The sequence below is a fragment of the Hippocampus guttulatus genome, chromosome 22, assembly GCF_054856545.1.
Source record: "Hippocampus guttulatus isolate MCC_2025c chromosome 22, RoL_Hgut_1.0, whole genome shotgun sequence".
Lineage (NCBI taxonomy): Eukaryota > Metazoa > Chordata > Actinopteri > Syngnathiformes > Syngnathidae > Hippocampus > Hippocampus guttulatus.
In genome coordinates this window covers 5,398,551-6,432,007 of record NC_141282.1, presented here as the reverse complement: position 1 = coordinate 6,432,007, position 1,033,457 = coordinate 5,398,551, and the positions used below count along the sequence as shown (strand labels likewise).

The following is a 1,033,457-nucleotide window of genomic DNA, read 5'->3' as shown; positions in this document are numbered from 1 at the left end:
ACGTAATCCTTTTTTTCCCAGTACACTGTGGTTATTTTAGTACATCTGCTCTCTGCAGAAATGCCTTTGTGCCTACTACAAAATGTTCAGTAAACCGGATTACCTGTGAAAATACAAAAAAAAAAAATCAATTGGTGTGTGTGTCTTTTTGCACCTCCACATTGCACTCGTTTTCAACAAGATTGATTAGAATTTAATTGCAATAGCTCACACTAAATAAAGTTGGGCGTTATTTCCTCGGAAATATGCCTTGCTCTTTTTTTTTTTTTTTTGCGTTTTATTCATTGACATTTTGACTTCAGTTGTGTTGTTGACGGAGCAGGTGGCCCGTGACGTCAGATGGGGTCGCAGTATGCCCAAAAGTAACACTCACCTCCCCGCTGAGGGAGTCACGAGGATGATGATGATGATGATGATGAAGATGATGAAGAGGAGGTGGTGGTGGTGGTTAAGTGTGTATGTGTTCTCGTCCCAAATTGCGTGGCGTGGATACATCTTGCAGTGTGTGTGTGTGTGTGTGTGTGTGTGTGTGTGTTTGAATGGAAACGCGAGGAAAACACACACACACACACACACACACACAGCTTCTTGGCCTTTTTCGCCCCCCCCCAGCACCAGCACCACCCCCACCCCCCCTCTTCTTCCCGCATTGCGCGTCATTCAAACGGGACTGCAAGCTTCCCCCTCTGGGTTGCACAAGTAAGCCGAATAACAGCGGCGCTGGCCGGAGACACTCCCGAGTGCCCAGCGGAGGAATATTCGTGCTTATTTACTCGTCGAGCAGCTTGTGGTCGCTTTTCGTCATGCTCAGCTCGGACTGTCACACTTGAAGCGTTTGGCCATTCAAAAAAAAGAAAAGAAAAAAAAAAGGACTTCCTCTTCACCTACCTGTCGTTTTTTTTTCTTCCTGCGACTAACTTCACGTCGAGGGAAATCTACCTGAGGCTTTTTTATGGTAAGTTGCAACACTTTTTTATTTTGAACGTGCACTTTCAATTAGGAAGTGGACCGAACTCGCGTTGGACTTGCGTTGTGAGTTTGTTTACCTGAAGGCACGCCACTTTGGTTGATTGTTGCAGACGTGCAAAAAAACAAACAAACAAACAAAATGGTTGAAAAGTTAAGACCGCTCAGTCAATTCAAATCCGCCGTCTGTTCAAGTCTCACTTTTGTCGCGCTGACGTATTTTTCGATGGCATCGTTTTGCACTTTATTATTATTATTATTTTTTAGACATTGTCATTATTATTGTTCTCGTTATCCCACGCTGCCTTTAATGACGTGAACTAAATCCCCATAAAGCCATAGGAAATAAAAAAAAAAAGAACAAATATTTGGATTGAATAATGGTGTGCCAAATAGAGACTAAAATATATTTTTAGTTCTCCCAAAAAAAATCCAATTGGTGTAATTTAAACAGAACTGTTTGTTGTATTTAAACATGCGCGGTGCTCAAGATGAATGAAGACTAAGCATCAAAAGGCACAAATGTCATCAGGAAATGATTCTTGTCAATAAGAATTTACATGAGTGTGTCCTCATTTTTGCAACATTACTTGTGAGAAAAATGACAATTTTGTGTGCGTGTGTGTGGACTGACAAATCTCATTTTGCAATCAACGGATCAATTGGAGGCAATATTGAGTTGTACGGCGTTCGAAAGAAAATATTCATCCTGACAGGGAACTCGAATGTTTTTGGGGAACGCTTCCTAATTTTGCACATGAAGCCGACGCCAACGGAAAAACTGAAAGAATTGAATAGAATCAAGTCCGCTCTGTCTGATTAAATACCAAACACGGATGCACCGGTGTGACATCAACACATGATCCCTTTGTGTCGATATTATCGCATCGACTGTATCGATACCGTCCCAGCTCTAGCAAATCCCTCCCGACATCCATATTTTTCTCGGATGAGATGATTTCGCCGGGAGATTAGCCGCAGCCGCCGTCCGTCCTCGTCGCGGGAGCCGCAGGGTGCGCAGGTGTTCCCTCGCCGGGTTTATGCAGGTGTGCGGTGCGGCGTTCCCGCCTCACTCAGCAGCTCCGGCGCTTCAAAGGCGCAAGCGGCAATAAACGGCCCTCGTGAAATATGTCGGCGACGGTGCACAATCGGCCTCTTTGTCGGAATGGGCCCTGTAATCATTTCTTAAAGCTGGTTGAAAACACGGCCCTTGTTTATTATGCTTTGGTGTGCCATTAAGAAAGCTCACTCCATTTATATATATATATATATATATGATATAAAAAAAAAAAAGACTTGCCATTAGTCTGCTAAGCGTTGTCGGGAGCACTTATTAAAGCCACTCTCAATGCTTGGCATCCATTTTTTTTTTTTTTTTGATTGCTGCATTCATCATGGGGCGGTCGTGCTCTACATTATGCTAATAGGAAAATGAATGTCCTCCACTGGAATCATGTGTGTAACCCGTCATACGTTTCAATCATTCATCAAACCCAAGGCTTCGGTTTTCAGCTTTGAGGGTGCAGCCGGATGCGTGCATGCGCGCGCGCGCGCTTTCATTTTCTTTTATTTGCTTTTATATCTTCAAACGCGGATGGCTTGCGAAGCGAGCGGAGGTCGCAAGCGATCTGCAATTTATTTGTCATTCCTGGAAACTTGGCGCGCGGAAGCTGAGACGGACGATGGAGGGAGGCCAGATTCAACGCTAAAAAAGAAGGAACGCGGCCCAAAAATCACAGTTTGACGCTCAGTTTTGCATTGACGGACCCTTCCTTTGCAGAAGGGTGAGGATTGCAACATAATCTTTTAAAACAAAATGTATTAAAAAAAAAAAAGCCTCTATTGGCCATCCTAATAGAAAATATCCAAATGAGGCCTTTTTGGTAACCGCTCCTCTGCGGTTTTTACAATAACATCATATGCTGCCTCGTCCATTTTCCGTACGTTCCCCATCCCTGATCTGAGCACATCTGTCATGTGCACATTAGCGGTAAAATCGACCAAAAAAATACATAAAATAAAATAAATAAAGCCAATCTCGACCTTGTTGCTAAGCCCGCAAGGCAATTAAACGAAACAAATCTTCAGGTTTTATCCCTTTTAACTTCCCAGCAATGTTTCCATGACAACCTCCGTGCATGTTAAGGCAACCAGAAGTGATCACATTGAGCCTCCCCGTCCCCACCCCCCAACCCTTCCGCCCCCCCCCCCGCCCCCCACCACCCCAAAGTAAGAATGGAATTTGTGTTGACAGTTTTGGCCTTTAATGGCACTTTTGCGCCACACAAAAGTATTTGTTTACCGCGATCATCCCCTGCACGCTGTCAGCTTCGCAACGCTTTAGCTCCCGAGATAAAAGAGTGTTTTACACGCTTAAGAGGCCCCCCGCCCCTTTTTGCACCATAATTACCCACACCACTGTAATGATGTTTTGTGTGCCCAGTTGCTAAGGGTCTTGAGACAGCTCAGACTTGATTTTTTATTTTTAAATTTTTTTTTTTAAATTTGTGCTCCGGGTCAATGAAGAGACCCGGACGAGACCCGTGCTGGTTTAGGTGATCGGGGTTAGGAGGGATTAGAAAGGAGCCGTTGGACGATTTTTGACGACGTCGCGCGGGTTGTTTGAACTCGCGCTAACGCGTCGGAAGTGTCGCTTTTGGCAAACGTCTGACTTTGGAGAAAGAACGTGCGTTTGGACGTCTGTCCTTTGTCATACTCCTCCAGGTGGGTGTGGAATAAAAGTTCAAATATAAGCCACACGGCCACGCACGCGTCGCTCGGTCTGCCTCAAAGTGCGCACGGGGCGGCCGGAATGTCGTCACTGTGGACGTGGACTATGGAACAAAAAAAAAATAATAATAATAATCATCACCCGTAGCTTCATTGAACAATCACTTGTTTACATGCTCCGGCCGTGGTCTGATGAATGCGGTTGGGAAAAACAAAAACAAAAAACAAAAGTCAGCGTTGGTTTTGGGGTGTTTGTTCCAAACGAAAGAGGTCACTCGCGGCAAAAGGCAAGGTCAATCCCCGAGCTCCTAACCGCATGTGACGGCCAGCCCGTCACTCGTCGTCGGCGCCGGAGGGCGCGAACGGTTGCGCCGATTGCACTCGTGACTTCGCCTCATCCGTTTTGATGTCGGCAAGAGCGGAAGTTGAGAGATTTGACCAGCGCCAAACTGTATGACGGGCCTTCTTATTTCAGCTACTCCGCCCGATAACTCTCATTTCCGACGAGTTGTCAACCGACGGCGTTGACTGGTTGCCTTTTTCACTTCGGACCCAAAAGGAAAGTATGTTGTGAGAGGAGCAAATCAAGCCAGTGCGGTAGAGGGTGTACGGGGATGGGGGGGTGGTTGTGACGGTAACGCTTTTTGACAGGCACATTAGGCCGCAGAAAGAGCATCCAGCTCGGGGCAGAGGGCATATGGCGCTGCCTTCTGCCGGCGTCGCTCCAGACCAACCTAGAACACTGGCGCGGGGGTCACGACTGTCTCAGGTTTGTTCCTTCTGTCTCACTCGGGCGAATAAAACGGGACGGCGAGAACGGAGGCCGGGGGATGGGCGGCCGGGGCCATGATCAAGCTATTTGTCGGGTCCCGAGTGCCGGACGGTGTCTTCGGCGAGAGGACAAAAGGGATGTTAGCTGCCCTGCCTCTTGGCCAAGATTTCTGCCGACATGAAGTGAGGTTGGTGGGGGGGTGGGGGGGGGGGGCATTTGACATTATCGCATTTGAAGCTGGCGTTCGCCGCCGTAGCCGTAGCGGAGGGATTTGATCTTCTTTCACCATCTGAAGGGATCTTGCCGCTTTTCGGGACGACGGGCTCTAATCCTACTCTAAACAATGGCCGTGTTTCCACCGCAGCGGCTTTGGCTTGGTCCATGCGAGGGGTGGGCGGGGGGGGGGGGGGGAGTATAAAGTTTAAGATGACGCATGGCTCTGGTCTGAAGGCGACGTATCGGTGGGAGGGTAATTACAGGCTTCGAGTGGATCACGGTTTTTTTTTTTTTTTTTGCAAATGGAGCGGTTGCTTTCAAACAATGTTCCATTTCCATGATATGCGATGAGTCTCTTCGCCTTCCGCTGAGCAGCGCGGCAGATGGAGCCGTCTTGAGTGCCCATCAGAGCCCTAAAGACCGCCAAGCAGCTGTTGGTGCACTCTGCAACTTTCTTTTTTTTTGTTGTTTTTTTTGGGTTTGTTTTTTTTCTCTGTGGCGCCGTGTCAAACCTGTTCCAACACCTGTTTCTGCAGACGCAAATCTGTTGTTTTGTCATTTCATTAAACAAGGCGCCACGGCGAGGGTCCCTCGTGGTTGCGAACGCGACTGGCACCGAGCCCGGTTGGCATGCCGCACAAGGAGAAGCCTGAGGCAGGGGTGAGGAGGAGTGGAAGGAAACGGGGCGTGTGGGGGGGAGGGGGGGGCGGGGGGCGGGGGGGGGGTGACTCAGCCAGGAGATGCCCTCGTGGTTCAATCTGGCCGGCTTCCTAAAATGTGGCTAATTATGAGCACTCTTACGTGATTAACATCTTCTGTCTTTGAGTGGACGTTAAAGGAAGTCCGCCCCCCCCCCCCCCCCGCCTCCCAAAAAAAAAGTGGTACACGCGTGTCTGGCACACGACTTGCTCCCTCCTCCGCCTCCCGCTCCCATCCGCATCCCTTCATCATCTGGCGCCCTACCGCAGCGCTCGCCTCGTCACCGCATGCGCCAGCGCCGGGGCCTTGCTTTTGCTCCGGGGCTAATTCGTTCGCTGGTAAACGCCGCGCTTGGCGGCGGGGGCCCCGTGCACGCAAAGCTGGATGTTGTCAGCGGTTACCACGACGATAATGATGATGATGATGATGGCAGCGATGATGAAGATGAGGCGGAGGGAGGGCGGAGCCGACTCTCCGCGCGGGTTCCCTCCTTCGAAATCTGGAGATTGCCGCTTGTAATCCATCCTGTGCGCCGAATACGACAAATACGGTATGAAACCAAAGGTTCCCGCAAGAGTTTGTGGAGCACTACGGGGGGGGGGGGGGGGGGGGGGGGGGATAGGGCCTCTGAGAAATCTCCTTGACGCGTGGCACCCACCGGCCACAACATTAGGTACACCTTCGAGAGCCAATACGCGATAATTCAGAACCACCGGTAGGCTCCGCCCTCCCCTCCAACCTTCCCGCCATGGCTTGGTGATTTGTACCCCCGCACCCCGCTTCCCGCCCAGACACGGGCATTAAAGCCCCGGCCCCACAAGCCCCCTCTGATTCGGGGAGAGTTCATTAGAGATGGGCCTTTGATGGGCGGCCTTTTCATGTGACTACCGGTTCCTCAAATACCTTGATGTCGAAGCTTAAGAAGCCATTGTGCAGTAAGCCCCCCTTATTTAGATCTGCATACTAAATCAAGGGGGAGTAAATAACCAGCCAGCAGATGGAAGCAAGGAGATAAGGCGCCCGAGCGAACAATCGCGTTTGTATTTTGTTATGATGTTGACAGCGGCTAAAATTCGCTAATCTGGAGCGGCTGCTCTGCATTTCAAAGAAATCTCATTTAGGAGCGCCGAGGATAAAGCCCCCCCCGCCCCCCTTACCCCATCATTGTGTCCGTTTTTATTGCATTCTTTACTAATTTATCCGGCCGCAGATTTAACGCGCGGCGCTCGGAGCCGGCGCGGGCACGTCGAGGCGCGGGGGTCTTAAGCACTGTGAAAAGCGGGCCGTGTCTAGACCGTGAGTCGAGGGTAATTACACGTCTGACCGTGAATAGAATCAGATTCCCAGACTCGTCTTTCTTTGAGTCGGCCCTGAATCGCTCGACGAGCGCCGATAAGACGCCCCGTTTGGTCCCCCGCCGAAATATCGCGTCCGACTGGAAATCGGGCTTCTCTCCCCGGCGTCGTATTTACTTTCCCGATAAACTTATTGTGTACCGTAATCTCACTTGTTAGCATAATGTCCTCTTTCACGGGCGGACCCTCCTTTTCTCTGTAGCCCGGAGGTATTTACGGCCCCCGCGCTTCAAGAGTTGATCTTCCCTCAAGTGTGCCGGTACTTCATGTAAATATCAGCCTATAGCGTGATTAGGCCTTTGCGAATCCTTTCATGGACTTTGGTGTTTATAAGTGGATAGAATTTACTAGTGGATTTATATTTGGGGTATCCAGACATGCGCGGTATTTGGAGGTCAAGCAGACTTAATCATCTCCAATGCATTTTTGGGGGGTGGGGGGGCGCAAATATCATACGAAGCGACGTAGCCGCATTAGAGTCAACATAGTCGGTAGCGCGTGCCAGCTTTTGCCATCCGAGTGCACAAATTGATTCCTTGTCAAGCTTTTAACTGCGGGATGCAAAGCATTCATGAGGGCATTTGATTGTCAACGTAAAAAAAAATAAAAAATAAAATAACGTTTTCTTTTTTTTTTCCTCGCGTGCACGTCACCCCCCCCCCCCCCTCCCACTCCCCCATCACGAGGCCGCAATCTGTGCAGCATTTTCCCGCAAAGTCAAAACAGTGAGAATTTATAGCAGTTGGCATGTTTTGTTTTCAGCTGTGCTCCTTGAGCTTGGGGCTTTTTTTTTCTTCTTCTTTTTCTTCTCTCCCCCCCCCCCCCCCCTTTTTTCGGGTACAGTTCACAGAGCACATTCCTCAGCGGTTGCCGGTTGCCTCTCGGGGTCATTGGAATCCTGAGAGAGAATCTCCGAGAGGAACATCCGGGGCCGTTCTTTGCCCCCTCGTGCCACCTCTGGCGCGCTTCCTTCAGATAAATTCAAGTCCTCGCTGAATGCATTTTCTTTATTTTTTCTTTTCATCCCCAATCGATGCCGTGTCGTTGACACTGACTGTACAGTTGAAGTCTTCTGAATGGAAACGAACGAGGAGTCAACGGCCTGTCAGGGACTCACCGTGATTTATTTGGTGTTGAGATTGTGTCCCTTCAGGCGTCCAGAGACCAATGTGTGTGTGTGTGTGTGTGTGTGCGCGCGCGCGTGTGTGTGTGTGTGTGTGAGACACAATAAGCACACACATTCTCCCGTTTCACAGCCAAAATCCAGGTGCACTTTGTTGTTCCACAATTTATTGCCTTCACCCACAAGCCGTAGGAAAGAAAGAAAATAGTTCGCCAAGCCCCAGTCGAGCCTGCACATGCCAACACCCCCCCCCCCCCCCCACACACACACACACACACCCGCCCCCGCAAGCTCCAACCTTTTGCAAGCGTTAAGAATAAAAGATGTCCTTCTATGCTACAAGCGCACGGTCTAATGATGGCCGCCGTCGTGGCGCCGCCACCCGCCCCCACCCCCTCTGTGACGGACGGACTCGTTCTATCCCTTCGGCGTGAGGATCGTTTCACGTCCGGCCAGCGTTCACCTGAATTTCAAAGTTTGGAACGTCCACTTCTGGTGCAGTTGTGTCAGTCCCGCGGAGTGATTGCGGTGGCTGGCGGAGGTCAAGAGGAGCCCATTATGACTCGCTCTCAAATGTAGCAAATCTTGTCCACCTTGATGGAATCAGCCCTCCGGTTGTGCCTCTTTCACACCCCACGGCTTTTCAATCTACTCTTGCTCAGAAGTTATGATAGGCGCGGGGGGGGGGGGGGGGCGCGCTTTGCTGTCTTTGTATTTATTTTGTTGACGTCCCGATTGAGATTTGTAGCGGGAACAGGCTCGTATGAGCTCGAAGGGATAGGAGAATAAATCAGACGCGCAGGACCGATTCTGTCGCGTTAGCCGCGCCGCCGTTTTGCTAACGTCTGTTTTGCCCTTTTGTGTTTTTAGGCTGAAATATGCTGACTCTGCGCCCATAGAAGCAACGCCAAGAGACGCGCGCTGCAAAGTCCAAAGCGGTAAGTGAAAGACTTTTGACTTTATGTCGCGTGCCGGCGCGGGTTTTTGGGGCGCGTACGATACAATGAGCCCCCCCCCCCCCCCTCCCCCAGATGCTCAACCAGATTTGAAAACCAGTTTTGCTCATCTCCCAAAATGCACGCTTACTTTCCCGGCTGGCAGATTTTCCTCATTGCAAAAAAAAATAAAAATAATAATAATAATAAAATAAGCCCAATTGCTTGATCTCCAGCAATTAAGTGCAACCGCGGTTGCGAGTGAGCAGCCCTCCGCTCACATTTCCCGTCTGAAATTGATTTCTTGTCATAGATCAGAGAGCTCTTGTCATTTCGTTGCCAATCCTCAAACGCTTTCTAAGCGTCAGACCTCTCGGTGGCCGAACCTCGGCGGATCTTTACCCCCCCCCCCCCCCCGGGCCCCTCAGACCCGTCGAGGGAGAAATCAAAAGGACTGTGATGATTCCCCCGTTGGCAGCCGTCATTGTCTCGCTGATTTGGGATTGGTGCGGAGGTGAAATTTGAAGGGTAGCGCGTGGGGGGAGGATGGAGATCAAGCAAAGCAACCCCCCCCCCTTTTTTTTTATCTTTATCCACCATTAACCCCGCTGCCCCAGTGTGTGGCTCAGATCAGGACCACTGGTCAATCCCCCATTCACCGCCACATGGAATATTTTAAAGTTAAGCTCCCTCGCTTCACAAAAAAAAAAAAAAACTCTTACTCATCAAAGGTTGGCTCTCGCGTCTTTCCTTGGGATCTCCTGCCGCCTCATCTCGATGGTCCACGTTTTTTTTTTTGTCTGCAGACTTTGAGCAGAGAACTTCTGGAAGTTGCGCAACTTTCCCTTGTGGGGATTTAATCAGGTTTCGGCGTCGGGGTCGCGCGAGCAAATTGGAGCGAGAGTTGACGGGCCCGTGACGGCCTCGTCGCGAGCTGATCCGTAAGATTGAGGCCTGTCCTGTTTTTAAATGGGCCACATTATTTTCGTGTGGGGGGTGGGGGGGGGATGCCTTTCGCCAACGGTGCAGTAAAACCAGATGTCAGCCATCAAACCGCTGTTTTCGAGAGTAATAGAAATTGATTGCAGATTTCCGACCACTCCACGTGAACATCTGTTTTTTTTGGGGGGGGGGGGTCGACATAGTCAACATAGCGTCTTACTGTACAGTATTTCCCTTGTTCGAAGTCTGCCACGGGTCGTTTGAATGAAGAGCACCGAATAATATCCTCAACCAAGCGCCGGGTCTCCACTTTCACGTGTTATTCTTTCCACACAACTTAATTGGAGACGTTTTGCCCCCCCCCCCCCCCCCACCCCCAGATTATTGTGAAACTCAACCTGAGACAGGCGTGACATTAGAGTGGCCTGACATTGGTTTGAACTCAGCATTTCAGGTGGGAAGAATTATGAGCGGCTCGGGCCCCCGGCCCGCCGATGGCGTCCCGACGAGTCGGTCGCACACAGTCGCGCATTCTTCTCCCAAGGTCTAAATGCTGATTGTCTTGACAGATTGAACTGCTGCGTTATCACCAAAGTGTCACGCCGCCTCATTTCTCAGCCCTGCGCGCGGGCTTTATGTAAGCCCTTCACAGTTCAGTGTTCCAACGGCACGTCGCCGCGACCTCGACTGAAATGTCGACTATTTTTACCTGCTTGATGAGTTCCGGTTCAGACCCCCCCGTCCCTCCCTCCCCCTCCCAATGCATGGACTTGCTTACTGGAAGATCTTCCTTTATTCGCAGTAAGTACTGTACTGTACATTCTTCTCCCGTCGTAATTTTTAAGTGTGATTCAAAGCACGCGCTCGCAGCCGCTGCAGAAGGTTTTTTTTTTTTTTTTTTTTTTTTTTTACTCCGTAGGCAAGAGAGCCTAAATCCTTTGTTCGTAATGATCACGGCATCGCAGCTTGAGAAGGGATAAGCGCAAGCACAGACTGTGCAATTACTTCCTGCTCAGAAACAGAATGGCCATCGGTGTGTGTGCGTGCGTGTGTGTGTGTGTGTGTGTGTGCATGTGTGTGTGTGTGTAAACACATAGCACGCTTGATCCGGGTCATGGAGCTGACAGACAGTGGAATGTGAATGTGTGTATGTTGACAAACTCCACTGCACTCTGAATGGGGTTTGTGATTACTCCTCATCATGCTAGCTGCTCGGGCCCTGTCCATGCAAAGACCCCCCCCCCCCCCCCCCCTCGCCTGCTCCCATCATTCTCACTTCTCCCTTACCTCTCTCTCCCCATTTCTCCATCTCTCACTGTAGTGCCTCTTGGGCAATCATGTGGTCACACTACCTGACTCCTTGCTACTCAAGAGTGCAGTTGACAAAAACAGCCCCAGGCCCGTCATGTGGAAAAGATTCAGTCGGCACACTGCATATATTCCAACCCCCCCCCCCCCCCCCCCCCCCCCCGCCGCCTTCCTCCCCCGGCCCACCCCCTCGCAGCTCCTCACTTTCTCCCCGTGTAACCGATGCACGCGGGTGTTCCCTCCCGCCGCTCACCCGTGAAGCCGACTCGCAGGCCACGGTGCGCCAAGCTGGCCCCGAAATCCTCCAGCAAGGCAAACCAAATCTGCCCCACGCGTTCTTGGTTTTGTCAGTCCAGTCCGGCTACTCGCTGTCATGTAACCCAAAGGCATGGTGGTCAGTGAGAGCGCTTCGCTTGTCAGTCAACTCGGTAGTCCCGCGCTGCCCATTCGCTCGCCCGTGTTTGTCGGGCGAAACATGCTCGGTGCTCCTCGGGGCGGAACCGCCCACCCCCGTACTCCCTTTCCATTCACTTTTATTTCATGTTGTCTTTAACCCAGAAATGTGCTTTTACAGTTTGGGCGTCGTGCGCCAACCCCCTTAGGTAGGATGCATACTGCTGCTTAACCCAATCAGCTGGTTTTACACGCATCGCGCAAGGCGGCGGCGACGGCGGCAGCTCCGACCAAGGCTGCAGCGAGAGCCAAAACTGTCATAAGGCAGGAGAATTCACTTTCCTGGAAAACAACAACAAAAACACAATTATCTGAACAAAAGAAACTTAGAAGCAACCATCTCACACGCATTCAGTCGCAGTCACAGATACATGACTTCAGAACAAGTGTGGCCAACCGCAGCCCCCCCCCTCCGCCCACCCCCCAATTGTAAGCATATCCAAGTCCTTTTTTTGTTGTTGTTCGGTATCGTGCACACCGTACATTTTACAAGTAGCAAACATGAAATGACTTTGATAAAAAAATGCAGATGTGTATTGCAAAAACATGATTGCCACAGTTGAATCCCTGTTCTGTATATACAAAATAAAACACAGTCAAAAGAAAAACGGAGGAAAATTTAAAAAAAACAACACCATCTGGCCCCCATTTTTGCCCCTGAAGCAGAGTCGCCTCTGTTTGCATTATTTTCGAGTCTTCTCTCCATCTGCGTGCTCGTATCTTGCGCTGCTGCTGCTGCCAACTCTTTGTTACGACTTCTGTTTAAAGCGACGCCGCCGAGGCGGCGGCCGCGTTCGTCTCATCTCCCCACCTGAGCGAGCGCGCGCACAAACGGGGGGCTTCTCAACGGCGGATTGAAACCCGCGTCGCCGAGTTGCTTAATGCTCGGCGAAGCGTTATGTCGTAGATGAGGTCAATAAACGGGGCTAACGGTCGGAGGAATCCCCCGTACGGCGCACGCCCCCCTTTTCACGTTCACGTATGAAATCGATGGGAGCGAGCCCACCGTGATAGCTCTGGAATTTCACGACTTGAAATGTTTTTTTTTTTTTTTTTTTTTGAGCATCTCTCTGGAAAAGTCACACCGGCATTCAAGTGGCCCCCCCGAGGACGAGGCATGCCAAGGCGACGCTGTTTACTTTGGAGTTGGCCCTTTGCGCTAAAAGCCGCAAGTGTCTGCTAAAGTCTCCTCGCGGGTCTTTCTTTCTTCCAGCCTGCCATTCAGCAAGTCCTTTTGAAAAACCTTTTAATTGCGACCATTTTGGGTGCGGAAAGACTTATTGGGCGGCGTATCGGTTCAATTCAAGAGCGTCCGGCTTTGCGAGGGCGGCCTCGGCGGAATGATCCTTTTGGTGGCGCTTGGTGCCGAGTCGTAGATCCAAAGAAACGGTCGCTGATATTTTTCACCTGGCATTATGTAAAAGCGCCGCTTGGACCGGTGCAGTTAAGTGCTTCGGGTGACATGGTAATACCTTTTGCTTTGTAAGCGCTGATAAATACTCAAGTCCTTCTTTCCCCACTCGGCTGCTTCCCAATGTGTTTGGACAGCCTTTTTTTTTGGATTGTCAAAAGGGGTCATTCAAAACTCCCCTCTGCCTTTTGTCCCATATTTTTTGCGGCGGTGATAGTTTTTTTTTTTTTCTTTCTCCCATCCATTTATTTGGTGAATAGTGTGCGGGTGAAAAAGAAGAAGAGAGTGTTTTACATTATGGAAATGATGACATGGGTTTTCATCTCACGCGTATTCACCCTGGCAGACGTTGGACCTTTGTGATACTTTGTTCCCCGTCCCCTCAATGGACTGCCTGCTTGAATCATCTCTTTTTTTTTTTTTTTTTTTGAACGGAATGATGGTGTTTACCATCATTCATTGAAAAGGACCCCCCCAAAAAACCCCACCTAATTTGTATCCCTTGTCTGTCTCAAAACACACTGAGTAGCAAAACCCTCACGGGATTTTTCCGATAATTCCAAGATACTCCCCCCCAAAAACGCACTTGTATGGATGCGGAAGACACGTCATTTACTTGGCTCGGAGAAATCATCGTTACGTACTAAATGTGACTTTTTTTTTTTTTTTTTTTTAAATCGCCAAACACTTGTACAAAAAAATCCCCCTGGCTTTTGGATCATTGTTTTGCACAAAAAATGGATTCGTGTTTTGGATGTTCAACACACCTTTAGTCAACGAGACAGAAGTCCCGCCCCCTTTTCCATGTATTTACGGATGAGATGTTTTCATCGCGTCAGCAGATGCAAATATGTGCCAAAGAGATTTGTAGCAGAAAAGGACAAAAAATAAATAAATAAATATAGCACGGAAGCCAAGATGTTTGTCTTGCTGCCCCCCCCCCTCCCCACCACCCCCACCGAATTGTTTTCCCTTCAAAGTCTTGACAGCATTCGGGATGAGTGCCATAGCTGCTAACAATCATTAGTATGTTTTCACCATTGTGTCATGAGCTGTTTTCCACCATCAATGCACCCCCCCCCCCCCACCCCCCAACTCCTCGCACCTCCCGCACGTCTCCTGTTTTCGTCGGCGAGCGAGAAATGAAAAACAAACGCGGCGACCCCCGGTGAACCTTCCTGACGCACAGTCAGTTAAATGGTTTGTCGGACGTTTAATTAGCGAGCGGCGTTATCGTGATTCATCTCATCATGAGACGTCTGATATTAAGTGAATTGGCTCCCCTGGGCCGCCGTATTTCACAGATCAATAGATTTGAGATGAAGCTTGAAGGTGGCGGCGGGCCGGGTGGCCACTTGCGACACTCGGGCGCCCCCCCCCCCCCTCCCCTCCCCCCCGATTTGAAACACACCATTCAATATGGGCGTAAATATCCGGATGCCACTTTTTTTCCAAATGGATTGACGGCTTTATTTGGATGGTGAAAGGACATGAAACAATAGGCAGGGTGAGGGCACCGCGGCAAAGTGCCTGCGTTGGCACTTCGGGACACTTTGTTGCTCTGGGGGAAGGGGGGGGGGGCATTTTTTGAAGGCATTCCGGAGATTGCCAATGCAGCGCGGACACCTCGGAGGCCCGCGAGCCGGCCGCTTGATATTGCCCCTCACCCCAACGTGAATATGGTTGAGTGGCGATCGGGGACTTGCTGCGCCACCGAGTCGCTATTCACCGCAGCCGGGGCGCTGCTCGCCCCCAGTTAATTGTCCATTATCTGCCATTATCTGAGCTCTCTCCCCCGGCCGGCTCCCGCCTTTCATTCCGTCCGACTCTTGACTCTCTCCATCAGCACCGTCTCATTCACTGCAGGTGGCATCCAACGCTGTCGTTAGGCACCGGCCGCCGGAGTTCACATCATAATGTTTGCCTTTGTTCATTCGCTTCTTGACCATCGTGTGCCATCGAGTTTAAAAAAAAAAGTGATGGATTTGCCAAAAGAGATCCACCCGTCTTAGTTTATAAATTTAGCGGTTTTCGGAGGAATGCTCGCAAATTTCACTTTTTGCCTCACCGGGGCAGCGGGGCGCGTTTTATGGTCGGAGATATTGGAGGTTTTGAGTCCAAAAGATTTTGGCTATCCTGAGTGTAAATTAAGTTGGGATGGATGTCTTAATAAGACCTCCCGAAAGCCTAGCAGGAAGTCTTGGTCCGGTTGGCCGTGCCGGCCGCGAAGGCAATGCATCGCGGCGAAAACCCCCCCCCCCCCCACCAGGGCGGGTATTACAGCGTTAAGCCCATCATAAATAAAAGCCGCGGCGCTCATAATTGAGGCTCCGGCGTGGAGAACCTCGGCTGGAGATGATGGAAATGGAAATCTGTGTACTGGTAAATAGATAATCACACAAAGGTAATTGAGGTTTTCAAACCCCAATCTCCACTGCCAGCGTGAGCTCGTTTGCATGTTAATCACGCCGCTGATTTGCCTTCATCACAGGCCAGTCGGCGCGCCGGCGCGCGCGCGCTTCCATAACCAGCTTTTAATTGCATTTAAAATGTCACAGAGGTGGAACACATGTAATTTAGCCAGGACTGTGTCCAAATTAATGGATGCGGCGCAGGCGCAGGCGCTCCGCCGGACGCCGCCGCCGTCGTCGTTCGAGATCATCAAGCTGCCATTCGGAGCATCTCAAGGCAGTCGCGCGTTTCCAAACTCCCGTCATCATTTATTTCCTTTGATTACCAGGTGTTCCTTGGCTAATAACGACGCAAACGATAAGCCCCCCCCAACGCGACGAGGTGCACCTCCAGAGAAGGGAAACCTGCAAAACAGGCCTACTTAATTTTTCATCGAGGTGGACCACGAGGAGCAATAAACCGAGATCCCTCTTCCCCTTTTTTCCAGATGCCTTCTGCATCGCTGTATCTTACCAAAAGACCTTTCTCGGAGAGGGGGGAGAAAAAAAAAAGTTCTGCCGAGACGTACATGAAAGGAAGGAACTGTTGAAATGTTAATTTTACCATCTGCTGTCGAGGCCTGCTACCTAGTGCGTGCCCCCCCCCCCCCCCCCCCCCCGCAGTCCCCCCATGCCTGCTTTAATCCTTCAGTAGTTGTGTTGTGTTTCGTCAACGTGCTGCTTTTTGGGCCGTTTGAAGTCGCCGGCGAGCGCGGCTGCAAAATGCAAGGCCACGTGGCACGTTGCCCCCCATGTGCATCTCCATTTTTCCGGTGTCCGCTTGGGCTGTGCACTTCATCGGAATTGATTTTGGCTTCTCTCCACCATAAAAACAATATCATCGGAAAAAGTGCGCAAGTTGCCGGAAAGCAAAACGAATGTGAATACGACTTGTGCTAATGCTAAAGCGGCTGTAAAATCCCATTGACATGCTAACGGGGAATTGGTAGCGAGCTCCGGGAGTAATTCGGAGGGTTTGAAAATCGATTCTGCGACTGCAAGAGGCTTTCATTTTGCGACAAAGAGAAGAGAGAGTTCAAGGATGGAGTGCTAAAAGTGCAGCGATAAATGGGTATGAAGACGGCAGCTGAATAAATACCTTTTGATACCGATGACCGATCATTTCCGTTCGTGATTTCAATATCGGTCAAAAGTAATGGCGACGGGTCATTTGTCCATCCTCGCCACGGCCAAGTGTCCACCTCTCCTTGGGGGGTGGGGGGGGGGGCTTTTTTGTCCGCTACGGATCGTAATCGGTGGTTTACAAGCCGCCGCCCCCGCTTTCCCGCCCCTTCGGTTTTCCCGTCAGCGCCATAAAGCCCGACGAAAATCCCAGAATATGCCTGGGCGAATTTGTGTTTTTCCATCTCGCCGCTGACGCTTTTAAAAGGTGAGAGAGCCCGGCGCCAAGTTTGAAGACGTTGCCAAATGGACGGATTCCATTGTGCGATTGGATCGTTTGGCAATTAGGGTGAGACATCCTGTGTGCGGAGTTGCTTAGCATTTTCCTTGGCCCGCAGCAGATTGTTTAGTCTGCTCTCATTGTGAGCCGTTTCTGAGCCGCAGTTGACGGTTGTTTGCAGAGCGCCGGGGGGAAAATGTGAGAGGGGCCGGTGCCTTTTCTCTATTTATTTATTTTCTCCCCCCGCCGTCCTTGGAGCTGGAATCTGATTTGTGTTCATGTTCCTCTCTTCTCGATGAACGTTTTTAAAGTGCGGCTGCTGAAATCTAGACTCTGTATGACCTCACCGCGCCGCCTGTGTTTCATTAATGACCGGCCCTGTGGTTTCGGGGGGGGGGAAGGAATATTTTTCATATGACACCGCCTTGCATTAGTGTGGCGCGGCAGCTGCGCAACCACAAAATCATCCAATTTTGTGGCTTGGGAAGGTGTGAAAAGTTCAGCTCCCTTTAGCGAGCCTTGCGTTTATCATGGCGAAACCCCGCGACGCTCACGTGAGCGCGCAAATCGGAGTGGAGGAAAGGAACGAGCAAAGAAAAATAAAAAATAAAAAATCGGCTGCCCATAAAACATTTGTCTTTCCTTTTTCCTTTGATTTCAAACGCTGAAACTGCGAAAGCTTTTCACGGGAAGCCGCTGTAAATAAAGCGAAGCGTTTCCGACAGCCCCGTTTTCACGTGAGCGTTCATTTCCAGCATACTTTGACACCGTTTCGGACTCGGGGCGGCAGGCGCGCGAAAAAAGCCTCGGTGAAGATGTTTGTCGAAGCCGACGCGCATCTGGCGTCAAGAGGTAGTAGCCCGACTCCAGATTGATTGATTCCCCAGCCTTTTGTTGGGAGCGCCTCCCGTGAGCTGCGCATTGGTCGGGGGTACATACGCGCAACCCCCCCTCCCCTCATCTGTCAGCCAGACACGAGACTACCAGAAGTCTGTTCGGTACCTCGCCGGGTATTAAATATCCCAAAAGGAAACTTCAGATTTGTCCCAAAACAAAGAGGCCTTGTGCCACCGCTGTTCTCCCCTCCGCCAACTCCGTTCGCTTCCAAAGCATCCCGGCACCCGTGTTCATAATTCACTGGGCAAAACAAATACGTCCGATGACTTCCAAAGGCCTCATTCCTCGCATTTCAAAGTACGCCGTCGGCGACTCACCGGCGAAAGGAGATTAGCTCTAGCGCTCGCGCTTTTTCTTGCTTTCTGTCTGGCGGGCGGCGAACGGGTACTTTTAAGTCGCCGGAAAACATCCCCTTTTTTTTGCCATCTGTCTTCCTGTATTCACGGCAAACGGGCTTTGATGGGGGCAGAAGCCGGCGTGGGGGCGGTGCGGGGCGGAGGGGGGGTCGGGGGGGGGAGAAAGTTAACGACGTTGCCATATAGCTCGTAACTTCTTGAAGTTGTTTCCTGCGAGCGGAGCTGCGTGCCGTCATGTGCATTTATTAAAGTTTGAGTGGTTTCTCATGAAAGATATGCAGTTTTTTTTTGTGGTGGAAAGCAATCGTGTTGACAGAAAATTTCAGAGGGTTTGGACGTCTCCAAATCAAGCGTGATGAGTTCAAAGTTCCCTTTTTTTTCTGGCTTAAAAAAAAAAAAAAAGCAAAAAAACATGTTCATATATTAACAAAAAAACACCAAATGTAGCAGAACCTGAGCATACCGCTACAGGAACTTGTTTTATTTTTGCTTAAAAAAAGGTTTCTAACATGCACATGCCAATAAACTTCATGCAAATTTTTTTTTCCAATTCAAATGCCTTCAAGTTATTTTCGGACACCTAAGCCCAAAACTCTCGATTGATGTTTTTTATTATTATTTTTTTTAAATTCCGCAATTTGCAAGCTTCCTTTGCGGCTGTGGCTTTTGAACAGTCGCAACCTTTTGATTGGCCGCAATCGCCGGCAGCCTTAAACGTTTTGATAAATTGTACATTTGGTCCTATTTTCAAAGTCATCAGCGATTGCTTTCTTGCCACTCAGCGCATTGAACGTGGACGGCTTTTAAAGGCGGTGAGTAGCTCTGATAAGTGGCTCAATCTTTGTTGCAAAGCTTTTTTTTTTTAACTGAAGGTTTAATAGCCACTGTAAAATGAATTATAATGTATTCCCTCCAATTGAAAATTCTCTTGAATCTAACGTGAGTAGTGTTGTGGCCCGCCATTTAGGAATACAAATCAACTGCTTGAATTTCAGCAGAGGGGGACTTTGGTGGTAAATACCTCCCCAAACGCTAAATGGAATCGTGGCGAGGCACTTTTTCAAAGTTGCGACATTTTTCCGTCCGTCCCCCCGCCTCTCGAAGACCGTCCGCCTGTTTGCGACCGCCGTGCGCTCGCAAGCCTTCATTTGAGCCTCCTTGAAAAGCGATGGGCTTCTCAATCCTTTTCCGCCGCTCCACTTTGGCGAGCCCCTTTTCAGCTAACCGAGCGCATCGGCAAAGTGAAACTTTCGCTTAACTTGTTGCCGAAATAGTTTTCTCGTTTTCCGGAGGAAAATTGCGGCCGACAATTGTATCGGGGAATCTCGCCTGAAGGAGAAATTGCCACTTGCGTACTTGTCTTTGACCCAAAGCGAAGCCCCCTCGCCCACTCCAAGGGGGCGGCGGGGGGGGGGGGGGACATGCTGTTTAGGAAGATATAAAGGAGTAATTTTATTACTCGCTCCACGTCTCCTCAGAAGCCATTTCATTTCTCCTTTCAGCCTGCGCGCAAGCCTTTATTTGATCTCATATTCCAGAGTAGGACTGATTCAAACCCGCTCGCGGTCCGTTTATTTTCTTTTTCGGAAAATACATTTCGACTCAAGCTAGAAGTGTGGCGCAAGCGGGGGTCGGGGTGGGCTTGGGGGTCCGTGGGGGGGTGGAGGGGGCGGGGTTGTCTGTGACGTTGAATGAATTGCAGCCAGTTTGTCTGTGTTGTCCTGCTGGAAATTTTGGCTGAGATGGCGGCACCTCGCCCTGAAAACGGGAAGCTTCTGCCACAAAAAAGTCAAGGATTAACCCCGCAAGTGCTTTTACTTTCTATTTTGGGGCTTTTTGTGACTTTTTTTTGTTTGTTTGTTTGTTTTTAAATAACTGGGGTATACATCGAGCGTAAACGTATCCACCTGGCTCGCTTTGAAAGCGCCGATGGGTGGCAACGTGCGCCATTTATGAGACACTTAGAGCAGCCCAGATGGAGCTGGTCACTTGAGAGGTGCCCATAAAGTCCCATGCGCACCCAAACCCCGCCGTCAAGAATCAACCCGCTTTTTCCTTCAAGGCCGCTCGCTTCTTTGTCCGGCCCGGGGGGGGGGGGGGGGACAACAATCCCAGCGCGGTGCAGCTGTGCTGGATTATTTATCGCCATGGTTCCGTCTGCGTCTGCAGCGCTTATATCTTCTCCTCGTGTCTGACGACGGCACGGTTGAAAACATTTTTGATGTGTGTCACTTCAGCGGAAGTGAAGTTGAAGGGAAGGACGGTAGAGGGAGGGGGCGCGAGGTGCCTTCGTCAGAGGGTTATCACGGCCTCCCGTGGGCTCGCTTCCATGTGGTGGAATTACCCCCAGATGTAAATTAGGTTTGAATTAGCTGCGGTCGTAGAGAAGCCGGCGTTTAAAACAACCGACTAATCAGTTTATTCTTCTTCGGGACATTTTTCTTTTTTATGAATGAATCCAATTTTTTTTTTCAGCGCAAGCGGCGTCTGGTTTTGCCATGAATGGATTGACACGCTGTCAGCAAAAGCATCCCCCCCCCCTTGCAAAAATTGGCCGCAGCATCTCTGCCAGTCGGTTATTTAGTAGCTGTTGATTTGCGAACATCGTTTTAAGGCCTCGCGCGTGGATTTAATTATCTGCTCTCCGATGCGTTGATTTCGTGTTGACAACACGCTCGCCAAGTGCCCGCGCTCTGCAGTCGCTTCGCCTGCGCTTCCGCGAGCCAAACGGCCGACACCTTGTTTTGAGCCGCGCCTTCCGCCTCTCATTGCTCGCTTGATCCGATAGGCGGCGCTAAAGCGACGGCAATGATGTCATCGATATTTTTAAATTTGGTTCTTTGGCTGTAACGTAGAGCCGAATTCCTGCCACGGTCGTCGGCGCCGAAGGAGTTGCCGCTCCATGGACGCGTTGATATTCCGGGGGTCGCCACGACCATCCGTTGTACCCCGGTCGGCTTTTATTTTTTTGATCGCAACCCAAGGCCCCCCCACCCCGACTCAGTCAAAGGAGTCTTCTCCCCTGGAGCTGTTGATATTCAGTCATGAAAACAGTCTCTCAGGGATGTCCTGTCGGGCGGCGAGCCAAAGTCGCAAATGGAAGTCACGTGTGGAGGCTCCGAGGAGGAAAGCGGCAACGCTTCTCCTCAGATAATCATCCCGTTTCCTTTCCAAAAGAATCCAGAGCGCTTGGCTTTGCGCGCGCGCGCGGTCATTCGCAAAAACAAAATCCCGCCCCGCGTTCTCTGGCTTTGTTACTCCCCCCCTGCCGTGAAATGCATATGCAAATAAATTTGGACGCTGTCATTATCAGCCACTTAATAGGCATTTCATTAGGGGATTTTCTGAATAGGGCAAAGCAGGTTGCCATGGATACGTCGCCGCTTTAAGGAGAGTAAATTAAAACGGCGCAGCCTGCCGAGCACTTATATAATCATGGCTCCTTAATGGTCTGTGCTCTCTGGCCATGAGCAACGTATCGTGTGATCAACGGCGGCCGGGACTTCAATAGCACCACCCCCTCATTATGCTTTATTTGGCTGGGGGACTAAGTGGCCCCTGGATTTTATTTGGCTCGGGACTAAGTGGCCCCTGAATTGTGCTTTGTGCAACATTCGGGTGACAATAAACGAACATGGCTGATGGGTGCGTCGTTTTTCTGGGGTGGGGGGGGGGTGTGTCTGTGTCTGTGTTTGGACACGTTTTGCTGTCACTGTGTGCAAGTTGCCAAGGAGCTGTTGAGCATATTTGAACAGACCACTTCAACACTTTTTGGGGGGGGGGGGGGGGTTCGATCTGAGGGTGGAGACAAATCAGAAAGACACCCCGTCCCCCCCCGCCTTCACCTCCCGCCACACCCTCTGAGTCTTGTTGACTCCGTGCCATTTTCTTTGTGTATTACAGAATTTGTTTGTATTATAATGATATAATTGTACGTCAAAGTGATTAGTAAGTAACAATTCGAACGAAATAAACTGTTTAAATATTAATTGATGGTTCATTTGGCTTTTAGCAATGAGGCCAACCCATTCCAGCAAAACATTTATGCATAATAAATCTGATTTTGTTCATTGTGATATCGATTCATTTATTGCTTGTATTAAAAAATACAGAAGAGTTACCTTCAAAAAAAAAATCGCAAATGAAATCGTAATGGCAATGTTGAGAGCGTTGGGGGGGGGCAATCATAATTAGTTGATTGTTCCAACTTAGTTCGCCCCGGTTGCAAGTGAACCAACAGCACCCCTGCTGGTTCCAACCAAGTACTGCGCTCCATTTTCCGTCCATTGGGAACCGAAAGGAAGTCGCAATGGATGGGAGGCATCATCGCAGTGCTGTTGCTCTTGGCGGGCTTTGTAGCCAGCTGCTGCCAAGAGACACCCCTCCTCCCTGTACCCACTTATACATGTCTGCACCCGCCACCGCCATGCATTGCCCCCCCCCCTTTTTTTTTTTTAACTGTCTTTCTCCTCTCTCTACTCGGCTGCCACCACATCAAGACGCTGGTGGGCCTGTTTGTCTCTGTTGACCTTGGCAGCAGCAAAGAGCCGGGAGACGAGACAAAGGGAATAAATAACTGCAGGGAGGAGGCACAATTGTCACAGATCTGTAGAGATCGGCCTGGCATTCCCCGAGTGAAGTCGGCGTCTCTCAGGCCAAGGGGCCTCTTGTTTGCCTTTTGCAAGGAGGCGCTTCGGGTGGATTCATTTCAAAGTGGCTGGAGGAGCCCGAAGTCCAGAATATCCAGATGGAGAAATTGCCGGCATAAATGTGCATGCTTAGGGAAATTACAGTCGCTGTTTCACACTTCTTGATGTGTTTCCATTTCACACTAAATTGTTTTGCATTTAGCCTCAGAGGGCCCCCCCCCTTTTTTTTTTTTTTTTGTTGGCCTCGTAATCATGCTATCATAAGGGCTGAAAAAATCCGCTGCAGCGGGGCCCGTTAAATCACGCCAGCCCAGCGCTCAGAGCTGCGAGTTCAAGTGGTCTTTACCCCCCTGCGTCGGGGGGCCGCGTCTTGCCAGAAATAAATCTGTCATGGTTGCCTTGGGGGGGGGGGGCGAGGGGGCCTGTTTTTCACAACAGTTCTGTTGTCATTTTGGAATCGGATGGGACGATGTGCGGCTTGCGTACGCTTGTGAAAAATGAAATCTCTCGGTGAACCGGTGGCAGATGGACCATCTTTTCTGCATCTGCCGCAAGCAGACTGGGGGGGGGGGGCTTTGTACTCGTCTCTCTTGGGAGAGACCCGGGTTTTTTTCCTTTTCCAGTCGAGTCCCGTCTATCAGAAAAAACACACACACACACACACATCTGTGGCATGCAAGAGGGAGAAGGAGAAAGCGAGAGTGACGGGAGGAGATTGAGTGTGAATTCCCCGATAAATGACAACGCAAATAACGTTGAGCCCAAATGTTCCATCGTATCGTTTGTTCCAAGCGTGAGTGACCACCCTCACCCTGGCCCGAACTCGTCCGTGTTATCATTTGTTACAGTGAATTCGCTTTTAGAAGAGTATCTGTAACCCGTCATCGGACTTCGGATGTTTCGGACGTGACGGCACATCGGCGTCAGGGTTCATTGTGAGGGGAAAAAAAAAAAAGTCAAAGCACGAAAGCGCCTTCTGATATACCCCCGCTCCATCCCGCCCCCTTGTCCCAAACGTACACATTTCCTCTGCCAACTCCCGTCACCCCCCCACCCCCCACCACCACCACCACCACCTTACCCGCACCCTCCTCTCTCCACCTCCCCCCTTCCACCCCCGCGCCGCACGATCAAGCCGCTGCTTTTTGTGTACTATTGGTCCTCGGGCGTCAAAACAATCCAGTGGGGCTGCCTGACTTGTTTTAATTAGGCAGCACTCAATCGGCAAGTGTCTCTCCGACGTGACCAGGCGGAGGTGCTCCGCGCTCTCCACTCGTACTGTAAAAACATCTCAGATGACGCTCCTCACGGCGCGTCTCAACTAGTTTCCACGACTTTAGATTATTGCTACTCTTTTCCCGGTGGCGTTTTTTTTTTTTCCCCCACCACCCTCCTCCCTCTCCGCTTCATTTTTGATGCTTCCAGGCATCCGCGCGTCAACAAATGTTTCCCTAGCTGGGGGAGTGGATTTCTCTGGCACTCTGGTCTTAAAAAGGTAAGGTCACAACCTCGAATATCTTTCCGCGCTCGCGTGTGATCTTGTGCAGGATGCATCGCAGCGAGCGGCGCTTTGTGGTCGCCAGGATGTCAGTCGCCGGAGCTCGGCTTGGCTAATTGTTTCCAGCAGGCACGGCTCCAGGATTTTTTTTTCCTCTCTCTCGCGGGGCGAAAGGGTGGGGGTGTGTGGGGGGGGGGATTGACCGATCGATAGCAAGTCCGAGTAAATCACTTTTCGATATATTTTAGAATATCAAATAAAATGCTGGAATGCCCCCCCCCCTCCCTCCCTACGACCTCATTGTAGCGCCATCCCCGTTTTTTCCAGGACAGTCCTTCGCTCATTCCCTTTCTTTGCATTCACGCACGACATGCAAGAGAATAAAGACAAGACGTACCTCAGTGAGCAAACAAAAGCAGTTTTTTGGGAGGGGGGGGGGGGGGGGTGGGGGGTGCGGGCGGGGGTCGTCCTCGGCTCCGGCCGGCTTTTGGAGAGGCGAGCTGCGCGCCCGCTCCGCCTGCCGATGCGGATGCGTGTGTGCACGGTCGCGTTTGGAGGAGCCGCAGTGAGAGAGTGTGCGATTAGAGCGAGGGAGAGTCGGCTCGGCGAAAGGGGGGAGAGCCGCACTCCGACCCCCAGACACACACTTTGGATTTAGTTGCAATCAAAACAACAACAACAACAACCAAAAAAAAAAAAAAAAGGCTCATTTCATCATCAATCAGTCTTGAAGTTGCAGTCATGCAGGAAGCGATCTGTTTGGCCATATTGTGAATCTGATGTATTTCATCAGTGATGTGCTTCATAATAATCATAATAATAATAGTAAAAAAAGAATAAAAATCATCATCATAATAAAAAATCATGCTCTCATTATTTCTAAGTGAGATGAAAGAAAGAAGCCAGTGTCATAATTTTCCATTTGACACACACACATCCACTCAGTCACACACTTGTCTCCCCCCCAGTCCAGCATCATGTCCACACTGGGTTGGTGGGCCTGGTTGGTAATTGCCCCGCTGACAACTGGAAATGATGGAATGATTGCCAGGAGAGGTCTGGCTCTGGTTCTGTTTTTTTTTTTCCTTCCTTAATGGGGCAATGGTGATTTGCATGAATGGCATATTGTTGGTGAGGTAGCGAGAGAAGAGAGAGAGAGAGAGAGAGAGGAGGAGTAGGGGCGGGGGCTGATTTGCGGTGGGTGGGTGGTTGTGCGAGGTGGAGGAGGGGGTATGTGCGCTTTGGAACTGGCTTGTTTATGATGCCACCCCCCCCCCCCCCACAACCCCCCGCAAACCCCCCCCATAAACACCGGCTGGAGTGATGACACAGATAGTGTTGCCTCTCCACACGCGGTGACACCGCTCGACTTGCTTTTGAGCCCTCGGCGGCGGAGGCGAGACCTCTGCTCTCCTCACTTTGAAAGGTAAAAAAAAAAAAAGAAAAAAAGAAAATGAAGAGTCACGCATCCATCCATCCGTCCGTCCGTCCGTCCGTCCATTCATCCATCCCTCACCGGCGCAGCCACCCGTCACTCCGCTGTCATCCGCCATCAACTTCGTTTTATTGCTGTCTTGACTGCTGGCTGTGTAACTTTGCACTGCTGCTTAATTAGTTCTGATGAATTGCTTGTGTGTGTGTGTGTCGACTTTATAATTGTGCTAATTTCTGCTGCTGAAGGGGCGGGAGCGGTGGTGGGGCGTTGTGGGGGGGGGGGTCACTTCCAGATGTGTTGCCTGCTACTTTTAATCCAACAAGACGCCACAAGACAATTAAAGGGCGCGCGCGTGCAGTGTGTGCACGCGCACCCCCCCCCCCCCCCGCTCCCCCACACACACTTAGACAGATGTGTGTTTAGTGAGGACAAAGAAAATAAGCAAACTCTTGAGGAGCAGATGTTTCGTCTGAAGAGGTCACGAGACCGATCACGGGCACAGCGCTAATTATTGTTATCAAAGACAAGTGTTGGATAATTTGTTGACTTAAATATTGATGAGGGCGAGCGCAGGCACGCGATCGGGCTGCTGTGGGCGCGCGGTTAACATTTCATCGCGCTTTTGTGCAGGAATGCGAAAGGGGCTCCTCTTCATAATTTAATACCCTAATGCATAATGAGCTGTGTGATTAGTTCACGAGGAGAATTGGCCAAAGTCTATTTTGAAGGCAGATAATTTACATTGTTCTCCAGAGTCTCGCCTGTAATAGCTTCCGCCGCGCAATAAAATTAAATGCAACACATTTGGAGTCCCAAATCCCCCTGGCGAGATTCACTTTTCGGCCTCCTCCCGCCCGCGTTCATTTGTCCCAAAATATATGTTGGGAAGGATTTAACTGGAGCACGTGTTTACCTCCGTGTTTTATTTAGCGTGCACGCCGGCCAATTAACGTCGTTCATTAGCCGAGCTGCCTTATTTGTTTTGAAAGTTGAGCCAATCACTTTGTTATGCTAATTGTGATGTAATTTAATTTGAGTTGCCGTAATGATGATGCCGCTATTATCCACATAAATGATGCAGTTAAGCGGCGCGGGCCTCATTTGCATGAGCTTGTTGAAACGGGGCGGGAGGAATGTTTGGGGGGGGGGGTGGCTGAAAGGAGTCGGCTCTCGCATCGGTCCTGTTTTTTTTTTTTTTTCCCGCCTCTGCTCACTCTTCTGGCTGCTTATTGACAGTTGAAAGAAAATGGAAAAATATAAACGCCTTGTATATACGGCTTTATCCTACTTTGAATCTGTTAAGTGGATTGTGTCTCTGCCGCTGTATGTTTTTTTTTAATTTATTTATTTTTTTTTTTGGGCCAAAAAAATCAATTTCTTAATCCCGACAGGAGCAGGGGGCGACGCTTCTCCCCTGAGCGGTTCTAAAGTCCCCAGCCGAGCATGAAAGAAGTGTGACTAAGCCAATGTTAAGTCGAGGAATGCCCGTGTCCTATTTGGATGTGACTTTTCGCCTTGAAAATAAATAAATAAATAAAAACAACCCCCGCCCTCCCCCAATAGACCCTCCTGCCCAGCCCCCCCCCCTCGCCCCTTTTTATGCTCCTAATTGCTGACATAAATCTTATCTGCTATGAATGAGGAGTGTTGCGGCGTTGTCAAGCGCAATCTTCACCCTTATTTACCAATTCATTAAGATCTATCGATGCAGGACTGCTGAGGGGGAATGACGACATCAATCAGAGGCGGGGACACAATGGCCCTAATCGAGCAGAAATGACCGGAAACGTCACGATGAGAGATGTCTCCCGCCGCCTGCCTCCCCGTGCGCGCGCGAGCCCGCGTCCGACCGGCCGATCTGCAAAGTAGCGGCGAGCCTTCTTCGTCTCCTTCGTTACGCGTTTTGCACTCCTGCGTAAAAATCCGTCCCATCTTCGAGCGTCTCCGTTTTCAGCGCCGGTGGTATACTTCCAAGCGTGCGGGACGTTTTAAATGGAAGCGGTCGGCTCTCTCTGGCGCGCCTCCTCTAGTCTTGGTAAAGATGATTGGACCAGACAGTGAGGCCCCCCCCCCCTCCTACCCCCCTTTTTATAGGTCAATTAGCCCTGATTAGGTGGGCCGAGTTAATTAATGCAATTGGCAAATATGCAAATGAGAGCTGACTGATGGGCTTTCGTCACTTGTCTCGCTCGCCCCCACTACGGCGGTGGCAGGGCTGTCTGTAAATGATACGGGACGACCTCTTTGCCTTAGTAAAGTGAAGGCATTTTCTTTTTAATCCATCGTTATGATTTTTTTGGGGGGGGGGCAGTAATTGGATCGCAATATATATACATTATAATTATATATGTATTATAGAATACATCAGCTTCATACATTTAATTTCTAAGGAGACATTGTGTTCATGACACACTTCCCGATCTGCTTTTCTTCCCACAACACACACACACACACACACACACACACACACACACACACACACACACACATCGGCAGTCCATTCATGGGCACTGTGGCAAAGAAAATCATCCTTTCATCTTATTCCGTCTCATCTCCTTATTGTAAATAGAAGAGAATTAAGTTGGGAGCGCTCTTGACTGAACGCGTGCTATCACGGCGCTACAATTTATTGCCAGGCCAAATGAAGAATTGAAACACGACGGCGGGTTTTGTCGACGCCGGGCTCATTGGACGGCAGATAAGCGCGTTCGATTCTTTCGTTTTGAATAATGTTAATCCCGGCAAAAGTCCATTATTCATCTTCATCCCATTTCATTTGGCCCTGTTTCAGATTTTGTAAATATGATTTCCTCACGACTCCCACCTCACCCCCTTTTTTTTTTTTTTTTTTCCACTGTCAATCTAAAGCACTTTTGAAATTCTGAGAGGCGAAACCATTACCATACACAGGTTTCTCAGAGGTAGTCATTAATGCTCTTTTATGGTGGCCTTGTAGTGCCAAAAAGGAAGCTTTTAAGGCACGGCAGCCTGGTGCGCCTGACTTAATCTGGGGGTTTGTCGCTTTGCCACAGCAGCTTCAAACTGCTGCCGGAGTCCCCTTGTAAAAAAACCCAAATGTGATCCTACAAAGGATCAGGATGTAGGATTTGTTCAAGGCATCAATTCACAGCTTTTTTTTTTTTTTTTTTGGGGTGGGCGGGGGCCTTTTTGATTTGTACATTTAATACATCATTGCTACTAGATTCCCCCCCACCCCCACACACTGCTCATATGTGGCATTTTGATTTATTAGCCAATCTAAAGTATTGAATCTAGATGCCTTTTGCCCTTGCCCGACTTTATTTGGTATGCGTCGTAACTTATGGCAATGATGAATTCATTTCACTCAAGCACACAATGTGCGCTTATTTGAAATGGTAACCATATCTCCACTTGATGAGCGCGCCGTGAGGAGCCATCAGAGTGCGAAATGTAATTTCTGTTATATTTCTTATGATTTTTTTTTTTGGGGGGGGGGGGGAGAGGGGGTTGGAGGGAAGAAATATCCCGTCGACCAGCTGGAATGAGAAGCGATAAGGAACGGACGTCTGGGATGACATTTTTACCGTGCATACCAAACGAGGCTTCCGGATAGACACCAGAGACGGTGAACTGAACCCGTGTCAGGCTTGTTGTGCATTAACGCCAGCATATAATGTGTGTGTGTGTGTGTGTGTGCGTGTGTGCGTTTCACCAGTCGACGGCAGACAGCCGCGCGCGGCCGCTCGATGGATGGCCGGTGTCATCGTGTGTGTTTACCGCACGTGATAGAGCGGCTGACAGGCCAGGTAATGAGGCTACATTAAGGGCTTTTAGAGCTCGCAAACAAAGATGGAGGGGCGCTTCTTTCAGCTTGAACCAGAGGCGCTGAATCCGCTGCCGCCGACATGTGCGTGCGTATCGGTGTCGCTTCTTTGGAAGGGGGGCGGGGGGGGGGGGGGGCTCGGCGCGGCGTCCGGGTCCTGATGGGATCCCTGACGGATTTCAAAAACGAACCAGATCAAGAGTCAAGGTTTGCTCGGGGCAGTTGGTATAGCAAGGTTTGGAATGTCGCAACCCCCCCCCCCCCCCAAAAAAAAATCCGTGTCTCTCCATCTCTGACTCATTTGAGTTAAGTTGGGCAAATTCTGCCGGTGTGTCGCCATTAAGCATCAAGGCACATGCTGCACAGGCCGACTTTTGGAGATGCTTTTTGACACACCGCCATCCTCAGGTCAAGGGTGCAGAATGACGCGTGGCTTCCGCGCAATCTTTCACACACCCTCCTGTGTGTGCGTGTGTGTGTGTGTGTTGCAGGCCGGCCCGCTCATCATTGCAGCTCGGCTGTGTTTCTAATTGACACTTTAATTGGCGGTTTTGAATGCCGCCTTTTAGGTGGCTAATTAATTTCTTTTGCCGCTGTCATTAAGGTTAAAGCAGCATCTGATCTCTGCGAATACACTTTGCATACATCTGCATTATCATTATGCGGCACTTTTTTTTGGGGGGGGGGGTGTGTTTTTAGTATTGCTGGCTCTTGTTTCTTTGTCTCAGTTTTCTAGTGGTCCAAAAAGAAGGCGGGGGGGGGGGGGGGTTCTGAGATGCAGGCTCCATTAGAATGTTCATAAAATCGCAGTAAAGGCAATCAGACAGTCTTTCTCTGAATATTTTAAAGATCGGCCATGTAAAATTTATGCCTAATTTGAATACTTATTAGCCGGCTGATCTCGACTGCAGCCTTGAGTTTCTTAGTCCGGGTTTCAGCTCTGGATTGGATGTCACATTGTGCAAGTCTTGAACACCCCTCCCACAACTCCTGACTGCCACCTCCCTCCCTCCCTCCCTGTCTCTCTCTATACTCTACCCCCCCCCCCCCCCCCCCCCCCCTTGCATCTTCCTCGCCTCCATCAGTGCGGAGCGGCGCCGTGTTAAACAGGGGCCTGTTTGTTCACAAGCGGGCCTCTTCCCTGTTTGCTTGTGTCCCAGGCAGCTGTCGCCCTGCTCTGTGTAACAGCTCAGTCCTGTTTGTTCTTTTCCGCCCGGATCCTGTTTATCCTGGCCGTGGACATCCTTTAAGACCTGTCCTCTATCAGCCTCTCGTCAAACACGCACACACACACACACACACACGAAAGGACATTTGCACACAGCGCCATTAAAAGAGAATTTTTACTCGGCCAGAGAAGATGGTGGCACAAGCCTTTGGCAGCACTCGGTCGTCCTTTGTTTGCTTTCATCAGTGGCTCGATTCCACTTCCACTTTGATGTGGAACTCAAGAGAATGAAAATATGCCACGGTTCGATTAATGAGAATAATGACTTCTTTAGCTGCGCGTATATTTATTTACAGTGAGAGTGTTGAGTGGTGTCCTCTTTGCCCCTGCGAAGGTAGTGAGCGGTAAATGCAAAGGGGGGGCGGGGAGGAGGGAGGCGGGGGGAGGTGATAAAACATTTATTACGAGAGAGAGAAAGAGGGAGAAAGGAGCTAATATGCATAATTTATGCTGTTTTAGCACAATCATTAATGATAGTGGTGATAAATTCATTTCCCCTTTTCGTTCTTTGCTCGCTGCTTTTCAAATGGATGCAGAGAGAATTCATTCCAGATCTCCTTTTTCAAAATGTGTTGAGGCCTCTTTTTATTTTAGTTTGTGTTCTTTGGTGAGGTTTGATGACGGAAAGATTTGGGCTAATATTTGGCAAAAGTATGGGATGCTTTGGCCCCGCCTCTTCCTCTTCTTCCTCCTCCGCGCTGCCAAAATGGTGATGAGCTTTTGCGTCCTTCGACCACTTTGCTCTTTCACATGTCACACTAACGAAAATAATAAGAATAATAATCCTGCAGGGTCAAGATGGAAACAATATTTTCGGAGTGCCTGTCGTAAAGACGATAGCAAGAAATGACGTCCGTTTTAATGGTGCCATAATTGTCCCCGGCCACGTGTTTGCGCTTGATTTCCACCAATGATTCTCTTTTATATGAATGCAACTTCTTCAATCTTTAATTTATGCCGGGGTTTTATAAACCGTGTTGAGTTGCCCCCCCCCCCTCCTTTGTCAAATATGACCAGGACGTGGCTCTCTTTGTACTGCTTCATTTCCACAATGAATGCATAATTGCGCCTCCTGCATCCCACCCTCCTCCCTCTTCTTTAAATGCTTTAATTTGCAGAGGGAGGCTGTAAGGATAATGGCTGCATTAAAAAAAAAAAAAAAAAAACTATATAGGACGGAAGAAAAAAAATGAGAGAGGGGGTGGAAGGGTAGAATTGTAAGAAGAAGAGCCCTAACCGGTGCCTCTTCATCACTTCTAGGTTTTAAATCATGATGATGCGGGAGTCGGCCACAGAGACAATAAGCAACAGTTCAATGAGTCAAAATGGAATGAGCACCCTAAGCAGCAGCCAATTAGAGGCTGGCGGTAGAGATGGCAGATCAAGCGCTGGTGACACCAGCGGCAGCCGAGTAAGCACAGTCGAGCTGCTGCGTCTGCGACAACAGCAGGTAAGTTGTGTTGCTCACCCCCCCCGCCCCCACCCACCCCCCGGCCCCCCGAACCCCCACTCCTCCTCCTCCTCCTCCACTCCTCCAGCTAGCTCGAATCACCCACTCGCTCGCTCGCTTGGCTTTTTACCCCCATCGCGCTCCTCTTCTCCGAAAGCTTTTCGGACTTTTGCGTTCGTTTGGATGGGATTCTCGAGCTGGTTGAGAGTTTTCTTTTGAATCTACTTTAACCTCATCGCTTTTCGGAAGGTGTCGGGGGGGGGGGGGGGGGGGGGTTGGAGCGAGCCGGCGTGTGCGTGCGCGCGGGTGTCGGAGCGGCGCCGGGGAGGCTCGCGCGCGTGCGCCGTATGTAGCGCAGCGTCCACTAGAGGGCCTCCTGCCTCGGCACTACCTCAAGAGAGACGCCAAGCACCAGTCACGATTGAATCTGAAGACTTGGTTCATGCATTGCATTTGCTAAGTCTATGTGTGTGTGTGTAAAAAAAAAAAAAAAAAAAAGGATACATTAATGTGGTCATCTAATGACTTGCATGTCATTCTCTAACGCTTCTGAATGGTGCCTCGTCGTCCAGCCGAGTGGTGCGCGTTTCGGGCTGTTATTGAAAGTCAGGCGCCAGCGGAGTAAAAGAGTCAAGTGGCCCTTGTGTCTCTTCATGGTGAATGATGGCTTTGACAGTTTGCCAAAAGAGCAGCGGGAGTTGCGCTCACGGGGGCGGGGGGGGGGGGGGGGGGGCTCGAAGGGGGGCAACGCCTCGGGTTTTGTCGTCGCGTGTCCTCTTTTGGTTTGCTGGTCATTTTCAGACAAGTTGGGTGTAAATATGTGTGCGCGGGTTGTTGGAAGCAGCTGAAGCCCCACGGTGGTGTATGTTTGCAGGGTGGTGGGGGTCACTCTAGCAAAATGAAGCATGTCCCGCAGGCTCCCCCCCCCCCCTCTCTCTCTCCCACCCGTGACATACCCCTCACCCCTTCCTCCGTGGCCCGCTTCTGCAATCCGGCGGCCGCAAGTGGCCATTTATCACCGCGCCGCCACTCTTTCGGGTCCAAGCACCTGATTGGGGTCAAGCAAACTTCTCGTAACAAAAGGACACCAATGGCTTTAAATGTCTAGTTAAGTCTCAGCGATGGACTACGAGCTTGTTCCGGTGTGTGCGTGTGACAGTGAGAAAAAGAAAAGAGGGGGTGGGGGGGGGGGGGGGAGAAAAACAGGCCAGGCCTTCTTCCAAGCCAGAAAGAGACACATTGAAATGAGCAGTCCGGCTAACAGGTCTCTGGAGGCTTTTTAAAATCTTCACACACGCGCTCGGCACAACGAGGTCCAGCGCTCCAGACAAAAGACGGAGGCGTCTCTGCGCATTTTGCTCGCATTCTTGCACGCTGCTTCGTTGCAAGGACTGCACTTGAGAGTGAATGACGTGCAACCGTTGAAGGGTTTGCCAGGAAGGCAAAAAAAACCAACAACCTCCCCCCCCCACAACTGTTTGAAAGGAAGGCTGTTGGCTCTAATTTTGCTCCGAGATTTGCCGTGACATTGAGTGGTCCGGTGGGCATAGGAAGCTGCAGTCTCTCATCACGCTGCTGGAGGGATGATTAATAATAAGCGCTGATGAATTCGACCCTCCCCTTGTCCCTCTGGGTTGTGCCATTACCTAGCAGCTTTCCCAAATACCACCTGCAGCTATAATTAGAAAAGCAGCATCTTCAAGTCTCTCGCATGAGATTGGACCAAACGCCTCGTAGGACACACAGATCAGCGACTTGGAATATTTTGCCCCCCCCCCCAAAACAATTGTATGCACTAGGAAACAGTGCTTGCAAATCAGGCGCAGCCAAAATTAGAGAAACTCCACTCGGTACAGTGCAGTCAAACCTCTTCCAAAAATAAATATAAAAATCTAGCTATACTGTATTCATAAAAATAATTATAAATAAATCAAGCCTACTGACCGACGGAAATTAAGCTTTTTTTTTTTTTTTTTTTTTAAATTGTGGCCTTTGCCATGTGAAAATGACATTCTACGACATTGCAGTGTCAGTGCGAATTTGATTCATTGTTCAGCCCGATTAAAATAAATACTTGGTTTAGTTAATGTCGAGCGCATCTGAAAGCGTCGTGCAAGACGCAGCATGAGTGTGGAATTTTCAATTCAATTTTCGTTTGATCTCAGCCGGTGGGCGGAGTCCACTAATCGAGTCAACTTTGTGGTTGATAACAACAACGGCAACAACAAAAACTCTCATCTATGGATCTGGATATTAAACGCCGTGTCCGCAATCAAATTTCGCCGCCGCTAATTTTCTCCCGGGGGTTTCACCACCCGCCCCCGCCCCCCCCCCCCTAAAAGGTTGCCTAAATAGAGCTAATTTGATTTCAGATCAGCGATTAGATTCCTACTTTATCTGATTGCAATTTGCCAGCCGGCTGCGGAAATGCATCGGCGCAAATGATGAATGTCGCTCGGCACTAATTGCCCCGTTCTTGTGATCACCGTGAAAGCAAAAAAATAAAATAAAATAAAAAAAGCAATAATGTAATCCCCACATCGGGTCGATTCATCATTGACCATGCGCCGTGTCGCGATGCGGCGCTGTATGAATATGCGGGCATCGATCTCTGAATTTGGATATCGAGATGATGAGGCTCTTAGTTGATTACCTTTGTAATCAGGATGGATGAGCCGATCCGGGATTGGGGGAGTACTGCCCCCCCCCCCTCTCCTCGGAATGCTCGGCACTTATTGATATTCACAGCTCAATGTGGCCCCCCTGGCCTATATTGTGGTCAGCCGTTTGAGCCGAAAGGGCCTACTTAACAGCCGGCCCACCGCCAACCAGACTTGTTTACCTTTCACCCGCTCGATTCCAATTTGAACGCCGTGCGGCGGTTTGACGTAAATTCCGAGAGCGGCGCGCCATCCCTCACCCATGAGCACCGAGGCGCAGTGGTCCAAGTTGCCGGTAACGGCAATTAGCCTGCCTTCCCATCTGTTTAGCTGGCGGGAAATGGTCAGGATGAGGAATTTTGACAGCAGGTGACGCTTAATTTGTCGGGTTCTGGGGGCAGAGTCAAACCTGCCCCCCCCCCTGAATGTAACGTCATTGTGGTGAATGCTTGAGTGTGTATCTTTGCACAAGATTTTTTTTTTCTCTGTTCTGCAAAAAATAAAAAATGCTGATATGCATTGTTTCACGATTGTCACCTCTCACAAATAAGCCTCAAGCTTCTTCCCCTTTCTGCCCTTCACCTGCCTTTCTTTCCCTTTTTAGCGCGCACACACACACACACACAGACACGCGCGCGCACAAGATGCAAATCTGTGCTTTGCCCTTGAGCATAATTTAAAGGCCTAATCACCCAGACCGTCCCCCTTTGGATGCGAAAGGGAAAGGAAAGGCATGGCGGGGAGGCTGGCGTCTCATTTGCACCCTTACACAAAGAAGCTCATTAGGTTTATCTTTAAGGCCCGAGATTGCCTCACTCCGCTGTGTAAATAAGACGGCGTTGGCCCCGGCTCGGGTGCATCAATCAGCTCTCGGGGGCAGGAGAAAGAGCGCCACCTGAAATATGTTCCGTTTCATAAACGCGTCGCTGAAAAGGAAGTGGCGTACGTCTTTGTAGAATTATCGCCCCGCTCGCTGAAAAGACACTTTGGGTTGTCCGACTTATTTACAATGGGGGCCCATCCTTCTTTCTCTTCCGAGGCGAGCTATCGGCAGACTGTGCCCCCCCCCCCTCCCCACAGGATAGTACGTACAGGACGGTGACATATACGCCCCTCCTGCGATGACACTAAAGATATACGATGTGAATGACAGCAGGGGAGGGGGGGCGGGGGTGGGGGTGACTGTTTGCGCGGCCTTCCTCGGACAAAACAGCCCGCCGTTCTCTTATCTGCGTCGATGCCGCCCCCCCCCCCCAACCCCCCGTACCGCCGTCCCCTTTGATTCCCTCCGACCCGGCCCGTCCATCTCTGTTTAAGGCACATTACACGTGGCCTCCTGAAATTTACAGTGGCGCTCTCCCAGTAACTCCATTTCGCGCCGGCGTCTCTGGAGAGCGTGGCGAAATGTCAGGCGCTGAGGCTTGAAAGGGAGACAAGGGGGAAAAAGGCAGAGAGGGAGGATGGGAGAAGAGGACATTAAAAGCGAGAGAGACGGAGGGAAATCTGCTGGAAATAAACACTTATGGGGCATTTTCTGCTCCGGCAGTCAGCGGCCGCCGCAAAGGCGACGGCAGGTGAGGGGGAAAAGCGGAGGCGCAGTGGATCGGCTCGAGTCGGAAATATCACACGCGATAAGCGTGGCCGTCCTTTAACTCCCAAAGACGTTTTTAAACGTCTTTTCAGACTTGGTCCAGTATTGGCCGGTACTGAATTGAGTTAATTGGCTTGACTGGTTGATTGTTGTTTGTGGGAGCAAGCGATCCAAAACCGAGTGCGATTTAGTCTCTGAAGAAGATCAGGAGTCCGGAGGAAATTGTCCCGTCGACATATTCTTTGACTTTCATGTGTCGTGAACCGCCGTCCGCGTAAATAAAAGGCGGCCATCCAAACGGTCACACGCCGTGGCTCCGATAGCCACGCCAACCTGCACGCCGGGCGGGATCAATGGTCACTTCACAACTCATTTCCTTTTACGCAGCGGCGGGGAAATAAATGACCGCCGGATCTATAAGTCCACTCGCACGAGGCCTACTCCGAAAGGCAACCCAGCTCAATACCCTCAGCCATAAATTATTCGGCCGGGTAACGACCACTCATTGTTAGTCGCCAGTCCGCCTCTCGTCGGTGTTCTCACCACACCCGCGCGTCCTGGACGTCCACCGGTAAATAACTCGTCGCACGTAAGGTGGAACAAGTGATGCATGCATATGATGCGTTGCTGCTTTGCTTTTCTCTAAATGATTCCCTTCCTCAACCCCCCCCCCCCCCCCCACCCCCCCATACACACCCCAAGTGGCTTAGAGTCGTTTGATAGGCCACAGCGCCACTATCCATTTAACAGAGCTTAAAAAATCCTACATATGCATATGGCGGGGCGTCTTAAGCTGACAAGCACAAGACAGGATTTGCTAGAAGGCAGCTTTGGAGTCTTGTGAATTTAACAAGCATGTCTCGTATTACAGTTCCTCTCTGCTTTAGCCATGAATAGTAACAAATCAGTCTCCGAAACGCTTGCCCGACGGTTTGTTGTGTATACCCCCCCACCCCACCCTCCCCTTCCACCAGCGACCCTCCTACCTTTTCTCCCGCTCCTCCCCAAAAAATACGAAAATGACCTCAAATGCGAGGCGTGGGCGCATCGCGAATGACATCTCGGCTAACAGATTCCAGGTATCAAGATTGCCCCCCCCCCGCCCCCCAACCCCACCTTTCTCTGGTTCACTTGTGCACACTTTCTGCTCCTCGGATTACCTTCATCCCTGACCCATTTCTTGAATAGATAAAGAGCTCTCTGCCATCTCCCAAGATGTTTGTACTTGTAATACGACCTGGCTGCTCTTTCCTTATATGCATTGCTTCCAAACGCCTTGTGTGTGTGTGTGTGTGTGTGTGTGTGTGTGTGTGTGTGTGTGTGTGTGTGTGTGTGTGTGTGTGTGGACATGAAGGAGAGCAGGCCGAGGCTCCCCTTCACAGCCCTCGCATACAAATGCAGTAAATAAGCGCCACGCCAGGGGGAATTCAAGGCTATACGAAAGCGACCGACGGACGCATTCGTTCGTGTCGGGTTTGGCTCCCTTCACTTTGTAACGCCGAACGTATTTTATTCGTACGTCAGCTCCGTTTATGAAAACGGCTTCAACCGAGTGGAATCATCAAGCCTGAACGACCGCTTATTACAAGTATGATCATCTTGATTTAAAGGAAAACTTAGTCGTAATGTTTGAGAATGTCAGTGTCTTACTTTAGGGTTGGGGGGGGGTTGTTTCTGACTGAAAATGAAGACCCGCCTTCCGAGTGCATTTTTCATCCAACTTTCAACCAGTGCTTTTACTTCTGAATGTAATTGCTGTGTCCTTGCGTGGCGCGCTATGATGGAGCGATCATGCTTTTGGCACATTCATCAAAGCCCAAGAAGTCGGGGGGGGGAGAAAAAAAAATCCGAAAGGAAGCCTGTTCCTTACACAGTGTGCAACCGAGTGCTACATTTTCTTGTTAGGAGAAATTACAGCCACTAGCTTGAGCTACTTCAGCATGAAATTGAAAAAGAAGCATTTGGTGCAAATTTCCATTCTTGATTCAATGAAAGATGGAGATTAGCTCTTCGGGAAAGGGCGGCGAACGGCGACGGAACGAGAGAAGCGGCGGCGTGCTCGCTGCGGCTCGTTTTCTCGCGAGCGCGGTGACAGCCGCCTTTTGGGGAAAGGCTCTGTTTAGGACTCAGTCGGTCTGGCGGCGCACGAAAGCATTTGTGCCCCGGTTTGATGTATTCCCATACCTATGCATTGTTACATTTTCATCACCGAGCCTTTAAAGGAAAAAAAAAAAAAAAAAAGTCGATCCACTCCTCGTCACACTCTGTACCCGCGCCAGCTCGCTTTCTCAGCGATGATGGATAGATGTTGGGCGCCAGAGTGGAAGGCAGATAACTGTATCTTCTCCAGCTCGCTTAAAGGGCAAACGCGCGCCCGTTGTAATTGAAATATGCACGACGAGACGACCGGCCAGGTATGATAGGAAGGAACGGATTGGCAAAAAAAAAAAAAAAAATCAGCCGGCGACAAAATGAACAAAACACGAGGCCGTTGCTGCTGCCGCTGAGCCAGGCCGGCCGAGTTCAATTTGCGCCGCGGCGAACGCAAGGTCGTTCTCACTCGGAAGGTCAGACAACTCCGATCGACCCTCCAGTCGGGTGACACTTTACACCCGGCACTTAACCCGAGCACCGCGGGACTCGTCGTATTGACCCGCGAGTAGTCCTTGCCACGCGCAAAACCACTTTGGCTCTAGCGCTCAGTCAAATGCCAAATTCAGGTTAATTGGCAGCGTTTCTTGAGTCTGGTGGACATTCTTTGAGCGTATCGAGTTGCGTTTGGGTTCCGTGCGTTGCTGCCTCTACCCCCCCCCGAGATGCTTCCAATGACACTCCCCCCCCAGAATGGCTTCACTATTTGTCTCAATCCCTCAAATGTAACGCTGCCGGAATATGACGATCGTCACCGCGCCCGCTCAGCAAAACCACAAAATGTTTCTCCAAACGAGCCACGTCCGATCTGACGGCGACATCTCAAAGCGGGAACGTTTGTACAAAAGAGAGCAAAGCTTGACCTTCCGCACACTGTCCGTCACTCAACGCACGGGACACGCACAACACAGGGCGGCTTTCTATTCCGCACCTCGTCTCTATTTGACTTCCCGCCTGTCTCTTTGTGATAGCGCATTGTGGCAGCTCTCAGCTGTCGGGGCCTTCCAAAGGACTTTCCCGAAGAGCGGCGGTAGATAAAGAGCGCCGCCGAAAGGGCTTGCTGTCACCTTATCTGCGGGAAAAGCGATAGAGCCCAGGTGAAAGTAAAGACTTTTGCGAAAGCCACTTGCAGAGAGAGCCGACAGGAAAAGTGAGTGGGGGGGGGGGGGGGCGGGGGATAAAAACCTCGAAGGATTTCATCAGCCGCGAAGAAGAAACGAAGAAGTTTGAGTGTCGCTTCAACACGGCTGCCGCGTGGACATCGTTGCGTACGAAACGTGACCCGCGGACTGGCAAAAGCGGCCCCTTGTTTTGCGGTGAAAAATGAAGCGGCAGGTTTGGGCGGGCGGCGCTCCGCCCCCGCTCTTCTCCTCCGCCTATACAGTCCTTCCCGGCGGTTTGGAGCCAGCAAATTCATCTCGTCAATCCTCCCGGGAGGGTGTAGCTATGCGGCTCTGTTTACTGTGGCAGAAAGTTAATATAAATTTTCATCAGTGGGGGAAGTTTACACATATGATTCTATTTGTCCTTCATTATTAGCACCTGAGTCTGGGGCCCGGGTAGGCATAATTGTCTACAGACGCAGGCCAAATAGATGCAAGGCAAAAGCAAATAAGCACAGCCCCCAAAATAATTTGATGCTTGTGTGTTACAATCCGCCACCCAAGGAATTCTTAATCTAGAGAATCAATAAACAAGCAGCGGCATCGAGTGGCAGCGGAGATGAGAGAAAGAAATGAATAAGGTGATGTGTGGAGAGAAAGGGGGAGCTGACGGGGGGGGGGGGGGGGGGGGTCGAGCACTCCAAGCGCAATCGGCGGGCCGGTGAGCAAACTATTACCCGCAGATGGGCCACGTGTTTATTTTCGAGGCCGGCGTCTTTCAAATGCGTCCTTGTCGTTCATGGTGGACTCATGCTTGACGGCGGCGGCGGTCGGTCTCAAACGGACGGCCAAGGGGCCGGAAGCGGCCCGTCGGGCGCGTCGCTCCACCCACTCATGATCCCCGCAACACTCAGACTTTCAAATGTTCATTAGTTAGACTTACTTCGCTTCGTGATTTTCATAGTTTTGAGAGTTTGAAAGGTCGAGATGACAAATGCCTCCATTTTGCAGCCTGAACACACAAAATGGAGGCTATCGATACGACCCTTAGCCACCTCGCCGTGAGAAGTTTGAAGCGCGTCGGTTCAGTTTTGAGTTTGTCAGCAACTTGAAAAGGCCCCAATTTATGATGTTACAATCTGGCCCTGGATGTTGAATATTGCTAACATGTCGACAGGAAACCTCATCGACGTCGAGGTGTTGCACCAGCTGTTTTCTTTCAACATCACTTTTCCAGCCTTTTCTTGCCACCAAGCCATCTTTATTGACGATTCTGGCAGCAGATTGGAAATGAAAATGTCATTTTCAGAAACAGCGGTCATTTCTCCGTTTCAAATTTGGACATGTCGTCTTTGTGCTATTTTCAACGAGATATAGGCACTTTTGGAAAACGTACGGTGTCAATAAAACGATAAAAGTGCACTTAATTTACCATTTACTATGCTGGTAAAATTAGACCGCGACTCTCGTGAGGATAAATGAGTTCGAAAATGGCTGATTCGGCATTCAAAAGGTATACGTATTTATTATTTTTTTGATGCATCAAGTTATGAATTTATGACGGAAGTGACGCAACAGCGCACAGTCTGGCACCTGCTTCCCGCCGTAGCTTCTGGCAGAGCTACGGAAGTTGCGTCACTGAGTCGCATCTTATTGACGGTTCGCATTAATAAACAATTTTAGAAGAATATTTCACTTCGTTTTTCCTCTTTTCCACTCAGCGGTGTGCCCAAGTAGTTCCCTGATTTGTTCCAGGCCCGCATTGGTGCCTTTAATGACATCACGTAAATAACAGCGACTGTTCTCATTTTCTTCTTTTACTGTAAATTTACTCTGCGATCGCATACGTTGCAGACTTTGTTTTCTTCCGACCAATGTTTTGTTCGGCAACGCTACGAGGAAGTTGCATTATAAAGTCCGACACCCAACGTATCTATATTTATGACTTCATATCATATGTAATCTGTTTTTGTGTGGAGTTTGGCCGCGTGTTTATGCGGGCATCCATGTGTGCAGCACCCTGTCGACGCCGTCGGCGTGACCGCAGTCGTTCTGGCCGACGGCCGAGAGTGTTGAACAGCAGCCCCTTTTACTCCCTCCACCAAACACGGCTCGCGCATGCACGCAAAACATCTGTTCGGCACGGCAAGGCTTCCGTCGCCCCCCCCCCCGCCCCCTCCTCCTCCTGCCCACCACCTGCGTCGTCGTTCCAATATCCAGCACATCCCGCTCATAACAACAACTCCCGGCGTGGGAGCAGACAGGAAGTGATCTGCGCTGTCCAAACACAATGTCACAGCTCTTCAGACATATCCAATTCGGATGTCACGGCTGCATAACGCGCAGGTCTCCAGGTGGATTTGAAAGAGTGACATTCTTAGCCGATGGCTTATTCCTTGTGTACACACGCGCGGCAAACAACTCCGCGCTCACGCACGCATGCCTCGCCTCGCCCATCCATCTGCCACACACAATAAGCAAAGCAATCTGGAGATTTGTAATGCTTTCTGGGCCTCGGTTCGGCGTGCTCCGCTAATGTGTTTCATGCTTGTTTAAGGTCTTTGCATGCTCCTTAACAAAGGTGCATTGTGATGGGTGTTCCTTATTACCTTGCTCTCTATGGAGTCGAAACACAGGCAAGCTGAATGGAGGGTTGATGTATGATTTTAAGCCTCCACACACCCCCCCCCCCCCTTGCCCGCGCTGTCAGTCTGCCCTTCACTCTCTCCGCCCGTGTTTTGCCTCTCCGGTGGTCTGTGCATGCCTATTAATGTAGCCCAGGAATGCCTGTGTAAACATTCTTGTTTCTCCGTCCCCCCTTTTTTTTTTTTTTTCCCCCCCCGGCATAATACTCGCCTGTATCGCCTTTCTCCCGACCTCACTATCTGAAACCAATTACACCAGTTCCATTTGGGTGGAATCTTATTTTCATTAGGATCCCCGTGTCATGGTGTCGGTCGCCCCGTTGTTTCCCCTCCTCTTATTTATTTTTTTTCCACTCCGTCTTTTCCAACCTCAGTGATAGATATCAACATCAAATATGCCTCTGAGTGCTTTGTGATTCATGCAGCAGCCTCCCGTTCCCTCCCTCCCCACCTCCCACCTCCCGCTCTCTGTCGAGCACACTTTCTCGTTCTCAAGAATGTGTCACATTGTGCGGTTTATACAACGTGTGCATTAACGGAGGGCAGATGTCACTTTTTGTGCATAGCAACCCGGGTCAAATAGACGGCAGGTCTGCACCATGCGATGTTTTTGTCGACTTCTGCTACTCCCCGGCAAACTTTTGATGACTTCTCTGTCGGCATTTTGTGCTGTTGTGTGAATTTTCTTTTCTCTGCCGAGCGACACAAAATGGTGACTTCTAGGTTGGGGACACAACACGCTTTCATGCCCGTACTCACTCGTTTTACTCACAAAATGGCCACCTCAACATATAGTAAGCCCGTTTTGGAGAATTTTGTGTGAAATTTCTCACAGCCAAACAACAGTTTAGCTAATCGGCTCATCTTCAGCTAATGCTGGTAATTCGGGAGGGGCAAGTACCGATACCGGGTATCAATACTAGTCGTTGGCGCTACATTGCGGCGGTTCGACGCATCAATGAATCATCATGTGCGTTCGAAAAAAAAATAAAAAATTAAATCACGATTACCTGATGGTTTAAATTTTATGTATCAAAAGTTAATAGTCGTATCAGTACTCGGTATGGGTGAACAGTTAAGAGTGAAGGAGGCAGATCAATGCATTGAGGGCTCAGTTCCCAACCAAAGTGTTTGTTTACTTGAGTCTGGCGCCGGCTCCTCCTGTGCAACTCCGTCCTTCCATCATTGATCGTGGTGACTGCATTCCCTCGAGGAGTATAAAGCATGGCAACTTTTTTTTTTCCCCCCCCCCGTGCCTTCTCAATCTCTTTTTTTTTTTCTTTCTCCTCCCGTCGTGTTTGCTCGGGTTCTCAATGTACTTGTTCAAACAGCGTTCCCACCTGCTGTCGGACACGCGTCATATGCAGCTGTTGTCATGGAAACCGGCACACCGCCACGTATATCCCCCTCCACCCCCAAAAGTTTTTTTCCTTCGTGTTCTCGCAAACTGTAAAGTTGTTGCGCCCTCCCCACATGATACTGATTGGCCGACGGAGGTGATAGCGGCGGCTCCGCGCAATGTTGTTCGCCGCCACCCCGCTTTCATCCGTCTGCTCTTGAAGAATGGGAGGGAAGCTGCGAAGCCCGGCTGCCGCTATATCTACCGTGCGGGATTAGTGAAAAAAAAAAAATACAGAATTTTCTTCGATTCTTTTAGGCAGTGCAAATGTCACTGGCGTCTGATTCCCTGAAAAATAGTTGAAGTCACGAGTTAGAGCCTCACCTCCATTTATATATGCACATGTGTAGGCACGGCCAAATCGTACTCTGAAAATGGTCGACGGCAACAGATAAAATCCCAAATATTGGTGCGATCGTTGTCTCTCTATCGACTCCAAAAAGCAAGTTGTTATTTTGATATAGTTGCACTATGATTGTTTACGCGCGCCGCCGAAGAACGAAGGAGAATGAGCGTTCAGTGGCAGGTTGCGTTCAAATAAATAGTGTCAAACCTGGCCTGCTCGTTAATTCATTCGGAATCCGATGTTGATTTTTTTTTTTGTCAACTTTAATTACAGCTCCCGGGGACACTTCACATGATGCTACCTCCACTTGGAGTTGCTATTATGAATATGCAAATGCGGCGCTAATGCACAGAGAGAGAAGTGGGCATTTCAGTTGAGCACACACTAGACGGGTCAATTCCACCGATGCCTCCTTGTTGTTTTTAACCCCCCCCCCCCCCCCCCCCCCCGTATCCTCTTCTTCAGAGGTGCTCGAGACAAACGCTATTTATCTTTGTATCAGAAAAGCAGCCAGATGTTATTTTCTGGCCATTCTTTCTTTCACGTTATTATTATTATTACTTTATTTTTTTTTTGGGTGTGTGTTTCCTGGCAGGCCCAACAAGCAGAGAGGCGAGCAAACTTGCAGCAGCCAGACTGTGGCCCGAGTTCTCCAAAGAGCCAGGACAAGGAGTGTCCACCGCAGGTACGGCGGCTCCCTGACTAATCTCCTTAAATCCGCCCATAATACGTCCTCCAGGCTCCCTTCCCAAAAGATTCCCTGCCCTTCCCTCCCACGAGTGTGTTTGATTTGGCCCACGCCCTCTCGGATCGGTTACTGTTGGCACATGGAAAAAAAACACCCAAGTGATTCACGGCATCCTTTCGAGCGGGAAGATTTCTTAACAAAACTTGGTCGATGTCCTAGCGTTAGCCTCCAAAATACTTTTTAAAAAATTTAAAACCGGTATCGGGCGCTTCTCAACATCTTTGGGGGCTTTCATAAAGCCAAGAAAATGAACGATCAATTTTTCACCGGGAAATATTTTTCTGCTAAATTTGCCGAAATCGTCGTTTGCCTGCAGCATAACAGCTGATGGCCTCTTCACCATATTTGCTTTCAACTCTGGGCTCCACTGATTGTGGTCAAAATGACACTCCAGGATAATAATGTGCAAGACATGGATTTTTTATTTTTTTTTTCTGGAACGTTGTTGGCAGGATCGTGGGAGGTTGCAGACTGCAAATTTTATCTACGTGTCATTTTCACTTGTCAAGGCTAATTTACCTTATCGACTCTGGGCCGTCTATTCCTGTCGTTAGCGATTTGCGAAAAGGTCACACTCGTGTCTGCGCATGCTTCCACCTCTGTCGCACCTATGTACACATTAACACGTCGCGCCGACACCTACTGTTAAGGCAAGAAGTAAGAACTTGACTCTGCTTACCGTACTTTTTGAGCCATCGTTATTCTCATTTCGCCTTAGCAAAGCGAATCGAAGGGAGTTGGGCTGGAGTCTTTTCCTCATCGAGGTTCTGCGCACCGCTAATGAGTGGGATGTTTGGCGTGAACCTCCCTCGTCGATGTTTTCAACCGATCCGCAACACCTTGGCGCGGCGTGGCGCCTCTCCTGCTTGATTACAAAAAGATCGGCGCGGCGAAGCTCCGCACCTCAGGAGCGCGCTTGATTTCGCTTCATTGTTTGGAAACAGACGTCTTATTTTTGCAGTCGGAACGTGTTCTTCGGCTTCTTTCTTGAATACGTTGCTACAAAGTGGGATCCTGGTCGACAAACACACACGCGCGCATGTACTGAAGAGACAATATTGAAAGGGAGCATCGTGGGTGCACGATAACGGTCGGGCCGTGTCCAAGCCTCTAATAACAACGCAGGAAGGTAAATATTGAATATTTACATTTGCTTACTCCATCCTTGCCTGGTGTTGGCGATAAGAATCAATATGAATCGCGGGCTTGTCCTCGGCCATCGCTAATCCGACTTGTTGATCCGGCCTTTATTAACGTCTCCACCTCCCCAAAAAAAGAAAAGTCTCCAGGAAGAACACGGCACTCATTCCAGGTGACATTTTAGAGCACGAAATCTTTGATTGTGGAAATGTCAGTTTTAAAACAAAGCGTGTTGCTTGTTTTATTGCGTCCACGTATTTACTACGAGGCGCGAACTTGGCAACGTCGCTTCATTTCAGGCGGCGTGCACCTAGCATGAGTGACTTGAAATAAAAATTACGTTTTGAATCATAATCGCAATCTTGTGGGGTAGGGTGAGGGGGAATATTTTTCAAAATGGTTCGGCTCCATTTGTTGCCGACGAAACCGCTTCACAGAACGGGGGATTATAGAAGTGCGTGCTCGACAGCGCAATATTTCATCAGCTGTTTTCCAGCACGCACGCTGATCCCCGCGTATGATTAACACAGCAGAAAGTGTTGGAAGGATTAATATTACCACGACATCCCGCTTTACTGATAAATCCTCCGCCGTCTTCCTCCTTCTTGCTCGCCAATCTTTGCTATTGAAGGGAGGGGAAATGATCCATAGATCACGGCATGTAAATTATTTAGTACACAAGCATCTAAGTGCCTCGCCTTGCAGTTTTAATTACCCGTATTAGTGGCTAAAGTCGCTCTCGCCAGACTAATTCTATCCGCTCTCTCGCTCGCAGGAGTTGATGATGCCGCGCTGGCACCGGCGCGCCGAGAAACAAGCCGCAAACACACACACAAACACGCAAAGCATTTGCGTAATGTGACAGGTCTATTATTACACCGTAAGCCCACGGGAGCGCTCAATAAACACCTATTTCGCCCCGGTAAATCCCCCTCCCCCCCCCTCCCGCCGCCATGCCGCTTTCAACGCCCCGCTCTTCTTCTTCTTCTTTTTTACTTTCGACTCATATCGGCCCCCCCGTGAAAGGTGTTTATGCGTTGACATTTGAAACGCAAATAAAGAAACAAGGGAGGTGGGATTACCGAGACCCGCCGCATGGTGACGGTTTCGGAAGGCGTCACGCATCCTCACGCGGCACGCAACCGTCCTCAAACCGGTTTGTGCAATGCTCAATTGCGCCTGCGTCGTAAACAACAACAAAAAAAAACCCTTTCGCTCTCAGTCGCTCTCTAACTTTCACCAAAAAAGTGTTGATGAGAGCAGGTTAGCTGACATCAGCGTGCATGCCCCCCCCCCCCACCCCCAGAAAAAAAAAAGCTATTAGCTCACATTTACATGTATGAATGGCCTCTGGTTGCGTCTGAAAATAGTGATTGCAGCTTAGGGCCATGGAGAACGTTGGGGGGGGGGGGGGGGATAGGATGTATTCATGAGCAAAACTTGTGTTGACTCTGTACGAGTGGGGACGAGGTAGGGTGGGGGCGGGGGGGGGGGGGGAGGAGCGTCAGCACATTTGAAGTCAAACACAACTGCTTTTATAACGAGAAAACAAGATTTTTTTTTTCTCCTCCCTCCCTCCATTTTTTTTTCTTTTTTGTACCTACAGGACAAGCTCGGTAAATTGCGAGGACAGAAGCAGGTTCATCATTGTGATGCAAAAGGAGTTGAAATGCAACCCCCAGGCGCTCTATAGCCGAGTTTGGAGAGAGGGTGGAAAAGTGGTGTGGGGGTGGAGGGGGAGGGGGGCGAAAAAGAAGTATCTCAGACCTTTGATGTAGCGGCAACAAATTTACCTTGTGACAGAAGATACATGGCTGCAATAAACGAGTTATACCAGCACTTACACATGCAATCAGATGATTCTGGCCAGGGTGTTAATTGGATCCTAACCGCCAGATCTGATACGCCTGGGCCCCGCCGGTGACGGCTGTGTGTGCCGGGGCGGGTGGGGGTGGGTGGGGGAGGGGGGCGGGTTTGTTGGAAGCCTTTCCAAGTGATGAACTGTAATTCAGTGAGCTGCTTGAAGCACTTGTAATTTACTGTGTGTCACTGATGAAGAGGCTGATCCAGTGGAAGGCCGTCTTACCTGCAACATCAGAGGCAAGTGCCACTGCCAACATGCCCCCCCCACCCCCCAAAGCCCCCTGCTCCCCGTCCTCCCTCCACCCGCCGCACTCCATTTCAGCATCTTCTCTACTTCAGCGTTTTTCTCCAAACCCCGCAGGGCGCCATCGTCGCGAGCAAAAAAAAAAAAAAAAAAAAAAGCGTGCCACTTGAGCGATAAAGCTGCCCCTATTTGCGCCGATAGCGTCGCAAACAAGCGGGAGGGGGGGGGGGGGGGGGGGGCGTGGCGAGCGCAGCCCGCCGCCTTCAAAAGGGCGTAATCACTTGTCGATCTGCATGTCGAGATAAATCAATGAGGGGGGGAACTACACCAAGCCCCCCCCCCTCCCCCATCTCCTCCTTTTATTCGAAGCTTTTACATGATGCTTCTTTATGTTGTGATAAATGGAGCTTCCCGCGTACCGTCGAGCGCTTATGGAAATTGATTTGGGGAAAACATTCGGTAATCTACTTAGCCGGAGTTCTGACAATCTCCAGTATCGATCCCTCTGTTGAGGCCAATACGCCGCAAGGCCCGCGGCCGCGTCATTTAACATGCACTCCGAGCGCACACTTGAACTTCAGAGTCACACGCTCGCCACGGCAGGTGCCCCTGGGGGCCCCCCCCCTCCCCGCCCAAAGTGGCGGCCATCAATAATTGTATTGCCGCGTTTGGCAGTAATTGGATAGTAAATGAGCAGAGTCAGCTCGAGGGAGCCGCCGGGTCACAAGTCCACACGCGAGGAGGGTCGGCGTGAGTTCTGCCCTCCCTCCTCCGGGACGAGGGAATCGGGCTTGCTGATTGTGGGCTCGGTTTTCGTTGTCTTTTCCTCCTCTTTTCCATTCGTACCAGCTCTTGGCTTAATTAGCGGCGGCTCTCCCTGCCAAGGCGCCGCAGTAATTACCAGCTCAAAGCCTTCCGTTTCTCAGCGTGCCGCAACTCAGCCTGTCCGACACTGTTGGACCGAGCTCTCGTCCTTGATAACCATCCCGCACCTCCCTGCACCCCCCGCCATGTTTATGGCTGTCGTCTAATCACCGCTTCCTGCCACACGTGGCGAGATGTGCGCTAATTGTTTAACTCGGATAAGTCGGCTATCGCCTGGGTTCATCCTAAAAATCCATTTATCTGGACCACAAAGTGGAAATTGTGTTACGGCTGCAAGATTTGTCCACTGTGTTGTGTTTTTTTTGTTTTTTTTTGTTTTTTTTTCCCCCAAGCTCACTTTAAGAAATTGGAGACAGATTTTATCGGACGATATTACCCTCTTTTCAAAATACAGGGTTACATTAGTGCCGCAAAAGCTCCACAAGCATGACATTGCTTTTGGAGGAAAATAATCAGTTCCTCACAATTGGCAACAATAGCAGAATAGCCGAACTCCTTAGTTGCCATTAACTCATTCACCCCCAAAGACGTTTTTAAACGTCTTTTCAGACTCGGTCCAGAATTGGCTGGTATTGAATGAGTTAATGTGAAATGTCGTCAACGGGTCGCACCAGGTGCCATCAACTCATTTTTTTTGTTTCTTGTTTTGTTGCTAATACTGGCGGTCACTAATAATGAGCTCCTTTTCATTTTTTTGGGGGGGGGGACAATATGATTGGCTGCTTGCAGAGTTGAGTAAACAACCCCCTCTTTGAATTTAATTGCCTACAATTAACATTTTTTTGCTCCTTCTCGACAGGAGAGAGGGGAGGGGTGAGCAGTTACACACGGAGGAGGAGGGCCGGAGCAAGAAAAAAGAGACACTGTGGGGAGGGGGGGGGGAATGCCAAAAATCCTTTTTTTATTCATGATGTAAATCGACAGGTGAATGGGTGAATCTGCAAAATATCATCATCAGCGTAAAAATTAAATCCATGTCATTCATTTTCGTTTTGCCAGTTTGACTCTCATGCTAACTGAAAGTCTCCTCACAGCGTGAGCGCCATTTACAAAATTGGCAACAATGCACGCCGGCGGATTCTCAAGACACCGAGGCAATTTCCAATCGGATATCGCGTCCCCTCTTCCGCCGCCTGTGGATGTTTGTGCCACTGCCATCATCGTGGAGTGAATGCTCATTAATTTCACTCCCCGCGTGGCAAAACCATTTCTCAGGGAAGCAATTCAAGGCCCTGTTCCTTTCAATTCGCCGCTCACGTCAATCAAGCGGCGGCGCGGCATCTCGCCGAACGGAGGCGTTACATTCCCGCAATTATCATGTCATATACTCGAAAATGTAAATGAACGTGTGTGTAAATTAAATTTATGGGTTGTCGGCGAAGAATGCGAACCAGGAGAGCAATTACTTATCCGCTTTCATCTGGTCGCCTCTGATACGTCAAGCAGAAAAGCACGCAGTTAAATGCGGCGCGGGGGGGGGGGGGATTAGCCTCGTGCCTCATCTTCGCGACGGACCGCTGGCCTTTTCTCTCCTCCTTTTTGTTTTCATCCCTTTGTTTCTTTTGGGGCCGACACCGCGGCGCCGCAAAGCACCTCGCAGGTGTCTTCAACTCGCTTTGAGTTTGTATTTGTCATTCCTCTTCCCTCCCATGTGAAAATGCATTTTTATAAATGTTGCTGCATTATTCATCTTATTGGTGTTTGACCATGAATGCCTTTATTTCGCCACTCAGGCAACCGCAGAAGCACTTTAAAGTACGGCGTGTGGAATCTCAATGCGGTTTGGCTCTGATGTATGCGCGCGCATACGTTGATGTGAAATCCTCGGTCTGCTTCTGCGTACCAAAAACACAACTCTGAGCCGGCATCCAATTAATGGCCTTAATGAGTGCGTCTTTAATGTTGTTTCCGTGCCGCTGTCACCGCGCGGAACCGGTCGTGACTGCCGGGGTAATTACTTACCTTGCGAATGTACCTTGAAGGGTTAATAACGTTGAAGGTGTAAGCAGGGCATTTGCATAATTACACGCGGGCTGTTTAATTTGCAACTTTTTGACGGCTTTTGTTCAGCCTCCCGCTTGTTGTGCCCGCTTTTTTTTTTTTTCCCCTTGTCGTCCAGAGGAGAGGGGAGATGTCGCGCGGGGGCCGCAAGAACAACATCCTCCTCCTCCTCCTCCTCCTCCTCCACATCCTCTCGCACCTTCCGCGGAGGCCCTTCTCTCGCTAAGACTCTAATGAACAATGGAGGCAGGATTTGTTTGAATATGAATATGAATGTGCAGCAGGGGGCCGGCTGCCAGTTGACCTTCAGCTGTGATTTTCAGTTCATCAGGATTAGTCAAGGCGGGCGATCAGGAGCCACTAATGCATAATGACTTCTAAAATGAAAAATGTGTAGTGACCATGCAAATGTCTCGGCTAATCAAAGAGGGGGGGGGGGGGGGACCTGGGCCGGGAAGGGGAGAGGAGCTAAACAAGGACGTGTCAAGGCCTGACAGCCAGCAAGGAAGGAGGGAGGGGGGGGGAGACATGCGTGGAAAGTAATCAAGGCGCTTTGATTAGCCGGCGATGAGGACGGGGATGTCTTATTGGCCCCTTGACACAGCGCGCGGGGGCCGGCGACCGGCGTGGCCGCCCGGACGACGAGCGCCGCCGCGATTCGTGGCCGTGACGACACGTTGATATTCGAATCGCACGCTAAAACCCGCGCTGAGTTGATTTTGCTCATGTGTGTCGAAGTCGAGGGGAAAATCGATCGACAACAAACCGAATAGCATGAGCGGTTTTAATCCACTTCCTGGCTGTTTCGCATTCGCGTCGCTGATAGGAAAAGCTAATGTAGGCGAGTTCAAGGGACCCGCTAATTAAGGTCCATGTCTATTTAAATGGCTTCTTTTCCCCAGAGGGAATGACGAGGAGGGAAAAATAAGAACAGCCATCCAGAGGCAGGGCCCCCACTTGTCCTTCAGCATTTCCGCCGGTCCACAAACGCCGCCTGACCCGCTCTGGCAAAAAAAAAAAAACCCTTCCTCAGGTCTCTTCTGCGCTCCTCTGCCGTGCGTCGCAGGTTCCAGCCTCAGTGGCCATGATGAGTCCCCAGGTGATCACGCCACAACAGATGCAGCAGATCCTCCAGCAGCAGGTGCTCTCCCCCCAGCAGCTCCAGGCCCTCCTCCAGCAGCAGCAGGCGGTCATGCTGCAGCAGGTGCCCGCTTACAGAGTCACACACCTTTCCATTTATCCAAGCGCACCGAAACGGGTTAAAAACCCGTCGACCTTCGACCTCGGACGCGCCTGTCCCACTCTCTCGCCACAAAAAAAAAAAAAAAAAAAAAAAAATGTCGTTCGGGCCGCCAATGACTGAACGGCGTCAAAGCCACCCCGTCCGTCCTTGACACACTTTTACCGAGAGGGATCTGAAATTGCCTGGCTTGTTCCTCCGCGTTGCCTCTAATTAAGCATCTCCCGCGTGTCGCCGGTTCAATTCCCCCGTCTGGGACCGCGGGCCAGCGCGCGGTGCTGAGTGACACCGTAGGGTGACGCGTGATGTAACATTTTGGAGCGCGCCGGTGTCAGAGTTGAAGTGCATTTCTCATTTTCTGGATTTGATTAAGGCAAGGAGAATTTTTTAATTAAGATTGTCACTTATCGCGATTGTTCCTCTTTATGACAGGACGCCACTTTGCGTGCGGTAGACTTTGCGACGGCATCTGTCATGGCGACTTCAAGGCACTTCAGTGTTCAATTATTAATCGGGAGAATTAGATTTCGGTACCACGCGAGCGGAACTGAATTGGAGTGGAGCGCGGCTTCGCCATCGGTCATAGCGTCTCATTCATTAGTGTCTTTGTCGCTAACGGCTTGTTTGCTTGCGCTCGATCATTTTTCCAACTTCGATTCCTGTTTCAGACCAACAAATGCAACTTGTGTTTTTCACAGTTGTAAATTGCTGCGAGCGCAGATGCAAATTCCAAAAGACGTCAAAAACATGATAATGTATTGCCGTTTTTTTTTTTTTTTTTTGCATAATCAATGCAAAACTCGGAGCTGTATATTCGGAGGAAAAGCCTGCTGCGTTTTAACGCGAGGCCTCGTGAATTAATTCACATCTTTCCTGTACAATGGAACCACGATGGGGCTAATATGGAAGCAAATTCGGAGACGTGCGCTTCGAAGGATTAACGCGCGCCTTGTTTGTGTGCAGCAACACCTGCAGGAGTTTTATAAGAAACAGCAGGAGCAGCTTCATCTGCAGCTTCTCCAACAGCAGCATCCTGGCAAACAGGCTAAAGAGGTATATATATATTTTTTTATTTTGTTTTATTTATTTATTGGGTGTGTGTGTGTGGGGGGGGGGGGGGGTGACACGGCTTTTTCATTCAACGTCCCTCGCCCATCATCAATCCACGCTACTTAATGCAGAGGATGCGGCGGCTCGCTGGGCTAATGAAATGTTTGGAGCAACAACAACAATTGATAGCGAAGAAAGCGAAAGGCGACTGCGTGCGACTCATTAGTGACTTGTCGTCGTCCTCCCCCCGCGCGCGCTCGGCCACAAATCAGCGCTGGAGTTGCACTGCGTGGCGCCCCTGAATCACATTGACGGACGGACGGTCAACGCAAATAGCTGGCGCTGTCACATCAGCTGGCTATCATAGAAGAGGGAGCCGGCTTGACAGCCTCTCGTCCGAATCCTTTCAAATTGATCAGAAAACACACACGGCGTCTCGCTCTCTCTCTCTCTCTCTCTGTTTCTGTCTCTTCAAGCAGCCCATTACTTGGCCCCCGACAGGAAGCAGCACACGACCTCCCAGCGGCTTTGTTTCTGTTTGGATTTGTAAATTGTTTTATTTTTGCCGCCGCCAAATATGGAATAGAAATTGCTCCCTTATTTCTCCAGAGGAGGCGGGATGGGATGGGAAAGGAGGTTGTCACCTCCTCTGCATCGCTTCATTATGCAGCAGGTTGCGTTGCCGGGCCCTTCCTTTTTATCATGAGTGAAATGTTCAAGCGCACGCTTGGAAAGCCAATTTCGACATTTACAAAAGTTTAAATATTTTTGTTGAATTGCCCAGTTTGATTGTTTTTTTTTTTGGTTGTTGTTTAATTTACAGTATGAATGATTGTATCTTGCTTCCGTCCTTTAGTTTTTTGCACTTTTGGACTTTTCCTGAACTCAAGGACTTGAATCGCTACTTTTAGCCCATGGTCACAGCTAAAGCTAATTTGTCTGTCATTTTACCCCCCCCCCCCCCCCCCCCCCCTCCTTCACCGCAGCAACAGCAGCAGCAGCAGCAGCAACAGCAGCTGGCTGCCCAGCAGCTCGTCTTCCAGCAGCAGCTCCTGCAAATGCAGCAGCTCCAGCAGCAGCAACACCTGCTCAATATGCAGCGGCAGGGCCTGCTATCGCTGCCCGGGCCCGCCCCCGGCCAGGCCGCCCTGCCCGGACAGACATTGCCCCCGCCAGGTGAGATCACGGCCACGGTTTCCAACGGCAAACGTTTGTCAGATTACCCCCCACCGCCCCACCCCCCAACCTCCCATCATGTCAGGCTTTGTCTCTCTCATCGGTATGCACCCGCCGCCCTCCCGTGTTATCTCGCCGTCCGTCTGCATGTTTGCATTGCCCTCATTGGTATGCTCCTCCGCCAGCCGCCTTGTCGCTAACTTGCTAGCCCATCGCGCTTAAACATTCCATTCCACATTTTGTGTCCGTCTTTGCCGTTTGTCTGTTCCCAAGCACTCCATCACCTTCATGTTGTTGTTTACCTCTTGTGCGGACAAGGAGAGAGGAAAGGGGGGGGGGGGGGGGAGTAAGCAAGGCTCCGTTTTCTCCCCCAGAAGAAAATAAACACCAATTTGTTTGTTGTTTCACAAATGCCAGCGAGGAGAGTGAAGAAATTCAGTGGTGCTGGACGTTGCATAGTGCAAAGGGGAGGGCCCTCGTCAATAACAAAGTCCTCTTTTATTCGCTGCGTTCCTTTTGACGTGAATCCATGAGTTCGTAAAAAAAACCAAGAGTAACATTTTCGACGTCTTCCACTGCAGCCGGCTTGAGCCCGGCAGAGCTCCAGCAGTTGTGGAAGGACGTGACCGGAGGCGGCGGCGGCGGCGGTGGCGGAGGCGCCGCCGCCGGCCACGCCATGGAGGACAACGGCATCAAACACGGCGGCGTCAACAACATCGGCGGCACCCGTGGCCTGGACCTCTCCACGAACAACCACAGCAACAGCAGCAACAACAACAACAGCAGCAGCAGCAGCAACAGCAGCAGCAGCTGCAACTCGTCGTCAACTACCTCCTCCTGCAGCCCCCTCAAAGCGTCACCGCCCATCTCGCACCATTCCAACGGACAGTCGCCTGTCCTCAACCACAGACGGGAGCGGGAACGGGAGCGGGAGAGAGAGAGGTACACATCGGTGAAATGCGGCGAACGCGGAAAAAAAAAAAAAGAATAAAAAATAAGAATACAAGATGAAACAAATAACACAAGCTGGTTTTTCTTCACAACTCGACACTGGGGTTATTTGTTCCGGTTCAAAGAGGCGGCTTTGTTAACTACAGGGAAAACAAGATGTTTTGTTTATTTGTTTCATAGTTGATCACAAAACAAGAGGTTTGTTCTCCCCGAGGAGCGCGCGTGCCGTTGCGCGCACTTAGCTCCCGCGCAAATATCAAACGCGAGCAAAGGAAGGCACGCAGGCAAGCACACACAACAACAAACCTCACTGGCAGACAAGACGAGATAACACCCCCCCCCCCCCCACCCCCAGCCCGTACATTAAGTATTTAGTTCTTTCTGCCGCTTTTGGAAAAATTACCTCCCTTGCTTGCTTGTCATGTAAACAGAATACATGATGCCTTGAGTGGCGTTTCCAGGATGTTTATCCTTGTGATGGCGTGTTTTATGAATGCACCCCCTGCACCAAAACACTGACTCCTCACATATCGGGACATGCATTATTCAAAGGCTTTACTTGGGCGATATTATAATAAGGCCTTATGGTAGCGCCGCTCGCAGGTGGAAGTGCCGTGTAATTGGTTTACAGTAGATGCTATCGACGGCGTACCACCAGAAGGCGTGAAAGAGGATATGTGGTGGAAGCCAGAAGAGAAAAAGACTTTATCTGCCTGTGTCCCGCGGGGGGGGCCGGGGGGGGGGGGGGTGGGGGGTCCGGTAATGATCGAACGAGGGGAATTGTCGGGAGCCCTGCTTACCGGCACGCCGCCGATCGATGCGGGGTAAGCCCCTGTGAAAAAGCCGGCATGAGCGCGCGCAGCCAGCCGAAAGGTTAAACTGTCATCTTGAATCGGATGAACTTCTCCAGTATAGTTCATTTTTCTTTTGTTTAAAATGTTTATATTATTATTAATTCGCTAGTTTTGAACTCGTTTTTGGAGCCCTTTTATGAGTTTTTATTCTGTTTAATTTCTTTTTCAAAAATGCTGTTTCACTTGACTTTTTATTCATTTTAGAATGAATTTGGTTTTTGTTTTTTTGTTTTTTTAATTATATGGATTATTTCAAATTTTACACTGGGTCATGCTCTCACCTCTCTATTCTCCGCAGTTCACAGCATGAAGAAAACGGCGGCTCCCATCCCTTGTATGGCCACGGTGTGTGCAAGTGGCCCGGCTGTGAGAGCATCTGCGAAGACTTTGGACAGTTTTTGAAGTAAGTTCAGGACAACAATACGTGTCTCCACGAGCTCGCACCTCTATTTCAAGTGAGCCGACGCCGCAACACGTGTAGCGAGGCAATGTAAGAGTCGTCGCAGTCATGTATTCTTTATCCTCTGCGGAGAATGCATCATATTGCTGCCGTACTGATGAGCTGGGAGAAGTTCTTATACTACCCCCAGGTGGCCAAAGCTGGCACACCAGAAAGGGCAAACCGACCGCCATTCAAGGAATGGAATTAAAGTCACTTCATGAGGGAAAGCGCTTCATGTTCATCACATCCAAAATATAGACGTGATCATTTTTTGATATTCTCAGAGGCTTCGTGCCCATGAAATGCAAACGTCTGTGGAGATTGTTTTGATATTTTCAGAGTTTGAAGTGGGCTTGAGAAGAGATGCGCTTGGGCGACGAGTCAAAGCTTCTTTCCGACATGAAGCGGCGTACATTAAGCGTTTTAGACTGTCCCAGACCTGGTGCTACGCCGACTGCCACGTCGCTCTAAATCCAACCGATTTGAATCGGAAAATGATGTGGAAGATGTGAGCGCATCCAATCGAACCCGTGTGTAAAAAAAAAAACTGTCGCCACTTTGACCTTGCCGGCAGCTTGTTGACAGGGTTCAGCCCGAGCAGCCCCCGGACTCGGTCAGCCGCGATCCATAACAAATCGCCTCGGTGGCGTGGAAGCGCCTGATAGGCTTGTGGAGGAAGTCGTCAAAAGGCTAATGGCAACTCGCACGGCCGCACACCGGCCTCCACAACAAAGGCCCGCCATTCAATTGTTGTCATGGTGCAAGGCAGCAGAGCAAATGAACTCTTCATGCTCCATCAACAATTTAGTTAATTAGCTCATTTGTAATTGGCCGGCTTTGTTGCCAGGATGTCAGCGAGGGGACATCAAAAGGAGGGAAGGTGTTTGCAGCACCGACGATTACAGGTTATCACGCCGCCACTCACCCGCTCTCACTCACTCCGAGAAGAAAAGCCGGCGAAAGCTTTCATTTGAATATTCTAATTAGATTTGTAATTAACTGTGAAATAACGATCTGGTGTGTATTTTCCGACGGGGCTTTAAACATCCACGTGGATGGGGTCCGGAGATTGTTGTGGCTTGTATTTATTTATTTTTTTCTGCGGTTGTAAGCCCAAAAACTCATCAGGCTCTTCTGAAATAACCGTAATAAACTCCCGTGTTTATTGGGCGAAACAGCCAGACAGTATATTAAGCCGCATTTTCACGCACTATCAACTCTTTTTTTTTTTTTTTTTTTTTTTGGTGAACCTTAATTGACACGGGAATGAATCAGAGGTGAATGTAAACGACAGCCGCAGCCTGACAAGTGGGTTTGCTTTTCCCCGGCCGACTCTCCGTACAACCGAGGTGATAAATTGTCGACCGATTAAAATGTAAAAAAAAAAAAACGAACTGAAACGGCATCTTAATGTTTATTTGTTATGGTCTTTGTTCATATAATCCAAAAAGCATTTTCATATTTCATTCATGAAAAGGTTTTCCCAATTTTTGTTGACTTCGATACATTTTTCGTCCACTGCAACAACCTCCGTCTCTGAAGGAAGATCGAAAAGTCGTTGACGTCATTCCACAATACTCGTTGACCTTTTTATTATGTTGCCCTCGGCCCAGAAAATTCATCCTAAAGCTAATAGCAATGAAACTAACATTTTTTTTAATTCCAACTGTATTTGAAAAAAAAGTCAAAATGACATCAAATTAACTCTTAAAAAAAAAAAAAATCTCATCCCAGGCAATATCCATTGTCCTCACATCCATAGGCATCATGTGTCACTTGAGCCCGTTTATGTGGTCCAGTGCAGGTAGAGGAGTTTGCCTTCCAGCTTGGGGACGAACGCACGCATGAGGAGGCAAGTTTGTGTCGGATTATCACCCCCCCCCATATCTTTGCATCACCTCGGTATGCTTACTTAAAGATGGTTTGTATGCTCTGAGGATATAGTGGAGGTAGCTTAGTGGGTTAGTTAGGAGAATCTGTGTGGGGAAAAAAAAACCCCCAACAGGTCAGACACTAGAATAAGCTGGCAAAGTGATGCAAGAAGGTGTTGGGGAGGGAAAGTGAGCCACCAAATTGAAAGGTTGTCTTTTTTTTTTTTTCTTTGATACCGATGCTTTACACAACATCGCCTGCAACATAACACAACAGCGTCTCGCTTCGCTTCTCCGCCCGACTCGCCCGCACCCCAGCGAGTCAGAGGCTGCCTCTTCTACCCGAACCCAGCCGGCACATGAAAACAGGCGCCAACAAAGGAGGCGGGCTCGTCACCGGAACAAAGATGGCTGCTCGGTGGCGTGCCTCCGAGCGGTGATTGTCGGTGTCACACGGAGGCCTTTCATGTTGCCGGAGATGCCAGTCGACGACACGCGCGTAGCGTTTAAACAGGGTTACATAAAGCGGGTGTCAGATTTGGATGACAGTTTCCGTGTCGCGAGATGGGTGTGGGTTACGCGCGTGAGGAGGAGGAGGAGCTCGAGGGGAGTGTGTGTGTGGGGGGGGGGGGGGGGGGTAATCGCTCGCTGTTGGCGTTCCGCTCGGCGCCCGCGACGCGTTTAGTCATCTTTTTGTTGTGTTGCGCCGGGGAAACTTGTCGCCGTCAGCGGTGAAAAGCGCATTCCGTGTTCTTTGAAGTGCTCTCACCTGGTAAAGGTGCCTGCGAGCCGGCGAGCGCGCCGAATAAAGAAAGATGGTATCTTCGAGTTTGGGTTGGGCTTGACGTGTTAGCCGCGTGCCAGTTTTGCACTTAAGTCATCCACTCGCCGGCCTTATTACCGGCACCGACGTTGAAATGGCAAGCTCGGCCCGCTAACCTGATGTCTGTGACCCGCTGCTAATTAAACCCACAAGGCCGCAGCCAAGTGCCTCTATATAACGCACACACATATATACATAGTGTAGGCGGTGAGGCTGCCCCCCCCCCCTCCCACTTCCCCGGCAGCCCCTTGATAGTTGAGTTTCCCCTCTACCCTTCCACATGTCTGCCGCACTGTGACAAGACCTTTAAAACGGAGGGCATTACTTATGCATCACCACCACGGGGAGAGTGTGTGCCGTTTGCGCACACGCGTGTGTACATATGCCACACGCGTGTTTTGCTCGCAACCGGGCGCGGTGCCGACGCTCGTGTGGTCGGGCGGCTGTGAAACTCGCAGCTCGTGACAATACGACGCAGACAATTAGCCGAGCGGCGTCGTAATGTGGATTTATTAGCGGGCCCTTGAGTGGACGCTGATGGCCTACATACATATTCATACTGTGTACACTTCTGTGTGTGTGTGTGTGTGTGTGTGTGTGTGTGTGTGTGTGTGTGTGTGTGTGTGTGTGTGTGTGTGTGTGTGTGTGTGCGTTGCTGTGAGATGTGTTTGGAGATGAGAGACCTGCAGGAAATTCTGTTCCATGCGCCCTCACTAGTCTATACGCGGTTTTGTGATTCGTATTGTGTTCACAAGCCGAGCCCACGGGCACTTATTTGCACCCGATAAATAACGTCTGTTGCCGTCGGTGGCAGTGAACGAGTTGAAAAATGACATTGTAGTGCACTGCGATGTCGATTCGAATCTGATCAACTAATACACACGTATGTAAAGTTCCGATGCATTTGTGATGGGCGTGGGCGAGATGGGGATTTTTGCTACTCGCGGGGAGGGGGGGGGGTCCACCGCCGTTCCAAATGTGAGGCCCCAGCTCAGTAAATAAGGTGTGTGTTCTTTTTAATGATTGCTTCTGTCTGCCCGCCTGCGTACCCCCATCACCCCTCCTTTTCATTATTCTCTCCGTCTTGTGGAATTATTAATGCACAGTAGGACATGCTGCCATTTGAATATTTCATAACTGTAGTAATCTTCCCTGTAATCGCCTCGCTAACTGGCCAGTAGCAGAAGGTGCGTTTTGAATCATTGGCAAACATGCGTACGGACTGAATTTAGAAAAAATAAAAAATAAAATTACAAACCCTCGGTAGGCTGATCCCTTCCACCCCCGCCGCACCCCCCCCCTTTTTTTTTTTTGTAATGAGGTATCTTTGGGGACAGCGAGCAGTGGGCGCCGTGCTTTTGAAGCAGCTGTAATTCATGACACGCGCCATACATCAAGTGCATAAGATAGCATTATGGGCAGTGGAATGAAAAGGGTATTTGCAACATTAGTTCCCTCATCCTGCGAGGGACGTGATTAAATGATTAATGAAACGCCCGCTCTTCTGCATGCACATCCTGAAACAGCAATTAGGTGCCGGGCTGCAGAAACACGCCGCTTCTTCCCACCCCTCACTCCCTCATCTCCCAAATGCTTCCTTATTTTTGGTTGCTAATGAAACAGTTCTGAACACGACCGATTGGTTGCGGATGTTGCCCAGAAATACTTTTTTTGGGGGGGGGGGGGGGGCTGCACGGACTCTTCATAGCTTTTTCCTCCTCCATATTTGTGCACATTAAGAGTCCGTCTTGATGACGCTTTTGTGTTCTACAGACGAAATCGGATCGAGACACAAAAACCCTTCATTGACCGTCGCAGCCGCCTGGCGGTCTCTTTCTTCCCATGAGGCGAACGCAGCAGATCGCTTTAATGACACTTGGAGGAGATGCTTTTGTGTGTCCAAATGTTGCCGCCGTTAAATGGTGCGCATTGTTTTGCGTAAACGAGGAGACAAAGGCGAGGCGCTGAGCCAGCTCCTTTTCCCTCAGGCTGAAGTTAGCCATCTCGACTGGTGCGGGCCCATTGTCAAGTCCAAACGGCACCGCGCGCCGGCATGTTGCTTCTAATTACCTCGTTTCAGTGCGGAACAATGGCGTCCTAACGGGATCCCGTATACAGCCAAAACGATCGAAATTTCAACAAAATCGCATTGGAGGTGATCCCGGATGTGTTGCTGAATCGGTGAATCTGTTCACCCGCAGGCACCTAAACAACGAGCACGCCCTGGATGATCGGAGCACAGCCCAGTGTCGGGTGCAGATGCAGGTTGTACAGCAGTTGGAAATCCAAGTAAGTTCTCTCAAGAAACTGCGCCGTCACTTCGGGGTCGACCATTTCGCGCCGTCGCGGTTTGTCAAAGGAGGCCGCGGCGAGGCCTGCCGCAAAATTAGGACCTGTCGAATTAAACAAAGCCGCCACACAATGGGATCCTCGGGCCCATTATGGCTCTTTTAATTGAATTAAGCGCGCGCTTTATTTTCCCCGGCTTTGCTTTTTTCTTTCCAATTAATAGCGAGCGCGTCTCTCCCAGTCTGCCGCGTTAATTAACTGCACTTTGCACCTGAAGAACGCTCAAAAGGAGGGAACTATTTTCAGGAGGTGGAGCGTGACCTTATTAAGAAGTCATGCCGGCTAGATAATGAGAGCGCTGATTGAGCGACATTATTGCTCGGCGCCGCTGACATCTGCTCGTCTTTTCTGTTTCGAAACAAGCGGATATATTCCAAAACGCACGTCGGGATAATTGTCGCTAGCCTTCCTCTTTAGCGAGTCTCATCAGCTTCGTGTTTCACTACCAGGACCCAGGGAGGCGGGTCGGTCTCACGCCATGATTTTCGAAGGACCCCCTTCACCTCTTGCCAGCTGCAGGCTGCACCGCCGTCCCCTTAACTCATTCACTCCCAAAGACGTTTTTAAACGTCTTTTCAGACTCTGTCTAGAATTGGCTGGTTCTGAATGAGTTAACGGGGACTTGAAGCCCGCCTCATTATTCGCCCGGCTGCCTCGTCACCCGTCAGGCCCTCCGCCGACCTAAATTCCAGCGTTGCCGATAAGACGCGGCCGCTGTTTGTTTTGCCCCACATCATCCTGCGTGTGTCTTCACTTCATTCCCCTCTTCTTCTCTGTCTTGAACAGCTTTCGAAAGAACGCGAGCGTCTTCAGGCTATGATGACCCACTTGCACATGCAGCCCTCCGAACCCAAGTCATCTCCCAAACCAGTGAGTGCATATTGCTCCGTAAACACGCCGGCGATGAGCAACTATCGTCGAGTGACGGGCGCGGATGATGAAGACGTAATGGGGATTTGTATCGCCTGCTTCTGGCGCTAGGACGACAAGTTTGGAAGTGTATTTAAATGGCCCAAAAATAGCGTGGAGGGCCGAGGGGGCCGGGTGGCATTTCTCCACGATGGATATAACCGCCAAAACAACCTGTTGGCTGGATGATTGAGCCCCTCGCGCTCAGACGCTGTCATTTCGCCAACATACAGCGGAAAATTATAGCCGAGGATTGCGACTGAATTCTGATATCAACACACAATTGTTGCCAAAATTGGTCCCACGGGAGAATTTGCTGTGGATAGGCATTTAACATGTTTATTTTCCAAATGTCTCCAATTTTACACATTGGATCGTTTGTACGCTGCTTCGTAAGAGTCTGCTCGCCTTGGAATCATTGGATGAAGAGAATCACATGATGGCACAATCATCGGATAATTCCATCCGAAATCAAACTCCCCTTTCATTATTCCATCACCCCCCCCCCCCCACCCCAACCCCTTTTTTTCCCCTTCAAAACGGCAACAGAACGGTTCCATGTCATCCAATGACGACTCCGGTGCTGCTAATCCGCGCTGCATATGAATGAACGATGCTAATGAAGTATTGCGTTACATAAAGCGCGCATGAAAGAGCAGCTAATTGCATTTGATGGCGCCGAAGAAAGGGCTGCGAGTGGGGAAGGGAGGGTGCACTCCAAAAGAATTCCGAAATGAACATTTCGGAGAGTCCTCATTTTGAGTCGCGGGAAGAAATTGTTGGTTTTGTCGCGATCCTTGAGCCAGACTGTATACGGTGATGCTAATACTTAAGCTAGTGCTCATTGCTAATGCAACATTTTGAACTCGTTTGGTGGACTTTGCAGATAAGTGTTGGTTTGAATCAATAAAAATATCCACCTTGGACCTCTCCTTAACTTTTATTCTTCGACGCTCATTACCGCCAAGTGGCGATTTAATTGTCACCCGAAAGGCCCGACGGCCTGCTAGTATTTCCAACTTGACATTTTATCTAATTTATCAGCACAATTGGGCCGAGCGATACCCTCTTCCTCCGTGGTGCCCTTCCTCCCTCCCATCTTTGAAGTCAATGCCAAACTCCCCGCCACAAATGCGTCGCCACTTGTCGACTCACAATTAAGGCAATTTGGTTTGAATATGTAACGATGTCATTACCATTCCCGGCCCGAAATTAGCGACGCGACGGAAAGGTCAGTGTGGCGTTTTTCCACTCGGCTGGAGTCTCTCACGTGAGATTTGGAGGCAAAAGACGGACAATTAGGCAAGCCGTCGCGAGTGGAGCCGCGTCTGGAGTGGTCTCATGCTTTTTGCTGAGTGACATATGAAGTAACTGAGTCACTCTTTGTTAATGTAACCAAGTTTGGGGATGAGATGGCCTCTCCGATTTCGTCAAAAGTAGCCTGACGACGATGACCCGGACAACCAGAAGTGGCTTTGCATGAACATGATCGTCGGGTGGATCTTCATGTCCGTGCTAAGGGAGTTGCGGGAGTGATAAATCGAAAGATAAAGCCAGATGCTGCCCGATAACGGCGAGGCTGATCGTTGGCTAATCTCAAACAGCGCGCTCTAATTAGAAATCGCGTGATACAATTTGGAGGTTGTAATTAGCCGAGATGGGCTGGCTCCTCTCCGCGAGCCTTGTTAGAGGAAACACACTGCTGCATCAGGGAGGGAGAAGGGCGCGCGTGCGACGGGGACTGCGGAATGACTGGCCGTGTTGCCCACACCGCGCGACAATACCAGCGCCAGCCCCTCTGAATGACAATGAATGGGTTCTGTGCATTGCTAAGTGCAGTGTGAAAAGGCCTTAAACGTCCCTGCTTATTTCCTGCATATATCGTGTGTGTGTGTGTGGAGGGGGGGGGTACATATATCATTTTTGGGTGGGGGGGGGGGCAGAATCCGCTTCAATTCTTGCACGAGCCTCAGTAACGACGCTGTCTTTCTTCCAGCTCAACTTGGTATCCAGCGTGACCATGTCCAAGAACCTGCCGTCGACATCGCCCACTAACTTACCGCAGACGCCCACCACCCCCACGGCACCCATCACCCCGATGGCGGCCATGCCCCAGGTGCCCTCGGTGCTAGGCGGCGCCAACGTGCCCAGCATGGGTGCCATGCGTCGACGCCACTCGGACAAATACTCGATGCCGCTGTCGTCGGGTAGGTCCAACTACGCAGCGCATTGACTTTCATTCCGAATGTATTCGGCGGCGCGCTTGTGGCTGCGTTAGGACGCAGGCTGCTGCACAGAGCGCGACGTCTGCTGGCTTTATCAAAAGCAAGCCCGTGTTTAATCACTCTATATGTAAATAGGAAACCGACTCTGCGTATAAATATTACACGAGTGTTAATGAAGTTCAAATAATGGCCAAGTAAATGCAATATTTATTGCATTAGGACGTTTTCTGACTTTTGCATTTGAAAAAAATGTTCCGCCTTTGATGTTTGTATTTACTGGCTGTGTTTAACGTGAAGTCCCATCAATTATTCAGCGTGGGGCTAACTAACTGCGCGGATCTCATTTTATGGATTTATTAGTGTTTAAGATCTCTCACGAGAGACATTAATTAAAAATGCATTTTGTTCAACATGGAAAATGATGATTTGATGTGCACCCCCCCTCTCTCCCCCTCGATCCCCCTCCCCCACTTCTCTCCCTCTAATATCCACCCCCTCCCCTCAGCCTCTCCTTTTAATTTGATGAAAGCGTGAGCCAGTGCAATACCTGGAGGAATAAAAATTTACCAATTATTTCAGGTGGTGACACAGTATTTATTTTTCCAGAGATTGCCCCAAACTACGAGTTTTATAAGAACGCAGATGTCAGGCCACCGTTTACTTATGCAACCCTCATAAGACAGGTGAGTGGGAAATAAATTAACTTTGCCTGATTAGATTCAAATTAATTGCGGCATGAATCACGGCGGCTCTGCGCTCGCGATCTGTCCGCGCGCGTGCGTGCGTGTGTGGCATGTCGTTCGTAAAGCATTATTTGATGTCATCTCATTCCAGGCGATCATGGACTCGTCCGACATGCAGTTAACGCTTAATGAAATCTACAGCTGGTTCACGCGCACGTTTGCATACTTCAGACGCAACGCAGCCACTTGGAAGGTAGGCTTGGACCCCACCCAACCCATATTTAAAAAAAAAAAAAAAAAACGACATCCACTTCAGAAAAAAAAAGTCTGTTGAATTGACTCCATTTTATTTGGTCAAGCGGCTGCACAAAATAAAATCCTCTGGCTCCGGGTACATTTTTTAAGTGGGCGTGTCGCCAGGTGGTTTGAATTTGTGCAACCACTTGACCAAATAAAACGGAGTCACTTCAACAAAGTATATATTTTTTTTCAGTCTACTTCCTCCTCTTCCATTCCAATGACAACATCTCTCATCTCATCTTTTTATGATTTTTTTTTTTTTTTCCATCGGACGCAATTAATTGCAAAAATCTCAGCGTGGAGAGGGCTCCGGCGGACTAATTATACAGCAGCCACTCCATCATCAGCACCTTTTGTTGAGCGAGACACCCACTCCACCCCGCTTCCTCCCCTCCCGCCTACTCGGCGAGCCCCCTTGCCTCTGCATATCATTGATTAATTAGGAAGAAAGATGGCCGTCAAGCAAGCGGGGAGGGCGGGGCGGGTAGCGTGGAGGTCAAACCTCGTCCGGCCTGTCACGGAAGAGGAACTCTTTATTTACCGGCACAATAGGGCCCATTTGTATATGTGTCGCTGCAACTTTATTGTCCTGTCTCCGTGCACAAAGATGGTGACAAAAGGGGGGGAAAAAAATAGTCTTGCAGTGTCTTTCCATCCCGCATCAGCATGCAGGACGTTGCGTGGCGGAGCCAAAGTGAATTAATTTGGATTTGGCATGCAAATCAGCGCGGCGCGCGAGGGACGGGACGGCGCTGCGTCAGAGCGGCTTCCCGACGGACAATAGCGCCGACGTCACTGCCTCGCTGCCAACGATTTGCCTTTTTTCGAAGCGTCCGCGCGATGGTCTTCCTTTTGATTAATGGAAGGAATTTGTTTAGGGGGGAAAAGAAAGGAATGAAAGGTAGTTTCATGTCAGATTTTTCTCTTGCCTCCCCCCGCCACCCCACCCGCCCCTGCGCATACACATCCGCTCTTCCTCTCGTCTCACCCAGAAGCTTATTAGTTCTAACTATATAGCATGCATAATAAAACTGCTCATTTGCTCATTAATATTAAAATTATCATATTCAGAGCCATGGGCATTAAGATCAATCAAATCCAGGGATTTTCAGGTCAGATGCGAGATCTGCTTATGAGTTCGCCCCCCCCCCCCCGAATCCCTTTTTTCTTGGCGGAAGAGCACGCACGCCAATCCGAGGGAGGTGATAAATATGAGAGGCAGGGACATTAAAGCCGTGCTGATTGTTTGAGCCTGATGCAGGTTTTAATGACGGTCATAATATTTTGGGGGGGGGGGGGGGTTTGCGCACGTTGCAATGAGGAGAATCACCTCACTTGGATGAGTGTCGTCATTTACAGGACGGCTTTAATAGCGAAAAGGCAAACACGTGCACACATCTTACGGCCGTCATTTTTTTTTTTAAACGTGTCCATTAAGGACAAGAGAGGGTTACTGACATCGCCATTATCAAGGCCCGCATTACCACTTCTGTCAGCACCATAAGCCATTCGCTATGCTGATTACCTCCTTTTAGTCGTCTTACTCTGATTGATATGTACTGTGGGCCTGACTTGTAAGAGCATTCACTCTCACTCATTTTTCTCTCATTTTTTTTTTTATTGCTAATTAAATCAATGGAGCGTGAATGTTCAGAATTTCTTTCCAAAAAAAAAAAAAAAAAAAATCAATTATGGAGCTAATGAGTGACCGACCGCGCTCGCTCGCCTGTCTTCCTCTGACCCGCAGAACGCCGTGCGCCACAACCTGAGCCTGCACAAGTGCTTTGTGCGCGTGGAGAACGTGAAAGGCGCCGTGTGGACGGTGGACGAGGTGGAATACCAGAAACGCCGGTCGCAGAAGATTACAGGGTACGAGTCGTGATCGAGCAAGGAGGGGGAGGAGGAAGTGGGACTCGGTCCTTAAGACTTTCTTCGAGCAAAGGGGTCGCCAACCTTGTGGGAATCGAGAGCGGCGGGACTTCTTGGCTCCCGATCAACACATTTCCGAGACAGTAAATTTGTTCACGTTGTCTTTAATAATATGCTGCAATTAATAATTCATGGTATGACAAAAAAAAAAAAAAAAAAAGAGATTTGACAATGGCCGCAAAAAAAAAAAAAAGTGAAGGTGGGCAGAACGAGAAGGGAAAATGGTGCCATTCATACAAATACATTTGTTTATATACCGTTTGCCTCAACATCAATCAGCTGGACGATACAAACAAGATGGAATTTCTTTCTAGACTGACATTGAAGAACTTTCAAGTTGCCCTTTCATCCGTCCATTTTTATGCCAAAAAGTTTGGACACCCCTGCTCTATGCTCAAACAATTTGTGGACTTGAACGCCTTTTTGGCTTGAACTAAACCGTACTTGACATCCCAGTGAGTTGTTTTTGATGAATGAATTTTAAAAAAAAACAACACCACAAACGTACTTGGGCTTCATGCTCGGCGTCGCAATGTTTTTGTCAATTTGCTTCAAGCGTATCCGCCAATCAATTTGCCATCTCTTAACTGAGCCGCTCTTCCGCCTCGTCCCTCTCCAGAAGCCCGTCGCTTGTCAAGAACCTGCCTTCCAGTCTGGGCTACGGATCTCCACTCAACGCCAGCCTCCAGGTAGGAACCCGAGCAGATGACCGACCACCTCAATAGCAGAGCGGGGGCGGGCCGACAGCTTCCTTTGTCCCGCTCGCAGCCGCACGAGAGCGACGACGTCCGTGCGCCAATGCGAGGGCACGCGCATGAATATTTATCCGCTCTGTCGTCAACGATTTGACTTCATTGCGCACGTCGGCTCGGTTCTCATGGCGGAAAACTTTTAAAAATGTAATCGCCGCATTTAACTTTAATGCTCGGCCGGCAAAAGTGTCAAAGGGTTTTTTTTCGAGTTAAAGTTTTCAAGGGGGATGAGGGCGTTTGAATGGCAACCGCAAGTACACTCGTCACTTGCTGCTCCAATCTGGGCATCATTTATTTATTCATCCTGCTTCCCCTTTTCATCTTCGGATCTGATCAAAGCGGCTCGTTGGGTAATGCGGGCGAGGGGGGCGCATTTCACCTTTTTATTGGCCGGCTGCACAGGAAAAGTAAACGGTAGGCTAAATGCTAAGAAATATATTTTAAATTGCTCAAATTAACCCAAGTTGCAGGGAGGGAATTCCATTTTTTGACCAAAACTGAGCTTTTTTTTTTTTTTAAAGAGTCTAAGTTGGACCGACTGCCGTTTTTCTTCCACTTTTCTGTCAGTGTGAACGGTCTGCACATCCGTCGTCTAACGGTTGTCTGGTGTCGCGCAGGCCGCCCTGGCAGAGACCACCCTGCCTCTACTGGGGACCCCGGGCCTAATGACCAGCGGCTCCATGGGCGGCTGCCACGGCCTCCTGGGCGGCGACCCGTCCGGATTGATGGGCGGAAGCCCGCCCGGCCTGCTGGGCGGCAGCCCGCCGGGCCTGCTGGGCATCAGCCCTCACGGCACGCTGAGCTGCAGCCCCCCCGCCTTGTTGCAGTCGGTCCACGACGACCTCAGCGGCTCGCTGGATCACTTGGACAGCAACGGACACGGCAGCCCCGATTACTCCCCGCCCGGACACATGTAGGTTCCCGCACACTCGCTCCCGCTTCGCGTTCCCGCCGGGCGTCTTACACGTTGTAAAAAAAAGTCCAAATCGCGTGCAAAAACCGGCGCTGCGTAGACTGACAGCCGTCAAGGAGCGTTCGTGCTTTTAACGGTCCGATTGTTGGAGACTTTGCACGACGCACGCTCACACTTTTTGTATGAGTTTGAAAGGCTGTCTGGGATTGTAAGACATGTTCAGCCACCCACCTTGTGTCCTTGTGCCCTTTGTTAGTTTAATTGCCTGATGTTTAACCCACGGTACCGTTGCTTTTTTTTTTTTTTTTATGGTGTCAGGACCCTGAGGCAAGGTTACATTCATCATTCATCCCCCTCGCCCTCCGCCGCTCCCTCATCCCGATAGTCTCTCGCTTGTGATTCCTACACTTTGTGTAACATCTGCAAATGCACTCTCAAAACAGTTGGGTTAAAAATAACCCAATTTGGGTCAAAAAGGAACCGACCTAACTTTTGGGGTTATTGGTTTCATCCCCCAAATTTAAATGGATAGCCTCCAAAAGAAAAATTTGGATTATTCATCTGCCCCAAAAATGTGGGTTCAGTGAATAAGCCAGATATTTGGGGTCATTTCCTTTTTTGGGCCCCGCTTGGGATATTTTTGACCCAGCTGTTTTTAGAGTGGTCCACGTGTGTCAGCACCACTGGGTGCATTGTAGCGCTTTAGCCGCCTCTGAATATTCAGCAAGAGGGGAAAGAAAAAAAAAGACATATTTTCTTCCCTCCTCTTAAACGGTGCCGAGAGCGAGAAACGACACTTTTATTTTCCGATTCACACGACAAAAAATACGCTGGGCGTGCAGGCGCGTACACAAACGTGGAGGCCCATAATGCGCATGCAATGTCCATCAGTGCTCACTGGCAGAGTCACATGACATTTTCTTAGCTTGTAATGGACAAAAGATGCACTTTCCGAGTGTGTCGAAGAAGGGAGCGCTTGTTTCGTCCCACCAGACGTCCATACATGAACCTGTCCGGGCATGTTTACTACCCCGGCTCGCAAATGGAGTTTTAAGTGGGCCAAATCTGCTGCCATTCCCCACTCCCTCAGGTCATGTAACTTTTAATAACAGAATGGAATTGATGTTTCCCCCCCCCTTCTTACTTTTCTCTCGCTCCAACTGCCTTCCACCCGAGATGCCGCGTCCCTCCTTATATATGACCAAGAGAACCTCAAAATGGAAGAAATGTGTTTTTTGCCCCCGTCTCTTCCATGATCGCTTTTAAATAATGGAGTGGCCCGTAGAGCTAAATGAAATAGTACATCACTTCTTTAAAGGCCTTTCTCGGGAGAGGACGCCTGGATCGGACAATTAGACAAAGCTCTTCTTCCCCGTTGGCGCCGAAAGGTTCACGCTATCGACTGGAGCGCTAAACGGATGGACCGGGGACACGCCTCTTTGCCTTCCTTCCCAAGTTTGGCCATCACGGACTGTATGAGTCATTTTAGATAAGAGCAAGTTGTGTTGTCTCGTTAGAAACGACGAAATGCAGAATCCAGACGCGGCGATATCGGAAAAGGCACCGCGATATTCCTTCCCGGTATTTGCTTTGCATATTCCAGTCATGTGTAACTTCTGCAATTCTGTTCAAATTCCAAATGGCATCCGAAATCCCCCACGGCCCGCGTTGAGCAGTGACGAGGGCGGCTCGGGAGTGAAGCTATGAGATGAGCCCCCACCCCCCCCCACCCCACCCCACCCTCCTCCTTTTCCACCTCCTCTGTTGCAGTCTGAGGGGATTTTTTTTTGATGCAACCGATGTGTCGGAAATAATTAGCTTTTGTCAGATTTATCATGGCGGCACAAGATCGTGTTCGGCCTTGTTTTTTTTTTGGTGTGACGGCATTATCATTCTTGTTCGGCGACCGACGTCGTCGGAATCGTCGTCGCCGCCGCTAAACGGGCCGAGATGTTCGTCCATTTGGAGTTTAAAAACATGTATCATGGCGTCCGAGCCAACTGCCGGGGCTGAAGTTGATTAATGGCAGAACCTCACTGCGTTTTTTTTTTTCACTCCTCTTGAGGAGCGACACGCGCAGCCCCTGCATATTAACTAGCGGCTGCGCTTTCTATTAACTAGATAAAAAAGCCTCTCCTCTGCCTTTGCTCCGGGGGGCTTAGGGATGAGAAATTCTCCATTATTTATCATGTGTTCTGGTTTCCCCCCCCCCCCCAACCCCCTCCTTCCCACTCCCGCCCGCCCTTTTCATGTATTTCAACCTGGTGTCATCAGTAAACTTTTAAATGCCAAACATGTCTGAGGCATCACAGCCCATCGCCCGCGTTTTGCCGTGTTCTTCCTTACAGTCGACGCGGGGCATCATGTCAAATTAGCGTCTGGCGAAAAACAACACGCTTGCATGCTGGATAATGCATGTCGCGGCCCTTCTCGTGTTTACCGGAAAGAAAGAGAGAAGGAAAGTGTGTGCCGATGTGGTTGTGTCACAGGCCGCCCGTGCACGTCAAAGAGGAGCCCCCCAACATGGACGACGATGACTGTCCCATGTCGCTGGTGACGACGGCCAATCACAGTCCAGAGCTGGATGATGACCGGGAGCTGGAGGAAGGGAACTTATCGGAAGACCTCGAGTGATTTTCCTTTTCTATCCCTTAGTATGCTCTTTTATTTTGTTTTGTTTTTTTTTCTCTCCCGGGCCAGACTTTGGAAAAGAACCACTCCGCAACGTTCACGCAAACTGCCGTCCACTCTCCTTTTGTTCCTCCCTCTACCGTCTCTCTCGTTCTTTCTCTCCACTGGGACTATTTATTGAGCATGCATCCGGACGCTCCAAAGGAACTCTTCTGCTGCAGCCCTTTGAGATGGCTGATGCCAACATGTCGGGCATGAAATGCCTGCAAAAAAAAAAAAAAAGAAAAGGAAAAAAAACCAAAACAAAAGTATTTGATCCAAGATGGCGCGGCCACCGCGGTACAAGGAGGATGGGCTCATGGAGGGATGGATGGATATAAGGAAGGAGGACACAAATGAGCAAAATTCTGTCGTATTCTGCCAAAAAGAAAAGGAAAAAAAAAAAGGACCGTTTTGTTTGTGAATAAGCCGAGCCACGGTCGCCGTTGATGTCTGGACACGATTGCTGGTTCAAATCAAGTCTGTTGTGTCACCGCTTGTATGTCGCTGTTCCATCTCTTTTTCTTCTTTTTTTTTTTTTTAAATTCAGCCCATTTCCACACGTCATCACAGACACCCCCGACTGTAAATGCCATTCCCTCCATCACAACAAAAACTGCGGCATCGAGAGTTTTTGCGGACAAAAAAAAAGGGGGGATGAAAATTGAGAAAAAGCACCATTCCAACATCTTTCCTTTACCTCCACCTTCTGAAAGCTTTGTCGACCTGCAAGCAGTCACGGGCAACAGCTAGAAACCAAAGCCGACACGAGCTTATTGATACAAGACACCAAACTCAGCTGCTCGTACCAAGAAGAAGCTTTCGTTCTGCAAAAAACTACCTTCGACTAACCTCTGGGATTGTTTCCTTTCAAGGCCTCCTCAAAAGACGCTCCATGGAGGTCTTTGAGCACGTGTACCGCAGGTTGAAAAGGATTGGTGGGGCGGGGGGACACTGCAGGCCAGAGAAACGTAAAAGTGGATCAGAACCAAAACAAGAACCATTTCTGGGGAAGTGCAGAATCATTTTGGGCCCTATTTTCCCGAATGGCACAGTTTCGTGGAGCGCAGCTGCGCCGCTGTGGGAGTGTTCACGGCAGTCGCCGCCAATCAAAGCGGCTCCTCTCCTGCCCTTGAAATGTGGCGCAACTGACAGTCTCAGCCCAGACATCTCTGTGGAAAAGCGCGAATGGAGCAATGTTGCCGTTTTAGCCGCGGTGTGACAACAGATCTGAGCGGGCAAATTTAACGTTGCCGGCGCTCAGTATTTGCCTGCTTGTCACCGGATATCAATTTCACCAAAGTCCCATGAAACCAGCGGTTTACGTTAGGCCATGATTTAGATGCGGTCTGAGCATCGCCATAACGCTCCCTCGCTGCGCTTGTCCGAAAATTAGCGTCCGCCGGCATTTTTGCCCTGCCGCAGATGCGCTTTTTCAATAAAAACAGAGCCCCTAAACATCTTTTTTTTTTTTAAATTGCTGTTCTTAATTTAACCAGACCGCCATCCCATCACGACCGAAACCACCGATGAACCAAACGTGACAAAAATATCTAGCAAAGCCAAATAGTTTTCACGAGGAAATGGGTGTGGCCTGGTGACCACGTGAGGAGCTCCTTCTACGACTAATATGAATGGTGACGATGATAATAGCCATGTCAGAAAGGTGAAAGGAAAGCGTTTCGAGCTTATGTTTGCTATCCAGCTCCATCTGTAGCTCCTGAATTTGCAGCCTGGACGGATGGATGGATACGCTAACATTGCTTGCCCGTCGAAGGTTTTGTTGCTTTAATGCAAGCGCTCGTTGCCGTCGTCGGGAAACCAAAGTTACACAAAACTCTGCAACCGCTTGGAAGGGATCTCATGAGCATTTGTGTTGGATTTTGTCGCAAAATTTTGCGACACTGCAGTCGGGATATCATGTTTAAAGCATCCAATCCAAACAAATTGAGCATTTACACCACCGAACGTCTTTCAAGTCTCTTACTGCGTTCCTGCATTTTGTATGGAAAACTGCACTGTAAAAAAAACAAAAAAAAACAACAAAAACATTTATTGTGCTGAAATATCAATTATTTATGACCACAATGTTAGCACAACAAAGCACGTGGTTTGCTCCCAAACAATTTGCTGAGTTGCTTTTACTTTGATCGTCCCCCCCCCCCCCCCCAGTGTGTGTTTGCATATGAGCCTTGCGAGAAAATATTCTCATGCTCTTGAATGAGCTTTTCGTCCTTTTTTCCAACAGAATTCTCATGAGATCATATCAAAGTAGCATTTCGATGAGAAAGTAAAAAAAAAAAAAAAAGAAACCTCAAAGATCCGGCACAACGGTACCGTGTCGGCCTGCCTCGACCAAAGCGGAATCAAGCTGCAAACCAAGCAAACAAGCATTTAGCTTTGAGAACCAACACGTACCACCAGTTCCACATGGCGAGAGAGGCCTGCTAACTTAATAATCTTACCACACCAAAAAAAAAATAAAAATAAAAATAAAAAATACGTATTCCCAAAAACAACACAAAAGGCTTTGGAAAAAAAAACAACAACAAAAAAGCTTCTACCTCTGCTCATACCGAACGACAGATCATCCAAACGGGCTGTTACGCTTTCCCCATGTTGACAACGCCCCCCCCCCGTCCCCCCACCCCACCCCACCGTGCGTCAAGTTACGCGAGATTTGCATTTTAATAGGTTGTCCTCAAACATTTGTAGAGTGCTGATGTATAGATTACCTGTTAAGAGAATATTGTGTTTTAAACATGCATGTCAGAAAAGAAAAAAAAAAGAATAATGAATCAATCATTCGGTGGCCAGAACAAGCTAAATACTAAGAATATAGAGCGCCACTGGCGGCGAGGACGGCCGGCCGAGCGATCCACATAGCGATGCATAGGAATGCGTTGCCTCAGAGTTTGGGGGGGGGGGGGTCAGCCACAGAATGCATATTACCTGTAGATTTGCATGGGTTTTGTATAAATTCAGTTAAAAAAAAAAATAAGAAGAAAAAAAAATTGAAAATAGTTGCTTGCACATAATACCAGAAAGACCTCCAGAAGTTGCTCCTCCACTAGATTTTAGGGTTGTCTGGATTTTCTGGGGTTGAGTTTTGTCTGTATTTTGATAACTGTGCATAATTATGTAAAGAAGAAGAGGGAAGAAAAAAAATTGGTGGACCCCATCAATTGGCCTGACTTCTTTTTTTTTTTTTTTTTTTTTTTTTTTTCTTCCCCGAAAGAGTTTATTTTGTGTCTCTTTTCCCCGGGATTTTTAGCGATTCACTCCCGTCGCCGGCTACCGGTCGCAAAGCTGCGTTTCTCCGCATTTGCTTTGCATAGCTGTAAGGCTTTAAACCTAACGTGTGTGTTTATCGCTTGTACCTCTGCGCATCCTTTACGAAACATTCTGTCCGCCCGTTGAGTCACGTATCCTTCCCGCCGCTATCCTTCTCGAATAATTGGGACTCTGCTCCGCCAACGTAGAAGGTCACTCGGGACTGTCGCCGACATGTTTATGTCATTGGTGCGAGGAAAAAGAAGAACTTTTTTTTTTTTCCCTTCTTGACAAGATTCAACGACTTTTTTGATACTTTTCATGACTGTTTACTGTGTTCATATAAAAAGGTTCTCTGACGTTAGAAGGTCATGGTGGAGAATTGTAATGTCCTTATTTTTCCTGTACTTCATGGCATTTCACTGCTGAATAAAATAAAGGACCAAATGTTGGAATTTAAAAAGCAACCTTGACTACCTCCAGCATCACAGACGGCTTCATTTATTGACTTGTTATCTTCTATTCTGCAAAGGCACAAAAATGCACGCGTTGACCTTTTGTGGGGGCGGGAGGGTGGGGCTTCACCGGTAGTGCCCCTGCTACATTGCATATTTTTAAGCAGATATTTGTAACTTTTTTTTTTGTGCTAAGTGTATACTTTGGTGTAGGTGTTTGAGGCAGGTTTGGTTGGTGTTTAAATATGCAGCGCGTAATTTTCTTTTCTTTTATGCCATGCAATCAAAAGAGGCGCTAACTACTGCGTCAAAAAATGCAGTTTTAATAAGCGGACACGTGCTCAAAGCCCGTTTGGGAATCATTTCCAGAAAAAGAAAAAGGAAAAAAAAACATCTTGTAGTTTCTTTCCATGTACTTGTCACTTAAAATCAAATTGGCTGCCGGGATTGATGGCTGTTGAGAGGTCAAAGGCGCTAACAGGCTAACTGGAGCGGGCCCGCCGCACCTTGTCGGTCACGGAGCCCTCAATGCGATTCAGGCGGGAACCCACCATGACCGATAGGGTCGCCCATTAGCGGGCGTTCCAAAGGGTGCTCAGGAACATCGTAAGCCCGCCACTCCTCGCCAACGCGATGTCCCGAGAGAGGTCGGAAAACAACGCCCGCCCCTTCTTGCTTTTTTTTTTTTTTTTTGACCCGTTATCTCCTCGCCAATGGCGTTCCGGAGCATTAGCGCGCCTCCTGTCTCCTCCCTGCTATTTATGCGGCGGCAAGTGTTTGTGAATTCAAGTGAGGGATGGCATACGGAGCGCAACAAGGGCCGCCGCCTGTGTACGACGCAACATCAGAGGCACGGAAGCGCGCCGGCGGCTCCTGGCCCGCCTCTCAGAGAGCATGAAATAATAATGGCTTGCGGTTAGAGAGGTATCCGTGAGTCACACTGGCTGCTTTTCATAAAGTGGAGTTATTTACAGTGCGATGAATAAAAGAAAGGGCTAGCCGGTGAGGCAGGCCTTTTCCGCATGAATGACACTGGGGGGGCTTGTAATGTACTGTGGCAGTTGAGTAGACTGCGAGACACTGCACAGAATAAAGGGAGGTTGAAGGCACCATGCGATTTGCGTCGTGACAAATATTTTCTAAATAATTCATAAATCAATATTGCAGGAATGTCAGGAACAGCCTACTAGACCATCTGAACTTTTCAGGTTAATCAGGGGCACATTTCCATACATATCTGGTAGCTTCTCTCATTTTTTTGTAGTAATGCCACAACGTAGATTTGTTGTCGGGCAGCCTTTAATTTCCATCTTCATTCTTTAGCAAATATAGAAATAACTCAACTCTAAATAAGAACTGGTTTCCACCCCTAAATTAGGCATCTGCATCCTCATCGCATCCATTTCATCTTTCCCGAAGACCAAATGTGAAGACATTTCGGCAGGACAGCTCTCATCTCGCACTTTGATGAAAGAGTGCCGACTTTTTTTTTGCTCCCTTCCCCAATTCTGACCCAACGATGCGTGGCGGCTCCTCGCCGCCCCACCCTCCCCCTCCCCCGGGCTGCCAAATTGCCCGCTAAATAGTCCGGCGGCAATGGCAACGCTAATTGAGATCATAATGATCATAATTGCAGTGCCTGAGAAGCGCGTCGAAAATAATTTTCATTGCTCTCGAGTTGATTTTGGGCACAGTGCAAAAAAAAAAAAAAAAAGGGTGGCATAGCTCCCAGGCACTGCCGCTCGGATTTTGTGTCCGTTGACCCCCAACGACACCACCGCGCCTCCGACTGTGACGCACTTTTCGTCCATTTGAAGTTGTTCTTTTTGCGAGACGTCAGTCAGCAATTTCCATGTAGCTGTGTTGTGGAAGCTTTTGAGCCATGACACACGATGAAATGAAGATTGAACTCAAGTTTATTCGTGCGGCCCTTGTTTTTTTTAAATTGGTCATCCCGGAAGAGGGATTCCCCTATCTGCGGCCCCTTCTCAAGGTTTCTCATTTTTCTTTTCCCCAATGGTGTTTTTGGAGTGGGGGTTAAAGTGAGGGGATGCCGTTCATATTTGTCAACCGTGGGCACGTGAAGCCCTTTGAGACTGTTTGTGATTAAGGACGACATAAATAAACGTGACTTGACTTGCCTTGAGTCCTTCGTCAAATCCACAGTCGAAGGCACTGGCAATACTACTAAAGACGACTCAAGGCCATTCTTTTCGAGGCCATTTATACTCCGACATCTTGTTCAACTCTACTCCAGCTACTATTAATCAGCAGGTATTTGGCTGTCACCTTGCTAGCTTGCGTTAGCATTTTGCTTGTAGCCACCTTTACCCGTATGTTTACCGTTCACTGCTTTCTTTCCACACACAAAACAAAAATGGCACAGCTTGTCTGAGGTGATGCAGGAATTAGGGAGAGAGAGAAAAAAAATGTCCAACTATTATCCTTAAGCCACAGTAATCACGTGTGGCCTTCATCACCAATTCACAATGGAATTTCTTAACGGGATGATTTCAATTACCGGGTCCCGCGGTTAAATTAGCTCTTTGTCTCAAATCTCAATATGTTTGTTTTAACAGAGTCAAGTGTTGCAGACCTTCTTAAAGGAGAAGTTGGCTTGATTTTTTTTATTTATTTCTTTTCCTCCTTTAAATTGAAAACCTCGGGAGTTGATCCTGGCGCTGGCTGGCAAAGAAGAAGAAGAGAGGAGCGCAGCATTAGCGCGGAATGGTGGTTTAAATCACTTACTGAAGATTTTTAATGACGTTTCAGTGTTCTTGGTATAATTACTCTTCATCCGAGATGGGCCGTAATGCTGTTGGACAGTCGTGGTTCAGGCTCGCTAGCTCGCTTCATTAGCGTGTCATTCCTATTTCACATCAGAGGCTTTAATTGTAATGCTGAATATGCACAGCTCCCCGCGCGAGCCTAATCAAAGTGGATCCACTTGTATTATTAATACCAGAAATCAGCCCGCTTGCTTTTTTTTTTTTTTTTAATAAATAAAAGAATACAGACGCATAAATCAGCTGTCATTTATTAGCGCCGTCGTGGCATATCCGCCAGACATGCAAGGAGAAGGCAGCCCACCTCCTCGTCTTCCTCCCCTCATCACTCATCAACATTTAAAAAGTAGCAAAGACAGAGAGGAGCGAAAAGAAAAAAGAAGAAAAAGGCGGCGCATTAAATATACATGTTAATTCTGCCGTGGAAAAATCCGATTACAAAGCAGGTGCCAAGTGCCAAGAAAAGGGAAATAAAACGCAAATATCTCTGACGCAAAATACGTACTTGGGGCGATTGCGCACGGAATCACACCCGGAGCAATTTGACCCTAGGCGCTGCGGGTGTACCTAATGAAGTGTCCGCTGCCCGGACCGATGCGGGTCGACGAGCAAAGTGCGTGACAGCTGCAGGTGGAAGGGGAGACGCATGAATGATTCATCGGACAATAATGGGGCAGAGCGACATTAATTAGGCATTAATGAGAGAGGCCTCACCTTCCTCGCTCACTTTTTAAGTGTGTCTCAACCCCTCTCACGAGTCCTCTGGCCCGACGCCACTTTGCTGCCAGCGTCAATGAATAATTGCTTCAAAACACTCCACAAACATAGGCTGGCAAGCTGCGAGAAAACGACCGACTCGGCGGACGTGGTTGCCCAACAGGCCTGACGTGGCGGCGGGAGAAGAGGAAAGGATTCAGCGTTTGGATCGTCTTGACATACAGGTCAGCTCCACCGCCTGCTTCCAACGTGTGCCCCTCATGTCCTGAACATACATGTATAACCCCGGTTTGATCTCTCTCACACGCACACACACACACACACATGCACACACGCGTCCCCAATCTCCATCCTTTTCCATTCCCAACCTCTTTGATCTGTCATTTGCATTTCTGTGCCTTCAGGCTGGAAATTGTGGATGAGTTTTTTTTTTTTTTTTTAACTCTCCTCCATTGCTGCTTTCTTTGCTCGATCTTCTTCTTGGCTGCACAACCTGATAACCTGGTGAATCCATTCTCATGATCTTTCTGTTTTTGGCAATGGGCAGGCTTAGGGTGCGGTCAAGAAAAAAAAAATTGTAATTCAGCAGGGGGGAAAAAAAAAATACATGACCAGTATGCATGGCCAAAGGGAATAAAAATTGAAATTGAGAGGGGAAAAAAAAACCAGGAAGAGAAAAAAAGAATTCTCATTAAAGCCTAATTAATGTCTCTTTTTTTTTTCCATACTTTTTTTTCCCCCTCTGAGGAGCACCAATAAACAACAACGCCATCTATCTCCGTAATGCATCACTGCTACTTTTATTGAAGAATATGTTGTGCAAAAGAGAAACATTTGCAGGGTGGAGGGGGGGGGTGGCTTTGCCGAGGGCTTTTACTTTTACTTTTTATTTTTTTGCGATCTACCTTATTCCCCCCCCCCCCCCCCCCCCCACTGTCTGCGACGCGCTAACAAAATGCTTGTTAGCGTTGGCGCGGTTGCCCGGGAGCGCGGGCTTTGATATGTTGTCAGGCCAATATGGCGACGCTCGCTGATTACCTCGCCGCACCGCCCGCATGTTTATTGATTGCGAGTTAATAAAGCGCGAGATGCTGGAATGCGCATCGCGTGCTTTCTTTTGATGTGGAAAGCCAAGAAGCATTGTCGGGCAACAAGGACGCTGACGTCGCAATGCCGGCCTATTCTTATTTTAGCTTTTCCCACTTTGGAGCCGTATTGTCACGGCGGCGGACGGGGAGAAGGAAACCGTGTTAGCGGAAGCAAATGACTTTTCGCGCGTGCCGTCGAGGCGACTTTGGGACGCCGGGTGTGGCGCGGCGGCCGCTTTTTCTTTGCGCTTTGATGTCACCGCAAGCCCGTGTTTTTTTTTTTTTTTGCGACATTTTAGCGTTTTAGCGGCATTTGCCTCTAAATTTGTCATTCATGTATTCGGCTGCTTTGTTTCAGTGTCAAGGCTGCAGTGCACCAAGCCCGTCGCATCTCCACTGACCGTCTTCATTCCCAGTCAGCGGGGGTACATTCTGTTTGTTTGCAGACGGCCGTCATGTTGACCAGGTGTCGGCTGGACAGACTTGGCCCATCCGTTTCTCACCGCGGGGTTGCCCCGGGAGACCTCGGGCCTCGTTGCTAAGCTCCCGTAAGGTGATCGCCTTCTTCCATGTCTTTGGTTGTACCCTGCAACACCAGCCGCCGTTTGATTGGACTTTAAAAAAAAAAAAAGAAAAAAAAGAAAGGGATTCTCCCTACTTCAGCGATCTTCTGCGCTATCTGCAATCCCAGAAAAAAAAAAAAATCTCTTCGTGTCAAACGGCATGATGAACATCAAAACATTTCTGTTTACAACCTCCAAGTGGTGTCAATTAAACACGCTAAATTATTCACACATTTATCTTCTCCCGCGACTTCCCGGGGGAATTTTTCATCAAGGCCCGCTATTTGCTTTAAATTAGCGGCGTCGAGCGCACGCGCGCCTCCTGTAAAATCCCTCGTATCATTAAAGATTTATCCATCGGAAATCTGTTTGGGTTGATTTGGCTGTTAATTGGCTAGGAGGGACGGCGCGGCTCAGCGTGACGCCGCAACAAGTTGCCGCCGGCTCGGTTCCAAGCAGACGTTGCCGAGACGTCGGAGGTTGGCGTCGCGTCCAGACTTTGTTGCGGTTGCGGCCATTTTGATTGGAAGATCGCTGTTCCATTATGAGTATTAACTCATTCACTCCCAAAGACGTTTTTAAACGTCTTTTCAGACTTGGTCTAGAATTGGCTGGTACTGAATGAGTTAATCACACGTCTGGATATGACGAGGCCACATGTCGTCGACCGTTTGCAACCAAAGAGGCATTGTGGGAGAAAAAAAAAATGCTCAAGCATCATGAGCCTCATATTAAATATGTAAATCGAGGCGCACTCCGCTGCGCCTCTTTTCAATTGCTCGCACTTCCGCAGCGCCGATTCGCTCGGGCGTTGGTGGAGAAACAAACAAACAGCATTCATTTAATAGGCGACACTTAGCGAGCGGTGCCCCTGGAGTTTTGAATTAAGTGTTGGAATTAGATTAGATAGACGGGCGCTTCGGCACGCCGTATCGCGCGAAGCCATCGGAGGCGGCCGAGGCTCCCGACTGTTCAAGATCAAATTAGCGCAAACACAATAAACAGCTTGATTGTTTTTCATGTCTTGCGCTGTGACGCCGCACACGGCGCCCCTACCTCTCCCTCCAGTTATTGCACACCGCTATAGTGTATTGTATACAGGCTCTTGCAAAAAAAAAAATATATATATAATTTCATAATCTGCATTGTTTAAAAAAAATAAAAAATAAAAAGTGGGCATAGAGAGCGACTGAGTCAGTCCAAGAAAATATTTCTCTGGCAACCAATTGATTCTTGATAATCACCCTTTGTGGCGTGATTAAAGCCACTCTCTCTTGCACGCCCCAACTTGAATTCACTAATATCGTCACTTATTGTGCGGGGTCGAGAGCGGGTTGAGAGGGGCGGGGGGTGGGGGGGGGGGGTTGAAATCCATCATCGTCATTTAATGTGCTCCCCTCTCCAAATCTCATCCTCTCTGCCACAACTCTGACATTTGGAGAATTCTTTGATTAACATAATTAGACAACTTTGATGGGAGATTTGCCAAAGCCTCCTTTTCTTGTTTCTGGCGCGCGCGTCTCCCCCCCCCCCCCCCCCCACCATCCGCGTGCTAATTCCGCGCGGATTACTCGTGACATTTCTCAGGGCGAGTTGAACCACAAGATGCGCAGCAAATATGAGCTGTTATTGTCGTCATATTGTTATTTCTCTCGCAAGTTGGGAGAAGGTCATTTTATAATTACAACCCGGAGAGTGATCGAATCCCGCACTCAAGGCCTTGGACGAGGAATCTTGGATTGAGTAACCGCTAAAAATCAATCAACCTTCTGTTTTGTTTGGTTCCGGCTCCTCCTAATGAACGAGGCGTTAATGTGCATTATGTATTGAATACGAGGCCAGGATCGAGAGAGACGGAGCGGCCAGATGCCGATAGACTCTGGCAGCCTGCGATTTCTCCGCCGAGAGCTCCCGCAGTGATTTTATTGATTTTTTTTTTTTTCCAGACCGCGCTGCTCTTATTGTTATCCCGGCGTGCTGAGCGCCCTTCATTGGACACGAACGTCACCCGAGGCAGCCTGCGAACGCTCGGCTCTCGCAACAGGTGCCTCAAGTCATGCCGACGTCTCCTCGCGGAGGGAGTGTCGCCGTCGGTGGCAATTTTCATAACCGGGCGCCGCATCCGACGCTCGCCGCTGCGGTCGGAGACGTCCTCGTTTTTGGGATTCAACTGCGAAACTGATAGGAAGACAAAATCCCTTGACACGAAGCCCCATGTTTGTCAGCATTTGTTTATTGACATTTGGGTCCACTAGCTCGATGCTAATGCTCTATAGCATCGATGTTGCACGCATGGGACTGTACGCCGTATATTCGAAAGCTGCATGCATATCCGCTAATCCCAAAGTATATGCACGTGCGTTATCTTTGCCCACTCGGAAGTTGCCATCCTTTGACTGCGGTATCTGTGACTGAATGCGTGTGACTTAATAAGGCACAAAGATGAACTTGCTCGAATGTTAGCCACTCTGCGTGCTGAGCGATTGTTCAAAAAACACGTCACGGACATCCACGCCGGCATCCGTCCGTCCGTCAGGTCGCCGCCGTCTAGTGATGTCACGGCCGCTCCTCACCTTTCGCTTCGGGTTTCGTCTTTAACGATTGTCCGGGACGAACGCGCGGGCCGAGCTCATCAAGTGGATCAATATTTGACCGGCGTTCCATAAATTGGCACGGAGAAGGGAGTGTGACTATTTTTAACGACGCGCCTTATCCGATCGGCACGCGGCGCATCGAGCGCCGCGCCGCGAATTGGCTCTCGGCAGGTGAGCGGCGCTCGCCTCGGCATGAGGTAAATTAAAACTCACATTTCTGCTGGGGAAATGAGGGATTTCAAACACTTCCCGAATTTGTCTTGTTTCATGATTAGCCGCGTCGAAGCCTCATCTGGGAATCTCACAGGCCGGGCGTTCCAATTAATCAAAGTGCGTGTGCGGAGTGCGTGCAGGATATGCGGGGGCGGGCCGGCTTGTTTGCGCAGAATTAGCGTTTTTAGATGTTGATTTTAGAAGAATTTTGAATGTGATCGTCCTCAACCCAGAGGGGTGTCTGGGCTCCACGCCGGTGCCACAGGGAGAAAAAGGACGTCCGTGCGATGGGGCGTCACGCCTTCACAAATAAGGACCCCCGCTGTGAATTTAGCCACTGTCGCTTTAGCTCGGCTTGCGGTTTATGCTAATCTCAAATCTGCGGAGGATCATAGAAATCCAAAACAGCCTGACTTTTTTTTTTTTTTTTTTGATTAGCATTCCACGTCGGACAACAAAGGCGGTAAAAAGGACAAAGAAGACGTTTGAGTTTTCTCTGCGGTGAAATCGTCGAGTTTGTATTCCGAAATGGCGATGTTAAAAAAAAAAAAAAAAAGAAACGCTGGGAGATGATTGTAAAAGGAAACACATTTAACGGCAGAAGTTTCTCATTGTATGCGGAAGAAAAACAAAACAAACAACAACAGAAATCTGCAGAAAATTGCGGCAACATAAACCGTGACAGATTTGATTGACTCGCCATAAACAGATTTACTGCCACATAACATTTCATCGTGCTCGTTTCACAACGTCGTGATTAAACTCGGGACGCCGCCCTCGGGGGAGCGATGCACACGTCCGTAAGGTTTGGTGAGTCGTCGTCCGGCGCCGTGTGAAATGTCCCGCTTCGGTGACGTCGACGGAACAGAAAGGCCACATCTCGAGGAGCTTTCCTGAAATGCGCCGCTGTCACCGTGCGGCTGGGCCTCTGGCCACGCCCCCTCGCCGCTTTCCGTGGTCAGCATCAATAAGGTCAAATGGCAAACAGATGGGTGTCAACTTCAATCTGACGCCCTCGCGGACACGGCTCGGAATCAGGCATCGCCGTCCCCCCCGGCCAGGAACCGTCGCACCGTCTGGCCCGAGTTCTTGCGATAACCTTCCCAGTCGGGTCTTTTGTTTTTTTTTTAACGTCACTATTAATCATCGAGCGCCGCTATTGTTTCTCGTCGGGATACATATTCATGAAGGGCCGTGCTCGCGCGCGACCATTTGCTACCGATTACGTGCGCTCGCTCACCAGATGTGCAAGTCCAAAGTTATTATTCAGTCCCGGCGCCTGTTTATTTGCATTTGTCTTTCATCGAATCCATCAAGGTGCGCGGCTTCTTCCTTTGGCGACCGCAGCCGCCCTAACGCAAAGTCTGAGATTTTGATCGGGCGGCCTCAAACGACATCTCACTGGCGACAACAAGGATTTAAGATGGCGCCATTAATCATGCGAGGATGCCAGGGTGCAGCCGGTGTCACGGTCAACTTCAAAAGTACTCACTCATTAAGTTGCGCTCCGTCGCCGTGGACCCAGAGAAAGAACTTTGAAGATGCGGAATGGGCTTCAGATGTCGCAGGTTAGCGTTCAAAAGCGTCACCTGCACCCGACGCCGGCGACGACGTTTTTATTTCTGTCGGCGGAACGGAAAATAAGATCATTCGGGGAGGACTGATTGAAGGAGCCTGAAAAAGTTTGCGGCGAGTTTTGCAACCTCTCCTGCAGTTTCTTAACGTGGCAAGGACCCGTTTGATTGTGCGCGACATCCAGACGAAACCTCATTTGAGCAGAAGCTTGTGATATTATCCAGGTCATCGCATACAGTTTGTTGTCGCGGTGCGTTCCAGACCTCACCGCAGGAATAGGGACACCATTAAAAAAAATCAAAAAAAAAAAATCTTGCAGTTCGCATCACATCCTGGCGAGCTTCCTGTCATGACTTTGGAGTCAGCCGATCCTCCATGAAGCATCTCCAGTTGCTCCAGAATGCTGCCGCTTGCCTCTTTTTGACTCGGCATGAGACTCGAATTTTGAGTTTGACTGTTTTGGCGCGTGATTAATGGATTGTTTTCTGTTTGTTGTCGTATTAATTCTTTTTTTGCTGCGTGTGCAGCACTTTGTCGTTGCGTTGAGACAATCGCCCCCTGTTTTTGCGGTTCTTTGAAAAGCGAAAGGTCAACGGCGCTGCTGGCACCTTTTTGTGTCACTGCTCTCCAGGTGACAGTTCCCGCTTGAACACAGCCTAGTCTATTTGTCTCGGCTCACGAGGGCGAGGGGCTGCGCGGTGGGGGGGGGGGGTTGACTTGTCATCTCCACGTCTCCCCTTCCACACTCCAGCAATCAGGCGGCGTGCCAAACAAACAAGACAAAGTGAGCGGCGAGAGATGCTTCCCTGTCGTGTCTTCCCAGATGTGACTGCCGACAGATGCAACGCTGCTGCCGCCGCTTGACAAAGTGTGACAGCGCGGCGTGTGTGTGTGTTTAGGGGGACACCGTACTAAGCGCATGATCACGCACGAGATAATGTTTGTCAGCGACAACGGCGCTGTCACCGTGAACCGGAGGCGAGGAAAAAAAAAAAAAGCAAACCCTGACAAGCGGGGTTGATTTCGCGCCGTTCTGACGCACAGCACGTCGGCGTGCGTGCGGGGAGTCGATTCAAAAAACTGCACACCGCAAGGTCCAAAATCCTATGAGTGAAATTGAATGGTACCGGCAAGTTCTGTCTCCTCGGCCGCATCGATCAAGTCGGCGGCCACCCACGTCGGTAGCACTGCATGCCGGTTAACCGAGTTCTCGGCTTTGAGCGGCTCCGGGGAATGGGGCGAGGGAGTAACGGAATTCGGGTAATTACAGTCTGAGGGGGTCCGGGGGGTGGGGTGGGTGGGTAGGGGTGGGGGGGGGGGGGGATTCTGTGATTACACATCAGCCCTGTAATGGATTCAGCACTTTTCTAGCGGAGGGATAGGCGCGGCCGGCGCGCCTCGACTTCCCGCGGCCGAGGCGAGGGTCGTCGGCGCCGACGTGGGAACGGGCGGGGCGGGGCCAGGTTGCCAGGTACATCGGCAAGATGGATTACGCGAGGTTTGCCGAGTTCAACATTGACACAGATTCATCGTAAATCATTATGCCGGGGGACCCGGAGTGATTTCTGCATTAGGAGCAGAAAATGGAGTTCAGCCAGTCAATGAGGGAGGGCATATTTCACATCAATCACCTCCACACTCACGTGTTACCGGGGCTTAAATCTCACTTACACCGTCGGGTTCAATGGCTACGATGGCAATCAGCGAGACACTGACTGCACTAACAATACCCTACTGACTCGGCAGAGGACATTTATTTCAAGTGAATTACGCGGGGAAATGAATCGGACGGAATTAGGCGCTCCTATTGGATGTTTGGATTGCGCTTTGCGGAGAAAGTTTGAAATTGCTTCGGCCAACTTTTCAGCTTGACCTCTCGCCGTAGCCGTTTCCGTGATTACCGCGAGCCAATCTTTCCTCATGCGCCTTCCGAGTCAGCTCCACCATCTTGCGGCGCCGACCCCACCTGTCCTTTAAAAGCCCTTTTGACCGCGTTTGCCTTTACCCTTGCACTTCTGCTCACATCCGCAACGTCACCGGCGAGCCAAAATAAATTTCACGCGCCGCAGAGATGAATGTTGTCCGCAAGGCTGACAAATTTTAATGATGTATTCATTCGGAAGGTGCCATTTATTAAGATAAGGCTTCTCTCAACTGTCAGTCATCCACCGCAATACTTTCTCATCCGTGATTGATCGAGATCATTATTCAAGCGTGCGTATGCGCAAATGTGTTTATTGCTCACGCTTGCATGAATTGTTTCCAAACTGTTATTTATTTGTCGTCACTTCTCAGACAAGTCCCTCTTTGTCAATGTTTGCGATATGGATTTCTCGCTGCCGCTCTTGACGCACAATAGGCGATGTTTGTTGGTGCAAATGAGGCCGGACGTGCACGTGGTTGGCGTAACGCACGCCAGTTTCCGGCGTGCGCGCCGTTGATGAATTGGGATTTGTTTATGTTGGCTTCGGTGCACAACCTGTTCCGCGCACGCTAATCAATGAAGGCGCAGGTGATGATTAACGTCCGTGATTTGGACACGCCCACCCATCGGGAAAAATCCATTCGTGGTGAATGTTTTCTTTCGTTTTTATTTCTGGAGTTTATGTATTTTAAACTCCGTTGGCTGGTATTATCTTTCACGTTTCCTTTTTTTTTTAATTTTTTTTTACATTTTTTACTTTGCACCGGTCAAGTTTTATTTACTTGACCGGTGTCTGTAAGAAGAGAACATGAAATGTGATTTATTCGGTGCAAGCAAGGCAGGAAAGAAACTGAAGGAATCCGGATATGATGAAAAGTTCTCGACGCCCCCCCAAAAAAAACCGTTTGGGACGTCAGGCACATCTGCGCGAAGTCAAACTTTTGGACGGCGCAAGGCGCACGCACGACTCGTCTCGAAAAGTTGACGGTTGTGAGCCGTCGTTGTTTAGAAGAAGGAGGCATGGCAGCGACTCTCGTGTGGAGCGAAGAAAGTGACATGTTGTGAAAGGTAAGCGGCGTCTTTGGAAACTATGTTTGCACGCCACTTTCATCAACGAGTTTGTCGGGAGAAAAAAAGAGGCGAAATGCAAACCCCCCCCCCCCCCCCTTCCATTGCTACTGACTGTCCGTCTGTCTGACCGCGTTGTTTTGTTTGTCCAAGCCCAACGAGGTGACTTTTCACCCCCCCCCCCCCCCGCCGCAGAAGAACTTGACGGGTCTCATGTCCACGGAGAGCGGCCACCCTACGCGTGGGCCAGCCGGGACCCCCCAGCTGGAGACTACATCCCCTTTGCCGCCCCTCACTCACGGTAAGTTTGTCAAAAGGAGGGGGGGGGGGGGTGCACATTCGGAAGGACACCGATACGATGCCATTGACTTGGTGATGAAACTGAAACGGGATCTGGATGGACTTTGTGTCAATAGGACGTGCAGAACCATCTGACTTCCAATCCGGTTGCCTTTGCAAATAGATTTTTTTTTTTAACTTTTGTTGTCCTCTTTTGCTGCTAAAAGAGTCAAAACTTCCCTCAAGCAGTTGTGAAGTGATGCGCTTTTTTTTTTTTGTCTTCCTTTATTGCACAGAAGCGCCCTGGTGATTAGGAACAGAAAACCACAGCCCCAATTACAGTTTTAAATTAACTTTCTCGTTAGATTATCACATGTAAAATAATCCACCCCCACCGTCCCCTTTTTTTTTTCTTTCTTTCATTTTTCTTCCAACAAGCAATGAAGCGTTAACCATCCTATTTATACCGAGCATCATTACGGCACTGTCAAAAAATAGCAAAGTAGGACAAAGTAAGCAATCAGTCAGGCTGCTGGATTGCGAATGGATTTTCGCCGGGCCCCTTCAAAGGCGTCTGCGCTTAAGACTGGATTTTCCCTCCCCGGGGGAGCGGGGATGTAGCGGCAGTAGGCCAATTCATTTCTAACCGCAATCGCTAAATACTGCGATGCATCACGAACTAGCGCCGCTAACGGCTACGTCGCTGCCATACATCATCTTCCAACGCCTTCCGCATCTATCCCCGGCCCGCTGCTGCCCCCCCCCCCCCAACCCGCCCGCGGCTTCGATCCATCAGTGGAAGATCAATCCCTCCGACCCGGCCAAATTGTGAGCGTCGTTCCGACGAGAGCGACAAACATGGCTCCGAACCGGACCCTAGACGAGATGCCGTTGACGCTCGCGTACTTTTTTCCACTTGGACGTGAATGCGGCTTTCATGGCAGGTAGAACCCGGCCGGCGGCACGAGCGCCGCAAATGAGATCCAGAACTCTGGGAAAGCCTTCCCCTTGAACCAGTCCCAACCGCCGTGAATTGCGCAACCATTTGTTCAAAGTGGTTTTGTTTTGGTTTTGTTTTTTTTTTCCTCTCTGGCTCAGCAATGCGACCTTGTTGTAAACATTGACGTGTGTTTTGGAGTTTGACTTGTTTTTATTTTTTCCTCCTTTTTCTTTCCGGAGCTAACACGAAATGTTTTTGACCGTAGATGCCTCTGACTCCGAAGCATCGTCCAGTCACGTGACCCGGGAGGACCACTGTGGGCCAATAAGAAGTAAGTTTGACTAAACAGGAACAGGAACATGTTGGGAAATACTGTTGAGTTGGCCGCGGCGCGTCCGTCGGCGCACACTCGGCCGGTTGAGTCATATCTTAGCGAACAGCGAAATAAGCCGTCAAGTGCGGATGTTTTGCTCGTTGGACTGCGCGCGCGCGCCAGGCCTCGGGTTTGTCGGCCAACTGAAATCCGAGCTGCGCCGTTTCCAGTTGCAGTAACGCCAAGATGGCACCTGGAGGAAGCCGGCGGCCCTCGTTCGTCGTCTTCTTCCGTCCCAGCTTGGCCTCGCGTTTCCCATTGTCCTTCTGCTTCCGATGCAAGAGGAAATCCTGCTTGGGGGTTTATTGCTTTTCACCAGCAGATACCATTGAAATTTTGAAAAATGTGCCTGCCCAGATGCCTCCCCCCTCCCACAGTGAATCGAATCAGTGTGTAAGAGAGAACATCTCAAACAATACAATTAGTTTGAAAATCTAAAGTTGGGCATTTGATTGTCATCTGGAGTCCTCCCGTCTGCCCCTGGGGGGGCTCCACCCGTGCTAATGAAGAGCCTCCATTGGCCGCAGCAACAGGAAATCAATAAGAGATCATCCGCTTGGCTGCATCCCGCCCCTGAGCTCTCGCTTCGCCGTCGGAGTTCAAACTCGCGTACGCCGGCCGCTCTCTCGCGACACGAAGTCAACTCCGTTGCGCGTAGCTGACTTTTCAAAAAGCGTTTGGCAAAAGCGACGCCCTCGGAAGGTCAAAAATCTCCCGCCGGGCCGGAAGTCGGCGGGGACGGCGTCCTCAGCGGCTCCTCCGTCCTGGAGGGTCCCCGGGAGACACTTTGGGCTTTTCCAACCGCCCGTATCTCCCGCGCGCAGGCCCCCGCCCGACTCCCTTGGCTTCCCCCCGCGAGAAGATGGCGGGCGTTTGGAGGAGTTTAATCGTCAGCGGATTGTCCAATACTTTTTAATGCCCCGCTGAAGATGACCTCACTCGCTGCTTTTATCCGTCGTCAGAAAAGCCCGTCAAATAACACCGCTCGCCCCTTTTGTGCGACTCTCTGATTGGACTCGAGCGGCGCACCTTCAAGGTGATTACCGGTGCGCTCGATTTGACCTCTTTTGGAAGTGAATTTGTGAAGCCAAATAGATTTCCTCGTGGAAGATCGCCATTTGGCGATTGACGCGCAAAACGGCGACAGGGGGAGTCGGCTCAAAGGGGTCGCGGGCGCGCCAGACAAAAATCGCCGTTTTCGAGCTGTCGCAAAAGTTGTCGGAGCACTCGAGGACTTTTTCCACATCTTCGTTGGTGTCCTTCGAGCCCCCCCAACGAGTGCGCGGAAACAAAGCCTGAAAAGTACGGAGCCATTATGAACTCGGCCGTTATTTTCAAGTGATTACTGAGCAGTAGGTCGCGGAATCCAAAATGGCATAAATAGGGTGAAACGCTAGCGCAGGGGTTGATTAAAATGGCCATTGTAATTTTACCTCTGTTGTAATTATTTTCTCATTGTCTTGCCACAGATACATTTCAGATGGGAAATTTCGAGCGTGTTCATTAGCATATTTTACCCGGCGGAATCTTTTCCTTTCTAATAGCCGCTGTACTCGAGCCGCGCGATTAGTTATGCGCGCCGCGATGATGTCAAGAAAGGATTTGATTTAAGAGTGTTGTTTAACTTTACAGGAGAGTTCTCGCCCCTGCGCTTATTTTAACACCAATTGACCTTTCGGTCCCGAAATGTCACTCGCGGGGCTGGAGACGGAGACCAATTTGCTCGTATAGGCGCCCCAACTTCTCAACTCCTACGTCGATTAAAAAAAAAAAAACCTCTGTACCAGTTATTCGATATCTGCTTAAAAATATTTGAGCGTAAACTGCCATTTTTCTACCGTGCCTGATTTTTATTTTGGAGAGTTTTTCCATCGCAAGCGAGGCACTTTTTGACGCGTTGAGGTGAAGCACTGAAAAAAAAAAGTTTACGGCAGACTTGTTTACCGGCACACGTGACTGGAATCTTTTCCAGAGCTGCTCATCGAGCGGGGGGGGGTTTAAATGAGAGCGGCGCAGGGGGGGATTACGTGGCCTCTAACAGGGTTTTGGCTCCAACATTAAGGTTAAAACCCTTTTCTATTACTGAGATCTGTGCTGATGTTGCCCCCGCTGGCCCCCGCGTGTTTGTAGGTTCATTGCCTCACTGCGAGGTCATTCCGTCAGGGCCCCCCCCCCCCCCCAGCCCTGAGCAGCGGAGGGTGACCGAGGACCGGGGGGGGGGGGGGGTGGCTGCCATCCAGACTGCGTCTCAGGCTGAAGCCTTCCAGCCCCCAGCGCCCCCCCCCCCCTCTCTCTTTTTCAGGCCGGAGCTAAAAATCGATCGCGGCGTCTCCGCGTTTGAGAAGCCACTCAGAGGCGGACGAGCAACTCGGTCCCCAAGTCTGATCTCTCTCAGCTTAGGGCTTTGATTGGCATCCCCGAGATGCGAGGCGCTGACCCACAGCTGTCCCATTAGCGGAGGGTTAATGCCCAGATCGCTCGCGAGCAAATAAAGGAACTCGGCCCGGGGGCCGTTTTGATAGACTGCCAATCCTCTCTGTGACTGGCAGTCACACCTCAGATGCGTTCGGCGGGCCGCGCGGATGCAAACGCTTGAACTTCCTTTGGATGGCGAAGCCGGCGGAATATTTGAGTCATCGCTCAGACGCCCGCAATGCCCTCCCACAGCCTCCTCCTCCTCCTCCTCCTCTCACTCAGTCCTGTTTGGAGTCGAGAAGGGCGGGGTGCCTTTTTAGGGGCCAGTCGGGCTCTGAGTCAACATCGGTCACTCTTTGCGAGTGTGCGCGCGAGAAAGAGGAAATTGCATCAGAGTGACACAAACACTTTGGAAGTCAGGCGAGCGTTTACTACGGGACGAGCGCTCGAATTAGCACACTGGCAAATTCCACATAACGCTGTTGAAAAAGCAGGCGGTGGGACCGCGTTCCCGTTAAAGGGAGTTTTGATGGAAGTTGGGCGTTGGAGATGTCGTCATGGCGACAAAAAAAAAAACGCAATCGGCGGAGTCTCGACAACGAATCCAAGTCCGACAGAAAGCATCTGCCGGATGCTAAGATACTTTTATTGTGGCCGCTTGTTTCCCAGCCCTGGCGCGTCCTTTGCATATTTCAAAGAAAGTCCTTGTCTTCAAGTTTGGAAGGTCAAACGGTAAACATGGCTTTGATCCGCCCAAGGAACGTTTCAATCAGAGGCCTCTTGTAATAACATTCATCTGACGCTATATCCTCACCCCCCCCCCCCCCGCCCCTCCGCGCTCGCCCGTATAATTCCCCCGGTTTTGCGTCTATAAATACGGTCCTGGAAGATGTACAATTTCTAATGAGAAAATAGATCCCTTTGGATTGAAAGGCGGGGCGGGGGCTCTTCCGAGCGCGCACCCGCCGCTATTTGTTCGGAGGAGGAGGAGGAGGAGAGATGATACCTGGGGGCTGTTTTGCCAGTGCTGGTGGTAGGAGGGACTCCGGCGAGGTCATTGCACATTTTACAAATTAGCATTTCAATCATGTCGGTACATGCGCAGCAGAGCATGAAAAAAAATGGATCTATGTATATATATATATATAGCATAAAACACCCGCGCGCGCGGAATTAGCATTTCCGAGCGAGCTGCCGTTTGCTCCTTTCGGAACGCGGCCTGCGTCTTTTGGGTGCAACTTTCTCCTGTCGGATCAATTTTCCCGAGGTGTTGCTTTTCACGTTCAGAGCGACCCACGCGCCGCCCCGCCTCCGCTCAGCTCCGGCGCTCTCCGGGCGCTCGGGGGCCCCGTGTGGCGAAAGCGCTGAAGACTCGGTGACAAATGGCAATTATATTTGTGTGTTCTTCATGAATCCATCAAACACTGGCCTTTCAAAAAAAAAAAAAAACTGCTCCCCAGATATCGCAGCCTGTCAACCGCCGGTCGCGGCGACCAAATTGGGATGCTGCTTAGGCAGTCAAGAAGCGCTCACCCCGCAGTCTCCCCCCGTGATGTGTGTGACAGCGTGTGCCGGCAAAATAGCATGTTTTATTCAACTACAAGTGTATGCTCTCAACAGTTGTTGATGTGCTCGAAATAGGGCGCTTACAAGTCCAATTTGGTCCTCTGTGCGTGCGGGCGGGCGAGATACACGCGCTTTTAACGCATCCTGTCGCGTTCGGTGCATTCTGTTATCTCTGCAATGGTGTGGCAAGAAGACAGAGTAAAAAAAAAGGAAAAAAAAATATATATATATATATTATAGGTTTGTGTTGTTATGATATTTCCTGCTAATGGTCCCAAATATAAAATAGCAGTTTGAAGATGATCCCATCCCCGAATGTAATCTGAAATGCACATTAGGCATCCTTTATTCATGCAATGAGGAAACAATTAGGCCTTGTAACAAACGACTATTTTAATAATTGAATAATATGACTATTTTGGTGATTAATTGATGAACTGGAGTAAAAAAAAAAAAAAAAAAAAGTTGTAATTAGGGCCAGACATCTGGATTATTTTTTTGGGGGGCAGGGGGCTGGTTCAAATTTTGGGCAGAATAAAATTATAATACACCAAAACTTTGCCTTAACTTACTTGGCCCAGTGTGATTCTGACGTGACTCGCACGTTTCCTTTTTTTTTTTTGGTCTCATTATTTTTTCATTTGGGGGGGCGGGTGGCGACTGTACACGTCTGTCATTGCCATTTCTGACAGGATCATCATTAGCGTGATCAATGCGTGTGCGATTATGCACTGGCTCCATTCGTCTTCATTGAGATCAAAATAGCAAAAGTACAATTCAGGGAACCTGCCGCACAGAGTTGAACTCATTTTATGCCCCCCCCCCCCCCCACCCCCTGAACTTTGGCGGATACTTCAACAACTCCCTCTACTTTGCTTATTTGAAAGTTTGGGTTCCCGCGCCGGCAGAGGTGCCAGGATGCTTTGGCGTTTCTGCAAATTTGCGCGCAACCTCAACGGGGAAGAGAAACGACGCTATTCCATCTTAGTCCAAATTGCGTGCTTGAAAGAAGCGGTCGAGAAGTCGGAGGGGGCGGAGTCCGCATCCTCGGAGTTGGACTTGGTCCGATCTCTGTTGCGCTCGCCCCCAGAGCAAAGCCACGCCGGTCGTGCGAGTGAGTGACGGCAAGATGATGCATCTGCCAAAGCGCAACAGCTGTAACCTCATCACCCTGCCCTCGTTACTACACTTCGCACTGTTGTCACGGGCGGCCTTTGTCTTGCGGAAAAAAAGACGGAGGGGTGGTGGTGGTGGTGGTGGGGGGGGGGGGGGCGGGGTAATCCATCAAGTGGCTCGTAAATCACCGTGTACAAAGCCCCGCCGCCGTCTTGCCTGCTGTCTAATTCCGACCGCAAGGAATCGCCGTCCCAGAAGTCCTTATTTGTTGATTGAAGCAACTGGAGGAGTGCTTTTTAATTGCGATGCTCTACGTTGGCATCAGGCCTCTCCCTGGGTGACGTGCAGTTCGAAAGCGCCGAGGCCCGATTTCCCACGCTTGCTGTTTAACTTTAATTGTTGTGAGCCAACACGGGGATGGAAATAAAAGGCCCGGAATCATATTAGGCGGGAGGGGGGGGGGGGGGGGGGGGTCCTTCTCTGGGGTCCAGACAGAAGCAGGAAGTTTAACGGTTGTCATTTTTTGTCATCTTGCACCCGACAAATAGTCCATACGAGGGGGAAAAAAAGCCTAATACTAAAATTCTGTCTTTTTTTTTTCTTTAATAAAAATCAACTCATTCCGTTTTACGATGATTGAGGTGCAACTGCATGTTTGTTCTACGCATCATTCCAAGTGCGCAAAAATATTCGACCTACTCACATTGCGGTATAGGTCAGGAAAGATGCAACTCAGACATGTCGGCCATCTAGTGGTGGTTGGTGATATTACAACTTCAAACTTTTTTTTTTTAACAGTTAGGATTTTGACCGCACCCCTCTCCATTTTGTTTTTCAACTTTTACCCCCGCCCCCAACTTTTTTTAAGGTGATCAAGGTGCCACTTTGCGCATGTTGCCCACCCCTGCTCTACAGTTTAAAGTAGCTCAATTAGGACAGTTGAGAAAGTGTAGGATGGCAAAATGGGGGTGGGGGGGGGGGTGAATAATCCACCGAATCTGAAGTTCACATTGCACTGGCAGGCTCTGATGTGTACAGTTATGGGGAGGAGACAGTGGGGGCGGTGGGGGGGGGGGGGGGGGGGGGGGGCAATGCAGGAGGAACTCCCAGTAGAGCTGAATGTGCAGGTACTCCTCTCGGCGAGATCCTTGGCTCGCTCTCATCCTTCGCCGCCTTTCTTATCAGACGGGGTCGCCGTCTTCTGGCTCCAAGACTTGCTGAGGCCACCTGAGCGTTCATGTGGAGGAGATCATTACTGTTGCAGACAGCAGCTATTTTGTAGAAGCGCGCTTTTATTCACCCCCCCCCCCACCCCCCGGCCCCCCTCGCATTAATCTCACGCTCAACTCACCTGGGTACCGCTCCCAGCCGCCAACCGCGCCGCCTTTTGTGATCCTGCCACATGCGAGGGCTCTCCATCTGCGCGCTTCTCGCCGCCGAAATGTTTGCCATCTGATCAATATCGCGCACCGCGCACGCTCTTGAAGATTCGCTAAGAAGCGACGGGGCAAATGCCGTTTTTTCACCGCGCCCGACGGCGGAGTGCTGACAAAGTTTTCGCGCTCGTTTTAGATCAAGTTATGCCGTTGACTGTCGACGGAGTTGATGGAAAAAGTTCTTTTGGCAGCAACGATGGCGATAATTGTACGCGGTTACGGTGGTTCCGTGACTTACAAGTTGAATCTCAGCAGCCTCATTTCAACTTTTATTTTTTTCATCAAATTTTCATTCAAAAGAAATAGACAACCATGTTTGACTTCATGTAATGACTTTTATTGACAAAGTCAGCCTTTGTGACTTTCGCAAACGGGTTATCGAAGCTAGAGAACGCTTTGTAAACAGCACCCAGTGTGCAATGTGTCTATTTTCTTTTAGCCGACGCACTGAAAATAACGACTCGATTTCTGGCTTGAAAACTTGAATCTCTCCCGTTTATGCAAAAATAGGGGGAGAATGACTGATTTGTCTCTGTTTGTTTTCAGCGCAACCTCCGATTGAAAAAGGACAAAATGGCGTCGGGCTCACCGACACTGGCGCCGGGACAACGTGCAAATGCTCACGCGCCAAAGGCACCGGCTCCGGCGCCACGGGAGGGCCGACCTCAGGCACGAGGTCGGCGGTGGCGGCGGCTGCGCCGACCACCAAGCAGCCCTTCACGCCGGTTTCGCAGAGGATGCAGCGCAAGTTGAAGTCCAGCCTGTCGGTCAACAGCGACGGCAGCCGACGCAGCAAAGAAAGCTCCACCGGCTCAGCAAAAGCGCCTTTGCCCGAAGGTGAGTCGTCGGTCGCCCGCCGCAACCGAATTCAGGGCTACAGCTAACTTGCTAACCGCTAACGGCTAAACTGAACGCATCCTGCTTTTTTTTTTTTTTTGCAAATCGGATTAATCGAGTCCTTCCGTCCTTTCGTGACTTATTTTGAGCGCAGTGGCAAGTTGATATCAAATATAGACGTACGAATACTTATGAGAGGATTTGAATCAATCGCCGCAAAGTTCAACGGGTCGCGGCTTTTAAATTTTTGCCTGAAGTATCGGTGGCACGTAGCCTCCAGAAACACGGCCTGCTATCGTCCCCGTGGCCGCTTGCGTTTATCAGCGCTATCGGTCACGTGTTTTGACCTTCGAGTTGGCGAGGCCGTCACTTTGTCAGGTGAGAGGCCGGTAATCACCGTCGCCGCAGATGGAGGCGAGGTGTGAGCGCCTAACAAGAGCCGAGAGCGCGGGGCGCCCATTAAAAGTCACGAGCCGCCCTCAACCGGGCCCCTCGCACCTCTCCGGGCCTTGGGCGAGCGGGGGCCCTCATTAACCGGGAGCGACGGGGCCGCCCTCATCGGCGCAGCGCCCCGCTCGCCGACTTTGATGCATTAGCGCGCGCGCATCCATCCCAAGGACGTTGATTGATAAGAGTCCGATTGAGACGTGCGCTGAGGTGAAGGAGAGACGTCGCGTTTGATTTGCCGCACTTGAATTATGCATCGGGTGGAGTAAAGCGTCCTGCGGAGCGGCGCGTAATTGCCGCGCAAGGGTGGAAAGGAAAGGAAATGAATTGTAAATAAAAAATAAAAAAAAGTGGAAAAAAAAAACCCCAAGAGCAACTCAACAAGGCTTTGCGTGTTGACCGTTTAGCAAGCGCCGGTTTTTGGCATCAATACGCCCTCTCCGGAGTGTTTATTTCCCGCTGGGGGGGGAAAGAACAGAAAAGCCAAGCTGTTGTGTTTGAGTGTTTACATGGATTACCATAATCTGTTTGCCTGTGAAATTAGCCTCCTTGAGCAGCCCCCCCCGAACGCAAGAAATAAAAAGGAGCTCGCTCGTTGGGGGGATTCCTTGTGTTCTTTGGCACCGGAACCAATGGCAGATATCGCGTCGGGGTTCTTGGCCTTTTGTTCAGCTCAGCTGGGGTGGGTCCTGCCATCCAGCTGCTGCTTTTTTTTAAAATTTGCGTAATTGTAGCTAATGAGCTGCGCTCCTCAAGCTGCTCGAACATGCCCAAGTGCTTCGTCGCTCTGTAATGGCCGCGCCTCATTGTGAATTCCGCCCATTCGGTCTCATTCTCCGCCCTTGAGCTGCTCATCCTACGCAATGTAAATCATGGTCATGTTTTGGCAGATTTTTTTATTTTTAAATCTGTCATTTCCCGGTTAAGGTGTGCCGCTGCTTCTCACTTGCGCTGTGTTGTTAACATTTTCACTCGCGATGATGGCATATTTTGCACCCAAATTCCGCGTCGTGTCGGCCGTCGGTGTCCGGTTGTGCGCGTCCGCCTCCTTCCATTCCTCTTCCTCCTCACTCGACCCAAAATAATCGCTGCTCTTCAATAATACATCCAAGCGAATGGCTGAGCGGGCCGGCCGCCGCTTAATGATTGTGTACCCCGTTTTTTATTTATCCTTTTTTTTTTTTTACAGTCGGTTCTTTACCATTCTGAGCACTCGAGGCTCTGCCCTCTGGGTCCTTCAAAGTTTGTTAGGCTGAGCTTTGAGAGTTTTGTTTGTGGTTTTGAACAAAGTAGTTGGGGCCCAGCTAGGAGTTTAGCCCTCTCCTCGGCACCTCGGGGGTACGTCCGGCCATATGCTTAATAGTTACGGATCTCCATCCCTCCATCCCTGCAAGTCTTCAGATCAGCATAATAAAATGCATTCCGAGTTGAGTGCACACTTGACGCATGTTGCTTGTATCCCAGCAAGCCGGGGCTCCCGGTCAGCTCTGCGCGCCCTCTCTGAGCATAAAAAAGTGGGGGGTGGGATTGACTTTGATTAATCAAACATGAGCATCCAGCAGTCCTCTGCTTGCCGTCCTCCGCACTCGCCTGCTTTCTCCTTCGCCTCGAACCTAATCAGCAACGGCCCACTCCGACGCCTCGAGATGGGCTGATGAAAGTTATGCAAATGTGGCCTGTTTGTACTTTTTTTTTTTTTTTTAGTCATACATCAGCAATTGCGCTCTGCTGGATTTTGCTTCCCCAGTATAATTTTGACACCTACACAGAAGACTTGGGGATCTCATTTTCGTCCCCACTAACCAAAGGCTGTCCGATACGAAACCACTTGTTGCGGACTATCGCGTTTTAAAATGTACTACTCACAAGTTGCTCAAATAACATTTTTGTCATGAATTTCTTTCCGCCGCGGTGACTAATTCCGCCTAATCTCGAAACACCTTTTGGGGGTGGCTTAATGACCGCATTTGTAAATTCTGCCCGGCGCCTTCATCAAAAGGGTCCGGGGAGGTTAAATGTTAATCGGCGGCGCGCGGCTCGGCTAACGCTAATCGGCGCGTTTGCTCGGGAAGGACCGCCCGCGAGACGTCACCGATCGTCTCGGCGCCGATCAAGTCGGCGGCGCGCATGATAATGCCGCAATTATTGACCAGTCTGTTAATCAAAACGGACGGCGGGGAATTCGTTGCCGCGTATTCCCCCGCGTTTTCTGGCTCGGCAACGCATGAGGCAGCTCGCTCGCGTACTAATTGCCAAATTAAACGCCGTCCACGCTTGAATTTGATTTCTCCAAAACGTTGGATGTCATTTTCACCCAAACTGACCGTGTTGGGCCCAGACTGCTGCGTCCACTGCATCCTCGCGTGCCTCTTCTGCGAGTTCCTGACGCTGTGCAACCTGGTGGCGGCGCCGGTGTCGTGCGGCCCGTGCGCGTCCGAGTCGTGCTGCTGCTGCTGCGGCGGCCCGGAGGACGTGGGCGACGACTGCGACTGCCCCTGCGACATGGACTGCGGCGTCATGGACGCCTGCTGCGAGTCGTCGGACTGCCTGGAAATCTGCATGGAGTGCTGCGGCATCTGCTTCCCCTCGTAGGATGGACGAGGGGGGGTTGGTTTTACGTGCGATACCACCTTAGTGTACTTTTTGAGGGACCTTTTGGCCTCGGATGTTTCGTCTGTTACTCTCCAAGTACTAAAAGACTGTAAAACGTGACCTCTAAACCCCACAGCTATTTTACGACGACAATTCTCCATCTTACCAATTTTGTATTGATGCATTTTTTTCCCCCCGTCCGAGACGTTGCTCATTTTATTGCTGTTGTACGTTATTTTGGAATGTCACATTTAAAATAAATACCAGAATGACGCCTTCCCGTTTGTGCTTGCTTGTAACGTTCACTGTTTGCATTAAATAAAACAAAAAAATTAACTATCGCAGTTCCAACCCAACAATTGGGACGGGGCCCCTTTATTACTCTTGGCACGTCAGCAGGTGACACAAACATCAGCCGTCTGATGCCAGAGTCGTTTCTCTGTTGTCCGTCATGTATAAATGACCATTCGGCTTCGTTTACTGACTTGGCTCCATCTTTTGCGTGAAACCCTGCGATGAAAAGCGCGTCGAACAATCAGGAGGAGTTGACAACCGATGAGACGTGATTGGCTTGTTTTCATTATTTTAATGACATTCACGTGACTTTTTTTTTTTCTTCTTTCTAACGTACAAAATGCAGCTCGGGCGTCGTATCCGTGTCGGCAATGAAATGTAAATGATTTTCCAAAGTGAGAGCCTTGTAGTCTTTGTTCTTCTCTTCTTAGAGTAACAATGCGTGATGGTGCTCCCACCTTAAATATTTAAAGACCCCCTTTTGCTCAAGCTTTGCTGCTGTACAAGTGCCTCTGACTGCTTCTAATCTCCTTGATACCTGGAGGCGTCGCCACGGCAATGCAAAGATAACATGAGCCAAGCCGGAGTGGAGAAGGGAGGGGGGCGTGGGGGGGGGGGGGGTCGCCGGTGCAGCAAGGCTCGCAAACATCTGCCTAAGAGAAAGAAACCCAAATGAAAGGCCAGATTTATTTGCCCCCCGCCCTGACTTCACGCGCTCCCGTATCGTATCGGCGCCGTTGCGTGTTTAGCTTCCAAGCGACGTGTTTTTTATTTGTTGTTGTTGTTGAGCGAGTCACGGAAGCTTTCCGAAACAAGTTGTCGTCATCGTTTTCAACTTTTCCTCGCCGCGTCGCGGGCGGCGCGTCTGCGGCGGAGGCAAATTGAGGAGGACGTGGCGAGCGCGGGATGCCTGTTTGTTTGCTTGTACGCGCTCCTTGAGCTCCAAATTACATGTCAGGATTGTTCCGCGTCACGGGCCCGCTTGGATGCGTTGCCGTCTCCCGAGCTGCGCTTTTGATTGTTTGTTCTTAACATCACTTAAATGAAGCGGGCCTCCCAATGGCCTCCAGTCATCTGCATCTCACGGGTGATTGGCAGCTTGTTTAGCGGCGCGTTGCGTGCGTGCCTGCCTCGGCTTTGTTGACTTGAGTGTCGCATGCAGTGTGGGCGTGTTCATTAGGGAGCGTGGCGCCGTGCATTCGGAAGAGTTTTGAAAAATTGACGGCGATTTCATCGACGAGCCGACCGGGGGCCCACGTGAAGGGCCGACCGGGGGCCCACGTGAAGGGCCGCCCGCGGCCGCGACGTGACGCTCGGCCCACCGATCTTTGAGGCTCACTCATTCAGCCAATCGGGCGTCGCTGAGGGCGAAGTGGGAGATGCATCACACCTCTCCTCTTTTCGTCTCATTTATCTTGCCCCCCCCCTCACACGTTGTCGTCTCTCTGAAGGTTGTAGGTGTCGGCAGGCGACGTTTGATGCAAAGGTGAGAGGCGCAGGTGTGATTTCTTCTTTTCTCCGACGTAGCTGCCGTCCTCTCGATCCGCAGGCCGATGAATGCCGATCGACCGTCGGCTTGGATCCGAGCGTATCGTGAGAATTTTCAGAGGCCGTTCGTCAAAATTCCAACATGCGGCGCGGCGGACGGGAGTTTGAAAGATTGGCCCGTCCCGCCCCTCCCCGGCACCGCCGCCCCATTCTAGACAATCGCTGGGTTAAAAATGTCTATGCAAATGCGAGCTACATTAGCGCACGCGCAGGTTGTTAATAAATGAAGACGTGGCAGGAATAATTCAGTTTAGCGTGATAATTCTGGGCTGCGGGCTGTCAGCCGTGGCATTGTTCTGGATCCAATGTGACGGCGAGATGGCAACACGGGCGGTGAACTGTGATGTCGGAGCCTTCCTTACTTTTCGGTCCTCGCCGCGCCGACACAATAACAGCCCTCTGTTCGCCTGCCTCTGATTTGCCGTCGTTTTGGAAGAACTAAAGCTTTAATTAAGCCCCCCCCCCCCCCAGATTGCTTTAATGTTGCGCTCGCACGCACGTTTTGTTAACTGTCGCGGAACGTGATGTTGATGTCGGCGGCGCCTCAGGGAAACAAACAAACCAAAAAAAAATGGTAGCATTCCCAAGATCCATCTGGAACAGGACCGCCCTTTTCTGGGGGACGACTCCTTCGCTCCGAATGAAAACTCGACCCGATCGCAAAGTAAAACTGCCGAAGAAAGGTGGCGCGTCGGAGTCGCCCGAGTTACGATGGAGCATTTTGGCGTTGGGGGCGGGGAACCTTTCCTCCCTGAGGTTTGCGTAGCGGCAACCCGGGAACTGACAGTCTGTTGATGTCGTTCAAGGCGCGCAGGGACGTGAGAGGTGTCAAGTGACTTTGCGCGAAAGTTTTTTTTTTTCCATCAGTGCCATTTCTTCCGTCTGCTGTTTAAACACCCCCGTCGCCTCTTTGTGTCCTTTTAAGACCGCTTGGCCGCCGCTATCTTTTAATGAAGTCCCGGGCTAATAAGCCACTTAATTGACTTAAGAATTTGTTTCCTCTCTCATTGACTCGGAAAAACCCATCGGCGGCCCGGCTTTCTAATATCGGCGCTGTGATGGCGACATGGCGGATGTTTCAAAGTCGCGCAAGCGTGACTGAAGAGGCTAATGGCCAACCCCCGCCCGGCTTTCGTGTCACTCGCGTTGAAAACGTTTTGCTCAGGTATGCTCGCGCATCTAATAAGCGGCTTTCGTCATTGTCGTGATTGCGCGCGTTCCACCGAGTTGTGAGAGAAACGCCACCAGTTGCGGGATCGAGGAGGGAAAACACAAGATGGCCACCCAGTAGCCGGCCGGTCGATCCCGTCTGGTTTTAGGCAAGAGGGATCGGAGTGAAATTTCCACTCAAGTGCCCAAACTGGACTGAATTGGATCAACCGTGAAATGTGAGTTTGAGTTTGGTTGAAAACCTCGTCAGCGGTCCGTTCCAAAATTCCAGACCCCAAAAGGTCGTCGTCCTTCTTGCGCCCCAAAAATCCGAACCGGGAGCGAAAGTATCTTGATCCTGCCGATGACGCAATCTTTGGGGATTAGAAGAAATCCCGCTTAATCGCAACTGATGACAAATGCGACAAAAAAGGCCCGGCCCGTGACCGCGGCGGGCCGAGACAATGACGAAATGGAGAGGCGGCGCCGTTGCCGGCCCAGTGAAAGGCTTCTAAACAATGTATTAACAAGGAGGAGAGGAAGGAAAGGGCCCCCCCCCCCAAAAAAAATCCATGCTTCTGTTGACACTCACAAGCACTTCCCAGTGTTCCCAGTGCCTCAACCCAAACTCTCCGCCGCCTTCTTCCTTTCTGCCTGCATCGCACGCGCCCCACCGAACCCGCTCAACAACGTCGTCCCCGAGCGCTCACGACTCCACCGCGACATGAATTTGCCGTGAATGACACCTAATTCGCGGTATCGTGTCATTTATGACTTATCGAGCGTAGTTTAGCAGAGAAAGTCTCCGATTTCCCCCAAGATTGCAAACAGCCGTAATGCATTTTCTTAATTTACTCGCTGGAAAATCACATTTTTTTTTCTTTTTTTCAGAGTTCATTAGGCAGCAATATGTTACAATGCCGCTCCCCTGAGCACCCGGCTACACACACACACACACATGCGCGCAACCCCCCCCCCCACCAAAAAAAACAACAACAGTAGTATGCAAATGCTGCCAGTGCATCTGTATGTAAATCGCAAGCAAGGCCGCAGTTAATTCTCGGTGGGACGCTTTTGTTGGAGGGCCCTTTTTGTTTCTTGGCCTCGCCGGTCAGACGCGCGTCATCGGCAGGTGAAAGCGGACTTTTGCTCTCGCATCTCGAGTGGCAGGCGAGCCAAACTTTGTCAACGGTCATGCCCAATACCCACGCTGGTGGCTCCCCCCCCCCCCCCCCAGATTTCTTTTCATCCACCGTGTTTTCTCCCGCCGACTGCCAACACGCGCGGGGCAACATGGAAGATAAGAGAGCGCCGATGCCATTTCGACGCGCAACAACAAAATGTTGAGGACGGCTTCCGTTGGAGTCGCTGTCCTACTTTGCCTCCCGCGCGTGTTTGTTTCTCGTCGCATTTGTAAATCGTGACTCATTGTTTGAATGAGAGGCGCACGGCGGCGGTCCCGCCGGGAAACATCAAGTATTAAATGCCAGCAACCCCCCGCCCCCCTTACCTCCCATCGCCCCCGCATGCTTGTTTGACTCATTTACGCTCAAGCGAATGTCAGTCCTCGTCTCCAGGTGATCACGTCTACCGCCGCTTTTGATGGCTCCACCTGAGAGATTTGCCCAAATGTGGTTACCCCCTGCCCCCCCACCCTCCCATCCCCAAAGTGGTTGCCAGAGTTTCTGCCCTGGCCCTGTTTATCAACTCATTGTTTTTTTTTTTTTGGGGAGGGTTTGAAGGGGTGATTTCCCCAAAGCAATTTAAGAGACACTGTCTCCTCCCTTTTTTTTTCATAATTCTCCGACAGCGTTTTCTGTCTGCGCTCTAAAAGGGCCGCGCGCCAGCCGTCGGTAAACAAAGTCCCGTTCCCATTAACCTCTGCTTCCCTCTGAGAACTCGGCAAACAGTGCACAACAACCGGCAAGCTTGCACGCGTGCGCGGACGCCAATGAGATGGAAATATTTGTGTGTGTGTGTCACCCCCCCCCCCCCCCACCCCCCGCCCGTTGCCAGCGCCGGAGCTGTCTGTTTTGCCTAATTGCTTTAACACTAGCCCGGCATGCTAATTGCACGATGCCCACAACCCGCCCCCCCCCCCCCCCCCCCCCGTCACCACATCATTTACATGGCCCGCTTGATTTGAAATTTAATCTGCTTGAAGGGTTTGTGTTTCATGCTCACTTTAAATCCGAATGCTCTGCGGGACTGAAAGCAATTCAGATTATTGAGACGGTAAAATAAATCCGTGTTGGTTTTGTATTTTATTTTTCTTTTTGTTTTGTTTTGTTGGCAGGAAACTTTTCCTCCACTGCCAGAAACAAAACTTTGCAAGGCCATTTGGTGTGACATCAAAGAGGCACATTGATGAAAGCGAGCAAACTGGGGTCGAGGTGGGCGCATGGTCGAGAGGGGCTGCGGGGGGGAGTGGGGGGGGGGGGGCGTCGGACGACCTTTTTGATGTGCTCCTAAAAGAGGAAGACGGACGCGGCGTGATGGAGTTCACATGGCCGGACGCAATCAAAGGCCATTTGAAATTTCTCGGAGGTCGGGCCCCGCCTTCATCTGCCCTTCCTGCAGCCGGCCGAAGCTGCTCTCGGCAGTCTCCTTTGGCCAAAATCCGATCGGCTTCTCGGACGTGAGGGACAGTGTCCGCCTCGAGACGTTCCGCGTTGTTGCGGCAAGATAAAATGCCCCAACTCGCGTATCGGCCGCCACCCGTCCGTGCAGTCTTGACGAGCAAAAGGCCGATCGGCAATTCGTTTCAATGGTTTTCGTTTACGGGAACTGACCATGGTAGAGTTCCAATTTGAAGCTCGGAGGTTTTGTGCAATTCCGGTTCCGGCAAATCCCGTCATGACAACTGCTCAAAATTCCTCCGCCAAGAAGGAATACTGAGCATCGTGTTGGCATGCAGACACGATGCGGGCGCGCAGGGGGAGCGGGATTATTTATGTGAAGCGGGAGCTCAACATGAACTCGATTGTGCTGTTTTGCTTTTATGGAGTGGAGAAATAAAAGGAGAAAAAAAAAAGTTTTTTCCCTTTTTTCAACCCCCCCCTTATTTTTCAACCAAAAAGAGAGAATACAGTCAATATTAAGTCAATTATAAATATTTATAATCTACACATTTTAAAAATGCTGTCAATCACCACAGACGTGCGGCGGGGGGGTGGGGGGGGGGGCTAAACTCCGTGCGAGCCGCTTGGTCCGCATCTGATTTGCATGCCACAGAAAAAAAAAAAATAAGACTCTGCTTGCCACCCGGCTTTTGTTTTTGACTTTGCAGGCCCGCTTGTTCTCGGCGTAGATTAAATATAGAAGTTTTGTTCGCGTCGAGGAGAGATGTTTTTTTAATTTATTTTTTTACCCCAAACACGCACGCACGGCAACAGACGAGGCGTCTATTGACGCCCGATGCCGATGGCGATTCATTATTGAAAAGGAAATCGTCTGGATATGACTGGAGTTTGTTATGGGGAGGGGCTTTGTTCTCGTCATCTATATTGCAGGGCATCTTTGTCAGTCGGCGCTCAGAGATCTTTTTCTTCTCTTTTGTGTTTGTGTATGTGCGTCTTGTCTTGCGCGAAGCGGCGGCGAGAGTTCTCCGCTCTCTGTAGTGTTTGTCAGCGTTGCCGTCCTAATAACTCGGCTGCCTTGTTTTTCACCGCCGCTCCACTCCGGTTCCGCCTCTCCGGCGGCGCTCGCTCCGTCTGTTTGGCTACGTGACCTCAAAAATAATCTTTTTGGAGTTGTCTTCTGAGACGGCGTCGCGGTCTGCTGTCGAAACCGGTTTTTGACACCCCCCACCCCCCCCCCCCCCCGTGTGGTGAAATGCCAGCATGCTGCGTATCGGGTCAATCGGTGGAGCCCGGCGTTGAAAGCAAACACGGTGCATCGGCATGTTCCTGTTCTGCTGCTAATGGAACGGAACTGAAAGTGGATTGTCGCCCTCCCCCCCCCCCGCCGAATGCAACATATGATCGCAGCTCAGCTGAGGACACCGTCTTGTGTGACGCATTCATTGATTTCGCTCATTGATTCGCTATAATTTCATTCGTTCCTCTTCAAGAGCCGGCGTTGCCCTTTTTTTTGTCACTTTGTTGTCATCGCGAACCAAGTAAGGCGGGCCATCCTCCTTTGTGCACAGCAGTGAAAAGGGAACGCCCGCGTGAAATGTGCGCATGGTCTCTCCAAGTCACATTTGATGAGCGCATCGTCAACAACCTTGCGATTGTCACTTTAGCTCAGCGTCCTCCTCCGCTTCCATCATTTATTTATTCAGAGAACGTCGGATGCGGCGGCGTTGGCAATCCGTGGGCGGGAAGAGTGTCCTCCTCCTTAAGAGGGCTTGTTGTGGCATTCTTTCTTGATTTCATGCTTTGCTGATGGAAAATTAGGGCCCCGGCGTGTCTCGGCATGAAGAGGGAGGTATAAGGGGGGGGGGGGGGGGGTGGGGGGGTGGGGGGGGGGTTAGGGGGGAGGCGGATGGTTGGGTTTATTGCCGTCAGGACCCTCTCCCTGACAACAAGAAAAGTGGAGCGATGAAGAGTACGAGAGGCTGTGTCATTGGCTGCTAATGTACTCTAAACAACGCGATGAGACGCATGGAATCCCCAATGCCGTGTCAAGGAGCCTCAGTCGAGAACACGCGCCCCCGCCACTCCATCCCACACTCTCTGAGGAGGCTGGCATCCTCGGTTGTATTATTTTTTTGTGGGGGGGGGGGGGTAGTTGATTTGCATTTTTTTTCTTTTTCTCTTGCCTGTCTGTTGCCCAATGAAGCTCAGAGGATAAAGTGTTTCGAGTAGTGCAGACACTTCGCTTGACTTGTTTGCTTGTTCAAAGACACGCCACAGTACACCGCTAGTTGAAATGCAAGCTCGGCTCACTGTCAGACGTGCGAGAAGCATTTTGAAGCCGGAAAGGGAATGCAGGGGGGGTGGGGGGACACACCACTATAATCCCCAATGTTATGTAAGTGGGAGATTGTTGGATGCTTGTGTTGAGTTTGTCACCAAGATGAAAGCTGACACAGATGATGCTCAAGCTTCTCTTTGATAAGCATACCCCCAAAAAAAGTCAAGTCAAGGAGCATAGCCTCGCTCAGCCGCACGCTAACCTTTCAAACCGACTTTTGGTAGCATTCCGCCATTTGCAATTTGTCTCTCTCGAAATCCCCGTCCCGTCTCGTCTCGTCCGGTGGTTAATTGCTTCTCAAGTCTTCTGACGCTCGCTGCTTTTTTGTCACGCGGTCACATTCCCGAGCCCCTCGTGAGCGTCCGGGTATTGATAAGTTGACGGCGATTGCTCATTTGCGCCGAACGGCGGCGTCTCGTCACTAAATTAGGGGCCTGCGTATCGATGATGAGACACTTAATCGATAACAAATTCAAATGGGAACGTGTATCGCCCAGGAAAAGTGACGGGGGGGGGGGGGGGGGGGGGGCTTTCGTCGCCGATCCTTCCTTTCAGGTCACAGCGAGTTTAGCATCCTCGCTCCCGAGTGTTTAATCAAGTTTTCCTCAACTACGGCAATCACAGAAGCTCTCGTATTCCATTTCCACAAAAAGCAATCACCCGGCAAAGTTGGCCGAATCAAACTCAGCCCAAGTCATCTGACTGCCCGGACAAATCACTCTTCGCAGAATGAGCTTAACATTAGTAACTTTTTTTTTTGCGTGTACGTGTGTGTGAGACCTCCTAAGCAAATGGTGAAGCGAAGTGACTGTGATGAGGATAAGGGAGAAAGACATTTGAAGCTCAAAGGCACAGTCTGCCGCTGTGAGCCGAGACTTAATTGCGACGACCTTACAACAGGACGATAGCCTAAAGCCACACAGCCGGGCGAAGTGTGTGTGTGTGTGTGTGTGTGTGTGTGTGTGTGTGTGTGTGTGTGTGTGTGTGTGTGTGTGTGTGTGTGTGTGTGTGTGTGTGTGTGTGTGTGTGTGTGTGTGTGTGTCCCCACCACCCACAGAGCATAATAGATCCATCGGGGCCCACACGGCTCAGGCGCTCGAAAGAAGCCAAAGTGACCAAGATGGTGCAAGGTTGCCGCGCTAAATTGCGGCTGCTTTAGCACGCTAGCTCTGCAGGCGTTGCCGCGTGACCCCGCCCCCAACTTGAGTGCAGTATCGCACCCATCAAAGATTGACACAGGCACGCAGTTTCCTAACTTCATGTAAATGATCAACGTTACTTTTAACATGTCAAGGACGTATCGTTCACAATTTGGCTCCGCGGAATGTGCTTTTAAACTTAAAAATAAATACATTTTCCAAAAAACTGCGCGAATCAAAGGCCCAGCTAATCGACGGTGACGGGTTGTGTGGTTATTTCGGCGGACTTTTGGCAATTTGCATTGCACGTCTCTTCCCCCCGCCCCCGCTTCCAAGAGTCAGCGACTGCTACGAGTTGAACTTGGTTTTTGATTAAGCGTTTGGAGGTAGCGCCCGAGGCCGCGTCTCTCACCGATAAGGCGTAATCCTGCGGTGTGTGTGTGTCTGCGTGCGTTTGTGTTCCTTCGGTGAGATTTTGCGTCTGCGCGCCGCGGGGCTGAGAACCGGTTTAAAATGCAAGAATTTAATTTTGCCGTTATTCCCCCCCTCCCACCCCACCCCACTTCCCCCACGCTAGAAAATGAAGTGTCATTAACTTGCCGTCCCCTTTCTTTTATTCCCCGAATTAGCTTCTTAAAATGAGCTCCTTTTCTCTTAAGTCGATTTGCGCCGTCAGATTTTCCAGTGACAAAACAAATCAGAAAGCAACGCGGGCCACTTGATCTCATTCATCATCTCCGTTTAACATCAAAACACGCGGCGCGTCGATGGATATCAAAGAGGATCCCTTCTTCCCGCCCCCCCCCAGCCCCCCCCCAAAAAAAGCCTTTTCGGGAGGAAGCGCTCGCATGTTTGACAGCCTGCCAGTCTTAACGAATGGGGAAACGTGGCGTTTGCCGTTAATGGATCTATATTCATTTTCAAATGAGTTGATTAGCCAGCACAATGTCATTGGATTCAGGGGCCCATTACACATTTATGATGGTAAATTACGGAACATTTACAATCCAAATGAAATTTCATGAGGAGGGGAGATTGAAAAAAATGGAAAGGGAGCGAGAGAGAGAGAGATGCCGGCCGTTCATCCCTTGTAGCCTTGCCTCATTGCATCCATCTTCCTCCCTCTCCCTCCCCTCCTCCTTCGTTTCATGCTGCATATCACATCAGTGCCCCCTGTGGTGCCGTCGGGAATTGCGGCACCTTCCTCCTCGCGCACTTAATGAACATGCGTTGTTGTCATCGTTACTTTTCAGTGACGCCGTTTTTTTTTTGTTTGTTTTTTTTGGGGGGTGGTTCTCCCCCCCACCCCCCTCCATCTTTTGTGTTGCACTGCAACTTAGATTCCTACCGTTTAATGAGAAAGCGAGTAATAATAAGGGGATGGTGGACTTGCTCTTTCTCTCTCTCTCTCTCTCTCACCCCCCCCCCTTTTTTCCAGTGTAGTGGCTTCATCCTCAGCCTTCCACCTCTAAATAATTCATCGTCCAATCAATCATTTTCTCTTTGTTTTGGGCCCCAGTGCCTGAGATGAAACGGCCCGCTGCCAAAGCTGCTTTGCCTCATCTGAGGCCTGGAAAACATGATCTGCTGCTGAGATTACAACACACACACACACACACACACACGGTAGCTCCGACTGGGTTCACAAGAATGTGCGTACACCGGTAAACAAGCCGGCAAATACCGGGTTGACTAGGGGCCCCATTAAAATGAGCCACTGTGCATTGAATGTGGATGCGAGCACACTGCCGAAAAATGTGACAAGAAGAGCCAAAACGTTTTTGTTGTTACTGTTGGTTCTCATGAGATTGTGCGGGTGGTCGTGTGTAATCGTTTGCCGGTATGGCCTGTAATGATTCGAGATGAATTCATGCAAAGTACGTGATTCTCTTCGCTGAACTTTTTTCTTTTTTTTTAAATAATTGCACGCCATTGTGCCGCAGTTCTGTGATGGAAAGGCCGCGTGTGATCTCCCAGCTGTAACAGCTGGTTTAGCCCGGTTAGCTTATTTAACAGGCCTCGCCTTCAAGCCGGCGCCTCGGCCGCCTTAATAGGGGGAAATGTCTTGGACAAGCGATTTGATGCCGTTTCGCTTCATCCCTTTGGAGAGCTCGGCAGGTGATGCCGTCGAATGTCTGCTCGCTTTTTGATGTGGGAACAACATAGATCCCCGCTGCTGTCTAGCGAGCGAGCGAGACCCTACGTGCTGCTTGAGCTACATCACAGCCGGCACACGTCTGTTATGGTAAAGACCAGCGTTTGGAACATTCAAGTGCGGTTGAAGTGTTGGGATGCCTACAACTCTTCAATTCCCCCATTATTTTTTTGGGGGGGGCGAGGGGGGGGGTGTTAATAAGGTGCTTTGCGATATGAACTCTGTTGGGTGGAGCATGAAAGGTGACGGTGAGGCCATCGTGGGGGTATTTTAGCCCGTTGAAAAATAAAATATTCCGTCGTGTTCTCCAAGGAGAGATAAGCCCTCTGCAGATTCTATCTTTTCAGCTTTTTAGATTCAGATTTTATTCAGACTCGTCAAGACACCCCATTCCAATCGGCAAGCCTACTGAAAATAAAAGGATGAACCCGTTTTTCGGAAGGCCCACCCGTTGCCTGATTAGACGAACACACTGACTAAAAAATAAGGCACTATAGTCATGTGATGGCACGGTATTTGTCAAAGCACAGAATTTTTTAAAATTCTGTGCCATATTATCTATTCAAAGCAAGGAAGCTTTTGCCCCAACCACAAAGCTTTCGCAGCGACTCCACCGCGCATAAAAAAATAACGGGCTCCTGGCAACGCACCGCAGGGAACTCGCACTCGCGCGTAGTAAACACATGTCTGCGGCCCGATAAACAGCCCGGCCGGGGCTCTATAAAGAGATAAACATCTTTATTTATTGGATTTACAACGTGGCAAAGAAAAAAAAAAAAAAACAATTTATGGTGAGGAGATTGAAGAAGACTTGGCGGGTTGGAAGAGGGCAGCCGGCGAGTGTCAGCCACGGTGCTGAAGGATCACCGGGGGCCTTGTAATCGCACCCCCCCCCCCCCGGGGGAGGGGGGGGGTTCCACGTCAAACGACCGTGGCGTGAATGAGCGATTGCACCGACCCGCCACCGTGTCCCCCCCCCCCCGCCCCCCCCGCTCCCTTTTCTGTGCGCAATATCTGGCCCACTTCGTGAAATAAATTGGCCACCTACCTGAAGAGTCCGATGACATGCGGTGAGAAGTTAGCGGTGGCAATTATTGTTCTGGAAATGTGTCGGGGATCTGTGAAAAGAAGTCATGCCCCCCCACCCCCTCCGCCGCCCTCCCACTCCATCCCCCGGTTGAATTGTCACATATTTATTAACAATTACTTATTAAAATATTTGGTGTAATTTAGACGGCAAAACGTGACGAGTTCTCGGGTTTTATTGGAACGTCATTAACCCTGGTGTAATTAACCCCTTTCAAAAATTAAAACCCGCGTCGTTATCAAAGCAAGCAAATGATTGAAGCCAAGGCTTAATTTATAATTTCACCATTTTGCATCGCTTCCGTAAAAGGAGGGGAATGCGTTTAATAACGACCGCTTTCATCAACGTGCCGGAAAGTAGAATTTGCAGAATTAGCGCCATGACTTTGTTTCACTGCTTTCAGCAGGGATGAAACAATAACATTTGTGGACGGTATGTACAAAGCAAAAGTCTACACACCCCTGTTCAAATGGTTTTGTTTTATAAATAAGAAACCAAAGAATTTAAAAAAAAATAATGAATGTAAGCGACCAGTATAGTGACCTACACTATAACCTTTCCAACCAAATGGGGGAGAAAAAAAATGAACTGACAGAATAGAGTTGCCCAGTGTGCACACCCTCTAACCGGGAACGTGATTGCTCAGCACTTTGAATCCAAAATGCAGTTGAGATGTTCTAGGAGGCTTTTTCCTCCAAACTTGAATTTAGCCCCCCAACTGCGCGCAAAGATTTTCTCTCTGCCAAATCTGCCTCATCAATGACCCCGGCAGGGCGGCTCACCGCTTGCACAAGCCCTCGGTGGGGGGAGGGGGGTGGGTTGACGTAAAACTGCCATCCGAACGACCACGGCTCACTGCCTATTCAATCGCTCATGTGATAGTTAACAGCGCCACGGCGGCTAATGATTTCCTGTCATGTTCCGGTGGGTGCCACGGAACCCGCGATTAAATACCAGCTGACGATGGAAGACATCAACTACACACATTGGCCGCCGTTCATCAGCCAACGCGCGTGTGAAGGATGTTTGCGATGTTCACGGCTGGTCAAGGCAGTAGCGGGAGACATTTTTTAAGGCGCTCGGATGAGGTGAGAAGTTTGCACTCATTTTTAAAAAAAAAAAAAATTCGTCCAGATGAAGTTCGGAGCCCATTTTTTCCCCCCTTGCAATTTCAGTTGGGATTTTTCTCAACTTTCTTTTTTTTTTTTTTTGCTTACGCTGCACTTGCTCCCGCCCTCCACAGGGATGTTAGATGTCTTTGTGTACACAGAGATGTTGGAAGTTTGAGGTAGGTAGCACTCACTTCCGAAAATCCCAGCACCCCCCCCCCCCCCCCCCCCCCCCCAGCTCAGGCCCCGTGTTGCGTGTGATCATGTATCCTGTATTCATCCGGGCTTGCCTCCATGGCTCCGCTCCTGCTACAACATCAACATTGTTTGCCGGACGGGCATCTCTGGCCTGGCGCGATGTGGAAACTTTGGGCGTATTTATTATTCAAAGGCCTTGTTTCCTATGCTGTTTCAGTAAGGGGGAGCAAAGGTGTGTGTGTGTGTGTGTGTGTGTGTTTGGAAGAGAGAGATAGCCGGCTGACACAGTGTCACTGACAGGGAGTGCTTCAAAACCCCACGCTCGACTTTGCCCCCATTATTTGTTCCAGACTCTGACGGGATCACACAAGAGTAGCGCGCGTGTGTGTGTGTGTGTGTGTGTGTGTGTGTGTGTGTGTGTGTGTGTGTGTGTGTGTGTGTGTGTGTGTGTGTGTGTGTCATCAGTTGGCATTTGGATGTCTGCGTGGACTGTGCTGACAAAATTCCATCCGAATGTAGAATACTCCTACGGGTGGATCTATTTGTAAGCTGTTCTGGTTTTGTCGGATCCCGCGAAAAAGTTGAGACCCGCCAGCTCTGATGCACATTTTCTGAGCATTAGCATCAAGTAAGCTCAGCTATGTGTTTGTTAGTCATTCTCCTGGTTTGATGTGTAGTTGGACATCCCGTCCGGCTCGCAGTCGAGAGTTTTATGGGTTGCGTTCCAGGCTTTGGCCTTCCAGGCTTGTGTTTGAATGTGCCTGCGTGGGGTTTTCTCCGGGTACTCGGGTTTCTTCACATCGCCCCAAAACATGCACGCTAGGTTAATTGGTCGCCCTAAATTGTCCTGGAGCGCGAATGGTTGCGTGCCCTGCCGACGGCATCGGAGAGCGTATATCGAGCCGGAAAGGGAAGCGTATTCACCGGAAAAAGAAAAGGAAAATCAATGTCATCAATTGGTTGAATTCATCCGAGGCTCGCGCCGATCGCTATTTACCCAAAACATTGCATTCGGTCAATGAACTTCATCAGGCGCTGACCAAAACGCACATTGCAAATAGTCATCACGTGCAAGCAGCGAAACGCCGACGGCGCTCTTTGCACCTGCCGAGCCAACTTTGCACCATTCCCATGCAGTATTCATGGCTTGCATGAGAATGAGGATTCACGATTTGGTCATCAGTTAAAAAAAAAAGAAATAGCAATCAGTGATTGTCTCTTGTCCTCATGAAAGAGAATAATTCTTGAACGTGCGCCAAGACTGTTGAAAAACAGCCTTTTTTGATGAGTGACACTTCCCGTCCCCCGGATGCTTTTTATGTGTGGAAGTCATTAATAAAGCAGGACCCCTGAGAGACGGACGGGTGGGGGGGGCTGTGGCGGGGGACATGAAGAGTGCGCGCCTGTCGAACTTTTGCTGTTTGAATTGTCAGGTGCGATTTTGGGACTGTGATCTTCACACAACAAGGTTCAATCACGCTAGTTGTAGTGCTATTTAGCGTTTTCTTCTCTGACAATCTATCAGTTTTATTTTGGAGCAAAGCGGCGCAGCGCTTTTTTTGTGTGTTAATGTCAAACACAGAATATTAAATAGGTGCGCCTTATAGTCCGCAAAATCCGCGCCGTTCAACCAGCGTCGGTGGCGCGGCACCGAAACGCCCGCATGAGACAAACAACAGCACGGTCACAAGCTGTCATTTCCGACAGCCGGCTTTTAGTCCGCATATTCGATGTGTCAACTCGTGAAGTGAAACGCCGTACGCGTGTTCAATATTCATGTTTTCCTATTTGTCAACCAACATTTCATCACAAATTCATGAAAAAAGCCTTTCAGGCTTGCATGCCGGGACAAGGCTTTGTGCGGCGTATACATTTTTTAAAAGACACCATCCATTTAGGCCTCATCGTCGCAGATTTGCATCCAGAGCCATTTTTTTAAAGATAAATATTTTGTTTCATGCATTTATTAAAATAACACACCAACGAAATGTCGTTCTAGTGATTGCCCTCATGCTCTTGAGTTGCTAATGGGATTGTGTCACTTTGTTTCCTGAATAATTAACAGGTGCACAACATCTTCTCTCTGCAAATTATGTTTTTGATCTTAACAGTTGTTTTTAAAACTCTGTAGCGGCACGTGGTGAGCGATTCGTAATCGTCATGCAATGCGGCAATCCAAAGGGCCCGTTGCCCCATAAAGTGAGAAATCAGTCTTTGTAGAGGCCCCAAAATTGAACCCTGTGGGACTCCGTCACGATAGTGGGGCAGAGCGGGACTCGGAGCAACCAAAAGTTCTGTCTGGTTGGTATCGAGTCGCCGTCATCGACTTGTTGTTACATCTTCCTGTCACGAGTACTAAGATGGCTTCCGGTCTTCACGGAGGGCTGTAGGACCGGTCGCTCCTGAAGAAGCAGTGCTCTGCTGGCACGGCTCGGTCTTTTGTGCGCGCTGCGCCTCTTTCATGAAACCGCAACGTGGAATGATGGCAGCGGGCAGCCGCATCCTCCGCTGTTGTTTAATTAGCCAGTTAATGTCGTTACTTAGTGCCGCAAAGCTCTCCATTTGTCTTGCTTAAGGAGCCTTTCTCGCTCTTTCTGTCTCTCTCCCCGTCCATTACCACTGGGGAAATGCGGTTTATTTATCGTAATAGCTTCAGACGCAGCAGCGGTTATGTACTTAGGCCATCAAATTTTAATGGGCTCCAATTTGGACTCTCAACAATGTGTTGAGGGGCTTGCTGCTAAGTTCTCGGTCACATGCGGCGAGGCCGGCCGGCTCTGCCGTAGATGCTCCGTGAACATTTTTTGCGGGGTTTGTTTGTTTGCTTCGTGGCTTTTCCAAGAGCTTTGTCAAAATCGTCGGCTTTGCGCTTCCTTTCAGGGTTAACAGCGGCCATGCCGGGACCGCAAAAGCGAAGTTGCCGAGGTTTATTGATCCCGCCGATATTCTCCAGCACTTAACCTTTACACTGGCCGAACGGGATATGAAGAGCCCTTATTGAATGTGTACTTGTATGTTCTTCTCCGGCGACAAGGCTAATCAATAGCCACCCTCCGTGCCCTCATTAGTAGCCGAGAACTCGCACGCGCGTCCGACCGCAAGGGATGGACGGCTTTGGAAGTTCAATTTCGTGACGGGTTTTGACCGCGAGTTTCTCCAAAGTGACATCTACTTTTCACATCTTTTTTCTTTTCTCGCATACGCAAGATGCTTGCGGATAAGCATCCCCCCGCCACCGCCCCCCCTCTCTATTCATTCTTTCACCTGAAGAGTCTTTACACTCGCCGTGCAATTGCCTGCCACATTATCTCATTAAAATGTACAAAGAAAACTCCTTCTCTTTATCTCCGATAATCTAATTAGCATCAGCCAGATGGTTTAATAAGGGATATCGGCTCCATTTAGCCTCCCGAACGGCCCGCTGGAGGAGAACGGCGGAGGAGGCTCGGCTCCGCACTCCTCTTCACTCGGAATAGCTCTCCAGGGTTCACATTATTGCTTCCTCTGCCTGAGGCAAAGCACTCCAACTGCGGAGTTTAGGGAGGATGAACGCATCCAGGAGAGAGACTTGCTCAAAGTGAATCAAATAGGCTGAGATGTCGGATACCGCCGGGAATGTTTTAAACCAAATAACGGCAGATCGCCGACTTCACCTTTAGCGGCGGAGGAGGAAAAGGCTCAGATCGGCCTTGAAATCTTTTAATTGTTTGAAGATCATTCGTCGCGTCCGGCTAGGCGAGCCTTTGCTCGAAGTACAAAGGCCTTGCGCCGACACGCAGTTTGGCCAAAGTCGGCTTCGTTCTTTCCGACTTCGCAGCGCTCAGCCGGGCTAGCCGATCATTAAGGAGGAAAAAGTTCAATGTCCGGATTACGTTAGAGGAGCCTCGGCCGTCTTGGCTTTCTGACACGTTTCCCGCCGTAATGAGCTCGACGCCGCCGTGGAAACGAGGGCGCGAGCGAAGCCCGCTCCGCGGGACCGGCCGGGCGATCTCGAACGAACACGTCGAGCAGAAAGCGGCGACGGCGGAGTCGCTCGCCGTACGGGCCCGGAAGAGATGTGCTCAATTAATTCTCTGGCCTGAGCGCGGCTTTTTTTTTTTTTTCCTGCCGGCCAGTCGAGAGGAACCGTCACGACTGGCTCGAGGATAAGAAGATGAGCGCGTGTAGAAAGAGCGCTCTGCGATAAGGGCCTCCTGTTTGAGATTGACGCTTGGAAATTGAGGCAGGTCAGTGAGAGGCTGTTGAATTCTGCCAAGGGCAATTGGGTCCAGCTCAGCCTGATCGGGGCAAATGAAGCCCCCGAAAAGCGCGGAGCCCCAAACTCCTGCACGAAGCCACCATTTGGCCACAATCACAAACGTGCGCTTGTGTTGTCACGCAAGGCTTATTTAACGCCACGTTTTCTTTTTTTTTTGTGACAAGACGACGGGGCAAAGAAAACACATTAGTCGGACATGTTGTCTGTTTCTCCGGCGATCCGCTCTTGCGTGGTCGAATTGGCGCCGGATAAATTGCGTTCTTGCTTTGATTTAATTAAAACTAAATATTGGCCAATTGTCAGGCCCTTGGCAGGAGGATATGCTTGACACTGTAATTATCTCCCGAGGTGCTTTTGTCTTAAAGGCTGCGTTCATGCGTGAAACCAATTCCGACTCGTCCACGGCAGCAGGTTTTTAATTTTTCTTTTTTTTTTTTTTTTGACGAATTAAAAGACCATTTTTTGCTTCTGGTCACTTTGACACGGGGAGGGGTGCTCATCAGTCTTTTGTATATCCACAACTTGCGTGGAAAGAAAAGGAAGCGTCATCTGACGGACTCCACGTCTGTGACAGAATGTATGATTTAAAGAACACGTCGGGTACGGCGCACGCGTGACTGATGCCACCCCGCCGCACTTTATTTTCTATACATGGAGACGCGCATATCGTATATCAGCTGTCTCCCGCTTCTTACAGCTCACTACGGGCTCTCTTTCACTCTGTTTTCTCTTGAATTATTCACCAGTGTCATCATGTTGACCTGTTCTTTGTCAGTACTGTAGCAGTGTGTGTGTGTGTGTGTGTGTGTGTGTGTGTGCGTACGCGTCAAGGCCTCGCAATGCTCCCCTCATCCAGTCTTCGGGTGTAATTTGTGTCACTGACTTGAGTTTGATGGGCGAGCAGTTTCGTGCAACACCGTGTCACCGGGGTGGAGCGGCAGCACACGCAAACACACACACACACACACACACACACACACACACACACACACACACACACACACACACACACACACACACACACACACACACACACACACCCTGCACGACCGTCTGCGCTATGCACCCGGATAAACCTAGCAGTGTGTGTGTGTGTGTGTGTGTGTGTGTGTGTGCGTGCGTGCGCACCTGTGAGCCAGAAGCCCCTCGCTCCCGCCGCCGCCTTCACCTCGACGCGGTGTCACAGTGAGGAGCCCGGAGGAGACAGCCGAGGCCACGCGGCAGCGGGGGCGCTCGCAGCTGCCACTTGTCACATTAGTCAGCTCAAATTTGGAGGAAATCAATTCGGAACCCTAATTCGCCCCACGACTTGAGCAGCCCAACCCCCCGACACACACACAGACACTGCGGATGCAAAACTCCACCGAAGACGAGCATTTCACTCTCAAGGGACAGAAGTCATCAATCTTAAATCAGCTCCTCCAAGCTAATGGCAGACTCAACCTGACCAGTCCTGCTCAATTGAATTATTAGCGGATTGACAAAATAAAAAAAAAAAATTAAAAACTCAGAAGAAACGGAAGGCTGAGTGTGTCCTAATAACAGGAAGTGAGTGATGGAGGAGGCGGGGTAGGTAAAAGTTGCAGGCGGGCATTGCGCGTGCATCCCAGGTGACCTGTGCAAAGGCGTCACGACGGCACATTTTAGTGGCAGTGAGCCGTATGCTAATGCTCATCATCAGTCAGCACAGATTAGCGCCGAGCTCTGCTGGCGAGGAACCGCACAGGCTAACCGGCTCTTTAAGGCAATACACGGAGACGGGTTTGAAAGTTTGCGCAGAAAGGCCTGAAAGTCGCCCAGACGTTCTTCATTCAGATTTGTATTTTTTCCGCGAGGCCGTACAAGCCAAAACCGGGTGTCGTGCCGCGACGATGCCGTTGACGATAAGCCGCGTTGCCGTTTAGCGCCGCCGCCCGTCAGCCCGCCGAGGAGACAATTTGGGCAGGCGTGTTTGTCGAGCCGTGTTTACCGTTCCCCACCGTCGCCACTTCTGCCACAAAGACACTCGCCGCCGCCGCCGCCTTGCGAGGCACATGAAAGTGATGGATGAAAGTTTGCTGCTCCCGTGGCGCTTGTGCTGAATGAAATTGAAAGCTACCGTTTGTTCCCCCCGCGTTTCTTTGCGGAATCAGGTTTGATTTGTTTGCAATTGATTTAAGGTTTTCCTCACGACGGCCTAAGATGATTGAATTTGTTTTGCCTCGTGCGCGTCGCCGCTAGCTCTGGTTTCCACGCGCCGCTGGTGTCGCTAAATCAGATCACCACCATCCCCTGTCAAGCGCACGCGCTCCTTGTTGAGCAGTCAAAGTTAATTTGGACACACTTGTCTTTCTGATGGGCCTCATCATTTTTGCCAATTGAATGCGGTTTTGTGCTGTCGCTTGTCATGCAGCATAAAGAGCAGCGGGATGGGCATACGCCCTTGTGGGGCTCCAGGGCTCATTTCCAAGGTCATAAAGGAGCTGTTGCTGACCGGCAATTGATTGGACTATTTTTCACAATCATTCCAAATCTCCTGGAATAGACTCCAATTTGTTTTGGCCACATTTCTGACTTTTGACGTCTTTTTAAGAAATTAGGTGAACAAGTTGCTGAAGCGCGTGCCGTCTCCGGTCCCCAGCCCCACCTGACTGTGATCGGGTTGACTCTCTGGTTAAGGAGCGCTTGTGAACCGCCTTTCCCTTGTAGAAGCGGTCTGAGGGCTTCCTGCGGGGAATGCGGCGACCGAGTCATTACTCATCATCCGAGGCTTTGCCCGGGCCCGTCTGGCTCCCTCCCTCGGCAAGCGGTCCATCTCGGCTCCCATTCATCATGGGCTCCGCCGCGGCAAAGAGCCAGATCGGGACGAGCGAGGCGCTTGGGCCCCAGAACACGAGTGAGGCGCCTTCATTACGGCCCTCGCTGGTGTTCTCGGGCTAGCGCCTCAGCGATATTAAGTCGGGTCAATTATGGCGTCGCTCTCAGCCAGCCATCAATCTGCGGGCCCTCCATTTGAGTGGAGAAGGGCTTTAAGTCCAACTCGGCGAGGAAAAAGACACACTATCGCCCCAAGTGCCGTTGCAGGAGTGCTTTTAAAAGTGGCGGCAGAACTTTGCTGAAGCTTTTAGTTGTCTTGCACTCGGAATTAGATGCGTCGGACTCGCCGAGGATGGGGGCCGACGATGCCGCGCGTGTTCCGCTAAAGAGGAAGTGGACTGTAATGAAGGCTGCAGACAATCTAATGAGCTTAATCCAGCAAATGCGCGCCCGTACTCCCGCTCGGTTTTGATGAGCGCAGAGTGGGAACAATTTAACAATAGCGCACGCCGTCATTATTGATTGCCGCCAAAGTGCTTCCGCTTCGCCCCGACTAAGTGAGCCAAGCGAGTCAAAATGCTGGCAGGGAAATGCGTCGACTTGAGCGTGACGTGACCTCCCAAACTGCGCCGAGGCGGAGTGCGGCTTGCGCTACCAGCGCAGCCGCGGGTGCGCGTGGAGTAACACGTGCGGTTATGTATCTCCTCCAGGCTAATCTGATTAAATGACCCCCCCACCCTCCGAACCCCCTCCCATGTATTCCATTCTCTTTCCAGGCAAGTCGCCAGCGCGTTTTGTGCACCCCTCTCTTGCACTGGAAGCTTGTCAATAATCATCAGCACAGTATTGGTGTTGGAAGCCTTCTGTCGGGGGGTTTGGATGAGGGGGGGGGGGGGGGGGGGTGTTGCCTTCAAGTCCTGTCCTTCCTCATCTTCAATGTCAGCCCTGGGGCTCTAAAACAACATATGTTCCATCCCCCCCTATGTGTCTCCAATCCTTCACTCTCTCTCTCTCTCTCACACACACACAAAAGCATCATCACACTTGTTTCTTTTCCCTTGGTCCAGATGGCGCCAAATGCCCAAAACGTTTTTTTGAATGCCCCCCCCCCCCGCCCCACCACCACTACCACCCCTCTTCACTCTCATGACAAAATCATTACTTGGTATTGCGCATCGGCTGCCCGCTTTGGAGCATTTGTCTCGCACAGCGTGAGTGCCCGTCCAAAACTCACACATGTAAAAGATTAATCTTTTTGCCTTCAGGTAGGTGAGCTGGAAATCAGTGGGTGTTAAAAAAAAAACAAAAGAAAGTTAAAAAAAAAAAAAAAGCCACCCCCTTAGCTGTTTGCTTTCTGTGGGGAACAGAGAGAAAAGGGCATATCCTCGCTCCGCTAGGAAGTGTTCTCGCCGTGCGGAGCAAGGAAGTCGCCGGAATATTAACCAGGAAAATATTCCGCACTCGGAAGTTTGCCCTGCGCGCGCCGCCGCGCGTGCGGGGTGCGATCCGAGTAAAAGTGCGATCAAAATGGTGATTCGGAGTTGGTAAAGATGCTCGACAACCTGACGGCAAAATGAGGGATTGTCAATCACGGGGAGATTTTACGGGACATTTGGATCTGTTGTTCACCGACCCCCCCCCCCCCCTCACACCCACTCCATCTAAAATGAATAAAAGCTTGCCTTACATATTAGCAAGGCAATAAAGGGATGAATATTTGATCACCCTCTGTTATTGCCCGGCCGTTACATCAGCAGCGTGAGCTCAGACCGGAGACGGACGCCGCTTCCTCCGACAATTACGGGATGCCGTACCTTCAAACTTGAGAGGCAGCGGCGCTGGTAACCTGGTGGGGGGGGTGTCACTCACGAACTGTCAGCGTAGCTTACTTGGCGCTCTGATTTTATTTCCCTTCATCTTTCTTGTTGGAGGGCTCCCTCTAATCCATCCCCCCCTCCCCCCCCGTACGAGAGGAATTCCCCCAGGGTGAATTACTCTGGAGGCCCGCCTGTTCCCCCGCGCTGCCGCGGCGTGACCCTCAGCTTGTTTGCCATTTTGTATACGGCGCTGTTTATTTAACAAGGAGCAGAGTGAGTGTGATTTCCAGGGACGCGTCCCTGTGATAGTTGCTTTGACACCCCGCCTGAGTAATGACCCTCATTATGGCGCCTCTGACAGCTCCCCGAAAGGCCTGATTTATGAATATGCCGGGACCGGAGGCCCGCAAGCCTCGTCCTCCGAGCGCCGTCGGCACCCGAAACGCTTCGGCTGCGGCTCGTGGCCGTTCGCGCGCACGGAGACGGTACGCCCTGCTCCTGATGGGGGGGGTGTAAAATAATGCCTTAGCCCGTCCTTCCGTCCTCTTGGCTCGTTTTATTCTCGTCCGCTTCCTGGCGAGTCGCGAAGTCAACCAAATTTGGTCTTGCAGGGTTTAGTATGCAAACGCAGCAATGTAAAAAAAAAAAAACAAACAAACAAATAAACTCATGAAAAAAATAATATAAATCTGCCTCTTTGGCCAGTACTTGATGAAAATTTCACTGGGCTCACTCCTAAATATCACAAATATCAAAGGGCAGCGTAAATAAGTGATGAGGGATATCCTCCCCTACCCCCCACTTGACCCCCCCCCCCCCCCGCTCCCCGCCCCCTTTCTTTTTGCCCCAAAAGTATCAATTAAGTGTGCAAAGGAGGAAAAGTACGGACCCTCCTGGTTTGGGACCGAGGAAAAGCGGTTGTGATCGTCTACGTTCAATACCGTCAACGTCGAAGCTCAGTTTGACTGGATTTGTGCTCGTTTTAGCTCGTGCGGCGGCCATGAAAACGCCTTTGATGTCCTCAGGTGGACTCATGTCGTATGAGGAGTCACCTCTGCTAAAAACCAGCAATGCATTTTGGGAATCGGTCAATTGTATCTTGGCGCTGGGGCCCTTTGAACGACACCCGCAATGCCGCACGGCGACCGAGGTCCGGGAGTTCAGAACATTCGCAAGAGAGAACTTCTCAAAAAGTCTCGGATAAAAGGTGAGGAAGACGCTTTATTAAGTTTAAATATGCATGACGTTTCAGACGGCAAAGTGCAGCGCGTCGTCAATGTCCAAAAGCTCCGCTACTTATTCCTCCCTTCCACCCACCCTCAAATCCTGTCAATAATTAACAACGTGGAAAAAAAAGGGGGGGGCGCATATGGATGACTCCCTGCATAAACACAATTTTATGAGTGACCTTGGCTGCCCTGAGACACGAGATCTCAAAAGTTACGCTGCGTGTGTGTCTTACAAGCTGCATCCGTCCCGTCTTAATCCAATAAAAAGCAGATATTGGCAGCGTGACACTCTGGCTCATATTCGTCAATTGATTTCCTTTTGACGGCGCTAAGCCGCGGCGCTCGTACGAAGCAGCTTAGCCCGATTAGCGGATGGAGATCTCGCAAAAACGGCGCGGCCGCAGCTCCCTCGGCGGCGTAAATAGATCAACGCGTAAATACATAAACAGGCGGCGCCGAGCCCGTCGCGTTAGTTCCCCCCCCCCCCCCCACGATGATTTGCGGGCAATCCCCGGCAGATGAGAACAAAACGCTCACGCCGCCGAGTGCCGCTCGGAGAGTCGTGCGTGAAATGTTATTTTCCCTCCGACTGCAAATGAGAACGCAAATTGTTTATGGCTCGGGCGCTTCATCTCTCGCTCCGGCTGAAGGAGATTAAAATGGCTGCGCTGTATTTACCCGCCGTCGTTGACTTGTCATGTTGCCTGCGGTGCGGCTAATGGGCCTGTAAACTCTTGTAATGAGAGGCGCGCGCTATGTTATTTATCCTCCGCCTCGGCATCCTCTTTTATTTTATTTTTTTTATACCTCGCTTCATCCTTGCCGCGCTTTCCTCCTCGTGAATCTCTTGCCTGTCCTCATCAGTGGAACGCACCAGCTTCTTAAGTCTCTTTTAATTTGATATATATATATCTTTTTTAGGTTTTTTTTCCTCACCCCATAATTCCTTTCAGTTGCAATTTATATTCACAATCCAGTACAGCGCTTAGGGGGATGGGGGGGTTATATTTGTCAGGGAGTGGAACTTGCTTGTTTTCTCATGCAAACATTGAGACGCAGGACGCACGTTTGACCACGACGTGAAAAGTTGAACAATGGAGTGTCGTTTCGGTGAAAGGCCAATCCTCCGTGAAGCATCTCCAGTTGCTCCAAAATACTGCTCTTCGCCTCTTAACTCATTCAGTACCAGCCAATTCTGGACCAATTCTGAAAAGACGTTTAAAAACGTCTTTGGGAGTGAATGAGTTAACTGGTACTCGTAAGAGGGAGCATACCCTGCCCATTTTGAAAACTTGCCTTAAAACTAATTTTTTATTCTTTGACGTTTGACACGGCATGAGACTTGATTTTTAGTTTGACCGTTTTTGTGCTTTCTGCCGTCTTGTGAATTGATTGCGTTATCGTTTGTTGTCGTATGGAGGATTTTTTGCTCCATGTCGAGCACTTTGTAGACGGCGCCGGTTGTTTGAAAGCGCTCGAGAAATACGCTTGAGCGGAGTCGCTCGTGTACCCTCGACGCACGTGACATCGCCCTCCACTTTTTACGTGATAGCACGCGGGATGGAAATGGACTCCTCATGTCCCCCCCCCCCCCCTTCCCCGTTATTTCTGATGGTGTTTGAGAAAGCTTCTAATCCAAGTAAGCACTTTTTAGTGAATGAGTTTGAGCAGGCTAATCTGCAGATCGCGTTGCACGCTGCCGAGGTATTTAGACAAACCGGCGGCGGCACGACGTCAGCCCTCGTGATGAAGGAAGGAATGCAAAAAAAAAACAAAAAACAAAACAGACTTTGGGGATGTGCTTAATTACGCGAGCGCAACTAAGAAGAGGCTCTGCTGCCGTCGGTGCGCCGGCACCCCTCGCCGCTTCGACCGCTTCAGATTAGGCTCAGGTATCAGCCGCCGCAGAAAGCCGATTACTTGTGTCCAAATAGACTTGTCAGTTTTGCAAACTCCAGATGCGATCATTCCCAGAAGAAGGGTAATTATGGGGAGGAGGGGGGGGGGGATAAAACGCACGTTGCTGTCAGCTGCTGGCGCGGGATGAGACAATCGCTCGGTAATGAAGGATTTTAACATGTGCGAGGTGAGTCGGGCGCTCCCTCTCAAATTTCGACCTTGTTATGCTTACGGCCGTCCTGTCGCGCTTCGATTTAACTAACCACCCCCCCCCCCCCCCCCGGTGCGGCAAATTACGGAGCGGCTCGTTCCTTGCGTTTGTCTCGTCGCCTGACCTTTTCCACCTGCCAACCTTTGGCCTCGACCGTGGCCGGGAGGCCCGCCCTCCCGGCGTCACGGGCGGCCCCGATTCTGACCAATGTCTGTTTTACGAAAACGCGCCGGCACGCCTGGCCGACGCCCAGTCGCTCATCCCTCCCCGCTAAAGCGTCCCGCCCTCTCGTTCGGGCTCTCGGTTGAAAAGGTCACACAATTAAATGGCTCGGGCCTTCCGTCGGTGTCGTCGCGATGGCCGTGTATCACTCCGGGCGGGGGCTGTACGTGTACCTGACACACTCCGAGCATGAATATGATTTCAGAGATCATTAAAAATTTAACAGCCTGACCTAATTACCCGAGCTCCCTATTCGGAGAGCACGCTCGATGGAGAGAGGGCGACGGCGACGAGGAGGGGGAGGATCTGTGTACGGCGTGCGCCAAAGCCTCACCTGGAATCAATTACAGTGACTTGACGGTGCCGTTTGTCAATCAATAACGGCCGTAATGGATCGCTCCGATGCAAACGCGACCGAGGCGCCGTCGGCAAAGCCGCCGTCATTAGCGCGCGGCGCCGAAGTGGACGAGGCTTCCGAGCGCCATCGTTTACGTCCGAGCGGATCGCTTTTCGAAATGGCGAGCGGCTCCGTAAAAGCCACCGGGAAGAAACCGAACGGGTAGGGAGGACGGCGTGAAAAGAAACACTCCATTGTCTTGACTGAAATGAAGTTCCTCTCCGGGGCAGCGTATGCGTTTATTTATCTCTATTTCTTTCTTTTCCGCCATCGATCGCTCGGCCGCCCGCGCGGCAAACACGGCGGATTGCCATTACGTGTCGCGACAAAGCGTTTCATGAATCTTTTGACTGAAGTCGTAAAAACCCGAGGCTTTTCATGTCGCCGGCCATCGATTTCACGCCGCCGACAATGAATGGCGGATCAATCGGCTTACCTTGCGGCCAGACTTAATGAGAGCGCGCGAGAGTGAAGCCCGCTTGTTGTCGCCAGGATTTTGTTGTCCGCCTTCCGGGCTCTTCATCGGTCCGTTGCGGAATCGGCCCAAGCTCGTCTTGTCTTTCGGCGCCCCCCGCCCCCCGGCCTGCGATATCAAGCGATCGAAATTCTGAATCGATGCCGTGACGTCATCTCGGCTTTTTCCACGTGACCTTCGGGTGCGCTATTCACCGTTTGACCGCTTTGTCGGAAGCATGTGTGCACTCTGGGCGTTAACTTGACGAGCCTTCCTCACGTCAGCGTGGGGTGGTTGCCATTCGGCCGTCGCGTGACTTTATCTGGGAGGGTGGGGGGGCCGCTGTCCACTGACTTGTCAAAGTTGCGCGGCTTGTCTCAAATGTCACCCGGAGGGCCTCGGAGGTCCCGCCTGTCAGGTTATAGAGACGCAATAGCGCCTCGGTGTGGTCGGACGTGGCATCACTGAGCCGAGCTGACGGCTGTGAGGCGCACGCAGTTACATCGCGCTTCTTATGTCTAATAGCGTGTGATATGCTTTATAGGATAGACACGCACATACATTACTTGACTTTGTATTTGTGCTAAAATTGTGGCAATTTAAAAAAATAATAATAATAAATCTGACGTTCAGTGTATTATGGGATAAGACCATCCCCCCCCCCCCCGGCAACGAAAATTAGCTTTCAATTGTGCTGTTACTCGTGCGTACGCTAGCGAAAGACAAAAGATTCTGACGAGGCAGCAGGCACGTCAACGAGCCCGCGTAGCCCGCTATTACTTCCGCCTTCTCCTCCTCCTCTTATGCTGCCATTTTTTTTCCTCCTTTCTGTTCCCTACTTAAGGAGAAAAGTGGAACTCGGTCTGGATGGCTTACAATCGTACGCCATAAATACACGACGACGTGGCGGCAGCAGGCAACAAACCTTTGATTAAATGGATTTGAATCACAAAGCAAAGGGCCAGACCCCCCTCGCGGAGATTGCACTTCAGAAGCTTTTTTTTTTCTTTTTGGAATCGCTACGCACGCACGCTGACTTTCGACGCCCACCGTTTCCAAGAGGGGCATTTGTGAAACGCTGACGCTCTGGCAACCCGAGATTAAATCAAGTCGGCTGTAATAAAGTCAAATGTTATATTCATTTTGTCATCATTAGCGACTGGGGTACGCTAAAAGGCTTGCGGCATATAATGACTTCCAAATAAGTTCATTGTGCTAATGGCAAAAGATGTGTGGAGGACTAATATTAGTTGGGGCTTCTGCGCTTCATTAGACTGTATTAGAAGAAAGAATATTGAAACAAGATTTTTTTTTTCCTTTCCTTTTAGGTGTCAAATTCTGCGTCTCTAATTATACATTGAAAATAAGATCTGGAAGTGTTATAGCTCCACCTGGGAGATGTGTTCCATATGTTTTTTTTTTTCCTCCAATAGTGTGAACACGCTTGGAGAGGAGAAAAATCTAATTGCAACAGAGGCCGATCCAAACGTTAAAATCGAAAAGAAAAAAAAAAAAACCCATGCAGTCGTTACCGACGTCAAATTTAAGAGCGGAAGGCGCGCAAATCTATGTAAGTATCTCCACTGTTTGCATAATAGATTAGAAATTTGCATTTTTGTTCATTTTCCGTGTATGCACAGTGCCTGGAAGAATAACACGCCCATGCATATCAGATCAGCCTGCCTACAATTTTGCGCCGTATATTATTTGACAATCTAAAATGTGTAATTTGCATGAAATTGCTTAATTAAAACACAGTCACTGGGGGTATTAATTTCTTTGTCTGACAGCAAAGTGGAGCGAGGGAGAGCAGGGGAGATGTAAAATGCTGTCAGATAGCGCTGTCACAGAGGCAGAAAGGAAATTCTGCCACATTTGCACCCCCCCCCCTCTCTTCCTCTAAGAGCGCCGCACGATGGCGAGGATAACGCCTGCCCTGCTAATTTGGGTTAGGGTGGTAAACGGAGGCCACTGCACTAGAAAGATACCAAGCGGGAGGGAGTTGGTGGTGGTGGTGGGGGGGCAAGATAGGATGTTGGGGGGGGGGGGGGGGGACACCGCAGCATGGCTGTCTTTGTGGCATGCTATCGTCATCGTCGTCCTCTGGGGTGCAAGTGTGCTAATCAGTTTAGCTTTGCGGCTGTACAAAATGTCACTTTAAGAAATAGAAACTGTTGATTCTATATTTGAAAAAAAAAAAATTATAAATGCTCCTCTAAAATTAGAAAGGTGCTCCTCAAATGAAGTCATTGACCGAGGAAAGGAAGAAAAAAAAAAAGCGCCACCAAAAAGAAACTATGTATCGGGGCGTTGATATGTCATAAAAATGTCAACAATTGTGAAAGGAAATCAGACGCCCGTTAATTGTTGCCACCTTTGCAAATGTACGAAGAAAAGGGCATGCAGACCGCTGAACCAAACGGATGGACCAAAAAATATATATATATTTATATATACACAGAGGGAGGTGGGACCCTTTGGTGCTTGACAAAGAATAAGATTAAAGCACCTTTTTTGTCGGACCGCGGCATGTGTGCGCGTGCAGCGCACCCGCACATCTGTACCCTTTTCTTAAATATCAAAGGCAGCGAAGGCGCGTTAACATTTCAGTAATTCCAAAGATACACGAGGAGTTGGGGGGGGGGGGGGGGCGTGCCATGCGAGCTGGAGCGGCGCAACCAAGAAGTTGTCCGACTAAAAGAAGGACTATTGCTTTCTTCATGTATCGGGAAAGATGTTGACGCAAAAGGTCACTTCAAGCAAAAAAAAAAATAATAATAATAATCTTTTTATGTTTGTATTACATCTCATTCTTTTTTTCAAATTAAATTAATATTAAGGACTGTCCAAAAATGGTTCCTTTTGGCCGATTTAAATAATTGTTTTTGTGTAATAGGTTAATTTATTTTCTCATGATGAAAGCATCTTCGTTGCCGTGGTAACCCAGGACGCACTACCTTGATGTCATGCAAGTGAATCAGTCCAGATGTGCTCTTTAAGTAGCACACTGGCAAATATACAATACTTATCATCAATAATGATTCCGTTTTTGCCACTTCCAGTTGAATTGACTGTCAAACTAAACATGAAACAAAGAGAATCGCACTTTGTATTTCAAACCGCCTTTCAGACAATCCACCGGCTTCGTGCTAACTAAAGACTAATAAATGCGCCGTACTGATGAGCTGAGAGGAGCTGAGACGTTTCACTTGCCATTCAGAACTGTGATTCGTTCAACTCTATTTATGTGACTAGCGTATGTTTGGGGGATTTTTTTATACGTATATAATGAAAAGTGAAGGAAGTTAAGCATCAAAACGCAGACGTGGTGAAACAATATAAGAAGAAGGGAGGGTGGGGCAGTATCAAGAGGGAGAAATGTGTATCGTTGGACGCGGTGGGGGGTGTGGGGGGACTGTGAAAGATGGTGACAGCAAGGCAGTAAGAGGTCGTCGTCACTGGTGTCAGCAACGTGAAGCCGATAGGGCAGGCAGGCGCACGCGCTGACAGGGCCTCCAGTGCAACCTTGACGGCCAGCTTCACTGGCACCTTAATTGGTCCTTTGATGGTGTCGCAAAAGGTGGCGAAGGCAATGAAAATGGAAGGTGTCGGCCATTATGCATTTTCTTTTCATGCTGCCCGACTTTGCTCTCCATCCTCTCCGTGTCATGTTTTTTTTTTTTTAATCATCATCACCTTCATCCAAAGGAGAGGCCTTTTATAAAAAAAAAAAAAAAACAGTTGCCGTGTTTTTTTATTTGTCATTTCAAACCAGATAGGCTGAGACTGTTTTCCTCATATATTATCCGGAATTGTTGTGACGAATTTCATGTAAATACGCATCCACTCATTGACCCTCAATGAGAGGTAGCGAGTTGCGCAGACCCAACTTGAAAGCTCCGTGCACTCTACTGGAACTCCCTCGGAGACTCTCTTGGGGGTCACGGGCTCAAGGAGGTGGGAATTGATCTGGCCACTTGCGGCGTGCCGCTCGGCCCTCTTTAGCCCCTTGTTGTCGCGTTCAGCAGCCTGCTTTTTCTTGTAGAATCTGCAAGGCCGGCTCAGAGGAAGTCCGGCGGACTTCAATTCTTGAAGCGCTATACGATGTGACTGTGCGTTTCGTTGTCATTCGTTGTTTTGTTGTTGTTGTTGTTGTTGTTGTTGTTCCCCTCCCCCCACAGATCAATTTAATTAGCATTTAGAGCAGGTCTGTTATTTTGTCCGATTTTTTTTCCCAATACATTTAGTTGAATTCTAAATAGTCCTAGTATTGTAGTTTTTTTTAACTATTGTCCGGTGTCCCAGGCAAAATTCTTCTGTGGCACCCCCCCCCCCCACCTCTGTGATTATTATTATAATATACTATATATTATAATATCCATCCATCCATTTTCCGAACCGCTTGATCCTCACTAGGGTCGCGGGGGGTGCTGGAGCCTATCCCAGCCATCTTCGGGCAGTAGGCGGGGGACACCCTGAATCAGTTGCAAGCCAATCGCAGGGCACACAGAGACGAACAACCATTCACGCCCACACTCACACCTAGGGACAATTTAGAGCGTCCAATCAGCCTGCCATGCATGTTTTTGGAATGTGGGAGGAAACCGGAGCACCCGGAGAAAACCCACGCAGGCCCGGGGAGAACATGCAAACTCCACACAGGGAGGGCGGAGCTGGAATCGAACCCGGTACCTCTGCACCGTGAAGCCGACGTGCTAACCACTGGACTACCGGGCCGCCCTATATTATAATATATAATATTATAATAATATATTATATTGTCTACTATCCATGTGCAATATTCAACAGCAGATATATTTTATAGAATTATTTTTCGCCTACGCGGCCTCATGGGCAAGCCGACCGTGCCGGTGTCGCTCAACAGGTTGCTAGTCAGGAATATGGAAGTATTCCGTCGGATTACGCTTGTTTCATATGTGCGTCCATCATCCTGGCGTGTATACGGTCGAGAATTTAAATCCGTGACATAGTCGCTGATGACAAATCGACTTTGACGTGAGTCTTCATTTTATCATATCGCCGCATCTAAAATTAAGCCTCTCTACAAATACTCGCATTCATTTTGCGTATGCATCATCAGTGCCCATCGTGAGATCAGAAAAAAAAATCCAATCTTCCCAAACCACAGATCTGGACTGACAGCCGTGAGTTTTTCACGTCTGTCTCGATTAGCTTCTTCCTGGAAGCGCAAGCGAGCGACGCCCGGCGCCACGCGCGGAAGCCGACGCCGCGGCGCTCTCGTCGGCGAGGGGCGGAAGCGATAGATGGAGAGAACTCCTTGTCAGGATCGCAGAGCGGCAGCGCCTTTCGCGAGGGTCCGTTCCGGCCTGGCCAAGGGTTGAGCGATGGAACGCGATGCGACGCCCCCGACACGATCAATCCACAAACGTGAACCCGTAATTTGCCGCCTATTTCGTCCACTCGTTGTTGACTTTCGGAGTAAAACGCCATTTCCATCAAAGAAGGCTTCCGCCGCCGCTTTCTTATCGTTTTTGAGGGATATCAATTAAATGTGTCCAATTACCGAATGCTCTTTTTTTTTTGAAAAATCTATTTACTCGCAACGGAGGCGGCGCGCCAGTGCAAAGTTTCAGTGCAAAAAGAAAAAAAAAACAGCTTCTGCTCCAGATGAAAGGGTCATTTGATCATATATTTTTTATTTTTGTCGCAAAGAGAAAAGCGTGCCATTGAGGAGTCATTCCCCATTAAAGTCAAGCAAAATTATCTGGTCCGCATTAAAAAGCTTAATAAAAGAAAAAAAATTGTGAGATATGTATCATGCATGTGGGTATGCATAAACATGATGGAGGAGCTTAAGTAGAAAATGAGATCTGATGCCGTCATGAAGAAGAGAAAACCGGCGTGCTCGGAATGCATTTAAATTTAAATATTCATGTCATTATAATTCTGAGGAATGTGGAGCGACCGTATGATATTTTATTGACGAGGTTTTTCAAAAATGAATGCTGTCCCCGCTCCTTCGTAAAAAAAAAAACAAAAAAAAAAACTCGGCTTTTAACTGGCGAGGAGACGCCGGCGGACGCCGGCTGCCGCGGTCGTGCGCCGGCCGCGGCATCGAGTCGCCGAACCTCGAGTGGACTGTCGTGACGTCAGGCGCGCGGGTTGGGGGGGGGGGGGGGGGGGGGGTGAGGCTGTGGGGAACCTATCGGGCCCCTCCTCGTGTTAATTGTCTTTTGTTTGGGCGCCCAGAAATGAAAACCTTGAATCACCGAGCCGCCACTGACGCTTGTCACGAGCACGTCGTCAGCGTGTGATCAATAATGAATGAAAGGCGCGTTAAGATGGCGCAGGCGGGCGGACGGGGGGGTGATTAATTGACACCTATTATGACTCGCATTTTGGATGCACTGGCTCCAAGTAATTAAAATCAAAAAATAAGGCGGAGGGACAAGATGTACCTCCTATAAATGAAATTACATTTATGTTACAGGAATCCCCCCCCCCCACACTTATTTTCATAAAAGCATTTTTTTTTTAATTAATTTGGAAAGAGATGCCTGGACATATGAGCTCCAGCAGTGCAATAAAGCAGCCATTAGTGGTCGGAATCCTAATTTTCTATTCATCTCTGTCCCTGAAACAGCTTTAAGATGGCCATAATTCTCCCCCCGTCGGAGTTCGCGCGCCGCCCGCTCCATTAGTTTACTGCTCCGCCCGGGCGTCCTCCGCCAGAACACACACAAGGTGCCGCGCCGCTCGCCGCTCACGCCCTCGTAAATCCTCGGCCTCCTTCATCTTCCCTGCCGTCGTCGCGGCCAAGGAGCCAAACAAGATGGCCTCCACGAGGTCCGGCATCAACACGCCGTTTTGCGAGGGGGGGCTTTGCTGCGAATGATCCAGATGTTAATGACAACGCCCGCCGCCTCCTTTATCCCGCGCGTGACGAGTGATTCTCATTTGTTCGGATGGGGGGGAAGTTTTCAAAAACTGTCGTAACAATGTTATTACAACAATCGCGTCGACGTAATGTGCTATTTGCCATGCCGGCCCCGGGTCCCGCGGATGGAAATGAAGGGAGAAAATTGCCGCTAACTACTCAATTACGGCGCTGGATGGCGCGGCTGACCCCGCTCGGCGGCGGCGGCAACACGGAGCCAATCGCCTTCCCCGCGTGGCATTAAATTAGAACGGGCAACGAGAACAATTGCACGTATCCATCGCAGGAAGACATTTTGAATTACCTCCGATGCCTTGGCTTCATATTGAGCAATTAAGCGCCGTGATGGGATTTTTGCGGGGTGGTTTGCAGGCACGGTGGAACCGCCGGGGCTCTGTCCTTGGATTTTCAATCGAGCAATTAAAGGCGACGCCAGGAAAGGGACGTAAATATGGTCCGTGAAAACCCAAAGACGCAATGACGTCTTACGTGGCGCTTGTTCGTAGCTCAAGTGAATTGCGACGAACGCTCATCGTCGGAATGCATTCGCCACTCGCGCTTGGGCGTCGCGCTCGGTCCGCGACTGGAAATGATTTGGCCCCGCCCTTTGCATGAATGAACGATACAAACCCGGCACTATTTCTCTTTACTCCTGCCGGCACCGTCGTTTGATTGCCGCTCTGGCTTCAGGAGCAAATGTGGCTGTGATCTCGCCATGACGGGTGTAAGATTTGGCATCTCGCTTGGATGTTTGCGCCACGTGTGGTGCGTTTACCCAGCTGGGAAAGATGATCTCCACGCGGCGTCGGGAAAACCCGTAACGCAATTACTTGATTTATTTTCCACTCGCTCGGTTGGAGACATTTAAAACCACTGTACATAATTGTTTCCCCCCCCCCCCACCTCTTCGAGTTTACCGAAGTCGGCCGCAGTAGACGCTTGCATCTGAGTTGGGAACGCGAGAAGCTCTTTTTGTTTAGACTTTGATGCTAAGTACTGTGAAGCGGACTGACTTCACCGTTGGCCGTATCCGAACTAACCCGAAGGGCAGCCGCGCCAGGGGCGGGCGGTCTTTTGCGGTTTCACCTGACAGCTGCGAGTCAGACGATCCCGCCTCCTTGTCATGTTTTTCCTCCCGTGGAATCGGCGGCATCATCGGCAGTCCTGTAATCAGCGCCGACCGCAGTTTGTGCTTCCCGCTTTGCGTTGGGTCTACGTTTGCCAACCGCAGCGGCGCCTTGGCAGGCATCGTGACGGCTGGCGGGGGCACTCCTTGCTGGTTTATCTCATCCCTATCACGGGATTACTGGTAGTGCCGGAAAGCGGGGGCGGCCGGGGGGTGGCGGGGGGGCGGACTTGTGTTACTTTGAGAAACTTAGCTCTCCCCCAAGGTAAAACACGATTCATCATGAGCACAGTTGCCGGGAGTCTTCCGGTGGCTTGCTCAAGGGTACGTCCGCCATGAAGACATGAATTTGTCACTTGTACCTGCAGCAGCAACCCCGCACGCCCCCCCCCCCAACCCCCCTTGCGCAAAATCCTACTAGTGGCCCAACTACTCGTGCAATAATTGGAATGTAAGGTCATTTGAACACGCGGGCTTTTCCTCACTTCTCCAGGCACAGATTTAACCATAAAAAGCGCATGCGCGCACACATTAACACACAATTGTTTCCAGCCGTGTCAGTATTAATACTGATTCAGTCACTACCCCCCCCCCCCCATCCTCCTCCAACCCCCCCCCCCCCCTTCCACATTTTTTGCCTTTTTATCTTGTCTGGGCTATGCATCGTCACTGGAGGGGCTAAATACACACTCATCCTCCCCTTTTTCTTTTTCCTTTTTCCATATTCGGTCGGTGTCAGACATCAAAACATTTACATCATTAAAATGCTCACCATTTGTGGCCTTTGGAGAGCGGGAACCTATAGCGGATTTCAATCCCCGCGCCGCCGCCCCCCCCCCTTTCTTCCATCCTCCTCGAGAGCAAAAATAAAGAACACCATTAGTTCTTTCTAGTGGCGAAACGCCATCCCAAGGTTCTGCGGGAGGACGTACCTTTTGGGATCAATTATGTGGCCAGGGGCTCTTTTTTTTTTTTTTTTTTAAAGAGCCGCACCTGATTAAAACCCTGCCCGTTTCCCGAGGTCCCTTTTGTGTGGAGAGTCTCGGCCCTCGCCGCAGCTATTTATTAGCATATTGTCTTTTAAAAAGTCTTTGTATGTTTAGCACGAACGCCGTCGGGATAGCTCGCCATTGTTCCGCCGCTTGAGCTCAAAAGGATGAAGAGGAACGGTGACGAAGAATACGTGCGCATTTTTTTTTTTCCCCCCACCGCCCGTCAACATGCCAGTGGGTCCGGGGGTGTTTTTTTTTTTTTTTGCCGACTGGGCACGAGCTGCTATCAGTGCTCTCGCAAGGGCTTTGACAAAAGACGGGAGCTTGTGGAACACTGGCACACATCAGAGCCAGAAGGCGGGCGGGGGCAGGGGGGGGGGGGGGGGGGGGGGCGGCGGCGTTGGGGATGTGTACCGTATTCCTCGGATGTGGACGGAGGGGCCCTCAGTGGGACAGAAGGCAGAAAGGAAATGCCTGTCTGGCCTCTGATGTGCCAAATGGCAGCTCCCCATATCGGCGCCTTTCGAGCTTCCTCTGGGCTCTCCTGCGTCAGGGGAGGTCGGGGGGGGGGGGGGGGTGTCACGGAGATGCTCGATGGCACACAGGCATTGTTCCGTCCAATGAGTGACGTCGCAGTCGGTCCCCGGCGGTGGGGGGGGGACAAAGAGTCAGGTGGGCCAAAATAAATAGATACAAATAAAAATGTGGAGGTTAGCATCTTAGTCTGGCAATCCATCAAGATGTGACAAGATAGCCGGGAAACCTTTTAAATTCGCCTTTGAAGCAAAAGTGCCACTTGGACAGATTTAAGGAGAGGCGAGGGAAATGATCTGGCCTTTTTTTTTTTGCATGAAAGAATTGAAATATGTTTCCCTGGTGAGCAAAGCTCTCCATATATCTGAAAGTGCACATTTTGCGGAGACTGTTGGAAGGGTTCATGCTCGACTTTATAGTCAGCTGCAGTCGGCAAATAAAGTTCCCGCAAAAGGGCTCGTGTGACACTTGTGCGCGATGCAATCTTTGTACTTTTTGCGCAGCAGCAGGTAGTGATGGGCGAGTGTGTGTGTGTGTGAGTGTGAGTGTGTGTCACGAGAGACTCCAGGCATCCATCCACGTCTGACTTTGATTAATTGGGCTGGCATTCCTCCGTCTCACCATCGGGTGACTTGACAGGAAGCCAGACCGTAGGACATCACGAGGAATGATACTTTTTTTGTGAGGGGGAGGGGGGGGTTCTGTCTGCTTTTGCTCGCCATCCCCATCCCTGTGCCGCCCCCCCCCCCCGACCCGTTTCCATGCTGACTGTCAGCAGGTGAAGAAGACACACTCCACAGAGCTTTGCCAGCTCTGCTCGAACCACTCGGGCGCTCTGAAAATGATCGATGGCGCATTGTTTTGGAGAGCAAAGTTGAAATTAACGTTCCGTAAAAAAAAAAAAAAAAAAAAAAAAAAAAATTTGCAATGTGGCAGGTCCGCCCGACTGGAGCTTTAGTATGCGAACGGCGAAATTACTCGCCGCCTTTTGAAGCTGTTCATTTCAAATGGGAGACGTCTGTTGCTTTCGTTGCGGTTTCCTCTCCGATCGTCCCGGCGCGTTATCGTGGTCGTCATCTTCGCGTTTGTCCCGTTGACTTTCTTCAGCTTTCGAATAGCCGCGTTTATTGGCTCGACCGTCGTTTTGGTGTGCGGCGGGGTCCAGGAACTTCATGACCCCCCCCCCCCACCTCCACCACCTCCCGCCGCCCTTCTGCTATTCATCACGTGCGCTTCCCGACAGGGCCAACACGGCGTTAACATGCAGAAACAAGTGGCACGTACGGCTGCCAAACCCCCCCCCCCTTTTCCTCCCATCCTCCGTGTTTAACCTCACTCAATTTGCCCGTCTGGATGAAACAATACTTGTGATCAGTGCGTGTAATGGCACCTTATTAACCCCGATTACCGCAATTAAAACCCTGCTGCCACCGGGCCCCTTTCAAGTCTTAATTAATCAGATGGCAGCGAAGAGGCCGTCGGATGCCCCTGCACCCCCCCCCCCCTCCCTCCCCCTCCCAACGCTTGCTGTCGGCAGCTGGCACTCGAGCTCACCTCCTCCTCCTCCTCCTCCTCCGCCGCCCTGACCGAACATGTGGCCTCACTAAAAAGCACATCTGGCCCAACAAAACGTCCCCCCCCCCCCGCGCTGGTAGTCGAACGCCTCCACTTGACAAATGAAAGGCAAGCCCCCCCCCCAACCCCCCCGCTCTCGCCGTCTGTGATGTGGCTATAATGAACGCGACAAGCCCCCTTGGCACGGTGCCTTGTTGGCAGGCTTGGAACACTGCCCAGTTTGTTCCTCGCTAATTGCTTAATTGATGCATTGTTTTTAGCGATGATACGGATTTGCCCCCCACCCTCCTTCCTCTGGTCCCTCCCCGCCACTGCACGTGGCTACGGATACAAAAGGAATTACACCCCATTAGCGAGTCACGGTCCCTTTCAGCGGGCTGAATTAGTCGACTTAAAAACGGCGGCGGCGATGGCGGTGGCGATGGCGGTGGCGGTGGCGGTGGCGGCTTCCTTAATTGAGCACCACCACTTGATGGAGCATAATAATGCCGTGTAAATAAAACCACCCCGAGCAGCCGCCAGAGACAAATGAATATCTCGCCGGAGCACCGACTGGAGAGTCGTTGACTCTAATGCGGGAATAATTTGATGCCTTGCTTGTTGCAAACCTTGCCAACTGCCCGCCAAGGCGACTGCGGGATTAGCAGCTCGCGGGGTTAATGAAGACAAACGGGAGAAAATGCCACCAAATACATGCCACCGACCCTTTTTCAGTACTCTCTGCTCCCGGAACCCGGTTTGTTTGTCGAGTTCGGTACGCACGCGCGCACGTAGTCCCCCGGCATAGTCCCACTGATGTGAAAGATAAAGAGGATGCTTCCCCTCCATCGGTGCGTTCGTCCTTGCGATACTCTCTGACGGCTTCCCGCCAACAGGGGCTGGGAAATCCGCCAGATGAAGGCGCGCGCCGGTCCGCCGAGAGATGCCGGAGACACAAACACACCCCTTTCTTGTGCCTCGTGCGGTCACAAACAAGGCGCGGGCGCGCAAACTTCAAGGACTTTCCAGGGAGTGAAAGGGAAGCAGCCCAGGCGTTATTTATTCATCGGCGTTCCTTGTAGTCAGGAGGCAACAAGCCCCCGGAGCTGTAAACACACAAGGAGGCGGGCCTCGGCGAGCTCCAAAGCCGGGGAATAACAAGTGGTCCCGGCACAGGCGCGCCCGTGCCGCGGCGCGTCGGGGGCGCTGACGCGGCAACGGCGGCGAGGCCGAGGCAAGCGATCTGACCGGGGCGGGTAAAAAAAACGAGTGGCCGACTGTGTTCCGCCGCGTGATAAATTGACTTTGTACTTTTGCTGAATATTAATCGAATCAGGCGGACTCGGGTGGAACGCCGGGGACGGCGGGCGAGGGGAATAATCAGGTGAAAAATAGTAGAGGGAGGCAAAAAAAAAAGAAAAGAAAAAGTCAGAGTGAAAGAGAAATTGAATGTGCCCAAGGAAAGGGGACGTGGCATCCCTGGGTAAAAATAGCATCCCCCTGCAAAGACATTTGCGATTATGGCCCATGGATCGGCATGAAGTTGGAGCGGCGGAGAGGAAACCACAACTCCTGTGACTTTTCTCCCGGCTTTATTGCATTTGCATAATGTGGCGGGGGGGGGGGGTGGTGGGGGGCGTTGACGTGCCCGCTCGCGTCTCTTCCGGTCTTTCTTGGACGTCTTTGTGTCTTGCATTGTGAACTTGATCCGCCCTCGTTGGGATCGGCGGTGAGGTGGCGCCACAGAGCCAAAATATCAACGCGTGTCGGTCGTGGCGTCACAAGAAGGAGTCATGCCCGGAACGCCTGTGTGTGTGTGTGTGTGTGTGCGTGTGTGTGTGTGTGTGTGCGCGTGTGTGTGTATACTCTCATCCATGATGCCGTTAAGCAGGTTCCTCCATCGAATCTCATTTGATTGGCGCAGTTGTCTGGAATGTCGTGCATATTTTATGGCTTTTGCTGAATATTGCGCACTGCGAGCTTACGCCTGCTCAGGCAGCGCTTTGGCATCCCAACATCCTCATCCCGCGCATGTCGTATGTCCTTTCGATGGATGTAGCTCATCTTTATTTGTCTCCGTGTCCAAGAGACGCAACGCTTGTGTCGCGCCGTCAATGTTTTCCTTCGCGACATCCTTCCGTGGGCTTATTTTTTGTTGGTGGACACGCGGCGCCGTTGCATCGAGGCTCAGTGGAAATGTTGTGTCGCTCGCTCGCTCTCGAAGGATGAAGAGGGGGGGCGTCTTTTGCACTTTTACAAACAGCCGCAATCAATCCGCCGAGCGGCACGTTCCAAAGCGCCGCCGACTTCCCGACGAGCATTTAAATGTACGTGAAGGGGCCGATGTGAGCAAATGTCGATGCTTGTTTGCGTCAACGCCCGCGTGTCTTTTTCAACTGTTGATGAAGTCGAACGCGGCCGCCTTTGGACTCCTGCGGTTTTGGGTTTGTTAGCGTTTGGTGGCGAAGGGGGGGGGGGGGGGGGGGGCAGGGGGAGCTCGGGCGCGCGTGGCCGGGGTGGGCACGCGGGCAAATAAGCAAAAGCCCGCGGAGACTATTAAATGTGAAAGCTCTGATGTGCAAATGAGCGGCTTCCTCTTTTGGTTCGAGGTGATGCCGGTCCAGATGTTGTGATTTCGGTTTACACGAGGGAGCGCAATGTGCCGAGTTCACTTAGACGATGGCGTCGTTTCCTCCGTATCGACCGCGCGGTTCCGCGATTAGAAGGCTGGCCGACTAATGACGGGCAAACTAACTACAAAGTGGTGGAGTTTGGCAACTGGGTGTCAGGAGCTCATTCAAATTAGCTTCTTTTTTTTTTTTTTCCCTCCCCGCTGTCCAGCCGGCTCGCACACTGCGCCGCGTTTGAATTAAAAGCCCGCCGATGTTTGTGTTTGGCCGCTACTTGGCTTGGAACCTTCCACCTTCTGAAAGGCGCCGGCACAGCTTGACCGCTCTTTTTTTTCCTCCCGCTCTGCTGGAACAGCTTGAGTCGAGGCTTGATTAAAAAAAAAAAAAAAAAAAAAAAAGCACAAACACCGGGGCCGCCTCTTCCTGGGAGGTAAGCGCCACGGCGAGGAGTCAAGCCGGGGGGCCTCGGGGGAAATAAAAGATTTGGATCGGGATGATTTGAGTAGATGAGGGCGGCGCGGTAATTACAGCCATCCCCGATCACCGGCGCAGATAGAGCCGCCGTCGAGTTCGCCGGCGTTGTGGGAGGCGGGAAAGTCGGCGCCCGTATTGGCGGGCGAGCGCGGCGCTTGATGAAGGCGGCGAGCGAGCGCTTTTGACACCGACGCGCAGATTGGCATGAAACGGGAGCCGAGGTGAGTCACCCAGTTGCGTGACTTCTCCTGCCGTACCGCCAAAATAGACCGCGGCGGGATTTCATCCCATTCTGATTGCGGCCTCCGTTTTGACCGTATTTTTTATTTTTTTCCCGTCAACTTATCTGACAGAAATGACAAGCGGGTGACGGATTCTGACCCACTCCGGCGCTGTTGTTGGCGTTTAGCCTCTCCCGATGACCTTGTTTTTTCATGCCGGCTCTCCGTCCTGCAAAAAGCGTCAGCAGCGCGCGCGCCTCCTCCTGGGTGACATTTGCGACGGGGCCCCGAGGGCATGCGCGGGGCTCGCCATCGAACAAGATAATTGTGCTGAGGTTTCCCCTCACTAAATTAACCTCTGCGCGCAAATTTATTGGCTGAGCGGCTCGCTCGCTATTATTTAAAGCGCTCGCTTATTTCTGCGGGGGGGTGGGGCTGTCTCGGCCGAAATTGATGTCAATACGCAACGGCCACAACGTTATAAACAGCTCATCCAGTTTATGCAAAATGTCCTTCAAATACACGCGCGCGCGCGCGCGTGTGTGTGTGTGTGTGTGTGTGTGTTTTTCTACACACTCGCACACCCTCACCCACGCAGAACCAGTCAGGTCCGAACGGGTGACCTTGAGCAAATGCGCAATCATCAAACGGAATTAAAATTAAAAGCCGACGATGAAGTCGCGTCGAAATTCGTCGGGTGTGACCTTTGACCTCCCCTTCACTTTTTCTCCCGCCGCGAACGGATCCGTCGCCATCCGTCGACGCATTCAATTAGTCCGGCGCGAGTTCGGAGGGCCCGAATAACGTTGGAGGGCGTCTCTGAAATATGTCAGCCGCTTTGTGAATAAACATCAATCTGGGCCGAGCAGATGAGCGGCCGAATGGCCGAGCGGAGGACGGCCCGCCGGGGGAATGTCAGCCGGGCCGGCGATGAACCGGCGCAGCGTCGTGATTTACAATTCAGTTGGCATTTTCTCCCACCAATGGGAGAGGGCATCAGTCAGATTTATGAGACGTTTCCCAGCCTCTCCGTCACCGCGCGTGCTGACATCCCCTCGAGTCATTCTCGTGTATCCGCGCATGTTCCGGACGCTCCTTTAAGGAGGGCCTTCTCGCCGTCCAGCTGCCAATTTGCCCACGCCGTCCATGACCAACTTGTGCAGACAGGAGCCGGCCGAGCGGAGCCGTTCCGCCCCCCACCCCCTGCCTCCCTCCCCCTCCCCCCCCGCGCTACCTTTTGCACCTCGTGGCCCCATCCCATCATCCTTTACTGCGCCACTTTGCGAATCGGCTTATGAAAATGGCCCGGCTCGTAAAGAGCAGAAGCCCGCCGTCCACGCGCGCCGCGGGAAAAGGATATCGGCTGCGACCTTTTCCACGGCGGCAGTAAAGTGCCCCGGCGCGCCATAACAAGGTCTGTCGAGTAAGCAACTCGCCGGGCTGAGCCGCCGCCCCCCCCCCCCCCCCCCCCACGTCCCAAACACCGACGCGAGGGTTTGACATGGTTCTGATTGGGAATCAAACAAGTTCATTAGCGGGTGTCCGGATGTCGATGCTTTGCCGGCGGCCTGAATGCATGAGTAGGCTCCTCTCGCGTGAGTCAACATATTTCAGACTTTTGACTTTGTATTGCGGACAGAGTTTAGTGGCCCCCGTGTTCCGCTTTGATCTCCTTCTGGGGCTGTTTTGAACTCCAAAGTGGGTTTTGCTTTCCGGGCATTGTTTTCCAACCGATCCATTGGGGGGTCGGCAAAGGATGACTGACGGATGTTCAAAACCGCGCTACCCGCTATCGGTACTCGTCCGAGGCCTTTCAAAAGTTAACTGTGATGCCTGTCGATGCCGATCGGCACTTTTCGCAAAGCCTTTTCGAATTCCTCCTTCCGCGCGCCGAAGCACGTCTTCTCTCACGCCGGTCGAGAGGAAGTTGCACGCAGAGTTACGGACAAAATTACGAGCGGTTTCAACATTTCTCTCCAATCCCGTAATGGGGGGGGCCGCGGAACGTGGCTCAATCATTAATCGTGTAAAAATATCGAAATTAGGCCCAGCTTTGATCAGGACGCTCGCTCGCTTTGCAGTTCTGCGTTTGCTCATCTCGGCAAGTCAGCGGATTGCGTTTTTTTTTTTTTTTTTGCGCTCGTCGGTAAATGTTTCTGCATTCGGTCGGGTTGCACTCCCGTTCTCCTCTCGTCGGGTGAATTATTCAAGGTGCTAAGCGTGACTTGGGGCCAATTCTCCAGTCGGGAGTCTTTGGTCGGGGCCGATTGGCCAACGGTTGCCTCGAGGCCGATGGCCCGAGGCGAGATTGCGCCGGGACGACCGATCGCCGGTCCTTGGGGAGGAAAGGTCGGGCCCTTGGCCCTTCGCCGACCCCCTTCCCATCTCCCAAAATGCCTCAGCTCGCCAATGGTGCCTCTGAGATTTTATTTTATTCTTTTTTTTTTTTTCCATTTGTCACTCGACCTGCCAGGAGCAGAATGCAAATCCTGCGCGTTCTCGTGCGCGGCGGGGCAATAAAAGCCTTAAGTCTCATCACCGCCGAGAAAGTCTGTGAAATGTAGCGCCGCTCCTTTGTCTCTGGTCGGAGACGCGACCCTCCTTCACTGCTCATCAACCCACCGCCCCTAATTTATTAGCGGGCATAAAAAAGGCCTTTATTTTTTATTTATTTTTTTCTCCTCTTGCCTCTCTCTGCCCGCGTGCAAAATAAGACGCAAAAGTGTTTGGGGGTTGGGGTTTTTTTTCGATTTCAGTTAGATTTGTTTTCATGATCTACTGTAAGTTTGATCCAAAAGCAAGCGGGCGTAGTTGCATCCACTCATGACCAAAGAAAGGCAAACGTGCCAAAACCTTTCCAAACGAAGCTCTCTCCGCCCCAAGTCGGTTCCGGCACGCCCCCGGAAAGGTCCACCGTGCCAAACATGGGCGGCTTTTTGCGAGAAAAAAAAAGTTTTCAAGGACTCCGCGTGGAGCACAAGATGAAAGCGATTTGCTCCGTTACTCATCTCTCCGCTCAGATCCGAAAAGCAACCTGTCTCGTTCTGTGCTGTCAGCACTTTTTATCCACCAAATTATTACTTACAACCGCCGCCGTATTTTCCCGGCCAGATAGGGCTACTTCTCGACGCCGCAGTTTGCCCGAAGTCTTCTGCATCTTCGGAATGTGAAAGATTTGAAGGCCCGGATAAAAGGCACTTTTCTAATCAACTTTTTTTTTTTTCTCCTCCTCAAGCGCCTTTTTTTTATTTTTTTTTTTTAATGCTGTTTTTCATTATTTATAAGTGTTCTGAAGGTGCTACCGAGCTGATTTCTTTCATGAGGCCCGTGGAGCTTGCAGAATTGATTAGATAAGCTAAGAAATTACAATGTCGAGCACGCGGCGCTCTGAAACGTACGCTCAAATCTACCCAATGTGAATATTAATACCCAGGGCTTATAAGTGCGTATTCCGACACGCGGGGCAAGTTAACGCACGGAGTTTCATGAACTGTCCAATATGCACCACGGTAATATTCCAGATCAAATGAAATATTAGCCTCCCGGTTCTCATTGGGCGCCACGTCCCCCACCTCCTCCGAGTGCTGCGTTTGGGCGATCACAATTCCATCATTAGCCGTCCAAAAGTCTCTGCTAATCTCCCGTTTGGCTAAATAATTCCCCGAGATGTTAATCAAACACTCGAAAGCATATTTGAAAAGTTGAAGCAAATGATCTTAATGGTGATCAAAGGCCGCGCTGTTTTTTGGGTTTTTTTTTGCAAGAGGGCGTCGCGCGCGAGCCAACGGCCGAGTCCGAGAGGAGCACATGAAACGCTTTGTCTCCTGTTGAATATTTCATACCGGCGACCTGTTGTTTGCTGCTTAACGAGCAATGTGCGGGGCGAAAAAAAAAAAAAGTGATTAATCCTGCAAAGTTTTCAAAGGAAATGCTAATTTTGCACACGCACAGCCAGCAATGCTTTTACCTGCCAAAGCCGCACTACTATTTCCACGGTGAATATTTTAGCCCTCAAGAAAAACAAACTTGAGTCAAAGCGAGAAATGGGGGTCAACGTGTCTAAAGAAGAAAAAAAAAAAACTCGCACCCTTGCTTTTTTTTTTTTTTTCCTCCCTACTCGGAATGTCTCCAGGGTGAGTTTGATGAGCGATGCTGTTGCTTCCATTTCAAATCTTAACTTTGTCGTCGCAGAGGAGCAAACATTTCGAAGCGAGTTCTCCTCGACTCCAAGTGCGAAGAAGGCGCGATGACGGTGTTGCTTCGCTAGTTAGCGAGTGTGCACACGCAAAAATACTCAACCTGCAAGCCATTCATTCCCACGCGTCCCTAAATTATTTGTGAAGATCCTGACAAAGGTGCGAGGAAAGGCGTTTCCTTCTCAACCTCGGATGGCGCTGCGCGTTGAATGCCGCAGCATCTGGCACGAACCAGAAAGTAACCTGGTTGTCGATTGACGATTCATGATAGCCGGGAAAGTTTGGATGGATGCTCAAAAAAATCCAAATGAAATGCATGAGTGTAAACTGACGTTTTGTTTTGTTTTGGTTTTTTTTGCAGAAATGGTGAGGCTGGCTCAACGGCGCCTCTGCTGGTTGCAGCTACGCCACGGAGGTAAGACGAGCATTTTTTTTTTTTTTACCGTAGCAAATGTTAAGTTTTAACGTCATGACGTTGAAACGGCAAAATGAATCAAATGTGAAACGGATCACGGCATAGCGTGAGACTCATCAGTTCGCAATGTGGAAATTATCAGCGAATATTCTGGTAGGAACGTGCGATGCCCAATTTAATTTTACTTTTGCGTGCAATTCACCGGCCGATCCGATTTCCTTTGGTCTGTTTTGTCCTCGTCGCGGCTTATTTGCCTCAAGTAGGACTGACGGCGACACCGCGTACATGACGCCGCGGCGAATGAGGCGCATTAGCAACATGCGCGCGAGCCGCTAAACGCCCGCGCCATGGCGTCCCGATCGCCTCCTTCGCATGGCGGCGGATGGCGAGCCGGAGCGGCGGTAATCGTCCCTCGGCACAGGAAATAATGAAGCGTGTGCCGACGTGTTTCGGCTCGACAAGCCTTCAATATCCTCTCGTGAAGTGAAGTGTGGGAGGGGGGGGGGGGGGGGGGGGGGGGAATAATGATCTAAAAAGAAAGAGAAGTGGGGTGGGGGGGCAATCAATAAAGGCATCTAATGATAAATATGAAATTGGTGTGTGGAGTGAATATTATTTCCCCTCTTGGAGGATGCAGGCTCGATTATTAGCATGAAGGGGGAAGCCTATTTGTATGTAAATGGAGATTGATTATATTTATTTGCTGGCGGAGGGTCTGTGAGACGCGCACGCAGGCACGCAGGCACGCAGGCACAGCTCCAGTCAAGTCGACAGCTGTCCAGGCACTTGTGACAAAGGCAAGAAATAATGGCGGGGGAGAGTGGAAAAGGGGACGGAGAAAGATCATTCTTTTCGCCGTCAGCTCCAGCAGGGCTCACCTCTCCACGAGATTTTAATTACCAGCCTTCCTCATTATGGATGCCGTGTCCACCAGAGAGTGGTGATGGGGGTGTGGGTGTGGGGGGGGTACAAACTCCAAGAAGGAAGGACCAATTCTCTAATTTCTTAATTACTTTTTCGCTCGCCTACTTGTGGCCACAAATTGAATGTTTCTCCCCCTCCCCAACCTACTAAATAGGCTATCACGGCTTGGCGGTGACGCTCGGTGAAATCTATTATTGCCGTTTGCATGGGCGGGGGCGCCTTTTTTGTGGCGCGATCGTGCCGAGGGGGCGCGGGAAGAACAAAAGAGCTCATGAGGGAGAAAATAGGACAGAAATGATCCGGCGGTGCCTTCATAAACGTGACGTCAGGTCCCTAATGAAATCTTTTGAGTGCGACCATTGCAAATGGCGGAATCTATATCTGACACTTAATGGTTTGCATAGAAATGACACACAAGGAGGCCGTCAAACACCCCCGACCCCCCCCCCTTCTCCCCCTTCTCTTTCACTTGATGTCCCCTGATTAATTTACAGCACTTTTGTTACATTGGCGTCACCCAAAAATAAATTAACCACAGTGGAGATATCAGGAACAGGGGAAGGGGGGGGCGCAATTTATTAAAAAGATGAGATTAAATAAAACACCTAATTGACGGGCGGGAGGGGTTGCATTGTTGTCGAGGGAGAACTCGCACTGAGTTGAAAGAAAACGAGGCGAAAGAGGCGGCCACTTGATTTCCTCTGAAAATTAATCGGCTATCAAACAATCTGCCACTGTCTGGGATGATTATGCGGCGGTGGGGGGGAGGAAGCGGGGAGCAAATGCCCTTTGTGTAGGTGAAATGTGTCGCCGACTGTCATCGTAATATACCTCTGCGGAATGAAGGTTAATTCTGATGTACGGCCTCGCGTGGCCGTCATGATGGGGCGAATCAGGAAAATAAATTAAGCCCGAGGAAGCCGGAGCGGCGGTTCGCCCGTGCGGCGGCGGCGGCGGGGGGACCGCGTGAAGGATGGACGGCTGAACTTTGGAGACCATTATTGGGGAAATAGTGGCAAATTCAATCCAGGCACACCAAAAGACACCTTTATAGAGGGCAAGCGTAATTGAAATGACAGCAGGGTGGCATTTTGCTTGTTACAAGTCAAATTTGCAGAGTTTCATCTTACAGGCCCCACCCCCTCCCCCCACCCCTTTCAGTCTCCCAAACTGCCTTTTTCCCTAAATCTGGGAAATGTATGTGTGTGTGTGTGTGTGTGTGTGGTGTTATTATTGTTTTTAATTGAAAGGTAATCTCAAATCAAGAGAAAACAATCCCTGCTCGGAACAAAAGTTTAGGTTCAAGTCCACCTCTTGCCTCACAGTGTGTATAGCGCCATGATGGCCGCTGCGGGAACGCACCTCCACCCGCGACCTCACCCAGCATCCTCCCTTACCGTAGCGCCGCCTGCGGGTGCCCGAACCTTTTTTATGCAGAGCCACGTTGCGCCCGACGAACGGGCTCAACGCTTGACCTCTGACCCGCGCGCAATGGAGAAAGCGAGAGAGGGATGATCGGCCGGCGGCATCTGAGGCAGGCGTCTGACAAACCAGGTCGACGCGGGCGGCGCTGACCCTCGCTCAGACCTTCCTTATCTGTTCATCCTCACCTCCCCCGTAGCGAGGCTTTGAATTAACACCTCCACGGGGCGTGAGGTGGGGAGGGGGTTGGGGGGGGGGGCGCTCTGACGCGCACCGACCGCCTCACGCACGCAAAACATTGGACTCGTTTGTGTTTTGTTTCGACGCGTTGTTGATGTCACCCTCAAAAAGGAACAAATTTGAAAAGACATTTTCCCTTTGACATCAAATTTTTTTTTTCATGGCATCACAGACTGCGTTAAATATTTACGCGCGTCTCTTTTTAGCCTCCCTCTGTTCAGTTGTATTTTATGGAAGATTTTTTGGTGGCGCACAACAGAAACTGAACTCCTTGTGGCTTTACGGCGCATGTAATAAATACATGCGGCAAGCGGGTCGGGTTGCCCCCCCCCCTCCCCTTGCTCCCCCCGCACACTGTAAAATGGAATCGTAAAAAGCACGAGAGTGGCGCAGGAAAATAGCTTGCATTAAAAAATAAAAAAAAAGTTGGGAGTTGTGTAAATCTGCAAAAATAAAAATGGGGGGGGGGGGGGAATCAGCATTTTGAGAGGTGACATATATACGAGTAATTATGTAGATTTTTCAAACTATTGGTATAAACCATCTTTATTTAATCTCACCCATGGCGAGAAATCTTTTTTTTTTTTTTGTAGCCCAAAGCCAAACATGCAAAATCTTCACTTCCTTTCCCTCCATCTTTTCTTCCTCTCTCCTCCCACACTTCTCCTCCTCCTCATCCTCCTTCTCCAACGCCAACAGTTTAAAGAATCCCCCCCCCCATATCATTATTAGTATTGAATTCATTTCTAAATTCAGAAATTGGCTGAGGAAGATCATTCGTTGCGGCTGATAGTAAAATCAATAGCTTTTGTGTTAGGGCAGCTGAGGCAAGCCGCCCGTCTCTCTGGGTGGGTTCCAGCAGTCTGTCGGTGTGTGTGTGTGTGTGTGTGTGTGTGTGTGTGCATATGCGTTGAGTGCGTTGAAGCAGCCAAGAGCAGTGCAGACAAAAGGCGAGTGAAAACTGAGGGAGTGGGGCCACCTCTTGACGACATGGACTCAAACGCTCACACACACACACACACACACACACACACACACACACACACACACACACACACACACACTCACTCACTCACTCACTTTTCCCCCTTCTCCTCGCTGATACACACACATAAATGTATAAAATTAGATGCATGTCAATTAATCAACAACTAATTAATTATCAAGTTAATCACTGATTATTTGTCATCAGGTGTCGTGGTTTGGTTGCCCTTTTTTCAAAAAAAAAAAAAAAAAAGAATCCTCAGGAATTCTCAACATCCCCCCCCCCCACTGAAAGAAAAATATTTTATATTTCGTTTCTGTATATTCCTCCATGAGAGCAAGCTGCTTCTCTTTGCAATGTATCAAAATATTTGCTTTTAAATTTGGAAGACAATTTTTTTAAGTTATTGCCCAAATCATTTTCTATCCTGTCAATTTGAAATATCTGTAATTGAATAGACTTTTTTTCCAATGCTATTAATCAACAAAATAATAAACAGATTGACTTTTGAAATATTAGTTGTTGCCCAAAATGTGTTTGTGTGTGTGTGTGTGTGTATACTTAGTATACTGTGCAAAAATAAAATAAAAAATCAATTTTGCATGTGTCCCTCCTATTATGGCAGGTGATTGTCTTCTATAGATCATGCGTGTGCACGCACACGCCCCCAATTTTTTTTTAATGTGTGGGCGGAGCCCAGTGACGGAATGAGGACAACTTATCCCAATGAGAGTCGAATCAATCACGTCCTTTTAATCACCACGCTGCTTCATAGTGTGGCAGCCCTGATGGAAGCCTACGTCGGGGCAATCCCATAAGACACCCCCACCCCCCCTACCAAACACGCCACACGCATGCACGTTTGCACACACTCCGACAATATTCATTTCTCAATTACATTATCTGATTAACCAATCAGTTACCGGCCTTATCCATAATTAATGTCCCTCCAACTATGAGAGCGTAGATTAGGCGGCGTGCCAGTCTCTCGTCTTCCCTCTTTGAGACTTGAAACTGGGCTCCGCACGTCAACGGGAGGACTTGAATTTCCACATTTATTTTTCTTGGCCAGCTCGCGACCGTTTGGCGGCGCAAGGCAAATGTTTGAGCGGATTTCATTGAACGTGCTGACGTCGGGGGGGGGGGGGGCCTTCGAGTCCAAACTGGGACAAACAAACGTGCGGCGCTGTGCTTTTGCTTCAAGCATTGGTGACCGCAAATTGAAGGCCCGCCCCCTTTGCTTTTATTTGCTTCAATTTGATTGTATTTCAGACTCGATGACCAAATACTCTTGATGTTGATTTCCTTTCCTTTCATGATTTTTGACGCAGGTTCTGAAGGTGCGCGGGAGGGAGGCTGCGTGCGAGTCCGCCCTCCGACTCGAGGTAAGAACTGCTTTGCTGCTGCAGGGGGGAGGGCTCGAAACATCTGTCAGCACTCAGAAGGGGGAGCGGAGGGAGGGCCGCGACGCCGAGCGGCGCTCACACTGGCACGGACGCCCTGTTTATTTGGCCTGACCTCGCCTTCGCCGTATGAGGTTATAGGCGTCCTGCGTGCTGCCTGAAAGGGGCCTTTGTCCTGCAGGGAGAAGCTTGCGCGTAGTTGCCACCAGGGGGACGGAATGTAAACGACTCCGCATCCGGCCCGACTCCTTTTTTTGAACTTGTATTTCTGTTCATGACCGATGGGCAATAGTTCATTTTGGCATCAACAAAACACACGAGTGTCGACAAAAGTTTTGAAACACACATGCTCATAAGTCATTCACTTTATTAAAGGAGGACTTAAATAGCAAAGTCCTTTAATAAAGCGAATGACTTCCCAGAGGAAAGCAACTTCCTGTGACCTGATATGACTAATAAGAATGAATGATTTCCCATCAATGTTTTTTTTTTCTTTTTAACCAACCACTCCCTCGTTGGCTTCCTTGCATCATATTTCACCCAAAATGTGGAGCAGATGCCAGCACTGCATTTCTTATTCCACAGAGTCGCCCTGTTAGGTCACTAGTAACAAATGCATTTTCAAAAAGGCTCTCCTCTCCTTCGACCTCTCTGCTGGCTTTTCTTGAAAATGCCATACCGGCTTGAGGTGGAATAAATGTGCTGGTTTCCATCACCCCCCCCCCCCATGCCCCACCTTTTAAAAATTATTATTATTATTATTATGATTCCTTCGCGGTGCAGTCAGACCAGGCGGACACAGTCACCGGATCATTGACATGCAACAAAGCTAATGGTGGCGGGAGGGGGTGGGGGGGGGGGTGCCTAATCTTGGCTAACTGACAAGATATAAATTGAGGAGACATCTTCCACTGATTAGCTCCCACACCCACAATTATCCAACTGAGGTGTCAAGCAAGGTTTAACATCTCCACTGATTCGGCTCTCCCGAGACATCCGGGAGGCAAGGCAATCGCTTTTAATAACTGCCACGCCATCCCTCCGTCTCCTCTTTGGATGCCTCCATTCCCGGAGATTCCAACCATACCAGCTTCCTTCAAAATTAACCTTTCCTGGGGAAAAAAAAAAAAAAAACGAAAAAAATCATTTCTCACTTCTCCCAAGCCCGTCCGTGTCTGCGCTAATTTATTCAAATTGCACATTGCCCAACTCGAAGCAGCAGAGAAATCTGAACACACAGTGGACATCAGATTTTAGTTTATTTTTTTAACTTCTGGTAAATAAGATGCCCCCCCCCAATCCCCCTCCCCCATTCCCCACCCGCCCCTCAAAATGAATCTGATCTGAATACTTTTTGACAAATATGGTCTGATTTCTCGCCACAGCATGAAATGTTATTTTCATCTCTCTGTCTCTCTCTCTCTCACACACACACACACACACACACACGCGGGCATCCCAACGGGCAAGGGCGACATTGAACTCCTCCACTTCCACTTGCTTGACCTCATTTGATGTCATTTTGAAAGAGGACCTCAAGGGGCGGGGTGGGCGTGGCGGGAGGAGATTTGCAAGTTACCTGGAATGATGGACACACTTGATAATTCTTCCCCCCCCCTCCTTTTTCAAAATGTTCACATCGCATCAGCCCGCTTTAAAGCCCCCTCTCAATCACGCAGAGCCCCCCCACGCCACCATCACTCATCCCTTCATCCCCACCTGCTCCGCTCTCCCCTCTCTCTAATGAAGTGTTTGCTTCCGGTGATGGAACGGGGACACAAAGCAACGTGATTAATAATTTACTGTTTAGTTTGACTAATTGATCTGTTGTGGGAGCCGGGATAAAAGCGAGGATGCACAATGCCTTTCATATGGCATTTATCCACAAGTCAGAAGCGCGGCTCCCTCCAGATGAATAATGAAGCAAACAAGATCAAATAATTATCACTTGGGAGTCGCGGGAGAGGGAGAGAGAGAGAGAGAGAGACTTACAAACAGCAGCGAGTTTATCTTCAGTTCTCTCTGCACAACACGGCAACGCGGGGGGGGGGGGGCGGCTCACAAGGACGGCGGATGAGTTGGGGAGTGGGAAAACTTTTACGCCTGCTTTGAATTGGTCATTTTTAGGCAAGGCAAATTTATTGCTGTATCACATTTGCTACGTTCAAAAAGCATTTACAAACTGAGGGCAAATTTGTGGGCAAAGCCAAGAGAACACAAGTCGCTTTTGACCGTGTTTGCTTGGTAACCCGGGGCTCCACAAGTTGACCCGAGTTTTCAGAACAAATATATCCCCCGCGCTGCTTTTCCACAAACGCTTTTGCTTTTGCTTTCGTACTCTTGCGGGAAATGTTTCGACATCAGCTTGACAGCTGTCCCTTTTAGTACGGACGTTTCCAAAAATCGGTCCCTTCCAGAATTGGTTGTGATTAAACTGCAGCACAATAGGCAGACAGAGCCTGCTACACGTATTTCCGGGTTGAATGGAGCGGGCTCATGCGCCTGCATGGCAGCCATCTTGGCAGGGGCATCGAAAGTACTTGAGTACTTCGAGCATATTTTTTCAGTGTTTTTGTTCTGTTTGTTTGTTTGTTTTTTTTATAGTCTGCTCCTCATCTATTTATCTGCGGGATCCTTTCGCAACGGAGGTGAAAAAGGACGTGCGAGATTTATCTCCCCATAAGCATCGACAAGGTAAGTTTCGATAAATCTGAAGACGGTTCGGTTTCAAGGGTTTTTATTTTTTCTAATGTATTTACATATTTGCAAGAAGTGTAATTCTCTCGGTCGTATATTCTTCACCGTCTGCGATGAGTTGATTGGAGCAGAGGTCGAAACTTCCCGGTTAATGATGTCATTGCTTTGTGTTTCTATGATTTGAAATATTGAAAAAGTCAAACACAGTCCACGCGTTTTGCGCTTATTTCGGTGAGGAAGGAATTCACGACTTCCTAATTTAGAACACAGCACGCAGCGCGGATCTAAATCTTGTCCGTCAAAATTTTCATGGCACGGACACGGCCGCGGTCCGTCATAACAAGTCAGCCAAGTCAGTCGAGCGCTTCCTGCCGGAACACATCCAGGCCCGCACTTTTCCCTCCAGAACCGCCTCACAATGTTGTCATGGAATCAAAAATTTTATAAATAAGCCAGTAGTAGCCGCGCGGCCTGCTGGCTCGACGGGGGGAAACGAGCGTCTTGAATCTAAATCCAGAACTTTCTTTTTTGGGGGCCAAGGGGTGGAGGGCTTAAAACCCTGCAGGACACCAATTCTCGTAGCAACGTCAGGTGAGGCAAGGTGACTGAATGCTGAATGAATCTCAAGTGACATTTACGTCTTAGCGGTAGACTTATGAAGGACACATTCGGCAGCGTCACAATGAATAATCATGGAGTTCATGCCTCCATGTTCGTGAAGAAGTCTGGAATATATGCCCCCCCCCCCCCCCCGTTCCCCCATGCACCTTTGAGTCGAATTAAAAATGATCCTTGATTCATGGAAGGTGTGAATAGTGAGGCGGAGGAAAGCGGAAGAGGGGTTGGGGGGGGGGGGGTCTTGCATCTTGAGAGATGTTCATCTGTTTGCAGATGAGCCCCGTGCGCTTCTTTCGAGCGTCGTGAGATTGACACAAATTTGAATTGTATCGCATTGGATGACACGCCATCGGCCCGGTGAACCTCAACGCGGCAAATCTCGACCGTTTGCAGCTGTTGCCGCGTAAATAAGGTTGAACGCGGCCATGCGGTGCAAAGTGCCAATTTGTGCACCCGCCGCCGCCGCCGCCGCCACTACCCTTATGAATATTCCCATGGCGGCGTGCAAGAGTGTCATTAGCTGCAAGTAGCAAGATTAAAGAAGCAACTAAATGCCCATATCATTACCCTATTAACATATGACATATATGTGTGTAGGAGCCTGTCTAATTAGGGTTGATTGATTGGAATCAATGCGAAGGGGAGCTAAGAGGGGGCAGGCTTTGGGGCTGAGACTCTTGTCAAGGTATCCCGAATTAAAGTCATTTCCTCTTATTTCTTATTTGCTTTCGCTGTTGAACAGGCAGACGCGCTAGGTTGCCTTTGATACGCTACAACCCCCCCCCCCCCCCGCCCACCCGTCTCAAAAAGTAGTAGCCTAATTTTGTCACGGATATTACACAGTCGCATGCATGAATCAGTGCAGGTTGTCATAATTACGTGAACAGAAGCGATATTAAATGCGACAGGCCTTGTTGCAAAGGTGGGGCGGCGGAATGGAGTCGGCGCTCGGCAACCCCCCGCGTCAATCACGCCGGCGATTCGTATTCCGCCAAAGTCGCGCGCATCTGCCCGGATGCGTTATTTATGTCAGAAATAAGCAGCTTAACTCGCCGGCGCTAGCAGCTATTAGCAGGAGACGCGCACCTATCTGCCTGGCTGTCTCCCGCGTCGGAGGCCGCGTTTGAAGCGTTTGATTGCGAGGCCAAATGAGTCCCGCCGAAAGTGTTTTGTGGCGTCGCAACAAAGGCCCGGCCCGTGTTTGTACTTGTCATTAGGAAGTGCATCTGTCGGATCCGCGCTCGCTCGCTGGCGCTCTCTCTGCGGGCCTCCAAACAGCCGAGGTTAGGGCGGCGGAGTTACAGCTCTATCCTCCTGTCAGGAGCGCAGCTTTAGATCTGCCGTCACCCTCCGAATCTGATGGACGGCTCTGAGGAGGCACCAAAAAAAAAAAAAAAAAACGCCGTTGTTGACTGTACAAAGGCTGGTGTTGATGAAACACATCGAGGGCAACAGTAATTATTCCGTTTGTAATAGTATTAGTTTTCACTGCAGTGTGTGAAAGGGAAACGACATTTCTCAAACAATTGTGTCTGTCATGTAACAAAGTTGACTGTCAAACTAAACATCAAACAAAAGAGAATTGCAAGTTTTGTATTGGAAAAACGAAGCATCATAGTTGATACCCTTTGGGAAGTGCACTTGGTTGATTGTTAACAGACAATGCCAACATGCAAACAGTTGGCATCGGTAATCGCGGTTGGAGAAGCAACGGCTATTTGAACGCCAACAGTGACGCAAAACATGGGACGAGGCGTTGGTTCTTGATCCCAAAGTATTTACTCTTTACAGCATCTCACCGGGTCACTCTCGATAGTTGTCGTGGAAGAACTCATCCTTGTTTGTGTTTGCATGACTACGTCACGCGTATACCGCCTCCCAGTGGCCAACAAGGAGCAGCACAATGAATTGGAGTGCAGCACTAAATCATGATACGCAGGATATTGAATCCTTCCCAATTATTTTGTTGCTTTTGTTGCAGATGCAACAAAAGAAAACAAAAAACAAAACAAAGCGTATGACAGCTGTTTTTCGGCAAATCTCCGACGTGCTTTCCCCCGAGCCGCGGCCGAAGCCAAATGCACGCTTAGATGGCCGCCTCATCACCAGACCTAAATTCAGCCCTCCATCGCAGGCGGCAAGGCCTCCATTTACTTTCCGCCGCGCAGCCATGTTCCCAGGGCCGCCTTTTTTACCCCCTGCTTATTTAGATGCACTCGAGCACACAATGGGGGTGCATTAGCGGCGGCCGCGCTCTCCGCCACCGTAATTTCATTGTGGTTACCACATGCATCCTACTTGACTCTCAATTCACTGTCTGGGATGAGGGCCAAATAATGGGATTTTGCCTGTCGGACGAGAGCTCGCCGCCCCCTATATTTGCTAGTGCGGGTTGACGTGGGCGCCTCATACATATAATAAATAATTACCCGGTGTCGCCGTGCGAGAGCAACAGCGTGTGTGTTTTGGCACATTGTATGCATATATGCCAATTGGCTTCGGCTCGGCTGCTCGTTTGGCTGCTCGTCGTCAAGTGCGCTGCTTCTCGGCCATTCGTGGGCGGGAAAGGAGGAGGTGGTTGCAAATGGACTCGAGAGGAACGGCTGGGGAATGATTGATGGCGTGGCCATTTTCAAAACGGAAGGAAACGCATCTCCCGGCGCGTTTGTTTGAAAGGTGCCCGTGGCATCTCGTTAATGAAGACGCTGTCGAAAGAATTGAGGAGGAGAAACTTAAGGGCGACGGTTGTTTTCCGGCAATGTGACTGTCAATAGAAAGAATGGCAACACACACTCGAGGGGATAATCATTTGGGGGGGGGGGGGGGGGGGGGGGCGGAGACTTGTGCTGGACTATCTAGAAAGGTAATCGACATGTTGTTTTTGTTTTTTTTAAACAAGCACAAGCAATGAAATAATCTGTATTATTCAATGTCATATTTATTATGCCGAAGTCATTTGGTATCATAGGTGAGGTGAACTTGCGCAACTCCGAGACTCGTCGCTCACTGAATTTATCCACACATAAATATTTAAAATATGCATGTGTATTTAAAAAAGAAAAAAAAGCGGCTGCGGAAAAGCCCGCACGCTTCCGCCTTGCGTTGGCTCGTAAGCACGCCAAACAAAATCAAAATCGGGAAGAACAAAGTCTGTCTCACATTTGCGGAGAGGCGTTAATTTATTCCAGTCAGTGTTGTTCTTTAATTATTACAGCCAGGCAGCCCCCCCCCCACCCCCTCCCAACCCCCCTTCTAATAGCCAGTCCGTAACTGTAGCTGTCAAAAAGCAGCGGAAAGAATTTCATCTGCGAGTCTGGAAACAAACACTGTCGTCTCTTTTCTTCTGTTGTGTAAAAGGCCTTTAATCAGGCCCCGGTGTATTTGCTGTTTGTCTATTGTGTGATGGGCAAAACACAGCTTCCAAATGTGTTCTGTTGTTCCGTGACCTCGCGAAACAATTCCCACGGAGGGGAGAAATGATAGGGAGCTTTATAATTAAGCAAATTAATGAGTGTTTGTTCGGCGAGCAACCAAACGCTTTGTACGGCGGCGGCGGCTATCTCCCACGCGAGACACGAAGAGCCGTAACGTCGTCGGCGAGGCCGCGTATGCGGGAGCGCGGGCGCGCGCGGCTTTGTGTGAGCATTCGTTTGCATTCGAAAGGCGAGGCGCGTGTTGTCGTGCTCATTTGAAGCAAACAGCGCGACAAAGCCAACGAGGCGGGCTGTTTACAATCGGCCGCATCTGGAAATCATCATCATCATCATCATCCCCCCCCCCCTCGCTTTAATTCTGTGTTAATACCCTGCAGCGCCACAACGGCCCCTCTGACAGCAGGCTATTTAATGAGCAGCCATTTTGTCCCTTTGACTGCGGTTGCACTGGGCTTCATTAATTCCTCCAGGTCTGAGAGGTGAGGCAAGTGGAGGTGGGGCGGGTGGGAGTGCCACCCTGCGTGGCCCCCGGAGACCTAACACAGTCGGCTGTCTGCATGCTTGATCATCCTTCATTTGACGTGTTTTTTTTTTAAATTTTTTTATTGCATTTACTCCTGCTTTTTGCGACGCAGTGTTTTTCTTGCAAATCGCCGGACAGTTCATATCAGGGGGATTGCCGCAGACGCATCGGTCGGTGAACATCTGTCACATCGAGACTATACGGTAGAAGGAAAAAAAAAAAAGTTTTTTTTTTCCAGTATTATGTGTGGATGTAAGTAAATATGTTTCGCACAAGTGGCTTCAAGCACTCGAGTGTGCCGTCAAACTAAACATCAAACAAAGGGAATTTCAAGCATGGGCGAATAATTGGCATCTATGTGGCGCGTAGCTGTTGTTAACAATACTCACGGGCATGTATTCTTTATCATAGAAGAGATGAATGACATTTCCATTCATTCCAATTGGAAATGAAAAATGGAATGATGATGATGACCCTCGCCAGCACCCCATGGAGCCAGCCCGGGGTCCCATCATGAGGTCGTCGTCGCCAACCGTCTCCTGTTTATCTCACAAAACGGGGTGTCGAAAGGCTGCGCGACACAACCGGCTGTATTTGTCCGCTTCTTCCTCCCGTGAGGGCTTTTACCTTGAAATGCAAATGGCGGTCAACTTGCCTCCCGTGGCCTCTAAATATCAAATAGTGATTTGAATATCTTTCTCATACTTTTTTTTCCCCCCCCTCCCTCCGAAAGATAGCTCATGCCGGCATCATGAAGACTTTGCCGACGCTGCGGCCGTCTCTTGTTTCTTCGGCTAACGTCGGCAGCCACGACCTGAGCCCATCCGTTAACGGAGCGCTAGCCATTAGCTGTGTCTTTTGCAAAAAGAGATGTCGCTTCTCCCCTCGGTCCTCCTCCCTCCACTCATCACCGCTGCGTCGATGCTCCGTCCCTCCTCCCTGCCCGTCCCCCCCCCCCCTCCCTCCCCCTCTCGCCTGCATCGGCAATAAATATCATGTCACGAGGATGGCAATGCTCCTTCATGGAACACTGCATGTTTATTAGAGGCAGGAGAAGTTTAAGAGAAATGCTAACAGTGTTCATTAATGGGCCGCATCCGCGTTTGATGAGCCATGGCACATCCCAGCCACCGGGCAAGCAGGCGGGAATTTTTTAAGGGCTGCAGGGGAGAGGCTGGGGTGGGGGTGTTGTATAGGTGGAGGCGTGTGATGGGCTTAACGGCCGCCGGTAAACGGACGGTAATTGTGTCCAAATTGTGCGGCGAGAAGGCCTTTCAAGGACTGACAGTGACGGAGCAATTACGGCAAGCCAAGCGAGCTGTGTCAAATTAGCCCTCTCCTACCCCCTACTTCTTTTCCTCCTTGCTCCTAGACCCCCCCCCCCAACCCCCTTCGCCCACCCCCCTCCTCACCCCGCCCTCTTCCGCTGACAGGGAGGCTCATATTTCTTTGCCCCACCGAGCGATTCCGGAGTTATAAAGCCTTTATGGTGAATGATAGGCATGACCGGCCGTGGCGACGTGATGATTCAAATTGTCACCGGCGAGCCAGGGGTCACGCCGCTTGGTATTTAGAAGAGCCATTTGCACGCCCATCCGGCTTCTCACGTGGCGCGCCGTCAACCTGTAGGGGGCAGGCTATCGCCACAGCCGTCATACCTGCAGCAAGTGAAAACGAACACCGGAGATGTTTGACATTCGGTGTCCACCTTTCGGTTTTATTTCGGGCATATTTTGAAGGCTTACCATTCCGATGACTCGTTGCTAATCACAGAGTACGCGGATGTGAACAACGCGCCCGCGTACCGTTTCAAAGTCAATTTTGAAAGTAGGTTTCATTTTCTTCATTTTCAAGCAACTTCTCGCGGGCCAGTAAAAAGCGGCCTGCGGGCCGTGAAATGACCGGGTCGCCTCGAAAGTGAATTCCAATCGGAAGATGCGCAAGGGAAGGGGGCGGGTCGCGGACGTTAATCTGCGACGGTCATCAGTCAGCGTCAGCTGTCGGGGCAGGAATCGCAGACGGTGGAGCGCGCCCGACTTGGTAATTACATCTGACTGCAGAGTGCGAGATGTCTTCTTTTGTGGGCCCACAATGGCTGCATAATTCATAATTAACTGCAATCAGTTCCGTCACAGACGCGTTCATGGGGGCTTTTGTTTTAGTCGTCTTTAAGGCGCTGATGTTTAGAATGCAAACTGTGTTGGGGGGGGGGGCGTATCGGGTGCACGTGCAAACTAGATGGAAATAAAGCGGCTTGTATGAAGATCACAGCGGCGAGGATCAATAGAAGTGATGATTCAAGATGTCAATCCATACGCGCAAACACTATTCTAATTGATTTTCTCCTATTGATTGCGTCGGCCTCTCCGCCGCTTCTGCTTTAAGGCGAGAATAATGTTTGTGTTTGACGACGGGAGTCGGGCAACTGATTAGTCCTGGCAGCGCTTCCAAATGGGCTTTGCTAACTTTGATTTTTTAATTGCAATAAGTATTAAAAGTCACCTCGGCTCCGAGAGCACCGTGGGATGAAAGGAGCGTCAATTATACGGCCTGATTTGATCATCGGCTCATGAATCATTCAAACCGTTCTGACCGTAAATCGCGTGTGGCGACATGTCCATATTTACCTGTTTTTAAAAATCGAGATTTTCGGTTTTGGTCGGTGTCGAAAATGCGGCGTTGGAGAAGCACGCGGGCGACGAAGGAGCGGCCGCTTCTTACCGTGCGCGTGTGATGCCTTTGCGTGGGTTGCGCTCCAAATATATCAATCTTGTGTCTGCCATTAATGTCACTTTCAGCTCATCATTTCCCAAATTATAGTTAATAATAGATAGCTTTTGGCCATCAATGTTAATGCGCAACCGCATGGAATTTCGCGTCCTGTAAGTGACATGGCGTTGTTAACCTCTCCATATTCAGTAGAGCTTCCGTGCCGATGCCCAAAATCTTCAGAAGTGCGCTTCCAACTTCCCCCTCCCCTCCCTCCGAAACTTTCCTTTTAGCCTGAAACCAAACATGGCCTCAGTCCGAAAACGGCAAACAGTTGGTTAGATTATTGATTGGACTGCTTCAAAGCGACGTGGGAGAAAGTGTGGCTGAATGAACCGCGGAAAGTTGGCGCGTCATCTCCAAAAAGCTCCTGTCACATCCCATCACGAGGCGACGGGCGACGCTTTCGTGCGGCGTCCATTTGGGACGAACGGCATTTCTTGATTTTGTATGGAATGCGGTTTGGAGAAATAAATTGGGAAAGTAGTCCGGTGGGCCAGCGATGGGCCATTCAATTCACTTTATCCATTTCAAACGAACCGTCAACGGTTGTTGTGAGGGAAACAAATCGCTCTTGTGCTCTTTCATACTTTTTTGGCGCCGTTGGATTTACAATCGGTGTACCCTTGAGGGTGACACCAGCCGTTAGACCCTTCAAGGTGCAAATTTAGTACCTTTTTTTTGAAAATGATCCCAAGGAGTTACTTGTGCTGAGTTAATTGTAAGCTGTGATGATGATTATTGCTATTTTTCAAAACTACTCACTGTAAGTTGTTGTTTGAATGTAACCCCCCCCCCCCCCCTCACGGGGTAGCCGAAAGCCTTTAATTTAAGAGGTCTTCCTGTCCTTGGTGGTCTCTCGTACCGGTTATCGTCAACTGGATTGGGCAATGGAGGCTTCACCTATTGATTTACGTTTAACCCGCTAAATGATCCCCTTGGTACCTTGGACAGCGCCGCCTGACGTTTGATTTGAGGTTGCCTCAGGACATAAATGTTGATTTACGCTCGGCCTGCATCTCAGCAGCGCCATTACATATTAACAACATCTCTGCTTATGTTCTGAAAACATGATGAGCACACTGAAGCCCAAGTTGCCTGCCAGATAAATTATTGACACTGTCCTTTGCGCAACCCGATCTTAAAAGTCTTCCGATGCCTTCCTGGTATTGGTAAGGTTGTATTACTTTTGAGGGCATATTTTCCTGGTCAACACGTGTGAGCTCTTGGACGCATGTGGCTCGCAAATGAAAGGCATATGGGCGCCCAATAAAATTAACATGATGAACAAGTGGCCCCCGTCCACCAAATTAAAAAAAAAGATTTCCTTCAAATGGACCCAAAAAGTGAGCAAAGCCCTCGCCGAGGCAATGCGTTGCACAGTTTGTTCGAATAAAACAAAGGCTGTTCTCTGTCCCGCACCCCCCCCCCCCCCCCGCTTGCCCCTTTTCGGTCCCTGGCGGTCTCACTTTGTTTATTAGCACAACTCCCAGCCTGTTGTTTATTCATAAGCCATTGTTTTCAAGCGTGAGCCGGCTCTATTTTCAGGGCTCATATTTGTCAGCTGAGTGTCAACGGATGGCACGAGCGCACCTCCCGAGACTCCCATTCTGACAAGGACATTTTTTCCCCTCCCTCGCCGCACCCCCCCCCCCCCCCCCCATCTCCTCCCTGCTCTCTCTGTTATTCAAAACTAAATATCTTGCCTTCTCCTCTCTGTCCCTTTACTCCTTTTTTTTTTTTTCTTTCGCCGTCCTTGGCCAACGGGAGTTGCGTGCGTGCGCCCGGCGGTTGTCAGGAGAGACGGCCAATAAGCAATCAAAGTGGCGGCCGGCGGCTGAGACAAAGGAGCCCTGCCCCTTTCCGAGGTGCTGCAGCAGGCCAACGCAAAATGACTTGCATGTATAATTAAGTGAGCGAGGAAGCCGGGGCCACTTAATCTTCCCTCTAATGGTGATCCCGGCTCCATCACCGGGGGCCCTCTTGGGGTGGGGGGGGCGAGGTGCGGCGTACCCCAAAGACCCACTCTCCGGGTCACCGCTGTCCCCCAATTGTCATTGGCAAATCCTTTTTATCGGCCGGAAGAGCCGTTTTCCCGTACCGCTGGCATTGATCCATTCATCATGGCTTTGTTCCTTTAAGAACGGCGAGGGCACACAGAGGGTCCGCGGAATAAGCTATTCATCATCCGGGAGAGAAAAATAGCTAAGAAATGAACGGATGCATATTTCACGAATCCCCTCCCAGCTCACAGTAGTGGGGCGCATTTCCAAGTTTGTATTGTTACCGCGACTCCCCAGAGAGCGTCACAAAAGCAGCAATCGCGTCGCGCTCGATGATCTTTTTGTGCCGAAAGCAGATTTGTCGTCACTCATTGTCCGATATTCACGCCATTCCGCCATCACATCGGCGTTGTGTTTGGTGACGTATGAGCCGATACTAAAGTATCGATACTTTTCGACATCAGAGCTGAGCTCTCGAAAATCGATTTTCAAATCAAAATATCGATCCGTGGGACACTCAAGTCATTTGAAGTCATGCGTATTTGTTAACACCCGTGGAAATGGTCTTGTGTTTTTTAATAAGCTGTGATCTGAAATCCAATTTAAAGTATCAGTATCACCGATACCAGCTTGAATTTTGAAAGTATCCGATCAGGAAGGAAGTCAGTGGTATCAAGCATTGCCCTTTAAGGTGTCGGCAAATATCAACATACAGTATTGACTGATCGAAAAGCCTTCGTGTGTCTTTTTTCCACCAACTTTTTTTGAGATGCTCCCTCGTTTGGTGTGTTTGCGCGACAGGGGATGTTAGCGGAAGTATCCAGTTGCATTTATTTATGAGCGCCTCTCATCCTTACCTGGGCTGCCGTTTTCTCGCATCAACTCGGCATATTAGAGGCCGGATATAGCGTACGCACGCGGAGAAAAGAGATGCTGATTTGCTCCCCGTAGACACAGCCGACCAAAGTTTAATTCCCATGCCTCCTTTTGACACTGCTAACGGCAGCATAATGGGCCTATTACAGGCTACCTGCATCATGTCTAATTCATCGGCCCGCTATCTCTGGGCATCTCCTTATTCAGCAGCCTCCCTCTGATTCAAAGGAGCGGCGGAAGCAGTTAGCACGGGGGCCCAACGCGCCCCCCGACGCTCCACCCCACCCGGGTTCCCTTACGTAGACACCGGTGACCCCTCGCTCGCCGGGAACAGAGGTTGAGGAATAGCAAGCAGGACGAGTCGAGTGGTTATCTCGCTCAAACACGCGACGATGCGGTCCCAGCACTGACGCTAATAGGATGTTACATTGCTTTAAAAACCATTTAATGGCTCCCAGGTTGGGGCCCCTAATGGCCCCTCTTTACACACCAATGCGTATTATGAATGGCAATGACAGTATTGCCGCCGCCGCCGTTGCGCGGGTGGGGAGGGCCGGGTCCCGTAACGCTTATCGGACGCCGCGTCGCGCAGCAGCTGTAGCCAGTCTGTCTTTTCTCACAATGCTACAAGTGCGTTTGCCCGCAGTTGCCGTGCTAATAAGAGGTACTGATGACTTGTTTTGCCTTATTTTGGTCGCCTTGGCAACTGTGTATGTAGTCACGTATAGTCACTGATGGTGTCGTGGTACACTGGCCTGACTTGTGCGGGCAGCGCGGGATCAATATGGGTCCGTGTGCCCAGTTCGGGGTGTCGATAGGCCCAAGCAGCCCCCCCCCCCCGTGATGCGTACAGGGTCAACGGCATCCAGAAAAAAAAGTCACGACATGTAAAATGACATCACGTCATGGTAGAGTGACGCCACTCCCCATTTTTACGGACAGGTCACTGCCCCGGATTAAAACGTAAAACGAAGAGAATGATTCGACACTCGATCCATCGGGTCACTCGCTTTTCTGTCGTGGGAGCGCACAGTCAAAGACGAGTCTTGCCGCCAAGTGTGCGTGCACGCGCGTGCGCTGGCGTGTGAAAGAGCGCCTGGAGGATTGACAGCTCTGGCAGTCATTACACGCTGGATTGAATGCTAGATTAGTCCAAAGTGGCTCAGGGTCAAGCGTCTGCCTGCTCCCTGTTGGCACTCGATGACTTTAATACCCGCTACTGTATTAGTCGATTACCTCAAAGGCTACGCTGCCCTCTCCTCGGCTCTCACTCCTCTTGTCTTCTTTATCGTCTCTGCCGTCAAATTTCGCCATCCGTGTGTTGGTTCGGAACGCTCGTTCGCATGCAAACAACTTGCCCCCGTTTCACAAATAGCCACGGCGCTAAATAGACATTAAATACGGTCCCGAGCGCCGCTATTGATTTGCACAAACACGGACGCGGAGGCAGACGGTGGGTAGCAAAAGTCTACACACCCCATGTTCAAATGTCAGATGTTTGTAAGATGCTTGCAGAAATTTTCCCTGAGCATTCTCTGATGAATCAAGTCGGTTGGGTTTTTGCGACTTCCACGGGCGCTCCTCCCCTTAGCTCTCATGTGAAATTGCTCTCATGCCATTGTGTCATGATGGTGGGTTGGGGGTTTTTTTTTCCTCCCTCCCTTTCTCTGGAGGTGACTGGTATGACCTTTTGGTGCACACCACTGACAATTACTGCCACCGAGAGCCCGAATTATTTGCTTTCTCTGGTGACGGAGGTGCAGGCGGGTGGGAGTTCATGCTGAAACGCTGTAATTTTAGCTAAATTGCTGTATTATATATTTTTATATATATTGGGCCATTCATGGTTTTTAATTCTGCTCTCTCGGGGGAGGGGGGGCTATCAATGTAGGCTGAAACGCACTTTTGAATAACCTTTTCAAAGCCACAATTCCACCGAGCAGCATTGTGAGGTGTACAACAATAAGCCATTTTGGAACCCCACCGGTCTTTTTTGGTTTTTGACGTGCTTCCAACGAAGCACGTGATCGGGTCCGGAAAGTTTTCCTCTTCATGTGACCCCGGCGCAATTATTTCCCCCCCCCACTCACGGCTTCTGCTTCTTCACTTGTATCGCGGCCTGTCAAATATCCCCCCCCCCCCCCCCCGGCCCCCCGGTTTGATCTCTCGTGTCGAGGCTCTTTAGCGAGGCCTTCAATGGCAGCGTCCTTAATGAAGCGGCTTTCCGGAGATGTGACTGACTGCGTGGGTGCCTTCTCGGGTCACATGCGTTCAGTTGAACGTGATGGGAAGTGCGCGCAGAGGTTTGAAAAAGTCGCGTCACCGTTACTCAATGGCAGTTTTGTTCTCCCAAATTCTTTAAAATCCAGGCATTGGACAGCAGCCATTCATAGCACTCGGGTGCTCAGAAGGACATGTTGTTCGCTTCCTGTTTGCATTTTGTTGAGTCAACTCATGTTGTCACGATTGTTCTCCTTGTGCAGAGCGGAAAAAAAAAAAAAAGCTTTTTCTGGTTTACTTGTCATGGGCAAGTTGCATGTGGGGGCATCTTATACTCTGGAAATTACGGTCAAGCATTGCTGTTTGCTTTGTGTCCATTTAATCAAATCAGGATTAGCCCCTCATTTTTTTTTCCATCTCTTTCCGTACACTATTCAGATTGAATTTGGTGTCCTTAAGTGCCGCGGTGTTGGTATGTTGCTGCTTTTCAACTCGTCGTCATATACGATTGTCAGAGCAAAGCAGATAAAAGGAGCGTGCGTAATGCGCGTGGGCATACGTCGCTAATGAGCACGACGGAGGGGCGTCTGTCATCCTTAAGGTCGCGGGTGCCCGAGCGCAGTAAAAGTGGGACATTTTGCACGCGCCGCAAAGGACATTTACGCTGCAGACACCACCCCCCCCCCCCCCCCCGCCAGCCCCCCTGCCCTCCAATCATTGGTCTTTGTTTTAATTGTCCGTGAACCAAAGCCATTGTTGGATCACGGTGAACATGTCCGACTGGTTCATTGTCGCAAGGCTCTCTCATTACAAGACTCTGCTCTCGAGGAGCTTATTTGCACCGACAAAGAAAATCTCCAAAGCACTTCTGTAAATGGCCCTTTTCAAGCCTCGCAGTCATGGCGGAGCGTCGCAAACCATAAAAGCGTCTTTGTCTCGCTCACCGTGTACAGTCCGGCCAACCCCCAGTTATCACGCGGGACGACCGACGTCATTGTTCGCACGCCAACATGTTCGTTTTCAAGCATTCTTGCGAGTTTGGCCGACGGGTGCAGGAGGCCGTATTTTTACTTTTTCAAAAAGTATTCCTTTGCGCCTGCTTATCTGGCTTCACGTGATCTTTCGTTGCCGCTTTCTCTTCAAATTTACCGTGAAGCAGACGCATAGAACAAAAGCCAATAAAACGCTGCTGTATTGAAGCGTCCAAATGTTCGACCAAACCATCAAGTTTCATCTAGCGGGAATCCGCTAGCTTCATGCTAACACGCCGGTGCCGTATCTGGCGACACCGGCAACTTCCGCAAAAGGTTCACCATTCAAAGATTTCAAAGAATGCCGCGTTATCATCTTGCGTCCAAAAGAGCGACAAAACATATGAAAAAGACGCCGATGAGTTTCCCTGCACGGCTCGCCACTCACCGTTATTGATGTGGCTTCCAAATGATTCCATCATTGCGCCGATCCCTCTTCTCTGGCCAGAACCTTCCACCACCGGGCGCTTGGGTATCACCTCTCGCCTCTCATCCCCCCCCCCCCACCCTCCTCCCATATTAATAATACAGAGGCATCCACAAAGTAGGTGCTGCGCTGGTATTTCAACAGCGCCGGGTTGAGATGTAGCCAAGGTCGCCGCGAGTCTCGGCTCATATTCTCACTGTGAGGAGGGGGAGGGGGGAGGAGGGGGAGGTGAGGCCTTGCAATGAAGCGATTATTCCTTCCCTCTTCAATTTTAAATATGCAACGAGTTGGCCCGAAGCGACCTCCACAGGTTGTGCCGCGCCTCACCTTTCTTCGCAACAGCGATAGGATCTGCATTGTGTGTTCAGAAGAGCTAAATGACCGCGCGGGGGGGTTGGCGCCGCTTCGACTTTTTGACCCGCCGTAATGGTCATGGCGAGTAATAGGTTGCCAGCGCGGCAGGAGGGCAAAGGCGTCTTCTCGACGTCGCCCCTTTGGTAAAGATGACGCAGACGTCAAGGAGCAATTAGAGCCCGAAGCCCAACAGGAAGTGGCGTCCGCTCTCGGGCTGTAACGGCCCTCGCAGATTTACGATCTGCTCCTAAAATGACTCTGCCGTGTCTTTCTATTATTCATTCATTCCCAGACAATAGTACAGGTATAACGGATGCTTCTGAAGGACGTTGATTTTGGCCTGTTTTAGTGCCGCTTCTCCGGTTTTTTAAAACAAATTTAAAACCCACAAAAAAGCCCAATTTGGGGGCGCGGGTGTGTAACCCAAACTTGTTTTTGTGGAAAAACAAAACAAAGTAGTTTTGCGAGATTGGGTAAGCCCCTTTTTGGCCCACATTGGTTGAAACTGCTCCTCTTCAGTTGCTTCGGAAGCAAAGGAAGTGTTCCGAACCCAGAGTGAAGTGTGTTTCATTCATTTGAAGGGATCGATTGTATGTCGGAAGCGCGAGTGTCATCTCGTCCCACTCATAGAGCGCGCGTGTCGGCTCTGCGCGGCCCCTTGAGAAAACAGAGTCCCACTCGTCAGGGGTCAGAGTTCAGGGCCGTGTAAACAACAGCCCCTGATGAGTGTTCCATTACTCTTCAATCTTTCATTTGATTCTGATTGGAAATCTTGACAGTGGCCTTCCCATCATATGAAACATGGATTAGCGGTGTCTTCCCTTGTAGGGGGGTATAGGGGGGAGGGGGCGCTCGGCCGTTGATTTCAGCTACTTATGGCCCGTTTGTACGAGGTGGAAGCTTACGAAACGCAAAGTGCGTCACTTTGGTCGGCGTCGTTTGTGACGTGATGACGGCCGTTAGCGTTCGCTCGGGTTTATTTTCATGCGATTGGCGCGTGGCAGCCGAGGATTTTCGGCTGGCAAATTTAGAATCCGGAAAAGTTCAACATATTTATTTTTCTTCTTGTCTGCAGGAGTCAGAATGCTGCGATGTCAAAACAGCGCTTCTCCAAATCGATGATAAATAATTATTAGCAAGCTCGTGTTCAGCGCTCTGGGCCGTGGATATAGCTTGTTTAGTTTCAAACACACCCCGATCAATAGAGACCTTTCATCCAAAATGGATGAGAGCGCACCTTATTTCTTTTATTTATTTTCATTTGCTGGCATTCAGCCCATTGCCTCATCCCGCCGCGGCTTTAATTGCGCATACCGGTGGCGTGCTTGTTGCCTGCGCGTGTCCGGGGAGCGCCGGAATTATGGATCCGCGACAGGGGTTGCCGGATGATTGACAGGCGTGTTCCGTTTGGAGATGATTAGGTGTGCACGCTCCAAAAGCAAAACACGCATGATGGAAATTTCAACCCCCCCCCAACCCCTCAGCCCTAATTTCTGCTAGGATTTTACTTATGACTCATCTTTGACCTTTTCCCGGCAACTAAAATGGATAAGGGGCCTACTTTCACTTTCTATTTATCGACTAATCTAATCCCATTTCGCCCTTTGTATACGCCGGGTGCGAAAAAAAAAAAATGTTTAACCCCCAAAAGGGGCGACAATAAAACACCCTCTGGCTGTTACACGTAGCGATATGAAAATGACACGCCGAATGTTTGTCGGCCCTTAAATTAGCGCTCCATATTTTAGTGCTATTTGCGGCGGCGGTGCTTTGCCTCGGCAGACGGCAGGCATGACACCTTTTGCCGCTCCCGCAGAGTGCTGGATGTCTTTGTTTTGGGGGCGCAATTGCCCTTTGCCTCGGAAGAACATCCGGACAGATGCAGTGCCCTCCAAAAGTATTGGAACGGCACGCTTGTCTTTCGTACCCAAACAAAAACAAACGACTCAACCTCGGAATGTCATTTACCTGCGTCGAGTCTATGAATACCGTTTTTGAAGTCTCTAAAGGTTTCTTTAAAATTTTATCTTATTTATATTTTTTTTTTCTCCATGACCGCACACAACAGCCGGTTCAGCTCCCAACAAACTACGAGCAGTTGAAAGTTTTTGAAAAGTCATCTCAACGTGATGAGAGCTTTCTCCGTTACCTCGCGGATTGACTTAAACCGTAGGTGCTGATTTCCCACCGCCCTCCCTAATCTAGCTTCCTGTAGACCAAACATAAAATTAGAAAAGGCTGTGCCATATGTTTTATAGTAATCCGCCAAAGAAAAGAGGGGGTTGGTGGCGAGGGGGGACTGGCATCAGCGAATTTTGCAGATAAAAGTGGCATAGGTCTGCTTGTGAAAAGGCGGGGGGGGGGGGAGAAAAAAAAAAGTCATCCCGCCTCTTTCTTTTCGCCTCCGCATATGTTGAGCAACTTGATTAACTGCCGGGCCAAGCAGAAGCTAATTATTTTATTGAGTCGGGGCGACGAGGCGGGATCCCACCCGCGGGGATTTGGCTTTGGCTGCAAAATAGTAAAAGAGTCCCTCGACGTGTGTGATGGGCGCCGCCCCCCCCCCCTGCCTTCCCCTCGCCCGCCCGTCCCACTGAGTTGGATGAGCCCCAGGTATGGGTGGTCTCATCTCCCATCTATCAATAAGCAGCTTAATAGCCGTACTGGAAATGGGAGGGAATACAATGCTGTTGAAATTTGATTTTCTTTTTTTTCCTTCTTCGTTTTTTAAGCCCCCACAGGTCAATCTGTTCCAACGTCTTTTTAGGCTCTTCCTATTATCATCCCCGCCCCCCACCTCCCGCTTCTCCAACCAACCCCTCAACCTTCAACTCACTGCCTTTTTTTTTTTTTTTTTGCTCTTTGTCTTTTTTCCTTCTCACTTCACGCCTGCTTTCATTGTCTTCGTGCACGAGCACATTTTCAGTGGAAATAATTCCCGTTTGGAAGCGTTCGCTTATCGCCGCTTGCACTTGTCAACAATTTTATCTTGGGGGCATTTTAATCGGTGGCAAGTTGAACGTGATATTGAGTGCTCGATTCATCTTTTAACGCATTTCTGGCAATGCTTGCGAAAGATGCGTTTCATATAACGTACGACGCGTGTGCAAATATTCCATCACGGCAGCTAATGACTCGACGTCACCTTGCACGCCCACCAATGCGTCTTCCTCCGGAATGTCCTCGCACTCCCGAGGAACGACCACCTTTATCCGCCCGCTCTTACTTGAGCTGCGGACAACAAATTGGCCTCCTCCTGCCGGCCTCTCTGATCGGCGAGGTCGGGCTTTAATTGTGGCCTCGGCGCTTTCAACGCAAGACAAAACAGCGGCGCCCGCGTCAGCCGACGTGTCGTGAATAGTTCACATAATACCAGCGTATCCACGGCGGACGCGCGGGCGGCCACCTTTGCTCCTCTCCCCTGTTCTCTCCCGATTAAGAATCTGACATCAATTCTGCACATATAAAATTAGTAAATGCCACTGTCACCGTAGTTAAATATCACGTAAGACCCTGGGGAGGGGGCAGGCAGAGGGATGGAGGTGGTTGGGAGAGGGGTGGGGTTACCTTGCCCCCCCCCCGCCCTGTAACTTACTAGAGGAGAATAAGAGATGATGCTTGAGACAAAAGAGGAATGATGGAGAGAGGAAACAGCTGTACATCATCCAGGAAGAGGAACGAGGAGGAGCCTGAGACGGCGCCGCCGTCGTCCTTCAGCCTCGCTCCTCTTCACGTTGAAACGATCGTTTCAACGGGGTTAAGTGGGCGCCACTCTGGCACCCTAATAAAGTTACTTTGGAGAGGGGCCAAGGGGTTGTTCACACAGACTAGTGAGGAATTGAGCACCGCCGTCGTCGTCTCAGAAGGAGAATTTATGACAGTCTTGACTTTGGAGGAGCTGTTGAGCTGTGGCTGCCATCTAGCGGTGGAGACTCGTATTACAACTTGAAACCTAATTTTTGTACCCATTCAATTTGACGGACACTTCCCAGTCGGCCTTCCAGCACGAGCCTGTTGCTTGCACGCAGTCTGAGCCCTGGCCAAGAGCCAGTGCTGGGCGGGGGGGGAGCGCTTCCCTCCCCTCGTCCTCATTAATTTCCCCAACATAATGCTGCAGGCAGCTCACAGTTCACCAGCGTGGTGTTTACAGCCGCTAAGTGACGAGCAGAAAGCCATTAAAGCTTTTAATGTTGCATCGCAAGAGCGCAACAGCTCACTCCCGCCCCTGTCGTCGGAACCATTTATCAGTTGCACGCCGACGCGCGTGCGATCGCTGCCATCTGCTCATTGGGCTCTCAAAACGCGGTATTGCGATTTGCCGAGATTCACGCGCGGCGGGGCTTTGCGGGAATCGCTGGGTGCGCGACGACTCCAAAGCGTTTTCGTGTCCAACGCTGGGAATGGAATTTTGAAAAGCATATGGAAGCTTTTATGTCTTTTTTTTTTTTCTGGGTGATGTACAGAATCTGAAGCAAACGCTAATGCCTTGCAGCTGGGAGATAAATAAGGTGTCTGTTAGCGGATGACTTGATGGCCTCCGTTTAAAAAAAAAAAAGTAGCCACTCTTCATTCCTGAAGTGTAGCTTTTGGCTTCATTGTAGTCCAATTGCAACGGTGTGTCATTCCGCCTATTTGTCAGAAGTTATGCTTACATTTTGTTTTTCTTTTTCGCAGTGATGGATGAAGCTTTTATTTAAAAAATAATGAAATGAAATGATGACTTCTTTTTTTTTAGTCTTTCTGATTGCCGTACATCGTTTTTTTTTTTTTTTCGTCACAACGTAAAGCGTTGCGTCTGTCAAGACTAACTCGAATCCGACGACTGTTCCGCAGCCAGCAACACGTTTGATGACTCGTTTCTTGAAACGGCGGCCGCGATGGAGTCACACCTGACTGGCATCGCTGTTTGTGTTCGACTCAAACCTTGTTTTGGTCTTCAATTATTGTCTCGTCTTCAAAAGTTGACTGATTTATTCCCTCGGGCCGATCTTCACCTTATTTCGCAACGCGGCACCAAGAACAGAAGTGGGTTTGACATATGCTCATATCGACACGGGTTGCATCAAATGTTCCGCAAACATTTTGGAATATCAGAGCAAGGCACCACCCCTATCCCCCCCCCCCTCGTTTCTTTTGAGGTGACGTATTATTCTCCAGAGGGAGGCGGTGTTTGAAAGGAGTCGGCTGATGTGATTTGGGGTAAAAAGGCTAACTTTGACAGCTCTCCAATGCCGCTCGAGGAAAGGTGATCTGCTCCGCGGAATGCGAGCGCGGCTCTGACAAATTGCATTACGCCGCAAATGGCCGAGTATTTTGAGAGGCTACAATTTGTCATCTCCAATAAAGGCCATCGAGGCTCAGCGGTCCGGGCACGTTGCCCAACGTCGCTTGCGGAGCCAAACTGATTGGAGTTAATGTCTGACAGCTGTCGGAAGCCGAGGCGCGGCGTTGTTTTTTTTTTTTTGTTTTGTTTTTTTGGTGCAAAAGTTTGCGCGTGTCGAGGGATGGGATGATCGGTGGGCTCATCTGGCGCCATTTTCCCGTGGTCATCCACCTCCGGCTATGCGGTTGCGGTCGACTCGGGTGGCCCTGCAGTGAGTGGGGTTGCTTCGAAACGCTTCAAGCAGTTAGCAAAAATGACATATTTGCGCACGCCTCTTAACAGTTGTGCAGCGGATCAAGCGTTTGCCGTTTTGAGCTCCTCGTGGCAGATTAGCAGCCATTAGCAGTCCGCGCTCGTCTCGCCCCCACCGCGATCGATTCCCGCGGCGAGCCGCGGTTCAAACAGACGTTGACGGCGCAAACAACGCAAGCGCGCGAATCGTACGCGGATTGCCCGAAGAACGGCAACGGGGATTATCCTTCGACAGCACAAACAAAGTCAGATGATTAGTTGCCATCTTGTTAGGCGTCAATTTGCTTGGATTAGAAGGATCCTTTGTCAAGGGGCGTATATCGGACGGATTCATATTTTATCAGGCGCTAATTCATTTATGACACGCCAAGTAAAAGACGATTCTTGGGAAAGAACGGCGCCGAGGCGGTTGTTGGTGTTTTCCTTTGTTTGTTCCGCAAGGCTTCAAAGAAGCGCGAGCGCTAAAGACAACCTGCTAAATAATACAAGAAATGACACCGCGTGCCGAGCGGGGCGCGCTTTGAATATCTATTATTTACGCAAACAGGGTGTCGGCGATAGAGTAAGCAGTTTGTTTACCAAATATGTGTTGGGGCCCCGATGTCAACGCGGCGCTTCCATAATTCACGGGTCGCTTGCGTTGGTTTGCTCGCGCGAGTCAGGCGTTGCAAAACGTGTCGGTGCAGGCGCATCCCCGCACATTAAAAATAAAACTAGTGTAAAAAAAAAAAAAAAAACCTCGTCAATATTGCACATTGTGCTCCGGCGTGTCTTTGTGCCAGGTGAGAGATCGGCGTCGCGCGCCGCCTCCGGGGCATCTCGAGTTCCACGTTTAATCCGAATGGCAATTTGGAGCGCACAAACGTGGTCGGCGCCTTGTTTGGCAGCCACCGGCGCGCACGTCGGCGCTTCCGTAAGATGTTTTGTGTGAAATATCGCATTTGGATCGAGCGCAGCATCCTCTCAGCTTGGCGCATCTCTAATTGGAGAGGAGGGAGCTGTCCGGAGGTGCGGGCTTGTCAGTCACCGTTTGGGTTGCCCTCGGGGCCGCTGGCACTCCTGCGGGTATCAAAGTGGTGCTAATTAAACGGGGGGCCCCACCGCACGGGCCTCCGCGTCGCCGGGGCCAAGTGAGAGCCCCTCGCCTGGCTGCCGCTGTCCTCCCCGTGCCTTTGAGAATGTCGCTGCCTGCACTAATTATCCAATGTGCAATTGACTGCCCGTTTCATCCAAAGCACCCCCCCCCCCCCCCGCCATCGCTGTCACCTCCACCGCCTCCTCCTGTATTTATGGTTTGCCCTGCCCCCGCCCTGTCTTTCTTTGGCCTAATTAATCTTCCGGAAATCTCCTTTCGGCCGCCGTTGGCCTCGGATGTTTGTCATTTGATTTGGGCAGGATAAAAGTCAGAGCGGGCGTGTGAGGTGCTGGGGGGGCAGTGGCCTTAGCCCTGTACGTAGCCCACCTTGCGCATCACAACACTTGCTAAAGGCGTGGGGGCTATCAATCTTCCACCCCCACGTGACCGGCGAGAAAATTAACTTCAATTAATAAGCGAATTCCCCCGATGCGGCAGCCCGGGGGGGGGGGGGGGGGGGGGGGCATGGCCGCTTTTTGTAGGAGGGCCTTCAAAGGTGCCGTCCTGCAAGTTTCATGCTGGGGAGGGCCTTCCCCCCCGCCCCCCATCTCTCTTGTCATCAGCCACCATTTCAATCTCCCTTAATCAGCTCAGTTTCATTGATTTGGACTTGGGATGAAAACGTAACCACCGTCTTCCTTATTTATGAATATTTTTTTTATTTTGCATTATATTCAATATTTCAGTTCTCAACATTGGCTCACCATGTTATCTTTTTTCCAATTTTGCTAATTTTAAGAATTTTTTTAGGTATACATACAGTATATATAGATATCTATATACAGTATATATATATATATATATATATATACAGTATATATAGATATAGATATATACAGTAGATATGCACAAACAAGTATTTATAAGCATATGTATGTGTGTTTGCATCACCTCGAATGCCTGTTGTGTCCTCACATGCCCTTTCAGCGTTTCCCACGGTGGCACAAATACAACAAACACGGCGCGCTTATCGCCTCCGCGTCTCTCTCCCCCGCCGCCGCAACGAAATGTGTTTTCTACTCGTAAGGCATGGCGGTCACGTCCGGGAGGAGAGAGAGAGAGAGAGAGAGCGAGAGAAAAGGAGCTGCTTATTTATTTGTGGCCTGTCAGGATAAAGAGGGCAACATGAAGCGAGTCTGAGAACATCATTTCTCTGGGAGTACCGTCGCCCGAAGCGCTCGCATCCGCACGCACGCACGCACGCACGCACGCACCTAAGCAGTGAAAGTGGCTGTTGACCCGCTGAATAATGCTTTTTGACTAGCCGAGCTCTGCGTGTGCGCGCGTTGGGCGCGTAGCGACTTAAGCGCTTCGCCGCCGCCTCCTGTTAGGGGCTAAAACGATCCACGTCAACAACAGGCAAGGGACACTCAGGCATGCAACACAAACACAACATGGCACGCCTTAAATACAATATAGATAGCGGTGAGGGCGTTTAAAAGGCTCCATTAGCCCCCCGGCCTCGCCGTCGGGGCGGCTTCCGTGTCACAAGTCGGCTGGAGCCGCAACGGGGAGTTTGGAGAGGAGCCAGCAGCCTGTTTACAAGGCAGACGTGCGTTTGATAGCCGCCCGCCACCACTTGATAGCCGCCAAATCCCCTCCATATGAAAAATAAACTCGAGGGCTTCCTCCGAAGCGCCTCGGCTTAGCCGGGGGGATGCCGTCAGAAAGAGACGCCGGCTCGTTTTATTTTGTCGGCCGTTTGCTTGACTTTGGGGGGGACTCCCCTTTCGCAAGCGGGAGACAATTTCAAGGCTCTGTCAGAGCACCGCCTGTTCTCCGAGGCACGAAAATGGAACCTGGCGAGCTTCCTCCTCCTCCTCTTCCTCCTCCTTCTTCTTCTTCTTCTTCTTCTTCTTGGACAGCATGTATACGGTGGCATTCATCATGCGCCCCGTGCTGAATGTCACAGGGTGCGCCTGCTCGCCCTGAATAAACACTGTCGTCCCTCTGCAGGAATAACCTTCGCATATTGCCTCTGCCATGCCTGTTTGCTTGTGTACAGGCTCCGTGTATGTGTGTGTGTGTGTGCGTGTGTGTGCATTCTACAGCCAGACATCAGGTTTGTGGGGGGCTGGGGGGGGGGGGGCACCATGTAAATAAAAGCGCAGTACAAAGGCAGACGTGGGGAATTTGCTTCTCGGCCTGCAAACCCCCCCCCCCCCCCTTCCCGTTGTCGCTTCCTCGCCTCCTTTTCCTCGTAGCAAATGTCTCGTTTGTTTTCATTAGCGTGATTGCCTCAATGTCTGGCTGACCTTCGGCCGTCTTTAACGCTCGCTCACACGCGCGCTCGGGATTATCACTTCTGATTTCTGGGGTCACGTTTCCATTCCCCCCCCCACCCCCCCGGCCCCCGCCCTCTCCGTTATCTCTTTCTGTCTCTCTTACGCGGGAGGCAGCGGCTCCCCTTAGAATAACAAGCGTTCTGTCCGCTTATTCCGTTTTGTTTTGTTTTGTTATTAATCACCAGTGATGAGCAGAGAGGAGTGTGGGGGGGTGGGGGGGCATCTATCACTGGTCAAGGTAGATAAAGTATCGTGGGGGAGTGTGACCTTCAGTGGTGATTGGGTACAATTTAAGACTTGAATGATGGCTCGAACTGCGCGGCCGCTGGCACAGAAAGGCGCCGCGGCCGCGCCGGCCTGTAAATACATTATTTACCGCTCCCCCCCCCCCCCCCCGCATCATTATTTATCATCAGCGATGTCGCGCCCGTGGTCGCGCGGGCGCGCACGTCGGAGGATGGAGATGAATTTGAAGGCTGATTGAAGGCAGCGCTCGTGCCGAGCGGCTGGCGCAAACATTTCCCGAGCGCACTTGGCCGAGACGAGACGCGGAGTGCGAAGGCGACGTCACGTCGTGCCGCCGCCTTCGCTTTTTTAAAATTTTGGAATCGATTCGCGGATTGTGTCAGCTCGTCGCAGTTTGCGTGGATGTCTCCAACTCTCACCGGAGCAGCTCATGAGGCGCCGGAGGACCTTGGGGGAGGGGGGGGGGTAGTTTTTTGGTGGGCAGGCGGAGGCCAGAGGGCTTGAAGAAGGCCCGCCCTGATTTTGGAGCAGTGCGTGGTGTCATGAATGAAAACCGAAGTCAGCTCGGTGTTGTTGAACTTTACCCCTTTTGCGTGACGGAACCCGCGCGTGACCCATGGGATGTGCCGGTTTGCAGACTTTTAAGGCATCGCAGATGTCCTTTCCAAACAACCTCCTTTTTTTGGAGGGGTGTAATAATGACTAATGATGCCCCCGGGCCTGTTTTGTTTATTGGCTGGCCCGGGAGCAAGACGCGAGACAGATACGACGCTTCTAATGGCCGGCAGATGCGCAGGGATGCGGAGCGGGCAGGCTGTTTGTTTGCAGAGGTTGATTTCTCCGACTAATACGGCAGCTGCTTTGGATCAGAGCGGTGGGCCGGCGCGACCGCATCGGGGCCCGCCCGCCCGTCCACCTGGCAAAACACGAGGGGAATCTCGCGGCGGCTGCTGATTATCACAAGCCGGCTAACGAATGGGCAGTTTGCTGAGACGATGCATCTGAACGCTTCTGTTGTCGTAGCTCGAAACGAATACGCTCAAAAAGCCAGACGCTCTGTTTCTACTTGAGCGTCGTTCACCTCCGAAAATTTGTTTGACTCGTTTTGTGATGCGGATGACAGCTGGGCCTCGACTGGATATCATTGTTGGGTTTTTTTGTTCACTTTGTTTTCTGGATTTATTTTCCATGCGTGTTTTAGGAGCAGTCGGTGTTGTTGTTTTTTTTTTTTTTTAATGATGGGAACATCTGTGCTAATATCCTTTAGCCTGGCAAAGGCATTTTGCATTCCGCGTTAGCACTAAGCTAATGGACAGTATTCCCATTTTCTGTTAAGCCAGCAGCTTGTTATTCAAAGACATTTGCATCGCTTTCAAGCTTTAAGAAAAACACCCACAAAGCTGAACGAGGCCCCCAAATGTCGTCACTATATTTATAAACAACGTACATGATAAATGTTAATTTTGCCGTGACGATTGTGTCGAGGTTTATGTTGAGTAATCTTAGTCACGATTAAAATCAAGTCATCAATAAAGTCACCGAGTTACTTTTTCAAGGCAACACTGACAATAGTCCGCCGGTGTTTCTTTCAAACGGAATCGAGCCTTAGCGGAGGCGCGGCGGCGACATGGCCGCAAGCCTCGCCGTCACATGCGACACAGGCAGCCTTTGGGCGCTATCTCCTCCTTTTATCGCTTGCCTGTTACTGCTACCGCCACTTCATAAATAAAGCCATTACAGTGGTGGGGGGGGGGGGGGTGGGGGGGGGAGGTGGGACGAGCGGCAAACCTAAACACACTCACACACGCGCACACACAGTTTGTAGGTACTCAGTCTTGCTGTCTGCTGGGGAGCTTTAACCCCGGCTGGCTTAGTTGCGAGGCAAGGCGGCTTTATGGGACATTGGGGAGCAGCTCGCGGGGAGTAAATAGAATACACGTCGCCGCCTGTCCCAATCTGACGTAAAGCCGGCAAAATCTCACTTTTGGTGTATCTGACAGGCAAACAAGAAACACACAAACACGTGTGTGTGTGTGTGTGTGTGTGTGTGTGTGTGTGTGTGTGTGTGTGTGTGTGTGTGTGTGTGTGTGTGTGTGTGTGTGTGTGTGTGTGTGTGTGTGTGTGTGTGTGTGTGTGTGTGTGTGTGTGGAAAGAGTGCTGGTCTCAATGCAGCTCAGGGGTTTTATGCTGATACCAAAAAAAAAAAAAAATGTTTGGACTAAAAGGGGCCTCCTCCACTCTCTCTCGCCTCCGCGCGTTGCCTGCCCGACCGCTGTGCTGATGGGAGCGACTTACCGATTGACTTGGTGACTGAAGTGCGCCGCGGTGGAGATCTGATGGGGGATCTCCATCTGATGGGCTCCCGCAGGGGCCCGCAGCCAAAGTCTTTCGACGGCTTACTTGGTGGGCTCTGAGGAAGGCTTGTTTTCGGAATCCATAGAACGCCTGTGTTTCGTCACACTTTTTTAAAAAAGGGGGGGGGTGTGGGGGGGCGGGGGGTTGCTGCAATGTGTATTTTGGCTTCATGGGAGGTTGCTATGGAGATGTTAATTGAACGCCTGTCATTTATTCTGGGCATGTGCACAAATCAGGATGTGGAGGAATCGCAGCCAAAACCAAATTTGGGGATTTTGGGGGGGGGGGGGGGGAGTGGGGGCTGGACTTCTTCAAACCTGCTGTATGTTAAAAAAAAAAAAGAAGTTAAATATTGGTTTAAAAAAAAATAATAATAAATTAGCCGTTCCACTGACGCTTGATCCTTGACAGCCTCGACTCGACCGGGCGTGTTGATGAACCCTGAGCAGATGAAAGGCGAAAAAAAAACTGACAAAGTAAAAAAAAAAAAAGGGAGGGGGGCAAGCCAACTCGATGTTTTCAAGACTCAGTTTGGCTTTTCAGTTCTTCCGCAGCAAACCACCGCACCCGTCGATGAACTCGAAGCACAAACGGGGCCTCCCTCAAAACTGGTTCGGCCAAGGTTGGAAGCGGGCGATTGTCTTCAAAAAGCGGGAGCCAAACGAAATTCGCTCCAATTAAAGCAGACATCAAGGGCTTGCGACGACGGAAAGAAGGCACGCGACGAATCAAAACGCGATGAGCGGAAAGGTCGCGTACGTCCTGTGAAGTCGTAAGTTTGGCGGGCTAGCAAAAAAAAATCAATTTTGCTTGACACAGAGTGCAAGATGTAAATATTTAACTTGCAATATCTCTGTTCAGCTCAGACGGCTCTGGAAATACTTGAACCGGCCACTGATAATATTTATACTTTTGACATCTGGCCGCGTCACTGAAGGTGTCGCGGCGTTCACAGCAGTGGCGGCGATTGATTTCTAGCTTTCGGCATTGTTTTTTTTTTTTTTTTCTTGATGGAGTCGGCTTGATTCTTGTGCACCAGAGCGCCACAACACACACACACACACACACATCCCATTATACGGCATCAGCCAGGCTCAAAGTGGATCATTATTTACTAAACAGGTTGCCTAACAAGAGCAGACTGATTCCCCTGCAGTCTGGCACAGGAGGAGAAAAAAAAAAAAAGCTTGCAAGCGTGGCACTGGAGCAATATCCATCATAATTGATGTGTTGCAAAGCAGATTACACACATTAGTTCGAGCTGTTCTAGCAATGACAGCAGCGACTGAATATGACAAATTCCATAATGTGCAGGGAAGGAAAAAAAAAAAAAAAAAAGAGCCAGTATCTGGTGCTCGGAGGCCACCGTTGAGCAGATATTTGCATTTTTACTTTGCGGGGTTGTTGACGTGCATGGACCTCGCCTTGATTAAACTCCTACAGGCTAATCTCCACTTAGCATCAGTAGCTCGGATGATACTTGCGAGGTCCGGGTGGTATTTACTCGTAAACCTGCCGAATTTGTGTCGTCGCGAGGCATGATGAGAACGTGCCTGAGCCTAATCAGAGGTGCTTGAGGAATAAATAAAGGCGCACACGTATGTCGTTGTACAAATGGGGGTGGTGTGTGTGTGTGTGTATATATATATATATATACAATATAGATATATATAAATGTGTTCCATTGAACGACGTGTAAGGCAGCGCTAAATTTTTCACACGTCCCGCATTAGCCGCACTCTTTTGCATGCACGTTGGCCAACTTTGGTCCCGCACAATCAGCGCCGCTGTCTGCAATAATCATTTGGATACAAGGTAAGCTGATTTGCCTAAGCCAGCCGCTAATGAAGTGAACTTAATCATTCCGTTTCAATTCGTTTTTTTTTTTTTTTTTTTTTATACCTGAATCTCTTTCCTTTTGTAGCCTGCAGCTGACACCTCAGAGCAGCCCGAGTCACAACTCTGTCACGACACTGACCTCTAGTGTCAAGCCGGGTTGGGAAAAGTGAGGTGGGATTGCTTCGTCCTATCTGAAGGATGAAATCCTCTTCCGGAGTTGGGAAGGTTTAGCCTCCCAACGCCTGAAGCGGGGATTGGCCCGCAAAGGGCAGAGGTAGATTACGAGTCAGGGTAATGAGAGGCAAAGCTTTTTTTTTTTTTTTTTTTTGTCCGCCTCCATCACCAAGGAGAGGCTGGCCCGGTGGTAGCCTCACATTCCTGACGGGGGGGATTGTTACATCTTGGCCAATATGGAGGAGTGCGGGAGTGTGTTGCACTGCGGTAATCGGCATAATAGGGTCAGGTCTGCATTTAATAAACAATTAGCCATCTATAATAGATGAACGCAAGCTCCAAAGGCCCGGCCCGGCGCCTGGGCCCGGTCGCCGGAGTGAAACACAGCAGTGGCGGAGTAACCGGGAAGGGAGAGGAGAGGCGGAGGAATGAATAATGCAGACAAGACGGCCATCACAAAACTGGCAAAATGCGGCAGGAAGGTAGCGGGAGGGGGGAGGGGGGCGGCACTGGCCACGTTATCGTCTGCTAATCGACTGCATCGTGTCCCCCGACGTCCCAAAATGGGGAAATAAAACAAGGCGACGACACGCCGGAATTTCTTCCTTTGCTGCAAGGCCAAGGTCAAGTACATAACGGCAGGTTAAAGTGTGTTAGAGTGTGTGTGTGTGCGTGTGTGTGTTGGAGTGTGTGTGTGTGTGTGTGTGTGTGTGTTGGAGTGAGACACCGGCCGGGGGCACGGCTGGCTCCTGTTGATTAGCATATGCAAGTGAAAAGATCCTCACTCAGTGTGTGTGTGTGTGTGTGTGTGTGTGTGTGTGTTAGTAGCCGGCAGTGTCAGGCAGGACCTTGCTGTCTAAAGTAACCCAAAGAACATCTTTAATTTTCTCTGAAGCGTGGTCCAGTTTAGTTTAAAATTCTGGCCCCAAAAAAAAAAATAATTGTCATTTTGTCAAGTGGTTGCACAAAATCAAGTCATCTGAATCCAGATGCTCCCCCCCCCCCCCCCCCCGAGTAGGCTCGTCGTCATCAGCTCAAAAAAAATTTAAGGAGACTAACCATCATCTTAAAAATTCTATCTGGGTCCAGATGGGTTTTTTTCCTTTTGCACAACCACATGTCAAAATAAAATGTGTTCAATTCTAGCATCATATTTTTCAGTGTACTGTTATACATGTTCGATAAAAGCTCGTGAAAGCAGGCATTGGTCCACCAGTACACTGCAAACATTTTTGGGGAAATCTTCAAAAATCCTCTCAAAACGAACATTGATCCTTATGCAACAAACACCCCAAAACGCTTTTTTAAACAAGCCCAAAAATGTCAGTCCTTATACAAAATCCCACTCCGAAATAAATGTGGGATGATGTACTCCTCAGAAAACATGCATAACAGGCAGCGTAGGATGAGTTTTTGCAACAATTTGTCTGTCTTCTACATATGAAATGACTTTTCGGTTTTGGGGGGCGGGGGGGGGGGGTTCCTTATGCAAGAATCCAATATGTCTCAATATTGATCTGTATCGGGGTGTAAATGATAATCCCAGTGTTTATTTACCGATTCTGCTTCTTCTTTTTTTTTGTGATTAAAAAAAAATTTAAAAAGCAGAATTGGTAGTAATAATTAATCCCGACAATTGAGAGTGCAACTTCTGACTATTGTAAAAAGCCGTCTGTTTTATAAAACTCTGCCTCTCATTTTATCTAATGTGCCTTATTGCAAGCAGGGAGATTCTTCACATGCGCCCCAAAAAATAAATAGGACCATAATCCCCCCCCCCCCACACGCACACACACACTTTAATCTCAACACTGTAAAATACAGCAGCGATTTACTGTCCATTTCTCATCTGTCTTGACATCATTTCAGCCTGTAGTACTGCTAACATTGTCCAGTTACCAAATGATGGAGCTTTCTTTCTTTTATTTGATTCTTTTTTTCTTCCTTTCTGTGTCCGCTGTCCTTCCCTTCACCTCCAGCCCACACTGTGATTTAAAACACACACGCACGCACGCACACACACACACACAGCGCTGTTTTACGGCACAATAACACAAAGCACGAGCCGAGACACCTTAGGTCGCCCCGGCCCCATCTGTTGCACATCTGGAAGTGGTGCGCCACAACCAATAATTGCAAGTCAATTTGTTTGAAGTTATGTATCTGACATCTGGCGCCATTCATTAAAAAAAAAAAACTCTGGAAATCGCATTAATTTTATAGCATTTCGGAAAGGCCCAGCCACCCATTTGTGTTTTATTTTTTTGAACTGTAGTTCCATGAACGCACAAGGGGCCATGCATGCTAGCTACATTTTATTTTTGCACGTGCCCCCACCCCTCCCTTCCCTAGCATCATGGGATGACTTAATGGCCTTAACCTTTTGTGTCATAGCTTTGCACATTTCCACCGTTAATGGGCCGGTTGAGAGGCAGGATATTGTTGTTTGTCACACATCTGTGACTCACGGCCGGAAATAGATATGACGCGTGATGCTCCGCGGCTCTCAGTGTCATTATTTCCACTGGTGCTGCACCTAATTTGTGCATAAGATGTGTCATTCCGAATCCAGATGAGGGCCTTGAAGGTTGCTTTCGTGTGTCGCCCATAGGCGGGAGGTGATGAAGTGTACGCCATGGCAGGCTCGACAGGTGAGAGCATCGTAGCGCCGGGGCGGCATCGGCGGGCGGACGCTCGGTGGCTGGCAGGGGCTCTGACAACGTCGTTTTGGTGACAGGGAACCCCCCCCCCCCCTCGGCTGGGAGTGGGGGTGGTTCATGGCATCCCATCCCCGTTTTAGATTTGTCACCGGAGTGTGCGAGTCATGATGTTGGACAGAATTTAGCCAGGAACTGTACCAAAAATGACCTGTGTGTGTGTGTACGTATGTGTATATATATATATATATATATATATATATATATATATATATATATATATATATATATACTGTATATAGATACCTGTATATATAGATATATATCGATATCTATATCTATATATAGATATCGATATATATAGCTATATATACTATATATAGATATATATCGATATATATATCTATATATAGATAGATAGATGTATATAGATATATATACTGTATATAGATAGATAGATATATCTATATCTGTATAGATAGATATCTATATCTATATATAGATATAGATATCTATATAGATCTATATATCTATATAGATCTATCTATATATATAGTTTGTGCGTGTGAAATTTATCATATTGCTATTGATATGCTGGAAGAAGAAAAAAAATGTGCACCCTGCTGTTGTCAATTGACCGAGTGCATTACACGGTGCATTGCTGCCACCTGCTGTTGGACTTCATGTAAGCAGCTTTATGTTGTGCACAAATCCAAAGTATTTTGTTGGCGTTCTTTCTTCTTGCATCGCCTTCAAGCGAATCAGCAGATGGTGTTCAAGAGAGTTTGAGCAGATCTTTCCCAAACCTGAGGATCTAATCGGTTGCGGATAAAGGGGAGAGTAGGAAGTCTCCCAAATGTGTTTTTAAAAGCCTTCACCATTGACGTGTTGTCGGATGCTTGGTGGCGTGCGTCTTCAGATACTCGCCTTGATGAAGTGTGATCTTCCGAATAGTTCTGATGTCAGCGGTGCTCATCTGGTGCTCGCGTGTGAGTGTGAGTCGTGGTCGACAGCAGCGGTGGCGTGTTGGTTGGTGTGGCTATTTGTTCCGCTTTTCGTCAATTCACGTGCGATCAAAGAATTTGTGATATTTCTCAACTTTTTTTTTGTTTTTTTCTCTTTCCCGTACTTTTTAATTGAACGTACTTTTGCCAACTTTATTCGCAGCTCATCTCACAGGCAACTTGGCAGCGGTGGCCGCTCTTTCTCGTCATTACGCGCGCTCAAGGGCTCATCAGCTGCCGCGCGACTCGTCTTTATTATCCACTTCCTCCTCGCGTTCCCAATCAGCCACCTTCGCTTTTACCGCAAAACCTCCCATCTAGTTTTGCACACTGATTTGTGCACCAAGCGTTTTTAGGGGGGGGGGGGGGGTTCAAAATGAAGCACAATCGAAGATTGGAAGCCAATTGTATCAAAAAAAAGGGGTTTATTATAGTCTTCCCCACCCCTACTGTGAATAAAAAAAAAGTTGCATGTTAGATATTATACAGTGTATTGTAAATATATTTTATGAGTACACGGATTAAGCATGTATAAATATATATGTAAAAAAAAAAAAAAAAAGCACAGTGTTAGGCATGACAGTGACGCCGTAGCTTAGACCAGGGACGGGCAACTGTCGTCCAATGCGGCCCCTTATTAGCCCTGATGAAAAATTGTGCCCCCTCCCCGACCCCACCTCCACCCCTCCAGCATTGGAGTCGCCCATCCCTGGCGTGGACTGAATAAGGCACGTCGGAATCGCCCGAATTGGGGAAAAAAAATAATAATAAAAACAGTGTGTGGGCGGGATCTCAGCAGTTCTTTGCAGTCGAATTCAGTGTGCAGCTCGTACAGCGTGACCCAAAAAAAAAAACAAATTCAGTTTCTCCCTTTTTCTTTCGTACGAGTCTGTTTCTGCTCTTTGCGCGAGGCAGAGATGCCGTAAAGGTCGGGAGGTCCACGGGCTGTACGAAACATACAGGAAAGGGAGGGGGGCCTGCGCAGGGTGAAGTCACTCTTTTTTTTGGGGGGGGGGGGGGGATTAGAGGTCGTCGCCCTCCCCTGAGCTGAAGCTGCTGCGGCGGCTGCTGCCCTTAGACGTGGCCCGGGGCGATCCGGACGACAGCAGCGGGTCGGCGCCGAACGGGGACAGCGCCTCGTCCATCAGGATCTGGTCCAGCCGCTGCTCGCCCTTGAGCGCGGCGCCGAAAATCTCGGTGAAGTGCGACAGCGGGTCGGAGAAGGCGGCGCAGCCGTCGGCGCCCGCCGCGTGGTCCTGCGGCCCGGATGGCGCGGGGGCGCTCGGCGCGCCGGCCGCCCCCGCGGATATCCGCTGCAGGTAATCGCCGTTGGGGTCTTCTTCCTGGTAGAGCGGGGGCTGCGGGGCGTGAGGGGACGACTGCTGCTGTTTGAGAAGGTGCGAATTCAGCTCCGTGGTCACCAACGAGGTGGCAAGGTTGGGGAGGCCGTGCGCCCGGGCCTGGATCTCAAGTTCCTGCGGAGGAATCAAAACGCTCACCGCCAAACTCGGTGAAAATCCGCAACGGGCGGACGAGATCGGCAGGCCGGGGGGGGCGCTCAGCGGCTAAATTTGGCGCATTTTTGGCGGTCCTAAACATTATGGGGTGGGTCAATCATTCCCGTTTTTTTTTACTGCTCTCCTCCCCAAGTAGTTCTGATTGGTGAAACGCAAATTCTTGAATGGCGACTTGTCGCTTCTTCTCGGCACGGATGAGGATGGGGAGCTCGGGTCGGGGTCACGGTGCCTGGTGCTTGGTGGGACCGTTGGTCCTCCTTACCTGAATCCGGAGGATCAGCCTCCTGTTGGCCTGTTCCAGTTTCTTCTGGCGACTCTCCAGCTCGCGAGCGTGCTGCTGCTCCTTCTGCAGCCACCTGATGTACTCCACCGAGGCCTTCAGGATGGTGCCTTTGTTCCAGCGCATGTCCCTGCACGTGCCAAGAAAGCCCTTCAAGATAACCTTTTTTTTTTTTTTTAAAGTCATTCATTGCCAAGGACAGTTTTTCACGTTTTTTGTCCAATCCCAGCTACTTTATGTATTCAAAATTTTTTTTGGGGGGGGGGGGGGCGCGGTAGGAGAAAGAAGGAGCTGAATGAGTTAAACTGGGCTGTTTTTAACACGCCCCCCGCCCCCCTACCCCGAGTCTTTTATGAGAAATGATGATTTACACGTGGCAATTATTCTTCCTTGGACCTAACATGGAAGTCTGAAAGGGGATTTTAATAGAATAATTAAGTAGCTACGTATGCGCTTCCTCTGTGTCTAAAATTAATCCTGGGGGAAAAAAAGGTGAGGGGGGGTGGGCTGAATTGGCAACTCAAAGGTGCGAGATTAGCGCCCGCCTTTTTCAAGGCAAGGTAGAGGAATTGTCCTCGTTCTGCAGGTACGAGACCCCAATTGGATCAAAGTTAATCATCTCTTTGGATCCGCTGCCAACGGCGGCGCCGACCTCCCGTTTCAGCGCACGCCAGAGTTCAATTGCTCGAGATGGCCACCGGATTCAAATTCGACCCCCCGTGCTTCTGACCCCCCCCCCCTCTCCCCATTCATGACCCAAACGACAGTCGCAAGTTCAAGCGCGGTTTCAATTGCTTTTTGAGCCATTGGGACGTTTTTTGTTGTTGTTGTTGTTTTGTTTTGTTTTTTCTCATTTCGGGACAAGTAAAGCCACCTCGGCTTCGAATGATTGTCTGTTGACCATCAGCTTGCTTTCGATCAACTCACGGGTCGTTTGACTTTGGTATGAGCGTCCCCAGCTCTTTGATCCTGTAGTTGATGTTGTATCTTCGTCTTCTTTCGACTGAAAGTCAACAAGAAGAAAAAAAAAAAAACAAAGGTGAGTTTAAGGTCAGTTAAGGTGAGTTGCCATTTTTTTGGGGGGGGGGGGGGCGGCGAAATCAGTGTGTGTGGACGCTCACTTAGATTGTGGTTGTCTTTTTTCTGCCGTTCCTTGGCCATGACCCGCGTGTCGTGCTCTGTCGAGACAAAGAAAAACGATAGCACAGATGCATTAGCGACGCGGTTGATCCAGACAAAAAGCTCCAGTCAAGGGAGACACTGAGGGCGCTCAGAGCCGAAGCCGGCCTGAATCTGCCGTTTCCACCCGTGCGTTCGCCAGCTTGACCTCTCTCACACACACACACACAGAATGAATGAATGAGAGCCCAGTTTATCTCCTGCCGCATTTCTGCAGCTCATTGTGGCCAAAAAGTAAGCGCTTTTTTAGAAGGCCCTACTCTGCAATTAGGCAAATTTACGGAGCGGCCTTGGAGAAGGGGCAAGAAAATGCCACCGCATTTAGATTTGCATTCACATTCTTCCAAATTACCCAATTAGGGGATTTAAATTAGATTTGCCAATTTGTCTCTGTTGATTCAATCACGACAATTTGGTGTGTGTGTGCATGCGTGTGCACATTGTCCCGCAGTGCCCGCACGCCACTGCGTACGGAAGGTTCAGTTTCCTAAATCGTTTAGGCCTCTATGCTTGATGCAGCATATTAATAAAACACGTCTCAATGGGCCGAAGTGGGGGGGGGGGGGGTTTGTTTGTTTGTTTGTTTGTTTTTGAACCAAAAGGAACCCAAATTTTATAGCCGCCCAAATAAATGTGCGATGTCTCAAAGAAATCGTATGGGGCAGCTTATCTTGACCCCAATGGCCACAACATTAGGTACACTTGAGATCCAATCCAAGAGTACTATTTTTTTATTTTCTTTTGGAGGTCGTTGCGTTGGTGCACGTTGACCACTGGCGATATTGTTTGTCGAGGCTCTGGTATGAGTTCATACCTGTGGATTCCCTTTTTACTGTGAGCTTTGTGGGGTTAGATGTGGGACTCAGTCCACCATTAGGGGGGTTCGTACCTTGTTCACCCCCATACACGTCCAGCATGCTGCTACTGAGGGACACCTGTCGCCAACAAAAGGGACACAAACGGGGAAAAAATAAGAATTTTAAAAAATCGCTGCCTCAAAACAACATTATTTGAAAACCGTATTTGCGGCATTGAGAAACAACTCTCGGGTACTCATTGTGTTTGCGAGAGCCCTGATCTGGGAATATCCTGGATGAAGACGAGCGGAAGCTTTCAGGAAAATAGGCCAGCCCTCACTGCTCCTTGCAAGTCACTCGTACGAGATCCTACAAAGTGGATGAGCGCGACCTCTGTTCAGGCTTTATCTCCCCCCCCCCACCCCTGACCTCGTCTAATCCCCCATTTTCAAAACCCTTCCACCCCACACAGACGCGGGCTCTGTGTTGGAAATAGCATCCCGTCAGATGAAAAGGCCGAGCTGGGTCAACTGCACGGAACGGAGCCCAAACTGTTTTTCTACGGCTGTCGTTGCAAAAGTCCCCCCCCCCCCGAAGAATTCCGAGCTGATTTGATCCACGGCGTCGTGCGAATGATTGGGGGATCGTTTGAAGGAAGCGTGTCGGTTGAGAGGGAAAAAAAAAAAGAAGTGCATTTTTCCCTTCATTATCTCAACAGGATGGAAGAAGAAGGGGAGGGGGGGTTTTGGGGGGGGGGGGAGAACTTATCTAAAAGATTCCAACAATTCACGATGTCTCCTCCCATTGTGACGGGACAGTACACCGACTTACGTATGCATTGCCCAATGTGTTGAAATTGTCACCAAACGGGTCGGACTAATATTTCGAGTCGATCCCGAACAGTCCCATTCGCACCAAGAACCCGAGGGGAACCCCACCCCCCCCAAAAAAATCTGCGTTTGATACCGACGAGCAAGGAGACCTTATCTCAGCCAGCCCCAGCCTCTCACTCCCATTCCACTGTGGCAGTATCTCCACGTCACTTTATCAATCGGTCCGAGTCTTTGTCTGCAAGCTCGGAGGGATTGATTGGCTTTGGCTGCATTGCCATAGCATCAGTCTCAGGAGCCGCCGTGTCGTCGGGCGGAAAGGTGTCATGGTCGGAATGGACTTTGGAGGGCTCGACTTGAGCAGAGGCGGCCATCTTCTTGACTGATGTGAGAACTCCTGCTAAGCCGAGATGAACTTTGACTCATCTCTCGGCTTCGGCTGACCTCAAAGATAGCACCCCTGCCCTCCCCCCCTAAGGCCACCCTTCCCACCCACACTACTCCCCCCCAAGCTGCCACCTTAGATTTCTGAATTAAAAAAATAAAAAAAAAGGCAGAGAGAAGCCGGTGATGCACGTTCACGAGGCGCGGTGTGAGCTTTTGGGCCTACTTACATTGTTTTGCATGAGGATGTTGGACTCCATGCAATCCAGGCCTCCATCTTTGAAGCCCGATTCGAGACTGATCAGGTCGTCAATCACTTCATCCATTGGGAACTAAAAAGAAATCGAGACATGAGAGCGCACCGACGACTGACCGAGAATGCCGGCACCCAAAAGTGGCGCGCTGTCCACCGCCGGAGGAGGGACTTCCCACCAGCGCTCATCCCACGACAGAAAAATCCGAAGCAAGCGCGCGGCCTTTGTTATGGGGAAAAACATCCTCTGTTCTCAAACTCCCCCACGTGTGAGACTCTCTCGTCAGAGATGACAAAGTCTCAAGTTGTCGATGAAGTACTTCCGCCCGCTGTCGAAAACAAGCCTTACCTCTTATCTCAATCAAAGAATGTGGGAGGAGGACGCCGAGTCATGGCTCGAGAGCAATCGCGGTCATAACCGCCGATCGGTATATTTCGAACGGCGCTGTCGGGAAAATGTGTCATTGCTCGCGTCGCCCTTTATCCCAGCTGCGGTAATTTCACTTCCTCGGAAGACGAACGACCGAGCGCTTTCGTTTCTGCCGCCGGCGCTCACCTCGCTGTCGTGGTTGGCCATGGCCATCAGGGCGCCGGGGCTGTTGGGGTCGTCGACGTTGCGCATGACGGGCACGGTGGGCAGCGGCTGGCCGGGGCCGTGGGGGTGGGGGTGGGCCGTCGACGAGGCCAACTTGGAGCCCAGCGTCAGGTACTGCTTGACCTGCTGACTCTGATGGAGGTGAAACTTGGTGTTCTCCAGTTGGCTCTGGACCTGCGGACGGGACCGCAACGTCAAAGTCGGCAGATGTCGCGCAGGTGTCGCGGCTATTGCGAAATGATGATCTCACTCGGGATGCAGAACTATACGTGAGTCACGACTCGGTCAGTTGGTTTTTTTTCCGCAGGTTGCATTTTTCTCGTAAATAGACTCAGCTTTTTTTTTTTTAATTCCGTTCCTTTTGGAATTTAAAAAAAAAAAAAAACAGAATTCAAGTTGGACCAGTTTCTCGTTTTGAGCTGCAAAAGTGCCGACAAAGAAATTTTTGGAGTTTTTGACGGTCTTACGTTGGAAGCTCTGGTCGCATCCCGCATCGCGTAGTAGCCGCAGTCAGATAAGTGTGGCATTCTCAAAAATCTTCAGACCGGGTTTGTTGGCGGACAGCAGCGAGATAAGTTTAGGCATCCGAGTCTGCCGCCGCTGCTCTCCTCTTGCTCTCGTGGCTCCGTGTTGACTCCGTGTCCTTCTAAAGGGCCCTAAGTGAACTCATTAGGCCCAAAGCCAGGGGGGCGGGGGGGGGAGGCCTTCATGTGGCGGAGCGCGACAATCACTTCAAACGACCGGCTGTCAGATCACCCGGGGTTTGATCACTGCAGGACGTCCGCCTTTAGCGTCTCTCGCTAATTCAGCGGGACCGCCCCTCTCTGTCCGAGCGGCCAATCGGCGTCTCGCTCCCGAAGTCCTTTTCTGCCTGCTCCAGGGGTTGCGGCGGCACAAATGAACCTTGTTCTCCAGTCGGGGTTTTAAATAACTCAACTCATGCCGTTTTTAACCAGCCTTTCTCAATCGCTCACCGCTGTCAATGCGGACCGCTCGGAACGATCGGTTCCGCCGACGGCGGCGTCAATAAAACCCATTTGGGGGTCTCGGGCTATCATACGCCTGACGACTATTTCCAGAAGTCGTATGTCACCCGAAATGCGTCCTTCAATTCCCGACAATGCCGCTCACTGTTGTAACGCGCCTCTGTTAGCGTTCGGTCGCTCAGCTATTTTTAAATGATCTCATCCTGTGCGTATTGTAAGCAGCAGTTTGAAAACATCATTGCGACTGTCTGTAGTAGTCCATTGAAAGGTGAAAATTTAGAAATAAAAATAAAAAATCACATTGTATGAACTTACTTGAACTCCTAATCGGTGATAAGAATCATTCCGTGCCCGCGTGACCTTTTGACTGGTCGAGTACCAGTCTGATAATTCCGAAGAATTAAACGTTTGCTGTCCGTCACATTGATGATTCCGTATTGGGGGTGGGGGGGCTCGAATGCTCCACGTTGTTTGTGTACCACACGCAGGGAAGAATCCTCTCCAAATAGCTCACATTTCAGGTCTGTTTGGCGGCTGTTCAGTGCAGAGCCGGATCTACTCTCAGATAGAGGGCTGTTGGCCACCCCAAAATCGTCTACAATTTGCCTCGTCACCTTGAACAGAAAGGTGAGATGAACGAGGTGGAAAGTCCTGATGACTTTCTTAACTGACTTTAGCGTGTTTCAAAAACTTGAAGAATTTGAAAGTCATGCGGCCCTCAAACGCAAAAGTTTGGACACCCCTGCCCTCCTGGATAATCCCGCTCTCGTCTGCTCCCGTAAACATTTTATCCCATATCGTCCCAATGCCACGATTAATGTTCAAGTTGATCAAATGTCCCCCTTGAGAAAAACACTCGTTGCTAGTATTACCACAGATGACCCTCTTGTCGATTTGCAGAACAAATAGAACACAAAAGTATTTGGTTCCTCACCGGCCCACAAACAGAGTTCCTTAAATTGGCACACAGACGAGAAGTTTCAGTTTCCGGAAGTCAAACGAAAGCGTTTGATTGATTTTTGTTTTTGCCCAAAACACAAAATCGGCGGCATCCACCTCACTGAGAGCGTCCTCGCCGCGATACTCATCTTGTCCGTCTTATCTCCCTCAACGAGACGCCGGTTGTTAGTCAATCTATTTTCTTTTTCCGACGACCACGCCAAAGCTGCTGCGCGTGCACACACACACACACACACACACACACACAATCGCGCTCGCGTGTGTGTGTGTGTGTGTGTGTGTGTGTGAGCTCACTGTTCTGGTTTGCCATTGCCATTTTCGCTACTGTAAAATGACGGGAGATGCGCTTGTTATCCACTTAAAGGAATCCGATTAGATTGGAGAGGTTATGGCGCTTCAGTCACCGAAACTGAACTCCACAATGGCGCGTCTGTGCAAGTGTGAAGAGGCCATGCCAGAAGATTATCAATGGCCCTACACACACATGCAGGCACGCATGCATGCACGCACACACTCACGGAGACAGCAATGGGAGAAGAATTCAATCCATCCTGGCCCGAGTTTGGGAAAAAAAAAATTCTTCCCCCCCCCCCTCAATTGTTTGGTTTGAGACACTTGATTGTTTCTCTTGGGGGGATGCTGAGCTGTGTTTGGCACCTGCTGCAACAATCCGCCCACTGTTTGAGGCTGCTTGAAGGCGCACCTCAGATATTGACGTCAGTCACTAACGTGCATTGGGCGGTCCATAGTTGGGGGGGGTTTGGGGGCGGGAGTGGGGTATTTTATCTTAGTTATTCATTTATTTATTTTGCATTCGGTCACTGAAAAGTAGTTTCTTTTTTTTTTTGCAGCCAAAAGACAACCCAGACAACACGGTTAAAACAGGAGGGGGTGGGGGGGGGGGGGGGGCAAGCAATGCAAAACTCAGCCACAGCCTGACTGGAATGTCGCAAAGTTTGGGGGAAGATTAGATTCAGAAGAATAATCTGGTTTAAAAAAAGAAATCCAAACTGAGCGGATGTTAGCGGCGGGGAAATGAGTCAATTTGAATTGTAATTCTTTTGAAGTACAATTCAAGTCCGATTTTTATTTGAATTTTATTCTAACTTTGGACGGATTCAGGTGGTTTCTGTCACCACTGTGTTTTTTTTTTGTTCATATGCAGCCAATTCTGTCCATGTCCTGCATATAAGCAACCCCCAAAGTGGAGTGAAATACTTCCTAATTTTGATCACTTGATCGTACTTATTCGATCGACAGTGAATTTCGCGCACAAACGGCTCAGTGGTCCTCAGTGACATAACCAGGCATGGCAAAATCGGGCTCGCGGATGCTGATTCCGCGTCATGTGTATCACGGCCAGTTTGCCCGAAAACATCCGTACCGCCCACGGGAGGTCAGACGGTGCATGAAGTGAATTTCTCTTCGTCCGTCTGTCCGTCCGTCCATCCGTCCATCCGTGGACGGAGGTGAAATCAAGTAACTGCTGCTCTCAAAGTCCAATGCGCATGCCGATTGTAGCCCCCCCCCCCCCCCCAAAAAAAGTGGTTGTGCAAACAAAGTTTCAGTCTTGCTCAAGTTCTCGTTTCACTTCAGAAAAAGAAAAAAAAATCCAGCTGCTTATGAAAGACGGGCCGACGTGAACGCGCCGTGGATAAACCCGTTAGGGCAGGGGCGTCCACACGTGTTTCTATCACGAGCGACAGACAGCATCGTTGTTTTTGTTGCCCTCAGAGAGCCGCTTTTGAGCGCATCATCGTGATGGGCGTAGCGGAATGCGAAAAAAGAAAAAAGACACTTCACATTTGCTGCAGTAAGGGAACCAAACGCAAAGTGCCAACTTGCATCGTGTTGCAATCAAGTGGCCAATCAATGAACCAATCAATGAAAGCTTGGTCATTGAAGTGATTTCGAGTACCATCACCGACAAAAATACACATTCATCATTTGTTCTCTCTTTTTAAGACGTGAACATTCTGGTCAACAGTCCAAAATATGATTTTAGAGGCTGAGCTGCAGTGCATTTGGAGTGGAAATGTGGCCAAAGCTTCCCTAATATGTGGCGCGTTGTAGCCGACTGTTTCGTCAGTTCATGAATAAATAAATACATCCATAAATAATCAGAATATGAAGTCATGTACAGTTACACGCCTAATAATCACGTCATTTTAGGGCACGACTGAGGCTGATTCCGATATTTTTATATCAGATAACCGATTAATCGTCTGATTAAGATATTTAGATCCTTCGTGCTTACAACAATCAAGGCATGCATGACAGGCAGAACATTGGACAATGCTTTGCCCGTTAGTATTTGTTGAACTTAAAATTACTCAGCTGAATGTTTTTGGGGGGGGTTCCGATTTTGGGGAGGAAAATGTTTGAATGTCATTAAATCAGCCAGCCAAGTCATCGGTCAGGGCCGAATTCAAATTAAAACGCCGCATTTGAATGTCATCGCCAGTAGGGGTGTGCAGCGGGTCGCAAATGGGACGCTTCGATCCGATTCTCAATGCAACGCCGTACGATACGATTCAAAGGATGTCAAGGTTTTCAACTGTCACCATTCGGTTCGATTCCGCGGGATCGCGATTCGCTTCGATACGGTACGGCTAACAGATCTCCGAGAAGGCGATTTGAGACATATCTGGACGCATGCTGTGCAGTGCCATTCAAGAATGTGCCGATTTTTTTTTTCCGATCTGGCGCCTTTTGCTACGTGAGCTGAAGGAGGTTAGGATTCATTTCCGTACGATGAGTCAGGCGTCGTTGACTTTATCTTGAAAGCGGACACGCCGGTCTCGTTTCTACTGAAGGTGTGAGCCGCGAACGCAAGAGTGAGCCTGATTTCGCGACCCCCCCCCCCCTCCCCCCCACCACCCCTCCCTTCCCCACGCACTTGCGCCGTCCTACCTGCAGCAGCTGAATCTCCGTCAGAGTGACCACTTTGACCACGCAACGTCGACTCATGGCGCCCGCGGACTCTCCCATCGCGGGGGGGGGGTTGGAAAAGCGCAAATCTCGGGAGGGAGCCGATCTGTCGGGGCTTAGCGGGCGAGAGAGAGAAGAGGAAGAAAAAGACGAGGACCCGCAGTCTCCTTCCTGAGCTTTGCAGAAATATCGGCGAGGAAACGAAGGCATGACACATCAGCTTATTTGGGGAGCTAAACGGGCCGCTTCTTCCTGTGCACGCGCGCTCGCGTTTGTGTATGTTAGAGGAAAAACCTGACAGAAGCAGAACCAGTGGCGGCGGTTGGGCCTGCGTGCGAGCGAGCGACATGCTAACAAGTTGCTTCTGCGTGCACATGGCCACACTTTTCCTTCCTGCAGAAAATTCAGCACATTCTGCCAGGTTATCTCCATGACAGCCGCTTCCCTTGTTGGGCCTTTTTTTTTTTTCTTTCCTAGCAGCCAAACAAATGCCATTGGAAGTTGTAAACGCTTCCGCGAAAAAAAACGTAACACTCACACGTTGCAAATTTACCTCTCACACACTTCAAGAATGTTTCCTCTTTGACCCCCAAAGCCCATTTGACAAAAAAAAAAAAAAAAAAGTTGTTTGTCATTTCTCTCTCTCAGTGAAACAATTCCACTTGAACATTTGGATTGGATGCAAAATTGGATCGAGCAAATGAATGTGGTTCAGTCCAATCCGAACAGTTGGCGCTTTTGAAAGCCGCGACGCGTTTTGAGCTAATGCGACCGGCTGCATTTGCTCCACACACGGAGAAGCTCATTAAAGCCTCAATGCGCGTCCATCGCGGCATTATTTTAGCCGCCGTGACCAAAGGTCGCCATCTGAGGCTCGTGTTTTCCCTCGCGTGTCCACGTGACCGCCGCTCGGCGCCTGACGCTAGCTCACGTTTTCTTGGAGTCGGGCCGATTTGTTGCCGTACCCTTCAACAGGAGGCACAATCGGAATTTTAGTCAGCCCGTTAGAACGTGCCCGACGCGTCGTAAATAGCTACCGCTAGCCACCCCCAACCCCCCGGCCCCTTCGTCTGTTGTACTTCCCTCTTGGCTTTTATAAGCCATCCAAAATCAATCGCCAAACGATTGCTCATTTTGCCCATCGCCGCCGCGCGTTTTCACGTCTCGCGGTTGTATCGCAATGCGTTATCGCGCCCCGGTGAAAATCCCAAGTTCTTGGCGGGCGGTGGGGAGCCACAAGTTGCTCACCTTTGTTAGTGGCCCGGCACACGCGCCATGTTTAAAACATCAGGCGCACCTCGTAACGGCCGGCCCGGCTTCTGAGGCCTTCGCATCAAAGTGCGGCTCGCACATCTGAGGACTGTTTTATCATCGCTCGAAAAGGAATGCGTAATGGACACGCGGCGCCGCTGCACTTCTAATGATGCCCGTATGAATTAAATATGGCGGACGTTTTCGGCGGATTACATGCAGGGGGAACTGTACGCGCTTATGGCTAATATCCCAATCAGGAGAATTCCAACAGGTTTGCCGACTCATCGGAACTTTTAACCCTCCAATTTTGTCGCATTGTGGGAACTCAAATTCCGATGCATTACTGATGATGCTCTGTGACAAAACACAATCGAGCCGGATCTTAAACGCCCTTACCTGCACTATCTTATGATCAGGCGCGCCCCGTCGGATTCAAGACAAGCCACTGGTGTTTAAAATAAACTGAAAGCCACGCTGCTCAGCCGGCGAACAAAAATATCTTTTGTCTGCCCGTTAATGTCATTTCCTCATCACAAATCGGACCGTAACGAAGGATGTGACAGGGGCAATATTGTATCACGGATTAAAGGAGGAAGCTTTTTTTCCGGTGCCGAGCGGGCAGCCAACATCTCACTTTTTGTGATTTTTTTTTGCTGAGGTGAACTGCTGGCATGCATGTAAAAAAAGAAAAAAAAAACTTAAATGAAAGAACAATCTTGCACCTCCGATTGTACCACTATAGATCGCCAAAATAAACACGGGCCAGAGGGGTGGCTTGAAGATGCGTGCGGCACCAAGTTGATGTGATTAGTCAAATGGAATAATACAATTTTTGCAACTAAATTGATTCGGCGGCCATTCTCGCAAGAGCTCCGTGTGTTGGAAGACGTGTAGGGGGCGTGCACGTGCCCAAAGCTGCATGCGCACGCCGCTGCTGCTCGCACACCTGCGCTCTCCAGTCAGCCGCCTCCACTACAGCAACGGAGAAGAATTTCTTACCTATGCCGCTTAGCCTGAAATCTGCTAGCTTAAACCTCATGCGAACATAGTCAACGATTCGCAACGATATTGACGTGTAAAGAGACAATGTGAAAGTCGTCACAACCTTTATCCCATGCCGTTTATAATACGACGACATGATCGTTGGCAATTCCACTGAATCCAAAGTAGAACTTTCAAGTGCAATTCTGTAAGGAGCCAGCATTAGGGGTAGAGTGCCTCGTTGTTCAAGACAGAATCGCGCTTTGAGAAATGATGTCTGAGTGAAATTGCCGTCTCTTTCCTTGACAGACAGTCAAGCAAATCAAGTCTTTCCTCGCGGCGGTGAAGTCGTCAAGAAAGTGCACGCGTGATTCGATATTAATGTTGCTAAAGAGAGGCGGGGACTGTGTCTCGATTGTGTTTGAGGAGAGCCAGAGTAAAACTTGCAAGCGGCCCGTGTGAGAAAGTTGAAAGGAGACGAGTGCAAGAGACTCAGCGGATGAGATAATGAGAGACGAGGGAACCTGAGCAGATTCAAGCGCACTTCCCGGAAGTGCCCTCTGACTCGTGTTGTCAAATGTGCCAACGAGCAGTGAGCGCAAAGAAAGACCAAAACTGCAGTTGGGAGCGCATCAACAGTCTTTGATGATAAGGCCGTGCCATCTTTGAATCATTGGAACCACAAAAAAAAAATTCCCATCGATGTCTGAACTTTGAAGCTTAATGCAGCATCAAATGGCTCATCCTAAATGCATTTGTGAAGGCACTGTTCAAAAGCTTTTTTGGCGGGCTTGTCGATTTCACCCCACCCCACCCCTCCTGCCCCCCCCCCCGCTCCACTTTTAACTCGATTGTGGAAAATGAAATAATGCAATTGCTTTTTAATGAGAACTAAGCAGAAAATGAGATCAAGCTTTGACCTTACCCGAACCGAATATCGTACGGTTTGTTCTGTGGATACAAAGAGCGGCTTGTCCTTTGCACCGCTCGGCTCGCCATCCAAACTCCAGGGCTGAAATTGAGTCCCGATTTTTTTTTTTTTGTCCATGCATTTCATCATCATGACCTACGATGAAAAATGATTGAGAGGAAAAAAAAAAAAAACAATGGCAAAGTAATGCGCTGTGATCACAGGGACACTGCCATCTAGTGGCCTGGCATGCATACTACAACGTGATCAGCCAAAGTGTCAGAGGAATGATAGAGATTGCTGCTATTTCACGATATGTTTGGGGGGGATCTAAGTCCCACTTTTTCTCTTATTGCCCGTGTGATTTTTGGAAAGGTGATGGGGGGGGGGGGGGGGGGGGTTGTCTCTTCGCTTTTACGCCGCACATGGAGTCCTTTTACACATGGAGACGCCTTCTCATTAAGGCCACTCCTATCCTGTCTGGAAGAAATCAAAACCTGGATGGCACAAAATTTCTTGAGATTCAATGAAAAGAAGACAGAGGTGATATTGTTTGGTCCCAGTGGCCCTTGTACATTCCATCCTGTAGACTTGGGCCCCCTGTCTCCTTATCTTAAGTCAACAGTCTCAAACTTGGGCCTTAAACTGGACAGTGATTTCAAACTCGATCGGCAAATTGGTGCCGTTGTTAAATCCAGCTTCTTTCACCTTAGACAGCTGGCCAAAATAAAACCTCTCCTCTCACATGAACACTTTGAGATGGTAATTCATGCCTTTGTCACATCCCGGCTCGATTACTGCAATGCCCTTTACTTTGGAGTCAGCCAGTCCTCCATTAAGCGCCTTCAGCTGGTCCAGAATGCCGCCGCTCGCCTCTTGACTGGTACTCGTAAGAGGGAGCACATAACTCCTACTCTGGCATCCCTTCACTGGCTCCCCATTCATTTTAGAGTTATTTTCAAGATCCTCTTATTTGTTTTCAAATCTCTGAATAATCTCGCGCCACCTTACCTCTCTGAGCTCATCCGCCCCTACACACCTGCCCGGCGCCTCAGGTCTGTGGACCAGACTTTATTAGAAGTACCAAGAACTAAACTGAGGCTCAGAGGGGATCGAGCCTTTTCTGTTGCTGGTCCCTCTCTCTGGAATGACCTCCCACTAAACATTCGGCAAGCCTCCTCGCTGCCCATCTTCAAAACCCTCCTCAAAACTCACTTGTATTCTTTGGCATTCGACTCAGCATGACTTAGATTTGTTCTTGGTTTTACTGTTTGGTGCTTTCTACCGCCTTTATTACCGATTTGTCTTACTGTTTATTGTGCATGTTAAATTGCTCCATGTACAGCACTTTGTATGCAGCGATGGCTGTTTGAAAGTGCTCTATAAATACTGTTGACTTGACTTGACTTGACTTGACTTTTAGGAGAATGCTCGTGCCTGTGCGCCAATATAGTTGAGAAAACAACCCGGAGTAACCTCAAACTTTCCTTCTCATCAGTCATTTCTTAAAAAGATGTACGCCATTTACATATTTGCGCACTTCACCGCGTCTCCTTCTCATCTGGCCTGCCTTGATGCTCGTCTCCGCCGCGCTCTTGATGGGCTTTGCCGCCGTCTATCTCTTCATCTGCGCTTACACCTGCGCGAGGCTAACGTGAGACGACGCCGATCTTTTTCATCGCAGCGGGGAGCCCGGGAGACCAAAAGCCTCGCTTAAAAGGCGCGTTTCAGGGTATTAATTGCTTGACATGACTCACCCAGGTATGGGAAACCTTGCATGTGCTGCAATTAACACAGACTGAAATACTTTGACGTCTGAACAAATCACGTGCTCGCCGGGCACGCATAGTTGTGCCAAGTTAGCGGGGGCGGGTAGAGGAGTCAAAAAGTGGACCCAAGTAAATGCAATCCTTCAAATGATTACCAAAGCAAAACTATTCTGTGAAAATAAAGAAAACTTGTAAAGAAAAGTACTAAATATCTGGGAGTGACATCTGTTCGCCCCCCCCCCTCCCGAGCGCGTACGTTAAATCGACAAAGACGTGTACTAGGGATTCAACTAGATATTGCCCGACAACATCATTTCTACTACAACAAGAAATGAAAATGTTACATATTGAAAACAATGTAAATTCAATTCAGGAATCGGTCCTAAAGAAAAATAAATACAGCTGCAAATACTGCATACAAGAATAAATCCAAACATTCGAAAGTATTTTTTTATATTAATTCGTCATTCTTAAAAAAAAATAATGCATTTGCCCAGAAAAAATGTAATTATTTTTTTTAATGCATCATGATAATTATCAATATTTATGTCGATCAGCGCCAGTCAGTCGAGAAACTTTAGGATGGAAAATCAATTCGATACCACTCTGGATCCAATTAGATTAGAATCGCCACAACAACAAAAAAAAAAAAAAGAAAGAAAAACAATGGCGCAAACCCAACAGCGGTGATGTGTGACAAAGCCTTGTCAAGTTTGACATTCAAATGATGAAAAATCAAGCCGGCCAAAGCTACTGGTGCCCGTTACCATCTGCGCGGCAGCTTCTCTCTTCTGCCTATTTATGCTCCAGGAGTGTCTGTCGCGTGCTGCGATCTTTTCAGCACCACTCAGGTATGACGCGCAAACAGCGGAGGAGTAGAAGTGTCGCGGTCACCCACCTGCCCGTACCAGTTATATTCCAGCATCGTGTCAGCAAGGAGCCTCCTCGGCCTCGAAACGCGCAGCGCCGCTTGTTAGCTCCCGAAACGGCCACGCGGAGAAACGCGGTCCCGGTCGCGCCGTCGTCGCGGGTTGCCGAAAGCTTTCGGCGCTCGCCCGTGTCCGCATGCGCCGGCCGCCTCTGATTGGCAAGCCCGGGCCGCAGAATTTGGGCACTCCCAGAGCTTCTGACCTGTTGATAATGAACCTGAACCCATTATTTTGAGTCAATGAATTGAAAGAAATCGGGCAAGGAATGAAAGCCGCAGGGCCAATTAACGGCATTCTTGGATGTATTACGCCGAGAGCGCCGCTCGGGCGGACCACTTTACGCCTTTTGTCTTGATCCCCTCTGTTATTCATTCATTATTCCGAGCGGGGTCGGGGCGGGGTCACGTGGCCGAACCGCGCGAGGCGTCGCTGTCTCTCGTTGGCCAGGATGGCACGAGAGGAGAGGGGGGGTGGGGGGGGGGGGGGGGGGGATTCCTTGTCCTGACCTCGCCACCTTAAACTGTCAATTGGGCGGATGGGAAAATGCCGCCGAAATCTCGCCTTGACGTCGCGTTGAGGCGACGAGGCGGCGAGTGCCGGGTGGATTCGGTACAACGAAGGCCTGGTCAGGTTACGGAAGGCCCTGCCACCCTCCCCCCCCCCCCCTCCACCCCCATGTCAGATCTTTGCCCACCTCATTATTTATGCTGACGATCGTACGATGGCGCATTTCCCCCAACAACCCAAAAGACGCTTTTTGCTGCCGACTTTGGCACCGGCAGCGGCTCCTTTTTAGCACGTCCGTCCCGCATGAAGCCGCCCGGGTTCCCAGAACTACAGAGGCGAGTTTGTGCCTGTGGATTCTTCATAGTCTGAGCCAGTTGTAACGGGCCATTGGCAACGCATTGCTCAGTTGAGGGCAAGTCACATGAGTCACATGGTCCCGCACAGGAAGAGGAGCAGCGACATTGACCTTTGAACCGCGAGCTGCGCTTAGCCGTATTTCTTCTCGAGACTGACGTTCAAAAAGAGGACGAGCAGGAAACAAAGGGAAATTCAATATTGCCGAGCGATAGCAGACTAATCGCATTCGGAAAAGATGTTGTCTGTGGTGTCTTGAATGTGATTATGAGATAGACGGCGTATCGCGGTTTGATTCTCCACTTTGAGTCCCTTCATCTCATCCATGGATGGTAGACAGTTGTTGTCATTTATTTATGCATGCTCTGATTTTGGCACAATTAGTACTGTTCAGTCTGAGGATTTTTTTTTTTTTTGCCATCTGCCTGCCTGACTTCCGATTGCAACCGGAAAATGAGATTGTCCTTCCTAATTCTGCACAGTGTCTCGCAGTAGCTATCAGTCAATTGGATTTGATGATAGCGCCACCTACGCCGGACTCACCGACTGTCATTTTCTGCCTGTCGCGCCACCGAGGAAGCCCAAATAAGGTCAGAAGATCTCTTTCCTCCTTCCTTTGTCTCTCCGAACCTTTTGGAAGCCTTAAATTATGCAGCCGTGGTTATTTTTCATTTCCAAATGTATTTATTCCTCTGCGGCCGTCACCCTTAAGCGAGATATGACTCCGATGACGTGACTACACCCGTCCAAAGTCACACCAATGTAATCATGTGGATGTTCCCCATTTAATGGCACATCATTGTGTATAAACCAGGAACATACACAAACACACGAGGGGTCCCTGAATACCACTTATGTGAATCTTGTACACCCTCCCGCCCCACTCTGAGTTTATCAAGCCTGCCGCCCACTGCCCCCCCCCCCCGCCCCCGCGCCCCCCACACACCTCCTCGTAAACACCGAACCCCCGAACCAGCATGGAGCCTCAAGCAGGTCCCACTTGGCCACCGCCACCATTTCGGACCCTCCGCGCATCGTCCCTTTCCCAGCCCCTCCCTCCCAACTCCTTTTGAATCCTATTAGTCTGTGAACATAGTTTAACTGAAAAAGACTGTCGAGTTCACTCAATTTGGCCTAATAGGATTAAAGGATGCCGGTATGGGCCGGGAGTTTTCAAATGGCGGTGGAATTTTGTTGCGGACACCTGCTCCATCCGTGGCAGTAATCTCACCGAAGCGATGGAGGATGCGGAGGCCTTGGCCACGCCCACCTTGGAGACCGCTCAACTGATGGAACGCATCCATCCTTGGCGTCTTTTGAGTTTGACATTCTTGTCCCTTTCGTGCATCTGCTCTAATTGCTCTCTCGCAAGTGTGCTTTTGCCCCCGCGATATCATCTTTGGCCATTTCAAATCTTACATTCCATTCGGAATAAGCGGTCCAACAAAAACCAGCTGTGAGCGTGTCACTTTGTTTCACTAACGATGCATGCTAGATAAAAAATTTTTAATGCAATGTGATTGGCGAGACTCGGGCCGAAAGGGCGGAATGACAATCTTCAGCCATGGTTTTGACCGTGGTGCTGAAAGGCGTGCAACAACGAGGCCAGAGGCTCAAACGGTGGCTGCTCCTCCCCAGTTTTCCCCATGGATGTGGTACGCAGTCTCACACCAACACCTCACAGCAGTTTTCCATCCCGGTGGTCTCTCCGTGTATCTGGACCCCGTGAATAGCTATCTTGGTGGCCTTGGATCCCCAACCCCCTTCCAGGCTCCACCACCTCAGCCACTGCGAGGGATTATGATATGTTTCATCCAGAGGTGGCCTGTGTGTATGTGTGGGGGGGTTTTTTTCCTTATGTGCCACCACTTTAGGAAGGGTGAACTGTGGGTCGGCGATGCGTGCGTGAGACGCAGTGTAGTCAGAAGGGCAGTATTCAAACTCAGCCAATTAGTGTTTTTTGGGGGGGAGGTGGGGGTTGGCAAGCATTTCAATTTTCCCCTCGCGTTTTAGGAAAAGACGGATCACAAGAATGACTTGACCGATTGCACTTCAGGGAGAAAAAAAAAAACGAGGTGTTTGTTTTCCAGACCTTTGTGGTGGCATCAGCGTTGCTTTATTTTTAGATGTTTCTTTTTATAGAGGTGTGCTTAAAAAGCGCACAGTGGCCCGTTGTCCCCTCGGGAACTCGGGTCAGCAGCTCAGAAGACAATTTGGGATGGAAGCTTGATTTCATTAGCTAATTCAATTGACAGTATGCTGCGCATGCCAGATAGTTGAGGGTCAGGAATGACGGGCATTTATTTATTTTATTTGAGGGGGGGGGGGGGTGAACTTGGAAGAAAAAGACGTTTCAGTCGAATGTATTTGCAATGGCTCAAGATTGTTTTGTTCCAGCTCACCATATGGAGCAAAATATTCCGTTTCTTCTTCTTCTTTTTTTTTTTGTTTGTTTGTTACGTGGCTATTTTTAATGTTTCCTGTGTGCCTGCAGCCCCCCCCCCCCCACACTCATCCATTCTGGTTCAGATAGTCCAGTTGCCCAGGCCTTCAGCCGGTCCAGATGGGTGGTCGGAACCGGACGCCATAGCCCGACCGCGCTCAAACGTCCTCATCCTGAGATCATCCGCATTGTCTCGGGCGTGTACCCTCCACCGCGCTCAGTTTGCGTTCCAAATGACTTCGCTTTTCTTCCAGCGCGTCTTTGCGTGGGATTAACTGCCCGCCGTGACTTACAGGCTCGACCGCAGATCTTAACGCAACAAACCGCTGCTTGTCCCAAGCGTAGCAAAGACGTTTACTTGTGGTTTTTAGACCTCAAAGTGACAGCCCAGCGTGCCGGGCTAGAAAATCTGCTACTGCCGGTCTTGTTTTTCAAAAACATTTTGTAGCAGATTTTTTATTTTTTTTTGGGGGTGGGGGGTGACTACTCAAATTGTTTCCGTATCCTTTTTATTCTACTCAAAGCCACCGGGGCACTTTGTTTAATCGCGTAGATGGAGGTGATTTTTTGTTTGTTTGTTTGTTTGCTTGGCATTTTGCCGAGCGGCAGCATTTGTCACCATCACACCCAAGTTGTGAGCACGCTGCATTTTCCCCGAGTACAGAGAAGGTCAAATGAATTGTTCCAGGCCTCCTCCAGGCTGGATTTCCATGCAGGGGCCGTTGCACCCGAGCGTATTCTCACGAGTCCTGCCCATCCTCTCCCCCTCTGGAACGGGGGCCGCCCCGTTCCTCCAGGCTCACACAAACACACACTCACCGCCGCAACTTTAGCACATGAAAGACCTCCCGGAGAAGCGAAAGGCATCACGCAACAGCGCTTTGAAGTCTATCGGTCGGCCATCTCACGTCGGCATGTTTTCTCTTCCTCCTCCTTTACAAATCCGATTCATATCGGCCGTCTGAATCTTCATCTTCTATTCCCTTCTCGCCGTGGTCAGTCTGGGAGTCATTTGGCGCTTTTTCACTAGCGCTCCCTCATCCCAGCCAGGCTCAATTTTGCATCAAAGCAGCAAAATAGAGCAGATCTGCTGCTTTTCATTCCCAATGGCAGCCACTGTGCACCGTTGCCCAAATCCATGCCCAATGCATGCAAAAGAAATTGCAGCATTGCCGGTTGTCAGCTACATTGTATAGGCTAGTCAGGGAATGGTGCTCCACACCCCCGACCCCCCCGATGGACGACGGTGTCCCACATTGCATATTTGTCATATTGTCTATTTCCAGGGGCGGCGCGACGTGGTGGCCAGAGGTGGCCACCGCCCATCTTGGGGAAAAATGTTACTGGGGGCGTTGCAGCTTGGCCACATCATGAGGTACACCAGCAAAATCTCTTGTACTGTATTTTGTTTTCATCTGCCGCTGTTGTGATTCTATTTTTTTGTTTGTTTTTTTTTTACCTACCTTCCATGTATTTGGGGAGTAGTACAGACCAGAAGATTGTAGACTGCTGTAGGCGCCGTTGTAGGGACAGCGAGCCCGGAAGCCACAGCTGGGGCCGCTGGGCCAGGCGGCGCAGAACTGCAGCAAGCTACGTGGCTGCGCTCCAGAGTTCCACAAACCCTGTCGGGCATCTCGCCGGCTGATCATCTGCTGCTCGTCTGGGCCCGATAGAAACATCTCTGAAAATGGACAGTGGAAGAAATGTCACACAATCCCTCGATTGTCTTTTCATTAAACCCGAAATGATCGCGAGCCTTATGATGTTGGTTACCGGGACATGTTAGCGGCTAATACGCTAATTGTCCGCAAATACATATTAGGCATCGTTCCGCTAGTTTTGTCGTCCACTTCGATCAACTCAGCCTGTATCAATTGAAAGGCAAAATTTGGGGGCCCTGGTAAAGGTGAGCCAAGACGAGGTCAATTGGCAACGCGTAAGAGCTGCAAACCTTTCATCCGTCGCTGACATTGCAAAGCTCCGACGGCCTTGCGTGCGTGTGTGAAAACGTGCGGGATAATGCGGACCTTTCAGACACCTCGCCGCATTCCGTAACGCCGTCCGCGTCGCAACAACGGCGACGCTTGTGCGGGGGGTTGTGGCGCCGTCTTTGTCTAGCCTTTTGTGAGTGAGCCTCTCTGTTCGCCCGTGAGCAAGGCATCATTCTAACGACTGGCTCACCAATCGATTTTTTTTTCCGTCTTTCTTGCACATTTTGATTCAATCCGTCGAGGTAGGGTAGCATTGTTTGGCTTTCTCAAAGGTGAATCTCCATTTTTGTTGGGGTGGGGGGGGGGGGGCAAAAAGCTTCTTTTGGTGTCGTCTCTTCGCCAGTCAATCAGATCCATTTTGGGACTTCAAAGAGCCGTCCCGGGAAGAGGCTGCAGACCGTACCTGAGCATTCGCTTTGGCTCTGCGTTGGTCAAAAGTGCGCGCCACCGCTGAGAGGAGGTTAGCGCACTCCGGCTTTGAAGCGGCGCCTCCGAGCAGACAATGTTGACATTCTCCCCCTCGCATGGCTTTGCCCCGGAACGCCCCGTCAACAAGCCCCTGTCTCGGACTGCCGAGGAGCCAACCAAAACCTCCGTAGCTTTCAATGCCATTTTTATACAAATGTTTGCTGCGCCTCTGTTTGTGAAAGAAAATGAACCAATGAAAATGAGACATTGCTTTTGAATTCTGGTTATTATTTGGAAAGACAAACGCCCAAAGCGTGGGCTGCGCTTCACCTTTATTTGTCCCCAGTGTGGGACAAATAAAGGATATCTTATCTTATCTTAAAGTCGTTCTCCTTGATTCATTTTGGCGCACACTCTTATCAAGTCTTTGTTTTGTGAACAGGACACAAGTAATTGTGCTGAATCATCCTGATGATGTTTCCTCACGCCTCCTCCTCTTTTGTGTGTGTGGGTGTGTTTGTGTCCAGGCTGCCTTTACAACACGCACCACCCCCCCCCCCCCACACACCCCCGCATTGGAGAAGTTCCCTCACCATGTTGTCAATCCAATCAGCTGACTCAATATGAGGAAGTGGCACAGCATGAGGAACTTTTGCAAAGGAAAGATTTTTCCTGCAGTGTCATCCCGACCCTCCCGCGACTGAATGACGAGCAAACGTAAACGAGCGGCCGTGCTGAGATGGAGTCATTTGAAGTTCTCGGCCGTCGGAGGAATATCCATGAAGCAAACAATGAAACGTGAAGCCGTAAGTCATCGTCGCAGATTTTATGAAGAGAATCCCCCCCCCCCTTCCCACCACCACCACGCCAAATAATCTTTACAATTTCACATACTGTCAGGCATGTTTTAATGCTGCACTTTTTTTTTTTCACTGGGCTCAATGCACTTCCTGTCCGACAGGATATCACTCCTTGTAAATGAAGTCAATCTACTTGTTGCGTAGGTGCAATATTCCAGACTAAGTAGGAAAGCTACTGCAAGGCATTTCAAAGGTTGGATAAACATACGAGCACTTAACGCTATGTTAGCATTATTTCAATTATGAGGTAAAAAAAAAAAAAAATTACCTGTAGCTTGGCTGGATGCTCTGCTCCTTCGCTCTTTCTCGATGAGCGACTGTTTACGTTTGGTGATTCCTAGAAGTATGGGCAAGTGAAAGGGCCCAGGCATTTAAAGCATTGCGAGTTTCCTCTTTTTGTTGGGCATCTTTTTGGTGCTGGGCGCAAAGAGGAGCGATTGCATCAGCTGACCCATATTCCAGACCGAATCGCTTTCATTCTCGCAAGTCATGACGGGCGCGTCATGGCCTGGCCGCAAACGACACGCACGTTTATTCACACGAAGGCCTTGCTGACACTTGGCAGATTAAGATTCATACACAGTGTCGGTGCGCAACAAAAGTGCGTACGCCCCTCGGTGAAACGCTCCACAAGGGGCCAATTTGCCAAGCAGCCCGTACTTGCCAGAAATTCCTGCAGCACCTTCAGGGATGCTATTGGCCTCCCTGACCTGCTCAAATGATTTGAGTTGGACAGGTTATAGCGAACATTAATGGTGGAAAAAAAAGTCTTCTTTTTTTTTAACTCATTCAGTACCAGCCAATTCCAGACCAAGTCTGAAAAGACGTTTAAAAACGTCTTTGGGAGTGAATGAGTTAAACATCACAAAAACCTGCCATTTAAATATGGGTGGTGTCGACTTTTTGTATCCATCATATGTTGAGGTGATAATTTCCCACCATCCCTGGTATTATTGTTATTATTATTGCTTTCAAACTCAAACGCAATGCGACGCTACTTAAAAGCCTGACAAGCGGAAGCGCTTGAAGCTGAAAATAAAGGCTTGACTTTGAAATTTGGCGCTGATTACGGCTGCTCAACTCATGTTTTTTGAGGGGGGGGTGACTTCTTCGCGCAAAAGGGCGCTGTAATCTGCATAACGACCACGATGATGTTTGTTCACACTCCAGTTAAGGTTGATGAGGGTACAAAATGGAGAAGGCCGAATGGATACTTGGCGCCCGATACATCCACAGAAAAAAAAAAAAGGCAACAGACAGAGCGTCCGTCGGTCCACATGCAAATTCAAAAGCACTCAATGAGTTGTTTTCCGCCTGAGAGAGCCAAGTGCTCACTCAAGACCCAAACTTTGTGTGAAGGGCCTGAAAGAGGATGCCTCGCTTCCAAAAAAAATTATATTTATGGAGATAAATTTAACAGACTAAAATAGGAATTACATTGAACATTCTTTAGGGTTTTTTTTCCATCATGCAGTCAGAACAATTTGACTGAGATAACCTTGCGTGAATTCCCGTCCAAGTGGTGCCATATCAAAAACAGTGAGCAGAAAGCTGCACAACCCGAGCTGATGAAAACAAAAGCCCCTTTGTGAAGGTCAAAAGCCCTCCGCACATCTTTCATTGTGTTTTGACGACCCCTTGCGACTGTCACATCACAGTTTGTGTCATTAAGGCTGCTGTCGAAAAGGTGAGGTGACTTCTGTGCAAACTCTTCTGGAGAGCCACTTCGTTTCAGACAGCGTATTCAAATATGTGGCTCTCTCACACCCCCCCCCCCCCCTCTTGTCCTTTTCTTCTAATAGATGCTTGCCCCTGCACAAAACAGTGTCGGTTGGCGTCTTGGTCTTTTTGATGAAGGCACCGGGTGACCACGTTTGATTCTGAGGCCACTTTGACGGTTTGCAGGCTGTCTGAAGTGAGATCAGAGGCGCAAGAGCCGAGAAGCAGACGTCCAGCCGGGCGAGAAGATCAGAGGAGACATTGTGAGGTACACAGCACTACTGGTTCCTGCAACTTTTCCCTTTGTTGCCCCCCCCCCACCCCAAATATATGTATGGTACTTTCCTCCGCAGCTCAGGCAAAGAACTATGAGGTTTGATCTGATCAACCCTGGGCTGTGGCGACTAAAAACAAAGTCCCCGTAGTGCAGCCCAGTTTTGATGAGGCAACAGTGATAAGACCCGATTATTATGATTCAACCACATCCCAGGATGACTTCAAGTAGTACATGAAATGGTTTATTTGATTCGTTCATACCAACATAGAAGAACGCCTGTACGGCTTATTAACTGCACCTTGGCATTCCCCTTTGTATAATACGTGTCCTTTATGGACATTTTCTGCACCAAAACTGTGCTTGGTGAACTGTCGCCCTCTTGTGGCGAAACAAAAAAATGTCAGAATGTTCAGGCGTGCTAAATCAGCCTCAGATCATCAACATCATTTAGAAATATTTCACATCGTTCGAGTATGTTTTTATTAATAATATAATGTAGGATATCATAGTCCACCTGTGTGCAATGATACTCGTGAGTGAAATCGCAGAATCACTGCACTGTTGTCTGTTTGCCCTCACGCCTGGGGCAACCTGCAAGGCATCACCAATCAATCGACGATGCCCGCTCGCTGTGCCACATAAAAAACAAACACTCTTGGCAGACGGTCCCCACTTGTTGCGCACTCCACCTCAAGTCAAACCTTCGCTCGTCCTCCGGAAGCAATGGCAACATCCGTGAAGCTCATCACCGGTGCAGTCATGCCCATCATCGGGCTTGGGACGTGGAGAGTGAGTGATTCGTTAGGAATATTCTCTTGGATCGAGTGGAAAGTTCGTTTTTATTTCTCTGGTTGCAACCGAGGGAGTGAAGCACGATCGGGCACAGGCGTGGCAATCTAAAGATACATTTGGACGTTAGGGAGTTGCATAACGCGTCGGAAATGAACTCGACGAGTGACATTCTTATCCTGGGTGGGAATTAAACATTGCGGTACGAAAGCTAACCGTAGCTAACGCTAAACCAAGATTGGAGAGAGCAGTAAAGAGGTGGCACTTGATTCCTTCCGGATTCGCGATACAAGCAAAATTTCACACCTTGGGACACTTGAGTGCAGATATGCACGCTTAGAACGCACAGCAAAACGATGCCCATTTCCGTGTAATCTTTGATTCTTGACTATGTATTCGCTTTTAAACGCAAGTTTTGCACACGTGAGTTGTATTGCGAGCGAGCGACACAGATTTCGGATGCAAACCTTTTTGGTTTTTACTGTGAGGGCAAAATGTTAATAAAATGTGCATTTGAAGTCGACTTAGCAAATGGTACTCTACTCACTTGGCAAATAATACACAACCCCCGCCCCCCCCCCCAAAAAAAAGAGGCTTTGCACCGTTTCGTGCCACCCCCAAAGAAAACCTCAAATTCTTTGTAAGCATGTAGCTAATCCTTTGCCTTGCAAGATTAATCTGAATGCTAGCACATATTGGAAAACCCTTTCAAAAAACAAATTCGTTTTCATTTCAAAATAATTATGTCATGAATATATATTTCATAAAATACAATACTCTTTTTCAGACGGGCATGACAAAGTGTTTCAGTGTGGATTACATTGTGTATGGTAAATGTTTATGTTTTAGGGTTTTTTTTAATGCATGTTCAGTGTAACCAGTCAGTTATTCTTTCCTAGTCTGCACCTGGAAAGGTGAGCGAGGCGGTGAAAGCAGCGATATCAGCGGGGTACCGCCACATCGACGGAGCTTTCATCTACCAGAACGAGGTGGAGGTGGGCGAGGGAATCCAGGCCATGATCAAGGACGGCGTGGTGAAGCGAGAGGAGCTTTTCGTTGTTAGTAAGGTCAGTTGTTGTTTTGTCAAATCTCAGTCCACATTCCCAGTGAAGCACAACATGCCCCATCTTTTGTCCCTTAGCTGTGGTGCACTTTCCATGAAAAGTCCATGGTTCGGCAAGCTTGTGAGAAGACCCTGAGCGATCTCAAACTGACCTACCTCGACCTCTATCTTGTGCACTGGCCGATGGGATTCAAGGTAAATGCCAAAAGTGTTGTCCACTATTGTTCCGGCTCGGTTTTTAAGATCATCTCTTTGTGATTATACAGGCTGGCGACGATCCATTTCCTTTGGACGGCAAGGACGAAACAATTCCTGATGATTCTGACTACCTGCAGACATGGGAGGTGAGGTAAAAGTTTGCCAAGTAAAAAAAAAAAACAAAACAATGTCATAAAACTCTACTTTGTATGCATGCAGTATGATGATTTGATGAAGGATTGGATTTTAATCAATCCAGTGCGGGTTATGCAACAAAGGTCGAGCATCCGGTCCAGAGCCCTGTGGAGCTCCTCAGGGTACACAAATAGAAGATCATTGAGAGGGGGTGAAAAAAAAATTAAAAGTAAATGTTTTGTGTTTCAGGGGCTGGAGGAGCTAGTCGATGCCGGTCTGGTCAAAGCCATCGGCGTCTCCAATTTCAACCGGGATCAGATTGAGAGACTCCTCAACAAACCGGGCCTCAAGTATAAGCCTGCCAATAACCAGGTACACCGACATATACACACAATAAAATATGGCACAATCATCCGAAAAAATAGTACTGTCCTCAAAGGGTTCATGCCCTTCTTTGGCATTCGACTCAGCATGACTTAGATTTGTTCTTGGTTTTACTGTTTGGTGCTTTCTACCGCCTTTATTACCGATTTGTCTTACTGTTTATTGTGCATGTTAAATTGCTCCATGTACAGCACTTTGTATGCAGCGATGGCTGTTTGAAAGTGCTCTATAAATACTGTTGACTTGACTTGACTTGACTTCCCCTCCCAAGAGAGAAAACCAAATTATTTTCTCATTCGCCTGACTTTGACGCAGTTCACCCCTCGGGCTCGGCGAAAGAGCTTCGGCTGTCGTTTACCGCCTCTGCCTTAGCTTGATCTTCCCGTATATTCAATTAAGCGACACCGTTTCCCCTTCTGAACAGAAGCGGCCGAAACAGTCAACATTTTGTGTACGCTATGTCGTTCCAAAAGGAAAGCAAGATTTGAGACGTTTTGCAGTCGCAACTCAACCGGGGCACATTGGAAGGGAGCCCCGAAACCGTAGCGATTCCATCAACTGCCGCGCTGCTTGATGGAAATGGTGACTTGAGTTGTACGTCTGCGCCCGAAGGTGGAGTGCCACCCATTCTTGTGTCAGGAGAAGCTGATCGACTACTGCCAATCTCAGGGCATCGCCGTGACAGCCTACAGTCCCCTCGGCTCCCCCGACAGACCCTGGTAGGTTTGCTTGTCTTCAGAGGTGGATTGCCTCGACGGTTTTCAGAGCATCGTGCCATGTGACAAAGTCGGCCGGGCCGTGCGTTGCAGGGCCAAACCAGGCGAGCCTTCACTTTTGGAGGATCCTGAGATCAAGGCCATCGCCAAGAAGCACAACAAAACCTCTGCTCAGGTGATTCATGAGCTCCCGATTTATGTTAGCGCCACAGCTAATTGGGAGAATTTTGTGTCGTCGTCGTGGTGGACGCCGATACATTTGATTTGTGTTTGTTGTAAAAAAAATAAAATAAAAAATACAAATAATCGCACATTAAGTTTTGGATGATATTTTCCAAGTGGCTCAGCCCTCGTTTGAACTCCCGATCTTAAAATCAGGTCCTGATCCGCTTCCACATCCAGAGGAACGTGATCGTGATTCCCAAATCGGTCACACCTCACCGCATCCAGGAGAACTTCGAGGTAAGGTGGGGGGGAGAAACTGTTGCGATATTTGCACACGACGTTGCATTGATGTTTGCATTTGCAGGTGTTTGACTTCCAACTCAGCGCTGAGGATATGAAGACCATTTTGGGATTCAATCGGAATTGGAGAGTGTGTGGGATGAACTGGTGAGTGTATCCAAATGAATTTCAGCCTTGTTGCAATAGCGTCTTTTTTTTTTTTTTTTTAAATATGCGGTTTTACTTTCTTTGGGCCTTATAGGAGCGTGAACCACAAGGACTACCCGTTCCACGCCGAGTTCTGACGTGGAGGAATTGGCGGGCGCGGGTGCTGAGTGTGGCTCCAAGACGGTCCACTTTGATTTCTGTAGAGCACTGCTGGGTACGCTTTCTGCCCTCACAAATATATACTCCTCGATTCATCTCAACGTTGGCGAGGGCAACCGAGTTTGAAACGTATCCATCTGCAGCGTTTCTACGTGTTCTTCCTTACATGTGCCGTGCGTAGCACTTCCTCTTATTTTCAAGTCATATGTGGCACTTGTGACTGCCGGCGGTGCTGAGTCACGCGTGCTCCTTGTGGTGGCGTTGCTTCATTTCTTTTCACTTTTCTCGTGCGCGCCAAAGCCGCATTCGTATGACCGCCCGCCCATATGTTACAATAAAAATGTTACAGCAGTATCGATCGCTTTCAATGGCGGCCATTTAAACAAAATTGGGGGAAAAAGAGAGAGAGAAAGAGCGCGAGCCCATTGAGTGGCAGCCAATTTCCAGCATCTGACCGAAAATTCAGGGCTTAAACTTTTCAAAGTAACCGTTGTCGTGAATTTTGTCCACTAGAGGTCGCACTGGCAATTTAAATGACATTATGAAATGAGCTGCTACTCAGGATTTCATTCCTGGTCCTGATGCACTTGTGAAGGGTAGAAGATGCCAAGCGTCGGGATGAAAGTAAGCCTACTTCATAGAAAATGCAATGTCACCTTTGCGCTCAATGAATAGCACAGGTCGAAATAGTTTCAAACACTGGAGATTGCAAAATATCAGTCAAGAGTTGGTTTGTTGGAGCCCTGTGTTTTACTGCTCTCATCCACTTGAGATCAAATTGTCCCAAGTGCGCCCATCGAGCTAAAATACGTTTGACAGCCCTGACTTACATACCGGTAAAACTCCAAAGCACATGCGACATGATTGTGAAGCAGCTGACATGTACATCTTAAAATCGGTGTCTTAATAATCATCATGGAAGGGATATTCCGGATGGTCAGCCCACCTGTTGAACAACAAGGTGGGGGGGGGGGGGGGGCAAATGTCAATTATTTATTCACGGAAAGAATCTCAATGTCTGGGCAGGCCCGTTTCCTCACATGAGAAGTTCCACAAAGCGAATATTCTTGTTCAGCCCCTCAATGTCCTTCATATCCTCTTCGGAAATGCAGAAGTCAAAGATCTGCACAGATGGTGCCGTGCGGGATTCTGTATCTTGTTTTTAAAATGATACAGCCGAAGGCGTGAAACCAACCTGGAAGTTCTCCCGAACACGAGGTGGGCTGAAGCTCTTTGGAATGACCACGACTCCCCTCTGCACGTTGAACCTGAGAGCAAGCTGAGCTGCGGTCTTCTTGTACTTCTTCGCCAGAGACACGAGAAGCTCATCCTCCAATAGAGGCGGGCAGGTTAAGTTGACCCTGTCGGGAAATGACATTTCTCCATCTCAAACAAAGCCAGTTTTGAACAAAACGGCATTTTCAGTCCGCGATACCAGGATGCGTCTCTGCAAGTCCCCAACGGGCTGTATCCCACGATGACAATTTCTTTCTGCCGGCAATACTCCAGCAACTTTGGTTGAGTGTAATACGGATGACATTCAACCTGAAAAGATGAATTGCCGCAGTGAGGGTTTTGTGTTGCATTCATCAGCATACAATCAGCACGAGCAGCGCAATTAGTCCGGCGGCATGTTCTCAGTTTTATGTAATTTATTGTATTTGTTTAGTCTAATGAGATCAGATTAATTTGTGCAGTCATGGAACTCGTTGCGCAAGTGTCTTTTTGTCTTCCTTGTACATATTTGCACCTGATTTGAAACCGGTTTGTGTTTCAGTCCAGGTTTGTTGAGGATCAACTCCAGCTGCCGCTTGTTGAAGTTGGACACCCCGAGAGATTTCGCCAACCCGGCGTCTTTGCACGCTTCCAAAGCCTTTGCCAGGAGTGGGGGAGCGAATAGGCAGTTAAACAGACAAACAAGCTAAATGCAAATAAAGAAAGGCGACATGAGTTTGAGCAAATATGCAGGATTCGCGCTAGTGCACTTGCCTGTTAATAGTTAATACTCGGCTTAGTAATTATTTTTGCATGTAGATCGAGGGGGTGCACTATAATTCTCACCTCCCAAGTAGCGCAGAGGTCTGTGTCATGATAAATGTACTTCCCTTGCTCATCCTTTGGGTAGAAGTTATCTCCCGGCTGCAGAAAACCACCAATAGTCAGAGTTAACCAATCCTGCACCCGTGCGTTGTTCTTGTCGCGTCGAACACAAAAGCGTACCTTAAAGGCCGTGGGCAGCTCAATGATGTAGAGGTCGACGTATTCCAGTTGCAAGGTCTTCAAAGTTCTCTCCAGAGCAGGTCGGACCAGTTCAGGCGGATGGAAAGTATTCCAGAGCTGCACAACAATGCAGTGTTTACAGACAATATGAATCCATGCGTAGTTGAGTGAGCAGTTGGAAATGCAATCGAATGCAATGCAAACCTTTCCACAGTAGAAAATGTCTTCTCTTTTGACAGTTCCATCATCTATTTTATCCCTGATGGCTTGCCCCACTTCGTGTTCGTTGAAGTAAACCAAAGCGCCATCAATGTGTCTGTATCCTGTCTCAATAGCCACTTTTACAGCACGGTATGCACTTTCTTTCGGGGTCTGTGGGGGAGAACATTTGTTTTAAAAGTCTGCCCGTAGTAATGTAATATGAAGTTATTTCTTAATCATCTCCAGATGTGGCGCAATGTTTCTTACCGTGCGCGGATCTGCGTAAGTACCCAGTCCTATCACAGGCATGCTCATCCCGTCGCAAAGAGGGACAGCGTGACTCTCGGCAGTCCAGTTCATGTTGATCAAATTGTGAATGATTAAATGAGTTTCTTAGCTGCGCGCCGTGTGCACCGAATGCTCCGCGCTGCAATATCTGATATTTACATCTGGCAACGAGCCGTGCTTTCTGCCTGCCCTTCGGTCACAATGGAAAACCCCACCCATGTCCAAAGAGCGACAACCTAAACATGGGAAATGCAACCACAACGGCGTCACGTAATCCATTCTTTGACACGAGCCATCCATTTTTGTTTGGAGTGAAATGGAATGATGGAGGTCGTATCGTATGAAATTTGCGATTATAAACGGGGCGCTGTAGCTTTAAGGCGCCGCGGTGCATTCTGGGTCGATCGGCTGTTTTGGTCAAAAGCAACCGTCATTTCTAAAGACTTATACCTCAGTAGAACGTACGTCGTTTGAAATTTTGTTTGGACATCCCATAAATTACCATTTTAAAACGGCTCTTATAATAAATCCCACGAGTGGCTTAGATTTTCCCACTTGAATGACAAATCAATGAGGAAGCTACGTTGCTAACGATGCTAGCCTCCCAGTCCCGAATCGTTTGCAATCGTTCAGAAATAACCTTGTCGTTCGGGCGTCCTGCGACTGCCATATGACAAATGCCGACAATATATGAAAAGTATGACACGTGTTTGCCATGTCCCGAAGTTTAACGGCAAAAACTAGGGCGGCCTTTGTTTCCCAGCGTAACGCTACAATCGATTGACTGCCCGGACTAATCAATACGTGTCATTGAAATGGATCCGAGTGTCAAATCTGCTGCCAGCGACGACATTGTCATCATCGTGGAGAACGAGGCAGAGAGTTTGCCCCTTGGGGAAGAGAGGCCGAAGCCACAAGGCGCTTTCGGGCTCATGGACACATGCCCCATCTGTAAGTTGAGCTTTCATAACCGAGAGCCCAAACTGCTCCCTTGCCTTCACTCGTTCTGCAAGCGATGCCTGCCAGCGCCGTTCAGGGGAGTCGAACCCAGGAGGGACCACTCCCTCCACCCCCTCGGCCAAGTGGAAAACAACAAGCAATGTGAGTCAAGCTGCAGCCCCCCCCCCCCCCCCGCCCCCCATCAACACTATGCATGATGCGTTAACAGTTCACCCATTTATAATATAACTGGTTAACCGTTAACCAGTTGCAAAGTATCTATTTTAAAGTTTAAAGCCACTCCCCGACACCAGTTCCATTGTCAGACTTAAACTTGGCGCGTGATCTCTCCATCCAGTGGGGACCATCCGCTGTCCAGTATGCCGTCAGGAATGCTGGGAAATGGACATGTTGGACAACTTCTTTGTCAAGGACTCGGCCGAGGTGCCGAGTAGCACCATGGAGAAAAACAGCCAGGTTGGGCAGCTGAAGTCACGACGTCCCCTTTCGTGTTTGCCTCGTATTCGCATTTCCTCCCTCTGTTCTGTCAGGTGTGTATGAGCTGTGAAGACAACACGGAGGCAACGGGCTACTGTTTGGAGTGCGTGGAGTTCTTGTGTGTGACCTGTATCGAGGCGCACCAGAGGGTCAAGTTCACCAGGGATCACACGATACGGCAGAAGAAAGAAATGTCTCCAGGTAGGGCGACTCAATCAGTTTAACATGTTTGTAATTTGTGTGCGTGTGTTTTTAATTGCCCCCCCCCCCTTTGTCATGTGCAGAAGCGGTGGCTGTTTCCTCGCTGAAGCCCGTGTTTTGTGACATCCATAAGCAGGAGCCGCTGAAGCTTTTTTGCGAGACGTGCGATCGTCTCACCTGTCGCGACTGCCAGCTGCTAAAACACAAAGATCACAAGTATGAAGATCCTCACCTCAATCAATTAGCTCTTCGTGGCCCTCGCCTTCTGAACATATTAACGAGGAAGAACAACTTGTGATGCGCATTTTGCAACTGCGACAAAGCAATCTGTCGCACACATGCGGGATCGTTTCATTGATTGATTGATTTTTTTTTTCCTTCCACGTTGTTTGTGTCTAGCTATCAGTTTTTGGAGGATGCGTACAGGAACCACAGACAGTATCTGGAGAACATGACGCAGCAGCTGCAAGAAAAAAGGAAGGCCATTGAGGAGGTCTCCAACTGCATCAGCAACGGGTAAAAGTTTATGGACGTCAGATGTCGTGCGTCACTTCAGAACAAATCTTGTTCAAATTGTGTTTGCAGACTGCATCAGGTTGAAGAAAACCGAAAGTCTGTCACCAACGAAATAAAGAAGGCCATTTGCAACCTGATTATGGAGATCAACCGGAAGGGAAAAGTCCTTGCCAACCAGCTGGAGGTTGGTTGGTTTGAATCCCTCGCGCTCGGGGAACCGTTGAGATGAATGACCGGATGTCGTTTGGCCAGACTCTGACGAAAGATCACGAGCTGGGCCTGAAAAAGCAGCAGGATGAAGTCAACTCGCTGCGCCGGCAACTCGACCACGTGATCAGCTTCACCAAGTGGGCCACGGCGAGCCACAGCGGCACGGCGCTCCTCTACTGCAAGAGACTGGTGACTCCCGCCGCAGCGGCCCCGGAATATCCGCCACATGTCAAATATTCTTATTCATCGCAAATCTCTTTGACAGATTCTGTTCCAGATCCACTACCTAATGGGCGCCAGATGCAATCCCTCCATCATCCCTCAGAGTTCCGTCCGCTTCCAGTGTCGCTCCGGCTTCTGGGCCACCAACGTCGACCTTGGTGAGCCGCGGCCTCACCTAAGCAGCTGTTGGGTTTTCACACCTGGCAACAGGATGAATTGGAATGGCTGTCGAGGGCCACACCAGCCATGCTAGCGCCAATTGTGAAATATATTAATTGACCCCAAAAAAAAAAAAAAACTTCCTCCGAAAGCGGTGCCTGCTCCGATAGAGTTTTTAGTGGTTGACTTGTGGTCTCCAGGTTCTCTGGTGGTTGAAAGAAGCTCTGTTCAGGCGTCCATGCCCAACCAAGGAGCAGGAGGTGCCAGAGGAGAGCCGGCGAGCGGGGGGCTCTCGTTATCCGCACAGCAGCGCCAGAGCACGCTGGCCCAGCTGCAGATGCAGGTCGGAGGATTTCCCCTCGGCGTCAATGCACTCGGATAATGCGAGCCCATGAAATGTTCGCTCTTTGCTTTGACAAAATCCTCTGTCTCAGGTTGACAAAATTTCCCAGCAGCCCCACAGGCAGGCCGCATCCAACCATTGGTCCTGGTACCAGAATAGCCGACTCCCCGGGCCCCATGGACCCCCCGGTCCACCGCCTCCGACGCGACCCATCCAGGGCGGCTCCTCCCCATCGCAGGTCCACAGCGGCTTGCCGCAGATGGGACGCCGATACGGGACCGCCCACGGCAACACCAGGAGTCCCAACTCCTCGCTGCTGCAGAACACCGGCTTCCCATCTCCTCAGGTGAGAGACGAGGACGCAAAACAATTGTGTCGCTTCAAACCGGACTTCTCAGCAGGGTTCCTACGCCGTGATGGAAAAGTTTGCAATTGAAGTATGTCATTTGGAGTTTTCCACCATGCGCCAGCCGTTTGTAAAATACAGCACGTTGGTCGTGTGAGAGGAGCAGGAACAAAGATGGAGTCCCTCCGAGACACATTCAAACCTTCGCCTATATCGCAGGGCATGTTTCGCTACCCGCATCCTGTGTCCGCTGGAGGGGCCTCGCAAGTACCGCCCATCCAGGTCGGTCCAATAAGCTCGATGCGCTGCTTATGACACACCCCCCCTTCCCCATTACCCCCACAATGTATTTGAAGAGGTTTTTTTTTTTTCTCTCCCTCAGCGGAACCTGGCAGAGCTCTCCTACCTGAAGAGGAGCGAAGGCGGTGGCGCCGTCCCGTCCCTTAGCATCGCTCTTGCGAGAAGCCTAGCGACAAGTGCTGACAAACTGGGTACGCTCACTCCCATAATCAGGGATGGCAATTTTCCGCAGAAATCCGCCGTTTTATTTCTTAAATTGATCATTTTTGTGAATGGTCGAAATCCGTTGAGAAAATTTTAGGGGGGGTCAGGTACCTTATCGTTGAGTTTTCACGAGCTCTCCCGATCAGTCTTTCCATCTTCTGATTGTAAACAGCCCTGCGATTGGACTTGTATGATGTCTTACTTGTTGTGATTGGTCGCCCCGTCCAGGCCACGCCCCTTTCCGCTTTTTTTCATCACTAGCCATTGCCATCCCTGCATAATACAGCACAGCACAAATGCCACGCTCTTCCATCCTCACTCTTTCTCCCCCGCACCCCTTTTTTTTTTTGTGTGTGTGTCAAGCTCAAGGAAGGCACAACTCGCCCACGATCAAGCCGTCATCGTCAGAGCGAAGCGGAGGGTAAGCAATGAACAGCCACGCCGAAACCGATCCAAATTGGAACGCGGCCTCCGTGTTAACCGTGCGACGCGTGTCCGATTCCAACACGCCGTCTCTTTCTCCGTCACCCTCCCGCCATCTCGACACGGGAAGGCCGCCGGCGTCCTGGAAGCCGAGTAGCGAGCCGTCGTCCGCTCCCGCGGCCAAGCGGCGGAGAAGGTCGTCCCCCGGGCCCGTCATCGTCATCAAGGACGAACCGGAGGATGAGGATGAAGTTCGTTTTGTAAGGAGCCTTGGCCTTTTGAGCGTTGCCGTATTTCCTCTTAGCGAGCAGCACGCTGGGCGGGGGGCTCTCATCCTTTTGTCTTTAGGTGCAGTCCAGCCTTCCCGACAGCAGCACGGGGGCCTGCCCCGCGCTGCAGCTCAAGATCGGCCCGCCTTTCTCCACCCGCCAAATGGACTCGGCGCAGGCGACCAAGCCGCGCCCTCCGCCCGGCGCGCAGCCGCAGTCGGAGAAGAGCGCTGCGGCGGAGGACGACCCCAACGAGGACTGGTGCGCCGTGTGCCAGAATGGAGGCGAGCTGCTGTGCTGCGACAAGTGTCCCAAAGTTTTCCACCTGTCCTGCCACATCCCCTTGCTCAATGAGTCGCCCAGGTGACAGAGCGCCAGCGTCTTGATGGAGAGACTGAAAAGTGGCCCCGAGCGCCACTTTCCATCTGTCCCTCTTTTTTCCTTCCGTCCTTCCTTTCTCCCTTCCTTCTTTTCACTTTCCCTACCTTCCTTGTTTCCTTTCCGCCTTGCAGACCTTCCGCACTTGCTTCCATCGCTCCTCCCTCTCTTCCGACCATTCTCAGTTCCTTGCTTTCTTTCCTCTAATTGCCCATTCTTATACCCTAGTTACTTCCTTCCTTCCTTCTTTCCTTCCTTTCATACCACCCTTAAATCCTCCCATTCACCTTTCTTTCCGTTGTCCCTTTCTTCCATCCTTCAGTCCGTCCTTACTTGACTTCCTTGTTTCCTTCCGTGCATCCTTTCTCCCTTTTCCTACTTTTTTTTTTAATTGTTCATCTTTCCTTTGTCGTTTCCTTGTTCCCTTTCATCCTTCATTCTTTTCAAGCATCCTTCCTTCCATCCATTCTTCCCTCCTTGTTTGTTTCCTTTCACCCATCCTCCCCCCCCCCCCGCTCTTCCTGACTTTCTCACATCCTTTCCTACTTGAGTCCCTCCGTGCATTTGCGTTTGTCGTCTAATCCTCGTCTCCCCCCTCAGTGGCGAGTGGTTCTGCTCCTTCTGCCGAGACCTGGTCTCACCCGAGATGCAGTACGAATGCGACAAGCAGGACACGCAGGCACCGGAAAGACTGCCACCTGTTGACCAAAGGGTGCACAATTTATTTTCCATTCTTTTTTTTCTTGTCGTAGTTGTTTTTGGACCGCGGCGGCCTGCTGTCCACTATTTTTTTTCCCCTCTCTCATTATTCCTCCTCATTTGCAGGCATGCGAGCGGCTGCTCCTCCTCCTCTTCTGTAACGACTTCAGCGCCCATTTCCAGCACGCCTCCGTAAGATCCCGCCTCCAGTGAATAGCGGTGGCGTTTCTCTTTAAATGTGTCTTGTTGAACGAAATAAGATTGTATTTTATGAATGTTGCCGGCACAATTTTGAAGTTCCTAGCTAATGTCCTGCCTCAAAAGTGGGTCGGTCTGCCTGCTTCGTGTCATATTAGCAAACAATTATCAGTCATTTATTAATGACTGAAGGGAATAATTTCACTTGGTTTTGAAATTACAACTTGAAGGTCCATGGGGCTTTTTTTAAGTAATTGTTTTTTTGCTGTCTCCTACAGGAGTCCAAAAAATACAAAGAGGTGATCACAAACCCCGTGGATTTATCCCTCGTGAAGAGGAAGCTGGAGGGGAAGGCGAGCAACGGCAAACGTTACCTTACTCCCGAGGAGTTTGTCGCAGACGTGAGGCTCATATTCATGAACTGTGCCAAGTACTACAAGGTAAATGGATCGATGAGGGTGCAAAACAGAAAACAGACGATTATATTTTTGAGCCTTGGCGACGAAATAGAAAAATGTTAGCTTCGCAACCACAACATTTTATTTCTGTCCAATGAGTGTTTTGGTGATTGCAGGCGACCACAGAGGTGGGCAGCGCCGGCTTGTACTTGGAGGACTACTTTGAGGAGCAGCTGAGGCAGGTCTACCCCGACAAGATGTTCCCCGGCGAAAGGGAAGAAGGCATGATCCCGCCGCTGGAGGACGAGATCGACGACGACGACGACGAACAGCAGCAGAAAGGGCCGAAGGAGCAGGCGCCGGCGCGGGAAAGCGCCGCCCCCCCCGCAGGACGACAAAGCAGCCGGTCCCGCGGAGAACCCGGCCCCACCCGCGGAGGACAACGCGCCCCCGCCGGGGGAAGCCGCCGGAGACGAGCGAACAACGAAGGAGCAGGCGACCGGCATGAGCGAGGCGTCAACCGACGCAAAGGTGGCGACTGAAGACGGAGGAGAGCCTCCGCCCGAGGACAAAGTCAAGCAGGAGGACGAAGCGGCCCCTCCCGCTGAGGTCAAAACCTCCCAAGCCGTGGACCAGGCCACGGTCGGCTCCCCGAAAGAGGATCAGACCCCCCCGGCTAACGAACAGACTTCTGAGGTTACGAAAAGCCAGGAGAGCACAGAGGAAATGGCCCCCAACGAAGAAACGCAGGACCAAGCAGCAGTTGAGACGGATTGCGCCAGTGAGGAAGCGGAGAAAAAAGACGGCTGATGGCGTCTCCCCTTTTTTGCAACGGGAACCTTTGAGCAGCGCTCTACTGAGCCCACGTTATTTAATACACGGTGGAGTCTCATCGTGGGCTTCTTTTTGACTTTCTGCAGGGCGGACATTTGACAATTTTTCTGTCGTCGCGACTCAGAAGTCCGCCAGTGACGGATTCCCTTTTGTTGCGAAGGGTAAAAGCAGGCAGTCAAAGCAAGATGCATGACGCAGTCCTTTTTCATTTCTGGCTCACATTACTTTCTTCTTGCGCAATCGGATTTGTTCTTATATCCGTAATGTATTCATGGCTCGATACGCAATGAGCCGCCGTGGCTTCTGTACAGATGCAAGTGTGTCAATTTAAAGAATCCCTTTTCATGGAAAAAAAATAAAATGAACGCGTTATCTTTTATCCTCGCCGATGAGCTCATCAAGTTATTTATCACACAGCAACCTTGTTCCCCCCCCCCCCCCTTGTCTGCAATCTACTCGAGCGCCACTCCCCTCTTTTATTATCAGCTGCCGATAATTCTGAGACGCGAGGATCCCTCTCACCGAACGTCCTTGTACATCACAATTCGCTCTCTGCGGAGCAAGATTGGAGCGAACGTGATCTCGACGCGTCAGGAAATGTTTCGTTCTTGTTTCTTGTTGGTCAAAAGATAAACATTTGACAAGAAAGCAGCTCATACGGATAAAATGGTCATCAGGACATATTCAAAATGCGGTGATTAAATCGTACCACACTTAGGAATGAATATAAAGACTGTAAAATAGAAGTAGCATTCTGAAGTACGCTCTGATTTAATGTAAAATAATGATGCCAATGTAGTTTTAGTTTTGTTAAGTGTGGCCAGTGAATAGACTCAAAATTGGAGATGAATGAAAGGAAAAGGGCGACAAAACAATTCCAATTGAATAGGTTGATGTTAAGATCAAGAACATTTATGTTTTGTTTTTCCTTTGAGTGATAATGCACTTTTTTCTTGCATGTGTCGATGCCGTGTTCACACATTCCAAGCCCCTTCCCCCCCTCTCCAACTACAACACGCACCTCCACGCCCACCCCACGCGCACACTCCCACCATCACCAAGGCCTGACGCGTCCTTCGCGGCGCAACTCCGCCGGAGTCCACACGCAACTCGAAGCGAGCACGGCGACCAGATGGCCCTGTGGACATTTTTTCTTGTCATGTGCGCGTTTCTTCGTGGCTACGGTAAGAGCGCTTCCTTTTTCCCCCCACTCCACGTGATTTGTGATGACCGCCAAACGAATCACACCGCTTCTCATGTTCCCGCGGGGCCTTGTTGAAGAGTCGGTGGAATCGGCGCATCCGCACACGCTCCACGGCTGCTGCGAGGATGGCAAGGAGAGGGCTCAAACCCTGACCAACTGCAACGACCTCCCCTACATCTCCCACTACCACGCCTGCAGGTAAAAACGCGCACCGGGCCTTCTCTGTCTGTCAAACATTCCTCTGTGCTTCGCTTTTTTTTTTCTTTCTTTCATTTGTCTCCAAAGGTGAGTGAAGTCTATACATCAAGGTGCGCAAGCATTCGGGTAGTTCAAGCTAAATTGGGTCATACGTGGATGAGGTAAAAGAAGAACAAGAATATGTCACGGAGTTGACTTAGACCGGGGGTGTCAAACTCATTTTTGTGCTTAAGAAATTAGATTTACGGCCTTCCAGAGTGAGGAGTACGTTGTCGTAATGTTTGTTGTTGTGCGGCGCAGGCTGGCCCAGGAACAGTGCTGCGTCGCCGTCGCTGAGCGGCGGCTGTGCGACGAAGGCGCCTCCATGGCCAACTGGCAGGGGGCTTGCGAGAGGCACTTCTTCCCCGGGAAGCCTTGGGAAAATCAAATCGCCAAGGTGACACCCCCTGACACACACACACCATCAGCTTTTGCACTTTTGAGGGCAGTTCCACAATTGTGTGCATTTAGAGGTGCTGCGACTGCTGCATGTTGGGCATGGCGTCGGCGGACCAAGACCCGGATTGCGGCTTGAGTTACATGGCCCTCGGCATCGAGTGCGAGGAGGTTGCCAGAAACTGCTGTGCCAATTACACCGCGGGGGGATTTAATTCGACTGCAGGTGATACACGCTTTTTGTAAAATTATAAAAAAAAAACAAAAAAAAACGTTTCCAGCATAATTATTTCGAAATGCCATCTGCTATCTCTCTTATCTATGTACCATTGAAAGTAAGGCCATGTTCCACTAAATACAATTATTGTCCAATGCGTTTTTTTTTTGTACTGACTGCTCTAGAGTTGTCCCGAAAACAATTTGAAGGCTGTTGCAGCCCCATATGATGACAAACATGTCGAAAGTGTCTTCGCTACATGTCAAAGGCATTGATTGCGCTTGTTGTTTTTAGTGAATATGACCGCGCAGCTTCCATTCGATGGTCCCACCGTGCCCCAAGTGAATTTCACCATCGTGCCTCTCCTGGCACCACACAACTGTTCGGGTTTGTATCTGACGACGTAGTATCGGTAGAGGTTTTTATGTACTTTGGAAGACTGCAAAGAGGTTTGATCCTGGTCTCCAAACTCCCCAGTCATGAATTGCACGCACCGTTGCATCGAGGACGGCATGTGTGCCTGTTACGTTGGTTATCGACTGGGACGCGACGGGACGACCTGTGAGGGTGAGTTGTGACATTCCTTTTCTTCGATTTCGTTTTTTTTTTTTGATGGCGCGCGTGATTCCGTTGGCAGATATCAACGAGTGTCTGCTCGGCGCGCACAACTGCATAGCCAACCAAGCGTGCATCAACACGGAAGGCTCCTTCCGCTGCCAACGGGAAGGCAACTGCGGCACCGGGTACGAGCTCACGGACAGTAACCAGTGCGAAGGTAAACGCGGCGGGAAAACCCGCATCGCCATTCACGGTGACGCGACCCATGCAAAGTTGGATTCTCTTCTTTCTTGCCAGACATTGACGAATGCGCTTTGAGCATTCACAACTGCGGAGTGGACTTTGAGTGCACCAACACCGAAGGTTCCTTCCAATGTTACCCCAAGAACAAGTGCTCCGAAGGGTTCATTCAAGACCCTTTCGGCAGCTGCATCGGTAACTAAAATGACCCGTTCCAGTAGGGCAATTCCAAACCCTTTCGAGGTTGATGTTAATCACTTCCACTTTCTCACCTATAGCGGCAAGGCTCTGTCCCTACCCCACAACTGAGAATTTGACATTAGCTTCACTGTTCACCAGAGTCAGAATGCCACAATGGGGAAAAAAAGGAGTTGCGATTACGTGTAGTTGCCACAAGACGGCGACAAAACACCAAAAGGTTCACAAGAATTTACTGCGTACATAAACCAAACTGCATTAAAATTAAAACATGCCTTAAACAACGTCTATCCAAAAAGAAACAACCATCGCATACGCAGCCCAAAAAAAGAAAAAGAAATTTAAAAATAAAGGGACAAACATACGTAGACGTAAATTCGCAAAAAATACAAACAACAAACAAGGGCACCCATATATTTAATATATTAATATTTATTCCGCTTGAAATTGAAAAAGTAGACCACGTTATATATCCGCTCTAACCTGAGGATATCCAGCGTGGTGGTTTACAACCGCAAATGTGTCGAGCCGTTGCGTTTGTAATCCATTTTTCTTTGCATCCTATCGCTTAGACATCGACGAGTGTGTGACCCCCCCGAATCCGTGCCAGCCCGGCCACACGTGCATCAACACGCCGGGCTCGTACCATTGTCGCAGGAACACGATCACGTGCAGACGAGGCTACCACCTGGACGCCAACGGCACCCGCTGCGAAGGTGCATGTCTTCACCCTTGTACCAGTTGCCTTTTGGCGCCGGCGGCAATCTCAGTACTACACCTCGGTCTCGCTTTGCCGTTTCTCCCCCCAGATGTCGACGAGTGCCAGGCGGATATCTGTCGGGGCCACGGCTGCGTCAACATGGTGGGCACATACCGCTGCAACTGCAATAGCGGCTTTGTGTTCAACAGCATCCACAGGCTCTGCGAAGGTAAAAAAAAATAATATTTGAGCCAAGTTCCAGCCAGAAAAAAAACATGCCAACAAAAATGTATTAATAATAAGGAAAATATCACTCGGACCAGCTAGAAAATGCCCAGCCCTGTCTTGAACCCTTCCATGCACCACGTAACCTGCTAACATGATAAGCTGTCCACTGTAGTCACCGCCGTCCCTGAAAATCATGAATGCATTTGTCGTCCACTTTCTAGATATCAACGAATGCAAACATTATCCCCGGAAGCTATGCGCCCACACGTGTGAAAACACAGAGGGGTCTTACAAGTGCAGCTGCTCCACTGGCTTTCAACTATCCTCCGATGACAGGAGTTGTGAAGGTGATGGGAGTTTTTACCCTTTGTCAAGACGGGCTTTTTTTTTTTTCCTCACCTATTTTGGATTGGACTGTTTTTTTTTTTCTTTCTTTCAGACGTCAACGAGTGCGAGTCCAACCCATGCGGCCAGGAGTGCGCCAACGTCTACGGCTCCTACCAGTGCTACTGCCACCGTGGTTACCAGCTGAGTGACAGCGATGGGAAAACATGTGAAGGTGCAGCTTTGAGCCAGGTGGCAAACTCATGAGGTCATGTCGCGTACGCGGCTCCACCGAATGGTTTGAGGGTGCTGGGTCCACACGAGTATTTACTCATCCACTTCCGGGATCCATCGCGACTTATGTCAACAACCCGTGTTTACCATCAGATATCGACGAGTGTGCGCTGCCTAACGGTAACCAAGTGTGCCCCTACCGCTGCTTGAACTCACCGGGGAGCTTCGACTGCTCCTGCCCGCCTGTGGGGTACACCCTGGCGTCTAACGGCCGCACGTGCCAAGGTAATCCCTCACACGGAAGTGGTGGGTAACACACTAAAACCTGGACCAGAGGAAGCGAAGGAGACAGTTGAAGGAGCTGAAACATTTTCAGTGGGTAACTAATGTTGATGTTTTGTGTTTTTAGACATTGACGAGTGTGCAACCGGAAGCCACTCTTGCGGCGCTTCGCAGAGCTGCTTCAACATCCACGGAGGATACCGATGCTTGGTCTTTCATTGTCCTCCCTTCTACCGGCAAGCGGCACAAAGGTGAGCGCGCTGCTTGTTTACGAGTCGGAAGCTTGTGCGTTGGAATCGACGCATGATCGATAATAAAATAATAGGGCTCGTTTTGAATGTTTGTCCGCCTTAAAGTCTCGTCCGTCTTAAACCAGCTGGGATGGGGCTCGGTTTTCCCTGTGATCTTAAACAAGACAAAGAATACCAAAAAAAATGAATAGATGTCAGCATCCCTCCTCTTGTCCCCGCCACCACCACCCCCCCCCCCCCCCCATCAACTTTTCATCTCTCCTTTCCAGCCGTTGCGAGCGCGTAACCTGCGAGTTGACACGGGAGCCCGCGTCGTGTTTCTCGTTGCCCCTGAGAATCGACTTCTACAACGTCGCGCTCCCCGCCAACACGCCCACCCCCGTCAACGTCTTCCGGATGGGCCCTGCCAGAGCCACTCCCGGCGACCTAACGCAACTGATCATATCTTCCGGAGACGAGTGGGGCTACTTTGAGGCCCGCGGGGAAATGATCACGCTGCGACGCACCGTGACCACGCCTCGGGACTTCTTTTTGACGCTGGAGATGAGGCTGACTCGCTCCGGGACAACCCACCTCTACGTGGCCAAGGTCGCCGTGTTTGTCACACGGATGCTACTGAACCAACCTTCAACAGCGGAACCGGTATAGAAGAAGAACCAAGGCCCTTACTCCATTCTCATTTTCTTCCACCTTTTATTAGCATCAAGGGGACGTTTTGAGGATCCTATGTGATTCATTTTCGTGTCTTCTTATCATTTTTCCCTTTTTTGTGTATCGCAGCTACTTTCAAGCAGAGCTTCCAAATGAAATTGTCCCCACTTTATTCGCGTAATATGTACGCGGGCGAGATCACGGTATGCCAAATGGCGTCGGCTGTCGGCGACATTTAATCACCGTGATTGGCTGTTAGCTTGCAAATTAGTCAAATCAAATTACCACTGGCTTTTATTTGATTGGGATTTTTTTTTTTTTTAATTTGCAAAGAAATGAAATTAGCAGGCAACATTTTGAATCAGTCTTGTTTTGGGGCGGCAGTACACTTTTCAACCCGTTAGAGGGCGCTCGGTAGCCATTGACCGCCCCATGACTAGATGGCCTTTCATCCCATCTGTGTGGCAGTTTCTCATTGTGTACCTTTTTATGTGTTTGCAATTAAACCGTCAAAAACGCATGTGCAGATGACCTTTCCATCTACCCGCGCACACACACTACCTGCTTCTTCTCTTCAACATTCCTGTTTCTGAGAGCAAGTTTTTCCAGTCACCCTCGGCGGACAGCAGGAAAAATAAGCTCGCCACTTAAGTTTTGGGCACCTTGGGGCCTCGGCCAGCATCAGCAAGGCGACCCAATTAGCGGTGGGACCGCTCATGATGGATGGTGCCTCTGAGTGTCGGTGTCAGGTGATTAACACTTCATTTGCTGTAAATGATACCAAAGCGCCTGCGGTAGCCGCGTCGTTCAGCTGGATAAACGCAAGCGGACACTTTTTATTTTCCAGTGTTCCACTTTCCTGCGAGAGGTTGATTGAAAAAAAAAATGTAACGTAACTGCGGTGATGGTAAATCTTTGGATTGGAGGGGCCCTCCTTGTCAAAATACCACATTAATCATTGAATATGCAACATGACAATAATTACAGTATCTCTGTTTTGGAATCTTATTTTTGGAATGAGGCTTGTTCGGATGTGTATGATTTGACAAAATGTTGACCCTACGCTCATGATGTCACTGGATCACATCAGTATAGATTTTTTTTGGCACTCGAGGGCCGACCGCATCGTCTCGGCTTCTGAGTCAGTGAGCGACTTGGACTCACCTGCTGGCTGGATCTGGTCCCTGTGCGCTTTTCCTGCGGTTTTATTTTGAAAGCCCCACTGTATTCACTCGAGTAAGTGTTATTGTAAAGATGGAGCGTGGGGTTTGGACTCATCCAAAAGCACTCATCCCCCAACGGAAAGGTGGATTATGGGGCTATTCAGGTGCTGCCAGGTTCTCCAGCGGCGTCTCGTTAACCCTTGCATGCACCCTGTAACCTGAGAACATGTTAAGATGTCCACTGTAGTCACCGCTGTCCCTGAAAGGGTTCAGATCCAAGCGCGGGGATCCTGACAAATCCTTTCTCTGCCGTCTCACGTGTCTCCTGCTTGTTTTGTTTTTCCCCAACCTCAGATCGGTGTACAAGGACTCAATGAGCGTGCGTTGCCACAAGGCCTGCCACCTCAACAACTTGGCCTGCATGCGAGACCCCGTCCACATGGTCACCTACACCGTCCTCTCCCTGCCCACCTACAGCGTCGTCGATCAACCCGAAGGTGAAATTGAACCGCCTTAGAAATCTTCCCATTTCAGCGGCGTACAAAATCACTTTTCCTTCCGCAGAAATCGCTATCCTGCGGACATCGTTGCCGGCTCATTACGCCAACGGTGACTTCGATGTGGTCTTTGAAATGCTGACGACGGACGACCAATACTCCTACGATGTCGTCAAGCGCGTTCATCGGGGTTACGTGATTGGTAAGACCAAAGGGATCCACTGAGAGCTCGATCGTTCACAACTATCGCGAGGTCATTTAAGATAATGTACCACCCCGCCATTTTAAGCCACACAGATTCAAAGTCACAGATGCTTTCACTGTAGGCGTTTGGGTTTGGAGTCCTCCGTTTATGATACACATCCTGCCTATCTGTCATTTTGCCAGGTGTGGTGCGCCAGGTGAGACCCATCGCTGGGCCCCAGGACCTTGAGTTGCAGGTGGCCTTGAACTTCATCAAGCCGGGATTCGTCTCACACCGCAACATTGTCGTCATCAACATCATCATCTCCGAGTTCTCGTTCTGAGCTGCGTGGCATGTGCGAGGCGGACGACGACGTCAACAGATGAATGAGGACGTTGCGACGTCCAAATTGTATCCCCAAATTGTACAAATAGCCTATTATGAATTATCTGCATTAAAATTGTTTTTGTTTGTTTGTTTGTTTGTTTTTTGAAAGCCAAGTGAATTACACTTCCTGGAATTGTTTAATACATTCCAGATTTGCAACAAAAATGTAATGCATGGGTGGCAAAGAGGAATGTTGGAGGCAATTATCACCGTGGGGTGTCCAAATTTCTTTCCGTTCTACATGCAATAAATGTTGAGCATGTTCGCTTGAAGTTATGAAGACAAAGTGGGTACTATTAAAAAAAAAGTGCAGCAACAATGTTTGGGCAAATGTCCCTTGTCAGATGTGGCTTTGCATCCTATTTGTGTGTTTGAAAGTCTTTTTCCATACAGCAAATGTACATATGACTGTCCTTTTTTTTTCATGAAGTTCAATCTATTTTTTTCAAATGTAAAAGAATACTTGTGTGATGATAACTTTTACACTGGATTTTCGAGCAAAGCCATCCAACTGCGCAATTAGTTGTGACCGTTGAAGACTAATTGTCATTAAATGTGGTCACTGTTTTGCGCCGAGGAAAGCCACCACATCCTCCCATCAACCGTCTTGCAGTGAATGTAACAGAGGCTCCAAAGTCATCCAAGTCTCACAGAATGTCCTGTTTTTCCTGTAACTTTACACGGCCAGGCTCCTCAATAAACTTCCAGTTTGGTGAGGATATTTCCAGTTATTACCGCTCGCAGGGATGAATAATCAGATATACAATACTGGAAATGTTTTGCTCTGTAAATAACTCATGTTAAAGATGAAAAATGGCTTGAGGGCGAATACTTTGCCACGTATATAATCAACTGATCTGACTGACCACCGTCGTCGTGCTCCACGTGGCCAACCAAAACACGGAGGGGGGGGGGGGGGGGGCAACCGTAGCGGGGGGAAATCCTGTGATCAAACTTTACCACACTGCATGGAAATCCCAGATGCTTGTCCTGTGGCAACAACTGTCCCACAACTTGTCTTTAAGAGATGAAAATCTGGACTGCAGACTTTAAACATTGCACTCGGTGAATGGATTTCATATGTAGGAGGCGAACTTGTGTGAATTATTAAAGGGGGAGCGGCAACAATTGCATCTCACTAAACGCTGCATAAGTCAAGGGAAGTTAAGAGAGGGTTAAACCTACAATAAATGTTATCTCCTCCGTTCATTCACCTCTTGTGACAGTTTGTTTTCATCGAACTGTGTGATATATGATTGAAAACACTCGCGCGTGGTTGGACTCCGCCCCTTGCTGTGACTCAACCAATGAGCTTTTAGAGCTACTTCCGCGTTTGACCCACTCGCCCAACACGCGTGAAGCAAGAAAACATGGCAGCTGCTAGCAACCCAGACGACTTTTCAGCGTCTATCGCGCGTATTTTGAATGAAAAACACTGCCGCGAACACTTGGAGGCTCTCCAAACATTTTCGGCCGCGTTACGGGACCATACATACAGGTGGGAACGAAGTCGCGTGTTGTCTCGTATTTCGACAGCGGAGGTGTTCGCTTTCTTGCTAAGCTAACTGAACTGTCACATACAACTAAAGTAACTATTCGACGGTATTACAGCTTGTTTATCACCCTTTGAGTATATTTCTAAGTTATCCTCACCTTACATGACGAGGTGGGAGCTGAGGCAGGATTGAAAATGTTTTAAAAAGTCAAATCAGTTTGACTAGTGACCCTTATTGGGCTGTACGAGAAGGCCATATTAATACCAAGATGCATTATTTGAATAAGGTCAAAACATATTTGGAAAATAATGCAGCACTCCTGACGACCTCAGAACCCCCCCCCCCTGAAAAACTATTAAAAGCAGTGCCGCATGTGTCTTCTTGATTAGAGTTTATGAGCTGTAACTGGACACCAATTTCCCAAAAGCTCCAGAAACCATGAGAAAATGGCTTTCGTTGATCACGATTTCATCCACGCCAATGCACCTGCTCACCCCGTCCACATCCAACCAAAACCACTCCAGATCCTCTTCCTCCCTCAAACCTCGACTCGGCCTTGGGTGACCGGGCCTTCTGTTTTGCTGCATGTCAGACTTGGAAGTCTCTTCCACTTGACCACTCCACAATCAATCATTAAAAAAACATAAACAAAACAAAACGGGGGACTGGAACGGCTTAGGAACATTAATTCCAATGGGGAATATTGATTTTATATCGCAGCAAATGGAGTTGGCTGCTTGATCACAGGGTAAGATAAGAAAACCTTTATTAGTCTCGCAATGGAGAAATTCCCAATTCACAGCAGCAAAGTTATCAAAGGAAGAAGTAGAACAACAAAATATAGGAGCTGCTGGAAAGGCAGCCACTCACGCGGCGCCATTTTGAAGTCAAAATAACACAACACAACACGTAGGACACAGACAGTCGTGCAATCTTCACCACTTTTCTGCATACACTTTGTTGTCTGAAGCAGTTATAGATGAAAGAGGAGAGGGTCAAAGTGTCCTTTCACCAGTGGATCAGAGACGTCATGCTGAAAATGTGCACACGTCTGCTACAAGCTAAGTTTTGAAAGCAAACCCGAAGCTTGTAGCGTCCATTGACGAAAAGAGATTCGTTCACTTCTCCTGTCCCACGTAATCCGCTTCAAACTCCAAGGCGCGACTCCCTAAGGGAAATGTATCGTTATTATTAATAACTATGAGATTTTATTTGCTCAACCGACAGGGATGTTGTGGACCGAGAGTGTTTCTCCACTCTTCTGAAGCTCTTATCCCAACTAAGCGACGAGCTCAAAGCTGCCAGCGGCGCCCATCAGGACCTGAAATCCGCCGCTTTGCACCTGCAGCTCGCCGCCGAGTGCTTCCGGGCTTTGAGGGACTCCTGCGTGCAAAGTGCTCGCAACCAGAGCCTTGTCAGGTACCAACAAGGATCATTCACGTGCTTGTGTGGCCAAATGCCAACATCTTTCCTCTTTTAGGGAACTTGGTTTTGTTGATGTTTCCATTCAACTCCTGAGATTCCTTCACGCAAATTCAAAGAGCGGGCTTGGCATTTTTGAGTGTAAGTTAACCATTCCAAATGGAAGGTTTTAATAGTACAGTAATCCCATTTTACGATGTGTTTTAAGAACTGGTAGCATCATTTTCATTATGGTGACAGTCAGTCATAAATCAGATTGCAACAGTAATTCAAGTCACTTCAACTTTTTATGGTTCACAAAATAGTGGGATGTCAATATGTTGACTGCACTTTTTATGCACTGAACTAATCTAAACACTCAGTAAGTAAATAAAATACACGTTAAAAAAATAAAGCCTGCCGACCAACCGGCTGAAATTATATATTTTTTCTCCTGAAATTGCAGCCTTTGCGATTTAAAAATGGCTTTCTACTACGTTGAAATGTCGAATAAAATTAATTGTTCAGCCTCGGTTCAAATGAAAATTTTGGTCAATGTAACTTTTTTTTTTCTTCTTTCAATGATCTATTTTATAGCTCTGCGTTGTGCGATCCAGTTTCTTGGCAATCTATCCGTGGGGAACCAAACGTGCAAAGATGACATTTGGCGGCTGAGTTTTCCAGGGCTGCTCTTGTGAGTTGACACAATTGCAAGACGCTGTATATCAATGTAATCATGTCCAGGACACAGCGGTGGCAAAAGGACTTAGATTGTTCGCGTCGGTAGAAGTAAAGATGCTTTCTTTTTTTTCTTTTTTTTTTTGTCCAAAAAAAAAAAAGAATGGTAAAAGATGCCTAAACATCTACTTACAGGTGGTACAGAATAATGTAAAATACATCAATGCAAAACAGGCGCATGCATCACGAGCACGTTTCCCCAAATTGCGAGCAGGCAGCTGCTCAACGTGGACGACGAGAAGACGGTGAGCTACACCTCCATGGTGCTCCACACGTGCCTGGATGGAAGCAAAGTGGAAGAAGTGGCCGAGCTGCAGAACATCCAGCTGGCGCTCAGGGTGATGGCACTCTGCCAAACCCAGCCCGAGCTGGACTGGACGTAAGAGACCGTTGGCCAATTTGTCCATGTCACAAGAGAGTCCTCCCCGCCCCCCCCCTTTTTTTTTTTAATCGCAATTTATTTTTTTAACAGGGTCCTCATTGCAACTCAGCATTTTCTCAAGTCTTCAGCTCTGGTTGAAAACATGTACTTTGCAATGTCTCCCTGTGAAAGGTAATTTATGTAGATTCATACATCGGTATTCTTGATATCAAGCCTATCGCTGTCAAGAAGTGCCACGTGTGTGTCTTTTTCAGGCTGACCCTCTTAGAGCTGATCTCTGCCCAGCTCAGTGGCGGCGAGTCGCTGGATAGCGGCATCCCGCCCGGCGTGGCCCGTTTCCTCGCCTCCTCCTTCCAGAAAGGTTGCGGAGCCGTGCTGAGCCTCGCCACCGCCTCTGCCTCCAGTGATGAGGTACAGTACGTCCGTTATCCGTACATCAATGCTACTCAAACCTTTTACATTAAATACCATCGAAACCTGTGATGGTTGACTGGAGACGGTATTGCAATTCTCCGCAGGTTCTGCAGGAGGCGCTGACGGTGATCAGTCTGCTGGACGTGCTGTGTGAAATGACGTCGCACCAAGGACAGTTCATGTTCCTCCAGGACCATCCGGACCTCCTGGTGACCACCGTAGGTAAATCAAATCTCAAACAACAACCTCCCCTTAGTGACTTGACCCCGCCCCCTCCACCCAGCGCCCCACTCACTCCCCGTCGTAAAGGTGTCATGGCGGAAAGCAGATTCCCGTACGCATTCCTGCCCCGTAGTCGATAAAACACACATTTTAAGTGTCTCTTTCTCCGCTGTTTCCCATCAGAGCTCCTGAAGGAGGTTCACACCATCGGAAAGAGCAGTGAGAACATCTTCAGCTCGGCTCAGAATTTTGACTCCCTCGTCGACGCAGAGACGGACCCGTCCGGCCAGTCGCCCGTCGTTAGCTTCAAGGCTCACCTCATCAGGCTTGTGGCAAACTTGTGCTATACGCACGCCAACAACCAGAATAAGGTAGATCGATGCATAGCATACAAAAAAAACAAAAGAGAGAAAGAAAAGGAAAATTTGTTGCGCTTGCCCTCATTACTACACTCAGGACTGTTGCAGCTCAAAGTGCAAATTTTGCTCAGGTGTGTGAAAATCGAATATCTCCGGTCAACCATGTGTTTTATTGGTGGTCTTTGGTGAGAGACCATCTCAAATGGGATACGGGAACTTTGATTTTGAAGGAAGATTGAAAAGCGAGATAGATGGACGTCATGCTTTTTTATTTCTCCCCCACCCAACGTTTCTTCTTGAGTGCGTGATAATTTCACAGCGCGAGCAAGAAACGGACAGCCGCCAACTCAGCTGGATGACGACGGAGAGGAAATGAGTTTATAGACTCTGCCTGTTCCTGTCCTTACAAAGCATGTTCTGGCGCTCTCCCCTCTCGGCGCCTCCCTCCCTCGCTCGCCCGCCGCCGCCGCGATTTTATCAGCTTGCCTCCGTGGCCTGCTGTCAACGTATCACTCGTCACATCAAGATAAATGTTGGGGTGATCCGGGGAGGAGCTGGCCTCCGTGCGTGCCACAATATAGGGCCTAGTCCCGTTTAATAGGAAGCGATTGATGGAATGCTTGTGGGATGGACACCCTCAGTTGGCCTCTCCGTAATATTTATGGATGCCGATCTGCGGGCTGTCAGTGGTCAGAAATCACTCCGTATCTGTTTTCACCACGAAGGTTCCAGTAAGCCACATTTTACTCCGTTCCCCCGTCTGGAGAGATCGGAGCAGAAGATGTCCTCGCCAAGTGCCGAACTGGATGCGCATAAAGCTGAAGTCCAGTCGCTGCAGTGGAAAAATGCAGAGCGGGCTGTTTGTTCTCATCTCTGACAACACCAACAGCTTTTTTTTTTTTTTTTTTTAACACGGCGATTAGTTCTGGCGTTCTGTTTGGAGAGTAACCGCCGTGACAAGTGGAGGTCAGCAGCAAGCAAATACAATAATTGAGCCTATGGACGCAAATAAATGATAAGAAGCAGATGAAGCCGTTGTGACAGGCTGAGGCTGAAGCCACAACTATGCCGCTGCTTTTCTTTCTCTTTTTTTTTTTCCAATTTTCCCCCTGTAGATATCATTTGCCTTCAAATAATCACTCGGAATTTTCAAACACGGGCCCTATTTTCTCACTTATTATAAGAGACAACAACATTGGTTTTGTTGAGCGTGCTCTATTGCGATTGCAGTGCAGCTGGGAAAGGACTCAGCGGGACGGGCAGAGAATCGAAAAGAGTTGCCGCAAAGGGGGCCGATTATTTCGTATTTGTCGTGAAAGGAAATGACGTTGATTTACAAGTCCGTTTCTTTGCTCAGGTGAGAGAACTGGAAGGCATCCCCCTCATTCTGGACAACTGCAGAATCGACAGCAACAACCCCTGTATCCTTGGCGCTGGCGTCGGGACAAAAAAAAAAAATCGTATTTTTGTCCTCACGAGTATGTTATTTTCAACACATATTTTGAATTCTTCACTTCTTTAAGATGTCGAATTCCGTACACACTCATCTCTTGGGCCACCTAAAAGTGGAAACAAATTCCGTTGTCTCTCCTTATCGAACACCTCCCCAGTCATCAGCCAATGGTCAATTTTGGCCATTCGGAACCTCTTCGATCACAACCCGAAGAACCAGGAGCTGCTGGCCTCTCTGGAGCGGCGCGGCGACGCCGACTACTCTGCGCTCAGGGACTTGGGCTTTCGTGTGGAGGAGCGGGACGGCAGCTTGTTGCTCAGACCCACCAAGAAGGATGCGTGAGGTTCCCAAGGGTGGGGCACAGGTTTGAAAATTGTGGGAAAGCGAAGTTTAGGGTCAAGGACCGTTTCATTATATTTTGAAACCCACAAAAACGGCTAAGCTACGTTAAGAGTTTATCTGGCTAATAGCCGGTCAAATGTGAATGAAGCATCATGTCGCTTATGCTTTAAATCGAGAAGACAATCGAGCAACGACAATCCAGAGAGTCCTTTTGGAACAACTAAAAAATAACCAAACATTGTGTATGTGTTAGTAGAGCTAAGTAGAACTAGATTAAAGTTAACTTGCTTCAGCAAATGCAAACGGTCTTTTACTTTTTGTGTAGGCCATCAGTGGTCACTCTGGATGAGATGACAGGGCCTTAGAAGCGTGAGTTTACAGAATCCCCACCCGATACGCTGAATGGTCCTGACACTTGAACAATGTGTTGGTTTACGGGCCTGCCTCGCCCTGTTTGCTCTGTCTCCCATTTCGTTAATGACAAGATGCGCTGAAACAATCGGCCAGACTCTCCCCTCAATCCGCCGCCATAGTGCGGGGAGCTTACGCGGTTCCGGTCCCCGAGGGTTTCAGACAGCTAACAAAACAGCGCTTACTTGCGCTCCACCGGCTGGCCGCAATGCTTTTGAGCCCCACAGGAAAGAGGCTGTGCGAGTCATTCAGCGCCGCCGCGGCCGTCTGCTCACCTCCTAACATATTAGTCAGGGCCGCGACTTCTGCGCTTTCCCATATCAGCGTTTTGTGCTGCTTTGCGTGTGTCCCCCGCTGCAAAAATTTGGTATAAGGCTTAATAAAGACATTTGTACGCTACCCACAACGTTTTGTAATGACTTTATTGAAGCCAAGAGAGGCCAGATGCGACCCCCCCACCCCCCACCAAAAAACAAAACAAAATGGGCATTAAGAGGAAGCTCAAAATGTATCAGGGAAGTCAAGGGTTGCTTTTAGAAAGCAAGAATTATAAAAAAAATGCTCAAGTTTGTACTAAATTCACTCTTGCAGTCAAACTGAATTTCTGGTCTACGTTGCATCGCAAAAGGTCATCGTGAGAATCGGGGCTACTTTGGCGACGCACGAATTGCTGTATTTACAATTTAGAAACAACAGAATCAAGCCCGAATAATTTATAGCTGTCAAAAGTGACCGCCCCTCCCTCCCCACAAAGACAATACTAACACTTTTTTTTTTTTTTTTTTTTTTTTTTTTTTAGTAAACACTTCTTGAATGGCGGCGTCCTTTCCTTTTGTAAATGACATAAAGTGCCATGTTCCTCATATAAAAATATACTCTTCAAATTGTTTTGTCAGTTACATCAAGCCTAAATAAACAAGATTTAACACATGATGGGTGATGGACCAAAAATAGCTGCAAAGGCCCTTTTGGTCTGTGTGGTTAAGGCACATGCCATCCACCCAGGCGGCCTTAATTCCGGGTCTGAGCCATTCATGGGAAATGTCCGTTGCAGCGCGACCGGGTCGCGGCACCGCGCGGGCCTTGCGCGCTTTTCTCAGCCCTTCAAAAAAAAAAAAAGTGCCGTTCACCCCCACGAGGTTGGATGCTAAAAATAGAACGGACCCCGAGAAACACAAGCCCGTGCTTCATCAATACCGTAAAAGGTGACGGGTAACTAATCATGGCGACGAAGGACAGATTTGTCTGAATATTTCGCCAACGCTGACGACGTTGCACGAGTCCGGTTTGCAACAGTAGATCATCGAGAAGCAAAAAATAAAAATAAAAATGGTGACTTGTTGTTTCCATCCTCTAGAATTATGCAATAAAGTCTAACATAAATTATTTTAATTTCAGTGTTCAAACAGAATACAGTGTGAGTTACAGTCAGTCGTATTCCGGCTTTTTAGCCTTTGGGTGTTCCCTCACTTTGGACCGCAGCACTTCCAGTTAAGCGGTGTGCCCCTCGCGTTGCCGTCGTAGGAATTCTTTTCCGTACGCGTACGCGACGCCCTTTTCTATAGTGTCACTTTCAACCTTGTTTTGACCTAAAGCCTCGGCATAACCTATCCTTTCTCCCGCAGGATCTGTTGTTCCACACCGGCTCGTGAGGGAAGTTTACATCTCCCCCTGTCCTAAAAGGAGGTCCAAAAAAATGTGCAAAATCTTTGAATAAATACTTTGAATAAATCCCCTGACCTCGCACCCCCCCACGTTCTACTTGCAGGTAAAAACTTCTGCGTTCTCGCTGCAGGTGTTGCACCGGACCACGCAGCACCAGTGGAACTTGCAGTTGCACTGCCAGACCCGCGTGTAACGGTGCGTGTCGTAACCCCGGCCGCAGCACATCACGTTGCAGCCGTCCGTGTGCGCCGACGTTCCGTTGCAGAGTCGACCCCTCGTCCCCGTGCTGCCCGTGGCCTTGTCCTCCTCGCAGTAATTGGGCGAGTGCTCCAGGTACACCAGGTCGGTGTCGGTGGGCTTCTGGTAGGCCCGGCCTTCTTTGAGCCGCAGAAAGGAAGGCTGCCGGAGGCGGGAGGCCTGGACCGGCTCGACTTGAAGCGCCGCGCCGTAGCGTTCCTTGAGCAGGTAACCGATCTCACGGAATTGGGGTAGCGTGATCCAGCAGGTCTTGGTGGTGCAGGAACCCGAAACGCCGTGACACTTGCACTCCAGCTTCATCCGCTCTTCCAGGATCTGCGCACAAACACACCCGCTTAGTGTTGGGGACCTTTGAAATGGCGCCATCCGAAGAGCAAACGGTCACTCGACCGAGGTTGAGATCGCGCTGGATTGAGATCCTCGAGTCTCTTAAAGCCGAAAGAAACGTGGGACACCAGAGAAGATTCGTGAAAGTCTGGGTTGTCACTCACGATAAATGAGGGGTCATTGTACCTTTGTTCGGATACCGGCAACTGCGCTGCAGGTTGTCCGGGAAAGAGCTTTGACTCCTTGCGACTTGGACTCGAGTTGCCTAGTGTGACTTGACCAAAACTCTGAACTTGATTTAAGTGTGCACATACGTACGGGTGATAAACAGGACCGCCCCTCTTGACGGAAACGCGTCTTGTGAAAATAGTCATGTGACCGCGCGGTTTGACGTGTCGAGAAAACATTCCCGAAATGGAATCGGATCGACCCCGCCGCCGGTACCTTCCGTCCCGCCTCGTTGTTGTGCAGGTTCATCAGGCGCCGGGCGTTTTTCTTGATCTCGCGGGCGTCCACGAAGCGGCGCGAGAACTCCACGCCGTACTTGACGTCGGCCGAGCAGCCGCCCCACTTCCAGCCCTGCTCGCGGTCGTGGTAGCCCTGCTTCTCGCGGTCGCAGCCGCACTGGCTGAGGTTGCCTCGGCTACACGCCGCCGTCACCGCGTGCGCCACCCCGGCAGCCGTGATGGCATACGTGAAAGCCGCCTCGCGGCTCCCTGAAGAGACGTAGGACAAAAATCTTAGGTGCGGCCAAGAGAAATGTTGTGACGTGAATTGACCGCTGGGAATGAATTCATCGGTCTCCTAGAAACAAATATTAGAATCGAGCTTGTCGCTCATCGCTCAGTGCTACCGAGGGTTTTTTTTTTTTGTTCGTCCAAACGGGCCACCTCTGGTGCTACGTTGTCAATGTGAGGTAGCTGTGGACAGCGGTTGTTTCATGTCCCACATGGCTTCCATTAGAAGACGTCATCTGGTTTGCAGCAGCAGACTCTGCATGCAGCCGAGGCGGCGAAGAAGGTATTTAATTGCCCGCGATGCCGTAGGGCCACCGAAAACGCCGTCATACCATCACGGATGCCGACTTTTTCGGCCTTTTATATCAGGAAGCATCTGGATGGTCCTTTTGCCTCCTTAGTCAACAGGGACATGAAAAGCCACGATTTCCAAAACCAATTTTTGAAACACGGAGTCGTATGACCACAACGGACTTTTCCACTTTGCGTCATCTCAGGCAGAGCCCGAGCCCAGAACTTGCTTCTGGATGTTATTGATATATGGTTTTCCCGTTGCAAGGCTTAGTCTTACTCCTATTTATTTATTTATTTATTTTCGCCCCCTTTTTTTTTTTTTTTTTTTGGTTGATGCGGTGACAAATCGCATTTCCTTGAAATGGTCCTTCCAAGCCCAAGTAGCAATATCCTTTATGGACTCATGTCAGTTTTTAAATGCGGGGAGGCAAGGTCGTTCGAGATCGCTTTCTCCCTCGATTTCTACGCATTCTGCGGATATTTCATGGATATTATGGTTTGTCGAGGATGGAATCCCCATAAATTCCTGACAATTATTTCTGGAGAAATGTTGTTCTTAGACGCTCGGCCCCTTAGCCCACACGCTGTAGCGCCGAGCCTTTCAAGGATTCCCCTCAGGACGCAATTATCAGACCCCATCGTCTATTAACAACTACTTGTCGAATCTCGCAATCATTCCTCGCGCGCTTTCTGATCCCGAGGCCAATGTCTATCCGCTAATTTATGTCAAGTGTCCACAACTGCAGGCTGAAGTCATCAGCAGTTACGGTTCACTTGTTGTCCAAACTGCAGGAAAACACAAGTGACATCTACTGGCTGACCAGAAGAGTTTTTTTGGGGTTTTTTTTGTTTTACTGGATAAGCCTTCCTGTTATGTTTTATGTGTTTGATCAATGGAATTTCTCACACGGCTTAAATGTCTTCCTGTGTCCGTCTTCGGCGTTCCACATTGTTTTTGCAAGCGATACGACGGCGTTGAAAACCTCCGTTGCCGAGCTTGATTGACACATGCCCATTTCCGAGCAGTTTTTTTTTCTTTTCCGCGTGTCTCCATTTGAACTGGAGAATAAACACCCTCATATTTTATGGCATGCTGTGTAAGGGGGGGCCGGGAATTAATTTACTGGCACCACGGTGCGTCGGTGTAATAGGATATCCGCCCCCGCCAATCAGTGTAATGCGTCCTCTCAACAGGCCGCGGTATTAATGCACCGCGTCTCGGGTAGGAGCAATTCTAATGGCTCCCCTCCAACCTGACAAAGTGAAACCATCGGGCCTGCTGTGGGGGGGCCCCCCCCCCCCCCCCCCCGTACTCACAATCCATAACTAATAACAAACTCTGAAGTCTTCTCTCATCAGGCTAAATCTGTAGAATCCGCATATATTGTACAGGGAGCATTTCTCAAGGCATCAGGCGCATGCGACGGCCAAACAGCCATCTCCTCTCGCCGTGATTTGTTTGGATTGTACAGCGGCGCATTGTTGCCATCCAGCTGCCGGGCCTGACTTCAATTAGTGGTTAGCGTGATTCAACCCGGCTCTTTCTCAACTCTTAATGAGTTCAAAGGACTGGCGGTCAAGCAGATGAAGTGGTGCAGATGGTACATGAGTGCCGTTTCAGTTGACACTCTTGAGCAATTGCTGCTGAAACAAAACCCTCACTTATGCTAAATACGTTACGTTTAAAAAAAAAAAAAAAATGTGCAAAGGCCGTGAATTATGTTGTACTCATTTATGGAGCCGTTGCCTTAACCTGTTTTTCAGCATTTTGTTTTTGGGGCGCGTGGCTAAAACTGAGCCCAGTGATGACACCGCAATACCCCGATGGGATATATTGCAGCCGGCAATGGCTTCAGGTCGATATATTTTCACGGCTCGGGCGTGTGATTGTTTGTCGACGTAAGAAAGATGCCAGACAACGCTGCATGCATTTTTCCAGATCGTAGTCGAGCTATTTGATTGACAGGTGAGCGGGGTGTGGTTTCTGTACATTCAGTGGATGCGCCCGCAGCATTTGAGAGGGGTGGCAATGACATGATTTGCCGTGATCATTCAGATTTGGCAGGATTTTTAAAAGAAGCTTGTGAAAAGTACTGATTTGTGTTTTGAAATGTAGCGATTAAACATGAACAAAGTCATTTGAAAAAAAGTAAAGTAGACATTTTCAAAACTTACTTCGAAACGGTCACAAACGATTGATACTTTGTTCCATTTCACCATCATTGCGCTAGTTCTGGAGAAGGTTCTTAAAATGAAGTCTCCATGGGGAGTCCAAGCTGGATCCCGAGCGCACTCTTCTCCGCATTTACACGCCACAGAGTGAAAGGAGACATTTCCTCTTGACAAAAGAAGGAAAGGGATCCAGATGTCTGTCTCTGCGGAGCAAAGTGATTGCTCCCAGAGCTGCGAGATTAAACGCGGGCCCAAACCCGCAACTCGCAACGCCACCGCAACAAAACTTGGCGGCACAATTTATATAAGGCTCTGGCAATGAGGAGCCAACAGGCTTGTGTGGGAAGTGGAGTGGACTCAAACCTATCTGATGTCAAGATGTAGCATCTCCGTGCAAGGGTAACTGCTTTGACAAGTTTTACAACTCTGCAGTTGCATTCTGAAATAGAGAGTGGGGGGGGGGGGTCATTGGATGGCCTCTATTTTAGGATGAGCTCTTGGAAAACAGTGCACACAGTTCCCTTAAAATCCAGTAATTTACTCAAAAGGGGTGCTTTTGAAGGTTTAGTTTGCTATCGATTTTTGTCAATGCATGAATGGGCTGCTTGCTCCAAATTCCGGAAAAATTAATCATTAAAAAAAATAACTTTATAACTTTTTTTTTTTTTTTAGAAATAGCCCCCAATAGATGCCGGCCCACGGGGCATCTGCCAGGCTGTACTCACCGGCCAGTCCAGCCTTGGTTAAGGTTTAAGTTCAGCAACAGGTGGATTTTTTTCTGTGGGGGGGGGGGGGGTAAACTTCTTGGTAATGGTCTCACAGGCAGTATACCTCTCCCATAATGACATCTAAAAGGTTCAAATAATAATTGTCTTGTTTCCTTTCCCATCGACTGGATTTTACGTAAAAGGACAGAAACAACTCCTCGGTAATTTCTGTACCGTCGCAAAACCTTCATCAACGATCACTACTGAGTCGCCAATGGACTGACCTACTCTCAGCTCTTGTCCGAAGACCGTCCTCTCGCCCAGGGCCGAGCAGTTCCAGCGCCCGTAGCGGAACTGGTACTGGCACTCGTTGATGCCCAGCTGGGCGCCCTCCCCGATGACGATGATGGCGTCCGGGCGACTCTGGCACAGGGCCCGCTGACGCGGCGCCAGGCCCGGTATCTTGTTGCAGATGATGTTGGCGCCCAGAGCTACCACGGATGACAGCGTCCTGTGTGCGGACAAGAGACCCGGATGAAGTCACAGGTCAGAACCGTACGGGGTTTTCATTGAACATGATTGCAAGTTGTAGTTTGCGGTCATTGAAGAGCGGCAGTACATTAGTCAACCAAAATATTAGGCAATAACGCGCAACTAAAACGCAATGACAGAAACTAGGGCAGAGCAGTTAATCATGGTCCACGTCTATGGAAATATCACACATATGCTGCGATTCCTTTGTGGTCTAACATGAAATTGGACTGACTAAATATTCCAAGTCACATTTTTTTCCCCCCCTATTTCCAAAAGTATTCTGTCTCACCAAAGAGGAAGCCCAACAAGTCAGTGCGGAAAGAAACCAGGGCACGTTACTTCCTTGTGCTCAGCACCTGCGTCCTCGCGCGGATCGCCGCGCGTCAAAGTGATGTGATCCAAAGGCTATCGAGGTTTTTCAAAATGCGGAAAAGGAGCGGCGCGAAGGGTGAGGCACGTACAGGTAGCTACCGCTGCTGAGAATGAGGAAGATCTGCGGATAGTAGACGGACAGCAGCGCGCAGCGTGACGAGATGATGAGCATGGTTGCGCATTGAACGCAACTTGAGCTTCTCTCCTTACTGTCCTTTAAAAAAAAAAAAAAAAAAAGGAAAGTCCTTTCCCAAGGCGTCCAGGCAGGTAGTGGATTCAAGGCTTGCTCGTCGGTGCTCCAGCTCCGAGCTCCACTGGCGGTGCGCCGAGGGTGAGCCGCTGCATCCCGAGGCCGAAGTGCGCGCTCCCACCTGGGCTGCGAGAGTGCGGGGGTGGGCGTGGTGCGGGTGTGGATCGGTGGGTGGGTCGCTTCGTGCGCATCTGAAAAGTGGCGCTGCGAGTCTTTGCGAGGGGGGGGGGGGGGGGTGCAGCTGCACATGGTGCTACTACCGCGTCACCCACCTCCAATCCCGAGCCGGCCCACGCCTCCGTGGGATGGGGGCCCTTCGCCAAAATTTCCACCAAAATGAATATTATTCATCAGTCATTGTTGCATGCTTCCCTTGAGGGTTAATCATGACAATAAATGTTTCAGACCGACTCGGAAATGCTGCACTGCATAGTGCCGTAGCCCTCACGTCATCAAATTCAAAGCAGAGGCTTTATTTCTCAATTGAGGATTGATGGTTGTAAGCCAGTGTTTGAATATTAGCACTACAGTTGTATCGCAAATAATCTTTTCCAATGAATGGAAATGCCACCAATTCTCCTGCTGCACAATGTACGTGTGCAATTTGGCCACTAGGGGACAACATAATAAAAGCAGAGATGCACGTAGTTTCACAAGTGACTCACTTTGCCGCAAAACTAACATTTGTTTTCTTTTTCAGAGGATGAAGAATATATGCCTGTAGGTATTGTTTTATTGTCTGTCTGCATGTGTTCAAACATATGTTGCCCGGTGGCTATTGATGCTATTCATTCGCCTGTCTATGGTGTTTTGTATTGTGTGTTTGCGGTAAACCAAGACAAAGTTGCGTGGCTTTAAATATACAACACATCCTTCCCTTTGTTTTATGTCTACTTTGACAGTCAAATCCAACTGGTGTTGGCACCATGAAGTTCTTGTATCAGGATTATTTGCTCGCAAGTCAAAATAATGGCCAGGCAGCTAATGCCGTAGTTAAAATCTCAAATAAAAACTGAATAGCATTTTGCCTCAATAAATGTTTGAGGTCAAATAGTTCTCAAAGAGCGGCGGCCCGGTAGTCCAGTGGTTAGCACGTCGACTTCACAGTGCAGAGGTACCGGGTTCGATTCCAGCTCCGGCCTCCCTGTGTGGAGTTTGCATGTTCTCCCCGGGCCTGCGTGGGTTTTCTCCGGGTGCTCCGGTTTCCTCCCACATTCCAAAAACATGCATGGCAGGCTGATTGAACACTCTAAATTGTCCTTAGGTGTGAGTGCGGGCGTGCATGGTTGTTTGTCTCTGTGTGCCCTGCGATTGGCTGGCAACCGATTCAGGGTGTCCCCCGCCTACTGCCCGAAGACAGCTGGGATAGGCTCCAGCACCCCCCGCGACCCTAATGAGGATGAAGCGGTTCGGAAGATGAATGAATGAATAGTTCTCAAAGATTAAATAACATGATACAGATTTAGAACATTCAATTCAGTGATTCTTTGTTTACCACTAGGGGAAGCTCGCATACTACTAGTCAGGAGTGGTACACGTACCAAAACTGGGCCACTGATGTATTTGAATCTACAAATATTTCGATCCAAATATTTCACTTTCTTTATGTTGCTCTGTTCTACTACTGCTCCCAAAATAAACAAAATAGAATTAAATATTTCTCCGTCCCTCTAGTTCTCCTTCCACATCACCGAACAAAAATGTCACCAAAAGTACTGGAATAATGATGTTTTGTGAGAACGCTTGTAGTTTAAGGGCATTTAATTGTTTTGCCAAGAGTATCTCATCATTTTGTCAGCATAACGCTTTTTTAACATGCTTCTTTCCTTTTCCTCCCTTTAGTGAAGAGTTGAGAGGTCACGCTTTGTGCTGTTCATTGGCGTCTTTGCGTCCTCTTGTGGTAGTGGAGGGGAAAACGTCTGCTGCTGCAAACCCAGGTACATGCATTTTGGAGGACGAGTTGTCTTCAAGGCTAAATCATTTGAGAGCAAAGTGTGCTTAGGAACACAGAAAAGCGCTCGCGTTGTTGCCATCTTGACTTTTGGGATCGTTTACCGGGGGAGGCTGTCACGCCAAAAATAAGCAGGGAGTGTTGTGTTCAATTCCTCAGAAGCTTTAAAAGATGGGCTAGCTATCTTATTAGCTTCCTTCACAAGAGGACAAAGTACATACTGTATACGCTTTCGGTCCAGAGACTGTACTTTCAACTCTTTAATGTAAACAGACTACAACGACAGTTTGTTCTTTGAAAAGATCGCCTCGAGGCTTGAAAACAGTCCAATCAGATGTGCATAGCCCGGATGCTGAATCCTGTGTGACTTTCGCTCCGAGTGGCCCTCCTAACCACATGTTGTAAACGCCAAGATAGCTCTTAATAGTGTGTGTTCAAGTCTTGGCAGTTGCACCGCGATATCTGTTTCTTTTCACCAATTTTAGACTGGAAGTTGAGTTTCAGGGGGGCCCCTTGTGTTGGGAACACATGTGCCGCCGAGCAGGACAGGAAATCAGGGATGAGAGTAGCCATAAAGACTTAATGAGTTCATGTCAGTCAAGGTGTTGACAGATGAGACATTATCTGCTCGGTTATGGTGATTGACAAGTCTGGAGGCGAAGCAAGGGAAGCATCGCCCTGGTCGTAAAATGTTTTTACGGGGCTGGAGGCCTTTGGATGTACAGCGAACCCCCCTCTATGGCGGTGTATATACATTCAGAGACCATTTAGACAGAGAGACCATTTAGTTGTACCTCCTCCCTGCAGTTTGGCGCATAGTCAGCAGTGGATCAAAAAAAAAAGAGGCTCACGGTGTTTATCGCCATTCCCAGTTGACGAAACAAAATCAACGGAATGCTGTAACACTTTGTGTATGTAAAGCAACCACAGAAAGAAAACTCAGCAAATCTGAGATTTTTTTTCTCTTTTTTTTAGGGAAAATGATTGAGTGTCACCATTTTTGTCTTTTGTTGTTAAGTTGTTAATGTGTTTAAAAAAGTGCTAATGTCAGCCAATTCCATTGAAGTTTGAACACAAATGGTGAAGCAACACACATAGACAGACAGATGTCTCCATTATGCTGCCCCCAGGTGGTCAAGGTTCGATCAACTTAAGGAGCTAAACCATGTCTATTGAACTGACACCAAAAAAGGTAAAACTGATTGTATTCAGTTTAACTATTTTTTTAAACATAAAGTACAATGCTATATTATGTTGCCTGTACTTGAATGGGAAGTCCTTCCACACTAAACGCATCCAAATTTAACTTGCTTAAAAGAAAAGGACCTTCTGGAAACTGTCCCAACCAAGTTGGAAACATATAATTGTCCAAAGTGTCCAAATTAATTAACCTGTGCGTGTTTTTATATATATTTTTCCCCGTAGACTTGTTCACATTTCATGGCTGGATGTTGAAAGTATACGTAACATAACCACATAACACACGCCGTCACTTCACCCCTTGTGCCTCAGTCCGCTCAGTAGAGCAGCAAAGTGCACATTTTCCCCCTAAAGTGTGGAATATTTTTGGGGAGGGGAAAATGGACTCTGGACATAATTGGCTGTCAAAAGTGTCACAGAGTGAAGATGACATGAAGAGCGGCTTAATGTGCCTCAACGCTCATTTAGCAGTCAAACATAAGTAGTCGGAACACTTGTTCCCATTGAGATTGCCAAGGTTGTCTTGAAATACAGCTGTAACCATGACACGCACAATTATGTCTCCTGTACGCAGGAGTCAGAGGCTTAAATCCTGCGCCAGGCATGTGTCGGCGTGAAGAACGTTTCACCTTATTTAAAGGAAAATCTTGCCGTTTTCTTCAAACGGAAACATCGAGCTGCTTTGCGACGGCCTTGTAGCCTTTACCTTTAACCTCTTTGCGGATCATTTTATTTTCCGGTCCTCAGACGACCTTCGCTTCCTCTGGCCCATGTTTCCCGTGTTAGACTCCCCGTCACAAAAACACCGCGAGCGAGGTATTAGCAATTTTGCCCATCAGTGTGCGCAACACTCCGAGAGGTCTCACGATCCTCTCTGACTTTATTTAGCACCAGAGGGGGACAAAATGTGAGGAAACAACGCTGCGTGGCAGCAAACTGAAGCGTCAATCAAAACTGAGCTTCATTTTCTTCGTGAAGGCCTCTTTCGCACTGGCTGGCCTCGCGTTGTTCACATCCTGCGGTGAATTCTTTGTTGCCTGGGACGTCTGCATAACAGCGGATGTCAGCGCTAAAATGAACTACGTTGAATTTACTCACATTAGAAGTTTGATCTGAAAGCAAGCAAGGCCAGAAATTGATTCCAGAAGAACAACATTTGGAAAAGCTCTTGTCTCTGAGGCGGCGTGAGCCTCCCTTGAAGGCGGATGAAAGCCCCCAGTGCATAAATGTCACCAAAGTGATTATTTTCTTTTCTTTTTTTTTTCCTTTTCTACAAATGCTTTTTATTTATGTTCTTGTGGATGTGGGGTTGGAAACATGTTGCAGATGTGGAGGAAGTAAATACACGACATGACAATGGAGCCTTTTGAGAACAGCGTCGCTCATAAAAGCGGACGATATTTCAAGAGTGAGCCATTGGTTCTAAAGTTTTTTAAAATGTATTTATTTTTTAATGATTATTATTTTCCTTATCGGAGGCCAATCTTTCTCTGGCGCGTTCCGGTTGTCCAGATTTGGATTTTTCAATGGGCCAAGTCATTCATAAGATGAGGTAAAAGAAAAGAAAATAGTTCGAATGTGCTTGTGAAATTTGTAGGTTTTTATTTTAATCATTTCTACTTAGTTTCATTGTAATTCAGTACACTGTAAACACACACACACACACACACACACACAACTTGTGTTTTATTGCGCTAATAGAGTCATTTAAGTTGGAACCACGGCTGACATTTATGTGTGCTTAATATCTTGCGTGAAGATTCATTCAGAAACGTCTGTGCTTTTCATTTCAGCCTTGGAAGAAGACGCGATCCGAATTTCAACACTCCAGCAAATGTAAGTAACTCAAAAATCCTCAAGGGGGCTCTTCACCCCCACGTTTCGTGCGGTGCACCAAGCAAAGTTGTACAGTAGCCCACACAGCTACAGCAAAAAGTTCCACCATTTTGGTTCCTACTGTCCAGATTGCGCCTTTTGCTCCGGCAAGCCCCGGGCATCCCACATTTTTTTTTGTATCGCTCACTCACGTGTACACCTCAAAACATTCAGGAAGCCATTTCATCTTCTTGAGATCTGACATCACACGCGTATACTTTTACTGCTGAGGGGGCTATAAATGAAGTTGTTTTACTCACTATATATGTTGTTTTAATTCATCTGCCGATTAATTGGTGATCGTAATTTTATTCCGCTCTGAACTGGTTGGCGGCTGATCGCAGCAATGGAAGTGAGTGACATTGGCTCATTTTGAGGGAACAGATGAGCTACAAAAATGCCTATTTTATGGTTTAAGTGTGTGGATCATTTTTAAATCTCATTCACGTTTGAGACCCCCCCCCCCCCCCTTTGACGCCCGCCGTAAATTAAGACGATCCTTTTTCATCATAGTTGCATCAACGGTCAATTTATAGCCTATTTGAGTTTATTTAATGTACTGTGTTAGTTTAATTGCATCCATTTGTAACGTCACCGTGGCTGTTTTTTATCCGGCGCAGACTCATTTGATCTGTTTGTAATTTGCATGGGAAACAATTGCGCCAAAGGCGGGCTGAGTTTTTGGAATGAAATAATGATACACTTCTGAAAGTTTCTGTTCTTTTCGGAAAACACAAACAAATCACAGAAGGACGAAAAGAGAGTCACGTCGTGTTTGTGCTGACCTTGCTGATTGTGTTTGCTTTCAATCACACGGGTCAGGGCGTGGGTCAGGCCCCATGGATCATTTACTTTAATGGCTGCTTCCTGCCTGCTCACACGCATGCAGCACATGGAGATGTAACGTTATTTACTTGACGTGACGCGGCGGCGATGACGCGGCCTCGCCAAAGCGAGGTTTGTGCAGATTGACCAAAAAAAGAGAAGGAAAGGAGGCTTTGTGTCATTTTGTGCCCTGTTGGGACGACAGATGTGCGGGTGATGTCATGTCGAAGGAGGGACAGGGCGGAGTGAGCAAAGCGCGGGAGGGCGGACGGATGAGGAGGAGCCTTCGTCCCGGAGTGGGATGAGCGAGGGAGGGGAGTGAGGGAGTGCCACATCCTCCATGGCTGTCACGTGACCGTTTCATAAGATGGCACCCGGCTTCCAAAGAACCTTCAGCTACCTTTGCAAACACCAAAACAAAAGATTTCGCTGCTCTTCTATGAGCAGCACATGCAGCAAATGTGCTTAACTGTTGTTGCGGGGGGGGGGGGGGGGGGTTCTTCATCGCAGGACCTCTCACAAAGCACATCCTTTCCAAACCGCACAGGCCGTTGGAGCTATAATTTACTTAGCGCAGTCTTTGCTGAAGTTTACCCTCCCATGCCGGGACGGGCCGCAGCATAAGAAGCCAATTGTTCTCTGGGTCTTGAGTGACAATGGCTGTTTGTAGCCCTCCGGGAGAGGGGGGAGAGAAGAGAGACAAGGGGTTGGGGGGGAGCAAAGGAAAGAAGGAAATGGCAGAAAGGAGAGCCGTTTCATCCAAGTCATTTGTGCTGGTGACTGCTGGAGATACACGGTTACGGTCCACCGCCGAGATGCTGTTTTATGGAAGTCGATCTGTGTGATTAGTTCGTGGCACTGATTCGCTTGCAGTGAAAGGCCGCGCATTTGCTACCCGAGCTCACCTGACTCATCCCACCTCTTAATTATTATGCCGCACAAAAAAATCAATACTGTGCATAAAAAAAACAAAAACAACATCCACTTTTTCGCTCTTTGTTGACCAACAGTAGAATAATCAAACATAACACGCAAGAGCTGCTGTCAGCCACAGCTCACGACCTGGCGCTCGCATAGACTCGGGGAAAATTTGGCCAACCTGCCATCCTGTCAATGTTATGATTGCAAATATTGATCCCTTCAAATGCATTCAGGGATGGGTTTAACAATGTGTTTTAATGAGTTGGTGTGTGTGTGTGTGTGTGTGGGGGGGGGGAATAGTAATTAATTGTTCAAAATAAATAAATAAATAAATAATAAACATTACAATTTTGAAAAAATAGTTGTACCAAAAATAGTTTGAGCAAGATTCCCAACATGCAAAAAACAAGAGGTGTAACATTGTTTTTTAAAAAAATCAAAATACTTCACTTAAAAATAAAAATAAAAATAAATTCAATATCTAAAATCCACACGAAATAACACAAGTAACCAGGGGAGAAGCAAAGCAATTTTTCTCAATTCAAATCTTGTCCAGCCAATCAAGTTAAGTTCCCTCTGTCATGTGATCCCGACACTGGCAGGATAGGCAGCGTTTAAAAAAAAACAAACAAAAAAAAAAAACGTTAGGAATTCAAATTCAAACTCAGACGGCACAGCTGTATTTCCATCCTGTTTTCCCAACCGCCTCCAAAGCAGCCAGACGTCACCGCTTAGAACCGTCTGAGCAACTTTCAAGCCAATTGTGGCCAAGGGGTCAAGGGTGACCACAGACACCTCACAGACGCCGCCTTACCGCATCTCCTTGACAGGACATCACCTGCATCAATGCGGCCATTGCTGGCATTTGGTGCATTTGAACCACACTGAGAGGTGGGGTGCTCTTATGGGGCTCATTGCAGGAAGGTGCATGCAGAAAAAAAGCTCCCCCCCTCTCTGTGTGTGTGTCTCCGAGCTTTAAGGTCAAGTGCAAAGCGGCACTGTCATTGATTCACTGAACACGAGGCAGCCTCGCACCCAAAGGAGTTCAAAAGCTAGCAAAACAAAGCTCCTTGAGCCTAATTGGCACAACGTTCAGCATGTGATTGGCCTGGGCCATTTTGGCCTTTCAAGAAGGAAAAAAAAATTGAGAGTCACTCATAATTTAAAAAAATATATATGTATTCATATATATTTATAAATGTATAGCAATGTATTTTTCTATGAAGATAATATTAAAAGAATCACAAGTGCAGTCGGGACATGTTTAATGTGTCATCAAATAAAAAAAAAAAGGAATATAAAAATCATAAATTAACATTTAAATAAACACTCGATCAAAAACAGCTTGAAAAGAGGGGCCGGGCTTCTTTTTTTTCTTCCAAAAAAACTTTTGGAGACTTTTTTTTTTTTTTTGAGAGAGAGAGAGAATGCCGGAGTCAAAACTAATCACTCGAAGCGTCAGAAAACTTGCTAACTAGCTCCTCTCTTATTTGCAGCCATATCACGAGTCAACGTGGAGCACGTCAGCCATTTTGAACAACAGCAAATCAACTCGATGAAAAAGACGCGGTCTGAACTCACTCTCCCCTGGTGGTCTGACCTGCACTTGAGGACAATCCAGGCCTGGTTGGGTAATCATTGACCTGTTCCCCGTGGCAATCAAGTCACAACATACTGTACAACAACTAGGCTGTAGATAAAGTGATCATATCTCCACACGTGCATGAACCCAATCAGACAGATGAGGCTGTATCAGATTTCAGACCAGAAATTTCAACACGGACAACCGTGATATGCACTGTACTTTTTCGTGATCACCGTTACTCAGTGGTGGCTCATACAGGTTAAATCGACATGGCAATGTATAGGCGCTGAAATATGATTGGGGACAATTTTTTTAGCAAACAATCATCTCAGAAGTTGTTACCCCCTGGATCAGATTTCAGTCGGGGTCGCACACCGGGCTGGTGCACAAAATCGATCTTTTAGTGGTGCAAGGTGGGGCGTGCGTCGCACTGCAGCACTGCTTTGTCGCGGGGCATGCAAAGGTAAAAAAAAAAATTGTGGAAGGAGCTGGGTGGGATAGAAGGCGGCAGTTTGGCCCTTTGCAAGAGCCACCTCCCACTTCTCACTTTTCCACACCTCCTCACTCCCCGGCCATTTTCACCTCCTCAAGCTGTACTCCTCCGTGCTCTCTCCAGTAACTCCGGCAATGAGCCTATGGCCTGAAATTCAACTAAAAGGGGCCGCGGCTGCCTCGGTTCGAGCTTAATGTTTCTTCATATGACTTGATAATTATAGTATAAATCAAAATTAGACTCGGTCCTCTTCCTGATACAATCTTAATTGATGGTATGAGTGAATAAAGTCAATCACATGGGAGACTGGTGGCTTTTTAGGTGTGCAGCTGATAAGAGTAAAACGCCACCGATGATAATAAATGTTTATTATCATCTGTGGCGTTTTAATTGTTTATTCAAGTGATTTTCCACACTTCTGCAACTTTTCCTAATTTTTTACCCCCTCCGTGTAGTTTTTATTTAAATAAACCACAAAACAGTCAAGTTAGAGAAGTATAAGTTTTGCTTGGTTTCCCTAATTTACATTAATTAGAAAACCCACCATCCAGAAATGAATTTAAATCCATTGACTTTTATAAAAGTACACAGTGAGTATTATGGACAAATCCATCTCAATTCCTTTCATAACGTAAGATTAAATTCTTTAATTTTACATGGACATACTGTACATCAGTGTGTTAAGTATTGGGTGAAATATATAAATAGTATAAAATCTCATCTTTAAAGTATGTTTGAAAAATAGATTAATAAAATCAAATGGTATGAATCAAATGGATGCAGAAGTGCTGGTTTGCAAATGGTCAAATGTCTCCCACTTCTCCTACTTTGTTTGGTTTTGGAATGAATTAGCACACACTATTTCATGACATTATTTTATATCTCAACATTAAGTAACAGCAATACACATTTTCATATATTCATTTGGAATTAATTTAAGTTTTGACAGGGAACTCGAGGCTTCCACTTTAACTGAGGGGCCGGCAAACACAGGTTTGTCGTTCTTGCACACACACTTCAAGTTATTTAAAAAAAAAAAAAAAAAACTGCGAAAAAAAAACATTCCAATCATGGTCTTTAGGCATGTGAGGCTCCATCGGTATGAAAGTCTGTCAACCGTTAATCCCTTTAAACTCAATAACCTACATGCTTTATATTGACTAGTCAAGACGAGTGAGTATACACTCTCTCTTTCTCTCTCTCACATACACACACACACACACACACACACACACGCTTAATCCTATCGTAAATGTATGTTTTTGATTACTGTACGCACAAAACATTTGCTGGTACCATACTAATCAAGTAATACCTTACTTAGGTGTAAATAGGATTTTAGCTGCTGACTCATTTAAGTCAATTGTTTTACTCGATAGATGGACAGATTGCTAGAATGATGCACTGTAGCTACTTTATTCATCCACAAAACCATTTGGCATATCAGTCTTGCTATTTTACTAATATTAATAAAGATATGAAAAATATTAAATAGATTAGATGTCAAACAGTGGCTAAAGACTTTAAGGATATAAACGAATATAAAACATTTGTTACTTTCCTTTTTATTCCCTATTACACTACATAAATACAAAAATAAACAGATATGAAATTTAAAAGTTTTAGTTTAGGACACTCTAAAACCAATAGTTCCTTTAGTTATTCTGAATTAGGATTATATGGTTAGGTGTTTGTTTTTGTTATGGGTTTTATTATTATTATTATTTGGGTGTTAAAAAATTGAAGTTTGGATTTAAATTTATATTCTCAAAGGGGGTCCTTGGTAATATGTAAAGTTTGCTTCCCTGGGTTTTTTGATGTCCTGTATTCTGCCTGATTGTTATGGTAGCTAAAAAAATATATAGCTTTAACAAATATTTAAACACGTTTTAATGTATTTGTAAAAACTATTGTCATATGTGCAATTGATGTGGCTGTTAGAGAAAAAAATCGTATTCACCTTTAAAAAAAAAAGAAGGAAAGAAAGGAAAACAACATCATTATCAGGTGCATATCACCATCCCTGCCTCAATTAGGACCCCCAATCAGTTCAGAGGGTGAAGTTTGTTCTCCAAAGACGACATTTTGGCAAGTTTTGATAACCATATTTATGGGTTGATAACTTATTTTTCGCTTGTTTAGGTAAACTGAAACTTTATTAAATGTTCATAAACTTTATATGAAACACGTGGCGGTAATTAACACGGGTTCACAGACTTGTTGAAATCCAGTTTTAATGTCCTCTCGAAGCTACTTAGCCAAACCGAGCTAAGTAGCCAACAATAAATATTTTTATATTTAATGCCTTTGTATCTTCAAAGCCACTTAAGTCATACACACGCAAAATTGCCTGTTAATTCTGTCTTCACAGTAATATTATAACGTGGGTAATCTTCAAAGAAGCTGTTTGCCTTTCACTTAATGAAAATGACACCAAAAAAACCCCGGCTAGAATCGATTTCAATATCTTATAATATCACCGTATTGTATTTTTAAAATCCGCCTGACGTTTGGTTACTTTCGCGTCAACGTAAGCTTTTAGTTCTTATTTTTTGTGCACAAAGCTGGCATTAGGCAATATCAAATAGTGCCTTTTTTCTATTCGCGGAAGGGGCGAAAAGGAGGGGGCGTGAGGCACCGAGTCAACCCTCAATAATCATCTCAATGCAGCCTACTTTATGCTGCTTTTACAGCGTGAAGTGTCTTTTCACTCGTTTTTTTTTTTATTACTCCCCCCTCTTCTCCTCTACTGTCTTTAACAGACATTAATTCAAGCGGGTTTCGATGGCTGAGCGGGAGCTGCTTGTGTAACGCGCTGCTTTTCACCTCAGCTGAACTTGACGCATCTGCTTGAGCGGCGGGCACAGGACGCGCCGTGTCCCCGCTGAACCGAGCAGCCGTGGCCGGGGGAGGAGGGAGCGGCGAGCGGCGTCACCATTACCCGGCTGCTGTCTCTCAACACGGACACCTTTTCCCCTCCTTCTTTCAGCGTCTGGAACGTGTCTTTGCGAGACGAAAACGTTGGACTTGAACGTGACACCTTTGGGTATGTACTTTCGCATTCACTCTCTTCCTGGTTTGTTTATTTTGTGGTGTCGAAAACAGGACGGGCTCATAAATTACTGCAGGTGGTTGAACCGTCTCGAGTTCAGCACACAAATCCCTTGCAGAAATAGAACCTTTTAAAGGTAAATTTTCGCCCTGGCCGTAATGTGCCAGAGTTGCGACTGGCACACATGGAATCCTCCCCTTTGTTGTCCGTTCGAAGCAAGCTCGACAGGGTAGCCGCTCACAAGCATGTCAGCGCGAGGGGAAGCACCGTCAGACGAACCTCTGGTAGGAGATGACGAGAAAAAGTGGTGAAAAGCCATGACCGATGATTCACCTATAGTCACATATGGTCCAGGAGTGTGGTTTCCCCCGATGTGTCACTGTGGTTTCCCTCTGCAAGAGGTTTTTGATGAAAATTAATTCAATGAAATGCGAGCTGGAATAGCACAGCTGTGGCTGGATGAGATTTTTTTTAACGGTTAAAAGGCCTGCGTGGGCTGCTTTAATTCATTCTTAACTTTACACAAAAGTCCCCCAAATATAATAATATTGATCCTAGTGATGATTGGGAAGGAGTCATGATGGCTTTTACAGATCAAGGGACATTTAAGAAGTTAGCTTTTTATCTGAAAAAAAAATAATCACTTATGCTCATAAAGCGCAGTTGCGTAATTTTCTCTTTAAAGCCTGTTGACATGTTGCTGTGGCTGATGTCACCCACTTAAATATTTGCAACAGTCATAGCACACTTTTGTCACTTGATTTTGTAGACGCACATCTATCTGTCCCTATAGGTCCATGCCCCTGGGATTCCCAAGAAACAGATCCAGCAACTCACATTTTCACTGAAAGTAGGGAAAGCGCGCTCCTTTGGGGCGCCCACGCTCTCATGTGATGTATTAATACCCTGACTGCTTGTTTACAAAGCAAACTCGCTGCTATAAACAAGAAAAAAAATGCCATGCGCCTTCGAGAAAATGGAGCAGCGACCCAGGTGGCAGGACAATGCCTCCGTGAGTTAATTTCTCACCGGACAGTGAGTGGCACACACGGGGGGCAAGCACATGGCGGTGGAGTGAGAACTGGCAGTCAGAATTTTTTTACCCGGTTCTGAGCCCTTGAGTGACCCAACATGGCTGAGGAGAGCGGCTCGGAATCACAAGGATTTTGCTCAGGTTCGGCACCATTGATTGAGCGCCGAGATGGCGAGATTAGTCTCAGTTCAAATCCGCCCCTCTATGAAGAGTTGATTGGATGTGCTTGGCAATGTAGCGTGTTGTTCCTTGCAAGGTTTTTCAGGCCAGAGGGCAGGACGTGGCGTTCGGGGGGATTTTTTTGGCGGGCGGGTTAGGCCATTGCAGCTGATATTGGCGTGTAATATGTTCTGATGTCCCAAATGAGGTCATTTAAGGTGCCTTTTAGGCAGTCTTTTATGTATTGAAAAGCATCTTGTCTTCTCACGGACAGAGAGGACTGTTTTTCAACTTTGATTTCAAGTCGGCATACTTTATGAATGTGTGTGCATGCCTCCGCTGTCCTGACTAAACAGTTGCCGTTTTAAATCTGCGTTCATCTCCGTGCAGGGTACTTAAGTGCTTGACCTAATTTCTCCGGCAGCAAAGAATCCACCAGTGAAGGCCTCGCTCTGTGTGTGTTTGTGTGCGCATGCGCGTGTTGCTCTGGGTGTTTCCTCTTTGCCTTTCTAACAGGAAGCTGCTGTGGAGTTCAACCGAGGACAAGGAAAAAGCCTTTTCTTTCCACTGTGAATCATTTGAGAGTGAGAGCGAAAGACGGAGAGAGAGGAGAGTGAGAGAATACTGGCCAAAAAAAAAGACAGGGGGGGCTAAAGAGAGTGAGAGAGAGCAGGCTTCGGCATTGATTCGGTCCTCAGCAATCTGTCCTTCCCTTACTTGATTTCCGATTGCCTCTCTCCTTTTCTACACCCGTTTTTTGGGTTATATGCCCCTCGTCTTGCAGGAGAGACGGCGGCGTTCAGCCGGGCAATGTGCAGGTTTGTGGAGAGTTCATGAGTCCTGTGAGAAGATGGGGAGGGGAGAGGAAAGGAGAGACGAAAAAGCAAATGAAGCGGACCACTGTGGGGAGCGGTGCAGGTTCTTCCGGTTTAGTTTAAACATGAGCGCAAAGAGGCTGGCTGCCCGACATGCCCGGAGGCACGAATGAAACCGTGCCAGTGGCTTTATTAAGGCCAGTGAAGAGTCCCTCTATGCCTTCAATCGGCGATAGCACGGAGAGAACAAATTGCTGCATTCCCATCGCTATAAATAGCAGATAAACCGCTTTGAGCGTGAGCACCGGATGAAATATTAAAGTCGGCTTCCACTCAGAGCAATACCGAAGAGCAGGATAAGTGGGGTTTGCGTCCCTCGTCTTGTTACGGGCATGGGAGCCGATGAGCGCCCCCCTTTTATAAGGGCAACTCTCTTGCAGTTCGGTGCAGTGCTCGGAATCACATTGGGGCAATTGCACAAGTAACGTGTGGCGTATTTGAAGCGTAAGTTGCGACAGTGCCTTGTCAACCTCAAGAAGGTCATTGTTGTCAAGGCTGTGCTGGACATACCGCAGTACTGCAGAAATATTCCAAAATACATGCTTTTTGGGAACACGCTTTCCTCGAAATAGAATCGAATCGAATAGAAAAGTGCCGTGTCATTTTCCAGCCCTTGATTGTTTTGACCGCAAGACCAGAAGAATAGAGTCCTTGATTACAACAGACTCCATTCGGTTTTCTCTTGTACTATTTATTGTCGATAATAAAGCAATAATGGAAAAAAAGACATGAACCCGATTTGCTGTATTTGATGTTTGGTGTGTGGAATACGAAAATGTTACAAATGGAATTTGGAGGGGGGAAAAAAAACATGTCTGTTTATAAGAGCTATAAGTTGACGAAAAGCAGCAATGTGATCCGGTGCCAGACAACACTTACATGTTCCAGCAGGAACGCCGTGTGCTCAGCTTGCACCCACATTCTGACGGTCACTCGCCGTTTGTCTCGCTTCAAAATCCAGAACTTGACGACCCGTCGGCATTCCTCACTTGTCGGAGTTTTCAGCCCACTTTTCTGTGTTTGCCGCAGGGCCACCAAAGGCCACGAGCACCCTTGAGAGCAGAAGGAGGCCGTCGGACGCTGGGCAAAGGGTAAGTTCCTCTTCATACGACACCGAGCACTCAGCAGAGTGCCTTGTTATGAAGCACCAGTTTTAAGCAAAACGGGGAGCACGGTGAATCAAATTTGAGCAGATGCTGCAGTGTAATAGACTGCAATTTTCAAATTGGTTTTATTTGAATACATTTTTTATTTATGTGGTGCCTACATGCCTTAGGATTATCCTAATGTGACTTTTTTTGTATAATAGATCTGATATTGTGTTTCAGATGAATTTGTTGCTTATGTTTAAAAAAAAAACACACACACATGGGGATAGGTCACAATTAACAGTAGATTGTTTTTCAATATCGTTTTCGATATCATTCAGCACCGCCTTCAAAGTGTGGTAAATTAAAAACCAAGATTGTAACTGGTATTATTTGCCATATGGGATCAAACTCATGTTTCACTTTGGCAGAGCACATTATTAATAGAAATACTTCCACATAGTGGGTGGTGTTTGTCGTTTTTATTTTCCTCCATGATCAACATGACGTCCTCTTGGCCTCATAAATCCAAACGCGATGTCGCTGTCGTGGACTCGACGCAGTTTGACATTGTGGTTTTGAGCGCTTTATTGACTCGCGCGCAGCTGTGGTCATCCGCCGGTTGGCCGAGGCTCGCGCTCTGCAGATTCATAACTTGTGCTGCGTGAAGTGAGGTGGGCGTCAGACATGTGACTGCTGAAGCAGTCTACGAGGGAAGATTTGCAGGAGGAGGATCATTCTCCATTCCAATAGAAATTTTGTTGAGTTAAAAAGAAAAAGAAAAAAAAGGACAGCGATAAAATTTGTCCCAGATTGTTACATATTAGCATAGACGATGAGCTTGTTAAATGTTTTTCGGGAGGCTTTGCCTCAGAAAATGCTTTTGACACAAAAGGGACAGGCAAGGGAGCTCAAAAACATGTTTTTCATGTTCCAGCTGGCCAAAATCGGAGAGCTACTTTAAGGTTTTCCTCATGACCCGCTGCACACAAAATCCACTCCCGTCCAGAAAGAAAAGGTGGAAATCAACTTTTGGAACCGCTCTCTGTTGCCTTCAAATATGCTTTGACGCAATGCCCCGGCGGCTTCAACAATGCTTCCTGCTGTAGTCACAAACAATCAAGTGTAGTGTAACGGCAGCAGATATTGTACATTTTAAAAGGCCGTACGCTGCTCGCTTTCACGCAGTTATCTTCTTGTGACGTACAAGCGTCTAACTTTTAATTTGAAAGCACCGTTTAAATCCATCAGTCTCCCAATCTCCCAAGCGCTCCGCATTCACGTGCACGGCAATATGATCATGATAGAAGACACAGAGGGAGGAAAAAAAAAGTTTCATTTCAATGCCGAATTACAAACAGAACACACAGAATTATTCATGAGAACAGGATGTCGATAGAAGGACTTGCCAAGATGAGTTTTTCAGTGCCACTTAAAACATTCCAAATAGTCCGCAGACCTAATCGATTGGAGGGAGGGCGTTCTGCAGATTTGGTCCTCGAACTGCAGACCCGCTGTCACCTTTCTGTCGTGTGAGGGAAAGATAGCGAGCCGAAATGAGAGGAGCCAAGCCGTCCAAAGTGGGGCGACTGAGGAACCAGAGGACACGAGACTTAAACACAATCAGGAGAATCTTAGACGAGCAAGCGAGCGGCCGAGTGCATCTGACACCGGATTGAGGGTTTGTTTTTATTTTATTTTTTTTGGTGGTGAAAATTTTAAGGCATAACTCCCAGGCATGTATAAATCCAGCCAAGAGAAAATGAACACGATGGATAAATTTAAGGACTGTTCATGTCATTTTTGGCAGTGTTGCTGACGTACACTAACGTGACTGAACAAGCTCAGTAACACAATTCTGTCTTGCACATGTACTGATCCTTTGTGGATTTAATTTATTTCCAGTTTTTTTTTTAAACCCACACTCTTTTCAGAAGGAGAATCACACCGCCCGCCCTTTTTTGTTTTCCTTTATATTTTTCTTCATTTTGGGGAGTCAATCCTAAAACGGACATCCGAAATTCATCCACACTGTTGTACGAAGGCGGTCTGCAATCATCGAGTGCTATGCCCTCCTGTTGAAATCCATCTCACAGCTAAAAAAACGATATCACAGAAAATATTGAGTCACTTGGAAAAGCTGCATCTTTAATGTTTCATGTCAAATTGATGTATCAGGCATGATTGAAATATGTTGGACTTGACCCCCTGCCTTCCTCCATTTTATCAAATGATCTCTTTGGCAGTCCACTGCTTGGATCAGGTGTTCTCCAGATGTGCTGGAAAAGAGACATCCTCGGGCTCCTATCAGCTATTTTGTGGAGGAGCCGGAACCAGAAAGCCCTCCCAGGAGGCTCGTGTGCTGTACACTGTACGAGAGGCCAACACTGCTGCCATTGCTTCTCATTTGCTGTCTGATGGCTAAAAAGAAACAAAACGATGGCGGTCGTTTTGCCCATTTAATTGGCTTGAAAGCCCTTAGTCTTTTTCTTTTCTTTTTTTTTTTTAAAGCTTCGTCCTTTTTTAATTTATCTTGATTTGACTTAATGAAACCCAACCGTGCACTTTGGGATTATTTGTTGCCTTTTATTCGAGCTTTTCGGATGTTTAATTCAAGAGGGAGGCTGGTCTTTCTCATCTCTGCTTTCTCCCTCCCTTCATAATCTTACGTAGCCTTCCAGTCTTATTTCCTCCTAATTCCCTATTCGATACTCTGTGGGCAGAAGTGGATAGGATGATGTAACGTGCACCTTCGGGGACATGCTTGGTATCTTTGCTAAAATCCCCAAGTAGTTTTACGGCACATCGGATGTTCAAATTTTTGTTTGTAAACAGGATCCAATTAGGAGTTATTGCAAGGTAAATAATATGCGGTGGTGTTTTAGCCTAAAGAGGGTTTGCTGCGCACCATCCAGCCAAAATGGGCTCTACCGTGGTTGAAATGATCTCTCCCCCTTGCTGGGACCAACCGAGTGCTCGGCCATGCAGCATTGTGCGTGTGAACAAGTCAGTGCCATTTGCATTTGTTCCTGTCACAAAAATGTAACGGGTCAATAGGGTCAAAACTAACAGACCGGGGTACGTTTTTTTTTTTCCTTCTTCTTCTTTCAGTCCACTCCTCTTCGTCTCTTTCAGGCGACATACCTAGTAGTAGTTGTCTGAGGTAGTACAGTATATGTTTAAGCTGCTGTTGATACACCGCAGTCGCTGTTACTTTGCTTCCAGGTTTGAACAGCTCAGCCTTTTCTGCGTGGAATCTGCATGTTCTCTGCGCTCCGACTTCGCCCCGCAGACCACAAACACGTATGTGAGCTTTAAGTCAGTGCCAGCTGGCAAAAATGGTTCTTTAACTCTGCCCATTTTCTCTCGCGTGGAAACAAAAGACATTTTCATTCTCCCACATCGCCCATGAGCGCTGGAAGTGTTTTGAGCGGTGACATTTGCCGTACCTCAGGCAGCTGTTCAGCCGCGTTTGCGGAGGTCGAGAGGCCGGGCGGCTAAACAAACAGCACGTGGGCAAGGTGAGCTGCAATCGCCGATGCACTTTTAGATGCTGATCGAATGGGGGAGAACAGTCAAACCGAAATGAGAGCACCCGCAATGGGGCTGCCGTAGACCACAACGCAGACCCACGTGCTCCAATCCTTGACGTCACTCACCAGGCTACACCCCTTAAAGGCACACGTCGACAGCGCGTACAGTAATTGCACTTAGTATTAATTGCGAGGTTGTCCCAATCACATTTTGTTGCACTGGAGTCCAAATCCCTCTGCAGTGCGCGAACAGAGCGTTCAGAGAATGCTCTAAAACAAAAGTGCTTACTCGACTTGACTGTACGTCTAGAGGAGCAGTTGTCGCTTTCCAAGTTCAAATCCTGTAGTTGCAAACAGCTGACATTATCCCTGTCCCAAAACGGCAGCTTCACATTTGCGCAATCCGCTAGTTAGAGGAGGCCCCGTACAATTAATGTTCCATGAATGTTCCCCGGCTCCAGTAACCTGTGTTAACTTCAGCTACTTCCTTCCTGCTTGTGTAACAATGAGCACCAATGTTGTTGTGCAGTCGTCAAGGTCCGTTATTTTCTTTTAACGCTGTTTTTACGGTACATGTATGCAACGCCGTTTTGGGAGGCCAAATGTGATGGCGGCCGCTTCTATTGTACGTTCTTCTTCCTTGAAATACGTTCCAGTTCTCACGGCCTTTCTCCCGAAGCAAAGGTTCTACCTCGTCCTCCACACAAAAAGCCTCTGTGTGTTCACAATGTTTCAGACTTGTGTTTATGGACTCTAAAGTAGCCAATGAAAATGCACTTTGGTGAGTCACCAGGGAACCAAATCAGGGTTCCTGTAAAATAACATTATAGAAAGTCAGACGCATTTTTTTATGACAACAGTGGCACAAACAGACCCCCCCCCCCCCAACCGCGCCGATGTGGCACACATTGCCTCCTTGGATTTATTGGCCAAACGGAAAATCCACCCCCGTTTTGGCGTGTGCCGGGTGCAATTTTGGACCACGTGCGTGCTTGTGTAAAAGACAGCACAGACTTTCTGATCGGCGACTATTAACACTCCCAATAAAAGTTGTAAGACAATACACGGCGATATGCGAGTGCCAATTCCACCTCGCTGCGACTGCGATGCCAGGGATCCGTGTGACTGCAGTAACCCTTTACTCGAACAGTCTTGACTTCTATTGTCCGTGGCCTTTATTCACAAAGACTACATTGATGTTGTACTGTCTGTACGATTGCGGCGTGTCATTTGAGCCTCTTCTGAAATTCTTTGACCATTGTAGACACTTTCTGTGTGAAACAAATCTTTTCAAAATGTAAAAAGCAGCTAACATCGTCCCGCAGAAATATGTATTCGGCAATCATATTATATTGTTCAGACTTAAAAGTGTCATCGTTCGAAATAAAAAGTCCAGTGATTTATATCTCTCACACAAAAGTACAGTTCCTGTGGGGAATCTGTTTGAGATCGCTTTTAGAATGGCTGTTTTTCTCATCATCACAAACAAGATGGTGAAAACTCGCAAGCTGTCAGCGCACTTTCTTGTACGTGTAATTACCTGTATTAAGGTTCTGGAGGTTCCATTCAAATATTTTCACATTTTGATGAAACAACAGTTTGCTAATTTGAGCGTGAGCTAGCAAAAATTGCCTCTTGACACTGTACAGCGGTGGTGGTTGTTTTAATTTTTTTGTGTGTGTGCCAGCTGGCATGTTCGAGGGGAATATCAAGAGGCAGCAGAATAGTCTCGTTCAAGCTGCATTGTGACAGAGGAAAAGGGAGCCAGTATGGACTTTCATGTTGCTATTTTCTCTCCCGAGTAATGCATCTGCTGCTCATGTGGCTCACATGGGGCTTTCACAATCCTAAAAATAATTGTGGAAATGTATGGGGTTTTATTTTATTTATATAATTTTTTTGCAATGACTGCAGGATTATTTGTCCTATTTTCATGAAGGGTACTTATTGCACACATTAAGCCGTTGCTCTTGAAATAATACAGGTCCACCACAGCCTTTCTAGCCACTTGATGTGGGTTTTCCAGCTCAGTCGGGGCAGCGGGGTGTCTCGGTGCTCACAAAACTTGTCCTGCATATAAAATGTCAATCGCTCCGGCCACGCTGTTGAGCGGTCCTCACACCGAATGGCCTCCGCCCACCTGCCAACGACTCTGCAATCACAACAGCCTCCACCTGAGTGCTCACATGAGTGATCACACTGTTTGAATGTGCGGCGTCAGGCTCTCGATGCTGTGCAAAAACCTCCCTCCATAAAGCTTGTTTTTGCCATTTGGGTTTTACTGACATGTGATTACTTGCAACCAAAAAAAAAAAAAGAGAAGCTAGATCGGCGACATGGCACATAGTTGAGAATTCCCACAGTGAAATTCCAATTTGTGTTGTTGTTTTCCTTTAATTCTAGGAGAAAAAAAATCATCTTTGTATATTAGAACTGAAGATCTAGGACATTTTATTTTTGGGGGCAATTCCGCAGTCACATACCGGACTTGTGGGAATCGGAAAAAAACACACCAGTGCTCATATAAAAGCAAGCATTGTGTAAACTGCTTTGGCATTAATGAATTCTATGATAGTAGCTGTTCTGCATAAATTGGAGTTTTTATTAATATTGCAAAATTCCATAGTTTGTTGTATTTCAGGATGTATTTGATACAACATACACACTATCAAAAGATTCTTAATTGCAACAGCAATGCAAGGCAGGTGACTTAGACTCATAGTTGTTGTTTTTTTTGTTGTTGTTTTTTTCTGAAGAACACAGCTTTCAGCCGTCCCCTCTCATGCTGCTCCGAGCCGGCCATTCTCTTTGGAAGAATAGCGATGTGCGAGCCCCGCTTCAGGTGCCGCAAGCTGCTCGCCAGGCCCGCAGCCAGGGCCCCGAGAGCCAGACCTGGCAGCTCTGTGGCCGCGACGTGTGAAACGGCGCGCACACAAAGGAGCTCGCTCCATCTGTATGCACCCTACATAGGCAGGCTTTTGTTGCAGCCGACAGGCACATGACTGCTAGCATCTTAACCCCTGAGAGCCAGCGTCTCTCTCTCGCCATTCTCACTCGAGCCTGTGCGCTGCTACAGACGCCACCTTGAGTTGGAAGAAGTGTCACTTTGAGGCGGAGGGGTCGATCTTCTCAAGAAAATGTTGGACGAAACGTAAATCAATTTTGCTAAGTTTGCTCAATCGCAGGGATAAAAGCCATGATTTCTTTCAAGCCGAATGAAAGGATATTTACTGTTTCATGAACTGGACGCGGGGGTGACATATTTTTAACTTCAAATATCGAGGTCAGGCTTGAAAAGCGGAACCGGCGAACAAAAATAAACCAAAAAAGGTGTGTTGTGCGCATTCACACATGAAATCTATTCCAATTCAAACTTCCTGTGCAGCAGTATTCATTTATCAATGTTGCAGGGAGGAGTAGTTTTGGTTTTTGACGGACAAATATACCTTCCCGAATATGTCATCACAGATTAAAATGTTAGTAGTCCTATAAGAAGGGTTTGATAAAATTCCAATTAAAAGCTAAGCGGCTTGAGGGATCTTGTCGGCGCACTTCATTTTTTTAATTTGCTTTGTCACTGTTCCTAAAGTTGAACGTCAATCCGCCAGCACTCTCTGTTCCCAAGACTGCACGATTAACCTCAAACCACATCAGAAATGCGACGGAAAATGGTCATTATTTTACTCGTCTGAAGTGGGAACTGTTGCACACATGAGCAGGTTTTGCAGGTTTCATATTGACATATTGTGTGTTTCTGTGTCACCCAGATGACTCCATGCACAATATGAAACCAAAAAAAAAATCGTTTTGATACAGAAAGGCCACGGCCGGATGATACAAACAAGCTGTCACTTGTAGTCGGCGTTGCAGGAAGAGCGTGTCCCATTTGCTGCATAGATTCAACACGGTTTCCTCCCGCGCCACCTTCCTTGTGTCGAGTGTGCGTGTATGATCCCGATGGGGGGGGGGGGCGCTGAGGTGGGGGGGGGGGCAGGGCTGTGATCTGGGCCAAGCGAGGTCACGCAGGCCCCGTCCAGGCTGCGCTGTGACGTGGCATCGAGCTAGAACCAACAGCAGGTCCGAATCAGTTTTAGAGGGCGCACCACACCCCTGAGCGTACCAGAGGCGCGAACACCAGCTCTGATCAAGTCGACCAAGACCAAGTTCGGGAAACGTGTGCTGTAAGTCACCTGCGTCTCATAGCTTGTGCCGGAAAGGGAGTGTTTCATTTTCATATTACAGTCATATTGAATTGCTTTTTTGTTGTTGTTGTTGCTATGAAGAGTGGTGTTATTGTTTTGTTACAGCCCTTGACTTGCCATGCAGGAAACCTTTGTGCACCAGCATTGCAGCATATTTGGATGCCTGCAAGTGACACTCCAGCAAGACGCAGCGTGAGTGTTGGTTTACTTTTTTTGCAGCACACACCGTTGCAATGCCACGAGAGAAAAGGGGTAAGAGCAGTCCGCGTAGCCTCCCTGGATAAATATTCATGTCATGATGGCTATTGAATTGCATGTCGAAATTGGGAGTAGCATGTGAAGTTACTGTTGTCTTGCCAAGAAGGGTGGGGGGGGTCATGGTTAAAAAGTAGATGACGATTTTCCTAAAGCACTGCCTTTTCTTAAACGAGGGCAGAGCTGCAAAAAGAGGGACGAGCTGCGAGGATTTATCGCCCGTTCGGCATTTTCATAAGCTACTAAAGGACAAGCGCAGGCCCCGGCGTCCTTCTCTCCCCTTTTCCAAACTTTCCCGGGCTCTCGCCTGCCGCAGAGAGAGGCTCGCTTCCCCTGGAGGTGAGTGGCTTCATCATTGTCAAAGTAATTCTTTTATTGGGGAAATAACACATTAATAAGAAATTGTAGGCGTACGCTGAGCGTGGAACAATTTATTATAAATGTGTTCCAACGTGACTTTCATTACAAAAGCTATGCGAAAAGAATCATTGTCATCCGTCTCCAGAACGACTGTGTGCAATAATATGGAGCAGTTTGGCTCAGTAAACCTTTGGAAAATGGCGGACGGGAATTCAACAGACTGTTTTCGCCGTTTTGTGTGCAAGAATTAAAACATTTCCCTGGAAATGTATGCAGCAGCAAAATCCAAAACGTGCTCTTATCAGAAATAAGAGGTTCACAAGAAAATCTTAAACGGCAACACTCAGTTGCATTTTATTATTTTCAAAGCTTCTCTAATTATAAAGTTGCATTTAGGTTCATATGTAACTTGAAAACAGTTTTTTAAAGTTAAGAAATGGACCAGAGTAATTGTTTTTCTTTAAAAAAATGTATTCAATAAAAAGAGCAAATAATTCTCAATGAAACTTTTAGCCTTGCATGTTAATACAATGCTCTGCTGGGCCATTTGTCTTCTCTTTGCATATTTAAATTTGCAGTATTTGTGTCGCCCCTCTGTATTTATATCTTGGAGTTTAGTCATTTTTCTTTCTTGCTCTTATGAAATTTACATTTCTACAGCTTGCAAACAGAATAGTGTAATTTTTTCAGGCAAATAAATACACTATTGTAATAACAGAATCCCGATATAAAATTGGCACATGTACCTTGTCGGTTTAATTATCTTCAGTTTGCTTATAGAGTGACTGAAGGATTTTATTTTTATTTTTTTTACCCTTTATGTGCCATATTCCTTTGCTGCAGGCTTTTGTTTGTTTTTTCTTGTTTGTTTTCTTGAAACAATATTCCGAAATGGTGTAGGAGATAGGCTGCGTCACTCAGGCCGCCATGTTGTCTCTTCGTGTCCTCCATTTTGTGCTGCTAACTCTGTGGGAGCTCAGCTGCTTTCAGCAAAGTTTTCTCGCAACTTTGGCCTGGCTCTTTATCAAAGCTTTTTCAGACATCTTATTAGGAGCTGTCTGCCCTTTTGATAGATTTATTTTCTTTCTTTTTTTTTTTTTGCCCCCTCTGTGAAACGCTCACCCGATGCCAACCTTAATGAACAAGTTGAAAACTTGCCTTAACAGGTAAACTACCTGGGACCTCAGCCGCCTCCTTTCTACTCCTAAGAGAATTTGTCAGTTTTATCAACAAGAGGTCGCGGGGAGCATTAGCCTCAATTGCTATTGCGGCATGAGCGCGTGTGACCTTTGGGGCCCGATTATGGCCGCCAAAGTTCACCGAGGTTAATAGAGACTGATGTACGAGGCCCCTGAGTGACATCCCAAAGGAGACGGCCCCTTAATCCTCATTAGGCCTCCGCGTTAGCGATCCTTACCTTTCAAAGCAAACGGCACGCTCTCTTTGCATTGCGGGCCCCAGGCCTGCCCCTGGCGTTTCACTCCTGACCCCGGGGTCGCGCCCTTTGTTCGCCACCCTTCAGAGGCTGACCTTAGAGGTCACGCTTGAAACGGAGAAGTTGTCGCGCGGCGCGTGCTGCCGAGGGGCCCCTCTGCGGACCACCTTGTAGACGGGGCGGGGGCGGCTGCGCTTCCCTGCTGCCGAGCGCAGGAAGCGTGCGGGAGCATATGGAACACTGAAACTTTAGTTTTACATCAAGGCCAGAGATTTATCAAATGTCATCAATTTGTCTTTATTTGTCAGGTTCTCTCAAATGTACATGGCTTACGCTGATAACACGGCTCCAGACAGACGCTAATTTAGTAATTTTGCTCGCTTTATTTTACAACTATTCGGACTGTTTTAGTGGCTATTTTTTTAAGTTTAAAAATGTGACAGTCTTGCCACTATAGAAAGTTGGTTGCTGTATTTTGGAATAATTCAGACTTGTGAAGAAAAAAAAAAGTGCCAAATGACTTATTTAGAATCACTTGCTTGTTTTGTAGGTATGCTGCCCATTAATGCGTCACACAAGCAGCAATGTATCGACAGCTTGGAAACTTTGACCTGAGGTATGTGCTTCCAAGCTGCAAATAATTTGCAGAGGTAGCTCTACAACTCATTAGAGAAGAGAGAGCGCTAGAGGGGTATACAGTGTTACTCTGATAAATGCCATTTGACGGTTGAACATGTAAAACATGTTTTGAAAAAGAGGGATTCCCCCCCCCCCCCAAAAGACAAACTGCGGATTGCTGAAAAAAGCTGGTATCACAAGAAATAAAGCAAATCATAGCCTGTGGGCAAAAATTTTTGATAATGTCATTAGCTTTTTTTTCTGTAAGTGGAAAAAAAAGAGAATTAGTCACACAAGTTGACTTTTTGGCCATATCGCCCAGGTGTAATTTGACACTTTTGCCATCACAACTATATCTTGAAAATATGCCACAACTTGTTACAGAATCACCGAGTTATTAGCTATTAGCTCACCCCCGAGGAGTGAAATTTAACAAAAAAATTTTTTTTTAAGTGTCTCATGTTAAATTTGCCTCCTGAATGTAATTTGTTAGCCGTGTTCTGCAGATGTGATGATCTGCTGTTCATACGTTTTTGTTGGTGTCGACAGTGCGCTCGGGATGATTTGTTAAACCAAAAATGCAATTGTTTCCGAGCACGTTAAGACGCATGTTTGCCATCGCGGTGCAGCGGCCGGCTCCCTGAGCCGTCACAAAGCAAACCTGTTACTATGGGATGCGTCATCACTGGTCGCGTTGCGCAGGCTGCTCCCGTGAGAGGGGGTTGGGGGGGGGGGGGCGTGTACGGCCTGCTGCGCAGAGGGCTACAGTGTCAAAAGTTGCATCCAAGCCAAAGCCAGAGCCGTATCCTTGGGTGAACCCTCCGCACCGTACGACACAGGAACAGGCTCCACCGAGTTTTTTGAATTCCTGCCACATGTTATGCGGTAAACAACTGACAGGAACACCGTCTTGATCCATGAGGGGGGGTGGGAGGGGGCTGAAAGTCTGGGGAAAAAAATGCTGATAACTGCGTTTTGGTACGCTATTGTTGATTTCGGCATGCGCCCGCGGTGGCATTTGTAGCCAGTTGCTATTGGTTCAACGAACGTGGCGAGATATGACGTCAGCAGGTTTCAAACTAGTGACCGTTGGTGTTTTTCTCATCATGAGTGAACATGTGCCTCCACAAAGAAGCTTTGCTCGCCTCCCGACTCGCCGGATTTTCTGTCACCCATGTTTACAGCTTTGTGTGTGTGTGTGTGTGTGTGTGTGTGTGTGTGTGTGTGTGTGTGTGTGTGTGTGTGTGTGTGTGTGTGTGTGTGTGTGTGTGTGTGTGAGAGAGACAAGATAGCACAGCCCTCAGCAGAATACAAGAAGGGGCCTGAGTTCGTCATTTGTGATTGTGGAAAGCTGAGAAGCGTTGCACTCGCTACCTTGTGTGTGTGTGCGTGCGCATGCATGCATGCATGCGATTTATCCATTTTGTATTTATATTGCACTTAATTGGACGGTGTTTTTGTTTTTTCTTCTTCTTTCTGCCTACATTCTTGCTGCTGGAGGCTGTAAATTTCCCCAGTGTGGGACTAATAAAGGATATCTTATCTTATCTTATTACGCACCTTTCTTTCTCTTTTTTTTTTGGAGAAAGCAGAGACTGCGACTTTGAAGAGGTGTGCTTTGCTTTCCCCACATTTGATGAGTTACTGTAAGCATGAAAATCCTGAGCACCCAACCATCGCAGTTGCTACATGATGCGTTGTGTTTCTGGACAGGTTTTCCTTCCCCTCCCACCACTCGACTGTCTTTTGTGCAACATAGAGGAGAGGAAAAAATTGTCGGTGCTGAGTCGTGGGCTCGTTTTGGGAAGGAGACTGGGGGGGTAGGGGAACGGCGTTTGAAAGAGGAAGGGTTTTTTTGGGGGGGGTTCTTTTATTTTTTAAATACAGTATTTGAATCTGATGCAAAGTGCTGAAGGGCATGGCAGCATTTTGGCCGCGGAAAGAAGTTTGGAGATGGAAGTTGGGTGGAAAGTAGCCCTGGCGCAGATGACCTTAGCCGGACGGACGGATGCAACGGCGCTAAAGGGTGACAGACAATAATAGCAGGGGTGTTATTTGGCACTAAACACACGACAAAGACCCTCAGCTCGACACGCATGGCCTGAATTTAATGCTTCGCCAGGATGTTTATTACCGGTGCTTGTGGGAGGACGAGGAAGGATGAGAGACCGAATAGGCTAGTCAGCGCTGATGGGGGAGGCGCGAGGGGAAAGGACACAACCAGAGAGTCCATTTTGTCGTCCTGACATTTCTTCCCTCGTTTGCGCGCGGGATGTCCCCCGTAATGGCGGGCACGCGGCGCCATATCGGACCCCATTTTATGTCATGGCCAGGTGCTCGTTTGGCTCTGACTGAGCCATAAAACGTCAAGTCATTAAGATATTTGTGGCGGAGGGAGGGGGCGGGGCAAATGACCTTGAATCAAGACAGCGATCGTGATTGGTTGGCACCACCCGGTGGGTAGTCCGGTGTTGCTAGCCTCCTACATGCTCTCGAAGGGCTCAAACGTACATGCTTGGAGTTTCTCATTTGCAAAGGATGTTACAAATATGTTTGCTTGATTAGCGTCCCCCCCCCCCCCAACGTATTGCACTGAACTAGTGATGAAACATGTAGTGCCTACCCACTCCCACTCGTCCCTGTTTCATCATCAGCTGAGCCCTTTCTCCTCCACTCAGAGCCCTAACCCCGACTCCCCCCTCCCTCTTTAACCCGCCTGGCTCTTGCTTCTTTTTCTCTCTAGCGCCCTCCTCCTCTTCTCTGCCTGGGTCCCAGCCACATGCGAGAGGGTAGACTAGGACGCAGCAGCTCTAAGAGAGCGAGAGAAGCGGGGAACAAAAAACAAAAATCCTCTGCTGCTATTTCTACAGGCGGGCCCTCCCCTCGGTGCCAAAAGAGGGAGGGATTTTTTACTACTCGCGGTCCCAGGATTTTAACCCCGTGCTTGCTCCGGCGCCTCACTACCAAGCAACAAGTGGCTTCCTTTCCTCCGATAATTCGGCACAGAAGACATTTTTGGAACCTTGGTATTTTTCACCCACTCAAACTGATAGCTGATTTTGTCGTTTGCTCCTTGCTTTTTTTTTAAAGGGGGGGGGCGCTTGTGTCTCGAGAGGCTTCTCACTATGGATTTTTGTCAAATATTTTCCCCTGCTCTTATCTGCCCTCCACCTCTCCCATCTCTTGACCTCTCCCTCTTTTTGGGTGTTCTGCCCCACCCTCTCTCCCATTCCCCTCTCTCGCTCTCTCCGTGTGTGTCTGCATGTCTCACTCTCTTTTGCTCTCTTTCTCCTCCTCTGTCTCGCTCGTGGGCAGTCTCCAGTGAAAGCAGAGCAGGAGGGCGGAGCGGCCGACCAGGCTTTTTTTTTTTTTTTTCTGGGACAGGTGCCAATTCTAAACAAAAGGCACCGAAAGCCATAAAGGAGAGAGATGATTCCAAGGGTGTGGAAAAAGTCGCATGTCTCAGGAACTGATTGGCGTGTGCGTCCGCGGGTTGACTGTTGCCCTCGTTCATGACTATGTTTTAGTTGATTTGAACAAGTTGCCGCCGACCTCCTGAGTCTCCTTTCCTCCTTGTGTGCTCCCGTGAAGGCATTTGAGTTTGGAGTGGTGGGGGGGGGGGGGGGGGGTAGCGTCAGGCTCGGGCAGGAGCAGCGCGAGGGAGGAGCTTCACCTCCTCTGCTCCCTTTGCATTATTCATTCGCCCGGGCCGGTGCTGCAATCTGACTGGTTGCCCGGCTTAGCATTCAGCCGACGTGCAGCGGCTCTGTTTGCTAACATTCCTCATTCAAAGCCTCGTTAACTGCCAGACGGGAGGAACACGCGACTCCATGGGAAACCACATGGCCTCCCCCATTGTGGCGGGCCCTGACAGTCTTGGACTCGAAGGTGGCAGACGGGAGAGAGCGAGGGAAGCCCCCCTTGTAAATATTAGACAAGCTTTTAGCCACGTTCCCCCCCTCGATCTCCCAACCCCAATGCTCGGGGGGTCAGAAACCAGACAGAGTGTCCAAGAGATGGGTGCACACACTCGACTTTTGCGGTCTTCCGGACGGGGCGCTCGCCGGCAGAGCTGTGTGACTGAACCCAAGTTGGTTCTCTGCCTCTCCTCCACAGAGCGGATATGCGGACGCGCTGCAATGTGGTGAGCCAGATGTCTGCCACAACGAACGGCGGAGAGCCCTCGGAGTCAGACCTCACTGGGTAAGTCGCAGCGTGTGCGTGGGTGTGGAGGCTCCAGTGAGTGTGTGCGTGTGTGTGTGTGTGCGTGTGTGTGTGTGTGTGCGTGCAAATGAAGGTGCATGTACATGTGTGAGGTTTTTGAATGTGCAAAAGTGTGAAATCCACATCGAGAATGTATACGTGGTTTTATCCGCCTTCCGCGTCTGGGTGTCTGCTTATTACTTGACCATTCGGAGGGGTGACCCAGGGGCAACCGTGGCATTGACTAGACTGGGGTAAAACCGAGCTCATCTCTATTCCGAGGCGTCCCGATTTGCAGTTTAAGCCACACGCTTGATGCGTCGAAAAGAGCCGAGGTTACAGGGAGCAGAGGAGCACGAGCTGTGCGGTCCTGGGCCCAGCCGGGTCCAGGCAGGGCCTGCCGCACAAGGCCGAGCCCCACCAATACGCTCGCTCCACCTATGGCGCTTTTCCACCTCGGCTTTCGCCGTTTGCATTCATCCCAAAGCTATTCACAAATAGATTGAGCTTCCCCTTTAAAAATTGGAATGTGTTTGACATCGTGATTATGGATGGAAGGCTGAATATTTTTTAAAAAACGGGTCATCAGTGACACGTGGCCACGCATAGCTTTATAATGCTTTTCCAGGCCTGAGTGGCAAATTGTTTTTGATTTTCCTTTAAAACACGCACACACTAACCTCTCTATCTTTTGCAATAAGTTCTATTATTTTGTTTTGCTTTAGCGAATTTCACTATTTGTGGAAGGCAGTCTACTTGAAAAAAGAAAATGGGTGCGCCGTTTAACCGGAAAGTTTGTCCACATTTTAGAAATGTTAATGTTGCAATATTAGCATTAGCTTCGCAACCACTCCACCCCCAAAAGGCGAATATCAGTTTTTTCTTTTTCTTTCTCTCTTTCATTCTTTGTTTTTTAATCATAGCCAGTAACTCTCTGTACCCCATGCATTTATGTTTAAAATGAGCCAGTAGATGTCGGTTGTGTGGCATTCCTCTCGAGTAGATGGAGAATGGGCAGTGATGACAAGATAGGAGTGGAGGCAGTGTGAGTCACCGGTGATTCGTCGAGCCATCACACCTACTGCCTACTTCTCATCTGCCACTCGTTGGTTACACTCGAAGCGCCGCCATCTCTGTCTCCCCGACAGGAAACCCCAAAGGTTCAATTTGTGCTTGATATGTCTGAACCCCTCCCCTCAGAGAATGCTGAGCACACGAGGCACGCCGCTTACGCTGCTCCACACTTTTTTTTTTGTTGTAATATTTTCCAGTCCACTTTGTTTCATATCTCTGGATTTTTTTTAAACTAAAAATCATGACATACTTTGCATCACCTAACATGATAGCCCTGATGAGCAAAAGGAGATGAGCACGCATTTGCCTGTATTTTAATTTTTGAGGAAAATGTAACATATCAGTGTCCTATGAATACCTCCGTATATGGCATGAAAGGCCCTGAAATTCATTTCCTAAAAATTCTGCAAGTCCTAATAAACTAATGGTGACAACAAATCAATTGAAACGGAGCTGGGAGGACTTTTCGTCAAAAAGAGAATGTGATTTTGGCAATTAGCAAATTACCGTTTGAGTTTTATCAGGGAACTATTTTTAAAAAAATGTCACATCAATATTCATTGAAAGTGAGGGAAAACACACACACACACACTCACACTCACACACACACCCCGAGTGCAAACAGCCAGACACATTTGATGGTGTGCACCCCACAATGAAGCCGCGGCTCCCCCGATGAATGGGGTTCCCACGCCTCTCCCAAGGAGTGCAGGGCACAGCCTCCTCCTCGGAGCATTCACACGCACAATGGGCCCGATACAGATGGCTACTGTCTTAACTTAAACACACACAGGTGCATTGGGCTGACATTTAGAAACACACACATACACAAATTTGGCCTTGTTGAGCCTGCAAAGTGCAAATTAAAAACTGTCAGATATATATTTTTTTCTTTGTCAGATTCAGAATTGATCTCTCGGTCTCGCAAGATTTTTTTTCATCTTAATGGAGTGAGAAACCTTCGGTTGTGTGTGTGTGTGTCAGGGCGTTTTTTTTCTAGTCTCAACAGATCACATTTTAATTATTTGCAGCTGTAGTTTTACATGATGTACAAAAGTACGGCATTTTTCTTGACGTGTTTTAACAATTGCAATTTTCAGAAAAGTCTCGTATCGTCCTCTGCATTTGTGTGTGTACATATGATGATATAGAATCGCGTCTATACTACAAACAACAGCAGTTTTTAAACTTCAAAATGTAAACTGGTCATATTTGTAACACCACAGCTGAAATACTTTTATTTTTCTGGCATCATGTGGCTGTAATATTCTTTAATGTATTTAAATGCTTCAGTATATATTTTAGTTTTATTTATTTTTTCCTTTTTACAATTGTCGTTACTGTTCATGACTAGACGTGTGTGTGTGTGTGTGTGTGTGTGTGTGTGTGTGTGTGTGTGTGTGTGTGTGTGTGTGTGTGTGTGTGTGTGTGTGTGTGTGTGTGTGTGAGAGAGAGATTGAGATCTTAAATGATCACACGTTATTTTCTCCCATTGTTGCATTTTTCATGTTTCGTTAAATTGCTGCCTTTCTTTGTGGTTCTCATTTGCCAAGTGATTTCTGCATTTAGATATAATATATAGATATTGGAAACTATATTCCAAAACAATTCAAAGGAAAAGAAATCATGATATTCAAGCCAAAAGCCACAGGGTGAGTGTGTGCTTATTGAATCCGAAATGGTCCATTAACGTTGTCGTCACTTTGCCAGTCGTTCACGACATCGTGTTGAATGGAGTTGACAGTGTACTTGAACTGTGTTCACTCGAACTTGGGCTACATGGGCCTCCTTTCGAAGGAGCTGCTTTAGTACCAAATGAACACCTTACTTTGGGTGGGTGTGCGTGTGTGCCAATATGACCACATGGAGCTGACTTGTCGTTCTCTTTCATTTGCAGGCTCGGTGTATTTCCTGGGCAAGCCTCAACTTTCAAGGTTATTTTTTCTCTCTCTCTCTCTCACCCGCCTTTTCATTTAAAATCCTCTTGAATGAATAATGTGATTAGCTGTGCGCCGCCACGTGGTTGAATCCCATGTGTCTGGCGCCAGTCCGCTCTCCTCTTCCAGAACCCCGAAGACTGCGGCTTGCTTTCCGAGTCGGGCGAACAGGACTCGTCCCATCAGAAGCTCCTCGAGCATGTCGACGTGTGTCGAGTTATCTAAATCGGTACGTCCCTGAGATAATCTCCTCCAAGGAAATGAGCGCGGGGAGGGGGGAAGAGGGAAGCAAAGCTGTGGGCCGAACGGGTCAAATGAAGATTAGAGGGGAAACAGTACACGAGGGCACAGCGGCTGGCACCCGGAACTGCACAAAGGCCTCATTGTCACGGGATCCCCCGGCTCGGGCCTCGCATGCTTGGGAGGACACCTGTTGGCGGTGTTGTTCAACTGCAGCCGGGCCCGGTGGATTGCTTCATCTCAAATCGTTTCGGCAATCCCTCGTGACAGCTTAACGCGGCTTTGCACTTTATGGTGCGCCCCTCAAACGGGACCGATTTTTTCTCTCCTCTCATTAGTGACATTTATTTTATTACAGGCGCGGCGTACATGTGGTTTTAGCCCCACACCTTTATTTTGTGTCCTCCATCCAAACCGAGGCAGACTTTTGATGATAGCTCCTTATAAAATGTCTGAAGTGAGAGTTTTTATGTTATGTGAACTGTGGCCGTGTGTGAACATGTGCTGAGTCAGGGCTTCTGGTGTGCTTTACAGGCTTGGACATTAAAGTAGTACTGCGATGGCGTTTATGGGTTAAGGGGAACAGTGGCCCAATGGGAAAAAAAATGTGGTGAGGCTCACTTAACTGAGTCACTTCTGCCTCACATCTACCTGAAACATACTTTGGCAGCTATCGCAGCTGAACTTAGGCGAGAGAAGCAACATGCATCCTGGACGGGTTGCTACACCCTACTCACCCCACTTTGACTTTTATATTATATATGATTATCTTATTGCTAATAAGACAGATAAGCACAGGACAATCTGCACAGCAAATTAACAAGACCAGTATATTGCCGCTTTGTTTGGGAAGTGCTGCCAGTATGATGCGGTACGATATAGTATCTCCCTTTCCTCTCGGTGGAGTGTCTGGCGAGAGCCCGAAGCTTTGCCAATTGTCACATGATCCTCGGGTGTAAGGTGAGAGCCAAGTGAAAGTGTGACACTCTCTTCCTCCCTTGTGTCCTTCAGGCCGAGGGAGGCAGTGCGACGGGCACACGTGCGGCACGAGTACCAAGTCGAGCGCACGGCGACGGTGTAAGTCATCAAAATGTTCCTTTTTTTCCCAATGTTCCTTCAGGTGTGCCGGCAGCGGTGTCCGCATGAGAGTTTTTAACGGTCCTTTGGGGTGAGGTAGTAGGTTGTATAGTTTTAGGGTCCTTCCCAAACTTTCAGATGACTATACAACTTACTGTCTTTCCTGAAGAGACTGTAAAGGCAGCAGCTTCACAAAGTTGTTTCAGTATTTTTATATGAATGCCATTTTTTCCTTGCCTCTGGGTAATCACTGAAATTGTCAACTGACTAATGCTTCATACCTGCACTCAGCCACAAGGGTGACACATGATGTTCGCACAGGGTGAGGTAGTAGGTTGTGTGGTTTCAGGGTTGTGATTTTACCCCATCAGGAGCTAACTATACAACCTACTGCCTTCCCTGGAGGGCAGCAAATCGTCCGAGGAGTCACACGTCACCCTGCTTCAAATGCGTCAAAAGGCCGCTGGTTGATGTCTGAGGGCGCACCCGTGGTGAGTTTTACTCCATATTATCGGTGTTTGCACTCTCGTATTTGCGTCAAATGTATCAGAGCTGCTTTGTTTTAATTCAAAGACAAATAAAAATGGAAACAAAATATGGTTGGTTTCTTTTATTGCCTGAATGTGCTCCTCCTCAAGACTAACAAAGAAATTGGGAAGTCCAAAGCGTACCCCGCCGCTACCCCCCAAATTGGTGATAGGCGCCAGCTCGAGTGCTTTCGAAGCTGGATGGATAGTTAATCTTATCTCACGACCAAATGTCTCTTGACGAGCGCGCTTGAAACGATTCCACAATAACAACCCTTTCTCCACTCTCCTCTCTGACCACCAGCTTGACCCGCACCCACACACAGCAGAGGGCGCAACAGACAAAATATGCATTCAGTTCCTTTTCAAGAGCCGTGTTTCTCATGATGCACGCGAACAGAAAGAAAATTCCCACCGTCAATGAATTAAGATTTAAATATTCGCTTTTTTTAATCTTGCCTGTATTTAAACCGCGCGTACTGACTGTGTGCTATGTAAAATGACTAATTTTGTTTTTGTTTTGTTTTTTACAACCCGGAAGTATTCGCCAACCCTTCGCTGCGATTGGTCCAAAGTATAGGTGTGTCAGGAGGTGTGCTCGGTCCTTCGCTCTCTGCCGACGTCATTTCCTCCGAGGGGACGAAGGGCGTATTGACCGAACCCGGGCCGCTGTTAGGAATCTCGGGGAGCGGCTTCGCTCATCGCACCGTCTCCCGACTTCACCCGCACCGCAAGTCAAACGAGCGCCCCCGGAATTCGTCATCTGGAAATGCTCGGGAGCGAACTCTCTGCGGTAATGCAAACCATTCGACGTTTACTCGTGTTATGCAAGTGTGCCTGCGAGCCGCTAAGAGGATTTCCGCCCTATCTGCTGAAAGTTTTGGAGCACTCAAAAACAGGTCGAGCGGTCCGATGACCTTGTCAGACACGAGGGTGGTATCCAGGCAAGTTCAGTCTTTGAACGTATTTTGGGCATTTGACACTAAACGGATGCCCTGTTAGCCGGGTATCCAAAGACTTGTTCACTGTTGTTGCAAGTGCAAATTTAAAAAGCTACAAAAAAATAAGGGCAGCTTTACCCAGCTGCGTCTGGATCACATATGGTGTGTAGATTTTTGTTCCTTCACACTTGGTTTGGATTCATGTGATTCTTTGTTGACATGGAGTCTCCAACGCTCTTTTTTGTTCTCTCCTCCTGTGACCTAAGTAGAGAAACCCTCTCCGCCTGGGAAGTCAAAACAATGAATGCCTGATCAGGTGACACTTAAAAAGCCACATTAGGTGCACCTGATGAGAAAAAAAATGTCAAAAAAGTTCAGAACTTTCTTGTTTTGAGTTTATTTCAGCTGGTTAACTTAGTTTTGTGGCAGCACGGGGTATTTCGTGATTGATCAATCAGGATAAATGTGGATATCTGTACTTGTGCACGCTTCAGCTTTTGTCCAAAGAAAGGAGCTCTGCCTTCCTCAAAAACAATCCTAATATATATATAAAATTTTATGGAAACTTTCCTCATTATGATTAAGACATTAAGATTCTGTATGTGAAAAGTGTGCTCAAAGTCAGCAGGAATTTTAACTGCTGGTGCATTTTTATTATTGTATTGGTTGCATTTGAACACGTATAATGACACAAAGATGTTGATACCAATTTATTTTAGGGTGTTCATCATGTTGCAGACCACTCGTGATTGCGAAACCTCCAGATGTGATCCCACTTTAATGTCACTGACTTGCACTCACCTGGCTTTGTGTGTGTGTGAAGTTGTCACTGCATTCTGCTAGTTACACGGCTCACTGTCAGGACATGTCCTGCAGACATGCTGGAACACACTCACTCCCCCTGAACAAGAATGAGTGAGAGTTCCATATTTGTGGATTGTTTTGTAATGGTTAATGCAGGTGTCGTAAATGTTAGAACATGACGTTTGATGAGTTTTGGCGAAACTGAACGTGGAGTTCACCAAGAAAAACAACGCTGACTTTGAGGGTTACAAACATGCACGAAAACTCAAAACTTTGCACATGCAAAATAATCAGTATTGTATTACCGGTAGTTTATTGTGAGATTTAAAAATGAACTCGGTAGCACCCTTGACAAACTTTTTTTTAGTATATGTAGTAGCCCAAGACCGACACAAAAAGTCCTGGAGCCGTCTGCCAAACCTAACAGGAACTCCGCCATTTTAAATTTCCTTTCAAATTTCCTTTCAAATTTGGCATCAGCGTGACAACAGAAACTGCAGTAACTTGACCCAGATAATCCTGTCAAGTCAGAATGTCATACATTTCATGAGAGAGTCGAGGAAAAGAGAGGAACGGAATCAGAAAAGCACATGTAGGACTGACATGAGCAGAATAATGTTCTAGTTGATTTTTCGTCGAACAAGAATCAATCACGCTCAATTCTGCTAATTGGTTGTATTATGTGTCGCAACCACAAATTCCAGTCATGTTAACGTGGCACCGGCTTGCAATTCCTATCCCTATTGTTGTAATCTTGAATTGGGGCTTTGCTCTGCACTACATTAACATCAGAACATCTGCCGCAGTCAATTACTGGAAGTCGGAGGGGGGGAGTTTGTGGAATGGCTCAAACAGATGTCCCGGCACGCTCACTAAACTACATCGATGTTGCTTTTTGATGGCACTTTAATGGCCGTTTTGTTGGACACAAAACTCATCAGGTTTCACTGCTGTCTTCTCTCCGTAGTCTGGTGAGTGAGGTCGTCATCCGGCCATGGCAGGGGATCTCTATTGCCCCCCGTCCCCACTGGGGGACTCCCTCTTGGACAGCCCGCTGTGCGCTGACCTCATGGAGGATCTTCACGACATCTCCCAGTCCATCGGGGATGAGACTCTGGGCTTTGATTTCCCAGAGTACCAGCGTCCCGGTTCGGAGTCGGAGAGCTCCATCGCACTGGGTGAGTTGGCAGGTGAAGGCAGGTAATCTTCTGAGCATATTTTCTTTATGATGATTATTATCCTCGTTTTTGTATAAACTTGAATTAGAGTCTGTGTCAGTATCATATTAAAGTGCTAAATGGTGTCGAAATCCTCACAAATGCACACTCAAGTGTTTCCTCCTCTGTTGTTCTGTCAGACACGTTAACCCCGGCTTCCAGTCCGTCGCCGGGTGGCATCGGTGAGGCGCCGCATCCCGACGAGGTCTTGGGCCCCCTCACCTTGGAGTGCCGGGTGTGTTCGGACAAAGCGTCGGGGTTCCACTACGGCGTGCACGCCTGCGAGGGCTGCAAGGTGAACCTTCAAAGAATTTGGGACAGCATTTGGTGCTCACCTGCCCCCGTACGTCAACATATTTAGTGCTTGCTATATAGAGGCGCTTGACCTCGAGGCGGGTGTAAAGTTCCGTAGACGGCAAAGCCAGCTTGTGAGGTCGAGGACTCGACGGCCTTGGTTGACTCGTCACCTCTCCCCTGCTTGGGTTCCAGCCAGCATCGGTGACGTTTGTGCACACGCGTGGAGCTAAGCGACCGCTCATGGGGAATTGGCCGGATGTCATCGGGACCAAACGGGGTGCGTGCCTGATATTGTTGGCTTTTGTCGCTACGCCGCTCACAAAAAGTGAAATGTATACAAGAGGTGTGAGTCATCAACGCACGTGACCCCACCAGACACTTGAGCCGCAGTACTCGCTGCTTTGTTTTGTTTTCAGAATCAGAATCAGAATCATCTTTATTGGCCAAGTATGTAGAACACACAAGGAATTTGTCTCCGGTATAACACGCTGCATTAGTATCATCGTAAACAACAAATCATTGAACCATTTTAGAGTAACCAGTAGCAGTATTTGTAGTACAAGAAGAGTGACTACGTCAGTGACTGTTTAAGGAGTTAATGGCTAGAGGGAAGAAGCTGTTTAAGTGTCTACTGGATTTGGTGCGCATGGATCTGTAGCGTCTGCCTGAGGGGAGTAGCTGGAAAAGGTGGTGGGCAGGGTGCGGGGGATCCAGGAGGATTTTCCGTGCCCTTGTCTTGATTCTTGCAGTGTGCAAGTCCTCAAGAGTGGGTAGGGCGGTGCCAACGATTTTGTCCGCCGTCCTAACTGTCCGTTGAAGTCGGATTTTGTCCTTTTTTGTGGCGGCCCCAAACCAAACCGTGATGGAAGAACACAGGATTGATTCGATGACTGCCGTGTAGAACTGTCGTAGCACCTCCTGTGGCAGGCCATGCTTCCTCAGCAGCCTCAGGAAGTACATCCTCTGCCGGGCCCTTTTCAGGATGGAGATGGTGTTGACTTCCCACTTCATGTCCTGGGAGACTGTGATTCCCAGGAACTTGAAGGTCTCGACGGTTGACACAGGGCAGTTGGATAGTGTGAGGGGCAACTGTGGAGAAGAATGTTTCCTGAAGTCCACGATCATCTCTACAGTCTTGAGCGTGTTCAGCAGTTTTGTTTTTTAATCAAAGGGCACTTACAAACTTTTGATTGTTCAGCGCCCAAGTTACTTTTTTTTTTTTTTTTTTTTACCCCATCATGGAAAAATCCGCCGTGTGTGTGTGGCAGTCAGAAATATGCCTGCCGTTTTGTTTTTTTTTTTGGGTGGGGGGGGGGTATTAAGTAGAGGTGTTTTATGTTGTTTTGAAATGGCTAAAATGACAAAATTTTTAAAAATACACATCACTATTCATTCCAAGTGGTAGTCGTTAGGCCCCAACTGGTTAATTGATTGGTGAAGCAATCAAACAGAAAATGTGCCGAGTGACAGTCACTCATATACGTCAACTTCACTGGTCTGGGCAACGCAGCTCCATTCGCTGCCCGCCAGGATTTTTACCCCAAAATGGTCCCACATCAAACTTCTCTTTTTACGCGGCCCCTTTAGTCAGCAAGCCAGTTAGGCTCAAATGACATGTGGCCGGATCAGTTGGCCTGAGGCTCAGAGCTAAATGCCTTGAATGCACAAGCCATCTGCAACAAAGTAAAACAGCTTCTTTTCGACTGATTGCACAGTAATCTGGGCGAGCCTAATGACCGTCACTCCGACATTTACGAAATTCAGATGTACGCCAGCGTCACTGGACAAGGCAACGTGGCTCCATTAACTTTCTACCAGTACGTGTTCCTGTTTTTTTTGTCGTTGTTGTTTTGTTTCCTTCAAAATGATGCCCCCATTGCGGCCATTTCCGGCCGAAATTAGATGTGCCCCAAGGCAATCCCTTCACATTCTGATCCACAAGCCGACTCGAACAAAACTAAAGTAGCTCCATCCTACTGATTTTCAGAGAAAACGAGCAAGCTGAGTTCATGTCCGCAAACTTCACTTTGGGGAACCTCACATTTGTAATGTATAGTAAATAAAGCAAAGTGGAATTGAGTCATTCAGAGATGTTGAGCAATGTGATTTATTCGTGTGTTTATCTCCTCACGTCGTAAATCACATTGCCTCTGGTTACGTTTGTGGCGCACATGCAAAGACACGCTTGCTGGAATTCCCCCCTGTTGGGAGGCTCAATTCAAGGCAACGCTGTTTATTCAGTCAAACCCACGGAATGACTTCATTCATCTTCCCTCAAGTGTTCTGCTAACGCTAGCGTGTGATTTAATAGCCCAGAATCTGTGACCATCTTGTCAGAAAGGAATATGGAATGCGCATATTATTGGGTACATGTTGTGTGACATCTGCTCCCGCTTACTTTGAGGGATTTCGAATGTTGTCGTTCGACTCTGGGGCTCTTTAAGAATACATGTGCTGCGATTCCACTGGCCCCTTTTGCTTCCGTAGGGCGGTGAGGTAACACCGACACCAGGACCTGAAAGCACCGACGGTGTTCGGACGATGTGAAACGCAGACAGTGCATGGGGGGCCTTGAAAGGAAACAATTGTCTGAGTGTGTATTTTATGCCTCCGCCAGGGTTTCTTCAGGAGAACAATCCGGCTCAAGTTGGAGTATGACAAGTGCGAACGCCACTGCAAAATCCAGAAGAAGAACCGAAACAAGTGCCAGTACTGCCGCTTCCACAAGTGCCTTTCGGTGGGCATGTCCCACAACGGTAAGGCCAGAACTTGTGCTTTTAGGTTGGACTCTTTTCTAAGGACTTTCGATTCAATCCGGTATGTGGGGTCACATTTTTCCAGTCCCCAGGATCTCGGTCGACAGTAAAAAATATATATATATGTCGTATTGAGTAAACAGTCTCTATTTTACTCAAGTAAATCTACTTGAGTAACATTGTTTTTTTGTATTAGGTTACTCCCCACCACTAAAGTAGAGCGAATGTAGCTCCATGCAAAAACACAGCAGGAGGTGACCCGGGGCAAAAGGCTTTACGTTGCCTGCGTTTTTTTATTTTTATTTTTTAAATAGCGCAGCGTCCCACTGGAACTTTCCACTGACAAAACACAGAGCCCCCACGTAGCCGGGGCACATCTGGCCAGTCCTCAACGGCCGAGGTCATCGGGTTCGTCCTGACCGCCTCGCGCCGCAGGGCACCGCGCTATCAGAAACCCGAGACACAAAGAGCGCGGCCGTATCACGTGCGGGCTAATTTATGTAGAGGGAGGCTGAAGGAATGTCTCGGCTCGACAGCCATCCGCTTCGGCCGCATGCCCCAGGCGGAGAAGATGAAACTGAAGGCGGAGACCAAGATGGCGGAGAAGAAGAAGGAGGCCAGACCCACGCTGGCCGACCACAAGGTTCTCATCAGGCGCATCCACGAAGCCTACATGAAGAACTTCAACATGAACAAAGCAAAAGCGCGGCTCATACTCACCGGGAAGACCAGCGAGCCGGTAAAGCAAAGCGACGCGGTTTGACTCTGTCCATCTTCAGCTCGCCTGACCTCTTTTCTTCTTCTTCAGCCTTTTATTATCCACGACATGGAGACATTCCAGCTCGCCGAGAGGACCCTGGCCACACGCGCGGTGTCCAAGGAGGATGACGCGGAGCCCGAGAGCGGCCTCCCGGCTGGGGTTCTGGTTGCCGCCGTGGGATGCGGCGGGCTCCAGCAGAGGAAGGCCGAAGCGCGCCTCTTCCACTGCTGCCAGAGCACCTCCGTGGAGACGGTCACTGAACTCACCGAGTTTGCCAAAGCCATTCCCAGCTTCCAGAACCTCGATCTGAATGATCAGGTAGCTTGGGTGTTTTCATTCTCGTTACCTTTGGTTTCATTTAGAATTTGGTTTTTCAAATTCAGTTGCTTTGAATTAGTTTTTACGAGCAGGTTTGAGACGCTGCAGTGGTTTCACTCACTCTCAGGTCCTCAAGTGACGGCTGCGAGACTGTCTAGGTGTGCAAATGGAATTGCTTCAAAGCAGTGAGTTTGCCCAATAGTTATTGCGGATTTATTTGTAGGTCACTCTCCTCAAGTACGGCGTTTACGAGGCTCTCTTCACGCTCCTGGCCTCGTGCATGAACAAAGACGGCCTCCTGGTGGCGCGCGGCGGCGGCTTCATCACCCGTGAGTTCCTCAAGAGCCTGCAGCGGCCCTTCGGCGACATGATGGAGCCCAAGTTCCAGTTCGCCACGCGCTTCAACTCCCTGGAGTTGGATGACAGCGACCTGGCTCTCTTCGTGGCCGCCATCATCTGCTGCGGAGGTGAGTTACTGTTCCCTGGAGACGATCGTCTCGGTCCTCACTTTTTTTTTTTAATTCCCCCTGGTCTTTGAAGACCGTCCAGGTCTTGTGGATGCGACTCTGGTGGAGCGGCTCCAGGAAGGCATTGTGCAGGCGCTACGGCTCCACCTGCAGGCCAACCACCCAGACGACGCCTTCCTCTTCCCAAGACTGTTGCAGAAATTGGCCGACCTCCGGGAACTGGTCACAGAACACGCTCAGCTGGTGCAGGAAATCGAGACCACGGAGGACACGTCACTTCACCCCCTCCTCCAGGAGATCTACAGGGACATGTACTAAGAGATGGCTCATTTGCCTGCTGTCTCCCTGATCAGTATACTGTAGATGATTATTTTTCGGGAGAAGGGAAGCGGTAAAGATCGGGCCAGAGATAACAAAAAAAAACTACATGAGTGTAAAATAGTGACAAAATATTGTGGCGGGTAAGGTCTCTAAACTCATGTTTAAAACGTATTCTTTACAAAAATGTTATACCTTTTAATGTGTGATTGTGCCTTCCAAACAAAAGTGACCACTGTGAAATAAGCTATGAAACCTCGGCGTCAGTAGTTGTACCTGTAGTTTTGTTGATTTTTGAACCACACTCAAGGTTGAATTAACCACTGAATTCCACCCTAAGCAATTATTTAAAGCTCTTATTCAGTTGCGCTTCTCAGCCCTTGCACAATGTCACTGCCCCGCAGCTTTCACAAATGCAAAAAGTGTGAAATAACTTGTTTCAACAGAGAGACAACAATTGTAAGATTTGGTGGAAATATTGTCGAACTGTATAAAACAATATTTTAAAACACTGTCAATTTTATTTGTTTAAATGTGTGTTGTGCCTTATGGACAAAAGTGACCGCCGTGAACTCTGATGATGAAACCCCTGAATCAACATTTTGTGTTGCGGTTTCTTTCGAATTTGATGTCAGATTTAAGGTTTGGGTCACACATTCAGTATACATGGAAATGAATTGATTCTGGTCGAAAATAATTTTCAACTAATGCAAAGTTCTAAATTTGCTCATGAATATTAAATACTGTACAATATGAAATTTGTTTTGACAAAACACAATCGGTTGTCGTATTTTGTGAAATGTATGCAAAATGTACTTTAATTATAGTCCATGTGTGCAATAGAACAAAAGGTGGTTGATCTTTAACCCATTAAAATGAGTTGTAGCATTGGGGGGAAATGGTTATTGATACGTACTGCCCTTATTTAGCATGCTTTGAGTGTGATTAATTACGATATCGGCAAAGCACAAGTGGGCTACTAATAATGTGAGCTCTCATTTTGATTCCCTGTTCCATTTAAATAACCAATAGGCTGGTGAAATTAGGAATGTATTGTGCTTTTTCTCACTCTTATTATTATTCTGCAAAATGTAATGCTTGCCATTTCTCTCCGGTGCTCTAGGAGGCGCTAAAGATTCATCCAACCACATGACCGCAGCCGTAGCAACAAATGAAATACGTCCTGTCTGGGCAAAAACAATGGAAGAGACTCTTCACGAGCACCGCCAAAAGATATTTACGTGCCAGTCGTGTGGTCTAAGCTGTCCTTACACGTCCTACGGACAGAAACCACCAAACACCAGAGCCATTGTGTAAGTGGAAAAATAAAACGCAACGATGAGCTAGCGGCGTTCAGTGCGGGGCTAGCTATGCTAATGCAAGTAGCCACTACGTGCGGAACATTTCGTAACTGTCCACTTTTCCAGCCTTGTGATGTAAATCCATTCACGTGTTGTTGTCCAGGTTGCTGGAGGAGTGCTATGTGACGAAAGACCCCTTCAGTCCAGAGAAAGAGAAGTTCCTCGTTTTGGGTTCCAAGTGCAGCCTGTGTGGCGCTACCATTTGTGTTGGTTCGGTAAGAATTCGGTTAAGTTGCATTTAAACGCTTCATTAAGGGTGTGAAGTGCATACAGACTGCTGTGTCGTTCAATGAAATTGCACATGGGTGCCAAGCCTTTCTGACCTAGAAACGCACTCCAACTTCCCTCTGTGTGTGCTTTTTTACCAGTTGCTCTCTTATGATTTGGTAGTCATGTGGTACAATGCACACTATGTGGTGAGTGAGCGTTTGTGAAATCAATTAAATCTACTTTTGCTCCGCGAAATGCCTCCTCTGCCCTTCCCCACCCATTGAATGTGACCTGCCGTATGTCGTGTAAACAACGCACTCAACCACTGATTTCTCTCATCTGGCAGGACTGCAGCCTGTTCTACACCAAGAGGTTCTGCCTGCGCTGCGTCAACGAAAACCTGCAGCAATTTCCCCATCAGATCCGGACCGAGCTGACCAAGAAGCAGCCGCGATAGGTTTACAGTCCTTTTTTTTTTTTATTAAACACCATGGGACACTTAAGCACCTCCGAAATAGAATGCCGATGGTGTGTTTTTATTCATACGCTTGAGGGTGATTTCTAATATTTTGTCATTCATCACTAAATATTTCCTTCATTGGATCACTTACTGAATTAGGACTGTTTGTAATACAACTGTTGTTCATTGCTGACTACTAAGGAGTCCCAAAATTTTTTACTTTGTGCTCATTTGTCTGAAAGATGGGGGGGGGGGCATTTTATCTTTCATTGTCGCTCTTTAAGATGTTTGACCTTCAAATCTGCAAAGGAACAGTTGAAGTCTGGACACCGCACAAAGCCCCGTGGTGATTATATTGACACAGTTTTTGGGGGGTGGGGGTGATGCCTCTAAACGACGCTGAGTGGATTTACTGCGATTCAATCAAGTTGTTTATGGGCTGCCGCAATTGGATCAGGCAGTGCTGTCTTGTCTGCATGGCTCCAATCAGCTGATGCTCGCGATAGTACTACGTTGCCCCACAGCCATCCCGACTCAATGCTTTATTTTTATCTGTTCACTGTAAACAAGTGACCTTTAAAGTCTTTGCAGAGAATTAGGCGGTTGCTGTTTGAATGAATTATTAACCAGCTATGTGTCTGTATGTATGTGTGTGTGTGTATATATATAGGGAGAGTTGGCTGGGTGTCAAAGGTCATTTTGAATCTTATTTGGATCCAAATCACAGAACATCTGCTCTCCTCTGCCCCCTGGTGGCAGTAAACGCAAAGGTGGAGAGGGAAGCTTTGATAGATTTTGCATTCGGATGATTATAGAGGAGCACAGCAAAGCCATCAATGCCAGTGGCCTTGAAGCTCGGTGGCCATGTTGTGACTTTTTTGTGGGGGGAGGGGGCAGTTTGTCAAAGAAGTGGACCGTCGGGGGTTTGAGAATTTCAAGCCGCGAAGCAGGAATGGAAGTCTGAGGCTGTTGACTTCGATCCAGTTTTTCCTGCGTTCTGCTTTAAGAGTTTCTCACTCAGTGGGCGGGCCGAAGCGAGCGCGCAGACCAATGAAAGCTCCGCTCTGTTTAAATAGTCCTTCATGTCAACTTGCCTTCTTCACTCTCCGCTCTCGCTAACGCCATGTTGGCTCCGACGACCTGACTTCTGCGGATGTTAGTGTGCGCGCGTGTTTGTGTGCGTGCGTTTGCAGAACGTGACAGTCGTGCTTTTTAAAACCCCCGCCGTGTCGTTTTTTGTGGATTGTTCTCTCCCCCGCCCTCTTTTTAATTTTTTTTTTTTTTTTTGCATGGCGCACTGGAGTACGCGCTTTTCATTCTCGTTCTGACTTCGCAAGGAATATTTACAAGCCAAGGGATTTGAGATTGTTGTTGTTGTTGTCGTCATATGTGCAACAAAATGTCAGACGTGCGCCTTTCCAACGCCAGTCCGCCGCTGGAGAGGGTCGACGCGCGGCAGCAGGACCGCGTCCGACCCCCGGTGTGCAGGAACCTCTTCGGCACACCTGACCCGGACGAGATCCGGGCCCGTTTGGCGGCAACGCTGCAGGATGACGTGCGCTCGTTCGTGGACCGCTACAACTTCGATCCGGTCCAAGATCGACCTCTCCCGCGCGGGGACGTAGAGTGGACGGAGGCGCGGGAGGCGCCGGAGTTCTACTCCAGGCCGCCGCACAGGAGGAGGCGGCGGCCGCCGGCGGAAGATTCCGGGGAGTCGCCTCGGAACCAAAACAGAGACTCTTCGATGAAAAGACCGTCGGATGCTGCAGGTGACAACAACAAGCACACGCCCTCTCGAAGCATCTTTGCGGACTTTGCAATTCCTGCTTTTATTTTTTTTCGCGAGGACGTGCAGCTTGGCACATGCCCCCCCCCCCCATCCACCCCAGCCCCCAGTCCTTCTTTCTCCCTCCCCTTCCTCCTCCTGACGACTCCTTCTCTACCGCCAGGTCTGTCTAGCGAGTGCCCGACGAAGCGGTCGCATTCCAGGGGGGACGATGACGACGAGCCGCCCCCTGACGCTGGAAGTCCGTCGGGGGAGGTCCAGTGAGAGACGCTGGCACCAGGTCAGAGCGTGTCATTTGAACCCACCACAAGCCCTTCATCCTCACTTATTTATGACCACGGCCGTTATTACGATGACTATTACTGTTGTTCGATTTAACGGAGTAGAAAACCTTTTTCATGTGGGGTTTTTGTTTGTTTTTGTTTCTGTTTTTTTTTTTTTTTTTTTGCAGACAGCATCATCGAGAAGAACCCTCAGCAGACCCCATAGGAAGGCAATAGAAGCTGCACAAGCACTGAAATATGTACACTATCAAGTTTTGGCACTCTTATGAATATTATTTTGTATTGTTAAATCGCCTCAGAAGCAGCAGACAATGTAGCAAGAAGTGTGCAAATTGACTATCCCTCCTGACCCTCCCTCCATTTTGTTTTCTTACTACCTATGGGTTTTTTATTTTATGTATGTAGCACATAAAAAGCATTCTGCTTTTCATGCTTGTGTTTTCGAATATGCGTGAATTTTGACACGGGCGGAGTTGCAGTGCAATTTCCACCCCGCAAAGATGTTTTTCGTTCAAGTGGTCATTAATATGTCGTTCTTATTCAGGTATTCCACTTTTTGGGCGGGGAGGGGTAACTGCAGATTTCAATGAATCAGGGTTGGATGGAAACTTATGTCTTCTGTTTTTTTTATTATGGCTTTATGTGTCCCAGTGTTTTAGCTTGTTACGCCGGCATGGTTCCATCGTTACTGGGAATAGCCACAAAAAATAACGTTTACTTGGTCTCCTGATGTGCCCGCTTTTATTTCACGATTAAAAAAAAAAGGGGGGGGGGGGTTTGCCAAAGTGTGTGCCTTTTTTTGGGCTGAGCAATATTTGACCAAATTTCACAGTATTTGCCGCTAATCCTAAAAATTAAAAACAACTATTTGGCCGGCTTATACTGCAGCAGTTTTGCTGAACTGTGGTGTCCAGATAAAAAATGTGTTTGGGGAAAAAAAAAATCACTGGGCTACTTATGCAAATATGTGAAATTCATGTGGAACATGTAATTGCACTATTGTTAATTCAATTCTTTGTGTGATAGGCAGAAAAAAAACAAAAGTTGCACTGCCTCGGCAAAAGTGTAACCTCTGAAGTGTACCTGTGTGCCTTTTTGTTTGGAAAAACACTGAAAAATTATACTAACTTATTTATGTTTGTGTGTGTGTATGTGTGCGTGGTGGGGTGGTTGTATGGCTTTTCCAAAGCAGCGTTTTTGTAAATATGTTTTAATCATTGTTTGTAAAAGACGAATAAACCGTTGTAAACCTGTGCCGAGAACGTTTTAAATGTATTCTTTTTCCCTCTAAAGTCAACTTAGGATGCCAGGTTCTTTCACAGGCAACTAACTATGAGCAGTCTAACCACTAATCAAAGCTCACTGATATGCACCGGGTGCTTTATTTGCATAAAAGTGTAACCTCACATGCACTTGGCAACAATTGCACGATAGATAGTAAGTGAGCTCAAATGGCCCTTGGAAGAAAAGAAAAAAAACCCTGCACAGTTCTCAAGTGGGGCAGAAAAGCTGCAGTGAAGGCATGTGAGCTGCAGGAGGAGGGAAAGAGAAAGTGGCGTGCCGAACAGCCAATGCGAACACAGCAGAAAAGCAGACCACTTAATTGGCAGCCAATCAGGAGCCGGGGGCGGGAGTTCGAGAAGGTACAGCCTGTTCTTTTCATACAACACAAACACACACATTCGCGTACACTGCAATTAGTTTCATTGGCTGCCTCTTTCCTGTTGATATCAGTGTGTAGGAGGCACGCACGCACACGTACACGCACTCAAAATGTGCACGTGCGTATGAGCTATTCCTGTAATACCTCACTCCGCCTGCAGGCGCGCAAGTGTGCGCTGAGCTCATCGCCTCGCAGTATTTATTTATTTTTCACCTTTGACATCACACCAGCACGTTACCACCGCCTGAGTACAAATCGCCAAAAGGGTAACAAAGTGGTTTTAAGCATTTGTGTATTTACAATGTTTACATTTTTGTCACGTCTGTTTTTGCCATTAGATTCACCTGGTGCAGGTAAGCCCCGCCCCAATCCAGCTTCCTGCCTGCACCCCCTGTCCCCAACTGTTTGCCAAATATGAAAGCTCAGGTATGTCTTTATTTTGTTCTTCTTCTTCCTATTATTATCATTATCATATTCTTCAAAAGTATGTTGATTGTAGCCATTTTAAAAAATGTGCAATGAGGTTTTTGTTCAGATATCAAATTTGTGAGTTGAAGTAGCAAGTAAGCATTATTGTTATTTTCTGGCCATGTCAGTAAAAGCTTTTTCATTGCCTGAGTTAATGAACGGTAATTGTTGCTCCAGATAACGAATGAGGGCAATAAACGCTGAAGGCTATGAATAGATATTCACCAGAAGGCCTATAAAAGAATGAGCTCACTTCTTGGCTGTCATTGCCAAAGAGGAAGGCAGAGTGCCGATATTCCTTTAGAATTTGTTTTCATGCGGAAATACAACTTCCCCATGCAAGCTGGTATTAATTCAGCCCTTCTTCCGCGTCATTTTTGTCTCGTGGTCACACCATTGTGATGGCCGAGCTCTTTTAATTTTAGTCAGCGTGGAGCTAAAAAGCGGATCGTTCGGCCAGATCGTTTTGTGGCGTGGGATGTAAACAAACAAATCTGCCAATGTGAGCTCTTGTCTGGCCGATGTGACCTTTCCAAAAACGGAAGAAAAAAAAACTGGGCTCATGATATGTTGGAAAACCATCCTCTCCCGGTTGTAGTTTATGTTTTTCATTAAGCCCCGAGAGCTCAACATTGGAGAGGAGACACCGATCAAGTGCAGCTCACGCTAATAACCTCAGGCCACGACTTTTCCCCAAACGCGTGTTTGCACTCGTTGCTTGGATACGCGTGGCAGTGTGTCACCTCAACAACATATTAACCAACTTACACCAAAAAAAAAGTTTTTGGAACGGGCTGATCTTTTGGACCCCACCACCACCACTACCACTGCTGAGTGAGCAAACTTATGATCCCATGACTAATGTTTGACCCGAGGGCAGACGTGCGGCTACAGGAAGTATCGGCGTTTGTGGTGGTGGGGGGGGGGGGGGGGGCAGTCAGGTCAAAATGTTTAGTTTTTTTGTTTTTTTTTTTAAACATTTATTTGGCTTCTTTTTCTCCTCATAATTGTATTTTGTTGTTGTTGTTGTTGTTGTTATTCCGTTAATTGTTGCACATTCGGGGGAACAAATGTCACCATGTGATTTTGCGGCTTGTTTCAAGGACATGCGTTGATTTCTCCCCCCCCCATCCTTCATACAAACACACAAGTGTTTTGGGTTTTTTTTGGGGGGGGGGGTTGGTTTTGGTTTGTTTTTTTCTGTCTCAGAAATTGGTAAATCCCCCACCATGGCCTTGTTCCTGCCCACGGTGTTTTATACACTGCGCTTCTCACACACAGCGCTTTACATGAGAAGCTCTCACTTTTTAGTGTGTGTGGGGGGGGGGGTGATTGAATACTGCTCAATGAGAGCGACTTCCCCTCTAGGCAGTTTTTGTCTTTCTTTGAGTGGTGGCGGGGGGCAGCGATACCACAAGAAAAAGCACCTCTATGTGTTTTTTTTTGCAATTTGGCGAGCGCGAATTTGCGAGAGATTAAGACAAAATTCATCACACAGCATGACTTTGTTTTATGATTGCCACTCATTATGAGCCTTTTACAACACGATACTACTTAGTATGATATCTACTTAGTATCGTGTTGTAAAATGTCTGAGTCAATGATTGACTTTTGTTTCAATTCACATGACAGATGGGGGTGGAGGAAGAGCTGCGGCGAGCGGAAGGAGTCAAGTTCATCAAGTCGTCGTCAAGGTAAAGTTCACCCCTTCATATCGCCACTAGAAAACAAGTTCGGCGATGTGCGTGTGTACTGCACTGCCATCCCGCCCTGTGCAGACGTCGCCCGAGTGCGTTCTTAAAAGCGGATTTCACAGCGCGGTCGTGGCCTCCAACACGCCAGAGCGTACGCGTGGGCTAATCTCCCCGCCCGCAAACCAAAAACGCTCTCCAGAACAAATAACCGGCTTGTGATTACGTTTCACCGTTAGAAGCCCGGCTTGTCGAAATGTGCAAACTGTCACGCTGGTGAGGAGAGAAGTGGATCTCAATACAAAAACAGGATCAACTCGGGGCACAATCACACCTGCCCCATCGGCTAAAACTGTCATATTGAATCAATATGCTCAAGAGTGTTCGTGTAGGAACGAGGGCACCGCACTTTGGCCCCGGTCCAGTTTCCTCAACGCTGCTTCTATACGAGCTTTCTTTCGTCACCTCCTGCGTGCTATCTGACCGCTGTTTTAAGACACGCTGACAACACTGCGGCTCTTTCGGGTCAACGCAGAGTGCAAATAAGGACAGCGAGCCGATTTATATCATCGCGGCACATTCTCGGTCGTTCCTGCCGAGCGTGTATATAAAGAAAGGAATGTTTTCCACACGTAGCCGCCACATGTGGCTGATACGTGCGAGGCGTCCTCGCTGCATTCCAAAATAGTATTGCATCAAACCAAGTGAGCCGGACTGCAGAGAATTTGGTGTGCTCCTGTTGTCTTTCGTAAACAAACCAAAAATGTGACGCGTTATGTTATTTGCCGGAATTATTTATACTTTTAGCCATTTAAGTCACCCTAGAACCGTTTCCCCTTCCTCTCAAAATGGTATGTTCCCATTGCTGTTTTATATGAGCATCCACAAACCAAAAAGTGAACTGCTAAATTTAAAAAAAAAAAAAAAAAAAGAATTTTTGTAAATAATAAAACGAAATAATCCCCCTGTTTCATAAACGCTTGCTGTGGTCATCACTTCACAAAGGTTGCATCATGTTTGGTTCAAATCCAAACGTGTGTGCTGTTTGCTGCGTTCACTCTATTTTGGGAGGCAAACAAACCCTTATTTGACTTTTGGTCCCTGTTTGGGGCTTAACAAGCGCATATGCAAAACACATCTTCAGGAGATTGATTTTTACGGCGAACAACCAAACTGGTCCAACCAGCCATTCAGCAGTAGTTTAACTGTTTCCTCTCAAAAAAAAAAAAAAAAAAAAGGATAGGCAGACACAGGTGCAGTGAGACTCACAGAAAAGTTGGAAGACGGAATTCTGCGTTTTGTTTTTTTTTTTTCCCTCTCCATATGTGCGATTTCTCCTGAATACGCGCTGATGAAAGAAGGGCTTTTTCATTGTAGACTCGCACGTTGCGAATAAATAAAGGAGCATGTAATGATGTGGGCGTGTGCGTTTGTCCATATGGGTGTGTTCCCTTACATCATATGACTTTTTTTTTTTCTTCTTTCATGTGTGCGTGCAGACATAAACGGCATTTACATGTCTCCACAACAGTAAACGCACCTTGCGGCCGGCACACTTTGTGACGCGTCATGTCTGACGGTGATATTCTTGCATGCGTGCGAATAACATGTGGTCCACACCAGTTCCTAACTCAGCAAAATGTGAACGAGCGAGGAGAAATCGGCATCCAGTCGAGCAAAAAAAAAAAAAGGGGGAAAAAAGGGCTCTAATCTTAACTGCTTCTGACTCATTAATGATAATAGTACCCTTCTGGAGGCTATTTTCGGCCAACGGCGGTTTATGTCCGAGACATTTTTAGCCTGCTCTGTACTCTTTTATTTTTCTCTTTTTTTTTTTTTCTTTCCAATTTCTGAAGGAAAATAGATGCGAGCCGAGAGACCTCAGACCGCAGCACGGAACGATGTCAGGCCCATGAAAGAAAAAAAAAAAAGGCCAGAAATCAAATAAGTACAGGGCGCTCCCCTTTCTAGTCACATGTGTGCATAACACATGTAAAGAGGACAGTGATGATGTAAAATGACCTTTTAGTCACGTACATGTCCGCAGATGGCCAGATAAATTGATACATACCTTCTGAATTGAATAAACACCCATTTTCGACCTTATTTTTAATTAGGTATACCTTGCTTTTTTTGTGGATTCGAGCTATCGCTAGCTAATTGTGCGCTGTCGCTATATGTATGTCGCAATATGTACTGTGGCTGCATCCACACCCCGAAAAATTCACCTTCGGCGTTAACTTTCTCTTAAGTTGTCTCCGTTACATCGACAAAACGCCAAGCGAAGAGGCAAACGTATCTGTAATTGTAATCCAGCGAATCCCAAGACTGAACTCCAATCTGCAATTTGAAACGTTTGGAATGTGATCACGGTGACATTTGTCACACCCAGGTCACAAACTGCCACATTCTTGTCCCGATGACACCCGCCAAACAGTCACAAGGTGGATGTGACATCTCGTAGGACGACCGGCACACTTCTTGAGTCAACGAAGAATAATGGCACCGTTGTCAGTCAACATGCTGAATTATGATCTGCTCATTTTTAAGATATTTTAAGATGGAGACGGGAAGAGAATTTTGGGGATGGAGATGACTTTGGGAGGAAATGAAGAATTTATGTTACCGGAATAACGCAACAGACGTGAAATTCCTGCACGGTGACTAGCGTTTTCCTACGTGGGCGTCTTTGTGATTAATTATTTTCTTTTTTTTCCCCCATGCCCTTGTCAGCTGATGGTGCACACCCTTTGCGGAAAAACACACCTCTGGGGGTCTTAGCGCTTCTTCACTTTTCATTCTTTCTTCACTTTCTCTTTTGAAAAACGTTTTTAAAAAAAAAAGCAGCATATTTATCGGCATATGCGGTGAGAGACACCACGGCATTATTTTTATAAGGATTTAAAGTCAAAGGTCCGAGTAAGAAGCCTTGTGGTGCACCATAACTACTGTTACTGTTCTATAACATAATAACATAATTTCATTGCTCATTCGTGTCTATCTCGTTTGATATACGCGTTAACGTTTGCCAGTCACATTTGGTCTGATGACATCATAGTCTGCTTTGTGCTCCGTCTGGAATATTACCGGTACATCAAAACACGTGTGACTGTTGAGTACGGCGTGGTTCATTTTGGGTGTGCGTGTATCTCATGGTGGCAGGCAATTATAAAACCCAACCATCAACATTTTATTGCACATTATGGATTGGCTGTCATTTTATTTCCCAAATTCTTCCTCCTTGTTGTGTAACTGGATGGCCCATGTTGAAATAAGCAGGGTGGAGTTCATGTCTATTGACCTTTTGCTTTTCTTGGATATGAATGCCATTTACATTCAAAATTATAATTTTTTTGCTCACGCTGTGGCCTTGTTAAAGCAAAACTCATACTTTGACCTTCGATTAAATGCTCATGTGGACTCGCTATGTTATGTATTACAGTAGCAGCGGAGGCCTTTAAAGGGCCCCATTTAGGTCATCAACATGATCATCACAGGTTCTCGTTGCTTTTTTTTTTTTTTTAATAGATATATATTCTTAGAACATCCCGAGGGCCGATATCTTCTTCACTACAAACGGCACTTTGTTTTCACTGGGTTGAAAATAATTAATTAAAAAAAAAAAAAAGAGTAGGGCATTTATTTTCTACCTATGTCTGGGGGATTTTTTTTATTTTTTTTTACAGCTCCATGTAAAAATAAACAAGCATGCTGTCATGGGTGCTCAAGGCCTCCAATTCGAAACAAAAGTGCCGCTAGTAGCTGTGCACGCCGCCGGGCCTCCACGTGTGCAAAAGAACTCGTAGCTGAGCATACAATGCACACGTGCGTGACATCCCCCGTTTTTTTGTCCATACGTGCGAGTAAAAGGGAAGATTAGAGGTTGAGTTGAATGACATGTTAGTAGCGGGGGGGCCTTCCTGCCCGTTCCTTGCTCTTCACCACTGAAAGTCAGGCACAATAAACGGCGTCTCACATACTTACACACGCATACATGAGGCTTTTATTTATTTTATTTTTTTTTGAGCCCTGGCGTGCGAGCAGGCTTATGTAGTCAATCACGCCGAAACGCTGCTGACAGAGTGGGCACGCACACGCACTTTGACCGTCACGCAAACTCCAAATATGCAGCGGCCTTTTTCCCAGGAGGGGCCAAATTCACACTTGGACTTCTTGATTGTGCAGCCGGGGGGGGGGGGGGGGGGGGGCATCAAAGTCAGCGTCAAGGAAAGTAATAATTGGCACTCCAACACAAAGAGGATCTGTGCAAAAGTGCAATTTTAAATATAAAATAATTTAAAATAATTTAATTTTAAAAAAGATGTCATGTATTTGTCTGCAATTTTAAATGTGTATTGGTACATTTACATAGTATATCCGGCACCACTGGATTTGGAGTGTTTTGTGTGTCTTTAAAAGTGCGAAAAATATGCATCATGTAAAAAAAAACAAAAAAACTAATTTGTAATTTGTAAAATGTCATTACTCCCATTCATAAATCTAAAACAAAAAAAGCAAATGCATATAATAATGTCTCACAAATGTGTAGCCTGCAGCTGAGTACTTGGACTACTTCTGAGAAAAGCGTCAACAAAATTAACTGTATTTCAATGCGTAGATTCTAACGACTAATAAGGATTTTGAAAGTTATTTTCCAGCCCCCCCCCCCACCCCATCTTCCATCTGTTGTTCTGAGACGTGTCTGTATTTGAGTGCCCGGGGGCAAATGGAGGAGGCCGTGTTTCTTTACCGAACAGCAGGCAGCCCACGCGACTTCCACTCGTCCATTAATGCCTCCGGATCAGCAACAGGTGGTTCATATAATACCGCCAAGACTTTTTTTTTTTTCTTTCCGACGCTGGAAAAAAAAGGGGGCCCCGGAAAAATATATACTTCGGCTGACTTGGGATAACATTCTATAAATTCCCGGGGATTATATTTGATGCCGTGACCCTCCGCTCCTTGTCTCTGTTTGAAGCATGACAATCTGGAGTGTTTGACACGCTCGCAATCTGCCGAATTGATTTCATCTCCGAATGTGAGATATTAAACGTGTGTTATGTCTGCGCTCAGCCGAGCGTCCCGCTTGTCCAACGTGGCGAAGGTGCGTCATGTGTGTGGGAATGAGCAACAGGTGAAGCTCCGACGGCGCACAAGAAATCCACATGAACGGGCTTTCACATGAGCGCTTTGTTTGTTGCCGTCAGATCACGAGTTCTAAATGTACAGTATCTCAAGACTATTGCAGCTTCACGGGCAGACGAGCACTTAATGTACTCATTCCAGACTGAGCACGTGGTGTGAAGTCATGCCCATTTGTAAAGGTTGCAAACGAGTTCATCGTGATGAGAATGTACAATAATTGCCTCGGAAAGGCGCCTGGAAGTTGCTTTCACTCAGCAAGGGTCAGGGGCTCCGTTTTTGTGGTCGGCGCAAAACCAGCATAGTGGGGCGTATTTAAAAAAAAAAATCATTAAAAAAATCAAAGTTTGCGCCGTTGTGGGTGTAAACACAGCCGACTCAATTCACCAATCGTAGTGGCCCTTTAAATGTGGCACACTCGCGTCTCTGTGCGATCCGTGCGTGAGCTGAGGATTCACAGGTCAGCGGTACATTGACCCATAAAAAAGTCTCCAGAAGCCGTGCGCACAAAAAAAAAAAAAAAAGACAGGAAGCCAAACATTTCGTTTTGAAGCGGGCATTTCAGGGTCATTTTGGCCATTTCCAGAAAGCGCAGCCAGCCGTCTTGCCATCATTTGACCTTCATGACTTTACTTTTCCCACCGTTCCATTCATGTTTGCACAAAGGCGCACCCCAAATCTTTTCCCAACCGTCTTAAATTATGAACTGTTACCGAAGGCTAATGAGTCACTGTAAAAAAAAAAAAAAGTTTTTTAAATATGTCGGGTACCTTTTGGCACCGTCATGAAAAGATATCGTAAACCACTCGCGTACATTTCGGTAGTTTTATTGCGAAGGTAAACATTCGAGAGGCCGTACAGCAAGCCAAGGTCGTCGAATAATACAGCGAGTGTTCTTTTCGTTTGATTACGGAAAAGCCATCAGAAGTTTGAGCTTTGGGTCACGCGAGGGTCATGATAGCCACTTCTTCTCGCCTCCCCTCGTTGCCTCCGGGAGCCTCTTCAAAGCGGGTGAGGTCATGCCCGAAACGCACGGCAACAGCTCAATCGCCATATTAAGACTTGACATCATCTATTTGGATTGTCAAACGTGAGCAAAAAAAAAAAAAAAAAAATGCGTTCCCATCTCGGCGTGTCAACTTTTGCCCTGCTTCGTTTGGATCCTTGTGGCCATGTTCTGACCTTGTGGAATCAAACGGCAAAGTGACGCGGAGGCAGCGGCTGAGAGCGGGCCCGTGCTTTTGTTGGAGGCCCACCAAAAAAATGTTTAAAACAAAAAAAACCGCAGAGTCGAGAACACGGGGGCAGCCTGCTGTGCGGGCACTTCACGTTTGATCCAGCCAGGACGAGCGCGCGCCGATCCCGACACACAACAGCCATGTGGAATTTGGCAAGTGCCGCTTTCTTAGAAAAATGAACATTGTGTACCTTCGTAGTTTGTTTTGAGCTTTCGGCCCTGCGCAAATGTTTGCTCATTTGACTTGTTTCATGCTGGAGGTGCAGGGGGGGGGGGCTCCAAATTGACCTTTCACTTGAACTGAGCGCGGCCCGTTTTCAAGACCCGGCTGAACATTTCCTGTGAGCGGCTCTCAAAGCAGCTCGTAAACCATCTCTTGCCTCGACCGATTTTCTGTTCCTTCCGTTGTGTTTTCTCTCGGATTATGTGATCACAGGACAAACCCTCACCATAAACTAAAAAAAAAAAAAAAAAATGTCCGTAAGTGGTCACAGGTTTCCAAGTGTGCCGAGCAGCTGACGAGTGGAAATGTCAAGAGCCTAATGTGCGCCGCTTGTGCGTTTCCTGCCTCGCTGCTCCCTTTTCCTCCTCCGCTGCCCTCCTTTTCCTGCTGACTGGCGGTGATTTAACAGGCCTCACGTGAGCTCCCCCGTCCTCTGCTCAGTCTGCGCGGGCTCGCCCTGTCCAGGCCGCGATTGGACCGGGACTCCCGCCTTGGGGGGGCCGGGCCAGGGGGGGAGCACTGGTTTGCTGAAAGATGACGTAATATCCGTTATAAACAGAGTATCTTAATAATATTCAAATTGTGAGGGTTTTTTTTAACCGGGGGGGGGGGGGGTAAATGCACAAAATAACTTTTGGCGTTCAGCAGTTTTGTGCCGTCCTTGAATTGGCTAATTTGTTATTTCCTTATTTTTCGATTGCGGATCTTTTCTACATGCGTTGCGAAATCGGATATGAAATATATTAAGAGCATTGTGAAAGTTTTTTTTTTTTTTTAACCAAAAGTCACACCACCACAGACAGCAAGTTCATTCAAGTGTTTCCATGTCTTCGTATTGATCGCTGCTCAGAAATATGCTGCGTATTTTAGGAATTCAAAAGATCTTTTTGTCTGGCCCGAGGACGTGATGTCACCAGATAGCAAGTGGGGGAATTCTTCAACATTCCTTGAATGGGAATGTGAGCATTACCCCCCCCCCCAAAACAAAAAAATGTACACTTCAGAATCAACTTGTGCCTCTTTTAAAAAAGATGAAAGGCAAAGACAGCGAGGGGGCAAAGTTCAGGGGGGCTCCGGAGGTGTGCGCGTGATAATCAGTGCGAGGACACAATGGCAGGATCTGTTGAAATGAAAAGTTCAACTCCGGAGTGCCGATGAAAGTGAAAAGGAGACGAAAAGGAGGGCCGCAAAATGTCATTTCATCGCTTAAGAAACGCAGACGAGAAATCCAGATGTCCCCCCGGCATAGGTTGCGGTTGTCTACCGCGGTGCATTTCGACTTCCCTAGTGGAAATAAAGTGTCATAAAATGCGTCGAAAAGTCGACGAGACTCTTTCCACAATCCCTCCGATGACTCACGAGCGCAGGCGAGCCCCTCCGATGTCCCCGTCGCCCTTTGAAAGCGCCAGACGCCGACAAATAAACACGGCCTTTCGATTGAGTCAGCGAACGGGGCCTTATGTTTGACCTCCGACCCCGCCGGTTGACCCCTGCCGCCGCTCAACTCTCGTGAAGAGCGGTGTGACGTTGAAACGCTTGCCGTTCTTGAAAAACAATTAGCGGTACACCAAAATAGATAAATTAATGAAAGTAAATGATTCTTTATTTTCTCCGCACGTTCTTCCTTGCGGCATCCGTTCATGTTGTTTTAGTTCCCCCGCCGTTCATTTCCCTGGCAAAGCGTCTGTGCGGAAAAACTGTCACGTCATTTCCATAAACAAATGAACGAGCGACGCAAACACGCGCGCCACATGTTAGCGCTCGCTTTGCCCGACCGTCATCTTCGCCCTTTTTGCATGGCGAGCGCGGAGGGCCCAGGCGCTGATAGATTGTCGATAACCGCCGCCTGGTGCGGCAAAAACTGCACGGAGGGGAGGGGGGCGTGGCGTGAAACCACTCTTGAGGTCTGAATAATGAGGAACTGTAACCGTCACGAGCCAGGTCAGAGTAAATATTTTTACACTAGAAATATCACAGAAGAAAAAGGTCCTGCCGAATCCATCCGAGCTGATTCCCACTTCAAACGAACTGTCAACGGTTTGCGTGTGGGGGGGAAAAAAATTTGCCACGTCGTCGAAGACATAGTTTGTTTTTGGTTACATTTGTTTTCAGAAAGGAAATCGCGGGTCGCTGCGAGTGAGGGCATTCAGGAATCGCCGCGCGGCGTGGAGGACTAGATGGGTCTGATCTGTGCGGGGTTGAATAGTCGGCTTTTGTGGAGCGTCGCGTCCCTCTCTTACTGAGCGCTCGCATGTCCCATGCGCTCTCACATGTTGTAGCTTATTATTAAAAGTGGGTCTGCGATAGACATGCGGCGAAAGACATGCGGCGTTGCGGAAGGGAAAGGAGAAGGAGAAGGATGTCAAGGTCACCGGGTTCCTCCACGCTCGACTTTACCACAGAATCATTCCTCCCCCCGCCTCCTTTTTGCCTTTACCACACACACCAACGGTCTGACTCTCAAAGCGAGCCGCTTATGAAATTTGCCACATCGGCTCCCGCGGGCCACTCGGCCAAGACGAAAAAAAACCAAACTTGCGCCGCGTCTTTTTCCGCGCTCAGCTTAGCAGGCCCCGTCCGTCCACACGTGCGCGTTTAGCTCCTGCTTGCGGCGTACTTGTTGATTTATAGCTTCGGTGTTTTTATTTGATTTTTTTTTTTAGGCCTCATCAAGAATGAAAAAAAATGGTGTTGCGGATTTTACCAAGCAGAGCTAATACGTCAGGAATCTGTGTGGCCGGCGACGCCCACAAACGGACGGCATGCTACGCCACTTCTGCATTTGGTTGCCAGAGCTCCAGGGAGTAGTTCTAGACGGGGGGGGGAAAAAAAAAAAACCTTTTGTGTTTTGAATTCATCATCTGATGATTCACGTAACGCTTTTGCTACCACGCCAACGATTGTACGATGAAAAGATGCCGAGCAGCTTCCCGGTTCACCACGACTGCAATGAGATCGCGTCAAATGAAATTCAAAATAATGTAAGGCGTTGGAAGTTTACGTCGGAGGATCAGGTAGTAAACAAGCTGTAAATTGCAGTTTCGCCCAATCCAGACAAGATGGGAGGGACCTGAGCCGAGGCTACGAACTGCAGACAGAGTTGGCGAAATACTGGTTGCTATCCCGATGCTACGCGTCTCCCATTTTGTCTTCCGATGACCCGCAAGAAAGCCCCTCTTTCCTGGATTTTCCCCTTTTGCTTTCCTCTCACCTCTTTCTGCTTGCATCGCCGTCAAGACCCGAGATTTCCAATAAATATTTTGTTGAGAGCCAAAAAAAAAATTGTTTTGGTTGTTTGCAACCAAAATTGGAGTTGAGTATATTTCTTCCAGGGCACCCTTCAAGATTTTGAGTGTTATGTTGACTTATTCAGGAGGTTCCCACAGTTGGCATAACAATTGTTCACCAGTTTCCAAAATGTGGTTGTTGGAGCCAAAACATGTATTTTCCAGAAGAAAAAAAAATGGCGCTTTTTGTTTACTCCTTTCCCAGTTTGGCATCAACAATTGCTCCCCCATTTTTGAAAACGGCTTTTAATCGTCATCTGCGATCTTGCCTCTGTTCACGTATCGTACGTAGGCGCCGCCCTGTTCGATGAAGTCACCGACGTCGCGCCGGAACCCAAAGCCGGCCAGTCAGACGAACGCGAGTCCGACGTCGGTACCTCGAGTGGCTTCTCACTCCGAGGAGAACCATCGGGCCAACCCTCTTGCGCCTCCACGTCCAAAACAACACTCGGGCCCACTCCAGAGCACTTGGATGAGCTTTTGCCTCTGGCGCAAGTCACCAGTACAATAATCTGGTCGCCGTCCAAAGACAATATTTGTCAGAGTAGCCCCGTTCCAGCCCTTTTTCTGTTTATTACATTCTGCAGCCTGGGAACAAAACGGTTTAGGGTTTCAAACCTGGAGTCTGAAGTAGGACCCCCCCCCCCCCCACCCCCCAAACATAAGCGCTTGGAACAGCCCGGCAGGAACTTTGCATTCAAACCGCTTGTCAAACGGCGGGTAATATAGAACGCTCTTATCACGTTTGAACTCGTTAACTCGGCGTGCCGACAAGTGGCTGTCATTCGACTGAATTCGGGGGGTGGGGTGGGGGGGCGATTTAAGTCCACGATATATGCGGGTGATTAAATGGCGGGGAGGGAGTGATCGAATTTGAGAGCATGCCACGCAACGGCAGAATAAGATTTTCGTTTTACATTGAAGAAATTCTGGCACGGTTACAATGCTGGGCCACATCAAAACTGGCCCGCTGCACTTACAAAAAAACAAAAACAAAAAAAGTTGTGCAGTGAAGTCCAACGCCGGACGGGAACATGACACACGAGGAGGAGCGCTGTTCCGGGCCGTAGTCCAGAATGTCAGCCTTCGGCGGCATCCTTCAGATTTGGCCCCCGTTTTCTCGCAGGAATGTCTCGCTTTTTAAGGCCAAGGTGCTGATTGCTCCAAAAAAAAAAAAATAAATAAAAAGGCTGGCACGAATGGTATGCGGCAACACAATCTGCCCTCGCTTCCTTCGTCTCGTTGAAAAATACTTGGTGGCATACGTTACTAGCAACGACAAAAAAAAAAGAATCCGAAACGTGCCGTAGAATCCAACCGGTCGCCATTTTCAAAACAAAATTGTGTCCAATGCACCATATTTGAGTCGATTCCGCCTGAAATGATTTTGATCACCTCGATGTGAAATGACCCGGCTTGATTTTTTTTTTTTTTTTTTTTGTGCCGCCTCGAGCGTTTCCTCTCCAACACCTGCTTGAACAATTTGCTCTTGATGGGGTGGCTTCATTTGTCCAGATTGCCTGCGTAAGATGCGCTCCAGGACTTGCGCTCTGCGACTTTTTCGACCACTTTTTCTCGTGCGAGAAACCCCACAGAGGACCACGCTGCAAATAGTTGTTTGCCCAACTTGGCAACGCCGTAGTTCACCTGCTGCCGTTTTTAATCCCGTGAGCCGATTCCTTGTGTGGAAAAGCCGGTTTGGTTTCACGACTGAAACCACAAAATTTTAAGATATTGGCCCCCGACCACCACATTGACCAAATATTTTAAAACTTTTTTCTCTTGCAGTTTTTGAGTGCTTTGTTCACTTATTGAACAGTTGGGGCAAGACAATCGCTCACCCCGATTTTCTTGATGCATATCGCGCCTGAAGCAAATCGATATCTTAGTTTTGGCAGCAAAAAAATGAACCTGCTGAAATGCAGCCGCGTTCAAGCCCAAACGGTTCTGCTCGGCCAGGTCCGGGTCTACGGGGTTGGAATCCCTTTGACGGGAAGTTCCAGACGTTTACTCGGAGGTAGCGAGCGGGAGCCGCGGACCAAGTCTGTGTTTGTTCAAGCGCACGGGATCGGCTCTGGGACGCCTTTCTCAATAGCCCGAGTGATGGATGTTTTTCGGAATCGCAACTTTATTTATTTATCCCCCCCCCCCCCGAGCCCCTGCCCCCGCCCATTTCGGAAGGGTCCAGTTGAATTCCACAGACGCCTGCCTCACTTCCCAGGAATTTTTCGTGTATGGCCGCCGTGCTCCGTGAGTCTTTGTGTTGCTTTGCAGCTTGTTTTTTTTTTTTGTTGTTGTTTTTTTTCACGACAAAGACATGCTGCAGTCCCATTTCATACGCCAGACTGCGTTTCGTTTGAACAGCCTTAACGATTATAAGCGCTTTTGTAAGACGGGATGCGCTCGGCCGACTTTCTTGGCGCGCATCTTTCGCTCTCTGGACGTGACGAGAGCGGATGAGCAATCCAAAGGCAAATTGACAACATGTGTACGAGAGGGTAATGCGACGCCGGGCGAGCCGACAACCCAAACACGGGCCACCTGCTGCGGGGTTTTTTTTTTTTGCGAGAGAGAGCTGAGTCCGGCCCGCGCCACCGAGCGGGCCTTTTGGGATTGTGACGGGGTTCACACGAGGCCACGGTGGCAAGAGGCCATTACGCGGCCTGACATCCACGGTTAAAGTTTGGGGAATTTTGCCCTCAGCGGCCGCAGCACACGATGGTTTTAAGGTACATTGGCTTTGGAAATACTCAGAGCGGACATTAAATATGGTTTTCAGCGCTAATACGAAGAAAAACCTTGACTTAAAATAATAGAGTATGTAACATAGAGATCTATGTTACATACTCATACAGGGGAATGTTCCTTCCCCTTTCATAGCATGACCGTCGTTGATAGATCTAGTGTTGGTTGCGGCCAAAACTTTGGGTTCGGACCAAAAACAATCCCAGGTTTTCAGTTTTAGAACCAAATTCATCGTGTGAGGATAGGTTGGCTCAACGCAAGAGAAAATTGTCTTTTTTTTCCCCTCCTATCAAGTCTTTTGTTGACTTATCTAGCACTCTGACATAACAATTGTACACCCGTCTTCTTTTTTTTTTTGCCTGTTTTGAACTCTCCGCGTTACTCTACGCGCTGAGCGCTATTCGTTGCCACGACTCTGTTTGGTATCCTGCCGCCGCCGCGAGAATATAGATGCACTGCAACCGCTTGCCAGCGATCACGCGCGCGCGCAGACTGTCAGACAGACACACAACGCCACTCGTGCTTGTCACTTTTAGGACAAGAGTCGGCGACACGGGCGGCACGCAGATAACTCGAGGCCGGCCGCTTCCTCCTTTCCCACATTTATCATCACACTTGCGTTACCTCATGTGAACATGTGAGTCAACAAACGGCGCGCTCGCTGCCGTGTCCTCATGTGACAGAGCAGGGCGACGTTAAACAGTCGCAACGGGGCAAACATCTCGCAGCCGTGTTAAGCCCCCCCCGCCCTGCCCACCCCCCAAAAAAAGTGGTGTCAGATGATATCTATTTATAGGCCATTGCAGCAGTTTTGGCGTGCCGGACCGGTTTCTCGATCTGGAAATGTCCTTACCGCAATCATGCACATTTTCTCCGATGGATTCGCCATGTGCTTCCCTTCCCAAACTCGCGGCCTTGCGTAAATCACCGGGGTGGGGGTGGCGGGGGGGGACTTTCGGCATGGATCGCAGTTGCGCGGCCCTACAAATGAATGCTTTGAAAAGATTTTTGGTTTTCGATCAAACAGTTTTGACATTCACGCACAAACGAACTCGAATGGCAGTCGGAAGAGCAAACACCTCCACCAAGGCATAACAATCCTTGGCGAGAGTTGCTCAACCGGTTTGGTCCCGGCCCCACTTGACCCCGATAGCAGTGGACCGCATAGACAACTGCCAATAAAACCCCCAAAAAATATTTTGCAAGTCCTTTATTTCTTTAGGTCAAGTGGTTCCAATTCAAGGAATTTGGTGCAAAGACTCCCAACAATTGTTTAATCATTTTTATAAAGTTATTTTTTTTTTTATTCACTCCATTTCAATTAATTTTATTTATTTTTGTCCTCATTTAATTAGCTTTCGTGACCTATAACCTCGCACCCAGCCTGTCGGTGGTGAAAATCCATTTGAGAAATCAATCGCCAGAACAATCTGGATCATCGGCAAAAGCAAATTGCCTTTGTCATTGCCCTGCTCGCGAAACGTGTTCGCGTTTTAGACCGCAGCCGAACGCGGACGTGCTTATAATTTGGCGGTAGCTTAAGCAAATACGATCACGGGTCTCACGCGCACACCTTGATGACATGTAAATCATTGAGGACGCACAAAGCCGGAGCCTCCAAAGGCGCCTTTTGTGACGGCTTCGCGTTAAAGCAAACAGTCACCAGCGGATACGGCGACCTCGACACACCGCGACGAATGACCGAGTGACAGCTTGAAGACTAATTGCGAGCGGCTCATTGCCTTGTGAGCGCCTCGCTAAAAACGCCCCACTTCACTGCTGTGCAACAGTCCAAATGTGTTTTTAATCGTCGCCACTCTCCAGTCTATTTGGACTGTTCAATTTAGGTAGAACTAGATCACATTTCCAGCCAGAATTTGATTTTTGCAGATGGTGGGGAGAGAAGAACAAAAAAAAAAAGAAAAAAAAAAAGCCAATTGTTGTCGACTGACTGGCAGACGCCGTGTTGACGTTGGCGGGCGAGCGAGCGCCTCGGCAAAGAAAGAGGAAGAAGGAGGAAAGCTTCGGGCCGGGCTCGTAAACGCGCCTGCACTCAAGCATTGAATTTAATAAACCTGTGCTCGCGCAGAATGAAATGTTATCCGGCTCGTAATTTAACCACTGGAGGCTCGCCGTTGTTGAGACATGACGGGTTCACATGGGAAGGTGATTCACTGCCTTTTTGTTTCACTTGCAGGGAGGAATACATTTCAATGACTGTTTTTTTTTTTTTTTGGGAAGCCCAGAGAAAACAATCAGAGTGTCGTAACATATTCGCCTCCTGTCACTAAAGCGAAAAAAAAAAAAAAAGGCTCAAGGGGACATCTTATGGAAAATTGGGAGACGATTTGGGTTAGCCAGTGGACGCTCAGTCTGGACGCCGATGAGTGAAACATCAACATCGCCTCGCGTAATTGTGTTAGCAAAAAGTTTTGGCGCGCATTGTTATGTAACCTGCGCTATTTTTTTTTAGGCTATATTTTAGTTTGGCAAATTTTCACCCTTTTTATTTTCACCCTGTTTATATTTATGCTTGCTGCAGCCAAAACCTTTTGGAACCAAAAACGGTTCCCGGTTTTCAGTCCCAAAGCCCGACAACCTTGTTCGCGTGAAATTAAATGACGTCCAGTATTTGAGGCATATGCTGAAAATAGGATCCAATGAAGGTGCAGAATTGATCGAAATTTGAATTTTGGGGGGCCTGATGAGGAAAAAAAATAAAAATAAAATAAAGCAGGCAATACAAAGCGTTTAAATCTGTTCAAAGGAACTTGGAGAACACACACAAGGCACAGGATGGGGAGAGATGAGTTTATGTACCAATGGCGCGGACCACCCTGGAAGTGCGCTGACAAAGACTCCCCACAACTTGGAGTGCAAGAGTGCGTGTCCACTCCAGAGGCTGTACACACACATACACACGCATGCACATGACACACACTCTCTCCTCAAAGTAGGATGCAGGGAGACTTTTAGAAATTGTGAGGGTTTTTTTTTTTGTGTGTGCTTTGGTCACTAATTTAGCAGTTTGGCTTAGCAATTGTTCACATTTTTTAAAAGTATTTTTTTAGAGCATTGACTGTTTGATTGAGTTATTGAACAGCTTGGCATAACAATTGTTCACCCGTCTTCTTTGCTCAAACCATATTGTGTGAAAAAACTTGACTGAAACTAATAGAGTACTTTCTATTGAAAAATAGATATATATTGTTTCAACTTTGCAGTATTTTGTTCCGGTATTTCTCAGTTCAGCATTTCAATTGCTCGCCCACGTATTTCTGATGCAATCGGTGTTGCAATCAAAAAGCTTTTAACGTCATGGTTATTGCAGCCATACCTTAAAACGGTTCCTGGTTTTCAATTCGAGAACCAAATTCCGTGAGAAACAATGACCGAATCTAACGGAGTACTTTCTCGGGTAGTTTGGCATATGTAAGACGTTGGGATACTGTATTGTTTTTTTTCAAGCTGTCCTTGACCCAAATTAATTGTCTAAGAACCATTAAAAAAAAAATAAATCCTGGGGTATGTATGACGTTTTCGCAAACCTGACTGAGATAAATGAAGAGACACAATGGGAAAGGTGGGGGAGGGGGGGTGGGGGTGAGAGGGCGGGAGGTTGCAATGTTGCGAGCGTCCGATACCGTGACTAATGCTGGTGTAATAGCGACGTGGATACACGTGCGCACATGCAGCTGCAGACCACGAGGAGACAGTCGGGAGTCCGCGGTGACGCACCCTCATCAGCCCTGCGAAATCGATGTGTGTGGCCCGAGCCGGACTAGTCACCCTCCTCTGTGAACTCGCCATTTTTCTTTTTTTTTTTTTTTTACTATGAAAGGAGAGTAAACATAGGCTTGAAAAAAGGGTCAAGCGCATGACCCACAAGTTTTTGGGGGGCTTGATTCTCACACATCTCTCACTTTTTTCTGTCGTCTTTACATATCGGAAGGAAAAACTTTCTCCCCTCACAATCGAGTCTTATTTACGAACACTGTTATGCTACTAACAGCACACGAGAGACGGCATGATTTAGTACCGCAATTTAATTGGGCCGCTCGTTTTGATTTGCCCATTTTGGGCACTGGAAGGCAAGAAAAGTACGTCCGCCACTACTGTTAGTAGTCAATACTACTCAATAAGATCCCGTATAATTAGTCATTATGATTGTACCAAAAACAAAATTGAATCGGAAAACTGATTTGGATTTAAAAGACGTGAGTGCATCAACTGTATGAGAAATGGACACTCCTTGCCACGCGACAGTTTATACTTCAGTCCTTCCTTATTGTTTTGGGTGAAAGTGTCCCTCCTAAGCATTTACGGGCAATTTCTGCGGGAATTACAATTGCAAGCGTTCCCAAATGGGCTTTGATGGCTCTCCGTCTGGCCATCGGAAATGATTCAGTTCGGTGGCATGCGCGGCGGCGCTCGCAGCTGGACCATGCACCTGCGGCCAGGACAACAACCAGTCGGGTGCAACCGTTTGCATGTGTGCTTTGCAACCAAATCCCCCCCCCCCCCACAACCCCCCCCCCCCCCCCCCCCACGTTAAACTCGATGGCACGCTTCGGGTTCGGTTTTACAGTAAATCAAACTCAATGACTCCGTTTATGGGAGAGAGTTGTAGTTTGACGAAAATACTCCAAGGCAACCTAGAATAATATGTACAAAATATCATATTGCACAAGGGATATTAGCGTAATAGCAGAAAATGTCCAAAGCAGGTTGCATGATTGATGGGTGTGGCGGAAGGTTTTAAAAAGTATGACGGAAAATGACATCGACTTTCCGTTGTGACTGATGGCGAGTGACGCTCATTTACCGCGCCTTCCCTAAAGCGCGCATTACTCCATAAATCATGTAATTAGTACAAGGCCACCTCGGGGGAGCTTCAAATGTGGCTCGCAAACTTTAAAATGAGGTCAATAAATCTCCAGAGAGAAGTCATGTCAAGTTGGTGGTTTGCCTTTAATGGACTGTGAAGTTTGCATGATGCTTTACATGTTTGCCCCCCTCCCTGATTTTTATCACACTTCAAACCAAAGACAGACAGAGCCGAGCCATGCTGTCAGTTCAAAGTGTGTCCGGAACTTCTTTTCTACGGCTTTGAAAACATTTCAAATGATCAAACTAATGTAAACCTCAGCATTTAATGAAAACGACATCATGCAGAGTCGAATGATCTCGCTTTGCTTCTTCAGGACCTGGATGGCTTGACTGTTTCATTGGATTGACTTTGCGAGATATTAACTCATTCACTCCCAAAGACGTTTTTAAACGTCTTTTCAGACTTGGTCTAGATTTGGCTGGTACTGAATGAGTTAAAATCGGTGTTAAACACCACAATATAATTTTTAAAAAAAACGATAGCAAGAGGTGGAAAAACGATCCCATAAATATACTGTATATATATTGTTTTGTTTTAAACCAAGAAGAAGATGAAGTTCTCCTACTTCGCAACACATGTGACATATGCATGAAGAGAGATATTCGGCAGAGAAGTTGGAAAGCTCCGGGGGTCAACCCTCGCTGACTGGAATTGATTTAAACCATAATTACCTCCGCAATAACGCACCCGTCGGTTTGAGCTGAAGCCCAGGTGGACAACAGAAAAGCAGCCTGGCACCGATTTGAGTTGATGGCATCTGGCCAAGTATCCGCATACACACACGATTCCCCCCCCCCCTCCCCACCAAACCCCCACCTCCACCAGAACCGGAGCGAGCAATCTGTCAGCAGCTGTCAATGCTCGTCTCTTTCTCTTTCTGTCTCTCTCTTGGCGTCCATTTTTCTTTCTGCGGGCGTCTTGACGAGATCGTCCCATGGCGTTTTTGCTTTCCCACTGGGGGAGGCACATGGAGCCAAGATTTTTGATTTGTTAACCACTGACAGATTTACTCTATTTTACTGAACTGTTTTATTTATATATATATATATATATATATATATATATATATATATATATATAAAGGCCAAAAATGTGGTGTTCTACAAGGTAGCACTGTTGGTCCCCTCATGTTCTCTAAATACGTAAGATTGACGTGTTTTTCAACAAAACTTTCATCCTGTGGTGTGCCACAAGGTTGAATCCTTGGCCCTCCTCATGTTCTCTGTCTATTTACAATAAAGACAACTAGAACAATAGATAGACAACACAAAAGGCAAGACAGGGTAAATGTTCATGCTGCTCGATTGGTAAAACTCCATGTCTTCATCGATTGCTTCCACAGCCATACCTCATTTGCGTTCACATTGATAGAAAATCCTATTTACAGTATCCACTCGTGGTTTGCCTTAATCAGGTCCATATACAGTATGAACGCTGTTGTGTGTGCGTGTGCGCATGTGTGAGTGTTTGTGTGTGTCCACACATGGCCTCCAGACACATTTATGGTGCAGGCAACGGCTGTCATCTCTGAATGGGCGACTGTCTTCATTGCATAATTCATCTTGGTGAGTGTTTTTTTTCTAATCTTTTTCATAGATGTTGGTCGACGATTATCTTTTCCATTCCGAGATGTGAGTGTTCTTAGTGGCTTCTTTGAGTGTGATGTGATCACTCACCTGTTCCTTGGCTCATGTGTAGATTTGCCCCGGTGTCAAAGATTTTACAGCCTTCCTCATACTACGGCGCTTCCTTTTTCCTGACTCATTAACCCATTTAATCGTTCACATGCCCGCAATCTGCATGTGCATTCACTGCGCAGCGCTTTTTTTTTTTTTGTTTATGCATCAACATCTGTCCATCAGGGCGACGGTTCGATGCGGCGCTGACCCAGCGCCCCCAGGGTGTCTCAGGCCCAGACAATACGCTACTATGCTCTCATCTGCGCACCTGTGTTATGCTTTCACGGCGACAAAAGATGTGCTTTTCCTCTTTGCGGCCGGCTTTGTTTCCATGACTCACATCCCGAAAATAGCGTTCGCCACCGCCGACCCTGAACCCGAAAACTCTTTGTACGGACGAGGCCTCGGTGGCTTTGAGCGCACAAGCGCAGCAGTTGTGTGGTTAGTGAATGTGTGGCATGTGGACCAGTCAGTGAGTGCAATTGGCATGTGAATGCTGAATGAGCACATCGTTTTCGTGATTTTTTTTTGTTGTTGTTGTTGTTTTTCCTATCTGGAACATTTCAATCAAAGTGTCGTCGGTCAAATTGACCCAAGAGTTTTATTGTTTCTTGAGAAACGTGCGGATAATATACCAGTGTAGGATACACACTTGGATACACACTTCAGTAAGCTCGATTGCATTTCTGCACCACTGCAAACTACAACAACACTTGAAATATTGATACAAAAGTTTAATATTCTTGTTGCATAATTTTGTTTTAGAATTTCAGGATTGGACGATCAGGTGTACCTAATGTTTTGCCCCGCGACATTAAGCTACTGTAACAGCCTATCATAAAAAATATATATAATACTGCCTCCTAGTGGATGCCGGTGGATATTATGACAAATCAGTCATTTATTATTTTAAATAAAATATTTGGAGTGCTTTGAAGGAGGACACGTTTCATTTTAATACAATTTTACTCTTCATCCTTTCTCAATCGTTATTTCTTGGACAAAAATTTCATTCTGTTCCCTGCGGGGGGGGGGGGGGGGGGAGAAAAACCAAACCGAGTTAGATTGGAATATGTTGGCTGCAGCATCAGCACAACGACAACAACGAAATTACATTTCTGAGGGTAAAAACTGAAAAATATCCTCACCTAAACCTTTGAGAAACCGATTAACCCTGCGGTGTTCACTCTCGTGGATGGTGTCGAGATATTCGTGCACCCTCATTTCAAAAAGCCCTGAGGAGACATTGAAAAAAAAAGTTCTATCAGAAAGTACAATGAATGAAATGCGATTGATGATATTTGTCGATAATTGACGACGTGGCAGAGGAAGGCGATATCCGTACCATTCAGACTAGGCCCGTGTTGCTCCCTCTCCCGGACGAAGCAGCCGAACATCCGCGTCTCCATGAAGACCTCCAGGAAGCGCCTCGTGGTCTTAGAGGGGACGGCCTTCCGGAAGGCCTCCCGCTGGAAGGCGCAAGGGACGGACGGCGCGGAGGAGACGTCGTCCTCCCATTCGCTGAAGAAGAAGAGGGGATAGTGGCCTACCAGCTCCACGAAGAAGCGGACAAAGGCCTCGGTCACAACAGTGCCGAGGTGGTCTAAAGGTGGAGATGAGACGAGTCGGCTTGATTAGCGATTGCCCAGTGTCACTCTGGAGACGCCTGCGGAGCACGTTATGCTGCCTGCAATATCATCCGGATATCATACCAGCTCGAAATCGGTTGGACGATTTCTTAATTTAAATCACTTGGATGATATCCATGTCCATCAACATGTTTGTATGTGTCTTGCTTTTTCGGTTGTGCTTTACCATGGAGGGTGTCTCCTCCACCCCCGCCAGCGAGCTCTCTTCTCCTCTCCAAAACATTCTCCAGAGCGGACTGAAGCTTGGAAGGCAGGATGGTGTCTTCGTCATCCATCTTAGGAAGAGGTCAAAAATACTAGTACCGGGTCTACACATGCGGCCTTTCATGAAAAACCCACCTGCTTTAGGAATCGACTTTTCCCCAGATTGACAACCAGAACCTGCGCAGTGACCAATCGGCATCATGAAAAAGAGACTTGGCGTCTTGATGTGTGAAAATCTGTCTGACCTCTTCCAGGGGCAGCTCGCTGAGCTGAGGCAAGGAGCTGGTCAGCAGGCCCACGATGAAAGGGGTCGCGGTGCACACCACGTCCGGCATGGCAGAGGGGAGCGCGGGGATGTAGGTGTGCTGCCACACGAACGGGTAGAGGAGGGCGACCACCGCGTGGCAGCACTGGGACAAGGTACTGACGAAAAAAAATAATTGTCATGGATCTCAATGGAACAATTTCTCTGATTCTGAATTGATTCAGACACAGGTCAATGTACCTTCCGCCACCTAGTGGTGAATTCGTGTATTCACCTGAGTTTATCCGCCGTAAAGACGACCCTGCGCTCCAGAAGCACAGAAGCAAACACCCTGAGGAGAAGCCTCACGCTCAGGCAGGAAAAAAGACACTCGAAGTCCACGTGCTCCACATGCGAGTCAGACGGTCGACAAAGCTCCATCACCTGCCGGTAAAGGGATACACCAGCAACTGTAGGAACTCCCATGCCTGTTATGCATTTTTTAAAAAGTCCCTTTTTTTTTTTGTTTATTTTTTCTCAACAGACACAATGTACCTCCGTGCCCGAGCCGGGGAGGAAAGTCTTGATGGTGATGGTCCTGCCCGGAGCTGGAAACTGGGCCTCCATGATGGCTCTCATGAACGGCTGCACCAGAGCGGGAGACAGAGCCCTCCGCCTCTCCACCTCATCCAACACCTACGGCACAGGAGTCCCACACGCATCACCGCCTCCAATATACAAATGTGGAAGGTGGGTAGGGAAGGGGTGGGGGGGGGGGGTTGACTCCAATGTTGAGAGCGTTACCTTGGAGAAGAGCTTGAAACAACCAAGCCGGCTGACGATGCAGTAGACCTCTGGCAGACGTTTTCCTCGACCATTAGGCTGAAAGGAAGACATTTACTGTATAAGGGAGATTATTTTTTTTTTTTGGGGGGGGGACTTCTTGCAAGAATTCAACACATTTTTTTTTACATTACACATCATGATACAGCTGCTATATAGCCACTGCAAATGAATGCCTCCCAGGCAGGGAAGATGAAGCCATTTTTTTTTCATGCTGCATCCACGCATGCACACTTTCCCAGACATACGCTTCCTGTTTTCCCACAGGCATGCCAACATTTTTGGCACAGTTATTTATTCAGCCCTGATCGTCGGTATTCGGCCGCTTCCTGTTCACTGGCAGCTCGTATTTTATTGTTTTCAAACACTTATTATTTACCAGTAAACGGCGGCAGTATCCGAACCTCCTGCTCCCATCCTCTCCGGTCAATGCGAACGAGAACATCTCACTAGGGAGGGATGAGTCATGTTAAATACAACAAGAACGCCGCGATTGCTGTGTTATGACTGCACAAGTTTAAAAATAGACAGCTGCTAATGATTATATCATCCAAGGGTGGGTAAAATATGGCCCAGGGGCCACACATAGTCCACACTGTTTTTTAATCTGGCCCACCGAGCGCTCACATAATCACCACAAATTAAGAGATTTTGGTTTATGTTGGCTAATTTGATGATTGATTTTTAATTTACAAAGTAAAAAGGATTAGACATACATAACAATAGCGTGCATGCATGAGTGAATAGATTATAATTGAACGTTTCGACAGAAGGAAATTAGACTAGAGTTTGACGGTACATACAAATTGAAACTGAATTAAAAATGTTAATTGCCCACCCCTGGTATTAACTTTTTAGACAGATTTTTACAGTACACCCATACGGCTTTCATGTTCGCGTTGATTTTTTTTTTTTGTGATGACAAATAAGACACGGCTTTACCTCGGGTAGCTGTCTGCCGGCTCCCAGTCTTTCGCGTCTGGGAAACAAAATTTGGGAATCATCTTAAGCTGATCCTCAGTCTCCCGCAAGAATTTGAGGTTTCGTTCCAGCTGCAACACAAGAGCAACAACATGACATTATAGGGTGCAACCAAATATGGAACAAATCATTTCTGACCTTTGGCGGGAACTGCTGTGTGACTTCGGGGACATAATGGCCACCGGTTTTGGCCTTCTGGAGAGACACAACCAGGAAGTACTCAAAGAGCTGTCGGTGGTGATTGTTGTCCGCGCTTCGGGCTTTGGTATTGTTGCGCTGGAGCCCAGTGTGGCTCGGTGGGCTCAGTATGGACTGTACAGAGACCAACCTCTGCTGGTGGGCTGCATTACAACAAAAAGGCCATGAAGGAAAACTTGCAAAGCTCTTCAGCGATGTTCCTTACCTTTGGCTCGCTCTTCAAGTTCAATCTCAGAATCGCTGTTTTCGTCGCTTACTGTGAACACAACCGTAAAAGTAAAATATTCTGTATACCGACCCGAACATTTTCTTTCTATTTGGCACCTTCCCCAGCTGTCGACTGAAACTGACGTCAAAATGCCTTCGGGCTCCTATTGCCAATTTAATGGGAGCCCAGGGGCACTTTGACATCAATTTCAGTCCAAGTTAAATAGAACCGAACAGTCCAAAAGTCATCACCTCTCCCTGAGCTGGTCTCAGCATAATGATAAATCCTGCGTAGATGTTTTTTCCCGATCCGAGCCTCAAAGATGCTGTTGATCCTCAGGACCACCTTGCAAAACAGAATTTTAGAATTCCAGTAGAATCAAGCCAATTATTATAGTCGACATACCGTTGGTATCTTGCGATAAGTGCGGCTGCACGGGTCCGAGAATGAGCACGGGCTACCAGTCGGGGTGGACGGGGGACTGAGCTGGGATGGGGAAGCAACACCGCCGCTCAGCCGGTGACCCCGACGCAGGTCCAGCAGCTTGAAACTCCGACCGGAATTCTGCCTAAAAAAGCCGGGCCTTGAAGCCTGGGGAGAAGGACTCTCAGAATGTGGATTGAAGTCCATGCAGATCAGTGACGGGCCGTGTATTTGGTACCTTGGCCTTGAGTGGGAACTTGCCTGACATGCCACTTAACACCGCCATTAACACATTGCAATTACAGAAACCATCACTACACGACAAGACGGCCCACCCGCTGATTGAGAGGCAATACGCTCATGAGATCGTGTCGGAACCTTGCTTGTGTCAGCACCAGGAGAGGAGGGCAAAGAAGACTGCTGGGAGCATTGACTCTCCAACTCGATGTCCTCATACGGGTTCTCTTTGTCTGGAAGACAACTCACGTCATTGAAGAATTTGGAAAGCAGGGTTGCAGGTAATCTGTTCCACACGCCGCAACATGCTTAGTTACCCAGTATGTCTTCGTAGTGATGCTCCAGAGTCAGTGATCGCTTCGAAGCTGAAATGTCTTCATGCTCGAGTGTTTTCCTGTCAGACAGCACGCCGGAATAAATAATACTTTATGAATAAATAAATAAATATTTAGTTTGGAAAACTTCAGGGGGCCAATGATACAACCTTGCGGAACACCACCGATTTTTGTTTAAAAAAAATCAAATAAAAGCACAAGTTATTTTTTCATAAATAGCGATAGCAAAGTATGAGTATGCCGCACACCACAAAAGAAATGTAAAGGTATGAACTGGCTCAATATAGTCCAAGTGTACATACTGTCGTATTTGCGTATGTGTGCCATTTGTCACCTTTTTTAAAGTTTGACATTGACTTGAATGGCAAATTTTACATTGGTTTTTCACCTGTCGTGGTGGTTTTGTCGTCCCTTGTCAGCAGCGGGCAAAGGTTTCGTGCCTGTTTTGGGTAGCGGGGGAAGCTTGCGCTGCCCTTTAGTAGCAGGATGCTGGAAGGTGCGCTTGGGTTTGGGCAGCGGGTTCACAGGGGGAGACGCGTTGTCTTTCCTCTTCTCCTCCGCTTGTTTTTGCTTGCTCGGCGGACTGAAGTAGTTCCCGAGCTCCGGCGGAGTCTTCCCGTGATTCGCCCCCATGGCGTCCAGCTTTTTAAAAAGTGTGAATACTGCCTTCTTATCTTCGTTGCTTTGTTGTAATGTTTTTGTCACGGTAGATGTCTTTAACTGGTCCTTCGGCGGAGGCGAACGAGGCCTTAAATCAAACGTTTCCACGTTTTCTTTCTGTTCCTCGTAGGCTCGATTGCGTTCCGCCCCGGTTTGCTCTTTCTCAACCGGTGGCCTCAATTCCTCACCCATGCTGTCTTTATCGTGATGCATTTTCATACCTTGCACTTTCTTGACACTTTCCATCTCACTCTGCTCACCTGCAGCTTTCAAGCCTACACAGGATGACTGCGAGGGTTCTTTTCCTTCCCAAAGCGAGATCTTGTCCTTGATGTTGCTGCCGGATACGGGGAGCTTGTTGCCCACTAGGAGTCTTTTCTCATCGCTTCGATGGTCCGAATTGGGCCTCCGGTGAGCCATTGTGAGCCAACGCTACTCAAAGCTTCTTGGATGACAGCACTTCTCTCACTGCAGTGACAAACCTACTTTGGCCTAAACAGATTGTGAAAAAGGAAGTATTTTGATTGACGGAGTTTCAAAATATGGCATGAATGCCACTTGTGGTATGTGGGCACTCTCTACTTGTACATGAAAGAATCACTGAATTAAATAAAGAGAGAGTGGTTCAACAAACAACGTGGTTCAACTGTTATTTTTCTGATTAAATATTGGGGGAATGAATTTTTAAAAATAACAAAATTGGGGAAAATATTAGGGGAAAAAAAATATTTTACACCTACTTGTACGTATATATTTCAGATGCACATATACATATCCAAAGGTTTGCACACCCCAGCCTAAATAGAACAATCAATTCCGACCGTGCACTATAAATAGATCTGACATTTTGCATATTCTGCCGCTAAAAGGCTGGACAGACTTTTAAGAGGGCCCTGAACTCCCCTTTGAGACGCTTGAGATCGTCCCTTTCCGGCAACGGTGGGAAAATGGAGCCGGCCGGAGAGGCCTGTGAACCGTCGAGCGTCTTCCTCTCATCGGCCTTTGCAAAATAAACACATAGTTGGACCGTGGCCCGTTTCAGCAAACTATTATGTTTTAATAAATAAACTGGAGAAAATTCGAAGCCCTAATTGGCAAAACGTTTTGTTCTTGAATGGATACGGTGGCGACCGCAAGGCAAATGTGGTTTTTATTTCCCAACCACTGGATTGACTTATTGAGGTGTTTATTTTTCGTAATAAGGAAAATGTCCACTTCTGCTTTTCTGGCCTTTCTGACGCTATTAATTGCCACTATGATGACTGTGCACCTTAGTAGGACTTCAGTATGCATTTTTTTGCTTTTCCTACCATGGGAGCTGTTTATTTTTCTGTATTTTTGTTTTCAAGTGCATATTTATGGGGCCATCTCAATTGCAGGCTTCAATATTAAGAGGAAAAGTTTTCGATTAAACCCAAGATGAGTACTTAACGCTCTATTTGGTCACATTAAATCAAAAATAAGGATGACAGGGATTCAACTTACCTCCAGGTGCAATACCCTCTCCTCGTGCAAAAAAAGAGGACTCGACGTGCTGAATGTTCCATTAAAAGTTTCCATCATTGTGACTTGTCGACATTTGCTTTCCAAAAGAATTCTTCTTCCTAGCTCCATTCATTTGGTCCTCCACATCCATCTACTGTCATTCACGAGCTCTGCACAGAGCCTGAACTCGCTCTCTCTTTCTCTAGGGAGGTTGCACACGTCACATGCAGGCTACATGAATTAAAGCTGTATTAAATGCGCGTTTTTTCCCCCATTCATGTATTTAATTTCAAATATTGTTGATAGGCATGGATTTGTAAACGACTATCACGCCACAGATTTTGAGGAGGAAACTATTCCTCATCTGTGGCCTTGCGTAAAAGAATTGTTTGATGTTGGCTCCAGAAATAATTTGACAGGTGGTTCTGCACCATCCTAAAAAGAAACATCCTCCCGGCTAATCTGAAAAACACATACAGATAAGCTATTTGTTGTGGGGTTTTTTAAATTTTATTTATTTTTTTGTTCAGCAGTTAATTTAGCATTATTTGCTTAGCAGTTAATTTAGCATTTAAACTGACTTTTACTGAAGTGAATGTTGAATTCCTAATCTACCAAATTCTTTCCTTTTTTATACAATCTGGACAGCGTGAATACCTTGGCAACCTCTACATTTTAATGCAGAAATAATTGTGCCTTTATGATGTAATTCAACCCCTGGCCTGCTGGCGGCGGTAGCCCCCCCAGCCACGCGCAACCCCGCAGTGACGTCACAATGACGTGTCTGCACTGTAAACAGATGTTTATGGCCAAAGCGCGCTACCTGCTAGCTTATACGCTGAAACGCGAGCAGGAAGGTAAGAACCGTCGGTGTTTTCTTTCGCCATCGGTCCAGAAAAATTGTTCGTTCTTCGTTTTCTTCATTGTGGGTTGTCTCTGTTTTCCGAGGAAAGGAATGATGGTGAAAATAGGGGCTCTGTCTCAAAATTTAAAAGCCTCACTTGGTCATCCAACGAGGCACATCATAAGTATTCGACGTGAATGCACTTTCTATCTCCCCCGCCCAAACCCCCCCCCCCCCAAAAAACTTGAACATATTCCTGTTGGGCGGCCAAGTGTTACCCTTTTAAATTCACCAAGTGGGCTTGTCATTGTGTGTGTAAATAAACAAATGATTTGAAGAGCGTCACTGAAACATTGCGAATTTTGTACAGTTGATTGTGAGTGGTGGTGCGTTCAAGGTACAGTAAGCCACACGCAATCGTATTTTATTGCTGTCATTTCCTGCACACAGCGAGACAGAGCATCGAGTGAGCCACATGGACAGCAAGCACTTTCATTGCTTTCACTTCTTGGTGCAAGTGAGAGAGTATAAAATGACATTTTATTGCAAGAAATGAAACTTGGACGCGCACAAATAAAACTGCTTGGAAATTGAAAGCTGGTGTTCCAAAGCAGCGTTTAACATTTCCTTTGCTCCTTCCAGTCACCGTGCCATCTACCCCTGTGATGTGCCTGTACCGCCCGGCCTTTTAGCTCGACTCCCTTCCCGTCCTTCCTCGCACCCCACCCCCTGAAGATCCCCACCCCCCAGGACCAACCTCCAAATTCTCCTCCTCTCACCGGTCACCCCCTGTGATGCCTCCCTTATGCTGTGGCTACCTGTCACAGTACACCCATCATCATCTGGTTGCGTTCCTGCTCACCTTTTTTAGGTAATTTGTGAATTTTTGGTGTCTTATTTTTACTGGTAGGCGGATGGCAGGTGGGTGTTTTTTTTTTTTGTGTGTGTGTGTGTTTGGGATGTATGCCAATGGACCTCTGGAATGCTGATTCAAAACAAAGTGTGAATCCATGTAAGGTATTCATGCGGGTCAAAAGGCTTTGAGGCACATGTTGTCAGGCTAGTGTGAACTATGTATATTGATTTCCAATGGGCGTAGCAGGAAAAAAGTGGTTGTTTATTTTGGGGGGGGGGGGTTCTCATGCAAACGGGTTTATTATAGTCCTTCTGAGCCTTCCTTTGATTTAGGCGTGCTGTGAAGCCTTCCAGTCATGGTTATATAAATTAATTGAAATCCCTTTTCTCTCCCCCGTCCGTCCCAGCTATGTGTTCCTGCATGCCTCCAGGAAGACGTTCAGCAATGTGAAAGTGAGCATCTCCGCCCAGTGGACGCCTTCTCCTCGCAATGGCAGCGCTCCCGCTCTCCTGCCCAGCGAGGTGCGGATTCGTATTTCTTTTTTTCAAAATACGAACGGGGGTTCTCATTTTATAACCCGCGCCTTCGTTTGTCGTAGACATGGGAGAAAAACCGTCTGTTTGCCGATGAGCAGCAGGCGACGCTCTTCCTGGGCGCTCTGGACTCCATCTTCCTCTTCTCCTATGCTGTGGTGAGGCAGATTAAAACCCAGTGATGCTTCTAAAAAGAAATCGATAATGATCCTTCCATGCAGGGTTTGTATCTGAGCGGCGTGATAGGCGACCGGGTGAACCTGCGCTACGTGCTCTGCTTCGGCCTGTGCGGCTCCGCGGCTGTGGTGAGTGGGCTCGGATGGTAAAATACTCTTCCCATATCGTCAATGCTTTTCTTAGTCCTGAGCGGTAAACGTTCCTTGGTGACGTTTTACTGTCCGGTATTTTTGTCTCATCCCTGTTTGTACATTGAGTACATTGAGCCCTGGTCATCGCGGACCGCCCGCAACATTTGAACCTCGGCAACGGATATGGCGGACGGATGCAAGGCCTTCTTTTGTTCACCGCGGAATGTCTGTGTGTCCGCAGAACTTTGTGTTTGGCACGTTGACCGAGTGGCTCCACATCTACAACGTCTACCTCTATTGTAGCCTGTGGGTGTTGAACGGCCTGCTGCAGTCCACCGTCTGGCCCTGCGTGGTGGCTGTCATGGCCAACTGGTTCGGCAAGACTGGGTGTGTGTGCGTGCGGGCGCGCGAGTGCTCTGATAACACACGTCGTGAGGGATCCACTGGCACAATGGCGACCATTCGTCATCTCCTACGTAGATGCCATTGAGGCGTAGCAACTGGACTTGCAAAGATCATTTGCGGGAGTAATTGTATTTGTCTTGAGGGGGCGGTGCTCAAAATGAAACGCTCGTCCTTTGTGATGGTGTGCAGGCGCGGCTTCGTGTTTGGCCTGTGGAGCGCATGCGCATCGGTGGGTAACATCTTTGGGGCCTTCTTGGCATCCAGCGTGCTCAAGTACGGCTACGAGGTAAGGAAAGCGAGTTGGCTTTTTTCGTGACGCACTCTGCGTTAACATTTTTCAAATGTATTTGAATCCATCATTTGTAGTCAGTTCCTGCTTCATTGTGACACAGATAAAAATGACAATGCATTTTTTGGGGCAGTTTTTTTTTTTTAATAAATATAGTTGGGCGGGGGTTACATTTATCATAATTTGGGGTTTTACATTTATCATAATCATAAAAGAGTATTTACAGAATTATCTGTTAGGTGTTGCTCTTGCTCTTTTCTACAAATAACGTTGACCAGCTTTTCAACTTTGAAAATCCAAAGTTGATGAATCAGGATGTTGCGCGTGTCCTCTTTTGCAAGTATGCCTTCCTGGTCACGTCCGTGGTGCAGTTTGCCGGCGGAATTGTGCTCTTCTTCGGCCTGCTCACCTCCCCGCACGAAGTCGGTGAGGAGCACGCGACGGCGGATCCGCTTTCGCGACGCCTTGTTTCCGTCGCTCATGGAAAAAAGATTTGTGCGCGTCAGGTCTTAGCAGTGATTGTCCGACGGGACTCAACCCGGTTGACACGGAGACCCACAGGCCTCTGATGAGCGACGAGGAAGCGGAGGAGGAAGCTTACGAGCCTCACTACCGCTCGGTGCGGCGTCAGGACGAACCTGGGCAAGAGTCCCCAAAAGCCGTGGGTTTCTTCCAAGCCTTCTGGCTGCCCGGAGTTCTGCCGGTGAGCTTCCAGCGCTTTCCTGGCTAATGATTTCCCGACTGAGCTTTAACCCCTTTGTTTGTTCTTTGCTTTAGTACTCACTGGCGTACGCGTGTCTGAAGCTGGTGAACTACTCCTTCTTCTTCTGGCTTCCTTTCTACCTGAGCAACAACTACGGCTGGAAGGAAGTCGAGGCTGACCGGCTAGCCATGTGGTATGACGTTGGGGGAATTATCGGTGAGTGCTGCACCAGCGGGGATCATGGAGTTTGAGTTTGCACATCATGAAATCTTGTCCCCCCCCCCCCCCCCCCCCCCCCACACACCTTTTTTTTTTTTAATATTATGTCAGGCGGGACCGTTCAAGGTTTGGTAACGGATATCATGGGAAAGCGGTCCCCAGTGCTGGCCTTAAGTCTTACTCTTGCCATGGCTTCTCTGGTGGGGTACAGCCGTGAGTAGTCACTTTTTTTCCCCTGCACACAAGTCACTTTTTGGCTCTTAATATAACCCCCCCCCCCCCCCAAAAAAAAGAGTATGTACCTTCTCATGCCACGTGACCTTTTTTAAGTCGCCATCCATAACACAAATCTTGGAACCATCGTCAAGCGAGTACCTCCCGAATCTTTACCTTCACGCATTTCAGACTCGCCGGACGACAAGACGGCCAACGCCGTCCTGCTGGCCATCACGGGCTTCCTCATCGGAGGTCCGTCCAACATGATCGGCTCGGCCATCTCCGCCGACCTGGGGAGGCAGGATGCCATCAGGGGGAGCCGGGAGGCTCTCGCCACAGTCACCGGCATCGTGGATGGCACAGGGAGTATCGGAGCCGCCGGAGGACAAGTATGTCTTTGCTTTTCATCACTTTGTGGTTCCTGGAATGAAGCGGAATTGGATTCATTGGTGAATCTTATTTTCCAGTACCTGGTGTCTCTCATTGAGGGCAAATTGGGTTGGATAGCCGTCTTCTACTTCTTCGTCGTCATGGTAAGACAATCGAGTAGATAGTTGACGCGCTTTTCGCCAACCTTTGATTGAGCAAAGATATTTTATATTACTTACAAGCGCCACGCCTTAGCAGGTTTTTTTTATTTCCGTGATTAAGGTTCAAGGTGCGTTCTGCCGGAAATGACCCGTTCTTAATGTTGCAGACAGGGGGCAGTATTTTTTTCATCTCTCCCCTGATCGTGACGGAGGTGCGGGCCATGTGGAGAGAGCGGCAGACGCGGCATCACCAGCTCTGAGGCGATCGGCTCTTTGGAGCTCCTCCCACGTACTTGAAAGAAAATGGTTCAGTCGGTGAGTTTGCATTTCTTCCTCCAACCTCCTCGGTGGAGATTGAAGAACGACCAGAGGGATCGCATCCTCTCTAAAAGACTCATCGTGCGCATTTTCTTCAGCATTGACAATTGGACTGTCGGGAACTGCGAAAGCAGTTTCATCATGTACAAATCATTGAAATGGTTGTATGTACTTAAAAAAAAAAAAAAAGCACCGTGGTGTTACTTGGAGGCATCTTCGATTCACGCTTGCCCATGCCGAAATAGATTCTATCCATAATGCACTCAAAGGCTTGAGATTTAGTGGGCAACTTTTGCCTTTTCAGTTTCTTTTAATCAGGTACAAAGTGTCCTTTCACTGAAGGGTTTGGGTCCTCGCTTTGTTTTCGCCCGCATTCCAATTTCCTCGTACGACTGCAATACTAACGCCATCAAAGACTTAAATGAGATGTTAACCAGCACTTGTCCCGGGAACTGAAGCTCATTGGGTGCACAATGCTTGCGGTCGACACACGTCATGCCACTGACGACTCGGAAACTTTGTTCTGGGAGGTGGGGGGGGGGGGGGGGGGTCGTGGTGGCAACGAGCATCCACAAATACCTCGGTCGAAGTCAAACAGGCGCGAGAATGTGTCACTTCCGCAAAGTGCGCCTTTTTTCCTGTCTATTTTATCTCTATTTATAAGTTCATTTCAGCACCTTTGAATCTGTAAAAGAGCGTTTTTCTTTTAAATAAAAGGGGGTTGCAAGTTGATTGTGTGGCTTCATAAAAGCACAAACAAGCTCTCAGCGTGTCAAGACACTTGTGAACAGCGTGTGTTCGAGTGAGATTTCGCTGCTCTTCGTTGCCATTAAAACGACAAATATTTTGTTATTCATTCTAAAAAAAAATGGGGAAATAAAACGACCACGCAACGAAATAATGACCTAACGAGGCCAATGCGCAGTGTCGCTTTCCAGCCGCTAGGTGGTGCCGTAGACCGCAGAAGAAATCCCACACCGGCTCCAACTTCATAAATCCATAAAAGTATTTTTATTCATTCGAGCACAGGGAATAAAATCCCGGCGATATTCAGAATCTCTTCAACAATTCCAGACAAATGTATGACTCTGTCCGACATGATGACAAATGGTATACAATGATTATCATACATTTATGCAAGAATGCAAAACCAAAAAATTAAATAAAAATAAAGACACTGGCAAAGCTGCAACAAATAAATTGGAACAGCAAAGATTGCATGAAGGCTCGCTTGAATCTTTCCCAACGGACTTCATGAGGCAACGAGGAAATTGCGCCCGGCGGGAAAATGTGAGAAACTGAAAAGGCCGAACAGTCAAAAGATTTGTCCTTTTTACTTATTTATTTTTCTGTGTTGTATTTATTGTTTTAAAGATTATAATACAAAAATAGCTCTCTGTAGTGCAAAGATTTCAGAAATGACACAATTAGTCATAGCTACAAAAAAAAAGGGATTTTCATCGTTCTCAACAAACACAATATAAACTCCGAATAAGTTAATATTTTTTTTTGTCTTTAGCAGAAGCTTGTAAATGTTTCTCACACACACACACACACACACACATATAAAGGTAGACGCTACTACAATAAATCTTTTTCTGAAATATACCCTTTTAAAACCAAGAGAATGATTCTTGCAGTGAGTGAGGCGGTTGAATCAGCAAAGAGAAATTGGAGGGATTCAAAATGGGGGCAGATAATTAATTATGATACTGTCATTTAAAAAAAAAAAAAAAGCCTTGGTTCAAAAGGGCTCCAATGCATTTTCTCAGACAGCTCGCGTCTCCCTCCCCCACTCGGCTGTCAAAGCAACTCAAAGGCCAAGTGAGTGACAACAAAAGCAGTGCGCCCCCCCCCCGAGGTCTCCTCCGAGCCCCTCGCTGACTCTTTTACCCGACGTGAAACTGAGCGCTGCGACTTTGACCACAAAATCAACAACAAAAGACAGCCCCCCCCCCTTGCCCACCCCCACTTCAATTTCTCTTGACTGACTCAACAGAGGCAAACAACCTGAGCTGCATTTTTTTTTTACACTTTTTTTGTGTGTGTATTTGAGGTAGTGAGGGATTCATCCAACTTACGGCTTTTAAAACCATAAATTTGAATCGTGTAGTTTGTGGGTAAAATCTTCAACAGAGAACATACCATTTAAATTTTCCATGCTACATGATTCAAAAGCGTCAAGCTCGAAATAACCCAAAACTAAGTAAGGTTTGTCTTGGACTGCCGCCAAAATGCAAAAGATGTTATATACCCCTTAAGGTGAAGAATACAAAGTTAGAAGTGAGAGTATAGACAGAGTGTGATTTTTTTTGCGTCGTGTTGTTGAATAGAAATTTCCCCGTGGCGATGGCACGCGGATCCACAAACATCTTTTACGTCGTTTTTACACATTGCGGGTCATCGTGTAAAAATAAATAAATAGTAATGGTTATTACGATTGGAATTATTCGTCAAACCACATGACCTCATCGTTGAACCTCCACCGTTGATCTCAAACAAACCTGGAGCAAATTAATAGCGCGCTATTTAGATTTTCTTTTTTTTTTTTAATACCCCGGGTGGGGGTTTTGACCTCGTGGTGGGGGTGTGAAACGACGACGCCGTGTGGCACGGGGGGCCAGGAAGAGTAACTCATCTTATCAAAACTTCTTAAGCGAGGTGAGCTCGCCCCTTAACAAATCCTCTCCCTGGTCCGTTTGTTGCCCGTAAGAGTGCACGTAATATATCATTTCACAGTATAGTGAAAAAGCCGAAGAAAACTATATCGAATATATGTATTCAATGCTACATATGTACACGTGGTCGACGCGGCGCTCCTACTGCCGGGATGAGCCCTTATAATGTAGAAGCCGCCTCCTCTTCACCTTGAAGAAATCTGGAGCGGGAGGACAAACGCAAAGGTTAGTTCATCTGATATTTGCATTTTTTTATAATGAGGATTTTTGGATCGGTGGATTTACCCGTGATGGACGCTTGTCTGCGTTTTTCTGGCCGTTGCAGCCAGTAGTACTCCCTGGCGGTCACCTCCAGGTACTCGTCCCCGGATCCGGAAGAGCTGCTGGACACCGGGGACCCCTCGCCCGACGAGGTGGAGCTCCGGCGCACGGGCTTGCCCGACCGCGCCACGCCGCCGCGGTAGAAGCGCGGAACGTCCTGGCAGCGGACCTCCTCCCACAGGACGTTGGATCCGGTTCCCGGCGTGTCGCTGATGAAGTCGTAGTTCCAGCGCTTGTTGGCCGCCTCGATGCTCATGCACAGCAGGCGCTGGAAGTCCTCGCGCAGCTGCTGGTGGTCCACGGGGCCGAAGAGGTTCCTCCGCACCGGACCCACCTTCAACCTCAGGGCCTCCACGCCGCCCAGGCGCGAGATTTCTGACTCGGTTATTGACGTTGGCGTGTCCAGCGCCATATCCCTGTTGGCCAACAAACATGGGCCAAAGGTGAGAGCTCTGTTCCACTTGCGACTAATGAGGTGTGACCTTTTGTTCCTTAGCAGGGGGTTGCAAACGTTTTGGGTCCAGGGCAAGGTTTGTAAGTCTCGTTAATTTGACCTAATTTTGACTTTTGTAGGGTTTTAATTCCTTTTCAGAGCAGGATTCTTTTTTTGGATAGTTTTGGTTTTTTGTTAGTTTTAGTATTAGCTTTTTAAAAAAAAAAATAATTAAGATGGCGTATTTGTCAAGCGCAAGAAAAAAACATCCGAGGACCCCTCATGATCCTAACACAAATCAAACAAAACTATTAAATGTACGGCAAAATCCCATAGGAAAGAAAAAGTGCCTTTTCAAATGATACTTTTGCTAATTATTTTACAGGAGCATCACACCTGTGTCGCCCGCTTGGACCATGTGACGGTTTATGTGGCTTGATTAAAACAGCAGCAGGTAAGAACTCTGGTGTCTGTGGGCCAAAGGGCTCTCGTAAAGGTGAGGGGTTGCACGTATGCTATGCTCTGGAAGAATGCACTGCAGCATTCCTCCGCAAAATTAATTAGCACACTGCTGTTGGGTTCAACGAACATGAGCTCCGCTTTTACGTATAATTTCGACAAGTAGCCATTTGACACACAATCTCTCCCGTAGCTTTTATCGGGAGAAATTGAGCCCGTCAAAACGTATGCTCGAGCAGATTATGTTATCTGTACAGTCGCCAGACACTCGATTAGGTACACATGCACTGTCTAAGTATGGCAAACAAAATATCAACATTTCTTGCACTGGATCCGTTCCATTCCATTTCATTTCATACTAAATGATGAATGATGCCCATGAGGACACAAAAAACACTGACTCCTTGTACTGTGAGATAATCCCTCATAACCACTAATTGGTGCTTAATCCCCAAATGAAATTTGCATCTCATGTGGTCGACTCAGATTCATTGGGGGGGATAGCGGGGGAGTTCATCAGATTATTCATGACTCCTGCGGCGCCTTAATTAGGCCTGTCTGTCTGCATATTAAAGAAGAATAACAAGCACGCACGCCTGTGCAAAAACAAGGGGGTGGTGGAGCATGGTGCAACTCGGAAAGTACAGTGAGCAGACAGAAAGTACAGTATGTGCACTTTGCACATGTCAGACTGAAAGGGCACCCGCAGAGTCAACGAATGCTGGAAACCGCAGCACATTTGAACAAATCCAACCAACTTGACTTTTTGGTTTTTCGCACCGGAATAAATGTCCCATATCAACGTTTATATTATCTTTATGCTTGAAGAGGCTGCGCCAGAGAAAGTTGTTTGCATCAAAAAAAAAAAAAAAAAGTGGCCGCGTCACACAGATCGAGTTACAGTACGGTACAATATGTACGCACGAGCCCGAGTTGTCTTAATTCGACAAATAGCTTAAAACTCAACGAGAACTAGTGAAAACGTACATTTCACTCGGTAAAGTAGCACGAAACGAAAACTGGCTGTACGAGCAGTAGTCGATGACGCACTTAACTTGGCAAGAGGATTTGGGTCAATGAGATGCGACACACAAACCAACCGCAATTTGTCAAAGCTCCCATCGCACGTAACATCGTTAAACACAGGCCTACGTCCAAACAAAATTACATGACGTGCGACATTATGGCAGAAAAAGACCCAAAACAAATTTAAAAGTACAAAAACTTACCATTGACGTCTAAAACGGTACGATGTCAAAATTCCTAACGGTGTTTTTTTATAAGCCAAGCACGCACCCAAAAATACGCAAAGTGAGAGGACTGAGACGTGTTCGTGTCCAGCTCGGAGAAAATAGTGTCACTTGGAAGTCGGACTACAACCCACGGAGGAGGCTTACTCCCGTCCCGTTTTCTCTCCTGCTTGTTTGTTATGGACTGGGACTAGGGCGCGAGGGGATAGCTATCGGCGTGGTGGGGCCCGTCCCACGCGAGAAGTCTGTCACGTAGTTCCGTCAAAAAAAAAAAACATACATTGTTGGACTGTTACTTCGAGCAACGCTGAAATGACCGTAATACAATTAAACGCAGCCACGAGTGAAATGACGACAGGCGAGGGGGAAAAAGACGAAAAAGTTGAAGGGCGAAAAAAAACTAATTGACAACTAAAACTAAAAATAGTGAGAGTAGAAGTATAAAAATTATTTGAAAAGATTACTTACCCCGTTGACATGTTTCAAAATGGTAGTTATAGCACGAACAGCTCCAGACGTTGTTGCCGTGTGCTCACTTGTGCCTTCTCTGTGCTGCATTGGGCGCTGCACGGAAAGTAGGTCAAAGAAACTTGGCAGGGGTTGCCATTTCCCTTCTCCCGCAAAATGTGACACACATTCTCGTGTTGGCCTTGCATCACGTTTTTTTTTCTGGAGCCGCGCCCACCTCCTCCAGTCACGTTGCCTTGCAACGTGAGCACACTTTTTGGAACTCAATGTGCAGATGTATAGACAGGAAAATAAACAAACATGTCGGGTGCATAGGAAACTGTACTAGATGCAAGACTAATAAGTCAGCTTTCTGACTTCACCAAGTGACCCGCGTCTAACAAATGAAACCATAAGGAAAGTTGAACTAAGTTTCCTTTATTGCACAAACATAATAAACATTTAAGATGCAAGTAGAAATGAAGCATGTGGCCCATTTTGCATTGAATTTGCCTTCAAAATGGCTGCTTCAAACCAAAATGTCTGACTTGTTCCATGTTTTTGTGTAGATTTTTTTCTCCAACTTTCCATGACACTTTCATGTGCAATTTGGCCTAAAAAAGTTGTTCTTGAGACTTTTTGCTGAGTCCTATCATGATAGATGATGTCCACCCAATTCCATGCTCGGGTGGGCTCTGGCAATTTTCTGGCCCTTTTGTCATTCTGATACGTTCCAGTGAGAATTCAGCTTTTTACGGCAGTCTTATCGTTCCTCATTGGCTCTCTTGACCTTCCGTGATGACACCTTGTGTCTGGCGCCATTACTCCACACTAAATGCGATCCTCTTATCCACTATGACGCAGGTGGTTTTTTCCAAGGTGAGAAGTTGGAGTCAACACGGTTCGCTTATGTTTCCACACACATCATTTTGCTATTTTTAACACAAGCGTTTAGTCAGCCAGCGGGTCTCGCGCCGTTTCTTGAAGTGGCTGGAAATCGTCATTACCTCAAAACAGACAAAAGTGGCCAGCCTTCATTGCGAGGCCGTTGTTTCCGTGTGACAGCCACAGCTATAGGAGTACTTATGTCACTCCGATGGAATGCGTCCTTGTTGAAAAACATTCATCACGCGTTTAAGGGGCTGAAAAGAGGAGGGGGAGGCGTGGCCCCGGTTTTGGTTGACGTTCCTTAATGAAGCAACTGTTTCAGAACCTGAGACCTGTGCAATTTGAGCTCTCTCATGCCGTCACATAATGGTTAGTTAGCAAATGCTGACCCACTTCCCTAATCGGCCGCTAATCTGTGTATCAAGTGGCTCTTTATACATTGTCATATTTGAGGGGCCGCGCCTTGGGTAGTGCGAGCCCGCAAAGTGTTTGTCCGCACTCTGACCTTTTTATTTACACCCAGTTTACTGCGCTGCATTAAAATCCTAATCCTCTTCTTGTTGTCTTCGCCCCCCCCCCCTCCCCCACTCCGCCACATTTCCTAATCCAGGACTGTGTGCTTTACACTTGGCGATGCAGTATTTGAAAGCATTGTTTTCTCTCTGCAGTCTTGCCCCTTGAATAAATTAACCCCCCCCCCCGCAAAAAAAATGTCCTATGCAACAATGTGAATGGAAGAAAAGCACTTAATCTGTTTTTTTTTTCTCCATTCAAGTGTCACAGTAGGATGAGATTTGCAGTGGATGTATTAGGGACCACACGCGTGTCCTCCCACACAGGAGGCTTTTCGATTAGTTAGAGCAAAATTAATCTCGCTATTTTGATCTTATTATGTCAGTATAATTTGTTAAAAGATCTTTGTATTTTTTTTTTGTGACGCAATAATAACGATGGAGAGGAGGTTGTTGCCTCACAGGTGCCGTTTGGGGCTTTCCACATCCGTTTTCATTTCTCGATTGCAGAGGCAAAACAGAGAAGCGGTACACCGCAGACAATCGATTGGCTTTTTCCCTCCACTCTGGCTTTGTTTACCAACGCGCCACACGAAATGAGGAAGAAACTGTTGACAAATAACGCCAAAGAAGTGGAAAGGAAGATGCGGCTTTTCAAGTGCAACATCAGAATTGGAATCGCCCTGGAGATTTCGGTCGTATCGATTTTATTGGAGTTTGTTAGGATGATTTTAGATTTTTTTTTAGGGGGGACCAGGGGGTTAGTAGCTTGCCATAATTCTGGTGAGGCTCACACTAAACAGCTTTCAATGTGAGTGGGGCTTATAGGGAAATTCAAATCCGCCCATAACTACGTGAGGGGCATCATGGGGGCATTCGCCCAGCTGTGGAGGCCATGGAGAGGTTGTGTGTATTTGGGGTGCAGCTGGATATCGTTGAAAGTTCACGGGGGGGGTGGGGGGGTAGGTCCAGAGTGAAATATATACAAGGATACCCTCAGTGTTTGTTAAGGGGATCCCAAAGGGGCTGCGCAGGGTGCCGTGAGGTGCTTGTGTAAAACATTTTTAGTTCCATCGAGTGGTTTCAGCCTGTACAGGTATTTCTTGCCTTAATCGGCGCTTTTAAAGCATCAGCTGTTGTTTCCGTGGGATCATTGCGGCTTTTCGCTGTCGTTGGGTAGATTGTGGGCGTGCTTGGCAGATTAGGGGCCAAGAAAGGGGTTAAAGGGCAGGTCGCGCAGGGTGTAAATTGATCCGTTGTTTTCGTCCCAGCGTAAGTGTCTGAGGCGGGGCCTTGGTTTGGTCTCACCACGGCGACTTTGAGAACTACTCAGTGTCAGGATTTCGAGGAAAAGTGCTTTCCGAACATATGCAGGAGTGGGAGGGGGGAAATATAGGCTGACACATGCTGCTTATGAAAACCTCACGTGTAAGCAGTAGGATGACTGTAGAAGGCCTTCTCAGACTGGATGTGATGTTCATAACAGCCAGCAGGAACGTGTGCGCGCGTAGGTGAGGCGAAAAGGTGCTCGTGTTTCAGCCGACGCGTTTTTGCCCTTATCTCCTTCTGCGAAACATCTGGTTCACGTCTGGGCCCAGCCGCGTACTGTAGCATTGGCATGTGTACCGGCGTGATAACGTGTGTTTGCGTGTTAAGTTGGGCGTCGAGTACTCCAAAGAGTACTGTACAGTATTGTACTATATCAAAACATGACTTCAATAGGAAGTGCATTAAAAAACAGCTCTTGATAATTCAAGAACTGTTTTGATCATTCAATGGCCATTGTGCTGCTCTGTCCGAAGTGTGTCTTGGCCACCAGGGGGCAGTATAAAACGACACACAAATCTGGTGATGAAACACAAAAGAGGATTGATTGCTTTTGTGATTAGTTTCACACTTGGTCTTTTTATTTATTTATTTATTTATTTTTCACTTGCACGCTTTAACAATTTGTTTTTACAACCTCAAGCCCGCAAATGTTTGCCCACCAGTGATTTTGACCATTGCAAGAGATTTCATTGATATTCCCAAATAGCTTTTTTTTTTTCTCCCACTCGGGAATTTTTCCACAGACTCTGCATCCTTGGAACTTTTAATAAACTTTGGTATTCGGGGGCATGTCGCGATCCACCTCCTGACTTTTTAATAACAACCAGCCAGCGGGTCCAAAGTATTCACACGAAGTGTAATTCCGTGAAGGATATTCAACCTGTTCTCTGCTTGGCTGCACTGAGGAGCTTGTTTACTGTAGACGACATATTTGAACCAGATTCCTGGGCCTCACCGAGTACCGAAGGAGGGCGTGCCCCGGCGCTTTCCCGCCTTCTTCTCATGTCACAGTTCCTAGAAAACGTCTGTGATTTTGGAAAGCGTGTGTGTGGTATGAATGTTTGCATGGAAACATGTGTGTGCGTGAGTGAGAGGCAGGAAGGAACAAGGGAGGGGGGCTTTCTTCGCCGCAAAGCTGCAGTAGTTGGCCAAGAGAGTCCGTAAAAGGGTATCTCGGATGTGTATGTATTTATGTTTGTATGAGAGCAGGTTATAAAAATTGAAATCAAAGTAGCTCGGTGAAGCAAATTCACCACACGTGACAAGGTGGTCAGCTGCCCCTTTCAGTGGGGCCCGCAGTGGAAAACTGGTATCGTCTCGAAGTGAAATGAAAAAGAGGAAATCATACACTTCCCTAATAAAAAATACTATGCTCACGTTTTAACTTTGATGACCATCATTTTTTTTGATGAGTAATTTGCCTGATATATTCACGGGACATAATATTAGGTCCATAAAAATAGGCACACTGCGTGAAGTCTTTTTACTCTTTTGAGATTAAATTGGGGGCTTTGTGAACACAACTTTTTTAAGTACCTGTAAGAAATACGGACATTTCATGTTTTCGTATTGCCGTCAAAATGCTTCGAAATTCACATAAATAGTGTGTGTGTGGGGGTGGGGGGGGGGGACATCTCTTAACGTGACCCATCTTGCCGTAGCGCCACCTTATGTTCAATAAATTCCTGGCGTCACTGTCGTCCTAAAATGTCTGCTATGAAAATACGATCTGGTTTCCTTGACAACAGCTTCCTCTGCTGGTGAAAATTGGGAATGGCATTTTAAAAAATCCATTTCCAACCTGTTCGTAAATCCACACAGTGCTGTGTTAAAGTCGACCTGACGCATGTCACTCACGCCTCATGGCAGATTGTCTTCGTCCCTGTAGGGCTTCACATTCCTGGGACCAGCCAAAAGAAATTCATGATAAGTAATTAAAAAAAATCGATCTTAATTCAATTGTCCTTTTCGTAAGTGTGGTAAACGTGATAATATTACACCTCTGTTGTAAGACTCAATCCATTCAGCGGTGATGGCGGAGACATGTGGAATTTTTCATTGGCTCGCCCCAGGGGCACCATGCTGTCGGTGCCTGCCTGCTGCTCTTTCTTCTTCTCTTTTTTTTCCCTCTTTGTTTCCACCCATCCCTTACGTGTCTCTGTGGCCTTTTTTTAACTCTCTTTCAGGAGGTCGTTGCAACTGATCATCGCTCTGTTGTTTGTCCATGGCCTGTCCTCCTGCTGCCTCCTGCTCCTACACGGTGGTCCTTATCCCACTCAGGAGCAGCCTCTGCAGCCTGGACGCGCTTCGCTTCTACTTGTGGGTGAGTGACGGATCTCGATCAACAAAATATTGTCCTCCCCCTTTTATTTGTAGTCTCGGTTAGGTGTCAGTAAATTATTAAGCACAGTGCTGTACGAAAATAACAAACATACTGTGAAAGGAATCCATCTTGGACGGTTTCAATCAAAAAGGGACTTTCAAACGAAACTCTCGGTTCACGTATTTCACTTTATACGAAGTAGACGTCAAACACTGGCGACAGTGCAAGCGAGTGCGGGCTTGTGAGAAAGCCGTTCCGCGCTGACACAATATACCTGAAGGGGGTGTGGTGTGCCTTCAGGAAGAACAAAAGGATTTTGGCACCGCACCTATTTTTGATTTTTCTCAGTCTTCCTCAGTTTAATTCGAGTATCGGGTACGTTTAAAGTGCTTCGAGTCCAACTGAGTAGACTTTTGCTTTTTGCCTTTTAGATCAAGCATCTCAAGGATCTAGAAAAGGAAAAAGATATCCTGTACTGTGGTCTGGAGATCCTGGAGCAGGCCCGACTCTGGTACCGCCATCGGCTCGAAAAGAACAAGGTCCGACAGGATGACGCAGACGCCAAAAGTTGGGTCAACTCCTGCCGGGAAGGTGTAGCAAAGGTGCCGAGGCCCCAAGTGACTCTTGCAAATATCAAGCAAGTCGAGTTTCAGACGTTTTTAACCGTGCAAACCCGGCATTTTCCAAGCGGCAGTCCGACTCGACTCGATTCGGGTTATTTGACTGGAGTCGCCCACCTTTTGGTATTTACGGCGACCAACTTTGACCAAGCTTGGTGTCCCCACAGGGGGCCCATTCCTGCTGGCTGAGCTCACGCGTGCAGCGGGTGAACGCATCGCTGGCTTCTGTCATGACTGAGCCCAATGACACCAGCACCAGTGGGGACGCTGCGGCAAACGGCGCCCTCTGGTGGCAGCACACCCGACTCACACAGGTCAGCACCAACATTCGGGAAATTCTGCATGTAAAACCGCAAAATGAACATCCGATGTCACGCTTGTGTACGTACCGTGGAAACAATGGCTGACTCTCTCTCTTTTTTTTTTTTTATAGGAGGTGATTCAGAAAAATCAACAGATCTCCAAGTTAGAGATGGAAAAAGACACGCTCCTCCAACAACTTTACAAAGTTTGAACTGGCCTTTCTCCTCATTTGTAAATGTTTATTTATTCAATGTAACATTATTGTGGGTACTTTGTCTGACACTTTGTGACCATGGGTGAGGAATTTTGCCGTGACTTTAATCCAAGTCCTGGTTCCTGACATTGTTATGAAATAGTCTTCGGATTCAACAGTTCAGGTTTCAGTTGTTTTCCCACAACGCACTGGTTCGTGAAACCTTGATTTTATTCACACATTTTGAGGGGATGGAGTCCAACAGATGAAATTGGAAATACCAAAAGAAGGCAAGAATTAGGTCCAGCATTGAATAGAGCCCTGTCAGTCCGGGATCTTCCGTTTCCGTTGTGCGCATGTGGGCTCTCTGCCTCGACACGCCGCCCCGTCCCGGTGGTCCCGTACTGATCGTAGTTGTGCTGATAAACTTTATCTAAAGGAGGCATCACGCAAGTCTACGGGAATTTCGAGGCGACCTCCTCTTACCCCACCCCCCACCCCCCACTCAGCCAGAGTACAACCCAAAAAAGTGAATCTAATAAAAAATTGTCTTGCACCAGTATTGCGACGATGATCAATTTATTGCATTATAGGTGCGGAGGGCTTAAATTGTATGGGAATATAAATGTCTCACCTCTCCGTCATGCCCAAATGAGCCCTTCTGCACACTTCCTGCAAGGAATCCGATTAGGATCAGCCCGTGCGCATCCAAAAAGAAAACATCCATTATGAAGGAGGCTTTCATTTAAGTAGCTTCATGCTCTCTACCTCACCGCGCAAGTGAACCATCCATCAAGGCCAGGGTACCAGCACTTGACGATTTATCGGCTCCAATTCACACAATTTTGTTTTGGGTATGTCACGCCTCACGGTTCAGCTAACATGCGCTCCATACGGGTATGTCCAAATCCTGTACGTACAATGTCAATCTTGTGGTTTATTTTATTTTATTTTTTGCTTCCAATTTTGTGGGTTTGGTCTCAATGTGAAGTCGCTTCCGTGCAGGTCTGAGGCACTGGCAAGATATAGGGGTCCCTCATAAACTGCCTGACAGGTTTGTACCGCGTGTTGCAACAAAAGAAAGCCAGAAAATGCAAAATATTGGCTTTATATTTACACATTATTTACACTTTCTTCGGGAAGTTGTGCCTTTCAAAAAAAGGTTCTTAAAGGGATTTTTTTTTCTCCATTGCATTCGACCTTCATGCAGTGAGGCGGAAGGGTGGGCCAAAAGTAGGAACTAAACACTTCAAATGTAGGATGCATGCTCCTTCCTTTCTTCCTCCTTTACTTCCTTCAGTCCCCACTTCCAAATTACTTTCTCCTTCGATTCACTTTTCCTTTCTTTCCTCCTTCATTGTCGTGTCTTTTTTTATTCAAGCATCCTTGCCTCCTTCCTTCCACAGATATATTTGCATCCCCCCCCCCCCCATTACTTATTAAGCCTTTCCTTTTCCTCCCTTCCACCTCAGACCTATTTTTTTCTCCTTTACATCTTTTCCGTTCCACATCTACCTTTGGCTTAATGCAGTTGAAAAAACATTTTTTTATGTCCTCACTTTGGAAAAAAAAATAGTCGCCAACGTCCTCACTGGCATTTGGACCGTTTGTGGCCAGCTTCCACTGATATCCCGGCTACGTTCACGTCCAAAAGGCCCTGCAGGTGTTTAATATAGTCGATGGCGGCCCGGAGTGTCTCCACCTTACTGAGTCTCTTGTCGTCAAACTCCCTCGGCAGGCGCTCCCGGAGGCGCGCGTAGCCCTCGTTGACGCAGCGCACCCGGTGGCGCTCCCTCTCGTTCCTCTTGCGAATAAACGCGGGCTCCAGCGAGTATTCACACACGCTCACCGGACCGGGACACGGGTAATAGTGCAGCCCTCCGTATGGCAACTTGGGGCTGCGGTGGACACGGTCGAGGTAAGCCGGCTCCAGGTGGAAGGAGGGAAGACTGAAGTGGGGGTGCGCCCCGCTGATGTCCACGGAGAAGCAGTGGAGCGCCAGTGGAGGAATATATGGAATGTGCTCCATCTCTTCATTGTGATAAGACATTATTTCCCCCCTGAAAATAAATGTAATTAGTCCCTAATTGCAAACGTGTCGTTATTTGCATGAAGTAAATGAAACTTACCCTATTGTTGTGGCTTTTAGCTCATCCCAAGTTTGTTCAAAAACACAAATTGAATAAAACTGCAAAAGCCTCTTCTCGGTGAGAACTTGAGTCTGTGTGACAACTTGTTACAGTTTATTGGAGCACTGTGTGGTGGGTGTGATTTGGGGAGATCTTGCAACCGAGATAACGTTTTCTTCCGTCTCTTGCAACTGCGACCCACATCTCACTATGACAACACTTGTCTGGGCATTGAATTGTATTCTTAAAATGGCGACATCTTGTGAATCTATGTTGTATGCATTTTAAAACACATAGTTACCTGCACAAAAAGTAACATGACCTGATTTACAATCGCCCAGATGCGCGGAAATTAATAAAACGTAGGGGAGCAACATCACTCATACTGCAATGCCCTTTACTTTGGAGTCAGCCAGTCCTCCATTAAGCGACTTCAGCTGGTCCAGAATGGACCAGAGGCTGTTTGAAAGTGCTCTATAAATACTGTTGACTTGACTCTCCCTTAGCTTCACTGCGCATGCGCAAGTGCATCCCAGCTAGGTTTTACTGCTCATGCGCAGGAAAATCGAGTTGATGACGTTTTACCAAGGCTGGTTTACCACTGCGCATGCGCAATAGAAGAGTGCTGCTACGCCCCCAATCAGGCGAATGGTATGACACTGTTGGTTTATTATTTTTTTACGACTTTTTCCTCAATCGGCTCGTCTATTTTTTGAACCAATGGCCTCACATTTGATCGCGATTCGTCACATATGTATATTCGTTTTTTGAACCGGAACACGTCGTCCCGTTTTGCGGACGAAGAATAGTCATAGAGAGCTACGCTAACGCTCAGTTAGTAGTGTGATAAACAAACTACTGTAGCTGGTTGCAGTATGCTTTGGTTCGTAAATTAGTCCGAATGCAAGTGGAAATAGTCTTTTTTCATACTTTACAGGTTCGAATATGTAAGCCAGCCATGTCTGGTTTACTGACGGAAAGAAGCTGTTGATTTCAGGTATGCTAATGTTGTTAGTACTGAATGTAGCCTTGCCATGACTTGGATTTTTTTGTTTGTTTGTTTCTGAAGGTGAAAAATGCAGGTCTTATAAGTGACAATGTTGTAGGATGAATGACATGAACCTGAGTCCAGTGGGCATGGACCAGCTGAGTGTGCCTTCAGTGAGTGCGAGCCACTTAGGCCTGGCCACCTCACCACCACATAACACCATCCCCACCCCAGGTAAGATAACACGAAGTCCATTTGGTGCGTTCTGCATTATTGTTGAATTACTCTATGTATTTTGTTGCAGGGATGCCAGTTGCCATCCCCAGCCTGGGTCCTTCTTTAGGCTCCCTTCCCTCCGCGTTGTCCCTCATGCTGCCCATGGGCCCTCTGGGGGATCGAGGAGTCATGTGTGGCCTCCCGGATAGGAATTATTCCCTGCCACCTCCTCCTTACCCCCACTTGGAGAGCAGCTACTTCCGACACATTTTACCGGGTAGGTGATTCTTCCCATTTAAAGGAGAAATAAGGTTCTCTGTAATGTCACTTTATCGGATGAGTGCATACGTGTCAGTCTGCGGCGTTTCACTGAGAGTAAAAACATTTGTGTTGCTTTAGGTATTTTGTCCTATTTGGCTGACCGTCCACCACCTCAGTACATCCATCCCAGCAGCCTCAACATGGACGGGACCCTCTCTGTGGCCAGCAACAACCCCTCAGGTCTCGACCCTTACAGCGGAGCGGGCGGCCCGCTGGAGCAGGGCTTGGTGCCCTTGGACTCGAGACAAGTCAGCGGCCAAGGAGACCTCCACCAGACTGGCACCCATGATTTGGACTCTACAGGGTTAGCAATGGAGTCTCGCGACAACAGCCCCATGTCCCCGGACAGAATGGGAGAGGAGCTGGCCTCCATGGACGGAGTCGGGGTGGTCCCGGTGTCTGACAGCGGGAGCCAGCCCCTGTCTGGGGTGGACTCCTCCGGCGGGGTCATGCCCCTGCATGGACCCCCTGTGCTGGAACTCCCCGTGGTAATGGAACCGGATCACATGGGGGGCCGCGTGGGCAATGCGGGCGCAGGAGCAGCAGGAGGACTCGGGGACCAGCTCCACCCGAACGGGGAGCTGAATTCCGGCGTTGTTAGCGTGGTGCTCACCAGCTCCATGGCCGACCAGGGTCAGCTGGGGCCCGTGTCCCTCCACGGGCACTCCGGAATGGGGCTCGACTCGGTGAATGTCTCGCCCATCACCACGGAGGTATCGCTGGGTCCGGAGAACAATTTGGTGCTGGTCAACTCCAGTCTGCAACTGGAGGATTCGAGCCCCAACAAGGAGAGCATGGTTACTGCTTACACAATTTGTAAGTATCTTTGCAATAGATTGAAAAAGAGATGCGGGGGAAATAATCATCAATATGTGCTGCTCTCATCATCTTCGTCACTCAGGGTGCACTCTGTGCGAACGCTCGTATACCTCCGACTGCCCGGAGCACGGCCCAGTCACATTCATCCCAGACACGCCCATCCAAAGCCGGGCTCGCCTCTCCATCCCGCGTCCACTTTGCCTGCGCATCTCCGTAGCCGACGAGCCGCTCGGTAAGAGAACCCAAAAGACGCCAGCAGAGACTTACAGTGCGCTGGCATTCCGACAATATGTTTATCTCCTTTTTGCTGCTTGCGTCAGGTGTTTTTGCACGCGACATCATCCCAGCGAGGACCTGCTTCGGACCCATGGTTGGCCAGCACTGTAGCAGCGTCGATCTCTCTGACTGGGCCGAAAAGGACACGCCTCAGATTTGGAAGGTTGGCTACCATGAATTATGATGAGGATATTCTTCTTGGCTTGGGTCAAATTGACCCGGAACATAAAAGCGTACGTAAGGAAGAACGCTTGATCACGACAGATGTACCACAACAATGTGCTGGAGTTCTACATCGTGACGGCAGATGAGAACGAATGCAACTGGATGATGTTTGTACACAGGGCAAGGTATGAACATGCTTTCTCAAGGCAACATTTCGTCCTAAAATGAGCACTTCATGATGATGAATTTATTTCTCATATGGAATCCTTGTTGCTTGTAGGAGTCGCGAAGAGCAGAACCTGGTCGCATACTCATCCAACGGGAAGCTCTTCTTCTGCACGACCACGGAGATCCACCCGGACGAGGAGCTGCGCTTCTACTACAGCCGGGAATACTGCCGACTCATGGGTCAGTCTTTCCTTTCTCTTTCTTATTCATTATTTTGCTCTAATATGTTAATCTGTGTGGTGATAAAAAATATGCTGATTAAAAAAAAAAACTACTGTAATCATAACTTGTAATTAATACAGATAAGTACCTTCCTCCACAACACCTCCTTTACTTACTTTGCCGCTGACAATGTCATACATACCGTCTGCTGAACCCTCCATCTTGTATCCAGGTGTTCCTCCTTTACCCGAGGCTCAGCTCTGCCAGTGCGGCAAAGACTGCTCCTCTTTTTCGGACCTCAAGCCTCACATGAGCAACCCTGACCACAACCAGCTCCCTCACAGCCACAGCCCACCAGAACGGGAGCACCCGCTTCAGCGAGAGCAGCAGCAGCAAGCGCCGCCGCAACCGGATGCAAAGCTCACCAACGGGACGTCGAGCTCTTCGTCCTCTCCGTGGCCTCAAGCGGCAGGACCGACCAACGGGGACACCCTGAACGCCAGTCAGAACTCAAACGTCGGCAGCTCCAGAACGAACGCCAAAGGTCCCAGGCATCCGCGGGAAAAGAAATTCAAGTGCAGCATGTGCTCGCGGGCGTTCATCACGTCCACCAAGCTCAACGTGCACTTCATGGGGCACGTTGGCATGAAGCCGCACAAGTGCGAATACTGCAGCAAGGCCTTTAGTGATCCCAGTAACCTCAGGATGCACCTCAAAATACACACAGGTGTGTTTGACTTCATTTGCCACCTTTGGTGTGTTCTGCCTCACAATTCTGTGAACTAAATAAAGCTGAGTTTTTTTTTTTCTTGTTATGACTTGTTGTAGACTGTTGATGTTCTTTCCTTCTGCCGTAAACAGGTCAGAAGAACTATCGGTGCACGGTTTGCGAGAAGTCCTTCACGCAAAAGTCCCACGTGGCGTCTCATATGCTCATCCACACCGGCGCCGAGAAACTCAAGTGCGACCTTTGCGAGCGGATGTTCATCCGAAAGCACGACCTGAATCAACACATGTTTTCTCACACCCAGTACGTCCGTCACTTTCCACTCCACAACCATCAGATTAGTATTCTTATTATTTTTTGCATTTCTAACTTTTTACTTACTTCACAGCGAGCGTCGGATTCAGTGCCCCAAATGCAACAAGCACTTCCTGAAGCCCAACCACCTGAAGAAGCACATGAACTCCCACGAGGGCCGCCGGGACTTTGTCTGCGAGAAATGCCACAAGGCCTTCCTCACCAAGTACCACCTCACACGCCACCTCAAGATATGCAAGGGGCCCAAGGCGGAGCGCTCGTCCCGGAAGGAGCGACACGTGGACGAGGAGGAGGACGATGAAGAGGAGGAGGAGGAAGCTGAGAATAGCGGGGGCAGAGGAGGGGAGAGACTTTTGGACTCCGGCAGGAGTGAAGACGTTGGAGGATATAACTCTGAAAAATCACTGTCACCCCCTCATTGACTACAGAGTCATATTAATTTATTGACTGGCATACATTACACTAATGTTTACCTCTCATTTTTTAAATATTTCTTTAAATGTTATTTTACATTCATGTTGAATCACAACCATATCAGTGCTGCTAAAAGACTCATAACTTTTGACTTGTCTAGTTTTGATGTAGGTGCATAAAAGCTCTCATTCTTTATCTGCCTTTGACTCGTTTTTGTGTGAGGAAGTAGTATTTATAGTTTTTGTGTTGTTGTGTAACATTCAATACAAGTTGGACGCTGGGTAACAGTCATGCAAAATTCTGGAAAATGCCATGACTGTGGAGAAGAAAAAAACAAGACAACACGTCAAAAATTGCCCTGGAGAGAAGACAACTGATAGTTTGAAAAAGGCAAAAGTAAGATTTGATGTATCATATAAATATTTTAATCGTATACGTTTATAAAGGCGTCAGAGTTGGCGAGTAGTGGGTGAATATATTTATTGTATTTGTCATTACAGTAATTAACTCTAAATTTGTCTGGCGAACTTGGAGCTGAGAGGGACAACATCCGGGAAAGCCCGGACGTACGTAGTTCTGCTTCCGGGTCAGGGGAGAGCGGGGAAAAAACATGGATCGATTTGCCTTTCTAAACCTTGGCGTACTATGAATGCTATAATGTGCCATACAGTATTTTTTACGATAGTCTTTGTTTTAGAGATTTGTAATATAACGTTACGTAAACAATACATCACGTTAAACCTTTCCATGTTTGCGAAACCATTGTTTGAGGCACCGGGCTAACTTTAGCTAAGTTAGCAACTCAACTAACACTAGCACACGATCCCCTATTATCTTGGGGTTTTTTCTTGGTGTGGATCTTGGTAATTTTGGTCCTTTTTTTTTTGCCTGAATTTGATTAAGATGTTGACCCCACCGAAGGAGGGGCTGCCCAACATGATTGACAAGGCACTGAGGATGAGGAGAGAGGAACAAGCTCGCCAGGTGATGGTCGCCTGGGCTATTCTAAAAATGTCCCTGGCTGGCATGATTTACACTGAAATGTAAGTTTAGTTCGTCACAGTTGTATGGCTTTTCTGAAAGTTTTCACAATTCATTCTAACGTATCACCGTGTGTGAGGTAAATACTCCTTGGTGTCACTCATGATTGAAGTCGTGATGGTACATTTTTTTGTATTTAGGTCTGGAAAATTGTTAAGCCGATACTACAACATCACCTACTGGCCTATTTGGTACATCGGTGAGTCTCTTCAGCTACCAAATTTTACATTTGCCGACAAAAATGATCTTAACATGTTCTTCTCATCGCAGAATTGGCGCTAGTCTTGCTTTTTACCCTCATCGGTCTCTTTGATCTCTGGAAATACTTTAAGTACACTATGACTCCGTCCACTATCGCTGTATCCCTGGAGCAGCATCGACTCTTGGGGCTGAGTAACACAAGTAAGTCTTGAATAAGATTAACTCTTCTTCAAGAAGACTGGTTCAAACTGCACCCGTTGCCTTGTCTGTCCTCTTGCAGGTATTCAAGCTTCTCCTCCCCAGAGGCCAGAAAAAAAGGAGACCCCCGCTTCGACGGAGTCATCCCCTTTGCAGGGCCAGAGCGTTTTGAGTTTCAGCCCGTCGCGCTCTGCCACCGCCAGCCCCAAGTTTTCTCCGAGCTGTGTGGCAGGCTACAGCCCACCTCTCAGTAGTACAACCACCCCAAATAGTGCTCCTTATTCGCCCTCTGTGGCCTTTGGGAAGGTACGTAACATGACATAACGTGATATGAAATTCACTGGCTTGACTACAAATATTCAGGCTTTTCTCTTGACAGGTGTTGAGCTACAGTCAATCCACTGGATCCCCGGCATACCCGAGCAGCATCGGGACGCCGGAAAGCTCAGTTTTGAGGGCTCGGTACCGCACGTCACCCTCTGTGTTTAACTCGCCGGGAAGCGAGGAGGATTACATGGAGGATCTGAAAAGCCTCGAGCGATTCCTGCGCACGGAGGAGGAGAAGAGTCACCGAAGTCAGCTGGGTAAAATGATTTGTAAATTCAGATTTTTTTTTCCTGCCAATATCTGCTTTTTCAATTCAACAAGTTTCCAGACTTGTGTGTATTTTATTTTATGAAACCCTGACTGTGGATGGTATGATCAACAATAACTTCTCTGCTCTCTGTACTGTGTAGCCGATGTCGACCTCACGACCTCTGAGTTGTGATGTTCCAGGTGTGTGAATGCGTGTGCGCTTTTCTAATTCTTCATTTCGCCCATCCAGGGAGTCCAGAATCTGTCTCCCCAAGTCACAGTCCGACTTTTTGGAACTACAACCGCTCAGTGGGGGACTACGCGCAGAGTCTGAGGAAGTTCCTGTACCAGCCCGCCTGCCGCTCTCAGGCGCCGTCCGCCCACAAGGATGAAACGGACCCGGGTTCCAAACAGGCTGCGGAGGAGGTCAACCGGATGTGCATGAGTCGTATGCCAGAGTGGCATTCAAAAAAATAACGCGTGGATTGAATTTCGTGCAGGTGTGGGCGAGGATCACAACCAGCCGCCCTGTCGTGGACCGCATCGACGGCTGGACGGCGAAGCTTCGAAATGTAAGTCGTGGACTCGTCGTAAACAAAGAAATCAACACCGACTCCGTGTTAAAATATGCAAGATGCTATTTGTGCTTTCCCAGTGGATCAGTGACACCGTCTTAGTCCCCCTGGTCAAGGAAATGGACTCGGTCAACACTCAGCTCAGGAGGATGGGCTGCCCCGAACTTCAGATTGGAGGTAAACTTCTGCCAAAGGGCTCCATTTTCTTTTTAAAATGGACAGATGAGCTATGCCATACACAGATAATGTAAAGAAAAAAAAAGTAAAGTAAAATACAATATGTTAAATGTTCACAATGAATCAATTGATCAATTATGGAATTTCTCCATTGTGAGACGTAAAAGATTTGAATTTACAAATAATTTTTATTGTATCTATTATAATACATTCACCAATTCATTTCTTGCGCAACACGGAGGAAAATTTGAAATGTTGTTTGTTGCTCTAATACAAAGCGTGCCTCAAACTACCCGAGACAAATTCCTTGACTGGTTTGGCATACTTGCCCGATAAAGATGAATCTCATTCTGATTGTTGGACTCTTGAACACGGAAACGCCCCCGCCCGAATAATTGTTCCCCTCTTTTCCCTGCACCAGAGGCCAGCATTAGCAGTCTTAAACAGGCCGCGGTGATGAAAGCCTCATCCATTCCTACTTTGAACTCCATGGTCCAGTACTTGGACATCACTCCCAATCAAGAATATCTGGTGGATCGCATCAAAGGTTTGGCTTACGTGGCGCATGTGTGGGAAAATTGGCCCTGCTACGAGCGCAATGTTTTCTTGTGTTTTGGAATCGGCAGAGTTGGCACACAGTGGCTGCATGAGCTCCTTTCGATGGAATCGAGGAGGTGATCTGAAGAACCGGAAGTGGGACACGGACCTCCCCACAGATTGTGCTGTGTGTACTATTCGGATACACGCACACACGGACGCCTTGAAAACATTTTTGCCCATTTCATCTTGATGCAGTCTGCCATTAACACCTCACCTCGTGTGTGTGCCCACTCTAGATCCTCATGCATATATTTTGCACCTACCTGGACTCCAGACTGCCTCCTCACCCCAAATATCCAGACGGGAAGACGTTCACCTCGCAGCACTTCAGCCACATCCCGGACAAACCCGGTGAGTGCACGCACACAGAAAACGCACACATAAAACCAAAGCGGGTCCGGTCAGTTTTTCTTTCGTCCGCCTCCAGATGTGACAAAGGAGAACCTCTTCTGCATCCACCAGAGTTGCACCGCGCCGCCTCACTACCAGCTCATCTATCAGGGACACATCTCCAGTCTGCCGAAGGTGACGCACCGCACACAACAGCCCGTTTTCAAAATAAGCCGTAGTAAGCGTACTATTGTACTGTAGGAAAAAAAGTGATAAAAAGAAACACATTTTCATTTCTGATATAGGGCAGGAATAATTTGTTCCATACAATCCTCATGTTCCTCTACGTCATTAAGACCAAGGAGTCAGGAATGCTTGGGTGAGTATTATTATTTTATTGTATTTTTTAATTGACATTTCTGGAAAATTGTGATGTTTTAACAACGGGAAAAATTACACAATGGGACATTAAGATATTTCGCTCAACTTATGTGTCATTCTTATCCAGGCGAGTAAACCTCGGCCTCTCCGGCGTGAATATTCTGTGGATTTTTGAGGACTGACTTGTCAAAGTTCACAATCGACAACTTCCAAGTAATTTTTTCCCCCCCTTCTTCAATCAGTAGTCATATTTTTCAGGACTTCTATTGCAGCGGTAGAAAAACAGCACTCAGACAGTCAAATACCGGTACTTATACCAAAATGTCAGAATAATGGATATCAATGTATTAGCACTGAGAACATGTCAAACACATCGACCTCAATTTAGTCTGTGGAGTGTTCAAGGGCTCAATCCTCGTTTGGTTGAATGTTGAACAGTTTGCAGAAAAAAGAGAACACAATTGGTAACTGTATGTTTTGTTTTTTCTTCAACTCAATAGCTTTCTCTTTGTTCTTTGTTTCTTTTTGAATGAAGCATGCGTAAATGAAAAGCATTTGGAAGTGCAAGTCAACTGAATGTAAAAACTCACTTTTCAACTTTGAATGCGAATGCTATTGTGTGGCTGTATTTTTTTCAAGTTGTAGGAATGAATGCTGAGATTTTTCGACATGGGACTTGTAAATGAATAAAACAAAATTCTTTCAACGTTTCTTTGTGACCACGAGAGGGCACTGTTGTTCCCCTTTTTTCCCTGACCTTGTCTGCTTTGATGCAGTGCAGATGCGCAGCGTGAGGTTTGTAATGTGATGCGTTGCGCTGCCTCAAACCCAAACGACCTGGTAAGAAGCAGTAAAAATGCAAATACTGGGGGTGTGTGGAAGTGATTGGGAATTTGCATCGTTTGGTTGTCCCAGAGACCCAATAAGTGGCGAAATCTGTGTTGTTTTGTAGTTAAGTGCTGCCTGCGCCTTTCATAGCGAACACATTTCCCACAACGCACCTCGGGTTTGGGGTTTTTCAAAATATAGTTGCGATGACTATTAGGGCTATAACAGAAACACGAATTGAAACACAATAAAAAAAATCTAAAGTCCCGGTCGCGTAATTGGCATTGTTAGCAAGTGGGCTGGAGCCATTGTAGTCCAAATACGCGTGAAGAACTACAAAGACCAGAAGGCATTTGCCATCCGAGCTTCCTCCACTCACATCCGCTCGCCTCCATAGAAAGGGACTTGGTGAAAAGTGTAACGATGTCAGTGCAGGTTGTGGCAGCGAAAATGGCAGAGGTCGAACTCAAAGACGTCGGCAAAGAATTACCCGCCGATTCTCCGGTTACACCGACGTCGGAAGGAATAATGGCCAGAAGCTACCCGCGCGAGTCCGGTTCCACCGCCGCAGCGTCCCCGACCGCGGAGCCCTCCGCCAATGCCGGGGAAGGCAACCCGGGCTTGCTCGCCCCGAACGTCATCAAGATGCCGCAGGCGTCGGCTATGAAGCGGCCGGACCCGCAGCAGAACGGCGGCGAGGCGTTTGTCAACCGGGACGGCACCGTGGCTGAGGCGCCGCGAATGAAAAAGGCGAGTAGAACCTTTATTTTTCTGCCTTTTGCCTTCTTTCCCCGTCTCGAGCGCACGCTGTCTAATGTGTGGCGAAGCTAACAATGCTAACCAGGCTGATTCAGCAGTGTGACTTGCGTTCAGAACATCACGTTACAATATTTCACAACACTGAAGACGATCTAATAAATGCTTAGTCGTACTTTAAAATAAGTATCTGGTGAACCGTCAAACTGCCGCCAAGTACTGCCGTTTTTCCTTGACATTCCTTTACTAACCCAGTGTTGCCCAAGCTTTTATGGAGCCATGCCACATACTTTAAACTACGTAAAACAAACAGGATCAAACTAAAATAACCCGAATAGGATCTACACACGACTACGTCAAAACAATCACGTGTGGTGGTAGTGGAAGAGCATTTAATGGTTCTACTTGTCACTATACGTTTCTTGTATGTTTCTTTTCTCAGTTTTCTACCTAGACCCACACTTCATTAGGTGAACGACAAAAATCACACATTAAATATCAACAAAATATTTGCGTACGTACATAATATGCTCTCAATATACAGTATTTCAATTTTTTATTCACAAAGATCAACTCACTCTAAATGATAATATTGAGGTACCATGTTGTCCTGAATATCTCAAATCTGCAAACAATTATTAAGGTCGTTTTATAGTACCGTCTAGTGTTGAAAGGTGATATTACACCTTAAAACTAGCCGTACTATGTTGTTGTTAACAGTTCAATTTGGATGATGACTGGCGTTCCACAGGGGATTGTTTTGAAGCAATATTAATTCCCCCTTCGCATCCGGCAGGGCAGAAGGTGGTTTATTTATAGTCGACAGCTACGCGGGGCGCCGATGGCAAACGGCGTTGGACATATATGAACACAGAATACATCTGTTGGAGTCATCCAGTCCAGTAAAAAAATGGAAGGGAGCTGGTGGGGGGGAGGCGGTGTTGACAACTGGTTACCGCTTTTAATCTCCATCGTGTCCCCTCGTGAGAGGATTAAAACGCCAGCTCTGTGTTGTAAGCGCAGCCCAGATGTGAGCCGTTTTCAACGGGGGATTTGGTTTCATTGTCATCGGCCAACTTCTGTCAAGTCTCCCGCAGTGGTACAATGAAGGCTAATGTGAAATATCATTTCAGAATCCTAAAAACAGCCAAAAAAAACCTGTCCGCTCATCTGACTACTTGTCTGTTTTTTTTTCTTAATCCATGCTCGCCCCCCCCAAGGCAAACATCCCAGATGGTTTCCCGCAACAAACCATCTGTTACCTACAGTTAATCATTCTCCACCGTCCCGTTTTTTCCCCCCTCCCTGACATTCACCAGGTGTCTCAAAAAAAAAAAAGCACAGCGAATTTAACATACGATTCCAGCTCATCCCGCTTTGATGTAACGTAATGTCACATGCGCTAAGCTGGTGTTCCCGGTATTGCTAACAGGCTTACAGCGTGACCTGTGGCCGCCCTACATGTGAAGTGGAGTGAACGGAGGAACGGGTTATGTATTTCCAAAAAAAAAAACAAAAAAATGCCGCCAGGTGGATTAAAGGCTATAAATCAGCAGAGACCTTTTTCCTGTCACGAAATTTCGCCTGTTGATCCTCAACCAGAAAAGATGGCAATCAACTTGTAATTGTAAAATATGTCCCGTGGTGCAATGAAATTCGGTTCAAGTATCCGGCACGTGTCCCGTTCGGTCGGGTCGCCATCCGCTGTGTGCAGCTGAGCACATTTGTACCGCAAGTGTGAACCGCCCCAAAGCATCCTCATGACGTGCAACACACACGAGGGAATTTTGCACTGCGGCGTCAGGAAAACGCAAGAGCCCCCCCCCCCAATGGCCTCTCGTTTTCCTGTGTTCTAGTGGAAATCAACTCGGAAATCCACCTGTGGCCAATCTTCCGAGCGAATTATAGCTCTGTGTTGGACTAATGGTGCCGACGAGACTTGGCTGCTTATTGAGTTATCGTGGATCGTGTTGATTATTGTCAGAGGTTGCACAAATGTACCTTCCGTATTTTAGGGCTGTTAAAGATTAATCGGCCTGGTAATAATTGTAAAATGCCAAGGCTCAGAACGTCGGCTGTGCTTTCAGGCTATTTGTTGCCAATTTAAGGTGCTATCAGTAAAAGCCACTTCGGGCCGTTCCGGGGCTCCATTACAGGCTCGCGCCGAGCTTTTCATGTCAGCCTGCCTGATTATTATGATTTTTTTTTCCCCGCTTCATCTCCTCACCGACGATGCTTGTGTTCCGGCCGTAAAGTGAATTGCCGCTGCCTCATTGCCCTCCCGCGCCCCCGCGGCCTCCGCCTGCCCTCTCGCAGTGCCGAAATCTCAGCGCCGCCGTCGGGTAAAAGCGCGCCGCCCGTTCACGCCCCGCTCGCCACCTCCTTTCCGTCCTTTGAGGCCAAATCAGGAAATGGACTGTTGGTCCTTGACACCCCTTTGAATAGCCGTCGTCGCGCTTTGACACGCCGCCTTCTCATCGCACGGAGGGGGGGTTTTCCTGCCGTTCGGCTCGAGTACAATGACGCCCAATTAATGAGGGCTGAACGATGAATCCAATTCAAACGGACATCTCGACTGCCATTTTCCAATCGCAAAAGATGCCGTGTGCGTCATTTTGCTCGGCTCATGTTCCCCAATTTCACCCGTGCGCTCGTGTGGAATGTTAAACCCTCTCGGTTTCATCACTGGCAAACGAGCGCGTCGCGCGAATGTGACCAGTGAGGTGGACGCGAGTGGACGTCGGCTCAATTTCTCGCGTGACGGTAAATGCAACAAGAACAATTTAAAAAAATGAGTTGCTGTTTTTGAAACGTAGTCACAATGGGCTTTTGCCTTTTTCCCGTTTTTTTCTTGCGCTTCTGCGCATCTCCTCAAGTCCTCACGCAATGACTACAGAGAGTATGTAGGATGAAGCCCAACCCCCGAAGACTGCTTTCACACTCTCCGATGAAACTCATTGACCTGTTGTGTTTCTTTCCAAAATAGAGCAGCACCACCCCTGCCTCGGTTCTGTTTGATGTAATTATAGTCGGTCGGCCCTTAGGGAAAGGCAGCTGTTTTTTTGGCAGAGTAGCAGGAAGATGAATACAAAACAAACATTGGCAGAAATGGAGCACTCCCACAAAAAACATCCACCCCCCCCCCCCCCCCTAACGTTCGCGGGGTTAATTGTGGGAATTACCCGCATGACCGACCCATTTAGCCTTTCGGTAAGGTATTGAGGCAATGGAAGGCAGGCTGGGCAAAAGGTAACAGGTTGGACGGCAAGCACCGACGGATGTTTGCCCCAGTAAGCATCTGCTCATATTTGTCACAGCTCAACAGCGCGACGGCGTAAAAAGCCTCGATGCTGTTGACGTGACGCGCCATCAAATATTTTTCCACTGCGGCCCTTTAGTCAAACATCACAACACTGAGTCACAGATTATCCGAAGCGGCGACTGCGTCAAGGTCATTTGACCGGGCGTTCAAATTGTGGGTCGGCCCTGAGGCTGACTGACGTAGCAGGAAAACACAGATGTTGATTTTGTGTGACCAGACCTTTCTATTGACTTATATCATTTTTTTATTTTAAATGATACAACTGAATTCTTTTCTGGACCTCCGGGTTACTGCTGGTGGACCCCCAGGAGTACCCGCAACCCCAGTTTGGGAACCACTGGTGTAACTGACACCTTCGTGGCTGCTACTCTAGAGCGGATGCCCAGTTGACACGAAGCCTCTGGCAATGCACGTGCGAGGCCACTGGTCGCCCGTGTGCTTTGCGTGCATGTGTGTGCCCCGTTGTTGACGACGCCAGCGCTTGTCGGCGCACATAAATCAGCAGGAAGCGTTCTTACATCACGGCCGCCCCCGGGGCAGCGTGCGCACACGCGGACGATCGGACGGGCCACCTCACGCTAGCCGCCACCGCCCCCTCCTTTCTCCGGCTGTTCCCGAGGGTGGGCGCACGTGTGAAGTAGGATGAGGAGCGTCATAAAGGAATGGTGAACCCGAGAAGCCCGCGCGTGGCCCACGCGAGCTTTTCTCTTGCTGAAATTTTTGGTGCTCCCCGTCAGTCGTGGCCACCAAAGCCCTTCGTTCATACCTTGCGATTGCTCCCTGACACCGGATGCAAAATATATCGGCGGCCCTTTATGTAATGTCGTTGAGTAACAGATGGCAAAGCTTGCGGATCAGTCTCCTGTGACGCGGGAGGGATCCTTGTCAATTTTTTTTTTGGGTCATATTGTCGTGCAAATGCCCAGCTTTGGCCCATCAAGTTGCATAACTGTGACTGCAGATTGATGACGCTGAATTGACAGTATCTTGGCATTCACCCCCCACCCCCACCCCCTCCTCCCATGCTTGTGTGGTGCTCGTGGCCATTTTGGAGAAGAGAAAAATCAAGGGTTCCCGCGGTGGACCGGCTGAAGATCCCGAATGAGGTCTTGAAATGGCGACGATCGTTCGGAACCACCCACAGACGACGCAGCTGTCGGATTGAAGGCCCGGCTGCCTGCAGCTGGTCCAAGTGAAGCCGTCGTTGCTTTGTTGATGCAAAATTCTCTCCTATGGCGAGGCACCTAAGAAAACAAACACTCCTTCTGGTTTTTGTTTTTTTTTTTGCTGGGAAAATGTGAGCTTATCAGGAGAAGCCCAAGTGCGTGTGTGTTAATCTTTAAACGCCCGCTCACCGATTTCACTCGAGTTGATCGATCCGAAACGTCCCGGAAGCGGTCGAACCCGAAGCCTCATCTTCTCTGTCGCTGGGCCTTCAAGATTCTTTCTTTCGCCGAGGCGCGCCAGCGAATAGCGAAATGACCGCAAAGCCACGACGTTTATGACGATGCGTTTTGGTAGCGTGTCCCCCGCTGCTCTTTTAATCTAAGATCAATTTATGGCCCCGCGTTCTGCAATCCAGCCGCTAATCAATCGATGAGATGCGTTTACATAAAGCGAGCACAATGCGCTCTTGTGTGAGAGCCGCTCATTTATTATTCATTAATTGGCCCCGGCTCAGTTCGGAGCCGCTAAGCTGCCAGAATGGTCGGCCCCGCACTTGGCCGTCAGGTTAATCATGAGCGGCCGATGAAATCTGATCTTAAAAGTCTAATCGCAACACGTCATAAAACGGCTTAAAACGAGATTTTCGATCAAGGCCGACAAAGCCCCTGCCTTCCAAGCAATGTGTGACCGAGGCGTCACGCCCCCGCGCCCCCGAAAAGAGAGATAGAAGAAGGGAAACAATTCATTTGCATTGTCTGACCAGTTTGGGCCGGATTGCAACGAGGAGGGCACTGACCCCAAAGAACTGCGACGACAAGAGCTTGGCTGATTTTTAAGCTCCTCAACAAGCACGTTGCAGCAATATCAGCACGTCTTCCCCTCACTTTATGGTGGGAATACGTCAGCCATTAATATTAATAACGAGATGTGTACAGAAGCAACTGTGGAAAGATTCATGGCGTGATCGGAAACGTTCCATTTTGCCGGTCTAGCCTGAGCTCCCCGACCTCGGTGCACTGGAGTCAGCAAAAATGGATCTTTGGCTGGTTTCGAAAGCGCCGATTCTGAACTCTCCTCCCGCGTTGCCCGCCAGATCCAGTTTGCCGACCAGAAGCAGGAGTTCAACAAGCGTCCCTCCAAGATCGGCCGCCGCTCCTTGTCGCGCTCCATTTCGCAGTCGTCCACAGACAGCTACAGCTCAGGTGAGCCCACGTCCGCCCTTCCTCCTCTTGCACATTCATTCTAATCTCTCGGAACGGCCTCGCATGAGTCAGTCGAATTCCTCTGATGTTCTCGTTGGTCATAGTTTCCCTAAGACGACTCTTATTTTCAAGTCAGGGCCCTAATCTTTCCAAGTATTTTGAAGAGCAGCCCAATAGCCTTCTCAGTATTTATCAAGGGAAAAAAATTTTTTTTCTGCACCGCTTGCCCTCATTGGGGCCACGTCTGAGTCGGATACTGTCAATTTTATGACGTCCGCACGGATGAGTCCAGAGAGGGTTGTCATTATCTTCAAATCATCCCAGCAAGCTTTTTCTGTCTTGGCACAACGCGCTGTTCTGTTCTTTTCCTCCTCGAACGTTTTTTGAACAGCGCTGCTTCAAAAAGCGGCCGCTTGTACCTGGCGCCCATTTGCTGGCGTGTTGGAAAGCGCTTGCGGGGTTGTGATGCGTGTCCCCCTTGACACAAACGGCTTGTGCTGCGAGTCAGACTCGCAGGCGTCACGCTGTGCCAGACATTTGCCACATTTGTTGCCGTCTCGACTTATTTATATCCCGCTTGGCTACTACTGTGTGTCAACACTGCTATACAATATCATATACCGCTGCAAATCTTGGGATTTAAAAAAAAAAAAGATTTAGTAGAGTCGAAACAAAACTACCATGTTGATTTTTCCAGCGGCGTCGTACACGGACAGCTCAGACGATGAGACGTCTCCTCGGGACAAACAGCAGAAGAACTCGAAGGGCAACGGCGACTTCTGCATCAAAAATATCAAGCAGGCCGACTTCGGACGCCGAGAGATCGAGATAGCCGAGCAAGGTTTGTCATGAAAGCCTCGGCTGAATAATGCCAGCCAAACACACACACAAATATCGTCTCCAGCATCTCTATCTCTTTCAGCCAAATGAGTCGATCGGCTTTGACGTCTGCTTTTGTCCCTCCAGAGATGCCGGCCCTCATGGCTCTGAGGAAGCGAGCCCAGGGCGAGAAACCCCTCGCCGGCGCCAAGGTGGTGGGCTGCACTCACATCACCGCCCAGACCGCTGTGAGTAGAGCTTGGAAGGACGCCACAAAATGAACCCGGCCTTAGCTTGCAAAATATTTGGTTCCTTGGAGCCGGGGGGAAAAAAATCCCTCGTATTTTTCTTTTTTTTTTTAATGTCCGTACCCTTCAGGTGCTGATGGAGACTCTGTCAGCTTTGGGTGCTCAGTGCAGGTGGGCGGCCTGTAACATCTACTCCACCCAAAACGAGGTGGCGGCTGCTTTGGCCGAAGGAGGTGAGCCGCACTGTCTTGCCCTGACTTCTTCTCCTTTGCACTTGTTATTCTCTTCTGATATATCTCTGCGTCCAGGTTTCAGCGTCTTTGCATGGAAGGGCGAGTCAGAGGATGATTTCTGGTGGTGTATCGATCGTTGCGTCAACGTGGAAGGCTGGCAGCCCAATATGGTAGCGCGTTTTCCTCGAGACCAGTCGCCAATTTTAGGACTCGCTCGGCTCAAGTTGTGTCTTGTTTTGAGCGTTTGTCTTTTGCCGCTCCGTCGTTCCTCGTCTCCAGATCTTGGACGATGGTGGTGACCTGACCCACTGGATCTACAAAAAGTACCCCAACATGTTCAAGAAGATCAAGGGCATTGTGGAGGAGAGTGTCACCGGTGTGCACAGGTAGGCGCAAATGATTAAAAAAAAAAAAAAACGTGGTGGTGGGGGGTTGTCTCACTTAGTTTCTGGTGCCACACCGCCCTCTAGTGGTCAACACGGAAATCGACGACTGTTCTGCACTTACGTAATTGCGGCATTGCAGTACACGGCGTTCGAGAAGGACTGATATTTGATTGATGAAGGCAATTAGTTGCACTGCTTGGATACAATTGATGCATTCCAGGCTTTACCAGCTGTCCAAGGCCGGCAAGCTATGCGTCCCCGCCATGAATGTCAACGACTCTGTGACCAAGCAGAAGTTTGACAACCTCTACTGCTGCAGGGAATCCATCTTGGACGGGTAATGAACCCTTATTTGGACCTGATACACGGACAATTAAAGTCCATTTTCATGAAGCCGAATGCCACTGGCGCTTGTTTGTAGTTTGAAGAGGACGACTGATGTCATGTTTGGAGGCAAACAAGTGGTGGTGTGCGGGTACGGAGAGGTAAGGCTCACCCCTATGGACGTTTTTGCTGACGTGATGGATCGGCATCCCGCTCACTTGATGGATGATACGCCATTGAGTGTTTGATGTTTGGCGCCCTCAGGTGGGAAAAGGCTGCTGCGCCGCCCTCAAGGCGATGGGCGCCATCGTTTACGTCACAGAGATCGATCCCATCTGTGCCTTGCAGGCTTGGTACGCCGCAGCCCGTCTGTTTACGCGCTCGACGCCGCTATTGACATATGTGGGTCTCACGCTTGCGTTTGTTTGCCGACGGCAGCATGGACGGCTTCAGGCTGGTGAAGCTCAACGAAGTCGTCAGACAAGTGGACATTGTCATCACCTGCACGGGTACCTTCGCTTTTTGTACAGCGCCACCACGAGATGGATGACCAATCGGGGGGATTTTATTCGCCCTTCTGTTGCGTTCACCCCGTCAGGTAACAAGAACGTGGTGGTGCGAGAGAACCTGGACCGCATGAAGAATGGCTGCATCGTCTGCAACATGGGCCACTCCAATACCGAGATTGACGTTGTCAGTCCCCAGCTTCCTTTCTTGATATTAATATGGGATGAATCTTTACCTATGACATCACAGTAATCATCCTAAGAGCCTGTTGGTTTTTATTGTACGTAATGCGACTGAGTGATATGAGTTTGGGTCAGGACAGATTAGTTAAGCGGTGGTTGTCATAGTAACTGCCGGCTTTAACCTGAGAGCTGATCGAGGATCTTTTTGCGGTCCAAATTTCATGAGGCATTATTGGAATAAGGTCATCCCTATCTTTAAAAAAAAATGGAAGCATGCTTTTGGCTTGCGAATCTGCAGGCGAGTCTGCGGACACCCGAGCTGACCTGGGAGAGGGTGCGCTCGCAGGTGGACCACGTCATCTGGCCCGACGGCAAGAGGATAGTCTTGTTGGCCGAGGTACTCCAACATGCATTCGAGAGTTTGTTTTTTTCAGCTGCTCTTGATGTCACATCAAATGTAAAATACTTTTTTTTTTTTTTTTTTTCCTTTTTGTCTTCTTCATCTAATTCGCAGGGTCGTCTTCTGAACCTCAGCTGTTCCACCGTGCCCACATTTGTGCTTTCTATCACGGCCACCACCCAGGTACAGCGCTACTATTGTGAAGCCTCTTTCGGCCAAGCAGGAGGAATGTTGACTGTGTGCGCGTGTGTGTGTGTGTGTGTGTGTGTGCGGCCAGGCCCTGGCTTTGATCGAACTCTACAATGCTCCAGACGGACGCTACAAACAGGACGTTTACCTTCTGCCCAAGAAGATGGGTAAGGTGTTTGAAGTTCTGTTTTTACAGCTTCGCGTATTTTGAATTTTGTGGTTTCCCAACTTTGATTCTACCACCCTCCCGTCACGCCTCCAACCTGTAGACGAGTATGTGGCCAGCCTCCATCTGCCTACGTTCGACGCGCACCTCACAGAGCTGAGTGACGAGCAGGCCAAGTATCTGGGCCTGAACAAGAACGGACCCTTTAAGCCAAACTACTACAGGTAGGAAAACATTTCATTGTGGCGCATAGTCTGTCTGTGTGTGTGTGTGTGTGTTTTCCGACATATTGACAACTTGCAAGCAACTTTTCAGGAAACGACTTCAGGCTTCTGATTTGGCTAAAATTGCCTTTTTCTCAACTCAACTGTATATGAGCACTTCAAAACAACCACCGCTGTATGTAAAGTGCTGTACATGGCGCCAAAACTATCCACCTAACAAAGACAGTAGAAAGCACAAAAAGTCAAGCGAAAACTCAAGGCTCATGCTGCCCATGTTTCTTTTTGTGCTTATCCCATTTTGTTGTCTTTTCCTCAAGGTACTAAAACAGGGTGGGGCGAGAGGAGACGGCAGTCCTCCCCGAAGCGCACCGACCTGACGAAGCCGCCGCGGTGGAGGATGGCGGGACAGGAAAGTCAACACACATCCTTTAGAATCTAAGTGGGGAGGAGGGCAGGGCTCAGGCCGGGCCTGAGGGGGCAGACGTTTAATTTATTCCCACGCCACAATATTAATAAAAACCCAGAGGGACCTTGGTTGGGAGGGGGGGGGGGCTCCTTCCGTTATCGGCCACCAGCTCGCTTCCCGGGAAGCTGGGAGGACTTTTGATTTTCCCTGTGCGTCGCAATACTCTCCCCCCGTTGCCTTGCCTTTTTACTGTTTCAACCAATGCAAAATATAAATATACGATATCAGAAAAAAAACCATGATTAAAAAAAAAAGAAACGAAGATAGCAAAATTTAGCGCGCCCCCCCTTCTGTTCTTTTTGTCATGATTCTTTTATACATGTTTTATTCTCGCGTGTTATTCCAGGGGTTGGGATCTAATAGTTCATATTGATTTATTTTAATTTTTATTTCTTTACACGCTGTTTCTCCTCATTTACTCGTGGTCCTTTTTTTTTTTCTTAAGCCAGACTGGAAAGTGATTGGTTCTTACAACCGTCACTCAAACTGCCTCTCGGCTTCCAGATGCTCACACATCTTCAGCGTGGGGAAAAACAAAACAAAAAGAAGGTGTTTGGCATTTGGGAGATTTCTTTTAAATTCTTCAACCAAAAAAAAAAAGAAAGACCATAATGTATTCAAAGTGTTGTCAAATCACGACATACTGTATATTTACATATTTATATAGAAACGAGAAATTTTCTACATTTTTTTGTTCTCTCCTTGTCTTACGTGAAATGTCATTGAGATCAGCAATTAAATATCCTATTTATGCGTGTAATAAATGTACCTATAAGAAGGAATACTGTGATTATATTAACAAAGATGCCAAAATCTACAGAAAGAAACAAAAAGGATCCTAATTTGCCTTTTTTTATTTTAGTTTCCACGCTGAAATTCTTGTTCTCTTTCCTGTATTGTCACATTCATCACGCTCAAATTCTGAATTTGCGCGTGGGCTGCAGCTGCGCTAATACAATAAAATTGTGAGATAGCACAAGAAGCTCGACGGAACACTCAATCCCCAAATTTCCCCGCTGACATTCGCGCTTTTCTGTTTATTTTCGTGCTGTCCTGAACCTTCTCCCTCGTGTGATGCGCGCCCGCATGTGGCCTCGAGAGTGCTGATGGTAACGTGCGAGTGTCCGTCTCCGTTTGTGTAGGTTTGCTTCATAAACAGCTGCCTCAGGATCCAAGCCTGCGCGTTTGAGGATGAGAGAATTTCCGTTTTTGTCAGCCTCAAACTGACCATCGACCCGTGGGGTGGGTGGGCAGGGGTGACACCAGCATCGTGTGTGTATGTAATATATATATATTTAGAATACGCACATTCTATATACAGATATGACAACCTTTAAAAAAAACGTAGTAAGGAAAATCATCTCCTGTATTTATTGTTGTAAATCTTAAAAGAAAAAATGCTGAAAATTCCCAAACGTGTTTTGTCCATCAGAGAGGACAGAAAGTGACGATGGTAGATGACGAGCAATAATCTCCAATAAAAATGTAAACAGTTGAAAGCTTGGCGCCGTTCTGTTTTTCTGTCTTTCTGTCTTTGTGATGCGTTGATATGGGAGCGTCGCGTATGTGTGCTTGCGTGCAGCTGCCGAGGTCCGTCAAGACCTCCCTGACCTCATCCGAGCCGGCGCTGATCTCTGACATCAGCGTCCAGCTAGGCTGACTGCTGGACTTTATTTCTTCCCTCGGCTTTTGTCTTTTTTTTTTTTTTAACAATGTTACGATTGGGAGTCAGTAGGCTGATTTATTTTATTTTTTGGGGGGGACTTCTTTTCCATGATTTTTAAAAATTTTGAATCGGTGGGCCCTGTGTGCTGGGTTATTTCTCTGCCTTCAACACACATTGGTATTTTCCATTATTCAAGATGGCCGAAACATGTTTACTTTGTGAAGGCACCATTCATTATTACATCATTTGTTCCTTTAATGCAGTCCTTTGTCTCCTTCCTCCTTCCCTTCTGTCCATCCTGCCTTCATTCTTCCTCCTGCTTCATCCCTTCTTAGATATTCCTTTCAAACATCCTTCTCTCCTTCCTCCTGTCCCTTATCTTTCTTCTGTACTTTCTCTGTTCTCTCAGACCCTCTCTCGTGCTCCTTTCCCGAATTACTCCCATTCTTTTTCACTTTTTAACTTTAATATCCTGTGTTTTTCTTAACTTGGCGAATTGGTTTGTGCTCGTCCTGCTTGATCCTTTCCCAAATGATCATTGTCTAGCTCCGCCCTTTCGAGGCGTGCGCGGACGACAAATCCAACACGTTTTCAAGCAGAGAGGCGTGGGGCGCGTAAACGAGGAAGGAGAAGCTCCCAACTTGTTCTACCGCCGGTGTGCCGCCGTCTCTCGCCCCCCTCCGCCCCTTTCCCCGAGACCGGCACGTGAGCCCGCGTCGACCCTCCATCAACATGCTGGCGGAGGACATGGAGGTCCCTCTGCTTAATAACCTCAACGACAACGGCGACAGGCTGAGGTCGAAAGGGAAAGATGTGTTCAAGGAACAGCAAAAGGAGTCCGAGGTGGGTACAAGCGAGAGGCGTTCGTGTCCGTCGGAAACGGCAACATTTATGGTTTCTCTCCGTGGCGCGGTTGTTGCTGGGGAGCTTTTTCGGTACAGCTGCACGTCTCTTTCTTCGCGCGGCTGTCTCCAAAGCATGCATGCAGACAGGCGCACTTGAGATCTTATTTTGGCGAGCGGCTCCTAAAAATAAACCTCTGCTCGTAATCCTGCGGTGTTGCTCGACGTGGAGACTGCAGGTGGCGAAATGTGGCTGCTGTTTGCTGCACGGATGCCATCTAATATTTACATTCGTGGATTGGACAGTATCATTCAGCAGCAATATACCGATTAATAACAATGTTGTGCTACGTGTGTCCTTGCTGGCCTACCTCCCGTCTATGACATTTTGACCTAGTCTGAACGTTGCAAAGGTCACATGATTGATTTAGATTTAAATGGCATGATCAAAAAATAATGGCCAACCCTGCATTGACGTCACATTTTAAATGGCTTCGAGTGTTTGGTCCGCTTTCGCGTACCTTTTAATTAAATGTAAATCATTTTTGGAATTGATTATTTGAATAAATTGCGCTCATTAAATTTCACTCAATGTCAATGAGGTTACGCTTTTCTTCAAATGCCTCTATCTTTTTAAAAACTCATTTGATGCTTACAGTAATGTATATGTTAAAAGTTTCTCGTCCCTATGTAATGAATATTTTCATTAAAAAGTGGGGCTGGGTGAGTACTGATACCAGGTATCAATATCAAGTCGATACTGGCCCTTATTTTAAGGTATTGGGTACTTACGGATGCTGCCAAAACTAGCCACCAATACTTAAGGCAACAAAAATAAAAATCTGACAGTAACTCCTCATCGGTAGTAGAAAGTGCCAAAGCTCTACGCTTTTGCTGCCACTGTCTTGGGTTGTCTTTGTGACATAAGTCCACAGGAGGGTGTGTGACTGCATGAGCCAAGACACTGAAATATTTTCAGATTCAAATTCAAACCATCGTGTCTTCAAGCCGTAGTTAGGATCGCCGCTAACCTGTTTTTGTCTTTACTGGAACTCATTTGCATTGCCCGGAGCAGATTGAGGCTTGCTTCCTGTTGCGTTGGCCTCACTTTTTTTTCCAACTTCACTCTAAGAAGGACTTTTAGTGTCGTCGTTATTAGACTTTAACATCTTTGTGGTGTGACTGCGGTAGGTGTTCCAAAATGTGATCGCCTGCTGTATTGTGTTCTGCGTTCACCATTATTGACTTGCCTGGCAGAGCTCCATGGAATCTCCCAACCTGGAGTTTGAATACGGCGACACGGACACGCTCGTCGCTGAACTCTCAGGTACCAATTTTGACAATTCTGTTTTTGAAAAAGTAGGGTTTGGGCGCCACATATGGCCCACATCCAGCGTTTTGCAGTGACTCATCCAATGTTGCAATGTTGTCCTTCCCAGAGCTTTACAGCTACACCGAGGAGCCTGAGTTTGGACTGAACAGAGACTACTTTGAGGAAGACTTCCGAAGCCATGGTACTGTGTGTGCGTGTGTTTGTGTGGAGTTAAAAAAAAAAATCTTATTTTGCTGACATGCATGCCATACTTCCATTTGTCCTATAAGCCGATTTGGTGTAAGATGATGGAACTCGGCACATCAAAGCTCTGCTGCTTTTTTTTAAGCTGTTGAAGGTGGCGGACTGAATATCCTCTCTGATGTCAAGTCCTAATCAGGCAAAGGCTAAGCTACAGCCTGAAATAATTCTTTGGCACCCGGTTCTCGTTCAGTTTAGTAAAAAAAATTTGTGAAAGTCATTTTATAATTGGTGCGAGTAAAGAGCAGGGTTCTGTTCCATACTGAGTGCAGATTTACAGCAAGCAGGCATGTGCACACGAGTGGTGCTCCAGCACCAGCCCTTTTCCCTTAAAAAAGCACTCTTTATCTGTAGCCTCTAAAAAAAAAAAAAATACGGAATCAATATTTTTAAAAAAAAGCCTGTCATCAATTCCCTCAAAGTGCTTTGTAGCGTACCTTCACATGTTACATGTCTACTAATATTATATTTAGTACCTTTCAAAGGTCCCCGGGAGCGATATTTCACAGATGTTGCTATGTGAAGGAAGTGTCCTTGAAAATGACCTCACCCGCGTCTTCCCCCGTGCAGCCCGTGGCCGACGGTGGATCGATTTGAGCGCGGAGGAGCGGCGCACGTACGTGATGAGATTACTGGACGCGCTGGAGGTGACCGACCGTGACAAGAGACTGAAGGTGGCGCGGGCCATCCTCTACCTCGCTCAGGGTATGCAGCTTCCGCCTGTTGCAATCTTTTAGATGCGGTGCTGGGAAGAAACCAGATACAAAGGCTTCGTTTTTGTTCTTAAACCTCATTCGCTGCCATTGGCGGCTGTAGAAATCAAAGCGCTGCTCTATTGTTTTTACCTGGGCTGGCAGTGAATGAGTTAAGTCGGTTTGTCAGCTCTCTGGAAGTACAGGAGTTGAATCGGTCTTTTGTACCGCGCAGGGGTGTTTGACGAATGTGACACCGAGGTGGACGTGCTCCGCTGGTCCAGGCGCAATCTCTTCCTCCTGTACGACATGGGCATCTTCACGGCCCTCCTGGAGCTTCTCAGCATGGAGATGGAGTGAGTACCAAGTCCCAGGAGAGAGCCTTCATGCGGACAACATGACATCAGACGCAAAAATGCATTTGTATGAATTTTGCAGCAACAGCCAAGCCTGCAGCAGTGCAGTGAGGAAGCCCGCCATCTCCCTCGCAGACAGCACAGAACTCCGGTGAGGAGCGTTGGCGCTTGCACGCATCTCGATACATTTGAATCTTCCATCAAAGTTAACGAAACGCGAATTGTCGCTCTCAAGAGTCTTGCTCAGCATCATGTACCTGATGGTGGAGACCATTCGAGTTCAAACGGAGGACGACACACCGGAGTGGAGGGCGGCCAGGGAGGCCTTCAAGAACGAGCTCGGTGGGTAGAATGCGTGTCAAGCGTTGGTCTCCATTGACCGGCGATGAATAGTGCAGGCTTCATGTTGCGGTGTTTGAAATTAACCCCCCCCCCCCTCCTCCTCCACTCAGGCGCACCTCTCTACAACGGCGAGCCTTTTGCCCTGCTTCTCTTCTCCATGGTGACCAAGTTCTGCAGCATGAACGCGCCACATTTCCCCATGAAGAAAGTGCTGCTTCTTTTATGGAAGACGGTGCTGGTGAGTAAGGCCGGACAATTTTGAAACGTCATCATATTTGCACAAGCGTGCTGTAAAAGTCAGGTAGTCATAAATCGGGGTCACAGGAATAGAGCAAACAAGTGTGGCGTTATTTAGCATCTCAGCTTTTTGTCTTTGATGAAAACAATGGGGACCTAGACACGCGGTAAAAAAAAAAAAAAGCATCGCTTAAGTGTAGCGCCTCTCGTCTTCCCAGTTCACCTTGGGGGGCTTTGAAGAGCTGCAGGAGATGAAGGTGCGGGGCCGCCAGCGTCTCAACCTCCCCCCGCTCCCCGAGGACAGCATCAAGGTGGTGCGGTCCATGAGAGCCGCCTCGCCGCCCGCCTCCGCCATGGAGCTCATCGAGCAGCAGCAACAGCAGAAGAGAGGGCGGCGCAGTCGCAGGGTACAGAAACGCCGACACTGGACACATGCCACAAACACACACAAAAAAAAAAAAAATCCCTGAGAAAAAACAAACAAACAAAACAGACAATTTGTGACTCATAAACGGCGACTATGTCAGAAATGATGTGTAGAACATTGGGTATGAGAGCGTTCGACCCACTTTAACAGACAACCTAAGCAACATTTAGCGCTAACACACCCTACACACTTACCTGAGACTAACAGTTGGTATTTTTTTTTTCCCTCATTCCATAAAAGCAATCCTTCTCTAACTCATCCAACATTATAACCGGGCCCAAACGAGGCTCGCCAACGGGCTCGCCCTCTAATTGTCCTCATCGTGTCTCATTTCGCCTCTCCCTTGTGTCCCCACAGAGTGCCTTTGTTGATAGCTTGGAAGGAGAAAGTCCCTTTCCCAAGAAGCAGGTCTTTACCCGCACTTTTTTTTCAACCCCCCTACATTGAGTTTTTTTTTTTTAGTTTTTTTTTTGCATTCCTTCCCCTCACTTCAGTTTGCCTTCCTCCCTCCTCATGTCTGACCTTTCTACTCCCTTTTTGTGATGTAACAAGTCATTGCGCCGGGATACCCCAAGACTGCTCACTACCGAATTTTGATATGTGGCACTGCCTTGCTGGCTTTTTGTCTTTGACGCTGGTCCCACCTTCCCATGAAGACAGTCGTAGCACCACCCTCCTATCCCGCTACTACGTAGTGTCCATCACATTACTGCCTCCAACACAACCATGCACTGGAGACACTGCAGCAAGGGGTCGTTAAAATGCATTCATTTAAGAGGTGAGCTGAGGAGTTTCAAGCTTGTCGTATTTGGCTGACAGTCCACCTCCATGATGGCTGCCATTGAATGCAGTTGACCCCCCCCCCCCCCCCCAAAAAAAGTCAGCACCCCCGCACAGCAAGAATGGCTTGTTGTTGTCCACTCGTACGGCATCCTCAGTGAGTCCCACTGGTGGCGCGCCATCCACCGCAGCAACGCAACTAACGTCCACCGCGCTGACTCATGCCTGGTTGCTTGCACCACTGCCACGCACACTCATTCATTCGAGCGACACTGCGTCGACACGAAATGTGTGTGCGTGTGTGTGTGTGTATATCGTGTCTCACGTTTCCAATAGCAATTGTGCGGAGGTGCGCATTCAATGCCTTTTGTTTGCAGTTGTTCAAATTGATGATTAGGATTTCAAATATTGAAATGAAAAGCTCTTTTTTTTTTTTTGTTTTTGTTTTAAAAAGTACTTGTTACAAAGATTACAAGATTGATTTTTTTTATCCCCGCCCTCCTACCTCAGCCACTGGTCAAACAGGACAGTCTGGACACGTACAACGAGCGAGACCCGTTCAAGAACGACGACGCCCGCGACGAGGAGGAGGACCCCGAGGACGGCGACAGCGGCATGGAGGGCGAGGTCGACCCGTTGGAGCGGGATGTCATCATCCAGCCGCCGCCTCCTCTCCTCCGGCCCCCCGCCGAGAGGGTCAACTTCCCCAAGGGCCTCCCATGGGCCCCCAAAGTCAGGTTAATGCATCCTTTGAAAGCATCACATTAATTTGAAAGAGAATACTTCACGCGTGGACGTCGCTTTCACGCCCGAAATCTGCATGTGTGAAGATTTATATTTATTTATTTTTAATCTTCTCAGCTTCATTTCTCGCCATATGCTCCCCATCTGTGATTCTATGATCGTGTTGCTCCCATCATTTAAACGTAACGTATCATATTTGTCTCGTGCGTACCCGCAGGGAGAAGGACATCGAGCACTTCCTGGAGACCAGCCGGAACAAATTCATCGGCTTCACCCTCGGAAAGTCGGTGCTCCGCCGCCGGCATTTGTTGATCGCCACGCCGATATTTCATTCAAGGTCAACTCCTCCGATTTTCTATTTCAGTGACATAGAGACCCTCGTCGGCCTGCCCCGACCCATCCACGAGAGTGTCAAGACTCTTAAACAGGTGAGCGAGGGACTCTCTGTCCTTTTTAATCCCCTGGTTGTACACCAGCTACAAAATGCCCGTGCAAATGTACCATACTTGAAAGTTAAATACAACCGAATGTTGCAGCACAAATACGTGTCCATCGCCGAAGTGCAGATGAAACGCGAGGAGGAGTTACAACAGTGTCCGCTGAGCTTGGTGAGTTTCTCACACTCTCTCTCTTGCTTCTCGTGATGCTCTCATCTTTTCACCGACCGCTGCACAGGGCGAAGAGGAGGTGGAAGAGACGCCCGCAGAGACTCTCTACCTGGGCCTGCTTCCAAACCTCTCCCAATACGTGGTGGGTTTTGTTCACGTGTGGAGTTGGCGAGAGAAAATGGCCGCCCGAATTTTGAAAGTATGTTTGCTTTTATTTCCTTGTTGCGTTAGATCGCCCTCCTCAAGCTGCTACTGGCCGCCGCGCCGACCTCCAAAGCCAAAACGGACTCCATCAACATCCTCGCCGACGTGCTGCCTGAGGAGATGCCGTAAGTGCGGCAGCCGCCGCCGTCCGTTCTTCCGATGACGCGATCGATGCGCGTGTTGTGAAAGCCCGGCCGCTGTTAAGGTGCCTACGTTTTTTTTTTTTTCTCTCTGCAGCATCACAGTCCTCCAAAGCATGAAGCTGGGCATCGATGTCAACCGCCACAAAGAAATCATCGTCAAGGCCATCTCGGCCCTGCTGCTCCTCCTCCTCAAACACTTGAAACTCAACCACGTCTACCAGGTGACGCCTGCACCTCAACGCTCGGCGCTTCTGCTCCCCCTACCACTCATGCAGCAGTTTTGGTTGCTTGGAGTCAAGGTTTTTTGCACCATGTGTGTGTGTTCTTTTTTTATTTTTATTTTTTAATAGGCTCCCCTTTTAAGTTAAAGTAATAGTGCCCTCTGCTGCCAGGTAGAAGACGGCACAGCCACAGCAGTTGTATCAATAGGCCAAAAATCTTCAGTCGCGTATTGAGTTTTCGAGTCTGCAAAACTGACCAAATGGCTTCTTCCTTCTCCAGTTTGAGATCGTCTCCCAGCACCTGGTGTTTGCCAACTGCATCCCGCTCATCCTCAAATTCTTCAACCAGAACATCATGTCTTATATCAGTGCCAAAAACAGGTAGGCTTCTCCACCTTATTTCGGTTAAAGTAAATCCGTGCGCCAACGTAATAGAGAAAATGCCACTTGAATTGTGAGAGCAAATAAATGTTGGTGGCAACATATACTGTATTTAAAAAAAATATTTGGAAGGATCAGTATGGATGTATTTCAATTAGAAAAGACAAAGTTTTGTCACCGATGCATGCCATTTACTTTTGAATAGTACAATGTCCACTAGAAAGGAAGGCGCAAGTGACTGGTATCGGCAGCATTCACAAACACTCGATACATTGATGTAAGGGCCCGATACATACAGCATATATATATATATATATATATATATAAGAAAACCTTTATTAGTCTCGCAATGGAGAAATTCCCCATTCACAGCAGCAAAGTTATGAAAGGAAGAAGTAGAACAACAAAATATAGGAGCTGCTGGAAAGGCAGCCACTCACGCGGCGCCATTTTGAAGTCAAAATACCAAAAATAACACAACACAACACATAGGACACAGACAGTCGTGCAATCTTCACCACTTTTCTGCATACACTTTGTTGTCTGAAGCAGTTATAGAGAGAGAGAGAGAGAGAGAGAGAGAGAGCTGGCGAGAGAAAGAGAGAGAGACGAATCAGTTTATAAATGCAGCATTATTAGCAATTTGGTTGCCACATTGAGCAACTTTTCCAACCCCTGGAGCAAAACCATTTCCAATCCAGGCCCTATGACGTGTTTTTCTATGCAGTATATGTGTGTTGGACTTTCCCCACTGCGCCGTCCATGAAATGCCTGAGCTCACCGCCGAGAGCCTGGTGAGTCTAAACAACTGCCGGACCCGATTTTGTTAAGCGCATTCAAATCAATACATGAATGAACCAAGGTCACTCTGTGGTGCTGTTTGTTGTGTTGCCAGGAGACTGGAGACAACAACCAGTTCTGTTGGCGGAATCTGTTCTCCTGCATTAACCTGCTGAGAATCCTCAACAAGCTGACCAAGTGGAAACACTCTCGGACCATGGTTAGAGGCGATGCAAGAAGTACATTCTCAGTCTTTCAGGGTCATCCTATGCAGAGGCTATTCGAAATATTTTGGTTTCCAGACATCAAATATGTTTTGGCGCCTCTCTTTACTATGCACCCCCCTCCCCCTCCTCCGCCCCGTCAGATGTTGGTGGTCTTTAAGTCAGCCCCCATCCTGAAGAGAGCCCTCAAGGTCAAGCAGGCCATGATGCAACTGTACGTGCTCAAGCTGCTCAAAATCCAGACCAAGTACTTGGGCCGCCAGTGGCGGAAGAGTAACATGAAGACCATGTCGGCCATCTACCAGAAGGTCCGCCACCGGCTCAACGACGACTGGGCCTACGGCAACGGTAAAAAAAAAAAAAAAAAGCGCTCGTACTTTCGTACTTCACCCACCCCACAAGTTTTGTATTTGTCACAACTAAGCAATAATGTCCAACGTGTTCCAGATATAGACGCGCGGCCTTGGGACTTCCAGGCGGAGGAGTGCGCCCTTCGCGAGAGCATCGAGAGGTTCAACGGCCGGCGCTACGACAAGAACCGCAACGGCGACTTTGCGCCCGTGGACAACTGCCTGCAGAGCGTGCTGGGCCAGCGCGTGGACCTGCCCGACGACTTCCACTACAGCTACGAGATGTGGCTGGAGAGGGAGGTGTTTGCGCAGCCCATCGAGTGGGAGGGCCTCCTGGCGGAGGAGTGACACGGGGCAGGGGGAGCACCGACAGGACACGCCCATGCCGACTGTCAACATGTACGGATGAGGCGGTCAAGAACTGAGGTAGCAGTTTCTGAGAACGCGGGTTCTCTCGAGCAGTATCTTTAAGGATCCACTAAATAAATAGCATAAAATTATTGTCTGATTAAACATAATAAAACAATTAGGCCTTTCTACCTTATCTTTTGGGCAGTTAAGATCCTTGATATGATTGTTTTATTTTTTGTGGAAAATAGGCAACTCTTTATGGGGTTTTTTGTATGCGACCAGTCCCAATCCCTCGCAATTAAGATTGGACAGGGTTCCTTGGAAGGAAAAAAATAATTTACACTGACCTGAATAGTCAGAGAACCCCTGCCGAAGCAACATCTTGTAGCAACAACTTTTATGACTCCCGCTCTTTTTATGCACTCCTCCAAAGTCGTTTTCCCTGTTCGCCGCTTTTTGAGTCCCCCATTTTGAAAATACGGGTGCTGGTTTGACCCCTTCCTTGTTTGTATGCGGTGAACTTTGTCGTCAAAAGCTGTACATTTCTTTCACAGTTTGTCTTCACAAGGCACGTTTGTTTGTTGATTTGGAGTTTGAAGGGATTTTAAAAAAATGTGTTTTTAAAGGAGGGGGGGGGGTGAAACAGTCAAAAGTATAATGCAGTGTGTCCTAAAACATTTGTAGACTAACAGCATCGTGTTTTCCAACCACACCATCCCCTAAAAAGGTCACAAAATATCTACTGACATGATCATATCATCTCAATTATTTAGAAATGTACTTTATTTCAAATCTCAGACTTTAGTGATGTCATAGTGGGGATTCTAATTAGGTGGGTTCTTCTCAATCCGCCCATCGACTGCAAAAAAAAAAACTCTAGAGCTCGCAATTGCCTTCACAAGCACATTGTTGTCAAAATTTTTTACATTTCTTTCTCTACCTGACCTGCCAACCAGAAAAGCTTCAGGGAAATTGTGGGCTCCAAAGAAGCACAAACAAAATTGTCTGAACAGTCATTGTTGTATTTCAAACGGTTGTCTTGACTTTCAGTTATGTGTTTCCCGCCACTCTTCTTTTTCCCCCCACTGTTTTTATTTCACCAATGCCTCTGAATAATATACATGTAGAATCTCAGGTTTACAAGGATACTATATAGCAAAGCTTTTATCACTCTTAGATCCTGAACACTCGCACATTCTTGGACTGAACCTATCCCTCACTTTGTTACTGGTGTGCCAAACAAATATGAGTGGCGTTTTAGCTTTCTCACTATCCCCTCCGTTGTCGTGCTGTTTTAAAATGCCAAATGTTATTTATTTTCTACATCAAAGCTGTACAGACTATAAAATTAGACATTTATTGTACCGAGGAGAATCAAAGGTGTTGACGGTTCTTTTTAATCTGCAATTACGGATCCGTAGAGGTTTTATTCATGACATAATAAATAAATTACAGCTCCATTTAAACAATGTAAAAAAATTATTTGCGTCTGTGCCTGATATTTGCGGTGTGTGGGGTGCAGTTAGCGATTATGACTAACCAAGGAGAAAATACAGCATAAAGCACATGGAAGTCAAAGGCTTTTGCTAGTTCTTGTGGCATTTCCCATTGTATGTGATGCAACAAGATAGTCTAATCTAAATTACCATGAAATTACTAACATTTTATAAAAGCTGTATATAATATAAATATTTCCGAATTCATAATTGACATTTTATTTGCGTATCAATCAAAAGGCGTTACCGGAAGTGAAAACTTTGGCCTCTGACTCTCGACCAATCAACGTGCCGCAAACAGCACCTGGCTGCTTTCTCAACACGGTAGTCTGTCATTTCTGTATTTTTGGTAAAAAGTTACCTTTGTATCATGACATTTAAATATCCTTTTGACACATCCCTTATCGTTTCAAGGCGTAGCCAAAACTCAAATTTCCTGAACTTTTCATCAATGAAAAAGTAGTCATTTGAGGCGGCGATGGTTAGCGGTTTAGCTAACGTTAGCACGAGCTGACGTCGTAAATAAATGCACAGCTGCGATATTCAGATTCGGAAAACTTTATTTATACCCGTGGGGCAATTAGGACTTATCAGGCACGCTCTGCACAAGAAACATGTCGTGAGCTTTGTCGTTTTGTGTATTTCTGTGTCCCGGAAACTTCACAGCACATTACATTGATAGTCAGCCAGGCGTGTACCTAAGTGGACACATCGCCCCGGTTTGGTCGATGCGACGCTCGCTCAGTTGCATCATTTTCGCCTCGGGGGAAGCAGTGTGTCAACGGCCACCATCTCATCGCTCGCACGGTCCACACCGAAGCGAGGTGGCAGAACACGCCGGCCCACAGCGATGTGCCACTTCGCTCTCGATGCTGCTGCATGTCCACAACTTGCATTTCTACTCACGTTACTGGATATCTACCATCTGATTACGGGATTTTGAGTGAAGGTAAGTGAGCTTTGAAACTACAAACGTTTGTCTTGACAATAAGAGAACAATGCTTAGTTTTGTTTGCCACTGTTTTCGTAAGGAAAGACGTTAAGTGTAGTTTGCAACCGTTTTGACTGGGGCTGAACAATTTTGAAATAGATATTATCCAACTGCGTTTTTCCCCCCCGCCTCAACAATGCCATTTAATAATCGATTTTTTCTTCCCGTTTGCTTTTTAACAATCACAAGCAATAAAAACATTTGTGTCACAAATGTCAGATTCACCATAACACACCCGACAAATCTTATATTCAAATCTCAAATTTGACACCACCCAGCCTCGGTGTATGTAACAAAAGCATGACTTTTTAAGGTCACTTGTCAGAACCCACGTCACATTTTAGACTGAAGACCGTAAAGGCACTCCTAATGTTTTACGCTGCTTGTTGAACTTGTTGCCGGTTCTGTTGACAGAAAAATGAGTACAAGGAGAAGAGGTGGGAAGCCCAACAGAGGGGGAGGGAAATTCAACAAGCCAAGAGGAGGAGGTGGGGGAGGCGGAAGGAAAGGAGGAAGCGGCCGCTGGGATGATGATGATGCCGACGATGATTTCACCCTTGATTTAGGACCCCGGCGTCCATCCAGCAGGTATAATAAACCTTCAATCTGAACATTGCTTTCTTCTGTCCTAAATGCGGATATTCTCTCCAGACCCGCCATAGCACGAGGTGGCAGTAGCCACGTCAGGAATAGCAATCCCGGATGGGGAGGCCGAGATCGAGGAGGCAAATACAACCGAACTGTTCTCCCGAAATCCCTGGCGAGGAACCGAACATACACCAAGGCGAGTGACAGTGATAGGCCCGACGCGAACAACATGCCTATGCAGAAGATTTTCATGACCGACAAGAACCAAGAGCTCCTCAAGGAGCTGCTGTGGGACCTGCGGACACGCGACTTTGACGAGCGTGACGAGTAAGGCAAATGTCGAACGAGCAGAGGAGCATTGAAAACACTTGAAAACCATTTCTCGTGCGCCCTTAGTGACACCGGTTTCGATGATTTGAACGAGGAAGAAGCAGAGGAACACGATGAGATGGACCACCGTGAGGAAGGCCAGTTTTGGACCACCGCTGACGAGCCTGTGGAGAGAGCAGAGAGCCCGAGAGATTACGAGTCTGATAACGAACGGCCTCCAGTTGAACCTGTCGTCTCCTTGTTTGCTATCGGCAAACTCTGCAGGTGATCGCGCATCTCGATGTCGTAGGATCAAATATTTTCGAACTTTCACACCCTTGTGAACCCTTGCAGTTGGTTCTGGTCCAGGGTAAAGCAGTATCACTGTACAACGTGATATCGTGTATGTTTAACCGTTCACCTCATTGCTTGGTCTAGGTACGGCTTTGACCGGGAACGCAGCAAGCAGGCACTGGAGTCATGCGGGGGAGAATTCGGCATTACTTTGGAACAGCTTCTTCAACAGGTTTACACCGAGCGTTACGGACAGGAAGCGCTTTCCACCGCGGGCCTCTCCGCCAAGCCCATGGACGAGTGCCTGAACCAGAGGCAGGAGGAAGCCCTGGCGCTGGCTGCCATATACGGCGACCGCTTCCAGGAGCGCATCGCCAATTCAGTGTGGGTCATAAAATTGGATGCCCTATTCCTCACGGACAACATTGGCAAAAGCTACAGCGCCAATAAGAATGGTGGGAAGTCCTCGAAAAGAGTCTGCCAGTTCTACTTACAAGAAAGAGGCTGCAGGTATGGCAGCAAATGTAAGTTCAAGCACCAAGCTCCGGAGAAAGACTTATCAGACCAACGGGGGCCAGCTCAGAGTGGGATCAGCAGCTATTCTCGCCCGGAGTACGAACTGGAGATCCGTTTCCCCAAAGGGAACCGCTACCCATCTCAAGCGGCGGTCGTGGCCTTCAGCACCAACGATGAGTCGATCGGCGCCGCCGGGAGGCTCAACGTGACCGAAAGGTTGTTCGGGGAGGCGCTGACGGCCGCCCGCAACACAGAACCTGTGGTTTATACTCTGGTTAGCGTGTGCGAGGACGAGGCCACCATGAAGGAGCTGCTGGACGTCACGCATCACAAATACAGCAAGCCGCCGCCCGTCGTGGTTCCCCCTGCCTCGGTTGCTCCACCAAAGCCGAGGATCGGGACCAGTAAGGCTTTGGACGGAAGCGTCTGTCCCAGCAGAAGGCTCACGCCGCCAGTAGACCGTGAGGAGAATCACTCAACCTGCAGAGCGGCTAACAGTTTAGCGGCCAGCCAAATCTGCACTCTCATTCAATCCGACCGATAGCCGGCGTAAAATAGTATCCAAATTCGACGATGTCTTTTGTGTTTTTGTGAAAAAGGGACTGGAGAGGCCGAGGGCCCGGAAGAAGACAACGACGTCCCCGTCGAGAACGTCAGCTCTGTCAACCTGAGGAAGAGTGTGCCCAATAATCCCAATCTGCTGCAAGAGAACGGCAAGATGTGCAGAGACTTTCACAGGAAACAGGTCTAGAGATGAAGACCAAAAAAAACAACCAAATGTTCAACTTGTGTTTCTGTGTTTATGACTCATCGTGTCACTCCGCAGTCGTCCAAACGCTTCAGGTCAATGCTGGAGCAGAGGACAAAGCTGCCGGCTTGGAATGAAAGAGACAACATTCTGGATCTGCTGGACGGCTGTCAAGTGTTGGTTGTCAGCGGTATGACGGGGTGAGCCACTCAAAAGTATTTTTCCCGACAATTGCCATATGGAAAAGGACATTCTCATAATTTTTTTTTTTTCAAGCTATCTCAATAATTCGTCTCTTCAACCGGGCGCTAAGGAAGGAATTTTCATCTTTCATCTCTGAAGGTGCGGCAAGACAACTCAGATCCCCCAGTTCATTCTGGACGCTTCCTTGAGCGGCCCGGCGGATAAAGTGGCCAACATTGTCTGCACTCAGCCGCGCCGCATCTCCGCCATCTCGGTGGCCCAGCGGGTGGCGCAGGAGCGCGCTGAGAGTCTCGGCAACTCCGTGGGCTACCAGATCCGCCTGGAGAGCGTCAGGGTGAGTGGACACGGGCTGCCGAGCAATACTGTCTACTCTTATTTAGCAAATATTTCAAGACTGCCTTGCGTTTTTATCCCCCCCCCCCCCCCCCCCCCAACTGCTTTTAGTCATCTGCCACCAGGCTGCTTTACTGCACCACTGGAGTGTTGCTGAGGAGACTGGAGGGAGACGTGGACCTTCAAGGCGTCACCCACGTCATCGTGGATGAGGTGCACGAGCGCACGGAGGAGAGGTCCGTTCCTTCTCAAAATTGCCTGGAAAATAGACATTCACCACACACACACACTCATGGCATGCTTTTAATTCCTGCTCTTTCCAGTGACTTCCTCCTCTTGGTCCTCAAAGACCTGATTCTTCAGAGACCCGACTTAAAGATTATCCTCATGAGTGCCACACTGAATGCCAACCTCTTCTCTGAATATTTCTACGACTGTCCTACCGTACACATACCCGGTAAAAAAATCTTCCATGTGTTCCTTTGTTTTGTGATGGTCTGGTTTCCTCGTGGTGAATATCTATTCACCTCTCCAGGTCGCACTTTCCCCGTGACTCAGTTTTTCCTTGAGGACGCCATCTCTTTAACTCGGTGAGTGTCTCGAAATAGTAATAATAGTTGAAAGCTTGCCCAAAAAAACCCAAAAACCTCCATTGGTGTTTTCAGCTACGTGATAGAGGACGGGAGCCCTTATATGCGCTCGACGAGGCAGAACTCCTCCTCTATGAGTTGGCAAGGAGGAAAAAGAGCCCCGAAGGACATTGTGGACACCTTGGGGGACGACATGTGGAACTTCATGTCTTTCACCAAAAAGGACTTTGTCAAGGACTCCATCCCGGACCAGCAGCTCAGCCTGCAGGAACTCACAGTTCGATTCAAAGGTGAACTGAGGTCAAGAGTCATTGCTCTTGAAACAACGACGACCGACGTGGCCCAAACTAACGGTTGTGCTGACCACGTAGATTGTAAAGCGTCCGTGCTGAAGACCATTGCTGCCATGGACCTGGACAAGATCAACATGGACCTGATCGAAAGTCTGCTGGAGTGGATTGTGGATGGAAATCACAGCTACCCCCCAGGCAAGAATCACACAAAGTGAAGGCTATTTATTTTCAAGGGAGCAGTTAGAAATTAAAACATCAAACATTGATGATTTGGTTTGTCCCGCCATTGTTCAACTTTGATTTGGTTCATGTGTACTCCAGGTGCAGTGCTGGTTTTTCTTCCCGGGCTCGCTGAGATCAAGATGCTTTTTGAGCAGCTGCAGTCAAACGGGAAGTTTAACAACAGGCGCGCAAACAGGTGGGAGACCCTTTTTATACTGGAAATGTCGTCTACACAGACTGCAATACATCAGGATCGTATTTTTGTTGTTGGTTTTCATAAACGACGACAACCTCGGTGTGACCAATGCCAGATGTGTGGTGTACCCGCTCCACTCCACTCTGTCCAACGAGGAGCAGCAGGCTATCTTCATTCGCCCGCCGGAGGGCGTCACCAAGATCATCATCTCCACCAACATCGCCGAGACCTCGGTCACCATCGACGACGTGATGTACGTCATCGACTGCGGCAAGATGAAGGAGAAAAGGTGACTTTGTCAACTTTGCAAGTCGACAAACGACTGAGGCCCGGCGACGTGTTTTGTTGCAAATGCGCCGGTGCCCTTTTCAGGTACGACGCGTCCAAAAGGATGGAGAGCCTGGAGGATTCGTGGGTTTCGCGGGCCAACGCGCTTCAGAGAAAGGGCAGGGCGGGCCGCGTGGCCTCCGGGGTCTGCTTCCACCTCTTCACCAGCCACTGCTTCCAGCACCAGCTGGCTGACCAACAGCTTCCCGAGATTCAGAGGGTTCCTCTGGAGCAGCTTTGCCTCCGGTAGATCCATCTGTTTTGCTCTCTGTTTGCCAGAATTACACCGGGGGAAAAAAACATCACATCAAATCTGACTGGACTTAATAATAATAATAATAATACATTTTATTTATAAGCGCCTTTCAAGACACCCAAGGACACTTTACAATAAGAAAAAACACAAAACAATATGGGTTGAGCATGTCAAAGCATGCAAAATATAACGCATCTTTGTCAGCCAATGAATTTTTGGCCATTTTCATGAGTTTGTTTTTTTTAAATGGGCAAACGTCGACATTGTTTTTGGTGCTTCTGACAGCATCAAGATTCTGGACGTGTTCGCCGAGCAAACGCTGGAGTCCGTCTTCCGTCGCGTCATCGAGCCGCCGGCCGTGGGCAGTTTGGATGCGGCCAAGCGGTGCCTGCAGGACCTGGGCGCCCTGACGGCCGAGGAGAAGCTCACCCCGCTGGGCTACCACCTGGCCTCCCTGCCCGTCGACGTGCGCGTTGGCAAGCTCATGCTGTTTGGCGCCATCTTTCGCTGCCTCGACCCAGCGCTCACCATCGCCGCCAGTCTCGCCTTCAAATCACCTTTTGTAAGAACTGCTTACAAGCCAAAATGTAGTGGACCCCTCGGAAGGTTTTAGTTCAGCTCTCGGCGGCGGCAGAAAAAGCACCAAAACAGGGTTACAATAGGCATGACTTTTTTTTGGGGGGCAGGGGGGGTGGATTAGTTTGTTTGACTGAAAAATTTACAAATAGGTGAGTACAGAAATGGTGATTTGAGGGTCCGTTGTGATTTGCTGTCTGCCCTCCAGGTGTCACCATGGGACAAGCGTGAGGAGGCCAACAACAAAAAACTGGACTTTGCGGTGGCCAATAGTGACCATCTGGCTCTGCTCCAAGCTTACAAGGTGGTCATCTAAAGAGAAGAACCAGTCTTAACTCATTTGTAGTAATACGTTGGTGTTCTTGTTGTTTTTTGTTTTTTAGGGTTGGTGCAACGCCAAAAAGGCAGCCCACCGCTCCGGCCCCCGTTACTGCCGGGAGAACTTCCTGTCCGTGCGAGTTCTGCAGGAAATCGCTTCTTTCAAGCGGCAGTTTGCCGAGCTGCTTTCCGACATCGGTTTCATCAAAGAAGGGCTGAGGTCCAGGATGATCGAGCGACTCGGCTCCAATGGCTCCGACGGCGTTCTCGAGGCTACTGGCCCCGAGGTACCGCGTCCACATAGTTGATACACGCCCCCCCTTGTTATGCTCAGACTTGTTTAATTAAAGAAAAATAAGAATGATTTTGCTCCGTTCTAGGCAAACCTGAATGCTGAGAACATCCATCTCATGTCTGCACTGCTGTGTGCTGCCCTCTATCCGAATGTAGTGCAGGTACTCACATCAGTGGAAAGAGTAAATCCGAGATAGGAATTTTATGCACAAGCAGCCAAATGGTCCAGTTAGATTTTTAGATGGGCCGTGGGCACGAGCTAACGCGAACACATGCAATGAAACCATTTGACGTGGTTGTTGCACTTGACGACCTGCGTTTTGGTCTCCAGGTGCAAGCGCCTCAGGGGGTTTACAAGATGAGCGTCAAAGGAGCCGTGAAAATGCTGCCCAAGGCCAACGAGTTGCGCTTCTTGACCAAGAGCGACGGCTGCGTCCACGTTCACCCCTCGTCTGTCAACTACAACGTGAGTGCGGCGACGAATCGAACCAAGCTCGTGCGCGACGACTCGAGCGTGTTTACCCCTCTGCCCGAAAGGTGCGCAAGTACCCCAGCCCCTACTTGGTTTACCTGGAGAGGGTAAAAACCAGCCAGGTCTTCATCCGGGACTGCAGCATGGTGTCCGTGTATGCTTTGGTGCTCTTCGGAGGCGGGGAGGTCAACATGGACATGCTCAGAGGCCAGTGTGTCATCTCCCTCGACGACGGATGGATTCGATTCGCCGCCGATTCTCACCAGGTCAGCACCAATGGAGATGTATTTACCTCATCGGCTTCGATAGCATTTCTGCCAGAGGGGACAAAAGTACTCAAGGTCCGAAAAAACAAACAACAAAGATTTTATAATGAAGCACTTGTACGTCATCCAGGTGGCAGAGCTGGTAAAGGAGCTGCGCTGGGAGCTGGACCGGCTGCTGGAGGACAAAATCAGGAACCCCAGCATGGACCTGTGCAGCAGCCCCTGCGGCTCCCGCATCATCCGCATGATCGTCAACCTGGTGTCCACTCAGTAGCCCTCTCCAAAAATGCTTCTGCCCGTGATGAGCTCACCTTTGTGTTTCAATAGCCGTCTATGCACTCATGAATATCGGGGGAGCGGGCGTGCACTTCAACACAAACTGTTGTTTACAAACAAAAGCCTTGTGTACTGACAGCTGGGTTTTTTTTTTTTTTTTTTTGATGAAGAGAAATTAATGCTGCGTTGCGTTATTTAAATTCCATGGCAAATTCTCCTTGAAGGGCATATCACAATGCTTCCATGTTTTGACGTACTGTGTCGATATCTTGGCTCCCGAACGGATGCCTCGTACGTACCCAAAGCGACGGTACACTTACGACGGGGTCGAGCGGGTTGCATCCATTTCACATATTTAACACCATTTGAATGTATTTGCATGCTCAACAATGTGGCTCCCAAGGGCTTTTTGAATGGAGGAGTTTCCAAAGAATTTGTCCGACGACATTTGAAATAAACAACCTTGTTGGCTTTTATTTGCACCTACGGTTCTGTGTGACATTTTGGCGCAGTCTTTTCCAGCCTCGTGTGTGTGCGGCCTTTTCATTGTAAGCACCCAGCCTGTGCTGTTACCTTGACAACGGGACATAAACAAGGAGCCAGTCGAAATCTTTTGTTGGCTTATCAACCAAGGCAAAGAACCGGTAAGCTCTTTTTGTGACATTTCTCTTTTAAGAGAAATTCTGCTTTTCTGCACGTTTTGATTTCTATGAATAATTTAACGGGCTGATTGTGGACCTCACCTCTCACTATGGTAAGGCTTTTTAAATATCATGCAAGTAACTCATGACAAACTTTGACCCTTTTTTTTTTCTTTTCTAAAGGCAACCAAGGCTACAAAATCAAGATCCCACAGCTCCAGACTCGCCCAAAAAACTGAGCTTCCAAAAGCAGGCACGAAGAGTTCCACCCGGGACAAATCCACCCAAAAAGACGCAAACTTTCTCAGTGCGGCAGCTGTGGAGAATGTGTACTACATTGCTCACAATGCGGCCGCCTGCTTGGAGTTGACGGGGTATGGCTGGTTCAAGGACGAGAGAAAAAAGACCAAGCAACGGAAAAAAATCAAGTAATTCCCGTGAAAAGGATTGATTTGTATCCATGTATTACTGCATTTATTGATGTGTATAGTGTATATACATTTTTAATGCACAATAAGACGAGCAACTTTAAAGGAATGACCAACAACTTTATTGGAAGATGAATGTGTTCAAATTGTTAATGACATGTCATCATAAGATATGTGCCAAACGGGTAGCACAGTGGATTTACAAAACCAAAAGTATACATTTTAAATCCAGCCATCTAGTTGAAATATACGTAATGTAACATTTCTGGCTGTAACAAATGTTTCAGCCACTGTCATTATTCCCCGCCCATACATTTGAATTAGATCAAATGCTAGCTTGTTGCACAACCCTGTGAAATAAATAGGTGTTCTGCAGAGTGCATATTCGTGGTGGAAGCATCCTCCACGTTATTCACTCAGGTGGCTTCTTCTTGGCCTCCACGTCTTTCTTGAACGCTTCGATTTTTTTGGCAATATTGGGTACCTTGAAAAGAGAACCCGGTGAAACGCAGACAAAAATAAAGACAACGCACTTCACACAGTACTCTTAACGAATGGTGGCCTTGGTGAAGGTAATAGTGTCAACTTACATCGTAGTTCTGAGCGAGGTACATCCCCACAACATTGCCCAAGGTGAATCCAGCCTGAAAGATGATCACACATCAATTTTAAAGGCGTTCAGTAGCATTCGGGCTCATATTCATGTTGGGTTTTTGTGCTGACCAAGTAACACCGCTCAGCTTTGTAACAATTATGCTATGTTAGCCATACTTTCAACTCCCGTAAATTGTCGATGAAGAATAAAAGTAGGTTTGACTCACCAAGAACTGTAACATAGCGCAATATTAAAGTCTTAAAGATGGCAAACTTATTTACTTGCAGAAAAAAACGTTAAAAGCTTTGAGGCTACACACACAAACTAATGTACGTGTGTCAAAGCTAGGCTGTCAAAACAATGCGTTTACGCATGCGCGACAGATGGAGTCAATCGTATGTTCTCGCGTTGTTCCATGAGAGTCAATTTTGTAGTCCTTTTCTCAGTATGGGCCACAATTGAGTGTCGTGAGAAAACTACAACTCCCGAAGCCGCGAAATCTCAAGCGCAGCTGCTGCTGTCGCAATGGTGGCGACGCCGAGACATTGAATGACTTTGGCTCCATCACAAACAAATAGCCGGCGAATTCGTCTTACTGTCGCGACGCCAAAGACATGGAGGCGCTTATTCCCGTCATTAACAAGCTCCAGGATGTGTTCAACACTGTGGGCGCGGATATTATCCAACTGCCTCAAATAGCTGTGGTGGGCACCCAGGTACAGTCAAAAGCTACGATAACTGTCAGCCTCCTGGTGAGGACAATTTAGCTAGTCACTGATTGTGATTCTGAATTTAAGTGTACTATATTTGACGCTAATGACATGTACGTACATATTTAAGAAGAGTGCTTTCAACTCATCCACTCCAGTCCACTGATAACCTTCGTTCAGTGCTAATTTAAGAACCCTGCCAACACCCTGTTGGGCCAAAATAGGCCACTAGACGACAAGTGCCTTTAGCTGTGTTTTCACCTTCATTCAAATCCATTATCATCATCATCATCAGCCTGTGAAAATGGTAATTACTACTTTCCGATTAGACATGCCAGAAGGTTTTTGACACCGCAATGAAAACTCTTATTTTCAAAACTACATATACAGTGAACCCTCTGTGCCACGGAATTATGTTGAAGTGAATTGAGGAGATTCATTGAGACAAAAGTAAACCATGAAAATCTGCGCTTGTTCCGTCTCCAGAGCAGCGGCAAGAGTTCTGTCCTGGAGAGCCTGGTGGGCCGTGATCTGCTACCCCGCGGGACCGGCATCGTCACCAGGCGGCCTCTCATCCTCCAGTTGGTCCACGTCGATCCGGGAGATGCCCGCAAAAATGACGACGTCGGTAGGCGTCGACTTTTCGCTCCCCTTCCTCCACTTCCAGAGGAGGCCTTTTGGGTTTTTGAATCCCTTCCCCTTCTTTCTCAAGAGTTCTCATTATTTTCCGCCCCACATTGAAGTTTTCTATTTTCTGCCGCTGTTTAATCACTTGCAGATTCCAGGGTGTGAAAAAGATCCATAAAGGTGCATTGTAGTCATGTGAATCGCATATTAACTAACTTCCCTCTCCCGTCATACATTGCTTTGATCCCCGGCTTTAGTGGAGCCCCGTCGCCACCTTGCCTTTCATGGCCTAGCATCCTGCACATCATAGTTACCAGTCTTGTCTTAAATAAGCTAAGTAGTCATGCCCTAAAATTTGCTTTTGTGTTGTACAGGCAGAGAAGGCGAGGAGTGGGGGAAGTTTCTGCACACCAAAAATAAGGTAACAGGTGGCATGGTTTAAAGCATTACATGGTAATCAGTGCTTTTTCTTTTTTCGGAGCAGATCTACCCTGATTTTGATGAAATCAGGCAAGAAATAGAAGCAGAAACGGAGCGGGTGTCGGGAAATAATAAGGTGAGATTGTTCACGGCATCACTGTCGCTTACCCACCCTGACATTGATAAAAACGGATGGGTTTAACCGGCACAATTTTTATGCCACATCCACAAATGCAATATTAATCGGAACGAAAGCTCGTTTTGACAAGTGTGGGCATGTGGAATATATTCTCGCAAAGGATTGTTGTGTACCCACTGAATTGGCAAGGTGTACATTTCCCTCCTGCGCAGGGCATCAGCGATGAGCCGATTCACCTGAAGATATATTCCCCCCACGTTGTCAACCTCACCCTGGTGGACCTGCCCGGCATCACCAAGGTAACACGGCACGCCTCGACCTAGCGGACGTGCACCTTAACGTGAAAAACTGCCATTTTCCCCTGAGGTCCCCGTGGGAGATCAGCCCAAAGACATCGAGATCCAAATACGAGATCTCATCCTGAAGCACATCTCCAACCCTAACTGCATCATATTAGCCGTCACCGCCGCCAACACCGACATGGCGACGTCAGAGGCGCTCAAGGTGGCCCGGGAGGTGGACCCTGACGGTAATGTCCAAAAGCAACTCCGTGAGATGGTCGATGAACAATGATTTTTCAAAGTGTGATATGCGAAAGAGCCCATACAAACAAAATCCCTGAATGTGACCCTCCAGGCAGGAGGACGTTGGCCGTGGTGACCAAACTGGACCTGATGGACGCCGGAACCGATGCCATGGACGTGCTGTTGGGTCGAGTCATTCCTGTCAAACTGGGACTCATCGGCGTGGTCAACAGGTTGGCTACACGTTCATGAATCTGGAGATATGTGCTCTGACATATTCGTCAAGGTCGATTGTTTATTTATGGCCCATCACTGTATGCAAAGCCCAGATTTTCTATTCATCTTAAAATATGAATAACGACAATGACCAAAGCATCGTTGATGTACTTTATTTGTGGACTCTAATTCTGTTAATTATCTGACGTGTGCAGGAGCCAGCTGGACATCAACAATAAAAAGTCTGTGGCTGACGCAATCCGTGATGAACACGCTTTCCTGCAGAAGAAGTATCCCTCTCTCGCTAATAGGAACGGGACCAAATACCTGGCCAGGACCCTTAATAGGTCGGTGTCGTCTAGATTTTTCACATGACATGAATTAAGGGTTGTTTTTTTTTTTTTTTTTTTTTGTTGCATTTTCAATTTGAAAATGAAAAGTTGGTTGAAAGTGCTTGTAAATACAATCCAACGGTGAAGTAGTAGCGCACTCTTTTGATCGGGCGAACGAAAATGTTTTTTTTTTTTTTTAACATTTTTGTTTTCAGTCATGTCATTTTTGGTAACTAACCATCGTGGCCGCGGTTCTGCCTCAAGCTTTCCCTGTGCTCATGTCAGACTACTGATGCATCACATCCGCGACTGTCTGCCGGAACTGAAGACGCGGATCAACGTGCTGGCCGCCCAGTACCAGTCGCTGCTCGGCAGCTACGGCGAGCCCGTGGAGGACCAAAGCGCCACCTTGCTCCAGCTCATCACCAAGTTTGCCACCGAGTACTGCAACACCATCGAGGGCACGGCCAAGTACATCGAGACGGCGGAGCTGTGAGTGTCAGCGGCATCGCGCTGAGACGCCGACGGCCTCTTAATCATCTAATCATGCGGCCCGGGTGAAGTCAACCGCATCTGATATCTCCCCTGGCTGTTCCACGTTAGGTGTGGTGGAGCTCGAATATGTTACATATTCCACGAGACCTTTGGCCGAACTTTGGAGTGTGTGGATCCCTTGGGAGGCCTCAGCACCATCGATATCCTAACAGCCATAAGAAACGCAACCGTGAGTTTTGTCTTCCCCCCCCCTCTGTGTGCTCCCAATGGCTGACCTTTTTCCTCCCCGTGCCGCATCAGGGCCCGCGCCCCTCTCTGTTCGTGCCCGAGGTCTCCTTCGAGCTGCTGGTAAAGAAGCAGGTCAAACGCCTGGAGGAGCCCAGCTTGCGCTGCGTGGAGCTGGTCCACGAAGAGATGCAGAGGATCATCCAGCACTGCAGCAATTACAGCACGCAGGTAGAGGGGTCGGGGGGGCGGGTTAGCTTCTTTTTCCCTCCTTCAGAGGCTTGTGCTAATACCAAGTTGTCCACCAGGAGCTGCAGAGATTCCCAAAACTCCACGAGGCCATCGTGGAAGTCGTCACTTCCCTCTTGAGAAAGAGGCTGCCCATCACTAACGAGATGGTACATTCTTTCTTTGTTTCCTCACATCTTCCTGAATAACACTTTTGTGTCTTGTCAGTAGCCTAGCCGAGACGATTGTTGTGGCAGTTTGTTTTGAATGCGAAATTAAAGCAAGAGCCGCTGCCTCGCTTCTCATCTTCCAACAGGTCCACAACTTGGTTGCCATCGAGCTGGCTTACATCAACACAAAGCATCCGGACTTTGTAGACGCCTGCGGGGTCATGAACAACAATATCGAGGTGAGTGCTCAGCCGCTAATACACGTTTGTGCAGGAACACAGCTTGCTCGCGACGAGTCGTCGTTCCAACACCACTCACTGATTGTGTGTATCTATAGGAGCAAAGGAGAAACCGGATGAGAGAACTGCCCACTGCGGTATCGCGGGATAAGGTACGTTTCCTCTTCAATATTCATGAAAGAAAAGGTTTGAGATTGTATTTTAGGGAGATTCAAATATATTGTTTTGTTTTCAACCTCAAAAAGAAGGAAGAGCTTCCATATAGGAACCAAATGACTTTGGACTGCACCCCCGCCTCTTTCATCTCTGACCTCCGCTTCTTTGTCTGACTCTTTCTCTCTCTCTCTCATTCTCTTGCCCTCATTTGATCTCTTTGCCAGCCCCCCGCGTCCGGAGCAGACGCGGACGGCGCCAAGGTGGGCAGCTGTTGGCCCCGCGTCGAGTTGGCAGTGTTGATAGATGGATGGCTTGGCTTGTACCCTATTCTTGATTTTCCCCATGTCGTGCTATTTTCATACCCCAGCCTGTGTGGACTTGCGCTAACAATTTTGCTTTTCCTCCCGTCTTAACCTATCCTCCTTGTTTCCCCCAACTCTTGGTTTTGTTTTGCATCCCAAGCCTCTGCGAGGTGCAAAACTTCACAGGAGTGACAATGGATCCTACAGTAGACTAACATGCAGTGTGGCATTCACGTTGGTGGTACTTTTGACCGCAGGCCCAAGCAGCGGGGCCGCAGGGCGAGCCGGAAGGCACGGGCACCTGGAGGGGGATGCTCAAGAAAGGAGAGGACGGCTCAGGCTCGGGTCCGGGAAGCCCTCTTAAAGGAGCCGTCAACCTGCTGGATGTGGTGACTCGTCCTCTTTGTCCTCCTCTCCCAAGTATCGTTTCTTGAATAACCTCTGCCTTTGAACTCGTAGCCGGTCCCGGTAGCCAGGAAGCTGTCATCCCGTGAGCAGCGGGACTGCGAGGTCATCGAGCGCCTCATCAAGTCTTACTTCCTGATTGTGCGCAAGAACATCCAAGACAGGTAAGTGCGTGGAGACCCACTTTGTTACCCGACCGTATTTTCTCGAAATACATCATACATGATTTCCAATGATCGGTTCTGACCAGCGTGCCCAAGGCGGTTATGCACTTCCTGGTCAACCATGTGAAGGACAGCCTCCAGAGCGAGCTGGTGGGTCAGCTCTACAAGTCAGGCCTCCTCAACGATCTGCTGACAGAGTCGGAGGACATGGCCCAGCGCCGCAAGGAGGCGGCCGACATGCTGCAGGTAAAACTCGCTCAAGTCTTCATAGGCTGGACTAGCAATAGAAAATTCCTTAACCCTCCTTCTGCTGTTTGTTTTGTTTTTTTGGTGGGGTTTGGGGGTACACACAGGCATTGCAAAAAGCCAGCCAGGTGATAGCGGAGATCAGAGAAACTCATCTGTGGTGAACTGAATGATACCAGAAGAATGCACTGAAACCTCCCTCAAAGTAGACGCCGTGACGGGCTCAAGTACCTTCGAAACACGTACGCTTTGATGATCATGTAAATACAGGACGTTGTTGTGAGCACGATAGGCCCGTCATGACCCGATGTGATGACTTTGTAACATTTTATTTATTGTGGCTGGACAGAGTTGTCAAATTGTGATGTGTATTTGCGTTTGCCGCTGCCATGTACCACACGGCGACACGAAAAGACAAAGTGCTGCCTCCAACAGTGGAAATCCGTGTGGCTTTTTTTGAGTTCGTTTGCAGTCTGGACAAAGAGGAGGTCGCCGCAAGTCACCAATAACACCACAAAAAGTAGCTGGTCTCCATTTCGGCTTGATTGGGTGAGTTTTTGACCACCTAAAGATGCACTGCAACAAGTTTATTCTCGGGGTTACACTGCCCACTTGTGGTCATTTATAATCACTGCCACCAACAGCAGTTGACAAAACGTAAACACAAAAGTCTCACCTTTATTTGTAACACCTTTATTTACTTTAAAACAAGACAAGTACGGACACATTGAGCACAGCAGAGAGAAATGGCATAGACTCCTTGGTCCACAGGTAGAAAACACTGCTCCCCCAACCCGGCTGCCGTATAAGTTCTGGAAGTGCATTTCCTTATTTTTAAAATGAGCAGCGTCAAATATTCCTCCCCCGAAGGTCTTCCCGGTCAGTGCCCCGTTCCACATCAGAGCTCCATATGTGGACTCTCATCTGTCTTGGATACCGCTGGCTCCTCTTTTTGTTCCCATGACACAATTACAAAGATTTAGACGAAGAAACTTGTACAAGCATCATCAAAGAGTGACACAAACCTTCTTGTGGCTTTTGAACACACTCTCCATCGTGGTCCTCGTAGCCGGCGGAGCAGACGCACTTGTAGCCGCCACTGGTATTGACGCACTGCTGGTGCTCCTCGGTGCACATCGGCTCGGCCCCCGAACACTCGTCAATATCTTAGTCGGGGGGGAAGAAAAAAAAACCCAACAACATCCAGCCAGGTCAACTTATTCCCTTCTCCTGAAAATCAAAAGTGAGCAATATTATCTTTAAAAATGCTAAATTTGGGAGACGGCTCTTATATTACCCAATAATGTACAGTCAGTGCAATTAAATTAAAATTTAAATGCTACTTGCCACCCATTTCTTTCAACATGGCCGATTGGGATCCATTAATTAAACCGCACAAACCTGAGCAGGTGCCCTCAGTGTCCTGGTAGCCGCCGGCGCACGCCTTGCACTTGTCTGCACCGGCGCCAGTGCATCCCGTGCAAGCTTGATCACATCCTGAAGGAGCAGGAGAGCTCATTTCCAGTATAGTTCGACTGAACTGGAATGTGCGCATTTACCCTTGCAGGAGTAAGAGCCTTCCGTGTTGACGCAGTATTCGTTTTCTTGGCATGGAGGTGAGTCTTTGGAGCACTCGTCCACATCTGGAATCACAACCCGAGTTGAAAGAAATGATTTTGGACGTGTAATGATGCTCTTTTTATACCGATGCAGGCTTCCTGCTCATCCTCCTCCCAACCATCCTTGCACTCGTCGCAGTCCTGGTGGGTTGCCCCACCGCTGCAGGTCTTGCAGGAGGAATGGCATTCTAATGCAGGGGGAGAGATGCTGATTATTCAGCAGGTGATTTGAAGATGGGGAATAAACGGAGGTAGGTGATATCGTACCCGTGCACAGGGAGAAGGTGTCGTTGCGCACTTCGTTGAAGTAGCCATTGATGCAGTCCAGGCAGAAGTCCCCCTTGTACTCCACGTCACACGTGCACCTGCCGTCCCCTCCGCGGGTTCCGTCGCCGTCGCACTTGCCGTTCCCGTGACATGGTCTCTCGGAGCCACCGACACAAGCTTGGACACAAGTACATGATTCGTAGCAAGATATATGGAAGATTTCTGGCCAACGTTCAGATCAGTGGTAGTTTCCTCACCATTGCAGTCAGGCCCAAATGTGCCTTTTGGACAGCACACTTTGATGGTGTCAATGCAGAACCATTTATGCAAATCAGGATGTTTGTTTTTCCTGCATTGCAACCACAGAGAGAGGGAAAAAAGACAAATTAAGTAGATGTTTCGAGCAACATTGAGTGCACTTCCACGAACCTTTTAAACCACCATGTCTCCAACTGCTCCTCGTGTTCTTCGAGCATCTGGTTGCACTCGAAGCTGCTGCTGTCACACAGCCCCTCGACGATCTCCATCAGTCGGATCTCGCTGTAAAATGCAAAAATCAAGACGTGAATTTGTCACAAGGCAAAAACAGCTGCGTGGTATTTTGAATAATATTCAAGAATCCCTTTCGCTATGGGTACAGTTATATTTTGCGGAAGAGCAACTATCATTTACAAAACTGTGTGTATGTGCGTGTGTCTTGAGTATAGATTATTAATTTTTTTCTTTGGGGACAAGAAACGTCCTCAAATTCCAGAATAACACCCATGTAATATGTATGTTCCCAATTGTGGTTTGATGCAAACAAGCTTATTTTTAACAGTGGCAGGCTGATCTAAAGTTTAGTCTCACCTTGTCTCATATTTAGACAGCTTCCTTTCCTCCCAGGCTGTGTTCCCCCCACCAAAATTTTGCTTTGCAGTTCTCTCATAGCCCTAAAAGTAAAAATACAGCCAAAGATAAAATAATTTTTAAAAATACAGATTGTGCAATCTACATTTAGACGTATTCATTAACTACACTGTAGGTACCCCAATTCCCTGTGCATTGGGGTACCTACATGCTCGCTTACCTTTTGGAAGTTGTCAGTCATCCGCTGGCAGGTACCACAAGCGCTTTTTAAATCTCTCTTGGCATTCGTGACTTGAAAAATGAAAATAAAACAGGACAAAAGCCCGAGAAGTCGCAGCTCTGGACTCGAGGGCAGCATTTCACTGTTTCATGAGGACACACTGTAAATTCCACCCCACAACGAAGTTGCTACTGATGGTACTTTCGGAGTGCCGCACACGCCGAACCAATTGTACCGTTTTATAAAATAAATAGGAGAGAGCGTTTAAATACAACGCGCATTAAAGTAGTATTTATTTACATGCCGGCTGAGGAAAAGATGCACGACTTCCAGTTTTCTGCTTCAGCCCCATCGGTCGAATTGTGTCTTGTGGCGATTGGCTCTTTGCGCCTGCCAATCCATCTGAAAGCCAATCACCTGCCGCCACGCTCGGGACAACCAGCGCATTCCCCACGTGGAAAATTCACGATCGCGAATTTTAAATGTAGAAATCATCATTTTGCTCAAATAAATACTTTAATTTCCAAATAAAAATATTATTTTATAATAACTAAAACGAATAATGTTTCAAAGATACATAAAGGAGTTGTAAAGTCACGTCCGGTTTAAACCGGAAGAAGTCACCATCCTGAATCTGTCATGGCTGTAAAAATGAATGTTTTGGCGCTCCCAATATTAGTTTTACTAACGTCCGTGGTTCTGTTACACTTATTCATCTGTCCGTTCACCAAAGTGGAAGAAAGCTTCAACTTGCAAGCGGCCCACGACCTCCTGTATCACACGTTTGACTTTGACAAGGTAGGGAGCAGCAGGTGTGCCAGAGGCTAACAGGCTAGGCTAGAAGTAAACACAGAAGTCATTAAATGCACTTGTGTTAAATCATGATGATGACACGCCATGTGATTAGAGGACGTAGTTTCTGTCGCAATGCTCTCCTTGAACGACATAGCCGTTGAATTTGTTAGATTACCATTTTGAAGAGATTTCATGGAAAATGTAGAATTTGTGTGAAGTGAAAAAATTGACTTTGGAATGAGAAATGTGGATGTTTCCTAGACCTAATGTTGCCTATTATTGCTGCTGATTTCTTTCAGTACGACCACCATGAGTTCCCCGGTGTGGTTCCACGAACGTTCATCGGTCCCCTGCTCATCTGCATCCTTTGCTCCCCTGTTGTCTTTCTGTCTTCTCTGCTGGGCGCGCCCAAATTCTCCACACAGCTCATCGGTAGATGACTCACACCTCACCTAACTGTCAGAACTCCACCTTAGGATGCTGTTTTTTACTTATGTTCAGTCCGAGCCTCTCTGGGAGCATGCGTGATCGCTGCGCTGTGGCATATGCAGCGAGAGGTGAAGAGGCAGTTTGGCTCCACGGTGGCCCTCCTGTTCTGCCTGATGTGCGCCTCTCAGTTTCACCTCATGTTCTACAGCACCAGGACGCTCCCAAATGTGTTTGCGCTACCAATTGGTAAGAAAGCACCACTGTGAACAATATCAGTGGTGAGTGCATCGACCTCACTTGTCACTTTGTCTTTGCAGTCCTGGTTGCATTCACCTCTTGGATGGCTCACAAACACGGCAGCTTCATCGGCCTCTCCGCCTTCGCCATCATTGTGTTCCGCTCGGAACTCTGCATCTTGCTGGGTCTTATGTTGCTAATATCTCTGTTGAGCAGAAAGCTGCGCTTCCCGGAACTTCTTTACTACGCTGTTCCCGCTGGATTGCTCTCAGTGGGTAAGCGGGAGTCAAGCAGTGTGCGTTTAGATTGCCATGGTAAGAGTTTGATTTTGTATCTTTTGCAGCTCTGACTGTGGCGATCGACACGTTCTTTTGGAGGAAGCTTTTGTGGCCAGAAGGCCAGGTGTTTTGGTACAACACTGTTCTCAACAAAAGTTCCAACTGGGGAATATCCTTTCAGACGCCGCTATATTTTGATGAAATACTGATGCCGAAAAGTATTGACCCCCCCCCCCCCCCAAAAAAAAAATAGATGGATCTCCTTGACTCCTCTTTTAAACCTCACCCTTTCTCTGGTATCTCTACTCTGCTTTGCCCCGCGGACTGGGCTGCACGCTGCCACTGATCCCCGTCGGGCTGGTGGACCGGCGGATGAGGATCCTACTGCTACCCCCAGTGGCCTTCATCCTCGTCTACTCGCTGCTGCCGCACAAAGAGTTGCGCTTCATCATCTACACCTTCCCCGTACTCACTGTCGTGGCTGCCCGAGGCTGCTCTTTTATGTCCGTATACAGACGGCATGCAATCTTTACTGGGAAGAAAAAACACATTATAATGCTTTTTGTGTTTTTTTTTTTTTTTAGTTTAAGCAACTATCACAAATCGTGGATGTACAAACTGGGATCGGCTGTTGTGGTGGGCCAGCTGGTGATGAACGCGGCGTACTCTGGTGTTTGCCTGTACGTTTCCCATCACAATTACCCAGGAGGCCGAGGGATGCAGGAACTGCACAGGCTGTTGCCGCCCACGGCAGGTAGGAATGACCTTTTAGACCAGCGCTTGACAGTGTTTTTTACAGATATGATATAAAATGCATGCCATCTTCTCAGACGTCTTTGTTCACATTGACACCTACGCTGCTGAAACAGGAGTATCTCGGTTCTTAGAGCAAAATCCACACTGGAGGTTGGTGTAGTGTTCATATTGTAAAAGCCCCGGGATTGATGTTATATTTAATATACATATATTGACTCAACAGATACGACAAACGAGAGGATCTGGACCCCGCAAGTCCCGAAATGGAAATGTTCTCGCACCTCCTGATGGAGGCAAACGCCACCAAAATGGAGCTCCTGCGTGACACTCATCGGCCCCTGGCCTTCGTGCAAGGCTATGACGGCATCGCTCGCCACTTGTTTCGCTTGCCTCCGTTTAGCGTGAGGTTGGCAAGCAAAACCGTACTGATGCAGAGGACCACGTTCAAGGAGTCTCATTGAGGAGTCAGGTGACCGGCACTCTCGCTTCATCTCCTTCAGGAGTTTACATGAAAGAAGCACAAGTATGTTGGGCGATTCCTTTAGGTGTCATTCTTTGTGGTCGAGGGGTTGGGTGTGTGTGGTTGTCTGCTATAAAGCCCAAACTATTCTAATTCATTCTCTTCTTGGCTTTCGGATGTTCATATTTTATACAGGGAAAAAAAAAGCCTAAATTGAATCGACTTGCAGACGAAAAGCCGTTTCGAAATGAAAATCAAACGCAGGCGTTTACCGTAAGGAAAACCTTTATTTACAAACGGCCACATTTGCGTGGTTCCAGTTTCAATGCTCAACATTTATCAAATCAAGTTCAGATTTTCTTATAAAATGTACAGTACATTTCTTGACTCAAACCCATAAATTAATCCCCTGAACAGAAACTGAAATTGTGCTTACGAGACAAATTGTATATTATATTCCATACATACATATTCCAAACCTCTCAATTCTGAAAATACAACAATATCTTAGTTTTATTAAAGCAAAAAAAAAGAAGTAAAACTCCGAACAACAGTACCATGAGCCACAATTTCACAATGAAAATTAAATAACATTAAGTTAAAACATCTTTCAGTCACAGCATTTATTTTTGGGCCACGTTTTCAAGAAAACTCTGCATCAGTAATCGGGACTATTCAAAAGCAAACCCGACATAGATTGCGCCGATTCACCAAAAATATGTACAGCATTTTTGACCTGAAGTAGATTTTGGATAAGGCACAAGGAGAGAGCTGAGAACAAAAAACAAAACAAAACTAAATACACACTTATTAATGAGCAAACGCACAAACCCCTACAACTAGAAAACCCCTCCCTCCCTGATGCACCTCTCTCTCTCTCTCACTGAGACTTTTCATGAAAGCTTCTTCAAAGTATTCAAACAGTAGTCGACACAAAACAATTAACGCCCCAAACCTGGCTGCAGCATTGAAAGAAAATCAGTGTATACATGATCCTGTACATCACACAATTCACAGCTATGTGTCTTGGTCCTTAAATTTTTTTTCCCCCTCCTTTCAAGTTAATGCTTCATCAGTATTGAAAATAAATGAGTGGGAGGTTAACCTTGAGGAAGAGCAGACCCTCTATGTTTTCCAGTGAAGGCCTGGGATGGGTCAGCGCGCAATTGACACCCGCCGTGCTGAACAGCGCCTCGGCCGGGACGATGCTGGGAGGGCAGCCCACGTAACGGGCGGCTACTTTGGCGAGCTCGGGCCACAGGAACTTTTTCAGGTTCCAGTAGTCAAGCGGGTCACAGCTTTGATCGAGTATGTCCTCCTCCAGGTACTCCAGCACCGCCAGTTCAGTGGACTTTGGTTTTTCCTCGTGCTTCGCGTTTTGTCTCAAGTCCGCCATCAGGGACCAGATGTTGTCCTTGTCTGACGCCGGGGCCTCGTCGCAGCCGTTGAGCAGTAAAGACTTTTCTGTTGAGGTAGACGAGAACGGGTCCAGCTCCCGGATCAGGTCTTGCTTACATCGTTCCGCCTCTTCTTCTGTGAAGAGTGAGGTCTTGTATCGAGGGTCCAGCATGGTGGCCCAGGTGAAGCGCGGGTCGTTGAGAGTGGCCGACATCCTGCTCACCGTGGCTTCTTTCAGAGAGCGCAGCATGTTGTCGATACCCACGGTCTCGTCGAACAGCAGGTCGATCTTTCTGTTCAGGATGTGAATGAGCGGAATGACTTGGCCCAGGGTGGCGGTACGGCTGCGGATTTCCCGGTAGGCCACCTCGAAAGGTTTCAGCGCGTTGCAGACGGACTGCATCACCTCCCACTGGTCGCAGCTGATGATTTCCCTGAAGTTGCACTCGATTGACATCTCGTCAATGGCTTTCTTTTGCTCCACCAGCCGCTCCAGCATGAGGAAGGAAGTCCTCCATTTGGAGGGAATGTCCTGGATGAGTTGGTTCTCCGGTAACTGGTGGTCCCTCTGCAGCTGGACCAGCTTCTCCTTGGCCTTGGCCGAGCGCTGCACACGTTCGCAGATCTTCCGCGCGATGCTCAGAAGGTTCTGCACCATCCTCTGGCTCTTTATGGCTTCGCTAACAATGAGGTCAATGGTGTGGCCAAAACACTGCACGGCGACGTGGCCGCGGTCCTCCAGACTGCTTCTTATGTTGGCGTTATCGGTGACGGTGAACCCTCTCTTCAGACCTGGCGACGTGATCCAAGAATCCCACAGATACTCCAGCTGCTTGGGGATGTCGTGCGTGTCCTGATCGCAGTCTATCCGAGACACGCTGAGCAGAGCCGAACAGTGAAAGTCCTGGCCCTGGGGTCTGACGCTCGATTCGTACGTGGCCCAGTGTGCAGTCAGGGTCAGGTACTCTTTTGTCTGGCTACTGACCCAAATGCTCGTGGTGAAGTGGACGACGCCGCCCTCGGCCTCTTTCAGATGCGTCAGCACGACGTCCCGCACCTTTTCGTACATCTCCGGTATTGCGGTGCCGGTGAAGTAAGAAGAGGGCGGCGGGCAATACCGGGGCTGGAAGTACTCGAGAAGTCTGCTCAGTCCGGCGTTCTCCACCATGGCTGACGGCTGAAGATCCAGTGCAAGCATTTCGGCGATAAGTTTGGTAATTTTTTTGGCGACCGGGTGGTGTTCGTCAAACCTCCCGCGGTTCTGTTCCGTTTTGTAAAGCGACAAATTGGCGCGCTCTCGTTTGACGTGATTTCCGGCCGACGGCGCGTCACCTGAGATAGTGTTGTTGCTTTCAAGAAAATGTCCGTGAAACCTCTGCATGTGCCTGAAGAGGCAGCTCGTGCCGAGGTTGGTCGTCTTTTTGCCTCTGCTGATGGTGCGGCCGCAGTGCAAACAGACCACCTTGGTGGGGTCGGCGGGTGAAATTGAAAAATGGTTCCACAGTTTGGACGTCTTCTTACTGAAAATGGTTTGTGGCTTTTTCTTGCAGGCCGGGCTTTCGGTTCCCGTGGCTACCGAAACTGCGTCGGGTGCGGCGTTAAGGTAAGGCTGCGGGGAGGGCTCCTTGTCATCGGCCACTTTTTGGTTTTGGAGGACATCTGGGTGGCGCCTCACCAGGTGCCTCATTAGACAGCTCGTACCAAAGTCGCCCCGTTTGCCTCGACTGATGACGCACGGGCAGTACCGGCACAGTGCTTTTAACTGGTCGACCGGTGACACAATGAAATGCTGCCAAACTTCGGACTTGACCCGTTTCATGATTTTCTTGTTTTGCTCAAAAACGACATGATTCCGACTGTGGCCGGCAACGTCGGACAGATCGCACGGCGAGGAGGTTGAGGGCGTGTCGTCCCCGTGAGCGTCGAAGGGCAGATTGAGCGCGGACCCTTGCTCGGTCAGTAGCATCGCCTCATCAGGCTCCTCCTTCATGTCCAAGCTTTCCGCCACGGTCGGCGGTAACTCGTCTAACATCGTTTCTGGTGAGGACGGAAGAAGGGGCGATTCCTTTTTTATGTCCGGCGGGTCATGTAACGGTGTGCGGGACAACAAGGACGGCGGGTTTGAGTAGGGCGGAGGAATGTGATTGCCCAATCCGTTTTCCTCAATCACAACCTCTTTGTGGGCCCTCCACATGTGACGAATAAGACAGCTCGTGCCGAGATCTTTCCCGTTCTTGCCGCGGCTGAATTCATTCATGCAGTGGATGCAAACCGCTTTGGAATTGTCCACGGGCGAAAGGTAGAAGTGTTTCCATACGGCCGATCTCCGACGGGAACTGGAGCTTTTCGGGTTGCTCGGAGGGCGCTCTTGCCCTCCCTCGGATATGTCTTCGAGGTTGTTTTCACTGGAATGTGACGATTCAAGGGCACCGCAGATAGAGTCCGCGTTGGCAAGCGGTTCAAGTTTTGGTTCAACTTTGGGCAACCCTTCTTTGGATGACAGGTCTGAATTGTCGGCCGAAGATGCGGACGGCGACGTATTCTTTGACCCGGGATACATCAAACTGTTTAAGTCTCCGTTTTTTGGCGAGTTTGGGGAAGGAGGGATGGAGGAGGAGGAGGAGGCTAAAGCACTCTGATTGGGCGTCGGTGCGTCCGCTCCCTCTTGGAAAAGCATCGTCGGGTGAGCCCTTCGGACGTGGCGCATCAAGCAGCTTGTGCTGAGGTCTTTTTCGTTCTTGCCCCGACTAAACTCTTTCATGCAGTACAAACAGATTGCTTTGGTATTGTCCCTTGGCGATATGCAGAAATGATTCCACGCCGGAGATTTTTTCCTCGGGTTGCTTTGGCTTCTCATGGAGGCCAAGAGGCTCTGGGTGACGGCATCCATGGCAACGTCGTAAAGAGTGCTCGTGTAGCCGCTTAATAAGTTACTATAGTCGTCCCCATCTCGACTCAAAAAAGGGCCAAACGAGTTACCAAATGCCAGTCTTTCAAAATCGTGGGCTTCATCCTCTAAATCGTTTGTATCTCGGCTTTCGTCTTTGATATGCTGAGTGGGCTCATTGTCGTATTTTTCATTCTCCCTATTTTCCTGCGCGTGGATGTTGAGCCATTTGCTCGAAAGAGACGGAGACGCCGGATCCGTTTCTTTGTCGGTGTCGGACTCCAACTGTTTATCACCCTGAGAAGAAAGATGGCTTGATTGGAAAAGGTCTTTATCCAGTGTTTTGGACGAGCAAGACGACGGCGCATCCTTTGTCTTGTGTGGCTTCATGCTGTAGGATTTAAAGACGTATCCATCCTGACCCTCGATTTTCAGACAGGACCCCTTTGCCTCTCGTTTCTTTTGCAGGGAGCCGTTGAACGAATCGTCACCCGCGCCGGACGCATCTTCCTCCCTGTCCATGGCGGCGGGCGGCCCACAAAGCTTTCTGTCGTGTCGTCGGGTCTGCCTTGTCAGATGGGATCGCTTCCAGTCATTGGCCGGACGCTTCTCATGCAGGTGTCGTTTTGTTTGTGCGGCTGCTCGGGTCACAGGATGCCAGCTTGTCCCTCTCCATTTACGACCCAAATAGTTCCACCTCGCCGCACGCAACCTAGACGGAGGGGAAACAAGGTCAGAGTCCATTCTCTTCCTAGCTATGACAACAAGAGGTCTGCCTTCGTGTCCAATTGCATAATATTAACCCAAGTGTCCTCTGTTTACACTTGCGTCAACTGAGAATTAGCTTGGGAATCAAACAATCTCCCGATTCGACACAGAAATTTGGAATAGCTGTTGGCGAGCTGCTCGTTCACTTCCTGTGCTCTTGCGCAACCCTTAACTGCTGACGGGCATGACACATGCATGATGTGGAGTGCTTTTCACGACTGCCCCAAACCTTTTTCAAAACAAAGAGCTACTTCTCAGTATGATCGACGCATGTGGAATTTTAAATTTGCTAAAATTGCTTTTCATTATCAATGTGACGAGCGGTCGCCTTCTTTGAGGAATTTTCTAAAAACGCACGGAATAAGCACTTCACATGCCTCCAAAAATAAATTTGTAGAAAAAAAAACCATTGACTGCTGAAGTACATGACCTTTTGCACTGCACACACGGCTCTTCCCACCAATACTCCAATTGCGCAAGTTAAGATGAGTTTTTAGGTCAAGTGTCGGCATTTGAAATCATTGGTGGATATTTTTTTTTATCTGCACCTTGTCAGCCAATTGGAGAACGGGGGGTTCCCCAAGCAGAAGACGAAACGAAAGCACTGAGGAGCGTGTTGAGAAATAATGGAGTTGTACCGGTTACTCCAATTTTTTTGTTCAGCTTTTTTAGCCCGATTCTCTGTAGGACGTATCACACAAAATTAATACCCCAAAAGGCCATTTTTTTTCCAAAAAAAAAAACTCATGGTCCAATTTTCAAAATTCTTGGTGCGTTGTACTCCCATATAAGCGGCCATTACGAAAAGACTCGGCACCTTGATGGATTGTCCTTTTTCAGAAATAATGCCGCGTTGCTACTTTAGTAATATTTTTTTATGTTGTCGATAACAATCATTTATATGAAGACACTCATTCATGTTTCCGATTTCTCCTGATAGTGAGAAAAATAGCACGATGCAACCTGCCGGCGTTTACATTTTCAATTTTCTACAACATTGCTAGAAAATCACAATATCCTGTTACGAGTCAACTATTTTGAGAACAGGCCCGCAAGCTATTCATCTGGTTCCCGGGTGCTGCCTGGTGCCATGTTGGTGACCCCCGTTTTAGCCTGTGGGGAGAAACCAAAGTAGACTATCCGGAACACAGGCACAAAGTTTTGTTACGAGGTAATAAAGTATACTATTGTTATTAGGGCAATATTATACACTGTATTTGAATGACAATACATAAATAATTAAGATATAATCAAAGACCAGGGTAATGCAAAAAATAATTATTAATGAAAGCGTACATGGCCTGAGTACACCAGTAGTGTATTACACCATCAAACCGACGGTTATTTCTAAATGAACATAGCATGTTACTAAAACTATTACTTTAGTGGATGAGACCAGTGTGATCATTTTCACTCTTACGACTGCGTTGCTAAAAAGTGGTTGATACATTCATCTTCACTTAAGGGGGAAAAAAAAAGGCAAGACAATTTCGCAAGTGCTGTTTGACAGCGAGCTTTTCCGGGTTTGGCTCAAGTGCTAGTCCGGAAGGACAACTGAATAGATGATCACTTGAGCATATTTAAATGGCTTTGTTCCGACCCGCGAAGGTACTTTACTAGTCCACGAAATCCAAGCGACGCGCGGGTCAGGACTCTCACACCACGCTAATAATAAACAAGTAATTACGACGCAGCATCAGTAAACATCTTGGTGGCTATCCTTGTGCTAACTGGGTTAGCCTTGAGGCTAATGCACTCACCAAAACAAACAGGAGCGGTTAACAATGTTATGACCCGGCTATGACGCACAATAGACTGCCATTCGGATTCTATGGGGATTGTAGGGGGTCAGTAAACGAAGCTCGACTGTGTGGAACCGCACCGTGACTGCTCTCCAGTTGGCCACCAGCTAGGCCGTGCACACACAGGACAAACGAGCTCAACCTGGCGAGGCAGAACCCAGTCGAACCCAACCCAGTTCAGACCGGTTCTCCGCAGTCGTGATCCGATCCGGTTTTAAAAAGCCATCCCCCGCGTGGATTGCTGTCTGGTGGCTGGCTTACCGTGAAGTGGTGCCACACCGTTTCGGCCCATGAACGGTTAACTGTGACACATTGGAGCGATCCGGACTGGGGGCTTCACTTTGTTGCTTTTGTCTGCACGTTGGGTCGAAGCAGCTCCACACAGCGTCGGACGGAAGGAACAGGTTTTCGTGATGTCAGCGAAACGGCAAAAGGGGTGTGATGTATGGTCGGTCACTGCACGACACCACTTTGATGTTCGTCTAAGAAGCACTTGTGCGTGACTTTGACTTGATTGTGAATCTTTATGTGGGACATGACAACGCTCGGCGTGGACGTCATGTAATAAAAGACCTGCAAGGGCTTCTCGCTGGTGGGCTTCAACTCGTGCTGCGTTCACTGTCATTTAAAGTGCATTCGCTATTCATGCTACGAATGCACGGCCGGATGCGAAAATGTATTTCTCGATCAGATTTTTTTTTTTTTTTTAGCTTTGTGAATAAAAAGTGGTTGCCGGTGTGGGGAGTTGTGGTGCGCTGCTAATAAATAAATAATGTCTGTGTGTCCGCTATGTCATATTTATGAGTCAAATGACCCAGCACATGATGGGAAGTAAACTCAGCGCAGTGGCCAGCGTTTTGGGTGTCCCTGTCGGGCGCTTTGTTTTCGGGTTTAGCTTTGCGTGTCTTTATGAAGCGTCGTCGAAAGATTGCGTGACAGATGGGGCTTTTGTGTGAAATACGACTCGCTACCAACATGACCTCCAGCGTCACGCGTCGAGCGGTGCGTGCGGTGGGAGTTGTCTGCTGAAAATGCATTGTTGTGTTGGGGGGGTGGAGGAAGAGCCGCCCGGGTTGCTGTTGCTGCTGCTGCTGCTGCTGCGCTTCACTCCGGGCTCGATCGGCGCCGAGCGATTCTCACGATTATGTATGGCCCTTTAAAACGTAAAACTAGCGCGGAGCGTATCGCCGGGAATCGAACTAGATCCCAAGTACATTTATGTCCGTATTAGCATTTGAATTTAGACGCCGATTTGGATGAGAACTCGATGTACGAAAACCGAGCCACTTAGCAGGCCGTGCCTCCATTGCTTTGTAAGCCTTGCTGGCGAGCTAACACTGTATCACAAGCTCAGGTATGTGCATTTCACTTTATTCCCTTTCCATGCAAAACACTTAAGCCTCAACAGCATTACTCCATACGTTGTCCAAACATTGTTTTATGACGGCTTTGATTTAGTTTGACCCCATTTTTGGAGTGGGCCCTTCAGCTCTTCATGTTAGCGCCAGCTAGTTCGCTAATGTTATTGTTAGCCGCTCAGCTACTTGTGAATCCCTAAAAATGGACTGCACCATTGAGGCTCGTAACAGTGTCAAAATGTGGGCGAGTGCAAACGTCTGCGGTGACCAACTCTGTCCGCCTCCCACAGCCGTGAAATCCCTTCATGCACTCACCCAACTGCAACTTTGCAAACTTTTTTTTTTTTAGTCTTGCTTTAAAAGACACGGGCTTTACTGAAGCCGTATGAGAGAAGGCACGAAAAGGCCGCAAAAAAGTTTTTATACAGAAGGAATGACGACCTCGCCTCCCAATTTACGAACAAACTAAGTTTCTCGGCGTGAAATCTGAACCTGTTTAGTTGAACACAGCTCTGACAGTGTACGGCTACACACTAACGCTGTTTGTATGAATGGGAATAAGTGGACACACTGGTTAATTGTACATTCTGCCATCTAGTGGAAGAGCAGTCACCATTATTTGCAATAAATCAATTATGATATCGCTGCCTGTCTGTCTAGCTATCTGTCCGACAAGTATATCAACTGTTCAGTTGAACAGATTTCACACTGAGTCAGTCAACTTGTGAGGAAATGAAGAAAATAATTATTTGACTTCATAAAGGCAACACCGACGTTGATAAACAAAGATACGGGATTGATACTAAATGATTTTTGGACCATTCTATCCACTATCCAAGTGGATAGTTTCCCGCAGTTACACCCGATGAGCTGAGGAATTCACTGCTCGACTGTGTTATGTTGTCATCTGATTGGTATTCACAGATGGAACGTGAACACAGAGACACGGACACACACGGATAGAATTTAAATGCTTTAGCGTCCTCGGCCCCTTTAATAGCACCAAGTAAATCTAAGATATTGCTCTTATTAAATACTCTACGTGTTTTCCTCTGTAGAAACGCAGAGCAACAAGATGAAGAAGAAAGCCCGGAACCACCGTGTCTCGACTGCGGCGAGGCCTCCCTCGCCCATCAAGCCTTCGCCCAACAAACAGATCCTGACTTACGCCCAGGCGCAGCGCATGGTGGAGTTTGAAATCGACGGCCACATCCATCGGCTCAGCGTCTTCGACCGCCTGGCCGTGATCTCGGACGGTGACCCCGCGTCGCGGGAGATGCTGGAGAGCGCCAACAACAAGGAGAATGCCGACAAACCGCAGCAGCAGGTCCTGCTGAGGTCGCTCCGATTAAAAAACAATCGGGAGAAGAGAAAGGCCGCGCTGGGCATCGCGGCGAAGAAAGGAGGCGGCGGACATCCCGTCGCTTCGAATCCCGGTCCAAAACTTCCAGAGCCCAAATTTCGGACCGTGGAATATAACCTGCCCGCAGTTCCTAAACGTCATTCTTCTTATTACAAATATGAGGAGAAGACAGAGGAAGAGCTGGACGAGGAAACGGAGTACGACATGGACGAGGAAGATTACGCCTGGCTCGATTTGGTCAACGAAAAGCGGCGAAGTGAAGGCGCCAGTCAGGTCTCCTTCAATGTCTTTGAGTTCCTCGTTGACCGCTTTGAGAAAGAGTTGTACCTGGAGGGCTTGGATAAAGGCAGCGAAAAGCTGGCGTCCGTCGACGGGGACACGGTCTGCTGCATCTGCATGGACGGCGAGTGTCCCAACGGCAACGCCATCCTCTTCTGCGACGTGTGCGACGTGGCCGTGCACCAGGAGTGTTACGGCGTGCCCTACGTCCCCGAGGGCCAGTGGCTCTGCCGACACTGCCTGCAGTCGCCCGCGCGGCCCGCCGACTGCATCCTGTGCCCCAGTAAGGGCGGCGCGGTGAAAAAGACGGAGGACGGCCGCTGGGGCCACGTGGTGTGCGCCCTGTGGGTCCCCGAGGTGGGCTTCTCCAACGCCACCTTCATCGAGCCCATCGACGGCGTGCGCCACATCCCGCCGGCCCGCTGGAAGCTCACCTGCTACCTGTGCAAAGAAAAGGGCGTCGGGGTGTGCATCCAGTGCCACAAAGCCAACTGCTACACCGCCTTCCACGTCAGCTGCGCCCAGAAAGCCGGCCTCTTCATGAAGATGGAGCCCGTCAAGGACCTGACCGAGTCGGGCGAGCCCACCCTGTCGCTGAAGAAGACCGCCTACTGCGGCGCGCACACGCCCAACGGCTGCGTGAGGAGGAAACTGGCCATTTACGACCGGGCCAAAGCCAAGAACGGACTGTGGGGCAAAATGGACAAGGGCAGAGGAGCCGCGCGATGTAAAGGGAAGCATAAGAAAAAGACGAAGAAGGCCGAATCGGATGTTGAAAGTGAGGCGCCGTCTCCCGCTGCTGTGCCGACATTTCCTTCCCATAGGTACAGCGACCTGCCGATGTCCGTTCTTCCCGTTGCGTCGGGGCTGCGCGTCGAGCGCTCGCGTTTCAGACGTGTGTTCACGTGAATGCCGAGAGACGAGCGTTAATATCCGCGCGGTGCTTCGTATTTGCCGATAGGAGCGCCGTTGCTGCGAATGGTTAAAAAAAAAGTCAATTCCAATAGGTGCCACAAGATGGCAGTAAAGCACTTCAAATGAAGAGCAGCCTGAAAGAAAAGGGGTTCCGTGATGTTTATGTTAATTAATCGCTGTGGCAAGGTCGACAACAGTCACAGAAAGGCGACTTTCAAGCGCAATGACGGATTCTTTGTTTCTTCGCGTCCCCGCCAGGTTGCAAACCATCCTGAACCAGGTGTCTGTCCAGAAAAAGAAGGCCTTCGTGGAGCTGGTCCTCAATTACTGGACTCTTAAACGGCAATCCAGGAACGGGCTTCCGCTGATCCGACGTCTGCGTACAAACCAGCAATCACATAAGAATGCGCAGCCGGTTTGTTCATCAGTCAGTCAATCACAAGAGGACCTTCGGGTCGTCTTTTCTTCCCGCGTCGGGTCCGCGAGCTGATAGAAGCGATTCCGCCGAAGTCTCCATTTCTTCTCTTGCCCCGCAGAAGCAAAACGAGGAGGAAACGCGGGCGCTGAAGGAGCAGCTGAAGGAGCGGCACCGGCTGCGGCACGACCTCGAGCGAGCCCGGCTGCTGCTGGAGCTCATTCGCAAGAGGGAGAAGCTCAAGAGGGAGGAGGTAATCGGGGAAAAAAAAAGTTCTTTGGAGGGCATCGCGCGGCCGGAATCGCCGTCGAATAATGTCCCTTGGCTTTGCGCTTGAAGTTAAAGTTCCAAGAAAGCCTGCTGGAGATGCAGCTGACTCCATTCAGCATCCTGCTCAGGGCCGTCTTGGACCAGTTGCTGACGAAAGACCAGGCCAGGATCTTCACCCAGCCAGTCGACGTCAACGAGGTACCAATTTTTTTTACATGCCGATTTTAAGAATCGGATTATTATTTGGTAAAAACCAGAATAATCGGGGGGGGGGGGGGGGGGGTGTCCTTAAACGGAAGCCTGAAATGTGAGCGACCGAACATGAGGAAGACACAACCGCAACCGCCCGCGCTTGTTCCCCGCAGGTGCCCGACTACCTGGACCACATCAGGCGGCCCATGGACTTCTCCACCATGCGGCAGCGCCTCGACGCCCACAAATACAGCAACTTTGACCAGTTTGAGGAGGACTTTGACCTCATCGTCGACAACTGCATGAAGTACAACTCCAAGGACACCTACTTCTACCGCGCCGCCGTTCGCCTCCGAGATCAGGGCGGCGCGGTGATCCGGAAGGCGCGGCGGGACGCCGAGAAAATTGGCTTCGACGCGGCGAGCGGCATGCACCTGGACGAGGCTCCCCGATTGAAGAAGTCCTCGTTTTCGTGGGAGGACGGTAAAAGCCCGAACAAACCGCCGATGCGTGTCGGTGATATCAAACCGTACTCACGCTCTTTTTGTGCCCAACAGTGGATCGCTTACTGGCGCCCGCTAATCGCAGCCATCTGCCGCTGGACAAGCAGTTGCAGCAACTTCTGGAGAAGTTTGACCTGACCTGCGCCATGAAATCCAGCCCGTCGCGCAGCAAACGCATCAAGCTGCTAAAAAAGACCATCAATGACGTGCGCAGCGACATGAGCCTGAGGAGAGTCCAGCCCTCCCACCACCACCACCACCACCACCACCACCACCACCACCGCATCGGCAGCTCGTTCTCCGCGGTGCCTTCGTCGGCGCCATCGGCAGAGGTTGCGGCGCAGCTCAAAGAGGAGCGATGGAAGCCGAATGGGCATTTCCCAGATGACGAGGGTATGGATGTCACCTACAAATTACCATCTGCTATACTTTACATTGGGGTTGAGCGATGCATTGATTTTATTTGTCTGGATAGCCCCCCCCCCCCCCACATTGCCTTTAAGGAAGAAAAAAAAACTTCTCTGTACTTAGTTGTTTTGCATGTCAATTTCTTTTTTTTTTTTTTTTGCAGACAAGTCTCTCCCGCCTAAACTTGAGCCCTCCGACGCCATTCCCCCTCTGATCCACTCCGACACGGACCCCGAGCCCCCAACCCTCAAACCCATCGACGCCACCCAGGACTGCGACGATAAAACTCCGGCCGACGGCATGACGTTCGACGGGGACCCAGCAAACCCCCCGCCGTCCCCGCCGCACCTCAACGGCCACTCCCACGACGACCTCGCCGATTCTTTATTCGACGGCGACGTTAGCGTGGTGGCCACTTCGACTCTGGCCGAGCCGGCGGCCGCCGTCAATCGGCGGACGGCCGTGCTGTTCTGCAAGTCGAAAGCCGCCAGCCCCCGCCGGGCCGCCAAAGGCAGAGACGACGGCGACGGCGCCGACGACGGCGACGACATCTGCGGCGCTGCGACCGAGCGGAAAGAGAGCGAGGAGGAGGAGGCGGACGGCGGCAACACGCAGCTGGCTTCCAAATCCTTCCTGTCGGTGGTGATTCCCAGGCTGGAGACGTTACTTCACAGCAAAAAGAGGAAGCGTCTCGACAGCCACGAGGGGCGCGAAGAGGACGGCGAGTCCCCCGTTAAAAGACTGGACATGGGTAGGAATGCGTGTCAACGATCGCGCCTGTCTGTACGTCGCGTGGGGGGCGTTTTGGGATTGATGTCCATTTTGTGTCAACTCAGGGCTGTCGAGAGGTTTCCTGGAGGTGGAAGAGGAGAAGGCGCTGGGCCAGCCCAGCAGAGCTACGGAGCCCCGAAGACGCTGCGCCTCCGAGTCGTCCATTTCTTCGTGCAGCAGTCTACCCGGAGGCCCCGGGTAAGCCGTCCAGCTCACCTTTCGTGCGATTGTCGCAAAGCCACTAGGTGTTTTGTTTTGTTTTGGCACTTCTCTCCAGGACCGTTCTCAGTCTTCCGAAGTGCGGGAAAGGGAAACCGGCCTTGTTGCGGAGAAACACTGTGGATGATAAGAATGAATTAATTGCTTGCATAGAAAATGGCAACTTTGCCAAAGCTGCACGAATTGCCGCAGGTAAGCGCCAGTGCTTGTTGATGGCCAAAAATAAATAAAAATAAAAAATGCATATAGATATTATTCTAGGGAAAACATTATTTTGCTATTTGTGGCAATCTATAAATGGAATATTAACATTTCCAAGTTAACTCATTCAGTACCAGCCAATTCTGGACCAAGTCTGAAAAGACGTTTAAAAACGTCATTGGGAGTGAATGAGTTAAACTGAATTATAAAGTGCAGACTTCGTACGCATGTAGGACAGAGATTTGGACATTCTCAACGGCTTCCGCAGCCAACTTCTTGCGGCAATTGGCGCTGCCCGCCTGTTCCGGTGGCATCCAACAAGTCAACATCTGGACCTTTCCTCATTTAAAAACTCATATTTGGCACACAAAGTGAAGGAAAATATGGCTCGTGAAGTGTAATAACTCGTCGTCGAACGTGAATTTCCTGCCCCTGGCCTTCTCTGCTCCTGCTGCGGCGCTGCTGTGTGTGTGTGTTTTTTTTAACCCACTTGTATCCTGTTTGGTGTTGTGTTCCCGCTTCCGTAGAGGTTGGCAACAGCAATATTTGGATGCCCGCTAGTGCTGCAACAGTTGCACTGGAACCCTTAAAGCTAGTTTGGGCCAAATGTAGTGGCTACCCTTCCTACCCTGCCTTGGTGAGTGTTTTGCAGCACGGAAAAGCCGATAATAACCTTCATACGTTTTTCGCCACGTTTTTATTTTTGTTGTTATTCAAGGTGAGTGGTTGTCATTCAAGATGAAGCCCAACCACTGTGTCAGGGCACATTCATGTACAGTGGCACCTCGTGCTTACGAACTTAAATGTGCACGTAACGCCAAATGTTCAGAAACCCAAGTCATGTTTGCCATTGAAATGGGTGTAAATGCAATTAATCTGATACAGGGTTGTTCGTAACTCAAGGTTCCACTTGGGTTTCCATTCATACAACAGAGTAAAAGCTTTGTGTTGCGCCAAAGGCATTTGTGGGTAAATTGAGACAAGGTCACGGTCAATTCCAGTAGCGGTGTGTATAAATATGTGCGCGGTGGCGTGGCAGGAGATTTTTTTTTTCCTCCCTGAAACATGTGCCTTGGCTCAGTAAAGATTGGGGAAACTCTGAAACAGTCCTTAGAATCGAGTGCCGCCGATGGAGCTCGTCATGGGTTGAGTTGCGTTGCACCACTTGGCCCTCTAGGTGGCGGCCTTTAACTGCTGGCCATTGACTTGATCTTTGCATGCTGCATTGTAATCAGAGAAGTAAATGTATGCCATGTGAAGTTTCATTCATGTATTCAAACCCCTCCCGCCGGCGCCGCGCAGATCATCGACCCCCACATGCCGCGCGTGGGCTGCCAGCACAACGGGGTGTCCATCCCCATGCCCCCCATGGACGTGCTCCGCATCGGAGAACAAATGCAGTACAAAGCCGACGAGAAACTCTACCTCGTGCTCTTCTTCGACACCAAGCGCAGCTGGTGAGTGTAAGGCGGCGGTTTTACGCATCGGAGCGGAACGCCACCAAGCGCGCCTGATCGTTAGCTTCTCCGTAGACGACGTCACATTGCGCTTCCCCAGAGAGGCTCGTGGAGATTTTGCAAAAAATGAGCACTTGTACACACTTCAGCTCGTCATCGAGTTTCGATTCGATCACTATTCAGAGGGTTAACATACGCTTGAATAGCTAGCCTCTTTTTTTGCGCTCAAAGATTATTTGTCTTAAGTTGTTGAGCGTTAGTCGATATGAAATATAATGAGGGGTGATGTTATGAAATAATGCGTTTCCTCCTCCCTCCCAGGCAATGGCTTCCTAGATCCAAGATGGTTCCCCTGGGCATGGACAAGACCATCGACAAGATCAAGATGATGGAAGGCCGCACGTCCAGCGTCCGCAAGGCGGTCCAGGTGGCCTACAGCCGCGCCATGAACCACCTGAGCATCGTGCGGGACGAACCGGTCAGCGACCTGAGCGACGTGGACTGACGGGCTTCGCACCTCTTCACGTACCTCTGTCGGAGACGGTGACTTTTAGCGGGCCGCCACCGCGTTTCCCGCTCGTACACACTCCTCAAACATGCTGCTTGAATGAATGTCACCCCCCCCCCCCCCCCCCCCACACACACACACACCCACAGCCGCCACTCATTCTCCAGCTGTAAGTTTACTGAAAAGACCGTCGCCTCTGTCCTCACCACCTGGAACGTTTTTCTCTCAAAACATTTCAAGATTATTTTAGTTTGGCTGTGGCTCACTTTTTTTTTTTTTTTTTCCCCTGCCCACACGTCAGCAACATTCCTATCACGGTCACTTTCGCATTATGAAATCATCTCTATTTGCAAACACCTGTCTTTGTATTTAAACTGTAAATGTGTAAAGTTGCTCAACACTAACTTATTTGGTAGTTTTGACCGACATGACTTTGCTTTGTATTTATATTTGGTGCATTCGCGGCGCTATGGCGTAACCAAGAAGGGGAGGGAGGGGAGGGGAGGGGGGGAGTGCAAAAAGCCTTATTGTTAAACAGGTTAGGGCCGAACCACCGTGTATGAAAGTATTCTTTTTTTTTTTCTGTTTTAAATTATTGACCTTGGCCTCTAATTGATATTAATCATTTTGTATGAAATAGTTTTAGTCTATTTTTGTTCCAATACAGTATATTTATATGGTTTGAATACAACATTGTGTCTGATTTTGTGGACAAATGAACCAAAAACTTTGCTACTCAGAATTTTTTTTTTTGTGTTGCAGGTTTTCAGTGGGATGTGTGAAATAGTTGCCAAGAAAGTACTTTTTATGCGACGCATTTGATGAAATACGTGCCTGCACTAACTTGCTGTCATGTATTTTCATGACCTAGGAATGACGTGGAAATTGTCCCACTGGCACATTTTGTGATGGATTCTTTTCAATTATGATTTTCTAACCGTTTTTTTTTTTTTTGTAGCTGTCAGATTACAGATGTTTTTTTTTCCTTCTGGGTAGCATTGGTTATGCTAATTTCATTTTGCATTTAACCTTTGTTTTTATTGAATCACCACAAAATGCAAAAAAATAAAGAAATAAAATATACAAATATGAACGCGACTACATGAATTGGAACGTCTAATCTCAGGTGTTTCATGTACCGCAGAGCTCGGGATGAAGGACATGAAACTTGATGGAAGGCTACTGTATTAATCATGAGGACTTCTGAGGCTCTGTGGGGGGCTTTCTTATGCTCAAGAAGAAAAATATGAGAGCTCCAGACTTTCTTTTCAAGTAGCACTTGAAATATACTCCTTTAGCCAGGTAGGTCTAGCAATAATTGGGTTCATTTTATCATTTAATTTGGCTGCCTGTGCATATGGATTTTTTTTGTAATCCCGTAAAATGATACGAATGGTGCCCGCAATAAAATTAATCTAACGTTTTTAAATATACATGAGGCCTTGAGCATAACATTTCTCATGTGAAAAGAAAACGAGTGGCATTTCATGCGTTAGTTATCACGGGTAGATTTATTTGGAAAATGGTTTAATTCAGTTTGTGGATTGATATCAACTGAGAATGGCTACACAATTTTATATTGTATAAAATTTTTTAGAATTGCTCTTGTTTGTTTACATTTTAAAGGTCACAAAACTCGTGCTTGGGAAACGCCCCCCGTTGTGGAGTACTGTAGTTCCCAGGTATACCACCAAGTGGCGCTGTGCCCCCGTGAAACCATTTTCGTGCGGAACGTCGTTCGTTTCCGTTGCACACCTGATTTGGCCAAACATCAGCTGTTGGCCCATTTGGAAGGTAGGGCGCATCACTGCAGATAATACGTATTTATGTTCATATTTCAAGTCTACTCATTAGTGCAAATATACACGAATACCTTGAAACTAATTGGAAACACCTTGGTTTTGCTTGTCACACCCGAGGCGTTTGTTTGTTTCGAACGTCATTCACTTTTTTCGTTCCAGTCACGTCCGAGATTCAAATGCCACCTTAAATTGATGAAACACGCATTTTTATTTAGCATTCAAGCCAATCCGGCGTTTGTTATTTTGAGCCGCAGGCACTTTGTGAAGGGAAAAGTAGCATCATGGGTATTCAACGAGCGAGTAATGGCCCTTCAGTATTAGGGGAGCCACCTTGAAGACGTTTGAAAGACGTCTCCCGTCTTCATAAACAATTGCAGCTAATCAAGCCGCGCATTCCTAGTATCGTCTCTCCTCGCTGTCTGTCTTCACCTGAGACTAATTGTGCAGGGAGATAAACACGGCAGCCAAGTGGAGAGGAAGCTGAATTGAGCTTGAATATCAATCTCCCTGCGTCGGTGTCATTGCCGGGTGACTTTGGCTGGAGTGGAGGTGCCTCATTCAGGTTCGACGTCCAGGTCCCCCAAAACATCCTGGAAAGCCCTCATCTCCAAACATACAGACTGCGCCAAATGTATGTATACACGTACGCACAATTCAGCACATGCATTAAAGAGAGTTGAATAGTTTGCAAAGATGCCCCCCCACCCCAACTTGTGTTTTCTTATCCTTTTTTGCCTGCCTTCCTTTTGTCCATCCTACCAAACCACCACCCAGTCACACCTTCCTTCCTTCCTCCCTTTCATATTATCCTTGGTTCATTTCCATCCTCCTCTTCCTTGCACTGTGCTTGAGAGGAAATGCATTTCATCTGTGCTGTATGTCGCACATAGAATATTTGAAAATAAAGTTGACTTGACTTTCCCCTTTCCTTTGATATCAACCCCCCCCCCTCCCATTTTCCTTTCATTCTTTCTTTCACGGCATCTTTTTCCATTCCTTCCTTCCATCCAGACACCCTTCCATCAGTCTCTTCCACTAAATCGGAAGTTTTTCTATACAAGAATGTGTTCTATGCAACCCCACTAGTCTAAACACGGCATTCTGATTAATATTGCATATGTGTAAAATAAGTTAAAACGGTTCGTTTTTGTTTTTTGTCTCGGCGGTAGCCATTTTGCCACTTTCTGTTCACTGAAAATGACTTAACCGTTGGTCGGGGCAATGACAAATCATGGCTCAGCTTCAGCAGCGCTAATTGGTTGTTACCTGAGCCAGCAACTGTGATGTCACTTTCAGTCGACAGGAAGTGGCAAATTAGCCGCCCCCGGAGGTGCATTTTGCTGCTTCATTCATATTCCACAAAGGCAATGCTAGCCAGCATGCCCTGTTTCGGAAAGTGGAGGTGCATGGAACATATTATCCCCAAGAAAGTTTGGGGGGGGTTGACTTGTCCACACAGGTATGTTCCCACTTCAAGCCCATATGCACTACTTCTGATGGAATATTAATACAAACTCCCTGGACAGTATGTCCCGACATGTCAGTCTGCGGCCGGCAAAAGCGGCGCAGTGGGTGTCAGACCTTTCAGCACACACCAATAAAGAAGCCTTCTGCACGCAAGCCTGAAAATAAGAACTCATGTGCGCATAAGCCTCACATGCTGTGCTGCCAAAGGCCCCTTTTCAACATCGTGTCCTCTTTCTGTGGCTCGCTTGCTTTTGGCTGCTTGTTTATGTCTAAAAGACCAAATACAGAATTTGTATGTACTGCTCAAATCCCTCATAAATGCTGAATGAAGTTTTCCCTGCCAATTGTGTTCAATATATTTTTTGTGTGTGTGTTTACAGAGAGAAGGCGTGGTTTGGACGGACACTGATGCACAGGTAAGGGTTGAATTATTTTATGATGATGTCGACAAACATTGTATGATGATGTGTATTGCGATATGGACCTTATTGCGGTAAAAGCGCCTTCTCATCACTCAAAGTGGGTTTCAGGGAAGGAAACCTACGTACTGATAAAACGAAACTCTGATGCGTAATGGCATCTCGCTCGAAAAGAAACCAAGTTAAAAGATTATTTATTCATTAAAAATATATATCCTTTAATGTACTTTCAAACCGTTTCTCGGAAGCGTTGGCTCCATTCTGGCTGCCGTCGCCTGTTTGTTCATGCAAAATGGCTTCACTTTTTAATTTCGAGTGGAAGAAAAAGCCTCAAACCTTGCAAAAAAAAAGAAAAAACTGCTGAGGTTCGTTTGTGCCCGAACGTTGGCGCCGTGTGGGGTGACTCGTGAAGGAAACGCACTCTGAAACTTGGCCTGCTCCTTCTGCATTAAACATCACGCAAAACCATCCACTTTCCATTTTGGAACATGCACAAAAATATTATCCTCCGCCACTCGCTCCCAGCTCCTTTCCTCCTTTTTTTTTCTTTTTTTTTGTACCCCCCCTCCTCCCACCGCCTCTTTCTGCGAGTCCCTGATAGGTCCAATCTCCAGTGGCTATGTTCAAAACACTGGGCCAGAATAGCACAGGCCCTGGGTAGATAAATATTTATGGGGTGCGCATACGTCTTACCACAGAGGAGAAGTAGAAATAGTGCGTTTCCAAGGTGAGCAAAACAAACAACTTCAAAAGAATTTAAATGCAAGTCATGTAAATTTACCCCCCCCCCCTCCCCACCCCCCTCGCAGTCGCACGCTTTCTGCGGAGCTTGCGATGACCTGATTATTGTGTCTTTGCACCGACTGAAAAGGCGGGGGGAAAAAAAAGTCCTCCGGAAGGCGTTGCGTCAGGCAATTCTGGGCGGCAATCAAGTCGGCGGCTACATTATTCATTGATCAGCGTGGACCGTGATCAGAAGCGGCCCTGCTAAATGGGGGAGATGAAAGCGGCGCTTGGGTCGGATGAAATCACTGAGGGGGGGGGGGGGAATATAGCCAATGGCCCCCCGGGGTGTCATTTATTTGCTGCTAATTTGTAAGCAACTTGGTCAAGGCGGCCTAGCGGCTCATTTTGGCTATCAAAGCAACTAAATGCTCATTAAAGTCGTTCCGTTTGCGCAAATATGCGCTCATGGTTTGGCGTTTTAAGTTGTGCGACTGGTGGAGACGCACAGACGTGAAGAATAATTCATTCGAGGTCATTAGCCGTCAGCCGTTTGGGTCTTTCTCTTTAAGCTCGACTCTGATAAACCCCCCCCCCCCCCCACCAATTTGAGGTACTTGTTGTGTGTTTGAAGCCGGGATAAGCACATTGTCAACAGAGCAGGGTATTTTCTTAAAGTTGCATTTGCGTCGGAGCACTCGTAAGTACTGTCGAGTCAAGTTTGAATACACCCCGAGTGAATAAACACATCTTGACTCTCGTGGGGGGAAAAAAAAAAAAGCGACTCCCCACCATGCCGGCCCGGCGCTCATCACCATTCCGCCGCATCCCAAGGACACTGTTGTGATTGACGGGGCTTAATGTGTATCTTGCCAGAATTGGATTTGATCCTGGGGGCTCTGCCACAGGCCCCTATGTTAGATTTACACCCCCCCCCCACCCCTCTCCTCCCTCCCACCGCCCCCGCTCGCAGCTCCTATCTTTTCCCCCCCTCCCTTTCTCTGTCGAACAAATAGAAACAGAATTACCTCTTCTCTGGAGCCGCTCCCGCAAGCCCGGCTCGCCGCATTGTAGCGAGATCATGCGCGGATCTGTGTCGCCAAAAATGATTGCGCTTGGCTCCGCCTGTGTTTTTTCCAAGGGGGGAAGTGTAGGAGAGGATTTGTGCAAAGAAGCCGCGAAGGCGGGCAGGTGTTGACTGCGGACGCCGGCTTTGACGAGCGCACGTTCGCTTTTCGCGGAATGCGCAGGTGGCTTTTGCGCCGCGCGTGCCTCAACTGTCCGCAGGGCCCACGAGAAGGAGGGGAGGGGGTTGCGAAGGAGAAATTCGACGGGACATTATATCTCATTTAAAAAAATTTATTTATGTTGTATATACGTCGGCCCAGTCTTGTCATTGTCAATAATAGTTCATAAAAGACTCGTTATCGAGCCGGGGACGCCACGTTGTTCTTCAGAGCCACAGCTCATCGATTCCGCGCGAGTCACCCCAAGTCTCAATCATCAATCGATCGCTCCCGTGAACGGTTAGGCCCGTGCTTTGTCTTCCACGCGCGCAAGTAAGACCGTCGGAAATGCCGCGCCACGTGCTCGCGTCGACGTCGACGCGAGCACATCAAGGGCCCGATCAATGGCAGCTTGGGATAACGTCGACGTTAGCCGTCAGCAATCTACATAAAGAGACGGCTTCCCGTAACGCCATCAATTCCCGAGGCCCCGCCGCAAAGATCCCCGACGGCTCGCCGCGGCGCCGTTTAACATCCTCGCCCCTCTTCTCCTTGGCCTTTAGATAGCGGACTTGTCTGGTGCAGATCTGCGGCGGTAACATCCTTTAAAACAAGCCCCGAGCCCGCCGCCGTCCCGGCGTATTCATCTGGTGGAAGCCTGACATTACCGCCGCGTCCCGCCTTATCTCTCGCTCGCGGCCAGGGAAGCAAATGCAAGATAGATTCCTATTTCGCCCGAGAGGGGAAACAATGGCCTTCTATCTTGCTTGTGTCCACAAGTGTACATGGGCGGCAGCGCATCTACACACACACACACACACACACACACACACACACACACACACACACACACACACACACACACACACACACACTCACACAACAGGACAGGCGAGATGTGTTGTTTGGAAATAGCAGGGCATTACCTCGAGCTATGTACTGTATCCTCGCCAGACACTTTATTAGATACGCACTCCGATGAGATCCGACACGAAGAACGTTTGTAGCAAGTTCTTCTTTTGAACTCATTCAGTACCAGCCAATTCTAGACCAAGTCTGAAAAGACGTTTGAAAACGTCTTTGGGAGTGAATGTGTTAACAATAAAGTTTGCAAGGCTTAAGTGTCCAAGGTCTCTCTCTCTCTCTCTCTCTCTCTCTCTCTCCCGGAGCCTCGCCCTTGAACTTGACCCCAGACGTAACTGTCAGATTCAGGGCCACGTTCCGCACCCGGTAAAGCGTCGACCTCGCGGCGGACTAAAATGAGATGCTTCTTGCGTCCTCTTGTGTCTTCCCCGAGCGAACGAGACGGGAGAGATCGAAGCTGACCTCCGAGCGTGTACTGCGAGTAATACTCTGTAGTCGCCACCAGCCCCCCCCCCCCCCCCCCAACTAAAAACACAACCAACAGCCGCTGGAGCCAAAAGAGCAGTTAAATTAATCATGGCAGCTTTTTAATGGAGTTTATTTGCTTTTGGTGCGCTTACCCGTTAACGTCGGCCGCAATTTCATCTGCATACCGCGCGCGTGTGTGGAGGCCTTCTCTTTCCAATTTAAAAGTCCTTGAAAGCAAACCGCTTCTGCCAGGAAATCCATATTTGGGTAAAAGTAGCACGACAATGCAGTCAGTCGCTAAAAAATAAATTTGAAACTCAATGTTGATTTCCTTTCAGCGTCAAAACTCCTTAACACTTCCAGAGGCTAGATTAAGTCGGAGGAAAGCGGCGTACAGAGATGAAAGCCTGCGTGACCCGTAGGTGTCTCTTCAGGATCTTCCCGGTTTGGTAAATTGGTTCCCGCTGGGTCACGCCGCGACACGAAGGACCAGCTACTCCAAGCTAATGAGACGGTCTCGGTTATTTGATTCAGCGTGTTCAAATGTTTCCGTTTGAAGTGTTTGTATTATAGGACGAAGCGCTCTTTAAAGGGTAGCAATTTGTCGTCTCTCGATATCCAGTTAGCGGACTCCGATTGAGGAGCTGTCGGCAGTCGGAGGGTTTGCTGATGCAGGGGCAAGAAAAGGGGGTCTCTGAAATGATCAATTCTGCAATTTTTTTTATAGCCCATCCCCAACTCCTCTCCTATTTCTTTTCATTTCAGACTCCGCCTGCTCGAATGCACACCCAAGATCAAACAGACCTGCCCACCAAAGCAAAGTCAGCACCGGGAAAAGGTCAAAAGGTAAGGCAATTTTATTCAGATCGCGCCTTTCATATACAAGTTAGCACAATATTTAATCCAAAAAAAAAAAAAAAAATGAAAGACATTTAAAAATGAAGACTCCCCTTTGTAAAAGAACCACCAATGCACGGATATGATTTTCAAAATAAGATTTTTTTTTTAAATGCTTTGAAAGACCTTTATCAGAGGTATTGATTAAAAAAAAAAAATCATAATTTTCAACCTGGATCGAAAAAAATTACACTTGAGGCTGCCTCCACTTCTGCTGGCAGCTGATTCCATTTGCCTGCAGCATCACGGCCAAATGCCGCTTCACCATGTTGGGGGTGACATGCTTCGTAGAGGACCGCGGCAGCTGCGCACACGTCGGTCCGCCTCAAATGGAACTTTTCGTAGTGGGTGTGGAATCTCACCAAAAAAAAAAATAATTGTCTGCCATTTCCGTTGATAAAATGTTATTTTATCGTTGCCGGAGCTTTTCATTTCCAAACCAAACAACACAGCTGCTGCGTGGAACCAAATGCCCCCCCCCCCCCTCGCCCCCTGACGTCACAATCAACCTGCGAAAGTCGTCCCTGCCAGCAATGGTTTTATTGTTCACTTTGTAATTTGGAAAATGACACTTGTTTTGAAAAAAGATTGAATTTGACACCTCCAAGATGTGACAACAGGATTTAAATTTTCTTCTTTCTTTTCCGCTCAGTATTTCTCACAAACACCACCGCTGGCTCGGAGAGTGTAGCTCGCGCCTCGTGACACCGCGTCACTCGTGATAAATTAACAAGAAGTGATGTGAAGGTTTTGCTGAATATTTGATGCACTTTCGTTGACTTGCCCTAGCCAAAGATTTTCATCGGTGGGGTTCCCAAAATGTACCAATTTGACATTCGACAGTGTTTGGCTTTTTATTGCATTACAACATATTCCATTACTTTGTGATTGTGTGAGTGTGTGTGTGTGTGTGTGTACTTGGTTGATGTGTCACCCAGTGTAGCCGCATAGTAGCGAACAGCACATGAAAGCGCTTACAAACCTTTCTGCCCAAACTGCGGCGAACGATTTCAATTATTATTTTTTTTTTTATCTCATCTCACAAAAGTGAAATCAATTAAAGTCTGATGTTTGTATCACCTTGTTTCTCTCTCGCGCCCCTGGCAGAAAAGAGGTCCCGGTTGGAGCAGAAGAGAGACGCCGGCGCTGCTCTGCATTCGAGAGGCGGGAGCGAAAAGGTCTGCTGAAGGTCAGTTCCAATGCGGAGAAGCAGCCGTTGCTTTCCCCTTGTTTGCCTGGAAAATAAGTTGAATCAACGAGGCGAATTTGAGAGAAATTGGATCAAGCCCACCGGGGGCGGCCGCACTATGAATTCCATATTCCTTCGGTTGTCATGTAATTCGGAAGTACTTTGGATCAGCCCCACCTGTGGAGGAAGAAAAGCAAAAAGGGTATTTCTCTCCTCCTCCCCGCCCCCCCATTCCTCCCCCACCAAAGCAGACTTTTGGCGTGACAGCAGTACGACCGCTAAGAGATGGGAAGAGACAGGCGAGGGGTGGAGCAGCGGGAAAGAATAAAGTGAAAAGAGTTAGCCGCTCGCAACGCCACCTGTGAACCGACGTGAAACTAAACCCTCTCATTCCCAATCGGCTCCTCATCCCCTGTTTGGAAGCTCGTGGGAGGCCGCCCGGATTGGCTCGGCGCCCCCGAGACTCAAAGCTATTTCGCCTGCTTTCCGGGTGGGCACAAAGTGATAGAAAAGGCGTCATTTGCTTTGATTGGACCCCTCGCACAAAGCAATCTCCCCGCTGTTATTTAAGTCCTGACGGCAAAACAACAAATCCCCGGTTGCCATGGATGTCCTTTATTTATTCTAGTGTGCCTTTCGATATCCGCTCTTTTAAGCTACGTCGCCTTCCGTTGAATAGACTGGAAGTATTTGAAAATATCGAAGCCAACACGACAGCCCCCAACTCACCCACAAATCATTTAAAAAATATCGGGGAGGAAAAAAAAAAAATGGGAGGCGTCCCCGGAGTGAACAAAATTGTTTTTGCTGTCATGTCTTCTTTTGCGCATCCAATCATGAACGTCATTGATCGACGGGCAAATTATGACAACCGATCATGAAGAATCCACAGAAATGCAAAATACCCGCCGATCCGATCTGTGTGAAATCAAATCGTAAGTCTGATTTTGGCGTATTGCAAGACAGATGAATTTATTGCTAGTGTCGGAAAAAAAATACTTGGGAAGTAAAAAAATAATTGCATTTTGAATTGCAAATATTGAGGGGGAAAATTGGCAATCAGATTACACTGGTGGTCAACAACACATTTTTTTTTGGGCTTTATGGGTCTCTAGGCAGAGCTTTGACGCCGAAGAAAAAAAAAATTGGCGGGGGGTGGGGGCACATCAGGCTTCTGTTATATTTTCATGTTTTTCAATTTGACCTAAAATGGGTATGCCGTACAGATTTTCCCATCTGGAGTTATCGCTGTGACGTTTCATTGGAAAAAAAAAAAGAATACACCTGTTGTTAAATTGAAACGTTCATTCAAAAATATACTACACGTGCGTCTGGAAAGAAAAAAAAATACATATTTTTTGCAGAATCATGCAACCTGACTAGTTTTCTCCTCACGACCGACCAAACAATAGCTCAATGCGTTTGTGCTCTGTGTAGATAATAATAAACCCTTGTTACTGATTTGACAGAACAATGCTCTGATTTCTATTCCCGCTGCTCGTATATCTGGGTTGATATGATCCAAGGATTTGAAGCCAGGGAGCGTCTAGGAATAGCATGGAAGGAGGGAAGAACCCCCCCCCCCCCCCCCCCCCCACCCAACTCTCTCAAAATAGGGAGCTTCATTATGGCATCCGTCCCTCGCCTGCTGTTAATCAAATCTTTGTGGTGGCTTGTGAATCGCGCTTTTCCGCTACAAATTTGAAAAAAAAAAAAAAGATAGAGGTAAGCGAAAAAGGCCCTCGCGCTTTGCTTTATGCAGACAAGGTGTCAGCTTGATAACACAGTTTTAGTTTGTTTTCTTGTCTTTTTTTTTTTTTTTTTTCCGAGCGACTTTGCCTGTCTTCGGCTCACAAGCGCTTTATTGTCAGAAAGTAATTTGGTATCCTGGCGGAAAAGCAACAGTGAGCGCGAGCGAGGTTTGACGCTCGCTCCCTTCCCACACAAAAAACAAAACAAAAAAAAAAAAATGCCTCCCCGTCACGCTTTTTGCAGCCGACACAAACACTTTCATCACTTCCCCCGGCGTCATGTAAAGCAGCCGATCCCGATCACTCTTGTTTGTCTCCGCCTTCAAGATGTGCTTTCATACAATTGCCGCTATTTGGGCGGCTTTATTTGCATTCTTTCGCCACTACTTTTATAATGAGCCAGTACACACCCTTTAGTCACGTTCCGCACACGTTTTTACGTTTGCGTCGTTTCGACCGAGGTTATTATTGTTCATAAAAAGTAACAAAATAAGATTGAAATTGAAAACATATTTTCGTAAATGCAACAAAATTGATTAATTTTTTTTTAAAAGTTAACTAAAAGTAAAAAAACTTACTATATAAAAAAAAAATGTCCTTCGTATCGTCTTTCGGGATTTATGAACAGTCGTAGGCTACTTAATTAGCTTGCGCTCTAAAAAGGTTGCGTAGGTCCTAAAAATAAAACTAATACTAAAACTAATCACTAAAAGCAAACAAATCATTAAAAATATATAAATATAAACCAATAAAAACCACGAAACCATGCCGAGAAAAATGAATTAAAACAGGAAAAAAAAAGTCAAAGCGAAATTTAAAAAATAAAATAAAATAAAATTTGCAACCCTGGTTTACACTCTGCCGACGATCAGGCTCAGCACGACCGGCTACTGCCACAGTCCCATTTCCCCTTGCGTTTTGTTAGGAGAGGAGGTGCAGAGAAGAAACGGGGCAAAGCCATCATCGAGCCGCGGCTCTAATTACTTCCACGCTCCTCCCTCTTCTCTTTGATGGATTCTCAAGAGCCAAAAGTGGTGGATCAGCACTTTCCATCCCTCCTACATTCTCTTACGTTCCCTCCCCCCTTTCTCCGGCTCCTTTGTCAGGACAGGGCTTGTGTTATTAACCTTCCGTCTGCTCATGCAAATACAGCGCCGTAGTCCTTGCCCTCACTCGCCGCGAGCCCGTCGCCGACAGTTGAGCTCTTATTTCTGCTCCGAGTTATCCCGCGGCGTTTGTCAAAGGTCGAAAGCGAGGGAAAGGAAAAAAAAAAAGAAAAATTCAAACCGAACGATTGACTGGCCGCTGTGCTTCATTTATTGTCGGATTTCACTGGAGGATAAGGGAGAAAATGGAAAAGGCCGAAAGAGAAAAGAAGTGTTTGGAAAGAACAAAATGGAGACAGAGTGGACTTGATGATGGAGTGTCGATGGCGTCCGTCTGCGCGGTCCGCCGCCAAACGAAAAAGGGGTCACGGGTGCACTTAGTTTTGATGGATAGGGGCCTTCACCCCAAAGTCTTGCTCCACATCCTCGTCGTCAGGGCCACTGAGCACCTCTCAACGGGCACCGGCGCCGGGGCGGGGGCAAGCGTAATAATCACCCGAGCGTGAACCGACATCTTTCCATGCCACCGTCCCGGCCGATGGACGGAACGGCCGGTGGCGAGAGGACTCGCTCATTAGCCTCCCCCTCCTCCCCCCCTTTTGCATGACCGATGATGAGGGCTCACGGCGGCGCGCATAAAAATCCATATTCATACCCGGCGTGTAAAAAAAAAAAAAAAAAAAAAAGACAGCTGCGCTTTCAAGTGTTAGCGTATCGCTTGTAACGGCGGACACGATGAGATACGCGGTCGTTAAAAAGGCTTGCGTTGACGCAAACCAAGCGTCATTCCCATCTCTCTGGCCACTATTAATATATCTGTTTACTTCAATATTTCATATGCTGCCTTTTACACTGCATTTTGATCCCCTCCGGCCCCCGTAAACCCCCCCCCCCCAAACCCCCCCAAAACAAATCCTGGTGCACTTTTTCCCCAGCATGCTTTTTTGCCATAACACCCGCGACCATGTTGTGCTTGCAGTTCTAATACAAGTCGTAACATTTTGGCTCAGATTTTTGGTTAAAAAAAAAAAAGAAAAAAGCTCTTTGAAGGACACATAAAAGCTGCGTTTTACAACAGGGGTGAATATCTCTGTCAGACACGTTAAAGCGGGCTTTACAAACTACTGTTCTCCCGTGGCTCAAACATTGTTGCTATGGTTTCAGCCCTGACTTTTTTTTTTTTAAAACATGTCAGTAATTCGCAGCAGAGTGCTTCAGCTCCCCGATTAGCCCACGTCCTGTTTGCAGTGAGGAGCCATCACTAACCGAGTGGATGTCCTTTTTCCACTTGTATTTATTTACCCCCCCCCCCCCCCCCTTCAATATAAAAGCCGTGTGTCAGAAGTGCCGGTCAGATGGACAAAACGCAGGACTTTCCAAATAGAGAGAGCACATGCGGAGGGAGGCAAGCCGCCGGCGCGCACACACACACACACACAGCGTGTAGTCACACTGTGGATTACCAGTGGCCCCAAGGCCCCCATGGGGGGGGGGGGGGGGGGAGCAGTAAAAAGATGAATACATCCAACCGAGCTTTCCTTTTTGTGCCGTCACAGTGAAAGGTGGAGCACATCCACTCGGCGATATCATCTCGTTGCCATCGCTGGCTTTTCATCGTAACACCCCGAGGTGCTGTCAGCCCTTCTCCCATTGGGCAATTTGACGAGTTGTCATAGGAACGCCGCCGAGAGAGAGGAGGCGATAAAAGTCTATAGAGTAAATGAGCCACTTCACTTTTGGACACTATCAAGGCAGTTGCTCGCATTCTTGACATATTCTATTTTTAGATTACAGTCAATCAAAATATATATATGCATTTAATTTTGTTCCGGAAGTCACTGCTAGGCACCTTCCCATCCTCAACTTCCTGCCGTCGTCCATTCACTTGGCGTCCTAATTGGATCAGGTGGCGCATTTATTTCCATGAGGAATGCCCGATTCTTATCAAACACATGCTCTGCTACAATTCGTCATTAACAGGAAGAGAAGGGGGAGAGCACAAAAAAAAAGTTTCCTGGCACCGGCCTATTATTTCCAATTTCTCCAGGAGAAAGTTAATCTAATGAGCATTATCGGCAGCTAATGGGAATTATAATTAGTCAGATGCATCAGATTATCTGCATGTAATTAGCTGTGTCTGTCAGCTCCAATTAGCATGACAGAAATTAAGAGACTTTGGAGTTTGTTGCAGCGCTGATGATGATGATGATGAGAGAGAGGCAAGGAGACGGAGAGATTGAGGTGCCGTGGGGGTAGGCGGCGGAAAAATGCCGTACCGTTTTAAATTAGCCAAAAAGTGAGTATGCCGCAAACGTCTATTTTGTGGTATTACTGCCATAAGCGCGACTGCATCTAGGGATGAATGCTAGAAGCTTTAACTCGGATTACGGCGACCCTAAAATGTGCAGTGATTGATTTTGTGCTGTAAAAAGCTGAAACAAAAAATTGCTAGCTAGCTAACAGCCTATTGGCTGTTAGCTAATTTGCATTTGCTAGCTAACAGCCAATACACGAAATAGAAGTACACAATGAGAATAGTACACGAAAGCAAACGTCAAATAAAACGGCGTCTAGTATTATGAGGTTGTCGAGTAAAGTTCTGTCGACGGTATGGCTTCATTTTATTTCGTGAAAATCAAAGAACCCGTTTTCCCCGTCGTCCTTGCCGGAATGCATTCGGTACACAGATCGCACGCCGCTAAACAAACCGCTTTCTAATGTTTCCAATCGGCCGCGTATCGCCATGCCAACCCCTGCCGGGGAGCGGTGTCATTGATCGCCGCCCGATACGCGGGCGGCTAAGTAGCCTCTGAGGCGGGGTCGCCCATAATACATTTGCATGGATTATCGCTTTCTCTATTTGACCAGGCCGCATGTGTCAGTGAAGCACGCACGGTAAACAGTTGCAGTCAATAGGCCCCGGGAAGCGGGCGCACGCCTCCGCCCCATCGCAACCTTCCTAAACGCACACGCGGTCATGCTAATACGCCCCAAGTACACAAACGCGCCAAGCCGGCGAGCACGCACCTCAACCCGCGGGACGTGCCCGAGACGATATATCTTCCGACGGTGACAGTCAATTCGGGACGAGCTTGAGCTTCTCTTTGCTCGAGATTATCGATCGGGCTTAGCTCTTATTTACCAGACCGACGCGCAAACGCTGTTATGTGTCCGGGAGGCATTGATCAAAACCGTTGCATACCCAAGTGCACTCCGGAGGACCGTTAGCGGGCAGATTTAAGACCAGAAATGCAAATTCGTCCCGTCTCAGCCATCAATTTATGTTGTCCGTTTTAATGTCGGAAAATGTTGCCAACAATGTCGCACGCTTATTTTGTCGCAGGGTACAAAAGGCCTTGACCACAAAAACTCGCTTGACGTCGTGCACGCTCGTGGTTCGGATACCGAAGTGATCCCATTTTGAAGTGTACGACCTCGGGAGGCTCATGCGCGCGCACACGATAAACACAACGAAATAAAACGCGTTGCCGGTTGTTTAGCGTTATGACCCCCGGGCCATTGCGGTTGTGCAATTCTAAACATAAATTGACGTTTGTCTGGTGTTTGGATAGCAGAGCGGGTCGATGTCGTGGCGGGCGGCCATATATAGTTTTCACCGATTCACTTGTTTGTGCGTCGGGGGTCTGGTAATAGAACTTCGTTTGAATCGATTGTTTTATGCATTGTTTTCACAGTGCCTGTTGCTCGCCGCACGAAGCGTGACGCAAATCATCTTTTCTTTCCACTGCAACAGTTGCGACCTTGCCACTGAGGCGAGAAGAGAGCATCTTCCCCTTGGGTGTTTTTTTTTTTTTTTTTTTTGCGAATGTGATTTGCCTCTTTCTTTTTGTTTCTAACTGTCTGGCAGTTTTTTTGTTTTTTTTTTCCTTTTTGTGGTGGGGCGAAATTGTGTTATATTGAGTTCACGTCCAAAAGATATAGTTGTAAATCCGACGATGGGAAAAAAGGCTGACGCGGTCCCTTTTTGCTCCAGTGTAAGTTGGTGCGCCAAGCTTGAGCAGTTTCTTAATTATGACACTGTGAGAACCACAAAAAATAAAAATAAAAAAATGCCAACCAGGCATACAGTATGTTGACTTGACGAGAGAAAAGTGAAGACAAACCGACTCCCTGGTCCTACGCATGCGCCGCTGTTAAAAAGAGCAAGCCCAAAATGTCAAAACGCCGTCTCCAGTCGGTTTCGGTCGACAGGCTTGATGAGGAGTTGAAAGTTCCTCTTGACGGCGAGACGGCAATTGCGATCACTTATCCTGCGGGATGCCCGCCGCAAAAACAATCTGTCACGCTTGACAGCGTTCTCACCTTTTGAACGCGCGCTTGCATTTTCGCGTAGAGGGGGGCGGAGTCTGCGTTGACCTGTTGCTTTTCGTTCGATTGTCCTCTAAAATCGCGGGAAGTACATTTAAGATCTTGCGGAGGTAGGAATTGCGTCATCGCCGTCTGGGGCTTGTTATCGAACCGGCACGATACGCGCGCCACACGTTCCCCGAGCTCGCTCTCAGCTCAGCGGGAGTGCGGCGAATGGAATCGGGCGCGCGGTATCGCAACACGCGTCGCTCGTATCCCGGCTCGAGGCGACTCGGCATCCCCGCAGACTCGCGCTATGTCGGTACGCTCGCTGTCGTCGCCGCCCGCCCGTGTCGACGTCTCGCCGCTCTGACAGGCGCGCCGAAACTGACAGCGCGAGTTGTACTCGGGCGCAAACAAGCACGGCTACATCAATTCCCATGAGACGGGAGCCTCGCAAATCGTCTTGGAATCCCTCTGCGTGTTTTGCATATTTATTTTTTTTTCTTTTTTAAAGGTTGAACCATAGGGCACCTCACAGCAGGTGAATGATGAGTTCAACAACTCACTGGGGGGGGGGAGTCATTATGTATTCTCATTTTTATTTAACTCGACTCTCGCCTGGAAATGCAAAAAAAAAAACGGCGCGGCAGTTTGTTCGGTACCTTCCAAGTTTCTGCTTTTTGTACCCGTGGCGCTTGACTTTGAACCCGCGGGAAGACATTTTGGGCCACCGTGGAATTCATTCGTGTCGATTTCATTCAATCTCCTTTGTACAAAATCTGTCATCACGAGCCAAAGGTTCCTTCGCCCTCATCGCTGTTCACTTCAAATAAGCCGTCGGCGCGAATGGTTCGAGGAATCTCTTCCTGGATGGCGCGACTACATTTCGCCGCCGTTCGCTTTTAATCACGGTTTTTCCCGTACGCCGTTTTTTGATGCGTGTCCTCTGCGTACTGATGTTTGTCCAGCCGGTGGGGTCTCGGGATCGATGGCCGCCCGCGAGGGTGGGCACGGCTGGCGCTGCGGCTCGGCCCGCCGTGAGCAGAGCGTGCGTCTTGTGGGCAGAACGTGTGGATTAAGGGAGAGGCCTGAACTTGAAGCGGGAAAGGACGGAACAGTCAATAACACGCTGATTAATGATAATGGCATGCAAGCCCGGGGGCTAATCTGTCTAAGCGCTCTTCTTTTTTCTTCATCTTTTTTTTTTTTTTTAAATCAAAGATTGGCGAAAAACATCGAGGACAGCGAGGCAGAGGTGAATATTTGATCACGGCTTCACCTATCGCAAGTGTGATGCGAGCCGGTAATACGCCGGCTTTTGGTGTGATTCGGACGCGTCGACTGTGTGGCGATCTCTATCTTTAGTCGGAGCGATTGCATCGTCGGGTCTTTACGATTGGAGCGTCTCACAGTGGAGATACGAGGGTCGCTTTGGACTGGCAGCTATTTGGATTTTTAATGATTATTATTATTATTATTATTTTTTGCCTTTACGTGACGCAAAAACCTCTTGCTCCATACGGCGATCCTAAAAAGCGTACCTCCGGTAATAATGGTTTATCCCGGCCTTTTTAAAGCAATTCCGGCCCATTCTGAGATTTGGAAGCCTCATCCGCTCGCCTACGGACTTGCCGCAAGCGTGGGTTAATTTATGCAGCCTGGTGCATGCAATCTCCCCCCCCCCCCCGTGTCCGGAGTCCCGAAGGAGCGACGGGAATGTCGACAGTCTCGTGATGGATCGGATTTTGCTTCAAGTGTTTATAGCGCCGGCTTGTCATCGGTCTTTTTATTTTGAAATGCAGATGAATGTTCTCCTTCGGGGCCTCGCCGGGGTGAGGCCCACTCAGCTTAGTGCTCCTGGACTACAGAGGCATGATAAAAAGGTTTATTGATTGGTGATCATTTCAGAACTTTTGGCAATCACGCGGAATGGATCACCTTTCACCGCGGCATCGTGAATTTTGGGCTTTGTTTTGAACTGTTTGCGATGTTGACATCAATAGATCAGCAGTCTCGGTTTGAGAAATGAAAGTAACACAATTTATTGTTTAAATAGAGGCTGTTTGTTGAGGCGAAGAGAAAAATCATATTCACCTTTGATTTATCGCCCCCCCCCCGTGAAGCCATTAACTCATTCACTCCCAATGACGTTTTTGAACGTCTTTTCAGACTTGGTCTAGAATTGGCTGCTACTGAATGAGTTAAAAAAAAAAATAGGACATCGCGATATAAGTCAGTAATCAAGGGCTCAAGGTCTCTTGAGTGTCCTTCTGTTGTCCCATCAGCCTTCCTCAGGACCAAGAATGAGCTCTCTTGGCCCCCGCACTTCCTGCTTGATTGGCCCCAATAGTTTATTCACTTCACTCACGCACAAAAGACATCAGGCTGACCGATCTGCGCATAGGAGCCAGACCTGGGCTGATCGATGAGGCCGTGGGCTGGGTGGTGGTGGTGGTTGAGGGGGCGGGGGGGGGGGGGGGTGCAGGCCGGACAGGTAGGCTGACAGACGTACAATCAGCGGGCCAATCGATTGGGAACTTTTGCCGAGCTCAGATAAGAGCCTGCTCGGGATGCTCAGCGGCCTTCGCTGACGGTAGCTTTCGGTCGCCGTTCTGATGGGTTTTTTTTGTTTGATTTTTTTTGCCGTGCCGATCTTCTCTTCACATCCCGTCGTCCGCGAAACAGAGAATGTACCTCCGATAAACGCTTTCCTTATATGTGTATTAGTGTGCATCAGCCCAACCATCGATTGGACTTCATGCCTTTTTTTATTTTATTTTTTGTCTGACCGTCGCGCGCACTAATAGTGCAGACTATCGATTCGGTGAACTGAAAACAACGGAGCCGACCGCACGCTTGCCGCCGTCTTTTCAATTCACCATTTCCCAACGCACGTAGACCTGTGCAGAGATTTCCAGTTCAGCCGAGGAATAAATCTGACTTAAAACCGCCGCGGCGCCCTCATTAGGGCAGGCTATTGAACCTCAATAGATACCCAAGAATGTGTCACGGGAGTCGTTGCCTCCAGGCTCACTATAAAGCTTAAAGTAAAGCGATAAAGTTCAAGTCCGGCTTGCTCGAGGTAAAAGTTAAGTACTTTACGATCCACTTATATCTCATCTTTGGGATTCATATAACACTGGCTGGAATTATTTGATACACTTTGGCCCCGGGTTTGACCAGTTTTTAATCGTTGTGTGCCGGCTTTCCGGTGTTATCGACTGATCGTATCACTTCGGCTATTCGTTCATTCTTATTTCATACGTATATTTAAGAAAAAAAAAGTTGTTTTTAGCTTTCTCGGCCCCATCCAGAAGCCAAACAAACATCAAATCGGCTAATTAGAGAGCTCCCGCGCTGCTTCGGAAGCGAGCAGACTCGTCCACCTGCGGCGCGTGGTGAAATCTTGACAGAACGTGCACAGAAAGCGTCTTTGGGCCTCATCGGCGAAGAGGCACGCTGCATCCGGGCCGGAGAACCGATCGATGGCGAGTTAATTGGAAAAACGGGGGGCAGGAAATGTGACGACGTATGCGGGCACTCAGTGCGTTCCTCTGAGGTGTGGGTTCTCGAATAACCTGCGAACCACACGCGGTTTTAAAGCGTCAGAGCTCCAAAAGGTGCGGTCGTAGTGCGAGGAAATGCAACAGTCCTGACAGAAAATTGCCCGACAACATCATTTCCGTTCAACTTTCTAAAGACGGCGAGCGAATCTGTCGAGATTCCCGCCGAAGGCGCCCGGGGTGCGTTTGATTGACCGAGCGGAACCCACCGACGCGGCTCGCCGATGCGCTAATAGCAGACCGACAGGAAAGCTATCGGGCCGACGGGAAATAACAAAAGTAATTACAGCAATGAGGTGCCTGAAGCCAAGGCGCAGCGGCGAACCTCCAAAATAAGAGCGCGGTTTCACGTCGGAAAGATAGTTTCGGGATTTTATGAACCTGCAAAGCGGCGCGTTAAGTAACCAGCTGCAGGACACTACAAAGAGTACTCTCACCACCAATAATGTGGACAGAATTTGCTAAGATGACTCTTTGAAGAAAATGGAAGCGGACATCACAGGCACCGTGTCGCCCAAATGACTCATATTTGTGAAAGCGACGCGCCGCTTCCCATCTGCAAATAGCTCGATTTTATTTCAGGAGTGCGCAGACCAGAAAAGATCTCATACCTCTTTGCGATGTGGAAAATGGCGCATGATTTACCGACAGTAGAGCTTGAATCCAAGTTGTTGCTGTTGCTCCTCTTTTAACTCATTCAGTATCAGCCAATTCTGGACCAATTCTGAAAAGACGTTTAAAAACGTCTTTGGGAGTGAATGAGTTAATGGCTTAACGGGGGGGGGGGGGGTCGATAAATCAAAGGTGAATATGATTTTTCTCTTCGCCTCAACAAACAGCCTCTATTTAAACAATAAATTGTGTTACTTTCATTTCTCAAACCGAGACTGCTGATCTATTGATGTCAACATCGCAAACAGTTCAAAACAAAGCCCAAAATTCACGATGCCGCGGTGAAAGGTGATCCATTCCGCGTGATTAAAAAGCTCTCCGGTACCATTGGCAGAATTTTCGAGACTCTGGTATTCATCTATAAATTGATCCGTCGGGTGTGGTCGAGTGTGGTAGCAACAACGTTGGGAGGAACGCAATTTTGAGCTCGTCCATTAGACGGCGCGGAAACCCTTCGTCGTAAGTTAAACGTTAAACCCATACTGGGCCTTCTCCTTTTGAGTTTTGATATTTTGCTGCGCAGAGTTGTCATGAGAGGGAAACAAACCCTTGGGAATACACGAGTCGCCTTTAAAAAAAAAAAAAGTCTCTCATCCCGTTTCATACTCTGGGGATCACGACATGTCACCAGAATACGATGAGCCGCCAGACATGAGTGACAGTGATAGCCGCTGTGCGTCGAGGATCCACTTTTTTTTTTTTTCTCGTCCCAATTCCCAAGGCCTGGCCTCTCCATCCCCGTGACAAGCCGCACCGAGACCGTCATTGCCTCTGTGAATGAACTTGCTGCCTTGCCTCTTTTATTGGGATTGCTGGAGTGCCTTTTTCTTACGTAGAAATAATAACGGGAATCGCACTCGCCGGGCTTTCTCCATCGCCTCCGTTGTGCTGTTACGCTAAATTGTGCGCATGAAAATGACAAAATATGTTAAGCATTAAAAATCTGCAGGGGGACTTGGAACCCGAGTTTCACACCTGGTCAAGAGCTACGTAAAGGTCTGTCGTAAATCACTGGATTCGGTCCCCCAATTCTGCCATCGCTACGGGGGTTCAAACACTCGAGGGGGATTAAGAAAACTAAAATGAACTCGCTGCTAGATCATAAATCCAGTCTGCGGTGAGCTGACGATGCAAAAGGGAAGCGGCGGCTTTCCTCCCTGATGGTCTACGTTCATCGTGTTGTGATACCAGAAGAAAATTAACGCGACGGTTTCCTGAAGAAATTACGTCTCGGTTGTGACCATTGTTCCTTTCACGTAAACTCGACTAAAGTCTTTTGAGATGTTTTTATTGAGAAACTTTGCGATATTTCCCATCAGTTAAGCAAGTGCATTAAGCTCTCTTTTAGCTTGGTGTAATCACGCCACGGGGGCCTTATCAAAACGGGCACCCGCATAAAAGCAGCCTCCCTCTTTCCTTTCGTTGACTATCTCAGCCTTTAGCGCCGCCATTTATTTCGCCGGGCCGACAAGCCAATCTCGTTTGGTGCAGCTGTTGCCTTCCTCGAAATGTCCGCCTGGCTTACGTGTATCTTCGACTTCATCAAGCTCCTGATGAAACCCATACTGGCCCTTCCCCAGATAAGCTAAGGCGGGCAACGAGATATATCCATCATTCCCCCTACTTAACACACACACACACACACACACACACACACACACACACACACACACACACACACACACACACACACATCGGCTTACCTGCGTATGCGTCTTGATATACCGCAGGGCTAATGCTACAACACTGTCCTGAAGAGAATTTAGTTTGGGTTACGATTGAAAAGCAATGTCTTACTTTTCATTGAATTTCAGTCTCAATTATTATGAGCTAATGCGCAACAATTGTTTTTTTGGTTTTTTGTTTTTTTCCCAGAATTACCCAATCAACAGGAAGTCTGGAGCACCGCATGAGCCGATGTCGCCTGTTCAAATGAGAGGCGAAACCGCAGCAGTCCAGACGCCATCGATTCACTGCCCTGCGAATGGAATGAGGAAATTCAGTGGCAAGATGAGGTTAGTTTGAAAAATTCGAAAAAACTATCGACTGCTTTGAGAAGTCACTTGGATTTGATTGGAAAATTAGCTCGTCGGACCCACTGTATAAATACTGTTGTTCTCAAATGCGAGGGGCATCGCGATTTTTAATTCAACGGCAATCTAGATTCTCGCGCCAGCACGTTGAAATGACCCGCCGCCCTGCTCATCATCCTGGGGGCTTTGCAGAACGAAATGTCCTTATTCCAATGAACCTGTCACACACACACAAACGCGTCAAACACCCAAAGCGAGGGCCTGGCCATCAGCCGGGAACTTCATCGTCTCCCGTATCGTGTCATGCCATGTATGTTTGTCAGCCAAGAGAGTGGGGGTGGGCAGGTGCCGGGGGGGGGGGGGGGGTCTTAACCCCCCCCCCCCCCCCCCCCCCAAACCCCACTTAGCCGTAACACATGGCTCTACCAGGAAATAGTTGCTCATGTGGCGAAGGCCCAAAGCTTGGGAGGTATCCGTAATTGACTTGCTTTGCCAAGTGCAAGTGCCCGGAACATAAAGTACGATCGGTTGTCATGACAGTGCTCATGCAGCGGCCAAAGTGTTGCATCAATATGGGCAAAAAGATAAATAGCACTCGGGGTAATGCGTGGGCAGGTGATGTATGCTGTTCCGCCGGACCGACCGCGCACACGCGGCGTCATCCAGACATTAAAAACGACCAAAAGCGTTGCGACGATGTCTTCTCCTCCGCGTCTTTTGGTCAGAGTGTACACAAGGTCATTTAGTTACCGATCAATAGCTTGCATCGAGCTCCCCGCACCGCCCGCCCTGTTTCTGAAAGGGCCGTTAAATCGATGCCAACAAATGAAATTAAGCTCCCGGGTGGCTCCGAGGAGCAAATGATCTTCCCGTGATGAATAACACACTGTAAACGCGTCGGCGCTTGGCGCATCGCGCGCGCGCGTGAGGATTTCCGTTGCCTCGTTCCCTCGAGGTAATACCCCGGGGAATGAAGCTCTGCTAATGGTGTTTATCCGCGGGCGCGCCATTTGCCGTAACAGCGAGAAGAACAAATGGTTTTGTTTACAGAGCTGGAAGTCGATCGCTTTTTGGATTCCTGTCATTTTCGACGGGCAAAAAGCGCTTAGCATCCCTCTCATTCTGAATCTAAATCAGTGTTTCGTGGCTCGTGTTAGCTTGCGCGGACGACTTCATTTAGCGGTAAACAAATGAGATGGTCACGTTTTCATGTGTTTCTCATTGAATTTTTTTTTTTTTCCAAAATTCATGACCCACTTTTAAATCACTGCATCGAACTGCCTTAGCCCGTAGTGATCTTGTCTTGGATGCATGTCAGAAAAAAAAAACATTGACATGATGATTTCACCTACTTGGCAACAAATGACAAGATCCGGTGAAAGGCCTTTTTATTGCTTTGAATTTAATATAAGTCTAATTTGTTCTTTTGTATCCCCGTCTTTTTTTTTCTTTCTTTCTTCTGCTCTAAAGTACACGAGAAGGATGTTGGAATTCAATCTAACGACGCTAATAATTGCCCCAATCATTTTCATTATATTCTGTGCTTTTGCCGCACCGGGCTCTAAATAGAGAAATGGTTTTCCGCTTAGCTCTCAGCTCAAGACCATTTATTAAGGTGTGTTTATCATTCACGGTGACCTCGGTTAAGTGTCCTGAGAATTATATTTAAGGCCGTGGGTCCCAGCCGGCAATTAAGTACAATTCATTACAGCAGTCACACAAGGCCTACGGAGAGAGAGAGGGGGGGGGGGGGGGTTGGAGCAAAACACCCCGGCGAAACAGATGGAGGAACGAGAGCTAGAGGCAGTGTGAAAGGAATGTAAAAGGAGCAACCGAACGTGTAGGAGAGGCGTAACATGAGAAAAGGGGCGGACTGCGTGTTTCGGAACGATGGAGGAAGGAGGTGGATTTACCTGGGAAAGCTCGCGTTGTCAGCTTGTTTGGCCTGTGGTTCTTGTCCTTGTCCTTGTACTTTTTTTTTTTTTGGGGGGCGAAAACTAATTCTAAAACTAAAAAGAAGCATTTTGCGAAATTAAAACGAGTCAAACCTAACATCCTCTAAAACCAAACTAAAAAAAAAGCCAATATATGATATAAAATATGATATGCTATAAAATATGATAATATAACTATCCTAACCCTAAAGGGGATTGATATTTCTCTAAATATCCCAAATCTCCTTTCTGTCGACGGTGCTGCAATTTAGCTTTTTTTTTTTTTTTTTTTTTTAAATCCATGCTTCTGTATTTTTCCCTCTAGACTCCGCCTGCCAGCTCCTCACATCACTCCACCAATCTGATGAACTGTACCAACCTCAGATTAACCTTCAACCTCCCCCTTGTCACTGGAGGTGAGCCGCACACACTCACGCGCACACACACACACACAAAAACACACACTGCTAGTCTGTGTCTTTAATAGAGTGAGGCAGGCAGAATGCTTGGATGGTGTTCTTAAGATACTGCAGCACAAGCATGGCTGATGTGTGATCTTTCGGGCTTTTTTGGGGGGGAGGAGAGTTATTCGAATGACGTTAAGAGTGCAGCAATGGAGAGACGCAAAAGTTCGTGCATTGCCGACACCGAACCCCTTTGACTGGAATTTTGTGACCTCACCGAAAAGGGTTCCCGCGAGAGCGCAACCATTCCGCCCTACTTGTTTTTTTGGGGGAATAATTTGAGGTGCGGAAAATACTGTCTGCGTATTTTAGCCTTAGCTTGACCTGTAAAAACCAAAACACGGAATGTAAAATCTGACATTGTCGTTAGTCATACAGCGGTAGCACAGTCACAGTTTGCGGCCGACTTAATGACTTTGGTGACCATTTGCCTTTTCCTGGAGCGCCACCGCGACGAGGTCATCATTTCTCCGGTAAACTGTTGTGACAGCTCGTGAATGGACTCGCCATTACATGAGACAGTCACGTTCGCCCCACGGCGCGGCTCGTAATAAGTTCGCCCATCTCGCCGCTGACATTTCATCAAACGCTCGACGCCATCAGGTCAACGCCTCCTTTTGTCCGCTGCTTTAGTTTAGCGTCAAATACTTGGTGTTGACATTTGCGTTTTGGTGGCAATTTATTTTTTGTTGTTGTTGTTAAAAATCATCATATGATCGCTGCCCCCCCCCCCCCCCCCCTCCAAGAACATCCTGGCTCCCTGCGTATGATTCCAACATGGTTTCAAGTAACAGCAGCAGGTGCTCCGTCTGTTTTGATGTGTCCCCGTGTCCAGGGACTGCACTTGTGCTAAAAGCCTTCCCGCAGTGCCACAAACAACAGCCTTATTTCGCTACGTTCTTTTTTTTTTTTTTTTAAATATGACTGTCTACACACGTGTTGCAATTGCGACTCTTTTCGAGCTTCTCATGTCAAGGCAGGCGCTTGCATCCCAGCGGGATTCGAGTTGCCCCGATGATTCCCGCTCGCCCGCGCCCCTTTCCGCACTCAGTGAGGAGAATGTTGGGCTAATCCAATTTGGAACTGCGAAATAGATTCACGCCATGTCGTGACTTTGAAAAACAAACCCTCTCAGGGCGTTAACTGTGGGGGGGGGGGGGGGATGTAAACCTAATTGGAAAGCTTGAACTCTTTCTTCATAATCCATCCTGACGATTTGCGTACTCAAGGTTCCGCTCAGGAAAGATCGGAGGTCGAAGGATGCCGGTCATCTTCGATTACGCTCTCTGACGAAAGGCAAAGTGGGGTCGGAGCTTACGTGGAGCCGTTAAGAGATTTACTGAAATAACCCGGCTTGTCTGGTTGTGCTGCTCGGACCTTTTAAATGCGCCGAACAGATGAATCGATGACAATCCATCCTGTTCGCCACTCGTCCATAACCTTAGAGACCAGTGGATCGATAGCGAGCAAGTCGACTGGCGTCAAGGTGGCCTTTCGTGTCCATTTTCGGCTGTTCAATGAAGGGGCACGTTGCTAATTAACCGCAGGGCAAAGAAAAAAAAAGGAGCTGCTCAAACAAAAATGCCAATTTTATCGTGATATTAATTACAAACATCAGATTGGTTGTGGATTTAGCCACTCCTAGTTGAGGTTAAACTAAACAAAAAGTTGCGTATTTAAAACAACCACGTAGCTTAAAGTCTGCTAGCTTTAGGCTAGCGACGTAATGGAAAACGCCATAGATGGGCTAACAAATAGCACTGGTGTCAGGTTGTTGAAACCCTTCAAGCGATATGAACAGGAGCAAAGTAGATTTAAAAACACATTTTTTTATCCTCCGCGAAGAACGATGTTCCCAAGTAGTCGCTTTGTTATTTAAAACCAAAAAAAAAATTGTTGATGTTAATCTACCGCTGTATTTTATTTTCAACTCGAAAATTGTTCATTATATGATTTTGTGTTTTGTTTTTCTTCTGCGTGTGATTGCAAGTGCTTTGATGAGTTTAATGATCTTTGCAAAGAGGCAGGCGCCACCGCAGCCAACACAAAGCCGGGGGGGTGGCGGGGGGGCAGGGGGGGGTGGCTCATAACGAATTACAAAAGCCGCAATTAATAGCTAATTAAAACATATCAATCACGCCGGTCAGGTCGAACTAATCGTGATTCATGAGTGAAATCTTCAAAAATGAAGCAAAGCACATTTCCATCGAGCGCCAGCGCTTGTTACGAACCTCGAAGGGAGGGAGCGATATCGGACGCCGCGCAAATGACTGAATTGAAATTCCGTCGGCGATTGGGCGGGATGCATCGGCTCGGACAGTCGCGCGCTAATTCTATATTCGCGGGAATATAAGTCAATCATTTCTGATCTGGCCTCCATCCAGCGCTGTCCGCACGTATATATCCTAATTGCTCGACTTTGATGGGTTGCTTATCAACGGTGAATGAAAGAAGAGCGTTCCCGTAATAGCGTGGCAGCTGCGATCTGCGCATTTTCCAGCTCTGATAAGTCGGATCAGGAGAATCTGCCCTTCGACGCCGGCAAATAATCACTGTAGCTCATTAGAAATGGCACGCCATCGGAATATATGAAGAGACAATCATTATTCATTCAAATAGAGGTCACCCGCACTAGGTGTCGTCGTCGTCGTCTTTTTTTTTTTTTTTTTTTCTTTCTAGATTATAAATTGCTTCTCTCCGTCCGTCCAGCTCGGCCCCTCTTCTTCCGCCCGCCGCCCTGCAGCGTTTGAGAAAGTCTACTGAATTTCAATGGGATAAATCAGAAATCTGATTAGGTGAATATTCCCTGTGATCTGGAGGGCAATATGGGGGGAGAAAGGTGATGAATTGGAAATGATGAGAAGACTTCTCTCATTTTTATTTTCTATCCCCTCGTCGGCGTCGGCCGGCCCTCCCGTCAGGAGTTTCGTTGAATAATTTACCGGCGCGACAATAATGGGAAGTACTTCATTAGAGCAAAAAGCTCTGGCGGTGTCGGCGATGTCTCTTAATTGAGAGCCCTTAGATGAATCTCGATAGGGACCATTACAATTTCAACAGTCTGGAGATTTATTGGCGCAACCTTTCATTTTTAAAAACCTGCCGCTGCCGGGCAAGCGGCGGCTAACTTGCCGTTCGTGGCGACTCAAGGTGGGCTGAAGTGCGTTTGCTCGGCCGCGCCACGTTGCGTTGTCGTTATGGTGGAACTCGGAGATCCAAATATTTTTTTTCATGTGGCACTTGATGTAAAAACGTTTGAGAAGCACTCCGCTCTGCTCCCCGAAGCGTTAAAAAAAAAAAAAAATAGCCTCCAGGGAAACGTTAACCTTACCCCTCGGCTGCAAAAAAATGGCTAAGGCAACATTCCACAGTTCTTGGGATGTTTTTTTTTTTTTTTTTTTTTTTCCTGACCCCGGTATCCCCTAGCCGAAGGGAGTTGCCCGCTCCGTCCTGCGATACGGGCCAACGCTGACGACCGAATACGAATAAATACATTCCCTTGGGGGGGGTTGTCTCCAATAATTTCATCCATCTATTCCCTCATGCCACCCAAACACATCTTAAAGCATGCGGCGCATCAGCTGCACGCATTCCATTCCCCCCCCCCCCCCCACCCCTACCCATGCCCAATCTCGCCATTACCGACGGCAGACATGCACCCGCGGCCTCGGTATCTCCCACCCGATGGAGAATATCGCAGTGACCGACTCGTTTGAGCCACAAACGCCCTCTATTTCTCCATTGCTCACTTTCACGATCGCTCCGTTGGCGGCCGAGCGCGTGTCGGGATGCTATCGCGCCCCGGGCAATCAGAGATACAGTCATATGTCACAAATAGGTGTCAACTCCTATTAGGGGGGGGGGGGGGGCTCGAAGCCGAGAGAAAACTCACTTATCGGGAAGGACATAGCCTGGACACATCTCTTCTCGGCCTCTGCGCCTTTGCTGGATATTAACTTGTTCCCCTACAAAGGCCAGCCATATTTTGCGCTAACCTAAGTTGACTTTATTTTTTATTAAATACATTCACATTTTTCACACTCTGACACGATGCTACGGTACGCACTGCGGAAAGTCACTATTGCACACCGCAGCCGAGCAAAAGCCAAGCTCTCGCATCATCCGCCGTCCATGTTTTCACGGGCCCGCTAATCCATAATGCTACACTTAACAGCCCCGAGGTCGCGCTGAGGCGCCATCGCAATCGCTTGCTTTTTGAAAGCCCGGAAAGACATTCCGGGCGGTGTCCTTACAAGCGTTCCGTACCGAGCGTCGATGTAACGAGTGCCCTTTAACAGCCTCGCGGAGCGTAAATGCCTCTCGGTGCGGAAAACATTCGCGTCAGTCCAGAAATGCTGGAGTGTTGGTATGTTCGTGCGCACGTTGGCCTTGCATGTTCATCCGCCGTCGTCGGCATGCAAAGTTTTGCATCGCTTTAACTGTGACGTACTATCCGGGTTAAAAAAAAAAGGAAAAAAAGTGTCATTTACTTTTCCTAAAGTGACTCAAAAATTTAAAATGGGACTAGACTGTACTGTTTGCGCATGGGAAATGAACCGCAGCTTCGGTTTGAGTCGAGGGAAACTTTGTGTTTTGTTTATTTCCATCCCTCGGTAATCATTTTTTGTTTGCCCAATGTCGGACCGGGAAATTTCTGTTTGCTCAACATTTCCCGCACAATTTACTCTCACCATCATCACCATTATCGCCAGCCATCTTCCTGTTTCTATTTCTTCCCTCTGTGATTTTTATCTCGCGCTTCATCTTTGGCCAACTTCTCCCCCCCCCGGAGCATAGGCACCCCCCCCCCCCCCACCCCCCTCCCTCACTCGGCGAGCTTTGACTGGCGAGATGGGCAAAAATCAGCCAGCCAGGAGGAGTCAGCCATCAATCTTCCTCGCTGTCATTGGCTTATTTGCCCTCTCCTGCTCCCCTTCACTATCATTTCCTCTGTCTGCGCTCTATCTGGCGCCGTCTGTCCTCGCCCACCACCCTTTCTAATCCCGACTTCAGTCAAGGCTGGACATGTGACGGCTGTCCGGCCAGACCAATATAACCCACGTCTCGGCCCGGCGTTTTATTACTCCTCTGTCTAGATAGCATCTCCAGGAATCTTCATTGTGTGTCGTCGCCCCCCCCTCCCCCCCCCGCACTCTCTGTCCTCCCTCAGTGGATGTCTGGATGAGATGTACCGTAGCCAAAAGCCAAAAGTGGAAACCCTCAGCAGATGGTTTTGTAAACGGACGCGATACGAGCTTCGATTTCAGACTTGGCGCACCGGGACGTGTCCCTTAAGCTTCTTTCAGTCGAGACTTTTCCAACACAAACATGCTGTTGGTTCAACTCTGAGCCGGGTAATTAAGGTTCTTTTTAAGGAAGAAAAAAAAAAGATGCCAAGATACGTAAAGATAAAGCTGCAGATTAGATGCGAACCTTGTTAAACGCCGAACGGTCTCTAAAACGGGAAGCGGGTTACGGCCTGCCGTACAGTGGCTAAATACCGCAGCGCGGGGATCACAGAGGGCCTTTCACCTCCCCCCTGTCAGCCTAAATTAATGAGATAATTAAGGGCTCGGGTGGAATTACACGTAGACACCTTAAGTGGCGCAGGATGTAACGTGACAAGAGACGGACGGACGCTTGTTTCAAAGCAGAGGTCAAGCGGGACGGGAGGGTGGGGGGGGGGGATTCAATCTGGAGCGCGCCCGCGTGACAGTCGGTGAAATGCGGCCGCCATGACTTTGCCTGTCGACAAGGAATCGCCCGGAAAAATCATAGCGGTTTGTTTCCCATTACGGGTCTGCGCTGATAAGCGATCGGGCGAACATAAGGAGAATTGAAGAGGCTCTTTTGGGCAGTTTGATGTGATTACATTACATAGCCTGCCGCAGTCGTAAAATCAGCCGATTTAAAGCAAACATAAAACGCTCCCCGGGGGATCATTTTCGCATGATGGATTTTTTAGTGCCTTCTCCTTCGCTCCGCTGGGGCTTCTAAGTCGTCGTCGTTGTTGTTGTTTTATTTTTTAGTGTTTTCAATTTCCCAACTTTCTTTACTTGGGAAATACAATCACAAATATTGATTGATTGTCCGTTGAGGAGATAAAGGCGGCAGCTGTAGTCGTAAAAGTGCTACGAGAAGATTAAAAACAACGTGAGATTAGCACGGATGCCGCCGTAGTCGAAGGGTTTAGCAGAAATTCAGACCAGAGTTTGGAGGGGGGGGGGGGGGGGAACCCTCTCCCGCCCTCGTGTCATAACCTGTCGCCTCATTTCAAATGTCCATCGTATAACCTTTGTCGTAAAGTTAATGAATGCGATCCAACGGAAGGGCTCCAAATGAAATCGTTTTTGCGATGGCGGTTTCCGAACTTGCCGTCAGCCTCATTTTGCCAGGCAAACAACTTAAGGCCTTATTACATTCGCCGTGATCGCTTTCTGTCCGTTGGGCAGAGAGTAATTAGCTCATCTCTCCCCGCCGCCTTATAGGTGAACGCGCTTACTTATAGAGCCGCGGCGAAATGACTGATTATCGTCGCGGCGGACGCAGCCCGCGGGTCTTCCTATCAGTGACACCCACCGCGCGCGCGTTTGCGCATTAGTTTATGAATGCGCCCTCCGAGATTCATCTCAGTCGATAGATATGCCGCGGCATTACATTATTGGAACGCGAGCCTTGAGATTCAAGATGCAGTCGGGGGGGAGAAACGGGGGCGGCGCGTATTATATGTACGTAAGCCCGAGGTAAACACGAAACGATATCCAGAAAGTTTCATAGAAGTGAGACTTTTTTTTTTTTTTTTCCTCCTGAAGTTTGTATCGAACTCGAAGCGCTTCGTATGAATGAATAGCAACGTGGCGGCGTCGGGGCGTGACCCCCGCCTACTGCCCGAAGACAGCTGGGATGGGCTCCGGCGCGCCCCGTGACCCCTTGTGAGGATAAAACGGGTCAGAAAATGGATGGAGATGTAGAAATAAAAAAAAAAATCATCGGCTAGCAGAGGTTGGTGTAGTTGTGGTGACCTTCTCCCCCCGGTGCGTCCTCTGATGTCAGTCAGTTGTTGGGTCTCCCGCCGCGCGCTCTCCGTCGGACTGGCCCACTTCTCTCTCTTCCCGGGGTCATCCGCATATGCCAGAGTGTAATCTGACATTTCCCCGCCCGTCCGCAGGCGCAATCACTTGCCGCCGTCCCACCTTCCCACTTTCACCTTGAGTGTTTCCACTCCTCTATGAACTTAGTTTGCCCCGAACACGACGTCGAAATGTCACACGGAGCTGCTAAAATAGACCGCCGACTATCCGGTCTGCCCACGCCAACTTGTCCTTTCGAGCAGTCTGGATGTGGCCACAGTCCTCCTTGCTCCTCCCCCCCCCCCGCCCCCCCCCCCCACTTTTTTTTTTTCAGGCTCACTGAACTGAGGGAAAATGACATTTAATTACAGGAGAGCAGTCACGCAGTTTGGCTAATTACAATCCCGGGAGTTCAGTCATCATATCTAATTAACTTTCACTTTCATGAAAGCTTAATGCAGCGCCATAGGACGGCGCTGCGTGTGCCGCACTTCACGCCTATTGACAAATGTCTGCGAAATCATTTCTGTTTTGAACTCGCCTCTTCTTCTCACTTGCAAAGCAGTACGGGGTGAACGGCTGTTTTTGGGGCGGCGTTTATGTCACAGGGGCTGGGTTTTTTTTTTTTTTTTTTTTTTTTTGTTACCACTAAGGAGACGATAAAAGATATTCATAATTGATCGAACCCCGAATGATGCCTAAATATAATCAATCACTTGGATGCTGGTGGTAATTTATAGCCGTATCGATTGCTCAAAACGCGTCGCGCGGTCTGATTCACATTCATTATGACACTCTCGGAGGACAATCAATTCATTATTATGCCTGCCCTTGACCACATTGTTAGTGTGCTTACTGGGGCATAATCCTCTCAAGCGCATGCGAGCACTGCTCGTCGGCGTCATTTGTCATACGTGCGCTGCACTTGACAATATTTCGCATCTCTCGAGCATCTCGCGTCACGTCATTTTGGTGTGTTTTTATTTGCGCCTGTTCTAAAAGTTACCAAGTCTGCTTTTTTAAGTGCGTTTTGAGTCTCTGTAGAAGAAGGGCGTATCCGCCAGAATTTGCGCCGTTGGGATGCCTCACTCCCCGAGGCGTGCGACCCCAGAGTGCTTAATTGGTGGCTTCTAATCCCCTCGGCACTTGAAAGGTCAGCGGCACTCATAAAATGGAGCGCCTGCTTTAAAAAAACAAAAACAAAACAACAACAACAGGTGTGACAGAGTTGCTCCAGGAAATCTGATATTCAAGTGTACTGAGAGAAAAAAAAACAAAAGCACAGGTTAGTTTGCAATGCGATGTGATAATGATCCAAAAATGGTTGGTTTGGCCTTGGCGGAGGTTCAGATTGCGCGCTTTGTTGCTTTGTTACGTGGTAAGCGCGGCTAAAAGGTGGCGCAAGTTTAATAGCTAAGCCTGTTGAATCACTCGTCCCCTCACGGGATTTCCAGGGTCGCGTCGAGCTTGTCTTTTCGAGCTATCGACACGGCACCGGCGCTGTCGGCGGTTGCGCTGGTGTAGGCGACAGTTGGCGTCGCTCCAACGGAGGAATACTAATGGCGATGCAGATAGCTTTGGCTTTGGCCGTCTCAGCAGACACGGATGCCCCTGCGGACTTCCGAGGTGCTGACAGATGGACTGTCACCTCTGAATGAGAGGAGATTGGGACACGTCCCTTCGCATTTTCCTCAGTCACTGCGCTCGACTGTGTTTGGCTCCGAGTGGGTCTCCCTTTATGTTCCCGCGCTGTTGTTGCCCCCCCCCCCCCCCCTACCACCACCACCCTCCCCGCCCCGCTCTCACAGCCTCTAGTTGGCTCTAGTTGGAGGGTCTCCCGCATACTCAAAAGGTTACAGCTCGAATCCCTGCACCTGCCATCTGTCATTTTTTGGTGTCAGTACCAACAGGAACTTGTCGATTTTTACTCGAATAATTAATGGGGTCCCCTCCCGTTCTCTGTATCTATCTGGCAGTATGAGATCTTGATGCAATCAGCGGAGATGAACACTGCAATACCAGCAGAAGCCAAAATAGAAGCTTGTTTATTTATTTATTTTTTCTTTTAAATATCATGGAAGCAGCTGCAATTCTTCTTTTTTTTTTTTCTCTCTAACCTTAACTGCCATTCGGGCCCTGAGAAGCATGACATTCAGACGCTCCGGTAGGGATGTCGGTACGTTCCACTAAAAGGATCTTAAATCACCTCTTGCAGCGATTCTTATCCCCAGCAGATCCCTTTCACCGCGTCTGCATGGCACGTGCGGCTTTTAGTATTGGAAGGAAGAATATCTTCTTCTCTCATCTGAAACGTCCAATGAATTTCCCTCAGAGGGATTTTTTTTTTCTTTTGGATTATTGGATTAACCGCCACTCTAAATTTGGACAGCAGTGCGAAAGCCATTGAACGTACAAAGTGTTTGCTGATTAAAAAGGAATGAACTTCGGCATGTCCGGTCGAGCCATAAAAGCAATCGTGCCTGAGCCTTTTTTTTTTTTTTTTTCCAAATCACCTGTTGAGCGGTTTTAACTTTCCGTTCCTCACATCTCGCAAATCCCACTTATCAACCGCCGGTGCCGGCATCGTATCGAGACGAGCAATGCAAATGACCAGGGAGAGGGGAGAGAGAGAGGCCAGATCTAATCTTTAGATTTATTCTAATTAAAAGTGATTTACTTTCCGCACCATCCCCGCGAGGGAGAGGTGCTTAAATGTCCTGCTCTCCGAGGAGATGGCACATCACCCCCCCCCCTCCCCCGACTCAATTAGTTAGCAGAAGATGCACTTGGATAAAGTTTACTCTGCGCGGAACTGCTTAACATGCGATGCAAAGCCAATGCGGCGACGCAACTTGCATCGCGGAATAGTCAAATGTCAAGGTGACGGTGTTTTTTTTTTTTTTTGCTTACCCTCAAAGCCTAAACTAACGTGACCGCGCAGATTTTATGTGGATGCGAAACTTGATGCATCGCGCCAGAAGATGCATCGAATGGGAGTTTCCGTTTGTCCGTGTATGGAAAGTCATTGTCTTATATGTTGGCCGATTAGTAAAATGCGCATCCCCGCGCAGGCCCTCATCGATAAAGGCACCATTTACCGCTGTCACCCAGCACCCCTCATCAGCATCGCCACTTAGTGAATAAAGGTCAGGCAATCAGGCATGTGGAAGGACAGCTAATTTGTCATCCACCGACAAACGTGTCAAGAGTCCGATCTTGTCCGCCGGGCTTGATACCGCAACAAGCCGTAAAGGTTAAGACATTCAAAGAACAACCCCCACCCCCCCTCCCAAATCTTCTTTACGCCCCCCCCCCCCACCCCACCCATCTCCGCTTGCCCCGTTTCCATCTCGGCAAGCATCGGGTGGCAGAGCAGAAAATTCAATTTTGGATTACAGACGGTGAGCGTTGCGGGGTTTCTCGGATCTCGACTCGGGGGGGTGTTTAAGCATGTCGTCCGCCGCCTCGCTCCGTTGAACCCGCTAAAATCGAGGTGTCGCCGTCTCGTACGTGTCGTCGTCAAGCAGCCCGTTGACCCGATGACCCCCCCTGTCCCGTCCCATCTTTTACACGACCTATAGAATGTGAAATGAGCGTTGAAATGTCAATCAGGGCGTTGCATTCCTGATTATTTGTGCGCTTGAGGGATTATACGCGCACACGCAAACATTAATATGTGGCTCGAGGTTATATGTCGGCACGCACCTTTTAATCGTTAAGTTGAATGTAGCCGAGTGCGACATTTACTTGTCGTGAATAAATTGGGAAAAAAAAATAATTCAGACGGATGAAGTGAAACGTCATTTCAAGCAACTTCTTTCCGAAAGCATTCCAAACGAGAAAATCACCAACCAATTGCCGAATGATTATGCGGCAGGATGCCCACAGAGGAGCACCAGCCTGCTGGCGCTTGCTGAAACGCTAATGAGATTCCAGGTGGGCATTTGAAGGCAGGTGGCGTACTAAAAAAGCGCAATAAAAGGCCGGGCGGCGGGAAGGGCGTTTGGGACGGGCGAAGACGGCGGCGATAACGAGGAACAGCACGAGACAAGAGGGGTGTCAGTCGCAGGTCAAGTTGCTGGGGCTGGGGGGAGCGGGGGATTTAATGGACTTGTGTACAAAGAAAGGGAAGACACAGGTTGTGGCGCTCGGAGCTCGAGCAAACAGATGTCGCCTTTGCGAGATTACCCTCACGTGTTTACGTAAAAAATAAATAAATATATATATCACGAGTCCTAAACCGTTAAGTGTGCGTTATTCTTGTATTTACTCGAGGATTAATTTTGCAGTCATTTTTTTCCAGACACACAACCGAGTCTGATCAGGACTTGATTAAAACTCAAGTCATTAATGTGTGTACTTATCCGGGTGCCAATTATAGCAAACGCAGGCCTGTATGTGAATTTAATGACACGACGGCAGCTTTAACAGTTTAATTCTATCACTCAAGGATTAAACTTTTTTTTTTTTTTTTTTGTCCCTGTGTGACCGTTGCTAAATGGCTGGATAAAAAAAAAAATCACCAGTTTTAATTTGTGGGTCTGTGCGAATTAGTTGCTTGTGGCGAAAATAGATGAGGCTGGAGGACACCCCCCCCCCCCCCCCCCCCCCACACACACCCCCAGGCTACCATACTATGGAGTGTTTTCTTCTGGCATCTGTTGGCATTGCTTCGTGTTAATCATTTCTGCTTAAAATAAAAAAGGAGATCCCTCAATCAACGTACATCAAAACGATTATTTTTGCTTGAAACCTTGCACAACCAAAATCCTCTCAACTACTCGGTGAGAAACATCTCCGCTCGAGATAATCATCATGTCTGTTTTAGCTATCGACAGCGAGCATTTTTATGTTTGTCTCATGCATTTTTTAACAGCGCTGACACTTCCCACTGGTTTTCTGTAATGTGAGGGAGAAGGGAAAGCACTGGCTGTCAGTAGGCGGATGATCACGGCGATGATATTAAGAGCTCATGCCAGCTCTCTGCAAGCTCGCTTCGTCTGGGAGTTGAAAGTTAAAAGGAAAAAAAAAAGAAGAAAAATCCCCACGCAAAGTATGCGCGGCTCTTGAAGCCGGCGGGTCAGTTTGGATGGCGAAACTTAGGTAATAAATCTGTCAAACCGCGTCCATTAGATGTTGGATTTCAATTGGCAATTTCATGCAACCTGTCAAACGCAGCATTGCTTGTCTTGCCGGAGTTGTACTCTGTAGTTGATGAAGTTGTCAAGCGTGTCGCTAACTGATGTGTCCTTCTCATTGGATTGTTTTGTATTTATGGGCGAGAAGTATCGTATTCCTACTAATATTTACTGTGTGTATGACTTTCCTACCGCCATCGCATCGATTCGTGATCGGCTACCACGCTTTCCAGTTTATGTACAAATTCAATGACATTATTACGGTACATGTATGTGTATGGGGGACCCCATAATAAAAGCGACCAACTATGTTTCCACCAATCGCAGCGCAGCTCAGCCTCTGGCTACGGACGCCCTGGCGAACGATATGCCTCTAGCGCTGCGTCGGACTCATTTGAATATCAGTGCAGATCGAAAGAAAACTAGTGGGGCTCCAGCACAACATCCTGCGGCATTCCCAGACAGCCTCGAACACAACAAACGCCATTGGTGTTTTGATATCGCATAGAACAATTCAGACGGGTCAAACTGCTTCCCCTACCGTCCAACACTTGAGCTTGACAAAACCCTCGGGCGACAATTGCATCCGGTCTAACCAATTCTATTGGCCGTTCGCTTGACGGTCTCAACTAAGCGACACTTGTGCATGCAAATTTTTTTGTAAGCGCATGCAGAGTGAAAAAGTTGCACCGCTGCAGCGCGGGGTTCAGCGGCAAAGGTGCTCGTAGGTCGCGCCCGTAATGGGAGCCATTTTTCATGAGGCCCAATCCCTCATCGGCGCTGGCGGGGAAGCGGCGGCGTGAAGGAAATGGCATTTCAATGTTTGTAACCTCTCACCCAGCTCGCTCCCCTCTTGACAAGGGATGGCAGCTCCTTCTCATCTCTCTCAGGTGGCCTCGTACATCACTCTCGCCTCTCGTCCACTTCTTTCATCCCTCCAGGCCCGAAAGAGCGCTCCTCAATCCACTCCACAATGAACACGTCGATCACCCCCCCCCCCCCCCCCCCCCGCCCAAAAGCCTTTCTGAACCAGTTGGCACACGCGTAATCGCTTCTTGTGATACAGACAAACTGATGACAGCAGCCCGAAGTGCCTGGACTTAAAACAAAACAAAACAAAAAAAAACCCAAACCACATTTCTTCTCTTTAATGCTGAATCAGTCCAGCATCAAGCTGAGTCGGATGGAGGCTTGAGAAATGTGGCGCTCCTCTCCGGGAATCGACCACTTGGTGGCACTAGCGGCCAAAATCACTGAAGGCCCAAGTCGGTGTACGGAAGCTGTGTGCAGATCACGCCTCCAGAACACCACACAACCGTGCAATGGAATCAAGATGAATCATTTGCTGCATTAATTTAATTAGAGGATGAAAATTCCAGCTTTGGAGCGGCTTTAGATGAGGGCCGCCCGAAACGCTCACCGGCCGCGCTCTTAGGTACACTTGCACAACAATCACGAGTGCAGGATCAAAATGTGACTAAATAAATGACACAAATATTAGAAACGTCTCTTGGTGCACTATTATGCATTGAGTCATGAGCGACTTAATTTGTTTTTTTTACAAGCCAGCTAATGCTCAGTCTGTATTATATGAGTGGACTAAAAAAATAAAATAAAAATAATACAGCAAGGCGGCATAGTGCATTTGCGGCTAACATATCTGCCTCACAGTTCTGAGGTTCACGGTTCAAGTCTCGGCCTTCCTGTGTGAATTTTGCATGTTCCCCCGCTGTATTAGGTTTATTCGAGACTCTAAACTTGGCCCAAATGTGTGGATCTGAGGGTGATAAACAGATGACAGTAGACTAGAGCAGGCTACAACATGTATGGAATGGAAAGCTCCAAAAGAGCATGTCGTAGTGACGGAATCGTATCTTTGCCGTTGTTTTTATCGGAGCCAGTAGGTAACCGTCTCTCTACCATTGCTATTTTTGGTACAGTTGTTTTTTGATTTAGATTTTTTTTGTAAAGCCCTCCTTATCTATGGCATCTAATCAGAACCCAGGTGGAGAAAAAAAAAAGCAAGTGCTAAAATCACGGCTCATGAACGCAACCGTTATCCCCCCCCCCCCCCCCCCCCCCCCCAAGCAACAACAAGGTACCTTTGGATAAGAGTTTGAAACTTTCCAGTTTCCTTTTTTGGGGGGGGGTGCGGTCTACGAAAAATACTCAAAATCAATTTTGTATGGTGTGGGGCGGTGACACAAAAAGAAGTACTTCTCACGGGTGACCCCCCCCCCCCCACACACCTTTCCACCTGATTAGCCCGTTCAGACGAGGTTCCACTGTGTTGTACAGGTGCAGCCATTATGTACTGGACGCCATTCACATCTAATAATAGGCTCTTTTTAGTGCCTGAGCTCTTTTTACACCCCCCCCATCATTCAGTTTTCTTTTTGTCGGCGGATCAATTAGGAGCGAAAGCCATTCAGAGCTCAGAGGGGAAGCCACTTTGCGATTCAGGTCATGTTCCCGCCTAAATGTCATGGGCCCGAGTGTAGCAGGTTAATTAAAGGCAGCGTTCGCCACGGTGGCCTGTTTCACCCCAGATAGTCGCAACGGAAAAGGGATTGACCTGTCTTGAAATCTGATCGCGCATTCATTCACATTAATTCCCAAACAGACCGCCCGCATGTTTTTTTGCTACTCCCTCACTCGCTGGAGCTGCGCTTGCAATCATTTGGGATTCTCGCCGATTCTCAAAGTGTGCTACGCGTACCACGAGCGGTCTGCAAAGTCTCTCGCGAAAGATGATTAAGGCTCACATTCGATCCGGAGACGTGTGCTCATTTGAATCCGGTTGAAAGTTTTAGTCACGGCAAATACGGTGACGGCACAAAAAACAAAACAAAAAAACAAACAAACCAGGTTACCGCAACGACGTGTCCCGGCGCACTCTCGGTAATAATCGGCGCTCATTCGTCCCAACGGCGTGTAAATACTCCATTGTGGCTGGGTCGTCCTGTCAGCGGGACTCTAGCGGCGGCAGTGGCCCTCCCGATAATCTTTCACTAATTTTTATTAAGTGGAAAAGGAAAAGGGCAAGTTGTGGCAGCAAAGCACGCGCGACATAAATCAACCACCGGGGGGGGGGGGGGGGGTTGCGCTTTATTATTCACCCGACGCTACATGCGCCGCTTTGCTCGTTAAGGCAAACGGACGCGGCGCCATATTAAATGTGTCATCATTAGCAAACGGTGAAAGTAATACCATCGTTCCTGGGAGATTTCCTTTTGCCCATTTTGAATTTTTTTGAAGTGCACAAAGCGGAAGCCCCGAGGCAAAGTTTCTCTTGTTGTGCTCGCCGTCTCACCGAAGAAACTCCCAGATAAGACAAATGGTCGAAACGACCTTTGAAAACATCGCCATCTCTCAGCCGGCCCGAGAGAGGCAAAAGACGGAGCGATTTCGACAGAACGCCGGGTAAAAGTGGGGTCCCAAACTGTGCCGGATTTGTCTTGCTTTCTGCTCCATTTACACGAGCAAAGCGCATTTGTCTCCGTCTTGGACTTTCAGAGAGGAACGAGGAATCAGGGAGTTGGGGCTTTGAAAAGCTCTCCGAGTAACTCGTGGTAAATCTCGAGTGCGGCACGAGGGACGGCCAAATAAAATAAATATCATGAACGGATTAGTTCATGTGAGTGATCTCGCAACCATGTTTTTTTTGTTCGACAGGCCGCTTCCCAAATATTTCCGGAAAATGTCGTTCTCATGCCCGTCTAATTTCCAAAACCATCCGAAAGTGAGGAAAAACCAAACCAACATTGATTGACAGGTTTGAATTGTAGTTTCCTCCAGATGAAAGTGAGGAAAGACGGCAAAAAAAAAAAAAAAAAAATCAAATAGCAAACAAAGCTCGCTGCTTCGTACCGAAAAGTTGGAAATGCTTATTTCCGCTAAACGGCCGCCACAGGGTGTCCCCCCTTTTTAAAGATTCAAACGCACGGCGACTTGCAAATTAAATGCGTCGGCGCGCTCGTGTGTTCGAGGGAGTTCACCGAGGGGATGAAGTCCAGTCTGCGGCGTCACTCGTGTCCCAATTAGCCATGCAGGGCTTTGAAAGTGTTTAACCTTAGCAGAGCTTAATCGTGTCATTAACAAGACGGGGGGTGGGGGGGGGGGGGGGGGGGACTGCCTGTCTGTTGCCACCTTCCCGCCGAAAGTCTAGACTTTATTTGTGCGGCCAAAGCGTCATTTGTGACCTCTAATTCAAGGAGAGTTTTGGCTACCTAAGGCACGTGTGTTTTATTTAGCCGCTCTCAATTAAAGTCTGATTATTCGCCGCATGCGTCACCGGCCGCCCGTGCGTGCTCTCCGGTGATGACTTTTCGGCGACGCGTCCACGCTCGACTTCTCCCGGCCCGCTCGTCAGCACGCGGCAACTTGCCGTAATTGCTCATCAAATTAGCCCCCCTTTTTTTTTTTTTTTTAATTTCAAGGCGCACGAGACCCAAATGGATGTACGGAATCGGACGGCGATGGCGAAAATATAACCCGCCGCGATGTTGGTGCGCGTCATCGGTGTGTCTATTAGCTAAACGCGCTTGAAATCCTATTTTTGTGGTAATCAACAGAAGCGCCGCGGAAGATGAAGATAAGCCGCCGGCATTATTTTCCCTTCAGACGTGAAGAGTGACGGGCCCATTATTGCGCCGCATGCGATTTACGCGATGATCATTTTTGATGGCCCGGACGTCCGTCGTCGCCTGTAAGGTTTTCTATGGTAATGATGCTTCCACTCCGCCTTTGGACCGCAAAGCTGCCTCGTGACTCCCATCTTTTTTCTGCAGTGAAGTGATTGTTGACGGCTCCATTAAGAAGTGCAACAATATTTCCTCCTCGGTTACATTCGCTCGTCAGCCAAGCGTATTTATATCTTCGGCTTTGGGCTAAAAAGGGACGGATTGAACGTACTGGCTCAGATGCGTTGGTGGGCGATATGAAATGACCTTGAAACAGCGTCCGGCACGTGAAACGGCAACTCGATAGACGCGGCACCAAGGGATCAACCGGCGAAATGAAAAGCCGCCCTCCGCATTCATTTGTGCCGTCTAATGGCAAACTGCCTCGTTGTGCCTTGTAAGTAACGGCATCTTGATGGATCAGCTTGCATTAATGATGACCTTTCGAAAGGGTGCCTTGCTACTAACTAAAAAGCTTGTGCCTCTGCTGTGTGGTTTTTTTCTGTTGTTGTTGTTTTGTTTTTTTTTAGTCACAATTGTATGAACCAGGGATGGGCAACTTAAATGTTGGGGGAGGGGAAACTATTTTTCATCAGTGCTCTTTTGTGGACCACATACGACCACGCACTTCCTAACGAGATGTGCGAGAAAAAAAAAATTAATGTGGAGAAGAAAAAAAAAACCTGCATAGGTGCAAAATACATACTTAATTTAATAACCACATGCCATTTACCCCCCCCCCCATCAAGTCACTCAAAATGTTACTACTGTTGAGGTACAGTTTGTCCTCCATATCATAATAAATCCACTCAAAATATTTGATACGCTACTCACGCAACTTAGCCATAGCAGCACATAATGATGGGACACCAAAAAAAAAGCCCCACAAAAACATGGCTGGCCCAGCCATAAACAGTAAAGGCCTACCCCCCCCCCCCCCCCCGCCCCTGCAATTCATATTCCTGCATGGTTTATTTCCCGCATATCTGCAGTGTAAATTGCTTGCTCCAACTCTGCAAAACTATACAGACATCCCATCATAGCTTTCCATGTCTCTGAAGTCGATCAACAAAATCATTTGAACTCTTCTACATTATTCAACCAATCGGGGAAGTCTTCCTGCGCTTTGTGTGCTTTTCCCGTCACTAACAAGACTCCCCTCCCGCCAGTCGTAAACGTTTCTCTCTTTCATACTTGGCTGACAGCTGCCTTTAACAATAGATGGGATGGATGTGACCCCTCCGGGGGTTTGTATCTTTTGACACGTGTTTTTCACCGTGGGACTCGTGGCGGTAATTGCTTGCGAGGGGGTCCCTAATCCGTTTTTACACTGCGCATTGCACATCCAAAGCGGGAAACACGATTTATATTTGACGCATGTCCTCTTGTCATCTTCGGTCTTTGTGATGATGCTGTTTATTTGGGCTAGGGTGGACTCTTGGGGAGGGAGAATGAGAATATGTCGATATTTTTTTTTTTTTTGCTTCCCATGTTCAGTCGACACACGTATATTTTTGGTTTTGAAGATTCAAGTCGCGCAATTCAAATGACCATTAATAATTCCGATCCGTTTCTCACGTGCCACGTTGTAATTCCACTCATGAATTCACGCGCTGTCTTATTGCGGCTATAAACACTTCATAAGCACTTGAATTTCAATACCCGTTATTTTTCCTCAACCTTGACTCGTCGCAGGAAGCTGAATGCAGAGTGAAAACAATTTCTTGCCACTGCATTATTCCTGAGAATGTTTTTTTCGTTTTTTTGTTTTTTTTTCGGAGGCAACAACCACTGAAACAGACTACGAACGCCACTTAAAGAAACATCAGTTACACTCTTGAATGTAAAACGCGTTCTTGCCATCTCCCAGAATCTGTTCTTCAATCGGTCGCTGGTGCTAAAATTAGAATCGAGGTTTTTCTTTTTTCTTTTTTTTTTCCCCCTGTTATCAGAGCTGTGAAGAATTTGCTCCCAAACTTGTGCAGAATATGTGCAGATCTTCAGAAGTCGGTGTCGTGTTGTTGCACAACACAAGAGCGTCCTGACTGCCTGCGAATACTAATCCGTGTTCCGTTGTTTGATGGGTTCGCGGAGGACGCAGAAAACACATTTTGGGAGCAAAGCTTTTGTCTCTTGCGTGGCTGACAGCACGAATGCTCCTTCGGCCTTTCTCATCAGCTGATTAATTATCTCGTAATTATTAGCCACCATGTGAAATACCGCCGATAACCTGCAGGTGGTAAGTAAGGTTCAAAGGTGCATTGATTGTTCGAGGCGGGAAAATAAATGCGGACTTGAATGACCAAATCCGTGTCCTGCCTATTCAACGGAACTTTCTGAATTTCTGATACGATACCCCCCCAGCCCCCCCCCCCCGCCCCCAATATCAGATTCATTGCGACTTTAGCCGCCTGACAATTGAATTTCGATTTTGGTTTGTTGGCTCCCTCTGCAAAGTTAGATTAATAAATGAGAATTCGTCGGAAGGCATATCTGCGATTAAAGTAGGGATGCGGAGTAAAGAGGGGGGGGGGGGGGGGTAAAGGGGGAATCGAAAAACAAAAGCATCTCCCTGACAATGCATGTTTTACAGCTCACCGACAGCCGCTCGAATTAAGTGATGCAAACGCGCCAAATTGAATCAATTTGCCGCCTCTAAATGGATGTGATGCGCGGCGCCTGGATGCTCGAATGAATCCAAAAGAATTTCTGCGTTTAATAATGTTGTTTTTGTTTGTGCCTTCCTTGTCCTCGCTCACTTGATGAAGCTTCCAGAAGATGGGGCGTGAAGAGGATATCAGATAACAAGGCGGCGGCGCCAGCGGGCGCATGCTCCGGGAACGAAGCGACTGGGCCGTGGTGGAGCGCGACGAGGGCCGGGGCGGAGGTGAGTGGAGCATATCAAACGGATAAGAAGCCATGTGGAAAATGTGTGATGCAAAACCATGCGTGGAATTATCAAAAAGGAAAAAAAAAATAACACCCTGTATATAGAAGCAACGGCCCTTATTGATAGACACGGCAAAATGCTTGCAAGTGATTCATAGCGACAAGTCTGCAGAGGTGGCAAAACGAGTAACTTGGAGTAAAAATAGAGATTGCAAATTAAAATCGTATCGATATAATTATCAACTAAAATAGCTAAGAATTCAAAACAAACCTCAGTTGACTTTACCTCTCTTTTTTTCCACGCTAGCGTCATCCGCAGAGGTTGAAAAAAGTAACAAACCCATTTTACGGAAGTGCGGAATGTTCTGTCTTGTATGTCAAATCATCTTGCTCCATTGACATGAATGCAAATGCCATGAATCCGTTCTAATGTGTTTTTTTTTTATGGAGCAAGTACTCTACATGTTTGTACTTTTCTAAAGATGCACCATAGTTACATAATCAAGGAGATTATAAGGAATTAAACAGATGACAGCACCCTGGCCAGATGTTGCATCTTCAGATTTCATGAATGGAATTTCTTGATTTACAGTACAGTATATACCAATCTGTTAACGCCTCAGTTGGATGGCAAAACTGTGTTTGTGGTGAATATATGCCCGTTCGTATTGTTCTATGCTCCGTCTGCAAGTCATTCTCCCGCTTGTCTTCAAAATGTGTTATTCAGAATTTTATAAGTACATCGATACAATTGTAGTTGGCTCGTCCGTGTGCATTCCGTCGTGTTTTACCGTTCAGCTAGTGGACTTTTGTGAGTTAGCGTTTATATGTTTTGGTTGAGTACGCAAGGTTATTCTCCAGTCAAAAGTTGCCCGTAAAATAAATACTCAAGTACAGTACAATAGCTGAATTTGTACAGTCACGGGATGTGTGTTCTTTGTGACTTTGTTACCGCTGTCATCTCTCTTGACATATTGATCTGAAGTTGTGCGGACCGCCTGCAACACATAACGCTTCCGACGGCGCCGACGCATTGACAGATCCGCGATTAAATCAAGAGCGGTGGCCTTCGTTGTTGACGACAGTGATGATAACGCTGCGGGCTTTTTATCAACGTCGCCGCCAATCTCCCCGCCGCGGCCGCGCACTCTCCCGAGTCGGCGTCCTCGTCTGCCGACGGGCCCGATCAATCCGAACCGAAACCAAAGCGTTTATCATCAATATCGAGCCAGGCCGACTTGCGAATAATTGTTTTCAAGGGTTACGCTTTGGCTGTCAGTCTCGAGCGCCGCGCGTCGGCTGTAATGCATCTGCATTAAGGCGGCCGCCGGCGCGCTGTCACGTACGCCGCGCCGTAAGCCGTTAAATACATAAATCGGGTTTAAATGAACACACACCCCGCTCGTCTCGCTCGCTTTGCCGAGTAATTCATCTCCCAACTCCGTGATTCTGTTATGCAGTCAAATTGACAAGTAATCCATTGCTGGTGTCCTTGTTGTCAACGTTGAGGTCATTGCACGGATTGTCTCGGATCGAGCGAATGCACATAAAGCATAGAAGCACTTTGCAAGCGTAGCTGATGGTATATCCGTCATATGCGTCGGAACGTTTGCGTTTAAAAGAGGAGTACGGCGAACCCCTGAGGAACGCTTTTCTGTCTTTTACAATTCCATGTCGATTAACAAAAGGACCCTGTAGTCACTCTTAATCCCAGCACTTTCCCTGGATGATAATCCTCCTCTTTACTTTATTTTTCTGCCGAATCACTCTGAATCCTTTGTTGTACACGTTTCAAACCTGTTCACCACCTGTCAGGGCACATTGAAAGCATTACGAATGTAATTGTTCTTTTTTTTTTTTTTCCTTACACAAGTGCACTCAGGCTTTAAATAGATTAGAGCTCATTATCCCCAATTACATTTCAGAATAAGCTTGGAAATGGAGAGTAAACCGCCGGCCTGCTCGAACGTCTTTCATGGAACTTTTATAAACGTGCTTACTGGCGCTACGAATGGGATTATTTGTCTTAATTAATACACGGGAGGTGGGGGGGGGGGCGCTGATATATCAAGGTCAAGATGAAAATGTAAACGCACAAATATATTTCTTTCGAACCGCGCTGAGTTTCATCAAATATTCAACTAATTGAGACAGAGAGGGAAATTCACCTTCAAAATTACAGAAGGGGAAACGCGCCCCACCTTGGTCCTATCGCTTCTTTCTTTTCTGTTCGATCTCATGTTTGTGTGTACCGGTAGTTTATTAAACAAATTGCAAAACATGGCGCAATTTTTTACCGTCGCCCTATAAAGCATCAGTACAGAGAAATATTTAAAAAAAAAAATACAGCCCAGTTCTCCCGGTGTCTCAGAGTGCCTGCGGGCCACCTCGATGGCGCCGAACATGCGCAGTGACATCTTGTCTTGTCCATCGCCGCCGCCGCGGTTGATGAGTTACCTCTCCGCGCACGCTTGACATATACGAGCTCTGTTTTTATTGACCCTGTCAATAAAAGTGATTTACCGGGGAATCAATATGACGCTCGCCCGTGCGCTGACAGTTGGCTGTCCTAAATTTATACCGGCCAACGTACAGTGCAGTTTTTTTTTTCTTTTTTAGCTTTAACATTTACACAAGGCGCTCATTGACTACACCAACAGCCATTTGCTGAAGGCGAGATTCTGGATGACATTTGCATTCAAGAAACCCCCCCGCCCCCAAAAATAGCCATGCATGCTTGCGGGGGCGAATCTCATAAATGTTACACCGTAACCAAATGTCGTTATTTCAAATGCCTGTACATTATCTCCAAACATGTCTTTTCCCTAATAAGGGGGGTATGCAAAAATTTCACATTCCTCCGACGTTATAGTTTCAGGGGGAATTTCCCCTGTTCTTTTATTCAAATTTTGCCTCACTGAGAGGGTTAAAAAAAAAAAAAAAGTACAAAAAAACCACATCTGTCCGAGCACTATTATCCATCTGTCGCCCTTGTTTCCGCACTGCCTTCATGCCAATGAGCCACGTAGGCAGACGGCCGGCTCAAAATGGCGGCACTTTATCTGTTGTTGGCGTCGAGGTCGGACAGGCAATGAGTGGGTGGGACCATCCTAAGGATGTCGTTTGGGAGACTCTTGACCTCCGTGGCCAGCATTTGTTGACGCCGAGCGAGATGCTAGCTAGTGCAACCACTAAATGTACACATGAGAAATTCCTGCAGGGAGACTGTCATATTTTTTTTTTTTTTTTTTAAATCCAACTTTGCATTCCCCCAAAAGCAATTTAAGAGTATTTTTGTCTGCCTATTTATCGGCGGAATTAAATCGAATTTCTCTGCTTGACAAGCAGGTTGGTCTCCGTTGGCCTGCCGCCCACGCGCGGCGGCATCTTGCGGGACTCGAGTGACATTTACTGGTAAATTTGCATGCTGCAGCTCATTAGCTAATTAGCAATCTACATAGCCCTCAGTAAAGCGCAGTTAACTTTGTCCTCAGGTGAAGGATTCTCCGGCGGCTTGTTTAACAAGCCGGCGAACGAGATCAAACCAGTCTTAAAGTCAAATTTGACTTTCGCCGAGCGCTAATAGGCAACGGGTCTTGCAATAATTTCTATCTCTCTCTCTATCTATCGATATGTGTCTTGCGCAAAACACGGAAACGCCATCAACGTCACGTGTCTTCGCGAATGTGTCATAATCCGGATGAATTCTGACTTGACGTGATGCTATGTGAGTTTGTTTATTGAAACCATGAATGACGTCTGAGATCTTTTTTTTTTTTTCGGGGATTTTCCTCATTGACTTTTAATGTTGCCAAATGTTGCCTCTGCTTCGCTTTGGGTTGTGCTATCGCTAGAGCCCAGCAAGAGACACACTTGCGGTTTAGATAGCTTGGGAGATTGATAGCGAGCTCGATACAAAATGCGTGCTGACCTTCGACGGGCCGCGCAGCAGTGCTGATTTCGAGTTAAACGCGCAAGTAGTGGCCAGCGATGAGGAGAGTAGCGGCTGCCAAATGGCTCCGCGGGCCAAACGAAGTGGAGTCCTTGACATCTGGGGTGCCCGAGGCAAGGCTGAAAACAGCTCACTGAACCCCTCACTTTTATAAAAAAAATAAAATAAAATTCGGCTTATTTTTGTCTGCGAAAGCGCTCCTTACTTTCCACCCCAGCTGACATTTCTTGTGTCACAACTCCACAGGCAGAGAGCACGCGATTTAAAGTTGCTGTTAACCGAAAGCTCCTATAGCTGGATGCTGCAAAATGCGACTTGCGCAACAAAAACTTTTTTGCAGTTCATATCGCTATGTCGACTGCTCGGGTAGGAGTGGTGCGCTGCATGGAAATGAACATTTATTCAGGCTTTAAAGGGGCTTGCAGTCTTAATGCTTTTTTTTTTTTTTTTTGCGGGGGTGGGGGGTATATTCTCTCCTGATTTACATGGGATAAATATTTTGAGTTGGTGATGGGGGCTGGGGGGGGGGAGGGGAACAGATGTCTGTTTAAATGTCATGTTTCTCGCCGAGGCTGCGCTGACATTTCCATCGCAGACTTGCGCCCTCTCTGATTTGTTTCGCCGTGACTCATTTAAGCGGAATCCGGTTGAGTCGGAGCCCCAGTTGTGAATAAATACGATCTAATTGATAGCTGACCTCTCACATTAACAAGCAAATGTGAGCGAAACACGGGCGGAGATGCAACTTAACCGTTTGTTTACGCATCTGCATCACCCCCTCCCTCCCCCCCGCCCCCTTCCATGTAAACTGCCATGGGTGTGCGTGTCTGATTCCGACTGCCCATGCAGTTGGGACAGCTGGTGGCCGCGGATATTGATAATGGCATCGGGGACGCTCAGCTTCTTGTCTTATTAATCACACCAGGCTGAGCGGTGACCTTTCCCCGAGCCCACTGCTCCGGGCTTGGCCGTATCCCTTCCTCCCCCCCTTCCCCCCCACGGGAGCAGGAGGCTGACATCACTCACCCGGCGTCCGCTAATGTCAGCCCCGAGACCGGCCGCCTCGGCTCACCGGCCCTGCCCGGGTGCCCCGGACACGGCCCAGGATGACAGAGACATTGATCATTCGGGAAGCAAGCGTTGTTTGGTGGTCGCCGGGTTGAGGGGGGAGCAGACCGTGGGTCTCGATGTATGTGCGCGCCCTGGACTACAACGCCAATTGTGACTGGTGAGCCTAATTACAACTCACATCTGGGCCCTAATGAGCAAATCAACACCCATTATTGATCAAGGATCAACTGGCCTTGAGCTGCTCTCTGATTGGCCGAGAGGTTTCGCCTGGTTACACGGGCTCGGAACAACTAATTACTCATTCAGAAAACTCGCATGACTCAGTCTATTAGTGCTAAACGCTAACTTGGCACACTGGGAATTTGGAAGCAATGAGGAGAAATGAAGAGATGAGGTCGCATTATCTGTACAATAATAATGTCCATCTTTTCTTTTTAGGCTTGGCAGAAGGCCATTTTGGCAAAGCAACACAATCGTGTTGTATTGATACAAAAAAACGAGCCCCCCACCATTTGCCCGGGTGTAGCGACGGAGCTGTTAACACCGCCCCAAATGTTCAGAAATTATATTAATAATTAATTTATTTGAACCGTAAACATATCACAAACCAAGATCAGAATGCACTCTAGACGTGCACATGCATGAATATATTTTCATTCTTGTACTCGATCAAATAAATAATTCATCATATAATTCATAGTTTTGATATTGTGATATTAGCTAATGAAACCATTCTTTCATTAACCCCCCGCTAGTGAAATTTAATAGCTCTGTTGATTACAAAATTAGGGCTCACTCTTTGATGAGAATCCAAATTGAGAATTAAAACCACTTTCCCCAAACGCTGCCACCAAGATCGCTCAGGTGGGAGAGACGAACAAGATAATGAAGAGCAAGTCAAATTGTGTACCCTGTCAGAAATTGCAAGATGTGCGACCCCCCCCCCCCCTCCCAAAAAAAATTGTGATGTTGGCTCGGATTGGACAGTATTTATTATTATGTAAATGTAGCAACCTTTCCTCGTCACGGCTTTGACGAGTTGACACCTTCTTCAGGTTAATCGGAAATGATGTTTGCACAGCAATGTCTTCGTGACATATTTTATTGGCGTTTTGCTGTCCATTCAGGCAAGAGCAAGCGCCAACAAAATCCTCCAAAATCAAAGCGACAAAAGTGCAACGGGATGTCAAGATGCCTCGGCAGGCTTGTTAAGTTGTCAGCCTTTTGTTTGATTACCTTTAATTGCGTTTGACGCTGTCGGCGCCTTTCTCGGAATGCAGGATGACAAATCGCATAGCAGCAATAAAAAAAAAAAAAAACTAAACTAAACAAAGCAATGGTGTGTTTTTCTCGTATTGGTGATTCCTGCACTGACGACTGCAAAAAAAAAAAAAAAAGCAATATTATCTAAGGGAATCTGCTTGGCCAGCTCATTCCAAACGAGGACAACAACAACAACAAAAACAGCCACAAATTAAAGAAGACATCAAAGTGTACGTTGATGAGGAGGCGCCAGCATCAGCCAAAATAAATTCCATTCAAATTATACGAGGATAAAAGGGCGAGGACGTAAGATTGCAAATCAGCACTTGTATTCAACTTTCAATTCCTCTCTAACGACCGCTTTTGGCACCCTCGTTGTGGTCCGTTAATGAGGACTCGCTTGTTGATTCGGTCCTCCGAGAACAAATGAGTTCCATTTTGTAATAATGATTTCTGAGCTTTGGCCCTGATGACTTTGCCTTTTGTAATAAACTTTTCGGCTTTGATTTATGGCCTTTCCCTGCCAAAGAACAACACACGTAACGTCACTCAGACACGTCAACGATTTTTTTCCCCGTCGTTCTCGCCGCTCGGCTCACCCGCTTTGCCGAAAACCAAAAGCGCAGGCGTGATCCATGCGTGTTTACCTTTGTTGTCTACCGAGGTGTGTTTAGAGAACACATTTCCTTGACGGCGCCCGGGCAATACAGATTTGCCAATTAACCTTGATGTCACTGTAATTACCGAGTCACATCAGTAAAATGAATTCATATCCCAAAAGGACTTTGCAACAAAATTACCTCCTCTTTTCCCGATGAGAGTCAATATGGTGTCTGATAATTAGGCGAGGCAAAAGTGAGCCCCGCTGCCATATTTCGGGCTGCGGTTACGCGTCTTCTGTGTAATCTGCCGCGAGGGGGGAGGCCGGTGATCCGCAATCCCTCCTACTTCCTGCCGCGGCGCCAAGCGACCGTCACGTTGTGCGACTTTTGCCCGCTCGCTTTCAATCGACGCTTTCCTCGCCGCTTTAATTAGCGCGTGAATTGTTCATAAAAGACATTGGAAATTCACCGGGTTTCTGCAGGTGGAGGGAGAGCAAATAAACTGTCGATGGGCTGTGAGGGGGACGAAAAAAAACTCGAAGCTCTTCGGGGGGCCCTCGCGAGCGGAACCGCTCTCCGGTGTCGCATCAATCATATTAAGATGTAATTAAAGCTTCAATCTTGTTCGATGTGTGATTGATGTTTTGTTTAATCAGTTCAATAATTCAGCCTCGGCTCATTAATTAGCAATAATGAATCAATTTTAAAGACGTATTGTTAGGGTTCGTGGATGCGGATCGTGAGGGCATGCTGGACTCCTCCCCTGGCGTTAAAAAACAACAACAACAAAATAATCATAAATCTTCATCAGCTTGGCTTTTGTGGCTTTTGCAATGTTTTTGTTGTTCAACATATCTCTGATGGCCGCAATTATATTACAGGATAAGTCCAATAGAAAATTGATTGGTAGCGGTAGTGGGAAGCGAAAGCAGATTCCGATTAAGTGAATGAAAACGGAATACAATGTGGACTCGTCAGACCACAGCACACTTTTGTGTCAGTCTTTGGCCCACGCTGCCTCTCGTTGTTGATATTTGGTTTTCGCATTGGCTGGTAGAGTTTGAAACTTGACATTTTATCCGTGCAGCGATGAATTGTGTGAACTGAACCAAGTATGGTGAGAGAATATTAGCAAATGCAACGGTGTTCCGTGCATTTTTTTTTTTCTCCTTGGAAAACATAGTTAAAAAGAATTTTGGTCATACATATGAGCAAGCCCAAGATGCCACGTCAGTGCTCAAGGGACTAACGTCTTTCTCTTCCCAATTTTCGAGCTCTCCGGTTCAGTATCTCGTAACAAGTCTGCAGTTAACGCAACACAAAATAATTGTGCTTTTTTTTAAATTTCCTTTTTGTGAATAACTCGCAAAGTAATGGCAATAAACACGGCGAATAAAAACAAAACTTTGTGATGCTTCCCAGCATTCACAAAATAAGACGATAACGCTTCATAAGTGTTCAGGGAGCCATAGAGAGCAAAAAAATAAACAAGGACTGTGTTTTGTGCCTTAAAGCCAACCTCATTATTTTCCATGTATAAATTATGAAGGAAATGTTTAATAGCGAGTAAATAGAGGCAAACCACTGTCGCTCGCATTTTTTTATTTTATTTTTTTTTGCATTCCGCGCGTTCTTGAGCAGTCGGGTGCGAAATAAATCTGACTGAATGCAAGAGCATTCATTTCAAGGTCATTTCGTACAATCTCATTAGTCCACTCAAACCACTAGCTTGTCGCGTTTGTATAATAGACACGAGCAGACGCGTACGCCGAAGCGAAAAGACTCGACTGTGGCGAAATGACACGGGCCAGTGGAGTGGACACAGCCAGCAGGAAGTGTTGAGTCAATTAGGCATGAATAGAAACCGTCAGCCTTGGTTTGAATTAGCGCAGAATGTGTTAAGCGAGTCTCGACCAAAGTCACAGGCTGACCCTTCCCCTCCCTGCGCTCCACATCATCATGATACCTGCGAATGTGGCGACCCCTCCCCGAGTCCCGTCAGACCCGGGCGGCGGCGGCGGCGCACTAATTGCTTTTCAGACCCCCTCGAGAAAAAAACGAGTCCCGCGCGCCACGAGTCGGCGTTTCTCTCGTTCTCCTCGCGAGAGGTCAGAGAGAGATGCGAGGTCATGACCCTTCCCCACTCACCGTGTCACTCGTGTACATGAAAGTGTGAGTCGATGTTGAGTGATGCCCTTTTTCAGAGGTGGGCGGAGCTAAAGGGGGGCGGATGGGCTTAGCTGTAGAGCGCCCCGCCTTAAATGCAAGTTACAACTGACACGCAAGCCGCGACGATCACTTTCCTCAATACTCTGAGCTTCGTACAAAGACTCGAGGCGATGGTGTTTTACGAGCATATTCATATTTATTAATGAGCCCCCACCGACCCCCCCTCCCCCTCCCTGATTGCACCCTGGCTGTTCAAAGAGCAAAAGCAAAATCTGTCAAACGAGCGAGCGTCGACGGCGGCGCGCTCGCTCAAGCGTGCGCCGCAGTCATTAGGACGGTTGGCGCGGCTCGTTCGTCGTCTTGCACGCCATCGCTGTTGACATCGCTTATCTCCACCCGGCAGTTAGAAATAAAGTCCATTTCCGGCACAGTTGATGTTCATGACATTTGTTTTTTGGTTTGTTTGTTTTTTTTTTTTTTCTTTTTTCCTGGGCGCCGATGAAATTAAGCGGCGGCGAAAACGCCGGAGCAAGCCAGCAGCGACGGCTCGAGTAAAGGGCCGCGCGCAGCGTACTGTGAAATGACGAGCGACTCCGCTGTAAATTCGCCGGCTTTTTATGAATCGCGACGTGGCAAGTCTTGATGCAAGAAGCCAATTAAAATAAGAAACTGAATTTTTTTTCCACTTCATGGATACACAGAAAGTATCGAGGTAACAAACGCCCTCTGTTTATTCTCGCCGAAATGTGACACTTGTGTGTACAAATTGATGGCTGTGACTTAAATTAAATTAAAATTAAATACCGTTTAAAAAAAACAAAAACGAGAACATAGTCAAATGAAAGAAATTTGGCCGGTTGTCGCATTTTTCGGACTTGAATCAAATTCAAGTGTGTGTATGGCGGCGGCGCTCTTGAGGGAGACAGATGGGACGGACCTCCACCGATTCTCTGTGCTTTCCCTCCGCGTGACTTGTCACCGCAGTCTGCGGCGTGTTTTAGTGCCAGAGCGTCTCACGTCCTCACACACACACACACACACAAGCGCAAAAAAAAACGACGACTCTTTCATTAATCATCTGCATGTGTAAATTAGGCATGAAAAGAGAGTATTTGGAGCATAAAAAAAAAAACTTGGAACGTGGTGTTTTAAGCGCATCCCGTGGTCATAAATTGGATGATGGAGGGAAGTTAACAAGCTTCTGTCTCTTTCTGGACAGGACGGCCCCCGCTCAAGTGTAAAATGTCACCAGTGCTCACTCGACGTGTAGGTTATGTGTTTGCTGTTGATCGTGATTAATTGCCGTCGTTCGCGGTTGCAACGTCGCAGTTTTGTAGTTTGGAAGGAAATTGTTTTTTTTTTGTGGGTTTGTTCTTGTTTGGTTTATTTTTCACGAACGTTAGCTTTAGATTTTTTTTTAATATTATTTATTTGTCGAGAATAAGGTCCCTAAGTATTGTGTAATAAAGTAATTCTTCCAGTTTTTAATTTTTTTTTTTAAAATTCAGTTTTTGGTAGTTTGAATTCGTTCTTGAAACGGCTTTGCTCGTTTTATTAGTCTTATTAATTAATTAATTAATTTAAAAAAAACTATCTTGCGTTCCTATTGAAAGCCCGGCGTTATTTATCTTAGTTGCATCCCGAAAAGACGATTTGATCGCCGCGCCTCACCCCTAAGATTAACATTTCACCAAGCGGCTTATTAAAGCAATTCATCAAATCAGTGGGCAGTGCTGATTAAATCAACTTGCTAATAAATGGAATGATCTGAAGCCTTCTGACACCCGGGGTCCTCGCAGCCCACCTGCCTGATTAGGAGGCAATTTATCCCATCGCGTTCCACACAGACTCCTCTTTTAATTGGGGCCGGAATGAGAATGTCATGCTGCTTTCCTGATGGCACATCCTGCGGGGTCTTGATGAAAGCTCTCGAAGCATCAGTTTAGCTTCATGATGAGACAATTGGCCTCTGAACGGACAGTGCCACAGGACCAAACGTTATAAATATGTTTCAATGTAGTGCTTCTCAAAACTTTTTCCATCCCCCCCAAAGAAATATTGTGCATTGCAATTACCACCTCAATGACCGGCATTAAAATACAGGAGTGGATGATCGTCACGGCTCATCTGTTTTCTGGCTTTGGTCACGTGACGTTCGCAACCATCGGCACTGTGAAGTCATTTTCAGTCGACGGCCAAGTGGGCAAAATGGCAGCACCCGGTAATGGGTACAAACCACTGCATTGTTCTGCCCTTTCTTTCTAGTAGTGGTAGTAGTATTTAGTAGTGTGCGTATGTTCATGTGTGCAACACTTTGATCAAACACGGGCTGCTTGTAACGGTCGAATTTCCAGAGGGCGCCACATCATAGGAGCTTACGCATTGTTTTGATACACGGTGACAGCCACCAAAAGAAACCAGACACCTTTACGGCCCCCCACAAAATCAGAAACTATGAATAACATAACTGCCGCGTTGTGTGTGTAGCAATAGCTATGTCGGCGGCATGCCTCATGGCATTTTTTTTCTTTCGCGAGAAGGTTCATCCTTAAGCAATTACAACTCACCGCCTCTCTAATAAGAAAAACAATCAAACAAAATGTTACTCCAACCCATGGCTAGTCAATAAAAGCTTCATGTATATCCAAACCGTACATGTCCGAACAATAATTTATTGTCACTCTGACCCTCCATTTTTGTCTTTGATCGACACATAACTCAAAGCGCGCCTCATTTCTCAGGGGTTGCATATGTATACCTTTTGTTACTGTTTAGTTTTTAATTCATTTGTCTTTGTTTACCATGCAACCACACTCTAAACAGGCCAAATTGGTGGCCCCTTCACTCTGAATGCAGATGAGCTGCTCTATAGGGCACCGCATAATGCTAATCCGCTATTCCACGTCGACTTGTTTTTCCCTTTTTTTTTTCTTCTTTTCATTTCGACACGTGCTCGCCGGCTAATTCCTACCTCGGCGCGATTGTACATCTGTATGCCGGGGACGCAACGAACGCCCAATGTTGACGAAAGCAACCCGGCGAGCATCAGATGAATAGTCAATTAACTCGAAACTTGTTCCGGGAATGACCGGCGAATGAGGGGAGGAGAGGCTGGCTGTTGGAGAGGGAAGAAAAGCCTTCCATTTTCTCGCCGCTAATTATCGAGCCACCGTTATTTCCATTTGCAAGATAGTTTGTGATTAAAAGGGTTTGGTCAATCAAATAGATAACAGGGATTAGAACCGGGAGGATGAGAGCGGAAAGGAAAGTCGGAGAATGTGCCAGCAAAGTGATGGCTCCGTTCGATTTTATGCACCCCCCCCCAAAAGTGCTGCCAAAAAGATGACATTGCTTATTAGTGTCGGCATTTCCCGTAACAGTGGGATGAAACTGAAGGACCTTTTGATGATGAGCGTCATATCAACATTGTGTTTGCGCTGTGCATGCTAACTTTCCAGATGGAGCTTTGTTTTGTTTGTTTGTCAGTAGGAAAAAAACCCCCAGTGTGTTTCTTTGCAATCTTCTTGATTAGATTTAAAGCATAATTCAAACAATGTAGCTGTTTCTAAAAGTAGACATACACAAAGTAACATACAATATAAAACGAGCTGCAAGTGCGCCATCCATGTAAAGTCAAACGGCGGAGTCACAACAGATGCAGGCTAATAAACGGAGGAAACTACCCGGCGACGCCGCATGGAATATTAATGAGCAATATCATACCCGCTATGGCAATAAAGACACGCACACACAAACAATAATAGCATTCGCTGGAGGGACTACAATGTAGCGTCTAGGGGCGAGAATTTCATTGAGAGGAATAATCGGCAGGCGGCAGACACGCCCCTTAAATGCTCACGGAGACATCCGGCCTCTCTCCGGGGCTCCAAGGGACAATTATGTCTCTTTTGCAATTAAATCGAGAATGTTAAACAGGTTGTTAAATAAGACGGATATCGTACCTTCCGTTTGTACCTTCATGTCAAGTGGAGATGATTCTTTTAATGGCCAAAAGTTTGAGGAAGGTCCTCAATGACGACTCCATTTTGTCAATGTTAACTCATTCTCTCCCAAAGACGTTTTTAAACGTCTTTTCAGACTTGGTCCAGAATTGGCTGGTACTGAATGAGTTAATCTATGTCCTGCATGCATCTCTGATATTGCCCCCTCGTGATGATTGCGAGCTGGCCACTGGCGTGTAAAAAAATCGGAGTTGACCAGCCAGCTGCTCCTGCTCCTGTTTGTAATTACGAAGGCGCCAAAAAAAAAATAAAATAAATGAAGAGCCAAGTTATGCATACAAATTTTCCGAGCGTCAATTCAGCTTAGCGGCTTGCTGTACTCGTTTAAAGGCACCAAAGGAATCTTTGTTTCTCCCCCCCAAAAAATTCAAGTTGAACCAATGGAGAAAGAGGCCGAGCGAGAAGAGCAGGTACGTTCTGAAAGTCTGCTGACTAATTGAGACAAATGAACAGCAACCGAGAGGCGCGCCAGGGAGACAGCAGCGAATTTATCTCGTCCCTCTTTTGCCCTTTTTCTGCAGCTCGCCTCCGCTGGTTTTATTGAAATGCTCTTTTATTATTTATTTTTTTACCCCAATTTTGAATAACAACACAAAACTTCCCGTCTTCCTCTTTCAATCTATTAATCGTGTTTGGTTCCTTCGTTTATTTAGCGGGACAAATCATACACAAAATGAATTAGTTCAAGTGAAGCGCCTCGTTTTCAATTAATGCCTAGTTCGGTGAACTCCACGCGCAGTTGAATTAAAGAATATGCGGACCCTTTCGAATTAGTTGGATTCTTGCAGTACTTTATCAGTACTTTGGTCATTTTTGTTTGGTATTTTATTTTATTTTTCTGAAGGCTCAGTAAAGTTTGCGAAGCAATTCCGTTCAATAGGAGCAATTTCCCAGCAACTAAAACAAGCCCATGCCTCCAACAAACTTCAGTGTAAGCAATACATTTATGTAAGAAGTATCAATTTTCTCCTGCTGTGCATGAAATGTGAATGAAATGCTACTAAATTTTGAACGGCCTTCCTCCGCATACTTTCTCCCGCCTGATGAGACTATTTGCATCATGGTCATGAGTAATGCATACTTTCAGTAATGCGCCGACTCTCAAGCCTCGCTCTGCGCATTCCAAAGTCATTTCAGACATCGACCCAGTCGGTAGCGGCGCACACGTTGGCGACGTGCCTCGTGAATGTGCGCCGCCACTGATGTGGGTTCAACGGTTGCGCACGCTGACCCGAAGGTGCCCGCGCCGGAATTTCCCAACTGAGGGGCAAAAACGGCAAAACCGTTATTTATTCATGGCCGTCGCATCGCCATCAGATTCCTTGTGGGGTTTATGAACGCTTTGACATCAGAGACCCTGCGTGAACTTTTGAATTTGTGACCCGATACAGAAACCGCTTTGGTTTCCGGTGACTCTCTTCTGGTGTCCCCGAGAGTAACCGCGGAATCAAAAAAGGGTTGTGGGAAAAAAAACAAAAAAACGCTTGCTCGTGCAGCTCGTTTTTGTCCAGTGCTGCAGTGCCGGTTGTTGAGTAGAATTAATTATCACCTCCGCCAAGGACGTTGCGTTTGCACCTACATCAGTCACTCTATTAGCTGCATTACTCAAAAACTGCTCGACTGGCACCAGCTAAAAAAAAAAAAAAAAAAAAAATCCCGGTACAGTGGACTGATTGGAGGAAAGGGTCATCGGGGCGAGCCTCAAAGTACCTTTTTTCATAGCCTAAAAATATTAAAAGAGCTTGAACCTGTTTGAAAAGTCTTAAAGATTGTCCAAATTGGCCTTTTTGCTACTTTGGGTGGAGCGGAACGGTCACGTTCATGAGCCATAAAGGTAGTGCTTCACCTCAGTTCATGCTAAGGAGAAGAGAGTTACAAAAGACAACCGTGTGCTGGCGCAAAAATAATATTTTAGGAAGACGTGTACACGACAAAAAAATAAAATAAAATAAAAAAACTAACCAGCCATCGATATGATGCTAAGCTAACGTCCACGCTTTCCAATACCTTTGATTGGAACATCGCTCCGCCAACATGGCCGCTACTTTGACGCGTGCTTTAGCCTGCTCTAGTCTACTGTCATTATCTATGATGAGGTTGGCACAAACATGTACCCGTTTGCGACCAAGTCCGGAACTGACAGACTTAAACGTGTATTTTAAAAGGGGCGTTTTGAGTGGACCGGACGCCGTCGTCTGTCCATTGAATCCGGGCTCGATTCAATGGACATTCCTTTGGACATATGCGCCGCGTGGTGCCGAGTACGTCTTTATATTTCCGAATCGTCGGTGGCTCTTCCTCAATGGACTCGCCCTCCCATCCGTGGCTGTCTCGGTCTGTGGCGCGACTTGATTGTTGATCTTCCCGCAATAATTCCGCGGTATGAGATGAGTCCCGGACTGTTTTGAAGAAGCATTGCAATTGGTTAATGAGTTGGAAAGCAAAAGCTTCTTGATCTCATTTCCAGTGCTTAATTAACCTTGGCGTTGGGAGATTTCCCCCCGGTGCCGGGGACAAGGCCGGGGGCACTTGGCTCCTCCTCTCCGCGCCTTTGTGTCCTTCTTGCCCGTCTCTCTCTCTCTCTCTCTCTCTGGGCCATGTGACACCCCAGCAATGACATCTCGCGTGTCCTTCGCATGGCAACAACACTTTATTGACTCAATGGAAATATGCATGCGCGTCACTTTCGATGACGTTGGGGTGAAAAGTGATTCTTCTCCTTCTGCGTTGCATGAAAGTCCAGAACAAAACGTTAAAAATAGCAACGCCGCGCTTCGCCGCCGACGGCGACTCAACCCCCAGGCCAGCCCAGTTTTGCGGCCCCGGGGGTGTGGACCCAGTTCTGACGGAAGCGATCTCGGGTTCGTCAAGCTTGTTCGCTGCGGATAAAAGCTGGGGCTCGCGATCAGCGTCGCGGCCTTAACCTACTTGATCTTTTCATCGAGAACGGTCAGACCTTCACACAAATGGCAGGATCGTGCCGGCGAGAGGCTTTTTCTCAGGCGAGCTCGTTAAAAAGGATGCCAAAGTGAGACACTTTCAGCTCGGTTAAAATGCGCTCGCGGCCCACCGATTTTTCCTTCCGCAAAATGACGAGCGAATACCTCGGAATCTTTGACCTATCCTGTGTTTTGATTTCCATTCACTTCCTAGTTGCCGTTGAATCCAACGTTCTTCCTGTCCGCCGCGCTACAGAAGCAAAGCGCTTCACTTGTCCGCACCTGCGGCTCCTTGCTGTCGCTTCCAGCTTCAAAGCGCATCATTTACAAGTGGCCGAGCACCTCTCTCTCTCTCTCTCTTTGCCCCTCTTCCAAGTTCCAGGTGCGAGGCCATTTTTCTCCGTCCCCTTTCTCAGTTTTCAACTTTGGCCCTGCCAACAAAGCCTCCCGCCATCCTCTGGCACACTTGCTCCGCTCCTCCATCTCTACCTCCTAGCCATATGCATGACTCAAATGCAACAGGGGAGGGCGCGGTGTGCAATTCGATCGTTATCGTCTGCATTTGCACAAAATCTGTGTGACATTATGGCACTTCATTACCACAGCAGTTGCAGTGGCACTGAAACAGGTGGTCGCTTGACATTGACATCATGAAGGTGGATGTTCAATTAGATGACCCAGATTCAGCGGCGAGAACAAAAAGAGAAAGTGCGTTCTCCCTTTGCGAAACTATGCGAAGCGACCTTCGTGGTAAAACGCTTTTTTTTATTTTTTTATCGGGGACTGTCCACAAATCACCCAAGTGAAGACTTCCTCGTCGAACTCACTTGGCGATCGTCTCAGAATAAAACATACGTTTTGCCAAAGCACACACTTTTGCACATCCTAACTATCATCAATCTCAAGGCTTCGTTTCCCCCGCCCCGCCTCCCCCCCTTGAGTCCTTGGCTCTGTTTTTGGCTCCGTCTCGATGCGGGTAGGAGGTCTCCTGATACTTACCACTGGGCTTAGCTCACTTCACATGAATGCAACTAAGAGATCCATCCAGCATACGACCGTTGTTCTAAAAAACGTTTTTAGTATTACGAGACATACAGTACGTCGGCGAAGCCTGTGCCCCAACCAATTCCACGTAAGCGAATTTGATTTCAAAACTGACCGGGTGCCAAGGTCATCTGAGTGCAACGATGTTGGGAAGCTTAGTGGCGCATAATCCGAATGTTTATCGCTGAGCGTTGGAGGGTAAAGATTTGACCGTGGATTTGAATGCGCGTGTGCAGATTTCACTGTCTAACCTGCCATGTGGGAAATTTCATTCTGCCGAGGTGCTGTTAGTGTTCGCTCATGAAAATTATGTCAATAATCAAAGAGATCCTTCCAGCGGTCCCTCCGCTGGAAGGTAATGCGGATAAAAAAAAAAAACACTCGATGTGTTCACGTAATGGACATGTTGCACTCACGGAATTATATTTTGAGAGCGATTCATAAAATTATGTCATTCAATTATATGCATGAGCTTTCCGGGTTTATTTTGAATGTAGTTTTAAACACTGAAAGCCAAACTGGCCCCCCAAAAAAGCTCCGCTTTTGCTGAATTGACACCAAACGGAAAGGCGTTTTGAATCAAATAACTGCTGACGTCCGTTGACTGCATTTCATCTCCTTCTATTCTACAATTTCTCCCTTATTATTTTCCGAACGCTCGCTGTGAAGTCAATTTCAAAGTCTGGCCGCATGAAAACGGGGTCTTGTGACGCGGGAGAGAGGGAGCGAATTGTACAAGCTCGGCAGTTTGTTCTCTCCAGCTGGGGGTCGGGCGTCCCGCTTTTTCTTTTGCCACGACCGTATTCCCAGTCCGGGCCTGCCTACAAGCCGCGCTCCCCTGCCTGCCTGCGGTTTGCGGAGCCCGCTGGGGAGGGAAGAAGCCGGCTCCCCCGTAGCTGGCAATCTGCAAACAATGAGCCCCCGCGTCCGTGACGGATGGCCTACATCCCTCCCCATTTGTCTGTACTTTATCCCCGCCGCGGAATCAATTGTTCAACCCCAAAGTTTTCTTCACATGCGCTTCCCGCTAAAGGGGGCGCGCCACTGCCACTGCTGAATCTCGAGGCAAAGCTACAGAAAGAGCTCAATATTGTCCCGGAGTGGATGAGAGGGACTTTCAGCGTGACTTTCAGGCTCCTAATTAGGGACAGGAGAGCTCGCTACCTCTCTGGGTGACATTTAACTGGACATACTTGATAAATGTCACAACGTTGGATGCAGCCACGACAAATGGATGCATCAACAACGGCTTCATAACCTTTACTGATAGTCCCTGCCAGGAATTCCAAATCTTAGTCCGCTCTCCCTTGCATCTCTAAACGCCGCGGCCTCATAATCAACATTGTGCAGGGAGAGTGCCTTTCGCCGCGTGCGTTAAGCCAAACTAAGTGGGGATGAGGATGGGGAGGGGGGGGGGGGGTCGGTGATTGGGGGTGTGGGGGCGGGGGGGGGGGGGTTGTCTGCATGTGCCCTTGCAACACAACGGCGTGTCCGCGTACACGCCTTGCGTGCGAATGTCAAATGATGTTGGCCCGCGACAGCGGCGGCGAGAAGGGGACCTTTGTAAGCAATCAGGGGGAACTGGAGTGCTCGTAGACCTCCCTCGTATCTTCCCAAACTTAGACGCGGACAGGCCGTCGGAATTAATCAGCTCCCAAGACAGCCGGAATGGAGCAAGTAGCAGCAGCAAGATGGACTCGCTGCTGTAATCATAGAGGATATAAATGTCATATGTATAATACCCAAAGCTCCAATTTTTTTGGTCTTTTAAATGCAAACTTCAAAATAACCTGACGGCGCTGTATCAACCTTTTGTAATGTTCAAAACGGACCTATCTTTGAAAATATAAATTCGGATTCACCGTCGTTTGTATTGAGATAAACCGCAAAACGTGATTGACAGCGGTAGCTTGAGTCGCTGTCACACCAAATCATCTTTCCCCATCTGAATGAATGGGAACGCCATGAATCCAGTCCAGCCTCTTCAAAAAAAAAAAAAAAAGAAAAAGGACAAAAGAAAATGTTTCTCTTTCATTTGAATACTTTTGTTTCAGCAAGTGGTTATTTTACAAAGGAGCAAACCCCTAATGCTCATCGTACGGCTTGGGAAGTCACCGCACTTCTTGTCTTTTGAAGTACGTCTTTGATATGGAGAATATGTACGTCGATTTATCGCACTTGTTTGCCCCCTTGCATAAAAAGTAAAATCATTTATCTGATTAAAGCGACTGTCTAAATATAAACCCTTGATTTGTTTCAGGGATTCTTTTATCTAACACGGAGCTCTCCTTGGAGCCATGCTCCTGAGTTATTGCGCGGAAACATACGCGCGCGCGTGTGTGCGTGCATTCCCATGCAGCGGCGCGCTCGTGTGCACCTGCGTATGCATGTATGTGCGCCTACTCCCATGCTTCACATCATGCAACCTTAGTTGCTTTGCAGTGGCTAATTGCCTCTCCTGAGGAATAATTAGATGACAAAAGCAAATCTAGCGGTGCCTCGGATGCAAAAAAAGGGGGGGGGGGATATGGGGGTGGCAGGGGTGGAAGAGATGTATGTTACGTCGTGATTGCGCTTCACCGAGCGGGTGCCATTTGTTTGCGATGGAAATCTGCCACTGGTGGCGATAGGAGGAGAGGCCATACGTTCGCAGGCCGAAACCTCGGGAAAGAAAGATGGGGCGACAATTAATTACGGCTAATTAGATGTATCCGTTATATTTATTGGGCCAACCATAAATCAAAGCGGTCGGATTATTTTTAGCCCGAAAGATGCGTGTGCATGCACGCGCCGCATTTTGTGTCCTGCGGCTGTGTTGTTGTCCGAGTCGCTTGTTATTTACTGTTAGCGTTCCAGGTGTTCAGAGCCGGGTCGCTGCACACTCCCTCCTCAAAGATTAATAATCCATTAGTAATCCATTTCACTAATGAGCATAGTGGAAGAGGTGGATTTAGGCAGGGACGGTCTAGGGAAACCAAGCGCATACTTCATTTTTCAGCCAATCAGATGTCTTGTGCTCCGTTCTGGAGCCACATGGCCTCCAACCAAAGACATTGATTACTTTTGGTTGATTATATTGCCTGTGTTGAGTTCTAGCAAATAATCATCACGAACCATACATGATATTCAGCATCGGTACGAGGAAATTCATAGTAGCATTTAAGTAAGTAAGCAATAGGCGCTTCCCAGGGAACCATTCTAACCCCCTTGCAGTTTTGGTTGAGTTTGCCATATCGTTGGTCAAAAGATTTCAATATGAGGCGTACCAAATGCGATGGTCTGCGAAATAGAGCAGCAACAACGCAAGTGCCGTATTGACATTTAGATAGCACTTGTCAAAGAGCCAACACTAGAAATTATTTAAATCCCACTTTCTCCAGAGTCCAGCTCGACCTGTCCAAATTGTCCCCTGGCAAAAAGAAACTCCGCTGGACAACTTGGTGGAAGCGCCACACTCTCCTCCGTCTCCAGCATGGCCCATCGGTAATGAAGTTCGCGCGTGACATGACATTGAGATACCTGACAAGAAGACTGCCCACCGGAGAGAGGTTAACAACCTGACAAAGCGGCGTCTCTTAATAACGGGCAAAGCGCCCATTGAGGACCACCCGAGGAGAGTGGAAAGGACTCCCAAATGTCACCAATGGCTCTGATAGCGCAGCGATTGTACGACATTGGTAATGGCGTATCGGTTCTAAAAATATCTCTGAATTCCGACGAGTGAATTTAGAGGTGACTCTTGAAAAGATCTTCACGCTGGGCTTTCTGCACTCAAAGGTTTGCAGACTTGATAAGCATTTTGTTGTCACGCTGCGCCGCCGTGCACTTTAAAAAAATAAAAGTGCCAGTGGGGCTCGTGGCACCTAAAAGCCGTGACGAGCGCTGGCACATCAAAATGAGCCGGTAAACACAGACGATTCTTCACAGCCGCCGCCAATCCGGCACGCCGGCAACAATCTCCGATTGAGTGTTTCAAGTCCGAAACAGAAGATTTCCCCAGTGTGGCGCCCCCCCCCCCCCCCCCCCCCCCCCAGATCTTCTCGCTGCTGTTTAGCAGTCACAACATGACGGAGGCCGTCAGAAGACTGCCTTCAAAACCCCAACGCCATAAGTGGGGTGGGGGGGGGGGGGAGGTTATGTGGTAGGCGGGCCTGTTGTTACCTCCACGCATGGGTGAGATCTGACACTTTCTTCCTTTTCCTCTTGCCCCTCCCTCGGGGGGTGGGAGCCCTGCTTCCAGATTGCCCCGCATGATGGATGCGCGGTGTGAGGAATGGGCCGTCCCGCGGGCCAGGGCGTTGTTTCTGGGTTAAACAGCATCCTATATCAAACCCATCTATAGCTTCACAAGCGGCGGGAACCTGTTTACTGGGCCGGGAAAGCACTGCAATCCATTTCCTGTCAGGCTCTCTCGTGGTAGCAACAAAAATTTGGACGGCCGCAGGTTTGGGAAGGGGGGTGGGAGGGGGGGTTCTGACGTGGCGTGATGTGAGAAAATGTTACTTACGGGAGCGTAAAATAATAATAATTAAAAATAATAAATAATAAACATTTCACCTTAAAATTTCAGGGAATGTGAAACGTGACGCTCTGTCCTCGCAAAACGAGCCCCCGGGTCTAGAGTGGTTTCATGCACCGGTCGATGGGAAAAGATCTGCCAAGTGAAGACGATCGTCCACTTTGCACTTGGGTGTTCAATTCGCGCTAATGCGGTGTGGGCTTACCTGCGCGCCATCGGTGGATCAGGAGTCAATTAGCGGGGCTGGCGGGCAGTCTTAGCCGAGGGCCCTGCGGCGGCGGTGGACCCGCCTCGCCGCGGAGTCCCGGCGAGGGGCAGGGGGAGAGAGCCTAAATGGAATGTTAATACGGGGCACGCAAGTCAGGCCTCTCTAATTGGGACACAGCTGCTGCGGGGACCGAGTATCCCGCCAAGCGCCGCCGAGCTCGACGAACCGGCGGGTCGCCGTGATCGGGTCAGGTGCGCTCCGCTGAAAGTACTTGGCCTAAAAGCTTTCGGGAAGGAAACAAATCCTAACTTTTGGCAGCTATCTCAAAGAAATGGCAACACTCTGTCGGGAAGATGGGGGGGGGGGGGCTTTCGAGTAGCGATTTGTTATTTTCCGAACAAACGGCAGGTGGTAAACAGTCTATCACAGTTTTATTGGACAGTTAATTTGATGCGTGGGTGCTCAACACTGAGGCAGCTGTGCTTTTAAAAACCTACCGTGACTGTCAAAAGATTTATTTTGTTGTGTCCAACTGGGATGCGGTTGGATTTATTCTTGTCAGTTTTTTTTTTTTTTTTTAAAGATGAATGACGCCCAAGCGGTTACCACATCTGCCTCACAGTTTCAAGCCCCGTGTGCGATTCTCATGTTGACAATTTTTCCAGCCAAATTGCGTTTTGATTGGAATTCTCCTCTGACCATCGTTTTGTACCTGGGGGCGGACTGGTCAGGGGGATCCGTCCTCTTTGTAAACCAACGACCGTCGGAGTTTGAGCTGAAAACCCGATAAGCCGAGAGTAGCTTTCGACAAGAAGCATTCAGCTTGCGCGCGGCACGCGGTAGTCAGTCATCTCTCGCCCCGTTTCTAGTCCTCGCCCGCGCTCTGTCTCCAAGCCGCCGTGTCCGCGTTTCAAAGCGCTCCTCTCCAGCCCTTCAAACGGAAGCGGCATTTGCCCGAGAATAATGCATGAGCTCGTGGCAGGAGACGGACGGCAGCCTCCCGCCTCAGAAGTCGGCCTCCGTCGACGGCCGGGCGATTGACATTAACCACCCAAGAGGAGAACCTCAGGTGGCGAGGTGTTAGGCGGAGCCTTTGAACGGCATTGCCTGTAATAACGGTGTTATTACACACACAGACAACCTTCAATTGCTGTTTTACATTCAAATAGATCGTAAGCACCGTATTTTGTCGTCGTCGAATCGCGACTCTCCATGAGCAATGCCGACACCTGGAGCGAGACCGGCGGTGGCCCATCAAACCAATTTCCCTCCACGTATTTCGAAAAATAAAATAAAATAGTTCCGGTGAACGATATTTGGCTGTAGAAAAATGTAGAGATTCACACAACCCGGATATCTTTCCACGGTTTACATCCAGATGTGCCGGCAGACATATTTCTATGCGTGCAAAATGCCGATTCTTTACAAGTGAGGTCGGGCAAGTGTTTGCGAGCTCTGTGGCCGACTACACTAATATCCCGAGCGCGAGCGACCATGCGCATCGGTCGCACTCGGCTGCACTCGATGAGCCGGAGCCGTGCAATTGATGGGCAGGGGGACGGAAATAGGAAAGGAGGGTTTTGTGGGCGGTGGTGGTGGTGGGGCAGATGGTGAATAATGTTCCACTCAGGCTAATGCAAATGATTCTGTCACATCAACGCGGAGGCGCTCGAAGTAAAGCGTCCGGTCCCGCAACCGACGCCGCTCGTCCAACGATTGTGTTGTCTTTCCCGTCTGCTCTTGAAAGCCGTAAAAGTCGAGTGAGTTGTATCCGCAGCCCCCTAGTGGCATTTGATGGACTTTTGGAGTAAAGCGCCAGCGAGGGTCCGATGGGACAAAAACCGGCCAACGGCAGGTGTGCGCCACCTCGCACCCCCGCTCGCGCTGCCATTTGCTCTCCTCTTGCCACATTATGGCGCCCGTTGTAAAAATGCAGCAGTGCCGCTTTCATTAGCGCGCAGAGCAAAGATTATGGCTCAATGCAGTGCTATAAATTATGGATGGGCTGTGCGCGACAGTGTGCCGCCTTCACCCCCCCACCCCAATTTGAAGATGACAATTTCCATCCGGAATATTCCCAGAGCTTTGATGTAAAATTCGATTTTAATTTTTTTCCCCCTTTTTGTCACCTGGACCACATTCGGAGGCCGTTCCAATCGTGAGCTCTAATGGGCTTTTCTTGATAGGGTCATTTTATGGATATTCTCAATGGCATCTATTCTTACTACGCAGAACAAAAATGAATGAATGCATGTGTAAAATACAAGTTGCAAACACGCTATACTCGTGCTCAATTTGGATCACCGAGCACATCATTTATTTGTTAACTGTGATTCCACCCGTGTGTGTGAACGTCCAGGCTTTCGGGACTTGGGCAGTAGCGATCGGAGCGTTGCGGCAGATGGCGCGCAGAAAGAACCACTTTCGCTTTGCGCTTACAGTCTGCGGAATTCCGGTCCTCGCTCGAATGAAAGTACACGTAATTACCTGGAAAGGCTCAACTGTCCCTCATCACTCAGCGCCGATGATTTGACGGCAACTGCGGAGTGGGCGGGTAGCCATCTGCCTCGAGATGAGTGATTGGATGTCCTCCTGGAATGTGCTCAGCTTTCAAACAATGCAAATAAGAGCGCGCGTGCGCTGCGCGTGTGTTTGAGACGACACCTCCTGGTTCCTCGCGTTAACTCCTCCTGCTCAAAAGTGCGCTTATGGAAGCAGACATGCCTTGGAATGATAAGCGCCTCCTTTAATCACTGGCTCAGCCAGGTGTTTACTTCGCCTTTTAAGCCCTCGAGACGGAGCCCAAAGGCGCCCCGGCGTCTTGGCCACGTGACTCATTCGAGCGCCCGTCGGTTCCGACCGACATCCGTTTTTTGCGAGCGCGCCCCGCTCAAAGCGGCGGGCTGAGTCAACGCGCCGACGCCCGCGACAAGCATGGGGCTACACAACGCGCCAAGTATCGCATTGGAGCATCCGCTTTTGGAATCTTTTAACAGCCCGCTTTTAAAAGTGTCACCCCTGTTTGTATTGCTCATTTTCAGCACATTTCACCGTACTTGGAGCAGTTACGAGCCTGTGATAAAGAATAACGGGCAGTTTTATTTCTCATAGCATTTTACGTCCCAGTGACCCCTAGGCTTTTTTTATTTATTTATTTTTTGGCAGGCCGACGGGTTTTGATTTTGCCTCGCAATCAATTCGTTTTAATCACAATGGGCGCCGCCGCGCAGCCGAAGGACGGGGGCCGCGCTAATTGATTGGCAGGTATTTGCATATACAGTACGCCACAAAATGTCACGCGCGGCCTTGGTGGTGACCTGCGTGGGCCTGTTGGCGAAACAAACTGATGAGGGTAATTCATCATGCCGCCTGCGCACTGGCTTGGATGGGAGGGGGGGGGGGGGCGTTGTTAGCGTCGTCAGTCACCTGTCATGCCACAGTGGGCACGAGGACGTATGAGGAGAAAGGGGAGGGAGGGGCGGAGAGATTGCAGATGAGGACGATCCTCACCGATATTTATTGCTGTCACTCAATCATTGGACGGATTTGCTTGTTTTGGGGAGTTGGCTGTCAGGCCTCTGCCGGCCTACATTTACAGTTATGATTCACATTTATTATAATTTTTGTCAATAAAATGTAAATATTATTCTCAATTGCCTATTATCTTCATTTGTTGGTGTTTCTCTGGACTGCACTGCTTGTAGTGCCCGTGTGTGTGTGTGTTTAGAGTATTCAGTTATTTTATTTATGTATTGGGGGGGCGGTGCAATCAGATATCAGCCTCAGTGTTGCAATGCCCAATGTCTTCAGAATCACTTGTGCATTTCCGGAAACCCAAAACGATCGTTTCCGGTAGCGTGTCGTTTCGTAGGCTCATTTGTACGGTACCGAAAAATCCTTTCTCATCAAAAAAAAAATCACCGCGCACTAGTTGACTGCACGCGATCGAATCTCTCCTGTGTGGTGTGCGAGTGTTTTTCTTCTATTCGACTTTCGTTTTGCAGAACAGGAAACATTATGTGCGCATGCGTGTTGCTCGTTTCGCCTGCACCTGCAGAAAGCACCTGGATAATGAATGGAGAAAAAAACAAAAACACCGAAAGGTTTATTAGTTATGACATTTAAGAAATGGGAATGCCAGTCGGATTTTTCTTTCGAATCATCCGAAGAAGGGGCGTATTACCAATCTGACGTGTGACGTATGCACAAAAGCACGAAAGGTAAATACGACGCCAGGCACGATTCCGAGGCAAGTACTTGGAAGTTGTGGACATGGTAACTTTATGAATAAAACATTCGTCACAAGGTGTGGTCATACTAATGTTAACTGTCGGTCGTCCTAACGATGTCGTGTGGTAGATTCTTTGGCCAAATTGACAGTGGATTGCACGGTGCATCGTTTTGGGGCTGCAAAGAGGACGCCAAGCCATATCAATACTATAAGTCTGTGTTATATTGACTGACTGAGTCATTTTTTAAAAGATTCATCACATGATTGTAATCATTAAATGTCTATGACATGCTTTTGTATGAATAAAGGGGGTGAGAAGCCATTGATATTATGTTTATTTCTATAAATAGTACACAAAAGGGTTCCCATGATGAACATTTACAGAACCCAAAATTAGTTACCGTGGTTTCCCATCGGGTAATCCACGGAACCGAAAAATTGGTTAATTTCTGAAATCCTCAAACCTGGGCCTATGTAATTTAAACCAATGTTTTTTATTCATTTTTTTTGTGTATGGTTTAGTCATGAACATTATTGTCACTATGCTAAAATTAAAGCAGTATTTCCCCAACCGTAAAACAAATGGACATATTTTCTGTTTTTCAAGGTCACGGTGGCTCGACACAGGCGGTGCGTGGTCCATGGCGTGCAGCTGCATCATTGCTCCGTTCTTGCATGAACCCCCCCCCCCCCCCCCCCCAAAACCCTCCAGTGTGCCGACTCTGCGGACAAGGTAAACATTTGGCCATCATTGTCGTCATTATGCCCAAGCGCAGGTCCCCATGCCCAGGCTGAGCGGAAATATCGTTAGAATGCGGTTAGGGGGGTTGGGTGCAACTCATTATTAGCGTGGCTGACTCGCCGTGATAACGCCATCCCCAATTTCCGTGCGAGGTTTTACTTTTTGATCAATTAGCTGCCGCAGCAACCTACTGGCCACCAAGTGCTCTCTGCTGGGACTTTATCAGAGCATGCTCTATTAAATCCACTCTCCGGCTGAGGCGTCAGACTGATGTCGCTACCAAATGCCAAATAATGTTTTTTTTTTTTTTTAATGCGTCTGTTTGGTGTGTAAAAAAACAAAAATCCAACCACCGCTTGGCCTGTGCGTGCGGCGCATACCGTCTGATCCCTGTGGGTGATTTTGTGTGCGTTATGGACCGTTTTTGAGCAATAAGCCTGGCTGAATAGATTATCATAATGCATCGGGGTGGAAGGTGTCCTGAAGCTGAAATACAGCTTTCTAGTATTCGCTCAATGTCTTCAAGTGGGTCAAAAAGGCCTGCCAGTATTTGCCGGATAATGTAGTCAGGTGGGAAGTAATCCTAATGACTCGATAAACTCTGCATGAATGCATCGCAGTCGACGTGGCCAGTAAGCTAAACTCCACAGAAGCTTGTTGATGGTTTGTAAATGGCGGTGGTGGGTATTCAATTAAACTTCGGGCCAGTTAACTTTTAGTGGCTGGAAACATTGCACGAGATGAGGTCGCCAAAATGCTAGAAAGAACTCGGGAGTAGTGTTGTCTTGAAAGTGCTTTGAGCCGTTTGTACCATTCCAACCCTCGTGATCTGAATAGAAAAATGGAATTGTACGGTCAAAAAATCGAATCAAAGAGACTGTAGAGAATTCAACTGGTTTCATGAAGTGGCTCCAAAATGTGCTTTCGTACAGAATTTTGACCAGGGAGTAGAAAGCACAGACGAAAGCCAAAAGTCATCACAAATAGAAATGGTTGACTACTTAAGCACCGTAACAAAGCAGGCCGCCATTTCCCACCGCTGATTTGAATCGCTCGCAGATCCATCAAACCTTCAATCCCTTTTTCCATCTTGTAGCACATCCGGGGCGAATGTGAATGCTTCGAGGACTTCAAAGCCATCCAAGTCATCCAAAGCCACGAGCAAAAGCAAGCACCCCCCACCCCCTGGCTCAGTGCAACAGGCAGCTCTTGATCCTTCCAGATGAAACACGGAACCGAGGTGGCCAGCAATCGTGGGATGAGACAAGGTAAACACGTTAGCTCGGCCGCACCAGCTAAATCCTCGATAAATCTGGAACATTTCTTCTCCGCGCCGTGTTTTCTCTCCGAAACGGTACTTCCGGAGGAGCGTGCCGCGCCTTAAACGACTATCATTGTTGTGTTTGTTGTGTGAAAGCAGACTGATCCCTCCGAGTGGCCTGATAGAAATCGACAGTCCCTCCTATGTGGGTGCAGCCCGTTGTTTCGGGGATTAAGGGGGATTAAGGGCGGATGCCGGCGACTCGAGGCTTGAGCGGTGTGACCCTTCCGCTAATCATTATGAGACAGATACACAGCGCTCATACTCGCCTTATCAATAATTCATGGCCAATGGCAGCAGAGGGCAGCTGGAAATGCCAGGACTTTTTTTTTTTTTTTTTTTGAGACGACCAAACCCACGAGGTTAACAAGGACTTTATTGGCAGTTCGGTCAAGACCAAAGTTCCAAAGTTGCATTGATCGGGCAATCAAATTTGGGCGCTACCGTTGACCCGTGTCTGATGGCGCTCCTGTTTCATTGTAGCACAAGACGTGACTGGTGGTTGGTCGTTCGCTTTTGTAGCCCACCGGTTAGATGAGACGAATCCTAGGAGAGGCCAGCGAATTTTGAGCCTCACCAGGTTGTTTGAAGCCTCAGTCGAGTCTTGCAAGGCTTGTGCTGATCAAAAGGCACATCCTGTGGCTTCAGTGCAGAGGCAAGCAGAAATGTAGAGAATCTGGTAGAGTCACAGAAAGGCCATAGAGGTGGACGTCCTTGGAACTGATGTCGTTCTACCCACCGGGCACGCAAGCGGCCTCCCGTCTCCCGCTGTCCGATCTCCCCGAAGAGAACTGCGGTCATCTTGGTGTGAAGCTGTTAGAGCGCTAATCGCTTCAGCCTCACTCCATTATCAAGGTGCCTGGGCTCAATAAGTGCAAGTACATCATTTCCCACCTGGTCTTTGGGGGGGAGGGACAGTGTAAATAAATTGATGAGGGCAGCGAGAAAGGCCGATGAATAGTGCATCAAGAATAATCCCAGATATTCACCGCCAGCCTCACCTGATTCGCCCGCTCGAAAAGCCCCGCCGTCCACCCGGGAATGTGTCTGCTTTATCGTTTTCGCCCAAAGGGAATGGTAGCCCTCGGAGCAGTCAAGTAGAAAGCCATCCCAAGTCAGAGTGATTGGGATGTACACTCCAGGATAGGAAAGACATAGTTGTACGGTCATGTCTTCGGCAGAGGAGTCTGAGATGATGATGATGATGATGATGATGATACTGTATCTCTGCACTGTGTTATATTGACTGACTGAGAAACCCTGGGCTGTCAAATTAAGATGAAAAACAGATTTCGCTGAATGAGCAGGCAGCCACCACGTGTCCAGAAGGTGGAGAGCTTGTGCTTTAGTGAATCAAGGAGTGATTTGAATTTTTCCGCATGGTGAAACGAGACCGCGGAATGCAATTACGAAGGCAACGAGAAACATGACGTGCATTCGGAGAGCATAAAACGGACGACAGACCCTTCACGTTAATGCGTAATGCGTTTTTGTTAATCTGTAATTTAAAAAAAAAAATGCAAGCATAAATCCTAAAAGTCACACGATGAAACACGCTATCCGCGATACGGTCAGTAAAACGTCCCACGGCGTTTTATTACGGCGGCCGGGTGCCGATGGCGCTAAAATGACGCGACGACTGATCGATATTGGAGGCCGTTTCATTTGTAGCCAAACTGTACACGACGCAGCTTTGACGCGCTGCCGCTGGTACTAAAAGCCCATTTTAAATGTATCGGCAAGATGCTCGCTCTCAGCAGGTGAGTGCAGTGAGCCGCCGAGTGCACGCACTCTGAAGCTCGTTGCTAGGCTAATGAACACGCGGGCGCGCACTCACGCTAGCTTCCCTCCCCAAACCGAAGGGTGGCTATCATTTAACATCTAATGACGAGTAAAATACTATTTCATTTGAGTGGGCTGATTTGTGTTCTGGCACAAAATAGAAGGTAAATAGACAGTGCGCTTCCCCAAAAGATGTCTTCAAGGCTTAGCATTTAGCAACCTTATCTTCTTTGCTGGCGCTCAGAGGTGCACGTCGAGAGTGGATTAATTGTTTCAAAGAGGCAAAAGTGGGGAATCAGGCACTTTGATAATCACCTTCTTTTATGAGTGGAGTGTGCACCATGCGGGTTGATAGGGGGCAGGAGGGGGGGAGGGGGCCGACAGGAAAAGTGGTTGCCTCGCGAAGCGGTGAGGCGGGTCGGGCCGGCGGTAGCTCGGCGGGTACGCTCGCTGCGCCCGGGCGCCCCGTCGTCCTGCAGGGCCCCCGGCGCGGGTCGGCAGCCGTAATGAAAGGTGACAGCATGTAAAATGAGTTTTTAAAGGAGCTGGTGAAAAGCTGGTGATTTTTTTTTTCTTCTTCCTCATTCCGTGGTCTTGTGTGTCAGGCTGGTTGCCAGCTGTCAACCCTGTCGGGGGGGGGGGGGCGGGAGACGGAGCGGCCTGCGCTTAAATTTACATATGTCTTGATTACTGATCAGTATGTCATCAGGCATGTCTTTTTCTTCTCATGTGTGTGTGTGTGTGTGTGTGTATATTTACTTCCAAAACTCTTTGAATATCGAAGAATGTGTAGGTTTTGTTTTGTTAGTACATACTGTATATATTTTTTAACAGTGCTTATGCACCCAGCCTTCTCGCCTCAAACTCTGTTCTTGCAACTTAGTCAAAAGTTGTTTACAGCTATAGGAGCCAAATAAAAAGCACCGTTGAAAATGAGCGCACTGTCACAACGACGACAACCTTCCCATACAAACCTTCAGTGTCGACTCGGCAGCACCTGCGCCAGCGCGCTCTGTGAACCTTTAACCTGTTGTTCGAGAAAATAACGCATAGAAAGAATCCACATGAAAGCACACATTACGCAACCGTGACTGATTATTGTAATTATTTCTACAGCAGCTGGAAGGCGGCGGGTGTGGGGCCACATCCTTAGATAAGCAACTGCGTCGGCCATATTGTCGATCGATCCACTTTCTCTGCACTTCAATCAAATTCATACTTAAAAGAAAGACTCCTATTGTGAACTATGAATTGGATGCCAAATCTGTCAACAGTGGCACGTTCACGTTAACCCAGGGAAAAAAATGTCTCAGGGTAGCGAGCAGGAACCTGCTGAATGGGGGAGAAAAAACAAAAACCAAAAAATGTGATTGAAATGAATGCAAAAAATAGGACTGACTTCAAATGGACTAATCGTGGCACCAGATTAACCTCCATGGGGATCCTTCTCAATTTGTCTGCTTCATCGTCAAAACGCTTGCTGGAATGCATGCTGCCAGGAAAAAAACCCCAAAACAAAAAAGCTCAAGGTAACATGGCCACTTATTAAAAAATAATCATATTCCTGTGTCTATACATTGTGTACTGCTGTAATGATGCTACACAATTACCATATCCAGAAATAACTACATTAATCAATTTTTTTGGCGATGTCACTTTCTGGTTCATCCAGAGCTATTTTTTGTGGGGGGGGGGGGCAATGCAGCCCAACCACAGGGTGTACAGTGATAATTATTGTGTCAAACGCTCAAGTCGTCTCAATGGTCCTCAAACCCGTGACAGTGCTCGTCGTCACATAAAAGAATGGGTAGAATCTATCATTGCGCGCCTTTGCCACGCCGCCGCACAGGAGCAGACCGTAAATATGCGCCGTGAGAGGATCACCGATCACAAAGACGCTCAGAAATTAAATAGTCACGGCCGCCTGTGATAATGACATCACATTAGCAATGACAGTTCATTTTTATGACTTGTTTTGTCACAATTGTGCCGAATATGGAACCCGCAGACACTGAAAATTAGAATGCAAACACAGCCTGTATGATTTGGTTCCCACGGCAACTGATTTCTTATCGGTCTTCACATCTTGGCCACTGTGCTCGAAACAGATGAGTTCAGTGACCCCGTGGGACTCCATTTGAAGAGCATATGGATAAAACACCACCTACATTTTCAAGGGACGTTTTTTTTTTCCATTGTATTTAATTTATTCTTAAAATATTTCATGAGTTAAAAAAAAAAAAGTATTGTATGTCAATGACGGTCGTATCTCCGCTGCTCTCTTGTTCAATCCCCTCGTTCCGCTCGCCAACGTCCGACAGGGAGGCCGGAACGTCGCGCCGACCGACGCGCGCACGGAAAATAAATTAAGAGATCAAAAGCCTTCGAGAGGAAAAGGGTCAGTATTCCACATTGTGTACAATACAATATCATAGCAAATTAGCAGTCTTGAATGGCTTCCACTGACTACTAGACACTTACAATGTTGAGTCGGCGGCAGGGTCAGTCCTCAGGATTTCCTTTTTTTTTTTTTTTTTGCTGGACAGTGACTTGGAAATGAGCATGAAAAGAAAGCAGCTAGTGAGCTTGTGAACGGAAAAAACCCAAGACGACGAGCGCCAGCGGTAATGAGAACAACAGCGTTTGTTCACATCCTAATTGTCATTGTGACCACAAGTCCAATAAGCTTCTCTACAAAGGTACAACATATAAAAACTGTTAAATATATAACTTTTAGGGCCTTTCAAAATACATTTAATGACATTTCTTTACGCCGTCTTTTCATTCGTGTTTCTTGTTTTCTTCCTTCGCCAACACAATGCCAGCTGGCCCGACCGTCGCATCTAATTTTTTTTTAATTGATTTTTTTTTTTAAATTCTCGATACACAGTTATACGTATGTAGTACCTATATCTCCAGTTCCGAAGTACAGTGTTGTTGGGCTCAGTCCGAGGAAAGAAAAGTCAGGAAATGGTCAAAAGTACTCCTCTGATCCGTGCGGATGCCGGTCAACGCAAGGTGTCCACGGCTCTCTTGGTGGGGACACAAGCAGCGAGGGTCCACTTGGGCCACTCCGCTCGCATTTGTTCTTTAGCTCTTTGGTCTATAAAAAATACGTGAGGTCTGCTCCAGCAGAAGGCCTATTTTCAGCAGAGAGCGCTCACTTCGCCAAAGGATCCTAGCGCCCCCGCTGATGTTCTAGAAATGCGGGGAATTCTCATCTTCAAAGCAGTTCCGAGGACTTCGGATGGGGGCGCAGATCTCCCCTGACATTTCGCAGGAGTCCGACCCGCCGCAGCGACAGGCAAAAGCTGCTAATTGGACAGAGCAGGCAGAAGTGGAGAGCAGGCGATCATTTTGACCCAAAGGACACGCACTGGGTGGGAGAAGTCGGAAAGCCTGCGCGGTTGCTCGCAAGGAACAGTGTTTTGCTGCGAGCCGTTGACCCACTGTCCTGGTAGGGGGGAAAGGGTGGTGGCGAGGGGGGGGGGGGGAATTCCCACAAACGCTCCCTTTTTCGTGCTCTTTTGGTGTTACGAGACCTGCGCCAAAGGATGAAGAGCAGAGCAAACAAGAGCTTGCGTTAGCACAGTCAAGTAGAGTGTTTTGACTTTCAAGCAAAATCTTTAAATGTACCTTGATGCAAAAACTGGGTTGACTGTACTGTATTATTAGTACTGTATCGCAACTGCGGTGGCATTCTGCTGTTGGTTCGTTTACCGCACCAGGTGGGCATTGGTGGTTTATATCCTATTTGGCAGATACAACGTTTTGTGTCAGCCTCGGTTGCTCTGAGTCCCACTCTGCCCCACTGTATAATGGTGTTCCACAGGGTTCAATTTAGGGGCCGCTGCTATTTTCATGGTTTTAGCTACGCCCTCCTCAGAAAACTAGCCATTTCTTTTCACTGCTATGTGGCTGTTCTGTGTACCGCTGAGCAAAATGAACACTTTGTCCTTAAGGCCACTTTTGTCCGGCCTGGAGGAAGTCAAGGCCTTGATGGCCCTGAACTTGATGAATTTCACTGAAAACAAAACAGACGTGTTCTCAGATTAGCTCCCTTGGCAAGCAGAATGAGATGATTTTCTTGTAAAAATACAGTTTGTTTGTTTCACAGTATTTTATCTTGATCTTGGAATTGGTGAACGGATTGTTTTCCTTTTTTTGTTTTCGCAGTGTTTGATGACTACACACAATGCCAGTAGGCAGGCAGCTCGGCGAAGCTCCCTGTGTGATTGATGCTGAAGAAGCAGTGTGATGAACTTCAAACTGAGGCAGAGAAAGGTCCAGATCAACCGTTGGCACTGGAGGCTACCATGGTGATCATCTGGTAGCAGCTAGCGGCTCAGCAAAAGCTACAGTAAGTGCCCGATAAGGAGCGGTTTGTGACCCTGTACAGTAAAGCTCACATCTCAGTGAACGGCGAAGGTTTGCATGTGTCTGCAGACGGAGTGAATGTTGTTGTTGTTTTCTTTTTATTTTCGTCACGGTCGCAAAGATATTGCTCTTCCTGCAAACAAATTTTGAACATGTCCAAACCTCTAACGGATTTGTGACTAAATGTAACGGCTCGTGAAATAAGACCTGCGTAATTCTGCCGTGCCGCTGACCAAAAACTATGTACTACTCCTGAAAATTGCAAACTGGATTTGTCCCTTCCGGTTTCCTTTCCAACTTGTATTTATTCTCCTCCAACTAGACATGAACATAGTGACTCTCTCGGGGAAACAATTACTCCTAGGGGCAAAAAGACAAACCTAGATGCGTCCACAAACCATCTGGCTGCTCGCAGTTGCCACGCAGCCAGAATGATAGCGTCGCTGTCCCAAGATTTTGGCACTTCCGCTGGGGCTTGAATGTAATAATAATAAACTTGAATGGAACGGGCCACGCAAGAATCGTGTGTCGGTTGCAGAGCGACTCAGTAATGATCTTCGACAGTACGCTAAGCAAATTGGCGGTCGCGACTGTATTAGATGGAGTAGTGCAGGAGAACGGCCGCATTTAAGGTAAATGTTGTCAGATGAGTTTCCCTTTTGAAATGATATTGAACGTTTTTGGGAAGCATTGCGAGATGAAACTATTCAGACAGGTATCGGCAACTCGAAACATTTTTAGCACAGAGTAGCAGGGGATGACTGCAGACGGTACCGGCAGCCCCACTGGGAAATGCTACAATTGCAGTCAAGGATGCCGCACTGAACCGGAATGCAAATGTCTAGCGCTGAAACGATCTTGTTTTTTTGTAAACCACCACCACATAGTTAGATCACACGGTCATGGTCATTTTCTTCTGTTCCCACAATGCCCCTCTTTCGCTCTTACTTGCTCTCTCTCACACACACATGCACACAACTGGCAAACCGCCTTCCATAAATCTCCCTCGCGCACAAATCTCATCTCGGGGAAATGCAAGTCTCCTATTAAAAGAGGAACCAATGTCAGGTGAATATCAGACGAATTTGCCCGATGAATAAAATTCCCAGGTGATTATTACCTCGGGTTTATCAGGAAACTGCTATTTTATATCTGATGCGAACGACTAGATGCCATTCTCGGTCGGTCATGCAGGAATGGCGAGCCGAGGGAGTGAGAGAGAGAGAGAGAGAGAGAGAGAGAGAGAGAGAGAGAGAGAGAGAGAGATGAAGTCCAGCTGGAGAGTGACTGACAAACTTGAAGCCATCGACAAGAGCGGTGGCTGCAGCAGAACGTAAATAATCCATGGGTGTTTATGTGTAATCTGTGCACTCTGGCATTCCACTCAACATATCGATATTCATCCAAGGAAGAGGAAAACATCGAATTCCACGCACATCACGACGTACGTTACATCTTCCTGTCTCGAGGCACAGCAGAGCGTAGCGAAGGACACGGTACATTTGTTCACACGTTCTGCCCCCTCTATATGCGCTTTACTTGTGCATTGGAGCGAAGGTGAACACAGGCGCATTTGTCGGCGCTAAAGACAACTCTATTCATAATACATATGCAGTCACTCTCCAGCTGGGATGGCAAGCAAAGTTGCGGCAACATATGGCCGCGACTTGACATTTCCTCCGCGCGTGTACTCTGGCCGACTCCCTCGGAAAATGTCAGCGCACACGGACCCGCGCTAAACGTGTTAGCGGACGCGTGAAAGAAAGCGCATCCACTTGGTTACCGCCAACACTGAAATAAGTCAATGGGTTATGAACTTTTTTTTTTTTTTACAATCTATTTTTGTGTGTGTGTGTGTAATTGTGTACTATATATAATATATACTGTATATCTATTTTTTGCCTTTTAGTGATTGCTCATTTGTCTTTGTAACAGTGGCGGTCTGGTTGCGTCTCCCGCTCACAAAAGCATTGCCCGATGAATATTCATCCGCAGGTTAGCAATGCGCCACAGGTTAACGAGCGGTGGGAAACGGCTCGTTAAACGCCCGAAGCGGCAAAAATGTTCACGCGCGTGTGTACGAGGTAGGCGCGGGCAACCAGACGCTCAAGCCCAGCCCACGTGCAGCTATCTGCCAAGTTAGGTCATGATCAAGCCTTTTTTTTGGGGGGGGGGGGGTAGCGGGGCGTACGTTTCCACAGAACATCAAACATCCGTCTTTGCTAACTGCGAAGTACAATGTGACTGGAAAAGCTCGCTCTCAAGAGGCTACATTACACCAGATCCACAATGGCATCCCGCCGATTTGTGACCTGGGGGGAGCAACTGCACTAATTTGTCTCTGATACAAAGAACCTGTCTTGTAGCAAAGGTTATCTCATTGGCCTTTTTTATTTTTTATTTTTATTTTTTTATGGGGCCCCTTGTTCTAATTGCATTTTGGTCTCCCTTAACCGGTGCTAAACTAATCTTCTCTATGACGTGCTGTGCAAGTGTGTGAGCATGGATTCCTTCCATGCCTATTTTTAGCTGACAATCTACCAAGGGGGCTCACTGTCGAGATGGGAAAGACACAGCGGGATCAGATTTTCTCTTGAAAGCAAATCATAAAGCTGCCAGGAATATCGACTGGGAGAGGAACCTGCTTTTCTGAAGCCCAACGCGAATGGGCACTTTTACGACTTTGTCCTAATCGCTTTTACTGCGCCGTAAGCTAAAAAATGTCCGTGTGGCTACTCCGCCGTCCCAGTAACGTCTGGCGCCTCTTTTTTTTTTTTTTTTTTTTAATTCCGACTCCCAGACGCCATCGTAGCGAGGGCTCGCGAGGCTTTAGCCATGCCAGGCAAGAGCGGGAAACGAGCTGCACAACGCAGATGGAGCCGTCGTGTATTGTAGCACGCGTGGATTCGCGGTAGCTTAACGCACGCTGGGGGGGGGGGGGGGGGGCTAAATGTAAAAAGAGAAAAATAAAAATCTCGAACAAGCAGACGGTTGTTTCAGTTACATTTCTGGATTCCCGTGCATCGGCATGTCGCCGTAATTTCTCTCGTTGGCAGTTGGGGGAGGGATTTGTGATCAATTAAATTTGATGATATTGCTCCGAGGTGTTTTGGATGGATTACTTTTATTTGGCCATCAAATGTATTCCGGAGGGATGCAATCAAAGGGCTATTTTGGTACCTTTCCGCCGCCATGAGGACCACGGTGCAGGATGGACGGCTTCCAGGGAACGGGCGGGCTCGTGATAGTGGCGGTAAAGTGGCGGTGGCGGGTGGTGTCTGGCTGCCTGTCAAGGGGGTCGTCAATGTTCTCCTTAGTGCAAGAATGTGGAGGGAGAGTCTCGTCGCGTCATAGAGCCTGGGGGGAGGTGGGGGGGGGGGAAAGGGCAGAGGTATGGGTGACCATGTGCTGTTTTGCTCTGTCTAGACTTCGACACGCTCACATTCTCAGCACCACCACGTTGTGTTTTCTTGCTTTGCTAATGAAATACACTATATAGACGTGTGGGAGTCAAACTTGGAAGGCAAAATGTTTTTAAAAAAAAATTGTAATGAAATCAGGAGTGCGTTGTTGTTTTTCTCGCCGTATTATTAGACTGGCTTATCAAAGTGTCACATTTAAGCGCCTTCACAACTGTGGCAAAGCGAAGGAGAAAAATGGTTGAGGGAGTTGTTGTGCTCGCAAAAGGCAGAGAGAGGGAGGGAATTAAAGAACTAACTCAAAAGAGACCCAAACTTTGATTTGTTTTTACGTTCGCTGTGCGCTGTATGGGAACTCAATCGCAATTTTTTTCGGTTTTTGTCAACCAGTTTGGGAAAGTCGAGTTGCGCGCGATTCACCGATTTTAGCACTCTGGTACAACTTTCTAGACCAGGAACCGCATGACTTGACAGTTTTGATGACCGGATGCCGTTTGTGTCCATACGCGATGCCGTCGTGTAATTTCAGCGAGTATGCTAATGCTAATGCAATCGATGAGCCACAATTGGTTTGTCCTGAATCATTTTGTCATTTATGCAACATGAGTTCATGATTGTGGTCCTGTCAGATATGTTATTGATATCATTCATGTTGGAATGTCGCACATGATTTTTAATTTTTTTTTTTCCCTTTGGCATTCGACTTGTCAAACCGCCAAATCGTCCAAATTATAAGCGGCCAATGTCATTTAAATTGTAATGCCCGACAGCTCACATTTATCTCTTCATAGTAAGTACGGTGTCTAATTTCTCTCCCATTTTGTGACACTCGGAGAAGAAAAAAAAAAAAGCAGCTACAGTTATAACAATGAACATAATGGTCCGGTCGGCCTTGTGTTCTTTTGCAGCTGTCTGCTCGTCTGAGTCGAGGGCAGCTGCTTGCGGCATCGGCGCCAGCCATCAATCAATTGCTCCTTTATGAAATCAATTATCTGCTTTTGCCAAATCTAAACAGCCGAAACACATCATGATGGGCAATTTGGGTTGGAAACGCCAGCTCTTTACACCGTTTCAGCGGCCAGGGGAGGGGCTGAAGTAATACTCCCCACTTAGAGCATCAATCCAAACGCTTTCTCTCTGAACATGAGGAGACAGCACTTTTTTTTTGAATTCTTGGTGCATCTCCCTCTTGCCCCCTTGCTAACACTCTAATGTCTTCCCCCAAGTCCCCCAAATGGTGGATGAGGTGTGCTGACTTGGCTGCCTGTAAAAAAAAAAAAAAAGCCAGCCTGAAAGAGAAATGAATGGTGAGCAGCAAGGGGGTCTTCGCCTTCCCATGTCTGCATGTCTGCCGTGGCCAAGCAGCTGTCTTCTTCGCGGGGATTCTGTTCAATGCGCTGGATGCGCCCGGAGTACCCATAGGGATCAATTACAGACGCCGGTACCGACCCAGAACGTACGCTGATGGGGCGGGGCGGGGAGATCCCATCAGGATCGTCTTCAACCGGTTCCACAGAGACGCCGAGATGCAGATGATGGGGGAGGGGGGGAAGGGCTCGCAAGGCCGCGGCGGCTACTGTGATTGCGTAAATATCCTCAAAGCAGGCGGCCGACCGGGATATTGTCTTGTGTAAACAACCTTTTGGAAGGATGCTGAGATCTAAACGCGCATTTTTCGACGCAAAGGGGCCACAGTCGGGTTGTCTTACGCGGATCGAAAAATACGAGCCTCGCCTGACATTCGCAGCGCAGTTTTTTTATTCCCACCGAAAGCGGTATTAAGCCTTTGACTTACGTGCCGGCGATTTTGTGCTCTGCGGAATCGGCGGCGTTCAACGGCGCTTAGTCGAATTAAAATTGTTGCTCCATGAATCATTTTGGGGGGGGGAAAAAGCTCGCCGGAAGTGTGACCGTCTGTTGCGCAGAACCGAAATAAGTCCAAACATTGACGTAGCACGTTGAGCCGAATGTCGCTTCACAATTATTGCTCGCCAGACAAAAACAACTTAAGTAATGCCTTTTTTTTTTCTTTTCCCGCCACCACTTCCTCTCTACTTCCTATTTCTGTTTCCAATTGTTTGTCTTATTAGGCTGTCACAAAAACCCGCCGGATCACCTGTGGTGATTTTGATTTTTCTCTTCTAATGGTGCAATCACTCCGGCTCCATCTCACTGAGCATCCACAGGAAAAAAAAAGGGGGTGGGGGTTGGGGGGGGGGGGGTGCTCTCTTTGTTTTGTTTCATCCGCCCGTCTGAAATGGTGGAGGGTACAATGCCGTGTTTTCTTCTCTGGGGACAGCGTTATAGAGGTGGGCAGGAAGGATGGAAAATGTGTGTGTGTGTGTCCACTACAGAATTCACATCATAAAAACAGTTTGACTCAGTTATTAACCCCTTAGCTGTTAAAAAAAAATAATAAATCAAACTCGAAACCCTGCAAAGTGTAGCATTCTTCTCATTAATGACTGATGTCAAGCATTTTTTTCGCGTTTGAAAAAATGATCCCAAAACTGACGCGGTGCCCCTAGAGGCACACCGGGTTAGTGCGCGCACTCAACTCAAGTTGCCAATCATGAATCCATTGACCCGATTGACGCTACGTTTGCGTACTTTTGAATTGCGAGTGGCCACGAGAGCAGCTCTGGCAGCTTTGCGCAACATTTTTTGTCGTGGCGCAGATCCACGAGAGTAGTTGAAGTTGCAATTTAGGTTTCGGTGTTTCGTGGGATCAATTCGATGACATTTACAAGATGTGTTTATGTTGAGGGGCATACGCGTCATTCAGCCGCGTCATTCGTGCGCAACAATCGAGACCACGTTAAGAGAAAGAAAGTCCGAAACATTTGCCTACGCACGCAAACTGCTTCCTGACATTTGTCCGAAATAGCCCCTTTACGGGGCTCGTGGGGCTGAGTCAGATTGACTCGGCTCGGTCATCCGCCCCGCAGGGATGAGCCTGCTTGTCCGCATTGATGTTTTCACACCAACACCTGACGGACAGGTCGGACATGCTCAGTGGACTGTGCGCGAGCCGCCGTCGCCCTCTGGCAAACATCCGCGTGTCGGGCCAGTGAGGCCTTCATACTCGGAAAAGCCTCGGGGGGAAAAGGCGTTTGTTCAAAGTAAACGGAGTAAACGGTTTTGCTTTTTGCATGTTATTCTCTCAAAGAGTCTGGATAGTTTTTAGTCCCCCCCCCACCCCCTTCTTAAACAACCTCGATGGCCTTTTATTTGGACTTGAAAAAATCAGACCACCCCTCGTCTTTGCTCAACGGCGCATTCGTCCGTTTGCGTCTCTCTCGTACTTGGAAAGGAATTTCAAACGCTGACCCCATGACTGTTTGCTGCCAACTACCAAAATCCCTGACAGCGAAAGCTGCTTAAACATGCGCGCCGAAGGGGATAGATGAGCGCGCGTGGCCGTCGGACCGTTTGACGAGCTGTCGGCCGGCTTAAAGTCGCCAGTGATCCAAGCGGGGGTGGTTAGGGGGGGAACCTGTCACGTCCGACCGATGACTGACGTCCTCCAGCGAGATATGAAAGGTACAAGTACGGCGGCAAAGTGGCCGCTCGCGTCAGAACGCGCGTCCGACGGCTCGGCGTTTGCATACGTGCGCAAACGCCGCTCTTATAGCTGTCAAATAGAATAAATGGACACAGATACAACGTTGCCTCTGAGCGCGTGTGCGGGGCTATCTTTGCCCGCCCGGATAACAAACGACATTGTCGGTGAAACGTAGTCGAGTGGCTGTCAAACCCCCGTTGGAGCGCGAGCAGGTATTTCCGGCCGCGCGTCGTGGCCCGCGGTCGCAGCTAACCGACGTGCGCGTTCGTCGTTCAGCACCGAGGCATAAACAAGTTGAGTCAGCCGATGACTAAATTATGACAGGATCCGCTAATGATGCTCCGGCGCGCCTCACTCAGCCTTCACCCGTTGACTTTCGCAGATAAGCCGGGGCGGGGTCGTGCGCCGGAGACCGCCGCGTATGTTGGGGATGAGATTGTACCTCGCTTGGAAAAGGAGAAAGCGCGGATGGAGACGTGGGCGAAATGACAAAGGTGGTAATAACCAATACGAGCAATTTTGCCTTTATGAAATCACTCCTCCATGAAGAGCGCCTCCATTTTGAGATAATGCCGAAGAGGGGCGGGGTGGAGGGGGGGGGGCTTAATGTAAATTTAGATGAGTCGAAAACAAAGAGAGGCTGTAAAGTGAATGTTTTTTCTGCTTATTAATGAGCCGCAATAAGAGAGGGATCAGCATTAGGTCGCAATGCTTGGCGCTTAAAATGATTTTAGTGGCTCACACGGTGCAGGGGAGAGAGTCCCTTCAAAATGTAATGGCGCATTGACGTCAAGCTGCTCGTGGTGGGGCGTGATGTTAAATTGCTGAGCTTTTAAAAAAAAAAAAAAAAAAATGTTCATTCATTGACAAAACAAAGGATCTTTTTTTTTTTTTTGGGCCAGCCCAATTATAACGCCGCCCAGAAGACGGGGCGGCCTGAACTTACCGTGGTTGTCTTGACTCGGCCTCCGGGCTGCGTGCAAGTCCAGCCGGATTTATTGACCAACAGGTCGCAGCCCTCGTCCTCCAAGCACGGCAGCATCTCGCACCACTGCTTTTTCCGAACAATGGCAGCTGTTGAGAAGAGGGAGAGAACGATTAGAGCGGGGGCCGGGCTGGGGGGGGGGGGGGGGCGGGGGCTGTTAGGTCACGAGGGGGGTGGGTAAACGGATGAAGAAAAACCATCGAGATGGCGGGATGTAAAAAGGATTAGCATGGGGGAGAAGAGCGGAGGGATGCGCGCGGGCTGAACATGATGGAAAAGTGATGGGAAGGAGTCGGTGGGGCGGGGGTCTGTGGGGGAGGGGGATATTTTACAATACACATACTGCCAATGGAGTGAAAAAATAAGTGGATGGGAGGGCTGTGGGACGTGAAGAGCAATGAAGCGCAGACACAATTGAAAGATACGAAATGAGGGTGCTGACAGTGAGAGATGAGGCCAAGATGGCGCCGATCGGGCAGATGGAGAGCAGCTCCGATCAGGCGGGTCAATGCCTTCATGTGTTACTCAATCCAGGCAAAAACCGTCTCATTTTCCAAACAAGCGCTGAGCCTCCCGGGCGTCCTTTCTCGACCAAAATCGTCGCGCGTCTAAAAGAAAGCCAGAGTAGCTTGCCCTGGTGGATGCTGATAGACACTGTTGGGAACTCCAAAGGTGCTGAGTGGGAGTTGGGGGTGGGGGGTGAGTGTGATGAGTGATTCACTCTGGCACACTGACACGGAAGAGCAGTTTGAATCATTTGAGAAAAAAAAAAAAAAAGCGATCGATCCATTGAGCGCCGCGCGGGGTGGGCCAACACCACAGTCAAGCTGGGCGGTTATGTGTTCTCACTCACTATCGTGCGTGTGTGTGTGTGTTTTTTTTCTTTCGCCTCCGCTCTGAGCGGCCGGCACAAGCCAGAGGGGGGGGGGGGTTGCCATGGCGACGCACACGTCCAATGACAAAACATAGAAGTGATTAGAGAATGTCGTTTCTGTGGAAATGGCCCCGCGGTTGCTGAAGCTTGAACCGAAACGCTGTTGAATGTTGAATGACGGGCTTGAGGTTGGAATGATTTGGATTGCTCAAGAAACGTGCGAGGGGGGGGGGGGGGGGGAGAAAAATGCAGCAAACATTTCACCGTTTTGTAGTTTCCGATTGTCTGCCTTTTCTTATGAAAAAAAAAAAAAAGCGGACTCTGCGCTTGGCAATTTGGCCCGCGCAGCCCGGTTTGAGAATCGCGGCGCAACCCCGACTCTTTGTTTTAAATCGCACGCGGCCTAAAGTGCCGCCTTGGTTTCTTCTGCTTAGGGTCATGACCTTGGTCAGAAAATGGATTTCACTCGTATCTTAAGGGCTTGGCTGTATTTGGGTTGCGGGTGATCTGAATTTTGTAATGTGCAAATTGTTGTACTTTTTTGCCCCCCCCCCCCCCCCCCACCCTCCCTCCAACAAAAAACCAAAATCAATGCATTTTCTTCCTCATCTCCTGAGACAACTTTCTCATTGACTTCTCCTGGTCCATGTTAAGTGTGGTACACACCACAGTGACTACTTGTCAGCCTTTCTGATGACAAATTTGTGATGCTAATTAAAGACTAGAGCGTGAACAGGACAGTTTATGTGCTATGATGCATTCGCACGACATTCCTGTAGGAATTTCACCCCCCACACCCCTACCCTCCAAATTCATTTAAATAATGCCGCATTTCCACAACACCTTTTATATGCATGAAAACAGAGTTAGAGCGTCGAAATGACTGCCGGGCTATACTTGCAGGTGTATGTTTATTGAAGCCATGCATCAGGCCGCTTCAAGGTTGCATTTTCTGCCACTCATATTGGTTAGTGCCGAGCAGCAGCAGCAGCATCAAATCAACATTATTCATCATTCCCCTCCTGCGATGAGCTGCTTGTAAATTGGAGCTGGCGCATACAAATAAGTATCCGCGCGCGCGTGTGTGTGTGTTTCCTTCTCCTCGCTCTTCATCAATTCGGTCTTGCACACCCCCCCCCCTCCTCCTCCTCCTCCTCCTCTCCACTAATGCGCCGCCATGTTGCTCAAGCTCCGACGAGTCAAATAACCTTTTAAGCCAATCCACTGCGTCTTCATTTCACCTGAAGTGCGATAAATCTAGCAGCTCCCCCCCCCGCCCTCCCCGGGCTCTTCATCCTACTGTAAGAGTAAAATGTCCCAGTGGCACATGCAAGTAAGCACGTCCTAGCACAAGGCATAAGCACACAAAAGAGGCGCCCGCTCCCTCCTATCATTCTCCTTTTATTGTTGGAAAATTGGCAATTTATCCCCGCTCGGCTCTGCTCGAGCAAGTGATAAACATCAACAAACCATATGGAGAATCTCCAATATTTTGTGCATGGACTTGTTTTTTTTATCTTAGCTTCCGACTGGCTGGGAAGCACTGATGCTTACTGATGGATGCATTTAATAGTTCAGCCTGTCACGATACCTTACGAGCATCGATGGATGAAGAAATAGAAAGTAGTTTGTGGCAAAGTGATCATTTTGGGACCGGTTAAGTAATTTTTAAAAAAAAATTTCTTTAGCGACGATTTATCATCACATCCCAAGTTTTTGCCTGGCAAGGACAGCGCAAAGTCGTCAGCGACACTCCACAAGTTGTTCCTCACGCTTCCTTCTTCACACTCGCCGACTTCATTTCACGCCAATGACAAAAGCCCCAGAAACACAACTCGACCAATAAAGAGCCCCCGAGAACGAGGAGTCCCCGTACGCATGGTACGCACGCTTCAATTTTACGTGTGTCATGTGGTCCGGAACGGCCTCGCCTCGTTATGATGCACGTTTAAGCGCGGCCGCCATATTCTCGGTCCCATCAACATGCACCTGCGTCCTATTTTTGTGCCGGGCCCCGTCGTGGTGTGTCACTGGCAAGTTTGCGCGCCGTGACATTGCCTCGGGCCTGCGTTCGTTTTCTGCACGGGCGTATGTGTGTGCGTATGTGCGTGTGTGTGCGTGCGTGTGCGTGCGTGTGTGTGTGTGTGTGTGTGTGTGTGTGGTGACCATCCGGTATCGCTGATATCGTTCCGTCGCAGATGTGCGCTGACATTTCCACGCAGCTGAGCGACAACACTAACCCCCTGATTTGTTGACGCGCGCACACACACACACGCGAGAAGGAGAGCCCAGAGGAGGAAAATGTCAGCCGTGAACAAGCACACGTGGGAAATGTGATCATTTTACACCAGCGTGCCACCACATTGGCGCCAAGTGTTGCACTCTTGGCATGTAGCGCACACATCGACGGGCAACTTCATAGCACAAACGTCTCTTCGTACGTGTTCCACCATTGAAATTTCAAATTGAAATAAGAGTGTGTCAGAGAGGTGCTAACGTTGCACACAGTGTGGTCTTGGTGTGTGCAGGGGGGGTGCACATCCACATACTTAGCTTGCGCTCCTCCCCTACATCACCCCCCCCCCCCCCCCACCCGCCCCCCTCCAGGCCGAGAAACCAAAAGTCATGTCGCGTCGGCGGCGAATCGCGGACGCGAGCGGGGCGACGTTGGTCTTTGCGTTTCAAGCCGACGAGTTTGCCTGCCGCAATGTTGTCCGTTTAGCCTTCTTCACCTCCGCGTCCACACTAATCCGCCTTAAATTATGCATAACCTTTACTTGGCGGAGGCCCGTCCACCAATAAATCAGTTTATTCCCTTTTTCCCCTCCTCCTTATAAATTGTACTAAACAAATTCCAATTAAGTGAAGCGGCAATACGGCGTGAATAGTAATTTCCCTCTGAACATCCCCCAAAGAGGATAAGACCGCAATCATTGGCATTAATGTCGAAGGCGGCTTATGGCAGCTTTTGCTAAAATATGCTCACCGCTTGTTTTTATCAGGTCAGCGGCTGCGGTTTATGCAAAGGCGAATGTTCGCCTAGCCAACAGCTAACCTGCTCCGCCACTTCGTTATTTCGCAAGTATCATTGCCAACGCTTTCTTTATTTGACTTTTCAGGTCACGTGACAAAACGAAGGGGGAACTGCGCTTTCGGCTTCTCGTACCAGCGATGACTGATAGCAGGACCCAGTCGCCCCGGTCCGGACCCAGACGCGGCGGTCCCGGAACCTCTGTGACTGATAACCGATGCAGAGTCCCTCAGACAAGCGTGAGTGAGACAATAAATGAGGCGCGCCTCCGCCGGAGGGCGAGTTATGTATTTAGAGCAATTCCCGGCTCAGCACCGTATCCATCCTTCCCTTTCCTTGTCTGAACCTTTACCTCCTCTCTGTCCTTTGCCTCCAACACCCCCCTCCCCCACCCCACCTGGTAGAGCTGTCGCACCAGGAAGCGATCTATTTTACACTCCTCCACAACTCCTCTTCGCCAGAAAAGTGCGGCGTAACCGATCAAAATCTGCCTCCGTGATTGATTTTTATGGTCTTTTGGGAGGAGGAGGGGGGGAAAAAATAATAGTAATCCTACAACAAACTGGATGCCAAAAACTTTTCCACTTATGCTTTTGATGCATTGGGCAGGACTGAAATTGCACAGTGCTTGTTTTGGTGCGGGCGAGAAAGAGAGGGGGGGGGAAAAAAAATTGTCTCAACTTTGCACGGTCGTCCATCCCAAAAGTCGATGTAATGAACATTCCCTTGATTTGTTGCCATCCAAACTTTGTCTCATCCACCTTCTACTGTGAGGTGGTTGCCATATAACTCTCCGTGGCACTGCCATCCCAGACTAAAAAAATAAAGTATACATTCGCTGACAAAAAAAAAAAGGCTTCTCCGCAAACACGCGTGTGGCTCGGTGTGTCGACCGCACTCGGTAAGTGTGTAAGAAAGTGTGGCTGAGGGTTGCGGAGGCTGACATTTCAAAGGATCAACGAAGATCAATAGCAAAGGTCAGGAAAACAAGAACTCCGGGCTTGTTGCGACGCACGGCACAGGATGTTCGCCGGCGGTCGTCCTAAGCGGCTTGTTTTTAAACCGGTATGAAGCGGTCTGAAAGTTTTCGTGGGTGGGGGCGGGGAGGGGAGGGTTGAGGTGCACCGTGTCGGTCGGCGCCGCTGTCAGTTGGCCAGGCAGCCATTCTGAGGTCAATCATGTGCACTGGGGGGGGGGGGGGGGAGCAATCTGAACTCTGGATTGTAAAGAAGAAAATCGATAGCTCATTTGTCATTAACGTTGGAAGCCATTTTTTTTTCAATGCACTTTTCCCAATCCGAATGAACCAATCATTCTTCTCCCCCCCCCCCCCCCCCCCCCAGGGCCTTCCCCATTGGTCGGAAAGGTCTCCTCGTACAAGTCTCCTCCGTTCTCACTCATTCCTTTCAAGCACTTCCAGTCAACCTCACCTACGTTGGGAAAACAGAGGTGAGTGGTTCTGTTTTGATTTCCTGATGACGTCTAGCGGAATTACAGCCAAGCCCCATTCATTGATATGCACTGTTCCCAAAAACATTTTGCATAATTTTACCGCTTCCATATTCTCTTAAACATATTTGAGCGCCCCTTGTCACTGAATTTCTAAACACCTGTCAAGCCCTTACATCCCATAACAATCGCACTTTTTCGCGATGGCATTTAGCGGTGTCTGTGTGTGTGTTAACGGTAAGTGAGCTGTATTTGAAATGTGACCGTCTCTTTGTTTGATGTTTACTTTGACACTAAACCAACTACGAGTGGCAATAAACCGGTACGATGAAAAATATATAACGGAGGGGGACCATTGTACGCAGATATAGTTGGGTATTTGGCTTTTTTTTTTTTTTTAAGCCATGACAAAGGTTTTGCGGTGCTTCTTCGCTCGCCCTTTCTTCTTCTTCTCTTTCGACAAAAGAAACAGCTTTTCGGCGACACGTCTGTAGCGATAGGAGTGGGTGTGTAGTGGGAGGGGGAGAATGGCTTCTGCGGTTCTGCACTGATGGCCTTTTGTGTTTAAGTGGGAGAAGGGCCCGAATGTTTCTGCCACATGGCCGCTGATGCTGAACGGCGCTGGCAGGTGGATTATACCTCGTGCCGCTGTGTCCCCGGACAAATTTAAAGGTAGCCCGGAAACTCGGCACCGGGGGAGAATGTCGGCACACGGGAGGGTCGGCCCCTTCTTCTCATTTTTGTGAGCGTGCGCGCGCGCGCGCGTGTGTTCCATCTTTCTTTTCCGCTCTCCTGAACTTGTATTGCACACAAATCCCATAGAACCGCTGGTCAGAGCCATTCCCTTCCTGTTGTGATCATCCTCTGACAACTAATTAACTGACAGAGGCGGTCCCCCTCGGGGACGGGGCATAAATGCGACGGTACGACAAGAAACGATTTGTACAAAATGATGATTGCGTTCGGCAATGTAAAAGAGTCGTCCCGCTCTCGTGCGAATCCCTAACCCGAAACTAGATTTGTGTCATAAAACTGATTTTTATTGTAAAACGGATTGATTCTAATACGTATTATTATTATTGATGTGATGGCTGAAAATTTGCAAACAAAAATCCATCCAGCAAAAAAAAATAAAAACTAATAATAAATTAAAAAAAAAATAAATGTCTGTGTCATGTGCACCATTGCAATTGAAAAGGTAAACACGGGGACAAGTAGAGTTGATGCTTTGGCGGCGTAGATGAATGGCAGGGAGTGCAAGATAAGCGGCCACTCAGAGTGAGTCAGCCAAGTAAGTGGGTTTTCGAGTGGCCAAGTGCTATTTTAGGGGAGACAAAGCGCAGCCGTGCGGGACCGACGGCCATTAGTTCGAGGAGGAGACTAACAGTGATAAACATCCGTATTTCAAAAACATGCGTGCCATGAAAATAGCAGTCCGTGGCCTCCAAACATAACGGGCACAGCGCGCAAATTGAAATCGCTACGACAGTTGGTGCGCACGCTCGACGATCCCATCTTATTTCGTTCCGCGAAGAAAACGACGACTCGTACTTTTCCCTGGGGGTTGACACCTTCTCTTGCTCTCCTCCACACACGGAATCGACTCGCCTTTTTCTCCATGACTAGAAGTCAGGCCTCTGGTGGCCTGCTCCTCCTCCCCCACCGCCCCACCCCCGCGGGCTCGCTGTAACTGCCCGTATTGACTTTGTCCCGTCTCGGGAGATGACGGCGTCTCCCGCGGGACGAGCGCCGATGCACATCTCGCAAAAACGGCCGCTCTCTCACAGACGCTCTCGGGACACTTGTATGTATGTATGTGTGCGTGTGCGTGTGTGTGTGACGGGAATCCAGCTGGAGTCAATGTCATGTAGACATTGCACAGCCGCGCTCGCCGCTTCACTTGTAAAATGTTGGGATTCTCAATTTGATATACACTCGGGGGATGTGCTGTACCGCTTTTTTTTTTTTTTCAGACCGATACCAGTACGGATATCAAGATGTCAAACTGTCGCGGTTTTTGTGCCAACTACTGCCGAGGAGGCCTTAACTCAATGTTCGATATATTTTTGCCATAAGTTTCTGTGGCTGCTATCGAAAGCCCCCACGAGTACCCCATACCTTAAAAATAAGGTCGTATCGGCCCGATCCCAATACTTTATTTCGATACTTGTCCATTCCTAATTTCAGTGCTGTATAAATAAAATGTAGTTACTTCGTGGGCTAAGGTGTGCGTGTCCAAAATGGCGACCGGTTGCTTTTTTTGCAACATTGAAAACACAGTTGACTTTGACTTAATTTAGTTCTTTTGCCTTTAATAAACACAAGGCTTAAAAAGTAGGTTGTGATTTTAAAAAATGACATCAGAGACAGTAGTCGCGGCGCTTGACTCTTTAAGCAAACAGATACCTGAACACAAACTGTACATGAACTTTAGACCGATAACATAACAAAACTCGCAGGCATGTATTCTTTATCCTCTGTGGAAAAATGACAGCTATTACTGCAGCGTAAAGAGTCTCTGTGAAAATCTTTGTTTGTGCCTCGTTTCAAAGGAAAATACATGCAGCCACGTGCTAGCGTTCCATTTCCTGATCTTGCTCCCAATGCGTACTTGACATGAAGGAGCACAGTTGCAGGCAGTAATTGAAAATAGGCGGGGCATGAGCTCACGCATCAGCTCCATCCTCCACAGGTTTGACATTCAAGCTGATAGCGGCTGCCGCGCGTGTTGTCGTGTTTATTTGCCACAATTCTCCCGAGAACAGTCACTTTCACTTCACCTCTTCTGCATGAATTATTTCCATTTCATTTCTAAACACCTGTCAAGTCCTTGGGGAGCGCCGCAATCTGTACGGCGGACATTCCCAAGGAGAAAATTGAGAAAACAGGAAACGCCACCTTTTGCTCCCCAAAACACATTTGTACAACCTTTGCCCTTTTCGAAAGTGCCCACGCGTTCGTGTTGTTCCTCTCCTGACAACACCCCCCCCGGCCTCACTTTAGCCCGGCGCAGATTTGCGCAAAGCGCGCAATCACCTGACGCGAGGCTTCCCCTTCACGTCTTCCATCTATCAGTCGTGCCGTGACGTTTGTGCCCTCTCTGTGTCGGCGAGTTTGACGCACTCGACCGTCGCCCTCGACTGTCTGCCTGTTGAATAGATTTCTGCCATACCCCAAATTGCATGCAAACATGCACCCTCGTGGCGGCAAACGGCCGTGCCGTCATGACACGTCGACACCCGCGTATCCGAGTAAATAGCCCGGCTCCCCTCTACGAGTGTATTATTAATAGAGAAGGACACAAAGTTAATCTGATGGAGGGTGGGCAAGAGAGGGAGAGTGAGCGAGCATACTGCATTAGAGCACGTGTGATTTATTCGCCCCTCTAGGTGAAGGAGACCCCATTTGTATTCATTTGCCTTTATTTTTATCCCAGATTCATCTGGCCTTCACGCGCCTGTCGCCGCCGTGCTAATATTATTTTGGCCACGTGCGGCTCCGTAACGCGCTCTTATAAAAATGACCCCACTGCGGCTGCAAGATGATGCGCGCAGATGAAGGAAGGGGGTTGCGGCTGTATTTGATATCATTCATCTGATTCGATTGTGTTTATTTTGTTGTGTTGTTGTTGTTGGTGGTGGTGGTGTCTTTTTTTTATGGGCCGGTTAAAAGTCTCCCAGGGACAGGATGGTGAGAAAGGTGGGGATAATGATGTCTGTCTTCCTATGGGGGAGCACGCAAACACAAACGTGTACACTAACATTTTTACAAGCCTGCTGCGGCCTGGCTAGTGTGTGTGTGTGTGTGTATACGCGTGTGTTTTTCTTCTTTTAAGGCTGGCAAGGTGAGCCAGTGGTGCTCCAAGCCAAGGGCAAAGACAACAGTGACCAGCGAGCTCCTTTTGCAGAACAATTAGATGGGAGTGGAGGGTGACTGCAGTTGTGTTATATAAGCGCACGCGCCGAAATGAGCTGGGGGTTGGGCCTGAGGGGGTGCACGTGAATGTTGGCAAATAGAAAAAAAAAATCCTTACATTCGTTCGTACAAACGTTCTAAAAAAAATGCAAATCTATGCTGATAAAAAGTGAAGTACAACTGAACTGTGCTGAAGTAGGGATTCGTTTGTTGACCACTAGGTGGAGCCCACATCCCACTCTTTGAAAATGATTCTTTAAAACAATTTGTCCAGATATTGATGTTAGTATTATGAAATTAAATTCCTTTCCCCCCCAATAAATAAATAAATAAATAAATCCCTCACTTATTGATTATATTGAGAATTTTATAGCTAATTTCGATGGACTTAAAGCACACATTGTAACAAAATCTGCAAACAAAAACAACCCAGTATTTTGTGTGTGTGTGTGTGTGTGTGTGTGCTCATGCGTATGCAGCTTGTGAGAGATTCATTTGTGCGGCGCTATTCATGCTAAGCTAGGCTAAAAGCTACCGACTTGCTCCATACCCTCAAAAACGAGAGTGCTATTAATCTCCACTAAGAGAGCAAAGGCACATATTTCCCTCGATGACAAATGAGTCTTTTTAAACGTGTTCAGATGATCACACTAACAGGAACCGAGCGTGTTTTTTTAATGAACCCCGCACCGGTAACCTCTCGCGCTCGCTCTCTCCTCCGGTTGTGCCCGCCATCCGTCCGCCCGAGTGCACCCAGCTGCGCAACAATTACAGGTGGGTGCGCAGGCGTGCACAATAACCAGACGCATGCATTATTGAATGAAGCCGCGTCGAGACGGAATTGCTAAGCCAACCAATAAAGGCAAATTACCCAAGACAAAAGCCCGGCGAGGCGGCGGCGAGCCCGAAAGACAAAATGGCATCGCATTAATGAACAACATCATTTCTGAAAATGGAGGGGAAGCGCAAGGTTGCGTCTATCAACGCAAGACGGAGCGAGTGTGTGAAAGAAAGCAAGGAGGGAAGAGATGGAACACAAGATTGACTGGCTAATTATGCGTTTTATCATTTCAGTCACGATAGAGTGCCTCCGTTTTTATTTTTTTTGTTTGTTTGTTTTTTGCCGGTCGTAGCAGCGCGGCCGTTGCTGCGCTTCTTTAATGACATAGATAAAGAAAAATCACAAGCGAGCTTTATTTTGATTAAACCGCATTACTTCCTGTCTGTGGAGCGCGCGCGCAACAACCACGGCGCCGTGAAAATTAGCCGACGTGAGCCTAATGGTACGTTACGAGGCGTTGGGCGACAGCGTTTGTCGCCCAACGCGACAAACGCCTTGTTTGTTAGTAAAACGGTGATTCCCGCGCATTCGTCTGACGTGGGACATCGCTGGGTGCGCTGAGGGGTAAATGATCCCGTTTCGTTTCATTGGTCCGAACGTTATCATTCGTTTGTAATGAATATTTTGTTCGTGTATTCAAGCAGTACATTAAAATGGCAAACGGCATAAGTCACCTGACTGCGACGAATCATCGATTAATCAACACCTATTTAAAACGATGAACGAGTTGATTGCGAATAACTTTTTTCCGTTGTTTAAATTAAAATTAAACAGTCCAAATGCTTAAAATATTCTCCAGTTTTTTTTTTTTCCCAGTATGGTCAAATTTTCACTTGCACGTCCGTTCGTGTATGTGTTTATTTACATCAGGAGGAGTCCGCCGATGGAGTCCTACTAAACTTTAGCGTCGTCAAATGTTTCAAATCGGTGATCATTCCTACTCTTGTCCACTTCAACCTGTACTAATATTTTTGATTTTGTCCAGGGTGCTAATAATCCCCCCCCCCCCCCCCCCCCTCATTGTGGCTCACGCTTAATGTAATTCAAATCCAAAATATCGGCGCCAATCACCTTTTCCCGATTTGAAGTGGACAAGAGTAGGAATGTGCACATGAATTTGGAGGTGGGGGTGGGGGGGTGGCGATTGAGTTTCAGATACGAGGTGACAACCGAGCCAGGAAACAGGAAGAGATGATCGCCTCGTGACTAACGGCGGTTTAAAAAGGGAACCCAACTCGCTAGACAGCAGATGGACTGGAAGTGCGTTTGTGACTGAGTGACGAGTTGGAGCGAGCGAGCGAGTGAAGTCTTGGAATCCGATTGCAGGGAGACACTCAACAGATGATTGGCTCGCCTCATCTCGGCTTCCGTCAACAAGTGGCAATGAAAGTCCATTTGCGGTCCCCCGGGGCGTCGCTCCCGGTGCGCCACGGGCCAACGCGAAGACATTAAATATGGAATTACTGGAGAACCAGCTGTCTCTTCGCATATTGCGGCTCCGCGGTTGCCAGAAGGGGAAACGTTTATGTCCGTGCATGTTGCTGGAAATCGAGTCCTTATCGGACGACAAACTAATATTAACGCGAAAATTATTCCAAAGAAACCGCGCCGTACGCTGACCCTGTAATAAGGAGAGTACTGTCCGTCATTATCATGGCAACCCCGCATTCAGTACAACGCACGCCTTTGGTGTTGCTACTACGCGTGGCTGTGATGCCTGCAATCTTTTGTCGCTTGACAAAAGGGGAAAAAAAAGAGGCACTCTTGATTGAAAAGAAAGTAGCAGGCACGGCGAACTCACATTTAACGAAGCATCACAGCCAATTTGGCCGTGCCGAAGGACTAAAATGAAAGCCCCCCCCAAAAAAAAACGTAATCCACTTGGCAATCTTGACACTTTCCAGGCCCTCTCCCCTTTAAATTGCGGCCTCGGCCCCGCGGCGCCTGCGCGAGCGGTAATTATTAATTAATTGTTTATAGCCTGTGGCCGGGCGAGCGGACAGACACGGCCCCCTCGGATGTGTGCTCACAGCAGGGGAACTGTTGGCTTCCAATTAGACCAGCCAGGTGGAGAGCACGGCCCATCAAACACTGAAGTGCTAGCGAGCGGACTTCTGGGAAGCAGGTAGCGCTTTGGCCTCATCACCTTGCCTGACAGGCTTAGTTTAGAACAAAAGATTGCATTTCCTTCGGGGGGGGGGGGGGAGTGTCATTGGCGATGCAATTGCAACCAATTGCACGAGACATGTAAATAAACAAGAATTTGAACGCATTTTTTTTTTTTCGTTTTTGCGAGCCATTGCCAAACTCAAATTTGCTTCAGTGAAACTGACTGTTTTTAGAATGTGGGAGGAAAACTCACAAACTTTGCATTCGGTCAGCGCGGCTTCTTTTTATGCATAAATGACCCCCCCCTCCAACCGGCGGCTTAGGTAACGACGAGACCGTCGAGCCAAAAAAAAGAGCCGCAAAGTGTCCGCCGGAATATTCAGGGGGCTTTGTTCTCATTCAAGATGGATGAATGCAAATAAAAGGCACGCGGGCAGCAACGTACTCCACCGCGGGGCATCAATAACCAGGTGACGTCAGCGGGCACCTGCGTCCACTTCATCACTTGGGCAGATTTACGGAGGCGGAGACAAACGAAGAGAAAGCCACAATGTGAGCATGAATGCAAATTGATCGAAAGACCGATGCACGACGTCAGCCGTAGCGCGCGTGTTCGTCAAATATTTACCGTCAGAATGCGCACGGAATGACAAAGTGCATATTCGTCATTGACTGGATTAATCCATCTATCAAATTGCGTTGCATTGTAACGAGCTGCCAACGGTTTTCAGGCTTACGGAACATACGGAAAGGGGATGCGGAATTATTTCGATGCGCTGTGAGCAGTGTTCAAGAAGTGTCCTCCGTGACGTAACGTTCCGTGTAAACAAAGCCGGAGTGCGGAGTGCACGTCGTCAATTGGAGCGCCGGTAAAGAGCGAACGGGCGTCAACAAATGTGACCTTGCGTATTGTGGAACTCAGCGGGGAGGAATCGACAAAGGCGGTTTGCGGATCGGAAAGTTACAATAAACGATGTTATTCCTATGCTAATGTGCGCCTTTTCAGCCATTGGCGGGTGTGGGGGTCACACAAGCATCCCTTTTGTTATATTTTCATGCTCGCCAGAATCCGAAACACAAACCGGCTGCGTGTTTCTCTTTGCGTCTGTGTAAACCCACAAAGAAACTATTTTCATAGCAGCCACTCTACGGGGACAAAGAGAGAGCGAGCGAGATCTGCGTTCCTATTAGCACAATGCAAGCAAATACAAAAAGGGGAATGGAGATATGCTCATTTGGGAGTGTGTGCGTCGCTCTCTTATTCTCTGTCAAAGCCACTTCGAAACTCCCGTACAAGCTCGCTCAGTAATAAATTATTTCCGACAAACAAGGCGTAGAAAAAAGTTTTTTTTTGTTTTTTCCTCTCCCAGACTCCTTTTAACATTCCCGATGTCTCCGATTTGTTTTTAACACATAAAAGAAGCAACTGTCAAATGAACGTTCAAAACAAGATTTATCCCATGAATATGTATCGCAAAAAAAAAAGCACAATATTTACTTGTTTAGATGAAATGATTCCACCTGAGCCAGTTAATTATTCAATCATATTATAAAGCACAGTCTGCGGTCAAAGTCGAGTATCGTGTCGGAGATGTTCTTTCGTGATGTTTGCCTCCTAGCGGTGAAGTCTGTCATTACAACTTAAACCAGCCCCGCTACAATAACGCTTGTTATTTTCCAAAATTCATTGAGGTCTCTGCTAGGGAGGGCGGCGGTTGCCCATCACGGCCATTCACATTAAAGTCCAAAGTCCACTGCGGTTTTTTTCGAAACAACTTTGTTGCTTCTTTTGCAACTCATTTCGCCGGCTAGGCGTCGACGAACGGCGTGATTTTCGTCAGAGCGAACCAGAAAATGCCCCATTAGCGCAAGTGATGTTTTGCCTCTCCGCGTTCCAAAGCCATTGATCTGCAGCCTAAAACGGAGTTGCGTTCTTCCGAATGTCATCATGTCACCTCCCCGCTTTATGCTTGTTTTATGATCGACTTCTACGCCAAATAGCTCCTTCATCTCGACTCTCGATGGCAGACCGCAATCACAGACGCGCGAGCGGCCTCATGCTGGTATAATAAGACGGAGATTGCTTCATTTTATAACATATTGGTGGCAAATTGGAGGGGGGTAAGAGCTGTTTTTGCTTGATGATTAATTATAAGGATGGAAAGAAAAGCAGACGCGGATTAAAGCAAATCATGCACGCTAACACCAGAAAGCAATCGAGCGTGCATTTCAAAAGAGGGAAATGCAATCACACTGCAAATGAAAGATTATCTCATTCCTCGAGGTTGGATATAATGGGAACCTGGAATTCGAAACGGGAGATTTCCACGAAGTAGACAAGATATTGAGGAGGCTTACAAGGGACGGCTGGGTGATGAAAAAAAAACAAGGCGCCATGTGATTTATGTCACGCTCCAAAAGGAGATGGGGGTCCACCTCGGGGCTGTGGTACCCATCTGCCTGCCCCCTTGCGACTCTTTCGACAAGACCGCAGCCCGCGGCCAACAGTTTACACGTGAATGTAAAGTAGAACGTGAGGGGGAGGTTTAAAAAAAAAAAGACAGACAGTGCTCTCTTTGCATTACACATTCACCGCCACACCATCCTTTTCTAGTCCTCCTCCCTCCGGAGGTTAGTTCCGTTCTCTGGTAGCGGCTAGCTTGCTAACTGGCTGCTGGAGCTGACATGACATGTTTCCCCAACAGACCCCCCCCCACCCCCTACCCTTCCTTGCCCTGGATCAAATCAAGCCCATGGCTTGATGCGCTATGATTGCAGCTCTGGTCATGTCTAAAAGCTCCGACAAGAGAGTCAGCCTGACGCACGCTGTTGTTTCTACCGCCGCCCGATTTACAAACAACATGCCAGAGATGACGATGGCAATTTCCAGCCTAATGCATATTAGCATTAGCATGGAAATGAGCATGCGGTCATTCACGCGTTGCTGCGATACAACTCTTTGAACCGAAAGACCGTATCAATAATAGATGACATGCCATCCCTTAGTTCCTTCTGAATGTTAAGGCACTTTGGAAAACGCTCTGCTCTCAACATAGCGCCGCTTGATTTCGGAAGACCGCGATTTCCGACGCCTGTGCTAGCGCACTTCGGCGTCTTCTAAAAATACAAAATCTTTGTCGGTGCCAGTGAGATGTAAGTGACAGACGGAACGATGAAATGCTCTTCCGCTACATGACAGAAGCTCCAATCAATTTCTAATGCCGTTCGTCCAACAGAATAATAGACCCATTTTTGTGGTTGGTGAAAAAAACAAAATAAATAGCTTCTGGGGTACTTCCGGGATGGCAGAAACGCAGGTGGCGACCACCCATCCAAATTGAAAATGATTACAAAAACGTCTTGTTTTGGGGGGTTGCAAAGGGAAGCTTATTTAGCCGAAGGGCTAGCCTGCTAGCTAAAAACAGCTCTATTTCCCCCTTCAAAAGACCACGTCGGAACACCAAAACAAAAAGGACTTAGCTCGTTCAGATGTCAAAACTTCCGCCGTGTCACTTTTCGATTCAGCTCACATTCCTTTGAAGGAATTAATAACAAATTAGGAAAAAACGGCGACGACGCCTTGATTGATTGTAGATGACCACCAAACGCTCACACTTGTCAAAAGTCACACGCAAACGACTTCACCATTCGGCGGCGGCTTTCTTTACACGGAACGTTACGTAACGGATGACACCATCCTGATTTTTATTTTTTTGGTGCTCAAACATGCAGCTGACAAGTGCCTGCTGGAGAAGAGCGGCCCATTTCGCCGGCGAGCGTTGAGGCATAATAGAGGCGCCGCATTCTCTCCCCGACTCTTCAGAGCTTCTTTTCTTTGTTACAGCTCAGCAGTCTCGCCAAACCCTCGGCCTCACTCAAAAGTCATCAGGCTAGCGCGGAGATAAAAAAGAATCCCGAGTAGGAGATTGCGGATATGCGACGGCGTCTTCGGGGTGAAGTGAGGAAGGGTTTCGAAACCAGTACAGGGAAGAAAAAAAAAAAAACAAAACCCCGCAATCCCCATTTTGACGATAGTACGTGACCGTCTTCGTCGCTATTAAGAAACAGTGACCTGGAATCGGCCGGCGTGTAGAAACGACGGCTACGGATTATCGCAAAATGCCGATGCGGTACGCGGAGGCATGAAGGACGCCGACGAGAGGCGGCGGCAAAGGCAGACCTCAAGGACTCCAGTGGATTAAAACTGATTGAATTCCCATTTGCGGCATTTCGGGTCACCGGCTGCAGCGCTCGTTCTCGCCGACTTTCCGACTGCGAACAAAATAAGACCGCGCTTGCACAGATAAGCACATTTGCATGGCAGTAATGGCAAGCCATGGGATGTTTGAAATACAACCCGCAATAAAGTTTTTATACGGACGAGAGGCAATGTCGTACGGCGGTAGCTTGTAAATTACAACCCCCGGCCTCGTAAAATATGCACACAAAGTTAGATTTTTATGTCTGCAATATATGCATACGTTTGATGGGGTTTTTTTTTTTTCCAATTCCGGACAAGTGGCTTGATCGATACAAGGAAGTAGGAATGTAGAAACATTGATCCATCCGTGTAAGAAAAGCCAAAATTGCAAGATGAGATGAAATTCCACCCACTTGCTTTCTTGCTGACGGAAGCACCGCCAAAAAAAAAAAAATGCAGAGTCACAGTTTCATTAGACACTTTTGTACTTGGGCTGAATGTTTGTTTGCTTTAAATGCGCAGGGAATGAATTTAACGGCCCTTGAAAGTGAGATGAATGCAAGGTTAGATTTTGGAACGACCTGGTTTAGTTTACCTTTAACTCACACTTGTTTCTTTTGAGGACTGCCACTACTAATAGCCTTGGAATTATATCACTCACGCAAAATTACTCGACTTCTCCCAAAAAAAAAAAAAATCATAAAAAAAAAATAATGAAGTGATATTTCAAACTCGATGCCCTTGAACGCTGAATTTCAATGTTTACAAAATTGCTTTCTTCCATCTTAAGGCGTTCTCATCGCTCACTTTCAAGTAGCAGTAAACCACCTGAGCTTTAATAGTATCCCCGCCCCCCCCCCCCGGGACAAACTCGAAGCCTTACCGTCCACGCAGGCGGGTCTGGCTCTCGTGGTTCCCGCGATCTGGCCCTTCTTGCAGGCGCAGCGGGCCGTCTGCCTGGCGATGGTCCGCCGCGGTTGGCTGCTGTCCCTGTCCAGCGTCACAATCTCGCATGTCCCCGCTGCCAGCTGGCCTGAGAATGACAATACACGGCAGGGAGCGAGGTCAGACGCACGCAGGCAGGCGGACGCGGGGGCAAGAGCCAGCAATCTGCTTTGCCGCGATTCCGTGACACCTTCTGTCGCGTCACTCGGACTATTCGGGAGTCTGCGCAAGTAGCAAGGCACTACTCGACTCTTGTCATGTTGCCCCCCCCCCCCCCGCCCCCTTCAAATTAAGGACCGAAACTCACAATTTGCGTTAAATGAAATTTATGCGTCAAAAGTACAACAGGTATCGGTCTGGAAAAAAAAAGTGTTATCGGACATCTCTAATTTACTTGATATCATGCTTGATGTCCATTTAGTGTGTCCTTACTAACAGTGGGTGGGGGCGGGGGTTCCAACAAGACATTCATTCTACTAGTTTACTGAATAGTCTTGCTCGTGAGGACCAAGTGGTCCACCTTAAGCTGGATAGCAAGGATCTGCAATCAATGCTCAAACGACTTTCCATAGCTTCATCCAATCAGCCGCATCTCTTTGAAGGTAATGTAGCCGTTAGCCGTGAAGGAAGCGCATGAATACTGATGAACTTTGTAATTGCACGCGCGCACGCACCCGCGCTCGCCATGTATTCAATCAGGTGACCTTTGGCTCTGTAGCCGGGCACCTCGCTGCTCACAAATTAACCTTTGTCTGTGTGTGGAAGCCTCAAGGCCCCCCCCGTGCCCGCAGAGGCTTATCAGGACCTAATTGTGATTGGCACGAGAGCGGAAGTTGTGATTAAATCCCGACTGGAGTCGCCGACACTCGGCCGCTCGTCTTAATGAACTGAGCTAGCGAGGGGGGTCAACACCTGGGGGTAATGAGCATTCGTGGGCACGGACGGAGCGGCGGCAAAGACCCTGATCGTGTCCGGGGCATAAAGCGGAAAGTTTCTCAAATTAGGGTTCCCTTGCTACTTTTAATGGCAGGAGTTAAGATTCAAGCGCTCGAACCGCTTTTTCTGCCGCAACCTAAGAAGCTCCTCCGCCATTCTTAAAATGTCCGTGGCGGTCGTGTGTGTAGAGTGGTGAGAAACGATGACGCGGGCGAGGGCTAAAGGCCAACCGTGCGGTGAGTCAGCGTTGCTCCCAGCGTGTTTCTCAGTCGTAGAGCGGCAAATACGTTCTTTAGCCTTTCTCGGTCTTTTGTTGTTGAATATTTTGAGGTGCCGGCAAAGCAATGAGGTATTAGCATAAAAGTCACACAAAAAAAAAATGCTTCCGCCAGCCCAGACCCAAAAATTAGTTTGTGTCGTGCGGCTGTTGACTAAAGACTGGAAAAGCTCAAAACCGACTTGTGAAAGAAAAGTCAACTCTTGCTTGTGAAAGAGACGGTTCTAAACTTTAGAAGAAAAAAAAACGTTACAATTTTGCCCTATCGTAATCATAAAAACATAACAAAAAACAAATCAACGTCCTGACACAAAAATAAAATCAGTCAAGAACGGATAATCGTGTTTTTCAATCGGGATTTCATTCTCAATCAAAACGGTGATCTTCTCCATCTTATTTGAGGAATTTGCGCAAACGGCCACGCAGCCGTTAGCGGCGCGCCTCGCCGTCGGCGCCTCGCGGCGGGTCGCTTCAAACAGGCGAGCGCGTGCGGGAAGCGACGATCTATAAATACGACCGCGCCGACGAAGACTTGTGAGGAATATGCAGATAAGCGCTGCGACTCCAACACCAGATGACTTTGTTCAATAATGCATGTCAACAAAATCAAATGTGTCACGTCTTGGGAGATCAAGACGCCTTCTCCACCTTCATCGGCCCCCTCTTCCACCATCCTGTTAATTTCCTCACCCGCCCCCTTTTTTTTTTTGCAACGGCTCTGCCTTCTCGGCCCGACGGCAGATAATGACTTGTCATATCGACTCCGGTGCGGATGGCAATGTTTTGCGCGTCAACTTCCCGCTCCCGCGAAAACACCCCGCCGCCGCCTCTCCCTTCACCGTCGCCCGCGTCGACGCTCGGCAGACCGTTTGGATGCGTTTTGTGCCCGCATTTTCGGCGGCGCTTCAAGTCGACGAGCTCAAAGGCCGCGCTTGACGCCTGAAGTCGCGGCGGCTGTTGTTGTTCGTCTTTCTCCAGTCGCTGGAGCTCATTACTCACCCACGTCTCATCAACGAGGGGCCTTGCGCCGCCGCTGTCGACGCTGCGGCTGTCAGCAAAGCTAAATTAATATCCTCTTAATGCCGCGTTGCACTGTGTCCTCCGTGAGTGCTTCTATATGGGAATGAAAACAAATGTGCTCGTTTTAGTGCCGGGCCGGGCAGTATACGCATGTGCTGGGTTGTGTATCGACTTTTTTGGAAAGTGCACAGTGTCATGAGAGCCCTGCATAGTTTATCGAGCGCTGCTATAAATCCCTTCCGTATTTGACCGGTTTTGACATTTGACGGCAATAAGATTTAACCTAAATGTCAGTCTTTCGCAGTGAAATTTGATGACCCGAAATACATAAATGTGGAAATCTTTTAAAATGTCATTTTTTTAAATAGTTTCTACTTTTCTATTCAATTTCCCAGCAGTTTATTTTCATCTTTTTGAAAATGCTTTGTATTAGTTGAGGAATAATTAGTTTTCGTATTAGTTTTAGTTTTTTTTAAATATATGGGTTATTTGTCAAGCACAACATTGAAAAATAATAACAATAAAAGGTCACTAAGTATTGTGCAATGAAGTGAAGCGAGGTACAAAGTACGACCCCTCCACCAAAAGAGACAGTCGTCATACAGTCATCAGAAAAATCTAGGAGGAAAAAAAAATTAGAAAAAGGTTTTATTTGAAGGCCATATGGCGTTTAGTCATATCCGCCAAAAAGTGCTTTCCGTGACACGTCTGTGTCACTCGTATTTGGCCGTAAATCAAAGTAATGATGAAATCTCAAGCCGATGGTGGCCCTGGGGTGGAAAGATTTAAGGATGGCCAGAGACACTGACGCTCATGGGAGGTGATTTTTCATTTCAAAACAAACAACGGGAGCAAAACAAAAAGAGCTATTAAAAAGATTTGGAACCAGTGGCTGTGCTGAAAGGGCAAGGCGAGCCATCAACAACGACAGGCCATCTTATTGGAAGCGGCGTTTCGCAACTTTGATTGAGCCAAGGCACATTGTTTTTGGATTAGATAAATCACCCCCCCCTCACCTCCCCCCAGTAAACGTCACGAAAACTCAAACAATGACATGCGGTGGTAGTAAAACGCCATTCTGCTTGTCACGACACACATTCGTCCCCATCCTTACCTTTTGAATGCGACAAAAAGTGCGGGCCCGCGCCGACGGCGGAACCCGCCTGCCGAAATCATCTCCAAAGCTGCGAGCTATGATTTATCATCGGCCTTATCAGCTTGAGTTTGCAGAGCGGTTGACATCTCGGCTTGGCCAAATGGCTGATTAAAATGTATGTGTGGCCACCCTAGAGTGAAATGAACGCGGCGGCGGCGGAAGATGGATTCACGCGGCAGCGCGTGCGTCGTAATGCAACGTAATGTTATTGACGCCCCCCCCCCCCCCCCCCCCCAATGCCTTATTATTTTGCCTCCCACTCCTCAGCACATTACAATTGCTCTGTCACAGGCCGGCCGTCTTGACAAATGGGCAGCGCGGCGACAAAGCATTTGTTTTCGCCGCGCCTCCCGTTTGGCCCAAAGGTCTCAGCATGTCATCTCAGGACAGTCGCGCATTCATTTTTCCAAAAAAATAAAAACTAAAACAAAAAAATAAATGCCTATTTTTTGCTGCCCGAGAGATGCTGACGGAGAGCGCAGCAAAAGTTTTTTGTTAACTCATTCAGTACCAGCCAATTCTGGCACAAATCTGAAAAGACGTTTAAAAACGTCTTTGGGAGTGAATGAGTTAAGGGTGTTCATGCACTCCACCGAGTGGGTCAAAGGGCCAAAAAGGGACAGCTTGTGTTGTTCGGGCTGATTGGATCTCTCACCTTGCGTCCAGTAACTCAAAATAGATCAATTTTGTAGAAATGACGGCATTTCCCTCTTGGTGCAAAATCTCACGACATGGTTCAATATGTTGCCACACAGCTTGCGTGTGTTCAACATGACTCGATGAGGATTGTGACATATGGACATGTGTAAACAGACATCTTCCCATGGAAAGGCGCACGTACAAAAACGTCTCCCCCAAATAATCTCCACTTAACCCAAAAGCGCGACATGACAGCTTGATGCGATGGCATCTGTTGCGCTGGGGGAGGAGCGCGATGTGAGCGAGGAAACGTGAGGCATGAGCCCATGCCAGGATGCTGCGTCGCTCCTGCGCGTACTGCAGCTGCTCAAAAATCAGCGAGGAGCGTCTGGCTTTGATGCTCCAAATCCGTTTTTAAAATGTTTTTTTAATGCAGCCTACAACACTTACTTTCAATGTCCGTGCATTGACTGTGATGGGAACTCTGCCCCCACTAAGATGGCCGCTACGTAGGCGGGCGATTGCTAGATACTTTATTTTGTTTATCGTTTATCCAGTAGCTATTTAGTTTGAAGGATTGTCGTCCTATTTTGTGTTTGATGCTTCCCATGATTCGCCATGCGGTCGCGCTCCATGAAAATCAAACAAAACGTCTCCGTCCATGACTTCTTTTTCAACGCCATTACTTTTTCATTTGTTCTCCCATTCAATCGTCTTTGAACTGATCCACTCCCAAAGACGTTTTTAAACGTCTTTTCAGACTTGGTATACAATTCGCTGGTACTGAATAAGTTAATTGCGTCGCTGCTCGATATTATTTGATATTAAAACCAACATTCGTTCTTCTTTTGAAGCCTTCAAATATCGCCCAATCGCTCTCCGGACGATGAATCAAAAGCTGAATGGCAACCGGATGTTTTATATCAAAGCATGAAAAAGATTGAGCCCCTTTCGCACTTTCCACGGCCTCATCAGTCACCTCGGCTTGGCATCTTGCCTGCAATCTTCCCATTGAAAACGCGCGCTATATACCGTCGGACCGATTGTCCGTCACTTCCATCGGCTACCTCGAACTTACCGCTCGGACCGGCGCGGGCGCTTTAATGTACACATGGCGGCAGAATGAAAGCGAAAGGTCGGAGGTAATGTCACGGCATCTTGGCCGGTGGGTTCGATTGCTGCCCACCGGCAAAAAGAAAGTAAGCTCATCTTAAAGTGCCTCGATTTAGAACACACATTCATTATCCCCTCCGACGCTGATCGATTGACTGAAAAGCCATCATAAAGCCGGCCTTGATATTATTAATACCCCGCCGCCGCCGCCACCATGAGTCAGAGAAAATTCCGCAGACAATCCTCACCGGGAGCACGCTCCAATCACGGCGATGGGGAGGGAGGAGGAGGGGGGCGGTACGAGGCGAAGGGTCCATCTATTTTGAGTGAGCAAAGCTTGTCTGAGCACTTCTCTTTGCTTTGTGGAGACACTCTTGCGAAATGATTTGATTTTTTTTTTCCCTTCCTCCTCTCTTCCGTCCAAAAGATGGGAGGGTGGAGGGAAAAAAAAACGCTCTGGCAAGCAGCTGGCACACAGGAGCAGACGCGCTACAACATCGGCACATGCGCTTACAAAATAAGCAAGGCATAAATGTCAAACACGGCCACATGATAGACTTTGCTCTCTCCTCTTCTGACTCATCCGCATTCTCGCAGCTAAGCCATTGTTGCCATGCAACCGCAGCCACAATCATTTTTTTTTTAAACTTCCTGCACAGTTTAGCAAGTAATGATGCACTTTTTTTTTGTAGCGGTACACTGAAAAAAAAAAGTATGATAAAGGATCATAATTAGTATTCAAAAAGGATTGTTTTTCGTACCATCCACAGCCATGAAATATTTCCAAAATAATGTCGATCCACTCCCAAAAGTCACTCGAGCGCACTGTCGAGTTGTCGTGTGCCATCCGCTCCATGCTTCCTTGCAAGTGTTTTCATTTTACATTGGCGTGTTTGCTTCTTCGCAAAATGAAGCGTGGCTCGTTTCATTATGATTTTTGTTCCTTTTGCTTCCTTCCAACAGTCGAATCCTCATACTTGTTAGTTGTTGATCTTTGTTGTAACATTCATGAAACGAAAGCACCTGCTGGCTTGTTCTGATAAAGTGTGAAACGCAAATATGTCTGTGAGCAGTATACCAAAGCAATCTGATTGGCCTTTAGTCAAATCCATGACATCATTACAGCATCATTGCTTTGCCAGCATCTCTCTTCCAATGTTGTTTGAGTACGTTCCGATATTTTGGAAGCAATCCTTCTGAGATATGTAATAGCCCACCTGCCGCGTTTGCTTTTCGATTGGCTCTATTGAGAGACGACGCTTTTATCATGCACGATATCGACGGACGCTTTCTTCTCCGTGACATCCAAAACACAAAGGTTTTTGAATTCCTCTTCTCTCGTCGTCACGTATCGATTAGATTCGCCGTGGAATTGACTCGCGCCCAGAATAAACAAAGCTCAATTGCCGCGTTGCGCGACCTTGTGCAAAAAGCACACGCGGAATCGTGTTCTCCCGCGGGACCCCCCTCCCGCTGTAGCGGTGCTTTAGAATTGTGAACGCTGCTTAATAATTCCGGCGCGCAAAACAAAGCACGATCATCCATTAAAACTGCGAGACAAGAGGGGAAACAAACGACCCCCTGTAACCCCACGTACGGTTATGAGCGCGCTACCTTACCGTCGCAATTAAGACCCCCCCCCCCCTCCCCCAAGGGATACACTTCGCAGCGGGGCAATGATAAGGCAAAGTCCTTAAATGTGCCTGCAATTTGGCACACTAAAGACCTTTGGGTGAATGCGGGACGTTCCGTTCACGTCGCTTTGCGTTCTCAGGGGATGAAAACGGCATTTTAACAAGGCTAGTGGAGTATACAAATCTATAATAAACATACTGAGTCCGTGTGTGAGTTATTGAGCGTGAGCCGTGGCTGACAGCAGCTTCTGCACGACGGATTTCCAAGTTAGGGGAACCATGCGTGAAATGATATGGTATTATTTGTACAAAACAACCCAAAATAATTAACCCAAGAACTAGAAATAGAGAATGAGGCTATTTGTTTTAATGGATGACACCCTCGGCGATTAATTAGGGCACGGTGTCTATTATGGGGAGGGCCACTATTTGTGGAAATACGGTATTTCACGCTGGCCTACTTGACTGGATGTGGCTTCTTGTTCTCTGGGAAGTGTTGCGAGAGGAACGTGGAGGGGAACAAACAGCAAAGCTCACACGGCGCTCATCGCCACCGAAATAAGAAAGGGATTTATGTTGTTGCAGTCGGGGAGCCGCATAGACTTGAGAGGCATCGCACCTCTTCAAAAATGCAGCTGCAGCTTGAGGCCACCACACGGTGACGACAACAAGCGTGACTGGTCATGTTGAGCTAAACTGGCCGCGGCCTCACAGACAAAGGGAATAAAATGCCACTTTCCTCAGCGGGGCTACATTTCAACCAGCTGAGCTGTTTCCGCTACTCTCGGCGCTGCAAACAAGATAACTTTCGCCAAGTAATAGTTGTTGCTGTTGTTGTACCATTGCCTGCTTGTGTGTGATTATCATTTTTTTTCTTTAATGTGTGTGTGTTTGTTTAGCCAGAAGCCTGAACGCATCCGGAATCTGTGAACGCTCATTCTATTTGACTGCAGTACAGTCGCAGTCTGACCCAGTTTATACAAATGTATTCGGATCACCTTCAGCTGTTTTATCTGCTCCCTTTTATAGCGAGAGAGTGGGTTTACCGGTAACCCTGTGTCAAAATTCTGTTTGTGGGACGTAATAAGGCACCATTTTGAGCTGATTAAAATGCAAAAATTCTCTGAGTTTGACATTGTCTAGTACAGGGGAGGGGTTTGTACACATCCGGGAGGAGCATGTATTTTAACCGGTACGTTCAGGTAGTGGAGATGCAGCGCTGCACTTAATCGGTATGATATGATTCCAAAGGGGGCATGTAGAGGATGAACAGGAGGGATCTTAGCACCAATCCCTGGGGGACGCCAGAAATTATTATACAGTTGTGAACCTCGGTTTACAAATTTATTCTGTGAGTCTGTTAGCAGGCACTCAAGAGCCGAGTTGGAATGAAGATTTGTTGACCTTGTTTTGTGTGTGAATGTGCGTGCGTGTGTGTGTGTGTGTGTGTGTAGCAAAAAATAAATAGAGAACAATATAGAAATACGTGAAAACACGTCATAATATCACGAATCACACTGCCAAGGTCTCAGTCTTTTTGCATTCAATAATGTCTGCTGTGGGAATTGCGTTGAAGTGTGGAACGTGGTGGTCATTTCGAACTAGCGGTCCTGATCTTTGTTAGCCTGTGTAGTCGCGCTGAGTAAAAGGCGGCATGTTAAAATGCAGGAAGTGGATTTACTGGCAAACATCAGACCACAGAGCCTCGCTCGCACCAGCGAATTTTTGCACCGTGGCCGGAGGTGAAACTTCCACTGCTCTCGATGCAATTAAAATTCGCTAGCTCTCTCCTAGCGCTTGCTAGTAGGCACAAGGCCATGCATTTGTGAACTGAAAATAACGCACGAGACTTTGCTTTCTTTGAAAATGTAGTTTGTCCACCAAATAATTTGTAAACCTAAAGAGGCTCCATTTTACATGAATAAATAATGAAATTATTACAGTGCAGTAAAATCGGACTCTTGCGACACAAGCTGAGATTTTGTACAAATCAATGGCCGAGATGGGCCTCGATATCCTCGGCGCTTGTGTATGGGAGTGGCTGAGTGCATGGCTCCTTTCACTGCAGTCCCATCAGCATGCAGGCTGAGGTGTGGCCCAGTGTGCTGATTGAATACAGAGGCTGCGGGCCCCGGCGCTGCCTTTAATCCCCCCCCCCCCCCCTCGTTTAACTTGGCCTCTGTGCTGCCGCTCAGCTGGGCCATAAAGACGCACATAAAAACACTTCTGACTCGTCTTTCTCCTAGTTTTCTGCTTTCCAGTCCACATTTGGATTATTTTTTTCTTCCTACGGCTAGTCCTCAAACATTGAAATGATATTCTTACTGGATTTACACCTTGTGGCACCACAGGCAGTTAATTGCCATGCCTCAGAGCCATTACGGGGGATTCTTTGGAGGATCGTGCCAATTTGCCAGTGCGATCTGTTTTTATTTTACTCGCCAAAGGGGAACGCTCACGACGGCGTTTAATAAAATCAGCGGTGGGGGTCTGTGATATGTTGTGGTTACTGTTATCTCCGGCGATAAAGAATCGCTTTTTCTCGTTCAACTTGCCACACTTGTTGCGCGAGGAGCTTTTACAGCTTGCTTCCTTTCCAAGAATAGTCGAGAGTCCCGTGACCCGAGCGCCATGAAAAAAAAGGTCCTCCGCTGTTTAATTATTCACGAGGCCCCCAGTAAATATGGGAGGCAACCCCCATACTCGCTTGCAAAATAGCCCTCGTAAGCTCCTCTTCTGGAACTTTATGAGTACAGTGCAAGGGAGGTCTTCAGCATTTCCTAGTAAATTAAAGTGGACAGCTTTAACACTTTTATACATATTTAAAACAGTCCATTAGATGATTGACCTCCATAAATACAGACCGAGCGACTCAGCAGCGGCGCGTGTTGGCAGGAGTCAACAGATAGGACTGAATGTGCCATTAGAAACAAAAAGTTGGCAGCCGCGACAGGCGGAGAGGTAACATTTTAGCGGCTTGGGAGATGAGGTGCGGTAGGGGGAGGGAAAAAAAGGCTTTTATTTGGATACAAGAGAGGAAAACGGATCCCGATGCGGAACACGGCGGCCTTATTAAGCACCAACACTTGCGGTGAAGCTAATTGCTGCATTAATGTTTTAGAAGAGACCCTTATTTCTAAATGTGTGGATGGTGTAAGCTACATAACAATCAGTAAATCTGTTAGTTTAGCACGTACGGCTATTCCACATCACGAGAGTATGAACTGAGTATTCACTTTATTTTCTCATTACTCAGCCCAGTAACCAGGCATCAATTCAAGGCCAAAGTCGTCATTGTTGTATTAGCGGGATGTAAAAGACCATTTGGCATTGCGGCGTCACCTCGAATGCAGTTGGCGAGGCGTTAAAATTTTAGGACGTTTCACTCTGTTGGATTGAGAGAGGCCAAAGGCATTCATTGCCAACAGCTAGACTAAATATTAAGTACAGCTCTGCTAATGGGATCTCGTTACAATAGGCGTATCCAAAAGTCTGCCTTGACTTAGATGAAAATGGTGAACCCCCTGGATCCATTCCAGACCCACACACTATTTGTCAAAACCCATAATATAGAGAGACTATAATAATAATAAAAAAATAATGATAGCGATGTGGATACAGTTTGGAAGAGCTTTTAGGAGAAGGGAAGCAAAGTGACAAAAAAGAGCTGAGAAACCAGAAAAAAATGTGAAAAAAAACACTATTACCTTCTTGTGGGAATAGACTTTTGTATCTAATAGGCTACGGCTAAAGAGTTATGTTATATGGTTTAATACGAAGGAATTAAGCCTCAAGATGTCGTCACCGCGGCGTTATTTCGCATGAGACCCTGTGGACCCTCAGCCGGCTGTTTCAAGGCATCATTAGCAACACATTGTCTTCGGATGTATGAAAAGAGGTGTAAAGACACACTGTATAAGCAGGCTAATTTGGAACATATGCACTATAGGAGGCTGCAGTCAAATGAAAGCACGAGAAAAAAAAAAATCAAAGCACATTAGGCGTCAGTGGGGAACTAGGACATTAATAGAAGAATTCCCCAAAGGCTGGTTATGCCCAGCACATATAATTGGGTTACAGTGCCATTACCTTATGAGCCTACCTTTACTTCTTGAAGGCTTACATAACCCAATATCCTCATGTGACAGATGGTTTGCGCTCAAATCGGGATGCGTGCGAATACATTAAGCTCCGTCAACAGATGTGTTTGTCGAAAGCATATTTTAGGCGTTGCGACGCGCCACGCTGCTACGAATGAGCTTTTTCGGCACACGTCGTTAGTCGACACTTGCCGATGGGACTGTCGCAATCTGGAATGGGGGGGGGGTGAGGAGGATGGCGGTGCCACTAGTCGCATTTCATTGGGGGAATCCTGTTCGGCTTGAATGACTGGTTCGAAACTGAATTTCGAAAATGTGCTAAGTTTACTTATTTGTGGGGGGGGCGGCAAAAAAAAAAAAAGTCTAATCTGCATGGTAATATGTCATCGTTGGCCAAAAGCATGTACAATTTCGAGAGGGTGGGGGGGGGGGGGGTGTAGAAAAACCCAAGAGGAGAGTACTACCCCCGTGAAGTGGTCCGTGGAGTTTAGGGAAAACCTGTGCGCGGTAATTCTCCTTGAGACATGCAAATACATCACCCCGACCCCCACACATTGCAAGCAACAGCAGAGAAAACAAGGCCGTAAAAAGGCAAAGTGCGCCTTATATTTCACGATTGGAGCAGCTTTGGCCAGACGCTGCCTCATGAATATTTAGGCTGCGCTGCTATGAATATGCATCAGGACACCGGAGCGCCGCTGTCAGCAGGTAGATTTACGAGCTGGTGCGCGGATAATGACGAAGGAGGGGATAACCTGGCTGCTGGGATGATGATGGCGAGGAGGTGGTGGAGCACTTGCATACATGTGACCGTTTGCACTCGTCTTATACGTTCCGTCTGCCGTCAAGATTACAAAAACTGCACAACGCAGCAGGCGGGGGAGGGGGGGGGGGCGGACGTATGCCTAGTGGGGCCATATATGGCAACTCTCAAGACAATGTGCTGTGAAAGAAAACATTAGCCGGTTAGCGTCAGTGCTATTTGTTGCTTTGTCATTTCAATGCATTTTCGTATGGCCAAATGTCGTTTGTGAGTTTTGGGGGGGGGGGGGTTCCGTCATGCCCGAGGGAAGTTAAGAGTAGCCAATTTTTGGAGGGCTGGCGGTAGATTTGTGTGTGTGTGTGTGTGGTGGGGGGGGTTACGTTTCATCTATCACAAAGTGGCTATTAACACGGCGAAACAAATCTAGCAGCATGAGGTCTACCTCTGTGGCGCGTTTGCATTAACTTCAAATATTAAAGTGACGCATTCGGATGAACTGAGCAAAATATGTGACGGGGCTAATTAAAGTTCATTTGTCATGCACGTGAGTCACTCCGAAATACTTTGCACTCGGCTAACTTGGTTGCAGGCAGCTGATGTCAACATTCCCCTCGACAAATGTCAAAGAAAATTCAAATGTGACGAACGTCAAGTCCCCCCCCGCCCCCCCGCGCTCCCCCATCCAGTTCCACATACTTTTTATTTTTTTTTCTTCAAACTTTATACAATGAAAAGCCCCTGCACCATTTTAATGAGAGCAAGACATTCCACTCACACTTCATCCAGGAGAGGGAAGAAAAGCGACATGACCGTACACAAGGTGCTCAAACAGCAGGATGACAAGGGCCTGATGGTGACGCGGTCACAAATTCAGCCCCAAAAAAATAAATAAAATAAAATCGCGCGAGGAAGAATACAGGATGGAAATCCATCCTGGATTCTCAGCTCCTTTTGCCAACACTCTCTGCTCCTTCAGAGGAGATATTAGCGCTCACTATAGCATTTAGCATAACAAAAGAGGAGGAAATAAGGACGCAAGCTAAAAAAAAAAGAGAGAGAGAGAGAGAGATGGTGCATGTCAACTACGGAGAGAAAGTTCTACATTTATGAACGTGGGTGTGTGGGTGTGTGTGTGCATTAGTAATAAAGCCAGCGGGGGCTAGAAGCCGGAGCGCGCGCACAGTCAGTGCGCTTTAATGGAGACGATATGCTCACTTCGGTGCGGCATAAACCATAAATTATTCATTTGCTTCAACATCAGGCGGCCACTGTTATTACCAGGCGGCGCTTGGCCATCATTTACAGATGCAAATTAAATGGCTTCGACTTTTAAGAAACTGGTCGAACACTCTTAAAGCCCCACGTCGCGGCCAGTCAGTGGAGTTCGGTGCCGCGTGGCGTGAAAGACTTCAGATATCTGCCTCAAGTCCCCGTGAGACGGAAACACCCGCCGAAATTTCCGATTTGATCAAGTCACGAGATAATGTCAAACGCGATTCATCATTCAGCCCTCAACGTCGCCCACCGCATTTCATAAACGGTTCATTTTGTTCTCTTCCTACCGATCGATACGACCTAGTGAACCATCCTGTGTGCTACTGTAGCCAGCACCCCGAGGACTGTTGGATTATGGCCACTTTTACAATGGACGTGAATCAAACTGTTCTGCTTGGTGGAAAACACACCTCCGGGCTCGCGCGCATTCTCTTCTTCGCTTTGCACTTTCCGATACATGAAACGAGTCGATGGAGCGGAACGTCGAAAGAAGGCAGCAACCTATCGATTGCTTCTGGCTCCGAAGACGTCTTGCGCAGTCTTTTCCTTCGCATTCCTTTGGCCGTCGCAATTAAACGTTGAGCCCGTCCGCCTCTGTGTCCCCCCCCGTCCGGCCCTTCGCATTCAACCTGTGTCGCTGGCTCTTTCTTGCTCCCACAACCCCGATTTCTGCCCGTCTCCCGCGGAGGCGGCGCCATTGGTATGCAGGCTCCGTCTGATCCAAAGCAGGAGCCCAGTTAGAGGCGCGAGACCTGAGAGGAAACGTCCCTATCTGGATTTCCGCAATAGCCAGCGTGTAGGCGTTGTCGCTGCTCTTATTAGCTCTTCCTTTTCTCTCTATCCAAAGGCCCCCCCCCCCCCCCCCGCCTGCAGAGACGCACACGAATGCATGCGCACGCCGCGACACCACGAGACGCACGTTACTTGCGCGGCACCGTCCGCGGGACTATTTTAAGGACGTCGGGTAAAAATATCAAGCGGCTCTGGAGTCAAACTGCCGCCTCCTCACGCTATGCGCAAGGTGGCCCCAGCGGGGGCATCATCAAGGGGGCTACTCAATGTATCGGCTTTAAAGCGCACCGCGGGCTAGCGCGGGGTGTCGCAACACAGACCTGTACGCCAAGCCACTTTTTGCATTCAAATCGCGGCTGATTTGTGTGAATCCAACGAATAACCCGCCAAATGTTACCTAACCCGCTCCTCTTTGTGACTCCTGTGCAATTAGGGCTGCGCAATAACGAGGGGAGTGATTAAAATGCACGCAGGCAGCGGGAGCAACGTGTCATTAAGATTTCACCTTTGACCTCGTTGCGAACGGGACATTTTTATCGCGGCGCTACAAGCATGACATAATGAGCAGTCGGGGGAAGATAATGCATGAATCATTTCGCCGTTTGTTCTAAATTAGTGGTTTGTAAACTTTATGCCGCCAATCGTTCATTCCCCAAGTAGCAACATCATGGCCAACATTCGAATACAGTTCTCGATTCGCGTCGTACCGTGTCTCTCAAGATGCGTATTGGAATCGTCCTATCGGAGCGGTCTTTACTTGGGATTTCATATTTTTGCCCGTCACTATATGTCACTGGCACAGATGAGCAAAACGAGCAGATGATTTGTCGTAAGCAAATCGTTTCCGGACCATTTAATTGAAATTGGGTAATTTTGCGTGGCCCACCTGGCGACCTCTCATGACTCAGTCGTCAGCGGATGAAGAGTTTATTATGAAATAACAGACAGAAGCAGAAATATGCACTGTGGCCACTTGATTAGGGACACCGGCAAAGGCCAAGATGCTCCCTCGCGAGCGAGAGAAAGCGCGCCTCCTGCGTACCGTGCCTCGTCTCCTTCTGGTTCGACATTTTACCCGTCTGTTCCTCTTCCACCTCATTTGCCGCCAGCGCCTGCCCGCACTCTGCCACCGGGTTCCTGCATTTGCGGCGACAACTCGCCGCGATCTGTACTTCGTGATCTGCGAGCGCGCGTGTGCGCAAGGCGACGGCAAATCTATAAAAGCCCATTTCATGCCTGTTTGTGAACGCGCGCGTGTGGCGCTTAGTGCCAATTATTTCATTAGCCGCTGACGGATTTCTCCTCCTTCCTCCGCCCCACCACATGAATGTACACACACACACACACACACACACACGCACACACACCTACTCGGACGCACACAAGATGCTAGCTCAGCAACCAGTCAAAGTCCATCAATTAGGGAGGTAATTTGCGCAAAAAGAGGGCTTCTACCTGAGCCAAAAAGCAAGCGGGTAGGCGGTTAGCCATCCGGCACAGTTGGTCCGCCACATGCGATGTCGGCCCACCCCGCCTAAATCGCGGCAAAGTGCGACAGCCCGGGTCGTTTGTATGTGCGCGCATGTGGTGGGAGACGGCAAGTTGACAGACTCGGCACCCCACTTCGCCCATGATGACATTTGGACGTCATTAAATTGGCTGTCAATGAAAAGATGAGTTCCAGTGCTCTTGGTTTTCATGGCATCTGAACTATAATGACAATCCAAATGCTTCGATAGCAATTCGTCCTTGCTTTTCACGGGGGATAAAGAATATATGATCCCCGCGTGTCGTTATTGTGTCTGAATGTTGCTACGCCGTGTTGTGTTTGTTTAAAGAATGCGTTGAGGATTGGGTTGATGGTTGCGGGTTAGCGTTTAGCCTGTGGACATTCCAAAAGCCTCAGTTGTTGTTGACATGGTTGTTGTTGTTGTGTTCTTTTCTTTTGCGAGCACTTGTGCTGCGTGTGTCGGTGCTCGATTAACTTGCACGCGGCGCTTTAAGGCCACGACTCGGATGTGTGATTGAAGTGTACAGAAAAGGCTACAGCGTACCGTAGCACCCAAAGGCCCTTTGTACAACATTTGATCTAAGCAAGTATTTTCTCCCCCCCGAATCCTGCAAGCCTGATTTCCTTTCAACTCATTGCATGTGGTATTATCGTCTAGCTTAGGTGGCGCCACGCGAGGTATAATTTCTTGTCTGTTCAGCAAGGCAAATGTGCCACGCCGGCATATTTCCTTTGCTGAATATATGTGATTATTAAAATCGAATGATTTTTTTTTTCCTTTGGTCTGTCCGCCCCGCGCTTCAAACATCCCATCTAAAATCATCGGTGTCATAGCTTGATTGTGAATTTTCACGGTGATAATAAGAGCTGAATTATGGAAAGGAGACGCAGCAGACGCGTGGAAGCGGAGTTGCCACGAGAAGGTTTGCCAATTTGAAAGCGGGGAGGGGGGGGGGCGAGAGGGGGGTGTGAGTCGGGTCACATCAATGCATAGCAAACTTTGGCAGATGATGAGAAAACTCTGAGATTTATCGCAGTGCGGGCATCATACATTACTGTGGTTACGTAATATAACGCGTGCATTATTTCAAAGCGAGGAAGCGGCCATTTTCTACCACTCGAATGACACAATGCCGTAAAAGAAAAACATTTATTGATTCATTTTCTGTATTCGTTTAAGAGCGGGTTTCATTATTGCGATGGAAATTCATCAGATTTCAATCATAAAACACTTCTCAGTGTGAAGCGGCGCCGTTCTCCAAATACGATAGACGTTTCAGAACGAAGTGCTGTCATTAAAAAGGCTTTCGTGCGCCGGATCACATCGGATTAGGCACCGCAGCTGTACCTAATCGAGTGCCCTGTGGGTGTCGAGCTGTTAGCTAACGCCGCTCTGAGTTATATGGCAATTTGCTTTGCCGCAAATGTATAAATCGAAGCAAAACGGCAACAGTGCTCCCTTTAGTGCTCCCTCTCCGAGGATAAACACGTATACCGTACGGAAATATCTTTGCTTATTTAACCGATAGAAACGCAGCACCCTGCAAAGCTCGCAATATTTGAACGCCGGCTGTCTTTGCGCGCCGGCATGTTTCCGTCACCAGACGAGCAAGTAAATAACAAAGCGCGTCATCGCCACGCAACTTAATTGATCGATTTTTGACACCCCCTGTTCATGATCAAGCTGCGGTGGCGCGGACAAGTGAATCGCACGTCGCAGGACGACCACGACGACCCGTCGCCACCTTTCCCTCCGCTCTGTGCTGGCATGAGACATTAAATAACCCCCCCCCCCCCCCCCCTCCTTCTCGTGACTCATCATGTTATAGCTTGTCCTTTACACTGGGGCTAAATCCATTTTCTATTGCCGAGATAGCGGTTGATCAATTTATTCGAGGGTGCAACACGCTGAGGGGGTGTGTCGCCGTGTCGCTTTTTCTATTTAGCGATTGTCATTACTCGCCGTCGGCTTCAAATTCATTTTCTATAGCTGCGCCGGGGCTGAATAAGTGGGCAACAAAAGGCAGGGATGGAGGTCGGGAGATCTTGTTTAGCAGCAAGGTAGCCCCGGAAAGAAAATAATGATCTTTATGAAATTGCTTTCGACACAATCTGACAGGCGAGACAAAGCAAGTGGCCCGGCTTGTTTGAATCGATAAAGCTTCCATTGGTTTTCCCAAAGAGAAACATGCGATTTCACTCGGTGGCGCGGCGCAGCATCGGTAATATCCCGGCCCCCTTTTGAGGCCCAGGTGAGCTCGTGGGCGACCACCAAGCTCATGTCAGATGAATCCCGCATTTCTGTCGGATGGAAATAAAGGGAAAAAATGTTCCGACGCGGCCGATCCATAAAGCGTGACCGAGCTTGTTATCGCTGATGCCACATTTACGGCGCAGGGGCCTCGGGGAACGAAGACCCAAAAGAAAAAAAAAAAAAAAAGGCCTTGTTTCTAAATCCATTCAAATGACTGCGGACTCCGAGACGATCAAACCTCTTAAGTAGCTATCGATTAGCGAGATGAACAGAGACACGGCGATTGATCGACCGCGGGGATGACCTCATCGTCACCTTTCGGCACGGCGGGAAAGTGCAAATTGAAAGCGCGCAAGGGTAAGCACACTTCTCGCCCGTCATTTCCTCGGCCGAGGCGTGGACGGAACGAGCTCCGGCGCCGTGGAATCAATAGTCTGCAGGGTTAGCGCGTGAACAAAACCCCCCCTTGGGTCCATCTCGGTGCCCTTTAATTAGGACTCTGAGCTTATGCATCCTGATAAATGCGCACGGGGATTTTGGTGGGATTGTCCGGTGAGCGGTGGTGGCGATGGGCGTCGTTGCAAGAATCGCAAGCGCGCAGGATAATCGGAGAGGATCTGTTGCCAAGCCGATAGACAAACGGCTCAAGTCGTCTCTAACCTCTCAAACTCCACCGCGCCGGCAATCTCTCCGGCCCGCCCCGACCACGGTCCATTGGTTGCTTACCGAGGCTTTAATTAAAAATACAGCTGCGGTTATTAAAATCACACCGTGGCATTCCGAACATTCTCGCTGCAAGGTTGTAAGCGACTGAGCGATTCATTCGAAGTATGGGGCGATGTCGGAGTTGGACGGCGGGGATTTGCGCGTGACGCTTCAACGGGTGGAAGGGCGGGAATGAAGTGCGCAAGGTCGCGCGGGCCGATGAGTCAAAACCGGGAGGGCGAGCGGCTCCCCGCAGCCGGCTTTTCATTAGCGGGCGAACGTCCGCCCTCGTCATCTTTTATTGTCCCGCCGCGCTGCCAAAACGCAATCAATAGGACTTTAGGAAAACGGGGTGCAATCGGGCACACTTTTTACTGTCCCGCAATCAATACGGCAAGTGAAATACTGAGCCGCCACGAGTTCATACCGGAGAGTCCATACAAGCGCCCCCAAGGTTTGATGACTTTGAAAACACCGCCGCGGGTCTCTGCCGTGATGAATCGAATCATATTCATTAAAACAAAACAAAACAAAAAAAAAAAACGCTTTGAGTCGCTGAGATTTCTCAAATCCCTTCTTTTCTCCAGATGAATAATAGATGCCCAAAAAGGGAAGAACAACTTAATGACTGACGCCCGCTGCCGCTGCTCAAACATTTTGAGTCGCAATGTCGCTCTTTGCTCTTGACTCCAATTAAGTCGCTTTCTCCTCCTCGTGTACTGGAGGGCGACGTAATCTTTACCGTTGGAGAGTCCACCGGTCGACTGTCAATGCGGCTTCAGCTGGACAGGAGAGACCGGAGTGCCGCTTTCGGCGTAACGGCCGTCAAAAGTGACAAAGCGCGAAAATCTTCGACGACTCATCTGGGAGCGAAATGAGGAGAAGCTCAGAGTGAGACAGTTTCGTCTTATCCATTCCGAAGGAATGAGGTTTAAAGAGGAATGCGGTTCTGTTCCGACGCAGGCTAATCCGCCCTGGATCACAAACTCGCAAATTCAAAACCCCCACACAAAGACTCTGCCTCCGTCTGCTTTCAGGACCCTGACCGGTCTGCTCGCCGTCGTCTTGAAAAGATTTCGAGTCGAGTCAAAATAAGAGGCCCTTTACTCACTGGGTTTAATGAAAAGAATCCCCAGCAAACCCCGCGCCAGACTACTTTCTCGTCTCCGTTTTAGTCAAGCCCCAAAGCAGCCCCGCACTTCAAAGTGAGGCCTTTTCTTGCAAAAAAAAAAAAAAAAATGCCGTCCGCTCCAATGAGAAGTTGAATGCGAGTTCAGCCGCGCATCATTTCCCCTTCAGTCGTCGAGCATTTCCCGCCACTTGCGCGTCCTCCACCTGCTCCGCGAGCGAAGAGGCCCACGGTCTGCCTGACACCCGCGGTTATTGATCCTCAAACCCACAAGGTTAGGTGTAATGGTCCAAAGCGACAGAGAGATGTGTATTCATACACTGCGGCTGACACCGGGCAACCCGCATCAGTTTTGATTTAGCACATACGGAGAGAAGCACCACGGGCCTGTGAATTCGCCCAGAAAAAAAAAAAAAGTGGATGGGAGTGTAGTGTGGCAGTTCTGCTCAGAGCCTCGGGCAGATTTGGGTCAAGCAGTGTCAAAGGCTTTGTGTCAGCGACGTATATTTGGCCACTGGAAGACAGCGGTGCTTGCAAAGAGCTAGTTGAGTCAAAGGCAACATGTTGAAGGGTGTGACATCAAATGTTAACCCATGATCTGTCACACACACACACAAAAAAAAAAAAAATGCTGAGTTGTTTTCCGCTTGGTAGCTGTGGATTTTTTGAGGGTGTTGGGTTGATTATTTTGCCGCAGCAGATCGAGTGTAAGATTGGATTTAGGCAGGCTGAAGAGCTGAGGATGGTCAGAATCATCGGTTGGGGGGGCTTGGATGGTTGAATGGGTAGTGACCGCTGACCCAGGGATCGGGGTTCAAATCCCAGTCAGAGCAGATGGCCGACCCGCAAAAAATGGGCGGCTTGCGTCAGGAATTGCATCTGGTGTCAAAGCCGTGCCAAACGGATCACGCGAGTGACTTTCTTTGACGACACCTGATCCGGGAAAGTGATTTCTTCATTATTTCTAACGCTTGCCATATCACCGGGTAGCTTTAACTCATCAGTCTGGATAGTTTTTCTCTCAACCCAACGTGCTGGTTCAAATCCTCGATCTAAATAACTAAGCATTGCCATTTTGACCCAGTGCTAAGTTAGCTACTTCACCCAGTTTGCGTTAGTTTTGACCCGGCAGTTCGACTTACCTTGTTTTCCTGTTGTAAACCTCCATCTTGTACTAAAATAATTCTCAGCTGAGCACTCAGCACGATTCTTTTAGTGGCTAAATTGTATTATGAGCGCCATTGCTTGAATTATTGAATTGGACCATACGAGGGGCTCATCCCAATCCCCAACATAGATTCCCCCCTTGCCGGATCTGAGCTAACAGAGTCTTACGTTTAAAAATAGGCGTGTGCCAAACCGGGTGTTCAGATGGCCAATCTGTAATATGCTTAACTCATTCACTCCCAAAGACGTTTTTCAACGTCTTTTCAGACTTGGTCCAGAATTGGCTGGTACTGAATGAGTTAAAATGCGGCTAAAAACAAATCAATGGATTTCCGAGCAGTCCTTCTGTTTCGTCCATGCCTCATTTGTGTGGCCGTTCACTCTGACCCTCCAAATGCCCTCCTTTGAATTTGGCTCGATGAGCTCTGCTTTTTGACCTTGCTCATCCTTTCGTTCGCGAAGACGGCACGCCTCGCGCAAGCGTTGCGCTACTAGCTAGTCAACGTCAACTTTGCAAACAAAAGCGGAATATCTCGCACAACAGTGAAGGTCGCAAATATCAAGTCAGCATTGCCGATGAGTCTTCGGATGCTTCCTCACATTACAGTCGCCCCGAGCGATGGCTTTGTCATCCTCTGAGGTGGCCACATGATGCTCTTTTGACCCCCAAGCATGTCACAACTCATTAAGAGTCTTTGGAGGCACGTGCCAGCACAAAATCCTCAACTCCACTTTGTCTTCCATTTTGGCTTTTGGATGAGGCCGGATGGTCTCCAAAGCTCTCGGTAGTCATGGAGGCTCCACGCCACTCGGTACGGACCGGCACGCTGGAAAACCAGCAGTGTAAAAAAAATATTTAAAAAAATAACTCGGTTTGCCCCGAGCTCATCAATCGGAAATATTAACTGCTTTGTATTTGCCGCCAGGTTCATCAAGTGCAGCGAACATTTGACTTTCATCGGGGGCAGTAGGGTAGGAGCTTGAAACGTCCTCACATCCCCGAGAGATTAGTCGGCTTTGCGACCACACGGGGCCTTTCGTTCCGCGGCCGTCACATTGAAAGGGAAGCGAGCAAAAAAAAAAAAAGAACGGAATCAATCAAATCCCGCCCGGCCGATCCATTCTCAGCCTTCCAAAAGAGCCGAGCCTGCGCGCGCTGCGGCGTGTCTGCGGGCTGCGCCCACCCGTGCGGCGTGGAGGTGACCACGGCGGCGATCTTAATTGCGATTCAACCTTGTTGGAGTATCAGAAGAGCAGAGAACTGAAGGGGAACATTAGCGCGACTTGACCTCCACGTTCCCCTAAAGCTAGACTCTAGTGCCACCTATTGAGAAGGCTTGAAAAAAACAAAACAAAGCCGCGCGCGGCCGTTTCATCGCGTCTTTTTCTGCCCCTGTTGGAACTTCTTCATTCATCTGCGTGATTCGAATCAACTCCAATCAAACGGAGCTCGCGAGCATCGTACGATGCAAATGTCGTTGGACCGTCCCGACGCCCCCACCGAACACTTTGAGCGGCAACTTCGCGGGGGCTGGGGGGGGGTTCGCGGGTTTACCTTCTGTGAGCAGACGAGAGTGGATGAGGAGGATGAGGAAGCAGCAGATCGCGGCTCCGGTCAGTGCCCACGCAACTCGGAGCAGCTGCATCCTGACGGAGAGGATGGTGGCGGCGGCGTTAGAGCGCGGGGGGGATGGAGGTGCAGGAGAGGGGGGTGGGCGGCGGGGGGGGGGGGGGGGGTCCAAACTCACAAAATCACACTGTCTTGCGATGCAGCATTCAAAAAAAATTAAAAATAAATGAAAAAAAGCAATCCGAAGCGTTAGTCCAAGCGGAGCGGCGAAAAGCAAAACATTCACGCGCTGGCTTCAGTGCGTCACCGCGACTCCAAAAAGGGTCTGGACGGCCATCGTCTTGCACTTTCTTGGCCAACCTCTCTGCTCTTTCTCCGGCGGGGGCTTGCTCAGAGGAGATCCGCGTCGTCGGCGCCTCCTTGGCGTCCGCCCTCGTCGGCGTCGATGAGCGTTTGACGCGTGCGCACGCTTCGCCGAGGCGCGCAGGTGATGCCCACGGCCGCCGCTCTCCACTGCATGTTAGGCGCGCGTCACCGCGACCACCGCCGCCGCCGCTCAAGCCGAGTCCGACACTAGCCTCCGAGTGCCCCCCCCTCCCTCCTTGCAGCTCTTCTCTCTCTCTCTCTCTCTCTCTCCCCCCACAATGCTGCCGTTCCATCTCCCTGCCCCCCTCCCTCCTTTCTTCTCTCCTCCTCCTTCTCGTCTTCCTCCTCCCCTCTCCAGGCAGTCCAATGCGACTTATTTAGGCGCGATAAGTATGCCTGTCAGAAGCATCTCCTCAATAATCACCACGCCTGATAAATACTTGGGCAATCACAAGAGTGGCTGGCTTATGTGACAGCCCCCCCCCCCCCCCAATCCACCCCCCACCCCCAAAAAGGGGCTAAGGCTGCCAATACGCCCCCTGTCCTCACCGAATAACAGTGCGCCCTGTGAAGAAAATGCCGAAAGCCGTCCATTGAGAACAGTCTTGCCGTAATTATTCCTTGCGTTTTATTGACACTTACTGTGAACGTATTTCCGCACAGCCTTTTTGCCATCTTACTCTCTCACTCGACTTGGCGTTTGCATACCTTTGGCTAGATATATTTTTTTCATTTCGTTTCGTGACCTATGCCTTCAATAATATACACATGAGTCGCTTTTGTAGCGCTCCACTTGAGGCATTTTGTAGGATCCACCAAGAAACGCGCAGTTTTGTCGGTGCAACCAGACACTAATTTGATATCGGAATTCTGACTTCAAAACGTCGCCATTTTCTCCACGCTGGCAAAGCCTCTGGCAACAAGCGATAGGCACGATCATTGCTCAGTTCACGATCCAAAAGGATTCATCAGCTCCAGAAAACCGTCACAAATTTAGCCCAAATATTGTTGCTAGAAATTCTTAAAAAGCGTTGGGGTGGAATGAGGGGGGGGGGATGCGTTGAAAGCGCCGTTGACTGGCGGAGCATCGAAAATAGAGCAAAATGCATCCAATGGAGGCAAACAAAAGCTTGCATAATCCCGCCCCTGCAGTGCAAAACAAATGCAATTGTTTCCCCGTATTTATATCCCTGCGTGCTGTTTAAAGCTCAAAGAGAAAATGCAAATATGCAACAATGACACACACGCGCACAAAAGCATTTGTAGGTCAGCCCCCCCCCCCCCCCCCCACAATAACGCTCTTTAGGGCGCTTACTCGCATGCCCACTTGTGCGCATTTCTAATTGAGGCGGATGACAAGCGATGGCACCACTCACACCACAAAGCTGAGCGCGTACCCGCACCCCCCACCCCCCCCCCCCCCGCCCCTTGCAGCTCCTCGCACTAATTAGCCGAAAACAGTCTCTGCTATCAAGTGCCAAACTGCGCGCTTTCGATGCGGGTGCCAGTTCCGCCGCGATGACGGAGAACGTGTTTCAAGGAGGACTTGACCTGGACACGGATTTGGGGTGGGAATTCTGCGCCTGTGTGCATGTCAAACACGATCATATGGACTGAGCATATGCTCGCGCGCACCCGGTGGACGAGCTAAATATAGGACATTGACAGCATTTGAGCGTTTGGATCCATCGAGAGTGATTCGCGAGGCTGACATGTTTCCGCACCTGTTTTGACACCTAACACGCGGCAACCTGTTAAAAAAAAAAAAAGAAAAAAAAATTGTCGCGGCAATTCAAAGTGACACCGGCAGCCTGCGTAAATGAGAGGAAATATTTATAACGCGCCTTCGCCAACACCTCGTGGCAAATAGCCTTCGCCTGTTAAGTTATTCATCAACGTGCAGATTGCCATCACTGCTGGCTTCAGACAAAACAGCACTTGTCGGCGGTTCCAACCTTCCGCGTTGACATTAGATAGGGTCAGGGACGGGCAACCGACGACGGCTTTTGGAAGTCTGCGGTGTTTACGGTGGCTGATCGGTTTCAAATTGAAAGTGTGTCTTTCAACCAATTAGGGAGCAGATTGCGTTCACCCAAATTTAACACCTTGTTTGCTTCGAGACACCACGGTGATTTGTATTTTTCATGAGAACCGTTGACAGTTCGTTTGAAGTGCATGCGGAGATCCTATTTGTTGTTTTTGAGGTTAACAGGGAGATCCTCACGACAAATGTGATGCTTTCTTTGGCCGGCAGTTTAACCGGGCCAGACTTTTGAGAGCATTTTCGGCACTAAAACGTGTGAGTTGAGGTAGTCGCGCGCTGACGCTTGTGCGGTGTCTTATTTTAGTCCATTTTTTGGGGCGGAATCGTCTTTTGGGCCTTTGTGGATTAGCGATACCGTCTAGACGCCACGTCTGATATTAGCTTCTAAATCCCTCTCCTTCCTACGCAGAGATAAGTTTTGGGACGCTGCATCCGCGCGCCGCATGAATGAATAAAGCGTTATCCTCATCCCACCGACATCACACGGCTTCCTCCTCTTCCTGACGAGCGCCCGCCCGCCCCACCGCGGGCAGCCGTGTTCGCCAGGAGAGGCGTTCCTCGCTTTGTCCTTTTTGCAGGTCACTGGCCGTACGCCAGGAGGAGCCCATGCCAATAAAAGCCATGAGTAATGGCCTAAAACCTCTCCATCCACTGTGTTTCCCATTATTTCCCATGGCCAATAAAGCCGCGAGAGGGCTTAATCAGAGGGAAAAGCCGCAACATAAGGCAAACGTCCACTAAAGGTGTCCCGACGCAAGTGTTCCCACAATTTAATCAGAGATAAAAAGTGGAGGCGGCAGACATTTATAACCCCCCCAACCCAATCCCTTTCGGGACGCAGGGCGTTGTTTGGCCACGCAAACACCCGACCGCTGTTTGACGCGCAACGTTTGTGAACTCAGAGTAAACTCATTTCCGAGTCGAGGAGAGGGATAATTGAATGAATATTTGATTATTTGCTTTCGTCAAGGAAAGACCGGAGACGCTCTCGGGACGGCGTCGTGCAAAACATTGTTTGAAATGAAACAATGCCGAAATATGTTTTGGAACTTGGGTGTGTTGTACCGCGGCCCGCGTCTGTGAGTCCATCGCTTGACGACTTTTATCCTTTGATGGCATCAACATTGTAAAGCCGATGTATCGTTGTAAACATCTTTCGATGAGAAAGGCGCATTGATCTTACAGTATTTGCTGGCAATGTTTTCTGAAAGGAATTTGGTAGTACACGAAATGGATAGCAAGAAAAATGACAAACTCTAAATAAATATGCAGCTCGTTTTCCTATAACCTAAATTGGGTTGATTATTGCTCCGCCCATTTTATTTTTTTTACCCGGCACAGGGTAAACCATTGCACCCAAATGCCGTTTACTTTTAGGAGTGTAGTCGTTTTACGCCGAGGATAAAGAATACATGCCCGCGAGTGTTGTTGCATTGTTTTTTTTCTACTCTTTGTTGCTTAACCCTTGTGGAAAAAACACGAGTCAGTCGTTTCTCAAGGCGCCACCGAAATGACTTCATTCCGTGGCAAAAAAATTAATAAACACGCAGACGTCCGTTAAGGGCTCAGCATTTTCAAGTAAAATGTCTCCGTTGATTGACAAGATGAAATCCGCATTCTCGGAGGTCCCCGAAGCATTCCTGATAACTTTCTAATCTTCTCGACGCCTTAATGAGTGATGTCAAAGTCCCTCCTCTTCATCTCCCACATCTCTGCGTGTTGCTTAGCCAAGCCTTGAATCCCCCCCCCCCCCGTGCTTCCATAGAAATGCGTCTTTAGCCACAAGATAAATTCATGGAAAATGCCTCATCACCGACATTTCATTCTATTGATTTCCACAAACTCACATCGTCATGATAATTTTTTTTTTTAAATCACGGCTTGCATCCGCCCTTCATCACACTCTCTTCGTGTCAAATATGTGCGTTGTTAGTTTGCAAACTGCCAGCGTCGCTCTCCTCTTTTTTTTTTTTTTTAAATGGGGGATCAGTGTCACTCACACTGACTCAAGCAACAAAGTTCCTCTGCAGTTAATTATTTATCGCCCGTGAACACCCGCACGCAAACACGGCGTACATTTCATTAAGTCCCATTACAGGAAATGAAATGCGTTCGGCTCCCCAAACAACAAGTGGCGGGCCCCCCCCCCCCCCTCCCTGGAGTCCGCCGCTAAGCTTCTTCCATTTCCTGTCGTCTCCAGAAGGCAACGCGAAAAAGCTCGCACGCCCCCCGCGGCTTCCTTCGACGCGTCGCGCGCCTTTGCCGCATCGCCATCCGTCAACGCCTCACCTGCCGCGATTAGTTACCGGCAAAGTGCTAACGGCGCCGCAAAAGAATTAGTGCGCTCTATTGCAGCACAGAGCCCATTCGTCTCAAACGTCCCGTTTCAGCCGAGCCGCGCGCGGATGCCGTGACGTATGGAGACAAGCGAGCGCCGTTCGTCAACGAGCACTTTGCCTAAGATTGTACAAATCGATCTCATCAAAGGACACGAGTAATTCCCGGAAGCCTCTTTCACGGACACTTTGCGCCGTAAGCAAGCAGAATGTACGCGGAAGCACCTGAAGTGGTGTGTCATCATCTTCAAGTGGAGTCAATGGGAAACAAAAATTGCAGCGAGAAAACCCCCCAAAAACATTTCAAATATGACAGCAGGCGCGATCACTCATCACACTTGATCGCAGTCACGACCTTGATGACTTGACATTGTGGAAACGCCTCTTTCGGTGCGAGTGCGAGACATCTGACTCATCACTATTGATCACTTTATGCAACGAGGGTGTCAAATTAAATCTGCGAGGCGGAAATTAAAAATCAATCTGCCGACAAAAATTAAATGAATCGCGGCTTCTGTCCGGCGACGGCCCCCCCGCTCGAGGGAAGGTCGCCAAAGACGACCCCGCCCGGCCGGACGGGCACAACAAGTCTTTTTTTGCATACGAGGCGGCGGCGAATATATGGATGGAAATGAGGGAAGTAAGGCGACGCGCCGACAGAAGCAATAACATGCGCCCTTGCCGCAACCTTTTTTATTTTTGAATTTTAATGCATTGGTTGTTGGTAGAGTAGGCGACACTGTTGTTCGATCGCACCATTGTCAAGGCAAAAGGTAGTGTGGAATAAGAAGAGAGGGGCAGTCTCCTTTAGATTGCACCAACCTTGAGTCACCCTGGCGTGCTTGTATTCATCGAGTCGGGGGGGGGGGGGGCGTAAAGAATACGATCATTAGATGGAGGGCAAGTTGGCCAGAAAGAGGCGACGGAAGAGCGGGGAGGAAGAAGGCGGCGCGGAGGTCAACGTCCGAGAAGGCAAATTTATTGTCTCGCGGGGCTCCCAGCGAGGCGGCGAATAAAGCGGCCGGAGTGACATGAAGGGCGAGAGGATTTCTCTCTTCTTTTATTTCTTTCTTTCTTTTATTTATGTTTGCTTTCGCTGCCTGCTTTCGCGGGCTGCCGACGGTCGCGTTATTGGATCCTTTGCGGCTCGCTTTGCACTCCTTCGCGGCGGACGTGCGGCCTTCGCTGCCGGCCTGGAGATCGCGATTCGCTTTTGACGTGTGAGATCGACGAAAAGTGTGTTGACGTTATTCGATTCTTTGGGTGCGTGGCGACTCGACGGCTATGTCAATACTTGTACGAGGATTCCGATTTGCCAAATGCTGCTTGTTGTGCTTGTGTGAGCACTTCCATTTTTTTTTTCTCTAATCGGGTTCAATTCTGCGCTACGTAACTTGAAATTGCCTCCATGACAACCAGTCGCTTAAAAAGCCCGAAGTCGGGTCAATTGCATCTCAAGGCACCGATGTACATGACGGAGGTTGCGCGAATGAAGCACGGGTGTACTTTTGAGCCTCTCCGGGAGCCGCGCTCCCTCGAAAATCTCCCCAAATACGAGAGGATAAACCTTAATTCCAACCAGGCTTTCTCTCTCGAGACTGTGAAAATATGTCTGGAGACGCCACGATCCCCCCCCCCCCCCCCCCCCCCCGCAATCGAGCTGCGACCGCACCATCTTGATGCCGCCCGCACGCCGTCCTCAAATGTCAGCGCTGACATTTTCAATGGCATCGGGTGGAGAGAGAAAGAAATGAGATGCGCTTCGCCTCTGAACAATCCCAAATGGACTCCCGGGGCCGCATATTGACATCAAATGCCGGCCGAACTTCATTTTGCCACAAACGGGCGTCTCGCGGCCCATCAAAAGGTCCCTCGTGTTTGGTAGAAGACACAAAGAAGGCCGCGTGTGGATGCGTATAAAGTAGCTCACCCAAAATGTTTTTTAGAGGGCACGGTGTTATTTCCATAGTCAGCCGCCGACAAATTTCTTTCTTTTTTTTTTTTGTTGCTACGTTAGCTTTACTTATTGACTGATTTGAGTGTCGCGAGCAAAAAAAAAAAAATGCACAATGAGCTGAAGCACATTTGCATATTTCTACCAAGTGCATTGGTTTGAGGGTTTGTTTTTCTTTTGTTCCAGTCAGTCGAATAAGTCTCGTGTTCAATTCTCGTTTTCTGCCGCCGCCGCCGCCGCCCCCCCCCCCCCCCCGTCAGATACTTCAGCTGTCGCAGTCTGAGCCCCGCTCATTCCCACGATGTCCCCTTGCCAGATTGAAACGAGGAGGCCTGCCACGAGTAAATCGATACGAGGCTCCTCCTGCAATATTAGCAGCCGCCGCGACAAGCCCCCCCCCCCCCCCCCCACGTTTCAAAAACGTGTGGCCGGGAAGAGCAATTTTGATGAAGTCCCTTTCAAGGATCGGCGGCGAGTTGAAAGCTTTTGATAGCCCCCCCCGCTCTTCATTGATCCTCCCTTGATTTCTAGCCCCTCTTGGCTTCCAACTTTCCAAATAACTCTCTTGCACTTTTTCCCATTGTTTCCCCAAGCCTCTTTATTTACGTCTCCATCTTCGCCGCTCTTAATCTTTCCTCTCCCGTTGGCCGTGCGATCCATCTCGCTGTCCATCCACCAAACATCAGTCGGGGCGGCGCACGGATGAGAGACATTTAGCGCCCGTGCGCGGGTGCCTAATAACCTCGCCGAAGCGCCGGCAGCGCGACGTAATCCTCGCCGCCTTGGGGGTACCGCCTTGCCACATTTGGAGAGATTAGAGCTAATCAATTAGCGTACGGCATCTTCCAAATGAACAGATCCCAGAAAAATAAGCCCGTCATTAGTGTTGCGCGTCTAGGTTTAAAAAGAACCCACAGGGAGCGCTAAAGAAACCAGAAGATGCTCGGATTTTGCGGACTCCGTTAGCAAAACAAATTGACTTTCCTCCCAGTTTCGTGCGGCCCAGCTGTCCAGTTTATGCGGCCCCGATGTCGTAGGCGTCTACCGATTCTCATTTTGATAAGTGGAACCACCTTCGGGGGCTGGATTTTCCAAATGCCAACCAAATCGCCCTCAAAATAGGCAGTTTCCTTGGCCTTGGAATGATCGCGGAAAAAAAAAAAAAACACCCCGGCATGTTTCTCAAAACATCCCTCATTCGCGCTCATCCTTCTTCTCTTGGCCTCAACCCGGATGCATGCCGTGAGCCATGACCTGCCCCTTTATCATCACAGAGCCAGGTGTGCTCCGGCAGCTTCCCGCTCGCTCTTTTTTTATCAGCTGTTTCTGCAAAGATGCAAAAGCATCTTTTTTTTTTTTGGGGGGGGGGGTGATAAAATGAACTGTAACAGGCGCATGTTATGTTTTAGTGCATGGGTCCATGCTGAGAGAGAGCAAATATGTATTCCAGGCAAGAGTGTGTGAGGCTAGGGTTGGGGGGGGGGGGGGGGGTCCTGTTGATGTGAGCGTCGCCACCCATGCAGTTTTTAAATCCCCCGACGGCGACGCCGTATTCCCTCTTCGGGAAAATCGGCTTCCGTCAAAAGGGGAAATCTCATCAAGCTGATCACAAAGAAGATTGATCGGTGCCGCTTTGAAGTGCAGTTTGATGGGGCCGCGGAATGATGTCCACTTGACATTAATGTGGCTGACAAGCCTCCTTTCTCTCTCTCTCTCTCTCTTCCTATCTTTCACGATAAACTGTTTTTGGCACGGGGGGCTGAGCATCAGCATCCTCTCGAGCTTCATCCGTCACAAAGGCAGAATAAACAAAATATGTACGCGGTCTTTTGATGGAATCGGTTCAGGAGAAATCTGTCAAAACAACGGAAGTAATTTAACAGGATGTGGCAGTCGACTTGCCTTGAAACCGCCTGAAAAGGGGCTTCAACCATGCCGGCGCCTCCCCGTCGACGCCGGTGGCCCCTTATTTATGTTACACATTCATTCCAATGGTACATCACTTATTTAACCCGTGACTCCATCCGCCCCGAGAGAGCGAGTCTTCCACATATCACGCGCCGTTCGACCTTTGAGCAAAAAAAAAAAAAAAACCCCGCTAGCAAACAGAAGCTCTCCGGGCTTGCTGTCACGAGCGCCTGCGCGCCGCACGAAAGGACTCCAAAGCCGCGAGTGGGGAACTCAATAGTTCTGAAGTAGCTGTCACTCAAACGCGAGGAGTCGAATCGTAGCCGATATGCTCTCCTTAAATGGCATCAAAACAACCATGCGGAAGTCGTCTGTCATGACTTGGGGCGTTCGTACAGTCACAAAAACCGGCTACAAGCTGCATCTAGTCGTCCGCTCTCTTGCTCTCTCTCTCTCTTTTCACATTAGCTTCACTATTACTTTGTGTTCTTTTGAGTCGAAATTAAAGTCACCAGAGGTCACTGAGTGAAGGACTTACTGCCCCCGGAGGAGATCCCATCGAGTGAAACGGCGCCAAAAGTGCGGGCGCTCCGTCGCGGCTGCTAGGGAGGCACACACCTCGGAACGATGCCACCTCCACAAAGACCTCGGGAGAGCAGAAACCTTCTGCCTCAGTGATGAAATCCATCACATTTCTATGATTGCAGAAGGGGTCCTAACCCCCCCGCCCCCCCAGAGTCACTCAAGTGCGTCTATCAAATCCAAAAAGAAAGTGTAGGTGAGCAGAAATAATTCAGGGGTGAAGGGATATATATATATATATATATATATATATATATATATATATAGAGAGAGAGAGAGAGAGAGAGAGAGAGAGAGAGAGAGCGAAAGAGTGAGTGCTAGCTAGCTAGCTAGCTCTGCTAGCTCTTAACTAGCAGACGTTTAAAAACGTCTTTGGGAGTGAATGAGTTAAAAAGAATAGACATGGTTATTTATCATCCTATTCAATAGGCAATCTGTTTGCTTCAACCCCCCCGGCATTGACTCAAAGCACAGCACTTTTTAATTTCGCTTCATAATTTTTTTCTGTTATTTGCTCATAAATCAGTCTCCCTCTTCACGTTTACAACACGGTGTCACTGCGCCTTTAAAAAAACCGTAGTGAAATAATCACATCGCATTTTATTCCTTCACCTTTCCACTCGCTCGCTGTCACTTTTATGTTGTTGTTTTTTTAAATACGAAGACTCGTCTAATAACTTTTTAGCACTTGCTCATGACACTGCGTTGATGTATGAATCTGTTGGAAGATTAATCGATATTATGCGCATTATGCGGAACTCATCAATGAATATCTCGGTTGTTTGATGGTCAAAGTTGGGTTTGCTCCCGTCAGATTTTTCAAACCACTTTTGAGATGGCGCGGCGGGTTTTCCCTCCCTCCGACGAGATTAATCAGGAGCGTTTTGATTGACGGACAGGATGAAAAGAGCTCTGCTTTTTCACATGGCGCATGCCGCCTCACAAAACCAAACCGAGTCTCCCAAGTGTTGAATGAGCTCCACCTGATCCCACGCTCGCTTTGCACATCCTTTTCGCGAGACGGCTTACAAGTGGAAACGCGTTCTTTAAAGCCCGAACAGCGCTTGCCGCGGAAAGGGACTAACCGCCCGATCCCCTCGCCAGCACTCGCCTTCGTGGATCCGACTTTTGTCCGATCCGCAGCCCGCTCGGATGAAAAGCTAAAAAGAGATGATCGACGTGAAAATGGGTCGCGCTAGCCGACGCTGCTTTGCAAGCGAAATGCTCGAATGCCTTCTTTCCTAGCCGTGCCTGAAAAGTCAAAAGATTTTATTTTGAACACCCGCTCGCTGTTTATTCCCAAGCCAAGTACCTTGAGTCCTATTAGGTTTGTTTTTTATTTCTTTCACAAAACCAACACCCACCGAGTTCACAGCGGAGGACTATTCTTTCGGAGCGACTGTGTGTTCTGGGCTTTGGAAATGCCCCTGCGCAACCCACCCACACGGTTTTCCCGCAGGAGCCACTTATGTGTGTTTATTTAAGACAGTGAGGCGCGGGTGACCGGTCGAAGGGAGCAGAGAGGAGAGTCGCAGCACTTGAATGTGAGCTGAAACGCGCCCCCCCCCCCCCCCCCCCCCCCCCGCTTACAAGAGGCGACCCGCCTGACCGTGGGATGGCTTCGCGGTCGCTGTCAATCATCCGTAAGCTGCTACACAATTCAGCCCGCGCTCGACACATGAGTAGCCACAATGCCTTCAGTTAATTCTCACCCAAAAGCTTGACTTTACTTTCGTTTTTGTGCGTGCATGTGTGTGTGTGTGTTTTTTAATAGTACTTTTATGACGCAACCGTTAAACGCTGCAGTTTTGCATAATCTCAAAGGCGAGGATGCAGTTTAATCTTGTGTTTAGGTGTAATTCTCATAAATTAAAAAAAAAAAACTCTTCTAAAGTGGCTTTCATTGCTTGCGAGCGAGGCTCGTCGTAAATGAATAAAACTGGAGTGCAGCACAGTTGGCCCAGAGTCACTGGTGGCACGTAACCAAGTGCAAATACTTTGTTTACTGTACCTAAGCAGATTTTTTCACATATCTGTACTTCTTATTTTCTTCTCCAAATAAACCCCCCCCCCTTTTTTTTTTTTTTTTTGAATGACAAGCCGTAAATATAAGAGCTGTAAAGTCATCAATGGTTGAGACGGTGACTGACTGACTGTCAATGTAGAAGGTAGAGCACGTATGAACTGCCAACTGATTTGGGGAAGCAAGGTCGTCCTTTGTTTTTGGTCGTTTAAAAAAAAAAAAAAAAAAAAAAAAGATTTTTGTCAAATTCAATCACATGCAAGTCAGGAGACATTTAACTCAAAGATAACAATCGACGCGTATTTTTAGACGGAACTACAGGACTAGAATCGATACTTGAACCGTTTTGTCTCCTAAGTACAGCGCGTGAGTCCTTTTTGCCGCCTCTGCCCAGAATACAACCCATCTTGGAAGCTGAATACGTTTTAGAAAGACCATTCATCGGTTACGCTTCAAGCTAACCTTCGGTGTAAAATCCGACTCTTACAAAGCTGCAGTTTACCATAAAATTTGATGTTTCCCCAATGCTCGTTAAAGCGCAAAAAAGCCCGACTTTCCTGTACTGTCGATCTCAGTGCGTACAATGCAGACTTTAGCGTGAGCACGCAACTGCTTTTTGGTGACGGCGGTGGTCCCTTCCCAGCTCTCCTCTTTACAGCTTCCATTCAATAAAGACGCTTCAGGGGCGTTCAGGAGGAGCATAAAATAGTGAGCATTCAATTCTGCCTGAAGTGTGCTTACTCCGGATAAAAAAAAAAAAAAAGGGGGGTGGGGGCGGGGGGAATTCTATGGCTTATTTAAAGGCTGCCGCTCGAATCAGACTGCAACCCAAATTGCGCCTAAATTTTACATGCCCGCCAGGGAACCGCAGCGCACTTTGCATCGAGAGCACGTTGCTAAGTGTTGCCGAGTGACTCGTTGACCCCGCGAAGGCCGCAACGCTTGTGTGGAGGAGGCAAGCTGTCGGCTGCCCTCGTGCAAAGGTCGAAGCGTTCCGCAGAGGCTGCTCCGCTTCTGTGAACATGAACGCAAATTATGCGCTTTTAAGGGGCAAAAGATTAACTCTGTCACTGTAAGGAGTCACTCAGCCCTGAAGTGACATTCAGAACATTCCAAAAAAAAAAAACATTGATGTATTGAGAGTGGCCATTTAATTAAAGTCTTTTGCTTTGGACCATGATATCATCTGCTTAATGCGCTATTTTACCATACATTTAAACCTGAGCAATAAATCTGACTGGGTTGTCCATTAACAAATGCAAGGCCGCTATCGAACGATACTTGGGGTGCAATCTGATTCAAGGGCGCTTGTTTATTTATTTTCTTATTTATTCTTAAACCAGAATGATTCAATTTGATTTGACTCAGTGGGATGACATCGGATACGGTACGGCGGAGTTCCCCAAAATATGTTGCAATGAGTTTCTTGTCATTTTACTCTCTCAATTCAAAGACGAGTTTGATATCTCAGTGCATTCTGAAGGGGAACGATATCATTCGGTTTCGATATGGGGTTCGATATCGGCCGGTATCTGCAGTTAAAAAGGCCCCAGGTGCAACTGAATTTCATTTAAAACCTACATCGCGTGACAGGAAATGCTAACTTTTCGAGATTTCTAAAACCGCGAGTCATTATTCACAATATAAACTCACTCGGGTGTCAGCGAAAGCAGTCTAATATTTTGATGACATCCAGTCTATAATGCGCGGTGCGGCGTAAAAGGAAAATTGATGGCCTTCCCATCTTATGGAACGATGTTAGCGGTGATTGCGCGGCACCGACCCGAGAGGAGCTCCCCTGCATTCATTCCTCCGCCGGAAGCTTTAAGCATGTTGAGTTCCCCGCGGCCTCTTCAGGCGTTGACTAATTAGGCAATTACCCCCAGTGCGAGGGTGTGGGATTGATCCGTCCACCAGCTATCCCTTACCGAGTGTTTTGTTTTTTGTTTTTCCGGCGACATCCCAATTTTGTGGATATCAATGACAGTTAGCACCCCAGGTAGCCTCATCGCTTAATGAGGGAGACTAACAGACTAAAGCGGTGATCGATTTACTAGTGCTCCCCCTACAGATGTGGAGTGTCACACTGACTTGGTGGCAAACATTGACGTCATCCAATAATGACCATTTGCCTTGTACATACTCCGTAGTTATACCGTATTATTCAAGGTCATAGTCCTGGACGGTTTAGTTCATGCTCACATGAGAGATTTTGAGCTGGTCCATGAATATTACATCGTGTAGATGCAGGGTTGCCATGGCCGTGAAGTGAGACTGGGCTTTTCCTCATTCCGAGCCTGTCTATCGTCGAATCGACTCTAAAGGTGTTACGCGACGGATAAATTAGTGCCGATCGCGGCTTCAACGCAAACTATGCTTCGTCACCTGATCTGCACATGAACCGCGAGGCCTATCTGGGTTCATGCGGGCGAAGCGCAGCAATGGAGGCAGATAGCAAATGGCCCCCGATTCACAATGGAAGCAATTTGAAAGAAGGTCGTCCCATGCGCGTCGCACGCACGCACGGTGTTGCCAATCGAGTCCCCCCCCCCCCCCCCGCCGAGACGTGGTAATGAGCTCTTCAAGCCTTGAGAAGCAGGCGCAACTCACATGTTCTACTGTCGCCGCAACAATGGGAGGGTTTATCGGTGCCAAAGTCTCGGGAGGGATGTGAGCGTGAGCAGAGGCTAGAGAGGAGATATTGTGTACAAAAAGAGACGGAGCGAGTGAGGCTGAGAGAGCGAGGGAGCACGCTGGAAATTCATAGGCATGTTTCAGCATGCAAAAGAGGCACGATTGCACTTGCAGCAAACAATTTCATGTTCACCACAGGTGAACAAGTGAAGCGTGGGGAGTCTGGGGTTGTGACTTGATATGTACGTGAAAGCGGAAATGATGATTCTCAACGAGCCTGAGTCTGCTTAATGTTAAGATTTGATCAGATGGCATCCAGCTGCCTAATTTGCTCATTTGGACGGACGGTCACGTGGAAGCGGGCGGCAAGCAATCAAAGCGTCTCGAAGCCGGGAATCGTCGACGCATGCTAATGAGCGGGAGTAATCTTCTTCGACATATGGCACGAGCGGACACTATATAGCATCTATGGCGGCAGGAGTCAGCTGCTGGCATGAGGAATCAGGTCGTGCATTGTATACATCACACACACACACACACAGAAAAGCCCTGCAGGGAACCCCACGCGCCACTCATTCACCACCCGCATCGCTCAAAGAAACTCACATAGAACAGCGGCAGTGTCACATCCGCATTCTCTCATGTGTTGAAACATCCGGAGAGGCGAGCACTGATGATAGCGGCGCTTTTGTCGCGCACTTGTCATATTTTACCTCCGCCGTGTTATGAATTACATCCCCGTATGCTTTAAGAATTGGCTCCTCTCATTAGCGACGTTTCACGCATGCGGTCTGGCGTACGAGCCCCGGCAGCCACGCGGCTCATTTTCCCCGTCGGCATGAGGCGACTTCCTCCTTGTCCGCCTCCCCTGAGCCCCGCGCGGTTTCAAATCAAATCTTTGACTGCATCTCCTCTTACTCCCGATGACGGCAGCGGACGCAAATCAGTTCATTGTTTCCACATCCCAATACGATTGTTGTGCAGCGGCGGCGAGATAAATGAGGGCGGGCGGGTTGCCATTTCCATATCATTCACACATACAGAGAGCGGAAGCCAGAGGAGAAACAAATACCACTAACGAGCCCCCCCCCCCCACACACACACACTCCCCAACCCTTTTTTTGGTCAGTTCAAAGAGAATCAACACTGGCTAATTTCAGGTCAAACTTGCTTGGTTCACAGGTTTAGAGACACGTGGCAATTAGTGCCCGAGCTACTGCTGCGGGCAATTATAAAAAAAAAAAAAATTGCCTGTATTCTCACAAGAATACGGATAAGAAAATGATCTGTCGCCACAACAAAAGATAAACAGCCTGGTTATCATAATAGCACAGAACCAATTGCCGTATGTTTTCCTCTTTCAACGGCACGCGCGATGTAAACATCCCCAGTGCGAGTTCATCAATGCGAATGGTTTTCTAAGGCAACCGCACCCGCACAATTGCGATCAATTCACTGAACAGAGAATGAAACAAATGAGAATATTCATTCACAGGCCAGGTTGGGGGGAGAAAAAAAAAGTATGTGAACCTCAACGACGGGCGCTAATCGCCAGTAGCCAACTGAGTGTCAAGAGATTGCGCGTTGCGCTCAAAGTGGCCCTGCCTAAAAAATAAAATGTAAAATAAAAATAAATGTATGATAATTATTATGTACTTCTATGTCCCCACTCCAAAGGTTCCTGGATGTCTTTAAAGTACTACACATTCGTAAGTTAGTTTTTTGGGCCCAGACAAATTACCCCAGAACTGAATTCGGTCCGCAGTCTCAACCCGCAACGGTCTTTTGTCAAAGTGTCCGAGTTCTGGAACATCTGATGATAGCCTCGGAGAAGGGGGGCGGGGGGGGGGGGGGGGCGCATTTGGGGTTTCTTTGAAATGCGGCGCGGCAGTCATGAGCATTCCTCGGTATTAACGCGCAATTCATGATGAAATTGCTTTTTTTTTTTCCGGCCAAAATGGCAGTCAAGGAGCCCCTCGGGTGCTTTGATTCAAATTAAAATTAACCCTGATGTGATCTCATCACCAACTCATTCAGACGTGATACAATGGCAAGTGATGACGAGTCGGAGCTCAGCCGGAAACAAACCAGTAGATGCTGCGCTTATCAAATTGGGGAGGGGTGGGGGTGGGGTAATGCAGCACCTGGCGCCGAGCCGAGTGTCCGACTGACCGACTGACGGGCGTCCTGACTCCCCCGCTCTCCTTGAAACGAGCTTCGCGGGGCGGCACACTCGACGACGGAGAGTGCAGCTGTCACCGAGGCCATAAACGTCCTGCGGATTTGGCTCGCGGACGCGTTCACGTCGAATTGGGGCCGTCAGCACGCGCGTCGGCGGGATGCTGAGGTGTGCGGGGGGGGGGGGGGGGGGGCGTGCATCTGCGGGCGGCCCTCGAGTCGGAGTTAAGGAACCACCCCGCGGGTCCAATAACAACTTTGAGAGTCGGGAAAGTTTGCCATCTCAAGAGGGAGAATAGATTGAGCGGAGTTGACTTCAGCACAATTTTCATGGCGTTGGCGACGTCCCGTAGATCAAGCCGGCTGAGGGTGCTTATAGGCGCCGCCTTAACTACCTCTCGGGCCGCCCAATGTGACAAATGGCTTCTGTCTCTTCTAATGTAATATTTGTTTTCGCTTCGGAGAGCCTCCGGGCCGCTCCCGTCTGCAGACTGCTTCGTTGCGTTAGTTGACTTTATTCCCCGGCCGGCTGTCAATTGGCGGAGCGTCTCGGTGTCGTCGTCTGTCTGTCTTTTGTCACATTGGCTCAACTGTCCACCCCCCCCCCCCACACCCCCCCACACCGCCCTCTCCTCCAACCCCGCTCCTCTTTCCGAGTGCTTCCTACGGCTCCCTTGTCGACCTCTGGCTCCGTCTGTCTCGCGTTCGCCATTTCCCTGCCTCCTCGCGCTCTCTTGTCGCTCTCTGGTCGCTCATCCCGCTGTCGTCTCCTTCCGAGCTCACTCGACAGCCCTCCCCGCTCACGCTACCGTGTCTTTGCTCCAGATGCTAGCTGTCTCGGCTCCGTGGGCCGCGTCTCCGTGATGGGCCCCTCCAGGAATTCAAAGCACCATTCTGGCATTTTCTTCCAAGCAATTGGCTTTTTGTAGTCATAAAGGAGACGAGGTGGGAGGAGGTGGCGGGCGCCGGGTAAGGGGTTAGCTTTAGCATCTCTCTCTGGATGGGCTTACTGGCCCAAGGCGAAACATGCAAAAGTGCGCATCCATGAATCCTCCTGAGAGTGAAGCACAGCGCCAGGCTCCTGTCTAAATTCTGACCCAATTAAGCACATTCCTTGCTCAACTTCAAGGGCTAGTTTGAAAGCAAAATGTAAAACGGGCACTTTGACAAAGCTCTTTGCACGTCTAATTTGACTTGCGCACGATAATGCTTTCCACCCTGAATAAAACTACAACCCCAAAATCTTTCCGCCCTAATTTTTCTACCTTTACTGCTAAAAATAAATGTCTCGGAGATTATTTAGAATCCGGGATGCTGTAGTGTGTAAAAAGAAGCAATTTCTACTCTCGCATTAGCCATTTCATTATCCTTAAGCGTTATTTGTATTTTTGAAGCCATTACAAGCGATTACATCACCTAACTTCAACCACTAACCTTTCTCTGCATCATCCCGAGACGTTTACCGCCCCGCTTTCCTCAGCATGGATGCCACAAAAGAACCTTTGCTGCTCGGCCCTTGACTGGAATTTCCCGTCATGCTTGTTCCGCTATCGCTGGTCGCCAACGCTCGCTGTGGCATTACAAATAGATGCTAATCGGTGCATTTTTCTGCTTTTCAGTTGTGATTGACCGAAAAATGTAGCGTTGGCCTACGGCACACCAACAGCACATTAATTCCCAATGGCACGGCCAACATTTAGGGTGCAATTAGCCATGTCGCCAGTCGTGTAGGTAAACTAAAAAAAACAACAACACTTGAGCGGTTTGCTTCCATAAAGTAAATGTCAGCGCATATTAGCATGCTATTAGGGGAGACAGCGGTTTGGCAGGCACGTCTTACGCGAGTGGCAGTGTGAGATGAGGAGGCTTTTGAGCATGACGGACTGGAGGGGCCCGGGGTGGATGCGCGACGCGTTTTATAAGCTAAACTTTACTAAACAAGTGAGTTGACTGATGTGTGAGGGGCCCCCGCTGCGGAGAAGCGGCTTCTGCGCGCTGCGCATGAAGTTTGACAGGCAACAATGGTAACCGTGGAAACCGCCGTCGCGTCGAAATTGAACACAGAGAAGGATGTTTGTCAAACGTTGGTATGCAAAGTGAGAATCAGTGAGGCTGTTATCAAGGCAGCGGTTTGACTAGTGATCAATGTGTTTCCAATGGAAATTAAAAATAAAAATCCCCAATCCCCAATAGGCTGCCAATTAGATGCCCCACATCAAACTTTAACCGCGGCCCGTTGTCGAAAAGTTAGGTTCGGAATTCAACATTTTTTTCAAATTTTTTTTTACCGGTGAAGATTTGCCCGGAGCGGCCTAAGCTGTTGGCGTCAGCCATAAATGAGAGTGTCCTGGTGCGATGTAATTGCCTCAAAGCGTGCTGACCTCCACACATTTTAAAGCTGATGGGATGACGCCAACCTGAGGATCACCGCGAGCCTTCGTGTTCAGGCCCATTTGATGTCAGTGGGCCCTTGTGCGCGCAGAAAGAGATCCCCCGCCTGCTTAATATTTCATATTTCAACTTGCAAAATGGTAATATGTCTTAGTTGACTTACAAAAGTTGAGGCCTTCCATACGCCGAATGCTCATTACGCCATCAAGGCAAATGCGAGCCTCCATCCGCAGCCCTCGTACAAACGCTCATCACTCTCTTTAAATTTTGCAACAGCGCCGTCTAAAAAGCTTTTCAAATATGTAGACGCACTCTGGCCCAATTTCCCCGGGTCCATAATGTGGCGTTTCCCTTTCTCGCAGGAAGACTTAACAAGTTGACTTCCTCTTATGAATTTACCTCCCCGGGCCATCGGCGGGGCCGCTCTGCTACTCCCTGACAGCGGCTCCTCTCTCAGCCTCCCTCCCTGCAGAGGAGAAGGCTGCGGGCTATGCTGGAAATAGGATAACATATTCAAATATGTGCACGCGTTCACCTACAAGTGAGGTCAGCCCAGTCCCGTTTTTTTATTTTTTATTTTTTTCCTTCTTCCCTGGCTAGTGAATCAGCCCCGGCGAAAGCTTCTCAGACATCACAGAGGAAAAAAAGGCAGTGTTTTGTCTGGAAGCGTCCACGGTGAGGTAAACGTATACGCTCTGCCGTGGCGACAGTCAAATGCCTCGGCTACCAGGACACGTCAGCGGCGCTTTGCGAAGCACTTGGTCATTTTAACGGTAGAACGACGATCAACCGCACACAGCCGCATTATAAGGAGTCCCACGCTTCCGCAACCGTCGCGTGTTTCCACGCGCCGGGGGGAGCGCAACCCTCATCAGGGCCGCGAGCATGCTAAGTTGTGGCTAACCCGAGAGCTAAGATTAGCATACTGATTAGCTCGCCCGGCCCGAGCAGGCGACAGTCTCATGAATAAAGAGTGACACCCAAAAAAAAAAAAAAAAAAAAAAAAAGTACAGCCAAGAGGTTCCAGAGGAGGGAGCTAGAGGCAGATTGTCTTTTTTTTTTTTTTTTTTTTTTTAAAGAATGTAATCAGTGGCTAGTGAAGCATTCTTGTGTGATTAGAGTTTCAAACAGCCTCTTCCAGCTCGAGCAGTTATATTGTTGAGCAGCTGCCATTTATCTTGCCAGTGTTTCGCTCTCGTCTCTCCCTGACTGATCTGGCTCTGCGCGCTGCTCTCTTCTCACCATGCCCTCCTCAACGGGGGGTTCGCCTTTCTTATTCTTCACCGACCCTCATTCTATCCTCTTTCCTGTGGATCAGCCCCCTTTAAACGGCCTCATTTTCCGAAAGCGGCTCACGCATTCGCCTCTTCCCAACCGAAGGACATCAACTTCCTCCGCGCCCCCTCGCAGGGCCGCAGCGGAAACGTGTGAAGTCAGATGTTGATTCTAGGTGGCAGGCACCGTATGCATGTGAGGCGTAATGAAAGAGCTCCCGCACTCCGCTTTTTTTTGGCGCACCTTCACAACTCCGACACCGCCCCTGGTGCAAACGACGACTGTAGGCAATCAATTGATGACATGCACCATGTTTTATATTGTTTTCTTTATGTAACCGTTGTCACAATAATTTCGGAGCGCGTAGACAACCTTGTGCGTGGACCCGCAAAATCAGTTGATGATTATCAAGTGTCGATCACCCTCATTCACTGACTGCACCCATGCAATTTGGTGACAGAGACTCTCCACGCCTTACTTTCCAAATACCGCCTACCAAGGATCAAAATCATAACCAAAAAAAAAAAAGGGAGAAATCTTAGATTCGTTTCAGCAGAAATACTCAGCGAGCGAAAAAGAAATAGGGTCCCTTCCCTGAAGTCCACCAAAAGCTTTGTAGCTGGAGGTCAGCAAACAGCTGAGCGCAGTATGAGCTGAAGTTGTTGTAAAAAGGTCGATGACTGATTATGGCGGCGAGATGTTGCCGGGTGCCAGGTCGAGCTCCTCCTTGACGTCCAGACTTGCTGACTGAAACAAACATCCGAGCGCCTCCATTGATTGGCCCAAAGCAGGAGATCAATCGACATGGCACAAGGTGGCTTAAGAAAGAAAAAAGAAAAGGCTCCCGCTCCGACCCAAAACCCTCTAGCGGGCCTTCCCCATTGATTAAGCCACCATTCTTGTGATTACAAAGCTAACTCAATCTTGTGCTTATCTTTCGAGGAGAAAAGCTGTGACCTCTTCCGGGTCCTTCCGACTTTAGAAACAGCTGCTTTTCAGAACTTTTTCGAACGCAGCACGCCATATATGCAATTCGACTTGCTTTCATGAAAGTGAAAGGACAACGAAGCTAATGATGAGCTAATGTGCTTCAAGCAAGACGGGATGATTATATTAATCATTCGCTGAGGGCCTAATGATATACTTTTTTTTTTTTTTCCCTTCCCTCCTTTCCACATGCAGTGGGCTGGAGCGCAGTTGCCAGCTGGATCTTTCTTCACGCGTGACTCACATGCATTCGTAGACGAAAGGCAAAAGGGTGCTAGGAAAGAAAGTGGGCTTCGCAAACACAGATAGTCCCTCTGTGTGTGTGTGTGTGTGTGTGTGTGTGTGTGTGTGTGTGTGTGTGCGTGCGTGAATACATTTGCCTAATAAGGTCGAATGAACTTGCTGTTCATCAGGAGTTTGGTCTTTGATGCATTCTCTGGAGTCACTGTTTGGCGCTGATAACGGGATGACTGACACATGACCGTCTGACCTCGGCGGGTCTGCGACAGCGGCATAGCCCCCGAGACGTGTCTATGTGTGTGTGTGTGTGTGTGTGTGTGCTTTGTCACATATTGGGAGGCTGAATGACATGAGACCGCATCAGGCCCGTATGGCAACCGTGTCCACATTCATATTCAGACGCCGAAGTAGCATTTTCCACTTTTTGTCACGTTCCCATGTGTGTCTTCAGAAGCCCCCCCGAATATTTCCTACTACATGTCAATCAGTGTAGCCACAATGCAGAGACCGATGTTGTTTTATGACATTCATCTTACGATTATGGAATCGCAGGCTCGATTGGGGCGAAGGTGCCCGCGAGCAAGGCAGTTTGTCATTTCATAAAAATGTGCAAATCCGTGCAAAAAAAATGTTTTGAAAATAATAACAAGCATCATCATACTGCGATATTCCTAACGTGTGTTCTTTGAGGACTCCTGCTTTGTATGCGCCTCCGCCGCGCACCGGCGTGGGGCCAACACGCACGCGCGCACCAGCACTTACCGCAGTAGAGAACCAAGAGCGCGGTGAGAAGCACAAAAGCCCAGAAAGTTGACGACATCCTCGGCCAGCGACCGGCGTCGTTGCGTCTGGCCGAGCGGTTCGGCGATGCCATGAAAGCGCACGCAGACGATAAAGACGGGGGGGGGGGGGGGGGGGGGTGTTGGTGCTTCTTCAGAAAAAAATGAAAACAGCTCACAATCCAAATGGCGCTCTTGTCAAGCTCATTTCTCCACGATATTTCCTCTTAAGAATAGAAAAAGACCGGCCGGAGCAAGTGGGAGGTAAAGGCTCAATTTGTTCCCGCGGTAGTCCGATTACCGGTGCGCAAAAGAAAGCATTACATCCTCTGGGCTCTTCAGGGAACAAAAAAAAATAAATAGAAAAAAACATTCCCTTAGTTGTCGACCCCTAAAAAGTGCACTGAATCTCAATTTCCGACGAGGAGGACGCGCCAGTGACTGATTGCGCTGAGTGCATGCTCCAAGTGTTCAATCATCTCTACCGCAGCATCGTAAAAAGATCCTTCCACCTGTGTTGCCTGGTGATTTTCTTTTTTTTCTTTTTCTTTCTTTCCTCTCCCCTCGCAACCAAAGCCAATCCAAAATAACAGCGAGGTCCGATGCAGTTCAGTGATTAAGCATGCGACATGAGCGAGCCGGGCTGAAAGTAGACCACAGCGTGCATGCTGGAAGACGCTGAATGCATGAGACGAGAGAGAGAGAGAGAGAGAGAGAGAGAGAGAGAGAGAGAGAGAGAGAGAGAGGTGGGCGAAGTGCGCACCCCTTCGCATCAGATAATCAATATTGCGTCACGCAATGAGCCCCATGAGAATGTAAAAAGGGGGCTGGGGGGGGGGTGTACGCGTTTGACGGGGTTTGACGGCTCACGTTTGTTTACTGATGCGTCGCACACGTAGGTTTGGACTTTTGGAGTTGACGGCGGATGATTGGTGCAAGGCGACGTCTCCTCCAGGTGCATGCGCACGTGCAGGCTCCGGGGGGGCCACTCCATTAGGAACAACTGCGCCACCCATTTTCGGAGCCTCGGGAATCGGCGATGTTTAACTCATTCACTCCCAAAGACGTTTTTAAACGTCTTTTCAGACTTGGTCCAGAATTGGCTCGTACTGAATGAGTTAAAGATGTCTCACGTTCCAAGATACCAGGACAGCCCCAAGTCCAGAATTGGCTCGTACTGAATGAGTTAAAGATGTCTCATGTTCCAAGATACCAGGACAGCCCCAATTTGTGTGCAAAGATGGGGGTGGGGGGGGGGTATTCATTTTTAAACAGTATGTCTCCTGTTACGGCCGCAGTCATCCCGCCCTTTGTTGTCGACGGAGGAAAAGTCACCTGACCAAAACCTCGTATAAGGTTCGCCGAGGTCTGTATCATCTCGGATTGCAGGTCAGACTCTTTGCGTTACGGCCATCATTGAATAAGAGCAGGTGTACCTAATGAAGTGGCCAAGCTGTCACTTGTTCAGTTTGGAAAGTTTTTCAGGGCTTAGTAAGCCCCTTAGCAGTTGGCACGGGGACAAGTTTAGCATTCGCTATTTAACTCATTCAGTACCAGCCAATTCCGGATCAAGTCTGAAAAGACGTTTAAAAACGTCTTTGGGAGTGAATGAGTTAATAAACGCCGTGCGAATATTTAATTCTGTCAACCGCATAAAGTCGTTTTCAGTTCAAGCCTTCCATGGCGAGCTCCGGTCGAGGCCGATGGACGGCACCACGGCGGCACTCAAGGCAGCGCCGTCCCCGAAGCTCTGTCGCAAAGCGGACCCGCCCACTTGTCTCCAGGACTCAAATGGCACCTGGAAGTTCGCCCGTTGTGTCGAAATAGCGGTCGAACTTGGGCAGCGTTTGTATCGAATGAACGATGAATTAATGGACATCCTCAAGTTGTCGCAGTAATGAGCTCCAAATTGGGCGTCTTTTAAAGCAGACGATAAAAGCGCACTCATAAAATGGTTAATTGCTGTATATGCCTTTCCTTGTAATCCGCTAAATCTGCGCGTAATTGCTCCGTTTGACTACTTTCAAATCCTCCGCGAGGACTCATTGGAGAAACGCAGCTCTCGTGGACTCTCCTCGTTTAAAAAACAAAACAAAACGCAGGAACTTCATCATGTCGCCGCCCGCTAGCTATCTCTATTTTATTCTGTCTCTCTGCCAGTTGAATTCCAGTTTTAATCACTCCACGATGCATCTTCATCGTATCCCGTTAGAGCAGGAGACGTCTCGGTTCGGTTCATGCCGTCCTGAGTGAAGCAATCTGGCCAATATGAGAGGGGAGTAAAAACGAGCGCGCCCGAGAAAGAACATCGAGAGGACGAGAATTGGGATCCTTTTGTCGGGGGGGGGGGGGGGGCTTCGGAAAATGGCACACCATCTCCCCTTCACCTCTTGCGCTCCAAATATAAAATATAAAAGCCGGCGTGGCGCTTCGCCCTCTCGCGGCGGGACTCATCTTCTCCGCCCGCCAAGCTTCTCAGACGTGACCTTTTCCCTCTCCGCCGCTCGACTTTGATCTGGCCAGACGCGAGCGTCGCCGTCTTCTTCTTCGGCTTTGCCGCTCCCAACTGTGGGAGCGCTTTGAACACAAACCACTCTCGGTGATTTCGGTGATATAAAGCCACGGTGGCACCGACTGCCGCCCTTGTTTTACCCTCACTGGATTAAGGGAAAAAAAAAAAAAAGACCCCAAATCCCAGACACAAAGCTATTTTAAGATTGCAGACGTTGGAAACCGGCGACGAACAAATAATGTCATCGCTTTCGAAATTAGCGCGTCGGAGCCAAAGGGCCATATTTCTTCCAGCGGCAGGGCTAAATGTTGATCCCAGGTAAACAGGCGTGCGGGAGCAGAGCGGCCCACCTGTTTCCCCCCGCTGGTCTCCTCGCCTGTCGTTTACAAATGGAGAACAGGTGCCTTTGCTTGTATTCGCCTGCGTGGCTTGGCGCGCTGCCACGGGCCAAATAAATACAGCAAGCCTACGTTACTTTATGAAGTGACGAGGACTTGCTCAATAAAAGATGACAAAGCCCACCTGGGTGGTACCGAGGGGCGACATCATCATTCTAGGCTTTTCTATTCATTTGTCATAGTAAAAAGAGTACCAAGATCGCCGTTTTTGTTGTTTTTTTTAATCCACTATTCAGTGTTCCTTTTGTATTTCCTCAATTTGAGCCGACAACGTGCAGTAACGCTCCGTGACTGTCACCCGCCTCTCACCCCTACGATGCAAGATATTGAATCGCGTCCCATATTGGTTAATCACCATAGCGACAGGTTACCTCAGATTTGAAAAAACGGAGGCCTCCTTTTTCTTCCTGCTGCTTCCTGCTTGCGATTTGACATTGTACGTTTGTCGCGCTCACGACGAGCGAACGCGGCTCAGCCGCCGCGGGCATCCGTCGCAGCTGAGCACGGCAGGTAGCCCATTTATTTGCACGAGTTGTAGGGAAAGTGTAAATGAACGTGAGGGGGGTGGGGGGAGTGCTCACAAATCATGTCGGAAATGATTTCGTGCGGCTTTGTCGCTTCTATCGCTCTATCCGCGACTGATGAAAGAGGTTTTATTGTGCCGTTACGATGGCTAACGTGCGCTCTCGGTGCCACGTCTCGCAGAGGTTGCGCGGCGGCGAGGGTGGTAGGTGGGGGGAGGCGAGGGGGTGTATTTTTTCCTCTGACAGTTATCTGCAGGCAATTCTCTTTCTTGTGAACAAGGACCCATTAATTGCCTTGGCGGGGTCTGAAATGAAGTATAGCGAGCGCTTTAAGTCAACGACTCCCAAACTCATTTGCATGCTAATTCATATGTTTGTGTGGAAATCCCCCAATGCGTCCATGTGAGCTTTCGGGGTAGATGCGCCCCGAGTGCCTGGAAATAGCAGATGAGCACGAAGCGGTCCTCTAATCAAAGCCTCGACGTGTATGTGTGTGTGTGTGTGTTTTCCCGTTGCTTTCAATTTGCCAGGCATATTCTGACCACACCCCCTAAAAAGAGCAATTGTCAAACAGGAAGCAGGTCCTGAAGCAGTGGGCGTTGTTCCCTCGCTAGTGTGACTCTGTGAAAACATGAATGACCCGAAAAGAGTTTTCTGAAGGAAGCACAACCGGGTGAGGGGCTCTTTTATCAATTTAATGCACATGGTGGTTTTGTTGCTCCGGGTTGGTTGTCTAAGGTGGGCCACATGGAACAGAGCTACAGCTGCAGTTTCTCTTTCTTGCAATATGGCGTCGCTTGTAAAGCGCGTGGTGACTTTGTTTTTGTTGTTGACTGTCCCCGAATGGTTGTGACAAGTCTCGATCATCTTTTGGCACTCTTGAGTTCCACTCAAATGAAAATCCTGACCATGTGATACTTTTGTTTGAATGGTTTGACAACCAGGTGCCCATCTAGTGGAGCGCTGATGAAATTTGAGAAATCCCAAGCGCGCCTTGATTAGCCGGAGAATGCGACGAGGCGGCTTAATCTCCTCCTGACGTTTTCACGGTTGCTTTTCTTGCTTGGTGCCATCGTCCGCCCCCCAAATTGCTTTTACTGGCCAGGCTCAAAAGCTTTTGCGGGCGCATTTTGATGACAAATGCCAACCTGCAAACAAAGCCTCTGAGAGGACAGATTCTACAAAGATTTGAAACCAAAAAAAAAAACCAACTACTGCTGTTGGCATAGCAGCCTCTTTCTAATCTCCCAAATAAACCATCGGTACAGGGAGCCATCTTGGCATATCGTACCAAGGGCACGGCAGAAACAATTAATGGGCCTAATTACAGCGTTGTTTCGTTTAGCCAACCCAGGGTCCTGTTTTTTTTTATTTTTTTGGCCTCGGGGCCTAAATGGCTCAGGGCAAAGTGACTAGAATGGCAGCACAAGCCGTTAGACCAATTATACCTGCGATTAGCTCAAAGCAACACGCTTGCTGCGTCCGATGGCTTGCCAGTGTACGATTGCTGACAATCGAGAGCAATAAAAGGACTAAATGAGTGCTTTGGGGGGGAGAAAGGAAAGAAAAGGGTGTGCAAAGATGGATTGACACCAGATTAGACAAGATGACTTGTGCTATTAGTGAGATGATTAAAGGATGTTCATGGTGCCGCTTTTTGTAATTTAAGAGATTTTGCCAAAGCTGTGAATGATTTTGTTCCATCTGCATTTTATCGACGTTCACACCGCGCCCCCGTTCGCAATCCTCTCACAAATGTAATCCGCTGACCTTACGACTGCGGCCGGGAATTTATGCGGCGCATTATCACCGATTCACATAAAGATGTACTTTTAAATGGGCCCATTTTTTTTAAGCGGGGGGTGGGGGTGGGGGGGCTGTCTGATCAGACCGCCGCTTTCCTCTGCAATGCCGCTGCTCAACTTTAGACTGGTGGAGTTAGTTCATTAACTACACTGGGGGAAAACATGATGGAGTGAATGTGCTCTAATTTTATTTCGTCAAGTGGTTGCATAACATCATCTGGATTCAAATGATTTTTTTTTCTTCCAACCACTTGATGAGATGAACCAAAAAATATATATTTTTTGTGTCGTGCTTCTGTTTCGAACAGCTAAGCGTCCCGGCCGGCCGATCCGCCATTATCTCCATCTTGTATGGGTTGCCATGGTAACGATGATCTGACCTCGATGTGATTGTCGGAAAGGTACACTTGCCATCTTTCGCGTCACCCGTCGTTCTTCGTCTTCTGACTGAGCGCGAGGCGGGTCCGGTGGCGTTTAACCTCCGAGTCGTCGAGGTCGCGCGAGGGTCGTTTGTCCGCCCGGCTGTCGAGCGGGAGTCATTAGAGTCACGGGGCGGGGGCTGGGGGGCGGGGGGGGGGGGGGGGATAAGTGTTCAAGTGTCCGGGATGACACGGCGAGGCGTGGTGGTAAATGACTGATAAGTCGCGTTGCAGACCGCCGTCTTCTGATGACGGATGCTTCCGTCGCGTGGACACAGATGGCCTCCCTCTTGTATCTCTCGAGCCATCTGTCATCCTCCACATTAGTGCCTTTAAAAGAATTGCCCCCGCGAAGTTGCTCGCGTCCACTATTTTTGGGGATCAAAGTTTGCGTCACAGTATTTGCGCCCCAACCCTGCAATTTCGGGTATTGACTACTCAAGGAGGAGGCATGTTGACGGTGCCGCCGGCCCCGGCGCGACATGACGCGCGGAATGCTGATTTCACTTTGCAGTGATTAGTGGAACCATGACAACCCAACCATAATATTTACCAAACAGCGGCCGCCGTGTTGTGTGTATCATTATAGAAAACTCCGCCGCCGCTGTATGACGATGACGACGACTCTTTCGTTGAGGCGTTCTGTGCGTTTCCCTTTCGCCGTCCAAGTCCAATCTTGTTCGTAGCAAGCCTGCGCCGATCGAGGCCTCGCTCATTCCGCTCATTCCGCTCTCTTATTCCATATGTAACATTTACGGTGTATGTTGCTCAGCTTCCAGGCGCTTGGAAAGAAAAAAAAAAAAGCAACAGCGCTTCCGTTTTCACAGCAGCGCATGCGGCATGTCGGTATCACGACGGCAATACCAGCGAGAGCGCACGCTGTACATTCAACTGTTTTCTGATCAATATTTAACGATAACAGCTGTGACAATTTTGCCTCTCAAAGATCTTTCTTGCGTGTTAACCGGCTGCAAGGATGTCGAACGGGCTGGTGTCTCGGCGCCAGCGTGTGCTACGCTCTTAGCGCAAATATCATTATCTCAAGCCTCAGCTGAGCCGCTAACATTAACACGGCGGTTAATCTTGTTTTCTCCGAAATGTCCCCCCCCCCCCCCCCTTGAATTCAGATGCGTTTGGCACAGCGGTGGGACGGTTTGTTGACGTACCCCCACGCCTTCCAGCGTGCTTGTTGGTGCGGCGCCATCAAATTGATGCCGTTTAAAAATCCGGATTGGTAAATGGGGTCTTTTGTGAAGTGGCACAGCTTTGATCAGTTATTTTTCATTTCCTTGCCTCCGGGCCGCTTCGGGTAGTCGACCAAGATGCTGTGAGAAACACTTAAAAGCCGGCCTACACGCTGGCGCTCTCTATTTGAAAATTCCAAGAGAACTTTGATCATGACACAGCCTTACAATGAGACACTGTCAAAGAGAGCCATCCTGAGTCACGCCCCCCCCCCCCCTCCCAAGTAGTTCCGTCAAACAAATTTATCTCTGCCAAAAGTCGCATTACGCCACCCGCGCCACGACTTAGACCTGCTTTTAGCAAGTCTAAAATCTAGTCACCACGTTGCCAGATGCGCCGGGGGCGTGCCATAGAAATCGCCGGAACGCCTATCGAGGTGTTGCGGGGGTTTACCAAACTTCCCAAACACTGTCAACCAGACTGATGTCTGTAAACAAAAATATCTGAGTACAAGTGTCAAAAATCATCACTCTGAACTACTTTCTCTGATATAGCGAATATTTCCGTGACATAGCAGGAGTCTCCTTTTTTTCCGACAATTGGTTGAGAGGTGCAAAGCGTCGAATTTCCTTGATAAACCTTCTTCGGGGAGCGCGCTTTCATCGGGAAGCAGCCAACAGCAGGTTTACATGAAGGCTCAAGGCATCGCCCCGGGAGATTTACTCACCGTTTTTTTGCTCGCAAGATGCCACTTGTGTCAAAAGGAAGTCAGAGATGGCGGCGGATGAAATGCTAACGCGACGGGATAGTGGAAGCTCTTTTCTCCAGGTGCACGCTTCGTTGGGTTGATGAAGGCGGATGGTGAGCGGTTGCCGATAAGTGAGGGGAGTGGTCGCCGTCGGTTTGACCGAAATGAACGAATGAATGGATGGATACGTAAAGTCGGCTGTCTGCTGTCGCCAAGGAGTAATTTTTTGGATCGGCTGCTGCCAGATGACGCCTCTCCTAGACAGCCTAAAGTAAAAAAGTACTACAACTCCCAGACGACCTTTCGGCCTTTCTTCTTCCGGCCGTGCTGTCCGAACGAAAAAAATTACATTTAAAAATCAATCCCAAAGACGAAAACAAAATACCTTTTCGCGATAATGATAGTTTTAGTTTTGTAAGCAGCAAAGGTAGGTTCATACGCCCAAATTTAGTTTGATGTCCGTTCACTGGAGCAACCTTCGTTTGAGCTTTTTTTCCCAAACGCTCATGTGTCCAATTCAATCAGGAGCTCGATGAGAGAAGCATGCGGTCAAAACACGTGGGCGGATCCGCGAAGAAAATAAAATTAGAGCGGACTCGAGGGGCGCCTGAAACACATCGGGCCAAGCAGCCCTTGCGCGCACAACACGCGTTAAGCTACCGCAGATGTCATGAAACAGGGTTAGCGTAAGGCTCACAAACAAAAGACTCCTCTCGGGTAGATAATGCCATGCAAAAAGGTGCGCACACACAAAAGCATCGCAGGTAGCCCCCCCCCCCCCCCCTCCTCCGCCTCCTTACGCATTCATGCCACGGACGAAGCGATCGATTCCAAACCCTGCGATTCAATGGTAACCGCATTAATCCGCCACTGGGCACGGTCGGCGTGGCTAGCAGACGGCCGCTCTGTCAGCCGCCCCTCTGCCGCCCGACCGCGGTCGCTATTGGTTTACACGGGGGGGGGTCAGCATTCGCAGCGCGCCAGCCGCAGACGGGAATGAATGACTGAAATGAAATGTCACTCTGTTGTTATGCCTGCCCTTTGCAAAGTGCCTGGTCGCATGAGTCAAATCAAACTCTTCAACGGAAGGCAAAGTTCAAACGAACGCATGTCCCCAGCACGGACTAATATGACTTGTTTGCGACGAAAAGTGCGCCGCGAGCAAATCCGAAGGGATTTTCGGTCAAAAGTGTGCAAAATAGCATTGACGCAACTATTAGCACCATAGCATCAACGACAACAACCACAACCAAAAAGTCGTCGGTGGTTTTCCACATTTGATGCAAAAAAAAGTGGAGTTGAAATGGAATGAAAGGCGCTCGTTTTAATGTGAGGGCCACTCGCCATGGCAACCGACAAGAAAACATGTTTCCCCAGCTCATTAAATGCGAGACAAGCTTGCCATTTCACTTTTGAGGCTTTCGAAAATAAAGCGTCATGAGTCATTCTTCATGACGATTTTTGCCTTTCAGCTTCACGTGTTTGCATCGTCGACATTTAGTCCTGCTGTAATTCAAGCGTGCATCTGCGTTCTTTTTTTTTTTTTTACGGCAGGCCCCATGCGTGCGTCTCCTTTTTTTTTTTGTCTACACGGTCCAGCGCACACCACCTGTCTGCATTAGCGACTCCTTCTTTCCCTTGTGAAACGCAGCACTGTGGAATCGACTGAAAGAAAGACAATTTGAACCGCAAGCTGCTGGCAACTTTCTTAATGAATTCATTCCAGCCGGCCCTCGTTTCCCTGACTCGAATCAAAGGGGGCTCGCGTTCCATAAACACCCCCCCCCCCCCACCGTCTCTTTCTCTCACTACTCATTGACATCAAATTTAACCTCTTTCCATGTGCCCAAGTGAATGGCCGAAGGTGACTTCACCTGGAGATACCACCTGGCTCTATGACATGCTCTCTGCTGTTTGATGAGGACTTTGCTTGAGTAGTGAAAAAAACAAAACCCCAAAATGTCAAATGTTTGGCGTTGGCTCCATTTGGGATGCAGCTGTGTGGCCTTGAAAGACTGCCCAGCAGGGCCAATTGGTCTGGATGCCCCCATTGGCATCGCTGTTGTGATTTCTTTTGACAGCTTTGGCAGCGACATAAAAATACGACGCATGCGAGAACAAAACCAACAACTAAACACCGGCGTGATTTTTTTTCGGGCGTGTGTGTCTGTTTTTTGTGTGCGTGTGTGTGTTTTTGATTGACATTGACATCGGTTCGGCTCAGCTCGGTATTTGTGTCACGGCTGAAGGTGTTGCAAAAATATTGCGTCAGCCCTGCGCTGCAGCAACGGTGGATTTGGGGGATGGTTTGTGTCAACGTTGATGTTATCTGGCAACCGTGCCAAATTCCATCTCGATACCAGTGTCGTTGATCACCAACGCGAATCCCTTCCAGCAGAGCCTTCCCGGTCGTAAACGCTGGAATGGATGCTCTCATTTGTGACTTCGGTTTAATTCTGTGAAGTGGCTGTGGCTTAATTTAATGTAATTCCTGCTGCTTCCTCACCATCTCCTCATTCAAAGACACCCCCCCCCCCAGGGTGGGGGGCGCACTCTGAGAGATTTATTTGTTATTGATTTGAATTAAGGAGCTTCAGAACACGGCTAAATGGGTTTTGATGCCCAGAATAAACGCAAAAGAGGAGCAGATGCTTTGAAACGGGCTTTGATGACACCCGCAAAGCCGCTGTTGCCGATGGATTACACTGGAAGATCAGCAGCTTCCCGCGATATGCATGAGTGGACTTCCGCTAATGGTGTGCCTTTGTGTTTGTACGAGGATTAGTTGCGCCGCCGCCCCCCCCCCCCCCCCGAGTTTCCTTCACGTGACATGCGATTCGGGTGCCTTTGTGTCCAGTGGCCTTCCAGGAATGAAGACCGCATTCCAAAGTCGTGCTGCATGAAACATTTAGCAGCACAACTGCTCTTTGCCGTGTCCATCCTGAATCTGCGCGCATGAGTAAGACCGACTCTCCTCCACCGGCGTGGGCGCAAGCTGCCGTGTGAAGCGACATCTTTTTAACAGTGGCGGAACATCATGTAAAATTCAGCGACAGCCAATTTTCAGACCCTCTCTAGCCTACTGCGCGAAAGAAAAAAAATCAATTAATTTCTGGAGTGTCGGGCGCACCTATAATGAATGATGGCCTTTTTTAAAACCGTTTTCAGAAATCGGGCGCACCGCATTATAAGGCGCATCGTCAATAAACACGCTGGAGGCGCGCGGCGCTCGCCGAGAAGCCGTTAAACTGTGCCGCACAGGACTTGGCGGAAGTCGTTTTTCATCTTAAATTTACCTCACAAAATGGCTCCCACGTTATTATCATGTCCGACGGCGAATGGCATATCCAAGCGCTTGCTTGTACAAATTTGTCGAGGAGCCTGCTCCCGCGTACCCGCTACGTACGTCGTTTGTGACATTTTTTGTGAAATGTCTCCCTTAATTGGAGACTCTTCTTCGGGTCAGAGAAACTGGCATCTACAAAGTAGAGGAAGTTCCCTCGCGACGTGAACGGCGGGGTGCAAATGTCACACGGCGAGCGCGGATGTGGCGATACAATCGTATCTTGATCGTGATTGGAAATACACACATCGGGTTGAGGTGTCGGTTTGAGCGAAGAACAAGGCGCGGCGCTTATTGACTTAAAGTCTCCTTTACCGTCCGTCTTTGTTCTCGTGCGGCATCAGATTGGCTGAATGCAGCCCGAATAAACAATAAAGCCCGTGTGTGTGTGTGTATGTGTGTGTGGGGCGCCGTATTGAGTGGATTAACACAGAGAGGGTCAAAGCTTGCCCGCCCGTATCTTGTTTATCAGGATCCGAAAGGCATATTTGGATGCGCGGGACTGTGTTTGCGCGCAACGCGTGCCGCGGCAGAGTCAGGCGTCGGCGTGAAGGCTCGCGAAACGGGTCGGCAAAGCGCATTGACACGGCGCTGTTCCGCAAATCATAAATAAACGCGATTGAGAAACTCGAGCAAAATTTTCAGCAACTTTCAACTTGCGGCTAACATTCCTTGACAGTTTTTTAAAAAATCGTCGACAGCGTCAGCCCTAATTTGTGAATCTTTCATGAAACTGGATAATGTAGCGAGCCGCAAACGCACAACGGGTTCACGGGTTGAAGCTCCGCCCACCGCCGTTACTCGAGCCAAACGTGCGACACAATCTCATCTCAATTTTTAGCCTCTCTAAATATGACATCGCAGGCATAATAAATTGGACTATTCTGTGCTAATGACGGGAGGTTGGAACGTACCTGACGCCGGCTACGCGGCGCTCATTAAGGGAAGCATAAACCAACGGCGGAATTCACAGGCTGTTAAATTAGCCGTTTGCGGCGACGCCGTCGTCGTCGTGCCACGTACCTTCATGCATTTTACATGTTCGCCCATCAAGCCTCATAAAGTCGCCGGCGATGGAAATGAGCAATCAGTCAGCGATCGCAACACATCATTTATGAGCCCGGCGGCGCTATTAAAAAGGACCGATTTGCTTTTCAGCCTTTATTTTTATTTTTTTGATTTGGGCTTTTCATTTGTGAGACTTCAAGAGGAAGAACGTATTCGTTTCTCTCGCTATTCTTTTTGGTAAAGCCGCCAAAGTGGCGTTCGTACTTGTTCATGTTTTGTGCTGAAATGATGACATTGATTTTTTTTATTTTTAATTCATCGGCACTCATCCGCGCGCGCTGATCTCATTTTGTCCGACTGTTTTCACTGCAGCCTGGCGAGACGCGCTTATGAACGGTTGTCGTTGGCGGTATTGACTCACATTTGTGGCTCATGAGCTAACCAGATTGAGCACCAACGCTTGATAATTGGGCCGATCAATTTAGAAAAACAGTAATTGCGTGTTGTTCTTGTTTTTGTTTTTTTTTCACCTCAATATGGCGATTGTGATTTAATAGGCAATTATTATTTCAAGAAAAAATTTCACCCAATGTGATGGGTACAAATAACGTGGCAATCCCTTTTGGACCTAGCGCTGGGTTAGCTATTTCACCCACTTTTAACCCGCCGCTTTCTTCCTCCTACAATGAGATGAAAAGTCGTGATAGGCCTTGTATATTTTTTTTATTTTATGTTTTGTGAAACCGTCATGGCGTCCCCAGATACCAAGCGTGAAACTACATTGAGGGGCGGTGGGACAGCGGTCAAGATGGCCGCCGGTAAAGAGACGAGCTCTCACAAACGAATCCGCTTAGCGTCCACTTGAGTTAGACGAGTCCCAAGTTTGCCGTGTTCGGAAGAACGGGATTTGCCATCACTTTTGGATTTGGCGCTCGCTCGGACGCCGCGACGGACGCGCGCACGTGTTGGCGCACATTCCGTCGTCCTTGTCATCCGTCATTCGTCGCCCACCGGCCCTCCCGAATCGCTCCGAGCGTCAGAACTATTCCGCCAAAGCTTATTTGGGAGACGTCACATCGCTCACAACAACTCCGCCGCTCCAGCGATTGTGATTGGGAAATTGCCGAGGCCTTTGAGAAATGACGGGTCAGGGTAACCTTGGACGAAATCCTTTGAAAAGACCGTCGGCGGATGAGGTGTGCGTTAAAGGCGGCAGCTAGGAAGTAACGTCGCGAGATTCAAAGTACAACATTTTCCTCGGAGTGGGTGATTGAATGCACAAAGTTATGAAATCAAAAAGTCAGAAGTTAAATCTTCCAAGACCAACTCCGACTCGAGTGTTGTCAGGCTGATTGGCTGTGACAAAGCCGAGCTGTTTGTGGCGCGGCGTGGGTGCCGAGACGAAGCGTCTATCTTTGTCCTCCGCTGCTTTCTTTGAAAATGTGCAAGATTAGAAGTTCATTTGGCGTGACGCGCGATTAAAACAACAAAAGCAGCGCGACTGATAGCGAGTATCGCGGGATAGCAGCCGCCTTTGTTTGCCTGACGACCGTCGTGTTTGGCTGTTGACTGCAAATCGGTTTTGTCAAACACTTCCCCGCGACTGCGACCGCGCTGTCGTTTTTCGGTGTCGTTTGTGGATGCATTCCAACTTGTAGGGAGCGCGAATTTAAAAAAATAACAATAACTTTTCACCTTCCCGCACTACTGAGCTCTCCCGACTCACTCCTTGGCGCCGGGGGGGGGTCTCCATGGGGACGGTCTCCTAGCTACACGCGCGCAGGTGCGAGCGCATGCCCATGCGCTCGCCCGTCCCATCCGCTCTCTCCCGCGGCTGATCAAACGTAAAAAAAGGTGCTGTCAATCACACGCACCCCCCCCTCTCCCCGATCTGGACTTTCTTGCCAGGTTCTCCCCCGTGGCCCCCCTCGAACTTCACACGCGTCCGTCCATCGCTGTCTCGCACATCAAAGGCGGCGAGCACAGCTGTGGGGCCGTCGATCCAAAAGGTGCGCCGGCGCCTTGGCAGCAGGTGAATTAATCCGCGGTGGCATTTTTAAGTGGACCCCCCACTGCCCAAAAATCGGGGGGGGGGCTTCCAAATGGCACCCCATTTCCTTGAGTACAATTTCTGCGGCCTTTTGCCAGCTCCAGTTTGATCCTTTCGACGAGCACAAATTCCTCGAGACTTTCCGACCACTTCAAAGGACGGTTTCTTTTTTTTTGGGGGGGGGGGGCACCTCACCTGATATCGGCAAATTTCACACAATAGCTTTTATCGTGCCCGTGGCTTTGCGACAATTTCCGCCTCGGTTAAACTCGTTTTGCGATCGGTGTGAGTCGTCCTCTAGGCGTGGAGGAGAAGCCGAGAAAAATATGAACAAAATGAAGCCCAAGCAAAATATCGAATCGCGTCACGTTGGCAAACCTCAAGAGCCGAACGCATTGGAGCCCACCGTGCATAGAAGTCGAGCTGTGAAATCATCTTAGGGTGGATTTTGTACTGTACAGTGTACAGACTGTTTTGCCTTCATTTTTTATTTCCCCCTTCAATTATCGAAATAAAACAGAAAGACTCCCCCGCCCCCATTTCATGCTCTTTTGTTGCTCCGCCATGCATCAAGAGCTTAATGGCTCCTTGCTATTTGGCACGGCGAGACAAGTGCAATTCTTCTGGCTTCAAATGTCACTTTATTTTTCCCCCCCGAGTATGGAGAGCCCGATGGCGCTCTGTCTGGGGACCAAGACGGAGGCCAGCTGGCTCCCCCCCCCCCCCCCCACCCCGCCCTGGATGTGAACTGACGGCAGAAATATGGTCTTGGGGGCTGCCAGAGGAGAAAAGGGTTGTGGGAGAGATATCGACAGGCAAAGGTTGGCCAGTAGCATTTCAAACATTTCGGGCTTTGAAAAGCGACACCGCATAATACACGTGAGCCGATTTGGACCCGGTGTAAGCCCCAAATATAAAATGTCAAAAATGAATTTATTACCACCGCAAGGTACTCCGAAAGCAATCATTTATTTGTAACTTTTTAGTCCAAGTCCATTGACGCAGGCGGCGGAGTGAAAACAGACGCTTGGCTTTGTCTCCAAAACGCTTGCAAACTTTGAACGCGTACTCCTAAAAGAGAACGAATCCGTTTGAATTACGTTTTTTTCCGAGATGCTACGAGCGCTGCATGTCGGACGTTTGTTTGGAAGGCGTCGCTCGTAGATGGGCAATCGTCTTCATTTGTCGCCGCACGGGGTCGTCAGAGTGAACATTAAAAATCAACAGCGTGCGTTGTCTAATTGCGGCGGCGGCGCCGTGATGTAACAGATTGTCGGGCGGGAAGCTCCTCCCGAGGAGCGGCTCTAATCGCCGCCTTTATGGGCCCCGCAAACGGCATCGAATCCCCCCCTTCGCTTTCTTCGCTATCTGTTTGGGGAAAGTTTGCGCGACTCCCGGGGAGTTTGCCGGCGAAGCTTCACGCAACGGTAGCGGCGGCGGTTGTTTGGAGCTCATTTGTTCAGAGCGGCTCATCGCATTAAATGCGGCTGCCGCTGCTGCCGCTGCTGGTGAGCTGTTGCTTCATGTGCCGGCCGTATGGCACCAAACTACTTTGGAGAAGGGAACCCAAGTTTCGACTTGAAAGTAGACGCACGCCGACCGTCGGCCATATTTGTTGTGCAATACAAATGTAATTGAATTCAAATCAAATCCATTTGAAATCGAATGCGATTTGTACAGAAGGATGTAGACGTTCTTTCGGCTCCGTGGATGTCGTCGCCTGAAATTTTCTTTTTTTTTGTTGTTGTGGTTGTTGTATTCATGAGCAGTTTTCGGCCTCCGTTATTAGTGCAAGGGGAATCATTAAGGAGAAACTGGCTCAATAAGTGGTCATGTTTGTTTTTGTGGTGGCGGAGCAAAAGGGGTCATTTTGCCGCGGTCGTTTTGCCATTTCTGTTTCAGCTAATCGTCTTTTGTTCCATCTAATGAGGTCTGCCGCGTTGGAATTTTCCAAATGCAAATTTTGGAGCGAGCCATTAATTGACTAACGGCTTTATTGGATTACAACTCACCAAAATCGTGCCGGCATTGCCTGAACTTTCACATTTCCCTGCCCCCCCCCCCCCACCCCACCCCGCAGTTGTTGGTAGTCAGTCCTCCGCAATGTCATCGCTCCGTTTGTAGCATATCAACGCGACATCATCCCGCTCCCGACATTCGGTTCACTCGGATGCCTGAGCAAGTCCCAAAGCGCGGCTGCCGTTTTGCCGTGGATGAAAAATTCATCGGGGTCCCCTGGTGAAAACCCCGTGTAGCTTGATCCCATTAATATTTATCTGCGCCTCGCTATTTGGTTTGAAAATGGAGGAAAATTGTGTTTGTTTATTTGCTTGATTTTTTTTTTTTTTTTTAAGGGAAAAGGTCACATTGTCAGAAAAAAAAAATGTTTTGTGCGTGCTTGTCCAAAACGGAATCAACATCACCACAGCGATGCATTAGTTAGCATCTCTAACATCTCATATATTGGAATAGTTTTGTTGTTTGGAACTTGATGTCAGTTGAAAACTGGGTCAAAACAAGGGCTGCATTCAGAACACATTTTGTACAAAAATGAAAAAAAATAAAATAAAATAATAAACTAAAATAAACTAGGACACCGACAGAGCATTTCCTTTTCTAGATTCTCCAATGTTATGTGACCCGTTTTTAATTTTGTTTTTTTTTAACAGCGATAGCTCTGTTAACTACATACATGCCGCCCGGAAAGAGAAAACGAAGACGGCCGACCTTCAGAGCGTCTGACGTAAACCCGCTCGAGGGCGCGGCTCATCATTCAGCAAAAGTAAAGCCGAGCGTGAAGCGTCGAGGTGAAAGAATCAGGCTAGGTCCTGGGTGGCCGCCACGCGCGCTGACACCGGCCAGCCCGAACGGAACAGCGGCCGACACTTTCGCTGACCGGCCGTGCGTCGCGAGGAACGTTGCTTTCTACCATGACATGCTATCGTATGAAAAGTAAGCGCTAAGCTTTGAATTTGACGTCGGAGTTCGCAATGGCCGTCCGTGTATTTTACAAAACTCCAACAAATCTCTTTTGGATTCTTCCTGCAGTTGCGTCTCGTTATGGCGGCTGTGCTGCTCGCCCGTCGACTGACTCTGTGCTCCTGAACATGAGGCGTAACGATGTTGGACTGCTTCCGGTGTTGTTTGGTGAAACGCTCTTCAATCCCGCCGAGGTTCTTTGGAGGCTTCTTGCGGATAATGAATGGTGTTATTTACCGAAAGAGGCAGCCAGAGCGCTGACATGGCCGACAGGCAGCCAGATGCGCTGCAGCGCGCGTGTGCGTGTGTGTGTGTGTGTGTGTGTGTGTGTGTGTGTGTGTGTGTATCTCGCAGAGGGGCCCTAAGCGAAAGTAGCCAATCCAGCCTCTTCTCGGCACATGGACGCCGAGGGACTCGCACGCCTACGCGGCATCTGTCCTCTGCTGGTTAAAGAAGCCCATCGCAGCGCCTGAACGGCTCAAGCGGTGATTTGGCAAAATGGCTCGGCTTCTTTTATCGGTGAGCGGGCGTCGGTCGGCACCTATCGATCGGTTCCGCGGGCGCGGGAGGCTGCGGCGTCTTCGGTTCATTTTGTACTCGCTGCAATCGACACAATCTCGTTAAAGCCGATCCGAGAGCTGGATCCAAAATGGCGATCGAGTACGGTTCCGTTTGTAATGTTCTGGTAAAATATTCGAAGCGGCAAACTGCAACCGCCAAACATGAAATTACAGTTCAACTCGAAAGCTGTACATTTTCTGCGCGCGGGCTATACGGCTAAATTAGGTATGGCGAGCCAAAGGGAGAAGTCAAATTTGCGAAAAAAAATAAGCGCGGCATTACGGTCAACGGCTGCGCCGTTTCCTGGCGGCCGCCTTCTCGTCGGGTTAAAATCAAAGGCAGTAATGAGTGATGAATGACATCTTGGACCCAGCGGGCCCAAACTGAACAGCTGCCAAGTACCTGTCCGCTTCATACACGAGGGCGGTGTGGGTGGGGGGCGGGGGGGTTATTTTTAGAAAGGCTCTCTCATCAGCGACCTGTCTGATTGCGCTCAAAGGCAGCCTCTTGGACATCTCTCATTGGCAATGCTCCTGATTTCTTTTCAAAGTTTTGAAAGCATCGCCACTTGGGCCATTACTGCTTTTGTCCATTTTGGTCTACTGGAGTAGGCGATGCGCCTTCCTTAGACCCAACCCTACCTTTTTTTCCTTTTTGTCTCCCAAAGTCATCCTAATTAGTCTTTCAAGCTGCTGCACTCCCACGGTGAGGTCGTCTGTGCCCATAAGCCGCCGCCGCCGCGCCAGCTAATGAAAGTGCACTATGTGCGGCCATCACTCCATCAAAGATGGCAGAAGTAACACACTCGGGCTGAACGACGTCATTTTTTTTTTTCCTCCACCATTGCTATTGCGATTTAATATGCGATTGTTTTTGGAAGGCCAAAGCTCTGCCGAGGACTCATACGGTATGACTTGATAATCCACCCCCACCCCCCACAAGTGATTGAACACGCTTTGACAGAGAGAGATAGCGGCTCGCCCAAGTGGCTATTTGCTTTGCATCGACGGGCCCCGATGCATTCAAAGCGTTTTTCTTTTCTGCCGCTCCCGCAACCTTTTTTGCATGACAATGCTTTCCTGCCTCGGCCGCAACAGTAAGTAGACTTGACTGTTGTCATGCTAGGTTGACCCCCCCCCCCCCTTCAATTCCGAGTCCACTCCCTTTTTTCCTATCCTTGGTGGCTGCAATTTTAAAGATGCCTGTCTTTTATTTATCTCTCAATTTCCTCTGGGAACAAGACACAAAACAACAAGAGGCCGAATGGGGAAGGGGGGAACAAAACAAAACAAAAAAAAACCCCACACAATAGAAAGAAGAAGCAAAAGACAAGATGATGGAGGCGGAAGAGATGCTGGCGGTGGGAGAAATAGTTCAAATCAATATCGGGAATCTGCGGGGATTTGAAATGGCGCCCAGGGGACAGTTTAGAAGCGGCACATCCGCTGCCGGTTGTGTGTCGTCTAACCTCGGGGGATGGAGGGGGGGGCGAGACCAGTCAGCTCTGCTCGACCGCAGCGCTTGACGAATCAATAGCCCTGCTTTGTGTGTGTGTGTCGGTGTGTGCGCGCGTGCGCCCCAAAGGCGGCGAATTCAAACGTGGAGGTTGGGTCCAAATAAATATCGCAATCAACGCGTCCCGCTTCTCCGTTTTGATGTCGCGTGTGATTTTGGGACTATTTTTTTTTTGTCAATTTTGTTGTACTTGTTCACTCCGCAAACAAATCGTTCTCGTTCCAATCACGTGTCATTCCGCGACGGAGAATTTCCAGCCAAGTCTGCGTGACGACTTCAAAAGGCGAAAAGGCGACGGCGTCTTGCGATGAATGCCGATGCTTTCAATTAGCACGCGCCAACAGCTGCCGCGCCGTGTTGTTGTTTTGCAAACCTGAAACCGTTTTTTTTTTTTTTTAATACAAAAGCTTTGGAGGGGAAGGAAGGGAAACCAAAAAAAAAAAAGTGGAACATGAGGGACCAATTGTGTGTTTTGTTCGCTCACGCAACGCGTTGTAGCATCCCCGTTACGGAATTTAGAAATGATTTATTGGCCGCGGACCGCGTGACGATGCGTCACGGGTGACGGTTGAACACGAGCGATTACGCGGTCATCCATCTTCGGGACCTTGGGAGGGGGGTGTGGGGGGGGGGTGGGCGGATTTCCCGCAGCGCCATTTTTTTTTCTCCTTCATCCACTTGCTGAAATGTCTTTTCGGTTGGATCTTAAATGACGCGTTGGGGAGTTTCTTCCACGCGTAGGGCGCCCCCCTCCCCTCCCCTCCCCCCCACACCCAAGTGGCTCCGAGTATTCTATTGCGACAATGTATGCACAGTTGCGAGCGTTCTGCGCAAAGAGAAACGAGGGCTCAAGTGTGCTTACCGAAAGCTCGAAACAAAATGAAGCAAGATGCGACGTTCAATGACAGTTTCCGAAGCAATGTCGCACAAACGCATCGTTCGTTTTTTTTTTTTTTGTGTTGATTTTTTTTTTTCCCCTTCCCCACCCGACGACACCCAAAGGCTGTCACTGCCGTCACCGTCGAGCATCGGCGCTGACGTGGCCCGCCGCGGCTTTCGTCTCTCTCAAGGGCAAATGTTTGTCGTAAAAGGAAGAGCAACCTCGTCTTGTGTCGCTTGCAAGTTGAGCAACTTTCCGCCATTAACCTCGTCCATTCTCCGCTGTGTTATTCTTTTCCTAGGGTGCCGCCGACGGCGGGACAAAGAACCGCCACTCAACAACGCGCAATAACGGAACAGAAGGTCAGTAAAAATGACACACGACAGGAGTCGCCGTTATGCGAGCGCCGTCACCCTTTGCACGGGGATGCGTGACCTTTTTCGCCCACTGATGCCTCAATTATGGCGGCGGCGGAGGGCCTCCGGGAGAGGGGGGGGGGGGGGGGTGCGAGGCTTTAAGCCTGATTCACTGTCGCAATTCCGTCGTCCGCGGCAGGCTGCGGAATGAAAGGCCACGTCGACGAGGGGGCTGGCGATGTAAATCGCTTTACTCACAATCTGGGTCGGCGTTTATCGGTGGCGCACGATATGGCGATCGGTGGCGGCGCGAGTATGCCGATTGGCCGCACGAGGTTGACAAACTCGATTTGAAGTCACTCGGACAGAAGAGCGAAACGAAGCGACAAAATAATATGTGCCAAAGAGCATCTGCCGCATTTTTTTTCTTCCAATGTTTTGATTTGAGTTGGCCTCAACCTGTTTCCTCAAATTCTTCTCAACAGTCGCTTGGAAATTCAGGAGCTCAAAGCGACGAGAACTACAGTAAATAAATAAATTGTCAGTCTTTTTCGACCGCGGAAGGTCGCGCGCGCGGGACGAAGGCTAACGTGCAGCCACTCGGTCTTTTTGAAGTGGATTCTGACAAAAGCACCGTTTTATCGAAGGTAACGGGCGGCATTTGCAAAAATGGCGCCGCCTCGTCTCGGATTTCTTTGCCAGATTTGAGTTGCCTTGGAAAACGCCGAGACCAAAGAGCGGGAAGTGCGCTTTCATGTGAGCACAAAAGGAGAATGGAGACGGGACTCGTTGTCTCGCAGAAGCTCATTTGGAAAGTTTTGCCGTTTGCTTTCGCTTGCCTCACTTAGCAGATGGCCGCGCTTTGTGCTGTGGGACTGCTGTGATGCCGTCCATAAAGCAGCTGTAAGAAAGGAAGGGGGGGGGGGGGGGTTCTTAGCTCCATGTCGGGAACGACTTCTGGGGGGCCTTATCTCCCGAATCGTAGGACAAAAAAACTAAATACACAATGAGGGCTGCGGAGTTGCGGTCATCGATTCGCGAGCTCCGGACAGAGCAATGTGACAGACAGCTGGAGAAATTGTTTGAATCTCTCGGTCGAACTTTTTTTAAGCATTTATCACGTGATGCTCCTCGCTGCAGAAACTTCAGAATTGGGCCTTGCGGGATTTGGCCGCTCCTGTCAATCCGCAGAGTTAGCTTAAACGGCTAACGGCTAAACAGCGCACAGCACATTCAGACACGTGGCCTTTTTTTGTTGTTGTTTTTATTTTAATTTTTTTAAGTTAACTCATTCAGTACCAGCCAATTCTGGACCAAGTCTGAAAAGACGTTTAAAAACGTCTTTGGGAGTGAATGAGTTAACTATGACTTTTAAATATCCTCTCTTTACGCCGTCCCCTTTTTTTTGGACCGCCGTTTCGTCCGGCCGCTGTTCTTTCATCCCTCACTTTGACCTCAGGGTTACAAGTGAAGCGATTCAACCTCGGCTGACGCACGTTCCCGCGCGCCGAAAGGGAGTCGAATCACTCGGCACCCTACAATTGATCATATCGCACGTGGCCGTGATTAAACACCCACTCGCGCTTCCAAATTAATCACGCGCTGCGCGGACTTGGCATTAATCACGCGGTATAACCCCCCCCCCCCCCCCCCCCCCTCCCGCCGTCTCAGCTCCGTCTCAATTCCACAGTCCGACTGTAATGGGGGAGATTCCTCCCATTGGACAATTAATAACGACCGCCGTTCTCTTTGTTGGGTGATGATTGAGGGGAGGCAACAAGGGCTTCAATTGAGTTTATTAACAGCGCCGGAGGCAAGAGTGAGTGAGGGAGGGGGAAGGATGATTAGAAACGGAGTGAGGGAAATAAGCGAGAGACAGCGAAAGGTGATGGAGTCATTGGCGCCGGCTCCCGCCGGAGAGGCATCGATCTTCTTTATCGCTTGAAGATCTATTTTTTTTATTTTTATATCTTTCTGTTTATCTCTTTGTAATAACCTTCTGCTAGCAAGCAAGTAATTCACGAGCTGCCGCTCTCCTGCCATCGCCGTACACATGCACATAGAACGCAAAGGCGAATGAAGCTGAAAAAGTGATTGTACGGGTTTTCTTTAGGGGGGGGGGGTGGTTGTGGGCGATGACGCTGCTGTCCAAAGAAAAAACTATTTGAGAGGTCAGATTCAACCGATGACGGGGGGCGATGGCTTTTTAGCGTTTGCGTTTCTCACTCCATCCGACTTTTCGGTCGCACGACCATCGGATTTACTTGCGACGCTCGGTCAGAAAGAAAGAAATCGCTCGGGCGAGGTGTCAAAGCCTCACTCGCGAGACGACGGCGGAAATTCGAAGCCGCGCGGCCGAGACAGAAGGATGAATTATTTGCAGAAAATGAAGTGTGACAAGAGAGACGGTTTCACTCGATTGCTAAAAGACGTGCGATATTTCAAACGCTAACGCAAACGAGTCCAGCTGAGGCACGGAGGGGGAAAAAAGCCCCCCCCAAACATTTGCGTTCGGGTGCGCCAATCTGCTGGTGAGTGCGTTGCGACCTTTCTTTTCACTGCTCGCTGAGGTCATTCAAGGGCAAAAGATTGGACTGTAAAAAATCATTTGGGTTGGATTTGAGTGGAACGTCATCATCAGCTGTTTATTTTTTTTTCTTTTGTGGCGAGCGCAATTCACGCCGCTCCATCCACGACGAACCAACGAGCGCGTCGTCGGTAAAACCGAAGTAGGTCAATTTGTCCGCACCGAAGTGTGTCGAAAAGGCGCAGGGGAAGAAAATCCAGGAGAGGATGTTGTAAGGAGGCTCTCAGTGAGGATCAAAAACTTTTTGGATGCGACGTTATTAATCCTGGTGAGACCGGGCCCCGATTTGGCATCCCCCCCCCCCCCCCCCCGCCCTTCTGGCTTTTGAGAACAATCCCCGCAATGCTGCAAGCTGCGAATGGGGAAACTCTGGCGTGTCTCGTGGGCGCGGCCTGCCAAAAACGGGATGTTTTCCTGGCTGAGGCGGACAATACAATCCGACGCGGGAAGGTGCCAGATCCTTTGAAGCTCCTTGGCAGTCTTGGAGTGTTTCACGTGAGCTGCGCAGCGCCACCGGCGGACAGACGGGTTTTTTTGGGGGGGGGGGGGGGGGGGGTTCTTTCCCTCCGATGGCAGCAAAAGCCGAAGGATGCGGGCGCTGTCGGATCTGCAAATGAAGACAAGAGCCCGCCGTGCGTGCCGCCGTCCGTGCCCGATCTGTGTCTAAATTAAACCCCAGTCCAAAAAAAAAAAAGATCTCGTCTTCCGCTTCCTGCACGCGTCCTTTTGGTTGACGCCAGTGACAGAAATCACATCGTCGGCGCCGCTAAGTTACTTAGTAGTCATGGAAATGGTTAGCGGTAAATTGCTGCGAAGAGGAAGTAGAGACGTTTTTTGTTGTTGTTGTTATTTTAGATGTCCCCGCGGGAACGCACTCGGTCGCACTTGGACAAATCAAACAAGGCAGACAAAGAAAGAAAGAAAGAAAGAAATCATATTCTGTACAAAGCCTCCCCCCGTTTGTCGCCACATGCTGCGAGCAAAGCGCCCCCCCCCCCCTTGTTCATCTCCCGTCATCCTTCACTCTCGGCCTATTTCGCTCCTGTCTGTCCATTTTTAATGTTGTTTGTAATTGCTTGGCGCTTTCAACACGTCAACAACCGCTGCCCCTTCCCAGAAACAAAACAAAACAAAACAAAAAGTCAAACTTTTCTTTTTTTCTACTTTTCTTCCAGAGCGTTTGTTCGTGCCTGGCGAGCGGGCGATCTCCATCAGACTGGTACGTGCTGCAAAAACAGATTTTTTTTTTTTATTCTTTGCCGTAAGTATCGCTGGAGTTGAGCAGCTCCGAGTCGCCGTACACGCAACGACGCGCATTCCACTTTACGGTTTGAAGCGCACCTTTCAATTTTCTTTTTCTTCTTTTTCCGACAAATCAAACCCCGACGTACTGGAGTCTGCCGACAATACGAAAACTCAGAAATGCCTCGGCGCCGCACACAATGCTCCTTATTTGCGCAATATTTATAGACGAGAACCGAAATTGAACAAAAAGCGCACCTTCTGTCGTTCGCGGCCTGCCAGCCTCGTTCGTACTTGTCAAAGCAACAAAGCTGCTGTAAGATTTCATACGCCGCCGTGACCGCGATGAACAAAAAGGAAATCCGAAGCGAGAGTCGGGGGGGGGGGGGGGGGGGGTCGCCGATCGTCATATTGGATGCCCCCGAAATCAGGACGAGTCAGACGGCCCATCGGCAAATTCACGTCAGCGGATCTGACATTCGCCATCGAGTCACCATTTCACAAAAGTCACAAAGCCTTGGCGTATCTCCACCGCAGCGTTATGAAGGCCAAAGCGAGTCGCGTCCTTTTCAGCGCATTTGCACCGGGATTTTATCGCCCCCCGCCCCCCCCTGCAGGTTTACAGCATGTCCACACGGCGGCCGAATGGAATTCCGCACTTCGATCGCTGACATTGAGCGAGCCCCGCGCCGTGACCCCCCTCGGACCGGCAGCCGTTAAATCTTCAAACCGGGAAGGGTGGGGGTGGGGGCAGGGGGGGGGGCGACGGGGAGATGATGAGAAGCGGTTGATGATGTCGCACTCCAGTGAGCACGAGCGAGGAGAAAAATAAGTATCAATTTCTCAAGGGGCTCTAAATCAGGACGGGGTTGGCCGAGACGACTTTATCGTTCAATCTGGCCGCCCGCTCCGGAGGCGTTAGCGAGGTTAGACAAGCGAGAGACGAGCGCGCCCGCCTCGCTAGAACAATCATCATCTCGCCCAGCCGCCACCTCGCGACCTGTAAATTGATTAAGCAGAGCGCGGTGGCAAAAAAATAAAAGATTCTCGGCCGCTATTTCTACCGCAGCTCGGGAAGGGGGGGGGGGGGGGGGCTTCATCAGACGCCGCGTCGTTGCAATGCAGAGCGGAGATTATGAAAGGCTGCGAGGGGGTAATGGGAAAACTCCAAACTCATTGGCGGCATATTTTTTTTTTTTTTTTTTGTCCCAAGATTGTCTCCTTCATTAAGGAGAATCTCTCCGCTCAATCAGAGCAGATAACTTATTTAGCGGGGTGGGGGTTGGGGGGGGGCATGTTTTCCCAGAGAGGCATGATGCTAAAGAGTTCTGAATGGGATTCCTCCATCCAAACATCGCAGGCCGAGTCGCGCGACGCTAACTTCTTCTGACCTGTTGACGCAAACACGCTTGACACCACTCCCGTGTCGCGTGACTCCGCCTCCTTTATAGGAGATGCCGTCACGTCTGAGTGTGCAAACTGAGGGCGGATTGAGACAAAAGGTGCTCGCAGTTTTTGAGACCCCCCCCCCCCCCGCCCCCCACCACGCTTCCGGCTTTTCCTTTCCTGTATTGAAAGCAACTTATTTACTTGTCCACCTTCATTTGGCTGGAAGACAAAGTACAGACGGCGTTCATTGTTTGTTTGTTTTTAGAGGACGAAGGGAGTTATGAAATGAGTTGCTTGAAGAGACATGAAAATATGATGCCAGTGTCAGAGAGATTCAACAAAGACGTTTATTCCCACCGCAACCACGCAGACTGTCACTTTCCAGTGCGCTGTTCTTTTTTTCTTTTCTCCCCCCCCCCCCCACACCTGGTTTGGTTTTCACCCTTTGTTCTGTGCATTTCCTCGCTCGGTTTCAACGGCAACGCGACGTGATGGCATTCTGTTGTCGGGAGGAATTTCGGAGAAAATGAATGCACCTTTTGTTTTTTTTAATGGACTAACTCAAGAGCAAGTACTTTTCATAATTTGTTAATGAATTATATATATTTTTAAAAAATATGAGCATGAGTCAGTCCAGAAGTGAAGGACACTTTCTGCCCCCCCCCCCCCACAAATATTGTTAAGAGCACCAAAATATGACTAATTTGCATACAAATTCAACAGCTGAAATCAGTCAAATATTCTTTGCGGCTTTGGTTTTGTTATTTTCTCTCCCTTGTAATTGTTGAAATAATTAAATTAAATTACATCAGGGCCACGAGTAGGCCGAATTAGTTCTGAATTATTTTTCCCCCCGTTAGCATGCAGCTAACAGAGCTAGCTTACTAGCATTGATTCGCAATCCTGTTTGACTCGCGGCACCTTTTATTTTCATTTCCGACAAAATAAGGCGGAAACCAAAAGGAGCGAGCGCGATGCTTGCGGGCCGACTCAAGAGTCAGCGACTCGCTAATGTTGCAGTGGTGTTCTTTGCTTTCCGGAGCCAGAAAATTTCCCCTCAGGAGTGCAACACTTTGGACTTCCATTCGTCAAGTGGACAGCGTCTTGGCTGCGGAATGAAACGGCACGCCACGCGTCTGCCGTATCAACTCCGGGCATGACATGACGGTTCTCTCTCTCTCTCTCGCTCTCTGTCCCGCTTTCTGAACGCGAGCCTGTTATATCGCGTTCATCAAAGCCAGTCATACACAAGCGACGATCGCGAGAGAACGCCGGAGTGCTCGAGAGCGGCGTGGATTAACCTTTCCGCAGATGTCATCGTATAATAAGGAGGCGCGGCGTGGCCGCACGCTGGCATTTGTCTTGGAGGAGGTGCGGGGCGAGGGCGACTAAATGCCAGCAGTAATGAAGCGGCTTTTAGCCCGGGCCTACGCTAAAGTGTGCTTAATGTCCGTCAGGACAGCATTTGGGGGCAAAAAAACCGAGAGGCCGCAGCTCCCTTTTCCGCGCATAGTTAGCGCCGATGCTTATCGCGGACTCCGACTCGTTTTCAAGCTGGTGTCGCGACAGGCTAGCGGCTCCGCCGACAGTTCTCTCTTTTCGCGGGCGCTCTCTTTATTCCAAATCCAGTTTCATGGCTGCTGGAAATTCTCACAAGCCCGCTAAAATCGAGAGATACTTGCCGGGCATTTGCATTTCTTCTCGGTGAGAAAAAAACCCCGCCGAGTGTGAAATTGCACTTTCGCTCGCATAATGTTGAAGAATTGCCGGTCGGGAAGCTTCCCTTGGAGAAGCGCTGCTGCTGCTGCTGTGTGATGTCACATCGTCAGGGTGACGGCAAATGAATTTGTTTCAGCGCCCCATCACTTCTGCCTTTGACGTCCCACTTTGCGATGCTGACAGACTTGAGCGTGGGGGGGGGGGGGGTGGGGGGATTAATTAGCTTTGCACGTCACCAAGAGTAAACGAAATCATGTATCGACTAGATGAGCTGTGAAAACGGCAAGAAAAGCCTTTTTTCCTCTCGGGCGGCGAGACGGTTGAGGGGGGAAATGATCGTTAGCGTCGGCTAGCAACATTTCTTGTTGTTCCGCGGGGGGGGGGGGGGGGGGTCGAGCGGCGCCAATTGAGAGATGATGGCGGCGGCGGCGGAAAACCGTCGTTTTCACTCGCGCGCACGGTGGTCGAATACTCCGGAAAGTCAAGAGTTGGAAATGCGTGTAGTTACCGCATCAACTCAAAAGTGGATGAAAGCTGCTCCGGGGGGGTGAAAAGAGTTCAGAACGTCGGGGAGGAAAATCTTTGGTTTATCGAGCTGGGCTCTCCTCCGGCGGCCCCGGCGGCGAAGCCGAAGCCGAGTATCGATCGGGCGGTGCAAAGGGGGAAGGCCCCGCAGAGCTGACGACAAAGCGCTTCCGCGCAGCCGACGCGCGATATCAGCTCGTAAAACGGTCAAAATGTTTACAGCCGTTCACAGCGCAAAACTTTGAACGTAAAAGTGCAATGGCAAAATGTTTTGAGTGCAGCTCCACGCTCCGGAAGGGCTTTGCCTATTTTCGGTTGGGGTTCAGGATTGTGTTTTTCAGAGATAAACGTGAGCATCATAGAAAGCCATCCAAAGCTCGCCGCCTCTCCTCTTTGGGGAACAGCGGCTGCCAAACGTCAATCCTGCCCTTTAAGGTCGGAGAACTTCCTGAATGCAGTCAAATGGCGGCCCGGGGAGGCGTGAATGGCAGCCTCCGCGTGGCTTCTGTCGAGGTGACAAAGGCGGCAAAGTCCCTCGGCGGGGGGCGAGAGCGCAAAATGCTGTTTACCGGGCAGCTTTCGCAGCTGCAAACCTCTGCCACAACCTCCATGACAAATCGTGCTCCGGCAAAGCGATACTCGGGCAGGGAAAGCAAACGGTGAAGGGGGGCGGGGGTTATTCCCCCGCCATCCTCGCGCTCCCTTCCTGTGGCGAGCAAGCGAACGTAGCCAGCTGGCTGGAGACGTCAACAATGAAACCGACGCAACGCAACATTGCGCGGCTCGAGCGAGCAACCCGCAGCTTCCCTCCACGGCGATGACAAATATTCACTGTGCACGGCAATCAAAAACGTTTTTTTTTCTTTTCTTTTTAGGTGTGGTGCCGGATATCGATAAAGCCGGAACGGAATTTGGTGCCGCGTGCGAGGAATGCTCAGTGGGAACACAGATACGCTACCGCCGGCTCCGTCACATGGAAGCATGTGTCCAGGTGCGTCCGTGCGTACGTGTGTGTGTGTGTGTGTGTGTGTGGCCAGTGCCACAAAGCACGCGCAGGCCCTCAGCACGTGAGCGCCGTGTGTAATTGTGTGGTAGCAAAAAGCCACTTTGTAGCACTCCTCCTGAGCCTCATTGACTCGGTAAATATCATTAACAAAGCCTCTCGCGCTAAAGTGCGCTCTCGCGCGCACGCACGCGCGACCCGCGCGCCGCAGCAGTCCCACGGCTACCGCCGCGACTTCCCGCGCTATTGGAGCGGCTCTAAATGACTGTAATTAAGCCATTTGTCTCCACGTTTAACCCCGAAACACCAGCGCGAGTCTGAAAATGCAACGCGCGCATCGGCGATTGAATCGCGGCCGCCCTGAGAGATTGCGGAACCTTGCCGCCACTCGTCCGACGTCTGTCGCCGTGCCTTCCGTTCGACTCGAGAGGCGTTCACGACCGCCGCCGAAAAACGTGAATTAACGATCGCTTCAACGAAACTCCGAAAATTGAAAATAATGCATGAAAACAAAATCAAGCGAGTTAATCACAAAATAAAATCTATAGCCACCCTACAGAATTTATTTTGTGATTTCCTCGTTTGTAAATACAGTACACAACAAAGGAATAAATAACAAACACTTCTGTAGGGGGGCTATAGATTTTATTTTGTGATTTCCTAGCTTGATTTTCTCTTTTGATGCATTATTTAAAATTTTTGTAGTTTCATTGAAGGGATCGTTAATTTACGTTTTTCGGAGGCGGTCATGAACGCCTCTGGAGTCAAACGGAAGGAGCGTAGCTCCATCTAGTGGATGCATTGTAGATTGTGTTTTATAATCCAGTGCGTCCAATATATGAAAAAAACAAAGACAAAATTGTCCATTCATTGAAGGTGCGCCTCATAATCCAGTGCACCTTTTAGTGCGGAAAATACGGTATTTACATTTCAACAAGCGAGTTCCAAAACCAGCAGGGTGGAACTTTGAGATAAGGTGAACCTGATCACTTTGACGATGAAACGAATCCTGCGTCACATGCAAAGATCTCTAATTAGCGCAGGCGGCGGCGACAACTTGCGGCGCTTTCTTGCAACCCAAGTCCCGTTCGGCGTGTAAACTTCCGGCAGCCAGATGTTCCTAATACCGTGATGTCATTGCCACGACGACTATCGGTGCCGTCGGCGCGGCAACAGGTGTTCCGCTTTCAAAACGCCCCCCCCCCCCCCCCCCACCACCACCACCCCACCCCTTCCCGGCCGACCTCGGCGGGCCGCGTTTCGCACCGCGCGTTCCTAATGGCGCTGATGTCCTCTAATGACGAACACGTCGTTCTAATGTTGCACAGCGGCGGCATCGGACCAAGTAAATATTTAATAACGCATTACACTTAATGGCTGACTGGCTGCTCGCTGATGAGCTGCCGGAACGCGGGGCGTAACGAGCCGTTAGCAGGAGGATCCCGCCCCCATACGCACACGCACACACGCGCGCGCGCTCTGATCACCCAGACTAAAAACCATTTTACATTATGCATGAAAAGCGGCAATGAGAAGCAGCAAATTGCTGCAAAACAGAAACGTCGGCTCGGCTAATGAGATTTCTGACACTTGAAAGTGCACGTAACCTTGACTTGCACGGATACATTCAGTCGTAGGCGTAACGCAAGCCGACCGTTACGTAACACCATCGGTGATATCGAGAGATGCCTTTTTCCGTCCTTTTTTTTTTTTTTAAAGTCTCTTTAAAAAAGTCTCTCTCTAAGGTAATTCTCTGCGCTTTTTCCGAGATTTCGCGAGCGTCTTCTACGAGCTGACATTTTGCCGATCAATAAGCGAGCGAGTTGGAAGTCGGAGTGATTGTTGACATTTTGCGAGGCAGATGCACTCGGCGAGCGCTAAATAGAATTCCGTGACGGACGAATTTTTTTTTTTTATGCGTTTTGACCCCATATGCCGAAGCAAAAACTTTTTGGTCTCGCCGGAGACGAATGTCTGCCGTCTGCTGCGGCTCCGCATTTACAATTTTAATACTTTCTACAAGGCTCTTGCGGGTACAGTGCGAGACGGCAACAAATCCACGCGCAAATGAACGGGAAATGAGAACCGTCGGCACCCGATCCCTTTTTAGAACACCGCCAGACTTCAGACGGGGATTGCGCTTATTAAAAAAACCTGCTCAACCTCTTAATTTGTCACTTCTGTCCCAGCCTGCCAAGACGACCCTTTCGGCCCTTTTCTCAAGCTCGACGTGGAAAGCTGCGCAGTTGCAGTGCTCGGCGGAGAACTGGCTGACGCAGAAAATACTTTGGGGGGGATGGCTTCTCCGGAGACGGCATCATACCTTTCCCATTTTGTTCCACTTTTGCTCGCCTTTTGATGAATTATTCATGAAGCCGGCGGCATCGAACGGAAAACACTCGGCGCGTACTCGGCGAATGAAAGGCACATTGTTGTAATTTGATAGATTGGTATTCGAATTGCATTTTGTTGAAAGTCGACTGTTATGACAATTTGACAGAAAACGGCGCTAAGTGGAAGGAACTGTTTGTACGATTGATTGCCGACCAGTTATTTTGCAGATTAGCAAAGTTGCCTGCTGCCTAGCTGCTCAAAATGCTGACCTGCACCAACTCCCAACCAGATGAAATGAGAGCTCAAGACGCAGAGGGGGAGAATGCTCCCTTGACAGGTCCGTGAACGGGGTCCCTCCGTGTTTTTTTTTCTTAAGTCTCATCATTTTTTTTTTTTTTACAAATACCTTTGTTGTCTTGTTTTCCCTGGACAAGACAATGTGGCACCCCAGGTGGGACCTCGAGCGGTTGCTTGAGGGGGAGGACAGTCGAGAATTGGACTGCGCAACCTTCTTCACCAAAAAGACGAAGAACTCTGTCCTCGTAAATTCGAGATGGGGGGGGGGGATTCCCGGCTGGCTCCCTGAAAGCTTCCCCCCAAGGTCTCGACGAAGTCAAACCGTCCTTTGACACGATAAATCCAAGTTCAAAATTCATGAAAAGTCATGTTGTGAATATGTGATGAATTTGAAGATGGGATCTATTTTCTTTTAATTTTGTGTGTGTGTGAACACAATTGTTATCGTTGAGCAGCGGTTTTATTATTATTTTTTGAACCGCCCGCCCCTCCCCATCCCTTCGCTCTTTCATCTTTCTGTGCGTGACCTCCATGCACTCTCAGCGGACAACAAAGCGCTCTAAACTGGCCTTGGTTCATCATAAAGCTTTCTGACCGCCCAAATAGAATTTTTTTTTTCCCCCCTTCCGAATTTTTGTGAATCAAAAATCCCATCCTACGACATTGCCATATAAACTTGGATGAAATGTTTGGCCTACTCATTTGAATATATCGTTAATAATCAACCTTTAATTAATCCCCGCAGTACGGAGCCAAGAAGCTGGAGACAATGCGCTCCATTTTCGCACACGGCGACTGCGCCGCCATTTTCAAGCTCTTGTCAGCGTCGAGGCGGCTGAACAAATGGGCCTGTGAAGTGTGAAAACGTGGAGTGCAAATGATTTGTGAGCAGAGCACGGCGCGCCGCCAGGAAGCTGCGTGAAATCGCGTTCGTCACCCGGCGCTAGCCCTTCCGCACTTGACTCCGCCCGATCCGGCTTTTCCCTGTTCGGGCCCGCCCCCCCACTACGCTGGATGGATCCTTTGTTTCATTCCCGCCCTGCGTTTTTTTCTGCTGCTCCTTGATGTATAATCAATGTACATTTTAGGAAATGTTATCGGCAGACACCAAGAAAAAAAAAACCCAGACATTTTATATGATAAAAAGATTATAGATTGCCCCCCACCTTCCATCCCAGGAGCTGACAGTCGAATTAAATCCTATTTTTTAAATTGCCTGGGCTTAATGACATTTCTGCTTCTGCCTGAACATGTTTGTTTGGTTTTGTGAATTATGCGCTGACTGAATAAAAAGACGACTACATGGTTGTTTCTTCGAAACACCATTTTAAAATATTTTGGAAATGAAGCATTAAAACCCCGATGTGGTTTATTTCGAGACGCGCTCTTATGCGCTGTTTGCTCAACAATACATTTTTTTCAATTTCCCCCTCTCGTTTTTTTCGGCTCAAAAACGACATAGTATAGTATGTCGTTTTTTTCGGCTCAAAAACCACATACTATACTGTCGTTTTTTTCGGCTCAAAAACCACATACTATACTATGTCGTTTTTTTCGGCTCAAAACGCCTTAAAAACGACATACTATACTATGTCGTTTTCTTCGGCTCAAAAATGACATACTATACTATGTCGTTTTTTTCGGCTCAAAAACGACATACTATACTTTGTCGTTTTTTTCGGTTAAAAACGACATACTATAGAATGTCGTTTTTTTCGGCTCAAAAACGACATACTATACTATGTCGTTTTTTTCGGCTCAAAAACGCCTCAAAAACGACATACTATAGTATGTCGTTTTCTTCGGCTCAAAAATGACATACTATACTATGTCGTTTTTTTCGGCTCAAAAACGACATACTATACTATGTCGTTTTTTTCGGCTCAAAAACGACATACTATACTTTGTCGTTTTTTTCGGTTAAAAACGACATACTATAGAATGTCGTTTTTTTCGGCTCAAAAACGACATACTATACTATGTCGTTTTTTTCGGCTCAAAAAAGACATACTATAGTATGTCGTTTTTTTCGGTTAAAAACGACATACTATAGTATGTCGTTTTTTTCGGCTCAAAAACGACACTATAGTATGTCGTTTTTTTCGGCTCAAAAACGACATACTATACTATGTCGTTTTTTTCGGCTCAAAAACGACATACTATAGTATGTCGTTTTTTTCGGTTAAAAACGACATACTATAGTATGTCGTTTTTTTCGGCTCAAAAACGACATACTATACTATGTCTTTTTTTTCGGCTCAAAAACGACATACTATAGTATGTCGTTTTTTTCGGCTCAAAAACGCCTTAAAAACGACATACTATAGTATGTCGTTTTCTTTGGCTCAAAAACGACATACTATACTATGTCGTTTTTGAGCCGAAGACAACGACATACTATAGTATGTCGTTTTTGAGCCGAAAAAAACGCCTTAAAAACGACATACTATACTATGTCGTTTTTTTCGGCTCAAAAACGACATACTATAGTATGCCGTTTTTGAGCCGAAAAAACGACATACTATAGTATGTCGTTTTCTTCGGCTCAAAAACGACATACTATAGTATGTCGTTTTTTTCGGCTAAAAACGACATACTATAGTATGTCGTTTTTTTCGGCTCAAAAACGACATACTATACTATGTCGTTTTTTTCGGCTCAAAAACGACATACTATACTATGTCGTTTTTTTCGGCTCAAAAACGCCTTAAACTATACTGTCTTTTTTTTCGGCTCAAAAACGCCTTAAAAACGACATACTATAGTATGTCGTTTTCTTTGGCTCAAAAACGACATACTATACTATGTCGTTTTTGAGCCGAAAAAAACGACATAGTATAGTATGTCGTTTTTGAGCCGAAAAAAACGACATAGTATAGTATGTCGTTTTTGAGCCGAAGAAAACGACATACTATAGTATGTCGTTTTTTTTGGCTCAAAAACGACTTAAAAACGACATACTATACTATGTCGTTTTTTTCGGCTCAAAAACAACATACTATAGTATGTCGTTTTTTTCGGCTCAAAAACGCCTTAAAAACGACATACTATAGTATGTCGTTTTCTTCGGCTCAAAACGACATAGTATAGTATGTCGTTTTTTTCGGCTCAAAAACGCCTTACTATACTATGTCGTTTTTTTCGGCTTAAAAACGCCTTACTATACTATGTCGTTTTTTTCGGACTAAAAACGCCTTACAATACTATGTCGTTTTTTTCGGGCTAAAAACGCCTTACTATACTATGTCGTTTTTTTCGGGCTAAAACCGCCTTACTATACTATGTCGTTTTTTTCGGGCTAAAAACGCCTTACTATACTATGTCGTTTTTTTCGGGCTAAAAACGCCTTACTATACTATGTCGTTTTTTTCGGCTCAAAAACGCCTTACTATACTATGACGGTTTTTTCGGGCTAAAAACGCCTTACTATACTATGTCGTTTTTTTTTCGGCTCAAAAACGCCTTACTATACTATGTCGTTTTTTTCGGGCTAAAAACGCCTTACTATACTATGTCGTTTTTTTCGGGCTAAAAACGCCTTACTATACTATGTCGTTTTTTTCGGCTCAAAAACGCCTTACTATACTATGTCGTTTTTTTTTCGGGCTGAAAACGCCTTGCTATACTATGTCGTTTTTTTCGGGCTAAAAACGCCTTACTATACTATGTCGTTTTTTTCGGGCTAAAAACGCCTTACTATACTATGTCGTTTTTTTTTCGGGCTGAAAACGCCTTACTATACTATGTCATTTTTTTTGGCTCAAAAACGCCTTACTATACTATGTCGTTTTTTTCGGGCTAAAAACGCCTTACTATACTATGTCGTTTTTTTCGGCTCAAAAGCGCCTTCCTATACTATGTCGTTTTTTTCGGGCTAAAAACGCCTTCCTATACTATGTCGTTTTTTTCGGGCTAAAACCGCCTTACTATACTATGTCGTTTTTTTCGGGCTAAAACCGCCTTACTATACTATGTCGTTTTTTTCGGCTCAAAAACGCCTTACTATATTATGTCGTTTTTTTCGGGCTAAAAACGCCTTACTATACTATGTCGTTTTTTTCGGGCTAAAAACGCCTTACTATACTATGTCGTTTTTTTCGGCTCAAAAACGCCTTACTATACTATGTCGTTTTTTTTTTGGGCTAAAAACGCCATACTATGTCGTTTTTTTCGGCTCAAAAACGCCTTACTACTATGTCGTTTTTTTCGGCTTAAAAACGCCTTACTATACTATGACGTTTTTTTCGGGCTAAAAACGCCTTACTATACTATGACGTTTTTTTCGGGCTAAAAACGCCTTACTATACTATGACGTTTTTTTCGGGCTAAAAACGCCTTACTATACTATGTCGTTTTTTTCGGGCTAAAAACGCCTTACTATACTATGTCGTTTTTTTCGGCTCAAAAACGCCTTACTATACTATGTGGGTTTTTTTCGGGCTGAAAACGCCTTACTATACTATGTGGTTTTTTTCGGGCTAAAAACGCCTTACTATACTATGTCGTTTTTTTCGGACTAAAAACGCCTTACTATACTATGTCGTTTTTTTCGGGCTAAAAACGCCTTACTATACTATGTCGTTTTTTTCGGGCTAAAAACGCCATACTATACTATGTCGTTTTTTTCGGCTCAAAAACGCCTTACTATACTATGTCGTTTTTTTCGGGCTAAAAGCGCCTTACTATACTATGTCGTTTTTTTCGGCTCAAAAACGCCTTACTATACTATGTCGTTTTTTTCGGGCTAAAAACGCCTTACTATACTATGTCTTTTTTTTTGGCTCAAAAACGCCTTACTATACTATGTCGTTTTTTTCGGGCTAAAACCGCCATACTATACTATGTCGTTTTTTTCAAGCTTAAAACGCCTTACTATACTATGTCGTTTTTTTTTCGGGCTGAAAACGCCTTACTATACTATGACGTTTTTTTCGGGCTAAAAACGCCTTACTATACTATGTCGTTTTTTTTTCGGCTCAAAAACGCCTTACTATACTATGTCGTTTTTTTTTTCGGCTCAAAAACGCCTTACTATACTATGTCGTTTTTTTTTCGGGCTGAAAACGCCTTACTATACTATGTCGTTTTTTTTTCGGGCTGAAAACGCCTTACTATACTATGTCGTTTTTTTCAAGCTTAAAACGCCTTACTATATACTATGTTGTTTTTTTTCGGGCTAAACACGTCTCACGACGACCATAGTTATGATTGAAAAGCATGAAGTTCAGGCCGGTTGTAAAAATACAATTTATACAGGCTGTTGTAACACAAATTGCATGGTTAAGCTTTCAGAACAGGATGTATAAGCCATGAGATCCAGTAAATTGTTAAAAAACAACCGATGATATAAATTACAGTCTCAAAAAGTAAAGTGTTTCACAGACATTGTTTGTCGTAATGGAACAATGTGGCCCGGTGCCAGCCACACAAGACCTTCAGGCGGGCGTAATAGCCTTAGGCTTTGTTCTGCGTCCAGGTGATCGACTTCATTTCCACATATAAGAATTGTCAGAATTGGCATTTCGGTTATCACGGGACAGATGTGGCCCCAACATGGTCGACTTCCTTCTGTCTGTTAGAATGTCTCTGACACTGCAACACTGGCTGTTCTCTATGTTTTCAGGCCACTGTCCTGCTGCAGGCTCGTCCTCTTCAAGGTGTCCAGCCGGTCCCCGCTCTCCTCCCTGCCGAGAACCCTGCACATACAACCAAGACCTCATTTTATTGTTTCAGCACATGGTGATGAGGAGCTACAGTGTGGCTGACTCATCCTGATTCAGGTGGGAACATGAACTCAATCACTTCAACAAATGTATTCTTTCCCAAGACATAAGCTTGTCAGGAACTGCTTGCTTGTTCTTCACGTAACTATGGCAACACTTTGCGTCCACCAGAAAGGTGCCTGGGCAAGACTGAAGGTGAGGAAGTACACCAGACATGACCTGGAGCAACCACTGGTATCACATTCTTCATTAATTTGTAGGCTCAACACGTGTTGACCATGTCCTGAGGAACAAGATGGTGGCAGTCAGAAACGATTTGCTTGTCCCCCACAAGTGGCAACAGTTTGTGTCCATTGGACAAGACCAAAGGTGAGGAAAAACACAAGTGATGACATGGTACAATCACTTGTGCCATGTTTCTCTTTATTTATTTGTTTGTATGTTTATTTTTGTGCATGTAGGCTCAACGCGTATTGAGGAACAAGATGGTGGCAGGGGTGAGTAATTGACCATTTTTTTCACAGGAGGGCGAACAAACGCCGTTCGCCGAGGTCTGACTTCTTGCCTGCTTTCTGCCTCTTCCTGCTGCAAACACCAAGGATGATCATTTGAATCAGCTGTGTGTGTATTGCATCAGGGACAGACGGAAAACAGGCAGGAGAGCGGCCCTTGACGACCGGCGTTTGAGACCCTTGGTTTTTTACAGGGAGAGGGAACCGAAGTTCCTCGAGAGCCAGAGCTGAGCTGCTTGAGATCTCTCTCTGAAGAAGAACCGCCAACAACCGTGGGCGTCGCCAAGTCCTCCACATCGACCGCCCTGCAAAAGAAATAAAACACTGACTACAAAGAAAACACTTGTCTACTTTATTTATAAGTCCTTTTGAAACATGATGACAAATATCGCCTTCCAATGTGCTGGGCAAGGACCTCCGTAGTCTGGTGGTTATTGCGCTGGCTTCCCAGCTCGGAGATCTGGGGTTCAAATCCCCGCTTTGGCTTGCCTGTGTGGAGTTTTTATGTTCCCCCCGTGTCGGCCTGCATTTTCTCCGGGAACCTCGGTTTGCTCTCACACACCAAAAACATTCACCATAGGTTTATTATTTACTCTAAATTGGCCCAAGATGTGATTGTGAGTGCAAATGGTTGTTTGTTTATTGTGTGCCCCGTGATTGGCTGACATCCCGGTCACGCATTGCTTCGTGCCTCGTAAGGCCATCGCAGCTGTCTTTGGCCAGTAGGTGGAGTACATCCTTTAGCCCCAAAAACACGACATAGTATAGTAAGGCGTTTTTTTCAAGCTTAAAACGCCTTACTATACGATGTACTTTTTTTCAATCTTAAAAAGCTTTACTGTACTATGTCGTTTTTTTGGGCTAAAAACGCCTTGCTATACTGTCGTTTTTTTTTCGAGCTTAAAACGCCTTACTTTAGTATAGCTGAAAACGCCTTTTTATAATATGTCGTTTTTTCAAGCTTAAAACGCCTTACTATACGATGTACTTTTTTTCGGGCTAAAAACGCCTTACTATATATTTCGGTTTTTTTCGATCTTAAAAAGCTTTACTGTACTATGTCATTTTTTTGGGCTAAAAACGCCTTACTATACTGTCGTTTTTTTTCGAGCTTAAAACGCCTTACTATACTATGTCGTTTTTTCAAGCTTAAAACGCCTTACTATACGATGTACTGTTTTTCGGGCTAAAAACGCCTTACTATATATTTCGTTTTTTTGGGGCTAAAAATGCCTTACTATACGATGTACTTTTTTTCGGGCTAAAAACGCCTTACTATATATTTCGGTTTTTTTCGATCTTAAAAAGCTTTACTGTACTATGTCATTTTTTTGGGCTAAAAACGCCTTACTATACTGTCGTTTTTTTTCGAGCTTAAAACGCCTTACTATACTATGTCGTTTTTTCAAGCTTAAAACGCCTTACTATACGATGTACTTTTTTTCGGGCTAAAAACGCCTTACTATACTGTCGTTTTTTTTCGAGCTTAAAACGCCTTACTTTAGTATAGCTGAAAACGCCTTTTTATACTATGTCGTTTTTTTCGGGCTAAAAACGCCTTACTATATATTTCGTTTTTTTTCGATCTTAAAAAGCTTTACTGTACTATGTCGTTTTTTTTGGCTAAAAACACCTTTCTATACTATGTCGTTTTTTTCAAGCTAAAAACGCCTTACTATACTATGTCGTTTTTTTGGGGCTAAAGGATGTACTCCACCTACTGGCCAAAGACAGCTGCGATGGCCTTACGAGGCACGAAGCAATGCGTGGCCGGGATGTCAGCCAATCACGCGGCACACAATAAACAAACAACCATTTGCACTCACAATCACATCTTGGGCCAATTTAGAGTAAATAATAAACCTACGGTGAATGTTTTTGGTGTGTGAGAGCAAACCGAGGTTGCCGGAGAAAATGCAGGCAGACACGGGGGGAACATAAAAACTCCACACAGGGAGGCCCCTCCGCGCCACCTGCAAAAAAGAAAACGTACTCACTAGCCCAGGCGCAGGTTGTCATTGTGGTCGCACAGACCGGTCCGTCCACCTGCCAGACTCTGCATGTGGCGGCTGCGTGTTTGCCCGGAACCTCCCCGATCCTGTCATTCAAAACAAAAACAAAGCATAAGTATGACATTGTGAGACGAATACAAACTTTCTTATTCTCATTAGTCTGCTCCCGCCTGCGGTGCAAGCGTGGCAAAGTTGAGCAAGTTACCTGAGCGCGACACGTGGCCACTGCAAACGCTTTTCCACAGGACAGGTGACGGCCGATGGACACGCGGGTCGACGTGGAAGGCAGCGCGTTTCCGTGGCGGGCTCCTCTGCACAAGCAAATCATCAAACATGACTTTTAAACAGCGATATCATGCAAGTGACTTAGCTCATGTTTTTTGGGAACAACATTTGAACACATGCCAGGCAAGTCAAACAAGTCCTCGAGCCCCCTAAACTTGACGCTACCTTTTCCCTAACCTTTTTTGGATGATCAAAGGGAAAAAAAGGAAAAGGTGCTTCCTTCTCAATGTTGCACTGGTTCAAATTCTTTTGTCTCCAATTTTCCTTACAGATGTCGTCAAGCGACGGCGAGCATTTCAGATCCAAGTTTGGCTTTTGCATACTTGACCGGCAAACTATTGGTTGAATAACAGCATAGCAGAAGTTTATTTTTCCGATAGTATTTTTTTGCTTGGAGCATGCACTGGCTAAAGATGCCGCACGTACATTTTATTCTATATCGGCATCTCCCATCTGTTTGTTTGTTGACTCCTTTCACTTGCTGGCAGCTTACGGACAACGTGGCGCTTAAGCCCCGATTTGAGACGCGCCATCATATTTAATCCTAATGCGTCCAAGGTGATCTCGGACACACGTTGGCCTGGCGTATGGAAGATTTTTTTTTACGTAATTTATTATTTGTCGTGACCACATTGCGTCGCAGTACACAAAGTGCGGAAACAGATCGATACACCTGCAGCAGCTGTGCGGCGCGAACCCCGTCATCAATCGTCGGGAAGAATTCATTCCGAGTGGAATTTGGTAATGTGGTTTGTTGGGATAACAATCGCAATCATCTCAACGGTTGCCGCGTCCGTCGGCGGGAAAAATGATTGATTAGCCGCAAGAGTCGAGCTTTGATGCGGAACGTCGCGGTGACGGCCTTTTGTGGGCCATCGACTGATCCGGAAGCAGGGTAGCATTTTCGCGAGCGATTATTGATCGTCTGTCGCGCGTACGCCATGACCGACGCTTGCCTGCTGCGCTACACACGTCAAATCAGATTTTTCCGATTTATAGTCACTAATTGTAGCCTAAAATTATGTCAACAAAGCTTTGAGTTAGAGTGGTCTAAAACCTTCGGGGGAAAAAGTGTGCAACATTACAAAATAGAAATACATGGAAATGGTTACACATGATTTCACTTTCAAAAGTGAGTGAATGCGCAAGCTCTCGTCTCCACAGCGGCGCGCCGATTAAGACGACACGCGGGTGCTCAGTAGCGGCGGCGCGTGATGTACTCTCACACGCCTCGGCGAGTCCATACGTGCCAATTTGTCGAGTTCAACGCGGCCGCCGATGTCGGCGACGTGGCGGCGGCTTTGTGAGCGAGTCAAAGGAGCGCTAACGAGCTCGCTTTTGGTCACCGACAAACGCGCTCTAATTGACAGCCTTTCCAAACAAACTGCGTTCACTCATCGGATTTGCATGGTGTGACCCTCCAATTTGGCGGAAAAATCGACAGAATTACCTGTTTGGGAGCTTAAGATTTATTAATGTATTAATTAATGTATTAAAATCTTGTATTGTTTGAGAAAACTCAAACAATACAAGATTTTATAGCTTGAACTGGTTATGCTAACATTCCGACGCCCACGTTTATTTTCCTTTCAGTTATTCCATACTCATTGGTAATATTAAAAATCATAAATCTACAATAATGGCCTCCTCCAACATTGTGTTTATTATGGATTGTTTGTGTTTGTTTGTTTGTTTATTGAACATAAAACATATATACAGTAATAATTTGACAGAAAATAAGGTAGATAAAAAAAGTAAAAAGAAAGAAATCAATCTTCATTCAACACAGTTATTATGTTCAAGGGAGTAGGAAGAAGTAAAAAACTTATCTAGTCCTACCCCGTTATGTGATTGTATCTAATAAATCATTTTTATATCAATCAGAAAAGAAAAAAGTAAGAAGAAAGAAGTCTCCATTAAGGCTCATACTTTACCCTTAACCGTGATATTTTTACAACTTTTGGTTTGTATCGGGATTATATACTTCCACACCCTGACACTCTTGTGTCAATTTTCTCTTAAATTCATAATGTTTATATACCTTTCTCTATTTATCAACTTAGTTCTGATTTATCATTATATTTAATGTTTTGAATTTATCATTTTAACTCTGATTGATGTAGGTTGTTTGTACTATTTTTTTGAATTTGTTTTTTAACTCAGCAAGCGATTTACTCATTTTCAGGTCCGTTTCGAGATTATTCCACAGATTAACACCTTTGATAGATACACTTCTTTGCTTGATGTTTGTTCTTGTTTTGAGTTTTTTGAATAAGTTGGTACCTCTTAAATCATAGCTGCTTTCTCGAATTTCGAAAAACTTCTGAATGTTTTGGCAGAGCAGGTTATTGTGTGCTTTGTACATTAATTGGGCGATTTTAAAGTCAACCAGGTCATAAAATTTCATCGTATTTAATTTGATAAATAGTGGATTTGTGGGTTCCGTATATTTTGATCTATTAATAATTCGAATTGCTTTTTTTTGTAGGTTGAGAATAGGGAGTGTGTTTGTTTTGCAGGCATTTCCCCATATTTCCACACAGTAGGTCATATATGGTAATAATAATGAAGTGTACAATGTGTACAAAGATCTCTTATTTAGCACTTCCTTGGTTTTGTAGAGGATCCCTACGGTTTTGGCTATTTTTCTTTTTACGTTATCGATATGTGGCTTCCAACATAGTTTTGAGTCTATTACTAATCCGAGAAACTTGGTTTCATACGCTCTTTCTATCTCAATTGAGTTTACCATAATTTTAGCTTGGTGTTTGATTGGTCTTGTGCCAAAAACAATTAACTTCGATTTTTTCAGGTTAAGTGACAATTTATTTCTGTCGAACCAGTTTTTTAATTTGTTTAATTCGTTTTCTACGGTTGTCAGGAGCTGTTTCAGATTTATTCCAGAACAGTAGAAAGTTGTATCATCAGCAAATAGGACACATTTAAATTGTTTTGAGACCTTGCAGATATCATTTATATATAAGATGAATAGTTTTGGACCAAGCACTGACCCCTGAGGAACTCCGTGAGTGATTTTTAGTTGATTCGTTTTTTTATTGTTGAGTTGCACGTACTGATATCTGTTTTCTAAATAACTTTTTATCCATTTATAAGCTACACCTCTAATGCCATATCTTTCTAGTTTTTTCAATAATATACTGTGATCTATTGTGTCAAAAGCTTTTTTTAGATCTAGGAAAACCCCAACAGTAAATTCTTTGTTGTCTATATTAGTGGCTATTGCTTCCACAAACTCCATAACTGCCATTGAGGTGGTCCGCTTTTCCCTGAAGCCATATTGATTCTCACTTAACAGCGCATGCTTTTGTATAAAGCTATCAAGTCTGCGAGAAAATAGTTTTTCTAATATTTTTGAAAATTGTGGTAGTAGTGATATTGGTCTATAATTTGTAAACCGATGTCTTTCTCCACTTTTATAGATTGGAATAACTTTAGCAATTTTCATTTTTGATGGAAAGATACCAGCTTTGAATGACAGGTTGCATATGTGCGTGAAAGGTCGCACTACATATTCTATAATCTGCTTTATTATTGTCATGTCAATATTAAAGCAATCAGTTGACTTTTTATTTTTAAAAGGTTTTATAATATTTGATACTTCTTCTTGTTTTACAGCAGTAAGGAACATCGTGGAGGAGTTTTTTTTCTACATATCTATCTATTTCAAACAAGTTTGTTGGATCAGGAATTTGTTTTGCTAGGTTACTGCCGATGTTGACAAAATACTCATTAAATTCAGTTGCTATTTCTGCAGTTTTTTCCAAAATAGTATTTTTGCCTTTGATAAAATACTCTGGATAATCCATTTTTTTAGGACTATTTCTGATTACTTGGTTAAGTATCTTCCATATTTCTTGTGTGTTACTTTTATTCTGCTCTAATAGTGCATGATAATGATCTCTTTTACTGGTTCTTATAATATTTACTAGTTTATTTTTATAGGTCTTATATTTTTTTTCTGCTTCTTCAGTTCTCAATTTTAAAAACAATTTATATAAATTGTTTTTCTTTTTACATGCGTTTTCTATGCCTTTCGTTATCCATGGCTTACTTGGGTCTTTATACTTTTTGGAGACTTTAGTTAATGGAAAATGTTTATCATATAAGGAGATTATGGTAGACTGAAATACTTCAAACGCTGTATTTGGGTCTTCGTTTGAATAGACCTCGGTCCAGTTTTGTTTTTCTAGGTCTTGCTTAAAGGCGTCGGTGGAGCGTTGGGTTCTTAGTCTTATTTCTGTTATGCGAGTTGTTGACTTAGCTTTTCTATCAAAATAATTATGAAAAACTGCAAAAACAGGTAGGTGGTCACTTATTTGGTGGATTATATTTGACAATTTGCAAATTTGGTTCAGACTTGAGCAAGCGTCAGGTAAATGGACATGCTTGATTTGCTTCCGCGGGCCACATCATGGTCACCACTGTACAAAGCAAGGTTTATTATTTCTGGCCAATGGGAAAGCCAACAATTAACCATGCGGCGTCAGCAATTCTACCTTCATTTAGAATCAAATACATAATTTATACGTACAGAGGTAGACCTTTAGCATGTAAATATACAGAGGACAGTATGTGGCTGCCATTTTACTGCACTAACCCTGAGCTGGACTTCGGAAAGGTCAACCCACTAAAACTGGGGCACAGCCTAGTCTGGAAGCACGTCGTCATCCCGGCCACGCATTGCTTCGTGCCTCGGAAGCGGTCAGGCACATCCAAGAATATGACGACCTTGACCAAGGGGACAAAAAAAGAGACACGAATTAAATGGAATAAATGGAGAAGTCAGGGGTTGGGGGAGAGGGGGAAAAAACAATACTTGGTGAAGTCTTAATTTTCTAAAAAGTATGGAACCACATATTTCCATTTGTTTTGACTTCAACAACTATTCATTAATAAAAAAAAATACTGTCGGCTCAATGGCATGTTCATAGTTGCCGATACATTAATCAGAAACCCTACGTTAATCAGTATATTGGAGCTATCCGAAAATTGGAAAGCACATAAAACTTTACCTGTGCTTTGCACTGGTGCAATTTAAAGCTGACTTAACAGCAGTCATTCGTGAATTGTGCGAGGGGATCACGCTTGAGCATCGGGAGACCAAATCCGTGTTAAACAGCTCGCTAGCAGCCAAACGCCAACGTGAACGTTACACCTACATCCGGGTTGTCTTTTTTTACATCCGGGTTGTCTTTTTTTTTTACATCCGGGTTGTCTTTTTTTTTTTACATCCGGGTTGTCTTTCAAACTGCCTGGTCGTGGTCGTGACGTCGCGCCTACATCCGGGTTGTCTTTCAAACTGCCTGATCGCGGTCCGAGTGGATGAGGACACGATTCCAAACTCCACTCGTCCGTTGTTCGGGTTAAAAATGTCATCAGATCATTGATTAAAAAAACATCCATCCATCCATCCATCCATTTTCCGAACCGCTTGATCCACACTAGGGTCGCGGGGGGTGCTGGAGCCTATCCCAGCCATCTCCGGGCAGTAGGCGGGGGACACCCTGAATCAGTTGCCAGCCAATCGCAGGGCACACAGAGACGAACAACCATCCACGCCCACACTCACACCTAGGGACAATTTAGCGCGTCCAATCAGCCTGACATGCATGTTTTTGGAATGTGGGAGGAAACCGGAGCACCCGGAGAAAACCCACGCAGGCCCGGGGAGAACATGCAAACTCCACACAGGGAGGCCGGAGCTGGAATCAAACCCACAACCTCTGCACTGTGAAGCCGACGTGCTAACCACTGGACTACCGGGCCGCCGTGTATACTGTATATATATATATTTTTTAATTAGGTTTAAAAAACAGCAATTGGGCTGGTGCTGCTAAAATAAGTTAGCTATCACTTGGGATGATGTCTGTTACGACGTCATGTTTTCGGCTCAAAAACGCCTTACTATAGTATGTCGTTATTTTCGTGCCAAAAACGCCTTGCTATGTCATTTTTTTCGGCTCAAAAACGACATACTATACTATGTCGTTTTTTTCGGCTCAAAACGCATTACTATACCATGTCGTTATTTTCGGCTCAAAACGCCTTACTATACTATGTCGTTATTTTCGGCTCAAAAACGCCTTACTATACCATGTCGTTTTTTTCGGCCCAAAAACGGCTTACTATACCATGTCGTTATTTTCGGCTCAAAAACGCCTTACTATAGTATGTCGTTATTTTCGTGCCAAAAACGCCTTACTATACCATGTCGTTTTTTTTGGCTCAAAAACGGCTTACTATACTATGTCGTTATTTTCGGCTCAAAAACGGCTTACTATACTATGTCGTTATTTTCGGCTCAAAAACGCCTTACTATACCATGTCGTTATTTTCGGCTCAAAAACGCCTTACTATAGTATGTCGTTATTTTCGTGCCAAAAACGCCTTACTATACCATGTCGTTTTTTTTGGCTCAAAAACGGCTTACTATACTGTCGTTATTTTCGTGCCAAAAACGCCTTGCTATGTCATCTTTTTCGGCTCAAAACGCCTTACTATACTATGTCGTTATTTTCGGCTCAAAAACGGCTTACTATACCATGTCGTTATTTTCGGCTCAAAAACGCCTTGCTATGTCATGTTATTTTCGGCTCAAAAACGCCTTACTACACCGTGTCGTTATTTTCGTGCCAAAAACGCCTTACTATACCATGTCGTTTTTTTTGGTTCAAAAACGGCTTACTATAATGTCGTTATTTTCGTGCCAAAAACGCCTTACTATACCATGTCGTTTTTTTTTGGCTCAAAAACGGCTTACTATACTATGTCGTTATTTTCGGCTCAAAAACGCATTACTATACCATGTCGTTATTTTCGTGCCAAAAACGCCTTGCTATACCGTGTCGTTATTTTCGTGCCAAAAACGGCTTACTATAATGTCGTTATTTTCGGCTCAAAAACGCATTACTATACCATGTCGTTATTTTCGTGCCAAAAACGCCTTGCTATGTCATTTTTTTCGGCTCAAAAACGCCTTCGGATACATGGTCGTGTTTTTCGGGCTAAAAACAGCTCACTACACATGGTCATGGTTTTTTTTTTTTTTTTTTTTTTTTTTAACACCTCACTCTAGAATGGACCCAATGAACGGACACACAAGAGTCAAAAGCTTTTAAGGTAACAATCATTATCATGGGAATGCGCGCACACACTCACGAATGCAAATACCACATTCGTACCATCTTGTTTCACATGCCCAGATCTGCATTCACATGTACACTTGTTCTCCATTGGCAGGACTCGGCTCAACTTTTGGGCTCCAAACCGACGGCTAATGTGATGTTCCGCCATGTAATGATGTTACGCTCCCTGAGGCGAGGAAGGACAGACGAAGAGCAAGAAGCCAACAGCACAGACGGGTACGTGTCTGCGACCATTGTTGCTAGTAATGTATTTTTAATTTCCCATGAAGTGACTGGAGTCCTCAAGTGAGCACTCCTCCATAATTGGCTGCCTGCGTGACCGTCACTCGGCCTAACAAGAAGTTAGGAAGCTTCCTAGATATATATGTACACACACAACTAAATCCCATCTGAGTTTGTGTATAAAATTATTTATATATATATATATATATATATATATATATATATATATATATATAGTATATGTGTGTGTGTGTTTGCGGACACCCACAACTAATGCTGTGTGTCTCTATAAACTGCGTTAGTTGACCTTTATTTTATAAAATAAAATAAACAACAACAAACACCAAAAGTTCTCTCGAGTCTGTCTCCCCATGAGTACAATGCAAATGTCCACGGCCACGTGTTCAGTGCTGCATCCACGCATTTTGTCAAATCTCCTTTTGGGAAACGTGGTCCTTCCAATGGAGGATAAGGAGGCCGACATCATCGTCTCTTGAAGTGGTTGGGGGGGCGTTGGTGAAATCAAACTTGTCCTTTCGGGCGACGTCGTCTTTCCCATGAAGAATCATCACAGAGGAGGCCGACGTCATCGTCTCTTGTTGTGGTTGGGGGGGCGTTGGTGAAATCAAACTTGTCCTTTCGGGCGACGTCGTCTTTCCCATGAAGAATCATCACCGAGGAGGACGAGGAGGCCGACGTCATCGTCTCTTGTTGTGGTTGGGGGCGTCGGTGAAAGCAAACTTGTCCATGAGGGTAAGGTGGTCCTTCCAGTGAAGAATCATCAGGGTGGAGGACAAGGGGGTTGACGGCGGCTTCATCATCATCTCTTGTAGTGATTGGGGGCATCGGCGAAAGCAAACTTCAACCGGTAGGCCTCGGCCAGCAGCACGCTGACTTCTTCGTTGCCCCAGTGCATGGTGGGAAGGTTCTGCAGTAGAATCATCAAGCCCTTGGGAGGGAGAAAGAGCACATTTGTATGAGGATGACCATGTGAACTCTTTGAATGCCAGACAATTTCAACCTGCCGAGTGTATTCTGACCGAGCTTTCGAGGCTCAGAGAAAATAATAACACAAACTCCCAAATCAAAAACTGGACAAAAGCTCGAGTTTTACTGGAATAGTGAGCTATTTTTTTTCTTTCGTTCACAGCTCTGAGTTTCCTGAACACAACATGCTCTGCCACTGGCTACTACCGAACGTCATCCTGGCCTCCCATTGGCCAAGAGGCACCTCAATATCTATGTGCGTCGAAAGCTAGATCTGCAGAAGATAAGAGTGGAATGCATCCAAGTAGCTGCTCAGAGTAAATTGCTTTTGTCTCGACGGACAGTCAAGTAAACGAACGTTTTCTGGAATGTTATGTTAAACACCTGTTATGCTAAAAACCTTCCGCTAACTGGAGAGAGAAGGCAAGTTCCGTCGCGCTGACTATGGGCATCGAGGACTTGGAAGCGTCCCGTGGTTGGCTTTCAAAGTTCATTGCACGACATCAGCGGAGCGACGCTGTTTTGGGTGGCGATCGAGGGGGAGGTCGAGTTAGAGACAGTGAGTGCTAAAACATCTTCGGTGACGAAGAGGCTTCATCGGGGCCATCCGCCGGCTCTCGCTTCTGCGGGGCTAATGGCTTCGATTGCGCACGGCTTTCGGGAAGGAGCGCGGTCGGGATCGGGCCTAGCACACGCGCATTGTGTCATATGATTTGAAAAAATGGGCTATCATCAAAGTCATTCAATCTCATACCGCAGGCGCCTCTGCCGTGTGCGCCGCTCTTCACGGCTTGGATATTCCCTCGCCCGCAAAATAAGCGCGCGTTGGTTAGGTGGCTTCCCGCTGCTTATTTAAGAATGGATATTCATTGGTCCCTAAGCAGCGACGCATTGATCCGCCAGAACTGTACGCAGTATGTTACAACGAAAAAGGCAATTAGCCCGTCATCCCCTTCACTTGGCAAGCCTTAAAGTGCTTAATGGCTATTGATACTGAGGGGAAAACAGATTGTCAACAGAGTCGCTGCCGAGGCTCTTAGTTGAAGAGGAGAGACTCTTGCACTTGCTTTTGATGTTCCAACCTGAATCTCGCCTCGCCGTTGGCGTACGTGATTCCACTGCCACTCGCATTCGTTGCGTTCACGTTCTGGCTCTAAACGCACGCGAATGATCGGGTCAGCAAAGGCCGTTAATTGCATATCTCTAAAGGATTATCTTGACTGATTATCCAGGTAACCCAAAGAGGGGCAAAAAGTAAAGCGGTGATTTTACTTTAAGGGGCTGAAAAATACAGTCAAAAGGAGTGCCGAGACGCGGCGCGGACCTCCGCCAAGGCTACTTGATCGGAAGCCGCATCAAATAAACCAATCAAGCCAAAAGGGCCATTTCGGTGGCAAGATGAAACGCTTTCGAGCCTTTCAAGGTGCCCCGTCGCCGTTCCCGCGGCGTCGCGATGATGTATCTGTTGTGCGAAAAGGAGGGGGAAGAAAAAAAATAAATAAAAGCACCCCACACGCACACATTTGAAAGACATGCACTTGTGACCAGCCGCCGTAAGAAGTGCTCTGTGTTCTCTGACATGCATCATTTCACCTCTGACCTCCTTTCCTAGCACATCTACATGAAGACCCCCCAACACACACACACACCGTGATTGTCACCTGCATGCGCACGCTCCAGGTAGCCGGCGGTGGTAATGGTGTTTTGTGGCACCCTGAGGTGTAATGGGCATAGGCGCTGCTCTGTCAGGGCCATTAGCTTTCTGTAGCTCGTATAATTACACTAAATGGGCCCTCCGGCAAAACAGTGGGCGCTAAAAGAGGAGTCGGGCGTGTGGCATGCGGGGCGGGAGCGGGGAGCGGGGAGGGGGGCAGATGTGAAAATGGCTGGGCCAAGTCACGAAAAGGCAGGCGGATAAAAGCCCGAGTGGAGGTGTCATTCCAATAGCTAATGAGGCAATTCAGGGCTCGTTTGCAAGATATAGCTTGCCATTTAATTGTCGATTTGTTATGACAGCAAAAATAATATTTCCCTCAAATAGTTTCCGGGAGATAACGGTTAAAGTAAGGTGCTTCGTGGAGAGTAGCTCGGTATTGGATTTATACATCACGACGTACATCTATACTTTGGAAGGGCTAGGAATAAAAACGAACTGCTACGACTGTTATCCGTTCGACGCGAATAAATGCCACCCAGCAAGTCCCAAGAAGCAGGCTAATTAAAACCTGTTCTTTGCATCTTGTTGGCTCCATCTACAGAAGGGGGTGAGGGGGAGGAGGGTGGGGGGGGAAACAAAACACGAAGGAGCAGTTGCCAGGCGACGAGTGGAGACTCCATGAAGTCCCCGAATCCCGGCCAGCGTATTCACATGGCACCTTAACACGGTGAAGCTGCCGTATCATCGAAGGAACGACACAAACGGGCCCAATGTTCTTGAGCGACCTCAAAATTACAGATGATAGCTTTGCTGTTTTTTTTTTTTTTTTTTTAGGCAGCTTCGTGTCGGTCAAACAAGCCCTAAAACTTGGACCACTTGGATCATCGTTTCCACGTCCAGGCCAAATCATGGTGGAAAGCTCAACGAGTGCAATGTTTACTTTCTCATAGTCGTTTTAAAGCTTTTTTTTTTTTCCTTGCGTTGAGATCTGGGCAGCATCTCCTCCGTGTACTCTAAATGTGTGACAAGTGGAAATAAAATGCTACAATATGTGCGGCATTATTTATGTGCACATACATTTTTCTTTCTCCTTCCCCGTCTCTTGAGTGCGCTTTACGTTCGGTGACAGGAGGAAAAAGGTTCTGACGAGCGCACGCGCTAGCGGACATGCGTCCCAGGTCGTCGGGTAGCCGGGGCGTGCTCGGCGATGCAGAACGCCGGAGGCGGGATTGCTGGGGGGGGGGGGGGGGGGGGGGGGGGGGGGGTGTTGCGCTTGACTCGCCGCACAAAGCCAGATAACCGCTGGCAAATTATCATTTTAAATGATTTTCTTCCCGCCGGTTAATTAAAAGCGTTAAAGTGAATCAATCATTCACTCTTTGGAACGTCACACGCTGCTCTACATTTTTCATTGAAAACAATTAGCTCACACTTAAGTGTTTTATGCACGATGAAGGACGACAGTGCTGCAAATGGGCCCCCCCAACTCCCACCCCCTAAAAATGCTATTCCAAAAGTAAATGCTGGGATTTGGAGGAAAAAATAAGGACTCCGGATTAAAAATTGAAAACAAATTGCCGTATTTTCCGCACTGGATTATGAGGCGCACCTTCAATGAATGGCCTAATTTGTTTGTTTGTTTTTTTCATATATTGGACGCACTGGATTATAAACCGCAATCTACAATGCATCCACTAGATGGGGCTATGTTAATTCCATTCGACCCAAGAGGCGTTGATGACCGTCTCCGAAAAACGTAAATAAACGATTACTTCAATGAAACTACGAAAATTGAAAATAATGCAGCAACACAGAAAATCAAGCTAGGAAATCACAAAATAAATTCTATAGCCCCCCCTGCAGAATTAATTTTGGCATTTCCTTGAGCGTAGCTCTAATAGAACGATCAGATGTCAGTCAAATGGAGGAGATCGGACTGTCTCAGAAGTGTTTATTTATTCCTTTGTTGTGTACTGTATTTACAAACGAGGAAATCACAAAATGATATGCTTCAAATTCACTTGTTGTATTAGCTTGGACTCGCTCATTCTCTGCATTTAACTTGCTTTTTAAATTTCGATGATGGCCCACCGAGGCGCAACACCGGCGAGGTCTGAACCAGATTAGAATTTATTTTACACTCTATTTTCTTTTGCGCGACAGCCTACTTAGCAAAACATTGAATTAGCTGCTCCCCTTTTTTGACAGGTAGGGAAATTCATTTTGAGCTCTCTCCCTTTGCCTTTTAACAGTTTCAAACATTGGCTTTTGTTGTCACGGCGCGTCTTTTTGTTTTATAGGTACGCCTGTATCGTATTTATTATTCTTTGTTGTTTTTAAACTCCCTGCCGAGAACGGCAGCGGGGTTGTTTTAAACGGGCTGTATAATTCGATTATAATTAGATGCCTGCTTTAAGGCGCACTCAACGGCACCGCGTGTAAAAGTCCGCGTGAATCGATTTATTTTTCGTGCCCGCCTCCTGTTGGAAAAGACAGCGCTTCGGTAAACCTATCTCGTTAGCGGGCCGAAATTAGTAACAGCCGAGCGCGCGAGTGGGAAAAGGAGAACGAAAAGCAGATGTGACACAAGTGGGCTGTGCGAGTGGATAAGAAGTTGCTCAGCAGGCCCTTAAGAAGCTGCCAGGCCCACGTCTGAACTCTCACACTCGGTGGGATCAGGGGCAGAAATCTCGGGGAATTAAACCACTAAAGCTCGGGAAGAGAGGGCAACGTTAACTTTTCGGCTCCCCCGCTGACATTAATCTGCGCTCAAAATACTTAAAACCAAGTGTTCTTTTGGGCAGATCAATTTCAGGCGGGAGATTGCGCCGTATTTCCTGCATATTGGTCAAGCGATGGATAAAGTGGGCCACCAAGTGTCACGCGGACCGCCGCGCCAATAAGTGCAGACAGCAGACATGAAGATGGTAACAAATGGGCGCCGAGAGCTCATTTGTAGTATACGAGGACATTTGGCTCAATGTGTTTAGCGGAAAAGGTCAGGGTGGAAGATACGCCTTTGGGGTTGTGCACGGGGGGTATTTTTTGCAAGCTAAAATTTGAGGAGCAAATAAAAGAGGATGGAAAATTTGCGTAAATCTTTTTAATAGGACTGGACGCATGCAGTTTACTCCCGTCGATAACTTGAGTGCTGTGGGGGGGGGGGGGGGGGGGACTCCATATAGACGCTTGCATTGTTCACGTGGTCGCAAGATGTTATTTAAAAGCCTTTGCTGACCCCCCGAGTTCATCATGAAACGGAAACGAACGAAAAGCGGCGCTCTTAAAACGAAGCCTCGAGCTTAACTACGTACTCTCTGTATGTACGGTGTTTGCCTGCCATATTGTGCGCATTACATCGCACATTTGCACTATAACAAAAAAAAAAAAATCTCCATTCCCATTTTCCTATTCGTAGCCTGATCCTCGACACAGCGTGCATCGCTCTTATTTTTCCTCTCATGTCTATGAAGATGGATACGTGGCCCGTGGTGCGCCAGTCGGCGCGGGGGCGCTAAGCGTGTCGCCATGACCGCCGCGGGACATGCTTAACGTGTGGCGGTGGACTTCCATATTGAATTAATCATCATGAAATAAATCCCGGTGCCCCTCGCGCAATCGAACGTGCCGGGCGATATCAACTTCATTAAATCGACTTTTGAGGCCAAATTGGCGAAATCGGCATCCAGGAGATAAAAGCGCCCGCGCGTCTCTAAGGGGATGTCGTACTGCGCCGGTGCGGTTAAAGAGTCCTGCTTCCTGGTGAGCCGGCTAACAAAGTCACCTTCTGGCAGCTGTCTAGCGCCACCCGCTAATGCACTCCTGACTCCTGAACCTTACACTTATTGACCATGGAAGTCATAGGGAGGGATGCGGACCGTGAACAACACCGCCTGGTAGATTTCTCGCGCCGAGTGAGCTCTGTGAGAGGAGTGCGAGCAGCCCAATGTGTTTGCCCCTCCTTCCTTCTTACCTGAAAGTCTCGCTCCTCTAGAATCTCTTTTCTCCATCTCACCAGGAAGGCCGCGCAGACGTAGAGATGGAAATGGGAGAAACCCTCCGGTTCGGCCTAGAGGGATCACAATGAAAAAGCTGCTGTTAATGGAACGATAGAGGAAGTAAATAATGTCAGCGTTTGGCCGCAAATGCTTCCTAGCGAAAAAATGCTCAGGACGTTTCCTGCCAGAATCCAGAAATGTGCACATGCAGAACAAGCAAGCGACACAATCCCCTTTTTCTTTGCACGCCTTCTTATTTCAATCCCTCATTATGTTTGGCAGCCCGCTTTTTTTTTTTTTAATATAAGCAGTAGGGAATTAGAGTCGCGGGGAGACAAAGGACGAGATGTTCCTTGTTCTTATTCATTTTCCTCCCGAGCCCTATCACATGGAGGATAATTACTCGGCTCTTTGAATGCGAGTCACTTAGAAGCGCGCGGCCCCTTTAAGGAGGGCTCCCAATATTCAACGTGTGAATGCTGAGATGTGTGGAGCTAATTCTGGCACGCTTGTCGGGGAGATTGAGCTCCCCATAATTCCGCACCCCCGTGTGCCATTGCGCACATGCGCGCGTCCAACTACGCGGATGATGATTAAAAAGAAAAAAAAATCCACAGGTCTTTTCTTGCCTTTTTGCCCGACAGAGGAAGTCTGCGAGCAGCCGAGCGTGGCGCGACGCGACTCGTACACGCCGCTGCGTCGGTCTAACCTGCCAGCCGGCGTCCAAACAACAGGAAGCCGGCAAACACAAACACAGATGAGCGAGTAGATGAGTGACACGCAGGCAGCGCCGTGTTTATCCGTAGCCAAAAGATTTGTCATTTTAATTTCCTTTTTCTTCTCCCGAGCGTGGGTTTCGAGTTCATGGTTGAGGGCGCCGGTAAACTTTGAGGGACTATAAAAACTGAAATCCACTCTTATCTCGCTCCCCGCAATAACATCTTAAAGCTTTGCTTGCTAGGCCAGTATTTGGCAACGCACCAATCGCTTGCCCTTCCATGTCTAATCCAAATTTGTCTTTGAAACACCCTACTGGTCTCCGTAAGCAACGTGTTTTTATTTTATCCGGTGCCGTAGCTGTGCAGTGCAAGTATGCAAACACTTTGTAAGAGCATATTGCATTTTGGAGAATTATCAAAACACGAAACGACTTCTTACGATTTATAAAGCTACCTAAACTAAAACGAAACAATTTTTTTCTTATTTTTAATCTTGCACCAGACAAATACTCTATTAAAAAAAATAAAACTAATACTAAAACTAATAAATACTAAACTAAAATTGGCGGTAGGAAAAAACAGACAAACCTGCTTTAAATTTTTTTTTTTAAATAATTAAAATTTGAATTTGCTTAATTGTCCAGCCCATCATCACATGTTCAGTGCAAAGCTCGGGCAAGCGTGCACGTTTTAAGCGCTACGGTATTTTAAGAAAATCAACTGGGCTTCACTCCAACAACTCTGGCCAAAAAGTGTATTGTTCAAAATACATGCGGAGGCACAAACATCAGGCCCCACCATCCCAACAGATTAATGTTGACAGTAATAAATGTTAGCCGCATTTGGATCATCCATCACTCTGTCTCGTTCCACATCAATTTCTCTCCCTGACAAACTATCCCTCCCGACCGTCCTATCCCACCGTCGCCGCCTCATTTCAATGACGTTCCTGCCATTATGAGCTACGAAATAAAGTTTGCCTCGCTCGTCAAGGTGACTCGGTGAAATCGGCGCGTCTCCTCCTCTGCTGCGATGCCTCGCGCCCGGCGGGCCCTCGTGTGGCGGCGGCCATATTGGCTGCGACGCGCTCGACTGGCTGATCAAAGCGGCGGGGAAGCGGGCGAGGGTGACGGGGAGGGGGCGCGCGGCGCGCAAAACAAGGTAAACACGGACGCGAGCGGGAATATTGCAATGTCACGGCGGCTTCAAAATGCTGCGTCGGCTCTCGCGGGATTCACAACCGCTGGCAAAATCAATCGGCATGACACGGGGCTTCGTTGATATTCCCGCGGAGCGGCGGCAGGCAAGGTGACGGCGCCGTCGAAGTGATGTAAGACGATCAAGCGCTGATGCAATAATTACATAGGGAGGGCATCAAATGTCAGAAACGCTGACGCTTGAGCGGCGCGAGAAAAAAAAAAAATCACAACGGAATTACAGCTGAATTTCTGCTGACAGGACGGCCGCGTCAGAAAGGTATCTCTCATTTATGCTAAAGAGATTTTAACTGAACACCTATTTGAAGTTGGAAATTATCATGCAGGGTCTGCACTAAAGACTCGGACGGGCGATTTGGCAGCTCGCTTCAGTGAATTTCAAGTAACTAAGCACTTTGGTGGAATGGAAAGTTAAAATATTGGGTTTGGTGGGTGCCTATTAAAATTGAAGCAGGGGGGGGGGGGGGAATGAGTGCGGATGAGGACTCAAACTAATCACCTCATTTCCATAGTGCACAAATTTTTCGAGCCCCACTCGTTTGGATGGCAAAAGAAGCCACACTCTGTCCCCCACAAAAAAATTATTTGGGCGCGCATGTACTTGTCACTCAACAACGGGCAGCTCGCCGCATGACAAAGCGCATGCTCGGACAGAACTTTGATTTAGCGGCTGTAAGTGTCACACCGTATCTCTTTAACAGCCACGCTAATGCTGCCACACTGTGTTACTTGCTAATTTCATGCTCGACGCAACAGGGATAATTTGGTCTCTGTCTGTCTGCCCGGCCGACCGCCTGCTGGGGAGGAAAAGTGAATGTGTGCACTCCCCAACCCCTTTCCCACATAATTCCTGCATGTGTGTCTGTGTGACTTTTTAACGTCGCTCCCATCCCTTCTCTTAGCCGGATCAATAGTGACAAACGCGAGGCTAATAAAGGGCTGAATAATGAATTATTTGTAAAATAATCTTCCAAATAGGAAGATGTGATGATACATCGGCGGGGTGGCGAAAACAAAGAAGAGAGCATGAGAGAAATTGAGAGCGAAAGCAAAAGGCTGGCTTGTGTTGGCGCAGGCACGTTGAACAGACGGTCACGCCGCAGAAAGAAGACCACAGCGGAGACATTACAAACGCTCAGGTTAAAGCCTCCCTTGGAACGCGTGCAGACGCTCAGAGGCAAAGGGCAAGGCTTTCTATTTATCAGGGGCATTCGGAGTGACCCAAAAACATGTTTGTGTCCAACGGCCTAGCTTTGCATTTTGCTCGGTCTTGCATATAACGAGACAAAAAAAATGGCGCACGATGTGGGAGGGGCGGAGGGGATTAAAGCAGAAATATGTCGTAAAAATAAATAAAATAAAAAAAACATTCCGGGTGGCTTGCTGTAAAAACGGAGTCCCAATGGTTCCGATAGTTACTCTGAATTAGCCGCTTTTGAGGTTAGCATTGGTGCTAATGATAATAAATGGTGGTACGTGCTAACATGGCCAAATAAAAGTTGCCACCCGGCAGTTTGATGAATCTCTTCCCACTTCCCCACTCCAACGTTTTAGTTGCACACATTTTTGGGATTCTATTTCTGCTATTCAAAGTTTCCAAAAAAAAAAAATAAAACAGTTTGGTTTGTGCTTTGCCGTCTTCCCAACAGACACGAGAGCCGCTTTGCGCCCGCTGTCGTGCTGAAAGTTTCATGAGCGGAAACGCTCCGATTCCCCAACTGGCGTCGGACTACAGGTGACGGAGGCTGCCAAAAACCAAACCCAAAAAAAAAACTAACCAAAAAACAGGTGTACTGTGCGTGTTTGCGCACTGTACCTCCGTGTGCGACGGGGGCCGCCATCCAAACAGCGTTGTAAAATCAAATATTTAGAGGCTGGATTACAAGTAGAGCATTGTAGCTGGGCAACTCACTCAACTGTCATTTCAGTTAGTTTACAATGTGCAGAGGGCGGCAGGTCTCTCCCCCAAAGATATGGCAAAAGGTCTCCAGTTCCAAGAAATGGTATTACGGATCACCACAGTGAAAATTAAAGCTGAGTGTCACTCTATTAAATAGAAGAGGCATTTTTGATGATGATAAGGAAAAGCAAAACTTTACTGGCTGTAACGCAAACAAATCAGGCAATTCTCCCCTTGTCTCATCAAACATCACATTTGCACTCTCTGCACCTCTGCGGCGCCCGCAAACTCCGCCGTAAATTTTCAGCGCGGCTCAAGCGCAGCCCACTCAAGTCGCGGGCGATGAATCAATAACAAAACGTTCGGCGTAATTGCCGATGCTAAAACGGGGTTAACCACCTTGCTGCGATGAAATAAATAAATGGAGGGTGGGGGGGGGGGGGGGGGGGGGGGAAGCTAAAGGTGTGAAAAGGGCAGCGGCAGGGGCGGAGGCATGTTTGGAACATGATGACGAGCTTGCCCCCTCTGTCAACAGAGTGACCGTATCGGCGTGATTCACCTGGTAGGTGTCCCAGAGTCGAATAGTGCAGCGTAGTGGCAGCTCCCGCATCAAAAGGTTGTTCATCCAGCGAAAGGCAAACTGCAAGTACTCCACCTCGTAATGCTGCATGTGATGATGCACCGACTCTGCGTGGCGATGAAGAAAGAACCAGATCAGAATTTTTTTAATCTTTTTTTTAATGAGCAAAATCATTGAAAGACTTTGGGGGTTTGTTTCTTTTCTATGTTGCTGATAAATGTTGCTTATCTGTGTCTTTACGTAACAAAAGCTAACAAATATTGATCTTTATTCAGCGGATGATACATTTCGGTGACACCCAATCTCACCCCCGCAAACCCCCACCACACACACACACACACACACGCGTGCCTCATAATAGAGCGGTAATTGCAGAGCTGTCAGAGAGTCTGTGAGAAAAGGCAGTTAGGGAGGAACTATGGCATCGTTTTGACTGACAAGCACACGCGGGCACACACCGCACCGCATTCAATACAATTTGGATGTCCAGAACATTACTTAACGTCCATTTCCAGGCAGGAACACATGACAAAAACAAACAGCAGTCACTTGAATGGCACCTGTCGAGGGAAGCTCACGTAAGCATGAGCTGAGAGCACGTCGCTGCGGTGTAATTATGACACGTCACGGCGAGAGCACGCAACGTGGCCGCCGCTATTAACGGCAAACGGTGACAGAGCTCGGCCGGCTGCCAAACAGCCGGAACAACTTTCGGACAAAGCTAAATTACGTCAATGAACAGGGTCTGGTATTCGGGACTTGAGTAAACACGAAGCGGTAGTGCAGGTAGTTAGATTGTCGTTTGTCATGAGGAATGATCGCAGTAGCTAAAATTAGCACACACACATAGGCATACTAAAACGTGTGGCTTTTTAACTCTGGGCGGCGGTCCAGCTGGCACGGCGCTCGGCACGCTGGGCCGGCTGGTAACTGCGGGCCGAGCAAGGTGGAGGATGACATCGCTCACGGCCGCCGATTGACTGATGAGTCCCGTCTCCTTTCCTATCGCGGGGCTCAAGTTGAGGACGGAGGCCGTGCCGCCGGCTCGTGGCTGGCGAGGCGCGGGCCAAAGCGGGACGGTCGGAGGTCGTACAGTGACGAGCGAAAATTTCCCGGCGTTGTGCTGATGCGGACGTTTCGGCGTGACTCTCCTTGGCGCACTGCATAATCGCAACGGCACGCTCCTTGCACTTTCAAAAGTTGACACACGCAACTTGAAACGAAAGCTACAGAATAGTCTAGATCAGTGGTGGGCAAACTATGGCCCGCGGGCCGAATCCGGCCCGTTGGTCTTTTTAATCTGGCCCGCTGAAGGTTGGTCCACAATTAAGGTTCGATGTGAATGATTGCATTCATTTCAATTGGACTTGTAATGACCGTCATTTTACCGCCAGGTGGCGCATTGACTTGAAGTTGCAGAACACGGGGGGGGGGATCTTTTCGACCACCTAGGACCTCTGTATCGCTCTACTTCTACTGGTCTGATCACAACCCATCTGCAGCAATGCACAGGCTAAAATAGGTCATCAACAACACTGTTGTCATTTAAAAGTATAAAAGTTAAAAAGTTTAAAAGTATATTAATACAGTACTTTCATGCTTTTGTTCTGTTGATGTTTGATATGGACTGTCAACAAATGCAGTTTGTTTGTTTTTAATGTACCATAGCTCATGCTGACCTGGCCCTTCTGTCAAATTTTAAAAGTCAATGCGGCCCCCGAGCCAAAAAGTTTGCCCACCCCTGGTCTAGATTTTTGTTTTTTATTTTGTTTTTGTGTGTTGGGTCTTTTATCTTCCATAATACTATCTCTACCCAACTAGCAGGCATTTAGCACAATGCAGGCGCTCACGGCACACGCTGTCAGTGTGCCTAGCATTTGCATAACTAAATTCACCTTTGGGCAATTTGCATGTTAATGAACTCGTGCTAATGCACTTGCTCGCGACAAATACACAGAACAGAAGATAAGGGAGAGCGATAAAGAGATCAGAGAGGCGTTTTACGCATGCCGGCAGAGTAGCTTGTCTTTGGAGGAGGTAAGGTGCCTGCGATGGCGTCGAACAAGGCAAACAGGAGTTTGCGCGAGTCGTTACAAGTGGAATAATTATGAGGGGCGGGCAGTGAAAGAAAAAAAAAATCCTGTCTTTTTTTTCTTTTTTTTTTAATCGAGGGCAATCAGCGCGAGGAAATAAACACCGTGACTTCTTCAGTGATCAATCATCTTTTGCTGCGTAGACAAACGATTTAATATAAAATGTTTGTGCTCTATAGGCCGATGGAATTAACTACAGTATTTTTTTATGAGTCGCAGTCTTCTCAAGAATGGTGCTAAATTGGCGTGGTTTTAAAAGCTAATGATCTCCACCCTGTGGTTTCAACAGCCACTAAACTTGAATGTTGATCCCCAGTTAAGCTGTAAAACGAAGAAATTGTTTTGCTTTGTTTTTTTGTTTTTTTATAAGGTCTTTAACTGCATGGGCATGCGGGTGGGTACAGGGAATGGTGGCGTGCCTTTAATGTGCATTTTGGCTTTATTACAAGTTATTGAAACGGAGGGAAGGAGGAGGGACTGAAAAATGAGCAACGCGCTGACAATTCAGTCCAACTCCACTGGCGATTATTTGGGCTCAAGGTTTCTCTTACCGCGTACTTTTGAACAAACGAGAGCCGTAAATTGTATTCTACTGCGTTGCCTTTAATTGTTCGGCATTTTCAAGGTCGAACGTTGCTGTGTGAGAGGCTTGACAACCCGCGGTGTCGCCGGCTATGCGATAGGTGCGGCTCAATCAATTTGGAAAAGCCGAGAAGCCATCGAGCCGCCCCAAAAAGCGCACGCCCTGTCGACAGCCGAGCGAAAAGCGATCCAGGCTATCAGTGATCTCATTAGGAGTGGTAATGTCAAACCAGCCAGGTAGAAAATGTCCGTGCCCCGGCCGTGATGACGGGGCACTTATGGAGCAAGACCAAGCGGAACATGCCGAGTCATATTTTTCGAGCCTTTTTGCCGGTTCTGTGCGCTGAAGCTTATCAAGTGTCGCCAAGGGCAATGTCGCCCCTTTTGTCTTAGTTTCTTTTTTTTTTTTTTTAAACCCACACTCGCGGTCCAAATGCAAACCATCTGTTCTCATGAACACGGCAACGTATGGACTGCCTCATTTCCGCGGAGGAGAACCTGGAGAGATTACAAAAAGAATGAGACTCACCATCAATCCTGCTGACCAGCTCCTCCAGGGCTTTGACTTTCCTCTGGATGCCCGGTTGCGCAAACGTGTAGTTGTCCTAGGGTGGGGGGCCGTTTCAGAACACACAGAACACACAATGCATCTCAAGGCAATACCATTTACATGTACGAGAGGGGCCCGTGCAACAGATGCAGGTGAAAGCGGAATCTCATTGGCGGCGGTAATAAAAAGAGATTCAGCCAACACCGGGCCTGATTCAATCAAACAGAAATGCCATTATAGGCCTACTTGTCATGTTTCCCAGTAATTTCCTGGAAAACATTGCAAAAATTGTTCCTCTGGCGGTCGGCAGCCAATTGAAGATCCCCTGATAGAAAATGGTCAGAGATTTCACCATCGCCCCCCCCCCCCACCCGCATCTGACTGTTCATTTGTCACGGGAAAACAGCGGCAGCCATTACAGGTTTGAAGTGCTTGCCAGGACTCGCTTTGTGCATCACACGCGCCACTCGAGCAGTCTATTAAAATCAGTGTGTGGTCTTGAAGACAAAGCAGAGAGCTGATTGTCTCGCGGGTGGAAAAAAAAAAAAAAAAAAGGAATATTAGACGGAATGGAAATGTGTCGGTTTGCAAAACAGTCAATTACGCACGTGTGTCAAAAACGCTAACAAACCCACGGTGCACTTCAGACCGGAATAATGACACAATGATCACAAGGGTGGACAACGCCGCTTCGTCAAACTTGCAGAAGGTGCACATGAGAAGGGCCTGTAAGCATTCTGTGGGCGACTCCAAACTCACGCACACACACGAGGAGGATCGCGTTTCCTTGAGGGGTCATTTCAGTATGGCCAGAGAACAGCTGATGTGGCAAACCATCCAACAAGCAGAGAGTGATGGAAAGAGAAAATGAGAAGGAGGGAAGAAGGGAGGGAGGGGTGATTTAGGAATAAACAGCTCGAGTTGTCCTTCAGGATCAGCAAAACGAAGGGGTGTGTGCGCGCATGTGTGTGCGCATCCCCCCTGAGCCGACCGGCGGTGGGCTTGGTAAGGCCATTCCGCTTTAGGCCCTTTTCGGGTTTTCTCTCGCTATTGGAATTCGTTCTTCCCTGCTCATCGGTCAGCTGAATGAGTCTTCAGGTTCCAAATCAATCGCATGGAGGTAAGAGAGCATAAACTACCCATTACGTTTTGGTGTTAATAAACTGACAGCTTGTGGAGTTCCGCAGGTGTCTGTCGTTGAACACCTGCAATTAAAGCCGCATTCTGTCTTTACGCATCAAAAGGAAAATCACGAAATGCCGGGCCGATAAATCGTGTAGCTAGTGTCACCGCTCTGACGCCTCATGTCAGGGACTCAAAGAGGCAAGCAAAGGCGCCGAGTGTCACCATAACAGCAAGTGCTTCTTGTGACCTGAAATGATTTGGATGAGCGCTTTTTTTTTTCCAGAATAAGAGCATAAATTCCCAACAGCTATTTACTTAACCTACTAATTCATGAAGCCACCTCCATCTATTTATCTGAATCACATTTGCCTTTTGTAATTCAGCTCTGTTTTCCAAGTCCCCTCCTCTTCTCCACCCGTGTTAATTTGGTGAGGTTCAGAGCAAGCGTTGAGAGTAATTACATTTGCATTATTGAGGCTGCTGGCTTTAATCAACTCCCCTTTCTCTTACTTTCACCTGCTTCTTGTTTTCCGGCTTTCGGTCCCCGCATCGCATTTCCTAATCCTTCATTTCGGTTTTTGGGACAGTAGCTCTCGATGGCACAGTTGCACCCTCTCAATCAGGTATCTCAGACCAATTCACAAAGCCAAATCATATTTGCACGTCTCTCTTTATTGCCATCTACCTCAGTGCTCGAAAGTATAACCATTATGCTCCCAAATGCTACCGTTTTTTATTTTTTTCCCCCTCTTCAATGTGTGCTCGTAAAAATTTCATCCGGTTGCACAGCGCGAGTCCGTGTTTTATTGCCTCCTACCGGTACATACAGTGAGGGCGTTTCAACTCTTGCGAAGACTTTTTACCATGGTATTTTTCAGCTTCTTTTAAAACGATTTAAAATAACCTAGCTGTTATGTCAGCCGCCGCTTGTTGCAAAGTTGTTACAGTAAAATATTTTGCAAATATGTGTTCAATCGTCGTCTATATTTAAGTCATAGAAAACTACGGAATGCCAATTGAGACAAGGATACATCGGGAGAGGATTTTCAATACTTTTTAACCTGATCTCCTCTGTCTCGTCTCATTACCCTCGCGTGTCTTTTGTTTTACTCTCGCCTCTCTTCTGTCCTGCTCTACTCGTACGCGATGCACCTGTGATCACATAAGGCGCAGCGAAGACACTCATTTCCCAATCGACACGCTCTGGCCAAATCTTGGCCTGTCACGTCAACGCAACTGCCCATTCCCCAACCAAAAGGACCCAGTGCACAAGTTCTGCCGGGGGTCGAAAGTCTCTCCACTCGCTCTCGGCTGAATCAATAGCTCCTCTTCACCTCTAAAGTCCATTCTATTAGAGACGACAATGGCTCCACAATGGACTCGGATTGCCTTCCATCGGTGGCGCCTGATGTCTATCACCGAGTTGGACAGTGGCGGCACAACAATGCGGCGAGCGGGCGGACGTCGGCGCTTGTGTTGGTGAGCGGGAAAGAGACAGATGACAGGTAAAGATAAAAAGGCTTTACGATAATGGATGCTGCTGCGCTGTGCCGAAAAGCGCAGGACAGTGCAGTTATCTGCTCGCCGTCGTGGGTGACAGAAAAGAAGATTATAGAAAACAGGTTGCGATAACGACGAGAGTGGAGACAATAGCCAGGAGGGATTGAAGGATTTCAGCGAGCAATTGGTGGAAGAAAATGTTGTAGATCTGGAGTGGCTGGTTCACATCTGATGGGTGACTCAAGGCTGGGCATCGTTTTCTTCGCGCTTACCGTTTTTGATAAATGCCACATTCTGTATTTTATATACTGTATATATTTTTGGTACCAATTATTGACTTGCATTGTCGAGCTCCCTCAGCAAATGGTAAGCCTTAACTTGGGAGGGAATAACTTTTGACAAATACAATTTCCACAACGCAAGTAAGCCCAGGACACCGACATCGCAAACCGGCCGTGCGTGCGGATGGGCGTCACAGGACCGGACGCAAAGCCTGCCTTCGGGTCTTACTACCTTCTGCTTGACATTAAGACGGCGGGCCACCGCTCTGAATCAACAGAGACCCCGCCTCTCGTCGGTACCACGGAAACAGATGGTTGCCTTGACAATGATGCGGGCACACATGGCTTTGCCGGCGCTCCAAATGAGGGCTTGGATGCAGCTCAGACAAGGAGCAGCAGGAAAGGGAACTGTCAAGCCTTTAATCATTGTACATCGTACGGTACATGTTTGTCGGGTCAATCAGTGACGCCGTTTCATTTCATCATTTTTTTTGATGGAGAGCAGTACGGCAAATTATGGTCTGATATCGACAGTAAAGCGTGGTAGGCGGCAATTTCCATGCTGTGCCCTTTATTAGTCTATACTGCCAGTAACATGTTCAGATCCCAGTGTGACCGTCCCCCAAAAATCGACGCTTCAATCTTGGGCTGAATAATACATTTAAAAGCCACAGCTCCCAAAAAAAGAATTAGCATTAAAAAAAAAAAAAAAAACAGATGTTCATCGGCTGGTTTTACAAACCAAGCACCCTCTGGGGCGTGCTGACCGCGAAATGGACTTTTTCAACTTTTTGACTTGGTTTCCCTCCGCGTGAAACGGAGGTGAGCAGCAAACGGCCACACGTCAGACGCACTTTCGGCTGCCATCCATGAATTTCACGCCGCATCGCCGGGCATGTTCACGACGGATTCAAATTTGCAAATTAGCCTTGAAATATGGATATGAACGGCATATCGACGGACAGATACGACGGCGCCGGTTTAATTGATTGGAGATGTGGAACCATTGTAATACGTTAAATTAGATAAGTTGTCTGCAAGTGCTGCCCAATTTAGCACAGTCTAAGATTAATTAGCTGCTGGAAATACGAAAAGTGAAGACCCGGGTGGACTTAAAATAGCTCGATCAAATGGGCACATCGACTAATCTGGATAAGACCCGTTCACATTTTGCAAATGTTTTATCCTCTAATTAATTGTAATTCTTTGATTCTTCAAGGGTCCGACTGGCAAGAGGTAGAGTCATCTTATTGGATTAGACGACTTTACCGTAAAGAGCAGACTATTTGAACGCGAGTGGAGAGGATTAGGCAGTTCAAACATGTTTGCGGGAACTCACGGTTGCTACTGTCAGCTGCCAGTTTGATGTGGAAATGGGCTGAGCAGCAGTTCGACGCGCTTATCTTGTTGATAAGGCCGGGATCGCGCTCTCGCAGCGGTGTTTGTCTGTTTAACTATGCCTTCCGTGTCGGGCGGGACAGACGAGTGCAGGACGCACACGTCTGCCACTCAATCTGCCACTCGGCGCAGACGTGCTTTTAACAACAAAACGACTTCCATTTGGGCAAAAAAATAGAACAATCAAACCGGCGGTTCCGAGTTGAAATGGATCAAATGCTGAATAGATTAAAATGGAAACTAAATATGAGTTCACTTGAAGGGTGGAAAATAACAGTTGAAACCTTGCCTAATTGTGCTTGACTATTCACAAATTCAGCTATTCGCGCTTTTTTTCGATTTGCTGAAAATGGTTCAAGGTTCTCGGCATATTTTTGTGCTTTTCCTGTCACGCGCAAAGATGCTGACAGCACGACCAATGTCGAAGACGCGCGCCAGTGTCCTCGCACGTTGGGTGCATTTTTTTTTTGGTCGGGTTCATCTCTTGGGATCAGTGTTTATGGTACATTAACGACTTAAATTGTTAAGATCGGCAATTATAAAACAAATTGAGGAGTGATGCCGATGATTTGCCGATGCCATTTGCAGTCACGATCCCTTGCCAAAAATGGGGTTTTGTAGGAGTCAGACATTTAATTTATTTTTTTCACATTGAAATTATGCAAAAAAAAAAAAGGGCAGTTTTATGGATGAGATGGGGGGAGGGGGAGCGCAAAATTTCTCCAAATATTCATCAGCATTTTTGAAGGCATCTTTTTATGAGCACGCAGATGCAATTAGCCTCAAATAAAACAGCGTGACAAGTTTCCGCCGATGTACGAGGCCCTTTAAAGCCGATGAATAAATGTAATTACACAGACAAGACTCCCTTTCCTCTGTCCCCCCGAGACGCCCACCTTCAGGACACAGCGAAGTTTAATAGAGAATGCGAGTGGCTTGGAGACGAGGTCAGAGAAAGGATCGCCAACTAATTACGCTGCTGAAGCACTCAGCCTCCGCCGGATTGTTTAAAAAGCATTAGGGAAGGTGGACGATGCAGAGAAAGGAGGTGGAGGTGGCAACACAGCTTCCCCGATGCATCGTACGTAATTAGTTTGGAGCCAAGGTTACAAATAAACACAAGCACGGAGACGATGGCGCCCGTAAGCACACAAAAGCCTATGCGCGCGGCCACGCGCTCCATTCTTCTCTCTTACTTCCCTGGCTCGCAACTAACTTCAGCTTGCTCTCCGCTTTGCTTCCCTCAGGAACAACGCGGGCACAGTGACTATTAATTTCCAAAATGAATCGCCGACAAATTGACTGGAATGAATTAACGCTCGCACGCGCACAATCACCTTTGATGAAAGACTACAGATAGATATCACACTTTGTCATTTGGACAGGGAATGTTAAATTGCAACTATTGGAAGACTCTGAGGGTATCTGATTTGTTTCCCCAACATTTTACGGCTACTTAAAAGAAATCTCATGGACACCACCAAAAATATCAAAAACTGCTGCTAGTCCAAATTGGATGAAACTAAACTGGATCCAAAAGGGACAGAGCCAATGCTGGGTTATTTAGACCCAGAACATTGGGTTGAGGATTTCACCCTGCAAATTGGATCATTTGGATCATCAAGGAGTATTTAAAGCGACCACTTTCCTCTTTCGGGGCCACAACGAGTCACTCGCATTATATGTTTGGCACAGTTTTTTTTTACACCTGATGCACTCGGTGACACAACGCAGCCTTTTTTATCCAAGCTTGGCTCTGGCATATGCTGTAATGGGTCCTAAATTGGGATCCAGATGGATGTTACAAGTCGTCCTGACCGGGATTTTAACACCAACACCTGTCAAACGGAGACATCCAGCCACCACCGACATTTTCGGCGCATGTTGCATTAGATTCACTTCCATTTCACAACAAAACTGTCCAAAATGGCGACCGTCTTCATCCAATTTGATTTTCAACCCAATCTGCTGTATTAAAATAATTCATCATCCTTGCGAAAAACGATCTGCTCAAAAATCACGAGCGGTTTCGGGAAAACAACTCAGCATTCTTGAACGTGTGGCCAGCTTCTGCCATCTAGTGGAAGAGCATTTAATTGCTTGTAGTCAATCAATCATTCAATCAATAATTCATCGGACCAACCTGCGGCACAATACTTGGAAATCCACCGATTGGGGGTTGGGAGATGTGAAACTGTACAAGTTACAGCCGCATTGTAGGATGAGCACTAAATCAAATACCTTCCAGGGACGTGAGAAAGAGTGCCAATAAGAAAGAAGAGCCCGGCAGCTTCCGCCTACTACCAAAGTATGAATTGCCCACACAGGAAGATCTTCCCCTCGGGCAGAACGTAGGTGGAGACACTTGGAGATATTCAGCATGTACAGTAAATTGGTGTGAAAGTACGAAAGTGCGCAAAGAGAGTTTCCCCTCTTATCTTTTGAACGCGCAATGACAGTGCGCTTACCTGGATGCCGTCCAGCAGTTTGCTCATGCACCAGAAGCTGTCAGCCTCAATGTTCCTCAGAGCCTCTTCCTGGAGACTGGACACGTCAAAGTTTTCCACTTCTTCCTCTGGAGGAGAGAAAGGAGGGTGAGTGTGAACAGAGTTGGAAATGAGGAGGATGGAGGGAGGTTGGGGGGTTAGCAGGAAGTACAGAGCAATTCAGATTTACTTGGTCAGCACGGTGTGCCACAATAAGCCCACCACTCAGAGGGCCTCGCAAAAGAATTAAAAAGGGATGGCGTCAACAGGGAAAGTGGAAGCCAGAGAAAAAAATGCACAGGAGGAAGGAAATATTCAAGCGTAGTGAGTCCCTTGGCAGCCCTCTTGGAGTGGGCGACTACAACGGTGGGTGGCATCACATGTCATTAACGGCAGTCGTGTGTGACGGACAGCGTGGGGCTTTGACAGAATTCTGACAAGCCACTGACAGCCAGTGGAAAGCAGATGAGACAAGAATGATTAAGCGTGATCCAGAGCGGACCACGACGCGACGCAGCGGCCAGACGGCGACGGTAGAAGGGAACATGTTTAGGCAGTTGTTGGCGTCTTTTGGAGAAATGCTCAGGTTTTTTTTTGGAGGGGCCAGAGCGAGAGAATTGTACAACGCATATGTCAGAAGGGGGTGGTGGTGGTGGTGGGGCGGGGGTCTGGCAGCTCTGCTGTGTATCCTTGGCAACCCGGGTGGAATGTAGTTAGGTTTGTAATGGGCATGCTCAGTCTGACAGCATGACAGACAGGGAGCTGGAAGGAGGCCACAGCTACAAAGCCGCTAACAATTCCACTCGATGTAAAGTGCGTGCCGGGTGGATAGAACTTTCTTGCGTCTGACTCGCTATTTCGGTCCTTAAAATGCTTAGCGAGCCTTTTGATGTATTGATACAGGCAACGTAATAATGCAATCTGTAGCTTTTTTCAGAAGACCGCCAAATATCCAAAAAGTCTTAATGCTTTGCTGTGGCGGCTCTGCTCCAAAAAAACGAACCTTGATGGGAACAGATTAGAAAAGGAATGTCTACCACCAAGTCCAGCGGTGGCCCTGGAATTGGGCCAAGCTTATCACGACGGTAAGACCTCATGAGAGGAAAGAGAGGAGACACCGAAGCCACGAACTGGGACCGACTCTGCCGGCGAGGAGACCATGAGGCAACAGTGCCCCCTGTGACCGCTGGCGGAACATCAAGCTGAGTGGCCGAACGCTGAAACAAACAGTTGACCCCGATGTCATTAGTTAAATCCACGGCCGAGCACTTCACAAGCAGCCCCGCGTTTGAGGGGCCTCAAAGGAAGCTTTGTTGCTGCGGTGTTTGAGGATTCCGCACAAAATAGCTAACTTGTCACGGTGCACTTGATCCACCGGCAAAGTGGGAGTACTGCTGGCAGTTCCAACGTCTAACAAGCGACACATTTGACATGTCGATGGGTTTTGCTTTGGCCCGAAAACCACAAGACCTCTCGGACTTTCAGTTCCATCCTCTCCCATATGACAATGCAGCTGTGCCTTTGCGCAACAGAACAGCTGACAACTCGCCGTGTCTGGAACGTGATCTCGGTCTCTGTAGGAATGCTTTACAAATCGGAAGCGTTTGTACCTCCCAAAAAATAAAAATCAGTGGTCACAATGTATTATTTTCAAAGAAACCAAAGGATGGGAAAACCATGTAGCAAAATGGAAATATGGTTGACCTGATTTACACCAGTGGAACACTCCAAAGCCATTCACTTACAGTAATCTCGGCATTGTATCATGAATTTCCCACCCACCTCTTTGACATTATCTCTCCAAGCGGCTAGCCTCCTCTTCGACTCGCTCGCTCCCCTGACCACCGATCCAGTTTCCTGCCAAGCCCGAGGGCTTGTTTCCTGTTTGTCCTGGCGTTGGGGGAGGGGGGGGGGGCAACATGTCCAGCGGGACCAACTGCTTGGTCGCGGCCAGCTGTGAGCACTTGGCACAGCCTGGCACGCAGAGCCGGGCCACACCTCGGGAGAGCGAGCGCCGGCGCCGACACGCGCGCTCGCAACCGGCGTCGCCATCTGCCCTCGACGACTACAGGCCACAAGGTAATGTGATGCAAGATGATAAAAGACCTAATTTAGCCTGATGTAACCATAAAGTAAATGCGCCTGTTAAAAAATGTTTAATAAATTAAAAATAAACATCCCGCTTGACAATGTTCTGCTGGTTCAAATTAATCACCAGCAAAGCCACGTTGCAAGCCATCGGAGAGTGTCGCCAATTGTTTAAACACAATTTCACCATCCATAAGATTAAAGCCAGCGGCGCAGTCACCACATATGATTTACAGTGGCGGCGGCTCAGGATGAGTCCAATTAATTGACTGACTTTCTATTAAGGCAAAGACCCTAAACATGTTACAATCTCCCCGCCACCTTCAAAGTGCAAAAAGCTGGAGGCCTCACACTTGCAGATGAGACACACGTAGGCTGCTCGTGAAAACATGCGGGCCCTCCTCACCTCGCGCCGAGGGTTAGGCGAAGCAGCCGCCGTACAATTAGTGCCATCGCACCAACGCTAATGAGAGTCGAGCATTTTTTTTTCTCTTCATCCCAGAGGTGGCATTCAAGCTGTCGCATCATTAGGAGGCGAGTCGACTTGGCAAGACGCGGTGGCGCCGATACGTTGACTCGTCGACGTGACGCACGGAATCACAGCGGGAGGTTGCTTCGAGATTAGGCTGACATTAATGTGAAGAAACAGAGGTTGGTGGGGGCGGGGAGGGACGCAAGGTAGCAAGATGAGGTGTGTTTCTAAAGTCTTCCAAAACTTGAGAGGATAATCTCTACTCTCGAGAGAAATAAGCCGATTAATTCTATGCGCAGAGAAGCATCTCGTCTCCCCCCTACACACACCCCACAAAACTTGTCAATTGACCTTTTCGCTAAACCAGACACTGGAAATGCAAACTGGCCAATTCAATTCATGACACACAACGTTTCACGACGTATCCCAAAGGGCTGAACAATGAACTCATTGGTTGCCAAGAGTTCCCTAGATTGACAGCCGCTTTGGAGCTTTTTTTTTTCAGCGTTGCTCCTAAATGTTGTTGTCCTATATGAACTCGCTTCCATCTTTTTTTATTCTGGATTATTTCCTTGTGCCAGTTTGACATGAACGTAACCTTCCTGCACGCTTCTCTCTCAACCCGGGTTTGCCTCCAAAACCGGAGAGCGTTTGACATCGTCAGACCACGTTGGCTCAGACGACTTGACGGCCTTAGCGACCGTGACCGCGGGCGGGCAGGTCTGAGTGTGAGGTCAGCCCATCGCTATCGTTTGGTACTTCTTGGGTGACAAGCTTATCGACACCATATTCCGAGTTTCAACCCTTACGAGTAATAAAGAAAACCTCGGGCCGCAAAAAAAATAAAATAAAAAATCACCCCATCTTCCATTTTCTGCTCGGTGGTGCCTCACGGCCACGCAACCAAACGGCAGGAGCGAGAGCTCTTGGCAAGCTAATGTAAGCCCTTGACATGAAATGGAATACAGATATTAATACCGTATCTGTCTACGCGCAGTCACATAATGACCCACTTACCCCGGGGCTGAGACTTGTTTCTCGGGAGGAGACGCTCAGAGTGTTTAATGTCGAGCAGGGCTACCACGTCATGTTAATTGAGCGGCGCAACTATCTCCTTCAAATAGGCTGCCGTATTGGCCGGCAGGCACAACATATACAATTGCAATTTATTCCCGCATGTCATCGAAATCCCGTCGCCATAGTAATGTCAAGAGGCGGGAAGGGGGGGGGGGGGGGGGGGGGGGGGGGTCAGAGCCGGGTTGTTCGTTCGCAGCACAACAGGAACGGACGGCGAAAGTAGTGACGAGAAAACAAAAGCGGCTAGTCAATCAGATTGAGATCGTCCGAGGTGGTTTTCTGGTTCGGAAAAAAATACAGTCGGTTCATCTGTTTTTGATGTTCACTTCCAGCTTAAGCAGCGTCAATCAGCCTCCATAATACAACGGACACATTTGGGAGCTGACAACGAGTTTCTTGAGATCCCGCTCGTGAAGTCCATTAAGTCATTACCGTGTGTAATCTGCGGGTTTAGTTGGGAATAAAACACATTAGGGGAACAGCGGTACACAGACAGTACGCGGCGCAGCAGACACGTCGGAGGATACCAAAAGTGAAGCTGAAGGGCGATGAAATGCCTCAGCACAGTTGGACTTAATGTGTCTGACGGCCTGCTGCTGTTGTGTTTGTTTTTTTTTGGGGGGGGGGGGGGGTTTGCACCATCACCACCATTTATGCAGACGTCTATGCAAGTGATCCGCCGTGAAATGCCTTCACGCCCAGATGTATGACAATTGATGACGCAAGGCACTCAACCGCGACGATTGCGTCGCTTGCATCCAATTGCATCAGGTCAAGCGCGAGGCATCCAAAAGATAAAAACATATTTTTTGCGTCCCAATCAAGTGGGGGGGGGGGGGGGGGGCGAGAGGGACGTGAAGAGATCTGAAGCTACTCTGCGCATTTCAATTTAAGGCTTTTTATAGTCAAGTAATTAACTTAATCTAAAAATATTCAATACCGCCTTATGATTATTCACAGCCGATAAATCACTCTTTGACAGAACTATTTCTACACGGAATTTCTGAGCCCTGTCGCTTTTTATCCGAAGGAATGAGGGAAAGGAGCAGGTTCACGGAACCCGTGGCGAAGCCCAGTCGGCGTTTTCTTCTTTGGTTTTGAAAAGGCGATCCGGCGACGCAACCTCAACCGATCACCAAAGGGAGGCCGCAAATTGGACGAGACGGGACGACCATCAACAACGCCAACAGTATAAAGCGATATGAAAAGACGGACACGGCGGCGACGGATGGGGGGAAGACAGAGACTTGAGGGTCAAAACTGTGCGGCCGATTCAATTTCGGCCGGTCCCAGTCCTATTACTTAACTGCAGAACGAGGCGGATTGCATTCTAAAGCCTACAGAACATTGCAGCAAGGCAAAGCTCAGGTTGTGAGAGTAATACAAATGGGGGGGGGGGGGCTGTCTGGGAGAAGACAAGGCTTTCACTGAGTCAATAATCTCACCGAATCATTAAAGATGGAGGAATCAGAGTAAGTAAGAGTGGATAAGGGAGAAGCACAACGGCAACGTGGAGCCAAACAAGGCGATGGGGGAAGGACGTTAGGAAGGAAGACCGCATGGGAGAAACATGTCGCAGCCCCCCCCCCAAAAAAAGAGCTCATTCACATTCAATATAGCTTCTTTGGAGAAGGCTATTATAAAAATCTGGTGGCTATGAAATTAATGTACAATCATCCAAGTCGACAGCTCCGTTTTAGCGCTTTCATCAAAATAAGTTCCGATTCAGTGAGGTGTAAAGATATGAAATTTGGGGGGCAAAGGGAGCATTGCGAGGACTCTCTCCTCACATACCGGGATTCAAGATACATTATGTGGACTTTGAATTTTTGATCAACACCCCCATTAATCAATCGGGCCTTGCACCAGACATGTCAGAGCCCCGCTGAATTTTCCAGTTGTCAAGCTACAGTGAAACTAAATGCATGACACAGCAATAAACACTGCTGCGGCTAAAGCTCCATGCCGGGGGGGGGGACAACAGCAGAAGCTCAGAAGAGATTAAATAATGTGTGGAAACAACAAGGGCACAAAATGCAACAGCAATATAAAGCCGCCAAGTTCATGTACGGCGTAAACCAAGCTGCGGACCGGATGATTTCAAGTGGAAGCGGATGAAAGGAAATTTGCGCAGACAAGACTTTAGCCTTGGTCGTAAGTACGACAAAAGGAGAGGCCCGTTGGTTAAAATGAAGCGAGGATTTGCGCGATCGGCCTCCCCGCCAGTGTTTCACGGCGCGGCAGAGTGACTGCTAATTATATTTGCAAGACAGCAGGATTTCACGGACGTCAACCGCGAGCGGCCTTGAAAGCGTTGACCCAGCTGCTTCCCAGCTGGTACTCGCTGTCACTCGGGCGGGTTAAATAGAGCAATGAGTGACCATGTCGCTCTGGAGGTTGGATTACAGAAGACGGGCGCCGATCCAAAAGACACATATGTATAAGATATGCGATATGTATAAAAAGAGGGGAAAAGGGGGTGATACATTCGCCCCCGTTAATGACTGACATTCCATCACAGCAACTCAGCAGACGACTACATGCTCATTGGCCAATCGTTTGGCCCTTCTGACTAATTGTACTACTTTGACAAACTAGGCAAGGTCTGTAACGTGACTTCAGGCTGACCCACAAAAAAAAAGGGGGGGGGGACAAACAAAAAAAACGTCATGCATAATTTTGCCCCCGGGCACACACCAGTTGTCATGCAGAACAAATTGGGAACAGGGGCCAGTTTTGGAAGGAACGAACTCATCCCACTTGATTTAGCAGAGATGAAAGGGTTTTGGAGCGTAGCGGGGGATCGGCGGAGGCTTTATGGCTTAAAAGTGTTCAGAGCGAAGACACATTAACCGTCAGTTTCCGAACAAATTTCCAAAGATTGTCAGATTTCACAGATGGTCAGACTTCACCTCAGTCACACAACGCACTCCTCCGAATAGAAGGTTGGTCACGGCACGAAGGAAACAAACGGTGATCGCTCGCCACCGGCTGTGACAAGTGTTGCTTCAAAGTGCGGAACGGTGACAGGAGACAGCGGGCCACTCATCTCCCGGCTGATAGCGACGACGGAGCGCCCGCCACCTGACAGCATGCGGGCACTTTCGCACTCACTCATTTTCTCAAAGATCTTGTTTTTCCTGCACCGTTGCTCATCCCGCTGTCATTCCCGGAGACGCCGCCCCGATTCCCTCCTATTTCCTCCCCTGTCATTGCGAGTTGCTCCCTTGCCATGATGGCTCCTCGCCGTGGATCCTTACGTCAACACCGGTATTGGGATAACAATATGGATCCGGTGGACTATAACGGTGGACTCATGGCGTGAGAACTAGAACAGACAAAATAGCTCACAAATTGGAAATGAGAACGGTCGACGCGTCAAATCAATTCCCTCTTTGAATAGTTTCAGTATACAACAAACATTGAAGACAAAAAAAAAAAGACCTTGCCATTCCAATACTTTTGGAGGAGACTGTTTAAAAGCAGAGGAAAAATATTCAGGGGGTGTTAAAACTACAAGAAACAACATTTGGCCCACCTAACGTCAGCTTTGGAGATACGCGTCCCTTGACGACAACATCAAGAGCGGGCACGAGTCGACTTTGCCGACACGACAGAAAGGTTTGTTAGTCACGCGTGTTGTTCGCGGCTCATCGGCGCACGTCGACGCGCGCGCGCGGGGAACAGAGACGCAGCTTGATGCTTTGAAGCCGCGGTCTTGGTTCACGCCCACAGAGGCTGGCAGAACAAACGGAGCAAGGTGGAGATTGAAAGAGTCGAAGGAAAGCGCAGAGAAGAAAGGACTTCATGATGAAAGTGTGGAGCAAGAAGTCTGCATCACTGACATGTACAAATATTCTCGATTAAGGATGCGCGCGATGCAACTTTTCGAGCAGACCGAGCGCAAGCACTTACTACTGAGTACACGCCAATACCAAATATGCTTGACGATGCCATTTCATTTTGCAATCGGGATGAAAATGTTGATGAAAATATGTCGGGGTGTCGCGACTTTGGCCGGCAAGGCTTTTATGGACTTCTCAACTTCCCTCCCATATGTTCAAAGTCGTACTGCAGCTGTTTGGCTCTATACCGCAGTGCTAAGTGCTGAAATAACCCAAACTAAAAGTTATACCAAAAAGAAAAAAAAAATTGAAAGGGGCGGATTAAAATAGACTCCAAATTCTCCAACCTCTTGCGTGCAAGCCAGCACTTAACGTGGGGGCCCTAATGTGTCTGTGACAGTGGTTGGTGAATGCGAGGTTCCCCTCAGAGGATTCCAATTTCTATTTCGAATGGATAGAAACGCCGAAAACGTCAGAGAAAACAAATTGAAGCAGATTAGCACTTTGAGGGGATTCAACACGCTTTCGACTGGATACTAAAATATATATTTCAATCTCTCGACTGCTTTGAGAAGCCAAGTGTAGAAGAACTATTTCCGCAGGAGATTTTTATTTTATTTTTTTTAACTTTCATATAGACCGAGAAAGAGTTCTGAGGTGGCCCCGAAGCCGTTCAAAGAAAGACGGATGGGAGAACACCGGTGTTCATTCCCTGTGACGCGCGGTGATGAAGCAGCAAATGAACCCTGAGTCCTTCCGGCTAGGAAAGGCGAAAGGCGCTCCTATGAACTGTGCACAGGGGCAGCCACTAGCAGCAAAAAATAATAATTTTTTTTTAAAAAGCCACTCACCGATGTATTCAAAGACGTAGACCACGAAGAAGGGCGTCACCAGGTCGTTGATGCCTTGCACGTAGCCGCTAGCCGGGTGGCGGATGGCCCAGATGAAAAGGATCCGTTCAAATATCTAAACAAGAGATACAGCGTCAACAATTGGCCGTTCATTGCCCGCAGTGGGAGGGGCGGGGTGGGGGGGAACAAAAACAAACCAAAAAAAAAAAAGGAGAATACCAGTCAGTGTAAATTTGTGAGGCATGCGAGGGGGGGGGGGGGGGTCACTTGAGTGCAGTAAGAGTAACATGAGGCGTGCCAAGCTTGCAAAAAGAAACAGAATTAAATAGGAAGAACATTGCCTTGCACTGGGAGTCTGGCTGAAAAAAACTGTTGTGATTTAATAGCAACAACAATCGACCAATGCGAGCAGTGAGGGGAAAGCAAAAAAAAAAAAAAAAAAAAAAAAAAAAGAACCGAGCAACTAAACCAGATTTTTAGATTTATACATTTTTTCCAACGGGGCTATTTTTGTTGTTGTAGCCAGCCGCGGTCATTCCTGTTTATTTTTGATGTATTTTGGCTCACGTTGACCATTTGAGTGGTGCCGCATTAGCTGTCAGTTCAGGTGAATTAGTGGCGGCTGGATGCCGGCTTTGTTTTCCTCGCGCACAAATGGATTTCCACGAGGTACACATACATCTACTGGCCCCTTTCCCGCATCATACCCATCAAGCATATTTTCCCCCCCCCCCGCCCTACATAGGAGAGTATGTCATGTTGCTGTCACTTTCTAAATAACCTCATATCTCATCGTGTTAGGTGGGGGGGCGGGGGGACGACAACATCGTGACGTGACTTTTATTTTTGTTGTTGCTTTATTGAAATAAGTCCAATCACCGTTAAAGCAGTCAGGGGTGATTGTAAGATGTCGCTCTTTTCTGGTCTATCCCCTTTCCTGCCTCCACACCTTTATCAAAGCCCCATCCATCAAACCGAGAGGCGCCGGTGCCAGCAAAGGGAGGGTGTGTGTGTGTGGGGGAGGGGGGGGGGGTGCGCGGGTAATGGCACTTTTCTTTTCATGCCGCCTCAAAAGCTGACATGCATATTTCACGTTGGCTCCTACACACAGAAGAGTTTCAAGTGAAAAAGCATCAGCCGCTGCCCACGCAAGATGCATTACGGGCGAATAAGCCAACCTTTGGGTGGAAAAGGCACATAACAAGCAACTTCAAATGGAAACTAATGTTGCTATCTGTTGTTTAAACCAGAGTTTTCTCTCCTTCCCCTAAGTTTTATTCCAGCATCTCCGAGGCCACATTTGAACAATTCATCGAATTCAAATGGGACAGCGTGGCATAGGACGCAATTCGAAAACAAAAAAACGCATACCGTGAACTGGTCAGAAAACAAAACCAAAAGGCAAACACTTATCGTATCGCTTCATGCAATCCCCGAAGAATCAATTCAATATCCGGCGCGGCCGGAAATGCAACAGACTGTTGTTGACTGCCTAAATTTCACCGAGCCCCACGAGGGAGGGGACGCGGTGGGGAATTCGGAGGGGCTTGTGCGCTGCAGAAACAAACAACCGAATGAAAATGAAGCAGAGGTGATTTTCAGGTGGCACTGCAGCAAGCATCATCATATAAAAAAAGGGGCCCTTTGGTTGCATTGCGAAATATATGAGGGAAGTGCACGTTGGGGGCTGGAATATTCCAAATCAGTGCTTGTGGCTTTCATTTTGCAAGCACAAGAGAGAGCGCTGCCAAGGTGGGGGGTTTGGTAAAAAACATGTGAGGGGTGAACGGCATCTAAATCATAAATATGGCACCTCGCTCGCCCAAAAGCCTCGCTTTTTTTATTTCCCTATGAGGCTACGAGTTCTTAAATTTGTGTCCTGCGCAGGGAAACAAAGCTTCTTATCAAGACCAATAGATAACCTATTCGATTTAAGGACATCTTGGCTTCCAAGTGTGGCGACGTGGTTTATGTTTTACTCTGAATAGTTATTGTTTAATTTAAGGCCTTTGATAAACTTGTTGCAGCCCGGCAAAGAGGTTTATTAGGCCCCTTTTCCACCGCACGGTATTCCGGGTGTCCTGCGGCGCTCGCCGGTTCGCGCGGTTTGCCGTCGTACTATTTTGCTTTCACGTCCTGTTCTGATGAAATATTGAATACATTGACGACGGTACATTTTCAAAATTTTCTGGGCTGAATGAAAAAGGGTAAAGAACGACGTTTGCGCAAGGGGAAAAGAGTAGGAAAGGGGCTGATCTCACCTCTTGGACAGAAGCTTGTTGAAAGAGAGGAATAAGAGGATTAGTTCTCGGTATGTCAATGTGAATCTGCAGAGAGAGAAAAAGGAGAAAAAAAAAAAAGACAAACTGAAGCAACGGGCAAGTTAGCACAGATCAGACGGCGGACGTGGCGACAGTTAGTTTGGCTCGGCGTCCTCGATTGAAGGCAAACTCATTACAGAGTGCCCCCCCCCCCAGCGGACGAGCGACACGGCAGGCGGACAGAATCGTCAGAAGGGAGGAAAAAATAAACAAAACGGATGCAGGTCAGCGGATGGAGCCAAGCTCGCTGGGACGGTCCAGATTGCGCCTGATTTATTTTATTTTTTGGGGGGGTTGCTTGTCACAGACAACTGAGTCAGGAGGGTGTACTCGATTCTCCTGGTCACCCTTACCTCTGTCACCTTTGGCTGTAGCACCAAAGACTCGGGACTCATCCTAGGAATGTCTATTTGGATCTGACATGGAAGAGAACATTTTAGACACAACAGCACGCACGCACGCATAAACGCTCCCCTTCGTCTTTCTCGGCTGGTCAGGCAAGTAATTCCAACTAGAAATGGTATCGATATAAGGGAAGGGGAGGGGGGGGGGGGGCATTGATGAAAAAGCTTGCGTGCGTCTTGACATCCGTCAAGGCACATGGCAGCAGGATTCAGTCTTTGGAATAAAGCGGTGCCTGATAAAGCAAAGTACACAAAAAACGAGATGCCCAAAATGGTTAAGAGCATCAACACAAAGTCTGTGCGTCAAAGTGACAAAAATAAATCAAATAAAATAAAAAGGATCACATTGACAAACGCAAACAATTGCACAGATTCCAACTGGCTGACGGACGAGCACATGAACACAAATTCACCGCAAAACAAAACGGGTGATGTCTGTGCAGTATAAGAATGAATAAATCTAATCAACCTTCCGCCATGTGCTGTCAAATTAATTGCCAGAAAGTTGCACTCATTCACGGGGGGTGGGGGGGGGGGACGCAAATCAGTGCTCGAGAAATTTGGCAAAAACAAAAACATGCTTCAAGACACAATTCCGAGCCATCGTCAAAAGAAGCTGGGACAAAACACAAAAGAGATTTTGTGTGAAATTGGATGAAACGCGACAAGGTTTTAGTGATGGGCGGCCCGGTCTGATGTTTGTTATCAGTCTGAAATCAACTGGACGATCAACAAAGGGAAAGGAGTTGTTTCCCAAGCCAAAGAGCTCGTTTTTCGGCCCGATAAGTGGCGGAGTTGGATCACATCGCCTCGCTGAGAGTGAGGCCGAAGCACTTTTGGTCAAATCGCCGCTTTCGCTGATCCTGCTACGCACACGCAGGGCGACGCCTTCCAAACAAAACGTGGCGTCGCCCCTCGGAATTGGGAAATCTTTTGTTGATCTCATCGAGGCCGTCGAGTGCGGCACTGAGACAATGTGTCGCAATGTTTGAGCACGGGGGGGGGGGGCTTTTATGCGTACCTGTCTGTACGTGTCCTGATGGTGCTCGTCATTGCGGGAGTCGTAGTACTGCTGGATGAAGCCAAAATACTCCTGTCGCTTCCTCTGCAGGACGTTCTCTCTCCTCTCAGCATTGGCTGGCAGGTAACCCTGAGAAAAGTCACAATATTAGAGATAAGATATATTGCTAATTCTTTTTTCATTTATTCGCGTCACTCATACAGCCCCCCCACCTGTGGCTTCACCACTGGACAAAAACAACTTCAAATATTTGTATTTACGTTCATAAGAGCGTCCGGATAATGATCGGCGCTGGCCATTTGGAGACGTTGCTAATAAACACCTGCAAATTTGTAGCGCGCAAACACAAGCGGCATCCAGTTGGGACTCATTAATTTTGTCTTTTTTTTTCTCCCCTTTTTTTCTTGTGCTGCGTTCTCTCTTTCCTATATTGTGTGTCGGTTATCTTTTACGTCTTGGATTTAAAACTCTGACCCGCTTTCGAGCGTCAATAACAAAAGAGCCCGTCTGCTCTCGCAGGTATTGCTTGCTCTGCAGTGAACAGCGCAAACAAAACTGGAGATGTGAGAAATGACAAAGTGATGCTACTTTCGCACCCCCGCCCCTCCCCCCGCGCCCCACCCTAAGTTGTCGATGCTTGTGCAATAAAGGCACCGGAAATCCATGACCGTGCGCCCTGTGGGACCGCTCGGGCTCTAAATTATTTCGTAGAAATCTTTGGGACAGAAGAGCTCAAGCATGATCCCGCGTCCACGTGAATAAACGACGAGGCACGCTGGGAGTGGCGACAACTAAATCAGACACATTAGACGGGCGGAATATGAAGACCATCTCCGTTTAATACCAGTACGTTTAAGCCAATTACGGCCTCCAAAATGACCGTTAAGATTATCTATTACTCTCTTAAGCACTCTGATGAATGGAAGGACGTCTCCACCCCGCTAATTATGTCATCATGCGCCATTTCAGACCGGCTAAGTCTGCTTTGAATTGTTGAGAGCCATGCGCTTGGAACACACCGCCTGAGCGTCACCATTTTTTGTTTTTATTCTACAATTAACTCATTCAGTACCAGCCAATTCTGGACCAAGTCTGAAAAGACGTTTAAAAACGTCTTTGGGAGTGAATGAGTTAATAATCTGAAATTTATAAAAAAAAAAAAAAAACCAAGGTGGCACTGAGCGTCCGCACGCGGCCAAACACACGACGAGAAGTTGAAAAGTTCCGTTTTGGGATGAACTTGCCGCTTTTCAAATCATCAAATATTTCACACAGCAAAGTGCATTTCTCCGAGAAACCCGATGGCGATTTAATTTGAGTGGCTACATTTGAATTTATTTGTGGTCTGCTGGTTCTAAAAAGGGTTCGAGTGAAGTGTAAATGTGCGGCGCCGACTTGCGCCTCAAAGGTATCTGCCGGCAAAAAAGAAAAAGAAAAAGAAAGAAAGCTCATGTCTTCATTCTGCTCATTCTCTACTGCTTCATTCAACCTTCCATCTTGCTAATGGATCTTCCACTTGAAAAGCAGAGTAAATAAATGTTGGGGAATCCATTCGGGGACTTTGAGTGAAGCAGCTTCTTTTTTAACTCAGCCTTTGCGCCATCTAAATTATTTTTGACTTAAGGAATGAAAACAAATGGTCCCGCTAGGGGACAGGGTAAAAGTTGAGCAAAAACTTTCTGCGGATTTGTTCTCGTCTCTTGACTGCAGGCCCCAATATCCACATCTATCGACTTGATTTGGGCTTTTTTAAAATTTTATTTTTCAACACAAACCAAGCAAACAAAAACAAGGAGCAATATTAACTCGTCAGTAGGTTAATAATGCAAAAAATCGCAATAAAGTAAACAATCACAACAAGGGGAGCAAGAAAATAAATAAAGCAAGATTATGGACGAACTAGTCACCTGGTGTCAGATGCCCGTCTGTTATTTTAAAACTCGTTTTCTTGAGAGCGCTTGTGAAAAAGGACCTAATTATGTTATTCAAACCATGTTTCGCTTTCCTGCCTCGGTTGAATGTCTACAGCAATCCTTCCATTTCCTTCCCTAAATGATGAAACAGTATGGATCCAATATCCAATTACAGTCCGTGACATTGTGCGAGGCCAACTAAGAAATAAAAAACAAATGAATATGTCCCGTTTACCTCCCTCTTCCCCCATTGGCTTAAAAACGGAACTTGCGCAACACGCCTCTGGACGCCGCCTGCAATCATTTTCCTATTAAATGGTCTCTGCACCTCTAATGTACCATATTTTGATGACATTTACCGCTGGGCTTTTTTTTTTTTCCTTCGCCTTTTTAGATTCACTACGGGGTTGTTCTTTGGCCACGTGCGGGAATACGTCATTGACGTATGGCGATGATGTCATTGATGGAGTAGAGCCAATCTGATATCGATTGAGATTCACGTTGTAATGTGAACGTGTCAATGTGAGCAATGTCGCTTGTAAAACGATCCACTTACGACAATTTTAACTCCTTGACGGCACTGATTTAAGGCTGCTTGGCGTTCAGAGTCCGGAATCGACGACGCTTTGTGAGCGGCACGTAATATCAATCAAATTTGGAAGCCAAGTGGGGTTTCTAATACCCGACTTAATTGATCAAACTGAATTCAAATGGGTTTTATTTGGGAGAGTGCTTTCCGATGACCGTCAACGAACGGCATTATCTCTGAAAATCACTCCCGCAGCTTTACGATACATATCACATAAAGCCCGCGTCTTATCACAGTTTCCACAGCTGGTTAGTTTTCTTGCCTCTCCCGACGCGTCACATTTCGGCGGCCACACTCCATTAGCAAATGTACATATTGCCACGGGCCGCCATTCTTTCACAAAGCAGAAAAGTCATTAAATCCATTTGCCTTTCACTTCGGGCTCGGACGCCAAGTGCTCTTTAAACAAATGAAATGAGATGGCGTTGTTTCCGAAATAATGGGAAGTTCGACGCCGCGCGTTTCGGCAGCCGGGGGGCAACCTGTGCAGCCCCCTCGCATGCGTTAGTGAAATGAGGTGGCGCAACAATACACTTGGCAATATTTCCCGTCCGCTACTTTTTCATTTCCGCGCTGAATGATAACGGCGTGCGGCTGTGTATATCTCTTGCTATGATGCGGCTGTAAATGGCAGGATTGCCCGGCTCTGAAGGCAAGCGGGAGGGGGATTTGTTTCCCATCTTTGTCAAGTACCAAAAAAAATCTAAATAAGACGGTGCATGCCGGTGAGCCGCAGAAGGGCACCAGGGACATCAGTGGAGTGAAGTTTTATTAGGTGTCGGCGCCAAGTTTATGGCACCCGGGCGAGGCCTGCGAGCCCGAGTGCGTGTGCGCGGACTGGGAATAGATTTGGAGCCTGATCCCTCCGATCTATCTTGCCATCCGACGGTTGACGCAGACGGGACAGAAGAGGCAGTCAAGTGTTATGACATTTCCGGAAGAGATGAGTGCTTTTGGACGGCGAGCTTTAATCCCAGGTTTGGATTGAACCCGGCGATAATTCATACGCCGAGATCAAGGATTCCGTTGAAATCCTCACCGGGTGGGCCAGAAGCTTCGGATATAGAGCTTGTTAGAACAGTAAACATAAACACCGCAAAGTCAAATAAACCCTCAAATAGGCCCCATCGTTCCCCCACCCCTGCAAAAAAAAAAAAAAAGCATTAGTCACTGTAGTCAGGATGGGCAAACAAAAATTTACGGTTTGAATCTGAAAATCGGCTTTGATTTCACGCATTGAATCAAACCGAATCGTTCCACCCTTTGAATCGCAATTAATTGTTCCACTTTAAATTGATCAAATTTTATCCAATCGCGCTTTACTGGAAAGATGGATCCCCTTCGTTGTTCTCTTTCTTCTGCTAATAGCCCATGTCGCTAACCTAAACAGCAGCACCAAAGCACAAAGGCGGCGGCTCGGATGAATTGCCCCCAGACATTTCATATTTTCGCTGATCATAGTAACATTTGCAAGGGTTAAAACTGGATTTGAAATATTTTATTAAACGTGGACGTAAAACATTTATTTCATTTGATCGTTCACAAGAGAGACGTTTTTAATTAGATAAAAATGAAATCACGTTTAGAAAGGGGGGGGGGGGGCATATCTAAACCAAAAGCACAGCCTGTCACGTGACCACAACAACGCCGTTATCTCAAGACACGGCGAAACGGCACGAGGCTCATCGCCCAAGGCTCTTCCCGTGTTCCGAGTGACTGTCAACCATTGCGTGTTCAATGTTTCATGATGATGGACCTCCGGCTGCAGTGTATGCTGCTTACATGCGGAGTCATATATAAACAAACGACACGCTCAAGACCATCTTCCCCTCACGCAAATTGCGAAGTTAAAAGACAAAGCTTCGGACCAAGAGGGCGGGCGAACTTGCAGAAGGGCGGTCAGAATTCGGTCGCATGCTGTGGTGCGTTGTGTGCCCGACACCACTTCCCACTTACCTGAACATTTATTTCTCCACGGGGAAGCGCCGGTCTCTCACACACCAACGCCAGAGGACAGCTGCACTTACGCAACCACACACACACATCCAAACATGCGTTCCGTAGTCGAACCGTGGCATCCGACGCAGTCTCCAGCGGTGTCGATTTAATACGGCGGCAAATAAGGATGCGTCACACCAGCTAACGCCACACAAAACAGCCACACGTCTCGCACCTTTAATGGCATCTTTTCTGCGGCACATTAGCTATTGTGAGGTAATTAATGGGAGAGTCACGGTGCTCAAAAAAGCCCGTCATCTCTCGGCAGACTCGGAGCCGTACGCCACAACAATGGCTTAATGAGTAAACACACGGTGTCTCATGAATAAATTATTGGTTCCTCGCAATTAATTTTCCCTATTGAAGTTTTTCGGGAAAAAAAAAAAAAGGCACACTCAAACCATTCGCGGTCTTCATAAATCAAAACAGGGAGCAGGGTCAGGAGAAAGATGATGACAGCAACTTTATGTGCGTGCGCGGTGATCATCTGTTATGCGTTTATTATTATTGCTACAAGTTTATTAGCGCGAGTGGCTGCGTGTGCACTTTTGTTTTGAACGGTTGTGTTTCTTCCAAGGTTACTGATAAACAGCCTCAAGTTTCGCAACAATTTGGGCCGAGCAATTAATCGCATTCAAATCGGCACCGCAGTGGAGTAAGAGGGCGATATTCAAATAGCAAGGGCTGCAATTTTCCTTGGGTGGTGGGGGCTGGATAATCAAATTAGTGGACTTTTTAAAACCCAGTAACAATTTAACCAACTGAAAAGGAAAACTAAACTTACCGAAAGGAGCTTCCACGCGATTGGTCTGACTTGTCGCGGGATTCCAGACCAGCTGAGTTTCCGAAGCTCTTCTGTAAAAAAAAAATAATCTTGAGTGCTTTTTGAAAAAAAAAAAATATATATATATATATATATATATATATGCAGATCAATACGGAGCGAGGACAACCTAAAATTCACAAAATCATCAGAGGATCGTGCAATTAAACAGTCAAGTCAGTCAATGAAAGAAAACACGCAGTCGAGTTCGCTCGCGATCTCATTCCTTTTTATGAACAAATTATGATGAATAACAACATTGCTTCGGGGCGAGGTAGGCGAGCTGGAGGGCCGGCGCATCAAATATGTCCAATGAAGAGGTGCAAATTCAACGGTGACGGCGGTTTTTAAAAAGAGTCAATGAAGAGGCCGAGGAGGGCTGAACGCGCGTGACGGCGCTTTACATCAAGTGGACGGCGGCGTCTCCCCTCTTTGAGGGGAAAGTCCTCCCGCCTGGTGCTATGTTCACAAAGCAAAAGAAAAGGGTACCAACGCGGCAAAGAAATAAAGCAATTTCTTCCAAGACTCGCGCTCAAAGCACAGGATGGGAATTGATAACGTCTTCACGCCGAGTGAATGGTATTGATTAGCGCTGCCAAATGACTGCGGCTGGCCTGTTCTTCAAGGCAAATGCAATGAAGTCAGAGACGGAGTGGGACAGGAAATAGAAATCAGCTAAACAGCAACGAGTTGGCTAAATTGAGTGAAACGCATTACAGCTTGTTTGGTCGATGGAAGTGGCCTTCCTGTCCCCGCCCCCCCACCATGGGTCTGCCGCGTCTTGCGCTTTAAAAAAATAAAAAATAAAAATTCCCACTTACTTTGCCCCGGCGCGGCTTTAATTATGTAGAAATTCAATAGTGATCTAGTGCAGTGCAGGGCTTTGCGATGCTGGGCTGGTTGCGACTACACTAAGTGGCAAGTGGAACAGGCACTTTTGAGAATACGGGCCGCTTTCCTTTCGGTGGGGGGAGATAACAGGACCTTCTACTGTGCGGTTAATCATACAGATGAAGGAACAAGCTTGTTATCCCCTGAGGCATGTTCGTTGCAGAGTGAAAGAAAAAAAAATCACACATGTACATATCGCATTTGTCTGCCTTTTGAAATCACAACCGTGAGACTTAAAAACGTCGATCCAGCTCAGTGGCAGAGGCATCTAAGCGCTTAAAAGTGTGTGTTTTGAATGCATCATTAGTCAGCCGCCAATGACATCTGCCTTTATGTGGAAGAGGGGAGTGGGGGGGGGGGGGGGGGGGGGAGCAGCCGCCGGGGAAACTATGTACCGTTTTTTCGCCCAAGCCGAAGTCATTAAGGGCGAAATCGTTATCCTACAAGCAGCTCCGCATTCATTATTCTTTTAAGAGCTAGTCAAGGGTGTCCCTTTCTCTTGCCGTGCACCCTTTGAACCTTCATTTGCACTGTCAGACAACGAAATGAGTCCATGAATCTTGCGGACTCGGGCTTAATTAAACTATGTTATATTTCTCACACCTGGCATTAATCTATCTCGCCGCCATAGGAGGAGGGGTCGAGTCGGTGGTGGTACATCCCGATCGCGCCCAGAGTATGCCCCTACTTCGACGATGGGAGAATTTGAGAATGAACGGGAAGCAGGTGAAATAAACCCGAATATTTACGTGGGGTGGGGGGGGCGGGGGCGTTTAGAGCCATGCATCATAGGCGGGCAAAACCGCAAACGCGGCGTCTACGCCGGCAAAAATCGCTCCCCGGCGGGGTGTTGGATCAATGCTGAATCCAAATCACAGTCAGTCCAGGCAACTTATAAAGCAGAGACAGATGAGATCATTTACGACCCACTGTACATGTTAGGAAAATAATTTCTAGATGCGCGCCACCTACCAGCACTCATCTGGTCGCTTGTTCTTTGGAAGTTTATTTGAGAAGAGCAAAATTCAATTTCTCAGCAGGCAGACACGTGTAGGGGCTAAATTGCAGATGTCGTTTTATTAGCATTAGGCTAAGTCATCTCTCCGAGCGTGCCTCGTGTGCATTATGAGTGGGACAGCCGTGCCACGGCTACCGTTAGAAATACATTGAAGACATTTCATATCATTTTGAAAATTAATCTGTCGTCGTGAGCGAGAGATTTCGACGACCGTGCCGTAGGCGGCGAGGGCGACTCGCCATAATGTAGTGGTTTGATGAGCAAAGTTAACAATGCGATGCGGCGGGGAAAATTTTGTCGGCGCGCCTCCCCGTTTCTCTCTACACGTCCTAATTTGTGTCGGAACGCAAAAAGTCCACTCAATTGCGAATTTGAAGGTGTCTCTTTAAGCGGTATCGAAAGAAATAAACGCAAGGGCAGCCTCACTAAGGCAACCGCATACTTTACAGGCAATTTATTCCGCAATCATTTCAAAGTATACATTAGCAAGTGGGGGAGCATGTCAAAGCTTGAATCCCCCCCCCCGATGGGACCGATAAAACACCACATTATTTTATACATTGGAATTAGCGTGATCGGTATAGTGGATGTTTATCCTGCCGGCAAGCACGCACCCCAGAGGGTTGGTCACTTAGTGCATATTTATTTTTTTAAAAAACACCACTTGTAACATTAGCAATATACAAGGGCAAGCATAAGCACCGACCCGTCTGACTGGTGTCCATTAAGCCTGACCTTCCAGTGGTGCAATTTGTCTTGGATTGAGTGAAACGGCAGACCACAGGGGGGGTGATTAGGACACAATGTTCCTTCTGTTGAACACCAATAACAGCTGCTCCGGTATGGAACCCTCGGAGGCACAATGATGCCTCAAATAACCTCAACCGGGGGCTCAGAACCTTTTCGGCAGAGGTGCTTGACCTTCCAACCTAAACGTACGAGTGCTGGCGATGGCGTGTGCACGAAAGCGGGCCTCACTTCCGTGTCTACTCGTCCCGTCAGTCAGTGTACGAGGCGAGCCTGCGTGTGCGCAGGCTTGTGTGACAGCTACAAAAACAACGCACGTCCAGTCAGAAGGTCGGACGTCAGCGAGGACGTAAGAAGAGCTGTCAGTCGGCGCGGGCGAAGCGGGGGAGTTTGACGGGTGCGGGAGGTTGAAGGGGGTTGGCGGGTCGGAGCCATGCACTATTCAGGCACCAGTCAGATGGAGCGGGATTCACTGGGGCAAAGCAAGGGTCACTCGCGTGAGTAGCGCACACAGCTGTTGAAGAAAGAAAGAAATAATCCGGAAGTTACAAACTGCTGATTTTTTTTTTTTTTTTTTAAACCAGGCCTACTCTGCTGCAGAAGCTGAATATAAAAATCTCAAACGGAATGTTTTCCAAATTTTTGGACCATCCAAAAGCCCAAAAATGTTGACGGACAGGAAGTATTTTTTTTCCCCGTTTACTATCTTATATGTTTTACGAAATGGGGCGGCTGCTAGGAAGCCTCCAATATTGAACAAAACATCTCACCAGGACCCGACCTTTGACTTGAAATGTCTAACACAGTTCGAGCTCACGGAAAAAAACGGTTTAGATGGCGAAATTTGGCAAAACGGCCGCGTTGTTTTGAGACTCTAAAAGGTAGCCGCGACTCTTGAGCTAAACGGTGCCATTATTAAACCCCAAAAGCCTTTAAGTAAGCCAGGCTCAAATAAGTTTGACTTGAAATTTCTCACAACGGAATAATAAAAAATTGCAATATGACCCACTGGTGACACCCGAAGCACCTCTTGACAAGACAAGAAAAAAGTCGGATGAATGTCATCCATTGTTCCCTTGCGCCGTCTGACACTCCTCGGGGAGGTCAAAAAAACAATGCTATTACAAGTGACATCTTTATCATGCAGGGTGTTAAAAACAATTTAAGACCCCCCTCCAATAAACCTTCAACGCGGCGAGATTCTTGGACGATCTAACTCATCTAAAAAGGACGACGCCCTGCCGCCAGAATGCTCGTAAACTAACGAGACTCTTGTAAAAATTCTTTCCCCCCCCTCACCACCACCACAACCGATGATACCTGCTCAGCCAGCCTGATTGATGGCACAGATGGCAGAAAGGGGACATTGGCCATATGAGAGCATACGATTGTGAGTGAGTGTGTCCTTTTAATTGGAACGTCGCAGTCGCCGCGATATCACGATTTTTATTGGAAATTTCCCTTTTCTGTGACGTTCGCACGACAATTGCATTGTGCGCGGCAGCTGAGCAAGAGTCGAAGGCGTAATGGATATGCTCAGTGAATTCAGGTGATAATGAACAAGTGGCGTGCGAACGCGAGCACAAGCCTGAGACCTGCTCTTGCGAATGTGATGAATTCTCTCATACGGCGCCTGACAATAAAGAAGCCTCATCAAACGACACAATTCGGATCCAGAGTGGGCCCATTCAATAAAAAGACACGCACTGAATTACAACCGTAGCGATGCGACAAATGTCCTGATTGCAGCGACTGTGGATTAAACATGACCTGATAATTTGATATTTATTTAAATAAAATAAAAAAAGATTCAGATTCGGATTGTGCTTGCATAGCAAGCTCTAGTAAGATATGTGTCTGGCATATTGATACATAAGGCACTATGAATAAGGCCTGAATAATTTGCGATTATTTTCGTATTACAATGAACAAAAATTGGATTCGACAAAAGTATACATATTTATTAAAAATATATATCTAAGTAAAGCTAACCGACTGACCAAAAGGAAGCAAAAATGCTGAAAAATTGCAGCCTTGGCAATTTGAAAATTGCATTTGGATTTGATGAATTGGTCAGTCCAAATACGCGATGAGGACCACACTATATGACTGCGAAATGTTGGCGAAATAGGGCCACTGTATTTCCATAAAGCTCTTCTTTTTTTTTCACTTTAATCAAACCGACGCATGAAAGCAGAACGCTGCATTCGAGGCTTCGGCACTTTTACAGTGGCAGACGCCACTAAAAAGGCCAAGCCGAGCATCATCAGCAGCGAATTCAATCGAGTCACGTCACCATTTTGGCACGGGCGCAGTGCTGATGCTGTGACGACATCAGACAGCAGAAGCAAAGAAGAAGGGGGCTTTTTTTTTTTTTTTTAGCCAGTGTCACTGCTGTCAAGTGGTCCAATCACCATGTGCGAAAAGAGAAGCAGAGCGCCGCAGCACCCCCAACAGAGCGGAGGCGCACCGGTGGGCAGCAAAGAGGATGAAGGGATGACGTTTTCTGCACTTCCGCTTGACGCTCTTATTTTGAAATTCAAAAGCGCGCCACGGGAAGGCAACGCATTCACTGATGAACGTGAGATTGACGCGCAAAGCCGCTGTGGCAGGCTCGCCTCCGGACATGGGCAATAATTAGGCGCAGCCCACCTGACATCAATCAGCCCACTTCTGCAAAGGCACAGGTCAGCATCCCACCGCATGACCTTACACGATAAGCAGACTGCTGTCACCGAGGGAGACAGAGGGAGGGGGGGGGCAAGTGTGGACAGTGTTATGAACGTCCGAGGCAGACAGAATTGGTGTCAAACAAAGTGGCCTTTTTCGAGCGCACGAAGAACGCCGCGATGCTTCGGTGTGTTGATGCTGCAATGATTGCAGAGGGACACCACCCTGACGCCGTGCCTCCAAAGTCAGGCAGCCCTGACACGCCGGGGGGCCTGTCCTCCAAAAAGACGACGCCGCCGCTGCGATTAATTGCGCAATTCAAGAGAGGAAGTGAACCGATTGATCATCCCTAAGCTCAAGGACGGATACCCCGAGTTGCTCTTTCAACACAAGGGGCACCAGCCGCCCCACTTCCAGGGTCGCCCAGCATGTGCCTTTCGGTACACGGACATGTGACTTCACTTTAAATGTGGAGTCTGCGGTCATCACGCACAACAATTTAATTTATTTTTTTTATTTTTTATCATACATGTTGAAACTGTCTCGTGCATGAAGTTCGCATTCTTGGCCATGTCATGACAGCGCGGAGCCTTTAACTAAGCCCCGTTGTCACAGTTGAGATACATCAGGGCATTTCTGCATCAAACTATTCCCGACACTTTGCGTGTTCGGCATAAGCCCGTGACTCATTAGTTGCTCAGCGCTAATTCCCTCCATGCTCTCCTTTTTTTTTTTTTCTCGAGGGCTCTCCAGGCGCCGCGCAGAAGGCGCTCAAGGCATGACACAAAGGACACATGATGAAAGAGGCTTTGAGGGGAGATTTGGTGAGGGCTTCAATGAGTACGACAATCTCACAATAGGGCTGCTTTGTGCTACAAGCAAACAAAAATATTCAAAAAGCTATTGCATACTGTTTATACAGTGGTATCTAGAACAAAAGCGCCGTTATTTGGCGTCGTAGGTGCTGGTGTTTTCGGTCTCATCCTAATCTGCGCCTCCAGACGGTTATGTGACACCCCCCCGTCCTTGTCGCTTTACATTGTTAAAAGTGCAGCACAGCTGGCAGAATAAGTGAGCGGGAACGACTACAGCTGAGAGCCAAACGGGTGCAAAGGAATGGAAATTCGTGACAGAGAAAGTCAAAGCACAACTGCTTCAAAAAAAAAAAAAAAAAACAGGAAATCTGAATGCGTCTTACCAAGATCTGTATTGGGGCCAGCCAACAACTGCTTGAATTTATCCAGACGTGACGCTTCCCTCTCCGTCATGGCTGGAGTGCCCGATGTGTTCTGGTCGGCCATGCGCGCCACAAGTGGGATGACCGGCCGGTGGGGCAGCGAGCGCTGTCTGTAGAGGGCCGCGTGCTCACCCGCTGCATCTGCCACGAGAGGAAAATAAAGGGGCGGTTAGTGGGGGCATTGGAGAGAAGAAGGAAAAACACACAAGCTACTGTATTTTTTTGCCTGAAGAATGAAAAGTACAATTTTTGGAGTCTTTGTTTTTTAGATGGGACAAAGCTGCATTGAATGAAAGTGCACCTTCGTGGAAAGGGCAGGGGGGGTTATTGTATTGATTCTAGTCAACAAAATATACGCAGAGCATCTAAACGGAGCACGAGTGCATGCAACTCGATGGAATAATGTATGAATGAAAACTTGCTCCAAGCGGTCTCGTTAGATTTTTTTTTTTTTAATATCAAAAGAATGACCCCATTTCCCATTAGAGGAGGAATGCGCCAAAGGCAAAATGTTACCGTCTGCACTACATTGCAGCATGCCATCCAAATCTCCATTTTGAAAGTGATGTGACCATTTTCCTTTTAATGTTGTTTTGCTGCAAGCATGCCGCCTGGTGAAAACGACTGTAATTAGTGTTGGTGGCAGTCACCCGCCTCCCCCGCCCGCTCCCCCCCAATGACTTGCTACGAGATGTGCGTGATTCTAGTGTGAAGCCACCACGGCAGCAGGGACAAGCATTAATTCGCTCTGCCGAATGTTGTTCCAGATGCGCCCCAAAAGACTCCAAAGACACACAGCGTAAACACGAGTGACGAGTTGCGCTTGTGCCAAAGACAAACCCCAAACAGGGACGCAGGTACAGATGTCCCCCTTGCTGAGTAACTTCAATATGTCCAACGCAGTGACGCCGCGAAACGTAAACACGGCGTAGACCGTTTACCCACCTGCTGAATGCATCAGCCATTCATTTATTCAGCTTTGCCTCTCTAATGTGGGGTTTTGCATCATTCTCCCCGAAGGTGTAAAATAACTTGTCTTACATGTGCGCATATCCGTCCGATCTGACAGCGCGCGTGAGCGCGAGCCGCGTCGTCTCCAAGGAGATGAGACGAAGCGCCGGAGGGCAGTGGGCTGTTTATGTAATCTCAACACCGCAACAAATCCGACAGCAGACGGCCCGACAGGCAGCCAGATTGTGCATGTGACAAGCTGTACTGTATGATTAAAAGGAAGGGGGAAAAAAAAAAAAAAAACCTTTCTATTGGACTTTTTTTTTAACGGGTTACACACTGCTGTCGAGTATTATCAGTGGCAACCTCTTCATTGACTTTCTTCATATGCATATGGGAGAAAACCATGACAAATATAAATACTATATTAAACTGCATTCGACTTTGGAAGTCAGAACATCTACGGAGTGATAGCTGTGCCCCCCCCCCCCCCGACCACAAGCTCCCCACTTTCGAATCATTTTAGTGGAATAAATGCGAGCGCAGCCGACGGCTGCTGAGAACACTTCAAACATAAAGCCTTCAAATACGAGGAGTCCGAGCTACTAACCTTTCGGAGATCCAATGGGAGCTTCGCTGTGGGATTTCACCAGGCGACCTTCAGTGTCCAGGCTACCTTGGAATGAGAATGAAACCTCCGGACTGGTCAAATCTCCCTCCTCGTCTTCCTCGTCGTCGTCGTCCACCGCTTCCTCCTCATCTGGCGCGTCGTCGTCCCTCTGGGGCGATTCCGTTGGATCATCCAGCTTTTGTCTCTCCTGCAACTTGCTGTGATTCTCAATCACCTGCGCAGAGCATAGCCAAGGTTTGCCGACTCGCTCGCTAGCGAGCAAAGACTCTCATTGTTACCTTATTGGCGGTCTCCATAACGACCTCGATGTTGAGGTTCTGCGCGGCCATGGCCAGCAGCTCGTCATCGTCATCCCCGACGTCCCAGGCATCGCTCGTGATGCTCTCAAACTCCTGGAACGTGGTGGCCTTCTTGGGCTTGCCCGGCGTGGCAGGAGACGGCCGCGGGCCAGCTTTAATCAAACTAGACAAACGGGAAGAAGAAAAACTAAAACATATTTTGTCATTTGAGCTGTAATCTGTTTTTAAAGTGGAGGTTGTCGACTATTTGCAGCATGTATGGGGACCAACATGTCCCCTGTTCATTCAAAAGGTCTTAAAATTTAATGTTACTTTTATAGAAATCCAGAAATGGCAGATTAAACAAACACTGAAAAAAAGGCATTTTCTCCCCAGGACTTCATTCTTGGTGTCCGTGAACGGCGGTATGCAGATTACTATATTTTAACATCCAAAGCCCCCAAAATCCAGACACATGACATATTTAAAATTTCACTCACTCAGATTACTAACACGTAACACCTTCAATAGAATTTCAAACATTTGTGATGGAAAGGTTATAATAGTCATGGAAACCTGTTGCAGGGATTCCACACTGCTATCAGTTTCCAAGGTTCAGACTTTTGGGACACCTTGTACAATAACGTGCGTGCATCAAAATTACATTAAAAAAAGTATATAAAAATAATTCATATACAAAAACATCTGATTCTTTTTTTCCTAAATAGTGGCGTTTTGCTCTTACAACTTAATTCTAATATGTGCATGTCGCACCAGTAATATGCAGATTTATTTTTCTGTTGTTGTTGCTAACAAATATCTGCTCCACATGTCGCCGTATTCATCAGTAATATACTGAGAATGAGTTAAGTGAATATTTACAATCTCCGCCCCAAATGATCTACTTGCGCCCCTAAATTTTCTGGGTAGGACCCAATGTGCTTGTAGTTTAAAAAAAAATCTATATATATAGATAGATATATACAGTATATATAAATAAAGCTGCTAGTCTTGAGGCCTGGTTTGATTACTTTCCCAGAAAGCAGTTCAAACAACTTGATTTTCTGGTAAGGGCACTTCCTCCTTTTGTGTGTTCACAATAGAAGAGGTACGATAATACCAAACATCTGTAGGAGAAATGAAGTCAATGCACCACGCCCACAAACAAATACTGTCCATACAAACATACACGGGAAGGTACACTTACTTAGCGTGAAGAAGTGGGTCAAAAGGTGGATGCTGTGCGCCATACACATGCTGAATGCTGGGGAAAGTGACATAGAGACATTGAATGAACTAGTGTCAGCGCATGCTGAGCTGATCGAAATCACACACTAGAAGATCACGAATGGGCTAGAAGCCAGTGCAGCCATTTCATTGTCAAATCTGAGCGCCCATTTGTACTGATGTGGAATGAGAGAAGTCTGTGATTGCGATAGCCGCTATTAGCATCGCAGCTTTAGCCGGCTTGAAACGTGCAAATTGCAACTATGAGGGGAATGGATCGCAGACTCAGGTAGCGTGAAAAGTCGCGATTGAACAGCTTGCCAAGGACGAGAAAGTGAAACTTTACGGCTGAATCTCAGCAAGTGGGACTAGGCGTGAATTAGCCTCGCTAGCTAAACTAGCCGTCGGCAGAGGGAACACGTCACTCACCTGCCGGGAACCTTCGCCGCGTTTCTTTTCCAGAATTGTTTTTTGTTTCCGTCACCCGACATTTTACCCTTCGGGTCCGGTTGGTCCTCAGGAAAGGCGCCCGGACGCTGTCGCTGCTGGTAAAACGTCAACCTACGCTTTATTTACACCAGGTTGCTTCCTGCAAAACTCAGAGAGCTGCCATGTTGATACAGGCTCGTCGGTGCGTACGCGTCTGTGATTGGTCGCAGTGGCATTTCCTCATCGTGGGCCAATCACAAGTGGCATTTGCCAGAGGAAGGCGTGACGATGATTGTGATTTTTTTTTTCAAACCGGAGCTTTGTTGACAAGTCGAAAAAAACTGTGGAATAAATTCGAATAAAGTATTACATTAATGTTTCAATTGTCTGGAAATTTAAAAAATGTAATTCAACTCAACTCACCTGTATTTACAGAGCACTTGCAAACAGCCATCCTACATACAAAGTGCTGTACATGGAGCAACTATCATATACAGTATACAACAATAAAGCAATAAATCAGTAACAAGGACGGTAGAAAGCACCAAACAGTAAGACTAAGATCAAGTCTGAGTCACGCAGAGTTAAATGTCAAAGAATACAAGTGAGTTTTGAGGCGAGTTTTAAAGATGGGCAGCGAGGGGGCTTGTGTAGACTTGTATACTACTTTATGATAACAAACAGCAGAATTATGTTTGTTTTAAATTGGGGCGGGGGTGCAGAGGGAGGAAACAAAGATGATCAATATTCTACGGTCTATCTATGGATCCATGCATCCATCCAAAAACATTCAAACTAACCAATATTACAAAGTATTACAACAAACATGAAATGAATGCAGCTAAAATTAGAGGACTCTTGATCATTTAAAACTGGGTGCTCGTTTGGGCATACTTTCATTGGTAAAACGTGTTTTATATTACCTCGAGAGTGTTATTTCTTTTCTTTCTTCTTCGCCCAAAAGTTATTTCACCGAGTGTGACTCGGTTAGTCTTTTTTGTTGTTAGGGGCCCAAAGCAACCTCAGTTCCATTTTCTCTCTCCCCACAGGGGCTTAAATTTCCCAGTGGTACTATGACTTGAAATAACAACAATCCACAGCCTGAGGTTGCCAAGTCATGGAAAAAAAAAAATCGAACAAAAAAACAAAACAAATGGAACGTTGTGTAAGTTTGGGGGCCCCCTAGTGGCAGGTGCTTCGTGCCCTTGGGTCATGAGAGCTGATAGTGCTGATGTCGAGAGTTTGCTTCTCTGTCAAACTCTAGCCAATGAATTCTCACTCCGTCCCATTTCCTGGTGCGGTTAAATTCTACAAACCAGGAGACAAGAGCACGAACAATGCATTATAGTTCATGCCGAGCTGGATTATACGCCTTCATATTATACTGGCTCAACTAGCTGCATTCTTTGCGCCGTATATACTTTTTTTTTGTCTTCCTGGTGTGAATCATCTTTCACTTGTACGGAATCTTTGCGCCAAACGAGTTCCCCTGACAGCATGAGACAACACACACAAAAGCGCATGCACTGAGTGAGCTCAGTCTGTTATGGTGGCGGCTGCAAAAGTTGACTAAATGACGGATCATCAGCATGCGCTGTTGTTGTCTGACCTTTGCCACAAGTACGGGCAGGTACAGCTCGCTCTTTTTCGGGATTCTCTTGCATGGAAGGACATTAGGAAGAACTGGAGGAGAAGTTCTGGCAGCACTTCCCCAACAGGTAAGTTGCATCCAAAACAGAGGCAGGATGAGTTATATCCTTACATACAAAAGTATTTTGGGTTTTTTTCCCCGTTTTTGAATGTCCCTATTTACCTATTATTGGATATTGGGGGGGGGGGGGGGGGAAGTCTAGACACCCCTGTTAAAATGACAAGTTTTAGTTTTTCTACCATTATGGTGACTTTAAAATGTCCGGGAAAAAAACATAGTAGAAAAGCTGAACTTTAATTGGGTTTCATCAGAGGAACTTGAAATTGTGAAAGTCGCATGCTGAGTCCCATGATGGGTTTGAACGTGATTGGTCAATTTTGAACAACTCCCCTGTTATAATAAGGAGTGCACACTTGTTTATTTTTGACTTCCGCCATTGCAAAATATTGATAATTTTTTCCTATCACACAAAAAAATGCTACTGCAAACAAAAATCTGGTTACTAATTATTTATTTAATAATTTGCAAATAGTTACGATCTTTTGTTCATGCATTTTTTTTTTAAATTTTATTTTGGGTTTTTTTGGCAAGCCCGATCACAGCAGACATGGGTATTAGCTCCAGGGCCAATGTTTGCTCATGTAAACGAGTTCCCCAGTCTAAGATCATCGCCTCGTATCCAGCGGGGCAATTACCGTGGGCGTACTTCACTTTAAACCTGGCCATTGACCTTCTTCAAAGTGGTATCAAGCGCCCTATAATATCCCGCCATAAACACTTGTTTTTATTGAACCGATGTTCCAAGTTTGTCACGTCAAAATGTCTCCTGGTGACTGTTGGGACCCGAGCGTGTCACCGGGAACATGAAGGCGGACTCAAAACCGGAGACAAATTGGATCAAAACGGACAGTTGGAGGAAAGGGAAATTGTTTTTGTTTTGGGGTTTTTTCCAAGACACAGAATACAAGTTCCAGGCCCACCATTTTGGAAATAATCATCTTCGGTATGTGAATAATGAGTGGGAGGGATTGTTGTTTTTGTCATCTCAAATATACTCCCAAATGCGTGTTTTAAAACAAGACGGATGATTGATGGAAAAGCAAATACGAGTTGAACCGGACAGAGCCGAACAATTACTCACAGATTGTATCACGGGGAATCACGTCATGCATTTGACACGACAGCCTCACTATGTATGGCCTGCTTTTCATGTTTGTCCTCCCGCAAACCAAACATCAAGTGCGTGTAAATGTCAGGACGACTCATTATGAGTAGTCAACGTCACTTGTGCATCGCGAGCTGCAGACCACAACGGCGCTGTTGACATTTCGGTGGATTTCATTGAATCAGAGCAGCTGTCAGTCAGGCGCATAGGCAAGGAGCAGAGATGCGATCCTCAGTTTTCAAAAGACACTCGGTCAAACCACGGCAGCGGCGGGCGAGCCGGGCTCCCACCTGGAAGGGAGATCTTTGAAAAACTCGAGGCGTACGCTCTGGCCTTCAAATCACTATGCTCAGTAAGCGACGCGACCGCAGGCCCACTAAAGCCTCACTTGGCCCGCCGGCGGAGGGGGTGGCAGGGTATGTGCTTCCCTGTTTAAAGGTAAAGCCAGATACAGATCCCGAGAATTAAAGTTGCCGAATCACTCGGAGCAGTGAAGGAAGTTTGGGCCCAAGTGAAGCGGCCGGCAGCTTCTTTTTTTTTTGGGAGGAACTACGCCGCGTTAAAATCATATTAGGAAAAAAAAAATTCACTGATGAATAATGATCACATTGGCGCAAATGTTGATTATTGTTTTTCAAAATAAGAGCAACAACTCAAATGGTTGCATGGAACATGAGAATATTTACTGTATTTACTGAGGATTTGGTTAATATTAAGGGTATCAAAGTCTCGAAACGATTAATCGATTATTAGCGATTAATTGTTGCACCTCTAATGTGTATCAATATACACACAGTGACTAAATACACGGTGTTAAAAAAAAGGGTTTTATCAAAATGCTCGTGTATTGCCTGTCCTCAGTTGATTATCAAAACAAGAACAGTATTGTTTATTTTTTAGACTCGTCATGGGCGCCCGGGTTTAATGACATTGTTTGGCTAGGCAGAGCGTTATTTTGGCGTCAATTATAGGAACTGATGGAGCAGGTGGATCTGGAAAGGCTGGATCGTGTCTCTCTCTCTCTCTCCGCCCCCCCCCCCCCCACCCCCATGGCTAACCAGCTGCAGCTAAAGCACGGCACCCCTAGCGACAGGCAGCGCGCTCCTGTTACACCTTCCACCTTGCTTGTCCTCTCGTCTCCATCTGTTTGCCTAAGCGCCGGTCGAGCAAACCCGTTGCGCCGGGGAGCGAGCCGCACGTCGTGTTTGACAGTCCGCTGCCAAGTGTACCCAGGCAGATCTGTGCTTTGTAATCTAAAGTCGGCGCTCAATGCACGGCCCTGTCTGTACGTTGAGAGACGGCCGCAGGGGGGCGCGGGGGAGGGGGGGGAGGTATGGGGAGAGGAATGCCAGAAAAACGACAGCTGGAGATTGGGTAAACTGCAGGTTTATACCGCATTACGGGCGGCAATATGGGCCCTTTCATTACCGTGATTGTATTTATTTACCTGCTGCAGCTGGGGTCAATAGACAGAGGAGGGAAGCTAATTACACAATGAATCAACGCAAAAGGGTGGAGACCTTCTGGTGAGGGATGGGGAAAGAAAAAAAAACTGCACGACTATCCTCATCATTCACATAGTGGCACTTGTGTGAAAAGTGTGCTTTTTTTTCTTTTTTTGCATACGTATGGCAACATCGCTTATCTTCTGGCTCGCATCCTCGGAGGGAGACATGCGAAAAGGAAAATGGCCGTGACTTCAACAGCACAGCGAGCGGCGGGCGGCACGGCGAACGTTTCCTTTAACTTGCGGCGGCTTGTCCTCTAACACGCTGTTGTTGCCAACTTGCAAGAACGGCAAAGGGATTACATAGCCATCCACTGTGTACAAGCGGGGGGGCGGAGAGGGCATGGGAGTGGAGCGGAATATGAATAAGCCAGCTTTTTTTTTTTTGTCAGGCTGAAGGAAAGGAAGGTGAGGCCTGGCGTGTGTTTGAAGTCGGATCCACGCCAGTGTAACAGATGAGACGAACCTCTTTTCTTTTTTTTTTTATGTGGGCGAGGAATCCTGTCAGATGGGATGCCACGTCGGTTTTTGGTAAATCAGGATGAGCAGGAACATGCCTGAAGGAACCAAAACACAACACCATCAATTGTTAGAATGCAGAATGGCGCTCTTACGGCCGTTTCGGTGAGTTCCAAATGAATTTTAGATTGCATCCTAAGGCCCACGGCATGAACATAAATAAAGGGTCCTCTCTGGAGGCCTTTGAAGCCGTCACTCGTCGGGCGCCATTCATTTGGTCAGGTGACATTAACGACAAATTGCCATATGTACTGTTTTTTGAGGACGACATTAAAACTCACTCAGTGGCGGCCATTTTCAAACCCTCCTTTACCCTACTATGATTTTTTTTTTTGAAATACATAAAGACATACCTGGGATTGAATGCCTGGATTCTTAAAAAAAAAAAAAAACCTGAACACCCCCCCCCCCCCCCGCGCCCCATCTTCAACTGCGATAATCTCTCCACACGCACACACTCATCGTGGCTCCTAAAAACCTGACATTCAGCAGCGAGGCGACCTATTGAGCTCAAAAGCAACACGCTGAGCCGCGCGGCATGAATGGGCCACTCACTGTGGCCGAGTGCCATTACTAAGATCCTTTCGGAGCACAAAGGCAAAGATGTCAGAGCGGAGCAGAGAGGATCTGGGCCTTGTATGGCCGAGGGGCTTAGCATGTAGCTTAGAGGACTTCACTCGGCTCAAAACTTGGCCAAATGTGCATGTGGAGGGGATGAGTTCTGCAATGTGTGTGTGTGTGTGCTGAAGGGATTATTGCCTGCGCATATCCAAGCGTGTGTGCGTGTGTGTGTGTGTGTGTGTGTGTGTGTGTGTGCGCGCGTGCGCGTGCGTACCTTAGACAGCGATATGGGAACGCCACCTCCAGTTTCAAATGACTTGTCCAAGATGTTCAAATGACCGCAGGTCTTAATGATGTTTGAGGTCACTTGTTGCTTGGCAGAAAGTAACCCCTTTGCCCCCCCGAGTTGTTTGCTTCCTGAGTGTCACTTAGAGACAGGGAGCGAAAAAAAAAAGCGTTATCAGCACTCTCATAAACATGATAACAATAAGCAAGATAACATGACGTACACTGAGTTACACGGGCCAAGTCACCTTGACGTGTCTTTTTATCGTGATTATTAACAGGCACATTTTCTCCATTAATCATCGACGTTTTTTTTCATCTGCTACGCTTGCGTTAAATGACGTGTCGATTTTTGTCAGCATCTGAGAATACACGTGCGGTTCTCGGTTTGCGGGGTTTGCCATATAAATGGAGGAGAAGGGTAATTGAGAGTAAGGCAATCGTATACGCGGCGTCTGAATGGCATTTACATTTTGTTTAAGCGGTTGGAGTGAATGTCATACTACCCCCGCCCCGCCATTCCCCTCAAGACCATCGGTCTTCGGCCTATTCGTCAAAGTGTGAATATCGATGGCCGTTAAACATATTCACGCCTGCGCGCCACATCATCTTTATTTGAAAATGAAATGAAATCCCATTCCTGGCCAGACTCCCCGGAGAGAAATAATATGTCGCGGCGCCCGCCATCCATTTCGCCATATCAACTTCATAATTCGGCAGGGGGAGACGGGGAGGAATGAATGCGCCCGAGAGTCGAAGAGGTCAGTTCAAATCCTTTTCCAACGCCGTGCTGGTTCCAAGCCTGGATAAATATAAAACCTATCCCAAAATCGATATGCAAATGAGCTTCCAAGTCCCTCCCAAGTGAAAACAAAACACATCTTTTCACAATTCTGCCAAATCTTAGGGGTTAAAAAATATCTCCAAGTATATAAAATGTATCTCAAAATCCTAAAAAAAAAAATCCCTAAAGCTCTTGTTGTGGGGCTTTTTAAAGCCCCAACAATGAGGCGCTCTAACTTTTTTTTCCTCCCTTTTAGTTTTGAATGAGTTTTTAGGGGCATCTGGCAAACTGTTCCTTAGAAGAATGAATTGGCCGTGCAACACCGCCCTTAATTACCACGCTCGCTTTCTCGCAAGTAGTACATTAGTCCTGATTAAATATCTTTGATGTAACCGCCAGCGAACCTTCTGTCTGACTCGCTCTCCATGGACCGGAGGAACCGGATCATGTTCTACTTTAAAATATATATATATATATTTTCATGAACAAGGCTGGCTAAATGATACGCGCGTTTTTTTTTTTTTGTTTTTTTTAATCACACGTGGAGCCTTTGGAAAAGGAGCATCTTAAATGGCGTTCCCGGGGGACAACGGGATGCGATTACTTCACCAAACACTCGTCGGGTCCCTCGGGACTTCGGCGAGCTTTTTCCTGCCCGTTTATTTCCCTGGTGAAATAAGCTGCTACCTGGACGTTTTCCTTGCTCTAGGCCCACCCATCCGTTACATTCTCAGCGTAGTCCGATGTGGAAACCCAGCGGATGAACCGGCAAGGCGCGCACGTGAAAACGATGCCTCTTGTCATGAATATTTCTATTGCTCTCCACTGGAAGGTGGGAAGACGTTTCATATTCATCAAACGGGGCGTCCGCCTGCGTACGTGTGAACAAACAAGTACAAAACTCATTACGTAGACCGTCAGCAAAAAAGAAAAGAAAAAAGAGCATCACACCCTGTGGGCACGTGTACGGGAAGCCAGTTGAATAATTGAGGATTGTGGAAAATGTCTCCGCAGCTTACGGCCATGCCGTTCACACATCTGAAATCGTGGCCGTACACAAGACGGACACCAGCGACCAGACGAGGGCAACAAAGCACCTTCAGCTCAACCCGCACGCGTTCACAGGTAACCCGGATTGTACACAGGCTCAACCCCGCGCTGCCTCTCTGACATCCGAGCAGCATCGCAAAATTGCCGCCAGACAAGAATTTTTTTTTTCGGCACTGTGTTTTCATCAGTTCCTATAAATCGCCATGCGAAATCTCGGGAATATTCTGTCACTCAAATGACGCGCTGTATTAGCCGGATTTGTTTTGTAACCGGTCGTTCGTGCCAATTTCCTTGACGCCAAGTGAAATAAGCCCAAAGACGGGCGGCTCTTACGTTATCATACACGGAAAGGGCCCCCGCATCTCAGTTAGATGACGATTAGATTGCGGCCAAACCAGATGATCAGATTAGCGTAACTCATCAGAGCGAATGACTGCAAGAGTGCTTGCCGTGCACATTTTCAAGGACGCGACCGCTGTAAATATTTCATTTCGTCTCGGAGGGGGGGGAAAAAAAAAAACGGTCAACGTGGGAACATTTTTAGCAAAATGGATGAAATAAATAAATAAGCACTCTGTTCAGTTGACGACAGCATTGACCACAGAGTCGTACGCGCGTGTTTTGTTTCGATGCAGTTTTCTACGTGAGGAGGACGACGCAGCATCAGTGGCGATGCGACGACATCACCTTTTATTGTGACAATCCGGGACTCTGCCAGCACTGGATTCAGACGATCACCGATCAACTGGCAACGCAGAGTACGTACGGACGGATGCGGTCGGCGCGCCTCGACGCTGATGACTTTGACCGATCGCTTCTGGTGATCGTCGAGACGTTGAAAATTGCGACCATCGTGCGTCGACAAGGCTTTCGGCGAGAAAAGAGCTTTGTTAAAGTTTGAAGCGCGGACGCATGCGTGACATGCGTCGATATAAACAGCTAGCTTAATGCAGCGAGTTGGAGATGACTTTATGGTAATTTCAGAAAGCTACCCCCCCCCCACTTTGGTTTTAAATGTACTTAAGTGTTTTGGTTGGAAAATGCGCTGAAATGTCGTCAATTTACATCCTTTGATTCATTTAAACTAAGCTACTTTTGTTCTCTATTGGCTGAAGCTTCACTTTTCCGACGACTGATTGTTCACTTTCCTCCATTCGTTTTGCAGGTGACAAGTCTTGGCGGGGCTTGGCGCTCCGAGTGCTCTACCGCTGAATGTGTTCCAGCGGCGTCATTACATTAGGAACCAGAACGTCGAGGACATTTGGAATGTCTTACTCGGTTGATTGGATTGCGTCGCGACTGCGCCCGGATCCCCCATCCATTCATTTGCGAATGGCGACGACGTTTGTCGCGCGGCCGCGGTCGCCTCCGTCAGCCGTGAACGGGCCATTTAGCAAATTCCGTCGAGGCGCTTTTTGCGGGGTTTATCACCAAATGATGCGGCGCCTCGCGATCGCTTCGCGCGGCCCTCGTTCTTTCTCCGGCAGCCCCGCTCGAAGGTTTCTCTCGTTAATGAAAACTTCATCAAGCTTGATGTCAAGGTGCACCCCAAAAAAAAAAAAAAGATCATCTTGATACTTTTTCTCTCTGCAGCCAATCGGCCCAAGAGCCTGCTGGTGTACATCAATCCCTACGGCGGGAAGCGGGACGGGAAGCACATTTACGATCAGAAGGTGGCGCCGCTGTTTTGCCGAGCCTGCATCGCCACGGATGTGATTGGTGGGTGGCTATACCGGAGGTGTGCCTTCAACGTTTAAATTTTAAAAAAATGACTCTCGGCGGCCCGCCCGTGTCGGCGCGAAGAGGCTCGCGGGAATATGATTTGGCTGATGGCGCCATTCATCACGCCGGCACCTTTAATGGAGGTGCTGATAGCTGATAAGCTCGGGTATCCAAACGCATCTATTATTCAATAAGTGTTTGCGGCGGCTACACATCGTCTGCACTATTGATGGTCCATCGGAGTGAATACAGTTTGCTCCCGAGTACCGGCAGCCGCTCCGAAGTCTTTTATTCGTGTTGTTATTTCGAAGGGCGCCGCACAGATTTACAGTTGGAATTTTAGTTTTCTTTTGTTTTTTTTTTGGCTGCGGGCTCCTTTTGGGGGCGGCGATATACCCGAATTGGGTTTTCTTGTTGTTGTTGTTGTTGCACTTGTGTCCCATATACCAATCTGTCCAACGGGGTCCACTAAATACTTCAAATTGCGGTACTTTTTCTTGCCTGCCGGTTATTGTCTTTTCCTTGTCAATGGGCTAACAGGAAACGACGACTTTATTTGTCTCGGTAGTGACAGAGCGGGCCAATCACGCCAGAGATCACTTGAAAACGGAAGCAAATCTGGATCAGTACGATGGGTGAGTTTTAACTTGTTTGACACAATCATTTAAGTCATTGTCATGTCAATTCCGCTAAAATGTTTTAAAAGAAATCTTACTACATAAGTGTCGTATCGCTCATACTTGTTGATATAATTTTAAATGACAGCATTCAAATGGATTCAAATACCTTCCACTGTGAACAATGACAATACAGAGTGGTTATAAAAAGTCGACACACCCCTGTTCCGATGTGAAAAATAACCATTTAAAAAATAAAAAAAATTCCGCCATTAAGCTGTGCAACTCAATTGAGGGTTAAAAAAAAAGGGAAAAAAAGTTGTAGTCACCTCTTACAGCGCAAGCCATTGTCCGCAGAGAGCTTCCGCAGCAAACGTTGCCGTTCGATGTGCGTTTAGAGTGGTGTCCGTGGGCGGAGACGGGATGTTCAACGAGATCCTGCACGGCTTGGTCGCCAGGACCCAGAGGGAGCACGGCATCGACGCCAACCGACCCGACGCCCATTTGGCGCCATGTTCCCTCCGCATCGGGATCATCCCTGCGGGTGAGCCTGCGTGGTAAAAAAAAAAAAAAAAAAATGAATGTTGATCATCATTCGGGTGTGAGCGACGCATTGGAAGTGAGGCACTTTTGAGGCGACGTATGTATCGGATGACAGCGGGAGAACTTGGGCCCCGCCGATCAACGCCGCATTGCTGAGTTACTACAGAGGGTTGCCATGGCAACGCGGCAGCTCGTCCCACCGGGGGCTTGACTTGGTCGGTCACTCCAAGTGTCATCAATGAGACGGAGCTATGGGATATTTCGGCAATAATTGCAGGAAAAGTGCAAATGCAAAGTGCGGGGGCTGGCCGGGGCACAGCGTGATTGTTTGTTTGAGACGAGGGCTCAAACGCGACCCCGCTGGTTCTTCTGCGTCCGGCTTCTTCAAGTTGCCGGATAAAAGAGCAAAGGGAAAGAACTCCACATCCTCCAATCGAATGGATTTTTGGAGATGCGAGCAGTCGTTTGGTCGTCGTCGGCTTCGAATGCTGTAGAATTGCACTTTCGCTCGGTGCTAACAAACAACACTGGCATGGATACGAAAAAAACAACAACAAAAAAACGTATCTCAAAGCATGACTGTGCATTGCCCTTAAAAGTTAAATGCAACCGAACTGTACCGAAAAGTAACGACATGATGCAGCCTGACCATTTTTAATTCGGTGAATGGAAAGGTGATGCTTTCATATACCACTAGATGGAGCACTTGAGAAGAACAGCACTTGATGGTGCATGGAAGAAAATGGCCGGCGCATCTTGTCCAATGCCAAATAATGTCCATTAAAATACAACAGAAATGACAACAATTCATGTTTTGTTCATATGTAAGAACTTTTGCAGCACTATTTTCGCTCACGCGGCTTTTACAACCTTTTTAACGGTCAAAAGCGCCGAAAACTGATGTATGTTTAACCATACCCTAGAGGCCTTTTCGGAACATACTGCAACAAAGTATTTTGAGGGTACTTTGCCTTCATGTGAACATATGGCTGCTCCTCTTAATACCGAAGAACGAATGGGCCTTTAGGGGCTTGTCGACTGGGTGGTTATCTTAAATGTACCCTTAACATTTGACTTGGACAGCTTGGGAATGTTTGAACGCTTGAAAAAGTCAATTGTTAAAAAAGGTTATGTAAATTGAGGTACTCAAAATATACTCCCAGTATAGCGTTACTACTGACAATGTACTTTCACGTGTCGTCAACAGGCTCCACTGATTGCATCTGCTTTGCTACAGTGGGAACCAACGATCCGGTTACGTCCGCCTTGCACATCATTGTCGGTTGGTGTGACTCTTCAGTGTATTGTTTTTTTTTTTTTCTTCCCTCGTCTTTTAATCGCAATAGTGGATTGTGATTGTATGAACAGGTGACTCCCAACCCATGGACGTGTCCTCGGTGCACCACAACGACACATTCCTCCGATATTCCGTTTCGTTGCTGGGCTACGGCTTCTACGCCGACATTCAGACCGACAGCGAGAGGCAGCGATGGCTGGGCCCCGCTCGATATGACCTGTCGGGTAACAAAAACAGCATTTGTCGCCGTGGATGAGCTTGCTTGTTATTTGAACCCACGGCCGCCCCCCACCCCCCTGACCTGAACTTTCTTGCCCCTGCTGCCAACTTCATTTCATGTCGTCTATGACCCGGTGATCAAAGTGGCAACGGTTGGCTTGAGCCACCCAATTCTTGAGCAATCTGTATGACAATATTGCATAGCAAAATAACAACAACAAAATATGGATTTATTTTTTTTTGTAGTTAAGGACTTACCCAAAGTTAAAAATAGATGTAGTCAGATGAAAATGCTATTAACATGAAGCACATGTACACTTTTTTATGTGGATTTTTTCCCCTAATACAAAAATAAATAAGAATATATATATATATATATATATATATATATATATATATACAATTTTAATGGAACAAAAAATAATAACAAAATTACATGGCCCCAAGTCCTTAAAAGAAAGATTTTTTTTACTTTTTTTTAATGTTGATTTTTTCCCCTAATATAAAAATAATAAGGAATATATATATATATATATATATATATATATATATTATTTTTTTTTTTTTTTTTTTTTTTTTACTGGAACAAAAAAATAAGAACAAAATTACATGGCCCCAAGTCCTGAAAATATTATTTTTTAGGTTGAAAATAGTAACCAAAAAAGAAATACAAGATACAATTAAAAAAAAGATGCAGAGTCCAAATCAATACACTAAATGTTGGCTATCAATAAGACCGCCACATGCAAAACGGAATAGTCAGCCATCCAAAAGCAGCAAGCACTAATGGGGCTTCTACTTCACGCTTGGGCTTGAGACGAGTGCAAAGTGGTAATCAAGAAAGCAGCTATTTGGATTCCGAGAGTAGAACTCGGCATCCTTTATGCACATCAACCGATAAGTGAGTGGTGCAAAACTGCATCCCGCGATGCTCAACACAACGCGGGCGCTCATGCTATTGTCATTTAGCCGAGAGAAAAGCAAGGGCAGCGCAATTAGTGACTCCAAATTGTCTTCTCGGGTCTGAACAAAGCAGACAGAAGGCGATTGGCAGCAATTCTCAAGGCTCGCTCTGTGTTTTCCTTTCAGGGGTAAAGACCTTTCTGAGTCACAACTATTATGAAGGCACCGTCTCGTTCGTCGCGGCTGACGACAACGTGGGCGACCCTCGGGACAAGGAGCAGTGTCGCGCCGGGTAAATAAAGCAGCCGAAAAAGAAACACTTCAAAAGCTGGTGGCGAGGCCGATCCGAGGAGGGACTTCTGCTTTGATGCAGAATCTAAATAGCTCAATACGTCCAGGTTCTGTTTTGGAAAGTACATTGAAGCCTCGTTATTCAGCGGGATAGCTACCGAGCCCTACTTCTAGCACGTACGCAATGGTGAACCCATGTTACATAAACGACGACATTCAGACCAAACCGCCTTCACTTGAGCCTCATCAACAGTATCAGCTAGCGATCATCTTGCATTATTTTAACGATTTATTTAAAATATACAGTATATATACTGTATATATCAAATACACCCCTGATCTAGCCCTCGCGTATGGCGCTCTGGTATAAAGCGGCTACGCGGGGCGGGGTTGATCAGTAAAACCTCCACGTTCCCCCGCGTCTCAGGCGAATAAAGCATCAGTTAGGCTTGTTAAAGCCTTGAATGTGACAGCGACGCCGCGACAAATGTAAAACCGGGTCACGCTTGTGTTGCAGGTGCCGCGTCTGCCAGCGCAAGACCTCGTTACGGGAGCCGCGCCATGACGACCCGTCGCACGCGGCTAAAGGTTTTTCGAGGCTTGGAATAATCGATGGAAACTAAGCGCCCTCATTATTGGCTTGTTTGTCTATTTGTACAACCCTCGCTTGACATTGGGAGTCGCGTGGAAAAAGCCGCGAGCGAAACGTGGCGAAGATGACAGGATGAGACGGGAAAAAGTTCCAGAAACAACCAAAAAAATAGTTGTGAGGGGTTGGAACCGAGACAGATCCTAAACACAACTTTGGGAATAGAGAAACATTATTTGGACAGATTACAAAAGTTAAATTCAACACTTTAAATTGGGTTAATAACGCATAAAATTACCCCCCCCCCCCCCCTCCTGTTTAGTCAATGAGACTTGGAGCGAGATACACGGGAAATTCATCGCCATCAACGTCGCCAACATGAGCTGCGCGTGTCCCCGCAGTCCGCAGGGCCTGTCGCCCGCCGCCCACTTGGCCGACGGCACCGCCGACCTCATCCTGGTGCGCAAATGCTCCCGTTTGGACTTCTTCAAGCACCTCCTCCGCCACACCAACAAGGAAGACCAGGTAACCTCCGGGTCCATCCTTTTCGGCCCGCGGTACTTCGCCGAGCCCGCTCGCCGCGCTAGCCCCTCCCTCCCGCTGACTCGGCAAACGACGGTTCACTTAAGTTCAAACGCCCTCACCTACGTGTCGTAAATAACCTTCACCTCGGCGGACCCGGCGCTAATCGCTGCCGCGTGGAACGTAAGAACCAGACTAAAGCCGTCTCAGGATAGCGTGGGAACTCCGGCGATTCGTAATTAGGACCTCAGGAAGTGGATCGCAAAGTCACCGCAAAGTCAAAGAGCGAAATCAATATTTCGGCGCGCAACAAAGCTGATGAATGTCACCATCTGCGGCATCTCTCCGCACTGCGGACAAGCGGCGGCGGCGGCATGAGTCGGCTGACAATTCACTTCATATCAGTAGCGATGTTCGGTCGGGCGGAGAAAAACACGGGAGTGAGAAAGCACTAAGCGTATTCATGGCCTTGTCACAAAGACTTTTAGGCGGAGCGTCCGGCGTGAATGCAAAGCGAGACGGCGGTCATAAAGTGAGCCCGATGTTCAAATAAACGGCTGTCACTCTGCTATTTTGGGGGCGGGGTGACGGGAGCGGGCGACAGCGCAGAGAGATGAGAAGAGAGAAAAAGTGGCATCCCGTGAAGTTGGAGAAAATTGTTTGCGGGACACGAGTGAACCTTTCGGCGACGCTGACTGAGACGAAAAGGGAGACTGACAAAATAATGCATTCTTCTCTCCCCACCCCCTCCCCCGCCGCCGACCCCGCCCGCCCGGCCTCTCGCTCCTCTGATGCTGATTTGCTTTAATGCGCCTCCGTCTTGCCTTCCTGCTGTTTTTGTAAACGAGAAGCAAATCGGAAAGACTTTTCATTAAGGAATCACCGGGGATGTGTTTGAATATAATGGGGGTAAAATTAACGTTTTACAGCATCTCGCCTTTCACTTAAAGTGCAAGCACGCACGCACACGCGCGCACACACACACACACACACTATAGATGACTGAAGGAAAAATGGGCAGATTTTTCATCCAGGTCAAAAGGGCAAGTGCTTGAGCACCACCTAGTGGCTAGGGGTGCACATGCCTCAAAGGTGCTAATTGCTCATCTTTTTTTTTTTTTTTGGAATGCGGCCGAGCTGGAGCCTATCACGAATGAGAGCATCAAGTGAGATCTCGTGGTCTTCTCTGAACCCGGAATTCTGATCCACCCGCAGTTTGACCACTCCTTCGTGGAGGTCCACCGGGTGCGCAAGTTCCGCTTCCAGCCCCGCCACGATGACCTGGTGTCGCTGGAGGACCTGAGCGGGCCCCAGAAGCAAGCGGACCGGGGTCCCGTTTGCTCCCGAGTCACCGGGTGCCACTACGGCAACTGCGGCTGCAGCCACTGGACGTGCGACGGCGAGATCCTGCCTCACGTTGCCATCCAAGTCAGGTGCGCGAACCCCAAATGCAACGCGCCAATCGTAAAATTGAGGCTCCACAACAAGCTTCACGCCCCATTGTCCCCTGCCAACGAAGCATCGCGCTGTAACGCTGCTAATTCAACACTCCTCCCCGTGTTCAAGGTGCACTCCTTTTTAATTAAGGCGTGTGGGGGGGGGGGGGGGGGGGGGCAATGTCCATCCATTTTATCACCAACCCGCGAATCGGCCGGGGGGAACGAGACGGTCCGAGCGCTCGCCTCCCCCGATAATTAACTCATTCAGTACCAGCCAATTCTAGACCAAGTCTGAAAAGACGTTTAAAAACGTCTTTGGGAGTGAATGAGTTAAAGACCAAGTGACGGAGGAAAGAGTTCAGGCGAAGGCTGTGGAATATGGCGCGCGATGCAAAAATAATTTCTGTGCTCAGCCACCTGTGCCAGCAATGTACAGGAACTACAGAAAGAGCACCAAAAACATATATATCACGATTGGTGACGCATGTCAAAGAGCAAAAATCGCGAAACGATGTGTGGATTCTCTCCGCAGTGTCCAGTGCCAGCTGATCAGAGTGTTTGCCCGCGGCATCGAGGAGAAGAACCACCACCAGAGTCCGTTGTGGCTTCTGGAAGCGGCGGCGCACCAATCTGCCGGCTGAGAGCACATTTTGGCGGGCTCGCTCTTCTGTGGTCCAGGCTTCAAGGAGCCACAAGAGATGATGAATCCGGGAAAAAAAAAAAAACCCAGACCAGATCAATTTGAAAGACTCATTTCTGTTCCTTTGATGAAGACAGATGTGATTCGGGGGGCAAGTCTTGAAAAGAGCCCATCTGATCAACTAACAGGGCCCCAATGACGTCTTCCGGATAATAAGGCAAAGTGGTTGCTAAGTGGCGCGGTGTGTCTCAGCACCGCTGCGACGCACCTGCGGCTCCGCCGCGGCGAAAAGCGAACCGCTCGCGAGCTCGGCTGAAATGAGCCCGAATGAGATTATTTTGTTGCCGTCATTAGAGACCTCCGGATGTCAAGCCGGTCTTGATGTTTCTTGAGGGAAGGTCACGGTAGATTTGTGACTATTTTTTTGAAGTCGGCGAGATTATTTATGACACGGGTATCTTCGTGTCACGTGACCCTCAACTCGTCTACGGGCAAAACAAACCAAAAAAATAAATAAACTTTTCTCCAATCAAGATACTGGTGCCGAGTTTCATTGTCGCACGTGTTTAAAATGAGTTTCTCTGATCCGGAGTTGAAGAGGAGATCAATCACTGACTGGACACATCATTAGGTAGGCTCGCTAAATAAGAAAACGGGCAAAAAGTAGTACACCAAGCAAATTGGAAACATCCCGGCCGGCCTCATTAAATGTGTCATTACGCGGCATCCGAGCGGACTAAAGTGTAAATTTTAGTGACAGATAAATAAGAACGCAGGAAGGAGGAGCAGCTGCAGGGGGGGGGGGGGGGGGGGCTGTATTGATCGCAGCGGGCTCCCTGCGAGAGATCTACGGTCGATCAATGATGCTTGGAAGAGTCCATCTTCTCGGTCGGGGGCCGCTTGTGGCTCTTCATACCGCCCCACGTCAATCTCTCAAACGCTATAATGTGCTCGCGCGTGCTAAAGCTCAGACTGGAGAGATGAGCCCTAGTATTTCTTGAGTCCAGTTCTTGGCTGCCCACCTCGAACCGAAGCTCAAAAATGTTAGAGTGACATCACAGCACCGCCCCGCGATGAATGACGCTCAACAGGACATTCATCACCATTGTTAGGATTTTTTTTTTTTTTTTTTGCAATTGTAAGAGCCATTAATGATTTTGGACAATAATGTCGTAACGGTTCAAGATGCTTGAAGTAGCCCATGGTCAAAAGTTATGATTTATTCGACGAAGTGCCTCTCTTGGCGAGCTCCCGAATCCCCAAGAGTGAGCGAGTGTGCGCAGCGAGAAGTCATTACCTCAGCTAGCGCGTTGTTAGCAAACATAGAGAGCCCACTCATGACTTGTTAATCACAAAACAAAGCGAAGCCGCTCCGGCAGCCAGACAAACAAACACGCGCGCGCACGCACACACACACAACTCAGGACTTTTTTTTTTTTTTTTTTTTCAGCTCAGCTCAAAGTTATTGTGCTGCTAATGGTGCTTGAAGTAATTACACCCTGTATTGCTGCTCGGAAGGCCGCAACGTGGTCGTCCCGGAGCACCACACGCACGCACACACACACACACACCACCACAGACTAACATTCTCGCCCTGAATGGCACCATTAGCCAGAAGGCATCTGCCTTCGCTCATTCATGATCGAGCGTATGTGGAATCATTCAACCCGCATCGAAGGGTCAGCAGGAGTAAGCAGAATAATTATTACTTCGAGCTACTGGACGGTGGGTGGGAAAAACTCAAGGTGATTGTTTGTTTGGTTGGTTTTTTTTTTTTACAATGCCAAGCTCAACAAAGCTACGGTTGTGTAAAATACATTTTACGATGGCACGCGCGGAGAGACATTAGTACAACTACTGAGGCCTTTCAGCCAATCAGAAGGCCATGGATTGTGTACGCCAGAAAAAAAAATTTTTTAAAAGTTTCTAACTGTCCTGAAGACAGATCGGCGCACACCGGTAAAAAAAGTGCCCCTCAACTGTTCCAAGTCTTCACGTTGACCTTTCACTGAGGTGACTCACTCATTTATTCGGCCGCGCGGGACAGATGTGATTCCTCGCTGCCTGTTGGCCTGTATCGAGGCAAGATGCGGCGCAATCTAATATTAATGCGCCTCGGCTCGGTGCGACTGAAACGTCTCTCCGTGCGGGCCGCTTTTGTCCTGCAGGAAAAAAAAAAAAGCCCGACCGATACCTCTCGGCGCTCGCTATTCACCCTCGCGGCCCATCCCCGGGGGGATATTTTCTTTAAGGAAGATCCTGAAATGAAAGGCAACTTGTTGGTAAACTTCCCGAGACGGGGCTGAGAAAGATCGGAAAAAACGCTAATGGGGGTTGTCAGGTGGATCTTCACTCGAGTTCAGGTCTACTCCGAAATAAAATCTTCCTCGGCCTCCGCCCCACCACGGCACAAAGTGGAAATTGGATGAGGGGGTCACAGACGGGAGCACAAAAGAACCACAAGTGAGCCACCGCGACCGCCGGGCGTGTGCGTCAGAAGCGAGGAAACGGGCAGGGCGTTCTCAGTCGAATTCTACGCAGAGCACAACCCGCAAGGTTTTCCAAAATAACCTTTGCGCTTTCTTGAAGGTCCTACAGTGCCCCCTTCAGGATGTTACCATTTTCGATATCCTCCAATAAATGTCATTTGTTGATGCCTCTACAGGAGCCACATCCTGTTCTTTTCTTTCTTTCTTTTTTTAAAGTCTGCTGCACACGCGCGGAAATCCCGAGGTATCGGCGCCTCGCGAAGCCATTACCGAACCGCAAACACGCTCGGCGACTCCGCAAACGGCACCCCCCCCCCCCCCCCCGCCCCCCGTCTCGCAGCGCCGACGTCGTCGCGGAGCTAACGGACGGCAATCATGACGTCGCTCCACCGGGAACGACAACCTCAACGAGTATTGGACGAGCGTGCAAATGATACTCGACGATCTCTCGTCGCCGACGGTGTCAACCTCTTGTATGTGTGTGTGGATTTTACTGTATCGTGGTAAAGGGGATGCCAGGTGCCGGGAGGTGCACAATCTGGGCTCAAACCACAAGCCAATCTAGCAGGCGCCTCACCTTTGAGGGAACACACACACACACACACACGAGAGGTCACACGTCACTCCTTCATTACCAAGCTCACAGCAGCCTGTGTTCTCGTCAGGGCGCGAAGGACTCGCCGATGACATTCAGGGATATTGGATGTTCTTTGGTTTCTCCTCGTCTCCCGGAGGAGCAGGGCGGGTCATTAAAAGTCAAGGCAGGGTGGCACGCGGCGCCCGTCTCATCATCACACATGTATTTGCCGCTCGCGGGGTTCAAGGGTGGTCGGTGTGAGGGAGGAGGTGGGGGGGGTGGGAGACTGAGAAAACAGGAAGGAACAAGCGTGTTTGATGGCAAATACGCATCCTTTTGTCACAAGCGGGTTCCGCGGGTACGGACGAATATTAAAATAAACCACGGGCGGGAGGGAAAGGTGAAAAAAAAAAGTGCATTGTACCAAGATGGGCGGAAAAGTATCCGACGACTGAAGGGTTTTCATCGAGTGTCCTTGGCTGTTTAAAAAAAAAAAAAAAAAAAAAGACGTCAACAACAGCAATCTGTACTTGATAGCATATTCAAAATCCACTGGGATGGTGCGCAAACATTTGAGGTCCGGGAAAACCTTGAGAGGGGGAGAAATTCTTCCAAATGACCTCCCTTAAAAGCACATTTTTTTTGGAATCTCAATATTGAGATATGGTGAGAAGCTCAGTCAACTGCTATGTACAATTCAATTGTGCTTCACAATTAAATAAAAGACTTGCTGCCTTTTCAGCATTCATTAACACAACTTCAAAAATGTCTGCTTTTTTCCACATTTTTTGTTTTTAATTTTCACGAATAAAAGCTTGTGCAATCCGTTTTTTAATATTTTTTTTTTCCAAAATTGCTCAACCCTAAAATCCAACCCGTAAATAAAAGAGCAAGGTACAGACTGACATGACAGATCAGTGTTGATAAGCCCGCCTCTATTTTCTTAATAACCTGGCCCGGGTGTGAGCATCGTGCCAAGACGGTCTCCGCGTTGCCATGGCGTTGTCTCGCGCTGACGTGATCATCCGAGTATGAAACCAACATGGTGACGGGAGTGGCACTAATTGTTAGCTTTGCCACACGAGGGAGAGCCGAGGCGTCATTAGGCGAGCCGTCGCAGACATGTCGGTTGGCGAAATGTCAAGGGAGGTGCGGTGGCATTCCTGGGTAAACACTTATTCTTTTCTATTTTTTATTTTTATTTTTTGCCGCGCGCTCAATTTGCGGCGTCGGAAGCGAAAAAGGTCATTGCCGCCGTGTTCTTGTTTGTTCGGGGACCAAAAAAAAAAAAGTTATGACGACGTTGCTCTCTATTCCCATGAACTGCTAACTCGGGGGATGGCGTCGGAAGCGAAGCGCCGAGGCCTCTCTGGGCCACAACATTAAGGACACCCGCGCAAACGCCGCCAGATATTCCGGCAGTTGCTTGGATAATCTGGCACAGGACAGAAACGGATTGCGCGCGTGCTGAAACGCCGGACCAGATGTTCCACCGTAAACGGTGGATGCGTTTGGCCAGGGGCCGTCGAGACGGGAAGGTGCCCGTGTTGCTCGACGCGTTGGCCACGTGGCACCCTCTACGCCCCCCCCCCCCCCACCGCAATGCAGTCCCACACAGGGCAGCTGTGCAAGCCAACGAGCAGCCTTTGGCGGTAATTATGAGCCGTTTTGTAATCATCAAGCCCTTTGGTGGTTCTGCATGGAACACCAGAAAACTTTCCCTGCCGATCGCACGGCCTCATAATAACGACTTGCTCCGAAATTAAAAATAAAAAAAACTTTGCGGGGGAACTTTGAGAAAGCGAGCGAAACAAGAGGTGTCCCCGGGCCGCAGCCCTGTCGGCACGGAGAAAAGTGCCTGCGAGGTGTTTGTAAATCAGAATCATTACGGCGTGAAGCTCCAATCCATCTTCATCTGAGAAAGTATCAGCAAACAAGCGTAGGAGCCCCCTCCGATGCCCCCGCACCCCCTGCAAGTCCACTGTGGAAATGAGGTGGAGCGAGGCCGACGACCGCTCGCTGTCTGCCGGCCTCCCACGCCTGAATCTGAGCCAGGCCCAAGGTTGAAGGCGGAACACACACACACACACACACACACACACACACACACACACACACACACACTCGTGGGCCGATTGTGATTTATGCGGCGGCGGGTCCGGGGCGAGCGGGACGCAGGCCAGCTTAGGGGGAGAAGATGGATCCAGAGCGCGAGCGAAGGAGACAATCTGATTAGAGCCTCATACCTCCTTTCATCTTCATCTTCGACACTCACTCTACCGGACCGGCGCCTCCTACCTACACTTAACCTGCACTCAACACGCTGCCATGGTAACAAGCTCCAAACACGCGGAGATGATCGGGGAGGATGTGTCGGATTCGAGATACAGAGTACTGGATACCGGGCGATTTATTTATTGACTTTTTTTTCCGCTTTTTAGCTTCATGCTTACAAAAACGATGCAAAACGCCACGGGCGGGCTAACGAATAGCACTGCTGTGGCGGCATTAAAACCCTTTGAGGAAGGGATATTTGAACGCACACAGCGGAGTAACGCGCACTTTTGAAAACCGATGGTTCCGAAATAACTGGATCTGTTTTGTGCAAAACATTTTTGACCCGAACATATTTTTTTGAACTAATATAAACATGCTCCAAAGTCAGGGGGGTACACCAGGTTAAGAAGAGAGGCAGCTATAGATGGAGCCCATAACCACACACAGGCAGATGGACACAGAATAAGGCAAGGGAGAGGAAAATGCAATGACCCCCCCCCCTCATGTTCCAAGACTGCCACCCAGTGGCTGAAAGGGGTAATGCTGATGCAAAAAGGGGTCTCGTTTGAGTAAATGACTGAATACTGGGTGAAAGTTTTAATTATTTACTTCTCTTTTCATCCTAGGATTCGTTTTGTTTTCTATTTGGGGTTCACAATATAAAGTGAGGGACACACACGTGAACCTTAAAGACGACCAATAAATTCATCGGCGGTGTATTTTTTTCTCTCTCCAAATTGGAGCCTTCGTGATACGACACTACACTGCGATATCGATTTGAACGCTACGAAATGCCCAGCCAGTGCTAACCGATCACATCAAAAACGCACAGTGACCTAAAAAGTTATTTCACAACAGACAACAAAAACAGTATCTGGAGTTTACGTCGGGACCGAATTCCCCAAGCAAGCGACTCCTTTGAATTCGGCGCGCACAATTCACTCGCCGCAGCCCATCAAAACGCGGATGATGACACATTTGGCTCAGTGCAAAGAGGCCGGCATCCCGACGTGGCAGGCGCCAGATAAACATCATTAAAAGTAACATCATTAGCATCCAGACTCATTTGTGAGTGTGTTTGGGGAGCGTTTTCGGAGATGCCGACTTGCTTTGAGGCATGCCTGTGTGTATGTACGGTATCCTACAAGCCGCCCGGGTCACCAACAAGGCCTGGCAAATATAGCGGAGGCGTTAAACAACAACAAGGGGACAAGATCATTTCCAAAAATTCACATAAAGGGGGTGGGGGGGCGGGGGGCGTACAACAATATCAAATGCAAGAGAGAAAGCAAACTTGCACAGACTTCATTATCGTGGAAACAGCTGCAGGGCGCCAGGAAGGTGACGATCGTGCGCGTGTGTGTCCTGTGGGGAGGTTTCGGACCTAATTGGCACCGGCATGTCAAATGTTCCCAAACTGGCACGGTTAAAAATGCTCCGATGAATTCCAATAAGTTGCGGCAAGACTTGATGCCTGATTTTCCAACTAATCCCACCAAGTTTAATAATTCCCCAGATAAATTTAGACAATAATGTACGAGTCGCTGGGAAGGGGGTGTGACATAAGTAACAATGTAGAAGACCCATTAATGCCGTCCATTATGTGAGGACAAGCACGCTGACTTGGAATTATTCTCTAATGAATGCAAATTAGCTTAATTAATGACCTCATTAACATAACTTCTTGTGTTCAATACATCACAGAGACACGCGGGACATTAAGCAGCTCAAGTGGCCCCTCGTTTATTCTGGTTCCGGCTAATCTATATTGCATATTTCCATCATCCCTTGACGGTGTCGGCCTGTCATCCCGATAAGAAATCGGCAGCACATTTGCCTCCCACGTGGTTAATCTTCACAGGCTAATGTTAGTGTTTCTAATATTAGCGACCGGAGGAAAATTATCAGGAGGAAGTCGACGCTAATGGTTGGGGTCAGCTGACTTCGGGAAAGGTGTCATATTTACATATTTCTAAATTTGAATTGCAGCTCTTTTATTACTTTAAATTATGCAGTGCATTTTATAATCTGAATTGCAATATTTGCTGTATTTTACATTTCACACTTGGCACAGTTCAATTTTTATTTTCACGTCTTCTCCAATAGGCATGGCCCATCTATTTATCTTAAAAATCAAATGTTTGAGAGAGAAAAAAAAAATTGCCCCAAAGGTTTGTGAGAAGAAACTAGTAACCAAGGAGATAGCCTTATTAAAATCAAGTACATAAAACAATCTTGAGTTCCAACAGAGCTGAAAAGTGTGGGAAGTATGATGATGTGAAAACGCCACGGCAGTAGATGAATCAAATTGCTCAAATAGGAGGCTATTCCGTCAATAATCAAAATGCAAATAAATAAAGTGAACCGCCACAGTCTGCCTCCCACGGCTCTGAGCAATTGCATCTTCAGGAGAGTCATTTATGTCTTAAAGAACTCAATTTAAAGTTGTAAATGTGAAAACAATACTCGCGTAGCTGCAAATACTTATTTGATGCAATGGTGCCTTTCAATCACATTTAAAAGATCCCTTTGCAATGAATAAGTCAGATGAGTAAAAGTTTTGGTTGCTTTTTTTTTTGTATTTATGAGCACCACTACAGTGAAATCAAACGTAAAAAACAGTAAAATGTCAAAAATATTTGGACAACTGACCTGTGCCGTCGAGTGGATGAACTGATGACTTGTACAGCAGTGACCTCCAGCGGCGGTTTGTGGTACTGTAGGGTGGAGGGAAAGAAAAAAAAGACCTGTTTAGTTGTAATGCTAAAGTTGGATTTCTGCCATTGAAACCAACACATTTGAACGCATAGCCACATTTTGCATTCATTAAGCCTCTGAATTGCGTCAAACTAACCAATACAACTGTTGTGGACGTGTCATGATGGATAATAAACTGCATGTGTACACCAGTTAGCATGTTCAGTGGTCGTTAGAAAAAGGACACAGGAAACAACATCTCTTAAACCTGTTTACATACAAAATGTACATCACATTATCCCATACAATAAACGTATTTCTTTCAAAACACAGTGTTTTAATGGACTTCACTGTACACTTGTATCCAAATCCAACAAATCGCAATTGCGAGCTAAAAACAAGGAAAAGAAGGGACAGCAATGTAAAGTAACTTCTGCCTTGCACATTAAAGTGCACCGACTGGATCATAGAGTAACCATTTAGTTGCAAAGAACAGAGTTGAGGTTTCTCAACATTAATTTTACCTTTTGAGTCACAACGAGGCCGTTTGTAAGCGAGCGTGACAGCTTCCCAAAGAATTGTTTTGGAGTATTTCGATGCATGATTCGGTCTAAAGTGGCTTTGACAATTATGAGGCCCGTGTGTTTGTTTGTTTGATTGTTTGTTTGTTTTAATAAACCAAAAAAAAACACTATTGCAGTGAGAATTTCAGTCTACGGACATTAAAATGACAACGTAAAAAGTTTGTCGAATCCGACAGGAAGAGGGAAGCAACAGCTTCAGTGAGTGGTAATTACCCCCTGGTTTCCTGTTGGTTAAAATTAAAAACACGTGACCCAACGTGAATTAACTACAGCAGTTGTCAAAACTCCCAAGACGGAAAAGGAATTCAAACTGCGAAGAAAATAAAAATAATTTACAAGCTTGTGTAAACATGAGCTTAGGCAGAACATGGCAGATAAAATATTTGGCTGGAAAAAAAAAACACGATACATTCTGTGCTTCTCGTTTGAAACAAACAACAAAAAAGGCTTCTGGTAGAAATCTTTTAACACGACATCCAATCACATTGTGCCAAGAACACAAAAATACAACAATAAAAAAAATAAAAAGTCACTGTACAAGCCGGTCGATTGCATGCATGGCAATGTCATACCCGGTCGACTTTTAATTTCAAAATGATTTGTGCAACCTTGACATTTTGTCAATGTGCTTTGATGTGACTTAGCATACTTAATGTCGTCGGCCTTTATTGTGTCTGAATCTGTAGGGGACTAATAACCCCACCACCCCCCAAAAAAAACTGACCGTGAGTTTGGCAGTACCTTTCGACACCTCGAAGGAGTTAAGTCCAGCTTTACTCATACACAAAATCACTGTTTGTTTGTTTGTTTGTTTGTTTTTAATCACCTGACCGGAAGTGATTAATAATTAACGTATATCTGCAAAGGGTCCAGTTGAATGACCATAATAATAAAGTGCAGGGAGAGAAGAGCAGTCATGGAATAGAAGCCTATTTAGTACCACGTTGTGCTGAAATGCAAATTGTTCTCGCTTGAGTTGAGTCAGTCATCAGTCCAAACGGGTAATAAAAGGCATATCTGGACCAAAAAAAAAAAAAAATAAGACAGTATTTCACATTGACGCAAAAACACCAAAGCAAAGCAACCGACCAACTGTAAACTAACACAAAAGGCTTTTTATGTGACGCTTAAAACATGATCAGTTGACAATTTTCTTAAAGCTCCAGTTATGATAGTGAGGAATCACATCCCTGGAAGAGGATTAAAAAAATGCACATTTTAAAAAAAGGAGAAAAAAAAGACTATTTTGTCACACATGCAACGCGTACACAAGAGGAACAACAGAGTGAAGCAGTTAGTTGACCAGGGAGGACCAGCCCCCCTTCTCAGTAAGTTCTGTTCATTAAAAAAAAAAAAAAACATGTCCAGGAAGAAGTGGGACGGCGCCTGCAGCTTCAAGGGATGGGCGTCTAAATTTCGGCAGAGGTGGCGGCTGCCTGCGGCTTGCTGGTGGTCACCACCTTGGTGTACTGCATGAAGATGGCCTCGAAGGCCTCGTCTCTGTGGATCATGGCCCCGAACACCAGCGGCTGGAGCAGACAGGAGGGGTGGGGGGCGGACGGCAAATTCTCAATTCAAATGTCTGATAGGAAACGACTGCTTCAGCGCCATCGGTTCCGGGCTTGAGCCTTTGTATGCTCTGTGTGCCTATGTGGGTTTTCTCCGGGTACTCTGGTTTCCTCCCACATTCCAAAAACATGCATGGCAGGTTAACTGAACACTCTATACTGTCCCTAGGTGTGCCCTGCGATCGGCTGGCAACCATTTTCAGTCACTTTAAGGAAAATACTTTGTCATTTGTATTAAAAGACATTCTGTACACCTTTGCAATGATTTTTAAAAATTATTTAAACATAATTTTTGCGTAAAACAGACTTCACTTGGTACCTTCTGGGTGGAAGGAGTTGCTATTGAGATGCCCATTCCACTTCCCGGTAGGACAGAGAGCACTTTGTACTGGAAATAAACAAAAAAAGTTTGACTTGCCATGACTAACTGGGATACTGCTCCATTTTTTTTTAGCACTAGTCACCTTTTGTATGTCAGTAATGTCCACCAGCTTGATGACTTTATTCTTCTTGGAGGAGCCCGACCTGGAACTGGAGCTCTCAAAGCACAAGTAACTAGGGGGCACACAGAGGGTGGCATCATTCATTTCCCTTTTCAATGTCTTTTCCGTGGCACTTTGATGAGGAAAGAAAAAAAAAACCTTGGAGAGGTGTTCCACTTACTTCTCGGTGACGTAAAGCATCCCGTTCCTGATGTAGTCAGTGGGCATTTTTCGGTCACGGTTTATCAGGCAACACCTCCAGCCGTTCTCACACACTGGCGACACATTGACCAGTTACAAAGCTCCTCATATTTCAGACCTGCAATGCAGCTTAGGAGAATGCGAGGGCTTGTATAAAAGCTGCAGTACGAGGCTCTCACCTGCCAGAGGGCGCTCTGACTCCGGCAGGTTGAAGATCTCGTGGAAGGCCCCCTTCTTGGTGCTGTGGGAGCGGCCGGCCTCGTCCTCGCGGCTTACGCCGCACGGCGCCGCGGCCAGGCTCCCTCGGGAAGCCACAGGCTGCACCTAGAGACAAAACGAGAACCAAAGACAGACAGACAAGCAACACAAAAAAGAAAATTATGAGGGATTGGCAACAAGGACAGGTGGGGAAGGTTTGACACGGGTGGTGGCCGCTAAATGGGAGAGGGAATCTATCGCCTACATTACAGTGGAGGCATCGAGCGCTGCTGCGAATGGCAAAAATCTCACTCCCAAAATCATTTGCTTCTGTGCTGCTGATTTGGTTAGCAACAGAGCTCAAATGCACTCACCAGCTAGCCCTTTAACATCCACGCGTGAACAACGGCATCTCTGTCTTGTTTCGTGACAACAACTACTGATTAAAGCAACAGCGAGAGCAACTGCTACGATGAACTGACGGTTCAAATGGGCTTAACGTCGATGTGTGTGAAGCAAGGCTAATATGAACCAAGGGAGAAACTACTTTTTCAAAAAGGCCCACTCCATTGACATCCTATTGACCACAGAGGGAGACACAGCGAGGGCCCTACCTTCTCTACGGCAGAGAGCTGAGAGAGAGAAAGGGCAGAGGACATCCTGTGACTGAGTCCACATCTCACACACACACACAACCTGTGATGTCCAAATACGTTGCAGGTCTCATCATCGAATGGGCCGCCACCATACATTCGTGACATTATTTTGACCAACAGAGGGCAGTAGTGGGAGGCAGATTAATCTGACAAACTCGTGAAAAATAAATATCAAAATTAATTTTAATATAGAAATTTGAGATGCACTTTTTTTTAAAATTCCAATTATTGAAATAAATCAAACTTTTCAAGCACTGCAATTTTGTTTTTATTTTATTGTTCACGTGGAGCACTTTTGTTCCGGCCGCGCTTACTTTGAAACTGCTCATGAAATACAAGGGAGTTGTTTTTCTGCACCTGGAGTTGTGTTGAGGCCCGGCTTCCTTCTCAACATGTTAACCGTGACTCAATGGTTCTGAATTTATGTAACCCGACGCAGACGGGATTGTGACGCAACGACAAAGCCTTGAACAGGTACACACCTGATTAAATGGTCAGCTTTTTTGCATCAGCCATGCAGAAATGAAAAGCGGAAAATAATCCCGCTCGCGCCATTAGGCATATTTTTTGCATGGCTAAGCCCTTTAGGATGATCTTGAACGCGGGGGGGGGGGGGGGGGGCGTCCGCCGCTTACCCGGCGAGACACGGTGGCGTTGGTCCTCTCCTTGAGCTGGGGGTCGGTGGGGAGACTGTTCCACACGATGTACGGCGTGTCGTACTTGTCGCGCAGCTTGGGGCAGCTCTTGAACAGGAAGTCGATGATGAAGAATTTGACGCCGGCGTACAGGCCTGAAAAGGAGACGCACGGAACGATCACAACGCGTATGTATGCATTTGTTTGTGCATACTGAACCAAACTCACGTAATTTCAGCGAGGAATAAAGCTTGTCGTTTGTCGCCTTACCGATCATGAAGCCCATGAGCTTGTACGGCAGCACGCAGGAGGTGATGAAAGCCACCCACAGGCAGATGTACAGTTTACGGGTGCTCTCCGGTTGCACCCACATGAAGAGGCTGTGGGGGGAAAAAAAAAAAATAATAATAATAAAAACAGCAGATGTCTACTTTGACTGTGGCTCGAGTTTCAGTCGAATGCTTACTTTTTTATCTTCTCTAAAACGTCCGCCATCTTACCAAAAAGGTTCTGCGAAAAGAAAAAGGATGGGTCAACAACTACCACTTAAGTCGAATAACGAATAAAAATGGCACCTGTGCTTTTTGGGCAACGTCAAGGACGAGCTGAAACTTCTCGGACACAGTCAGGTCTTCCTTTGGAGGCTCCTGCAGAGCACAAACACATCCGAGGTTCACCGCCTAAACTTCAGAGCGCACAGAATTCTGACCGAGCGCAAAAAAGCCCCAACATTCAAGAGGAATATGGAACCAAAAAACACATTGCAATTAGAAACCCCGCCATTGTGTACAAATAAGCACTGAAAATGAAGAGGAGCATAAAGCATCAACACCCATGCATCTAGCGCGTACACACTCATGTTACATAAATTTTTGTAATCAGCAGATCAATTATTCAACACAAACCAACCACCGTCGTCGCATGAGGCTCATATCCAAAACATGAGCGAGCACACCGGCCCGCGACGACAACAACGGGCAAATAAATGTGCCGACGCTGTTTGAGCAGCACGTACCATGGGTTCAGAGACCTCAGGCACAATGCTCCACTGGATCCTCCAACCTCTGCAAAACAACACACATACATCAGCTTCATATTTCTCACTTTTGAGACTCGGCGGTTCCGCGCCTTACCTAGCTATGAGGTAATTTAAGGACAAGCGCAAGATGGCCAGGAAGAGGAACATGGGGAAGGCCCAGCCATGCCAAGCAGCATTCATGTATATCTGCAACACAGTCGCACGATTTGAACAGAATGTAACGCCGGCGATGGCGCCAAACTCGCTGGGAAGAAAAACTCTTTCTATTATTGGTTGCGGATGTTAATGATTGGATTAGACAGCCGCAGTCCAGGCGTAATTACTTTGTATAATGCGATACTTGTCATCGGGAGCACTATTGGGGGAGGGGAAAAAAACGGGATACTCACAATGAAGGCAATAGCTGAGGTGTAGACAGAGTGCCAACTGGATAAGGCGGAGAGGTTCCTTAAGAAGTTGGTGACAGGCCGAGCTCCTCGCTCTGAAACAGTCAGGACACACCCGACGTCAAATCAAGTAACGAGTCAAATAAATGCAGATTAGATCGCAGTTGTAATATTGAAAGGGGGGAGGGAAATGCAATCAGACTATTTTTTTTCAAAATCGAGAGCACTTACTGAGTCGCCGCATGTTTTCTGTCAACCTGGATGGGAAGACCACAACAGAAGCTCAGAACACACAAACAACCCACTTTACCCGCAGAGCCACCATAAATCTGCTTGAACAACAACAACAACAACAAAAACAAACGGCAGATCAATACTGGGTGAAAGACGAGTCGCGTTCGAGTGCGCCACGCCGAGCTCCTGCCCACCTTTTAGCACTTAGCGGTTCCTCGGCCTCCACCGTGCTCTCCTCGGGCTGGAAGCGGAAGTCTTCCACGTAGACGCCGAAGCGCTCGTGCAACCACTTTTGCAGCCGCGAGCTCCACACCTCCTTCTGCTGCTGCTGCTTGTCCGCTTCAGAAAAACACGACAGGGTTGCGTGTCAAGCGCGGTTGCGTTTCCTTTCAAATTCCCGCGATAACGTTCACAGTTCATCTTTAAGGTGGCTCATACAAACACACATACGGCTAGGTCAAAGCATGCTAATAATAGCAAAACAAACAAAAAATAAACATTTCCACCAGCTGACTATTGTGCACTTTTGTACCCCCTCCCTTTAATGACATTAAAAACACATGTCCAAGAATAACCCGCACTTCCCAAACACTCCCTTTCCTTTCCCACTTTGTATCTCACGCATACACACCTTGTCATTTCCTGTTTGGAGAGACTTTCCCTGCAAACCCCTCCACTCATCTTCGCACTATTTATTCCAAACCCCCCTTGGGGTGAAGGGTCTTACCTGTTCCATTATTGGAGGGCGACTGTTGTTTTCTAGGAGGTTGCGGCGGAGAATCCTCTAGCCTGAGGTGGAGAGTGCAAGCGAGTGTCACTTTCACTTCCCAGTGGCAGGATAAAAAAAACTTCTTTTTTTTTTTTTAAGCTTTTGCTTTCAGTTGGCATATTTAGCTTGACTCCAAACAGAATCAACCACCAATTATTTTTTTTAGAGGGCAGTTGCGGTTTTATTTTCCATTTCGATAAACCGTTGGTTTCTGTAATTGACATTGAGGGAAGCTGCGGATGGTCTTACAGGAAAGGAACCAAAAAAAAAAAAAACGGTCGAGCGTGGTTTCAAGCATCTGTAAAAACCCGTGGAAAGTTTTTAATGACTCATATCGTTGGGGATTGTTTGATTTAAAGTTCTATTTAGAAACCAATCTGTAAAAATGGAATGCCTTTTCATTCTATTTTGTGTCAACGTCTGCTTCCTCTATTATGGCGCACCTGCCAAATGGGATGTGGCGGCGCCCCCCGTTGGCCGCAAAACCTGTCCGCTGTCGGTGGACTGAATTAACGTACGCTTGGCCTGCTGAGGTTTTTTTTCCCAGAGAAATGGAAATTTATCACATATTCTCAATCGGGTCTCAATTGGAGAAAAATTTAAATCGCCCGATAAAAATGTCAGTTGCTATTGGAGATTGCTCATTTACATTGCGGAAATTTCCATAAGCCGTATCTGGAACAGCGCAGTCTACCGACGGCATTAGCGACTAAATTTAACTCGGCCCGTTCTCTTCACACATGGAAACTTCCCAGCGTGACCAGAGTGGCTCTATTTTTAGCCACCGAGCGCCAACGCCACCCTCGTTGGTTGGCGAATACCGCCGATGGATGTTTACTACCGTTCGACAGGAGAATTCCCCGGAGGACGGGACAATCTGCTGAACCGTCTTTGGCAGTCTCGAGTTCACGTTTCCGAGCCGCTAATTCCCTCGGTGGAATTTTGCCATCGGCAGGCCGACGAGCATCATCGGATCGCAACGAGGACGCCAGCGGTGCGCTTGGACAGAACAGTACACGCAGGTGCCAAGAGACGCCGCCGTGGTTTAATGTGTCATTAAGGGATAACATAGAGAAATATGGCGGCCCCCCCCCCTTTATTATTATTATTTTTTTGGTTTGGATTGACTATAAAGAGACATAAACCATTTTGACACAAAACAAGCAAAAAAATACACAATCAATCACAAAAAACGTAACTTCTCACCCAAGTTCTCGGGTTAATTACAATTACCCAAAAGCGCGACGGTGACATTTTGAAGCGGATGGAATTTTTTTTTTTTTTTTTTTGCGCTCATTAATTAAATAGAGTTAGATATTTGGTGGTAAAACATTTCAAATGCCGGCAATGTACCGGTGGACGCTAATTACGCGAGCACGAGAGTGGCTTTTAAGCGAGCGATAAACATTAGCATTAGCCGCAACGCAGGAGGCCTTTGGTTTTGGGGTTGGGATCGTGAGTTTTATTGATCAGTTGAGAGGCTGCCATTAATATTGAATGCGTCCCATTTGTGCGTATCCGACAAGAAAATGTGACCGAACCGCTTTAAAATGATGCTCGAAAGGGCTTGGGAAATATGAGCGCAATCTTCCCGATGACATCAGCCCAAGAAAGGTGTCAACGTTGTGGCTTTTTACCTGGACTTGAGCACGTCGCCCATCTTCTGCTCCAGGTCGAGCCGCTTGCTGCGCTCCCTCTCCAGCTCCTGCCGAAGGGAGTCCACATTGGTCTCCTCGCGCAGCTTCCTCAGCTCTTCCTCTGGAAGACACGGCCGTTATCGGGACGTCGGCATACAAGCTGCCATGTTGTCTTAGACGTGAATCAAAACATGGATTTGCAAGTCCGTTTGAATTGAATGCCTGCAACGACTCGTCCTTCCTGGCTTTGTTTTTTCACCGCACTTTCAGTCTTTCAACCTTCAGTTCTGACCCAATAATCCGCCCCGCCAGGCTCCAGCATCGAGCGGTCTCAGGTGTCGGGACTTTCTAGAACAACATCGGCTGCATTTCCTCCCGCTCCTTTGTCTGCCGGACTAAAGGGATGCATGAATATTTAAGGACGGAAGGCAATAAAGTGAGAACAAAAGAGAAAAACACCCTCGAGGGGGGCGGCGAGCGAGCCACTCTTTAATATCGCCGGAAAATAAAAAAAAACCTTCTCTCTTTCTAAATGATTTGAGACCAGTTGCGGCCGCGTTAGCAACTTCCTTTTGTTCGCGCCGACGTGGCTTTTGGAGCTCTGCACTGTCCATTTTGATTTGCGATTATTGACGTACATTAATGGATTTGCTTTTGTAAATGATTGCCCTGAACCCCCCCGCCCCCACTCCCAACCATTTTCTGCACATCTAAGTGTTGGTGTTGCATTGACGAGGTAGTAGGAAAGCATGTATGGGGTCGGAAAGGTGGCCGAAGGGTTCTACGGCCTAATCGGCTTAGACGCGGCTAGCTTATCAGTGCCAGGAGCGCAGCAGTCGTCGGGTAAACCTATTAGGATATTAGCTAACCCAAGCGAAGGGAACCGGAAGTGGATCAGTCGCATTCAAGCCACCCATGGGGAGCGTGAGCAGCCCAGGCGTGACCAAGGACCCAATCCAGACCTTGACACATGAAGCCAACTGAAAATGACACCACATGTTGTTAGTTACTGGAGTCCAGAACGAAAAACCCCAGCCACGCGTGTCAGACTGATGACGTACAATCCGGCTCCTCAGAGGCCCTTCGCAATTAGACGCCAAATGAATAACATCGTCAACACGCCTGTTTTGCTTCTGAAATTAGATCGCGGACGCCGATGCCGACTTACTGAGGCCGCCGCTACTTTTGTGGCTCTTCAGCTTATCGACCGCTCCGGCGTAGAGCAAATCGAAGCTGTCAAAGGTGAAGTCGTCCACCTTGCACGCCCTCATCCGCCTCCGGACGCGACCGCTGGTCGGGACGCCGGAGCAGGAGCGGCTCGACGGGGAGCCCGCTTCGGGTCGATCTTGAAACAGAGCCACGACTGCCACTTCTCTCCCCCTCCGGGTGCCCTTTTCCAATTCGCACCCTCAAACGTCCCGTTGAGTCGACATGATCTCCTTCCAAGGCAACATCCAAGACTATTCTGCTTGCTCTCGTAGAGAGCGGCCAGCAACCGGGACTGGACTGAGTGCACGAGGCACCGGGGGAAGGACAGGAGGGGGGCACCGGAGGTAGCGAGAGGTGGGGCCTGCACCATAAGAAGGCAAGGAATCTGTAATCGCGCACAAGTACAGGTCGGCATCTTGCGCGTTTCGAGTCCTATGGATTGCATTTACACAAGCCGGCAAAAATCACATTTCATCAAGGTTTGCCAAGGCCCCAAAGGGGGGAAAAATACTGTGTGAACTTTTCCAATCAGGCGCAGGAAACAATGGCGCTTTTCATTGGATGAAGGTGGGGGTCATTAAGGTTCGCGGAGCAAGAGAGACAGAAGCCAAGTTTCAGTTGTGGCAATCTCGGCGAGGGAGGGGGACAAAAAATAAATAAAAAATAAAAGACTATCATTGAGTGTCAAGCCGTGAAAACACGAAAGGAGGAAGTGTCATCCGGCTTCATTTCGTCTTGTGACCGTCAGTGGCTTCTTGTGCTCTGGCCAGCACGTCTCACAAGTGACCTAAATTCCGCTTTCATCCCTTCGTTTCCCTTTGCGCCCACGACTTGCTGACTTCACAGCCAAATCAGCCCTCTCACCTCGCAGGCGGCTGCATGACACAGGCTCCGCGTTCAGCCGTCTGCTCGTCTTCCGCCGAGAACGCAAACGCGAGAGGAGCACAGAACCATTCGCTCTACAGCTTCCGAGAAAGCATGGATGAACATTGCAGAGTATATGATCATTTTAGAAAAGGTTGTGCGCCAAAAAAAAATAAAAAAAAACACCACTGCATGCTTTAAAGAAGGCGCACTGAAGATTTTTTAAATATCTGACGAGCTGTGTACAAATAACACCATGATGGCATCACTCGGTTAATGTGATTCCATCTCTGGATCTAAAGTGACCTTCAGCTGTGCTCTGATGTTTCACCGCAGAAGTTTGTGTGTGTGTTTTCATCGCAGCATGAAATGGAACAGCAGCTCGGACAGCAACATTGATCGCCTGATCAGTATAGAACGCTCCGTCGCAATGACCTTCCATACGTACCCCCGAACGAGATCGCTTTCAATCATCTCGTTGGAAACAACAACAATTCCCCTCGCCCGTGCCTAGATTGCGTGCGGCAAAGGCGAGTCGTGGCTTTCCCCGAAGGAAGCTTCCTTAGTTGACACGTTCCCTTCTCGTGATTCGTTCGAGGACACGGGGTTGCGCTATTGACGTGGCTAATGCATCGCGCCATTCGGCCTTCAGAAACAGCCTGATAAAGGTTTACAGTTGCTGGAACCGTATCGATTGTTTTGTTTTGGGGGGGGGGGGTTTCACCCCATACGGTGCTATACTTGATGCACGCGATGCTAATTCCATATTGTCATACACTGAAAGGGACGCTGGACTTGTTTCCATACAGATACCTCATTAGCTAATGTCATCACAAGTGGCAGGAACAAAAAAAAACCCCTCAAAGACCACCTTGGACAAAAATAGAACAGTCAGAAAGAAAGAGGAAAGAGGGGGCGGTGTGTATGGCATCCAACCCGACGGGGGAGGTTTCAATGGAGACTGTCGGTTGAGAAGGAAACAGGAAGTGGACGCTAACCCAAGGGCAACAAACGTCACCTGATGTTACAGAGCGCTCCAACAAGGAAATTCTTCCAGGTACACTTAAACAGAAAAACAAAAGACTAAATGATTTGAAAATCCATTCAAGAATAAAAATATAGCAGCAGATCCCCCAAATTTTTTTTAAAAAGGAGGATCTTATGTCTACATGGTTCCATATTAACCAATTAAGGTCCCCCCCCCCCCCGGTAAAGCACCGGGCAATGGATTCCAATGCCAAAGGAAGGGCATGGGTCACCGTGTCCGCAAACCATTTAGAATGGAAACGCGTACGTCCGGTGCGGGCCACAACACAATACACTTCCAAAAGCGGGGGTGTTTGTTTTCGCAGGCGGTGTGGGTCCCGGCATTATTTTGGGAAGGAGAGCCAAAAGACGTGTGAAAGAACGAGAGAGAGAGAAGCTTCGCCCCCCCCCCCCCCAAGGCCAAGAGCGGCAGCCATCTTTTCTGTCGCCAAGCTGGCTGCGCAGTCACCTGCGTGATGATCACATCTGTGAGTCAAAAAGTGGAGCAGCTGAAAGCAAAGGCTTGGCAGAGACCCCAAAGAGCCGTGAGAGTCAACGAGAAAGACGAGAGGCAGAGGAGAAGCCAAGGAGGAAGCAAGACGAGCCCACCCGGGGCGGCAAAGCCCATCCAGCGTGAATCTTGACGCGCTTTCTCGCTCCGGCAGGAGGCTTTTTGAGAGAGAGAGGACATGGCCCGATGTGTTCTCTTTCACACACTGGCCTGTCTTTTTCGCATTCGCCGCCAAACAGATGTGGAGCGATGAAACGGGGGAGAAAAAAGCACGGAAGCGAAGCGCCGCCGTCCATTATGCGATCCTGCCGACCTGCTCCGAGGTGCAACGGTCGTCTTGGCGAGACACGGCGGGCGCTTCTTTTCTATTCATGAGATCCGTTGTGGTATACAGCGCGCCCGGAAAGCATTTCACTCTTTCTACAGATGCCAAAAGATGGCGGCGAAGCACTACGCGAATCCTAAAGTCACTTCGACATCGTTCCTCAGCAACAGGATGTCACAAAACGGCAGCCGCGTTGTTACATGAAGCTCCGCGGCTCATTTCGACATAGTTCACTGGCACCAAGGTGCCACGATATGGCAGCTAAGTCATATTTTAATGGCACCGTCTAGAGCGAAAACTGGATGCGCAGAGGTACGTGTACTCACGTAGAAAGTGTTTCTCCAGTAAGGCAATTTCCAAGTGTCCTTTGACTTCGTTCAGCCGTTCCGACTCTGACCTCTGAAAGTCCTGGATCGCCGCGGCCATGATGGGAGACCCTGAACCAGCCTGTGAATGCGCACACACACACAAAGAAAAACATCTTTCAATTATACATGAAGAAAAAAATATCTTTTTCTGGCGATTTCAATTCTAAGGCTACCATTACAAAACCTCTCCCGAGCCGACACACACTACGCATGACTCACACTAGCGCTCAGTTCAGGTCTGGCTGAGAAGAGAGGTGGGGGGGTGGGGGGGAGAAAAACAAAAGGGAGTGCGGGGGTTCCTCTTTTGGCAACACGTGCGCAAAGGCGGCTGGCTTTGACACGAAGGATGAGGGACATGCACAGACAAAAGGAGGGATGCTGGCGCCAAGTGGCGACGGCTCGGCTCGGGTCCTTTAAGAGGCAGATACGCACACGCATGCGCACACTGCAGAGGCTTTCCCTCCCGCCAACAATCACCTGACAATGCAGTTGGGGAGAGAAGAGGAATAAAACCAGCTCATCAATGGGGGAAAAAAAATAATAATAATAATTGGACGAAAGCCGTATGCCAGGAGGTGACATACGCTGATGAAAAACTTCACCAAATGAGGTTCGGCGCCGCTGAGGACTCAGTAGTAATCGCTATTGTAATTGATTTCACAGCCACTCTCGCAGATTTTTCAATCAATCGTGCTGCCTCGGCGGGGGGGTTACGTTAGGTCGAGGCTCGGCTTGCAATCGGCGTGTCCGAGGCTGTGAATCGGTTCAAAACCTTTATTAGAGATGCACAAGAATTTTTTTTTGCATAAAATGAAAGTTCTAAGTATGTGTTTTTAAAGGATTAAATTAGTTTCACGGGTAGTGTTGTTTGTTTTGTTTTTTTTTCAACCCACCCCTGCTCAAGAAGCTAACGCTCCTGCTTTTAAAAGCCCGCTGGGGATGGGATTGATCAGCCACGTGTGTGGAAGTGCAAATTAGCACTCTCCCAGTAACAACTACGCCTTTCTAAACTCGCTATTGGCTTTTTCGAGAGAAGACGCGCAAAAAAAAAAAAAAAGGGGTAGCGAGAGCCCAGTGAAATTGCAATGGCTAAACGCATCACCTCACATGAGCCGAGTGACGTGACATCAGTGCAGCCTGCGTGGGTTTCGAATGAGCCATTTGCGTACCGGGGGAGACTTTCACAGCCGTAATGTCGAATGTGTTCAGGGATTGTGCACACGTGTGTGTGTGTGTGTGTGTGTGTGTGTCTGTGTGTCTGTGTGTGTGTGTGTGGCACAGTGCCTATTTTAGCTTTTCTGGCTGTGAGTCATCTGCGTGGTGACGTGAATGACGCTCTCCCCGGCGGGCTGACACAGTGGCGTGGGCCAACACCGTCGCGCTCACGGCAAAGCAAAGCTCAAGTGTATGCAATTAAAACGCACGTGAAAACACTTGAATGGGTCATTGTCGGAATTTGGGGAGTGATCTGGGAGTCACTGGAGAGACAATCGATGGGAAGAGAATTCAAAGTAAGAATGCAATCTTCGGGGTGCTTTCCAGTTTGGCGTGCTATTAATACATCATAAAGGCTCCTCGAAAAAAATAAAAAATACACAGCAGAGAGATCCATTCCTGTGAGTACCATTTGTCATGTTTGTATTTGCGACGTGTGTGTTAAACTAGTAGTTGTTTGAATGCTTATGATGACCGCAACATGTATGCTAATTTACGTTAGCCAGCCTACGGCGCTTTACATGATATGTTAGCATGAAGATAGCGGGCTCTCGAGTTTGATTTGACATGTCGGTCTTTACATATTGAATGTTTTGCTCATTAGAAAAAAAAAACGGTGCCAATGAGAGAGCAAACAAGCACTATTTTTTGTTTTTGGGGGAAGGGGGGATCACAAAGGGTGGGGAAATCCTGATTGATATTACCAAGGTGGCTCTGAAATACGAAGCAAAAGCAATCTTCCACCTGCTCAGTCGGGTGTGGAGATCAGAGCCGCATGTTCAAGCAGAATAATTCATGAGTGCCTCAAAATATCACCTTGACAAAAGCATCCGGGGTCCGTCAAGGCTAAAACAGCGAAAACAATTTTGTGTGTCGTGTTTTGAGAAGCACCTACGGGGTCTCGCGGAGGCTCGTCGTTGGCGGCGCGCTTGGGCGGCACGTCGTCGCTACATTCGTTGTCGGAGGCGGGCGGCGAGTCGCCCAGCTCGGGGAAGTCGTCCCGCGTCCTCGGGCCTCGGAAGCGGATCTTGTCCAGGCGCTTGAGCATGGTCAACACCGCGCACCTGGGCTTTAGCTTAACATGGCGGATGGCAACCCTGTTGGGGGGGGGGACCACAAACACAGCGTTGTGACAGTTGGCCTTCAGTCTGCACAGGATGCGCGCGTTTGTAACCCGTGACAACCATATCCTTTTCACCCGTCTGACACGTACGTGACCGCAGCGCATCAGTTGGCCTCATTTCCATGGTGGGAGTGATTGCAGGGGAGCAGGCAAAATGGCCGCGTTGCGCCATCATGCTATATTGACTGTTGGCAAACCGGTTCAGGCTGTTCACCAGCCGCTTTTTGTTGTTCATAAAACGAAAAATAGCAGCGTAATATAAAACACAAAAACAAACGAGTGACGTCACGAGCCGAATGTACCACTTGACAAATGTCATCATGCCCAATTTCGATTTGGAGTGTTCCTGTTGTATAACGCATCATCTGTCATACAGGTTTTAAATTTTACATTACGACCTGCTGGAGGCTTGAGGAAGAAGAGAAAAGTCCCGCTGCATTCTTCATTCATTCATTCGTCTGCTGCTGCAACCAATCTTGACTTGAATCGATGCCGATCAAACATTTATGTCCTTACATAACATAGCTGCTCTGAATAAAATTGAAATATAAACAGAGACTTGCCGTTACAAATATGCGTAGCCTGAGTGAACTGAGATGCACCCGAAAACAAATAAGAGTCTAGTCGAGTATTTCCCCATGCGACATGATTGTAGCGACCTGCTCCTTTTCGATTTATTTGTAGACAGCCCACCCACGCGGGCTCCTGAGACTGCAGCTTCAACCGGTGGGCAGGTGTTGCCTGCGGGAGAACGCGAATAGAAATGGCGCGAGTGGCAGGTCATTAAACACTTCCTTTTTCCGCACTGTGTCACGGCAAAATGAGCAAGTGAACACACGACACTTTTGAGCTTGCCCTAAAAGCCCCTCCGAGTACTTCCCCGAGAGCCAAATGCGGCCGTCATGTAAATTGACAGGTGAAACTGAAAAAATGGAAGCAATGACACTAAAGGGGGGAGAGAGATTGAACTATCGGAATTAATTGGAGAACGTTAACTATTTTAAATGTTACTATTTAGAAATAACTTCCGGCCATCATACGCACAGTAGACAAGTGTGTCTGTGTATTCGTCTGCCAATGACCTATAGTAGATGGAGGCTACTGTCGGTCGGCCATGCAGGTCACAGACGGCCCGCCAGCCAATCACAGCTGCTTGTGGCTTACGTGCTATAAAAAGGCTCTCCAGAAGTAAACCCGCCCTATATCAGCAGGTCAAAAATAGAATATATCATACAGAAGTAGGGCTCAACGATTTTTTTAAACAATCTGCAATCCCCCCCCCCCCCCCCCCCGCTGAATATCACGATTTCCATCCAAAACAACATACTAGGTCATCCCCTCATTATCTGGGCTCTCCCCGTGGGCGATTCCTTGACAAAGAGAGGGATTAACGTGGCCTTTAAATAACTCTTGCAGATTAAGCATCCCAAGTGGTGATGGTAGAGAAGCATGTTTGCATTTTTGACATCTACTTGCAGAATGTGTGCTACCCACCATACTTTCCGTGGCGGATGTGATCAAGGAATGTTCGAGAAATGCCTTGGGGCCAACGTCAAGATGGCTGAGCAAACCCAAAATGTGCAAAGGCAACACCGGGTCAGGTCTGGCGCTTATTTTAGTCACTCAGCACTCAAAATAATGACATTTAGTAAACATGTTCATCATGTAATTACTGCTGCCAACTCATACGCTGCGATTAGATCATCAACGGCGGTTACATAAACAAGAGATGATCAATAGGTTGTGAACAGCAGGTCAATTTCTCAAGTGGAAAATACAGTGGGGAGTGGACAGCTGTTTTCAAATCCAGATTGAAAAATGCAACAACCCTCACATAAAATGAAGTATGGGTCATTATTGTTTTAAATCAAGTGAAGATGGGCCGGTGGGGTTGACAGACAAATCTGCTTTGCTTCCAATGTCAAGTGGGAGTACTTTTTTTTTTTTTTTTTTGTGGCATGTGGCATAGAGGCGTCATGGAATTTGAAGCGTTCGAGCTTCCTACGTGCACTAAGAATGCACCACAATACCCACTTTAAAACAATCTGTAAGATTTCTTTGCAAGCTTCAAGGTAAAGATGTGTATGTTATATTTTTGCTCTCAATTTTGGGGGTGGTGCTTTGTTTTTTAATTTATTTTCGATTTCTGTTTTTCAAAGTTTTCAGTTTTATGTTTTTTTTTCCTGTTTTTCAAAATATGTTTGAGGGGTGGCGTTCATTTCTCTTGTTTCTTTATTCCGTTTTAATGATTTTTTTCTATTTATTAGATTTTTTTTCAGTTGTTAAAATATTCCACAAACATTTTTTTAGATTCAGTTATAGAGGTTGTTTGTGGACATGAAAAACAATAAGTATAATTAAGTAAGTGGTCGTGGAGGAGGACTATAAATATTTTGGTACAGTTGAACCACCACAGAAGGCCCAGCTAGCATAACGTAGCGCCGAATTGCCGCGATCACGGTAGACATTTGATTTTGGTTGACAATTTCATTTTTTAATTAAGCAAACGACGCATGAAATCTAGAAATACACCGTCATTTTGTCAGGTTTACTCCCAACACCACGGCACGTGCCACACAAACCGCCCAAAGTGACCCTTTTTAAAAAAAAAAAAAAAGACATATTTTCTTACCCAGCGCGTAAATCGTAGCAAAGTTTCATGAACACTGAGATTGTCCTTCGTTTATCCGTCAGTACACCTGCTGCTCAGGACGTCCAAGGGGACCGCCAGTGTCGCGGTGAAAAAAAAAAAAAAGCTCCCGTCGCTCAGTCAGTCCATCACGGCAACGTCCAAAAGGACCACTTCTCTTTTTTGTGCGCGTGTGCTGGACGCCGTTGAAGGCAGGAAACAAAAAGAAAATACCAGTGTCGTCGCTCCAGCTGAGAATGAAAAGTGCCGCGGGTAGCCTCAGTCAGCACCGTTAGCCTCAGCCCGAGGCTTGCAGTGGAAACGCTAGCTTCGTCTCCCGTTGCTTTCGCACTGGTGACAGGCAGGGAAGGGCCACGGAAGTGACGTCAGAGGGACCCATTAAAGTGGCTTCCTTCGGGAGGGAGACCCCACGTGCACAATTTGTCACAAACAAATGTTTTTAAAAAATGGTAAACATAAGTACACATAAGTAATGCCAAATTTTCATTTAAATGACCGTGTGGTCTCATTAACGTTTCTGTACTATGTATCCTGTCACATTTTAAGAAAAGGCCGACTGAGATTTCATGGCTACTGTATTTCCTATTGTGAAGGATCAATTTCGATTATTGGCCACGAGATGGTAGCAGCCCGTCGCAAAAGAGAATTTCAATTATATTCTCGGACCCTCCACTAGATGGAAGAATTGCACTTCTAATATATATAAGGTGATTGGCTCGCCTGTAAATTCTAGTTACTAGGTACTTGTTTGGCATGAATAAGATCACGTAGTTTAATACCCGCGTCTCATTCGGCAAATAAATATGTGACGCACAAATATGTTATACTTTCGATATCCTTTCAATTTGAAGGGAGGCATCAGTAGCCAAGACAACAAAAGCCCCAAGTAGGCTTGCAACCTGACTCGGCCTTCTAACCTTTCACATAATATGCTTGCCTGGTGGCAGCAGACGTGTGAACTGAATCAAATCGAGCCAACTGTTCATTTTATCCCAATTTATGAAGAGCCCATGCATCATCCCCAACCTGCTTAACGCCGTACTGCCTCTCCCCCAATCTGCCACGTAAACCCCAGAAAAACATTCCTCTCATTAACGTACTGGATAATATCTTGGGGCTTACCTCGCAGTGCCGGCGGGCCTCGTGTGAGTGGTCTGAGCAGTGGAAAAAATGCAAATAATGTCAGGGGAGACAGAAACAGCTCCATAACCTTGTAAGGTAACGTTCTTATCGGCACTCACCGATATTCTTTCATCTCTCGGGTGGCACTCACACACACACAAACAAAAATATTAAGTACAAAGTCAACATCTTTAATTTGTCAGACTTAACTCCAGTGTCTTAGAACCGTAAAAAATAAATATACATTATGTTACAAAACATTTCCAGTGTCCCAACGTTACAAAAATAACCACGTATTAAACAATATTGATCACACAGGCGGAAACAAGACGAAGGCACCCTTGTGAGTGGTAAACATAATTTAAAGAGTAGCTGCGAGGTGGATTCTGGTCTTCCAACTGGAGAATTCCATCGAGAATCTTCACGATAAATGTGAGAAACGGCTTTATAGTGCTTCAGTGTTTCCATCCTTCCGTTAGTGCTCTTTCTTCTCAACTTAAAACGCATTTGGGAGGCCTCAACGCTCATCTCCTGATTGTTCAAGTTTGATTAAAAATAAAAAAGTAGATGCTTTTCCGCCATCTTTTCACCAAATTTGAGAGCTTTACTCCGAGTTCAAAAGTAAAACAAAAGGAGCACTTTTTTTTTTTTGCCTTCTTTGAAATCCTATGGGACTAATGTACCAACGTGTTTCCTACCAGTCACACTTGCAATACATACCAAGGGGGGTGTCTTCAACTTTCGAGTCTCTGCTTCCCCGCCCCCCCCTTTTTATTCCTTTGATGCATTTGGCACTCCGGGTTCCATCCTCCTCCTCCCTCTTGTTCCCTTTATCATTCCTTCGACTGGGTTAATACTGATCTCCGGACTCGTGGGTCTCTCCCGAGGGTCCGGTCTCCTCTTCTCATAATGGTGGGCTGGTCTGGATGTCCCTAACAGGTCAGATTGAAGTCTCGTTAACGTGAATACATGCAAAGTAAATTAAAGCAAAGTAAAAAATGTAATTAAAGACACATTTTAATTCAAATGATGAAAATGAAATAAATATAAACCAAAAAAAAATTGCTACATTTTATAATGTCTATATTTAGTGATGTACCACGTCCTCTATTTGTATATATTCATATAAAATGGAGATATACAGTAATACAAATATATATATTACACTCACTCTTCTGTGCCGTTGCTGCCGTTGACCGTCGCCGACTTCAAGTGCATCGCCATCCCGCCGTTAGTATCGCGGTAGACGCCTGCCGGCGATGAGGCGACAGCGATCTGCGACCGCGGCGCCACGGCCGGTTTGACCAGCGACCCGTTGTTGCCGGGGCGACCGCCGTCGCTGGAGGCCAGCGAGGGCCGGCGGGACGACGGCGCCATGATGTTGACCGACGTTGGGGACGGGGAGGTGGCCATGTTGTAGTTTGGCGGTGGCGAGGTGATGGTGGGCGAATTGTAGTCGCTCAGCTTCTCCCGGAGACGGTTCTTCATGTTCTTGTCGGTCAGAGGGGGCGGGTAGCTGATCTTGTTCTTCAGGATCCCTGGCAGTAACAGATCATTTGGCATCCTTCTTTGGATTTGTAATTGGAGAAAAAAAACGAAAAAAAACCCGGAATTTCTCTGACCTTTTCTCTGTTCGGGCTGGTGGTTGCTATTGGTCTGACCGGTGGCCGTCATGGCCTCCTTGGTGTTTCCGGCCACGTGCTTGTCTTGGTCCTGAGGGGTCTCAAGCCTGTCCCGGTCCACGATGTGGTTGATTTTGCTCTCCGTGTGGAGCTCCACATTCACTTTGGTCTCCACACGCAGGCGCTCCGGAGCGCCGGGCTCCTCGCTGTCGCTGGCCGTGTTGGCGTCCGTCGGCCAGTACGGCATCACGTGATTGGATACTGGAGGGGTAAACGTTTAATAATGAAAAATGTCTTCATCAACTATCAAAAATAATCATCAATTAATTTGATCATTGATACATTAATTGTTACCACTCTATGTTTGTGTTGACTCAAAATAAAATATTTGCTTTTACTTTGTAAACGACATCATTGCCCTAGTTTGAGCATTTTTTGGGGCTGTTTTAAAATAAAGGGACTGAATTACTTTTTGGGGTTTTTCGCATTATTTAATGAATCAAACTTGGCTAAGTGTTGAGATTTGTTCCACCATGCGGTAAGTTTGATATGTGTACACTTGATTTGTGTATGGTATGTTAAACAATGACTTCTCTGCCATTTTCAATGATGTAAAGGTTAACGGCAACCTCTGTCGTACTCTTTGTTGCTACTGTAGTTTGTTGGTTTGATTTGGATTCATCGTTCATCCCCGTGGTCAACTCATGGCAACGAGCAGAAATAATTCATCATCTGCTGCTCTACAGAAATGTTCCCCCGAGCGGGTTAAAACAAAAACGCTTACCTTTAGGCGTGCTGTGAGCCGGCTGCCTCTCGTTGTTCCACTTGGGCTTGACGTCCATGTCGTCGTCCTCGCTGTCCGACGAGTGCGACGAGGCGTAGGAGGAGCTGTTCTCGTCCAACGACAGCTCGCTGTCCGAGTCGGAGTCTGACGCGAGGAGAAGGAGGCGCGGTGAGATGAAAGCATTCAACTTGAATCCTTCTGTTTTTTTTTTTTGTTTGTTTTTTTTACACACGCTCACCGTCTGCCTTGGAGCCACTTCTGTGGAAGAGAGGCCCGTCGAGATCGGTGTGCCCTTTGGCCGTTCCGGATGAGACGCTGGGCTTCTGGCCCGACTCCTCCCTGCTTCGACGAAAAAAGACGGAGAAGGAATCAAGGGAATTTTTAAAGACCATTCATACGTCAGTTCTTGCATCCCTTGCTGTGCACCTGAAGCTGAGGAGAATTTGGCTGGAGGACAAAATACGTTGCGACTCTTTGAACAAGAGCCACAAAGACAAATGCGTGCGCGTGTCAGTCATAAATTCCCTTCCCTGCAGTTATGCTCCAGTCTCATGCCTACATCAAGCCTGCTCGCGGGCCTCCGGTACCAGGCAGCACGCCACCTTTCTCCCCGCCCGCCCGCCCGCCCGCCCGCCCACGGCATCCCTTAACCTCGGGGTCAGCTCATATTACCCCGACGACAGATTTACGAGCACGGGCCTAATCCAAGACCTGTTAAACCCCTCTGAAGCTGCTGAACGAGTGCCCTGACTCACTTAAACTGATCTGATCACAGAGAAAAATAATTGAAGGGACATTTGTCAAGAGTTGGGGGATGCATCACAGAGCAATGTCGTGTTAAGTGATTGTGAAACAAGCATGCGCAGAGACTTAAGTGGAAGCAGCCATGCGGTCAGTGGGCGTGCTGTACCTCCAGAGCGCGTAAGCCCGGTAGCTGCTGCGGCTCTTTCCTGACCTGAGCGTGCTGTCCAAGGAGACGGTGGACTCGCCCATGGCGGCACAGTAGACGTGCCCGTCGTCCGTGTTGTTGCAGTTGAGGGAGCGCTGCCAAACACCCCGACGAGTCAGCGAAAAAGCGCAAACACACAGACACACACACCAAAAAAAAATATGCCAGCGGTTCCTCACTGTGAGCAAAGAGGCCCGCGTGGCGGTTGTCTCCTCGGGGAAGTTCTTCTTCCCCGTGAAGACGTTCTTGAGATGCTTCCTTACGTCTTTGTTGAAGATGATGTGGAAGAAGAAGATGAAGATGCCCTGTGAACCGAAGGCGATTGCGTTCAACGGCAGCTCCAAACTGCACCGCAGAGGTCAGGCGGTTTGCTTTCGCAATCAACGCCGTCTTGACGCTCGACTGCGCCCAAGTGGCACGTTTTTTTTAGTGGCACTCGGGAATCACCTGCAGACAGCTGAAGCCGGCGAACAGGTAGTGGAAGGTCAGCACGTCGCTGTTGACCGCCATCAGGCCCAGCAGCCAGGTGGCGCTGATGAGCAGCAGCAGCAGGAAGGCCATTCGAAGCGCTGGGCTAAGAAGGTACACACACACACACACACACAACACACACACACCAAGATGGCAGATGATTAAAATGTTAAGGCTTTACTTTATCTCATCGCATTATAATTCATATGATATTCATAAAGAACATCGGCGCTTACATCGCGCCTGACTTCTCAACCGCCTTCTGCCTGCGACCACAGGAAGCCTTCGCGGCCAAGATAAAGATCACAATGTTCACCTATGGATACAAAAAAAATGTTTTAAAAATCCGAAGGAATTCTGTGCTGATGCTTTGCAGGGTTTAGTAGCAAAAACACACACCAAAACCACGACAAATATGGGTCCCGCAAAGCTCCAAATGAGCGTGTCGTGCACGGACAGCCAACAAAAATCGGGGTTTCCGTAACCCTGCGGGTCCAGGCCGACGGCCAAGCCTAAAACACAAGGAACCCAAAACAGATCCATGAAGAACTGAACCCAATAAAGAGTCCGGGAAGCTGGTTATTAAAAGTGAAGCTGTTTTTTAATTTATTTTTTATTGTTTACCGGTGATGATAGCCGGGATGCCCCAGCCCATGGCGTAGTAGAACCTCATGTGGCCGTGGTTGATGTTGCGCAGCTCCGTCAGCATGCGGTAGATGTGCAGACCCTCCACGAACATCCACGCAAAGGTGCACATGTAGAAGTAGTGCAGGAGGATGGCTATGACTGTGCACACGAACTGCAAAGGGAGGAATTTAAAAAAAAAAAAAAAGAGCATAGAGTTTAAAATTCCTCCCTCCTGCTTTCCATGGCGTTATGTTCGACTGAAAGCAGGAATGCACTTAAAAAGAATAGTTGCGATATGTGTATTTATGGCGGGCGAGATCAGAAAGCCCGAGAATCTAATTTGGCAGCCTGATCAATCATCCTGCATGTGGTCCACCCCCCCACCCCACCTGTTCAATTACAATTTGAAAACAAGCCAAGAACCGCACACACTCCAAACTAGGACGCTTCATGAATGGTTACAAGGGCTGGATGTCGATGTGAAGTGCCGGAACAATGACCCATTAGCCCCCCCCCCCCTCTGGAGGTACAAAGAGGTCTTATCTCCACCAGGGTAGACTAAAAGCACGTTTAAATCCCGCTGTAATGACTCCCCAAGACATGAAAAGTGTCCAACTCCCCCCCTCCCCCCCAAAAAAATGGGAGAGATTTATCAGGTGAAATTAGAATGCCTGCCTCAGGGTCTACCGCTATGAGGCCTGCTTCTAGACACAGGTACCAGTCGCAGCATGTCTCCACGAAGGGAGGTGCATGTGCGTGTGTGTGTGTGTAAGTGTGTGTGTGTGTGTGTGTGTGTGTGCGTGTGCGTGCGCGCAGACTTCAAAGTATTCCAACATCTTATGATCCCACATGAAGAGTGTGTGCAAACTGTAAACGTTCCAAGCTACGACTGGCATTTTACTTGAGAACATGAGTTCTCCGATTGGGGTTTGGCAAAATTTTTTACGATGCATTATTGCGCTTGCGACGGCCCGGTAGTCCAGTGGTTAGCACGTCGGCTTCACAGTGCAGAGGTACCGGGTTCAATTCCAGCTCCGGCCTCCCTGTGTGGAGTTTGCATGTTCTCCCCGGGCCTGCGTGGGTTTTCTCCGGGTGCTCCGGTTTCCTCCCACATTCCAGAAAACATGCATGGCAGGCTGATTGGACGCTCTAAATTGTCCCTAGGTGTGAGTGTGGGCGTGAATGGTTGTTCGTCTCTGTGTGCCCTGCGATTGGCTGGCAACTGATTCAGGGTGTCCCCGCCTACTGCCCGAAGACGGCTGGGATAGGCTCCAGCACCCCCCGCGACCCTAGTGAGGATCAAGCGGTTCGGAAAATGGGTGGATGGATATTGCGCTTGCATGATTTAAAAAGGTGCATACTTCATGGAGGAACCGGTGTGGCAGTAAAAAAAATTAAAATAAATAATAGTAATAACACATTTCCTCTCACCGGGTTGTCGGTCTGATTGATGCCGAGGAGGAAGACGAGCTCGGAAAAGAAGAGCGCCGCCACCAGGTTCCTGTGGATGACGTGGAGGTTGGAGCGCAGCCGGCGCAGCAGACACAGCAGGATCAAGGTGAGCAGGAGCAAAAACAGGGAGACGGACACCGTGGCGTAGGTGACGATCTTCAGGGGGAGAACGTCGCCGTGCTGCGAAAAGGAGCGGGGGAGAGAGAAGGTTGCCGCAATGTTCCAATCCATGAACATGTGACTTCGCTACCTCTCTTTTGGACACGTCCATGAGCACGGCGAAGCTGGTCATGTGGTTACACTGACAGCTAATGTGGCTGTTGTTCCTCTCAAGCACCTCGCAGCCTTTGGAGGACCAACCGCCCGTCCCTCCGATCCTAAACACGAATACCGACACAACGATGATGCAAAAAAAAGGCACAATGGCACACGATGGGATTTCGGTGTCCAACGCACGCAATGGAGTGGTTCCAGAAGACGCAAACGGGTTTGGTCCTCTCCTCCGTCTCCAGCAGTGAGTACTCCAGCGTGATGGGAGGGTCCAAAATCAATGGAAGAGGGGGACCCTCGCTGTGTACAGCGGCGCTGACGATTGCCGTATTGATCACCGGGCGGTTCGGGACCCTGGGAAGATGACACATCAGGGAAGAATTTGCCTCCTTTTATCCGCAAGAAATCTGATCCAAAATAAAAATCCAAATCTGGTAAAACCCTGATCCGGATAAGGTGAAAAGATTTGCCAAATGTGTCTACCTTAGACTTCTGCGATCCGGGTCAAATCTTTCCGGAAGCAGCGTACCCAGTGACTTGTACACTATCACCACGGCAACCGGGAGATGGACAGCTGGCACGAGGTGGCGGCGGCTCCTGTCGTACGATGTGTCACCCTCCGCCGGGGAGGTCCCGGTCTGGGCTGCGGGCGCCGTAGTGGGCTCCACTGATTCAGGCAAGCACATCGGTGAAGAAGCAAGGAAAGCACAAGAGACTGACGCATCGACGCGAGTGTCGATTTCTTACCTCGGTGCCACTGGCGTTGGAGGTTGAAGTGCGGGAAGTGCACAGAGGACTCGAGCTCTTCCGGGTATTCCTCCTCAATGTCGTGGAAGCGGGGGAACGTCGCCTTACGGGGGTCCGTCACGTCCAGGTAGTCCACGGAGAATACTGCAGGAGGCAAAAGGGAAGATCATCTCACCACCGACAAGTCTGTGGCGTCATACCGCGCGTCGTATTACTCACTCATGTTGTCCGTCACAATGGTGAAGGGTTTGAGGTAGGTTTTCCTCACGTTCCGCGCAAGAGTTTTTGCGTAGTCCTCAAAATTCCGCAGCAGGTGGGCAGTGCCGCCGTCTGTCTTCTGGATTTGCTCCCAGTGCGCTTTCGTGTCCGGGTCCAGTATGGCGCTTCCAGCTCGAACCAAATTCTAGTCAGAGTCCATTAACGACGGCGTATTGTTTGAGTGTCACGGTCGGTCCCACACCCCCGTCAAAAGAAATCGTTCCATTAACGAGAGTACTGCAAAGTAATCGTCTCTCCTACCTCGTTGAATTCCGCATCCCTCGCCGCAGTGAGTTCGAATCCCGCCTGCCGGCTCTCGTAGCGCAGCACGTGGTTGAGCAGCTGAGCGGCCGTCTTCAAGTCGTTGCCGTAGTAACCCCTGACGTCACCTGTGGCGCCGCGGAGCGAGCGCACGATGCTCCCGGCGCGCTCGCCGTCCATCCTGGAACTGTTTCGACGGAGCTCTTCGTTCTGGGTGAGGAGAAGTCGTTTTAAAAGATCAGCCGGTGAAGGTGGTCATGAATTCGACATTCGGGGCGCAGTCATCACCAGTTTCGTGAGCTGAGCGAAGGAGGCGGCGGTGCAGTTGAATAGCTCGGGCGACAACCAGCCTTTCTCGTCACTGCAGTGTCGAATTGCGGTACCTAAACACACAAGAATTAATAATCACATGAATTCAGTGCAAAAAAAAAAAAACCCCCATGAAGCAAAATCTTTTGAGTGCGCCATGTTGCATTGCGCGTATTTTGTAAAAGGCTGAAAGCGCTTTGTTTTCATGCAAAGCGCCCCGCCCCCCTTGTTTTCATTGAAGGCTGAACGTCGGGTTCCCAAGTCAGCAAAAAAAAAGCTCCCCAATGAGTCTGCAGTGACAACAAAGGTGTTGCCGTGGCGACGGTGCCAAGGCTCTCACTTCAGTTGTCCCTAAGGCGCCGATTCCCAAACCACAGTCGGCGACCATCTTGTCACCTCATCGGATCGAATTGAACATGACGACTTACTTGCGCATTGCCTTGGACATGACTCACCGATAGATCCTTTGGGACAGTTCATGGCGGCCGGGCGGCCGAACTTGGTTTTGGGCCACCAGATGCCGGCGTCGAACGCTTTGGGGCAGCCTTCATACACCACTGCGGAAGGAAGGATTTAGTCAGTTCCCTGCTGCGGATGTGACGCGAGCACAAAAATGTCCATGTGACCTACAGATCCAAGACCGATTCACAGTCCCAGCACGTTCTATTAGGTCAAACCCCGAGCGCCAGCGCCATTCTTCCCCCGTCTTCTATTCAGCGCTACTGTATTGAGCGCGCGCTCCACCGCTGCCAAAAGAGCGCAAGCGGCGGGCTCGCCTCTTCTGCTCGACTGGCCGGCGACAAAGGCGCAAAGTGAGCTCAAGACCAGCAGATGTGAGCGACACCGTTTTGTCTTTTTGTTTTGACACCGCCGATTCAAACGGGCTGAAGCCTCGACAACATTTTCCTGACGACCATCCGTGTCCGCCACCAGTGACGTACCTTCGCATCCGTTGGGTGTGACCTCAGCAAAGGGGTTATCGCAGCGGTTGCACTGGCGGCCGATGACGCCGCCCTTGCAGGGGCACTGGCCGGTGAGCGGGTGGCAGGTTCGGCGCTCGGAGCCGACAGAGAAGCAATCACACGGATAGCAGGTGTTTTCTCCTTCCGGCTGGTAGTGGTTCTCCTGCAGGAATCGGTAGAGAACGTTGACGACTTAGAAATAAGTTGAGGTGCAACTAGGGGGGGGGGGGGGGGGTCAATGAATCGGGATCAGACCTTGCAGCGACACTCTCCTGTCGTCTTGTTGCAGTCGCTATGAAATCCCCTGCTGGTGTCGCAGCCGCACGGGCCGCACACGGGACTGCCCCACCAGCCCTGAGGACACGGCTTCTCCACCCTGGTGTAACACAGGCAAAGTCTCAAATCTTTCTGCGCTCGCACCATCAGATAATGTTGACTTATCTTGCATGCGGCTACTAAATTACCAGTTTGCAGAGAATCGGATTGCTCCTTATCCGTTTGGGAGTTTATCTACAATAAACTTCCTCCAGACCTTTCTTGCCAAGTGTGACTCAAGCATTTCAATCCACAAGCCTTCTCTGCTAAGACGCGATGCGATCTACGGTTCTGCACCGGTGACATGTGGCGGTAAACAGGCATGCGGGGACTAAACACCTATGGAGGACCGGTCAAGCGCGACAGCGGGGAATCCCAACATCCTGCCTTCGATAGGAAGGGATACATGAAGCCTTTCTATTAGCGGTGTCTAATTTTCATCGGTTCCTATGTATCGTTGCTGATAAAAATAATACAAAAGTTGGGAATCCATTTTAAGGCCTCGCCAATCAAATCGTTTGTGCACTTACAAAGGTTTCAAGGAGGGACTTACTTATTTTCGCAATACTGTCCGAAGTAGTTTTGTCCGCATTCACAGGTATAGCCGTGAGAGGAACTGGGCTTGCGAGCACAGGTGGAAACATGCTCGCACGGGTTGAGCTGACAGGCGTCCACGCAGTCTTTTCCAAAATAGCCTGCAAGACAAAGTGCCAGTGAGATGGAGCGTTCGGGATATTTGCTTGGGGCGTCGGCGGTCGGTACGCTACCTGGGTCGCACACGCACGTGTGCGTGCTCCAGTCATCGCTGCAGTGGCTGTTCTCGGGGCAGATGTTGGCGTCGCACGGGTCGGCCAGGTCGCAGCCTTCCTCCACGCGGATCTTCAGGCGCGAGACATGATCACGTTGGCGCGGGGCCGTCTCGCCTGGGACGCACTGTAGAGACAAGGGGAGTCATGTGTTTTCTATCGGTCATGGAAATTTCATTCATTCTTTTCCTGCCGATGGCGTCCTTCTTGATTGTTGTTTTTCCCGACAACAAATCCTTTCCTGACGTGGTTGCCCTCCCCCGGCAAACCGCCGACATGAAGAGTTTGGAGCTTCAAACCCGGCAGGTCGTTGCCAATCACCACTGACTTCTGCTTCGGGAAAAAACAACAATCAAAAGACGCACGGCGAAAACAGAATCGCCTCCGATCCAAAACGATACCTTGTACATCCCGTGGTCCAAGGAAACGGCGGCCACGTATCTGAGGGCCTTGCCGTCCTTCACGCTTCTCAGCTCCACCAGCAGGTGGTGCCACTCCCCGTCGTTGACCCGAACTTGCGGAAAGCTCAGGGACGCCACCATCTGTTCCGTTTGCAGTACCTCCATTCTCACCTGTTGCTCACTCACCTGCGCAAATAGACAGCATTAAAAAATATATAAAAAGAAAGAAACGCGGAACGACAGGCTCGGGCTCACTCACCATGAGGTTGATGGTGGAGGAGGGGCCGGCGTTGGCTTGCATCAAAGTGCCGGCCGGCTGCCGCGTCCGGAACATGAGGCCCATGTACCAGGGGATGGCGATAGTGACGTCCGGCTCGCTCCACGACACCAGCGCCTTACCGTCAAAGAACTGAGGCGACGGCATCACTGTTGGCAATATCGGAAAAATAAAGCTCACCCACGCACTAATTACAGCACAAACAGCGCTTTTGTTCCCAGGGGGGCACGTGCTACGGGGGCTTTAGTGTGTAAGTCGGCATAATGTGCAAGCACAGCGTGTCGGGAAACTAGCGGTGCCGTTGTAGCATCGTTGGCCTTCATGACAATAATAGTATGACAATTCACAACATCATGTGCAGGTGGAAAATGAACACAATTCGTGTTTGTCGTCGATGAATCCAGTAATTGTGGCACCATGGATGAAATCTGTACGAGAAGGCTAAAAAAATGTTTTATGCGCAGTCATCCGTTTCTAGCCTCATTTGTTGTGACTGCGGGATGAGTCACGCTTGAGTCAAAGGAGGCTCCCAAACCTACGCACACAAACACACAAACTACTTCCTGGCGGCGCTACAGACACACTGTATATAAACACACTTGCGGGCACGCAGAAGCAAGCAGAAGCATGCACATTTGCATTTGGAGACGCACCTATAAAGCCAAAATGCTGACGCGCGAAAAAACATTTCCGATGATATCAATGAAATGACAAGATGTATATTAATGGAGATAAAGAAGGCGTCACATGACTTTACTCGTAGCTTAGTATAGTGATTGGCACTGTATTTTTCCTTACCTTGTTCGCAGTTCCTGCCGCCATATCCAGTGGGGCAGTCGCAGCTGTATGTGTTCCACTTGCTGACACACACTCCCCCGTTCATACACACGCTGGGTGTACAGAAGTTTCTCTTCGCGGGGCACCCTGAAATGTTCACAACCAGGTAAGGTGAGATAGCATTCATGGGAATGCTCTTCCGAGTTCAATTTGACCGACCTGCCGTTGTGCCGTTGTTGGCGATGTAGCTCGCCATATCGACGGCCCTGCTGTCGATGCTCAGGTTCCTCATGCAGCCCACAAAGTCTCGATTTCGCACCGGGAAGTCCTCGGGCAGGTTGGGGACGCCACCGAGCAAGAGCGGTCCTGTCAAGTCCAGCGATCTGAAGATGTTCAAAAAAAAAAAAGAAAGTAAATAATACCGTGAGAAACCATCATTGCATTTTCTTCCCAAGAAAAAAAAGGCAAGTGAGGTAATGGCGCTAAGCCTGTCACAAGGCTAAGCTGCTAGCATCAGAGCGAGTCCGATCAGGCATTGTGGGTCAGGTAAGTGGGGAAGGCTGCTTATAAAACATCAAACGGCGACCACTTTTGAGAGACTTAATGTGACACAATAACGCACAAAGAAAGCCTTAACCTCTGAATGCTGAGATGTTTGCATAAACAGTGCATTCTCGGGTCAAGACTGACTCAGGCAGGACGGATGGCGCATTAGGAAGGCAAGAAGTGTTTACTTAATTTTATTTTTCACTTTAAACGTGACTATTCTTGAAGACTAGACTCATTGAAGCCGCAAAATGTAGCATTTTTGTTAGCAATTTAACACTGTTAGCATAGCTATAGGAACGAGTTTGATTGTATCAATGCTTGAGCTAATGCTAGCTAGTTTTTTTCCTTCTGTGTCTGAATGGGGTTTTTTTTCCCTCAAATGAACCATTTTCTTGTGTCCTCTATGTGTCCTCTATTTGAATCTGCATTTGAATAACATTTATTTGAGTAAAGGAGTTATTGTGTTCTGCATCGGTTTTTACTTCTTCTGTCCAGTCTGTGTTCCCTGGGCGGCGCACGAGTAGTTCCCAATCTGCTTCCCGAAGCGGATCGCCATGGAGATGTCGCAGTCGTCCACGGCCACCACTGCCACTTTCTCCCCGGAGGGTCCGTGGGGGATCCCCAGGCGCCCGATGTTTGGCTGGAGTAAACATAAGATGGGGTTTTTTTTTAACTCAAAATTAAGCTTAATGAGTCCCATTTGTTGCCAGTTCAACCGAGGATTTTGTTAAGATTCTTACTGCTTCTTTTAGCCTTTGTTTTGTTTTGGGGGGGTTTTCACGGTGGAAGAACTTGGCACGACACAAACTCGACTCTGAGCTGACTTCGCCCGTTTCACAATCTGAAGTACGCTGGCTTCTCACTGGCTTACAATGGGTCAAAGAAAGGCCCATTGTTGCCCTTGGGCTCACTCACACCTACCAGTTCCAAACTAGGCTAATAACTCCAACCATGACTCAGCTAATATGGATCAGATTAGGAAAAATCAGGCTAGAAATTCCTTTATATTCATTTATGTGTTCATTTTTTAATAATATCAAACATCAGAAGGAGCAGTTTAACGCCACAATGTTTCCACTAATTAACGTGTGTCAACAGGATTGGACAATGTGCAAGAATACACTAGCGCAGTTCGGAGGTGGTGCTACAAAGACAAAAAAAAAAGTGAGTGGTGTTTGTCTTCGATTTAAATGGGATTAGAGTAATGAGATACAGGCGGGGCTGTAAACAAAGGAAGAGAAGGAAAAAAATCTCAAATAGACACGTATAAATGGGCAGGACCGGAATGGAGAGCCTGAAAGACACAAGCTACCAACTCCCCATTTTGTGACACCAGGAGCCAACAAATGAGTCAGAAATAAGACAAATGAGAGAGAACGTGTGGTGGAGTCAAGGGAGGGGAAAAAAAGGGCCGAGCTGTCTGACCACCGGCAGAGGAGCATGTCATGACAGCGATTAGGATCTCAGCATCCCTTGTGAGCTCAGTCAAGCAAGAAGCAGATGAGATGAAGATGAGACGCAAAAAAGGAAGGCGGGAGGGAGGGAAGGAAAAACACAGAGTGAGGGGGAGGGCGCTACAGAACCAAGAACGGCAGTGGGCAAACTGAAAGATGGGGCATATGGTTTTGGGGGGGGAAAAAAGTGAAAGATACACAAAAAAATTCCATAGTATTGCAATTGTGATTTAATATATAAATGTATAATGTCGCACATGTACTTTTTAGGTGACACTTGAGAAGCACCGCTCTATACAGTTTTCAGGCTTCTTTTTGACCCCCCTCAGTAAGAATGCCCACAATGTGAAGCACGGCCCCCACCTGCTCCCCCCGTGAGACTCTGCTTTTGACCCCCCCCAGCCAAACATAGACAGTTGAAGATTCCCTCTCTCTTAGGTGTCATCTCCAGGGGCGATAGGCTTGCCGCAGCTATGGCGACGCACTCGATCCCCGCAGCTAGCCACAAAAGACCAGCGGGGGCGGGGAGAAGAAGTAGGGGGGGGACGCTACGGGCCGAAATGACATCACAGCACACTGCGGCCAAACCTCAGCGACAAGCCCACACACACCATTTGACACCTCTATCATCATTAGCTTCCTGTCAACATGATGACTTTGCCAAGACGCCCTAGGCCAGGGTTGAAAAAAAAAAAAGGCAGACGGATTGAGTTTCATGCAAAACATTTCTACACGGCCTTGTCAAAGAACCATCAAAATTAGAGACTAACAAGCTGGGAAAATGTGTGAAGACGGATGGATGGAGGGATGACTTGCTCTGGAGAAGGATGTGTGGATGTTTGTAGAGCGAGCGGGTGTGTTTGCGCGCGAGGAAGGAAGCGAGCGGGCCGCGCAGCAGACGACCACCCGCTCCAGTCCGATAATAAAGGAAGACGGGCGCACAAACTTTTATTTGATTTGGGCCGGCCAAAGGAAATGCCATTGTTTGGTGGACTCTTGGAGCACCACACACACACACACACACACACACACACACACATAGGTCGCACTTTGGAGTATTTTTTTTTTTTGGCAACTTCACACACAGGTTAGTTAGCGTGTCAGAGCTTCAGCAACGGATTCGTGTCCATATTACCTCACCTGCCCCGTGGCTGTGTAAACCTAGACGTGTGAATTATTCACACGCACAAAGGGCTAAAATGTCCAACGTTCAAGACTATACGTTACTGCCGTACCCATCAGTCGCTCGCGCTTCTCTCTGTCCGCGTAACAGATGGACGGCGGCCATTGTTTTCTGCAAGCTCTCAAAGCAGCAAAAAAAAAAAAAAAAAGTTCGGATGGAGCAAAAGCATGAGGTAAAGGTATCCTCGATGGAACGGTTGAATAAAGGTCATCCAGTGACACGGGGATAGTTTGAGGTGTGCCGTCATCAAGCCTTTTGACAGGCAGACTCAGGAAGCAAACTAAAATCAATGTCCACACACAGAAGACTAACTTAGGTGAGCTAACGTGAGCTAGCAAGCTAATATTTCATTTCTGAGAAGGCGCCGCAAAAAGTGACAAAAACATACTATTCAAGAAATGATAACCACCCATTCTTTGTTTACGTTTGACTACCCTAAAAGTGTGAGCGATAAGAATATAGCCGGAATGGTAATCAAATGGATTAAGCGTCACAAGGTGAAACTTTGCCATGACAGAGAAGTAGCATGACAGGAAAAGTCCACAAACAACTCCCAAACCAGAAAGTCGACGTAACGGCGGCAACTACAACATCCTCTACGACAAGCGAGTCACCAAGGGGACGGGGGGGGGGGGGGGGGGGGGGGGCACCAGCAGGGGTCGGGGGGAGGCAAGGCAAGAGGTCAATGGTTACCTCCTTCTGCGTAAGCTCCAGCCAGGCAGTATAGAGCGGGAGCCGCAAAAGCCCGCTGGAGTCCAGCAGACTCCCCCCGTCCTGGGCCAAGAGAGAGACACCGCATTAGATAGACCTGCGTGTTTATCTCTGAGGACTCGCCTTCAAAAATAAAAATAAAAAATACCTAACCTCACTTAAAAGCCCTTGAACACAACTTCATTCCTGCGTGATGTCATCATCTCTCCTCCTAACATACACAGATCCTCTATTTATAGTTTTTATGCAGGTTATAAAGTGGGAGACCGTCACTGTGATGCGGTCCAAAAGCACCAAATAAGGAATATTCTTGTCCTAGTGGTTAGCGTCGCTGCCAGGGAAACCGCAGCTCTTTGATGCGACGACACTGCACCATTTGGTGTTGCCCAACGGGAACAAGGAGGAGGCGAGGGAGGGAGGGAGGGAGGGAGGTAACTCAGAAGGAAGAAAGAGGAAAAGAAAGATATCTTGAAGGGAAGAAGGCAGAAAGGGAAGGGCAGAAGGAGACCTTCAGCCCGTTTTACAAACTCGATGGCAATATCCTGTTTCATCAATCCAACGGTCGTCAATACAGCACGCGTACATGCGGCCCCCTTTTGTCTGCCCACTGTGACATTTTTTAGCTTAATGAGGACGAGAAAGCGACAATAACTGTTTCCAGCAGGCCACGGCCACTTCCAATAAAGCGCATGCCAATGGCGGACGGCTATAGCTTAAGTATTTTGCGCTGGGCTGTGAAGTCAGTTCGCATGTACAGTATTGCGAAGGGTGATTCCACGCCTGCCAGAAGCCACACGCGGACGGCAGAAGCACAAACTTCAGGCCCACTTTGCTGATAAGACTCGGCTCAGCCTGTCTGGGAATGTGGTCGACGCAGTGTCGCCGTACCGTATACGTATGGAACGGCGAAAACAGCCTCGAGCTGCCTTTTCGCAAACACTGTGGTATGCTTTGGATACGGTGGCTTTCCAACTGCCTCGGATGGCGACAACCATGGCAAAATCCTTGTCGGTTTCCACCGACAACCCCGCCTCCCCTACACCTTTGACCTATTGTTTTGGAGCCGAGGCACCCCCGGGGTCTTTTGAAGAGCGGCCCTAGTAAAAAAAAAAAAAAAAAATTTATGGGAGGAGGGAGGGGCATGTGGTGTCTGCGGACCCCCCCGCGCAATCTTTAACCGTCTCATCATCTGACCCACTAAACCACCTTCTGTGCATGCGTGCATTGTGTGTCCTTATAGGAGTTGTTAACACATGAGTGGGCTCGTGTGAGCCTCTATTCATTCCTAGTGGGTGCTTTTGAGATTTCCATAATCACGATCGCGTGTGAGCGGCAATTAGTTTTGACATACAGTGAGTCCAATCGTACATTCAGCCATATGGACTGCTTTCTTCATGTTGGTAAAGTCTTAAAATGCACATTTTAATGCAACTTATGAGCAACTTCTCATTTGCTCGATTTTTTTTTTAATTAAATGTGCGCCGCTCTTGTTTGCATTTTAAAGATGCATAAATCTCAATTGATGTCCTTTTAGAAGCCTTAAAAAGGGCCCAGCAGGAAAACATCTGATCAAAGTCGGCGTTATCTGCGTGGGGGTAAGCCTGGCTGACATGCATCTGGGTTACGTCATCTTTCAAAGTCTCCTTTAGAGCTAGGCAAGAACACATTTTTTGAAAAAATGTCTATTGTGTGCTGCATAAGTTTACACAAACCCCTCCAGGTAGTGATGCGAGGGTTTCATTTTCAGATTGCCTCTCATCATTCAACATGTGAAGAGAAAAGATGGCCCATGTGTCAATGATTGTCGGCCTCTGGCTAACATGACGGTATGTGTCGGCCGCTTTGTAAAGCTCTGCGTGACATTGTTCCGGATCCACCCTAGTGGTGCATGTGATTATATACTTTTGATGACAACAAAAGTGAGGACAAAGAACGCCAAATTAAAGGAAAGCCACGCAGAACGGAGGCGGAAAGTCTGGTGTTGCCAAAACTGTAAACACTATACAGAGATTATTTAGGGCATCCCTGTCATTCCAGAATTGCTGACAACGAGCGCTGAAGTGACCCTGGAGCCAACACGGACCGCCGTGTTCGCCAGCCATTCGTCACGTGTGATGAATGGCGGCCTGTCAAGAGCGGGGAAAGTTACCCCGTGCGCAACGGGTGTTCATACTTGAGACAAAGCACCCATGAAATGCGAAACCACGGTTACAGAAATAGGTTGATTAACCTACAATTTTAGATTTGCCTGTAAAATGAAATGAAACCACAGCATGACTTAACTCTCAAGTGTCCATCAAATGTCACTGCTATTACCTGGAAAAACAGACGCCACTTTGTCGAACATCTTTTTTATGTCCACACAACACGTTGGAGCCGCCAAAATACATTCACTTAAAGCTTAAGATGGCTGGAATACAGTATATTCCATGCAACAACAACGAGGGACTCTAGAGCAACCATGTCAGGGCAAAATCCTTGTGCAGGTGTTGGCTTTCACACACAGACCAAAAAACAAAAACAAAAAAACCCATAAAAATATATGTATATAATAATAATATAATAATAGATTTTATTTATAAGCGCCTTTCAAGACACCCAAGGACACTTTACAATAACAAATAACACAAAACAATACGGGTTGAGCAGCGGCAGCCAAAACGCGCCAGCGTTCACTCAACCCGAAAGTCAGAAAGAAACAAGGGAGGGAGAGGGGGAGAAAGTTTACTATATATTAGTGTATGTGACCTTCATTCTCTATTTTGTGTGCACTCATGGCCAACAACAAGGCTCTCTAAAGCGGCCATGTCAACACACACAAAGTCTGACATTTTCCCCCTCAATTAGGAACAGTAGGAATAAGAAAATTCGAATGACATTTTAAAGATTTTGTTTTCTGCAGTCAAAGATGGAAATCAATGGCTGCAAACCATTATAGAGTTAATGTCAGTAGTATATTATTTCATACAAATGCATGGATGTAAAACTCACAATTTGCATGAGCTCCTCTTAGTTTGTGCAGGTGCTGTTATGGCTTTGAGACTGGAAGAGTCACAGAAAGGAGTGAAGGATGTGCATGGGGGAAAAAAAAAACCACACCTTACACGCATTTTAGCTTGCTCCCGCCTATTTTTTTTTTGTGTGTGTCATGTATGCTGAACTTTAAGTTACCTCTCACTGTCAGAGGTTAGAAGGGTTATCTCATTCCACGCCTGTTTTAAAACGTATGAGAACAATACCTGCGGGCCCTGGTAGTTTGATGGGAAAATAATACTTGATGTGACTTGAAGGAGACGCTCCTCCGATATACTATTACCCCTTAAAGTGGAGACATGAGACACGTTTGGATATAATTACTCGTGTTGGTGCTAGATTTAAAAAAAAAAACCAGGAGGACCACTGTGTGAACAACACTGAAATCACATCCGAGGCACTCGAAGAAAAATGATGCATTGGCAGCTCCTGACCTTGTTGTAGTAACGGAGCTGCACGGAATGCCACTGGCCATCGCTGACGCCGCCCGAGATGAAGGGGGACACGGTGGTCTTCGTCTCACCTGGAGGGGAGAACACATCCAAGGTGAAGCACACAAATGAATGCTTTCCCGTTTTAAATAGCGGCGCAAACCAGCCGCATGCTAACTTGACGCAAACCCGCGCGGCCGCGCCGCGATCATAAGTCACGAGCTGGGAAAGGCGGTACTCGCCTGCGCTCTCGGGGTGTCTACTTGAGAACAGCGCAGGGCACAAAGACTCTGGCTTTACTGATAAATGACTTTGTTTGTCGAAGGCGGGAGCAGCCGCGGGCGACAATCCACAACACTGACACGAGTGTTATTTGGTGGATGCGTGTTGTTTTGCAAAGCGAAAGCAGAGATCTCTGCCTTTGTCAGTGGCTAAACAAAGGTGGCAAGATATAATCCCGAGCCAAATTAATATGTTTTGTTTTTTTTTGCAATTTTTTAAAAAATAAATAAAGCGGAAGGCTATCATGCAACCAAGGTATGGTTTTCATCAAGTGCGAAGTTGACACGTGAATAGATTTTCCTCTTCCACCTCTCATTAGCTCGTAATCCACATTTAATGTGATAATTAGTGAACTCAACTTTACAGTCATACTTCGGATTTGGCAGTACTCCCAAAACAGGATTCAACTAATCGTATTGAACTGGATCCCGGACCGCCCCCGCACACCCTCACGACCCTCGTACAGAACCATGGGAAAGTGGAGCGCGTTGGAAAACAACCCTGATATGCTTTTGATCCATGGATCAGCGGTTATCAGCGTTCACAATGTAAGAATGCGCCCAAGTGTGCGCTTGGATGTTTTGTTTTTTGAGACGTGGAGTTGGGCACTTAAAGATAACGCAAGGAGGAAACTGTAAATTGTGTCTGCACGCCCAACTGCAAACATGAGGATAAATGTTAGGTTTGGAGGTGCAGTCAGGAACTGGAGGAAATTGGCCGAACCTCCAGAGAAGGTGAGTTGAATCTGCTCGTCGACGATTTCCAAAGCGATGAAGTCGTGTTTTTCGTTGAATCGGCCGTTGTAGAGCAGCAGGGCATTTCGTTCCCTTGTCGCAAACCTGTTAAAAAAAAAGCAGAAAATAGTTCAACTAAGATGAAATGAAGAAAAAAAAATGATGGCAAAAGTGGTCTGTCTTGGAGAATGGACGCTAATACTTTTAGTCAGAGAAGTCCATCCTCAACATGAAGTAGCTCTTCAAGAAAAGTGATTAAGAGAAAGCAGGAAATGTGTAGCGGACGAGCTTTGGACAGGAAAGCATGACCCCTCCTCCGCCCTCCCCTCAGCCCCCCTGCCTTCATTAGATGATGTGTGCCCCGTGCGATAGCAAAGCGCCAAACCTGCCCGCGAGTGAGCAGAGTTCACGCGCAAGCCGTTTGGGAACGCAAGGTGAGGGCAGAGGAGTCAGCCGGCAGATGCCAGCGAGCCAGGAAGTCGGCAGGGCTGTAGCCAGACGCTGATAAGGGAAACCCATCACAAAGACTTTCCTGTTTTGAGGGCAGCGCAAACGTTGTTTTTTTTTTTCTCTCTCTCTCTCTCTCACCGTCATACGACTGATCGACTCCCATCATTATTGCTCTAACTTTCCTACCTTTGTACAGGAAGCAAAACAAGCAAGAATGTTCTATTATAATATCAACAGAGCATGACAAACAGCTTGTCTCTACTCTGGCACCCTTTTTTGGGCCGGTTCCATCATTTGGGTGCGGCTTCAAATAAAGTAAAATAAAAAAAAGTAAAAAAAAAACTCACATGAGCGAGACGGTAAAGTGGAACCTTTGCCGCAGACCCCTGAAGGTGACGAAGGACTGTCCGGGGAAGCTGCGTGTGGTCATCTCGCAGTAAGGCTTCTCGTACTCGCCGGGCATACAACGGCACACGAAACCGCCGGCGAGCCGGTTCACGCATTGGCCGCCGTTCTTGCACACGCCTGGGACACAGCTACCCGACGAGGCGTTCACCTCACAGTGTTCGCCTAAGGAAAGAGCAGCGGGAATTAGTCAGAGGCCATTTTGCAAACGGACAGCAGATGGAATCTGAAGTTTCGGGTCAACAAAGGGCCCCAAACTCCATCTTAAAAATGACCAGGAATATTCTCCCAAAGTTTCGGGTTGTTGTCAGAGAAATTCTTGACTGTTTTTCTGAATGATTTGGTGCACTGTCCGGACGTGACCAAGCCTCGCCACACCAGCCTGGAACCAGGTAATGGCCCTTCTCTCTGCGGCATCATCCCATTTTCCATGGGCTGAATTGGACGGATCTAGTTCCCTGTCATGCGGAAACCCAAGGAGAAAACTGTCATCGGCCCAATTTACGGGACAGTGATGGGTCCAAGTGTTGAACTGCGACCTCCAAAAGGGAACCGCCGCTCGATTTTTGGTACGCCGATCATGCTTAAGGGAAGAGGGGGCGGAGCGAGAGCGAGTCGGTGAATGACCGAGACGGGTGTAATGGGATAATTAGATCAGATAAGATTGAGGAAGAGAAAAGAGGACAGCCGATGAAGGCTGTCTCACTCGGACCTCGTCGAGAGAGACGCAGGAGAAGAGACGGTCGGGTATCAGGTGAACACGGGGGAAGTATGGGGAAACATTCCAGAAAAAAAAAAAAAGAGCTTCTCACCGGTGAAGTCTTCCAGGCACTCGCAGGTGTAGCCGCCCTCTCGGCTGCGACAGCGACCGTTGTTCTCGCACGGCCCCGAGTAGCAAAGGTCGATCTCCGTCTCGCAGTAGTCGCCGGCGAAGCCGACGGGGCAGCGACAGCGCAGCCCGTTGATGGGGTGGATGGGGCGGAACAGAACCGTGTCGGACGCGATGAACGGGGGTGAGCTGTCGAACTTGAGCACGGACACGCACTTCATGTAGTTCTCGCAGGGCTCGCGCAGGCAAATGTTGTCGTCGAACGGCAAAACCTACAAAGAACGGATTCGGTAAACGTCGCGTTGCGTTCATGTCCAAACATCCGTAGGTGCCTCACCTCCTGAGACGAAATGAGCCTGAGCAGAGTCCTGTTCAGGTAGATCTGCTCCTGCAGTTCCTCCGAAGGAAAGAAGGTCCCCGCGCCGGGCCCTCCCCCGGGCTGCATGGCCGAGAAGGTGACGTTGAGGATGGAGCCCTGCACGTCGGTGTCGTTCTGGATGTTGAAGACGAAGACGGCCTCGCGCCTGGTGGAGAGCACCGCCGCCACGCCGTCCACGAAGAGGCCGAGCAAGGGCGACAGGAAGCGCTCCTGCGACATGTTCTCCAGGCGCACCGTGATGCTGTTGGTGAGCATGTCGTCGGTGATGATGGTGACGCGGAGCGTGCAGAGGGCCGAGGTGGTGTGGATGCCATCTGGGGGAGGGGATAAAAAAAATAAATAATCTGACTGGCTGCTGAGAAAACAAAATCCACTATTTCCAAATCGACGTGTCAGAACTGAGATACACGGTGCAAGGTGACAAACCGAAACCGGCACAAATCTCCACCTGTGTCGTTCATTCCCTTTCCGGCTATCACGTTACGCACGGCATTTGTGTTGCCCTCTGCGGGTTTTCGAGACGGAACAATACTTTCCAAATCAGCTTTCTGTACGTGCTGCGTAATAGCTACGTATTGTCATTTCATCCCTTGCACACCAATTACTGACTGGAATGTCTGCGGTGCCTGTTGAGGGTTACCAAAAGGCTACAGGCTGCACTTGGCCTTGAGTGACATAAAACGGACAACAGGTGGTTGGGGGGCGGGGGGGGCAAAGAATGATTCAAACTGGCAATAAAGGGACGATGAGGTTATGTCCACACGTGTGGCAATGTTTTTTTAAAAGCAGTTGCCCACTCTGGATTAAACCTCTTGTTGATGAGAAGAAAAAAAAATATTCTGTCAACACGGAAACCTATTTGGAAGCTGTCGGGTGCATGCCGGAGCAACAGGTGGCGCTACAATCGGTGCTTGGGGTGGCGGGGGGTGGTGAGGTTCGGCCACAGGCGCCTTGTCACTCTTGGACAGGTCAAGAATTCGAACATGTCTGAGGGGAGGGGGCGGGGTGTTTTTTGGCCTAAAACAGTCATTTAAGTTGAGAAATTTAATGAATTGAAAAAAACAATAACAGTGCAAAAAAAAACCTAAAACAAAACAAATTGTCTTCTGGCTTGTTTTCATTTTTGAAAATCAAACTTAGAACCCCCTCGACTATGCAGCCTGAATTAAAAAGAATTCACGTGATCTGTTAAGTAGATGGTTCTTCTCTCATTCTGGCCAGGGGGGTGTGGGGGGGGGGGGCACCTGTGCTATCTATAGAGCTCACCAGCTGCTGACACGGCATAACACACACATGCAGAGAGGATGGGCTGAGCTGTGGAACCGACGGATGTGGGATGCAGATGCTACGGAAAAAAAAAAAAATTAAAAACTACTACTACAACTGAACCGCGCCAAATTCCTTCGCCCGTCTATGGCGTTTTGAATACAGACACAACACTGGTGGTCACGCTGCTGGGCAACGAGTGGTTGTTCAGTTAGCGAGCAGGATGGCCTGTGACGCCACAGAAAAAAAAAAAAAAACAGGTGTCCGTGCGGCAGGTTGAGGGCAGGCCACCAATGAGACACACTTGCTTGTTGTCACGTGTTCGCGCTTACTCGCTTAGCACACACTTACACATACAGTATGCGATTACTGTTGACATTTATCACCTCAAAAGACAATAGGTAAAACACCAGAGGTCCTGCAATTCGAAAAGCAGGAAGCTTTAAAGTCAATGCATGAAAAATGTCCGCCGTCTTTTACAGCACAGTGGAATGTTTTCCAGCAACTAAGCAACAAGAACTTCCGGTTTCAGGTGTTTTAAACGCCTCGAAGCCTTTCTCCCATCGCCTCCATTCTGCTGACAGAGAGGAGGGGGAGGTGGGGGGGAATCCTCTCTCATCTCGCACGGTGAACGCTCCAGACGTGAGAACGTCAAATCAAAATGGTCATAAAAAGCAAGTGGGAGGCAGCTTGTGTCTGCGTATTTCAGTGGAAGAATTATGACTGCATGTGTGACCATATATCAGCGTGCCTACACACACAGCTGTTATAGTCCAATTTCCACTTCAACACCTGCAAGTCTTCGGGGGGGTGGGGGGGGGGGGCATTTTCAAACATTGCTTTTGTCGGCAACGTGACATGTTTGATTGGGGTGCGCCGCATAGAAACCGCTCAATTTAGGCTCAACGACCCACTTCAGCGGCATGAAGTGCAACAACCTTTTCAGGAAAAAACTGTGACATAACTTTGACCCCCACTCAATTAATTGCCCAATCATACTGAAGTACGGAGGACTGGAGCGATTCATGCCCCATCCAGCCAAACCCTTAACCTTTCACTCGACGCGTGCTCGAATCGGGCGACACCACCGACTCTGAGCTGAAAGGCCCCACACAAGTCCGAGACAAGCGCTCTCGGTTAGACGCACTGGGGGAGCAACGAGGCCCAGATCCGACCTGGCTAGAATGTCAACGTGAGCAGAAAGGCGGCCCTGTTCCGACGGAGAAGTTTAAGTACAATAATCCGTCAAGGTATCATTCCACCGGCTGCGCTGCACAAGATCAAGTCTCTCTCTCTTTCTTACGACATCCACTTAGCGGATCGACTCTGTCGTCTTTCTTCAGTCCCGTGCTGACTAATCACATTGACACCCCCCCACACTCCGAGCTTCCTCTTATGAAAGGTTCAAAGGCTGTGGCTTTCAGGTATCATCTCGCTCTGTTCTCACCTCTTGATGTGTGACAGCAAAAAAAAAAAAAGGCAACGTCGACCCTACAGGCAGAGATTTACAGGTGTGTGTTTTGAAAAGTAGACTTTTTTGGGAGCTTTGTTGAAATCGAGTTATATCTTTTTCTTAACATTTTCCTTCATTTATTGCGTCATTTAGAGCACAATTTTTGTGTGAAGAAAAAAAAACATCCTCTAACTACAATTCTTGGTGCTACAAAAAAAAAAAAAGCAAAACACAAAAACTTTTATTCCAATTTCAAAATGATCAAAAAGTTCCCTCCCAGGTTAAACTGCGGCCCTCTTTTAAAAGCCGCCCAGCTATGAAAGGACTTAATCGGAGTCTCGGATCCTTTTCACTGACACCAGATCTAGTCTCCCGCTCCTTGCTGGAGGGTTTTTTTTTTTGTTATAAAATACAACTAGTTCAAAAGTAAAACTTGTCCGCCATAATAATTTCTTTGTCTTTGTGTTTTCTACCCTCCACCCTTCATTCCAGCTCTCTGTCCCTTCCTCTCGTTCTCTCCAAGGGGGTGTTTGGTTACAGTTATTGTTGGTGCTAGTTACTGATAAATAGGGTGCCTGGTTACCAACCGGCACGCCATTGGCTACGTTCAACAAAGCGCTTGGGAAGGAGGCGGAATAGAGTCGGGATGAAAGGGGGGTGTGGGGGGGTGGTCGCCATGGGAAACCATGAGACTTGCGTCTAAATGTGGTTAAATAGAAAGTCGAGCAACTCCTCAACTTGTTTTGGTTGACACTGACCCTTCCGACACCCCCCACAGACACCTGCTGAATGCGCCGCCATCTTCCTATATACCCAATCCCATTTCAACCAATGGCAGCTGGCAAGTGCCGATACAAATACTTGGCCGGGGGGAAATTTTCACGCGATTCTTTCCGGTTGTCGGGAGAAACGTGAAGGCTCGCAATTATTAGATGCGGATCACTGCGCGGATCACTGCATGTCGAGTGTCATAAAATGTCTTTCGTGAAAAGAGCCTCTCTTTGTAGCGATTCATTGCGGTGAACAAGACGAGACCGGCCCATGTTGGCTCGTAAAAACCTCCATGTCGCTGTTGTAATGTGCGATGCGCTTCACAATGCACGAGACAATGACTCACCAGTCAGGGCAACTGGATGCCAATCGCACTCCACGCACGGATCGTCGAATGTTGGTCGCCACGAGATACGGTTAGCGTTGCTCGTTTCGTCATCAAATGAACTCGACAAAATGTGTCTGTGACGTAAAATAGAAAAAAATAAATAAAAAGGCATTTAAACGAAACTATTTTTAAAGTGAGCTCAAAATAATGTCAGCTGTTCGGCTGAGAGCGAGCCAGCTGGTAAATCGCGCAAACATGAGCCCAAACAATGAGCCCAAACAATGAGCCCGACAGTCATCCATTCGGTCATTAAGTAAGTTAGCCGGGCAGCCGGTCAAGTGGGAAAAAAAACAAAAATCATGATTTAATCGTGAGTCTGTGCTTATGAGCCAAGAGTTTTGACGCAAACACAGATGTCACAGCGGGAACCGAACTCACGGCTAATCCGCCACAACGAAAAGTCATACCCCCCCCAATGCATTGTGCGTTTGTGATTGAGGGTGCGGGGGGGGTGGGGGTGTTGAAAAGGTAAAATGGTGAAGAGAGAACTGCGACACGCTTGAGTGGAGGGGAATAATTCCCTCTCACCGGGAGATTCTTTGAAGTTGGGGGGGGTGGAAAAAATGAGGGAATGTCAGGGTAAAAACAGAAGCCCCCCCCCCTTTCTTCCTTCCTTGCCTTAAATCACCGTGCTCCCTTTCTCTTTTTCACATTCTTTAACAGGGATGCGGTGGCCATCTCGTCACCTCGGCATCTTTCACCCGTCGGGGTCACCCAAAGTGTCGGCATTGTGCTCAAGTGACACTGCCGGTGAGAACGCGGCGTGATCATGAGTCAGGAAAGATGCGACAGGGCCAGCCGCTGTCTGTCGAGCTCCCAGAACCGAGTCGATAAGTAGAAGGGGAAATTGTTGATTTAAAATTAAAAAAAAAAACTATTGTGAAAATATTTCCATTCCGTTCACGACCCAAAATTGTTTGCCTCAAAAACAATTTTCTGATTATTTTTGCCAATGGAATAAGAGATGTTTCATGACAGCTCTGCTTCCACCCACAGGACGGGAGTGGAACTGCAACTTGAACAAACAATTACTGTGGCCGCCTCGGGTGTCTCATCATCGCATCACAACTATTTTTTTTTTTTGCTGGCACGGCAGAATTTAACATGAAAAGGGGAGAAGATCAACATCCATCTATAAACTAATCATCGCATGCGACTGCGGTTCCAGGTGTCTTTCCCACTCAAAGCGATTGGTGTCGCCTCAATCTTTCGTCATCAGCACACTCACACTCGCTCCGTCCTTTCAAAGAGGGATTTATTAGGGCAGCGGAATAGTAAATCATTCGACTTGACAAACTTGCGCGCGCACGCCCCAAAGGCGACCCCCAAAGAGACACATTTATAGTCCTCCACACTTGGAAGTCTGTCCGTCAGGGGGAAAAAAAAAAAAGGTGAATATTTGCTAAAATGATTAAAGGGGACGTCGTGGCATGTCTGAAATGCTCTTCGGAGAAGAAGGGGTCCCTTCTACCAAGTTGTCTACGATGCTATGTGTTTTTTTGCACTTGCATTGTCAAAGCTCGCTGACCTGCAACTTCAGTACTACGCCTACAAGTGACTTTCGAACTAAACAAACATCTCGGGGAAAGAGTCCGGTCGCCACGGTTCAACTTTAGCGCATTGCTTTGATCTGGATCTACAGGGACAGGAAACGGGGGCCAAAAGAAAGAACACAAAAATGTGGCGATTGTTGCCACGATGTCAAACTATTCACATCACCGTCCCGGCTCTGTCTTGTTCGACACACACGCACAAATGTCTGCGAGCGTGACGGCACACGCGTGCGCGTTTTATAGCCCCCCCCCCCCCCCCCATCAATTAGAAGGTGGTTTCTTGGCATTCCTGCGGCGGAAGGGGGTGGCGAGAAACAGAGGCCAATGTTACTTCAATGCGTGTGGCTCAATCCGCCGTTTACGTCTAGGGCACGATATGTAATTAGAATCGGGCCACCGGCGGGTGGACCTTTAATTTGCCATCTCTGGTCAAATACACAATGGCATCGGAATTCAGTAGGAGACCTATAAAAACTTCAACAGCTAAAAAAAAAACATTGGAGAAGCTATTATATGGTTCCATCAGGGTACAAGAAAGAGACGGTATCAGTTACACAGTGTCAGAGGTATGTGCCCGGAGTCTGTCAACGCTTTGGTAATAACAGGCCCATCTTAACACATCAGCCCCCGCAGCCCCCCTCCTCTGCGTGGACCAAAACGGCATGAGTGACTCGTGCGCGCAGGAACGGCTGACTGGGAAGAACCCCGCGGCGTGATCATTGCCCCCCAGGACCTCAATCGCGAAAACAACAATGGAAGTCGAGATGCGATAGTGATACGACGCTAACTACAGAAGCTCCCGCGATCATGAAACCGGCACACCTCGTAAGCATCCCGTGAGGCAAACGCGGCCAGCGCGACTCTCGACACGTCGGCGACAATCACTTTGACGCCGATGAAACGAAGCCGCTCGCTTCGGTTGACAACATCTCGGGGCTTCCGCTGGCGGAGCAAACGGAGAGGTCGTCAACTCTTGCACCTGCGCCGCCTCGTAAGCGGGCGTCGGATTTGCGCGGTCGCGTCGCGAGGGAACAACGGGAATGACTGCGGGCTCGTGACGAGGCTGGAAACTGAGAGCTATTTTTCTTGAAGGAACGAGGCGCTAACGTGATAAAGAGAGGCGGATGACAGAGAGCAGCAGGCATCTCGTTTTCAAATATTAAGTGCAGACAGAGGAGCACTGTGGAGCCTTGACAAAATGTGTCAGGAGGATTGCGACGCGCACTTGTCTAAGTTCATACAATTCCATTTTTTTTTTTGAAGATGCTGCTTTTGATAGACTTGAAACGGAAGACATTTTCGGAGAGGTCGGGTGCTTTTTGTGCGCCGCATAAAAGGTGCAAAAGGATCCGTGTGTGAAACTTGGCCTCAACACTGCAGGGCGAAGACGCTCCAGCTGCTGTCTGAGATTCGACCCCCCCCCGCTTAAAAAAAACACACAGCTTATGTGTGGCTGGTGTGCATACATATGAATCATCGCTGCCTAAATCAAAAAAAAAAAAGTTCCAATTCAAAGGAGTCCAGAGAGGAACTGAATACGACTAAAAGTGAACTTCGTTTTGTGAAGCTAAAAGATGAGGCCTGCTAGGTTTGGAATGAGGTTTCAAAAAGCTGTCGAACTTCTGGACCAACATTCCAGAGGGGACTCTTTCCAAAAATGCCAACAACACATAAAAAAGGAGCAAAAAAAAAAAACCACTTATGAGAACCAAAAATTTCTTTCTGACTGAACTTGCCTGACAGGCAAACGCACCTGTCGCCGACACTCCAAGTCCCAAAATCGACGCTTCGAAAGGATTAACATTTAAGCTCCAATTAAAGACGTCGTCTTTACACGGTGCCAGCTTTCATCCGCGCCGTAACGCTTTGGGAGCACACACACGGCTTGATGCTTTGTGCGTTCGCAAGAAGCCGGTTGACGTTTCAGACGACTAAGCTACACTGAGAACTGCCTTGGCATCATTCCTATTCTCACACTTGTCATTCAGCCTGGTGGCATACTGTATCCACTCCCCCCCCCTATTCACTTGGCATCGCCTAACATTCCGACAGCAAGTCATCACACCACATTTATAACGCCCCCTCCCCATTTTTTTTTCTTAATCGGCGACGAGTGAAAACAAAGAGGGATCACTGTGTCGCTTGAGTGAGAGCAAATATATGTCCGGGGTCACGACCTGTTGGGGTCTTGAGTGGGGAAATCAGTGCAGATAACCGCGGCGGACAGAGGTGGCCGGGCATCCGAGGATAGTTTATGATATGATGCGTCGCATAAAAATCATGACAGGAGGTCAAGGCCAAGAAGCGGTAGGCTTAAGACATCTTGAAGACCAATGAAGGGACAAACCTCCGTCTGAAAACCCAGAACGCCCACCCACCCCCACCCCCTAACCCCAGCCTTCACCCTTTACCCCCTTGGCCTGAAGCTCTTGTGTTTGCAAACAAACAACGCCGCTCTTTGAAATCCCCACTGCAAACACGCTAGCATGACGGGACAACACCTCAGCGGAACATCCACTTTCCGCCGGCCTGACCCCAACGAAGATTTCCTTTGTGGGCCTTCTCTGCCCTGTGATTGAGCATTCAGACATCAGCGGAGTCGAACAGTCACCAGCCGAGGTCACTTGGTATTTACACTTCAAACCTACAGCCTGAAGGCAAACACGCCGCAAACTTTTTTTTTTTTAGAGAGCAAAATAAAGAGGACGCCGGTAAATCGAGTTTGGTGAACTCGCTTGAGCAGACAAGCCATGCAGACAAAAGGCGAGGGAGAACAGTGATCTAATAAGTTTCAGGAGCCACTCGGGGGGACAGATTTAGCCGCGGCGACCACGTGGAAAAGAGACAACGGCACAAAGAGACACATTGAGCCGAGAGGAATACGTGAGAGAGAGCGTGAGCAGAGTACATTGAGACAGAAAGCAAATGAGGCGACGGCGTGTGACATCGGAAAAAAACCGAACGGGATTTCCTTTGCGTGTTTGTCAACGACCGGGGCACTTCGCACATACGTTTGCCTTGACATCTGTTACAGTCTATCCGTGTAAAAAAAAACAGCCCTTTGTCGTATTTATGTTGCTACAGCATCTTAGTGGAACTCCAAAATAAAGCACGAGAGGAGTGAAAGTGTGGATTGTGGCAGGGGCGGTGGGGGCCTATTGAGAGCAGACAAAAAAAAGCTGAGCTATGCAGCTCCTTGAAGAGGATTAAGAAGCAAACCAGATGCATGGCAGCCAAAGACCCACAAGGGGGGAAAGGGGGGGGGGGGGGTGCATGTAGCAGCACGTCATCTTTCAACAGGGCCATAGAGAAGACCATCTGAAGACAGTAGAGCATCAATCACTGCGACGATATACCACACCTACACCAAGACCGCCTGTAAGGGGGGGGGGGGGCTATCAGGTGCATGCAATATTCCAAAATGCACGCTTGCCGCTGGACAAATGCAAACCAGACAAAGCAAACGGGGGAAATTAAGGCCTCGGGTTATGGTTTTGGGCTGACAGCTCATTGGCATCGAGCCACCTTGAGTGTGAGAGTCGGAACGCTTGATTTGCATCAATAACGAAAGGAATAAAACGGCAGACAGCATCGAACTGACTCGCCAGGAAGCAAATTACAGCGGAGAGACCCTCGGCAGATAGTTATCGTTTCCAGAACCCCCTCCCCCCGAATCTTCCGATGTGAAATTGGACGAGCTAAGATAAGGACGTGAACAAAAAGAACATACAGGCCTTAGCTATCGGGCTGCTCTTTTTTGACTCTATCTCCCGAGTACAGATGGGGCAGTGTTGTGGCTAGTTCAATGTGTTACGCGAGTGTATCTCAGGAGAGATAGCAGGGAATTCTGCAAGGAGAGGGAGGTGGGGGGGGGGATATTCCCAGGCATTGTGAGCGCAAACACAAAAGCAGAATAGGTACATAGGAGAAAGTGGTTGGAAATCGTATTCTCCAAATCATTCCTAGTCACCAAACCCTGCCTTCACCTTCACTCCTTTACCCAGAGAGGCCTAAAAGCCATGGGTAATGACTAATGAACACCCCACCCCCACCACCCCGCCCCTTTGGGACCATCATGAGGTCACTGTTGTCAGGGATACACCGAGGGCTGTCAGCTGTTATTGACAAACAGGAGGGCAGAGGCTTTGAATCAAGTTGGGGGGGGGGGGGCTATAAGGTCTGGAACTATTGAGGTCAGCCACCCAATAGCCTCCCTCACCCACCCCGTAGACCCTCTGTGGGTTGTCTTTAAGAGTAATAAAAAGGACAGTCTGTCTTTTGTTTGAGACAAAGACGGAGAGCTAGTCACTTAGCAAAACAACACCACGGCTCAAAGACCGTCAAAGACTTCCACCACCTGATGTGTGCATCAGACCGCCACTTTTATCTCCGCTCCAGATGTTTTTTTACCAGGCGGAATCCCGACCAAACGTGACCCCCAAGACGAAGAGCGCACGCTAGCCCCGTTGGTTAAAAGAAGGTCATTTGTATTCCCACAGAATGTTTCCCCATGCTGGCATTGCTCAGGAAATAGATGACAAGAGTGGAGGAGATCTCGCTGGGGTTGGGCTGTTTGCCCACTTTAACGGAGAGCAAGAAAGAGGGTGGGGGGGGGGGCGTTGCAAAGAAAGACAAAGTAGGTTGAGCAAGCAACTGTTAGGAGATGACTGGCCAGTTTATTCTATCGGGGTATTAGATTGATCCCGTCTGACTGCCTGATTAATGGCGCTTGCAACACTTGCTTGTGTGTGCTTGTCAACGCCGCAGCCCTCGCCTCGCCAGGCTGAGGCGGGGATGTCCACATGTTTGCGTTTGTCTAATCTTTAACTCTTAAAAAGCACAAAGTCTGCTTCCCAAGGTGAAAAACGACCGTTTCCACCCCCACCCCAAGGGTCAGAGCCGACGCTTGGACTACTCAAAAGTTGAACACGAAACTCTGATGACCGCAAAGACAAAAGGAGCTCGCCCTCCAACTAACACGTTTTATTACCTCAACCATCGACCTTTACGCAACACACTGAAGCAGCTGAACCGGCTCACGCAAAGAGCCTGCAGCAGACTTCCTCATCTTACCGCCATGACAACAAAAAAAAAACTGTATCTGTATCGACTCGAGACCCTCGTCTTGAAAACATTTCAAACACTGACTTTCACAAGATTCAAAAATTGTCTTACCGGTGACGGAGATGATCATGGGCGCCTCCAGCGGCCTGTTATTGTCCAGGGCCTTGTTGAGCCGCAGATGCCCCGTGTCCTCGTTGAGTAGGAGCAGATGTAGCTCGTTTCCAGATTCAAACGTGTACCGCAACTTATCCGACACGTCCGGGTCATGAGCCGGTACTCTCCCGATTATTCCAGATGGAAAACTGTTGGACTTGTTGGTGATGTAGTTGTTGAAGATGATGTCAAAGTCGCTCAGCACCGGCAGGTTGTCATTCATGTCCGTCAGGCGAATGTGGACAGTCGCCCGGCTGACGAGCGGCGCCGAGGTGGCCTGCACCACAATGACGTACTCCGTTTTGGTCTCATAATCGAGGTCGATGAGGGAAATGAGGTCGCCGTTGAAAATGTCCAACTCGAAGATCTCTGGAAAGTTCCCTTCAACTATTTGGTACATGATCTGAGCATTGGTGCCCTCGTCGGGGTCCATTGCCGTAATCCGGGCCACAACAGACCCGACGGGAATGTTTTCCTCCACGTCGATGAAAAGCTCATCCTTTTCAAACACCGGAGCGTTGTCGTTTATGTCCTGAACAACCACATGGATGGGAACGGCCGCTTTTAAAGGCGGCACTCCCCTGTCCACAGCAAAGGCCTTGAGGTCGTAAACAGGAACGTTCTCACGGTCTAGTTTGCGAGAAGTTCTGATAATCCCAGAATACTGCTCAATAAAGAAATCCCCATCTCCGTCATCGCCCCCCTGAAACGTATAGCTCAGTCTCCCATTCGAGCCGGAATCTCGATCGGAAGCAGAAATCTGGAGGACGCTGGTGTAGATGGGCGCGTCTTCAAACACGCTCCCCTGGTAGACGTCTCGAAGGAACTGAGGAGCATTGTCGTTTGCGTCCAGGATGATGATCTCCACGTAGGTGGTGTCGGATTTCTGAGGGATTCCGTTGTCTTTGGCGATGATGGCCAAGGTGAAGGAAGCCTGGTCCTCGTAGTCAATCTCCATTTGGGTCGTGATGGCGCCGCTATCTGGGTCGATTTTAAACTGAGGGACGCTGTCCTCCATAATGTAAGTGATGCGAGAATTTTCTCCCGTGTCTTCATCCGTAGCGCTAATCGTCACCACGGTGGATCCCACCGGTTGCTCCTCGCTGAGCATCACCTGGTAGTTGGTGCTTTGGAAGACGGGCCGATGCGTGTTGGCGTCCGTCACGTTGATAAACACCTGTGCGGAGTCCGATCGGGTTCCGTCGCTGGCCGTGACCGTCAAGACGTACTGGCGCTCCTGTTTGTAGTCCAGGGGCAGGGCAAGAGTGACGAGCCCGCCGCCGCTCTGGCTCGTAATGGCGAAGCGGTTTCTGGTGTTGCCGCTGGAGATCTGGTAGGTCACCACACTGTTGACATCCCGATCGATGGCGGTCACCGTCAGCACGCTTGTCCCCACGACGGCGTCCTCGTTGATCTTCAGCGAGTAGACTTTCTCCGTGAAAGTGGGTACGTTGTCATTAACATCGAGGACCGTGATGGTGACGCTGGCCGACGACGACATGACGGGAATGCCGTGATCCCTCGCTTCCACGCCGAAGCTGTAGAACTCAGTGGTCTCCCGGTCCAGTTCTTCACTGACTGTAATCCACCCGGTGCTGTTGTTAATGGCGAACGGAAAACCGGGAACGGTGTCGGTCAGCCGATATTCCAGCCGGGCGTTCTCCCCCGAATCGCCATCGACGGCTTGAATGTGAATGACGGAGTAGCCGACGGCAACGCTCTCCAAAACGGTTGCCTGGAAAGGTGTACTGACAAACATGGGAGCATTGTCGTTCACGTCCACCACTTGCACCACCACCATCCCAGTGCCGTTAATCAGCGGGGGTCTGCCGCCGTCCTGTGCCTTAATCCTCAGATTATACTCCCGAACCATTTCATAGTCCAGAGGGTTGATCACATCGATCACGCCGGTAGGGGAATGAATGTAGAACTGACCTTTGACATTGCCGCTGATGATGCTGTAATGAACTTTAGCATTGTTGCCCTCGTCTTTGTCTGTCGCCTCCACTTGAATGACTTTGGTGTTAATGGCCACGTTCTCTGGAACCTGCACGACGTACCTCTTCTCGCTGAATTGAGGGTAGTTGTCATTCTCGTCCTCGACAGTGATGTGGACGGTGGCGGTGGCCCGGCGGGGACCCGGCTCTTTGCCCTGGTCGTCGGCCTCCACTATCAGCTGGTACCGGGCCCTGGTCTCCCTGTCGGGGCGCTCTCGGATTCTCACCAGGCCGTTCCGAGTGTCAATCTCAAACACAGAGTTGACGCCATCACCGTTGACAATTTTGTAGATCATGTTCGCGTTGGCGGGGGCATCTTCATCGTTGGCCCGAATGGTCATGACTTCAAACCCCACTTCGACATTCTCCCGTATACTAACTCTGTATTCTGTCTGCTCAAACACGGGGCTGTGATCGTTGGTGTCGCTCACAGTGACAGTCAGGTAAGAGGTGGCGTATCTTCTCGGTGTGCCGTTATCGGTAACGGTCACCTTAAAAACGTGAGTGTCTTTGACTTCTCTGTCCAATGCCTGAATGGTCGTGATGCCGCCCGTCTGAGAGTCGATTGTGAAATAGTCATTGGACCTGCTGTCAAACAAGGCTTCCATGGCGTACTCCAGCCTCCCTGCTTCGCCATCATCTGGGTCGCTGGCTTTGAGGCTGATGACTTGTGTCCCAGCCGGCTCATTTTCAGGCACGGACACTTGGTAGTTGAGGAGCTGGAACTGCGGCGACGCGTTCACCTGTCGCTTCCCTCTTCGCGGAGACTCACCAGTGTTTATAGCAAGGGGTTCCGATACGGATCCATTTCCAGGCACTTTTCCAAACCGCAACGTGAGCTGCAGGTTTAGCCGGCTGCCTTCAGAGGTGCGCAGGGGACATTCTAAATCCACTTCGGGCCGGGATCTAACGTTCTTGGAACACAAGTCATCAGCTAGAAACAAAGCTCCGTGTCTAAACAATGCAGCAAAATGTTGTCCTACGCATAGTGTGTCCAAAAAGTTGGCGCTCCTTGATAAAGGGGACAAAGGTTCTGCAACATTGAACAGCAAATCACCTGCAAGGAGGCAGGAAGTTTCCTCCAGATTTAAATTGCGCTTCATGTGGATGTCGGGCGTACTGTGAAAAAACGTCTTTCTCCTGCATTTGATGAAGCAGTCCTGTCCGTGGACGAACACGTTCAAACGCGTTAAGATCTCATCACCAGAAGTTAACGAGGTGCTTCTGAAGTGCACGGGCGCGGGGTTCCGACGCGTGCGCGCACACTCCACAGTTCGGGACAGTTCAATAACTCCGCTCTGCTTCCCGACTCGGAAAAGACTCCGTGTGGGTTCGGGAGATAAATCCCTGTCAAGTTTGTGCGTCCAGCCCGGTCCGACGGACAGGTTCGCCAAGACGGTCCCGGGTTGCAAAGACTCCGTGAGGTGAAGCTCCAAGCACGCCGCGGAGGGCGCGTTGAACAGGACGCAAACCCAAATCCACGCGCTCCACTGCACCATGCTTGGCAATGTAACAAATCCCAGTGAACTACGGTCAAACTCATCCGAGGCAGCTCTCCCACTCCCGGCGTCGCGTTCGACTTTTAGCCTTCATGTTGAAAGTTTTTAACGTGGAAAAAGTCCCAGCGTATCCATGGTGTCAGTAGGATCCACGGAGCGCACTCCGGTGCTGCGTCGTTTCAAGTAAGAAATGAGCACAAAATGGCTCCACTGCTGGCCTCCTCCACACCCTCCTCCTCCTTGAGGAGGTAATTAGCATAAACCTGCTGGGTTCCCTACCGGGATGCTTATAGAGGGGGTGGGGGGGTCCTCTTCTTCTCATGGAGATTTAGGAAGTGGCCCTGAACGGGTATCCAATGCGCACAAATGTATTTTCATGACAATAAGGTGAGGCCGCCTTTCAATTCCTAATGCACATTTAAAAGCTCCTTGCTGCCTTTGTAACTTTACAGAAGCATCTAAACAAGTTATCCAAAGTGCACGGAGAAGAAAAGTCTACTTGAAAATAATTGCCAAGCAGTTGTGTGCTCTTTTACATTACTTACCGTGTGAGTAAGCCAATTTATCTATCAAAGTATATATTTTTCAATTCATTTAGTTGATGTTGTCGTTCAGAAACTTGAATGTGCCATCCGGTGAAGCACAAAGTGAAATATGACCGAGACAACGCGTACTTACCATGTACAGTATTTGATTCCATCAGATAAAATATGAAATATGCACGAGAGCGTGCAACAATTGATTCAAACTTGGTTAACTCGTGTTACAGCGCCCTGTTGTGGACAAATTCTGCACAACAACGCAAACACGCAACATTATTTTTTTTAATAGCGGGCTGCATTACCTAACAAAAAGACAACGAAATCAGCAAAATATCAAATCTTCACCTTCCTAAATTAGTGGTTTATGTCACTTTTTTTTTCTTTCCCGGAAAATACGAAAAACCGAACCAAATGATTAAGGCAAGCTGACACCTTTTGTCTAAAAATGACAGGCAAGGTAATGAAATAATATTTAAATTTGTGAGTTTTGGGCTTTTCATATTCAGTTTCTTATGTACAGAATATGGATAAATGATGAGATTTTATGGTTTAATGAATGCCACACTAAAAAAAATCCTTATTATCATGTAACTATGCGAGTTTGTTATAACAGAACATTTTTCACAGTACAACATGCACGTACCACATTATTTCTATGCTTCTGCAGTTGGTGTCAATGAGGAATTTATCTCAAATCCTTCATTTTGGTGAATCTAATCTTGGTTTACACCTCTTTCTATAACTACCTTTTATCTTCTCACGAGGAAATATATCTATAGCCATCATCATCAATTTCAACTCACAACCTGCAAGCATCCTGAAAGAATGTGATGAATTTGCGTTCTAATGTGAAAAGGGTTTTGAACAATTAACTTGACATAATTACATGGTACTGAGTTGGTTTTTTTTAAGTGTGGCAGCAGAAGGAGAGCTTGTACAGTATATATGTCATCCTACTTTTTTCCCTGACACGAACAATACATGGTGGAAAGGCACAAATACTCATAGAACATTACTGCCTGGAGACAACAGGAGTAACCAGAAAATAAATATTAAAATATCGTAAATGTATTAACCTAATAGGGAGGTGGGTATGAGTTATCATACCACAGTGTTGGATAACTTGAGCATTTTTTTATTTTATTTTTTTAAATCTCATCTGACCGGTTCTGGCGTCTGCTCTTTGAGCTGAGTGGCGGCTGAACATTCCCGACTCCGCTGGATTGTGAAGTCACTGGGCCCCAGCTGGATGATCCTACCGCTTCCCAGGCACTCGTCGCCTTTGTAGAGTACTGCGAACTGAGAGAGGGCATTTCGAAAGTACATGAAGAGAGTTGAAAAGTTTAATTTTTTTTTTTTAATTGTTTTACCTGTCCAGGTGTCAAAGCTCTTAGCGACTGTGCCAGTGAGATCCATACAGAGCCGTCCATGTTGAGAGTCACCGTGCAGGGAGCTAGAAAGCATTCAAAACAGTAAGTTGAAGAAGAAGGGTGCCCCCTCCCACCGCACTGAAATTCCTTGTCAAAGTATTAAATGCACACACTTAGTGGCATCTGATGGATGAAGCGGAAGTGGCACTCCATCATCTTGGTCCGGACCAGTTGGGACGGCGGGTCCTCGGCGATCCAGTGGAAGCGATCCGTCCGCAGGGTGTCACGGAAAAGAGATGGGTGATTGGTCGATGGCGCCTAACCCCAAAGACATTTCAATTTGATTAGAAATTCGTCATTGCTGGCGCTCCTCATAGGTTGATGAGATTTCACGTTGTACGGCACTCGAAGAATTAAGGTCGTTCAAAGCAGAAATCTTACCACCATCACATCGCCCGTATTGATATCCTTGTCCACCACAAACCAAGCATCCCTCTGTCCCCCTATCCGCGCCCTCTGGCCCAGCGTGAAAGTGAACCAGCCTTGGCGGAGAGGTAAAAGGACGAGCCATTAAATTGGGGGTGCTGTGAATTCAAACTCCCTGCCCACAGTTGGAAACATACCTTTATGTGTGCCCATGACAGTGCCATCCTCAATGGATGCAAAGTTGCCAGGTCTTGGTTCAAGGTACTGGAGGACATTAAAAGGAAAATAAATTATCATCCCAGCCACACTCACCATGAAAATAGAAATGGTCCTCACTCTTTGTCAGCCCTTATCAATTTCAACGTAATCCAATTTACCTCCAGAATAAAGTTTTCAAAGTTCCTCTCACCAATGAAGCAAATGCCCATGCTCTGAAATAACAAATTGGTATTAAACACAAACATGGTTCAGGTGTACATGCTCTTATTTTGAGTCACCTCTTTCTTCTTCAGTACATGGTGAAAGCCCGCTTCAGCCGCCATCTTTTTCACAAAATCCTTGGTGAGGCCAGCGAGAGGGAAAATGGTCTGCCGCAGGGCATCCTGGGAGATCTGGCTGAGGAAGAAAGTCTGGTCTTTGACGAGGTCGGCCCCCTTGTGCAATCTCACCGCTGGGTAAGTGGGGAGAGAAATGTCAGTGAGACAGTTGAGGAGAAATTTGGTGTAAAATTGCAGCGTGAAGACAACACATACGGTTTCGAAATTCAAATCGATTTCTAAAGAGCACAAGGGGCGCAGTTTTGGGGGTCTGCTGGAAAACCTCTTCGTCTTCCTGGGAGGTCCTCGCGTAGTGGCCGGTTGCCAAAGCATCAGCACCTGCATCCATGTCAAAAAGCAGCAAGAAGATCAAAACAATTTGTTTGGATCGGTTTGTTTCTTTTTTAAAAATTTGATTTTGGAATCGATGAGTTAAAACTAATGAGTGAATGGGGCGAAAGCAAATGTGGTCCTTGTGCCCAAAAATGTACAGTAACTCACTCCCCTGTTGTAGACAACAACATACCTAGCGTTATAATTGCGTACTTGTGGAAATGGTTGAATTTGATATGCTTGTTGCAGAGTATATCTGGGTTGGGTGTCCTTCCTTTCTCGTATTCCTTTAACAGATTACTGAAAAGGTGCAGAGGACCATAATTAGTTGGGAGAGAAAAAAGGAGTTTATTACAAGTATGAGGACATTTTTAAATACCTGAAAACCTCGTGCCAGTATTCCTTAACATATGACACTTGATGGAAGGGGATGTCCAGCATCTGGCACACTTTGTAGGCATCCTCACAGTCCTTCTCTGTGGCGCACACGCCATTCTCATCCAGGGAGTCCCAGTTCTTCATGAAAACTCCAGTCACATTATAGCCTGAAAATAACGACCCTTAGTATTTAGTATCAAAATGATTCAAATGAAATTAGGATTACTAGGTTTGTGAACTTGGGTGTTGGGTGTCTCAATGGTAGTGGTGTACCTAATGAAGTGGCCTGTCATTGTACATGACTATGAAACTTCGACCAACCTCTTCGCTTCAGCAACAAGGCCGCGACGGAGCTGTCGACGCCGCCCGACATGGCGCACACGACGTGCCGTATAACACCCATCTTAATCGCTAAATTCCCTTCACGGACCTATTAGAAAGAAAAAGAAATTGGCTTGATCTTACATATTCGTTCGTAACATGATTATAGTCCGTTACGGATGAACGGTCCGACTTCAAACGAGGGTGCGGAACATTTCTTTCGGAGGGGGAATCAAATATTGTAACACCGCCACGGAGCTGCACATACGTGAGTCTTTACGCGTAAGGGGACCTAAATTTCAACAATTTTGACACACTTGCGGTTTTAATTTAGGTTTTAATGTTCACGATGATTTCTCAACAGTTTAAAAAATATTTTTTTCCGTGTTAAATTGGCGATAGTGGCATGATTTTTGAACGTTTTATAGCTAATAAAATATGTACTTCTATTGTTTTGAATAGATGGATGAGGTGACTGCAGACAGTGTCACCCTGGATCTTCTACTAGAAGCCAGGGAGACAGTGCGGAGAAGCCCATTGGGTGTCATCAATACCCCCATGATCCCCTGGAGCCAGACCACCCTGCCTGTCAACAAGGCCCATAGTATCTATATTAAACTGGAGAACATGCAGAGAACAGGCAAGAAAGTGCTTTTTATTTAGGCCTTATAGACTTCGATTGAGTTGAAACCCCCTCGCCCAAAGAATATAAGATGACTATATTCCAACTGTCATTTTGAATTACAGGGTCCTTTAAAATAAGAGGTGTGGCCAATCAGTTTGCAAGGAGGCCGAAGGACGGCAATTTTGTCACCATGTCTGCAGGGAATTATGGGAAGGCGTTTGCATATGCGTCAAAACACTACGGGTCTAAAGGCAAAGTGGTGATGCCCGAAACTGCCCCCATGTCCAGATCCGTCCTCATACAGGTGAGAGGTCATGTACACGCATGCAAAAATCAGTAGTTTACTCACTCTTAGGGGGTTTTTTGTTCTCTTTAGAGTTTTGGTGTGGACGTGGAGAGAGTTCCTACTCCCTGTCTGATGGATGTGGTGAAGCAGTGTGTTCAGGATGACGACATGACTTTCCTGCACTCCTACGACGACCTGGATCTTATAGCAGGACATGCCAGGTACTCTCAAAATAAACCACATACAAGTGAAGAAAGCTTAACTGTGTGTGAAGTTTGGGTCTGGAGGTCCTGGAGGTGGTGCCTGAACCGGATGTGGTGGTGGTATGCTGCGGAGGCGGCGGGCTGCTGGCGGGAGTGGCTGCTGCACTCAAGCTGTCAGGATGTGACAAGACCAGAATCTACGGTGTGGAACCAGAAGGGGGTAAGAAGTGTCGTCCAATTTTTAAAATGAGCCATGTCACTGATGGAAATGCTTGACTTTTAGCCTGCACCATGTATAAGAGCTTCATAGAGAAGAAACCAGTGGGCATGGACACGAGCAGCATCGCGTCAGGACTCGCGCCACCATTTGCAGGTCGTATCTTACCATATATGATAGTATACCTGCTCAAAGTATCTTCATACCTAAACTGAAATGATACCATGCGGAAAACTGAAAACATGCGGATGATATTCATGAAAATTAAGACTTACGGGGCATCATTTTTCTTCACGTGGCCATCATCAGGCACGCTGCCCTACGAGCTGTGCCAGCGCTACGTGGAAGAAATCGTCCTGGTGAGCGACGACGCCATCAAGTCGGCCGTGTCGACCCTGTACCGAGCGGGACTGGTGGTGGAGCCGTCCGGTTCGGCCGCCTTTGCCGCCATCGCTGTCGGCAAGATACCCCAACTGGAGGGGAGGAATGCCGTCTGCATCCTCAGCGGGGGGAACATCGGCAAGGACGAGCTTGCACACTTCCCAGATTGACAGATGTGAAATTCACTCCATAATAGAAGAAGAAAAATCACTGACGTTTTTGTAATTTATTATGTCTTTCTTCAAGCACACTTTTTAGAACCAATAAAGCAACTTAAATCTGTCACTGGCATTTTTGTTTGCATTGAGACAAGAAAGAAAGTGTATTCAGGACAAGAGGAAACCCATTAGCCACATCCTATTTTAAGGAAATTAAATGGAAAGACTGGGGACTGATTAGAGCTACATTACATCCTTAGTGGCCATTCTGCATACGACTGCATCCAAAAGAGTGCCACACTTTTCCTCCCGAGGACCGACCTTGTACAGCTGAAAGACAAGCGAAATGGAAAGATAATACAGTATGGGTTAAATCAATTGTAACAAATGTGTCCATTAAAGGTTTTCTTATTGGTCAGCACCTTTTTAATCTTTTCAAGGTCTGATATGGACGAAAGGTCATCCACTGGAATCTGGACTCCATCCACTTTGGTCAAAATTTCGCTAATGAGGTGGGATTCTTCTTTGTTGTGGACCAAGACCACCAGGACTGAATTGTCACCATCCGAGATCCCAAATCTTTTGAAGGCTTCTGAGATCTGTCATGGAAGTATTTGCTCGGGTCAAAATTTGCACGCCCCCCCCCCACCCCCACACACACATTTAGAGAGGCAAACTTAAATTACTTTATTAGTAGGTGACAGGTTGAAGATGATCTCTGAAAATAAGCCTCTTGTCTTCATTTGATTCTGTTTCTGTAAGTGCAGCGCTTTATTTGCGGCCACCAACACCTGGAAAGGACTCACCAGCTAAAACAAAAGAGGAATTTCAATTTTAAGACTTAATGACACACACATTTCCCCCAAATTCCCCAAACTCGAAACTCACCATATTAGCCTTGATCAGGGCACCTTTTATTTTCCCCTCTACAGCGTTTTGCCGTAGCTCGGCGGCATTTCGGACCTCTTGAAAAAGAATTTGCGTCACCGTGAGGTCGGGAAAAAGTTCCAACGTCTGAGATAAATGCATTTTTAAACCATTAATGGGAACATGACAGGAGAAAAAACGACGTCGCACATGAGAGAAAGCTGTGAGCGGGGGACCAAAAACACTGCAACACCAGAAGGACGAACTTCGGAAGAGCTACTATACAAATGTTTTTTGGTTCTTAATGTAGAAATGTTATTTTATACACAAATCTAATATATTACTTTAAAGTCCGTATATTTTATCGTGCTTGGTTATTTGTCTTTATTAAACTGACGGCGAGTGCAACAAACGTCTATGAATGAACTTGTACATGTTGCCACATCGAGCTTATTTTCATAGAGGACCTCTCGCTTTCAACAATAATATCGCTTCCGTATTGCATCTGCAACCTAAACAATAGGCTACCCATCGATTATTTTTACGTGCTTACCAATTGCGCATGTTTTAGTAATGCAGGTTGCACAACAGGTTAGCGGCTTTAACAGTTAGTTTCCAGTAGAACATCCATTTTAAATCGCGTTGCAGAAAATGGATAAATTTGAAGGCTACATCTTCACCGCGCTGTGCAGCACCAACTTTCTGGTGTCATGCCTGCTCTTCTCCAAAGTCACCCGTGAGCAACGAGAGCCCTACATGGACGAGATTTTCCATGTGCCCCAAGCTCAAAAATACTGCGAGGGGAAATTCAACCAGGTAAATAAATCCTCTTCAACGGTGTAGTAACTAGCGGATTAGCCGATGGCGCTAATCCGGAGACAATTAGACGGTCTGAATTTAGTCCCCTTAATTCGATGAAAAAAAATATTCAAATTTTAATCATTACCAAAGTGTCCACTTGTCGTCATTGCATCATTTGAGTTCGCAGTCTCAGGCACAAAAACTCAACATTTGTACACTGTACATTTCTAATAATGCAATTATTTTTTTGTGTTTATAAATGACCTTGACATTCCTATTTCAGACTGCAAAAAAAAAAAACACAAATGCGAACGTAATTATCTATTATAATTGTATAACATACACCTACAGAATTATGGACTTATTTCTCATGTTACGTCTAAGTTACTAACAATAACCAGCGATAAAATCTCATGACAAGTTCCCCATTTTAGCTTCCCTTGAAAATCTAAATCCCAACTGTATATATATTTGTTTTGCGCAGTGGGACCCGATGATCACCACCCTCCCGGGCCTCTACCTGGTCTCCGTGGGCATCATCAAGCCCGTGGTGCGATTGGCCGACATGAACGGCGAGGTGGTGTGTTCCACGGCCATGCTGCGCTTCATCAACCTCCTATTCAACTGCGGCAACCTCTACCTGCTCTACCGGCTCATTTGCAGGCTGCACCCGAAAGAGAAAGTGAGCCTCGAGTCACATGACTTGGCCCAAGTCAGACTGCGTTCAGGACTTTTGGAATCCTAACATTTGTCTGTTGTCTTCCAGACACGAACGGCCGCTCGGCGCATCCTCTCGGCGCTGTCGCTCTCCACCTTTCCCGTGCTCTACTTTTTCAACTTCCTCTACTACACGGACGCCGGCTCCACTTTCTTCATCCTCTTCACGTACCTCATGACGCTGCACAGCTGCCACAAGGCCTCGGCGCTGCTCGCCACCTGCGCCGTCTTCTTCCGGCAGACCAACATCGTGTGGGTGGCCTTCTGCGCCGGCACCATCGTGGCCGGCCACATGGACAACGCTTGGAAGGCGGCGCATTCCAAAAAGTCGGACGACAGGTCAGCGGCGTTTCAGGTCCCGCTTTCCCGAAGCGGCGCCAAACGAGTTGTGCTTTTCAGTGTGAACTTTTTCACTTCCGTTGGACACGTGAAAGCGGTGCTGCTGGTGGCGTGGCCCTACGCTTTGGTGGCCGCCGGATTCCTGGCCTTCGTGTGGCTGAACGGCGGCGTGGTGGTGGGCGACCGCGCCAACCACGAAGCCTGCCTCAACTTCCCGCAGCTCTTCTACTTCCTCTCCTTCTCCCTCTTCTTCTCGCTGCCCGTCTCGCTGTGTCACCACCGCGTGCGGCGCTTCTTGCAGGCCATGAAGAAGCAGCCCGTCCTCTTCCTCGTGGCCACAGTCGCCTCCGTTCTCCTGGTGTGGAAGTTCACCGCCGTCCACAAATATTTGTTGGCGGACAACCGCCACTTCACCTTCTACGTGTGGAAGAGGTTCTTCCAAAGGCATGAGGTGCTGCGCTTCCTCCTGATCCCCGGGTACATTTTCGCCGGATGGCACTTCCTGGACTCGCTCAAGTCGCGCTCGGTCTTCTGGAGCTTGGCGTTCCTGGCGTGTCTCGTGGCCGCCACCGTCCCGCAGAAGCTCCTGGAGTTCCGCTACTTCATCGTCCCGTACCTGATGTACCGCTTGCACATGCCGTTGCCGTCCCTGCCCAGACTGGCGCTGGAGTTTGCGCTGTACACGGCCGTCAACGCCGTCACCATTTACGTCTTCGTCACCAAGACGTTCCAATGGCCGGACAGCGCCGCTGCACAGAGGTTCATGTGGTGAATTCGGGGGAATACCAGGAGATTGTGAGGAAGATCAAAAGGTAATTCTGTAATCTTAAATGCCATACTGCATTGTATGTAAGGAGGGCAGTACAAGCAGACTGTGGTGAGATTTTTTTTTCTACAAAATTTGTACTGTAAAGTCAGACCTTTTTTTTTTTTCACCCTAGTGTTGGTTTTTGAATTTGTTTCCCAGTATGTCAATAAATTTTGTGCAAATTCAGTGTTAAAGGTTTTTGATCTTCAAACTCTTTCTACCGACATTTTATCTGTCCAACTAAATGCTTCCTTATGATTGTTGTCATGAATAAATAAAAACGAATAAAATACATTTTACAACAGTTTTTTTACTAAGCTCTTATGTTTGATTACATTTCATCTATAGTAGTATTTCGTAAATAAAACACTAACTCTTTTCCTGTAAATGAGTACCAGAATAAGCCACAAGGCGGTGCTGTGGTGCAGACAACGGTCAATGGAAAATGTGTTGACTTTCCTTTGTTGTGGTAATATTCTTTTATGTCATATGTAAAGCGATCTATTGCAGCTGGTGTGAAATGCCCTATACAAATAAAATTATATGATATATTCCTCACTGATAGTGTCGTAGTACACTTGCCTGACTTCCGTGTGGGTTGCCGCTCAGCGACGGTGTGGATGGTCGTCCGGACGTCAGCTGGGGTCGGCTCCAGCACCCCCATGCGACCCTGGACAGGATAAGCGGTGTCGAAAACGACATGACACGTACAGTACATGTAGGAACATTGCTTCCTTTAACACATTCACTAATAAAGCACGCAGGGAACTATTTAAGGACATTCTATAGTAGCTCATGTAGGTCCCCCAACACACCACTTACGTGTCATCTTCCAGCCGTGATAAGAAAACAATTGCAGCATACAAGAAACTGTTCTATTTATGAAAGAAGCGTGGGAGTACAGCGGGTGGAGAAGCTAAATGTTTTTTTTTCCTTAATGGCACAGTAATTATAAAATCTGCCTACAGCCATTTCAGTCACACCGCCTGTCGGGGAAAAAAAAACCTTGGAAAAGGGTGTGGAATAATACACAAAAAAACCCTACAGTCGTGATTCTTAAAATTAAAAATCTAGCAGGGTTTTCCTTTGTCTCATTTTTGTTCAAATTCCTGGGCATATATTCAAACGAACTCCCAACTTTAGCAGCATCTTGGCGGCGCGTTGCTAGGCGACAGGCCATGTCAGGAAGTGACAAAGCGTACATAATTGCGCCCCTGCTTGACAGACAGAGTGCAGTGTTCATTAGACTCAGTCAAGACATCACATCTTAAAATATTTTTTTTTAAAAAGTCGTGACATGACCTTTTGTCTACACTAATCACCATAATAATCATTCTAGTCGAGAGTTTAAACAATTAAGGAGCCAAGGCATCAGTCTTTGGACAGTAATGTGTTCATTTTCAGAAATCTCGGGCTTCTTTTCGTTTGCACTTAATGAGCAGTCCTATTCCTCCGTGGTCTTTGTGCTTGTCGCGCCTGAAAAAACATTCCCCCGCCCCCTTTTTTTTTTTTGCGTCAGATTTTTGATTGACAGCGTTATTAGCACCTTTCCCTGCGCTGCGCGTCCCCCCCCCCCCCCCCCCCACGCTCCTCCATCAATCCAGCCATCTCCTCCCCTGGCCTCAAGGGATGCTGGGAAAATGGAGCTATTTATGGCAACCTGAGGCACTCGAGTTTGGTGTAAATACACGTTTGTGTGTTACACACATTTTTTTTTTTTGATGAGTATGTCACGATCGTGCATGGCGCAATGTTGGCTTCAATGTGATACCAGCGTAATGATAACGCGCCGTGATACAGAGTGTCACTATCGCGCTAAACTAGCAGTGGGATCGGTTCCCATGGAGTGACGGTGAGAATGTGGGTACGAATAGTCGTTTGTCCGGCGAAGGACCGGCGACCAGTTCAGGGTGTAGTCTGCCTTCCGCCCGAGGTCAGCTGGGATCGGCTCCAGCGACCCCGTGAGGATAAAGCGGATTAGAAAATAGATGGGATATGACCCAACACGGAAGGTTAAGATCTTGGTCTCTAGCATGCGTGGACTTCAATTTAAGTGTTGCTTCTTCTTTGGACGCCGTAGGCAACTAGCGCCACCTGCATGCCATCTGGTGCTTCTCCAACAACTCTAGTGTTACCTAGATGTAAAAAAAAAAAAAAAAAAAACATGTTAGCGATGTATTAAATGTAACAGGAACATAACTGCTGAAATCCCCTATTTAAGTTTGCAATTTTGTGCTATGGTAAGCTAATCAGTATCTCACTCATCTCAGAAGTACCCGCTGAGTTATTGTGATCCCAATCCACCTCCGACGGAGAAACGCAGTGTATTTTGGTACTTTTGGTCTCACGGGGGGGGGGGGTGCATTCGCCTTCCCTCAAATTTGAGTCTTGAAGCAGGCATCGACCTCAGTCACAGATTTTCATATGAATATTTATTTAAAAATCCATAGTTCAATACAGAAATAGTCATCTATCATATGTAATAAGACAATCAGTGTTCAGCCATGCTTTCTCTGATTATGAATCACTGTTAAAGAAAAAAAATAAAAATAATAATAATAAAAGACATCCACCCCTCCGATAATAAAAAAAAGTAAGTCCAAAGAAATCACATCAGAACGCAATAGTCCACAGACACAAAATCATTTCTCCAGAGAAGGCATCGCACAATTTCCAGAAAAATAAAATCAGTTAAGGCCATGTTTGTACAATTACTTTTCATATCATATACTGTACTTCCAAAGACACCGTTGTAGTGAACCCGAAGGAACGGGCGCATCCTTTGTAAAATCGTACATGCAAACATAGTGCACATTTGTTTCAAAGATACGACGAGCACACGATCGTGTATTTGGATAGCTTTTCAGTAAACAAAAGTCTTTTTGTGTGTTGACGCCTCACGTCGTCTCGTCAAACACCGGTCGAAAGGCAACACACACCCGCACACAAACACAGAAGTTGCGCTCGTATGGATTCATAAAGGACACGAACAGGCTTTGCCGTTTATGTTCATTTGTTTTGAAAAAGGACTGCGTGAATTTGTTTCGCATTTCTTGAACCGCGCTGCGGATTTGTGTCAACTTTTGTCTCGATATACTATTACATTCATGTCAAAAGTACGCCAACGATGGCGGGTTGCGGAAGGATGAGCGGTTTTCTATAAGAACAACAGAAAAGCTATTGAATTGGATTTCGTAGCTTATTGTTTGGCAATTTCCGTTCATCCGTTTCCTGCTTCCAATTCGCTTTGGCGAGTGCTGTTCTAACCAAAACAAAAAATAAATACAGATAAACGCACCCCCCTTCCCCTTCGCCCTGACCACAGTCTGCTTGTACTGACCGAGCACGGCGTCGACATACGAGCATGCAGGTAAAAAAAAAAAAACACTCTGTGGCCTTCCCACCCCGTGACAGTAAAAATAAAGTCCACCCCGAACCACCGCCGTGGCAGCGGATCAAAACAAGAGCGTTGCCGAGCGCCGTTAATGAGCACCCTTATTCTGACCTGCCGTCCTAATGATGTGTCCAGCTATACCTGCAACGCGGTCGGGGGACCAAATCCACGCACGCAATATCCACACGGACACACACGCAGGCCTCGACTGTGTGTCAGCCATGTTTGGCACTGCTACAGGAGAAGAAAGCAGGTCGAAATTTGGCAGAGGTTCACCACCGTTTGCTACAATTTCATCATAGATATGAAACAATAAGGAGCGATGTGCGATGCTTCGAGAGATATGTCATCTTGGTCGCGCGCGCACGCACACGTCGATATCATTTTAAATGGAAATACATGAGGTACTTCAGATTGCCAACGGGATAACAGTAACGTCATACAATGACGGATTCCTTCGCAGAAGTGGAGAATGCCAGCTAAAAATGTTGCATTCTTTGTCAGTTTAAATACGTTTTTTGTTTTGGTCACATCATGACAATCGATATTTCACATAGTTCATACGCTGCTCAATCGCTTCACATTCAAGGGAAAAGAAAAAATGTTTTTCTTTGTTGGGGGGGGGGGGGGGGGGGACAATAGACAAAATGTGTATTTTCTTTGCGTTTTTGACCACTGGGCTCTTTGTGCTCAAACAAAGTTTGTTGGAGAGCAGCTGCTGTCTTTGTTGAACATTTGAAGTGATGTTCAGACGACACAACAACACACACACACACACACACACACATATATATATGTGTACGTACGTACAAACCCCCGAGCATGTGGGCATCACTGCCAAGGCCGAGAAGAGACAGAGAGCAACTATGTTTCCATTCATTAAGAAAGTAATGGATACAAATAAAAGCAAAAATTCCACACAAAGATTTTCTTTAAAAATGTTTTCCATTGGTTAACAAGCCGCACAGAGTTACTTTTGAAAGGCAGAAAAACAAACAGAAAAAAACAGAGAGAAGATACACACTATGTTCTCGTTTTTGTAAATATTGTCTTTTTTTTCTCAGAAAAGAATAACATGTTATTCGCATGACAATTTCGATTAAGAATCTGAATTTGTAATTGCACCATTACAACTTTTTTTTTAAACTTCGAAATAGGCAACTTTGTAAAATTCTTATGGCATTTAGGGGGTAGACCCGGTCATATATTTTACTTAATTATTAGTACATATTCCTCATAACAAATCCAATAGGTCAACTGTGGCCTTAACTAAAGAGGTATCGTCGTCTTGAACTCATTCCCTGCCATTGACGGTCACAGACGTCAAAGATTCATTTTTACTGGGCTGGCAGTGAATGGGCTTTAAAAAGGCAAACTAAACACGACGGTACGTGTCACAAATGGACAGAAACGCAACAGAGAGCGGGGAGACTTTCCAAGGAAGACCGACGCAGACAGAGAGGCGACGGGGACGCCTCTGCATCGCAGCACGCACACGTTCGCTCACACTCAACCCACCTCGAGACAGACGCATGGTTGGAAGAGGTAGTGCAGGGCCGCTATATGCATGCGCGTGGTCTGGGCTACACTCATGCAAAAGGGGTTCATAAACACCAGGGGTACAGTAGAGTACAGTACAGCACAGTACGGTACAGAAGGGCTACCAGGACCTGCACTGCTGCTACCTGACGCACATGTCAGGAAAGAGAGAGAGAGAGAGAGAGTATCACAAGCTTGATATTGAAAAATATAAAAGTATGAACAGTAAAAATTCTTACTGTAAACAGTGGGTTAGTTTGCCGGCCAAAAGAGACAAAGAGGTTAGTTATTTACAGCTGAAATTAGTGTTTTTTTTGTTTTTTTGGAGGGGTCTGGGGTCATTCCTTTTTTTTTTCTTTTAAATTCAAAAGAAACCTGCTGCTGCTTCTTTTCTTGTCAACATCCAGCTTTTTTTTTTCCAGGATAAAAGATTCCAGGCAGTGATAGGAATGCTCGACAGTGGAAGTAAACAGATTGGGCTTCTTCAGCCCAGTCCGCTCTCCTGGCTCTGCATGCAGCTGTTCCAGAACACCAAGAACGAGCACAGGGATCCACGTCACACGAGCATGGAGAGCGGCTTCAAAAATGGACTCTGGAAAATTCAAAAAAAAAAAAAAGCTTTGCTTGTCTTCATATTTGTGTTTGGAGGGGCTGTCCCGGAGGCGTGTAGGGAGGCGGGGCGGGCGCCGGCTTGATCCCGCGGGTCCTCATGTAGGAGAGGAACTGGTCGGGAATCTCGGCCAAGACGTCTTTGGCGAGGCGGGCCATGCTCAGGATGTGATTCCCCGTCCGGTCGATGTAGTCTCGGAATGGGACAAACTAGGGAAGGAGAAGAAAATTCATTTCATAGAAATTTTACGGATCAAACACACTCATGGTATCGGTTACTTGGTATCGATGTCAGTGAGTATTCAAGAGTGAAAATAAGTGGCTGCAATCATCCTACTTAGCACCTTAATTTGCAATCTTTTAAGGATTCACTATGACAATATCGCAGAATTCTGCCCAACAGGTGTGGCGTTAACATCTGGCTGCTGTGTGCAACATTGGCACACCCCGCCGTCGTGAATTTTTTTCTGTTGTCATTCTTGAGGATTCGGACTACATACCTGGACAATATCTCTCTCTGCATATCTTCCTCGGGATGAAATTCGGACCTCGTCACCATCTAATTCAATCATGGCTGATGACAAGAAAGTGAAGAGGGGGGGGGGGGGACAATGAAATCCTCACGGCCTTGTCAATCAACCATTTCAAATGCTTTTCATACCGTCAAATTCGGCAGGTCCAACCCCCACGATGATGATGGACATGGGCAGGCAGGAAGCCTGGTCGACACGTGGAGAGAAAAACAAGTCTAAATTCCAAAAGTACGTGTGAGCCGGCGACGTGTGAACGCGTGCGTTGGGACATCTTCGGGAACGACGTTACTAATAATGCACCCCGAGCTCAGCAGACAGCCACCAAACGGCCAGCGAAGTGTGCGGCGCGACGCGTTGACCTCAGGCTACCGCGCGGTAGATGATCTTATGTTTTGAAGCTCCTCTGTAAAGGTCACACATCAGGCTAGCTGCCCTCCGCACTCGGCCATGCTTTCTCCGCGGAGAAGGGCTTTATTATTATTATTATATATATTTTTTTAAAGATTATATCCCCTCCCCCTCAACCACTATATTCGACAAACATGCTAGCTTCCCTCCGGAATTTACTTTGACTTGACAGTGATGGAGGGGATGGACGTAGGGGGAATAACAGGCGGTCAAAATGCAGGAGCGGGCGCTGCAAACATAACAAAATATCAGTCAAACCCTCTCTTGTTGCATCATTAATGTGTTTGCGCGGCGAAGAACAGCGCTTCGAGGGCGACTAATATGATTCATATGGAAAAGCAACGGTATATGAAATGTAAATATATTCAGAGGAGTCATCGCCGGAGAGAGCAAGTCGAAAAATACAGACGCAGACACCCCACCCGCGAGATGGCGAGAAGACCGCGGTGTGCGAAGTGCCGCTCATTTACATCCACGTTGCGCAATCTCCATGCAAGCGCCGTTTTTGTGGAGGGAAAAAAAAAAGTAAAAATCTTCCCAGGGCCCAGCTCTTGCTATAGTATAAGTAAGACAGGTTCTTACATTCACGATAGACTCCTTGGTCTGGGCCATGTCTGAGATGACGCCGTCCGTGATGATGAGAAGAACAAAGTACTGCGACCCATCCTTCACAGATGCCGCATACCTGCGTCGAAAGAAAAACACAGAACAGTGAACAGAGAACATAAATGTCGCCCTTTTTCATTTCTATCCTAAAAATAGGAACGAGACATTCATATGCTCTTAAACAGATGTCTTTTTTTACTGCAACGACCTCCGAGTCGATTCCACGGCTCAATAAAGGCTTCCCGCTTACTTTCGCGTTCGTACGACCTTTTGACTCAAGGCGGTTGCTTGCACACGCAGTGATGATTTAAGCCACCTCGGAAGCACTTCAGATTATGCCCCATTATGGTTTGTACACAATGCAGCGTTATTTTACACGTCATGGAAAAATATGGTCTATTTTTCAGAGAGCTGGAACCGATTACTCTCATTTCAATTCATTTCAATAGGGAACGATTATTTGAACATCACCCTAGTGTCGTTTGTGAGGTACCGTTTATTGTGCCTTCTCCCAGCTCGTGGAAGCGCATTTAATTGTTCCGTCTGTCATTCTAAATGGTTGCCATAGATAAATGAAGACATCGATACATTTTGCAAGGAATAAATCATCATCTTGGAACTAACTAAGCCGAACTGAATTAGCGCCCACAACAGTGACGTGCGAAGCCATTGGGTACAATTAACGCGCGGATGTAATTGACATTTACTGCGAGTGCATTCCATTTCCATAACTTCAGACTGCAGAATAAACAGAACACTAATGATTTGCTTTTCTCATCAAGGTTCCCTGCAGCAAAAAAACAAAATGTGCCATCAAAAAGGTTCCCTCTATGTGTGTGAGGGGTTTTTTTTTGTTTTTTTTCTCCATTTCACACTTACCTACCTAGAAATATTTCCTGCAAAGAGCTTATTACGGACCACCTGACAGCGCATTATGAGGAAAAAGTACTCGGCGTGCCTTTTGCCTTGATGTGGAGTCTACAAGGGCACTTGAGTGCAGTACCTGGCTACATGGTTCACCACGGGGGAAAAGTTGGTGGGTCCGTACAGTTGCACTGACTTCAGGCTCTGGTAGTAGGCTTCCATCACGCCATCTATTCCCGCACAATACGGGTTCTGAGGGTTCCCGTTCTACGTAGGAGAGAGCAGACATTAAAAAAAAAGAAAAAGAAAAAAAAACATTAACTCATTCAGTACCAGCCAATTCTAGACCAAGTCTGAAAAGACGTTTAAAAACGTCTTTGGGAGTGAATGAGTTAAATGGTGTTCCCCCCCCCCCCAGCCCCCCCAATGACATGGTAGTTCTAATTGCTCTCACCAAAGCAAACTCGTGGGAGATCCGCCCATCAGGCGGCAGCTTGGCACCAAAGCCCAGCGCGGGGAACATCTTGTCGCTGTCGTAGTCCTGAATGATCTCGCCGACCGCCTTGAGGGCCATGGCGTAGGCGTTGAGCTGGTAGGGGCTCATGTAGTGGAGTGAGGTGGGCTGGGCGGGGTTACCTGGTTGATGAGAAACAACGAGATTTGTCATTGTCATAAACATTTTTAACCAGAATCATTAAACTCGTCAATTCTCAAATATTATAAGACGAACAATTTTAAGTCAAATAATTTTTGATTTATGCAATATTTGAATTTCTTCAGATGGTGAATTTTGGTTTTTTCATTTGCTGTAAGATATGACGATCGGGGGTCTGCAAAATGCAAAAAAAAATATTTCTCTCTGTGTGGAGTGAACCCATTTGAGTTTCTTTTTTTTAATTCAACACTTGAAAAATTCCACCTTTGAAACTCGAGGGCACACGGGGTCACGCCCGCTCGGCAACAATCGATCGAGCGCTCCCTCACAGTCCTCATGCGGGTCCTCCGAATGCGTGTTTACCAAAAGACTCACCGTTGGAAGCTGTGAAGTCAATGGCCACGGTGAAGTTAATCTGCGTCCTTGGTAGAGAAAGAAAGGCAGGGAGAGGATTCATTAATCAGTAACAGTCTCAACCCCCCCCCCCCACCCCCCTTTCCTCATCCCTGCAAACAAAAACCCTCGATCTGCCGATGCCATTAGGCCGAGAACACAAAACAGGTATCCTTCCTGCGGATTTGGCCGTTAATAGCAAAACCTGGGACCCCAAACGGCTTGGATACGAGTGCCCATATTGTCTGAACTTGTTAACCTGCAGCGAGCGGATGTGGTCAGCCTGTCAGCGCTTTTTCACACCGAGCCTCAACCCCCGCCCCGGTTCTCCGTTCACTGCCACTCCAACACGCTGCGCGTGTCATCTCGCGGTTGGGAGCAGCCGGCAGCATCATCCTATTTGTCACCTCGGCGGGCCAGAAGAAGCGGAGGCTCTACAAGCCATCCGTCGTCGTGACGGGACACTCATTGGTCCGGGGGGGGGGGGGGGGGGGGAGTCAGAGATGGACGGCGATAGGGAGGAAATCGAGTCAGGGGAATACTCTTCTCTTAGGTGACCATTTTAGTGGCTGGCAGTACATTTGGTACTTAAGCCTTCACTGGGGATTTACCGACTTAATCAATCTTTTTAACAAACCGTACGTACGATACAAAAAATGCAATTCCGACACATGTATCATGCGGAGCGGTTCCGAATCATGAAAAACAAAATATATCTACCAAGAAAAAAAAAAGGCATCAGATATATTCTTTAAAACAGTTGAGGAGGAAAAAAATGGGAATTTTGATTTGCAGTCTAGGGAAAAGCAGCCCCCCCCCAAAAAAAGAAAAAAAAGTTATATTTTGAAAAGTAGGAGAAAAATGATTCTGGCGGTCCTTTTTTGAAACGAACGTCCGTCATAATTAGACGCAACTTTTCACTCCGGGAAAAGAAAAAAGGCTTTGCGTGCTATGAACACCTGCGGCGCCGCTGGAGGGGCAGGCCCGATAGCCGTTGCTAGGCAACAGCAGTCTGCAAAAGTGGACGCTTTCATCCGTCTTAACCCCCGCTTCCAATAAGGAGCGTTTGCCTCGGCCGTAAAACAACGTCGTCTTTAATTGCGGCTCGGTTTGTCACATTAGGATGTCCGCAAGTGTTGAATTTGTCGAAACGAGGACGGCTTTCCAAAGGGGAGTCCACTTTCCTCCGAAATCGGAGCGCCTGCGTCGGCATGAATACGCAGAGTAAAAAAAAAAAAATCTATTAAAAAAAGGCATCTCAGGTGGCGTCCTGATGAGATGCCAACAGATGCTGCTGCTTGGAACGCGTCCAAGTCGCCGAAGGAGGATGAAGAAGACGTCGTCTATGCATTAACAAGTTTGACAGCAGCAGGCAGGGAAAATCTAATTGGACCTGACATCTTGCATCTGAGTTGCTTTTCAAATTTCAATCCCCCCCCCCCCCCCCCAACACACGCACACACAATTCTTTGTTCCGCCGCTGGATGCCTGCTCCTCTTCCAAATGACATCTCACAATGCGTTCAATACGGGGCACGGTTTCCTCCAGCTTCTATTCTGGTTTCAATACTCAATTCCGCAGGCAAAATAAGGGGAGACAATATCTGTCGGCGTGAGTGACAGAGCAGCCATCAGAGGCACGACTCCAAATGAAAGATAGGGCCAACAACTGTTCCATTTTCATCCCGGGCCTCGTGAATAGATGCTTCTTTGTGCGGGGGCCATGGGGGGTTCCAACGCTTAAGCGGGCGCGGTGAAAAGAACGAGCGCGGCGGCGTCAGCCGATGCTCCAGATCGAGACTTCCCCAAATCAGCCGTTTATGCTAATGCGGCCAAGCCGATCATGCTCCTAATGAGGTCCAAATGAGCAATTAGCTGATTGGGTTGAAGCGCTGGAAAGAGCTGCCAATCAAAAGGAGAAGAAGAGCACAGTGAGGCGTTGGATGAGCCAAAGGAGACAGAAGGGAATTTAAAAATAGACGGCGCACTGGGGATTTCGGGGAACGGCTTGAGTGATTTCACAGTATTTGTGTATGCAAGCGTGGGGCATGTTTGTGTCAACGAGTCTGCCCCATTCTGCCACTCGGACCGTGTTGCGCTCCATTTGGGTCTCAAACAGCGATAGACCACTTGGCGCTTGATTTCGAGCGCGGACTTGCGAAGACCGACCGGGGCTTACAAGCGAATGACCTGCGCGGAGACGGCATTTCTCTCTCTTTAGAGGACACGCGGCAAAAAAAAAAAAAAAAAAAAGCGCGCACGTGCAGCGTGCAGGGCGGGGCTGCGAGCTCGCAAGATGAACAGCGACTTGCTCAGTGACATTCGCTCTGCACACCCCCCCCCCCCCGCCACGTGATTCAATACCTTATTGATTTCTTTTGAGAAGCTCAATTGTGGGAAATCAACAATAAAGTCTGTGTACAAGGTACACGAGGTGGACAAAAGTAAAGGGACACATCGTTGCCTACGGGGGTGCCCAACCTTTACTGAGTCAACTTTTTTTCTTTTTTCTTGAAAGGGTGTTTTCAGGTTTCAAACCAAAGGACACATGGGCGAAGACATTGAAATTTTGCCTTTCCTCCCTTGACATTCTCCTCGCTCCTCACGAGAGCAGCCCCTCAACGCTCGGCCGCGCACGTGCGGCGAGTCACGTGAGCCGGCGTGGAACCACCAATGCAAGACCGCACCGCAAAGGGAAACGGCGGCGTCTGCTCGACTTTGGCTGGGTCATTCGGTCTTGTCCTACTCACAAGAATACTAAAATATTCATCTGAGGGGGGGGGGAAATTCGATTTGGCGGACTGCAGATGGCATGGCGGGGTTTCGGACGGGACACTACGGTGGCTGACGGAGCTCATTCCTTTAGCGGTTGAGGAACGGGTTGACAATAAAGCTTTTTGGGGTATTTAGATTTTGGCTGATATCATCCGTGTTCGAAAAACAGCAATCGATATGAAAAGCCTGGATGTAGAAAATTGAAACCGTCGAGCATCGTCCAAGACTGAAGCGTCGTCCTGAGTGCAATGCGAATGTGAAATGGGACAGAAAATGTACAATGTGTGCAATTTAATGTAAATGTTTATTGTCATTGCAAAAAGAAATATATGCCGTCGTGTCACTGTCTCCTTCCCGTATTTGGTCGCGGCTACATCACACGCGAGCAAAGCACCATTGTCGCGTTTTAGCTTTTGAGGTCGGACTTGGGACTTTTCTCGCGCCTTCCTGCTCAAATCTTCAGAGGCACTTGCGACGTCGAAGCCCTTCCGCGGTTTTGCCACGAGGATGTGTAAAGTGGGTCGGGAGATGCTGGAGACTGTTCATCCTGGCAATTGCTCCTGTTGCAGAAAAGCACGCGCGCCGAATTAGCTTCCATGCAAACTCTGGTTTCGTGGTCATTTACAACCATCACCGGGGGAAGGATTTAGCGACGCCAAATGGGGAAAAAAGAAGAAATATCCAAGTAGCGCCTTCATGACCAACATTAATATAATTTTTTAAAAATTAAAAAAAAAACAGATCAACTTTACTAATGACTGTGAGCTAATGCTAACACTCTAAAGGTCGCCCGCGAGTTGCATGCAGATATTTGCGAATATCACTTACCCAACCGCTCAAAACTGGGCCGTCTTCAAACTTTCAAGCCGTCCGTTGTCAATGAATGCCACTCGGATCATAACCGCCGCTGCGGCGACTTCTGTGCGCCGACTTGAACTTTATCGTTCGGGCTATTTTGCTTTGTATTCGATTCTTTTCCCTCACACCGCTTTTTTTGCAATGGCGCTCTCACTTGTCGAGCTCCGTTGGCCGCCGTAAGACGGGGTTAAGGACGCCCAGCGTGAGATCACTCATTAAAGGGATACCACCCCAACCATTTGATAGCCAGCATGTCTGGGGGGGGGGAGAAAAAAAAATTCATATTTCACCCACCCTCCCTTAATGTAGTCCAGGAAGGTGACTTCGATGTCCACGAGGAATGACAACAGCGTTACCTTGGAGAGAAAAGGGGAAAGGGTGGATCCAAGTAAGTGACAAAGTGATGAGGTATTTGTTTGGGGGGGTCGAGTGGGGGGGTGTTTTTTTTCCTTGCTGCTTACCGTTCCAGAGTTGAGGTATTTTTTCTTTTTATCTTTCTTCTTTTGATTTACCACCTGGAAAAAAAAACACACACACAAAAAAAAAATCATTTGTTCGAATTTCGGCACCGAGTTCTTCGTTCTTTAACAGAGACTGCAACTTCTGTCAACGGTTGCAATAAATCTTCAAAGCTGAAACGCACCTGGACAACTGACCTGCGTAAAATCTATATTCAACACGAGTGTCAAGCAGGAAAAAAAAAGAAAAAAAGCTTCGTTTCCAATAACCAAGGTTGTTCTGTCTGATAAATATGATGGCGAGGTTGTTGCGAGGAGAGATGGCCTTGGGGGGGGGGGGGGGGGGGGGTTGAGGATTTATGTGTTCAAATTGAGTCTGAAGGTGAGGAGGAAAATGTGGCTTGAACACACAAACAGAGGCGATGAGTGCAAACTGCACATTCCAAGATGGAAAAAGCCGGGATCAAAATATAACAACAATCATAATTTAAAAAAAAAAAAAAAAAAAGAAATTAAAGAGTTGTTTTTCAAATTGAAGCCTCGCAAATTGCATTCTAACACGCTAACTGTCGGAACGTCATGAATCGTGACTGGCTATGCGCTCACCTCGTAGACGTTGAATTGGCTCTGCCCTCTGGATAATTCTCTGTAGCTGGTGCTGAACTCTCCAATAAAGTCATGACTGCAGGGGGGGGGGGGGCAACAACGAGAATGAGATACGATGTCTGGCAACGTACTCGAACAAAACGCATCTTACATTTATAAGTGAGAAATCCTGCACTGTTCGGATGAAACCGTTTTTTTTTAAGAGAAAGTCCTTTCTTCTTTTTCATAAAGCTTTGGGTTGACTGCGACGCGGTTGATTAAGCACAAACAGTTCTATTGAAACTTCTAAAATGTCACTGCGCTCCCCTTGTAAAGAAAGATCAACGCTGGTGCCGAATAGAGAGGAGTTGAAATGATAAAAGGAACAACTCCTCGTTAATATGCAGCAATGTCAGTCAGCCAGACTCATCACGAGGCTTTCAATTTGGGGACGACCCAGCGGAGTAAAAAGCTTTCCAGCGCTTTTTAACACAACCCACTTGGCGACTTTGTCTTTTTCATGACATCTCTCACAATTAGAATTTTATTTCATTTTTTTCAGGGACTACAATAATGCAGACTAGGGCTGGATAAATATTTGCGCGGCCACGGCTCACCGCGGGCAGGAATTCTCCAATAAGTCTCGGATGCCGACACCTCGCCAAAATGTAATCACCTGTCCCAACCCCCGGAGGCTTATCTGTGATTAAATGTTCATTTGACTCCGCGATGAACTTTTAAGTAATCTTCCGAGAGGCAAACACGCATATTACCTCGGCGATGCAAGATTTACCTGCCGTCTCTGTCCCAGTCGTACACCTCGACCTTGATTGTTCTGTTAAAATAGAAAAAAAAAAAAAGAATACAATGAGGGTTTGTTTTTCTTCTTCTTCTCGAAAGAGACTTTTACGTTTATCCCGACGAAATCAGTTCCTGCGGCGCTCGAGGCGCCGCGGGCGCTTTGTTGCAAAAAAAAAAAAAAGGCAGCGTCATTAAAGCCCGCCGAAAGACAAAGCTGTATTTGTCTGCCGCGTGGCAGCCCTCATTAAAATGGGAAAGACGTATGATCGTGGATCGCGTGACTCAATTTGATAGGAAAAATGCTCATTTCTTTTGGTTGGCGTCGCCGCAGATCCCTTCGGCGGCTTATCTCGATCTCCAAACAGCTGCACCCGCCTCCCGTCATACGCTCTTCCTCAGACCAAAATTCATTGGCTTTCCGTGTGCCGCCGCGGCTTCCGAGGATATACCGTACGTCGGATGGATCGTCTGCCCGAGGCGGATACGCCGCATTATCGTGGTTATCTCCCAATATTTCAAATAGAAGCGTCGTCTCCTGCCAGGCGGGGAAAGAGAAACAAACAAGGATGAAGAGAAAGCTTTAGCGTGGGAGTGAGGATCTTTATTAAGGGGAAAACGGGGGTGCATCTAATGAGGCCCGACTTTTGGTTTTTACTGTAACCGCGCTGCCACGCGGCTTCCTCGATACAAATTGCATCTAATTGAAAACACCCAGAGCCGAAGCCCGCTTTTCCCATCCCTCTCATCTTTCAATAAAAGGCAAGGAGTCGAAAGCCGAAGCGGCGCTAATGGCCCTCGGAGCTCGGCGTGGGCGGCCGGATGAGCATCATTACAGGGAAGGAGGTAATAAAGTTAAGGAGCAGGCTCCTCATAAGCCGGCGCACGCGCCGACACTCGACTCTCGAGATGGATGAGTGGTTGGGGTGGGGTCGACACCAGCAGCACAATGGATACCAATGGACCAAGTCGTACTCATTACTGGCAACTTTTTAACAGGACAAATGAGGTGGGGCGCTAATTCCCAAATAAATCTCTCTATAAATCGCAACTACATTTTAGGGATTAAATGGGCGACAAAGTGCCATACAAGAGGTTTAGTTGGCCCTTATCTCATGCCACAGACGCAACAAAAGAGTGACCGCGTGGGAGTGTGCGGGGCCCACTGGGCATTTGTGCACTTTTGGTTGCCCGAGTAACCCATTGATAAGGCCTAGCTTGACTCCACTGCCCAAAGAATCCTATTGTGCCCACAAGCGCACTGTACGAAATCGCTGTTGTGTGATCCTGTACTACTGTCGGGCAGACAAAAAAAAAAAAAGATGGGAGAGGCCCCCCCCCCCCACCCACCCCCATCTTTCATTTGCAACTCGCAGAACCCGAGAATGAATATCAGCACCTTGGACAGCAACACTCCAGTCCAGGTGGTTGCAAGTAAACTGAACTTTTATTCTCAGCTGGAACCACGTGACGTCTTAGCGTTGGCGCTGCGAAATTACCAAAACGTAGTTTAGTCTGCCTCCTGCGCAGATTCAAACCGCGCCTCGCGCCAGACTTGCACTGAACATGGAAATAGTGCCCCGTGTAGCTGTTCACAGTCGTGGATTCAATGAAAACATGGCCAGTTTTTAACATGCCTATTTGTCGAAATATTTGCGATGAACTCATTCGGTACCAGCCAATTCTGGAGCGAGTCTGAAAAGACGTTTAAAAACGTCTTTGGGAGTGAATGAGTTAATATTCTGCATCAGGCTACCGCGTATCATGCACTCCGTTGAGCGTACATTTTATAGCTGGGAAAATGCTGCCGTACCTGTCGTAGTCCCCGTTGCAAAGGGCGCGAACGGGGATTTTAAAAGCCTGCCACACGGGGTTCAATGTGTTCTTCACCACTTCTGTTTTGTGGCAAATGGTGAACCTGCAGAGAGAAAGATCGGGGATAAAAGATTAGCGGGGCGCCATGTAAGTTCGGCTAACATAAATACACATATTTCCTTACCCAAGCCCCCCCCCGTTCACCCTCACTCAAATTGTTGCACATGTTGTGCGCAAACATCACCTCCTCCAACCTGATTTCAAAGACCTCTTTGGATCCCGAGGGAACGACAAAATCAATGAAGCCAATTTCCTCTGGATGCAGAGGAGGATTAAAGCCCCCCTAAAGCGAAGTCGAAGAAAAGAGCAACGCACGTGCTGTCCTCGTTGCTCCTGTAGAAGACCAGGAAGGGGTCCGACTTGCCGAAAAAATCCTTCTTGTCCAACTTGTTGCCGCAAAACTGCATCATAACCGACTCCTGGCGAACACGCGACAAGGGCAAGGCATGACTCGCGAGCAAGGTTATGCGTTCAATCGTCGGAACCAATCATCAGTCCGTCCCCTCACCCTGCAATTGTTCAGCTCCTCGGCTTTCACGATGATAGTGCCGCATTTTTTGCCGGAAATGCCTCTGTCAACAAAAACAAAAGATATATATTAGCCGTGATGTCACTTTGATCGTACGCCATTCCCCCCCGTGTAGTCTAACGAGAGCCAACACAATAGCATTTTTTTTTTTTAATATGCCTTTAGAAATAGCATCGTAACAAAATACAGACGCATTATGCTGACGAGGCTAATGGACGGCTCCAAAAAAGCCCGGCGACGCGCCTCGACATAACTTTTAAAGAGGTCTGGCAATCTGACAAAAGAAGCGGGTCGTCTGATGAGCTCCACTTTGCGAGGACCACCTGACAGGAGATCGACTCAGGCGGCCGTTTAAACAGCCTGGAATTGGGGTCAAAGAGCGCAGCTTGAAGCAAAATGCAAGTCTTCTCGTTTCAGCACGAAGGGGGGGGGATGCTTCCCAGGTGCCACGCGAGAGGCGCCCCCTGCAACGTCGCCGAATTTCAAGCCATCAAGTCACATTTTCAGCGCGCTGAAGGGGCAGTTGGTCGGAGGTTGATGATTAACTTCGCATCTCTGCTACTTTCTGGGAGCCATTCAATGCCGTTTTTCATTCAACTATTTGAGTTGGGTTTTTCTTTGGGGGGGGTGTCAGTTTTACAGTGAACATCAACCGGGAGTGACAAATAGTTTGAAGCACGTTCTCTTGAGTGAGAACAAACAGGTGATAAGTGATACTTGAAAAAGGGTGTTTTAAAATGTTGTAAAGTGTTTCAAGTGTGTGGGAGGTGTCAAACTACCGAGCATGTGTTTATTTTTTATTTTTTTGTACAGTATGGTCTTTCTAAATAGCAAATTTTCACATGCTGCTGATGTGATCTGGCCTTGAAACGAAAAAGTCAGCGATGAAACAAAAGTCAAGAGCGCAAGATGGCTTTGTAAGTGCCGCTAAAGATGAGTTGCATTGAAAGTTTGAAGCGGTGTGGGTTTACGTCCTGCGCGCAATCGCCCGCGTGTGTACGCGTGTCTGCCGGTGTTCGGTAAACAACAGCGAGGAGTAGCACGAGTCATAGAAAGGACTGTAAAAAAACACACACAGAGTTAGCTTAAAAAAAAAGGCAATATGGCGGAGCGAGTGAAAGTCCCGCATCCAGGAACTTGAGCGGTTTTACTTCGGCGACGAAGACGAGTGCTTCCAAGACGCGGGAACGCGGCTCCTTTTCCCTTTTAGTATCGACGCGACACAGACACCCGCTCCGAAGAATACTTTCTGAGTGCGAGCATGTGAGAGGGAGGGAAAAGCAGTGAATCCTCTAATCAAGGGACAAGGATTTGCAATCAGGCTCCGGCCCGAGACAGGTAATTACGTTTTGGGCTGCGCAAGCATAACCGGCGAAACCGACACCACAGTACATATCCATCTCGTAATCAGCGAACGGGAACATATACAGCGTCGAGGTAATTACTTATAACCGTAAAGTGTCTGACCCTCCCACGCAGAGGCTTACAATCACATATTTTGTTTGCGTCGGGTGTACGTTCTGGTTCGCCGAGTCCAGAGATGGGCAACTTTCATGATTAGCTTAACTCATTCAGTACCAGATCAATTCTGGACCAAGTCTGAAAAGACGTTTAAAAACGTCTTTGGGAGTGAATGAGTTAAAGGTGGCCGCATAGGACCCCCGCGTCTCCTAACCAGGTGTGCGACAGAAATTCCATTTCAAATATGGATACAAATTTTAGAAGCTGCTCGTCAATTGTTCTGGTGGGGGGGGGGGGGGGGCAAAGGGGAGAAAAATGCTCTCTCTCTGTTGTTTGTGTATTTTTGATTGGAGAGCTTTTTTGGCGGGCAATGTTATTGGTGATGAAAATGCAAATTTCCAGGACAGTGTCTGGAGAGGCACTCACAAAAGCAGGAGTGCTCTCATGCAAATTTCACTCAACAAGGAGTCAGGGTGACACATTGGAGCTTATCAGTCGGGAAGAGCCCTCGGGATATCTCCGAGCCTCACGTTCGCGGCACTCGACTTGACGCAAGCGCCCGACGGTAAACCGTTTGTTTAACCTTTGACCGGCAAATGCTTGACACAAGCCTAAAGTGTTTCTGTGGTGGTTACGTTTCAATTTTCATCGTACGTGCACGCGCGCGGGCTACAATGGATCCCCTCCGGAGATTGATTGAACAACGAAATTAGCCGTCGTTAGCCCTCATTTAAAATTTGTTGAAGAGCTCCCCTGATGTGCCGAGCAGCGGGTGTGTGCGCATGACGAGGCCTTACGCACACATAGAAATATTTGTCGAACTAAAGCAGATGAAATGGACGCCGGGAGGTGTCGGGATTTTAAGATTGCGTCATTTTGCGCGTCACTTTTCAACGCCCAAAGTATTGGCGCATTCACACGTTTGAGGTCCACTCACCCGAGAGGCTTTTCTAAGCGGCTGCCCAAAGACCCGACCGCCTCGCCCAATGTACAGTAGGCCTGGCCCAGAAAGTCCTGCAGGGTTAATGACAGAGGAGAAGCAATTAAAAAAAAATAGAGAGAATTTGCTCAGTATTCATGGCTAAAAAGCCCGAAAGAAATGAAAAGCGCCAGACAGACCCAAAACCGTTTCTGTGGCCCCTTTACATTCCCCATTGGGAGATAATATTGGCAAGAAGATTGAGTCTTTCTCCCAATAGCCCTCACAGCTGCCCCACTCGGCTCCCCTGCCACTTTCCTGCGAAATTAAATTCCATTTTCACAGCGCACGGAATGAGACTTTGCATTGGGAGAGACAGAAATGCAAGAGGAGCCCAAACACGGGAAACGGACGTGCGCCGCACATGACGCTGTAAACGAATAAATGAATTTGTAAGCGAGCTACTTGGGAAATATGGCATCTCCACACGTCTTGGCGAGGAGCAGACATGATGACAACGTTTGTCAAGATCCTACACGAGAGAGGCGCAGACATGTTTTTTTTTTCGGTATCAGCAGCCACGGTGTGAGCTGCTGCTGTTTTATGACGTGGTTTAATACGACCCCCCCCCCCCCACACACACACCCTTAAGATGACATAGATGGACTGTCGCATTCAGATTTTATTGAATCTGCTTCAGCGAGGTTATTGTCATGATCATTTCTTGTTGGAATGAGAGAGGCTGCTAATAAAGCCGCCGCTGGGCCATTCACTCATTCACTCCCAAAGACGGTTCTAAACGTCTTTTCAGACTTGGTCTAGAATTGGCTGGTACTGAATGAGTTAAGGCACAAAAAGGAACGCAGATCACGACTTGAATTTGCTCTTACCTCATTAGTTTGTATTTTAGGACAACAATAGAAATTGTGTCTGTGTGTAACTAAAAGATCAATTTGATATTAAACAGCATTAGCACTAGATTAAAAATAAATAAACCGAACCCCCCCCCCCCCCCAAAAGATTATGAAGTTGTGTGGGCGCAGCTGGATTCAGTAGGAAAAAGTTCAATGCGACGCTTTAAAATCGACAGAAGAGGAGTGTGGGTGTGCGCGCGACTGTCATTTCACATTTCCAGAAGACGCTACTAATTAAATGCTGAAACCGTCGACACATTAAATACCTCCAAAAGCCTTTGTTGCCAGAACGGATTTAGATTGCGAAACAATCCTTCATGGAGAACTTTGGAGTCGCTCTGTGGTTTGTCTTGACTTGTCTTCCGTGCGATACCATTTCAAACAAAAGCTTAAGTGCGCGCTGGCTGCCGAAATATTGGTTAAATTGTCAACTTCGTATCCCGTGGCGTCTTCGTTTACAGATCGCACACCGGTGGGCCCTGTATGAGAGTGCGCGTGCCAAATTCCCCCCCCCATATTTCGTCGGCGTTCTCAACTGGTTCCCAGGTGTGACCGTAGCCTACACCTTTCATGTTAAAAGACTTCTAATGGATTGGCTCTGTGGCTTCCCCCCCCCCCCCACCCCCGCACCCGCGTCCCTTTGGAGACCAGCATCATCTAAGCGGGGGAGGAGGGGGGGTGGGCGCTGCGCCTGTCTCTTCTTGTACCGGGTTTATTGATTTCGAGATGATGTGATGGCGAGGGGCAGGGGGCAGGGGGGGGGGGGGAAGATACATTGACGGAGTGAAACGGGGGAAAAGGAGAAATAGAAAGACGGTGACAGAGGAAAAGAGACAAAACAGACAGAAATGCGACAAAAAGCCACGGCGGGAAAGAAAATGATGGCTGGGAATTTCATTTACGATCACGATCAGGATCAGCGTTACAATGATTTGTCACTTCCAATGAGGATCAATTGCAGGTGCAGTACAGGAGAGTAAAAGGGAGATGGTGGGGGGGGCAGAATTGTCATTTTTCATATTATGATAATATGATCGTATTTTTTTTTCTGAACCACAAAATCATGGTGTGATTGTCAAGGAAGAAGCAGATGGCGGAGGAAACGGCCGACAATAAGGAGTGTATTTATCATCCTAACACGGGCAACATATCGTTCCACTCCTATCTTTTCTCCTCATGTACTTGTTTAGTTAATTGCCTAAAAATCAGCCAAAAGCTGCGCGAGGAGTATTTTCCTAGAGCACATGATAAACACACTCAGGGTAATGACCCGATGACTGTTGTGTGGCTGAATTGCTACTAATGGGAGTTATTAGCCAGAGCGCCTCGTCTCTCTCTCTCTCTCTCTCTCTCTCTCTCTCTCTCTTGCGCACCACACATTACACGCACACACGTATGCCCCTTTCACACACAGCGAGATCAGAAAGAGAGGAGCAGCGGTCAAAACGGACAGGACAAGTTTGGGTACTCACGTGTTTGGAGAGGTTGGCGCTCTTGGAGTCGACGTCGTACCTGCGCAGAGGGGAGCGCGCGAGCGATGTGGTGAATTACAACGTTTTTAGCGGGGGTGGGGGGGGGGGGCAAGAGCTCAGCTGGGAACACAACGGGGGATTGCAGACGGATACTGGGCCAGGCAGCTTGTCACCAGCAATCGCGCCAGAAGCGGCGGGAATGCACTTCGCGGCGTCGCAGGCTTCCCCCCCCCCCCCCCCCCCGTTAAACTGACACTGAACGGACTAATTGGATGTCACACATACGATTGCGAGGGGATCCATATTCTGCGCGAGAGGGTTTTCGAGATACTTCAATGTCTGGTATGGCTGACCGACCGATCATTGGGAGGATTATTCACACCTCATATTCCTCGCACAATAACCGCAGAGAGAAAATTTGCCCCGAAATAGCTCTCAAAAGTGCAGAGGCTCCTCATAAAAATTGGAGGCAATCAAGCAGGCCATTCGTTCAACAATCGGAGATCATTTCACAGCTCCGGGTCAGCCGTCACTAAAAGTGCAGTGCCATTTATTGGGTAATATTTTGAAAGATGGGGGAGATGGGGGTTGATTTAAAAGAACGTTCAGGGTGAGGAGTATCAAGTGGACTGTAATTAGGATTTGGGATACGACGCGTGGCTTTGGGGAGTCACTTTTAGCCGGCCCTCAATATAATTCTTCGCAGGACAATACCCCGTAATCACAGTGAACAGGCCTCCTCCTCCTCCTCCGTGCGTAACTGCTCGGCCCTCCCCTCTCTGCCCGCCGAGAAGTCAAGTGGAGGCAACTCATTTCAAAGTAGCGGCTCGTTTACTCAACTCGGCAAGCGGCCTGGCAGTCGTTGACACTTTGGCTTTTGAAAACCGCGGTAAACCGTCTAACTTGTAATAACTTTGTGTGCCATTTTATGTGCTTGACTAAATTTGCTCGCTTTTCGTCAAGCGTAGAAATCTGACAGACGTACATCTGAGATTACGATTCTAATGCATCTCCCCGTCTAGTGTGATGTCACACCCGGGACCCGGGTCACTTAGGACCCGGTTGTTATGGTTACCCTTTGTGACACCGCGCATAGAGCCGGAAACACGACACGCGGCTACGCCGGGAATACCGAACACACGTGCGTGATCAAAACGATTTTCTCTCGAGGACCGCGCGCGACACGTGCGGCATGTACACAAACGTGGACCGACTCAAAAAGAGACAAGCCCCTAGAACGTAGGCCCACGCCGTTTTAATTCATGTTGCTGCCTGTACTCGAACCAAAAGCAAGGAAAGAAGATTGCCGCGATCAATGCAACCTGAAGATTCGCTCCTAACTGCCCCCTCTCCGCTGTTATTACAGGTCATGCGGGATTGTGAATGACGGGCAGGCGAGCCGGGCCACCAAAAGCACATCGCAGGGCCATCAGATCAATCCTCGTAATCGAGAAGACGAAAGCTACAAATGACGGCCATTTGCCGCAGAAAAATAATCATTGCCGCGAGATTATGTTTGCAGCACTCTTATTGAACAGGTAAAAAGCTACAAGGCGGACTTTCAATCAACTCTGGGCAAAGTCTCACTTACAAATCCCAGTCGGTTTATCTGCAGGTCTCACAGATTAGAATATAATTGATTTGTGTCTAATAAAATAAAACCCCGGCGAAATGCTCTCCTAATTCAATGAGGAATGTAATCGGAGAGCGGGGGGGTGGTGGGGGGGGGGGGGGCGTCACACCTGCGGTCAGAGTTATCTGATTTCATTTGCCCAAAGTCCAACCGTCTCTCAGCGGCATATGACTCACGCAAAGGAGCGCACATGAAAAGGCAAAGACGTCGCCATGGAGCTTTGTCGGTTCATACGCGGGCTGACGCCGGCGTGGGGCGGGAAAAACCCGAGCACGTGGGAGAAATGAGACAACCTGGCGCCGGTGTCGACTCGAAAAATAAACAAAAATCACTCTTGTGGGTCGTGTGTTTCTTTGAACCCTTTCCTGGAGAAATCATTGAAAACCTGCTCCGGAGGCCTTGAGACTTGATTTAGGTGGCGCAGAAACACACACACACACAAAAAAAAATGTGTGCTTACTTACAAGTCAAATCGAAGGTTCTGCCGCTCTTCAAAGAAGTAGTCCAAAATGAATTTCCGCACAAAGTCTGGATTCAGCGTGTTGTCGATCACCTCGGTTCTCCCAAACTGAAAATCAAAACAAAACGGGTATGGGGGGGGGCACGTAAAACCCTTCAATGTAGCTACCACCCGGACAGTAAATAACCCAACTGAGGCAAGGCCATTAACGAGAGCGGCGGTGATTCATGTGCATAATTTGTCAAGTTCCGACTCGAGAGCAAAAGTGGCTGGTGAGACGTTTATGGCGAGTAATCAATGCGGAGCCGCTGACAGATCATGTCAATGAGGGTCAGGCAGTCTCCGCTTTGGCATTTAAGCGTCGCCTATTAACGATGCGAGCGGGCGACGGGGACTACTCAGAAGCCGATGAATAACCCCGCAAATGATTGCGCGCAGAGATTTCGCCCCTCATTTCCATTCGGGAATTTTCAGCACTTATTGCGGTGCCGTTAGCCACGTGTTCGCAGACGTGTCTCACATATTGGGTTGTTATTTGAAATGAATAAATAAATAAAGGGGGGGGGGTGCTCAAAGAGCCCCGTTGTTGCGTCTTGGATTGTTTTGTTTTGGAAGGCCTGAACGGAAACCGACAGCTCACAAAAGCAAAAGGTGCACGGTTCCAAAATTCAGACAATCGGCTAATCAGCCGATAAATGAAATGAAAAGCTTCATGGGGAAAAAAGTACAAATAACAAGCTAAACACCCACCTCTCTCCATTCCTTGTTGCCCATGCCTTGCGTGTAGAGGACGCAGACTGAAAACAAAAAAAACAAACAAAAAAAAAACAGAGCCAACACGGGACACATGACATGAACGTCATCAAAGTTTCAACACGAGCGGCAAGCTCTAATCAGAATGCGATTCCTGCGCCTTCACGAAGGAAACATCAAAGCGCTAATAGTGTGCGTTTAGACGTAATGCCGCCATCGCAACACGTGCGCGTAATTCTCCTCTTGCAACGGGGGGGGGGGGGCATAGAGTTGGGGGCATTTTGCAATTTCCTGGAAGTAATTATCTCAAAGCTCAAATAATAGCGCTCACTCTTTGATGTCATTTCGGATAAGTGTGTATTCCCGTATTAACATACTGGTGGGAGGGGGGTGGGGGGGGCGGAGAAAAATGTCAGTGGGGAGAAGGACAAATTGGAAGAGAAACATTTTCAAGTTGCTCTTTTCCCTCAGCGGGCCGTCACTTCATGTATGGTCCTCCCACTTGCCACCCCCCCCCCCCGGGGGGGGGCGGATATCACCGTCAGCGTCATCACCTTGTCATTCGTACCCCACGTTGGTTTTGTGCCGACACGCTTTTGTGGCAATTGCGCCATTGCTTGATGCATTCCACCCCCGCCCCCCCCCCCCCTCCGACTCGGTCGACCCCCCCCCCCCACCCCCCGCCCACCACCCCCTTTGTTTGCATGTTGACAAAACAAAAGCACGTTGGTCTTACTTGGGTCCGATTTGGAGAACGTGTCTCTGTCCAGCAGGTTTCTACGAAAAAAAAAAAAGGAAAACAGAGATGCGGTTCAGTCACGGCCGGCGAATGAGTGGACAACAGAGATCACGAAAAGCGGTCAAATGAACCGACTGGTATGAAGGGGGCGCTTGAGCGCTAATCATTATTTCTAATTTGAGAATAGAAAGATGAATGGTGGTACTTCATTTGAGCGCGGGCGGGGGACGTCTTCGGGCATCGAGTGGCCTCGCTCGATCGTCAATGAGGTCACATCGGTGCAGCGCCACTCGGGCTTTGATGAGAACCGATTTCGATATCTAACCGCACTGCACTCAACCCCACAAAATTTGGATCGCTGCAGAAAAGGCAGCAAGGCCAGATCAAATTCAACCCATATTGTGGCGAGGTGGAAATGATATTTGAACAGCCGCTCGGCATCAATCGTGGGAGGAAAGCTGGTAAACTGGGCAAATCCGAGGGCAGTTTCCCGTGCCGAGTCGGGGGGGATCTAAAATACACATCTTCCCCCGCGGAGCATATTTAAGGCTTCACGGTGCACGAGCAGCCGCTGCTCAGAGCGCATCACAGGGATGGTGGCACTCCAAATGGGCTCCTGGGCCCCCCCCCCCCCGCCCTGTCAGTGTGTGTGCGTGCGGAAGACCCGATTTCAGGATTTCCACCTCACAGGAGAACGTGAATGATTCATAGCTCTCTCTCACTCTGGTTTTCTCTCCCCAGCCTTCCATTTTTTATTTTTTATTTTTTTTTATCCCAAGGCAGGGGGCGGAAAACTAAAAGCTGCCCACCCGCTTCAGACAGGTCTGAAGGGATAAAAGGTTCCCGAGTCCAATCTTTTTTTTCAGGTAATGTTTTAGTGCTGCGATATACAACAGACAAAATGCTTACAATGGATTTAAAAAAATAACGACATAAAAATACATTATTGTAATCAAGTGGACTTTTTGGATTTCAACTTGCAGATTGTTCCAAAGCAGTCTATTTATCCCGCTTCCCTCCCCCCTTGGCTAACAAACACCAGCCCGCTTTTACAATCATGTTCAAATGTCAAACGCTAAAATATTCTGCATGAATACATGCCATTGCCCTTTTCAAGCACTCACTTATGCAATTGCCAAATAAAGAGCAAAACTAGGCATGAAGTGAAGCGCAACGTCTTTTTGACGATGACTTGGACATGAACTGAGCAACAACAAACAAAAATGCATCGATATATAATTTCATTTATCTTACAACCAACAGCTATGCAGATTACGTTTGCTCGCAATTATGCGGGAAGCAAAAAGAGTCATCAGTCAACAATTTCCCAGGAAATCTGATTGGAATCGCCGGCTTAGTGTTTCGCGGCTCGTTGCAGAACCGCACGGTAACAGCTGGACAGTTACCATAGCAACTTCATGACAGCCTACTGTGGCACCTTGACCGGTATAGTCGCTGTATGTTTTTCCCGCACGCGTTTGAGGTATTTTACCTTTTCCGCTATAATGCATCGGCCCCATCGGGAGCCCGGCTCCCCTTTTGGGGCTTAACACACACTCACACACACACACACACACACACACACACACACACACACACACACACACACTACGCGTTGATGTGGCTTTTTGGGCAACGCCCGAGAGGTCACGCCACCGATGTTGTGTCACGCCGCCTGACAAAACCTTCTCCTCTTGAAAACATTTGTCGCTGGAGAAAAGAGATGGCAGAAAAAGGCAAAATAAAAAAATCAATAAAAGAATATCTATCAGCCAGGTAATTCCCTTTCAAATTATACGGCCCACATTTCGCCGGGAGAATTTTTTTGGTATTTCGCGCCCTCTCTGCCATCGTTTGCTCTCTTTCCTGCCTCCTCTCTGATCTCACCTCATGGTGAAAAGGGGATTTTCTCAAAGACAGCCGCAGGCGCCCATTGTTTTTTTGTTTTTGTTTTTTTTCCCTGCCCATCTTCTCTCTATTTCTTCATCCCTCCTTCCACAGTCACTGCCATTCTGTGCCGTTCCTTCCGTCGGTCGCCAATTTGACCGTGACCTGAAAAAGGAGTAAGGTCTGGGGAGACTGAACTAAATACACTGACGCACATTCAGTATGGAGACCACACAAAAGCGTACACGGTCTAGTGCTTAACCAGTTCAACACTCGCGCTCACCTTGTACAAGCAAACAAGTACTCAATTTTGTTCTGTAACGCGGTGCTCAAAGACTACCATTACAAATACAGATTTCTTCACAGACAGATGAAAAGATATTTTAGCCCAAAGCTAGAAATGTTTGTCAAAATATGTCTTGTTAAACCAGTTTGTGGTTCAAAAAAAATAACAAAAAAGGTTGGGTCGTGGAGGGAGAAGGCCTTGAATTGAAAATGTGCTTTCTCTGCATAGCCATGACAAAAGGGCAGCTGAACAGAAGGGGTCCGAGAATTGACACTTGGGGGACCCCACACGTCATGGCCATTCGACCAGATTTCAAATTCCAGCGGTCACACATTAAACTCCTTTCCTTCAAAGAACTATTTTCAGGACTGTTCCATTCGGTCCATTCTTTGTGTGTGTGTGTTTTTCCACTCGGCTTGGCTTTTCTCCTGCTCCCAAAGAAAATACTAACAAGGCCTTCACGCATTTCTTGAACCCGTTTCAAAGTAGCTTAATACTAACACGCTTCTCGTGACACACCTAAGAGTTGTGGTTTAAGTGCGCCGTATTATCGCGCGGTTCCATTTACAATTTGGCGCGGCTGCACAGTAGCAGCGCCAACGTGAGTCGAGTCGTTGCGCCTAGCAACGGAGCGGGAATATTCTAGGAGACGCAGTACGAGAGGGGAACCCAACCGGGCGTGCTCCGATGTTCTCAGCAGGTCGCCAAGCACACAGCCACAAGTACCTGTCCTTTTATTTATTTTTTTGCCCCCACTCCCTTCACTCGTACCAATTTCCCCTCCACTGCTTCTTTTTCGCCTTGCATTTTTCATTGATCTATCCCATTTGATGAGCATCTCACTGCCCTCCCCACATACACACACACACACACACACTCCGCAGGAGAGCATCAGCAGCTTGTATTTTCTCTCCGCTTCTCCAAGAGGGCTGCCCTAATTCTTCCTGACAAGGGTTGGGAGAGCCAAGAGAACATCTCGGCGCGCGCACACGCACAAGCAGACACGCCGGCGTCCACGCGCGCGACAAACTACACATCCGTCATGTACGCCGCACATCTGCGCCGGTGGCATTTCACCTTAATTGCCTTTGTCATGCCGCTTTCGTTGCGGTTTAGTCCGACTGGCCTCCATCAGCACGTGTCGCGGGCCAAATGCTGTCAAGCTGCCTGCCATTCGGGGAAAACATTCCAAATGATACCAAACTGATGAGAATGACCTGCTCATCTTTTTTTTTTTTTTTTTTTTTTACAGCCGTATGTTGTTTGTGTGTGTGCGTTTGGAACGTGTGTCATATCTGAGCGTGACTTAGCTCCTGTGTGTCTTTCTGCAATGGTTTGGTCTCCTGACAACACGACAGGAGTTTTTTGTTTGTTTTTTCCCATAGCTGTACATGATGTTATGAAGAGGAAACCTAAATGTCAGTTTCTACATGCGAGAAGGAGAAAGAGAGAGACAGCCTCCGAGAGGAATTCAAACAGCTTCCGTCTTGTGTGACAGGGGACGTGACTTCATTAGGGCTGATTTCTCTTGCTTTCCGGACTCCTCGCTGTAAACAAGGCCGCGGCGGCTTGTCAAGTGCACGCGAGGGCATCTTATTGCGGAATGGTCAGAATTCGTGTCGCGGCCGTCGATCCGAAGAGCTCTCGAGACAGCTGCGACATCATTTGCGGGGGGAAATCGGGTGGAGGGAAAGCTGTTGTCTTGCCGATTTTTTTTTTTTTTGGTCATGAAGTGTAATTCAGATTTTATATGATGTATATTGATCCTGTGGGAGCTAATCTACATCCATGGGAATGAAATGTCACAGCAGCACAGTGAGCCCTGCTGCTTATGGGCACTGAAATGTCATAGACGGGATGACTGACAGACCGCGCGTGTGCCAGTGCTCCCCATGTTTGTGTGTCGGCTTTAAAGCATTTCGTATGGCGGAGAGATTTTTCACGGCGGAATTTCAATTTTGATTTTTCGTTGCCTCAACGGGTAAAAAGTACAAATCATTTATCAGTACCCTGGCATTCGTTTTTTTTTCCATTGATGAGCCGATAGCCATCAATCATGATGTGTTAAGCATACACGTGTCTACGCTAACGCCTATTCAGCGGAACGGCCCCCCCCCTCGAGCTCCCACAGCGGCGAGTTACGAAAGGGTTCAAGTGGGCTCTCTGGCGGTCCACTTGCGCTACGCTTTGAACGCCGGCGAGGGATTCGCAAGTCAACGGCTTGCCCTTGGTCACATATTGGCAAAATTGGATGCCAACTGAACAAACAAATAAATCTGATAAAAATCATATTACAAAACGTAGATGACTTTTCCAATCTGTCCTTTTTTTTTTTTTTTTTTTGCCCCCACCCTCTCTCCTACACATACACCACAACAGCCATAAATTCCTTTTTAACATGGCGTAACCAACACACACACACACAGTGTGACTTTCATGGCAAACCAGTCGAAGGAAAAGAGCAACAGAAGGAAAGGGGTCGATTGTCATTTCCTCACAGTGCATAAATCTTTACAGCCTTGAGTCTGAACCGCACGGCAACACCACTTGGGCCTGGGAAACGCACTTCAACTTACGGCTCTCCGCTCAGAATCAAACATAAGGGGGAGTCGCGAGTCACACTCGCCAATTCAAGAGATCAATTTACGGCGGGCCTTGAAAGGTTTCTTGGAGGTACTGTGGCTTTGTCTGACTGCCCTTTGTGTTCTCAATCAAAAACCAAGAGAGCTCCCCGCTGCTAAGAAGGCACACGTAAACAGACGCCAGGAAATTCGGCCGCGTCGCCCACGCCATCCTTTTTTGCGCGTTGAGCCGGCGACGAACGCAGCCTCTCGCAGTGGGCGACCCCGACGTGGCCTCCGGGTGACGCTTTCCACTATTGTTTTCAAAAAGACGCTCATTGGTGGAGCTCTTGGAGGGCCAAAAAGGCCAATGCAACGCCTTGCTATAGATCAGGGGTGGGCAATTATTTTCCCGGGGGGGCCAAGTGAGAAGCAGAAAATATTGTGGAGGGCCGGGCCAAAAGTTAGAAATAGAAAATAAAGAAGATGGCACAATGTCTTTGTATGCCAGTAATAATGTAACATTCTCCTCCACCATCACACTCAGCAACGGTTCTCCTCAAGGATGTGTACTGAGCCCCCTGTTGTTCACGCTCTACACATTTGACTGCTCTCCGACTCTTATTAGCGGTCCAGTTTGCGGAAAGTTTTTAACATGATAACAATCAAACCATTCCAGGAAATGCTCATTTACTCGAGCCACAAGCAATTCACTCCGAGCATGGAAATTGCCAGAATCGGACTGAGTAAGAATCGCTTCCTTGTTTTTCAGAGTCTCGTAGATTTGAGTCTTTCCGACTGAATGTTTCGTACTTTGTTACCCGATTCGTTTAATCAGATACATATCACTTTCCCTTCCATGGTCATTACTCTCTCCCTCTTTCTTCGTCTTCCCCTCCCTCCCTGTGCTCTGTAACTTGAAGTAACTGCGCCACCTGGTGTTGAAATACCCGTCATTACAAGTCCAAACAAAATGAATGCAATCAAACCTTAATTGTGCACCAATCTTCGGCGGGCCGGATTAAAAAGACCAACGGGCCGGATCCGGCCTGCGGGCCATAGTTTGCCCACCCCTGCTATAGATTGAAGTCGGCGCAATCGGGGGGGAAGGCATTAAAAGATTCTCGATTGTTGGGCATCGCTAAAAATCAATGGTTGCACCGGGGGCCGCTTTAAAGGCGAATTTGTGCCTTGGTTATTTGACCGTGATTCAACTCTTCCCTTTGTCTGTGCCAATCAAATCGCTCAAGAAGGAAATCCTTTACCTTGACAGGTGCTACCAGAAAGCTGACTGCATATTATTAGCACAAACAAAGAAGCACGAAGGTAAAATATCAGCTCAGTTGGGACTAAACAAAAAGCTCGCGTCTGAGCCTGCCAAGGACTTAGTGGGTGGGAATCATTTGGCTTCCCTTCCAAGCCAACACAATAAAACAGCAAGGATGCAGCAAGGGGGGGGGGGGGGGGGGGTGCATGAAGAAAGTACTTAGTGCCAAAATGCTCTTTACACAAACAATGTTGGCGGCGCTTCCGATCCTATCCACAAACGTCAACCAGCACTGATCTGGCGGCGTTCGCGGGTGTCACGAGACATTTGGGTGATCAACTCAAAATCCACAAGGGATAAATTAAGGTGCATCGTGAGAATCAAATGTGAAAATGTTCACATTTAACCTTTGTATTGAATCAGTATCCACTTTCATTAAAAAAAGAAATCTGCCCTTCCGTGACCTACATTTGTCCAACCTACTTTCGATCCTTTTCTTGGCTTGCAGCCCAATAACCTCAAGTGTCTTCCCCTTGTCTGCTTCCATTCAGCCGGCTCCCTGTTAGCAAGTTTTTAATTATCTCCACGAGAGTTGAAATTGTCAGTCCGCAGCAAAATCCGTCTGTAAAAAAACAGAGACGTGTCGCCGCTGGCTGAGTAGTCGCCGTGTTGAACAGGACGCTAACAATTGCGAAAAAATAAGTCCTTTGTCGAGATTCAAAACCAGATTTCAAATGACCAACATTACATTTTGAAAGATCGGCCGGCTAACATGATAAACCGTCAACTCCAAACCTCAAATTTCACAAATCTCAAAATATATTCATGAAGATCCTCAATGCAAACAACAACAACAACAACTACAGGGAAGAGCAGGCTTGCTAGCTGACTTTTTTTTTTTTTAAATATAAACGTGTACTTTTTCTCTGCACCGGAGAGAATATCTGAGAACCTGCGTGTTATTATTGTCAACAGCTACAAAGTTTGCTGACAGTGCTAAGCCCGTGGCACGAAAGTCAGAGAGAGAAGGCAGAAGAGGGAGGCTGACAAAAAAAAAAAAACATTTCCTCAGCGGTGCGAAAGAAAAGGAAAACTGTCAAGACGCAAACCAAAGAATGTCCTATATTTCTCTTTTTAGAAGACGTGACTTGATACGACATCCGCCACTTGGGTTTACAACTTTAAAATTTGACGTGCTGGGGGGGGGGGAAGAAAAAAAAAAAGTCATTTATTTCCGAACAGGCACATTTATATAATCACATGATAGCATCGACCCGTTTAATTAAAATCATACAAACATGTCAGCTTTCAAATTAACTTCGGGCCTTGCAGGCGGGTCAGGCATTTCATTTATGAGCTCTTGTGTGGACGAGCACGCGCGTGTGCGCAGGCCCAATCGATGAACGTGATGAAATATTTGGACTCGAGGCCGTTCTCCACGACAGAGTACCCCCCCCCACCCCCGGGCACCATAAAGCAGACAATAACTCCACCTCAGAGTAATTCAATCGTCACTTTGGGATCGAAGAGCAGCTTCTGTACAGCGGCCTTCCGAGCGGCTACGAGTTCTTAGCGGAGGCGTCTGACAGTTTCTTTAACTCTCCGTCTGCGCCAAACAGGATAATTTAGTTGGGTTGGTTGCTCGGGTTTTCAGTCGGGGTCAGCATCATTGCCGGCTCTTATTTCATATCCCTATAGAATCAGAAACATTATCGAACGGAAGCTTACAGTCGGAGCGGGTCGATTATTTCCGGCCTCACTCTCTCCACTCTTGAGCGGTCATTCGGTCCATTAATTATGAATATCAAATCAATGAATGGAAGTCAAGAGGTGACTCATGTAACCCCCCGCCCCGCCCCAGAAAAAAAGAAACTTCACTTTTTTGTTTTTTTGGCACTAATGGCACACCTTGGTAAAATACAGATTTGATCATTTGTGTCAGGTTATTCTCCCCGTGATATGAAAGTCTGTGTCTCTATATCGCACACGATTTCGCATTCCCTTCCCCTTTTTGTCACCTCGCACACAATAACTTCCAAACCTGCGTAACCATGGAGACATTGTACACTGGCTGGTGTGTCGAAAAAAAGAAAAAGAAAAATGATGCAGCATTGTGAGAGCGGAGGCATTTCAGCGCTGCCTCGGGTTGGAGGTGGGTGGATGGCCACCAAAACAAACGTCCTCCCGCCCTCCCGAAGGGCTGAGAAGCCAGGTGACTCAGACATGAGCAAACTCTGCCAAAGCGCGTTCATATAGTTTGGTGGAACATAACATGCTCTTTCGACAACGCTAGCATTCCAAAAATAAGCCTCGCTAGGGCATCTTTAAGTGCTTGTTCTCATGCGGGTGAGGAACAAGCCACAAAAACAAAACGTGAACGGCTAGCAGACGGGTTTGTGCGTTCGGTTAACTGACGACTCCAAGCGGTCCGTTGCTGTGAAAGAGAGTGTGAATAGTTGGTTTGTCTGGATACTCAAGCGGAAAGTTCCACCGCTGCTTTGGAATTTATGCCAGGGCAACAACGCAGCGTATTGAAAGTGAAACAACAGGCCTGTCAAATCAGTACACACCTAAGTTATCTAAATAGACATATTGATCAATCCTGTGATCGGATAAGTGATCTTTTTTTTTTTATCAACTCACATATCGGTCCCAAAACTCCTGATTATATAAAGTCTAATGATGACAGGCAGAAAATACTCATTCAAGAGATGGCAGAGGATCCAATGAACCTGTATGTCCACCTGTTACAATTCATAGGACAGAACAGGGGCGTGGCGGCCATCAGAGATTTCAGGAAAGCTCCTGTACAGCCGGACCGTTTCCAGGCCAAGATTGCTGCCATTACGGATGATTGTCGAAATCGGTGACTTTGCCAATTTGTAGTCTCGGCTGACTCCCTTTCGAAAGTGAAAGGGGATTTCAGCCTTCACAGACTGCGAGATTTGCTTCCGTTTACCAGACATGTTTTCGGACCATGTGCTCAGGACCACGAGCTGTGCCTCCGGAAGTACAACAATGTACGAGTCGATCAGTAGCGCTGCTAAGCAACGGAGTGGAATCCCGCGGTGTACATTTTGTTCATAAGCAAGGTCGAGGCGGCAGTTAGATTCCCCCAGTTCGTTGTAACGGGAGGCATTGTCATTATTTTGTGATCGTTCTCATGAAATTTACGTTCATATAAGGTGTTCGCTGTTAGAAAAATCGGGACTTTGAAATGTGAACGTTATCGGGGATCACACGTAAACGGGGTACGTCAAGTGCACTATACTGCCCCCTGGTGGTCAAGGTGCGCACACCCGAAGGAACCGCACGAACCCTCACCATGTCAAAGAGGAAATCCCCACCCGTGGACAGAAAGACATGTTTACAACTGAGATTGGACACACAACATATCAGACAACACTCGCGTTCATTCTGCCAGAGACATGCATTGTTTTGAAATTCAACGGCTACGGCAATGTCATAATAGCAGACTTCAATGTCTCACCTGTTGACTTTTGGGTTTCACGCGAGGTCATGTTTGTTTATGACGTCAGGGCGGAGTTATTAGCCAGTCAAAACTTGATTTCAAACCATGTGACAGAAGGTAATAAAAGTTTCAAGTGTCGCAAATATCTAATAGCAAGCAGCTGGAAAACTGACGGCATTGAGCCTAACGCTGACAAAGGGAGTTTAAAAAGCGAAACCGTTGTTGATGATTGTCTTACCTGCATGACACTGTGATTTCAACTTTGGTTGCAGGAATCGACGCGTTGAGCGGGTCAAAGTCGCCTATCGACGCCATGCTCGTGAAACTGTTGTTCATCCTGTGCAAAAATTGGAGAAAAAAAAAAGTTCCGCTCCGTTTTACTGCGCTGGGTGGACGTCGGCGAACGAGAGACCCGCTGGAACGTGAGCCATGCTCGGCACGAAGTGAAACAAACATGCAGCTGGCGAAACACAGCCACTGGCTCGGGGAGTTTTGATGTCACTCCGCGCCCCTCTCGCTGGCACTTCCTCCACTACTTCTACACTCTCCGACACCTAGGTTTTTTTTTTTTACATTTTAATTTTTTATCATGACGAATAATCAGTGCATTGAGTCTGTCCGAGCTGTAGAGGTTGTCTGACATGACATTTCTCGGTGACAAGCAAGGAACTACTCGAAGCTGCGGCGGAAGCATATATCGTCATGCGGCCAAAAAGCCACGCTCAGTTATCTCGATACTTTTGGTTTTCTTTAATTCTTTATCGATCGCTGAGACAAAGTGTAACTGTTGTAAAAAGTGATTCCGAGACATCAAAATACCAAATAATTCTTGAGCACCTCCCGTGGCGTTTTTCTTTTGTTCGTCCCTCTTGATTGATGAGCAAATTACATATCAACTGATAAAATAAGTTTCAGATCAGCTTTTTGCTATACATTTATTGACATGCCATCTTTGAAATTGTTAAAAAAAACTTTATAATATTCGATGCATACTTTAAATAGTAGTATTTAAAGTGAATCTGCATCTCTCAACACACTCACACAACCCCTTTACTTGGGGAAAAACGCTTTAGCCATGTAGAGGTAGAGAAAAATCAAGTGAGCTGCAGAAAAAAAAGAGAAAAAGCATGAATGTGCAACCCTGTTACTGTAAATACAGTAATACTTAAATAGTAAACAACAATTTTCTACGACTATGAATCAAGTCATCCAAATCGAAGCAGTGAATCAAGCACACGCTTGTCTTGCCATGCAAATTTTTTTATTAGGCCGATATTAGGCGTATTATTTGTGTTTGTTTCAAGACACCAATTACCCATCCTGTCCACCGTCGTTTACTTTTGCTGCGCATCTGATTTAATGAACAGAAAATACCCTCCTGCTGGCATAGGATAAAGTGACAGTGTGATGAATGCGACAGGACAAGGAGGAGTGTGATATTATGAAGATGTATTTGTTTCCTGAAGAGCTTAATGAAGGAAGCACTTGTGTTGCACTAATTAAAACCAAAACCAAAACAAATCACTGCCTTACATAAGGTACAGAGACAAAAGTACAGAGTTGGCCTTTTAAGCATTGTGCTGGCTGCTTACATCTTCTAAACGGTTAACTCTCACGTTCATGATACAGAATAAGCGGAATCGTCAACACATTCCACCGGACAATGGAAAACAACTTTTTTAACTCCAGGGCAACAATGATGAAACCACGGAATCATAATTCAGGAGTTGCTTCCACGGATATGCATAATACATGAAGCCATTAGTTCAGAATAAATTGCACAATTATTACACACGGCCAGAGCGGGAATCCCATTCATCTTGTGATTTGCCACGGGGGCACACTTGAATTTACTTGAATTGCACTCAAGCCTTTGAAGAACGCACCCGTTTCTTTCTTTTTACATGTGCAATGTGCTTTTCCCATGAAGACGTACCGAACAATGTATGCCTCGGCTGCGAATGTGAGTGCTTCCGATTACGGTGAACAAAATGAGCGCAAGATGGAGACACGAACAGGAAGCACACATTTGAATTTGTAAGATAAGATAAGATAAGATAAGATATCCTTTATTTGTCCCGCAATGGGGAAATTACAATCAGAATTCAGAAAGGAAAAACACTGGGTAGGGAGAGGGAATATATATATATATATCTATATATATATATATATATATATTCCAAAGTAGTGAAATATTCCAGTAACAACCTGGCGCTCGACCATTATGAATACACCTCAATGGAATGTAATTGACAAAGAAGTGGACCGAAAGTCACGGGGGGCCTCACTCGCAAAAAAAAAAAATGCTGATGGAATGTTGATGTTCCTGTACAGTGGCACAGATTCTTATCCTGATTGTTTGTTCATGTGTGTAGTCAAAAATAACGTTTTTCAGGTGGATGAGTATTTGGGACAGGGATGTGCTGAACACAGCACAAAGTATAAAAGAAGGAAAATAAAATTGTCGTCAAAAAAAGTACTGCTGATGCAGCTGGATGAATCCAAGAATATGACGTGTCAAGATAACTCCTCTTCTTTTTCATGACGTGTTCCGCACTAAATATGAACCAGAGGAAGGAACGATGAGATGAGTCTCAGGAGATTAGAAAGAAAATGATATACAAGGAGGTCAAAGGTCAAGGCTATTTTAGGACCATCTCCAAACATCTTGATGGTCCAAATAAAATTGTGGAAAACATAACATTTCAGAACATTTTAATTTTGGAGAAAAAAAAAATCACATAAAAGCCTCCCGCTTGACTTTATATCCAAACTATCTATTCTTTCGACCTTGTGTCATAGCCATTATTGCAACCACTACTGCGCCCACTTACTCTCCGATTCCACCTTGCGCGACTGTGTGACTTATCATTGACCTGGACTTTTATTGGGAGTACAGTCGATGTTTGCTTCAGGCAAATCTCAAAAGCACCTCCTCATTGTCATTCACCTGACTCATAACCGTAATAACCCTTCACTGCCAATTGATACCGACACTGAGGCACAGATGTTGCCTCTTGGAAGGGAATTATGCTGTCATTTTACAGGTTTAAAAAAAAAAAAAGAGCCTTTCAACAGGCGTATCAAAAAACATTTCTCCTTCCAATAATCTTCGTGAAAGTGTGATGATACGCCGAGGGGAGAGGGGGGGTGAAACACGCACGGTTCGCTGTGAGCGCATTAAGTGAGCAAGCCGCACTATCACGGCTCATCAGTTCTGGTCATAAAGCAGCAGCGCGAGTATTTTTAGCCGCAGGATTCACTCAGTTGGAAGATGGAAGCCGGAGAAGGGGAGATATTGACCCGGTCCGTCTGACCCTCGCGGCTTGCATCTTTAAACCGGCATTTAATTGTATGTTTGTCTTCTCATGCCTTCTTGTCTACGTTAAGTTCAAAGCACATTGGTTCTTCATAATTTCAAAAATATATATATTTTTTAAAGTATCGCTTTCCCAAATTGTCCTTCAATTCTGGAATTGCTCATATACTTTTGTAGGGTTGACGTTCTTGGACATATAGTGGCGCTCTGCTCCCACTGGGCCAATTAACACATTTGCTGCTCTCAGTATATGAACATTAAAAATTGATCGTGCCATCACATTCTTTTTTGTCTTCAGGCAGGGGTGCTTAGTTTTACTTTTACACTTCTCTCTATTTCCATCTCCGCAATGAATCAACAGGCAGAACATTAGTTAGAAGTCAACAAGGGATGAAATAAAGCTACGGCGGAGTGGCAAAAATGAGCTCTAAATTCATGCGAATCATCGGAATACCAAGCAATAAAAGCGTTACGTCTCTCGAGTAAGTGTCCATAGTTGGATTGGTAACAAATTTGCTCAAAGCTTTTTTTTTCATCTTCTTTGTCACGGAAGTTAAACGTCATTTTTTGAAAGCGGTTGTGCGCCTCGTCCCTGTACAATGCTGCCATCATGTGGCCATCAGGCATTAATGCAGTTTTTTCAAAAATGGCCTTTACTGTGCACGATGAAATTTATTCTCACATTGCAGCCTCAGTTAAGTGCGTACACCATAATCAGCAGGAAGACAAGCAACAATGATATTAACGCATACGGCATTTCCAATCAAATGTTAAAAAAAAAATGTAATAAAAATTAAAAAAACAAGAGAGTAATTTCCATCCACCTGATTTAACGTGGAAATAGTACATGACGTCTCTTTTTCAGTATCTGACTGATATTGCAAAACAAGACAAACAGCTATTTAACTCACATTTTCAGGAACATAAGAGGACTGGACGCGATGGGGAAAAGTAAACGGAGACTAGAATGAGAAAAAAAAAACATGCGTTTGTCATATGCACAACACAATACATGAGGACATAACAATTTTTTTTTTTGTTTTTCGTTAATGCTGCGTTAACTGTTAAAGCTGCAGGTACTCTGTGGATACAGCCATGGACGCCTCTCATTCGATTAGACCGCCGTAGCTGATAAAGTTTCCGGCCCAACAACGTATAGGAAAGATAGAAAATAACCCATTTACATTACCAAATAGTGCAGCGGGAGAATAAGAGCACAATGCAGCTTCAGTAGTATTTTGGTCCTTGCTTTCACACAGTCAAGACTAGAAAGAACCACACAGAAAGTCCAAAGTGTTGCTGGTGAAGGGAACAGTCAAGTCTCCAGCATTTGGAAATGTCTTGTACACACACAAAAAAAAAAAAAAAAAAAAAAAGAATTGTGCAAGCGAGCAAAGCGTCGCAACGTGGAGGACTCAAATGAAGCAAAAAATCAGTTTACGGTCCCAAATCGCTGTCAATGGACTCCATCCTCAAGAGATCCTTTGGCTTCCCAAATCTTCACCGTGCGGTCACTGCGCGCAACACAATTAAATAGCCATAAGTGACGGAATATATCAACAACAATCAGAAAAAGACTGATTTTCACCGGCAAAATATGGGTGAAAACACAAAGAACGGCGAAAGGACAAGCGGCAACGTGCGACTTACTCCGAGGCGGTGAACAGATGACTGCTGTTGGTCGCCAGGCCATTAATGGGGCTGTCGTGGCCTTGGATGTCACCGAGAGGCGCTAGTGAGTCGGCGTGCCACAGGCGGAGAAGCCCTCCTCGACACCCGCCGAGCAGCGCCGACGAGCCGGGCACCGCGCCCAAAGCGCTGACCCAATCCGCCTGGAAAGCGACTGACTGCTCGAGGAAAAACACGCGCTCCCTGTTCAATCTCAAAAGTTGCCCGCGAGCTGTAGCTTCCTTATGGATTGATATGCTCATCATCGGCAGCAGCAGCAGGCTTACCTGCAGCAGCCGCTTACTGGCCAAGTCCCACTTTTTGACGGAGTAGTCTTTGGAGCCGCTGTAGACAAAGTCCCCGTGCAAGGCGAGAGACTCCACGCTATCCTGATGAGCGGGGTCAAACGTGTGGAAGGAGCCGACGCTCCCTTGAGCTCCTTCCGTCACCTCAAACATCTGAGAAAAAAAAAACAAAAACGTGATATCCGTGACTCTACGACTCTCTTTTTGAGCGCGTCTCCTACTTTGATGTGATGGTCCCTGGAGCCGGTGAGCACCAGGTCTTGTCCGTTCCCCGACTTATCTATCGTCAGACACGTGATGGCTCCCACGTGGCCAGTCAGCTTCCCCGTGGAGGCGAACCTAACGCACACATAAAAAGTCAACTCTGAGCACGAGCGCATTGACTTTCAAGGCCGTCGGCCGCGAGCTTCGTATTCGACTTACTTGCGGAGATCCCACGTGCGCACGGCGTTCCCGGCAGCAGCGTACAGGAAGGAACCGGCGGGATTGATGGCGATCTGGTTGATCTGGCTCTCTCCCGGAGGGATGGAGAAACTTCGGGCTGAAGAACAGGTGTCGCCTGTACCAACTTGACCCGAAGCCCTGAAGCAACCATGAATATTTCGAGATATATATTTCATACATCGTCAACACTGACGGACGGAGCCCAATGCGTCCTTACGTAAGCGTGCGGATACATTTTGCGCAATCCCGTATGTCCCACACTTTGATGTAGGCAGTGGAAACCGTAAAGACGAGGCTGGAGGTGTATCTGCAACATAACAGACGGACGTCAATACAGACGAGGCTTTAAAATAATGGTTAAAAAAAAATGAATAAATCATCCGTAAATGAACAGATTGAACGACGGATTGATGATTTTTTTTTTTACCTGACTGAGACGACGCTGCTCGGATGATCCGCTAAAGACATGATCTCTTGACCGGTCACCAAATTCCACACCTTACACGTTCGATCTGAAGGAAACAAAAAAAATAAAAAAAACGTGCAATCAGGAAAGGCGGCCTTTTCAGAATTTGTCAATATTTACCTTTCGATCCCGTGAAGAGCAGATCTTCTGTGACGTCCACGCTGAGGACGGGCTTGGTATGTCCCTCGGCGACGTGGACACATTGAAGTCTGGCTGGCCGGCTGGTCTTGGGGGGTGCCACGGGGTTGATGACGCCTCTGGAAATGCAGCTTTTTAGTGTTTCGGTTTTCACTGTGATTGTGTAAAAAAAAAAATAATAATAAGGATGATACCAAATAAAAGGTGAGGAAAGAAGCGTACCTTCGGCCATCAAATACAGGTGATTCATCCGATCTGAAAAATCAAAACGATGCCAAAATAAAGTGGAAAATGAAAGCAGACTCATAGACAGGTTTGTGATGACCGATATACGCCACACAAAGCACAACTTTTACATTAGACGTAGATATGGCTAAAGACTTCTTACGGTGTTTTGGAGTCATTTGCTCGCGTTTTGGCATCCCCTGCTGCGGCCGTTGATTTTTCTTGCATTTTCCTGCGGGTGAGAGGAGAGCGCTCCAGCTGCTTCCTCTCGACACCGCTCATCGGTGACCTCGAGCGGAAGCTGGCGGAAATCGAAAGTGTTAGCGATAGCCGAACGGGTGTTTTTTGAGAGGAGTTTCTTATCAATGCTCACGCGCCGGCCTTGGGAGCCGAGAGGGAAGACGGGGATTCGCGGCCAGGATCCGCCGACCCGCCCTGGTGCTCGGCGAGGGGAAGCGAAGGACCCGAGAAGTCTCCGGGTGGGGAGTCGAAAGGCGGATCTCCTGCGGTGGCGTAGAGAAGCTCCATCTGGGTGGCGGTCCTCCTACGAGCCTGAAGGATCGACGGCGGTTACGAAATACGAATGACATGGCGCATCATCGCGCGGTCTGGTACCTTGTTTCTGGGACGGGAGTCGCCGCATAACTTCATCACGTCTGACGGCGGCGGGCTGAAACCGTATCGGGGAAGACAAACTGAAAATGTTTTGCCACCAAATCTGGATGCAAAATTGAGTTTTCTGCCGCCGTCACATCACCTGCCCTCTGCAGCCGGGCTGGGGTTCGACTCATCGCTGCTGCTTTCGTCCCCGTTCTCTACAAACGGGGAGAGATGCGTTATTAGGGGGTTTATTCGGTGGGTTTCCGAGAGTAGAATAAATGCTACAGCAGGTCCGAAGCACGGTAGGTTGAAAAGGGGAGATAAAGGGACCCGCGTGACAGGAAACGCGGAGAAACATAATGAGATCATGTAACGAGTCGGTGGAGACGCGACGGGAAACAAACAAACTATTAAGGCCACTGGGTCGGGATCGATCACACTTGAAGATTTCTCGCCGCCATATTTGAAATCTTGAAGTGTGCAGCTCTCAAAACACAGGTCTTATTACTCACCCGGTGACAGGTAACCTAACTCTTTGAGTTCCCACAAAAAGAAAAAAAAAAACAACAACAACAACAACACCAGAGAAGACAAAAAGAAATCAAATTTAAATGATGAGGAAGGCTTCCATTTCATTCTATAAGCAGCGGCGAAATAAAACACAAATCGATAGAATGTCATTTAAAAAAAGACGACGGCCAAAGGCGGCGAACCTCGGAGGGCGCTGCCCAGCAGGGCGTCCAACTCGGGGTTGATCTCGGCTTTCTCCTTGAGCATGTGGAAGAGCAGTTGGTTCTGCGTGGCGCTGTTGATCTCCGTCTGCTTCAGCCGGCCCTCCATCACCTTCAGCTGGGAGTCCTTCTGAGCCGCCTGCAGGCCCTGCGGGGTTGACGAGACGCGGACCGTCACGCGTTTCGCCTCCGCGTCCGTCGGCGTCGGAAGTCGCCGTCACCTTATTGATGGCCATTGTCACGAAATGATCCAAAAGGAAACGAGCCTCCGATAGATTACATGAGCTGACCGCCGCCGTCACGTCCACCGTGTCTCCTTCTTCCTGAGAGCCCCAAAACCAGCCAGCAGGAACGTGAGAGAAAATGTTGACTTACAAACGGTGAAACCGTTGCCATCTTTCTTTTTTGTTCACCTTGGCCTCCTCCATCTGCATGATGTTGGCCTGGCAGTCCGCGATACTGTCATTGATGTAATCGATGTTGGCGCCCAGAGACTCCAGTTCCTCGTTCAAGGGGGTCAGCGAGCGCTCAGAGTCCGGGGCCGCCTCCGCCATCGTCTTGGTTTTCTTCCTGGACACTCGTTCCCTCCGCTTGGTCAGCTCCTCCCTTTGCTGGAGCGGAATACACTTCGCTCAGTCAGTTGGCTATTTATTTAAACGTTTCCTGAAAAATCGGACCTTCATGAGTCGATTCATATCCGTTTCCATGTTGGAGATGGTCATCCGCTGCATGATGATGTCACTGACGCGTCGCTCCAACGACTGCCATTTGGCCCTGGCGGTCCGGCCGAGGTAGCCGCTTCCGCCGCGCGCCGGCGAACTCCTGAAGACAAAGATCGTTTCTTTCGAGAGCTTTTCGAGACGCAACAAACGGAGTTGAGATGCCGCAACCTGGCGCCGTTGGACGTCCATGACGCCGACGCGTACGGCCTTCCCGCAGAGCTCCGGTGGGGCGGCTCCGAGAGGGATTCGGGTAAGGTGACTTTCCTGCTCGCCTTGCCAGACACTGGCCTCACCTGACGCCTCAGAGCAGTCACCTGCAATTCAGAAAGCACATTTGAAAGCAATCGAATAAATAAAATGAATGAAAATAAAGAAATAAACCATGAGCACAGGAAAAAAATTTTTGGATAAACAGGATAAATAACAATGTAAAAAAAAAAAAAATCATTAAAAAACTGAAATAAATAAAATCACAAAATGTAAACTGATAAGATGAATTAAAAAAAAATCCAAATTAAAATTAATAAATTGCAGAAAAATAAAGACAATGATAAATAAGTGACATGCAATAAAACAAAGAAAACCTAAATCAAATAATGCAATGCAAAAAAATATTTTTTAAAAAAACAGAACGAAAATAAAATACATTCAGTAAAATAAAAATCGGAATAAAATAAAGAAATAAACCATGAGCACAGGAACAAAAATTGGATAAACAGGATAAATAATGTTAAAAAAAATCATTAAAAAACTGAAATAAATAAAATCACAAAATGTAAACTGATAAGATGAATTAAAAAAAAATCCAAATTAAAATTAATAAATTGCAGAAAAATAAAGACAATGATAAATAAGTGACATGCAATAAAACAAAGAAAACCTAAATCAAATAATGCAATGCAAAAAAATATTTTTTTAAAAAACAGAACGAAAATAAAATACATTCAGTAAAATAAAAATCGGAATAAAATAAAGAAATAAACCATGAGCACAGGAACAAAAATTGGATAAACAGGATAAATAATGTTAAAAAAAATCATTAAAAAACTGAAATAAATAAAATCACAAAATGTAAACTGATAAGATGAATTTAAAAAAATTCAAAATTAAAATTAATAAATTGCAGAAAAATAAATACAATGATAAATAAGTGACATGCAATAAAACAAAGAAAACCTAAATCAAATAATGCGATGCAAAAAAAATATTTTTTTAAAAAACAGAACGAAAATAAAATACATTCAGTAAAATAAAAATCGGAATAAAATAAAGAAATAAACCATGAGCACAGGAAAAAAAATTGGATAAACAGGATAAATAATGTTAAAAAAAATCATTAAAAAACTGAAATAAATGAAATCACAAAATGTAAACTGATAAGATGAATTTAAAAAATTCAAAATTAAAATTAATAAATTACAGAAAAATAAATACAATGATAAACAAGTGACATGCAATAAAACAAAAGAAAACCTAAATCAAATAATGCGATGCAAAAATATTTTTTTAAAAAACAGAACGAAAATAAAATACATTCAATAAAATAAAAATCGGAATAAAACGTTCCTCATTAACAATGAGGACCTGGCAAATGAAATATAGAAACTCTGTGACAAATACAATCCCCCCCCCCCCAAAAAAAAACCCTCGGGGAAGTGTGTTCTCACCTCTTCGTTCTTCCGACGTAGGATTAACTCCTGCTGTCTCTTCTGTGCCTCAAGCTGCTTCACTTGATGCTGCCGGGACAAATTAACACTCAATCAAGCTAAAAGGGCCTCCAATTTCATGTATCGGCGAGTGAAATATAAAATACATTAACTCATTCAGTACCAGCCAATTCTGGACCAAGTCTAAAAAGACGTTTAAAAACGTTTTTGGGAGTGAATGTGTTATAACACTTGACACCTGTGGGTGAATACAGAAAATTGCTGGTGATGGGTGGGGGGGGAAAAAAAAGGCTGATTGCATCATAAGATCAATCCTGTACCTCAGCTCTGCGCTGGTCTTTCTTCAAAGACGTAATTTCCCTGTTCCTCTTGCACTCTGTGGCTCTGTTGCGCTCTTGTTGCTCTTTCATCTGACGCATCAGCGCCACCTGGTGGACAATCACAAATTTCAACCCACATCCAGCCGTTGCCTTCTCTTTATAACAACTGCTCCAATTTTTTTTTTTTTAAACCTTGGTCTTCTTCATCTCGGTGACGTCGAGCTGCAGTTTCTTGAGCTGCTTCTCGTACTGCGACTGGTTCTTGAGCAGGCGCGCGTGCTCCTTCTGGGCCGACTGGAGCTTTTGCAGCTCTTTGTTCATGGAGCTCAGCTTCCTCTCGTACTCGGCCTTGATCCTCTTGGCCTTTTCTTCTGTGCACGACTCCACCGAGCCTGGGCGCAAGCGAGTCAAGGAAAGGAAATTAAAAATTGATTTTTCGGTGACTCCTGTTCAAAATCAACCAGAAAATCCAAAAAAATAAAATAAATGAATGAAATACAGACAATTCAATCTCAAATTATGTGGTAAATATTCACGATAAAAATAAAAAAACTAAAATAATTATAAATTTAATTGAAATCAAAATAAAAACTCCATAATATGATATTTTTTTGTTGTTGTTTTTTTTTTTTTGTGGGGTGTTTTCGCTCACCCATGTTGTGCAGCACTTTGTCCCTCTCCTGCTGCGTGTCTCGAATTTTATTCTGCAGCATGACCAGCTTGTGCTCGTACTGCTGCTTGAGCGTGTGGAGGCGCCGCTGGCTGTTCTCCAGCTCGTCGATCAGCTTCTGCTTGATGGCGATCTCGCACGTGATATTGGCCAGGTCGGCTTGGACGTCGTCTGCGCGGCCAAAAACTCATCAGGTCCCGCTTTGTCTCATTTTAGAGCGTCTTTCTCTTCACCTTTTTCATCCAGCTCCTCCGCCTCCGACTCCTCGGACGTCTCGTCTCCTGCCGTGTCCGAGTCTTCTTCCTCTCCGTCGCCGTCGTCGGCTTCCTCGTGGTCGCTGCCCAGCTCTGTTTCGTTGCCACCTCGTTCCTGGTCGTTGTCCGCCATTTCCTCCTTCACAACACTGGAAAAGAACGCCGCGTCGTTGAGAGTTAAAACGGACTTTCGTTGTTTTGACACGCAAAAGGAGGCGAAACGGAGGAGCAGATCAGCAACACACGTCATCACTTTTGTCAATTTTTTTTTTTTGCGTGACAATCGCTAATGTCACGGGAGTTGCCACACACTAAAAGCATTCGGGGATTTGCCCCCCCCCCCACCCCCCATTGCCCAAATGGGATGGAGCGAACCTGGCGTCGGGTTGACGACTGTCCTGGTGGCACTGTCTCAGTCTTCGGACGGGAGGGAAGGGGGGAAAAGGATGAGGATGGTGGTGGGTGCAGGGGGGGGGGGGGGGGGGGACACAGGTTTAAGTGAGGGAAGTTTGCAACAGAGCAGAGAGGAAGAGAAAGACCGAGTGAGAACCAGTGGCATGGCAAGAAAGACGTGAAGATGGCCAAGAAAAAGATGCTCAGGGGAGCATTTCACCACACCGGGTGACCCGTTGCTATGGTAACACACTCAACTCAACGCATACCTCTTTTTCTTCTTCTTCTCCTTCCTCTTGAGCTTCTCCAGGTCTTTCTTGGCCATCTCGATGATGTCGTTGGCCTCTTTCTCAGGCGCAAAGATGGCCGGAGAGAAGGAGGCGGGGCCAGCGTAGAGCGACGGGCGAGTGGAGGCGCGCGACAGGCTCTTCCGGAGGTTCCCGTTGAGGGCCTCGCTCTCCAGAAGTTTGGCTCTGTCGGCGAGGAAACGCGTTTTGTTTTTTTTTCTTCGCCCGCCGTTCTTTCGACGCGGCCGGTTATGGGGTGTTGATTTGCTTCGGATGTACCTGAGTGTCTCAATTTCCTCGATGTAGTTGTGGATCATGTTGCCGATCTCCTCGTTGCCTTCGCCTGAAAGCAGACGCCTCGCTCAGATGCCGGCAAATCATAATATCGGTGACAGTGAGAAATATGCTGGGCGAACTCCCAAGTTTTTTTTTTTTTTACAGTACATTTTGGTGATTTCACCGTCAAGGATGACCGCGCTTTTCCTCAATTTTCGCCGTTTCATTAAAGATGATGAATAACTAACTTGCACCAGGGACGGACGGGCGACCGCACTCTTCATTTTTGCGATGTCCCACCTGCTTTGGCCAGCGCCTGGTTGGCTCCATCGCTGAGGATTTGAGCGAGTCTAACTCGCTGAGCGTCGATGGTCTCCTGCATGGCCTTCACCCTCACCCTCAGATTGTCGTTATCCGTCTGCAGCATGGCGTTCTCGTGGACCAAGTCGTTGAGGCCCTCCGCGCCATCCTCGCCCACCATGCGCTTACCCTGAATGACAAACACATCGAGCATTTCTTATCAAACACAAAGAATAAAAGTGCTCAGCCCTATTTGCGCCTCACCGTTTTGTACTCCATCAGCTCCATCTGCAGGCGCGCCATCTCCGTCCTCAACGCGCTGATCTGCTGACTGGCTCGATCCTGGTTCACCGTGACCTTGTTTTTGATATTCCGCGCTCGGTTGGCGTACTTCAGAGTGTTCAGGGTTTCCATGAAGTCGCGGTCTGACGGGCTGATGCACGCGATCATCAACGTTTGACTGGAGGGGGGGGGGAAGGCGCAGCGACGTTAACGCGGGTGGGATGTGACGGAAAAAGGACGCCGTCGCTAACAAACCTGTTTCCGCCGAGCGAATCCTGGAGCAGACGGGTGAGTTTGGAGTCTCGGTAAGGCACGTGCGTGGAGCGCTTACTCCTGTCGCCGAGAGCGCTGATCACGTTGCCCAAGGCGAGCTGAGGCATGGAAAAATAGTCATTTTTAAGGAATAAATGTATCATTTTGCTCCACTTGGGGACAACTCAAATTTAAAAGTAAATAGAAAAAAATTATTTGGGGCTGGGAAATACATTCAAACATTTGTACGTACGACGTAAATGTTAAAAAAAAACGGAGCATTTTTTTCCATTGTTTCCGTATATAACTGCTCATTTTCACACGTATGGAAATTCTCCCGATAACTCCTAAGAGGGTTAAAAATCAAACTTACCAGTCCACAGTTGATGGAAATGCCTTCTTTGGCCCGGTCTCCCGTGGCTCCGGTTCTTTTGAGCCTCTCGGAACCGGCCAGGTCCACAAAGTGGAACTTGGCCGACAGCGTCTCAAACTCGTTGATGTCCGAGTTGCCCGCCAGACGGTTGTCTGTCGCGTTATCCTGGAGGATGGAGGAAAGAAAAAAAAAAAGAGTTCATGGGCTCGTGAAGCCACAACGCCAAATGGCGCGCTTACGTTGTCGGGTGAGCACATCCGAACTTGGCACAGGTGGATCGTGAAGATGGCGTGAGAGCGCGAACTCTGCACGTTCATCTGAGTGCTGGCCGTGGTCCTGGACAAAGCGCCCAGTTTCAGACATTGGATCATCTAAGCGCAAAACGAAAACTTAAGATTAAATACGTTCTTCATCGGCCCTTGAAGTGCGTCTGGCTCACCTCGGCCGCGGAGTTGACGCTGCGTGTGGTGATGCCGACCGTGTAGATGCCTCCGCTGGCGTCCTCGTGGATGCGCACGCTGGACTTCTGCCTCCTGGCCTCCACGTCCCGCGCGGTGTCAAACAGGTCCACCACCTCCTCGTTGTACAGCTGCAACGTCAATTCAAAACGTCTGTCCCAAATGCTTTCTGTCATCTCTCATCTTTCAAATTCACTCTGGCAGCCGTTCAAGCCGCTTTTTCGTGCTCGCAAGTCAAGCCAGTGGCTCGCGGACGCCGGGCTAACGACAGTTTCGTGGTGCGGCAACGCACCTTTGACGACTCTGAGTTGACTGCGAATAGCTTCATCTAACTCGCACGCATATATTCTTTATCCTCTGTGAAACACAACTGGTTCTTCTTTGTGTGTATATGATGCTTACATGGATGATACTGCCTCCTGGTGGCCAAAGCGCCCACACCAGAAAGAGCCGCACAATGAAAGCATGAAGTCATGATGCACAGACCGGTTTGGTATTTTCAGTGGGGGTGGAGGGGGGGGGGGGGTCTGTTTTTGTACCTCCAGGAACTGAGCGTTGATCTTGAACTCGGGGACAGGCTTTCCCTTCTCGGTGGCAGCCTGCCGCCGTTCCTCGATGCCCCGGAACAGGTGGTTGACGGCCCTGGGAATGATACCCAGCTCGTCCTCGCCGATGTTGACGTCGAAGCCGGTTCCCATGGTGTAAGTCTTCCCCGAGCCCGTCTTTGGAGAGGACCAAAGCACATATTTCTCGCAAGTCAAGGAAACACCGTGAACTGCTGCCTCCACGAGTGAACGAACTCTCCTCCCCGAAGTAAAAGCCGCTTGCCTCGCCTGACTTCGCCCCCCCTGCTTGTCATGATAATGGCCTCCGTTTTCGCACTGGTGTAGAAAATCTTAATCGTTGGTGTGTGTTGACAAAAGCGTGCCACCGACAGGTTACATTGAGAGGGTGTAAAAAAAAAAAAAAAAGCATATGTCTTCCTTAAATAAATAAAAACAGACAGTTCGTTTCTGGGAAGGAGGAGAGCGGAGCAGCGGGGATGGGGTGGTCATCATGGTGATTTCGATGGAATGCAACAAGGGGGTCACTCCCTGCTGGTTCGTCTGAAAGAGACACTGACAGGAGTGTGTATGTGTGTGTGTGTGTGTGTCTCATTGTCCAGACCCCACCTGTGTGAACGGATCACTCGTCTGGCGTGTGAAAGGCTATTGGACGGGAATTCAGCAAGCGCGGCAACAATAAAAGGCAAGCGGAGGGGCAACACCGGGAGAGATTAAGAAAAAAGAAGCACTGAGGCATTTTTGGAGGTGGGGAGGGGGTTCAAGAACATGTCTAAATCACTTACAATTGATCACAATGCATCGTTTACGAGTCAGATGAACCCCCACCTGGCCGTACGCGAATACGGTGGCGTTGTAGCCCTGGAAGCAGCCCTCGATGAGACTCTCGGTGCAGTGGCCGTAGATGGCGTCCTGCTGGGTGTCCATGTCGAAGACAAAGTCGTACGTGAAGGCCTTGTCCTTGCCCAGGACCACCTGCGGCTCGCCGGGCATCACGTACGTACAAATGTGGCAGCCTTCGATCTTCTCTCGGGCCAGCTGAGGACGGATCCTGTCGGGAGAAGACAAATCTGATGAAATTGCGACCTGCTTTTTTTTTCACTTTATTTATAGCAGCACAGAACGAAAATATTCAGAAAGAGCGATGCCAAATAAGGCAATACGGCCAAATGACAAAGAGGCGAGGGGGGGGGGGGGGGGGATCACCTCCAATATAATTGCAGTATATTAATTCATGTCATTCCTATGACGGTAATTCTGAATTGATTAATATGCGTATTCGAAGAGTGGAACTAATGAGTCACATCCATAATTCTTTCACTGAAACTTTAAAAAGGCGCAGATTGAGCCAAAGGCCCCAGAAATGAGAACAGACTATAAAAGTGTGTCCTGTACTTCGGTATTGGAGGGAGTGCACACCTCACAGTACGCTCGCTGTTCAAAAGAGTCAACAGAACCCGCCCTGGATTTTATTAAGAATCTCTCTGTTGGCTCCTTCGTGAATAAACGTCGTGTCATGGCATCATTTCCTGTGGAGGAAAAGTCTCTGCCTCTCACCCGCTGAAGCCACCTCACGAGAAAATTGCTGATGAGTAATATTTGGACAGTGTTCCAGGAAAAAGCTTTGTTGCGGATATAACGTGTTTTTGTGTGCATGGACACATGAGTTGTTTTTTGTTTTTTTTCTTTGAAAAGACACAAACAGCAGGCAAACATTTCAAACTAACAAAAAACAAGGTGGTCTAACCATTTTTTCCCATGAGTAAGCTGCAGTTATTTCAGCTGTTCTTTGCAAAGGATAAAGAATATATGCCTGTGCGTGTGGTTATTATTATATAGAACTTTTGTTTATGTTCAAGTATCGGTGGCGGGAGGGGATGTAACACCAAGACACCGACGCTATTCGTTAGCGCGTCTATGGCGCTTCCATTTATTCGTTAGCATAAAGCTAGTTCAACAATATAAATTTCATTTATATTTAAATTTTAATTATGTAATCATATACCATATGTCCTATTAGCTCTGTCAAACTACCGGTGGCTAATCTACGACAATTTCTGGATAACGGGCAAACACTGTTTTTTTTTATTTTTTTATTATGGTTCATTCAAAAACTTTTTTTTTTTTCTTTCTCCAGGCTGAACGAGGGCTGCCCTTCAAGCACTAATCCACCGTCTAGGAAACACACAGGCTCCTTGTCCAATCTTTTTCCTTGGAAATCCAACACCGCCGCAGCCTTAACGCTCACTCTGGCCCTCGCATGCACTCCGGGACAAATCGTATTTGATGTTAAATAAACGTACTATGGACAAGGAAAAAAAAAAGTGTAAAAGCTGCCCAACGCGTTCATCTGACAGTTTCACTCAACCGAAAATATGGGTGGGGGAGGGAGGGGTTGTTGAAACCCTCATGAAAAGAGGATTATAAGTATACTTTTACTTCCCACTGTGGCTCCCCCCCCGTGCAACAATCCAAGTGAGTTTCAAGCTCTGAGGCTCATTACTGCGATTTCAGTGACGGCCTCAGAAACAAGAGACTCCCTCTCCCGCGCTCACAAAGACGAATGCCTGGCAGACCAAAAAAAAAACAAAAGCCAGCAAAAACCCTTCATTCATTTTGGAGGGGCTGCTGGTAAACAAGAGGCAGAACAATGACATTAGCCTTCTGGAAATTAGCGCCGATCAATTTTCTTTGCGGCAGAGGTGACGTCACACCGAGTTCGTCATGAGTTACACCGATCAGATGATATTTCAAAGTTGATCCAAAAAACTGGGTGGAAATGTCGTGCTCGCAGACGTTTCGTTTGACATCGGTTGTGTATAAATAGTGACTCTCAAGACTCTTGATGTCACCACCAAATGTTGGACAGGAGAATGTTTCTTGCGTTCCTTTCTCCTCCTCTCTTTATCCTTCCTCGCCGAGGAAAACTAGTCCACCTGCTTACATAACGGCAACGCTGTGGTGGACCTAAAGGCATTTTTTTGAGGGGGGGGAGGATTCATTGGTGCGTGTCATAGACAAAAACTGCAACTGAGCCCCGCGGACAGTGCTGAAAATAGTCCCGAGTGCCAACCGTGTCCTCCATATTTCACAATATTTCAAAATAAAATAAAATTGGTGGGGGCGGGGGGGTTCACTGTCAATGCCAGTCTACAAATGGTGCAACTACCCACATTGCTTTCATGAAATATTGCCAATGGAGTGATGAAAGGAAGGAAGCCGACTCAGCATTGTCATTGTTATCCGTGTCCTTGACAGCGTTTTTATCAAAAGGTCAGTGGGGTGCCCCGCCCCTAAAAAAAATAAAAAATAAAAAATGATGATTGTTGTGATCTGCATGATTACATGACGGCAGCTGGCAGAGGGCAAGCAGCCTGCCTGCTTCACTTCAGTTCACTCTGTGAATATTCATTAGGGAGAATGCAGGCAAACACACACATACACACACACACACACACACACACACACACACACACACACACACTTGTGGGAATGGTTGGGGCAGAGGGGCTTACATTTGATGGACACAACGACTCAAAATGATGCTCAAAATGTATTTAGTTTACATAGCAATGCTATCTGTTAGCCCGTCTATGGCACTCCTGTGGAAGCGCGACGCGTTTCAAATTTTCCAAACAGAGGACATTTGACGCCACCTGCCACGGGATCAATTATTAAAAGGGCGGCAAGGTGCGACTTTGAATTGGACTCTGGACAGCTTGTTCACTTTCTTTTTGTGCTGCCGCTTTTTTCATATGGAGGTGAGCAAACATACGGCAAGGCTGTTATGTAACAAACACGACACAATTCCTCGAGTTGCACCATTATGATACATTATGTCGTTTTTTTGTTTTTTTAAAGGGGTGGCGGGTAGGTGAAGGGTTAGGCCATGCACGTTGAAGCAGGTGCTAACTGGCAACACACACACACACACACACACACCTAACTCAACTATTAAGCTGGGGAGAGGCTTACACGTGTTGTCAGGCCCGCCACACATCTAGACACACTTAATGTTTAGTTCAGTTTTTTTTAAGTTCTTTAAATAATAGGTCACATTAATGATGATTAAAAGTTTTTGAAATGAGTTATTGTGGTCTCATTTTTTTCGCCATACCACAAAAATGTCTTTTGAAGAGGGCGTAGGCTTTTGTTTTTATAATCAATTCGATGAAACCATTAAATTATCTGCTGCAAAACACACCATGTAAATAGTATGTGAATTATGCTATTTGAGGCGTGGAAGTTGTCACGCAGGTTAGCAGAACAAAAAGAAAGAAGACAAGAGCAAAAAAAAAAAAAAGACGGAAACCTGAAATTGGAGTACTTTCAAGAAAATAATGACACTAGAATAAACAAAAAATATGAAATTACAACTCAAATGAAGAGTGAAAGTGAAACTAAACTTTGATTTAAAATAAAATACAATCGAATAACAATAACATTGGGGGGGGGGGGGGTATGCAAAGAAAACAAATCATGACCTGGTCACACGTTTGGCTACACCTTGCATGGAGGGTCAATAAACCGGGGTCACATGACTCATCAACATGGCTGCCATACATGCATTCATTGACACTATTGTTAGTGTCTATAACCACTGGGCTTGCTTGTATGACTGCCAGGTGATTTTTTTTTCTCTCCTCCAGACACTCCTTATCGCCTTAAGGCACATCTGCATGCGGAAATCCTCACTCAGTAGGCATAAACCAAAGCAACTACTGCAAATATCACATGTAGTGCAGGCATTGGAGGATTCGTTGTGAATGGATTGTTGTCAATGAGTGCATGGTTGGGTTTGGTGTTTTGCAGGTGGGAGCAAGAAGCATCCTTACCTTAGCGCCACACGCACCGAGCTCTCATCCGGCCCGCCGCTCATTGTGCCCCGGGTAAGAGTCCACAAGAGTCCGGTTAAAAATAGCCCCCTTTATCCTCTTAGAAGACGAGGGAGAGCAGTCTCTCCACCTCCTCCTCCTCCCCTCTCGCGTCTCCGTGGAGCCACCATTCGTACACACTGTGCGACAAACAAGTAGTCCGCTTGGGGAGGGTTCACGGATCATGAAGGAGGGGATGGCCTTCCATTGTGAGCCTTCAGCTCGGTGTGCGTGATCGCCGGGTCCTGTGAAATCAGCGTGGAAGAGATCTACTCCGCGTGCGAGCTGGGGGGCGGGAGGGGGGGGGGGGGTGAGTAGAGCGAGACAGTGACGAAGGCAAACCACTCCCCCCTGTAGGACGCTGAAGCTGGTTTCACAATGGCGCTCCCCAGCTGTGTGTTCCACCTGAAAAGGCTGCAACTGCGCTTTCTCGCCTACAGATGGCGATGTTGTCCACGGTTTTGCATGAGCGAAGACGCTGGTTTTACAAGAACAAGAATAAAATTACATACAGTACAAGTCATCTCTTGTTATCTCGTAATAATTACTTATTTCATATTGACATACTGTATTAACCTTTTTTAAACTTTTTTTAAGAGAGAAACTTTTTTTGGAGGTAGCGTGGCCATCAGAAATAACAAAAATAAAAATAACAACATACAATTTTGGACTATGTTGTCATTTCAAGTACGATAATTTTCTAAACATTCAACTGTGATAAGGCCATACAATCAACCTGTACACCACGGATGTATTTTTGACTAAATTATTGCACAACCTTTTTTATAACTACTACTACTACTAACAATAATAAAGCGAGGAATGTCCATTTTCGATCCATCCATTTTCCGAACCGCTTAATCCTCACTAGGGTCGCGGGGGGTGCTGGAGCCTATCCCAGCCGTCTTCGGGCAGTAGGCGGGGGACAGCCTGAATCGGTTGCCAGCCAATCGCAGGGCACACAGAGACAAACAACCATCCACGCTCACATTCACACCTAGGGACAATTTTAGAGAGTTCAATCAGCCTGCCATGCATGTTTTTGGAATGTGGGAGGAAACCGGAGTACCCGGAGAAAACCCACGCAGGCCCGGGGAGAACATGCAAACTCCACACAGGGAGGCCGGAGCTGGAATTGAACCCGGTACCTCTGCACTGTGAAGCCGACGTGCTAACCACTGGACTACCGGGCCAGCGAGGAATGTGATTTCCGAAATTTAAAATGAGCAGGAAAGTATTGCCGAGAATGAACCTTATTTTGTAATGGCATGCTACAACTATGTGGACAAATTAGAGTACTGTACTCATACACCACACACCTGTCGGGGGACACCAAAGCCTGATCGGAACAAATCATGGAATAAAAACACATTCACCTCTGCTACCGCCAAGCTAAACGTGTAATATAGTGGACGACATGAGTTATTTTCACCACATTGTTTTATTTACAAGAAAATACATCTTTGCTCTAGTTTAAAGTGAAAATACGTAAACTCCATGCACGAGAGTGGGATTAGGAGGTAAACTGGATGGACGATCCTAATTTATGAATCCATTAAATTATCACTACATGCACGGTAAACACACACCAAAATCTAGATTAATTAGGAATTTGAAAAGAACACATTCAATCTTCAATGGGACGACGCTATCTGGATTGTTATGCCCTGACTTGTTTTCTGCAAGCATAAAGAACAACGAGGTTCCAGACAAAAAAAAAAAAAAAGTAATCTCCCTACAATTAGTAGCAGTGTGAATTTTCCAGCAGTAACTACTAATTAGATGAACTACTAATTGGATTAGCAGCATTGAAACACTCTTATGCGGAATTTATTCAGTCAGCGTCCAGACTCCGTATCATTTCCGCAGACTCTGACAAGGACATGTGAAGCTTGTTGCCATGGCAACCCGAGACCTTGTGTGATGCTTTTTGAAATGAATTGAGCCGCTGATTACCCCAAAAAAAAAAAAAATTGAAACCCTCAATACAGTTGCATCATGGCATTAGAAGCTCACAGTGGCATGAAAAGGGCAATAAAAATCACATTGTGTGGGAAATGAAACTCGCAGGCAATATCCTGAGCACGGCAGCATTTGCAGTTGCTGTAAAATTCACAGGTTTTAAAACTAAACTGAACTCAGGATGCCACTGATTGTCCGTCATAACCAGCGATATGGCATTATTATGAGACGTTTTTTTGATCTGTTTTTTTGACACTGCTCTAAATGCCAGTTTTTGTCCCTGGCATGTAGCAGCACCAGAAGCCTTCTGGGAAATCCAGCTTCCTGGAACAAAAGTCTAATTTACTGTGGGGTCAGCTTGAGCTGAGATAGCGGGGTTGGGGGGGGAGAGCAAACTTTTTGTGCTCAAGGGTGATAGTTGGTTATATATACACAGCTGGGCTATGAAGTTTTACTTTGGTGCCACTGAAGGAATTTATCCCCCACTTTTCATTACTTTTAAGGTTCCAGCTTCCAACAGAGAAAGGAGATTACGACTCTACAATTGATGGCGGCAGGACATGTTTTGCAAACTGGACCTCGAGACTTAGCTGCTCGCTCAGCAGAGAGGGCCTCTTTCGCGCATTGTGTTTGTTCGGTAAACCAAAAAGCCCTCCTCCGTTCAGGGTTCAGACCTGCGTCATTAATCGCTCCAATAATAGAGTTGAGCTTTTTTTCTTTTCTTCTGTGAGTGTGTGTGTAAGATAGAGGAGAAAGGAAGAAAAATGCACCCACAAAAAAATAAAAAAAAGGCAGGAAGTTGATTAAAAAAAGAAATAAACATTAGCTCTGTAAAATTCTGCAAAGAGTACAGCGTGAAAACGACTGCTTGAATCAAATTGGTAGACTGTACTTTAAAATAAAAACTAAAAAAAAAGAAAAACCCAAGTAAAGTGCTATGTTAAAACAAAATATCAATTGAGAAAGGCGTTACCTTCACTCTTAGCTGTGCTCTTTTCTGTCGCTTAAAGCAGTGGTTCTCAAAGTGGCATTCGGACAACCCCAGGAGTCGGCAAGCCGTAGCTGGGGGTATGCAAAACCGCAATTAAATTATGTCATATCATTTAAAAAGAAGAACAAATAAAACAAACGGAGTAAGCCAATTGCGCCTCTTTCCTACCTTAGCTTTGTGTCAATCCCATATCTGACATCCCTGCGCAAATAAAAATTCTCATTTTAAAACAATACACAAGGTGTATCCTTCTTGCATCGTGTATTTTTTTTCTGACAATATAAAACGAATCCACGCATAGTCGCGCTTCGACAATCGCAAGTTTGCCTTTGCAGAAGCTTGTTCTCTGTTATTCGATGCAAAATTTATTGTTTTTGTGGTCAGGCCATAGCCATGTCTAATATAAAATATTGCTCCGGTGCCATCTTGTGGCAATGAGGGGCCCATGATAAAGAGAGGGGACCGCTAAAAAAAACATTAGCTTATCCCGCCTTTTGAATTTTTATATCATTTGGGGGTACACACGGTGGTCATGTTTAATTGGCGTTCGTATTATAAAGTGTCTCCATTGAACAACCCCCGCCTGGCTTTTTGATCAAAAACGACTTTTGTTCATATTAAAATACGTTTAAAACGGCGTGCCCGAGAGGGAGGCGATGGTTAAAACCAAACTCCCGTCTCGTTCCGTCACTCATGGACGGTTCTGAGCACCGAGTCGTCGCCCAGGATCTTGCAGAGCTCGTTGAGGCGCTGTTGCATCTCGGGGATGCCGGCCAGTTGGCTCTCCAGCCGCTGCTTCTCCTCGGTGAGCGAGAGGCGAGTGGCCGTGTCCAGCTGCTCGAAGCGCCAGCCGCCCTCGCCGTCGAACTGCAGCAAGTGCGTGTGGTACTTCCTGGCGGGAGACAGACTTGTGACCGCACTGAAAAAATGAGGATTTTCCCAGGAGTAAAGACGGCGGCCCCTTTACCACAGCGAGGGTCTGTGCGTGATGGACAGCAGGGAGATGCCGGCGTCTTTAGCAGCCTGGAAAATTTTACCCTCCACGTCGATGCTCACGGCGCTGGTGCACTCATCCAACAGGGCGTATTTCGGCCTGACGCAAGAAACAAGCAGGAGAGCCACGCTTGTGTCGCAAAATTGTACGACGCCGTATGATGTTGATTTGAACAAGTGTCGAAAAACGGAACTAAGTTCAAGGTCTTTAACTCATTCAGTACCAGCCAATTCTAGACCAAGTCTGAAAAGACGTTTAAAAACGTCTTTGGGAGTGAATGAGTTAAATGTCAAATAATACACCATGAGACAGCAACTTTGCCCAATTAATCATCATTTCAATAAAATTTTAAAAATGCGTACATCGTTTTGCAGCCAGTGCGTATTTATTGTCAAAAGGATTAACTGTGTCCTTACTTGTGGTAAAACATGCGAGCCATGCCCATCCTTTGCTTTTCGCCTCCGGACAGCACGTCCTTCCAATCCAGCTCAGCATCCCAGCCTGAAGGCGGAAAACGAAGATGACGAAAAAAGAAAAGCCATTTTCTTTTGCGAATATTCCCATTTGAAAAAGTGCCGCTTTCGCTCTTAATATTGCAGAATTGAGCCCGGGACTTTGGTCACGCTGCGGCCCGTTCTCGCGTCAAACCCTACAGCTGCACTAAGCCGCGCACTGTTCCGAAACAATCGGAAATGAGCAGTTCCTTAATCACCTCCTTCCCTAGTGACGATGTGGTTGAGGTTGACGATGTCCAAGATGGCCTCCAGGTCCTTGTCGCCGAGGCCTGTGGCGGCCATGCCTTCGGCCGAATCGGGATAGATCACCTGATCCCGCAGGGAGCCCATCGACATGTAAGGCCTGGAGGCACGAAAAGGAACAAAGGTGACTTGTATTTTGGGGTGGGGGGGGGGGGGGGTTACTTATGCTTGCTTTCACACTGCACACTATTTGTTTTTTTTTTTTCTTTTCTCTTAAAACGTCTCATTTGCCCATCTGGGCATAACTGGGGAAAAATGTACGAGCTCAAACAAAAGGTGTCGTCATGGTCGATTCCTCTGCTGAATACCTTCACGCGCAAAGTAGTTCAATATTTATTTGAGAGCTCCTGTTACAATGTTATCAATTGCAGACAGGTTCTCCGCGAGGGTGGTCACAACAGAGGAAGTTGTGTGTTTGTGTGTGTACCTCTGTGGGATGTAGAACATATGCTGAGGGGAGGGTTTGTGGAGGCGCCCGCCATATACGGGCCACAAACCGCTGAGGATGCGGAAGAGGGAGCTTTTGCCACAGCCGTTGGGGCCCGTGATCAATAGATGCATGCCCTCTTCCACCTGAAAGGCAAAATATTTATTTATGGTCTGCACATTCATGCAGAAGACCGCGGAGTAGTATTTTTGGACAGTTTTATTTTACTCTCCAATCTCACCTTAACATTGAGGCTGGAGACGACGACGTCCCCGTTGGGTGTAATAATCGGGACGTTTTCACACACAATACCGTTGTCCACGTCAATCACTTCACCTGACATGAGAAGAAAAGTCAAGAATATCGGGGTTGAAATCATCCCCTCCCCCGAGAGAGATTTGCGATGCAGGCCGTACCCGTAATTTCCAGCGGGCCATCAATGTGCATGTCTGGCTTGCTTTTCTTCTCGCCTCCGATGGCGGCAGTGAGCGACGAGCGCTTGTAAACGCCCCTTTGGACATCCTCGAACACCACAAACATGTTGTGGACCCGCGCCGTGTAGCCTGCCAGCTCTGTGACCTGTCTCACACGGAGGGAGGAGGGAGGGGTTGAATGGCCCTTTTCGAGTAAATATTAGTGTGACCCACAGCTCACAAGGTTCAAATTTAAGGCTTTGGTGATGTCGGTTCAGTATTGCCCCAAAAAAATCTTGGAGAGCTTTATTGACACAATAAATAGTACTACAACTATGCTGTATTCTACTCGAATTGGCTTGGTTGGATTTTCAGACCGAAATAAAACAACGCTTTTGTAATTAAAAAAATTTAAACCGGTTACTTCTGTTGGACGCGGCACTTCCACTAAGACATGATTTTCTCTATTAGTGCCGCGTCAGCTGCACGCGGCAAGACGTCACAAGCCGTTTGTTGACTCAGCTTGATTCGCTTTGAAACAAACCGGCGCAAGATGTGCAACTTTGCGGAGGCCACGTGATGGCCGGATGACTCGGGAAAGACGCAACGATTATGAAACGTGACGTTGATCCGCCGCGTATCGGGACTTTACATGTCTTAATCGTGTGGAGAGTGCAAAAGAGAGACGGGGGAAGGGTGCGGGGTCAAAGATCAACAGCTGGAGGAAGGATTATTATCGGATTATTATTATAAACAATAAATAAACCGGGCTGTGTCGAAGTGCTGTTTTGGCGTGTATTTGGTGTTGTATTGAATGAAGTTGTTCCCTTGAGCTAAAATGACTACAAATTGTCCAGACATGCCGTCTGACCACTCAACTCAACACACCTTTTTACATAACAGATACGTGTTTTGTGGGCGTGAGTGTGCCTGAAGAATGTCATCTTGGAAATACAAGCAAGAGCTTGCCGCACTCACACCATATAATCAGAGCCGATGAGAAATGGTGACGGGAGGCCGCTTGAAACTGCAATTCAGCCCGCCACTGCATCTTTTTACTGTGTGAAATGTAATACTTGGACTGAAAAAGAAAAATCTGCGACTCCGCGCATAAAGCCGTTCGTCACCTCTTTGTAGGAGGACATGATCCTCTCAATGGCGTCGGCTCCAGAGGCCAAAAGGTTCCGGGCGGTGGTGAACGCCTCCGTCCTCTCGCTCACTCTCCGATGTGGGTGCCCATCAGCTGTTTCTGGAAAGGTTTACAAGGACCTTGTAGTGAATGCTTAATCAACTGCAAGTACATGTGAAGAGCACCTTGAAAAAAAATTATAATAATAATCGCTGATGAAATCGCAATCGCAACAGAGGAAAAATATATGGATATGATATTTTCAATACCGCTGTCGGCGAAGCCAGTGGCGGTGATGATGGGCACGGCCACCATGACGAGGCCGCAGCTGCTCCACACGTACTTCATGAGGAACTGCTCGATCATGATGTACCACAGGCGCTTGGAGAGGATCAGGTTCATCTGCTCGGCCAGCGCGCCGTAGCACTTCTGGAGCTGGCGCATCTCCACCTGTCGCCCACGCCAAAGCAAAACCTTTCATTCATGTTTCCCAAACTATATTGAGCACGCCAAAAAGGAGTTTTTGACACCGGTGTCCTAAAATCCCTCTAAAGGTAGAACTGTATTCTTGGACCTACCTTGTGTCCCCTGTAGAAGGCGATTTCCTCCGCGTTGGCGATGATTCTGGAGTGCATGTAGCGCAGGTATCCCTTCCTGTGTGCCTCCTCGGCCACCAGCTTCCCGAATTTAGGAGAGCATGCCCGCAGGACCTTGGCGGTGACGAAGACCACCAAGCCGGCCAACAGCGTGGGCCCGCTGGCGTTGGCGTCCCTGGACCGAGCTGTCTGGATCAGCGTGTAGGAGGTGAGCACCACGTCCAAGATAGGCTTGGTGAGGTTGGAGTACAGATGGGCCACCGACTGAGAGAACATCAGCACGTCCTCTGTGAGGGACTGGTCCGGGTTGGCCAGCCTCCCGTCCATGTTGGTGACTCTGTAGTAGGTCTGGTCTGTGAAGTAGGTCTGGTAGGCATAGTTCACCAGGCGGGTGCGGAAGGCCAGGGCCAGCTTGCACTCCAAGAAGCGGATGGCGCTGTTGACAAACGTGGCAGGGATGGCGATGAGGAGCCATTTGATGAGCTGGATGATGAAGCTCCTCGGTTGCTTCTCCACAATGGTCTTCACTATCTTGCCGTCCAAGCTGGCCACATATATGGACAGGAAGGTCCTGGAGACCAGAGCCACAGAGTGCAAGGAGAGCAAAGCGAGCTCCTTGGACAGCAGCTTGGGGAAAAGGATTTTTGCAAGTTCCAGGATCTGCTTGAAGAATTCGGCGTTGACCCCAGGGGACGCCTTTGATGGATTCACTGCGTCAACACGGGATTTGAACAAACACGCAGATCCGTTTTCAGCCCGTCTATCGGCTTTTTTTTTAAACAGCTGCCTGCAGATGACCGGGTAGAGGGTTTTGACGCCGTAGGCAGCAGCCGCGAGAAATACAGCTCGCTTGGCTACAGCCGTGCGGTCCCATTTCACTTTGGACGCCGCATTAAGGATGTTGGACATTTTTAGGACGTTAGTCTGCTTTTATGGCGTTCCCCCAAACGCCCATCACCCTAAATCCACTCACAGCGTCGACGTGAGAAGGTAGACGGAACTCGGACAGCCACAGCGACGCAAAAAAAAATAATTAAAAAACGGTCCAAAGACGTACCGCTACGTCCTGCTCTGAAGCGTAACCCGGCATGTAGACGAAATGATACACTTCCGGGTTTACCTTTCAAAATAAAGCAGCTGCTACCAAAGATGAATATTAATGATTTTATATTCACGAAGCTCGTCTTTGGACGTGACCTACGATGATTTCCGCCTCTCGCGATTGGTTGCAGTCAAACACGGCCTACTCTCTTTTATAACGTTGATGTAAATTAATATTTACTTATAAAATATTCCAAACCGCGTACTAAAGTTCTATTAGTATATCGTTTGAAGGTTAGAATCTATTAATTAGGTGTTTACGAACAATTCTGAATTCTGTAAGATCGAGTGTCCTTTACCCCAGTTTTGTCTAACGTTAAAATTGTTAAGCTAGCAGTGAAAAAAAAATATTTTTCGACATTTTTGCTTAATATTTTGTCAAAAATGAACTGGGTTGGCGGGTCGAGGTAAGGTTAATTCATTTTTCATCAAAACTATATCAACTTGTGTCGTTTCGTCCTAAACGTACTTTTCCATACAGGAACCGGCTTATGATGAAAAATGATACGAAAAAGCAGCGAGTAAGACAGTCTACCTGAGCACCTTGACATATTTGACGTATTTTCATCTTAGTTTAACTCTATTTTTTATGTTTCGCCCCTGTCAGGAATTCTTTGAGAAGAGGAGAATGCGAAATAAACTGAAAAACCTGGAAGTTGCCACACCTTCCTCCCCTAAAGTCAGTTCCTTCGCCAGTATGGACCTTGTGACACTGTTTGTGGTCAACCAGATAGCTGCAAAGAAAGAGCTGAAAGGCAAATATATAATACTCATAAACAAGACCTAGGGTCGAAACAAGTTATTCTGAGCGTGCTGCTGTACCGTATGTACACATGTATTAATAGAATGTTGGTCCTGTTCTATTATACTGTGATGTCTTTCAGATCCTCCCCAAGTATCAGTTTTGGGCTCCAAAGGAGGAGGGAAGAGGTGGAGTGGTAACAAACCCTTGGTACTCCCCATGAGCCCCGGTTCTCCATCCCAGTTGAGTCTGGTTGAGAGCCAACCTCAGTGCAGGTAGAAAAAGGCGGGCTGACAAAGTTGTTTTCATCACAGACCACATCATAGTACCAGGGGGAAGGTTATAACATTGAAAGCACATACGGTAGACGCAAACAATCTTGCAATCTTGAGTTAGACACCTTTGCCCTACATCCACACGATAGCAATGGCCTAATGGGAGTTCAATTTGGTCCCTTGGAATACATTTTAGTTCTTGGACTCCAAAGTAATCGGTTGTCCCTTTTCCAGGGCCATCAAGTCAAGTCACCCCTGACTTTTTTTTTTAAGAGGCTCTTAAGAATGATTTAATCAGGATGAAATGTTGCCCAGTCCCACTTTAAACATTGACTGCTCTTCTTGTTTTAGAGTTCAAGGTGTTAAGACGAAAAAGATTGTCCCACAAGCTTTCAAGATCCGGCCAGTAAGTAACAAAGCCTGTTATGGCTTAGATAAGGGCATTGGACAGGAAATGGTACATCTTTCCAAGGAAAACAGCCATTTTAATGAGGGCCAGAAATTGCTGTGAATTGTACGGAAAAGCAACTAAAATAATCCAAAGAGGATTTTTTTAAACCGACACAAGATTCAATTTGGTCCCCAAAAAGGTTTTGGGGGGGTTGTACTGTTTTTGTGCTTAAGCATAGCTAATAAAACATTTCTTTGGCGCCATCTTGTGGCCAAAGAACTATGTTGAATTCAGTGGATGGCCTTGATCGATGGCGTCATGTTAGAGTGCTTTGCCGCCATTCTCTGGCATTTACAATACAATACAATACATCCTGATTTATATCGCGCTTTCACAACAGCTGCAGCTGTGACAACCGAACATACTGTAAAATGTATTTCTGACTTCAGCTGTCACCAGTTGTGGAGTGCGCCTTTTCGGACAACAGCGCAGCCGACTACCTGCCTCCCATAGCGGAACCCCTCAGCCCCTTCTCGTCCTCCTCCTCCTTCTCAGGTGTGTGTCCTAGTATTTTAATAATGGAGAAACTAGAAATGACTCATTGGATTTGTCTCTGCAGGGAGAATCTTTCCGCAGGGACCACAGAGCCAGCCACTTTCCGGCTGGTCCCTTACACCTTCGGACACATCGAGTCTGGATCAAAACCTGGTAGCTTCAATAGAACATCACAGAGATGAGCGTAGCATTTACTTCTAATCTACTGCAGTTTCAGCCATTCTTTGAGCCCGGGATCCCAGAAGACATCGTCTGGTCCTCAAACCCGGCCACACCCTCTGCAGCTTTCTTTGGAACCCCAGAGTGAGAACAATTTGATCACTTAAGACCCATCTGAAATAAGACAGACTGATATTTTTGGTGCCAACAGTACACCCACTCACTACCCAAGATATGAAGACACCTTCCTGAGCCATTTGTCTCAAATTGAGCCCACCCTGGACTTCACTCTAAACCAGACTGGAAACGAGCATCACTTTGAAGAGGACATCTTTCCGGGACTTATTAATGACGAATATGAAAGTGATGGTAAAAACCCAGCAATCATTTTCCCACATCTTTTTTGTTTTTTGTTTTTGAGCAAAGAGTTCATCGCACTTTCTGAACCCCTTTAGCTTATCATTTCGGGAGTGAAAAAACAAAGGCGTATCTCACGGATGAAACGTCAATCCACGCTTCGACCCCACAGTAGGTAATATGATCCAACCACATGCGTATTGACGTCTAACACATTTGTTTTGTCCAGAACTGTCCCTGAGCCTCAGTCAGTTGGAGTACAGGTAAGCCAAGGAAAACTGCCATTTGGTATAACACCAGATGACTTGTGTCATACACGTTACGTTTTGTGCTCATATTTGCTGTTTTTAAGTGAAAGGATGAGTTAAAGCATGAAGGCAAGGGACCACTGTATTAAATGATGCATTTAATTCCTTCACAGCTCCCCAGTTGCAGTCTGAACTTCAGTAAGTCCACCCTCCCATTCAACACATTCCTTCCTTCATCCGTTATGCAAATGCGCTCCAATTTGTTCTCCAGCATGTCCGGAATACCCAATGAACGTTCGGGGGTGTTCGCCGAGTTCCTCTTGCAAGAGGCCTTACCTGAGTTCGGCCTCCAGTGATGTAAGTTACCAACCTGCTACTGTTTGGTTAAGTAATAATGAACATATTAGTCAGTGCTTCTCCATATTAGATTTAACTTTTGATGTGTCATTAAAAAAAACAGGAATAATTAATTGATGGATTCATTAGGTTGAAGAATGCTGTTACTCGTTGGGATTTGCTGAGAGACGAGCGCCACCCGATAGCCCGGAGATGTGCGCGTGCAAGAAAACATCCAGTGAAAAAAGGGATGTAGAAACTCAAACCTTCCACGAGTCCACCTCGGACAAATCCGACGTCGCCACTCAGTGCAGCTTGCTCTCAGACACCTTTCCACCCGTTGTGTCGCTACAGCAGGACGCCACCACGGGGCACCTTGGCTGCACAGAATCTCCTGCAGAGAGAGAAGCAAAGACTGGAGGCAGGCGACCTCTGTGGAGGAAGAAGAAATCCAACCTTTTAAGCATTTTGAGTACAATTCGTCAGCGTCACGGCAGAATGAGTTCACAGATGCCCCTTCAGGACATATTGAGCAAAATCAGTAAATGTACAGTACTCAAAAAAAGAATTCCGACACTACAATACTACTAAATGTCATTCTTCTCCGTAGGTATGCAGCAGAGCCCCCTGGAGAAAGCCCCCCCAGATGAAGCAAGGGAGGAAAACGCCACCGCCATCGGGGCGGAGGAAGAATCTCTCTGGAAAATAGCCGACATTTGCAAGCAGAGGAAGGATGTCGAATGATAAGGGAGGAAAAAGATTCTTGAGCTGCAGTTCTGTCTGGTGGAGGGCGAATTCGGTGAGTCCTGAACAGCGGCGTAAAGTACGGGAGGAGAAGGGAGGTTCAGGCCCAAGCATTTGGTTTGAAATAAACTAGTACATGCCCCCCCCCAGTGCGTTGTCGTCACAGTGGTTGCCACGACAACCCACAACATCCTGAACTTCTGTAAACTCTGGAGAGAGAAACGAACACACGGTGTTGAGTGGGGCAACAGTTTAATTCATTTTCGGACCTCGGGTGACAGGATAGTGACGCAACAGAATTCAACTTCCTAAATACACCTTCCCATATATTGCACACGTGTACGTTCCTAATTGCCGTGTTATCTCCTGTCACCGTGTTTGCGTGCGCATGTCTGCAGAGTTGCGGCAGGTTGATCAGATGAAATGCTAATAAAAGTGCCGTGAGAGGTTCCTCAAACCTCAAAGCAAAAAGTGGCGGTGATTTGTGTTTTTCCATTCCAGTCGTGAGTCGCCACGTAATTATCCAAAGTTGCGCCTTCCACAAAGTCAGCGTTAAGTGCCTGTATGGAAGCCTTTCTAAAATGATTCTCAACTTTTGAACAGAACCCCAAACATCTTCGGTATACAACAAAAACAAAAGGACTTGACCTTGCTGTTCCAGTTTGGAGACGGCTGTACGTGATACACAAAAGACGCCTACAGTGAAGAAGCATTTGAAAAATCTGATATTTAACAAAAAAAAAAACCCGTGTGGTTTGGAATAGCTCTTACTCTTTTTTTTGTTTGTTTGTTTTTTAAATAATAAAATTAAGACAAATAATACAAATTGGAGATTACAAAAATATGATTTAGCTCCGCCAAAAAAAGGGCACGAGCCAAATACAAGTTGGTTAAAATCCATCGCTATGAAACAGAAAACCAATGTAATTAAATTACACGGTTTTGATCGAATGATAATAAGCTCCGCAGAAGTGATTCGGAATTGCGCTGGCTGTCTCATCGGGGCGGTAAAGTCCTTCCTATTAAGTCGTCGTTGACGTTCTGTGAAAAGCGTCTCAATATTCCACAGTCACTGCTTTGGTCTTGAGGTATTCCATGAGAGCGTCCTCTCCTGCCAATGAGAAAGCCACACGATCACGACACCAAAATTCGAACTTGGATACCAACCACATCGGCAACTTACCGAGGTCTTTGCCAAAGCCAGACTGCTTGAAGCCTCCGAAAGGTGACGCGACGTCCGTCTTGTTGTAGGTGTTGACGAAAACCGTTCCAGCTTCCAAGTGCTCGCTGACATACATGGCCTTGTTGATGTCACGGGTAAACACGCCCGACGCCAAGCCGTACTCGGTGTCGTTGGCTCGCTGGAGCACACCTTCCACATCTCTGTCATTTGGGAGGAAATATATCAGCAATTGTTTTGCACAAAATCTACAGCAACAGTTAAAAAAAATATTTTTTTTTATTTATTTATTTTTTTTGATGACTCACCCATCTTTAAATTTGGACACGACCATGACAGGCCCAAAGGACTCCTCTTTGCCAATGAACATGTGGTCCTCCACGTCAGTGAACACGGTGGGCTCCATGAAGAAACCTGTCGGGGAGGGGTGGGTTGCATTATAACGGGACAGTTCTACTGCACCCGTCGAAATTGGATCGGTGCAATGCGGACGCGCGTTTGTTTCAGACGCTTCACAGAGAGGACTCGCAAAGTGCACATTGCAATTCTCCGCTCAAAAGGAAACGCGTTCCGCACTGACCCGGCCGCTCCACTTGTTTGCCGCCGCACACCAGCGTGGCGCCTTCCTTTAATCCGACCTCGCAGTACTCCAGCAGCTTGTCCAAGTGTGCCTTGTGATTCTGCGGACCGTGATCTGTGGATCGGTCCAGCGGGTCTCCAATCTTCATCTTCTTTATCTCCGCCACCTTTGTGCAGGGAACGAAACAAGAGAGTCTCAACAATGCGCCCATCTCTATTCCCCTCTCGGTCTCATTTTTTCATTTCATTTGGCTCGATGGCGATTTTAATCCCGGAGAGTCAATGATGTCGTTCTCGAATCGATAAAACTCACCACGCGGCTGATGAATTCATCATGAATGGACTCCTCCACAAAAAGGCGCCCCGCAGCAATGCAGTTTTCCCCTTTGTTGAAGTACACCGAGCTCATACCCTGGGATGATAAAATAAAAAAATTTTAAAAACCTTCATATTTTCACAACCATTTCTCAAGACAAAAAAAGAAAAAAAAATCTCTTACCATGCGAACAGCCTTGTCCATGTCGCAATCATTAAAGATGATGAGAGGAGACTTCCCTCCCAGCTCCAGAGAAACTTTCTTCAGATTGCTCAGCGCACAACTTCAAACGGGGAACGTACGACGGTTCAAGCGTCGAGCGGCGGCCGCGTCGAATCAACAACAACATTTTGGACGGCGGCGCACCTTTTCATGATTTGTTTGCCGATGGGCGTCGAACCCGTGAAACCCAGTTTACGGATATCGGGGTGATCGGCCAAACGCTGTCCCACCATTCCTCCTAGGGAAGAGCAATTTGTTGGATTCGGTCAGATTCAAAATGCAGAAAGAAAAAAAAAACATCACTTAGGATGACATTATGTAAGTTACCTGAGCCTGGTAAGATGTTGATGACTCCTTTTGGAATGCCAGCTTTGACTGACAACTCAGCGAATTTTAATGCAGTCAATGGCGTTACCTGGACAGATGAGACACAATGCAGCTCAAAAAAGGCCTTTGAGAGAGGCAGGGATGCTATCCCCCCGTTCCATATTTTTTTAACATTTCATTCTTAATCGTATTAATACGACGTGATGATCACCTGTGCCGGTTTAAGAACGAGCGTGTTACCAGCTGCAAGGCAGGCGGCGCTTTTCCATGCCAGCATCATGAGCGGGTAGTTCCAAGGGATGACAATGGCACAAACGCTAATACAGGAATAAATAAATAAATCCAATTTAAAAACAAGAATCAGAGATCCAAACAGAAACATAAAAAATAAAAAAAATGCAAACTTACCCGATTGGTTCTTTTTTTGTGAAGGTGAGGTTGTGGTTGGGCCTGGCCTGGTTTATGGGAATTGTCTTGCCCTGCGATATGGAAGTGTATTGTTGGGGCATTACAAAAAAAAACCACACCAAAAATACCCACAAGAAAAACAGCAGCAAGTAAAAAAAAAATAATAATAAATTACAAAACACTGACTGGTGTTAAAAAAAAAAACGCCAAAAATACCTGCAAAAAAAACAGCAGCAAGTAAAAAAAAAAAAAAAATTACAAAACAAACATTGACTGGTGTTCAAAAAAACCCCGCCAAAAATACCCAGCAGCAAGTAAAAAAACAATAATAATAAATTACAAAACACTGACTGGTGTTCACCAGCAACTCTGCAGATATCGCTTTACCTGTATCTTGTCGCACCATCCGGCAAAGTAGCGAAAGGTTTGGATGGACATGCCCACGTGGGTCTTGAGGGCCAGCGTGTACACGGCTCCAGAGTCGACGGACTCGATGGTGGCCAGCTCCTCCTGATGCTGCTCCATCAAGTCCGCCAGTCTTATAAGGGAAGCAGAAAGCTCAGAATGACATGTTGCTCTTTTTGAATGTACGGTATGAGTATGCGCCCTTTGTTGATGACTCACTTAAAAAGTAGATTTCCTCTGTCTCTTGGGTTCATCCTGCCCCAGGGCCCGTAATCAAATGCTTGCTTGGCAGCCGCCACGGCCTGGTCCACGTCCCCCACTGAAGCATAGGACACCTTACAAATGACCTAGTCCAAATGATGACACGCACAAAGAGTCCGTCAAGTACTTTGGATAAAATGACGGATCGACTTTCTTACTTTTTGTGCTTGGGCTCACAACATCTCAAATCCCTTACCGATCCGTCGGTGGGATTAATGGTATCGTAGGTCTTGCCGTTTTCGGCGTCCACAAATGCGCCGTTGATAAAACACTGGTGCGGCATTTTCACCGTCATGCTGTTCATTTCCTTGGTGACCTGGTGGAATAGAGCACGTCAGTCTTCTCATATCGAAACATCAATCGGCCACGACGACCAACTGTAAAAATCTCGGGTTACGGCATGCGGAATCTATAAATCCGGCTATTGCTATGTGCAAAATGAACGTACCGATAATTAAAAATAAATATCGCCCGTGTTTTATTGGCGGTCGTTTTGCGACTCACGACTCAGCTTGCGAACGTCACGTGAACAAACTCAGGAAACCGGAAGAGGCGGTAATTGCTGGTTACCTGAGCCCTGAGCAACCGTGATGTCATTTTCAGGCGACAGCAAGTGGCAAAATGGCCGCCCCCGTGAGATGGATGAAAACGGCTCACCTGTTTTCTGGGTTTGGTCATGTGACGTTCGCAAGCTGAGACCTTAGGCACTGTGGTGTCATTTTCAGTCGTCAGCGAGTGGCAGTACAAGGCAAAATGGCGGCCCCCTAAGATGGATAAAAGCGGGTGGATTTTTCTGCTTGATTCATCTGCAGTACGTGTCAGTCGTCCAACATACCGGTACGCCAATGTGGGGTGCTCGCACCTCTAATTATCATTCCGATTATAATTATGGACTGTGTCCTTTACAATTTAAAAAAAAAAAAAAAAAAGATGTCGACTTACGTGGTCAATGACCAGTTCGTCCTCCTCTTCTTCACCTCTCAATTTGCGGACAAACATCTGGATGAAGTCCTGAAAGGTGGTTGCCATGTAAATGTCCTCATTCTGCAGGAGGACACCAGCTCGCTGCTTCACCTCCTCCACCAACCTAGACAGGCAAAACATTGCTTGATGTGCACCAGAATTTATTGATTAGTCATTTACGAATAAATAACTAAATACATTTTGTTAGCCAAAAATTCTGGAATGTTCTCTATTCCGCTTGGAGAGGGGGGGCTAGGTGACGATGACCGAATCGAATGTCACTGTGCGGACTCTGCACTGACTGGTAAACATAGGGAAGGCCCCGATTATGATCTGGGGCTGCTTTGCCATTTATGGCATGGACGGCTTGAAAATATTCAGGGTAGAGAGAACAATGATAATTCTTACCTGACGACATCCATGGAGGCGGCTCCAGACTTGAAAAAGTCTGTCGTGTCCTCAATGGCTGCGACGTTGCTGAGAATGCCCTTCCAGATATTCTGTCATCAAAACAATTTAAGGTCACCTCATTCCGACAACAACGACAGCAGGTGTGGCAATATCGCTTCGCAGAAAATACTTACCCTCATCTCCTTCACGATCTCTTTCTCATCGTCAGTTAACTGCACGCTTTGCGTTTCGCCGGTAGAAAAGTACTTTGAAGCGGGTATCATTTTCCCATCTTCAAATTGCAGATTTTTGACAACAACCTAACAAAGGAAAAAAAAAAAAGGAACCGCGGAAGCGTGAAATTGTTATCACACAATTTGTGGCGCAATCTCTTAAGAGAGCGCGACTCACAGCTTTTCCATCAGTCCCGTGTAGCACAAGCCCATTTTTTGTCACCAGGCTTTGAGCGGATGCTCCTTCGATGTCGAGTGGCTGGCCAGCTGGTACTGACCCTTGCAACATTGACGAACCATACAGGGTGACGCACTGGGGGAGCGAAATGTTGACTTGGATAAAATCTTCTCACCAAAATGTGTATTCGGTCACCCACCTTGCCATCAATAACAGTCCAGGCGCCGGGGATTTTGTCGTGGCCGCGTATCCAGTTGTGAATCGCCTGAGCTGGCTGAGCCAGATTGATCTGATGGAGAAAAAAAAAAAAAATCATTCATTGCCATGGATATCTCTGAAGCTATCAGTTTTCATGTCGAAGCGGGATCGTGTTCTAAAAGTTTGCATTGGCGATCGATCGGCAGCTGCTATGAGATGCCTCACCTTGGCGTTGGATTTCTTCTGAATGCCTTCGTAGCTCGCGCCCTCCTCCGGCTGCGGGATTCGCGGGGCCTTCCCATCGGCGACAAGTTGCACGGACTCAACCTAGATCGGAAAACGAGACTGCGGTGAAACGACCGTGGCAACGTAGAATCCTGCCTCCATTTTCGATCCATTTCAGGAAATCTCAAAATCCAGAAACGTATTAAATTGTTTGCGCAAAAGCGCTATGTAAATAAAGTTATCACCTTTAATCCCTGGCTGTTTTTTTTTTTTTTTTTAAATTCACAGTTAATGATTGCCTGATGCCTGGAATCCATTGACATGACCCCGAGTTTCTTAATAGCAGCTTTATACTGCAGCCGCCTTCAGTTGTTTGTTTGCTAAACGGTAAAGTTTAGCAAGAACCGCACCGCAGCGTGGAGGTCTTTAGTTAATGAGTGTCCATTTGGAAACCTTGTCCGCTTGAAGTTGTGCATTAATGAAGGAAAAAATTAAAAAAAACTTGACAGCAGAATGCCACAATGACCTTTGAGTGGTTACCATTGCCTTGATGCCTTCTGGGAAGAGGAAACGGTTGTAGAGCGTATCCACGGTGTCGTCGGGCTCAACGGCGCACTCCCGCTGCAGCAGGATCGGTCCGGTATCCAGCCCATCGTCGGCCCAAAATACCGTGAAGCCGGCTTTTTTATCGCCGTGGATCAAGGACCTGATCACGGCAAAAGAGAGATCAGCCAACGAAACAAATAAAACGAGAGACGGTTAGCAACAATCGGCGCACAAACGCTCCTTACCAATTGATGGCCGAGGCTCCTCTGTGCAGGGGAAGGATGGAGGGATGGTAAATGATGGAGCCGTGCTTGGGATGATCGATGATGTTCATGGGGATGAACTGGGAGCAGAAAGGCATGACGTTGATCTCGGCATCCACCGCCATGTAGGCTTCCACCACTTCCGGGATGGGCTTTCCTTTCACTCGCCACCGCGGGAACTTGAAAACCGGTGTGCCGTCCTTCTCTGCCGCCAAAGCTGGAAAAAGCAACGCAAGGAAGAGCGGGGCGGGTTTTAAAAGCGTCGGTACATATCATAAGAAAACAAATGGGGTCCTCGCTTACCGAGCGGGTCGGCCTTGCCGTTTTGGTCCGGCACAGTGAACACCCCGACCACCTTGTGACCCTCTTTCCTCAGGTTGCTGTACACCTCTTTGCCAAACAAGCTCTGGCCAATTATAGCGAGTCGGAGCTTATTCTGGAAGTGATACTGCAATGAGAAGGACAAAGAAATTAGTTTCAGGTCTCTGCGCAAGTCTCGCGGCGCGCCTCCATCGTGACGTATGGCAGAGCGGCCGACGTTGAGAAATCCTCTTGCATATCAATCTGTGATGGGGGACATAGTTGCAGTCTGAAACAACGTATATGAGATTTGAAGCTGCCATCGTCGATAATACGAGTGTATAATTTTTATTTTAGCATTTTTGCATTTCCTGTACCCACCATTGCTGCTATTTAACAGAGTGGCTGTTCTGTTTGGGGCAGAATGTGACACCAAAATGACTTAATTACATTGCCTCATCCTTACTCCTCCGACCCAACCACCTGTTTGTAACAAAAACAAAAAATAAAAACGTTTTGATGGTACAATACAATGTAGTCTTTTTTTTCATTGCAAAATTTTCAATTTTGTTTTTGAAAACGAAGAAATAAATAACTGAATCGACTGTAGTTTTAAGCTGCAATATCACCATTCACCACGAGACGGCAGACGTGGTTTCGTTACGCTTACGTTACCCAATACTACTATACTGTATTATTTATTTATTTTGGGAATTTGGAATTACAGTATATGCAGAAAAAACATAACACGATATCTCGATAATATTACAATTTTGAATGAGTTAATCGACTGCAGTTTTAAGTTGCAATACCACCACGAGACGGCAGACGTGGCCACGTTGCGCTTACGTTGCCCTACACGACAATATTGTTGTATTTTATTTATGTATTTTAGCAAATTTGGAATTGTATGCAGGAGTAAACATGATACGGTATCTCAATAATATTACAATTTTGAATGAGTTGATTTGGGGAGGGGTGCACACAATGATTTATTGCACTGATTTCCACGAAGCAAGATGCTGCCAGTTGGGTCTTCGCTCTACTTAACATAAAGCGTTCGCCATTGGCCAGAAGCACAGCCGTGAAAAGCTACTGGCTGGCTGACGAAGACGCCGACACCCTCTCCTTCTGTCCTAGACACGTGTAAAGAGAAAAGGGGCTGCCAGTTGGCTCTGTCAAGTGCACGAGGCGGCCGGTATCATATAGCAAGCTGAAAATTGTTCACCGCACCTATTCATTAGCATGTCGGAATTGCAGTAAACTTAAACCAATTAGTCCTGAAAACAGACCACAGTCAGTAGTGTCACGATCTCGTGCATTTTTAAGGGTGTCTTGCAAGGTGGCATCCCGATCATCGAGATTTAAAAAAAAAGAAAAAAACAAACGGTGCTGATGCAACGTCTCAACGTTTTGCACTGTGTGCAACCCCAACAAAGGCAACACTGATACAGATATGAATAAATCCGGAAAATAATCTAACATCGCTCAGACCGAGTAAGTTCCATCAAGGCAACTTTGTAGGAATGCAGCAAAAGCAGCTGGAATGTTTTACTCACAGAGGAGGTGGAAAATTTCCTGAAGACCTGGCTTGCTGTCCACAACATCCTAGCGTTTTGTGTTCATTAAAAAAAAGATGAACGAACTAAAAAGGCTGAAGCTGCTTGAGCTGCCGACAAATCTCCGTACAGACAACCTTCTACGTGTCAGAGTGAGAGAGTGGCTTGCAGCTCCTCACAACATGCACGTAGCACCGAAGCGTACGTCATGAGCTGTGGGCTGTGCGTGCGCGCTCTCGTAGTAGTTTCCTCCTCCGCGGGCATGCGGATTTTTTTTTCTTTTTTGCCTGTTTGAGATGGTTTACTACTTACAATCATTAACGTTTTGTTTATTGCAGGGAGCTAGCACTTACACACTTCCTAAATTGTCATTGTAATGTGGCATTTATGAATGGATTTTTTCTTTTTTTAAATAACTTTAACACATTTAATTTACAACAAAGAGCAAGCATGAATACTATCGGGTAAAATTTGAATATATACATTCCATTTATATCCATACAAAAACATTGGACTCAAAACAAGCTGATACAGTTTTACTATGAACGTAAGTATATTATGCAAATGAGGTATACGTTCCCAGTGGACCTGCCCCCTTTCCTGTGGTTGTTTCATTTTCACCTTCACACTCAGTTCTACGTTAACCACTCTAATCAGCACACGTTATAGGTTAGGGAAGAAAGACATTTAAGTATTTATTTCAATTTTTTAAAATTGAGTCAAAAATGTTCTTTAAAGTGATAGATTCTCTGCTATGTAGAAGTGGTAATGTAGTAAAAAACAACAACTCCCCGTTAGGGACACAGATAACGCTCACCAAATGGGAGAAAATAATCTCGAAGCACTAACCAAGTAAGCAAACAAAACTATCTTACTCACAAGGGCTGTACAGGAGCACGGAAAAAAAAAACAAGATGACAGCTGCGTGGAGGGATGTGACAGCTGTCAATCGGGCCTTTTTTCACACCGACAGCAGCAGGACTTGAAAAATTGCATCTCCCAGCACCAATATAATATAATCACAGCATGTGATTTTATTTGTAGTTGAGGAGTGGGTGTATCAATACCAAGCAATGGTTAAATATTACTGCATATACTGTGTAACACTGGAGCTGGCCTCCTTTTCTCCTCTGCCCTTTGAGCCTTCCGTTGGTCGTCTCCACTCTCTCTTGCCCCCGCCACCCTCCGGCCTTGGGGCCTGTTGTGGGAGTTGGCACCTCTTTGGTTTGGAGCTCGTCCACCTCCCACACTCTTGGCAGGGTGCCTGGTCCCTCCTCGCTGATGGGTGGGGCGTGTCATGAGTGCGGGATATTCGTATTTCGGGATTTGATTCATTGGCGGGATTCTCAATATACCAATATAAAAGTCATTAGAATCCAGGAAAATTCGTCAATCAGTCCTAAAAAAATACTTCACTGTATGCAGTGGTGAAAATAAATAAGCATCAACATACTGCACTTTCTGGAACATTGTAGATTGATTTTCATAATTTATACAGTTAAACAGAAGTTCATACAAAGGCTACATTTATGTGCAATGGAAAAATATGTATTTTTTTTCCTGTAATTTTTCTTGAAATGATAATCCAGATTCGTAGTTCGAGTCACTCCGTGACATCTCCGTCCGGTATATGTCATTTCATGTTTTAGCACAGCAAAAGTATTCAGTGAATGTGCAGCCATGGCGTTTAACGTGAAGTGACTGGTGGATTCTACTCAAGTGGACTAAAGGGTGGGGACGGGCCTTTGTCCGAGGCAGAAATCGAACTTCAGGTTGGAATTTCCCATCTTCTGTCCATACACGGCATCAAACTTTTCATTCATTGACACAGTAAAGACGTCCTTCCACAGACCGACGCGACCTGCGGAGAGCACAAGGTGAGTCTCCGTCACAAAAAAAAAAAAAAAATGACGGAGTGGTTAAAGCCTTTGCTGATTGCTACTGGGCTGGTTGGGCTGCAGTCATCTTTTGATTTGTACTCACCCCTGCAGATGGACAGAGCCTCCGAGCTACAGCACTGCTCAATGAGCTGGTTGCAGCTTTCCACCATTGCCTCATGCTGAACCTTGTCGCAAGATACCCCCAGGAACCAGGCTAACTGCTCCACCAATGCCCCAAGATCCTACAAGAAGAAAAAAAAAACCACGCCAATGACCATCCTCCTCAATTTTGCAAACCGCTTTGCGAGTTTGTTTGGCAGTCATTTTACCTTGTACATGTCCTCATATTTCAAAAAGAGAACATTGGAGTCCATGCGGTGTTCCCAGAATTCTAAAACGTGTTCAAACCAGGAACCGTATCCAACTACAGAAAGAGGGGTGGGAAAGTGTGTATGAGATTCCAGAAGCCTGTAGGACAGAACAATAACCAGACCGGCAAAAAAAAAAAATGTCATCTGACAACCTGCATACGTACGCTTGTCATTCATGAAGCGCTGGCAGAACTCCTGGAAGGATCCTCGGTAGCTCATCGTTCGAAGAGATCGATGGAACTCAAAGTAGGACACGACCAGGTCTTTGGGGTTACGAGCCATGTAGATTATCTGGTGTGAAACCACAGAAGAGGATATGCTAATAAGATGTGACAATTAAAAAAATTTAACAAGAGTCACCCGTTTTTTTCTTTTGCCTCGGGAAAACCCCCCAAAATAAAACTCGCCTTAGCCTCTCCATTGTGCAATCCTGTTGGAAGAAATCGGTAGGGGAGATGACTTTTGATGAGGCGTGGGGATGTGAGCTCCTGCAGGAATGCAACTTAATGAAGTTAATTCAGATGAATGCTGCATCACTGTTCACAGCATTTGAAATACGATACCTGAATGATGTCCAAGCCAGGTTGAGGGTACTCTAAGACAGGTAACTGTTCATCTATGTTCATAAGGCCAATTTCATCTGGGTCTGCTCCTTGACTCACAAGATACACAACCTCTTGAAGTAGACTGGTGCCTAAAATGATCAAGCCGAAAGACATTGGAAGCAATGAAAAACAAAAACAACAACAACAAAAAACAACAATACTTTTTTTAAACAATAATACTGCCAAAGAGAAAACATGGAAAGTTTTAACAGCGCAGGGCCAAGCATGGACCCCTGCGGGACACTGACTAAACCAGTAGGGGAGGTCAACTCAAATTTTTTTTTTTAAAGAATAAAGAATTCTACCTGGCCCTACTAGTCTAAACGTGGCATTCGGATTAATATTGCATCTGTGGAATATGAATTAAGCAGCACACACACACACACATTAGATTTCAAAATGAAATGAATAAACAATCGTGCCACAGTGGGCCGCCAGTTGCCCATCCCAGCCGTACAGTGCTATTAAAAAATGACTGTAATTATTTTTTAAATAACAATTTTATGTTAATTACTCACAGATTTCGCTTTGATGTAGGTGTGTGGAGGATAAAGACTAAGGAGTAAATAAAATACAAATGAAACAGTGCGAGCATAATATGAGTAAGGGGCAGTCTGTACGTTAGCATCTCCCCTTCTTTTGAAGCCTGACGTCGGCGATTATTGATAAGATTGTGGCAGAATGCACGGTGGTGAAAATGAGACGTGTTTACCTGATTTGGGGTAGGTAATAATCCATATATCGCTACCTCTGAGGGAGAAATTGGCGATTTCCTCCATCTTTCCTTTGCAGAAAGGTGGCAACCGAATGCCATCAAATTCAAAGTATTTGCTGTCATACTCAATCGGTGTACTGGGCGTATTGACTTCGCTCTCTGCCATCGTTAGAAGGCAAAAATAGCTCCCAAGACCCGTTTCAAATGGAAACGAGTGGCGCAGGGGATGCTGCGTTAAGATCTCGAATGCGCAGCTTCTTCACAGCCTACCAGGGCGAATCATATTCAAGAAAAGTGACGTCGTGTTTCTCATCAGTCCTCCCGCCAGGCTCAAAGATGAGCAAGTGTTTGTGAGCTTCCCATGCATTCGGAATTTCTACACCGTACAGTAATGTTATAAGTTGGAGTTCTGTTGCATTTATCGCGTAATTTTATTTCAGCAGATGTATGATGTTGGTGTGAGATTTTGGTGACGGCGAGTACGTGTCGTGCCTTCAAATGACCACCAGGGGTCGCCCCGTCTACATAGTTTTATCTTGGACATTGTCCGAGGCTTACAAAAGTACAATATGACACACAATGGCATATAGTTGACGAAAATGTTTAATCTATTTAATTTCCAACTCGGAATGAGATGACAATTTTCAGTCATGTGGACATGAGCAATGACAACAATGTAAAATGGTGTTTTGGCAATGTCAGAGATGTGTCTCTTAGATGCAGTATGCCCCCCACCCCCAGAAAACGTAACGCGTTATATGTTATATTGTTCTTTTTGACTCGACACTCCCTCGCTATCTTGTTTAATGTTGCACTTAGGTCCCTGGCAAATTACCGTTTGTGCAATTGTACGATAATCACGCTCTGTTCAAAGGTCATCAGCTCAAGTCAGATAACAAAAGCGCTACAGGAATTGCACTTGTGGATTCATAGCGCAGTCAACGATCCACTTGAGACCGAGGCAGACACATTGCGGCTGTCCGGAGATAGAACGTTGGGAGCTTGTCAGCGCTTTCGCGAGGACAATGGCGAGCCGAGTTGAGAATGATTTCCACTGTCCGACCTGTTTGGAGATCTTTAAAGATCCTGTCATGCTGCCGTGTAGTCACAGCTTCTGCCGTGCGTGTGTGCAGCAGTGGTGGGATGGGAAAGGAGAGCGAACGTGTCCGGTCTGCAGACAAACGTGCGGGTCGATGGATGTACCTCTAAACCTGGCACTCAGGAATTTGTGCGAGGCCTTTTCACATGCCTCGGTGGAGTCGGAGGACGTCTGCAGCTTGCACAAGGAGAAACTGAAACTCTTCTGTTTGGACCACCAGGCGCTCGTGTGCATCATCTGCCGAGATGCGGAAAGCCACACTGGCCACAAGTTCCGTCCCCTCGAGGAGGTTGTGAAAGGTCACAAGGAGAAACTCCGGGAAGGGCTGCGGGAGGCAAAGAAAAGGCTGCAAGATCAGAAGGAGATAAGAGACGAGTGCAACGAGCAAGCGGCGTACATCAAGGTCCAGAGGAAGCAGGTCGAAAGCAAGATCAAGAAGGATTTCGAGGAGCTTCGTCGCTTCCTGGAGGTGGAGGAGGAGGCCAGGTTGTCTGCGGTGAGGGAGGAAGAGGAAACGAAGAGTCAGAACATGACGGAGAGGATCGAGGCTCTTGACAGAGACATGGCCGCTCTCTCAGCCACCATCACAAGCACGCAGGAAAAACTGACGTCTGACCCCGTTTCCTTCATGAAGAACTTCAACACGCTGAGGACCAGAATCCAGAAGCTACCCGACGCACCCAAGAAGTTCCCAGGAGCTCTGCTGGACGAAGTCAAACACGTGGGCAACCTCAAGTTCAACGTGTGGGAAGGAATGAAGCAGATGGTCTCCTACAGCCCCGTCATTCTGAACCCAAACTCGGCCCGGTCGACGCTCACTCTGTCTGAAGATCTGACCAGCGTGTGTTCTGTCAAAAAGCAGCAGCGTCCAAGTAATCCAGAGAGGTCGACGGCCTTTAGTGACGTGATCGGTTCTCCTTTGGCCTCTGGAACACACACATGGGATGTTGAGGTGGGAGAAAACATCCAGTGGAAAGTAGGAGTGGCGTGGGGGGACCCTTGTTCGCCAGATGACATGAAAGCAAAGGGGATTACATTCCGGGATGAGAAATACAAATTGTTCGCCGACGCACTTGGATCCTGGAAGCCATCGGTGAAAGTGCAGAGGATCCGAGTTCACGTGGACACGAATCAACGAACACTTTCATTGACCGAATCGCTTACAGACACTCTGTTGGGCAAAACGAATCCTTGCGCTTGGCCACGTTTGTCTGACAACATAAAACTGTTTCCTTACTTTTGGACAACTCATAAAATTCCGCTGCAAATAATTCCACGTTCACCTCATATTACGACTGAAAGCCATTGATGGTGGTGGAGATGTTGAGGTCATCGAGTCACACCCTGCTGGAGGTTTTATATTGATGGACATGTTCAATCAACTAAAAAAATAATTTAAAAAAAAAACCACAACAAAACATAACTTTTGATTATTATACAATTTAACCCGTGTTAAAAAAAAATCTGCAAATGTCATTTTGTGTTTTAATTAGCTTGTTGGTGACTTCTGTTGTTTTGATCCCCCCCCCCCAAAAAATAAATTATATCTGATCTGGCAACACTGTGTGCAAGAATGATTTTTATATCTGTTTTCAAACGAAAAATAAAATAAAACGAAAAACAAAAATGCAGTCGTTTTTACTATTTTGAAACACCTGCTTCCAAACGTGATATATCATACCAGAAGAGACAAATTTCTAAAATTGTCTTGTCGTTTAAGGTCCCACGGGTAGAGGAAGCCAATCCCAGTTTAAAAAAAAAAAAAAGTGAAAGCGGAAGTATTCCAAACGGAGCGCCCTATAAATCAAAAGCAAAGCTCGGGGGCGCTCTCTGCAAACCGAGCACCTTGCACAGTCTGAACAAGGAGTGCTGGTGACTTCAATCGGTCTCGATTTTGGAATTAACGCCCAAAGTAGAGCTACGAGGTTGGTGGTGGTTTTTTTTGTTTGTTTGTTTTTACCCCCTGCTGTTCAATTAAATGAAGTTTGGGTCGCGTTAGATTGGGAACGATGGCGATGCGGTTTTCTTCAATTGCATTTCGTTTGATTTAAATCGCGTCAAATCACCAAACTTATTTTCCACGTTCATTCAATGAGGTGTTTGTTGCACGGCTGACGAGCTGGTGGGAATTCTTAACAAGGGTTTTTATTGTTGTGGTTTGTGAGCAATCCGCTGTCAAACTTATTGAATGGCTCGGAATCCCTTCAACGTTGTCATTAAACGCCATGGAAAAAAAACAAGCGTGAAATTGATACGTTGTGCGGGTGAAACAAAACTTTCTTGTTTTGCCAGCGCCACAATTAAACGAACTAAATGAATTAAAACGAATTAAATGAATGAAAATTCCCTTTTGATGCAGAGTGTGCGTTTTCTTCGAGCTTGAAATCTATCCCCTTTTGTTGCTATTTTGAAGGCTTAAAAGCAAATGCTGATTTTGACGCATATCCGCAGTTTTTTTTAATGGCCGATAAGAGATCTTAAATGGGTAAAGTCGGAGAATTGTTTATTTAAAATGTCACTTAAATTTCTAAGAGATGCATGCTGAGCTGGGGAACTCCCTGCGGTTTTTTTTCCTTTTAATCTAAAGCTAAATGAAACATTTACATAGCAGTGACACAGAAATTCTGGAAAACTCTTCAATCAAAAGTATCTAAACAAATGATCGATCAATTTGATCATGGCGGTTGCACCTCTAGATCGAAACAAGCAAATACATTTTCTCCCTCTTGTAGGAGCTCGGCAATGGTGCAGCTTCCTCCTTCCCCCAAGGTGGGTGTCACACTTGCTGGCGAACAGTCAGAAGAGAAGAAGGAAAGAACGGAAGGCAAGTTGATTGTTTTTAGTCCGAATGGAGACTCACCTGCCAGCCTGGGGGCCCCGCCGAGCTTTGACTTCCCCACTGCCTATCATGGGTATGAAACCTACATAGAAGATGGACTTATCTGCCTCAAACATAAGGTTCGCAACTTGGAGAAAAAGAAGGTAGGAACATGAAACAATGGCAAAAGGATATCAGGGATGTGTGGTCGCAAATATGGCTGTTTTTTTTTCCCGTCTTGCTTTTGCCGTAGCTGAAACTGGAACACTATAAGAGATGCCTGACCTTTGGTGAGACTCTAAATAAAGACCAAATGGTGAGCCCATATTTTCAAAATGACACTCAATCGTCTGACGTGACCATGATGCAGTCGTTTTTGTTGTCAGGCTGCGACTGATAAATACGAGCAGGTGGTGCATAACCTGGAGTTTGCCAAGGAGCTCCACAAAATCCTAGACAGCTTGACTCAAAATGTAAGAGTTGAGTCGTTAGTTGCTATTATGTTTACTTAAATATTGTCTCTGTGCAATAAAAATGAAGTGTTCCCCCCCCCCGCAAAAAAAGTTGCTGAAGTCACAGAAGAAGGCGGTCAAGAGGGAGCAGCTGGTAAGGATGGAGGAGGAGAGGCGGCGGCTCAGCATGGTGCTCCAAGTCCAACATCTCCTCGCCAGCCTACAGGAGGCTCATGTCAAGAAAGACCTGCAAAGCGGACACAACCAGGCGCCCTACCTACCGGCAAAGCATCTCAACAGCTTGAGCCAGCTGGCCGCTTTGCTCGGGGCGAGGCAGGATGACCGACTGAGGTGACTTTTTTTTTTTTATAATGAAACCAAATTGAATTTAAGACTGATCGCCCCAGGTGCTCCCTGAACTTTTTTTGTGACTATTTGAAAACAAACGTGGATGTGCATAAGACATTTCAACAAAAGTAACTTCAAACTTTCATCTGCAAATACTTTTGTCATTTTCTACAGTGATAAAAGAAAGACTCACATTTGTTAGAATTTTCTCTGCTGGGTTGAAGTTTAGAGCAGTGGATGGAGCAAGCGGCCGTGATGTACATGGACCTTCTGGAGGGAGAGGAAAAGCCAGTGGCCGGATCGACGTGTGCGTATCGGAGAATTTGCGCTCCAGCATGACTCTGGTCCACAAAAAAAAAAAAAACGAACCAAACCTGTCTCATTTGTGTGGGTTTTTTTTTCAGTTAAATTGCTGAAAGATGAGCTCACCAAATTATTGAAGAGCAAGTACTTCTCTTGTCTTCCGTCCAAAACGACTCTAGGTACGTCCAAGCAGGTGCAGCAGTAATCGTGAGATCGGACCATCGTTTGACTCCTGTGCCGTGATGAATTTATACGCTAATGGGAAAAATAAGAATACATATTATTGGCCTTTAGCGGGACAACAATGTCAAACAACAGAGTACAAATCAGTTTGTGGTACATACTTTGCTTTTTTTTTTGGTCTTTGAACCAAGAACGGGTTTTTTGTAACATTTTGATTCGGGATGAATTGTTTAATATCTGTAAATGTCCTCACACATTTTTTTTTTGTTTTGTTTTGCATGTCTTTGATAGCCAAATCAAAGATGACGCACCCTGAAGATTCTCCAGAGGTAAGGTCACATTTGCGTGTTCTCAGGGCCAGTTTGGAAAATAAATACATGGATAAGAGAGAGAAGCGCGCCGAGTCGTTTCCGTCTGACCTTGACAATTCCCTGGCGCAGAAGTCGAAGGAAGACTTGATGCTTAGGAGACAGGTTGACCCTCCTGACTGCTGGGATTTTGAGTTCTCGGATGAAGGCATCTCATTGCAGGCCGCGGTGGGCAAACCGTGGAAAGGCGCGGCGGCCACTTTCGTCCCTCAAGCACCTGTTGCCAGCAAGTGCAAGTCAGCTGGGAGTAAAGAGGTAAACTCATGCCATGGCTTGATACTCCCTTGAAAAAGAATATGGGGAGAGACAACAATTGCAGTTCATTTAAAAAAAAAAAAAAAAAAATTAACATGAATTTTTTTTTTCATAAATAGCCCAAAAAAAAAACAAACAAACAATAAAGCGGAAATGTGATACAAATCTTTTTCTTTATATCAGGAAAAGGAGAAGAAAGCGAACAGGGAGCGAAATGCCAAGACAGTGAGTACAAGATTGTTTAAAAAAAAAAAAAAAAAAAAATCTTCAACATGACACCTTGTGTTTTTTGGCAGGACGATCACAAGGGTTTACCTGAAGTGAAATTCAGCTCTCCAACCTTCCCCAAAGATCCGATCATGAGGAAAAAACACTTGGAGGACTTAATAACCAAGATCCATGGGTCTTTCAGTTTTATCCAGGTGGAATGTCGCAATTGAAGACCTAGAGCAGTGCACTATGAAATTGATACAAAACATGGCCTTCATATAAACCCCCCTAGAGGCAGGGGACCAATTTTGCTCAAGATTTTTATGTTTTTACATTGCTGTCTAGGATTCTCTACTAGATTGCGAGTCCCCTTCAGAAAATGGAAACTCCAAACTTAAAAAGGAGCCGTCGGAGTTGGCGTCTCCTCTGGGTAATGTCGAACCATTTTTGTCAAATTTTAGAATTTCAGGATTTCACCCCAAAAAAAGCACAAAAGTAAAAAATTCATATGCTGACAGGCATACTGTTATCGGTATATTGTCCGTACCCATCACGGTATTGATCTTTTTTTTTTTTTTGATCATTTGAGAAAACTATGAACCGAAAATTTTTTTTATGCATAGTGTTCTTTCTCCCAACCAACAGCATTAAAAACCTCAAGTGATCCGCTGCCAAAAGAAATGCATGTAAGCAGTCGTTTAGATGTTTCTATCACACACACACACACTTTGTTCAAATGCCTTTTTTGATGGGATTGTTTAATTAAAAACATGGACATATTTAGTTGAAATGTTTTTCAATGAAGTTGTACAGGTTATAGGTCACACTAAAAGTGCACAGAGTTTGAAAATGATCTTAGTCTCGAACAAAAATATGACATCTGAACAGCGGTGTGTAGACTTTTTTTTTTTTTTTTTTTTTTTTTTTTTTAAACATCCACTGTATGTTACGGTAAAGTGTTAATCACTTCATTTTCCATTCACAGTCCACCCCACTGCCTGCTCGGCTTCTGGACCACAAAACCAGACTGACAAATGGGGATCAGTGCCTAAAAAGTTACGAACTGGAGATATCCAGAAATGTGAGATTCTGTGCAATAATGACACGCTTTTAGGATATCCGTTTAAACGGTTTGTTTGGTTTCTCCCCCCCCCCCCCCCCCCCTGCAGGAGCATCTGCATTTGTCCGAACAGAAGAAATTTTCTTCGCCATTGTTCTCCAGGCCAGAGTCTGCAATCTCTGTCAGTTTAAAGTTCATACGTATTAGAGGGTGGCAAAAATGGAGTAACTTGAGATATGTTGCGTTTATTACAGTTAACCGGATGCTCATTTTCAAGAAGCTGAACATCTGGTTATTGTTTGACGCACTCAAACTTTGTGTTCCTCAGACGCTGGTTGCCGAATCGGGAACAATTTCTCCCTGTAACAGGACGGCGCCGAGCATCTCCGTCCCCGCTCACAAGCACACATTTTCCACACCCCCCGCGAGGCAAACTGTCACCTCTGTGCAATTTCATGATATGCCTTCAGTGAGTCTTCAAACGTGTTGATTCTTTCTCGCGTTGGGTGACGATCAAAGAACGTGTGCAGTGACTTTTTCCAATGACTGGTCTTAAATGACTTGGTCATCAATGACGGGCATTTTTAATGACATTCGCAACACTTTCTATCAGCAAGATTTTGCTCATTTAGACGCCAGTGTCTTTTTATTGTAGGTCTTCAACGGGGAGGCGAAAGTAGAGCCAAAGTACACCAACTGCAGCACCCAAACACCACCTGAGTTTGCACCCTCAGAAGACGACTCGCAAACGATGGGTATGCCTCTGCTGGCCTGTAATGGCGAGCTAAACTCAAGATGCCGAAACTTTATGCAATATTTTAATTGCAAATATGATTTAGGACACCCACCCCTTTTTTTTTTAACTAGTGCTCCCATAATTCTTGCTTTTAAAGCATGATAGTGGATTCTGATTTCTGTTTGGCAGGGGACACATGCATTTTCCAGACTCATCTCAAGAACTATGGCCCTCTCTTAAGTGCTCCAAGAGTAAGTGAATCTCAAAGCTGTAGTGGCGCTGTGCTAAACGTTCCTTCCTACTCAGTGTTGCGCTCTGATGCTGATCCTGATTGTATACAGTGGATATAAAAACGATACTTACCCAGTGTTGTTCAAATGGCAGTTTTGTTGTGTATCCATCCATTTTCTACAGCTTTTGATCCGTTTGCAGGGCACTGGATCCCAACACGTCTGTGGATGTGGAGTACAGCATCATTACAGTGGTAAGGACAATGTTATATTCTTCAAAAGAAAAAAATATATATTTACCATTAGTAACGGACTGGCCACCAGATTTAATTTTTTTTTCTCCATTTACTCTGCAGCAGCCTGGCGTGAGAGCTCACATGTGAGCAGCCCAGACCGTGAAGTATTCACAACGATGGATTCAGGACATGGCGATTCCCTTCCTGTCCCCATCGTAGATGTCCCGCACAGTTCTCAAGGCCACCATCACACTCCCCTACTTCCCATGCAACTTTACCCTTTCTCCCAGCCGCTGAAAGTCGCGTTCACAGCATTTCGCACCGTCAACTTTGCTCCAGGCAACCTAGACCAGCCCATTGTTTTTGATCAGCTGCACAGTAACCTCGGAGAGATGTTTGATACCCACATTGGCCGCTTTACCTGTCCTGTCAATGGAACGTACGTTTTCATGTTCCACATCCTTAAGCTGGCAATTAATGTGCCACTTTACATCAATCTCATGTGCAATGAAGAAGTCATGGTGTCAGCGTACGCCAATGATGGAGCACCGGATCATGAGACGGCGAGCAACCACGCCATCTTACCTCTCTTCCAAGGTGATCAGGTTTGGCTCCGATTGCATCGCGGTGCCATTTATGGAAGCACCTGGAAGTATAGTACATTTTCTGGCTTTTTGCTTTACCAGGACTGAGCTCTGTATAGTCTCTTGGTTTATACCAAACTGTTGACATCATCATTAGGTCAGCCATCATTCCAAAGTACCTTCTTCGCGCAAAAGCCTGCTGATTATGCATGACTACGTCTCTTCAAGATGGCAAATAGGATTTCTAGTGGACAATCAAACTTGCTGTGGGCTCGTAAACTATAAAAGGAAACTGTTTTGGTGGTGGGTATGGTGTTGAACACAAATGGCCAGTATGTTGAAGTGAAATCCAAACTGAGGAGGTCAATTTGGTCTCTTGAAATGGCTTAATAAAAGATGAGCAGTGATACTTGTGTGCTTGCATTTTCATTAAAAAAAGGTTCTTTGTTGCCACGCGAAAATATGTAGGCACGCATATAGTGCCATATTTAATTTACCCGCGTGCAGTTCTTTTTTTTTTTAAATTGCACCTTGCTTGCATACTTTCAAGGTTGATTTTCCTTTCAGATTCAATGTCTAGTATTGCAGAAGATCGGGAGCATGATAGTCACATTGGTGTCAGTGAAACAAAATAATACAGAAAACTGTTAATTTATCAGCTCGATGGGACTCACCACTTTTGCTTTCCCCGTGGCTCTGACGGACGCGCATTGGGAAGCAGGTGCCACGCTGGGTGCTGTTGCGTCACTGCAATAAATATTACACACACCATTTGTGTCACGAAATGAAAGCATATGGCTCCAGCACGCCCGCGACCCTTGTGAGGATAAGAAGATCGGAACATGGGTGAAAGCAAATAGACGAACGTCGCATGACGAGACCACTCCAAGACTCAAGGGGGCAGCAAACTTGCAGAGCCACCGATGACTGATGTGCCGTAAAAGTGCCGTAAAGTTTGTGTTTTGCAGTTTACGTTTACGTCATCCAATTGCTGCTTACCGGCAGAGTTTTGTTGTTTTCAAAGCTTGATGGAATTTGAAAACGCGATCGGTTCTTCTATGAATCTGCTTCCATTGTGATACAATCAGTAGTGGACCTCGCCAAAAATCATATTTATTTTGCTTTCGTTTTTATCCCAAAGTGTCAAATTCAGTCACGGCTTAGGGGACATTAAATGCAGGGCCACAACGGCCTTCACAATTAAGTGAGTAGCCTTCATGGTTTTTGCATGTAGCGTATTAAGGGGGATACGTGGAGTGAAGTAATGGATCCCAACCGGATAATTCAGGCTCTGAGAGGGACTATCGATCCGAATTTGAGAAGAGCGGCTGAAGATGAACTCAATCAGGTGGGTGTCACTGCTGAAGACGTCTAATAGTAACTATGAGAGGGTACTGTTTTAACTCTGGTTTTGACGCAGGGGCGTGCAGAAACCTTGGGACGAGGAAAGTGCTCAAAGTTAAAAGGAGGGAAATTTGCACATGAGTTTGAAATGCCTTACATAAACATACTTGAAAATATAACTTGCACGGTGTTATTCTTTCATTAACTTTACTAGGTGCGGCATTTTTTTTCCAGGTGTCTGTTTCAAGTATTGTCGGTTGCTTAACTCTAACCCTGCTCTGGTTGTGTTTCAGTCCTACAAAATCATCAACTTTGCACCAACTCTGCTTCAGATCATTGTATCAGAGCAGGTGGAGTTTCCAGTTCGGCAGGCAGGTATGGTGTTAAGATTATTATTTTTTAAATATATCTTGTTCTTGATCATTCTGACACCGTCCCCCATTGTTATCTGTTTAACTGTTGTGCATGTCCACAGCGGCTATCTATTTGAAGAACATGATTGGCCAGTATTGGCAGGACAGGGAGCCATCTCTGGGAAAAGTGGTTTTCCCCTTTAATATTCATGAAAATGACCGCCAGCAGATCAGAAACCACATTGTGGAGGGCATCATCCGCTGTCCGGAGACCATTCGGTACGTTCATTCTCACCCTGCAAACGTCAATGCAACCAGTAATCTTTTCTAACAACTCCACTTTAAATTGGACAGGTTTGTGTTCTGAATTCTCACTACCCTGAATTTTTTGCAAATATTGATTGGTGGGGTTTATTTACTCACGCGCAGTTGGGAGAAGGCCTAAACAGAAACTATTTCACCCTAATACTTGTATCGAATCTTATGACAGTTCAAACTTCACTAACTTCACTGTTAATGCAGCGCACAGCTGACGATGTGTCTCCGAACGATCATCAAACACGACTTCCCGGGACGTTGGACAGCCATCGTGGACAAGTTAAGCTTGTACTTGCAGTCGAACAACAGTGGCAGCTGGTACGGCAGCCTGCTGGCTCTCTACCAGCTCGTCAAAACCTACGAGTGAGTAACCGATTGTGAATTTGTCCATTGCAACTAACTCTTTCCAGTCCTATTCATGACAACGTGTTTGCGCGTCAGGTACCGGAAGGAGGAAGAGAGGGAGCCGTTGCTTGCGGCCATGCAAATCTTTCTGCCGCGGATTCAGCAGCTCATCGTCCAGCTGCTGAATGACGCCACCATCTTCTCGGTCCTCATTCAAAAACAGATCCTTAAAATCTTCCATTCTCTCATCCAGGTATGTTTTGCCACGGTCAACATCAAAGCCGATTTATTTATTTATTTTGACGCAATGTTGCAGTATCGTGTTTTAACCTATAATTCGATCTTATGTTGCTGCTATTGATATTTATCCTACTCTTATATCTGCAGTACTCGCTTCCTCTCCAGCTGATCACCACAACAGTGATGACTCAATGGATGGAAATCTTTCGAGCCATAATGGACCGTGATGTACCTGCTGTAAGATGCCTTTCCCGCACACTACCAGATATCTGCTCCGTTATATGCCTCAGATTGCGTGTGCGTCCGCCGCTCCGGAACCCGAAAGGTCACATTTCGCTTAATTTGACAGGAGACTTTAGAGCTGGATGAGGACGATCGTCCCGAGTTATCATGGTGGAAGTGCAAGAAATGGGCACTGCGTGTCATTACGAGGCTGTTCAAGCGGTGAGCGTGAACCTCGTTTTGCGTCACATTTAAATGTATGGATGTAAATATGGTTGTGGCCCTCCAGATATGGAAGCCCAGGCAACGTGACCAAGGAGTACTTTGAGTTTGCCGATTTCTTCTTGAAGACCTACGCAGTGGGCTTACAGCAAGTAAGTGTGCTAAATCCGAGTCGGGAAGCGCAAGGGTATTTGTGTCTGGCTTTGATGCGTCCGTTTCTGTTGTCATTGTCCGCCTAGGTCCTGTTGAAGGTGGTGGATCAACACAGACAGGAGCAGTACGTTACTCCTCGCGTTCTCCAGCAGTGTCTCGACTATCTCAACCAGGGACTTTCCCATTCTCTGACGTGGAAGCAGATGAAGCCTCACATGCAGGTAAGAGGAAACCCGGCCGGCTGACACAAGTCACCACAAGGGTCCGCTTTGGGCTTCACGTTTCGATGGATTAAATGAACTTCAAATCTCATCAGCACGTTAGTTACTCTTAGAAGCACCGTTTAAACAAAGAAACGCAAATTTGAATAAATTGCGGCTTTCGTTCTCTTCCAGGCTATCTGTCAGGAGGTGATCTTCCCGCTCATGTGTTACAAAGACGAGGACGAGAGGCTGTGGCAGGAGGACCCATTTGAGTACATCCGCATGAAGTTTTGTGTGTACTTTGAAGCTATCAATAAAAATGTCATCTCAGTGATTGTTTTTTTTTTAATTAAAAAATAAATAAATGAAAATGTCTCCAGACCTTTACGACGATCACGCCCTTCCAGCCACCGCCGCACAGAGCCTTTTGTGCAACGCTGCACGAAAGAGAAAGGAGGTGATGTGAACAATACCATTCGCCGCAGTATTGAGGGATATACTGTACATGTCGGAAAAAGAATTATCAGAGTACCTTGTTTGTACTTTTTCCTCTTCAAAGGTTCTGCCTCAAATGATGGAGTTCTGCCACCAGATTCTGATGGATCCCATGTCTGACCACCGACGGAAAGATGGCGCGCTGCACTGCATCGGAGCGCTGGGCGAGCTACTACTTAAGGTACGTACGATGCGGAGGATTGCCTTCATCTGCAAGTGACCAAATAAGAAATTTCCGCATCATTTTTTTGGACAGGAGTTTGAAGACCATTGAATAAACCTTTTCCCGACATTCTTCTCTTTTCGTTGGGCTTTGCCGCATGTTTCGCAGAAGCGCATTTACATGGAGCAGATGGAGTTGATGCTGCAAAACTACGTCTTCCCTTTGCTCGACTCTCGGTTGGGTTACTTGCGAGCCAGGGTAAGCGAAGCAGACGTTCAACAAGTTATCTAATAGGGATGTTCAAAATACGTTTGGCTTTGTAAACAAGAGATACGGGCGCAGACTGAGGAATAAACCAGTTGTAATAAATTGGACAGCGTCGGGTGAGGTAGTACTTATCATTTGTGGTTATGCTGTTTTTGTCAGTCATGTTGGGTCCTCCACTGCTTCAGTCAGCTGCGTTTCCACAACACGTTAGCGTTGAGGAATGCCGTGGAGTTGGTGAAGAAGGACCTGGTTGATGACAGCGAGATGCCGGTCAAGGTGGAGGCAGCCATTGCTTTACAAATGTTGGTCAGCAATCAGGAAGAGGGTACGTACACTGCGAATCGAGTCATCTTGGGGGCGTGGGGATCTCATTTTTTTTGTGTGTTTGCGCGTGTAGCAAAGCTGTACATCAGGCCACACATCCGACCTGTCATGCAACAGCTGCTCCACGTGGTCAAGGAGACGGAGAACGACGATTTGACCAATGTCATTCAGAAGATGATCTGCGAGTACAACGAAGAAGTTGCCGTCATCGCCGTTGACATGACACGGAACCTGGTAGGAGACACAGTCGGGACAAAAAACCGAATGCCAAAATGCGTGAAAGCCCGCGAAATCACCAAAACAAGGATGCCAACATTTGGCTTTGTTTTTAACAATTGAGTGTACTGTGCTTGTGCATTTGGCAGGCAGAGATCTTTACCAGGGTTCTTCAGAGCGAGGAATACGAGGAGAACGAGGACAAGACGGTCATTGCCCTTGGACTTCTGAGCACCATCGACACCATTCTCACGGTCATGGAGGACCACAAGGAGGTTTACCCTTGCGCAGCACTCACACATTGGCAGGGAGTTTTAGAGTTGGGGAGCAGTGCGATATGGTGAAGGTTGGACAGATGAGGAGGAGCAAGATTGTGATGTGTCCTAAAGGTGTGTAAAAGATGTTGAAATTAAACTCTGGACGTACCTGGGAGCAGGTCATCTTAAATTTGCTGAACATTTCGCCAGTGAGAAGGAGGTACCGTCAGTGATGAAAGAGAGACAGAAGAGGCCTAAGGATGGTGCCATGGGGAACTGTTAACTCTTAACATTTTTTTTTAATGATTAAAAAATATGTTTTCCCCCCTCTTTTTATCAGATCACACAACAGCTGGAGGATATCTGTTTGCAAGTGATTGGCCTGGTCTTGCAGAAACCTATCATAGGTATGGCAGGTGTGTCTGTTCAGATGCAATTTTTTTTTCTTTTTCTGCATTGCCCATAGAAAATTGATGATTAAAAAAAAAAGATGAACGTCACATTGATTACATCAAGAACAAAATCTTCTGATATTTCAGCAGAAGGCTCCCTGAAAATTTGTGCAACCCCCAACAAGGAAGATATTCGAGTGGATTGTTATAATTTTCTGCGTTTTTTTTTTAATCCGAATGCACTTTGGTGTGCCAGAGCAGTGCTCACTGGTCAACACCCGAACTATCAGTTACATTGAATGTGAGCAATGTCATTGTCTCTACGCGTGGAGAAAAAGTCCTATCTTATTTTGTGCTTTTGAAAGTATTAATATGCTGAAGATTCATCTCATTCACAGAGTTCTACGAGGAGATTCTATCGCTGGCATTTGGACTTACATGCCAGACCATCTCCCCGCAGATGTGGCAACTGCTGAGCGTCTTGTATGAGGTCTTTCAGCATGACTGCTTTGACTACTTCACCGGTTGGTCTCAGCTGGCTTGGTTGATGTGGTCAAGAACTTTGCATACACTGGCCATGCGCATGAGCGTCAAATTGTCATTAGTGAAGGAACATATCCAATTTCCTGAAATTTATCTCAAATCAATAGCTAGATGAATATTTAGGATCATCGGGGGAATTTGAAAACAAATGCAATAATTGTCCTTTTTTTTAATATGCGTTACAGATATGATGCCCCTTTTGCATAACTATGTCACCGTGGATACAGATGTGTTTCTGTCCAACCCCAAGAACGTGGAGATCATCTACAGCATGTGCAAAAAGGTACTTTTTTTTTTTTGTAGCTCTCGGGTGGATACGATCTGAACTGTCCCAAAGGTTTCTGGATCTTGCAGTTAAACTGACCGGTTGGCGTGTTTGAATTATTCCTCTGTCCTAGGTGCTGACCACAGATTCAGGTGAAGAAGCCGAGTGTCACGCTGCCAAATTGTTGGAGGTGATTATACTGCAGTGCAAAGGCAGAGGGATTGACCAGGTAAGATGCAGTCCCTAAAGCACTTGATTGCTCAACAGAAATTGAGTATCCACTTAAAAAAAAAAAAGCATATATGGGTGTGTATTGCATATGCATACACACCTACTGGTTAGTTGGGATGATATCGGAACGAATGGCTTAGAGGTCATTATGTCTCCCAACTGCAGTGCATCCCTCTGTTTGTGGAGGCAGCGCTGGAGCGTCTGACGCGTGGCGTCAAGTCCAACAAGCTTCGGATCATGTGCCTGGAGGTGGCCATCGCTGCGCTTTACTACAGCCCGGCCGTTCTTATGCACACTTTAGACAACGCGCACTTCTCCCAAAACCCACAAACGATTACTGCCCACTTCATCAACCAGTGGATGAACGACACGGAATTCTTCCTCGGGTGAGAAACACGAATTGTCCCGAGAGTTATAAATCGTTCATCATCTAAATTGGATGACCTCACCATTTGCATCTTTGATTCACTCGTAGGATCCACGACCGGAAGATGTGCATCATTGGCTTGACTGTGCTGATGGAGCTTCCGAGCCGTCCGGCGGCGCTGGAGGGCGTCGCAACACAAATCCTTCCCTCTGTACTGCTCCTCTTCTTAGGCCTCAAGCACCTCTCTGCTTCCCGTCACATCAACAAACCGGACCTGCTGCCCAACACGAGGACTTTGGATGAAGATCAAAACGGTAAGTTTCCCACAGGGCGTGCGCGTGCATGCCTGGCGTTTGGCCTAAAAGATACGCACAACATTTCATGAAGTCGCCAGTCTCGCCAATGTTGACATCGATACGATCACGATTCGCAGAGGAGATTCCCAGTGATGAGGATGAGGTCAATGAAAAATGCAGTATTACGCAGCAGCAATCCAGTGTGCCGATGGGCCTGGATGATGAGAGTAATGACGACGACGACTACTGGGATGATGACGATTGCTTTGAAGGAACACCTCTGGAAGAGTACAGCACACCCCTCGACTATGATAATGGAGAAGATGAATATCAGTTCTTTGCATCTGCCCTGCTCAGTAAGTCAACCTTTTTTCCTGCTTCTGAAAACGGCCCTTTTCCCGATAAAATTACACTCCGTCAATCAAGTTTCAGAACTATCATGTAATATCAACATGTGAATCTGCAACTTGTCCTGTGTTGACGTTCTCTCAGGAGTCCAGAATACAGATATGGCGTGGTACCAATGTTTGACTGCACCCCTGAGCGATGACCAGAAAACACAGCTCCAGGAGATTTACAGCATCTCACAGCAGAGGAGGAGTACTGCCACAAAGGGCCAGTGGTAAGGAACTTGGCTATTTTCGATTTCAGCCAAGAATTTTCCTTTTGCTGCATCCTATGACATATGAGACACAAAGAGTGCTGTTTATTGTGAAAGGTTTGCAGTGACGCCACATTCTCATCCAAATACAGTGTGCTAGAATGAGCGACAATAGAACATTTTTCTTTTTCTAGAGATCCAATGAGGTGCTGCGGATTCTAAAGAAGAGGATACGGAGGCTGATATGGCCTGACCTTGTCGGAAAAGCATTGCAATTTCAGACAACGTTGGCTCTGCATTCTGTATGGGCTGGTTTTTCTGTCATTTTGGAGATTGTGCAATTTAAATAGTCCTATACTATAGTATCCACCAGGACAGGCTGTATTTATATATTTCTTGACATTTTAAAAAAATAGTAATAATTCTTACTGTTAGTGAACTCCCGTGTGTGCCTGTGTGGTTCTAAAAGAATAAAACAAACACAAATATGTGTTTGTGTAATTTGTGTAATATAATCTCCTGTCGTTGTTGCTGTAGCAAAGAATTTCATCAGATGGAATTTGGACTATAAAGATGTTTGTCAAAGTGTCAAGAAATGAAAGCGTGGCTTGGATTTTCTTGTTTTGTGTACTGAAAAATTTTACTGAAACAATTTTGAGAGTCATAAAATCATTTAACATCTTCTCAATCTGTATTTCAAGATGTGTGTTTCTATATTAAAACGAAAATATAAGAGAGTTCTTTTTCTCTTTTAAAAATCAGTTTCCAATCATATCCAATTACCAAGGAGAGACACAGAGCATCATGATGTTAATTAGCCTACCTGGTTTTTAAGTCTCTGCATGTTAATCTGTGCGAGCTGGTCCTTGCATAGGCATCTTCGACAGCGCCTCTCAAGATTGGTGGTCCTCATCACCGACTCGATTGGATCCAAGCACTGCCACACTCAACAAAAGGGTCGTCACAATTTACATACAATACAGTATACAGTACTGTTGGCATGTCGCCCCCTGCTATCTGACATTGACACATACCAAGACATTACAAAAAATACATTTTTTTAAAATAACTTTTATTTCATATTTCTCTGGAATACCAAAACATAACAACGAGAACAAGACCATGTCACATGTTTCCTATGGAACTCAGAGATTATACTGGACCTCCTTTGAACGTGCCTGAATGCATAGCGGAACAAAGAACTACACTGGAGTCACACTGTCCGTCCGGAGGGCTCGGAGTCAGGTGTGTGTACAGGCAGAGAGGCTGGGTCAAGAGAGGAGGTGAACGTTCTAGCGTAGCAGGTTAGAATTGGGTACAGCATCAGACGGCACAGGTGATGGGCTACTGGACGAATCACTCACAAATGATGCGTCTGGTGGTGAGAAGGACAAAGAATGAATGAACGATTGCTGTACTTGTCATGCTGATTGGAGAAGCACAAGTGTTTTTGTTGCCATAACTCGTCAGCAACTAAAGTCTACTTCATACAACTGACTAAAGCTTTCAATAAGAGGCTCACGTTTCACGCTGAGGAAAAATGTTTGTGAATAAATTGAGTCAAAATCATGATTATTATTATCGGTGTGTGTGTGTTACCAAGATTCCACAGAGCGTTTTGTGCAGCAAGCTCTTTAGCATCATCCAGCTGCACACATAACTTGTCTGGTGTGAAGCATCGTTGTGTCAGTGGCATCACCACCTACAGGCGCACACAAACACAAGTGAGTGTGTGTGTGGACAGGGGTCAGGGGTGATGTGCAGTTAGCTGACAGCAAGAGTCAAGGTCAAATCCGTCTGACCCCATTCAAAACAGTATGCTGGAGTTATCATCACCTTGTAGACCAGCAGCAGGGTCCCGTCCTGATTCAGCAAAGAGAAGAGGTGGTACTGTGGAGACGGCCAGTTGTGCATACAGCAATACAAGTCCAGCAGGCCGACAGCCGATCTGATTTGATCGGGTCGGAGGAGCAGCAGGCTGGTGCGGTACAACGGGGTGCCGGGAAAGAGCGGGAAAACACCCTTGTCGGGTTTTCCTGAACGCAAACAGAATGACAGTGCTGAAGCTTGACCTTACCCATTGACTTGGATTGGAAGGGACTGAAATGGCGGCGCATTTACCTGGTCCTACAGCATACTGGGGTTTCCACTGAAAGTAAGGGGGTGTCTTCAATGACTGCAGAGCAGAGCCCTCATTCACGCCTCCGTGGCGCGGGACAATCATCTCCTTGGCTCCTCTTCCGGTCTTGCTTCCCTGGCAGCTCTTAGGGCGGGATTTCCTGCCCACCTCTTCCGGGGGAGGCTTCACGAGGTTCACCTCCACCACGCTACCATCAATGGCGGTGCCATTCATGCTGCTAGTAACAGCGACGGCATCCTTGTGGAGGCCAAAGTGAAGGAAGGCGTGGGTGGTAAACTTCTTCACGCGCATCACCGCACCTGCTTTGACGCGCTCACACTCGCGCTGAAGTGTTTCCTCCGTGGTGCTCGGTGAAAGGTTACGCACCTGAAAAGGACGCCAGACTTTCGGAATAAAAGAATGCCTGTGGTACAGGGATGTTGCTGATGTTTTATTTTTGATAACAGTTTGAACAAAAAAGAACGAATAAATCTTTGGATTTTCACCATTCAACTCATCAAGCCTACACTTACGTGGGCAACCGTGACGTGCTGCGCGTTTGCTCTCTTCCCGTGTTTGTCCGGCTTGGCCCAATTCACCCAGTGGGTGTGGCCCCACAGGTGCCTGACTGTGGTGACAAGAAGATAGTCAGGAATGTTGCGACAAGTAAATCTAATCCTAATAATTTGGTATCTTACTTTATAATAATGCCACAATTGGCATTAAAATCGATAGGAGTGCAGTCCATGTGGAGTGGCAGTATTTTATTGATCATATTTGATCCCACATCGAACTTTCTTCAAGCAACATGCGATGGATGGTGTTGCCGTTGTAACTCGCGATGCTGGCTGAGTAGAAAACTTACTAGCAATTAACTCCTTGCGGGCCAATGCCGCCGCCTTGTGTGTCTCATACTCCAAAAAGGCGAAGCCTCGATGTTTGCCGGCGCCTGAGGAGCTTGAACACACGGTGACATCCCGAAGGCCATCTGTCACCTAGGAGGTCAATGTGACGTTCATGTGATGAATATCAGATTTATAACACATCAATGTTTTGGCCTAAAAATGTAGACTGGATTTCTTAAGCACGGAACTTATCTGGAAGCACTAAGTAAATAATTGAATAAATAAATCTTACACATACATTGCAATGTCAATTTGAATTTGATTTATTGTTCAGCACTAATTCACAGACATTCTTGGGTGTACCTTCTTGATCTCCTCCATGATCTCCTCCTTACTCTTGTCTTTGGGAATGCAGCCGAGGAAGAGGCGGCAATTATTGAGAGTGGCGCACACGCCGAGAAACTTCCCAGGACGAACCTCATATTTGTTCAGCATCTGGATCGCAATTAGGGCCTCCTCCCTGGAACACAATCATCACAGTCATAACTATCATCCTCCTCAATATTGTCAATTTTCCACAGGTAGGAGCGCTGCATCAAGATATCAAGTTCTAGATTCAATGTTACCTTTTGGTGTACATGACAAAGGCGTAGCCACGGTTGTCTCCGGTAAACTCCATCATCAGCCTCAGCTCGTAGATGGTTCCAGCTGTCTCGAACAGAGGGACGAGCTCATCTTCATAGAGGTCTCTGGGTATGTTTCCCACAAACACCTCACAGTCAATGTATGGCACTGGACCCTCCCAGTCTGCAGGTAGAGAAAGTCCGTTCTCGTCAAGTTTTCAGTCCGTTGAGTGAGTAAGAATACAAATGAAATATGCAAGCAAGGCGCTCAGGATATGTTTGTCATCTCCACTCACTTGGTGGCGGTCCGCCATACTTTCTCTGTCCATTCTCCTGCAGAATATGATATCCCGTCTTGTCCATGAGTGCAACCAAGGCCAACTGAATGGACAGTGACCTTCTGAACTCAGGAAGGGCCTCCCCAGAGGATGATGTCGTGTATTTTGCCAATTCTTGGTCACAGCCTGGAAAACAGAACTTTTGTAAGAGGAAGTCCACAAAGAATCTCCTTTCATTGGCACAGACACATTATACACAGAATTACGTTTTCACACATGATGACATTAAGAAGTAGGTGCTTGAGTGCAGAAGAGAAACAAGAGTTGACAGAGAGATTCATGTTGTCAGCTTGGTTATTACTCGTCGTCACTGGAGGGGGTGTTGGGGACCACTGCAAGCGTCAAACTATTGTACAAGAAACCAATCTAACTGCCCCACCCAAAAAAAAAAAAAAAAAGTTGAGAACCGCTGCGCTAAAGAGTATCAGTTTTCAATTAATTGAAATGACCACCACTCAGCATTACAATCACATATTTTAATTGACATTTTAACTTTCATGACAGTTATCGAGCTAAAAATCGTCTTAAAAAATGCGGATCCACTCGAAGATCTGATCCTTTTTTCGGGGGTTATACAGTACCCACATGTATGCTAATTATCCCACATGTCTGCTAATTATCTATTAATACAATGTCCTACTATGGTAAATGACTCGTAAAGGCGGAAAAAAGTAGAAAACAACTAGTCGTAATTAATTTTAGTAACAAAAAACGCTAGTCACCAAAATGTCGAACACGCCGATGAGAACTACTCAATGTGCATTGGACAGGACAAGCGGCAAATTGCGTTAGCTTCAATGCTAATGGTCTTTTGATTTCCGGTTTCTACACCATATTTCTGAAGGATACTATAAATACTTACCCCCTCCATTTTCCGCCATTAAATTCATAATATTTGATTATATTCTGAACGTAATTTAAACTCCCGTGGGCAACAGTTTGTGATGCTTTTCACTAAAACTCTGCTGGTTTAAGAGCCTTAATGCTAACAGGCAACTTGTTATTCTGGACCTATGAACTGCCCCGAATTTTGATGGACATTAACTTGAGACGCTCTCAACCAATCAGCAGTTCGGATGATGCAGATACCGCGTAGACTTCAAGTTTGCTGTCAAAGTACAAAATATTTTTAATGTGTTTAAATTATCTGGGCTGGCCGAAGGTTGGGTGGTTATAACTCCCCAAAATTGGTTTTCATTCACACTTTTGACGACAACACCAATAATCAATAACTACTGGTTAGTTATTGATTATCCAGACTCCATCATTTGTGTTTATGTTAAAGGGTAATTTCTTTATGTCCATCGACATTTTTCAAATACTTACTTCATTGTTCACAGTTTGTATGAGATTGGGATACTTGGAAAGTTGTAATTTATATAAAAATTAAAACTTTTGGCCCGAACACAGACCTCTTGGTGACAGCACAAGATTTTCACTATTCGCGGGGAGATGTGGTACCTATGCCCCGCGAATTGGGGGTCGGGGGGCACGGGGGTGGATTCGATTTCATTTGCTGTTTGCTCCTTTCGATCCTATTGTCGCCTATGTATTCTTAATAATCGGACCCGCACTTGCATCAGTACAATCGCTAAACTATATTAACTGAGTCAACTAAAATTCCATAATGTGCTCGCATTGCCCCCCCCCCCCCCCCCCCACAAACCGTGTTTACATCTGCTTAGACTGGCATTCGGCAATAACCTTTTGCGCATGCGTCTACAGGATGGTCTTTCGTGTTGATGTGCCCTTCTTGATCATGGATCAAACTCGTGCATTGAAAGACTTTGTAAATCTTTCTCACCTGAATCGCACAACCAAGTTTTCGTTGTTGCATCGCCCTTACTGTGGCTTATTAAGTTCATTTATTACACATATTTCAGCCACATAGTCGACACTTTTCCGTTCCGACGCTTTTCAGCATCGTGTCCTGAACAGTTTCGCTCTTCTCCAATTTCACGTGAAGGCACCACAATACAAGGAACCGTGCGCTTCAAATTCTCATAGCTCACGGACACTCCTTCCTGAGCGGAATGGACGAATCTTTTAGTGTCCACACATTGATTTGCAGCCCACACGGGCCTTTCGAGAAACCAGGGCTGACATGACATCCCCGGAAAGAGAGCGAAATCTCCCCCAGCATCCACCGAACTCCGTCCGGCAACCGACGGGCTGGACTGCGAGTCGCTGGGCTGCGAGTCGCTGCGCAGCCTTGGTCACACTGTGTGTGTTATGTTACAGCAACTCTATCCATGGGGAGTTGGTGCACGACGACGTTTGGGCGATTATCAACAACCCAGACGTTCGACCGAGCTCCAGTCTCCGGAACATCTTCACGAACGATTTTTGGGGCAAGAGGATGTCGGACAATTCGAGCCACAAGTCCTACAGACCGTTTTGCATTCTCACCTTTAAGTATGTTCACCGCACCCGTTTAAGGCCGACATTAAATTTCATTTGGTGCCGTTTGAGAATGTAGTATTAGTTCACAGTACGGCCGCAATTTCGTGAAACTGCGCTCGGTGTGACGTCATGCAGCACCGATGCCGTAATCTCTCCACACGTCACAACCACTCTGCGTTATCTTCATTTTAGCATATAGCATAGACTCGTCTTGTCGTAAAATGAGCTAAAAATGAAATTTTACTGTATAATTCCGTTTCTCTGTCTCCATCAGGTTGAATATCCTTCTGGGCGGCATGACACCACTGTACTTCCACATGGTCAATGTGTGTCTGCACTGTGCTGTAACCTGCTTGCTGATGCACACGTGTGAACGGTGTGTGTTTGAAGAGTCGCACCTGGCCTTCGCCACATCCGTCCTGTTTGCCGTGCACCCTGTCCACACCGAGGCTGTGAGTTCATGACAGAGATCAATTGCAATGACCTGTCAAATGACAAGGAAAGTTGTTGGAAAAAAAAAACAAACAAGTCTGGACAGTGACAAGAATGACCACACATAATTTTTTGAACAAAATTAATTCATTATTCATTTGCTCAAAGCTATGATAAATTGAGAAAAAAAAGTCTTGTTTTGCAGGTATCTGGAATAGTGGGAAGGGCTGATCTCTTGGCTTGTCTGCTGTTCTTGCTCGCATTTCTTTCCTATATAAGGTAAAGTGAATTCACACCACCCTGGAGCTTTTCACCCACCTCCAAAAATTAAAATAAAGTACAGCATGGTCAGTACAGATTATGTTTTATCAGACAGATCTTGTACTGTATTTAGGACCTGAAAAAGGCCGAAATGCCATAGAAAAGAACATTAGGCATCGGCAAGGACTTATCATAGAGTTGAAAACAGCGAGGAGTTGTTGGGAACTAGTTTTTGAATGCATGTCTACTTCCTGTCCTGTATCGAGATGCCGTTGAGCAAGACGCTGACCCCACAACCTCAGGTTAAGAGGTGTGGCAAACTTAAAAAGAAACAAACAAATTCTCCTCCTCTCAGGAGTGTCGGTGTGAACACAGCTGAGGACTCGACACCCTCAACGGTGTCGGCAGGGTCTCTGCTCATCAGTTTGCTGCTTGGCACTTGTGCCATGCTGGTGAAGGAGACAGGCATCACTGTGTTCGGGGTTTGCGTCTTTTACGATGCCCTTGTCCTCTGCGGCAAGCCCCTCTTCGGGTAAGCACAAAGCATTTTGCTTTGCCTTCTAGCGAAAGTTTAAGTCAGTCGCTTGCCTGTTTTTTGGGGGGAAGTATGCATCTCTCAAAATACGCAAGTGTCACATGCGTTACCGCAGTTGACTGACCCTATCGTTAACATACTCGCATGAAAAAGTGATCCACCGAGCTTGTTTTAAACGCCAAATAGCAGCAGAATAAGTAACACATCTTGATGTAATAAATGACTTGGGAAAGGAATTTTATCTGTCATCAAACGTGTTCCTTAGTCATCTTTCGGGATCTGGCGTTAGACATCTTCTCCAGATCTGGAAACCCTTCATCAAACGGGCCTGTGTTGTCTCGAGCTATGTGAGTAGTTCATGTTTGGTTTTCTTTTTTTGTTTTTTGATATGATGACTGTTTAGGATACATTTCATCTCATATCCCATTAAATGAAACTTGAAAGCAATATTGTCTGATATTTTTTGCTCTTTTTCAGGTATTGGCCATTATATCAGTCAGACTTTGGTTAATGGGAGGTTCTATGCCTCTTTTCTCTGAACAAGACAATCCCGCATCCTTTGCACCTTACTTGCTTACCAGGTCAGCGGTGCACGGACTTCAGATCGGAGCAACTATGCCCAGCCAAATCGCAGGAAAATTAATAAATGGAGATTATAATTTTTTTATATCTCTCTGCCTGCTACCATTCTATCCATTCATTTCCATCTCTAGAATTTTGACCTACTCTTACCTGCTCTACTTCAACGCCTGGCTGCTGCTGGCCCCCGCCGTGCTGTGCTACGACTGGCAAGTGGGTAGCATCCCTCTCGTCGAGTCGCTGAGTGACATTCGCAACATGGCCACCGCGCTTCTCGCCGTGGTGATGGTCGCCCTCTGTCTGCATTGCATACATTCATTGAAGGTCAATACACATTTTTATTTCAGTGTCATTCTCACTCACATGTTGGGATTAGCCAGAGTCCATTTCCGCCGCAACATTTTCTTAATCATCTGTATTTACTTCAGGTTTATTCAGTGTAAGTGGGCGATAGATTTTTCTTTCTTTGCCTTTTTATTCCAGAGGCAAAAGCGTAAGGAGGTGTTGATGGGACTACTGTTTCTGGTGTTTCCTTTCATTCCTGCGAGTAACCTTTTTTTCAGGGTGGGATTTGTTGTGGCCGAAAGGGTTCTTTACATGCCAAGGCGAGTATCTCTGGGCTATTCGTATTCAAGTCTAAAACTAACCCTCTTGAGAACTAGCTTTGCATTTTTCGGCTCTTCCCCCTCGGATTAATTTCGTCTTCCAACTCTCCTCTTGCAGCATGGGCTACTGTATCCTGGTGGTTCATGGCCTCAGTCGTCTCCTTTCATTGGTGGGCCGTTTTGGCACCACAGTCCTTAGTGCCTCGATGCTTTTGCTGCTACTGCTGTTCTCCTGGAAAACCGTGCAGCAGAACAAAGTCTGGCTTTCCAGGGAGGCCCTCTTCAGGTGAAAGTCTGTATTGAGCGAGTGATAGTAAATGATTTGAAGAATCGAGGTTCACGGAACACTTTAAATTGTGGCTAGGTGTGATTGTGAATGATTGTTCGTCTCCTCTCGGCTCTTGTTTCAGTTCTGGTATCTGGACTCTGCCTCACAATGCCAAAGTCCACTACAATTACGCCAACTTCCTAAAGGACAGCGCTCGCCACCAAGAAGCCATTTACCATTACAGCATTGCCCTCAGGTCTGATTCCAACTGTTGCAAAAAAATGTGGCATAAATGTGCACACATCAATTTTAACGGAATAGCATTGCCGCATTTAGGAAAGAGAAGCAGAACACTTTTGGGGAAAACCACAAATCTGTTATTTAAATGTTAATCAAAACACGTTTGAATTTTCAGGTTGTACCCCCGCCATGCCAGTGCGATGAACAATCTCGGCACTCTGACGCACCATCCGGAGGAGGCCGAGCGCTACTATAGGAGAGCACTGGACATCAATCCTCAACATAATCGCGCACTCTTCAACCTGGGAAATCTCCTCAAGTCAGTCACACACGAAAAGCACGCGCGCAAGCACGTTCATGTGAACTTACCCGTTGAGTTGCATGGCCATCCGTTTGCTATTTCATCCTGTCCTGCCCCTGGAATTTGGCCCAAGATTATGAATATAGTTGTGACGAAGATGTTCTTAACCTAGGTCACAGGGCAAGGAGAGAGAGGCAGAGGTATTGCTGAAGGACTCCGTTAGCTATGGTCCATATTTCGCCGATGCTTATTCCAGTCTAGCATCGCTCTATGCTGACCAGGTAAATTTTACTTTGTTAAAAAAAAAAAATTGTGCGAGTACTGAGCGAGACAAGGGTCAAATATTTGTCTCTTCCAAACATTGGAGTCATTATTTTTGACAGCATAAAACGATTCACTTGTCTCTCTCCATATTGGTTTGCAGAAACGCTATACTGAAGCCCATGAAATGTATTTAAAAGGTATCGAGAATTGTCCTGACAGCTCAGACCTGCATAATAACTATGGGGTGTTTCTGGTGGACACTGGTAAGGTAACCATGATTGTTCTGTACATTCCTGAAAACCGTTTGCATTACTACTGAGCCTTCCTCTTCCACAGGAAAGGAGGAGCTGGCAGCTGTTCACTATCAGCAGGCAATTCAACTCAAACCAGCTCACTATGTGGCCATGGTGAACCTGGGCCGCCTTCTCCGCTCCTCCAATTTGAATCAAGCGGCAGAGTCCTGGTATAAAAGGTAGCTGCATGGATTTTAGTTTGCCCCCCCCCCCACCTCGGATTGATGATGGGAATTTATCTGCAAGAGAAAAATGAATCCGGAACTGCTATTAGAGCCCTGATAAAAATCATCCTGTTCTCAGGGGGCGAAATTAAAGTGTTTCAGCAGTGCACGGCAGATTGTTTCAAATGCAAGCACCAGTGAAGAAGTACGAGTGGAATACAGACATGGAGTAAGGAGCTGGATTATGCAACTGAAGAGTAACCCCGATCCTTTACCTTTGCTTGCAGAGCACTTCAGGTGACAAGGAAGGTGGAGATCCTTGCGCCACTTGGGGCGCTGTACTACAACACTGGCCGCTACGATGAAGCCCTGCAAGTTTACAGAGAGGCCGTTAGCCTACAGCCAGAGAACACGGACATTTGGCTGGCACTGGTTAGCATACACCATAAGCATAGAGCTCGGAAAGATTTTCACACACGTTAATATAAGATCAGTCCCACAAATGGGAGGAGGAGCAGGGCAAGATGTTGAAGAAGCAACCGTAAGCTGTTAGCTTATGTGATAAGTACAGCTTGGCGGCAAATGCTTCTTTTTGTCATTTCTACTAATATATTTATATGTGACATATTGGCATCGTGCTTTTATATGTTTCCAATCAGGCTCAGGTGTTAACCATGGCCGGCCAGACAAAAGATGCGGAGAAAATGACCCGGGCCATCATTTCCAGAGGGAGCAGATGTATTGAATGTTACCGCCTCCTGTCTTCCATCTACAGCAAGCATGGCAACCACACAGAGGTGTGTACTGTAAAATGTTAAAATTATTCAGCTCTCGCTTGAAGATTCAAGTAGTTACCATGGAAACTAAGCCTGAACATATGTCTCTCCTTTTACCCTACTTTTCCGAACGTCATAAATAGTATGGGAAAGAGAGTCGTTTTTAACCTGGATTTAAAAGTATTTACACTTTATTGGTATGTTTCGAATCTTTCTTCTTTAATACGATTCACTGTAATCATAAAAAGAAAAAAATACTGTTGGTTTTTGTATTACATAAGGGGGCGTAGTATTCACCGGAAATTACCGTATATAGTTTACAGCAGTGATCCCCAACCACAGGTCTCCGGACCGGTACCGGGCCTTGGCTCGTTTGGGACCGGGCCGCACAGAGACAGACCTGTACAGAGAAACCCGCAGCTGATGGTGCAGCCGTGACTTCCGAAGATATACCCGGTTGTCTATTTTGACATTGTGTTTGTGTCAGGCTCTGGAAGCTCTGAACAGTGCCCTACAGCAGAATCCCAGTGATCTCACAGTGAGAGCAGAGTTGTATTTCTCCAAAGGAAACCAGCTTCGAGAGATGAACCAGTTGGACCTCGCTTTTGAGGTACTGTTTGATCTTGTCTTGCCGTTTTGTCAATGTGTCATGTTATTTACCGCAATGTTTACTTACTTCCCCTCACTAGAGCTATAAATTGGCTGTGGAACTCAAACCTGATCAGTCACAAGCCTGGATGAACATGGGAGGGATTCAACATATTAAGGTATGAAAAGACAGTAATCAAGATAAAGTTAATATCCTGTGTAACAATAATAACCAATAGCTGATTGGAAATTGCAGATACGCATCAGCTGCCTTACTGCATCTCACAGGACATACGGCATGACTCAGTCTTGTGACTGCCTGCAAGGCAGCCCTAAGATCATTCAGAAGCCCCAACATTGCATGCATGTCTGTTTGTGTTTCCGCAGGGAGACTATGCAGCAGCTCGGATGTACTACCAGAGAGCATTGAGTCTCAACCCTGCTTCCAAACTTCTGAAAGAAAATCTGGAGAAGCTGGATCGGCTCGAGAGGAGGAAGACGGGAGCGCCGTAGTCGGCCCGCTAGACATTGTTTTGTCCTGGCGACTTTACAGTTGACCTTCGCTATATTGAACCGTTTAGCTGTGCACAGGTTTGGAGATGGTGTGCAACGGGAGGAAGTATTTCTTGGACTCGAGACTGGTTGAGCCACAACTTGGAAGCATTTTAAGTGTAGAATATCTTGGAAACAACAAGGCAGTATTGCTATTCTCCATTCTATACGAACTATACCAAAACATGTCAGAATTTCAGTGACGATTGTGATTTTTTTTTCTTTAATAGAAGGGTCACAAGTATTTTGTCCATGTGTGTATACGTTGGTGTTTTGAGTTTTTATTTATTCATTATTTGGGAACTCACATCTTTTGCTCTTTAAAAGGTTCAAATTCAGTGCTGCATCGATTCATCATCAACTATCTTGTGCAGTATTTTGAAAGGAACTATTGCTAAAGACTTGCACAGAGTAGATTACTTTGGATGTATTTGGAGTCTTGCAACCTGGAGAAAGCAGATCTTAACCTCATGCCACCTCACACTGTAAAGGTCAAGCTCATATTTTGGAAAAGACTAATTTGACTCTGGGAGGCAATTACGGTGTTTACTATGATTTGATTTTTTGTGAGAATGAGCGGATATTCCAATTTGTTTGTCAGTTAAGCTCAACATACCATGACATACCCTGTTTTTCTTACTTTCCAAATGTTTTACAAGACCCTTCTTGCTCTGTCTGATTTAAATATTGAAATTCTGCCATATTTTTAAAATTGCAAATCTACTGTATATCATGTCCACATTATGTTATAAAGTACTTTGAAAGTAAACGTTGAGCCTGTTATGCTCCTCAACACTATAGAGGACAAATACATTGGCAACATGTGAGGGATGCGCAATACTAAGTACGAGTTATGTGGTTAATGGCTGTATTTCATTTCAAAAAGATGAACAGAAGTACTTCACAAGATCAAAATTGAAGAATACAAACGCCTAAAACCTGAGAAAGTATGTGCGGCGTATGGCAATGAACCAACAGCAAGTGCATAAACATGTTAAACTCAATTAAGCATACCTGGACATGAGTTCTTGTAGCTGATTGGTTAACACGAGGAGCAGAGCTGACGAGAGCGGGTGGAGATGCCTTGACGCAGAATACAACAGGACACAGGGAGACAGACCTGCAATTAACATGAACCAAAATTTAACGATAACAAAACAAAATAGACTGTATTCATCCTGCGAGGAAAATTAAATGACATGTTTTGTTTTCTTACATATATTAGTGTTTACAGTTCATGTACTGTGTTGCACCATTTATGCACCCTCTTAGATACAAGTGATGCTGCCAAGCAATGGATCCAGTACTGGCGCGACAAGATATGATGATGATGACCATTACTGTGACAATAAATAAAATATTTTTGGAAGTGAACATTTACAGACGGGCTTTTTTTGGAGGGGGATGTTTCCCAAATATGTGTGAGTGCTTTGATAAGCCAACGAGACTTGCATTTTGTAAAAGGCAATTCAGACATTTTTATGTGTACTGTATTGAATTCTGTCAATAGCCATGTGTTAATGGTTTGCCACATCAAAAATGGCAGACGGGCTGACGTGTCGCAGCAACGGGCGAAACCCTTGCGAGGCGCAGTCTTTTATATGGCTTCTACGATGAAGAAAATAACCCGTAGAAGAAGAATTCTTTTCGTCGTTTACGGAAGTCAACATGGATAACTTGCTTCACGGCAGAGATGCATCGATGAATTCGTCATTAAAAGACGGTAAATTAAACCATCGAACAACTGTTATTGAAATATTTCATCGTTTTAGAATATTTGGCGATCGTTGTGCAAAATCAGTCACGTTTCTGTATTTGTAGAGTTCTACGCGGATTTCCTGGCTGCGGATTTCGATGTCAAGATTTACACAGCCCAAGCCATCCACCACGCTGTCATTGCTGAACAGCTGGCCAAGCTCGCACAAGGAATCAGTCAACTTGACAAAGAGCTGCACAGCCAGGCAGGAACGCTGCACACTGCACAACACTCGAGTCATCTAAATCTGGCGAATTTTTAAGGACAAAGACAGTTAAATGACGTTTGCAGCCCATTTCAATAGGTCCAAAAATACTTGATCAGATTAGAGATGGCATCAACACAATCTGAATGGACTCCTATAAACTGTACTTTTTTATAGTATAAAACTGTATGTAATTGGTTTTTTTTCTCCTCTTTGCCATCCAGGTGGTAGCCAGACATGAGGACTTACTAGCTCAGGCAACTGGGATCGAGTCTCTGGAAGGTACACTTTTCTATTATGCAATATACCATAAAAATAGAGTGGTCCTTGTTTATTGTTGAAATAATTGAGGCCAAAGGTAAGCATGAAACGAGACAAAAAGCAAGGTAATATCTTTAAATTCAACGTAAATGTCTATAGATGGGCTAAATGAGTAACATTATACGGAGTGAAATTTGAGGAAGCAAAAACAACGCTCATTGTCAGCATTTTTTTGCAAATGTCAGTTTGTGCAGTTTTACTGCTAGGACCTACATCCTTGTGTTCAGGGGTCCTCCAGATGATGCAGACGAGGATCAGTGCACTGCAGGCAGCTGTTGACAGGTTAACATCCCATGTCTGTGTTTTCATACCTTTTTTTTCGCCCCCAGTCTGCTGCTTTGATCATTGGATGCTTTTAATTTTTACCTACAAAAAAAATAAAAATAAAAGAGACAAGTGAAAACACACATTGTGTCCTGAGTTTAGAATTTAGCGGTTGTTGGCTTAAGATGTCTAAGGATCAGAGAGAAACAGGTAGACATTGGCACAGTATTCATCATGATGATGTATTTTCAGGATAAGAAGTAAAATAGTTGACCCTTACAACAAGATCGTGGCCAGGATCACTCAGCTGAGTAGATTACAGGTAAGACCACTATTTTTCTTTCAAGATACAATGCGTGGTAACATTTTCACGTAGTTATTCTATTAAAACATGAATCCATTTGGCATTGGGAACGTCAGGAGTGATACTGAAAGCACAGTAGTACCTGCCTCTGCTGTCCCTTTCCTGTCCAGGTGGCTTGTGACCTTCTGCGGAGAATTATTCGGATCTTGCACCTAAGCAAGAGGCTTCAGGTTCAGCTTCAGGGTGGCAGTCGGGAGATCACAAAGGCTGCTCACAGTCTCAACGAACTAGGTCAGGACGTACAGTCAATTGTTTTGGCAAACATACACGTCAAGCCTCCGAATTCTGTTGCAGGAACTGTCTGGTTGGACTGCAGCTGTCTCATAACCCGTTTAGAGAGTCCAGTGAGCAAACCTTTGTAGTTACCTGGTGGACACACAAACACAAATAAGTCAGGTTTATTCACGATGATAAAAAGGCGCAGAACTAATTTACGTTTATCTGCCGTCAGCGACACATAGTATCTGAATGTATTTGCAGAGTCGTAGTAGGACACTTTATAGCAGCTAATGCAAGCATTGACAGATTGAACAATAAAGGTCTCGCGGTTGATCCCTGGGCAACCCTGCAGCCCATAGTCATTTGGTCTGAGATGCAGTTACCAATTTGGACAAAGCACGCCCCGTCCTCCAGACAGGAATTGAACCAGTTTAGAGCGGCACAAGGAATGACCTCACAGTGTCATTCTTTTCTTTTCCCTACAAATCCGCCAGATTATCTGTCACAAGGAGTCGATTTGAGTGGCATCGAGGTCATTGAGAATGACCTAGTATTGATCAGTAGAGCGAGGCTGGAGGTGGAGAACCAGGCCAAGCGATTATTGGAGCAAGGAACAGAGATTCAGGTAATAAAACCACACACCCACAAAAAAAAATTGAAACTTCAGTCGCTGCCTATTTATTTTTCACTCTCTGTGTCTGTCAGAATCCTACGCAGGTCGGCACAGCTTTGCAGGTCTTCTACAACCTCGGTTGTCTAAAGGAGACCATCAGCTCTGTTGTGGGGGCTTACCAGACAAGCATACATGACAGCATCATTGGGGCCCTGGATATTAAGGGCCTGACACAGCCATCCAATCCTAGAGGTAAACCCGTAACAATTAGTTTCTCTTGTTAAAAAAAAAAAAAAAAAGTGGCCAGAAGTGTAAACGAAAAGGTGACTCCTAACATGAATTTAAAGTGTATCCAATGGCATTTCTTACCTCAGGTGCCCCCGGAAGAGCCGTTCTCCCAACTCCGGGCAGCACGGCAGCTTTCCGTGCTGCTCTTTGGACAAATCTGGAGAAACTAATGGACCAGATTTGTGCTGCATGCAAACAGGTAAGGAACTGAAGAATAGGCGGGGGGAGAAAGAATAAGATGCAGATCTTTTTTTCATCATTTTTTTCCCCGCAAACCTTCTTAGGTGCAGCATCTCCAGAAGGTCCTGATGAAGAAGACAGATCCTGTCAGTCATAAGTGTTTCATTGACGAGATTAAGGTGAGTCACCATCAGGGTTCGAATATTTGCAAGTTGATAGTTAATGATGATAGTTAATTTTTATTTCAATGACAGGACGGTGAGCCTGACATACTCTACACCTTTTGGACTGATGTCACGAACAAATTAAGAGAAGAATTTCACAAAGCAACTCAAGGTATTTTGTTTTTGCCTGTAATATACAGTAAGATCTGAAAAATCATCAGGGAAAAAAAAAAAGCAATTTATTGACGGGTGTAGCGGAACAGACAATACTCATTTTATTTTTCGGAAACCAGCCTCATCTTTCCTGAAGCAAGCGTTCGAAGGGGAGTACCCTAAATTGCTGCGACTTTACAACGAGCTGTGGCGCCGGCTCCAGCAGTACAGCGCCAGCCTGCACGGCTCACTCATCAACAGCGGCGGCATTGATGCCACTCTGGAGCCAGAAACCGAAAGCCTTGACTTGTTCTCTCAAAACAAACAGGACTACAAGTAAGCATTTAAGCGAAAGAGGCTTTCAGACAGCTGATATGAAAAACCTTCCATTCACTATTCATTTGCGTGCACGCAGTCCGGAGAGGGCCCTGAAGGATTCTCTTCAAGCGTATGAAGCAGCTTACCTGTCCAAGTCTCTCTCTCGCCTCTTTGACCCCATCAACCTCGTGTTCCCGATGGGCGGGCGCAACCCACCCTCCAACGATGAGTTGGAGAGCATCATCAAGACCATCAGCAGGCCAGTACTTGACATGCAATTTCCTTTCGAGACGGTATTTCCTGAAATCAAGGCCACCAGGCAAGATGGCACCCACGTTACATTTTGTATATCATTGAAATAATATTCCATGACTTTGTGTTGTTTGCAGTGAGCTGAATGTAGCATCTATGGATTCAGACCTCGCGCTTGCTGTTGCCAAGAATGCTGCCAAGACCGTGCAACTCTTTTGTGTCAAGTCTGAACAGCTGGTACGTTTGCAATATATATATATGTTTTTTTTTTTACTATAAGGCGCACTTAAATTGTGTAGTGCAGTTTTAGAGCTAATTTCCTTTTTATTCTGTAGTTGTGTACTCAGAGTGATGCCAGTCAGGTGATTGGTCCATTATCTGAAGGCCAGAGGAGAAACACTGCAGTCGTCAATTCACTTTACTGTCTGCAGCATGCTGTTGCCAAGGTAAGATGAGGATTCTGAAATTCCTGCACTATGGGCTGGTACGCAAGTGACCGTTATATTTTCTATTTTCAGTTTACTTCTAGTTTGGGGTTAAGTCTGGCAGCTCCGGCAGAGGCCCTCTCTTCTTCATTGGAGGTGAGCAACTTCGTAACGCTCGTAGTTTCACTGTGCTACTTTTTCTTGGTTCAACTTTAGCACAACAGAAGACAAAGATCACTGACATGCTGAAGTCACACATGACGACAGAACGTCAACCATTGTTCTGACATTGTCGGTACCATTGATGGGGGTTTTTTTTTTGTTTTTTGTGGGGGGATTTTAGGAAGTGCAGGCGCTGATGAGCAGCGCAGTGCAGCCTCTCTTACAGTCAGTCAGTGATTCTATCGAGGCCATCATCATCACGCTACACCAGGAGGACTTCTCAGGGTCAGTTCTTTAAATACTAAAGTATTTATATACGAAAGAGTATTTATGTGCATTAATACTTGTCCTTCTGTGTTGCAGCAAGCTCCCCAGCCCTGATAAGGCTGATGCTGTCTGCTCCCTTTACATGAAGGAGTTGCAGGGCTTCATCTCCAGAGTCATGACCGACTACTTCAGACACTTCGAGTGTACAGACTTCATCTACGAAAGCACCGAGTCAATTGCTCAGAGAGCCATTGAGCTGTTCGTACGGCATGCCAGCTTGTTGCGCCCACTGGGCGAAGGGGGAAAGATGCGTCTGGCCGCTGACTTTGCACAAGTTAGGGCTTAAAAAGAATGTTTTCAATTAACTGTTTTCATTCACATCATTTTGAATATTTGTACTTGTCTTTTTCTAAGATGGAGATGGCTGTGGCTCCGCTATGCAGGAGAGTGTCTGATTTGGGCAAACCTTACAGAGTGCTTCGTTCCTTTAGGTAGGTTGGCTCTTTGAAACTTTTAATTGGACAAACCAAAAGTCTACTATTGGGATTGAGGCAAATGTGACAGAAGAGAGAATATCCTCAATATGGCCAATCATGTTAAAGAATTCAAAGAGCGGCAAGATAGCGGGTGACATAAATAAACAACTTTCCTTTAAATGGAAGACCTCCTTGAGCCAAAACGTACTCAACGAGGATGTTCCTCCAACGTGGATACTAACGTGGTTGTCGGATAAACAAACAATATAAAGCACATTAAGTGAGGTAAACGAGAATGACAATATTCGCTGTGCCAATTTTGCGCCAGCTAATGCTAATTATAGCGCACGTCCATCGGTAGTCGTGGTGGGAATTAAACTTAACCAATGAATGAGCACGACACGTTAAATGGCAATGCCACTCACCTCTTGTGAACGCACAACAGCTCAAGAAGAACCCAACACAACAAAACAAACCAAAAAATAAAACACATTTGACGGGTCGTAAATCATTACACCGCGTCCCTTTCAAATTACTGTACTTCACCACCTGCGCGTCGCGCGGCAAAGTGACGCGCAAATACATACTTCTTCACGCATTTACGTTTATCTGGAGAATAGATACAATAGCTTTTATGGCGCCCTCGTGTGGCCAATATTGGTAGCTTGTGAGCAGAAATATGCTGCTGCCAACAACGGCAAAAATGGTCGCGGCAAAGCATGACAATACTTAAAAGAACCATTGCAGTGCTGTTTTAACTGAGGAATTGGACATCACGGCTATCTTTCAGGCCGCTGCTGTTTCAAACAAGTAACCTGATAGTCAAGAGTCCAGCTGTGGGGGACTTGATTCCTTACAGCACTGTGCTTCACTTCCTCTTCGCCAGGGCCCCTTCTGAGCTTAAGTCACCTTACCAGGCATGTAGAAATAACACACGTTCATTTTTGAGAAATACACACACACAAAAAGAGTGGAGTTGATGTACATGTACAACTTGCTTCAGTATATAATTGAAGTTTGCCGCTCACAGAGAGCCGAGTGGTCGGTCACCCGTTACTCTCAGTGGATGGATGACCATCCATCAGAGAGAGACCGTCTCACCCTCATCAGGTAAGCGCATCAATAAGAACAGACGTGGATGTTTTTTAATCTTTGTGCTCTTCATTAGGGGCTCTTTGGAGGCGTATGTGCAGTCTGTAAGGGCTCGCCAGGGGAAGGAGTTTGCACCAATCTATCCCATAATGCTCCAGCTCTTGCAGAGAGCCACTTCATCAGAAGGGAAATGACAACCGAGTGCTTAGGATGGTTCTGATCTCCTGTATTGTAGCTCAACTTCAGATTTTCCAGTTGACACTGATGAAAAATAAAACTTTGTCCGAAATGTAATGGTGACAAATTAAAGGTGATTTTTTTTTTGTTATCTATCAAAGGTCCAGGGCCAGCTTAAGCAATGCCCAAGTCATATAACTACAAACGACACAACAGTGTAAAAAACTACGTGTTTGAAAGGATTCGTTTTATTCATAATAGCATTAGTATTATAATTCACAAGTGTTTTCAGATGGGCCATTTCCACTGGTTGGGAGGCGGTTCTTCAATCAGAGGCTCCCACGGTTTCCACTCGGCCATCTTTCTGGACAGAGCCAGCTCACACTCTGCCTGCAGACATGAAAAGAGCATCAACATGCCATGCATAAGTTTATTTCTATAAGTCACTTCAAATGGAACCAAAATAGACTCTGTAAGAACTCGTGTTCTTGAGTCAAAACAGTCAAAATCGTATCCCAGCACTGTTAACGTTACCTGGAAAATGACCTCTTCAATTTGTCCGCAGTTGATCTTCTTCTCCAACTTCTCAACATCAGGCTCCTGTGAACCAAACATTTCATTCTATTGCACCGACCATAAAACAATCACATTTTATCATCAGTGATATTCAAATGTTTGAAATGTCACTTTTCAAAGCGTCGATATGGACAGTCTCAAACTTTAACAGTGCAAACCAAATACCTTTTTTTTTTTTAAATATATACTGTATATCAAGATGGTACTCACAGTTTTGACATGGCTAAACCGCTCATTGACCAGTTGTTCAGTATACTTCCTGTAGGCAGCGTCTTGTGGCATGCTCTGCACAGATGCCAGGATTTTGGAGTAGAGAATCCTCAGTCGCTGTAGGATTTTCATTAGTGTTTTTCAATTTCGTTTTGACTTGCTTTTTAAATTCATTTGCTGATGTGATGTATACTGGCACGACTTTCGACTGGATGTCGCCTTCTTACCTCATGTGGATTTTGGGACACCGCCAGGCCAACCAGGCCAGTTGTCTACAAGAGAGCAATGGGGGAACTTTTAAATTACAGGAATGATTTGAATTACAGGAATATAGACATTTCATTCACGAGTAAAAAAAATACAAATAAAAACAGTGGATATTAAAAGTGTTGAAATAACATTGGATGAGACAAACGATAAAAGTACAATGAAAACAGTCACTTTCTACACCCACACTGAAAAAAAGTGTATTGAGGTTTACAGACATTTTACATGAACACACAAATCGTGCATTACTGTTTGGTACCCGTAAAAAAATACATGTAGGCACAAATAAGACGGCTATGAAAAAATGCAATTATTTCTAAACAGTAAAAATGTCTTCGGTTATAATTTTAACCATTCTCTTGCTGCGAGATAAGTGCCCCGTGTAACACATATTGTCATGAAGTAAATGTGATTATTAATAGAGAAAATTATCGTCTAAATACTCGAGGAGAACGGCTCATGAAGAGGTAAACTCTACGCTAGCTAAAGCTGTCACTTTAACTGTGCTCATGACATCGAATACAAACCACTCTATTGGACAGCAACGATTAAACAAACTATTGAAAACATTATATTCATTTTTTAAATTCTGGATAATGTCAAACACACGAACAATGACCTCCATTTGTACCTTTTTCAGGAGTCCAGCCATCGGACTAACACAGGACAGGACCGTATGACATTTACGGCCACTGATGATGACGTCACGACATGTTAGGACCCCGCTGATCGAGTGCGTATGTGGCGGCCACCTTGGTGGGGGCACCATTCCCTGTTTGAGTTTATACCTCAACTGATTCTCCTGAGGTTTCATTTGTAGTCAACGTGAAAACGAGTGTTATTAGTATTGTGGCCTACAGTCGGCTGCCTGAGGATCACTAAAAACCTCGAGTGCAAACTTTGAATAGGCCTGGGAGTTCACCACTTTTCAATGTTTTCTCCATTTGGGGAATAATTGCTCTCACGGCAACTCGCTGGAGTCCTTAAGTCCTCCTTTTCTCCATGACCTTCAAAACTTTCTCCTTTTCAATAGCGATTACGACCAGAATACTGCATTGACACTTGTCAAATGTATGGACTGTTCAGGAAATGCAGTTCTGTAGCTGTGTACTTGATGTACAGATATGATAAGTGCTGATGTTTTTTTGTTGTTGTTGTTTTGAAGATGTTGGCAACATAATTTGTGTGTGAATAAGACAAAAACAAAGGATGAAGTCTCAATTTGTGTACTTTATATGCCTAAGAAAACACACGTCACACAGGAACAATACAGCAGATAGATCAGTTGCTTCGAGGCTCTCTTATTAAAAGGTCACATTTTGGATAAAAAAAGAGAAAAAGGCAGGACAGCACTAATGACAGTTTAAGGCGATTTGTTTCACGGTGCTGACAATACCTGATAATTGCCTCAAAAATGTCAACTATTTTATAATGTTTGTTAGAAAAGGTACTTACATCTACGGTCCATAAAAAAAATGGAGGTAAAAAAATATATTACAAATCTCAAATATTTACAGACTGCTTCTCTCTACAAATGTGTCCAAACTGACTCCTCTGAACCTAGTTACAAAATATCCGTCAATATCTTAGCAGATTAAGCTCCTAAACCAGAAAAATAAGTCTCTAAACTCTCTAAAAATCTTTGTATGTAGTTCGACTTCAGGACTAGGAGAAATTCTTAGAAGAACATCCTGTGTGAGAGAGGGAGGGGATTTAAAAAAAAAAAGGAGATTATTTTAATTCTCGTGGGCTCATTTTCCCCTCACACACACGTACGCACCTGTAAATGTTGGGATCCAGTAGAACAGCTGTGTCAGTTGGCAGCTTGGACAGATGCACAACTTTGGTCTTCTGGTGCACTCGGTCACTCTCACTCACCCAAACGTCAGGCAGTCTTTAAAAAAAAAAAAAAAAAGTTAACATTGAATGACAATAAACAAAGATGTGCACTGTATCACAATAATGGGAGTGAAACGAACGAAATAAATAAAAAATAAAACCTACATGTCTTCAGGTGTCCAGTGCAAAAGGACTTTCACTTTGCCAGATTCTTCTTTCCTCCTTGCTATTACCTGAAAACACAAAGATACGCTCTACATTTCTGGCACGAGAACACTAGTGCATTTTTTTTTGTTTGTTTATTTTTGCACTGTGTGTGTGTGTACCGTGCTGTGGAACACAACACTGTGTCCGTTTCCAAGGCTCTCTATGTGTGTGGCCAAGTTGAGGCATATCGCTCGATGGCGGATGGCATCCATGGTCTGAGCGTCAAAAAAATCATGAGGGCGGGCTGAATAAGAAAAGATTTTTCGTTTTTAATGGAAAAAATTAAAAGACAATGATTCTTCTCCTTGTGACGACAGAGATGGAATTAAAGATGAACATGATCATCGATGATTCACCCGTGCATGCGTATGTGTACGTACGGAGCGAGCGTCGATGCTTGTTCTTGAGCTTCCTCCTCTTGTTGAGGCCGGCCTTTGATGGAGATTCCTCCTTCATTTTGCCTTGATTGGAAACTTTGGACGAACTCTGGGAGCTGAAATGAGTGGGCACGTGCCGCGCCAGCCCACCCTGCGAGGCAAACGTGGCATTGCAGCCGCCGACCACGCACTGCACCCACAGACGAGACACGCACGCATTACGAAGCGGCAGACAAAAATGTGCAGCGATGACGACTTGTGAGCGGCGCGTCACCTTGAAAGGTTTGTCGCCGCTGTGACTCAACATGTGTCTCTGCAGCCAGCTCTGACTGGTGGACGGTGTGTTGTAAACTTTGCAGCCCTTCCACAGACACACAAATACCTGCGGGGGAGCAAAACAAGCACACGCACCAAAAGTGTACATTCCTGAGTCGCATTTAGAAAAAGTGTCTTGAACCTGCAAAGTTAAACACAATATGATCAAAGATGAGGAATTACTTTCAAGTTGTTCCCATTTGAGAACAACTTTGCAAATTGGAAATAATGTAAAATCAATTCGGAAAACCTTAGGAAACTAAACCGGCCATTTCATGTTCATCTGTCACACTACAAAAATAAAATAAAACACTTACTCCTCCTCTCTGTCCATCCACGTGTGTGGCTCGGATGTGATCGGCCAGATCGGGGCTGGAGGAAAAATGTACCTGGCAGTGATCCCAACAGCACGTGTAGCTCAACGACTTGCCGTTCACCGGCATTGGGCCGTTGCCCGCAACCATAGTCCCGCCGTGACTGTTAAACATCGCTGGTGTGGAGCGGCCACTTGACGCTATGCTCTCCATGTCCATTAGAGTGCTGCTGATACTAAAACAACAAAGACAAAAAATATTACAGTACGGTACTACAATATCGCGACAGTTTGAGCGGCCTCTTGATTAATTCTCTGAAAATCCCAGCACCTAGTAGCACTGAAGAAAAATTGAAATGTTTAAATCTTGCATCACACATAGGGCTGTTTTACTGCCGCTTCTCCTTTCACCCCCTGCTCTCAGATGGCTTCTATGAGGCCTCTCCTTTCACAACAGCACTTAGAAACAGTAATCCATGTCTGTTGCATCTCAGATGAATTATTATAATGCACTTAAAAACATGGAATGAGCACTTTTTTGTATGCAGCTCTGGCCGCAAGTGTTCTGCAAATTATTTTGAGAAGTAAACAATAGCGCCACATCTGGTTGTAACCAATTAATGCACTCTAGTTTGCTCAGTTGCTTCAAGGCATGAGGCAGGATGGCAGACACACACATTTCATTTAAAACTTGCATCTGGTTTGCGTTGAGTGTGCCGTTGTTTGCGCAGGAATAGTGGCGACTTTTCGGTTGTAACCTTCATGTTTAGGCGAACCTGTTCTCACTAGCAAGATTTGGAGTACCAGTGACCGAGTCGCCATGCTTCTTGAGTTACTACTTTCCCAGACCTGTCCTCTGAATCCATCCGACTGAGCGGCTCCCCGTCGGACGAGGTTACTTCCACGCTGGCCCGTCTTTTCACGCCGTGCTCGTGTTTCTCCGCGGCCTTTGTGGGCTCCGCTGGCAGCGAGGGAGAGCCGTCGCCTCCTTCCCTTTGTTCTGCTTTCAGCACCCGGGAGCCCTCTTGGGCGGACTCGGTGCTACTCGCAAGACTCCCCTGTGCGGGACTCTTGGCCGGCTCGGAGAGTTTGCCGTAGTCTCCCTCGTCTTTTCCACGCAACGAGTTGTGGTCGTTTTGCGCTCCAGCACCTCGGTCGCCACTCACGTCAATTCCTAGCCCGATGTCGTTCTTGTTATCCGGTTCCTGTTTGGAGTCCGACACGGCCTGTCTCTCGAAGCCGGTACGGACGGTTTCTCCGTTGTCATTGTGCTCCAACGTTGACCGAGAGTCTTGTTCGGCTCCACCGACTGTTATCTGAGCCATATTTAACCCACACGGTTATTTATTTTAGGTTATTCCCGTTTAAAAAAAAAACAAAACAAAAAAGTTGCCTTCCTGATGCTTCTCTTCGCCCTGTCTGCAATTCAAGCGTTGAACACAGCAGGCGTTTTTGGTGACGTCACGACTGCTCACGGCCAAAGATCGTTTAACAATGCTTTTTAATCACTAGGTAATTTAAAATTATTTCCCTTTGGACTTTCAAAATAGCATCTTATACACTATATGAAATAAAAAGCAAGCGGTGCCATGTATCGAACAAAAAACGGTTTTATCGCAGTTGTAGCGATACAAATTCAGCATCACCGCTTTAGTTGGTAGAAGTAGGTCATTTTCACTTACATCGACGATCTTTGGCATTGTGGTGGAACTCCTCCACGTGTTCCAACAAACAGAAAATGAAGAAACTCGCATCCTGCAAGGTGCACGAAAACATTTTAAATGATTTCACATTTTAAAGAATCCAAAAAGAAAAGAAATGCACATTTCATTACACCGGTCAAGACATTTCTTACGTACAAAAAGACATGCAGCAAAACTTTTCGAAATCACTTTTTTTGGGTGCTCAAAGACCAGGCGATAAAAAGCAATCCGTTTGTATGAACATGAACATTTATTACACAATATAAAACACATGGGGTATGAACTTTAGCTTTTTGCATATAGGACCTAATAACATTAATAACAATTTCTCTAATATATTTGCTCTTTCGTTTGAATGTGTACATAAATTATTTTTTTCATATGTACAGATTTTACATCGCTTTCATTTCTTTTGTGTTCTCAAGTCCCACTTATTGCTTCGTAGATGTGCTATTCTCTGATTCTCCACCAGCTCGAACAGACACATTCACCATTTCCTTTTTATTTTCCCCCTCCCCTTCCAAATGTGACTGGAAACGACCCTGTCGAATCAATCCAGATCGATGAAAATTATAGTAAATTCAAACAGAACCCAGTAGTGGTCACTTTGGATTTGAAATAAAGCACTGGATGTGTTGTCGTGTGATGCCATTCACAAGAAGACTTAAAATGCTCCACTATATACAGCTGTACACTTCAACATCATCAACTACACCCCCCCCCCCACCTCCCACCAAGCCTGTATAATGTCAATTATATAATTATATTATATTTTAGGTTTAATACTAATATTAACATATGTACGGCATATCAAAATTTTAACTGTAGTTCGAAACAAAATCTAATTTCTATTCTTAATTACATTCGAGTCACAAAATTCGTTTGGAGTTGTTAAACGAGGGCTTCAAGTTCACGCCGTCGGCAAAAGCGACACAATTTCCCACCTTTTCCCTTCAGAGAATTTGCGGCCTTTCAGGGACAGAGATCTGAAGTTTAACACTGGGAATGTACTTCTCCTGCCCTGTTGTGGTAAAAGTCACGTCACCATCAGATAAGGACTTTATGTGTCTGGCGCTGACCTCGTCAGGCATCGAATGACCTGCCTGCGGAATTGGTGTCACTTTGTGAAAAGCACACAGTTGTGGCAACCTCCAGCTTTGGCTGAATTCTGTGTAAAAAAAAAAAAGGAAAAGATGAAAAATCTTCCCTTCTGGCTCTGATGTAGCAATTATGCGGGATCTCTGTGTAAAAGCCACAAACAAAATGTTCTTCGTCCAGGGTTACGGTCCGTTTAATGTGATGTTTGCAAATTGACTGTCAATCTAATACTTCTTCAGTCAGAGAGTTTTTTTTGTTGTTGTTCTGTTACACTTTTTTACATCAAATGCATTGACTTGCATTATTATTTCTAGTTCACAGTCTTAAGACAAAATGTCAGATGTCAGGCTTCTGCCATGGCAACTTTTCTTTGAGCAGCATGAAAAAAGGGTAAGGGGAAACGTAGCACTTATATATATAATCATTATTTTTTTTAATTGTAGAAAACCTTTGGGATCAGGACATGTACACCTAACGTCTCTGCCTCGGCAACTCTGCTTGCGGCCCTGTTTTCAGTCTCCTTTGTCGCGTCACAGTCGTCGTGTGGTAAATGCAGGAAGCCGGGGAGCATGCTTGTTGCAACTTGCTACATTTGGGGGGGCTCGATGGGACGTCGTCGCCGACGTCCAGCTTCGTTGCTCACGTGTCGTTGCTCACCAGACTGAATATTTGTGCTGGAAGGCCAAGAACAATGAAGGGAGTTAATTATGCAAAGAGATACACAGAGGCAACCCGTTTTGTGAGAGTTTACAAAATGGACTTGGACATCACCTGTGCATTTGTTTACTGCTCAGATTGCTTCATTTTCAGATTTTATTTTTTTGCTTCATTTTCACACTAAACTTGATTTGCATTAGGCATTAGATTTTGTCGCCGATGGCGCAATACTTACAACCCAATAAGTTGTTGTTGTTGTTTTTCTTGTCATTTGCTGGGAGCTGGCTGTAGGATTCTAAGTGGTTCTCCAGGCTGCCCTCCCGGGCATTTTGTTGGAGCACATCGACCTCACCTTTTGGCTCAGGGCTTGGCGTCTCTGGATCAGGACTTTGGAAGCTGGTCATTAAAAGTGAAGGCAATTTGCAATGAGCTAGAGACAGGATGTCGACGCTGTGTGTGGAGCAGACTGGAGTCATTCAACATTAGGAGACGATAATCCCCAAATTATGCCGTCGATATTCAGTGGAAGGTACACACCTGTTTTCAGAGGTGATATTTGTTGGCGAGCTGCTCATATCGTCTCTGCTTTTGTCCTCCTCAAAGGAGTGGAGGTCGACTATCTCCACGTGCTGGGTCTCAGCGTGCTGGTCCAAAATCACTGCCGTCTGCCTCTCACACAGCTGGGGGGGAAAAAAAGCAACACAAAAAGGTTGGATCATTTTCAAACGTACGTGGGGAGGGTCCGTGCATTTAAACTGTGTGAGCTGCACGCATTAAATGAATCTCGAATGTAGTTTGTAAACTACATTTGTAAAATGTTCACATGTGCAAAATGCTACCAAGTGGATTCTTCGAAATTTTCACAAATCTTGTTGTGACTTCTCGGACACGCTCACGGTGAAATGTGCGTGGTTTTGGCCGCCTACCTCATCCCCTGTGTCGGTCTTAGTTTGCAGTAAGTGTCCACTCTGCGGGGTCATTTCCCTGTCGCGCCACGCGTCTTCACACACCTCCTTGTGGTTCAAACAAAACCATGATCAGACCATTGTCATGGAGACAGCAAGAGCAAAATACTTGATCTCAACAGTCAGGGTGCGAATCGTTCAATACCGGCGGCATCACAAAGGGCTCATCCTTGCTAAATGAATGCGAGCGGGAGAGGGCTTCTCTCCTCTTCTCTCGTTGCGACGACGCCTCTTGGTGTCTCCGCATCCTCTCCATCTGCTCCTCCACACTCATTCGGGGTCGGCCCACCTCTCTCTCGACGTAGCCAAATTGGTCTCCGAGTGCGCTTCTGGGACGATCCTGCAAAGACCCAAACGCAGACTTGCGGTATTTCATCAGATCCTGGAGATGTTGTATTGTGACTTAAAAGTCAAGAGCAAAACGTACCGATCTGGATTCAGGCTTTTTGGTCTTCCTCAGGGTGACGTAGGAGGCAATCGTCGTGGACTCCGGAGGGCTCATGGGAGATTTGCTTCTCGGGGGAACAATGCCCACTGGGTAGAGGGGTACTGCTGCGTTAAACAATTGTCATATGAATTAGAAGTTTCATATAAGTATAAAAATGTCTCGGCGAGTATTTCAGTACCTTTGGTGGCAACAGTATCGATATTCTCAGCAGTCATGTCATTCTTGTCCTTGTCCTCACCGTTGACTTCGTCCATTTCCTCTTTGACGGTGGTCAGCTCGGGTTCGCTCTTGTACAAACGATAGTCCGGACCTTGCTGTGGCGGTGGAGGGGTTAAGAAACATAACACACAAGCGAGACGGCCGTCACACACAGCACTAAAAGAAAGAAATGTAACAGCATGACAACAGAGCGGACTGACTGAAAATATGCTCACAAAAAAAAGGGAAAAAAAGTATCTGTTCCCTTGAAATGCCTCGTAACGTTTAACTAAGGCTCTCAAATGAAGTGGGGATGTGAAAAGACGAGACTGAAAGCCAAACGACAGAAACAACACAGATTCTGAGTGACTGATGTCACAGACAACGATGAAACCAAACATGTTGATAGGATGGAGCAAGCTGCGGGCATTTTCCGTTGCGCTTACACTGTGCGCGCCATTACGCGAGCCGGCTTTGCGGTCCTCGGGACGTTGTGTGTAAGGAGGCAGGCGGCTGCTGGAGTTTGGATGGTGGGAGGGCATGTGAGGGGGGTGCTCGGAGGAATAGTAGTACTGTGGAAGAGGTGGACGGGGGGGAACGCCCGTTCCCGTCTTGATAGGACTGAGTGGCAACAATGTCGCTGCCTGTTAAAAGTTAACACAGCTGGTCTCATGCTAAGAAACTACATGATGCCACGTGGTTGACCGACTGACATGCAAGAAGGGGGGTGAGGGGGGGCAGTGTCGCTGTTAATACTTGTAGTTTCTGACAGTAAAAAATAAATGAATAATCTGAGCGGCTTCCATAGTTCAAAGAAAAATCTGCTTCAGGGTTGTAAGAGGCCGCCGTAAAACCAGATGTGCGTGAGTTTGCGGAAATCACACGGCATATACAGTATTCCAAATAAATGTTCCCTTTAGCACCAGTGAACAAATGTCTTTTTTTTTTGCTACATGGGGGAAAGCTAAAGCACACAGAGACGTTCCAATAGAGATTCAAACCCAAATCCAGACTGCAAGGCGGCTGTGCTCACCCGCCATACATCACGTTGTCTCACAAATAAACTATATTCTAATATTAGTAAAGGTTAATAAAAAGGGGCTAGATGCAGAAGCTTACCTCATTCTTTTGTTGGCTGGAGAGTGGCTTGGAATCAGTACAACCTGCGAAGAAAAAAAAAATCCTTTGTATGACTCAGTGTTATTAGCTCAAGTGTGAAAATCACCACGTGTGTGCGTTTTTTTTTTAATTGCTTTACTCTGTAATTGTCACAGCACAATAAAACAGGCGATTAACTAATGCTCACCGTCGATGCTGCGCTGCAGCTTATTTTTACTCAGTGCCTCCATCACATCCTGAATCCGCCACAGTTCCTTCTGGATCTCAATGTGCCGCTGGCTGGGAGGCTCAGTCTGAAGACACGCACACAGACGCGCGTGCACACGGACGTACAGACGCAGTTCAAATGTAGATGACTGCAACAACTGACTGGGTGTGTGTGTGTCGGTGTGTGTGTCACCTGTGGGCTGCCCAAGGCTTCCAGCTGCTCCAGTAGGTTGGACTTTGCCAGAGTCACGTCTCCCTCCAACCTGTCGTACTCCCTCCACGAGCGCTCCAGCTCCTGAAACCACACTGCTGCGTGAGACCTACAGTCTCTCAACTCAACTTCTGACCGAGTACGTCACAAGGGCTGCTCACCGTATTGACTCTGGAAAGTTCTCTGCAGGTGCTAAGCAAGCCATTTTGGAGCACGTCCCTCTGCTGGACCAAACTTTGTGTGGCTGTGGTGCTGGGATCACTCTGGTCGCTTAACTCCTGACTGGCAGAGAGCAGCGCTGTCTCCAGAGTGTGCTGGGAATGGACAATACACATTGCAAGACATAGTTTGCCTGAAACATCAACACCCCCCCCCACCCCCAAGAAAGAACACACTTTACCTTCTCTCTGTGAAGTTGCTGTAGTTTCTCCTCTTGCATCCTCACTAACTTGTCCTGCTCACAAAATCTGCTCAACTTGGTCTGGCACAGCAAATCATGGCGCGTTAACAACAGCTGCTAATTGTAATATGCTGCCGCTCACACGAAATATTGTTTGCCTTACATCAATGTCATCGCTGGGTTGGATGATAGAGGAGTCTTTGTACTCATCTGGGGTGATCTGGGAGGAAAAACAAACATGAAAGCTTGGATGAATTTCAATCATTAAAGGCAGATCGTTTTAACAAAGCGAAAAGTGTGATTTTTCCTGCTACAGGAAACACCCTATGTACCAAATTAGAAAAATCACCCTTTTGCAAATGTGTCAAGCGGATCGATCGTTGGTTCAAAAAGGGCTAAACCATTTCGGCAGACCATTCAAATCGGAAACTGATGAAAGAAATGATGCGTGACGGTTTCAAAACATAAGAGTCCTCGTTGGAAGACACAACGTACACCATGGACAGCATTGAGGACACGGAGGGGGAAATGGGAAATCCATGACTGTGGAGCATTGAACTACAAGCCATGTTCAACACAACAGCAAGCAGGCGGTGAAATAACTTAAAACCCATGTCGACTAATGATAAATAATGACGCTGCCCCGCCTGTGGACGTGACTAAGTGACTGACGACATCCAAAATGGAGAAACAGGTGGCGCATACTGAAGGGAGGACATGGATACAACATCATGTCGAATACAAAGGCAAAGGTCCAGCTTGAGTCAACCGTCTGAGAAAAGGAGGACAGCGATTTTGCAAACTCACTGCACGTACGCAGCTGACACGGATGCCGAATCACAATTTGACTGACTGAACAGTGACTCAAGCCAGAACCTGCCTGAAATCTTACTTGCTGGTAGAGTTGCGGCCGTGGTGCTGAGTTCTCGATCATAGTGTGAATCATGAAGATAAGGGGCTCGTTCTCCTTTTTCTAGCAAAGTGTTAAGGAGGGGAATAAAAAATAAAAAAAACAGGACATGGGGCTGTCACCTTTGTTTTTCATGCTGCTAAAAGTACTTTCAAAGCACATCCGTGGAAGTTTTCCCAAAGTGGCATTTGAGGAGATGAAGAAGATGCACTGCGATACATCGTCATGAAAATCTGGACAAGCTACCGGAGGCCCAGTCAGCGGAGGTTACAACATCCTTGTCATGATGCCCAACACCAGGAGTGTCAAACACACGGGTTCGACTAAATTTGACAATGCTAATATACATAATAGTGCCCCTCGGTGATTGCCGAAAGGTCGCGTGTACGAGCCCGAAATGGGGCATAGCCTTGGAAGCTGAAGAAAGAGAGAGAGAGTGAGAGATCGGGAGAGACTCGGGAGACACAGTACATGATGTGATTGCTGAGGATACCGAAGACATCGCATCTGGCGCCCAACGTAGAGCTCAGCAATCACACCCGGAGCAAAGTCTGTTAACAGCAGTTCCCAACGTGTTCCCCAGGGCCCGGTACTGGTTCCTCTGCTTTTCACGCACTATATACTCCTATTATCATCCACATAACATGGCCTGAAATTCACTTCGACGGACCACATCCTATTTTATTATTATTTCACTCTTAGGAAAGAACTCACACCTTAAAAAAAAACAAAAAACCTCCGGATTTGTCTCATCTATCCAAACAAACTTCTCCTCGGAGTGTTGAAGTTGGTCGCTATGCATTTGGGTGACTCGCAGTCACATCAGTTAGTTCGTTAGTTCTCTGACCACCATATGCACACGCATATAATGTAAGATGTCGCCACTTTTTTATTATTTTTTAAATGCAGCTCAAACAGAGGAAGGTCAGTTTGTCCTCACCTGGTTTTCCAGGTAAACAAGGTTCCTCTGAAGATGATGAGACAGAACATCAGTCTGCAGTGGCAGCAGGAAAAAGGAGGGAAAAGAAGCAGAAAGCGAGCTCTGTTTGGTAAGATGGGTTCAAGGAGTCGACTGAATTTCTCATTCGGAAGGAAGAAATGAAAAGAGGGTTTTATCAAGCAATAACTTCAAATGCACTATATTGGTCTAGTTTTTCAAATTTCATGACCGGAAATCATTTTTATTATTTTTAAAAAACTATGATTATCGTCATCAAAGGCATTGGATAACCTCACTTGGAATCTTCTCAACCCTGCACCTCGCAATTTTAGATTTGAACGGAGTAATGCTTCCCACAAGAGTTCCACCACGGCAGAATTCTTTGCGCACGTTCAATTTTTCAACCTGACATCGTGTTCTTCTGTCGACCGCTAACCAGTTGAGGCCGGCACGTCTGCTGCTTGCAGGTCAAAGGTGGGCTCAAGTCGACTTCAATTGACACGCACGAGTGCCACATTTTGGCACCAACGGCTGGCAAGGAAGCCTCAATGTCAGATATTTATTTAGTTTTGGCTTTAAGTATCGGTGGCTGGTATCGGCATCAGAGAACTGTGAATATATGTGGAGATATGTCAGTTGAAAATGTCCGATCTTCATGGACACATTCACGTGCATATGTACGGATGTTCATGCTCAAAACACACATGCACACACATCCCCTCTCCATCCCAAGCGTCACCCTCCAAAAAAATCACCAACCATAAATCACAGCAAATTATCGCAATGCTTCCAACATGAAACTGATTTTGGTGTGTTGAATTAAAAAAAAAAAAAAGAATAATTAACCAAATTCAATTTCATTTGGAATGAACAGCAGGCCGCCTGAAAACGCATGCATCCGCTGGTATGCAACGTTTGGCCCGCAAAAGCAACGCCGGCACCAAAGACCGCATCCGGGAGCGAACACACACCCGTACATGCGCCACATCCATACGCTCAGTGCTGACCTTGGGGTTGGGCCCCTCTATTCCCAGGGCCATTAGCTGGGATAACGTGTGCTCCCGCAAGCTGTTGAGCTCAGCCTGCTGCCGGCGGAGCTTGATGAGCATCAGTGTCAGTTCCTCAGGCTACGTGAAGCATCACACAGAGGACAAATGAACTGCTACATTGAAAATAAAAATAACCGGTCCAGTCAAGTGAGTGATGTCTCACAAACGTAATAATCGTCATCCAAGACCTGTCTCTGAAGTCCTTTGTGACAACTCAGTTCTCGGTTATATCTATATTTTTTAATTGTCTATGCAAGTTTCAAGTCACATGCTCAAATATACCGGATACATTTAAAGTCCCCCAAAGTGGACAAGTCAGGCCCTGTCTGTGAAACGGTGAAAACAGCGCCGTCAGCCAGTAGTGACGAGCGATAGCGAGAAGTCTGATGGCTGCGAAAGCCAAAATGTTAAAAGTTTGGCTTCACTGTAACAGCGTCTGGAAGAAGTAGTCTACGACTCACCGTTTTGCCTTGCAGCGACTGCGATGTAATGGGCTGAGAAGGAACCCCGGCTGCCACAGGACGGCGATCAAGTGTGCTTCTTAACTGAGGGAGGGGAAAAAAGGACTCATGTGAATATGCCCCCCCCCAAAAAAAATAAAATAAAACCTCTGCATGGAAAATCTGGGTAGCACGATTCGTCAAACTTGGATGTCCTTTACCTTGGCAGGGTGTGTCCTGTGCAGACGATCAAGTGTCCCATCTTCTCTTACGATTGGCGACGAGATTTCGGCGTGGGTGTTGCCGGCGTTGGAAATGCCTTGCTTGCAGGGAGGTGGCAGAGTGTTGTAGAGGGCTAACGTCCCATGGGATGGCGAGGTGGGGATGGAGTGTACTGCGGTGTGTTCTGATATGTTGCCCATTGTCTTGGTACTGGGAAGGGTGCCGTAATGACCTACAAAAAAAATAAAAATAATTAAGAAGAGAGTAGGACAATTTTTAGTACTCAATGTTTGCCTCAAAGCACCGGTGGCAATTTTGAGAGCCGTAACTTGATCGTGATTGTGGCCTCACTCACTACCTGTTGGTTGAGCCAGACTTTGCCTGGAGGAGGCCTGCCTCTGCTGCCACTCGTACAGCTGCCACATGGTGTCGTCCCTCATCGACCTCCTCTTCTCCGCTGTGGTGACCGTGCTGGTCGAGGCAGGTCGAAGGGCACGATCGTACGCCGAACCCGCTACGCTGCAGATGCTGTCGGGCCTCATCATGCTGTTCCGGGGCAACGTGCGGTAGCCCTCTGGGTATCTGGGTACAAGCTGGGGGTGGTGGCTGGGCATGTTGCGGGGTAACGTCTGGTAGGATGAAACACTGGGGGCAACAAAGCAAGAATGAAGATCACTGGTCGCCTCTGTCGGTGCGATGCGCCTTTTTTTAAGTGACAAGATGGCTTTGTGTATCTCACTTTAACATTGAATTTACAGTCACATTACACCCACACGCTCGTGTACTTATTTCAGGAAGCAGAACAGAGCTTTACTCTTGCATTGCTGACTAAATGCCATCCTCGATGGAGATGCACTTCAAAAGCGACACAAAAAGCTTTTAGCTCCCTCTGGACAACAAGGCCAGAACGAGGACGAAGGACTGCACAAATAAGAGCGATGAGGCAGAAAAGCTTTCAAGAGCTTGGGGGAGGAGCACAAGATGAGCAATCTTAACGGTACGTTTACAAAAACATACTTTCGGGCCTGAATTTCTCCATTGCTGGAATAATAATAATAATAATAATATTTTTTTTCTGCCACTGGGTGGCAAAAGCGTTTCAAGTTGGTGAATGGAACATTACATTTTGCTTTTCAAATGAATGTGAAAAATGTATTTCCACTGAATCCATGTGATGATATTTCATGGGAGGAGTCCTCTTACCTTCTGTCCTCTTCTGTCCGAGTTCTGCGAGTCATGTGATCCAACTGCTGGGTGGAATTGGTTCTGGACAAACCTCTATCTGATTCCTGAGCCGGAGTAGCCGGAACCCTTGCCTGTATTTCGTTTTCTGCCGGCAAGGCGCAGTCGCCCGTGTGGTCTACTGAACCCGAGCCGTTTACCTGTGCGGGTTTTGGCAGCGCGAGCGCAGCCTGGCCCTGGCGGGAAGCCGACACGGCTGCTGCAATGGCAGCCGCCTGGGCTGGCTGCAATTTGATGTTGCTTATTTTGGTGTGAGACGCGTCCACGCCGGGATCGTGCTGGAAGCGGCGTTTATCCCCATGACAAAGCGTCGCATACTTTTCCAAATCTCTTAGAGTAGCGTATCTATCCTCTTCTCTGAGCGTGCTGTACTTGCGAACGTCCTTCAAAGTGTGATATTTGTCCACAATTTGCAACGTTCCGTATGTCCCACTCTGCGTCTCCTTTAATGAAAGCTGCCTCCTCACTTCCCTTTGAGGGATGTATCTCGGCGTCTCTTTTACGAGGGTGGACGGAACCCCCATTTTTTGCAGGAGAAACATGTCATCGTCCTTCGACAATAAGCATTTATCACCAAGTTTAGCCGGAGCGAGTTTTCCTTCTGTTGCCGTCACTCTGTAATTGTCATCCACTTTCCGATCGGAGCACTTGTCCGCGTCCTTGTGAATGGAGTACTTTTCGCCGTCCTTTTGCAGCATGTACTTTTCGCCGCCCTTGTGCAGAAGATACTTCTCACCGTCCTTTTGCAGCATGTAGCTCACAGAGTCTTGCTTTAGGCAATATCGCCCGCCCTCTTTCTGCAAGGTGTAATACTCGCGCTCCTTCTCGCCGTGCAGTTTGTCTGCATCTTTCAGCCGTTTCTCGTCACTTCGAGATAAGGAGTGTTGACGTGCTGGCACGCGATTCCGTTCGTTGTTCTGGATCTCTGGTCGGCTGAAGACTCGGTTGTTCAAGACGTTGTTCAACTCCTGAGGTGCCGGCTGATCAACTTTCAACGTGTCCAACCTGTGATTTTTATACAGTTGCTGATGTGAGTTTGTGATTTTGGTTCCGTGATGATGACAAAAATCAATATGACATGGAGACTCACATGTCTATCTGCGGGCATTTCCCCGCGGAGTTTTTGACAGCTCCACCGTGGACAAGGGCGGCGTCTGTCATGACTTTCATCCAGGACTCCATTTCTTTGGCTGTATCGGTGCAGAAATAGTACGTCCTCATATTGGGGTGAGTGGCCTACCAGGAAGAGAGATTAAGAGAGAAAGCAAAAGAGAAGCGGCACACAAAAAAAAAAAAAACTTGTAAAATTCAGGCATCTGTTACCATCATACGCTGTGTTGACTTTTGACGAAACTTTTCTTTTTTTACCTTAAAGGCATATTTTCTGCTGATGTGGTCATCCACTGACAGCATGGAGATGTGAAAGCTCGGGAGCAGGATACTGCCCAGGATGCTGTCTTCTTTTTCGTCTGCAACACATCATTAACGATAACATTAAAAAAAATAATAATAATACATGCAATGAGAGTCTTCAGGCTCGTGCGTCTCCTTACCACGGTAGTAGAAAAGGCACATGTCCGACAGAACAAACCACCTCTTCTTCCATAGCTTCATGCCTGTACTGTCCTTAGGGGGTCAAAGTTCACCGAAAAAAAAATCATCAATCCATACATTTTTTTTTTAAATCCCTCTGCTACCTTGTTTCATTCCTTTCTCTACATAGGGCAAGAATAAAGTAAAAATAACTCACACTGCATTTGATTGCATTCAACTAGCTGAAAATAAAGGCTATCCTTTTCATTTAAGGCTTCGTGGAATGTGAAGTGTTCTGACCTGTTTGTAAAGCCAGCTGCTTTTGACCACCGGGGCGTTGATGTTTCTTTTGATAGAGTTGGACCTCTTGCCAAAGTTGTGAACTTTTTTGGAGGACCTCGAGGGCTGTTGGAATCGAAAATAAACACCGAGGCATATACCAAAACCAAACCAAACGTCAAAAGCTGATCCTTTATGATTTGTGCATTTTGTGCATACGCGTGGACTGAGAAGCTCCTAAGGATACTGACCCGCGTGAAGGAAGAGGAGTGAGTCAACGTGGCGGCAGGGCTCCCGGTGAAGTTGCTGTTGTCTGAGCCGCCGGTGTAGTTGGACGCCTCGCTCATGGTGCTCATGGGACGTTCCTTTTTACTGCCGTTATTTTCCTGCTCTGGCTTTGGAGCTGTCCTGCCGCGAGGTAAAGAGACACAGAGAGATTGAAACATTTCACCTCCTACGCCACATAAAAATAAACAGTCGTACTCGTCCATGGGCTGAAGAATTGCAATGGCGATGAGCGTTACATTAAAACGGACCATCATCATTTGGTCTGGAGTCTGATTAAATCTCCCAGACAATGATCGCTTCACCTTACCCTCAGTGACTTTTCACCAGCCGGCATGCAAGAGCAGCCCGCTTACCATTTAGTGTTCAACTGATTCGTCGTGACAGAAAAGCCGAAAGCCTAACTACTCTTTCTGTAATTATCGGGCTTTATTACCTGGTCTCAGACTCTAGGGGCTTGTCGGGATGGACAAGCTTTCCGTATTTCACACTAAAAGGACAGGAGGAAGACAAGATGACAAAATAATAAGCATGCCAAACAAAATGTGATTTCGTAAAAAAAAAAATAAAATGATATAATTATGACAATGAATGACATAAAACAGCACTCACCCCAAAATGAGTACAAAAATGTATAATAAAAAAAGACAACTATTGATGGTTTCCTACATTAAATTAGCTCATGATTTTTTTCCCAGAGATGTGTAGTTAAGTCAGGTCAGCCAGCAACTTACTGTTCATTCACGACAAAGATACAGTTGTCCTGGGAGGGGGCTCCTGATACGGGGTGCTTACACGTCACCTTTCGCTCATTGTGACTGGAGAAGGAAAAAAAAAAAAGGAATGTTTCAATAAATGTCAAGCTCTGCATTTAACAGTTGAAAAACACAAGACCTTGACAAGAGGGCGTGCATCAAAAGAAGATAGCGCTTGTAAAATCCACCGCTTGCAGCCATAAATCCATCCCTGGAGTAACTTCGGAACACGATGCCACACGCGCACAGCCACACACATATGCACACCCTTCCCTAAACAACAGACATTTTTGTCACTTTAGCATATTAGCATCGCCCACCTGCTTGGTAGAGTGTTACACACGCACGTCAGAATTGCATGAATGTGCATCGATGTTAAAATTGAAGGGGTGGTTCGAGTGGGCAATATCATGGGATATGTCGTGCACACAAATAGGTCAAGAAGGTGACTCCGATTCGTTGTATTGGTCACACCAATGACATCATCTGCATTCAAGTGCGATGCCAACAGCTGCTGTCGGGGAAACAACACCTCGGAATGAACCGGCAGAAACAACAGAGCCCTGATGCACCCGCTTCTCTTCACAAGCTAAAACCAATACGCCTTGGCAACAGGCTGGGTGGGGATTGCATCGGCACTGATCCAACCGGACGGCATATTTCACACCATGTATGGATTCGGCCATTGTGCACAAAAATATTGTCTGACAGCATGAAAGGACCGGCAGAATGTTGACTCACCGGATGAATAGCAGAAGAAGGGGAATCGAGCGAGGAGGATGGCAGCCTTGTCCATGAGCTTCCCTCTGAGTGAAGGCAGTGGTGCCGCTCATGCAAGTCGCCGCTCAACAGCACTCGCTGCCTTTCTCTCCCGTTTGGCTATCCGCTAATGTGCCACGATTCGGATGTGTCAAAGTTGTCGAGTATGATGGGCTGGAAGGAAGCATCCAAGCTTGCCAAGTTTAACTACTGGTACACCTGGACTTTGCTTAGCAGACCAGCAAACACTTTATCTTGGTTAAATATGTTGTTGTGAAATGATTCGAGGGATACAGGGCTTGATTTAAACTCTTAAAACTGCCGGGTCAAAAAAAAAACAAAACAAAAAAAAAACAACAACAACAACAAAATATCTAAATTGGGTAAAATAGCTAACCCAACATTGGGTCTAAAAGGGCCCGAGTGCATTAGGTTGAGCATTTGACCACCCTTCACTAAATGGGAGCGCCGCAAAGATTCAGAATGGCAAAAAAGATGAAGGGGAAATGCAGAGACGGGTAATCTCCGCATCTATTGAGGAGAAAAAGAGGCAGCGCGCCGTGCTGCGCCCGCCACCACCGCCGTCCTGCTTCAGGCTGCAGTTGTCATGGTTACCCATCTGCAGACGCAAATACGTGTGCCTCAAGCACACAATTCAACCAGCATAGCCACACACTCACCGTTCGGCTAACCCATATACACACACAGGCTGATAAACAGTCGATACTGTACATGTCACGGGTAATCGTTTGATTGACAAAAGGCAACTGCAATTCACAACATTTTCCCATTGAGAAATGCTCCCGCTTGACCACAAATACCCAATGCATAAAAAAAACAAAACGCCAATACTTAATGAAAAAAAAAAAGAAGTTTATATTTACAACCAGCATTAAGTTAAAAAAAAAATCAAGCAGATCTAACCTGATGCAGTTTTGGGAATGGAAAGGCGATTCCTTCTTTTTTTTTCTACAAGTAAAACTAAATGAACAGCCATATGCACACTGAACTCCCCCTGCCCCCCCCCCTCCAACCTCATAAAGCTTTAAAAAATTAAACCCAACTCTCAGAAGTTAGATGAAAATATCCCTCTGGTACTTTAGTGCCCTCTTGTGGCCATTGACTAACATGACAACGAGGCATAAAATGGAAATGCTGGACAAAAGTCCCTCGTGCTCATCTATTTATCCCCAAAATAAATACGGATGGGAAATCCAAGTCTCTAAATTGCCCGCAGTTGACCCATTTATGACAAATATAAATTGACTGTTTGTTTTATTCATCGCCTGATGGAAGCCTTGAGAAAAATAATTCAGCCTGAATGCAGAGCATGCTGCATTGAGCAATTCTAGTACGAGCAATGCCAGTTTGGTTAAAGGTTAAAAAGAAAAAGCCAACAATAAATTCTACATGGATTGAAGACGGAAAAATGTTACTTAATATTTTAAGTCAATCAAAATGGGAACAGTTGCGGTGAATCAACTGCAAAGCCTCAAATCAATTAGACTTCATCTTCAAATGATGCAAAAAGGGATCCATAAGACACAACCGGTCTCTCCAAAGAACGACGTCACCAGAAGAAAAGCCGACAGATGGGAAACGAATGGAGCTCAAGAGAGCGAGGAGGACACAATGGATGGCATTCGTCTTCGAGCGCGTCTGATGTGTTGACGTCGAGTGTACAGACTTCATTAGAGGCTGCAAATAAAAGAAGACAAGGACGGAAAAAGCCTCCCTTCTCCTGGCCCGGATCCCAAGAGATCGTTGCGATCAAAGCCGGATGTGATACAAGCACGCTTCCAGTGCCAGGAACACGGCGAAGAGTTATCTCGCTCCACCCAAAACATCCCCCTGATTGCAGCAATTAACTTCTACAGCCAAGGGTGGAAAGATGGGAGGAGATGAGTGAGAAAAAAAAACTCAGCGTCCACTCGCAGAGTTGATGCGCAGTTCACTTGAGGCAATTTGTATTTGCCATTGCATTACATAATCCAAATAATTCCACAACGCGATGTGGAGTATACAGGTCGCTGACCCCGAGCAATTTTCAGAGCCTGCGCCAAGAAACGTGCCTGGAGAGAAACCAGGCGAGCGCAGCCGCCGGCGAGCGAATGAAACCGCCGTAAAAGGACTGAGCAGAAACCAAACGCGTCTCATGTTGAGTTCTGGAGCTGAACTCCCAATTATTTCCCCCGCGCGGAGATGGAAGTGCATTCAAAGGCAGATTTAGGATTCTGACAAGTGGTTTAATAATTCAGACACAGCAAGGAGGAGATTCCCCTCTTTGTGTCGAGGAAAGGATTTCCAGCTCAGAAGCCTTGCGGGGGGTGAAATATTAACTTGAAGTGTGACTGATAGCGCCATTGGGATATGAGACGAATATTTCCCTGGTTGCACTGTTCACGAAAAACCGCTGCGGAAATGTTTGTGCTGGCGGAGCGCTGAAAGCGATTCAAACAAACAAACAAATCACTGCGGTTGCTCTTGACTGTGAGCTAATAAATTGCGCGTGTGGAACTGTTGTATGTAAACGCAGCATTGCACTTGAGATCATATTGCTTTACTGGGTACTGTAGATTATGACTCTGATTCGGTCAAAGGTATGAAGCTGCAGGACAAATGCCCCCCGCCCCAAAAATGAATAGATTATAACCGGAATTTAATTATTTTAGTCGCTGTAAAAGAGAATGTTAAGGCCTAGGTAACCAAAGGAGAACCGAAAAAAAGAAATCCACACTGGAAGGAAACTCAGAACTGTGAGGCGCATGTGCTAAAACCACTTTTGCACCGTGCCGCCTTCTCAGGGAATAATAGAAAATGCGGTGCAGCTTTAATAGCTAAACATTCCAAAGCATAAAATGTAATCTGACATTTCCATCAGAGTAAAAAAAATAAATAAATAACACAAATGAAGATCATCTGGAGTGCTGACAACCACAAGAACAAAATCTGTCATCTATTACATCGTGGTACAAGATGGCAATCGGGAGTTCTTTAATCAAGGCTCAAAGCATTGACAAAAACACAGAGCGACTTCTCAAGGACTTACCAACCATCATGTGTGTCATTTTTTTTCCTCCACACCAAAACAAATGAGCAAAATTTGCTTTCCTAAGACTCGCCGGCTTATTACGAATGCACACATTTACAGTCGGTCACAGTCGAGACAATGTGGTGAGAGGTGCGTGCGGCTCCCAATGGGTCAGTCCTCTCAATATCTGCAAACACAAAGCTAGCATAGCAGCAAGTATGATGATTTGTGCTCTTTTCTCTTAACCTTCATGCCATTTATTTTATTTTTTTCATTTTCAAAGCTTCCAACAATTCCATCTTTGTATTTTATTTACATTTATATCATATATTTTGAGGAAAGCCGGGAACCTATGGATCCTATAGTTTTGGTAATTGTTTTAAACTTCCGATTTTGTTGTCTTTTTGAAAAGGCCCAAAGCCTCGACTCGAAGACACATCGCTGAAAACAACAAAAAATAAATAAATAGACTAACATATTTTAAAAAATGACCTGGCTGCTGTGCCGTTAATGCTGTCGAAGCAGGCAATGCTTCCATTTTCAGACCCCGACACAGCACAAGCAGCCAGGACTAAAGCGCGTTCCCAATGCGCTGAATGTTTACACTGAAAACAGATTAAGATTGCCCTTGTCTTTGTTCTTGTCCTTGCCTACTGTCCGCGGGGGAACCGCAGCCACACTGACCCACGAGAGGGGAAATTGACTTTGTCTCTCATCTTAGCAGAGAGAAGGCGTCCCGGCTGCATCGTGTCGCTTCCGATATATTTCACTCCCAACTTTTGTAGCAAGCGACATTGTCAGGGATTCAATACAAAATGGCGCCGCCATCCCAATTACGAAAAAGAAATGATTGTCAACAAATTATGAGCTCATGATATTCCTAGTGTTTATTTAGTGTCAAACAGTATGAGTGATAGCTTCCTGCATGGCCTTGGTGGGGATGCGGGGGGGGGGGGGGCAGTTGGATTACATGCATTTCCAAGACACTGCACATAGCAAGAGGCTTCAGATGCTGGAGGCAGCAATTGCTCGGGGGACTTGACAAAATGAGGACTGCAGTGGTTCAGACGGCGTGGACGGGGTGCAGAATGCCGTTTCGGAACAAGTGCAGCGGGTACCGAGTGAGCCCGCGGTAAGCCGAACGGCTTTAAAGGGCTTTAAGCTATAAATAAGATGCGAGGAGGATAAATGGTGGTTCATTTCCACCAAGATGTTATGAGATCGAATTGGCTTTTCTGATGCTTCTTTTTTTCCCTTCTTAATCAACAATGCTGATCAGCAAAGGCTATCCTGCAAGAACGCATAACACGAGAGATGTCAGCTGCATTTACTTGTATTGAATCTGCGTACAGAACTTAATGCGACGGCAACACAGCACAAAATATGCGGAGCCACGTACGGCGAGTGGCCCGCCTCCTGCGCTGCCGCCTTCCGCCGCGGGAATGCACAACCTCTTTGCATCATTATTACGCTGCAAGAAGGGCCTGGCACCGCTGTCGGTAGAACAGCATTCCACTGATAAACGAGCAGGCAGTGATGTCATTTTAGGACACCGCTGGCATGACCTCACGAAACTGCGACTATTGAAAAAGAATACATGTTAATGGCACAGCGCATTACACTACTCATGTCAAACAATTTCACAGTTAACTAAGTATGCTGTAGTCAGTCATGTTATATTATAGGTCTAGATGTGTTGCTGCACCGTTTCATCAAGTCTAGTCTTGTTAGCCTGCCAAAGGCATTTGGAATCGTGCGTTAGCATTCAGCTAGCTCGTTTTCGGAAATTATGTGGCATGTTTTAGGTTTAAATTTTCAAATTTAAATTTGAACTGGGAATGACAATAAACATCCATCGGTCCATTCTCTGAGCTGAGAGCCGGACTTTAAAAGCTGTCAAAAGCCTGCAACTGTCACTCTCCTGATAAAAATAATTTGTGATGACTCAATTGTCACCGATTCAAACTTCGCAAGTCCGAATTCATATGCCATAAAAAAATGTTCCCTCTCACAGCCTTTTGAAACCTTCCAATGCGCGCTTCGCAAACGGATATCATCCATCCTGTAGAGCCACACACTATTTCTTCCGCGTATTCTTGTCGCTGTAGTCCAGGCTCCTTCGAGCCAATAAAGCAAAAATAACATTACGGCGTAAATGGGCACTAGTGGTGGTTAGACACCTATCTGCTGAGCCCAGAGGGAGAGCGGTGGTGCTTTACTGCCTAGCTAACTTCATCTGATTTATGGCTTTGGTCTGCGACGCGGGTGGGAGTGTGGGGCTGGTGGGGGAGTGGGGGTGGGGGATATCCTCCTTGAACATAATACAATATACGATTGGCTTCACATCGTCCGCCGACAGTGTGCGCAACCAAGTCCTGGCATGGAAAAGAGAAAAAAAATGAATTCAAAGTATTTTAACCATCATTTTCAAGCTCATCTTCCATCACTAGCTGAAAGACACACAACACAAGCTCCTCCCCCTACATACAAAGCTGATCAACTTCAAAGTACTTCCTGAAGACTAATTCCTACTTCTATGTGGCATCTTGGATGACCACCACCCAAAAAAATGCAAACAGGTGAGTTTTTCGGTAAATAGCGGAGGTCAAGTTCACCCCCAAAAGAAAAAATTGTAAATAAGCAAATTGCAAACCCGAGTAGGCGGCACGAAGACAAGCTAATTTTGACAATGACGACCACCACAAAAATAAAATAAAATAAGTTTTGTTTGTGCTTCCATCTGCTGCTTTTAAATCCATAATCATAAACCCAATTCTAAGCCTCCTATTGATTCCAGAGAAGGATCACCACAAAATCCTATTCATGTTGTCCATTTGTTTGTTTCTGCTTGCAGGCTCACATGTACAAATACACGCGCGCGCGCGCACACACAATGCCAAACGGATTTGCGGGCATTGAGCTTAACTCTTCAAAACCAGATTGAAAACGTTAACACACTGCAAACACCAAATCAGCCGCTGGACTGGATTCAAGAGAATTTCCGAAACTTGGCAGACCCCGGAACAGATCCCCTTGATCATTGTAATCCTGGCCAGCCTCAGTAGTAGATTATCTATTCATTCGGAGAATTCGGGCGAGGAAAGAAGGAAGCTCCCATTTACCCTGCTTGTCGTCTGCTCCCGAGACGAGATGAGAGCAAACAGTAAGTTTTGGATTTGGGACCAAAAAAAAAAAAAATAGGATCTCAGCCATTACCAATTCGTTTTTTTTGCGAGCTCACCACAAGACCACTGACATCACTCGTGACAGTAATTTCAAGACCGCATAAACCAAGACTTTGAGGACTTGGCGGCGTCACATCCATTGTGGGTGCGCTGTCCTTATTTCCACGCTGCTGTATTGCATCTTTTTGGTCATGTCGTTTTCGTGCTGCGGCCTACGATGTTGACAAGGGCCGCCTTGTTACGGCGGCGTGACGCACCGCTAACTTCTGTATGTCTCTAGCTGCCTTGGGCACCCCCGCCCAACAGAAATGATTAGCAGCTCGTGCACTGATGAAGAAAGCAGCTCGTAGCTGCGAGAACTAATGTGAATCGCACGACTCATTGGCCGCCGACACTTGGTACGTACAGCGCGGTAATATGCTTCAATTTGGCACGCTGAGCGGAGAGAAGCTTACTCAGCAACGGGGCTCTCTTCCCTGATCGGTTCCGAGGGGATTGGTGAGGCGGTGAGTGGACGTCTGCATTTGACGTCCTTTCGAACATACGCTCTTTGTTGCGACCATCATAAAAAAAAAATTATAATATATTTTGCCAAAATCTGGCAGGTGTTACATTCTAAGAATGAGCCAAACCCACAAACAGCGGCTCTCGGTTCGGATGCGAGACTCAAACAACATGTGCGCGCTTGAGCACGTGTGTGTTTTGGTCTGCGTAGATTTTACGGGAAATCGTTTCTGGAGAAGATCTGCCCCACCTAGCCTATGACCCATTTAAAACTATTTGATGGGAGAAGGAAAAAAAAAAAGTATCAGACACACCCACCCATGAGGGACTGAGATGTCACCAACACCTCGACGGGTCAAGCATACGAGGTGTTTGACATTTTTGTAACACGTTTGCTTTAAGTACAGCCTCCAAAACTGCCATTGAAATAAATCAATACTATCAATCTCTCAAACAGATTCAATAAAAAAACAAATAAATAAATGAACGTAATCCCCTCAGGGGGTGGCTTTAAGGATTTACAGCCGTACCGCTCTGTTGTACTGCATTAACACTGGCAAAGATTCCCCTTCCATGGGATTTTTTTTTTTTAAACCTAAATTAATCTCCAAATCTTGACGAGCCAACTTCATCAATCAGTGGGACGACTGCAGTCACGCGTTAAAATCTGCATGAGAGGGACGCGCTGGGACTAACAGATGATTCGAGAGAATTTTCAGCAGGCTATCCGAATACCAAAATACTCGATAGCTGCAGCCCCGAAATTGATCCAAGTGTGCAGAGCGTGTGTGACACAGACGCGCCGGCACATAACGCCTCACAAGACTTGATATGTTAATTTATGAAGTCCTTCGTGGGAGATTGGAGGGGGTGTCACGGCACTGTGGCCAATGTGACTGTCGTTGCTTTTCTTATACGGCGACGGCACTTTCAATACGCGGTTAGCGCCGTGTATTGGTGAAAGGTGGGTGGCGAGGAGCGTTTTATTTTCGAGGGCTGAAGCCTTTTGGTTCATTGAAAGGCCTCGTTTGCTCGATGTTTCTCGATGCGTTCTGCGGAGGCTGTTAACAGCAAGCAGTGCTCCATGCCGTTTCTTTTTTTTTTTAATACTACGTACTTTTATTGATGTGAAGCACATTGAGTTAGCTTGTGTATGCAATTCACCGTACAGATAAAGCTGTCATGCCTTGCCTGGAAACAGACAGATGGACACGTTCCACAAGAAAATCTGCAAACACTTTAGTCCTTCTCCTGGCACACCTCACAAATGAAATGTACCCCGCGGGCATGGGAGGCGGGGGGGCCCGTGCGTTGCTTTAATGAGTTGTTGATTCGCTGATCTGTACATAGTGTGCCGGAATCACCTGCTGCTTCTGCAGTGAAAGCACCGCCATTGTTTCTCTGACACGGGGGACGAAGAGACTACATTAGTGTTACTCTGTTTATTTTGCAAGACTCCCAAAGTATTCAGTAGCTGCCACACACCCACACACTTTTACAGTCCTCGCCAAACGATGTGTCAGTTCAACCCGTTTTCGGCCACCGTGTCTGTTTTCGCCCGTACGCAATTCGAATGTGGCAAAATTGACACCTCCGCACCGTGTGCAAAAAAAAGATATCCAACGGGCCGGATGGGTTACCCTCAGCTTGTCGCCGAAGGCCAAAAGAAACATCCAAATCCTCTTCCTGTTTCCAGTCACCTCACCCTTGGACTCACTCGTCTCATCACAAATCACACTCGAGACACCTTCACTGCCTCGCAGACGTTGGGAATTTACAACCCTCGCGAGCATCTTGCTCACAAGGTTGGTATCAGGGTCATTACAATCCATTTTTGGAAAGCGTTCACTCCCCCTTGCGATTTTTATGTTGTTTTGTTATTGTATTGTACTTTAGCAATAAGCAATCCTGCAGTTGTGTTATGTGTCCTTTGCTTGAAGAGCCACGCGACATCGGTTCGCTACAACTTTTCCGACGCACCAGAACTGCAGCGCATAAAAACACTCTTGTAGGCGCTTGAGGTCGAGAGAAATAATTTAGCCGCGCAGAGCTTCAAACAAGTAGCAAGCGCTTAAAAAAAATCTTGGCGGCCAAAACTGTTTGCCGCAAACGACCTTGGGAAAGACACGATGCACTAAGTCAACAAGAAACCGAATGCGAAATGTATCCTCCCGGCGAGTTGTCACGACTGCAGATTGGCACAGCCTCGGGCACGTTTCTATCGTCATGATCAGGATTTGACAAATCAAACACAAACTTTTGGATTCAACGGGAATTTACTGTGTCTCGACGATGTCTGCTGAATGTGCTAACAAAATAAGAAAATCATTTGAATACCACTCGGTGCGCTCAGCCTCACCCCATGGCCAAACAATCCTAAACAAGCCCCATCCGACGCATTCTGTTCAAAGTTTCAGCGCAGTCGTTCTTCAGAAAATTGTTTTGGGGGGACAAAAAAATAAAAATGCATTCAAGCACGTTTCTATTTCCCCACAGCAGGCGACACCAAACTTTTCACGGTGCCCTTATCTTTGACACGCCGATAACGCAGAGGCGCTCGACGCCTTGAGTCGCGTCATGTTTCTTTTCGACAAAAGTGTCCAATTGACATCTGGAGAACACGGCTGCGTTCAAATTGTACAACAAAGACTTTGCTTATCACCAAAGCACTTCAAGCCTGAATGCAAAACAAGTCGCAGTGGTGCCAGTCTTGCCGAAACTTAACGGGCATTCACAGCCTATCACATACTGGAAGTGATGTTACCTTGTTTTTTGTTTTTTTTGGGGGGTTACATGCTGCATATTGTATTTACCTGTCCGTGTGCACGCATGCCTTTGTGCAGTCAACGTGCATTCATACATACCGACGAGCAGCGATTTTGTGCTATTTTTAGAGCAACTATATCTCACCATATGTGTCAGCTGCTGTTCTCAAAATGGCCACAGATCACACGGAGCAAAACTAGCCGAGAAAGTCCGTGAACAAATGAACCATTCCGAAAGAGAGAGAGAGGTAATTTTGCTGTCAAACAGGTCCAATAAATATACATGTAAATACTCATGGGACACTTGAACGAGGCCAGTAAGGAAGCACGCAGACGTTTGCGCAAACACAGCACACCAACAAGTAGAGCCTGTTCAGCTCAACCGAAGATCTGACTCACACTCACTTGACAAACATGGGTCTAACTGACAGTGCAGGCGACTCACCCTATTGGACAAGAAGTGGATTTCCAAAACTAGGCCAAAAACACTTTGAATGGATGCTGATCAAAAATGGTGTCCTGTCACCTGAGGTTCAACTAGGCACACGTCTCAGCAAAAGGAATTTTGATCCATTGCTGTTGTCGTATACGTGACGTCTTCTGCCCCATCAATGATTTGTTTTTGTTCGTGAATGTGCATTTTGTGCACTTTAACGCTGTCTCCTCAGTCACCGACTGATGACTTTGCAGTACGTTCGAATGACACGACCCAGTCAAAAATATCTACTCCACATTAGCAGTTCCACGCTTCCATAAACAAGAGCATCTACAGACCGAGAAATGCAAAATTACTACTTTTTGTTTTCCAGATGGGAAAACGTTAGCATCTATTTGCCTTAAATCCGGTACATTGGCTATGGAAGGAAGATGTATTGAGGAACTATGGTACATATTTTTTATGTACGTATCAAGAGGACAACCGCGGACAGCCTCCAAGATCAGCAGACAAAGAGAAGACCGTATTCATTCACAGGGACTGTCGTGTTACAAGGGAGACAAACAGTCGTGTATTCCGCCAGCAGGGCAGCGAGGGAGCTTGGTGGGCGGCAAAGACAGGAGGGAAATCTCTGCCTTGCCTACTCAACAAAGCAGCTCCTCGCCGCCTGAAGATGGCCACTGCAACGAGCGGCCGATACATATCTGCCTCACTCATCATTCTTGGGAATCCAAACTTACTTGATGAAGCAACGAGCGCCCTCAAATGTGTAGCCTTCCTCCCATCCTGTTGGTAAATCTGTAAAGGGCAGCAAGGGGGAGATACGGCAGACGAGTGTTACAGCTGTGCACGGAGATGTGATCTCACACACACATACATACCAACACACACTCGCATGTGATGCAGCGTCTGGGCGTTAAAGAGCTCATTTGGCGTGCATGTGTTTCCACAATTCGGCACCCACCATCCCGATTCCTCCATCGTTTTTTTTTCCGGCCCTGCATAATATCCAGCTGTTCGCCTCATTACCCTACAGATGTGCATTTGACTTTGCCACAACGCCTACGTTACCCGCTTCACGGCGTTGGGCGCTTCGGAGACGAAAATGCATTTTCCAAGTGGCACTGCGGGGGAATTCGCTACATCAGCGCACGCCTACGTGACGGAACTTTTAAAAAGTGTGTCGCAAAGTGGCCAGGTGGATGAAGAGGGGGGGACGCCGTTCGCAAGGGGGCTAGAAGAAGAGGCTTGTTGCTTTGCTGCAGAGGTATTCACTCAACTTCTCCTCTTCGCTAGTAGCCATCACGAGCTCGTGTTTTATCGGGAGACAGTGGGAAAACAATGACTTACCCGGAGTTTTTCTGTGCCCAGTTATTACAGCCTCTCCGGTAACGGGCTGCAACCAGGTTGTACTCTTGGCTTCTTCGCTGTTAACAGAAGAAAACGGAGGGGAAAGGGTGATGAGAGCGCCGGAAAAAAAAAACCCGAGACGACTGAATAACCAGGAGCATCTATAAATCCTCGTATCCACACGATATTTACTTGATGAAGAATATACGTCCATCCTGGGTGACACCGTAACTCCAAGAAGGCGGAAGACAGGAGAGCCAGTCCGGTTTAGGATCCGCCGCCATGTCTAGCCGAAAAGCTTCCCGAGCTGCGGGTGATTTCACACTCAAACAGGGGCTGGGGTGCGCGCGTCCGCGTCAAACCAACAGGCGGGAACGCGCCTTGGAAGACACAGGCAGCAGCAAACGATTTCTGCCAAATGTCAGGAGGCGGGCCCTCTTTTCTTCACAATTACGTAAGACTTAAGTTGTGCTTGGAGAGTTTGGGCCTTTAAATAAATAACGAGTCTCCGAAAGTATGCGCGTCAATTAAAGAGAGCGCCGTGGCAGTTGACAACCGTGCGTCGCATACAAATGAAATCATTAAGAGAGCAAACAAATTAAAACAATACAATAGCCTTTGTGTCAAGGTCGTTTTTGAAATAAACATAACTCCTGAGAAACATTGTGTTATTTGGGGCTGGTTATGATTGTTACTCTTCACTCATTGGCGTGTATAAAATAAACGGCCACAAGTATTGTAGGCATGTGTTGTGTTAGCGTTCATCCCCCACCCCTGGTAAAAGGGAAAGTCAAGTCAAAATTTTTCTTGACAATAATAATATGAGACCCCCACCAGCCCTAACACACTATAGTGATGAATATTATGTTTGCGGAATAAGAATTAAGAAGCAAAATCCACCTGTTCCTATCCATCACCTTCGGCGGCCATTTTGTCTCTTGCTGTCTCCTGAAAATGACATCACAGTTGCTCAGGGGCTCCATGTACAGTACTGTAATGACCAATCACGTTTGGTCATGTGACATTGATACTAATACTAATACTAAAACTCATAACGTAGCATTTTCAAGAATTAAAAAAAAAGGACAGCTAACAAACCTGCTCTAAAACTAACTTAATTCAAAGCAAGTTATAATTAAATAAAAACTAACTATAAGAAAAAAATCCCAAAACTACTGTATTGTTAGCTTGCCGTTCACATCATGGCCTGATTTCAATTGTCTCAAAATGTATACCGAAGAGAAATGTTCTTTTTGAAATTGTATTGTTTTTCTTTATATCTCCTGTAATTGTATGATTTTTTTTTTAACATGCCAGACAGCCCACCTCAGTCAGTCCAGTTTAAAGCATATCTCCAGCTGGTAGCAGACCTAACTAATCCTCAAGACCCTCTTTCAGCCCTAATGCAGTCTAATAACAGAGCTAATGCTCAGTAATGAGTGGCTCATTTTGAAAGAACTGTCTGTCAGAGGATGACATATTGTAGAGCCTTTCCTTTTCTCCTGTGTTGATCTCCGATCAGAGCACTGTGTTCAGAATCTGTTCAAAATGGTTCCTGTTCTTATACTATCTCAAGCTGCTCCCACGCACAGCGAAGGCAACATCACGTAACCCATGCAACAATGTCCGACTCCACGGCAGAGCTGGACTGGCCATCTGGCGTACAAGGCAGATGCCCGGCGGGCCGGCATCTTTTGGGGCCGACGCGGTGCTATTTAATTATTATTTTCCTCCATTTTACCCCAAGAGCCTGGCCCACAATGTTAAGGGAGCAGACCATTAAACAGCAAACTGAATGAATTAACACATTTGATTCTTGCAGTTGATGTCAATTCTATGCAAAATGTTCACACCGTGGCAACCAAACGACATGGCGTAGAAGTCGCTGTTTATCAAACCATCCATAGTCATGGTTTCATGAAATAATGTGCACACGTAAGCCCACTTGCATATGGCTGGAAAAGCCTTCAGCACCCAAAGAGACCCCCCCCCCCCACTCCTCAATTCCTCCAGGCTAGACAAAGCACACAGACGTTGTTAACTCTATCCCCAAGGTCTGGAATTGCTTACAAACTGGAGACACTCACAGGCGCACCCTTATCCAACCCCCTACTCACACTGTGGGGTCAAATAGTAAGAGGAAGATCCAGGCCAAACGCTAAGAATGTTGCACACGTGTGGATTGTTGCACCTTTTACCACCGTGCTTTGCCTCACCCACACTTCTCCCATGCACAGACTTGCCAAAAAAAAAGAAAAAAAGTCTGTCTGGAGTGAATAATTAAAGTACTCTGCATTTGCTTCCCATCATTAAATGATTCACTTGGCGAAGTTCTAAATTATCAATGAAAGCTATCAATTACATAATTTCAGAAAGTGCCAACTTAAATGCACTTGAGGGCATTCCTGAGAATTGATGAGAAACATCCACCAGGTTACATTTGTTTTTCAAACCTTGTGCGAGTAGGACTGAAAAACATTTTTTTTCCCTTCGTGACAACAGATGAATACGGCCCTTTGTTTCGTGTGCTCCTCGTGATAAGGGTAAATTACTCTGTGTTGGTCCACAAATTCGCTGGATGGAAAAAAAAGCACTCCAAGCGCAGCCCGACTCCTGCCGAACTTTGCGGCTAGTGTCAATATTGTACCATATTAAATGTCAGAGAAGTGGAGCAAGGAGATGCTGAGTATGCAGGGGGAAAAAAAATAACCCGCTGTAACTTTATTCTCGAGATAATGAAGTTAAAATAATAATCTGCTCTTACCAGAAACAAGTCAATATCAGATAACGGATCAATCTGGTGAACTTTTTCACATGACTGGGATCAATTTCTCGAAAGGTCAGACTTGTGGGAAATAATGACGGGGAAACTGGTTTTGGAGGTTTGACTTTGAGCCATAACACCATGCTTGTTAGGGTTTGGATGAGACCCCAATAGCACGACAACAGGCAGGTATCATTGAAGCCAAGCACTGCCCGGAGAAGTTATTCAACGTCCTTCTTGCGGTCCTTTGCGTTTCTATTAAAAAAAAAGAAAAATACTCTTAACCCCTCCTCCGAAAGTAAAACTATGTCCTTGTTTCCTGGGTTTGATGGCAGAGAGGCCAAACAATTATAATCAACCTGCTCACCCGAGCCAAATGATGTGTGAGAGAGATCAAGAGAGGCGAAAAGTAAAGGGCAGGCTCCCAGTGTGTCCCAGCTCGGTGCAAAAGGATTACAGCCAGTTGAGTGAAATCCATTCAAAATGGGGGATTAGATTGCATAAATCGTCGGCTAAATACAGTCTTATATATTGCCTTGACAATGCAACAGTGGAAGAGGATGAAAAACAAAAGCAAAACTTGCTCTCCAATATAGCGACCAATGTCAGTACTCTTAATCGTATTTGTACTCAGAAAAATGCACCGATACCACGATACCGATAATATTTCTTCGGGCTGAAGAGGGAGCAACAACGGCTGTTGAAAAACGCATTTCACAAACAATAAATCTATTTGTACACGAGCGATTTGAGAACTGGGCCGAGCAAGAGCAGCCACATTTGCGGCGGCGCCACATGAGGATGATGGGTAACTGGAAAGAAAACGATTTAATCGCGCGAGGAAGCCATCCGGAGAGTCATCCGCCACCAAAACGCAAAATCTGTACTTCACGAGCTTTAGATGAAACGTCACCGCGGTTTTTTTTTTTCCAGGAGGCTGATGATGAAAACCAGGTGTTAATGAGCAGTTTAAAAAAGACATCTCCTTTCACGGAAAATGAAGAACGTGACTGCTATTTTTCAGGAGCTCGTCACAGCGGGGGCGTGGGACAGCATAATGATTGCGGATCCTCGGCAATGAATACACTAATTCTGTTTTTTTTTGGGGGGGGGGCTCATAGGCCTCCCGCTCATCTCTCCTTCTCGCCCCTGCTCTATGCAATCATCTCAATGGGAGAGGAAGGAAGAGGAGGGCTGCAGACTGAATCAGAATGAGGAGAGGAGGAGAGGAAGTTGCATGTGTAAAATGGGATGCAAATGAATCCCTTTGTCATTCCACGAGGAAGCGGTGACCGGCCACAATGTCATTCCCATTTTATGCATACATTGGTTAGTCCAGATCAGGGGTCAATAGGTGACCGGTGTGTCAATGAAAAAAAATAAAGACAAGCAAAAACTGGGTGGTAATCATCTGCTGGATTTTTTTAATCATAGTTTTGGGGATGGAAACAGGTAGGGAGAAAAACAAGAGAGAGGAAGGGCGGCCGCAGGATGCGCGCCGCTGGGGAGCGGTCAGAAGGCGGTCGTGCGTAGTCAGAGCAGTGGCCTCGAACTGTCATGGAGCTGGAAATGGGGCTGCGTCACGCTGGCGCCAAAGGTAGGGCAAAAAAAAAAAAAAAGGATGAGACGTGTTTGCTTCAGGTGGCGGGGGGGGGGGGGGGGGCGGCGCAAAGTCAGAATTGAGACAAAACCCTCTAGCGAGCCTTCGAGCCTGAGGGTTCAAGGAGGGACGAACCCCTAACCCTAACCCTGCAGTTTCTACTCAACCACAATTTTTAGTTTAGTTTAGTAAATTGGAATTTCACGACAAGACGACGGGCAGAAGGAATTTCTTTGTAGATGCTTTTTCTCCCCCGGATCAGGCTGCAGGGCACTCCGCTGAGGGCCTCGTCTACAAATTTCCAGCACTTAATTTTCACACAGGAACTAAAAGCTCTGGGCTGAAGATGCTGAATTCAATTAACAGCCCAGAGCACCAGAGCACCCTGGCTGAAGGAGGCTGCCTGGCTGGCCCCTCCCGAAAAAATTAATTGCTAAGATGACAAGAGTGTGTAAACTAAGCATCATTGTCCTTAAATTTCAACATGAGTCTCCGCCCCCTATATAAGTAATAATAAATAAATGTCTGCTTCCTAACTATTGTCGTGCCCTTGAATAAGGTGCTACTTGAGTTTGAGTTGAGACTTTTTTTGTTTTGTTGTTTTTGGAATCCTAAATTCACCGAGTTATTTTTAGGACAGAAACCTCATTGAATAAAAAGCCGACATCCGGCAAAGGAACACAATTTAAATGAATATTCAATGAGCCTTGAGGACGGGAAGGGAGAAACAAGGTCTAATCCTTAAGATCATTTATTCACAGAGTGTAAGATACTATCTGTATGTTTTTTTTTTCATATATTATTGAAACCATAACGTGGCGTGTGCTTATATGAATAATGCAAAGACTACCTGGCATCTGGCTGCTTTTTTTTTCCTCTATCTTCTGGCTGCTTCTTCTATCGCTCTGGCATTCTTTTGAAATGAATATCACTCTCTCCCCGCCGTCGACGGATGCGCTTCACGTGGCACGCGGTCGTGGATGTCTCCCATACTTGAAACGACAGCGATGCGAATAATCGCTTTAGACTGTCTTGAGATGAGCATGGCCAGAGGTCAGTCCCGTGAAAAGAGCGGCAGTGGTGGGAGGGGGGGGGACTGAAGCTGCGTGTGAGCCCCGGGCTTGAAAAATCCATTCGACAGGAGGACGGCGGCATAGCAAAGTCAGATATTTATTGAAACGCCGGCAACGGAGCGGCAAAGCACAGTTTTACCACAAGAGAAACCCCAACGGTCACCGGCGGACCAGCTTCCTGCGGCCGCTGACCCGCGTCCACAAGCTGCGAGCCGTCTGGGTGATGGCCGTCCTGCGGGGCAGCCGCAGGGACTTCAAAGGTTGCCGGATACACGCCAGCAGTCCCGACTCGTTGGGCTGCCCCAGATACTCCTGCGAGATGTAGTTTATTCTCCGAAGTTGGTTCCTGTAGTAGTTGCGCAGGTCGCAGAGCTCCTCAGCCGCAGTTTCGGAAATGAAAGAAGCCTGGGAGGGAGAGCTGGGGACCGTGCAGGCCGGCGGGTCGTCGACGATGAACGGAGATGGAACGAGCGCCGACGTGACATTTGCGTGGGGCTTCTTTCTTGCTCTTTGCGGAGTGGTGGATTTACGTTTCGAGCAAGACTTGGCTGGGGTTTTGATCTCAACGTTCGCTTCGACTGCACGTCGAGTGTGATTGTCCGTCTCATCGGCCCGGTTCATGTTTGGTTTCCTAGGCGGGTGCTTGGGTGCTTGAAATTCTTTCGGTTTCGATTGGGGGAGACAGCTGTTTTCCTTGACAAAGGAGTGAAAGACCGCATCAATGATCTCCTCGCTGGGAGCGGCCACGTCCTGTCGTGACAAAAATCGGGGTCAGGGTGGAATCGTAGAAAGCGCATCAAGAAATTGTGCTTGTTGCCTTAAAGACGGAGCGCGGCATTCGAGAGGTGGCGGACACATTGATTCCGTACTTAGTGAGAAGAAACCAAAACCATAAACGGAGCTACCGTGGTTAGTAAAATGTTAGCGTCTGCGATTCCATGCCGGTAACTCGATGTGATAATATTATAACCGTTGGAGCATCAGTATTTTGGAAAACATCTTTGGGATTGTTTTGCCCATACAGTCAGTTTTCCACACCGGGGCGAGTGAGAAACCAAGCCGCGTCCGATTTCAGACGAGGGTTAGCGTGAGCATGCGCCGGAGTTTAGCAAGAATCATAAGTGCTTCCCAAGTGCCACATTGTCATTTAACTCTTAAAGGTTGAATCGTTCCAGTGTCTGTTGATTGCCATGCGATGAGCAAAGGAGGGAAAAAAAAACAAACAAACAACAACAACAGGAATGATGGACTGTACTTTGTCAGGTTCTCCTCTGGAATGATTATCTGAGCGCTCTCTTGGTTTTCTTGGACACCGGGGCTTCTTCATCATTCTGATCTGATCCCTTTACCACTTTGGCTTTTCCCCGGTTTCTCTTTGTTTTTACCTGTTGGCCATTAACGACGACAACAACCTTTACCCAAAGGGGATTAGACTCCTAAAGGGAGCGGACAACAGAGTACCGGCCCAAAGAGAGAGAAAAAAACAAAAAAAACTTGCAAACAAGGATGATTGCTAAACTGCGCATTTTGATTAGAAATGCGTTTCCCCCCCAAAAATATGGCAGGCTGGATGGAGCCTTTGCGGTTTCCGGGTTGTTGTTGAACATCCAAATCACTTCCACAACAAGCCATTCAATCACAAATCTGATCTGCCGATTATATAGATGCATACCGTCGGCCGATACATTGATCAAAATGCTGCATAATTAATCCGTTTGCTCGGTTTAGCAATCCCCTTGACACAGTTACCTTATCATCTTGAGGAAAAAGCAGCTTCGGTGGCGATTTACCTGGATTTAGGCCTTCGGAAAATGCGAGACATTGCGAGACACATGTGATATTGACGAAAGACACGCACAAATAGACATGAGAGTTGGAAGAAAGGCGTTAGAGGAAAGCGAGCAAAAGGCCACGAAACGACAGCACGAGCAATATCCGAGATGGGTGATTGTCAGAGTTCTCAATCAGGGAGCACGGTTTCAATTAAGAAGACCGAGCGGGTGGGTGATCGAAATTCAAGTTGGTGATATTCAGCCTTCTGAATGACTTTTTTTTTTTTTTTTTTTTTGGTGAACTCGGTGGACTGTCGCCTGAGCAAAAATCGCCACCGCAAGGTCGGCGATTTAATCACCGCCAAGCCACCGGCCTCCACTTCAGTCTGAGGGTGAGCACCAGAGTGACTGTTTTTTTTTAATGGAGTGTGAATCAGAGCTCAGAAGCAAATCAGATCAGTGAGCACGCATAGCGAATACGGAGTAACAATTTGAACTCACCGCCGACGACTGAGAATATGCCGTCCGCATCTTCATGCTCAGCGTGTGAGTTTGGCTCTTCAGCAGCGGAGCCTTGCGGCCCAGCATTAGGTAGAAGTGGGTGGTGTACGGAGTGAAACTGAAATCCTCTCTAAAAAAAAAAAATGAAGGGGTTAGTAGCTCAAGGGGAATGGAACCCTGACATTTGATAATAATCCATTGTGTGTGGCGGCACGAGTCAAAACACGATAAAAACCCTTTCAGGGAAGAGCGGTTACTACAGTGGACAGCTTATCAAGTCATTGCGAGTCAGCGACGTGAAACGTAACCTGAGGTATCCTTGGAGCAGCAGGTGGACAATCACATCCTCGGCCTGCTGGCGGAACAGTGTGGTGGTCTCCGTTGATTTCCTGTGCTTGGCGGGGCCCTTCCCCATCCAGGCCTCCACCAACTTGAGCGGAGTCAGCTTCTCATCCGCGGATGCCGCGAGCTCCAAAATCTGCACCACTTGACCGGCATGTTTGGTAATGTCCACAGTGATGATGTCTGACGATGAAGAGAGAGGCTTTGATCGGTATTGTACAAAAGTCAACTTTTTTCATCCGGCTTTAGATGAAAGTCATTCACTAGCTCAATAACGTAAGCCAATTTTATTAGCAGCTATGAGCGAGTGACGCCAGGCCGTCGAAAATGATTCAAGGGGACCGCCGCTCAAGAAAAGGCGCTTTGATGGGATTTCAGAAAGACGTTGCAGTCTTAAGGTGACAGGCGGCGGAATCCTCCTCAAGGGCTGGATTTCGCATGATTATCACACGCTTAAGAACATAATAGGCTCTGACTGACTCATATCGCACACACAGACACACAAACCTGTTCCGCTGCGGCACGTATCGCACATCTGGTCGCATAGTTTTTGGTCCCACACTTCATCGAAATGAACTGCCAGGAGAGAGCGGCGACACCTGCCGAGCGCAGAGAGACGGCCGCGAGTTACATAACCGCGTGCAAAGGGGGACCGCGGCGGCGCGAAAAGGTCACCTGTCGACGTTCTGGCAGTAAGCCACCATCTGATTCAGCTTCTGTTGACCCACGTTCTCCATGACGACCATGGTGCTGATGCGGAAGATGTCGGCGAAGCCAAAGTAGACAATGCAGTCGGCCGGAAGATCGTCCCGACCTGGAGTCAGTTTTAAAAGTAGCACAGTCAAGATTTTTTTTTTTTCGCGGCACTGGACATCATTTGCAGATATTCTTTGGTATGACTGTACCTGCCCGTCCGCTCTCCTGGTAGTAGTTTTCAACGGACTTGCTGATGGTGTGATGGATGACAAAGCGGACATCGGGCTTGTCTATTCCCATGCCAAATGCCACCGTGGCCACCACCACCTGCGAACACACGAGATTCCACCGCGTTGACAGCGAGAAGATAACGGGTAGCGTTCCCAATGCGCACCTGGATTTCGCCGGCCGTCCACTTGTGATGAGTGCGAGACTTTTCGTCGGGGTTCAAGTTGGCATGGTAGGGGGCGGCCACGATGCCCCTCTGCTGGAGTTCATAGGACACGGACTCGGCGTCCCTCTGAGAGAATACGTACACGATCCCTGCGGGATAAAAGGAAAACAGCGTTTTTAAAAAAACGCGCGTGTGTACAGACGCGTTTTTGTCGTCCGGTTCACGGCAGCACCTGATTGGTCCTTGTAACGGCCCTTTATCAGTGAGGCAATGTCGTTGATCAACACGTTGATAGAAGCTTTCGCGCGTACCTGAGAGACATGAAGGTGCCCGGTGGCTCGTCAACGGATTTAACCCTGGCGATAAAACCAGTGCGGCTCTCGTGGCGACGCTACCTCATAATAGAGATTGCTGCGGTTGAACGAGGTGGTGAGCGAGATTGGCTTTTGCAAGCACAGGATCTTTTCGCAGTCCTTGAGGATGCCGCTGGTTGCCGTGGCCGTGAGCCCAATCACCGGCACCGTCGGAAACTGCCTCTTCAGGATGCCCAAGAGTTTATAATCTACAGAAGGAAAGACATTTACGGTGCAAACTCAAAATCTTAGGGAGGGGGGCGTTCCCAGTTCACGGGAGATCTGGAAGTAATGACCTGGTCTGAAGTCATGCCCCCACTGGCTGCAGCAGTGCACCTCGTCGACGGCGATGCGACTCAGAAGATTCGCCTTGTTGGCTTTCTCCAGGCGGGACATGAACATCTTGCTTTTGGCGATTTTCTCCGGAGTCACGTACAGGAGCTTGAATGGGGGCTTCCTGTTGATCATGCCGGCTAAAACTGACTTTGAGTGATTCTGGAGATACAAAAAAAAAAAAAATGTGTGTGGTGGGTTATTTGCCCCCACTCCCCAACCCCCCCCCCCCCCCCCAGGTTATTTACCTTGCTACTAGAAGCATTGAGCATTACAGCCGCCACGTCGATGGACTTCAGGTACATGAGCTGATCCTCCATCAGCGACACCAGGGGAGTCACAACCAATGTAAAACCTACCAGAGACATATTTTTGTTTACCGGTGCGTATCATACCACGATCGCAGCATTTCATCGCTCGCGGAAGACTCGAAACACGGCCTGCGCTTTGATCTCGGCGTACCGTCGGAACAGATTGCAGGTAGCTGATAGCAGAGGCTTTTCCCTCTGCCGGTGGGCATGACCAAAAATAGATCTTTTGCAGACATTGTCAGATTGATGGCCCTCAGCTGCAGGGGTCTGAACTTGGAAAGGTGAAACGAATCCTTCAGGTGCTGCTTCACATCTTTGGACCACGGAAAATCTGAAAAAAGGTGAAGCGTTGGACAGTAAAATGAGAAAACGTCATGGATTCATTGTGGTGAACTTGATTATTTTCACTGCACGCATCATTACAACTTGTTCGTACCTGTGCCATCATAGTGCTGCATTTCATCTTTGCTCATTTCAGAGCCAGCTCTGGAAGACTGGCTTGATGAAGACGATGCAGATGCAGCAACACAGGCCTCCTCCAGCTTGCACAGCAGCGCATCCTTGCGGGAAGTCAACTCGGTTTTCTTTTCATGGAGCTCTGCTATCTGAAGCTCCACAAGCTCCAGCTCGGCCTCCACAGAGTCCAGCTCGGCCTGAACATCTGCAGCATAACGGTGGCAATGGAACAAATTGTGAGCTGTTACAGAATAGGAAATTAATCACATTCATAATTTATTCGTTGATTCATTCATTTTGTATTCCTTTTTTGTGCCAGGTTACAAAATGGAGAAACAATAATTTCCAGCTTTGGGCAATTAATTTTCAATTTAACCTAACTTGAATGTTTTGGAACATGAAAGAGTGACACCAAAAACATTGAAGAAAATTCCTTCCCATGCAGTTAGACAGTTGCAACAATAAGCAATCGGGTCTTGCACCTGCACGAGTTTATCCTCTGAGGCCAACACCTTCAGCCTTTATTGTGTCTCTCTTTTGTCCCTATTGGGTTCTCTTGCCACCTGGCACAAACAGCATCATGCAAAAGGTTTTGTGGTTGCTTTTACATACCAGACTCACCATTTGTCTGACCATCCATCGTATGAACGGGCGTTAATTATCTGCCAACCTCATAAATATGAATCCTGGAATGAATAAGTATTTCAGCAGGGTGAAATTATTACGTTATTACTTCTTTAAGACATATAAAAAAGACCATCACTTTACCAGGTTAGTTGTCAAACATTTCCATTAAAAAAAAGTTAATGTAAATGTTGAATCCCCCCCACCGCTGTAAATTGTAAATCGATGTTGATTGTACAGACATTAAGCAGCAAGCTAGCTAAATTAGTATCACGCTCAAGAAGGTAATACTCACCATCGAACGCAGAGCGAGCTGTACTAAAGTTCATATACTTTAGTCACCTCTAACAATGCAACTGACCATTCGAACGATGTTCGCTTTCCTTGTTGTTGAACACACTTGACGGTTACTATGGCTGGAGTTTTATGGGCTTGCGAACTGGGTTTTGTCTCCCAGGTTACCATTCGGAATGAAGAGCAGAAAGTCACCCAAATTATTTTAAACAAAAATACAAATATTAAATGTTGACACAAAATTAATACATTTGAAATTTTATTTTGTACCGTAATGAGGTGGTACAGTATATATATATATATAAATATAAATTTGCTCTTATAAAGCGTGAGGAGTGTTTAAAATGCTATTCCGGAAGTTGTCATGGAGCGAGGGTGTGTTTCCGGAAGACGTGGCTGTTGCTGCAGTGGCAGCTGTCAACCTTAAGATTCTTGGATGAACCCTTCACCCTTATAGCTGTATTGTGCACTCACTGGTCAAATTACTGCCAATATGATTTCCTTAACGGACTCGCAAAGTAAGGCTTTCTTTTGCTGATCAATCCAAGTCGCTTTCCCCTTGCTGTACGAACCCGGCTTCGTGAGCTAGTTGTTAGCATTTGAGGCTAGCAAGACTAGCTCTCATATTTTTTTCCCTCAGCCATGCATGCCGACGTTACACTTTCTTTTGTGCAATAAATGCTTTTGTTTCTGAATTAAGATAAATTGCTTTGAACATCCGCCAAATAGTCTAGTTAAGGGTATGCATTTGCTCAGGAATAATGGGACCATTCTAAACGGAACAATGCTTAACAGTGAAAGGAAAAAAAAACAACAGTTGGAAATGGAATCGGATAAATGCAGAATAAAATAGAATGCAAAAAAAGTATAAACCACACCTGTCAGAGCGACTGTTTTTTTTGCAGGGAAAACACGTTACTGGTGAAACGGGACCATGCATGCATTTTTCCAACGATTCGTTTTTATAGTGCGTTTTCCCGTATTTGCAAATTGTAATTGTACGAGTGCAGTTCGCTTGAGTTCCAGTTTATCTGGTCTGAGTGAGCGTTCTCGTCTTTAAATTGCATGCAAATCGTGAGAAACGCCATGCAAATATGCTCTATGTGCCGTTAGTACCATAAGACTGATTATTTTGTTCATCTCCTTGCATTAATAAAAAAAGGAAATACAATAATAAGATAAATATACCAGAAGTCATAAAATGGCTTTCAAGTGTCTCTGTGTGTGTGATTTTGTGTGCCCAACAGAAATCGGGATGGGATTAACAGGCTTTGGCGTGTTTTTCCTCTTCTTTGGGATGATCCTATTTTTTGACAAAGCACTCCTGGCGATTGGCAACGTGAGTGTGGATCTTCCATTGCAGGGGTTTACTCTTCTGTGTTTTGCTGTACTGTATTTACATTCTGTATGTGATTCGGAAAGATGTACAGAATTCTTGAAATCTTCAATTGGGTGTCATCTTCTAATGTTGCACCATGTCATTTTTTTTGCTCCACTAGATCCTGTTTGTCGCCGGACTTGCCTTTGTCATTGGCCTCGAGCGGACTTTCCGCTTCTTTTTCCAAAAGCACAAAATGAAAGCCACCGGTTTCTTCCTGGGAGGCGTGTTTGTGGTGCTGATCGGCTGGCCTATTATCGGCGTTGTGCTGGAGGTGTATGGATTTTTCCTCCTCTTCAGGTAAGACGTCGCCACAACCGGTGAAACATGCGCTTTGCACGCACACAAAGCCGTGCCACTTCAAGCAAATGCCGACACCTGTGTCTCATCTTTTCTGTCGTTGGTCCAGGGGCTTCTTCCCCGTCGTAATAGGCTTCATCCGAAGGATACCTGTCCTCGGCTCCATCCTCAACCTGCCCTTCATCAGTTCGGTAAGTGTTCGCCAAATGCATCGATCCGAGTCTCTTGTTCGGGTTACTCTCAGCGTGGCTTTTAGTGTCATGTGAAGTTGCCTTCACCGTCTCATTTCACCTGATGCAATAAGCAATTCAATTTAATGAAGGTGCCCCACGACTCGTGTGGTGGGGGGGGGGGAAACATTTGGGGTGACTCTTTTCTGTGCTTTTTTTTTTTTTCAAAGCCTTCGTAGGATAATCAGCAGTCGTGGTCAGTCACTGCCGATTTTCCTTGCATGCCTGTAAAGCAGTCATCAGAATTTGGCACCTGTGTTAAAATGTTTTTCTTTTTTTACGATAATCATTTCAGGAATCTTTCCATCTTTCCGACAAGAACCGTCGAACTTTGTGTGGGTTTAATCAGAGCCACTGAAAAGCAAACGTCAAGTCAAAAGTCTAAACGTGATATTCTGATGGCCCCAAATGGGTTTTTTTCTTTACCCTCACCCCATAACTATATATAACAAGGTTATAGTTCACAGAAAAGGTGGAAATTCTGAAATTATTTATTTATTTTTAGATTACCAGAAAGGTTTTTTTGTTTGTTTTCTTTTGTTTTGTTTTTTAGGCACACACAGACACAGTATAGCGGGAGTTAATATCGTCCAATGTCCTTTTAAGACAAACCCGGTGGATAAAGATTTCACATTTTTGGCCCCCCCAACAGGAAATAATCACAAATAAACAGTTGCCATTATGAATCCTTGTCACTTCACAAGCATTTTTAATGTAACATGCAAGTGTGAAGAAAGAGTGTAAAACCAAAGACAAGATATGACACATCATGTCCTGTTGCGCAGTTTTTTTTTTTTGGGGGGGGGGCTACATGTTCTAAACCAAAAGTCACCACGGCTGCTTTCTTCTCTTTTCAGTATGTGGACAAAGCAAGCGAGGGCAACACCATGGTATAACACTGACATCCTTGTACGCAAAGACGTCTTTGTTGGAAAATAGCAGCTTCAACAAAGCGACGCCATCCGCCAACGGAAACGATTTCAAGTTGCTCAGGTTCTACATTCAGTAACGACACCCACCGGCAGGCGGGAGAAGAAGAAAGACTCGCTTCTCTGTGCTTGTCATCAGTGCCCATCAATAGGTCATAGGTCTGTTACTGAACGAGTGACCAAACTATCCCCCCCCACCCCACCCCCAACTGATAAATCACAGTGTCCCCCACTGTGATTGAAGGCATCCAGAGGCCTCCCAGAATATGTGGATTATTGAAATCAACAACCTTCTGCAAGAATGAATAGTGGACAAGTTTTTTGCCGTCTTGTCTTTTTTTTTTTTTTGCCTCTCCTTTAAATTCGACAAAGCTTTTGAAGCGCAGCATTTTATTTGTGCTGCTCATGAGATGCTGTTGTTTGTTTGTTTTTTGTCTCGGAGCTCTGATTACAGCTAACACATGCGATATCCAAACATCAGGTCTTTGAATTACACTTTGAGGATGTGTATTTAAGAGGCAAACGTGAGGAGATCTGATCCACTTTTGTCACGACCGTAAAGTCCATTGAAGGCAAGTCGCGTGCACCCTGACATGTGTTAGGCTATTTAAATGCTGGACATTACAGCAGGAAAGATGTTTTGATCGCATTTTGAAACTGTCATTTTGTGTATTTAAGCACATCCACAACAGTTGCGATGAAGGTCATTTTTGTCTTGCTCCACTGTTTAGTTGCTCACTGCATCTCGAAAGTAAACCATGTGGATTGCCAACAGGAATGGCTTTGTGGTCAAAAACCAAGTGTTGTAAATGTTTTTGCTTCATTTATATGTCCATTCTGTTAATGTTCGGCAAAGTAGATTTTTGTTTTCATATCAGTGGCTAGCATTTACTACAAAGTTTCCCCATGAATGAACTGTACAAATTGTGTTTACAGTATTTTGTATAAATATTTGTCACTAAAGAAAGAAAATTGTCTCTTTTTTTTTTCTTTGCAGGAATCTTGATTTCTTAAGCATAAAAAACATTCAGAATTTGACTGGCTGGAATTTTATGTTACAGTGTTGGAGTGGAACCTCCAAAATGGAACATCAGCTATGATGGTCTTTTATTTTTGTTGTGATAATTTCATTTTGTTCCATTTACATCTAATATAAACTGAATTTTCTTTCTACTCATGTATGGCAACTTTTAAAATATCAATGTTTTCATCAGGCCCTTTATGTGTGCAAAGTTTTGTTGAGTTTTTGTTACATTTAGCCCCTCCAAAATGCAAATCATTATGGGGAATGCTAATACAAATGTCGACAGAAACGCTAGGGCCCTAATTAGTTTCAAGCTTTCATCCATTATTGGCTGTGCAAGCATTTCTTTGATTATCAAATCATTTTTGCCAAACAAGTTTAATCATACATTATGGGGAAGTTAAGTCAAAATTATTCTTTACAATGAGTTCTATGCCGCAACACTATTGTAAAGACGGTATTCTGGTTTATATTGCGTTTGCGGAATGAGAAAATCCATCCCTTTTTACACTTCTAAGGGGGCCGCCATTTTGCCACTGACTGTCGACTGAAGATGACATCACAGTTGAACAGGCTACCCCTAACCCAAAATTGTCCTTCGAACTCCATTTCACAAGGTGGCGCTAATGCACCAAAAGTTGATTGCCAACCCCCGAAACCCAAGCAGAAGGAGCTTCTTCCCACTTTCCGCAAACCGCCTATTAAAACGTGACTTCATTAGGACAGAGAAAGAAGCCGCAACTTCAGGTTACAAGTCTTTTTTTTAATCCTTTTTAACTGCGAATATCCTTCTTTGTGGAATAATTCCAGTAAGAGGCGCTAGTTAGCCGCTCTCATCTCACCAACCTCTCCCGCTTTTTTTTCCTCCCAGAATTTCTCTCGGAGTAAGCTAGCCTGTTCACCCCGGTTGTTGTCTTCGCACGCCGACATGCCGGAATACATGGACGACCCGTCGCAGCTCACCAAAGACAAGCTTAAGAGCGAGTTGCTGGCCCACAACGTGGAGCTCCCGACCGGCAACCACAACAAAGACGTCTACGTTCAGCTTTATCTGGAGAATTTGACCGCGCAGAACAAGAAACATGTCGCCGCCGCGACTTGGGACGGCTTCTCGAGTGACGAGGAGCTGCCCCCGCCCGTGGTCTCCAGCAGAAATCGCTCATCGGGCAAAGTGAGTACTTTGGGAAAGCCTTTGGCTCACAATTGTAAAACCGCAACGTGTTTTAATTCAATTCGAAAGACACGTACTGTAACCATATGGAGCAAGTTTTGGTGTGAATGCTTGCTTCAACTTTGTACCTCCAAACAAGTTAAACGCGTGACGTTTGGTCATTATAAGTCCATTTGTTTTTGTTCTGAAAATTCACTCTGGCCAGAATGGCCCATTTGTTGTTGGGTTTAAATTTCATGTCAGCTGTCGTGGCCCTCTAGTGGTTTCTATGAGTGTGCCCCCCCACCCCCCGTTTTTAAGATGGCACTTCACAGCTGAAGGTTTTTCCCTCTCCAGCTTGTCAGTTGGCATGGGCATTAGTTTTACAATACGGTGGCTGTTTCCACAAGAGGTTATGTAAAACACATAACCCAATGTGGAAGATCCGTAAACCCGCTAGTGTGGACAGCTCGTGCGTGAATCTGGGTTTTGTGTTGGTTCGAAAATTGTCAACGTTCCTCGGTAATAATCCCCCTCCGTCAACAGCTGCCTGCATTCCTCACTCCTGGAAGCAGGGGCTCGCGTGACTTCTAAAGCCAACCGAGCAGACGTTTGCAAACTGGCCAGAAATCCCATTTGGGTGTCACTCTTCTGCCTGATTTATTTATTTTATTTTATTTTTAATGTTCAAGTGCAAGTATTTCGTCTTGATGTTCCTGACTCTGCACATTCTGTGCATTCTGGAGCTCATCTTCTCCTGAAAATGAAAGCACACTTGTGGAGTTGTTTCTTGAGATGCCCACTGAGTTGATGGACTTTTCTTGTTCGGAGCGCCACTTGACATGAGGATTGAATGAGCTGAGAGTATAAAATTACATGTCGCACGTGCCATATTTGGCTGCCTGTGGGGGCTACTCGATCTATTTGTGGTGTTAAGTTTTAAAAGACATCTGTGCGGGCAGGTGCCAAAAGCGCACCTTTTCCCGTTCATGTGAGGGGGATTTATTGGGTGGATTTATTTGATTGATGTATCATTTTTTTAAATTATACATTTTAAATGTTCTAGTCGTGTTGTTCCCTGTCACAAAGACATCCGCACCACACTTCATTCCTCAAATTTTTCAAATAGTAATCTGAAGGCGGAGTTTGAACCCCGTGCAGATTGTCATGCATGAAGGCTTTCCTCCTCCTCCTCTTCGTAAAAAGTCGTCAAGCTGCAGGAGATGAGTGGTTACGCTTGGAAGGAAATTCCTCGATCTGGTTTATTTGCAGCCTCCTTGTTCCTCGCTCCTCCATTTCCACTTTTTGCTCCTCCCACCGGCGACCCCATCACGCGCCAAAAAAGCTGAGAAGCGAGGAGTGAAGCGTTTTGGGAGAAATAAGATGTATGATTCTTTTTTGGGGGCTGCAAAGAGGGGCTACAAAGGAAAAGCCGATGGCGCTTGCACGGGGCTTTGCTCTATACGGCTTGCGGGCTAACATCCAGTTAATGACCTCAGGGTTTAGTTATGTCCCTGAAAGCGAGGGCGTGCTCCGCAGCGGAGGGAAACGCGGGCTGGTTCTGCCTTCCTTTCCCCCCCCCCCCCCCCCCCCTGCTCTCCTCAGCCAGACTGTTGTGATTACAAAAAAACTTGGCCGGAGCTCAAATCAAGACCGCCCCTTCAACTCTGCCTCATGCAGTCATTACGTGCAGCAGAGTGCTGCAGGTGTCGAGCTGAAAAGTTGATCGCACGTTTCAGGAATTGTTAAGATATTCGTCTAGCTCTGCTTCATGAAAACCATGAGGCCACATTCTTCAGGAAATGAAGCGCAAAGTGGACATTCTTCAACCGAGGGTGTGTGATGGGGTAGCGGTGCGCGGAAGATGATTTTACATCCCGTCACTCAAAGTGAACTGCGAAAAAAGAACGTTTAGTATCCTGGCATCTCAATTTTCCAATCTGACAATTTGGAGAGGCGTTGTGCTCTTGGAACGTTAACGCAGCTAAAAAAGGCGACACTGTGTTAATTCCTCGGTCTGCGGGACAAATTTAAAATGTCCCATGCTCGACATAACATCAACAAGGTCACGGGAGGAAACAAAATCGCTTGTCGCGCCATTTCAGTCCTGCCGTGTTCTTCGCAGAAAGCGCCCAGGAAGACGGACAGGATTCTGCCGGACGAGTTGGACGTGACCGCCCTGACTGACGACTACCTAAGGGACGAGCTGCTCAAACACGGAGTCGATGCCGGCCCGATTGTTGGTGAGCGCCTCTTTCGCACACTGTGTGCGCCCCCCCCCCACGTCACTCACCGCACACAGGCGGTAAAACTCACAAGCGGCATGTCCATTTTGCACAGCATCAACGCGCAAACTGTACGAGAAGAAGCTGCAGAAGCTCCTCGATGATGGCCCCGCGCAGGCGACAATCACAAAGATAGTGGTGAACGAAATCCAAGTCAACCACAACGGCAACTCCGAATCGGACCTCTACAGCGACAAGGAGGACGGTAAGCCCCTGCGGCCCGCCTTAACATCGCTTCTTTGAATCCCCGCCCACTTTTTCCACGTGGCAAATGTCGTAACCGGAGAGGAGTTCGTTGAAATTGCGTTCATTATGATGGGTTGAAAACGCAGCGGCGTCTTTTGCATCGCGCATACCAACTCTCGTGTGGCTCAAAGAGGTCAGATTTGTATCCTAATCTTTTTTTTTTTAAAGATGTCACAGCTGAACTGGCGCCCGAGCCAGTGGCTGAACCTGAACCCGAACCTGAACCAGTTCCGGTGGTGGAGAGGCCAGTTCGGAGCCGAGGGAAGATGCCACTCGTGACCCGCATTCGCACCAGCGAGCACAAGACGGTACGTAGCTCCTCCCCCTCCGGTAATTGCCTATTATGCGTTGTTGCTGCTAGCATAGTCATTTTCAGAGTTTCTGCCGTCATTATTCTACAAGCTCTGGTGGAGTGTGTGATGAAACGGGTCAAAGTTCCTTTCTCGAAGTTTTTTCGTGTCAGAGAGGAGAAAACGTGCTGCACACTCACTGCTGTCATTGACATTGATTTGGGCAGGATGGGGGACCCAGCTGGGTTTTATTAGAATTTATCTCCACGCTGCAAAGGAAGTTTGTTTTTTTTTTGTTGTTTTTTTTTTGCTCGAGTACAGTGCAGTCACTCCCATTATAGAGTTCTTTTTCAAATCCCTTTTCAAGCCACGCCGTATGTCAGACGGGAAGCACATGACGCGGATTAGCCGTTTCCACGGCACGGCAGATTCTTTTCATGGCTGACTTTTCGCTCTAACCCCTGCCGTCTGCTCGCGATATCGTCGCCCGTGTTTCACTCTGCGTCAAAAAAGCCTCTAAAATTGGAATGTTGAACGCAACGGGTTTGCTGCCTTGACCTTCGTGGCCTTGTCAACATTCTGCTTTCCATTAGCAAAAATAGTCCGCAATCCTCTCAATTTCTCTGTCTATTCAGGTGGAGAAGATAGCAGCCCATGACCAAACCCCCAAAGTGGACGAGAACGATATTCTTAAAGAGCTCTTTGTCAGTGATGTCAATAGTCCAACAGGCATCATGTAAGTACTTGAGTACTTAGGAATGCTTTCATTTAAAAAAAAATCTTTTAAATGCCTTTTACTGCTTTTCTGTGTGTGGCTGTGGAGTTGTCAACAACTGGAAGACCTGAACCACAAGTTGTTTCTTTTTTTTTTAGGGCCACTTGCAGGCGGCCAATCCGGGGAGCCGCCGGTCGCCCGGTGATCTCCAGCGATCTCTGGAATGCCGAGAACTCTCTTTTCTTTTCTCCCAAAGTGACGAAAAGCCTCAGCAGCTCCACCTCTTCCTCCTACACGGAGAGCCACGTTATCAACAGAATCAACAGCTTGCCAAACTCTTCCTCCTCGAAAGGCTTGTCCAGCACGAGCGCGACCGCGCTTCTGTCTGCACCTCCCCCTTCTGGTCCAACAAAAGTGGGGCATCCGAGAATGTCTCTGTGGAAAAAGGTGCTCCTCGTGGCAGTAGGTGCCGCTTTCATGTTCTTTATTTACCAAGCCATGGAAACCAATACCATGAACCCATTTTCAACAGCTGACTCCCATTTGGCCAGTAGCAGCAAAGCATAAAGTTTAGGGTGTAGGTAGTCGGGGAGGACTGAATGCTCATAACATTTACATTTATCTGTGAATCACCTTTTTTTTTCTTCGTAGATGGTCCGAAATGATGAAATGATCATTGTCTACGTTGTTTCCTCATTTCTTTTCTGACTGGATGTTGGCCCATCCTTTGAAATCACGACAAAGCCAGCCACTTATATTAAAGCCCAAATTACCATAACTGATGTGGACTCACTAATACTGTATTTTTATCTCTTTTTTTTATACTTGCATGGTGTGTTTGAACTTAACTGTGGATGTAAGATTGCTTCTCACACTTGCCTTTGAGCGCAAGTCTTAATAGTCGTAGCCTTGAAGGTAGATGGGATTTTATTTTGTACTTGAGCCAGGTTTGTAGGCTTATTATCCAAATATAATGTAAGCCTTATAAATATTTTTCTTCAATGTTCCCTTTATAATAAATGTCTTACTACATTCTACCTAATTATGTTTTTGCGTCACAATTATTGAATTTACTCAAACTCTAAATACGCGATTCTGTGGAATGTGCATTTAAATAACGGCTCGTAGTGGTGTATTTATTTCTTCTACCGGTAGGTGGACTAAAGAGCAATTTTATTCAACGTCATCGTAGAAGAAGCCAATCAGCCCTCCCACAGGTTGGTGTGTGACGTCACGAAAGGACAAAGCTCTACCGGGGGGTCGTTCTCTCTTTCGGAGCCGCCGGTTTGCAGCTAAGTGGAGGCGCCATCTTAAGACGCACGCAAAGTAAGTTCCAATTTGTCGCTTCGAAAGCAAACGCGGTCAACATCCGTCAAGGTTATAAAGTGTGCTTGGCATCTTATGGCATGTCAACTCCAGAAAACATCTTGTCATAGTTCGTTTCCTTGTTTTGACACCGGAGCAACCATTCCACCTTGTAGCGGTCAAGTTAGCATTGCAGTGTAGCATCAAAGCTAGCAGTGCATGCATGGTATGTGACAGGGCAGATCGATTGTATTTTTGACACACGCTTGAACGACGGTGGTCTTAAATAAGCAAACGCCGCGACATTTGTGTTGTCTTTTCGTGTTCGTTATGGCACGCCGATCGGCGTGGGTGGGTCGTTTTCCCTGTAGCTTCAATCCGATCACAGCTAACTTGTTGCCTCATTGCAGCGCAGCTCCGCGGACAGGCAGGACCACCAGCATGTATCCCTCTACTTTGACACAGCTGGCCCGGGCCAATCCATTCAGCGCCCCCTTGTTCACCCTCCAGAAAGTGGAGGAACCACAGCAGAGTGTGCAGAGGACGCGCCGCTTAGCAGCAGCCGCCACGGCAGACGGTAACGATCCCCCCTTCTTCCGCAGGCCGCCTCCTTCAGGACTCGTGTTAGCGGCGTTCGCCTAGCCAACCGGTTTTATCACATTGTTCCTTCATCCTGGCCCCGTTTTTTTTCATTTTTACTTGCTACTATTTGAGGTGCAATGCATCTCGACGTTTGTAGTCGGTGCTCTTAAGCGACGTGAAAACAACTACTCAGGCCTTTGCGGAAGCTAAGCTGCTAATGGAGGACAAGGAAGGACACATTGATATCTCCCTTTTGTGCAGCGTCAAACTGAAACGGGCGTGGGATAATCTTTGCAATACCGGTGTCAACATGGCCTAAATTAATTTAATTGCAATCGTTACATATTCACCGTGAAGACTTGTGGCCACTGTCGATAAACGAGAACAAATTCCCCTGGCGTTTCACAATAGGCCTGGTTGTAAAAGCGGCATACCGTGTTTTTTTTTTTGGGGGGGGGGGGTAATTGCAATTATAATACTTTGGTCAAGAGTGTTGTCCTTATGCTTGACCTCTACTAATAATCAAGTTGGGCGGCTCAAATAGAGCTGATAAGTGTAGTTATTAGTGATGGGAGAGGAGAGTTTGGTGAAAATTGAGGTCACTTTGCTTTATTTTCTGACAACACTGTTGCCCTTTGCTTTGGCAGCTCTATTTTAAATGCCAAGCCGGTAAGTTTGCAACTAATGGTTCATTCCTGCCCTGGGTTTGTCAGAGCAACAGGTTAACTTTTGTTTTTTTTAATCTATCTTAATGCTATATACTTATGGATTTGTTTTCCCTTTAAATCTAACCTGTTTCCTCAGAGGGAGACAGTTGTGAGTTTGGCTCTCAGAAGTATTTGGTCCTGTGTGGCTTTGGTGGGATTGTGAGCTGTGGCACCACACACACAGCAGTCGTTCCCCTCGATCTGGTCAAATGCAGAATGCAGGTCTGTCTTTTCGGCTTGGTGTCAGTTTTTGAACTCCATCCATGACATCCCCCCTTTTTATACGTATTTTTTTAAGTTCCGAATTTGCATGTAGAATGGAGACAATCCAGTTGTGAAATTCCCACCCCTGCCACCCACCCTGGCATGCAGATTGGAGTGATCACTACATGGCGGCATGCCTCGTACCTCATTGATTGACTTGCACGCACGTGATGTCATTTGACCCTTTCTCCTCTTAAGCCAATGGAGGGGGAGTGTAGGTCAAGGAGACGAGACTGTGAGGGATTATTGATCAACATTGACTGGGCAATCCATTACAAATTTTTTTTTCTGTCTCAATTTGAATGCGAGATACGGATTATATTTATGATGAGTCGTCATTTTATTAGCGTTGTCTCTGACCTGTCAGGTAAGACTGATTTGAAAGGTAAAAGTACATTACATGTCATAATAATTCAAGAAATGTTTTAAATGTGGATTTAATTGTTGTCGGGGATCTTGGACCACACTGATGGGTTGCACAAATTCACGGGCGTAATTATGACTATTGTGCAGTGACTATTCTGCAGTTTGACATTAATTGTTAATTAGGTATGAAAGTTCAAATGTTTTGTACGATTCAGGACTTTGAAAACATCACTGTGGTCCATTCAAGTTCAAACTGGAATCACTTGTCAATGATATTTTGGGTGTTCCAACAAATTGTGGCATGTGTGAGACAGCCATATAAAAGGAAGAGTCCTTTTTTAAAATATGAATTGAGACTGTCATCTTCCTTTTCCACTGCCTGGTACAGAGTTGCCTCGATGCAACGCTACTCTCTAATTGTCTAAAATGACCTTTTTCGAAATATTTACTGTACATCAATATAAACATTTTTTTACGATAACAGGCAGTGTTGCAATTATAGAAATGTAATCATTTGAGGCGTGTAAAGTTGCGTCACTACCATCCAGTGGAAAAGTGTCCCGAAAGATTTGGGGATTTCTTGACAACTCTTCCATTATGTGGCTCTGAATTGGTGTTGATTTTTTTTCCCCCTTTTGTGTTTTGCATGTGACCCTTTGCATGTCGCATGTTTGTTGTCCCCTTCTACCACACAGAGGAATTTAGCTGCGAGTTTGGCTCTTCCAAGTACTATGCCCTGTGTGGCTTTGGGGGTATCCTGAGCTGCGGCCTCACGCACACAGCGGTAGTACCCCTCGACCTTGTCAAGTGTCGTCTGCAGGTTTGTATGGAAATCTAAAGCTTGGCCTCGGCAAGAATTCCCAGTCGTGGCTCCAAAATGCACTCATGACCCAGAAGCTCATGATATGAGGCTAATTTGAAACGCAGTCAGCCATGTTGTACATAATGTTGATCAATTTAAAATGTGCTTTCTAAATGGCCGAGGCTTTTTCGAAAAGATTAAAAATTCTCGCCAAATTGCGGGGGTGAAAAAGTTGAGGAGAAAATGCACTGGTTTGGTCCTTACTGTAGTTTTTTTTCTTCTCCAAGGTGAACCCAGACAAGTACAAGAGCATCGGCAATGGTTTTTCCGTAACCGTGAGGGAGGACGGTGTCCGAGGCTTGGCTAAGGGCTGGGCCCCCACCTTCATCGGCTACTCCATGCAGGGACTCTGCAAGTTTGGCTTCTATGAAGTGTTTAAGATCTTTTACAGTGACTTGCTCGGAGAGGTGAGTGCGGTGTTCTCAACTCTCTTTCACACACACAAAAGAAAAATACCAGTCTGGACTCGCCTTTCCGTGATGTCGTCATACAGGAGAACACCTACATGTGGAGAACATCGCTGTACCTTGCTGCCTCAGCCAGCGCCGAATTCTTCGCCGACATCGCCCTGGCTCCTATGGAGGCTGTCAAAGTGCGCATCCAGACCCAGCCGGGCTACGCCAACACCCTTAGAGAGTGTGTCCCCAAGATGTACGCCGAGGAGGGTCTCTGGGCGTAAGTGATGCCGTCGTCTTCCCATTGGTTTGTGGAACGGTCACATTGGTGGCTGAGCGGGTACACAACTGCGGCATTGAATTGTGTTCAATGACAAAACACGTTCCTTAGATCCACCTCTGGGGGGCGCTCTGCTGTGAGCCGGGCGCCCTCGGCAGCTTTCGGGCTGTACGGTCGGAGGTGCTTGAGTCATTGGCGTGTGAGAGCAGTCTACCCGTTTCCCAGCTTAGCCGCACCGCCGGAACCCCGTTCTTTGTGAACGGGAGATCGCCCAGTGTTGCGAGCCAGGGGAACGGACACTTGTAATAGCTTGATGTATGAAATAAAAGCGCCATGACGTCTCGGGTCTTGCCCCCAATATCTGACCTAGATTCTACAAGGGCGTGGTACCTCTGTGGATGAGGCAAATCCCTTACACCATGATGAAATTTGCCTGCTTTGAGCGCACGGTGGAAATGCTCTACAAGTATGTCGTTCCCAAGCCCCGCAGCGAGTGCAGCAAACCCGAGCAGCTGGTGGTCACCTTCGTGGCTGGTTACATCGGTAAGTCACGGGAAAAATTCGGGTTCACCCCACAAGTTTGGCACAGTGGAATCCCACTGTTTGCCATGTTAGAATGCACACATCCCTCTTTGTTGTTTTTTTTAAACCCCTTAAATCCAGTTGGAGTAACTCATTTTCCTCTCTGTGTGCAGCTGGCGTGTTTTGCGCCATTGTGTCCCACCCCGCCGATTCTGTGGTGTCTGTGCTGAACAAGGAGAAGGGAAGCACCGCCGTCCAGGTCCTCAAGCGGCTCGGACCCAAAGGTGGGTGTCAAAAGTATTTCAACCGTTTTTTTGGATTGACACGCTCCTTAGATCCACCTCTAGAGGGCGCTGTGCTCTTGAGCTGAGCCCCTCTGCAGCTTTCCGGCTGTACTGTTGGAGGTGCTTGAGTCATTGGCGTGTAAGAGCAGTCTACCTGTTCCCCGGCTTACTCGCGCCACTGGCAACCGTGTCCTCGACAGACATGGGATCACCCAGTGTTGCTAGCCAGGTGGACGGACAGTTAATCAGGATGTCTGTCAAAGGGAAATGGAATAGTACGTTGTCATCAATCACACTGTTTGTGTATTTTTGCATATCCGCCTTTTTTGTTCTGCGCAGGTGTGTGGAAGGGCTTGGTCGCTCGTATCATCATGATCGGTACCCTGACGGCGCTGCAGTGGTTCATCTATGATTCGGTCAAGGTCTACTTCCGTCTGCCCCGCCCTCCTCCCCCAGAGATGCCCGAGTCCCTGAAGAAGAAGCTTGGCGTAGAGTAATAAAGCCCACCCCACCACCTCTTACGCGTCTAGATGGCAACCAACAGATGAAAACGTGTTTCCCAACTCGCATTCAGCGCGCACAGCAGTTTTCTATATTTATGCCCTCAGTCCAGCTGTTTCAATGAATGGGGCTGTAACTATCATGTATATTAAAGATATAAAAAGGTGAGTGTCCAATCTGTGCTCACCAAGAGATGGACAAATATTCCTTTGTTGTGCAACACTGGTTTGATTTTATTCCGCTCCTGTGATTTGAAAATGGAAATTAAAAACACTTCCAGTTGGGAAAGTTTTGGGACTTTTGTAATTTTACACACTCCTACACAGGTGCAATGAAAACAAGGTTGCTTACTTGTGAATTAAAATATGTTACATCCAATTAAGGTCATATTAAATCGTATATATTAACCACAATAAAGTTTGTGGTTACCCTAAATAGTGCAGAGCGAAACTGAAAAAACGCACAATATCTCCACTTTAAACTACTTGTATGGATTATACTTATACAATCACACAAATTGGAATTATTGAGTAGATATGAGGCAATCTTCCCTCCACATGATTTATGCTACTAATACATCAGACCAGCTGGTGGCAGTGTACGGAATGACACTAGCCTCAATGTGCCAGCTGGACATAAAGACATGCGTGTATTGTCAGAAATATCCATATTTTGTGATATTTCCGAAAACTATCAACCGCCCCTTGGCCCCCCTTCGCAACGCGTGTGAAGCCTAATGTGTGACATGTGGAAAGATGTCTGCGCAACAGCGGCATCTGCATCATCTAATGGTGGCATGGCTGGCCTGGGTCATAGCAACACACACTCGACCATCATTAGAATCCATTTGGTCGCTCATAAAATAGGCAGTTTGTATGCTGGCAACCTTGTTGGAAAGAGGATGCACCTAACTGGGGATGCTAGCGAGGGAGGTCACGGGAAATGGAGCCCATTTGTGCCACCGCTATTGAAGGAAATTTCCAAGCTCTAAAATGATCCACATATTGTTTTTTTGCTGTAAAATTGTGATAACGCAAAACAACTATGAGCCAAAATATTTTTACTCCACAGTGGCAGCTCCACTCTTTCATGCCAAATATATTCAAAGAGCTTTCCCATATTTAAAAATAAAAACACCTGCAGACGTATTGCAATGCCTGAATTGAATCGAAAATGAAGTTTTAAGAAATCTGCATATGGAAACTGTGGAAAGCTGGCATCTGTCGTTGACAAAAGAAAGAGGTAGCAACAACAAAGGCACTGCTGCGGCGAAGGGGCATTCATGCGTCCATTCATTGACGTGAGCGCCTCGTGCCATGAGGCTTTCGAGCGGACTGAATTTGCTCCTGGTCACGTGGACATGGGGCCTTTCTGGGTGGTCTGTGTGATTCAGGGCAAGGGACCTACTAGAACTATACTATTTCCTGAGACGACTGTCTCCTTTTCTTCCTCTTGTCCGTGTTTAGTGCAGTACGCTCCACATCACCAAACAGTGCAGTGCCTAAAATTCAAGAGCAACATCTGATTTCCATTGATTTGTTTTCATTACATTTTTATTCATTCCTGTTATTTATTTTATTTTAATTTTTTCATTTACCAGAGGTGTGCCAACATTTTTGCCCATGTGTGAATGAGAATATAGAGAACAGCTTTGGCGGATCATGAAATAATCGCGTGAGACATTCCATGACCGCTCTTTGTGTTGTTATGTAATAGCACGACAGCCCCGCCTCCTCCCAATTTAATCCCCCCCCCCCTCCCCTCCAACAGCCTCTCTTGCTCTCATTCTCTTCATGGTTCAAATGCAGCGGTACTCAAACATCCACACAAAAGCTCCCGATGCAGCCGATTGGTTCCTTCGAGAGATGAGCCCGTTCTAATCCCGTTGGATGGGGAGAGGAGCACGACCTCTGCGTCCAATTGGACAACAGCCTGCATCACCGCCGCCATCATGGTGTGACGTGGGCAGTATCAGCAGGGGGTGCAGAGGCACATGTTGTCATGCATGCACCGTTGGTGTAATGCGCATTAGAGGCTACACATGAAATTTACTCAAGTACTTTTCAAAAAACAAAAATGGCAACCAGCTTTAGCTCTTTTGCTTGGCCAAACAATTTTCAACCCAAGACTATGGGTCTTTTCAACCCAAGACTATGGGTAGAAAATTGATGGTCACAAACAGTTTTTCATGTTCTGTGAATACAAGGATGGGTGAGTACCGACACCAGGTATCGGTATAGGGCCGAAACCGGCCTTATTTGGAGGTACGGCCTATTTGTCAAATTTATGGGTTTGGTCATGTGACATTCACAGACTGGACCCTTTGGCACTGTGACGCCATTTTCAGTAAAGTGACACATTGCACAAAGGTAATATTAATCAGAATACAATGTTCAGACGACAAATTCTTGTTTTTAAACAAGCAACGAGGGATAATGAGTGTCTTTGCTGTCAATGGAATATCGGCGACAGGTAAGGAACATCCCAGTTGTTGTAGTGCATTCTGGGAGTTGTAGTACCAGCGTTGCGTGCCTGACTGCACCAACTGCCCACTTAATACAATTATTCCAAATATTTCAGGGGTGTTAAAATCCTCTAAATCCGGCCATGGTTTTGCTCACTAATCCCTGAAATTGACAATGCAACCTTGTTTAGGATATTGTCTCAACTATTTAGCTGAGGCGACAATGCCGCACTATCTGCCGTGGCAAGAAGAGGCTGAAATTCGTCACGTCTGACTCCTCATGCTCACGATTCCCCCCATATTGGCATCCTCCCGGCGGTCCAAGCCACCCTCCTCTTCCTCCTCCCATTTTAGTTCCCCGCCAGCCTCCACTCAGCCTCACCACCTGCCCGCGACAACGTCCGAATAACGGATTTTAAAAGCGCCAGAAAATGTAAGTCTCCCTATCTATGATATATTGGAATGTTCGTTGCGGTGGTCTGTCGAGATACGTGTGCGACGCCGCACCAGCGATGGATGCGTTGAGTTGAAATGCGCTGCCAAGTTACAGTCATCACGTTATTTGGTCACACGCGTGACAAAAAAATAAAAAAGGCCCATTTGTGGTAGTTAGTGAGCGGCGCAGTCAGTAGCCGACACCTATATCATGGAATAACGAGCTATTTATTTATTTGCGATGTCACGTGTGCGCTCGCTGCGCGGATTTATTTTATTTCTAACTAAAACCATGCGCGAGTCGCGGATTAATCTCTTATCATACACAGTCACGGAAAAATTGAATCTCGAATTCTGCATAATGGGTGGCCTCTTACGTAAAATCAGCAGCACTTAAATAATCCAAAATCTACCATATTTACCGCCTCGCTATAACCACACAGTGGGCCATTTTCAGACCCTCCTTTACTCTACCACGTGAAAAAAAAAACCAAATAAATAAATTGAGACACACACGTACACACACGAACCTGGGATTTAATGTCTGGATTCTTAAAAGATATTAATATATCATTGGCAGGCAATGCATTTTAATCATAGGAGGCCAATACAGACTTGAAGCACATCACACCAAAGTGGATGGTTTATCTGTAAATAACTAGCATCCGCAGATGAGAAAGTCATTTCAGCTGTGCAGAGTGTCCCCATTTTGTGACCAGCACAAGCATTTGACCTTGATATCATCCAGGACGTTTGCATAGTTCAGTTGGTGGATGATTTTTGCTGTACAAGCCTATTTTCTTCAATTGGGCTTGTCTGTCAAAATCTCTGCTTGTGTTACCTGTTTTTTTTTGTCGCATGTGACATCGTTTGTCGCTTTTTGGGGACAAGAGTCACCACTGGAGTCAGAAAAATCATTATCTGGCAACAATGACTCCTTTCCATGCCTTCCCTGCAGCTCCATCATGTCGTCGGTGCTACAGAAACTCATCAGCCCTCTGCCGGGTAGCTCTACAGAGCCCCCCAGGAACAAAGTGACTGTGGTCGGGGTGGGCCAGGTGGGCATGGCTTGCGCCATCAGCATCCTCCTGCGGGTAAGGCACTCAGCATACAAAATACAGTGACAGTTTGACGTAGACAGGAAAAATCTAAGAAAATCTGAAGTCTACCTATTCGCAGGTTGGCATTTTTTGACGCAATCCCCCGCTTATATGTGTATTTTTTTCACCTTTTTTCAGTTTATTTTATTTTTTTTACTTGATGATGCTTGTGCTCACTTTGCAAGGATCTGTGTGATGAGCTGGCTCTGGTGGATGTGATGGAGGATCGCCTGAAGGGAGAGGTGATGGACCTGCAGCACGGCAGCCTTTTCCTCAAGACTTCCAAGATTGTAGCGGACAAAGGTCGGAACGCACCGCTCTCACAGGCTAGCATGCTCTCTGCGGCTTACTCATCACTCATCATTACAAAGGATCTCATTTTGCTCCTCCAGACTACGCAGTGACTGCCAACTCTCGCTTGGTCGTGGTGACCGCCGGAGTCCGCCAGCAGGAGGGCGAGAGCCGCCTCAACTTGGTGCAGAGGAACGTAAAGGTTTTCAAGTCCATCATCCCTCAGATAATGAAGCACAGCCCACAATGCACACTCATCGTTGTGTCCAACCCTGGTAGGCACAAAACAGCTGCATGTGGTTGGCAGTCGTTGCAGTACACAATTGTTATTCGACGCCATTTGATGACACACCCATTCACAGTGGACATACTCACCTACGTGACCTGGAAGCTGAGCGGCCTGCCCAAACACCGCGTCATCGGCAGTGGCACCAACTTGGACTCTGCCCGCTTTCGCTTCATGATGGCTGAACGCCTTGGCATCCATGCTAGCTCGTTCAATGGCTGGGTGCTGGGTGAGCACGGAGACACCAGCGGTGAGTCTCCGCAATGAATCGGCTCAGCTGTCCATCATTATCTAGCATGCCTTGACCCTGAGAACAAAACGCGCAATTTGAAAGTTGGACTCATCAGACCACAGCACACTTTTCTCACTTTACGTCAGTCCATCTCAGATGAACCCAGAGAAGTATTGTGCTTCATCTATTCCAGTGCCTGTGTGGAGTGGTGCAAATGTCGCCGGGGTCAATTTGCAGAAGCTGAATCCCGACATCGGCAGCGATGATGATAAAGAACAGTGGAAGGCCACACATAAAGCCGTGGTGGACAGGTATGCCATGTGAAAATGTATATATATTCACATATAGGATGTATAGAGATTTGTTTAACAATCATGTCTACTAATCACTGTAATGTTTATCCTGCTACTGTGGTTAGATAGCATAGAGCGGTGGGTAAATAATCTCCTTGTGTTTAAAGAGAGTGAATACATAAATTGATTGTAGTCGATGCTGCTGTCGCTGTGGGAAAACTGGAGTGCCTCTGATATTTGAGGCTAAGCGGGGACGACGGGTTTTTAGTACAAAGTGCCCCGTGGGATCGTTGTGGGCTTAATGCAGCAGGGCTCAGGCTACTGGGTAATCAGAGCTGGGCATCCACCACTCACACGTAATGATGAAAAGACTCAGCGGTAACGATTTTCTTTTTGTTTGCAAATTGAGTTATTTTGAATCCATAGACACATGCCATCAAACGTTACATTAACAAAGTGCCACATGGTGTGCTAGTGCCTATGAAGTGATCAAGCTGAAGGGTTACACCAACTGGGCCATTGGACTGAGCGTGGCCGACCTGACAGAGAGCATCGTCAAGAACATGAGCCGTGTTCACCCAGTTTCCACCATGGTCAAGGTAAGACACAAGCATGCTCATTTGAAATTGAAATTCCAAATTATTATAACCTTGGTCCAAATACTCTCCATGTGTCTACTAAGGGCATGTATGGGATCGGAGAGGAGGTCTTCCTGTCTCTGCCCTGCGTTCTGAATAGCAGTGGTGTAGGCAGCGTCGTCAACATGACCCTGACGGACGGTGAAGTGGCTCAGATAAAAAAGAGCGCTGACACTCTCTGGGGGATCCAGAGCGACCTCAAGGATGTTTGAACACTGACAGATCACCGTGATCCAGAGAAACCTGTCATCATGCACAATGTCATCTTGTTAGATTCCTCTCAGTCAAACCTCACAATTCTTTTAAAGCACAACGTCAGTGATTTTGGATGGTGTCATGTAACCTGAAGTATTGGCTGGTGCTTTTTGCTTTCAAAACACAAGCACATTTTCTCCTAAATGACTAATAAATTGAACCATTGTGGGTGTGTAGTAGTCAATATCGGTGTACTTTTAAGCACAACCAAACTGGATCCTGAGCCTGTTGCTCTTTCACACTGACCAAAACAGAACCTGATGTCTGGATCAAAGCCCAAGACTCCACATAGGCAGTTTTCCTTGTCTATGTACCATGTATTATTAATCTGAAATTCTAGAGAACATTTAAGTCTGTACAAAAGACACCAAAAGTGTGATTGAACCCTAAGCACATTGTCTTTCAAGCAATCAATTGTTACTTAATAAAGTAATTCAACCCATGGACAATGATTGTTTTGTGTATATTTTTAAATTGATTTGTGACATGGGCGGCCCGGTAGTCCAGTGGTTAGCACGTCGGCTTCACAGTGCAGAGGTACCGGGTTCGATTCCAGCTCCGGCCTCCCTGTGTGGAGTTTGCATGTTCTCCCCGGCCCTGCGTGGGTTTTCTCCGGGTGCTCCGGTTTCCTCCCACATTCCAAAAAACATGCATGTCAGGCTGATTGGACGCTCTAAATTGTCCCTAGGTGTGAGTGTGGGCGTGGATGGTTGTTCGTCTCTGTGTGCCCTGCGATTGGCTGGCAACTGATTCAGGGTGTCCCCCGCCTACTGCCCGGAGATGGCTGGGATAGGCTCCGGCACCCCCGCGACCCTTGTGAGGATCAAGCGGTTCGGAAAATGGATGGATGGATGGATTTGTGACATTTTTTCAATCAAATGTAACATTTGTATTTAACCACCATTTGAGAACTATTCAGTCCAGCAGAGATTTCTGAACACATTTTTAAAATCACATCGAAGTTGTATTTTTCCTTCTTAGTAGTCCATTTATAATATCTGGTGTCAGTGCAATTTTCCTAGAAAATTATCTTGTTGGATTTTTATTTTATTTTTATTTTGTATCAGTGATATCGTTTCTCGTTTCCGCTTCCAGACTTTTCTCTCGCGATATTTCGCATGACACCAACAGTTGGGTGGGTTTGATGAGAAATGCGTTCTGATTGGCTGATTAATTTTTAACACGAACTGATGATTTTTTGAGTGACAGCTCAGTGACCCGGATCGAGCATCTACTTTGTGTTCATTGTCTATGGTTTCTTGTGGCGGGAATTCATCAAAAGCGGCTTGTCGACCCTGAAACATCGAGCTTACTTTTCAGGTTTTCCATTTCGATAAAATGTGAGGATATAAATTTCATATATGTATATATATATATATATTCGAGGTAATATTAGCAAATAACGACAGCTAACGTTAGCTGCTCAGTTGTGGCTCAGCGGCTTGGCTGTGCTTTTCACATGCTACTAGCATCAATGTTCATGAAACCAAGAAGCGAGATAGAAAGCCTGGAAGATCAAAGAAGAAACCAAGAAGTGAGTTAATTAACTTTCATTTGACTCAAAAGTTGTTATTTGTGTATGTTTTATTCTGTAAAAACTGGAAATAACTCATTACAAATTACTGAAGGTGAAAACCATTTAACAAAAGTGCCCCTGAATTAATGAACGTCAGATATATGAACATTGAACCTAACTATAATTAGTAAATGATGACTGAAAACAAAAAACGAATAAATACCATAAACCTCAACAAAACAAAACAAAAATCGAAGTCTGACTTCACATAAATAACGTGGATTATTGTATGAAATGAAATAACACTCTCGGTTTTATCTTTTTGCTGTGTCCAACAGCAAGACTACATTACAGGTTTAAAAAAAGTGGGGGAGATAACAGTGAACGACATTTTACTGCCACCTTGTGTCAGATTTACTCACCACTAAAAGTACAGTAAAGCTTTTTAATAATTTTACATTGCTCTTACTAGAGTGTCTAATAACTACTGAGATTAAGTAATGTGATTTCTTTTTCACTTTTCCGATGCTACTTTATTCGTAGTCCAACATGGCATACACAAAGTCAAAATCATCTTCAGGTCAGCACCTCCAGTTGTCGTGGAAAAAGTATTGGAGGTGAAAATCTGTTTGTTCTGGCTCTCTGAATAGCTCTTCTGTAGATGAACGGATGATTGTAGCGCTTGCCAAAGCGAAGGCCGAACGGGTTGACGTTGAATTTGTTCCTGTGGTCGTTGCACAGGAGCTGCTGCTGGGTGTCGTTTTCTCTCAGGGAGAAACAAAGGTTGGGATCCTCCAAAAAGTCTCCCACGGCGCTTCTTCTGGAACGGACGGAATCTAATGGAAAAGGAGGAGAATCAAGATCATACCTGTAAGATAAGAAATAACAACTAAATGGGCAAGCAGCGGAATGCTGTATGGAGAGCAGAAGTTGTTACCCGTTCCCTGTGATTCCTGCTCAGGTAGAAATCCTGACAGAGCTGCTCCGAGACACCTTGCATCTTCGCCAAAAATCAACCCAAACATCATAACTACAACTGCAAACTTCATCTTGGGAGAAGAAGACCCTCGCTTCCTCTCTTGTGTCCCGAAAGCTGCAAAAGTGTGTGGTTAATATTTTGCTACTCCAACGATATGATCACCGCCATCCATTGCGACTTGTTTTATATCCCACTCGAAGAGGTGACACCGCACCCCGGTAGCTCGCAGCCAATCACATTCACCCGCATTTCCGTAAATTGCCGTGCGGAAATGCATCATTCATTCGTTTTTCTCAGAAAATGTTGACACCTCAGTTTGTAGTTTGGGTTAATCTATTTCATGTAAAGGGAACAGTGATTCAACGTCGCTGTGTCTGGATTCGAAATTGATGTATGCCGAGAACTCTGATTTCAAAAAATTCCCGTAAAATACAAAGAAATTCCACATTTACGCTTATTGGAACAGATATCAGGAAAGAAGTATTATTTTGATCAGTGTTTGCTTTTCTAGCAAGATATTGCAAACAACTATCTTTTTTTTCATGTGTCGTATCAATGTAAAATATCACTTGACCCTCTTTAAGTAATTTTAATACTTACCGGGAATACTTCCACTTCCGACTTCATTTCCCAATCAGCTTCATACATGACATCACTAAACCCAATTTTGTTATCACGTGGTTTGTGTTTATGTGGGCTAAAGGTTGGCGGCAGAAGGCGGAGTGGGAGTTCATACGCCGTCACACCATATCGATCTTGTCCTCTCTCGTGAAGGTCCAATACCGAGTCCCCTGTTGAGAAAAACCTTTCTGCAACTTTATCAGAAACGTTTTTGGGGTTTTTTTGCGGTTTGTTTCTTTACAGTGAAGATGCCTCTGTCACGGTCTTTGTCGATGACATCTTTAAGTGGCGTACTGCCAGCATGGGAGGAGGATGACTTGCCCGTGGAGGACCTGCTGCTCTTCGAGGTCGCCTGGGAAGTCACCAATAAAGGTTCAACGTTTTTGTTCCCGTCGTCCATTATGAATATTGTTTCGATTCTTTCTTTTAGACCTCATTTTGGGGGCATTACATTGAGAGTTTTGTGTGTGTGTTCCTTCAAAACATGTGCGACTGGGCTCCACGCAAGAGTAAATATTGAAAGCCAGAGAAAGTGGAGACAGTTCAATGCCTTTTAAAAGTTACACATTAAGCTAGGCACCAGCTATTCCTATATGTGGACTTCACTATTTTCACGATAACGCCATGCATTTCTAAAACCACGTTATGACCACCGTAGCACCTTCTCACTTTCAAAGGAAAACTAAATGTAATTTAACCCTAACTGGTCACGTCGTCCAGTTCGGAGGCCATTCAGGTGTTTCATGTTGTCCTCTGAGACGTCATTTCAACGTCATTGTGGGCTCGCTGAGCATTAATGGTCTTTCATAACAGTCTTTTCTGCTGTGTGTCAGACACTGCAGGAGAAAAGAAAAAAATAACACTTCCACCTGTTTTAAAATGGTCTAAAATATGCTGCTGGTATACCGGATATGTTGTACAACGCAAGACCACCGCAGATGAATGGCAGTCCACCATTAGCAGTGCATGAAGTATACAATTCACATGCTTGACAAAGTTGTACTTGACTTGACTTGACTCTCTCAAATATGTTAGCTTCCTCACTGCAGCGCTCTGAATTAAAAAAACAAACAAACAAACAAAGTATCTGGATTTTTTAAAATGAATGGGTGGGAGCACTAATTGGTCTTGGTTTGTGTTTGGTACAGTCGGAGGAATTTACACTGTGATTCAGACCAAGGCCAAGATCACTGTGGACGAATGGGGGGAGAACTACTTCATGTTGGGGCCCTATTTTGAACACAACTTCAAGACTCAGGTGGAAGCCTGCGAGCCACCTTTTCCTCCAATCAAGAAGGCCTTGGATGCTCTGATCCAGAATGGTTGCCAGGTTTGAGACATTAAGAACACACACATTATTTTTCCCCATAATATATCTTCAGCCGTTAATACATGTAACCACTAGATGGCAATTGTACACCATGGCCCATCGTGACTGCAGCCTGGTCTGGCCAGATGTGAGGATGAAGGAGAAAATTGTTCCAATAATCTTAAGATGCACCTGAACAAGTTTAGGCCGCAACTACCCTAAATTGACATGATTGGTTTTGACACAAGATCATTTTATGTTTCTGACATCAAGACATATATGTCGAAGCTCAGAAATTATACAGCAAATGACTTTTTTGCCCGCTCTTTGTTTTAGGCTTATTTTGGCCGTTGGCTAATTGAGGGCAGCCCCTATGTGATCCTTTTTGACATTGGAACGGCCGCTTGGAACCTGGACCGCTGGAAGGATGACCTATGGGAGACCTGCAACATTGGTCTGCCCTACCACGACCGCGAAGCAAATGACTCGCTCATCCTGGGCTCGCTGATTGCCTGGTTCTTCAAAGAGGTCCTTATTTTTTTTTTCCTCCCAATAACCTTTCTCAATCATTCAGGAACAGATGTATCGAAGAATAATGATGCCCTTTTGTTTCCAGTTAACAGACCTGCTTGGAGACAAGCCCAACGTCATCGCTCATTTCCATGAGTGGCAGGCAGGTCCTGGGCTTATTCTCTGTCGCTCTCGGAAGATCCCCATGGCAACCGTCTTCACTACTCATGCAACTCTGCTGGGACGATATCTCTGCGCAGGGAATGTTGACTTCTACAACAACTTAGATAAGGTAAAGTTTATGCCAAGGAATTAGGAATCGCCCTAACCGCACTTGAAGGTCTGAAACTGAATATCGTCAATTGTCGTTTTGTTTCGTGGAAACTGACCGCAGTCTGTAGACCTTTACAAGCACTTTGAGTATTGTTTAAAGGTGTTGAAATGTGTGTGAATGGGGTTTTGTAATTGGCCCATTGTAAAGGTCAACATTGGAGCGAAAGGCCAGTCACCGGCTGAGTGGATGATTGACAACAAGCGTACACTGTTCGACCTGAACCGGCGAATCCATATTTTGTTCATCAGTTTTATGGATGCAATCATTTGGAGCACATTATCCATTTTCAGCTGATGCGCAGATTGCGAACGTGGTCTGCTTGCCAAAAGACTTTGACTACTTTGTAATTTTAATAAATGTTGCTGTGTGGGTGTGTACGCGCTGCAGTTCAACATCGACAAGGAGGCCGGCGAGCGTCAAATTTACCATCGCTACTGCTTGGAGAGAGCCGCTGTCCATTGTTCTCACGTCTTCACAACAGTCTCGCAGATCACCGCTGTGGAGGCCAATCATATGCTACATAGAAAGCCAGGTAGACTTTTAGGTTTCACGGTGTGTGAGTTTTGGATCTAGATGATTCTGTGGACTTTTCTGGGGTGGAGGGGGGCAATATAAATAGACAATCCGCTCAGAGGCATACGTCACAGTTTTAAAGACGTGAATTCTTTGTGTTTTTCTTTGCTTATGCGTCTCCTTTTAATATGTTCACCGAGCAGATGTGGTGACTCCTAATGGACTGAATGTAAAAAAGTTCTCAGCCATGCATGAGTTTCAGAACCTACACTCCATCAACAAGGCTCGCATCCAGGAGTTTGTCCGAGGACACTTCTACGGGTGAGTCTTAGTGATGGAACAAATGAAGTGTCTGAATTGTCCACAGAATCAATTGGTTTGCGAAACCAATGCGTTCGATTTAACAGACATCTCGACTTCAACCTCGATAAAACGCTCTTCTTCTTCATCGCTGGGCGCTATGAGTTCTCCAACAAGGGAGCCGATCTTTTCCTCGAGTCGCTATCCAGGCTCAACTACCTGCTTCGAGTGAGTCTTCAATCCCCGAGGGCAAATCTTCTGTTCAGAACAATCTGCGCCATGCGTAAAGCATTCTTCTTGCTCAATCCCTGCCTCAGGTCCACAGAAATGATGTGACGGTGGTCGTTTTCTTCATCATGCCAGCTAAAACCAACAACTTCAATGTGGAATCCCTGAAGGGGCAAGCTGTACGCAAACAACTTTGGTATGCCATGCGGTGGTTTAATTTCATGCTCATTAATGAATTTATTTAATTGTCATTCATGGGGATTCCAGTCTAACCTAAACTAAAATCTGTCAGCCAATCCATCGCAATTGCAAAAAGCAAGAGCCTCGGAGTTGATACCTGGTGCAATCCCACCTCCATCCAAAAATATTATCGAATTAGGATTTCATTCTCCTCATACTCCTTTTTTTTTTAGAGTGCCCCAAATACTCCTATATCTGTCTTGAAATAGATATTACATATTGGCCATATAAAAGAAGCCATGAGCAGAAAAAAAAGATGACTTACGTAGTGTAATTATTTCCAAGTGTGGTTTCTACTCCACAGGGATACGGCCCACACTGTGAAAGAGAAGTTTGGGAAAAGGCTGTATGATGCGCTCTTAATGTAAGTCGTTTTTAATTTTTTTGTAATAAATTGAGCCTTGAGTTTTTGGTGATAAAATCTGGTTTAAATAACTGGTGTGGTGATCAGAGGCAAGATCCCTGATATGAACTCCATTCTGGACCGGGATGACTTCACTATAATGAAGAGAGCCATCTACGCCACTCAGGTACAGTACTGTCATCTGAACCACTTTTTTTTTTTAAATTATTATTCTGGGCTGCGTGTAGAAAGCAGTTGGACATCTGGATTCTTCACCTTACTCGAACAACCTCAGCTCCATCTATTTTTTTTTCTGAATGGATCCACATTTTCCAAGTAGCAATCAATGAGAGTGATGGCGCCCACTGCTACTGAATTATTGAAAGAGGTATGAGGTAGATCCTCATGTGTGGTAAACCATGAATGAAAGTCAGCGCAATAACTTAGCTGAGACTCAATTACCATCTCCTATCCCAGACTCTGGTTTAATCGACTGGTTGTGTCAGTGTGATCTACGTCATAACAGAGAGTTGAAATCTAAATCCGATTCAAAGGTCTTTCTCAATGAAAGAAATTTATGTTAATGTCAATATTTCAGAGGTTTTGGAATTGAATGCAAATGGGACTCACTACAAATGTCCGGCGGGCATGATGGACTGAATGTCCTCATCGCTAACTCGAGAATGAGTTGTTGTGATTGGTCGTTTTTCATCCGCTGTCCCCCCCAGTTTTCATCACCCCCCCCCCCCCCCCCCCCACCACCACCACTCTTTGCAATAACCCCGTTGTTTATTTCACAAAGTTTCAGAATCATTGACTGTCACGCTCCGGTCCAGGCTGCTGTCTGGGTTGGCATTGCAGCTTTAAATGTCAGCTACCTCAGCTACAGTTCTACACTACATTATTTCATTAAAAAATTAAAAAAAAAAAATTAAAACCAGTTTTTGTTGGTAGGGTGATGAAAACAGACTTCTAAGGCAAAATGGGTTTTATTTGTCGAGAATGGATGATCCTAATGTGCGCTCTTTTGACAGAGACACAGCCTCCCTCCAGTGACAACCCACAACATGCTTGATGACTCATCAGATCCCATCCTCGCAAACATCCGACGGATCGGCCTCTTCAATTCCAGGAACGACCGTGTTAAGGTACTCTCTTATCAATCGCCTTCCTGTGAGAGTTTTACTTGTTGCCCATTTGGATTTCAATCCACAATGACCTGAACTGTACTGTTACTAAAGATCTGATGATGCGTTTCTCCTCCCCAGGTGATCTTCCATCCCGAATTCCTGTCCTCTACGAGTCCTCTGCTGCCGCTAGACTATGAGGACTTTGTCCGTGGCTGTAACCTCGGCGTATTCCCCTCCTACTATGAGCCTTGGGGATACACACCAGGTAAGCTCAGGACAGTCAGACAAGTGATGTTTTCAATACTTGTAGTTTGTTCTTGCTACCACTATGGTGGCCATATTGTCGTTTGATGTTTTTTTTTTTTTTTCTTGTACTATTCCTCAGGTGAATGCACAGTAATGGGGATTCCCAGTGTGACGACAAACCTTTCTGGTTTTGGATGCTTCATGGAGGAACATGTATCAGACCCTGCCGCCTATGGTGTGTACACACACGCACACCTAAAATAGCGTCGCGATCCAGAAAAATGCAACGCCGTTTTAAAAATTTTCCCTTCACTCTTTTCTCAGGTATTTACATCGTGGACCGGCGGTTCCGTTCTGCCGACGAGTCCTGCAACCAGCTGACTCAGTTCATGTTCAGTTTTTGCCAGCAGTCGCGGCGTCAGCGCATCATCCAACGCAACAGAGCGGAGAGGTTGTCTGACCTGTTGGACTGGAGATACCTGGGACGGGTTTGTTCACGCAAAACGGTCTCTATTCAGTTTAATACACGGTCAGGAATTTAATCCTGCCCTTTGCGGGATTGTCGCTGGAACTTGCTGCCAATAGACGACAAATGTTTTTAGTCCTTTTTTTTTTTCCTGGCTCACATGATCCTAAACTGCTATTGTGGAGTGTACAGTGGTTTTCTTTTTTTTCTTCAGGACGTTCCAAAATGGTTGCATTGGCCACAACAAAGATTTGGAACTTATAAACTCTCACTTTGAAAGCCATTGCATTAAAAGTGTGTTTTCAATTTCTCTGATAAACTAACTGCTGACGAAATTATCGACTTCTCATTTACAGTTCTACATTCACGCACGCCTCCTTGCGCTGAGCAGAGCTTTCCCTGACAAGTTTAAAGTGGACCCAATGGCGCCTTTAAAGGTCAGATCCTAAGTTCCAAATTACTAATGGGTGGGTATTGACAAAAATCAGACATTTCCCCACAGCCAATGAAATGTCAACACAACGTTACGCTGCTCCACATTAGTCGAGCTGTGTGTATTTTGTGAACAAAGTAAAATAAATGAATAAAATAGTGCTGCTATCATCCCAAGAAAACATGCTTTGTTTTTACCTTCCTTTGAATTTTTAGAGGGGCTCCTGTTCTGAGAAATGTGGATGCGGTTGTATCCGTCCCTCATTTTTTGGGCATTAATTGGCAGTTTAGCATTTGGGTGATTGACAAGCTTTGGAGTGCCGATTGTTACATTGCGTCACAATACAAGAAGGCTGCCTTTTGCTCGGATTTCAGGGATGCATTGTGCATCCTTACATGATATGCATTGTTTATATCCATTACTGGACATTTCATTTACATAGTGACAATTAAAAACAAAATCCTGTTTGTTTTTTATTCTTATTAACAAACCTTTTTTGAGTTACTTGACAAAGTCCAATGTTTTTGATTTTATGTTCCCAAAGGTCTCTTTTAACGATAGAATTGGCCAATATTCATCTTCTCTGTCCACAGATGGAGGGTTTCCGCTATCCCCGGCCTTACTCGGTGCCCCCCTCTCCGTCGGTTTCGGTCCACTCCACGCCCCACCACAGCGACGTGGAGGACGACGACGATGATGATGAACCCTACGATGAAGACGAGGAGGCAGAAAAGGACCGACTGAACATCAAGACTCCCTTCGTCCTGGGTACGGCGCCAGAAGACAAAAACTGAGATTTTTACTGATTTCCAGGATTCCTAAAGAGGGTAAGGTCAGACTTCAATTATTTAAATTTGAGTGACATGTCAATGTAGGACTGAGTCGCTTTAAGTTATAGCAAACATTTTAAATTGACCTGAGTGGACGACTGAATAAATTAATAGACACACGTGAATATTTTCAACTCTGGGGAAAAATGCACTTCACCGGAGAGGTGTCCAGGAGACGTCTGAACTAACGGTAGATTTTTTTTTTCATTTTGAATATACAGTTTTATATACATGCCAATATTATACAATTGTGTTTTGGTTCACTTGTATTTAAATATTTTCTCAGCATGCAACCTGTAGACACAATAATAAAATGTTAATAGCTGACGGCTCTTGAATTGGATCGTGATGATATTGCGCGTTAACATCGATGCAGTAAGTAACCCACCACTGCAACTTCAGGCAACGTCACAAAAATGGTGCTTGCAGTTTATTAAAACGTCACACTTCAAATGTACAGTTTTCAGAGTCGGCGATACAATGTACAAAACATCCGTTCTCCCCCCGCGCAGAAATGGACGACGACATCCGTCGAACCAGGGAGCGCCGCACTTTCAGAAGTATTCTCTCTTCCACACCGGCATCTCCTGGAAGTACACCTCCTCGAGGTTTTCATCAGCTCCGCGAAAGAGACATCGAGACAGTCACATTTCAGGTGGAGCAGTGCATCAATTCGTACAACTTGTCTGGATTCTTTTAGTTGCTCTTATCTTCAGAATTCTTTATATATACACAAAGGCTAAAAGTCGGTCGCGGAAAGAAAACCCCACAATGATCAATGAAACTGTATTTAAAAGTGTCAAAATAATAAAAGGATGGAACTCTTGCGCCCAACCTACTCGAAGCAGTTACTGCAAGAAAATAATTTCTGGAACTATCATCACTGGGTGCCCCCCCCCCCAAAAAAAAATCGAAAACAATGATTGAATAGATAATATAGAACAAGCGAGATATTCCACGTGGTGGTACGCTTACCCCCATCCCTGGCCTGCTGCAAAAAGTTGAGCAAAATAGTGGCAGCCTGGTCCACGTTCAGCTTCTCTGTGTTCTGACTGCGGGTCTCTGTTAAAACGGAGTGCCGATTTATTACGGACGGTTTAAATGTGTTCCTCTTGAGCGCAACGTTGTTTACTGGACGTTGTGAGAGAGGCAGTCATTAAAAATACCTCAATGTCGCCGATTCTTTTATTGTATTACATTTCCCGTTGTTTTTAACTAACCATGACTCTGGCTTCTTGTACCGTATTGATCATTCAAGGTCGCGAGGAACTGGAGCCAACCCAAACGGAGTTCGGCACACCAGTGCACAATTTAAAGTCTGTTGAATATTTGACAATTCAGTTTTGACTTCTGTAAGCAATGTAAGGTTGTACCTAAGTGTAAAGTGTCATACACGTCGCCCTCTTTTCGGTCCTCTGAGATGAACCTGCGTCCTTCTGAGAAAATTGCGCAGAATCAAAAAGCACCGCATGAAACTCGCAGGCTAAAACTTCGGAATGAACGAAAACGCGGGTTGAGCTGCAAGTACGTACGAGTGCCTTTGAGATACAGCATAGCCTGCGGTGTCCAGTTTCTCCTTTGGAAAGAGCCCTAAAAGTCAGGAGAGAAAAAAACATCAACTTGCGTATAAATTGTATACCCAATTTTAGATGTATTTATAAAATATATATTTTTAAAATGAATTGCAAAAATCTAGATTTGTCATTGTTCATATTTTCGGTAGTGTTTAAGAAAGAAAGGAAAATAAACCTAACCTTCGGCGCACTCCAGGTTTGTGTGACAAACGCAACCAATAAGAGAGTCAGAATATAAGTTAAAGTGATGGTCTTCAAACCCTGCGGGGGTTAGAGAAGGGTAATCAATTTTAATACTCGAGTATACTCATGTTACAGCATGATCAAATGTCATTTCTGCAGTATAACAGGACACAACATTTTTTGCATAATGTGCAATTTTGGTTAAGAAGTCAAAATGATGATAAACACTGAAAACCGTAACCCCAAACAGCCTGAAAGAAATACGTCACTAAAGGTGTTAATCAAAACCTTTTTTTTTTTTTACAAATTAGACCTTCAAATGTGGAATTGAAGTCAATCTTACGCGACTTACATTCATGGTGAAAGATAGCGCACAGGTTCGGTGTCGAGAAGGGTGAAAAGGTCCTGAATCACTTCTGCTGCTCTTCCTCCTCCTATTTATATCCTCAAGATGGGAAAGTCTCCCTGCTCCCCCCCGCCTTCTTCGTGATGCCAGCAGCGATAGGTCATGCCAATTTGATAAACGGGGGGTGGGGGGGGGGTGAATGAATGGAGGCCAGCAATCAATTCAACGTGTTCATTGACTGGATGGAGTACACTGTAAATATTTCTGAATTAAAAATGCTGCCGTAAGCAGCTCCAGCCCCGCCACGAGCGCAATTTTTCAGAATGATGGCATCGTAGGGCCACTGGAAAATGTTGCGGCTTGGTGCTGCCGCTGTCAATCGCGTCAGCGGCAATATTTTCCCATCGTACAATATTGGTGTTTGACTCCCGTGCACAGAAGCAAACAATGAGAGATCTAATGAACCAAAATACCACCGCTTCCAATCATGAACAGGATTAGGGTGCGGATTTGATTTGGATTTAAAGGTTTATAGTGCTGGATTGCAAAATGTGAAGGGTCAATGTCCATCATGTAAAAGCTCTCCAAAGGCTAAATTATCCAAGTCCATGAAATGCAACGAAACACATTTTCAGCAGCATCAAACCGATTTATATCTGGGGCTACACCCGTCATAAAAGACAATTCAAGACAAGTCATGGCTGCAACAATTTTAAAATATAACGATTCGAGTCGGGTTCATCAAATCAAAATCCTTTTTTCAAGGTTACTTTTTGGGGTGATAAAAATCTCCGCGTTACTTGATCAAAAATTCTCACTTCCGATTTTTCTCACGCAATAACTACAAAGCACCGATTGGCTTGGTGTGCATTACATCGACATAAAACAGCAACACATTTCTTTATTCAACCACTGGTTAATGATAAACAAACCAAAAAGTCAAACGGTGACATTTCTTCCTCTTCCACTTTTTGTCACAAAACATTCTTTGACACTTAGACTTAACCTGTCTCTTACGAGCACAGCAGCGGCGAATCCTTAAAGCGATTAAACAAAAGCTCTTACGTGGCACAACAGGCTCTTGTATTGCGATTGAACTGAAAACAACAGCCTGGCTCCAGCTCATTAAATAATGAAATAGAACCTAAATTGAACTTAGCAATGTCCACGTGTAGACATGTTGAAGCCGACATACCAACAGGGCTGATCAGAGACAAAGGAGGCAGCTATGAATGAGCGGCACGCACGTATAGCTCTACTGCTCGTCTCTGTCGCCCTTACTGTCTACATGCCTGCATAAATGTGCATCTGTGTGTGTGTGTGTGTTGGTGTGTGTTGCATAACAGACAACAAGTCGGCCACATTTTCAACATCAGTTCCTGATAGATGGAGATGCTCGGGACTCTTGTCCTTGCTGGGGCCTGATAGAACTCAACCGGGACCGCCGTGTCAGCTGCGTCTTCCTCGGGTCTTGTTTTCCTCCCCCAATCAGCAGCACGCTTCTCTCTCTTTAGGCTTTAATTTCAGGAGGTGAGGTGTATATCTGCTCCGTGTTCTCTGCCGCAAGCTCCTCTGAAGAGTGGCACAAAAACAGACATGGTGACTACATAGAAAAAAAGGCTTGAATTGAAAGCAGCAGGTTTACCAGGAAGAACGCATTTCCAAAGGCCATAGGTTTTCCCCACTGCTGTTTGCCACAGACGAAGCGTGCCGTCCTCAGAGCCGCTGGCGTACAGCTCGCCATCCGGACTGAAGCGGACACAGTGCACGGGACCAAAGTGACCTTTATAGGATTCTGTGGATGAGAGAAACACAGTATGGCGTTGACAAGACCACCCAAGTCACCATAAAAAGGTACTTGTCATTTGATACCTATTTACAAGTGGTGCATAGTTTTGTCCACAAGAGGGCTCCCAATCCCATGCTAATTTTATTTCACCAGAGACGCACTGTTAAGGATGAATTGGCCATTAAGTATCTTATGATCATGGAACAACAATATCCTCTCGCAGTGTAAATTCCCCCCAAAAAGGAATTTACACTGTTAACTTTGACAGACAGCCAGTTTGACTGTACATTAAAAAATATGTTATTGATCAGAGTGTAAACAGGTCTGTCACAGTACACAAACTGAGTCATGTGATACTGTAGGGCGAGTGGGCAAGGCCACAAGTTGACAAAAATTAGCCAAAAGCAAACATTTGGCGATCAAAAAAGTCTTTAGAGTGCTTTGAAACGGGGAGGAAAAAGGTGGGTGTACATCGTAACATGTTCCACGTGAAACAGATGTCTGATTCAAACATAATTGCTCCTGAAAGAATTGCCAAACAGCAAAACCTCTTACCCAGTTCCTCCTTGGTGCTATAGTCGTATTTATAGAGCTTGAAGTCCTCTCCGCCTGCGACAAAAAAGTCCTTGTCTGGGTGGAGCGATGCCGAGTTGATGGTCGCTGGGGCATCCACAGACTTGATCGGGTCAAGGCTGCATAATGACATTGCAGATGAGTTCCATTGTTATTTATTCCCAAACAAAGTTTTATTTATTTTTAAAATGGTGTGGCCCTCGCTGTGACATACCTGAGAGCGTTGTAGAAAGCAATCGTCTTCCCATATGTGATCACAAGGACCTCGCCGTCAACCACGTACTCCATGCTGCTCACGGACGTGTCAAACGTCAACGTCTTCACCACCTCCATGGAGGTCCTGTCCCACAGTCTGGTCACGTTCAAAATTTAAAAAAACGTTTGGTCAAAAATACAACGGCTGTTTGGCATTGGACATTGGCACTGACCATTGCTTCTTCTGATATTACGTCCGGTGCTTGCATACGATTATAAAACCATTGCATCTTTCGTTCACCACTGGATCGAGGAATGTTTCAATGTATAATTCTCATGACACTTTCTGCTCATCCAGGAGGCGCCGCTTCACTGACCGTATGGTTTTATCCTCCGCTGCTGAGAGAATCTGTTTGTCATCATTACACCACAGGGCCTTCTTGATAGGTGAGGTATGACCAGCAATCTCCTGTGGTGCTGTAAACACCAAATATGTACCCATAAATGCATTTCAGACGGAAATACTTTGGTACCAGAGGGGCTCTGTAATCTATTGCGCTGATTGAGCACCAAATAAAATAACATAATTTCGCCGATTTACACACCGGCATCAGGGCTGCTGAGATCATAGATGCGCAGGAGCTTATCATTTCCTCCAGTCAATAAACAGTTACTGTCCTGAAAAGGTTTTGACGGTGATACATAAATACACTGTAAATGGGTAAACGTCTACTTTAAATGATTAAAGCTTCCACACTCACCTGAGTAAAGGTGACTGTCTTCACGATATGTTTGTGTGCCAATGTGAGGACTTCCTCACCACTGACTGCATCCCACACTTTCCTGGAAAATATAATAAGTGCATTACTAAACATTTGCCACGCTAGTTATTTATATCATCATTTATTCATATCAGCAAGGCCAGTGGAATACGGTGCAGTTGTTGGCACAGCACTGATTCTAAATCGAGTCTCTCCAGTTTAGGGAATGATTTTGTGCATTTGTCCACTCACGCTGAGAAGTCTGCCGCGGCAGTGGCTGCCTTGGTGGCGTCAGTGTTCAGAGTGGCTCCCCAGACAGCACCTTTGTGACCCAGAAACGTTCCAATCCAGTCTCCTGTGTCTCCCTGGCGCAACATGGGCTTGCCATCTGAACAGAAAAGAAATACGACCAAAGTGATTTATTTATGCAGCACTTGTCAACAACCATTGCTGCATGCAAAGTTCTGTATATGGAGTAAAAATAAATCATACAGACACGCACTGGGACCAAACACTAAAACTTCTGTTTTGCAAATACTGTACAATGAAAACAGCAGGGGCCCTAAAATTGGATGTCACTAAAAACTCCAAACAGGCCCGCCTCTGTGCTATGCGTCATATTAAAACCTGACTGGAAACCCTCCATGGCGTGATGTTAATCCCAGAAAGATTTCAACTGAGTGAGCACCACCTAAAATATTGCAAACCATCTTGATCAAGACCAGGCTTGTTTGGCTGGAGTTGCACTGCAATAATGTTTAAAAAGGTAGGGGACAGACTCCAGATGATAATGCCCAAGGCTGATTAGAAATGAGGGAAAATGGGTGATTTCCTGGAACAAAACAATTTGAATAGAAAACTCAGCATTGTATTTAATACGGACTTAATCAATCACGTTCCACAGGAAATAGACCAGAGCACTGTACAGTATGCCAGTCTCACCTTTGCAGGCGCTAATTAGAAAGTAGCCATAAGGGGTGATTCCACTGAAGGCCAAATCCACGACAGGCCGAGTGTGACCAGAACAGGTGAGCGGAGTCTGTCTCATCGCCATGGTCCTCCAGCCGGGCAGGTGACGGTTCGCACAGAGAGTGGGGGCAAGAACCGGGAGGCACTTGAGCTGCTAGCTAGCTGGCGAAGCTAACAGAGGAAGGGAAACACGCTCGAAGTTTACTAGGCGAGATCCGTTGTCTTGGAGTTGCCAGCTGCTGACTGTTTAATGTGTACAATCAGGAGGAAATTCACAGCGTATTTTTGTCCAACTTGGACGGCGGGTCACCCTCCCAGCGAAGGAATGGCTGTCGTGCTAATAGCTACAACATAGCAACTAACTAGCAACGTGCAATGCGTTGAAGCGACTGCGGGGTTAATGTAACCCGGCATTGCGCTTCCCACAGCAGGGTTACACTTCCGGGGAAACGTTTAAAAAATAGTTTATGAGGGGAGTATGACTGAACACATTTTAAACCAGCGGGTGATACGGATGTTTTACTTATATACGATTTGTTTCAAATTCCATTCATTTATTCTCATCAATAACGTGAACTCATAAGGTTTCCATTGAAGTATTGGTTCCACGCGAGTAATACTAAAGCGGAATTAATAATAACACAAAAATGACGCCTTTTTTTCATTTTAATTGGGTTGTTTGTGAGTTTGCATTTTTGGAAGATTGTTTCCGATTTGTCCAGAGATGTTTTACAGCCGTTCTTGCGACGTGAGCGCGCACGCGGTGCCATAGACCCGCGCGTATCATTAGGCAGTACTGTCATCCTAACATGTCATCCTAACTGTAGTCATGTAACCTGTGTCTGCAGCTGGATCACACAAAGGGGATGCCTTGCTTATCGGCTGCGGGTGCAGATGGCGGCTTGAAGCTGGTGAATAAGCAGAAAACAGAGGGAGTGGACGCGGATGCGGAGCATGAGAAGCCGCATCCCTTTCAGCGTCACGCGGCTGAAGATGATTGAATCTAGCGATGAGGATGAGGGTACTTTGTGTACATTTGCAGGGGTTGATTGTTTTCGACGCGCTATTTGAAGCAGCTTTTTCCTCAGAGGGTGGCGTTGTGGATTTGTAGTCTCCTGTTTCTCCCTCCTGCGGTCGCGCAGTTCCGCTCATCCGACGCAGGGAGGGAGGAGAGGGGCGATGGCCGCCGGTGGAGCAGCAGGAGGATGCGGAGACACGGTGGAGCAGTGCCGGGCCGAGGTGGAGCGTCTGTCCCGGGAGCTGGCGGAGGCCAACCGCGAGAAGATCCGGGCGGCGGAGTGTGGGCTGGCGGTTCTGGAGGAGAACCAGAGCTTGAAGCAGCAGTATGCCGAGCTGGAGGCCGATCAGGAGGCTCTGAGGCTGGAGCTGGAACAGCTGCAGGAGGTGGGCTCAGCAGGGGTACGGCTTTGTTACTTGCAAAATGTCAAGTATTATTCTAGGACTAACTCGAAAAGCCATCCTGGAAGCATGCAGGGGAGAATAGTTTCCAGTTCAAAAAGACTTGGATGAAATATTTTTGAGTCATAAATGTAGGTCGACTCATCAATGACTGGCAATTTGCCTCATCAGCTGCAAAAATAGACTTGGATATGATTGAAAATGACAAGAAATAAAATCAAGTAAATAGTTTTTAAAAGATGACAATTCAAGAGACAGAATTTATCTCAAAGCATTTTAAATGTTAAGTTTCTCACACATTAAGAAACCACCTGAATCTTGCATGAACAAGCACAAAGTGACAGAGCCAAGGAAGAACTTCCTGTAAGAAAAAAAAACTGGATTTTCATAGTTGGGAGGGTTAAGATTTGTTCGCAGCACCGTGCACAAACTTTTCACCAGTGAGTTGAATAAAATATTTAAAGGATAATCAATAACGCTTCTGTCCAGGATAAATCAGCAGTGTAATGTAGTGAGTGTTGTTTTTTCTTAAGCCTCAGTCTTGTTCAAATGGATCTTGAAGGTGTTCCAATAGGCAGTCTTAGTTGAAAAGGGAATTTGTGATGTATTTATAGTAAGTGGAGCATTGATGAAAAAAAAAATGCAGCGGGCAGACACATCAGTGCTGAAAAAACAGGAGGAGGACTCGGGCCCCAGAAGGATGCTATGTTACTCTTTTGTTTATGTCACTGTCCATGACATGCCCCTCCTCTTGGTATGATGTCATCGGACACTGCCGGTCAAATTTCTGCGGAGGTTTTCGGGCGGCACGAAAATAACTTTGGCTTCAAACAGCGACTATTCTCGTCCCAGTTGAAGTGCCGTGGTGTCATGCGGCGTCGGCTAGCACTTTATCATTTGACTTGTCTTTGTGAATGTTTTGAAGCTGTAACTTCCTGGTCTCTAGCCCGCTCGGTTATGAATAACGCAGAACCACAGTCCAGAGGCATTCAAGAGCAGACTAAGTGCCTGAAAAATGCATGTGTGGGAATCTGCCCGCCATGTGCACACATACACACAGTGTGAAAGCGCTGTCATGAATTATTCATAACTGAGGTCATGATAATTTCATCAGGGATCTGGAACCTGCTCATGTCTGGAGTAGTGTGGAGAACAATGGAGCAATGACAGGATGAGGACAGTAAAAACAAAGGACTGATGCCAAGGGAGTGGAATAAAGTGTTTTTAAATCTGATTATCCCTCTTCCCTTTGTCCGCCCCTTCATTTTTTTTCCATTACTCCACCCTAATCTCTCCCATAGCACCGGTGCACTCATATTTCCCTTTTTAATACGTTGATAAAGGAAAGGGAATAAAAGAGGAAATTGTCAGCGGTGCTCTTATGGAAGGAGAAATTATCGACCGACTTGACTCGCTTGCTGCTTCGATATGAAACCAAATTTGGAACTGATAGCAAAATATTCCATCGACTTATTCAGGTTTCAGTTGTCCCCCGTATAGTGACTATGTCATATTTAGAGGGGACCTTTGAGTATTATAATTTTTTTGCTTGCGGTTTTTTTGGGAGATCTGAATTTTCCTCCACAGCTTGCACTGCAATAGCAAACATTTAAAACATGTCTAAAAAAACGCACTCAGCAGTATTAAGTATTTATTGTATCCCACTGAAACACGTTAGTCACCGAAACACATGCTTTGTACTCTCTTGCTCCAACCAGGCATTTGGTCAGGCCTACTCCACCCAGCGTAAGGTGGCCGAGGATGGCGAGAGCAACGTGGAAACGTTGCTGCAGGAGTCTGCCACCAAGGAAGCCTACTACATGAGCCGGCTCCTCGAACTCCAGGCTGCGGTCAAGCACAGCCAGGCCACTGCGGCCAATGCGCTGGCTGACAACGACCACCTGAGCTGCCTGCTGCAGGAGCTACGGGAGGTAAAGGGCACATTGTGACTTCATAGAAACTCATCGGATGTACTCCACACAAGAAAACACCTTAATCAAAATGGTCCGAGCAGAACACTGTAATATGAGAGCGGTCTTTCTTCTTTCCCTGCTGTGTCTCAGCAGAGCAATGAGATGTTGGAGCTGCAGCGTAGCCGCACGCGAGAAGAGATCGGGGAGTACAAGTTTCGAGAATCCAGGCTGGTTCAGGACTACGCAGAGCTAGAAGAGGAGAACATCTCTCTGCAGAAACTGGTTTCAACCCTCAAACAGAATCAGGTATTGAGTCTCCAAACAGACACGTGAGGCAGACTTCAGTCCTTTATTTCAGAGGAAAGAAATACCAGCGGTGGAGCCGATCAAATGGATTTTTACCTTGATTGACGTGTCTGTGTTTCAGGTGGAATATGAAGGCTTAAAACATGAAATCAAGGTTTTGGAAGAGGAGAGCGATGTTCTGGACAGCCAGTTGCAGGACGCGCTGCGTTTGAAGGACATTTCTGACTCGCAGCTGGAGGAGGCACTGGAGTCTCTGAAGAGTGAGCGCGAGCAGAAGAATCACGTGCGCAGAGAGCTGGTTCATCATCTGAGCATGTGCGACGTGGCGTACACCGGCAGCGCACACCTGACGTTCACGTCGGCCCCACCCAGTGGCACGGCTACTCCCACAACTTTGCTCTCGCCAACCGCAGAAGATCCAACAAGGTATCGCAGCAGAACCTCTATGTACGGTCGATCCACCGTCCATTCCCTGAAACTAGTACGCTAAGTATGGTAACGATCTAAAAATGTGCGACTGAATAAAAATGGAATGCATTTATTAGACTTCACAAGCTCCACCTAAATTGGCACAGTTCGGATGTATGTTTTCCCACATGTTTGAATCTATGCGCTTCGTTATTCTGCACCTCTAGGTGTAATGGCCATGTGCAAGGCGCAACACGAATCGCAGCAGCATCAGGCTCGGTGGCTGGTGCGAATGGAGAACGCCGGGGTACGAGTCGTAAAACCGAAGGTGTGACGGCGTCGGACCTCTACAGCGAGATGAATGTGACAGAAGTTCAGAAGCTCAAGCAACAACTGTTGACTGTGAGATCCTCTTGAGCATTTGAAGTTCCCTTTTGTATTGCCCAATCTGTATAATATTGATTTAGAATAATTGACTGACCAAATGATTAGCCTGTATATTATATTAGAAAAATGACTTCTGCCCCATTCAGGTGGAACGTGAGAAAGTAGCACTGGTAGCCAGTCTGCAGGAATCACAGACTCAGCTCCAGCACACCCAGGGTGTTCTCTCTGAACAGCATGAGAAGACCCTCCGCCTTAGCCAAAAGGTCACCGCCCTACGCCGCGGACAGCAAGGGACCCAGACCAGTTTTGATTCTCTGCTCAACCCTGAAGACCTCAAGGGACCTGACAAAGATAAGACAACCAAAGATGAAGATGAAAACGAGGAGGATGAGCAGGGCGCCGTGAACAAAAGTTCAATATTTCCTTACCAGTCGCCAGGTTTGGAGGTCTTGCAGTGCAAGTACCACGTGGCTGTGACTGAGGTGGTTGAGCTCAAGTCAGAAGTGAAAGCACTGCGGAACAGGTTGGCTCAATGCGGGGAAGGCATTGCACATGAGAAGCCAAGGAAGGAAGGAAATGCCCTGCAACAGAGACTGGAGAGGAAGGTAACGGCACTAGAAAAGAGCTCCCAGGAAGGGAAAGACAAGGTACGCCATCTTTTTGTATTAAATACTCAAATACTTTGTGTGTGTGTGAATGGTTTAAAAGTCGAGTCCAGACTTGAACACTATTGTCATTCTTTTTTGACCGTGATGTCCTCTTGTCAGATTTCTAGTATGGAGGCTGAGTTGCAGGCGGCTCAGTCGGCAGCCGCCGAGAGCCAAGGGGCTTTGAATGCTGCTCAGGATGAACTGGTGATGCTGAGCGAGGAGCTTGCCCAGCTCTACCATCATGTCTGTCTGTGCAACAATGACACGCCCAACCGTGTCATGCTGGACTACTACAGGTCTTGCTCTCGTTTTATTTGCATATGTTTACACCATTGTGAATGATGTGATGTGATGATGTGTGTTTTCTTCTTTTATCTACTTTCTAATTTTCCTTACATAATTTTTGTTTGACTTTTGTCAACCTGTTATTGTGTATACTATATATGCTCAATAAACAACAACAACAACACCATTAACCATTCTGGAAAACCGTAAAAATCTAGTAAACTCTAACAACAACAATAACACCCCCCCAGAAAAAATTGGAAATGTAATTCATACAAAGGGAGGACCAAATGAACTATCCCTAACTCTCCCTGTAGCTCCTGAGCATTTTCATTTTCTACTCTAGACAGGGCAGGGGGCTCCGGGGCCTTTGTGCCAGTCTCAAAGCCATGTCTGCCGACAACAGTAAAGTTCTCCTCACGCCACGCCTTGCCAGGAGACTGGCCACCGCCACCTCCACAACCTCAACCTCCGGGGAGTCACGGAGCCCCTCTGAGTCTCCGTCCAAAGAACCACTGTCTGGAGGGGATAGAGGAAGACATAGTGAGGAGGGGGACAAGGAGCTCACGCAGAGTCATTCGGAGCAAAGTCTGACTCGCTGCAGTCCTCCAACCCGGTCACCCAGCATCAGTGCCTCATCATCGTCCTCGTCGTCCTCATCGCCCGCTTTGGAACCGGCTGGTGAGCTACGCAGAGAGCCCTTGAATATCTACAACCTCAATGCCATCATCAGAGACCAGGTAGAGAGGCATGATCTGTTTTACACTGATAATTTTCCATTTCTGCTGCCCGGTACTTGTTTTCCATTTCCTCCTTCAGACTTGATTTCTTTCCAAAATGTTCCCACCTCAATTTTCAGGTAAAGCACCTGCAGAGAGCAGTGGACAGGGCTCTTCAGCTGTCCAGACAGAGAGCCGCAGCGAGGGAACTGTCTCCGTTGCTCGACAAGGACAAAGAAAGCTGCTTGGAAGAGATCTTGAAGCTCAAGTCCCTGCTCAGTACCAAGAGAGAGCAGATCGCCACCCTCAGACTTGTGCTCAAAGCTAACAAACAGGTGGGGTGTCGGCTGCTTGTGTCAGCGTTTGGTTGATCACTGTTGAATGAACTACTCTGTCTGCGAAAATCCACACAAAGCCTCGAGAAAATGTTGTTTCTGGTGTCTGTGTGTGTCTGTGGTGTATTTTCCCCAGACAGCAGAGGTGGCTCTCACCAACCTGAAGAGCAAGTATGAGGCAGAGAAGTCAATGGTGACTGACACCATGACAAAGCTACGGAACGAGCTGAAGGCCTTAAAAGAAGACGCGGCCACTTTCTCCTCCGTACGAGCAATGTTTGCCACCAGGTCAGTGAGCAGATACGAGCAACTGAAATTCGGTTGACAATCCAATTTTCCCTTACCCGCTCCTCTCATTGAAAAAAATTTGACCGATCGCGATGAGGGACCACCTGACCAACTCTGTGATTTTTTTAAATTTTAAAATTTTTTTTTTGGGGTGTTTGTTTTCTGAAGAAAGTATCACTGGTCCTTTTTTTTCCTGCCTCCCTCAGGTGCGATGAGTATGTGACCCAGCTGGATGACATGCAAAGACAGCTGGCCGCGGCTGAGGATGAAAAGAAGACGTTGAACTCTCTCCTGCGAATGGCTATTCAACAAAAACTGGCCCTCACCCAGCGTCTTGAGGACTTGGCATTTGATCAAGAACAAACGCAGCGTAACCCCGCCTGCCGTCTGACCCGCAGGAAGACCAGCGCTCCCAAAGTAAGTCTCGCGACTTCAACTTCGGCCTCGGACCTGACGCAAGGCTCTGGTGCAGCTTTGGTCCCCAGTTGTTCCTCCCCTTCCTGCCTTAACAGTCCAACATCAGTTGTCTCTACTGCTGCAGACTTGTCCTCAACTCTGACATCCCCGATATCACACATACCCTGTCGCAGTCCGTCATCACCAGCGATTGCCTCGCCGCCTGAAACTCTGGCGGTAGAAAGCCCTCCGTCTCTGGAGGTGTCAACAACGGCGTCCTCAATCCCCCAGAGGCCCGCTCAGTCACGGTGGACCCTTGGGATGCGAACATTTGTCGTGGATTCCCAGAGTTTCCGAATTACATCTCCTTTCTCCCGTAGCGCGACTCCTTCAAGGCATGTCGCTCCAGATACTCAGACCACCGCGCTGACCGCAACCAGACCGAACCAAGCAGGCTCCACCCCTTCGTCTCCCTATCGATCGCCACTGCTTGGGCTCAAACACTCTTTGTGGAGCCCATCACCCCGGACTCGTCCCTTGTCCAGGCTGACGGGAACTTCCGTACATCAAATTCCCTCGTCATCCTCTCAGTACTCTTCTTCCTCCCATAGTTATTCACCCGCCTACTACAGCGCTTCCGGTCCAACATCATACAGCCACTCGAGCCACTACACTCCTCTCTACCCCAGATACTACAGTTCCTTCCGGCCCAGACATTGACCGTACATTTTTGTTGCTCCTCTTCCCTGAAAACACGGTGTCCTTTCGCCCCCCCCCCCCCCCCGTTTTCTATATTCCTGTGCCTACATCTCGGCCAATGCATTTGGAATATTTTGTGACATTACTCAGGGAGTTGAATCCAGGAGCACAAGTGGCCCTGCCTTCCCTTTTATTTTGTGACTGCTAATTAGTCCAGAAGAGGAGATTAATAGACTTTTTCATGAGCATTTTTAGCAGTTTGAGTTGATCTTATGCAAGATTTGTTAAAAACAAAGAAAAAGAATATTGAGATTTTTTTTTGTGTTGAGTAGCACATCAAATAGCCTTTATCAGTGTACTAGCCACTCTGTCTGAAATGCTGTGGAAGCTAACATTCTATATTCACAAATGGTCACATGCAAGCGTTCGTCTTTTTATCGTACACTTTGAAGTAAAGGACTTAGTCTGCTGTTAACGACAAGTTAATCCATTCCTTTTTTTTTAAACGCTCCCACAATCCTGCAGTTAAAAAAAAAACACACTTGAATGTGGTTTCTGGCCCACCGCTCAATAAATGTACCTTCTGCAATATCAAATGGGGGGCCATTTGAAAGATATGGGACCTTCGGCACTCTTGCTTACATTTGCGGTACGAGTATTAAAAGAATCTTTGAGTACTTTTTCTAGAGAGGACAGGCAGCCAAAATAAGAAATTAGATTATCACACATGATAATAAAAGCACATGCTTCTGCTGACGTTGGTTCCTTCAGAGTGATTCTTCATAAGCTACCATTGTTTCCATACAGTGTATTCTGTGGTCCGGAATTCTTATTTTTGCGCTGCATTCTATCCCTTGGTTACGTCTGTGCAGTTAATGTATGTAGTCTGTTTGTCTAACGGTGTCAGTCTCTTGCAGGCATTCAGTGGCAGCCACGGTATCGTTTGCCATACCCTGCCTGCAGCTAAGGATGAGTGCTTTCAGGTAAGAGGAATGTCAGTCAGATTTCTAGCTGTGCAAACACCAAAAGTAAACGAAACTCATGTTATATACACACACATTGGGTCAACTTAAACGGCCGTTGCTATTTCACTTACATCCTTTAGGTGTCAGTAGTGAGCTTTCAAACTCTTTCCAAATGTCAAAACAATGACATCTGTAGACTAGGATATTCTCAATTATTATTATTATTATTTCTCACAGCCTGTTATTTGTCTTCACATTCAACGAAGGAATGACACAGTTGCAAAAAAAATTTCTCCTGTGATTAGATTCAGACCATAATTACTAACTATTCAAAATATAGGTTGTGATCGTGGTAATAAAAGCAATTATGATTGGTGCTTCACCCTTTTTCTGCCAGTTGCCCGTCCCTGTATCATGTTAAACATACTGTACGTACAAATGGTTGGCATTGGTTGCTCGGAAGGCATCCGTGCATCTGAATCAGATAACATTTTATGGTCCTCATAATATTGAGCTCATCACTGGTGTGTGGTGGCGTGACAATTCAAATGGCCCTTGACTGACAGGGGCAGGAGGAAATAGAATTTGATTGTACATTTTCCCTTTAAAAAACGGAATTTGCTAAATTGTTCTGTTTATTATTTTCGTCATCATCGCATTTTCTGTCGTCATCCGCTCGTATAACAAAGACGTCAACGTGAAGACATCTTACTTGAACTGAAATTTGCAGCACAGCAAACGGATGGCTTCTTCTTTGAACACGTTGTGTGGACTAATTATTTCAGCCACGAAAACAGAATGTGAATACAATACTCACATATATATATATTTTTTCCCGTGAATCCGATTCAAACCCCACAAGAGCGCATCCGACCACGATGAGAAACGCTCGTCGCGCAGACCGGAAGTGAATAATAAATGCCAACCGAGAAGCTCATCAGACTCCAACGCGGCGATCTGTGTCATTTTGTAAGCGGGCTTCCTCGCGAGTCACTGTCCCTCTGTTAAACTTTAACTCAGAAGGTCATTCCTTTAAAGTTCACGTTTAGCCCGCAGCATCCCAACGAAAAGGTGGTGGAGGTAAGGAGGTAAGAGCCCTGGCTTTTCAAGAACATCCCTGTGTGATCTTACATGACGGAAAGTCAGAGAAAAGTCTTCCGGTTAAGATGAGGTTGATTAATTGATTCGGTGCAAGACAGCTTGTCTTGCGGTGCTAAAATATTAATTGTAGTCCTACTAATGCCGTTAATGCTACGTTTAGCTAGCTAACGAAGGGCTGTCAACTGTTTACCTTTGCTAAATTCACGCAGCGCACCTTTGTTAGATACTGCATTATGTTTGAATAGAATAAAATAGATGGAATCCGCAAAATAAGACATGACAGCAAACGCATTCTTGTTCCTTCCTTGTCTTGTCTGATTGAGACATACTAAATGAATGATCCATTACTATATGAATGTCAAACAAATTAAAACTCACAAAGAACAAGGGATAGGACTAGATAATTATTTTTTTTTTTACTTGTTACTTCCTTTGAACATGTAAATTGTGCTGAATGTGGTGACTATTTTTTTCTTCTGTTTTTTTTTTCTTCTCAATTTTACTTCCCTTTACTTCCTGGTAAATGTATATTATCTGTTTATATGCTGATTTAACAAACAATCGTGTACTCCAAGGACGTTTCTGTACTGTCTTAAACTTACGTTTGCCCCAATATTTTGTATTTTCAAGGTTGCTTGATGTAAAAAAAACTCTGAAATCCTCACCCAAAAATGTGGACGTCTCTAATTACGCCCATTTCAATCTCTGCAAATTGTTAACACGTTATCTTCAGCCCGTCTCCCTTATCAGCAGAAGCGTGAAATTATTACACAAGACAACCAAACAGGGCAAACTAAGATGATTTCATTTCTTTGCTTACTAGCAGACAGGAAGTGTGGCATGCATGGATTAATCAAAGCAATGAGGACAGACACGAAGTAAAACTCAGATGGAGCCAGAAGAAGAAGAAACGGCAGCAGCAGTCGTTCGGGTGGATGATGCAGACAGGTTGCTGATGTACAAGATTGAGCGTCCCGTCTTCAATGAGGCCCACCTCAGGTCGCGGCTTCTCCACCGCAAAGAGAAAACCACCACCCTCAGACAGAAGCTTGGACTACACTTCCAGTAAGTCAAAGAAAAGAAATTACTTGTGTTGGAATGATAAATTTATTGAAAATTAAGATTTTCAAAATTAATTCCTAGATGCTAGCCAACCTCCAGTTTGTTCTCATTCAAAATAATATCCAATTTGCTGACACATTGCAAAACGCCATCGACATGCTAACACTTGGCATCGACAATTGCGGCTCTTGAACACAAACGGTGGCGTGAACACAAAAGGTGGCATGAACACAAATGGTGGTGCAACACACGTAGGCAAGGCAAAGCAGCATTATTTATATAGCGCATTTCTTACACACGGCGTGTGATTCATATCTTTAAAATCCGACGTTTAAAAGAAGTCACAAACAAAGGAGTGCAAGACAAATCATCAAAACAAAACTGTAAAGTGCTGTGCTCTTCTCTCCATGTAGGTGTTCGTCCCAGCGAGCAAAGGCAGCGGTTCTTAGCTTCCTGCCTATTCTCACGTGGCTGCCAAAGTACCCAGTCAGGCAATACCTGTTCCATGATGTGGTCTCAGGTCTTAGCACTGGCGTCGTGCAACTCCCCCAAGGTGAGCAGCCTACGGTTTGGGCAGCAGGAGAGACAAAAATTCTTTACCATAACAATGAATGATGTTTGAGCACAGGGGGCTGTGAGGAGAGTTTTGTTTATGAGTTCAACATTTTTTTTCCCTCTCTCACCGTACTGCAGGTCTTGCCTATGCTATGCTGGCTGCTGTGCCTCCAGTTTATGGTCTATACTCATCGTTCTACCCTGTTCTGCTCTACACTTTCTTTGGCACGTCCAGACACATATCCATAGGTGAGGAAAAAACCCCAAAACAAAACAAAAAAATACTTTTAAACAGAGACCGCACTTGAATCAAGTCTGCCCACGTGTGTGTGTGACTCGCAGGCACCTTTGCAGTCATCAGCCTGATGATTGGAAGTGTTGCAGTCAGGGAGGTTCCAGACTCGTACATGCCACCCACCAACGGGTCCAACGCGTCCGCCATCTTTGATGTGGCGCATCGTGACGCCCGGAGGGTGCAGGTGGCTGTGGTGCTCACAACCTTGGTGGGAATCATTCAGGTCAGTGTCCAGTTTGGTATATGAACCTCCGCCGCGTGTCCGTCTCAGTTGCGTCAAGACTGTGTTGCCCTTTTCTCCTCCTCAGATGATTTTAGGTCTTCTCAGGTTCGGCTTTGTGGCCATTTACCTCACGGAGCCCCTGGTGCGAGGCTTCACGACAGCGGCCGCAGTGCACGTGGTGGTCTCTCAGTTAAAATACCTGCTGGGAGTGAAAACCAAGCGTTTCAGTGGACCCCTCTCGGTTATATTTGTGAGTTTGAAAGTTCAGACATTTTCTACTCAACAGTTACGATTTTTATTGATATAAATATAAACCGTAGCTGTTCTCCTTTTTTTTTTTTTTTTTTTGCAGAGCGTCAAGGCAGTACTGAGTGACATTACGAGTACGAACGTCACCACTCTCATCCTGGGCCTTGTGTGTCTCGTCTTTCTGTACGCCATCAAACATCTCAACGAGCGCTTCAAAAACAAACTGCCCATCCCCATTCCCGGGGAGATAATCGTCGTCATTGTGTCGACGGGCGTCTCGTATGGCATGACGCTGGCCGCCAACTATAAGGTCGACGTCGTCGGGGAGATACCGACCGGGTAAGGGTTCACACGCTTTGTATCTGCGATTGCAATCGTACTTGAGTGTCGAATGGTATCTAGCGATGAGCTATCTTTCTTCGAGATTAGTTGTCTTTCCAAAGACGGTTGACAAGTTTTTATCTGAGCTGACTTGACATTTAACCCATCACTGTACAAAGTACTCTATAGGTTTTCCTAACACCGCGTGATTGGACGTTCTATTTGACGGTTTAATTTGATTGCTCAACGTGCGTTCGGAATTGCACCGGAGAACATCTGCAATGTGTCAGGTGTCGTGTTTGTATATCAGCGGCAAAAAGTGCTTCAGGTGTCCTCTTTGCGTGTGTTCTCAGGCTTCTCCCGCCCGTCGCTCCGGACTTCTCTCTGTTGCGCACTTTGGTCACCGACTCTTTCGCCATCGCGATCGTGGGCTTCTCCATGGGGATCTCGCTGGCCAAAATCTTTGCCCTGAAGCACAACTACAGCGTGGACAGTAATCAGGTGCGGAAAGCGGAGGCTCGACTGACGTGTGACATGAAGTTGTGTCAACAAAAGGGATTCAGAGGGTCGGTTAGAAAAAAAAAAAAAACTTGTCGGACTGGTCTCTGTACTGTAATTATATTTTTAAAATTGATTTTAGGTTTAGTTTTTTTTTTTATACTGTATATAGTGGGTGTAGGTCAAGTGCCAAGGTGAAAAAAAAGCTCACTAAGTATTGTGCAATAAAGTAAATTAAACTACATTTCCAAAACAACTATTTCAACAGCTCATGGAAGTTATTTCGCTGAAGACATCCTCAAATTCTAAATCTTGTTAGTTTGTTTTTGTTTTTTTTAAACAGGAGCTGATAGCCCTTGGCCTGTGTAACTTCGTCAGCTCTTTCTTCCAAACATTCACCATCACTTGCTCCATGTCAAGGAGCCTGGTGCAGGAGAGCACAGGGGGTAAAACCCAGGTAATTAGCAAAATCGATGTTACAAAATTGCAACGATGACGCCATGTTATGTCGACCGTCATTTTCAATATATATATGTACTGTATATAAATATTTTTTGTATGCTTGGTTCAGATTGCCGGCCTGCTGGCCTCTCTCTTGGTGCTGCTGGTGATCGTCGCCATTGGTTTCGTCTTTGAGCCGCTCCCACAGGTGAGCTTTGGGCCACGCAGGTGATGTCATGACGCCGCGTTATTGAGAAACTTTCCAGCAGTCGCTGCTGGTGCGAATTAAGAGTCTCCCCGCCTTTAGGTCTCACTTGTTATGCGCCCATCTTGTGTTGGGTGCATCACAATAATATGTCTATTCCGTGTCCCCAGACTGCATTGGCAGCGATCATCATCGTCAACCTGCTGGGGATGTTCAAACAGTTCAGAGACATCCCAACGCTCTGGAGAACCAGCAAGATTGAACTGGTCAGTCAACAGCAAAAACGATGCATCAACTGCGTTCGGTCGGTCACGAAAAGTGGTGTGCGCTAACGTTGTTTTCGTATGAGCTCATTTAGCATTTTTTGGGGATATGAATCAATGGTTTTTGTTTTTAATCAGGCCATCTGGCTGGTGACCTTTGCGGCATCTGTGCTATTGGGCTTGGATTACGGCCTTCTCTTCGCCATTGCATTTGCTTTATTGACCGTCATCTACAGAACACAAAGGTCAGTCGACCAACCACATCAAGTTTTTCGGGTTTAAGGCTGATCTCTGTTTTGTCCCGCAGCCCGAAAAACGCCGTCCTCGGGCAGGTTGCCGACACGGGACTCTACTGTGAAGTGGACGAGTATGAAGAGGTGAGTGGAGAGGAGAGAGACGGAGAAAGAGAGCGCGCATTGGCCAAGTGGCGCCCTCAATAGTGACCATTTGTGATTTGTCTCCTTCCAAGGCGGTGGAATGTGAGGGGATTAAAATTTTCCACTCCAACGCGTCAATCTACTTTGCCAACAGCGACCTTTATGTGAGCGCCCTCAAAGAGAAGGTAATCCTTGTTACCTTGGAACCGCAACACGGCCGTGCGAACGCGGTGGTCCTTTTCTCTTATTGGTTGCTCCAGTACAGAAAGTAAAACACTTTTTTTTTGACCTGCTGTAAAAAAAAAAACATTTAAAAAGCCTTGGGTCATGAACCTGAGACTGTTCATTACTAGCCGATTATGTGCTAGCAGCCTGCTGGGAGAAATTTTCATCACAATCCTTTTTGATATTTACTGAGCTAGAACTCGTGTCAGCCAACCAAATAAATGCCACAGAACAAGTCTGTGCTTCCCTGACTGGTCTATCCAGATTTAAACCTGTTCTTATTTGGAAACGTGCTTTTCGGGATATATTTTGGAGTTTATCTTTGGCACTTACTTTATTTATTTATTTGTTTGTTTTTGCAGACTGGTGTAAACCCCGAACACATACAAGCTTCCCGAAAAGCTCGGAACAAACCAAAGGCCAACAGCAGTCTGACGTGCTCTCCAAAAAGAAATGCTGAGGTAGATTCACTGACTCTTATTTTCCCTTTTTTGGGGGGGGGGGTAACTGCTTTTTGTATTCCCTCACATATTTGCGCTGCTTAAATATGTATTGTGCCGTCCATCTCTGTGCTTGTGCAATCGCAATTGTGTTATGTCCTGACCTGTACAGGATTGTGTAAATGCTGACAGGACCGAAAAAACTTGTTTTCATGGGTGGAGAGGGGAGGGAAGGAAGCTTTTCAGTGACAATAAAAAGCAGTACCATGTACTCGTATCAAATATCCCAAGGCACAACCGTCGTAGATTGAATAAGAGTGACTTTAAACTGATTTAATGTCGCTAGTTCATGTGAGTCTGTAAGTCAGAAAATGTGCACCCAGCTTTTGTTTTTTTCTGGCTAGGACAAGGACGGCGAGACGATGCACCAGGTTTTGCCTTTTAACAAAACGGGCGGCGATCAGAAAAACGGCCGCCTGGGAGAAGGTCACGGAGAGGCGGATTCCGAGGCGCTGGTCTTCCGACCGTCTCTCAGCTCCGTCCGCTTCATCATCTTGGACTGGACGCACGCTGGCTTTATTGACTCCGTGGGAGCCAAAGCCGTCAAACAGGTTCTTTGTTTTTATTCATTTCGGTCGAGTCAACACGAGGAGAAGAAAGCATTCCTCGAGGCTGACTGTTCAGTCCAAATTCATTTCATCCGACGAACGTAACGATGAAGAAATGGTGTATGTTAGTAGTCCATAAGGCACTGTTGATGTCTGCAGGTTATTAAGGAGTATGCAGCGGTAGATGTTCAAGTCCTCATCGCGGGCTGCAACAGTAAGTACTCAAAAAAAAAGTGGTCCAGTGGGAGCCACTCATTTTATTTTCATGAACAGTAAGACCTAATACACTACCACCATTTTTTTTCCTTTTGTTTATTCTTATAATACGTTGGTCAACTTCACACTTACTTGTGGATGGAGGTGAAAGGCGTACCTGCACGTGGCATCTTTTCAAACAGAGGTCGCTGTTTGTTGACGTTCTTTGATTCTGATCCGACGTATTTTTCTGCTCTGCTCGACTAGGAAGTCTGCTGTCTGAGCTGGACCGGCTGCAGTTCTTCTCTGAAATCGTAAGCCCTGAAATGGTGTTCCCCACCGTTCACGATGCCGTGTTGCACTGTCAACATTCCCATCCCAATTCCGCATGCTGATACGACTGTGAACCATTATACACTATCTATTTTTTTGCACTGAAAGGCTTGTTAAAATGTCCAGGCTTTGAACAAATTCATCCTTAAGATGGTTGTCTTTGTTGTTCCTGGTTAGTGCGGTGTTGCATTGTGCTGGTTCCGTGTGTGCGTGTGTGTGTGCGCGCGCGTGCTGTGTCAAATGTTGAACAGCTGCAAACAGTCAGTTTGCAGTATGAGGTGCACATTAAATAGGGAGATTTTTTTTGCTTCCTAAATGCATTTCTCATAAGTAACTTTGTGGGTAAAAAAAAAAAGTCAGTATTTTCATGTTTTGAAATATATTATGTCATGGCAGATGCTCACTGTGGAAACGTTTTGTTTAAAAATGAATCTTGGGACACAATGTGGCATAAAGGTTTATTTTTAACACCTGACAACATAAGGACATTATTTCTTGACTCTGCTTTCGAAGAAGTAAAAAGGCAAACCGGACAACACGTGTATATACACTCAATTGTAGGTCATGTATCTTGGCGTGGCGCTGAACTTGGCGTAGGACTTGATGACCTTGTTCACCGCCTCCAGGAAGTCCTTCTCAGTGGCAATCTTCCGGCGAGCCCTGATTGCGAACATGCCGGCTTCCGTGCACACGCTGCGAATCTCGGCACCTGGCAAGAAGAGCCAAACAGTCGACGTCGGAAGAGGGCAAACTCGGAAGAATCGCAAATCTCTTGCCGATTGTTACCTGTGCTGTTGGGACAGAGGCGAGCGAGCAGCTCAAAGCGAATGTCCCTCTCCACACTCATGGAGCGAGCGTGAATCTTGAAGATGTGTGTGCGGCCCTGAAGCGCCAAGAAAACGAACATGTTTAATGACCCGTCCCACTTTGATTTTGCTGGACTTGTGAGATTTACCTCAAGGTCAGGCAAACTGAATTCGATCTTTCTATCTAAACGTCCGGGTCTCATCAGGGCTGGATCCAGGGTGTCGGGCCTGTTGGTGGCCATCAGTACTTTGATGTTGCCGCGCGGGTCGAACCCGTCCAGCTGGTTGATGAGCTCCAGCATGGTCCTCTGCACCTCGTTGTCTCCGCCAGCACCGTCGTCAAAACGTGCGCCTAGTTGGGTCAATAAGTGACATTTCACGAGGGTGGGGGGAATACAATACAAAAAGCACTTGAACAGGACGCCATACCTCCGATGGCATCTATTTCATCAAAAAAGATGAGACAGGCCTTCTTGGTCCTGGCCATCTCAAAGAGTTCTCTCACCATCCGGGCTCCCTAAATAAAGGTAAACTTATTTCTTGGCACGGTGGAAATTAAAAAAAACAAAACTAGATACATCTATAACGTGCTCTCACCTCCCCCACATACTTCTGCACCAGTTCAGAGCCGATGACTCGGATGAAGCAGGCGTCTGTCCGGTTGGCCACGGCACGGGCACACAGGGTCTTTCCGGTGCCGGGTGGTCCGAACAGCAGCACACCTTTCGGGGGTTCAATTCCCAAGTTGACGAACCGCTCAGGCTGGTGAGAGAAAACAAAGGCTGCCAACATCAATCACATACCTATGGCGCCCCCTTGTGGCCGTTCAACTGTCAGAACGTAAATTGAATGGCGCATTAATAAGGCTTTCGATTTTTCAATCCAGGGCGTTAGGTGGAAAACTCACATGGAGCAGGGGGGTCTCGACCACTTCTCTCAACTTTTCAATCTGCTCCTTGCAGCCACCGACATCACTGTAAGTAACATCCGGTTTCTCCTCCACCTAGACGAGAACGTGCAATGCGTTGTGTAAATTTGCCCTCTATAAACTCTGAGGTCATTTGTACGTAGAGATTGGCTCGTATGTTTGTACCTGCATCATGGTGACGGTCGGGTCGATTTTAGGAGGCAGGGGGATATGGATCTGATACTTGTTCCTGTCAACACTGAGACAACAAACACCAAGTTGCCAGAGGTTAATGTTTGAAGTCTTGATTAACGTTAATTTAGAATGTTTTTTTTTTTCCCATACCCAACTCTCATGCCCTCCTCGATGTCAGTCGGCGCCACCTGATCGCTCAGGTCCACCACAAACTTGGCAAATTGTTTGACATTGATGATGTATTTGGGGTCCTCCGAGTCTGCGTTGATGATTTTTGTGCATCTGTTCAAATCAAATGGAAAAGGCTACAAACACATGGCAGTTCGCTCCCGTCTACTTTAAAGTCTGGAAATGTCTCTTAGTGCTGACTGTGTGCTATATCCTTATATCCACCGTGTACCTTGCAACTTGTAGTGGTTGTTCACTTTGAAGGGTCTGCTTGTCAGCAGCCAGATCCCAGAGAGCTGGTGGCGCCAGCCCCGTGTCTGACTCTTTAATACCTGTCACAGCAAGGAAACGGTATGATACGTTGCTACAGTACACACTGTATACATTAAGGCTTCTTCTTTCTATTTTAGAAGCAAATGAACTTTCTTTTTGAGTAATGTGTTTCACTCAACCTGTAAGCTCGTTGATTTTTTTGAGCAGCTGCTGGATGTCATCTTCCACTTGTTTGATCTGTCTGGAGTAAGTGCTTTGACCCTGGTGATGCAAGACAGTTTTAGGATGTGGATTACAACACAATGTATTTCTTGACTACTATTTCTACCATCCATGGAAGGACACTCACATAAGTCTTCAGCAGAGCAATGTCTCCTTCATCCAAAGCTGTATGCATCATGAACATGTCATTGAGTTGGCATTATGACAGACAGTGGGTTACAAAGTTTTTATTTTAGGCATGAAAAGACATTTGGAAGATTATGTCCAAAGGGTGATTGCACTGTGTGACTGCTTGAAGCAGTCTAAAGTGTTATATTTTATTCTCCTTACATCTATGATGTGCTTCCACTTGCATGTTTCTCAAGCACTTTCACCATTCCAATATAACGCCACACCATGTTTTTTTTTCATTTGGCATTCCAGCATTCACAGACAGTTTATCCAGAAAGTGCATTTTCTAGCTTGTTTTCTTTAGGACAACAGTGCAAATCTCACCGTTCCCGACCTGAGCTAACTTTAGCTAAGCAGCTAATATCTTAAATTACTATTTACCAATGATTGTTGTTTTTTAAAATCTACCTCTGATTGGTGAGTCATCCTTGTCCTCCTCCTTTGTCTTCCTCTGATCGTCTCCTAAATAGTCTGGCATATTTGATTTGTATTATTGTAGTTTTTACCAATCAAACGGCGCTGCTGGAACAGCTGAATTGTACGATTACACAGCAGGTTTGCGTTTCCGTCCCCGGACCGGAAGTTTTTTGTCGGAGTGTTATTTCGGATACACAAATTATACGCAATTATTTTATTTATCGTGTACATAAAGTTCATTCTTAAACTAGTCTTAAATTCCTCCTGCTATTACTAATATTACGACCACTACTATTGTAATAATAATAATACAGGCTAGAAGTGTACAAATCCCATCATGAAAGGTCGAAACTATTTTAGGAATAGATTGGTGCGGGTATTTAGTCGAATGGTTTTATACATTTTAATATAGCGTTATTGAGCACAAATAAAATTCCCCGCTTGGTTTCTCTCGTCTTCTCAGTCATGAAACTGATTGATAACAGATAGCATAGCCTGTCAAGCCCCTTTCCATTTGTGTACACTAGGTGGCGGTAAACACCAAAAGAGACGTAATCTGCCAATAAATTTGATTAAGAGGAAGAAAAAGGAGGATGTGACGTTAGGCTGTCGTGAGGTGCGGAGGCAAAAGCGGAAGTTACGTCACTTCCGTGAAGAGTCATCGATACTGCTACGAAGAAAAGCAGCGTGACCTACGAAGTGCACTTGATGGAAGAAGTCTTCAAACTTGATCCGAAATGGCATTCCAAGATCACGCGTATACGAGTACCACATATGATACAGTTAACCCCGTGGAGCCGATTTATAATTGTAAGTCTTATTTGCAAAACAAATAAGTAAATAAAAGGAGAAAAAAAGACTGTGCTGTTGTGAAATTGGCGACCTTCAAAGTACTCTACGTGTGCACGCGTGGACGTTGTTGTTACTACTTGGCTTGCTTTAGAAATGGCAAATCGAAAAAGATTTTCTGTAATAAAGTGTTTGTTAGTTAGCAACCTTGCCAACGCTGTCGTGATTTCCGGTATTATGCAGCATAAGTTCTGTGTTTTGTATTATGCTGCGTTCATGGTTTTCGTTATTATAGTAAATCTGAAAGTTTAAATGTCTATTGTTTTCTGCCTGCTGCTTTATCGTAATTATGTATTTTCTCTTCTAGGGAGCCTGAAAGAAGCAGAAGAGCTTGTGAAGTTAAGGATGTCAAATAATTACCTCTTTTCTGGGAAAAGAAATACTTCCGCGTGGGCATGGATGGCCATCCTCAGACATATGGGCTTGCAATACAAACTGAACCACCATCAAGCCAAAAAAAAATGGCAAAACCTAAGGCAACGATACAAGGTACAATTTTTTAACTTTACATTTATATTCAGATTCATGTTAAACATATTTTGACACACTGCTGTTTCTTCTTAGGAGCTCAAGGACAAAAGTCATTGTTACATGTGGCCTCTCTTCAGTTTGATGGATGATGCCATGGAGGGTAGACTGGAAGGCAGTGCCCCCGTTTTGGGAATCTGCGCTGAAGATAAATTGTGTATTTCGCCCAGAGGTAAGAAGAGAAAGAGAACCCCAGTGAGCAACTCACCAGCTCAAGTCACGAACATTGTCCCGGAAATTGAGATGACATTGAATGGAGATAGTGGAACAGGAGAGGAGGAGGATGGTGGTGATGAGGATGGGATGGAAGACAGCCAGGAGTTTATGTCACTAGACGAGGCAACGGAGAGGGAAAAGCGATTCATTGAGCTTGAGCGCATGGCCCTGCAACGAGACAGGGCATTGCTGGAGCGGGAGATTGCCATTGTGGACCGGGACCGAGCCCTGATGGAGCGTGAGAGGCTGTTGATAGAGAGGGAGAAAGAGATGGTGGCCAAGGACCGAGATGCCATCAATAGGGAGCGGCAGGCGCTGGAGAGACAGAAAGCCGTGTCGGAACCCCCCACCTCCCGGAAGACCACCAGAGACAATGACTCAATGGACAGGACGGAACGCTTTCTGGATTTATTCGAAAAACTAATTGATAGTTTTTGATTGGGACGAAACCTTGGTCCTTTTGGCCCCAAAATGACATCTTTTTAAAATCAAAAGCAGGGACTTTTTTTTAAACACTCATGAATAATTACATTATAAACAAGCTTTTTGTTTTGGAAGAGGTCTGCAAAAGAACTTTATTTACTCATGTGGTTATACTATACAGAGGACACAGGAGCAAGAAGTTAGCATTGATATTCGCCACAACGCTCCTTCCAGTTCATGAACAATAGTCTTTGGAATAAGCTATTGTGCACAAAAATCTTGACTGAATTTATATTTTTATATTCGGGGATGAGAATTTTCGGACCAAAATGACCATGGACCTCTTGGAGATTTCCAGGTCGTGCGGTGCATTATAGGTCACGTGCTTTGCCCCAGTGCCTGCCAATTCGAATGCCGATAGCATTTACTATGGAATGAATCGCACGTCGGCCGTAGTTTCAAGAGTGAAATGAGTTTTAAACGACAAGGTTTAATTTTTTAAAAAATAGACATCTACTTTGCATCGCTTGAAATGTCCAAATCGTAGCTTTCTACATTGACCCCATTCAATATTGGTAGCGGGTTAAAATCCCTTACACCATAATGCACCGCGCGCCCCGGACATCGGCGGGTGGCAAGTTTGATGTTCGGAGTTTTTTTTTTTTGTTCCTTTTCCGTCGTGAGAGGTGAGTGGCATTGCCATTTAAAGTGTAATGCTCATTTATTGGTTACGTTTAATTCCCGCCGCTGCTATCACCGATGAACGGACGCCGACGTTAGCTTTAGTTAGCGCTAAATTGTCGTAGCCCAGATTGTCATACATGCCTCAGTTTACCTCAGTTAATGTGCCGAATATTTATTTGTTTTATGTGATAAGCACATGAGCATCCAAGTTGGGAGGACGCCCCCCCCCCCCCGTCCTCGTCGACTTGGCCTGTTTCGCTCCATACAAAAACAATTATGTTTTTCTGACTATTTTCTCAATTGTCATTCGCATCCCTGTATATTAGAATACAGACTTTACAACAAATGCTTGTGTTTAAAATGCGTCTTTTATTGCATTAGGTACTCAAAATCTCACCTTCCATTGAGCTCCGGCCTTCAAATAAGTTTACATTTTCAAAAGACTTATTTAATATTAATATTTAATCTTTACAAAACAAACATCTTTAAAATAAAAAAAAAAGGGACCAGTTGTGAGCAGTCACCAGACAGAAACATTCAGTTGAGGGTTGACTTTAACTCGTAAATCAAGTTGTGGAACAGTTGGGCTTTTATTTAAGTGTTTGTGGGTGTGTGTATGCGTGTGCGTGCACCCTTTTTATGGAGGTGTGCATGTACATGTTCAGTCACATCTCACGCATTTATGGAATCGTGGATATCCACGCAGAGTGGTACCTTGCCGCAAAATAGTGTATCCCAGTGGCCTATGGAAGGCCACCGAAAGACGAGTGTCCGCATGCCCCGTGCACGTGTTGGGTGGATATTTACAGGGACACGTGGTGGCGGTCGCTGCGTTTGAGTGTGTTTTGTGTTTTATATGAGGTCCCCGACCGGGATGCGGGGCAGGCAGATGTACGCCTGCGGAGTTCGGCTCAGGTTGATGGGGTTGCCGTCAAGGCGGATGTCCTCCAGCGCGTTGCGGATGTAGTTAAAGTCATGCAGGTTGCAGAAGGTGTCCTCGTGCATCGACTGAATGTTGTTACGCTGCGGAAGGATTGAGAAAATATGACCATTATGCAGGGACGGTACTAAACCCGGGTACTAAAGGAGGGTGCTATCGCCCCGTCAGAAATCTTAGTCCCGGTTAAGACCCTGCGGCATTTCATTTGATATTCTAAAATATATTCATGAACTATTTTCTCTTTTGTGCAGTACAGTTTAGGGTTTGTATGCCGACCGCCAATAAATAAAAAAAGAAGAGTTTCGCGTTCACGCAGATAGCATTAAAAAGTATCACGCCATTGAGCAGAATGGCCACTTTGGAATCTCTAAAAGTGTAAAATTTAAATGGATTCAATAGAATTTACATTGGCGCTGCTTTTGACAGATGGAGAAGACTTGAGGAACAAACGAGGTCGAGAAAGCGATGCTGCCTTCGCCTGCTTTCTGCTTGACTGGTAAGAGACTGATTACATTTGTGCTTGCAATCATAAAGCACGCCCCCAAAAGGAGTACGCCCCTGTCTTATGAATTTGATAACACTAAATATTGAACATGATGTGATCAAAATAAATAATAACTTAAGTCAATTCCAACCACAGGGCAGCATATGTAAATAAAAACACACTAAACTTAAAACTCACATAGTTTCAGTTCATTGCTGTCTTTTTTTTTTTAAAACTTCCAGACGTTTGCCTTGAAAGTTGTTGGTGCTAATTTCAGTGATGTGGCGCTACTCTCGCGTAGCGAGATCTCAATGGTCCAGGAATGGTATGAATGGTCATAATTTTTTCACTCAGCAAAAATAAACTTTCCTTGCAGCCTGATTTGAACCATCAGCAAATGTTTCCCGGTACTAGCGAGCAGGTTCCTTCAAAACCTGAGCAGGACCTACCTGTAGATGTAGGGATCGCAGACTGTCTGGAAGAGGCACGGGGATGTAGTCAATTTCGTTGTCAGTCAGGTACAAGTAGAGCAGGCCGGTCATGTCCTGGATTTTACAAGAGATGTGTGAAGGTTCAGTCACGGAGGTTACCAGCAGGTCTCCCATCCTGACAGACGCACCTTGAAGGCCTCTTTGAGAATACCCTTGGAGTCAATGTTATTGTGGCTGGCATCGATCAGGGTCATGGTCTCTGGCAGGGCAGGCATCTGTGAAATGTGATTTTCTCGAATCACCAGCTCCTCAAGCTCCGGCAGACCCATAAATGCTTGGCTGTCAATAGACGAGATGGCGTTGGCTGTCAAGTCGATCCTCTTCAGCTTGTCTGAAATACAGCCAGACCCACACGGTCAGTTCTTTGCGTCTGCAGATCACGCCAAGTCTGGGTGCAAAACATACTCATGGAGGCAAAGTCAGATTTGTTGATCTTGGTGATCCTGTTGTAGCGGGCATAGAAGTGTGTGGTGTCTTTGGGCAGAGGTGGTATACTGTCCAGTTTCAAGTCATCACAGTACACCGAACCACCAAGGCATGTGCACAGCAAGCAAGTGGGCATCCCTGAAGGACACGGGGAGAGAGAGGAAACGGGGGAGGGCGGGGGGCAAGGGAACATAATAGTAAGCGCTAGATTCCATCTCATAGATTTGCTTTGTGACCATGTTTTGACATTGATTACTGGTGGAACTTGGTGACCTTTTCTTTTCTCCATTCCTTGCTCACCTTTCGTGTCAACCTCAGGTTCTTCGGGTTCCTCGGGCTCTGGTAGACCAGAGCCCAGTGTCGTTTCTACACCACCAGTACCCTCCTGAGGGGTCTCTTGTGTCGGAAGCAGCCCCTCCTCTTGTTAGAGACAAGATTTGGCGTTGAGGAAACAGGTTAGATGAGCACGGACGTGAACCACAAGTCTGGCAATCAGTGGGAAACTGTTTGCCGCAGTAGTTAGCAGTGTTACCACAAATGTGTTTGTTGCATTTAACAATTGTTAAATGGAAATTACGTTTGAATGTTAGAAAGCAGAGATACTCCATTGGCACCACTATTAACAAATCAAAATACCCTTTGGCTTATGTCTTGGATCTAGCGTAGATACTGACCTTTATCAGTCTCTGGAATCAGAATTATATCGGGCTCCTCAGGTTCTCCAGAGGCAGAGACACCAGAAGTTCCAGAGACATCTATGTCTCCAGAGACTCCAAGATCCCCTGAACTTCCTGAAACTCCTGAGAAATCCCCTGAAGTACCTGAAGCTTCTTGTGGGATGGTTGTAGGAATGAGAGGCACTTCCACCTCTTGTTTGAGCCAAGTTGGAGTAGTTAGGAGACACATTGGGAGGATAAGATGTGGGATGGACGTTCAATCAAATTGTTAACCATTCATTCTCTCACAATTAACCAAACAGCAGGTTAGGGTGACAATGGTTACGAGTAACACAGTGACGTTTTTTTAAAAGTACTAACCTTCAGGTAATAATGTTATTCCCGACTCCCAAGACTCATCGGTGTCCCCAGAAACCCCAGAGCCTCCAGAAGCACCAGAGGTCAGGAGATCTCCGGAGAACCCAGAACCAGATTGATCCCCAGAGGCCAGGGGGAGTTCACTGGCAATACCAGACCCCCCTGATCCCAATTCAATTAGAATTCCAGAACTTCCAGAGCCAAAGTCCCCTGAGGCTCCAGAAGCTGTGGATCCCATGGTATCTCCAGATATCAAAAGATCTCCAGATCCTGAAAGATCTCCGGATATCAAGAGATCCCCGGACCCAGAAAGATCACCGGATATCAGGATATCCCCTGATCCTGGTATATCCCCAGAAATCAGGAGGTGCCCAGATCCGGAGATCTCTCCAAATCCGGAGCCCTCCCCAGATCCATAGAGATCCCCCGATATCAAGTAATCCACATCCCCGGACACCAAGAACTCTCCTGAACCCCCAGAGCTGCTGAGGATCTCCTCAGAAGCACCGGAGATGAAAACAATGTCACCGGATCCCCCTGAGGCACCCGAGACCAATGGGTCCCCTGAGCCTCCTGACCCAGAAACCCCAGAGGCTCCTGAGGCACCGGACCCCACTGAGCCCCCAAAATCCCCGGAGGAGACATGAAGGATGTCAATGGGCATCAGACGCAGCTCCACCTCTTGTTAGAGACAAGATTAGTTATTAATGTACACACAACAAACAGGACACATTTAACCACTGACAGCTAGTTAAATGGAACACGTGCATAAAGAAAAGATGTAGACAACCACAATAGATTGGTTGTTGCCGTTGAAAACTAATGCTGCTTGCACAACTCTAAGACCCTCCAAAAACCTCAGATTTTAAGTAGCTTTCTGTTTGTGCCAGCTTTGAGCTGTTTCAGACCTTTTTGTGTGTCTGGGCCCATAAGAACGCCGGACCCCCCTGAGCCCTGAGGGATGAGCTGGGGCTTCAGGGGCAACTCCTCCTCCTCCTCCTCTTCCTGTTCTTCCAACGAGGCCTCAGGCATTGGGTAGTTGTAGTCAGGTGGGGCCAGGGTGCCAATCTCTACCTGAGGGGAAGACAACAGCCCTGAGACTGGAATGCCAAGCGTTATAATTAGACTCGCCTCATTTGAATCCATAATTGGTAATATATGGATCACAGTCACTTAATTACTCCCACCCTCATCCAATCCTATGCTTTTGCAGAGTCGGGACTAAATTGAGTGCAAGTGGCACATTCAAATTGCATGTGGGCTCAGGATTTACCACCAGATAGCAGCAGATACTCCCCGTGTTGCCTACCCTCCAAATCCACCACATTTCTCATTAACCTTCAAGTCAATAGTGATGGTTCCATGCTCCCAATAAGAACAAACCGACCATTAAGTTAAGATGACATAAATTGTGGATGCAGTTTTTAAATTATTTTTTTGTTTTTGTAAATATAAACACATGATAATTCGCAGTATTAGACAGCACAGTGCTGCAATTCAAGTCTCCTCCAGTTGGTGGCAATGAGCCCCCACACACCACACAGCACAGGTAATACCTGACACTTAAACATATGCAGTAAAAGGACCACTCAATGGTCCTTGTGGAACCAAGACACACATGGTAGCTCCATGAACCTTTACTTTGCGCTGCATTTAAAACTAGGTCATAGCAAATCTATAATAATACAATATAGTGAAGAGGAAACGTAAGGAGATCTTTCCGGAAGCTAATAAGTCATTAATGGGAGTAATTAAGAGATGTCCCAGTGTTTGAGTTTTGGCTGGATGACAGTGCGGGATGCAACAAGGCAGGCCTTTGATTGCACTGACCCCCCCACCCATCACCCACCACCCTTTCCCCAAAACAAACATATTCACCCATGGGGGAAGAAGAGGCGAAAAGCTGGCAAGCAGACGTGCAGAAAAAACAGCATGGGAATACTGACACTCAATGTAAGTGCGGAGTCAAAGCCAAACAGTATGTCGCTGCCCCGCTAAATAGTTTAATAGTCACTGGAAGCATTCAGCTTGAGAGAAGCTGCACTGGATTTAGAAAAATACTTAATATCATGGACATGCTCTGTCGAAAATATCTGGCTGAGAGAGTAGACAAAGTCTCTGAGCTTTCCAAAATAAAATTTTCATGGGTATCAACATAAGGCCTTTGCATTTCTTGACACCCGCAAAAATGTAAATTTTTACTCCCAGGAAAAAAAAACCCAACAACAAAGCATGTCATTGCATATGCATGTTTTGTCTTGCATCCCAATGCAATATGGCTCGCTATGGCCACTGCTGTGCTCGCTTCATTGTTATTCCAGGCCTTCCCTGCACAAAAGCTGCTTAAAGAGTCCAAATGTGTCATAGTAGAAGGTGAAAAAAAGAACCTCAGAGTTGCTTATTAAAAGGTGGAGAGTTGCCCTAGATTCATTGCCGATGAGCCTTTGCTCCCTCTTGAGAAGAAGAGAGGAGATAAATTGCAACACACACAAAAAGCTTGGAAGTGGAAAGTCAAGACTCAGCATTCCAGAGGCATGGAGCTCAGCCTCATGCTTCATTGTTCCCTCGACAACTGATGCACATGTACAAAATCTGTCAAAACGCTCCTTCACATGGAGGCATACCAAATGTCATTACCTTTACAATATGTGCAACATAGCGTATGCTCTCAGTGTTTTGCCCTTAGGCAAAATAATTTTTTTTGGGGGGGGGGGGGCAGTTGAGGCGTTTGGCTTCAGAGTTTCCCGAAATGCTATGCTATATTTCTGGATGTTTCGCTTCCATGAGCTGATTTTTGTTTTTGTCAATATATTCATGTGTCATATTCAACGGTAAGTCCATTTTACTATCTATCAATCCACATGTTGGAGTCCATTTTCCTTTTGAGGCGCTTTCTGATTGGCTACAATGTTGTCATAGTCATGGGATACCGTGATACCCTTGAGATGTGCTTACGTGTTACTAGAGGTAATTTTTCAAGTAGTTGACATGGTAGTCAGTCTCCTGGCTTAAAGTCGCCCCCTCCTCAGCTCCCCACTTGCCTTCAAACTTTGTGTTTTTGTGACCTACATTCATATGATAGATGGAAACACATGCCTCACAGGCCGGCCACATCAGACGACTGCAGTTGAGCTAAACCAGTTGTGGAATCCTGGTTTTTGAGGGAGGGTACGGGGGGGTGGGGGTGGGGGGGACTGCAGATGACTTGGAAGTAGCAGCGGTTATTATTGCGAATGACAACCGCCAATCCCAGTCTCGAATTCTTTCATTTAGAGTCATTGTTAATCTTGCAAGTTGGCGACTCATTCAGGCTTAGGAGTTTTGTCCTGCTCACCTGTTCCCAAAAAAACGTCATCCGCACTGTTAATGTGATTTGTTGAAAACTGTTTTGCAGCTGCCTCAACAGCAATTCTCAATTCTGCCAAACTTACAGTACCGTCTTATTCAGCTCACCTCGGGATCCTCAATGGTCGGCCCGTCCTCATAGTCGTACTCCTGGTTTTCCGAGTTAACGTCGTCCACGTCGTAGTTGCCGTCGTCGTACGAGTCCAGGTCGGATTGACGGGAGAACCGGGGATTGGCCACCGCCACTTTCAGGACGAGCAGTCCCAATACTATTCGCACGAGCGTCTTCATTGTTCGCCTTTAGGATACAGAGGGAAAAAAAACAATGACGTCTGTGCAGTTAGAATAGAAAAGGAATCTCCTTGAATGTATTCCGGTTCATCAGTCATCGTTTTGAGCACTAACTAGCCGCCTACTTGTGATTCATGAATTCACCTTTTCACATTTGTCTATGCAGCCGAGCCTCAGCGACTCACTGGTGCTGCAAGATGGCGGCAAAGCCCTCGCTAAATAGGAATGTAGTCTTTTGGTGTCAAGGAAGAATACCGAAGTGATACATCGGAACTTAAAAACATTGTATTTTGCGGTGGAGCTAACTGAGTTTAGCCTGGGTTGTTAGTGGAAGTTGCAGATTTTTTTTTCAGGGTTTATTTGTAAGATGAGCTTGAAATGATATGAAAGTGTTTTGGGGTTGTAGTTCATGCTGTATCAAAAGCGAATCATACAGCAAATTCAAAACATTATGGTGAAGTGTCAATCATTCTTTTCCCTTTTGCTGCATGGACACTCACCGTAACTGGAAACAAACAATACATCATGATGACAAGTCTCCGATGCTGCTAAAACACTCCACAACATTCCCCCGCGCTTGCATCATAGCCGTACTGTCCGACACGCATGCCGTGATCGTCAATAGACTCCGAATGGATTAGTAGTTCGCTCTGGCGGCCATTTTCGGCTCAGCCACCACTAGTGTGTTACAATCCAGGGGTCACGGTTGACAAAATCAGCCCGATGCGAGGCGCTTCTGTTTTCTAAGTGTGCAGGGCCAACTTTTACATGAGCAAGTCAGCCAAGTCGCCGCTTATTAAATTTTAGGGAGCAAGTAGGAATGACATGGGGGTGGGGGGGGGGTAACTGTATTTTTTTGGGTTAATATTAGGTTTGGCTTCGAGTCCACTGAGGAGCACACATTTTGCTCCTATTTACTTTGGATTCCTCGGTTCATTCTCGTTTGTATCCAGTTCAATGTGTGGCGAGGCATTTGTGATTATCAGGGGATGAGCGTATGATAAGAAGCTCTCGTATAGCTGGCATGGACTCGAGAACGGAGATTTATTGGTGTGGCAGGTGCAGCCAAGTCTCAGCATGTTGGAGGTAAAAAAAAAAAAAAACATCAAGGAGTCCTCCAGGCCGGGGCAGAGAAACGGAGAGCGAGGGAGGAAGAAGCAGAAGAAGAAGAAAAAGAGAGACGTGGACAAGATGTTGGCCCTCAGGGTTAGACGGAGAGAGCGCAAAAAAGGAGGGACGAGAGGGAGGAGGGGTCCGGTTCAAGACTTGCTTGAACCTTTGGCCCTTCACAGAGGGCCTTTATGAGGGCCTGGTCATTGCCCGTCTCAGCACTCAAACTCCAAATTCCACCGAGGTTTGTGGACAGGATGGCAGTCAGCTTTTCAGGCGGCGAGGAAACGCATATACAGACAACCGCACGCACATTTGCTTGGAAAGACTCACAGATGCACACTGTGTGTGTGTGTGCGTGTGTGCGCATGCATGTGTTTGTGTGTGTGTGTGTGTGTGTGTGAGATTGAGAGAGATGCCTCGAGGGTTCACTGCAAAAGATAAGAATGGAGACCGAGTTGTTCTTTTATAATGGCCATGACAAATGCAGGAAATGATCCTCCCTCTTATGCTTGGCTCACCATCGGACATTTCCGATATCCCATTTCTACTTAATAGCCACGCAGCGTAGCGGCAATCCCGCAAGTTTGCAGATCGCAAAAAATTCCAGGGAATTTCAGCCGCGTTCAAATCAATTCCAGTGTATCCGCACACTGCCATCGGGGCGATCATAAAACCAAACCTGATATTTATGAATTGAGCAAAGGCAAGTTTCACCAAGATCCCAAAGTAACATCAAGAATGATGAAACATCCTTTGGGTCAGAAAATCACCGTTCAAAGCATCCCACTCGTCAAGCAGAACAGTCCTTGACCTGTAATTTTCCGAACGTATGGCTTGTTGTGCAATGGTAAGCCCAAGATCCAATTGTGCAAAGCATCCGGAATAAAGACCATCCTTTCGCTCAAACGCATCAACAATTCATCACAATCGTCGAGGATAACAAATCTTCCACCTGTAGCTTTTTCAAACACCACCGAATTAGCAAAAGTGAAAATATGGCTGAGCTTGAAAGACCTCTGAGCAATGGTAAATTCATTTTTTTCCCCCCCGACCAACTAAGCTTGCCAAGCCGCAAGAAATGAGCAAACGGAATTGAAAACAAAAACTCGCGCATCCATTACGAACGTCATAATGTCATCGTTCGATGCGTTCAATCCCAAATTCAAGCGAATAGTCTCAGTGCAAACATGGCATGGCAAATGGCGAGGAAGAATAATCAATCATGAAGGTCATAAAACCACCATCCACTGCATCCCAATCATTAAGGAAAAACAATCCGTCACCTGTAGCGGCCCCAAACTCAATCCACGAGTCAATAAGGGAGCCCCTTGTGCCACCCCGCCCCCTCCCTCTCCTTATCATTGAGATAGCGCCCGCGAGAATGCTCACCTGTGTCTCCCGCTCTCCCGAATGCTCCCTTCAGCCACGATGGAGATGCTGAGGGCTCCGCAACTCGGCCAATGGCGAAGGGGTCGTGCAGAGGTGGCTCCACGAGGGCGGGGGGGGGGGGGCGGGTGGCGACGCGGGCCGGGCGTGTACCAATGTGCGTCCGGGTCTCAGTGGTGTGTATGTGCCGTGTGCATGTGTAGGGTCTGACGGACCTGAGTGCCCCTGCCGCTTACGTGTGAAGGTAGGCACTGAGGCTGATTGGACCGGAGCAGGTTGCTTTTGGTGGCTTGCTTGGGCTAGGGGGGAGGTGGAGGGCACCCACCCCATCCCAAATAAGAGTACATCACCAGACACACACACTTAGACATCAGACACAAAGAACAAGACGGCAGAGAAAGACCCCCCTGCCCCCCCACCCTCATAGATTTTTATCCTTTCCAAGCGCATCCCTTATTTTGGTAGATGTGTATTTATTTCAATCACACTAAAATATTTCACTTCCTGATGTGAAAACTTGTCGTTTCATCTAAGTGCATGTGTGTGTACATGCATGTATGACCCAAGGGGCCTGAGCACACAATGGGACCTCTGTGAGGAGCCCCTGCTAGCACGGCGCCGAGAGGAAGTCCCTCCTTTTTTTTTTTCAAGCCGAGCTCAGATGTGCTCACAGCTGATCCGAGTTCAGCCCGTGCGCCACGTAAGCGTGAGCGCCGACGAAAAGGATCTGATCTGGAATCGGAACCAAAAGAGGCGCCGGGAACTCCTGACATGACACAGTGGGAATGAATCTGGTAAATGCAGGACAATCCTGCATTCGTGAATAGCTTTATTGAAACTGAAGACAAGAGAATACATCTTACTTTTTCAGATACACAAAGACCAGAATTGAAAAACCATAATGGATAAAAAATAAATTGCCATTAGTCAGTACGAGCGTGTAGAAAAAGTACGAATCGGTCTACAACTTATCTTAAAATAGTAGAAAATAAGCAGAAGTCAAAAGAATACTTCATTGGTTTTAAATACATCTTCGGATATTATCTAGATGATCGATAGATTTGTACAGTGAAGGCACAACTAGTGGTCCGTTAAACTGCCTGATTTATTTACACTTCCTAAAACTGAAAATGAGTTTTTTTCCCGTTGTCACGGGCGTCCGGCGTTCGGACTGTTCTTCGCGGTAGAGCTACTTAAAAAAAAAGAAACTAAATGACAATGGACCTAAGGAGACGGAAGCACAGAATGACATCCCTGGGAATCGGCGGTTCGATATCGTTGCCGTCCAATCTGAGGTAGCGCAGTCGCGGCACGCTGTCATTGGCGTCCGCGCTGTCGATGTCCGTGGGGCAGACGTCGGAGCCACTCACGCCTGTGAAATGAAACGGGGAAAACGATGACAATCGCTCATCGTTCCGCCTGCGCTCGTGCGAAACCTACTTTTAATGTTGTTGTGGTCCAAGTACAGCTGTTCAAGGCCTGCGGGGATCAGGGGCACCTCGGTGAGCAGGTTGTGTGACAGCTGGAGGTCCAGGATGCTGGAGATGTTGAACACGTTGTTCGGAACACCGCTACTGCCCAGCTTATTGTGGTTTAGCCTCAGGAAAGCCACCTTGGGTAAACCCTTGAAGTAGCCCGTGGGGATTTTGTCGATGTTGTTGCCGTCGAGAAAGAGCTGAGTGGTGGTGGGCGGCAGGCCGAGAGGCATGCTGCTCAACTGGTTCTTGGCAAGGTTGATCTGCACCAGGTTGTTAAGACCCTTCAGGCTGACCTCAGTCACGGCATCATCCATCAGCTTATTCCCCTGCAGGTCTAAGAGGGTCAGCTTATCCAGGCCAAAGAAGACCCCGTCGGGGATCTTGGAGATCCGATTGCGAGAGAGACTAAGGTGCTCCAGGCTGGGCGGGAGAGGAAATGGCACCCAGGACAAGAGATTGTCATCCAGGTTGAGGTGTTCCAGGCGCGACATTGCATCCAGGGTGCCTTTTTCCACTCCCTCGCTGGTTATTTTATTGCGACTCAGGTTCACCCAACGCAGCTGGGTCGCGTTGCGCAGGGCGTCGGCCGAGACGACTTGAATTTGATTATTCTGCAGGTAGAGGTACCGGGTGAACGGCGGGATCGGGGGGATGCTCTTCAGACCTTGATTGTCGCAGTAGACTGCACGCGGGAAGTTGGAGGGGCAGTGGCACTCTGGAGGGCATGCTTGGATCTGGGCCACTCGTTCCTCGTAAGGCATATCCTGGCTCAGGGCTGCGTCGAGCAGGCACGCGGCACAGAGAAGCCTCAGAAAGAGTTTCATTTTGATGGACATCCTAGGATGCAAGCAAGCAAAAAGACATTTAGAAAATATTTTGAAGACAATTTTTTTTTCTGGGTTATCCCTTTGCCTGATAGGCAACCACAAGCAGGGCATAGATTAGTTCATATTTGCTAGCACAACTATAAAGTATAACTATAAAGTCCATATTTAAGCATACCACTGCAGTTAATCCTGAGATTAATAGCTGCTTTGCAGTACAAAAAATAATAATTCTTGAGCCTGTACTTGAGTCTTCGCAGATGACTTCTGGTTTAAATTCTTAATGCCTCAACATTTAATGTCAGGCATATTTTTCTTCCATGGATAGACACTCTTCAAAGACAAAACACCTGTTTTAAGAGACCGGTTTTCCCGCTGTCAAGGCTTTGTTCCCAAAATTGACGACAGACTGCCCGAATAAAGTAAATCTTGGTCTTCAAAAAACCTACCTCAAACCTCCACCCCGGAGTCGTCAAGGCTCATCCCAATTGATGAGGCTGCAGCGCTCACCTCCCGCTATTTGTATGACCTGTTGTTTTTTTTTTTTTGTATGCTAGCTTGTCACTCAAAGCATTGATTAGCCAATGAGGTCTCATGCGCTAAGCCTTAACAAATCTCGGGACGTGGCCCATTTAGAAAGAGGTCACCGCACCTCTACGCGTTCTACCTTGTCGGCTTGCGCGCTCGTGTACATTCGTCTCGCTTAGTTGCTCTGTGCTGTTTGTGATCTCTTTTCGACTAACAAATCTGTGGGGGTCACTGCTAATCTTTGCATTAATTCTGTGGGGCCACGACTGTTTTTTTAAAAATTAATACTATTTTTTTCCCCTTTTTTTTACGTGCATATGACTGATTGGACTTTTGTGTTTGCACCTTTGCAGAGTAACAGATAATTACACACAGTAACTAATGAGATAATTTATTTCAAATGATAAAAACGGCTGCAGTTGTCAAAGGTCTTTTGGCGAAGTCATTTGAAGACATGGGGCCCCAGTGGCGTGAGGTCAGCTTTAATCCGAGAGGACTTAATTTAATGCAGGCTCATTAGGCCAATTGCTTCCGAAACAAAGTGCTCCTTTCCAGCGATGACGGCAGAGGCCGCGATGGAACAGGATAATCCCTGGCAACTTGTGCGAGGGCCAGAGGCAGTGCACCACGCGACAGCCTCTTTAGGCACGTTGCGAAAGCCGACGTTTGTGCATCAAATGGATCGGATAGGTCGGACATTAGGCTTCGATGTGCCTTTAAACCGTTTCGACGAAAACCATAACGTTTCAGAGGAGGAGAATCCACTCCAGATTCTGTCAAAATGGTTAAGCATGCTGCATAATGTGGCAGAAACCACAAAAATATGTTCCTTTTTTTTTTTTTTTTTTTTTTCCCTTTTCCTCCCCGGAGTACGCCACTTAACATTCTCGACATTGTCCATGCGCCGCAATGTAAAAAAAAAAAAAAAAAAACACCCCAAACCCCTAACTAAAAGAGCATCGGACAATGTGTTCTTGAATGCATCGTGATGTGTTTGCGACTCCTTAGGCATGTGTGTCGCACACACCAGCCGACGGCTCTGAAAGACCTTTGGAGGTTTGACCGCAAGCGGTGTCAACGAGTGCGCGACGGACAACGCAAAGTGCCAAACGTGCAGATTGTCATGTCGTGGAGCCAGCTTGCCCCTGCTAAGCTTTGTTTACACACTGCGGTAGATTTATGATTTGATCTGATGTTTCCATGCGACCATACTTTGTATCAAAAATCTCCATACATACAAATGTATTGGAAACATGGTTTATTCGAAATGAGTTCCTCACAGTAAATTCATGAGCATTGACTGTTCCAAAGTGGCTCTAAAATGAAGAAAAGCAAATGAGCCAGACAAGACGTGATAGTCTTCCGATGACAATGTCGCTTTAAGCCACAATAGAGAACTTCCAGAACTGCAAAAGCTGTAGTTTATTTTTTAAAAGGATGATACCATTTGAATTCATGCATGAAATGGAAAGAATACAAATCAGCAAGTGTGCGTGACAAACAAATATGTGACGGTTTCTCTTCACGGGCTATTGTTGAACTTTTTTTCAAGAGTGAAGTCAGTATCCCAAACACATATTTTACATTTTATTCATGAATACGCCGACTTTCTTGCTGGCCCTTTTGCACAGCAACGCCTTCATCATACACGATACTATACATGCTTAACACGGAACATACAAAACAAATACAAAATGAAGCTACTGTAGAGACACTGGAGATGCTTACGTCATTGTTTACTCCGTATCGTCTCCGGTTGACAAGCTAACGCGTCGAATTGGAATGTTCGAAGTGTGTGTCTTATTTGTTTATTTTTGTCAAAGTTAAATTTGTGCACGTTGGTGACTCGCCTTATCATTTAGATCCACAAAAATTGCATCCAAGACACTTTCTGAGTGAGAAACTTGCTATAGCACCTCTAAACGTTTTGGTATTTATTTTTACATATATATTTTTGTAGGATTTTTTTTTCTCTTTCAAATTACTTGTTTTATATCTACAAATATTTGGTATGTATTTTAACTTTAAAATGCCCTTATCTACCGTATCATCATATATTTTTTTAATATCATAGTTTTTTTTTTCAGGTGTTCATCGGAAATGAGACTGCGATGCCGCTACGGTTTATTTTTCATTGTCAGAGTGAATGTGCGAGAGTTACGGATTATTTCAACGAGAGTTGAGTAAATCCATAAACGACGGAGGGCAGGTGGGGGGGGAGCTCCTTATTCAAACAGGATCTCGGAGGCCACGCGCAAGCACTCGGGGGCTTCGGGGGGCATGCTGCTGTGCGTGATGTTGTTGGCGTCCAGGCGCAGGTGCTTCAGGTGGGAATAGTTGGTGGGGGTAACGAACTTGCAGAAACTCGATAGGTCGAACTCTGCAGGAAAGGAAAGAATTTGGTCAAAAGTAATCGCGGGCCCATGCGTACATTGAACGCAATCAAATTGAATGAACACAAGGGGCCGGCGTCCACTCACTGTTGATCTCGTTGGCTTGGAGGTAAAGTTGCTCCAGCTCCTCGGCGATATCGGGGATGGTCTGCAGCTTGTTGAAAGACAGGTCCAGCTCCACCAGTGACGTCACGTTGAACACGCCCGCCGGGATCCCAGAGTCCACCAGCTTGTTGTGAGACATCCTCAGGGAACGCAGACCTGGCACCTTGCTTAGGTACCCTGAGCCGATGCCATCAATGTCATTGTAGTCGGCATAAAGGATTTCCAGTGAAGCCGGCACACCGACGGGCAGCTTCTTCAGCTTGTTGTGGCTCACGTCGAGGGACAGCAGCTTCTTGGACCCTTTGAAGGCGCCGGCGACGGCCTCGGACGTTAGCTCGTTATGCTGCACGTTGACGGAGGTCAGATTCTCTTTGTCGCTCAGGAGTCCGGAGGGGAACTTGTTCAACTTGTTGTGTGTCATCTTGAGCTCATCGAGAGACTTGGAAGGAGGGACCACTGGCTCCGTGAGAAGGTTGTGACTGAAGAAGAGTTTCTCCAGGGCGGTCAGTTTGTCGATGGTACCCGATGCGATCTTCCCGTTGGCGATCTGGTTGTTGTCGAGGACCAGCCACCGGAGCTCGGAGGTGACGTTATCAAACACGCCAGGCTTGATCTCATCAATCTGGTTGTTCTGGAGGTACAGATATTTGATCCCCGACGGCACCATGGGCACAAACTTGAGCTTGCGGCTGTCACAATACATGGCGGTGGGGAAACCGATGGGACATTCGCACTCGCGGTCGCAGTTTGCGCTTGACGGTCCGAGCAACGAGGGCGACACATATTCCTCGTCCTCGTACTGACACAGTGCCAGGCAGACAAGCGCTGCCAATAGGTGTACACGGAGAGGTACCATGGCTTCTGCAAAAGGGAAGGAGAAGCGGAAAAGGAGACGCAAGATGTTCAACGGAGATGCAAGAACCCCAAAAAAAACAAAAAACCAGAGGAGACTCATTCAGCAGCGATGCCACACCCACTCCCCCCGAAGCATTATATAATCACTCAAGAGCTCAAGACTGGAGACCCAAGGGGGCAATTTGAACCCTCAACAACAAATCGTCCATCACCTTCTCAGATTCCTGTGCTTACAGAGGCGACGGCACTGGTAATGCAACACAGATGCCCCAGAAATCCTTGGACGTGAATCAGCCTGAAATATCGCTCGGGTCCTCAGCCCATCACTTAAGCACTTAAATCCTACCAGCTCTGGCATATTTTGACAGTCCTGCAGAGGATGGACCGGCGCAAAAACCTCCAGACTTGGTCCTAAACCACAAAATGTCGTTCCTATCCAAAACATCCCCATAAATGCGAAGAACACAAACCCCCAAGAATCACTCACGACTCTTTTTGTTCCATGAACCGTTGTTTCGAAAACCAACGCGGAGCGATTCAAAAGCTCACACCCGCAAACAGACAACCAATCAAATGGCAAATCAATCATCCCCTCCGTCCCTTGCAACGTTACCGGCTTACCTGCGCTCCTCTCACGGCGTACTGTCTGTTTGGGGTTGCAGGGCCAGTGGTGGTAGAACACTGTGGTGTTCAAAAAGTCGATGTCTATGGAGGAAAACACAGGAGAGAAAGACGGAGAGGGAGGAGAGAGAGACAGACAGAGGGGGGAGATGGAGAGACAGAGGGGAAAAAGGAGGAGGAGAGGAGGATGGCGGCTGGAAAGGAGTAGGGGGAGGTTTTGGGGGGTTGTATGGCGGTGATGGGGGGGGCTGGGGGGGCTTTTCCCTGCAAATTCAGGATCCAGGGAATCAAAACATGCCATGAGGATGGATGCAAGTGTCCAAAACAAACAACAGGTGCAACCAGGTTGTTGGGTTTCGCCTTTTTGGATGCATCCTGAAATCACCTTGGTAAACTTGTTTATTCGTGGGGGGGGGGGGGGGGGGGGGGAGAAAAAGTGAGGGGTGGGGGCTGGATAAATCTTCCGTGTAGACAGTTTTGGAAAGTCTGACAAAAATGCTGCCGCGAGATGGCCAGAAAAGTCTTGCATAACATTGAGACTGCAATACCAAGCGCTTTTCCAAAGTAAGTAGAAGCAGATCGCATCCATCTCGTGTTTCGCTCCATGTTTTTACACCACCGCTGCATTCTTTCCTCTCAGCAAATTTTAAAGGCCAACAATCGTCCGACGAGACCCTCCAATTGGTTCCCCATAAACCACGGAGCCGGGGGCTTTACCTTCTTGAAGAAGGGGGGTGGGGGGGGTGGGCACGGGACGGAAGACGAGCCAAATGGCTCTCCCCCATTTGTTGGGGAACGTTCATCTCCCTGTCGAAGCACGGTGGGATGTCGCGGCTGCTTTCGATTGGTCGCACTCCGCCCCGTTGCTCCTCTCGGAAAGCAGAAATTTGATTTGCACATATGTTCGAAGCATTACCTCCGCCAGAGAGATTAGGTTTCACCGCCATTCTCCGGACTGCAGAGATTCTGAGTGTGAATCGCACATCGATGACATTTGCATCTATTAAGTAATACGTGACGGCCTACATTGGGATTGCTCGCCTTTGGCTGAGGTTTGCGTTCCCCCAGCTGCCATTCCAGTTCTCGGTTTAATTTTTCATTTCAACTGCCTCAACCTGATTGATGCCAAGGGAGACAAAATGGGGGCGGGGGGGAGCTCCCGTGGATTCTGTATTGCAGCAACAGACCTGGATCGACACCCCGTGGAGAAAACTGTCAGATTTTCCTTGGAAATGTACGAAGCAACGTGGAACCTGCTAAGTCTTCAGCCAGATATTTTTCAGTCACTTATGCTCAAAAGCTCTTTCGGCCCTTTCCAAAGCATTTGCCTTGTCTATAAATCCTTGTCTATAAAGGTTTCTTACCAGAAAAGCACCTAAAAGGTTGCTAAACTGGTAATTTTGGTCATAATGTAATGCTAACACTCACGCTCCATACCCGCATAAACTGTTGATTAGATAACAGTCGATGCACTAGAAACTAAATTGTGTTGCTATTCGCACAAAGCCATCTCCTTTGTTTAATCTCATTTCATATCGGTGTGTGTACATCACACCTGGCAAAAAAAAAATATATATATATCAGTTATAGGTTTGTACAAATTGTATCGATTTCATCATTGTTGCACCAGGCAAAGTTTGCAGCAAATGACATAAAGCAACGAGCACTTCCCAACCCGCTCCAATGGGACACACATGCTCCGATGGGGCTGTTCACAGGCCCAGGCAACACACACAGCATTAGCAAACATGGATATTCTGGGACGTCTTGGCACAGACACACTGAGTCCTCTAATAAACTCTCAGACAAGCAGCCAGACGCCACCTTCTGTCCCTGCCGTGCGGCCATGTGGTCACTGCAAGCCCTCGTGGGGGCACATGTGCTGCACAAGCGCCCAAGTGAATCTCCACCGGTGATAAGATTCGAGGGCTTGGTTCATATGTTCCTGCTGGGAATTGTAGTCAGAGTCAAGATTTGAATCAGTGACACGTCCGCTCAAATTCAGGTCACGTTTGCTCACTTGAGTAATGTAAAAACCTTCTGCGAGCGTTGATTGACTTTTGTGACCAAAGCAGATGGAAAAGTGACCCCCCCCCCCCAATCTCATGATTTTCACACGTCTACCCAAAGGCCACAGGACACGTGCAGGAAACTCCCCTTGCAGCCTCCCGCTGAATTGCGGGTAATGAGCCTTGAGCAGGCAATTGGGCTTACGGGCTGGACGACAAGCAACTTGAGCATGTGTGTGTGTGTGTGTGTGTCTGTGTGTCAGAGAATAGATGCAATGTGCCTAACTTCCACATGGGGGCAACAGACTGATGCGTGAAAAAAACCTCAGCCACACCATATCATCATCTGTGCTTTCTGTGTCAGACTTCATTGAGTCTCATCTAAATATGTCAATCCATACTTGTAACCTGCTTTAAAGTGATCCGTAAAAATACGCTACAGACAATGAAAACATTCAACAAGATGTTGCCCAAAAAACCCCAAAAGACGTAAACTATTTCACTTGAGTCCATAGTGACAGATGCCATCTGGTGGCTGAGGTTCACTGGGATACGTGGACTGTCACTGCCGGTCTGGTTTGTAGTAATTTTATCCCGAGCTGGTTTGTGTCCCTGCGTTGACATAGAAACCAACGATGTTGTCGGCCGCATCTGTGAACCGATGTTAGGGAAAAAGGTGGCCCGTTCATCACCGCAATTTCGGTAGACGTCAGTAAGCGCTTCTTGGGTTTTATACCATCTCTAGATGGAGCCACCTTTCCAGGCTTGGGCCCGAAAACGGCACATTCGATCCCAGCAGCCTGGTCGTCAAAGGTACTGTTTTTACAGATGCCGCGGCAGTCGATCGATGTCGATCCCCAACCGCAATGGGCTTATTTGAAGCGAAGCGCTTCGTCTCACCCGCTGCGTCCTGCTCATTTTCTTGAACCCAAATATTCCCACAGTCTCTCGAGAGCTGTAAATCACAGAGGGCCGAACGTGCCTCTTGTGTCAATATTTTTTTGTCCCGCACCATAAAAATGGTCACGTAAAAGTTAGGCAGTGCAAAGGTGGCGTTTCCTGCTCGCTAGTGGACCAGGATGTGGTCTCGCACCTTCATCTATGATGATCTTACCTTCTCTTGGGCCCTTGTTTCTCGTGAAGTGTTTGATGACGACAATGCACGGTTTCTGTCATTACAACCATCGCAGTTTTTTTTCATTATTTTTTTTTTATTCTTTCAGGACACCTTTCGCGGGAGCTCCCTGCTCTGGAGATGAAGAGGAACACCTTTGTTGCTGATATATTAAGAGTTTAAGCTATGGTAAGTGCTTGTGCCTTTTTTTTTTATGCAATGAGAGGTTTTTATACAGCATTTATATACAGTGTCTATACATAAAACATTCACACTGACTTTGGGGTGCAGCGGGGACACCCTGCTCTTGAAAACAAACAAAAAAGGTAGCAGGGGAAAAGAACATTAGGAAGCGATTCTGGAAAAATAATAGCAGGAATAAAAGCATGCATATAAATTTTTGGGCATGACATTTTAAACATATATGGTTTATTCTAAATTTAGAAAGGAACCTTGGTTCTCACTGAACAGCAAAAAAAAAAAATGAAAGAGGAGACGAGTAGTGAGCGTGAGCAAAGTGATGGAAGTCACGCCTTCTCGAAAACAGAAATGATTGAAAACTTTCTCGGCTTTCCCGCCTGCTCCACAGGCCTCGTCTACAAAAAACAAAAAAATACAAAAAATTAATAACCGTCCCATATGATGCGCATGACTATGCTACAGTATGAGTGTGAGAATATATTACGGCTCTACCAATGATATGCAGCGCGTGTTTGCTGCAAGCCGTTTTTTTTTTGTGTGTTTTCGTTTGTTTTGTTTGTTTTTTTTAACGACCAACCGAAGCCGAGTTGAATAACCGGTCTAAAAACAAATGTAGTCAAACAAAAAATGTGCTTGAGGTCCATGTCCACCATCAGGAAAGAGTTGGGTCGGAAGGGTGACGGTCAGTGGTCAAACACACACACACACTTTCACACGCTCATTTACAAATGCACACTTCCTTTGTGGTGGCTGTGGTGGTAAAGGATGGTGGGGGGGCGGGGGAGGGGGGTGTCGGGCAGAGAGCCGCTCTACTTCTTCCTGTAGTTGCCCAGCTGGATGGCGGAGCGGTCGAAGACGCAACGGAAGGTGATGGGCTGCACTTCCCAGTAGGGAACGGGGTTGCTGAAGAGGCTGATGCCCGAGTACATGGCCTTCTTTGTATTGAAGCCGGGGGGGCAGAAATCCTCCGTTCCCACCGCGCCAATCTTGTTGACGTGGAGGTAGACCACCTGCAAGCAGGGGGTTGAATTAATTGCAACCGTGATTTCCGAAAGGATGATCATAATCACTCGAGATGAGAACTTATGCGCAAACTACCAGGGCCCAGGCCATCCAATTGTGGCTCTGCATTCGCTGCGTATTGAAAGAAAACGCCAGCCATGTTTCTGAGGAAATCAGTCGAGTCGTTTTCGCCAAATCCTAACCGCTGACAAACGTTGCTCGAAACCTCCCGGCGGTATGACATCTCACAAACTGGATGATGGTGAAGCACTCTCGACTCATTTCCAACGAATCCCGCAAAGAAACAATGTGTTTCTCATGAGAGCTCGCACTGTGTGGGCTTTCGCAAAGGCTTGCGCAAGTGGCATTTCGTAATTGTCTTTTCGTGACCATAAACTATTTGAAAGTCAAACAAGGGATGCGATATCAGCAATCTTCCTAATGAGCAGAATAACTTGTGACTTGGCTCCAGGTTTGGCACGTGTCAGTGCAAATCAGGCCGAACCGAATCACGGCAATGACGAGCTCAAGTCCAACCTGGATGTATTTGTGGTCGGGCAGGCCGGGGGGCACGACGGTCAGGGCGTTGTGGTCGAGATGGATCTCCCGCAGGTGGGGGACGTTCACCAGGGTGCCGTTCTCCACCAGGCTGATCTCATTATGGCTCAGACCCAGCCTGTGGGGAACAAGTGACGGGCACCACTTATCTCGTTGTGTCATTATCATTTGTAGGACAGTTGTAGTAGCCGGTGAGAAAATGAGGACGTGGAAACATCCGTCTGCTTGCACCTGTCGTTCCAACCCAAGATTTTGGTGTGACAAAATGGAAAATGAAACACAATTCCATTGCTGTCGCATCAAAGCTTTCTTTGTTCAGTCCCAATTTTCCACTAGGGTAGTTTCTGTCCAAACCCGGTCATTTGGCCAATCCCGCAACTCTCCTTTTGCTTTGCCAAACTTCATCCAAGAGATTTGAAGAGGATGAAAAATCCCAAATTCTGCATATCAAAAGTGTCGGTTTGATAGGAAAACCTCCAGCACGGACCGAATACAAAAACAAAGGCTTTTTGCTCTGCTTAATGATTACAGTTGAGGAACGAAAGAGACATCCTATAATTTATCGGTACAAACGAGAGAAACAAAACATTTTTAGTACTTGGCGAGCTGCTTGAGGCCTTTCATACTCTCAGCGGTGACCTTGGAGATTTTGTTTCCATCCAGATGCAGTTCAGAGAGTGAGCTGGGCAGACCTGTGCAAAAAGTTAAAAAAATAAAACCCACCACCACCACCATCAAGACTGTTGAGGCTGAATAAATTATGTTAAATTAACCCGGTACCTTGCGGGATCTCTGTAATCTGAGTGTCCGCAATGCGAATGTAGGAGACTCTCTTGAGGTCGGCAAAAGCGCCGGAATCGATCCCCGCGCTCTTCAGGGGGTTGGAGCCGAGCTCTAAGATGAGAAGTGAGTCATCGGAAGAACGCGGACTCGATTATTCTCCGCCGAATACACGGTGGACATTTTGTTGTCGAGTTACCCATGACGATGACGTGGGACATCCCCTGGAAGGAGGCCTTCTTGATCTTGGTGATCTCGTTCTCGTGGATGCGCAGCTCCTGCAGACTCTTGGGCATGTTGGCCGGCATCTCCTTGAGATGGTTCTTGGACAGGTAGAGTCGCTGCAGCTTGGTCAGGGGGTTGAGGGCCTTGGCGTGGATGCTGCTGATCTTGTTGTTCACCAGGATCAGCGCCTGGGGACGGAAAAAAAAAAAATATTGGCATCGACGACCGCTGCTCTGTTTCCAATCAGCACAATTCTTTTGTGTTATAATTGGGGGCAATGACATAACCAGAGGCTATAAATCACGCCAGACCACACTGTTTTGGCAAGCCTATTGCTTACACATCATAAAAAACAAGAAAATCATTCTTTCCCAAGGCTGGGAGGTGCTTACCTGCACCATGAGACTCGATTTTCGGACTTGTAAACACAAACTAAGCCATTGTAAGTCCTTCTAGAATTCTAACATTCGAGTTTTTCCACCATATTGCGTTCCTGCAAGGTCACCGTAAACTTTTCCATGACATCCCCGGGAGCTTATCAGTCGTCAGTACAAAGTGGGTGGGGGGAGGGGTGTCATTCAAGTCCGCACTGGCGTTCGTCTCCACGCTCATGTCAACAGACTTGAAGCGATGGGAGGAATGTGACCCGTTCCGAAGGGAGAACCAGATCTCGGAAATCCACACGTGAATAGTTTCCGTGCAGCCGGCGACTGACGGACGGGTGCAAGGCCTCTTACGTGCAGCCCTTTGAGGTTCTTGAAGTCGTTCTCCTTGATCTCGGTGATCTTGTTGTTCTGCAGATCGAGCAGGGTGGTGTCATCTGGGATGTCCTTGGGAACCTCCTTCAGACCTGTGGGGGGGGGGAAAGAAAAACAACACTTGAGAAAAATATCCCAAAATGTCACCAAAAAAAAAAAATCTTCATATGCATGTTCGTGATTCAAAATTCTGAGCCCGCTCAATCACTTTTGTTGGAAATAGGTTCAGTCTAAGTTCCAAAAAGCAGGAACTTTTAAACCGGTGTGTTCACAATATGCTCCCAAGGGACCAAATAACAATAAATGTTGACCGTTCTCAGAGGCACACATGGCAGGAAATGGAACTGAAAACAAATTTCCTGAGCGACATAGCTGCACGCCAAGCTCATGCTTTAGCGTCGCATGACACGTGTCGTGAAACAGTCTCGCAAAACCGACACCTGCGCCCGGATGAGAAATGTTTTAGAGGAGAGTCATAGCGCGGTTACGGCGTTTAACCATCTGTGGCAACGCGCGGTGGCTTCATTTAGATTTGAGGCGCGAAGAAACAGTTTCGATTTTCGAGGTTTGAGCTCCTCAGCCTATCCTAACAGATTTGTCTTCCGTGAAACCCGAAAAATGTCGCCTCATGGGTGTAGCCCGCTTGGGTTTCGTAGAATCTGCCAAACTTTACGCAACACTTGAAATCTGGCGGCCGACGTCACGTCTAGTATGACAAATTAGTCGCCGATTGACGTCCAGGAAATGATTAAGACGAAGACTGCATGATTCGCCAGTGCAGTTGAAAGTCAAGTTTTGATAGCGAAGACAGGTTTGAATCACTTCCAGTACATGTTAAGCAAATTTCCTCGCCGCGTCTGCGACACTGGATTACGACAATGTGGAGTTTCTTATCGAATGAGTCTTTTGGTCGGCTGCAAACTGCACACTCGGCAACACTTGTGATTGATTATCATCAGAAGTGGCTCAGTATTCACACTCGGTCCTAAAGTTGGAGAGTCTGGTAAACATCGTACGGATTTAAAAAATAAGAATAATACGTCATTCCGCTAACTTGGTCCTAATTGAAGTCACCTGTCAGCCCCGCTGTTGGCGTACCACTTTGAACGGTCACATGTTTCTAATCACCGTACACGAAGCCTCTTCGTGGCTCCCCACTTCCTGTCATTACCGTTGCCACAACAACACAGCCCACAGTGTTTTCATAACCCTCGCTAAGTGTCATTCGAACGCAACTGGGTACTGCTACCGTGGACTGCGCCTGGAACATTTGTCGGACAGGTCCGACACCTTTTGTGGTTTTAAAGGATTCCAGCCATGGAGCTTCATGGAACTCCGTTTGCTCATTATCGGAAGATCTCAGTCGAGATGGTTGTCCGGCACTGGGTGTTTTATGATCATTGCACCCAGTTCGTCCGTGAGTAACCATTTAACCCTGAGACCTGAGTACCCCTGAGTGGAAAGAGGGCCTTTTCTTGTCGTGTGTATATACTGTACATCAGATTAGACAAACATGGAAGATAACGTTGGGGTAAACTGTTGTGACTGTGTGGAGCGGAATTGTGGTCTTTAAGTGATCTTGTCGGAGAACATTTGGACTCAATTAACATTCGAGAGTTCCGGTTTTTCCTCCGTCACACAATTTCCTCTCGATGGATTAAGACTGCGAAGTTCTGCCGTTTCAGTACGGAAAATCCCCTGCGGTGTTGGGTGAATGGATCATTCACCCTAATTTTACCCAAATCTGGTGGCCTTACCAAGGTCGGAACACTGGACCACACGCAGGTGGCACTGGCAGCGGAATGGGCACCTGGGTCCTTCGGGGAACATCATGGTTTCTTCCACCTGAGTGGGCGACTCGGGCAAACCGGAGCCGGGCTCGTCCTCCATCATGAAGTCCAGGAAGCCAGATTGGCGGAAGGGAAGCGCCCAGCAGGCGGTGACCAGGAGCAGAGAGAGACAAGCCGATCTCATGGTGCTGCTAGTGGAAGGGTAGCCTGCGGAAAAAGGGACAAAAATGTGACTGGGATGTCTTCAACGTGGGAAAGGAATCGGACTCGAGTGCCTCCAATGCAGAAGGCAAAACAGATGGACGGTTGTGGTGATGTTGTAGGTTAAAGATGATAGGCAGTGGTTGAATGCCAAAGCCCGTCAACTCATTCACTACCAGCCAATTCTGGACCAAGTCTGAAAAGACGTTTAAAAACGTCTTTGGGAGTGAATGAGTTAAAAGCGTGGCTGTCAGTTTCTGGACAGAACTTGGCCCACTTGTCCTTCAAAGAGGAAAAGGGCACAATATGGCGTTGACGAGCAGACATGGCGACATTAGAAACGGACGCGGTCCGGCTATTCCGATGATTTATGGGACTTAACTAAAACTGTAATGTTTGGCTCCGTACTTGGATTTTGACCATTTATCCATCATGAAATACATACTGTTGTGTAATAATTAGCTTTTCCGCAGCAGGTAACAAGTCGTCCAACGATAGACTTAAGCCAAGAAAAATGTGAAATTTGCTTTCGACTGCCATTTTTCACGACTGCACTGGTTCTATGCTCACAAAACACACTCGCTGACCTTTCACGGCGCAAGCACCCGCCAATCATCTTGCCATGCTTTGTAGCCTGTGTAAGCTTTGTAATGAAAGGGCACGAATGAGCCACATGCGGCTGACGAGCGATTTGGCTCGGAAATCGCAAAACCAGGATGCGGAAACTGAGGCAACGTTTGCTTGACTGTTTACGTGCTCATATAATCCGACAGCATCGTTAGGGCGCTTGAAAGTGTGAATTTTGTCAGTCCGGGACGGAGTTACGTGAGGCCGCACGGACGACTGCTCGACCCGAGACGTAATGATAACCCTCGTCCCACCAAAAATGCAGCAACGCCGGTTTTCAACCACTTCCACACAACCGAGAACGACCTAGATTAGATTATCTGGTTATTGTAAAAAAAAAACACATTGGTTTATATTGCTGCACTTTACGACATGTTTGCCATGTTGTCACATGTTCGTTGCAACAAAGACTTCTTGTCTGGGCTTTATAAGATCCAGAGGACATCTTGTTCCACTTTCCTCGCAATCTGAGTCATCTTGGCTCTGTCAAGCTCTCTTATCTCAAAAGAAAAAAAAAAAGTACATATTCAGCAAAAAAAAACAAACAAAAAAAAAACTAAAGACATCTCATCTGCACACACGGTGGGCCAAGTTCTCGACAAATGCCTTTCGGTTGTTTGTTTAGGGCGAGGTCCTTCGTTGGAAATGTTCATTGTTGGGATTGGACGCACATCTGGCAGCGCGCCGCGGCTCCGAGCATTTCAGAAGATGCGTGCAGAATCGGCGCTTTCACCGTTAAGTAGTCAACCGCGTCTCCCGCTTGTGACCCGCGACGTCCGTGCACCCCCGTCAACTTTTTTTGCGGCCCCCGTTAAACTTTCATCAGCCTCTGCCAGACGGCCAGTTTTTCCACGGCAGCTAATCCTGCCTGTAAAACAAGAGTGCCGCACCATCTGACACTTGGTTTGTTTATCTTTTCAAGCCGTGCACCATCTCCGGTTAAAAAAAAAAATCCATAGAGCTCATTTATTTGTTGTGCCAGTTTTACTTTTTTTTTTGCACATAATCAACATTAAAAAAAAGCCGCACACCCTTAGTTCATTTTTATTTATTGGTTTGTTCTAATTACACTTTTTTCCCCCCGATTATGAATTGGTGACATCATCACAGAGATGGCGCACCTCCACACCCCTCCCCGAAAATGTATCACTATTGGCAATATTTTAGTTTCATTTGAAGGTTTATGTGTCAAGCAGAATGACATTATTGACATATTGAATTCAACTTGTTTGTGAGGGTGTGATCACGCACCTCCACCCACCATAGGTTATGTATCATAATTTACCCCCCCCCCCCCCCAAAAAAATAAATCCCCATAAGCATTTCCTCAAAAGCAAAGCAAAGAAGGGTATCCACCAAATCTCTCATGATTTTCCCATAGATGCTTAGAACTCCCAAAGCTGAAAACCTTTTCAAACATTAATTTGAATTCTGAACTTTTTTTTGCCAATAGAATTTGGCAAGATCCAACATACAAACCGAAACGACGCATCCCCTCAAAAAAAAATCTCTCAAGTCAAAAAGCATCATGTTATCATAACACGACCTGTTGCGCCCTCAGGCACGCGGTTCTGGCGGGATGATGGTCTCGTGGAAAATGGTGGAGATGATAGCAGGACACGTGTCAAAACATGTCGCAGCACGTCTCCGCCTCAAACATTTCTTATCTGCGCCTCAAAGCAAAATGTAGCTTTCTTCCCACCACCCCTACAAAAACTGTTTTGTCTCCCTTCCAGTGAGTGAGAAGGATATTTTCACTGGGATGATTGCTGATCATTTTTCACGGCATTCCTTTTTAAATAGGGTTGTAATATTTCCCAGCTGTGGCTTTGCGTGTGCGTATGTGTGTGTGGCAGGTACTGCGGGGACTTACCATGTGGAGGACTTAGCTGTTTTTAAACATGCTTTTTGGTTGAGTCATCAGGAGTTCTAAAACGTCCACCTAATCTTCCAAGTGGTGAGAGCGGGCTAATTAACTCTTAGAGCCCATCCCAGACTGTGTTGTGTGCACCCCCCCCCCCCCCCCCCGAAAACCCCTCTTGACATAAATGCAGCACTCCTCCTCTCCTGTATACAACTTAAAAAATATTCACTTGATGTAACAACCTGTTTAAACGCACCCCCAAAACAATTTTTTGTGCTTTAAAAGAAAAGTGTATTCGGACAATATTTGATATAGATTCAGTACCAACTACATGCAAGACCAGTATCAGTGATACGGATACCGATACCGATTTTCTTGGTAATCAAGGTAGACTTTCCATAACTCTTTGTCTGTAGGGGTGCCTCTGGGGTGGTATTTGTTGCTGCAATTTTTTAAAAATAGTTATGGTGGATTAATGGCAAGCCATACTGCATGATTTGGTATCGTTCCCATAACAAGTCAATCATCGATGCTGGTATCAATATTTGGGTAGAGTTGGGAAACTGGGGTGGTGTTGTTTCTATGCAAGGACTTCATCAAAATTTGGCCCCCAGACTGGAAAATATCTCCATGTTCTTCTTAAAACATGACTGAGATCTGAATGTATGACCAAGAGACCAAAGCTCCTTCCAAGTCAGTCCCATCCCCCCTTCATGGTGCCCCCCCCCTTAAACGTGGCCCCAGCACTCCTAATGAATCCCAGGCAGGAAGCGGAGCTGGCTGGCGTAATTTTTCCTCCACTTGCATTTTGTGTCATTTTCCCAGCTTGCATTCGACTTTTGACAACACTGTCTCTGCGTTGACAGCATTGTCAAGGCCTTGTGACATTTAAAACACGTGTGCCCCCATTAACCCCCGCCTACCCCTCCCCCAGCCCCAAGCCTCCTCATCCTCCCGCGTCTGATGAAAAAGTTTCTGGAAGAGCTCCCACCGCCGGTATTGTGACTTATCAGGAAATTTCACAAGAGCCAACATGTGCAAACACTCAAGAGTGAGTGAACGAGCCCCCCCCCCCCCCACTCCCTTGTAAGACAATAGACAGCACCATTATTAGGATTTTTAAAAAAAAATTGTATATGTTCGACGTTTCTGCCACCACCCAATTCCATCCCCCCTTCGCTTTTGGTATGTCGCTCCACTGTTTGATCCCCCTAACTAGAAAGGCATGTGCAACTTGCATTGTTCTTGAGCTGCTTTTGGACTGCAGATGGGGAAAGAAGAGCCCAAGATCTCCTCTGCACAAACCTTCCATTCACTCACGGCTGCTTTTAAATGTTAAACATCTGCTTGGCTCCACGCTGATTGTCCTCCGAGCCCAGATTTTCATTACTTTTTTTTTTTTTCCCACTGCAGCCTATAAGTCCCATTAGTTCTTTTTGCTGCTGGCAAAGAGGATGTAATGAGTTAGCTTGAGAGCTCTTCTCGATGATGGAGGATGAAAGCTGTGCAATTATACGATTTAATGGCAGGTACAATGTTTCTTTTTTTTTTTCATCTTGCGTTCAAAGCCTTTAAACTGCCCCTCGAGCAATTTGGCTCCTGCAGGGAAGCGACGCGTAGGAGGAGTAGGTTCTCTTTTTTTTTTTTTGACAGATAAGGGCTTTGCTGCTCAGAAACAAGCCATTATTCATGTAAATGGGGTGAATAATCACAGAGAATTGCTTGTTTTTCCTCATCGATGCAGCAAATCCAAATATTTTCCCAGCACAAATGACAGTGAATACCCCCCCCCCCCCCACACCCCCCGCCACCACCACCCATTTGTGTTCTCTCTGTGTCAACACAAAAAGAATTTACATTTTCAAGCCGTCGCCATGCAGGAATGCTGGAGCTTCCACGCGGGCTCCATCCAAACAATCAATCGGCCAAGTGTCAAAACAGTCCACTTGGCTACACACACAATTTAAATTTAAAAAAAAAAAAAAAACGTCAGGAAAAGGCAGAATTGGATGAACAAAAGACCAAAGGGGGAGAGTGAGAGCACCAGCATCAACAGGCACCCACCACACCCCCTTTATTCCGGCAAAAGGGCGCCTGAGTGGAATTCCAAGTGGGAATCAGAAAAGCTTGCAAAGACATAGAAGATCAATACACATAAAATGACATCGTCCAAAAAGCTTTGCGCATACGTTCCGATTACTTTTCAGCACTTTTTCCCCCCTCCCGGTCATACGATTCCCATCATTCTCCCCCTAGAAGTAAAAAGGATGCAGCAACCAACCTGTTCCCGGGAGAAGCAGAAGGCAAAGAACAGAGGCTGGGACTCCCCGAGAAAAAAAAAAAAGAAAAAAAATCCAGGCGAGTTTGTTTTTTTCGGGGGTGGGGGGATGAGGAGGCAGCGAAAAGCGGCTGCTTGGGCCTTTGGGGTAATTGGACTCGGGAGCGCTCGACAGTGGAGATCAAGCAGGTGTGCTCTGTCACAACAAGGGGAGGGGAGAGAGAGAGAGAGAGAGAGAGAGAGACGCAGAGAGAGGAGAGAGAGTCGAAAGCAAGAGGAGGGAGGGCGAAGACCCCAAACAATTGGTGGAGCCCGGGCAGCGAAAACAGCTGGAAAGGGAAGAAGAAGAAGAAGAAGGCAAAGAAGGAGTGCAAGAAAGGGAGAGTGGAGCAGTGATTCAGCTGGCAGGCATCGCAACATCTGGTAATGATAGGGAGGACTTGAAAACTCCTCTTCGTTCTCGTTAACACACTCTGGCCTAATTTATTCCCATCCCTTTCGGACGATGGTCATCGGGGATTGGATGGAAGGGCAAGTTGTCCATCTTCAATGACTCTTCAGACAGTTTGGTGGGTTTTGTGTTTTGGGGAGAAGTAGACCAAGGAAAATGAGATGTGGCATGATGGTCCTCACAATTTCAGGGTTATCCCAGCCGCAAAAAGTCAGAAAATTGTCAGGATTTGGGCTGGCATTTGATCGGCAGGTCTATCATTCGACCCACAAAAAACCCCAACCAAAAACCCTTACTCCAAAACACACAAGAGGTCTGCCATTTTGATCTAAACTGGGTTTGGCTTGGTACCACCATCTAGAAAATTCAGCCCCCGAAGTCACCTTTTTTTACTTTGAACTTTGGTAGCCATATCGATCATGCGGAAACCCACCAAAAAGTTTTGAGAACCCATTCCCAAAAGCATTTCGGAAGTTAAAAAATAGCCACTTTGGCTCGGTAGCCCTCTCTCAAATTATTTTTCTTTCTTTCTTTTTCATTCAGCTTCCAGAGCCAGTTTCAAATAGCAATGTGAAATTTGGTCAATGCGTCTATCATGAGTAGACCTACAAAAACAAAGGAAGTCTTCTCTTGAATTAATTTGAAACAGCCACTTTGGCTCAGCAGCACCCAATAGTATATCCCTCCATTATCCGAATTGCTTATACACTTGTACATTTTTTAAAATTCATCCCCTGAAGCTAGTTTCAAATTAGGAATGTGAAATTAGACATGCCATACCGATCATGAGTACAGTAGGCCCACAAAAAAAAGTCTCAAAAATCCTCCAAAAGTCTCCCAATTTTGGCCGGAGCGACTATTTTAGGCTATTTTGGCCGCTTGCAGGGGTGCCTTCCAAAATGGACTCTGATTAGGTTGATCAATATCTTCAAAGTCTTCAGACCTGCATCGAGTTTGAGTTAATTTTGAGATCTGAACTGCATCAGATAACAGGGGAGCAGGTTTGATCCTGTCTGGTGCTTCAATGTGGCAACCTCTCTCCCCAGCGCATACACGCAAACGACTTGACTTCAGTTACTGTTTCCACCATTACTCCTCCATAGGCCAGCATGCCGTCTTTTTTTTTTAAAATTCATACTAGCGGAAATATTTCAAGAATGAGAGTTGGGAGTGTGCAAGTAAATCCCAGGCTGGACGAACTCTTAAGTCGTTTTGCAGGAGTGCGAACAGAGTTGTCCCCATTTTCTGACCGGCTGTATCTCAGCTAATAGAATAAACAGATCACACACACACACGCACACGCACGCACACCCACACTCAGATGGGGCCCAGTGGGAAATGACCTTTGTGGGCTGATGCAAACGAATCTAGCCATTGACGCGTATTCATGTGATAATGATGCTTCACTTGGAGGAAGTTTGCTTCAATGTTTGCACTGTTTTCTTTCGTAATACACACACACACACACACACACACACACACACACACACACACATTCACACGTGCACACAGTAGTCGCTCATTAGGGCAAAGTAGCCTCCGTTCAATGCAATTAGTGGCTCATTTAAAGCCGTTTTGCTCCCATTTGAATTTCTGACAAACACAGAGGTTGCAAAAATGATTTTCACTCTGTACTGAAGTAGAACTACAGATACCTGTGCAAAAAGAAGACTCAAATACTGTTTTTAGTCAGAAAAATGAACTCCTCAGAGTATTGTCCTATATCATTATCCGCGACCACATGATCAGTGCTAGTTAATTAGCCCGCCTATGGCGTTTTGCATGTGTGTTCGCTTTAAGCTAGCGGTCTTTCGTAAGTGATGTGGTTTCGTTTGCTATCTTGTATTGAAGTCGGCTGCCTCCATTCAACCGAAGGAAAAAACAAACCAAAAAAAAAATCATCCGATCGGGTGATGAGCCACATGCTGCTTCACCAAAACAATTCAGCAGCTTGTTTCCATTGCAACGACTGCTGCAGTTGACTCTCGCTGTTTAGGGAATCCGGCGTCCAAGTCTGTGCCGTTTCCCGGGTAACCGGCCGAGGGAACATTTCCGTCACGGGAAAAGAACCGGGATATGCTAATGTTGGCAAACGGAGCTGCCTGCCAGCCTGCCAGCCTGCCAGCCTGCCCGACGACTCAATTAATTGTGATTTGCTGGATTTACAAGTTATTACACCAAGGAGCTTAAGTGGAATAATAGCAATCGGAATCGAATGGCAGGCCAAACACCGCTGCCTTCAAGCGAATATTACAAGAGTTCGAGCGCCGGTTTAATATGACTATGCGGTTTTTCCAACTGGGAGACGGGATCAAGCTCTTGATTAGAATCAAGGCGGCGTTTCGGAGTGGATGGAACAAGTACGTGCCGAGCTCAGCACTTTGCGTCGCAAAGCCAGGCAGGTAAGACGGAGACTTGGTGCTTGCGTTCTGTCGCTAATTAACTCATTCAGTACCAGCCAATTCTGGACCAAGTCTGAAAAGACGTTTAAAAACGTCTTTGGGAGTGAATGAGTTAAGTGAACGATATTGATCTGCGCGTCAGTCTTATCGGGGAGGAAGTGATGAAATGTTGACATGTGGTGGGTTGGCGTTTCCAAGCTCGTTCAAGTCACCATTTTCTTTCACTTACATCAATTCATAAATCAGATCAAAATTGAATGTTTGATGAAATAAATTGAAGCCGTTTGCTTGGCCTCCAGTCAGTTTGCTCAGCTATCGCCGCCCATCCAGCCAGAGTAGCCATCTCTCCGTGTACTCGTTCATACACCAAACCCAACTGAACACGCACACGTTGTGTGTGATCTCATTTTCCTCCCATCCGTCATTTCCTTCCTCGTGGACTGTCTCGTCGGCCGTAGATCTGCATTTGCAACCAGTGTGAAGCGGCTACCGAGGAGCTCTAATGGGTCCCGCGATTCTTCCCGATTGGCCGGGCTCTCCTCTCTTTCCAGCACGACGACTTGACTTTTGATTGGCGAGCGAGCGAGGGGAGGGGGAGGAGGGGTGTGGTGGTGGTGGTGGTGGGGGGGGGGGGGGCGCTAAGAAACTTTGCCAGCAACAGAATCCTTTTTGTGTGTCAAACGCCAAGATTTCAAATGAAAAATAATTTTTTTTTTTCAAAGTCTTACGGACGTTTTTCCCCTACTGCTACTCGTTAGATGCCTTCCAAACAAAATGAATCACACGGAGAGTTAACCCCCCCCCCCCCCCCTCTACAAACGGTTCATCATGGCATTGCGCTAACTCAACCGATTTGAAGGCCTTTTAACGGCAACAATGTACATCTTGTTCAAGGCAAAGGAGCTTTTTACGTTTCTCAGCCCCAAGACAAATAGCTTTCAAAATATGGAAGAAGTTTGACAATGCCGATGGATCACATCTGTATGCAATCAGATTTCTCCAATGCGTTGCCACTCAACAGCTGTCATGAGGCCGGGCATAGTTGCACAGTCTCTGGATTTGATATCATATGCTGCATGCATGTTAGGGCATCAAAGACTCCTTTTGTGTATTTATTATTCATTTTTGGGGGGGATGGGATTTAATTGTTGCGATTGTGTTATAAATGCTCTTCAAGAGCTCAGAGTTTGCCGTGTCCCGCCTTGAAATCACACCAGGTGACGCCCACCACTGAACTCCGACAATTAGAAATGACTTTCTTGCATTCTTTTGGTTAGGTAATTATCGATGTACGCTTTTCTCGTGCGTGTTCAGACGTCGTAGGATATTAATGGAATCTGGACAATAACATGACAGGGCACATTCAGAGCCAGTGAGTTTTTTTTTTCTTTTTTGGGGTGGGGGGCATGCGGGGATCGTGGATGTCAGTCAAACGCTCAAGTAAATTTCATGTTTTAATCAGATGCATGTTGAGGGTCTATGTACGCATTATTTATCTTTGTTATGATGATGATTATTATATACAATACAATACAATATGCACATATAATACCGGATTGTGAAAGTATTTTTGAGTAAATTACATTTTTGCATTTTTTTCGTGTGTATATTTTGCTCAAATATTAATGTTGTTTTAATGCTATATTAAAAATAAATTACACATTTTTATTTTATTAATCCATACATGTTATGTGTATTCCTATTAATTTACTTTAATTTTGTCTCCAAATTCATGTTTTTTTTTTTTAAATTGTCATTTTATATTCATCGAGACATCGTTTCGATTTTGCCTCCCCTGTTTTTTTTCTGTCTCTCCCTGAAGCGTGGAACCGCAACCGTGGCCGTTTCCCAGTCGTCAGGAATGTTGTCGGGACTTCAGTTTATTTGATCTGGACTATAAAATGTGTGAGAAAGTGTACGTGTGTTTGCGTGCGCGTCTGTGCGTGCTTATTGCTTATTGCAAGCACATCAGCAGCGTCTGCTCCATTGATTCTTGGAAAAAATCTTGGCCATGTTTGGCAAAAAGTGGCAGCGGCTCTGATGGAAATTTCCCACCAAACATCTTGAAACGTTCGACAAACAACATGGAAAATGTTGCCGGTGGAGGTTGTGGGGATGGTGTTGGGGGGGGGGGGCGGCGGTAGGGGGTGTGTGTGGGGGTTTGGTATCCGTGCCTGGAGCAGGAACAAATCAGCCAACATCAGCACATCGCCTGATGAAACGACTTGTGACGTTTTCCCGCTGCTTTTACTGGAAGCTCTTGTCTGGACTTGTCCATCGCGGAAATCTGAGAATTGGCGCCCCGATGGTTTAGTCCATCATCATCCCCGTCCTTGGCAGGCCCGATTGGTCTCCGGGGCTCATCCTGATGCCGTTTATTCCGTTCACTACCCAAGAGAACTTCCTGATTCCGGCTAGACGGGACGAGACAGACGGAAACTGACAAACGGTCGCCCTGCTCCAACCGCATTGATCACTCAACGTCTCGTTTTAACTTTTTTGTTTATTTCTTCAGCCTCGCGGCCTAAACCTGTCTGGAACAGGGTGTCCCCGGCAGAACGTGGTCGAGTGATGTCTTGTATGTAATCATGAAAATCACGCTTCATTGGTATGGCGTCACTCAGGGAATCAAACCTATCCGTGCCTAAAATTTGGTTATCACATTTGCTAGTTCCTACTGCTCTGTTGACCTGGTGACAAATGTCTAGTCAAAGGCATACGTGCCTGAAGCAGTTTTTGGTCCAGGGACCACATGCTGCTGACCTGTTGCCAAGGAGCCAAACATACATACCTCGGGCAACTGTGACTTAATCTGCTTTTCTTAAGTGATAACACAATCCTGTGATAAGGAATCAAATGTCAAAGTAATTTGTGCCTAAACCAGTTTTAGTCCAAAGTTACATTCCTGTTCCTGCTGCTGTTATGTTGACTTTAAAGTGATGCCTGTCATTTGACCTTTTGCGACAAAGCTATGCAGTGTCATAGCATTGAAAACAAAGTCAACTCATTTTGTCTCTGGATTGTAACATCTGGGTTATCCTGATTGGGCGCAGTGGTGATGTTCTGGAACAGGATCTCCCTGCAGTACAGAATGATGGATTGCTGACAAGCCCTCGCAGGCATCACGCATCTCAGAAATGCCGTAACTCAAAGAACATAACGTACAGTCAACGGCAACAACACCTAAACGGGTTTTCGGTCCTAAGTGATTCCACGTTTCTGTTCCTGCCACGCTAATTTTGAATTCCAAGTGAGGACTTGTAGCAATGACAACCAAGACATATTCTAACAGGACACATTTGATTCTGTGGCTCTTTCTGATTAGATAGAGGATGTCCTATGATGTGCTTTACAGCAATTACACTCATGACTTCGATGGCGTACCTCCAGGATCCAAACCAGACAGTCGCAGGTACAGCTGCGCACTAATTAGCGTTTACTCCGAAGCGATCACCATCCTGTTCCAGCTGCTCTCATCTTGCAAGTAGCGGCGCTGTAGCGTCTGCAGCCAAGACAGCTCGGTTGCTTCTTCTCGTGTACTGCAATCAAAGTAACGACACCGTACGTTGATCCATTTAAAGCTGCGACACGGACGTGGACTGGTTGCCGATGGCATTCCGCTGTAAGGCCATAAATCGAGTTTTATCACAAGTGCGTCAACTTTTTCACACGTCAGACTTGTGTGCGCGAAATTAAGTATTCTGCCGGTGCCCCTCACTCAAAACATGTGCAGCGGCTGTTGTATTTTTTACTCATTAGTTCTTTCGAACTGATGGCGTACATCTGGATTTCTCAGCGCTCAGCAGTCAATCAGTTTGTTTCTTTTGGATTTTTCCCAGTTTACTCCACCGTCTGCACCACAAACGTCCCGCCGTCACATCCAACTTTGTGTCACGGTTCTCCGTCTTGGTCAGACTTAGGTAGTCATGCTCAATGACACAGTTTAACACTTCTCTCTCACGCCTGAGGATGATATTGGACCTAAATAAAGAAAAGTGAGCATTTGCTCACATTAGCGCTCACTTTTACAGCTGCCAAATGAGAGGCCTGTGCAAAATCGGCAACACTTTGTGTCAAATGACTCACAATGCATACTTTAGGCACGTTGCTGACTGCTGCAGTCGCCTGCGCTACTTTCTCTCCGCCCGTGACGTCTCAGAGAGGGCAACTGCTTAGGTAACGTCTGCTGCCGCCGTTGGAAAACTGCGCATCTGACCTTTAACGCCCAGCGACAATTCCCTGACTTTTTGCACACGCCAGAGACGATGTTTTATTGTCCGCTCGTCCGTCTAGACTGCGACTGCGATTGAGCCTGGACAGGAAGCAGATGGGCAGGCGCTTCCTGCGTCGACCTGCTTTATAGTTTTGCTCCTCGAGGCCGACAGATGGCTGAGAGGAATTTTACAAGACCAACTGTGTTTGTGTGTGTCGCGATGGGACTGATGAAGTCAACATTGATGCCATTAAAAAGCACAGTGGACAATAGAATTGAAATAGTGTCCGGAAAAAGCTCATTGAGTCTCTTCGATTCTGAGCCGTGACGGACGGGTTGGCATTCCATTCATTTTTATGGAGTGCTCAAACTGCGCTGCACCTGACGGCTGAAAGCAGGGGTGTCCGAAGTGCAGCTCACAGCTCGCCAAATTAGCTGCAAAGCCCTTAAAATGCGCGGATGGATCATTTGCCGCTTGAAGAATTTCCAGACTTTGTGGTGGGACGCTGTTTAGTGGACATTCGCAGTCTCATGAAAACATCATGACTTTTCACTGAGGATAAAGAATATACGCCAGTGAGCGTTGTTTTCTGTCTACATTTGTTGCCCCATCGTTTGTATTGAATTATGTATTGCTGAAGGGATTATACCATTGTCACACAGGTGCTATTTGTTAGCACGTCTATGGAGTTTCCCCGCATTGTGATAGCATTAAGCTGGTGGACTTGTAAAATAGGTTGTCATGTCTCAAGGCACTGCTGAATATATTTTATCGTATTATGCTAACAGCTCCGTTATGATTATTTAGCATCGGCCGTGTGGAGAAAAAAAAAAAAGCGCAGTACTTTGTCTTCTGTTTTAGTGTTTACAGGCCACTCTAGCTGCTCCTGTTCGGACTCCCTCTGGCCGTTTTTTCGTGGAGCTACTCCGGCGGGTGGAGGGGGGATCGTGGTCTTACTGGAAATGCCGTTAAAAAGAAGGGGCTCTTACTTTTGAAAAGGCACAATGTGATGACAGGGAGCACGCCATGGATGGTGCTTGAGATGTGTGTGGAGGTCCCTCTGGCTCCCATGGTTCCCCTCCTTCCCTCCACTCCTCTCTTGACTAGCTCAAGCGCCACCTCCTTTCTCTCGCGTGCAATCGCACTCTGCTGTGGATCCGAGGTGCCGGTTAACCCTTCACCAGGACCCCCTCCCCACCCCCTCCACTCTCTATTTCTTCAAGAAGACGACAACGAATGTCCGAGTTTGTAGTCACCACTACAGTTAGGGAAGCGTTTTAAAAGGATCCCCTTTTTTACCTTGTCCAGGTATTTTCACTGAAAAAAAAAAGGCCTTAAAAGTAGTCACAAAAAATTCACTTGATATGTGGTTGGACTTCCAGTCAAACTGGATGTGGTCAGAACCACAACACATGGGCTTGCTTTAAGGCTGTGACTAAACAACAAATGTTAGTGGCTGAACAAGTGATTAAAACATAATCTGGAAACACTTGAGTTAAAGCATTGGAGCATTTTGTTACAAAATGCCCCAAAAGTCAATCCCACTTAGTACACCAAAATGTAAAAAAATAGATTTTGGCTGCACCTGATTGTATTCTTAACCCTGCGTAGTGTAAATAATATCCAGGTACTTGTGATTTGGGTCAGGGTCCTGCTGGACTGTAGGGAGGTGCTGGTGAGGCTTCCGCCCGGCCACAGCTCTTCCCTTCCCGGACACTGAGCCAACAGCGCTTGGATCCATCCTCCATCCTCCCCCCATCATCCCTCCTTTTTCTCTCTTCTTCACTCCCTCCCTCACTCCTCATCGTCATTCTCAGCGCCTTGGTGGGTGCGGTGCCACGTTGCCGTGATGAAATGAATCACGGCGGCGCCTGGCATGCGCGTGCAAAATTGCATTCTGCGCCGAAACATCTTTATTTTCTTTGTAAAAGTCTTTGGGCGTTAAAAAAAAGAATCCACATGCATATTTAATATAAATTTTTTTTGCCTCAATGACAGTTTTGTGCAAACATGAGGGCAGTCGTCGCTCTGCAATATTCTCTCTGTACTCTACTGCCATTTAGTGGTCACGTAGCTCGTTCAAGCAAGTCTCTCCTCGTTGGTTTTGTTGAGCGAAGCAGCACAGTGCAGTGCTTTATTTCTATTTGGAGCGTCAGAAAATATACATCATGACCATACGATATAGTAGCACACGTTGGCAATCTTAAAACAAACATTTTTTTTTGGGGGGGGGGTGACGTTTCATCGGTATTAAGAGAGCAAAAATGTATCCTATTTATAGATTGAATACACAGATTATTATAAATATATCCCCCTCCGCCCACAGAAATGCAGGAAAACGTTTGCAGGACTTTATCAAGAATAGGTGGCAATGGTGACAAATTCACGAATTATATACCAAAGTAGGTGCAAGAAATTAGACTGTCAGAAACTGTTATTTGGTTCAGTAAAAATCAAATGCTGAGCAATTATCATAAATCCAAAGTTACCTGCACGGGTCACGAAAAATGAAACAATCTCCCGGTGTCATAAAATGACCGAAAATGATTCCCGCTTCTTACGCCAAAATCAAACAATACATTTTAGGATCCCAGCAGTCATATTTGCCTGTTTTTCCGGTGGCTTTTGTTTCAGTAGAAATGCACAACCTGAAATCCCCTCAAGCACCTGAAGGCCTTGGAGTCCAGCTTTCCCATGTCCATCAAATTGTCCGCTAACTGCACTCGGACAAGCCCGCTGAGGCCTGAGCCCGCTTGACCCCAGCAGAAGGCGTCCCGAGGCACCGACCGGATCTTGTTGTGAGTGAGCGCCAACGAGCGGAGGCCCCGCGGAAGCTGTCTGGGCACCTGGCTCAAGGCGTTGTGGCAAAGGTCCAGCTGGTGCAGGGCGCGCAAACTCAAGAATGCGCCCGGGGCCACTTTGGAGATCTTGTTCCGGGCCAGGCCCAGATGTTCCAGGTTCTTCAAGGAATTGAAAGCGACTCTTCCAATCGCGGAGATGAGGTTGCCCTCGAGGTTTAACGTTTTGACGGACGAGGGGAGGTGCCGGGGTACTTTTTGGAGTCGGTTGCCCTCCAGGTTGAGACTCTCCAGGCGGGACGCTTGGATGAGAGCGTCTTTGGGCAGGCCCTTGTTGCTCAGTCTGTTGGCACTCAGGTCCAAAATCGCCAGCCGGGATTGGCCATTGAATGCTCTGCCGCCGAAGTGCTCGATGAGGTTGCCTCTGAGGTACAGCTCCTTGACGGACAGAGGCAACCCAAGGGGGACGCTCGTCAGTTGATTGTGATCCAGGTTCAAAGTCCTCAAGTGTTGCAGGGGGGACAGCGCGGCATCCGGAAGTGATCCCGATCCTTCGCCCAAACTGTTGTTGCTGAGGCTTAACACCAAAAGGCCACGACAGCGAGCCCAAGACGACTCGGACATCACCCTCACGCGGTTGTTATCCAGGCGAAGCTCCTCGAGGGAAGCCGGAAGGTCCGTCGGTACACTCGCCAGCAGGTTCCCATCCAGGTAGAGACGTTTCAGGGCCGGGACGCCCTCGAACGCCCCCTCCGCCGAGTCGTCTGTCAGGCGATTTTTGCTCAGGACCAGGAACTCCAAAGAGGCGTATCCCCGGAGGAGGTCCAGCTGGATGCTGTTGATGTGGTTGTTCATCAGCAGGATGTAACGTGAGCTGTAGGGGATGCCGTACGGGATCTTGTCCGCCGATTTGTCTGAGCACTGGACCACCCTGGAAAACGAGCAGATGGGAGGACATGAATCGCTTCTGTTTATGGGACACTTTTTTTTTTTTTCAGTGGGTTGACACTATTTTCATTGGGCATCTCCCAGGTTTTTTTTTTCTCTGTGCAAACCACCCAGAAAATTCCATTTGCGATCGATTCAATGCCATGAGAATTAAATGGCCTGGATGAATGAGAATATAATGACGGGCATCATGTCTTACCCTCCATAGCAAGCGCAATCCGGAGGACAGTAGTTGTCCTTGAAGTAAGGAAAATGCTCCGTCTTTTTGGTCTTCATTTCTTTGACGTTGTTTCCCCTTCCGTTTCGCTTGCGATTTCCAATACGTGCATTTTTGTGGCTTTTGACTGAAGGCCCGGTCACTGTTTGGTCATACTCTCGTCTTTCAATGATGGCGCTTGTTGTTCTTGTGCCTGCGGCGTTCCTCACAGGTTGGGCTTCCGCATCTGGGTTAGAATAATGTCTCGGAAGCACCTCGGTGAGGACGTCTTCCATCGGTGCGATGGACTCGTGGTCCTCGGGAGTCACAGTTGAGAAGATGCTGGGAGCTTCTGAATTGGAAAAAGATTGAAGAGTCGGAGTACCACGAGGCACACTATTTGATTTGTTTTGGATGATCCCTGCCACCAGCATGCTCTCCCGCTCTTCTTGCAGTGCGTCACCGTTGGCATCTTTACTCTCCTCTTTTGTATTTGTTAACCATTCACGCAGGTCCAAAACTTCTAGTCCTAAAATCACAAGATCAAAACATTTACCAAGATTTCTATAAACCAGCGTGGGGTTTTTATAAAAAAAAATTCCCGGTACTTACCGGCACTTGTTTGTCGGATGGACAAATGTAAAGGCACAATGATGAATAAGAGCAGGAGTGTGAGAACTTCCATTTCATCTGTTGGCCTCAGAATCGTGTGTGAGGGTTATTAAATGGGCAAGATAATATAATGAGCCTAAATAACGGGTCATTGGATCAGAAAGACTTCACGTACATACAATTATAGAAGACAGTTGCGATGAAAAGATAACAAGTAAAAAAAATCATCAAAATACCTGATGCTGAACTCTTTGTGTGTCCAAGCTCAACTCCCGTTTGAGGCTTATCCCCGATGTTTTTTGTGTGTGTGTGCCGTACAGAATCCCCCCCAGACGCAACAAGTCAACCTTTGAACCGCAGGCCACCACCACCATCACCCCCCTACCCCTCTCCGAGCCTGCAGATGACCTAAATGATCCATGTTCACACTCAAAATGCCTTTTTGGGGAAGAGGATTGTCACACGTACCCTCAATCTGAGATCAATGGCGGGAAATGAGGACAGGCCCAGCTGGGAGGTCAGAGGTGACTATTGTTTTTTGTTTGTTTTTTTTAAATGGCAACTGCTGCTTGGAAGTTAGCATTCTGGTGTGTAGATGGGCATGACTACAATCTTTGACCTCTGTCCTCCTTCAGGAAGTCTGGACCAATGATAAGTTAAATCTAACTTGTGTTTGACTTGAATGGCTGAAATTATGTGTAAATATATATAATTTATACTTGAAAAAATATTATACTCATTTGATATATACAACCCCAAAGGTGCTTTAAATTCCTTAAAAAAAAAAAAAAAAAGGAACACATTAATAGCACCGAAACCAAATGCAGGCTCAAAATTTGAGAAAGAGAGAATATTTACATCGTTTTTGGACAAGCAATAAAAATAGATTTTAAAAAGTGTCTGTTGCTGTGATAAATCGGAAATTACAAAATATAGAAATAAAATGTTATGGCGTTTTCAACTAATTTGCTGTAATAAATTAGTTGAATTTGGAGGGGACAAAACGAAATCCCAATAAAGAATATTAATTTAACTAAATAAAACCCTTTGAGGAACTGTCCAAAACTACGAAGTCACACAAACTTACTAATTGTTGCCAACGAGGGTGAGAAAACACCAAATGCAAGATGACAAAAACAAAACAAAACAGAAATGCAGTTCCACAAATGTCCACCAGAGAGCAGCCGAGCCTTACGGAGGAGACGTACATGAGTGGCTTTTGCTTTGCATAACACGTCAGAACATCATACATTAAATAGCTTTTGAAACGATCCATGTTACATAACCACACACATACATCCAAATTTGTCCTCATTTGAAAATTCCAAAATCTCAAACAGGCAGCTTTTACTTCTGTATGTGAGCTCGAATGTTGAAATCTCTCCTAATGATTAGCAATTGATCATTCATTTCCAGTGAAGTGACATCTTCATTGGAATGAGGTCATTGCCTGAGAAGTGGTTCGTATGTTTGTTGCCACACACACAGCACAAGGTCAGGGCGAGGTGGCAGTAAAATGTGGAAAATGGGATCAAGAAGCCTTGTTGCGCTTCAGTAATATTTGTACAGTTAGTGCAAAGTGGGAAGTACTGTATATTATTTCACTGGTCAACGGCAAATTTTAATCAGGGATGGCTTTATGTGTCCCCAATATTTTTGATGCTGATTTCAAACATGTCTTTACTATTTTTTTGGGCTAGCGCATGAGGTTAAAAAGCTTGCGCAATATGGATGTTATGTGTTGTAATTTATAGCTTTGACCTTTGAGAAAAAAAAATTCCACCTGTTGTGGAACCTCACCCGCTTAATTCATAAATATTTACTGGTACTAAATATATTACTACTGTATATTAGAAATGCTAGAGAAAAACGAGGGCAACAAAAAAAAAATCGAGAAAAATGTACTTGCCTTTCTGATTTAAAAACATTTGGACAAATTTGTTGACCAGTCTTAGTGACAACTCCTAGCATGGCCTAGCCTAGCCTAGTGTAGCCCCTCCTTCCTCCCCATCTGTTCGTCTGCTAACTGAAGCGTCACCGGCGAGGAGAACTAGGCCGAAGGCCAAAGGTCACAGACTATGATTGATTTTGTTGTTGCCTCCTCATGGGCGTGAATGCACACAATGTTTTTTTTTTTTTTTAACTTTCCTGCTACGCCACATTCCGAATGAACAAAAGATCATTTTTCAGTTTTCAGCATGTTATGACATGTCATCTCGATTTCAGGAACACTTAGTTGTATTGACCTAAATGCAGCACCAGAACTTTAAACAAGTAAAAAATAAAATAAATTGGAGGGGTGCCCACTGCGATGTGTGTTCCAGTTTTTGAATTTATTTTGAAATCTCCCATTGACACTTCCATGAACGCAAAGTAAAATGAAATATTCTCAAAGACTAACTTACATTGACTACCACATACAAGGTGTTTGAGTCAATCACAGTTTTATTTTGGGTGTATCCTTTTCCTTGCTGGAGAAGAAAATTGTGTTTTTGTCCAAGGAACCAGCGGATGCCGCCTTTACCGTGCCTGCAAATCCAAATATTATCCCGCTCGTAGTCCCGTTGAGGCGGCGGCGGCTTGCCATGTTGTCTTAACCCTACCCAGAATACCTTCCAACCAAATTAAACTTGTGTTTTCGTGTACGACAGGCATGTGGGAATACAGGGAGGGCAAGAGAGCTGAAAGGATTAATTTTTGGGGTGGGGGTGGGAGGCTGAAAAATGAGAAAAGCTTTTCTGGACCGTTTGTTTCCAGTTCTTTCTCTGCATCACATCATGGCCTTGCAACGTGGTGGGTCATTGTAACATCCGGCCGTGGAACAGGCTGATCCAAACAACAGAAATTGCCCATCCGGGCACAATTTGTGGAAATGACACATCGGCTCCAGGCCAGAATATGAAGGATGTTGAAGTTGTGGAGCTGCGAGTAGTTTACATATTCTTTTATGACATTTTAAGGCTAGACAGCCATACTCTGCATTCATCGAGCCATTTGCAGTCTGCAGACATGCAACAAGTGTGACAGATTGTGCAGAAATGCATAATATGCTCATAAGACTTGAATTGTCGCAGGAGCAGATGGGCAAACAAAGCTGGACCTGCTGATTTAGGTCATTGAATTTGTCATATGCACTAGTTAACATTAAGATAAATCCCCATTAAATATGCAATACTGTATTCCTTCTCAAAAACAATCACAAAAAACATACAACGAAGGGCTGTTGTTCAATTAATGCAGGGTGATAGTGTTCCTCCCGCATCCCTTGATATCGTTCACTTTATCGTTCAGCACTCAAACCCGGAAGTGAGTGCTGTAAACAATTAAAAACATGCCAGTCGAAAAATAACGTAGTTTGGTTGAAAAAGCAGCAAAAGTACAAAACCGAAACTACTTTTTCGAAAACAAAATGCGTGTGTGCTTGTGTTTGTCTTCGAAGCAACAAGGCTTTGCGGTGACATCCCGCTGCTTTTCAATGGGACAGCTGTGCGTGTGTGTTTGTGTGCGTGAGTGTGAGGGCGTCCCTACATGGCGCAGGCTGCCTAGCAACTGGCCTCTCATTGGTCCGCTGTCCGACCGCCTACGACCAATAGCGCGAGAGCTGCGATGCGGAAGTCAACGGCTGACAAAAACCACAATGGGTGAAGACGAGGAGAGGGGGCCAAAAAAACAACCTCGACACTGTGGGAAAGTTTTGGCAAGACTAGGTTTAAAGGGATAGAAGTGGTAAGTTGTTTTTGAAGTTTGAACACTGAATGTAAGCATTCCAAACAACTTTGCTGAGTACATATGAAATTATCTGTCTATACAGTCAGACCATGTTCACAAACAATTCACTTTTCACCAAATAGTTCCCCCCTCGTTTTCCTGAAATTTGATAAGCAGACTGTAATCTGTGACATTTTCAAAAGACACGTACAAAAACAAAAAAGATAATTAGACCTGTGGATGGCCAAATGAAATAAAAGCCTCATGAACACATTTCTTTGGGCCACTTGGAGTGACTAACCAAGGGAATGGCTTTATTTATCACAGGCTTTTTGGTTTGGCAAGCCAAGACTTGCCGCAGCCGAACCTGCGTTTGCAACAGCTTGGAGTGGGCTTTTGTGGGATTTGAGTCTCATCTCAGGGGGATAATGGGTGTTTGTTTTTACTGCGGGCCGTGACGCACGTGCTAGCTCGCCTGGGAGGCAGGGACAAGAAAGGTTGCAGAAAATCTACCCTATTCTGCAATATTTTGTGGATTGTGTACATGACCAGTGTTGATTGACTAACTAATTTATCCTGTAATTTCCCCACAGTATCGCTTGGTGCTGCAGTTACAGCTTCTTATGAAACCGACATGACCGACCTGAATCGAGAGAAGGTGAATTTTTCATAATAAGAATAACACATCCATCCATTATACTGTGCACCTAATATAAATGTAACCATAAAAAAATATAAACTTAGCTGTGATATCGCAGTGTTCTTTGTTAGCTCCATTCTTTTGCTGTATAAGAGAAAAAACATGTTTAAGCGGTGGCAGGAACTGAGTCAGTGGGAAGGAAAATAAGCAATCATCATGATAATGGTGATGATGATGATAATGATGACACAGCTTCCTCGCACATTAGGTACATGGCAACCTGGCACCAATGCAGGTTTCATAAACCAAATGAGTCGAAGTTTAAGTCTACAAAAACTAATTGCATGCTCAATATTGACACTTCCTACTGCAGTAAATATTAAAACCATGAAAATGTTCCTTTGTGCAATAACAACATTTGCATGTAGGTCATCCGACATGCTGACTTCTCATCGTCATGAAGGGGCGTTGGTGGGCTATGACTTGGCTTCTCATGTTGCTGGCATTGGCATTTCATTGACGAATACCTCCTATAAAAGGCATGCAGATCCCCTCCCCCCCAAAAAAACAAACAAACAAAAACATCAAAACACGTCCAGGACCACATGGCCGCATGTGAGAAATCAGTTTTATCGTACTCTCACTGCACTGCCCAGACAATCTGAGTTTAATCCAGAGTCCAGTCCTGGATTATGATGTCTGCTCCACCTCCCCCCCTTTTTATTTTGCATTATGGAAATCAGACCGGATTAAACAGATTCTGAGAGGGGGGCGGGGGCGTACAATATGAGTCCCAATTTCTGTTTCCCTGACAATGATGATTACAGATGTCATTCCCGGATGATTCTGCCTCGAATCAAAACAGAACGTTTAGCCTGGACGACGTTGCTATGGCAGCTGTGTTTTGCTCTGACCTTTTTGTCGCTTAAAATTTCGCAAATGTGGTTTCGGATGAAGGCGATCCGAGCAGATGGTTTACTGACTCTTTTGTGAAGCACCCCATCAGAACTCCTTTTTCTTTCATCCAGTGCTCTGCTAAAAATGTGCTGAAATGCAAAAAAAAAAAAAAAAGATAAAATGTGCTGTTCTTTTTTTCCAGAGGAGGCGGTCCTCAAGGACTTTCCCCGACGGTCATCTGACTCATGGAGGTCAATCAGCATGGCTCTGAGAGGAACAACTACAGCAGGTAAGTCAGTCAAGCATACATCAACAAAAAAGGTACTTTCACACTCGCCACCCGAGCCGTGTTTTGCCCCGGTCAGTGTATGATGTGGAAAAAAAGCTTTATTTTGACTGATATAATCCATCCCAGTTGGACATTGTCGCGTCTTTACACAGCAGATCCAAATTTTCACCGTAACATAAATATATCAGATGGAATGGTGATGTCATCATTTTCCATCCAAAATATGCAAGATGAACACAGTGATATAAAATGCGAACATCACCTTGAAAGTCAACCCTCGTCATGTCATCGCTTCGATTTTTATCAGGCTAAACTGTTATCTTTGGTTGCTTGGTGACTAATTCACCATTAAAAAAAAAACGCGAGGGGAGAGATCCATTTGCATATAGCAAAATAAAAAGCCAGGGCAAGTAAACAATCGGAGGGCCGATTCTAATAGCAGTTTTGAAAGAATGAAAGCGATTAAAAAATGTGTGTCTTGGGCGTGTTTTTCCACCATGCCTCGTTATGACATTCATCAAATGCAGGCGTCACGTTTCATAACTCACTCCAATCAGGTAACAAAGCGAGCAAAGACTCAATGGTGGAGAAAATAAGGAGGCTCGTTGGCTTTATGTCACGTTAGCCCTGTGCAAACGAAGTGCATATATGATAGGTACTCCGGTGAATAGATAATATTGCTGAGCAGAGGAGCCCCCCCACCCCCACCCATGCCCCCCTTTCTTTTTTTTTTTTTTTTGCCCTCCATTATCTGAAGGTCTCTTTAATCACACACAGGGCTCGCTCAGCCCCAGAAGGGACTGAAGCATTATTATCTTTTACGAGAATAACACGGCATGTAAGCAGAGAATAATGTTCCTAAGCACAATGTATCGCGCCCATACATCTACATTTTTTTTTAAAATTAACTGCATGCAAACATGCATGCAAGCTGTCAAATCCATGCCAAGGTAAGAGGTGGCGCTTTGACCCTATCTTTAAGGCGAAGACAGTCATACGTGGGAAAGACACAACAAAATTGTCCTGAGCGATTTGATTCTCCTACCAAGCTGTTTCAATTTAATTTCACTAAAGTTCCCTAAAATGCATTTCTTAAACGCTGTAACTGAATGTCATTTTTCATAGCAACAGAGTATATCACAAAATGTGCTTTTTATTTTATTTTTTGTTGCAGTCCGGTAGCAATGGTCCTTTATATGGAAAGCATATGATTCATGTTTGACATCCTCGATTGCCAATAGGCATCATGTGCAGTGAGGCCATCTGCCTCTCTGAGGTTGGGCAAACTTTGAAAAACTCCCAAACGAAAAATAAAAGAGCATGAATAATGGCTCTCCTATCTGTGGTTATTTATGTATTCATTCATTCATTCATTCGGGGAATAATTGTGCCCGCGGTGCCTTCTTTGAGCGCCTCGTGTTTGCGTAACCCTCCGTTGCCATGCCGCCATTTCATAACTTTTTTTTTTTTGAGAACGTTTGTTTCTTGGCTTCCCATTCAACTGCCGGGGCTCAGTAACATGATCAGAATTTTGTCAAAGTGGCTCTTGTAACCTCAAAAGTACATTCTTGGATCTTGAGGGCTTGTAAATAATCGGCCTTTTGGGATAAATTTACATAGATTGAACCTCGAGGGTTACGGGAATGTACTGTACTGTTTGACTGCATCTAAAATCTATCATACTGTATCTTCTGGCCTTGTTCTTAAAAAAAAAAAAACCCACAATAGACAGAACACTATCCAGGGGCTTGTTTTCCTCAACATTTGAATAACATCTTGTTAAGTGACCCAATGACCTTTATTACATTTGCTATGCAATATGCCCGAAGGCACAAACATACTCACCGCCTCGCTGTTGGTTCGTAGCCAGATTCTCATGATGTTCATCACCATCTGCTTAAAAGATGGATTACAAGCCGCGCAAACGTTTTGCACCAGACATTTGGGTTTCAATGTTGTGACATTTTTAAAAAATCGAGCGTCCCGCAATGTGCAGATTGTACACGGTAAATGCAAATGAAACTGTCCGCAAAATTGATTGACTTTTTATTATTATTATTATTTTTTTTTCAACCGCAATTCATGCCGAGACGTGACTGTCGTGTTGAGCAAGCCTCACGAATCACACCGGCTGCCGACTGTGATCGTTTCGCCTCGAGTTCCTCGGGCTTTGCTGCCTAATGTCGGCATCGTGCTCCCGCAAAAATTAAGTTGGCAGTTGTGCCGAAAGCACACATGGCATTGTGTCAACAAGGTGTCGGTGACGGTTGTACTGCGGAAAAATACAAGAAAAAAACCCCCGTCACTGGTATTTAATGATTAACCCATTCATTTTAATGCAGTCAGGCTTGACGGTTTAGTCTAACGGCATATTTTAATAGTTGCTTCTCAGACCACAAATGACGAGCGATGGACCTACCTTGCTAATAACAACCACAAGCAAGATGCTAATCAGCTGCGAATGAGCGACGGTACTTTTTGAATCAAATCCAAAAAAGACTGGGCACATAATCCATTTCAGCGTTTTAATTTGAATGGACGAAAAACATATACAATTTCCAGGTGGAGCCATTTCGCTCTCATTATGCCTCTCCTGTGAATCACTCTTACCAATTTGGCACTTTTATCCCTGCACACGGAACTTGCAAGACTCGCTCGCTGCCTTCTGCTCATCGATACGTCATTCAAAACAACACGACAGCAGTGACAGGAAGCGGAGCGAAAGCTGCTTCGAGCGCATGTCAGCGACGCGACCGGGCGGTGACGACGACGGCTTGATGCGCGCTGAAAAAAAAAAAAACCCCTCAGCAATGACTTGAGTGGGCTTGCGGGTCGACTGTCGCCATGACATCTGGATCCGGCCGACTGGCTTTTTTTTGGGCGCACGGGACGCCTGCTGACAGCACCGATGCGTCATCGGGTGGCAGTCATTGTGTAGCGCAGCACTCGGAGGATGATCTGTTGTCATTATTATTGAGGTAATTGATAACTTGACGAATTGACTAGTTTTGCCAATCAGTAGTCCGTGTTACCCCCCCCCCCCCCTCCACTTTTTTTTTCCATCCCAAACAAAACCCTCCTGCACTTTTCATAACAAACCTTTCTGTCGGGCCATGAGTCAACAGCGAATGTTTCGTGAAGTCATTTGTAATTTGAAGTGTAACTTGTCCCCCCCCCCGACGCCCCTCCGAGCCAAACATTGTGCGCGCGCTTGCCGCGGGGATTGAAGTTTGCCCGGCGTGGCGCTTTGTCCATTGTTTGATGCGATAAACACCGCCTGCTGCCGCCGTAATCGGCTTCTGGGGGTTGCTCAAGCAGTTGGGATTGCGTTATCGTTTGTCAGCGTGTGAAAACGTTATGCAAAAGTTAAAGCTCTTGCAGCCGCTACAAGTGATGACTTGATGCTTGTGTTTTGCCAAACAACAAAATGTAGTGGCGCATTTCGGAAGTGTGTAAAAATAGGTCATTTTGGTGGGTCTGTTAGAATTCTCAACGCCGCAGACGCTTTTGAGTTGTTTATCTCGCAGCGGCGTTTGACGGCGGGATTAGTGGCAAAGCGGTACAAACAAATGGAGCTAAGTAGGTACAAATTCCCTAAATTCGTTATGTCAGGCATCAAACACCTTGGGATTTAAAAAAGACAAGTTGGATTTCACATTTGTCTTTTTGCTCGACTGTCGCAAACACTCTCGGAGGCTCATTTGCACCTCTGTCGCAGCCGCCACTGATCCGTTGCCCGGGTCATAGCTTTGACCTTCAGCCAACCGAGCTACTATGGCAACGGAGCCTTCCCCGGTTCACATTTACGAAACGTGCCGCAAACGGCGTGGCGGATTTTGTGGCATTTTAATTCGAAAGGCCATTTCCTGAAATTGCCTGTCGGAGCTTCGTATATATTAATCGCTGCTGCTCTCGTCCCGAATTTTCGTTCGTGACATCACAGACTGCTGTTTGTTCTTGTGCAGCTGTGAAGTCTGCCCGGCAGTAAAAACCGTCCCTTTGTCTGCCCTTCCTGGAAAATTGCTTCATAAATGTGACAATAATGGTGCGCTGGGTCAACAGTACGTCACGTCGCAGAACAATTGAAGCAGTTGGAGGTCGGCGGAACATTGCCTCAAGGTGAGGATCACCATAGAAACACTGGGTGGCCTTTTTTTTTTTTTTTTTTTTTTGCGTCAACCGGCCCCTGAATCAGGAAATCCTGTTTGAACAAGACAAAAGTCTTTCTTTCTTACCTGCCCCTGAAATACGTGATCGCGCACATGCTGGTCTTGCCATAAAATCCTGGACCAGACCCTAAGAAGAAAAAGGAATGTTTAAAAATACACTTAAAGGTTTCGCAATTGACTCTTGCTTGCTGTACCATTTAGGAAGGGCCAATCCAAAGTGACAAGCATATACTTGGCCTCGCGTCAACCATTAGCACCAAATAGTAGAAAATATGATGCCGTCCTCATGCCGAATCCAGAAATATACTCATGCGTGACAATACCATTAGCGTAAACACGCAGCGCCGCCTCACTCTTAATGCATGTGTGGCTACAACTACACGCATACTTTGCCCTATTTTTTCGTATAATGATGCGATGATATAATGACGAGGGGGGGGTGCGGCAAAGCTCGGAGTCTACTGTGTGTGTGCGTCTGTCCGTGTGATTGTCTGGTGCAGTGGATGCAGTCTGCAGGGGGTCTGTTCCTTTTTTGTCACCAACTCGCCTTCAACAGCCAATCAGATCTTGCGCTAAAATGGCCACCCATGCCCTGACAGTAACCTCACGCACGCACACGCACGCACACGCACGCACACACAGATGTTGCCCGCGCCAGACACACTTCATTGCCATGTAAAGTGCAAGTCGAGGCATTCACGACACTCTGACCTCATTTCTTCCCATGTTTGTATGCCTCCACTGGGGTTGGAGGGTTCGGGGGGGCTGGGGAGGGGGTTGCTGAAGACAGATATGCATTAGTGGTAATGCTGAGTCTGTAGTCCCCCATGGCCGACGTAATGGCATACACTGAAAACATCAGGCGGGGGGGGAGAAACAATCCAGCGTGAACGCTCTGGCCGCTCAGGCCTTGTCTGATTCCGACGTCGAGTGGAGGCGCGTGTGCACACTCGGCCGCCATTTCTGCGGCAGACAAGATAAATAGGTAGACAATCTCACACTTGAGGTTTATTGACAACCGGGCCCTGTCGGCAGATTGATGTGTCCGGCCGGGTATGGCGGTTTGGATTTCTTCGACATTTTCACATTGATGCGTTCCGTCCAATTAAGTTTCCCACGGCGCAGGGGCTCAATTTAAAACACTCGGGGGGGGGGGCCCCAGTGAACGTGATTGAGTCAATCACCCCGGAGTCAAGGGCGTGTAAGAACAGCAGCGGGACAATAGACCTTGGGGTCAGATCCATTTTCATTTGACATCACATTTCATAGGCGACTCGAGGCAGATTGATTGATTGATTCAGCGCTCCGGTGCATATTAGAGGAGGTGCGACACTTTTAAGGCCCATGCACAGAGCAATGCGTCTTCATAACGGGTAGCATGCCGATGGAGATGTCTGCAATAGTGCCTTTCTCGTGCTTGCATATTCATGGCCGATGGCTGATGAAAGATTCAAAAGGCCTCAAGTAAAACACTCCATTGTGAAGAAATCCAAGCGGGCTGTTTATTGCTTTGCGGAGCCCAAATGTAGAATTTCTTTCCTTCCCAGATTAAGAGATTAAAACACAAATGAGTCGAGACTTTTCGAATGAAGTCCAGACAGCAGCACGTCGGAGGTGCGGGCTCAGCGGGGCTTAATACGGGATTGTCTTTTACGACGTGCTTCAACGAATGCAGGGAAACAGCCCGATCAGCTTTGTGCCTCTTGGGATATTGTGGTAGTGAGCGTATTGCATCCATCTGTCTCATCACGACCCCCACCTAGAACCCCCCCATTGCCCGCCTCATTTCATTTCCAGGTGGGCCTCCCCATCGCCCGCTGCATGCACGTATTAGTGCCTCCTTGCAGAGCAGTGACCTTCAAACGTCTTGGTTTCCACACCAGCCTGCTTGACGGACCCCCAAACACGTACATTTGGTGTGCGCCGTCCCCATTGAGCCTCTGTGAGTTCCATTTATGTAAAACAGTCATTGAAAAGAAACACTTTTGAGCGAGAACAATAATTTGGGTGTTGAAGAGATGCGTTAATGGGAAGATGTCTGGAGAAGCGCTGAGTTTCATTGATTTCTTTCCGACGGGGATCGAGTTTTTTTCACTAAGTGGATTGACAACGTGGATTAAGGAGGCATGGTGCTCATTTACGATATGAAACTCATCAACGCGAACAATGTTGACGCTATTAAGCCCCAAAGCACACGCCAGCTCCGACGCCGACTAGCAGCAGCGGACAGAAGTGTGCCGGGATTAGATGTGCGGGAAGTCCAGGATCAGACAGACTCATTAGTAGATACGGATACTGGATTAAAATACACGTGTATATACACACGCGCGCGCGTGCGCGCTACGTCGGGGGCAACCGCCGCATGAGTCGTTCGTCTGTCCCTGATTTATCCTCTCGTTTCGATCCCCGTGTTGGGATTTAGCATCATCAATAACCAAACAAGCCCCCTACCTTCTCTGTCAATCCTATCGGTGATGAGAATATACCGGCTTTGTGGTTCTGCGTTCGTGACAAAAAGGCCGGGTGGGATGTGGACTGGATTTTTCCCCCGTAGCCAAGGCAAGCATGCTTTCATGCCATAACAATTGCTCATCTTACCATACAGGCTGAGCCAGAGGCCACCACATGAGCGTGAATAATGCTATCATCCGCCGTCTACCACTTGAGGGCGAGGGGGACAAAATCACGCCGCAAACGTAATTCTTTTCATTCCATGATGTCAAACTTTTTTTTTTCTTCCCAGACCTTTTATGTTCATCGCACCCGGTTTCTACGTCCGTCTTCCCGCTCCACCGCGACGGTTGTCCCCCAAAGGGGAACGTAGCCTCTTAAATTGATGTCGATAAGTTTGAGCGCGAGCGCGCGTGTGCAAAGTGAAGAATCGTCAGCTGATGCAACGTGTCGAAATATGACTGTCAAATGCGCGTTCTGGCTGACTGTGTGTGTGTGGTTTTTGTGCGTTTGCCAGCTTGTTTCTTTTGTGTAGCAGCAGCGCTAATGAAGGCAATTGCCACTGCGGCAGCCCAACATCTGGGGCTCTTGTGCGGCGGCGACACAATAGCCGCACAAACGCCGAGTGAAAAATGACAAGATGGCTCCACCTTAGCATGACGGACTTGTTTTGGAACAGGTGACGAGGACTTTTGATCATCTTCATTTTCCCGCACCTGCGCCCACCAGACTGTTGTTCAAGGGCTGGTTGTCGTTTCCCTTGCAGAGCTCCCTTCCGCAAAGTCTCCCCTGGAAGAGCGGAACTGGTTTCCAAATTTTCTTCCAGTTTTCACTCCCCCGTCGGCGGTTTGGCCGCACGTCGTCGATTAACGCTCATCCGTAAACAAAAGACCCCGCCGATGCTTTTGTAACGTGGGGCGCCAACAGAGGTGATAATGCGGTGAATCATGAGGATGAGGGTGAAGAAGGTGGGGGTCACGGGGGCTTATGTCATGAGGTCACTCCGGGGGCGGGGGGGGGGGCAAACAAAAATAGCTGCACCTTTTCTTGTTTTTGTGCTAAAACGTCGGCGTGAAAGCCTCCAGAGAGGATTCAGGTGTCACGTCTATTCAAAGCTTAAAAGCCACGTGAATTCATTTCTTTGTGCTTCCCTCCCTCTGGGCCAGTCCAAGTCTGGAATTTTTGCATCCTGGTGCTTCCTCAGTTCTATGCAAAGATGCATTTGCATGAAATGATGCCGCTTTCTCGCCACATTAGGGAGCAACGCGCTACGTGAGATTCACCGAGAGAGAGCGAGAGCGTGGCAGCCGCACTGGCGTGCGCTAATTGTAGCGGGGGGGGGGGGGGGGCGAATAAAAGGGAAATCAGGCGCGCACGTGTCGCTCGTCCGTCATACACGCTGTTAGGATCGCATGTCGTGGCGGCGGGCGTTGGCGCATGCAACGGGGATGCTCATTGAGACGCTAGCGTCAGCAGCAAGCTAAGAGCTTTCACTCGCTTCCCGCGGAATGATCAGCGTTTGCTCGGCCGAAGGAAAATGTTGCCCAATAGCGTTCGTGTGGCGTTTATAAACACGTCCGGCGATCCGGTTGTGATCGATACACACCGCAGGGGGTTGTTTTGAGCTTCGTGCAGCGCGATGACACGACATGCACACGATGAAGGCCGTGAATTGTCTTTTTGTGTTGATGGCGGCCATGTGAGCTCTCCGCGGGTCAGGATCAAACCAGTCGTCATCTCGGTGATGTGAGACCCTTTTGATTTGTCATCGAACGGCCTTCTCTTGTCTGTGTTTTTTAGTTTTCGACAAATCCTCCAATTTGCCAACAGGGAACATTGGTCCCAACACGCAGGGAAACGCCTAAATAAAGGTTGTCTATCTCAATCATAACAAACAAAATGTTACCCCCCAAAAAACCGCTGCGTGTGCTCAGACGCTGTTTGGAAGTGGGTCATCTCTCCACGGGACAGCAACAATAACAGAAAAAAAAAACCATAAATACATTTCACAATGGTCCCGCTGTCTGCCTGCGCAAATATAATTACAGTCGGCGGTCGCTACGCTCTTTTCGCTGGCTGGGGAATGAACATCCTTCCAACGCGTTGTTTTTATCAGATGCGGGAATTAAGAGGGAAGGCTGCAGGGGGGCGGGGGGGTTGGAAGGCTGAGCTGATGTCTCGTCTTTTGTCCTTGCGGCGATATCTGCGTTACATGGCTGCTACTCGACCTAGCCGTCGGCTATAAGCTGTCCGCTTGCATCGTCTCCGTCGTCTAATGCAAGGCGTCTTCACCTTTTTTGACCTCGGCGTTGATCACATCGCTGGACTCGTCGGCTCTGTGATCCGCCGAGCGCCGTCCCGTCCGCGCCGGTGTCTCTTTGCGACCCGGTCTGGTCTTTTATTCTCACTATTGAGTGGACCCACATGCCGGGGCGTCCTCCGAGGCCTTTAGAAAGACCGCAAAGGTGTCCCGTCAGGCACCTGCTCGCCCTTTTACAAGATCACTGGGCCAAACGTGGGTTTGAAAAGGGTCCCCTGGGCGGCACTCAGGATTAAAACCGGGGTGCGCCGAGTTGATGGATGGGGATTTTGGGACATCTATGTTGCCTTTTTTTTTCTCGCAAGCATGCGGCAGACTTGGAAACAAATGTGAGGCTTTGTAGGACCGAAAGCAGACAAGCAAGAAGAATCTATATGCAAACAATGAAAGCGACGTTTTAGTAACCTGAAAATTCTGAATGTTTATGGATGAAAGGCACGTTTGGGAAAAAATAATTTTGCGAGTTTGCTCTTTTTTTTTTGTGGCCTAAATTGAGTGCTGTGTGTAACTACTAGACACCATTCAACATACTTTCCCTCACATAGTCACAAGTATCCCTCTGAGAAGTCGATAGACAATAGACCGGTGGGCTACGGAAGGATGGTGGGGGTTAGACTGCAAGTCGGGAAGAACCCCCCCCCCCAAAAAAAAAAAACGAAACAAAATATTTTGAGGAGCAGATGTTGGGCCTCTTTCTGGCTGAGCATCTTTTGCCCTCCCTGCTCCCCACTCTTCTACCCCGCCCCATTCTCTTCAGCGAACACACAAAGGGGCGCTTGGCAAAGCACGAGCCAAACAAGTGTGTGTCTTGTTGCCGGCGGTGACGCAGAAGGACCAGGACTTGGCTACTTGAAGGCTAGTGAGGGCCCTTTTGGAGAACTTCTTCTGGGGGTATCTATGGTGACGAAAGTCATTTCTTCACATCGGGGGCGGGGGAGTGTGTTTGGGGTGGGCGGCATGTTCCGAAGGCAACATGCGAGGCAGGTGTTCCTTTTCAGTCTTTTGTTGTATGGTTTTGTTCTTCTGAGAACAGAGGCCTTCTATGCTTCCATCTTTTTTTTTTTTTCGAATAAATACAGCCACGTGAATTGCTGCTTTTTATTCAAGCTCGAATTCACTCATTTGTGCAGCCCCAGTCCTAATGTAAATAGACAAAATGTTCTCCCGCACCAAATGTGTTTTCGGCCGGCGCACAAAATGATCCTCGGTTTTGTAAGCCGTGTGCCGCGAACACAACGAATCCATCAGCGAGTGTCCAGTGTCCGCGCAGGAGGAGGACATCTAATCTGTCGCCCATTAGGGATGGTAAATATAGTAAGTCATGTTCCCATTCGGCAAGGTGATGCAACCATCCGCTTGCGCAGGCTTAAGCCCTTACATGGTTTGTTTTTTTAGCACCATTTTCGAGTGTACATTTACACAAACTGATACAGGCCGCAGATGTCGCGTCACATTTTCCCTTGTCGGGTTGCCCCCGCGAACCGCTGTGTACATACAGATTTACATCATCAGGATGATCTATTTTCGGAGTTATATTCGCCAGGCTAAACGGAAACATATGGACCTGCCGCTTGAGGTTCCGTTTCACGAGGCGAATCTGAGAAAATCGACGGCAGATCGTATAGCGGTTGCGCAAAGCGAGATGTCGGTTTGAAATGGAATGTAATTAACGAAAAGACCCGGGCAGGCTGCATGACTCAATTGTGATTCATAACTCGGGTCATTGCAGCAGATGAAATCGGCTCACTTGGAAATATGAGAGAGGGCCACAGAGAAAAGGGAAAGAAAAGAGGACATGTTTAGTTTTTGAAAGGGTTTTCGTCCCGCGGCTGGCCACAACTTTCGGATCGTACGGTATTTCGAATCTCAGTTCGGCGGATCGTATTCAGACAGGATCCGTAGTGTTCAGGAGTCTGTGAGTATTCTTGCGAAAGTGCGTTTGGGTGTGTGTGAACAACACCCCTCTCTGACTGGTTTCCTGTCTCCTCTAAAGTTTGCCCTCAAAGAGCCACACTGGCTTTGACGAGGTAATTTCCCTGGACGCACCTCTGCGTTCACACATGCATGCGGTTTTATTGCTTATAGGTGTCAGTCACAGCAGCACTTCATGGCACATTACTACCTCGGCCCGAGGCTTTTGTTTTGGTTGTCCCCGAGATATTTTGTGGAGCACTCAGACATGGGCCAAGGAGATCTTATTCGGTGCAGATGCAGGATTTATTATTCACGCTAAACTCTTATGTGACAAAATCGGGAGCGGGTCTCAAAGGGCGGCGCTTTCCGTTCGGAACATTTCCTTTGTTGTTATTAAGGAAAATCAATGCGATGACAGGCAAACTTTGGCTCCCGAGTTAGTGAGAATGGAAAGAAAGTTTGGTGTAGAGATAAAAGGGGGGCTGAGCATTGTTGACATGCAGTTTGGGTTTCTATGCCTCATTGTCTGCTCCATCTGTCTGGCTTTATCTCCTCTTCCAACCCCCACTCAAGGCCCTCCTGCCTCAACCCCCCCCCCCCCCCCCTAAAGCGAGCTCACACCCTTCCTTCATTGTAGCATGGTCGGTGACTCCCCCACCGGGAAGCTTACGCCCTCGGAAACCGCTGGCTTTGTCCGCAACAGACTCGTCTAGAATGCGAGCATCTGCTAGCGAAGACACGGCGCCGGTTCTCGCTGCGCTCAACGGTGCCCAGCAATGCTGTCACCCTTGAGGACAAACATTAAACATTTCCTCGGTAAGGATCCGAGATGTCAGGAGAGAAAAAAAAAAGTATGACTCAAGTTGAGCTTTTTGCTTTGGCCTCGTGCTCCGAGAAAGAGATGGAAAAACAATTAGCTCTCCCAATGCCGTTGGGGTTTCGTGGGGCCCAACAAACATGATACTCATCACACTCTTAACAGCGAAACGAGAGAGTTGTCGGTCCTCCTTGCAGCTCACAGCTGTGGCCAGCAAGCATTTGTATCTACTTTGTATGTCCGCCGAAAATCTCGACTGTGAGTGGAAACTTCCGAATCACAGTAGGACATCAATGCAAACGCGGCGTGCCGTCAAACAGGAGAGCTCTTGAAACCGAAGCTTACCGGGAAGCCACGAATTTAGACGAACTTGATAGCATAGACCAACGAGTAGCACCCCCCCCCCCAACCCCCCACCATCATGAAAACGGAAAAAAGAAACAAGAATGATTGCGACAGTGATTCATGGCTGACGCGGTTGACTAATTCGATCGTGTTCAAAATGAACCGTTTTGTCCTTGTGCTGAATCACACTAGCAGATTCCAACTCGATTAAAATACTGAGTTTATACTTTTTGCGCGTCAACAAAACAGGGAAAATGGTTGAGCAGCCAAAAAACATCTCGCTGCTGAGGGGCATAATTGCATGATATTATTTGGCTACTTTGCGAGTTATAAAACCAAATACAGTCCTCATCATTTCTCTGCAATTATACATTATTTTCCCGACGAAAAAAAATAAAGTGTTGTTGAGTGTCTTGACTAGTTGACCCGACCGAAGGTCACGCCGCCTCATGTTTGACATTTCCGACAAAGCCATGAATTTGTATTCTGAGGCCATTTTAGCTCCGCGTGTTTGGGGATGACTTTCGTTTCTCACCACTGCAGTGCCAACACCCTCGGATAAAACCAGAAATATGCCGCAGACGATGGAGCGAGTAAACAGCATCCGCGCACGAGTTTTCACAGCAGAGCGAAGAGTCGCAGCGCTGCGACATTCCCGACCCTCGGAGCAGCTTTTACGTCCCACTGAGAGGCTCTTGTTGCTTTTAAGAGAGGTCAGCACTTCAACTGGCTTCTCACAGAGACGCTCTTGTTTTTTTTGTTTTTTTTCCACCCCACATTCCCAAAACAACCGTGGTGGCGAGCCATTAAGAAGCCAAACGTGTTGGGTGCAGTGTCGGGGGGGGGGGGGGGGGGTTGAAAAATATTGGAAAAGCAGGAAGGGGGGATTAGAAAAGAGAAGGGTTGCAGATCTTTTCCATATGAGAGGCCTTATGGAGTGGTGTGCATCTCCCCGCTCACTCTTAATTGCCCGCGTTCATGTTGTGCAGACTGGGAACTATTTGTTTAGTCGCCGTGATATTACGCGCCGTCCGTGAGTACCGGCACGCACAGAAAACATTTGTCTCCTGCGCGATGCGTACAAGTCGTAACTTACTCGGCCTCCGCCTCCTTTGTCTGTTTTATGTGCGCTTCCACCCCCTCGACACAAGTAGGCCAATATAGCGGCGCGCAGGAATGCGAGGCATGGGTGGAACCCACTCTGGCCGCTGCCAAAAGTGGGTGGAGGTGTTGTGGCACAAATATCCCCCTGCGTACACCCCCCCCCCCCCCCCCCCTCCATCACTCCAACCACCGACAGCTGCGAAGTTAGTTCGGCTCGCGCTGACTGACTCATTGTCCATTTTTTGTGAAATGAACTTTGGGGACGTTACATTTCTCACAGCTTTGCGTGGCCAGTCAGTGATGTGAAAACGGTGTTCGCTGACCTCCGTTTTGTCACAATGAAATGGAGCCTCAGCAGCTGTCCAGACTGCGTTGTAGCTCCTCCCAGCACAAAGACGCCCAAAACAAGTTTATTTGGTACCTTTCACTGGTACGCCGCTCCATTTTTTTTCCACCCGACCCCTGTGTTGTTTGTCTTTGACTGAGAATTAATCTGATATGTAATTAGTAATATATTAATGCCATCGGGAAATGAGTTTGCCATGGTTAGTCATTAAGCCGCCATTTTATGTAGGGCGTTCTGTTATCTCCAGCTCACTGCCACAGCCGGATTATCACCCGGGGGGGGGCAAAACAAGAAGTTGGGAATACGGCGTTCATGAATAAATGAGCTTTAATCATTCGATTAAAACCTTTTACCGCTTCGTTTGTAGTCCGAGCTAATGAGCGACTTGTGTGCTCTTGCGCGTACGTGCCCGCTCGCATGCGTTCGTCGGCAAATGTACCCGTTCCGCAGCGGCACGGTGTGTTCCCGACCCGTTTGCACCGATGTGTGTTTTCCACTAACGTGTGTCTGCCGCGGACTGTTACATCTCAACTCCGGGTGTTTTGATAGTGTTTGACACCGTGTGCGTGCATGCGTGTGTGTGTGCGCGCGCACAGATGTACTCATTGCGGGGGAGGATGAGGCCTACCTTACTATCTTACTTCTTTTATAAACTTTCCCTTTTATGCGACGCGCTAGCTCCCCCTACTTCCTCTGGGCTCTTCTCCCCAATTCACTCCGTTCCGTGGCCTCCCACATTACCCCCCCCCCCCCCCCCCCATTGTGCAGCTGACTCTTGCCATCGTTGCGTCGCTCCACATCTTCACTTGTAACGTAAACAAGTAACAGCTGAGGTGCTGCGTTCTCTCGTCTTTTTCCGGAAAAGCGAACAAACCGCGAGAGTGACGTTGTTGGAAGGTTAGCGGCGTGCGTTAGAAATTGACGTGCAACAAAACAGGATGTAAAAATTTCCTGCCCCCCTCCCCCAAGGTTATATTTCCCTTATCAACGGACCGATGCAAACAATGCGACGGGGCTTCCAGCTGTGCCCGTCCCACATGCCGCAAAGTTCACGCTATTGATTGTGAGGTTCTTTTTGAAATGAAAGGCCCCACTGAAATAAATCCATGTCTGTGTGAGTGTGTGGCCCGGCCGCATGCAGAGGGCCTCTTGCTGAACCTCAAGGCCGGGTTATATTTAGGTGGCTGTTTGGCGCCGCGAGTGCTTGAGAGTCTCCTGATTGGGAGAGGCTGGCCGCAAGAATATGTTGCCTGCGTGTCTGACCGCCAACTTGCAGACCATATGTGGGAAAAGGCAAACGGACCTCGGCGTGGTTAACGCCGCCGCTTATCATTAGCGCACCGGGCACATTGGCCGGTCTACAAAAGTTAAAGCGAGACTGAGAAATTTGCTTTGTAGGCCGAGACGCTTTCTAACATCGTCCCCACAAACGCTTGACTTGGGAGCTCAAACAGTGAACCGACGACGGTGTCGTAAACAAGCAGCAACATTTCTCTCTGTGACGTTTAAATGAGAAACACATGGTTTCGCGCTACCTGCTACGCAATGGACTCTTGGACAAAGAGGCGGACATGCTAGCTAGCAGTTGCTAGTGTAAGAGAGAGAGAGGAGCCAAAGTGGCGTTATGTCACGGGTCCAAAAATAGCGAATAGCAACAGTGTAGATGTTTCGTATGTGCCAGGAAAAAAAAAACAAGTACAGTGAGCTCTAATTTCTACCCAAGCATCCCTTGTGATGGCAGCGATTCAAGTTAGCGATTAGGTAAGTTTAGCCAATTGGCAAAATTAATGAGTAGGGGCTGAATAACAAATATTAGCACTTGACCTCTTTACATCCATTATAAGACTAGACAGGAACTGTCCAAACAAGACCATAACTCTGGAGACACAGGCACCAAAAGCATCAGTCTTCGGTTGCCAAAAGTCAGCCCTCCACCTTTTGGAATTTTGTGTATTTCACATTGACAAACCATCCGTGGCAGCGCTCCATCTGACCTCGTTTCAGTGCAACGCTAATGCCCACCGCCCTCCGCTTCGACATCAAACATTTGACTGTGCAGTAACTGTGGCTGCTTTGTCCTGGGCTAAAGTCCCTGCCGCGTTAATGGGCGCACGCTTGCACAGGCACGTGTCAAAACACATTCGGTACACTGTACACATGTGCGTCGTATAACACACACCCACACCTGGACCTGCATTTTTGGCTGAGGACAAAGTCTCCCTTTTTTGTCCCCAACTGCCACACCTCCGCCATAACCTCACGCAGCCCTCCTGGCACGCTAACAAGATTGAGCCATGTGATTGTGGCCTTCTTTGTCCTCCGCGCTTGTTTTCGCTGATGACAAAGCCTTCAGTTTGATGCCGTTTCTTGACTAATGCGCGAATTATTTATGTCTTGTGACCTGTTGTAACTGTCATATGCTTGTGCAGGAGTTTTTTGCCTCACTCAAATTATCCTCAAATGAGGGTAGTTCGAGCGTGGGTTTTTTTTCTCCCCCTCTCCCTCCCTTGTTTCTTTCTGACTTTCGGGTTGAGTGAACGCTGGCGCGTTTTGGCTGCCGCTGCTCAACCCGTATTGTTTTGTGTTTTTTGTTATTGTAAAGTGTCCTTGGGTGTCTTGAAAGGCGCTTATAAATAAAATCTATTATTATTATTATTATTACATTGTTGGGCGGGACGCATTCGGCTCGGGATGAACTGTGCTCCCGGAGACGAGGGAGAGATGACAGGTCGAGACTCCAGGAGGCCCCGAGAAGCTTCCCAGGGAATTCGGTGGCGGGGTTGTTGGAAAACCAGAATCAGAGACACCGTGATAGAATAGGCAATTGAGTAGTGAAGTCAGTTGATGGCTGTCAATGGGCTAAAGCTCCATCGCCTCACAGAAATGTTGTCGAAAATGAAGGGTAGTAGAATGTGATACCACCTGCATGCAAATCTTATTTATGAACGTCATCCGGGTCCAGTTCCCGTGGAAAATTCCACTCCGCACCACAAATAGACATGAGATAATGATTTAAGTTTTGCACAACTGCATTCTTAGCTTTTGTCCTTCAACTATAACACACACATGCACACACAATCACACACTGCAGGAGTCAGGCCTTTGTTCGAACAGCTCGCACATAAATAGTGTCCAAAAAGAAGTTTGGTAAAGGACAAGGGTGTCCCGATGAGATTGGAAATCGGATTTTGAGGCCCTTGTTTATGCTGTCACCTCAGCGTTTTTATTGTTTCGCGCTCTTAGGTCACGACTTCACACGACCCGTTTATCAAGAAAAGGGGGGGCGGAGGTTTGTTTGCAGTTGTCATCACTAAGCAAACACAGTCGGCGCTCTCCGGCCAAGATCATTTGACATGTTCTGACAGCAATCAAATATTGATTTAAAGGAGATGAGGCAAAGCGTTGCAAAATATTCCAGTTAAAATTAGATCACGTGTGCTTGTTTTGACTAACTTTCTAATTCCATTCATTGGCTGAAAAAAAGTTAAATTTTTTTATATATTTATAGTGCAGTGAAAATCAGAAAATAGCTTGTGAAATTTTCCGAATAACACAAAAGCCAAAACAAAGTCCTCATAGCTCCAACGTCCCAGTGCTAAAACGGTGAGGTCACCCACTTTAAATAACGTAACGTGCCTTCAATGGTGTCCCAAAACATGCCAATAATAATGACAGCTCACGTCGATATATGATGCCAAGATAGGAAATCTTTTATTTTATTACAGAGAAAAACAAACAAACTTTTTCTTCCAAAATATAGAAATCTGTACAACTTCCGCACAATCAATTTACATGAACTGTACAAATTTACAGCAGTTCATCGCAACATACCCAAGGAAAGAAAAAGAAATGAACACGATAACGATGACATGAGATCACAAGCTTTTCCTTCTTGGGTAAGATCAGATTTTTTTTTGTCTATTTTCTGCTTTTATACGTAAATAGAAAAAAAGGGAAAAGAAAATGACCAAAACCAAGGATACGTACGTCTATGATTACAGCTTGAGGAAACTATTTTTTTGGGGGGGAAAAAAACCAAAACAACTTTGGTCCTTGCCAACACTTTCTTTAAAAATGGCTTCACTTACAAAAAGCGTTACCCATGTTAAAAGATGACTTCGAAAAAGGAACACATCCAGAAAGGGACGGGGGGGGAACAACAACCTCAAATTATTGGCACTTCCCATGTGTAATGTTATGCACTCTACCATTGCTTGTACGATTACGATACATTCTACAATATGTAAAACACGTCAAATGTGAAAGTGGCAATAATTTCAACTCGTTGATGACAATTTGACACATACGCAAAAAAAAAAACAAAACAAAACAAAAAAAAACAAAACCTGACTGTTCCCTTTCTGTGTCACGTCTTAACACGTTTAACAAGCTTTTCCTAAGAGTCTTTTGTTGAATGTCCCAGGCCTGAGTTTGGCAATACATTCCAGGAGAGACTCCTCGCGTCTCCAGAAGAAAACATTTGAACATTTTTAGTTTAGTGCATTTCATGTGCTCTTTTGCCTCTGACTTTTTTTTTTCCTTTTTCTTCGACTCAAAGCACTCTTATGACAATTCTCCAACCTATGTGCGCATGAGCTGAATGGATGCCATTGAAATCGTTACTCCTACCGAGGACGTCCGCCATTTTTCGTTGGTTGGTGGCAACGGTTGAGAAGGCGTCAAAGGGGATTTGGTTCTTTTCTACAATTTTGGCTCTTCAAATCGATCAAACGGATGAAAACAAAAATCTCAGGGGTGGGGGTGGGGGGAATCTACCAGTGTGACCGTAAAATACAACTACCATAAAATGTGTGACATGAATAGGAAAAGGGGGGGGGGGCAGTGGTGGAAAGAAACTAAACCAGCTCTTCTTCGGGACATTTTTTTTTTAATGCCACGCAGTGCTGACGAGCAAATCAGCAGTGAGTGGGGCAAATAGGGGGTGCAGTGCGTCAAAGGCTAGAGCTCCATTACCCATGATCCTCTCAGGCTTAGGTGGGGTGGCGGGGTGGGGGGCTTAAAAACACCAAGCCTGCTGTGACAGATACAGCCCCAGCCCCAGAACCGGGTGTGGGCGCAGCCATCACATCCTTTCATATGCATGTAAACAATGATGCTACTCAGTAATTAAATGCAGCGCAATCCAGTGAGATGAAAACGAGACAACAACGCTGTGGTACCCTCAATGATTCATCTTCTTTCTTTCGAGTTTCTCGCTAACCCGCGCCACCCGCTTCCACGTTTGCGTGTGTGTGTTTGTGTGCCTGTGTGTGTGTGTGTGTGTGCTGGTTTGTTTATCCGTCACTGTGAGGAGGTGCTGAAGGCATCGGGGTGGGGGGGGGGGATGCTGAACACGTTTGGAGCGGGGAAGGCCAGAGGGATTTTAGCTGCCCTGGACACGAGTCCGGCCCTGGCCCTGCCCTGCTCCTTTATCACAAAGCAGAAACCCCACGTCCCGGCGTTCCTCCACCGATCCCAACGTGGGTGATGGACGGTGATATGTGTCACATTAAGTCGACCTGCACTAGCGTAGTTAGGGCGGTGCTATCAGGCTAGCAGTGCTGGCGTTGCTTTTGGCTGAAAGGGAGGTCTGAGGCTGGTGGGTGTGTGTGTGTGTGTGTGTGTAGGGGGGGTGATATGTGGCAGTTGAGGCACTCAAAGTCGGACGAGGGGGAGGGCGAAGCTGCCAGGCTGTTTGTGTGTGAGGGCAGTCTGGACCACCAGGTTGTCCGGTGATCACTTGGAAATCACTTAATGGCTCATAATCATGAGAGGAGGTAAGGCAAAATGCACCTCCGAAGCTTATAAAAGGACTTCCCTTTGAAAAAGTAAGGGCCCTCGGAGATCACTGAGAACCAGTGAAGTCACAGGCTGACAAGGCCCGGTGTCACTTTCAAAGTTCAAGTCAAAAATGAACATCTGACAGTCAGTGCTCCGTGCCCCCCATCACTTAGTCCAGACCCTCGGGATCAAACCCATCAGCTTCGTGAACAGTGCCACGAGAACAACACGGCTTCTCGCCTACCACCAACAAACAACCTCCATCTTCAAGAAAAGCTCTGAAATGTTCACAAATACAGTGTTAAAAAAAAAAAACATGAAATCCAGAGTCTCGCACTCCCCGCCGGACAGACAGCCGTCTAGTCCAACCGGAGAGCTACAGTATGAACAAAAACAGATATGGAGGGCGAGGGGGGGGGGGGGGGAAATGGTGTGAAAGTTGACATTCGAATGGATGGAATGCAGGCGATTTAAAAAAAGGGAAAAAAAAGTATACATCCCACACAATCTAACGTCAAAGTGCATTCAATGTCAATTCTAACAGATTTGGATAGAATTGGCCCCCCTCCCTCTTTGCTACACTTTGAAATTTGGCGAAACAGGAGATCGTATGGTGAAGGAAAAGAGGGCAAGCACAGGAACTTGATTGTGAATTCAAACATTCTTTAAATTGACAGGGGGGGGGGGTATCGGGGGAGGGGCTGACAGGTCCTCTGGCCTTCCCCAAAAAGCTACAGATAACATGGTTAGTGGGATTGCAGCGGACACGCCGGTATCCATAGGTAACGGGTGTCGCAAACACTTGCACTTCCATACAGGCCAGGAGAAGGTTGAGTCACTGAGGGGGAAAGTTGAGGTCGGCGGCTTCAGTCGCTTGCAGGTAAAGATTCCCTGTGGTCCAAATCGGGGTTTATACAGAAAATAGAGGCTCCCATGAGAGCTGCTTTACCTCAATGGGCCGGAACCTCAACTTCCTCCTCAATAAAACAACTTTCAAATTTTGAATATCAATGGGGATAATAATTCTAGGAATACATTCCATACAATTTGGTGTTTTTTTTTTTTTTTTTTGTGTGCCGTGGTATGTTTAGCATGTACCCAACGTAACCACAAGTAAGAAAAGTGCAAAGTCAAATGCTGACAGCCCCTTGAGTGATGAAGCTGGTCACCATGTTTACAGTCGAGGGTTGGGGGGGGTCCTGGTCGGGTGGTGTAGCTGCCCCAACAGTTCCATCTCCACAAGGATGCTCCTAAAAATGGAGTACCCAGCTGATCCAATGACACAACAGAACAGATGATCATGGGGGAGGGGTGGGACGGGTGGTGATGGGGGTGGGGGGGGGGTGTATCAAACCTAGAAGGTTTCCATTACTTGGATGATAGGGCACGTCCTTGTTTTTTTTTTTCCTTAAATTTTTTTCTTCCTCTTTCACTATTTCGTTTCATATTCTTAGCTTTTAAAAATGCTCGCCTCGATCCGGTCAAATTCATCTCGACTGGCCAAGGTGTGACCCTGAACGACTAGTAGGCCGAAAGTGCGCACCGTTTAACTGGACACCGTCATCATGTTGTAGGCTTTGGAGGGACTGGCTCTGCCCAGCACCATCAGTTCCTCCTTGCAACTGATGTGACTGTCCACCATCGGGCTCCCCGAGCCGCCGCTCCCCGAGGGCGAGCTGGTGACCGCCGTTCCCGGCATGACCGCCGGCATGGGTTGCGACTCGTACAGGACGCAGATGGAGCCGTCCTCGCCGATACGGTAGGACACCTCAAAGGGGTCCACCCATAGCGTGAGCTCGCTGGGCAGCAGCAGGTAGAGTTGCTGGATGGTCAAGCCGATACGCTGGCCCGCCTGCCCCACCAGAGGGTCCATCTTGTGGTTGATGCGGATGCAGCGGTACCCTGAACCTTTGCAGGGCCTGTCTGGGAACCAGTGGTGCTTGTATTGTTCTGTCGGGGCACAAAGAAGAGGAGGATACAGGTTGAATACAGCTGTCAGGTTGCGGTTGACAGTCATGACTCGATGGGTTGCTGCAGAAAGTCCCGCAAAAGATAAACACGACTGGATTGAGGTCCGCAAAATTGGTCAATCGTGCTTCGGGAGCAAGTCTTCTCGCAAGGTCGTATACCTCGGATATACAGTACAAACAATTGATGAGATTGAATTTCTATGACTGTACTTGAGAGTTTGATACTCTGTCTCAGATAGGGACTTTTGTTGTGGCTAGTGCGTCTGGATCTGGCTAAGTGCGGTTATTGTCAGGGCGCAGCAGCACAGGCAAGTGAAGAAAAGCAGCACCACCTGCTCTGGTCCTTATAAGCGGCCATAAAACAGGGTGGCCAAAAGTGGCCTGTGCGTACGTGACAAAAAAAAGGGACTCATTGAATTGCACAATCCCTCCCCGGCTGCCGTCAGTGTCACAGTCTCCCATGACTGGCTGAACAAAAACATGAAAGTCCCAAGTCTCGGCCAGCCATCTGGGAGGCGTGGATCCGCCCCCTCTTAAAGGGACAGGATCCTGTTTTTGTGGAAGTTGTTTTTTGTTTTTTTTTCTAGAGTAAGGAGTGGCGCCATCACTTTCATTTCCCCTTCCACATGAAAGCGTTGACTGTCATACACAACCTTCCATTTCTCGACGGCAATGAGGTCTAGACACATTCAGGCCTCTTTTATTTTGGAGCTTTTTATTTACCGAACACAAAACGCCCCTCCCGTCTACTTGGATAGAGCTCATCCATATTGAACAGACGCCATTGTAACCAAAGAAGTAAAGTAGGCGAGTGTACAGAGCACCTGTATTCAACAACAGGGATACCCCCCCCCCCCCCCCCCACCCCCCTTACGCCTGTACAGTCTAATGGAAAAGCACTGGCTGATCTGTCGGGCCGAGCCACAAAAGACATCCACTTCCAAACCCCCCTGGAGCAACTGGGATTGGGATCAGCTCGACGCAGCCTGTTCTTAAAAACCAGGGCGCCGGGGGGGTGGGGGGATGGGAACTGGAATGCGGACGAGTCGCGTAACCTGAAGAGTTTAACAAAAGACGCTTATTTATTCGCAGCAGAAATGCTGCGGAGTTTATTCGGGCCCGGAGCAAAGGTCCATCAACAATGTGGTCATCGCCCCCTTTGCGCAAGACAGAAAAGAAAACTGTTGTCTCTATATACAGGATGTAAAAAACAACAACGTCAATTCCCGTACATGTTGAGTCTATTTTCAGTTTACTGCCCCTCCTCCTCCTCACCGATGACGTGAGGCGTCCGCCCCCGTCTTTAATGTCCCGCTATAGGCTCCATCAAACCCCCCCCCCCCCCCCCCACCGAGGCAGGAACCATTTTGTTGAAAACTTTTGTGTTTACAAGCCAAACCCCCAACTGTTGTTTTTTTTTGTTTTTTTTTCCACCGACAAAACCCGACTAATACCTCGCTTACTACGTTATCTGTGAAGACGAAATCGACTTTCCAGCGGACACGTACGCACACACATTATGCAAAGTAATACACTTTGTCGCTTTTGCCCGTTTCGAAGGAGTTAAGGCGTCCCGTCTCAAATTTTACTGCCGGATAGGCGGGAGGCCCTTACGGTCTAAATGTGGGTCATCATCTGATCTGCTGCTCCATACGTGGAGTCAAGCAGATGTATGGCAGATTTACAGCAGGGTTAGCGGGGGCGAAAAAAAAAAAAAAGACCGTAATTCCCTAAAGTAGGACTCATGACTCTAATTCTGCTCACATGGATGTCCATGTACGCGATGACGTCATCGAAAGAGAATAAAACTCAATTTACGGTTTTAGCTATGCTTTGCCACGATAAAACATCGAATAATAAACATTGATTATTCGGGAAACACCTCATGTTGGGACATGCAGAAAAACGTGAAATTGCGCAATTAAAATTCCTCGATAATGACGTGGGTTTTTTTCCTTTAAGTGTTTAATTGTTTAATTATAACTACTTTGCATTACGTAATTTTGCAGCGTCTCAGTGTTGTTGTCGCGCTCGGCGCACTTCCTTGTCCTCCACCCCCTCCCTCACTTTTTTTTTCTCCCCCCACTAACAAAGTAGCTCGGTTCTAAGCTCTCCGTGTGGGTTCTTGACAGCACAACATTCGATCGCGTTACGTAAATCGTCGAAATTGTACCATTTGGTCAGGCAACCCCCCCCCCCCCCCCCATTTGTCGCCTGCCTGCGCAAAGCTGTGTGCGTTGGTGGCGCTGATAGTGAGACTCGGCGAGAACAAAGAAGGCTTCTTCTGACTCCCTCACGGTCCGACTGCGGGCTGAATTCGGAGCCCGTTTTATCGCCGAACGAAAATAAAACTCGCATTTGGCGAGAGGCCGCGACACGTCGTGTGGCTTGACGACCGGGACCTGAAACAAAAGAAGGGTTTTTGCTCACCCGACAAAATGTCCTGTAGACTCTGGCTGAACGTTTGGACTTGCCGATCGTTTACGTGTCCTTTTACCCGCAGAAATCTCGACAAAAATCCCACGGCGGCGTTGATCTCTGGTTTCATGGTTCCCCAGGCACAAAGGGTATGCATTGAGGAAGGCAACGGCCACGGCCTGTGTGCGCTTTTTTCTGGTCGCTGCGCGCTCGTCGGTGCGTCTTTTTCTCCACTTTGATCCCAGATCGAAGTGCGCTGGTTCCTGTGCTCATTGAGGGCTCAGCGTTTGGCGGCAGGCGGCTTGTTTTCCTCGCGGAGATCCGCTCGACACAGTTGATGGGCAGAAGCCTGTTGTTGGTAAATACCACGCAAAAGGGGGAGGTCTTCAGATGGGATCCTTCCGTGCTCTACCAGTCCACCCTTTCCACTGCCCTCCTCCAAAGTGAAGCTCCTCTAGTGGGGTAGAGAGATTTTATACGGCCCCCCCCTTCTCTCCCTCTCTCTCTCTCTCTCTCTCCCTCCCTCCCTCCCAGAGGCGACGGCACAAGCTGCTACAGCAACAACAGTTCACCAATGGCAGCCACCCCCCAGTGTCTGACGAGCCACGTATAGGAGGAGTGTTGCGCATACGTCACCCGCTCTGGAAATAAACATAACCACCGAGCGTGAAAAGCCGTGCTGCGTTGGGAGGCCGTCGGTTAGCGCAACCGTCGGAGAATCGTGCCAACTGTCTTTGTTTTGAGCGCAATGAGCGAAACAGTTGAGTTTGGATGGTGTCCAAAGCGCCGCGATAGCTGGTTGATCTCTTAATTTGTTTGGGTTTGGAAACAAAAAAAAAAAGTGTCCCATAGAAATATCGTGTCACTAGCTCCAACTGTCACCACCACTCTTCACTGTCAAAGAAAGTGTAAAAAGAAGTTAACACATCTTAACTTTCTTGTTCCGTCAAGTGAAACGTAAAGTCTACCGACATCTCTGATCCTTATTGTACCACTTTCGGGAGTCCTACATTGAAATAACCGAGTGTAGTCACTATCTCAAGGGCGGATCTAGAAAGGGAGTTCGACTATTTGTCTTGAAAGCTAATAACATCAGTATTCATACAGAGACTTTTAACGTGATGGTGTTCTATTGCTTGCTTGGTGAATTCCATGCTGTCGTGTTGCACTGATGTCACAATCAAAATACTCAGGCAACTTTATGGCGGGTTTTAATCTGACAAGGCCTGGACTTTACGGCCATATTTTTGAGGGGCAGGTCAGTCAAGTGAGACAAAAACAGGAAGAGAGAGTTGCCAGTACTCAGTTTGAGTGAGTGACATCACTCTTCCTTTACTCTGACACCGGAAGCGTCTTGAGACTCGAGACTGGCGATGGGTCAACCCAAACGGTGTCTTCGGGGTTGTCAGGCAAAAGTGGGAAATCAGTGGAAAAGTACAACCAGAGGCTCCGCCTTGTTTGCTGCAAACAGTCACGATGACCCGCTGAGTGCTCTCTGCAATCATCGTGCGATCAGTTGGAGCGCTCGTCGCCTCGGCCCTCGTGTCCTGAAAGTGCGCGAGAGGGGCACATAGGGGAATAAAAGCACAAAAAGCGCATTATCTACACCGCCACTATTAGAATCTTTCATCCAAACACAAAATGGTGTCGTTCGTAAATGTGATAAGTAGTGGCATAACTACTCGTCCGACGCAATGACTCACTCGCTCGCTTTCTGTGTTGTTTGTGACGACGCTGCCAAC

The 1,033,457-nt window shown here is 47.5% G+C and overlaps 71 protein-coding genes, 5 long non-coding RNA genes and 2 other non-coding genes across 158 annotated transcripts; 41 read left to right on the top strand and 37 right to left on the bottom strand.

The window, feature by feature from the left end:
* The first annotated feature begins 696 nt into the window (after positions 1–696).
* On the top strand, positions 697–75,723 carry foxp2 (forkhead box P2). Of its 3 annotated transcripts, none has more exons than XM_086103425.1 (17): positions 697–955; positions 8,732–8,799; positions 44,571–44,660; positions 51,923–52,060; positions 53,060–53,149; positions 54,133–54,322; positions 54,904–55,264; positions 56,426–56,530; positions 61,465–61,552; positions 62,399–62,482; positions 64,518–64,728; positions 65,353–65,429; positions 65,581–65,682; positions 67,477–67,598; positions 68,278–68,347; positions 69,028–69,323; positions 71,813–75,723. In XM_086103425.1, exons 4-17 carry the CDS (start codon positions 51,941–51,943, stop codon positions 71,955–71,957), a joined length of 2,061 nt encoding a protein of 686 aa, XP_085959551.1. In that variant the 5' UTR covers positions 697–955; positions 8,732–8,799; positions 44,571–44,660; positions 51,923–51,940; the 3' UTR covers positions 71,958–75,723. The 3 variants fall into 3 exon arrangements, with proteins under 3 accessions (XP_085959551.1, XP_085959549.1, XP_085959550.1); XM_086103423.1 differs by having other exon boundaries at positions 65,326–65,429; XM_086103424.1 differs by lacking the exons at positions 697–955; positions 8,732–8,799; positions 44,571–44,660 and having other exon boundaries at positions 51,350–52,060; positions 65,326–65,429.
* Positions 75,724–88,070: 12,347 nt separating this feature from the next.
* mdfic (MyoD family inhibitor domain containing) lies at positions 88,071–100,527 on the top strand. Its single transcript, XM_086103707.1, has 5 exons — positions 88,071–88,249; positions 88,403–88,550; positions 89,734–89,799; positions 96,921–97,211; positions 99,997–100,527. The coding sequence occupies exons 2-5, from the start codon at positions 88,463–88,465 to the stop codon at positions 100,248–100,250; spliced, it is 699 nt and encodes a 232-aa protein (XP_085959833.1). The 5' UTR covers positions 88,071–88,249; positions 88,403–88,462; the 3' UTR covers positions 100,251–100,527.
* An 85,333-nt stretch (positions 100,528–185,860) lies between these two features.
* On the bottom strand, positions 185,861–196,412 carry tfec (transcription factor EC). Of its 2 annotated transcripts, none has more exons than XM_086103700.1 (8): positions 196,144–196,412; positions 191,246–191,458; positions 190,667–190,768; positions 189,315–189,360; positions 188,368–188,424; positions 188,174–188,249; positions 187,229–187,376; positions 185,861–186,924 (listed from the first exon to the last, which is right to left on the bottom strand). In XM_086103700.1, exons 1-8 carry the CDS (start codon positions 196,369–196,371, stop codon positions 186,472–186,474), a joined length of 1,323 nt encoding a protein of 440 aa, XP_085959826.1. In that variant the 5' UTR covers positions 196,372–196,412; the 3' UTR covers positions 185,861–186,471. The 2 variants fall into 2 exon arrangements, with proteins under 2 accessions (XP_085959826.1, XP_085959827.1); XM_086103701.1 differs by lacking the exon at positions 196,144–196,412 and adding an exon at positions 191,752–192,348.
* An 11,609-nt stretch (positions 196,413–208,021) lies between these two features.
* On the top strand, positions 208,022–214,973 carry akr1b1.2 (aldo-keto reductase family 1, member B1 (aldose reductase), tandem duplicate 2). Of its 2 annotated transcripts, XM_086103706.1 has the most exons (11): positions 208,022–208,513; positions 210,370–210,554; positions 212,252–212,419; positions 212,494–212,610; positions 212,682–212,759; positions 212,998–213,120; positions 213,745–213,851; positions 213,942–214,023; positions 214,227–214,310; positions 214,378–214,460; positions 214,555–214,973. In XM_086103706.1, exons 3-11 carry the CDS (start codon positions 212,369–212,371, stop codon positions 214,595–214,597), a joined length of 768 nt encoding a protein of 255 aa, XP_085959832.1. In that variant the 5' UTR covers positions 208,022–208,513; positions 210,370–210,554; positions 212,252–212,368; the 3' UTR covers positions 214,598–214,973. The 2 variants fall into 2 exon arrangements, with proteins under 2 accessions (XP_085959832.1, XP_085959831.1); XM_086103705.1 differs by lacking the exons at positions 208,022–208,513; positions 210,370–210,554 and adding an exon at positions 211,189–211,352.
* Positions 214,974–215,346: 373 nt separating this feature from the next.
* On the bottom strand, positions 215,347–217,609 carry LOC147186274 (aldo-keto reductase family 1 member D1-like). Of its 2 annotated transcripts, XM_086103702.1 has the most exons (9): positions 217,308–217,551; positions 217,044–217,211; positions 216,840–216,956; positions 216,681–216,758; positions 216,370–216,492; positions 216,055–216,164; positions 215,815–215,980; positions 215,660–215,742; positions 215,347–215,565 (listed from the first exon to the last, which is right to left on the bottom strand). In XM_086103702.1, exons 1-9 carry the CDS (start codon positions 217,398–217,400, stop codon positions 215,523–215,525), a joined length of 981 nt encoding a protein of 326 aa, XP_085959828.1. In that variant the 5' UTR covers positions 217,401–217,551; the 3' UTR covers positions 215,347–215,522. The 2 variants fall into 2 exon arrangements, with proteins under 2 accessions (XP_085959828.1, XP_085959830.1); XM_086103704.1 differs by lacking the exon at positions 216,370–216,492 and having other exon boundaries at positions 217,308–217,609.
* A 120-nt stretch (positions 217,610–217,729) lies between these two features.
* On the top strand, positions 217,730–224,844 carry LOC147186273 (transcription intermediary factor 1-alpha-like). The gene is given in 20 exon segments (XM_086103699.1): positions 217,730–218,429; positions 218,626–218,744; positions 218,819–218,966; positions 219,050–219,182; positions 219,366–219,482; positions 219,552–219,666; positions 219,735–219,881; positions 219,958–220,072; positions 220,274–220,416; positions 220,508–220,762; positions 220,982–221,044; positions 221,145–221,253; positions 221,630–221,687; positions 221,820–221,949; positions 222,038–222,321; positions 222,937–223,048; positions 223,162–223,227; positions 223,512–223,673; positions 223,808–224,011; positions 224,013–224,844. Coding segments are annotated over 20 exon segments (3,195 nt in total). The 5' UTR covers positions 217,730–218,143; the 3' UTR covers positions 224,442–224,844.
* Positions 224,845–225,664: 820 nt separating this feature from the next.
* Positions 225,665–232,432, top strand: LOC147186272 (fibulin-1-like). 2 transcript variants are annotated; one of them, XM_086103325.1, is made up of 16 exons: positions 225,665–225,867; positions 226,168–226,303; positions 226,378–226,528; positions 226,814–226,906; positions 226,997–227,086; positions 227,157–227,294; positions 227,375–227,512; positions 228,088–228,231; positions 228,325–228,444; positions 228,665–228,790; positions 228,883–229,002; positions 229,155–229,286; positions 229,411–229,534; positions 231,703–231,845; positions 231,913–232,047; positions 232,233–232,432. In XM_086103325.1, exons 1-16 carry the CDS (start codon positions 225,692–225,694, stop codon positions 232,370–232,372), a joined length of 2,106 nt encoding a protein of 701 aa, XP_085959451.1. In that variant the 5' UTR covers positions 225,665–225,691; the 3' UTR covers positions 232,373–232,432. The 2 variants fall into 2 exon arrangements, with proteins under 2 accessions (XP_085959451.1, XP_085959450.1); XM_086103324.1 differs by lacking the exons at positions 231,703–231,845; positions 231,913–232,047; positions 232,233–232,432 and adding an exon at positions 229,804–230,705.
* Positions 232,433–233,774: 1,342 nt separating this feature from the next.
* On the top strand, positions 233,775–240,033 carry atxn10 (ataxin 10). The gene is made up of 11 exons (XM_086103945.1): positions 233,775–233,914; positions 235,140–235,331; positions 235,393–235,475; positions 235,911–236,007; positions 236,266–236,430; positions 236,524–236,604; positions 236,688–236,844; positions 236,952–237,069; positions 237,253–237,440; positions 238,786–238,849; positions 239,039–240,033. The coding sequence occupies exons 1-11, from the start codon at positions 233,787–233,789 to the stop codon at positions 239,221–239,223; spliced, it is 1,458 nt and encodes a 485-aa protein (XP_085960071.1). The 5' UTR covers positions 233,775–233,786; the 3' UTR covers positions 239,224–240,033.
* A 973-nt stretch (positions 240,034–241,006) lies between these two features.
* LOC147186270 (protein Wnt-7b-like) lies at positions 241,007–247,060 on the bottom strand. The gene is made up of 4 exons (XM_086103830.1): positions 246,790–247,060; positions 246,079–246,305; positions 242,329–242,600; positions 241,007–241,872 (listed from the first exon to the last, which is right to left on the bottom strand). Exons 1-4 carry the CDS (start codon positions 246,870–246,872, stop codon positions 241,393–241,395), a joined length of 1,062 nt encoding a protein of 353 aa, XP_085959956.1. The 5' UTR covers positions 246,873–247,060; the 3' UTR covers positions 241,007–241,392.
* Positions 245,906–269,511, top strand: LOC147186269 (uncharacterized). Of its 3 annotated transcripts, none has more exons than XR_015099394.1 (9): positions 245,906–246,340; positions 247,651–247,670; positions 248,793–248,887; positions 251,895–251,937; positions 255,219–255,353; positions 258,563–258,846; positions 261,949–262,010; positions 265,233–265,528; positions 268,297–269,511. It is a non-coding gene; the product is annotated as an uncharacterized LOC147186269 (long non-coding RNA). The 3 variants fall into 3 exon arrangements; XR_015099393.1 differs by lacking the exon at positions 268,297–269,511 and having other exon boundaries at positions 265,233–265,310; positions 265,391–268,201; XR_015099392.1 differs by lacking the exon at positions 268,297–269,511 and having other exon boundaries at positions 265,233–268,201.
* Positions 269,512–269,524: 13 nt separating this feature from the next.
* pparaa (peroxisome proliferator-activated receptor alpha a) lies at positions 269,525–290,236 on the top strand. 2 transcript variants are annotated; one of them, XM_086103827.1, is made up of 13 exons: positions 269,525–270,336; positions 272,343–272,408; positions 276,527–276,613; positions 279,585–279,853; positions 280,876–280,941; positions 281,313–282,261; positions 284,181–284,403; positions 284,571–284,725; positions 287,345–287,483; positions 288,020–288,222; positions 288,292–288,561; positions 288,785–289,028; positions 289,102–290,236. In XM_086103827.1, exons 7-13 carry the CDS (start codon positions 284,208–284,210, stop codon positions 289,344–289,346), a joined length of 1,452 nt encoding a protein of 483 aa, XP_085959953.1. In that variant the 5' UTR covers positions 269,525–270,336; positions 272,343–272,408; positions 276,527–276,613; positions 279,585–279,853; positions 280,876–280,941; positions 281,313–282,261; positions 284,181–284,207; the 3' UTR covers positions 289,347–290,236. The 2 variants fall into 2 exon arrangements, with proteins under 2 accessions (XP_085959953.1, XP_085959954.1); XM_086103828.1 differs by having other exon boundaries at positions 269,526–270,336; positions 284,181–284,391.
* Positions 290,237–290,480: 244 nt separating this feature from the next.
* On the top strand, positions 290,481–292,952 carry cdpf1 (cysteine rich DPF motif domain containing 1). 2 transcript variants are annotated; one of them, XM_086103838.1, is made up of 4 exons: positions 290,481–290,659; positions 290,811–290,922; positions 291,264–291,374; positions 292,806–292,952. In XM_086103838.1, the coding sequence occupies exons 1-3, from the start codon at positions 290,496–290,498 to the stop codon at positions 291,372–291,374; spliced, it is 387 nt and encodes a 128-aa protein (XP_085959964.1). In that variant the 5' UTR covers positions 290,481–290,495; the 3' UTR covers positions 292,806–292,952. The 2 variants fall into 2 exon arrangements, with proteins under 2 accessions (XP_085959964.1, XP_085959962.1); XM_086103836.1 differs by lacking the exon at positions 292,806–292,952 and having other exon boundaries at positions 291,264–291,573.
* Positions 291,738–294,701, top strand: LOC147186266 (cyclin-dependent kinase inhibitor 1B-like). Its single transcript, XM_086103834.1, has 3 exons — positions 291,738–293,146; positions 293,327–293,443; positions 293,615–294,701. The coding sequence occupies exons 1-2, from the start codon at positions 292,765–292,767 to the stop codon at positions 293,425–293,427; spliced, it is 483 nt and encodes a 160-aa protein (XP_085959960.1). The 5' UTR covers positions 291,738–292,764; the 3' UTR covers positions 293,428–293,443; positions 293,615–294,701.
* Positions 294,702–295,146: 445 nt separating this feature from the next.
* Positions 295,147–322,847, top strand: LOC147186265 (uncharacterized). 2 transcript variants are annotated; one of them, XR_015099391.1, is made up of 8 exons: positions 295,147–295,376; positions 295,449–295,536; positions 297,211–297,272; positions 318,581–318,746; positions 318,816–319,020; positions 319,115–319,320; positions 321,529–321,741; positions 322,722–322,847. It is a non-coding gene; the product is annotated as an uncharacterized LOC147186265 (long non-coding RNA). The 2 variants fall into 2 exon arrangements; XR_015099390.1 differs by having other exon boundaries at positions 295,150–295,376; positions 318,887–319,020.
* Positions 317,421–322,875, bottom strand: LOC147186264 (DENN domain-containing protein 2A-like). The gene is made up of 18 exons (XM_086103839.1): positions 322,184–322,875; positions 321,778–321,854; positions 321,602–321,693; positions 321,206–321,391; positions 321,052–321,145; positions 320,798–320,848; positions 320,533–320,735; positions 320,356–320,465; positions 319,793–319,862; positions 319,375–319,452; positions 319,126–319,266; positions 318,866–319,014; positions 318,572–318,749; positions 318,462–318,503; positions 318,289–318,397; positions 317,819–318,076; positions 317,622–317,708; positions 317,421–317,494 (listed from the first exon to the last, which is right to left on the bottom strand). The coding sequence occupies exons 1-18, from the start codon at positions 322,873–322,875 to the stop codon at positions 317,463–317,465; spliced, it is 2,649 nt and encodes an 882-aa protein (XP_085959965.1). The 3' UTR covers positions 317,421–317,462.
* Positions 322,876–324,682: 1,807 nt separating this feature from the next.
* Positions 324,683–329,893, top strand: slc37a3 (solute carrier family 37 member 3). 3 transcript variants are annotated; one of them, XM_086103824.1, is made up of 14 exons: positions 324,683–324,797; positions 325,427–325,655; positions 326,047–326,161; positions 326,239–326,331; positions 326,395–326,478; positions 326,723–326,868; positions 327,076–327,172; positions 327,517–327,601; positions 327,682–327,878; positions 327,953–328,094; positions 328,209–328,310; positions 328,503–328,702; positions 328,781–328,846; positions 329,011–329,893. In XM_086103824.1, exons 2-14 carry the CDS (start codon positions 325,579–325,581, stop codon positions 329,101–329,103), a joined length of 1,497 nt encoding a protein of 498 aa, XP_085959950.1. In that variant the 5' UTR covers positions 324,683–324,797; positions 325,427–325,578; the 3' UTR covers positions 329,104–329,893. The 3 variants fall into 3 exon arrangements, with proteins under 3 accessions (XP_085959950.1, XP_085959952.1, XP_085959951.1); XM_086103826.1 differs by lacking the exon at positions 324,683–324,797 and adding an exon at positions 324,810–325,301; XM_086103825.1 differs by lacking the exon at positions 324,683–324,797 and having other exon boundaries at positions 324,810–325,655.
* Positions 329,894–330,149: 256 nt separating this feature from the next.
* Positions 330,150–334,939, bottom strand: cdkn1d (cyclin-dependent kinase inhibitor 1D). 2 transcript variants are annotated; one of them, XM_086103831.1, is made up of 3 exons: positions 334,771–334,939; positions 332,125–332,576; positions 330,150–332,039 (listed from the first exon to the last, which is right to left on the bottom strand). In XM_086103831.1, exons 1-3 carry the CDS (start codon positions 334,779–334,781, stop codon positions 331,981–331,983), a joined length of 522 nt encoding a protein of 173 aa, XP_085959957.1. In that variant the 5' UTR covers positions 334,782–334,939; the 3' UTR covers positions 330,150–331,980. The 2 variants fall into 2 exon arrangements, with proteins under 2 accessions (XP_085959957.1, XP_085959958.1); XM_086103832.1 differs by lacking the exon at positions 334,771–334,939 and adding an exon at positions 334,282–334,723.
* LOC147186261 (suppressor APC domain-containing protein 1) lies at positions 332,464–340,994 on the top strand. The gene is made up of 6 exons (XM_086103833.1): positions 332,464–332,603; positions 332,979–333,047; positions 339,665–339,801; positions 340,233–340,403; positions 340,589–340,735; positions 340,855–340,994. Exons 3-6 carry the CDS (start codon positions 339,703–339,705, stop codon positions 340,933–340,935), a joined length of 498 nt encoding a protein of 165 aa, XP_085959959.1. The 5' UTR covers positions 332,464–332,603; positions 332,979–333,047; positions 339,665–339,702; the 3' UTR covers positions 340,936–340,994.
* A 443-nt stretch (positions 340,995–341,437) lies between these two features.
* On the bottom strand, positions 341,438–343,365 carry LOC147186260 (achaete-scute homolog 4-like). Its single transcript, XM_086103835.1, has 2 exons — positions 343,047–343,365; positions 341,438–342,977 (listed from the first exon to the last, which is right to left on the bottom strand). The coding sequence occupies exon 2, from the start codon at positions 342,965–342,967 to the stop codon at positions 342,506–342,508; it is 462 nt and encodes a 153-aa protein (XP_085959961.1). The 5' UTR covers positions 342,968–342,977; positions 343,047–343,365; the 3' UTR covers positions 341,438–342,505.
* Positions 343,366–343,661: 296 nt separating this feature from the next.
* Positions 343,662–347,872, top strand: prdm4 (PR domain containing 4). Of its 3 annotated transcripts, none has more exons than XM_086103801.1 (11): positions 343,662–344,043; positions 344,153–344,268; positions 344,339–344,527; positions 344,650–345,387; positions 345,473–345,622; positions 345,711–345,829; positions 345,931–346,016; positions 346,112–346,239; positions 346,454–346,948; positions 347,083–347,251; positions 347,337–347,872. In XM_086103801.1, exons 2-11 carry the CDS (start codon positions 344,154–344,156, stop codon positions 347,683–347,685), a joined length of 2,538 nt encoding a protein of 845 aa, XP_085959927.1. In that variant the 5' UTR covers positions 343,662–344,043; position 344,153; the 3' UTR covers positions 347,686–347,872. The 3 variants fall into 3 exon arrangements, with proteins under 3 accessions (XP_085959927.1, XP_085959926.1, XP_085959925.1); XM_086103800.1 differs by having other exon boundaries at positions 344,116–344,268; XM_086103799.1 differs by having other exon boundaries at positions 343,662–344,268.
* A 397-nt stretch (positions 347,873–348,269) lies between these two features.
* Positions 348,270–352,466, top strand: tmem209 (transmembrane protein 209). The gene is made up of 14 exons (XM_086102787.1): positions 348,270–348,720; positions 348,859–348,917; positions 348,989–349,120; positions 349,200–349,423; positions 349,497–349,701; positions 349,944–350,119; positions 350,194–350,265; positions 350,349–350,445; positions 350,867–350,992; positions 351,072–351,169; positions 351,282–351,396; positions 351,473–351,570; positions 351,681–351,754; positions 351,884–352,466. The coding sequence occupies exons 1-14, from the start codon at positions 348,581–348,583 to the stop codon at positions 351,936–351,938; spliced, it is 1,671 nt and encodes a 556-aa protein (XP_085958913.1). The 5' UTR covers positions 348,270–348,580; the 3' UTR covers positions 351,939–352,466.
* Positions 352,467–352,578: 112 nt separating this feature from the next.
* ahcyl2b (adenosylhomocysteinase like 2b) lies at positions 352,579–364,674 on the top strand. 2 transcript variants are annotated; one of them, XM_086102785.1, is made up of 17 exons: positions 352,579–353,334; positions 358,923–359,031; positions 359,729–359,872; positions 359,998–360,098; positions 360,229–360,331; positions 360,407–360,501; positions 360,611–360,717; positions 360,938–361,054; positions 361,139–361,202; positions 361,306–361,394; positions 361,480–361,550; positions 361,640–361,734; positions 362,029–362,127; positions 362,245–362,313; positions 362,408–362,486; positions 362,589–362,709; positions 363,027–364,674. In XM_086102785.1, exons 1-17 carry the CDS (start codon positions 353,008–353,010, stop codon positions 363,031–363,033), a joined length of 1,797 nt encoding a protein of 598 aa, XP_085958911.1. In that variant the 5' UTR covers positions 352,579–353,007; the 3' UTR covers positions 363,034–364,674. The 2 variants fall into 2 exon arrangements, with proteins under 2 accessions (XP_085958911.1, XP_085958912.1); XM_086102786.1 differs by lacking the exon at positions 363,027–364,674 and having other exon boundaries at positions 362,589–362,713.
* Positions 364,675–364,786: 112 nt separating this feature from the next.
* Positions 364,787–375,583, top strand: strip2 (striatin interacting protein 2). Of its 2 annotated transcripts, XM_086102783.1 has the most exons (22): positions 364,787–365,684; positions 366,941–367,010; positions 367,123–367,197; positions 367,827–367,961; positions 368,184–368,304; positions 368,387–368,455; positions 368,540–368,646; positions 368,757–368,884; positions 369,102–369,290; positions 369,668–369,718; positions 370,601–370,827; positions 371,052–371,117; positions 371,199–371,262; positions 371,371–371,442; positions 371,510–371,584; positions 371,674–371,771; positions 371,884–372,010; positions 372,291–372,391; positions 373,119–373,185; positions 373,287–373,391; positions 373,539–373,743; positions 373,843–375,583. In XM_086102783.1, the coding sequence occupies exons 1-22, from the start codon at positions 365,574–365,576 to the stop codon at positions 374,091–374,093; spliced, it is 2,514 nt and encodes an 837-aa protein (XP_085958909.1). In that variant the 5' UTR covers positions 364,787–365,573; the 3' UTR covers positions 374,094–375,583. The 2 variants fall into 2 exon arrangements, with proteins under 2 accessions (XP_085958909.1, XP_085958910.1); XM_086102784.1 differs by lacking the exon at positions 369,668–369,718.
* Positions 375,584–375,886: 303 nt separating this feature from the next.
* On the top strand, positions 375,887–384,143 carry dhx57 (DEAH (Asp-Glu-Ala-Asp/His) box polypeptide 57). Its single transcript, XM_086102788.1, has 23 exons — positions 375,887–376,541; positions 376,998–377,171; positions 377,235–377,498; positions 377,568–377,765; positions 377,919–378,751; positions 378,890–379,035; positions 379,117–379,238; positions 379,381–379,576; positions 379,687–379,811; positions 379,899–380,032; positions 380,111–380,165; positions 380,241–380,455; positions 380,537–380,653; positions 380,780–380,876; positions 380,992–381,165; positions 381,249–381,449; positions 381,745–382,021; positions 382,244–382,339; positions 382,419–382,640; positions 382,734–382,808; positions 382,979–383,113; positions 383,185–383,385; positions 383,516–384,143. The coding sequence occupies exons 2-23, from the start codon at positions 377,002–377,004 to the stop codon at positions 383,657–383,659; spliced, it is 4,197 nt and encodes a 1,398-aa protein (XP_085958914.1). The 5' UTR covers positions 375,887–376,541; positions 376,998–377,001; the 3' UTR covers positions 383,660–384,143.
* Positions 384,144–384,434: 291 nt separating this feature from the next.
* Positions 384,435–384,734, top strand: smkr1 (small lysine rich protein 1). The gene is made up of 2 exons (XM_086103874.1): positions 384,435–384,440; positions 384,486–384,734. The coding sequence occupies exons 1-2, from the start codon at positions 384,435–384,437 to the stop codon at positions 384,732–384,734; spliced, it is 255 nt and encodes an 84-aa protein (XP_085960000.1).
* Positions 384,735–384,829: 95 nt separating this feature from the next.
* stmp1 (short transmembrane mitochondrial protein 1) lies at positions 384,830–385,696 on the bottom strand. Its single transcript, XM_086102802.1, has 3 exons — positions 385,552–385,696; positions 385,321–385,374; positions 384,830–385,214 (listed from the first exon to the last, which is right to left on the bottom strand). The coding sequence occupies exons 1-3, from the start codon at positions 385,564–385,566 to the stop codon at positions 385,143–385,145; spliced, it is 141 nt and encodes a 46-aa protein (XP_085958928.1). The 5' UTR covers positions 385,567–385,696; the 3' UTR covers positions 384,830–385,142.
* Positions 385,697–385,824: 128 nt separating this feature from the next.
* Positions 385,825–391,364, top strand: LOC147186252 (dynamin-1-like protein). Of its 2 annotated transcripts, XM_086102792.1 has the most exons (19): positions 385,825–386,041; positions 386,522–386,663; positions 387,037–387,083; positions 387,147–387,218; positions 387,434–387,520; positions 387,588–387,750; positions 387,858–387,978; positions 388,177–388,308; positions 388,579–388,785; positions 388,897–389,017; positions 389,089–389,244; positions 389,322–389,411; positions 389,558–389,650; positions 389,749–389,802; positions 390,031–390,066; positions 390,366–390,497; positions 390,568–390,677; positions 390,764–390,923; positions 391,031–391,364. In XM_086102792.1, exons 1-19 carry the CDS (start codon positions 385,940–385,942, stop codon positions 391,085–391,087), a joined length of 2,082 nt encoding a protein of 693 aa, XP_085958918.1. In that variant the 5' UTR covers positions 385,825–385,939; the 3' UTR covers positions 391,088–391,364. The 2 variants fall into 2 exon arrangements, with proteins under 2 accessions (XP_085958918.1, XP_085958919.1); XM_086102793.1 differs by lacking the exon at positions 390,031–390,066.
* Positions 391,365–391,600: 236 nt separating this feature from the next.
* On the bottom strand, positions 391,601–394,233 carry creld2 (CRELD disulfide isomerase 2). The gene is made up of 10 exons (XM_086102799.1): positions 393,879–394,233; positions 393,659–393,741; positions 393,239–393,349; positions 393,067–393,158; positions 392,810–392,986; positions 392,629–392,730; positions 392,483–392,566; positions 392,325–392,420; positions 391,949–392,089; positions 391,601–391,871 (listed from the first exon to the last, which is right to left on the bottom strand). The coding sequence occupies exons 1-10, from the start codon at positions 394,014–394,016 to the stop codon at positions 391,822–391,824; spliced, it is 1,074 nt and encodes a 357-aa protein (XP_085958925.1). The 5' UTR covers positions 394,017–394,233; the 3' UTR covers positions 391,601–391,821.
* A 263-nt stretch (positions 394,234–394,496) lies between these two features.
* On the top strand, positions 394,497–401,734 carry alg12 (ALG12 alpha-1,6-mannosyltransferase). 5 transcript variants are annotated; one of them, XR_015099146.1, is made up of 11 exons: positions 394,497–394,676; positions 394,973–395,105; positions 395,175–395,348; positions 395,420–395,614; positions 395,683–395,787; positions 395,898–396,120; positions 396,202–396,371; positions 396,448–396,523; positions 396,597–396,842; positions 399,782–399,834; positions 401,587–401,734. XR_015099146.1 is itself a non-coding variant. In XM_086102798.1 (10 exons), the coding sequence occupies exons 1-9, from the start codon at positions 394,518–394,520 to the stop codon at positions 396,832–396,834; spliced, it is 1,473 nt and encodes a 490-aa protein (XP_085958924.1). In that variant the 5' UTR covers positions 394,497–394,517; the 3' UTR covers positions 396,835–396,842; positions 401,587–401,729. The 5 variants fall into 5 exon arrangements, 3 of the variants coding, with proteins under 3 accessions (XP_085958924.1, XP_085958923.1, XP_085958920.1); XR_015099145.1 differs by lacking the exon at positions 401,587–401,734 and adding an exon at positions 400,111–400,248; XM_086102798.1 differs by lacking the exon at positions 399,782–399,834 and having other exon boundaries at positions 401,587–401,729.
* On the bottom strand, positions 397,101–401,640 carry zbed4 (zinc finger, BED-type containing 4). Its single transcript, XM_086102791.1, has one exon. The coding sequence runs from the start codon at positions 401,638–401,640 to the stop codon at positions 397,906–397,908; it is 3,735 nt and encodes a 1,244-aa protein (XP_085958917.1). The 3' UTR covers positions 397,101–397,905.
* Positions 401,735–404,380: 2,646 nt separating the features above from the next.
* Positions 404,381–597,678, top strand: brd1a (bromodomain containing 1a). 2 transcript variants are annotated; one of them, XM_086102790.1, is made up of 35 exons: positions 404,381–405,042; positions 406,105–407,512; positions 407,862–408,018; positions 408,140–408,271; positions 408,358–408,486; positions 408,654–408,963; positions 409,038–409,376; positions 409,555–410,142; positions 410,228–410,360; positions 410,440–410,573; positions 411,110–411,219; positions 411,885–412,039; positions 412,361–412,582; positions 413,692–413,849; positions 414,174–414,341; positions 414,797–414,980; positions 416,197–416,232; positions 420,282–420,362; positions 421,521–421,602; positions 434,881–435,020; positions 437,298–437,388; positions 457,095–457,213; positions 483,843–483,968; positions 485,074–485,245; positions 491,257–491,440; positions 503,420–503,570; positions 504,675–504,780; positions 577,190–577,472; positions 577,569–578,018; positions 580,757–580,817; positions 584,574–584,617; positions 589,149–589,264; positions 591,466–591,947; positions 592,045–592,211; positions 597,531–597,678. In XM_086102790.1, the coding sequence occupies exons 2-13, from the start codon at positions 406,122–406,124 to the stop codon at positions 412,542–412,544; spliced, it is 3,762 nt and encodes a 1,253-aa protein (XP_085958916.1). In that variant the 5' UTR covers positions 404,381–405,042; positions 406,105–406,121; the 3' UTR covers positions 412,545–412,582; positions 413,692–413,849; positions 414,174–414,341; positions 414,797–414,980; positions 416,197–416,232; positions 420,282–420,362; positions 421,521–421,602; positions 434,881–435,020; positions 437,298–437,388; positions 457,095–457,213; positions 483,843–483,968; positions 485,074–485,245; positions 491,257–491,440; positions 503,420–503,570; positions 504,675–504,780; positions 577,190–577,472; positions 577,569–578,018; positions 580,757–580,817; positions 584,574–584,617; positions 589,149–589,264; positions 591,466–591,947; positions 592,045–592,211; positions 597,531–597,678. The 2 variants fall into 2 exon arrangements, with proteins under 2 accessions (XP_085958916.1, XP_085958915.1); XM_086102789.1 differs by having other exon boundaries at positions 407,862–408,030.
* tafa5a (TAFA chemokine like family member 5a) lies at positions 489,464–561,187 on the bottom strand. Of its 4 annotated transcripts, XR_015099149.1 has the most exons (6): positions 539,010–539,424; positions 538,817–538,908; positions 516,730–516,879; positions 499,388–499,515; positions 494,638–494,814; positions 489,464–490,622 (listed from the first exon to the last, which is right to left on the bottom strand). XR_015099149.1 is itself a non-coding variant. In XM_086102800.1 (4 exons), exons 1-4 carry the CDS (start codon positions 560,621–560,623, stop codon positions 490,614–490,616), a joined length of 399 nt encoding a protein of 132 aa, XP_085958926.1. In that variant the 5' UTR covers positions 560,624–561,187; the 3' UTR covers positions 489,464–490,613. The 4 variants fall into 4 exon arrangements, 1 of the variants encoding a protein (XP_085958926.1); XR_015099147.1 differs by lacking the exons at positions 538,817–538,908; positions 539,010–539,424 and adding an exon at positions 560,512–561,187; XR_015099148.1 differs by having other exon boundaries at positions 538,817–539,424.
* On the bottom strand, positions 597,141–606,212 carry LOC147186246 (uncharacterized). Of its 4 annotated transcripts, none has more exons than XR_015099152.1 (6): positions 605,473–606,212; positions 605,058–605,188; positions 600,360–600,465; positions 600,140–600,240; positions 598,141–598,447; positions 597,141–597,603 (listed from the first exon to the last, which is right to left on the bottom strand). It is a non-coding gene; the product is annotated as an uncharacterized LOC147186246 (long non-coding RNA). The 4 variants fall into 4 exon arrangements; XR_015099151.1 differs by having other exon boundaries at positions 598,335–598,447; positions 605,473–606,200; XR_015099153.1 differs by having other exon boundaries at positions 597,141–598,447; positions 600,136–600,240; positions 605,473–606,202.
* Positions 606,213–608,116: 1,904 nt separating this feature from the next.
* Positions 608,117–657,696, bottom strand: tbc1d22a (TBC1 domain family, member 22a). Of its 3 annotated transcripts, XM_086102706.1 has the most exons (15): positions 656,382–657,696; positions 655,933–655,989; positions 654,726–654,909; positions 654,427–654,661; positions 652,827–653,006; positions 646,264–646,334; positions 640,980–641,108; positions 639,908–639,970; positions 639,495–639,560; positions 637,234–637,348; positions 628,883–628,989; positions 622,090–622,165; positions 618,865–618,992; positions 614,445–614,540; positions 608,117–608,776 (listed from the first exon to the last, which is right to left on the bottom strand). In XM_086102706.1, the coding sequence occupies exons 1-15, from the start codon at positions 656,441–656,443 to the stop codon at positions 608,648–608,650; spliced, it is 1,698 nt and encodes a 565-aa protein (XP_085958832.1). In that variant the 5' UTR covers positions 656,444–657,696; the 3' UTR covers positions 608,117–608,647. The 3 variants fall into 3 exon arrangements, with proteins under 3 accessions (XP_085958832.1, XP_085958831.1, XP_085958830.1); XM_086102705.1 differs by lacking the exon at positions 639,495–639,560; XM_086102704.1 differs by lacking the exon at positions 639,908–639,970.
* Positions 657,697–657,753: 57 nt separating this feature from the next.
* cerk (ceramide kinase) lies at positions 657,754–673,218 on the top strand. Of its 3 annotated transcripts, none has more exons than XR_015099135.1 (13): positions 657,754–658,099; positions 663,868–663,978; positions 664,539–664,661; positions 665,497–665,622; positions 666,194–666,260; positions 666,641–666,786; positions 667,993–668,067; positions 668,154–668,306; positions 669,391–669,496; positions 670,013–670,083; positions 670,486–670,609; positions 671,822–672,039; positions 672,578–673,218. XR_015099135.1 is itself a non-coding variant. In XM_086102703.1 (13 exons), the coding sequence occupies exons 1-13, from the start codon at positions 657,955–657,957 to the stop codon at positions 672,684–672,686; spliced, it is 1,647 nt and encodes a 548-aa protein (XP_085958829.1). In that variant the 5' UTR covers positions 657,754–657,954; the 3' UTR covers positions 672,687–673,218. The 3 variants fall into 3 exon arrangements, 2 of the variants coding, with proteins under 2 accessions (XP_085958829.1, XP_085958828.1); XM_086102703.1 differs by having other exon boundaries at positions 670,013–670,077; positions 670,407–670,609; XM_086102702.1 differs by having other exon boundaries at positions 670,407–670,609.
* Positions 673,219–680,983: 7,765 nt separating this feature from the next.
* gramd4a (GRAM domain containing 4a) lies at positions 680,984–700,413 on the bottom strand. 4 transcript variants are annotated; one of them, XM_086103524.1, is made up of 22 exons: positions 699,647–700,413; positions 699,528–699,559; positions 698,388–698,796; positions 695,528–695,729; positions 693,376–693,496; positions 689,115–689,235; positions 687,436–687,497; positions 686,903–687,047; positions 686,706–686,731; positions 686,478–686,569; positions 686,183–686,274; positions 686,065–686,113; positions 685,625–685,696; positions 685,516–685,559; positions 685,320–685,429; positions 685,050–685,204; positions 684,373–684,390; positions 683,740–683,884; positions 683,541–683,634; positions 683,342–683,432; positions 683,197–683,265; positions 680,984–682,838 (listed from the first exon to the last, which is right to left on the bottom strand). In XM_086103524.1, exons 3-22 carry the CDS (start codon positions 698,414–698,416, stop codon positions 682,719–682,721), a joined length of 1,857 nt encoding a protein of 618 aa, XP_085959650.1. In that variant the 5' UTR covers positions 698,417–698,796; positions 699,528–699,559; positions 699,647–700,413; the 3' UTR covers positions 680,984–682,718. The 4 variants fall into 4 exon arrangements, with proteins under 4 accessions (XP_085959650.1, XP_085959651.1, XP_085959653.1 ...); XM_086103525.1 differs by lacking the exon at positions 684,373–684,390 and having other exon boundaries at positions 699,647–700,410; XM_086103527.1 differs by lacking the exons at positions 698,388–698,796; positions 699,528–699,559; positions 699,647–700,413 and having other exon boundaries at positions 695,524–695,625.
* Positions 699,698–735,630, bottom strand: celsr1a (cadherin EGF LAG seven-pass G-type receptor 1a). 2 transcript variants are annotated; one of them, XM_086103532.1, is made up of 37 exons: positions 731,862–735,630; positions 721,214–721,569; positions 720,860–721,148; positions 719,990–720,212; positions 719,182–719,297; positions 718,180–718,268; positions 714,695–714,775; positions 711,847–712,004; positions 711,035–711,198; positions 710,837–710,962; positions 710,021–710,187; positions 709,762–709,947; positions 709,589–709,693; positions 709,322–709,487; positions 709,108–709,249; positions 708,495–708,615; positions 708,219–708,402; positions 707,733–707,834; positions 707,257–707,351; positions 706,969–707,178; positions 706,669–706,852; positions 706,450–706,593; positions 706,186–706,369; positions 705,889–706,056; positions 705,683–705,809; positions 705,412–705,612; positions 703,978–704,152; positions 703,753–703,865; positions 703,590–703,669; positions 703,330–703,456; positions 703,062–703,187; positions 702,844–702,977; positions 702,172–702,272; positions 701,934–702,077; positions 701,150–701,410; positions 700,699–701,065; positions 699,698–700,459 (listed from the first exon to the last, which is right to left on the bottom strand). In XM_086103532.1, exons 1-37 carry the CDS (start codon positions 735,397–735,399, stop codon positions 700,432–700,434), a joined length of 9,282 nt encoding a protein of 3,093 aa, XP_085959658.1. In that variant the 5' UTR covers positions 735,400–735,630; the 3' UTR covers positions 699,698–700,431. The 2 variants fall into 2 exon arrangements, with proteins under 2 accessions (XP_085959658.1, XP_085959659.1); XM_086103533.1 differs by having other exon boundaries at positions 709,589–709,690; positions 731,862–735,629.
* A 1,425-nt stretch (positions 735,631–737,055) lies between these two features.
* Positions 737,056–741,088, bottom strand: trmu (tRNA 5-methylaminomethyl-2-thiouridylate methyltransferase). Its single transcript, XM_086103528.1, has 13 exons — positions 740,912–741,088; positions 740,280–740,616; positions 739,306–739,414; positions 738,986–739,151; positions 738,800–738,906; positions 738,490–738,612; positions 738,235–738,407; positions 738,115–738,168; positions 737,935–738,001; positions 737,753–737,853; positions 737,485–737,629; positions 737,312–737,394; positions 737,056–737,240 (listed from the first exon to the last, which is right to left on the bottom strand). Exons 2-13 carry the CDS (start codon positions 740,457–740,459, stop codon positions 737,097–737,099), a joined length of 1,452 nt encoding a protein of 483 aa, XP_085959654.1. The 5' UTR covers positions 740,460–740,616; positions 740,912–741,088; the 3' UTR covers positions 737,056–737,096.
* A 140-nt stretch (positions 741,089–741,228) lies between these two features.
* On the bottom strand, positions 741,229–742,307 carry tprkb (Tp53rk binding protein). Its single transcript, XM_086103531.1, has 4 exons — positions 742,064–742,307; positions 741,862–741,984; positions 741,598–741,774; positions 741,229–741,505 (listed from the first exon to the last, which is right to left on the bottom strand). The coding sequence occupies exons 1-4, from the start codon at positions 742,202–742,204 to the stop codon at positions 741,419–741,421; spliced, it is 528 nt and encodes a 175-aa protein (XP_085959657.1). The 5' UTR covers positions 742,205–742,307; the 3' UTR covers positions 741,229–741,418.
* Positions 742,308–742,511: 204 nt separating this feature from the next.
* On the top strand, positions 742,512–745,271 carry alg10 (ALG10 alpha-1,2-mannosyltransferase). Its single transcript, XM_086103530.1, has 3 exons — positions 742,512–742,858; positions 743,328–743,525; positions 743,610–745,271. The coding sequence occupies exons 1-3, from the start codon at positions 742,694–742,696 to the stop codon at positions 744,669–744,671; spliced, it is 1,425 nt and encodes a 474-aa protein (XP_085959656.1). The 5' UTR covers positions 742,512–742,693; the 3' UTR covers positions 744,672–745,271.
* Positions 745,272–747,120: 1,849 nt separating this feature from the next.
* LOC147186238 (copine-8) lies at positions 747,121–779,877 on the bottom strand. Its single transcript, XM_086102971.1, has 20 exons — positions 779,648–779,877; positions 769,934–769,974; positions 769,195–769,241; positions 768,449–768,552; positions 766,352–766,391; positions 763,984–764,060; positions 761,565–761,628; positions 761,372–761,475; positions 760,995–761,099; positions 759,177–759,218; positions 758,405–758,480; positions 757,802–757,855; positions 757,635–757,696; positions 753,691–753,737; positions 753,115–753,296; positions 752,800–752,927; positions 751,773–751,875; positions 750,911–750,968; positions 750,750–750,823; positions 747,121–750,459 (listed from the first exon to the last, which is right to left on the bottom strand). Exons 1-20 carry the CDS (start codon positions 779,863–779,865, stop codon positions 750,271–750,273), a joined length of 1,815 nt encoding a protein of 604 aa, XP_085959097.1. The 5' UTR covers positions 779,866–779,877; the 3' UTR covers positions 747,121–750,270.
* Positions 779,878–781,457: 1,580 nt separating this feature from the next.
* On the bottom strand, positions 781,458–802,079 carry LOC147186237 (kinesin-like protein KIF21A). Of its 3 annotated transcripts, XM_086102979.1 has the most exons (37): positions 801,932–802,079; positions 798,958–799,474; positions 794,951–795,173; positions 794,099–794,281; positions 793,541–793,690; positions 793,341–793,472; positions 793,102–793,266; positions 792,732–792,847; positions 792,459–792,654; positions 792,195–792,384; positions 791,898–791,961; positions 791,601–791,804; positions 791,314–791,355; positions 790,918–791,087; positions 790,667–790,855; positions 790,207–790,406; positions 790,015–790,122; positions 789,695–789,763; positions 788,196–788,341; positions 787,983–788,127; positions 787,719–787,916; positions 787,527–787,628; positions 787,288–787,453; positions 787,087–787,107; positions 786,732–786,789; positions 786,590–786,644; positions 786,348–786,526; positions 786,138–786,275; positions 785,972–786,004; positions 785,732–785,868; positions 785,573–785,657; positions 785,363–785,452; positions 785,125–785,283; positions 784,923–785,040; positions 784,684–784,854; positions 784,379–784,575; positions 781,458–784,242 (listed from the first exon to the last, which is right to left on the bottom strand). In XM_086102979.1, the coding sequence occupies exons 2-37, from the start codon at positions 798,999–799,001 to the stop codon at positions 784,185–784,187; spliced, it is 4,701 nt and encodes a 1,566-aa protein (XP_085959105.1). In that variant the 5' UTR covers positions 799,002–799,474; positions 801,932–802,079; the 3' UTR covers positions 781,458–784,184. The 3 variants fall into 3 exon arrangements, with proteins under 3 accessions (XP_085959105.1, XP_085959106.1, XP_085959107.1); XM_086102980.1 differs by lacking the exon at positions 791,314–791,355; XM_086102981.1 differs by lacking the exons at positions 787,087–787,107; positions 791,314–791,355.
* Positions 800,419–807,459, bottom strand: abcd2 (ATP-binding cassette, sub-family D (ALD), member 2). The gene is made up of 10 exons (XM_086102987.1): positions 806,249–807,459; positions 805,940–806,120; positions 805,669–805,790; positions 804,545–804,707; positions 804,370–804,464; positions 804,129–804,274; positions 803,656–803,801; positions 803,360–803,444; positions 802,917–803,042; positions 800,419–802,841 (listed from the first exon to the last, which is right to left on the bottom strand). The coding sequence occupies exons 1-10, from the start codon at positions 807,173–807,175 to the stop codon at positions 802,637–802,639; spliced, it is 2,196 nt and encodes a 731-aa protein (XP_085959113.1). The 5' UTR covers positions 807,176–807,459; the 3' UTR covers positions 800,419–802,636.
* A 21-nt stretch (positions 807,460–807,480) lies between these two features.
* On the top strand, positions 807,481–811,648 carry redic1 (regulator of DNA class I crossover intermediates 1). Of its 3 annotated transcripts, none has more exons than XM_086102991.1 (15): positions 807,481–807,774; positions 807,849–807,888; positions 807,975–808,122; positions 808,252–808,351; positions 808,736–808,790; positions 809,225–809,330; positions 809,395–809,483; positions 809,542–809,633; positions 809,701–809,858; positions 809,945–810,017; positions 810,076–810,109; positions 810,268–810,292; positions 810,366–810,451; positions 810,581–810,977; positions 811,041–811,648. In XM_086102991.1, the coding sequence occupies exons 1-15, from the start codon at positions 807,752–807,754 to the stop codon at positions 811,172–811,174; spliced, it is 1,560 nt and encodes a 519-aa protein (XP_085959117.1). In that variant the 5' UTR covers positions 807,481–807,751; the 3' UTR covers positions 811,175–811,648. The 3 variants fall into 3 exon arrangements, with proteins under 3 accessions (XP_085959117.1, XP_085959114.1, XP_085959115.1); XM_086102988.1 differs by having other exon boundaries at positions 807,482–807,774; positions 808,252–808,384; XM_086102989.1 differs by having other exon boundaries at positions 807,484–807,774; positions 808,252–808,384; positions 810,581–810,971.
* Positions 811,410–821,424, bottom strand: aldh1l2 (aldehyde dehydrogenase 1 family, member L2). Of its 2 annotated transcripts, none has more exons than XM_086102985.1 (23): positions 820,607–821,424; positions 818,172–818,316; positions 817,851–818,085; positions 817,600–817,765; positions 817,060–817,161; positions 816,836–816,925; positions 816,637–816,771; positions 816,420–816,545; positions 816,244–816,335; positions 815,815–815,959; positions 815,069–815,188; positions 814,831–814,958; positions 814,594–814,744; positions 814,207–814,277; positions 814,010–814,115; positions 813,799–813,886; positions 813,616–813,709; positions 813,433–813,532; positions 813,247–813,345; positions 812,935–813,100; positions 812,663–812,768; positions 812,358–812,557; positions 811,410–812,285 (listed from the first exon to the last, which is right to left on the bottom strand). In XM_086102985.1, exons 3-23 carry the CDS (start codon positions 817,991–817,993, stop codon positions 812,230–812,232), a joined length of 2,484 nt encoding a protein of 827 aa, XP_085959111.1. In that variant the 5' UTR covers positions 817,994–818,085; positions 818,172–818,316; positions 820,607–821,424; the 3' UTR covers positions 811,410–812,229. The 2 variants fall into 2 exon arrangements, with proteins under 2 accessions (XP_085959111.1, XP_085959110.1); XM_086102984.1 differs by lacking the exon at positions 820,607–821,424 and adding an exon at positions 819,728–819,904.
* On the bottom strand, positions 820,737–823,595 carry sult4a1 (sulfotransferase family 4A, member 1). Of its 2 annotated transcripts, none has more exons than XM_086102993.1 (7): positions 823,296–823,595; positions 822,542–822,672; positions 822,386–822,466; positions 822,131–822,269; positions 821,937–822,031; positions 821,711–821,849; positions 820,737–821,588 (listed from the first exon to the last, which is right to left on the bottom strand). In XM_086102993.1, exons 1-7 carry the CDS (start codon positions 823,462–823,464, stop codon positions 821,452–821,454), a joined length of 891 nt encoding a protein of 296 aa, XP_085959119.1. In that variant the 5' UTR covers positions 823,465–823,595; the 3' UTR covers positions 820,737–821,451. The 2 variants fall into 2 exon arrangements, with proteins under 2 accessions (XP_085959119.1, XP_085959120.1); XM_086102994.1 differs by having other exon boundaries at positions 822,143–822,269; positions 823,296–823,592.
* Positions 823,439–825,948, top strand: LOC147186232 (E3 ubiquitin-protein ligase TRIM35-like). Its single transcript, XM_086102992.1, has one exon. The coding sequence runs from the start codon at positions 824,324–824,326 to the stop codon at positions 825,704–825,706; it is 1,383 nt and encodes a 460-aa protein (XP_085959118.1). The 5' UTR covers positions 823,439–824,323; the 3' UTR covers positions 825,707–825,948.
* Positions 825,949–826,048: 100 nt separating this feature from the next.
* Positions 826,049–832,587, top strand: caprin2 (caprin family member 2). Its single transcript, XM_086102986.1, has 20 exons — positions 826,049–826,322; positions 827,130–827,379; positions 827,469–827,531; positions 827,602–827,688; positions 827,780–828,018; positions 828,240–828,322; positions 828,420–828,497; positions 828,793–828,830; positions 828,942–829,124; positions 829,308–829,349; positions 829,421–829,546; positions 829,680–829,764; positions 829,980–830,020; positions 830,320–830,415; positions 830,504–830,575; positions 830,723–830,863; positions 831,050–831,149; positions 831,320–831,381; positions 831,563–831,614; positions 831,717–832,587. Exons 2-20 carry the CDS (start codon positions 827,140–827,142, stop codon positions 832,286–832,288), a joined length of 2,400 nt encoding a protein of 799 aa, XP_085959112.1. The 5' UTR covers positions 826,049–826,322; positions 827,130–827,139; the 3' UTR covers positions 832,289–832,587.
* Positions 829,195–833,076, bottom strand: LOC147186230 (uncharacterized). The gene is made up of 5 exons (XR_015099193.1): positions 832,855–833,076; positions 832,182–832,242; positions 831,661–832,022; positions 831,494–831,582; positions 829,195–829,581 (listed from the first exon to the last, which is right to left on the bottom strand). It is a non-coding gene; the product is annotated as an uncharacterized LOC147186230 (long non-coding RNA).
* Positions 833,077–833,158: 82 nt separating this feature from the next.
* Positions 833,159–840,734, top strand: ipo8 (importin 8). Of its 2 annotated transcripts, none has more exons than XM_086102983.1 (25): positions 833,159–833,528; positions 833,818–833,899; positions 834,000–834,156; positions 834,400–834,558; positions 834,637–834,793; positions 834,928–835,017; positions 835,130–835,224; positions 835,292–835,376; positions 835,464–835,598; positions 835,773–835,872; positions 835,961–836,037; positions 836,140–836,256; positions 836,407–836,496; positions 836,665–836,830; positions 836,903–837,063; positions 837,195–837,320; positions 837,643–837,709; positions 838,093–838,218; positions 838,423–838,520; positions 838,636–838,731; positions 838,899–839,119; positions 839,209–839,414; positions 839,534–839,752; positions 839,889–840,018; positions 840,192–840,734. In XM_086102983.1, coding segments are annotated over exons 1-25 (3,045 nt in total). In that variant the 5' UTR covers positions 833,159–833,444; the 3' UTR covers positions 840,193–840,734. The 2 variants fall into 2 exon arrangements, with proteins under 2 accessions (XP_085959109.1, XP_085959108.1); XM_086102982.1 differs by having other exon boundaries at positions 837,643–837,718.
* A 788-nt stretch (positions 840,735–841,522) lies between these two features.
* On the bottom strand, positions 841,523–843,947 carry LOC147186228 (putative RNA-binding protein 46). The gene is made up of 9 exons (XM_086103873.1): positions 843,881–843,947; positions 843,588–843,768; positions 843,325–843,481; positions 842,982–843,111; positions 842,650–842,744; positions 842,119–842,503; positions 841,834–842,033; positions 841,597–841,699; positions 841,523–841,527 (listed from the first exon to the last, which is right to left on the bottom strand). The coding sequence occupies exons 1-9, from the start codon at positions 843,945–843,947 to the stop codon at positions 841,523–841,525; spliced, it is 1,323 nt and encodes a 440-aa protein (XP_085959999.1).
* Positions 843,948–845,747: 1,800 nt separating this feature from the next.
* Positions 845,748–853,563, top strand: tmtc1 (transmembrane O-mannosyltransferase targeting cadherins 1). Of its 3 annotated transcripts, XM_086103422.1 has the most exons (19): positions 845,803–846,337; positions 846,600–846,777; positions 846,963–847,036; positions 847,374–847,550; positions 847,819–847,900; positions 848,031–848,134; positions 848,267–848,456; positions 848,616–848,737; positions 848,856–849,023; positions 849,148–849,261; positions 849,421–849,564; positions 849,719–849,827; positions 849,971–850,073; positions 850,147–850,282; positions 850,555–850,699; positions 850,927–851,064; positions 851,531–851,653; positions 851,733–851,810; positions 852,019–853,563. In XM_086103422.1, the coding sequence occupies exons 1-19, from the start codon at positions 846,027–846,029 to the stop codon at positions 852,142–852,144; spliced, it is 2,622 nt and encodes an 873-aa protein (XP_085959548.1). In that variant the 5' UTR covers positions 845,803–846,026; the 3' UTR covers positions 852,145–853,563. The 3 variants fall into 3 exon arrangements, 2 of the variants coding, with proteins under 2 accessions (XP_085959547.1, XP_085959548.1); XM_086103421.1 differs by having other exon boundaries at positions 845,798–846,337; positions 848,031–848,456; XR_015099282.1 differs by lacking the exon at positions 852,019–853,563 and having other exon boundaries at positions 845,748–846,337; positions 848,031–848,456; positions 851,386–851,653; positions 851,733–851,767.
* A 254-nt stretch (positions 853,564–853,817) lies between these two features.
* cog5 (component of oligomeric golgi complex 5) lies at positions 853,818–859,996 on the top strand. Its single transcript, XM_086103616.1, has 22 exons — positions 853,818–853,906; positions 854,005–854,144; positions 854,369–854,426; positions 854,693–854,747; positions 854,982–855,051; positions 855,204–855,324; positions 855,807–855,937; positions 856,018–856,177; positions 856,300–856,412; positions 856,498–856,572; positions 856,648–856,729; positions 856,851–857,046; positions 857,126–857,287; positions 857,418–857,517; positions 857,616–857,726; positions 857,799–857,861; positions 858,049–858,152; positions 858,231–858,468; positions 858,549–858,625; positions 859,401–859,527; positions 859,641–859,720; positions 859,779–859,996. Exons 1-22 carry the CDS (start codon positions 853,852–853,854, stop codon positions 859,894–859,896), a joined length of 2,436 nt encoding a protein of 811 aa, XP_085959742.1. The 5' UTR covers positions 853,818–853,851; the 3' UTR covers positions 859,897–859,996.
* Positions 859,997–860,105: 109 nt separating this feature from the next.
* Positions 860,106–861,620, bottom strand: ndufa5 (NADH:ubiquinone oxidoreductase subunit A5). The gene is made up of 5 exons (XM_086103617.1): positions 861,564–861,620; positions 860,893–860,937; positions 860,666–860,782; positions 860,414–860,479; positions 860,106–860,269 (listed from the first exon to the last, which is right to left on the bottom strand). Exons 1-5 carry the CDS (start codon positions 861,582–861,584, stop codon positions 860,168–860,170), a joined length of 351 nt encoding a protein of 116 aa, XP_085959743.1. The 5' UTR covers positions 861,585–861,620; the 3' UTR covers positions 860,106–860,167.
* A 522-nt stretch (positions 861,621–862,142) lies between these two features.
* On the bottom strand, positions 862,143–865,409 carry aebp2 (AE binding protein 2). Its single transcript, XM_086103909.1, has 8 exons — positions 864,833–865,409; positions 863,988–864,219; positions 863,630–863,737; positions 863,359–863,545; positions 863,098–863,222; positions 862,937–863,004; positions 862,713–862,826; positions 862,143–862,623 (listed from the first exon to the last, which is right to left on the bottom strand). The coding sequence occupies exons 1-8, from the start codon at positions 865,306–865,308 to the stop codon at positions 862,611–862,613; spliced, it is 1,323 nt and encodes a 440-aa protein (XP_085960035.1). The 5' UTR covers positions 865,309–865,409; the 3' UTR covers positions 862,143–862,610.
* A 504-nt stretch (positions 865,410–865,913) lies between these two features.
* LOC147186223 (pleckstrin homology domain-containing family A member 5-like) lies at positions 865,914–891,008 on the bottom strand. 16 transcript variants are annotated; one of them, XM_086103229.1, is made up of 31 exons: positions 890,867–891,008; positions 890,675–890,751; positions 890,065–890,122; positions 878,624–878,707; positions 878,326–878,379; positions 877,856–878,012; positions 877,626–877,730; positions 877,346–877,418; positions 877,161–877,261; positions 876,883–877,028; positions 875,754–876,797; positions 874,909–875,195; positions 874,550–874,782; positions 874,350–874,433; positions 873,847–873,966; positions 872,840–872,893; positions 871,882–871,962; positions 871,153–871,209; positions 870,990–871,070; positions 870,751–870,903; positions 870,572–870,673; positions 870,359–870,464; positions 870,172–870,215; positions 869,499–869,696; positions 869,033–869,168; positions 868,834–868,955; positions 868,552–868,746; positions 868,368–868,454; positions 867,979–868,121; positions 867,677–867,837; positions 865,914–867,458 (listed from the first exon to the last, which is right to left on the bottom strand). In XM_086103229.1, the coding sequence occupies exons 1-31, from the start codon at positions 890,956–890,958 to the stop codon at positions 867,424–867,426; spliced, it is 4,470 nt and encodes a 1,489-aa protein (XP_085959355.1). In that variant the 5' UTR covers positions 890,959–891,008; the 3' UTR covers positions 865,914–867,423. The 16 variants fall into 16 exon arrangements, with proteins under 16 accessions (XP_085959355.1, XP_085959344.1, XP_085959354.1 ...); XM_086103218.1 differs by lacking the exon at positions 878,326–878,379 and having other exon boundaries at positions 868,834–868,958; positions 874,906–875,195; XM_086103228.1 differs by lacking the exon at positions 878,326–878,379 and having other exon boundaries at positions 874,906–875,195.
* Positions 891,009–894,835: 3,827 nt separating this feature from the next.
* On the bottom strand, positions 894,836–902,471 carry recql (RecQ helicase-like). 3 transcript variants are annotated; one of them, XM_086103759.1, is made up of 16 exons: positions 902,189–902,471; positions 901,882–901,955; positions 901,250–901,474; positions 900,965–901,144; positions 900,751–900,857; positions 900,466–900,664; positions 900,212–900,378; positions 900,049–900,127; positions 899,817–899,965; positions 899,632–899,749; positions 899,402–899,540; positions 899,234–899,325; positions 898,693–898,909; positions 898,385–898,514; positions 897,367–897,496; positions 896,713–896,861 (listed from the first exon to the last, which is right to left on the bottom strand). In XM_086103759.1, exons 2-15 carry the CDS (start codon positions 901,907–901,909, stop codon positions 897,392–897,394), a joined length of 1,935 nt encoding a protein of 644 aa, XP_085959885.1. In that variant the 5' UTR covers positions 901,910–901,955; positions 902,189–902,471; the 3' UTR covers positions 896,713–896,861; positions 897,367–897,391. The 3 variants fall into 3 exon arrangements, with proteins under 3 accessions (XP_085959883.1, XP_085959884.1, XP_085959885.1); XM_086103757.1 differs by lacking the exon at positions 897,367–897,496 and having other exon boundaries at positions 894,836–896,861; positions 902,189–902,469; XM_086103758.1 differs by lacking the exon at positions 897,367–897,496 and having other exon boundaries at positions 894,836–896,861; positions 901,891–901,955; positions 902,189–902,469.
* An 88-nt stretch (positions 902,472–902,559) lies between these two features.
* On the top strand, positions 902,560–905,999 carry golt1ba (golgi transport 1Ba). The gene is made up of 5 exons (XM_086103135.1): positions 902,560–902,705; positions 903,435–903,526; positions 903,687–903,865; positions 903,975–904,056; positions 904,953–905,999. The coding sequence occupies exons 1-5, from the start codon at positions 902,681–902,683 to the stop codon at positions 904,989–904,991; spliced, it is 417 nt and encodes a 138-aa protein (XP_085959261.1). The 5' UTR covers positions 902,560–902,680; the 3' UTR covers positions 904,992–905,999.
* Positions 906,000–906,706: 707 nt separating this feature from the next.
* On the top strand, positions 906,707–911,776 carry tmpoa (thymopoietin a). Its single transcript, XM_086103131.1, has 7 exons — positions 906,707–906,795; positions 906,920–907,219; positions 909,324–909,441; positions 909,539–909,688; positions 909,898–910,037; positions 910,655–910,755; positions 910,893–911,776. Exons 2-7 carry the CDS (start codon positions 906,977–906,979, stop codon positions 911,299–911,301), a joined length of 1,161 nt encoding a protein of 386 aa, XP_085959257.1. The 5' UTR covers positions 906,707–906,795; positions 906,920–906,976; the 3' UTR covers positions 911,302–911,776.
* A 120-nt stretch (positions 911,777–911,896) lies between these two features.
* On the top strand, positions 911,897–917,090 carry slc25a3a (solute carrier family 25 member 3a). 3 transcript variants are annotated; one of them, XM_086103132.1, is made up of 8 exons: positions 911,897–912,060; positions 912,450–912,616; positions 914,654–914,778; positions 915,048–915,227; positions 915,314–915,495; positions 915,866–916,038; positions 916,191–916,301; positions 916,641–917,090. In XM_086103132.1, exons 2-8 carry the CDS (start codon positions 912,481–912,483, stop codon positions 916,796–916,798), a joined length of 1,065 nt encoding a protein of 354 aa, XP_085959258.1. In that variant the 5' UTR covers positions 911,897–912,060; positions 912,450–912,480; the 3' UTR covers positions 916,799–917,090. The 3 variants fall into 3 exon arrangements, with proteins under 3 accessions (XP_085959258.1, XP_085959259.1, XP_085959260.1); XM_086103133.1 differs by lacking the exon at positions 914,654–914,778 and adding an exon at positions 913,426–913,550; XM_086103134.1 differs by having other exon boundaries at positions 911,963–912,060; positions 912,455–912,616.
* Positions 915,593–915,796, top strand: LOC147186219 (small nucleolar RNA SNORA53). The gene has a single exon (XR_015099424.1). It is a non-coding gene; the product is annotated as a small nucleolar RNA SNORA53 (small nucleolar RNA).
* Positions 916,339–916,543, top strand: LOC147186218 (small nucleolar RNA SNORA53). The gene has a single exon (XR_015099423.1). It is a non-coding gene; the product is annotated as a small nucleolar RNA SNORA53 (small nucleolar RNA).
* A 1,746-nt stretch (positions 917,091–918,836) lies between the features above and the next one.
* Positions 918,837–923,245, top strand: ldhba (lactate dehydrogenase Ba). 2 transcript variants are annotated; one of them, XM_086103412.1, is made up of 8 exons: positions 919,239–919,699; positions 920,660–920,795; positions 920,987–921,104; positions 921,194–921,367; positions 921,455–921,628; positions 921,804–921,921; positions 922,379–922,502; positions 922,586–923,245. In XM_086103412.1, the coding sequence occupies exons 2-8, from the start codon at positions 920,667–920,669 to the stop codon at positions 922,751–922,753; spliced, it is 1,005 nt and encodes a 334-aa protein (XP_085959538.1). In that variant the 5' UTR covers positions 919,239–919,699; positions 920,660–920,666; the 3' UTR covers positions 922,754–923,245. The 2 variants fall into 2 exon arrangements, with proteins under 2 accessions (XP_085959537.1, XP_085959538.1); XM_086103411.1 differs by having other exon boundaries at positions 918,837–919,699; positions 921,194–921,628.
* Positions 923,246–924,783: 1,538 nt separating this feature from the next.
* On the bottom strand, positions 924,784–925,361 carry kiss2 (kisspeptin 2). Its single transcript, XM_086103105.1, has 2 exons — positions 925,250–925,361; positions 924,784–925,148 (listed from the first exon to the last, which is right to left on the bottom strand). Exons 1-2 carry the CDS (start codon positions 925,359–925,361, stop codon positions 924,889–924,891), a joined length of 372 nt encoding a protein of 123 aa, XP_085959231.1. The 3' UTR covers positions 924,784–924,888.
* On the top strand, positions 925,275–933,628 carry gys2 (glycogen synthase 2). The gene is made up of 18 exons (XM_086103094.1): positions 925,275–925,413; positions 926,156–926,284; positions 927,061–927,242; positions 927,558–927,749; positions 927,838–928,023; positions 928,453–928,597; positions 928,782–928,899; positions 928,986–929,106; positions 929,196–929,302; positions 929,651–929,710; positions 929,798–929,876; positions 930,724–930,837; positions 930,958–931,084; positions 931,205–931,300; positions 931,390–931,553; positions 931,888–931,968; positions 932,558–932,791; positions 933,307–933,628. Coding segments are annotated over exons 1-17 (2,103 nt in total). The 5' UTR covers positions 925,275–925,412; the 3' UTR covers positions 932,759–932,791; positions 933,307–933,628.
* spx (spexin hormone) lies at positions 933,198–935,042 on the bottom strand. Of its 3 annotated transcripts, none has more exons than XM_086103100.1 (6): positions 934,904–935,042; positions 934,549–934,629; positions 934,327–934,384; positions 934,168–934,230; positions 933,770–933,856; positions 933,198–933,413 (listed from the first exon to the last, which is right to left on the bottom strand). In XM_086103100.1, exons 1-6 carry the CDS (start codon positions 934,907–934,909, stop codon positions 933,349–933,351), a joined length of 360 nt encoding a protein of 119 aa, XP_085959226.1. In that variant the 5' UTR covers positions 934,910–935,042; the 3' UTR covers positions 933,198–933,348. The 3 variants fall into 3 exon arrangements, with proteins under 3 accessions (XP_085959226.1, XP_085959227.1, XP_085959228.1); XM_086103101.1 differs by having other exon boundaries at positions 934,168–934,227; XM_086103102.1 differs by lacking the exon at positions 934,168–934,230.
* A 736-nt stretch (positions 935,043–935,778) lies between these two features.
* Positions 935,779–939,591, bottom strand: strap (serine/threonine kinase receptor associated protein). The gene is made up of 9 exons (XM_086103098.1): positions 939,158–939,591; positions 938,468–938,603; positions 938,216–938,297; positions 938,060–938,132; positions 937,832–937,931; positions 937,474–937,611; positions 937,242–937,378; positions 936,543–936,692; positions 935,779–936,469 (listed from the first exon to the last, which is right to left on the bottom strand). Exons 1-9 carry the CDS (start codon positions 939,267–939,269, stop codon positions 936,408–936,410), a joined length of 990 nt encoding a protein of 329 aa, XP_085959224.1. The 5' UTR covers positions 939,270–939,591; the 3' UTR covers positions 935,779–936,407.
* LOC147186211 (protein bicaudal D homolog 1-like) lies at positions 936,603–947,745 on the top strand. 7 transcript variants are annotated; one of them, XM_086103084.1, is made up of 14 exons: positions 936,603–936,751; positions 937,813–937,901; positions 940,033–940,205; positions 940,273–940,603; positions 942,322–942,534; positions 942,667–942,822; positions 942,944–943,248; positions 943,458–943,632; positions 943,764–944,264; positions 944,385–944,563; positions 944,899–945,292; positions 945,412–945,606; positions 945,743–945,894; positions 946,101–947,745. In XM_086103084.1, the coding sequence occupies exons 4-14, from the start codon at positions 940,364–940,366 to the stop codon at positions 947,008–947,010; spliced, it is 3,420 nt and encodes a 1,139-aa protein (XP_085959210.1). In that variant the 5' UTR covers positions 936,603–936,751; positions 937,813–937,901; positions 940,033–940,205; positions 940,273–940,363; the 3' UTR covers positions 947,011–947,745. The 7 variants fall into 7 exon arrangements, with proteins under 7 accessions (XP_085959210.1, XP_085959213.1, XP_085959216.1 ...); XM_086103087.1 differs by having other exon boundaries at positions 940,261–940,603; XM_086103090.1 differs by having other exon boundaries at positions 940,033–940,588; positions 942,670–942,822.
* Positions 947,746–948,885: 1,140 nt separating this feature from the next.
* Positions 948,886–955,828, top strand: slc26a5 (solute carrier family 26 member 5). 3 transcript variants are annotated; one of them, XM_086103091.1, is made up of 18 exons: positions 948,886–949,042; positions 949,879–950,120; positions 950,531–950,670; positions 950,811–950,921; positions 951,015–951,190; positions 951,276–951,440; positions 951,543–951,778; positions 952,114–952,261; positions 952,602–952,715; positions 952,830–952,907; positions 953,075–953,170; positions 953,306–953,412; positions 953,475–953,544; positions 953,637–953,729; positions 954,132–954,230; positions 954,614–954,820; positions 954,977–955,031; positions 955,280–955,828. In XM_086103091.1, exons 2-18 carry the CDS (start codon positions 949,945–949,947, stop codon positions 955,405–955,407), a joined length of 2,199 nt encoding a protein of 732 aa, XP_085959217.1. In that variant the 5' UTR covers positions 948,886–949,042; positions 949,879–949,944; the 3' UTR covers positions 955,408–955,828. The 3 variants fall into 3 exon arrangements, with proteins under 3 accessions (XP_085959217.1, XP_085959218.1, XP_085959219.1); XM_086103092.1 differs by having other exon boundaries at positions 948,900–949,042; positions 949,882–950,120; XM_086103093.1 differs by having other exon boundaries at positions 948,925–949,034.
* Positions 955,790–958,664, bottom strand: psmc2 (proteasome 26S subunit, ATPase 2). Its single transcript, XM_086103096.1, has 12 exons — positions 958,496–958,664; positions 958,044–958,081; positions 957,874–957,955; positions 957,654–957,753; positions 957,404–957,535; positions 957,245–957,317; positions 957,059–957,154; positions 956,749–956,913; positions 956,581–956,668; positions 956,301–956,503; positions 956,132–956,228; positions 955,790–956,054 (listed from the first exon to the last, which is right to left on the bottom strand). The coding sequence occupies exons 1-12, from the start codon at positions 958,563–958,565 to the stop codon at positions 955,897–955,899; spliced, it is 1,302 nt and encodes a 433-aa protein (XP_085959222.1). The 5' UTR covers positions 958,566–958,664; the 3' UTR covers positions 955,790–955,896.
* Positions 958,665–958,686: 22 nt separating this feature from the next.
* Positions 958,687–961,537, top strand: LOC147186208 (uncharacterized). The gene is made up of 3 exons (XM_086103099.1): positions 958,687–959,314; positions 959,661–959,842; positions 959,918–961,537. The coding sequence occupies exons 1-3, from the start codon at positions 959,242–959,244 to the stop codon at positions 960,533–960,535; spliced, it is 873 nt and encodes a 290-aa protein (XP_085959225.1). The 5' UTR covers positions 958,687–959,241; the 3' UTR covers positions 960,536–961,537.
* An 85-nt stretch (positions 961,538–961,622) lies between these two features.
* On the bottom strand, positions 961,623–968,215 carry epyc (epiphycan). Its single transcript, XM_086103104.1, has 9 exons — positions 968,033–968,215; positions 965,488–965,653; positions 964,583–965,260; positions 964,220–964,414; positions 963,846–963,965; positions 963,525–963,683; positions 963,248–963,450; positions 963,078–963,173; positions 961,623–962,227 (listed from the first exon to the last, which is right to left on the bottom strand). Exons 1-9 carry the CDS (start codon positions 968,213–968,215, stop codon positions 962,057–962,059), a joined length of 1,971 nt encoding a protein of 656 aa, XP_085959230.1. The 3' UTR covers positions 961,623–962,056.
* Positions 968,216–971,504: 3,289 nt separating this feature from the next.
* On the bottom strand, positions 971,505–973,600 carry kera (keratocan). The gene is made up of 3 exons (XM_086103855.1): positions 973,466–973,600; positions 972,155–973,029; positions 971,505–972,086 (listed from the first exon to the last, which is right to left on the bottom strand). The coding sequence occupies exons 2-3, from the start codon at positions 973,026–973,028 to the stop codon at positions 971,923–971,925; spliced, it is 1,038 nt and encodes a 345-aa protein (XP_085959981.1). The 5' UTR covers position 973,029; positions 973,466–973,600; the 3' UTR covers positions 971,505–971,922.
* A 1,187-nt stretch (positions 973,601–974,787) lies between these two features.
* Positions 974,788–977,655, bottom strand: lum (lumican). Its single transcript, XM_086103946.1, has 3 exons — positions 977,519–977,655; positions 976,025–976,903; positions 974,788–975,924 (listed from the first exon to the last, which is right to left on the bottom strand). Exons 2-3 carry the CDS (start codon positions 976,896–976,898, stop codon positions 975,770–975,772), a joined length of 1,029 nt encoding a protein of 342 aa, XP_085960072.1. The 5' UTR covers positions 976,899–976,903; positions 977,519–977,655; the 3' UTR covers positions 974,788–975,769.
* A 3,211-nt stretch (positions 977,656–980,866) lies between these two features.
* On the bottom strand, positions 980,867–991,137 carry dcn (decorin). Its single transcript, XM_086103097.1, has 8 exons — positions 990,929–991,137; positions 985,923–986,162; positions 984,145–984,257; positions 983,382–983,595; positions 983,183–983,296; positions 983,001–983,094; positions 982,382–982,520; positions 980,867–981,852 (listed from the first exon to the last, which is right to left on the bottom strand). Exons 2-8 carry the CDS (start codon positions 986,137–986,139, stop codon positions 981,652–981,654), a joined length of 1,092 nt encoding a protein of 363 aa, XP_085959223.1. The 5' UTR covers positions 986,140–986,162; positions 990,929–991,137; the 3' UTR covers positions 980,867–981,651.
* Positions 991,138–1,000,027: 8,890 nt separating this feature from the next.
* On the bottom strand, positions 1,000,028–1,008,013 carry LOC147186203 (podocan). 2 transcript variants are annotated; one of them, XM_086102910.1, is made up of 3 exons: positions 1,002,547–1,008,013; positions 1,001,938–1,002,463; positions 1,000,028–1,001,721 (listed from the first exon to the last, which is right to left on the bottom strand). In XM_086102910.1, the coding sequence occupies exons 1-3, from the start codon at positions 1,002,617–1,002,619 to the stop codon at positions 1,000,623–1,000,625; spliced, it is 1,698 nt and encodes a 565-aa protein (XP_085959036.1). In that variant the 5' UTR covers positions 1,002,620–1,008,013; the 3' UTR covers positions 1,000,028–1,000,622. The 2 variants fall into 2 exon arrangements, with proteins under 2 accessions (XP_085959036.1, XP_085959037.1); XM_086102911.1 differs by lacking the exon at positions 1,002,547–1,008,013 and having other exon boundaries at positions 1,001,938–1,002,468.
* LOC147186202 (uncharacterized) lies at positions 1,002,939–1,009,782 on the top strand. Of its 2 annotated transcripts, none has more exons than XR_015099168.1 (3): positions 1,002,939–1,003,063; positions 1,006,848–1,006,912; positions 1,007,994–1,009,782. It is a non-coding gene; the product is annotated as an uncharacterized LOC147186202 (long non-coding RNA). The 2 variants fall into 2 exon arrangements; XR_015099169.1 differs by lacking the exon at positions 1,002,939–1,003,063 and adding an exon at positions 1,006,209–1,006,272.
* A 15,451-nt stretch (positions 1,009,783–1,025,233) lies between these two features.
* Positions 1,025,234–1,032,161, bottom strand: btg1 (B-cell translocation gene 1, anti-proliferative). 2 transcript variants are annotated; one of them, XM_086103212.1, is made up of 3 exons: positions 1,031,728–1,032,161; positions 1,028,871–1,029,277; positions 1,025,234–1,028,577 (listed from the first exon to the last, which is right to left on the bottom strand). In XM_086103212.1, exons 1-2 carry the CDS (start codon positions 1,031,870–1,031,872, stop codon positions 1,028,874–1,028,876), a joined length of 549 nt encoding a protein of 182 aa, XP_085959338.1. In that variant the 5' UTR covers positions 1,031,873–1,032,161; the 3' UTR covers positions 1,025,234–1,028,577; positions 1,028,871–1,028,873. The 2 variants fall into 2 exon arrangements, with proteins under 2 accessions (XP_085959338.1, XP_085959337.1); XM_086103211.1 differs by having other exon boundaries at positions 1,025,234–1,029,277.
* Between the last annotated feature and the right edge of the window lie 1,296 nt (positions 1,032,162–1,033,457).

Bases quoted from the DNA above. Each gene is read 5' to 3' on its own strand.
- aldh1l2 (XM_086102984.1), bottom strand. From the start codon at position 819,775: ATGTTGTGGACAGCAAGCCAGGTCTTCAGGAAATTTTCCACCTCCTCT. The intron at 817,162-817,599 runs GTAACCACTCAA...TTTCCGATCTAG, and splicing joins CAGAAGGCATCAAGGCAATG to GTTGAGTCCGTGCAACTTGT. The intron at 813,533-813,615 runs GTGCGCCGCCGT...CCCCGTTTGAAG, and splicing joins GGCAAACAAATCATGAAAAG to TTGTGCGCTGAGCAATCTGA.
- tmem209 (XM_086102787.1), top strand. From the start codon at position 348,581: ATGTTGACCCCACCGAAGGAGGGGCTGCCCAACATGATTGACAAGGCA. The intron at 350,993-351,071 runs GTTTGGCTTACG...TGGAATCGGCAG, and splicing joins TCTGGTGGATCGCATCAAAG to AGTTGGCACACAGTGGCTGC. The intron at 351,571-351,680 runs GTGACGCACCGC...TTTCTGATATAG, and splicing joins ACATCTCCAGTCTGCCGAAG to GGCAGGAATAATTTGTTCCA.
- LOC147186232 (XM_086102992.1), top strand. From the start codon at position 824,324: ATGGCGAGCCGAGTTGAGAATGATTTCCACTGTCCGACCTGTTTGGAG.
- LOC147186264 (XM_086103839.1), bottom strand. From the start codon at position 322,875: ATGGCTCACCGGAGGCCCAATTCGGACCATCGAAGCGATGAGAAAAGA. The intron at 321,694-321,777 runs GTAACTAAGCAT...GTTGTCTTCCAG, and splicing joins TCACTACGAAGACATACTGG to ACAAAGAGAACCCGTATGAG. The intron at 320,736-320,797 runs GTAAGGAACATC...GTTGTAATGCAG, and splicing joins ACTTGAAGAGCGAGCCAAAG to CCCACCAGCAGAGGTTGGTC.
- strap (XM_086103098.1), bottom strand. From the start codon at position 939,269: ATGGCGATGAGACAGACTCCGCTCACCTGTTCTGGTCACACTCGGCCT. The intron at 938,133-938,215 runs GTGAGTGTGGAA...AAACCTTTTCAG, and splicing joins AGACAGTCACCTTTACTCAG to GACAGTAACTGTTTATTGAC. The intron at 936,470-936,542 runs GTAAACCTGCTG...GCCACTCTTCAG, and splicing joins TTGGAAATGCGTTCTTCCTG to AGGAGCTTGCGGCAGAGAAC.
- slc37a3 (XM_086103824.1), top strand. From the start codon at position 325,579: ATGCCTCCCTTATGCTGTGGCTACCTGTCACAGTACACCCATCATCAT. The intron at 325,656-326,046 runs GTAATTTGTGAA...CGTCCGTCCCAG, and splicing joins TTCCTGCTCACCTTTTTTAG to CTATGTGTTCCTGCATGCCT. The intron at 328,311-328,502 runs GTGAGTAGTCAC...CACGCATTTCAG, and splicing joins TTCTCTGGTGGGGTACAGCC to ACTCGCCGGACGACAAGACG.
- trmu (XM_086103528.1), bottom strand. From the start codon at position 740,459: ATGTGGTTTATTTTGAGAGTACCTGGCATGTCCTGCTATAAGATCCAG. The intron at 739,415-740,279 runs GTGAGTAAACTA...TCTTTCTAATAG, and splicing joins GAACAAAAAACCCCCTAAGA to GTCCGTGAAGGGAATTTAGC. The intron at 738,002-738,114 runs GTAAATTGGATT...AATGTCCTCCAG, and splicing joins TTGAAAACTTTATTCTGGAG to TACCTTGAACCAAGACCTGG.
- aebp2 (XM_086103909.1), bottom strand. From the start codon at position 865,308: ATGGCTCAGATAACAGTCGGTGGAGCCGAACAAGACTCTCGGTCAACG. The intron at 864,220-864,832 runs GTCTGGGAAAGT...TTGTTGTTTTAG, and splicing joins CGGATGGATTCAGAGGACAG to TATCAGCAGCACTCTAATGG. The intron at 863,223-863,358 runs GTACGTACACAT...TTTCTTATTCAG, and splicing joins CAAGCATCGACGCTCGCTCC to CCCGCCCTCATGATTTTTTT.
- LOC147186238 (XM_086102971.1), bottom strand. From the start codon at position 779,865: ATGTTTGTTTCACTTCGTGCCGAGCATGGCTCACGTTCCAGCGGGTCT. The intron at 750,969-751,772 runs GTAAGAACCTGT...CGTGTCGACCAG, and splicing joins CCAAGGAGTCTATCGTGAAT to GCTTCCTGCCTGCCCATGTC. The intron at 750,824-750,910 runs GTATGAAAAGCA...TCTTGTCATCAG, and splicing joins TGGACCTGCCGAATTTGACG to CCATGATTGAATTAGATGGT.
- mdfic (XM_086103707.1), top strand. From the start codon at position 88,463: ATGTCCACGGAGAGCGGCCACCCTACGCGTGGGCCAGCCGGGACCCCC. The intron at 89,800-96,920 runs GTAAGTTTGACT...GTTTGTTTTCAG, and splicing joins CCACTGTGGGCCAATAAGAA to CGCAACCTCCGATTGAAAAA. The intron at 97,212-99,996 runs GTGAGTCGTCGG...TGTTGGGCCCAG, and splicing joins AAAAGCGCCTTTGCCCGAAG to ACTGCTGCGTCCACTGCATC.
- pparaa (XM_086103827.1), top strand. From the start codon at position 284,208: ATGGCAGGGGATCTCTATTGCCCCCCGTCCCCACTGGGGGACTCCCTC. The intron at 284,404-284,570 runs GTGAAGGCAGGT...TTGTTCTGTCAG, and splicing joins CGCACTGGGTGAGTTGGCAG to ACACGTTAACCCCGGCTTCC. The intron at 287,484-288,019 runs GTAAGGCCAGAA...TCGGCTCGACAG, and splicing joins GGTGGGCATGTCCCACAACG to CCATCCGCTTCGGCCGCATG.
- tmpoa (XM_086103131.1), top strand. From the start codon at position 906,977: ATGCCGGAATACATGGACGACCCGTCGCAGCTCACCAAAGACAAGCTT. The intron at 907,220-909,323 runs GTGAGTACTTTG...TGTTCTTCGCAG, and splicing joins GAAATCGCTCATCGGGCAAA to AAAGCGCCCAGGAAGACGGA. The intron at 910,038-910,654 runs GTACGTAGCTCC...CTGTCTATTCAG, and splicing joins GCACCAGCGAGCACAAGACG to GTGGAGAAGATAGCAGCCCA.
- LOC147186261 (XM_086103833.1), top strand. From the start codon at position 339,703: ATGGCCTGTCCTCCTGCTGCCTCCTGCTCCTACACGGTGGTCCTTATC. The intron at 339,802-340,232 runs GTGAGTGACGGA...TTTGCCTTTTAG, and splicing joins CGCTTCGCTTCTACTTGTGG to ATCAAGCATCTCAAGGATCT. The intron at 340,736-340,854 runs GTCAGCACCAAC...TTTTTTTTATAG, and splicing joins AGCACACCCGACTCACACAG to GAGGTGATTCAGAAAAATCA.
- dhx57 (XM_086102788.1), top strand. From the start codon at position 377,002: ATGAGTACAAGGAGAAGAGGTGGGAAGCCCAACAGAGGGGGAGGGAAA. The intron at 380,166-380,240 runs GTGAGTGTCTCG...TGGTGTTTTCAG, and splicing joins GACGCCATCTCTTTAACTCG to CTACGTGATAGAGGACGGGA. The intron at 382,809-382,978 runs GTACTCACATCA...TTTGGTCTCCAG, and splicing joins TCTATCCGAATGTAGTGCAG to GTGCAAGCGCCTCAGGGGGT.
- cog5 (XM_086103616.1), top strand. From the start codon at position 853,852: ATGGATAACTTGCTTCACGGCAGAGATGCATCGATGAATTCGTCATTA. The intron at 854,145-854,368 runs GCAGGAACGCTG...TTTGCCATCCAG, and splicing joins ACAAAGAGCTGCACAGCCAG to GTGGTAGCCAGACATGAGGA. The intron at 859,528-859,640 runs GCATGTAGAAAT...TGCCGCTCACAG, and splicing joins AGCTTAAGTCACCTTACCAG to AGAGCCGAGTGGTCGGTCAC.
- gys2 (XM_086103094.1), top strand. The intron at 928,900-928,985 runs GTGAGTCTTAGT...TCGATTTAACAG, and splicing joins GTCCGAGGACACTTCTACGG to ACATCTCGACTTCAACCTCG. The intron at 931,085-931,204 runs GTAAGCTCAGGA...ACTATTCCTCAG, and splicing joins GCCTTGGGGATACACACCAG to GTGAATGCACAGTAATGGGG.
- LOC147186270 (XM_086103830.1), bottom strand. From the start codon at position 246,872: ATGCTCATCATCTCGTCACGCTGCGCGCTGCTGTCCGTCTACTATCCG. The intron at 246,306-246,789 runs GTACGTGCCTCA...GTCCGCACACAG, and splicing joins CTCAGCAGCGGTAGCTACCT to GACGCTGTCATCCGTGGTAG. The intron at 242,601-246,078 runs GTCAGTCCATTG...ACGTCTCTTCAG, and splicing joins CGGACAAGAGCTGAGAGTAG to GGAGCCGCGAGGCGGCTTTC.
- atxn10 (XM_086103945.1), top strand. From the start codon at position 233,787: ATGGCAGCTGCTAGCAACCCAGACGACTTTTCAGCGTCTATCGCGCGT. The intron at 233,915-235,139 runs GTGGGAACGAAG...CTCAACCGACAG, and splicing joins TTACGGGACCATACATACAG to GGATGTTGTGGACCGAGAGT. The intron at 237,070-237,252 runs GTAAATCAAATC...GTTTCCCATCAG, and splicing joins CCTCCTGGTGACCACCGTAG to AGCTCCTGAAGGAGGTTCAC.
- LOC147186252 (XM_086102792.1), top strand. From the start codon at position 385,940: ATGGAGGCGCTTATTCCCGTCATTAACAAGCTCCAGGATGTGTTCAAC. The intron at 388,309-388,578 runs GTCGGTGTCGTC...TGCTCATGTCAG, and splicing joins CTGGCCAGGACCCTTAATAG to ACTACTGATGCATCACATCC. The intron at 390,924-391,030 runs GTAAAACTCGCT...GGGTACACACAG, and splicing joins AGGCGGCCGACATGCTGCAG to GCATTGCAAAAAGCCAGCCA.
- caprin2 (XM_086102986.1), top strand. From the start codon at position 827,140: ATGGTGCAGCTTCCTCCTTCCCCCAAGGTGGGTGTCACACTTGCTGGC. The intron at 829,350-829,420 runs GTGAGTACAAGA...GTTTTTTGGCAG, and splicing joins GGGAGCGAAATGCCAAGACA to GACGATCACAAGGGTTTACC. The intron at 830,864-831,049 runs GTGAGTCTTCAA...TTTTTATTGTAG, and splicing joins AATTTCATGATATGCCTTCA to GTCTTCAACGGGGAGGCGAA.
- alg10 (XM_086103530.1), top strand. From the start codon at position 742,694: ATGGATAAATTTGAAGGCTACATCTTCACCGCGCTGTGCAGCACCAAC. The intron at 742,859-743,327 runs GTAAATAAATCC...TGTTTTGCGCAG, and splicing joins GCGAGGGGAAATTCAACCAG to TGGGACCCGATGATCACCAC. The intron at 743,526-743,609 runs GTGAGCCTCGAG...GTTGTCTTCCAG, and splicing joins GGCTGCACCCGAAAGAGAAA to ACACGAACGGCCGCTCGGCG.
- celsr1a (XM_086103532.1), bottom strand. From the start codon at position 735,399: ATGGTGCAGTGGAGCGCGTGGATTTGGGTTTGCGTCCTGTTCAACGCG. The intron at 714,776-718,179 runs GTCAGGAGCTGC...CTCTTGGCCCAG, and splicing joins AGCTCCGTTACTACAACAAG to GACGGGGGGAGTCTGCTGGA. The intron at 700,460-700,698 runs GTGAGTGTAATA...CTGACCTGTTAG, and splicing joins GGCAGCAACGGCACAGAAGA to GGACATCCAGACCAGCCCAC.
- LOC147186211 (XM_086103084.1), top strand. From the start codon at position 940,364: ATGGCCGCCGGTGGAGCAGCAGGAGGATGCGGAGACACGGTGGAGCAG. The intron at 943,249-943,457 runs GTATCGCAGCAG...CTGCACCTCTAG, and splicing joins ACCGCAGAAGATCCAACAAG to GTGTAATGGCCATGTGCAAG. The intron at 943,633-943,763 runs GTGAGATCCTCT...TGCCCCATTCAG, and splicing joins TCAAGCAACAACTGTTGACT to GTGGAACGTGAGAAAGTAGC.
- slc26a5 (XM_086103091.1), top strand. From the start codon at position 949,945: ATGGAGCCAGAAGAAGAAGAAACGGCAGCAGCAGTCGTTCGGGTGGAT. The intron at 951,779-952,113 runs GTAAGGGTTCAC...GTGTGTTCTCAG, and splicing joins GTCGGGGAGATACCGACCGG to GCTTCTCCCGCCCGTCGCTC. The intron at 952,908-953,074 runs GTGAGCTTTGGG...CCGTGTCCCCAG, and splicing joins TCTTTGAGCCGCTCCCACAG to ACTGCATTGGCAGCGATCAT.
- redic1 (XM_086102988.1), top strand. From the start codon at position 807,752: ATGAACTGGGTTGGCGGGTCGAG. The intron at 807,889-807,974 runs GTAAGACAGTCT...CGCCCCTGTCAG, and splicing joins ATGATACGAAAAAGCAGCGA to GAATTCTTTGAGAAGAGGAG. The intron at 809,484-809,541 runs GTAGCTTCAATA...AATCTACTGCAG, and splicing joins CGAGTCTGGATCAAAACCTG to TTTCAGCCATTCTTTGAGCC.
- slc25a3a (XM_086103132.1), top strand. From the start codon at position 912,481: ATGTATCCCTCTACTTTGACACAGCTGGCCCGGGCCAATCCATTCAGC. The intron at 915,496-915,865 runs GTAAGTGATGCC...TATCTGACCTAG, and splicing joins GCCGAGGAGGGTCTCTGGGC to ATTCTACAAGGGCGTGGTAC. The intron at 916,302-916,640 runs GTGGGTGTCAAA...TGTTCTGCGCAG, and splicing joins CAAGCGGCTCGGACCCAAAG to GTGTGTGGAAGGGCTTGGTC.
- LOC147186237 (XM_086102979.1), bottom strand. From the start codon at position 799,001: ATGAGCGGCGGGCCGGATGAGAGCTCGGTGCGTGTGGCGCTAAG. The intron at 789,764-790,014 runs GTACAGGATTGA...TTGTCCCGGCAG, and splicing joins AAGACCAGCGCAGAGCTGAG to CATCAAGTGAAGCAGCTTGA. The intron at 785,453-785,572 runs GTAAAAAAAAAA...GTTATGTTGCAG, and splicing joins AGCAGCGTCGTCTCAGTCAG to ATACACCTCCAGCCTCGTCT.
- alg12 (XM_086102798.1), top strand. From the start codon at position 394,518: ATGGCTGTAAAAATGAATGTTTTGGCGCTCCCAATATTAGTTTTACTA. The intron at 395,615-395,682 runs GTAAGCGGGAGT...TATCTTTTGCAG, and splicing joins CGCTGGATTGCTCTCAGTGG to CTCTGACTGTGGCGATCGAC. The intron at 396,372-396,447 runs GTAGGAATGACC...CCATCTTCTCAG, and splicing joins GCTGTTGCCGCCCACGGCAG to ACGTCTTTGTTCACATTGAC.
- creld2 (XM_086102799.1), bottom strand. From the start codon at position 394,016: ATGCTGCCCTCGAGTCCAGAGCTGCGACTTCTCGGGCTTTTGTCCTGT. The intron at 393,742-393,878 runs GTAAGCGAGCAT...TTTTACTTTTAG, and splicing joins TGACTGACAACTTCCAAAAG to GGCTATGAGAGAACTGCAAA. The intron at 391,872-391,948 runs GTTTGTGTCACT...GGGAACAAAAAG, and splicing joins TGTTCAAAAGCCACAAGAAG to AGGAGCCAGCGGTATCCAAG.
- ndufa5 (XM_086103617.1), bottom strand. From the start codon at position 861,584: ATGGCTGGACTCCTGAAAAAG. The intron at 860,938-861,563 runs GTACAAATGGAG...GCTCTCTTGTAG, and splicing joins TGGCTGGACTCCTGAAAAAG to ACAACTGGCCTGGTTGGCCT. The intron at 860,783-860,892 runs GTAAGAAGGCGA...AAAATCCTACAG, and splicing joins TGTCCCAAAATCCACATGAG to CGACTGAGGATTCTCTACTC.
- LOC147186203 (XM_086102910.1), bottom strand. From the start codon at position 1,002,619: ATGGAAGTTCTCACACTCCTGCTCTTATTCATCATTGTGCCTTTACAT. The intron at 1,002,464-1,002,546 runs GTAAGTACCGGG...TTGTGATTTTAG, and splicing joins CATCCGACAAACAAGTGCCG to GACTAGAAGTTTTGGACCTG. The intron at 1,001,722-1,001,937 runs GTAAGACATGAT...CTCGTTTTCCAG, and splicing joins GATTGCGCTTGCTATGGAGG to GGTGGTCCAGTGCTCAGACA.
- ahcyl2b (XM_086102785.1), top strand. From the start codon at position 353,008: ATGTCAGTGCAGGTTGTGGCAGCGAAAATGGCAGAGGTCGAACTCAAA. The intron at 359,873-359,997 runs GTTTGTCATGAA...TTGTCCCTCCAG, and splicing joins GATCGAGATAGCCGAGCAAG to AGATGCCGGCCCTCATGGCT. The intron at 361,395-361,479 runs GTACGCCGCAGC...TGCCGACGGCAG, and splicing joins ATCTGTGCCTTGCAGGCTTG to CATGGACGGCTTCAGGCTGG.
- LOC147186260 (XM_086103835.1), bottom strand. From the start codon at position 342,967: ATGTCTTATCACAATGAAGAGATGGAGCACATTCCATATATTCCTCCA.
- tafa5a (XM_086102800.1), bottom strand. From the start codon at position 560,623: ATGGCATCGCCGAACCGCTCGGCCAGACGCAACGACGCCGGTCGCTGG. The intron at 516,880-560,511 runs GTAAGTGCTGGT...TGTCATTCTCAG, and splicing joins GCTCTTGGTTCTCTACTGCG to GCCAGCTGGCAGCGGGGACA. The intron at 499,516-516,729 runs GTAAGGCTTCGA...TCTTCTCAACAG, and splicing joins CAGACCCGCCTGCGTGGACG to CTGCCATTGTTCGGAAAAAG.
- cdkn1d (XM_086103831.1), bottom strand. The intron at 332,040-332,124 runs GTAAATCCACCG...CTCCCGCTCCAG, and splicing joins CAGACAAGCGTCCATCACGG to ATTTCTTCAAGGTGAAGAGG.
- sult4a1 (XM_086102993.1), bottom strand. From the start codon at position 823,464: ATGGCAGAGAGCGAAGTCAATACGCCCAGTACACCGATTGAGTATGAC. The intron at 822,467-822,541 runs GTATCGTATTTC...GCATTCCTGCAG, and splicing joins CTGGCTTGGACATCATTCAG to GAGCTCACATCCCCACGCCT. The intron at 822,270-822,385 runs GCGAGTTTTATT...GTTTCACACCAG, and splicing joins TGCACAATGGAGAGGCTAAG to ATAATCTACATGGCTCGTAA.
- golt1ba (XM_086103135.1), top strand. From the start codon at position 902,681: ATGATTTCCTTAACGGACTCGCAAA. The intron at 902,706-903,434 runs GTAAGGCTTTCT...TGTGCCCAACAG, and splicing joins TTCCTTAACGGACTCGCAAA to AAATCGGGATGGGATTAACA. The intron at 903,527-903,686 runs GTGAGTGTGGAT...TTGCTCCACTAG, and splicing joins CACTCCTGGCGATTGGCAAC to ATCCTGTTTGTCGCCGGACT.
- ldhba (XM_086103411.1), top strand. From the start codon at position 920,667: ATGTCGTCGGTGCTACAGAAACTCATCAGCCCTCTGCCGGGTAGCTCT. The intron at 921,105-921,193 runs GTCGGAACGCAC...TTGCTCCTCCAG, and splicing joins CAAGATTGTAGCGGACAAAG to ACTACGCAGTGACTGCCAAC. The intron at 922,503-922,585 runs GTAAGACACAAG...GTGTCTACTAAG, and splicing joins CAGTTTCCACCATGGTCAAG to GGCATGTATGGGATCGGAGA.
- strip2 (XM_086102783.1), top strand. From the start codon at position 365,574: ATGCTGGCGGAGGACATGGAGGTCCCTCTGCTTAATAACCTCAACGAC. The intron at 365,685-366,940 runs GTGGGTACAAGC...CTTGCCTGGCAG, and splicing joins AACAGCAAAAGGAGTCCGAG to AGCTCCATGGAATCTCCCAA. The intron at 371,772-371,883 runs GTAAGTGCGGCA...TTCTCTCTGCAG, and splicing joins GTGCTGCCTGAGGAGATGCC to CATCACAGTCCTCCAAAGCA.
- tbc1d22a (XM_086102706.1), bottom strand. From the start codon at position 656,443: ATGTCGGGTGACGGAAACAAAAAACAATTCTGGAAAAGAAACGCGGCG. The intron at 622,166-628,882 runs GTAAGCGCACTG...CCCCCACCCTAG, and splicing joins AACTGCTGGACGGCATCCAG to GACAACTACACGTTTGCGCA. The intron at 618,993-622,089 runs GTGAGTCTCATT...ATCGCCACGCAG, and splicing joins GCTGGTCAGCAGGATTGATG to AGTCGGTGCATCATCACATG.
- tprkb (XM_086103531.1), bottom strand. From the start codon at position 742,204: ATGCATTTATCTCAGACGTTGGAACTTTTTCCCGACCTCACGGTGACG. The intron at 741,985-742,063 runs GTGAGTTTCGAG...CTTTTGTTTTAG, and splicing joins CCCTGATCAAGGCTAATATG to CTGGTGAGTCCTTTCCAGGT. The intron at 741,506-741,597 runs GTGCTGACCAAT...CTTGTCTTTCAG, and splicing joins ACCTTGAAAAGATTAAAAAG to CTGTACAAGGTCGGTCCTCG.
- dcn (XM_086103097.1), bottom strand. From the start codon at position 986,139: ATGAGATCGGCTTGTCTCTCTCTGCTCCTGGTCACCGCCTGCTGGGCG. The intron at 983,596-984,144 runs GTAAGAGGCCTT...TTCCGTCCCCAG, and splicing joins AGAACCTCAAAGGGCTGCAC to GCGCTGATCCTGGTGAACAA. The intron at 983,095-983,182 runs GTACCGGGTTAA...CTTTTTGCACAG, and splicing joins GATTACAGAGATCCCGCAAG to GTCTGCCCAGCTCACTCTCT.
- LOC147186266 (XM_086103834.1), top strand. From the start codon at position 292,765: ATGTGCAACAAAATGTCAGACGTGCGCCTTTCCAACGCCAGTCCGCCG. The intron at 293,147-293,326 runs GTGACAACAACA...CTCTACCGCCAG, and splicing joins AAGACCGTCGGATGCTGCAG to GTCTGTCTAGCGAGTGCCCG.
- lum (XM_086103946.1), bottom strand. From the start codon at position 976,898: ATGGTACCTCTCCGTGTACACCTATTGGCAGCGCTTGTCTGCCTGGCA. The intron at 975,925-976,024 runs GTGAGTGGACGC...CCTTTCCTGCAG, and splicing joins CCAAGCCAACGAGATCAACA to AGTTCGACCTATCGAGTTTC.
- LOC147186274 (XM_086103702.1), bottom strand. From the start codon at position 217,400: ATGAACTGGACTGCCGAGAGTCACGCTGTCCCTCTTTGCGACGGGATG. The intron at 216,957-217,043 runs GTTTGCATTGCA...ATTGTTGTGCAG, and splicing joins ACATTTTCTACTGTGGAAAG to CTCTGGAATACTTTCCATCC. The intron at 215,566-215,659 runs GTGAGGAAACGG...GTTGTTCAACAG, and splicing joins CGCTTTGTGGAACTTCTCAT to GTGGGCTGACCATCCGGAAT.
- kiss2 (XM_086103105.1), bottom strand. From the start codon at position 925,361: ATGAAGTTTGCAGTTGTAGTTATGATGTTTGGGTTGATTTTTGGCGAA. The intron at 925,149-925,249 runs GTAACAACTTCT...CTTTTCCATTAG, and splicing joins GCAGGAATCACAGGGAACGG to ATTCCGTCCGTTCCAGAAGA.
- recql (XM_086103757.1), bottom strand. From the start codon at position 901,909: ATGGATGGTCAGACAAATGGTGAGTCTG. The intron at 899,966-900,048 runs GTGCTGCCGTGA...TTTATCCCGCAG, and splicing joins CCGTTACAAGGACCAATCAG to GGATCGTGTACGTATTCTCT. The intron at 899,326-899,401 runs GTGACCTTTTCG...TGCGCTCGGCAG, and splicing joins TACTGCCAGAACGTCGACAG to GTGTCGCCGCTCTCTCCTGG.
- cdpf1 (XM_086103838.1), top strand. From the start codon at position 290,496: ATGACCGCAGCCGTAGCAACAAATGAAATACGTCCTGTCTGGGCAAAA. The intron at 290,660-290,810 runs GTAAGTGGAAAA...GTTGTTGTCCAG, and splicing joins CCAAACACCAGAGCCATTGT to GTTGCTGGAGGAGTGCTATG. The intron at 290,923-291,263 runs GTAAGAATTCGG...CTCATCTGGCAG, and splicing joins CTACCATTTGTGTTGGTTCG to GACTGCAGCCTGTTCTACAC.
- psmc2 (XM_086103096.1), bottom strand. From the start codon at position 958,565: ATGCCAGACTATTTAGGAGACGATCAGAGGAAGACAAAGGAGGAGGAC. The intron at 957,155-957,244 runs GTACAAACATAC...GTTCTCGTCTAG, and splicing joins CGACCGTCACCATGATGCAG to GTGGAGGAGAAACCGGATGT. The intron at 956,229-956,300 runs GTAAATCTCACA...TTGGCGCTTCAG, and splicing joins TCAGTTTGCCTGACCTTGAG to GGCCGCACACACATCTTCAA.
- kera (XM_086103855.1), bottom strand. From the start codon at position 973,028: ATGTCCATCAAAATGAAACTCTTTCTGAGGCTTCTCTGTGCCGCGTGC. The intron at 972,087-972,154 runs GTAGGTTTCGCA...TTCATTTCACAG, and splicing joins GGACCACAACAACATTAAAA to GCGTGAGTGGCTCCGACGTC.
- cerk (XM_086102702.1), top strand. From the start codon at position 657,955: ATGACGGATCATCAGCATGCGCTGTTGTTGTCTGACCTTTGCCACAAG. The intron at 668,307-669,390 runs GTAACAAAAACA...TTTTCCTTTCAG, and splicing joins CGCTCGATATGACCTGTCGG to GGGTAAAGACCTTTCTGAGT. The intron at 669,497-670,012 runs GTAAATAAAGCA...CTTGTGTTGCAG, and splicing joins AAGGAGCAGTGTCGCGCCGG to GTGCCGCGTCTGCCAGCGCA.
- LOC147186223 (XM_086103213.1), bottom strand. From the start codon at position 890,888: ATGGACGTATATTCTTCATCAAGTAAATATCGTGTGGATACGAGGATT. The intron at 874,783-874,905 runs GTGAGTGAGGCC...TTTTTTTTGTAG, and splicing joins TCTGGCTCAACCAACAGGTA to GTCATTACGGCACCCTTCCC. The intron at 872,894-873,846 runs GTCAGCACTGAG...CTGCCACTGCAG, and splicing joins TAGAGGGGCCCAACCCCAAG to ACTGATGTTCTGTCTCATCA.
- foxp2 (XM_086103423.1), top strand. From the start codon at position 51,941: ATGATGAGTCCCCAGGTGATCACGCCACAACAGATGCAGCAGATCCTC. The intron at 65,683-67,476 runs GTAGGCTTGGAC...TCTGACCCGCAG, and splicing joins GCAACGCAGCCACTTGGAAG to AACGCCGTGCGCCACAACCT. The intron at 69,324-71,812 runs GTAGGTTCCCGC...GTTGTGTCACAG, and splicing joins TACTCCCCGCCCGGACACAT to GCCGCCCGTGCACGTCAAAG.
- tfec (XM_086103700.1), bottom strand. From the start codon at position 196,371: ATGCCTTCGTTTCCTCGCCGATATTTCTGCAAAGCTCAGGAAGGAGAC. The intron at 188,425-189,314 runs GTACGAACCCCC...TTGTCTCGACAG, and splicing joins CGTGTATGGGGGTGAACAAG to AGCACGACACGCGGGTCATG. The intron at 187,377-188,173 runs GTGAGTTGATCG...TGGCACGTGCAG, and splicing joins ATACCAAAGTCAAACGACCC to GGACATGCGCTGGAACAAAG.
- zbed4 (XM_086102791.1), bottom strand. From the start codon at position 401,640: ATGGACAGGGAGGAAGATGCGTCCGGCGCGGGTGACGATTCGTTCAAC.
- stmp1 (XM_086102802.1), bottom strand. The intron at 385,215-385,320 runs GTAAGTTGACAC...TCTCTTTTCAAG, and splicing joins ACCTCGCTCAGAACTACGAT to GTACCCAATATTGCCAAAAA.
- epyc (XM_086103104.1), bottom strand. From the start codon at position 968,215: ATGAAGACGCTCGTGCGAATAGTATTGGGACTGCTCGTCCTGAAAGTG. The intron at 965,654-968,032 runs GTGAGCTGAATA...TCTTCCCCTCAG, and splicing joins CGACCATTGAGGATCCCGAG to GTAGAGATTGGCACCCTGGC. The intron at 963,174-963,247 runs GTGCGTCTGTCA...TGTAAAATCCAG, and splicing joins TTCTCAAAGAGGCCTTCAAG to GACATGACCGGCCTGCTCTA.
- ipo8 (XM_086102982.1), top strand. From the start codon at position 833,445: ATGGATCCCAACCGGATAATTCAGGCTCTGAGAGGGACTATCGATCCG. The intron at 836,831-836,902 runs GTACGTACACTG...TTGCGCGTGTAG, and splicing joins GGTCAGCAATCAGGAAGAGG to CAAAGCTGTACATCAGGCCA. The intron at 837,321-837,642 runs GTTTACCCTTGC...TCTTTTTATCAG, and splicing joins TCATGGAGGACCACAAGGAG to ATCACACAACAGCTGGAGGA.
- tmtc1 (XM_086103421.1), top strand. From the start codon at position 846,027: ATGACATCCCCGGAAAGAGAGCGAAATCTCCCCCAGCATCCACCGAAC. The intron at 849,024-849,147 runs GTGAAAGTCTGT...CTCTTGTTTCAG, and splicing joins TCCAGGGAGGCCCTCTTCAG to TTCTGGTATCTGGACTCTGC. The intron at 851,811-852,018 runs GTATGAAAAGAC...GTGTTTCCGCAG, and splicing joins GAGGGATTCAACATATTAAG to GGAGACTATGCAGCAGCTCG.
- spx (XM_086103100.1), bottom strand. The intron at 934,231-934,326 runs GTACGTACTTGC...CAATTTTCTCAG, and splicing joins GCTGTATCTCAAAGGCACTC to AAGGACGCAGGTTCATCTCA. The intron at 933,857-934,167 runs GTACAACCTTAC...CCGTTTTAACAG, and splicing joins GTATGACACTTTACACTTAG to AGACCCGCAGTCAGAACACA.
- prdm4 (XM_086103801.1), top strand. From the start codon at position 344,154: ATGAATGACATGAACCTGAGTCCAGTGGGCATGGACCAGCTGAGTGTG. The intron at 346,017-346,111 runs GTATGAACATGC...TGTTGCTTGTAG, and splicing joins ATGTTTGTACACAGGGCAAG to GAGTCGCGAAGAGCAGAACC. The intron at 346,949-347,082 runs GTGTGTTTGACT...TGCCGTAAACAG, and splicing joins GCACCTCAAAATACACACAG to GTCAGAAGAACTATCGGTGC.
- LOC147186208 (XM_086103099.1), top strand. From the start codon at position 959,242: ATGGCATTCCAAGATCACGCGTATACGAGTACCACATATGATACAGTT. The intron at 959,315-959,660 runs GTAAGTCTTATT...TTTCTCTTCTAG, and splicing joins CGTGGAGCCGATTTATAATT to GGAGCCTGAAAGAAGCAGAA. The intron at 959,843-959,917 runs GTACAATTTTTT...GTTTCTTCTTAG, and splicing joins ACCTAAGGCAACGATACAAG to GAGCTCAAGGACAAAAGTCA.
- brd1a (XM_086102789.1), top strand. From the start codon at position 406,122: ATGAAGAAGAAAGCCCGGAACCACCGTGTCTCGACTGCGGCGAGGCCT. The intron at 407,513-407,861 runs GTACAGCGACCT...CGTCCCCGCCAG, and splicing joins CCGACATTTCCTTCCCATAG to GTTGCAAACCATCCTGAACC. The intron at 409,377-409,554 runs GTATGGATGTCA...TTTTTTTTGCAG, and splicing joins GCATTTCCCAGATGACGAGG to ACAAGTCTCTCCCGCCTAAA.
- akr1b1.2 (XM_086103705.1), top strand. From the start codon at position 211,287: ATGGCAACATCCGTGAAGCTCATCACCGGTGCAGTCATGCCCATCATC. The intron at 212,760-212,997 runs GTGAGGTAAAAG...TTTGTGTTTCAG, and splicing joins ACTACCTGCAGACATGGGAG to GGGCTGGAGGAGCTAGTCGA. The intron at 213,121-213,744 runs GTACACCGACAT...CTGCGCCCGAAG, and splicing joins ATAAGCCTGCCAATAACCAG to GTGGAGTGCCACCCATTCTT.
- btg1 (XM_086103211.1), bottom strand. From the start codon at position 1,031,872: ATGCATACCCTTTGTGCCTGGGGAACCATGAAACCAGAGATCAACGCC. The intron at 1,029,278-1,031,727 runs GTGAGCAAAAAC...GTGCCCCGACAG, and splicing joins TCTACAGGACATTTTGTCGG to AACAATACAAGCACCACTGG.
- gramd4a (XM_086103524.1), bottom strand. From the start codon at position 698,416: ATGAAACTTTGCTACGATTTACGCGCTGG. The intron at 687,498-689,114 runs GTAAAAAGCCAC...TCTCCACCTCAG, and splicing joins GGCGACGTGCTCAAGTCCAG to GCTAGAGGATTCTCCGCCGC. The intron at 685,205-685,319 runs GTAAGGCGACAA...TCTCCTTTTCAG, and splicing joins GCTCATGGGCTTCATGATCG to GCCTGTACGCCGGCGTCAAA.
- LOC147186272 (XM_086103325.1), top strand. From the start codon at position 225,692: ATGACCGCCAAACGAATCACACCGCTTCTCATGTTCCCGCGGGGCCTT. The intron at 226,529-226,813 runs GTGATACACGCT...TGTTGTTTTTAG, and splicing joins GGGATTTAATTCGACTGCAG to TGAATATGACCGCGCAGCTT. The intron at 228,232-228,324 runs GTGCATGTCTTC...TTCTCCCCCCAG, and splicing joins CAACGGCACCCGCTGCGAAG to ATGTCGACGAGTGCCAGGCG.
- abcd2 (XM_086102987.1), bottom strand. From the start codon at position 807,175: ATGTCCAACATCCTTAATGCGGCGTCCAAAGTGAAATGGGACCGCACG. The intron at 806,121-806,248 runs GTAGGTCCAAGA...CGTGGGCGACAG, and splicing joins CCTTCTACAGGGGACACAAG to GTGGAGATGCGCCAGCTCCA. The intron at 803,802-804,128 runs GTACACACACAA...TCGTGCCTCCAG, and splicing joins ATGTTCTACATCCCACAGAG to GCCTTACATGTCGATGGGCT.
- LOC147186228 (XM_086103873.1), bottom strand. From the start codon at position 843,947: ATGGACAAGACGGGATATCATATTCTGCAGGAGAATGGACAGAGAAAG. The intron at 843,482-843,587 runs GTAACATTGAAT...ATTGTGTTCCAG, and splicing joins TTTGTCATGTACACCAAAAG to GGAGGAGGCCCTAATTGCGA. The intron at 843,112-843,324 runs GTACACCCAAGA...TTGACCTCCTAG, and splicing joins TCATGGAGGAGATCAAGAAG to GTGACAGATGGCCTTCGGGA.